Here is a 1023855-nt window from a genome sequence, read left to right on the forward strand (position 1 = left end):
TTGTCATTTTCCCTCCAAAATGTCATGTGACCGCAAAGAGTTTGCTGAAGACATGTCAACAAAGCACATGGATTACTGGAACCATGTCCTATGGTCTGATGAGACGGGCTGGCATTCTTGTGTACCGGCTTCAGAGGAGGCTTCCTCCTGGGGTGACAGCCATGCACACCAATTTAATGTAGAGTGCAGCGTATGGTCTGAGCACTAACAGGCTGAACCCCCACCTCTTCAATCTCTGCAGCAAGGCTGACAGCACTCCTATAACGAGTCACATGGCATTTAGGAGGGAAAATGACAAGCAGTACTCAATTTGGACATTTAGGGATGTACGTAGTTTCTAAGGGGTGTACTCACTTTTGTTGCCAGGGGTTTAGATATTAATGGCTATATTTTGAGTTATCTTGAGAGGAAAATAAATTAACTCTATTATATAAGCTGCACAAAGACTACTTTTCATTGTGTCAAAGTGTCATTTTGTCAGCGTTGTCCCATGAAAAAGATATACTTAAATGCGAGGGGTGTACTCACTTTTGTGATACACTGTAACGGCATAACCTGCACGTACACTTTTTTGCTCAGGATGGGACATTAATAAGACCAAAAAAATTGGGTAAATGGGGGTCAGGGCTACATTTCTCATGAATATGAACCTAATTAATTGATTTAATCAGGTGTGCTCATTACGTCAATCACGATTGATCAGTCCATCGCAACTCTAGTGTGGGTAGCTCGCTGCATCCACCCACCCCAATGTTTTTTTTTTAATTTAATTTTTTTTTTTATGTACAGTTAATTATGATCATTTTTGTGTGTATGTTCTATCGTGTGAGCAACATATGAGCTTATGCAGCGCCCCTATCTCTCTAAGCAGCTTCTTGCTCACGTTTTTCTAGTTCTATATAGTTTCCAGCAGAGTTCACTAAATTTCTCACACTTCAATCAACATTAGCAGTAGAAAATACAAACAGAAGGACATGTCTCTCTAAGCAGCTTCCTACTCGAGTTTTGCAGGTTAACAAGTTCACACAGTTTAATGTTATGCAAACTCTGCAGGTCAGTGTGTTTCCTACCTCCACAACATTGGCGTCTTTTTAAATTGCTTACAGTGGCTGCTGCTGGTCGAAAAAAAACTTCCAATATCCCTCCTCTTTATAGTGGGCGGAGACGGCGGCATGTTCCACATGTATTTCTGTCGGGTCTGTGTGAATGTGACCGTACATGTGTGTGTCGGGTATGGGTCAAGTCATCAGCCAATCAAGCGTGCGTTTGAGGGGGGAAAAATGGACCAGCACATTCAGCAAGTGAACAGGGTTAAATGTAAGTTTGAACATAATGAAAATAAATAACTTGATAATGGTAGGGTCAGTTCTATCCTTACAACATATGGGAAGACAATCTAAATTACCTATGGCGGAAAACACTCAGGTGACTTGAAGTTCCGCTCTGAGACCCCCAATTTGGCCAAATTTCAAAACTGTCCTATATGCATGTGTGATACAACATTGGAAAGCTTACAGTCTCAATTTTCTGGGGGGAAGAATAAATTTTGAATAGGAGGGCATTTAAAAAAAAAACGTAACCCCTAAACTCTAACTCGAGGTGAGAGCATGAGAGAGCATAATTAAAGACACCATGATTTTAATGAGATATTATCGCGTACTTACCTTATTTCGATCCAAAAACTCTGTGTAGCATGTATCACCGAGTGTTAAGACACTGTGAATGCCCACAGCTGGATTTTGGGGGGATTTTATGGGTGAAAAATGTTAATATAACAAGGGTCGCGATGCAGAAATCGCAGACATCAATGAGTGGTTGAGATCTTCTTTTTCAAATATTTACCCGTTTAACATTTTTTCCCCAATTTTTCCTTGTTTGGATCGATTATTTATTATCTAGAATATCGGGGAAATGCGACAATAACACACACAAAAAAATACAATTCAATGATAGTTATGAGGTAGATATCCGTGACCTTTTTACGGACACTATTTTTTTTTCATAGTTAAGTAATTTGTTTAATAGTTTAAAATATGCGAGTGAATAATTTGTTAGTCTTTTTTTAAATTTATTTTTCTCATTAAATATTAAACATCAATTAATGATTCTAAGCTAAAAATGATAGACATTTCGAATAATAAATATAATTACTTACCTTCTTTTCATGGCTGAGTTGAAACAAAAGCGGTTGCGCGACATCTGTAAACGAGGGTCTCCAGGGTAAAACGGACAAATCAAAAATAGTTTGGGGGCTTAATGTGCCAATAGACTGCTAAGGCAGCATATAGACATATTATTCTATCAAACATAAGTTCTTTTGGTTTAAAATACAGCAGTTTATTTCAAAGAGGGGTGCAAGAGCGGAAAATGCGTTTTCCGCCTTGTCTGTGTTTACCGCCATATATAACTGAACTTATTATATAACTCATATATGGTTGCTTAAAGGTTGGTGGGGACAGTTTCAGCATCCTGAAAAGTTGGTAGTGTTATGTCCCTGCCATCCCTATGCAAACCTTTGCCCTTGGTAATTGTTTTCTAAGGCAAATTCAATATTTGCGAATATATCCATCTGATTAATAACAGATGATCGTCTGCGTTCATCGAGGACAACAGAAATCTTATGTTTCATTTTTCAGTTTTTCTAAAACTTAAAACCAATTAAAAACTACATTTGGTGAAACTAAAAATCGGAATATATGTATATTTTAAATACTTTTAAAATGTATAAAATTACCATTTTAAAAAGTGTTCATGCCCATTTTTCTTTTTTAATTAAAATACAATTTTATTGGAAAAATACAGTATACGGGGGTTTCCCTCTTTTTTGTTAATTTTATATATGTATATATATTATATATTTACTATTATGAGGCTGAAAAACAGATTGGACAAATCTTAGATCAACAATGTCTACAAATAAACAACTGAATACAGTTGTCAATTACCTTGATCATCGATTCATTGCTGATTAATCATGGCAGTTTTGCAAAATGGTGTACAAAATTACTCATGAAATGTTCCTTGCATGTTCTTCTATTGTTACATATTGTGTAACAAATTACAAGTTCTACAGAAAGCAATTTTCTGTCTCATCAAAATACATTTTTCTAATGTAAATAGATGAGTTCTCTTTGTGTCATTTCTCATGGTAAATAAACATATGACAGTTTTTTTGTGGTAATGTAAATGAAATCTTTATTCATGATGCAACCCTTAAAATACAAAATATGCCTTCCTTCGACTGGGAAATAAACAACAAAGAGGAAAAAAATGCAGAATAAAAAAGAATAAAAGGAGTTCAGTTGGCGGCTTGCTGGGCCTGACGGCGCAGTAGCACATAGATCTTCTCCTTGATCCAGTCCTTGTTGTTTGGCTGGTACGTCTGCGTGTCTGCACGGTACCTGAAGCAGAAAATGTTTGAAAATAATTATTACTTAAAAGTGGCAAAAAGTAGTCAGAAACTAATTGAGGGATTTCTCTGCTTACACCAGACAGCTGAGATCCGCCAGGTCATCAATGAAGTCGAATAGCTGGCTGATGTCGTATGTGATGGACGGACTGTTGGGGTTCATCCTTTTCAGGTGTTCCTCGTACATCTTGCACACACCTCACATATGAGACAGACAAAAAAACATATTACAGACACCACAAATTATGGGTATATTTTCCCATATTTTGGGTCAAAATCTAAAGATAAAAAGCAATATTTTCAAATAGCGTGTGTCATAACAGCTCAATGACGATGATAGCGACTTTACCTTCCATGCACTCATTGACGGACTCGTAGTCGGCATACGTTCTTCCCTCAGGCCTCTTGGTAGGTTGCACCAGCAGGATGGTGTGAGACTGTAGACAGAATAAAATCATTTATTTTGCAGCCAAATGTTCTAAACATGCATACTTGAAAAAAGAATCGTGGAGAGTATTTGTTAGTTTCAAATGGGACATTATTGATTTTTATATACAACTAACTGGGTCTTTAGGTTTCTTGCCTACTCCTCAAATATTAAACAACCCAACTCATCCTCAATGACAATCTAAATCGACTCGCAACATAAAAATAATGCTGTAAAATGCCTTCAATATTTTCACCCTTACCTGATGTACAAGATAAACGAAAGTTATTTATTAGAAAACATTAACTTACGAATTTCTCTGAGGAACCTGAAATGAAATTAATTTTAGATAAAAATCGAAACGCCTAGTATAAAACCGAGAGTCGTCTCTTGTAAATCCACGAATGTCGCCGCCTCACTTGCCCGTGTTTATGCTAACTTTTAGTCGACTCATTCAACAAACGCAAAAAAAATCATAGTTCCGGAGAATTTGTGTGCAACAAACAATAGAATAAAAGGCCATTCAATTGAAGAGCCCGCCTACCATCGTTTAAATGATGTTTGGGTTCGGTTTGGTTTAGGTTTTTGCAAATTCTTGTCGCGTTTCTAACGCTGCTACTTAGACGAGTTGACCTCTGAACCGGAAGTACACTTTGCAAAAAAAAAAAGTCACAAACGAATCGGATTTTTTTCAAATGAGTGGATTATTTTATGAATGATTATTTCAAATTAATAAAAACTGTCTCCGTAAAATTATTTTAAATAGTGAAATTGCCACTGAGTCCCTGGGAAGTGAACGTCTCTCTTAGCTGTTGCCGTTTGAATTTTTGCTCAGTCATATGAGGATTAGATTAAAAAAATGTTTATTCAAATCAATTATCGTTTTATAAAACAGTGCGTATGACATTTTTTGTTTAAAAAAAAAAATAAATAAAAATTAGCATGTTTAAGGCGGAATGAAACCCGGAAGCTAAATCCGAGGGAAGCAGATTTCAGTAGCACACCCCGGAAGTAGCCTAAGTCAACAGGAAGAACAAAGAAGGGAAAGTCCCCGTTTAAAGCCCGTCTTAATCTACCCACTCTGCCCACGTCGCCCAATTCGTCATCCTCAATTTGTTGACGGTAGGTTGGAATGCCGGGGAGGGTCATTCAAACGGTGAAGTTTATGTGGTTATTTTCGTTAGCCAGCGAGGTCGGCCGTGGCTATTTCTTGTGCGGCTGTCATCGTTGCCAACTAGTGGCTCTGTTTAGGAATAATAAAAAAACACTTGGTTCGTCCAAACCTGTCCCGTATTTTTAATGGAAATTTTCTTCCTCATCGAATCATGGTGATTCGTAGCGCCCTAATTTTAGGCACCAAAAGTTAGAAGTCATCTTTTTCTTCAATTTTTATTACCATTCTACAAGGTTCAGAGAACAACTGATGGCCCTTTTATTTCATTCAAAAATTCCAAACGGAAATGAAGTTATGAGGAACAAATTATTTGACCCATTTACACAATGATAATACCTATATAAAATAGGATCAATTATAGAGGATTCTGAAAGTTTTAGGCCTTATCTAAGTCATTTTTTAATCTACATTTTTTAATGTTCAATACATAATCGTCATGACATGAATATCATGTACTTGACATTTGACCTGACAACTTCACTTTTGGCATAATTTAGACATACGGTAGTCCTTGTACAAGCCATTATGGCAAGGTGTGGCATTAAATGGCATCAACAGAGCAACTAAGTTTTTGGCATATGAGTAATATAAGATGTAGGGCTGCAGCTATCAAATATTTTAATATTCGAGTATTCGGCTGAAAATTCTATTGAGTAATCGGATAAAACATTAAAAGAGCAATTATAAATTTTCACGAGAAAACAAGACATTTCATCTAAAATTGAATCATTTTCAGTTAATCGATGTCTTTATTTTCTATGTACATTGTTGAAAACCGCCAACAATTGCATCGCAGATGTGACTAGAAAAAAGAAGAAAGACTAATTCATTGCTTTCACGCAAATAAACTTGTAGATCTTATTTAAAAAAATGATCTTATTTCTTTCCTAAAAACGTCATTACGCTTGATAACACACATCACTTAGTAGTTAGGTGTCTTTCCCACGTGTTTCAATTGAATTTCCATTTGTGTCAAGCCATTTTTAAGTTCTGGTTAATTTTTAAGTTAGTCCAAACTGTAATTCCTAATAGGATTTTTTGGGTTTTTGCAGTGTTCAAAATGAGTGTATGATACCTGCTTTATTGGAGCACATTAGGGACCAGTGCAGCTTGTTTTATCCAGCAATGACTACTGAGCTAAAATTGAGAGTTAGCTTTGTTACGTTTTTATTTTACACCGTCATCACTCTACAGCGCTATATTTTTACAGATTAAATAAAGCCTTTATGTAAAACACATTAGCCACCCATCGACAGTAGTCATAATTAATAGAAACCTAGCCGGGCTAACGTTACGTGATTAAGGGACAGTAACATTAATTTGATTTATTAGTAGGGGTGTAACGGTACAAAAAATCTCGGTTCGGTACGTACCTCGGTTTTGAGGTCACGGTTCGGTTCATTTTCGGTACAGTAAGAAAACAAAATGCACAATGTAAATGTGCTAGTTGTTTATTACACACCTTTGTGCTTTCAACAATAGGAACATTAGCCTATACAAAGCTAGAATTCTGCTCAAAAAGTAGCGGGTATTTAAAGGTAATCCAACAACAATTTGCCTTTCAGACCCCGCGTATTGGTCAGCTTTCTTTCTGAAATAAAGAAGAAAAAAGAAGTCCTGTGCTAAAGAGAAAAGCAATCCCAATGACAAAGATTTTAACATGTATTTTACAAATGAAATGCCTCAATTAATCATTTTTTTTTCTTATGAATGGTTTTCAAAAGCTTTATCGGTGGATTTTCTCAAGTTAAAGTGCCACACAGAAATTAATAAATTTAATTGTGTAAGCAGGATCTGTGTATTATTATTATTATTATTTAATTACAGGTGTTTTAGCTCATTTCAATTTATTTTATTAAATGGGCTATTATTCATTTTATTATGTGTTTATATTTTACAAATTTGATATAGTATTCATTTATATGCAGGGGTGCACATAAGTGGTCCGCATGCGTACTGGACGTAGACAAACGCGCTGGCCCTCAACGGTTTCCATACGCTTTTGCGTACCGATAGCTGACCACTGTATTTGCGGCGGACACGAGAAAATCACTTCTCAAAATGTCATAGAGGCAGGCCCCACTGAGTAATTATTTCCGTGTTCCCCCACCCCCGTCAAAATACAGACAGACGACAGAGACGTCACCGGTGCTACCGGAAAAAAGGACTTTTGCTGAAAAGTGGCTGCAGGAGGTACCATGGCTTGAAGCGAATGATGCTCACACGGAAATGTGGTGCAACATTTGCCGTGAGAATCCCAATGTCGTTAATATGAGCGGCGCATTTTATGTAGGGTCAAAGAATTTTAGCCATCCAAACTTTGAAAAGCACGAAAAAAACAGAGCATGTGGCAATTAAGCAAACTATCGATGTCAGACAGGACCCCACTCGCCCTATGGACAAGTGGCGGAAAAAACTTATTGAAGAACAGCGCCATGCACTGACAAACGTGTTTTTGCTCGCATTTTACAAAGCTAAACATGCACGTTCAATGAGCTCTTACGAGGAGGACACCCCACTTTTACAAAGGCTTGGAGTTAATGTGGGAGCCGCATAATACCCTTTATTTTGAATTAGTGCTTTTATGTTTATTTCTTTACATTTCACTTCAAAGTAATGGCAATTTTGTTGTGCCAGTTGATGTTAATCAAGCATTAATTGTTAATATAATTAATTTAAGGTAATTGGCTCTAAGTAAAGCTTGTCATAATTTTATCGCATCAGGCGGGCGGCTCTCAAGCTCAATGAGGACCAAGTCACATCTCCAGGTCCTCCTCTGAGAACCTGGGCAAAAGAAATATGTGCACCGCTGTTTATATGGTATATTTTATGTTGTATAACTTTAGTTCCTATGTGAATATTAGTTCCGACTTGTTTTGTTGTGGTAGGAGGGTTTTGCATTGAACATTGAAATTGGCCGTGTTGGTTATTATTATAGCAGAGAAGACGGCAGTAAATCAACAAAGACAAGTCAACTGTGCCCCGATCTACCACACAAGAGATCTGATGGACTCAAAAAGTGGGTTACGATTGCATATTAGTTTGAAAATTGACCGGAGCCACCGTATTTTTACATGAGTGACTTCCGGTCTGCCCGATCCTAGCTACCGGTAGTAGTATTGACGCAGGAGGGTCGCATCTCGCGTCAAATAATAAACTCTGTCGTTCTTTTCGCGTGCGTCGTGTTGAGCCGCTTCTGGGGCGCGTCTAACACGCGGCCGCACTGCGACTGGTGTGCATACGCTGACTGACTTTAACGCCCGCGTTTCACTGCGTTCTCGCGGCGGTCACATTGTCGCGCCATTGACATTTCTGGGTTATAATGTCCTACCGTGTTGGTCCTTATTATAGTAAAGAAGACGGAGTTAATATAATCTACACAAAGAAACTAACCCGATCGACTCACAGCCTCGAAAAGTAAGGGTTATATTACGTCAGAAACTCGTTCGGTACGCCTCAGTTCCGAACCGAGCACCTCGTACCGAAACGGTTCAATACAAATACATGTACCATTACACCCTTATTTATTAGCACTGAGAAGTCTACTGCTTTAAGATAGCGGTTGTTTATTAACGCCGCCGAGTCTGTCATTTTGCATTTATTTCTATATAAATATGATATCTACAAGACGCATTAGACGCTACCTGCTACCACCTTAGCATCATGCATCAGGTTGCTTCTTCCTCTACGCACGTGACGTCAGCGCAGTGTCCCACATTAAAAGTAGTCCGGGCAAAACGCAATGCTTAGAGCGGGCAAAATTAAACGATTCCACGAAGTGAATAAAATTACTAAGATCAGTTTTTAAACTCAAGTTGCTCGAGTATTCGTTTCAGCTCTAATAAGATATAAATAACAATCTAACAGGTAAAAATCAAATGTACTCATCATTTTTCATCATCGCTTACAAAAGTGATCAACAAGTAGCCAAAATAACCACAGTGATATAATAATTCATTAATTTAATCATGTCAAATGAGGTTTTATGCATGAAAACGGTCGTTGTCCAAAAGAAGGCTTTTTGTTTAAAGATGATCCTTAATGTACCAAATTTTCTCTGCATGATTAGGACTTTTTTCTGGTTTAATGTTAAACTTTTCTGCTTCATATGTGACTTTCTGAGTTAATATTCCGATATTATCTGTGTAAAATTCTGACTTAGTTTTCTCCTAAATGTACTACTCTCTTATTTCAACTACATCCTTCTCAAATGATATATTCTTATCTGCTAAAATGATAATGTCTTTCTCATATTTATATACAGTGGGGGAAGTAAGTATTTAGTCAACCACTAATAGTACAAGTTCTCCCACTTGAAAATATTAGAGAGGCCTGTAATTGTCAACATGGGTAAACCTCAACCGTGAAGGACAGAATGCGGAAAAAACCCCAGAAAATCACATTGTTCGTTTTTTTCTTTTTTTAATTATTTGCAAATCATGGTGGAAAATAAGTATTTGGTCAATACCAAAAGTTCATCTCAATACTTTGTTATGTACCCTTTGTTGGCAATGATGGAGGCCAAACGTTTTCTGTAACTCTTCACAAGGTTTTGACACACTGTTGCTGGTATTTTGGCCCATTCATCCATGCAGATCTCCTCTAGAGCAGTGATGTTTTGGGGCTGTCGTTGGGCAACACAGACTTTCAACTCCCTCCACAGATTTTCTAAGGGGTTGAGATCTGGAGACTGGCTAGGCCACTCCAGGACCTTAAAATGCTTCTTACGAAGCCACTCCTTTGTTGCCCTGGCTGTGTGTGTGGGATCATTGTCATGCTGAAAGACCCAGCCACATTTCATCTTCAATGCCCGTGCTGATGGAAGGAGATTTTCACTCAAAATCTCTCAATACATGGCCCCATTCATTCTTTCCTTTACACCGATCAGTCGTCCTGGTCCCTTTGCAGGAAAAAAAGCCCCAAAGCATGATGTTTCCACCCCCATGCTTCACAGTGGGTATGGTGCAATTGAGTATTCTTTCTCCTCCAAACATGAGAACCTATGTTTTGTACCAAAAAGTTCTATTTTGATTGCATCTGACCATAACACATTCTCCCAGTCCTCTTCTAGATCATCCAAATGCTCTCTAGCGAACTGCGGACGGGCCTGGACGTGTACTGGTTTCAGCAGGGGGACACGTCTGGCTGTGCAGGATTTGAGTCCCTGGCGGCGCATTGTGTTTCTGATAGTAGCTTTTGTTACTGTGGTCACAGCTCTCTGTAGGTCATTCACTAGGTCCCCCCGTGTGGTTCTGGGATTTTTGCTCACCGTTCTTGTTATCATTTTGACGCCACGAGGTGAATTGTTGCATGGAACCCCAGATCGAGCGAGATTATCAGTGGTCTTGTATGTCTTCCATTCTCTAATAATTGCTCCCACAATTGATTTCTTTACACCAAGCGAAGAGTGAAGAGTTACAGAAAACGTTTGGCCTCCGTTATTGCCAACAAAGGGTACATAACAATGTATTGAGATGAACTTTTGGTATTGACCAAATACTTATTTTCCTCAATGATTTGCAAATAAAATCTTTAAAAATCAAACAATGTGATTTTCTGTTTTTTTCCCACATTCTGTCTCTCATGGTTGAGGTTTACCCATGTTGACAATTACAGACTTCTCTAATCTTTTTAAGTGGGAGAACTTGCATAATTGGTGGTTGACTAAATACTTATTTGCCCCTCTGTATACGCTGTTTCTTCTGTGACTACTTCTCTTAGTCACTTCCTCATGCTCGTCACCGTTTTAATGGTATAAAACTGGCGTTGCCGATAACTGTTGACGCAATCTCCTGCTGTTTTCTTTCCCATCAGGGCAACAACTACTTGATCATCACTAATCGTGCTTGTTAGCACGGCACGTCACAACATGGCCAACAATGCGCAAGACGTGGAAAACAACGTGGTGAGTGACAACACGCGGAAAACCATAGCTTCGTACAGACTTGCAACATTTGTGTGAGTGTGGCACTGTATTTGATGAATGAGTGTGCACACAAGGGTATGTGTCTTTTGTACATTAAGGTGTTGCCACACATGGTCAAAGTCCACTTTATAAACACCCTGATGGAATCATGTGATGAGCAGTGATGACTTGAAAATAAACACGTACTACTTGCAGATAAAATATCTTTTGTTTGGACATATCTGCTTGGGCTTCAGCAAGTGCTGTCACTTGTACCACCTGACTCCATTTCAGCATTACAACATCAACATTGCTCTTTTGAAAAGTATGTTCCTGTCTTCAAAGTCATTGGCTGCCATTAGGCCTGCAACAAATAATTAGTCTGTTATGTTACTCTCAGCTTAAATTTCATTGCAATCAAAAACTATGCACTTATTGTGTAACTATGTAACTAATTGTTTTTCAATGAAAAAAGTTAATGTTTGCAAATATCTCATTTTATTAATTGCAACAATAACACAATGGAGAAAAAAAACTTGGTGTGATTGAGAAAAACAGAGCAGAAGTTTTGGATCCTGCAACCAAAAATTAGTTAAAAACAAATGTTTTTTTCAAATTGTTGCCCTGTGTAATCAGCTGTTTTTTTTTTTTTTTTAAAGGGAAAAAAAATAATGGTATACGTAAAAGAAAGATCAAAAGAAACAAAGAGGGAAACAATATCAGCAATAATAAGCTGCTTTCACTACAGAAATATGAAAATATTTACAGTTTATTGTGTTTATTAATTAATAAGTTGTTTTTGTTTAGAAAGTTGTTTTTTTTAGTTTTTTTTTAACGAAAAATATACATATTTAAAAGATATTTTAAGTCATATTCACACACACACACCTTTTTTATTTTTATTTTTTACAATAAATCTGAACAATATAGAAATAAACACAATTAAAATAATTTAAGAATGTGCACTAAAGTGCGTATGACAAGATTAAAAAAAGTCTTAAAATAGCATTATTATGTGAATTAGAATCATATTGTGAGATTCGACTACGTACAGGGTGATCCAAAATGGTTGACCCAATTCTAAATGCCCATATCTCAAAAACTACTTGATGGATCTTAATGAAACTAAATACACTTTATGTTGAAGGTCATACGTTTTATTGGTTAAGTTTACATAGAAAAGTACAAATATTTCTTGGTTCTATGGCAGATTTTTTTTAAATGTTCAATATGAGCGCCACCTGTCACTCTGCACATGTCGAGTCAGTATTCGAGCTCGTGCCAAACTCGCTGTAGCATGTCGTTGCATGTAGCATTCGGTAACAGTTTCCAGTGCAGCTGTAATTCTCTGTTTTGTCGTTAGTTGGTGCCTTTTTTGCAAAATTTGTGAAGAATGCACGCTGACTGAGTCCGAGCATACTCTAACACGCAAAATGCCTTTTCTTTTGAAGTGAACGGCATTTCTTAACCTGAAAAGATAGAAATGCCAAATGTTACACACAAAAGTTTGAAACTTTTCTCCACAAGTTGTGAAAATTTAAGGTCATTCCAACGAAAATTGTCAAAATTATTGGCCGACGAAATGGGGTCAAACATTTTGGAACCTCCTGTACAACAATTTGGCAAAGCGCAGATGACGAGAAACAAGTCTTTTAATCTGCCGTTCAGCCACGCCTGCCATTATAGCGCTCTATCGTCCCCAAATGGAGGATGACGTCGGCAGGGTCATGAGTTCATCTGATTTAGAATTTGGCCCATTGAGGGGGAATTATTCAGAACGAAGAAAATGCGATAAAGAGAGCAGCTAAATGTCATTGTTTCAATCTATCCACTACAATATTTTTACAGGATGTTCTTTTGATCAAAATATTTTCCCCAATTGCTAAATAAATGGTATGGTCATGATAAATAACAGTCTTGTGCTAAGTGGAATATGAAATTTTTAAAATGCATTTATTTAGTCGGACATGGCAAAATTACTCCATACTGGTCAAACCTGTCGACTTCTTGGCACCTCCATAAGGATATTTTATGCCACCTGAATTAGTCCGGCTTTTGTCATTTCCCTGTTCCGGCTTCGGAGAGCATAAACAAACCAGGAGGCGTGACAGCTAGCCGACATGCTAACCCGAACCGAGTGATGTCTGTCTTATTTTTGATTTTCGAAGCGAAAAAGAAATCCCTCAAAACTAGCCCGGATCATATCACACTGCGCCAGGGTTGTCGATTGTCTCTGCCGATCGGAAACCCACCCGGCGCCGAGCAAGTTACAGCTCGTCATCCCCCTGCTGCGGGCAGAAAAGTTCGTTTGCCGGGGAAGCAGCTGGAGCATGACCACTGGATAAGCCGGCTGACGTCGGAGGAGCGCGTAGTTGACACATGGTCAACACGAATATGGCGTAAATTAATGCTTAAAAATCTAAAATCGTGCTTATAATTCACTGTTTAAAGTTGCTAATGAACAAGACAAAATGTAAGGCTGTTCTGACTTTGAAGGTTAAAACAGCCCGCTCTGTACTGTGTAAGAGACCTGCACTGAGAATCACACCTGTTCCCCTTTTTTTGTTGGGGTGTGTGGGGGTGGGCGGGTGTGTGTGTGTGTGTGTGTAATATGTTTACATGAGATGATGCTGCTGTACAGCTGTTATTACTGTTGCACTCTGGGGCGTTACCGGGGGGGGGGCAGTACCCACCCACGGACACGCCCTGCCCACCTAAAGAAAACTGGATGTAGTACTAACGGCAGTCTGGGCACCGCGTATGGTATTCCATTCATATAGTACTGATGTGTTCTAAGTTTTAACCTTTGTGTTGTTACTTCCTCTTTCACCTTAAAAAAAAAAAAAGAAAGAAAAGAAATTAAATGTTGGTTTTGTTCCTAGGGGGTGCTACACACATTTACGCGTATTTTGAACTTTTTAAATTTATTTATTTTTAGATTTTATCTAAGTTTTCACCAGTGTTCACCTGGCTCTTGAGTTTGGTGAGTTTTAAAGCATTCTGAGGGGGTCAAAGTAGGGCTCAATGCGTCGGCGTGACAAAGAATTACTGCTAGGGGGCGCTACATAGTGTATTTGGAATTTGTCTTTACACGGTATCGAAGATTGCACCTGTCTTGACCTGCCTGTCCGTTTTGGTGCATTTTGAAGCATTGTAAGGGGGTCAAATTGAGCTCGAAGGGGCTGCGGTGCAAAGAATAACTATAATAATAATAATAAAACCGAGGAACCACAATATGTTACCTAAAAAACATTGTCACCTGCATATCCATACTGTTCAGTTATGGATGTGTGAAGTCAAATAAAAATCAACTTTCATTTGTTTAGACCAAATCACAACAACAGTTATCTCAAAGAGAAAACAAAACACGTTTTAAGATGCAGTAGACGTACGCTTTTTTTTTTTTTTTTTTTTTTGCTCCCCAAGGTAAGACTAATGCCCACCCACACCTGGTATCCTGGTAACACCCAGTGTTGTTAATCTTACTTTAAAAAAGTGATTAATTATAGTTAAAAATTACTTCTCCCAAAAAGTAATTGCGTTAGTAACTCAGTTACCTGAATGTAAGAGTAATTAGTTACTTGGCAAAGTAACTGGTGATAATTTTCATGTTTTGGTTTTTTTTTCCCCTCAAAAAAATAAACAAAAAAAAACATTGGTCACACTATGTGAAATTTAAAAGGTTTTTGGGACAATTGGCCCTAGCCCAATTCTTTACCCTAATTTACCCTTTACCCTGAATCAATCGTTAAAAGTTGGTAAAATTGCTCCCATTCTTGCATTAGTTCCTTTCTGTCTACTTTTCACATGTGGAAGTTTTAAAACTATTTCATCATTTAAAGATAGATTCAAGATTTTGCCGATTTAGGAGTATTTTTGATAAAAAGTTGCTTAGGTTCGCGAGGAAAGTTCTCCACAACAGAGCCTTCCTAAGAAGTCTACTGCTTCTGTTTACTAACGCATCCAGTTTCTATACTGTACATGTTGCTAACGCTGCCGTGTCATTTCACATCTAGTTCTAGTTCTATATGTGATATCTACCATATCTACCATATCATGTGGGCGTAGTTTGTAGGCTGTCGGCTACAGTCAGGTATTATTGGAGCCACCTAGCATCGCGTTTGCTCGGCGTCACAACTTTTTTGCCTCCTCCCCACTCCTGCTCTGCTCTGTTGTCTCGGTGAGTCAGACTTTTCTCGCGTCATTCAAATAAGTAACGCATATTAACGCACACCTTTCCATCCTCAGTACCGGTAACAGCGTTGCCAAGATGAGAAAAGTAATTAATTAGATTACTCATTACTGAAAAAGATAACGTCGTTAGTAACGCCGTTATATTCTAACGCCATTATTAACAACAATGGTTATATGGTTTCAATGTACAGTATGTCCATGTTGTTTTGTTTGGAGTAAAATTACAGCTCAGCTGGATGTAAAAATTCGAATGTGTGTCATTAATCTTGGTGTGGCACACTGATTGACAAGAAAATTTGAAAGTGGCACTCCACACCAAAAAGGTTGCTGACCCCTGCTTTAAGTCATCCCAGTACAAACAGATTGGACAGCTAGCGGCGTCAATTTTCAGCCAGTTATTCAATGAATACAGAACTCCCACTCACTTACTCAACCTCTCTTTCTTTTTTCAGGACCAATTGGGGGCCAACGGTGGCACTGAACAGCATCAAGGAGACAGCGGGACCACCAGGCCTCGGTCCAGGGGGGGTTCTGGAGGAGGAGGGGGTCCTGAGCAGAACGGCCAGGCCCCCTCCGCCGGGCCCCCCCGCATGGTGGAGGCAGACGAGGAGGATGATGAGGAGCTGACGCTGAAGTACGGCGCCAAGCACGTCATTATGCTCTTCGTCCCTGTGACTCTGTGCATGGTGGTCGTGGTGGCGACTATCAAGTCGGTCAGCTTCTACACACAGAAAGACGGCCAGAGACTGTGAGTGGACAAGAACACAACGGCCACTGAGTGGCGCCATTGTAGCGTTTGATAAACAAGCACTTTTTAGGGGAATGGAGCAATTTCTTTTAAAAAATCTCCCATAAATATATATAGTATCATATATCAGGCTCCCTGTGGGGTCTCAAAAGTCTAAAAGGCTTTGAATTTAGTATGCTTGATTAGGAGTCTTGGAAAAAGCAGTGGCAATTTTTCTTATTTTAAATTTGTATTATTCATCACTTAAAGGGCCTACAAATGACACCTAGTTTGGATGTTGAAATAATCTTTTAAAAACTTGGGATAAAATAGGTGGTTCTTCTTTTTCTTTCGGCTTTTCCCTTCAGGGGTCAGTCGCCACAACGAATCAGTCGACTCCATCTAACATCTGCATCCTCTGCTCTCATACTATCTCCCTTAATTCCTTAAATTTTAAATTGTGCTACATTGTGTAAAATTCCGATAAATTTTCTTGACATTTCAGTAGTGACGTTTTTTTGTTGTTGTAGTTGCAAGGTGGCTGTGAAATTTTATAATTAATTTTGGACTATATTTTCTAAAGTTTATTTGGTTTGTGTATATATTGATTTTTTTCTTAAAGGGAAAGACACCAGCATTATCATGTCCATCCCAATGGCAAGAATTTTTTTGATAAATTGAAAAAAAAACATAGAATTTTGTTTTTCTGATGCAACTGTGAAGAAAAACTTACCTCGAATAGAAAGACATGTAGATCTTAAAAGATAAATGTTAGTACGAGTTATAATAATTTGATATTAACTTTTCTTAATGTTTTCATTTCAATCATATTTGTAAAAAAAAAAAAAAAAAAACTAGTAGGTCACCATTGTTTTTGACGTCGCTGGGCGGTGACGTCACATAGCCACGCTGCCTGAATTCTGCGTGTCACTTTAAAAAGAAAAAAAACGTGTCACTCTTTAATTATGTAAGGTAGTGATTTAAATACGCCACAAAGTGTCAATGGTGAGTTTTAAATTAATTACGGATCAAGCCAATGAGTCTGTTTTGTCCCTTGACTGACGCAGTAGTTTTCCTTTAATCCACAAAGGAGTGTAAGTGGACACAGGCGTTCTGATTCGTAGCTCGGACCGCCCCGTTTATTGGCATAAGCTTCAGCAACTCCTTCAAAACAAACATAAGTATCATATAGTGAAAATACAACAAAAATAATATTCATCTCTCAAAAAATAATGTTCACAAAAAGAAAAGTGATTTCATCTGTATTAATGAGGCCCTATTCTCACACATCACACAGTTAAACAGCAAAGGGAACTGGCATTCACTCATTCACAATCAAAATATATATGCAAAATACACATGAAACTTAATCAGACTTTGGTCAAATTCTATTTAAACATTTTAGCAGCTTGTTTAGCTCTAAAATACACTGGATGGCAATATTTAGTCACAATATACAAACTATGATGCTGGGAGCCATTATCAGGAGTCTTGTTGTGAAGACAACACTCTACTACGGCATCAGTTGAGGGACAACAAAACGCAGTCATTGTCTTTAAAACTCGCCAATGACACTTTGCCTTGTATTTAAATCACTCCACCTTACATAGTTAAAGAGTGACACTGTGAAGTACAGCAGCGTGGCCATGTGACGTCACCGCCGTGCAATGTCAACAACAATGGCGAGCTACTAGTTTATTTTTGGATTTAAAATTTCACAAATTTTATTAAAACTGAAACATTAAGAGGGGTTTTAATATCAAAATATTGTAACTTGTACCAACATTTATCTTTAAGAACTACATGTCATTCTATCTGATGTACCCTTTAAGAATTTCCAGGAAGTGGGCAGCCATTTTATCAACGACTGTAGTATTTTAGCCTTTGGAATGTGAATATAATTGCCTGTTGTGACATCATTAATGCATACGATCATATGCGCATGTGTATATGTGTGTATGTCTCAAAATGGCTGCACCTCTAAGCGGTTTAAATTCTTTGTGTTTATCATGTGTATTGTCTAAACATGATTTTCTCCATCATCAGAGGTCTTAAGAAATTGACCCTGATTCGTGTACTTAGTTTGATCGACAGTCCTTTACATGAGTCCAAATTCATTTTGACTTATTGTTTTAGGTTAAAAAGGTTTACATTTAGGGTTTTACATAAGGTTTAAGAGTTTAGGACATTAACTCATTCACTGCCGATGACAGTGCTAGGCATCAAATCCATTTGAATCGGGATGGCTGGAATTGAATGTTCTAGCTATTGATGTTTTAGTACTATTCAGTTTATTGATGGAATTCCATTAAAACCGTTCAAACAGTGAGAAGTTTGTTGATCGGTTTCCCAAGTTTCAGTGTTGAAATTGGTAATATGTCAAGGTTATGTGTGGCCAATATCAAACCAGTTAATTTTTTCAGCAACTCATGGTCTTCATCAATGACAGTCAAGAGTTACATTTATTTCTAAGTGGCCTTTAAAAGCCTTAAATTTAAATTAATGAAACTTGTAGCAATAATAGCTAATAGCAATTAAAAAGTTGTCAATTTCCAAGAAAGTCAAAAATTAATGGACTGACAAGCCTTTGAAAAATGTTTTTCTTTTTTATTTATTTATTTATTTATTTATTTTTTTTTAAACAAAACTGTATATTTGAAATAAGATACCTTTTTTTATGGTCAATGTAATGTCTTTATGTCAATCAAAATGTGCTTTTGTGCCATATTTCCAGTTGATGTTGTCTTTTTAGTAATGATCTCGTTTACACTTCAGGATCTACACGCCGTTCCCAGAGGATACAGACACGGTGGGAGAACGGGCGCTGAACTCCATCCTCAACGCCACCATAATGATATCCGTCATCATCGTCATGACGCTGGTGCTAGTGCTGCTCTACAAATACCGTTGCTACAGGGTACGTCATGTCCATTGGCTCAACTAGGAGTGTCGGCAGTGAATGATCACGATTCAGTGCTCTTGACGGCGATAGACATACAATCCATTTCAAGTGGGAAGGGTGGCAGCAATCATCAGATACTAATACTTTCAGAAACGATTGTTGTGCCATCTGTCTTTCCTTGCGGAAAATGTAGAGTGGAATGAAGAAGCCATTTCTAAACAGGACCCTGAAGCGTCGGTGTTTTTTCTGGGGCAGGGCTCATTTAAAATGGAGTGTTGCAAAGAATGGGACAACCTGTTTCCAAACTTGTCTTGAAACTTGTCTCTTCGATCCCTAGAAGTTTGCAGACTGTTATAAGAAGAGGATGGGATGTGTCAAAGTGGGGAAATGGCCTCGTCCCAACTTTTTGGAGATTTGATGACACCATGGAATTTAAAACCAGTTTATTTTCCCCTTAAAATTATACATTTTCTCATTTTAAAACTTTAATAGGTCATTTATGTTATATTATGAATAATTGTATTTTGTTTTTATTCCAAATTTGATTAGTGTCGCAATTTTTTGGGAATCCGGAATGAATTTTGATGATTCAAAATGATGATAGTGACGATAAAGAGAAATTATGATGATACTTACATACATACATACATGTGTTTTCGACAATATATATAATCATATCGCCAAGCACTAGCATGAACAGTCTTTTCAACTTTAAAAATAAAACAAAACAAAACAAAAAACCCGGCAACGACAGAACAGAAATAAGAATTCAAACTTGTTTTTTTTCGTCAGGTAATCCAAGGCTGGCTCTTCATATCCTCTCTGCTCCTGCTCTTCTTCTTCTCCTACATCTACCTCAAGTAAGACCCCCTCTTTCTCTGATTCAAACCCTCCCCCTTTTCATCTTAATGTCCTGCTCGCCGCCAGGGAGGTGTTCAAAACCTACAATGTAGCCATGGACTACCTGACGCTGGCGGTCATTGTGTGGAACTTCGGCGTGGTGGGCATGATGTGCATCCACTGGAAAGGGCCACTGCGCCTCCAACAAGCCTACCTCATTATGATCAGCGCTCTAATGGCACTGGTTTTCATCAAGTATCTTCCCGAGTGGACTGCCTGGCTCATACTTGCCGTCATATCCGTATACGGTGAGTAAAAGACTCGCTTCACGCTCGCGGGGACATTTTTCACCCATGTTAACATTTCACGGCTATTTTTGTGTTCAGATCTATTGGCGGTGCTGTGTCCAAAAGGCCCTCTGAGGATCTTGGTGGAGACCGCTCAGGAGCGGAACGAGCCTATTTTTCCTGCTCTTATCTACTCATGTACGGTCATTTCTTGACTCCTAATTTTCCCACATTACTTCAGATTTATGTGGCTATAAATCAGCGATACAAACAGTGAATGTTGATGTTTCAGTCCCACTAACGGCAACCAACTGGTACTGGTACTGGTATAGGTCAGGGCTGCGTCAAATTATTATTTTGATAGTTGATTAAACGCTGCCCATTTATCTGCTTATGTAAACATCACATCTTATTTGCTGTTATAGTTTTTTAGATTTATCATTTGAATTGTAAATGCTGTAAATGCGCATTGGTCCCAAAAACTATGCACTGAGAAAATCTGGACAAGGAATAATATGTAACAATGCCACTGTATTATACCGTATTGGCCCGAATATAAGACGGCCCTGATTATAAGACGACCTCCTCTTTTTTCACTCAAGTTTGAAAAAAGACTTAATGAACACCAAATTAATTTTTACACAAAAAATAATTATAGTACATCTGAAACAAATGATTATAACAATATATTTGAGAGAAAAAGCATGTTATTTTTCCTCATTCAAATCTTAATATCTGAACATTTAAATATGTAAACTAAAGTGCAATCACATTCGTAAACGAATGGTATTTTAAATGTAAATAAACCAATCTATTGTGATAAAACAACAAAATTGCAATAACTGCATTAACCATCAAAGTGAAGTCTAACTGTAACTGTAGTCTTGAAACAAATCTGAATAAGGAAAAACATTGCAATAAAATAATGCAAACTGGTTAAACTTGACAGTAGCTGAGATCTGTCATGACAGAACATCGCTTCAATGAGATCTGGCATCATCTAGCGTCGTGAATGGGTATAACGTCTAGACCGCGAATATAAGACAACCCCCACTTTTTCAGTCTTATTTCAATTAAAAAAACACCATACATATTCGGGCCAATACGGTAGTTTTCCATAACAAAGCAGATATTTATTATCGTTTAGAAAGCAGATGTTTGCAAATATTTCATTTTTATTGATTACCTAGATAATCTACTTTCATCAAGGACTACAGAAAGCAGTACAGGTAGTCCCCGCGTTACGAACGAGTTCTGTTCCTATGCTGGCGATGAGACCTGAATTTTCACATAAATCTTAACTCATTTATTCCCAGCAATTTTCACCAGAGCAAGGCCCTTCGCTCCCGGCCGTTTTTCTGGATTTTGACTGATTTTGCAAGGCCCACAGAAAATTCTCTTCTATTGCTATATAAACATGGAACCCACCAAAAGAAAGATTAGACTTTGCAGCAGAGGTTGCGCTAGACTTTTTCGTTGTCTGTCATTTTGACTGACAGGGTCATAAAAAACCGGTCATAATCTATTTTTACCCGTCACTTAAATTTTTAAAATGACGATAATGACATTGTGGTGACCCTTTGTTTGGCATAATTCACCTTCCGTACTTGTGTGTCCATTTGGCCAAGTGCGTTACCGGCTACGACACAGTCACGTGACAGAGACACTTAAGAGCCGCGTGCGTTCCGGCTTGAATAGAGAGTTCACAGAGAGCAGCAGAGCTACGGCGGCTGGACACAGCAATTCGAGCTAACAAGACTCAACATTGCATACCGCTTCAACATATTCAATAGTATTTAGTTTTCATTCATTTTAAATTAATATTCTGTCCGAACAAGCTTAACAGAGAATCCACACCGTGCCATCATCACACATCAAGCAGATACCATATGTAGCATATGGAACAATGACATTAACAGTTCACCTGCTGTGGCCTGAACGCAGTCTCACAATTTCCTCCTGGTGCGCATGGACTTGAATTGCGTGCCCGCTTGTGCAGTCCGTCTTTTTTCACCTCTTTTATCAATACCATCGTCGTTTTGGGGCTTTTTGAAGAAACTTCGGACACTCAGTTGCCTTGACATTTTTCAGAGTAAGGCCAACGACGTCATGCATCAAGAAAGACAATAGCTAATTAATATGCTCACTCGCCACCCTGTGGTCTGGGGTGTGAATTGCAACCTGTCAAAATGACAGATGGACTTCAGTTTTTTCCGTCACTGTTTTAAAAAAATCAGTCAACGACGGAAAATATTCGGTTAACGCGACCCCTGCTCTGCAGGAAAAAAAAGTAAGTTAATATCTTTTTCCATTCTTTAGAAATCAGCATTAGAAAACAGCTTAGTTTGAGCAATTTTCCCATTTCTGATGAAAAAACGGAGAAAACTAGCTTTTTGTAAACGCATACATTTCAAACATTGATTTTAACAAAGCTATTTTTTGCATTAGTTACATGCCAAACATCTGAATAATGTTTTCCTTTTACAAAATACCATGAACAACCAGTCAAATAGAGCTTTTGATAGCAAGGTAACAATTTATCTACATATGACTACTGAGAGATGATGCTTTGTCACCGAGATGACGTCGTTGTCGCCACGTCAGCCATGTAAACTTTTCCCTCATCGTTGTCTGTCTCACAAAGATGGATTACTTTTGCGTCTCTGTGGGGTCAGCTCGGCGAGCCGCTGCACTGGGGGTTTTGCTCGTTTTGCTCGGTCGTCCAGCGCCTGGCCTCCCAGGCGTCCTCTCTGTTGTTTTGTTCGGTCGGAGCGCCACCTGGCATCATGCCGCCAGCGCTCTGACCGTGCTGCCCGGCCGTTCATTGCTGTTGAATCGGGTTGCGGGTCTTACAAAATGCGGTACTGCCTTCCAGTGGCCAGTTTTATTGCTTTAAAATGGGTTTGGAGCCTTGTTTTTTTGTTTCTCAGATAGATCGCTTCTTGTAAAAAAACAAAACAAAACAAAACAAACAAAAAAAACGCAAAAGACGTATAACTACGTTTTTGTGACAATGAAGCATTTAAAAATAGAATGTATATATACGCTTCTGGGAGCAAACGAGTTTATTAACCCTTTAAGAACCCCTAAATACCCCCCAAATATCAAAATAATTGTGTAAAAACATGTATTATACATCATTGTGCTGTCCTCGCCAAGATGTTGAAGCTAAGTCCTGGCTTAAGCTCCGAAATGAGGATGCCAGACGTCTGTGTGGTTTGGTGATTTTATTCTCATGCTCATGACATCAACACTTGCAGAATCTAACTAAAATAAAAATGAAATTAAATCAGTTTCATCTTCAATAACAGTAATTCAAAGTTGCATTGATAACTTGCTGCTGATACAGCAATAACAATCCACACAGACAATTAGCATTTATCAGTTAGCGTCCACACATCATCAAAAACAATTACATAAACTCGCCCCAAGTATTCAGCCACAATTGAAAACGGACAATAAACAGTACAAATGGTGTTATATACACACGTTGTCTCCGTAGATGCTTCACAAGCAACAAATGTGCGCGCAGGCTTGCAGGCTTTCCCCTCTCTGTCTCACTCGGATACGAGACTTCTTCATTGGAACAAATGCGCTCTTCCCCATGTGTGCGCGTGCCCGTGTGCTCTTCTTCGTGTGCGCATATACGTTCTTTGTGTGTACATGTGTTACTCGCGTGCCATTAGTACTACCTGTGCTACGCTTCCTGCGCCAAGATAAAAGCATGCATCACAAAACAAAAGTCAACATTATAAAAAAAAAAGTCAAAATCATGTAAGTCGGGTACGTCGTAACCAGGGACTACCTGTATTCTCCTCTTTTAAATATATATATATTTTTAAATAAATTAAACAAAGTTTTTTTTTGTTTTTAATGCAAAGTATAAATTAAAGGTTTAAACATGAAAAGGGAGAATGCTGTTGTCCCCCCCCCCCTTTTTTTTTTTTTTTATTATTTTTTTTCAAAGAAAATATAAAAAATGCAAGATTAGATAGTATTTATTTAACAGCTGGGTGGAAAAATGATTGGGCAATTTTTTGTTCAATAATTAATTCCTCCCAGGAGTCTGCGGTGACCAAAATTTGATTGTTGGGAGTGTGAGAAACGTGCTAAGTGGACTTAGCCTCACAGATGTTAGTTCTATTAAATTCCAGCAAAATGCTCAATCTGGATCAGATCTGGATTAATCACAGGTTGACGGCACATTCCATCATTTGTTTATATTGTACAAAATGAGGATTAAATTGTAATCTTCCTGTTTCGTATTTACAGTTTGCTTAAAGTTTTACATTTGCGGTTGGGTTCATGTGCATGTAAATTTGAATTATGAATTGGGGTCATAATTTGTGGTAAATTTAAAATTTATATATTAATAATATACCTAATAGCATTGTGTAAATCAGGTGTCAATAACTCTGGGTTCCTATAATGCCTTGCCAAATTAGGGGGGAAAAAAACAAAAAACATGCAACGCACATTTATGCGTTGAGCATTTTTTTCCTGACTTTTTTTGTAGCTTGTCCGTCAAAATTTTCTGTTTTTTACAGACACGTGACGGATCATATCGAGTGCTCACGCTAGGCCACATGTGACCCACGTGCCGAAAGTTCACTGGGCTTGATTTAGAGCCTTTCCCAAACCTCAGGCGTGTTGTTGTAAACATTAACAACCATATAGGGATCTTGATAACACACATGAAAACATGCGTTTGAATGTAACGACTCCAGGGTGCATATCATATGTGTTTTTGGCATGTGGGAGGAAGCCACATAAACGCAGGAAGAATTTGTGAGAGTCCAGATTAGAAGCACTTGTACATTCTTGCTGTCAGTCAACAGGGCTAACCACTTTGTCGTCGAGGAAAAAAAGCAAAAAGAATTCCAGCTTGTCCTTTTCCTTGCAGCAACCATGGTGTGGCTCGTCAATATGGCCGACACGGACCCGGGGCCCAAGAGGAGCGCCCCCGACGCGACGACGTCACAGCCCGAGCCTCAAGAAGGTAAGCGACGGCTCGATCCAGTGGCGTGCGTCTTAGCCCGACGTGCTAACAAAGTTTTTTGTTGCAGTTGAGCCCTCTAGTCCAGCCGATGACTGCGGCTTCACGCCGTCCTGGATCAGCCAGCAAGAGCACCGACTGGGGCCAATGCAGTCCACTGAAGACACACGGCGGGAGATCCAGCAGATGCCCTCTGACCGGCCGCCCGTCGAGGATGACGACGAAGAGCGTGAGTGGGACGTCTTGCTTATTCAAAAAATCCTATGCGCATTTTGTTTGAAGTTTTACATGTAAGCTTTTGAATGAATGAATGACTTTCTTGTTATTATATAATTGTATCACAAAATTGAGGGGCTCTTTTATTTACAGTGCACAATAGTCGAAATATGGTGTTATACTTATATATGGTAAATGGTGTTATACTTACTGTATATAGCACTTTTCCTCCTTTCAAGGCGCTCAAAGCGCTTTACACTATCTCGCCATCTACCTACTGGTGACGCAGCACCAGGAGCAACGTGGGGTTCAGTATCTTGCTCAAGGACACTTAGACGAGTTCATCAGGGCGGAGAATCGAACCTACAACCTCTGGTTTAGGGGAAAACTGCTCTACCAATGAGCCACGCCATCCCACGAAATATAGAAATCTTAAAATATTTTTAAATTAGAATTAAAACACAAATAAATAAAAAACAAATAGTTTGAAATGACGACAGGGGTACAGATACGAGTGGTCACAGTGTCATTGTTGTCAAGTGTCAGAGTGAATAATTATGTTTCAAGTCTTTGGCTGCCATTGACGGCGATACACATCCATCGCCGTAGAGTTAAGCTACTGTATATAAGGTCAGAAGAGATTTAAAAAACTAGAATAAAATTTCCAGAGCAAAATACACACAAGCTACCCTTATCTGAATTTGGTTTTATTCTTTTTTTCCCCAAGTTATTACAGTTTTATTGAATTTATTTTATTTATATTATCTATTATTTTTTTAAATTATTTTTTTTACCTATCATTTAAATAATTGATTTTTTTTATCGTGAAATAGATCTTCCAATTAATTTAATTTAGTTAAAATTATTTATTTATTCTTTTATTTCCCATCGCAAAATACTAGCAGTAATATTAACACTAATAGTACAATTTGATGTTAAATGTGATTTTAAAATCATCTTATTAGACTAGGTTTTGTAAGTTTATTTTTAAATTTTAGTAATTAACCCATTGGCTGCCATTGACAGCAATAGATGCTTAATCCATTTTGACTGGGAGGGTTGGCAGCAATCGAACAAGCACTGCCGACCACCCAGTCAAGTTAGATTTGACGTCTATCGCCGTCAATGCCAGTGAAACATGGTCACTCAATGTCAGCCTTACCAGTCGAAATGGATTTGATGTCTATATGACAACAGACGTGAATAGTACAATACAACAAAATAAGCCAGTGGTATATTGCAAAAATCCATATGTATACAGTATGTTTTATACTATACTGTATATTTTTACACTACTGAAACAAGCTTTGAAGAACAAAGAGAAAATGTTCAGCCAGACCGAAAAGTCAAGAAAATCACAACTAAGATAATGCATCACATTGGATGATGAACTTCATTATTATCTTTATTTCTGTAAAACAATGTTTAATTTTATTTTTAATATTAGGTTTGCAACCATTTTTTGCACTGCACAACTGATTTGCCAAAAAAAAAAAAGTTTTTTGCTTTGTTGTAACCACGGCTGTACCCAGAACCCTTTATATGTCTATAATGTTGAGATAGAAAAGACTATTCAATATGTTTTTTTTCCCTTCCTAATTTCTGAATAATGAGATCGGAACTCTGTACCGGCAGATTAAAATCAGGTGATTTGGACTCACATGCAAAAATATATGATAAGTTATAAAATGCCAAAGTTAGTTTGCATTTACATGGTTTCGTCGATTCTGTTCATAATTTTTATGGACAGAATTTCTAGGCGCAGCCGAAGCGTTGAGGGTGTCCGGTTTGGTGGCCTCAGCATTGCATCTCTGCTTTTTGCAGACGATGTGGTGCTGTTGGCTTCATCAAGCCGTGACCTCCAACTCTCACTGGGGCGGTTTGCAGCTGAGTGTGAAGCGGTTGGGATGAAGATCAGCACCTCCAAATCCGAGACCATGGTCCTCAGCCGGGAAAGGGTGGCATGCCCTCTCCGGGTCGGGGATGAGATCCTGCCCCAAGTGGAGGAGTTCAAGTATCTTGGGGTCTTGTTCACGAGTGAGGGTAGGAGGGAGCGGGAGATTGATAGGCGGATCGGTGCAGCGTCCGCAGTGATGCGGACTCTGCACCGGTCCGTTGTGGTGAAGAAGGAGCTGAGCCAAAAGGCGAAGCTCTCGATTTACCGGTCGATCTACGTTCCTACCCTCACCTATGGTCACGAGCTGTGGGTCGTGACCGAAAGAACAAGATCACGGATACAAGCGGCCGAAATGAGTTTCCTCCGCAGGGTGTCCGGGCTCTCCCTTAGAGATCGGGTGAGAAGCTCGGTCATCCGGGAGGGGCTTGGTGTCGAGCCGCTACTCCTCCGCGTTGAGAGGAGCCAGTTGAGGTGGCTCGGGCATCTGGTTCGGATGCCTCCTGGACGCCTACCTGGAGAGGTGTTCCGGGCATGTCCCACCGGCGGGAGGCCCCGGGGTCGACCCAGGACACGCTGGAGAGACTATGTCACTCGGCTGGCCTGGGAACGCCTTGGAATCCCGCCGGAGGAGCTGGCTGAAGTGGCTGGGGAGAGGGAAGTCTGGGCTTCCCTGCTGAAGCTGCTGCCCCCGCGACCCGACCCCGGAATAAGCGGAAGATAATGGATGGATGGATGGATGGATGGATGGTTTCGTCTCTATTCGAACGATGTTGGAATTACGCGCGAAAACGATGTAGTATTCATGGGGGGCAGTGCAGTTTTATAAGGCGACAGCCAATGATCAACTCCCTTGGCAACAACCTCCTCAGGCCGGAAGACAACATACCCGCCCACTCAAAGGCGTCCACATGTTTTTTTTTCTTTTGCTTCAAAAGGCACAAAAACGCGAACATGAAATACATTTGAATTAAAAATATAAAAACTAAATTAAAGCCGATGTTCCACCATGTGTGCTTTTTGAATGTTTACTAGCAGCAATTGCGCATGCCCAAAGTGATGTGTGTGGGTGCTGACGTCGTAAGAGTGAGAGCGTTCCATTCATCCCACAATTGATTTTTTCCGCTTTGGAGGCCAAAATCAAAAGTTTGCGTCTTCGCCTTCCGTTTTCGCCGTCAACATGTAAAGGCGAGGACATTCCGCAACACAATCGTTGCGTCTTGGTGACGCAGCGTCACCCTGCAAACGGCCCCTTAGTGTGTGCTCAATGTTAAAGAGTAGCGTTACTTCAAAATAATATTACTCAAGAAAAAGTAAAAGTAGTCATCCAAAAAATGTCCTCAAGTACAAGTAAAAAAGTATCCAATGAAAAGAATACTCAAGTAATGCGTAACATTGTGAGTAACTGCTTATTTTTTTGTTTCATTTGTTTTTTTTTAAACAATGGTATTTTTTTTTGTCTCAGCACAAACTTATCTATATGAACTGTTGTTGTAATGATACTGTAGAATAACCCATTACTTAACCACATTACGGCCAAAGAAAAAAAAAATCGCTGAATTCCGGCGCGAGAGGAAAAAAAGACAGAAATTAAGCATTGTTCGTCCAAAGAGCCTCAGTGCCCTCTAGTGGAGAAAATAGTTCGTAGTTTGAATAGTTCCTTCATAGTTGCTATTATATTAATGATAGTAACAATAAAAATACATTTTATTTGAAGGCGCCTTTCTGGCACTCAATGTCGCCGTACAATCATTTAAAGAACAATTAAACAAATTAAAGACTGAAAACAGTAAAAATAATTAAATATAGAGCGTTTAAAACAATAAAAATACTAATAGATAAAAATAATTAACAGAAAAACTAAAACACAAATAAATTAGGGATTTTTGTGGATAGGCGAGTCTGAACAGGTGAATTTTGCGTTCGGATTGAAAAAGGGGGAGTGAGTCGGTGTTCCTGAGGTTATGAAATTAAAAGGATCATATCTCCGGTTTTCTGTGGTCAGTCGGTGCCAAATAAAAACTGGGATAGAGGATTAAATCCGTGCTTTCAAGTCATGTTGAGGGCAGCTCTATGTCAAATACTTCATTTTTTACGGTGCTTTAAAGACACCACGTAATTGAACAGGCTGGCGTGATCATAGAACGGCAAGCTTGCATCAGATTAGTAAAATGGAGTCATGTGATTATGTTGCGGTAGAGCTACTCTTGAAATCACTAGCAAAAAAAGTACTAAATCTGCTACGTAGAATAAAGAGGAAAAATGTCACGACTCTTGTGTAGCCAAAAGTAGCGCAGTAAGCAGCTTTTTTTACTCACAAATCTACTCAAGTACAAGTAGAAGTACTCTTAGAAGTACGTTTTTCTCAAAAATTTACTCAATGTAATGGAGTACATGTAATGCTTTACTACCCACCTCTGGAAATACTACAGCAAGTGACTTTAAAATTATAGCAGAACATATTTTGGACACATCCTTTTAAAAGAGTGACGGAAAAGGCTTAATAAGAAAATGAGATGCTAATTATGCTTCCTTTCTCAGCCACTAAAAAATCTCCAAACAGAAGATGATGTCACACCCTGAATGAGCCGCGGATTTTTGCAGTCTGGTATAGGAGTGGGAACCTCTTGGTACCTCACGATACGATACGATTTGCGATACAAAGCTCACGATAACGATGATCTGACGATAGAGCGATACAACGATTTTCGATACATTGGTCAGGAAATCATTCTGGGATATTTTACAAAAAACTAATAAACAGAAAAACAAGCTTCTGTTGTGAATTGGAATGAGTTCATCACTAGTAGACGTCCAATCCATTAGAACTGGGAGAGTGGCAGCGAATGAACGAATTCCCTCCCACTTCAAATGGATTGAATGTCTATGGCCATCAGTGGCAGCCAATGCCAGGCAATGAGTAATTCTGGGCCATTTCAGGTCATTTACCTGTTGATTTTCAGTTACTTCCTGTTGATTTGGGGGTATTTTATGGGTCACTTGCTGTTTATTTTGTGTTACAGAACAGGAAATGACCTGGGAATCACCCAAATGAATAGGCAGACTCAAACTCAACAGGAAATGACCTGTAAATGCCCTAAAATGAAAAGCAAGTGACATGTACAGTGGGGAGAACAAGTATTTGATACACTGCCAATGAGTTTTCCCATTGACTGTGTATCAAATACTTGTTCTCCTCACTGTAAATGCCAGAAAATCGGACCGAATGACTGTGAATGCTCTGGTTTTGAATGAACGAACGTTCCCAGTAAGGGTGTAACGGTACACCAAAATCTCGGTTCGGTACGTACCTCTGTTTTGAGGTCACGGTTCATTTCATTTTCGGTACAGAAAGAAAACAAAATGCAAAATATAAATGTGCTAGTTGTTTATTACACACTTTTGTGCTTTCAACAATAGGAACATTAGCCTATACAAAGCTGGAATTCTGCTCAAAAAGTAGTGGGTATTTAAAGATAATAATCCAAAAACAATTTGCCTTTCAGACCCCGCGTATCGGTCAGTTTTCTTTCTGAAAGAAAGAAGAAAAAAGAAGTCCTGTGCTAAAGAGAAAAGCAATCCCAATGGCAAAGATTTTAACATGTATTTTACATATGAAATGCCTAAATGAATCTTTTTTTTTTTCTTCTTATGAACGGTTTTCAAAAGCTTTATTGGTGGAATTTCTCAAGTTAAAGCGCCACACAGAAATTAATAAATTTAATTGTATAAGCAGGATCTGTGTATTATTCTTATTATTTAATTACAGGTGTTTTAGCTCATTTCAATTTATTTTATTTAAATGGGCTATTTATTTTATTATGTGTTTATATTTTACAAATGTGATGTAGTATTGATTTATATTGTATATTTTATGTTGTATAACTTTAGTTCCTATGTGAATATTAGTTCTTACTTGTTTTGTTGTGGTAGGAGGGTTTTGTATTGAACACGGGGCCGTGTTGGTTATTATAGCAGAGAAGACAGCAGTAAATCAACAAAGACAAATCAACTGTGCCCCGATCTACCACTCGAGATCTGATGGACTCAAAATGTGGGTTACGATTGCATATTAGTTTGAAAATTGACCGGATCCACCGTATTTTTACACGAGTGACATCCGGTCTGCCCGATCCTAGCTAGTAGTATTGACGCAGGAGGGCCGTGTCTCGCGTCAAATAATACACTCTGCCGTTCTTTTCACGTGCGTTGCGTTGAGCCGCTTCTGGGACGCGTCCAACACTTGGCCGCACTGCGACCGGTGTGCAATCGCTGATTGACTTTAACGCCTGCGTTTCACTGCATTCTCGCGGCGGCCACGTTGTCGCGTCGTTGACGTTTCTGGGTAATACTGTCCTACCGTGTTGGTCCCCATTATAATAGAGAAGATAATAATAATAATCTACACAAAGAAACTGTAAACCGATCGACTCACAGCTTCAAAAAGTAAGGGTTATATTACCTCAGAAACTCTTTTGGTACGCGTCCGTTCCGGACCGAGCACCACGTACCGAAACGGTTCAGTACAAATACATGTACCGTTACACCCTTAGTTCCCAGTCTTAATGGATTGGGCATCGAGCATCTTTTTAAAACTATATCTTGATTCTTGACAGGAGCATATCGATAACCTTTTGGGATACAAAGTATCACGATATATCACCATTTTGATATTTTGTCATACCCCTAGTCTGGTAGGATGCTTTGATAGCTATCTTTAGACTTTATATTTTTTTGTTGCCATGTGACCGTTCAGTCATTCTGTCAAAATGTACTAACTAGCGCCGCACTAGAAAGCTAAACATGATCATCAATTCTGGTTGTGATAACACATACAGAATTGCTGATTCCCTAACCTTCTCTTTTGGGTGGGGTAACTTTGAAATGGTAAAAAAAAACAGATTTTGGTGCCAAATCTACATGTAAAGTTACATTAGTGTAGTCATTTTCATTTTTTTGACATTGTCACCTTTTCGTAGCTATCGCCGTCAATGAGAGCCAATAGGTTAAACGGGCGCGGTGAGGACAAGGGGGAGGTAAGGACAAGATGCGATAACAGAGTACTAAAGACGGAGCTGTGTCCTCAGGGGGTGTAAAGCTGGGCCTGGGCGACTTCATCTTCTACAGCATGCTGGTGGGAAAAGCCTCGGCAGCCGCCAGCGGCGACTGGAACACCACGCTAGCCTGCTTCGTCGCCATCCTCATTGTGAGTGGCCGCAAAGCCGCTCTCCACCCCCGGCGGCGCCGTCGTAAATAAGACGCCCGACTGCTTGCCAGCTTGACGTAACCCCCCTTTCCCACACCCCACCAACGCCTCTCCCTTGTGTGGCGTGTGGTTTCTCCCTCCCGCAGGGCTTGTGTCTGACGCTGCTGCTGCTGGCCATCTTCAAGAAGGCGCTCCCCGCACTGCCCATCTCCATTTTCTTCGGTCTGGTCTTCTACTTCGCCACTGACAACCTGGTGCGCCCCTTCATGGACGAGCTGGCGCTACACCAATTCTACATTTAGCAGGAACACTTTATTTCCCCACCGTGAAGAACTTCCTCGTAACACGACGGGATGACTCGTTTTTTTACGACGGAGAAGAGAGAGGGAGTTCCTTGCCGTTTTTTTTTTTTTGTTTGTTTTTTTTTTGGTTTTTTTTGTGTTTTTTGTTTTTTTTTTACTTTTTAAATCCAACTACTGTCTCAGGCTCCTCTTGACACTCCCAGCAAGAATGTTTTTCCACATTTTTAATTTATGCCGAGATGGAGCCTTCCTGGTTTTTCTACTACCGGGGCAGCAGGTGCCTTGCTCAGGGACACCAGACAGTCATTTCCGACTGCCAAGCTGTCCGCTCTACTCTCGTCCAAAAACAACAGGATCTTCAAAAGAAGAGTCCAAATCCCATTGCCCCTTACACACTGGCTGTAAAAACTGGCATTTTTAGGCTCCTCTTTCACTGTCTAACTGTATAAAATGACATGGTTAAAATCAACACAGCTTCGGAAGTAGCGACAGGTGTAAGGGTATTCTCTATTTGCGTTTTTCCACTGTCCGACAACTACGTTAAATGCTGGTGAAGTTGCCTGCACGCAAGGGTATCGGGGTGTGAAGTTTGTCGCCGTCAGATTTCCGTGTTTTTCTCTACAGACAGAATGAAGGCTGAGTAGTCAAAATGTCTGCTCTTTGTAAAAAAAAAAAAATATCCCGCATTTTCTACATGAATTTCAAGTGAAAAGACAGGTGGCACCGAGATTTTTGTCGCAGCTTGTATCAAAAGCTGCAGGGTAGTGAAAGCCACAGTGGTGTGAAATTCATCACCTGTTCCAGACCTTTTGTTCTAATGGGGCATTTTGGGGGGGATCTGTACACAAAAATAAACGTGACAAGGCCACCCTCATGAAACGCATCCAGACGGAGCGAAAGATTGCATAAGATTTCAACTGTTTCAAGTCGAATAATAATAACTAGTAAATGAGTACGACAACTTGTCATTTCGCATACGATTATTTTTTTCGGGGGGTTGGCGGTTTGTTTGTCTGACTTTGCTTGATTATGTGTCCAATAACATTCATCGCATCTTTTTGCAAGTTCTAATGTGTTCGATTTGTTTTTTTTAAAATAAACTGTCAAAGAAATGGATGGCGCTTTTTCTCCTTCCAAATCAATGAGATCCTCTGAAAGCGAATAATGAAAATTTCCCAAAAGTTTGAAAGCATTTCTATTTTTAGGGCTGTTTTAGGGCCACATTGTAGATTTAGTTTCCTTTGGAGGCGCATTTTGTCTGTCAACAAGGGCTGCTACAATGAATCGACTAATTGTCAACTAATCAATATCAAATGGGCCGACAACTCTTTTGATAGTTGATGAATTGTCTGGAGACTTTGTTGACCTACATATTGTTCAAATCATATTTCTTGAGCCTCTTTATTGCAAATATTCTTTTGTTTTTATTTTTCAATTTACTGTAAAGAAATGGGGTGTGTGAGAATGCTAAATATTCTTTGGGGAAAAAAATGTAAACAAAAATAACTTTTTTTCATTTTTACCATCTATATCACGGTAATTCATTTTTCAAACAGATAAAATAGGGAAAAAAATTGAATTGTTAAATAAACATTTACTCATTTACTTATTTTCAGGGTTTATGCAAGTCATTATTATGCAAGGCATTAAAAGTTATTAAATGGATCTTGTCAAAATTCAGGCCTTAAAAAGCATTTAAGTGCCTGTGACAGCATAAAATAAATCTTAAATAGCATAAATATTTGAATTAGAATCATATTTTGAGACGATTCGACTATATACCACAATTTGGCAAAGCACAGATTACGAGAAATTATAGTCTTTTAATCTGCCGTTTAGCCGCGCCTGTCGTTATAGCGCTCTAGCGTCCCCAGCTGGAGGATGACGTCGGCAGGGTCACAATTTCATCTGATTTAGAATTCAGCCCATTGATGGGAAAGATTCAGAACGAGGAAAATACGACAGAGCGCAGCAAAATGTCATGATTGTTTCAATCTCTACTCCTATATTTTAACAGGATATTCTTTTTATCTAAGTATTTTTCCCCAATTGCTAAATAAATGGCATGGTCATGACAGATAAGTCTTGTACTAAATAGAATATGAAATATTAAAAATATATTTATTCAGTACGACAGGGCAAAATTACTGCATAATGGCCAAAACGGCTGACTTCTTCCTCTCTGGAACGGTATTTTATGCCACTGGAATTAGTCTGGTTTTTGTCATTTCCCTAGGAGACCTGACAGCTAGCCGACATGCTAACCCGGACCGAACGGTTTTTCCAAGTCTTATGCTCACCTTTCGAAAAAAAAAATCACACAAAACTGCCCCGACTCGTCACACAAGGCGGCGGGGTTGATTGTCTTCACCAATCGGCCAGTCCCCGGCGGCGAGCAAGTAACGCCGCGTCGTTCTGCTGCGACAACTGCTGGCTGGCAGTGCTGGTTGCCGGGAATGAACGCCGAAAATAGCCCATTCTTGGTAGACAAACAGGCCGACGTCAGAGCGGGTGGTTGCTCGTGGCCAAGACGAGGAAAGCGCATTCTCGGTGGGCACGCGGGTAAGACCGAGCGGGCTAGGTCGGCCAGCCCCTGGCGGTGAGCAAGTTACGGCTCGTCGTTCTGCTGCGGCCATGGCGGGCTGGCAGTGCTCGTCGCCGGGAATGAACGCCGAAAATAGCCCATTCTCGGTGGACAAACCGGCCGACATCGGAGCGGGGGGCTGCTCGTGGGTTCCATAAGCTGAGGGCACGCGAATAGACCCTACCCACGTGACGTCACAACTCCGCCCTCCTGTCTGGTGCCGCGCAATTGTCCGTCAACACATCGTGTTTACCTGTTACGGCTACGTACATTCCTCCTATTTACGGCGTGTTTTTCTGCTCGTTAACATTAATAATCAAAATGGTGAAGGCGTGTGTGGCGGTCGGTTGCAATAACAGAGAAGATAGACGGAGAGACTTGAAGTTCTCCCGGAATGCGAGAGATCCGGAGAGGAGAGAGCGAGATGGGCTGCTGCAATTCGACGAGAAAACTGGGCTCCAAACGATTACCACAGATTATGTAGTAGTCATTTTATATCTGGTAAGATGCATTTAATATATATTTAGAGGGTTTTGGGCTGACAACCACAATTAAGATCATTGCTTGGCTAATCGCCGACAACATACACGTATGTATGTAGTGAGAGTGCTATCGCTAAATCATATAAACATTAAAAGCCCTAGCTCCATTGACAAATGACATGAAATACATTAGACTTGACAGTGGATGTTAGCAAGAACAAAAGATTTTGAATTGAGAATTTCGTAACTCACCTTTCCAAGCACAAGATAGATTCCTGCCGAATTTTCGTGGACGAGGACCTGTTTCACCCAACCAGCAACGAAGTATTTATAAGCCTCCAAGCTCTTAAAGTTTTTCAAACTTTCGTGAGAATAGGCTGATTTTGTGTGGACAAGATAGTTGTAAATATCAGGGTAGCTAGCAGATGTCAGGCAAATACGGCGAAGACAGCGGGTCGAAAAACATCGATTTAGGCATCAAATATGGATCTGGCGAATGGATAAACTGAAGCTTTTCCACATAACACCTTTTATGCAACGCATCCAGTGAGTTTACGGCATCCGAAAGCACCGGGTCTTCCATGAAATGCAATATAAATTGCTCGATCAATTGAGACCATTGATAATACAGACACACAATGACGGACAAGGGGGCGGAAAAATACAGCGATCACGTGATTTTGTGACGTCGGTGGGTAGGGTCTATAGGACAGAGAGTGAGGAAGTGACCATGCTGTGTGACAAGCCGCTGGTCGTCAGCCGAGTGGCCTTCTCAGTGGACAAGGAGCATTGTCACCCACAAAATGCAAGCCACCTCAGTTTTAAAACGTGTGCCATGATCCCACTATTTGACATAATACAAATCACGTAGTTTACTCACGTCCTCGTTGGTCCAATGGTCCGACAGTTGTCGGACTTGTTTTGGCCATTCTCCACGGTGAACGGGAGCTTTATGAAACCCAGAAAGGCTCACACGCCTCTCTCTGGTGCAGCAACAAAAGTCTGCACCACATTGGGCTGGCGTGATGTGAAAAATAAACAAATTAATTCACAAAATCAGATGAATCCGCAGTCCATCTGCATATTACATAGCAATGGCTGTATTGTGAGATGGTGACCCAGCTGACGTCACAGTCGCATTCTTCCTCAATCCAGGAAGTCACTCATTTTAATGGCACGCGGGATTTAAAAAATTGAATAAAGAAATTGATCGCTTCCACACACATCCAAGCGGTCCGTTTCATTCAGGAGCATAAAATACCGCGTGAAATATGAAATAAACATGCTTTTTGCTGTCATTGGCACTTTAAACATAATGTACGAGGCATTAAAAATCATGTTAACTTGAAAGTTTTTTTTTTTTTTCACATCATTCATTCGAGTTGTCTGATATTATCGACTGGCCAACCGATAATATTGGCCAATAAACGCATTTTTTAATGATATCGGATAATAACGACATTGGTTTTTCCTTAACGGTTTTCGGCCAATATGCATTTTGCCTTCAAATTGAATGTAGAAACCTTCCTTTGTACAAGAGGTGGTTACAGCTGAGCACAGCAGTTATGCTTATTGAACATTAGATGTCACCAAAGATGCTTGGGATTTGTTATGTTAGCAGACCATTTGCATGCATGGTGCAAAAATTAAATGAACAATAAATGATTGAAAAATAATGAATTATAATGTCATTACATACCTCATTCACTGTACTGAAGCTGTGTACCTTTGCTATTTTAAGTCAGAAGAACTCTGTGAGCCATATGTGGTGAGGCAGTGCCTTATTGGCACTTTGCACTTGATCCAAAAAAATGATTTTTGCACTATTTTGATTTCAACAACAAATATAGTGGTGCAATATAGGCAATTTTTCCATAACTTCAGTTGAAATTGTTCTCTTATTTTTCACAGAATGCTTATTGGAAAACCTTGAAGTTGTTACATTTATCATTATAAAAGTATCCCGTGGGGCATCACAGTGCAATTAGCCATATTATGTCAAGTCCATGACCGCATATATCGGTGTCTGATTTTAGGAGTTGGTCAATATCGGTTAAAAATTATCTTTATCGGACAACTCTACTTACAGTTTGTGTGTGCCTATCTGCATTTGGGCATGGGCATTAAATTAGTTTTAAGTGGAATTAAAAGTGGCGTTAAAAAGCATTAAATTAGATTTGGTGATACCTGTAGAAACCCTGTTTTTTTTAAAAGACCAAAAAGTAGTTTCATAAGAATTTCTTCTGAGTTTTGTTTTCCTTGATCTTTTATCGAGAACTGCAAATGTGATTTAAATTTTATTTCAGCGTGGAGTCAAGACACATGATTTCTTTTCATAGGCCACACAAACCAATGTGGCGTGCACCTAAGTTTGACACCTGTGTCTTAAATGTTTGTTACTGTATGTGATGGCCTGTTCTTTCCAAAGAATATGTCCAACTTTAGAGTATTTTTCTCATGGGATCCATCCAAGCGGCATCTCCAGGCCTCTGCACCACTCAGGATAGATCCACTAACGAGATTAGCGTGTCGGGAAGAACAAGGCGGCTCTTAGGCGCGAATAATCTCCTACCTACGCAGGAACAGTCGCAGAGACTGAAGACTGCAAAACTGACTACGACCATGTCCCAGGACAAGCTGGAGAGCCTCGTTCGCCGCATGGAGGAGACTCTATCCGAAATGGAGCAGCTGAAGGCACACTGCGGCCGGCAGAACGACGAGCTGAGCCAGCTGGTGGTGGAACTCCGGCGTGAGAACCAGGAGCTGGTGGAAAAGTACGGCCAGCTGGCCGGAGACATGCGCGAGGCCCGGGAGCTCATCGAACAGCTCCAGGATACCAAGTACGCCTTTAACGCCAAGGAGCGGCAGGCCCACAAGCTCAGCCGACAGCTCTGAAGAGCCCGTCCAACCGGCCGAGAAGGTTTTGGACTGAAAGAAAAAGTGCAGAAACCCTAGACGACTCTTTCATCACAACAAGCCTTGTGAAAGGTTTAATTTGCAGCCGTCCGGCGAGGAACTTGTCTGGTCGGCTATTTTTGGGAGCGCCGCTAAAAATACGTCGCAGCGCACACAAGCCCAGCGGATTGGACTGAAGGAAAATATGTAGAATCTTTTAGAAAGCAAAATGCAATAAAAATGCTCAAGTTGAAGCTTTGTTCTTTTTGTACTACTCTCTAAAGCAGGGGTGTCCAAATATTATTCTCTTAGGGCTACTTTTAGAAAACCAAAGGATGCAAAGGCCAACTTGAAATCCTTCCGCTTTCATTTGTTAAACACGACTATGTACAGTATATCGTCATATCGTACTGCTCTAATATGTATGGATGTAGCCACATACCTGTCAAGTTGTACGGTTTCGGCGTAATTTGTACAATTTTACTGATTTTTAAATGTGTATGCGCCGTACGTTCAAAATCTGTACATTTTTCGTTACATTTTTTTCCCCTCCGTTCGGCTTTTGTCACCGTTTCTTCAACGAGACAATGTGCGTTACTATGCGTTACTACATTGGTTGAATGACGAGAAAAGTCAGAGACACGGAGAGAGAAGAGTGTTTGTTGTGACGCTGTAGCAAACGCGATGCTAAGCCAGGTGACTCCAATATTTCTTGATTGTAGCCGACGGCCTACAATCTACGCCTAGATATCAAATGCTTATAGAACTACATCCGAAATGGTAGACGGCGGCGTTAATAAACAGCCGCCATTTTGAAGCAGTAGACTTCTCCGAAACGCTCTGTTGTAGTGAACCTTCCTAGCGAATTTAAGTAACTTTTTATCTAAAATACTTCTAAATCGGCAAAATCCTGACTCAAATCTATCTTTAAATGATGAAACAGTTTAAAAATTTTAACATGTCGAAAGTAGACAGAAGGGAACTAATGCAAAAACGGTAGCAATTTTAACAACTTTAACAGTCGATTCACATCGTTAAACGATTTCCAAACATAGCAAAGGTTACTATGTTTTTTTTGTTTTGTTTTTTTTTAATGAAAAAAAAACATGAAAGGTAACACCAGTTACTTTGCCAAGTAACTAATTACTCTTACCTTCAGGTGATTGAGTTACTAACGCAATTACTTTTTGGGAGAAGTACTGATAATTTGTAACTAATTAATTACTTTTATGAGATTAACAACACTGGTCAAAAAAATGAAGTCTGCTGAATGAAAAATGACAAAAGCGGAGATTTCATTCTGACAATTTGTTGCCGAACACAGTTTGCCTGAAACTATTGCTGATCACTTGTCAGAATTAGCAAAAGAAATGTTCCCTGACTCAAAGGTTGCATCGGTACGTTAATTTTATCAATTGACCTTTTTAATTTATATTGGACACACTAACGAACTACCTTCAAGTCAAACTGAATTGCGAGCTGAAGTGCAGCCATCAAGACATGATAGAAATTGTCAAAAGTGCTACATACAATTATAACAAAAGTAACTGTTAAATTTTAGTAATCATGATGTAGCTGAAGATATTGATTGTTCTTTAATTGCACCAGGTTATATGTTACAATATTACCAAATACCAATAAATTCATGTTATTTTAAAAAATTGAGTTTTATTTTTGTTTCATATTGCACGCTATATACAACGTTGTACGGGCCCCTTGGCCCCTCCCTACCTTTGCAATCTACTCCGTTTAAACAATCCACCCCGTCCACTCTGCTCTTCCACTATCCTCCCCTTTTCCGTCCCCCGTGTCCGCCTCTCCACCTTTGGTTCCAGAGCTTTTAGTCAGTGTGCCCCCCAGCTCTGGAACTCCCTACCCCCTGATCTTCACAGTATATCTACCCTTTCACTTTTCAAATTCAGACTCAAAACACAACTGTTCACTCTTTCTTATCCACCATGACCCTTAGCTCTGTTATATCTTTACTTCTCTTTATTGTGCTTTTAATCTTTTATCTTTTAATATCTTTTTTTTTTATGATTGTTTTGATCGTACTGTGATTCCATCTCTCTTGTGAAGCGTCTTTGTGTGGCTTGAGAAGCGCTTTAGAAATAAAAATGTATTATTAATATTATTATTACATTCTAAATAGAATTAAAATAAAAGCAGTCCTTAGGTGAGCGGAAACCCACAGCCACAGATCAACATTATTATCATTAGAACACATTTTAAAAAAATTATTTTCCGTAAAAAGCACGTGTGTATGACTCGTATCATATTTACATTATACACACACTCTTTCTCAACACAGACAGTTACCAGAGAAAAAAACCCCACGTTTTACCAACGGTAGACACGCTAAACACGCTGGAGTTAACTCTCGTAGCTGGCGGGAAACGTTCATGACAGTGTTTACGAACCTTATTAATTTTGTATAAATGCGAAATCATACTGGAGGTGTTGCCTCCTCGGCAGCCACCCTCCGCAAATATGTTATGTACCGATTGTTGGCAATAACGGAGGCCAAACGTTTTCTGTAACTCTTCACATGCTTTTCACACACTGTTGCTGGTATTTTGGCCCATTCCTCCATGCAGATCTCCTCTAGTGCAGTGATGTTTTTGGGCTGTCGTTGGGTAACACGGACTTTCAACTCCCTCCACAGATTTTCTATGGGGTTGAGATCTGGAGACTGGCTAGGCCACTCCAGGACCTTGAAATGCTTCTTACGAAGCCACTCCTTTGTTGCCCTGGCTGTGTGTTTGGGATCATTGTCATGCTGAAGGACCCAGCCACGTCTCATCTTCAATGCCCTTGCTAATCGAACAAGATTTTCACTCAAAATCTCTCGATACATGGCACCATTCATTCTTTCCTTTACACAGATTAGTCGTCCTGGTCCCTTTGCAGAAAAACAGCCCCAAAGCATGATGTTTCCACCCCCATGCATCACAGTGGGTATGGTGTTCTTCAGATGCAATTTAGTATTCTTTCTCCTCCAAACACGAGAACCTGTGTTTCTACCAAAAAGTTCTATTGTGGTTTCATCTGACCATAACACATTCTCCCAGTCCTCTTCTGGATCATCCAAATGCTCTCTAGCAAACTGCAGATGGGCCTGGATGTGTACTGGCTTCAGCAAGGGGAGACGTCTGGCAGTGCAGGATTTGAGTCCCTGCCGGCACATTGTGTTACTGATAGTAGCCTTTGTTAATGTGGTCCCAGCTCTCTGTAGGTCATTCACTAGGTCCCCCCGTGTGGTTTTAGGATTTTTGCTCACCGTCCTTATCAGTTTGACGCCACGGGGTGAGATCTTGCATGGATCCCCAGATTGAGGGAGACTATCAGTGGTCATGTATGTCTTCCATTTTCTAATAATTGCTCCCACAGTTGATTTCTTTTCACCAAGCATTTTACCTATTGCAGATTCAGTCTTCCCAGCCTCCATAGTGGAGTTTGGAGTGTGTCTGACTGAGATTGTGGACAGGTGTCTTTTATACCGATAATGAGTTAAAACAGGTGCCATTAATACAGGTAATGAGTGGAGCCTCGTTAGAAGAAGTTAGACCTCCTAGACCTCTCAGAAATCTTGCTTATTTGTAGGTGACCAAATACTTATTTTCCACTCTAATTTGGAAATAAATTATTTAAAAATCAAACAATGTGATTTTCAGTTTTTTTCCCCACATTCTGCCTCTCATGGTTGAGGTTTGCCCATGTTGACAATTACAGGCCTCTCTAATCTTTTCAAGTAGGAGAACTTGCACAGTTGGTGGTTGACTAAATACTTATTTGCCCCACTGTATGTGATATCTACCGAAGCATCATGTGGGCGTAGTTTGTAGGCTATCGGCTACAGTCAGGTATTATTGGAGCCACCTAGCATAGTAGCATCGCGTTTGCAACAGCGTCACACTCCCTTGTCTCCTCCCCACTCCTGCTCTTCTCTCTCGTCTCCGTGAGTCCGTCTTTTTCAGACTTTTCTCGCGTCAGTCAACCAACATCGTATCGCATAGTAACGCACGGCTTTCCCGCCTCAGTAACGGTAACGGCGTTGCCAAGATGAGAAAAGTAATTAATTAGATTACTCACTACTGAAGAAAATAACGCCGTTAGTAACGTCGTTATATTCTAACGCCGTTATTAGCAACATTGCCTGTAAATGCCTGGAAAATCGGACAGAATGACTGCGAATGTTTTGGTTTTGAATGAACGAACGTTCCCGGTCTAAATGAATTGGGCGTCGAGCACCATCAATGGCAGCCTTTAAAAATTTTTTTTTTTTTAATTGACACCTTTTTAAAACGATATCTCGATTCTTGACAGGAACGTATCGATAACCTTTTGGGATACAAAGTATCACAATATATTACTATTTCGATATTTTGTCACACCTCTAATGCGTAGTGCTTTCAATAGCATCCAATGGGTTAAGTGAGTGAAATCATAATTTTTTGTATGAAAGACCTAATGCACAGATGGAAATTGCTTTCAAGAATCCAACATCAACTCTCTCAACTCTTTCAACACGAATGCAACGTAACCAATGTTGCTGACGGTTGAATGTTGCGCTATACAATCAGCGAGAGTATAAAAAGCCTACTTGACATTGTGTGCTATAATCACACTCCACCACTGGCTGCTGCGTAGGAGGCGTAACGCATGCAAACCCTGGCACTAAGTCACCTCCCTTACAAAAAAAACTTTTTTAGAGGGATGAGTGCGGTTTTTAACCATGATGCAGAGAAGTGCATGGCGTAAACACACACACATATAAAAACGCACACACACGTGGTTTGGACCGGTCACACTGGTAATGATGCTGTCAAAAGAGGTCTCACTCCTCTTCCAATGACATCCAGGACAAAAAAATATGACAGTTATACTTTACAGCCAAAGTTTATTTATACACCACAGCTCATTGTGCCTTTTTTTTTTTTCTTCCTCTGAGATTTTTATTTGAAGAGTAAGTGTGTTTCCTCTTTAAAAATCCCAAATAATCCCATTTAGCAGTTGTTTTCGTTCACATTTGGACCAAAATTGACAGCAAATTTAAACATGCGTTTCTTTGGCCGTCCTTTGATTTTTATGGAAATCTGCTAATGACAGGCTTTACTCAAGGTTTAATGTTGCCTAATCGTAAAATAAAAACCAAATACTCAATTTGGAAAACCTTTTAAAAAAGCCGACATTGCCGTAAACAACATTCTCTGTCTTTTTTTAATCAAGACACAGAAAACACTTATTTGAGACAGCATGAGAAACTTATGTTTATACCGTAAGTGAGAAATTTTCTATGTAATTAAATAATTGTAGAATCTATTCCCGCCCCAAAAAATGCATAAAAATTTTGGGAGGGATGCATTTGAGTTTTTACTGCACCCTATCCTCTCATGTTGCTGAATGAGCTCATCGAAATATAAGGGAACATTTTTATTGACGAAGCCATTACTATATTGGTTTGGTACATTACGTAGTTGAAAGTGGACATTCGGCATTTATTTATGAACTTGTTTGTTTCATTTCATAAATTTTGTGACATTTGATGACTTTTTTTTAATGTATCATTTACCATCTGAGCATCATAAATAAAAGCTTCCCATCCACAAGCATTGTAAATTACACCCCCACTATCAGCCAACTTGATCAAATTTGATCTTTAAAATCTACCACAGCAACAAGTATGTTAGTGCGGTCGGACAACCACAAAATTAGGCAAAAAAATAAATAATTCTGGACAGACTGATTATTTCGTTCCACTTTCAAATCGGTGTTAAAGAAACTGATTAACAACCAAGGGCTTGATGATTCATGTTTAAACCTTAACCATTTAAATTGCCATTCCCTTTGATTTGACCGTGCCAAATGTCGTTTTCAATTGACCAGTGCTGTCGTCATTTTTTGATTCCTCTCAGTTGCCGCCTTCAGATATTCACACGTCGACACCAGTTCAGTCCACTCCCGTGCATTTGCCGAGCTTATTTGGACTGTTGGCGACTTCTGTCTTTTTCGAAAGGGCCATAAAATATTCCTAATCAATCCATTTTGTATTCTGTATCTTGGAGAAAGATTTGCAGAGTGTATTTTTCGGACTATAAGTCGCACCTTTACAGTCTCGATTCTTCTTTATTTTACGTAAATATGTCGAATGAGCTGCTAGTCTTTAAGCTGTAGTGCCGCCTTATCACCACATAGAGCTTTTTATGTGAAAATTATTGTGAATAAATGCTTAAATCCCTCAATTCTTCCTGGATATGGACATAAAAGAGTCTCGATTCTTTGTTAAAAGAGCAAAGAACCAGGCAGTTAGCATTTATTTTACGATAATATGTCGAATGTGCTGCTAGTCTTTAAGCCACTGTAGTGCCAAATTATCACCACAGAGCTTTTTATGTGAAAATTATAGTGAATAAATGCTTAAATCAATGAATTCTTCCTACATATGGACGAAAAACAGTCTGGATTCTTTGTTAAAAGAGCGAAGAACCGGGAAGTTAGCATTTATTTTACGTAAATACGTCGAATGTGCTGCTAGTCTTTAAGCCACTGTGGTGCCGCCTTATGACCACCTAGAGCTTTTTATGTGAAAATTATAGTGAATAAATGCTTAAATCGCTGAATTCTTCCAACATATGGACGTAAAACAGTCTCGATTCTTTGTTAAAAGAGCAAAGAACCTGGATGTTAGCATTTATTTTACGTAAATATGTTGAATTTGCTGCTAGTCTTTAAGCAACTGTAGCGACGCCTTATCACCACATAGAGATTTTGATGTGAAAATTATTGTGAGTAAATGCATAAATCCCTGAATTCTTTCTAGATATGCACGTAAAACAGTCAAAGAACCGGGCAGTTAGCATTTATTTTACGTAAATACAGTGCCTTGCAAAAGTATTCGGCCCCCTTGAATCTTGCAACCTTTCGCCACATTTCAGGCTTCAAACATAAAGATATGAAATTTAATTTTTTTGTCAAGAATCAACAACAAGTGGGACACAATCGTGAAGTGGAACAACATTTATTGGATAATTTAAACTTTTTTAACAAATAAAAAACTGAAAAGTGGGGCGTGCAATATTATTCGGTCCCTTTACTTTCAGTGCAGCAAACTCACTCCAGAAGTTCAGTGAGGATCTCTGAATGATCCAATGTTGTCCTAAATGACCGATGATGATAAATAGAATCCACCTGTGTGTAATCAAGTCTCTGTATGAATGCACCTGCTCTGTGATAGTCTCAGGGTTCTGTTTAAAGTGCAGAGAGCATTATGAAAACCAAGGAACACACCAGGCAGGTCCGAGATACTGTTGTGGAGAAGTTTAAAGCCGGGTTTGGATACAAAAAGATTTCCCAAGCTTTAAACATCACAAGGAACACTGTGCAAGCCATCATATTGAAATGGAAGGAGCATCAGACCACTGCAAATCTACCAAGACCCGGCCGTCCTTCCAAACTTTCTTCTCAAACAAGGTGAAAACTGATCAGAGATGCAGCCAAGAGGCCCATGATCACTCTGGATGAACTGCAGAGATCTACAGCTGAGGAGGAAGAGTCTGTCCATAGGACAACAATCAGTCATACACTGCACAAATCTGGCCTTTATGGAAGTGGCAAGAAGAAAGCCATTTCTCAAAGATATCCATAAAAAGTCTCGTTTAAAGTTTGCCACAAGCCACCTGGGAGACGCACCAAAAATGTGGAAGAAGGTGCTCTGGTCAGATGAAACCAAAATTGAACTTTTTGGCCACAATGCAAAACGATATGTTTGGCGTAAAAACAACACAGCTCATCACCCTGAACACACCATCCCCACTGTCAAACATGGTGGTGGCAGCGTCATGGTTTGGGCCTGCTTTTCTTCAGCAGGGACAGGGAAGATGGTTAAAATTGACGGGAAGATGGATGCAGCCAAATACAGGAACATTCTGGAAGAAAACCTGTTGGTATCTGCACAAGACCTGAGACTGGGACGGAGATTTATCTTCCAACAGGACAATGATCCAAAACATAAAGCCAAATCTACAATGGAATGGTTCAAAAATAAACGTATCCAGGTGTTAGAATGGCCAAGTCAAAGTCCAGACCTGAATCCAATCGAGAATCTGTGGAAAGAGCTGAAGACTGCTGTTCACAAACACTCTCCATCCAACCTCACTGAGCTCGAGCTGTTTTGCAAGGAAGAATGGGCAAGAATGTCAGTCTCTCGATGTGCAAAACTGATAGAAACATACCCCAAGCGACTTGCAGCTGTAATTGGAGCAAAAGGTGGCGCTACAAAGTATTAACGCAAGGGGGCCGAATAATATGGCACGCCCCACTTTTCAGTTTTTTATTTGTTAAAAAAGTTTAAATTATCCAATAAATTTCGTTCCACTTCACGATTGTGTCCCACTTGTTGTTGATTCTTGACAAAAAATTAAAATTTTATATCTTTATGTTTGAAGCCTGAAATGTGGCGAAAGGTTGCAAGGTTCAAGGGGGCCGAATACTTTTGCAAGGCACTGTATGTTGAATCTGCTGCCGCCTTATAAAAACAAAGAGCTTCTTCCGTTGAAAATTATTGTGAATAAATGCTTAAATCCCTGAATTATTTAGAGATATGGACGTAAAACACTCTCGATTCTTGGTTAAAAGCAAAAAAAACAACAACAACATGCAGTTGGCATTTATTTTCCGTAAATATTGCAAACTATGACGCCAATGCTATAGCGGTTAATTTTGCCCATTGATTTTTTTCATAACGTTTCAAAATGGATGCATGTTACGAAAAATATAATAAGTACCTTGAATTATCGAACAAATCACTCTTGAGATAATCCTTCCTGTTCATATGCGGTACAGCGTTCGTACTTTTTCAACCTGAATTCGGCGTTGGATCGCTGCATGTGTTGAATAACTGCGACCAAAAGCAAATAACTGAAGGGGACTGTGGGATGGCCCCCCAGTTGAAGGCGTGTCGCAGTGTCTGTGGAAGGTGTCCAGTCATTATCATTATGAAGTCTATGAGTAGGCCTGCAACTTGTTCACAAGTTTTTAAAGAATGCAAATACTGAACCTTTTAATGAATTTATGGAACATATAATGAGAAAATAATAATAATACATTTTATTTGAAGGCGCCTTTCTGGCACTCAAGGTCGCTGTACAATCATTTTAAAAAACATTTAAACAAATTTTGTATTGAAAAATAATATAGAACGTTTAAAGCAGATTTAAAATACTAAAGGGATGTAAAAACTATAAAAATAAGGAGGAGAACACTAAAACACAAAGAAAAGCGAATTATTGTGGATAGGCGAGTCTGAACAGGTGAGTTTGAGCTTGGATAGAAAAAGAAGGAGCGAGTCGGTGTTCCTGAGGTCGGGTGGTGATGAAATTCCAAAGTCGAGAGCAGAGCGGCTAAATGCTCTGCTCCCCATGGTGTGGATGGGGGACAGACAGGTGTATGGAAGTGGAGGATCTGAGGGCACGGGAAGGAGTTGTAGCATAGAGGAGGTCGGACAGGTATGACAGGGCAAGGTTGTGGAAGGCCTTGAATGTAAGGATGGGAACTTTTAACTGGATGCGAAAGTGGACTGGGAGCCAATGGAGCTGTCAGAGGACTGGAGTGAAGTGGTGGATGAAGGGGGATTATGATGTGAGCGGCTGAATTTTATGGAGGGTCTTTTGAGGGAGGCCAAACAGAAGAAAGTTGCAGTAGTCCAGGCGGGAAGTGACAAGACTGTGAACCAGGATGGCAGCAGAATGGGGGGTGAGGGAGGGGCAGAGGCGATTGATGGTGCGTAGGTGGAAGTCCGAGGTGGGTAGAATAGCCAAAATTTTTACCCACGTAAGAGTAGCATCACTTCTAAATAATATTACTCAAGTAAAAGGAAAAGTAATTATCCAAAAATGTACTGAAGTACAAGTAAAAAAGTATTTGTATGAAGTTATTATTAAACTGCACTATAGCAAGACTATTACATGACCGGATTATGCCAAAAAGATGACGCAAAGAGCGTCTAAGTCCAAAAAGCTGGTCCAAAGAGCATGAGTGTTTTCTAGTGGAGAAAAAACATTGTTACTTCTGAATGGTAAAATGGAGTCACGGGTTTACTGTTACGAGATCCCATTGGTGAAACTGGTAGAGCTACTGTCGGCGTCTCTGGCAAAAATAAAGTCAATATGTAGAATAAAGATGAAAAATGTAACAACTCCAGTGTAGCCCAAATTAGCAGAGTAAGAGTAGTGTTTCTTCTTCATAAATCTACTCAAGTAAAAGTAAAAAGTATTGCGTGGTTATTAGAGGCGCGCGAAATTTCGGATTCTTAGATTATTCGCGATTCGGCCGTGGAAGATTCGAGAACGATTCACAAACATCCAAATTCCGATTATTGAATTATATCAGGTAAAGCAGAACTAAAACACAGTCAGCACGGTCTTCAGGAAGCAATGAGGAACGGACCGAGAGCAAATATCATGTAAAACTCATGTCGCTAGATAAAAAACCAAAAATACCTGACTGCGTCCAACAGCTGGTTCAAACAACGCCCAGTTGCTAGTTGCTACAAACATACGGCCACATACGGCTATAGTAGCTAGCACATATATGCAGAACTAGATGCTAAATGACAGACGACTGCGGTGTTAGAATATATAAAAAGAACTAGATGCGAAACGACAGGCTTGTCGTTTAGTAGTTGCCGCGTTGTAAACAGCTGCCATCTTAAAACAGTAGACTTCTCTAAAAGGCTATGTTGTAGCGAAACTAATTAACTTTTTATCTGAAATACTCCTAAATCAGCAAAACTTGAATGTATCTTTAAATAATGAAACCGTTTTAAAACTTTGACACATTGTAAGTAGACAGAAGGGAAATTATGGAATAACAGGAGCAATTTTATCAGGGGTGCACGATATCCATTTTTTGAAACCGATACCGATATTGATAACTACCTGTTCTTCAAGGCCGATACCGATACGATAACCGATAATATATATAATTTTTTATGAGTTCTTGAACACCTGTATGTAAAAAATACTAGTGGTTGATTAAGCATAGATTTGCCTTTGACCGAACCAGAATTTTCATGATGACATGAACATTATTATAATGAACAAAACAAAGACAAGAACAGTTTTGACTTTAAAAAAAGTGCCCATATTAATTTTTTCAAATAAATATAATTTGAGTCAATCACAATCAATCACTCAATATCATTGACGATGTGTTCCCCTGAACAATGAGCACTGATCTAAAACAAACATAAACCCAACAGGTATTGTGCTATGTCAGCAGATAAAACATTTAGTGCAAAAGGAGAGGAGACTTCTGTCGTCTTGGTCCATGAAACAACTTTCTTAACCTGGCAATTATAGAACAGCAAGCCTATCAATAATCAAAAGGCCTCTCAAGAACTTGTAAACATAACACTGTAAAATGCAAAAATTTGCTAATTGCCATAGTAAGTTTTATAACTCAGTGAAGGAAAAATATGGCAAAACAGGAGTGGAAACACTGGCTGGGTGGGGGCCGTGGCCCTGTGTTGGCGCCCGCGTGGCGTCTCCGCTCGTCTGCGTGGCTGCTACGTGCCCGGCGGGGCCCGCATGCGGCTGAATGTTATTGGGGATTGGTGGCGGGGCGGCGCAGGGTCGGTCGCCAACGGGCTTACACTCACTAGGGATTCACACGATTACTGGGTTCTAAATCACAGAGATGATTTGTGTACACTCTACCCCTTTCTATCACTTAGCTTATAGACTCCCCCACCTTCCCCTCTTTCCCTGGTCAACAGGCCCCCCACATGGTGTCAACCGGAAATACATTTAGCTGACGATAGCACCAACATATTTGTAGTTAGTGTAGTTAGGCGGTCAATGTATTTCTTGTTGTTGTGTTTCTTCTCTTTCTTCTGTTGTGTTTCTTTTCTTCTGTTCCCCCATAACCCCTTCTTGTTCGCTGTTTTGTCATAATAAATGAGGTATGTTGAATGATCACAAAAGGAGTATGTCACACTCTCAATGTGAAACATTAAAACTGTTCAGACTATCCGGGCACTTAGACTTCCATTCTCCGTGTCAAACAGCTGAGCAGGACAGGTTAAAAAAAAAAAAAGGGAGTGGAAACAAACGCACACATTCCAATTCGACACCGTGCCAAAAATATTATCAATGGGCCCGATAACATATAGTTATCGGATTTATTGGGATGACGTCATAATTCATATTATCGGACCGATAATTATCGTGCACCTCTGAATTTTATCAACTTGGTTGATTCACATTATTAAATTAATTGAATGTAGTTTAAAGCTGCTGATACAGAATGGGGACTTGAGTATTTTATTTAATGTTTTTAACTGTTAACTTGATACTTGAATATTAGTTTGGTTTAGCCTAATAGGATTTTTAAACTATTTTGGAACTAATGTACAAAACATTAAAAGGGGGGTTTGGGTGACATCAATAATCGATTTATAATCGAATCGGAGCCTCTGAATCGTAATCGAATCATTAGGTACCGAAAGATTCCCACCTCTAGTGGTTATATACTCTAAAAAGTACATTTTTCTCAAAAAGTTATTCAAGTAAATGTAATGTGTTACTACCCACCTCTGGTAGAAGATGGAAATCCGGGTAATGTTATTGATAAAGATGTCCCGACGCCGATCGATCGGGTCCGATCACGTCATTTTCAAAGTGTTGGAATCGGCAAAAAAATATAGGACATGCCTTTTTTTAATATATATATATTTTTTAATTAAATCGTTTTCTAATTGTATTTAACGTTACAGACAAAATGTCTTACAAAATGTCTTACACTCATCCAGAGCCTTTAGTTTTGACTTAAAGTAGGGCTATCAAACTTATCAAACTTAAAATATTAAACGCATTTCTGTGCCACCCACTCACGCATTGTCGCGTTCAGTCTATAATGGCGCAGATTTACCGATATATAGAGTTAAAAGGCAGCATGAAATGAGTAGAGTGAATTTTAGCAGTCTTTGGAGCCTTTTTCTAATTGGCTAAAACCCTAAAACCCTCTCTCAACAATTAGAAATATCGTGGGAAAACAATGTGGAGAAGGAAGGTAATCGTAGATCTTTTTCTTTCCTATGTTATTTCCCAACGCAGAGAAGATATATCAATTGGTGCCAATACGCACAGTCATGGTTGCACTTCCCATCATGCATTTGGGCATGGCTACAGTATCATTTACTGAAAGCTCAACAAATACACTAAATGGCAATATTTAGTCACAATATACAAAGTCACATTTATTCTTTAAGAATTACAAGTCTTTCTATCCGTGGATCCCTCTCACAGAAAGAATGCTAATAATGTAAATGCCATCTTGAGGATTTATTGTCATGATAAACAAATACAGTACTTATGTAATGTATGTTGAATGTATATATTCGTCCGAGTTTTATTCATTTTTTTTCTTAATGCATTGTCAAAATGTATATGATCGGGAAAAATTATCGGGAATGATTGGAATTGAATCGGGAGCAAAAAAAAAAGCAATCGGATCGGGAAGTATCGGGATCGGCAGATACTCAAACTAAAACTATCGGGATCGGATCGAGAGCAAAAAACACAGGATCGGAACAACCCTAGTTATTGATAAGTGATCGGAAAGATAGTGTACTGTCCAGGATGACACCCAGGCTCATGACTTAAGGGGGAGGGTGAAACAGCGGATGTGTCGATGGTGAGGGGATGGCTAGGGTTTTTAGATATGGTGGATTTGGAGCCGAAAATATATCTTATATCTCTGAATCTGTGCTACTCCTGATTTCATTTTGCAATGCCAGATCACATTTTATGCAACAATCGTGACAGAAAAATGAATGGATACTAATTTCAAAAGTCCTCTTTTTGTTCGCCTCCCGTCTGAAAATAAGCTAGTCCTTGAGAACCTCGTCCCAATTAGTACTTTGCACTCCTTTTAAATATAATGAGCCCGCTATTTTGAATATAAAAAGCAAGGCATTTAAATATAAAGTGAGGCTTTTGGTCAACTTGTAATCAGATGACAATGTGGGCGTGAATAAATGATAGTACAGCACATGCAGTACTTGTATGTGATGAAGATGTTCTCATCATCCCGGTCCGGTCCAAGTTGTTGCGGTACTGGCTCCTCACCCTGCTATTTGGCCTGAGCCATAATAAGCACCCAAAAACTGAGCTGGCGAGTAATCAGGTACAAGTACATCCTTACTGTACTTTTAATTCACTGGCTGCCATTGACGGCGATTGCCGTCCAATTATTTCTTTTTAAACTGGAATATTTAAAATATCGCGAAGTGTGTGTTGTGGTAGTTCGTATAAGAGGGGAAATTACGTTAAAACACCTGAAGGGTTTGATCACCATCGCTGGCAGCCCTTCCCAGTCAAAATAGATTGGACATCTATCGCCGTCAATGGCTGCCACTGAGTTAAATTGGACTAATAATATGGCAAAAGTGATTATTTCAGTCAAATGTGGAATCATATCAATAGACTAAAACTACAGGTTTTACTTTTAAATTAATTTAGCATGTATTGTTAGTTAGGCAAAGCTATGAGGAACACCTTTTTGATCACTATGTAAATTAACAAAATAGCTATTTGATTTTTTTTATATATAATTTGTAAATACAATTAGTAATTTTTAAAATAGTTTCAAAAAGTAAAAGTACTGATTAATCACCAGGTACAGAATTTTTACTGTCAGTTTAATAGATGTATTTTTTCTATTATTGAGGCGATTTTGACTTTTTGAATGTAAGGAATAAAAGCAAAAAGGTGTCAAGAAAATTGTTATTGCACTTAAGTCACATACAGTAACTGAAATTTTTACTAAATAATGAAAGGAACAGAAAATGAATAAATAAATAAATAAATGTAATTTTTTTTTTTTTTTTTAAAGGATTGGAATAAATAAATGTTGAAATAAATAAATAAAAATGGAAATAAATGTTGAAATAATTATATAAAAATTGAAATAACTAAATAAAAAGTGAAACAAAATAAAGGAATATTGAAATATAAATTGAAATCAATAAATAAAAGGTGAAAAAAATAAAAAATTGAAATAAATTAATATAAATGTAAATAAATACATAAAAATTGAAATCAATCAATAAATAAATATTGAAGTAAATACTGTAATAAATATTGAAATTGAAGCATTTTAATGACACATTTAATAATTTATTTAATTGTGTATTTATTTATTTAATTTTTGCACTCCTGGTCCTCCATAGGTCACATAATATGTGTTGTGGTTATTATTAAAAGAGGAAAGTTGTTATTGAAAACACCTATTGATAGTAATAGATGTCCAATCCATTTCAACTGGGAGGGACTGGAAGTTTTAATCGCTTCCATGTTCATAATTTTTATAGACAGAATTTCTAGGCGCAGCTGAAGCATTGAGGGGGTCTGGTTTGGTGGCCCCAGCATTGCATTTCCTCATCAAGCTGTGATCTACAACTCTCACTGAAGCGTTTGGGATGAAAATCAGCACCTCTAAATCTGAGAACATGGTCCTCAGTCGGAAAAGGGTGGCATGCCCTCTCTGGGTCGGGGATTACATCGTGCCCCAAGTGGAGGAGTTCAAATATCTTGGGGTCTTATTCACGAGTTGGAGGAGGAGAGAGCGGGAGATCGACAGGCAGATCGGTGCAGTGACTGCAGTGATGTGGACCTTGCACCGGTCCGTTTTTGTGAAAGAGCTGAGCCAAAAGGCGAAGCTCTCGATTTACCAGTCGAGCTGGTAACTGTGGGTCGTGACCGAAAGACCAAGATCCCGGAGTCAGGCGGCCGATATGATTTTCCTCTGCAAGGTGCTCGGGCTCTCCCTTAATGATAAGGTGAGAAATGCCGGTCTTCCAGGAGGGAGTCAGGGTTGAGCCGCTACTCCTCCGCGTTGATAGGAGCCAACTGAGGTGGCTTGGGAATCTGGTTCGGATGCCTCCTGGGTGCCTCCCTGGAATGGTGTTCCAGGGAGGCCCCGGGGACGACTCAGCACACGCTGGAGAGACCATGTCTCTCGGCTGGCCTGGGAGTGCCTTGGGATCCCACCAGAGGAACTGGTTGAAGTGGCGGGGTAGATGGAAGTCTGGATGGATGGATGGATGGATGGATGGATGGATGGATGGATGGATGGACAATTTGCTTTAATTAATTTGTTTAAGCTTTAGTTTTTAATTAAAATTTTATGTTATGTTGAAGTAAATGTTTGTTTTTTTTACTGCATTTTATATAAATATTAGTTTTTATAGTTTTTACTATTTAAATATGCTAGTTTTTTTTCCCCCAAGAGGCATCCTTTTTAGTTTATCTTAAATCATATATAGAATGGTATGGAAACGTGTCTAAACCTTTTGGAATTTCTCAAATTTCTGCATAAAATAACCATCAAAAGTGATCTGATCTTTGTCAAAATCACACAGATATAAAAACAGTGTTTGCTTTAACTAAAACCACCCATTTATAGGTTTTCATATTTTAATGAGCATAGCATGCAAACAATGACAGAAGGTGGGAAAATAATTTAGTGAACCCTCTGTCTAAGGAGACTTAAAGAGCAATTGAAATCATTTTTTACCAAACAATTTAAGTCAGGTATGTGCCTAATCACTGATGAGTGGTTTAAAGCTGCCCCGCCCACTATAAAACACACACCTGGTAAGAATTTTCTTGATGAGAAGCATTGCCTGATGTGCATCATGGCTCGGTCAAAAGAGCTGTCTGAAGACCTGAGATGAAGGATTGTTGATTTGTATAAATCTGGGAAAGGATACAAAACCATCTCTAAAAGTCTGGATGTTCATCAATCGACACGCAGAGAAGTTGTCTACAAATTAAGCGAGTTTGGCACTGTTGCTTCTCTCCCAAGGAGTGGCCGTCCACCAAAGATGACGCCAAGAGTTCAGCGCAGAATACTCATAGAGGTAAAAAAAAAAAAAAAAAAACTCTAGTGTCTGCTAAAGACTTACAGAAATCACTGGCACAGTCTAGTATCTCTGTGGACACATCAACTATATGTAAAACTATGGCCAAGAATGGTGTTCATGGGAGGACTTCGTGGAGGAAGCCACTGCTGTCTAAAAAAACACTTGCTCGTTTAATGTTCGCAAAAAGGCACTTGGACATTCCACAGAAGTTTTGGCAAAATATTTTTTGGACTGATGAAACTAAAGTTGAATTGTTTGGGAGTAACAGACAACGTCATGTGTGGAGGAAAAATGGTACAGCTCACGAACATCAACACCTAATCCCCAAGGTGAAACATGGTGGAGGGATTATCATGATTTGGGGCCGTTTTGCTATCTAAGGGCCTGGACAACTTGCAATCATTAATGAAAGAATGAATTCAAAAGTTTATCAGGACGTTTTGCAGGAAAACCTGAGGGTGTCTGTCAAACAGTTGAAGCTAAAAAGAGGATGGATGCTGCAACAAGACAATGATCCAAAACACAGAAGTAAATGAATTTAAGAATGGTTTCAGAAGAACAAAATACACGTTCTGGAGTGGCCAAGTCAAAGTCCAGACTTGAACCCCATTGAGATGCTGTGACATGACCTAAAGACAGCGATTCATGCCAGGCATCCCAGGAATCTGACTGAACTACAGCAGTTTTGGAGAGAAGAATGGGCCAAGATTAGTTCTGATCGTGTTGTGAACGGCAAGCCGTCGATGCGGATCCAAATCACAGACCAAGAGAACATAAATAGCAATGTTTGTATTTAATAAGTACAACAAAGGGAGCGCGCCAAAATTGCGAGTATAACAAAGTACAACTAAGGGAGCACACCAAAAAACGCGAGTATAACAGAGTCCAAAAATCTAACTACAAAGTCCAAAAGAGCATAAAAGTAAAAATGATCAAACCAGGACACGACCATAGAAACGTCAGGAAGCTTGAAGGAAGATGCACACACAGCGGTAAGCAAGGCAAGTGACACGCAAACAAGCAATAGTCAGACACTCGCAGACGATGACAGGAGTCCTTAAATAATGAGCGCTCCTAATGCACCACAGGTGTGTTGCAACGGCCCCGCCCATCCAGCTGCATCAGATGCTGAATGAAAAAAGAACTGAGAAGGCATACAGACAGGGCCCAGCCTATACGCAGACTATGCAGCTGCTTAGGGCCCCTGACCACTAGGGGGCCCAGATAGGGGGCAATCTGGCAATTGTTTAATTTATGTTCTATTTTGTTTACTACAGTTTGCTTTATTTGACTTTTGTGAGTTTTGATACTTGATTAGAAGCTTAAAAAAAGTTCTTCCTTCTTTCTTTCCTCTTTTAGAAAAAGGTTTGGCGTTATCTACTGTAAGTACTGACAATCATTTGGGGTGAGAAGTTTGAAGAATGCAGTGCAACAAAATCTGATTAATATACAAAATATGGACATATAGGTTAGATTGCATGTATGGGTTTCACAGTACACTGTGATGAAATGGTGGGCCAAAAATATGGGCCCCTTGGCATTATTTTGCTTAGGGTCCCCAAATGGCCTGGGCCGGCCCTGCATACAGATATGACAGATCGATGTGCCAGACTGATCTGCAGCTACAGGAAGTGTCTGGTTCAAGTTATTGCTGCCAAAGGGGTGCACAAATTAAATGTGAAGGTTGACTTACTTATTTTTCCCCCTTCTGACATTGTTTGCATACCATCCTCATTATAATATGAAAACCTAGAAATGTTTGGGTGGTTTTAGTGAAAGCACTGTTTTTTCATCTGTGTGATTTTGACAAAGATCAAATTTGATGATGATTTTATGCAGAAATGTGAGAAATTCCAAAAGGTTAAAATACTTTTTCATACCACTTTATATTTAATTGCCCATCACAAAATGCTACAATTGGATGTCAAATGTGGGCCGAAAATTTGAGACCAATGTCATATGAATATAATAAAAACATGTTTTAAAAAAAGTCCAAGCAACAAACTGTTCCCACTACTACGCATGCACACATTGTTATATATATATGTAACTCACAACTTCTTAACAAGTGGGGGGAATTACGTTGTCTTCTTGTGCGCATGCGCGAATGATCCCCCAAACCTAAACGCAAACCCCTCCTCAGTCGAAGATTCCCAGCCAAAACCCTCTCCCTCCTCAACAATTCTTCATCCCTCCCACCCCCCCCGCATATATGAGGGCACCGCAGCTCTTTTTGGACTCATCTGCCGGACAGAGTCCAGCTGCGCGGTACCTTCGAAACCAGCCCGAGTTCGACAGCACCGAGCCCGGTGAGTACCGACCCGATATCCGAGTTTTTTTATTTGAACGTTTTTGCAAATTTGGAGCAAGAGAGGGGTAACGACCCGATTCATACAACTTGTGAACCGTCGTCGAGCAGACGTGACAAACATGAGCTGTACTTCCGTAAATAATGTACAAAGTAAACCGCTAACCGGAAAAGTCTTTAGACTGTTTCAAAGGTTACAAAAATAAAAGACGTTTAATTAATGGTTGAGGACGCAAATTATTTTACTCATTTAAGATGAGCGTTGAATAAATATGATTAGAAACTGAGAAATATAGAAACTTTAAGGCAGTTTGAAGAAATAAGGGGCATAAAAGAGGTCTAACACGGCAAAATAGCAAAATTCAGGTTACAAAATAGAGATAAAAAACGGTAGTTTTGCAAACAGATTTAAAAATTTAATTAGAGGTTGAAACAACAGGGAACATTAATGAAGTTCAAAGAATTTGAAAAAGATTGAATGAGATATTTATGGCAAAATAAATCTGTAAAAAAAATTTTTTTTTTAAAGACGTTAAGAGTTTGGGGAAAGTAATAATTTGTAAATAATTTGAATAGGTCATTATAAAAACATCGCTAAATAAATAAATAAATAAATAAATAAAGACTTTTTTTCCTTGCTGTTTTTGTGGATCAAATCAGTAGATGTCATAATTTGTTTTGATTAAGTGCTATACAAATAAATATGACTTGAACACATTTGAAGGTTAAAAAATGAAGAAAGGTTGAAAAAGCAGGCCAAAACATGTAGGTTATAAAAACAGTGTTAATGAAGAGGTTGAAATACAAAAGAATTCACAAAATTTACAGGAGTATGAGTAAAGTAGAGACTATAAAGACAAAATGAAAAAATCATCAAAAGTAAAAATAAATAAATAAATACTCTAATAGAAAAAATATTTTAAACCAAGGTATTACATGTAAAAGAAATAATAAAATTGGAAAGTTAAAGGTTACACTACAAACATTTTAAGGATTAAAAAAGATGTTTACATTTATAAATAAAATATAATTTGTTTAAAACAAAAAACAAAAAATTAGGATAAATGAAATTTAACAGAAATGCTGCATGGAAATGCAGCATTAAAAATAAAAAATAAAAAAAGATTTTAAGTGAACTATTATTGAATGGGCAGGTATTTATGTTCTATTTCCTTCTAGTTAAAACACAATATTATTGTTCAAACTGTAATCATGGAATTGCCATTCAACTATACTATGATCTCGTCTAGGGAAAACTCACTTACGACGATGATTCTGCATCTGTTGCTCCTCCAGCTGGTCCTGGCTCCAGCCCTTTTGGTAACACTTAGACGATACCTCATATAGAAAGTGGGAAAATAATGTCTTAAAAGTCTTGTGTCTATGTATGTGCATGCGTAGGTGTCCGCTGAGGACTACTGGGAGGGATGGGGTGCATATGGACCATGCAGTCGGACCTGCGGCGGAGGTGTGATGATCAGAAGCAGACGCTGCATCACCCACAGGTATGGGACGTCTGCCACTTTGGTATGAAGCAGACATTTAGGCTCAGACTACACTGAGTTAAAAAAATCTGGCCCGCGCTATTTCACGTGGCAATGTAGACGGTCTAAAGACGGCATGTCTGAAAAGACACAGAAGGGCTGTCACTGTGGTTCAAATTGCCTGTAGTGGAGTGAGGTTTAAAGAAATTCAGCCCTGGAAGCCGGTTTCATTGAGCAACCTGAAACTTGGTATACAATCCTAATAAGACATGGGAAAGCTGTCACTTTAGTTAAAACTGCCTACTTTGAATCAAAAACATCTTTGCGAATGTTTATAAAAAATGCAGCTCAGAAGCCAGTTTCACAGGGCACGATGAAACTTGGTAGAAAAGTCTATCACAGATAGACCTACAAAAGAATTTCAAGAATCCATGACACAAAAATGGCTATCATGAGTACTCCCTGGAAAAAGTCCCAGGACGGCCACAGCTCTGGTTCAAATTGTCCATTTGCTAGACATGACTATCTCTAGAAAACCCACAACAATGTGTCAAAAACCCTTGCTCAAAAATACACAGAAAGTCTTCAAAAGTATTAATAGTGTGTGTTTACTGCCCCTACACACATATGCAAACACGCACTGTACATTTACAGTTGGCATGGTCGTTATGCAGTTGGCAGGAAGGCTTCCAAGTCAAACAAGCGTCTTTTTTGAGGCATCGTCTGGGACAGCATGAACTTAGTGTTTACATTTAATTTCTATCGCTTCCATTTTGGCCTGAATAAAACCTCAGTGGTGGTGTATGAAAAAGCCACACATCATCATTTTGGTTTACACTATAAAAAATACCTTTATTTACAGCTGATTTACTCATATGCCTGAGACATCAATTGTTTTTTTTCTTTGATTAGGGTAAACTCCTGTGATATTTACATTCATTTAAGACTGTTTCTTAACATCTGTAGTTAAAGAAAATGAACTGATTCACTGCAATTTAAGACGATAGATGTCCAGTTCAAATGGATTGAACATTGCTCGCTGTCAATGAGTTCATAACTGCATATTAAAGGTGCTATGAAAAGCTACAACAAGTGACTTTAAAATGATAGCAAATCGTATTTTTGACACAAGTCCATCGAAAAAAGTGGTAGAAAAGGCTTAATAATAACGGCAGATCCAAATTAGTCTTCCTTTCTCAGCTGCCTTGGCCCCACCCACTAAAAAAAATTCTAAACAGAAGATGATGTCACAACCAGAATGAGATTCAGATTTTTTTCAGTCTGCTAGCATGCTATCCAAAGGCTTCCTATTCTGCTGTTGCCATGTGACTGTTCTGTCATTCTGTTAACATATACTAACTAGCACAGCACTAGAAAGCTAGGCATGGTCATCAGTTATGGTTGTGATGCCACACCCAGACTTTCTGAAAAAGGGCCTTCCCTGATACATTGTTTTGTTAAAATAACTACAAAATGGTAAAACAAACAGCCAGAATTGAGTGCCAAATTCGTTTTTTGCATGTAATATTATGTTATTGCATTCATTTTTATTTTGAGATGGTCACCATATCGTAGGACCTTTCTTACTCCGTTATGTTTAAACTTAGTTATATTAATTGTATTTTTGTCCACCCCAAACAGGAACGACGGAGGCCACAACTGTGTTGGACCTGACAAGTCTTACCTGGCCTGTAACACCGAGGTAAACAAATGAGTATCCAGCAATACAGTAACTCAGTACTTCTCAAATAGTGTGGTGCGCCCCGAGCAATTCCGGATGTGGCGCATGTGACTTCGTACTTGGATAAAGTGTAATTCCACATCCATTCAGTAGGTGGCAGCGGCGCTCTCATTTTTAGACTGTGCAGTATTTTTTAACCAAACAAGAGCACACAGCAAAGAACACTGGAGATATGAAGAGCTAAGACGAGGAAACATGACAAAGTTTGGCTTTGACTTTTAGAGGAGACAAGGAAAGACCAGTCCGTTTACTGTGTCTAAAAATGTTTGCAGTGGACAGCAGGAAGCCAAATCAATTAAGACGTCACTTAAAGACATTAGACCCCAATCACTTTGATAAGCCGCTTGATTGTTTTTCAACAAAAACGTGCCGATTATTGCTAACAATTGTCAAGCTTTGTCAGTGTTACATCGGTATACCGGCAAAGGAGCTGATACTGCCCGCAGCAAAAATAAAAACTGTCCCTCTGTCCAATGACACTGTCGTTTTTGTTCTATTCATTTTTGGAGTTTTGGGGTCAAATTATTTGGCATATTGTCCTCATGAGTTAATGTTGCTAATAAATTTGAATTTATTATTATTTATTGGTTATTTTTTTTCCCAATATCAAATGATCAACAATGCACCTTGAGTGTATTTTCTAAAATTTGGATGTGACTTTTTTTTAAATTCAGGCAAAGTGATGCGCTTTAAGTCTTTTCTGTTACAAACAATGTTAATAAAGTTATACTTTATTGTATGTTGATCTGTACTACTTTTTTAAAATTTAATATTAAAAAGGAAACAATGTTATGCAGACGTGTACTTATAATAATAATTTTATAGACAAATGATACTATTTGCAGTCGCGGCAGAGTTGAGGGTGGGTGAAACGTTTACATCTTCCTTGTGGCATAACAGAAAATAATTGAGAAGCACTGCAGTAACTGCACGATTGACTATATATTACTATAAATTCATAATGATATCAAATCCTGCATTCAGGAGTGTCCAACAGGATCCAAGGATTACCGCGAGGAGCAGTGCTCTCAGTTCGATGGCACTGACTTCAAGGGATCGCGCTACAACTGGGTGCCTTATTACGGAGGTAAATTCACGCTCAATAATTCATCATTAACAACAAAGGAGCTCAAAGTATTCAGTCTTCACCCAATGCTGATTATACTTGTTTGTGACAGCTGAGAACCCCTGCGAGCTGAACTGCGTGCCACAGGGAGAGACCTTCTACTACCGCCACAGTGCTACCGTTAAGGATGGGACACCTTGTCACCCCGGACGCCCTGACATTTGTGTGGAGGGAGTCTGCAGGGTAGGAGATATGTTAGTTCACTAATGAGTTCTGCAATAATTCATCTCCAAAGACACTTATTTGAACTTGTGTCTTCCAGCGTATGGGCTGCGACAACAGGCTGGACTCCAATATGCAGGAGGACCCCTGCCTGCAGTGTGGGGGCAATGGACAGACCTGCTCCTTGGTCAGGAACACCTTCACCACGCAGCGTTTGGCCCATGGTATGGTACCTCATTTATTCTCTGAATCTCATGTGTAATGTCTAAGTCCTAATATCCCTGTTTGCAGGTTACCACCAGATGTTCACCATCCCTGCTGGAGCCACCTCTATCAGCATCAGAGAGAAGCATCCCTCACGTAATTACCTGGGTAAGACTCTTTGAAGTTCTTGAATCTCTTGAATAACCTACACATCAGTGTTGTATACTCACATTTTTAAAACACATTTGTAGGTCTTGATCTTACTCAAGTGTTAAGAGTCAACCCAAAAGTCGAGACCTTGTCTTGGTCTCGACTCACAGCAGATTCAGAAGATTGGAAAAGTTCTTGGTCTAGACTCCCAAATTTCTAGATCTTGTCTTGGTCTGAGTGGACTCCCTAAAGAATAAGTCTAGGTCACGGCTCCTAGAAATTTCTTGGTTTTGGTATCTGTCAAATCCTAAAAGACTCACTTTTGGTCTCAACTCTCAAAAGTTTAGATCTTAACTTGGTTTTGATAGACTCCTGAAAGACTCAGTTTTGGTCTTGGTCTCAACTCCCAAAAGATTAGAGCTTGTATTGATCTTTTGGTTTTCTCTTTTTCATGGCTCCCAAAACTCACAGTTTTGGAACTATTACTATGGACTCTTATTCTTGGTCTTTGTCTTCACTCCCGTAAAATCAGGTCTTGGATTTAGTCATGGTCTTAACTCCAAAGTCTTGATCTTGTTTTGGTCTCAGTCAAGTCTTGCAAAATTTGTGTGTTCTTAAGCACATCACTGTTACCTTTTTATCATTACTCTATTACTGACACATGTACATCTAAACAGTACTACCCTATTTTTAGGGTCTTCTTTAGCTCAGATTATTTATCCCTGAAGGCGAAAATTTTTGCTATCCAAAAAAACAAAGACCTTCGAACTCAATGTTTCCTGGACCTTTCAAAATAACAAGCCAGTTAGTAATATCTTCTTTTGGACCCAATAAACTTTAAAATAAACTAATGATTTTCTCCACTCTGGTGGGTCCCCGACCTTTTGAAGGTACTTACCCTGACCAGGGATATCCCTTATGTATTATCCCTGAACCAAATTAAGACAATAGTTCCTATTGTCCAAAACATTCAACCTTCCTCTATCACAATGTATCTGAAATGTACTACCCACCCAGTATGGTCTTATTCTTACGTCATAAATTACACCAGACTAGATATATATATTATAGGGCTGTCAAACGATTAAAAATTTTAATCGCGTTAACCACAGACTAAAAATTAATTAATCGTAATTAATTGCAATTCAAACCATCTCTAAAATATGCCATATTTTTCTGTAAATTTTTGTTGGAATGGAAAGATAAGACACAAGACGGACATAAACATTCACCATACTGTAGATAAATACTGTATTTGTTTATTATAACAATAAATCCACAAGATGGCATTAACATTATTAACGTTCTTTCTGTTAAAGGGATCCACGGATAGAAAGACTTGCAGTTCTTTAAAGATAAATTTGAGTACAAGTTGTAGTAATTTTATATTAAAACTCCTCTTAATGTTTTTGTTTTAATAACATTTGTAAAATTTTCAATCAAAAAATAAACTAATATCTCGCCATTGTTGACGTTGCCAAGCGGTGACATCACATCGGGCTCCCTGCCGTTCTTCCACAGTGTCTTTAACTACGTAAGGTAGTGATTGAAATACACCACAAGGTGTCAATGGCGAGTTTTAAATTAATTAGAGATCTATCTAAGGCAAAGTCTGAGTAAGTTTTATGTGTATTTTTGCATAGCTATTTCGATTGGGAATGCCAGTTCTCTTTCCATTGAGCGCTTTTCTTTTTGTGAACATTATTTTTTTGAGAGATAGGAATGTTATTTTTGCTGTGCTTTCACTAAATGATACTGTAGCGACTTAACTGTTCCACCCAAATGCATGATGGGAAGTTGGGCAGCCATGACTGTCAGTGGTGGCTGCAAATGGTATACAGTATGTTCTGCGTTGTGTTCAATTAGGCGTGTTAAGAAAAAGAATGTCTCCTGCTCCGCCGAAATGCATGATGATAAATTGGGCAACCATGACTGTCAGTGGTGGTTCCAAATGGTATACAGTATCTTCTGTGTTGTGTTGTGTTGAATTAGGCGTGTTAAGAAAAAGAACAACTCCTTCTCCGCTTAACTGCATGATGGGAAGTTGGGCAACCATGACTGTCAGTGGTGACTGCAAATGGTGAACAGTATGTTCTGCGTTGTGTTCAATTAGGCGTGTTAAAAAAAAAGATCGTCTCTGGCTCCGCCCAAATGCATGATGGGAAGTTGGGCAACCATGACTGTTAGTAGTGGCTGCCAAAGCTTAAGCCAATAAAAGGCGTGGTCCAATGAACGCTTGTGTCCACTCGCATTTCTCTGCCTTTTTGCTTAAAACTGCTTCATTGAAAACTGTCTGAGGCAACGCATGAACGGGTCATTCCGTGCATCCGTTAATTGCGTCAAATATTTTAATGTGATTAATTTTTTAAAAATCAATTACCGCCCATTAACGCGATAAATTTGACAGCCCTAATATATTAGTTACTGCAGTCCATCCCAAACATCTTAGTACTTACTATTCACCATCCCTCTGTAATTTATCCCTCTGTGTGTGTGTGTGATGATTATGATTAGCCATCAAGAACCTTCAAGGACATTACTACCTGAACGGTCACTGGTCGCTTGAGTTCTCCCGAGCCACTCACATTGCCGGAACCAAACTGTACTACCAACGAGGCGTAGAGGGCGACAACATTCCTGAGTCCATCATTGGCCGTGGACCCACCACCGAGCCCCTTGTCGTGGAGGTGAGAAAACTACTAGCTCCCTTGGTGTCCAAACAGAAATCCCCAACTGTGGGGATATTTCATTACATTTCCATTATCAAAAGCTAAAATGCTTGAAAAGAGAAGAGGGGAGGTACTAATTGCCAGCATAGAGCCCACATGCTTAACAAGTTGATTGTGATCTTTGCAGCTGATCAGCCAGGAACCCAACCAGGGCGTGGACTACGAGTACTACCTTCCAGTGTCACATCCCACAGAGGGATACACCTGGAGTTTCGGATCTTGGTCCGCCTGCAGCAAAGAGTGTGGATTGGGTGGGGAATCCGGAAGCCTAAAACTAACGTCTCCTTATGTTGGTCCTATGTTGTAGTTTTTGAAAATAACCACCGCTTTTGCCACCACCAGGCTACCAGTCCAGAGCCGTCTACTGCTCCATCGACAATGAAGCTGTGCCCGACTACCTTTGCGCGTACTACGCTCGGCCCGAGGGCAACAGAACCTGCAACCATCAAGCCTGCCCTGTTACCTATGCGTGAGTGAAGCCTCAACCAAATTCTTCGATGATGTTTCATTTTAAAATTCAGCCCAGCATGAAATTTAGTAGTCTTCCCTGTTATGGCGAAAAGAGAACAAACGCCCGAAAACACACAGTAATTCTGCAATTTTTGGCTTATTTGCTGCTCCTGAATTAAACAATACGACTTTCCACGCTTTAGCTGGAGAACCGGTGAGTGGAACGAATGCTCCGCTGCATGCGGCGGTGGCTACCAGTATCGTGGCGTGGACTGTATCTACAATGACCAAAATGGAGGCCAACTGGTCCAGGATGCCTACTGTGCCCAGTACACCCAGAAACCCACAGACCAGCAGTACTGCAACATGCAGCGCTGTGACGAATACACTGGAAGTGCGGTAAGAGGAGCCCACTCACTTGCTATCTAAGATTGCTTATTGCCAGAGGCGTAGCAAGGGTCCCCGGGGGCCCCAGGCACAGGGGATATATTTAATAAAAGTATAATAACGCCTCGGTCTCATAGAGCGCTTTTTAGGACACTCAAAGTGCCCGGCTTCTACTACATTAGGACATAAAACTACAGTAACATAGTACACTCACCGCTGTCTTGCTTTTCTCCTCTTCTGCTTTTTTTTTTCTTTCTTTTGTCGCTTCCAGAAGGATAACTTCTCTTCATTTTGGATATATGGCAATAAAAAAAAAAGCCAAATTGCCGCTCACTCTCACTCTGAGTCACGTGAGGGAGGGGGCGGGGGGTGGGGGGGTAGTGTAGACCGAATGAAGGGGCCCCTTCATGGAACTCAGACACAAGGCTTTCACTGGCACTGTCACACTTGTTGCTGCTACAGTGCAGTAAAGCTGCGTAGGCTAAATCTGTTGGCCCTCAGGGGGCCCCTGCTGGCTGGGGGCCCTAGGCAATTGTCTGGTTTGCCTAATGGGACGCGACGCCTCTGCTTATGAATGTTGCTAGGCAGAATTCAGAGCTCCAAAAACAGAAACATTGTTAAATGGGACATTTTATTTACTTATATTTTACTCATTACTGTCAAGTATGTTTAACTTTGATATATTGACCATAATTTATGACAAAGCATAATATGGTAAGATATTAAAATAACAAATGTTAAATAATGTGGTGCGCATGTGTGTGTGTGTGTTCAGCTCATTTCATACATCCCCTCTGAGAACGCTGTCCAGTGCCGCCGCACCACCTACGGGTGCTGCTACGACCGCACCACTCTTGCAGCTGGACCCAATGGAGAGGGCTGCCGTGACCCACCCTCACCTTGTGAGTGTGTCAACATCTGAATGTCACCAGGAAACGTCAGCCACGGGTGCGCTAGTGTTGTAAGGTAAAACTCTTCTTTTGTTGTCTCTAGACGAACGCTCCATCTGCTCGTTGCCGAAGGCTGCCGGATCTTGCTCTGGATGGACGGCTCGCTACTTCTTCAATGTTCTAACCTCCCAATGTACCGAGTTCTGGTACGGTGGCTGCAGTGGCAACAGCAACAACTTCGACACACAAGAGGAGTGTGAGAGGGTCTGCCACCACCAGCCCAATGGCAGAGCAAATGGAAACGGCTACAATGGAAACGGAAATGGCTACAATGGAAATGGACAGCGCTCAAATGGAAACGGTAATGGCCGTGCCAACGGAAATGGCAATGGTAATGGTCGCGCCAACGGAAATGGAAATGGTAATGGCCGTGCCAACGGAAATGGCAATGGTAATGGTCGCGCCAACGGAAATGGCAACGGTAATGGCTACTCAAATGGAAATGGAAACAGTAACGGCCGTTCCAATGGAAACGGTAATGGAAATAGTAATGGCCGCTCAAACGGTAACGGTTACTCTAATGGAAACGGTAATGGTAATGGCCACCCCAACGGAAATGGTAACGGCTCAAATGGTAATGGCCACACTAATGGAAATGGTAACGGCCGCTCCAATGGAAATGGTAACGGTTACTCAAACGGAAATGGAAATGGCCGCACCAACGGAAATGGTTACACAAACGGAAATGGAAACGGTAACGGCCACCCCAATGGAAATGGAAACGGTATGGGCCGCACCAACGGAAATGGAAATGGCAACGGTTACTCAAATGGAAACGGTAACGGAAACGGTTACTCAAACGGAAATGGCAACGGTAATGGCCACCCCAATGGAAATGGAAACAGTAACGGCCGCACCAATGGAAATGGCCGCTCCAACGGAAATGGAAACGGTAACGGCCACCCCAATGGAAATGGAAACGGTATGGGCCGCACCAACGGAAATGGAAATGGCAACGGTTACTCAAACGGTAACGGAAATGGTTACTCAAACGGAAATGGCAACGGTAATGGCCACCCCAATGGAAATGGAAACGGTAACGGCCGCACCAATGGAAATGGCCGCTCCAACGGAAATGGAAACGGCAACGGTTACTCAAACGGAAATGGAAATGGCCACTCCAACGGAAATGGAAACGGTAATGGTTACTCAAATGGAAACGGTAATGGACGCTCCAATGGTAACGGCAGATCCGACGGAAACGGTCACTCCAACGGAAACGGAAATGGTGAGGACTATAATGCAAATGGCAACGGAAACGGCCACTCAAACAGCTATGCACAGCGCTCTAATGGAAACGGAAATGGACACTCCAACGGAAACGGCAATGGTGAAGACTACAATGGAAACGGCCACTCCAACGGCAACGGCGGTCACGTAGCTTCCAGCGTGGCCCAAAAGGCCCACAAGGCCCGAGTCTACATGAAGGCCCGCAAGCCTTACTTTGTCACCGTGAAAAAGCACCTCATTGCCGCAGCCAGGTAAGAACCTTTGGAGGAGGGGGCGCCCCTACAGTAACCTCACAACCAACGACCCCTTTTGAGTCATCACCTTCACCCTGTAACGAACCCTTTCAAAATCCCCTCAAATGAAAACCAGATTGAATAACTGTGTAGACACCGCCCTTTCCCACCCTGATTTTGTTCCCATAATCCACCTGACAAGAGCTCACCAGCCCCCGCCTACACTTGTGTGTGTGTTTGTGTGTCATCTCACTCTGTGTTGTCAGCCTCAAACTAATAAAAATGTGCTGTGATGCTCACCAGTCTTCGTCCGAGCGTGGTCACTAAAAACTTTGAAGGAAATAATACAGTGGTACCTTGACTTATAAGTTGGTCGAGCTACAGTCATTGATATTTTTGGTAAAGTCACTCATTCATTGGCATTGTTTGGGCAATATAAATAACCAAAGTTGAAAGTGTGTTCAAAGAATTTACTAAAATAATTCGTTTTATGGCCCTTAGAATGCATTTGCGGGAAAAAGACTAGATAAAAGATGAGGCTTCACATAAACTAACAAAGACACCAGGAAATGATTAGAAAACAATAATGACAAGTTCAGAAATTTCTTCTAATGATGATTTTAAATATACATTTTTCAATGATACCTTTGACCGTGATAGACATCGAAAACTGCCAAACCCTCCCAGGTTAAAAAAAACTTCTTTGATAATCATCAAATCTTCATGGAACTCTTAAGTCAAGGTCGAGCTGTTTCTTTGTATAGGTGTTGTTGTCTTGTGTTTGCATGTGTTTTTGTCACCCGCTTGTGTGGCACTCTTTACGCCCACTTTCACCCCACGAAGTGCAGCGTAAAGTGTCTTTTCCTGGCTCGCTCCAGTTTGACTATGCCAGGCAAGGTGAAGATCGAGCAATCTGACCCGTCCTCTGTAGAGGCCCTGGTGGGCCAGGTGGTAGTTCTCCCCTGCAGAGTCAGCCCTCCGCCATCGGCGTCATCAGGTGGGACGGTGGTGGTGGAGTGGAGGAAGGACGGAGCTGCGCTGACGTCAAGAAGGTCAGAATCCGAATCACAGTTGGAGAGTGAAAGTTTGATTCTTTGGTCTTCTCAATTTCTAATGAAATAATTCCCAATTTCTGAATTTTTTTTTATTTATGGATTTCCATTAAAAGGACTCAAATTTCAGGGCTTTTGTGTAAAATTTACCTTTTTTTCCCAAAACTGAATTTTCAACAGTTTTTAAGAATGTTTTATTGTTGATGAACAAGGAGAATATTTTTCTCCTGAAGGTATTCCAAGTAGAATTGATCTACTTCAAAGTGTTTTTATTGAAAAGTCACCCGATTTTCAAGACCCCTTGAAACATTTAGATTTTCAACACTTTTGGAATTCTCTGAAGCTTTTAAAGCAGCACTAGGTAACTTTTCAAACCTTATCAAATATTTTCATAACATTTGTCATGATATGTCAACTAGTTCAATGACCCTACTTCACTTCCCTCTTTCCCTATACATTATAAAGACGGAAGTCGATGCGAATGCTTTCGCGCGAAATCCGCAAAGATGGCAGAGCAACAAAAGAGACAAAAAGTTTTGTCTGGGGAGGAAAGAATTATAAAAGGACAATCAAAAATAAACATAGGCTCTGCTTCCACTCGCTGGTGTGACGCCAGCCCCCAACCGAACTTGTCAGCGCTGACGAGTTTGGGTGGGGAAGGGGGGTTTAGCCACACGGTTGCTAACCGTCATATACTATTGTTTAGCCATAACTGGATTCATTACCTCATTACTATTCATCCTTCACACTGCTGCTGGAAACAGAAATGTCGTTTAATCCATCTGCAGGTGAGTGGTAGATCAGGATTTTACGACAGTATGCGCTCATACGCTGGTCCTCATGGGAAACGCAGTTTTCCTTCAGGCAAAACACTACTGCTTTTTTCCACCGGCGCCGCAAAAATTGACCACACTGAAAGGTTACTGTACATAGGGTTGCTTTAACTCATTCACACTGTAGTATGAGCTGTGGTAGTTAGGAAGAGAATATTAGAATTTATATTAAAGACACAGATTAACAGCAACAACAGCCAAAGAATTGTTATATATTACGTTATTACATATAACCTCAATTTTTCCATTTTCCAAATATTAGTCAGAGAATACATTTTATTTGATGTTTATACTACAATTATAAAACAGGTTTGTTAAAGGACTAGAAGTCTCCTAACCAGAAAATTCCGTAAGTAGAGACGCATTTTCCATCTAAATGCCCTAATTCGTACCAGAATAAAAACACAGCCAAACACATTTAAATCATACCATATACCTAACATAACCGTTAATACCTACAATGAAGTAGATAATAGAACACAATGCAAAGGAAAAAAATATATCTTACCTTTCGAGTGAGGCGAAAGTGTTCCTGCTTTGATGGTTTCATTCTCTTTCTAGATGGTGCCTTTCGCCTATCTCACTCGTTGTGACACAAAAACGTGAGGAGCCCTGTGCTTTATTGTTCTGCTAATCTAGTGAATTATGTGTGGGTTTAAAAGAAAAACGTTGTGAGACAAAAACGCGAGGAGACTTGTGCTCTTTTGCCAAAGATGTCAACCTGCTATGACAACAACACCGTTGCGCCTGAGCACATCGTCATACTACGACACCCAAATTGAAAAATCATCAACAATAGGCCAATAGGAGAGCAAGATCGCTATATTGATGCATGGTGGGAAAGATTATGACCATTAGCTCAGCAGGATCTTATGGCGCAACATTTAAAAGCAGAAAGCAGGAAGTGCATACGTACAGTATGTTTTAAAGTACTGTATGGTATTTTTGCCACTCGCAACCGGAAATTTCTTTCTTAGCAAGAGCCAACAATACCCCGTTGAGGCGTCTTAATCTGAAAATTCAGTTTGGAGAGACATTTGTAAGTAGATGTACCACTATAGTTGAAAAGCAAGTACAGTGATCCCTCATTTTTCGCGGTTAATGGGGCCCAGAACCCACCGCGAAAAACCGCGAAGAAGCGCCGAACCCCCCAAAAAGTTTTTTTGTTTGTTTGTTTGTTTGTTTTTAATTTGGGTGTGTTAAATGTATTTATTCAGATTTAGCATTGGAAAGTGATACATACAAGACATGTTTTTTCTTCTTTTTTTTTTTTCCAAAGTATAATTTAAAAAAAAAGTATCTATATATATTTTTAATACATGTTTTTTAACCACTTCAAATGAAATAATTATTTGTTTTAAACATGTTACCGTCCCACCAAAATTTTTTAAAACAAGAATGCAGTCTTTATTAAATGCTTCATTGAGTGAGTCCACTCAAATCCGATCAAGCTGCTCACTTACACACAATGAGTTGCCACAGCAACTGTTTAACAAGTTAAATGATGACTGACGCATGCGGTGTTTTGAAGTTCGAGTCTCTGGCAATAGCAAACATTTACTGTCTGTCAATCATCGTTAACTTTAATAAGCAACTCGAGTGCACTGCCTGACCAAGAAAAGCGGCAGGAGCGAGGGTGAGAAAATACGTGATCGGATCGGGACACTCTATAAAATACTGCATTTATTTATTTATTTTTAATTTAAAAATCAGTGATGTACTGAAGGCTCGAAATTTGAAGCGTGAAGTCGCGAGGGATTATTGTAGTTAAAAAAATTAGCACACAATTGTCTTTAATGTTTACAAAAGTGTATGTTTGTTGTCTTGATATCTTTGATGTTTTGCAAAAAGTTAGGTTCTGCTTGTGTTTTTTGCTGCAGATATCAAAAACAGCCCAACGGTTCGCTGCTTCTCGGTCCTGTCAGCAAGTTGGATGCCGGCTGGTTCTTGTGCGTGGCCACCAGGGAGCAGGAGAGAGATCACCGTTACGTTTATCTGACCGTTTCAGGTAAACCTTTGGGGGAGGTATACGCTAAGCCATCTCATTTATGAGTCCTAATCTTATACCGTTTGTTTAGATGGACCTTCCCAGCTGCAGCCCACCTACACGCCATCCACCGACAGACCCCTACTAGGGTAGGTAGCAATGTCATCTTGTGGTTTTGTAGTACAGCGAGGACCGACGTGTTCTGCTTCTGAACAGATTCAGCCTGGACCACTCAGCTCCTTCTTTGCTGGAGAAGCGAGCGGGACAAGCAGCCCAACTCCCGTGCACCGTTGTACCTGCGACTGCACTGCGATACGTCACCATACGGTGGACGCGGGATGGTCAGGCGATCAGTGATTCCAGGTGCGTTTCTCATATTTAGAAATAAAGAATTTAAATTTTAAGACTTTTTTAGTGTGTTTAGAATAAAATATATTCTATTCCATTCAATTTGTCATTGTAACCAGTACAATGACAAATTCGGTTGAAATTAAAAAAAGCAAAGCAGTCAGTGAATGAGGAAAAAAAAAGAAGCTAAAAATAAAGAAACAAATCACTAACCGTAAATATCACAGACTCAATTTTCAAAAGTTTCAACCCTCCTGTATCATTCGAAGAGGTGATAGCAGTTGGGTGAAAAACGGTTTTTGAATCTGTTTGTCCTTGTTTCGAGTGCTCTTAACCAAGCTCAGATTTTGACCATTGTCAGGACTTTTAAAGGATTATTTTGAGACACTATGCCCAAATCCTCAGTTTTCAAGATTTCTCAAAATCCTTTTATATCAAATGTATTTTTTAAAAAAAATTCATTTACAGCGCTTAAAATGCAAAGGTGGGTAGTAACGCATTACATGTACTCCGTTACATTTACTTTTACAGTTACAGTAACTTTTTGAGGAAAATGTACTTATAAGAGTAGTTTTACTAAACCATACTTTTTACTTGAGCAGTTTTGTGAAGAAAAAACACTATTCTTATTCCGCTGCTTTGGGCTACACAAGAGTCGTTACATATTTCCCTTTTACTCTATGTATTACATTTATTATTCTTTTGCCAGCGATGCCAAGAGTAGCTCTACCAATTTCACCAATGAGACATCGTAACATTAATCACATGACTCCATTACAGCAATCTGACGCAAGCTTGCCGTTCTATGATCACGCCAGCCTGTTCAATCATGTGGCGTCTTTAAAGCATCGTAAAAAATGAGAAATTGACATAGAGCGCTGCCCTCAAAATGAATCAAAAGTGCAGATTTAAACCTCCCTCCCAGTTTTTGTTTGGAACCAATTGACCAAGGAAAACCTAAGGTATGATCCTTTTAATTTCATAATAGTAAATATGAAGACAGTATTCACTATTCAAACTAGGAACTATTTTCTCCACTAGAGGGCACTCAAGCTTTTTGGACAAATAATGCTAAATTTCTGTCTTTTTTTCTCTCTCTCTCTCTCTCTCTTGCCGGAATTCAATGATTTAAAAAAAAAAAAATCTGTAATGGGTGATTGTACAGTATCATTATAACAACTGTTCATATAGATAACTTTGTGCTGAGAAAAAAAAGTGAAACAGATTTGTAAGCACTTACCCACAATGTTACTCATTACTTGAGTATTATTTCACTTGATACTTTTTTACTTGTACTTGAGTACATTTTTTGGGTGACTACTTATACTTTTGCATCAGTAATATTATTTTGAAGTAACACTACTCTTACTCGAGAAATTTTTTTGGGCTACTCTACCCACCTCTGTTCAAATGGCAAAATTTTGGAAAAATATTTTGTAGATTAGCTTAATTAAAAAAAAAATAGGTTCCATACAAACAGCCTAAGGTTTCAAGAATTTTGGAAGATTTTCCTAACCTGTCCAAAGTAAATATCCTTGATTGCCACTGATAGCCATAGACTTCCAATCCATTTGAACTGGGACTACTGGTAGTGATGACAATATTTCAGTCCTAACCCAGGTATATCTATAATATTCGATGTTCTACCCTCCATGTTTCTGTCCCTCGTGCTCGTTCACTTCCAGAGCGTTTAGTCACTCTGCACAATCAAATCCCTACCCTCTGGTTCCGCAATTTAACGTATTTTTCTCACTTTTTAAAGCCAGACTCAAAACACATCTCCACATCATCCTCAGCGGAGTTTTATAAAATATACTGTGTTATTATTATTATTCACAGAGTATGTATTGTGGTAGTCATTAAAAGAAATTCATTTTTCGTAAAAACACCCATTGACGGCAGTAAAAGTCAAATTCATTTTGGCTGCCACTCCCAGTCAAAACGGATTGGACATTTATTGCTACCAATGACAGCAAAGAAGTTAAATATGAATATATATGCGTATTACTATACTCATAGGCAGCCTTGAATCTATATGAATATGCACCTAAATATGAATATATGTTGTAAATCTAAAGGTTTGTTCAGGAGTCAGATGGAACGCTGTCCATAGAGACGCTCCGGATAGAGGATGCGGGATTGTACACTTGCTCCGCCTCCACACTGCATCAGCTCGAGCAGAGAATCGTACAGCTCCGAGTCCAAGGTGACCAAATCAGTTTTTTCACTCAGCAATTAAATTAATTAATTCAGTTATAATTTTATTTCTTAAAAAATTTAATGACATTCATATAGGACAGGGGTCTCAAATTTCTGGCCCAGACCAATTGCATACCATAGGACAATTTTTTGCGGGACCCATTTGACATCCTGTTGTAGTCTTAGTATTGCCGACACAATTTTTGCAATGAGCAATGAAAGAAAAATATATAAATAATTTCAAATGAAATAAATGAATTAACTGAAGGATCCATTATGGAAAAATATAATCTCTATTCACATACTTTCTGACCTGGGCTGTGAATGAGTTATGATAAAAATAACTTTTCAAAAGTATGTCCAATGTAGTCACCACTGTCTCTGAAAGGGTTCAGTTATAACACTTAAAAAATCTACAACTAAATTTTAAGCCATGTAGCTAAACATTTGGGCTTAACAAAATTATGGTATTTTTATCATATCAATGGTTTTTTTCCCCCCAATAACTATCATAGTCAAAAAACAATGTAAGCACGTGTTGTCTGGTGTCACTGTGTTTCGCTGTTGTCTTTATTGTGTAAAAATTAGCCGCTCTGCGGATTACTAAAGCTCCTGACAATGTTGAGGTCCCTGAAGGCAGCTCAGCCCTGCTGTCCTGCGTGGCGTCAGGGGACAACGTTAGCATCGGCTGGTCCAGGTACTCCAAACTAAAGCACAGCTTTGTCAAAACCTAGGGCTGAATTTTAGTCTCACTACATATTTACGCATCACATAACACTGGTGGTTTTTCTTCGGCACGTATAGGAACGGTGTCCCGGTACGTCCGGACGGGCGGAAGGTCCAAGTGTCATCCGACGGGAGCCTCATCCTCAATGACGTACGGCCTTCCGATGAGGGCACCTACACTTGCAACGCCTACGCTGGCGTCTACTCATCCAGCGCCTCGGCAGATGTGCGCGTCGCCAACGTCCCGCGTCCAGGTAGGTGAGCGTCAGCGGACGGATGAAAGAGCAGTTCACTGGTCTGTAGCCGCGGGTTGCGCACACCTGCTTCACTTAGTTAGTTGGTTCCATTAGTCTTACGGATTTTTATGAACATGACATTACCTGCAACAGCTGACATGAATACGTAGTGCAAGTTGTTAAAGGTGCTATGAAATACTACTGTAAGTGACTTTACAATGATAGCAGAGCATTATTTGGACGCAGATCATACATAAAAAGTAATGAAATTGGATCCTACTGAGTTTTTCTTTCTCAGCTGCCTTGGCCCCAGCCACAAAAATATTTATGTGTCAAATTCGTTTTCTACGTTACATTACTGCAAGGGCGTAGGTTTGCATAGGGAAGGTAGGGAAATAGCACTACCAACTTTTCAGGATTCTCAAATTGTCCTCACCAACTTTTAAGCAATCGTATTTGGATTATATATTGAGTTCAGATATATAGGTATTTTCGATCGTCTTCCGATATGTTGTAAGGATAGAATTGACCCTACCATAATTAAGTGATTTATTTTCATCATGTTCAGACTTACCCCTTTTCACTTGCTGAATGTGCTGGTCCATTTTTCCCCCCTTAAATGCAAAATGCCGCCACCTCCAACCTCCACCCCCCTTCAAAAAGGAGGGTTAATAGAAGTACAATGATACCTCGACATACGATCGCTTCGACACACGATCTTTTCGACATCCGACGTAAAATTTTACTCGCCATTTGTTTCTACATCCGACGACATGCTCTAAATACGACGAACTATGACAGCACTGCAGTTTCTTTGTTTTCCCGTAAGGACGCATGGCAGATTTTCTTGTGAGAGAAATCAACATGGGTTCCAACAATGTTAGTGCAGGTGGTGAAAAAAAAGGAAAAAGGTGATGCTTACCATTACCGTTGACATGAAGATAGATATGATAGAAAAATATAAGCGTGGGGTCCGGATCTGTGATATTGCTTGCTGAACAATACAGAACAATATGACGGTCCTCCTCCGTTCGCCAGTCATTATAAGTTAAGGTAGCAATTATTGTGGTAACATCGCAAAGAAATCGCCAGCTTCGTCAGGTTTCTAATCATTTATTCCATCAACTTGTGCAACACAACATGCTTAGTGTGCCCCGCAGCAATTAAACAAAAGTGAAAGTGAAAAGCAGTGAAACTCGATCAAGTCAGCCACGAGATGCGTTCAGGTACACAACACAAACACATTTGCCACATTAGAACCCAGTTTGTTACATTATTACAGGTATTATTATTATTATTATTACTAATATTATATTATCATTCCGATTTTTATTCATAATTTATTTGTTTTGCTCTTTGTAATTGATATTTGCAATAGTAACATTTATTAAGAATTTAGTGTAGATTTTCGGGCTGTGGAACGAATTAATGGAATTCTAAAGTATTTAATGTATTATTAAATGTATTTATTATACTGTATGTATTATAATGAATTAATGGAATTATAATGTATTCTTCTTTTTCTTATAATGTATTCTTATGGGAAAATCCTGCTTGACATACAACCATTTCGACCTACAAAAAAGGTCCTGGAACGAATTAACTTCGTATGTCGAGGTACCACTGTATTTTTTTCAGCCAGCAGCTGTCACTGTAAGTAATGTAAAAAGACGTCAATGTTGCGGAGGTGGGGAACACACCACTAATTTGGTACTGAAAGTCCGACCTGCATCAGAGTTAGCATAAAATTAAACTGGGAACTTACTAACTGGCAAAACTCGAATAGGAAGCTGCTTCTAGAGAAGTGTCCTCCTGTATGTGTTTTCTACTATTAACGTTAATTAACTCACCATTTTGGCAGAACTCTCCGGTGTTTTATGGTCCACATCTTCAATCCTTGTTTTTCACTAAGTAGTAGTTGTCGCTTTTGAAAGCTTAGGTTTCAAAAAAATTACGTATATCCATCTTGTTTCTTCTGTCCTCAGGTGGTTTTGGCTAAGCAAAGCAAATGACCATCTCTAAGGTGCTAGTCATATGATCTGTTAGAAAATTAAAAAGCCATTATAAAAATAGTTTTTTTTTTTTCATTTTATTAATTTTTGTCGGTGGTTTTATTGTTTTACGATTTTAATAGACAACATTTTACCGGCAAATTCTTGAATTTTAAATTCATATAGTATAGGAAAGTCAATTACATGCAATGATATTTTCGGCCACCACGGGGGGCTATGCCCCCCCTTAATCCCCACATATGGTTGAGACCAAACCTATTTCCTTGCATTATTGTAGTCTTTTTTCTTTTTTTTCTTTTTTTTTTTTTTACCTGGTCACCATTTTATAGCACCTTTAAACATTACAAATGCTTGATGTGCGTTTCAGGTGTGGCCGTGACATCATCAGCATCCTCGCCATCATCTGGGACGCCTTGCTCGGACCAACCCGAGCTGGCCAACTGCGAGCTTGTGGTCTACGCCCGCCTATGCGCCAACCCGTACTACGCTGCCTTCTGCTGTGCCAGCTGCGCCCGTCAAGCGCAAAGTGGCGACAGGTTAGCTCGGTGACACGATGGTGCCACATTCGGTTGGGGTACTCCATTTTTGGGCTTCGTGAGACACTTGTGTTACACAGTGTGTAACAGATATTCTATTGTTGTTCCTTCACATTGTTTTATTTTTGTATTTTCACAATAAAAGCAATACATCCACAAAGACATCAGTGTTGGTGTGCTGCTTGCCGTGCCAGGTTTTCGCCACACGAGGCCGACCTTGCAAGTTTTTTGTGAAAATAAGCGGAACAATCTCAGGCAGTCTTCAAAATATAAAACATCAATTATTTAAATGATTTTAACTTGTTGGCTGCCATTTACAGTGATAGATTAAACAGAGTTAATTTAAAAAAAAAGTTTTACACACAGTAACTATGGCATATTACTGCATACAACAGTCAAAATAAGGAAATGAATCCGTACTCTTTTTACTGTTCTAACAGCTTTAATGTTTTTTCATGAATGAACTTATTAAAGCAGAAATGTGAAGTAATTTCATAACATGCCAAATAGGGTCACAATTAAAGTAATTAATCATTGTCCAATAAATAAAGCATGAAAAAATAATTTATATGTTGTATATTTGACAAAATAATCGCGTTTCTGAAGTTCGAGCCTGAAATGGACAAACCCGGAAGTGATACCTCACACCGGGAACAGTGATGGCAGCTCCATACATACGGCCGCCATACAAAGCCCTTCAAACAATGATTCAAACAGCGATATAAACGATAGATCGACCGCAAGGGAAGAGATCCAAGTTTTTGAAGAGTTGGTGGAAGAAGAGGAGGTTGGAATTTTATGTTGAACCTAACATGTATTAGCCAGACGCTAATCAGGATGCAAACAATGTGCCTAGACTACCTGACATGGTGATTACAAGATTGGTAAGATATAGGCTGTTATTATTTTCATGATTTGAAGATGCAGGCATTTGCACATATTTTTTTGTTTTTGTCTATCTGATGACATTGTTAAAAAAATAATAATCAGACTTCATGTTCATTTTGGCAGATCCAGCAGCTCTCGTGCATATAAAATAATATAAAAACATTGGGGGGAAAGAAGGAGTCGTTGATGGCTTTCTCCCCTTTTATTGTGGCAACAATAAGAAAACAAAATAATAGCGGACTGCCGCCACATTCGACCGCGAAGTTTTGCTTCTCGCTGATCCCCTCCTCGCCTCCTACTATTCCAGCGTCTCTTAAACGGATCATGCATAGTGTCTTGTTATGAGCTTTTTGTTTACAAATGTATCGAATACACGACGTGCTGACAACTTTGTTTCTTTATTAACACATGGAGCTAAAAGTACGAGGCTCTCGGGGCTGGGGCTCTCGGGAGGAAGTGGCGTCTAATGGCGTGAAGAAATGTTTTTTCACACAAGCGAACAGATTACAAAGCACCACTTCAGTGTTGTCCCGAGACTACATTTCCCATGATTCACTGCGTGACCTGCGCGCTCGCTGATTCGCTGCCAGACATTAAAAGCAACACGCTTGTTGTTGTCACCTGTCAGCGGCTCTCGTACGTAAAACACAAACTAGAAGGCTATCAAGCGATCACCGTGAAAGAAACGCCGAACCGTACAAATGCAGTGTTTCTCATACGGCAACGTGACCGCAAATTACCGTGACGCCGACCCGCTTATATGCACATCCACACCCCTTTCACGATTGACAGTGGATTAAATCTTTCGGACAAGATCGTAGATGACGCACAATTTAAACACACTTAACCTAGTGAACGCAACAACAACTATGATCGGGGATTGCCACGAGTTAACTTTCGGCTAACGTCGCTAGCTTATACTGTTCATTTATAGCATGGCGTTTTGCTGTGCTGCTACTGTCTGACAATGAATGACCTGAAAAAATTAAAAATGGTGTTTGACTGCCTCTGTTACCTTTGCTGTTGTAAAAAAAACAACATTAGTAAGAGGGAAGTGTAAATAAATTATAGAATTAAGATTTGTTATTAATGAAAGAATTAAATTCAACGTGACCTAGTAGCAAGCAAGCTATTAGGTGGTGACCATGTTTTTAACAACAACAAAGAAATGTTTTCAACCTATATATTTAATCCCAAAAGTTAAATATGCTATTGTTTTAATATGTTTAATTTATTGATTTATTTAAAAAAAAAAAAAAAATCTACACAAAAAATGTTTCCCTTCCCAACACCTGGGGGCTCTGAGGCACCCTTAGCATCTCACTCCCCACGCCACTAGTACATGTATATGAATAATATATAATTGTGGTTAAATGTTAAAAGGAGAGCAGCGGGAAACAAAATGCTCACTTTTGAACCATTTTTTTGTAATTACTTGAAATGTAATCAAGTTTAAAAATAAATAATAATAAATAAACATTACATTTATGGACACTGGGCAATAAATCACGTTTCAGTCCAATTGACGGCGATTGATGATCACAACTAGCCTTCCCAGTTCAGATTTGACATCTGTCACTATCAAAGGCAGGCAATGTGTTTAAAATGAAAATAAGATAGATAAAATTAAAAAATAGAATTAATTACTTCAGTTTTCAGAGTCTAAGCTGCAAAAGCTCACGCAACTGGAAATTTGCTGTATGTTGTTTTGCATTGACATAAAGTGTTGGTGCTTTACTGTAACTTGCAATTTCCTGCCCACACATGCAGCATGTCTCTCATTTGCGCATGTTTGCGTGAGCACGCAGGTGCAAGATGGAGCTTGTGGTGAAGCGGAAAGTTATGTTCGCTCGTGTATGCATTTACCACATCCTCTCTGCTCTCATGACCTTGTTTGACTTGACAATGTCCTTAACTTTTCCTGTGTGCTGTTCTTCATATGAATGTACATTGAAATAAAAGAAAAGAAAAATTCAAAGTCACATGAAAAGGATTTAAAATAAAGAAAATAAAAGAAAATCTAACAAAGGAGTTAATGTTGAAAATGGAGGTTGTTAAGAAGAATGTTAAGGTAATATAGAATATATGGTGGAAAACACAGACAAGACTGAAAAAGCAGTTTCTGCTCTTGCACCCCTCTTTAAAATAAACTGCTGTATTTTAAGCCAAAAAATCTTGTGCTTGATAGAACAATATGTCTATATGTTGCGATAGCAGATTCATGGCGCACTAAGCTTCTGAACTATTTTTGATTTGTCCGTTTTACCCTGAAAACCCCCGTTTACAGACGTCGCGCAACCGCTTTTGTTTCAACCCAGCCATAAAAAGAAGGCAAGTAATTATATTTATTATTAAAAATGTCTGTCATTTTTACCTCAGAATCATTCATTGATGTCTAAATTTTAGTTAAAAGAAAAAAACGACTTTAAAAAATTATTCACTCGCATATTTAAAACTTTTAAACGAATTATGTCACAATGAAAAATTGGCGTCTGTAAAAAAGTCACGGATATCTACTTCATAACTATCGCTTAATTGTATTTTTTTTGTTACTGTCGCATTTTCCACAATATGTTAGATGATAAATAATTGATCCAAACCCCCCAAAAAATTTGAAAAACAACGTTTAAAATGGTAACTATATGAAAAAGAAAAACTCAACCACTAGTTGTGAGATGTTTATGCTGTATTCACAATGCATTGCAAATTGCTATTTGTGCTCCACACATATTTCGGTAAGTTTTCTTTCTTTTGGTGGCAATTATGTGTCTCTTGTTTTATTTTGGGTAAGATATGTACAGATACAGTTCTCCCCCCGTATATGTTATACAGTAAAGGCGAGTGGACACAGGCGCGCCGTTTATTGGCATAAGCTTCTCCTTCACAACAAACATAAGTATCGTTTAATGAAAGCACTACAAAAATAATATTCCTAGCTCTCAAAAAAAAAAAAAAAAAAAAGTTCTCAAAAAGAAAAGCACTTTAGTCTATAGTAATGAGGCCCTATTCTGACACACAGTTAAACAACAATGCTAAATAAACTGGCATTATATATCAATTTAGATATGCAAAATACACGTAAAACTTTTCACTCTATTTTTATTATTGTTATTTTTATTCTTATTCTTATTATATTAACTCTACTTTTGATTGAAAATTTTACTAATTTTATTAAAACGAAAACATGAAGAGGGTTTTTTTTTCTTTCAAATATTTTTATTCAAATTTAATGTATATAGACAAATGGCAAATTACAAACAAAATAGTCATGAAAATGTACAACAAAACATAAAATAAAAGAAACACCAGCCAACCCACCCACCCACAACCCCAACTGTTCTGTGTAGTTATATTATTTAGGCAAACCATACATAGTAATAGTGGGATACTCGCAGTGCATCACAAATCAAGGCTGTTGTATTAATGTACCTGTATGTATATGTAAATATCTTGGCCTTTAGAGCGACTCGAGGGCTATCTCCGCACATCTAGGCATAGCTCATACCATAGATCTAGGCATAGATTTAGGCTTTGTTTGAGTGTTGTGGAAATAATCCAGAAAAGGGTCACACGTCATATTAAAACTTCTCCTTGACTTAGCCATGGAGAGGCGCAGCATTTCTAATTTGAGGCAAGACATCACGTCACGAATCCATTGGTCAAGCGTGGGCAGGGCAGTACCCTTCCATCTTAGTAAAATTGTGCGTCTGGCCACGAGCAGGGCAAAAATGACCAAACGGTGTTCTTTGAGTGACAAGTGACCATTATCTTCACCAAACATACCAAACAAAGCAAGGATAGGATTGATGCTAATATTCTTATTTATTATTGTGGACAGATTTTGGAAAACATCGTACCAGAATTTCTGCAATTTGGGGCACAGCCAGTACATGTGTATCAATGTAGCTTCCCCCAATTTGCATTTATCACAGGTAGATGTTATGTTCGGATAAAAACTGGACAGCTTGGCTTTGGACATGTGAGCTCTATGCACCACTTTAAACCGGAGAAGGCAGTGCCTAGCACAGATTGATGATTTATGTATAGAAGACAGTATGGAATCCCACAGATTATCAGGGATGTGCCCCAAATCCTGCTCCCAAACCACTCTTATCTTCTCAGTCGCTGAACCCACTGACAAGGACATATATTTATAGAGTTTCGACAGCGCACCTTTAGGAAGTGGATCAAAGGAAAGAAAACGGTCGACAGGATTGGTGCTGGGTAGTAAAGGAATGAAGAGGGGTTTTAATATGAAATTACTATAACTTGTAACTATAACATTTATCGTTTAAGAACTACAAGTCTTTCTATCCGTAGATCACTTTAACAGAATGTTAATCATGCCATTTGTGGATTTATTGTTACAATAAACAAATACAGCACTGATGTACAGTATGTTGTATGTATACAACCGTCATGTGTCTTATCTTTCCATTCCAACAATAATTTACATAAAAATATGGCATATTTTAGAGATGGTTTGAATTGCGATTAATTACGATTAATTATGATTAATTAATTTTTAAGCTGTAATTAACTCGATTAAAAATTGTAATCGTTTGACAGCCCTAATATATATATATATATATATATATATGTGTGTGTGTTAGGCCTTTCAACAATAACGCGTTAACGACCATGATTGATCTTGAAATTTTAACGCATTAAAAAAAAAACAAAAAAAAAAACGCAATTTACCACTCACACTAAGTTTGGCCACAACTGCCTCCCGTAGTCCCACACGCTGATGTTTACATTCTCCGCGTGACAATGCAGGACAAAATGCAGCCACCCATGATGAGTGAGGATGATGACCCAGGACTGCTTCATGGCAAATTCTGTTTTAAAAAGCTGCCTAATGGAAATCTGGATAAAACCAAAGTTGTGTGCACATACTGCTGTTATGAACTGTCAATCGAAGCTCAACCAGCCTAAAGTACCACCTTCGGGCAAAGCATATCTTCGCTAGTGTTAGCAATGACGCTAACACTGCGGGAACAAGCCGCAGTCATCAAGCTACACTGGCAGCGTGCGGACTCGAACTTGTCAACAAAAAGACAACAAGTAGGTTGATTACTGCTATCGCTACTTGGGTAGCCAGAGACTGTAGAGCAGGGGTCCCCAAACTTTTTCCTTTGAGGGCCACATAACTATTCCCTTCACTGATGAGGGGCCGGGGTCAGTTTGTAACAGAAAAGGTATGACGATTGCAGGAGTGCCAAAATGTAAAGATTTATTGTTTTTAGAAAGCCCTGTCAAATAACCCTTTCTAGATGCTTCACGGAACAAAAGTAAATAAAATAATAATATAATATAATAATAATAATAACAACACTATTAATTAGATAGATAATAACCAAATAACCCTCTCTGGGTTCTTCACAGAAAAATGTCAGGAAATAAATAAAACAATTGAAAGAAAAAAAAAAAAAAAAAAAGATTTTATTTTTTTTTTTTTTCAAATTTTTTTTGTTCAGGGGGCCGGACCAAATGTGGAGGCGGGCCGTATCCGGCCCGCGAGCCGTAGTTTGGGGATCCCTGCTGTAGAGTGTAGACCCACTATCATAGTCGAAGACGAGGGCCTTGAAAATCAAATGACAAACAACAACAACAACCAATGACAAACCACTAGACAGGTACAAGGCAGTGCCAGCATCGACTTATGTCCACTACAGTGGTGATCTGCGCACAGTGGTGCCCACAGTAAGCTGGCCCGCCTTGCAAAAAAAGTATCTGGTCACACATGCCACAACCGTTCCTTGCGAGAGACTTGTCTTTGACTGGGCACATTGTTCAAAAGAAATGGTCTGCTCTGTTATCTGAAAATGTCAACAAGCTAGTTTGCCTGAGCAGTTAGTTAAAAAAAAAAAAAAAATAGAGTATGACTGGCTAACTTAAGCAGTGTTTCTAAACACCTTGACACACAGTTTAGTGTAATGTTTTTCAGTTAAGTGTGTGAAAATTTACAGTTTATTTTTTTCATATCTCACACAGCTTTCAGGCCATTTAGTGTAAAACTGCAAATGCTGCATTTATTTACCTCATTTGTGTGAAAATTTAACAGACAGGTTGTTTACACATTTTTGAAACACTAGCTATTGTTACTGTATTGTGCTTGTCTGCTCTTTAAATTGTTAATTTGGGGTAATATACCAAACGGTACTTGAGCCACATTGTTAGTCTGAGGCACTTTAATCTGTTAAAGCTCTTTGCTGTATAATACAGACAATTTATTTTATTTTTTATTTTATACAAGCTGAGTTGTTAAATAACATTTTAAAACTCTATTTGGTCAAGAATGAATTCATTCACACACATCATACATTTCATCTTCAAACAAATTTTAAGTCAATTATAATATTTTCCAAAATTTTTTTCCTGAAGAGCAACTTTATTCATCCCAAGGGAAATGTGATTAATCATGATTAACCCTTTAACCCTAAGCCTATTTTGGCTGAATTTGCATGCATTTGATGTTGCCTTTATATTTCAAGGAAAAAATTGTTTACAATGGCCAAGTTGGGTCTTTTTTTTCAGGACACCTTGAACTTCATGTCCAAACTGTTGTTTTCTTCACTGACCAATTATAATCCACATTTTGGACCGGAAAAGACAAAAAAAATCCCAAAATCTTTTTTCAAAATTTTTAATGTTGATGTCCCATTGACAACCAAACATGCTCGACCAACCGTTTTGAAGCTTGATAATATTTATTCAACTTTTAAGATAAACATTCAACAGAAAAAAATAAAGATTGAATAGTTTTATGTTTGACAATTCAATACAAACAGCAGGTATGGTCATAGGCGTTTTTGGCCTTTACACAGACTATGGTCAAAACAGGTTATATACAGTGCAAAATAATGAGAAAAAAATATATACTGTATATCATCTAACACAAAAAGGGTTTGGAGGATATCTCTGTGAAGTTAGGTGTTGTACCCATCACCTTATCAAAGTATATACGTACATGCAATCAAGCTTCTCGAACACACATCTACATAAAAATGGAAAAGATTATAGTGAAGAAAAAATATATATATAACATTGAAAAAAAGTATTTTAAAAAATATTGACAAGTAGTTCAGTTCAATTCAAACTTTTCAGGCATGCGACCCAATAAAGATTTTTTTTTGCGCACTCAATAAAGCTTTTTCTTGAACAGGTCACGGAGCTGCGTCACACAGCCTACTCTTTTGCCGTTTGCGCGCTGCTGTCACTTCTACTCGCCGAGACGCTGACTCATCCAAAGAAAACAACGACAAATACGGCTCAACTTCTTCCTTGAGTTAATGAAATAATGCATTAGCTTGCGCTAAATGTAGCTTTGATTCATTCTGCACGTTTCAAAGTCACTCGCACAATCCAACCGGCCGTTGCTTGCTTCGCATGCCTCCCTTTCATTAGTTGGCGCCTGCCTGGGAAATTTATTAAAAATGTTCGGTTCGTCCTTCTTGACTTCACAACGGCTCTTGGGATCTGTAGTCTTTTGTGCTGCTTTCGGTTTTGAAAAAGGACAAGAAATGATGGAAATATGGAGATAGATACATGGTCCATGCAGCGTTTTAATGCATATTTACGAGTGCAATAAAACTATAAAACTCAAATGACATTATCTCCCGTTTTTCTTGGTCGATTGACTTCAAATAAAAACTGGTGTGGACATCAACTTCCGCACTTTCAAACGAGACCAACCAGCGGCACGTGAGTGACGTAATTACAGCGTGACGAAGCTTCAAAGACGATATGCATAAACGCGTTGCTGCCGACACGTTCGGTGTTAAAGGGTTAATCACACAGTTGACATATGATTGACTAGATTCAATTTTTTAATCGTTTGACAGCACTAATATATATATATACGTGGCAGAAAACAGACAAGGCTGAAAAAGCAGTTTCTGCTCTTGCATTTTTAGCCAAAAGAACTGTTGTTTTTTTTAAAGAACAACATGTCTATATGCTGCCATAGCAGTTTCATGGCACATTATGCCCCCGGACTATTTTTAGTTTGTCCATTTTACACTGGAGACCCCCGTTTACAGACACTGCGCAAATGCTTATGTTTCAACCCAGCCATAAAAAGAAGGTAAATAATTACAGTATATTTATTATTCGAAATGTCTATATTTTTTTAGCTTAGAATCATTAATTGATGTCTAATATTTAGTAAAAAAAAAAAAAAAAAAAAAAAAAAACGACCTAAACAAATTATTCACTTGCATATTTTAAACTTTTAAACAAATTACGTCTCAATAAAAAAAAATAGTGTCTGTAAATAGGTCAGGGGTTATCTACCTCAAAACTATCGCTCAATTGTATTTTTTTTGTTGTTGTTGCTGTCGCATTTTCCCTTATATTTTAGATGATAAATAATTGATCCAAAGAAAAATAGAAAACAAAAACTTTAAAAGTGTCAATATTTGAAAAGAGGAAATCTTGACCACTCCTTGATGTCTGCGAATTCTGCATCGCGACCCTTGTTATATTACCCTATTTCACCCATGAAATCCTCCAAAAGTCCAACTGTGGCCATTCACAGCTGTGTCTTGACACTTGGTGATACATGCTACAGTTTTGGGATCGAAATGAGGTATGTACGCGATAATATCTCGTTAAAATCATGGTGTCTTAAATTATTATAATAAAAAAAAATTTAAATGCCCTCTTGCTCAATTTTTTTCTTCCATCAGAAAATAATGGTTTTAAACTTTCCAATGATGTATTACACATGCATATAGAACAGTTTTGAAATTTGGCCAAATTGGGGGTCTCAGAGCAGAACTTCAAGCCACCTGAGTGTTTTCCACCATATACTATATGTACATAAATGCTCTCTGTAGCCAATAAACAAATTATGCATTTATATTTTAAAGAATGTCTCTTCTGAAGCCTTTAGTTGATGTCATAATTATCATTATTTTTTATTTTTAATGTTTCTTATTCATTTAATAATATTATTATTGTTGTTATAACTACTCATTTGTTATATGTGTCACATACTTACTGTTATTTATTTGATATCGTAATATTAATGAATATGATAATATTTACTAGTTTAAAGTCAACTGTGTATCTGAAGTCTTTTTTTTTTTCGATGCCAGACAAATAAACGTGATTTAACAAGCAGCCAGAAGCAAATTTTTTATAGTTTTTAATATGAAAAATTGTGAATGCAAGACAACAAAGTGAATAAAACAAACACAACAAAAAGTGTTCCTCCTTCAGTTTTTTTTTCCAGACACCTGCAACAAACAAACAAAAAAAATTAGCCATCCCGCAGAATGATGTAAAAGTGTAAAAAAGTTAACTGTGAAATTAACAACTACCATGAAATGAACTTTTTTTCTGTTGTTATACAGCAATCGACTGTAAAATATATTTATGGTGACATCACTGTACTCTTCTTCTAATTCCACCACTTCTGCAATTGTGGTATAAAACAGTAGTACCGGTACAGTGGCAGTCGAACGTCCTGACTACTGAGCCAGAAGCCCACTTGAACTTTAGCCACTAATTCTCAGGACTAACATTCTACATGTACAGCACGCGGCCTAAGCAGTGCCTAGTAGCACAGTAGTTAGCGCGCTTGACTGCTAAAAAGTGGATGTGAGTTCAAATCCAAGATCATGAGTGAGAAAATGAGTCAAGTAATTTCACCGCAATCAAGTATAGATCATCAATAGCGTGAAACTATTACAATGCAAAGAAATACAATAAAACTGTTTTTAAGTGCATTTTTATTTTTCAACTGTAAAATTCTGGTTAACACAGCTGGTAGCATTTCACCATGATTTCAATGATTAAATCCCAAGTTCGCCCTGCTGACCAGTACAAGAGAAGAAGCTTTTAAAAGTCACGACTGGGACAAAACCAAGACACTCAAAATGTTGTCTTGAGACAACAACTGTTCTTGAGTTACAACACTCACGTAAAACAATTTAGTATAATTGTTTTTTTTCTTAAGAGAGTAAAGGCATCGACCTACCCCGAGCCGCCACAGCAGTAATGCCACGAAGCCGGCATAGACGCAGCTCTTGGCAATGAGGACGCCGTACGACAGCTTGGCGCTCTGCGTCAACCTCAGGAAGCTCTCTGAAGACCAAAGAAGGGACAGTGTTAAGAACTGCTTGATGGGTAAATGACAGAGGTGGGTAGTAATGTGTTACATTTATTCTGTTACATTTACTTGAGTAACCTTTGGAGAAAAATGTACTTCTCAGAGTAGTTTTACCACATCGTACTTTTTACTTTTACTTGAGTAGATTTGAGAAGAACAAACTCTACTCTTATTACTCTGCTACGTTGGGCTACACTAGTCATTCATTACATACAGTTTTTCCTCTTTGGTCATCATATTAGATTTTTGCTAGAAATGCCCACAGTGGCTCCACCAGTTTCACCAATGAGACGTCGCAGCAGTAGGCAAATCAGATGTAACAATACAGTCACATCACCACACACAAGCTTGCAGTTGGAGATCCTATGATCACACCGACCTGTTTAATCACGAGCTTAAAAGCGCTGTAAAAAGTAAAGTAGAGAGTGTTGCCATCAGCATTTCTCAAAAGCGCGGATTTTAACCTCCCTCCCAGTTTTTATTTGGCACTTATAGACATAGGCGGAGTTTGACTTTTGGGGCAGGGGGGGCACAACATGTTGATGACCCCAAAACGCAGTGTCAACAATAAAATTAACTTACAAGAATATTTATAATAATAAGTTGACAATGAGCATTTTTTCCCATCATTCTTGAGGGGAATTCTAAATCCGGTTGTTTAGGCAATACTTTTCGCCAAGATCGTCATCCATTGAATATGGTAAGCCCGCCGGTGTCGTGCCAATGTAGTTACCCCAGTAAAAAATTGTATCCCCTGGGTGGAGTCATATGGAGGTAGATTTGTGTCTTTATTATTCAACCGAAAATAAAATTAATATTATAAAAAAAAAATTATTCAATCAAAAAAATGTGTTTGAATGCAAAAATAACTTTGAAACAAACAAAAACAAAAATGCATGTGCCAGCTATTTTTCTTTGATTTTTTTTTTTTTTTTTTTTGGATTAAAGTCAAGTTTGGTTTGTTAGTTTTTTTTGTTTGAAGCAACTTTTTTTGATTTAAGTAATGTTGATTTGTTTTTGGGCCACATTTTGGCTAGGACATTTGTGTCTATATTATTCAATGAAAAAATAAGTTGCTTCAAAAAAATATAGATTTTAAAAAAGAAAATCACGTCAATCAAAAAAACAAACATTTCAATCATAGAAAAAGTTTTTGAATGCGAAAAGATATTTGAGATTGAAAAATTTGCATTTGAACACTTAATTTTCCATTGAAAAAGTTTTCTTGGATTGAAGCAATCCTTTTTGTGTTTGGGCCATATTATGATTAGGACATTTGTTTCTAAATCATTCAACCCCCCCCAAAAAAAGTTGCTTCAATCAAAAAAAAAAAAATTTCGATCAAAGGAAAAAAATAATTTTTAAAAATATTTTTTTTCTAATATATATATTTTTGGGGGGGAAATTATATGCAAAGCAAATGACCATCTAAGGTGCTCGAAAAATAATTTCGACCCATTATAAAAACACATTTTTTTGTTCTTTTCATTAATTTTTTTTGCAGTTTTATTGCTTTACAACCTTTATATATATATATATATATATATATATATATATATATATATATATATATATATATATATATATATATATATATATATATATATATATATATATATATATATATATATATATACATATATATATATATATATAGGAAAGTCAATTGCATGCAATGACAATTTGACAATGACACCGGGGGGGCCTGCCCCCCCTTAAAATCGGCTTATGCTTATAGACAGTGTTGTTAATCTTACTTTTAAAAAAGTAATCAATTACAGTTACAAATTACTTCTCCCAAAAAGTAATTGCGTTAGTAACTCAGTTACCTGAATTTAAGAGTAATTGGTTACTTGGTAAAGTAACTGGTGATAAGTTTCATGTTTGTTTTTTTTCCCTCAAAAAATAAATAAATACATAAAATAAAAAATAAAAAATAAAAAAAAAGATTTTAAAGAGTTTTGGGGACAATTGGCCCTAGCCCAATTCTTTACCCTAAACTCAACTAGACACAGGGGTATTGCGGATATTCCGATAACTAGATAGTAACCTTTACTATGTGTGGAAGTAATTTAATGTTGTGAATCAACTGTTGAAGTTGTTGAAATTGCTCCCGTTATTGCATTAGTTCCCTTCTGTCTACTTTCAATATGTGTAAGTTTTAACACTGTTTCATCATTTAAAGATAGATTTAAGTCAAGATTTTACCGATTTAGGAGCATTTTAGATAAAAAAAACAAAAACAAAAAACACTTAGGTTCGCTAGGAAGTTTCTCTACAACTGGGCCTTTCTGAGAGGTCTACTGCTTTAAGATGGTGGCTGTTTACAAACGCATATACTGTAGTTCTTTATACATGTTGCTAATGCCGCCGTGTCAGTGATTTGCATCTAGTTCTATATTATTTGATATCTACCGTAGCATCATGTGGGCATAGTTTGTTGGCATCGCGTTTGCAATGCCATCACAACTCCCTTGCCTCCTCCCCCCTGCTCTGCTCTCTCGTCTCCGTGAGTCCGTCTCTCTCAGACTTTTCTCGCGTCATTCAACCAACATAGTAACGCTTAATAACGCACGCCTGTCCCGCCTCAGTAATGGTAACGGCATTGCCAAGATGAGAAAAGTAATTAATTAGATTACTCACTACTGAAAAAAATAACGCCGTTAGTCACGCCGTTATATTCTAACGCCGTTATTAACAACACTGCTTATAGACCACGGAAAGCAAGAGATATGATCATTTTAATTTAATGGGAGGAAATATGTTTTCTTCACTAGAGGGCACTCATGCTCTTTGGAGAGGTGATGTTTCATTTCTGTAGATTTTTGTAGTCAGATATCTATTATTTTTGTCGCAAGTTTATTTTTTGGGGGGCCTAATATAGTTAGAGGTAGGTAGTAACGCATTACATGTATTCCGTTACATTTACTTGAGTAACTTTTTGAGAAAAATTCTTGCTTCTAAGAGTAGTTTTACTGATCCATACTTTTTACTTGAGTAGATTTGTGAAGAAAAAAATGTTACTCCGCTACTTTGGGCTACACAAGAGTCATTACATTTTTCCTCTTTATTCTTCATATTTGATTTTTTTTTTTAAATATGCCAGCGATGCCATGAGTAGCTCTACCAATTTCACCAATGAGATGTCACAACAACAATCACATGACTCAATTATACCAATAAGACGCAAGCTTGCCTTTCTATGATCATGCCAGCCTGTTCAATCATGTGGCGTCTTTGAATCACCATAAAATTTGAAGTGTGTGACATACAGCGCAGCCCTCAAAATGACTCAAAAGCGCAGATTTTAAACTCTCTCCCAGTCTTTATTTGCCACGGAAAAACTGAGATATGATCATTTTAATTTCATAATACTAACTATGAAGAAACTATTCACTATTCAAACTATGAACTATTTTCTTCACTAAAGGGCACTCATGCTCTTTGGATGATTAATGCTTCATTTCTGTCATTTTTTTTTCTCTATGATTTTTTTTTTTGTATTTATTTGGCTTAATGTGGTTATGTAATGGGTTATTTTACAGTATCATTGTAACAATAGTTCATATAGATAACTTTGTGCTGTGAAAAAAATATATAAGCAGTTACAATGTTACCCATTACTTGAGTATTCTTTTCATCAAATACTTTTTTCCTTGTACTTGAGTACATTTTTTTAGATGACTACTTTTACTTGAGTAATATTATTTTGAAGTAACGCTACTCTTACTTGAGTACAATTTTTAGCTACTCTAACCACCTCTGAATATGGTCATGTAATAGGTTATAGTACAGTATAATAACACCGAATACCTTTTTATTTGTACTTGAGTACATTTTTTGGATGACTACTCTTACATTACGTATTATAATTTTGAAGTAACGTTACCCTTACTTGAGTAAAACCTTTGCATACTTTACCCACCCCTGGTAAACTTAGAATAAAAACATAATCACCTCGGTTATATTGGTCTTCAGATGAGCCTAAAAATAGGACAAGATTATTATGATCAGGTCATGGAGATGATGTAGATTTCGGATGCAGCCGAGAACGTCATGAAATCACCTTCTTTGCCGTTGATTGACTTCTCAACTTTGATATTTTCCTTTCCGTTGAAGAACGTCAGGACACAGGTGAATTTCCTTCTCTCGTGCGTCCATTCGCGAGCTGGGACTCTCAGCCTGCTGGTGAGGTGGTAGTAGACCCCTCGCCGCGCAGCCTCGGGGTCCGTTGCTACGCCCCTGTCTCGCTTCTCACCGTCCACCATCCAGACCACTCTGACGTGGTCGGGGTAGAAGTCAGTAGCCGCGCAAACCAGCGTCTTGACCTTGGCCTCTTTGTCCTTGGCACACTCGTGTTCCGACGGTGGGAATAACGTCACCGTAGGCAGTGTGATGTTGACGTTTGGTTCTGTGTGGAGCCGACACAGCAATTACTAACTCATTGGTTTTCATTGACAGTGATAGACAAACCGGAGTTGGTTTAGAAATTAACTGTTTTTAAGGACGTAGGTTTGCATAGGTAAGGTAGGGACATAATACTACCAACTTTTCAGGATGCTCAAATTGTCCCCACCAACTTTTAAGCAACTTTATTTTCATTATATAATGAATCCAAGTATATAGGTATTTTAGATTGTCTTCCAATAAGTTGTAAGAATAGAATTGAGCCTACCATTATTAAGTGAGTTATTTTCATTATGTTTGGACTTACGACTTTTCACTTGCTGAATGTGTGGGTCCATTTTTTCCCCATTAAATGCATGTTTGATTGGCTGATGACTTGAAACACATACACACAGCCCCGACACAGACAACAGGTTGACAAAATGCTGCCTCTTCCACCCCCTTCGAAAAGAAAGAATATTAGAAGAATTTTTTTCAGCCAGCAGCAGTCACTGTAAGTAATGTAAAAAGACACGTCAATGTTGTGGAGGTGGGGAACACACCACTAATTTGGTACTGAAAGTCCGACCCGCATCAGAGCGTAACATTAAACTGTGAACTTGCTAACTGGCAAAACCCCAGTAGGAAGCTATTAGAGAGAAGAGTCCTCGTGTACTGTATGTGTTTTCTACTAATATACTAACATGTGTGTTCTTCTAACGTGATGAACCGAGGTTTTGCGCAATCTCCCCAATTTTCATTTTTATTTTATTTATGTGGTCTTAAAGCAGCCCAAACGAGCTTTCATTTTTTGTTGAGTTTGGCTGTGCTTGTGGACAAAAGCAGTAGTGTTCTACCTGAAGGAAGGCTCCAGTCGTATTTATTAGAGATGTCCCGATCGATCGGCATCGATCACGTCATTTTCAAAGTATCGGAATTGGCAAAATAATATCGGCCATGCCTTTTTTAAATATATATATATATTTTTTTTTTTTAATTAAATCGTTTTCTAATTGTATATAACGTTACAGACATAATATGTTACACTTATCCAGAGTCTTTAGTTTAGGCTTAAGGTAGGGTTATCAAATTTATCCCGATAACGGCGGTAATTAATTTTTCAAAAAATGTATCACGTTAAAATATTTAACGCAATTAATGCATGTGCTGCAGGACCCACCCATGCATTGTCGCACTCCATCTGTAATGGCGCCGTTTTGCCTATATAGAGAGCTAAAAGGCAGCGTAAAATGAGTAGAGTGAATTTTGGTAGCCTTTGGAGCCTTGTTTTAATTGGCTAAAGCCTTACAATCCCTCTACCTATGATTAGAACTATCATGGGAAGCAATGTGGGGAAGCAAGGTAGCAATTGATCTTTTTCTTAACTCCTTATGTTATATCCCATCGCAGAGAAGATATATCAATTGGTAGCACTATGCACAGTCATGGTTCCACTTGTTCCACTTCCCATCATGCATTTGGACATGGCCTTCAGTATCATTTACTGAAAGCTCAACAAATACACTAGATGGCAATATTTTAGTCACAATATACAAAGTCACAAGTCTTTCTATCTGTGGATCCCTCTCACAGAAAGACTGTTAATAATGTAAATGCCATCTTGAGGATTTATTGTCATAATGAACAAATACAGTACTTATGTACTCAGGGCCGGCCCAGGCCATTTGGGGGCCCTAAGCAAAATAATGCAAAGGGGCCCGTATTTTTGGCCCACCATTTTGTCACAGTGCCATACATGCAATCCAACCCATACGTCCATATTTTGTATATTAATCAGATTTTGTTGCACTACACTGCATACTTTAAGCTTCTCACCCCAAATGATTGTCAGTACTTACAGTAGATAGCGCCGAACCTTTTTCTAAAAGAGGAAAGAAAGAAGTTAAGGAAGAACTTTTATTTTTTTAAGCTTGTAATCAAGTATCAAAACTCACAAAAATCAATTAAAGCAAACTGTAGTAAACAAAATAGAATATAAATTAAACAATTGCCAGATTGGGGGCCCCCTAGTGGTCAGGGGCCCTAAGCAGCTGCATAGTCTGTGTATAGGCTGGGCCGGCCCTGTATGTACTGTATGTTGAATGTATATATTCGTCCGAGTTTTATTCATTTTTTTCTTAATGCATTGCCAAAATGTATATGATCGGGAAAAATTATCGGGAATGATTGGAATTGAATCGGGAGCAAAAAAAAAAAGCAATCGGATCGGGAAATATCGGGATCGGCAGATACTCAAACTAAAACGATCGGGATCGGATCGGGAGCAAAAAAACATGATCGGAACAACCCTAGTATTTATTTTTGTTGTTCCCCAACTAAGAAGTTTTTTCAGTCATGTTTAATCAATTTATTTAGACAGACAGTGTTGAGTGGTCTTAAGACAAATGTTTATTTTTTTGTGTATTCTTAGATATTTAAGAGATTATTACCAAATTTTTATTTATTGTGTATGTTAATGCAATTTAAGTTAAGTTCAAATATTGCAATTGAAATATGCTAATAAAATCCACGCATACATTCTGGAAGTTTTCTAAATGTTTCTTTTGTAGCTTTTTAAAACAAAGGTTTGAATCGGACGGTGTATCACCTGAACTAATAAACGTGAAAGTTGGTATAAGCCAATACAGATTTATTTTGCATTGATCATTTATCAGTTAATTAGGCTCATTTTTGTGAGAAATGTAGCCTCAACCCCTTTCACCCAATCTGTTTGGTCTTAATAATGTCCCGTCCCCAGCAAAAATTGTACATGCAGGTTATTGTGTTATATCATCCTTACCAATGTTGAGACCAAACCTACGCCCTTGACTATTTTCATATTAACCATGTCGTTACTTTGCCATTTTACCACTAACACTGCAACTGAGGAAACATATCAACAACCTTCCTACTGTTCTTTAATGTTATTTCATAAATGAACTTATTGGCTGCCACTGACAGTGATAAATCCATCCAATCAATACATTTCTTCTTGGAGTGGTCCTTTCAATGCCAGCCAGTTTTGATGTCTATCACTAGCAATGTTTTACTAGAACCAAAATCTTACATGTAAGACCTCAAACAAAGCATTGAAAAGCATGAAACATACGCGCTTACCTTGATAAAGAGTTGTAACTCAAGAGTTTTTCTTACCTAAAACAGTGAGTTTGGTTCCCTCGCCGAAAAAAGCTCGGTCGTACGAGCACAGCGGCACGAAGCTACCACAGAAACCTCTCAAGCTATCGCTCCTTATCTCTTACGTGCACATAGAGCAACCTCGTTTGTCTGACTAAAATCTTAAAGTGACACTAACACTCCTAACTTTTGTGAAGTTTGAGTGCCGGATTGGACGTCTTAATTTATGAAATAACATGAAGGTCCTTAGAACAGTAGAAACGTTGTTTGTCTTTTCAATTTTAGAGCAATTCTGTTTCCCCCATCACCGTCAATGGCAGGCAATGAGTTAACAATCATGTTTTTCTAATAATTGCAGGGTTTTTCCTAAAATAAATAGTTATTATACTTTAATAAACATGCAAGTGCAGTAGGGGTGTAACAATCCATCAATCTGGATGGCTACATTGATTGGTTAAACACTCAACATCGAATAACATTATATTATTATCGTCAAATGTTGCCATTTTGTTGAAAGAATGATTATCATTCAAATGTCAGAAATGTTTCCGTGACAAAATTGTAAAAAAGTGGCAAAATTGGAATCTACTTTGAGGGTTTAAAATGTAATATCTCAATAAATGTCCTTGAATTGACTTGAATTATCGCAGACGTTGAAATATTGACAAATATCGTATCATTAACCAAAGAAACAATGACAATTTTCAGTTGTGGATTTGATGACAATTCATACGAAATCCAACTGGTTATCAACAGAACTGCAGTAAACATTGTGCGTTTACACAATCACTTCAGTTTCACATAAAACTGCTATCTTCAAATTACTGTCTTGATTAGCACAACAGAGATAACTTCTCATTTTCCGCAACTTTATTTGATCACTTTTCTCTATTTGGCAGAATCCGGTCTTACCTAGAACGCTCAGCCTTGTTCCCGTGCCAAAGAAAACTTCAGCAGATGAGTAAGTCACACATTGGAGCAGTAGTGTACAGAAATACCCCGAAACAGTTGGTTTTCTATTAATTTCGAAGAAAAACTTTTTCTGGGAAGCTTTCTAGCGAGAACGTTCCATAATCAAAAGTATCAGACTGCAGCTGCTTGATATGAACCTCCTCCCATCAAAAATTTCATTTTCCTGTGTTTTTGTGTCATGTCGAACCAGTATTTACGAAATTGCCTCGTTCGGTTTCTTACCTAGAACGCTCAGCTTCGTTCCTGTACCAAAGATGGCTTCTGCTTGTACCACAGTGCAGGTGACGGTTACACTAAACAATGCTGTTCAAAGTCTCTTACCTGGAACTAACTAGGGGTGTAAATCACAAATTTCTTGATACGCGATCAATGCTTTCGACGAGAAAAGTCTGCCGAGTTTTCAATTCAATTCACAGGCCTCCGAACTATTTAATACGATATACTGTATATATATATATATATATATATATATATATATATATATATATATATATATATATATATATATATATATATATATATATATATATATATATATATATACAGGACTGTCTCATAAAATTAGAATACACAATATTCTAATTTCCTGAGACAGTCCAGTAATGTACAGTCAGTGTTGTCAGTAACACGTTACCAAGTAACGCGTTACTGTAATCTGATTACTTTCGTTCAGTAACGAGTAATCTAACGCGTTCATTTTTCGAAGCCAGTAATCTGATTAAAGTTTGTTTCCTTAGTGTCTGTGTGTCACCATTTTGTTTTTTCCTCATGATGTACAGTGGGGAGAACAAGTATTTGATACACTGCCGATTTTGCTGGTTTTCCCACTTGCAAGCCATGTAGAGGTCTGTAATGTGTATCATAAGTTCTCTTCAACTGTGAGGGACGGATTCTAATACAAAAATCCAGAAAATCACATTGTATAATTTTTAAATAATAAATTTGTATATAACTGCATGAAATAAGTATTTGATACATTACCAACTAGTAAATATTTCGGCTCTTAGTTCTTTTTTAAGAACCCCTCCTGTTCTCCACTCATTACCGGAAGTAACTGCACCTGTTTGAACTTGTTACCTGTATAAAAGACACCTGTTCACATGCTCAAACAAACAAACTCCAACCTCTCCACAATGGCCAAGACCAACGAGCTGTGTAAGGACATCAGGGATAAAATAATAGACCTGCACAAGGCTGGGATGGGCTACAGGAAAATAAGCAAGCAGCTTGGTGAGAAGGTAACAACTGTTGGAGCGATTATTAGAAAATGGAAGAAGTTCAAGTTCACGGTCAATCTGCCTCGTTCTGGGGCTCCATGCAAGATCTCACCTCGTGGGGCATCACTGATCATGAGGAAGGTGAGGAATCAGCCCAGAACTACACGGCAGGACCTGGTCAATGACCTGAAGAGAGCTGGAACCACAGTCTCGAAAAAAAACATCGGAAACACATTACGCCGTCATGGATTAAAATCCTACTGCGCACACAAGGTCCTGCTGCTGAAGCCAGTGCATGTCCAGACACGTCTGAAGTTTGCCACTGACCATCTGGATGATCCAGAGGAGCAATGGGAGAAGGTCATGTGGTCGGATGAGACCAAAATTGAACTTATGGTCTAAACTCGGCTCGTCGTGTTTGGAGGAAAAAGAAGGATGAGTACAACCCCAAGAACCCCATCCCAACCTTGAAACATGGAGGAAACATCCTTTTTTGGGGCTGCTTCTCTGCCAACGGTACAGGACGACTGCACCATATTGAGGGGAGGATGGATGGGGCTATGTATCGCCAGATCTTGGCTGACAATCTCCTTCCCTCAGTGAGAGCCCTGAAGATGGGTCGTGGCTGAGTCTTCCAGCATGACAACGACCCAAAGCACACAGCCAAGGCAACTAAAGAGTGGCTCCGTAAGAAGCATCTTAAGGTCCTGGAGTGGCCTAGCCAGTCACCAGATGTGAACCCGATAGAAAATCTATGGAAGGAGCTGAAAGTCCGTGTTGCCCGGCAGCAGCCCCGAAACCTGAAGGCTCTGGAGAAGATCTGCATGGAGGAGTGGGCCAAAATCCCTGCTGCAGTGTGTGCAAACCTTGTCAAGGACTACAGGAAACGTTTGATATCTGTAATAGCAAACAAAGGTTTCTGTAGCAAATATTAAGTTCGATTTTTGTGATGTATCAAGTACTTATTTCATGCAATTAAATGCAAATTTATTATTTAAAAATTATACAATGTGATTTTCTGGATTTTTGTATTAGATTCAGTCCCTCACAGTTGAAGAGAACTTATGATACAAATTACAGACCTCTACATGCTTTGCAAGTGGGAAAACCAGCAAAATCGGCAGTGTATCAAATACTTGTTCTCCCCACTGTAGGTAAAACGGCGCCATTACAGATTGAACGCAACAATGCGTGAGTGGGTCGTACAGCGCGTGCGTTAATTGCGTTAAATATTTTAACGTGATAAATTTTTTTAAAAATTAATTACCGCCGTTAACGGGATAAATTTGATAACCCTACCTTAAGCCTAAAGACTCTGGATGAGTGTAACATATTACGTCTGTAACGTTAAATACAATTAGAAAACGATTTAATTAAGAAAAAAATATATATTAAAAAAAGGCATGTCCGATATTTTTTTGTCTATTCCGATACTTTGAAAATGACGTGATCGGACCCGATCGATCGGGACATCTCTACATGCAATGAAATTTTTCTGTTGAAGCAGCAAAGGGAGAAAAATTGGGAAAAGTAACTGACGAATTACTTTTAAAGTAACTTAGTTACTTTGATAATAAAGTAATCAGTAAAGGAACTAGATTACTTTTTTGAGGAGTAATCAGTAATCAGTAATTAAATTACTTTTTCAAGTAATCTGTGACAACACTGTGTACAGTACACATTCATCACAATCGGCTACAATTAAAGCCAAAAATGCTCTAAATTTTCCAACATTTGAATGAATATTGAATGAATTTCGTTAGATACAAGAGCCTTCAATTGATGTACAGTATCGATCCAGATTAGTACATTCCCCAGAACAGGTGTGATCTTTTTCGTAGGTTACGTCACATCCTAGTTTGGTTTCGTTTGGAAGGCCGTTAGGACTGCCAAATAAGGCTGCTACAGTTCATCGACAAATTGACAACTGATCAATAATCAAATTACCGTAATTTCCCGAATATAAGGCGCAACCCGTGTATAACACGCAACCCAAATTTACTTATAAAGTCTAGGGGAAATTATTGTACCCGTGTATAACGTGCACCCTAATTTTAGCACTAATAAATAGAAGAATACAAGAAAACAGAGCTCGTGTACAGATACAGAAATGTCATTTTACTGACTGGTGAAACACAGCACAAGCATAGCACATTGCTAGTTCAAAACATTACCGTAAACTGACAATATGCAGGGTAATAATATGATCTGACAACTTCTCCAACTTACCAAAATCCAGTAGAAAACAAAACATATGTGACTTTTCTTTTAAAGGCTGCTGTATAACTTGATCGTTTCATCATGATGAATAAATGTTTCTTCCATGGATTGATACGGTAAAATAAAAGTGAGGACCGAAGTCAGAAATCGGAACGAGCGCATTGCTACTGTAACAAGAGGAACTATTGTTATTTGGGTTTGAGTTTCCCGAGGGACAGATATAGTTGACGGACACAAGAAGTCTGTGTTGTGTTAACGTTTGGTTTGTTATGGTTCAAGTTGCCGAGTTGCAATAAACGTTGAGTTCAAGAAACTAAATTCTGTGCCTTATGAAGAGTGAAAAAATTTAACACAGACGAAATCATTCGACCAATCAGAGTGAAGTATTACCGAAACAAAATGGTGACGTTATGTACTGTAATGGTCGGCAACGGATCGCTGCATACGTTTTCTTCAACACAACATGGCCGTGTCAATAAAAAAAAAATCGCTCTTCATATACGTATATTATATATACACTCACCGGCCACTTTATTAGGTACACCATGCTAGTAACGGGTTGGACCCCCCTTCTGCCTTCAGAACTGCCTCAGTTCTTCGTGGCATAGATTCAACAAGGTGCTGGAAGCATTCCTCAGAGAGTTTGGTCTATGTTGACATGATGGCATCACACAGTTGGTGCAGATTTGTCGGCTGCACATCCATGATGCGAATCTCCCGTTCCACCACATCCCAAAGATGCTCTATCGGATTGAGATCTGGTGGCTGTGGAGGCCATTTGAGCACAGTGAACTCATTGTCATGTTCAAGAAACCAGTCTGAGATGATTCCAGCTTTATGACATGGCACATTATCCTGCTGAAAGTAGCCATCAGAAGTTGGGTACATTGTGGTCATAAAGGGATGGACATGGTCAGCAACAATACTCAGGTAGGCTGTGGCATTCCAACGATGCTCAATTGGTACCAAGGGGCCCAAAGAGTGCCAAGAAAATATTCCCCACACCATTACACCACCACCACCAGCCTGAACCGTTGATACAAGGCAGGATGGATCCATGGTTTCATGTTGTTGACGCCAAATTCTGACCCTACCATTCGAATGTCGCATCAGACATCTAGACTTATCAGACCAGGCAACGTTTTTCCAATCTTCTACTGTCCAATTTCGATGAGCTTGTGCAAATTGTAGCCTCAGTTTCCTGTTCTTAGCTGAAAGGAGTGGCACCCGGCCGGCGTGGTCTTCTGCTGCTGTAGCCCATCTGCCTCAAAGTTCGACGTACTGTGCGTTCAGAGATGGTCTTCTGCCTACCTTGGTTGTAACGGGTGGTTATTTGAGTCACTGTTGCCTTTCTATCAGCTCGAACCAGTCTGGCCATTCTCCTCTGACCTCTGGCATCAACAAGGCATTTCTGCCCACAGAACTGCCGCTCACTGGATATTTTTTCTTTTTCGGACCATTCTCCGTAAACCCTAGAAATGGTTGTACGTAAAAATCCCAGTAGATCAGCAGTTTCTGTAATACTCAGACCAGCCCTTCTGGCACCAACAACCATGCCACGTTCAAAGTCACTCAAATCACCTTTCTTCCCCATACTGATGCTCGGTTTGAACTGCATGAGATTGTCTTAAACCATGTCTACATGCCTTAATGCACTGAGTTACCGCCATGTGATTGGCTGATTAGAAATTAAGTGTTTACGAGCAGTTGGACAGGTGTACCTAATAAAGTGGCCGGTGAGTGTATATTTCTGTCTCCATCCCTGTACCCGTGTATAATGCGCACCATGATTTTACAAGTTGATTTTGGGGAAAAAAGTGCGTTATATTCGGGAAATTACGGTAATTGACAGCGATTTTGATTTAAGATGAATCGTTTGGACGTTGTCGACACAAAGACGGTCTAAAGTCTTTTTAGAGCCACTTCATATCAAATATGTTAAATAAAAATTGTTGACCTCCACAAAGCTGGAAAAGGCTATGGGACAATTGGAAAGCAGCTTGGTGTAAATAAATCAACTGTTGCAATAATTGTTAGAAAATGTAAAAGGCTAAACATGACTGATAATCTATCTCGGACTGGGCCTCCATGCAAAATCTCTCCTCGTGGGGCATCACTCATGATGAGAAAAGTGAGGGCTCAGCCTAGAACTGCATGGCAGGAAGAGAGCTGGATACACAGTTTCAAAGGCTACTATCAGTAGAACACTATGGTGCAATAGTTTAAAATCATGCATTGCACAGAAGGTTCCCCTGTTGAAGCCAGTACACGTTAAGGCCCATCTGATGTTTGCCAGGGACCATCTGAATGATGCAGAGGAGTCATGGGAGGAAGTCATGTGGTCAGATGAGACAAAAGTAGAACTTTTTGGTGCAAACCTTACTCGTCGTTTGTAGAGGAAAAAGAAGGATGAGTACAATCCCAAGAACACAATCCCCACTGTGAAGTATGGGGGTGGAAACCTCATGCTATGGGGCTGCTCTTCGGCAAAGGGGACACGACACCTGTACTGTATAAAACAAAGGATGAATGGTGTAATGAATCGTGGGATTTTGAGCCACAATCTCCTTCCCTCAGTCAGAGACTTGAAGATGAGTCTGTCTTGGCTGGATCTTCCAACATGACCGTGATCTGAAGCACACAGCCAAGATGACCAAGGAGTGGCTGCATAAAAAGCATATCAAGGTTCTGGACTGGAGTGGCCTAGCCAGTCTCCAGATCTCATTCCAAAAGAAAATCTTCGGATGGAGCTGAAACTTCTTGTTTCTTAAAGACAGCTCCCAAACCTGACAGATCTAGAGAAGATTTGTGTGGAGGAATGGGCCAAAATCCTTGTTTTCATATGTGAAAACCTGGTGAAGAACTGGAGAAAGCGTCTGACCTCTGTAATTGCAAACAAAGGCTCCTGCACTGAATATTAGCACTGATTTTCTCAGGGGTACAAATACTCATGAACCCCAGTAAATTACAAATAAATTACTGAAAAATCATACAATGTGAACTCCGGATTTTTTTTTTTTAGATTACCGGTATGTCTCTATAAGTGGAAATGCATCTATGATTGAAATTTCAGACCTCTACTTATTTTCTAAGGGATTAACTTGCTAAATCACAAAGGGTGGAAATACTTGTGCTCCTCACTGTATACAGTATATGGCGGAAAACACTCAGGTGACTTGAAGTTCCGCTCTGAGACCCCCAATTTGGCCAACTTTCAAAACTGTCCGATATGCATGTGTGAATTGTGATACATCATTGGAAAGCTTAAAATCTCAAAAATTTTGAACAGGAGGGCGTTTAAAAAAAAAAAAAAAAAAATTAACAGTGAAGCCCTATTTGGAGATGAGAGCATGACAGAGCAGAATTAAAGACGCCATGACTTTAGGGAGATATTATCGCGTACTTACCTTGTTTCCATCCAAAAACTCCAAGTAGCATGTATCACTGAGTGTCAAGACACAGCTGTGAATGGCCACAACTGGATTTTTGGGGGATTTTATGGGTGAAACATGGTAATATAACAAGGGTCGCGATGCAGAAATCGCAGACATCAAAGAGTGGTCAAGATGTTCTTTTCATGTATTTACATTTTAAACGTTTTTTTTTTCTCAATTTTTCTTTGTTTGATCGATTATTTATCATCTAACATATCGAAGCAAATGCGACAGTAACAAAAAAAATACAATAAAGCGATAGTTATGAGGTAGATATCCGTCACTTTTTTTACAGACGCCATTTTTTTTCATTGTGACGTAATTTGTTTAAAAGTTTAAAATAAGCGAGTGAATAATTTTTTCAAGTTTTTTTTTTTTTTTAAACAAAATATTACACATCAATTGATGATTCTAAGCTAAAAATGACAGACATTTTGAATAATAAATATAATTAATTACCATGTTTTACGGCTGGGTTGAAACAAAAGCAGTTGCACATCTGTAAATGAGGGTTTCCTGGGTAAAACGGACAAATTAAAAATAATTCGGGGCTTAATGTGCCATGAATCTGCTATGGCAGCATATAGACATATTGTTCTATCAAACACAACAGTTCTTTTGGCTTAAAATACAGCAGTTTATTTTAAAGAGGAGTGCAAGAGCAGAAACAGCTTTTTCAGTTTTATCTGTGTTTTCCGCCCTATGTATATACCTGTATGTATGTTTTTGAAAAATGTTTTCTTTAATAAGATATACTGTATTATTATTATTTTTTAAAGACAAAAAACAGTAAATATTGTATAAATTCCACAGTCCTCCCTCTTTCATTGAGAACTACAAAAATGTGATTAAAATTTTCTTTTAGTGAATGAGTTAAATGCCTCTTTAGGAAACCAAAAATATGAAATATTTGCTCTTTTGTCTGAAAATGGATGTAAAGTATTATGTAATACATTCAAAACCCTAAACGTTAAAATTAGGGCTGTCAAAATTATCGCGTTAACGGGCGTTAATTAATTTTTTAAATTAATCACGTTAAAATATTTGACGCAATTAATGCACATGCCCCGCTCAAACAGATTAAAATGACAGCAGAGTTTAATGTCCGCTTGTTACTTGTTTTTTTATGTTTGGCGCCCTACAGAACTACAAGTCTTTCTATCTATGGATGGGTTTTCCCATTGGCAGTGTATCAAATACTTGTTCTCCCCACTGTATATATCCGTCTTGTGTCTTATCTTTCCATTCCAACAATAATTTACAGAATAATATGGCATATTTTAGAGATGGTTTGAATTGCGATTAATTACGATTAATTAAATTTTAAGCTGTAATTAACTCGATTAAGAATTTTAATCGTTTGACAGCCCTAGTTAAAATTGTTAAGTGTGAACTCAAGGATGACCATTTGATCCAAATTGTGAAATTCAATCCAATAAATTGCAAGGAGCATAAAAGGTGCAATTTGAGTGAGGTCACTTAACTTTTAAAATCAGTTTTAGAAGTCTTAGTATTCACAGAGTATTCTGTTGTGGTAGTTAGCAAAAACAGACAAAAACAGACGGCCGATCAGGTATGACTGGGAGGGACTGCAGCGAGTCTATTCCACTGAACCTCACGCATGTCAGCCTTCCCACTTACATTGGATTGGACATTGACAGGTTTTTGTACAGCCCCTCTATAGGCTTATATCACCGTGGCCCCCTGTATGCACAGTGTGTACACTTTGTTCAAAAACCTGCATGGTGTTTTTTCACAGTTTTCCCAACCCCCCCACCCCATGTTTCTCACCTGTCCTGCGCACTCATCATATCTCAACATGCATCTCGATAAAGTTGCCGCAGCTATTTGCATGTTGCGAAAGGAAGCTGACGAGGAGGAAATGCACCCAGTAGCACCTTCTAAAGCCCTCCCTAACACAATATGTCATTGCTAATCATTGAGGAACTTAGATCTTCTAAATGTTTTTTTAAAACCTATTTTTGGATTAATTAAAAACACACGCACACTCACAAATACAGTGGCAATAAAGTTTGGGCACTTCTGATAATTTTCAAGATTTTCCTTTATAAATCATTGGCCACGCTTGCGTACCAAATGTGAATGTTGTTCAATATACACTCGCATATTGTGGCTTACATGATCCAAAATGTGATTGTTATGTCAACATATGTGTGTGCCAGGTCTCAAGTATATTTAAAATATTTTAGGGTCAAACGATTAAAATTTTTAATCAAATTAACCACAGCTTAAAAATTAATTAATCGTAATTAATAGCAATTCAAACCATCTCTGAAATATGCCATTATGTTCTGTAAACTACTGTGGGAATGGAAAGATAAGACACAAGACGGACATAAACATTTAACATACTGTACGTAAGTACTGTATTTGTTCATTATAACAATCAATCCACAAGATGGCATTAACATTATTAACATTTATGTGTATTTTGTATAGCTATTGGATTGAAAATGCCAGTTCTCTTTGCATTGAGCGCTTTTCTTTTTGTGAACGTTATTTTTTTGAGAGATAGGAATATTATTTTTGTTGTGCTGTCACTAAATGATACTGTAGCAACTTAACTGTTCGGCCCAAATGCATGATGGGAAGTTGGGCAACCATGACTGCCAGTGGTCGCTGCAAATGGTACACAGTATGTTCTGCGTTGAGTTTAATTAGATGTATTAAGAAAAAGAATGTCTCCTGCTCGGCCCAAATGTATGACGGGAAGCTGGGCAACCATGACTGTCAGTGGTGGCTGCAAATGGTATACAGTATGTTCTACGTTGTGTTCAATTAGGCGTGTTAAGAAAAAGATCGTCTCCTGCTCCGCTCAAATGCATGATGGGAAGTTGGGCAACCATGACCGTCAGTAGTGGCTGCAAATGGTATACAATATGTTCTGTGTTATGTTCAATTAAGCATGTTAAGAAAAAGATCGTCTCTTGCTCCGCCCAAATGCATGATGGGAAATTGGGCAACCATGACTGTTAGTAGTGGCTGCTTAAGCCAATAAAAGGTGCAATCCAATGAACGTCTGTGTCTTCTCGCATTTCTCTGCGCTTTTGGTCTCATTGTGTTAAAACGGCATCATTGTAAACTTGAGGCAACGCATGAACGGGTCATTCCGTCCATGCATTAATTGCATCAAATATTTTAACGTGATTAATTTTAATAATTAATTACCGCCCGTTAACGTGATAAATTTGACAGCCCTAAAATATTTATATACAGTGGTATGAAAAAGTATCTGTACCTTTTGGAATTTCTCACATTTCTGCATAAAATCACCATCAAATGTGATCTGATCTTTGTCAAAATCACACAGATGAAAATACAGTGTCTGCTTTTAACTAAAACTAATGAGGATAGTATGCAAACAATGACAGAAGGGGTGAAATAAGTAAGCGAACCCTCTGTCTAAGGAGACTTAAAGAGCAATTGAAACCAATTTTTACCAAACATTTTAAGTCAGGTGTGTGCCCAATCACTGATGAGTGGTTTAAAGCTGCCCGACCCACTATAAAACACATACCTTGTAAGAAATGTATTGATGAGGAGCATTGTCTGATTTGCATCATGGCTCGGTCAAAAGACCTGTTATCAAGGATTTTTGATTCGTATAAAGCTGGGAAAGGATACAAACCATCTCTAAAAGTCTGGATGTTTATCAATCGACAGTCTCAGTTTGGCACTGTTGCTTCTCTCCCAAGGAGTGGCCGTCCACCAAGGATGACGCCAAGAGTTCAGCGCAGAAGACTAAGAGAGGTAAAAATGAACCCTAGAGTGTCTGCTAAAGACTTACAGAAATCATTGGCACAGTCCAATATCTCTGTGCACACATCATCTATATGTAAAACTATGGCCAAGAATGGTGTTCATGGGAGGACTCCACGGAGGAAGCCGCTGTTGTGTAATAAAAAAACATTATTGCTCGTTAAATATTCGCAAAAAGGCACTTGGACACTCCACAGAAGTTTTGGCAATATATTTTGTGGACTGATGAAACCAAAGTTGAATTGTGTAGGAGTAACACACGTCATGTGTGGAGGAAAAATGGAATAGCTCAACAATATCAACACCTCATCCCCACCGCGAAGCATGATGGAGAGAGCATCATGATTTTGGGCTGTTTTGCTATCTCAGGTCCTGGACAACCTGCAACCATTAATGGAAGAATGAATTCAAAATTTTAACAGGATGTTTTGCAGGAAAACCTGAGGCCGTCTGTCAGAAAGTTGAAGCTAAAAAGAGGATGGATGCTGCAACAAGACAATGATCCAAAACACAGAAGTAAATCAACTTCAGAATGGTTTCAGAAGAACAAAATACGCGTTCAGGAGTGGCCAAGTCAAAGTCCAGACTTGAGCCCCATTGGGATGCTTTGGCATGACCTAAAGACAGCGATTCATGCCAGACATCCCAGGAATCTGACTGAACTATAGCACTTTTGTAGAGAAGAATGGGCCAAAATTAGTCCTGATCGATGTGCCAGACTGATCTGCAGCTACAGGAAGCGTCTGGTTGAAGTTATTGCTGCCAAAGGGGGGTAGAGTGGTTGGGTGGGTGGGGGGGGTCCTCACAAAATATTAAATGTGATGGTTCACTTACGTATTTTTCCCCTTCTGTCATTGTTTGCATACTATCCTTATTAAAAAATGAAATCGTTTAAATCTCTGTTTGATTTTAGTTAAAGCAGACACTTTTTTTCATCTGTGTGATTTTGACAAAGATCAGATCACATTTGATGGTGATTTAATGCAGAAATGTAGAGAAATTCCATAAGGTTCAGATACTTTTCATAGCAATGTACATACAGTGATCCCTCATTTTTTAATGACATTGAGAGAAAAAAAAAGAAAAAAATGAAAACAACACATTGCGATATAAATCAAAATGGCACATAAAACAATGAAAGAGGGCAAATCAGCATTACAAACAATAACAAATAAAACCAGGCTACAGTGTATAACAAAATTAAGCACACCCCTTGCATTTCAACAGATATTTAAGTATATCTTTTTATGGGACAACACTGACAAAATGACACTTTGACACAATGAAAAGTAGTCTGTGTGGAGCTTATATAAGAGTAAGTTTATTTTCCCCTCAAAATAACTCAAAATATAGCCATTAATATCTAAACCCCTGGCAACAAAAGTGAGTACACCCTTTTGAAAAAACGTACATCCCTAAATGTCCAAATTGAGTACTGCTTGTCATTTTCCCTCCAAAATGTTATGTGACTCGTTACAGGAGTGCTGTCCGCATTGCTGCAGAGATTGAAGAGGTGGTGGGGTCAGCTCGTTAGTGCTCAGACCATACGCCATACTCTACATAGAATTGGTGTGCATGGCTGTCACCCCAGGAAGAAGACTCTTCTGAAGACGGTACACAAAAAAAGCCCGCCCATCTCATCATACCATAGTACATGGTTCCAGTAATCCATGTGTTTTGTTGACATGTCTTCAGCAAAATGTTTGCGGGCTTTCTTGTACTCACTTGTACTCACTTTTGTTGCCAGGGGTGTAGATATTAATGGCTATATTTTGAGTTATTTTGAGGGGAAAATTAATTAACTCTGTTATATAAGCTGCACACAGACTACTTTTTATTGTGTCAAAGACTCATTTAGTCAGTGTTGTCCCATGAAAAGATTTCATTAAATATCTGCAGAAAAGCGAGGGGTGTACTCACTTTTGTGATACCCAGTGTTGTCACAGATTACTTGAAAAAGTAATTTAATTTTCTAATTACTGATTACGCCTCAAAAAAGTAATGTAGTTACTTAACTGATTACTTCATTATCAAAGTAACTAAGTTACTTAAAAAGTAATCTATCAGTTACTTTTTTACCCGTTTTTCTCCCTTTGCCGCCTCAACATAAGAATGACAACAGAAAAATGTCATCACATGTAATTGACTTTCCGATGATTGAATTTAAAGGGGAATATCAGAATTTCGCGCTAGTTTAGCCACACCGGAGCCCTGAAACTAACAAACATCTGACAAACTGCTTGGAATTTGTTGAAATCAACTCCACCGACCAATTAAACCCCACTAACTCTAAGATTAAGCCTAATGTCAAAACTTATGAAATTCAGTTATGGTTAACAGCATATCAGTGCCAATGTAAAACAATGCAAACTGACTGCACAAAATTGCAAAGGTCGTGGGGGGCGCGGATGCGCGTGCACAACCCGGAAGTACTCCTCTCAACACACACGCGGTAAATTTGGCCACAAAATGTGGCGGCAACTCAGCACGTTACACTCAATCTGACTTTCAACACATCCCACAGATGCTAAACGAACACATCACCTCACGGCATAAATGTGCAACACGGATATGATGTAAACAAAGTTTGCCAACTTGGAGCGAGTACTGCCCGTCGTTGCTACGGCAAAGCTACGAAACGGTTGCGCATGTAGGGGGTCCAACCGTTTGCGGATACCCTCCAGAATGAAGGAAAAATACCTTCATTCACGGATATCCACAGATCAACATTCCCTCGCACCGTCTCAACACTCGGCTTGAATGTCCACCCGCCTGGCCCACACCTTCAGTCCCACAACACATGTGACGTGAGACCGAAACAGGAAATAGCTTAGAGGTTGTCATGGAAACACGTACTAGGAACCTTTTATTTTAGCATTTTCTATTCAAAATGCTCTTCCTACATGACTACAATATTCTTCATTCTACATACGTTATGAGGCAATGAAAAAATAGTAACGCAGAGACACTAAGGAAACTAACTTTAATCAGATTACTGGTGTAGAAAAATGAACGCGTTAGATTACTCGTTACTGAAAAAAGTAATCAGATTACGGTAACACGTTACTAACTAACGCATTGCTGACAACACTGACTCTACCCTAGTCTGGATAAAAGACGCGTCAAAAAAGTGGGTCTTTAACCATGATTTAAAAAGGCGTAGATTCTTAATGGTGCGGATTTCAGGGTGCAGACTGTTCTGTTTTTAATCAACCGAGGTTCTCTTAATGAGTCCCCTAAGCAATAACAGTTTCGCAAATGATCGCTCCAAATATAATGTGGAAATACAAATGAAACTGACAGAACAAAAAATATAATTCAATTTTTTTTTTTAAAAAGTACACACATAGAACATTAAAACAAATTATCATCATTTTAAACATGATTTTGACTCAAGTTTCCCTCAAACCTCTTATCTCATCTGTCATCATGACAAGTGACAGTACCTCGACCAATAAGATGAGCGGGATTTCTATTGTCATTGTTCTGTCAACTCATTGGTCAAAAAGCAGGAGAGGCGGGGAAATATGCTTCTTCATTTTCTTGAAAAGACCATACTAGTATTCGTTTATTCTACAACAAGTATAGTATTTACAAGTTTCATGATAATACAGGACAAATCGTGTCCCTTCTAAGCTCAATACGGGTCGCATACTTTTGTTTCTAGATACAGGACGATTTCGTTTTTCAAGGGACAGTTGGCAACTCCAGACCTAATGTAACAAAATTGTGTTTGCGCTCTCTCAAAAGAAAGTGTGTCATATGGCTTCCTTCCTGTTCATCTTTTGTTGAGGGTTTTTGTGGGGCATCCTCAGGGCCCTTCACAGTTGTGTGTACTGGCGACAGCAAAAAAATGGCTAGTGTTAATGGGCCTTATGAGCGCCCGAACACAGAGACACGCTCCATTCCTGCCATCACCGCTCACAATGACGTGGTCTGAGAAGGATGCTTCCACTAAGGGTTTCTCGTAGTTGACTAAGGCCAAGTGCACAAGAGATCGGTTGCTGCCCGACCCTCGCCAATACCACTGGATGGTATCGTAGTTGATGAGGTTGTGAGTGAAGCACAGCGAGATATTATTGTCCCCATTTCTCCAAAAAACATTGCGGGGAATTTGAGAGACCGTTACGTCTTTGCTAGAACAGAACCCTGAAAAGACACACATCAATGTTTGATTTGAAATCAAGCATGAGTTTGCTCGAGCACATTACAGGCTGAAGGCTGTGACATGAGCGCGCATGCTATTGGCTAAATCCACAATTAATTTACCAGCCCTGCTGCAAAAAAATTGGGCTCCAAGTATGAAGAGATACTTGGCCATGCTACATAAATACCAGGTTTCAAGACAATCAGTTCACAAATAATAGAGGAGCAGGACTTAAAAGAAAAAGAAATACTTGGGTGGTGACTTGATAGTCCTTTAGCCTGTAAAACAAATATATAGTGCACATCAAGTGGCGCGGGGAGCTGTACCTGTGGTCCAGACAACATTGGCAACAAAGCTAATGAAGTGATCTGGCTTCATGTTGAATATGCGACAGAACAAAGAGGCTCTGTGTTGTAGGAAGTCACACAGGAAGTGACAACGGGAATGATGCAGGTAGTGATGCACTTAAGTTCAGGCAGCGTAAAAAACTAGGGTCAGATGGAGTAATTCAAGATTTCTTAAAATTTTCAATCAAGGTTTTTCTAAACATCAATATTAGTTTCTTACTCATTGACAGAATGATATGAAATAATGTTGCATGAAGTGGTTTTACGACAATTCTTTGTCATTTTCTATTGAATTTGGGGCATTTCCTGGTCGCTTCCTATTTGTTTTGCTCACTTCCAGTTGATTTCGGGGCAGTTCCGGCAGTGGCAGTTTTAGGGGTGGGTCCACAGGGGCACCGGCCCCACCTCTAATTTGAATGGCCCTTGAAGTGCCACTGTTCCCATTTTAGCACATAGCATAGCCATCGGTCAATCCTGCTTTTCTGAAGTGAGAAAATGTTGTTTCTAGAGTAGGCCTAAAAGGGATCCTCTATTTTTAAGACAAGTAATTCTTAAAAGATAAATGTTAGTATGAGCTATAATAATTTGATATTAAAACCCCTCTTAATGTTTTTGTCTTAATAAAAGTTCGTAAAATTATTTTAAGTGATAGGTCGCCATTCTTGTTACGTCGCAGTGGGTGACGTCACCGGGCCCGTTGCTGAAATTCCAGCGTGTCACTCGTTAGCTTTCCCAATATGTCATCAGTTCTACCCTTCCTATTTGAACCAGATCTGAAAAGTGACGAGCAGGTCAGCACTGTTGGTCGTTCACAAGACGAGCTTGAGGGAAAAATGCGTGCAGCAAATACCTGATAAGACAAAAGTTGGGCTAAACTGGTGATGCACTCGCTGCAAATGAGTCTCAATGGCAACAGAGCGAGAGAGTGCTGTTGGGAACTCCGGTTGGGAGCGAGAGTGTATGCTGTTGGGAACTCCGGTTTTATTAGCAGATATTCAAGGTAAGCATATTGCGTTTTCAAACTTATCCCAATATAATTATGTTGATTGTTAGCATCCAGAGCTGTCGTGTGCTTTACATACAGAACAGGCCAAAAAGCACACCTTGTGTAATCCACGTCTTGTTCATTGTAACGCGTGGTATGTAGGATACGTGTATAAAAGTACCAAAAAGGGGAGAAGCTTCCACTTATGCACATTTATTCACAAAAAATAATATTTCCACCTTGACCACTCTTCACTCGGGAGCTCAGCAGTACGCAAACAAGCGTTCCCTGAGGAACCCCAACATTGTTGTAAGGTCCACGTCAGAGTCACTGTCGTCACTGTAGCGTGCCATAGTGCTTTAATTATTTAGTATGATTTGGGGAAAACTCCCACGAAGAATAGTCAACAAAAAAGATAGCAATAGTAATCCAAATCCGCATTTTTTACTCACTCAAAGATCCAGGAATTAGACCGATCCCATGGCAATGTTGCATGCTGCAAATCGATCAGGCCGTCAATTCCACAAAATAAACTGATCCAAAGCCGCTGTGGGACCGACGAATCAAAAAAAAAAAATGGACAGATCCGAAACCAACATTGCAGACGCGGTGGGACCGTCGATTCCAGATAATACTAATAATGGATCCCTTACTTGACTGAGGATCCGGGAAAAATGTTCGGACGCCATTTGTAACGCGTGGTGGGTAGGATACGTGCATACAGGGACCGAAAAGGGGGAGTAGCTTCCACTTATGCACATTTATAAACTAAAAATAATAATTCCACCTTGACCACTCACTTCACTGCCCTTCTTTCAATTTGACTGGAAATTGCATCCAAAAGCAGCACATCGTGGCATTTCACTTCGCGAGTTTAGGCAGCAATAAGCAATTGTTGAACACGCTACACATTTGGAAAGATCCCAATTACGTCATCACTGCGAGCCCGCAAACCATGGCGCCAACTAACGGTCAAAATATGTACTAAATATTCTAAAATATTGCCGTTGAGTTAACATTTTATGTGTTTCTAACAACATATTTTAGTACAAGAGAACAATTGTGGTTTATTAGAGCCTACATGTATTTAAGTTAGAGGATCACTTGAAGGACATATCGTTTGAACATCGTCATCGCGTTATGCAGATGCACAATACTCGAATCACAAGGACGTACGATATTTAACTTTTTTGGGGGGGGGCACACAAACTTGTTTTTCTGCTTCATGCTCATACAGCACCACAGCCTCTCACCCTCTCTCCTGCTAAGCAGTGCGACCAAACTGTTACCAATGCAGCTGACGTTTCGTACTTAAAAGTAACAATGATTGACGGGTTTGTAGCTTCGATCTGGCAAGAGACAACTCGGGAGCTCTACGATCAAAGGCACAAATGTGTTAATCATCGTTAAGCTTGTTACACACTAGCGGTAGCCAGAGGTGGGTAGAGTAGCCAAAAATTTTACTCAAGTAAGAGTAAAGTTACTTCTAAATAACATTACTCAAGTAAGAGTAAAAGTAGTCATCCAAAAAATCCACTCAAGTAAAGTAAAAAAATATCCAGTGAAAAGAACACTTAAGTAGTGAGTAACAATTTGAGTAACTGCTTATTTTTGTTTGATTTTTTTTTCAAACAATGGTATATTTTTCTCTCAGCACAAACTTATCTATAGGAACAGTTGTTATAAGGATACTGTACAATAACCCATTACGTAACCACATTACGTCAAAGAAATAAGTAAAATCATTTAATTAAAGAAGGAAAAAAACACAGTAATGAAGCATTATTCATCCAAAGAGCATGAGTGCCCTACCCTCTAGTGAAGAAAATAGTTCCTACTTTGTGTAGTGGATGGATACTGTAGTTCCTTCACTGTTACTATTATGAAATTAAAAGGATCATATCTCCGTGGTTTTCCGTGGTCAATCAGTGTCAAATAAAAACTGGGACTACGCTTCGAGTCATGTTGAGGGCAACGCTTGATGTCAAATACTTCATTTTTTACGGTGCTTTGAAGACGCCACGTGATTGAACAGGCTGGCGTGATCATAGAACGGCAAGCTTGCATCGTATTGGTCTTATGGATTCATGTGATCATAGTTGTGACGTCTCATGGAGGAAGTCGGCGTGTTGTAGCGATGACGTCACCTCGCCTAGCAACGTGTCGCCATTTTGTGAAGGGGGAACGCACAGCTAAACATTCCATAGACAAACGTCTGAAATTCATATATTTCAGGTGTGTTTTGCGTCTTTTTTCCTACAAACGTCTTAAACGTGGCTTACTATTATCACGAGTCACTGCCGACACACGCGAGGAGGCGATGCAATTTAAAATTAGCGTTTATTGGCTAACAAAGCTACCGATACAAAGTCGCAGCAGATAGCTGGATAAACAAAGGAATGACCTGCAGTGGAGTTCGGAAACATCTACAACTACCTCATAAAGTCACCCAGTAAGTTGACCTTTATCATTTATGTGGAATATTAATAAAAATTGGTAGTATATACGAAGTGATTATTTCTGCTGTAACCGGTAATTCGCCTCCAAGCGTTATTTCGCCATGAGCACGTCACGGCAAAATAACCAATTCCTACCAGGCCAATAATATACCAATTGACTAGTTCACGGCAAAAGAAAAATACCGCTTTGCGAGTTGCCGATTCCGGTAATAATAACCACTGCCTAGTCTATTGAATCCTAGCAGCTAATTGGGGCAAAAATTAAAGTTTACTCACCAGTAATAAAATGTCAGCTGCAAATGTAAATGTGCTTGGATTTAGGTTCCCACAGGCGAAAATAGTCCACGGAACCGTCTTCTTTTACTGTTCCTCGATTAATTGCTCTCAGCCATTTGTCTCTCCTTTTCTTCTCACGTGGAAGAATGAAGAACTTCAAACCCGCAACACAGCAACATTTAGTCATTCCGACGGAAAAAAGACCGCAAATAAAATGAAAGTTAAACGCGTTTGTATTACAATGCACGACAGAGCAACTGCTTGTGACTCGTCTTTTGCCCCATTGTCAATATGGCAATGCTTTGTTGTGGCTGGTGATGTCATTAAATGCCCGGATGTCCGACTTCCTCTATTGCTGAAATTAGTAGCGCTACTCTTGTTATTGATGTAAAAAAAAAAAAAAAAAAAAGTAATATATAGAATAAAGAGGAAAAATGTAACGACTCTTGTATAGCCCAGGCGAAAGAGTAGGGTTTTTTTCTTCACAAATCTATTCAAGTAAAAGTAAAAAGTATGGCTTAGTAAAACTACTTTTAGAAGTACACTTTTCTCAAAAAGTTACTCAAGTCAATGTAACGGAGTACATGTAACGCATTACTACCCACCTCTGGCGGTAACCCAGTCTGAAGAGTGCATCTCATTCATTGTGTAAGTAAGGGGTTGTTCGCGGCAGCGTGAACAAGCGTGAGTGATTTTGAGTGGACTCACTCAATGAACTATTTTATAAAGACAAGCATTTTTCTATGTTATTCTCGTTTGAAAATAATTCACATTATGAGGGCAGCATGCGTGGGTTTACTCCGGGTTCCTTCCACATCTCAAAAAACGTGCATGGTATGTTGATTGAACACTTCCAATTGTCCGTAGGTGTGAATGTGTGCGTGAATGGTTTTGTGTCTGTACTGTATGTGCTCTGCGACTGGCTGGCATCCAGTTCAGGGTGTACCCTGCTTTCTGCCTGGAGTTAGCTGTTATAGGCTCCAGCACCCTTGCGACCCTTGTGAGGATAAGATGTTCAGAAGATGAATGAATGAATGAATGAATTATATGAATGTTATGGAGAGTGATTAAAGATCGCCTACTGCCGATAGTTAGCTGGGATTGGCTCCAGCACCCCCGTGACTGTCGTGAGGATAAATGACTTGAAAAATGTATGTTTTTTCTGTTGTACTAAACCTGCACCGAACCGTGACCCTGCACCGAGGTAAGTACTGAACCTTGTGTGTACGGTCACATCTCTAATATACACTCACCGGCCACTTTATTAGGTACACCTGTCCAACTGCTTGTTAACACTTAATTTCTAATCAGCCAATCACATGGCGGCAACTCAGTGCATTTAGGCATGTAGACATGGTTTAAGACAATCTCCTGCACTTCAAACCGAGCATCAGTATAGGGAAGAAAGGTGATTTGAGTGACTTTGAACGTGGCATGGTTGTTGGTGCCAGAAGGGCTGGTCTGAGTATTTCAGAAACTGCTGATCTACTGGGATTTTCACGCACAGCCATCTATAGGGTTTACAGAGAATTGTCCGAAAAAGAAAAAAATATCCAGTGAGCGGCGGTTCTGTGGGCGGAAATGCCTTGTTGATGCCAGAGGTCAGAGGAGAATGGCCAGACTTGTTCGAGCTGATAGAAAGGCAACAGTCACTCAAATAACCACCCGTTACAACCAAGGTAGGCAGAAGACCATCTCCGAACGCACAGTACGTCGAATTTTGAGGCAGATGGGCTACAGCAGCAGAAGACCACGCCGGGTGCCACTCCTTTCAGCTGAAAACAGGAAACTGAGGCTACAATTTGCACAAGCTCATCGAAATTGGACAATGGAAGATTGGAAAAACGTTGCCTGGTCTGATGAGTCTCGATTTCTGCTGCGACATTCGGATGGTAGGGTCAGAATTTGGCGTCAACAACATGAAACCATGGATCCGTCCTGCCTTGTATCAACGGTTCAGGCTGGTGGTGGTGGTGTAATGGTGTGGGGAATATTTTCTTGGCACTCTTTGGGCCCCTTGGTACCAATTGAGCATCGTTGGAACGCCACAGCCTACCTGGTTATTGTTGCTGACCATGTCCATCCCTTTATGACCACAATGTACCCAACTTCTGATGGCTACTTTCAGCAGGATAATGCGCCATGTCATAAAGCTGGAATCATCTCAGACTGGTTTCTTGAACATGACAATGAGTTCACTGTACTCAAATGGCCTCCACAGTCACCAGATCTCAATCCAATAGAGCATCTTTGGGATGTGGTGGAACGGGTGATTCACGTCATGGATGTGCAGCTGACAAATCTGCACCAACTGTGTGATGCCATCATGTCAATATGGACTAAACTCTCTGAGGAATGCTTCCAGCACCTTGTTGAATCTATGCCACGAAGAATTGAGGCAGTTCTGAAGGCAAAAGGGGGTCCAACCCGTTACTAGCATGGTGTACCTAATAAAGTGGCCGGCGAGTGTATATAGATATATATATGCAGGTGAGGCTCTGAATCTCTTTCCTCTCCTATCTTTGCTCTAGTTGTTTTGATTTTTATTTTATTTTTCAATCACACAAGGTGTGTCATTCATGAAAACTTTAGGGCAAGTGACTATTTTTGGTAATAAAACCCAAAAACTATTATCATTATATTGTAGCATCTACAAGGACAACGCCCACTTGGTGTTGATAATGCATATTGAACAGGAAATCGGTCCATTATTTTCAATTGATGGTACCCACCTGAACGCCACAAACTGTATGTAAAAAAAAAAAAAAGAAAAAGTTGCCCGAGAGTTTAGGATGACGCTCGCCACGCTAAATGCTAATGCTAGTGAGAACGCGAATGCCGTGGTTAATGCTCCAAACCACCTAGCATCGCATTTGCAATGGCGTCACAACCCCATTCCCTCCTCCCACCTCCCCCTCAGCTCTTTCCATGTCTCCCGTGTCATTCAACCAAATTTTAGTAACGTGCGCCATAGACTTTATTATTGTATTAATGGGTCACATCCGTCAGGCACTGTGCAACACCTTTAAGCAGTCGTACAGTCTGCTTCAGTTATTCGCACACATGCAGGGATCCAACGACGGATTTAGGGTGACAAAGTATGAAAGCTGTACCGCATACAACGAAAGCTGTAACGCATACAAACAGGAAGGATTGTCTCAGGACTGATTTGTTCGAGGATTCAAGATAATCATTATAGTTTTCGTACCATGCATGTATTTTGAAACGTTCTGAAAAAAATCAATGGGAGAAATTAGCCGCTACAACATTGGCATTATACTTCGCAATATTTACGTGAAATCACTGCTAAATCCACGTTGTTGTTTTTTTCCTTTAACCAAGAATCGAGACTGTTTTACGTCCATATCTATAAAGAATTCAGGGATTTAAGCATTATTCACAAGAATTTTCAACAGATAAAGGTTTTGTTTACATATGGCGGCCGCTAATTTCGTTAATGACTAGCATCATAGTTCGCAATATTTACGTAAAATAAATGCTACCCGCTTGTTTTTTTTCTGGTTTCACCAAGAATCGAGACTATTTTACGTCTATATCTAAAAAAAATTCAGGGATTTAAGCATTTATTCACAAGAATTTTCAACGGAAAAAGCTTTTTGTTTACATATGGCGGCCGCTAATTTCCTTACAGACTAGCATCATAGTTCGCAATATTTACGTAAAATAAATGATGCCTGCACGTTTTTTTTTGTTTTAACCAAGAATCGAGATTGTTTACGTCCATATCTATTAAAAAAAATCAGAGATTTAAGCATTTATTCACAAGAATTTTCAACGGAAAAGCTCTGTGTCTGTGTTTCCACTTGGTCAGCTTTGATGGAGATAGGCCCCCTATGAATCGGCCCCGCGCCCCGTCAATACATAATGAAGTCTATGCGCACGCCTTTGCATCCTCAGTAACTGTAACAGCGTTGAAAAGATGGGAAAAGTAGTTAGATTACTCATTACTGACAAAAATAATGCCATTAGTAACGCCGTTATACTCCTAACGCCGTTATTAACAACACTTCCTCTCGGTTTTCGGGCAATCCCAATAAATTTCCTATTTATATTGGGGCAACCTCCTGTTTCATTCATTTTCTGTTGATTATGGGCTATGTCAGTTAATTTTGGGGCACTCCCAGTTCAAAAGTTATGGATCTATGTTGCTGTCAATGGCAATAAATGAGTTCCTGAACAAAAGTCGATCAAACTGGAAGAATGCACGCAACCGCCGGATGAACCGCCAATTCTGATAACTATGCTTGGATCCAGGTGCATAGTGGTGATGGCATGTGGGTAGTGCATCATTGTGTTTGATGAAGTTTATGACTCAACGATTTAGCACAACATTGCACCGTGGTAACTAGCTGCACAGTAGTAAACAGCACTGCTGTTCAGGCGCAGCTTGGGAATGACCATTTTGCACGTTTTGCCGGATTGTGCGCTGCCATTCAACTCCACGTCCTCAAATGATTTTTCCATCGTGGAAGTTGTGTGGTACATGTACCCAATGAGCTCCATGCTCACACCACGCTGCTGATACCACAAAATCTGGTTGTAGCTCGGTATGTTGTGAGAACATTCAATCGAGATCGAGCGCCCCATCGCCTCAATGATGTCGGCGGGAGCCTGTGTGATAATCTCCTCTGTAAAAACAAAACAATAACATTTTGCAAACTTGGAAATAATGAAACTGTAAAAACATTTCGTCTAGTCTGCGACAAATCTGATTAGCTAGATATGTAATTTTTGTGAACATCAAACGCGATATACACCTTATGAACACTTGAATGTACTTTTGCTCCAAAAGGTCAAGATAAATGATGCGCCTAGCCATGACGTCCGATGTTACCTGAGAGCAGTGGAGCGCTGGCAGCAATGCTCAGCAAAAAGAGGAACGTCATGTCGTCTGGTTGAGGTTGCTGTGATCTGCAATCGCTACTGATGTGATAAAGAGCAGGACCCCGTGCGATCTGGTTGGCTGAGATCACGTGGCTTCTGACCTGCCTTAACCCCTTAAAAGTAATGTTATGAAATTATGACTGTACTTAAAAGTAGTAAAAAATATTCACATGTTAATTTGTGTCATAACATTAATCTCCAGATTAAAGCTTTCACAGCACAAATATTCCTGTTATTTTTCCCGTCCATTTTTTGGGCACGCCGTACTGCCCACGCACTTTAACCAATTCTGACCGATCCAATTTGAAAACTTTGCAAATATTTCGCCCCTAATGTTTACGGTAGTGACAAAAACGCTTTTTTTTTACTGACAAAAAATGTCTAGTAGCGAAAACAATTAAAATTTCCGAATGTATCTTGTCCTACATGTAGCATATCTCACTCTGGAATACTTCAAAAGTTATGTAATTTCATCATGCAACTACCCATAGCATAAATTTGCTACTCATCTGTTGCTTAATCTCGTCTCGTGAGACGAATTTGATCATCTCCAATTTATCTTATTAGGCTACCCTTAGGAGCAAGTCAAATTGAGCAAAGACATAATTGAGACAAAGGAGATTGATTTGAGAAAACCAGATTGGAGCAATATTTGAGAAGGGAAATTCTCTTAATTAAAAATGGAGTTATACTTTGTACAGCACCTTTCAGGCACTCAAAGCACTTTGACACTATATCCTCATCTGCCTGCTGGTGACACAACAACGTGGGGTTCAGTGTCTTGCTCAAGGATACTTAAATGAATTCATTAGGACAGCGAGTTGAACTCACAACCTCTGGGTTGGGAAATGACTTCTCTACCACTGAGACATGTACAGGCTCAGATGCACTGTGCTCAATGTAAATGGTGACATCAGTGGAAAGCAACTTCGGAAAGAGCATGTAGCAGCGATTAAGAAAATTTATTATATTTTTGTTCATTTACAGTGGGGAGAACAAGTATTTAATACACTGCCGATTTTGCTGGTTTTCCCACTTGCAAGCCATGTAGAGGTCTGTAATTTGTATCATAAGTTCTTCAACTGTGAGGGACGGAATCTAATACAAAAATCCAGAAAATCACATTGTATGATTTTTAAATAATAAATTTTTATTTAACTGCATGAAATAAGTATTTGATACATTACCAACTAGTAAATATTTCGGCTCTTAGTTCTTTTTTAAGAACCCCTCCTCTTCTCCACTCATTACCGGAAGTAACTGCACCTGTTTGAACTTGTTACCTGTATAAAAGACACCTGTTCACATGCTCAAACAAACAAACAAACAAACAAACAAACAAACTCCAACCTCTCCATAATGGCCAAGACCAAAGAGCTGTGTAAGGACATCAGGGGTAAAATAATAGACCTGCACAAGGCTGGGATGGGGTACAGGAAAATAAGCAAGCAGCTTGGTGAGAAGGTAACAACTGTTGGAGCGATTATTAGAAAATGGAAGAAGTTCAAGTTGACGGTCAATCTGCCTCGTTCTGGGGCTACATGCAAGATCTCACCTCGTGGGGCATCACTGATTATGAGGAAGGTGAGGGATCAGCCCAGAACTACACGGCAGGGCCTGGTCAATGACCTGAAGAGAGCTGGAACCACAGTCTCGAAGAAAACCATCGGAAACACATTACGCCGTCATGGATTAAAATCCTACAGAGCACGCAAGGTCCCGCTGCTGAAGCCAGTGCATGTCCAGACACGTCTGAAGTTTGCCACTGATTATCTGGATGATCCAGAGGAGCAATGGGAGGTCATGTGGTCGGATGAGACCAAAATTGAACTTTTTGGTCTAAACTTGGCTCGTCGTGTTTGGAGGAAAAAGAAGGATGAGTACAACCCCAAGAACACCATCCCAACCGTGAAACATGGAGGAGGAAACATCATTTTTTGAGGCTGCTTCTCTGGCAAGGGTACAGGACGACTGCACCGTATTGAGGGGAGGATGGATGGGGCTATGTATCGCCAGATCTTGGCTGATAACCTCTTTCCTTCAGTGAGAGCCCTGAAGATGGGTCGTGACTGGGTCTTCCAGCATGACAACGACCCAAAGCACACAGCCAAGGCAACTAAAGAGTGGCTCCGTAAGAAGCATCTTAAGGTCCTGGAGTGGCCTAGCCAGTCACCAGATCTGAACCTGATAGAAAATCTATGGAGGGAGCTGAAAGTCCGTGTTGCCCGGCAGCAGCACTGAAACCTGAAGGCTCTGGAGAAGATCTGCATGGAGGAGTGGACCAAAATCCCTGCTGCAGTGTGTGCAAACCTTGTCAAGGACTACAGGAAACGTTTGGTATCTGTAATAGCAAACAAATTATTAATTATTAAGTTCGATTTTTGTGATGTATCAAATACTTATTTCATGCAATTAAATGCAAATGTATTATTTAAAAATCATACAACGTGATTTTCTGTTTTTTTGTATTAGATTCCGTCCCTCACAGTTGAAGAGAACTTATGATACAAATTACAGAACTCTACATGCTTTGCAATCGGCAGTGTATCAAATACTTGTTCTCCCCACTGTAATAATTTATATATTTCTTTGATATTAAAAAAAAAAAAAAAACTTCCAAATCGCAGACATGTTGCCTGTGAGCCAGTAGTTTTAGTGACACGTCAGCCAGCGTGTTGACTGTTTTGATTACATCATCAAACAAGAGGACTAAGGTTCTTCACACTATTTTGCAGTAAACTTTCGTTCTTCAAAACCAACAACCGATAACGCATTTGTAGCAGTCGATAGTTTTCGGCGCCAAATTTTCGTTCACATCTCTAATTTTTACATTGAACATAAAATGAACCGAATAAACCAGATGTTATTTGATTATTTGACCAATTATAATATTTTCTCGGACTTTGGCATGAGATGAATTAAGATGTGATTGGACATGTCAGAGCAGACATTACTCTTTCTTACAATGAAGGAATTTTGTAAACCCAAAATGAGCAATTGCAGACCCGAAGGAGATAAAATTGAGAAATATTTGTGACTGGTACAATATAAGGCTTCAAAGAGGCAGCTTTGAAGGAAGTTGAAGAAATAAAATACTTTGCTCAACCATATCTTTGACTGAGACATTACTGAGATCGTGACTCCAAGTAAGGAGATAAAATTGAGACGCATTTGAGATCGACACAAGTACTCATAGTTGTCTCATGGTGAGATCTTGAAAGGAGACAACTGTGAGACTTTATTGAAAAATCGTGCCAGTAGAACTACTCTCAAAACCTTCTCATGTAATGCTCACTATGAGACTTACTTCTCATGCGACAAATTTGAGAAAGCTGGGAAAACCACTCTGGTCTCGATTATTGCTGCTTCATTTTTCAGAGATGTAAATGAGACATGGACAAGATCACATCTTCAATTTTGCTTTGCTATGGGTAAGCAGCCCCAGAATCTGACTGATTTACCTCCATGTTTCACAGTAGACAAAGTGTACTTTTCTGTGACCACAGTGGATTTAACACAGTGTCAGCCACACTTTTGGGAATGTGTTTAAATCAAGGTTTTGTCTCAACATTGGTAGGGACTATATACAGTAACAGCATAACCTGCATGTACACTATTTGCTGTAGACGGGACATTAATAAGACCAAACAGATTGGGTGAATTGGGGTGAGGGCCACATTTCTCGCAAATATGAACCTAATAATTTCATAGGCTAAATTATCAATGCAACATAAATCTGTATTGACTCACTCTAACTTTCACGTGTATTGGTCAGGTGATACACCGTTCGATTTACAGAAATTTTCCACAATAAATTTCTGGATTTCATTAGCAAATTTATATTGCAATATTTGAACAAAACTTAAATTATATTAACATACACAAACTTACATAATAAATACAAACTTGTTAATAATCTATTAACTACCCAGGAATGCAAAAAAATAAACATTTGTCTCAAGACCACTCAGCACTGTCTGTCTAAATAAATGAGTATAATTGAAAAAACAGGGTATAGACATGTTTCCTGAGTGAAACATGGGCGGCGGCATCTTTGACAATTTCTCCACCAACTTCCGGTTTAGATAGACCAACATGAGGTGCATTTGAAGTAAGAAGTGCGTTGACAAAGTTAAAACTGCCAAATCAAACCAGAGGAACCCACGGAATCGCCAAAAAGGGATTCAGCACAACGTAGATGAGCCTCCGAGACTTTCTCTGCTGTGCGTGAACTCCAGTTTCAAAGCGCAAGCGTGGAAACCATCTGCAGACAATAAGTTAAGGATGTGCTTTAAACCTAAGGATATACCTTAAAGATTGTATATTTGTTGTTAACATTTCGTTGCTGCTTGACTGGGCGCTGAGTTCACTGGACAGAATTTTCTCAACAATGCGGCCTACTCCTTACCAACGGCCATGTCATGCCAACACCTTCACGTCTGGATACGCGAAGGATGATGCCTTGGGAAAATGGAGGCCCATATGCTTGACGGCTCTCCAGATTGAGGATGTGGAAGACCTCTTTATCTTCGGCTCACTGCTGGCACTCGCCCTCCTGCTGCTTATTGGTGCCCTCTGGATACACCGATTCTCGGTCAGGAAGGAACAAGCAGCATTTAGTGATGCCCCCGCTCAAATGGAGACGAAAATCATTACGGCGATCCGGGATCAAGAAAGGCTCGCTCACGGGAACCGGGCCAGGGCGGATGACGATTAACCCACCTGAGCGGATTGCAGCGGATGTGGGCCTCCATGACTCCCTCGGCTATCCCTCCCTACACAAACTTGACATTCACCCTGATCAAGGAACTCACACTAATCGACAACATAGCTTAAGTGCCATGCAATTAATAACTTTTGGGAAGATAATTCATGTGAAAAAGGAAAAGCTCATGTAATGTGATGTATTCAACTCTACCATGTTTGATTCTGCGTCTTTAGCTGGATGGGGTACGGGAAAATGATAAGCTGGGCTTCTCCCGTCCGCCTTTGTCTTTCTTCGGTTCTTTCTTCCTTCAGGCAAATCATACCACATTTTGTAATTGTCAATGATACCGATGATGATGACAATAAATATTTCATTCATTCATTCAAAATATTGTATATTTGTTGTTAACATTTCATTGATCATTCGTGGACAAAATTATAACAACATGTCAGCCTGTGTTGATGTGAGGTGTAGATTGAAACGCTGGCCACTTGATTGACCAAAATGAGATGAAATTACAAATAATATTACAGTTGCCGAATGAAGAAGGGCTGACACGGATTTTGTTGTTACAAGGAAATACGACAAGGTATGTATTTATATACAAAAATAGAATGTCATTCTTTTTTATTGCAGATATTGATCGCAATAAAACATTTGGACAACATGATTCCATTTCTCGTTTTATTTAAAACGATTGGTCCACGTGCAAATCACAATTTATGAAATTATTAGAAAAATCTTCACGAAGGTGGAGCATCAGTCGAGCCTTCCCTCATCAAAGTAGAATGAACGAAGTCTCGATATATGTCCATCGACATACAGTAAGTGTTGTTGTGAGGCACATCAAATTGTCTTTGCTTGCCTAACAGCGTTTTTCACCTGTAAAAAAACAATCAAAAAACTTGTAACACTTGCTATATGCGTTTACATAATTGTGCCATCCTACACATACTGATTAGCAACAGGCTAGCAGCAGATAGCATGTGTTGCAGCCACAGCAGTAGTCTACAGTAGTTGTAGTAAATAATATTAAACATCATCATAATTACAATCGTCATCGTAATAACAATATCAAAGACAACAAGTCGTTCAATGCGCAAGATATTATCTGTAGTATTTTTTGAGCACCGGACACATGAAAATGCAGAGATAGGAAGAACATACCTTTCATAAAACTAGCGGCAACATGGCTACATGGTCTTTGTGGTGGCAAGGGCTTGGTTCCACATCTGCCTTCATGAACATGTTGTCCTCCCATGTCGTGATGATGGCAGATGGATGCGATATTTCCAAATTGTCTTTATGAGGGATTTTGATGAGTAATGTTACTTCAGCTCCACTGTTGTTTTGGATGGAGAAAGTGTTAAAACGGAAGTCGCAAGCAGAAATGCGGAAGTAAAGCGGAAGTACCTCGGAAACTTGTCCATTGCGGAAAACACAGACAAAACTGAAAAAACAGTTGCTGCTCTTGCACTCCTCTTTAAAAGAAACTGCTGTATTTTAAGCCAAAACAACTGTTGTGTTTGATAGAACAATATGTCTATATGCTGCCATAGCAGATTCATGGCGCATTAAGCCCCCAAACTATTTTTAATTTGACCGTTTTACCCTGGAAACCCCCGTTTACAGACGTCACGCAACCGTTTTTGTTTCAACTTAGCCATGAAAACAAGGTAAGTAATTATATTTATCATTCAAAATGTTTGTCATCTATATCTTAGAATCATTAACTGATGTCAAATACTTTGTTTCAAAATAAAAAAACGATTTTAAAAATTTATTCACTCGCATATTTTAAACTTTTAAACAAATTACGTCACAATGAAAAAAATGGCGTCTGTAAAAAACTCACGGATATCTATCTCATAACTATCGCTAAATTGTAAAGATGTCCCGATCGATCGGGTCCGATCACGTCATTTTCAAAGTATCAGAATCGGCCTTTTTTTAATATATATATATTTTTTAATTAAATCGTTTTATAATTGTATTTCACGTTACAGACAAAATGTCTTACACTCATCCAGAGTCTTTAGTTTTGGCTTAAAGTAGGACTGTAAAATTTATCGCGTTAACGGCGGTAATTAAATTTTTAAGATTAATCACGTTAAAATATTTAATGCAATTAACGCATGCGCTGCACGACCCACTCACGCATTGTGCGTTCAATCTATAAAGGCGCCATTTTACCTATATATAGAGCTAAAAGGCAGTGTAATATGAGTAGAGTGAATTTAGGCAGTCTTTGGAGCCTTTATTTAACTGGCTAAAGCCTTAAAATCCCCCTCTCAACAATTAAAAATATCGTGGGAAGCAATGTGGGGAAGAAAGGTAATCTTTTTCTTAACACCATATGTTATTTTCCAACGCAGAGAAGATATATCAATTGGTGTCACAACGCACAGTCATGGTTGCACTTCCCATCATGCATTTGGGCAGAACAGTTAAATGGCTACAGTATTATTTACTGAAAGCTCAACAAATACACTAGATGGCAATATTTAGTCACAATATACAAAGTCGCATTTATCCTTTAAGAATTACAAGTCTTTCTATCCGTGGATCCCTCTCACAGAAAGAATATTAATAATGTAAATGCCATCTTGAGGATTTACTGTCATAATAAACAAATACAGTACTTATGTACTGTATGTTGAATGTATATATTCGTCCGAGTTTTATTCATTTTTGTCTTAATGCATTGCCAAAATGTATATGATCGGGAAAAATTATCGGGAATGATTGGAATTGAATCGGGAGCAAAAAAACATGATCGGAACAACCGTACTAGATTGTATTTTTTTGTTACTGTCGCATTTTCCCGATATGTTAGATGATAAATAATTGATCCAAACAAAGAAAAATTGAAAAAAAAAACGTTTAAAAGGCTAAATATATGAAAAAGAAAATCTCGACCACTCCTTGATGTCTGCGATTTCTGCATCGCGACCCTTGTTATGTTACCATGTTTCACCCAGAAAATCCCCAGAAAATCCAGCTGTGGCCATTCACAGCTGTGGCTTGACACTCAGTAATACATGCGACATGGAGTTTTTGGATTGAAACAAGGTAAGTATGCGATAATATCTCCTTAAAATCATGGCGTCTGTAATTCTGCTCTCGCGTGCTCTCACCTCCAGATAGGGTTTTGCTGTTTAATAAACATTTTTGGGGGGAAAAATGCCCTCCTGTCCAAAAAAATTTCCCCCAGAAAATTGAGATTTTAAGCTTTCCAATGATGTATCACACATGCATATCGGACCATTTTGAAATTTGGCCAAATTGGGGGTCTCAGAGCGGAACTTCAAGTCACCTGAGTGTTTTCCGCCATATAACAAAAATAAATAAAAATTGGGCCTTCTCCAGGTAAATCACTACTGCTTTTGTCCACAAGCACAGCTAAACTCAACAAAAAATGAAAACTTTTTACCTCGACTATGATTAATGTATGATTATAAGAAAAAATGTCTGCATATGTTGCAAATAACAATATCTTTAAATAAATAATGTAGAAAATGAATCAATACATTTTAAATCAATGCAAGTCATCAGCCAATCAAATGTGCGTTTGAGGGGAAAAATGGACTGGCACATTCAGCAAGTGAATAGGGGAAAATGTAAGACTGAACATAATGAAAATAATTCACTTAAAAATCCTAAGGTCAGTTCTATCCTTACAACATTACATATGGGAAGACAATCTAAATTACCTATATAAATGAACTCATTATATAATGCAAATAAGGTTGCTTAAAAGCTGGTGGGGACAATTTGAGCATCCTGAAAAGTTGGTAGTGTTATGTCTATATCGTCCCTATGCAAACCTATCCTCTCCGTTTAAATCATTAAAAATCGAGAAAAGTTTTTGTCTGAATGTCTCTAATGTCTTTAACAAGACATTAGCACGTCATGAATGGTATGCTGATTGAAAACGCCAAGTGAATACTTGTCTGCCAGGTGATTGGCAACCACAAGTTGAAGTGCCAATCCTGATAACTGTGTTTGGAATAGTTGGCTCCAGGTGCATAGTGGTATTAGTTGTGCATGGAGGGTTATGTTGGTTATCTTTGTGTTTGAAAAGGTTCATGACTTGATGATTTAACACAACACTGCACCGTGGTAGCTTGCTGCACAGTAATAAACAGCGCTGCTGTTGAGGCGCAAATTTGGGATGGTCATCGTGCACGTGTTGCCAGTTTGTGCATTGCCACTCAGCTTCACGTCCTGGCCAGGTTCTATACTGGGGTTGGCGTAGTACATGTACCCGAGGAGCTCCATGTTCATGCCGCTATGCCGATACCAAAGCATCTGGTCATAGCCCGATTTGTTGTTAAAACACTGAATCAGGGCTGAGTTGCCTACTGCCTCGATTATTTCGGCAGGAGTCTGTGTGACTTCCCGTCCTGGAAAGAAAAAAAAAATAATTAGAAGAGTTCGCCACGCATTTCCACTCATTTCGTGTAGTCAAGTCTAAAGCAAATCCAATGTAATTTTTTTCTGAAATACATTACCATTTTAAGTCATTTTGAATTTTTACCAAATCTAACCATCACGTTCAATTTAAAGGAGATTGAGTCTTCAGTGACCAAAACCTTTTCATATTCCACAATTCCACATGGATGTTACCTAAGAGTAGAGGAACACTGATGGCAAAGCTCAACAGCAATAGGAAAGCCATGTCTTCCGGTCGAGGTTGTTGCTATCTGTGCTCACAACTCATCTGAATAAGACTTGAATCCGGCACCATCTGTTGGTCGAGATCACGTGGCTTGTGGCCTTCTTTAACCCCTAAAAGGCACATGTAGAAATAGCTATTTGTAATAAAATCAAAATATTTTGCATGTAATTTGAGATATTTCTACAGTCTGTATAAGATTTTGAAGTTTCAACATTAATGCCCAGATCTCAGCTTTAACAGCACTAATGTTCTTTTTTTTCTTTCCGTGCACACATTAACCGATTCTCACCGTTCTAACTTTAAAATGTTGAAAAAAATTCACGCAGACTCCCTTTTCGACATCTCCCCTTAACGTTTACGGTTGCGGCGAAAACATGTTTTTTTTCTTCCAACAAAAAATTTCCAATGACAAAAACATGTAAAATGTATCTCATCCTACACGCAAAACATTTCACTCTCGAATACCTCAACTTTCTTAAAATTTCATCATACTCTACAAACACACAATTACTGCAGCCACAGTCAGAGTCGAATTCCTCTACAGCATGTTTATTTCACAGGACAGAGGAAGGTGTACATTTTGTAACAAGATGACATGACAAAACAACAAATGATAATAAGATTAATAAATAAAACACGGAACAAAATATCAAATAAATTAGTACAAAACATCCATTCAAAACCCCAGACTTGGCTTCAGAGCAAGGGCATAGCTTTGGTCTCAACATTGTTAGGGACGATATGGCATCACCTGCATGTACACTTTTTGCTGGGGACTGGATATTCTTAATGATCAATGAAAAAATAAATCTGTATTGATTTATACTTACTTTTATGTGGATCGGTTCAACTTACACTGTTCAATTCAATCTTTTGTTTTCAAAAACTACTAAAGAAACAATTTTGAAAACTTCCAGGAAAAATATCTGGCTTTTATGAGCAAATTCAAATTGCATTATTTGAACATAACTAAAATACAAACTTGTTAATCATCTCTTAACTATCCAGGAATGCAAAAAAATAGAGATGTCCCGATGGATCAGCATCCCGATCAATCGGGTCCTATCACGTCATTTTCAAAGTATCGGAATCGGCAAAAAAATATCGGACATGCCTTTTTTTATATATATTTTTTTTAATTAAATCGTTTTCTAATTGTATTTAACGTTACAGACATAATATGTTACACACATCCAGAGTCTTTAGTTTAGGCTTAAGGTAGGGTTATCAAATTTATCCCGTTACCGGCGGTAATTAATTATTTTTTTAATTATCCCGTTATAATATTTAACGCAATTAACGCATGCGCTGCACGACCCACTCACGCATTGTTGCGTTCAATCTGTAATGGCGCCGTTTTACCTCTATATAGAGCTAAAGGAAACGTAAAATGACTAGAGTGAATTTTGGCAGCCTGTGGAGCATTTTTTTAATTGGCTAGAGCCTTACAATCTCTCTCCCTATGATTAGAAATATCGTGGGAAGCAATGTGGGGATGAGAGGTAGTAATTGATCTTTTTCTTAACACCCTATGTTATTTCCCAACGCAGAGAAGATATATCAAGTTGTACCACTACGGACAGTCATGGGTGCACTTCCCATCATGCATTTGGGCACAACAGTTAAATGGCTACAGTATCATTTACTGACAGCTCAACAAATACACGAGATGGCAATATTTAGTCACAATATACAAAGTCACATTTATCCTTTAAGAATTACAAGTCTATTCGTGGATCACTCTCACAGGAAGAATGTTAATAATGTAAATGCCATCTTGAGGATTTATTGTCATAATACAAATACAGTACTTATGTACTGTATGTTAAATGTATATGTTCGTCCGAGTTTTATTCTTTTTTTTCTTAATGCATTGCCAAAATGTATTTGATCGGGAAAAATTATCGGGAATGATTGGAATTGAATTGGGAGCAGAAAAAAAGCAATCGGATCGGGAAATATCGGGATCGGCAGATACTCAAACTAAAACGATTGCGATCGGATCGGGAGCAAAAAAACATGATCGGAACAACCCTACTAAATTGTATTTTTTTTTTGTTACTGTTGCATTTTCCCGATATGTTAGATGATAAATAATTGATCCAAACAAAGAAAAATTGAAAAAAAAAAAAAAAAAAAGTTTAAAAGTGTAAATATATGAAAAAGAAAATCTCGACCACTCCTTGATGTCTGCGATTTCTGCATCGCGACCCTTGTTATGGTACCATGTTTCACCCAGAAAATCCAGTTTTGGCCATTCACAGCTGTGGCTTGACACTCACTGATACATGCGACATGGAGTTTTTGGATTGAAACAAGGTAAGTATGCGATAATATCACCTTAAAGTCATGGCGTCTATAATTCTGCTCTCGCGTGCTCTCACCTCCAGATAGGGTTTTGCTGTTTAAAAAACATTTTTTTGGGGAAAAATGCCCTCCTGTCCAAAAAAAAAATTCCCCCAGAAAATTGAGATTTTAAGCTTTCCAATGATGTATCATGCATATCGGACAATTTCGAAATTTGGCCAAATTGGGGGTCTCAGAGCGGAACTTCATGTCACCTGAGTGTTTTCCGCCATATAACAAAAATAAATAAAAATTGGGCCTTCTCCAGGCAAATCACTACTGCTTTTGTCCACAAGCACAGCTAAACTCAACAAAAAATGAAAACTTTTTACCTCGACTATGATTAATGTATGATTATCAGAAAAAATGTCTGCATATGTTGCAAATAACAATATCTTTAAATAAATAATGTAGAAAATGAATCAATACATTTTAAATCAATGCAAGTCATCAGCCAATCAAATGTGCGTTTGAGGGGAAAAATGGACTGGCACATTCAGCAAGTGAATAGGGGAAAATGTAAGACTGAACATAATGAAAATAATTCACTTAATAATCCTAAGGTCAATTCTAGCCTTACAACATTACATATGGGAAGACAATCTAAATTACCTATATAACTGAACTCATTATATAATGCAAATAAGGTTGCTTAAAAGCTGGTGGGGACAATTTGAGCATCCTGAAAAGTTGGTCGTGTTATGTCTATATCGTCCCTATGCAAACCTATCCTCTCCGTTTAAATCATTAAAAATCGTGAAAAGTTTTCGTCTGAATGTCTCTAATGTCTTTAACAAGACATTAGCACGTCATGAATGGTATGCTGATTGAAAACGCCAAGTGAATACTTGTCTGCCAGGTTATTGGCAACCACAAGTTGAAGTGCCAATCCTGATAACAGTGTTTGGAATAGTTGGCTCCAGGTGCATAGTGGTATCAGTTGTGCATGGAGGGTTATGTTGGTTATCTTTGTGTTTGAAAAGGTTCATGACTTGATGATTTAACACAACACTGCACCGTGGTAGCTTGCTGCACAGTAATAAACAGCGCTGCTGTTGAGGCGCAAATTTGGGATGGTCATCGTGCACGTGTTGCCAGTTTGTGCATTGCCACTCAGCTTCACGTCCTGGCCAGGTTCTATACTGGGGTTGGTGTCGTACATGTACCCGAGGAGCTCCATGTTCATGCCGCTATGCCGATACCAAAGCATCTGGTCATAGCCTGATTTGTTGTTAAAACACTGAATACGGGCTGAGTTGCCTACTGCCTCGATTATTTCGGCAGGAGTCTGTGTGACTTCCCGTCCTGGAAAGAAAAAAAATAATGATTAGAAGAGTTCGCCACGCATTTCCACACATTTCATGAAGTCAAGTCTAAAGCAAATCCAATGTAATTTTTTTCTGAAATACATTACCATTTTCAGTCATTTTGAATTTTTACCAAATTTAACCATCACGTTCAATTTAAAGGAGATTGAGTCTTCAGTGACCAAAACCTTTTCAAATTCCACAATTCCACATAGATGTTACCTAAGAGTAGAGGAACACTGATGGCAAAGCTCAACAGCAAGAGGAAAGCCATGTCTTCCGGTCGAGGTTGTTGCTATCTTTGCTCAGAACTCATCTGAATGAGACTTGAATCCGGCACCATCTGTTGGTCGAGATCACGTGGCTTGTGGGCTTCTTTAATCCCTTTAAAGGCACATGTAGAGACAGCTATTTGTAAGAAAATGAAACTTTTTTGCATGTAATTTGAGATATTTCTACAGTCTGTATAAGATTTTGAAGTTTTAACATTAATGCCCAGATGTCAGCTTTAACAGCACTAATGTTCTATTTTTTCCCCCGTGCACACTTTGACCGATTCTCACCGTTCTAACTTTAAAATGTTGAAAAAAATTCTCGCAGACTCTCTTTTCGACATCTCCCCTTAACGTTTACGGTTGCGGCAAAAACATGTTTTTTTTCTTCCAACAAAAAGTTTCCAATGACAAAAACATGTAAAATGTATCTCATCCTACAAGCAAAACATTTCACTGTGGAATACCTCAACATTCTTGAAATTTCATCATACTCTACAAACACACAATTATTGCAACCACAGTCAGAGTCGAATTCCTCTACAGCACATTTATTTCACAGGACAGAGGAAGGTGTACATTTTGTAACAAGATGACATGACAAAACAAGAAACGATAATGAGATTAATAAATAAAGCAAAATATCAAATAAATTAGTAAAAAACATCCATTCAAAACTCCAGTCTTGGCTTCAGAACAAGGGCATAGCTTTGGTCTCAACATTGTTAGGGACGATATGGCATCACCTGCATGTACACTTTTTGCTGGGGACTGGATATTCTTAATGATCAATGCAAAATAAATCTGTATTGATTTATACTTACTTTTATGTGGATCGGTTCAACTTACACTGTTCAATTCAATCTTTTATTTTCAAAAACTACTAAAGAAACAATTTCGAAAACTTCTAGGAAAAATGTCTGGCTTTTATGAGCAAATTCAAATTGCATTATTTGAACATAACTAAAATACAAACTTGTTAATCATCTCTTAACTGTCCAGGAATGCAAAAAAATAGAGATGTCCCGATGGATCAGCATCCCGATCAATCGGGTCCGATCACATCATTTTCAAAGTATCGGAATCGGCAAAAAAATATCGGGCATCCCTCTTTTTTTTATTAAATCATTTTCTAATTGTATTTAACGTTACAGACATAATATGTTACACACATCCAGAGTCTTTAGTTTAGGCTTAAGGTAGGGTTATCAAATTTGTCCCGTTACCGGCGGTAATTAATTATTTTTTTAAATTATCCTGTTATCATATTTAACGCAATTAACGCATGCGCTGCACGACCCACTCACACATTGTTGCGTTCAATCTGTAATGGCGTCATTTTACCTATATATAGAGCTAAAGGGAGCGTAAAATGACTAGAGTGAATTTTGGCAGCCTGTGGAGCATTTTTTTAATTGGCTAGAGCCTTACAATCCCTCTCCCTATGATTAGAAATATTGTGGGAAGCAATGTGGGGATGATAATTGATCTTTTTCTTAACACCCTATGTTATTTCCCAACGCAGAGAAGATATATCAATTGGTACCACTACGCACAGTCATGGGTGCACTTCCCATCATGCATTTGGGCACAACAGTTAAATGGCTACAGTATCATTTACTGACAGCTCAACAAATACACTAGATGGCAATATTTAGTCACAATATACAAAGTCACATTTATCCTATAAGAATTACAAGTCTATCCGTGGATCACTCTCACAGAAAGAATGTTAATAATGTAAATGCCATCTTGAGGATTTATTGTCATAATACAAATACAGTACTTATGTACTGTATGTTGAATGTATATGTTCGTCCGAGTTCTATTCTTTTTTTTCTTAATGCATTGCCAAAATGTATTTGCTCGGGAAAAATTATCGGGAATGATTGGAATTGAATCGGGAGCAGAAAAAAAGCAATCGGATCGGGAAATATCGGGATCGGCAGATACTCAAACTAAAACGATCGGGATCGGCTCGGGAGCAAAAAAACATGATCGGAACAACCATCCAAAAAAATAAACATTTCTTCAGACCACTCAACATTGTCTCAATAAAGAAATCAAATATAAATGAAAAAAACTTCTTTGTCGGGGAATAAAAATAAATAAATAAAAATGAAGAAGTCCTTCAGGTAAAACACTACTGCTTTTGTCCACAAGCAAAGCCAAACTCACCAAAAAAATGAAAGGGCCTGTGGGCTGCTTTAAGACCACATGAATAAAATAAAAATTAAGATTAGGGAGAAGGGGGTAAAATTCGGTTCACTACATTTCTCACAGTTTAATTAATGTTAACAGTAGAAAACACATACAGGAGGACACTTCTCTCTAAGCAGTTACCTACTCGAGTTTTGCAGGTTAGCAAGTTCACAGGTTACGCTAACTCTGATGCAGGTCGGCCCTTCATTAGCAAAGTTAGTGGTGTGTTCCCCACTTCCACAACATTGATGTCTTTTTACATTTCTTACAGTGGCTGCTGCTGGTTGGGGAAAAAAATCTACTATCCTTAATATTTATTGTCTGTGTGTGTGTGGGGGGGGTTAAGTCATCATTTATTCGCCAATCAAATGTGCGTTTTGGAGAAAAACGGCTTTTTCTCCTGGGGAACAGCCTGGAATGACCACTGGGTCAGAGCATTTATTGTCCTTATAAAAATGGATAAATTAATATCATCCCCCTAGGCTGACCCAGAGGCCATACACGGTGGGAAAATGCTATCATGCGGAAAAGAGTAAACAATAAATTCCTATGTTGTGTGTCGTGTATGTCGTGAATAAGCTTGAACACAGTAGTAGACCAGCAATAAATTATGATTATACGTAATTATATGAAATTTCTACACATTGAAGACACCAAGCGCCAGCAAAGCAACCCCAGAATGCAACCGATTTCCCTTTTAACAGTAAGGACATTGTACTGCGGTAGGTTTAACAGAGGGGCGCTAACCCTTTTGGCAACGTGTTTAAGTAGTTAAACATCAAGAAAAACTTTTGTCTGAATGTCCCTAATGTGCTTAATGTCTTTAATAAATTCACTTGTCTGCCAGCTGTTTAACAACCACCGGATGAAGCTCCAGTCTTGATAACTGTGCTTGGAATGGTTGGATCCAGGTGCATAGTGGTATTAGTTGTGCACGGAGGTTTGCAATAGGTATCTTTGTGTTTGATAAGGTTCATGACTTGATGATTTAGTATGACACTGCACCGTGGTAGCTTGCTGCACAGTAATAAACAGCGCTGCTGTCCAGACGCAAATTGTGGATGGTCATCGTGCAAGTTTTGCCGTATTCTGCATTGCCATCCAGCTTCACATCCTGGTCAGGTTCTATCACAGCTGGGTTGCTGGAGTACTTGTACCCGAGGAACTCCATGTTCATGCCGCGATGCCGATACCACAGCAACTGGTTGTAGCCCGATTTGTTGTTTAAACACTTAATTTGGGCCGAGCTGCCTAGAGTCTCGATGATTTCAGCAGGTGTCTGCGTGACTTCCCTTCCTGGAACAGAAAAAGATCTCATTTTAGTCTTCGACGCATTTCACGTAATCAATTCTAAAGCAAACCCAACATAAATGCTTTCTGAAATTGATTACCATTTTATGTAATTTTTTTGAGTTTTTAGCCATCTAACAATTGGATTAAATTTAAAGGGGATAACATAACCTTTGCAAATGCCACAAAAATAAGCCTAGGGAGGGCAGATGTAAATTAACATTTTTTGCTATAATCCGTCATATTTACATTTTTTGGATGTGTCTAATAGATGTTCATCAATGTGCACAGTCCCAATTAAATAAATAAAGATGTTACCCAAAAGTAGAGGAACACTGATGGCAAAGTTCAACAGCAAGAGGATCATCATTTCTTCTGGTCAGGGTTGCTGCAAGCTATCTGCCCTCAAAAATCATCTGCATAAGACCTGAATCCAACACGATCTGTTGGCTGAGATCACATGACCTTAAAAGCACTCAGATAACTTGTCTCCAGATTCTCAATTATATTTGCAGTTTTTTTTTTTTATATTAAGATGTTTTTGTTTTTCAATTGTTCTTTTCTGACTTATAAAATCAGACTTAGCACTTTAATAGTCAGTTAACTCATTCATTGCTACTCTACTTTGTATGGTTTTCACAGAGTATGTGTTGTGGTAGTTAGTAAAAAAGAAAAACACACACACACACATATATATATATATATATATATATATATATATATATATATATATATATATATATATATATATATATATAAAACCTTGATTATGGGGAAATTATCATCAGGAAGCATTTCATGGTTTGGCAATCTTGTGTCTCTGTTGCCTCCTAGTGAAGACGATAAGAGGTCTAAGAATAAATGTAATTCGAGTTTTAAATTAAAATGACAAAATAGTAGGACTTCTTCAATGTGATACTGTATATGGTCATACATTTAAAACGAAAATGAAAGTAAGACATTAGAAACGATCGTAATTTATGACACTACATATGCGTAAAACAAACTATATTTCTAAAACAAAGCTCCAATCAACGACATGACAAACTAACATTTTTAGTGGCACGATAATACCTTTTTTTTTGACATGCAATGTAGGATTTTTAATTTCTAAATGTGAGCATGTGAAAAGTGTCCATTTTTATTGTAGTATGTTGCAATATGATTGATGTGAATGGGCAAAGATGTGAACCTTGTATTTGAATGTATCGAAACATTCCCACGATGACAAATTTCAATTGCATTAAACACAAGAAGGTAGGGCATTTTTAACTAATTGACTGCCATTCACGTGATTGATGAACCAGAGTTGTTTTTATATTGATCATATTATAACTTTGCCCTATTGCCACCAGAGGTGGGTAGAGAAGCCAAAAATTGTACTCAAGTAAGAGTAGCGTTACTTCAAAATGTTACTCAAGTAAAAGTAGTAATCTAAAGAAATTTACTCAACTACAAGTAGAAAAGTATCCAGTGACAATACTCAAGTAATGAGTAATATATTGAGTAACTGTTTACAAATGTGTTTGCTTTTATTTTCTCAGCACAAAGTCATCTATATGAACTAGGGCTGTCAAACGATTAAAATTTTTAATCGAGTTAATCACAGCTTAAAAATTAATCGTAATTAATCACAATTAATCGCAATTCAAACCATCTATAAAATATGCCATATTTTTCTGTAAATTATTGTTGGAATGGAAAGATAAGACACAAGACGGGTATATACATTCCACATACTGTACATAAGTACTGTATTTCTTTATTGTAACAATAAATCAACAAGATGGCATTAACATTATTAACATTCTGTTAAAGCGATGCATGGATAGAAAGACTTGTAGTTCTTAAAAGATAAACGTGAGTACAAGTTATAGATATTTTATATTAAAAGCCCTCTTAATGTTTTCGTTTTATTAAAATTTGTAACATTTTCAACAAAAACTAAACTAGTAGCTCGCCATTGTTGATGTCATTAATTACACAATTCTTATGGTGCTTACACCCATAAAATCAGTCGCACCAAAGCGCCAGCAGAGGGAGACAAAAAACACAAGTAACAAGTGGCCATGACACTGCTGTCATTTTAATGTTTGAACGGGGCATGTGCGTTAATTGCGTCAAATATTTTAACGTGATTTATTTTTAAAAATTAATTACCGCCCGTTAACGCGATAATTTTGACAGCCCTAATATGAACTGTTGTTACAATGATACTGTACGATAACCTATTACATAACTACATTAAACCAAAGAAATACAAAAAAATAAAGCTAAAAAAAAAACAACAAAAAACATTGAATTCTGGCGAGAGAAAAAAATGACAGAAATTAAGCATTATTCGTCCAAAGCGCATGAGTGCCCTCTACTGGAGGGAATAGTTCCTAGTTTGAATATAGTGAATAGTTCCTTCATAGGATCATTTTGATTTCATAATAGTAACTATCTCCAGTTTTCCGTGGTCAATCGGTGCCAAATAAAGACTGGGAGAGGTTAAAATCCGTGCTTTCAAGTTCTGTTGAAGGCAGCGCACTATGTCAAATACGGCGCTTTAAAGTGATTGAACACGATGACGTGTTCACAGAATGGCAAGTTTGTGTCTGATTGGTATTACGGAGTCATGTGATTATTGTTTTCATGTCTCATTGGTGAAATTGGTAGAGCTACTCTTGGCATTGCTGGCAAAAAAATAAAATCTAACATGAAGAATAGAGGGAAAATGTAACAACTCTTGTGTAGCCCAAACTAGCGGGGTAAGAGTAGTGTTTTTTCTTCAAAAATCTACTCAAGTAAAATTAAAAAGTATGGCTCAGTAAAACTACTCATAGAAGTACATTTTTCTCAAAGTTACTCAACTGAAACTGTGGAAACAGCAAAAACTTGGCTAGTGTTCCTACAGCTTTAATGTAATTTCATATTCATATTATGAACATCCTGTCCAAGTTTAATGATAATCCTTGTATTCATTCTTTAGTTATCTTGAACTAAAACATATTTCTGACCATTGACCTCAGTACTCCAAAGGTTAAAATCTCTTCAGTTTCATATTATAAAACATAACCTACGAGTTGGATAATAATCCCCTTATTCATTCTTGGGTGATCTTGAACTCAAACATTCACACAGAAAGAAATGAGGAACCAAATACATAACCTCCACATACCATAGGTTTCACTTACTGGCAGAGGTAAATACAGTACACCTAAAGAATATTATTCATAGGCGGAGTTTGACTTTTGGGGCAGGGGGGGGCACAACATGTTGATGACCCCGAAACGTAGTGTCAGCAATAAAGTTACAAGAATATTTATAATTATAAGTTGACAATGAGTGTTTTTTCCCTATCATTCTTGAGGGGAATTCTAAATCAGGCTGCTTAGGCAATACTTTTCGCCTAGATTGTCATCCTTTGAATATGGTACGCCTGCCGGCGTCGTGCCAATGTAGTTACCGCAGTCAAAAATTGTATCCCCTGGGCGGAGCCATATGGAGGTAGATTATGTGTCTTTATTATTCAACCCCATAAAATGTCGCTTCAATTTAAAAAAAAATGTGTTTGAATGCAAAAATTAATTTGAAACTCCAAAAACCCCCCCAAAAAAGAAAAAAGAAATGCACGTGAAAACAAATTTTCTTTTTTTTTTTTTTTTTTTTTTTTTTTTAATGACTGAAGTCGTTTTTTTTTTATTGAAGCAACTTTTTTGATTGAAGTAATGTTGATGTGTTTTTGGGCCACATTTTGGCCAGGACATTTGTGTCTATATTATTCAATGAAAAAATAAGTTGTTTAAAAAATATATAGATTTTAAAAAAAGAAAATCACTTCAATCAAAAAAAGAAAAATTTCAATCATAGAAAGTTTTTGTGTTTGGGCCATATTATGATTAGGACATTTGTGTCTATATCATTCAATCCCCACCAAAAAGTTGCTTCAATCAAAAAAAATATTTTCGGTTAAAGAAAAAAATCATGAAAAAAATTTTTTTCAAAAAAAAAGTTTAAAAAAAAAAAATTATATGCAAAGCAAATGACCGTCTAAGGTGCTCGAAAAATAATTTTGGCCCATTACAAAAATGTATATTTTTGTTCATTTCATTCATTTTTGTAGTGGTTTTATTGCTTTTCAACTTTTATGTATATAGGAAAGTCAATTACATGCAATGACACTTTCCGGGAACCCCCGCCCCCATAAAATCTGCTTATGATATTATTATTACATTCTTAAGAATTGCACTATGTAAAAAATATCAAATGTACATAAAAGAACTCGAATGACATGATTTATATTAGTTGGGAGCTAATGGATGGATGATAATGATACCAAGATGATTTTTCCAACTGTCAAAAACAGCGATTGATGAACGGCGATATTCTGAAAAAGGTTCCACTGCATGTGCAGCTGCATCTGCTTGGCAACGGATGTTTTTTGTGGCGAGGGTGACAAGATCACGCATGGCGGTGTGCGCCTCTGTGGCGGCGCATAAATACATCATCCTGTTGTCTGAGGGCCCCAGACGGGCGATTCCAAGGGATGAGCGAGCGGCGGCGCCTGTCAACCGATACACGCCAGCATCCTCCACCACATTGTTCAGGCTTGCTCGAGCCACCAGTGTGAGGGCGGCAGACGGAGAGGCCTGTTTGTACCAGAACATGTGCAACGCTCTGAGGCTGGAGTGGTTGCAGCTGATGGACACATTGTCACCCGCCGCCATGATAATATCAGATGGGTTCTGATCCATTCTGGTTATGGTGGCGTCCGCGGGGCGGTAAAAAAGCACGACACAGTACAAGAAAAAAGCAGACATGATGGTTCAATGGAAGACAAGTGAGGCGGGGCGGTAAACGAGCACGACACAGTACAAGAAAATAGCACACATGGTGGTTTGATGGAAGACAGTGAGGCGCTGCAGTGTCTTACATTAATACTTCCTGTTCTAAGCCTGACTAGAAACTGATCTTTAACGTATGATTGGATGTTAAAGCAAGTCATTTTTTATGACTAAATTTAAAGGTTTTTGTGTGTGTTGGGGGGGGGGGGGGGTTGTATGTCACTGATGGTGAAGTGGTACAATTGCCTAACTCTGGTGTAGGCAGCGTGAGATCGATTCACTAAGTGTTGAAGTGGCACATACGGCGAAAGCAGCGTGGGGGGCATCGACTCCCACTAAGGGACAGTTTGATTGTGAGTGCGAATGGTTTTCTCGTGTGTGCACTATGACTGACTGGCGACCAGTTTAGGCTGTAGTCCAGCGTTCTCCCGATCTCAGCTGGAATGGGCTCCAGCACCCCGTGACCCTGAAAAGGATAAGCAGTGCTTAAAATGGATGGTTAGAATATCGGTGCGCTGTATAGATACATTTTGAAAGTGTGAGTACATTTCGAATTGTGTTTGAAAACTTGCTTTTTAATAATATTCTTTTTAAAACTTTGTAAAAAAAAATATTTATACAGTATACATATATTTTTGTATATATGTTTATTTTAAATAAATTTTTAAAAAACAATTTTACACCCTGACCCTAGCTTGGAACCGTTTGGAGATCCTCATTCGAGTTTGAAATGTTCAACTCTATTTTGAAACGCTAATTTTAAACCGTACTGTAAAACCCTAACCCTATTTTAAAACCCACATTTGAAACTAATCCAGTTTGAAACCTTAATTTGAAACCTAACCCTTTACTGTCTAACCCTAACTCTATTTTGAAACCTTCTCCCGAGTTTGAAATCCTTACTTTGGTCTACTTTGGAACCCTAACTTGAGTAATAAACCCTCATTTGAAACCCTAACCCTCGTTTAAAAAAATCTACTTTAAAACCTTAATTCATTTAATCCCTATTTAGGAACCTTATAAAAGCCATATTGGTGGCCCAAAAAATGGCACTGCAACCAGGATAAAAAAAATTGAAGTGCACAACATCCCTTTCCTCTTTGGACTGCCAGATAAGCAGTTCGCAATGGAAACTATCATACCAATATTGCATTTCAATCAGAAGACAGGCTTACACACTACACTTCAACAACAGTGGTCATATGAACAAACATCAATTGCGGTCTGACACCTATGTCTAGGTCTATCACATGGTCATGTGACCATGAATTATGTGTGATCTACAACTTGCATCTATTACATACCAAATTCCATGAGTACACGCAAGTCTTGGTTCAACTCATACTCAGGTGTGACTTACTCCGAAATATATGGTACTTGTTCTGCTATTTTAGAATCAAAGCAAAACAAAGCCATCCAAATGATTTGAATCTCCCAGTCATTCACTTAAGTCACAACTACAGTGGTTGCCCTCAATTTGTGGTTATCACTGGTGGCTGGCACTTTTCTTGCCACTCCCTCTTGGTGTTATGCATCACCGTGAAGCGTGCTGACGGCACACCAGTAGACTCCCGCATCAGTCGGACGCACCTTCTTCAACGTCAAGATCCCATGCTCGGCCGACGGCTGTTCAGCCCCAAACCTTGTCGGGCTCACCTCTCCGAATTTGGGTAGGCTAGAAAAAGCCACGGTGCTGAGGATGTGCTTCATGCTCTCTTCTGGCGTCGTCCGGAACCAGAACATCGACCTGTAGGCGGCATCGAGGTTGTGGTTGCAGTGCACCTTGGCAGGATGGTCCAACTGGACCAGCAAATCCGATGTCTGACGGACCCCTTTGCCCCCTCCTGGAAGTAATCTAGCTAATCAGTGTGTACTCATGTATTCACCCCGAGTAAATAATGAGCAGATTCTCACCAGAAACGCCGCACAGCAGACACAAGCTAATAAAGTGAACGGTTGACATTTTTTTATGGGGCCTCCAGTAGCAAGTGAGATGCCCAGCCACATCATTCAGAGTGGCAGTTGAAAGAGGGTGTCGACTGTGTGACGCAGCCTGATCACACCACTTATCACATTTTAGATCTTCAAAGGGGTTTTTCAACGTTTTATATTGACCACACAGTAATTTGGGCACATTACCAATTTAAGTACAAGAAAACGTCAAAACTTTGTTGTAACTGATTAAAGGTTGTTTTATAAATCATTGGCTGCCATCAATGGTGATGGTGAATGGTCTAATTTCACTGGAATCAAAATGGATTGAACGTCTAAATTAGATTGGACGTCTATCACTGTGAATGTCACTCGATATGAATTTGTTGATAAAGGTTTTGGTTATGGCGGAAAACACAGACAAGAATCAAAAAGCAGTTTCTGCTCTTGCACCCCTCTTTAAACTAAACTGCTGTATTCTAAGCCAAATGAACTGTTGTGTTTGATAGAACAATATGTCTATATGCTGTCATAGCAGATTCATGGCACAATAAGCTCCCAAACTATTTTTAATTTGTCCGTTTTACCCTGAAAACCCCCATTTACAGACATCGCGCAAACGCTTTTGTTTCAACCGAGCCATAAAAAGAAAGTAAGTAATTATATTATTCGAAATGTCTTGTCATTTTTAGCTTAGAATCATTAATTGAGGTCTAATATTTAGTTTAAAAAAATATACAGGACTGTCTCAGGAAATTAGAATAAGAACTTTATCACAATATTCTAATTATCAGTCCTGGACTGTCTCAGGAAATTAGAATAAGAACTTTATCACAATATTCTAATTATCAGTCCCGGACTGTCTCAGATAATTAGAATATTGTGATAAAGTTCTTATTCTAATTTCCTGAGACAGTCCTGTACTTTAAAAAATTATTCACTCGCACATTTTAAACTTTTAAACAAATTACGTCACAATGAAAAAATTGGCGTCTGTAAAAAAGTCACGGATATCTACCTCATAACTATCGCTTAATTGTATTTTTTCGTTACTGTCGCATTTTCCCCGATATCTTAGATGATAAATAATCGATCCAGACAAAGAAAAATTGAAAAAAGTTTAAAAGGCTAAATATATGAAAAACAACATTTCTACCACTCATTGATGTCTGCGATTTCTGCATCGCGACCCTTGTTATATGGCCATGTTTCACCAATAAAATCCCCCCAAAATCCAACTGTGGCCATTCATAGCTGTGTGTTGACACTCAGTGATGCAAGCTACGTGGAGTTTTTGGATCGAAACAAGGTAAGTACGCGATAATATCTCATTAAAGTCATGGCGTCTTTAATTCTGCTCTCGCGTGCTATCTCCTCCAGGTAGGGTTTTGCTGTTTAAATTTTTTTAAATGCCCTCCTGTCCAAAATTTTTCTTCACCCAGAAAATAGAGATTTTAAGCTTTCCAATGATGTGTCACACATGCATATCGGACAATTTTGAAAGTTGGCTAAAGTGGGGGTCTCAGAGCGGAACTTCAAGTCACCTGAGTGTTTTCCGCCTTATATAAACATAGGTGTGTTTGTGTTTCAAGATTTTCTGTTGTTTTTTTTTTTCAAACACTGAATTTTTTTTATTAAAAAAAAAAAAAAAGCATGAATGTATCTTGGGGTTCTTTTTGTATGGAAGTTGTGAGCGCCATTATTAAAAATCATTATAAAGACCTGAAAGAGAAGTAGTACATATAAAAAAAATACATAATACACTGCTAAAAAAATAAAGGAAAAACTAAAGTAACATTATGTAGATATGAATGAAGGAAATATTTTTATTAAATACTTTTGTTTTTTTTCCGTAATTGAATGTGCTGACAACAAAATCACATAAAGATTATCAATGAAAATCAAAAGGATCAATCTATGGAGGTCTGGATTTGGAGTTCTACTCAAAATTAAAGTGGAAAAACACACTGCAGGCTGATCCAACCTTATGTAATGTCCTTTAGTCAAACTGAGGCCTCTGCGTGCCTGTATGACCTCCTTACAACGCCTAGGCATGCTCCTAATGAGATGACGGGGGGTGTCCTGGGGGATCTCCCTCCCAGATCTGGACCAGGGTATCACTGAGCTCCTGGACAGTGTGAGGATCAACCTGGCGGCACCAGAGATGTTCTATTGGATTTAGGTAAGGAAAACGGGCCAGTCAATTATCATTTCAGTCTTCCTTCAGGAACTGCGTGCATATTCCAGCCACATGAGATTAGGCAGTCGTTGACCAGGAGGAACTCCGGGCCCACTGTACAAGCGTAGCTTATGACAATGGGTCCAAGGATTTCATCCCGATACCTAACAGCAGTCAAGGTGCCATTATCTAACCTGTAGAGGTCTGTGTGTCCTCCCAGGGATATGCCTCCCCTGACCCACCACCACACCGGTCATGCTGAATGATGTTACAGGCAGCATAACATTCTCCACAGTATATCCGGACGCTTTCACGTGTCCCATGTGTTCAGGTTCAACCTGCTTTCATCATTGAAGAGCGCAGCGCCAGTGGCGTAGTTGCAAATTCTGGTGGTCTATGGCATATGCCACTCGAGCTGGATGGTGATGGGCAGTGAGCATGGGGCTCACTACTGATGTCGGGCCCTCAGGCCATCCTCATGGAGCACGTTTGATTGTTTGGCCAGAAACATTCACACTACTGGCCTGCTGGAGGTCATTTTGTAGGGCTCATCCCGTTCCTCCTTGAACAAAGGAGTGGATACCAATCCTGCTGAGGGTTTAAGGACCTTCTACAGCAATAATCAGCTATCCTAGAGTAACTACAGATCTCTTGGAATCTCCTACAGGCCAACAGGTTGCTCATCAGACTGACCAGGAGCTCAGCGATGCCCGGGTCCAGATCTGGGAGATCCCTCAGGAGAACATCCGCCACATCATGAGCATATCCAGGGTTGTAGGGAGGCCACACACACTATTGAGCCTCAGCCTCATTTTGACTTGTTTAAAGCACATTACATCAAAATTGGATCAGCCTTTAGCAGTGTTTTTCCACTTTAATGATGAGTATAACTCCAAATCCAGCCCTCCATGAGTTGAAACACTTGATTTTCATGGATAATGTGTGGCTTTGTTGTCAGCACATTCAACTACTAACGTATTTCATAAAAAATATTTCATTCATACAGATCTACAACGTGTTCCTTTAGTGTTCCCTTTATTTTTTTGAGCCATGTATATACTTAGTTGTGTATTTTCCAGAGCACTTTTTCTCAAGAAAAAAAAATCCATCTCTGGCTTATCTGGCTTATTATAAATGTGCTTCAGTCAGGTGACCACTAGTTATTTTGAGTGGCCTATGAAAATATTTTTATTCATCCATTAATTCCATTTCTTTTTTTCCCTGAAGTTGCTACGTTTTTTTTTCCCTCACGCAGTGCAGCAGTGTCGTGTCTGTTGCTGTTCCTCATCCTCTTCCCAGCCAGCGCCACTCATCAATGTGTCATCTCCTGACCTGCACCATGTCCTCTACATACACATGATAAATAGTTATTTCAGTAATAAGGCAGAATTAAATGTAGAATACATTTTAAATTTGACCAATTTAACAAGCATTTTGAGAGGGATAGAAAGAGCATATTGAGATACATGTATTCTTTGAAGGTATTTTGAAGCTGTAAATGAGGAAAATATATTTTTTAATGTGTTATTGTCAAATTTCGCATTTTTATGATTTTAAAACATGCTCAGAAGTATTAGTACCCTTGTTAAACTCACAGCGATCGCAGAAAAGTACACTGTCCCTACTTTGAAACATGGAGGCAGCGGCTATAAGTTCTCGAACGTTTTATTCGCGCCTCCCAGTGGAAATGGGTTGGACGTCTAGCGCCGTCAATGGCAGGCTATGAGTTAAATGAGCGCCCTGTTAAATTTTTGACAACTTCTCGACTGTTAAATGCACTTTTCTCACAAGGTGGTGTTACCTAATGTTATAGCTGGGGTAAGAGCGTGAAATCGTTCCGAGGCGCTGTCAGCAGCCGCGTGTATGGGCGTACGTATGTGTTTCCCCCACAAGGTTCTTATGGTAGTGATGGCATGACAGCTCCTCGCCGCTGGCTTGGCTCATGGCGGAGCAGCAACGTTCCACCGCCGGGCTGACATCCTCCACTGCCTCTTTGCATGGGTTGGGGTAACAACACGCCATTTGCTCATATGTACCTGATGTGGAACGCCGGTCACATAACTTACTTGAGTTGCTGGTGCTGTTTCTGCTGCGATCGCGCTTCCTCTTTTTGCCCTACAACAAAACAAAACAAGGCAGTAACATTTCCCCGTTTGGAAATAATCTTTTGTCAAACACTTGCCATGAAATGTGTATGAAGTCATGCAAGTGAAAAAAAAGGTAACACTGTTAAGCAATTGGCTGCCTTTGACGTTCATGGACGTCCAATCATTTGAACTCATCATTCACAGCTAGACCTCAGTTCGCCGTCCAATCCATTTGAACTCATCATTCACAACTAGCCCTCAGTTCGAACGGATTGGACGTCTATGGTCGTCAATTGCCACCAGTGAGTTAAATGAAAACTGTACTTACCAATAACTTTTGATGCCAAATGTGAGGCAGGGATATTCAGTGATGCTACATACAGTACGTCTTGTTCTAATATTTTTAATAATCTAGCAAGATTTGCATTACTATTTCTAGACTGAAGCTATTTATAATCTATTTAAAATTTGAGCCACGAGGCTTGTTGTGATTTCATCAACTTCGTCAACTTTTTTAGATGGAAATAGTCATTTGGAGTTTGTCAATATTTTAGAAAGGAGCTAAAAAAAAATTTTCAAGAATATATTGTGATGCCACTTGGGAACTGAGGGGACTGCGAGGCCCATGGTGGCAGCAGTGACAGTGGCACTACGGCATACTTTTTGCTTTTAATTGAGTAGATTAGTGAAGAATAAAAGCTACTCTTACTCCAGTGCTTTGGGCTACACTAGAGTCGTTACAGATTTCCTTTTTATTCTACATATTAGATTTTAATTTATTTTGCCAGAGATGTCCACAGTGGCTCCACCAGTTAAGTATAACACCATTTACCATATCAGAATAATCACATTACTCCACTATACCAATGAGACGTAACATATGACCACACAAGCTTACATTTCAAAGTCCTATGATCATGCCGGCCTGTTCAATCATGTGTCTTTAAAGCGCCGTAAAAAACACACTATTTCACATGGAGTGCTGCCATCAACATTATTCGAAAGCACGGATTTAAACCGCTCTCCCAGTTTTTATTTGGCACCGATAGACCACGGAAAACCAGAGATATTGTTTTATTTCTATGGTAGGAAATGTTTTCTCCACCAGAGGGCACTCATGCTTTTTGGATGGGTGATGTTTCATTCCTGTATTTTTCTTTTCAGAATTCCATGATTTTTCCATTTCTTTTCGGAATTCCATGATTTTTATGGGGATGTATTTTTTTGGCCTAATATGGTCAAGAAATATGTTATATAGTACAGTATGATAATACTTATGAATTGAATGAATTGAAAAAAACATTGTTTTAAAAAAATCAGACATTGTAAACAGTTACTCATTACTTGAGTATTCTTTTCACTGAATACCTTACATGTGCTTGAGAAAAATCTTGGGATGACAACATTTATTTTTACTTGAGTGCCATTAATTTGAAGTAACTACTCTAACTTGGGTAAAGTTTTTGCAAGTTTTTGGTTACTCTACCCACCTCTTCCTGTTGTTTCCTGCTTATTCTGTGTCTGGCCAATCAACTCCTCCTCTATCTTTCGTGCTCACTAGCTGTAAATCGTCTCCCTACCCCATGTCTGTGCATTTAAGCTCCCGGGTTCAAGTCAGTCTTGTTGGGCCATTGTCGCTGTCTTATGTGTCTCTTGTGCCCCTGTCCATGCCCGTGTTTATTGTAAAATTGGTCTTGGATCTTTTTATTTTTTGTAGCCGCCTGAGTTAAGCCTGTCCTTTGTATTGGAATCTTTTGGAATTAAAACATTGTTAGTTTTGTTGCAGCAGCACCCTTGACTGCTTTTTTGTGTGACTGCATTCGGATCTCCCCTCATTCCTCAACTGCACGTCCCACCACTTGTTGAAGTATATGGCAGATTACTGTTTGACTCCTTGTAGAGTGAAAGAAAATGACATGAATTTGTTAGAACTTATTTTATGTGTGTAGTTTATGGCAGCCAGTCAAATCAGTTGATGATGCATTAATCGTAGCCGTGCTTGTGATTACCTACGCAATCTTTTGATCCTGTCTTTTTTTTTTAAATAAGAGACAAATTATTTACTGAATTATCCTTTTTTGGAATAACAAATTATTTACTATCTTGGGAGGTGCCATTTTGCCAAATTACACATTCGTGTTAACCTTTAATCTATGACAAACACGCTTGCTTTAAACCTAGGACAGGCCCTCACAACATTTCTGAAATCGAAATACATCAAAATATAGGACGCTTTTATTTTGAAAGCGGCGTGTTGCAGTTCGAAAACAGATCAACGGTGCTAATTTTAGTGGGGAAAACATTTTTTTGTCCTCAGTTAAGTTCTAAACAAAACATTGAGAAATTGCTTGAACAGATTAATTGCCTATTTTATTTTTAAATTATTGTTAGACTAACAATTTAAAAAACAATTGACTTTGCTGGAATTTTTGCTTGCTTAAATTTTTGCCTTGATTTTCATGATATGCTCAAAAATGACTTGCAATAATGTCAACGATATTTGCAACATTTATTTTCTTCATATACATTACAGAAAAAGAACAGTTTTCTTGCAAAGCTGTACCGCTTTCGATTTTCAAGAACATTTTTATATCATGAAACCTTCTGTCTGAAAAAAATGTGTTGCTACATTTTTTATTTTTTTTAAATTTGTTTATATTCATATCGTATTGTAAATTTTAAAAATAGTGTAAAAAAATGACTTTCTGCGTTGTGGTACTTCGCAAAGTGTGAGCACAAGTTACCTGTTCTGTCACACTTTGGTGTGAAGTCTCCAGCCGCCATCTAGAGGTGGATCGCCTCAAGTTCACGCTTGTCAAATTTGAATAGTATATTTTTGCTCGCAACAAAATCAACCCAACGGCTACTCATAACTTGAAAACTCATAGGTTAAATTAGGTACAAATATATTTTCAACAAAGTCCTAGAAGTAGGTCTTACATAGTTTTCCGTGCAGGACCAGTCTGGATGCTGCAGGCTATGGAGGATTTTGTGCTCTTCAGCTTGCTGATAGTACTTTGCCTGCAGCTTCTTTGGCAGCGACTTCCACTGTAGAAGCAGTACAAGTCAAGCCTTTTACACGCCGTCTCGCTACGTTAAAATAATTTACCATCTTGCCAAGGATTTTATTGACCACAGCAGAGTTGGTGATGTTGAACTGGGCAACGACGTTGGGACTCTGCTCTTTGCGGAACAGCATGAAGGCGTTGGGCGGCTTCTTGACATATGGCCGATCCAAATCCTGCTGGCTGTAGCCGCAATATTGGCTTTGACTACTACTACTATCACTAGACACACACACACACACGGGTGATAAGAGAACTGCGCGACTAGAGTTTGCGCTTTTTTGGGGATACTTACATGCTCAGTGAAGCATCTGATGGAGGATCAATGGAATCAGAGGATGCCGCCCCACTCATCACCTCGCTTTTACTACACACACAGAATCTAGACTTTCAATGCCAGATCTCCCAGTTACATGAATAACATAATAGATTTATACAGCCAATAATGACAGTGAATGAGATTACCTTTTTTACTGCAAGAGTACAATTTTTGTGCCGCACTAGTCAAAATGCTGTACAGATTTTGTGAAAGTCATCGCACTTCTACCGATGGAGCGCACGTGACCACCAGTGATTCCAATCAAACTAGTCCTACAATGCAGTGTAAGAACTGTATCTAAAATTTCATTTGCAACCTAGACAACTACACTGTGAATTTCAATGCAAGACATATAGCCAAAACTTAGCTTTTCCGGAATGGTTATCAAACCCGCACCCTAATGCAAGTGTGTTTGTCACTTACAGACGAAGAAGAGGCTGGTTCACACTTTCGTGCGTTGGCATCACCGTGACGTTTTTCTCCTAGGTAGAAAACACACCATACTGTAGGTCCAATAGAGCCAGATAGCGTGCTATAAGCCCATCTCGCACTACATTAAATCATTGACGATTATAGATGTCTAATGTATTTCGACTGGGAATAAAATAATCTGTTAACCCATTGTCAACACTAAACCATTTATTTTTAAGGCTGATGTTGTGTTCTGGTTACCTGATCTTGGATATTGATGGATCCCGGTTGGCCACCCAGGTAGTCAGGCAACCAAAAGTCATCCAGAACATTGGCAAATTCATCTTCCACATCCACGGGCTGCCCATCTGTTAGTGGCTCTTGCCCACTTCCCAGAGGCAGCAAGTCCACCACCACTTGAGGCTCTGCAGCGGTGGGGGAAGTGGGTAAAGGCTGGAGCTCTTCTTTAATGATCGCTTGGGTGGTGGTGGCAGGCGAGGCGCCCCACAGAATGGCATCGGCCGACTTCAGGATGTTGTCCAGCAGCTTGTCCCACTTGACGTCTTCGTCGGTCGGAAGCGTCTGAAGGTGCTCCATGCTCTTTATTTCTGACTGCCACCCTAAAGCCTCCTGTGATAGCAGATCAACACGTTCATGAGGATGAAGCCCACATCAAACTTATCATGATATGCAATACAAAAGCTTGAACCAAGACACTATTAGTGTGAACAAACAAAGCCAGTATGCAAGCCACACTCTAAATCAACTATTGGTCAGTCTTCCAAGTGCATATATGTTCTTTTTTTTCAAATGATATAGAATGCTAAGTAAGGTGACATTTTTGTGTTAAAGTAGTGTTCAACAGTCTCTAAAAAGGCGACAAATTAGCACGATTTGACGGGGGCCATATTTATAATTGTCATAATTGCATAATACATTATATTGCATCATAATGTAGTGCGTAAAGTTTCATAACAAGACACATAAAGAGGACCAGTGATCAGAAAATTCCAGTCAACCAAAAGTAATGCCGACTTTGGAGACAAAAAGGTTAATTAAAAAAAAAACAAATTGATAGATTGATATTTCATTCAATTCATGTGACCTACTACACTACCGAAAGGTCCTCAAACTAATCATGAGATCCAATAAAAATAAATTGAACCATAAATATGACACGCTAATAACAAAAGTTGTTTATAATAATAATTCAAAATCTAATATGAATGGGAGTTGGGGCCCAGAAGCCAGAACATTCAATTCAGGATGTACACCACTATACTACCTTCTCAAACTCTGCACACACATTATGATACAAGCAATACAATGGGAACATGAAAGGAGTAGCATTTAAATGTGGCATTACAAATCCTAAACAAACGAATATACCAACACAAGGATTTTTCAATGTATCTGATATGCAACTTACATGAATACCATGCATCAGGTGTTGGATTTAGGGATGGATTTGGTACTGTTTAAACTGGTACAGAAACCAGCATATACTGATTTTTTTTCCTAAGCAGGGAAGTTGTAATTGAACTTGTAATAAATCAGTGGTGACATTGCATCTACTGTTGTAGTGTGGTACTCACTCACCGGCTGAGCTGTCCTCAACGTCCCTGAACCTGTGGAGTGGTTGCAGGTCTCCCTTCTGCGCTTGCACAGGGAGTTGAATTGACCTCTACGTCCACCCAGAAACGTGGTAGGACAGAATGAACCCGAAAAGCCTCTTTTAAAGTCATCAAAGCGAGTTAGTTATATAACCCAACCTTAAGGTTCAAAGAATCTCCACTTCAAGTCGATTGAATTATTTGTAGAGTTTTGCATAACCATTGCGCTAGATCACGCAATAGACCACTTAACCTCCAAAAGCGTTGCTATGTATTAATTTTGTGAATTGAGAGCAAAGTTTAAACGTTAACAAGTAGTGAAACCTAGCTATAGCATCGACGCTAATGCTAATGCGTTGTTGGTCCCATTTGCTTTTTCGGCAAGACAACTGAAATTCATTCATTTTACGTAAATTCAGTTTACTTTAAACTCAGAATTTCGCCTGAAATCATCTTTTCACCTACAGCTATACAAATTATGTCCTCAATATCCTGATAGTTAGCTATTTAAAAAAAAAAAAAAAAAAACAGCTATCAATTCCCCTAAAGCCATGCATTTTTCCCTCTAAAAGCTTTACTCTTAAAGTGAAAACATCCAGCAAAGAAGTATTTGTGAAGTCGAATGCCGTTTTATTATTAGTAATAATATTAACAATTGACAACAATCATTTGTGTTACACTGTGAGCCATTATAGCCTGATACGTATGCCTAGTTTCATTTCTGCCGCAAAGGCGGCCATTTGGGAGCAATCTCAATGCGCTACTTCTTCTCGATACACAAGCCATTATGGTAATTATTGTCCATTCATTTCATAGTCAGTTTACACAGTCCTTTTTCACCTCTTACAATGGTCACATTTGCCTTGTTTCGAAGCTGCATTCGATACTCTTAAGCCGTAATGGTGTTCGTCCAGTATCACGTAGCGAGTTGACGCGAATATCCCACATTGTTCCTGTTATATAAACTGTATTTATGAATCGTGCCGTCTTTTTAGATTATAGTATTGATATTGCATAATACCGAGCGACTTGAACAAATGTATGCATCTGACGTTTAATAACGTTGCTCTTTTAAGACGCGTGTAAAACGCAGCGTAAGAAAAGTGACACCAGTTGACGTCGTTTAGCGACGGTCGCTATAAGAGAAGATTTACGCAATAGACTGTCAAAGACGTGCTATTCTGCTGTCATTGTTTTTTCAAAAAAAAAATTTTTTTTTTTGGTACAATACAGTCATGACAGTTGGTTAACGATACAATGAGGCGGGTAATATAAAAGGAAATATGTTGCAATTATTACTTTTCATTTTCGAAAACTATATAAAAAATGAGAAAATATGTTAGGTGGGATTAAATGGCTTTATATTAAATGGGTTTAGATGGTTTTATATAATGTGAAATTAAGCTTAAGTTACATAATGTCCAGTAAAACTCATTTGAATTATAGAGAAAACAAGTTCTGAAAAAATAAGTTGTGGGGAAAAAAATCTGGGAAAGCCTTCTGGGCTTGATCTAAAGCTTCTGTATAGATTTTTTTTCTTGTTTTATTTTATTATATTAGAAGGAAATGTTTCTATCACACATTGACTTTATTACAGACAAGAACATTAACACATTAGCTAACACATTTAAGACATACAGTATCTTTAACCTTTAAGCTTATACCAATTAGATCATTTTAGCAGTGGCGCCCCTAGGGGGTGGTCAGGGGTGGCCACGGCCCCCCTATAAATTTGTTGGCCACCCCACTGGCCACCCCGCTTGCCAATATATCGTTAGATTGTTGTAGCATCAGTTATGCATTTCATCCCAAATGCAAATCTGCAAGCACCTGCTTTTCCCCAGTATTTTGTTTTGTTAAATGTACACCTTATGCCTAATATATACATAACACAATAAAACAGAATTGTTGTGGAACTCAAAATGTTGACTGGACAGTTATGGAATATGCACATTAAATCATTAGTAACATCAAATATTACACAATACACCAAAGTATATCAGTAGCCGTGTCCTTAAGTCTCTTTGAGTGCCTTGAAAGGTGGAAAAGCGCTATATAAGTAGAACACCATTTACCATTTCTGATAGTTTTCCAATGACCTTTTTACTGCAATAATATAATGAAAACCTGAAATTATGGCTTTTAGTTTTGGTGTGCCACCCCAAGATTTTAAGTGGCCCAATCTGGCCACCCCTATGAAAAATTTCTGGAGGCGCCACTGCATTTTAAAACGTACAGTATATTCAACAAGTTTCTCATTTTCTACCAGTTATCGGCAGAGCTATGTCGTTAACGAATGAATCCTATGGGTGGCGCTACAGTCCAATAGGCAATCATACATGAGCGTTTGAAAGAACATTTACTCATTTGGCCACCAGATGGGCGCCGAAATAACACAACGTTGCGTTCATGTCAAATTGTTGTTTATTGTTTATTATCATCATCGCTATCATTGACAGTAACAATATAGCATTGCGATAAGATTAACCTGAAGAAAACCGAAGAAAAGACGCAATCCATCAATAAAATGTAGGAATGAATGAATGCAAATTAGGCATTTTTATTTTTTTCGTCATAAAAAATGTAAAAATGATATGAATTGATTTCTTGGGCTTACTCCTTTATTTATTCTTTTTAATATTTTTTTTTTTAAAGGAGAAAATTATTTCATCGTAATTGCACTTCATTGATTACCTACACAATTACGAGAAAATAAGAACAAAATAAAAGATGTACAAGCGTTTAAGAGGTGTGCAGGTGCAGCGTGCAACGGTGGAGGTTGTGGTGAAGTGCAAAGTTTATGCGTTGTTGTTTCCTAGCACGATGAGCACTCGTCACCGCATCCTGTCTCCTTCTGCAACCTCATTTGACTTAATATCAACAACACCTAAACTTTCGAAATAACAGCATCTAGATCACGAGTTGACACAAAGAGACTTTCCACATTCAACATGACTCACAATTTTTTATTCACACAATTGTCCTTTATTGCAACTTCAAATCAGCTATGTGGGGATCAGCTTTGATGACAGACCCTGAAACAAAAAAACAAAAAAAGAACAAAGGCAAAAGCAATTTAATAGACTTTGTTGGGAACAAAAAAGTCTTGAAGTTTTACCACTGTTAAGATAAAAATCTATACGAGTAATGTGTTTTTCAAAGGAACACTGGGAATGCCCATAATTACACAGAAATTGCTACTTTAAACCAGTTTTGTGTCTTTTCAGGCATTGTTTCTTGAAACTTTTTTGTGGGTTTATTCATATTTGATTAATTCATTCATTCATTCATTCATCCAATTAAAAAAAAAACATTCGTAAGGAAGATATTAATCCAAAATGGGTAGGCATTTGATGGCGTTTTTTTGGCTGACACATAATACAGGGTGACCCAAAAAAAAGTTTACAATCAGTTGACTGCTTGTTTAAAAGCCATTGAAACATATCTAAATAGGTTGTCATGCTTAAGTAGCCACGTTTACATGCTGACTTTTATTCATACCGATTCAAATCATTCCGAATGGAAATTTCACAGCAGCTGTTTACATGTCACTTCATCTATTCCGATCCAGCGTTTACATGTGACTGCCTTTATTCCGAAAGGGCGTTTGACAACTGCCGTCTGACATGCGCAGACTAATCAAAACAAAGTGTCACGTTGCAAAACATGGAGATCGATCGTCAGATCAGCTGCTGTTTCAACTTGTCGAGTGGAAACAAAACTTCAGAATGACACGCCGTTCATTTAAAAAGTTGTGTGGGTGCGCTGTGCGTGTGCTTGGAAGCCATGTTGCAAGTGACGTTACTTACGTCACCAAGTGACGTCACCACGTCAGTACGGAGCATGCGCAGAAAGAACGCAACCAGACACCATTCCGCTTCCCTGTTTACATGATATAATTTTACTTCTAATCGGTTTGGGAAAAGGAATATTCCACCCCTGTGAAACGGAATGAAATTCCATTCGGTTTGGGCCTGTTCATTCCGAATGAGGTGTTTATATGGAACACATTTATTCGGTTTGAACAAATATTCCGATTGTAATTGGAATATTTGGCTCCATGTAAACGTGGCTAGTGATTCATTAAGGTCACTCAATGCAGCTGGTAATCTCTCGTCTCTACAATTCCTGTGCTTCTGCTGAAAATGAAGAAAACTTTAGCTGTACCTGAATTGCTGAGTGCCGGTCTGACCCCTACTGAGATTGCAGCAAATCTGAGAATATCCAGATGTGCAGTCTACAAAGTTAAAAAGAAGCTGAAAGATACTGGAACAGCCTCACGAAAACCTGGGTCTGGAAGTGAAGATCTGTGCAGACCAAAAAGTTGATTGACAAGGTGATATGTGGCCACCCCAGAGTCCAGATCTCAATCCCCTGGATTACAGTGGTACCTCTACATACGATCACTTCGACACACGATCTTTTCGACATCCGACGTAAAATTTGAGCCGCCATTTGTTTCTACATCCGACGAGTTGCTCGAAATACGACGACATGACAGCACTGCAAACGAACGCACGGTGGATTTTCTTGTGTGAGAAATCAACACAGTTTTCAAAAAAAGTTGATACAGTTGGAGAAACAAGGAAAAAAGTGATGCTTACCTTTGAAATGAAGATGCAAGTTATAGAAAAATATGAGCTTGGGGTGCGCGTCCCTGAACTGGCTCAACAATACAGCTCCATGGTCCTCTTCTGACCACCGTTCGCCACTATTTATAAGTTAAGGTGACAATTATTATTGTGGTAACATTGCCAAGGAAATCGCCAGCTTCGTCACGTTTTTATCATTTATTTAAGAACTTATCCAACACAAAACGCCCATTGTCTTAAGCAGTTGACTGCTCTCAAGAAAACGAAAGTATTATCTCTACCGCACCGACCTATCTCACTGAGACGTCAGCTTCGCGGTGCGTTCAGGGACAGTAAAAAGTGTCCGCCATATTAGAATCCGATTCGTTACATTATTTACAGGAATAATTATTAATTATTCTTCTTATTATTATATTATTCTGAATTATTTATTTATAACTTATTTGTTTTTCTATGTTTAATTGCCATTTGTAACAGTGCCAGCAGTAAGTATTTATTAAGAATTTAGTGTATGTTTTTAGGCTTTGGAACGAATTAATGGAATTATAATGTATTCCTATGGGAAAATCCTGCTCGACATACGACCATTTCGACTTACAAACAAGGTCCTGGAACGAATTAAATTCGTATGTAGAGGTACCACTGTATAGCATATGGGCAACTGTGGAGGACAGTGCCTGTAAGAAGCCACAAACTTCTGTGGCAGCCTTGGAGAGGTCCATTGTTAGATCTTGGGAAAAGATGACAGCATCCTACATAAAGAAGACCTGTCAAGCGTTCCGCAGGCGCCTGGAGGCTGTTGTGACACTTAAGGGAGGACACATTGAAAAATAGAGTGTAATGTACATGTTCTTTACAATAATGTATCATTTGTGATTAAATTCTAATTCTAAGATCAATAGACATGGCATTTAAGTTGTATTATGGCAGTGTAAACTTTTTTTTGGGTCACCCTGTAGACGAGTCTTCAAATTTCAAGCTGAAAACTGACACTGGACCGGGGGGGGGGGGGGGGGGGGTACAAGGTTACAATGTATAAAACAAAACCTGTCAGACTATTTGCGTCCTGACTGATTTTTATGTACCAACCTGACGTTTCCATAGCAAGAAGCCAACAAAAATTGTGAAGACGGTGCTCTTGACCAGGAGGACACAGTAAGACAGCTTGGCACTCTGAACCAACCTCAAATATCCCACTGCAAACAATTGTTAACACACTTTAGTCATAGATAAACCGTCTTAATAATTTTAAATAATATCAAAGATGAAATAATACTTCTTGCTGGCAGAAATTTGTTTGACTGCACCTGAACTGAAAGAGTGACAAAAACTTAATTGTTATAGGTTGCACAGGCTACCCCAAACTAAATAACAAATGAGGTTCTTTTTTCGTAGAAGGAGCAAGTGGAATTCGGATGTATCCTGATTTTTGTGTATGTGCAAACCTTACGTTTTATTTAATTTGACAGACTAGTCTGCGCCAAAATAGACATGAGGGTGTATGTTGAAGGTATGCCTAGTGGGATTACAATTTATCATCATTACAGTGATCCCTCGTTTTTCACGGTCAATGGAGACCAGAACCAGCCGCGGTAAGTGAAAAACCATGAAGTAGCACCCCCACCCAAAATAATCTTTTTTTTGTTTGTGTGTTCAATGTATTTATTCATATTTAGCATTGGAAAGAGATACATATAAGAATATAAGACAAGTTTTTTCACTTTTTTCCCAAAGTATAATTTTAAAAAAAGGATTGTAAATATAATTTAACAAACGGCTTTTAAGCACTTCAAATATAATAATTATGATATATTTTAAACATGTTACTGTCCCACCGAATTATTTTTAAACAAGAATAACGTAGAAAAATGCTTGTCTTTATTAACTCATTTGCTCCCAAAAACGTATATATACGTTCAATTTTTAATTGCTTCAGTGTCCCAAAAATGTATTTATACATCTTTTGTTTTTTTTTTTCTCAATCAGCATGTACAGGTTCCCACGTATCTTAGAATGCACAAAGCTCAAAACCCATTTTAAAGCAATAAAACTGGCCACTGGAGGGCAGTAGCGCATTTGGTAAGACCCCCCCCAACCCGATTCAACCAGTACAGCGTAGTTGTGACCGTGCTGCTCGCCTAGCAGAGGCCGCTCCGCAGGCTTGCCGCTCGTGTCCCCCGCACGGATATGCGCACGGCCAAACCATTTCCCCCCCAGGAACACAAGTTCCCCAGGCGAACGAGGCAGTGGTCACCACAAAAGAAAGACTAAAAAAAATCCATCTTTACGAGACAGGCGGCAATGAGGGAAAAGTTTAACACGGTGTGGCGGCCATCAAGCGTCATCTCTCAGTTAGGTATGTCTGAATAAATTGGTACTTTGCTATCAAAAGCTCTATTTGTCTGGTTGTTCATGTTATTTTGTAAAATGAAAACATTCAGGTGTTTGGGATGTAACTAAAACAAAAAATAGCTGTGTTAAAGTCAGAGTTATGTTTGAAATGTATGCGTTTACAAAAAGCTCATTTTCTCTGTTTTTTCATCAGAAATTGGAGAATTGCTCAAACTAAGCTATTTTCTAATGCGGATTTCTAAAGAATGGAAAAAGATATGAACTTACTTTTTTTCTGCTAAAAGAAGAGAGTCTAATCTTTCTTTTTGTGGGTTACATGTTTATATAGCAATAGAACAGAATTTTCTGTGGGCCTTGCAAAATCAGTCAAAATCCAGTAAAACGGCCGGGAGCGAAGGGCCTTGCTCCGGTGAAAATGGCTGGGAGTGAATGAGTTAAATGCTTCATTGAGTGAGTCCACTCAAATACGCTCAAACTGCTCACTTACACCCAATGAGTTGTCACAGCAACTGTTTAACAAGCTAACTGATGACTGACGCATGCGGAGCTTTGAAGTTTCGGCTTCCAAGCGTCTCTGGCAAGATCAAAACTTAACGTTTGTCAAGCATCATTAATTAACTTTAATGATCAACTCAATTGCACTGCCAGACTAAGGGGTCTGGTGGTACGTGTCCTCTTCCCATCCCTGGGGGTGGACGATGGCTCCTTTGCTGTGCTGCGAGAGGAGGGATGGACAAGGGGATTGGGCTGACTTCCTTGCCGATGTCACAATAATAATAATTGTCACCTTGACTTATAAAGCTTGGCGAACGGAGGTTGCAAGAGGACCGTTGAGATTGTAGACATTCCATCATTTCTATCTTAATTTCAATGGTAAACGTCATCTTTTTCTTTTTTCACCACCTGCATCAACCTTTTTGGGACCCATGTTGATTTCTCTCACAAGAAAATCCACAGAGATACCGTCATATGGGACACTGCCGTAAATCGTCATATTTCGAGCAATTTTACGTCGGATGTCGAAAGGATCGCATGTCAAGTTACCACTTCACAGTGGTATGAAAAAGTATCTGAACATTTTGGAATTTCTCACATTTCTGTATAAAATCTCCATCAAATGTGATCTGATCTTTGTCAAAATCACACAGATTAAAATACAGTGTCCGCTTTAACTAAAACCACCCAAACATTTATAGGTTTTCATATTTTAATGAGGATAGCATGCAAACAATGACAGAAAGGGAAAAAATAAGTAAGTCAACCCTTTGCCTAAGGAGACCTAAAGAGCAATTGAAACCAATTTTTAACTACCAATTTAAATCAGGTGTATGCCCAATCACTGGTGAGTGGTTTAAAGCTGCCCTGCCCACTATAAAACACACACCTGGTAAGAAATGTCTTGATGATAAGCATTGTCTGATGTGCATCATGGCTCAGTCAAAAGAGCTGTCTGAAGACCTGAGATCAAGGATTGTTGATTTGTATAAAGCTGGGAAAGGATACAAAATCATCTATAAAAGTCTGGATGTTCATCAATCAACAGTCAGAGAAGTTGTCTACAAATGGAGAGCGTTTGGCACTGTTGCTTCCCTCCCAAGAAGTGGCCGTCCACCAAAGATGATGCGAAGAGTTCAGTGCAGAATACTCAGAGAGGGAGAAAAACAGCGTGTCTGCTAAAGAGTTACAGAAATCACTGGCACAGTCCAATATCTCTGTGCACACATCAACTACGTATATGTAAAACTATGGCCAAGAATGGTGTTCAGGGGAGGACTCCACGCAGGAAGGCACTAATATTGTTGCTCGTTTAATGTCCGTAAAAAGGCACCTGGACACTCCAAATAAGTTTTGGCAAAATATTTTGTAGACTGATGAAACCAAAGTTGAATTGTTTGGGAGTAACACACAACATCATGTGTGGCGGAAAAATGGAACAGCTCACCAACATCAACACCTCATCCCCTCTGTGAGGCATGGTGGAGGGAGCATCATGATTTGGGGCTGTTTTGCTCCCCCAGGGCCTGGACAACTTGCAATCATTAATGGAAGAATGAATTCAAAGGTTTTGCAGGAAAACCTGAGGCCATTTGTCAGACAGGTGAAGCTACAAAGAGGATGGATGCTTCAACAAGACAATGATCCAAAACACAGAAGTAAATCAACTTCAGAATGATTTCAGAAGAACAACATACGCGTTCTAGAGTGGCCAAGTCAAAGTCCGGACTTGAACCCCATTTAGATGCTGTGGCATGACCTTAAGACAGCGATTCATGCCAGATGTCCCAGAAATCTGACTGAACTACAGCAGTTTCGTGAGAAGAATGCCCAAATTAGTCCTGATCGATGTGCCAGACTGATCTGTAGCTACAGGAAGCGTCTGGTCTAAGTTTTTCCTGCCGGGGGGGCACAAAATATCAAATGTGATAGTTCACTCACTTATTTTACCCCCTCATGTCAATGTTTGCATACAATCCTCATTGAAATACGAAAACCTATACATGTTTGGGTGATTTTAGTTAAAACAGTTTTTTCATCTGTGTGATTTTGACAAAGATCAGATCACATTTGATGGTGATTTTTTGCAGAAATGTGAGAAATTCCAAAACGTATAGATACTTTTTCATACCACTATATATCCCTCTGCTACGGCTTGTGCCACCCAGAAGTATATATGGTGTCGCAGTGATATGCATAAATTACTGTATTTACCTCTTGTCATTTTGTCTGTTTGACCTGTGACAAAGAAAAAGTAAGTTAAGAAAGCATCAATGACTGGTGCTACTGTTGTCACGATACAAAAATTTAAAACTCGATATCGATATTAAAAAAAAAAAAGAAAATGAAAAACTTAAAAACAAATTAAATGTGATTGTTTTTTTATTAACAAAGACAATGCAAAAATATCCTTCAGTATCATTACTACCAACAGTAGTGCAAAAAATATATATTAATGCTATCTCGTGTGAAGTGCTATACAGTCTCCATAGTGAGGAGCGTGGGGAGGCACAACGCTAGATGGGCCTAGTATTGATACTTTTGCAAATAAATATCGTGTCTGGATACAACATTTTAGTATCGATATATTTTGATTAGGGCTGTCAAAATTATCGCAGGCAATTATAACAGGCGGTAATTAATTTTTTTAATTAATCACGTTAAAATATTTGACGCATTTAACGCACATGCCCCGCTCAAACAGATTAAAACGACAGCACAGTGTCATGTCCACTTGTTACTTGTATTTTTTGGTGTTTTGTCGCCCTCTGCTGGCGCTTGGGTGTGACTGATTTTATGGGTTTCAGCACCATGAGCATTGTGTAATTATTGACATCAACAATGGCGGGCTACGAGTTTATTTTTTGATTGAAAATTTTACAAATTTTATTAAAACGAAAACATTAAGAGGGGTTTTACTATAAAATTTCTATAACTTGTACTAACATTTATCTTTTAAGAACTACAAGTCCTTCTATCAATGGATCGCTTTAACAGAATGTTAATAATGTTAATGCCATCTTGTTGATTTATTGTTATAGTAAACAAATACAGTACCTATGTACAACATGTTGAATGTATATATCCGTCTTGTGTCTTATCTTTCCATTCCAACAATCATTTACAGAAAAATATAGCATATTTTATAGATGGTTTGAATTGCGATTAATTACGATTAGCTAATTTTTAAACTGTGATTAACTCGATTAAAAATTGCAATCTTTTGACAGCCCTAATTTTGATACTTTTTAAAGCCCCAGTCATTAACCACATACCTTCAATGCCGTACTCTTCTTTTGAATGCAGTGTTGTGTTCTTGCCATCAAAAAAGCTGACTGTGCAGGTGAAGGCTGTGTTGGGCTTGTACCATAAATCTGCAGCCACCTGCAGCCTGCTGGTCATCTTGTAGAAGGCGCCGTCCATCAGGGCACCAGTGTCCGTGGCCACTCCCTTGGTGACGTTATGCCCGTTTACCTGCCAGAATACTTGGACGTGGTCTGGAAAGAAGCCTGTGATTGCGCACACGAGTGTTTTCTCCTGGGTCTTCTTGTTGTAAGTACACTCCTTTGGCGAAGGTTTGAACAATGTAACTGTGGGAGGATTTGGGACACGACTGGGTTCTGTAAAAGCCGGAAAATACTGATATAAAAAAATGTTTATGGTTTGGTCCACTTTGCCAAGAAGTTGGTATTTTTGATTTGTTTATTTTTTTAATTCAGACAACTGTAGCCAATTTCATTTCGCAGCAAGAAATTTGGTAGGCATGTCTATCATGAGTAGGTCCTCAAAAACTGTCAAGTACTTTAAGGCGATTCATTGTGAAAAAGACTCACCCACCTTTTTCCCTTTTTTCCCATTTACCCTAAATGTTCTCATTTATAAACATAGGCGGAGTTTGACTTTTGGGGCAGGATGTTGATGACCCCGAAACGCAGTGTCAGCAATAAAATTAAACTTTATAGAATATTTATAATAATAAGTTGACAATGAGTGGTTTTTTTGTTTCCCATCATTCTTGAAGGGAATTATAAATGAGGCTGCTTAGGCAATACGTTTTTCCAAGATCGTCATCCATTGATTATGGTACGCCCACCGGTGTCGTGCCAATGTAGTTACCCCAGTCAAAAATGTTATCCCCGGGGGGAGCCATATGGAGGTAGATTTGTGTCTTTATTATTCGATCCAAAAAAAGTTGCTTCAATTAAAAAAAAAAAAAAAAAGTTAAAATATATATTTTCAACCCCCCCAAAAAAGTCGATTCAATCACAAAAAAATGTTTGAATGCAAAAATCAATTTAAAACTCAAAAAATGCATGTGAAAGCTATTTTTTCTTTGATTTTTTTTGGGGGGGGGCGAGTTGAAGTCAATTTTTTTTTTTTTTTTTTTTTGATTGAAGTGATTTGTGTTTGGGCCACATTTTGGCTAGGTCATTTTTGTTTTTATTATTCAATCAAAAAAATAAAAATAAATTGCTTAAAAAAAAAAAATCACAAAGAAAAATCAATCAAAAAAAGAACAATTTCAATCATGGAAAAAGTTTTTGAACATGAAAAAATATTTAAGATTGACAATTTTTCATTGGATATAGTTTTCTTTGATTGAAGCAATCCTTTTTTTATGTTCGGCCATATTATGGGTAGGACATTTGTGCCGAAATCATTTAATCCCCCAAAAAGTTTCTTCAATCCAAAAAAAAAAAAAAAAAAAAAAAAAAAATTAAAGAAAAAAATCATTTGAAAAATAAAATTGCCCTCCCCCATTTTTTTTTTTTTTATTATATGCAAAGCAAATGACCATCTACGTTGCTAGTCACATGCTCTGTACTAAAAATAATTTTGACCCATTATAAAAATATATTTTTTTGTTCATTTCATTTATTTGTGTTGCAAAGTCAATTCCATGCAATGACACTTTTCGCCCACCGGTGGGGCCTGGCCCCCTTGGCCCCCCCTTAAAATCCGCTTATGTTTATAAATCCATCAGAGGCAAAAATCCATCCTATTTACACTTCAGTTTTATTTTACTTATTATGCTTTTATGAGTGATAATCAAACATTAGTTTGCTCAGACTGGTTCGCTCGAGGGTGAACCAGATATAAAATTGTTTCCTCTTTGCAATATGTGAACACTTCAATTTTTGATTCATTTGTTGATTTTAAAGATGATTTCCGCTGATTTTGATTGATTACCAATTTGTTTTGCTCGTACTAGTTGATGTTTATTTTATACTTGACTATGGTAACATCAAGCAAATGTCTTTTGAAGCTGGTGTGCTCCTACTGACAAGTCACACAAGTGACCAACACTAATAACAAGCCCATATTTACACAGTTTCAAAATAAAATTAATAACATATTAAGCCTATCAGTGGCATGATAAATGTCATTTTTACTCTAAATTCACAGTAATAGCATCCGGTATGTCAGATTTTTACTCAAGAACATCACACATTCTAAATGTTATAGCTGGTAGGAAGAATGTGACATTAGAAGTACTTCAATCTTGAATCGAAACTTTTTGTTCTTACCTATGACGGTCAGTTTAGTTCCTGATCCAAAGTAAGCAATACTATACTGCACGTTGAAGTTGCCCTCGACTAAAACTCATCCCGATGCCCAGACTTTGAATGACATCATTGGGAAAAAAAACCTTTTTACATGACAATTTCTCTACTAATATTACATTATCGATTTCCCACATTTTGAGCACCCCTAAATTCTCAGATTGTCCTCCCAAACAATTTGCAAACAATAACTCCAAGACATCGATTGTTATTATTTTTTAATTAGAATTAGAAAATATTTCTTACCTAATACGGTTAGCATTGTTCCACTGTCAAAGCTACTCTCCGAAGCTCTGGTGGCACAGTACGCATGTACCTTGCACCAAATGTTCCAGAATGTAGCAAGTAGAAAACGCTGCTGCTTTGTATTTTGTTTTAAGTTACATGCTACAACTAATCAATTAATGCTTAGTTTGTGCCTTGAACAAAGAAGCGTATGAAACTGAATTTTCTCGCTTAAAATAATTAGTAACTTGATTTTTTTTTTTTTTTTTAAGAAAATACACTTGCATTGTGACACTACAAATGTCCTTGAAAATGCAGATATATTTACCTAAAACTGAGAGTCTTGTCCCTGGTCCAAAGTAAACTGGCTGACCATAGCCCACGGTACTCCCGTTCAATGCATAATAGTTCCTTCATTTTCCCCCACCAGGAAAATTATGATATGTCTTGCAGCAGTGATTTTGGCTTGGTTTGGCTCTCCAGAATTTGATAAATAAGATTAGGGTTCCAAAACAAGAAAAAAGGCATCAAATAAGAAGGTTAAATACAGAGTATCCAGAGGATGAAGAAGAATTAAAACACCCCAAAAAGCCCTGAAAGGTCCAGGTTTTGCCCCTCCAAATGAAGGTAACAAACACTGAATTTCTGTACCAAAAATGGGTAATGTCGATTAAATATTAGCAATTTGCCTCACAGAGGTAAAGCAGGCAGGTTTTTGTACAGCTCGTCTATGAGCTTGTACCACTGTGTATCCCTGTACCCACAGTGTTAGCACTTTTCACAAAAACTCTGGATGTCTTTTTCACACTTCTGCAACCTCAAAACAGATTGTATCTCAGCACCTCATCTGGAGACACGTGAGAGTGATGAATTTGGTGCTACACCTGTTTTGAAGCTTTAAGGTGGGCCACAACATAAAAAAGAATTCATGTTCTTAACTTACTAGCAGCCATTTACGGCGAAGATGTGTAGTTTATTTGAACTGGGAGAGGCTGGCAGCAATCATTCACGGTCATCCCCCAATCTATTGTCTTCAATTGCACGGAAACATGATCATTCACAGCTAGACCTCCTAGTTCAAAACATACTCGCAAATTTGCACTCTTAACAAACAATCGTCACAATATTAACATCACTGAGCAATAATTATTGCAATAAACCAAGCCTCTCACTTCTGTTTTAAACAATCAAAAGCAGCAATGTGCACATTGCCTGGTTCTCTGACAGCAGGCCGTGACCGAACCACACAAAGATAGAAATGCGTTCATTTTTTATAGTTTAATCTGTATTTAATACTAGAATGGTGACCAAAAAAAGTTGACTGATATCCATTCATTAGGACAAGTAATACATTCATTTGTTTATTTCAGGCCATGATTTTCCTTGTCAAGACAGCAAGTATATACAGCTCATATAAACATATAACAAAAAGCGCAGCAAAACTAAGTAGCATAGCAACATCAACTACATGCCTGGAAAGGAGTGGGAAGAAGAAAACTAAATCGCCGTAATACAAGCGTATTGATAGCAAGCTACTCAAGTGAAACAAAATCCACTATTACCGTATTGGCCCGGATATAAGACGGTGTTTTTTGCATTGAAATAACACTGAAAAATTGGGGGTCGTCTTATGTTCGTGTTCTAGACATTATACCCATTTATGACGCTAGATGGCGCCAGATATCATTGAAGCGATGTTCTGTTATGACAGATTTCAGCTACTCTCAAGTTTAACCAGTTTGCATTATTTTATTGTTTATTGTTTTAACAATAACAATAACATTTTATTGTTTTATCACAATAGATTGGTTTATTTACATTTCAAAAACCAGTGATTGCAATTTGGTTTACATTTTTTAAATGTTCAGATATTCAGATTTGAATGAGGCAAAATTACATGCTTTTTCTCTCAAATATATTGTTATAATCATTTGTTTCAGATGTACTGTAATTATTTTCTGTATAAAAATTAATTTGGTGTTCAAAAAGTATTTTTTCAAACTTGAGTCTTGAAAAAGAGGGGGTCGTCTTATAATCAGGGCCGTCTTATATTCGGGCCAATACGGTATTCCAAAGATAAAATGATTGTCAAGCTGTGCATTGGCTATTGCAAGGCTAGAAAATAGAAATGGGTTATCCAGGGCACATTATTTTCTTCTTTTAGAACCTTGTGAGAGTTCCAATGGTGTTTTCTTTTTGAAAACACTGTGAGTGCTCACAAAACAGGTGTTCCCAAGTTGTAAGACTGCAGTCGTGGACCAACTTCAAAATAAAAGCCTTTCATTTCCTGCATGCTTAGCACACACCAGAGTGGGTAGACGCATGACTAGGTGCAACCAGACACAAATTGTTGGTACATCAGGATGCATCAATCTTTATAGATACAGTACATGAAATAGTTTAGCCAAAGTCCAATTGAATTGATGGATAAACAAAAAAACAACAACAATCTTTTAGAATAAATGATTGCAAACCTGACAAAGCCGGTGATTTCTTTGGCGATGTTACCACAATATTAATTGTCACCTTAACTTATAAAGACTGGCGAATAGAGGACCCCCGAGATCATGGACCGTCTAAGGCCGTATCATTGAGCTATATCACAGATGCGCACCCAACGCTCAGATTTTTCTATCATATCCATCTTACTGTCAATGGTAAGCATCACCTTTTCCTATTTTTTACCACCTGTACTAACATTGTTGGAACCCATGTTGATTTCTCTTAAAAGAAAATCTGCCATGCGTCCGTCTCGCGGAAAACAAAGAAACTGCGGTGCTGTAGTATTTAGAGCATGTCGTCGGTTGTAGAAACAAACGGCGAGTCAAATTTTACGTCGAAACGATCGTGTGTTGAAGCGATTGTATGTCGAGGTACCACTGTATAGGAAAGTCAATTACATGCAATGACATTTTTGGCCACCAGGGAGGGGAGGACTAGGCCCCCCAGTCCCTCTTAATCTACGCGTATGATCAAAATTGCTTGGTAATTTTTAATGCTTTAGGTAAATGTAACTGATTGTGGAAAATGTGTACATAAAATTGCAAAGAATAGATCAAAGGCCCTTGAATCGAGTTGAATCGTCAAGTGACAGACATTGCAATATAAGCGAATATCGTTTCAGTGTCCAGTAAACTGATAACATATTGCATCGTCACAAAATTGGTGATTTATGTGCCTACTATATACATTGCATATGTGAGTTGAGTACAAATATTGCCTAAATGTTTAAAAACATGGATTAAGTCATTCACTGCCACTGATGGCAAGTGAGATTAAATGTCTATTGTCGTCAAGGCATTGAACATAATATCATCTTTCACTGTCAGGCTTTCCAGTTCAAATTAATTCTTTCGTTTGCCACAAGGGGGTGCTCGTACACTTGGAGAATCACTGCTTCAAACCAACAGATGGTGCCAAATATCGCTAGAAATGCAGGGAGCATTCTGGGTATTCTTCTCTGCCGATAAAAGCAATCAACCCACATTCATCAGACTGCTCCTGAATGAAAAGTGGATCGCTTAGATTTTCAGCTAAAATGCTCGCGACAGTACTGGTACTCATCATGCTTCCGACAGAAGGTGAGGAACCAGAAACATCCAAGGTAAATAAACTGCATTGCCTAAATGACACTGTGTTCTATCCAACAGTGACAGCATCGGACAACTTAGATGTTCACCAAACACCGCCGTACATGATAAAGAGACTCGGGGAAGACAGCGTCGACGAAATGAGCTGCTCGCACAGCATCACGAATTACGACGTCGTCCTCTGGTACAGACAAAACCGGGTTGGCACGCTGGTGCTCATGGGCTACCTCAATCAGAGGAGTCCTTTCCCCGAGGATGATTTTAAGGGGAAGGTGGACTTTAGTGGAAATGCCCAACAACGCTCCGGCCTGATCATCAAAAACCTGACCTTAAGTGATAGTGCTGTGTACTTCTGCGCAGCTAGCACAGTGCTGCAGATTGGCCCACGAGTCGTCACAAAACAGGCAACCCTTATCAGCGTTTGATATCAAAACCAACACGTGCGCCATCCGACTCCAAAATCATGAACATTATTCAGTTCGTGAAAAAAACACAGTTGCCCAATGAAGTCTGTAAAATAAAAGTTAATCAGTCCTACTTGATAGTTGATTCATCACTCTTTAAGAGTTGACTAATAATTCTTCCATCGATTTGTATTGTTGATGTTATGAATCCCACCAAATTAAAGGCATAGTCACTGTGCATTTGCTTGACTTAAGTGCAGGTGGCGTGGAATCACTTCACATTCAGTGACGGTCTGATTGTGGGTGCGAATCGTTGTCAGTCTCTGTGTGTGCGCTACAAGTGACTGATGACCAGTTTAGGGTGTAGTCCGCCTTTCACCCGAGGTCAGCTGGGATGACTCCAGCACCCTGCAGCCTTGACACAGATAAGCAGTGTTGAAAATGGATGGATGGATGAATTAAAGGCAGGACATACTCAGCTGTAGCAGCCCTTCAGATTGCACCTAGCTATGACAGTTCCCGTTTCCAGACAAGAAAGTAAACGTGGCCAAGAATTAGTTGTGCAGTGCATGATTGCGTTGAACAAGGAAGCGCTCCCAAACAGACGCCTAGACCCCAGTTAGGGGAGGACTGCACTCTCTAAGCCAGGGGTCCCCAACCTTTTTTGCACCACGAACCGGTATTATTTGGGTCTTTTTTTCACGGACCGGTGTTCTGACAAATTTTGCAACCCATCAAAAATTGCAACTATGCTGTTCTGCGCATGCGCGTAACATTAAAAATGGCCGCGAATGCAGCGATTCCAAAGTAAACACTACAAACTTTCTTAAAAGAAAGGAATATTAACTTCCCTTTGATGATGGATGAACATGTAGAAAAGTTCTCAAACACGTCCTGCCATGTTAGCTGCACACAACAACTGCACACCGCTCTCTCACCGTTAACGACTTCGCCGTGTCGTTAAGCAATAATTAAGAAGCCCGCTTCACAAAGATACGATGTTGGAAATTGTAGCAAGGTTTTCAGTGCTCTCGTAGTGATGTCAGGATATTCCGGAATGACTTTAATCCAGAACCTCGGTAGAGTTATTGTCTCAAATGTACGTTTAAGGTTGCCGTCATTTGCGATCTCTACAAGCTGATCCTCCTGTTGCACAGACATGCTCAAATCACTCGGTTTGTTCACAAACGGGTCGTGGGTCTTCGAGGTTGTTGGCTCATCTTCTGGCTCGTCAGGTGCCCTTTTCGCCGTAAAAAATCTCTCCAAAGACGTCTGTTTTCCAGTCATCTTCTCTCGTGTGGGGGCTAATTATTTCCAGGAACAAATGTGCTAAGCGGTTTAGTCATACGTTATTAATAGAGGACAACTTAAGCGCACATAGATATATTATATATGACAACATTCTAATCTATCATGTAGTAATATATCTAGAGTAGACAGGGATATTGGTGTGTTAGATAGGGGCACAGAGTTAATTTGGCCAGAATGCAGTCGTTAATAAATAATTATTTTTTGCGGCCCGGTAGCAAATGCACCACAGACCGGTACCGGTCCGCGGCCTGGCAGATGGGGACCCCTGCTCTAAGCTACATTGCCAAGCGGTGTGATCAGTTAGCTTGGACTTGCTCAATTGGCGGGGCAAAAAAAAACTGAATGAAAAACTGAAAGCATGGGTTTGTTGGCAAGGCTTTATGGAGCGCGTAGCCGCTTTAGCGTGTCACCGTGTGCTAGTTGCGCAGAAGTAAACACCTGTGTCTGACACTCTGACAGAGCTAATATTGAGAAAGCCTGTCTTCTTGTCTTCACGCTTTATGACTATGCGAGGATCACGCTGCTGGTAAAAGGGCCGGTTGCCCATGCGGCTGAGCCCGACCACTTCGATTGGTTGGCGACCTTTCTTTTGGCGGTACCACAATATGATTTCCTCGTTGCGATCGTGGCTGCACTTGAAGACCACCGTGGAGGCCACGTGCACTATTTTGTGTTGGGGCTGTTGAAAGCGCACACCCATGACTTGACCTGTGGGTCAAAAAACATGTCAACATCTGTTGACTAGGAGCTGTTAGACGTTTATGAGCATTACATGGAAGTGAGATGAGAAGAAGTCCAATCAGGGTGGCAGACATCATTATTGATTACAGGAATCGAAAGAAAAAAATATCAGGGCTTCAGTTAAGTCATGGTCTAAAATCATCCTAATAGACCACAGGACACCACTTTGTCCATTTTTCCTGTGTGCTTTGCTGCCCCCTAAGGGGTGTCACTAGACCTAATACAATACTTGGGCAAATCAGGGCACTGGTGAGCTATTATAAAAATCGTGAAATAGCGCTTAAAACTATATATAATCAAACCAAAATACAAGTTTCACCTCTGCTCATGCCCATCAACGTCCATCTCTCCTTCACCTCTTCCTGCACTCTGCTGCTCTACTTTGTCTGGAGAGACGTGCGATATCACTGTAACTGTTATGTAAGTAATCACTGTTTCTCAACTGGTAGGTTGTGAACTAATAGTGGTTTATGTTGCCTAGGTTTGTTACCTAGCTTACCTTTTTCATTCCTCCTTACTTACTGTGAGCAAATAACTTTCTAATATCCATTTGCAAGAGTAATGCTTTTTGAGTCAAATACAAATAACAGATAATACATCTTGTTACAGATTACAGGTACCGCAGTAACAGATACAATAAAATTGACTTCATATTGATTTTGGTGCATTTCCGTGGCTCTTTTATTTTGAATTACTCCCTGTTAATTGTGGGTTATTTACAGGACACGCCCCTGTTAATTTTGGGAAATTTCTTGGTGACTTCTTACTAGTTTTTGGCCATTTTTGGGTCACTTCCTGATGATTTTGGGCCATTTCTTGGTGACCTCCTGTTTGTTATGGTCACTTCCTTTTGCCTTTTGGGCTGTTCGTTTCACTGCCTGTAGTTTTGGGGCATTTCCATGAAAAATAAAGTTTGATTATAGCCCCAATAATGCATTGATTTTTTAAAATTCATTGTATTTAAATGAGTGCCCTATAAAGGGTTAAAATATCCATTTAAAGCAGTGGTTCTTAACCTGGGTTCAATCGAACCCTAGGGGTTCGGTGAGTCAGTCTCAGGGGTTCAGTGGAGCCTCTGCCGCTGAGGTCAAGACATACAGACTCATTATGTCTATACGCGATGGCATACCCCGCTTGGCCATCACTGGCTGCAGATGATCACGTGCCATTGCTTAACCAATCAGTGCTGCGAATAATTTAGTGCTCTCAGGAGTGATACAACGTCTGAAAGTCATCGTTGTACGTCGTATAATTACTTTCTTCATATTTTAATCCATACCAACTATGTCGAGCAATACAATATGGATTCTCATGTATCACGGAACGGGATGGGAGTCAGCATCCTAGCTGCATGATTTGCAATGCCACGTTGAGCAACTCTAGCCTCGCACCGGCAAAACTAAAGGAACACTTCCAGAAGCTGCATGGAGATGGAGAATATAAGAACGCAACATTTGCTGAATTCAAGGTGAACGGAGCCAAATTCGAAGATAAGGCCACTCGGCCTGCTCTTTGATTTGTACCCATTAACTCATTCACTCCCAGCCATTTTCACCGGTGCAACCGCCTTGGCTCCTGGCCGTTTTACTGGATTTTGACTGATTTTGCAAGGCCCACAGAAACTTCTGTTCTATTGCTATATAAACATGGAAACCCACCAATAGAAAGATTACACTCTTTTCTTTCAGCAGCAAAAACAGTAAGTTCATATCTTTTTCCATTCTTTAGAAATCAGCATTAGAAAATAGCTTAGTTTGAGCAATTTTCCAATTTCTGATGAAAAACAGAGAAATTGAGCTTTTTGTGAAAGCATACATTTCAAACATAACTTTGACTTTAACACAGCTATTTTTGGCTTTGGTTACATCTCAGACATCTGAATAATGTTTTCCATTTACAAAATAACATAAACAACAAGACAAATAGAGCTTTTGATAGCAAAGTAACAATTTATTTGCACATACCTAACTGAGAGATGACGCTGTTGTGGGTCGCTTGTCTCATAAAGATGGATTTTTTTGAGTCTGTGCGGGGTCTGTTCGGCAAGCAGCACGGACTCAACGGCATCATCCGCTGCACTGGTGGTCCCGGTCGTTCTGCTCGGTCGTCCAGCGCCTGGCATCCCGGGCGTCTCTAGGTTGTTCTCCATTCGGTCGTCTTCCGCCGGCGCCCTGGCCGCGCAGCCCAGCCGTTCGTTGCCGTTGAATCGGGTTGTGGGTCTTACCAAAAGCACTACTGCCCTCCAGTGGCCAGTTTTATTGCTTTAAAATGGATTTTCAGCTTTGTGCTTTGGAGCTACATTGAATCAGAACCCAGAGATGTCCCTTGTAAAAAAAAAAAAAACGTAAAAGACGTGTAAATACGTCTTTAGGACACTGAAACAATTAAAAATAGAACGTATTTATTCGTTTTTGGGAGCAAATGAGTTAACAAACCGATCCTCACAACATCATATGAAGTTGCGTACTTGATCGCAAAGCAGGTATGTAATTTGTAGTGAGTTCATGCACTTTGTTGATTTTGTTCTGCATGGTTTGTTTTGTGCACCAGTAGAAAAATGTGAAATATGTCTTGTATTTAAAAAAAACAAACATTTTATTTAACACTAAAGTAGGGTTTGGTGAATGCGCATATGAAACTGGTGGAGTTCGGTAGCACCAACAAGGTTAAGAACCACTGATTTAAAGCAATAGATGTACAACCCATTTTGATTGGGAGAGGCTGGCAGTGGCCCTCCTAGTCAAAATGGATTAACAGTCTATTGCTGTCAATGGCAGCCAAAGAGTTCATGAGAAAATTAACGCTTTATAATACTTCCCCAAAATGTACATGCAGTGTTTACGTAGTCAGATTAAAAAGTTAAACAAAGTTTTGGTCAGATTCATTAATTCAATTCAGAGCACGTTGTGCTTTGTGCTTCTCATTCTTGGCCACATTTCCTTTCCTGCCTTGATACAGCAGCTGCCACATTCAGGTGCAATCTAATTGGCTGTGAAAGACCATGTCCTGCCTTGAACTCAGTGGGATTCATAACAGAAACAATAAAAATTGCTAGATGATTCATCAGTCAACTCTTAGCTGTGACAAATCAACTATCAATTAGAACTGATCAACTAACAATGTATGGACTCTTGTGTTTGAATTGCGTTTTCGACGAACTGAATAATATTTGATTTTGGAGCCGGATGGCGCAGGTGTTAGTTTCTATATCAAACGCTGATAAGCATTGCGTGTTTTGTGACAACTTTAGGGACAATCTGCAGCACCGTGCTAGCTGCACAGAAGTACACCGCACTATCGCTTAAACTCAGGTTTTTGATTGTCAGGTTGGAGCTTTCCCGGCCATTTCCCCTAATGTCCACCTTCTCCTTAAAGTCATCCTCGAGCATATGTTGGTTATTATTGAGATAGCCCATGAGCACCATGCCAACCCGGTCATGTTTGTACCAGAGGATGACATCGTAATCCCGGATGCTGTGTGAGCAGCTCATTACGCTGTCTTCCCTGAGTTTCTTAATCATATACGGCGGTGTTTGGTGAACTTCTAAGTCGTCCAATGCTGTCGCTGTTGGATAGAATGCAGTGGGGTTTAGGCAAAGCAGTTTGGATTTCCCTTGGATGTTTCTGGTTTCTCACCTTCTGTCTGAAGCATGATGAGTGCGAGTGCTGTCAAGAACATGTTAGCTGAAAATCTAGGAGTTCCACTTTCAGGTGCAGTCTCCTCAAATGGAAAGGTGGCATGGGTGGATCCTTTTATCGGCAGAGAACAGAACCCAGAATGCTCCTTGCCTTTCTCGCGGATATTTGGCACCACCTGTTGGTTTGAAGCAGTGATTCTCCAAGTGTGGAAGACGAGCGCCCTCTTGTGGCAAAAGAATCAATTTCTCCTGGGATGGCTGGCAGTTCATGATCATATTTCAGTGCCATGGACAACGATAGATGTCCCATCCATTTTGACTCGTGATGGCGTTTGGTTGCGACAAAAAGGTTGCAAAGAATGATCAACACTCATTGTTTGGATTAATCAAAGAATCGGATTTTAAGAATCCATTTCCAGCTGTTTATTCAAAAACAGGACATTGTTTCAAATTGACAGTGCAGAAAATTGGCATTAATGTCATTTGACTCTTTTCGGTTCCTCCTTTCAATGATTTAAAGCAGGGGTCCCCAAACTACGGCTCGCGGGCCGGATACAGCCTGCCTCCACATTTGGTCCGGCCCCCTGAACAAATTTTTTTTTTTCTTTTCCAATAGTGTTATTTATTTCCTGGCTTTTTTTCTGTGAAGAACCAAGAGGGGGCTATTTGGTTATTATCTATTTAAATAATAGTGTTATTATTAAAGATGTCCCGATCGATCGGGATGCCGATCGATCGGGTCCGATCACGTCATTTTCAAAGTATCGGAATCGGCAAAAAAATATCGGACATGCCTTTAAAAAAAATTTTTTTTTTTTTTTTTTATTAAATCGTTTTCTAATTGTATTTAATGTTACAGACAAAATGCCGTACACTCATCCAGAGTCTTTAGCTTTTGGCTTAAAGTAGGGCTATCAAATTTATCGCATTAACGGCGGTAATTAAATTTTTTTTAATTAATCACGGTTAACTATTTAACGCAATTAACGCATGCGCTGCACGACCCACTCACACATTGTCGCGTTCAATATATAATGGCGCCGTTTTACCTACATATAGAGCTAAAACGCAGCGTAAAATGAGTAGAGTGAATTTTGGCAGCCTTTAGAGACTTTTTTAAATTAGCTAAAGCCTTACAATCCCTCTCTCAATTATTAGAAATATCGTGGGAAGCAATGTGGGGAAGAAAGGTGGTAGTTGATCTTTTTCTCAATACCGTATGTTATTTCCCAACGCAGAGAAGATATATCAATTGGTGCCACTACGCATAGTCATGGTTGCACTTCCCATCATGCATTTGGGCAGAACAGTTAAATGGCTACAGTATCATTTACTGAAAGCTCAACAAATACACTAGATAGCAATATTTAGTCACAATATACAAAGTCACATTTATCCTTTAAGAATTACAAGTCTTTATCGGTGGATCCCTCTCACAGAAAGAATGTTAATAATGTAAATGCCATCTTGAGGATTTATTGTCATAATAAACAAATACAGTACTTATGTACTGTATGTTGAATGTATATATTCGTCCGAGTTTTATTCATTTTTTTCTTAATGCATTGCCAAAATGTATATGATCGGGAAAAATTATCGGGAATGATTGGAATTGAATCGGGAGCAAAAAAAAAAAAAGCAATCCGGAATCGGGAAATATCGGAATCGGCAGATACTCAAACTAAAACGATCGGGATCGGATCGGGAGTAAAAAAAACATGATCGGAACAACCCTAGTTATTATTATATTATATTATATTATATTATATGCTTTTGTTCCGTGAAGAATCCAGAAAGGGTTATTTGATTGTGGCTTTCTGAAAAACAATAAATTTTTACATTTCGGCACTCCTGCAATCGTCACACTTTTTCTGTTACAAACTGACCCGGCCCCTCATCAGAGAAGGGAAAAGTTATGTGGCCCTCACAGGAAAAAGTTTGGGGACCCCTGATTTACAGAGTGGGTACCACCTTTAAATTATTGGCTGCCTATATCTATCCCTGTCAAAGGTGGCTGCTTTTGAGGTAAAGTTCCTTATTTTAATTTAGTAGTATAGTATTCTGTCTTCCTTTTAATCCTACTTAGAAAAACATGTCACTACTATGTCAATTTGTATTTAAATATTTCAAAGATAACATTAATTACTTCTGTAATCAAGTCATTTCAGATTTACAGTACTCTGTGATACTCCTTTTTTTTTTTATATACATTTCTCTATTGTACCCTAACTAATTAATGTTGAGTGCATGACTGCTCCAAAGAGTTTGACAAACTACCATCCTCTTGGTGACAGTGTCCGTGCTATTGAGATAAAGGGGACTGTTCCATTTAACAATTTTGGGAGTCTTTAATAAGTTCTTAAGAGCACCTCTTGGCTTTTTGTAAGTCCAGAAGGATGATTGGCAAAAACAGTTGGGGTTCACCCATGGTGAGCCGCCAACCTTTGTAATTATATCGAGACCAAAGTTCCATTTAGGAGAAGGTGTTGAAACCATTCTTATTATGCAACGGGAGGTTTTCCGCCCCCCGGAACTCCTCAGCGATCTCGTCAAATGTGCGACCTTTGGTTTCAGGAACTCGAAACCAGGTAAAGGCAAAGCCTATCAGAGCCATGACCATGAAGAGCAGGTAAGAGTATCCGCCGATGACTTTCTGCATGCAGGAAACAAGATTCTAAAATCGGCAAGAGAAAAAAATATACCCCAGTGAGATACGGGGTTGACACTTACCAGTAAGGGAGGAAAGATTAGCGCTAGAAGAAACTTCCCTCCCCAGTTGAGCATGCTGGCGAAGGCCATGGCGATGGACCTGCAGGGCTGGTCAAAAAGCTCGCCCGCGATGAACCAAGAGATGGGGCCAGGCCCAACCTCGTATGCTGAAATCAGGCAGAATACCAGCAGGACCTGCAGGCTCCCCAGCTCAGGAACCAGGTGCTGCATACAAAACACATCTTCATAATTAAACCTTGGATTTGTGAAACCCTAACCTTTTTAAAAAAAAATTGGAGCCCAACAGAGGGAGGTCTCAAGTTCTCGCTGGCTTTATTCTTCATCTTCTTGGTGAGGAGACAAACTAAATTTCCTACTTGTCCATTATTTGTGGACGTATTAGAATTTAATTTGGTAGGTATATTCTAGGGATGTATACGCATTAAGCGTGTAACGGTACATGTATTTGTATTGAACCGTTTCGGTACGTGGTGCTCGGTTCGGAACGGAGGCGTACCGAACGAGTTTGTAATGTAACGTAATGTAAGCCTTACTTTTCGAGGCTGTGAGTCGATCGGGTTACAGTTTCTTTGTGTAGATTATATTTACTCCGTCTTCTCTACTATAATGAGGACCAACACGGTAGGACAGTATAACCCAGAAACGGCAACGGCGCGACAATGTGGCCGCCACGAGAACGCAGTGCAACGCGGGTGTTAAAGTCAATCAGCCAATTCACACCAGTCGCAGTGCGGCCGCATGTTAGACGCGTCCCAGAAGCGGCTCAACATGACACACGCGAAAAGAACGGCAGAGTTTATTATTTGACGCGAGACGCGACCCTCCTGCGTCAATACTACTACCGGTAGCTAGGATCGGGCAGACCGGAAGTCACTTGTGTAAAAATACGGTGGATCCAGTCGATTTTCAAACTACTGTAATATGCAAGCGTAACCCACTTTTTGAGTCCATCAGATCGCTTGAGTGGTAGAACAGGGCACAGTTGACTTGTCTTTGTTGATTTACTGCTGTCTTCTCTGCTATAATAATAACCAACACGGCCCCGTGTTCAATACAAAACCCTCCTACCACAACAAAACAAGTAGGAACTAATATTCACATAGTACAGAGGTCACAGAACCGCGGACCTCGGTCCGGTTCCGGACCCCCAAGCCGTCTGGACCGGATTTCAAGCTGTCCGGACTAATACACGTTGCAACAACAAAAATCATTTTTTTCTTCGGGTTTGCAGAGCGGAGGTGGGCAACAAACAAAAACCTTGGCGGTGACGCGGGTGAGCCAGCCAATGGGAGTGAACCTTTGAAAGTTATTTTTAGAACAGCATGTCTCACACTCGCTTTCCAGACTCCACGGAGTGACAGCCAAAAATTGAGCCAAATGAAGTTGGCGAAAAGGTACGGCAAATGGCGTGCTCAAAACTACGCAAGATTGATGCAGAAAACACAGTGTTTAAGGAAGAGTAAACCAACACATTTTTGTTAATTTTACCTGACGACAGCACAAGACCACTATGCCTTATCTGTTCAGAGACGGTGTTCTGCCAAAATTTGCTACATCGGCGAAACGTCTACATTAGTCAAATTTGACACCCAAAGTACTACCGTGCGTCCTAAACTTGTTTTGTTTGGATGCATACAGGCAGAACGTACTAAAAAATGCCTTTAAAAAATACTTAAATGCATTTATACCAAATAAGGACGGTTTAAATACGCTACGTGACTAATGTGGTCAACTGCTTCACAGCTAACACAAAAAAACACAGTGGTTAAAAGTATGAGAGAGTAATACATGCAAAAAGTATTTTTGAGGCAATGAAAAGATTCTAAAAAACTAAATAAAAACAAAAATAGTGAGTACTCGCCGCTTCTAACTGATGTGCGCATGCGTGCGGATGCTTGCGCAAGCGCGCTGAGCGTTGTGTAGGCATTTCGCAGCGTAGTAAAGAATGGCCGAACAACGGAAGCGCTTGTAAAAAGCAGCCATTTGAAAAGGCACTATGAAACGAAGCACGCAGCTTTTTCGCAAAGTTTCCCTATGAACTCTGCCATCCGTTCTCAAAAAAATAGCGGAATTAAGGGCTCAATATGATCGCTTTATTATTTATTACTAATTAATTATTATTAAATATTATTCATTACTTACTATAAATTTATTTTTTTATATTTTATTTACATTTTTGAATGCTGTAATTATCAGCATGGCCACGTAAAGATACGTTTGTATTTTTTGGAAAAAAAGAAGCATTGAAAATTAGAGATGTCCCGATCGGTGATCGATCGGGTCCGATCACGTCATTTTCAAAGTATCGGAATCGGCAAAAAAATATCGGCCATGCCTTTTTTAAATTTTTTTTTTTTTTTTTTAATTAAATCGTTTTCTAATTGTATTTAACGTTAACAGACATAATATGTTGCACTCATCCAGAGTCTTTAGTTTAGGCTTAAGGTAGGGTTCTCAAATTTATCCCAATAACGGCGGTAAAAAGTTTTTTTTAAATGTATCACGTTAAAAAATTTAACGCAATTAATGCATGCGTTGCACGACCCAGTCACGCATTGTCGCACTCAATCTGTAATGTCGCCATTTTACCTATATAGAGAGATAAAAGGCAGCATAAAATAAGTAGAGTGAATTTTGGCAGCCTTTGGAGGCTTATTTTAATAGGCTAAAGCCTAACAATCCCTCTTCCAACGATTAGAAATACCTTGGGAAGCAATGTGGGGAAGCACGGATTTGATTTGCAAGCATTTGATCATTTTCTTAACACCTTAATTTATTTCCCAACGCAGAGTAGATATATCAATTGCTAGCGCAACGCACAGTCTTGGTTCCACTTCCCATCATGGTTCCACTTCCCATCATGCATTGGGGCATGGCTGCAGTATCATTTACTGAAAGCTCAACAAATACACTAGATGGCAATATTTAGTCACAATATACAAAGTCACAAGTCTTTCTATCCGTGGATCCCTCTCACAGAAAGAATTGTAATAATGTAAATGCCATCTTGAGGATTTATTGTCATAATAAACAGATACAGTACTTATGTACTGTATGTTGAATGTATATATTCGTCCGAGTTTTATTCATTTTTTTCTTAATGCATTTCCAAAATGTATATGAGCGGGAAAATTTATCGTGAATGATTGGAATTGAATCGGGAGCAAAAAAAAAGCAATCGGATCGGGAAATATCGGGATCGGCAGATACTCAAACTAAAATGATCGGAATCGGCTCGGAAGCAAAAAAACATGATCGGAACAACTCTATTAAAAATATTTCCGGACCCGAGATTGTTGTAATTTTTTAATTTCGGACCCAGAGGAGTTTTAATTCATGACCCCTGACGTAGAAACTAAAGTTATACAACGTAAAATATACAATATAAATGAATACTACATCACATTTGTAAAATATAAACACATGATAAAATAAATACAGTAATAGCCCATTTAAATAAAATAAATTGAAATGAGCCAAAACACCTGTAATTAAATAATAAGAATAATACATAGACCTTGCTTACACAATTTATTAATTTCTGTTTGGCGCTTTAACTTGAGAAAATCCACCAGTAAAGCTTTTGAAAACCGTTCATAAGAAGAAGAAAAAATGATTCATTAGGCATTTCATTTGTAAAATACATGTTAAAATCTTTGTCATTGGGATTGCTTTTCTCCTTAGCACAGGACTTCTTTTTTGTCCTTTCTTTTAGAAAGAAAGCTGACCAATACGCGGCGTCTGAAAGGCAAACTGTGGTTGGATTATCTTTAAATACCTGCTACTATTTGAGCAGAATTCTAGTTTTGTATAGGCTAATATTCCTATTGTTGAAAGCACAAAGGTGTGTAATAAACAACTAGCACATTTATATTTTGCATTTTGTTTTCTTACTGTACCGAAAATGAACCGAACCGTGACCTCATAACCGAGGTACGTACCGAACCAAGATTTTTGTGTACTGTTACGCCACTAATATGCATACATTACCTGGGTCTTTTTTTTTTTCCCCCCCCTCTGGTCTGATTAATTAGGTTAATTTGCAGACATAAAATTGCTACTTGAATTTGAAATTTGGTTGGTATATTCAAGTGAAATATATGCATTTATCCTTGGTTGGAAAGCAAACCTGCACCCACTAGGCCCTTTCTGGAATCGGTTTGACACCTGTGCCGTAGGGGGATGTTGATGTTAAGTTGGCTTTCACTGTGATAAACTCAAACACAGGCTGCGTTCTAACGCCGGATTTAAGTGTCTCGAGTGATTTGGTCGAGGATTCAAGGTAATTGTTATATTTTTCGCACCATGCATGCACTTTGAAACGTTGTGAATACAATGAAATGAATGGGAAAAAAGTAGCCTAACTTTAACTTGAAATATTTACGTAAAATAATGATAACTGCCCGTTTTTTGCTTTTAACCAAGAGTCTAGAGGGTTTTACGTTCCTATCTATAGAAATTCCGTGATTTAAGCATTTATTTTCAAGAATTTTCAACTTAAAAAGCTCTTTGTTCCGTGACGGCCGCCATGTTGGATTACACAATACTGTAACTTTTGCTTGAAATATTTACGTAAAATAAACGATAACTGCCTGTTTTTTGCTTTTAAGTTAAGAATCTTGACTGTTTTACGTTCAGATCTGTAGGAATTCTGAGATTTAAGCATTTATTCACAAGAATTTTCAACTTAAAAAGCTCTTTGTTTCATGACGGCCGCCATTTTGGATTACACAATACTCGGCCGCCATGTTGGATTACACAATACTGTAACTTTTGCTTGAAATATTTACCTAAAATGAACGACAACTGCCTGTTTTTCTTTTTGCTTTTAACCAAGGATTTAGACCAGTGGTCCCCAACCTTTCTTGCACCACGGACCATTGTGATGTCTGCCTTTTTTTCACGGACTGAAAAAGTGTGGCAGAAAAACCCAGAAAGTACAAAATAATAGCACGGGGCTAAAAACGAATGTTTAGTGCTGGCCCAAGTCATATGCCATTATCGAGGATAAGTGCACATAGATATGAAAAATATAGAAGCTAGCTACAATTGATTTCTATGATGACATCCTGTACAGTTTTATTATTAAATCTATTGACTAATCCGAGCAAAATGACCGGAAGTACCCCATCCGCCATTGCTGAGGTGTACCACCCACAGCGCACAGCCAGCGGCAAACATTACTGTTTACGTTGACCAACGCTGGGCTGCAACTGAGGTGTGTAAACACCCCAGTAATGGGAATCAACACTAGAGGGCGACGTCCACAAATCTCTACTCAGACTAATCAATAGAATAGGCAGGCTGATTGGTGTGTCAAGAGACACAGGCCAGAATGCGGTTGTTAATGAATTACCGTATTGGCCTGAATATAAAACTGTGTTTTTGCATTGAAATAAGATTGAAAAAGAGGGGGTCATCTTACATTCGCTGTCTAGACGTTATACCCATTCACGACGCTAGATGGCGCCATATGTCATTGAAGTGATGTTCTGTCATGACAGATCTCAGCTACTCTGAAGTTTAACCAGTTTGCATTATTTTATTGCAATGTTTTTCTTTATTCAGATTTGTTTCAAGACTACAGTTACAGTTAGACTTCACTTTGATGGTTAATGCAGTTATTGCAATTTTGTTATTTTATCACAATAGATTGGTTTATTTTAGGGCTGTCAAAATTATCGCGTTAACGCGCGGTAATTAATTTTTTTAATTAATCACGTTAAAATATTTGACGCAATAAACGCACATGTCCCGCTCAGAAAGTATTCTGCCTTTTGGTAAGTTTTACAGCAAGGCTTTTTTTGCTGTCCAACAGCGAACTCTTGTGGTCGCTTTGCGACATGGTTTATTATTTTCTTGCCAGTTCATTATGGCTGCACGACGTCTCGGGCTGATAATGTTGTGCTTATATGATCCTTGGACAAGATTTGTCCGTAAGTTTGGTTGTTGTAAAGAATGTACATATTATGTTAGTAAGCGAAATGTTATATTTTTTGTATGAGACGCTTTTTGTTTATGTTTAGTGAACCTGTATAGCGTGCTAAGCTAACGTTGTTGCTAATGCAATGCTTGTGTACTTTTATTTTGTAGTTTTACGACGGTCTAAAGAGGACAATGGTTTGAGGCCATTTTATTAATAAATCAGATTAAAAAGAAAGAAGTGTAATTATTAAGGCGTCGTTCACTAGCTGTCTAGCTTTGGAAAAAGTAGATGCTTCGGAGTGAGGACAGCATAGACAGATTTAAATGACAGTAGAGTGAAATGCCTACTACAGTCCTTATGTACCGTATGTTGAATGTATATATCCATCTTGTGTTTTATCTTTCCATTCCAACAATTTATTTTACAGAATATATATATAATTTACAGAAAAATATGGCATATTTTATAGATGGTTTGAATTGCGATTAATTGCGATTAATTATGATTAATTAATTTTTAAGCTGTAATTAACTCGATTAAAAATTTTAATCGTTTGACAGCCCTAGTTTATTTACATTTCAAAAACCAGAAGCCATTCATTTAAGAATGTGATTGCACTTTAGTTTGCATATTTAAATGTTCAGATATTAAGATTTGAATGAGGCAAAATAACATGCTTTTTCTCTCAAATATATTGTTATAATCATTTGTTTCGGATGTTCTGTAATTATTTTCTGTACAAAAATTAATTTGATGTTCAAAAAGTCTTTTTTCAAACTTGAGTCCTGAAGAAGAGGGGGTCGTCTTATAATCAGGGCCGTCTTATATTCGGGCCAATACGGTATTTATTATTTCTGTGTGGCCCGGTAGCATATGAGCCACGGACCAGTACCCCCAGCCTGGTGGTTGGGGACCACTGATCTAAACTGTTTTACGTTCATATCTTTAGAAATTTTGTGAGTTAAGCATTTATTTATAAGAATTTTCAACCGAATAAGCTTTTTGTTTTGTGACGGCCGCCATGTTTGATATTGTATCTCTAGACAATAGCGGAATTCAACCTAAATAAGCTGTGATTTTATATAGAAAAATGCAAATTTTGCTTTTGTTGAGTAATATCAAGGCGATTCTGCATGCTTTCTTCAAATATCACGTTTCTGATGTTAAAACTGAGTGATTTATTAGCTGTTGAAAACTTGCACTAAATTAAAAAAAATAATAAACTTGGGCATAAAAAATAATAAACTTGGGCATAAACTTATATGATATGTTAACTATTGATCCTGAAGATATAGGTGATTATCTCTACATTTGGTGATTTGTTTACATCTAGCGTAAAATTTGAGAATTTTATGGCCATTTTAAGTTTTATTATCCTTGTATAGAAAAATAATTCATTTGGATTATATTAGGGAACGACTTTGAATTTCTTGAAGTTGCTGCTCTGAGGGCTCATATATGCCTAAGGGAGGTGCCTGTTTTGGTTTTAGGTCACTAGCAGCTTTGGTTTTGAAAATATTAGAATTTTAAATTTTTGAAAATAGGCCCCCTACGGATCGTCCCCGAGCCCCGTGTCCCGTCGACTGATAGTGAAGTCTATGACCAAGGTATATTTTTCTGCTATTAAGTAATATAACACGAAATAGTAATTATGTAATTGAATTGTCTATTAATTGCAAAAACAATCAGTATTGAGTGGATACAAGTTAAATAATATAATACATATAGAAGTACACCCTGGTTATGGCATCAATAACACTTTTTATTTTTAAAGTATTTTATCATCTCATCATCTGCCATTGACAACGATAGACGTCCAATTAATTTAAACTTGGAGGAATGGCTGAATGTTCATCTTTCTGTGACACTGACAGTGGTAGAAGTCCAATTTATTTCGAATGGGAGGAATGACCAGTGTTGGGCACGTTACTTTAAAAAAGTAATTAGTCATAGTTACTCAGTACTTCTTCCAAAAAGTAACTGAGTTAGTAACTGAATTACTCTATAGTAAAAGTAACTAGTTACCAGGGAAAGTAACTTTTTCCGTTACTTTAAAAAGAAGTTGTGGTACGTCAAAGAATTTGAAATTTTCTGAGTAGTATTGGAGGAAGTTTGATAGAGAAGAACAGACAGGTAGTTGTGTTATAGAACCTTGAAATATTTATTGCACCTCACCAGCAACAGATTTATCCTACACTTGAAGTGCAACAAAAATAAACAGATTTGAATTGCTTACCACAGATGTCGACAAAAGCTTTGCCCCAGGACTTAAATTACACTTTACATGCACGTTCTTTCCTTTAATTTCGACCAACTTCAAATAGTGTTTATATGTCCACCTCGTAAAGGACAAATTTTCTTCTGAATGCTCTGCCATCATATCCCTCTGCATCTGTTTTGCGTGTGTGTGTTTGCCCCAGGCGCTGTTCCGGTTTGTTTGTAAAAAACACCGGCTCTGAAGTACGTGTGCTATTAGGCTCGAGTGTTTACGTCACAGAATGGGGGATCACGTGAGATTTGACAACAACGCAGCCATATTGGAAGCAGATCTGGCTCGCGGGACATTAAACTTTAACTTGCCTGTTCGATAAAGAGACAAACTCGTTACTAAGGCGAAGAACAGATATGTGATCAAACTTAAGGATCTGAACAATGTTGACCCTTATGAGCAAGCTGAAGACAAATGGAGTAAAGATGTCAACGGGCTTCCACAAGTACGCAAAATGGACATTCTGCTGTATTTACTGTTTGGTGTATGTTACTAAACTCATCAGCGATTCCGAAATTAAGAATCGCTACAAAGCTACGAACAGTTTTGCTGCGGATGGGTGTAGGACCTGCACATTATGACCGTATCAAACGGCAACTCCATCGTTCTTGCAAAGGTAGGTTATGTGTGTTTACTATTTTCATTGCCATGAACCTGAACGCACTCCAAGTCTTGGATGACAAATAAACAGAGCAGAGTAGACTCGCTACGGCTGGTAGTTTCTTCAATTTATTCAAAGTAAGTAACGCACCGCTATTGACCGTCAGTAACGGTAACGGCGTTGTAACGGCGAAAAAAATAATTAGTTAGATTACCCAGTTACTGACAGCTAGTGAGTTAAATGAGTGCCCTTTAAAGGGGTAACTTACAATCGACTTAAAGAAATAAACAAAACAATGCAAATTGGTAGGCAAAAGAACTACTGTATATTGTTCAGAGTGTAGACTAGAGTAGATTTTTTTTAAGTGGGACTTGAACGACAGAATGAGAAATTTTGGGGGGAAAAATACTGACTGCTTTGACTGCCTTATGTTCTTTGGGCGGTAATGTATTGTATTGACTTTCCTTCATAGTTGACTTCATGTATGCCGTTGAGAGAAATGAAGGCAGACCGCATCATTGTGAAACCGCAGGCCTAGTGTTTCACCGTCCAAAAAGAACACTTTCTTTCACCCTCGTGAGATATTTAATATTTGAACAAAGAGTGAAGCTCACCACCACAGAATCTACAATGGTCATCAGGAGGTTGCACAGAGCAATGAAGATGAACCCGATCAAGAGAAGTCGCCTCCTTCCGGCTCTTTCCATAAGAAAGAACTAATGATGGAAAAAGAATGATGTTTTAAAGTGACTGTTTCAGTCGACAGTGAAAATCAGACAATGTGGACTCACTGCCACCAATGTGAAGATCATGTTGACAGCTCCTACTCCCAAAGTCAGGTACTTGGCCTCGTCGAATTTAGCCTGGAACATTCTGGTGGAATAATTGACGATCTGCAAGAAAGAAACAGGCTTAGTCTTCCAAATTAAATTTACACTGGAAAAAAAATACGTCAAATGCACAAAAAAATGATATAATGCTCCTGTAACTAAATTTTACGGCAGATTATTTTTTAACTGAAAATCATGGTAGGAAAAAAAGTGTAACTTTGTAACTTTTTTTTTTACACCGTGATCTGTGTGAATGTGTAATTGGTCTTGATCATCCTGGTCTTGCCACTTTTCTATTTTCTCCCCCTTTGTAACCGGGATTAAAACCCGCACCATCATCTGGGCAGTCGAGCATGCTGACTACCTAATGAAGACCAGTTGGAGAAAGTGCTGTGCGTTTAGAAGGAAATTTAGGAAAACCTTACTCCCTGAGAATTTAAAAGAGCGTACCGGTTGATGCGCTAGAATGGACAGTTGGCTCAGCTGTCAGCACATTCAACTGCCACAGTGACAACATGGATTCAAATCCTGGTTGGAGAGAGGGAGAAAAGGTGGGCAGTGATGTCAACAGCAAATCGTGGGGAATGTAGAATTCCGATAGTCGGTGACGTTTTGTGAAGTATAAAGTTCTTCTTTAGCATAGGCGGAGTTTGACTTTTGGGCCGGGGGGGCACAACATGTTGATGACCCCAAAATGCAGTGTCAGCAATAAAATTAACTTACAATAATATTTATAAAAATAAGTTGAAAATGAGTGTTTTTTGTTTCCCATCATTCTTGAGGGGAATTCTAAATCAGACTGCTTAGGACAGCTATCCTCGCCAAGATCGTGATCCATTGAATATGGTACGCCCGCCGGTGTCGTGCCAATGTTGTAACCCCAGTCAAAAAGTGTATCCCCTGGGCAGAGCCGTATGGAGGTAGATTTGTGTCTTCATTATTCGATCCAAAAAATGTGTTTGAATGCAAAAATAAATTTGAAACTCAAAAAACTACATTTGAAAGCTATTTTTCTTTGATTTTTTTTGGGATTGAAGTCTTTTTTTTTTTTTTTTTTTGGATTGAAGTAATGTTGTTTTGCATTTGGGCCACATTTTGGCTAGGACATTTGTGTCTTTGTATTCAATCAAAAAATAAGTTGCTTCAAACAAAAAACATATCTTTCCAAATGAAAAATCAATAACAAAAAAAAAAGAAACATTTCAATTGTAGAAAAAAAAGGTTTTGAATGCGAAAAAATATTTGAGACTCAATATTTGCATTTGGACACTTAATTTTTAATTTTAAAAGTTTGATTTTAACAATCCCTCTTGTGTTTGGGCCATATTATGGGGTAGGACATTTGTGTTTTAAATACGGCTGTCAAAATTATCGTGTTAACGGGCGGTAATTATTTTTTAAAATTAATCACGTTAAAATATTTGGCGCAATTAACGCACATGCCCCGTTCAAACATTAAAATGACAGCAGTGTCATTGCCACTTGTTACTTGAGTTTTTTGTCTTCCTCTGCTGGCGCTTTGGTGCGACTGATTTTATGGGTTTAAGCACCATGAGAATTGTGTAATTATTGACATCAACAATGGCAAGCAACTAGTTTATTTTTTTGATTGAAAATTTTACAAATTTTATTAAAACGAAAACATTAAGAGGGGTTTTAATATAAAATATCTATAATTTGTACTCACATTTATCTTTTAAGAACTACAAGTCTTTCTATCCATGGATCGCTTTAACAGAATGTTAATAATGTTAATGCCATTTTGTTGATTTATTGTTATTAAAAACAAATACAGTACTTATGTACAGTATGTTGAATGTATATATCCGTCTTGTGTCTTATCTTTCCATTCCAACAATAATTTACAGAAAAATATGGCATATTTTATAGATGGTTTGAATTGCGATTAATCACGATTAATTAATTTTTAAGCTGTGATTAACTCGATTAAAATTTTTAATCATTTGACAGCCCTAGTTTTAAATGATTCCATCCCCGAAAAAGTTGCTTTAAAAAAAAAAAAAAAAAAAAATTCAAACAAAGAAAAAAAATCATTTGAAAAATAAAATTGTCCTCCCCTAATACTTTGTTTTTGCAAATGATATGCAAAGCAAATGACCGTCTAAAGTGATAGTCACATAATCTGTTTGAAAAATAATTTTGACCCATTATAAAAGAGAGGGTCCTGGCCCCCCCCTTAAACTCCGCCTATGTTCTTTAGGCTTCACTTCTAAAAGATGATCGGCAATGTGAAAAAAAAAAACATACACATTTGCGGCTTTTTGTGTTACGTTTCAGTCACTAAGCCAGTCCAGTGTCTCTTTCCATCAATGATTGATATGAGCTTACAGCTACTCGTTTTCAAACAATTGGTATTTAGGTGAAGTCTCATGTCTGATGTCAGCTGTTACCGCGTTGAATCCCGAAAGCTGGCTTCCCAGGTTGATGCAGAGGACGATAATGATGGGCTGCCTGTAGCTTCGCTTACTGAAAAACTGGAAGATACCAACGGACAACTTTGTGTGAGCAGCCTCGCCTTTCATCTCCTCCAGCTCGACCAGTACCCTCTCCGGACTCCCTCTCAGTCGCAGTAGGGCTACGGGACAGTCACATTGCAATTACATAGGAGCGGGAGAAGGTTGCATGTCAGGGTTGGGGTCAGTCGGGGTTAGAGTTGGGGCTTCAATTGGGGTTTCAAACAAGGGTTTGGGTTTGAAGTAAGGTTTGAAGCAAAGGTTAGGGTTTCAGTCTAGGTTAGGGTTTCAAGTCAGGGTTGTCCCACCAGCGTCTGCTTTGTTCTCTTGCCCCTTGTTGATGAGCAGATATCGAGGGCTCTCTGGGCAGAAAGGCAAGATGAGGTACTGCGCCAGCGCCGGGATGAGAGACAGGGACAACATCACGGACCAAAGTTTCTCCGTGCCCAACATGGTCTCCAGTCCGGACACCTGTAACGAGCCCCGTAAAGCTTCTGGCCCACAAGCTAGCATCTCCGGCGGCGGTACGTTCTCATCTTTACCATCCCAAGCAAGATTCCCGAGGCGAAGGCCACCTGATTGAGAGTGGCGAAGGCGCCCCTCAGTAAGGTGGGCGACACCTCTTGAATGTAAAGCGGATTTAGGCTCATAACCAGACCGCAGAAGAGACCGAACAGCAGCCTGCCCAGGATCAGAGCCTCAAACGCCTCAATGGTTTTGGACGCCACCATCAGGCCCGCCCCCAACACCGACAAGCAGTTGACGATCAGTATGGAGTTACGCCTAAAGGGGGTAGGAGCAGGAGTCAACATAGGTAGTAGCCCTTCTCGTGCACATCAGAGACATAATGGTGGAGCTGGCTTTTGTTTGTGATCCCTCAGTCCAGGCTTTTCATTAATGTCACAGGTTCTACCCGGAAGATATCCCCAAAAATCACTAGAATTTTTGGTTTTTACACCAGTGTAAAATCTGAACAGTTGTACGCTGTAGACCTGTCTTTGATCAAGACCACATTTTGAAGGTTTTGGTCTCAGTCTTCATCTTGACTTGGTCTCATTTATTTGTTGTTTCATGTTAGTCCTGATCTATACCATTCTACGCAAATTTTTACATCAGAGATCCAATAAATGATATTTATTCACTTATGACTTTAAAGTAGGGCTGTCAAAATTATCACGTTAACGGGCGGTAATTAATTTTTTAAATTAATCACGTTAAAATATTTGACGCAATTAACACACTTGCCCCGCTCAGACAGATTTAAATAACAGTAAGTGAAATGCCCACGTTAATTGTGTTTTATGGAGTTTTGCCGCCCTCTGCTGGCGCTTGGGTGCGACTGATTTTATAGGCTTCAGCACCCATGAGCATCGTGTAAGTAATTATTGACATCAACAATGGCGGGCTATTAGTTTATTTTTTGATTGAAATTTTTACAAATTTTATTAAAACGAAAACATTGAGGGGTTTTAATATAAAATTTCAATAACTTGAACTGACATTTATCTTTTAAGAACTACAAGTCTTGCCATGGATCACTTTAACAGAATGTTAATAATGTTAATGCCATCTTGTTGATTTATTGTTATAATAAACAAATATAGTCCCTATGTAACGTATGTTGAATGTATATATCCATCTTGTGTCTTATCTTTCCATCCCAACAATAATTTACAGAAAAATATGGCATATTTTATAGATGGTTTGAATTGCGATTAATTACGATAAATTAATTATTAAGCTGTAATTAACTCGATTAAAAATTTTAATCGTTTGACAGCCCTACTTTAAAGTGCCTGTGACACGACATGGTATTTTATGCTCCTGAATGAAATGGACTGCTTGGATGTGTGTGGAAGCGATCGCTATGTTTATTTAGTTTTTTTAATCACGCGGCATGAAAATGAGTGACTTTCGGCAACAGTCTCAAGTTGAGAAAGAAGGCGCTGTGACGTGTACGAGGGAGAGGCGTGTGCGCCTCTTTGGGGTTTCAAAGGGCTCCCATTCACCGGTGGATATTGGCCAAAACAAGCCCTACTACTGTGGGACCATTGGACTAACCTGGAAGTGAGTATACATCGTGTTTTGTATTATGTCAAATACTAGGATCATTTTAATATGTAAGTGGCTTGCATTTTGTGGCTGACATGCTCCTTGCCCCCTCGGCCGACGACTGGCGGCTTGTCGCACATCCCCCCGCCGGGAGAACACTATACTGGGCTTTTTCCCCTCTTCATGTTCCCGGCGTTCTGTCAAATTTTCCGACTGATCAGAAACTGCAACTTTGAGTTAAAAATAGCCGCAAATACAGCGATTACAAAGTAAACACTACAAACTTTCTTCAAATAAAGGACTACCGGTACTTACATTTGATCATGGATGGGCACGTAAAAAGCTCTCCTCATACACATTAGCTGCACATGAAGCTGCACAACAACTTCAGCCGCTCGCCTATGACTCTCTCTGGCTGTTTACGACTTCGCCGTGTAGTAAAGCATTATTTTGCCATATTCGTGTTGACCATTTGGCAGTTACACGCTCCTCCGGTTTGTTCAGCGGTCATTGTCTAGCTGCTTCCCCAGCGAGCTCTCCTGTCAGTAGTAGCAGGGAAACGAGCTGAAAATTGCTCTCCGCCGGGCGGTTTGCCGATCGGAAAAGACAATCGATAACCCAGTCGTCATGTGAAATAATCCGGGCTAGTTATGTGTGATTTTCTGCTTCGAAGACTTTGAAACATAACTCGGTTCGGGTTAGCATGTCGGCTAGTTGTCACGCCTCTTGGTTTGTTTACATTCTCCAAAGCCGGGGAAGGGAAATGACGTAAGCCCGATTTAAGTGGCATAAAATGTCGTTCGGGAGGTGCGACAGTAAAGGTGAAGTCGACAGTTTTGACCATTATGGAGTAATTTTGCCATGTCGTCTTGAATAAATGTATTTTTATTATTTCATATTCCATTTAGCACAAGACTTATTTGTCATGACAATGCCATTTATTTAGCTATTGCGGGAAAATACTTGGATAAAAAAATAATATCCTGTAAAAATATTGGAGTAGAGAGACTGAAACAATGACATTTTGCGGCTCACTTCGTCACGTTTTCCTCTTTCTGAATAATTCCCCCTCAACGGGCTGCATACTAAATCAGATGAAATTGTGACTCCGCTGACGTCATCCACCTGTTGGGGACGCTAGAGCCCTATAATGGTAGGCGTAGCTAACCGGCAGATTAAAAGACTAATTTCTCGTCATCTGCGCTTCGCTAAATTGTTGTATATAGTCGAATCGTCTCAAAATATGATTCTAATTCTAATTATGTTCCATGCCTGAATGTGCGTCTTTAGTTGTATGGGGAACGGGAAACTGATAAGCATGTGCTTCATCCCGTCCGCCTTTGTCTTCTTCTTCGGTTCCTTCGGGCAAATCATATCACATTTTGTAATTGTCAATGATTGTCAATGATACCGATGATGATGACAATAAAATTCCATTCCATTCACATAATAATCCTATTTAAGACTTTTTTTCTCCTGTCGTATGCACTTTAAGGAGAAATGTATTAAACTCTTTGGAAACTCCAATCCCGGTTTTTTGCTCCTGCTATTACCCTGGGATATTCAGCACCCTTGCCCACGTTCTGCATTGTTAATTGTAACATCAGCCAAAGACACGCAACATTAATGTTTTTTCCTCACCGTCCAAAAGAGTCCGCCAGGTATTTGACACCCAGGCAGCCCAGTAGGGCTCCAAAGTCCTTGATGCTGACCGACACGGACCACAGCATGGTGAGGCTGTGTTCTGACATGGTTTCATTATGTCTTTCCTTCCAGGTCTGATTGAAGAACTCCTCAATGATCTGAAAGCATACTCTGCGTGAGTCCTCTGGAAAAGTGTTTCTCTACTGGATGGGTCGGGTTTACCTTAGCCGGGGAATTAACGTTCCCCGTGTGGTAGCCCACCTGCAGTGAGCCAAGAATGGCCGCCACCACCGAAGTCACCAGTAAGGCTGTCAGGTGGCACTGGAACAGACGGTAAAAGAATGATGGCCCCTTGTATGTGTTGGGTGCATTACAGTACAAGCATTCCGAGAGGTTAAAGGTGCAGTGAAGTATTTTCACACAGTGGTAACAAGTTCACTCGTATTTACACCATGCAAGTGTTAGTGGTCTGCTCTTCGCGTGTCTTGAGGGTAAAGAAGATAACACAAACCTCCTGTATGGCCATTTGTCAGTGTCAGATGAAGTTTGTCTTCCTCCAAATGCTCGCAATGCATTTAGTTACTGCTGAAGACAAACAAATACACAAGCTCACAATTGGCCTGCATATACAACTGGGTGAGTAAAACAAGCCTACTGTATCGGCTCATCCTAAACTTGGTTTGAAACACGAGTGGGAACTTTAACCGAAGCTGGCATCCCCAATTTCAATTTAACCCAGTCTTTAATTCGTAACTCGAAACACCAATCTTAACACAGGCCTGAAACGTTGACTAGAAACGTAAACTCTGGCTTTAAACACTCATTTGAAGCCCCAACTTGAAAAACATAATCCTAATGTTGAAAATTCCTAAACCACCCAGAAAGCGTCAAACCATTCTTAATTCATTTTCTTATCAATACCTTTAACTAATTCAACACAAACTATTTCAGCCTGAAAACATAATTTAAAAATAAGAGCAATATGTCATACCCCAAACTGAAAACCCAACGCAGTCTAAATATCCTAATTTGAAACCCTGACCAAAGGTTGTGACCCTAACCCAGAAATTGCTCTTATAACCCCGTCATAAAACCTAACTTGAAATCTTAATCCAGTCTTGTGACAATAAATGGAAACTTCAGATCTTACAATCTACTCAACCAATTCAAAGAAATCTCATGGATACTCACCAGTGCTGCTGGAATAAGCTTGTCAAAGGAAAGAAACCACAACAGAATAGAATATCTTAAATATTAGTATTGACTATCTACAACCAGATGCCATCCTCATCCTGTGCGATTTGAGGCGCAAATGTGTACTTGGTCGTTCTCTCCACGCCTGGAACCATGCACGCACACAAATATACAAAAACACACACCTGCCAGACCAGTTAGTCGACTGATGAAGTCGCACGCATCTGCTGAATTTGTGGAAGGACTGATAAAATAACAGCCGCGGGCCCCCTGGGAAGTTTCCCGTACAGCGTCTGAACCCACACATGCTTTAGGGGCTGACCCGGGATCAGTGTGCTCTTCCTGCTACCACTATAGCAACCTGTATCCAACTGATCCAAAGGCCATAAGAACTACAAGACACGTGCTCGGCAGTTTGGTTTTGCTGCACGGATGCGATGATGTCGACAGCATGACTTTTATTTATGATGTGTCCTTCTAGGAAATAAAAACGCTGACATCAGAATGAGTGGAATAAATTCATTAGAGGCTAATGCTAATTTGCGGAGAGTGACTTACACTTTAGAGGTCTGGTTCCAACGTGGGAGGGGCAGGGAAATCAGACATGAAACTGGAAGAGAGACATACACAAAAACAAAACAATTTTGGGCCACTTGTGACAAATTTTGGCGGTTTTGGAAGGAAGCTCTTTGATTAGTTTTAACAGTTAAACTTTTATGTCCAACACCTTCAAGTTTAGCGTCGTTATTGAACTAGCATTTTAGCGCCTCACAACTGCTGCCTTTCTGACAGGGTTCTTGCACCATTTTAAAAGTTATATTTAATGCTTTTTAAAGAGATAGAAAGACTTAAAGTTCTTAAAAGGTAAACGTTATTATAAGTTAAAATAATTTTTGAAACCCCTCTTCATGTTTTTGTTTTTATACAATTTGTAAAAATAGTTTAACTCTAGCTACATAAACATGTCGTCTGTTCAACCCTTTCAACTTGAACCCAAGAGGAACATTAATGTGCATGACAGCACTGTCGATATTTAACAAAACGAGCAGCAAACGCAAAATGAACAGGAAAGCCTGGATGAGACGAGACGAGAGTAGGGGAAAAAAACGGTGTTCTGCCAAAATGTGCTACACCGGCGAAACGTCCACAACATAAGAATATGATACCCAAAGTACTACGGTACGCTTTCTACTTATTTTGCTTAGATACATACAGACAGAACATACTAAAGATGCCTTAAGAAAATACTTAAATGTAGTAATATCAAATAAGGCTGGTTTAAATAAGCTACATGACTAGTGTGGTCAACAGATCAACAATCTCCTGTAAAGCTACCACAAGAAAACACAATGCTTAAAAGTATGAGAGAGAAACACATGCAGAAAGTATTTTGAGGCAATAAAAAGGTAATAAAAGACTCAATAAAAACACAAATAGTAAGTAGGAATTGCAGTAACCCAGTAATATTTGTCAAGTGACAGTGACAATATATGTCATCACCCCGAGCAGCCATTGCGCACTTAAAACATGGCGCCCGCCGTAGGCCAAACATGTACTAAATATTATACATTTTTAAATCAATGGCAATATTTTACGTGTTTCTAATAACATATTTTAGTAGAAGTATACAATTGTGGCTTGTTAGAGGCTACAAGTCTTTAAGTCCGAGGTTCCCATTAAGACATTTTTAAGACCTTTAAAATATCATTTAAGACCACAACATGTCGCAACAATTTCTGATGAAGAATTAAAAAAAAAATTTTAAACCAGAGATGAGACCAAGATTTCGGCGCCAAAACCTGTTGGCCGAAAATAGCTGAAAATGCATTATTGGTAGATATGTGACTGAAAATTCCGCGCCGAAAACTATTGGCCGAAAATAGCTTAAAATGCATCATCGGTTTAATGTTGAAGAACGAAAGTTTACCACCGACTAGTATGAAGAACCTTAGTCCTTTTGTGATGATGTCGTCAAAACACGGCAAGAAGCAACACTAACACTACTGGCTCACAGCCAACATGTCCGCGGTTTAGAATTTGTAGAGAGACATTTTCCTTTTTGCCTACTTTGAGTCTTCATATACATTTTAAGCTATTTTCGGTCACATCTCCACGGTAAAAAGAGAACTGCTGCAACAGACCGCTGGTGTTTGCTCCTCTCATGCGCGACTCGACGGCTTTCACCCCCATAATCCTGAAAGAAAAAGTCTTTTTACAAGACTTTGCACTGGGCAATGTTGTTATTTTCACCAGGGGCCAACCACCTCTTAAATAAAGCATCCATTTTTTATTAAATTTACACATTACCCCATTTCCTGCATTTTCCCGCTCACCTCTACCTCCAGGCCGTTTTACTGGATTTTGACTGATTTTCCAAGGCCCACAGAAAATTCTGTTCTATTGCTATATAAACATGGAATCCACCAAAAGAAAGATAACTCTCTTCTTTCAGCAGGAAAAAAAGTAAGTTCATATGTTTTTTAGGGCTGTCAAACTATTAAAATTTTTAATCGAGTTAATTACAGCTTAAAAATTAATTAATCGTAATTAATCGCAATTCAAACCATCTATAAAATATGCCATATTTTTCTTTAAATTATATATATATATTCTGTAAAATAAATTGTTGGAATGGAAAGATAAGACACAAGATGGATATATACGTTCAACATACGGTACATAAGGACTGTAGTGGGCATTTCACTCTACTGTCATTTAAATCAGTCTATGCTGTCCTCACTCCGAAGCGTCTACTTTTTCCAAAGCTAGACAGCTAGTGAACGACGCCTTAATAATCAGACTTCTTCCTTTTTCATCTGATTTATAAATAAAATGGCCTCAAACCATTGTCCTCTTTAGACCGTCGTAAAACTACAAAAAACAAAAGTACACAAGCATTGCATTAGCAACAACATTAGCTTAGCACGCTATACAGGTTCACTAAACATAAAAAAAGCGTCTCATACAAAAAATATAACATTTCGCTTACTAACATAATATGTACATTCTTTACAACAACCATACTTACGGACAAATCTTGTCCAAGGATCATATAAGCAAAACATTACAACGTAGGCGTCAGCCCGAGACGTCGTGCAGCCATATTGAACTGGTAAGAAAACAATAAACCATGTCGCAAAGCGACCACAAGAGTTCGCTGTTAGACAGCACAAAAACCCTTGCTGTAAAACTTTCCAAAAGGCAGAATACTGTCTGAGCGGGACATGTGCGTTAATTGCGTCAAATATTTTAACGTGATTAATTACAAAAATTAATTACCGCGCGTTAACGCGATAATTTTGACAGCCCTAATCTTTTTCCATTCTTTAGAAATCAGCCTTAGAAAATAGCTTAGTTTGAGCAACTTTCCAATTTCTGATGAAAATTGAGCTTTTTGTGAAAGCATACATTTCAAACATCAACTTTAACATAGCTATTTTTTTGCTTTAGTTACATCCCAAACATCTGAATAATGTTTTCCTTTTACAAAATAACATAAACAACAAGACAAATAGAGCTTTTGATAGCAAAGTAACAATTTATTTACACATAACTGAGAGATGACACTGTTGTCGCCGAGATGACACTGTTGTCGCCGTGACAGCCAGGTAAACTTTTCCCTCATCGCCGTCTGTCTTATAAAGATGGATTCTTTTGAGTGTCTGCTGGGTCTGCTCGCCGAGCAGCACGGACTCAACGGCATCTTCCGCTGCACTGGTGGTGCGGGTCGTTCTGGTCGGTCGTCCAGCGCCTGGCATCCTGGGTGTCCTCTCGGTTTTTCTGCTCGGTCGTCCGCCGCCTGGCATCCTTCTGCCGGCGCCCCGACCGTGCGGCCCGGCCGTTCGTTGCCATTGAATCGGGTTGCGGTTCTTACCAAATGTGCTACTGCCCTCCAGTGGCCAGTTTTATTGCTTTAAAATGGATTTTCAGCTTTGTGCTTTGGAACTCAGTTGATACAAAACCCAGAGATGTCTCTTATGGAAAAAAAAAAATGTAAAAGACGTATATATACTGTACGTCTTTGGGACACTGAAACAATTAAAAATAGAACGTATTTATACGTTTTCTGGATTTTGAATTTAAGACTTTTTAGAGACCCTGTCTGATTTGTAGGTTTGCGTATTCTTGTGTGTTTTAAATCCTTTTCTTCGTGACAAGTGGATTTGCTTCTGCTTTTGATACCATTCTCAATACAAATACTTTTGCCAGAATGCACTTTGGAATCGGCTCTGGAAAATATTGTAAGTTGTACTTTGACAGGGATTTCTGTTGACTAACATGTATTTTTGATGTTTAATAATATATAAATGTATGGCTGATTAATTTAATAATAAGTTTTAACATTTTCTAAGAAGAACTACATCTCTCAAGATGCTTATCAGTGAAACAGATTCCGTCCACTACAATGTGTCCACTACTGTTTACTTATTTTTTCTGGTTATAATACGAAAACAGGGCCGGCCCAGGCCATTTGGGGGCCCTAAGCAAAATAATGCAAAGGGGCCCATATTTTTGGCCCACCATTTCGTCACAGTGTACTGTGAAACCCATACATGCAATCCAACCCATACGTCCATATTTTGTATACTAATCAGATTTTGTTGCACTGCATACTTCAAACTTCTCACCCCAAATGATTGTCAGTACTTACAGTAGATAGCGCTAAACCTTTTTCTAAAAGAGGAAAGAAAGAAGTTAAGGAAGAACTTTTATTTTTTTAAGCTTGTAATCAAGTATCAAAACTCACAAAAGTCAAATAAAGCAAACTGTAGTAAACAAAATAGATATAAATTAAACAGATTGGGGGCCCCCTAGTGGTCAGGGGCCTTAAGCAGCTGCGTATAGGCTGGGCCGGCCCTGCACGAAAATATAGAGTTGTAAAAGAGAAACATCTTCTCTTGAATGGGAGGTTGTAATTTGGGCTGTTTTTAATTGAACTGGGCAGATCTTATGATGTGATAAAGCAGGATACTTCATATTCATACCTGTATCTCAACTAAAATGAAAAGTGTCATCTGCCGGCAAACTCTGTTCTCCCTCTGCACAGCTGATGGCCTGTCTGGAACATGAACTATGACCTCCCGCCAGGCTTGGGCAACTCCGTGACCTCTGCGCAGGTTCTAACCGACCCTGACCCCCTAAGCGCTGTTAATGGCCCTTTCCAATTACTCCTTATGGCATGTCATGTGGTTTTAAGCGTTTCAATGCGCGCACAAGCTATCACAGCTGACTTTGCGCGATAGGAGAAAAAACATAAATAAGTTTGGGAAAACTGTTAAAACAAAACAATGAGAGCCTTTGTTGATCATACAAAAAAAATTGAGATAATACAAAACAGAAGATAATAAAGAAGTATTGCTATGAAAACAGAAAAACATGAGCACAAAATATGAAAAAATGATTTGAATGAAGGAAAAAATATTGCTATATAAATAAATAGATGACAGAAGAAAACACATGAGCAGAACATATATTTAAAAATGATTTAAGGAAAAACATCTCAAATTGAAACTTATTTGAAATATATGAAAAGTATTACAGCAAAAACAGAAAAACATTAGCTTTAAAACTTTTAACACAAAATGCGCCATACAAATCGCAGTATCTGATTTAAAAAAATATGCTATATATTAAGAGTGTGACAATATCTCGATACAGCGATATATCGCGATATTTTGCAACCCGATTGGTTATCGATATGCTCCCGCCAAGTATCGATACTTTTAGTTGACATATTGTCCATACAATGGAGGATGAATGCTGTAAACTGCTCAATATTTGTTGAGCAATTCCTTGGCGGCCCACTAAGGACGCTCACGAGTGGCGGTGAAGATAAAGTGCGCACAAGTCGTCTAGAGAAGAAGACACGAAGCTCCAAGTGGGTTGAAAAAAATGAAAAAGCTCCGTGAGAACGGTGTAGGAAAAAAAGAGAAATATTGCTACAAATCACACATGTGGATACATTTTAGATTTTACACCAACAAGAAAGGAAGTAAAGTGAACAAGGACTTTGTTGTATGCAAGAATTGTCTAAGAAAAATGGCAGCTGGTGACGTAGTGGACACCGGAGTTTTTGTGCTTCGCATTCATCACTTGAGGTAAAAAAGGTTTGCAATGTAATTGACTTTTTAATTTACATGTATTATTTTGATGATATTTGGCGTTGAATGATATAAAATAAACCAGGACCCTAAACTGGATGAAAAGGAATATCGAACAAGCCTACATAAATTTACTGATTTATTTGATACTATTTGAGTACCACTTTTCATCTAGTTTACTACACAAACTGTTATCACTACCATTTTGATATAATAAGCTATAAAAATGGTTTGAATAGCTTCCAAGATATATAAGGTGATGTGCATGATAATTAATGTAGCCTACATATTAAAAATAGGTAATTATTGCATTTTTAATTTCTATACATTCATTTTTTAATTTACTCAATACTTCCAACACAACAACAACAAAAAAATCAGGATTTAAACACAAAAGCTATTAAGTAGCTAATATTTTTTGTTTTATTTTGTTTTTAAGGTGAGGAAGAATGCGACTGACCGAGTGCGACATCTCAAATGCTGAAGCAGATTGGGGAAGTGCTCAAACCAATGCTTTTGGCAACAAAGGTCATATACGAAGAAAAGACCCACCAATTTTATTATTGCCCCACTCCAAGCTCAACTGCTGACAGACACCTACAGTTCTGTTAATTATTTTTTAAAAGATTTAAAACTTTAAAGAAATTTAAGGGTGCAATTCATCATGATCTCTCCAAGAGATATCAGTGGTTGTGGTGTGTTTCCTCTATATGTGCAGGTACACAATTTGCAGTAGATGTATATTTTACAGCAACGTTGCACAAAAAAGGTGTCACTGTTCAATAAATGACTTCAACAGTATTTTTTTCTATTTTGAAATATCTTTTTTTTTTTCCGTTTCAACAGTTGTATCGTAGAATATCATGTATCTAATTTCTGACCAGTATATCGATAATCGCTGTATCGTGATATCGTGAGATAATCGTTATCGTGAGCATTGTATCGCGAATCGTATCGTATCGTGAGGTGCCCTGAGGTTCCCACTCCTACTATATATAGGACCGCAACAAACAATTATTTTCATAATTGATTAATTGAACAATTAATTTCACGAATAATCGAACGATTAATTAAACGATTAATCGGATAAATGTCACTTCTTTCAATTACTTTCGCAATTCACCTTAAAGTTGTTGTCGGCATGCTGTAAGTAGCAACGAAGACAAAATGCATTCTATCAACTGTATGAAATCAAATTTGTTGGCAACTAATGTATTAATCGATTTAATCCATTAGTTATTGCAGCTTTAAGAAGCTAGTTTAAACAGTAAGATGTCTAAAAATTGGCAAAAAAATGTGAATTGTTGTTTTCCAAAGTGAAAGCAGATTTTTGTTCACGTCCTCCTTTGACTTAAAAAAATTTAATGAAGAAATCTGAAAATATTAACAACTGAGAAGTTAAATACATGTTATGTTTTCAAAGATTTAGACAAGATTAAGGTGAAGAAAGTCCTAAACGATTAATCGGTTATCACAATAGTTGTCGATTAATTTGCTAATCGATTAGTTTTCGATTAACTGTTGCACCTCTAAAAAAATCTAAGTCAAATAGAAGTATATAAAAACAGAAGACAAATACAAAAATAGAAATTACACACAAAATAAGAAAAATCCTATATTAGAAATTGGTAGCGAAAAAAACACTGCACAAACATTGCATTATTAGATAGAAAATACAGTGTAAATATTGTTTTAAAAATGAATACAAAATAGTTTGATAAAATGCTATAAAAAATAATGCGCGTAGCAAAATAATTGAAAAAAAGCTAAAAGAGAAAAAGAGTAACATACTATTTGTAAAATACAAAAATATTAGACCAAAAGGTATGAAAATACAATACAGCCACATAACTATAACTCTAAATGAAGATTTTAAGTCATAGACTGCTCCGAGTCAAATTGGATTGGACGTCTATTCTTGTCAATGGCAGTGAAACGTGATCACTCAATTTCAGTCATCCCAGTTGAAATGGATTTAAAGTACTTAAGCAGGTATTTTAACTATCTTAAATGTACACATTTTTTAAAAATACATCTTGTATCTCCAAATACTGTATATTCCAGTTCGTATTTTTCACCCAAAAACAAAAAAGGTTTTTCACCGCCACTGACGAGTACACTCATCGTTTTACGTTTGATAGCAATGACTGGGGGATGATCTGATGCCGCTGTCATCTAAATTCTACGCTTGGAAACAATTTTACTGATGCACAACCGCCAGTAGACGGCAGTGATGCACTATTTTTTAGGTTTCTGTTCTATCACTGATGACTAAAAAAATAGAGGGGGAAAAAAAAAAGTCTCAAATGTTTTTCGTTCAGAGATTTTTTTTGTATAGTATCTATTAAGAGTGGTCCACTCCGCTGTCTGTTTGCTGTGGCTTGCTCCGCCCTGGAAATTGTTTCCGTGGGAATGGTGGCCAGACTCAATAGCTGGAACAGCGTTGAGTCTGGTGTACCAGGCTAACATTTTTGACCATTTGATACTGAAAAATAAAATCAGTAAATACTAACAAATTCAATTTGATTAGAAACATTAACTCATGAGGACAATATGCCCAAAAATTTGACCGAAAAAACAAAACTGAATAGAAGAAGAAGGAAAAAAAAGTGTCTTTGGACAGAAGGACAGTTTTTATTTTCGCTGCTCCCAGTATCACCTCCAGTTTGCAATGACGTGGGGTTATATTGCACTGAGCATGCTAACAGTGCTCACTGGTTTACTGATATAACACTGACAAAGCGGGACGATTGTTGGCAATATTCGGCACGTTTTCGCTGAAAAACAACCAAGCAGCTTATCAATGAGATTGGGGTCTAATGTCTTTAAGTGGCGTCTTAATTGATTTGGCTTCTGGCTGTCCGCTATAATCATTTTTAGACACAGTAAACAGTGGTCTTTCCTCGTCTACCACTGTATTAAATGTCAAAGCCAAAAGGCAAACAGCCCGAAAAAAAGCACATTCTCGGCAGCCGAGGGAGAACCGTAGGTGAGGGCGGTCGTCGTGACGATCCCAAGCCGAAAATGGCAGTTTTCGGGTGGACAGGTGAGAACCGGAGAAGACAGTGGGTCGCTGCGTGAGTCCAGCCAGAAAACGGCTTTCGAAAACGGCGCACAGCTCTCCAGCTCTTCATTCATGAGTCTCTTCCGTGTGCTCTTGCTTACTTCAAAAATACTGCGCGCACTTTGAAAATGAGAGCGCCACTGCCACCCGCTGAGTGGATGTGCAAGTACACTTTATTCTAGTACGACAAAAAAAAAAAAAAAAGCATGTTCCCCGAGGTCACACGCGCCACCCTTGGCATCGCTCTGCGCCCCCCTGGGGGGGCGCGCCCCACTATTTGAGAAGTACTGTGCTCAGACAGATTTAAATGACAGTACAGTGAAACGCTCACTTGTTGTGTTTTATGGAGTTTTGCCGCCCTCTGCTGGTGCTTGGGTGCGACTGTTTTTATAGGCTTCAGCACCCATGAGCATTGTGTAAGTAATTATTGACATCAACAATGGCGGGCTACTAGTTTATTTTTTGATTGAAAATTTTACAAATTTTGTTAAAACGAAAACATTAAGAGGGGTTTTAATTAAAAATTTCTATAACTTGTACTAACATTTTTCTTTTAAGAACTACAAGTCTTTCTATCCATGGATCGCTTTAACAGAATGTTAATAATGTTAATGCCATCTTGTTGATTTATTGCTATAATAAACAAATAAGTAAATCCTTATGTACCGTATGTTGAATGTATATATCCATCTTGTGTCTTATCTTTCCATTCCAACATTTACAGAAAAATATGGCATATTTTATAGATGGTTTGAATTGCGATTAATTGCGATTAATTACAATTAATTCATTTTTTAGCTGTAATTAACTCGATTAAAATTTTTAATCGTTTGACAGCCCTAGTTATTTCCTGTTGATTTTGGGGTATTTTATGGGTCTCTTCCTGTTCAGTTTGTGTTTCAGAACAGGAAGTGACCTGGGAATCACCCAAAAGAATAAGCAGTGACTCAAACTCAACAGAAAATGACCTGTAAATGCCCTAAAATGAACAGCAAGTGACCTTTAAATGCCCTGAAAATCAGAAAGAATGACTTTGAATGCTCTGGTTTCGAATGAACGAACGTCCCAGTCTAAATAGATTGGAGTCAAGCACCGTCAGTGCAGCCCTAGAGTTAACTGAGATGCTATTATGGTGGAAGATTTTGGTAGCAACTTGTTCGTTCATTTTTATTTTTATTTTTTTAACCATTGAGACCTTTTTTTAAAAAAATATCTCAATTCTTGGCAGGAGCATATCGATAACCTTTTGGGATACAAAGTATCACGATATATTCCATTTCGATATTTTGTCACACCCCTAACATCTATAGTCATGTAATATTCTGTGAGTCTTTTAAAATCAGTCCAAATGCTCTGAAAAGTGCTTTGTGAATGAGTTGAGTCACTTTGAAATTAGCAGTATTTTTTTTTTTTTAGTATTAGCTAGTGCTTGGAGATTAGTTCTGTAGCGAATTGGCGTTCGATAAATAAAATTGACGTGACATCAGGTCACGAGCTCCAATTACAGTCATCACCTGTGAAATCCACAAAGCGTGTGCATTTGCCATTACAAAACGCTTTTGAACTTCACATTGCGAGTCAAATGCGCCACATGTGTCGGTGGATGAGACAGATGTACTGCAGCTGCCTCGTGGCTCCAATTTCATCGATGATACGAGCTTAAACCCTGCACCCCGCGCTGATGATATCCGCGCCTTTCGAGTATCATCTGTACATCGCGTCGAAAACAGAGCGTGTCTTTGTCGTTAATTTTTGGCGGGGAGGGGCCTTCGCGGATGGAAGCTATTAGGTTGATTGTGAGAGTGCACCTTTTAATTGCATGTCAGCTTCAAACAGAAAAGACACCTGGTACCGCAATGTTCATGCATACACGTTACCTTTTGCAATGACAATGCGAGTAACTAAAGATGTAAAACTATACCAAGTTTCATGTTGCTAAGTGAAACTGGCTTTTTTAAGAGAAGGGTGACCATTTTGATTTCCAAAAAAGAGGACACTCGGCCCAGCCTTGAGATACTTAAAATTTTACTTTAAAGTTCACTCAAAGATGCCTTATCACTTTATTATATTTAAAGTGTGCCTCCTCCGTCTGGACAGAAAATTCAGTTTTACAAAAATAAATAAATTAATAAATAGCTATTGATGCAAAATAGGCCGTTTGAACCAAAGTGGGATCCCTGCCTTGTATTTTCAAGCATGGCTTCGTCATTTAAAAAAAAAAAAAAAAAAATTATAGGATTTCTCCTGATAGATACAGTTGTGGTCAAAAGTTTACATACACTTGTGAAGAACATAATGTCATGGCTCTCTTGAGTTTCTAGTTATTTCTACAACTCTGATTTTTCTCCGATAGAGTGATTGGAACAGATACTTCTTTGTCACAAAAAACATTCATGAAGTTTGGTTCTTTTATGGCTTTATTATGGGTTAACAGAAAAAGTGATCAAATCTGCTGGGTCAAAAATATACATACAGCAACACGAATTAGCAATTTCTTTTGAGTGATTATTGACTTAACCAATCATTGAATTGAACAAGTCAGGAATGTCACTTGGAGCCATTTCAACACAGCTGCAGGTCCCAAGAGCAACAGTGCAAACAATTGTTTGTAAGTATAAAGTGCATGGCACTGTTTTGTCACTGCCACGATCAGGAAGAAAACGCAAGCTATCACCTGCTGCTGAGAGAAAATTGGTCAGGAGGGTGAAGATTCAACAGAGAATCACCAAAAAGCAGATCTGCCAAGAATTAGAAGCTGCTGGAACACAGGTGTCAGTGTCCACAGTCAAGCGTGTTTTGCATCTCCATGGACTGAGAGGCCGCCGTGCAAGAAGGAAGCCCTTGCTCCAAAAGCGGCACCTTAAGGCTCGACTGAAGTTTGCTGCTGATCACATGGACAAAGATAAGACCTTCTGGAGGAAAGTTCTGTGGTCAGACGAAACAAAAATCGAGCTGTTTGGCCACAATGCCCAGCAATATGTTTGGAGGAGAAAAGGTGAGGCCTTTAACCCCAAGTACACCATGCCTACCGTCAAGCACGGTGGTGGTAGTATTATGCTGTGGGGCTGTTTTGCTGCCAATGGAACTGGTGCTTTACAGAGAGTAAATGGGATAATGAAGAAGGAGGATTACCTTCAAATTCTTCAAGATAACCTAACGTCATCAGCCCGAAGATTGGGTCTTGGGCGCAGTTGGGTGTTCCAACAGGACAATGACCCCAAACACACATCAAAAGTGGTAATGGAATGGCTAAATCAGGCTAGAATTAAGGTTTTCGAATGGCCTTCCCAAAGTCCTGACTTAAACCCCATTTTGAACTTGTGGACAATGCTGAAGAAACAAGTCCATGTCAGAAAGCCATCAAATTTAACTGAACTGCACCAATTCTGTTAAGAGGAGTGGTCAAAGATTCAACCAAAAGCGCCTAATTTAAGTGAAAATGGCCGAGGGACATGTTACCAAATATTAGCGCTGTTGTATGTATATTTTTGACCCAGCAGATTTGATCACTTTTTTCTGTTCACCCATAATAAAGTCATAAAAGAACCAAACTTCATGAATGTTTTTTGTGACAAAGAAGTATCAGTTCCCATCACTCTATCAGAGATAAATCAGAGTTGTAGAAATAACTGGAAACTCAAGAGAGCCATGACATTATGTTCTTCACAAGTGTATGTAAACTTTTGACCACAACTGTATGTCTACCAACTTTCATGTGCCCGGAGACTGAATTTTTAAAAATTTATAATGGTGCAATTGATTCAAAATGATTAGTTTGAACCAAGGGCATAAACTTGGTCTCAACCGGATTTTAAGGGGGGGCCAGGGGGTCTAGCACCCCCCCCCGTGGCCGAAAAGTGTCATTGCAGGAAATTGACTTTCCTATTTTATATATATATATATATATATATATATATATATATATATATATATATATATATATATATATATATATATATATATAAAGCAATAAAACTGCAACAGATCATGTGACCAGCACCTTAAACGGTCATTTGCTTTGCATATGATTTTCAACAACAACAACAAAAAATATTAGGGGAGATCAATTTTATTTTTCAAATGATATTTTTCTTTGATTGAAAATATTTTTGGGGATTGAAGCAACTTTTTGGAGGATTAATTTAATATGTCCCAAACACAAAAACTATTGCTTCAATCAAAGAAAACTTTTTCAATGAAAAATTAAGTGTTCAAATGCCAATTTTTCAATCTTAAATATTTTTTCGCATTCAAAAATGTTTTCTATGATTTAATTTTTTTTGATTGAAGTGATTTTTCTTTTTGAAAATATATAGTTTTTGAAGCAACTTCTTTTTTGATTGAAAAATAAAGACAAAAATGTCCTAGTCAAAATGTGGCCCAAACACAAATCAACATGACTTCAAAAAAGTTGCTTCAATCAAAAAAAAACTTGACTCCAATCAAAAAGAAAAATTTCAATCAAAGATAGCTTTCACATGCTTTTTTTGTTTCAAATTTATTTTTGCATTTAAACACAATTTTTTTTTTTTTTATCGAAGTGACTTTTTATTGAAAATATATATTTTGATTGATACTTTTTTTTCTTTTATTGAAGCAACTTTTTTTGATTGAAAAATAAAGACATAAATCTACCTCCATGTGGCTCCGCCCAGGGGATACAATTTTTGACAAGGGTAACTACATTGGCACAACACGGGTGGGCGTACCAAACTTCCAGAATAAATGTCTGGTTTTATTAGCAAATTCAATTGCAATATTTGAACATAAATTATATTAATTTTCATAATTATAATTATAATAGCATACACAATACAAACCATTGTTAATAATCTCTTAACTATCCAGGAATGCAAAAAAATAAACATTTGTCTTAAGACCACTCAACATTGTCTAAATAAAGAAATTAAATACCGTAATTTTCGGACTATAAGCCACTACTTTTTATTTTGAATCCTGCGGTTTATAGTCCAGTGCGGCCAGTTGATTTATTTGGGTCAATAGACAATACATTAATTGACAGCTGCGTCATAAGACTGTCATAAGACAGTCATAAATTATGACTGTCTTGAAGTTCCGCTCTGCAGAGCGGAACTTCAAGTCACCTGAGTGTTTTCCGCCATAGACATGTCTACCGAGTGATTTCTTTGTAATTACAGGTTGCACTACAAGATTATTTTTTGCTGGACAAGTGATCTAACATCTTCTGCTAAAAGAAATATGGTCCAAAGAGGCCCATATTGACAATTTGGGAGTTTGCCGGGGTAAAAGCAGCCTCTGGTGAGCAATCTTGTCTTTTTAAGCCTGCTTCTTTACGGATCACCCATCCCCATTAGCGGCGATTGCTTTCGTCTTTACAGCTTTAGGGGGTCTGGAAGCACTTGAGCACACACACACAGGTTCAGTGTTCAAACCCAGGATGGACACATTCCCAATCCGTGCTGTTTAAATTAGACTCTGAAGATTTGAGAAGAGTAATCACCATAGATCTTTTGCATTCTTAACATTTAGTGACACTTTTTGGACAGAATTGTGAAATGTGAGCCAATGGTCCTGGGCAGGAAGAGTAGTCAACAGGTGTTAGACGTTTCTTCATGCAACACATAGGTGAAGTAGTTCTTAGTGGTCTGTGGTTGAACAAGTAAATATTAGTTCAAGACAGAAAAACTTGAGCTTTTACTTTTCCTACACAGAATCATACAAATGATAGACAAGCTTACCGAATTTCATGATGCTTAAAGAAACTGGCTGGGCTGAATGTTGGCCTTCAGAATAACAAGAAATGTCAGTATTGTTCTGGAATCTGCTATTATTCCAAAGACAAACAACAATTAACAGTGTCATTTTGATTACAATGTATTCAAAGGAAGACCAAATAAAACAGTCAACATGTTGACTTTTGATACTGTATTAGATACTCAAATATTTATTTCACGGGTTGCTGTTTGTAAAAGGACACATTGTGTACAAAATAAAGGATTAATCAGAGTGAGGCAGCCAATATTAATGGACTGAGGCATGTAAACATACTATTCCACTTACTGCTCGTGGTTAGTCACCCTTATTTCTCGGCAATGCTAAATCTTCTTGAAAGTAGTTGAGTGGCTATGGGAAAGGTGGGAAGTCAGGGTACATAGTCTTACAACGAAACACTCACAGGATGTGGCTTTTTTTTCTCCATTTTTATTAATATGTATCATCTTTCAATCGGTACAGACTTGAATTTACAAAACATTTATTTCCAAGCATTGTGTGCAGAGAAGATGCTCGCAAATGTTGGGTTGTACTTTAGGGACCAGTGGCGAACACAAAATTTTCAAAACGCTTGCACCTGCCAGGTGTTATGTTTGAAAAGCCATTTTGATCCTCAATTTACTTACAAATTGATTGTGTATCCTCATTCAGTGCTAACCTTCGCCGCACTTAAAGCAATATATACCACCCAAAAATGCTAATGTGTCTAGAAAGCTTGTTTACAGTTAGGGTTGCAAAATTCCAGGAAATTTTCCGTGGGAATTGACATTGATTGGCATCCAATCCATTTTGTCAAGAAAAGGACAAACTCAATGTGCATCACTTCAGATTTGTTTTTTTAAATTTTGACTTTTTTATGTCATACAGTGAGGAAAATAAGTATTTGACCACCCTGCGATTTTGTAAGTTTTCCCACTCAGAAATGATGGGTGGGTTCGAAATATTCATGCTTGGTGCTTGTCATCTGTGAGAGAGAATCTAAAGGGGGGGGGGGGGGGGGGGGGGGAATCCAGAAATCGCAGTGTAGGATTTTTAAAAACAATTTATTTGTATTATACGGCTGCAAATAAGTATTTGAACACCTGTCTATTAGCTAGAATTGTGAGCCTCAAAGACTCGTTGCCTTTAAAAAATCCAACTATTAGTGTAGTGGAGGTGGACTTTTTGAGTCTAACTGACCTGTTTGAGGCAGTTAGCTGCATGTAAACAATTTTCCACTCCATACAGTTAGGAAGATTCCAATTCCTAACATGGTCAAGACCAAAGAGCTGTCCACAGACACCAGAGACAGAATTGTAGACACCTACAAGGCTGGACAGGGTTACGGGGCAATTGCCAAGCAGCTTGGTGATATAAGATCCACCGTTTGAGCAATTATTAGAATATAGAATAAGCTAAACATGACTGTCCCTCGGACGGGGGCTCCATGCAAGATATACCTCGTAGGGTCTCAATGATCCTCCTAAGAATGGTGAGGAATCAGCCAAGAACTACACAGGACGAGCTGGTCAATGACCTGAAAGGAGCTGGGACCACCATTTCCATGGTTAATGTTGGTAATAAGCAGTGCTTAATTAAATCATAAGGTGCCGGAACGCAAAGTACATATGACAGCACAGGGATGATGACACGGGCACAGGTCCCGGAACATACGCAGAAAATGGTGCTGAAAGCAAAACGCAAATGCCCACTTTCCATGTTGTGGGACTTTTCTTTCTTTTTTTTTGCTTTTCTGACTCGTTTTGAACCATCTTCCTTCTTTTAAAAAAAAAAATACAGTAAATTCAACTGTCTTTCTCGCATGTTGAAATACCATTTGATCGGTTTTTTGTTGTTGTTTTTTTTTTATGTCAGGGGGGTGATTTGTTGGTCCAGCTTTTCATTGCCTCAACAAATGTCCGACTCCTTCAAATGACGTTAAATGTTTTTAAACAACATGCAATTCTTGGGATTTGTTCTGAACGAAATTGGAAAAAAGTATTGCTGCGATTTTTTTGGGGTTTGCGATATATTGCGATATTATATTGCGATACTACTAAAAAATATATATATACAGCGGGGAGAACAAGTATTTGATACACTGCCAATGGGTTTTCCCATTGGCAGTGTATCAAATACTTGTTCACCCCACTTATATATATATATATTCTTAAAGAAATTTTTACTAGATGACTTGAATAGCTGTTTGGAAAGACTTTGGATGACTCATCATGACCACAATGTACAGTATTCCATCGTTTTTTGCGGTTAATAGGGACCAGAACACGCCACGATAAGTGAAAAACATATATATATACAGTATATATATATATATATATTTTTTTTTATAAATGCTTTTTAAGCACTTCAAATGTAATAATTATGATCAGTTTTAAACATAACTAGCCCCCTGAATCATTTTTAAACAAGAATAAAGTACTGTAGTAGAAAAACGCTTGGCTTTAACAAATGCCTAACATGGCAAAATTACAAACTCCTCATAATCACTTCTGGCGTTTATTTTATATGTCTCGAACGTCTCCACATTCTCCCCCACAGACACACATTCATTCCAGCCTGCACTTCCTTGCAGAAACTGTTTAACAAGTTAAACGATGATTGACAGATTGCTGCCTGGCTTCTTTGGCCAGATCAAAGCCACTGTTAACTTTAATAAGCAAGTGTCGCAGTGACTGAGAGCTGGGAAAGGGGGTGAGAGAGGCTGTGTGAGCGAATGAAGCCAAACAAAGGTTTGTGGATGGGGGGGGGGGGGGACTATCGCACGTCCTTGCGATGGGACTATCGCGCATGCGCACATCGCGATGGCGATGTTTAAACTATATATCGTTCAGGCTTAAAATGAATGTATGCATATTATTTTAATTTATACTGTAATGTCTGTAACTGTGTAATATTCTTGATATAATGTTTTCCGAGGCACCCTGAAGTGCACGCAATGTTACTGTTGTTTTGGTCACGTGATGCGGGAGTGAGATAGAGAGGCACAGCCTGCCAAGAGCCCCAAGCTGTGTTCGTGCTGTTAGCTCCATGTGTTAATAAAGAAACAAAGTTGTCAGCACGTCGTGTTTTCGATACCTTTGTCAACAAAAAGCTCAAAACAAGACACTATGCACAGTCCGTTTAAGGGACGCTGAGACTGGAGAGCTTTGAGTAGTAGGAAGCGAGGGGAGACGGGCGAGAAGCAAAAGTTCACGGTCAAATGTGGCGGCAGTCCACTGTTATTTTGTTTATTGTTTTCTTATTGTTGCCACAATAAAGTGGAGAAAGCCATCAACGAGTCCTGTCCTTCTTTCCCCCCAACGTTTTTATATTATTACCATTATTTTCACGAGAGGTGCCGGATCTGCCCAAATAAGTCCCGGAACATAGGGAGGCCAAAATCAAGAGGTGCCGGATCTTGTTCCGGCAAGATCCGGCTCAAATTAACCCCTGGTAATACACAAGGACATCATGGTTTAAAATCATGCATGGCACGGAAGATTACCCTGCTTAAACCAGCACATGTTCAGGCCCATTTTAAGTTTGCCAATGACCATTTGGATGATCAAGAGGAGTGATGGGAGAAAGTCATGTGATCATATGAGATCAAAATTGAACTTTTTGGTCTTAATTATACTCGTTGTGTTTGTAGGAAGAAGAATGATGAGTACTATCCCAAGAACACCATCCCTACTGTGAAGCATGGGGGTGCATCATGCTTTGGGGGTGTTTTTCTGCATTTGGGACTGCACTGTATTAAGGAGAGGATAACGAATAATGGCGAATAACCTCCTTTCCTCAGTTAGAGCATTGAAAATGAGTCAAGACTGGGTCTTCCAGCATGACAATGGCCCAAAGCAGACAGCCAGAATAACCAAGGAGTGGCTTCATAAAAATATTATCAAAGTTCTGGAGGGGCCTAGCTGGTCTCCAGACCTAAACCCAATGGAAAATCTTTGGAGAAAGCTCAAACTCCGTGTTTCTCAGTGGCAGCCCAGAAACCTGATATATCGAGAGAAGACGTGTGTGGAGCAGTGGTGCAAAACCTCTAATGCAGTCTGTGCTAACCTGGTGAAGTTACAGGAAACGTTTGATCTCTGAAATAGTAATCAAAGGCTACTGTATCAAATATGAGCATCGATTTTCTCAGGTGTTTAAATACTTATTTGCAGCAGTATAATACAAATAAATTGTTAAAAAAATCATACAGTGATTTTTGGATTCTTTTTTTCAGATAGTCTCTCACAGTGGACAAGCACCTACCATGGAAATTCAAATGTTCAATTACTTAATTTTCTCACTGTACAGTGCCCTCCGTAATTATTGGCACCCCTGAAAAAGATGTTTTTTAGCTTCTAATATATTTTTTTAATTCAAATAATATGGGACCTTAATGGAAAAAAAGAGAAAAATCCAACCTTCAATACAAGTGCATTCATTCAGTGGGGAAAAAATCCCACATTGAGAAAAAAAATATTTGACATCAAATAATGTGTGTCACAATTATTAGCACCCCTGGTGTTAATACTTTGTACAACCCCCTTTTGCCAACAAAACAAGGTCTGGGGACTGAGATGGCCATGGGAGGAGCTTGATTTTGTGTCTGGTGAACAATTTCTGTGTAGATTTGGCCGTATGTTTAGGGTCATTGTGTTGCTGAAAGACCCAGTGACGACCCATCTTCAGCTTTCGGGCAGAGGGCAACAAATTTTGATATAAAATGTCCTGGTATTTCAAAGCATTTATGACGCCATGCACCCTAACAAGGTTCCCAGGGCCTTTGGAAGCGAAACAGCCCCACAGCATCACTGACCCACCCCCATACTTCACAGTGGGTATGAGGTGCTTTTCAGCATGCGCATCTTTCGTGGCATGCCGGACCCACTTAGAGTGTTTGTTGCCACAAAGCTCAATCTTAGTTTCATCTGACCAAAGCACACGGTCCCAGTTGAAGCCTGTGACCGTGTGTATTTTTGTGTGGGACCAAGATTGAGCTTTTTGGCAACAAACACTCTAAGTGGGTCTGGCATGCCACGAAAGATGCGCATGACAATGACAATGACCCTAAACATATGGCCAAATCTACACAGAAATGGTTCACCAGACACAAAATCAAGCTCCCCCCATGGCCATCTCAGTCCCCAGACCTTGTTTTGTTGGCAAAAAGGGGTTGTACAAAGTATTAACACCAGGTGTGCTAATAATTGTGACACACATTATTTGATGTCAAATATTTTTTTCTTTACGTGGGATTTTTTTCCCCACTGAATGAATGCACTTGTATTGAAGGTTGGATTTTTCTCTTTTTTTCCATTAAGGTCCCATATTATTTGAATTAAAAAAATATATATATTAGAAGCTAAAAAACACATCTTTTTCAGGGGTGCCAATAATTATGGAGGGCACAGTATACAGTTTTCAATATTCTTTAATGGCATTTTATGTCAATATTGAATCTTTTTTTAACATTAAAAATAATAAAAGTTTTCATATAAAGAGCCTAAGTTTTTAAAAATGTTGAAAGACAACGGCAAGCGTAATAGTGATACCGTTTTATGAATAATTGCCGTAAATTCTCATTAATAAAACAGTCTGATTAGGAATATATTCCCAATTCTCCCACTTGAATTCCCAAAGAAATTCACCGGAATTTTCCACCCCTTTGCAACCCTATTAACAGTGCAAGGGGATCCATACAGCTAAACGCCCGTGCTGATGAATTCAACGTCAAGAGTCACAGTTTAATTCTAATACGCATGTTTATATGTACAAGAAACATTCCTTCGCCGTTGCTAGTAGGGATGGGCAAGAACAAAATTACAGTCGGAATGTTCTGCACTCCTGTTTGGGTGTGTAGATGATCATAGTGCATACAATTCATCGAGATATGATTTCACAAAATCTATAAAACTCTTTACGATCGATTCGAATTTTCCAAAAATATTTTCATAAAATGGTATAATGGACTTTTTCTTAGGTAACGCACCTTCTGCGCAAATTTAACAATCGATTAATTGATGTATTCTGCCCATCCCTAGATGAGATCAATGTGCATTTTAGCCTTCTAACTGCTAACTTTGTGCACATACTCCACTTGTTATACGCTGATTTAACGTACATATTCTCACACTTTTTTTTCAGTCACTTCAAAGCACAGACAATCCAAAATATAAACATAACATGTCAAACACAGGGAGGAGAAAGTGCAAATATTTTGGCGCTGCTGCGTTTTCTTCTGTTTGTGTGTGTGTGTCTGTACGAAAACAAGTCAGGAAGTTATTTTCTCTCCGATATGTCTTTCTTTTTTTCACCGTCAGGCGAGCGTTCTGATGCCTTCCTTCTATGTCCTCTGCCCTCTGCTCGGCTCCTGGAACGATCTCCTCTCACACCAGACGACCTACTGCAAGCACAGGAAGCAAGGAATTTTAACTGGCTGTGAATATCAAGTCTCAGTGCCGTTGACAGAGATAGAAGTCCAATCCATTTCAACTGGTTGTAATGGATTGGACGCTTATCATCGTCAACGGCAGGAAATGAGGTAACATCAGGCGGCTGTTATATTGGGCCGATAAACTTTTTTGGCTGTAAGGCAGAGGTGCTCATTATGTCGATCGCGAGCTACCAGTCAATCACAACGCTAGTGAGGGTAGAACATGGCATAAAAAATAAAAATAAAAAATAAAAGTTTTTTTAAGGCCAAAAAAAAGCTTAATTATTTATTGTTGTACAATATTGCTGCTGAGCTTTGTACCCCCCCCCCAAAAAAAAAGGCCGAAAAATGGTTTAGACCTTATTGGTTAATCATGTTTTGTTGACAAATATTGCTGCTGGCCTTTGTAGGTGCTATACAGTGGTACAGTGGGGAAAATAAGTATTTAGTCAACCACCAATTGTGCAAGTTCTCCTACTTGAAAAGATTAGAGAGGCCTGTAATTGTCAACATGGGTAAACCTCAACCATGAGAGACAGAATGTGGAAAAAAAACAGAAAATCACATTGTTTCTTTTTTAAAGAATTTATTTCCAAATTAGAGTGGAAAATAAGTATTTGGTCACCTACAAACAAGCAAGATTTCTGGCTGTCAAAGAGGTCTAACTTCTTCTAACGAGGTCTATCGAGGCTCCACTCGTTACCTGTATTAATGGCACCTGTTTTAACCTCTTATCGGTATAAAAGACACCTGTCCACAACCTCAGTCAGTCACATGCCAAACTCCACTATGGCCAAGACCAAAGAGCTGTCGAAGGACACCAGAGATAAAATTGTGGACCTGCACCAGGCTGGGCAGACTGAATCCGCAATAGGTAAAACGCTATGAATATATATATATATATATATATATATATATATATATATATATATATATATATATATATATATATATTAGGGCTGTCAAACGATTAAAATTTTTAATCAAGTTAATTATAGCTTTAAAAATTAATTAATCCTAATTAATCGCAATTCAAACCATCTATAAAATATGCCATATTTTTCTGTAAATTACATATATTATGTAAAATAAATTGTTGGAATGGAAAGATAAGACACAAGATGGATATATACATTCAACATACGGTACATAAGGACTGTAGTGGGCATTTCACTCTACTGTCATTTAAATCTGTCTATGCTGTCCTCACTCCGAAGCGTCTACTTTTTCCAAAGCTAGACAGCTAGTGAACGACGCCTTAATAATCAGACTTCTTCCTTTTTCATCTGATTTATTAATAAAATGGCCTCAAACCATTGTCCTCTTTAGACCGTAGTGAAACTACAAAAAAAAAGTACACAAGCATTGCATTAGCAACAACGTTAGCTTAGCACGCAATACAGGTTCACTAAACATAAACAAAAAGCGTCTCACACAAAAAATATAACAGTTCGCTTACTAACATAATATGTACATTCTTTACAACAACCATACTTACGGACAAATCTTGTCCAAGGATCATATAAGCACAACATTCCAACGTAGGCGTCAGCCCGAGACGTCGTGCAGCCATATTGAACTGGCAAGAAAGCAATAAACAATGTCGCAAAGCGACCACAAGAGTTCGCTTATATATATATATATATATATATATATATATATATATATATATATATATATATATATATATATAAAATGCCTGGAAATATTAACGCATAAAAAAAAAAACGCAATTTACCGCTCACGCTAAGTTTGGCCACAACTGCCTCCCGTAGTCCCACACAGTGATGTTTACATTCTCCGCGCGGCAATGCAGGTAAAATGCAGCCAGGCACGATGAGTAAGGATTATGACCCAGGACTGCTTCATGGCAAATTCCGTTTTAAAAAGCTGCCTAATGGAAACCTGGATGAAACAAAAGTTGTGTGCACATACTGCTGTGATGAACTGTCCTTCCATCGAAGCACAACTAGCCTAAAGTACCACCTTCGGGCAAAGCATATCTTCGCTAGTGTTAGCAATGACGCTAACACCGCAAACACAAGCCGCAGTCAATTAGCTACACTGGCAGAGTGCGGACTCGGACGTGTCAACAAAAGGACAACAAGTAGGTTGACTACTGCTATCGCTAGATGGGTAGCCAGAGACTGTAGACCCATTAACTTAGTCGAAGACAAGGGCCTTGAAAATCTCATCCAGATAGCATCGGGCGACCCAACATACAGAACACCTTCACAGCAACTATTGCCACAAAAATTCATGAACTTTTTGAAAATGAAAAGGCAACGAAGGTGGAGCAACTAGCCAGAGTTACGTTTGTTGCACTGACAGGAGACCACTGGACAAAAAAAAGGTATGACTGGCTAACTTAAGCAGTGTTTCTAAACACCTTTGCACACATTTTAGTGTAATGTTTTTCAGTTAAGTGTGTGAAAATCGACAAATTATATATATATATTTTTTTTTTAATCTCACACAGCTTTCAGGCCATTTAGTGGAAAACTGCCAATTCTGCATTTATTTGTGTGAAATGTTTAATTTAACAGACAAGTTGTTTACACATTTTTTGAAAGACTAGGTATTGTTACTGTACTGTGCTTGTCTGCTCTTTAAATTGGCAGTTAATTTTGGGCAATATGCCAAATGGTACTTGAGTCACATTGTTAGTCTGAGGCACTTTAATCTGTTGAGCTCTTTTCTGTATAATACTGACAATTTATTTTATTTTGTACGATCTGAGTTGTTAAATAAAATTTTAAAACTATTTGGTTAAGTATTAATTCATTCATACATCATACATTTCATCTGAAAACAAATTTTAAGTCAATTATAGTATTTTCCTAGATTTTTTTTTTCCTGAAGAGCAACTTTATTCATCCCGAGGGAAATGTGATTAATCCTGATTAATCACACAGTTGACATATGATTAACTAGATTAAATTTTTCAATCATTTGACAGCACTAATATTTATATATCCAGTATATCTTTTCCTTATATGAATTCGTTCCCCCATTTGATATGTTCCAAAAATAAAGACCGTTTGCTCATCAAACATTTATGCATGATTTTCACTGAAAGACAAAAAAACTTCATGGGGCCAGGTCTCTGTTTACTTAAGATTAATTTTTCACGAGGCTGCCTTACTAATGTGTAAGGCAATTTAGAATTACTTTTAGTTATTTGAGTTGTGGCAAATATGCTGAAATTAAACACAGCTGACGAGAAAAAACGGTGCGCAAAAAAAAAAAAAGATTCCATGGACCAGTTCGACCAGAACAGTACGTAAATAACCCAAAGGCTTGACAGATAAAATTATATTCAGTACAAGCACAAACATATTTATGTGACCTGCGTCCCTTAGTTACTGTCGCCAAATTAGACTACAAACTAAGGCTATGTTCACACCGAACGCAAATTTAAAAAAAAATTTTTTTTGTTAATACTGCAAAGACATATGCGACTTGCATTGTGCAGGGAAGGCATCCGTGAGCACACGCATGTGCACTGTAACATGTTGCAGTGTGTGCAGAAGTATGGCAAGATCTTTGTGACAACTCTTCCCTGGCTAGATGAACAAAACTAACTATTATTCCTTGCAAATTATCCTTTTTTTACACAATGGTTGAGAATCCCTGGCTCAGCAAACAATCAATTGCGAAATGACCTTGTCAAGCCAAATTTCCCAACAGAATCAAACATGGTCATGTTCTTTTGAGAAACCAATATTAACAGCACGCCTCCTGCCTGGTGCATGACTTTGTGGGGGATTTGCGGAGAAAATGGCCACTCTGGGACTATCCATCAAAAACATGGCAAATTCTTTTTTCCCCTTTATCCCAATATGTTGAGTTTCACCACCACGTGCTCTCACCCACTAAATTCTTTGGTATTTCAGCCGCTGACGAAGCTAGACGTTCAATCTATTTTGACCGGGAGGGTTTGGCAGCAAGATTGGATGAGGTGTCTAGTGCCGTCAGTGGCAGCCAATGAGTTAATGACTACTGTGATTAATGAGCATATTAATTGGGTTAAAGCACAAACTATTACATAATAACTACAAGGTTGGACATTAGTAAAAGTAGTAGTATTAGTTACGCTTACTGAACACTTTTGTTCCTTGCCTTGTCCCATAGTTGCCGTTTGCTGTTGAACCACCTGCAAAAGTCACAAGTGAATAATTTTACTGATCATTTAAATTGATCAAAATGCAGTTTTGTTCAAAAGAATGATTTTCACTCAAGTGTTTGAAATATTGCTGCAAAAAACCTCCCTAAAACATCCACGGCTAAATAAGATTAGCTAACGACAGCACAACTATGTAAATAGCTAGCATAGGCGTGTAAAAATGTGTTTCTTGTTGGTTTTTGTTCTTGCCGTCTTATGTTTTTCTTCCTGTCCCTCCATAACCCGTTCCTGTCAGCTGCTTTCTCCTAATAAATAACACATAATGAACAACCACATGGGAGTAAAGCAAACTCCTATGTGATACATTAAAACTGTTCAGACCATAAGGACACTCAGATTCTTGTCTCTCTAAGACTCTGAACAGGTTTGAAAAAATAAATTAATTAAAATAAGTCTGAAAGTCAAATTTCGGACTTGAAACCCATTGCGAAGCTGTGGCATGACCTAAAGAAAGTGATCCGTGCCAGAGATCCAAGGAATCTAACTGAACTATAGCAGTTTTTTAGAGAAGAATGGGCCAACATTAGGTTCACTTACTTATTTTCCCCCTTCTGTCATTGTTTGCATACTATCCTGATTAAAATATGAAAAAGTATAAATGTTTGGGTGGTTTTAGTTAGAGCAGACACCGTTTTTTTTTTTCATCTGTGTGATTTTGACAAAGATCACATTTGATGGTGATTTTAAGCAGAAATGTGACAAGTTCAAAAATGTTCAGATACTTTTTCACACAACTGTACAGTAATGAGTTAACACTAGCTAGCTAACTATGATAGCATAATGGTATGAAATAGGGTGAACATATTTTGATCCTCACTCCCCAAAAAGATTCAAACGAGTAATTTAGCCTACTTTATAACTACCCAACACGAGCTAGCCACAGTATTTAAGATAGCAAAAATTATTACATGCATTGTGTGTGTGTGTCATTCATATTAGTTATATAAAAAAAGTATTTTAGATAGAGTAGTTTAGCCTACTTTAACTAGCTAGAACTAAGTAGCTAACTAGTTATCTAACATGTAACATAACATGTGTGTGCAAGTACAGTGGTACTTCTACATATGAATCTAGTTTGTTCCAGGAGCTGGTTTGTAAGTCGAAATGGCCGTATGTCGGGCGGGATTACCCTATAGCAGACATGTCCCCGGGGGCTAAATGCGGCCCGTGGTCAAATTTCATCCGGCCCCCAGCCCTTGTCATAAAATCAATAACGTCCAGCCCGCACACAGACTTAACTGGTCAGCAGTACTGCTACCAGCCTATGAAGTAGCTTACACACTAAATGCTGCTCCTCATTTACCCATTAAAAGGCAGCAGCACTCTAAGCAACATTACCCCGTGTGACCTTTTACATCCAATTTTCTAAAATAGCGACAATCAACAAAAAAAGTTGACTGCGACGGCCGACACTTCAAAGATAGGTGGAAATAGGACTATTTCTTCACTAAAATACGCAACAACTGTGTCTCCCCTATTTGCAAAGAGGCAGTTGCTGTTTTTAAAGAGTTTAATGTGAGGCGATATTACCAAACAAGACACGCTAACATGTACGATAAGATTACAGGGAAGATACGCAGCAAGAAATTAAAGCAACTTGAAGCTAGTTTAATTTCACAGCAGCAGTATTTCGCAAGAGTCGAAACAGAACGCCACAAAGAGTAATTGCGAGACTGTTGAAATTATTAAGTTAAAAAAAAAAAAAAACTACGTAAGGGACGTCAGCCAAGGTCGGCCCACCACATTTTTACCACACCAAATCTGGCCCCCTTTGAAAAAAGTTTGGACACCCCTGCCCTATAGGAATACATTATTATTCGATTAAGTCATTGCACAGCCCAAAAATCATAAAATCTTCCATAAATATTGCAGGTACAATTACAAATAGCAATTACACAAAGCAAAATAAATTAATTATAAATACAAATCATCATCATAATAATGGTAACGGATCGGGTTCTAATGTGGCGGTTGTGTTTTGCATGCTGTTTCTGAACGCACCGTGTGACTGACAAAAGTGAGAGAGAGTGGGAAGTTTTTACTTTCTCTTTTAACATAAATTGAAGTATTTTGAGAATGTCGTCATATGTCGAGACAAGTGATGAGTCAAATTTTACGTCGGATGTCGAAAGGATCGTATGTTGAAGTTCAAAACAGTTTCGTTCTACCAAAAATTATCACAAATCTCAATCTAATTTTGATACAATGTTGACCCTACTTTTTGTATTAGTACCCCAAGCTTCTCTGTGTTTATGCCTCAAGTTTATTTTTGTCCATCTCATTCGTGTGGGAATATTTTTTACCATCCTTGCCGACTCCAAGGCAGCCCTTGAGCTCGTGCAGTGAGATGGCCTTGTCCTTGTTCAAGTCACAGTAGTCGGTGAACTTGCGGGCGCACTTCTTGGGCTTGGCTTTCTTCTTCAGGTACCTCTTGAAAGGTTTCAGCTCCTTTTTGCCAACATCTCGGCTGCCATTGGCATCCAACTGGGCGAAGTACCAGTGCACCACCCGCTCTTCCAGCGTGTGGGTGGGGTCGGGCTCTACGAACCTGGTGGCAGTCATTATAAAAATGAAACAAAATCACATCAAAATGTCTTTCTGTACCCATACTCGTCATGTGTTGAGAGTGTGAAATGAAAACCATTAGTGCTTCCAAGAAATTCTTGTTTTTCATTGAAAAAGCATGACGGCAAAGTTAAGCAGATCAGAGGAAGGGATTGTGTTGTAAAACAAATGGAGTGATCAAAAAGGACATTAGTCATAAAACAGACACTTTTATTTTTTACTTTAAAGTACTTTCTATACACCTCCAATGTGATTTAACATATTTCCATCTATAATAATCCATCACAAAAGAAGATCTTTTTTTTTCACATTGCCCAATTCACCAATGAATTCCAATTTTGATATTTATGCCAATTTTTTTATGGACTTTTATACAGGAATTTAAATCACTGATTTAAGAATCAATACTGAAAACATAAGAAACTAGAGAGTAGTTTTCTGAAAATATGAAGTAAATAAATAACATGAAAATGTTCACGCTGATTGGTTTTGTTTCATCAGGGAAGTATGCTCAAGGCAGATCACTAAAATTGACATTTAATTCTTCATGATTAACAATGTCATCAAATAATCACCCAGCTCTTATGTGTACTCTTAAAAAACATATGTAATGCTCAATATCCCTCTCATGGAACAAATTCACATGTTAATTGCATGTAGCTGCTATGTATCAGATATTTACCGTATTGGCCCGAATATAAGACGGCCCTGATTATAAAATGACCCCCTCTTTTTCAAGACTCAAGTTTGAAAATAGACTTTTTGAACACCAAATTAATTTCTATACAGAAAATAAATACAGTACATCTGAAACAAATGATTATAACAATATATTTGAGAGAAAAAGCATTTTATTTTGCCTCATTCAAATCTTAATATCTGAACATTTAAATATTTAAACTAAAGTGCAATCACATTCATAAATGAATGGCTTCTGGTTTTTGATGTGTAAATAAACCAATCTTTTGTGATAAAACAGCAAAATTGCAATAACTGCATTAACTATCAAAGTGAGGTCTAATTGTAACTGTAGTCTTCAAACAAATCTGAATAAGGAAAAACATTGCAATAAAATAATGCAAACTGGTTAAACTTGAGAGTAGCTGAGATCTGTCATAACAGAACATCGCTTCAATGATATCTGGCGCCATCTAGCGTCGTGAATGGGTATAATGTCTAGACCGAGAATATAAGACGACCCCCACTTTTTCAGTCTTATTTCAATGGAAAAAACACTGTCTTATATTCGGGCCAATACGGTAATAATCGTCATATTTATTGTATGTACTTCTGTTGTAGTGGATATATACAAAACGATTAATAGTCATACACCTCTAAAGTGCATCAAATGCACCATCGTGTAATTATAAATACTGTACAGAATGAGTGCAAAATGTTGCGTTTATAAGTTTGTATATATACGAATACGAATAGTCCATAATTCCGACAAAGTACTTTGTAAAACCCCCCTGTGAAAAGTGCTTAGGCCTCATTTAATGTCATTACCTACCTCCCTCCACCAGAGGGGGCTGGTGAGTTAATAGCTTGAACCATGTCTGTGGTCAGGGCGTCCAACAAGCTCGTAATAAATTCCACTTTTTTCCCTTCAGGGCAGCCTGAAAAACAAAAATAAACAGAAATATTACTAGTTTGTGTCATAATAATGGAGACAATGAACCGGCAAAGCTTTACATTGATAACAGGTAAATTGTTATACTTTTTTTTTTTTTGGCGGTAGATGAACACGAGATTTTATGGGGAGAAAGCGCTGAGCTGTAAAACTTTTAACGATGCAACTCCAAACACCTTTGGCAAGCCGTGTTTTCATTTGCCACATGTATGACGTTGACAGAAACGAATGTGGATTCCATTCTGTCAAATTTAAAGGCAAGACTTCATAAATAAACCAACAGGTGTACGTTCGTGCTAGAACCTTTTAAATTGTGTAAAGTTATCCATGTACGCTTTCAAAGCTTGTATCTTATTGAAAAGAAAATGAAAATGCAATTAATATTTCACATAACTCAGATTAGCCTGTCACCCACAACAGTCCCCTGTTGCCCCAGAACAGACTCACACCTCTCATTAAAAACAAGGCAAACATCTGCGGCGCAGTCAAAGTCACCAGATGGTGGATGAAACATGCAATCCAATCAAAGCCTTCGATGGTGAAAGTTAGCCTACCAAATTACATGGGATGTTTCCAAAACAGGCCTTCAAAATATAAGCACGCCAACATAACAGTTTCCCTACCCTGTCTGTGGTCCCATTGTGGCAATTTTCACGCCAAAATTTACATGAACGATAATTTTCGGAAAAATTAAGTGAAATTTGGATGCCTCATGTTAGCCTTACTAATAATGCTACAACGATTAATTGATAAACTCGAGTAATTTGATTAGAAAAAAGCTTTGAATCAAATTTTGCTGCTTCGAGGATTCGTTTAACTAGAGTGGTATTGTAATGGTTTGTTTTGAAAGTGTTTGCATTTAGTTTTCTTGATTTGGGTGGATACACTGCCCTCTTATGGCAACAGTGGATATGACATAACTTATCTAACATCCATGGATCCAGCTACTCTCTGTTAAGACCAACATAAGGTTGTAAAGCTTTGTTTGAGCTAATATTATTGTTTAAGCAATTATATTTTAGTTTAGAGGTATATTAAGCATTTTTTTTTTGTAGGAATATTTGAACGGTTAAGAGCACTGTAAAAAATGTTAGCATTTTATAGCATTTAACCTAACAGACTTTTGCTATGCAAGTTAGCCAATTGTTCTTTTGTCGTACTTCAATCCACATTTATTATTTTTTCATACCGTTTGAGGCTAAGGTGAAGTATTCTAATTAGGGCTGTCAAAATTATCGCATTAACGGGTGTTAATTATTTTTTTAAATTAATCACGTTAAAATATTTGACGCAATTAACAGATGCACTAAATGACCCGCTCGCACATTGCCTCAAACAGATTACAATGAGGCCGTTTATGGACATTAAGAGTGAAGAGAATGCCACCGGCCGCTTGGGAGCAGCGCCGTTCCATACTCATGTTATTTCTTCTAAACGTGGGAGAATTAGTAGTTGTGAGACGTTTATGCTATATTCACAATGCAATGCAAATTGCTATTTGTGCTCCACACATATTTCGGTAAGTTTTCTTTCTTTTAGTGGCAATTATGTGTCTCTTGTTGTATTTTGGGTAAGATATGTACAGATATATGTTATACAGTAAAGGCGAGTGGACACAGGCGTTCTTTGGACCGCGCCGTTTATTGGCATAAGTTTCTCCTTCACAACAAACATAAGTATCGTTTAGTGAAAGCACAACAAAAATAATATTCCTATCTCTCCAAAAAAAATGTTCACAAAAAGAAAAGCACTTCAGTCTATAGTAATAAGGCCCTATTCTGACACACAGTTAAACAACAATGCAAAATTAACTGGCATTCCATGTCAAAATAGCTACGCAAAATACACGTAAAACTTAGACTTTGGTCACTCTATTTTTATTATTGTTATTTTTATTCTTATTATTATTATATTAACTCTACTTTTGATTGAAAATTTTACAAATTTTATTAAAACAAAAACATGAAGAGGGGTTTTAATATAAAATTACTATAACTTGTAACTATAACAATTATCTTTTAAGAACTACAAGTCTTTCTATCCGTGGATCACTTTAACAGAAAGAATGTTAATAATGGCATTTGTGTATTTATTGTTACAATAAACAAATACAGTACATATGTACAGTATGTTGTATGTATATACCCGTTGTGTGTCTTATCTTTCCATTCCAACAATAATTTACAGAAAAATATGGCATATTTTAGAGATGGTTTGAATTGCGATTAATTGCGATTAATTACGATTATTTTTAAGCTGTAATTAACTCGATTAAAAATTTTAATCGTTTGACAGCCCTAATTTTAATTTATCTTTAAATGCATTTATTGCTCTTGTGAAATGAAAGTGCAATTCTGCATAGGTTGAATGCTCTTTTGAAAGTACTATCTAATCTCTTGTTTTTGTTATGATCCTGTGCCATGTTCAGCATTTATGCCTTCCTCTCTGTCTGCAGGCTGCACAGGTGCGAGAGGGACCGGTCTCCTCAGGGGCGAGGCTAACAGGCAACACCTGTGGCTTATTGATTGAGCTTTTTTAAGCACAGGCCAAACACCAACCAGTTGCCAGAAGATTCCAGAACTACCGCCTAGTAGCCTCACTCCTGAGAGGGCCAAGCTCCCTGAGTATTCTTTTTTTAGTGTTTTGCCTTTAATGAGAATTTTTTCTTTTTGAAACGTTGTTAATAAAAACTAAACCGCCTCTGCAATTGGGTCCTCTGCTTTTCCTGATCACAACTTAACAGTTTTACATCTCCTAAAATCTATTCTGGAACACATTAAATATTCCTAATCCAATTACTCGATTATTTGAACTAACCATACGTGGAGATTAAGGGGGGCCGAAAATGTCGTTGCATGTAATTTATATATGAATTTAAAATTAAGACTTTGCCGGTAAAATGTTGCCTATAAAACAAAAAATTATAATGCGTCAAAATTATTTTTCGAACAGGTCATGTGACTAGCACCTTAGAGACGGTCATTTGCTTTGCTTAGCCAAAACCACCTGAGGACAGAAAAGGCAAGATGGGTATACATATTTTTTTCAAACCTAAGCTTTCAAAAGCGACAACAACTACTGAGCGAGAACCAAGGATTGAAAATGTGGACCATGAAACACAACGGAGCACTGCCAAAATGGTGAGCGGAGTTTCAGTTTGCCCAACTAAAGATGTTAACTGTACGACAAGAGCCCCCACAAGGCGTACCCTATTAAATAGACGACGATATTGGCTAAAAGCATAGCTGTCCTCAGCAGCCTGATTTAGAATTCCCCTAAAAAATGATGGGAAACAATGAAAACGCTCATTTTCAACGTATTATTATATTCCTGGCTGGAATATTCAGTCAAAAAGGATGCGGCGTCTCCTTCTCCACCAGGTAAGACAGAAAAACGCACGCTCACACACGCAAGAACACACACACACACACACAGCTTGGATGCCTGTATGTACAAGCATGGGCTAAGCTACTATCCGAGCATATATCTTGTAAGTTAATTTTATTGTTGACACTGCGTTTCAACGTCATGTTGACGTTGATCCCCCCACCCCACAAACTCCGCCTATGTAACTAACTAATTGATAGATGAATCGATTACTTAAATAATCGATAGCTGCAGCCCTACTAACTAACAAAACATTTTACCCGAAACTGGATACCGGAGCAAGTTGAAGTATAATAGCAACACAATCCATCCAAATGTTAACTTTAACTGTGGCAGAAAATAAAAAGATAGATAAAAACCTGTCAGGTCTCGGCCCTGGAACAGGTCTTCGGTGTCGGAGCTGCGAGAGAGTGCGGCGTTGTCACATTCTGGTGTCTGGTACCTGTTGAGATGAGATGCACGAGACAAGAGTGGGAGCTGGGTGAAATGGGAAGACGTCCGCCGTATGTCAGGGATGTCATACTTAAATAAGGAACCTGTCTTTTTTGGAACCCCTAATCTGCTGGGTGAAATGGGAGGACGTATGCCGTATGTCGGGAAATTTCACACTTAAATGAGGAATCTGTCTTTTTTTGGAACCCCTAATCTGCTGAGTTCAAATGAATTTAAGGTAGAATCACGCGTAATACCTCACGATACGATTTCTGATACAAAACTCGATTACGATCTCACGATATGGCGATACAACGATTATCGATACATTTGTCAGGAAAACATTCGAGGATATTCTACAAAACAACTAAAAAACAGAAAAACAAGCTATCTTCATCCTTTTGCTGTAAATTTACCACTCAATCCATTTGAACTTGAAGAGTGGCAGTGAATGAACCCCTCCCACTTCAAACGGGCTCCTCCCACTTCTATGGCCATTCAGTGGGAGACAATGCCAGGCAACTAGGTAATTTTGGGCTATTCCACCTGTTGATTTTCAATCATTTCCTGTTGATTTTGGGGCAGTTCAGGGTCACTTCCTGTTGATTTTGGCTGACAGAACAGGAAGTGACCTGGGAATGAATAGGCAGCGACTCAAACTCAACAGGAAGTGATGTGTAAGTGCCCTGAAAATCTGAAGCAGTGACTGTAAATGCTCTGGTTTCAAATGAACGAACGTTCATGCGCCCTTCCCAGTCTTAAGGGATTGGGCGTCGAGCACCATCAATGGCAGCCATAGAGTCAAGTGAGACACTGTTGTGGTGTGGAAGCTTTTGGTAGCAATTTGTTGGTTCCTTTATTTTTTAAAAATACATTGACACCTTTTTAAAACGATATCCATATTTTTGGCATATAGTATAACCGTATAGGATAACCGTTTGGGATGCAAGGTATCCTGATACATCCCCATTTCGATATCTTGTCATCACGAGTTTATAAATGGCAGTAATGGAAAGCGACAAGTCCAAATGCGTACTAAACTTCATCACAATTTCATCTGTTATCAGATTTTTTAGGCACCTATCCTGTCATTTTTGGGGAAAACTCGCTTATCTGCTGTTTTCAGTGTTACTTTGGTGCCATGGTATGTATCACCATTGAAGCAAATAGAGGAGTTTTATTTTCCCAAAATAAACCGTACTTTGCTGCCATCTTAGGGCCAGGGAACAAAGTGGAAGTTTGTTCAGGAGTTTCATTTAGACAAGGAGTGCTCACATTTCTGTGCCTAGCTAGTTACTTTTTAACCAACCAACCCAAAATATATGGTATACATACTGTATATATCAATAAGTATATAGTATATAGGTATATGTATTATTATTACCATTAAATACAGATACAATATACTATTTTCCTAATATACACGACTATATACTCTATTTTGTGGCCCTGAACCCTTATGGCACACAACAATAGAGAATATTTTTGGCCATTAACTTACTGACATCAGTGGCGAAGAAAAAAAACATGAAGGCATGGAAGTTTAAGTTTGATATTCTTTATTTAATTTGGAATCCGCTCTGGTATTTTACCCCACCCTGACACGGATATTTGAAGATGGTAGTATTTATCACCGACGCACAATGTGCCACGTGTTATGAGTCTTGCAAAAACAGGCTCTGATTTGCAGCCATGAAACTCGAACGGCAGGGAGGGTGGGCGATCGAATAAAGGGGCCCCGACATTTGTTCCCCCTTCTAAAGCTTGATTGCTTTACCTGTTTGTCAATCACATCAACGGACAAAACCAATAGCAAGGAATTAATTGATACTGATATAACAAGGTCATTACCTGGTGGAAGTTCCTGGAATGGGTCGTCCGGTGTCTACCAGCACGCACCAACAGTAGCCGGTGGACTGGTGACACTGAACAGCCTTGTAGAGGCCGCCGGGGCCGCAGTCTGGTATGAAGACTGCCTCGCGGGGGTTTTGCCGAGCCTCGTCCAGGGCGCTTTGTCGCTCCTGGTCGCAAGAGGGAATTTTCTCTAGAAAATAACAACATGAGTTGCTTGTTAAATTTAATTATTGGCTTATTAACTCATTGAGTGCCATTGAAGGCGTTAGAAATCCAATTTTCAGCGGCATTGCCAACAGTAAACGTCCAATCCATTTGAACTGGTTGAGGCTGGGAGTTATCACTGTCAAAGGAAGAAAATCAGTTAAACCACGTACCCAGTCGACAAAAGGTGTAATCATATAAACATGAGCAAACATTTGGTGATTGGTTCCAAAAAAGATTACTTCAGTCGCACACCATCTTCAAAATCATGACAAAAAAATAATGGAAGGGGTCTACTGTGGCGTCGTGAATGGATATAATGTCTAGACCGCGAATTTAAAATGACCCCCTCTTTTTCAGTGTTATTTCAATGCAAAAAACACCATCTTATATTCGGGCCAATACAGTATATTAACATACACAACAAAACAAACTTGTTCATCATCAATTAACTATCTATAAGGGGGTAATCCTTAGTTGACTACATTTCTTACAATTTAATTAACGTTAACAGTAGAAAAAATACAGGAGGATATTTCTCTCAACGCAGCTTCCTCCTCGAGTTCGAGAAATTCGAGAAAAGTTATGCTAACTCTGATGCAGGTCAGACTTTCAGTAGCAAAATTATTGGTGTGTTCCCCACCTCCACAACATTGACGTATTTTTACATTACTTACAGTGGCTGCCGCTGTCGGGAAAAAAATTCTCATATCCCTTGTCTTCGAAAAGGGCCGGAGGAGGCGGCATGTTGTATTTCTGTCGGGCTGTGAATGCGTGTGTGTGTGTGTTGGGGGGAGTGGACTGGCACATTCAGCAAGAGAAAAGGGGTCAATGTAAGTTTGAACATAATTAAAGTACTGTTTTTAATAATAGTTAACAATGGCCGGGCCAATTCTATCCTTACAACATATGGGGAGACAATTTAAATGACCTATAAAACTGAAGTCAATATATAATGCAAATGAAGTTGCTTAAAAGTTGGTGGGGACAATTTCAACATCCTGAAAAGTTGGTAATGTTATGATAGTGTGGTAGTGTTCCTTACCGTCCCGATGCAAACCTAAGCCCTTGCATTACACATACCCACCCAATTAAACAGCCACCAAAAGATTACTACATCGGAGAACAGGTTTTTACCAAACCCTTTAACCTACGCACTCCTCTCAACATTCTCTCAGAGGTGGCACACCATTTCTAACTGAAACAAATGAAAATGTCAATTTAATTCATTGGCTGCCATCGACAGCGATGAGAATATTGGGAGATATTGTTGGAATGCAACTTTTGGCTTCGGGTTGACAAGTTTTCCTTCATTGGCAAGGCTGTTTTTCCTCAAAAACAACTTTGTATTGATATATGATATTGCATATTGCTAAATTATAACAGTGTTATGAATAACACCGTTATTAAACATGATCTTTTTTAAAAAATCATATTGGGCTCCTAAAATGCTTGTTGGATATCTTGTCCCTATCAGGCATTATTTACACTTGCATCTATTTGGGCCATTTCTCACTCTGAAGAAGATAACATTTTATTGCCCCTGGTTTACAACTTCAGAACTAATGATGTTGGGACATTGTGTTAAACATAGATAAAAATAGAATAAAATGATTTGCAAATGATGTTCAAGCTGTATATGCATCACAAAGACAAGATATTTAATGTTCAAACTGATCAATTTCAGTGGTACCTCAACATACCTACGCATCGCCATTTTTTTTTTTTTTACATGACGTAAAATTTGACTCGTCATCTGTCTGATATACAGTATCAAGAAATGCTCGAGATACGACAATTTACGTCAGCGTCACAATTTCATTGTTTTCCCGCAAGACGGCGGCAGCGCATCAGATTTTCTTGTGAGAGAAATAATCATGGGTCCCTAGAATGTTAGTGAAGGTGGTAGTGCTGGTGAAAAAAGGATGAATGCAACGCTTACGACTGAAATGAAGAAAGAAATCATAGGAAAACATAAGCTTGGTGCGCGTGTGAACTGGCTAGATGGCAATATGTCTACCTTTCTTTTTTTTCTTCTAATTTATTCATAATTTATTTGTTTTACATGTCTAAGGGTAGGGTAATACTGCAGGTCTTAATGCACAATAGCGTATCGCACGAAACATATCACTTTTGCTCATTAATATTGACGTTAACGGTTGCTAGGGGGGTCAAGCTAGCGTTTGTCCCTCATGATAGATAAATGTAAATAGTGTACCAATGAGATGTTTACTGAGCTAAACCTACCAATTCTGCCTGAAAATTATGTCCCTGGTGCCGAATTCACTGGTAAAGATGTAGAAGAACATAAAAATGTTCGGTTAAAGAGATGGCTTGAGTGTCGAGAACTGAAAAAGACGTGAAACGGAGCAGATCTGATCCAGAGGTAGCTTTTTTTATCGACACCTTTTTCTTGTGTGCATTGCCTTATGCCACTGACAATGACATTTTCCTGTTTCAACAAGCTATCCCTTACAACCATATGCCCTGTCTTTCTTATATATTATATCCTCTGTTTGTCTTGCGTCTCTGACTGTTCTTGGGGGTCATTTATATTGCTATTTTTGTGTAGCGATAGCAAATGCTACTCAGTGACAGCCATGCAAAAACTTTAGATTTTTTTCATTAATAAAAAATCTTAATTCTAATAATTTATTTACACCACCCCTTACTAAGGTTCTTCCTTTACAAAAGAAAAGTTAGAGCTGTTAAATCTAGAGCCTACCTGTAGGCATGAAACAGGCCTACAAAACAAAAAGACCATGGCCAAACATGACTAATTTATTTAAACATCCTTATTTAAGAAAAATAGGCCTACATTACTGTTGTGATATACAGTGGGGCAAATACGTATTTAGTCAACCACCAATTGTGCAAGTTCTCCTATTTGAAAAGATTAGAGCGGCCTGTAATGGTCAAGATGGGTAAACCTCAAACATGAGAGACAGAATGTGGAAAAAGACAGAAAATCACGTTGTTTGATTTTTAAAGAATTTATTTCCAAATTAGAGTGGAAAATATGTATTTGGTCACCTACAAACAAGCAAGATTTCTGGCTGTCAAAGAGGTCTAACTTCTTCTAACGAGGTCTAACAAGGCTCCACTCGTTACCTGTATTAATGGCACCTGTTTTAACTCATTATCGGTATAAAAGACACCTGTCCACAACCTCAGTCAGTCACACTCCAAACTCCACTATGGCCAAGACCAAAGAGCTGTCGAAGGACACCAGAGACAAAATTGTAGACCTGCACCAGGCTGGGAAGACTGAATCTGCAATAGGCAAAACGCTTGGTGTAAAGAAATCAACTGTGGGAGCAATTATTACAAAATGGAAGACATACAAGATACCTGATAATCTCCCTCGATCTGGGGCTCCATGCAAGATCTCACCCCGTGTCGTCAAAATGATATAAAGAACGGTGAGCAAAAATCCCAGAACCACACGGGGGGACCTAGTGAATGACCTACAGAGAGCTGGGACCACAGTAACAAAGGCTACTATCAGTAACACAATGCACCGCCAGGGACTCAAATCCTGCACTGCCAGACATGTCCCCCTGCTGTAGAAAGTACACGTCCAGGCCCGTCTGCGGTTCGATAGAGAGCATTTGGATGATCCAGAAGAGGACTGGGAGAATGTGTTATGGTCAGATGAAACCAAAATAGAACTTTCTGGTATAAACACACATTCTAGTGTTTGGAGGAGAAAGAATACTGAATTGCATCCGAAGAACACCATACCCATTGTGAAGCATGGGGGTGGAAACATCATGCTTTGGGGCTGTTTTTCTGCAAAGGGACCAGGACGACTGATCTGTGTAAAGGAAAGAATGAATGGGGCCATGTATAGAGAGATTTTGAGTGAAAATCTCATTCCATCAGCAAGGGCATTGAAGATGAGACGTGGCTGGGTCTTTCAGCATGACGATGATCCCAAACACACAGCCGGGGTAACAAAGGAGTGGCTTCGTAAGAAGCATTTCAAGGTCCTGGAGTCTCCAGATCTCAACCCCAAAGAAAATCTGTGGAGGGAGTTGAAAGTCCGTGTTGCCCAACGACAGCCCCTAAACATCACTGCTCTAGAGGAGATCTGCATGGAAGAATGGGCCAAAATACCAGCAACAGTGTGTGAAAAGCTTGTGAAGAGTTACAGAAAACGTTTGGCCTCCGTTATTGCCAACAAAGGGTACATAACAAAGTATTGAGATGAACCTATGGTATTGACCAAATACCTATTTTCCACCATGCCTTGCAAATAAATTCTTTAAAAATCAAACAATGTGATTTTCTGGGTTTTTTCTCTCATGGTTGAGGTTTACCCATGTTGACAATTACAGGCCTAATAATATTTTCAAGTGGGTGAACTTGCACAATTAGTGGTTGACTAAATACTTATTTGCCCCACTGTATAAATATAATTTTAATTTTTTTCAGGTCATTCATTGTCAGACAGAAGCAGCATGGCAAAACGCCACGCTAAAATATAAGTCAAAATATCAAGATGGCTTACCCTTAGACCATGGCCCCCAACAAAATGTTTACTGCATATGAAGGTGAATGGCTTCACCTTGCTGGCGTTAAACTGATCTTTTTGACATCCGCACAAGTTAATCCATTGTTCACATTTTTTCCCTCTGAGTATTTGGCTTCGGGAAACATATGAAGAAAACATCCTTCATATGTGGACGGACGTAATGTCTTGAGTCATTTCTACAAGTTCCATAGCAGCAGTGTTTACTCTTTGTTGAAAGGCAGAAAACAAGCAGTACTAGCATTGGTTGTAAGCGAGTGCGGTTTTATGTTAAGACCCTTCTGATTTATGATGGTGACATCACACCCCCGTGCGGTCTAAAAATAGCATTCGAGCAGTATGCTATTCCGATTTTTTGTCACATCTGTTTTTTGGGTGTGCCCGTTTAGACTGCCTTTGTCTATTGAGCCCGTTCAAGTATTACGCATGCGCATTTATTCGCAGTCCGACACGCGTTGATCAAACTGACCCGTATGCGCAGAAAAAGAAAACAAAAAAACTACGCACTGTGCATCAGTTTCCCCGGCTCGGCCATGTAAGCAATACTGAAATATTGCTCATTTGGCGCACAGTAAGAAACCAAGCATTATCAGGCTTCTTCATTGTATTTTTTATGACTGTGGTCTAGCCCGCCTCCTGCGTATTAAAAGCCAAGCTTAAGCTAGGCGCTAGCGCTCATGAACAACTACAACAGTGCTGTCTTGCGTGCTGCTCTCGCTCTTTGCTGACGTAATTTCTGCATGTATTCCGATTTGAGAGACTTGACAGATCATACCGCCACAACATTCTGGAAAAATGTGGCCCATATCGGATTCAAACCACATGCGAAAGTGACCCAGATCAGATTTGCAATGGTCCACTTTTATGCGACCTGTCCGGTTCAGACCGTCAAGTTAATGCCTAACTCGAGTCGGAAAAACACGAAAAAATCAGTTTCATTAAGATCTGCGGTCTGAACCTATCCTAATTGAATGCATTTGTTAAATTAGACAGAACGGGCTCAACGTATCCTCTTCTACTTTCACACCTGCCATCTTCTCTGACCTCGATTCGCCAGTCTCTATAAGTTAAAGTGACAATAAATGCGCTTTTTTTAAATTCCCTATTTATTTATAATTTATTTTGCTATGCGTATGTGTGCAGTATTTATTAAGGATTTATCGAAAGGTTTTTGGGCTATGGAACGAATTACAATGTATTCTGATGGGGAAATCAGTCTCGACATACGACCATTTCGACATACACACCAGGTCTTCGAACAAAATCGTATGTCGAGGTATCACTGTACATATTTTTTTGCGAATAATTCTTAGCAAAAAACTTAGCAAAGCTTTTGGGTTACACAAATGTGAAATGTGAGGCCTTAAGATGAAACTGTTTAAAGATGGTGGCAATATGGCATTTGTTAAAAAAAAAATATGGAGCTGTTTATTCCCGTTGCGGCGCCGGTGGTCTCGGGGTGTAATTAAAGAAGAATTAGAGCAAACTTTCTGCTTCATTTCCTTGAAGATGTCAGAACAGCAAGGCGGTTTCATGTTTTCTCCACTTGTTTTGTTTTTTTTCCATTGTGTCACACATTGTACCTTCATAGCTTCATGTTTTTGGCATTCTGACGACACCTTGTGTTGATCAGTGTGTTTTTAGTCCCGCCCAAAAGTTTAGATGGACAAAAATGTGTTTTCACAAAGACTGGAAAATAAAAGTGGCGTCAAAAGTTCGTTTCGTGCCAGTTAGGCAAATAAAGTCCTTAAATGAGATGTATCCTTTTTTTCAAAGTTCAAAACAATTATTTCGACTCATTGGCTGTTACTGACGGCGATAGACGTCCAATCCATTTGAAGTAGGAGGTTGGCAGTCATCCTAGTCCAAATGGAGTGGACGTCTATCGCCTTCAATGGTAGCAAAACAGTTAACGTAGCAACATTACATTGGTGCCAAGCAATAGGATTCCCTGAAGGAAATTGTTTTTGCGCATGTGAATGGAAAATAACAAAAGTGAAATTCAATCTAAGGTTGTATTGATTTGACTTTTTCTATTGTATTGCTTGACTTCCTTCTTCCCTTGACAGGAAAAGAACAACCCGATACCCACAAAGTCACCGTGGAACAATTTAGCTTCTTCTTGATATAGCTAACAAAAGATGACGTGCTGAGAACAGACTGGCCCTATTTTCTGCCTTCACTCGTCCAGGCACTGAGCCAAGTAATTTTTTTCAACGTTGCTACGTATCCTCATTGAGTCTTAAACTCTACTCCTCCTTCGTCGTCTGATTCCCTTCATCCTCCTCACCCCCACTTGGCCCTCTCCCGTCCGTTCGCCTGCCTCTCCAATGGCTTTCAGCTGTGCCATAATCACTGCAATATTCTCTCCAAGCAAGCAGTTCAATTAAAGGAAATGTTGCATGTTAGTCTAGATGCGTGGTTCCGTTTATATGGTTCGCTCATAAAATGAAAGCACGTTGTGTCTTTTTGAGGTCCCTCGCTCTCAGCTAGTGGAACATTAAACTGCCTGTGACACAAAAAAGCATGTTTATTTCATATTACACGCTGTATTTTATGCTCCTGAATGAAATGGACCGCTTGGATGCGTGCGGAAGCGATTGATATATTTATTCTATTTTTTCAATCCCGCGCCTGTGACATCAGCCGAGTAGCCATCTCACAATACAGCCATCAGTATAGCATGCAGAAGGACTGCGGATTCTACTACGGATCAACTGATTTTGCAGATTAATTCTTATATTTTTTGTGTTACGCCAGCCCAATGTGCTTCAGGCTTTTGTTGCTACACCAGGGAGAGTGGTGTGAGGCTTTTTGGATTTCCAAAACATCCGTGTTCACCGCGATGGGCAAAACAATTCCGACAACCGAAGAACCACTGGACGGACATTTGTCTTTTAAGAACTACAAGTCTTTCTATCCATGGATCGCTTTAACAGAATGTTAATAATGTTAATGCAATTTTTAAGCTCTAGTTAACTCGATTAAAAATTTCAATCGTTTGACAGCCCTACTAATAACACATTTTAGTAAAAGAGAACAATTGTGGTTTATTTGAGCCGACAAGTCTTTAAGTCCGAGGTTCCCTTTAAATTTAAGACAATTTAAGACCTTGAGTTTCTGGATTTGAAATTCAAGACATTTTAAGACTTTTTAAGGACCCACAAGAAGCCTGAAAGAAACACATTTTTTAGAAATACTTTTAAAACAGATTTGATTGGTTAAGCGGTGATTTTCCCATTTTAAAAGACAATTCATACTTCCATGTTCTTCATCAGCCAATCACGAGACCAGTTTCCAGTCTTCGTCAGGGTTGCCACAGCTCTGAGTAAACTAAGACTGCACCATAAAAATAAAATTCGTTTCTGCAGCCCCCAAGCGTACACCGGATCTTCTCTCAGTGAACACAGTTGAAGATTGACTTCATCCAAAGCATGTGAGAGGGTAAGATGGGACATTTCCATGCAAGTAATATCAGTCGCCTTGCCAAAAGGGTAACAAAGGCAATTCTAACCGATCCATCTTGGATAATTCAAACACAGAGGAGGATGTCCCAAACAGCGCTATGGTGGGGTCTGGACTTATTTGTCTGCGGCATATTTCTGAAACTCTTAAATACTTCCACCCAGAAGTAATATAAAGATTGGCAAGACCAGAACATGTGGGTATGATTAATTAGCTGGTGAAGGGTTACATTGTGCACTGGTAGGGGCAACATCTTTCTAGATCTTGGACAACCACTCCTTAGTCCAGTGTGCTCTATGGATAATTTTGCACTGAATAGGACCATGCTGTGCGCAAATTGATGAGGAATTAACTCTTTTCAGTGCAGCCTACATTGTGTAACTTTAATCATATTTGTCGGACTATAAGTCGCATTAAGCGATTCAAAATCGTCAGTCAATTCAAACTTGATTCAACTAATTCACAAAAACTCAACATTTTGTTCTCAACACATAAGTTACGGAACAATACACCCATGTTTTCATGTTCATTCCTGTTCCACACTAGGGCTGCAGCTATCGAATATTTTAGTAATCGAGTATTCGACTGAAAATTCTATCGATTAATCGAGTAATCGGATAAAACTTTTTTTTTAGATAAGGAGCAATTATAAATATACACGAGAAAACAAGACATTTCATCTAATATTGAACCATTTTCAGTCAATCAATGTCTTTATTTTCAACGTACATTGTTGTAAACAGCCAACAATTGCCTCTCAGAAGTGACCAAAAAACAAACAAAAAAAAAAACTTTTACTTTTTCCTTTTATTCAAAAATATATTATTTCTTACCTAAAAATTTAATTTCGCTTGATAAGGCTGCAGCTATCGATTATTTTAGTAGTCGATTAATCGATGAACTAGTTAGTTCGAATAATTGAGTAATCCGATAAACATGAAAAAATTAAAATACCTGAGCTGGGCCTCAAACGGAGGAAAAAATAAATAAATAAATAAGGATCAACATATGTACAACTAAAGAACAATTGGCAAACTTACATAGCAAAAGTCCACTAGCTTAAATGCAATAAAACACCACTTTTTATTTATTTATTTATTTTTTTTAAAAACAATGCTCTTAACAAATGGTTCGGACACATATTCCCACAAAAATTGGTTGAATATACCTTTACACTAAATTACAAATGCATTTAAAACATTAGCTCAAACAAAAACCTAGCTTATGTTGGTCTTAACAGGGAGCAGCTGGATTTGGCCATGTAAGATGAGGCAGACTAGAGGGCAGTGTATCCACCCAAATCAATGAAACTAAATGCAAACACTTTCAAAAACAAACCATTAAAACGCCACTTTAATTAAATGAATACTCGAAGCAGCAAAATTTAATTCGAATCTTTTTTTTCTAATTGAATACTCGAGTTAATCTATTAATCGTTGCAGCACTATTCCACACACCCATCAAATCATTTGCAGCATGAGTTTAAAAGCGGCCTCCAGCCAATCTCATCCATTTTTGTATTAACAAGCTCACCTTATACATTTTTGCTCAAAAAAATGAAATTGGTATTCATTATCATCAATCAATTTTGGAGAATGAATATGGAGTTCGAATATGTTATGACTCATCTGCAAAATCACCACACAGCAGAACCGATGTTCATCCGATTCAATGGTGCCTTCAACAGTTGGGTGACTTCGTACAAGGCAGTCAATGAATTCAGCATTTTAGATGATTCCACGTGCCCTGTTTGTCTTTATTATTTTGAAATATTATCATTTTTGCCTACTTTGCCTTACCGTCCTGCTTCTTTGCACTTGTGTTCACAAACAAAATCCATCATGCATACCATCAATCTCACCTTGCTTCCTGGATGTGGAGCTGTTCTGTTTGTTCTCTTTGTAAACCAACTGTTTGATCCACAGCGTAGGGGCAGTTATCTCTGAAATGACAGTCATATTTTACTCATGATTACGGCTACAAATAAGACTGCAACTTGATATTACTCAAACAGAATCTTTTAGCCTTTATCTGCCTCGAGTGACATCCTATGATGATGGCCTCTACGGGCCAAGGTTATTATTGAAAATGAAAATGAACAAAATAGTGAAAACTAGAATTGAAAAAAACATTTTTGTTAACCGACTTAAATAACTATAACGAAAAGAAAATTAAACAATACCGAACTGAAACTTTAGTGTGTAATATCGAAACTGACTAAATGGTATTGAAATTAAAGATACTAATCACTTTGTTTTTATATTTTTCTTTATTATCTTTATTATTTGATTATTTAATTATTTACACATGTCAAAAGGACAAAATTCAATGATTGAATACATATTTCTAAAATGTTGCCTTTTTATTTTATTCTTTTTGAACTCTGCACGTGACAAATGACCCAAAGTATAAAAAAACAAAAAACTAAATTCAAACTAATAATTACAGGTAAATTGAAAATAACGAGCAAATCCACTCTAAAAACTAATTAGAACAATTTGAATTAGAGAATAAAAAATCATAATGAGATGAAACTGAACAATATTGAAAAATCATAAATTATAGCTTTCATAATTAGATGAAACCATAACATAAAAAAAAAAATCCCAAACTATTATAGCATTGGTACTTGCTGCGTTGCATTATAGCGCATATTTAAAATCCGAAACTTTTGACTTTTGTGTGTGGTTTTAAATCTGTCGAGGCTTTGATTTTTCGGGATGTAACTGCAATCTGAGTCGTAACGCGAAATCGGAATTCTTGCGACAAAGATGTCAATTTGTATTACGTACTCGGCAACAACAGGAGAATGGCATTGATATACAGTGTATCATAAAAGTGAGTAGACACCAGTGTTGTTAATCTTACTGAAAAAAAGTAATTAATTATAGTTACAAATTACTTCTCCCAAAAAGTAATTGCGTTAGTAACTCAATTACCTGAATGTGAGAGTAATTAGTTACTTGGCAAAGTAATTGGTGATAATTACTTTTTTTTTTTTCCTCAAAAAAAAAAAAAAAAATCGGCTACAACATGTATTATTGGAGCCTCCTAGCATCGCGTTTGCTCGGCGTCACAACTTTCTTGCCTCCTCCCCGCTCCTGCTCTGCTCTGTCGTCTCGGTGAGTCCGTCTCCCTTTTCGACCAATATAGTAACGCATGCCTTTCCGTCCTCAGTAACGGTAACGGCGTTGCCAAAATGAGAAAAGTAATTAATTAGATTACCCACTACTGAAAAAAATAACGCCGTTAGTAACGCCGTTATATTGTAACGCCGTTATTAACAACACTGGTAGACACCTTGCATTTCTGCAGATATTTAAGTGTATCTTTTCATGGGACAACACTGACGAAATGACACTTCGACACAATGAAAAGTAGTCTGTGTGCAGCTTATATAGTACAGTTAATTTATTTTCCCCTCAAAATAACTCAAAATATGGCCATTAATATCTAAACCCCTGGCAAGAAAAGTGAGTACACTGCATAGAAACTACCTACATCCCTAAATGCCCAAATTGAGTACTGCTTGTCATTTTCCCTCCAAAATGTCATGTGGCTCGTTACAGGAGTGCTGTCAGCATTGCTGCAGAGATTGAAGAGGTGAGGGGTCAGCCTGTTAGTGCTACCACCATACGCCGGACTCTACATCAAATTGGTGTGCATGGCTGTCACCCCAGGAGGAAGCCTCTTCTGAAGACGGTACACATGAAAGCCCGCAAACAGTTTGCTGAAGACATGTCAACAAAGCACATGGATTACTGGAACCATGTTCTATGGTCTGATGAGACGGGCGGGCTTTCTTGTGAACCGTCTTCAGAAGAGGCTTCCTCCTGGGGTGACAGCTTAAATATCTGCAGAAATGTGAGAGGTGTACCGTATTTTTCGGACTATAAATCGCACCTGAGTATAAGTCGCACCAGCCCAAAAATGCGCAATGAAGAGGAAAAAAACATTTATAAGTCACACTGGAGTATTAGTCGCATTTTGGGGGGAAATTTACTTGATAATATGCAACATATAGAACAGATATGTAATCTTTAAAGGCAATTTAAAATAAAAATACCATAGAGAACAACATGTGGAATAAGTGTACAGTATGATAATGTTACATGATGCATGAGGAACGAAATGCGAACGTGGCCGGTATGTTAAAAGTAACATAGCTATTAAGAGTTATTCAGATAACTATAGCATAAAGAACATGCTAACAAGTTTACCAAACCATTAGTGTCACTCCAAAACACCAAAATAACATGTAAAATGATATAATAATTAGGGCTGTCAAAATTATCGCGTTAACGCGCGGTAATTAATTTTCTTCATTAATCACGTTAAAATATTTGACGCAATTAACGCACATGTCCCGCTCAGAAAGTATTCTGCCTTTTGGTAAGTTTTACAGCAAGACATTTTGTGCTGTCCAACAGCGAACTCTTGTGGTCGCTTTGTGACATGGTTTATTGTTTTCTTTCCAGTTCATTATGGCTGCACGACGTCTCGGGCTGATAATGTTGTGCTTATATGATCCTTGGACAAGATTTGTCCGTAAGTATGGTTGTTGTAAAGAATGTACATATTATGTTAGTAAGCGAAATGTTATATTTTTTGTATGAGACGCTTTTTGTTTATGTTTAGTGAACCTGGATAGCGTGCTAAGCTAACGTTGTTCGTAATGCAAGGCTTGTGTACTTTTTTTTGTGTAGTTTTACGACGGTCTAAAGACGACAATGGTTTGAGGCCATTTTATTAATAAATCAGATGAAAAAGGAAGAAGTCTAATTATTAAGGCGGCGTTCACTAGCTGTCTAGCTTTGGAAAAAGTAGACGCTTCGGAGTGAGGACAGCATAGACAGATTTAAATGACAGTAGAGTGAAATGCCCACTACAGTCCTTTTGTACCGTATGTTGAATGTATATATCCATCTTGTGTCTTATCTTTCCATTCCAACAATTTATTTTACAGAATATATATATAATTTACAGAAAAATATGGCATATTTTATAGATGGTTTGAATTGCGATTAATTACGATTAATTAATTTTTAAGCTGTAATTAACTCGATTAAAAATTTTAATCGTTTGACAGCCCTAATAATAATGTGTTAATAATTCCACACATAAGTCGCAGCAGAGTATAAGTTGCATCCCCAGCCAAACTATTTTTTTTAAAAAAAAACTGCGACTTATAGTCCGAAAAATACAGTACTAACTATTGTGATACACTGTAGTTCTGTAGTGACAGGAGAGCGAAGTGTTCGAGCTACTACGTATTTGGGAAGATGAAACAACATAGTGGCTTGCTTTATTTTGTCGTTCCGAATGAATGGATGTTGCCTTAACCGAAGTCATAAAAATAAGGAAAATCTAAAGATCTAGAAAGACAGAGACAAGCTAGAACACAGGCACCACCCCTGTAAATCGACATGCAAAAGTTTCCTCTAATTTTCACTGTTCAACCGATAAATACTTTCATAATAAATGCATAAAACTACAAACTTATGAATCTATATTTTATTTTCGATCAGTTTTGACAACCAGTACACTGCTTAGAAATTAAGTTAAAATGAGAATTTCGTTCTTCGTACAACCAATACGCAACAAATTTATTGATCGACAAATCACCTGCAAGGACACTGGCCGAACCGGAAATTGACATTGACTATCAATCCATATGAACTTTGAATATAAGACTAAATGGGGATTATTTATATCAGTTATTTGTGTCCTCTTTTTGGAAATCAAAATATGATCACCCTAGAATGACGTTGAGCCTGCATTTGTTTTGCTGCTCCTGCGCGTGCAGGTCAGTCTGCACAGCGCATCTCAGACTGTGAATCACTGATACTTGAATGGGCTCGATGGACGAAGGCAGTCTGAATGGGCACGTCAAAAAAACATATGACAAAACATCGGAATTGTGCATTAAGACCTGCAGTATGAACCTAGCCTTATTGTCTTTTTTGCCATTGTCCGCAAATCCTGTCAAATTATAACCTGCTCTACACATTGCCCACCTCTGCCTTCCTTTTCTTCTGCTGTATTTTTCCTTGTCAAACCAGCTCGTTACATTACCGCCAACTAGTGGATTTAACAATGAAGGAGTTTGTCAGTAACAACAACAACAAAAAAAACACAATGTTACTGGTCGCACATGTGCGAGTACAACCCCTAGCAAAAAGTATGGAATCCCCAACCTCGGACGAGCACTCACTCAGACATTTTATCATGTACAACAAACTCAAATAAAAAGCTTGAAAAAATTATTAATGAATAAAAACCATTTTGGTGGTCAGTAAATGTTACTTTTATAGAGCAAGTGCAGGGAAATATATATATGGAATCACTCCATTCTGAGGGAAAAAAATATGGAATCATGAGAAACAAAGAAATAACAATCAAAACAATTTTGAATTTTCAATTTCCACTAGAGATTTTCAATAGGGTTGACATCTGGGCTATTTGCAGCCCATGACATCGACTGGATGAGTCTTTCTCTAAGGAATGCTTTAAAAGTTTTATCTCTGTGGCATGACGCATTGTCATCTTGGAAAATGATTTCATGATCCCCAAACATATTTTCAATTGAAAGGATTAGAAAGAGGTCTAAAATTTCAACGTAAACATGTGCATTTATTGTAGAATTTAACCATAGCCATCTCCCCAGTGCCTTTGCCTGACATGCAGCCCCATATCATCAAGGACTGAGGGAATTTTGATGTTTTCTTCAGGCAGTCATCTTTGTAAATCTCACTGGAACAGCACCAAACCAACGTTCCAGCATCATCATTTTGTCCAATGCAGACTCTTGACACCTTGTCCAATGAAGATTCTTGACTCTTGACAAGGTGATGATGCTGGAACTTTTGTTTGATGCTGTTCCAGTGAGATTTACAAAGATGACTGCCTGATGTGTTTTGATTGTTATTTCTTTGTTTTTCATGATTCCATTTCCCTGCACTTGCTCTATAAAAGTAACATTTACTGACCATCACAATATTTTTTATTCAATTCTTTTAAAGTTTCTGAATGCTAAAGAGTTGCACTTTTGAACAAATTCATTAATTTTTTTCAAGCTTGTTTGTTCTACATGATAAAATGCCTGAGTGAGTGCCTGTCCAAGACTGGTGATGCCATACGTTTTGCTAGGGGTTGTAGATGAAAAACATACTCGTACTGGCTCTAATTTTAGTCGCAAAATCCCACCATTTGGTCGCCGCCTGGAGTCCTGCAACCAATCATTTCAATGTGACTGATTTATTCATGACAACTCAATAACTACAATCACTGCCTTTACAGCGTATTCGGGAAGTAGTCAAGTATTTATTTGAAACCTACATCCTACTGGACAGTATATGTGGAAACTGCGCAACTTGAAGACTCTTACCATCGCCTTCGGGGGGGACGAGGGTCTCCATGGTGGGCGTAGGCTTTGAACCGTCGTCTGGATTGAGGGTGAGAAAGAAACGGAAAGAGACTACCATTATTGAGGTTAATACAATCTACTCTCCACAAGTGTTGAATGGTTGGGATTTGCACATGGCCCGGCCAAAGCGGACACGTACACACACGCACACACAATAGCAGAACAAAGCATGACCACCCACAACTTCATGTCCCTCGCCTTCGCACACATAATTAAACAGCTCACACACTGACATCAAACAGCTTCACACTCAGTTTTTTTTTTTTGCTTAGATCAAGAAGCACACACACACTTACATTTGAAGACCCCACAGCCACCAACAACGAGAACGATGTGTCAGTAAAGAACACCCACAAGTGTCGCGGTAGTCTGGTAGAATAATTATTATTATTTATGATATTTTGTCTTTTCTCTCAATTTGAAAACGTTCTCTCCAAAATGTAAATTCCCAAAAACTAAAAATGTGTCAGAAGAGGAGGTGTGACATCAATAAAGCTAGAGGGCTGTCAGCGAATGATCATGTTGAAGGGCTGTTGACTATGATAGACGTCCAATCGATTTGAACTGAAAGGGGTGGGTATTTAAAGTGCCTGTGACACGAAAAAGCATGTTTATTTCATAATACACGCGGTATTTTATGCCCCTGAATGATATGGGCCGCTTGGATGTGTGTGGAAGCGATCGCTATTTTTTATTTAGTTTTTTGAATCCCGCGCCATGAAAATGAGTGACTTCCGGCTTCGGTCTTGCATTGAGGCGGAGGGCGCTGTGACATGTACGGTAGAAGACGTCCTCTTCACGCTAGAGTGTACTGTTGTGTATGAGGACGAAGGATTCAGCTGATTTTGCGGATTAATACGTTTATTTTTCGCATCACACCAGCCAAACGGCTGCAGAAAAATCATTCTGTATGAGGGAGAGGCGTATGCGCCTTTTTGGAGTTTCAAAAGGTTCCCATTCACCGTGGATATTTACTGTGGGACCACTGGACTTACGAGGAAGTGAGTAAACATCTTGTTTTGTATTATGTCAAATACGAATATAGCGATTACAAAGTAAACACTACAAACTTCCTTTAAATGAAGGACTACTTACGTTTGATCATTGATAGGCATGTAAAAAGCTCTCTTAATGCTCATTAGCAGCAGCACGTTAGCTGCACAACAACTGCAGCCACCCTTCTCCGGGGAACGAACTGTAAATTGCTCTCCGCCGGGCGGTTTGCCGATCCGCGAAGACAATCGACAAACGGGTCGTCATGTCAAATAATCCAGGATAGTTATGTGTGATTTTCCGCTTCGAAGACTTTGAAACATCACTCGGTTCGGGCTAGCTGTCACGCCTTTTGGTTTGTTTACATTCTCCGAAGCCGGGGAAGGGAGATGACATATGTCCGATTTAGGTGTCATAAAATATCGTTCGGGAGGTGTGACAGTAAAGGTGAAGTCGACAGTTTTGACCATTATGGAGTAATTTTGCCATGTCGTCCTGAATAAATGCATTTTTATTATTTCATATTCCATTCAGCACAAGACTGTTATTTGTCATGACCATGCCATTTATTTAGCAATTGGGGAAAATACTTGGATAAAAAGAATATCCTGTAAAAATATTGAAGTAAAGAGACAGAAACAATGACATTTTGCCGCTCTCTTCGTCGCGTTTTCCTCGTTGTGAATAGTTCCCCCTCGATGGGCTGACTGGTCCTTCTCAAGCCATTTATATAGCTATTGGGGAAAATACTTGGATAAAAAAAATATCCTGTAAAAATATTGAGGTAAAGAGACAGAAAAAATGACATTTTGCCGCTCTCTTCGTCGCGTTTTCCTCGTTGTGAACAGTTCCCCCTCGACGGGCTGACTGGTCCTTCTCAAGCCATTTATACAGTGTATAGCTATTGGGGAAAAATACTTGGATAAAAAGAATATCCTGTAAAAATATTGGAGTAGAGAGACTGAAACAATGACATTTTGCGGCTCTCTTCGTCGCGTTTTCCTCGTTCTGAATAATTCCCCCTCAATGGGCTGAATAGTAAAACCAATGAGCCCAGTCTACCGCTGACGCCATCCACCTGTTGGGGACACTAAAGCCCTATAATGGTAGGCGTGGCTAACCGGCAGATTAAAAGACTAATTTCTCGTCATCTGTGCTTTGCTAAATTGTTGTATATAGTCGAATCGTCTCAAAATATGATTCTAATTCACATAATAATGCCATTTAAGACTTTTTTTCTCATGTCATATGCTCTTTAACCATTCCAGCTCAAATGAATTGGATGTCTACCGCTGTCAATGGCAGCCAGTGAGTTAAAAATATGTTTTGCCGTAGAATTCTTCATGTCAGGGTTTTATAAGTGTACTGTTGCGAATGGGTTTGGTACTAAAAAAAAAAAAAAAAAAAAAAAAAAAAAAAGGCATCATTTACATTATGTAAATTGAACATTATTTTTATTTTTGTGGCAATGATACATTTATTGGCTCAGAAGACTATTCAAAAAAGGAAAACAAATGTGACGGTGTGCATCTTACGTAATGTTGAATGCCCCCGGAAAATACTCACCCACGTGCAGCTTTGGAGCATCTGGAACATTCCTTAAGGACGCAATTCGGTCAAAAGCAAAGCACAGACAACCTGCATTGGATTTGGTTTATACATTCTAGATTTTTTTCAAGAAAATGTATGATCCTTGAATCAAATGAGAGAGCAACACACTGACACGTTGTTTACAGAAGAGATCTCAGACCAGCGGACTGTCGCATTTCGTTATAGGAAAAAGCTATCGGCTTGTCTTGCTCATTTGACGACATGTGAAAATAAAGTAATGAAAGATTTATTAAACTCAACTCACCTTTTCGACCAGAGTTTGCCGGTCCGGGCGGTCGGTCTGTCGCTGATCCTGCGGACAGAAAATACAAACGTGTAGAAAGCGAATGGCAAGTAAATTCTTGCAAGTAATCATCAATGTTTGGAGTCTTTTTGCTGTCAGGATGGGATTGATCTGTGCTCAAACAACCCAAATAGTTACAAGTACATTCTGTGAGTACTGTGCAGTGAAGTTCCGGTGAAGTGAGCAAGGAGGGTACATATATTCAGATTTTTCAGTACAGTACATAAAAAAAATAAATAACACTTAGTTGCCACTTTAAAATGAGAAAAGAGAGGCCAAAAACGTTAATTATTCTCATGTCTTTTGTTTAAAAATAATAGCTAAAATGTATAAGAAAAACTGGAGTTATTGTATTTATTAAAGGGAACCTCAGACTTAAAGACTTGTAGGCTCTAATAAACCACAATTGTTCTCTTTTACCAATAGATGTTATTAGAAACACATACAGTGGGGCAAATAAGTATTTAGTCAACCACCAATTGTGCAAGTTCTCCTACTTGAAAAGATTAGAGAGGCCTGTAATTGTCAACATGGGTAAATCTCAACCATGAGGGACAGTGTGGGAAAAAAACAGAAAATCACATTGTTTAATTTGAAAATAAATTCTTTAAAAATCAGAGTGGAAAATAAGTATTTGGTCACCTATAAACAAGCAAGATTTCTGGCTGTCAAAGAGGTCTAACTTCTTCTAACGAGGTCTAACGAGGCTTCACTCGTTACCTGTATTAATGGCACCTGTTTTAACTCATTATCTGTATAAAAGACACCTGTCCACAATCTCAGTCAGTCACACTCCAAACCCCACTATGGCCAAGACCAAAGAGCTGTCGACGGACACCAGAGACAAAATTGTAGACCTGCACCAGGCTGGGAAGACTGAATCTGCAATAGGTAAAACGCTTGATGTAAAGAAATCAACTGTGGGAGCAATTATTAGAAAATGGAAGACATACAAGACCACTGATAATCTCCCTCGATCTGGGGCTCCATGCAAGATCTCACCCCGTGGCGTCAAAATGATAAAAAGAACGGTGAGCAAAAATCCCAGAACCACACGGGGGGACCTCGTGAATGACCTACAGAGAGCTGGGACCACAGTAACAAAGGCTACTATCAGTAACACAATGCGCCGCCAGGGACTCAAATCCTGCACTGCCAGACGCGTGTCCCTGCTGAAGCCAGTACACGTCCAGGCCCGTCTGCGGTTCGCTAGAGAGCATTTGGATGATCCAGAAGAGGACTGGGAGAATGTGTTATGGGCAGATGAAACCAAAATAGAACTTTTTGGTAGAAACACAGGTTTTCCTGTTTGGAGGAGAAAGAATACTGAATTGCATCCGAAGAACACCATACCCACTGTGAAGCATGGGGGTGGAAACATCATGCTTTGGGGCTGTTTTTCTGCAAAGGGACCAGGACGACTGATCTGTGTAAAGGAAAGAATGAATGGGGCCATGTATCGAGAGATTTTGAGTGAAAATCTCCTTCCATCAGCAAGGGCATTGAAGATGAGACGTGGCTGGGTCTTTCAGCATGACAATGATCCCAAACACACAGCCAGGGCAACAAAGGAGTGGCTTCGTAAGAAGCATTTCAAGGTCCTGGAGTGGCCTAGCCAGTCTCCAGATCTCAACCCCAAAGAAAATCTGTGGAGCGAGTTGAAAGCCCGTGTTGCCCAACGACAGCCCCAAAACATCACTGCTCTAGAGGAGATCTGCATGGAGGAATGGGCCAAAATACCAGCAACAGTTTGTGAAAAGCTTGTGAAGAGTTACAGAAAACGTTTGGCCTCCGTTATTGCCAACAAAGGGTACATAACAAAGTACTGAAATGAACTTTTGGTATTGACCAAATACTTATTTTCCACCATGATTTGCAAATAAATTCTTTAAAAATCAGACAATGTGATTTTCTGGGGTTTTTTTCCCCACCTTCTGTCCCTCATGGTTAAGGTTTACCCATGTTGACAATTACAGGCCTCTCTAATATTTTCAAGTGGGAGAACTTGCACAATTAGTGGTTGACTAAATACTTATTTGCCCCACTGTATATTATTGCCATTGTTTAAAACCTATAATATTTAGTACATGTTCTGACCTACGGAGGACGCCATATTTTACACGCACAATGCACGCTGGGGGTGATATAGCGGTTGGGCTGGACTGGGAGAATAGCTGTGCTAGCTAGCAAGCGAAGCTAGTATGACGACTGGCATGATTCACATTCTGCTGCTGGTCAAATTGTTTCGTTACACAGCTGTGGAATGAGTTCTCAACGTCGTACCTGCATCTAATTCCAGCGTACCTGCATCCAATTCCAGCGCATCAGCAGTGTCTTTAAACCGATATATAAAAATATGTAGTTATAATTGAGACCTGGTGTCCACATATAGGGAGGATCATATTTTGGATATTGTGGCCTACATGACTCAAAATGTGATCTTTGCAGATTTTTTTTAGGTTAAATTGTTTTTTTTTGTTTTTTTTGTTTTTTTTCTTGTTTTTTTTTTCCTAATACCATATTGGCCCAAATATAAGACGGTGTTTTTTGCACTGAAATAAGAGTGAAAAAGAGGGATGTCATCTCATATTCGCAGTCTATACAATATACCCATTCACGACGCTAGATGGCGCCAGATATCATTGAAGCAATGTTCTGTAAAGACAGCTCTCAGCTAGTCTCCACATTCACGACACTAGATGGCGCCAGATATCATTGAAGCGATGTTCCGTCATGACAGATCTCAGCTTCTCTCAAGTTAAACCAGTTTGCAATTTTTTATTACAATGTTTTTCCTTATTCAGATTTTTTTCAAGACTACAGTTACAGTTAGACTTCACTTTGATGGTTAATGCAGTTATTGCATTTTTGTTGTTTTATCACAATAGGTTGGTTTATTTACAATTTCAAAAACCAGAAGCCATTCATTTACGAATGTGATTGCACTTTAGTTTGCATATTTGAATGTTCAGATATTAAGAATTGAATGAAATAAAATAACATGCTTTTTCTCTCAAATACATTGTTATAATCATTTGTTTCGGATGTACTGTAATTATTTTCTGTATAAATTCTGTATAAAATTAATTTGGTGTTCAAAAAGTCTTTTTTCAAACTTGAGTCTTGAAAAAGAGGGGGCCGTCTTATAATCAGGGCCGTCTTATATTCGGGCCAATACGGTATTACTAACAAGTCAATTGCCGTATCCAGGGTTATGCACATTACCAATATCTAAATGCAGTGTTACAGCTTAAACTGTGGCTCATAAAAATAAATTAAACCTCTGCCATTTTGAGGAACATTATAGCCGACAACACTAACATTTTTTTTTAACTCACTGGCTACCATTGATGGCGATAACCATCCAATTCATTTGAACTGGGAAGAGCGAGGACTGGGAGTAAATGTTCAGGTTTCAGTGCCATTTACATCCAATTCATTTTGACTGGGAAGGTTGGCTGCGATCATTCCCTGACATCATTCGACATCTAGCACCATCAATTATACATGTAGCGGTATTCAGAGTGCCAAGTACTCTTTAGGGTGGTACTTGCTGCAAAAATGTTTGAGAACCACTGTTCTAAATTGATGAATTATTCATTTTAATTCAGATTTCACTAAATTAAAGTATTTTGATTAGTGGTAGCACATACAAAAATACTTAAATTTCCCATTTAAGCTTCTTTTTTTATTGCACGTCAGGAATACGAAAAGCCGAAGGCCTTGTATGTACCCAAGTGTAATTGTTGCCGTGGCTCTACACCCCAAGTTTTAAAGGATTTTCTGATTACTGCCATGCTGCTGAGTAGAAAAACCCGACATTGCAATGCACTAAAAATCAAACAGAGAGCTTGTGGTCCGGCTCATGCAGGTGCTGACATGCTTGGTGGATGCAAAGAAGAGAATCAAAAAGGAAGTAGGAAACACGCTGAGCAATCTCAATTTGGATTGGAGAATGTACTACCTGTCAATGCGCTTGTCCCGCCGTAAGTTCCCAAAAACTCATGGAAGTTTCCTGCAAATGTACACGGCACATGATTGATGCCTTTCACATGGTTGACATGTCGGTGAATGTCATTCGCTGGCTGGAGGAAAACACGAAGAACGTTCGCCTCGAAAGCCTCTGTTAGGCAGTAGTAGAGTGCCCTATATGGGACAGCAATTGCCCATTTGCTGCATGGAAGACATGCCGTCCAAAATGGATGAAAAGACCAGAAAAAAACTGGTCAAATAAAGTCACCAACAATTTTCTGTACAGCAATGGATAAGAATCTTCCATGTTCATAAATTGTGTGAATATCAAACAAGTACTGTCTGAGTCCAAAATGTGACAAGAATCTTCACATTGAAAACAGTCCCACAAAGACAAACGAATAGACGGGAAGAGACTGGTCAATGCACCTGCTAAAAAAAGTTTCAACAACGACAACAAATTTGTGGAAATTTCTTGCGAGTGTCCTACATGTGACAACAATCTTCAGTATTCTTCACAGAACACTGTAAAGACTACCTTTCAGAAAGTTGAAAGGATGAAAACAAAGTAAGACAGACAGCTAAAGGAGCGCTTTCGTAAATTCTAGCAAGTATTAGCTGTGACCTAATGAGACAACTGTCTCCGGTATTTACATTGAACACAGTGGACACCCTCTCTCTGAAACAAATGAAAAGACTAGAGGAAAGTCAGTTACAACAGCTTATGCAAAGACTTCAGACAGACTTGCAATGCGAAGCTTGTGTTTTTGTCCATAGACTGTGGGCAAAGAAAGATAGCCAAGTGACATGTTGTAGTGCAGTGCAGCCTGGAAATTTGAGGAAAACTCAGACCTCCAAGAGTTACAGTTAGTGACATTAAATGTGATTGGCATGTGTAATACAAGAACCCCAATAAAATAAGTTTCAAAAAGCCAAGCCTGAAAAGACAAAGGAAATCGGCCATTTTGCTGAGAATCTAGCATGTATGATTAATTTTAGCCATTTCTAAAATTTGTGCCCATTCATGTCAAATTTTTAATGTGGCGTGACCATAGCACCTTAGCTTGGATGACCCACCGAAAAAACCTAAAGACTCTCCATTCCCCCCTGAATAATTGTTGGCAGTACCTGAACACACCGGAGTCCTGTTGTGCACCGAGGAGCCGCTCACTGGCTTTCCATCGGCGGTGACACACCAGCAGTAGCCTGTCAGAGTGTGACACTGCACCTGTGTAACCAAATACAGCCATACTTACAATTCTTCTAATGAAAATTATGACTGTATTTTCTGAATTTTACCCATACGGGACCATAAATTAAATTTTGGGCCATTTGTCCCCAACAGCGTTGTCACAGATTACTTGAAAAAGTAATTTTTAATTACTGATTACGCTTCAAAAAAGTAATCTAGTTACTTTACTGATTATTTTATTATCAAAGTAACTGAGTTACTTTAAAAGTAATTTATCGGTTACTTTTTAACAATTTTTCTCCCTTTGCTGCCTTTACATAAGAATGAACAACAACAAAAAAATGTCATCGCATGTAATTGACTTTCCACTACCTGAATTTTAAAGGGGAAGATCACAATTTTTCACATAAGGCTTAAAGTGCGTATAACACCAAAAAGCATGTTTATTTCATATTTCATGTGGTGTTTTATGCTCCTGAATGAAATACACTGCTTGGATGTGTGTGGAAGCGCTCGTTTTATATATTCAATTTTTGAATCCCGCGCCATGAAAATGAGTTACTTCCGGCTCCAGTTTCAGGCTAAGGGCGAATGTTAATATTTAAATATATTTTGAACTAGATGCGAAATGACAGACTCGGAGGCGTTAGTGAACAGCTGCCATCTTAAAGCAGTAGACTTCTCCAAAAGGTTATGTTGTAGTGAACCTTCCAAGTGAACCTAAGTAACTTTTTATCTAAAATACTCCTAAATCAGCAAAATCTTGACTTGAATATATCTTTATAAATGATGAAACAGTTTTAAAACTTTCACTTGTCAAAAGGAGACAGAAGGGAACTAATGCAAAAACGGGAGCAATTTTAACAACTTTAACGGTTGATTCACAACATTAAATGACTTCCAAACATAGCAAAGGTTACTATGTTTTCTTTCTTTCTTTGCCAAGTAACTAATTACTCTTACATTCAGGTAACTGAGTTACTAAGTCAATTACTTTTTGGGATAAGTAATTTGTAACTGTAATAAATTACTTTTTTAAAGTAAGATTAACAACACTGGTCATAAAGACGAGAGGTATGGGAATCTTTGGGCATCTAACAATTCGATTACGATTACGATTCAGAGGCTACGATTCGATTATAAATCAATAAAAAATTAAATAAATATATAAATAAATATAAATAAATTGATGACCCCCTCCCCGCTATTAGCTGCTAATGTTTTGTACATTAGTTACAAAAACTGTAAAAAGCATAAAAAATAAAACAAAATTTTTTAAAAGCCTCGCAGGCTTAAATTAACGACTATTTCAGTATCAAGTTAACAGTTAAAAACAATAAATAATATACTCAAATCCCCATTCTGTATCAGCAGCTTTAAACTACATTCAATTAATTTAATGTTGTGAATCAACCGTTAAAGTTGTTAAAATTGCTCCTGTTATTCCATAATTTTCCTTTTGTCTACTTTCGACATGTGAAAGTTTTAAAACTATTTTAAAGATAGATTCAAGTCAATATTTTACCGATTTAGGAGTGTTTTAGATAAAAAAGTTAAATAGGTTCGCTACAACAGCCTTGCAGGGAAGTCTACTGCTTTAAGATGGCGGCCGTTTACTAACGCCCGCATCTAGCTTTCTACAAATGTGCTGCTCTCGCCACTGAGTCTATTTGGCATCTAGTCCTATATAAATATGATATCTACCTTAACATTATGTGGATGTACTTTTTTAGCAGCTGTCGGCAGCACTCAGGTATGTAGTTGTTTTTTTATCTCGTGGCATGAGTTGAGCTAGAGCCGTGAGTTGAGCATTGGCATTACCCAAGGGGCCGGGTAACGACAAGCATGATGTTTAGCTACTCTCGCTCCGTTCCTCATTGCGTCCCGAAGACCGCGCAGCCCGCTGAGTGTGTTTTACTTCCGCTTTACTTGACACATTTCAATAATCGGAATTTGGATGTTTGTGAATCGTTCTCAAATCTTCCACGGCCGAATCGCGAATAATCTAAAAATCGGAAATTTCACACACCTCTAATAAAGATGCACTCTGCAGAATGAAAAGCTATGCTGTGACGAAAGCAAAGATTTTATTCTGCCAATTTGTTGCCGGACACAATTTGCCTGCAACTATTGCTTATCACTTCTCAGAATTAGCAAAAGAAATGCTCCCTGACTCAAAGATTGCATCGGTAAGTTCATTTTATCAATTGACCTTTTTAATTTATAATTGGACACAATAAAGAACTACCTTCAAGTCAAACTGAATTGCGAGCTGAAGTGCCATGAAGTGCAGTGATCAAAAGACATGATAGGAATTGCCAAAAGTGCAACATACGATTATAACAAAAGTCACTGTTAAATTTTAGTAATCATGAAGTAGCAGTAGCTGAAGATATTGTTCTTTGATTGCACCAGGTTATACGTGACAATATTAGCAATAAATTCATATTATTTGAGAAATTGAGTTTTATTTTTGTTTCATATTGCACGCTATATAAAACGTTGTAAGATTACCGTAATTTCCCGAATATAAGGCGCACCCGTGTATAATGCGCACCCCAAATTTACTTGTAAAATCTAGGGGAAATTATTGTACCCGTTTATAACGCGCACCCTAATTTTAGCACCAATAAATAGAAGAATACAAGAAAACAGAGCTCGTGTACAGATACAGAGATGTCATTTTACTGACTGGTGAAACACAGCACAAGCATGGCACATTGGTAGTTCAAAACATTACCGTAAACTGACAATATTTACGGTAATAATATGATTTGACAACTTCTCCAACTTACCAGAATCTAGGAGAAAACAAAACAGATGTGACTTTTCTTTTAAAGGCTGCTGTATAACTTGCTCGTTTCCTCATGATGAATAAATGTTTCTTCCATGGATTGATACGGTAAAATGAAAGTGAGAACGTAAGTCGGAAATCCGTGAGAGCTCATCGCTGTCAACACAACAGTAACAAAAGGAACTATAGTTATTTGGGTTTGAGTTTCCCGAGGAACCGATATAGTTGATGGACACAGGAAGTGTGTGTCCTTACATTTGTTATGGTCCGAATTGCGGAGCTGCAATAAACGTCGACTCAAATGAGTTCAAGAAACTAAATTCTGTGCTTTATGAAGAGTGAAAAAAGCAGAATTTAACACAGACAAAATCATTCGGCCGATTAGAGTGAAGTATTACCGAAACAAAATGGTGACGTCACGTACCGTAATGGTCGGCAACGGGTGGCCGCATACGTTTCTTCAACACAACGTGGCCGTGTCAATGAAAAAAAATCGGTTTATATATATATATGTAATACATATATATTTCTGTCTCCATCCATGTACCCGTTTATAATGCGCACCATAAGTTTACAAGTTGATTTTGGGGGAAAAAAGTGCGCGTTATATTCGGGAAATTACGGTAGTCACCAATTTGTAAGGGCATATTCACTATTAGTCATAGTCACTATTTGTAAGATTGCCAACAGCCTCGGGTTGACTGGTGTGATATTTTAACATTTTATGAGTCGCTCCTAAGCGTTGTAAATCACAGGCCCAGCCAAACTATAAAAGAAAACACACAAAGAAAAAAACGGCGATTTATAGTCCTAAAATATAGTGACATTGCCTATCATAGCATACCTGCGCAAACGAGCCGTCCTCGTTGCATTCTGGAACAAACATGGACTCTTGAGGCCTTCGGGCTTGCTCCAAAGCCTGGTTCCTCTCAACACGACACTTGGACTGACCCTCATCTATAAGGAAAACTTAAAAGGTAAGACTGCTTTATTCTAGTTGGTTTATACTAGATTTGTTCCATTGTTATTTGGCTTAGCAGGATTCTCAGTGACATCAATGACCAAACATTTTTAAACATCGCTTTTTTAAATTGATTGATGTAATTGCCAGCTTTCTACTTTCTGTTTTCTTCCATTGTTGTTCATTTTGCTAGAACTCGCAACTGTTTCTGGTCCGGTAAACAAAGGACTTTTGACTTGGTTGGGGTCATCATGTAGTGTGATCCTTCTACACACCTCAGTTGTTTTTGGGTTAGTTTCTGTTTTGTGTTTCGTTCCATTTCAATTTGTAAGAGTTCTCAGACAGTGGAATTCCAGCAAAGACCGTGAGCTGCCGGCTCCAATCGAAACTGCAACAAAGCAGAGGCCGTGGCTTCTGCGAAATGTGTGATCTTTGCCCAGCTTTCTTTCACGCACGCTTGATTTTATGGAAGAAAACTGCCTAATAGCGTCCAGAAAGACGACACCGCTTTACCAAAAATGGATCTGCTTCGAGGTGCTATTTTCCTAAAGGTCACGAGAAGGGGGGCGGCAAGCAGATGCAGAGTTCCGATCAATCTGTGCTGCTGAGGGTGTGAATGATGGAGGTCTGTGAAAAATTACACGCCACCGAAGAGGTGGAAAATCAAAGACGTCTTCTCATTCACTTCCTTTTTTCCTTTTTACTCAAGCTAATAAGATCGTGAATATTCATTTGAGTCATTTGGAATTTTTATTTGGAAAAAACTGTTATTTGTCTCAGATTGGTCTGTGCATATTTCAAGGCACTTTTCAGGTTTGTTTCTTTTTAAATCATACTTTTAATGAAGGAATGCATTTATTTTAAGCAACACTATGTAACTTTCCAGTTTTTTGTCGATTTTAGCGACGCCAGTGTACAAAAGCCACGGTTTCCCCTGAATATTAAAGATCTTGGCGCGCCGCCACGCCTTGCAAAAGATGCTTTTATTTTTTGGGTTGTTTTTTTTAAGGCCGTTTTAAACTAGCGGTAGCCGAGTGTGCAGGGTTCAGCAGCAACCTATCCATTGTATTGTAATGTCCATAACTACGCACGGCCCCCTTAAGAGATGATCGAACTGAGGAGTTGTGACGTAGAGTGAAGCGCTGTTATTTTGTCATTGTTTTTCTTTATTATTGTTGCCACAATAAAGTAGGTAAGCCAATAACGACTCCTCTCCTTCTTCCTCCCATCCGGGTCATTACAGTATTTTGGATCGGACTTTTTGACGAAAGTGAGCGATGGACAGCCCTCTTGGACGGAACGACAAGTTTGAATAAAATCACAAAGAGAGACGGGGCCCCAAATAGAGCCTTGATCTATTTTTAGAGGGCTGCAGCGGTAATGTCAGCAATGCATCCAATAGCAGAGGGGCAGGCGTACTTATATCTGTGCTATCAGGCTTTTTTGGCGGACGGATACACGGAATCACGGCTGACGAACCCTTGATAAATGCACCTTTTTTTCGCAAGTTTCGCGAGCTCTGGAACTCTCGAAAAATTTATCTCATACCAGTCCTTGCTAAGCTAAATTGTACCTCGATGTGCATTTGTGTGTAAATGTAGTTCACGAACAACAACAACAAAAAAAACCTTTTCACCGAAACTAGTAAAACTCTTTACATGGCAATTAGAATTTCCCCCTACTCACTGAAATGTGTCCGTTAACAGAAGCACTATTTTTATTGTGGTAATGTAGTACGTATTAGGACCAAAGAAAAGGAAAAAGAAGGACTATGAGATAGGTGTAAGTCGTACTATTGCTACGAGAGAAAGTCGTATTATTACGTAGGGTAATGTAGCTGTAATCAGCTACGCATTTTACGTACATTTACCGTAGTTGAGAGCTACAACATTAGCCTGGCTAATGAAATATTTCAAATCGACCTTTGTTATGGTTCTTCTTGGGGAAAATTCATGATTTGACGCAATTTCGCAGTGGCACGACGTGGTGAGGCTGTCCGATTTCGATGCAGCCCACCACCACACAGTGACGTGCGGTCATGGGAGGCAGAGCCTCACCTGTCATCATGAGAAAAAAATAATTATAACATTAAATTTATATTAATATTTGTCCACTAATCTTATGTATGACAAATTTCAAACATTTTTTATAGTCAAAATCGCTGAATTTGCCTATTTCCTGTTCAAATAAAGAAATTAAACAAGAGGTGCGGCAGCAACAAGTAAAGCCTCACCTCTGAATGCGCAATCCATAACAAACTGTGTTGATACATGCAATTGGAGCGTGCGGTTTGCCGTATATCTGCATGTCACCATTATAATGTTTGCAGATACGTTTATTTGACCTGATTTTCCACAGTCTGGCTAATGTCTTTAACCCTTAAAGTTTCATGTTTGTTAGTGACGTATTTAGTTTTGCTGATGGGAAAAAAAACCGCAGTGAAAAGGCTCAGGTTGCGGCAGATAGTACTCTGGCGCACTGAAGGGAGGCGTACGTGAGCCAACTGGTACTTGGCGCCAGGCGAGTCAAGCGCACTGCTGTGAGCCGTTTTGTATTTTGCTACGTCGGACTCCCAAAATGGAAGAGGATTATATATCTAAGCTAAAAATTTCTCTTAATTGGACTTTCATTCAAAAATGGATGTGATTAACACAGGTAAAACCAACGCCGGAGCTAAAAGGCTTGCTTCAAACTACAGGACAGAAGATAGGTCGTTCTTTTCAAACGGAGTGGTACACCCGAAAAGACTGGCTATGTGGCTGTCCTTCGAAAAATTGCCTTGGCTGCTTTCCCTGCCTTTTGTTCTCAACTTGTGCCAATGTCTGGACTAACACGGGATATTGTGACGTGGAAATTTTACCACGAAGCCTCAGCAAACATGAGAGATCGACCACTCACATTCAAAGCCAGATTGCTTTAAAAACTTTTGGAAGCTCAAGGATTGATTTGGCTTTGAACAAACAGCAGAGGCTCAACGTTAGCATCCACAATGCTAAGGTAAAGGAAAACCGAACGATTTTGAAAGACCTCATTAATGCAACCTGCTTCCTAGCTAAACAGGAGTTAGCATTTCAAGGTAAAGATGAGAGGGCAAGCTCTTCTAATCGTGACAATTATGTGGAACTATTACATGCTTTTGCTGAGAAAGATGAAAGGTTAGCTAGACTTTTGGACACATCAACTGTTTTCTGGCTTGTCAAATAGAATACAGAACGATCTAATTGAAGCAATCGTCTCCATTGAGTCGGAGAGACTTAAAACTAAAGGAAAAAAAGGAGGACTTTTATAACAAAGTAAGGAGGTTTTTGTGGCGAAGGACAGGCACATGGACTTCATCTACAAATAAAGGTAAGACCACAAACAATTTTCATTTCAATCTTTCAAAAAAAGAGATTAGACTAAGAAAAATACAATAGAATATTTAAAAACTACATTTTGGCCTTATATAAAATATTCTTTGTTCTTCTTTTCATGCTTTTTGTTGAGCAATCTGTTTTAAATTTATTAAAGTATAAGAATTAAAAGTTTTAAAAACAACTGTATATTTCACTAAAGGTCAAAATTGAAATCTGTGGTTTGTACACCCCTCTTTACTCTCATTTAGTTTGCATGAATTATAGAATTGCGACGGCAAACACAAAGAGGGTGTAGAGCAAATACATATTTTCTTACTTTTACATATCAGTAATATGTACCATGTGTTCGTGTATTGTGAAGAATGCTGATGAGATATTAAATAACCAGTAGCCAATTGAATAAGCTACCCTTTTTGGTTTATATATTTGTAAATCTGACACTAAAGGAGTCAGTGCCTCACCAACCATGAACCTCACCGCACATCACTGCCACCACAGCTTCAAAAAGTCCTAAGGGAAACCCTGAAAGCAGTAGTGTTTTGCCTTAAGGAAGACTGTGTTTCTCATGAGGACTAGCGCACACACGCATAGTGTGTAAAATCATCAATCATTCAAAAATCAATCTCCCGGCTGCCTGCAGATGGATTAAACGACATTTCTGTTCCCAGCGGCTGTGTGAAGGATGAATAGTAATAAGGTAATGAATCCAGTTGTGGCTAAACAATAGCATATGACGGTTAGCAACCGTATGGCTTAGGAAGCGGGGGATCATCACGCCAGCAAGTGAAAGCCAGGCCAATGTTTATTTTTGAGCATCCTGGTAGCCTCCCTTTTTTTCCTGTTTTTGTCTATTTAGTTGCTCTGCCATCTTTGCAGAATTCACGCGAAAGCGTCCGCATCGACTTCAGTCTTTATAATGAATAGTGAAAGGGGGAATTGACATATGCCGTAAAGCAGTCAGCACATTTGTAGATTTTTTTGTGTGGCAGGGTTCCTGCCACCCTCCTCAAAGTTAATTAGTGCTGGTGAAAGCGATACAGACCCCCTCAAGATATAAAAGAGGCGTCATTAACTAGTTGTCAGTTGATATATCGTCACAAATGTGAAAATATTTTATAAAGGTTGAAAAGTTACCGGGTGTTGCTTTAATCAATAAAATACAACTTTTTTGTTGAAGAATTTTTTTTTCAAATTACTCCAAAAATACTAAAATATAATTTAATTCTGTTTGGTATAAGTATGTACATTATAAAGGTTTTATACTTTACTCACATTGTATTTTTGTGTTTCTGTATTTTCAAATAATTAATATTCAAAGGCATTTTTGTGTTTTGTTCAAATTTTTAAAATTACATTTGGATAAATAGATGTTTTTTACTATGTTGGCCCATTTGCAATTGTTAATATTCACTTTTATGGATTTTAAGCTTTTTCTTATTCTATTTTTCACAGGGCATATGGCAATTACAGTTGGAAACATCATTGACAATGACATTTCTTTTATAAATAAATTGATCAATTCATCACATTTGTTTGCTTTTCTAGAAATGACTTTGCTCGAACGTCTGATTGATTTGATTTAGTACCTTTATGGGCACATCCTACTGCTTACCTGTTTGCACAGACTCTCTACCGACTGATGGGGGCGTTGGTGAGAGCGCCACTGCTGACTGCTCCACTTTCGTCCAATTTCTTCCTGAAAACCAAAACATGACACTGAGTAAATAACTCAGCATGTGTTCTGAGCTTTATTTTATTAGAATTTTATTTTAGCAAGAAACATGAAGTTGATGTACACAATTTACTTTCGCAGGCCACACAAAATGATGTGACAGGCCTGGCCCCCCGGCCGCGAGTTTGACACCTATGGTGTAACGGGCCCTGTCTGGTGCTCACCTCGACAGCGGCCTCGGTGCGCCAGCGTTAGGCTCTTGTCTTTGCAACGCGCTCTCTGCAGCTCGCACCCGTTGTCATAGCTCCGTCCATCCGAGCCGCACACTGGCTTTCCCTGCGGCCGCGTACAGGCTCCACCGCACTGGCTGTCTCTGTCACCAATCAGCCACTGAGAGCACATAATTCGAAAGGAGACATTTTTTCCACATTTTCAAAGAGTTCCTGTGGGTGTGGCTTAGTGACAGGTGCATTGAAGCAAAGTGACGAATGGAAAACTGCAGTTTCAAGGTTATTTTTGTTTGATTTTGTGTACACCTGTTATGTCTGTCATGAACCACAACTCTGTCAGTCTCTCTGACAACGTCTAAGCTTGGAGACCTCGAGTAAGAGTTTGAGTCCAAAAGGCTGAAAAACCACAAACCAAAGCAGAAACCACTTCCAAGAAAGACGTTGAGAAAAGATTGGATAGAAGTACAAGACTCCCTTGCAATGTATTCCAGGCATTTGTATAAATTAACCATGGTGGTATAAGGGCGGAATGAAACCAGAAAGTGACAAATGTTTGGAGCAGTCATTTGTACATGGGTTTTGGTTTGGTCTGGCATGCAAAACAATGCAGCGTTTGTTCTAACTAGGAATAGGAAACGATGATGAAAGACACAAGTCAGGCCAAGATTGAAGCTAAGTGGCTGGACCAAAAATAGTAACACTATGGAGATCAGAGAATATTTACTATTAAGAGCCTCAAAGAAGAGGATTTGGACAATTTTACATCAACAATCGACTATCTAAATACAGCATCCCTATTGTCAAACACTCATGTTTCAGCTGTGTAAATGCTGCAATTCCTTAAGAAATGTAAAGTGCTAGTAAAAAATAAAATTTAAAAATAACATTCACAAAGAAGCCCTGCTTTTTGGAAAGTGCAACATACTATAATGCTGTTATGTGTAATTTTTAAGCATCAGTATTTTTTTTTCACATTTCTGTTAATAAACTGCATTTATTTATTTTATTTTTTATTTTTTTGTATTTTAATTAGTTACTTGTTTTATCTGAAACATGTCAGCGAATGATCATTTATTTTCCCAAGAAGTCATTTGTTTGTAAATGTCTCATATTGATTAAAGTGAGATTTTCCACCAAAAACAGAAAAACTAAGACTTTTGACAGTCCTTGAGCTTTTGAGGAGCTTTTGAAAATGGCAAAGATATTTGAAATCTAATTAGATTTGTCAAATTTTTCTCCTTCAAACTTGAGGAACTCGAGATATAAAATTTGACAAAATGGCCAAGGAAACTAAGTAGAGCTGAAACGATGACTCGAATAATTCGAGTAAGCCGATTTTAAAAGTTGATCGAGGCATTTTCTCCGCCTGGTTGGATTCTGCCAGCTGTAAGCATGACGTTTTGCCCGGACTACTTTTAATGCGGCACAACACGCTGAAGTCACATGCGTAGAGGAAGAAGGTGGAGGCGGCGAATATATTTGATTTCAACCGCGCATGAATATAGAGGTAACGACGAAGAAGCCAACAAAAGCGAAGAGAAAGGCACCAAGAAAAAGCAGAAAATGTCAAAAGTGTGGGAACATTTCAAGCTGGAGACAAAGGCGAACACTGTTTCATGTATTCACTGTAAGACAGCGCTTGCATAACACTAACACACCCCCGGCTGGACCCTGCGACCGATAACAGCCCCCGAAACCCAGGGCGGGTGCCACCGCGCGACCCGCCCGCCTAGCCCCGCCTCCACCTAAGGCACCAGATTCGAGAGCAGAGGAGCGATACGAGGGACAAGGTAAAATTAAGTTAACATATTGCTAATAAATAAGATTAACGTGACTATACCTTGCTAACGTAACGTTAGCCCTGCGCAGGGTTAGGTTTGTACTATTCAAGATTACTGTCAATGCGTGGCTAGCGTGTCTTTCATACAGGCTGTAAAAACACAGCGCTGTAGAGTGATGAGGGTGTAAAATAAAAACATGATAAAGCTGTCAATTTTAGCTCGGTAGTCACTGGTGGATAAAACACCAAGTAGCAGTGGTGCCTAATGTGCTCCAATACAGCAGGTATCATACATTTAGTCTGAACCCTGCAAAAACTCAAAATCCTATCCGGACTTACAATTTAGACTTTAGACTTAAACTAGAATTTAAAAATAGCTTGACACAAACAGAAATTCAATTGAAACACATGGGAAAAACACCTTCTAAGTGACGTGTGTTATCAAGAGTGATGACATTTTTCGATTAGTACTAAATTATTCGATAGATGCAGCCCTAAAACTAAGTAAAAGTCTTTAGCAACCATCTAAAACGCTTCAAGTGCCTTTACTTATGAGCCATAGCGTCCCCGCCCCCACGTCTGACTCAGTTAATGGACACAGGCTTTCTACCTACACGAGGATAAAAAACATTTAATCTCACATGAGTTTTCCGAGATGGAATTAAGTGGAAATAAAACAGTCTCCCACATAAGCTTTGCATCTTAGTCATCTCGTCCCGCCACCCACGGACCCGTTCGTAGTCTTATAAGGGTTTATATTTCCTTTTTTTTTTTTTTTTTTTTAAAGCAGAGACTCTCGCAGATGGTGCCAGCTTGCAGTACATGTCTAAAGCTTGGTTTATGCTTCTGTGTCGGGCCGACGGCGTAGCTCCGACGTAGACTCTACGCCAGGGGTCCCCAAACTACGGCCCGCGGGCCGGATACGGCCCGCAGCCACATTTGGTCCGGCCCCCTGAACAAAACAAAAAAAAAATTGTTTTTTTTTTTTTTTTTTTTTTTTTTTTCCCCTCAATAGAGTTATTTATGTCCTGGCTTTTTTCTGTGAAGAACTGAGCAATGGTTATTTGGTTATTATCTATTTAATTAATACAGTATTATTATATTATATTATATTACATGATATTATATTATATTATATTATATTCAGGGGTGCACATAAGTGGTCCGCACATGCGTACTGGACGTAGACAAACGCGCTGGCCCTCAACGGCTTCCATACGCTTTTGCGTACCGATGGCTGACCACTCTATTTGCGGCGGACACGAGAAAATAACTTCTCAAAATGTCGATGAGGCAGGCCACACTGAGTAATTACTTCCGTGTTCCCCCACCCCCGTCAAAAGACAGACAGACGACAGAGACGTCACCGGAGCTACCGAAAAAAAGGACTTTTGCTGAAAAGTGGCTACAGGAGGTACCATGGCTACAAGCGAATGATGCTCGCACGGAAATGCGGTACAAAATGTGCCGTGAGAATCCCAATGTCGCCGATTAGAGCAACGCAATTTATGTAGGGTCAAAGAATTTCAGCCATCCAAACTTTGAAAAGCACGGAAAAAAGAGAGAGCATGTGGCAATTAAGCAAACTATCGATGTCAAACAGGACCCCACTCGCCCTATGGACATGTGGCGGAATAGGGCGGAATAATGGTAATGAACAGCGACATGCACTGACAAACGTGTTTTTGCTCGCATTTTACAAAGCTAAACATGCACGTTCAATGAGGTCTTATGAGGAGGACATCCCACTTTTAAAAAGGCTGGAGTTAATGTGGGAGCCGCATAATGCCCTTTATTTTGAATTGGTGCTTTTATGTTTATTTCTTTACATTTCACTTCAAAGTAATGGCAATTTTGTTGTGCCAGTTGATGTTAATCAAGCATTAACTGTTAATATAATTAATCAAAGTTAATTGGCTCTAAGTAAAGCTTGTCATAAATTTATCGCATCAGGTGGGTCGGCTCTCAAGCTCAATGAGGACCAAGTCACATCTCCAGGTCCTCCTCTGAGAACCTGGGCAAAAAAATTATGTGCACCCCTGATTATATTATATTATATTATATTATATTATATTATATGATACTATATGATATTATATTATATTATATTACATTATATTATATTAAGGGCTGTCAAAGTTATCGCGTTAACGGGCGGTAATTAATTTTTTTCATTAATCACGTTAAAATATTTGACGCAATTAACGCATATGCCCCGCTCAAACAGATTAAAATGACAGCAGTGTCATGTCCACTTGTTACTTGTGTTTTTTGTCTCCCTCTGCTGGCGCTTGGGTGCGACTGATTTTATGCACCATGAGCATTGTGTAATTCTTGACATCAACAATGGTGAGCTACTAGTTAATTTTTTTGATTGAAAATTTTACCAATTTTATTAAAACGAAAACATTAAGAGGTGTTTTAACATAAAATTTCTATAATTTGTACTAAAATCTATCTTTTAAGAACTACAAGTCTTTCTATCCAGGGATTGCTTTGACAGAATATTAATGTTAATGCCATCTTGTTGATTTATTGTTATAATAAACAAATACAGTACTTATGTACAGTATGTTGAATGAATATATCCGTCTTGTGTCTTATCTTTCCATTCCAACAATAATTTACAGAAAAATAAGGCATATTTTAGAGATGTTTGAATTGCGATTAATTACGATTAATTTTTAAGCTGTGATTAACTCGCTTAAAAATTTTAATCGTTTGACAGCCCTAATTATATTATATTATATTATACTACATTATATTATATCATTTTTATTTTATTTACTTTGGTTCCGTGAAGAATCCAGAAAGGGTTATTTGATTGTGGCTTTCTGAAAAACAATACATTTTTACATTTAGGCACTCCTGCAATCGTCACACTTTTTCTGTTACAAACTGACCCCGGCCCCTCATCAGAGAAGAGAAGGGTTATGTGGCCCTCACAGGAAAAAGTTTGGGGACCCCTGCTCTACGCCGTCAATGAGCATTTGAAGCTTGGCGAAGAAGTGACGCATTGCGCTGTAGTGTGCTGCTTAGTCACTAGGGGGGTGTATCTTTATGTGGTTGGCGGGCTTTTGCGGGGCTTCACATTGCACTCCTTGGTTTCTTTAATGTCAGAGACGAAGCAGCTGTTTCTCAAGCTGGAGCTCATGGAAATGGAAAAATAATTGCTTTTACTACAAATGTTTAAATGCAGGAGACGCAAAAAACGGAGGAACACACAAACGGAGTTGGTCTGTCCAACCACTGAACTAGTCGAGGCAGAGAATGGGTAAATTTGCCACACTAATTCACCCACTGAAGGGCATAGACCAAGAGATGCACTTTCAATATTTTTGGATGTTAGCGGGCAGATTTGACGATATTCGCCAAATTCAACTTTTAATATCACACCAGCAAAAACACAGCATGGCATGAAAAGAAAATGAAAGCAATGATGCTTTGTGTGGACCAATCACTGTTCACACAGCAACGTGTCACCGTGACGTGTAGTCAGGATTTTTGAGAGGCGCACGTCAAGCTAAGGTGTAGGGTCCAAGCAGGGTATGCCGTAGCGACGGTGTCGCCCCGACGCAGAAGCATAACAACGCCTTCTGTCATTTGAACTTGGATTCATCATTCTCTTCCAGTCCTCCCAGTCAAAATGAATTGCACATCTAATGCAATCTTTAATGGAAGCTAATGAGACAATGAGGGTTTCATACTCTGAAAAAAACAATACAATTTCATAAGCTATGTATCATGGTACTGGTTCAGTTAACATCAGAGTTCACAGATAATATTGGGCACCATCACCATATGATATCGGCCAATAAAAGCATTTAAAGCAATATCAGAAATATCAATAACAGTTTTACGCCAGTATGGATGCTGGATTACAAATTAACGAGAGGAGTCTGGCTGCAGCCCGCCTCTCTCAGTACCCTGCGCCGCTCTTCTCAGTACCCGTCCCGCAGACAGGAAATGACGCAATTCCGCAGCTCTCAGTCCCCTCAGACCGGAAATGTCGTCAACCCTTGCGACGAAAACAAGTTACGTTATTTCACCTCTCGCGAAGAAAACACGGTAAGTGGCCGCACTGAAAAAAAGTTTTTAAAAGCGTATGCATGTTTAAAAATGTTAAATAGTCAAACAACACTTGCGGTGAAAATATGAAGTGTTTATTCTGAGTTGAAAAGACCGTACTTATATCTAGTATTCTTAATGTAATTTAAATAATGTCTTCCTTTACCAACTGCATGTGACTTTGCTCTACTTATATTGTTTAATACGTACTGATGAATTCAGCAGCGAATTGGCTAATGCTGCTAATGCTTTTTACATTTTTTTTTCACAATGAACAGTCTTCTTTGTGTAGTTTTCATTATATTGCATTCTTATTTTTCATTATGTACATGCCGGCGGCAATTTGCAGCTCGCTGTTTTTGTTGTTGTATGGTATTGTTGTTTTGCCTTCATTTGTTTTGTCTGGTCCTTTGTAGTTTGAATGTTGTCACATGATCCAAATAGGACAAGGTTGTAATTTTTTCTTGATATTGTTACTCTGCTTAGCTATATATTTTTTCATTATTTTGTTTTTTTTTACTAGCTCCAAGATCACCACCCCATTGGGAAGAAACTAAATCACGACCCCCAAATGGTAGTCTTCCCATGCAGATACAGGGATGTCACACAGATCCAAATGGAAGTAAGTAGCATAAGTAGTAATGTACTTTAGATTTTGGACTGTGCTGAACACTTTTTGATAGACATCGAACACTGTAAAACCCACTGTGCAGACAGGACCAATGGTGACAATATAAGACCATGCCGAGCTTCATGGACGGTTCAAACTCATCCTGCCCAGGAACGGCTGGTATGTTTTTATGTCTGAGACAAATGTTGTGCTCAGTGGAAATCTGGATAGGCTTATTATTCCTTATATTAGTTAACAATTGGACATAATTGATTATTTACTCTTTGTTTATTTAACCAATCAACATTCTCATTAGCTTATGCAAATCTTGAATATAAAGAGGCCAGAAATGGTGTTTATTGTCTAAAAAAAGAAAGTTTGATTGACACGTGCTGACTTTTGGAACATTGGCCTGAACAATGAAATGGAATCAACTGTGAATTTTGAGGATTTAGTTTCTCTAAAGAACATAATGTCACTTGTACAATTAAGTAAAATGTAACTTTTTGCGTTTGTTTTTTTGCAGATATGAAATGCATATTTATAACTTGTCTACCAAGTAGCTCATTCAAAGGTATAAAAAAGTATTTTTTGGCGTGTGCAGGGTATTATTTTAACTATGTAGCCTACAGAATGCTTGTATGGGCTCATGTAGGTGTCTGTGTATGTTTGTATTTATATAACATATGTCCGTGGGTATAGATTATGTATTTTTCAGGGAAGGACCATATTTGTGGCTGACCCCTATGTTGTTGCAACATGGTGAAAGCCTACAGGATGTGACCCACACATGCATTTGCCTGTAAGGCTGATTAGTAACAACTACAACTTGGAGCATTGGTTCATTTTCAAAGAACAGTCAAATCATAACAAATTAAATGATCCAAATTCCAATTATTTGTGGGAAGAAAAACAGATCCAATCATGAGATCAGAGAACTATTGTTATCTCTAATGAAATTCAGTATCCATTCATATTGGCATGGCGTTTCCATGATGATCCAGAATAGCCTTGTTTGGTTTTGAAGGTATGTTCCAGTCGATCCTTTTATGTTGCCCCTTCAATTAAAGCAGAATTGCACTCCAGATGATTCATCCAATCATTTGAAGCAAAATTCTAAAATGCCACTCTAAAATTGCGAATGTTTTGTTTCAAGGGCGTTGGCCCGGTCTCAACATTGGTAGGGACGAATATAATGCAAATAAGGTTGCTCAAAAGTTGGTGGGGACAACTTTAGCATCCTGAAAAGATGGTCGTGTTATGTCCCTACCGTCCCTATGCAAACCTACGCCATTGTTTTGTTTGCATGAATCATTTAAACCTGACTGGTTGGTGGTCTTATGCATGGAAACACGTTTCTAATTGTTTAACTGCTGTATTTAATATAAACCTATATTTTCAATTGCAGAAAACGTTTACAGTCAATCAACAGGGGGACATGGAAAGAGAGGATTGGAAGTGAAATAGAGGTATTTGTAAAAGTGTGTATATTCATTGATTCAAAACTTGAAGGAAGTGACTCGGTTAAATTCTTACGTTAGGGTTTTCCGGGACAGCCATAGGGGAAGGACTGTGGCATCTTCATGTTGATGGTAGGTGAGTTTAACTGTCCAATTTTGTCTTCTGTGATATTTGTATTCATTTATCCATTTGTAGTATGCTCTTTGCACTGTTCTGGATGCTCTCTCTGAGTTTAACCATTGTAAAACGAAGTTCACCGAATCATTCAAATTGGGCTACAAAATATCCTTGTCGTTATTCTTTATTTACACTTGTTTTTAATTTTTGTTAGACTGATATGCCAACTCTGAGGAAGTGGTGGTGTATATTGCTAGCGGACAATTTCAAACTTGGGTGCATGGTAAGTCTTTGAAACTGTTGATATGGCATTCATAGGAAAGTAGGTGCACAGCACCTTAATTCTTTGTTGGAAAATGTGGAATACTTATTTTTGTATTTTTTCAACTTATGTGAGCCACAGGAAAGAGTTTGCCCATTGGACAGATGAGGCAAAAGCATTACTGCAGGGTTAAGTGCCACCAGTCTATCAGTTACAGAAGTGAAATTTGAATATAATTGCTGAGGTCAGCTTTTAAAGACTTTTTAGTGTCCATTACTCTGACGCACTTTTGAACATGCCCCCCTTTATTCACTGATTTATTTTTAGGAAGAGGTGCAACCACAGCTCCTTCAAGTTAGTGGTGGCCCACTCCAAAAAGATATGGCGGGAAAAAATGGTAAGATTGTTTATATACCTAGTTTAATGCAATGCCTGAAAAGAAAAATCAAGTATAAAATTAACAAAGCATCATTTTTATTTTACTTATGCAATATTCAAATAGCTCTTTTCTTTCTCTTTTCCAATGAACAGTTTTGGTAAAAGGATTGTGCAAGACAGCACAAAAGCCTCGGACAGTGCTGGGCGGGGGGTGGGGGGGTGGGGATCAATGCAGTAGGAGTTCCCAAGCATCCTGCAGATGGAAGTGGATGAGCACGAACTACAATGTCTTGGAGCCATTCAAGTTCTGTTTCAACCATCTGGAAGATGGATTTACCTTTTTTGAGGAGATTGTTGACTAAAGAAAATATCTGGTATTCTCTCAATAATGATAAAAAAATAATAAAACTAAAAAAATTAAGTTTACCACATTAGAACTGGTTGTATTGAGTTCATCTTTCTACACTTATAAATTAGTTGTTGTTTTTTCTTTTATCCCAGATGTTAGTTGTAGGTAGTTTTAATTACCTGTGATGAAGGCGGGAGTGCTTGCCGAAAAATGTCAGGTAATTAAAACAACCTACAACTATTGTCTGGGATAAAAGAAAAAAACAACTAACACATGTCAACTATTTTGTCATTTCTGTTTGAAATAAAGGTGCCTTTCCTGGAGCAGAAAGTTTAATATAGTTTCTGAATTAGTTAATTAGGATCTTCACCCACATGAATGAATTTAAGTAGCAAAATGAAAGACAAAATTGGTTTGGTTGCAACATTGAGAGAATATTACGTTTTTGATACATTAAATTGTAATGAAGCTATATTAATGTGTCCGTTCATAAAAATGTAAGAATGACAGCAATTTCTAATAATTCTCAATTGGAGTATATTTTACAATTGACAAACTAAAGTACACACTGTGATAGGTCACAGGCTATCTTTCAGTCACTAATTAAACCTTTATTGCGATAGTGTGTATTTTAATTTTGATGTACTGTAACCGTGTTTTTCATTTTGGTAAAATCAGCAGGCTTTAACAAACTGACCGCGCTTAAAGAGTTAATCTCCCGATTTCACCAAATAAATTTAAGGAGCATAGAAATAAATTATTATTTAAATAATAATGAGTGATGCTGAAACCGAAAATAAAAGACGTGCGAAAAGAAAAGTAAACTAGTATTTACGTTCGAATGGACGCTAACTATTACGATAAAACCGGAAGCTCGGAGCTCGAGCGCTGCTTCATGTTGTCATTTCCGGTCTGAGAGCTGCGATATTGCGTCACTTCCTGTCTGCGGGATGGGTACTGAGACGAGCGGCACAGGGTACTGAGAGAGGCGGGCTGCAGCCAGACTCTCTTGGAGAGATGAAATTAACAGACAATCTTGCAACCTTTGTGCATGGGCTGGTCACAGTTTAGCACAGCAGCGTCGCTTAGCGTGACTCTAGATGTCTCTAAAGTAAGATGCTTGGGATTTGTTAACAGAGGGAAAGACCCAAATCACTCATGGTGCACAAAAAATGAATAATAAATGAAAACTAATGAATTATAAACTCATATACTTACTGCTTCACCGGAAAGAAATAATTACTAGGAAAAGTAATAAAACAGATAATTTAAAAATCTATGCAAAAGCCCAGCAAAATGCATTTCGGGAATTGTCAATGCAGTGGCATGTCTTATGATTGCCTGCCTGTATTTGTAATGCTTTGGTCGCCCCCTAGTGGCTCTTTGGCATAACTTGTGAAAACGTGATTTATTTGTGTTATTCTTTTTGATTGATTTTGGACATTTTGGTTCATTGCAATTTATTTCATATATACTGGACATTATTTTAGCACTTTTTCGATCATTTCTGTTGAAGTTGTTCTCATATTTTTCACAGAATGTAAACCTATTTGGAAAACCTTGACGCTGCAACATTTATCATTATCAAAGCATCCAGTGGGGTATTACAATACAATTAAAAATACATGTTAAGTCCACGACCGCAACATTGGTATTGGTTTGATATCGGATTTTAGAGTTGGGCAACACCGGGATACCAGTTTTCGGTTAAAAAGTCATTATCCGACAACATCATGAAATTTGGCAGGCTTGTGTATCATCAGTCCAACCACAAAAAGTCTCAAGAAGCCATGCTTAGACACAAGAAGACATCCATTTTGGCTCATATCACCGAGTGTACAGGAGTACACCCGCAAAAAAGTCCCAAGAAGCCAAATCTGGAAAGACTTTATATAAAGTCTGCAAGCATTCACTTTATCAAACCTTCTATAATTGAAAAAGAAGGCCAAATTGGCAAAACATGCTTCCCTGTAAGAATCCATTTATTTTACAAGGTTTCTACAGATGTAATCAAGTTTGATTTAAGACATTGTAAGACCACTTAGGACTAGCGATGCAGCAATGCAGCGATTTGGATCCACACAGATTGCTAAAGCTAAAATCAAATCAAATAGAAAATGTAAAACATCTACCAACAACAACAAAAAAGGTTTTTATTCAAATCTTCAAAATGTTTGAGCAATATTCATTTTCCATACCACTTATCCTCATGAGGGTCGTGACAAAATTGTCAAAAAACTCCAAATTACTTTGTGCTTCTTATTGCTTTAGGTGAAATGTAAAACACAAGACATACATTTTTAGCATATCCATGCATGAAATGAGTAGGGAGAAGCTTCCAGCATCAGGAAGGGCCAATGTCAGATCTGGCTTTCATTACCCTGATTGGAACGGCAGACAATTGAGCATGAAAAGGCATTTTCCGAGCGTGAACTCATGTGTGATTGGTCTCTGATGGCATCCACATCCAGGACATCTGTCAATGGCCCGTAAAACGAACAAAAAGTGGAGCCCCGACATTCCTAATGAGAGGTTTTGGCTCGTAAAAAGCGTGCGTGTGCTCTGGAGTGCGAGCCTCCAACAGGATTAAATGATCCACTGGCATTTGGCTAAATTTCAATCTTATGATTTGTATGTCTTTGAGTATTTCCGCTTCTAGCCCGTTTTTCGCTTCACCAGTTTTATTCTTTCCCTGTAATTTCTTTACTCGATGCCAAATAATTGTTTTTAAACCTAGAAAAATAGTCAAGCATTTGACTGATTTACAAATTTCCAGATGATATCGCTACTACTTATTAGGGATGGGCGATACCAGTGATTTTGGATTCGATCCGATACCAATTAATACCAAGGCCAAATATTGCGATCCCGATCCGATATCGATACCGGAAGTTCATATTTTATACATATTATATTATATACACACAACCCTGCAGAGTTCTCAGCCATTCTGATGATATCTAATGTACAACTACAGCAAGCACTCAAAAACTATTAAAAGTCTCTTTGTGTCAAATATGCATTGCAATGAAAAAACTGCTACTTTTAATAACTAGCAAAGCAGTTTCCCTACAAACTCACAAACCAATCCATTATCAACTAAATCTGATTAGTCAGTCTCACTCTTTAACCATGACCCTTAAATTCATATGCACAGAACATTTCCCTGCTACACGTTGTATTTGATCAAATTTTAATCTACCCACGTTAAATATTTTTGATCTAATTAAAGAACGAATTAATAGTAGCATGTTACCGCCCTCTAATGGTTGATCATCAAAAACAAATCCAATAAACAATAGTCACTTGCCGTTTTTGAATTTTATTCTACTAACACAATTTTCAAACAGATTTTGAAATAATTGAAACAGACCTTTAACAAAATAAAGATAAATAGGAATAAAACATAAGAAATCAAGCATTTAATTGTTTGAAACAAAACAATATGGAAAAATATATTTCACAGAAAAATAAATAAAATATTAAACAAAATAAATACTAACATAAATTAACAAGAAATAATAATAAATGAATAAGAAATAATAATAAGGTCAAGTAAAGCATTAGGTCAGTAAGTTTCCTTGAGAATCTTGAAGTCTGCAGCAGGATAGTTTAAATCTCTAAATATTTAACAAACCATTCACTTAATACTTTTATTAAAGTCCCTATACCTGATTTTTTTGTGGAATAAGATAAAAAAATATGTATTTTGTATTTTTGAGTTTGGACAGGAAAATAATCCCCAGTTTATGTGAGCCAGAGGGAAAAGTAGGACAAAAAGTGTGCACAAAAATATACCCAAAAAATAGACAAAGAAAATATAGTATATCAATTCCAAATATCGATACTTTTGCTTGGGGATCGATACCTAAAACTCCACGCGCTGGATCGAAATATCGATATTTTGGTATCGATCCGCCCATCCCTACTACTTATATCTCCGTCAGCCACTGATAGTGACAGACATCCAATCCATGTGAACAAGAAAGCTGATTGCTGCCGCTCCTTCCAGTTCAAGTGGATTGGACGTCTATCGCTGTTAGTGCAAGCCAATTAGTTAAGAGTTACTTAATCTCATCATTGATTCACGTATTGCATGGATGAATATTATTATTGCTGTTCAAGGTATTTTTTATTGCCGTTCAAGGTATTTTTTATTTATTGATCGATTTTTCTTATCATTCACATTTAGGCTGGGCAACCATTGAAAACCTTTAACCACAATTAAGACCACGAGAATCCTGCTATTAACGGTGATTAGTCATTTTGTCATTCACACAAGCCAATGATAAATTCAAAAGTAGTCAGTAGTAACAATAATAGTCGCAGGGTTCCCACCAGAAAACTTCCAAAGCCTGATGGCGGGGAAGCCCATGGACAGCCTACCATGTTTTTGGAAAATTAAATAAAAACTAAAATGTTAATTTGTATTTTCAGCTATTGGTTAACAATACTTAAATGTAAACTCTTTAAAAAAGGCACAGTTTTGGAATACAGTTTAAACAAAGAAACATATGCAAAAACAATGCAATTCAGTGTAATTGCAGACAGCTGGGACAGGTTTGTTCACATTTTGACCATAAGATGTCGCCATTGTGTTTTCAAATGTATCACCAGATACAGTTAAAATATGTATAGTTTTTATACTTTCTTTGGTGGCACTTTTTAGCCTGAGGGGGAGGCAAGAAATTCTGGCGCCTCACTAGGCTTATAACGCACTAGGAGGAACCCTGAGTCATCCCCAAATCTGTCCTGACTTCCCTCTTCCTGTCTCTTCCTTCTTGATGAGCTTGTAACGGTAGTTATAGCTAGGTAGCATATATGGTATTATCAACAGTCATAGTAAAGTAGCACACTTTGAGTGAGCCTACATGTTTATTCCACCACTCTAAAAGAAAGCATGATTGAACATATATCATCATCTTGGGAAGAACGACATGTGCTCCATTTTTTTACGGTGCTGTGCGTAGCTGGCAGCCACCTTGGGTAGGGCGACCAGCGGTTGCAAACTAGATCTCGAAAAGTACGTATTGCACAGCACGTTTTTTCTTAGCACTCCTTGATACCGATGATGTCATTTTAGTACCGTATCAGTACAATGTTAATATATGTAATGTTTAGTGCTGCAACGATTAATCAATTAACTCGAGTATTAGATTAGAAAAAAATACTCGAATTAAATTTTGCTGCTTCGAGTATTCGTTTAAAGTGGCGTTGTAATGGTTTATTTTTAAAGTGTTTGCATTTAGTTTTATTGATTAGGGTGGATACACTGCCCTCTGGTCTGTCCCTTTTCACATGGCTGAATCCAACTGCTCCCTGTTAAGACCAACATAAGCTAATTTTTTGTTTGAGCTAATGAGTTTATAGGTATATTTAGCCGTTTTCTTGTTTTTTGTTTTTTTTTTGCGGGAATATGTGTCTGAACCATTTGTTAAGAGCATTGTAAAAAAAACTAGCAATTTATACAATTTAAGCTAGTGGACTTTTTCTTTGTAAATTAGCCTATTGCTCTTTTCTTGTACATAGATTCTCTTTTTTTTATTATTATTATACCGTTTGAGGCTCAGATATTTTAATTTTCCATGTTCCTTACCCGGTTATTCGAACTAACTAGTCCATCGACTAATCGACTACTAAAATATTCGATAGCTGCAGCCCTAGTAAAGTTAGTCCAAGCTGGATTCAAACGTAGATCCCCTAAATGAGAAAGAGAGTTGCGACACTCTCTGATCTCGCCGTGGGTGGTCACGTGGTTCATGTAGGCCTTAATAGTTCCAAGGACAAGCAGCGCTGTAATGGTTTTCAATGGAACTGACACCGGTAATTGCGACATTTATGCTAATATTTGATCAAATCACATATCTAAGTACTTGTTTAATTATCTCATTGGGGTCAGCCCTTGTCGAAGCGATGTTTGGAGCTATTCGAGGCTTTATTTATCCAAAAGTACCTGGAAATAAAATCCAAGGGCGTAGGTTTGGTCTCAAGATTGGTAGGGACTATATAACAGCATCAACTGCATGTACACTTTTTGTTGGAGATGGGACAATAATAAGACCAAACAGATTATTGAACGGGGGTCAGGGCTACATTTCTCATAAATATGAACCTAATTAATCTAAATAATTGATAAGCTAAAGGATCAATGCAAAATACATCTGTATTGACTTATACTAACTTTCATGTATATTGGTTCAGGTGATACAATGTTCAATTCAAACCTTCGTTTTCATAAACTTACTAAAAACATTTTGAAATGCAAGTCCCTTTATTTAAAAAATGGAAGGTATCCAAGAATGGGTCCACTTCTGGAAGAGACACTGAAGCACCACCAGACTCACACCAAAGTATTGTAATTTAAAGCGATTTGGGGAAGAAAATAATTATTCTTATCTTTTTCCTAATCATTCATGGTTCATGTTCATGTCAGTGTCCCCCTGAAGTGGACCAATTCTTGGATAGCTCCCTGTTTTTTTTGTTTTGTTTTTTTTTTAATAAAGGGACTTGCACTCTGAAGCCACTGTGTTGCAATACGGTAATGCACATAATGCAAACAATGATCCAAATGAGGGACGGCTAGCTTGACTCCATTGTTCCTAGTGGAGGCTGGCCTGACCGCAGTATTTTTGCAAGTTATCAAGTTCACGCGGTTTAATGTTATGCTAACTCTGATGCAGGTCAGACTTTCCGTACCAAAATTAGTGGTGTCTCCCCCACTTTCAAAACATTGACGTATTTTTACATTACTAACAGTGGCTGCTGCCGGCAGACAAAAAACCTGTCTAATATCCCTACTTTTCGAAGGCAGCGAGGAGTTGGCATGTTGTCTACGTGAATCTGTTGGGGCTGTGTGAGTGTGCGGGTGTGTCTGTGTGTGTGTGTGGTGGTGGTGGTGGTGGTGGGGGGGGTGATCAAGTCATCAGCCAATCAGACGTCATTTGAAGGGGAGGAAAAAAATGGACCGGCACTTTCAGCAAGTGAAAAGGGATACAAGTCTAAACATACAACATATGGGAAGACAATCTAAATTACCTATATACCTGAACTCATTATATAATGCAAATAAGGTTACTTAAAAGTTAGTGGGGACAATTTGAGCACCCTGAAAAGTTGGTAGTGTTATGTCCCTACCGTCCCTATGCAAACCTACGCCCTTGGTAAAATCGTATAATGGATCTCTATGGGAGTGTCGCAATTCTCTTGCTACATGGCTCTGAGCGCAATGCATTGCCATTGTGCTGAAATGTCTGGCTAGCCAGACTGTTGCCAGTGCACTCTATTGAAAGCATTGCGAGCAAGGCTAAGGATGAGTTCACGAGACATAACATTTCAAGTTAGCACAACTTAACATTTCAAGTTAACACAACTCATCTTTTCAAATTCTGCTTAACCATAAGTTTTGCCCCAAAACTAGACAATTCAAGTTAGCACAAGTAATTTTATTAAGTTAACTGTGTTAACGTAAGATAAGTAACAAATACTCAAAACAAAAGTTGTAAATTAGCAAAGCTTTTGGTAGTCTTCTTTTTTACAGTGTATGTGGCAAAATGGTCATAAAATGATGTGTTGTCATCCTTCTTCTCAAATTGCCAACATCCCACAGACTTTTCCCTGAAGCGTCCCTTCATACATACATCAGCTGGCATTTACCTCACACCAATAAAGCATCATACCGGTCTTACTTTTTTTTACCCCCAAAAAGGAGGCTATGTGCTCATGGTGGGCACGCCGCCCGAACTCCCCGCTTGTTTGTTCTCATTTTGTTTCTTTCCATCACTTTACAGCACCAACTATCGCTCCGTCACTCTGGATCTCCACGTTATAAACCATCCAAGTTTTTCTTAAAAGTTCCCGTTATCCTGCTTAGGGGGGAAATTCCGAGTACCGATTGCATCACAGGAGAGGAGTGTTGCCTTTCACTTTTATTTGGGAATCATCCAAGAAGCAAATGAGGTATTCAAATGCCCTTAAATAGCTTTTTCCCTCATTCTCCACATCCGCCGCCAATAACAACAATAATCAGACATTGTGTACTATTATTATCATTATCATAATAATCGGAGGCTGGCAAAAAGAAGGTAAGACTACGTGCGCTCCAAGTGACTCCTTTTCAAGTCGAAAATTTGCAGGGGTTTTCTTTTTTTATGTGTGAATTTGGTTCAGAGGTGACAAAGAATGACAATAGACATTAGATTGGCCATTGAATGCAAGAAACACTCATGATTATTCAGCATTTATCCAAAACAAAGAAGGACAACTCAGCAAGTGGCAAAAATACTGTGACATTGAATGTATAACCCGATTACATAAATATGAAGAATTTTCAAGACTAGAACAAGAAACTGAGACATTTCGGGACTACAACTTTAATCTCTCCTTTTTCTTCTCTACAATAATAATGAAGTAGTAAAACCCATAAGTCATGTGTACTGTAAATGATTTCACATGACCCCAAAGTAAAGATTTTACATACTTTTAGCAAATTGTAGTTGGTCCATGTGCAATCCTCATGTGTTGCGATACGTGTTGTGATGTTTGATTCCTCGTGTTTTTATTAGGAGCGCCACAATTAATCAGCAAATCAATGATTAGCAAATTAATCAACAAATTTTGAGAGAAGAAAGATTGTTTAAAATTGTCTTGTTCCTCTTTTTGGAGCCTCTTAAAAGTAAATATTCTCTTCTTTATTATTAATTTCTTTTTCATTATAAAAAATGATTTTTCAATAAAATATATTTTTAAATAAAGGGAGAAAACTGAACATTCTTAAATGTATGTAGTCCTCGATGAGAGCAACTCATTATTTTTTTTATAATAATTATTATTCTTGGTAAATAATCATAATTATATAAAGTATTTGTGAATATTTTCTACAATAATGCAGTTACTTACTTACATAATATGCAGTTTTTATATAGTATACATGTACAGCTGAAATGTAAAGCCCAGTGTAATACAATAGAAAATAACACAAAACAATTAACCGATTAGTCAACTAATCACACAAATCGGTGATTAATCAACCATGAAAATAAGTTTGGCAATCTTCCACGCGCTTGATGTGGTATAAACAAAACATTCTCTCCCTTTGAAATACTATGATTTATATTAAGAGGAGAATAATCTTTGTCATATCAAATCTACCAGACTTTGTTTTTTTTTTTGTTTTTTTTAAAAACTGCTGTCATTGACAGCGATAGACGTCTGATCCATTAGAGCGGGGTTGGCAACCTTTAACACATAAAGAGTTTTCACGGGAAAGACTACAGTACACACGTTTTGCCATCTCAAATTAAGATATTAGCCCAGCAATTGGAAACCAGTCAGGCTTTCTTGTATACACCATTATTCACAGAAAACTAACGCAGGTCATTATTTCATCAACTATGTAAAGTCATGGTGTCATTCTGAAGGTGGCACCATGACTTTACACAGTTGGTGAATTAATGACCTGTGTTTGTGTTCTGTTTACAAAGAAAGGGATCTGACTTGTTCTCTTCTCTAGAGCAAAGCTAAATTTATTTGTTAAATCTGATAAGCACCACAATGTTTTTTATTCAAAAGTCGTGTTTTATATTATAAAACTGAGCCGCATCAGAGGAATCAAAGAGCCGCATGGTGCTCCGGAGAAATTAGAACTGATGGGAGAGGCTCTCAGCGACTCCCAGTCCAAATGGATAGGACGTTTATCACCGTCAATGACAGACAATGAGTTCCTACTCCCCCTGTACTCTCTTGACACTGTCCCATTAGAAATTCCACACATTTATGATAAGTCCTATCATTAACTATAACTAATACTATTTTCGGTGATTTAATGAATTATCTTAAAAGTAAATAAAATTCATGACAAAAGTCTTAATTTTAGGGTGAAAGGATGACATTCAAGGTATTTTCATTGGGGTCAAAGAAGTTGAAAGTGGACTCACCCTGTTGGCCGGCTTGTTGTGACTGGCGTGGACTCGGGGCAGGTGGCAGAGGAACAGCATGAGGTGACAACAACAGGTCGTCGCCACAAAAACAACAACAATGCGCAAAGACAACATGGCCGCAGCGGGGTCGACAATACTTTCTTCTTCTCCGCTCCACTCGTCACATAATAGTGGCACGCGCGGGACGACCGTGGCCGCCACAGCTCTCGTGTAAGGTGAGCCGGCCCGCTGGTATCCGCAGGTTGACTTTCTCTCGCGACCCCCACCCCACTTCGCCGGCCGCCGAGGAGAGTTTTCATTGCCCACTTGCTTTTCAAAAAGGAGCCCTTCGAGTGATTGACGTTTCCCTTTCACCAATGGACGGCGGCGCCTTTAGGTCCAAGCCACGCCCCTGCTCAATCGAGAGTGGCGATCTGGGTGGAAAATTGAATAAACATGTATGCAGCCGAGACCATAATGCTTCATCCAGGGCCGTTGCAACCATTTTGGGTGCCCAAAACGGTAAAGTCAAATGGTACCCCCCAAGGGCGTAGATTTGGTCTCAATATTGGTAGGGACTATAACAGCATAACCTACATGTACACTTTTTGCTGGGGAGGGGACAATAACAAGACCAAACATATACCTGTCAACCCGAGGCCGTTGGCAGTCTTACAAATAGTGACGTATGCCCTAACAAAATGGTGACTAATCTTACAACGTTTTATATATACAAGTATACAGTGTTGTCAATAACGGCGTTAGAATATAACGGCGTTACTAACGGCGTTATTTTTTTCAGTAGTGAGTAATCTAATTAATTACTTTTCTCATCTTGGCAACACCGTTACCGTTACTGAGGGAAAGGCGTGCGTTACTATGCGTTAGTATGCTGGTTGAATGACGCGAGAAAAGTCTGAGCGAGACGGACTCACGGAGACAAGAGAGCAGACCAGGAGTGGGGACGCCTTTGCAAACGCGGTGCTAGGTGGCGCCAATAATACCTGATTGTAGCTGATAGCCTATAAACTACACCAACATGATGCTAAGTTAGATATCACATACTATAGAACTAGATGCAAATGACAGACACGGTGGCATTAGCAAGATATATATATATTAGGGCTGTCAAAATTATCGCGTTAACGGGCATTAATTATTTTTTTAAATTAATCACGTTAAAATATTTGACGCAATTAACGCATGCACTAAATGACCCGCTCGCACATTGCCTCAAACAGATTACAATGAGGCCGTTTATGGACATTAAGAGTGAAGAGAATGCCACCGGCCGATTGGGGGCAGCGCCGTTCCATACTCATACTGTTATTTCTTCTAAACGTGGGAGAATTAGGAGTTGTGAGACGTTTATGCTGTATTCACAATGCAATGCAAATTGCTATTTGTGCTCCACACATATTTCGGTAAGTTTTCTTTCTTTTAGTGGCAATTATGTGTCTCTTTTTGTATTTTGGGTAAGATATATGTTATACAGTAAAGGCGAGTGGACACAGGCGTTCTTTGGACCGCGCCGTTTATTGGCATAAGCTTCTCCTTCACAACAAACATAAGTATCGTTTAGTGAAAGCACAACAAAAATAATATTCCTCTCTCTCCAAAAAAAAAATAATGTTCACAAAAAGAAAAGCACTTGAGTCTATAGTAATGAGGCCCTATTCTGACACACAGTTAAACAACAATGCAAAATGAACTGGCATTTTAAGCTGTATTTTTTAAGGTGTAATTAACGCGATTAAAAATTTTCATCATTTGACAGCCCTAATATATACAATGGGGAGAACAAGTATTTGATACACTGCCAATGGGTTTTCCCATTGTGAGTGTATCAAATACTTGTTCTCCCCACTGTATATATATATATATATATTGAACTAGATGCGTTAGTAAACAGCCGCCATCTTAAAGCAGTAGACCTCTCACGAAGGCTCTGTTGTAGAGAACCTTCCTAGCGAAGCTAAGTAACTTTTTATCTAAAATGCTCCTAAATCGTCAAAATCTTGACTTAAATCTATTTTTAAATGATGAAACAGTTTTAAAACTTACACATGTCGAAGGTAGACAGAAGGGAACTAATGCAATAACGAGAACAATTTTAACAACTTCAACGGTTGATTCAGAACGTTTTTTTGGGGGGGGGGGGTTCCTTTTTTTTTTTGAAAAAAAAAACATGAAAATTATCACTAGTTACTTTGCCAAGTAATTAATTACTTTTACATTCAGGTAACTGAGTTACTAACGCAATTACTTTTTGGGAGAAGTAATTTGTAACTGTAATTAATTACTTTTTTAAGGTAAGATTAACAACACTGCTAGTATATAAGGCGGAAAACACTCAGGTGACTTGAAGTTCCGCTCTGAGACCCCCAATTTGGCCAAATTTTAAAATTGTTCTATATGCATGCGTGATGCATCATTGGAAAGCTTAAAATCTCAATTTTCTGGGGAAAGAAAAATTTTGAACAGGAGGGCATTTTGAAAAAGAAAAGTTTTTTTTAAACAGCAAAACGCTAACTGGAGGTGAGAGCATGCGAGAGCAGAATTAAAGACGCCACAATTTTAGCGAGATATTGTCGCGTACTTACCTCTTTTCGATCCAAAAACTCCGAGTGTCAAGACAGAGCTGTGAATGGCCAGAGCCGTATTTTTGGGGGATTTCATGGGTTAAACATGGTAATATAACAAGGGTCGCGATGCAGAAATCGCAGACATCAAGGAGTGGTTGAGATTTTCTTTTATATATATTTATCCTTTAAAACTTTTTTTTTTCAATGTTTCTTTGTTTGGATCAATTATTTATCATCTAACATATCGGGGAAAATGTGGAGGTAACAAAGAAAATACAATTAAGCAATAGTTATGAGGTAGATATCCGTGACTTTTTTACAGACACCATTATTTTCATTGTGACGCAATTTGTTGAAAAGTTTAAAATGTGCGAGTGAATAATTTTTTAAAGTCGTCTTTTTTATTTTTTAAACGAAACATTGGACATCGATTAATTATTCTAAGCTAAAAATGACTGACACTTTGAATTATAAATATAATTACTCACCTTCTTTTTATGGCTGGGTTGAAACAAAAGCGGTTGCACGATGTCTGTAAACGGGTTTCCAGGGTAAAAGGGACAAATTAAGAATAGTTTGGGGGCTTAATGCGGCATGAATCTGCTATGGCAGCATATAGACATATTGTTCTATCAAACACAACAGTTGTTTTGGCTTAGAATACAGCAGTTTATTTTATAGAGGGGTGCAAGAGCAGAAACTGCTTTTTCAGTCTTGGATGGATGGATGGATGGATGGATGGATGGATGGATGGATGGATGGATGGATGGATGGATGGATGGATGGATGGATGGATGGATGGATGGATGGATGGATGGATGGATGGATGGATGGATGGATGGATGGATGGATGGATGGATGGATGGATGGATATACATATAAATATATATATAATTCATATATCTATATATATGTGTATATGTCTATATAGATACAGTGGGGCAAATACATAAGTATTTAGTCAACCACTAATTGCGCAAGTTCTCCCACTTGAAAATATTAGAGAAGCCTGGAATTGTCAACATGGGTAAACCTCAACCATGAGAGACAGAATGTAGGGAAAAAAACAGAAAATCACATTGTTTGATTTTTAAAGAATTTATTTGTAAATCATGGTGGAAAATAAGTATTTGGTCAATACCAAAAGTTCATCTCAATACTTTTTATGTACCCTTTGTTGGCAATAAGGAAGGCCAAACGTTTTCTGTAACTCTTCACAAGCTTTTCACACACTGTTGCTGGTATTTTGGCCCATTCCTCCATACAAATCTCCTCTCGAGCAGTGATGTTTTGGGGCTGTCGTTGGACAACACGGACTTTCAACTTCCTCCACAGATTTTCTATGGGGTGAGATCTGCAGACTGGCTAGGCCAACTCCAGGACCTTGAAATGCTTCTTACGAAGCCACTCCTTTGTTGCCCTGGCTGTTTGTTTGGGATCATTGTCATGCTGAAAGACCCAGCCACGTCTCATCTTCAATGCCCTTGCTGATGGAAGGAGATTTTCACTCAAAATCTCTCAATACATGCCCCCATTCATTCTTTCCTTTACACAGATCAATCGTCCTGGTCCCTTTGCAGAAAAACAGCCCCTAAGCATGATGTTTCCACCCCCATGCTTCAAAATGGGTATGGTGTTCTTCGGATGCAATTCAGTATTCTTTCTCCTCCAAACACGAGAATCTGTGTTTCTACCAAAAAGTTCTATTTTGGTTTCATCTGACCATAACACATTCTCCCAGTCCTCTTCTGGATCATCCAAATGCTCTCTAGTGAGCCGCAGACGGGCCTGGACATGTACTTTCTTCAGCAGTTGGACACTTCTGGCAGTACAGGATTTTAGTCCCTGGCGGCGCATTGTGTTACTGATAGTAGCCTTTGTTACTGTGGTCCCAGCTCTCTGTAGGTCATTCACTAGGTCCCCCCGTGTGGTTCTGGGATTTTTACTCACCGTTCTTGTTATCATTTTGACGCCACGGGGTGAGATCTTGCATGGAGCCCCAGATCGAGGGAGATTATCAGTGGTTTCGTATGTCTTCCATTTTCTAGTAATTGCTCCCACAGTTGATTTCTTTACACCAAGTGTTTTACCTATTGCAGATTCAGTCTTCCCAGCCTGGTGCAGGTCTACAATTTTGTCTCTGGTGTCCTTCGACAGCTCTTTGGTCTTGGCCATAGTGGAGTTTGGAGTGTGACAGATTGAGTTGTGGATAGGTGTCTTTTATACCGATAATGAGTTAAAACAGATGCTATTAATAGAGGTAACGAGTGGAGCCTCGTTAGACCTTGTTAGAAGAAGTTAGACCTCTTTGACAGCCAGAAATCTTGCTTGTTGTAGGTGACCAAATACTTATTTTCCACTCTAATTTGGAAATAAATTCTTTAAAAATCAAACAACGTGATTTTCTGTTTTTTTTTCCACATTCTTTCTCTCATGATTGAGGTTTACCCATGTTGACAATTACAGGCTTCTCTAATCTTTTCAAGTTGGAGAACTTGCACAATTGGTGGTTGACTAAATACTTATTTGCCCCACTTTATATATAATTTATATGAAATTAAAAACTATTGAGAGAAATCCAAGATACTATATTTATGTGTTTTTCATACGCTTTCATAAGCTAGAGTAAAATTAAAGTGCATTACAATATTTTGGTAAACCAAATTAAAAAGGTCCATTGATAAAATTAACTTACCGATGCAATCTTTGAGTCAGGGAACATTTCTTTTGCTAATTCTGAGACGTGATCAGCAATTGTTGCAGGCAAATTGTTTTCGGCAACAAATTGGCAAGATAAATCTCCGCTTTCGTCACAGCATCCGATGAGCGCGTGGTTTTGTTGTGCGGTAAAAATTGTTCATTGATAGGCTTGTAGCTTTTCATTCTGCAGACTGCATCTTTATGACATTTTGTCTCGAAGATCTTTCTGAGATCATAGAATCCTGATGCCGAAACTGTAATGTTCAATCCACACGGCACGCAAAATGAATACTGTGGTCATTTTGAAGACAATTTTATCCAGCCATCGTATTCACCAGTTTGTCTCCCAAACTGGTAGATGGAGTCCGTGGACAAAAGTTTTCCTTTTCTTACGAGCTGGTTCATCCATATTTTTTATCACGTTTGTATCAACTTTGTCGATTGCGAGTCACGAAATGGTGGCGGAAGTGCAAGTGCAGTCACGTGATCGAAAGAAGCAGACACTAAGCTCAACGCGCAATTCTAGCGAGCAAACGGCTACAGACTAATTCGGTGCATTGTCCCATTGCCGAAACGGTGACAAAATCAGAATGGAAGAAAAAAAACGAAGTGCACATAAAACATACAGATTTGGAAGGTACAGCGTACACATTTAAAAATCAGTGCTCACTTCTACAAATTACACCGAAACCGTACAACTTCACAGGTATGCAAACAGATTGGGCGAATGGCAGTCAGGGCTACATTTCTCACCAATAAGAACCTAATTAATTGATAGGCTAAAATGATTAATATAAAATAAATCTGTATTGACTTCTACTAACTAGGGGTGCACGATATCCATTTATTGAAACCGATACAAATATCGATAACTTCCTGCTCCTCAAGGCCGATACCGATACGATAACCGATAATATATATATAATTTTTCAATGTATATTCACCTGAGTTTTTGAACACCTGTAGGTCAAAAATACTAGTGGTTGATTCAGCTTAGATTTGCCTTTGACCGAACCAGAATTTTCATGATGACATGAACATTATTATAATGAACAAAACAAAGACAGTTACAAAACTTTGCATACTAGAAAAACAGGAGTGGAAACAAACGCACAAATCCCATTCCGACACCATGCCAAAAATATTATTAATAGGGCCAATAATATATTATGTTATCGGATTTATTGGGATGACGTCATAATTCCTATTATCGGACCGATATTTATCGGACCGATAATTATCGTGCACCTCTAACACTAACCTTGACACTGCAAATTTACAGTGTAATGTCTTAATCTGGTCTTTTTTCTTAAATCTTATATTTATAATTATAAGTGTTGAAGGTGCTAGTTAACAGTTGAATGTGTCAGATTCTTCCGCTTATTTTTAGTAAATATTAATATTTTTTCTTAATTTTCACGCAGAAAAATTGTCCATAAAGGCAAGTTTGTCTGCGTGTCTGTGTGTTTGTGTGTACAGTATGTACGCCGAAACAGCTGGGCTGATTTTGACAAAATTTTACACAGTTGTACTTTATGTATCTGGGAGTGTTCTTAGCAGTGTTGTTTCGGCAACCCTATTAACTGATGTCTTAGTCTTGTGAGAGTAGTCTTAGTCTTTTGGACGATAATACGTATTAGTCTTAGTCATAGTTTAGTCATCTCAAACTTCTGTTGACAAAAACTCAAGACTAATTTCGTCTAATTTTAGTCGACGTTTACTAAAAATGTTTTCCACAAATAAAGGTTTCCAACTATTTCGAATGAACATTGACACATGACCACATATTGTAGCGTCTACAAGGACAACGCCAACTGGGTGATTATACACTCAGCAGGAAAACAGTACAATATTTTCAATTGATTGTAGCCACCTGGACGCCACAAACTTTATGTAAAAATAAGTTGTCCGAGTGTTTAGAGGATACTCGCCCAAGCATTAGTCTAATACTAATGCGAATGCTATGCTAACGCTATGAGTTACATTTAGTGTGTGATGATCACTCAGCAAAGACTTAGTCTAAAGCAGTGGTGTCCAAACTATTCCACATAGGGCTGCAGTGGGGTCTGGCTTTCATTCCTACAAAACAAGATGACATCTTTTCACCAATCTGGTGTCTTAGAAGTGTGATCAGTTGATTGCAGTCAGGTGCTGCTTGTTTTAGCACAAACTTCATTGGTTAAACTGTCTGTGCTCGATCGGTAGGAACAAAAACCAGGACCCACAACGGCCCTTACGGACAGGTTTGGACGCCCTTGGTCTAAAGCAACATTGCATATTCTCTCGGGCCAAGAAAACAAATCTTACCGTGTGTGCAGGCCTGCATGAAGACTGGAGACGACACTGGTGAGTCGGGAACGGGGGGGTGCGCAGCCACTGCTACATGCAGGTTAACAACACATAAAATATCACATGTGAACATGTGACGGAAATTATTGCGGATTTTTGTCTCGTTCTCATCTCATCAGACGAAAACTGGCATTAGTCGTAAGTTTTAGTCTCCGAAAACACGTTTTTAGCTCGTTATCATCTCGTCATCATCATAAAAAAAGTGTTCGTTGACGAAATATTTTCGTTATCGTTGACGAAAACAGCACTGGTTCTTAGATGGGTTTGATCTCTGTAGGCCTCCATTTAGTGCGGACAATTTATCTGGAACTGCAAAAATTAAGTATAGAAAATGCCAATTTTCACTTTTTGAGAATTATTCACTGTGCAGGAACGCCCACTACTATGCGCCATCTTTTGGGGGTAAAGACGCGTGGGGATTCTAATGTCGCAGTCGGCTTTCAAACTTTACAGTTTCGTGCACAAATTTAGATGTGCTGTGATGATTTGTTGTGGTTTGGAGTACTCCACAACAAAACGCTAGATTTGGATTCCGGAACAACAAAATGCAATATGATCAAGTTTTTCAATTTGGTGCTGATCCATCTTGTCAGACCTCGGTTGAAGCCCACTCTGAGCGTCTTTGTTTTGCTTGAAGAGCACAAGGACATTTTTAACTGATATTTGTTTAAAAGTGGGCTATCATATGACATAAACATAGAGCAGCTCCACGCGTGAAACATACTTGCTGGGATTTTATTTTAGATGTATAAATAAATAGAAGAGACATATTAAAATGCTCCTGTTTATTTGGTTTGAAAGCTTAAAAAGCATTTTGGATGAGACACAGGTACTTGGGGAGCTTAATGCCCTCCAGAGCTAATCAAATGTCACACGTGCACACGAGATTTATTTGCTGTCTCTTTTTGTTAATATCCCAAAGAGTTACGTTGCGGGAAGTTTAAAGGAGGCATCTCCCCACTGTGTGTATATATATATATATATATATATATATATACACACAGTGGGGAGATGCCTCCTTTAAACTTCAAAACAGCCCAACAGACAAAGACAATTCGTGTGTATATATACATACACACACACACATACGTATATACACACAAACACACACATATATATATACATATACACATATATATACACCTTTGGGTGAGCTACCATTTCCCAATATACATAGTATACATTGTATTTTCTGGACTATTAGTCACAGGTTTTTCATAGTTTGACTCGGCCTGCGACCAATACTCAGGTGAAAAGTACAGTGGGGCAGATAAGTATTTAGTCAAACACCAATTGTGCAAGTTCTACTTGAAAAGATTAGAGAGTCTTGTAATTGTCAACATGGGTAAACCTCAACCATGAGAGACAGAATGTGGGGAAAAAAACAGAAAATCACATTGTTTGATTTTTAAAGAATTTATTCCCAAATTAGAGCGGAAAATAAGTATTTGGTCACCTACAAAAAAGCAGGATTTCTGGCTGTCAAAGAGGTCTAACTTCTTCTAACGAGGTCTAACAAGGTCTAACGAGTCTCCACTCATTACCTGTATTAATGGCACCTGTTTTAACTCATTATCGGTATAAGAGACACCTGTCCACAACCTCAGTCAGTCACTCTCCAAACTCCACTCTGGCCAAGACCAAAGAGCTGTCGAAGGACACCAGAGACAAAATTGTAGACCTGCACCAGGCTGGGAAGACTCAATCTGCAATAGGTAAAACTCTTGGTGTAAAGAAATCAACTGTGGGAGCAATTATTAGAAAATGGAAGACATACAAGACCACTGATAATCTCCCTCGATCTGGGGCTCCATGCAAGATCTCACCCCGTGGCGTCAAAATGATAAAAAGAACGGTGAGCAAAAATCCCAGAACCACACGGGGGGACCTAGTGAATGACCTACAGAGAGCTGGGACCACAGTAACAAAGGCTACTATCAGTAACACAATGCGCCGCCAGGGACTCAAATCCTGCACTGCCAGACGTGTGTCCCTGCTGAAGCCAGTACACGTCCAGGCCCGTCTGCGGTTCGCTAGAGAGCATTTGGATGATCCAGAAGAGGACTGGGAGAATGTGTTATGGTCAGATGAAACCAAAATAGAACTTTTTGGTAGAAACACAGGTTTTCCTGTTTGGAGGAGAAAGAATACTGAATTGCATCCGAAGAACACCATACCCACTGTGAAGCATGGGGGTGGAAACATCATGCTTTGGGCTGTTTTTCTGCAAAGGGACCAGGACGACTGATCTGTGTAAAGGAAAGAATGAATGGGGCCATGTATCGAGAGATTTTGAGTGAAAATCTCCTTCCATCAGCAAGGGCATTGAAGATGAGACGTGGCTGGGTCTTTCAGCATGACAATGATCCCAAACTCACAGCCAGGCAACAAAGGAGTGGCTTCGTAAGAAGCATTTCAAGGTCCTGGAGTTGGCCTAGCCAGTCTCCAGATCTCAACCCCATAGAAAATCTGTTGAGGGAGTTGAAAGTCCGTGTTGCCCAACGAAAGCCCCAAAACATCACTGCTCTAGAGGAGATCTGCATGGAGGAATGGGCCAAAATACCAGCAACAGTGTGTGAAAAACTTTTGAAGAGTTACAGAAAACGTCTGGCCTCCGTTATTGCCAACAAAGGGTACATAACAAAGTATTGAGATGAACTTTTGGTATTGACCAAATACTTATTTTCTACCATAATTTGCAAATAAATTCTTTAAAAATCAAACAATGTGATTTTCTGTTTTTTTTTCACATTCTGTCTCTCATGGTTGAGGTTTACCCATGTTGACAATTACAGGCCTCTCTAATATTTTCAAGTGGGAGAACTTGCAGAATTAATGGTCGACTAAATACTTATTTGCCCCACGGTATATACAGTGATCCCTCGCTACTTCTCGCTTCAAACTTTGCGCCCTCAGTCCATTGTGGATTTTTTTTTTCATTTAAAAATAAAGAAATAAATACAGATGAGCTGTCCCGAGCCGATCACGTAGTCTCACTCTCCCTCCTGCTGCTTTGTTGGTCAGGCAGTGCACTGGAGTTGCTCATTAAAGTTAACGATGATTGACAGGCGTTTAATGTTTGATTTTGCCACAGATGCTTAAAAGCCGAAGCTTCAAAGCGCCGGATAGACTTGTTAAACAGTTGCTGTGGCAACTCATGGTATGTAAGTGAGCAGCTTGAGCGGATTTGAGTGGACTCACCCAATGAAGCATTTAATAAAGACAAGCATTTTTCTACTAAATTGTTGTTTAAAAATAATTCGGTGGGACAGTAACATGTGTAAAACTTATCATGATACATACATATGTGAACGTTTTTTTTTTTTTTTTTTTAATTATACACTTCGGGAAAAAGTGAAAAGACATGTCTTATACCTGTATGTATCTCTTCCCAATGCTAAATCTGAATAAAACCTTGAAAACACATAAGGGAGGGGCGCTACTTTGCGGTATTTCACTTATAGCGGCGGGTTCTGGTCCCCATTAACCACGAAAAATGAGGGATCACTGTATACAGTATATATTTTTTTCACCCCGACAGCTGTGAGATTGTTATGTTGTATGGCTATAGTTATAACGTTATGTTGTATGGCTATAGTTATAACGTTAACAGATGCCTTTTTAGCCTTTTGTTCTCCAATTTACCATTATGTCTTCAAGGTATTATATTTGTACTTGGTTTCTGATCATTTAAAAAGTTGCCTCCAAAAAAATGCGACTTATACTCCCAATGTATTGTTACTCTTAATTTTGCACTGTTTGGCTGGAGCGATTTATAATCAGGTGCGACTTATAGTCTGAAAAATACGGTATGAAATGATAAATTAGCTCATTTGCCTAGTCCCAACTCCACACCTAAATATGGTAGCAAGGATGGGTGAAGAGCCGCCATTCTTCAGCAAAACCCGAACAAGCGGCAAATATGTCTGGACACAAGCATAAACATCTGCTCCAGGCGATGTCGCACAGTTTTGATCAACTAGTGTCATAGGCCATGGATACTTACAATCACTCTGAAATCAAGTGACAATGTACACTCCAGATCACATCAATATTCATATTTTTTTTGTGTTGCTTTCGGAACAAAACAAGCTCCAACTAAAACCATCCAAAGGAATTCATTTGGGCTAATGTCATTTGACTTCAATCTCATGTCGCGGCCATAAAAAGAAAAAAATCAGGCTCAGATAAAGTACCTGGGATCGATCGATCTTTATGAAGGGTCAAACCTGGCTAGAGACTTAAGAATTAAATTAGTAGCAATTGGCGGAAACCCAACCGGGAAAAGAATAAGCACTATAAAGATTCTGGAAAGACTGCATTAAAGAGAAGGCAAGATGGCATGCCCTGTTGTCTGTGGACCTGGCTGGTCCTGTGAAGACTGAGACCTCTGTTTGCCCCCAGTTCACATTTCCAGCTTTGCTTTGCCAACAGAAAGCTTTGCTGGACACTTTCAACAAATCCCCCCTTTTGACCCTTTCTCCAAACACCAACAAACCCCTCCTTTGCCCATCTTCCTCCTTTTACCCTCCCTGGCGGTCCCAAGCCGGCACGGAGCTGTTAATTCAATCAGTCCAGCACTACGCTCAATTGGGCATCCATAAGCGTATGGGCGCAGGGGTCCCGCAGAGGATCGGGTGCCCCTCGTCCACCCTGCAGAGGCTTTTAATTGCGAGTGACAGTGTGTAAACATAGCGGTGAATAGCATAGCGCAGGTGCAGAGCCGTGGGCTGACGCCGGATAGTGCAATAGTTCACACCCGTGCCTCCCACTGCCCCTCTAATGCCGCACTTTGTTTTTAGCTTGAAATGTTGCTTTGCCTACAACAGCTTTACAGCCGGCAAACTTTAATCTCTGCAGGGGCCAGGCGGCGGACAGTGGGAGGATCACTTAAGGTGATCTCGTTAACATTCCTTTCAGACACTCCTGTTGGCCCACACTCATCCTCACAACTCACAATATCTCTGCCCTGCACCAACATGAGTGGACCCTATGCTGGCATCACCAGGCCTGGGTGGCATGGTGGGGTTGGGACAAAGGAAGGGTCGCGCACTTGGTCCAATCCAGGGGTGGGCAAACCGGTCCTCAAGTGCTGCAGTGGGTCCTGGTCTTTGTTACAACTGATCCAGAACAGGCAGTTTAACCAATGAGGGGTCTGGGGAAAGCGGGGAAGCACCTGACTGCAATCAACCGATTGCACTTGTAGACACCAAATTGGTGAAAATGTGTGCTCTTGATGGGTTGCAATGAAAACCCTCTCCCACTACGGCCTTTTGTGGAATAGTTTGCCCACACGTGGTCTAAGCATTCTTTACTGTCAAACGATTGGTCATCAAAATCAGTTAGCAGTTCAGAAAGCTTCCCAGGTGTCCGACACCCATGGGTGGGACCAGCTAAGGAAGGGTAAAATCCCTGAACTAAAAGATGCAATATCTGGAGAAATTGTGTGGGATGCTTTGCTCTGTCTCCCATATCTGTAAATCCTGGAGATTCTGTTCATTCAACATGGATTGTACGTCTAGCGCCGTCAACGTCATCCAATGAATGCCCAATAAAGACTAAAACATTGGTTCTTAACCTTGCTAAAGGTACCGAGCCCCCATGAGTTTCACACTTGCATGAACTGAACCCTTTGGAATTTGAAAAATCTTGTTTTTTTCCAATTCAAAATCGATATATCAAGCAAACAAGCTAAAACCTAAGTGAATTTCCATTCAAATTTCTTCTCATTTAGACAGCATGACAAACAGGCTTGATGAATCAGGTAGAGAATCAGGTGAGAACTGAGTGGCAGAGTGGTTCGTAGTGAGGAAGGCAAGCGTCCCTTTACTTAGGATTCTTGTCTTTACGATCTGACAACCAAAAATTCAGAGGATGTTCGGTGTTGACTTGAATTATTACCAAAAAAAAAAAATTAGACATTCTTACAACACTTTTTCTGGTCCTTGGACCACGCTGACACCAGAACTGAATGGAGTAGTGCTTGTTTGGACTGAGGAAGAGGAGCATCCAAAGAGGATTCTTGAGTTTACTATTCACCAACAAAATCCAGATGTTTTTTTTTTTTTTAATCACTTCATTAAAGGCTCTTCAAACTGTCTTACCCCTCTGTTCTGATCACCCCATGGACCCGACCGCCCCCCCTGCTCGCCAGCATTCATCCTGACCCTAATTGTGCCAATTCCAGCAGCTCAATAGCTCTAATTACGAGGCCCTCGGCTGAGTCTTTCCACAAGCTGCTGAACCGTCACGTCCAACAAGGAGAAAACATCTACAGGGACAAAGACTGCGGGTCGAGTGGGGGGTCCTGAAAGGGCGTTTAGCTGGGCGGTCAGGGGAGTAGATAAAGAGTGACCGGTCGGTCTTTTCTTTGCTTAAAAGCTGTATTTGTGAAGCCGAACACCTGCACTCAGCATTTAGAAGCTGTAACTGAAAACGGACACAAGCGGTGCTCGTTATTAAGTAAAATAGAGGGGCTTTATCAAGTATAGCTAGAAAATTTCAAAATGACTCCCATAACCCCAACAAATTTCACTTCTCTAAAAACTACAATGAATGAATTGCTCTTGAAGGAAGTCTTACCAAAATGACACCTGGAACCACTTGACAAAAATGCTATGATTTAAGATGCATTTCTTGACTAAATATCCTTCACTGGCCAGCATGATTCAGATTTTTGCATATGTTGGAAACACGGATGATAGTAAAAAAAATAAAATAAATTCCCGAGATTAGCCTACTATCGGTGGATGAAAATGTTTTGAAAATCTTTCTATCTCGTAGAAAACGTGCGGCCCAGTGTAAACGTTGTAATTGGACGCCGAGACAGGTTTGGAGTTCACCTCTCCATGAACCCGTCCAGGCTTCCAAAAACAACAACAACACAAAACTTGACCTGACCCCCGCACCCCAATCTTCCTGCGATCCCCACTGATCCCGGTTAACAAGCCAGCCACCATGTTCCCTGTTGCTGATGCAACTCAATTAAAGTGGCACTGTTCGCCCCGGCTAGTCACAAGTTTAGTGGGTCACCATTGGGTCCTCGCTTGAAAACTCACAGTGGATTTACACTCTACAGCAGTGACAAGCTAAGATACTTCTCTTACTTCACAGATTTGACCCCACCCACACCCAAAGTTAGATGCTTGGGGCAATTTATCGATAGATACGATGGCCCCTCGAAGTACAAGTGACATTATTTAATTTAATAAATCTTAACTGGATGATTTTTCTTTGGTTTGACAAACTGCACTGAGCACATTTTGAGGGTCTTGGTCTTGTATCAGTCTCACTCTCAGGCAAGTCTTGGACGCAACATAGCTTTATACTGTACATCATTGAAAAAGAGGTTTCAAACTTCTACATGCATCTCTCAGTTGAAGTTCACTGTAAATCACACAAATTATCATCTTAAAATACCAATTATGTACTGCAGAAACATCCTGAGCAGCAGTAAAAGGAGTTTACCCATCACCATGGGCCTCCAATAGGCTTGTGCCCCCCCGCCCCCAATATTTAAATCTAAACAACCTAATTTTTAGGGGTGAAAATTAGGGCTGTCAAAATTATCCCGTTAACGGGCGTTAATTAATTTTTAAAATTAATCACGTTAAAATATTTCACGCAATTAACGCAGATTTAAATGACAGTACAGTGAAACGCTCACTTGTTGTGTTTGATGGAGTTTTGCCGCCCTCTGCTGGCGCTTAGGTGCGACTGTTTTTATAGGCTTCGGCACCCATGAGCATTGTGTAAGTAATTATTGACATCAACAATGGCGGGTTACTAGTTTATTTTTTGATTGAAAATTTTACAAATGTTATTAAAACGAAAACATTAAGAGGGGTTTTAATATAAAATTTCTATAACTTGTACTCACATTGTTCTTTTAAGAACTACAAGTTTTTTTTATCCATGGATCGCTTTAACAGAATGTGAATAATGTTAATGCCATCTTGTTGATTTATTGTTATAATAAACAAATACAGTCCTTATGTACCGTATGTTGAATGTATATATCCATCTTGTGTCTTATCTTTCCATTCCAACAATAATTTACAGAAAAATATGGCATATTTTATAGATGGTTTGAATTGCGATTAATTACGATTAATTAATTTTTAAGCTGTAATTAACTCGATTAAAATTTTAATCGTTTGACAGCCCTAGTGAAAATATATCCCAACAGCATAAGTGCATTTTATTAAACATTTCATCCAGACATTTCAAATTGTTTAACTTATAATAGGCTTTAAAGATAATGTTCCCCGCCATGCATTTCATAAGTCGCCTGTTAGGCCTGAGCAGGGCCAGTTGTAGGCAGGCATGTATGAGGGGGAAGCCAGAAATGTGTAGGGGGCATCATAGGTACACATCATGCTCCAGCAAATTTTTAAACGCTTTTAATCGGATGCTGTCAATCGTAAACTTGCGATTAGTGGCATTTTTTTTTTTTTTTTTTTTTTTTTAATTATATATGGCGGAAAACACAGAAAAGAGTAAAAAAAGCAGTTTCTGCTCTTGCACTCATTAAAATAAATTGCTGTATTTTAAGCCAAAAGAACTGTTGTGTTTGGTAGAACAATATGTTTATATGCTGCCATAGCAGATTCATGGTGCATTAAGCCCTCGAACTATTTTTTATTTGTCCCTCCTACTCTGGAAATCCCCATTTACAGACGTTGCACAACCGCTTTTGTTTCAACCCAGCCATAAAAAGGTAAGTAATTATATTTATAAATCAAAATGTCTGTCATTTTTATCATAGAATCATTAATTGATGTCTAATATTTTGTTAAAAAAAAAAAAAAAACGACTTTAAAAAATTATTCACTCGCATATTTTAAACTTTTAAACAAATTACGTCACAGTGAAAAAAATGGCGTCTGTAAAAAAGTCACGGATATATACCTCATAACTATCGATTAATTGGATTTTTCTGTTACTGTTGCATTTTCCCCAATATGTTGGATGATAAATAAACAATCCAAACAAAGAAAAATTGAAAAAAAAAAAAAATGTTTAAAAGGGTAAATATATGAAAAAGAACATCTTGACCACTCCTTGATGTCTGCGATTTCTGCATCGTGACCCTTGTTATATTACCGTTTTTCACCCATAAAATCCCCCCAAAAATCCATCTTTGGCCATTTACAGCTGTGTCTTGACACTCGGTGATACATGCTACATGGAGTTTTTGATCGAACCAAGGTAAGTACGCGATAATATCTTGTTAAAGTCATGGAGTCTGTAATTCTGCTCTCACGTGCTCTCACCTCCAGATAGGATTTCGCTGTTTAAATTTTTTTTTTTTTTTTTTTTTAAATGCTCTCCTGTTCAAAATTTTTCTTCCCCCAGAACATTGAGATTTTAAGCTTTCCAATGATGTATTACACATGCATATCAGACAATTTTGAAAGTTGGCCAAATTGGGGGTCTTAGAGAGGAACTTCAAGTCACCTGTTTTCCGCCATATTTTAATTTTTTTAAATACGGTGGCCGAGTGGTTAGCACGTCCGCCTCGGAGTTCTGAGATCAATGGTTCAATCCTGGGCTCTGGCTTTCCTGTGTGGAGTTTGCATGTTCTCTCCGGTGACTCCGGTTTCCTCCCATAAAGATGAATTAAACATGAATTTTCTCCAAATTAACTTGTAAAAAGGGAGCCACGGAGGAAGAATGGTTAGCATGTCCGCCGACAGTTCTGAGATCAGAGCTCAAGCACGGGTTGTGTGTGGGGTTACTGTTTTATTTTTGGGGTAGGATCTATACTTTTATCTTATATATTAGACTGATTTTTTAAATACTCAGAAACCTTTTGCAGATGTTTTGAATTACACATGTGGCAACTGTGACTTCTACTTGATATTCAAATTTTCGGGGAGTACTGGATATACTGTAATGTAATACAGTATTTCATTGTGTATCATTGGTTTCATATTATTTATGGCATAAGATTACAAAAAAAATGTTAAAGATAAAATGATTGAACTCACCAAAATGGCTGTCCCCCAAAGCACTTATACAGTTCGAACATCTGTGCATTTCAGGTTATTTCGTGCCCATTAGTCCACCTCAGAGTGCCATGTTTAGGGTTAAAATGCCAAAGTTATGTTTTGCCTGAGAACGTGGATTTCACACCAATCCTTCGTCTTTGTGCCTAAAAATAGTGAGCTTCAGGCGGCCGCGACAGAAGCACGAAGTGCCTGGAGCCTCCATGCTGGAGGTCTTCTAATGCTCTAAAACAGTGTTTTTCAACCTTTTCTGAGTCACGGCACGTTTTTTCCATAGGAAAAAAAAATGTCGTGGCACACCCCAAACCAAAAATGTTCCAAAATTACTTCCTGTACATTATATTTAATTATCTAATAATTCCTCAATATTTATTCTAACTCAGTGTGACTTGAGCTTGTTCAGATGAACACAAAGCCGATATCCTGGCTGGAATTGAAGAAAGACGCAGACAAAGCTCTTCTTCAACAGCTCTTTGTCTCCGTTTTTATTTATTTATTTTTATCGCAGTTAGGCTTGAAAAGCTCAGACTTATCAGGGGGACTTTAGCAATGTCTTTAACCGCATCAGGGATGAGCATCTCACTGACAATTACTTTGCAGGCAATTACTTTGTAGTATCAATTTCTCTGCCACAGTGTGGGACTTTTTTAAATTTAGCAACAAGTTCAGCAACAAGGTAACTGGCTTTGAGGGCTTTCTTATTTATCTTTGTAGTTTTTCTAAAAAAAAGTTGCCTGTTTCTCTGTTTTCACAAAGGCGAACAAAATAGTCCATCGACTCGTTTTGAAGCGACGGGTGTTTTGTTTGGAGATGACGTTTATGCTTGTTTGGCACCATGGTGCTGTTGGATAGCTGCCCATGTTGCATTCAAGAATTGCTTTGATTTCTCCCCATCGGCCACCTTGCTGTCCTCAACAATGTGTTGGAATAAAACACAGGGGGAGGATTGACGGTCGTCACATATGGATAAAATAGAAAGAACACTTTCGTGTGTATCGACACTTGATGAGTCTTATCCAATGACGTATAGTAGACTTGCTGGGGTCCACATTGTCATGGACAGCAAGGTGGCTAGAAATCTGAGCATTTCCTGAATGCGACACGAGCAATACCTCCCTCATTTGCACACAACCGAAACCTTCTACCTAGTCCTTCCTTTCTTCCTTCAGCACCTCTGCCCGACGACGTAAAAAAAAAAAAATGTGATATTGGATATTTACACACTAATTTGTACATTTTCTGCATTAATTTAAGATGAAAATATATTTAAGTAAACATACAGCGCGTAGAGCAATAATGCATAGACTGATATCATCTATATGAAATGTACTGAAGGCCATCTTTTACAATCTCAATATATTTTTATTAGAAATATTCTCAAAGCAAATACCATAATGAATGACTTAGAATGAATGTTTTGTTTGAACATAACTATACTACAGTATACATTACAGTATGCAGTATACAACTGTTTTAGTATGAAGAGATTGCTAAGGATTTGCCTGCTGTACAGATTAAATGTAAGCTAAAAGTGGAGCAAACACTAGCTAGCGAACAATTACTGTATTTCATTACGGAGTAGGCTTAGCCTCATCTGGAAAATTTGCGATCTCCACTATAGGCTACAGCTCCGAAGCGAGGTCCCTTTTTAACAAACTAAATTCAATTGATGACAAAATAAATTCAATAAATTCTTGACCAAGTGGATTCAAGCTGATTTTAAAAAAGAAAATTTCCTCACCAACTTTCAACATCTGTAAGATACCAAAAAAATGCCGTCATTATTTGGAATTCATGTTTTTGAATAGTTGCATGTCGCTCATTGAGGCCGGGAAAATCCCGTATTTCTTACGGAGTGAGCTGGGACCTCGCTTCGGAGCTAAGATAACAGGTTCATCATCAGCACTACACTGACACAAGACACCAACCTTCTTTTGTAAAGTACTTTGTCACACCTTGTTGGCCTTTTCTGCCCATCTCCTTTTTTGCTTTCTTTTCTTTCCTCTTTTGAAAACCCGATTTTTGTTTTGAAAACATTTCTGCAGTACTGCGCTGCGCGCACTTCGAGTCATTGAGTGGTGTAAATGAGCACCGCTATGCTCCCGGTCTGATCGAAGGAAGGGCGGACCAAACCATTTAATGAAAATTTGGGGGGCGGGGGGCTGGCAATAAATATGCTCTCTGGGTGTTTAGTTTTTGCCAAAAACAAAAGAAAACGAAACCCTTCGTTTTATTCCTATTAAAATGATAATGATTAAGATTTAAATTTGCAAACCATTACCTAATGGTCTAATTTTCTTTGTGGGCCCCCATCAGGGCATGGGCCTTTAGAATCAGTCTCACTTTTCACCCCTATACGGCGCCCCTGGCGCCAACAGCCGGAGGGGTTCACGCTCGTCACGCTGCCTCAACGTGCCTCATTTTGGCCATTACACCCAAAATTTGGTTTCACCAGGATCAAGTCAATAGAGCTGGAGGCATTGGGAGTGCGTCGTGGAGTCTTGAATACCAAACTACGGGATGCTCGACGGGCCATAACTTATCGCCCAAAGGCGAGTTGTGTTAATGACGTTATTAACGAGTTTAAATGTCAGCTTTATTAAAATGTATATTACGACTGGCACGAAAGTCAAGCCGGCCCACCGGGAAAGTGTCCCGGTCCTCCCGATTACCCACTTCGGGCCTGTATAACATCCCTCTCATTACCAGTGCTGCCTTATTTCCGACAGGAGAAACAGAAGCAGGCATCTCGTACAACAGAATACTCTAGCTATGGTCGTGTGCGGTACCAGGCAATCTTAATGTTGTACCAAATGCACGCTTTGGGTAGCTACCCAGTTTTGGCTGAGATGGCGCATTGACATTTAAGTCACTGGGTACCTAAGCACACTGCTTTGTGGCAGCACATGTTGGCAGAGGTACAGCAAAAGCAGTGTTTACTGATGCTAAAGTAGTTACAGTAACTGCTCTCTCTGATGTATGAGCAGAAGCAGCAGAAGGTGTCCGTATATGTGTGCGTGCATGACGCACACGTATACGGACAGTTTGCCCAGACTCTCGACCGTGCAATCCTGAAATATTGCTCATTTGGAGAACAGTCCTTCCTCAAACCCACATTTTATTTTTTTATGACTGTTGTAAAACTTGCACCTTCCCTATAAGCCATGTTCAAGCTAGGCACTAACGCTAATGCACAGCTCCATCGCTAACGTAGCGCCCTGTCTCTCTTGCTTTTTGCTGAGGTGAATTCCGATTTGGGGTACTTGACAGTTCAGACTGCAGCCACATTCTGGAAAAATGTGGCCGAGATCGGATTTTAACCACATACAAAAGTGACCTTGATTGGATTTGAAATGGTCCACTGAATGCGACCTGTCCCATTTAGACTGTCAAGTTAATGCCCTACTCAAGTCGAAAAAACACAAAAAAATTGGATTTGTCCATTAAGATCTGCGGTATGAACGTAGCCTATTATTCTTGAGTGACAGGCCTCCTGGTGGGCATGGTGGGCGCACCAGCAGCTGCCGTAAGATTGCGGTCTTTAAATAAAACTAACAGCATAAATATTCCAATAAAATACATTTAGTTGTTAAAAGACTATCAAGTACAGGGGTCGGCAACCCTAGATATTCAAAGAGCCATTTTTACCATCACACCCCCCCCCCCAAATAAAAATACCAGGAGCCACAAAAGCCCAATGACATGTAACATTTTAATGAACTGCAACAAATTAAAATTGTTTAAGTTTATCTATAGTTTGCTTATAGTCTGCACTTTCATCTTCGAATTTAGAATTAGGTTTGAGAATTGTACAATTCAATTGAAATTCAAATAAAAAACTTATTAACTCATTGGTTGCCTTTGACTGTGATAACTGTCCAATTGACTTGAAATGGATTTGAAGTCTACTAATGATAACGCGGAAGTGGGACATAATAGACATGCCCTCGCATACAATCCATTATATTTCTGCTTTTTTTTCTCCAGTTTTCTTTCATAAAAAGAACATGCCGATCAAACACTGCTGCTATGGAACTTGTAGAAACGACTCTAGACATTACGACATATGAAGGATGTTTTCTTCATACGTTTCCCGAAACCAAAAACAAAAGGAAAAAATGTGAAAAATGGGTCAACTTGCGCAGATGTCCAAAAGACCAGTTTAAAACGCCAGCAAGGTGAAGCCATTCACATTTTATATGCAGTAAATATTTAATTGGGTGCCATGGTCCTTCAGAGGACAAAGAGGTAAGCCATTTTGATATTTTACTTACCTTTTAGCATGGCGTTTTGCTGTGCTACTTCTGTCTGACAATGAATGGCCTGAAAAAAATTAAAATGGTATCTAACTACCACTGTTACCTTTTCTGTTGTAAAAAACAAAATAAATAGTAAATAAATTATAGAATTAAGATTTGTTATTAATGAAAAAATTTAAAGTGTTCGTTGGCTGTCACCGAGTAGCATTTACGATCGCTACACGAAAAGAGCAATGTAAATTGCCCCCAGGAACGGTCCGAGACGTAAGACAACCTGAGGATATAATATATAAGAAAGACAGGGCATATGGTGGTAAAGGATAGACTGTTGAAACAAGAGAATGTCATTGTCAGTAGCGTAAAAAAAGGTGTCGATAAAAAAGCTAAGGCTAAGCTTAGGTCTGCTCGGTTCTTTTTCCCGTCTTTTTCAGCCCTCGACACTCAAGCCATCTCTTTAACTGAACATTTGTATGTCCTTCCACATCTATACCAGTGAATTTGGCACCAGGGACATCATTTTCGGACAGAATTGATAGGTTTAGCTCAGTAAATATTTTAGCAATATTTTTTAATGCAAAATGAACAGTATCGGTGCTGAGATTGACCCCTGGGGAACGCCAGAGCTCATAACCCATTCCCAGTTAAAACAGACTGGACGTCTACCAGTAATGAACTCATTTAAATTAAAGCGGAAAGATGATTGGGTATCTAACATTGTAAATGGCACGGAAAAAGTTCACTGCCATAGTCACGAAGAGACACAGCAAAAGACCAAAGAGCCACAGGTTGCAGTCCCCTGGTCTAGTATGATACTAGTTGTAGCCTGTAGTAAGCTTGAGAACGATAAACTGATACGACCGGATATCCGGTTTTACAGGTGAGAGATACAGCTGTATCGATAGTAAAGTTACCATTCGACAGTAATTAGCCATTAAATATTCAATGAACTGATAGTAGAGCGAGCACAAGAATCGGCTTCTAATGCCTAGTTCAATGCATTGCTTAATATGATAATAATTTAGCTTTTACCTCACATGCTGCGCTTGAGTCATTCACCACACAGCGCACTGAGATTGTGACCGCCGTCGTGGTTGCCTCAACTACCCATTCATTTCGGCAGAACAGATAGTAGTCGCCGTCATTACCCAATCTTCACGGGCATGTCATAAAAACGCGAGAGCTAACAAAACCACTGTAACGCACGCTCCGTAGCGTGTTCTTCACAGCCCAAAACGAAACTAGTAGTGGCAACGAAGCAACATGCTAAAACAATGGACAGTTTGCGCACCACGCCAGCACCGTGCAGCGATTGATTTTCAACGCACACAGGAAAACAAAAGTCGGACTTTGAAGTGACGAAGGCAGCCAGATCTGTTCGAATAGGACAGAGCTAGTGTGAAGTGTGAAGCTGTACAGAGAGCGTGTGTTTTTAACCCTGAAAAATAACCCACTACTATTGTGGAAAGGGCGGCATATTGTTTCCACGAAACACAGTCTACTTAAGCATGAACATGTGGATCAGTTGATCTTGCTCAAGAAAAATCTGCAAAAAAGATATAGACAGTGATGAGGAATAAAAAAATGTGGAAGCACAGGCATAAGTGAATGACTTTGCTGTGTATAAGGTTAAAGTAATGATTATAGACCTGTCAGTTTAAAATGCCATGTTTTTATTCCCCCAGTTATACCAGTGGTAAAGCATAATTTATTATTTATTTATGATAACACCAGCAGGTTTAATTATTTTTTTCTAGAGTTGCTGCATATAATTAATATTTTTTGCTTGTAAGATGTTTACGTTGAAAATTTGCACTTAAATTACTTACCGATTGTGTTTAAAACACCAGGAAATACATTAATTCAATTACTGCACTTTATTGTTGTCTGTCACAGGAGTTTTATTTTATTATCAATCCCATCCAACAAAATGACGGTCATATAGTAAGCTTTTTTTTTTTTTTTTTTTTTTTCATGAAAAAATATAACATTGGTATGAAATTTTGTTGTTTAATTTAATTTTTAATCTTTTTTTTATGTTTTAAACACTGTACGAACACTCACAACAAATGTTTACTGTCGTATCGTTTTCACTCTGTATCGAACCGTATCGTTCATAAACTGTATCGAATCGTATCAAATCGCTCGGCCTTAAAAATGTATCATTTTTTTAATCGAATCGTAACCTGTGTATCTAGATACACGTCGAATCGGCTTCATGCCAGAGGTTCCCAACCCTAGCTTGTAGTAGAAATTGTTTATTTTACCTGACTCATTCATTACTCTCCCAGTTCAAACTGATTGGAAATCTATGAATGTCACTGGCAGCCAGTGAGTTAAAGTAAGCAGACAAATGCATAATAATTATTTCAGAAAGTCACATGGTGTGAATCGATTGACCACCAAAGTGCGATGAAAATTCGTCATTTGTTGTACCTGATTCACAACACTGAAACAAGAGATCTGCTACCCTCTGTTGGGTATTTGGTATATTACGTTGTATTTTTCCCCTCCGGCGTTTGATGACAGCTGCTACCTTTCAGGATCATTTCATGTCATGCACGCATCATTTAAAAATGCTTTTTAATAAGATGTGCTTGGGTGAATTCTTTGTAGTTTAACGAGAATGGAAAGCAAGGATGCCATATTCTATTGGGAAAAATCTCGCTCCACGTGAAAAGCACGCAAGAGCAGCTCAGTCATTGGTCCATATTGCCGTCACTATTGTGAGCATATTGGGCTGAAAGCAGGCGGGGCCACGCGGAGGCTGAGGCGAGGGGGGATGCTGCAGCACAAGCGAAGATTCTGGACATCATCGAAGAAAAAAGATACGATTTGCTATTAGTGAAAAAAAAAAAAAAAACGGCGGAAGTAACGATCCGATCCACCGCGAGTCGCGCGTCCGTGTGTCGGGATGCTGAGGCGGAGTGGCGCTCCACGGTGTGCTAGAAGTCAGCCGTCGAATGTCAGCTGATATTATGCGGGGAACGAGGCCCGCTGGATGGATTAAAAAGGAACAAAGCACCGCTTCAAGCGACGTTTTGCACACTGACAGGTCAGCATATATTTTGTATTAATGGAATATACAAGTATTCTCTAAGCATTCCTCTTCCTCATGTCAGTGAGGGTGTGGATGCGGGTCCGAGGCCTTCATTTTGCTGTAGCAGGTTGTAGTACCCTCATCCTTATTGCTAGGCCCCCCTAATAGGGAAATATGACAGTGAGCATCCACATCTTCATAGGTGGGTTTTTGTAAATGTGTCTATTTGAGGAATTTTTTAGTCCCTAATTCACTTGGCCTAGTAAATCAGCCAAAAATAGAGCTTCTGTTATAGGATGGCTTGTGTGTGATGTCACGTCCCTGGAGGCAGATAGTCTCATCTGCTGTAAAGAATCACTTGAGTGCAAGCACATGTGCATGCATGCATGCATGCAAAGACCCATCATTGCATGCAACCCTCCCCCCGCTGACCATATATTGAACTCTCTTCCTGTTCTTCCATTTTAGCCAAGGATGGTGGACCCCTCCGAGGCTGAGGAGCAAACCACCAAGTCTGTCACCCCGCAGCCGGTGGCCTCTGGTGTGGCCCCAGGAGATCGCCGCTTGCCGGACCAGGCGGATGGCGCCATTGCAGAGGAGGAAGGCGATGCTATTGGGGAGGAGGAAGGTGACGCCTGCGACTTTCAGACGCCGCCCAGCGGAAGTTCCGAGCCGAGCCCCTGCCACGTGGCATCCCCTCCGGTCCAGTCGCCCCCACCTCCGGAACCCGATGGCGATCCGTCACCCAAGCTGCACCTGGATTTGTACAACTTCGACTCCCCGGCGGCAGAGGGCAGCCGTTACGTGTTGACGAGCCCGCGCTCGCTGGAAGCTTGCGCCCGCTGTGGTGTCAAACCCGTGGAGCTGCTGTCCCGCCCACTCTCCGACTTTGCCCGCGAGGCACCTGGTCGCTCCATGCGGGTGGCGACTGGTCTGTTCGAGGTCTACGAGCGGGAGCGTCATGCCAAGCTGCGCCACTGCAGGGAGGAGCGGGAGCGCATCATCAGGGAGGAGAAGCGGCGGGCAATGCAGGTGGCGGTCAATACTTGCGCATCGACATTGGAGCAACACAAAATCATCGCTCAGCCTCCTAAACAAGAGATCTCCAGCTCTCCTGCCGTTCCGGTTTCAGCTTCAAAACCAGGAACATCTCTCCAATCGAAACCGAACAAATTAAGTTCCTCAGTTCCCAAGCAGTCCTCTGCTCCTCCAGCAGTAGTTCGTAAGTCTTCCAGCGGTAAATCCTGCAACACGTTCCCCAGACCAACATCAAAAGCTCCCATCTTCATCAGAGCCAAGTCCACTTTGATGCCAACGGGGTCAAAACCACTGAATGGCGTTGCAGGAGGTTTGTTTTTGCAGCACAACGGCCACTTCCACCCTAAGATACGAGCCAAAAGCCACTCCATGGAGTCCCTGCAAAGGAGGACGGAGCTGGTTTCGTCTGCATCCAACACCTGCACCTCCTCAGAATCTGGGGCTTCGTCATACAGCTGGGAAGGGCCGCGTGACCGTTGGGCCAAATCTTCCAGCCCTCGCACCAGGACACTGGCCGCGTTCAACTCCCTGATGGGCCGCAGTCTCAGCCTCGGTGATCTTAGTCACTCGCCGCAAACCACGCAGAAGGTGGAACGTATCGTGAAGGAGGTCAAGCGGCGGGGCCTGAACACAGTGTCGGAGCGTGACCGCAAGATCGCGGCACTGATGCTGGCTCGATACCAGGAGGAAGACATCATGAGCCAGACCCGCTATGTGGCCCACCTCCAATGGGACAGCGAGCGACGGATGGAGGAGCTTCGGCGGGAGCGGGATGAACGCGACAAGCGCCGCGCAGTGCAGGAGGGTCAGAGGATGTGGCAGACGCAGGTGTCCACGCGGCAAGAGAGGCTCAGCCGGGAGGAGCGCCGCTCGGCCACTGTTAAGATGCGGCAAGTGGAGGAGAGCGAGAAGCAGTGGCGCGAATTGGCCGAGCGGCAGGAACGCAACCGCCTGCGCAAGCTGCAGCAGGCGGCGCGAGAGGAGAAGCACAAGAAGTCCTTGCAAGAGCAGAACCTCAAGGCTTTGGAGGAGGAACGGGCAGCAGTGTTGGAGCAGGAGCGCCTGCTACTGCGAGAGAAGCTCACCATGGCCGAACTCAAGCGGCAGGAAAAGGAACACCAGTCCCGGGAGGAGCGGCGGGGCCTGAACAAGGCCGAGCGAAGGCGCCACGCTGCCCTCATCCAGGAGATCGCTCGGAGAGAGCGAGAGGAATGCGAAGAGGCCGAGCGGACCGCGCGGGAGAAGCTCAGCCGCTCCCTGGAGAACTACGAGCACATCGTGGAGCGAAGGGGCTTGGAGCTGCGAGAGAAGGCCAAGCGTGAGGAGGAGCAGATCCTGCGAGCCCGCCGCGCCGCCGAGAACCGGGAGCGACAGCAGCAGAAGCAGTTGGAGGCCCGCGCTCGCGAGGCCGACAAGCGGGCCCGGCAGGCGGCGCTGCTGGCTGAGGAGCGCGCCAAGGAGAAGGCCCGGCGTGCATCGCAGAACCGACGGGAGAAGGAGCGGTTGCAGCGCCTCAACCGCCAACGTGTAGAGGATGAAGAGCGCCGGCGACGGCGTGAGCTGCTGCAGTCCATCGAGCGCAAGTTAGAGAAGAGCGAACAGATCTTCAAGGAGAAGCGTGCCGTGTTGGAGAGCGCTCGCTCGGTGGCACGTGCCTCTTTCCATGTGCGAGACAAAGTGCGTGAAGAGACCAATGTCCGCACATTTGACAAGATGGCACTGGAGGCTCAACTGAAAGCCGGACTGGATGACAAATAAGATCAGTTCTTCAAAGCTTTACTCCCTTTTGCCCCTCAAAAAAGGATGTTTTTTACTCTCCCGTATTCATCAGAAACTAGCCATTCCTCTTTTGTACCGCCTTTTGTGCCACTATCACCGTGACGACAGCCCGGGTTCTTAGCAGAGAACTCCCGCAGGCGGCGGCACAGCATTACAGGATAACCCAAATTAGGAGGAATTCGTCCAGAAAAAAAACGCTCCAGGTCGATGATTCACCCGATGTCCTCATCGTTTGCCCGTACGCTCTGCTAGCCACGCACAAGCTAAGGGCTACAGGTAATCACTTGTTCTGGAAATGCTGAGAAGCTCTTCTGTAGGGGACACATTTTAAATCCATGTTAATTCTAGGGATTAACTCAAGCACAGTGATATGCAAATGGAATCTCCTATTTCACAGTAGAGTCAGGGTACCTTTCTGGCATGACTGTGGGTTCAACGGTGTCTAAATTAAAGGTGCACAGATCGATCAGTCGGTCGATCAATCGGGGCTAATTTAAAGTATTTTGGGTGAATCAGTGAATCGGGAAAAATATAACTGATATCGTTCGCGTCTCCTGCCAGTTCGCCATGTTAGCCCACTAGCATTTCATTGAAGACATTCTTAGTCATTAATATGAGCATTTAAGTGTACTTGTTGGGTATTGTCACACCTTCTCATACTCACCCCAAACAAAACGTCTGCCGCTTTTTAGTGTGAGAAGGAGTGGAATGTGTATTAATGTCACCACTAGATGGTGTCATTACTATGTGTTTCCTTTGTGGATGAATTCAGTCAGATAAATAACCTGTTTAGTCAGAGCTCACATTTTGCTGACATTCAGTCTGTTTCAGCATTAAAAGCTATTAAGGTGAAAAAAAGATAATTTTGTAGTGCTCTTCACCGGAAAATTAATTTATCAATTTCCTTAAACCTTTTTTCAAAGCAACTTACTGCTGCATTTTAATTTTGGGTGAAAGAAATTATAATTTAGTAGTTTAGAAAGAAATGTTTTTACCGTTTTATTATAATTATTATATCATTAGAATATTATTATAAAGTGTTTTACAATTTAAAAAAAAACTGGGATATTAACTAGAGATGTCCCGACATGCCGATCGATCAGGTCCAATCACGTCATTTTCAAAGTATCGGAATGGGCAAAAAATATCGGCCATGCCTTTTTTTAATATATATATATATATATTTTTTTTTAATTAAATCATTTTCTAATTGTATTTAACGTTACAAACATAATATGTTACACTCATCCATAGTCTTTAGTTTAGGCTTAAGGTAGGGTTATCAAATTTATCCCGATAATGGCGGTAATTAATTTTTGTTTTTAATGTATCACGTTAAAATATTTAATGCAATTGATGCATGCGCTGCACGACCCACTCACGCATTATCGCGCTCAATCTGTAATGGCACCGTTTTACCTTTATAGAGAGATAAAAGGCAGCGTAAAATGAGTAAAGTCAATTTTGGCAGCCTTTGGAGCCTTTTTTGATTGGCTAAAGCCTTACAATCCCTCTCCCAACAATTAGAAATATCATGGGAAGCAATGTAGGGAAGCAAGGTAGCAATTCATCTTTTTCTTAACACCTTATGTTACTTCCCAATGCAGAGAAGATGTATCAATTGGTAGCACTATGCACAGTCATGGTTCCACTTCCCATCATGCATTTGGGCATGGCTACAGTATCATTTACTGAAAGCTCAACAAATACACTAGATGGCAATATTTAGTCAGAATATACAAAGTCACAAGTCTTTCTATCCGTGGATCCTTCTCACAGAAAGAATGTTAATAATGTAAATGCCATCTTGAGGATTTATTGTCATAATAAACAAATATAGTACTTATGTACTGTATGTTGAATGTATATATTCGTCCGAGTTTTATTCATTTTTTCTTAATGCACTGCCAAAATGTATATGATCGGGAAAAATGATCAGGAATGATTGGAATTGAATCGGGAGCAAAAAAAAGCTATCGGATCGGGAAATATCGGGATCGGCAGATACTCAAACTAAAACGATCGGGATTGGATCGGGAGCAACCCTAATATTAACTCATTGCCTGCATTGACAGCAATAGATATCCAGTTCATGTAAACAGTGGACTAACTGTGAATGCTTATCTTACAGTACCATTGACGTAGCAGCAATTATTCGCCACTTGCCTCTCCCAGTCAAAATTGATTGGACGCCATTATTGTTAGCCAGTGAGTTAAAGGTTTAAGCTGTTGTTTATGGAAAAAAATCGTGATCAGCAAAAATCGTGTTCGCCCAGGTCAGGCTTTTCAAAAATCGATGATCGGCCACAAGATTGTGATCCACGCACCATTACCGTAAATCATAAAAACTGTGACTGATTTGGCAAACTACTGTGAGAATGTTATAGGTAGGTAGTCACATTATGAAATTAACTCATTGGCTGCTATTGATAGTCCATTAAGAGCGATAGTCCATATGGATTGGATGTCTCTCGCTGTCAATGGCACTGAAAAATGATCATTCAATGCCAGATTTGATGTTCAAACCTATGCTCAAAAGTGTTAGTACACCTCTATCAACCCCACATTAGTCACAGAAAGTACACTGTTCCTCTTGTGAAACAAGGTGACCTTGTTACGTTCTGGGGCTGCTTTGCTTCATCTGGTACTGGATGGAGCAACCAATAAAATCGCAAGACATTCTAGGGAGAAATGTGGTTCCAAGTCAACCTGTGTCAAATTTTCCCTGTGTTTTAGGTCCATGAGACGATGAATCAAGATGACCCGGGGGAAGACAAGTCTCATCGAACTGCACAGATGCAAATGAAACACATCAACTTTTTTGAGGGGTGTGTGAGGTTTGAAGACAACTTTATTTGCATCGACCCGGTTCCTTTTTCTCCCCCTCCCCTAATTGTGCCAACCCTCTTCTGTTCCAGCTTGTACATGCTCAGTTCAGGTGTGGCTATAATTAAAAACAAAAGTTTATGGCAAGATAAAAATCAAAGGTTGAATAAAACAAATCTCTCCTTTGATGATGAGTTTCCCTTGGGTTAATGATTATCATCCTTAACATTTTTTCCGAACTTACGAGTCATAAGGTCATAAGTTATGATCAAGAGCGTAGGTTTGGTCTCAACATGGGTAGGGACGCTACAATGGCATAACCTGCATGTAAACTTTTTGCTGGGGACAGGACATTAATAAAACCAAACAGATTAGGTGAACGGGGGTCAGGGCTACATTTCCCACGAATATGCTGATGTGTTTCGTACGTAAAAATGAAAAAAAGGTCAAATTATTATTTTCATGGGAGAACGTCATTTTTCAAAATAAGGGAATTCCCCCTTGCTTCATGTAAAGGAGAGATACTACTTAACCTATACACGGAACTACATTTTAGCCTACATTGTCCTTCACTGCAATATTAATAGGTTGCTTTAATTGGTTGTCTCTTTCATCTGCTTTTCCCTTATTTTCATCTCTAAAGTGCATCAGTGGGTTGAGCAACTATGGAAAAAAAAGTCTCAATCAGGATTCAACTTTATATCTCGATTATGATTAATGTATGATTATTTGAAAGTAATGTCTGCATAAGCTGCAAATAAAAATATTTTGGAATAAATTATGTAGAAAATGAATGAATACATTTTAATTAATAAATGAATGCACTAACAGGTATTTGGTTTCAAAAGTGTAAAGTCACAGCATGCTCTAGCCTTCTTTCTTTCTAAACCAGGCCGTTTACAAGATGAAAAGAAGCAGCATGTGTTTTTTTGACTGTCAACACTTTCCTGTGAAACACAGACAGTGTCCTGGGACCTCTCTCACTAAGCAGCGTCTTGCTGGTTCTATAGTTTCCAGAAGAGTTTACTACATTTCTCACAGTTCAATTAACGATAACAGTAAAAAACACGCTGCAAAACTCGTTTTAAGAAGGTGTATTTTTGCAGTGTATTAGAGTTTCGCAGGTTAACGAGTTCACACAGTTTAATGCTATGCTAACTCGGATGTAGGTCGGCAAAATTAGTGGCATGTTCGCCACCGTCCACAATATTGACGTCTTTTCACATTACTGTACATAGAGTGGCTGCTGCTGCTGCTGCTGCTGCTGCTGGTGGTGGCCGAAAACGACTTCTAATATCCCTCCTCTTCGAAGGGGGCAGAGGAGGCGATATGTATTTATGTCGAGGTTGTGTGTGTGCGTTTGTGTTGGGAGGGGGGATGGGGGGGGTCTAGTCGTCGGCCAATCAAACGTGGGGGGGTGGACTGGCACATTCAGCAAGAAAAAGGTAAATGTATTTTTGAACATAATGAGAATAATTCACTTAATAATAGTAGGGTCAATTCTATCCATACAAGGTATGGAAAGACAATCTAAATGGTCTATATTACTTAAGTCATTATATAATGCAAATAAGATTGCTTAAAATTTGTTGGGGACAATTTGAGCATCCTGAAAAGTTGGTAGTGTTTTGTCCCTACCGTCCCTATGCAAACCTATTCCCTTGCTTATGACTGTTTATGAAATTATTAAGGGTGGGACATTAATGCATTAATTATTATTAATTGATTTTAAAAAATACACGATAAAATAACGCATTGTTAATTGCAGTTTACGTTCCAAGCAACGCGGAAAGTTGTCACTCTGTACAGTTCGTGGTACAATGTCGCCAGACAAAGTTTTTAAAAAAATAAAGTCACTCAAGGTATTCATTTACACTCCAATAATATTGATTGTTTAATATTATTAAACACACATAAGGAAAAGTACAAATATTGTGCAGTAAAATGCAAAATAATATTTTCTTTTTTTAAAATTTTGAACGCACACACTAGCTTCATGATAATATACAATGGAATACACCATTAAAACGCTAAGGGAAATTAGCATTGATTCACCTTATTTAACTCTCATAATAATAAATATTAACAAACACAAACGCCACCACATTTCTTGTCATGGACAAATAATATCACAACACTCACAGCTAGGCATATACAGTACTCTACGTACACAGAGAAAACATGTTATAATATCAACCATCCACTGGAAAAAAAATATACATGTAGATATTCTACTAGTATAACATGCAAGCGCTTCTCTGCAATGTGTTGCCTTCCATACACTCAAGGTTGTTTTTTTTTTTTTGTGTGTTTTTTTTTTTTTAAATACAGTGATCCCTCGTTTTCGTGGTTAATGGGGACCAGGACCCGACGCGATAAGTTACAAAGTAGTGCTAAAATAAAAATAAACTTTTTTTGTGTGTGTTCAATGTATTTATTCAGATTTAGCATTGGAAAGAGATACATATAAGACATGTTTTCTGACTTTTCCCCAAAGTATACGTAATTAGAAAAAATAATTATGTATACATATATTTTAATAAATGATTTTCAAGCACTTCAAATGTAATAATTAAGATACATTTTAAACATGTTGCTGTCCCACAGAAATATTTTTAAACAAGAATAAATTACTGTAGTAGAGTAATGCTTGGCTTTATTAAATGCTTCATTGAGTGAGTCCACTCAAAGTTCTCCCTTACACACAATGAGTTGCCACAGCAACTGTTTAACAAATTAAACGATGATTGACACATGCAGCACTCTGAAGTCCGCAGCTCTGGCAAGATCAAACCCAAACATTTGTCAACATCGTTAACTTTAATAAGCAACTTCAGTGCACGGGCTGACGAACAAAGAGCAGGGAGAGGGGGGGAGGGAGCGAGAGTGAAACGACACGATTGGCTCGAGACAGCTCATTTGCATTTTATTTTTAATTGAAAAAAAATCCGCGGTGGACTGAGGACGCGAAGTTTGAATCGCGAAGTAGCGAGGGATCACTGTGCAGTAAATTACCCGCAAAGTTGAGGAAATTTCTTATTGTCCTTTATTTTATTTAAAAAATTTTTAGATTTCATATACCACATAAAAAGACCCTTAATTGTGATCTGGAATTGTTTTTATACATTCTTGCATTGTTGAACTATTTCTAATGTACCTGTATATAGGTCTATATATAGTTGTTTTTTTTTGTTTTGTTTTTTTAACGATTTAGCAATACCATTGTAGAAAAAAAAAAGGTCCCGTATTGAACCTTACGTTCTGTAACTGTCTTTTCAAATTTTCCCAGGGATATTTTCAATTTATTATTTTTTTTATTGTTTCGTAAATAAATCTGATTAAATACTTTTAGTTTATTTTTTAAGAATCAACAATATTCGCGCCTGTGTACATTTGGTATTTCAGGCATTCACTAAGATCTATGTAATTTTAAAAAAATATTTATATAAATAATATATATTTGACACAAACAGTACTGTGCAATAAACATGGAATGAATCAAGTCACTAATTAAAGCAACACTTGGTAACTTTTCAGTTTTGGTCGATTTTAGCGACGCCGGTGGAAAAAAGGGGTCGTGTTTTGCCTTAAGGAAGAATGCATTTCCCATGAAGACCAGCACTGCGTGTCCCATGAGGAACCACACACCCACATCGTGTCGTAAAATCATGATGGCCGCCTGCAGATGGATTAAACAACATTTCTGTTTCCAGCGGCTGTGTGAAGGATGAAAAGTAATTAGGTAATGAATCCAGTTGTAGCTAACCAATAGCATATGACAGTTAGCAACCGTGTGGCTTATTGTGGCTAAACCACCCACCCAGAGGTGGGTAGTAACGCGTTACATGTACTCCTTTACATTTACTTGAGTAACTTTTTGAGAAAAAAATGGACTTCTAAGACTAGTTTTACCAAGCCATACTTGTTACTTTTACTTGAGTAGATTTGTGACGAAAAAAAACCTACTCTTACTCCGCTACTTTGTGCTACACAAGAGTTGTTACATTTGTCCTCTTTATTCTTCATATTATATATATATATATATATATATATTTTTTTTTTTTTTTTTTTGCTAGCATGCTATTACCAAGAGTAGCGCGACGAATTTCACCAATAAGACGTCGCAACAATAATCACATGACTCCATTACACCAATCAGATGCGAACTTGCCGTTCTATGATTACACAAGCCTGTTGAATCACGCATCTTTAAAGCACCGTAACAAATGAAGTATTCAACATAGAGCGCTGCCCTCAACATTAATCGAAAGCGCGGATTCAAAACCTTTTATTTGGCACCGACTGACCACAGAAAACCGGAGCTAAGATCCTTTTAATTTCGTAATAGTAACTATGAAGGAACTACAGTATTCATTATTCAAACTAGGAACTATTTTCTCCACTAGAGGGCAGGGCACTCATGCTCTTTGGACAAATAATGCTTCATTACTGTTTTTTTTTTCTCTTTAATTGAATGATTACTTTTTATTTGGCTTAATGTGGTTATGTAATGGGTTATTGTACAGTATCATTATAACAACAGTTCATATAGATAAGTTTGTGCTGAGAGAAAAAAAATAACATTGTTTAAAAAAAAAAAGATTAAACAAAGATAAGCAATTACTCAAAATGTTACTCATTACTTGAGTATTCTTTTCACTGGATACTTTTTTTTACTTGTACTTGAGTACATTTTTTGGATGACTACTTTAACTCTTACTTGAGTAATATTATTTTGAAGTAACGCTACTCTTACTTGTGTATAATTTTTGGCTACTCTACCCACCTCTGCCCCTACCCCACCGAAACTCGTCAGTGCTGACGTCACGCCAGCAAGTGAGAGCCGGGCCAATGTTTATTCAGCATATCCTGGTAGCCTCCCTTTCTTTTTCCCCCTCAGACAAAACTTTTTGTCTCTGTAGCTCTGCCACCTTTGCAGAATTCGCTCGAAAGCGTTAGCATCGACTTCCGTGTTTACAATGAATAGGGAAACGAGAAAGTGACGAATGCCGTAAAGCAGTTGGCATATTTGTAGTTTTTTGGGTTTTTTTGTTTTTTTTGTGGCAGGGTTCCTGCCACCCTCCTAAAAGTTAATTAGTGCCGGTGAAAACAATACAGACAGCCTCAAGATGTAAAAGAGGTGTCATTCAACTCGTTGTTAGTTGACATATCATCGCAAACAGTGGTGTTACCAGGATGCCAGGTGTGGGTGGGCATTAGTCTTACCTGGGGGGTAAAAAAAACAAACAAAAAAAACTACAATGCTCAAGTAGGTCGAAATCCAGCGTAGGGCTACTGCACCTTAAAATATGTTTTGTTTTCTCCTTGAGATAACTGTTGTTGTGATTTGGTCTAAACAAATAAAAGTTCATTTGACTTAGAACACATCCATTACTGAACAGTATGGACATGCAGGTGACAATGTTTTTTTTAGGTAACCTGTTGTGGTTCCTCGGTTTTATTATTATTATAATACAGGTAGTTATTCTTTGTTCGGCAGCCCGTTTGAGCTCAATTTGACCCCCTTAGAATGCTTCACAATGCACCAAAATCAGCAGGTAGGTCAAGACAGGTGTAATCTTCGATACCGTGTAAATACAAATTCCAAATACACTATTTAGCGCCCCCTAGCAATCATTCTTTGTCCCGCCGACGCTTTGAGCCCTACTTTGACCCCCTCAGAATGCTTCAAAACTCACCAAACTCAACAGCCAGGTGAACATTGGTGAAAACTTTGATAAAATGCAAAAACAAAAAAAAAACACAAAAAAACTCAAAATATGCGTAAATGTGTGCAGCGCCCCCTAGGAACAAAACCAACATTTTTTTTATTTTATTTTTTTTTAAAGACCAAATGTGAAGTAAGGTTGGCCAACTATGTTTTTGAATAATATCAATGGCTAAACAATTATAAGCATATTTTCGTTATTTTATTTTTTTTAACCCAACCCTCCCAGATTCTTTGTTTAACCCATAGCAACGCCCTTGACAACGAAAATGCTTGTCTTCGACAATCTTCGGAAATCTTCGGAAATTACGTCACACAGAGAACTGCGAGGGAAGTCCGACATAGAACAGTATTGCTTCTCGGAAAGATGCCACGGCGGTGTGTGGCGATGTATTGTTCTCAATGTAAATAAAAGTTGTATGAGTGGCCAAAGGATAGCAGGGCACGTAAAGGGACATTTTCGTTCGCATGAAGCGAATGAATTTCACGCCATCATCGAGTAGTGTTCTCTGCTACAAACACTTCGAAGATGCCTGCTTCCTCAACCCGTCTGCTTATGATCAAGGATTTGCAAAAAAGTAAGTATGATTTTTGGATAGATGACTGATGACTTTCTTAAAGCAGAGCTGCCGACTGTTGTGGAATGAACAGTAGAAGGTAGCGACATTAGCCGAAAGTTAACTCGAGGCAAAACCCCGATCGTGTTGTGGAATGAACAATAGAAGCTAGCGACGTTAGTCCAAAGCTAACTCGTGGCAATCCCCGATCATAGTTGTATTGAGTTTATTTTGCCTACACTTATAAATTCGTCAAAACTTTTCTTTTATCCCAGGCAATAGTAGGTGGTTTATTTACCTGACATGTTTTGGCGAACACTTCCGCCTTCGTCAGAGGGTCCAAAGGCGGAAGTGTTCGCCAAAACATGTCAGAAAAATACAAGCTAACGTCGCTACCTTCTACTGTTCATTCCACAACATTATCGGGGATTCGTCAAAACTTTTCTTTTATCCTAGGCAATAGTAGGTGGTTTATTTACCTGACATGCTTCAAATCATAAAAATAATAACAGCCTATATCTTACCAATCTTGTAATCTCGATGGGTCTTGTCTCCATTCCATGTCAGGTAGTCTGGCTACATTGTTTGCATCCTGATTAGCGTCTGGCTAATACATGTACGGTCCAACTTAAAATTCGAACCTCCTCCTCTTCCTCCACCTCTTCAAAAACTTGGATCTCCTCACTTGCGCTCGAGCTATCGCTTATATCGCTGTTTGAATCATTGTTTGAGGGGCTTTGTATGGCGGCAGTATGAAGCGCTGCCATCGCTGTTCTCGGTGTGACGTATCACTTCCGGGTTCGTCCCCTTTCAGGCTCGAACTTCGGAAACGCGATTATTTTGTCAAATATACAACATATAAATTATTTTTTCATGCTTTATTTGTTGGACAATATTTAATTACTTTAATTGTGGCCCTATTTGGCATTTTATGAAATTACTTCACATTTGGTCTTTAAGGTGAAAGACGAGGTGACAACGCAAAGGTTAAAACTTAGAACACATCAGTACTATATTAATGGGATACAATACGCAGTGCCCAGACTGCCGTGTTAGTATTACATCCAGTTTTCTTTGGGTGGGCAGAGCGCGTCACAAATGTTACAAAAATATTTTATAAAGAATGAATAGTTACATAGTGTTGCTTTAAGTAGATTCATTTTTTTAATCGAGTCCCACCACTAGAAATTAAAAGATCATTTTGATTTACATTTAATCAAAACTGAACTAAATTTATTGGAGAAAAACAAGGAAAAATCAGGATATGGTGTTATATTTAATGTTCTGTCAACAACAACAACAACAAAAATAAATCAACATTTATTTTTACTGGGTTTCCATGGACATCTGCTCCACTAAATTGTATATCTAACAGAATACTTCACTACAATATATCCCTAATGCTAACCATTGGCCATGTTGGTTGTTGACTATCTAAATCATCTTAATGTGATTTCCCTGGCATCTGAAACAAACATGGTCATGTCTACCTCCACACAGGGAAGTAGTCCGTCTGGCGTCAGTCTTGGTCGAAGCTGGTGGAGACATCCTTACGCGCTATGATTTTGTAGACGCTCTCCCGAAAGCTGCTATCGGTGGTGAGGCGGCGCGCTGTCTCCCTTAGCTCCTCCATGCTGCTACCCACGCCGCCGTCTAGGCTTGCTGTGGCGAACGACTTGGAGTGTTTTACTGGGGAGAAAGAGAGGACAAAAATTGAAAACAATTGTAATTCATTGAGAAAAATAAGCATAAAGATAAATTCAAATAGGTGTGGCCCGTGTGTGTTTTGCTCTTGAAATTTTATTCATTTTTTTGTTTTGTTTTATAAATCTCTTGCGACCTCACATAGCTTAACTCTTTGATCGCCATTGACTATAGACTTCATAATGATATTGACGGGACACAATCCCCAGACACTGCGCCACGCCTTCCCACACTCTCCTTCAGTCGGTCGAAGTCGGTCGTAGTTATTCTCAAACACATGCAGGGATCCAACGCTGGATTTAGGTTGAATAAGTACTGTATAAATAAGATAAATAAAATAAAATAAAATAAAATAAATAAATGAATAAGCTGTACCGCATACAAACGGGAAGGATTGTCTCAGGAGTGTTTTGTTCGAGGATTCAAGGTAATTATTATCTTTTTCGTACCATGCATGCACTTTGAAACGTGAAAAAAAATCAATGGGAGAACTTAACCGCTACGACATCGGTGTCATAATTCGCAATATATACGTAAAATAAATGCTAATTGTCCGTTTTTTGCTTTTAACTGAGAATCGAGACACTTTTAAATTCATATCTACAAAGAATTCAGGGATTTAAGAATTTATTCACAAGAATTTTCAAAGTAAAAAACTCCTAACTTTTCCCCCATCAAAGAAAATGAAATCGCTGATATGGGAATACTTCAGCTACAGAAAAGTTACAGACGGCTGTGGCCTAGAGGAGGAGGGCCAACCAACATGTAAAACATGTTTGCGGAGGGTGGCTGCCGAGGAGGCAATACCTCCAATATGATTTCGCATTTATACAACATTAAAGGTTAGTAAACACTATCATGAATGTTTCCAACCAGCTATGAGAGTTAACTCCAGTGTGTTTAGTGTGTCTAGTGGTGGTAAAACGTGTTTTTTTCTCTCTGGCAACTGTCTGTGTTGAGAAAGAGAGTGTGTGTATAATGTAAACATGATATGAGTCACACACACATGCTTTTCATGGAAAATAATTCAATGATTTTTGTTCTGATGGTAAGAATGTTGAGCCGTGGCTGTGGGTTTAAGTTCACCTAAAGGACTGCATTTATTGTAATTTTATTTAAAATATTTTGTTATTTTTTATTTTTATTTATTTTAATTTAAAATTATACTTATGTTCCAATTTGCTATTATGTTCTGAAAAATAAAAATCCTGTTCAATAGAAGAATTTTTTTTTTTTTTTTTTTAACCCAGATATCTCAAAGTAACCCATTTTAGAGCTGTAATTGCAATACAGTGATACAGTGAAACTGTGATATTTTGACTTAAGGTTATCATACTGCCAGAAAATCATACCGGCACATCCCTACTCAGTCCCCACATCAATCGCCACATCATTGTAACTTTCCTTTCAAAATTAAATGTTTGTTCTTGGGGTCGAATTTCAGTAAATTCATTTCCTCACAAAAGTGCGATTTATAATCCAGTGCAATTTTTTTTTTTTTTTCTTCTACGTCAATATGCCTTTTTTGGCTTGTGCGACTTATGCCGGAGCAAGTTATAGTCCGGAAAATATGGTATTTGTGCACATGCCTCCAGTCTTACACTGTAGTTTTAAATCCAGGTTGTGTTGTTTGGTGTATAATATAATGTCTTCAATGGACATGTCGTAACATATGCTGCTGGCTGCTGGTTTTTGCACCCCTGCAATTCTGTCAGATAATGCTCAATTTCACTCAGAAAATGATTGCGATTACAAATGCTTTGGTAGAAATATCTTCATTTATTTTGCTTGCAATTAAAAAAACACAACAGAGAGTGGGGAAAAAAATTAAATCATTATCATTTTCCACAAAACTCCCAAAATGGGCTGGACAAAAGTACTAACACCCCTTGAAAAATCATGCGATGCTTCTCTAATTTGTGTAATTAACAGCACCTGTTACTTACTTGTGGCACATAACAGGTGGTGGCAATAACTAAATCACACTTGCAGCCAGTTAAAATGGATTAAAGTTGACTTGAACTGCTGTCCTGTGTCCTTGTGTGTACCACATTGAGCATGGAGAAAAGAAAAAAAGAGAGAGAAGCGACAAAAGTAGAGCTTTTTGGGAAAAAGCATCAACATAGAGTTTACGGGGGGGAAATGAAGCCTTCAAAGAAAAGAACACGGTCCCCACAGTCAGACATGGCGGAGGTTCCCTGATGTTTTGGGGTTGCTTTGCTTACTCTGGCACTGGACTGCTTGACTGTGTGCATGGCATTATGAAGTCTGAAGACCAAGTGGCTAAAATTTCTTGCAGGAACTCCCCGACGTGAAGGTCGCCACGGAGCCAGAAATTTTATTTGTTTATTTATTTTTTCTTTCGTGTTTTTATTTTTTGGGGGGGAGGGTTCAAACCTCTTAAACTACTGAAATGCTAAGAAAACTGTTTTAGCACAGTTATTTCTATAACACATACAAAAACTGATTTTCATTCAAAATTGTATTTTTCAATGATTTGCAAAATAAAAGTTAACAAAAACAGCAATAACCCCAACCTCTATCTCCTAATTTTTATTTTCCCTCATTTCCTCACATACTTAATGCCAAATCTTAATTTTAACTACTTAAGAATATAGGATGTATATCAAAATTGAAGTTAATGTAAACATTTACTTTTTTCTTATAAATAATAAAGATATAAGTAACATACATTCAGAATAATTCGTACATATGACTTATATTATGCAGAGTGAAATGAAATATAGTTTGAACATTGACTTTTTTAAATCATAAGGAAATGAATAAGTAGCCTAACATAAATGAACAAATATAAGTCCAAAGTGCACATTGACAGCTAAGATGTTCTGAACCTCCCCATTAGAGCAAACAAAACTAAATATGATAAATAAGCCTCCTCAACTCTTTCGTTGCTCTTATAGATTTGATCCATTTTATGTTGCATTGCCCTTTTTTGTTGCATCAATTCAACCTTTTTTTTTTTTTTTTTTTTTTTGCTGTTCCAGAAAACATGTACATTTGAACCAATCAGAGCGAACTATGTCTGCTAATCACATGTCAGTATGTCAGCCAATTGAACGGATACATGAGTCTAGGCGTTTTGCTTTGCTGCGTGCATTCGCACATTCACGTGACCCATCATCGTCAGACTCAGATATCCGCAGCAGCTGGAGAAACCTCCATGCCGTCCGTGGAATAAAATAAATAATAAATATTGGTGGAAACGGATTACGCTACATAAGCACTTTATTATGCTAGTTGTTAACACTTGGTTATGTAAATCTGATGTTGGTAGATTGTTTTCTTCTTGGAGATGAAATGCATGTGTGGCAGCTTAGCATTTTTTTTTTAGCGTTTTGACAGTTGCCGTCATAGTTTCATAATCAAAGCACCGTGTACCGAAACAGCATTTCAGCCCTGAATTTTATACCGGAACTGCGTTCTGGCCCTGAATCTTATACCGGAACTGCGTTCCTGACCGTTCTGGCCCACTTTCACCCCAGCATAATTTAGGGCCCAGTGTGAGAAAGCTGGGTCTCCCTCAGAGGTCATGGGTCTTCCAGCAGGATAATGACCCAAAACACACTTCAAAAAGAACTAGAAAATGGTTTGAGAGAAATCACTGGAGACTTCTAAAGTGGCCAGCAATGGAGTCCAACCTGAATCCCATAGAACACCTGTGGAGAGATCTGAAAATGGCAGTTTGGAGAAGGCACACTTCAAATCTCAGTGACCTGCAGTAGCTGGCCAAAGAAGAATGGTCTAAAATTCCAGCAGAGCATTGTAAGAAACTCACTGACAGATACCCGAAGCGGTTGTTCGGAGTTATTTTGTCTAAAGGTTGTGCTACTAGGTATTAGGCTGACGGTGCCAATACTTTTGTCCGGCCCATTTTTGGAGTTTTGTGTAAAATAATAATGATTGTTTTTTTCTTGGGTTTTTAAATTGCAAGCAAAATAAATAAAGATATTACTACCAAAGCATTTGTAATTGCAATCATTTTCTGGGAGAAATTGAGCATTATCTGACAGAATTGCAGGGGTGCCAATACTTTTGGCCAGCAGTGTAGAATACTGTCAACGACGACTTACACCAGTGTCGTCTGGAGGCTCTCCTCTGGACCCGGCAACTTTTGATCCTGCGCGCCGCCGCCTTGTGGAGGTAGACTGCGTTTTTCATGATGGCCGGCAGCTTGGCTTCAATCTCGGCCGCGCAGATGCACTCCTCGAAGAACCCTGAGCGACACCACCGCCACCACGTCAGGACCACCTTCATAACCCGTCACATTGCTCCGCGTGCAAGGTCGACATACTCCTCAGCTGAGTGACGTCGCCCCTCATCCTCTGGTCTCGCTCACTGGTGCGATCAAGAGAGTCCAGGCCTTTCTCCAGGTCTTGCAAGGCCTCCTCGGCCTGCTTCAGCCTCTTCTCCAACTCCATGCGAGACTCCATTTCCGCCTGATGGGAAAGAAGTTATTTTCATTTCATTTTATAAAACTCCCTTTCTTTATGTTCTCTTTCTTCTGTTTCGATTTGGACCTGCAACTCAGCCTCCGTCTGCCGCTTGTCTGCGGTGAGCTGAGAAAGCGACTGTTGCAGCGTTTTGGCCTGCGACGAGTAGAACTCTCGCTCCTGTTGCAGGACTTCGGCCCGCTGCTGGTTCTCTCGCAGCCTGTGATGCCAAAACATGAGATTGTGTGAATGAAACACAGGACTTATCAAGTCCAAATACAGTCATTTTAACTTGTTAACATGTTGTTATTTTATTATTTTTAGTGTTGTAGTGCTTTAGTCACAGGTAAGGCACATATGTCCTCAAAGATATTTAGTTTCCAACAAGGGCATACGTTTGCATAGGGACGGTAGGGACATAACACTGCCAACTTTTTAAGATGATCAAATTGTCCCCACCAACTTTTAAGCAACCTTATTTGGCATTATATAATGACTTCAGTTATATAGGTAATTTAGATTGTCTTCCCATATGCCGTAAGGACAGAATTGACCCTACCATTATTGAGTGAATTATTTTCATTATGTTCAGATTTGCATTTATCCCATTTCACTTGTTGAATGTGCCAGTCCTTTTTCTTCCCTCAAATGCATGTTTGATTAGTTGATTACTTATACAACATGTTGACAACATGCCGCTTCCTCCGCCCCCTTCAAAGAGGAGGGATATTAGAAGTTTTTTTTTTCAGCCAGCAGCACCAGCAGCCACTGTAAGTAATGTAAAAAGACATTAATATTGTGGAGATGGGGAACACACGACACATTTTGCTACTGAAAATCTGACCTGCATCAGTTAGCTTAACATTTAACTGTGTGAATTTGCTAACCTGCAAAACTCGCGTAGGAAGCTGCTTAAAGAGAAGTATCCTCCTGTATGTGTTTTCTCCTTAAACTGTGAGAAATGTAGTGAACTGAGGTTTACTCACTTTTCGCCAATCGTCATTTTTGTTTTATTTATGTGGCCTTAAAACAGTCCAAAGGAGCTTTCATTTCATGTTGAGTTTGGCTGTGCTTGTGGACAAAAGCAGTTGTGTTTTATCTGAAGGAAGGATCCATTTTTATTTACAGTGTATCACAAAAGTGAGTACACCCCTCGCATTTCTGCTGATATTCAAGTATATCTTTTCATGGGACAACACCGACAAAATGACACTTTGACACAATGAAAAGTAGTCTGTGTGCAGTTTATATAATAGAGTTAATTTATTCTCCCAACAAAATAACTCAAAATATAGCCATTAATATCTAAACCCCTGGCAACAAAAGTGAGTACACTGCATAGAAACTACATACATCCCTAAATGTCAAAATTGAGTACTGCTTGTCATTTTCCCTTCAAAATGTCATGTGACTCGTTACAGGAGTGCTGTCAGCATTGCTGCAGAGATTGAAGAAGTGGGAGGTCAGCTTGTTAGTGCTCAGACCATACGCCGCACTCTACATCAAATTGGTGTGCATGGCTGTCACCCCAGGAGAAAGACTCTTCTGAAGACGGTACACAAGAAAGCCTGCAAGCAGTTTGCTGAAGACATGTCAACAAAGCACATGGATTACTGGAACCATGTCTTATGGTCTGATGAGACCATGGGACATGGTGCACAAGAAAGCCTGCCAGTCTCATCAGATCATAGGACATGGTTCCAGTAATCCATGTGCTTTGTTGACATGTCTTCAGCCAACTGTTTGCGGGATCCATGTGCTTTGTTGACATGTCTTCAGCAAACTGTTTGCGGGCTACGGGCAGGCTTTCTCGTGTACCGTCACAAGAAAGCTCGCCCGTCTCATCAGTCCATAGGACATGGTTCCAGTGATCAATGTGCTTTGTTGACATGTCTTCAGTAAACTGTTTGCGGGCTTCTTGTGTACCGTCTTCAGAAGAGGCTTCCTCCTGGGGTGACAGCCATGCACACCAATTTGATTTACAGTGCGGCGTATGGTCTGAGCACTAACAGGCTGACCCTCCACCTCTTCAATCTCTGCAGCAATGCTGACAGCACTCCTGTAACGAGTCACATGACATTTTGGAGGGAAAATGAATAGCAGTACGCAATTTGGACATTTAGGGATGTACGTAGTTACTATACGGTGTACTCACTTTTGTTGCCAGGGGTTTAGATATTAATGGCAATACAGTGATACCTCGGCTCACGAACGCTTAACCTCACGAACTTTTCGCCTCAAGAACATTAAATTCGCGAGCATATAGTCTCTGCTGACGAACTAGTTTTCGGCGGACGAACCAATTCACGCGGTCGAAAAGCGCCACGAGAAGCTGACGCACGCTCACGCGTCCCAGTTCGTCCCCTCACTTTCGTTGAGTGCGGACGTGGTTTGTGTTTGATAGAGATTTTGGACCATATTGAGTGTACTTTTGCTATTATGGGACCGAAAAAGAGTTACCTACAGTCCTTATGGAAGGTGACTCGTGTTACCAATTCGCCCTCGACTGGTAATTGGCGGTGCTTTCAGCTTCCCACCGTAGTGAGAAGTGGACCGGCGAGTCACGTTGGCTCGTTGTCGTCGGTTGTCTTCGGTTCGCCCGATTTCCTCTCCAGAAAGGTGGCGGCGTGCATACAAACACCCAGAGGCGTCGGATGGCTTTTATTAACAACCAAAAGCATGTGGTGGGCACAGCAGTGGAGTCTACGCTAACTGCGCACTTTGCCGGTAACACTCTCCTTCCAAACAGTAACTCCCTCCCGCCCTCCCTCCTCATCCCACTCCATTCCATCAAGCCATCAACTACCATCACAAAGGTAAATAAAACGACTTTATTATACAGTACAGTTTATTTCTTTAATTATAACACAATAGCACATTTATTATACATAAAATAAGGTATATTTTTGTGTAGTTTTAAGGCTTATTTAGTAGAAAATTATGTTTTATGGGGACCTGGGAACGGATTATTCTCATTTTAATGGTTTCTTATGGGAAATAAATGTTCGGAAGACGAACTTTTCGCCTTACACACACTTTCTGGGAACCAATTATGTTCGTGAGCTGAGGTATCACTGTATTTTGATTTATTTTGAGGGGGAAATAAATTAACTCTATTATATAAGCTGCACACAGACTACTTTTCATTGTGTTAAAGTGTCATTTTGTCAGTGTTGTCCCATGAAAAGATATACCCTAATTTTCGGACTATAAGCCGCTACTTTTTTCCCTCATTTTGAATCCTGCGGCTTATAGTCCAGTGCGGCTTATTTGTTGATTTATTTGGGTTAACAGGTAACACTTTATTTGACAGCGGCATCATAAGACTGTCATAAGAACATCATAATTATGACATGACACTATCATGGGCATTACTGAATGCTTATGACAGATGTCAATATGTGTCATGTGGCATATTATTTCACTAACTCCATTTATGTCCAGCTCAGATCTTTTACGGCCATTCAAAAGTGAGATAATTTGCTGGATGACACTAACCGACCTCTATTATAAGCATTCATTAATGCTTATGACATTGTCATGTAATAATTATGACTGTCATATGACAGTATTATGGCACCACTATCCAAGAAAATGTTACCAAATACCATAACTAGCAATTAATGAAACAACTGGAACAGTAACTGAAGAATTAATTAGCACAGAACATGATTGTTATTTACATCTCTAGCACAGCAATGCATGCCAGGAGGAATGTTGGATGACAACAGTGTTGAAAGCAGGTGGCAGCAGATGTTGACTGTCTCCCCCAAGGGAGCAGTAATGACCAAATGAAGCTTTTAGAAACAATAAGGCTTTGCACCCAATTGGTTCAAAGCTCAATGGTGGTTAATTTGGTCTCATGACAGTCTTATGTTGCCACTGTCAAATGAAGTTATACCAGTTAATATCTTTTGGTGTAACTATCCCATAATACAATGAGGACAACTGCGGCTTATAGTCCAGCGCGGCTTATCTATGAACAAATGACATTTTCGTGTCAAATTTGGTGGATGGCGGCTTATAGTCGGGTGCGCCTTATAGTCCAGAAATTACGGTACTTAAATATCTGCAGAAATGCGAGGGGTGTACTCGCTTTTGTGATACACTGTATTTTGTTTATTCCCTGACTACGAATTTTTTTCAGTTATATTTAATTAATTTATTTAGACAGACAATGTTGAGTGGTCTTAAGACATATGTTAATTTTTTGGCATTCCTGGATGTTTAACAGATTATTAACAAGTTTGTATTTCTTGTGTATGTTTAATGTAATTTAATTTATGTTCAAATATTGTAATTTAAATTTGCTAATAAAAACCAGACATTTATGTTTTCAAAATATTTCTTTTGTAGTTTTTAAAAAACAAAGGTTCTAATCGAACGGTTTATCACTTGACCAAAATACATATGAAAGTTAGCATAATTAAATACAGATTTATTTTGCATTGATTATTTACCCTATCAATTAATTCGGTTGATATTGTAAGAAATGTAGCCCTGACCCCCATTAACCCAATCAGTTTGGTCTTATTAATGTCCTGTCCCCAGCAAAAAGTGTACATGCATATTATGCTGTTATATCGTCCCTACCAATGTTGAGACCAAACCTACGCACTTGGTTCCCAAAAACCGGACCTATCCAAGATGACTGCCAGCTATGCATATAACTGTAAAAGAGGAATGCTTTTTAGTAGTATGATTGATGTCCAAATATGTGGTGTGTCCAGTCATCCTCTGCTAGGAATTTCAATGCGTTTATCACTTGTAGAATAACCATTCGTTCATTCGCTGCTAGCCCATCCACTTCAAATGGAATGGACGTCTAGTATCGGGAGCCAAAATATGGTACTGGTGCAACACTAGTAATTTTTGTCTTTATATTTAAATTTTTTTAAATGTAACTATTCTTCTATTTTTTTTACTTTTAAAATCTTGCATTTTTATTTTACATGGGAAAAAAAACAATAATTAAATGAAGTTTTTTTTTTCTTTTTTAATAACAGTGGTACCTCTTCTAACAAAATTAATTGGATCTGGAAGTAGTTTCGTAACCTGAAAATTCAGTGTAACAAATTGTATGCCTGATGTACTTGCATTTATATATAATGCATTACAAAATTTAAAAAACAACAACAACAACAACAGCTTTTTAATCGATAGAAGCCTGTCTGAAAGCTGACACTCGATCCTCGTGCTTGTGCAGCAATCAATGCCCTTTTTCCAATCGCGTGGCATCAGCAGATGGTGTCCAGGAGGGTTGAGAGGTTTCCCCGACAAGGGCCATGTTTGTTTGTTTTTTATTATTATTTTTTTTTAAATGAATAAATAGATATATTTTAATTTTAAAAAATAACGGTAAATAAAGGTAATTACCAGTAATCATTTTTATTTAATTCAGGATATTTTTATTTGTCTGAAGATTGTATGATTATCACTCTTATCTTTATTTAAGATATCATGATTCATGAAAATGATCCTATATACAATTTTAATGTCAATTGTGTGTTTGTCAAGCCCCTGAGGCTCTTTTGAATGTTTTGTAAATAAGTAATAATTTTTAAAATGAATAATTTACTCATACTTATAAACAGCTAAATGAGATCATTTTTGCTTTTGTTTTTCTTACAAAGTATATTAAACCTTTTAACGATTTTATATACAATTACTTAATAAAGCTAACTTGAATTCAAATTCAAAACTTTTTGAGGTTTAACAAATGCATTATTTTAATAAGAATTAAAAAAAATAATGAGCGAATAATTTACCACCATTAAAGAGTCATTATTGTTACTTGTGTTTATTTCTATTGAACTTTTATTTTGAAAGGTAATAAAGTTTGTTTTAAAAGAAGACATCCTTTACATCTTCACCCAACCAATAAAGGAATTCAAATATACTTACCTCGAATTGGACGTAAAGCACTGTCAATGGCAGTCAATGAGTTAAAGTAACAATAATTCCAACAGTGTAAAACAAATGATAAATAAAACTTTCAAAATGTTGTGCTAAAAATTGAAGCACAATTCAAATTTTCAATTTTTGACAATAACCTTCGCTAAATTTGCATGTTTTCCATCAAAATTTGGTTGACTTGAAATTTCAAGTTCTGCTTTTTCGTTTTTTACACTGTGTTATTTGGTTTTCCCAAATCTACAGTAGTTGTGAAGTAAACTACAAGTGTGAGCGTTTTACTTGTCGTCTGCCTGTTCCTTCTCCTTCAGAAGCAGCTTCATCTGTTCCTCGATGTGGTGCAGATCCTGCAGAAGGTCCTGGTTTCCAAGGTCCTTCCGGCTCTCCACCACATCTTCATCTTCTGCCTTCTCCTCTTCCTCCTCTTCACCCTCTTTGGCCTCCAGCAGCTCCAGAGTTCTCCTCTTCTCCTGGGAGAGTTGCTGCAAAAATAGATGAGAGGTTGAGCTCCTATCCCCGTCGTTCAGGTATAGCTGTCCAGTACCTCGATGGACTTCTGCAGCATGACCGTCAAACCGCTTAGCTCCTCCTTTTCGGTCTCCACGCCACGCAGAGACTGAGCCGTGTCGTCCAAGTCGCTGCCAGAAACCCAAGAAGATAACAACAGACCAGTTTTTGAAAATTAATGTAAATATATGACATATCACAGAGAGGGCATTTCACATTTTGCTACCTGACATAGCAAAATAAGTTTAATTGAAAGATTTTTTTTTGAACAACAAAAGGGCAATAATAGTTAACGCAGTCAAAATTTTCAAAAGTGACATTTACAGTCACATACAGAAAGAAAGAAAAAATAGGCCCATGAAATAATTTTGTAATATTACGAGATTTAAGTCATACGTTGTATATTTCGATTTATATCTTGTAATATAAGATTACAGGAAAAAAAAAGTCATAATATTACAAAAAATAAGTGTTATGCTCGTAATATATTGACTTGAATGTCATAAATTATGATTTATTCTCATAAATTTGTCTTAAATCTCTCAATAATATGACTTAAATCTCATAATATTATGATGATCTTGAAAGTTAAATCTTGTAATATCACAACTTAAATCTCTTAATATCATAACTTTATTATAGTAGACTTATTTTTTCCCCCTTTATTTGTGTAGCCCTATTAGTCTGCATACCCGTCAACCCGAGGCCGTTGGCAATCTTACAAATAATGATGTATGCCCTTACAAATTGGTGACTAATCTTACAACGTCGTATATAGCATGCAATATGAAACAAAAATAAAACTTAATTTTTAAAGTAATATGAATTCATTGGTAATATTGTAACATATAACCTGGTGCAATCAAAGAATCTCTATCTTCAGCTACATCATGAATACTAAAATTTAACAGTGACTTTTGTTATAATTGTATGTAGCACTTTTGGCAATTTCTATCATGTCTTTTGATGGCTGCACTTCAGCTCGCAATTCAGTTTGACTTGAAGGTAGTTCGTTAGTGTGTCCAATTATAAGTTAAAAAGGTCAATTGATAAAATGGACTTACCATTGCAATCACTGAGTCAGGGAACATTTCTTTAGCTAATTCTGAGAAGTGTTCAACAATAGTTGCGGGCAAATTGTGTTCGGCAACAAATTAGCAGAATCAAAACTCCGCTTGCGTCACTTTTCATTCTGCAGACTTCATCTTTATGACCAGTGTTGTTACTTTTAAAAAGTAATTAATTACAGTTACAATTTTATAGGGTTGTTCCGATCATGTTTTTTTGCTCCCGATCCGATTCCGATCGTTTTAGTTTGAGTATCTGCCGATCCCGATAGTTCCCGATCCGATTGCTTTTTTTTTGGCTCCCGATTCAATTCCAATCATTCCCGATAATTTTTCCCGATCATATACATTTTGGCAATGCATTAAGAAAAAAATGAATAAAGCTCGGACGAATATATACATTCAACATACAGTACATAAGTACTGTATTTGTTTATTATGACAATAAATCCTCAAGATGGCATTTACATTATTAACATTCTTTCTGTGAGAGGGATCCACGGATAGAAAGACTTGTAATTCTTAAAGGATAAATGTGACTTTGTATATTGTGACTAAATATTGCCATCAAGTGTATTTGTTGAGCTTTCAGTAAATGATACTGTAGCCATTTAACTTTTGCCCAAATGCATGATGGGAAGTGCAACCATGACTGTGTGTCGTGGTACCAATTGATATATCTTCTCTGCGTTGGGAAATAACATAGGGTGTTAAGAAAAAGATCAACTACTACCTTTCTTCCCCACATTGCTTCCCACGATTATTCTAATCATTGGGAGAGGGATTGTGAGGCTTTAGCCATTTAAAAAAAGGCTCCAAAGGCTGCCAAAATTAACTCTACTCATTTAACGCTGCCTTATAGCTTTATATGCTGTATGAGTAAAACGGCGTCATTATAAATTGAATGTGACAATGTGTGAGTGGGTCGTGCAGCGCATGCGTTAATTGCGTTAAATCTTATAACATGATAAATGTAAAAAATATTAATTCTCGCCGTTAACGCGATAAATTTGATAACCCTACCTTAAGCTTAAACTGAAGACTCTGGTAGAGTGTAACAAACTAAGTCTGTAACGTTAAATACAATTAGAAAACGATTTAATTTAAAAATATATATATATTAAAAAAAGGCATGTCCGATATTTTTTTGCCGATTCCGATACTTTGAAAATGACGTGATCGGCATCTAGTAAAAATAACTATACTTGTTTGTATAATGTACAGTGTACTGTAAATGAAACGCAAAATAAACATAATAAAATAAGCAATCCAATACAGTAAAATTTACAATGTAAAGGTGCTGAAAATATGTTTTTTTCGGCGTAGATTTTTTTTTACAGTGTATTTTTTATGTCCCAAAAATGCAAGGAGCAATCTCTAGCTTGCAGCTGCAAGGCTCAATCCTCCCCCACCTCAGTGCTCAGTGTAGGTGAGTTAGCTGTGCAACACTGAACCCCATCGAAAAAAACAGTCGCTGGTATGGGTATACGTCAGCTACAGAAAAGTTACAGACGGCCACGGCTTAGAGGAGGAGGGCCAACCGACGTCTAAAACATGTTTGTGGAGGGTGGCTGCTGAGGAGGCAATACCTCCAATATGATTTTGCATTTATACTAAATTAAAGGTTAGTAAACATTTTTATGAACGTTTCCCACCAGCTACGAGAGTTAACTCCAGTGTGTTTAGTGTGTTTAGCAGTGATAAAATGTGGTGTTGAGAAAGAGTGTATAATGTAAACATGATACGAGTAACACACATGTGCTTTTTATGGAAAATAATTCAATCATTTTTCTTCTGATGGTAATAATGCTGAGCTGTGGCTGTTGTTTTAGAATATTTCAGTTATTTTTCAAAAAATTTTTAACTTAACATTATACTTATGTTCCAATTTGCTAATATGTTTTGAAAAATACAATAAAAATCCTGTTCAATGGGAAAAAAAAGTATTTATTTATTTATTAAACACAGCAATCTCAAAGTAACACTGTAATTGAAATAACGTGAAACTGTTATATTTTGGCATACGGTTATCATACCGTCAGAATCTCATACCGGCTCATATCTAGTGACCCTTTTGTTTTTGATCCCCTGATTGAATAATAATTAGACATAAACCACCCCACTCGTTCAGAACAAAATCTTGATCGGAATGGGTTTAGAATATTTCAAATGGGGTGCGTACATGAAACCCTTTTATTGCAATCAGGCTTTTAATCTGAATTGACACTTCCTTACAGTTTGATTTGCTCCTGCTCGGCCTTGAGCTCCTGCACGACTTCCTCGTACTTCATCTTCTCCTCCTCCAGAACCTGATTGAGACGCTCCAGCTCCTTTAAGGACGCACGTAACGGTGAGCATGTGTCCAGAAAAAAATGAGAGTCACACGTCTTACTTCTCTTTGCGCTCGCTGGTGGGTGAGCTCTTCTGTCTCCTCCATCAGCTTATCTGCAGGAGGAAAAGGTCGGATGGCTTCAAGAAGATTTCCTCTCACAAATACTGGACTGTCTCAGAAAATTAGAATACACAATATTCTAATTTTTTGAGACAGTCCTGTGTATATATACAGGACTGTCTCAGGAAATTAGAATACACAATATTCTAATTTCCCGAGACAGTCAGGAAATTAGAATATTGTGTATTCTAATTTCCTGAGACAGTCCTGTATATATACACAGGACTGTCTCAAAAAATTAGAATATTGTGTATTCTAATTTTCTGAGACAGTCCAGTAGGCTCAGAAAAAGAAATTACCCAAGTACTCCTGCTTCTCCTTGGCCAGCTGGAGCCCTTGAGCTTCCAGACTTTCAATCATGGCCTCCCCCAGCTGGGCGTTCTTCCACGTGCTGGGGGGGAAAATAACACCAGCAGTCACCTAAAATACAAAATACCGCCTTGACTTACGAGCCGCCCGTCTAAGGAGTTTTTGGAGATACCAACCAAAGAACAGAAGATTTTTTTCGCTTGGGTTTGAGAGAAAAAAATTGAAGTGCTGTATGGTAGTGGCAAGAAAACAAATCTTTTACAGCCCACCTCACAGAGTTTGTGTTGTGGTAATTAGTTAAAGAGGGATATTGAAAACACATTTTGATGGCAATAGTTGTCCAATCCACTTCAATCTATGGATCGGACGTCCATTGACGTCAATGGTGCCCAAAAAGGTACCGGTATGTAAGGTCATAAGAGATTTCTACAACCAACACAAACCACTTATTTGAATTTCTGTCATTATTTTTCTTTTCTTCAATTTACTTCAATGTATTTTCCTGAAGTTTTCATTTTTTTGTATGAATTTTATTTTATTTTGGATTATATATATGTACATATATATACAGTGCCCTCCATAATTATTGGATTTATAATAATTATGTGTTTTTTAGCTTCTAGTATTTTTTTTTCTAAATAATATGGGACCTTAATGGAAAAAAAGAGAAAAATCCAACCTTCAATACAAGTGCATTTATTCAGTGGGGAAAAAATCCCACATAAAGAAATAATTATTTGACATCAAATAATGTGTGTCACAATTATTAGCACCCCTGGTATTAATGCTTTGTACAACCCCCTTTTGCCAACAAAACAGCACCTAATCTTCTCCTATAATGTTTCACAAGATGGGAAAAGACAGAAAGAGGGATCTTCAGCCATTCCTCTTTGCAGAATCTCTCTAAATCATCCAGAGACCCGGGTCCTCTCCTCTGTACTCTCCTCTTCAGCTCACCCCACAGGTTTTCAATGGGGTTGAGGTCTGGGGACTGAGATGGCCATGGGAGGAGCTTGATTTTGTGTCTGGTGAATCATTTCTGTGTAGATTTGGCCATATGTTTAGGGTCAATGTCTTGCTGAAAGACCCAGTGACGACCCATCTTCAGCTTTCTGGCAGAGGGCAACAGATTTTGATTTAAAATGTCCTGGTATTTCAAAGCATTCATGATGCCATGCACCCTAACAAGGTTCCCAGGGCCTTTGGAAGCGAAACAGCCCCACCCCCCATACTTCACAGTGGGTATGATGTGCTGTATACACGCCAACAAGCTGTTTGGGAGGCATGCATGGAGAAAACCTTTCCTCACTCACAATCATAAACGCAAACGTCTGGAGTTAGCCAAGTGGTATTGGGGTTTCAACTGGGACCATGTGCTTTGGTCAGATGAGACCAAGATTGAGATTTTTGGCAGCAAACACTCTAAGTGGGTCTGGCATGCCACGAAAGATGCGCATGCTGAAAAGAAGCTAAAAAACGCATAATTATTATAAATCCTTTTTTTTTTTTTTTTTTTTTTTTTTTTTTTAAATCATTGATGGCTTTTTTCAATTTATGGGTGAGCGGAGTGAGAGAGGAAGTGGGAGAGAGATTTTTTTTGCCTATCACAAAATACGTGAGGACAACATTAATACTAAAATTGGATATCAAATGGGGACATAAAAATATTGTCCCGTGGGCCACAATTTGCCTGGTACACCAGACTCACCGCTGTTCCAGCTATTGAGTCTGGCCACCATTCACGCGGATACAATTTCCAGGGCAGAGCAAGCCACAGCAAACAGACAGCGGAGTGGACCAATCAGCGACGGGCAGACGTGACGTTAGTAAAATGACGAGGGAAGGACGAGGGACTTGCGCGCAGGAGTAAACATACGAAGAGAGCGGAGTTTATTCAACATGGCTAGCGCGAGACAGACTGTTGTCAATGACTCGTGTCGATGTGTTTTTGGTCATTTAAAACTGATTTTACCGTGGATTGGAACATATTCTTGGCTCTCCCGTTCACCATCTGTGTTGTTGTGGAGACAACTTTCGACGCGCAAGAATGACGTTGCTCGTTAAGAACACGTCACGCAAATAAACGAATCTGATTTGCCGATTGATTTTGTACCTGCTCGAGAGGCCGTTAATGGGCTTTGAAAAATACAGGGAGAATAGTCTGGCAGAGCCAGGCATGGCCACAATTGGCCCCTGGACCAGGGCTGTCAACAGACTTGCAGGGGTGTAGTGTGATGTGACATAATATAAACAAACAATTTCCATCTATTGTCCCTACAATAGATGGCTGCAGTCAGGGTTGTTAATCTTACATTGAAAAAGTAATTGCATTAATAACTCAGTTACCTGAATGTAAGAGTAATTAGTTACTTGGCAAAGTAACTGGTGATAATTTTCATTTTTTTTTTTTCTCCCAAAAAAAAAAAAAAAAAACTAAAAAAAATATCAGGTCACACAATGTAACTAGCCATGCTCTCCATTGAGCGTGAGCTTGCTCAAAAACTGGATTTCACTGATGTTATTAATGACTTTGCTGTCAAAAAATCTGGCCGCATCACTGCTTGAGGGCTTGATAACCCCAGGGATGTGGAGCACAGGATGTTTGGTTATACTGTTTTGTTGCCTAGCAAGCAGGCATAGCACTCTCAGTTGTATTGCATTGTAGCCTATTGTAGCCATCTATTGTAGGGACAATAGATGGAACTTGTTTGTTCATATTGTGTCACATCACACGACAGTCTGTTATATTTAACTGTCCATCTTGAATTAAATAATTTGAAAATTTCCGCTGTCATTGCTTGCAAAGCGTTAAAAGTACTGCGTATGTTGTCGTGAAAAGCCGGTGGCACAGGTAGGGTGGGATGGGGGGGGCCCTATAATGGTCTCTTGTCCCCGGGCCTCTGCTAGTCTGTTGATAGCAGTGGATGCGCGCACCGCGCTCATATTTTTCAATTATCTCCATCTTAGTTTCAATGGTAAGCGTCACCATCTTCCTTTTTTCACCACCATTCTTGGAACCTATGTTGATTTCTCTCACAAGAAAATCAGCTGTGGCTCCATCTTGCGGAAAAACAAAGAAATTGGGGCGCTGTCATAAATCGTCATATTTCGAGCATCGGATGTAGAAACAAATTGCAAGTCAAATTTCATGTCGGATGTTGAAAAGATCGTGTGTCGAGGTACCACTGTATGACAATGTAAGTATCAACAGTTTTTCAGATAACTATAGCCTAACAAACACAAAATAGCAGGCTGTCAGTGGTCATAGTGAAAAAAATACATATTGGTCACACTTTAGTCGCAGGCCTAGTCAAACTTTGAAAAAAGTGAAACTTTTAGTCTGGAAAATACGGTAATAATGAAGATCGTTTCTTACACTTTTCCAGACTCCTGCAGCATCTCCAGCCAATGCAGCTGCTCCTCCTCAGACTCGGCAGCCATCACAATTGTGCCCTGCTTGACACAACAGAGAATTATTTTGAGCTTTTAACCTGACTCTTAAAAAAAGATCACTCAATTTTTTTTTTTTTTTTCGTGAATTGTAATATTACGACGGCTGCATGGTGGTTAGCACGTCCATCGCACAGTTCTGAGATTGTTGGTCCAATCCCAGCTTTGGCATCACTGTGTGAAGTTGTTTTTCTATATGTGCCGACTGCCAACCAGTTCAGGGGGTACCCTGCCTCCTGTCCATTGTTATCTGGGACAGGCTTCAGCACCCCCGTGACCCTCGTGAGGATAAGCGGCTCAGAAGACGAATAAATAATGTAATGGATTTAGTTTTGTATGTGGCTTTATTCTGGCAATATTAAGACTTTTTTGCCCCTATAGTACACGGCTCGGAAGCTATGTCTCGTAAGCCGTATCTGGCTGTTTGACGAGTGCGTCTGGCTCCATAATCTTAAATGTGTGACCCTGACCAGCCGGCTTGACATGAACGAGCTGTTATGAGCTGATGGTACATTCACACATTGATCTTGGACACTTCACTTCAGGAATACTGGTGAGTGCACAAATGAGCAACAATTGCAACACCCCAAGTAACGATATCAGGCTTTCGTTGTTGTTTTCTTAAGATTTCTTTCAATCAACTCGGCAACTACTCGTAAAAGCTGTGCATGACATCACACACACTCCTGTGTAATGCGTTCAAATGCGTTCACAAAAAAAAAAAAGAGTGCTCACAAAACGGACTCTGATAAGCTAGCAACAGAATATACAGTATAGTTAGAATATACAGTTTATGGCGGAAAACACTCAGGTGACGAAGTTCCGCTCTGAGACCCCCAATTTGGCCAAATTTTAAAATTGTCCTATATGCATCTGTGATACATCATTGGGAAGCTTAAAATATCAATTTTCAGGGGGAAGAAACATTTTGAACAGGAGGGCATTTAAAAAAAAATACATTTTTTTAAACTGCAAAATCCTAACTGGAGGTAAGCACACGAAAGAGCATAAATAAAGACGCCATGATTTTAACGAAATATTATTGCGTACTTACCTCTTTTCGATCCAAAAACTACATGTAGCATGTATCACCGAGTGTCGAGACACAGCTGTCAATGGTCACAGCCGGATTTTTGGGGGATTTTATGGGTGAAACTTGGTAATATAACAAGGGTCGCGATGCAGAAATCGCAGACATCAAGGAGTGGTGGAGATTTTCTTTTTCATATATTTACCCTTTTAAACGTTTTTTTCAATTTTTCCTTGTTTGGTTCGATTATTTATCATCTAACATATCGGGGAATATGCGACAGTATAATTTTTTTTTTTTTTAAATACAATTAAGGGATAGTTATGAGGTAGATATCCGTGACCTTTTTACAGACGCCATTTTTTTCATTGTGAGGTAATTTGTTTAAAAGTTTAAAATATGCGAGTGAATAATATTTTAAAGTCTTTTTTTTAAGGGCTGTCAAAATTATCGCGTTAACGGGCGTTAATTAATTTTTTTAATTAATCACGTTAAAATATTTGACGTAATTAACGCAGTCCCCCCGCTCAGATTTAAATGACAGTACAGTGAACTGGTTGTTTATTGTGTTTTATGGAGTTTTGCCGCCCTCTGCTGGCGCTTGGGTGCGACTGATTTTATAGGCTTCAGCACCCATGAGCATTGTGTAAGTAATTATTGACATCAACAATGGCGGGCTACTAGTTTATTTTTTTATTGAAAATTTTACAAATTTTATTAAAACGAAAACATTAAGAGGTGTTTTAATACAAAATTTTTATAACTTGTACTAACATTTTTCTTTTAAGAACTACAAGTCTTTCTATCCATGGATCGCTTTAACAGAATCTCAATAATGTTAATGCCATCTTGTTGATTTATTGTTATAATAAACAAATAGTCCTTATGTACTGTATTTTGAATGTATATATCCATCTTGTGTCTTATCTTTCCATTCCAACAATAATTTACAGAAAAATATGGCATATTTTATAGATGGTTTGAATTGCGATTAATTGCGATTAATTACGATTAATTAATTTTTAAGCTGTAATTAACTCGATTAAAAATTTTAATCATTTGACAGCCCTACTTTTTTTTTTACTAAATATTAGACATAAATGAATGATTCTAAGCTAAAAATGACAGACATTTCAAATAATATAATTACTAAGCTTCTTTTTATGGCTGGGTTGAAACAAAAGCGGTTGCGCGACATCTGTAAACGGGGGTTTCCATGGTAAAACGGACAAATTGAAAATAGTTCGGGGGCTTAATGCGCCATGAATCTGCTATTGCAGCATCTACGTAGACGTATTGTTCTATCAAACACAACAGTTCTTTTGGCTTAAAATAAAGCAGTTTATTTTAAAGAGGGGTGCTAGAGCAGAAACAGTTATTTGTTAGCTTCGGAGCTCTGAAGTAGCTAAGCTAGCGCGAGTCAATAGTGGTTGAAATCAAGTCCATCAATTAATTAAAACCCCACTAACTCGAAAATTAAGCCTTATGTGAAAAATTCTGATCTTGCTCTTTAAATTCAATTATCAGAAAGTAATTACACGCGATGACATTTTTCTGTTGTCATTCTTATGTTGAGGCAGCAAAGAGAAAAACAGTTAAAAAGTAATCGATAAATTACTTTTAAAGTAACTTAGTTACTTTGAAAATAAAACAATCAGTAAAGTAACTAGATTACTTTTTTGAGGCGTTATCAGTAATTAAATTACTTTTTCAAGTAATCTGTGACAACACTGTTGGCAACAAATGGCCAAAAACGGAAAGTCAATTGCATGCAATGACATTCTTCTGTTGTCATTTTTATGTTGAGGCAGCAAAGGGGGAAAAATTGGTATAAAGTAACCGATAAATTACTTTTAAGTAACTTAGTTACTCTAATAATAAAGTAATCAATGAAGTAACCAGGTTACCTTTTTGAGGCATAATCAGTCAAATTACTTTTTTAGGTAATCTGTGACAACACTATATATCATATACAGTACATTTATACAAATATACACATTCATCCAAATTAAGGGTGTAACGGTACATGTATTTGTATTGAACCGTTTCGGTTCGGGGTCCTCGGTTCGGAACGGAGGCGTACCGAACGAGTTTCTGACGTAATGTAAAGAGCTGTCAAATTTAGCGCGTTAACGGGCGGTAATTAATTTTTTAAATTAATCACGTTAAAATAATTGACGCATTTAACGCAACCGCGGAATGCCCGCTCATGCATCCCATAATCCCACCGTTAATTACGCCCCACGGATGGCTCGCTAAGTGCGTAACATAAAACGAGCCACACACACAAGTTGCCAGTGGACACAAATTTATTCACATAAGTCAAACTCGCAATGAACAAAATATACAAAATGCGGAAGGAGCTGGCTTCAGCGTAAGCCCAGGCCAAAACAACAAACAAAATGAAACTACACTTAAACCCCACCCGCGAAGTAAACCCTGATCTTAAAAATGAAATAAAAAAACAAGACAGCCACTACCCTGGCTTCTACACTAAACAAAACGGGTTGAACGAAAACGGCATTTTACCTCTACTGCTGCGGTGCTCTTATTTACAGTGGTGAACAAAAACGATCCAATAACGAATGAACACAAAATACCTCACTGAAAAAGTGGGAGTGTAACATAATAGTGATCTAATGCACAGGTGAATGAATGGCGAGCAAACAGCTGGCGAGGAGGTACGCGGCACGTATGCTGTCAAATGCGAACGCTGAGTGTTGACTGTAAAATGACAAGCGGTCAGATGACTTTTGTCAACGCTGCCTTTATTTGGTTAACAAGACTCAGGCACAATACAACACACACGCGAGGATGCGAGCTCAAACAACGGCCTAATAGTACTACCTTGTATCGGTTTAGCTGCCGTAAAGCAAGTGTCGTTATTGCCGCAAATGTAAACAAAGGGCTGCACAATGGATACATGACAGACAGCGGCTAGTTTCTGAAGTTGGCACCCTTCCTCGAGTGGCCCATCAGCGGCAGCTGCGTCGTCTGCCCGTCCGGCGTCAATCAGAGTACGTCACGTTGGGAGGGGAAGCAGCCAGCTGGCGGACGCGACGATCAGCTGACCGACAATCTCAAAAAAGATAACAATTAAACGGCCAGGGCCGTCGCACCACTCAGAAGTGCAGTGAGCAGCGTGGGTAACGGTTAAATGTTAACATGGAAGAAACAGTCATAAAGTTAATAAAGAAAAATTGTTAGCCAATGTTATTTATTTTTATTTTGTTTTTCAATATATCTACATTTCAGAATATTGTATTTTCTATTTTTGAGCAGAATTCTAGCTTTTTATAGGCTAATGTTCCTATTGTTGAAAGCACAAAAGTGTGTAATAAACAACTAGCACATTTATATTTTGCATTTTGTTTTCTTACTGTACCGAAAATGTACCGAACCGTGACCTCAAAACCGAGGTACGTACCGAACCAAGATTTTTGTGTACCGTTACACCCCTAATCCAAATACCGTAATTTCTGGACTATAAGGCGCACCTGACTATAAGCCGCCAGCCACCAAATTTGACATGAAAACGGCATTTGTTCATCGATAAGCCGCACTGGACTATAAGCCGCAGTTGTCCTCATTGTATTATGGGATATTTACACCAAAAGATATTAACTGGTAACACTTCATTTGACAAAGGCATTATAAGACTGTCATGAAACCAAATGAACCACCATGAAGCTTTGAACCAATTGGCTGCAAAGCCTTATTGTTTCAAAAATCTTCATTTGGCCATCACTGCTCCCTTAGGGGAGACAGTCAACCTCTGCTGCCACCTGTTCTCAACACTGTTGTCATCCAACATTCCTTCTAGCATGCATTGCGGCACTACAGATGTAAATAATTATCAAAATTCATGTTCTGTGCTAATTATTTCTTCAGTTACTGTTACAGTTGTTTCATTAATTGCTAGCTATTGTATTTGGTAACATTTTCTTGGATAGTGGTGCCATAATATTGTCATAATTATTACATGACACTGTCATATGCATTATTGAATGCTTATAACAGATGTCGGTTAGTGTCATCCAGCAAATTATCTCACTTTTGAATGGACGTAAAAGATCTGAGCTGGACATAAATGGAGTTAGTGACATAATATGCCACATGACACATATTGACATCTGTCATAAGCATTCAGTAATGCCCATGATAGTGTCATGTCATAATTATGACGTTCTTATGACAGTCTTATGATGCCGCTGTCAAATAAAGTTTTACCTATTAAACCAAATAAATCATCAAATAAGCCGCACTGGACTATAAGCCACAGGATTCAAAATAAGGGAAAAAAGTAGCGGCTTATAGTCCGAAAATTAGGGTACACATATCTAATTTACATAGATAAATATACACATACAGGACATAGATATATATATATATATATAGGTAGTCCCCGGGTTATGAACGAGTTCCGTTCCTACGCTGGCAACGTAACCCGAATTTCTGCGTAAATCGGAATCAACCCTTTAAGTAATTCTCAAAATAACTATCCAAAAAGTCCAAAAGAATTGTATTTTCTTTAACGATGGAGGATACACTGACCTCTGCTGTGAGCGTTGGGTCTGGCTGGACAGTCGCCTTGTATGACTGAGAAGCAGACTCAGATGTCTAACATGGATAAAGGATAGCTGTTGGGTGTTTTGGCTCCCTTGGTCAAAAAGGTTCCCAACGCCTGCCGTAGTATTACAACTAAAGATGCACCGACACCGATACTAGTATTGGCAGGGGGGCGCCGATCCAGCCCGAAATGGTGGTATCGGTATCGGCGAGTACCAACAAAGACGGCGCCGATTCCATTTACCGGTCCATTATTATAACATTTGACCGCAGCCTTTTTTTCCTCTTGGCGCTCACTACACTCCGTCTCTGTGACATGTCTCACCGTTGTATGATGACACGTGAACACCAAGCAGCTATTGCTATTGGCCTGCTCCAGACCAATGAGAGCGGGCCAATAGCCAGTCCTAACCAATGACAAGGCCGCTTTTTCATATGGAGAAACCAGGAGAAATGGCGGCGGCCAGGAAGTATTTCAAAAATAGAAATCCCGTCGATTAAAATCAATGGCTGCATGCAAGATTTGCGGCCTGAAAGTCTCCAGATGTGGAGCTAAATCGGCTAACTTCAATACCTCGAACCTGATAAAACATTTGAAGACGAAATGTGAACGAACACAACGAGTTTGAGCCTGCAAGAGCAGGACTGCTATCCAGAGGAAGGGCGCTGGATCGGAGCAACAATCTCTGGTCAGTTCACTACGTCTACTTTACTTTTATTGTGTTTTACTGAAAGAAATGCCGCAGTAATTTGGGAACTGTTTCCAAAGTAGGGTTGCCATCTTTCAGAAATATAAATAAGGGACTCCCCCCTCCCGAAAAAAGGAGGCTAACAGAGAGACGGGATGCTGTGGTCAATTATTATTACTTATAACTGTTAGCGTCCGCAAATGCGGAAACAAAGTTGGAACTCGAAGCAGACAACAAGCGGGGGATACGTACAAGGGTTTAACCCTTTAACACCTAAGCCTATTTTGGCTGAATTTGCAAGCATTTGATGTTGCCTTTATATTGCAAAGAAAAAATTGTTCACAATGGCCAAGTTGGGTCCCTTTTTTCAGGACACCTTGAACTTCATGTCCAAACTGTTGTTTTCTTCACTGACCAATTATAATCCACATTTCGGACCCAAAAAGACAAAAAAATCCGCAAATATTTTTTCAAAATTTGTAATGTTGATGTCCCATTGACAACCAAACATGCTCGACCAACCGTTTTGAAGCTTGATAATATTTATTCAACTTGTTAGGATAAACATTCAATAGCAAAAAATAAGATTGAATAGTTTTATGTTTGACTATTCAACACAAACAGCGGGTATGGTCATAGGCGTTTTTGGCCTTTACACATACTATGGTCAAAACAGGTTATATACAGTGCAAAATAGTGAGAAAAAAAATTATATATATCATCTAACACAAAAAGGGTTTGGAGGATATCTCTTTGTGAAGTTAGGTATTATACCCATCACCTTATCTAAAGTATACGCACATGCAATCAAGCTTTTCGAACACACATCTATATAAAAATTGAAAAGATTCATAGTGAAGAAAAAATATATGTAACATTGGAAAAAAAGTATTTTCAAAAATATTGACAAGTAGTTCAGTTCAATTCAATTTTTTCAGGCATGCGACTCGATAAAGTTTTTTTTTTTTTTGCGCACTCAATAAAGTTTGTCTTTGAACAGGTCACTGAGCTGCGTCACATAGAACGTCACACAGCATACTCTTCTGCCGTTTGAGCGCTGCTGTCACTTCTACTCGCCGAGACGCCGACTAATCCGAGGAAAACTACAAATACAGCTCATCCTATTCCTTGAGTTGATGAAAAAATGCATTAGCTTGCGCTAAATTTAGTTTTTGATTCATTCTGCACGTTTCAAAGTCGCTCGCGCAATCCAACCGGTGTTCATGCCTCGTTTTCCTTAGTTGGTGCCAAGCTCGGCAATTTATTAAAAATGTTCACATTCGGTTCGTCCTTCTTGACATCACAACGGATCTTGGGATATGTAGTCTTTTGTGCTGCTTTCGGTTTTGAAAAAGGACAAGAAATGATGGAAATATGGAGATAGATACATGGTACATGCAGCGTTTTAATGCATATTTATGAGTGCAATAAAACTATAAAACTCAAATGACATTATCTCCCCTTTTTCTTGGTCGATTGACTTCAAATAAAAACTGGTGTGGACATCAACTTCCGCACTTTCAAATGAGACCAACCAGCGGCACGTGGGTGACGTAATTACAGCGTGACGAAGATTCAAAGACGACATGCGTAAATGCGTCGCTCCCGACACGTTCGGTGTTAAAGGGTTAATGATTGCAAACAAAAAAATAACAAGCGATCGCGGAATAGAAGAAATAATAAAAGGACCCCGTGACAGCAGGTCGACGGAGCTCAATACTACAAACTCGAAGGTTAACTAAGACGTGCCAAAAAGCCAAAGTAAAAACACTCAAATACCTGCACAGGGTAGAGGTTACAAACGAGAGCAGCACACTAACAGAAAAAAAACCAATGCAGGGGCGTAACAAGCAAATGTAGCGAGACTAGTGCGAGATGTCAAATGGCGATCAGCAAGGCAAATATCTTTGAGACCACCCGTGCTTAAATGCTGCGCTGATTAGCCTGCATTGGATTCAGTTGCGACGTCAGGAACGCCCCCACGACCAGCCCAGCAACAAAACACAGTCTAACCAGCAGCAGAATGTGACAATAATTTCATGAAAGTTGCACTGTTTGGCCTTTGAGAGGTTTAAAAAAGTTTATTCAGTTCATTCAGAGTTTATTATTATGAATTTATTTTTACTTTCTTACTGTTGGGCTAGCATTATACATGTTTTATTAATTTCACAAATGTAGCACTATTTTGGCCTTTGAGAGCTAAAGGTTTATCTATTGTCTACTAGGGTTTAGTAGACTATTCACTTTGTACTACTCTTTTTCCTATTTTGCAAAGGTAAGCAACAGCCTGACAAAGCCTTGATAGAATGATTTCACATCCAATTATATAGTTCTTTGGGGGAAAAAAAAAAAAATATATATATATATATATATATAAAACGGGGTGGTATCGGTATGGTATCGGCCGATACTGCACAGCCAGATATCGTTATCAGGGCCAAAAAATGGTATCGGTGCAACACTAATTACAACGTATGACTTAATTATCATAATATTACGACTTTAATCTCACAACATAATGACTTAATTCTAGTAGTCCCAAAAGTTGTTCTTTTTCCCACAAATTTTATTTTACTGTACTGTCCATCTTAAAGTTGTATTCCAACCAGTAAAGCAAAAGTGCTCACCGAGAAGTCTTCCAGGCTGATGACGAGGCCGAAGGGCATGCCCATGTCCTCGGTGGCAGACACCACACATCCTCCCAGAGGAATGACTCCCTGATGGGAAGAAAGAAAATGCACAATTGAGTGAGTGGCGTACATCTCCCCGGGGAAGGCGGGAGAAGTTGACCGACCTTGGGGTGGATGTTGAACATCCTGCTGCTCTCAAAGCTTCTCTTCTCACTCTCGGCATAGTACAGCAAAAAACTGTCTTTGATCACGAAGAATCTTAGCGAGATGCAGAAATTGGAAAAGTGTACTTTCATCATCAGAGTTATCAAACACAAATTATTTAGATATTCTGAAGGGGAAAACATTCATCTCAAAATACTTCTCTTACAAAAAAATGTCATTAACTCATTGGCTGCCATTGACAGTGCTAAAAGTCCAATAGATTAAAACATTTTTTTTTCATTTTGATTGTTAAATGTTTTTATAATTTGTTAAAATACATATGGCGGAAAACACTCAGACGACTTGAAGTTCCGCTCTGAGACCCCCAATTTGGCCAAATTTCAAAATTGTCCTACTATATGCATGAGTGAAACATCATTGGAAAGCTTAAAATCTTAATTTTCTGGGGGAAGAAAAATTTTGAACAGGAGGGCATTTAAAAAAAAAAAAAAATTTACGCAAAACTCTAACTGGAGGTGAGAGCTCGCGAGAGCATAATTAAAGACGCCATGATTTTAACGAGATATTATTGCATACTTACCTTGTTTCGGTCCAAAACCTCCATGTAGCATATATCATCGAGTGTCAAGACACACAATTGAATGGCCACAATTGGATTTTGGGGGGATTTTATGGGTGAAACATGGTAATATAACAAGGGTCACGATGCAGAAATCGCAGACATCAAGGAGTGGTCGAGATGTTCTTTTTCCATATTTACCCTTTGAAACTTTTTCTTTTTCAATTTTTCTTTGTTTGGATCAGTTATTTATCATCTAACATAAAAAAAAAAAAAAATACAATTCAGCGAGTTATGAGGTAGACATCTGTGACTTATTTACAGACACCATTTTTTTCATTGTGGCGTAATTTGTTTAAATGTTAAAAATATGCGAGTGTATAATTCAGAGGCTTAAAACACCATGAATCTGCTACGGCAGCATATAGACATATTGTTCTATCAAACACAACAGTTCTTTTGGCTTAAAATGCAGAAGTTTATTTTAAAGAGGGTTGCAAGAGCAGAAACTGCTTTTTCAGTCTTGTCTGTGTTTTTATGCCATATATATAACACTCAGGTGACTCGAAGTTCCGCTCTGAGACCCCCAATTTGACGAAATTTCAAAATTATATATGCATGTGTGATACGTCATTGGAAAGCTTAAAATCAAAATTTTCTGGGGGAAGAAAAATTTTGGACAGGAGGACATTTTTATTGAAAAAAAAAAAAAAAGGGTTTTAAACAGCAAAACCCTATCTGGAGGCGAGAACACGCGAGAGCAGAATTACAGACGCCATGACTTTAACGTGATATTACCGCGTAGTTATCTTTTATTTGATACAAAAACTCAATGTCACATGTATCACTGAGTGTCAAGACACAGCTGTGAATGGCCACAGCTGGATTTTTGGGGGAATTTATGGGTGAAACATGGTAATATAACAAGGGTCGCGATGCAGAAATCGCAGACATCAAGGAGTGGTCGAGATTTTCTTCTTCATATATTTACCCTTTTAAAAAAAATTTTTTTTCAATTTTTCTTTGGGTTAGGGTTTTTTAATATATATATATATATATATATATATATATATATATATATATATATATATTAGGGCTGTCAAAATTATCGCGTTAACGCGCGGTAATTAATTTTTTAAATTAATCACGTTAAAATATTTGACGCAATTAACGCACATGTCCCGCTCAGACAGTATTCTGCCTTTTGGTAAGTTTTACAGCAAGGTTTTTTGTGCTGTCTAACAGCGAACTCTTGTGGTCGCTTTGCGACATGGTTTATTGCTTTCTTGCCAGTTCAATATGGCTGCACGACGTCTCGGGCTGACGCCTACGTTGTAATGTTGTGCTTATATGATCCTTGGACAAGATTTGTCCGTAAGTATGGTTGTTGTAAAGAATGTACAAATTATGTTAGTAAGTGAAATGTTATATTTTTTGTATGAGACGCTTTTTGTTTATGTTTAGTGAACCTGTATAGCGTGCTAAGCTAACCTTGTTGCTAATGCAATGCTTGTGTACTTTTTTTTTGTAGTTTCACTACGGTCCAAAGAGGACAATGGTTTGAGGCCATTTTATTAATAAATCAAATGAAAAAGGAAGAAGTCTGATTATTAAGGCGTCGTTCACTAGCTGTCTAGCTTTGGAAAAAGTAGACGCTTCGGAGTGTGGACAATATAGACAGATTTAAATGACAGTAGAGTGAAATGCCCACTACAGTCCTTATGTACCGTATGTTAAATGTATATATCCATCTTGTGTCTTATCTTTCCATTCCAACAAATTATTTTACAGAATATATATATAATTTACAGAAAAATATGGCATATTTTATAGATGGTTTGAATTGCGATTAATTACGATTAATTAATTTTTAAGCTGTAATTAACTCGATTAAAAATTTTAATTGTTTGACAGCCCTAATATATATATATATATATATATATATATATATATTTTTTTTTTTTTAAATTAAATCGTTTTCTAATTGTATTTAACGTTACAGACAAAATGACTTACACTCATCCTCAGTCTTTAGTCTTGGCTTAAAGTGGGGCTGTCAAATTTATCACGTCAATGGCGGTAATAACATTAAAATATTTAATGCAATTTCCACACGCACTGCACTACCCAGTCACGCATTGTCGCGTTCAATCTATAATGGTACTGTATTACGTATACACAGAACTAAAATGCAACATAAGATGAGTAGAGAGAATTTCAGCAGCCTTTGAAGCCTTTTTTAAATGACTAAAGCCTTACAATTCCTCTCTCACCAATCAGAAATATCGTGGGAAGCAATGTGGGGAAGAAAGGCAGTACTTGATCTTTTTCTTAACACCCTATCTTATTTCCCAAAGCTGAGAAGATATATCAATTGGTACCATTACGCACAGTCATGGTTGCACTTCCCATCATGCATTTGGGCAGAAGTTAAATGGCTGAATTATCATTTACTGAACGGTCATAAAAATCCACTAGATGGCAATATTTAATCACAATATACAAAGTCACTTAATTTGTCTTTCTATCCGTGGATCCCTCTCACAGAAAGAATGTTAATAATGTAAATGCCATCTTGAGGATTTATTGTCATAATAAATACAGTACTTATGTACTGTATGTTGAATGTATATATTCGTCCGAGTTTTATTCTTTTTTTTTCTTAATGCATTGCCAAAATGTATATGATCGCGTAAAATTATCGGGAATGATTGGAATTGAATCGGGAGCAAAAAAAAAAAAAAAAAAAAAAGCAATCGGATCGGGAAATATCAGGATCGGCAGATACTCAAACTGAAACGATCGGAATCGGATCGGGAGCAAAAAAACATGATCGGAACAACCCTAGTTAAAATGTCTGTGCCCGATTGGTAGGAACAAAAACCAGGACCCACAGCGGCCCTTGAGGACAGGTTTGGACATCCATGTTTTAAGGGGTGTACTCACTTTTGTTGCCAGGGGTTAGATATTAATGGCTTTATTTTGAGGGGAAAATATATGAACTCTATTATATAAGCTGTACACACACTACTTTTCATTGTGTCAAAGTGTCATTTTGTTAGTGCTGTCCCATTAAAAGATATACTTTAATATCTGCAGAAATGCGAGGGCTGCACTCACTTTTGTGATACACTGTGAGTTTTACGAATAGGTCAGTACTGCCGACGTACATTTGAAATTAAATATGAAGATGAATCTAACACAGTTCCAGTTTTTAAGTGAATAAAATAATTGCTGTCTGAGGTTTTAATATCGACTCTCTCAATTGTAGCAATTCATGGGGAGAAAAAGAACTACAAATGTTAAAAAAAAAGGAAAAAAAAAGAATTAAAATTAAAAATGGGGGGAAAAAATTTGAATTATGAACTATAAACTGAATAGTTCATTTTAAAATTTGTGAACTGCAATTTGATATAGTTCATGTAGAAAATGAACTTTCCTAACACTGTTAATGCTTTGCTATCAATTACAGTGGTAAACAGCCAATCCTTTTTGACTGCAAACAATTGCTACCATCCTTTCCCAGTTCGAATGGATTGGACGTCTATCGCTGTCAGTAGCCTGGAAACAACATTCACACACTTTCATGCAGTGACCTTTACCGCGCGTACCACCAATGGCTCCAAATTGACTTATCTGTGACGCCTGTTATTGGTTATGTCACCAGGATGATGAGTTTACATAAGTCAACACTCTATTTTGACCATTAAATAATCAACTCAACTACTTTACTATTTGAGTACATGTTAAATCGTCATCAGTGCCATATCCTAAGGAAAGCTGTATTAAATATTTTGAAGTATCATTTAAAAAATAGCACTTTTTTGAAAGTTCTGACCTGCGCGACCACTTGGCCGAGGGTCGTCCAAAAGGTCTCTTCCACAGGACGCCGTGCAGCTGCACCTTGGCGCTAATGTCCAACGCTTCCGAGTCCGACTGCTCCATGGACGACCAGGGTGAGAACGGCGAGCTTCTGGACGAGGACGGGAGCATCCCGCCTGGCTGTCTCTGGAAACTCAATCACGTTCCGTTTCAAAGAGAAAATAGTCGATAACAATTAACCCGCTGCTCACGAGGACGCCGACAAATCCTCGATAAGTCAGCCAGGCGGAAAGATGCGGATGCCAATACGCGCATCAGCTGGAGGCGGCGAGGGTGGGAGGGAGGGAGGCAGTGGATGGCGCTAGGTCGATTGCACTCCAGCCAGTAAAAGCTGCGCTTCAGATTACTGCATGGGAGCAGTTTAAACAGCAGCATTAGGACCGCACTGAAGCGAAATACATGCAAACATGAGAACGTGAGTCAGAACAGGTGTCACCATCAGGGCTGCCAAAGCTAATTGATCATCAAATGAATCAGCAACTATTTGAAGCATAATTTTTATTCTTTATATTAAATATTTTCTCATTTGTTTTTTAACTTGGATTTTCGTACAGTGGGGCAAATAAGTAGTCAACCAGCAATTGTGCAAGTTCTCCTACTTGAAAAGATTAGATAGGCCTGTAATTGTCAACATGGGTAAACCTCAACCATGAGAGACAGAATGTGGGAAAAAAAACAGAAAATCACATTGTTTGATTTTTAAAGAATTTATTTCCAAATTGGAGTGGAAAATAAGGATTTGCTCACCTACAAACAAGCAAGATTTCTGGCCTTCAAAGAGGTCCAACTTCTTCTAACGAGGTCTAATGAGGCTCCACTCGTTACCTGTATTAATGGCACCTGCTTTAACTCATTATCGGTATAAAAGACACCTGTCCACAACTTCAGTCAGCCACACTCCAAACTCCACTATGGCCAAGACCAAAGAGCTGTCGAAGGACACCAGAGACAAAATTGTAAACCTGCACCAGGCTTGGAAGACTGAATCTGCAATAGGTAAGACGCTTGGTGTAAAGAAATCAACTGTGGGAGCCATTATTAGAAAATGGAAGACATACAAGACCACTGATAATCTCCCTCAATCTGGGGCTCCTTGCAAGATATCACCCCGTGATGTCAAAATGATAACAAGAACGGTGAGCAAAACTCCCAGAACCACACAGGGGGACCTAGTGAATGACCTACAGAGAGCTGGGACCACAGTAACAAAGGCTATTATCAGTAACACAATGCGCCGCCAGGGACTCAAATCCTGCACTGCCAGACGTGTCCTCCTGCTGAAGAAAGTACACGTCCAGGCCCGTCTGTGGTTCGCTAGAGAGCATTTGGATGATCCAGAAGAGGACTGGGAGAATGTGTTATGGTCAGATGAAACCAAAATAGAACTTTTTGGTAGAAAAACACAGGTTCTCGTGTTTGGATGAGAAAGAATAATGAATTGCATCCGAAGAACACCATACCCACTGTGAAGCATGGGGGAGGAAACATCATGCTTTGGGGCTGTTTTTCTGAAAAGGGACCAGGACGACTGATCTGTGTAAAGGAAAGAATGAATGGGGCCATGTATCGAGAGATTTTGAGTGAAAATCTCCTTCCGTCAGCAAGGGCATTGAAGATGAGACGTGGCTAGGTCTTTCAGCATGACAATGATCTCAAACTCACAGCCAGGCAACAAAGGAGTGGCTTCGTAAGAAGCATTTCAAGGTCCTGGAGTGGCTAAGCCAGTCTCCAGATCTCAACCCCATAGAAAATATGTGGAGGCAGTTGAAAGTCCGTGTTGCCAAACGACAGCCCCAAAACATCACTGCCTTAGAGGAGATCTGCATGGAGGAATGGGCCAAAATACCAGCAACAGTGTGTGAAACGCTTGTGAAGAGTTACAGAAAACGTTTGGCCTCTGTAATTGTCAACAAAGGGTACATAACAAAGTATTGAGATTAACTTTTGGTATTGACCAAATACTTATTTTCCACTATGATTTGCAAATAAATTCTTTACAAATCAAACAATGTGATTTTCTGTTCCCCCCCCCCCCCACATTCTGTCTCTCATGGTTGAGGTTTACCCATGTTGACAATTTACAGGCCTCTCTAATCTTTTCAAGTAGGAGAACTTGCAATTTGGTGGTTGACTAAATACTTACTTGCCCCACTGTAAATAAAGACGGCATGATTTTAATGAGATACTATCACGTACTTACCCCTTTTCGATCCAAAAACTCCATGTAGCATTTACCACCGAGTGTCAAGACACAACTGTGAATGGCAACAGCTGGATTTTTGGGGGATTTTATGGGTGAAACATGGTAATATAACAATGGTCGCGATGCAGAAATTGCAGACATCAAAGAGTAATCGAGATTTTCATTTCATTTCATATATTTACCCTTTTAAACGGTTTTTATTTTCCATTTTTCTTTGTTTGGATCGATTATTTATTATCTAAAATATTGGGGAAAATGCGACGGTAACGAAAAAAATACAATTTAGCGATAGTTGTGAGGTCGATATCCGTGACTTTCTCACAGACGACAATTTTTTCATTGTGACGTAATTTGTTTAAAAGTTTAAAATATGCGAGTGAAGAATTTTTAAAGCTAAAAATGACAGACATTTCGAATAACAAACACGATTACTTACCTTCTTTTTTATGGCTAGATTAAAACAAAAGTGGTTGCGTGACGTCTGTCAACGGGTTTCCGAGGTTAAACGGACAAATAAAATAGTTCAGGGGCTTATTGTGCCATGAATTTGCTATGGCAGCATATAGACATATTGTTCTATCAAACACAACAGTTCTTTTGGCTTAAAATACAGCAGTTTATTTTAAAGAGGGGTGCAAGAGCAGAAACTGCTTTTTCAGCATTATCTGTGTTTTCCGCCATATATATATATATATATGCAAGTATTGCGCATCCGCACAATATTGATCACAATTGATAGTAGTACCCAAAGAATCGGTAAACGACTTCCACACACAGTATGTGAAGGCACAATTAAAACACTGTATTCTGACAACATAAAAACCGCTCCAACACACTGGGTTAGAACATAAATATGGTAGAATTACACTTGTTTCTGAATATAGTAGAACATTAAAACATGTCAGAACATGTGTCAGATTACATATCAAGCTGCAGCATTAAGAATATTAACAGCTTTTCTACCCTACGTTTACATCATCGCTTGCCAAATGTGTGTGCGTGAGGTCACTCATGGGCAAAAACCTACTTCCAAATTTGGTCAATTTAACATTTTTCCCCAAATAAAAACTATTGACCAGACATGTTTTTATAGTACAAATTGGCATATCTTAAAATGCTATAGGCTAGAGTTTTAGTTGAAGAGCGCTGGTTTGGAGATATTTGAAAGCAGTAATGACACATTTAACAGCAAAGCAGCTGAAAGTGACAACAAATCCGAGTCCTTGTGGATTTATCCACTCCACTAAAGCTGCTTTTCCCGACACGTGCTCAGAGGGTGGTCTTCCCCTTTTTTTCTATTAACATTGGCTGCCATTGACGGCGCTAGACGTCCAATCCATTTTGAATGTTTATTCGCCCCCTCCCAGTCAAAATGAATTAGACGTCTAGCGCCGTCAATGTCATTGAAACGTGAGCATTCGCAGTCACTGCCTGGTTCGAAAGAACCGGACGTCTGTTGTTGTCAATTGCAGGTAATGAGTTTAAAACTATGAAATGTTTTAATCTTGTTTTTATTAACATTTTAATTCATAATTTTACTTATTCATAAAAATGTACAGTATATTTATAAAAACAAATACAATTATGATTGATAAAAAAATATATATAGAATTAATAGGGGTGTAACGGTACACAAAAATCTCAGTTTGGTACATGCCTCGGTTTTGAGGTCACGGTTCGGTTCATTTTCGGTACAGTAAGAAAACAAAATGCAAAATATAAATGTGCTAGTTGTTTATTACACACCTTTGTGCTTTCAACAATAGGAACATTAGCCTATACAAAGCTAGAATTCTGATCAAAAAGTAGCGGGTATTTAAAAATTATCCAACAACAATTTGCCTTTCAGACCTCGCGTATTGGTCAGCTTTCTTTCTGAAAGAGAAGAAAAAAGTCCTGTGCTAAAGAGAAAAGCAATCCCAATGACAAATGTATTTTACAAATGAAATGCCTCAATGAATTTTTTTTTTCTTTCTTATGAACGGTTTTCAAAAGCTTTATTGGTGGATTTTCTCGAGTTAGAGCGCCACACAGAAATTATTAAATTTAATTGTGTAAGCAGGATCTGTGTATAATTATTATTTAATTACAGGTGTTTTAGCTCTATTTTATTATGCATTTATATTTTACAATTGTAATGTAGTATTCATTATATTGTATATCTTATGTTGTTTAACTTTAATTCCTATGTGAATATTAAGTTCCTACTGTTTTGTTGTGGTAGGAGGGTTTTGTATTGAACACGGGGCCGTGTTGGTTATTATTATAGCAGAGAAGACAGCAGTAAATCAACAAAGACAAGTCAACTGTGCCCCGATCTACCACTCAAGAGATCTGATGGACTCAAAAAGCGGGTTATGATTGCATATTAGTTTGAAAATAGACTGGATCCACAGTATTTTTACACGAGTGACTTCCGGTCTACCCGATCCTAGCTACCGGTAGTAGTATTGACGCAGGAGGGTCGCGTCTCGCGTCAAATAATAAACTCTGCCGTTCTTTTTGTGTGCGTAGTGTTGAGCCACTTCTGGGAGGTGTCTAACACGTGGCCGCACTGCGACTGGTGTGCATTGGCTGATTGACTTTAACACCCACGTTTTACTGCGTTCTCGCGGCAGCCACGTTGTTGCGCCGTTGACGTTTCTGGGTTATACTGTCCTACCGTGTTTGTCCTCATTATAGTAGAGAAGACGGAGTAAATATAATCTACACAAAGAAACTGTAACCCGATCGACTCACAGCCTCGAAAAGTAAGGGTTACATTACGTCAGAAACTCGTTCGGTACACTACCGTTCCGAACCGAGAACCACGTACCAAAGCTGTTCAATACAAATACATGTACCGTTACACCCTTAATAATTAGAATTGAGACCTGGCGTCCACATTTTGGGTCATGTCGAACTTGTTTTCGCAGATGTCTGTATTGAGGCCTTTACATTACCCAAAAAGTTATGAGGATGTCAAGTCTTCTGGAGCATTTATTTTTTAAAGAGACACTCCAGTTTTTTAAATTATTTTTCTAAATACATGAAATTCGTTGCAGTGCTAAAAATGTGCATAGACTAAGAAAAATAGCGTACCGTACGAATACTATTTTTAAGACAGTGACGTCGCCATGGTAACGCGGAAGTGGGACATCATCGACACGCCCTTGCATACAAACCATGTTATTTCTGCGTTTTCTCAGCTAATTTAAAAAAAAAAAAAAAAAACATGCCGCTCAAACACTGCTGCTATGGAACTTGGAGAAACGACATGATGTTTTCTTCATCGGTTTTCCGAAACCAAAAACTCAAGAGAAAAAAATGTGAAGTATGGATCAACTTGCGCACACTTCCAAAAGACCAGTTTAACACCAGCAAGGTGAAGCCATTCGCCTTCATATGCAGTAAACATTTTGTTGGGGTCCACGGTTCTTCAGAGGACGAAGAAGTAAGCCATTTTGATATTTTTACATTTTTTAGTGTGGCGTTTTGGCGTGCTGGTTCTGTCTCACAATGAATGACCTGAAAAAAATTTAAATGGTATCTAACTGCCACTGTTACCTTTTCTGTTGTAAAAATACAACTTTAGTAAGGGGGAAGTGTAAATAAATTATAAAATTAAGATATGTTATTAATGAAAAAATTAAAAGTTCATTGCCTGTCACCGAGTAGCATTTGCAATCGCTACACAAAAATAGCAATGTAAATTGTCCCCAAGAACGGTCAGAGACGTGAAACAACCAGAGGATATAATATATAAGATAGACAGGGCATATGGTGGTAAAGGATAGCTTGTTGAAACAGGAGGTCATTTTCAGTGGCATAAGGCAATGCACACCAGAAAAAGGTGTCGATAAAAAAAGCTAACCGCGGATCAGGCCGGCTCGTCTTTTTCAGCCCTCAACACTCCAGCAATCTCTTTAACTGGACATTTGTATGTTCTTCCACATCTTTACCAGTGAATTTGGCACCGGGGACATCATTTTTGGACAGAATTGGTAGGTTTAGCTCAGTAAACATGTTGTTCGTACACTATTTCCATTCGTTTAAAAATAGGATCAAACAGGAGGTCGACCCACCTATCTACAATTGTTAACATCATGAATATTAATGAGCAAAAGTGACGTGTTGCTTGCGGTACGCCTTTAAGTACTTTGTCTCATTCTCGTGACTTCACCTGCCAAGTATCTAGCTGCCGGAGCCAAACGAAGAGAAATAGAACTTCCAGAAAAGGTCACAATATGACGATTGCAAAGCCATACTTTGTGTTAATACAAGATTAAAGTCCTATTATTTCAAAAAAAATTGTAACATCACGAGAGTATAGTCGTTATATTCCTTATTTTTACTTTCCGTGAGCCAGAAGTTGTTCGATTTCGTGAGCTCAGACTTTGGGCGACATAAGATCTGTGTGAACACAAAACATTTCAAGCGAATTTTAGCATACATTGAGCATTTACTGAAGGGCTGGAGCTATCGATTATTTCAGTAGTCGATTAATCGATTAACCATTAGTTCCAATAATCGAGTAATCGGATAAGGAACATGGAAAAATTAAATTACCAACAACAAAAACTTTCACAGCAAGAGTCCGCTAGTTTAAATGTTATAAAATGCTAATTTTTTTACAATGCTCTTAACAAATGGTTCAGTCATATATTCCCACAAAAATAGACAAAAAAGCACCTTTAAACTAAATAAAGAATGCATTAAAAAAAAACATAAGCTCAAACAAAATTGTAGCTTATGTTGGCCTTAACAGGGAGCACCTGGATTCAGCCATGTGAAATGAGGCAGACTAGAAGGCAGTTTCTTCACCCAAATCAATAAAACTAATCTAACTGATCGCCGGCCGGCTGTTTTGCTTTCGCAAAGTCCTGTTGTTGATAGATATGCGTCTATCTGCGTTCACAAAGTATTACCCACTTTGTAACAATATTTGGCACTTGAGCAAAGTTTGAGCGCACACTTCTAAGACGGCCTTTACTTATTTTTCCCCCAATTTTGAAACCATATTATAGTCAGGATTTTTTTTTTTTTTTTTAATGAATTCAATATTTTGACCCAAGCAATTATCAATGCGGACTTCCACTGGAGTTAAACTTCAAATCACAGGCGTCGAAACGATTCCACAAACGGCCTAATGGATGAAGATTTTCATTACAAGCCATCAAGAGAAGGCTGCGTTTCATTAAGTTTCCTGTGCCCTCGCTCACTTGCCCTAGACACATGCCCTTGGGGGGAATCCACACCGCCATGTTAAGGGCTGTTCCACTTCTCTAAACAGCTGAAGTGAACTTGGCTAGATCGACCCTTTGAGGGCTTAGTGATTGAGTCAACAACGATGGTCACTTCAGAGCTCCCTATATCTCACAGTGTGTTGCAGTAGTGTACAGAAAATATGCGGTGGTGAAAATGAAGCTCAAACACCAATGGCTGCTGTCTATTTACCACCAAAGAAGAAAATGAAGCAAGAAGCCAGCACAGTGTTTGAATGTTATACAAAACTGCCTTTCAAATTGTAAAATTCATCATTTAAAAATAGATTGACCATCTGTGGCAGTTATGGCAGAACGTATGGAATCACTGGAATGCCCAAAATATAGAGAAATATATGAATAAAGATATACAAGTATATTTTGTCATTGACTTTTCTTTTTCGCTTGCCTTTTCTATTTTTGCTTTTAACAAAAGGAATCGTCTATCAATCAAATGGCGTTGGGATGGATTGTAACTAAAACTAATTTCAACTAAACAAAGTAGGTTAAATGTATTTAAATGACAAATCTACAAATTATAAGGCAAAAAAAATGAATTGCCTAAATAAAATTTGATACATAACTAATTATTCTGATAATTCCCAGGTACCCACATATTGCCATCAAGAGTGGAATACGTCTCCATCTTAATGACGAGTCTCCGTATATTTTTCTGTGATTTGGAATAGGTAGTGTAGCTCCACCTCAACAACATGTGGTGGATCCATGATTGTCTGGCCAGTGAGTGAATGAGGGCAAGTGTGTTCCATTGACCTTTCACACCCCCTCCACCCATTTTCCCTCCACCATCCAAGTGGCCTACGTGAGACGTCATAGCAAGTGCCTAGGGCAAGTGAGCGAGAGTGACTCAAACAGTTATTGAAACGCAGCCCTTTTCACCAATCTGTTCCCTTAGAAGTGTAATCAGTTGAGTCTGATGCTGCTTGGATCAGCAAAAACCTCATTGGTCAAACTGCGTTTAATAGTTGGAACAAAAACAAAGACCCACTAGGCCCTTTTTGGAATCTGATTGGACACCTGTGCTTGAATGATCAAGAATACTCATTTTCCCTATAAAGACGTCTTGACAGTGAATGAGTTAAGTGAGGTGTGACACTTGTTTATGTGCAGTAGCTGCAGTTTAAAAAGAAAAATAACTTTAATTTAGTCATAAAACGTCTTGTTGCACCATCAAACATGAGGCAGATTCACTGTGGAATGACAAAGAAATATATATACACACACACACATACACACACACACACACAAAGAACCTTAAATGTTTCTAAAGTTCCTCAATCCAAAAGTGGAAAAAGTCTTAACTTTAGGTGACTACACTTTACATATTTAAGCAAATTTAGCCACAGAGTCCAGATATAGTAATCTCTTGTATTTACGCCGATGGAGTCGCTCTAATCAGCGAAGGGCAGCAAAATGTACAAACATGTCCCGGAAGCAGCGGAGTTCAAGCTATTATGGCACTTAAAAGTCACTGTGTTGAAGAAATCTGTACAGTAAAAAAAAAAAAAAAAAACTGCCGTGATCATAAAGTTCCACATTTACAAGTCGTTTGTTTTCACCCTCCTCCTAATGGTGGTGGCCGACTGACAGGAGAAGAGGAATAAGGCAGCCCAGTACCAGGGCGCCCACCTCTACCTTACTCAGACCCTTGCCGCCGTTGCCGCCTGGCGTTCCGTGGCTGTGGCCCGCAACGCCGCCTACCTCGGGCAACACGTGCACAGTTGCCACGTACAGGAAAGTGCCAGCAGAAAAGAGCATAGCGACACCGGTGGCATTGATGTCAGACAGCGCCTCCTTGCTGCTCTGTAAATGGATTGGAAAAGAATGAAGTCATCATGCTAGGGCTGCAACTAACTCAAAGTCATACTTTTGCAATTAGTTGACGCATAATGTGAAACAATCATTTCCCGAAGCAAAACCAGATGTTTACAAATACAGTGGTACCTCGACTTTTAAAATTAATCCAATTCTGAGTTGCTTTCATATCATTTATTTGTATTTTGAACCACGTTTTACCGTTACCAAGATGATTTACCATGACCGATGTAATTTTGACCATGTCGGTAATTTTTTTTTTTAATGAAACGAGAAAATTGAAGTCTTTTAAGCATGCTTTGACTATGTGTTGGTAAGCTATGTTCATTCCCCTTTAAGAAAGTACAGCCAGTGTACATACGTGACGTGGCTATCAGAAAATCAAACAAACTGAAGCACGTTGCTATCAACCGGTACGCTAACGCTACAAGTGAACGTGATGGATTGAGTCGGATAATAGTAAAGCAGCTACCGGTAGCCAGGCCACAGGCACTTTGTGTCTAGCATTAGTCGATTCTATTGATACTAATGTACTTGGATTTCGTTGACGCATATCTAAGTCAATTCCAATGTTGACAATTACAGGCCTAATATTTTCAAGTGGGAGAACTTGCACAATTAGTGGTTGACTAAATACTTATTTACCCCACTGTACATATGGCCCAGCCCTAAACGCCACATTAGATTTTATAATCAGGAAAAAAATCAGAATAAAACGGGCCAAAATATTTAAATCATTTAATATACCTAGCCATTAATACCTGTAATGAAGTAGATAATAGAATATAATGCAAAGAAAAACGAAAAAATACCTTACCTTTCAAGTGAACTTAACCGAAGTGAGGCGATGTCCGAAAGTGATATCAATGTAGCGGAGCGGACGATATGTGGGCGTAAAAACTTTTCATGAGACAAAAACGAGAACTGTGCTCTTTTGGCGAAAATGACAAGTTCCCTACAACACTGTCGCGCCTGTACAAGTCATCACACTGCGACACCCAAATTGAAATGGCATCAACAATAGGCTGATAGAAGAGCAGAATCGTGTTACTGAAGCATGATGAGAAGGATTCTGACCAATAGGGCAGAAAAATCCAGTTACTAAGCATTATGGAAAAGATTCTAACCAATAGCGCAGCAGGATCACATAGTGTGACTTTTAAAAGCAGAAAGCACATACGCATCTTTTACAGTACACAGTATCTTTTGTGTTTTGAATGTTTTTTGTAATATGTAGCGAAAAAAGCGTAGAAAAACCTTTCACAAACTGAATATTTTGTGTACAGAAGCGTTCATATGTCAAGGTACCACTGTGGCTCACTTTGATTTATTACAAAGATCAGAATCTTCTAATTTCATATATGACTCTGAAAGGGCAAATCTAAAAAATTATAATGTTCACCATTTTTTTTGACAAAAAGACGTCACATTTGTTGTACCTGGCTGAGTCCAAGGAAAGTGAGCATGGCCAGGACAGGAGCGGCCAGGGCAAAGACCAGCAGGTGCTTTCGGATTCGATTCCTTTCCAGCCCAGCGTGCATGAGAAAAGACACCAGGCCGAACGCAGCGGGAGCCTGCAGAAGGCATGATTCCAAATTTTTCCTTTAAAGGTTCCCACTGCCACTAAAATACTGTCCGGCTAACGTGCAGTCTACCTTGTGTAGCATGATGGCGACAAAAACGATAAGCTGGACGCTGGTTTGAGACGTGGAGGCAGCGGCTCCGAGGGCCACGCCGTCAGCTAGGAAACAATAAGTGATTGACATATTGGTCGCAAGATTCACAACACCTGAAGGTCACAATGACATCTAACCTGGATAAATAAATGCCGCGAAATGCAAAATTTTCATATTTATTTACTTAATTAGTTGTTTTTTGTAACAAGAGAATCAAATTCCTCACAGAAATCAAATATGGCTTGGTAGTTTCCTCATCCCCTCAGCTATGAAGGTGAACTCATTCAAAGCGAGCTCAGCAATGTGTACCGAACCCTATCAGTATGTGTTGTGGTAGTTCGTAACAACTAGAGGTCGACTAATGTTGGATTTTCAAAGGCCAATATCGATCATCCAAAGCACACTTATTATAAAAGGCAAATGTACCCATTGTATAAATCGGTAGTTACATTTTTATTCTTCTACATCCTTTTGTAACACTGTTCACTAGGAGGAGCATGTGTAAGTGTAAATTACACATAATGACGACACAATCCCACGGTTGAAAGAGCATTCACATATTCTATTGAACATAATGCTGAGGCTCATTACATTACAGCATGGAATGAATTTGAGAACTTCACAGTTTTAGAAAGAAATGTGCACAGGTTTATCCAGCAGATGGAGCTCTACTGCAGTGTCAAATGCCTCGGAGCAGTGAATCAATTTAGGGCAGTTGTCTCAAAAGTGGTTCATTGTTTTCGGTTTCTCCATCCCTAGACCATCTAGCCAATCATCATCGCATTCGCAACGGCATTACAACTCCCTTCCCTCCTCCTCCCTCCCGAACAGCTCTCTTCCAGATGATGCTTCAGGTAGAATCAGACAATGTGCGCTTCATTCAACCAAATTGTAGAAACACGCCCCTTCTCATCCTCCGTAAAGGTGTTGCAAAGATGGGAAAAGTAATTAGATTACGCACAACTGAGAAAAATAACACTGTTACAAACGCCAATATTAACAACAACGCCAATGGTCTTGACAAAGATCATATATCGGCTCGATATTTCGATTGACCTTTAGTAATAACATTCTGTAACGGCAATAACCATCTAATCCATTTGGATTGGGAAGGGCTGGCAGCGATCGAATATTTCCTTTCCAAACCAAATGCATTGGATGTCTATCACCGTCAATGGCAGCAAATTTAAGACTTACCAGCAGCATGCACCACTAATCCGAGGGTGGTGGTAATTTTAGAGGACGATACTCTGGCTGATTCTGAATCTGTTACACAAAGGAGACACACACACACACACAAAAACGTAGGACAATAACAAAAGAATGCAAAGGTAAATTTAATGCTATAGTGATTTAACTGAATAATTATATTAGAAAAAAGGTTAAGTCTTGAAATGAGGACTTGGACGGTTTTAATATTTTAAAAAAATTCTCCTCATCCTGGGGGAGCGTAACAGAAAATAACTGAGAAACACTAGGTTAATTGAGTGTTCTCAATCTTACGTATAAATAACCTGAAAAGTTTAATATGAAGAAATCTGAGATTATAAAAAGGCCCGATTTAGTGTATCCCGACATCACACATGAACATTCTTGGCAACCAGGTTTGCGTCTCACCTTCAGCGCTGTGCATGTGCGACGAGCCGATCTGGTCTACCAGCAGCATGAAGACGAAGCCCAGCACCAGCGAGACGCCAATGCAGGCGTGTAGCTGCTCGTGGCTGTGTTCGTGGTGGCCTTCCACACTCAGCAGAGCCTCCGCCGCCGCTTCGCCTTTGGGTTCCGACGCCTCAGCGACTACGCCAACCTGGCTGGGGCCATGGTGCCCGCCCCCTGGGCCTAAAAGGTACATCATTCACGCTGCTTATTTGATAACAAAGACATTAAGGGGGCAATAGGAGTACTTTTAAAATAACATTTGATTGAAAATACTAGTACATACCATTTTAACAAACTATTCTTGAAATTGCAATAGAAAAAAGTTGGGGGGAAAAAATAACGGCCAAAAAAACTACTGCGGTACCTCTACTTAAGAATGTCTCTACAAACAAAATTTTCAGGTTAAGACACGCCTCCACGGGAAAATATTAACTCTCGTTACGAAAGAAATTTCAGGATACGTAAGGCAAAAACAGTATGGCAGGTACTTGCAGCTCCCAGAGTTAACTGAACGTAACATACTTATAGCTGCTACGCCATTGGCTATTGCCTAGCATTTCTGGCATCTAATTGGCTAAGAGGGTCCTCTACTGTAAGTGTATGTGTGTATCCCAGAGTCCTCTTCATTCACCCTTCGTATTCCGACAGCTTTATAGGAGTGTATTAACTTTTATTCTTGTTTTTTTTTTTTTTTCCATTATGCACAATTCTTGTTTTATGTGCATTGTGCAATAATGTAATTGTAACATGTATTTGTTACATGTTTTGATGCATTATCATAGACTTCATTATGATTGACGGGTCAGAATCGACCTTCACCACGCAATGCCTTTAAGGAGGGGGCCGCTCTAAGTCCGCTTCAGTTATTCCCGTCGGTCTCCGAGTAAAAACATGCAGGATTTTAACACGCCGGATTTAAAAAGTACGAAAGCTGTACTGCATACAAACAGGAAGGATTGTCTCAGGAGTGATTTGTGCGAGGATTCAAGGTCCATCCATCCATCCATTATCTTCCGCTTAGTGTGGTGTCGGGTCGCGGGGGTAGCAGTTTTAGCAGGGAAGTCCGGACTTCCCCTTTCCCCAGCCACTTCAGCCAGCTTCTCCGGCGGGATTCCAAGGCGTTCCCAGGCCAGCCGAGCGACATAGTCTCTCCAGCGTGTCCTGGGTAGACCCCGGGGCCTCCCGCCGGTGGGACATGCCCGGAACACCTCTCCAGGGAGGCGTCCAGGAGGCATCCGAACCAGATGCCCGAGCCACCTCAACTGGCTCCTCTCAACGCGGAGGAGTAGCGGCTCGACACTAAGCCCTTCCCGGATGACCGAGCTTCTCACCCTATCTCTAAGGGAGAGCCCAGACACCCTGCGGAGGAAACTCATTTCGGCCGCTTGTATCCGGGATCTTGTTCTTTCGGTCACGACCCACAGCTCGTGACCATAGGTGAGGGTAGGAACGTAGATCGACCGGTAAATCGAGAGCTTCGCCTTTTGGCTCAGCTCCTTCTTCACCACAACGGACTGGTGCAGAGTCCGCATCACTGCAGACGCTGCACCGATCCGCCTGTCAATCTCCCACTCCCTCCTACCCTCACTCGTGAACAAGGCCCCAAGATACTTCAACTCCTCCACGTGGGGCAGGATCTCATCCCCGACCCGGAGAGGGCATGCCCCCCTTTTCCGGCTGAGGACCATGGTCTCGGATTTGGAGGTGCTGATCTTCATCCCAACCGCTTCACACTCGGCTGCGAACCGCCCCAGTGAGAGTTGGAGGTCATGGCTTGATGAAGCCAACAGCACCACATCATCTGCAAAAAGCAGAGATGCAATGCTGAGGCCACCAAACCGGACACCCTCAACGCTTCGGCTGCGCCTAGAAATTCTGTCCATAAAAATTATGAACAGAATTCAAGGTAATTATTATATTTTTCATACCATGCATGCATTTTGAAACGTTGCGAAAAAAAAATCAATGGGAGAATGGGAACTGCTACGGCATTGGCGTCATTTTTCAACATATTTACGTATAGATGTGTAACTGCCAGGTTTTTAGCTCTTTTAACAAAGAATCGAGACTGCTTTACGTTCATATCTATAAAGAATTCGGGGATTTAAGCATTTATTCACAAGAATTTTCAACGCAAAAAAACTTTTTGTCTGTGATTCCACTCGGTCAGCTTTGACAGCTACGCCAACAATGCAGGCCCCCTATTAATCAGCCCCGCGCCCCTTGTCCCGTCAATGGTTATAAACTCTATGGCATTATTAAAGATTTATGTCTGAATTTTGGGGGTCTCTTTGGAACTAAAGGTGGGAATCTTGGGGCACCTAACAATTCGATTACGATTCAGAGGCTACAATTCGATTATAAATCGATTATTGATACCCCCCAGCTATAACCCGATTTTAATGTTTCGTACATTAGTTACAAAAATTGTACAAAAATCCTCTCAGGCATAAATAAACTACGAGAGGCGTGCGAAATTTCCGATTCTTAGATTATTCGCGATTCGGCCGGGGAAGATTCGAGAACGATTCACAAACATCCAAATTCCGATTATTGAATTATACCAGGTAGAGCGGAGATACAGTGGGGAGAACAAGTATTTGATACACTGTCAATGGGTTTTCCCCATTGACAGTGTATCAAATACTTGTTCTCCCCACTGTAAAACACAGTCAGCGCGGTCTTCAGGACGCAATGAGGAACGGACCGAGAGTATATATCATGTTCAACTCATGCCGTTAGATAAAAAAAAAACAAAAAACAATAATACCTGACTGCGGCCGTCAGCCACTACAAACAGCGCCTAGTTGCTCGTTGCTACAAACATACGACAACATAGGGCTATGGTAGATATCACATATATCTAGAACTAGATATGATCATAGATCATATACCAAGAACTAGATGCGAAATGACAGACTTTCCCGCACTAGTAAACAGGCGCCATCTTAAAGCAGTAGACTTCTTTAGAAGGCTGTTGTAGCGAACCTAATTACTTTTTATCTTGAAAAAATAAAATAAAATTGGCAAAATCTCGACTTGAATCCATCTTTAAATGATGAAACAGTTTTAAAACTTCGAAAGTAGACAGAAGGGAAATTATGGAATAACGAGAGCAATTTTAACAACTTTAACGGTTCATTCACAACATTAAATTAATTGAATGTAGTTTAAAGCTGCCGATACAGAATGGGGACTTCAGTATTTTATTTACTGTTTTTAACGGTTAACTTGATACTGAAATAGTTTGTTTAGCCTGAGAAGATTTTTGAACAATTTTGGAAGTAGTGCACAAAAAAGTGTGCATCAATAATCAATTTATAATCGAATCTGAGCCTCTGAATCGTAATCGAATCGTTATGTGCCCAAAGATTCCCACCGCTATAAACTACTACTATTAAGTTAACAGTTCAAAACAGTAAATAAAATACTCAAGTCCCCATTCTGTATCAGCAGCTTTAAACTACATTCAATTTAATGTTGTGAATCAACCGTTAAAGTTGTTAAAATTGTTCCCTTCTGTCCACTTTCAACATGTGAAAGTTTTAAAACTGTTTCATCCTTTTAAGATAGATTCACGTCATGATTTTGCCAATTTAGGAGTATTTTAGATAAAAAGTTCATTAGGTTCGCTCGGAAGGTTCGCTACAAGAGCCTTTCAGAGACGTCTACTGCTTTAAGATGACGGCTGTTTACTAACAGCAGCAAGTCTGTCATTTCGCATCTAGTTCTCCATACATGTGCTAAGGCCACCGAGTCCACCATTTTGCATCTAGTTCTATAAACATGCGATATCTACCATAGCATTATGTGGAGGCAGTTTGTAGCAACGTGGGCATTGTCTGAAGCGGCTGTCGGCTGCAGTCAGGTATTAATGTTTTTTTATCTCGCGGCATAAGTAGTCGGTCCGTTCCTCACTGAGTCCCGAAGACCGCGCTGACTGTGTTTTAGTTCCGCTTTATTTGGCATATTTCACTAATCGGAATTTGGATATTTGTGAATTGTTCTCCAAATCTTCCACGACCGAAACGCAAATGATCTAAGAATCGGAAATTTTACACGCCTCTACTTGGAACAGATTAGCGCATTTACATGGAAAACGCAGCTCTAGTTACAGAACTTTCAAGTTACGAACCTACTTTCAGAACCAATTAAATTTCGTAAATAGAGGTACCACTGTATTGGGCCAACACTAGTCGTTACTTACTGATATTGGTATAATGTGTTTGGCTTGTTTACCTTCCAGGATCTCCTCGTAAAGAGCATGAACGCCTTCGGGAATGATGACTGCGAGGGCCGTGCCGCACAGGAGTCCTGCTCCCAACACGGTGACGAGCTTTAGCTTCTCCTAAATGGACACATTTTACAAAATTAGAACAAAATTAAAGGCCGTCATGACTTTGCTTACGTTAACGCAAATTTTGGTTTTAGTACTACTTCTTCGGTTATAGTACTATTATTTCGAATCAAATCCACGTTTTAAGTCACATTTCGGCCAAAAACTTTCTGCCAACAAATTTTGGGTGCATTTCTACAAAATATAAAAAAAAATAACGAATGGGTGTCCATGTCACAAAAACAATACATTATTGACAATGGGTATCAAAATGTGCATTTTTCAGCAGCAATGGTTTAGCAAAGACCGGGTGGGTGATTCTCATGAAAGCTACGCATTACGGTAATGAAGGACATTTAGCAAAGCTACCTTAAAATAGCAGAATGCTATGATGATTTTTTTTTTTTCCCCATCAACAGTTTCAGCTCCCTAATATTATAGGTACAGTAAAATATCTAATTGATTAATGTCAAAAAACATGTAATCTTAATGTATGTCCCAATCGCATATTTTTGTACCCGAGTCCTAGCCACCTGATTTTGAGAATCTGTTGAGAGTCCCGATCTGATTTTTTTTTTTTTGTACAAAAGTTCCAAAAATGTTACAGTACTTTCTTTTCCACTTTTCCAGGAGTGTTGCGGAGTATAAAACGGATATATTTTTGTTTCTTTTGGCAATGCCATTGCATTTTTTATTTTACTTTTTAGCCCTTCAAAATACAATTTTTATTTTTTTTTTAAATTTATCTAAATTGAAAATCCGATCACCCCGATTCCAAATCTCTGAATAATGGCACGATCGACCAGATTTCCGATCACGTGATTGGATCAGGGACATCTCTAGTAACATTACACATTATGATAATAATCACATATAGTGGCTAATTAGGCATATATATAAAAACAAACTTAACTATCAACCTTGTAAAAAATGCCAAACAATGTGATAATTAAGTTTGATTTAGGATAGCCATTGTGCCATTTTGAACTTCTACATGTTTGAGTTGCTGAAATTTCGAGACCCTGGTGTCCCCCCTACTCCAAATAATTTCTCATCAAGACATCATAATTACAAAAAAGTAATATGGCGCTAGGTTTAATTCAAAAATTAAGAACTAGAAAATGCAATTTCTGAAGAAAATGTGTGGGGATGTTTTGCTCTCTCATGGATCAGTTCCTATTAATTTGTTAACTCTTTGTAGGACGTCACATGGTTACTCTGGCGACAAAGACATCTGTTCAACCCTGTCAATTTGAACCTGAGAGGAACATTAATGAGCACGAATGCACTAACGATATTTCTAAAACAAGCAGCAAAAGCAAAATGAACAGGAAATACGGGATGAGACGAGAGTAGAAAAAAAAGTGTTTTGCCAAAATGTGCTACACCGGCGAAACGTCTGGGTGTCAAATTTGCCTCTTGTAAAGTTCTACCGTGCGCTTTCAACTTGTTTTGTTTAAATGCATACAGAGCATACTAAAGATGCTTGAAGAAGATACTTAAACAAAGTAACATCAAATAAGGGTGGTTTATACATGCTACGTGACTAATGTGGTCAACAGATGAACAATCTGCTTTAAAGCTACCACAAGAAAACACAATGCTTAAACGTATGAGAGGGAAACGCATGCAAAAAGTATTTTGAGGCAATGAAAAGGTAAAAAAAAAAAAAGACACAAAAACACAAATAGTAAGTATTCGCCGTTTTATCCGATGTTGGGCGTCTCGCTGCGTAGAAGAAATTGCAGTAACCAAACCAGGTGTTCTGAAAAAATATTCTACATCGGCAAAACGTCCTACAAGAGGCCAATTTGACACCCAAAGTACTACCGTCCGCTTTCAACTTTTGTTTGGATGCATACTGGCAGAACGTACTAAAAAATGCCTTAAAAATATACTTAAATGTAGTTATATCAAATAAGGATGGTTTAAATATGCTGCATGACTAATGTGGTCAACAGATCAGCACTCTGCTTTTATTTATTTTCTATTTATTTATTGTCATCATCGGTATCATTGACAGTTACAAGATGTGATATGTTTAACCCGAGAGAGAAAGAACCGAAGAAAGACAAGGGCTGACGGGAGAAGCATATGCTTATGAAGTCCCGTCCCCTGCAGCCGAGGACGCACAATCAAAACATGGTAGAGTAGGCATTATACATTGCATTACATGAGCACATGAATTTTCTTCCCAAAAGTTCTTGAATTGCCATAACACTTAGATACATGGGCGTTGGTTCGATGAAGGTCGCATTGTTGGAGAAAAAAAAAAAAAAAAAATTCTGTCCAGTGAACTCAGCGACCAGTTTCGCAACTCCGTTGTGTTACAGTTCATAACCGTGGAAGACTTCTGCCGTTGAAATGAATTAGTTTCAGCTTACCGTCCAAATCCATGGAGTTGTTATACTGGTGTGGTGTGTAGTATTTTCAGTTATCCGAAATGTTATTGTAAAAGTTGTGGTCCGGATCAAGATTTACATTTGGGTCGTCATGGCACTCTTCAATCTGGTCATCCACTTTTAATCGAAGTGTGCACAGGGTTTCAGATGTCATCATTAATTTTCGAATGGGGTCAGATCCTCAAGGTGCCTTATCACTTTGGTCTTCATATCTTTCGACCTGATGAGGATCCTGCAATCCGAGATCCAGGTGCTGGCAATTTACTCCGCTTTCTTGAGTTGACGTGCTTTTCTTGCAATTTCGGCATTCCGGCGGGTCAGGTTATCGTTGAGAAAAATATTCGATCCTTTCAAGCGGTGGCCCTGCTTAAGCAGAGCAGTCTTGCTCTTGTGGTCAGCCAGCTTCATGACAACCATCGCCGGTCCTCTCCCCCCAGATGGTTTCTTGTGGTAGCTATTAAGCTACCACAAGAAAACGATGGTTAAAAATATGCGAGGGAAATACATTCAAAAATTCTTTTTGAGGCAATGAAAAGGTAACAAAAAACTCAAAAACAAAAATAGTGAGTACTCCTCGCCGCTTTTAATCAATGCGCACATGCATCCAAATGTTTGCGCAAGTGCACTGAGCAATGTGCAGACGTCTCACCGCGTAGGAAGGAATTGCAGAACATCGGTAGTATTTGTCGAGTGACAGTGACAATATAAGTCATCACCCTGAGCGTCCATTGTGGTCTTACAACATGGCACCCTCTGTAGGTCAAAACATGTACTAAATATTATCGATTTTTAACTCAATGGCAATACTTTATGTGTTTCTAACAACATATTTTGGTAAAAGAGAACAGTTGTGGCTTATTAGAGCCTAGTCTAAGTCCGAAGTTCCCTTTAACATTTCAAGTGTTTTTGTCACTAAAATTGATTTTTTTTTTTTTTGTCAAACTCACCGATGTTTTCGCGCAACTGTGATGATAGGGGCGAAATCGTCAAGTGAAGTTATGGAATGTCAGAACAATGTGAATCGGGTCAAACCGTGTGGCGCGCCGAAAAAGTGGACGGAACCAAAATTCGAATATTATATGTGAAGGGCTTTTCTTTGCATATCATCCCCACAATAAACAACATTACAGCAGCCCTGGGGTTGAAAAGTTTGCTGCTCACTTCTGGCATAAAAGGTTACCTCGGAGAAGTTGACCGCCAAGGGAATGGTCCCGGCCACATAGCAGCCCACCAGCATGGCAAGAGACAGCAGGCTGATAGTGCTGAAGTCCACCATAGCTGCACTTTGAGCGCTGCGGCTAAATCGAACCCCTCCAAGAAAAATGAAAACTTTTGGAGACAAATAGACACACCCAGAACTCTGCAGGCCTGCCTTCCCAAACAAGTTCAGCAAACTCCCAGAGACAGTAAAATGACGACGTGTAATATAATTAGTGGCCTCCTCCTAGATAAGCTAAGCTAACTAGCTTCAGAGGGGCTATTGTCCGGCCAGCCGTGACGTTTCACAAGCGAGGCGACTCGACGCGTCGACGTCCAAGCAGGACACGCCAGACTTCATGTCCTCCATATGAGTCCCGTCTGAAAATAAGTTTGTTTCTGCGTGTTTTAGCCACCAGCGACGCATACATGCTAATTGACTCTTCCTCTCTACACACGGAGGGTCAGGGTAGGAGGAGAGAACTTCCGGGTCATGTGATGTTTTACTGCCACGTCACTTCATTGGCTGCCACAATCATAATCAAAATGGATTGGACATCTGTGGCCTGTACTACGAAGCCGGTGTTCTGCCAAAATATCCTACATCGGCGAAACGTCTACATTAGTCGAATTTGACACCTAAAGTACTACCGTGCGCTCTAAACTTGTTTTGTTTAGATGCATACAGGAATAAGGTACTAAAAAAATGCCTGCAGAAAATACTTAAATGTAGTTATATCAAATAAGGACGGTTTAAATACGCTACGTGACTAATGTGGTCAACTGCTTCAAAGCTATCACAAAAAAACACAATGGTTAAAAGTATGAGAGGGTAATACATGCAAAAAGTATCTTTGAGGCTGTGAAAAGGTTCTAAATAACTAAATAAAAACAAAAATAGTGAGTAATCACCGCCTCTAACCGATGTGCGCATGCGTGTGAATGCATGCGCAAGCGCCCTGAGCATTGTGTAGACGTTTCGCCGCGTAGTAAGGAATGGCCGAACACCGGTGTAGGTTCACACCTGTTTTCTGGCTTATCAGGGTAACTTCATCACGTGCAGCCTAACTTCCCGGCTAACCAGTTTTCTCCTTGTTTGAGAAGAAAGTTTGGAAGGACGGCCGGGTCTTGGTAGATTTGCAGTGGTCTGATGCTCCTTCCATTTCAATATGGCTTGCACAGTGCTCCTTGAGATGTTTAAAGCTTGGGAAATCTTTTTGTATCCAAATCCGGCTTTAAACTTCTCCACAACAGTATCTCGGACCTGCCTGGTGTGTTCCTTGGTTTTCATAATGCTCTCTGCACTTTAAACAGAACCCTGAGACTATCACAGAGTAGGTGCATTTATACGGAGACTTGATTACACACAGGTGGATTCTATTTATCATCATCGGTCATTTATGACAACATTGGATCATTCAGAGATCCTCACTGAACTTCTGGAGTGAGTTTGCTGCACTGAAAGTAAAGGGGCCGAATAATATTGCACGCCCCACTTTTCAGTTTTTTATTTGTTAAAAAAGTTTAAATTATCCAATAAATGTTGTTCCACTTCACGATTGTGTCCCACTTGTTGTTGATTCTTGACAAAAAAATTAAATTTCATATCTTTATGTTTGAAGCCTGAAATGTGGCGAAAGGTTGCAAGATTCAAGGGGGCCGAATACTTTTGCAAGGCACTGTATATACACACACACACATTTTTTAAAAATCATACTTTGGGGAAAAAGTGAGAAAAAAACATGCCTTATATGTATCTCTTTCCAATGCTAAATCTGAATAAATACATTGAGCACACACAAAAAAATAAAAATTTGGGGGGCGGGGTGCACAACTTCGCGGTTTTTCACTGATCGCGGTGGGTTCTGGTCCCCGTTAACCGCGAAAAACGAGGGATCACTGTACACTGGTCATTGTGAGTCATCCAAAGTCTTTCCAAACAGTTATTCAAGTCATCTAGTGAAAATTTCTAAAAAAAAAAAAAAAAAAAAAAAAAACTTTTTTTTTAAAAAAAAATATCGCAATATAATATCGCAAACCCCCCAAAAATCGCAGTAATAGTTTTTTCCAATATTGTTCAGGCCTAGCGTGGTCCTCAACTTCCGCACTTTCGAAACAAGACCAACCAGCGTTGGTGACACAATTACAGCGTGACGAGGCTTCATCGCATGCGTAAACGTGTCGCTGCCGAACGTCAGATTTTAAAGTTAATTGTATTTGATATATTAATTTATATTTTTAATCTTGCTCATAATTTTTGGCACCCTCACTACTTCTAGTAGTTTTAACGCAAGTTAGATAGCCAAAATGTAATTTCGCTCAGTTAAAACTTGAATTACAGTATCTGAAAAAACTTTCCCCATTTTGTCCCTTCTTTAAAACCTGTTTATCTTTTGCATGAATCATTTTTTCAAATCAGTTTTTGCATGTTTCTTCACTAACATTATGAATAGTAGTAATTTTACTTTGCACTGGCAGCCACAAGTAAGGACAACAGACGCATGTCCTTAAAAAAGTTGACAGTATTTATTAGGTCACACAGTTGAACAGTGCTTCAACATAACTTGATTTACTAGAGAACATGGTAAAATACAATTGTGTGTTTTTTTTTTTAACTCAACAAAAATACAACTTAACGTTTCTTCATGCAATATCGTGATGTCATCATATCTTTCCGGGGTCGCAGCGTCCGGGGCTGTTGAGCAGGAACTATGAGCTAAGCGGTCCGAGAAAATGTTTATTTGGCCAGTCCGATCTTCTTGGCTTCTGTTTCATATATTAACAATCGCCACATTTTGACTATGAACACTTCTGCTTCCTCATCGAGAACCTAAACGAACAAAAACAAGTTTGGTTGGTCAACTTATGGAATGAAATCAAACTGTAAACTGTCCAATTTACCATGGCGACGTCATCGAGAATACCCTGAGGAGTGCTGTGCGCCATCACCTGTAGGGTTGGGGAAAAAAATATTATAGGAGTTTTTTCCCCCAAATAAAAGTTTCCTAATGTCCATCTGTCATAGGCAGACGCGAAACTGAACTGCTGTGTTGAGTAAAAATGATTAGAGTTTTAGTAAGGAAAAAAACCCAAAAAAACATTCGTAGATGGCGGAAAACACAGACGACAGTGAAAAAGCAGTTTCTGCTCTTGCACTCCTCTTTAAAAGAAACTGCTGTATTTTAAGACAAAACAACTGTTGTGTATGATAGAACAATATGTCTATATGGCGCATTAAGCCCCCAAACTATTTTGAATTTGTCCCGTTTTACCCTGGAAACCCCCGTTTACAGACGTCGCGCAACCGCTTTTGTTTCACGCCAGCCATAAAACGAAGGTAATCAATTATTATAAATAGGGTTGTTCCGATCATGTTTTTTTTGCTCCCGATCCGATCGTTTTAGTTTGAATATCTGCCGATCCCGATATTTCCCGATCCGATTGCTTTTTTTTGCTCCTGGTTCAATTCCAATCATTCCCGATAATTTTTCCCGATCATATACATTTTGGCAATGCATTAAGAAAAAAATGAATAAAACTCAGACGAATATATACATTCAACATACAGTACATGAGTACTGTATTTGTTTATTATGAAAATAAATCCTCAAGATGGCATTTACATTATTAACATTCTGTGAGAGGGATCCACGAATAGAAAGACTTGTGACTTTGTGTATAGTGACTAAATATTGCCATCTAGTGTATTTGTTGAGCTTTCAGTAAATGATACTGTAGACACGTCCAAATGCATGATGGGAAGTGGAACCATGACTGTGCGTAGTGCTACCAATTGATATATCTTCTCTGCGTTGGGAAATAATATAAGGTGTTAAGGAAAAGATCATTTACTACCTTGCTTCCCCACATTGCTTCCCGTGATATTTGTAATCATAGGGAGGGGGAATGTAAGGCTTTAGCCAATTAAAAAAAGGCTCCAAAGGCTGCCAAAATTCACTCTACTCATTGTAAACTGCCTGTTATTTTTCTATATAGGTAAAACGGCGCCTTTACAGATTGAGCGCGAAAATGCGCGGGTGGGTCATGCAGCGCATGCATTAATTGCGTTAAATATTTTAACGTGATACTTTTTTTTTTAAATTAATTACCGCCGTTATTGAGATAAATTTGATAACCCTACCTTAAGCCTAAACTAAAGACTCTGGATGAGTGTAACATATTATGCTTGTAACGTTAAATACAACTAGAAAATGATTTAATAAAAAAAAAAAAAATATATATATATATATATATATATATATATATATTAAAAAAAGGCATGGCCGATATTTTTTTGCCGATTCCGATACTTTGAAAAGGACGTGATCGGACCCGATTGATCGGGACATCTCTAATTGTAAATTATAAATAGCTTATAATCATTAATTGATGTCTAACATTTCGTTTCAAAAAATTATTCACTCGCATATTTTAAACTTTTAAACAAATTGTCACAATGAAAAAAAATGGTGTCTGTAAAAACATCACGGTTATCTACCTCATAACGATCGCATAATTGTATTTGTTACTGTAGCATTTTTTTCTGATTTGGAAAAAACGTTTAAAAGGGTAAACATATGAAAAAGAAAATCTCGACCACTCCTTGATATCTGCGATTTCTGCATCGAGACCCTTGTTATGTTACCATGTTTTACCCGTACAATCCCCCAAAAATCCAGCTGTGGCCATTCACAGCTGTGTCTTGACACTCAGTGATACATGCTACATGGAGTTTTTAGGTCAAAACAAGGTAAGTACGCGATAATATCTCGTTAAAGTCATGGCGTCTGTAATTCTGCTCTCGCGTGCTCTCGCCTCCAGATCGGCTTTTTCTGTTTAATTTTTTTTTCTTATTATTTTTAAATGCCCTCCTGTTCAAAATTGTTCTTCCCCCAGAAAATTGAGATTTTAAGCTTTCCAATGAAGTATCACACATGCATATCGGACAATTTTGAAAGTTGGCCAAAACAGGGGTCTCAGAGCAGAACTTCAAGTCACCTGAATGTTTTCCGCCATATTCTTTCCTTATCTGCATTACGTTTCAGCTAAGCATGGGATGGTATCAAATTCTGACAGTACGAACACATTGAGCAAAAATATTTTGACTTGCGATTAAAGCTCTAAAATGTAGTATTACAAATGTAGCTAAATTGATGGTAAACCATTTTTTCTTACTGAAAAATAAGTTTCATTTCAAACCAAATAAACACATTCGGAACAACAACGGTATGCTAAACTAAACAATAATTGCATATGCCATATTTTCCAGACAATGCTATTTGACGGAACACAGCTAACATACAGTCTGACAAACTACATGTGCAATAAGCAGAAAATGTCTTGCAATGTCAACATCTGACAGAAACTTAACAGGTCATCTCATCAGATGTGAACACCTCATTTTAAGTTTAGTCATCCAAGACATCATACTGCCGTCATTAAAAAAACTATTTTGGACTACAATTTCAAACCTTTGAACAGACGAAGTCAACCAGCGTTGCTTCCTCCTCGCCAATGTATTCAATGATTTTCTTGTTTATCCACGGTTTAATGCGGCGGTCCATCAGCGTCTGCCATAAGGACAAGATTCAACCAATCACTCATGTTGCTAAACACTCTTTCCAAACACATTGGTTCAGTTTTACCGAATCCACCATGGACCAGTCCAACGGGTACGTGAAAAGCTCGGGCCGGGCAGTGGGAATCTTCTCGATCAGGCTTCGGATGTTCTTGCGCTTCTCCTCGGTGTTGATGCCGCTTTTGCCGCCCGACATGTCTGCGCCGTCCAGTCCCAAACTCTTTTCGTCATCGCCGTAGTCCAGCGGTACTAACTTCCTCTTGCGAGGCTGTTCATCAGCCTCCTCATCATCGTTGAACTTGTTGAAGACGCTGTCGACGGGCGCCAACTTTTTGCGCTTGGCGGCGTGGAGCTGGCTGGGGCTGTTAGTGGAACCTGGAGAAACAGAACAAGTGGCTTAAATGTGTACAGAGGACGTCACATATAGGCCTGTCACGAAAATTACTATCTTGACTTATGGTTTGATATACTGTTAAAAAAGACCATATAGACGCTGTGAAGAATAATGAATGTGAACGATACTATGTACTGACAATACGGACTAGAGGTGTAGGGGTGTTACAATTAACCGATCTGGATTGATATACTGTATCGATTTTGTAGACTAATCGAAAATATTGTTGAATAGCATCTTTTAGATAGGTCACTTTTTCTGAAAAGGTTTTCGTTTCAGCAACAAGAGACAAAAAAATGCTTTGTATTTTTTGTCGCTTTAGGTGAAATGGAACTGATTTGTTAAACGTGTACATAATATTTTAATAACTTGAAGGCCCTTGAATCTAATCGGTTTACTTTTTAATATTGTAAATGTAGCGTTATCCAAAGAATTGATGCTGTCTAAACTGGCGATTTGCACCCCTGATACAAATTTATTGAGCCGCAAAAAAATTATTTTTCATGACCTTGAAGTGTTTCTGTGATAATTAATTTGTAATATTAAAACAGGGGCGATGAACATTACAATCGTTAATTGCGAGTATTTCTGGGTGAAAATATATCCTTCAAAAATGTATTGCGATAGGCCTTCTCACATTTGCAAGACAAAAGTCCTAGTCTCTTTTTTAATCACAGGTGAACAGCACTGGCCAATTAAATATGACGGATCTTATAGATTCAATACGTTTAGTCCCAAATCCTAGAATCAGCCACTTAAATTTAGAAAAGCTGTCAAACTCTAGCAAAAGATGGTTTTGCTTATTTGTTTTGAAGGTACTTGAGCAGTTTTACATACCAAGCTTGAGACTGAGCTCGATCTTGGGCCGGTTCTCCTCGAGAGGCTGCACCTCAGGCGTTGGCTCGCCTGGAATGATGATGCCGCGCGGGGAGTCGTTGCCAGGCGTGTTAGGCGTGGCATTCCCGCTGGCAGAGGACACAGAGGGAGCGGTGTTGATTGGTCGCATGTGGGCTTTGAGGTGCAGCCTAGCCTCAGGCGAATCCCCACCATTGTGGGTGACATGATGCTGTTGCTGTAGTTGAGGTTGCTGCTGCTGCTGCTGCTGTTGTTGTTGTTGTTGTTCCATCTCCCGCTCGTCCTCCTCTTCCGCTTCCCGTCTCTGCTGTCCATGCTGCTCCTCTACTTTGTCCACGTCCTCCTCTTCTGAATGTGGCGGAGACTCTCGAGGCGTCGGCTCGGCGGGCTTTGCTGACCCTCTCTTCTCCCGATCCCGGTGGGATTCTTTATGGGATTCAGTGTGGGACTCTCTGTGGGATTCTCTGTACGACTCTCGATGGGATTCTCTGTGGGATTCCCTGTGTGATTCTCTGTAGGACTCCCGATGGGATTCCCGGTGGGACTCCCGATGGGACTCTCTGTGGGACTCTCGTTCCTTTTTCTCCTGCTTCACTTTCTCAGCTTCCAGCTTTGGAGGATGTTTCCGTCTGCGCTCTGCCTCTTCCTCCATCTAATAAAAAGGGAACCAAACAGGGCAAAAAGACAGCAGAATTAACTTTAATAAAATGAAAAACGATTCAGTTGAAAAATTATTTGAAATTACAATTATTATTGTAAATATAAATTACAGCTATAATGTGTCAACAATACCTAAATGTAGTCTTTCAAAAAGTCGTGAAATACGTTTAACAAACAAAAATACTGTACAAAGCAATTCTGTGCAACGGCTGAGCGCTTGGACAGGTTCGTTGACATCGACCGTAAGATATCGCCATTGTGCTTTCAACCGCATCACGAGACATGGTTAAAATATGAATACTTTTTCAACTTTGGCTCACAAGAAAAGCCTGGCACCCCACATGGCGTAAAAAGCACTAGCGGGATACCCAGGAAAACCAACTGGAATCGCTTTTTGGAGTAAGGCGGGAACTCATGACTGTTATAGTAAAGGACTTCGAGGGACAGACAACACCTTTATCATGTGCATCCCAACTGTATGAATCTTGAAAAAAACACATTTCATTTTTCTGATGTGTAATAGTGGAGAAAAGCATCAACATAACAAAGATTTCCAAGAAACTGCTGCCCGACATGGGGACAGACATTTTATCAATGCCGGTAGCCCCGTACTATTATAGCCAACCAAATGTGAGCATTCCAAGTAGGGGTGTGACAAAATATCGAAATGGTGATATATCGTGATACTTTGTATCCCAAAAGGTTATCAATATGCTCCTGCCAAGAATCGAGATATCGTTTTAAAAAGGTGTCAATGTTTAATTAAAAAAAAAAAAAAAAAAAAAAAGCAACCAACAAGTTGCTACCAAAATCTTCCCCCATGATGGTGTCTCAGGCCGTATGTTTGTTATGGGTGTGACAAAATATTGAAATGGTGATATATTGTGATACTTTCTATCCCAAAATGTTATCGATATGCTCCTGCCAAGAATCGAGATATAGTTTTAAAAGGGTGTCTAAAAAATAAATTAATTAAAAAGGAACCAACAAGTTGCTACCAAAATCTTCCACCATAATAATGTCTCAGTTAACTCTAAGGCTGCCATTTAAGGTCCTCAACGCACAATCCATTTAGACTGGGAACATTTGTTCATTCAAAACCAGAGCATTCGCAGTCATTCTGTCCGATTTTCGGGCCATTTACAGGTCACTTGCTGTTCATTTACAGGTCATTTCCTGTTGAGTTTGAGTCACTGCCTACTCATTTGGGTGATTTCCCAGGTCACTTCCTGTTCTGTAACTCAAAATAAACAGGAAGTGACCCATAAAATACCCCAAAATCAACAGGATGTAACAGAAAATCAACAGGTAAATGACCTTAAATGGCCCAAAATTACCTCATTTCCTGGCATTGGCTGCCAATGACGGCCATAGACGTTCAATTCGTTTGAAGTGGGAGGGATGGCACCCTCCCGGTTCAAATGGATTGAACGTCCACAAGTGATACACTCATTCCAATTCGCAGTATTAGTTGTTTGTAGAATATCCTAGAATGATTTCCTGACCAGTGTATCGATAATCGTTGTATCGCCATATCGTCAGATCATCGTTATCGCGAGCTTTGTATCGAAAATCTTATCGTATCGTGAGGTAACAAGAGGTTCCCACTAGGGCTGGGCGATATGGCCTTAAATACATATCACGGTAAATTGAGCAGATTTACCTCGATAATGATAAATGACGATAAATTAGCCCAAGCGGACTGTTATATAATTTGAAAATCTGAATCAATTCATGAAATGCAGATTAACAGTTTCTCGTTGATTTACCAGCTTTCAATTTGATATATTTAACAATTGTACATGCAGTCTAAACATTAAGTATATAAAAATGTACCGTAAACAATAAGAATTCAAGTATGAACATTTATAACAGCGTGTATGGCTTGAACAATGTACAGTGTCAAAATCAATATGCCTGTGCAAACATGTCATTTTAACACAAATGACTTGCAGCTTGAACAGTACACTTCAAAAAGACAACTTATTGTTAATGGGTGCTGTGACATAACTACTCAATAGAAGTGTTTACGTCATGGTTTCAGGGGTTTTTTTTTCCCCCCAGTGCATTTTTTTAATACATGAACGCACACATTAAAGCTATATTGATCTTCTACATATGAAACATTTAAGATTTTACGATAGCAATAATGACACAGAATTAAGCACATACAGAAAAATAGCTGGGGCCATTAATTGGTCATCACTGTTTCACTGTTGGATTGTAATTTATGCTGAATGCTTTACCATCACAAAAGCTATCAGAGAAATCACACACAGATACAAAATAACGTGACATAGTAATTGCTAGATGCAGTCTGTGCCCAATCCACTCATTAAGTTCAGCCATTTCGACAAGGTTAGAGGCGCTATCCGACTCCACCACGTTCATTTGTAGCGTTAGCCGCTAGCGGTTAGCCTGTGGCCTGGCTACCAGTAGAAAGCACTGAAAGCACCATCTTCAGAAATCGTGAGAACAAGGGAGAACAGCGGGTGAAAGCCCGTCTGGATGCCACCAAGAGTCTACTAAATGTCGGGTAAAAGTTTGGCGAACCTCCCTTAAGCCACACTCCATCACGTTTTGCTTGCAGCGTTAGCCACGTGACTCCATACGTAAGCACACTGATGGCTTTCTTAAAGGGGAATGAACATAGACGAACAACACAGAGTCAAAGCGGGATGAAAAGACTGTATTTTCTTGTTTTATTAAATTACCGAATTTACCGACATGGTCAAAATTACGTCGGTCATCGTGAAGAATTTCAGTGACGGTAAATTTTCGGTTTACCACCCTGCTCTAGTTCCCACTCCTAATTCCAAGTTACCCGCCCAATATATTACATATTTTTAATATGAATCATTATTGAATTTTTCCAATATTTTTTTTTTTTACCAATTAATTTTGTGTTAAATAACGTGTTAAATAAAAACAGAACACATTAATTTGCAAATCATGACATGATCTACCTATATTTAATTGAATACACCACAAAAAGATATTTAATGCTCAAACTGATATATTGGCCACTCCAAACTCTCCCAGTCAAAGTGGATTGGACACCAAGTGGCATCAATGGCAGACACTTAGTGGATGACTACTACTTATAAACAGATTATCAGGGCCGATAATCACCTCACTTCTGCACTTCTGATGCACATAAGCATCGGCAGTTAATATGAAGAAATCAATTAATAACTAAGTCATTCTAAGCACAGCTGCACTCACCCTTTGCATTTCAGCATCCGGGTCAGGGTGACCCTCAGCCAGCAGCCTCTGTCGGATTTCCTCTAGTTCTTCCTTTTCCCGTTTACGGTCCCGCTCGTCCATCTCAGTCTCCTTTTCCCGGTCACGGAGTCGCTTCTGCAGGGCACTGCCCCTACGCAGATGTCATGAGAAGAGGTGACAAACAGAACAAACTCCATCGTGTAAATAGTGAAAAAGTTAAGCCAATTGACCAGTTCCCCGATCGATTGGGGCCGATTTCATTCATTTTTAGGGATCGCTGATCGGGGCTGCAACAAAGCTGCTATGCTGGGGCATAGACTTCATAACCTAGGTTATGAAGTCTATGGCTGGGGTTAGTGCTAATAGCCGTTGGCCCTGAGTTAATCGAAAAGATTACCAATGAGATTTTTAAAATAATTTCACCCCTTGCAAACAAGTAAAATTGATTTTTTTATTCTTCGTACATGTTGAGACCTGTTTTTTTTTTTTTTTTTTTTTTTTTAAGTTAGGTGTTATATGTATTCAGACTGCCTCAGAGAACATGAGTGGGACTTGTGGCATCTGGCTCCCTGACAGGTTGGTGCATGAGGAGGACACAACTCGGGATGTTTTTTTGGTTTTTTTTCCCTTCAGGCATGACATTTCCAAACATACAGCATTTAAATGTGTTTACAATGAATTAAACCCAAAAAGAAAAGGGCTGACGGGAGAAGCCGAAGCTCATTGAAACCCGTCCCCAGTATACCATATAGGACGCAGAAAATATCGAATATCAATTTTTGGACATTCAGATTTCGTAGTGATTACAAGTTGTTGTTTTTTTTTTTTTGTTTTTTTTTTTTTATAGTTACCATCCCCTCTGATTGTTCATTTTCCCAATAGTCCATTGTCCATGTTGATGTTAATTTGGTTAGTAAATATATTTTTGATCAATTTAATGTTTCTGTGTAACATGTTTATGTAAATATCCCATAGCAGGACATTGCAATATGCAGCTTACAGTCAGGTGAGATGTATATTTATTTTTTTCCCTTAATTTTGAGTGCAGATTATAGTCAATTACGCTCTTTAGTGCAGAAATTACAGTAATTTATCTATTGTGTCAAACGTTGCGATTTTCTTTTGGTAAAACAAAATATTGATGAATTTAATATTTGGTGAATGAAGTTATAATTTCTTCAGGGTTGGCAAAACTCTAGATCAGCAGCTCAAGGTTGTCAAAAATCGGTCATTGGCCAGAAAAAATGTGACGGGTGCACTCCTTAGTAAAAGCAAAAAAGTAGAAAAAGGAATCAACCTGTAGTATTTGGGATCATCCCGGTCGTCGTCATAGTCCTCAAGAAATTCTTTTAGTCTTTTCGCTTCTTTCATCTAAAGACAAAGAATAATTTTACAGCAATCGACCAATGAAAGAATACCAAAATTCTTTGCGCTTGTCTTACAGTCTCGCGGCTCCGCTCTTCCTCCCGTTCCATTTCCTTGCTGTAGTCGCGAGATTTCTTCCTCTCCCGCATTTCCCAATATTTCAGTCGCTTCCAGAGGAATAAGAAAGGGTTCACATTAATCGAGGGTCACACTGGCAGATAATTATTGTTTTTTTTAAAATATTCAAATAGACGTGTAATTGCTCATTTACTATTTTGACGGGCAGTGAATGATCACTGCCAGGCCTCCTAGTCAAAATGGATTGGACGTCTATTGCTGTCAATGACACTCCGATGTGATTGTTCACTGCCAGTTCAAAAGAATTTTGAATTACCTCTTGGTAGGCTGCCTCCTTATCTCGGAGTCTCCGCTCCAGTTTTTTGCGCTCGTACATGTCCTCATCATCTTCATCACGGTCGCGTTTTTTGTCATCTCTGGTCCTCTCTCTGCACGCGTCCAAAAAAATACAGTGCATTACAAAAAAACACACAAAAAAAAAAAAAAAAAAAAAAAAAAACTAACTTTTTATAACGAGGATGTTCAAACTTTTTGGGGTTCAATGCAAATTGTGAAAATATAATTCAATACCGCCACACAAGAAGCTTGAGTTCATTGTTGCACCTATGAGTTTCATCACTAGATGGATCTAGTCACTTAATCGGTGCCTCTACATTTCGCGGTTCAGACAGAATGATTCCTCTTATCTCTTTACATTTCTCTGAGAGTGGAGATAAGGTGGGGCCAATGTTAGAAGATAGCTTCAAGTCCACAATCTAACCTGGAGCGGCTGCGGGCTTCGCTGATGTCTCGACTCTTCTCTCTCTCGCGCTCTCTCGTCCTTTCGCGTTCTCGTTCCCGGTCGCGCTCACGTTCACGTTCCCGCTCCCTGTCACGGTCCCGTTCTCGGTCCCGTTCACGTTCTTTCTCTTTCTCCCTGTCACGACGCTCCCTCTCACGCTCTCGCTCCTTGTCCTTCTCGCGCCTCTCCTTTTCCAGCTCCTGCCGCTCCTTCTCTTTCTTGCCTTTCTCTTCCTCCAATTTCTACAGGAGGAAGAGGGAGAAAAAAAAAACAACAATATTACTCACAATGTCAGTCATACTCGAATGGAAGATGATACAGGGTTAGTCAACCACCAGAAGGCAAAGGCGGTGTTGTGCAATATCAATACTGTAATGATCAGAAACGCAGCAAAAAAATACAACAACAACAAAAAAACACGACAATTTGATCAGATTAGGGTGAAAAAATGTCATTTGCTGCCATTGACAGACGTCCATTACATTTTGACTGGGAGGGTTGGCAGAGATTGAACGATCACGCAGACATCAGACATCGGCCCCATCAAGTCATTTGACAGAATCAAGAATAGGGTAAAAAGACGGGATTTTAAAAATCATTAGCCTCAAAGTGATGGCGAAAAGTAGTGGTTTATAGTCTTAAAGTTATGGTACAGTCAAGAATACATTTGGTCACCAAATTATAACATTAAAATCAATTAGCTGAATTTTACATTTCATTTAAAATTTATACAGGGTTTCCCCTACATATATCAGATTGTGGTGCACCGCCACACCAAAATAAAAGCCGTTAGGCCTTGCAAATGAGATTTTTTGAAGGCCATTTCAAACTAGCGGCAGCCTCGCGTGAAAGGTTCAGCAGCAACCCATTCATCGTGTTTTTAGGATCAGACTTTTCAGCAAAAGTGAGCAGTGGACTTAGGCAGAACAACAAGTTTGAATGAATTTGCGCAGAGAGGCAGGGCTCAAGATAAAGCCTTGCTCTATTTTCAGAGGCCCGCCGCGCTTCCGTCAACAACGCATCCAATAGCAGAGGTGCAGGCGTACTTATATCTGTGCTAGCAGGCTGTTTCGGCAGATTGATATTTGCAATCACGGCTGACGAAACCTTGATAAATGCACTTTTAAAAAAAAAAGTTTTGCAAACTCTAGGACACTTGGAAAATGACTCATACCTTTCTTTGCTAAGTCAAATGGTACCTCAATGTGCGTTTGCGTAGAAACAAAATAAAAACTTCACCTTCTCACCGAAACTAGTAAAACTCTTTACGCGCTTATTATAATTTCCCCCTTCTCCTTGAAATGGGGAAAAGTTGCTGTTTTCTTGTGCAATGATGAAAAATAAACGCATTGGTGCTTGGGACAATAGTAAATATGCTTGCCACTTTTCACTTCCTGTCACGGTCTGTCAGGCTACGCGGCTCCTCCCGTTTTGCGCTTGCCATGGACCGCTCTTTACGCTGACGCTCGTGTGAAAACGCCTTTGAGATTTACAGATACATTGTAATTTGCATAACAATACGTCTAAATGAATATATATATAGCTTATTATTTACATACTATTAGCCAGAAATCGAAATATTGTTGTGGTAAAGTAGTACGTATTCGAGCCAAATAAAAGGAAAACGAGGACTACGAGATGCAAGTCGTACTATTGCTTTGAGAAAAAGTATTATTACGTAGGCGTAGTGTAGCTGTAATCAGCTACACATTTTACATACATGTACCATAGCTGAGAGCTACGACATTAGCCTGGCTAATGAAATATTTCAAATAGATCTTTGTTATTGTTCTTCTTGAGAAAAAAAAAAAATCTCATTTGTCATGATATGAGGGCAATTTTGCCGTGGCACAACATGGTGAGGCTGTCCGACTAATTCAGCCCACCACTACAGCTTCAAGAAATCTTAGGGGAAACCCTGGGATATCTTGACTGTAGGGCTGCAGCTATCGATTATTTTAGTAGTCGATTAATCGATAAACCATTAGTTCGAATAATCGAGTAATCGGATAAGGAACATGAAAAATTAAATTACCTGAGCTGAGCCTCAAACAGTATAAAAAAATAAATAAATGAGGATCTAGGTACAACAAAAGAACACTTGGCTAACTTACATCGCAAAAGTCTGCTAGTTTAAATACTATAAAATACTAACTTTTTTACAATGCTCTTAAATGGTTCAGACACATATTCCCACAAAAATAGGCTAAATATACCTATAAACTAAATTACGAATGCATTAAAACAAAACATTAGCTCAAACAAAATTTAGCTTATGTCGGTCTTAACAGGGAGCACCTGGATTCAGGCATGTGAATTGAGGCAGACTAGAAGGCAGTGTATCCACACAAATCAATAAAACTAAATGCAAACACTTTCAAAATAAACCATTACAACGTCACTTCAAACTAATACTCGAAGCAGCAAAATTCAATTCGAATATTATTTTCTAATCGAATACTCGAGTTAATCGATTAATCGTTGCAGCACTACTTGACTGTACAATAAATGCAGCTATGATAGGTTGTGTTACCATGTGTGTGTCACGAAATTTGCTGATCTCTCTGGAAATCAAGTCCCTCTTGTCGTCTTCTAACTCCATGGCGTTGATGTCGTCCTAAAAATTCACAAAGAACACCATAAATGTTTAAAGCGTGACTGGCAAGGGCTTCTGACTTGTTCCTCACAATGAGGTCATTACCTCATCTTTCTTGTCTTTCCTTTTCTTGCGGAGGTTTCCGTTGCCGTCTGCAGAGTTTGCATTGAGCTCGCTGGAATATTCCCGGATGAGGACTTCGATGGCTCCCTTCGCCGCCTGATCGCGACGCAGCGTCTCTTCGTCCAGAACCTCATCCTCCTCCTCGTTCTTACCGTCGCTGCTTTCCCCCTGGAAAAAAAACAACAACTGGTTTTTGGCTAAACAGCGGCGAGGCATAATTAGCGTTGGAGATTGCTACACGTACGCCATTGGCGCTCTTTTTTTTGGCTTTCCACTCATCCAGCTGCGCCTTGGTCTTTGTGTCCACCTTGACCAGCAGTTTCTTGTCACCGAGCATCAGCTCATGGAGCATTCGTAGGGCTCGCAATGTTGATTCGGGTTCCTTATACTCACAGAAGCCAAATGCTGGAGGAAGGAAAAACAAGTTCAAATTTTGTACATGCTAAAATGATCTCACTGAGCTTATTTGTTTTTATTTTACCTTGAAGTTTTCCTAAGGCACCTTGGACTCGTTTCCAGCTTAGAACAATACCACATTTCTGCAAAGACAGAAACAACAATCAAAACAGTTTCTGTAGCCGAACAAGGCTAAATTAATTCATTTCCTACGCTAAACTTTGACCAGATCTCGTTTGCTAGTACCACTTCCAAGGCAAATATCGCTCACATACAGTCACTTTACTGGAGTTCATACTAAGGGCTGGGTTATCGCTCTAAAAAATATGACAAGAAACCATTCATATTAAGTAAATATTAACAGATAACTGGCTGCACTGAATATACTGCCTCTTGCAAACAAACAAGGAAAAAAAACCTACTCATTCAGGATTTAAAAAAAAAAAAAAAGATCCAAGACATTTTCCAGCTAACATGACTGATTCTTTGACGTGTCAATCTGCTTGAATAACTATATTGACATAAAAAGTCAATACAATGCAAGAAATTAAGGGGGCACTACACTAATACCAAGAAAACGCATCAAAAATAGATTTTTCCCCCATAACCAGTTGCCATGGCTACAATAAATAACAATTTCCCAAAATAATCAATACAAATTAAGGGAGTTCCCAAAAAATCGATTATTAGATACATCGCTATTCAACACACGACGATTCGATTGCAATTCATAAAGGTTCAAAAACGATGGTTTTCCCTCATAAGTTTTATGACAGCCGCTCGCAGCGGAACGAAATTCAAGACACATCTGCCGCCCAGACACCTTTAACGGACGGACGCACGCACAACGCTATGATGGATGCTGCCGGTTACTGAGCGAGAGATCTACTCCTTTTCAAAAGACTAGAAAATAAATTTGTGTACGAGACAGACAGGGACCCGGCGGTCGCGCTTTGCACGCAAGTTATTTTTTAGAGCGAGAGGGGAAGAGAGATAGTTCATTGCTGCTTGTCTTTCAGTTGTCCAGCAGTAGGTTCAAGTCGTTTTAAAGTCCCTAGTGTTTTGCTAAGTCCCGTGTCAGTCTATCAGAGGTGAGTACACGAACCCTCTTGTACTGTTTAGCCTTTATTGTTGTTGTTTTTAAGATGTTACTAGTTAGCGCCGAGCGCTATGCTAATTAGCGCGTGTTTGGTGGTGTACTAAAGTTACTACAGATGCATAACGTTTAAAACCAGGATTAAGTACAGCGGTAACACTACAAACATGTGAAATAGTACAGAAATCTTTGAAAACAAAGTACTAGTAGTACAACCCCGGCTTTCTTAGCTGGCTTTGGAATTGGATGGGGAGCTTCATTCGCAGCTTGCGCGTCGTCATACTCTTTAAAAACACCATCGAAGCGATTGTCGTCTTTTAAGTGGCTTATTAAGATGTGTTGTAGCTCAACACTTTCCCCTCCTTGCGGAACTTTGGCTTTGCATTTGTTACAAATTGTGAGTGAAGCATTTTCCACTGACAACTTGAAAAAATCCCACACTACCAACGCCATGCCACAGACTGCCGTCGTTTGAGCGTTACGTCACAGAAGGTAGCGCTTGATTTGTGGCACAGCTCCCTCTTCCTACACCACACACAGTCACTAGCTACGTTTACATGCTGACCTTTATTCATACCGATTCAAATAATTCCGAATGTAAATTTCAGATCAGCTGTTTACATGTCACTTCATCTATTCCGATCCAGCGTTTACATGTGTCTGCCTTTATTCCGAAAGGACGTTTGACAACTGCCGTCTGACATGCGCAGATTAATCAAAACAAAGCGTCACGTTGCAAAACATGGAGATCGATCGTCAGATCAGCTGCTGTTTTAACTTTTCGAGTGGAAACAAAACTTCAGAATGACACGCCGTTCATTCAAAGTTGTGTGGGCTGGTGGAGGGATTCATGGATATAAACTTTCCGCCGGACTCCAATTAGGTGCGTTGTGCGTGTGCTTGGAAGCCATGTTGCAAGTGACGTTACTTGCGTCACCAAGTGACGTCACCACGTCAGTACGGAGCATGTGCAGAAAGAACGCAACCAGACACCATTCCGCTTCCCTGTTTACATGATATAATTTTACTTCTAATCGCTTTGGGAAAAGGAATATTCCACCCCTGTGAAACGGAATGAAATTCCATTCGGTTTGGGCCTGTTCATTCCGAATGAGGTGTTTATATGGAACACATTTATTCGGTTTGAACATCTAAACCGATTGCAATTGGAATATTTGGCTCCATGTAAACGTGGCTACTGATACATTGAACTGCCGAAACAGGAGTGGAAACGAACGTACACATCCCAATCCACCGACACCGTGCCAAAAATATACTGAATATTATCAGGCCAATTAATAATGGTATTGTACTTATTGGGATGATGTCATAATTCCTATTATCGGACCAATAATTATCGGACCGATAATTATCGGACCGATATTTATCGGACCAATATTTATCGTGTACCTTTTTACATTATTTTCACTTCTTCCAGGAGTGTTGCGGCGTAAAAAACATACACCATAGACTTCAAAATTATGCATACACATTTTTGTATCTTTTGGCAATGCCATTGTATTTTTTATTTATTTTTTTTTTTTAAATAAACTTTTTAGCCCTTAAAAAGAAAAAACATTTTAAAACTTTTTTCTTAAGGTGCACCAGCACAAAATGTGGCACACCCACATTTTTCATTGCATCACCTTAAATGTTATACTTTTAATCACTCTCCATAACATTCATCTTATCCTCCGCTTATTCTCACAAAGGTCACGGGGTCATGTAGGCTATCACGACTAACTCCGGGCAGAAGGCGGGGTACACCCTGAACAGGTTGCCAGCCAGTCACAGGGCACATATAGACACGCAACTATGCACGCACAGTGTCACAACTACGAACAATTTGGAGTGTTCAATCAGCATACGCACAATTTTTTGGGGATGTGGCAGGAACCTGGAGAAAACCCACTCTTATTTATTTCAAAAAAGAACGTAGAAAAATGCTTGTCTTTATCAAATGCTTCATTGAGTTAGTCCACTCAAATTCAGTCACGCTTTGACGCTCATGCTGCTGAGAACAGCCTCTCGACAACGAAGATTGACTAAACGACGAATAAGACATTCGTGCCTTTGATCACAGAGCTACCAAGCTTTTCTCTTGCCAGATAAAAGCTACAAACCTGTCAATCATCATTAACTTCAAGTGCCAAACGCCAGCTGCACTGGGGAGCAATAAAAGCAGTAGGAGGGACGGTGAGAGGATGTACAAGCATGAAGCAGAAAAACAAATATATTTTTTAAATTCAAAACCCAATCCTTTTCACCCGATTCCGATCCTCTGAATAATGGCGTGATCGGTCATTACATGATTGGATCGGGACATCCCTACTTCTGACAGAAGTCATTTAGTGTCATCCGGCAAATTATCTCACTTTTGAATGAATGTAAAAGCCGAACTGGACATAAATTGAGTTAGTGGCAAAATTTGCCAGGTCACACTTAATGACATCTGTCACAAGCATTCATTAATGCCCAATTTCATGTCATAATTATGACGATCTTATGACAGTCTTATGACACCGCTGTTAAATAAAGTGTTACCTAATAGCCCAAATAAATCAACAAATAATCCACAATGGACTATAAGCGGCAGGATTCAAAATGAGGGAAAAAAGTAGCGGCTTCTAGTCCGAAAATGAAGGTAGTCACTTCTCATTTACATATTAAATTCATGGCTGACCACCAAGATCTTTTTTTTTCTTTCCGATCTACAAAGCCTTAGTTTGCAGTATTTCACTCCAAACTCACCGCCAGCAACTGTCTGACAAGCATGTCGGACGCCTTCTCGGAGATGTTGCCCACAAACACTGTGGTGGTGGGGCCGTCCTCGGGTTCCTTGGCTCGGAAAGGGACCTTGTTTGAGAGCATCGGCTTCTGTGCAACAGAAACTGTGGTTGGGACAAGAACCTGGCCGAGACATGAAAAAATGTAAACAGCAAGCCAACAGAATGCCTGAATGTCATCTAATCTACAGTACAATGGATCTGCTGTGACTCACTGAGGGAGAGGGGGTCACGACACCCATGTGAACTGGTATCATGGGAGTACCTGAAATTGATTAAAAATTACAGTCAAAGTGCTGTAAACGCATTGGCTGCCTTTTACAGTGATGGATGTCCAACCGATTTTGAGTGTGTGCTCGCTCAGGTCTGAAACCTTGGGCCTGCCACGTCATTTTGTATGGCTCACAAAAATCAAATGTTAAATATTTCCATAGTGCAGACTTTATCATTTTTGCTTGATGCCAATTTACTGGTTGCCTCCCGTGACAGCTAACAGAATGGCAGTGTTCTGAAGCCCTAAAAATTAAAGTTAAATAAATGAATCTTCAAAACCTGATCTTTTTTACACAATTCCGACCCCTAAAAATGATTTGCTCTGATCGAGGACATCCCTTGAATGGATAAAATTGCTTGTTTTTTAAATAAAAGGAATATTTAGTTGTTTTCTCCTATTTAAGAAAATAATTAACAAAAAAGAATGTTGACTGTTCAGGGATTCCCCCAGTGCTTTAAAAGCATATAATAATGATTGCTGCCTACCCCTCCCTGTCAAAAGGTATTGTACATCCAGCACTGTCAATGGCAGTAAATGTGTTAAATATTTATATGTGTTGGCTGACATAATAACCCTCTGACATAAACCATGGCTGCAATGACACCTGATGAGATGGAAATACTTGATCTGATACACACAGTACATCATGCATCTTTTTGAACATTTGGAACATATTCCAAACAACCTGTCGGCTAATTTATTGCTTAAATATTAAGATTTTATATGTGATTTTGGTTTTGACCAAAAAAAAAAAAAAAAAAGAAAAGAAAAGAAAAACTAACAATAATGTGAAAACAAAAACAGCAAAGCAAATTACTTTAGTTACAGTACTTGGATATCATCACTGTACGAGTATAGCTAGAAAATAACAATTTCTGACTGCACTGACATTGAGTATTCTATTCCGCTGATTGAAGATCTGTTTAAAGAGCTTTTGGATGTGACAGTTGTAAATAAATAGCTTTTTAAAAATTGAATTAAATTACATTTGGTGGATTTTAAAGTTTCTCCTCTCCATCAAACAATACGACAGAATAAGGTAAAATAGCGCTACACATGTGCTTAGCCTGGAGGAATTTAGTAGAAGATGATGACTGAAAGCAGAGCAAAACAATAGAGTCACAGTGACAGGATTAGGGTTTATCCTGGAAGTTAAACCTGCTCTGTAGCAGGCTAGCTGCAGAGGCCAAATCAACGTGGTTACTCGTCCAGGATCAACTTGGCCTGCTTATGTGGAGCAAATTGCAGACGTAAATTATGCAGGATGACCATTTACAGATTTGATCCCTTATCCTGATTTTGTGAATTACATACAGTGGGGAGAACAAGTATTTGATACACTGCCAATGGGTTTTCCCAATGGCAGTGTATCAAATACTTGTTCTCCCCACTGTATGTATGTCCCTAGAAACTTTTTTTGTCTGTATGTTGGTGTTAAAGATAACTCAAAAACATATAAGGGGATTAGTATCAAAATGGCAGGATATGTTTCTAATATGAAATGGAAGAGGCGACTACGTTTTGGCGTAACGAAGTCAAAGAGGTCAGAAAGGACTCTTGCAATAGCTCAAGAATGAAGAAACGGATTCTCTTCAATATTTTCGAATATGTTCTTAAATTGAAATGGAATAGCTGATTCAATATTGAGGTAATTAGGTCAAAGGTTAGAAAAGGAATTTCACAATATTTCATTCTTAAAGGGAGAGCCCACACTACCAAGTATGGCAATGCTTTAAATTATATCGATAATAAGCGTAAACATATTGGGATATGACTTTCGGTCCATATCGCTCTCAGGGGAGAGAACGCACTCTTCCTTTGTTTTTAGAAGAAAAAGGCTCTTACTCCAAAAGTCTTTTAAGAGTTTACTTATGATCACAAGAACATCATTTACACACTAAGCTCAATGATGCTCTGACAGGGCAGAGCTTATAGGACTATTAACATACTGTAAAAAAAAAAGAAAAAAGAAAAAAAAAAGGCAGGGTAAACTGGAAGAACAACGGTGGTATGATTATTAGAGAAACACATCATATCACAAAGCATAAAAGGCCGGCCAGGCAGGGCTTTACTAATTAAATGTCACATTGTATCTTTTGAGGGATACCTTCGCCCTTACCTCATTTGCTCCCAAAAACGTATAAACATGTTCTATTTTTAATTGTTTCAGTGTCCCAAAGACGTATTTATACGTCTTTTTTTTTTTTTTTTTTTTTTTTTTTTTTTTTACAAGAGACATCTCTGGGTTCTAATTGTATTTAGCTCCAAAGCACAAAGCTGAAAATCCATTTTAAAGCAATAAAACTGGACACTGGCGGGCAATAGCGCATTTGGTAAGACCCGCAACACGATTTAATGGCAACGAATGGCCGGGCCGCACGGCCAGGGCGCCAGCGGAAAACGATCGAATGGAGAACAATCTTGAGGAATCCCGGGATGCCAGGCGCTGGATGACCGAGCTGAATGACCGGGACCACCAGTGCAGCGGACGATGACGTTGAGTCCGTGCTGCTCGCCGAGCAGATCCCGCAGAGACTCAAAAAATCCATCTTTATGAGACAGGCGGCGATGAGGGAAAAGTTTACCTGGCTGTCCCGGCCACAACAGCGTCATCTCTCAGTTATGTGTAAATAAATTGCTACTTTGCTATCAAAAGCTCTATTTGTCTTGTTGTTTATGTTATTTTGGAAAAGGAAAACATTATTCAGATGTTTGGGATGTAACTAAAGAAAAAAATAGCTGTGTTAAAGTCAATGTTTGAAATGTATGCTTTCACAAAAAGCTAATTTTCTCTGTTTTTTTCATCAGAAATTGGAAAATTGCTCAAACAAAGCTACTTTCTAAAAAGATATGAACTTTTTTTTCCTGCTGAAAGAAGAAAGTCTAATCTTTCTTTTGGTGGGATCCATGTTTATATAGCAATAGAACAGAATTTTCTGTGGGCCTTGCAAAATCAGTCAAAATCCAGTAAAACGGCCAGGAGCGAAGGGTGTTGCACCGGTGAAAATGGCTGGGAGTGAATGAGTTAAGAGTGTATGCCAGTGCCTGTTCCCACACCTCCCTCACTTTGGGATGTAGACAGCTGTACAACTTAACTTCTGGATTTTAAATATCATTTATAATAAGAATAACAAAGCTATATATCAACATCCGAGAAGCATATGTTGGGAAGCAATTCCTTGATAATTGCTTAGTTCTAATGGAAAAATATTTTTAAATGTATATATACTCTAAATTAAAAAATACAGTGATCCCTCATTTTTTTGCGGTTAATGGGGGGGAGGGGGGCAGAACCCGTCGCGATAAGTGAAAAACCACAAAGTAGCGCCCCCCCCCCCAAAAAAAAATGTACATTCAATGTAATTATTCAGATTTAGCATTGGAAAAAGAGAGGTATGTCTTTTGTTTTTTCACCTACCCCCCCCCCCCCCAAATATAATTTAAAAAATATATATGTATGTACAATACGGTTCAAAAGTTTGGGGTCGCTTAGACCAAAACTTTTGAATGGTGGTGTATATATTTTAGCCCCCCCAAAAATTTTAAGCACTTCAAATGTATAATGAAAAATCCCATATGATACACTACGGTTCAAAAGTTTGGGGTTGCTTAGTCCCCAAACATTTGAGCGGTAGTGTATATATTTTCGTAATAAAAAAATTTAGCACTTCAAATGTAATAATTACGCTAAGTTTTGAAAATGGTCCTGTCCGACCTAATCATTTTTAAACAAGAATATAGTAGTGGTAGAAAAATGCTTGGCTGTATTAAATGCTTCATTGAGTGAGTCTACTCAAATCCGCTTGGAGCTGCACACTTACACACAATGAGTTGCCACAGCAACTGTTAAGTTAAACAATGATTGACGCATGTGGCGCTTCTGAAGTTTGTGACTCCAGCAAGGTCAAACACATTCAATGGTCAATCATCCTTAATGTTAATAAACAGCTCTTGAAAAAAAGTCCGTGGTGGACTAAGGGCGCAAGGTTTGAAGCGCAAAGTAGCGAGGGATCACCGTAAAATGGGAATAGATAAGTGGATCATAAACCGTGAATGAAGTTCATTTTTTTGTTCTACTTTTGTTTAACATATATACGTTTGGAATTATTGTGCCTTGGAGGAATTTAGCAGATTACGATGACTGAAAGCAGAGCCTCTGGCATAATGGGTCATTTCCTAGTGAAGTACCTGGTGGGACGGGCGGACCGAAGGTGCCGAATTGGGGCGGAGGGAGGCCGGGGGGCAGCTGGGGGATGCTCAGCGGCTGGCGGTTGAGCGGAGGAGGGAACGACATCGTGAAGGGAACAGGAACCTGTGACGAAAAGACGATATTCCAACTCAATACCAATTTCTTCATAAATACCCCTCAACTGCTTCCTTTCGCGTCAATACAACAACAAATAAACTTATTTTAACTAACGCAGCTATCCTGTCAACAGACGAAAAAAGCGGCCGGCCATGTTTCAAGTCTGCTCGTTAGCTTTAGCATAGTTAGCTCGTGTTAGCTCCGTGGCCTTGCTGGCTCACGTTAGCGACGGGGAGGCTAATATTCGAGTTACTCACCTATAAAAGGAGGTTTAATAGGGACGATATAGAAATGGTATGCGTTCACCCGAAGCCAAGCCCATTAAATGCGCACGACGAATAAAGAGTAAATATTGCGCGGCTTCGGCGTTAGTTATGACACCGGTACTCTTCAGGAACACAAGAATATAGAAGGACCCTTTTCTTCTCGAAGAGGATCATGGGAAATCGGAGAACAAGTAGCTACGGTGGCCGAGAGGTATGCTTAACCACCTCTCAGTAACATTAAATAAGTATATTAGGAATTAGTGTTTCATTATGAACACTTTGCGTCTAAGCCAAAACAAAACTTACATAAGCCTTTAATATATATATATATATTAATTGGGTATTAGCACATGAAATAGGGCAACGTATATATTCGGGCGGGAACGGAAAACAACTTAGCTGATAATGTCGCTAGGTGGCGCCAAAGGGTTAGATTAATTAGAGACACTAAAATGGCGTGACTGCTGTTGCTGGAAGATTGACTTTACGTTCCATTTACGCTTATTAAGGAATGAATATCATTCCTCTCACCCTCAAGCTGGAATTCTGAGTTAAAACAAAATGATACACGGGCACTTTATGTATGTAACTATGTAACTTTTATCAGTAACAACATTTTTAAGTACAGTTATCAATTTTACTATAGGCCTATAGCAGCGTTAATCTCTATTTTTTAACATTGGCTGATCATACAAAAAAAGTTTAAAAAAATAAAGAAATATAAAGTAAAAAAAAAAAAAAAAAAAAACTTTTAGACCGTCCGGACGGAGGTCTCAAGTTCTCGCTCACTTTGTTCTTCTTCTTCTTAGTGAGGGCACCAACTATAAAACTGCTACTCCTTCGTTACCTATGACGGTATTACCTTTTTTTTGTCTCTTTTCTTTTTCCCTATGTCTACACACACAGAGAGACATATATATATATATATATATATATATATATATATATATATATATATATATATATATATATATATATATATATGTATACGTATATATCTAGTGTTAATATAAGGGTTGAAGGAAGATATGGAGAAAATGTGGGGAGTGAAGGCACCAGTGGTGCCAGCAGTGATGGGGACACTATGGGCAGTAACCCCCAAGCTGGGTGCATGGCTCCAACAGATACCAGGAACAATGTCCGATGTCTCCGTTCAGAAGAGCGCAATCCTAGGGACAGCTAAGATCCTGCGCAGAACCCTCAAGCTCCCTGGCCTCTGGTAGAGGACCCGAGCTTTAAAGGAGAGACCATACCGCCCGGGTGGGCGAGACGACGATCGACCGACCGACCGACCGACAGACAGATGATATATATTTGTGGATGGATCAGAATACATTTTGGTATTGGTAGATATAGTCTAGGGATGTAACAGCATCAATCATCGTAGCTGGATTTATATATATATATATAGCAGAGGTTGCGCTAGACTTTTTCGTTGTCTGTCATTTTGACTGACAGGGTCATAAAAATCCGGTCATAATCTATTTTTACCCGTCACTTAAATTTTTAAAATGTTAATAATGACATATTCAATAGTATTTAGTTTTCATTCATCTTTAATTAATATTCTGTCCGAACAAGCTTAACAGAGAATCCACACCGCGCCATCACACATCAAGCAGCTGTGCATTATTGGCGCCTAGCTTGCCTTGAACGCGGCTTTTTAGGAAGGGTCGGACTTGACAAGTCATTAAAAAAAAAATTTTTTTTAAGGGTTTGAGGATAAGCCTGAGAATGATCGGTTTTCTCTCTGCTCCATATAAGCAATATTTCAACATTGCTTACACGGCCGAGAGTCGGGGCAAACTGCTCGTATGTGTGTGTGACATGCACGAACAGTGCCGGCATGCTATCGAGATTTTTGATGACGTAATTGCTGCATTAAATCCGATTTGCGGGACTGGACAGTACAGACCGCCGCAACAGTCTGGAAAAATGTGGCCCAGATCGGATTTAGACCACATACGAAAGTGACCCAGATCGGATTTGAAATGGTCCCGTTCTATGCGACTTGTCACGTTCAGACCGTCAAGTTAATGCCTCACTCGAGTCGGAAAAACACGAAAAAATCGGATTCGTGCATTAAGACTTGTAGTATGAACGTAGCAGTACTTCAAGTTTGGACGCTCAGTTGCCTTGACATTTTTCCGAGTAAGGCCAACGACGTCATGCATCAAGAGAGACAATAGCTAATTAATATGCTCACTCGCCACCCTGTGGTCTGGGGTGTGAATTGCAACCTGTCAAAATGACGGATGGACTTCAGTTTTTTCCGTCACCGTTTTAAAAAACCGGTCAACGACGGAAGAAATTCGGTTAACGCGACCCCTGATATATATATATATATATATAATTGCGGAATTAAAGTTACTCTTCCTCCATTATTCCTCGACAGCTATCAATTAAATATAGTAGCTATGCTCTGAGGATATATACTAGTATATGGATCAGTCCTCGAGCCGGATTTTTTTTTGTCTCAATAATTTGATGAATTAAGTGGGGATTTAAAATCACTACTCCACTGCGAATTGTAAAATGATCGGAACAAAATTTGGTAGGTATATTCTAGGAATGTGTATGCATATAATCCTCGTCCGATTAAAACAAATGTCTCATAGTTACTTCATTACATTAATTAATAATTCAGATTTATTGTTGCGTGTCGGTTCCAAATTAGCCAGTAGAGGGCGTGAGCGCTCTTTGGTTGTGCTTTCATGTCTGGATTGAGGAGACTTTTCTAGAGGGAACCAGGCACTGGCAGGTGTTAATCATTTTGAAGAACTTTTCATTTTATACATTGTGCATGTTAACCTCAGTGTGAAAACTGTGCTTACATAAACTATTTATGTACTAGTATACATGATAAATACATAAAAGATTTATAAAAATATGCGTGAGTCCCCTTTGTTCGTTGACAACACAGTGCATGTTGTTATCCTTCAGTGATTATTATTAATTGCGTGATCTAAGCAATAAATGCAATGTGTAATATATTAATTGCGTGATCTAAGCAATAAATGCAATGTGTAATACTTTTTTTATGCGTCGTCTCAGCCAGAGTCTCTTGCCCTCTTTGGCACATCAATGGGAGTTTCGCTCCCATTCTAGGTCATCATGAATAATGTTGTAATATTCATTTAAACTTGGAGGTCCGAGCGTGAATGATCATCTTTCAGTGCTATTGAAGGTGATGGACGTCCAATCCATTTTGACTAGGAGGGCTGACAGCGATCATTCGTGCCCAGTGTCTTGTAATCAAAATGGGATGTTTAGCACAATCAATGGCAGTCAATAAATGAAAAATAATACAACAGTAATGTTTTGGGCTGTCAAACGATTAAAATTTTTAATAGAGTTAATTACAGCTTAAAAATTAATCGTAATTAATCGCAATTCAAACCATCTATAAAATATGCCATATTTTTCTGTAAATTATTGTTGGAATGGAAATATAAGACACAAGACGGATATATACATTCAACATACGGTACATATGTATTGTATGTGTTTATTATAACAATAAATCAACAAGATGGCATTAACATTATTAACATTCTGTTAACGCGATCCATGGATAGAAAGACTTGTAGTTCTTAAAAGATAAATGTTAGTACAAGTTATAGAAATTTTATATCAAAAATTAAAAACCCCTCTTAATGTTTTCATTTTAATAAAATTTGTAAAAATTTCAATCAAAAAATAAACTAGTAGCTCGCCATTGTTGATGTCAATAATTACACAATGTTCATGGTGCTTAAACCCAAAAAATCAGTCGCACCCAAGCGCCAGCAGAGGGTGACAAAACACCAAAAAACACAAGTAACAAGTGGACATTACACTGCGCTGTCATTTTAACTGTTTAAGTGGGGGCATGTGCGTTAAATACGTAAAATATTTTAACGTGATTAATTTTTTAAAAAATAAAAAATTACCGTTAACGCGATAATTTTGACAGCCCTAATATAAATTATTTAACATCATCATTCATACTAGATAGACTTTAACATCATATAGTGAAGTCTACGCATAGTGAAATGAATTAACCATTATTAGGCCACCTATTTAACTCAATGTGTGTTTTCCTTAATATGTTAAATACAATAAATATTCAAATAAAACAATTTAATATAATAAAATGATTTTTTTTTTGCCAATGTATTTGTTTGAGTAAATATATTAAAGTATGTAGTTGTTGAATGTAATTGGAAAAAAACATATCTAGATATTTTCTAAATATTTAATACAGTTTACTGAAATATACTATTTCCTCAGTTGAACTAGTTTGGACTGATTCCCCATTTTAAATAATTAATGAAGGAAGGGAGCAATAACTACCGTATACAAACATATACCATAAATGTTGTGCTGTGCCTGTTGGCTAATCAACCGGTGTTTTCGTGTTATGTTATCCAATGTTTTTCAGCCACACGTGATTTAAAGCTGGGCTCGGAACAGATGTCAACCAATGTAAACAAGGCCATCAGTCCGCGCTCGGTTGCTTCCGTCGGTGGAATTTTCCACCCTAAAACTCCACTGACTCACCAGTCTTTCCCCCTTCAGCATACAAGACCACGCCCCCAACGTGAACCCACTTTTTACGCTGTTAGTCATTGGCCGACGTGAAGGTGTGTCACCAGCTGACGTCACCTGTACTGGAATAAGAAAGGCGCGCTCATTGGAAGTAACGTTACATTTTACGACGTGTAATAAACGCACAGTAGAGACATTAACAGTAATCGGGGGGGAAAAAATCGGGGTTGGTCTGTTTTCTTCTGCGTCTTCATCTCATGAATATTAAGTAGCCACAGTATTGCTTCAATAAAACAGGAACTGGTGACGGCACCCGATCAAAAGGCAAAATCACGTTGGTCTTGCATCAGACACACGGCGGGGACCTAACAGAGGAGGAGGAGGAGGAGAACCATGGCGCTCAGGGGACATCTGCTACGACTCGCCCGCACTCGGGCACTCGCAGGCGGCCAGCCCAGCCGAGCGCAGTCGGTGGCCGTACTGGGAGCACCATTCTCACGCGGACAGGTACAAAAATGATAATAAAATTAAAAAAAAAAACATCAGTCAACTGACTCACTGCCATTTACAGTGATAGAAATTAAATCAATTTCAACCGAATTCATGATGTACCATTAAAACAATTTTAACGGTCGGATGTTGGTATTTGACAAAGTTACCGTGTGGTCAGTGTAAAAATAAATAATTTTTAGAGCAACTCGGGTTCGTCTATCAGTGTTAATGGCAGCCAACGAGTTATATATTTAACAGACAAAGCCGCAAATCGTTGTTTATTCACAAAATTAATTTTGCAGAAAAGAAGAGGCGTGGAACACGGACCTAAAGTCATCAGGAATGCGGGACTCATCGAGCGTCTCTCCGGTTTAGGTGAGCGTGCCAGTGTTACATAACCAGATTGAACCGTTGCCTCATGCGTATTTATACACATCAACCCACACACCAATAAACCTTAAACATCCACCTATACACGCAAATTATTTTTATTCCTGTTATTTATCTTTTTTGACTTTATATATTTATTTTCATCCCCACGTGTTTGTGCAATGTGCGCGCTCAGAATAGGCAGACAATGAAAGTGCTCCCCTTTATTTCTTCCCCGCCTTCAAGGGAACACAATGTGCTTTTTAAATTAATACTGTGGAAGGTCACCGAGGTGCTGTCGCGTCACGTCCCACGTTCAAGATCGCCTATGTGTCATAAAGTAGATTTACAACTCGTGGGTAAAAAGGAATGCAGTGTGGCAAGCCAATTGCAATGCAGATATAGTAACAAAATGTGGTGACAGAACTGACTTTTTTTTTTTTTTTAAACAGACATACTGCTTCAAGTTAATTGGTTCGGCCTTTAAAAGGTTGTCTTTTTGTGTCCCTCGGTGGGGGGGGGGGGTATAATTTTAATATTTCACAAATTTGTATCAGACTTTTGGCATGTCTAATAATGTGTTCATATTCTTACATATGCACAAGAAATTGACAATTTTACAGTAAACAATGTTACATAAGTAGAAAATTTAGGGTCAAAAATGTGACTCATAAATATTTGCATTTTTACTCGTCTATTTGTGTTAAGACTACTCAAGAACAAATAAAGGGATTATTCCGAAACTTCCATCCAGGCATGCGCCGATAACTGGTTTCAAGGTATACTGTGGTATAAAAATGTACGGTTTCAAAACCGCAAAAAAATTTCCGTCATACCGTCGTAATAGTTTTTTTTTTTTTTTTTTTTAATGTACCGTAAATGCAGGGAGAAATCCTTCGCTTGCAGCTGCAAGGCTCAACCCTCCCCCCATGGTTGTTGCTCAGTGTGAGTCAGCTGTACTGCACGATGGCTGAAGGAGGTGAAACTCTTCAGCTTTTTCCCCTATAGAAGGAAACAAAATAGCTGGCATGGGAATACTGCGGCTACAGAAAAGTAACAGACGGCCGCGGCTTAGCGGAGGAGGGCTAACCAACATGTAAAACATGTTTGCTGAGTGTGGCTGCTGAGGAGACAATACCTCCAATATGATTTCGCATTTATACAAAATTAAAGGTTAGTGAACATGATGGTGAACGTTTCCCACGAGCTACGAGAGTTAACTCCAGCATGTTTAGTGTGTCCAGCGGTGGTAAAACATGTTTTCTTTCTGACAACTGTCTGTGTTAAGAGTGTGTGTGTGTGTGTAAAGTAAACAGTCATACACATGTGCTTTTAATGGAAAATAATTTTTATTTTTATTCTGATAATGTTAAGCTGTGGGTTTACTTATGTTCCAATTCGCTAATATGTTTTGAAAAATAAAAACCCTGTTCAAAGGAAAGTTTTTTTTTTAACCCAGATATCTCAAAGTAACACATATTAGAGCTGTAATTGCAATACCATGATATTTTTGCTTAAGGTTATCATACCGTCAGTATCTCATACCAGCACATGCCTACTCAATCATATGTTTTTAATATCAAACAGAATAGGTTATTATTTGGATAATGAGGTGAAAGGTCACTAAGGTCCGAAATAGAAATTGTGCGATAAATAGGTTGGTAAATGATAGAGGAAGCGAAAGAGTGATGACATTTTGGGGCGCGAGGGCAAAGATACAGTGCTCTCTACCAAAGATGGCCTGTAGTTCTTACTATATTACTGATACATTATGCAAAATTACTCAATTGAGAAACAGTCAGGTGATCTAATATTTTTTTGTTCTCAAACATGTTTACAACAGTAGTAAAAATATAATAATGATACCAAGTATTGAAATTGAGGAAAAAATGGTGTTCGACAACTATTCTATTTTAATGGGAGGATTGGTGACAAAAAAAAACTTGCACAATCATTTTTAAAAGTGACAACGAATCTGAAATTTAGCTATTTAAAAAAAAAAAAAAAAAGTCGATGCACACGATTTGCTTTCACGAGGCACACAATATCATGTAGCAGGCCAGTTCTGGTCCCTGAGTTGATACTTGTGTGTTGTTTCATCCGTGCAATGCATTTATCTGATTGTATACATTTGGTCATAAAGGGGGAGAAAAATCACATTTCTCATGTGGAGGACTGAAAAACTAATGTATGAAATATATTTGGCAGATTAAATAACTCTGTATAAATATTTACAGTCATTTTTCCTAGCCATTGATGACGATAGACGTCCAATTCATTTTAACTGGGAAGGGGTGGCAGAGATCGAAAATGGATAGGACATCTTTCGCCGTCAACGGCAGTGGATAAGTGCCTTGCTTGGTGTACATCAGATGGGTAGGATAACATACAGTACATGCTAGCACAGCGGCTATAATTACTCTCAAAATGGTATGCAGTTGCTAAAAGTTCATAGGAAAATTGGCTGTCGCTTAAAGACTTTACGTGCTTGCCCTTGACTCCACTTGTTTTCACTGATGTTAACATTAGACTTGTCAACATAACAAACGCCTAAGATAGTGGTTATACATATGTAATGCACCATAAACGCGGTAATGTGTTTTATTGTTTTTGTGTTGTGGAATTTCCATAATGAATATTTTTAATAAATGAATTTTGGTTTAAATTTGCGAGATAATTGATTGAAAACGTTTTACGGAAATAAAAACAGATAATACAGAAAATACAAAGAGCTTGTGGCGCAAGGCCTTGCAGTGTCATTCTTCCCAGTCAAAACACATTGGGACAGAGCTGCCAATGCCAGCCCAAGAGTTAAATGAGTGCCCTATATTATATATAAATTGAAAAGGTTAAATATCTGCAATAAACATGAGCTTTACAGATGCCACAGCTTTTCTACATTCAGTAGCTCATGTAAACATCTTAATGCAAACTGAAACCTCGATTTATTCAGCCGACATTTAATGGGCCGCAGTTGCAACCCTAAAAGTGCATATTAAAAACAACACCTCAGAATTGTCCTTCAGTGTCTATTCCTGTTGTGCCTACTAAAGCTATCAAGGCACGCAGATGCCCTTAGATCAGCATGGTAAGACTATACTTCCATCTGGGCTAGTTTTGACCACACAAGCTCACCATATGACCTCACCATCCATTGGGACAGAGAATGTCCTGCAAACGACCTAGACTGAAACCCAAGCCTGGTATTTGAAGAGGGTGGGTTGGCAGTGCTATGTAAGGAATGTACATAGTCACTTACACTGAAGGCTGGCATGGAATGAGTCATCAGACTGAAAGGTAAGAGTGTACACTGTAGATGTTGCGTCAGAGGGTTTTCATCAGGATGGCTGCACTGAAGAAGTCTGAAAGAATAGATTACCATTCGCCACCAAACTGCTGTATAGGAGAGGCTATGTGCTTGAAATTTGTTGACAATGAGACAAATCTTCTACGACGACTAAGTACATCTGTCTTCCATTGGTTCAGATTATGCTGTGCACGACTTTGGCGATCTCAGTTTCCACTACCCAGAGATCGATGAACCCTACATGAACGTCAAGTCCCCTCGCACAGTGGGCGCTGCAACAAAGAAGCTATCAGGCGCTGTAAGCAGAGCGGTGGGCGCCGGCCACACCCTGGTCATGCTAGGCGGGGACCACAGGTAATGAAGGCGACGACCAGAATACATGAGTATTCCAGATGGCCCCTGTTAAGACTGCTGTTTGTTTCTCATACAAAGCCTTGGTATTGGATCAGTAGCAGGCCACGCCCAACAGTGTCCTAACTTGTGTGTAATCTGGGTTGACGCTCATGCTGACGTGAACACTCCTATGACCTCACCGTCTGGGAATCTCCACGGTCAGCCGGTGGCGTTCCTACTGAAAGAACTACAAGATAAGGTGATCCGTCGTCAAGTTCAGAATCTTTACGATCGGTCATAGACAACCATTCCAAGGTTGTTTCTGCGTGTCCAAACACAGATGCCGGTTCTACCAGGGTTCTCGTGGGTGAAGCCATTCCTCTCCTGCAGCGATCTGGTGTATATCGGACTTCGAGATGTGGACCCTGGCGAGTAGTAAGTATTTGTGGAAGCATTCCAGCTTGAACTGTCAACCCAGTAGGAACCAATTACAAATTGCTGACTGCCTTTTAGTAGCAGGGGTCGCGTTAACCGAATATTTTCCGTCGTTGACCGATTTTTTAAAACGGTGACGGAAAAAACTGAAGTCCATCCGTCATTTTGACAGGTTGCAATTCACACCCCAGACCACAGGGTGGCGAGTGAGCATATTAATTAGCTATTGTCTCTCTTGATGCATGACGTCGTCGGCCTTACTCTGAAAAATGTCAAGGCAACTGAGTGTCCGAAGTTTCTTCAAAAAGCCCCAAAACGACGATGGTGTTGATAAAAAAGGTGAAAAAACAGGGACTGCACAAGCAGGCACGCAATTCAAGTCCATGCGCACCAGGAGGAAGGTGTGAAACTACGTTCAGGCCACAGCAGGTGAACTGTTAATTTCATTGTTCCATATGCTACATATGGTAGGCTACCTACCTACTGGGGCCACAGTCAGCTGTTTTTGTCACTGTAGAGAAAAAGTTACATATTCATCTGCTTGATGTGTGATGGCACGGTGTGGATTCTCTGTTAAGCTTGTTCGGACAGAATATTAATTTAAAATGAATGAAAACTAAATACTATTGAATATGTTGAAGCTGTATGCAATGTTAAGAGTCTTGTTAGCTCGAATTTTCTGTGTCCAGCCGCTGTAGCTCTGCTGCTCTCTGTGAACTCTATTCAAGCCGGAACGCGCGCGGCTCTTAAGTGTCTCTATCACGTGACTGCGTCGTAGCCGCTAACGCGCTCGGCCAAATGGACACACAAGTACGGAAGGTGAATTATGCCAAATAAAGGGTCACCACAATGTCGTTATCATCATTTTAAAAATTTAATAAGTGACGGGTAAAAATAGATTATGACCGGATTTTTATGACCCTGTCAGTCAAAATGACAGACAACGAAAAAGTCTAGCGCAACCTCTGATTAGTAGACTTTTCAAGTATCTGTACTTGACCCTTTTATTTGATTAAACACATTTTGTGTGCTTGACAGCCACATTATGAAGAACTTGGGGATCCAGTACTTCACCATGAGGGATATCGACAGACTTGGCATCCAGAGGGTGACGGAGGTCGCTCTCGATCACGTGCTGGCAAGGTAACAGGCAAAGGCCACTAGCTTGACTTAAAATAATTCATGAAAGTAATTTCTTTAAAACATGATACATTTTCACCAACAGAAAAGAAAGACCCATCCACTTGAGCTTCGACATCGATGTGTTCGATCCATCTTTGGCTCCTGCTACGGGAACACCGGTGAACGGAGGATTGACCTATAGGGAGGGCATCTACATCACAGAGGAAGTTCACAATACAGGTATAAAGACCTACAGAACTCTGGATTGTGTAATGGACAAAGTCAGGGTACTACCGTGTCTGGACTCAAGATTAGCTCGAATCAGTTGAAGTTTTTCTGAGATTTAATCTGAATAGCACTCAGTTGACTCCCAGGAGAAGTGTTTCAGGTTAGTCTAGCTAGCAAGGGTCTAAGATGCTATGACAAGAAGCTAGCAAGGGTATGCCTTTTACTCTTCTCCATGTACAAATACAAATGAGGGCACGATGGCTGAGTGGTTAACATGTCTGCCTAAATTCTCCAGAGGTGTTATTGTGTGAAAGGTTGTTCGTCTATATGTTCCCTGCGATTGGCTGTCAACCAGTTCAAGCTGTAGACCACTTCCTGCCCATACATCACTGACATAGGCCCCAGCGCCCGTCGACGCTCATGAAGATAAGCTTTACAGAAGATGAATGAATAAATAGAAATATACGAGTTATATTTGCTCAGGCTGCTTCAGGACCTTCCTTAGTGGAATAGAATAGCTAGACCAAGTCTTGGTAAGACATCAGTCATTCAGAAGGGACTTGAGAAGTTTCCAGGTATCTTCTCTAGACGTTGTAAAAACACCTTCCCAGCGGGTTACTTCAGTCTTGTCCAGCCAGGAGGAATACTTGGGATAGACCTAGGATATCCTTACTAGTAGCCTGGGAGTCAGGACACACGTTTCCTAGAAAAGATAGTCTAGCCTAGCCATAAAAGTAGGAGAAAATTAAGAGATGTGGTAGTCTGGAGTAAAAACAGTATTAGAGGAAAAGAATAGATGGAATACCAGGACATAAGGATCAACCTGGTGGTAGATAGGACTACCTTAGGGATTTATCACTGATGCTTCCCCAGTCAGGTATAAAAATATGCACTTCGGGAATTTAATGTGTGAGATAGCGGCATTCTGCTGTCCAATCCTCATAACCTGTGGTCATGGATGTGCAGGTCTGCTTTCGGTCATGGACCTTGTGGAAGTGAACCCCATGGTGGGGGCGACCCGGGCTGCAGTGGAAGCCACCGCCTCGCTGGCCGTTGATGTCATCGCGTCGTCCCTGGGGCAGACGAGAGAAGGTGCCCACAGGGTCATTGATGAGATCCCCTCAGCAAAAGAAGATGACACAGAGCAGCTCTGCCTCTGATAGCTCAAAGTGAAAAGATAATAAGACTTCTTCCACCACCCCGTGAGCATTCCAAAGTGTTGCGTCCAAGACTGCAAAACAAAAGACAACTGAATCCAAAAAGCTGGGGTATTATCGTATTTGCTCCACTCTCGTTCTTCATTGTGTTGCATTTCACTGTGGAAAGTATTTGTCTAACTGTCTCAAAAGGTTTGCCATGTAAAGCTTAGACATTAATTTAGACAGCGTAGCCTACTAACTTATTTTGCTATTTTATGTACAAAGGCATATGGATGCCTGCTATTTATTATTTGTTTAGTTTACAAGCAAAGGAGTCTGCCTCAAAGGTGTGATTAAACTGACTGAAAGTGTTTTGGTAGCTGTAGTAAAAACTAGAATCATGTTTGCACTTTTGGTTCAGCTGTGGTCACTGTATTTACCTAATGATTCAATTTTGTTATTTACAATGAAGAGTGAATAATACATGTGAGAGTTTAGCTATGATATAAAAACTTTGATTCAAAGTCTTCAAGCTACAACTTCATATTTCACTAAAGTCACTAAAATGACAGGGATTTACGTTCTCGTATTAAAGAATTTATTTTCTGGTCTTCCATTTAAGTGATTTTTTTTTTCTTTTTTGGTGTGTCAATGAATTCATGATTATGTAGGGTTCAATCTTGGAACCTCCACTTTTTAAAAATCTAAACATATTCAGGCAGAAGAATAGGCAGGCTCTTTTCATACAAACTAGTGCCATTGCCGACTGTGTACTGCTATTTGTGCTAGAGCGCTGTTGGGTTGCTCACTTCCAAACACCCGAATGCTACAAGATGAGCAAAACCAGCACCAAATCAGAATGTCATTTTATTTCCCCGGCTTATTGCAGAAAATTGGAGGATAGCTATAGTCTTTGACCAATCACGCCAGTGCTATTTTTTTCAGCGCTATGAAATTGCACTAATTATTGCTCTTAATCTTAACCAGCGATGGCACCAGTCCAAAGGGGCTATTAGAAAAAGACCATTCCAGTTTGGCATAGAAATGTTCAGCAATTTTTCTGCACATTGATCAAAAAGCAATAAGCAAAAAGTAACCTAAGCAAAGTAAAAACAATGAAAACAGACATCATGCTATCAGTTCCTATATTGACTACTGCCGAATGAAGTACCTCGGTTTCACATATGAGCGGCCATAGACAATGTTCGTGTCAGTGAATATCCTCTGTGGTCCGTAAATGTCTGCCAGTTCTTTCCAAAGGGATTTCTCGGTTTTAAAAGTTTGTTCAAATAGTGCATATTTGATGGTTCATTTGGATAAAAATCCTCATCTTGGGCTGAATCTTCAGTATCCCTTGGTCAGCAGGTCCGAACTGCCCCCCTCCGTTCGCCATCTCTCATCGCCGAAAAAACTTGAGGTAAACGACACCGCCCAAAATGGCCAGTTCCATGAGAATGATGACAGCGAGCAGCAGCTTGTTTGTCACGAGCCTGACGGAGAGAGCAGTCTTATGATTTGGGCCACTATAACATGCAGTGGAATGGAAGAAACTAAGGTCAGAAAAGGTCTGAATGTTTTTTATGACCATTACTACCATGAGGAAAATTTGACTACCTGTGAAGGAATCGAAGCAATCTGTTCTAAATTGATTGACATTGATTTTCATTTCCGAGGTAACACTGTTGGAAAAAAAACCAAATCGGCTTCCACTTACCGTCGAGACATAGAACGGAGAATTTTCCGTGTGCGACTGAGGTTTTCTCCTGTATTCACCAGCTCCAAACAGAAAACAACAAAAAAAAAATTTCTGATGCCCAGGTATTCCACAGACGTCGCACTTTCAATACACTCACTCTATCTCTGGTCCGATCCAGCTGCTCTCGCTGCTCGCCGAGCTCTTGGATGATGTCTGTGCCGATATGCTCCGTCTCGGCGGCAATGCGTTGACTGCGCTGGATGCTCTGGGTGGCGTTGTTCAGCGACTCTGTACCCTGAAGAAGCAAGGCCCGCTGCGACTGCTCGCGGGTCTGGACAAAGACGGACAGATAACCATTTAGATGCCATTTTGACTGGAAGTTACACACTGAAGCAGATGTATGCCAACTGCCGTGGAATTTCCAGTTGCGTCGATCTCCATTATGGGTTGCTTGTAACTCATTTGAGTGAGATTTTCTTTCAGAATGATGACAATGTTCCACCTTAAATTTATTTAATTTTAATAAGTTATCACAATAAATAAGGAGCTTCAGTAACAGATTTTAATGTTATCGTTTAACTAAACTCTTCCTTGTTAACTCATTGGCTGCCATTGACAACACTAGACATCCAATTCATGTTGACTGGCCCATTCAAAGAATAATGAGACCTTACAATTTTTTAAACTGACTTAAAAAAAAAGTGGCACTACCGTAAAGTCAATGTAGATTTTTTTTTTCAATTGGTTCAATTGTGATCATTTTAACATTGATATTGAGCGAAACAGGTCTCCTGTGGTCATGTTATACCAAAGTTTGACAACCTACCCCCTTCTCCCTTACATCAAATTTTCACTGCACTCACGCTTTGTTGGTTTTCTGATGAATAGATGCCTCTTCCACTACTGTCCAATGGCGATGGGGCAGAGTTCTTGGCATCTCGCTGCAACTTGGCGAGGTCGCGGTGGTACAGACGCAGCTTGGTCCTCATAGGATTCCGGTAGGATGCCGGTGCGTCGCGCAGTTCCTCCTCCATCCCCTGCAGCTGAGGTGATACGAGGACACGGTATTGCGTTATTGTTTGTGAGGAAAGGGAATGTAAGGCTATAAAAAGGAGATAACCTCAGTGTAAGATAGCATTCCTGTGGTGTTTTGATAGGAAGACTAACAATCCATGACACATTGCTTCTTTTGCATTGTGAACTGAACTGAGCTGTTTCCCAGCTTTTCCAATCAAACTGATACTAAGAAGTGGCCAAAACGAAGTTGGGGGTTGAGGGCACTGTAAACAATTCAGTAAACTGCCATGAAATTAGGTCGACAAGTCTATCATGATTTGCAAAAAAGCCCCAAAGAAGAAAGAACAAACATTTTTGGTTTAAGAGAAGCTTCCAAGGCCTGTACTTGACATGGGATAGAGTAAAGAAAAATTTAAGCCCACAAGCAAGCAAAACGTAAACAAACTTGAAAAAATAGGAAAAGGCCAGAAGACAAAAGATGATTTGCCGGGTCCCTGTGTATCTCTATTAAGAGGGTTGCAATTAGGCCTGAACGAAAAAACTATCTTTGCGATTTTTGGGTAGTTTGTGATATATTGCGATATTAAAATAAGAATTTTCACCAGATACCTTGACTAGCTCTGTTTGGGATAGGCCTGAATGATATTAGAAAAAAGTTAACATTGCGATATATAGTCAGGGCTCGACACTCACTTTTTGCATTGGTTGCACCTAACCTTTTTTCTTATGGTGCACCAGCACAAGACTTTTGACGCGCACGATGCCAAAAACAGCTCTCACGGAGGGGTTAAATTGTGCTGGATCCTGCCGGAACAATATCCGGCACCTCTTGATTTTGGCCTCCCTGTGTTACGGGACTTCTTTGGGCAGATCCGGCACCTCTTGTGTATAGAACATAATAATAATAATATAAAAAAATTTTTTGTTTTTAAATGTATAAAATAAAATAATTATATGGATAAATTCATCTACAGAACAAATCCCAAGAATTGCATGTTGTTTTTAAAAAATTTAACATCATTTGAAAGAGTCGGAGATTTGTTGATGGACTGAAAAGCTGGACCAACAAATCACGCCCCTGACATAAAAAAATATTGCAATATGCCAAAAAGACAGTTGCATTTACTGTCTATTTTCAAAAAGAAGGAAGATGGTTCAAAACGAGTCAGAAAAGCAACAACCGGCGATGAGGGCAGATGCAGCGATCATGCTAATGGGGAGGACCGGGTGCAGCAGGAGGCTAGCGCCGCAGCAGCTAGCCAGGTTCATGGACAGCCAGCCAAGCCGGGGCAGGAGGCTGCTACCGTGGCAGCAGCTGGTAAGGTTCAGCGCCACCCGGAGTGGGGGCCAACTACAGTGCCAGCAGTCAGCCAGGTGGACCACCAACAGCCGGAGCAACAGGCCAGTACCCTTATGGGAAATTCGGGTTTGGGCTGCAGAATTTGTAAGGAGGTGGGAACTTTGGGGCCAGAGAAGACGGGGGGATGAAACTCGCAAAAGAATGGGTTTATGTTATTTATTGTAATCTCAGATTTTTATTTTATTTTTATGTTTTACAACTTAAACCTGTTGAGAAGTCCCACCTGTGGTTATGTGGGCAATTGCCCGTGCTGTGCTGAGTATAGCCTAAATAATTGTAAATTGTTGTCATAAGATTTATACCATGGATGTTATCTGAAATTGAGGCTTTTAAGTCCCACAGCAGGGCAAGTGGGCATTTGTGTGTTGTATTCAGCACCATTTTCTGCGTATGTTCCGGACCCTGTGCCAGTCTCATCATCCCTGCGCTGTACTATGTAGTTTGTGTTCCGGCACCTTATGATTTGCAAATTAAGCACTGCTCTCACGTACACAATGAATGAGTTGGCGCAGCACACTTCATACTGGGCTGCAAGTTTAACGATGATTAACACATTTGTGGCTTTAATTGTAGCACTACCGAGGCTCTCATGCTAGATCGACGCTACCAACCTGTCCATCATCGTTAAGTACCAAACGCCAGCTGCAGTGGTGACTAAGAAACAGTATGGTAAGCACTGCCTAGCATGAGGGAGGGTGAGAGGCTATGGCGCTGTCCGATCATTAAGCAGAAAAACATGAATATATTTTTAAAATTAAAAACCCGATTCTTTTCACCTGATTCCAATCCTCTGAAAAATGGCGCTATTAGCCCGATTTCCGATCATGTGATTGGCTCGGGACTTCCCAGATTTATATAATGCCGTTTAATCCAGGCTTGCTGTATATAAAAGGGATCAAGGATCTGCACACTTGCTGCTATTATGAAATAAAACAAAAGTTTACATGTGGGAAAAAAACAAAAACAATTGCACGTCCTACGATGTAAATGGTGTTATACTTATATAGCGCTTTTCCACCTTTCAAGGCGCTCAAAGCGCTTTACACTATCTCGCCATCTACCTACTGGTGACGCAGCACCAGGAGCAACGTGGGGTTCAGTATCTTGCTCAAGGACACTTAGACGAGTTCATCAGGGCGGAGAATCGAACCCACAACCTCTGGTTTGGGGGACAACTACTCTACCACTGAGCCACGCCACCCCACGATGTGACTATTGGGCATGCGCACATTGCGATAGCGATGTTCAAAGTTCAAACGATATATTGTGCAGGCCTAGTTAGAACACAGAAAAGAAGTTCAATGAAAAATTTAAGTTTTTCCAAATTGTACTATTGACGGCTGGACAAATTTTACTCACAAAGCAGACTATACATGTGCCGATTACTCATTTTAAGGTATACTGTGGTATGAAAATGTCACGGTTTCAAAACCGCAAAAAAATTTCGTTATACCATCCCTACGGTATTAGTTATTTTTTATGTCCCAAAAATGCAGGAAGAAATACCTCCCTTGCAGCTGCAAGGCTCAACCATTCCCCACCAATTGTTGTTGCACACGGTGGCGGCTTAGAGGAGGAGGGCCAACCGACTTGTAAAACATGTCTGGGGAGGGTGACTGCTGAAGAGGCAATACATCCAATATGATTTCGCATTTATACAAAATTAAAGGTTAATAAACATTGTCATGAATGTTTCCCACCAGCTAAGAGTATAATAAATACAAATCCTGTTCAATGTAAAAACTTTTTTAACCCAGATATCTCAAAGTAACATTTTAGAGCTGTAATTGCATACCGTCAGAATCTCCTATCGGCACATGCCTAGAGCTTACTTCCTCTAAGCAGGCAAATTCAAAGCATCGCTATTTGGTATATTGATCTCTGTACCACGTGCTCCAAAACGTCATTACTCTCCTCATCATGTCACATACCTTGTAAATTTGAGGTAAATAGGTTAATCCGTTTTGAAATTATCGCCAAATTCATTTTCAGACCACTGTGACCTTTGAACTCATTACCCCTCAAATGATCTCTTCAGTTTCATATTACAAACATACACTGCCAGTTTGATAATAATCCCCTTATTCGTTCTTAAATTATCGTGAACACAAACATCAGACATACAGAACATAATAACCTCTGCCTTTCACCAACTGGCACAGATAAAAATAATGATTTGTCCAACAATTCTGTAATGACCCATTTATTGTTGGTTGCAATTGTACACTCCACTTAATACTGTGGTCCTCTCACCGTTTAAAAATACACATTTAAACGTATAGTTGGGTTCATGTGTATTTAAAAATAGAGCATTGAGCTTCTTGAAATGTTATTAGATTTTGTAGGTGCTTGAGACATGGTGGCTTGTTGGTTTACATTTCCAAAACAATTAAGGTGACTTGACTCACAACTTCCTCTGCCTCCCCTTTCCTCACGTCGAAGGCTCTCAGCAAGCTCTTTTTCTCCTCTGCGACCAAACAGAACACAAACGTTGTCGTTAATTTTAAATGTGTGACTTAATAAGAAGTGAACTATAGAATTTTTTTGCCATTTGTTTTCTACCTCCATGGCTCCTCAGTAGCCTCTCCGGCATTAGCTTTAGCTCCTCGTACAAGGACCTGTAGATTTCGTGCAGCTTCTCAAATTCCTCGGACGACATTGTAATTTAGCAAAAGTTCAAACTTGAACACTTAGGGGGTTCATAAGAAAGTTAAAGCACTAAGCCAAGCGGTGAGCAAGGCAAATTATTTCCGCATGATGGTCCTCGTGATCGAATGACGATTAAAAACGTCCTGTTTAAAAATCAATTGCAGTGTCTTTAAATTATTCTTATACGTGAAGTAAAATTAACAGAGTATTTGTTTCCCATTATATGTTTACGCTTTGGTAATTTAGGATTCAAATACATTTACTTTTTGGATAGTGTCAAAAATAAGAAAAATTAGACAATTATACTCAGGCGCTTTTGAACACATTATTTTGGTGCCTTCTGGGTAATGGAGGAGCAAATTTCTGTGGAACTACAAGTCGTGTGAGAACTACTTATCCCATAATCCTGTTGGCGCTTACTTTTTTTTTTCATCAGTAGTTGTGCTACCACCAAACGGCAACGACAGCATCCCTCATCGCAATAACGATGTGGCTTTTCTTTTTCTTCGCGTGCCTCGTCGCGGTGACGTTCCTAGTGGTTTTATTCGCGCCTCACATACGGTAAGAAGCCATCTTTTAACGCTTGGAAATGAGCTCGTCACCTTATGACAGCACGTATTCTGCATCGCTCACACATTTTAGCATTGGCGTGACGAGGCATACCTCCGCCGTAACATTATTAAGTATTATTTAACGTTACGTTTGTTTGTTTTCCCGCTCTACTTTCACGTAATATTGATCTATTGGCAATCAATGAGATCGAATATAACGGGGATGTATGTTGGAGCTGTTTGGGCCAATCAGGAGGTTGCGCGTGGGCGGTAACTATATCTGTATGCGCGTGGCCATTGGTCGAAAGGCCGCCGTGCTCAGTGGCGTGCTCGCACCACCTGACGTCTACCTCGCCGTGCGCGGGAATGATTAGAGACGGGTTTATGGTTGCCCCATTAGTGCAAAGTTTTGGACTGATCTTCAAAAATATATTGTATGTCAAACCAAACAAAAGATTTAATTAAAGGGAAAAACAATTATTATTAAATATGACTCCAAAGATTAAAAAAAATATATATATATATATATATTAGGGGTGCAACGGTTCAGTTACCCCACGGTTCGGTTTTAACCTCGGTTTTGGGATCACGGTTTCGGTTCGGTTTGCGTTTTGCTTTTTTTTTTTTTTAACTGCCTTGATTTTGCTTTTAAAAAAATGAAATAAACACTTAAAATATAAACATTTTTGACTGTTAAAATGCCTCTTAGCTCTTTGGCTAGTGTAGTGACTGGCTACTGAAATACAAACACAGTAGTAAAAAAGTTACTTGGCAAAGTAACAGGTGATACCTTTCATGTTTTTTGTTTTCATTAAAAAAACCAACAAACAAAATAAAAACAACAAACAAACCCAAAAACATAGTAAACTTTGCTATGTTTGGAGGTCATTTAATGTTGTAAATCAACCGTTAAAGCTGATAAAATTGCTCCCGTTTTTGCATTAGTTCCCTTCTGTCTACTTTCGACATGTGAAAATTTTAAAACTGTTTCATCCTTTAAAGATAGACTCAAGTCAAGATTTTGCTGATTTAGGAGTATTTTAGATAAAAAGTGGCTTAGGTTCGCTTGGAAGGTTTACTACAACAGAGCCTTTCTGAGAAGTTTACTGCTCTTAAGTGGCGGCGGTTTACTAACGCTACCGAGTCTGTCATTTCGCATGTAGTTCTATATGCAAGAGATATCTAGGCGTAGATTGTATTCTGTCGGCTACAGTCAGGAAATATTGAAGCCGCCTAGCATCGCGTTTGCTACAGCGTCTCAACAAACACTCTTCCCTTTCCGTGTCTGACTTTTTCTCGCGTCATTCAACCAACGTATTAACGAACATTGTCTCGTTGCAGAAACGGTGACCAAATCCGAACGGATGAAAAAAAAAAAAAAAATGCACGAAAAACGTGCAGATTTTCAACGTAACGAACGGCGTACACATTTAAAAATCAGTGCTCACTTGTACAAATTACGACGAGACCGTACAACTTGACAGGTATGAATTACAGTGGACCGTCACAGTTAGGTAGTAGCACTCTGTAGCACGGGACGTCCAACTATCAGTGGTCAGGGTGAAACTATGTGCTTTAGCGAAATCATCTTCGATGGCTTTGCGTGCCATTTCATAAATGTCGGGGATTACGTTGTTGGAAAAATATGTCTGCGAGGGAACAATGTAACGCGGGTCAAGCGTTGCAAATAAATGAACGAAGCCCGCCTTGTGTTTTCACTGGTGTCATCTTCTCTCCACCGCTCGCCATAGCTATTTCTTTTTTGTTTCACTTTCACTTCGCTCGTAAGCGAGAGAGGGAGATACTCAGCTTCTATTACACAGGAGCTTGACAGCGATCCGACATTTACTTGTGGGGCAGGAATTTCTCCACAGCAGTGCTTCACATCACACACAGGCACACATAGCTCGATCAATTCATTCCACAAGCGTTCGGAATACATTATTTGCAAAACCGAAAAGGCGCGGTTCATAAAGGCGTATTGAGCCGTACAGGGCGAACCGAACGGTTCGGTTTTGAACCGAAAACCGTTGCACCGCTAATATATATATATATATATATATATATATATATATATATATATATATATATATGTATCTCAAATTTTATGGCGGAAAACACTCAGGTGACTTGAAGTTCCGCTCGGAGACCCCCAATTTAGCCAACTTTCAAAATTGTCCGATATGCATGTGTTGATACATCATTGTAAAGCTCAAAATCTCAATTTTCTTGGGGAAGAAAAATTTTGAGCAGGTGGACATTAAAAAAAAAAAAAAAAAAAAAAATTTAAACAGCAAAACCCTATCTAGAGGCGAGAGCACGCGAGAACAGAATTACAGACGCCATGACTTTAACGAGATATTATCGCGTACCTACTTTGTTTCGATCCAAAAACTCCATGTAGCAAGTATCACTGAGTGTCAAGACACAGCTGTGAATGGCCACAGCTGGATTTTTTTGGGATTTTATGGGTGAAACATGGTTATGTGACAAGGGTCGTGATGCAGAAATCGCAGACATCAAGGAGTGGTCGAAATTTTCTGTTTCATATGTTTGCCCTTTTAAACGTTTTGTTTGTTTTTTTCCAACTTTTTTTTTTTTTTTGGATCAATTAATTATCATCTAACATATCGGAGAAAATGCCACAGTAACAAAAAAAAATACAATTAAGCAATAGTTATGAGGTAGATATCTGACTTTTTTACAGACGCCATTTTTTTCATTGTGACATAATTTGTTTAAAATATGTGAGTGAATAATTTTTTAAAGTCTTTTTTTTTTTTTTTTTAAACAAAATATGAGACATCAATGAATGATTCTAAGCTAAAAACGACATTTTGAATAATAAATATAATTACCTTTGTTTTATGGCTGGGTTGAAACAAAAGCGGATGCGCGACGTATGTAAACGAGGGTTTTCAGGGTAAACCGGACAAATTAAAAATCATTCAGGGGCTTAATGTGCCATGAATCTGCTATGGCAGCATATAGACATATTGTTCTATCAAACAGAACAGTTATTTTAGCTTAAAATACAGCAGTTTCTTTTAAAGAGGAGTGCAGGAGCAGAAACAGCTTTTTCAGTCTTGTCTGTGTTTTCCGCCTTATATATTGCTAGGGAAATATCATATTCATAAATCTAAATTTCAATAAATCCAAACTTTATTCTTGGTTGAATTATATTTCATATCACTTAATATGATACAAAACAAAGTCTACTCTGGAAGCTCATACAAAATTGCTTAGCTATATAAAATCAATTTTTATCTTATTATTATTTTTTTATATGTCTTATAATGTAAAAATGTTGATAAGGTTATATTCTATGTGAAGTAGTTGCTCTATTAGTGTTTGTCATTTGTATGTTCTATTGATCAATAAAAGAAAATAAATAAAATAAAATAAAAATTGCGACAGGGTTTTTCAACAAAAAGCACCATTTATCTCCAATGGCAAAAATATTTAAAGTTTCAAAAGGTATCTATTTCTACATTTGGTTTGCATCGGGACGTTAGGGACATAACACTACCAACTTTTCAGGATGCTCAAATTGTCCCCACCAACTTTTAAGCAACTTATTTGCACTAAATAATGAGTTCAATTGTATAGGTAATTTAGATTGTCTTCCAATATTTTGTAAGGATAGAATTGACCCCATTTTTAAGTGAATTATTTTCATTGTGTTCAGACTCATATTTACCCCTTTTCACTTGCTGAATGTGCAGGTCCATTTGTTTCCCTCAAACACACTTTTTATTGGCTGATGACTTGACTGACCCACACACACGCACACTCACACAGAATTCCTCTGCAGAGGAGGGATATTAGAGGGTTTTTGGCCAAGCAGCCGCCACTGTAAGTCATGTAAAAAAAGTCAATGTTTGGAGGTGGGGAACACACCACTAATTATGCGACTGAAAGTCAGACTTGCATCACAGTTAGCATAACATTAAACGTGTGAACTTCCTAATCTGCATAACTCGAGCAGGAAGCTGCCTAGACAGAAGTGTCCTCCTGTATGTGTTTTAAACTGGTCATGTTAATTAAACTGTGAGAAATGTAGTAAACTCTGCTGGAAACTATAGAACCAGAAAAATAGGAGTTAAGTTATGGTCAAATATTTCAGTTTAAATTTGCTAATAAAATCCAGATATTTATTCTGGAAGTTTTCTAAATGTTTCTATAGTAGTTTTTGAAAACAAAGGTTTGAATTGAACGGTGCATCATCTGAACCAATACACATGAAAGTTATTTATTTTGCATTGATCATTTAGCCCATCAATTAATTCGGTTTATATTCGTGAGAAATGTAGCACTGACCCCCGTTCACCCAGTCTGTTTGGTCTTAGTAATGTCCTGTCCTTAGCAAAAAGTGTACATGCAGGTGATGCTGTTATATCGTCCCTACCAATGTTGAGACCAAACCTATGCCCTTGGATTCACATAATTTGCACATGAAAAAAATTCAGCAAGGCAAGGCCCATAAAGTTTTTGCTTAACGTCTACGGTTCTACCAAAGTTTGACAAAAACATCCCCATTTACTTCCAATGTCCCTATTCATTTCCAATGGGAGAACATCACGTGAAATTATCTGCAAAGCCACAAACTCTACAGGAAGTGACTCAGAAAGGCCCTTAAATCAATGCAAAAACCCCCAACCAACCAAACAAAAACACATAGCTGAAAACGCGCAAAAAATTGCAAAAAAAAAAGTGCCTCCTCCATCTGGATAGGAAAATTCAGTTTTATTGAATATTTATTTTTTATTGAATCAACTTTTTTTTTTTTTTAAGCTTTAGTTTAGCTTTAGTTAATTCATATATATTTGTTTTTTAAAAAAGTTTTTTTACTAAATACCACAACTAGGCCTGTCGTGATAACAAATTTTAGTGTGCGATAATTTATCTCATAAATTATTGCGATATGCGATATTATTGGGCCCCCCCATTTAAAAAAAAAAAATTTACAATAACACAGTGAGAATAAAGTATATATTAATAGATCAAGTACACCCATTTAAACGCGATATTTACTCTTAAATTCAAAAGTACTTTTTAAGAAATCACTACTAAAAACAAGACAATGCCTCTAATGTAAAAGACAACAATATTAATACCGCACAGAAACACAGAATAAATAAAATGTGTTTTTCAAGAAAAAGAAATACAATTCCACTTAATAACTTAAGCATTTAGGCAAATGAAAACTTTTCCCCTCATAGCTTCTGCTATGGTGTTCCATAGGAATGCAAAAATACAGTTAAGTCACGGTTCGGTACGATTTTCGATCCGATTCAATACATTTAATGCTCTGAAAAAAAAAAACCAATTGTATTTTTTGTTTAGGGTTTTTTTTTTAATTTGCAAAAATTAAATTGCCATCATATAAACATGCATTTTAATGCATAATATTTATGTGCTTACTTCTTACTGATCTGAAGAAATTTAGTATAAAAGTGCTGAGAACAATCTTTACTGTTTGTAAAGTGAGGCGGGGCACACTGTTGATTGCAACAGCTCTCTTAGCAGCTAGGTTTACTACATGAGCAAGACATCCTATTTGTGGTCCGAATCCATCTGTGTCACGTACTGAATTAGCAATATTTGCAGCAGCATCTATAGTCACTGGTATGGATTGATTTGGCCTTCTTAACTTCCATTCAGTCATGGTGGTTTATAATTCATCGATGTAGTATATAGACTACGTGTCCCATAATCACTCGGGGCTCACGTAGCCAATGGCACGGGACATAGCACATCTAGTTTGCCATTTCATGATATCTGTGTGTGCGCGCATAAAAAAAGTTAGCAAATGCCAAAGTCACGTCTGCTCATTACTGCACAACACCAGCATATGGCAATCGACTTTCATAAACAGGACGAGTTTGAAGCACAGCGATCTTAATTTGCCACTCAATGTTCATCATGTCAGCTGTCCATTGTCAAAGCGAGGTTGTTCGTATCAGCCAAGTCAGTAACAATGTTTTGGTGGACTTGTTGTAAATATCCGGCGTTGTGCCGAAAAATAGCCACCCCGCGTGAAAGGCCACCCCTGACGGGAGCGCCCACATGTCAACAACACCAGCACGCCAGAGATGGTCCGCAGTCAATCTGGAGCACTGACGCGGCCGGTATAGGTTGAACAATAGGTTATAATGGGAACGATTGGCTCCGGCACTATTTTTTTTGTCGGACCTGGAACGAAGATGCATTTTGCGTAGTTGGTAACAAGGAATCCGAACTTTTAACAGCACGTCTGCGATAATTGGAATTATTGCATATTGCGACAGGCTTAACCACAACACATATTCTGAGAATACGTTACATAAACCTGGACTGGCAGCAAAGGTTGGTAGTAACACGTTACATTTACTCAGTTACATTTACTTGAGTAACTTTTGTGAAAAACGTACTTCTGAGTCTTTTTACCACGCAATGCTCTTTTACTTGAGTAGATTTGTGAAGAAACACTACTCTTACTCCACTACCCTAGAGTTGTTACTTTTTTCATCTTTATTCTACATATTAACTTTATTATTGCCACAGATGCTGACAATGGCCGTCTCAGTTTCACCAAAACAATAGCCTCTTGATTCCATTACACCAATCAGAGTTAACAATGTTTTTTCTCCCCTAAAGGCACTCATGCTCTTTCGACGGGTGATTTTATATTGTTCTTCTGGTTTGAATTCGATTTGTGTGTCATCATTTTGGCCTAAATTGGTCATATAATAGGTTATAATACATTCATTCATTTTCCATGCCACTTTTTCCAGTATAATAATAACAGTTCATATCGATGAAGTTGTGGCGAGAAAAAAAAAAAAAACCATGATTTTGACAAAAATCAAACATTGTAAGCAGTTATTCACAATGTTACTCATTACTTGAGTATTCTTTTCAACTAATACTTTTTTACTTGTACTTGAGTAAATTTTTGGATGACTACTTTTACTTGAGTAATGTAATTTTAGAAGTAACGCTACTCTTACTTGGGTAAATTTCTTGGCAACTCTATTACTCTGCCCACCTCTGACTGGCAGTGAGTTGACTAAATACAATATAGCCACTAATAGGTTACTCACCAGGTTAATCAATGCAATGTTTTTGCTGTTTCCATGTTTTCCACAGAAGATATGCGGCGGGAGGCGTGTGCATGTCGTCTGCTCGTCTGGACGGGAAGACTGTTCTCATCACTGGTGCCAACACCGGCATCGGAAAGGAGACCGCCCTGGACCTGGCCACTCGAGGTTACTTTTTGAAAAATCCCCCCCCCCACCCCTTTTTTTTTTTTTTTTTTTTTTTTTTTTACACATAGGAGGAACATAAAAATTCCAAACTAAAGCCTAAATTTTGAACCCAGAACCTCAGAATTATAGCCAGATGTATTCACCCCAAGGCCACAGTAATGACTTTAAATACACTTGCAAAGACAGGAAGACTTGCTAAAGTCAATTTCAGACTTGAACCCTACAGAGAATGCATTTTACTTTTCCGGAGACTTGATTGAATTTACACATTCATCAGTAAATATGAGTGGCTGTTAGATCAGGGGCCGGGAACCTATGGCTTGCGAGCCACATCTGGATCTTTTGATGGCTGCATCTGGCTCGCAGACAAATCTTTATTTAAAAAAAAAACAAAAAAACTTTAGTTCCTTTGCGCATTGCGCGAAACGTCGACAGTCACCGGTGATATGCTGGTGTTGTGCAGTAATGAGCAGACGTGACTTTTGCAACGTAAGTTAACTTTTTTAATGCTCCGAAAACACTCGCGCAACTAGCATTACTTAACAAATAGCAACCTAGATGTGCTACGTTAGATCCCCCCAAGTCCCATGCCATTGGTTGCGTGAGCCCAGAGTGATCATGGCACCCTCATGGGATCATAGTCCATATACTACAACCGGCAACTAGAAAGCCGGTTCGCAGTAATTTCATTGGTAAAGTGGCAGTGTCTATGTATTTATTTATCTATCAATCGCACTGGCAATGTAGAAGAGGCAGAGACACTGTTCAAGTGGGGTGACGGGTTGCCGTATTTTGCTGTCGAAAATAGCGGCCGATATGTGCGAAGTAGCTTCGTTTTCCGCGTTTGTCAGGTAATTTTACAAACCCTGTTGGGAAGATGGCAAAAAGAAAAGATGAGTATCGTACTTTTAGGCAGGAATGGACAGAGGAATTTGCCTTTGTGGAGAGTTTTTGACAACTTTTCGGAAAAAGAAAAGATGATTAAACGGATAAAAAACATGCCTCTGTCAGCAAGAACTGTTCACGATATTACCATCATGATGTCAAATCAAACTGAGGCAACGCAAGAGGACATTTCTTTCGCTGTGGGTGAGTCAACAGACTTAAGCAATTTATCCCAATTCAGCGTGATTGCAAGGCTTTGACTATGAAAGGGACAACAAGAGGGGAGGATTTATTTAATTCCTTTAATAAATTCGCTTAAGAAAAAAAAAATCTACCGATGGATAAACTTGTTTCGGTGTGCACTGATGGTGCTCCGTGCGAAAAACAGGATTTGTGGCACTTTGTGAACATGAAAAGAGACGGATCCTAAGTTTCTCAACACCTGCATGAAGTTTAAACCCACTAAGTATCAACCAGACTACAATGCCATCAGCAAAACCATGCAGCACCTAAAGTCACATTAATGGTAAGAAATACTCATTATTGATTAGCAACAGCATAACAATGTTATTAAAAAGAATTCAAGACTTATTGTACTTTAAAAGTGTTGAAATTACATAAAATGCACACATTACTTGTATTTTTAGTTTTAAACATATTGTATGGCTTTCACGGAATTACATTTAAAAAAAAGTGGTGTTCATGGCTCTCTCAGCCAAAAAAGTTCCTGACCCCTGTGCTAGATGCTAAATATAAAAACTAAAGTTCATGATTTAAAATTTGTTTTAAATTTATGATACATTTGACTTCTGAGGCTAAACACTTCTTTGCCATTTTTTGTGTGAATTTTAAGCTCAGTTATCCATAGCACTAGATTTGCACTATTTATAATTCAGTGAGATTGACTTACATATTGTAATAAAAATGCTGTTAATCCGAAACAGAGATTAAATACATATTTTTCAGCATTTTTAGTCCTATATCGTCAAAAATATCGGGATTGAAAGTTTTCTTGAAATATCGTGATATCATTTTGATGCTATATCGCCCACCTCTAGTAGACAAAAGGAAACCCTAACTACGAGTTTCTATAATTTTGACGTTTCAGGAGCTCATGTAGTCATGGCGTGCCGGGACGTAAGCAAAGGTGAGGAGGCGGCAGCCAGCATTCGGGCAGCGTACCCCGAAACACAGGTGGAGGTCCGCGAGCTAGACTTGGCTGACACGTGCTCCATACGATCGTTTGCGCAACAATTCCTTCGAGGTAAAAGTCTGTCAAGTCTGCTAATTTTGTTTTAAAGACCGACACTAATCTTCTGTTTGGTCGTCATTCTTCAGACTTCAACCAACTTCACATCCTTATCAACAACGCCGGGGTTATGATGTGCCCCTACACCAAAACTAACGACGGTTTCGAGATGCACATCGGCGTCAATCACTTAGGTAAAATTGGGACGATGGAGGACAGTAGATCCTCCTGACTGATTATCCATCCCCCCAATTGAAGGTCACTTCCTGTTGACGTCGCTGCTGGTGGGCCTACTGAAGCGCAGCGCTCCGGCACGCATTGTGGTAGTCTCGTCATTGGCGCACAACTTTGGCTGGATACGCTTCCACGACCTGCACAGCCAGGGAAGCTACAACAGCGGACTGGCGTATTGCCAGAGCAAGCTGGCCAATGTGCTCTTTGCTCGAGAGCTGGCGAGACGTCTGAAAGGTACAAAACCATTTTTTTTTTTTTCATGACTGATGTACGGAAACAGCAGTCTGTTGTACAATTGTCAAACTGAAGGCCAGGGGAACAGTGTGGCCTGCAAAAGTAAAATATGTACTTTGACTTCATGTTCTCACCAAAATAAAATTCAAATAAAACTCAGTTTTATTCACACATCATTAAAGTATACATGATATATACAAAAAGATACAGTATATGTTTAGACAACACATCTGGTTTATTGAATTAAAGCTTTCTGTATGAAATTCAGTGCATATTGTTAAAAAAACAAGTGCTACTATCGTGGAAAAATAGTGACTACCATTGGCGACGATTCTTCTAGGCAGCAACGTGACGGTGAATTCACTACATCCCGGCACGGTGAATTCAGACCTGACGCGTCACTCCACCCTCATGATGATCTTCTTCAACGTCTTGTCCGTCTTCCTGAAGACACCACGCGAGGGCGCCCAGACAAGCGTCTACTGTGCTGTGGCTGAGGAGCTTCACTCCATCTCTGGGAAACACTTCAGGTACAAAGACTGCCAAACCTCCTTTGTCCAAATTTGGTCAATTGAATATTTTTTCCCCACAAATCCTTACTGTTGGTCAGTCCCCACAAAGGTACTGTATATTTCAGACAATGAGTCGCATTCCCCCCCCCCCCACACCCCCCCCCCCCCCCCAAAGATTGGTCGAGGGCCACTCCTATGGTGGATCATGAGTGTAAAATTTTTTTTTTTTAATTTTTATTTTTACATTTTTTTTTTTAAATTAAAAAAATATTTTTAAAAATTAAATAATTAAAAGTGTCATTAGAATGCGTCTATTTCAATTTTTATTTATTTCCATTTTTATTTTTTTCATTTTATTTTATTTCAACATTTCCATTTTAATTTATTAATAAATTTATTTATTTAAATTTTTAGTTATTTATTTCAACATTTTTAAAACTTCACAATTTATTTCATTTTTGCACTCTTGTTCCCCGTGTGGCCACATGAAATAATTTTATTTTCCCCAAGATTGGTCAAGGGCCATTCCTATGGTGGACCAGGAGTGTAAATTTTTTATTTTTTTTAAATAATTTTTTTCATTTTCTTTAATTAAAAAAAATATTTTTTAAATTAATATAAATAATTAAAAGCGTCATTAGAATGCTTCTATTTCAATTTTTATTTATTTCAATTTTTACTAATTTTTCATTTTATTTCAAGATTTATTTCCATTTTTATTAATTAATATATTGTATATTTATTTATTTTAACATTTTTAAAATTTCACTATTTATTTCATTTTTGCACTCGTGTTCCCCGTGTGGCCGCATGAAATAATTTTATGTCATTGGCTCATCAAACTCTGTGGGCAGGCAACAACTTCAAATGAAAAAAAAAAACAACCTAAACCTTAGTTACATATTTATGCTGATCAAAAATAAAATTGGCGTGCCGATTCCCAAAATACAGTCATTTTTACTCTTTAACGTCAGATTTTGTAAGGCACTCAGTGGCTGCCATTGCAAGCCCAACAATACAGGAAACAGAAATAATGGGTCAAATATTGAGTGCAAACTTCATCTTTGTTGCGTTGCAGTGACTGTGCCCCTGCCTTTGTGGCCCCCCAGGGGAGAAGTGAAGAGACCGCTCGGCGTCTCTGGGACGCCAGCTGCGAGCTCCTTGGCATCCAGTGGGAATAATTGAAGACTGTTTCGTATTTCTTGATATAGTGTGATATTTTTCAAGCAAAAAAACAAACTACATTTTAATGATACAATGTGAAACCTCCGTGAAGTTGGCCCCCTATCAGACGTAAATTTATAAAAATATTAGGTCATTCGTTTGTGACGTTACCGGTTTTGAGATATTAACAATTTTATAACTCAATCAGAGGTCAACCAGCCCCCATTTTGATTAAAAATGGTGTCAGTCATTTGTGCTACAGAAATTTTAGTCTGTGCTGTTATCGTTTTTGACATATTAATTTCGAGTGATGGCGTCACGCAGCCCCCCCATTTATTGGAAAATGGACCCGAAATGGTGCCATTTGTTTATGCTGTAAAACAATTCGTTTGTGCTGCTATCATTTTATAGATATTGAGACATTAATTTCGAGTGATGTCACTCGGAGCCCTCCCATTTACTGCAAAATAGACCAGAAGGGATGCCATTCATTTATGCTACGTTTGGGCTAGTTTTTGGGACGCCCCCCTCTGTTATTGAGGGAGTTGGTACTCTCAGTCATCCATGACGGAGGAGCTGCGATTGCACAAATGATTTACACCATTTTTAGCAGTTTTTAAACAAAATGGGAGGCTGCTTGACCTCAAACCGACCAATAAAAATATAGCAACACAAACGAAATGTTTTACAACACAAATGAAGAATAAAGTTTGACACCATTTTTAATGAAAATGGGAGGCTGCTTGAACTCATTTTGACCTATTAAAAGAATTGCAAATATTGAAATGATAGCAGCACAAACAAAACTTTTTACAGCACAAACAAGCACCAATGATTGACATCATTTTTATATAAATTTGTATCTGATGGGGGGCAACTTGACGGAGGTCAATGTGAAAGCAGGACAGCTGGAAGTCTTGCTGTACTGTTAGCGGTCCAAGCAGGGTAAAACGACCAGCATCTTTTAGGTGATTTATCCTATATTTTGTCTTATTTCTGAGCATATTTGCAGCTACAAGCGCTTCACATGTGTGCCAAAATCTCGCAGGGCTTTTTTCTTAAGGTGGATCCAAACAATTAGTAAGCTACGTGTGACTTTATGGTAATGACAGAAAACAGTCCATAGAGTAGAACAAGAGTTTACATGAGTGCTTTTTATACCAGCGAGGTTCGTTTGCCTTTTTAACTCACTGGCTGCCATTAACGGCGATTAGACGTCCAATCCGTTCGGACTGAGAGGGGCTGGCCAGCCTTTCAAAACGGATTAGACATCTATCGCCGTCAATGGCAACCAGTGAGTTAACCACACGTAACGTTCAAGTGCAGAGTTGAATGTTTACATTTCATGTAAATAAACCGTCGCCAATGGAACCTTGTGACTTATTTTATTCAGTCATCCTTGTTCAAATCCCGTTTTTGTGAGTTGGACATCATGAGTTTTTATTTATCTTAATTAGCAAACAAATCAAAAAAACATTAGAAAAATCACATTTGATTGCATCATCATCGTCAAAAAAATAATAACGTGCCACATTCAAAGAGGATTATGAAATTTATAAAGTGCGGCAGTGAGCTGATGAGAGTGCAATTTTGTCACGGGTGCATCTCAATAGTGGCTTTTTATGAAATCGTGATTAAAAGGCAGCAACAAGGGAGGGAGGGGGGGTCCCTTTAAAAGCGAAATCACTGTTGAGTCAGTTTTTTTGCATTAAAGGTGATTTTAAAATGAGTGTCAGCCAGGGAAATAATAAATATGATCACAACACGAGAGATGTCAAAGAAAAAAATCAAAATCAATTCTGCTTTTGATTTCAGCATTTTTGAAGACTAAAATTCATCCACAGCATATTTTTCGAGCAACTCCCTTGAAAATTCTAACTTTAAAAGTCGGTTGTCGTATGGACAAAAGTAATGGGACATATTTTGAAATCCATTCATTAATTAAACTGGTATTGCACCGATACTTGTATCGGAAGGGGCCCCGATACCGCATTAAAGTGAGCTAAGATAATGTCATAATGTGGTATAATGGCACTGACTGTGGATTTAATATGGGTATCAGACTTAAAACCAAATTGAACTAATGTTAATAAAACAATATTTTGGCCCTTGAGAGCATTTTAAGTTTCATGTTTTAAATAAGTTCATTTATTTATTGTCACCTGTATCAGGTAGGCACACAGAGGTTGTTAAGCACTGTCTGACCAAGCCATGATCACAATTATTTTACATTTAAGTGAGTATGCAGTAATTTAGTAATGAAAGGAAAAAAATGGTACGTTTTCAAAATCTGTGGTATTTGTACAGTATCGACTTCGGTTGATACCACACAGTCGGGTAGCAGAATTGTATCGGTAGCCAAAAAAATGGTATCGATATAACACTAAATAATTTAATATTAATGAGTAAAACTGAAGTAGACGCGATTTCATTTTTCAAACTTTTGAGTTTTGAAAGCTTAAAAACAACTGTTCAAGTGGGCACGTATAGAGATCAAAATGTTCCAAAACACATGAAATGGCAAATTTGTAGAAAGATGTTGTAGTAGGTGAACTACAATCATAAATCATATTTCATTTCAAAATGTTCTTTTATGGAAAGAAAAATATCCCACACTCATGAACTAAATTTAGTTCTGTGTTTTTTTTTTTTAATATGACTTACAAGGGCAAATTTTCTCCAGAAATTTACTGTTGCAAAAACATCTGGGGATCAACAAATTTACTTCACGAGTGTGTGATTTTCTTTCACAACATTTCCGGACGACTCATATTTGAGGCCAATATCAGACATTTCATCGGAAGTTTTAATGTTGCACTTCCTGTGTGTGTCCCAATACTTATGTCCACGTGCTTTATTTTTCAAGAGGTCTTTAAGGCAAGATATAATTCCCTTTTTAGGTGAGGTAGTGATTGACTCTGTCAAAAGAGTGACGCAAGTGCACTGCAGTAAGCAGTGTTATGTAACAGTGGTCACAGTACTGTAATTGGGTTTCAAAGGATTATTAACTCATTCACTGCTATTGACAGCAATAGATGTTAAATCCATTCAGGCGGGAGTGGCTGGCAGCGAATGGATTTGACGTCAACTGGCAAAAAATGGCAGCAAGTAAATTTTGAAAAAAATTAAAGCTGTTAGAATAGGAAGTTCTGATGTTCTTCTTCTGTTGAGGTGTTTCCTTAGTTTAGGTAGTAATAGTTAAGTTACATAGTGGCCAATTTAAATGCAGTCTCAGACTCTGGTTCGTTCATCACAGTCAATGGCAGCCAGAGAGTTAATACAGTTGGTACTCTTCAATCAGGAATCCAATATCCGTTACCTGGCCTGGTTCCTAGGTCCTCCTGATCCCGCCCGTTGCTTGCCGTCACCTTGGTGGTGGTGCTCCTGTAGCCACTGGCAGCAGATGTTCTGCATCACTGAGTCCTTAGCCCCCTCAGCCTCCCGCAAGACCCTCTGCACCAGCGGGCCGGCCCTGCTTGCCTCCATTTTGACGGCGAGAAGGTAGGCTGGACGCAGCTTGTTGCACAGCAGGTAAGCTTTGATCTGAGGAGGATGACATACTTTTTAAAAAAAGATATTTTCAAATCATTGGGGGTCATATACAAGGTTAAACATCTAATCCATTTGAACAGTTATTGATTTATATAAAGTGTAAAAAAATATATAATTTGCAGTGGAGAAAATGGCATCTGTGGTTACCAGAATACTGTTAATAAAACATGAATTCAGGGTTCAGCAGGGTTTCCCCACCCAGAGCTTTATAAGTCTGGCGGGCCTCCGGTCTTTTCTTGCTCCTCCAGCCAGGTTAAAACATTGCTACATACAGTGGGGCAAATAAGTATTTAGTCAACCACCAATTGTGCAAATTCTCCTACTTGAAAAGATTAGAGATTTATTTTAGTGGGCAGATCCAAGGCAACTGAGAAAGGAAGACTAATTGATTGCTTGATCTAACTGATTCATGAAGTCCAAAATATGGTCTGCTATCATTTTAAAATCACTTTGTTTTGTATTTCGTTGCACCTTTACCTGCGTCTGGTGATATGGCTGAAAGCGCAATGGTGACATCTCATGAGCAATAAAACGTGAATAAACATGTCTTACCACCCAGCCTTTGCACTGACAATTCTTGGCTATGAACAAAGTGTATCCAATCCATTTTGACTGGGTGAGGGCGAACGAACGATCGGACGTCTAGTGCCGTCAATGGCAGTGAAAGCTTAGCACTCATAGCCAATACTCCCAACTTAAATGAATTGATGAATGATCATTCGATCGCTTCCAGACCTTTCAAGTTAAAATAGATTGGGCATCTGTTGCTATCAATAGGTGTTTTCAATATAATGTAAATGTCCCTCTTTTACAAATTACCACCACACATACTCTGTGAATGAGTTAAGCTAAGAACAGATGTCCACTGAAGTGACCACTGTTCCAGTTAAAATGTAGTTTAGTATACTAATCGCAATTCTTTTATGGTTTTCAAAATTTTTTTAACAATTCTGGCAACCGCAGGTGCCAGTTGTTTTTTTAACCGTTTTATTTCCAATGTAGTTTGAAGAACACATGACGAAAACCTTACCTTGATTTCCGTGCTCTTGGTCTCCAGAATGAGACTTTCTACCTCTTTGGCCTAACATAAAGACAATAAACAAAACAAACATCAAAATGCTAACTTTTCCACCACAGTCCGACTGTATCTTACGTCAGCCGCTCCTTTATCCGCTGCCTCCACACAGCTGAGGACCAGCTCGTCGCTGTCGCTCTTGGTGGCCGTGCCCGACTCTCTGACACACTTGAGCAGCTGACGCACGGCTCCAAACTTCCTGTGGCGGACCAGGCGCTGTCCGGCTCTCACGTACACCGTCTGTGCCTCCAGCTGGAAGTCCTGCATGAACACAACACATGACAAGGATAAAGTAATTTTGTTTTTTGTTTTGCTTTGACTTGTGAGCACAAACCCGATCACCTGTATGACTCGGTAAGCGATGCCGAAACCTTCTTCGATGTTTTTACCCCCGAGCATCACCTACAAAAGAAGAAACAACAGCGCTCAAGTCAAAACACGAATACATTTTGCACAAAAAAAATATAGGGATTGTAACCCGCCCCCTGAGGTTACATCATAGCACCTCACCTTGCAGGCCACTTCCGCCTTCACTGGGCTCCCGCCAAACAATGTGGGCGGGGGTCCAGACCCAGCAGTGGGCGGCGACTCGCGACGGTGCAAGAAGCGGGTGACCTCCAGCTGCAGCTCGATGGTATTCATGTGCCTGAAGACAAATACAAAGACACCACAAAATAGTGCCAAATTACTATCTAAACAGTGGTACCTCTACTTACGAATGTCTCTAAAAACAATTTTTCAGGTTACAACATGCCTCAACATAAAAATATTGCCTCTTGTTAAAAAAAGAAATTTCAGGTTATGAGAGGCAAAAATACAATACAGTTCTTTAAAAGATACATATGTAATAGCTGCTTTCTACTTTGAAATGACCCACGATATGATCCTGCTGCTCTAGTGGTCTTAATCTTTCTCATCATGCTTCAGTAAAGCGATTCTGCTCTCCGACTGGCCTATTGTGTATGATGTTTCAATTTGGGTGTTTCAGTATGATGACGTGCACAGGCGCTACGGTGTTGTTGTACTAGCCGGTCGACGTCTGACCCAAAAGAGCACAAGTCTCCTCGCGTTTTTGTCTCACGAAGACTTTTTTTTTAAGCCCACACACGGTCCACTACATTAGTGGTACAGTAGAGCACTAGTCTCCTCTAGGCATGTGCTGATTACCGGTTTCAAGGAATACTGTGGGATCATAACGTCACAGTTTCAAAACCACAAAAATTATCCGTCATACCGTCCCATTTTTTATGTCCCAAAAATGCAACACTCAACGCTCATCCACCGGTTGTTGGTCAGTGTCAGTGAATCAGCTGTACTACACGATGGCTGGAGGAGGTTAAATTAAAAGATTAAATGAAAACGAAATCGCTGGTATGGGAATACTTCCGCTACAGAAAGTTACAGACGCCCGTGTCTTAGACGAGGGCCAACCAACCGACATGTAAAACATGTTTGTAGAGGGTGGCTGCAGAGGAGGCAATACTTCCAATATGATTTTGCATTTATACTAGGGCTGTCAAACGATTAAAATTTTTAATCGAGTTAATCACAGCTTAAAAATTAATTAATCGTAATTAATCGCAATTCAAACTATCTCTAAAATATGCCATATTTTTCTGTAAATTATTGTTGGAATGGAAAGATTAGACACAAGACGGATATATACATACAACATACTGTACATAAGTACTGTATTTGTTTATTATAACAATAAATCCACAAATGGCATTATTAACATTCTTTCTGTTAAAGGGATCCACGGATAGAAAGACTTGTAGTTCTTAAAAGATAAATGTTATAGTTACAAGTTATAGTAATTTTATATTAAAACCCTCTTCGTGTTTTCGTTTTAATAAAATTTGTAAAACTTTCAATCAAAAGTAGAGTTAATATAGTAAGAATAAGAATAAAAATAACAATAATAAGAATAAGAATAGAGTGACCAAAGTCAGAAAGTTTTATGTGTATTTTGCATAGGTATTTTTTTGGGGAATGCCAGTTCACTTTGCATTGTTGTTTAATTGTGTGAGAATAGGGCCTCATTACTACAGACTGAAGTGCTTTTCTTTTTGTGAACATTATTTTTTTTCTAGAGATAGTAATATTATTTTTGTTGTGCTTTCACTAAATGATACTTATGTTTGTTGTGAAGGAGTTGCCGAAGCTTATGCCAATAAACGGCGCGGTTCAATGAACCCCTGTGTCCACTCGCCTTTATAACATACATATCTCTGTACATATCTTACCCAAAATACAACAAACACATAATTGCCACTAAAAGAAAGAAAACTTACAGAAATATGTTTGGAGCACAAATAGCACAATGCAACAGCATAAACGTCTCACAACTACTAATTTTCCCACTATTAGAAGGAATAACATTAGTATGGAACAGCGCTGCCCCCAAATGGCCGTTGGCATTCTCTTCACTCTTAATGTGCATAAACGGCGACATTGTAATCTGTTTGAGGCAATGCGTGAGCGGGTGATTCCGTGCATGCGTTAACTGCGTCAAATATTTTAACGTGATTAATTAAAAAAATTAATTACTGCCCGTTAACGCGATAAATTTGACAGCCCTAATTTATGCAAAGTTCAAGGTTAGTAAACACTGTCATGAACGTTTCCCAACAGCTACGAGAGTTAACTCCAGCATGTTTAGTGTGTCTAGCGGTGTTAAAACGTGGTGTTTTGTCTCTCCGGCAACTGAGATAGTGTATAATGTAAACATGATACCGGTCATACACATGTGCTTTTTATGGAAATTAATTCAATTATTTTTGTTCTGATGGTAATAATGTTGAGCTGCGGCTGTGGGTTTACGCTCACCTAAAGGACTGTATTTATTTTCATTTTATTTAGATTTATTTATTTTATTTAGTTATTTTTCTAATTTATTTTAACTTTAAATTATACTTAGGTTCCAATTTGCTATAATGTTTTGAAAAATGAAAATCCTGTTCAATGGAAGAAAGTTTTTTTTTTTTTTTCTTAACCCAGATATCTCAAAGTAACACATTTTAGAACTGTAATTGCAATACCGTGATACCATATTTTGGCTCAATATCATACCGTCAGAATCTCATACCCGCACATGCCTAGTCTCCTCACGATTTTGTGTAACGAAGAGTGAGATAGGCATCATTTTGAAAGGGAAGGAAGCCATCACTGCAGTAACACCTTCGAGGAGGCAGTTTCATGATGGGATGGAGAGACTTCTCCTCTGGATTAAGGAGAAGGAAATCGCTGGCGACACAATCACTGAGACGGTAGTCTATGACAAAGCCAAAGTCGTTGCTCCTTGCCTTTTAGTTGTCCAGTAGAAGGTTCAAGTCGCGTTAATTGGAAAATGTCCCCAGAGTGTTGCTAAGTTCCGTGTCCGTCTATAAGAAGTGAGTACATGAACCCTCTTGTACTGTTTAGCCTTTATTGTTGTTGTTTTTGAGATGTTACTAGCTAGCGCCGAGCGCTATACTTATTAGCGAATTTGCTTACGTGTATTTAGTGGTGTACAAAAGTGAAGCAGAACGTGCACAACTAGGATTAAGTACAGCGGTAACACTACAAACATGGAAAATAGTTCAGAAATCTGTGAAAACAACGTTTTTTGGTTAAATTTAGTCTTATTTCACAACGCACACAGAAGATTTTATTGTATTGTTGAAATAAGTACTGCTTTTGAAACAGCTTTGTTTTTGCACCGTCTTGTGAAAAAGAGCAGCTTAAGGTCAGCTTTGTGTTGTGTAGGCATGTTGAGAAATAAGTACTGCCTTTGAAATGGTTAATGTCATTGTACTTTCTTGTAAAAATAAATAAATAAATAAAATAAAATAAAAACTTAACTTCCATCGTTTCTGTTGAATTATTAGGATATTTTAAGTAAATAATTACATAAATTCTTTTGGCTACTTTATTAATTAATAATGATGCATCGATAATTGTGATCATCTTCAATACCGTGATCATCGTTCAATGATCGAATCGTAGCACCCTGAATCGTAATCGAATCGAATCGTGGAGTGCCTTAGATGGCACACCCCTACCCTTACCGAATTTTCAGATTACGAAACTACTTCCAGAACCAATTACTTTTGGAAGTAGAGGTACCACCGTATTTGAAAAGTAGTTGTTTTCACACACAGTACAGCAAAATGAGTCACAATGACCCAGTTTTCAAAACCCTAACCCTTTTGGTATAATCAAAAAAGAATGATCACAGCTTTACAATGACATATCGACAATTTAATCTCTATGAAATTGTGAGTTAAAGTTGGGTGGTTTGTTACGCCAGATCGCAAATGTTTACTCTTTAGTACACAATACACTGAATTTACTGAGATTACTGTCCACTCACCTGGAGACGTCGCTTGATGACATCATTTTTCTGAAGGAGCCCCCTTGGGCCGACTTCCTCCTGACACTACCACGACACTGCTGCTCCTGCAGATATGTCCTCAGGTGCTCTTTGGCTCTCACTAACCAGCGCTAACACGATTACAATACAATGAATTGACATTTGACATTGCGGTCTTAAGTAATTTTGTGTATGTGTGTTTGAATACCTGTTGGTCACCTAGCTGCTGGTATGACGTAGCTCCATGTGTGAAGAAGCGGATGCAGGTCATGGCCGCACGTACGTGATCCTGTCGGGTGGAAATGGTTTATAACTTCATTTTAAAGCGCAAATTCCTTTTGAACGATCATGTTTCAAATCCGCTGACGGTAATTTTTCCAGTGAATTTACATGATGTGTTCAGTTGATTCGTGTTGTTAAGACATGTTCACTTCTAATGAGACACTTTGGCATAGCTTAACACTAGAAAACCCAGCAGAGGCCGACTTGGCCTTTCCCAAGACATGCACTCCTAATATTCCCTAGCAATGGCCGATTTGGCCTTTCCTCCGTGGCTCATGTGATAGTTTGTGTCAGTTGAGGTCAAGCTACATTTATTTAATTACATTTATTTATGAAGTTTGACACTTTTTACACATTTTTTAATTCACCTCTCCTATACTCCACACATAACAACAAAATGAATGGCCCAAATGTGTACATTGTTTTGAAGAAGAAAAAAAGCGTTTTGGAACTGCAATTTGAGTGTAAAGCAGGAATTGTGTCTATAGTTTAGAAGGACTGAATCAGGGGCATGGAGTATGGATTGTGGTCATTGTGTCTGAAGTTAATGTCTAGTGGTTGCATTTCCATATGAACGGCTGTTGTCTGTCCGACATTGACTTGCCAATTCAAAAGCACTTGGGTCATTTTTGCCACCTCTGGGTTTTCCGGGGGAGAGGCCATATCGGCCATTTTGTGGGACTTGTAGGAGTACCTGAATTCTCTGGGACCTCTAGTGTTAAAGCAACACTAGGTAACTTCAATTTTGGTCGAATTTAGCCCCGCAGGTCGACAAAAGCGGTAGTGTTTTGCCTGAAAAAAGACTGTTTCCCATGAGGACCAGTACAGTGTCGCAAAATCCCGGTCGCCTGCAGATGGATTGAAAGACATTTCTCTTTCCAGCGGCTGTGTGAAGGATTAATAGTAATGAGGTAATGAATCCAGCTGTGGCTGGTTTGATTTTGTACCGCATTCCCACACCGGCCCCCCGCTGAGGAGTTCTGTAGAGTGGTTTTCACGCCAGAGAGTGAAAGCAGGGTCAGAGTTCATATTTGAGTGTCCTATTCATCCTCCCTTTTTCTTTTATCTCCTCGGACAAAACCTTTTGTCTCTTTTGTTGCTCTGCCATCTTTGCAGAATTCGAGCGTTTGCATCGACTTCAGTCTTTGTAACGAATGTGGAATGTGGAAAGTGACGTACATTTGTTTATAGTTTTTTTGAGTGACAGGGCTCCTGCCACCCTCCTCAAAGTTAATTAGTACCGGTGAAAGCAGACGCCCTCAAGATATAAAAGGCGTCATTCAACTAGATGTCAGTTGACATATCACAAATGTTCTGAAAATACTTTATAAAGGTCGCTAAGTTTCCTGGTGTTGTATTAAGTAGTGTGAGACAAAGAACCCTGAATGGATATTAACACTCAACATTTTGGTACATATGCAATCAATGGCCAAAAATTACCAGGAAGTGGCACGTAATTGTCCCAAAATAAACCGAAAGTGATCTGGGAATGCACATAAGAAACCGGGAAATGAAGGGAGCACCGTCATGAACTGCTGGATCTGGTAGAGCGTGTGGAAGTAGCCACGCCGCTGCAGCCACTGGCAGGAGGCAATCAGGTAGCGGGTGCAAGCTTCCAGGCCCGGGTCCAACTTCTCTAGTACGTCCTGCAACATACCCAGACGACCTCGCTCCAAGGCTGGTTGCAGTACCCCCTCAAGGAACACCTCCTCTGGGGCATCCTGAAGGGGAGCAAGCAAACTAATGATGAATTTGGCCATCACGGCTTATGACAGCAGCTTTTGAATTAGGGCTTGAAGCAACGTGTAGGAATTTTAAGTCAGGTTGCCACAATTAATCGATTAATCAAAAACTAATCAATTACACTATGTAACACATATTTTGTTCCCAGGTTCTAAGTGGTATTTCCAAGTTTGTTTCGTCACATTGGCCTATGAAAACACTTATTTCCCAAAAAGTTTGGGTTTGTGGTCACGACTTTTAAATTCTACTTTCCACTTTACTTTACTTTGTGTACTTTCTCATCCTTTTGATACATATATATATATATATATATATATATGTTCATTTTCCTCCTTATAGACCTTTGGCCTGAAACATGAAGAAATAACATTTAACACATAACTACGATGTAAAATTGGAAATTTTGAATAACATTTTAGCAACACCAAACTTTTACCTTTATAGTGGCACTTCTTTTATTTAGTTTGGACCAAGCAAGATTACAAGCCATTTTTTTCTGTAAGATGGTGTTATAGACAGCTATTTTCATGGTCAATTAATAGTTTGGACATTGATGAGCAAAAAATTGCCCAGATTTTATTTTTTTATTTTTGAGCCTCTTAACTCATTTGCTCCCAAAAACGTATAAATATGTTCTATTTTTAATTGTTTCAATGTCCCAAAGACGTATTTGAACGTCTTTTACGTTTTTTTTTTTATTTATTTTTTTTTTTTACAAGAGACATCTCTGGGTTCTGACTCAATTTAGCTCCAAAGCACAAAGCTGAAAATCCATTTTAAAGCAATAAAACTGGCCACTGGATGGCAGTAGCGCATTTGGTAAGACCCACAACCCGATTCAACGGCAACGAACGGCCAGTCCGCCCAGCCGGGGCGCAGGCGGAAGACGACCGAATGGAGAACAACCTAGAGGACGCCCAGGTTATCCCGCCAGGCACTGAACGACCGAGCAGAACGACCGGTACCACTAGTGCAGCGGACGATGCCGTTGAGTCCATGCTGCTCGCCGAGCAGACCCCGCAGAGACTCAAAAAAATCCATCTTTATGAGACAAGCTTACTCGGCTCTTGCGGCAACAACAACGTCATCTCTCAGTTAGTAATGTGTAAATAAATTGTTACTTTGCTATCAAAAGCTCTATTTGTCTTGTTGCTTATGTTATTTTGTAAAAGGAAAACGTTATTCAGATGTCTGGGATGTAACTAAAGCAAAAAAAGCTGTGTTAAAGTCAATGTTTGAAATGTATGCTTTCACAAAAAGCTCAATTTCTGTTTCATCAGAAATTGGAAAATTGCTTAAACTAAGCTATTTTCTAATGCTGATTTCTAAAGAATGGAAAAAGATATGAACTTACATTTCCTGCTGAAGAAGAGAGTCTAATCTTTCTTTTGGTGTTTCCATGTTTATATAACAATAGAACAGAATTTTCTGTGGGCCTTGCAAAATCAGTCAAAATCCAGTAAAACGGCCAGGAGTGAAGGGCCTTGCTCCGGTGAAAATGGCTGGGATGGAATGAATTAAAGGGAACCTCGGACTTAAAGCCTTGTAGGCTCTAATAAGCCACAATTGTTCTCTTTTACTAAAGTATGTCATTAAAAACACATAATATTGCCATTAATTTAAAAATCTATAATATTTAGTACATGTTTTGACCTACGGAGGGCGCCATGTTTTATGCGTGCAACTGACGCTCGGGGTGGAGACGTCGTTTGTACCTGTCACTAGACGAACACTACCAGGTTACTGCAATTCCTTCCTACACGGCGAGACGTCTAACACATGCGCACATTATTACTTTTTCATTGCCTCAAAATACATTTTGCATGTGTTTCCCTCTCCTACTTTTAAGCATTGTTTTCTTGAGGTAGCTTTAAAGCTGATTGTTGATCTGTTGAGCACATTAGTCACGTAGCGTATTTAAACCACCCTTATTTGATATTACTATGTTTAAGTATTTTCTTAAGGCATTTTTAGTATGTTCCGTCTATGCATCTAAACAAAACAAGCTGAAAGCGCACGGTAGTGTCAAATTCGCCTGGTGACGTTTCGCCAGTGTATCACATTTTGGCAGAACAACGGTTTTGCCCTACTGTTGTCTCGTCACATGATCACATCCCATCTTTCCTGTTCATGGAGACAAAATGGAGACTGGCCTTGTCAAGAAGATATGACAGCGCCTCTGTCATGGCGTCATGGCGCATGTAGAAGCTGACCAGCGCCAGGTGAGTGCCGTATGCGTTCAGGTAGTAAAGGCACTCCTGGTGGAGGACGCCCTTCGGGAACTCTGACCGCTCGCTGAGGACTTCCTCCAGCTCCTGCAGCGTGGCTAAAATGTCCTCACTCAAAGACTTGAGGGGAACACATAGACAGAGTCAGAATGGATGAGTGCAGGGACACTTTTTGCTATGTAGACTTCGCAGGATTGAACATTGACTGCCGTTGAGATTTTATGACACACAAACAGACGCATGTACCGTGGCAGGTCTGACTGTTGTCTCAAGGTGCTTGATAATCTCCTGCAACAATGTGGGACCCATGCTCATCTGATTGCGGTCCACGGGGGCCTTGAGGCAGCGCGCAAACTTCTCCCGCGCCACAGTCAGGTAGCCGGCCTTCAACGAGGCCATGGCCCATGCTTGCCACACGGCACCGGGGTCCAGGCCGCTTTTGGTGGACACCTTCCACAAAAATGACGAAAAAAAGGAACAATCAGGTCAGAATTCATCTCAGAAATCAACGTTTGATGTTATATTTTGTTGTTGATTTCTAATCTAGATGTATGTAGTATTTCTCACCTCCACTGCCAGCTGGTAATACTCTGTTTCTAAAAGCTGGTTCCGGAGCCGCGTGACGGCTAATGTCTCGATGATGTCGTCCAGCGAGGGAATATGTTTGTAATTAGCTGCAACCAGGATCTTTAGCACATCCACCTTGCTGATATAGCTGCGAATGACCGACAAGCAAGACGACTGAGAACACGACCTCATTTGTAAAACATGAAATCAACAATATCAGCAGTGCTTTTAACAAATTGTTACATTTGAGTCATGATTGTAAAATATTTTGCATCAAGTCTAACAATTAGTATTGGATACTATAGTAACATACAACTGGAAACTGAAAGAATGCCCCCAATGACATTGTAAAGCTTTTTTTTTTTTAATTTTTTTTTTTATTTCATTTTCTTCAACTAATAGACTAATAGCCTGTCATTGATGGTGATAGACATCCATGTCATTTAAACTGGGAGGTGTTACCTCTGACAGCCCTGCCAGTCAAAATGAATTGGATGTCTAACGTTGTCAATGGTAGCCAATGGGATAAATAAGTGGCCTATACAGGGTTAAAAGTGACCGGACTATTTTTTTTAAACATTATTTTTAATAATCTCTGATGTCATTTTTTAGGTTTACGAGACAATTTGCCCTGGAAATGCCGTGAATGGTAATTCCTAAGCTATTTTACTTGATTTTTGCAACCGAAAAGGTTTCAAATCCGCACCTGTCGCACAAAGCCAGGTCCTGGTTGCGTCCCACCTTGACGAACATAAGCTTGGCGCTAAAGAGCAGCCGCCGCATGATGTCGGTCAGCAGGCAGGCGTCCACCTCGGGATTGGTAAGCTTGCGGGAGAGTGAACGGCAGTGTTCTATGAGCCGATGGCCACACGCCGTTTGATCGCCGTGCAGGGACAAGATGGTGACGCATAGCTGGGCACTGGGTGCCTTGGGGAAAAAAACACTCCCAGTCAGTTGAACAAGTACAAGATGTATATGCGTGTTGAGGTGATTTGATGCAAACCTGCTCGTAGTAGAAGTCGTTACGCAACTGCTGGTTTTCGGCGGGATCTGTGGAGAGCCTGATCTGCCTGGGGGCCATCTCAGGCAGGTGCAACATGCCATTAAGGGCGTCCTCTGTCATGACGGGACTCCCCGCTACTGCACGGAGGGAGAACACCCTTAGTTGAAAACTTGTTGGCGTGTCTTTGCACATTCCATGCAGCTTTGCACGAGTTTTTAACCATTTATATATAGGGCACCCGTTGCCTGCTATTGACGATGTGAGACATCCAATCCATTTTGACTTTCAAAAGTCAAAATGGATTGGACGTCTCATGCCGTCAATGGCACTGAAAGCATTTACAGTCAGTCCTCCCAGTTTAAATGACTATGATATGACTATATGAATCAATATAATTATAATTATATATCACTTTATATCATGTAAAATATATCACATCACATTTTGGGTCATGTTGGCCACAATTGTATAGTAAATATTAATATTGTGGCCGACATAATTCAAAATGTGATATCCATGCAGGGTTGTTTTTGTCAACAATGACGATAATGAAAATATTTCGTCAACGAACAATTTTTTTCATGACGATGACGTCATGATGATGCGTTGAAAACGTGTCTTGGGAGACTAAAACATGACGACACGAGAACGAGATTTAAAAAGTCGCCATAGTTTCCATCATAAATTCACAACCATAGGCGGAGTTTGACTTTTGGGGCAGGGGGGGCACAATATGTTCATGACCCCAAAACTCAGTGTCAGCAATAAAATTAACTTACAAGAATATTTATAATAAGTTGAAATTGGGCGTTTTTTGTTTCCCATCATTCTTCATCATCAAAATCAGGCTGCTTAGGTTATACTTTTCGCCAAGATCGTCATCCATTGAATATGGTACGCCCACCGGTGTCGTGCCAATGTAGTTACCCCTGTCTGGGTGGAGCCACTGCACTGCACAGATTTGCTTTATTTCCGTGTTTTGGTGATGTAGTTGTCTACGAGGTTTTAAAAAATGGCACATCCATCAAAAAAAATTTTTTTTTCCCTGTAGTATACCACAACATACGTACTGAACGTTAAAAAAGGCAATGTTTCACTGTTTTACTCGTGTGATGACCTATGACTGCTCTTACTGTAATTCAAGTCCTGTATGGAGTTTCTCCAGTAGTAAATCCAAAATATATAACTGTGGTTCTTTTCTAGCTTCAATTAATTGCGTAAATCGACAACCCTCATAACTAATGTGTGTGCGTGCGCTCCCGCGGCCAGGTGACACAATTTTTGACGATGGTAACTACATTGGCAAGACACCGGTGATGGCTCTGTTGTACAGTTAGCGTCTTTAGTGGGGCAAATTGAAACTCCGCTCACCATTTTGAGGTTGGTCTCTTGCGTTTCATGGTCCACATTTTCATTCATTCGTTCTTGCTTAGTAGTAAAATTACGTATATCCATAAGCTAAGCAAAGCAAATCACCGTCTAAGGTGCTAGTCACATAATCTGTTCAAAAAATAATTTTGACCCGATATAAAAACATCTTTTTTTGTTTAATTGCTTTACAACTTTTATATTCAATATTTTACCAGAAAATTCTTAATTTTAAAATCATATCCTGGATAGGAAAGTCGATTACATGCAATAACACTTTTCGGCCACCGGGGGGGGGGTGGGGGGGGTGTTTGGCCCACCTGAACATCCGCTTATGTTCAGAACGTGTGATGTTTTCTTATTGTGTGTGTAGTTAGCACACATTTAGCAGTGTTTGGTCGTGTCACTCAAATGACGTGCTGTGCCTCCCCACCGACCCTCACGCTCCACATACTGGCCAGTGAGTTAAGCCTGTACCCATTGCAGGCTCCTTTTGTGAAATATATGTGTCAGGTGCTGCTTGGTAAGTTTTGCTTTCTTATCTTGGCTAGATATGCCATGTCTCTTTACCCATTAAAGGTCTGTGCTGAGTGATCATCACACACTAAACTAACTTGTAACGTTAGCATAGTGTTCGCGTTAGCACTAGCGTTTAGCGTGGTGACTCGGTGTCTTCTTAAATTCTTGGAAAAAGTTTTACATACAGCTCATGGCGTCCAGGTGAGTTTAATTAATTGCAAATAATGTCCTTTTTTTCCTGCTGAGTGTGTATTATCACCATGAAAATGGTGATATCCTTGTAGACTCTACAGTTATGTGCTCGTCTGTCATGTTCATTCGAAGTTGTTGGAAACGTATTTCTTTATTTGTGGACTAAATCTTTTGAAGTTTATAGACGAAAACATTTTGAGAATTGCCGACTAAAACTAGACGAAATTTGTCTGAGTTTTCATTGACTAAACTAGACGACACGAACAGATTTTGAATTGACTAAAATATGACTAGTACCTCTTTCCCACTGGCCAAAAAACCCATGTCAATCCACTAACAATCGGCTTTTGGTGGCGGAGGGAAAGGTGCAGCGACCCGCCTCGACCCGTGTCAATCAACCTGCCAAGCGACCCGCGTTAAAATCACCTCGGCTCTGATCGTCATGCAGTGTGAAAGCAAAACCCCGTGTCAACAGTCAACACCCTAATCTACGTGGTGACGTAGGCTCTTACGTGATGCGTCATAACAACGTGCCAGTCGCCTCCCATTTAACACGCTCCACAACCGTAGTTACGTCGATGCTCATAACAAAGCTAGTAGAAGAAGAAGAATTCACGTCGCCTAAGTTGCCTCAGCACAAGCAGAGTGTTGATCCTTTGCTGAATTTCGATCATTTTGAGGGCAGTAAAAAGCATGAAAACAGAGAACACAAACGGAAAGGAGGCTTCCATGTTGCTCTGCATTGTTTATTTCCTTGAAATGAATTAATTCGGTCGCATTTGTCGACGCGCATTTTAGCGTGGTGACGTCACGTAACCTTACACACGGCTGAGGAGGGGTGGGGGGGTTAGACGGGTGGAAAAAAAAAAAAAAAAAGACATGGCTTTTTTTTTTGTCAATGGGAAAGGTGCCAAATGCCAATTGCTAGGGGGTTGCATCGGCTTGGAAAAAACGCGCATTGACCCACTAGTTTCAGTGGGAAAGGGGCATAAGACTAATTCAATTCAATTCAATTCAGTTTTATTTGTATAGCCCTAGATCACAACAATGTTGTCTCAAAGGGCTTTGCAGAGGCAATATGATACACAATCAGAAACAGCAAATGAAGCAACAAAGATGAATAAATAAATTCAAGTCCTGGGTATCCCCCATCTTTAGACCCTCCAATAAGAATTTTCGGCCAAAACACTAAGACGAACATTAAAATGGCTGCCAAAAACAACACTGTATCCATGTTATGTGTATGCCAGGTCATTATGGGGCAAATGACCAAAAATAGTCATTTGGCCCAAAACAAACACAGCTCAGAGACAAATTTATTCCAACATACCTTCACCTGGTTCCAGCTCATCATCAGAACTGCAGAAGAACAAAGATATTTACAATATCAATTAAAGATAAGTATACAAGAGAGAAAAATGTAACCTTGTCAAATGCAAATTAAAGTCATTCTTGCAAAGTTTAAATAGCCCTAAATCATTAGAAGCTCCCAAAGGATTTCACAGAAACAATTGCCATCAAAAAGAAGTAATTAACCTAAGCTAGATATACACATTTTTAATAAAGACTTTAATTTTGGTTTATTATTTATTTATTATTTAATTTTAAAAACCATTAATTATGGTCTCAACACCGATTATTGGCCGGGCCAAATATCGGCGCAGATATTTGGGAATTTGACGTATATTGGTAGCGACCTTTTTTTTCATTCGACAGCCCGATATAAACAAATCAGTTTAATGTTATTTTGGCTCAGATGCAGCCACGCCTTTCTCTGCTGCACTAATATTCACCCCATCCTCTGATTTGTGAAATGGTAATGGCAAACGGATTTACACTTGTAGTTCGCCTTTCCACCGTTTAAGGCCCTCAAAGCGATTCACACATACGATTACTCAACCACTGAACCACGCCAGCCGGCAGATGCAGAGCCGCCAGAGACGAAGCTGTCCTCACACACACATTGGCGACTTGTGTGAGAAGCTCCAGACAGAAAACTCAAATTCATGCACTACTGAAGCTATTATTTTCGATTTGTGTGATTCAATAAACATGCTTTAGGCATTTCAATGAAGTGTTTGCTTTATTCAATTTTTTTATGCCAATTTTTACACTTTTACTCCAAATGAATATCAGCTCCAAAAATCAGATTAGGCCCCTCTACCTACTAATAACCACTATCAGTCCTGAAAAACCCGTATCGGTCAATCCCCGGGGGCTAATTGTGGCACACAGAACAGCATTCTGCGACTCCTTACTCGACATCTAGTTAAGTGGTAGTGGGGCTCCTGTTTTTTTTTTTTTTTTTTTAAGCAAAACTTATGTAGGGGAAATTATGGAAACTATGCATATTTGCCCAAACCCACATCTTTAAAAGAACGTATCTCTTTTTGAGATGAAATATGCTCGCTTAATCAGATTTCTAAACTTCGGTAGCTGATCTAATGTGTGCACCAATTTAGACTGTGTATCAGAAAATTGTGCATCAACAAAGGTTCTATGTTTGGAACGTAACCTGCGATTAAAACAGGTTAAAAAAAAACAACACCAAAAAAACACAACTTTTAATAGTAATTAATGCGTTAAAGTTCCACCCCTAGTTTATAGCTATTTCTGGAGTGTTCGATTTGAGAATAATAGCGTTTAATGCTCCTATTATTGGAGAAAAAAAACGACAAGCTATGCAAAAGCTGACCACAATTTTAGAATTAGCATGCTAACGGTAGTTTTAATCAGCTTTAAATTTTAACTTAACAGATTTTTTTTCTAATTGTTCCACAGTGTTATCAGTTGATTGTAATCAGGTTGCAATGGTCAATATTATAAAAAAAATTTTTTTTTTTTTTTTTTTTTTGGGGCAAAAAAGTCACAAAGAACATTATTTTATACTCACTCTGGGTGAAAGAAGGCGTAACACTGGTCGCACACTCGAACTTCATTACCAGGAGAGCCCTCAACGGCCATCTTGCGTTCCGAGCAAGTTTGACATACCAAGCGGCCACAACGGCGACAGTGATGCCGCCGGTTGAACTGAGGACAAAGGCAAATCACCCCATGACTGATTCGTTTTGGCACCTCACATTTATGGTGGCAGAAAAAACTATGTCCCCCCGCCCCAAAAAAAAAGCCCAATTCATTTCCAAAGGCAAAAACATTTAAAACATATGACATTTCCTATCAGATTCACATGATATACACATTAAAAAAATCAGGAAATCAAGGCACACAAAACAGTACGGTGACCTCTCGCTACTTTGCGCTACAAACTTCGAGCCCTCAGTCCATCACAGATTTTTTTTTCAATTAAAAAATAAATAATTGCACTATTTTATAGAGATAACAATTATGGTTTGATCTTGCCAGTGAGGCTTGTAAAGCGAGACTTTAAAGCGCTGCATGCGTCAACATTGTTTGACTTGTGAAACAGTTGCTGTTGCAACTCATTGTGTGTAAGTGAGCAGTTTGAGCAGATTTGAGTGGACTCACTCAATGAAGCATTTAATAAAGACAAGCATTTTAGTTTTTTTTTAATGGATTGGGCATCTACTTTATTTGTTTAAAAATAATTCGGTGGGACAGTCACATGTTTAAAACTTATCATAATTATTACATTTGAAGTGCTTAAAACCATTTATTCAAAAAAAAAAAATTATATATATACATGTACATATACAAAGGTTTTCTAATCATACTTTGGGGAAAAAAGTGGAAATGTCTTATATGTATCTCTTTCCAATGATAAATCTGAATAAATACATTGAACACACAAAAACAATTTTTGGGGGGGGTGGGGGGGGCTACTTCACAGTTTTTCGCTTATCGCGGCAGGTTCTGGTGCCCATTAACTGCGTAAAAAAACAAAGGTTCACTGTATACTGTAAACGGTTCCATCAAATTTGACAGGAACATCCATTTTTAAAAAATGCCCCCATTCATTTCCAAAGTGGGAAAAATTGACGCGATATCAACAGGAAGTGCATCGAAAAAGCCTCAAAATCTACAAGGAAATGACTAATATATAGGAAATGACCCAGAAATGCCCAAAAACCAGGGGTGAAAGTGGGTAGAATTTCTTGCCAGATTTCCCTGACATGACGGCCGCCACAGAGCCAGATTTTTTTTTCCTTTTGTTCGTCAAACTTCCTAAAACCATTGAAATGCAGATAAAACTGCTTTTGGCATAGTTATTCATACAAGACATACCATATTTTTCAGACTATTAGTCGCACCTGAGTATACAGTGGGGCAAATAAGTATTCAGTCAACCACGAATTGTGCAAGTTCTCCCACTCGGCTGCAGAAAGGTATTTTATATTTTTTTATTGCTTCCACCTCTATGCATGTGACATCAGCGCGTTGTCCCACATTAAAAGTAGTCTGGGCAAAAAATTATGCTTAGAGCTGGCAGTTTTTAAACTCGAGTTACTCGAGTTGCTCGAGTATTCGTTTCAGCTCTATCTAGCACTGTCAATGGCAGCCAATGTGTTGACAAGGAAGTGACCCAACATGCCCCAAAATGTGTCCGAAAATATACAGGAAAATGACTCATAGGAGAGCGACTTCTCCAGAAATTGCAACTTCTAGTTTATTGAATTTGTTTGTAATTAATTAGGATTATCACTCACCATAGTGAAGCGCTCACGTCGGCATACCATGCACACGTGCTGCTGAGTATCGGGCACCCAGTCCTTGCGATCCGGGGGCCGATCCGGCGGCTGGAATTTGGCGGGCGAGGCCCGCTTCCTTCCCGCCGAGCCTCGGTCCCGCTCTCTTTCGCCGCTGTTTGTCGAGGACGTATGTGTGGGTGTGCTGCCTACCGGGTAGAAAAAAAGTCCTGCCAGTTACGGGGGTTGGTGACGTGATCAAAGTCAAACAGGCAACAAACTTACTTGCGGAGGATGGGGTTGGAGAATCGAGACGGCTGGACAAGAGGGAGCCGCTGTCCTGTGCGGGACACTGCATCAAAGCCTCCTGTAGACTGATGATGGAGTCTGAAAAAAAATACAACCATATACGACCTAGTCTGTTCAATGAAAATTCTTTATGCTCGTTTTGTGGTAATCTTGCAATTGTAGTAAGGTTTAGTGCAACTAAAAGACACAGGGACACACAGCACTGAGTATAAATTACCTTGATGTGAAAGACAAAGTAGGCATGCAAATAAAAAATTTCTTAGAACTAATAATTGATCAAATAATGTTTATATAACAAATATTAATATAAAATGTGATGTTCAGGTATGTGGCTGGCAATTTTTTTATACGTCAAATCACTTATTATATAAATTATTAATGACAAAACATAGGAATGTGAGCAATCTGGGATACTCACATTTGATTGGCTAAAATTCCATTTATCGCACAATAAATAAAAATGAAGGCGGTAATTTTTCCGCTGCGATTTATGGCCTTGTGCGCGCGCGCGTGTGTGCGGCAGACGTGCTGTTAAAAGTTCGGATTCCTTGTTACCAACTACGCAAAATGCGTCTTTGTTCCAGGTCCGGCAAAAAATATCGCCGGAGCCAATCGTTCCCATTATATCCTATTGTTCAACGTCTACTGGCCGCGTCAGTGCTCCGGATTGACTGCAGACCATCTCGGCGTGCCGGTGTTGTTGACGTGTGGGCGCTCCCGTCAGGGGTGACATTTCACGCGGGGCAGCTATTTTTCGGCTCAACACCGGATATTAACAACGAAGTCCGCCAAAACATTGTTACCGACTTGGCTGCTACGAACAACTTCTGTTTGACAACGGACAGCTGAATGGACATGATGAACATTGAGTGGCAAATTAAGAGCGCTGTGCTTCAAACTCGTCCTGTTTATTAAAGTCAATTGTCATATGCTGGTGTTGTGCAGTAATGAGCAGACGTGACTTCTGTGGCGTTTGCGCACACACTAGATATCATGAAATAGCAAATTAAATGTGCTACGTCCCATGCCATTGGCTACGTGACCTCAGAGTGATTATGGGACACGTAGTAGACTACATCGATGAATTATAAACCGCCATGACTGAATGGAAATTAAGAAGGCCAAATCAATCCATACCAGGGACTATAGATAATGCTGCAAATATTGTTAATTCATTACGTGACACAGTTGAATTCGGACCACAAATAGGATGTCTTGCTCATTTAGTAAACCTAGCTGCTAAGAGAGCTGTAGCAATCAACAGTGTGCCCCGCCTCACTTTACAAACAGTAAAGATTGTTCTCAGCACTTTTATACAAAATTTCTTCAGATCAGTAAGAAGTAAACACATAAATATTATGCACTAAAATGCATGTTTATATGATGGCAATTTAATTTTTGCTCACTAGCAAAAAAAAAAAAAAAAAACAAACAAAAAAAAAAACGAAACCAAAAATACAATTGTTATTGTTTTTTTCAGAGCATTGAATGTATTGAATCGGATCGAAAATCGTGTCCTCCGTATCGAAATTCGTACCGAACCGTGACTTAACTGTATTTTTCCATCCCTATGGAACACCATAGCAGAAGCTATGAGGGGAAAAGTTTTCATTTGCCTAAATGCTTAAGTTATTAAGTGCAATTTTTTTTTTTTTTCTTGAAAAACACATTTTATTTATTCTGTGTTTCTGTGCGGTATTAATATTGTTGTCTTTTACTTAAGCGGCATGGTCTTGTTTTTAGTGGTGATTTCTTGAAAAGTATTTTTGAATTTAAGAGTAAATATTTATCGCGTTTCAATGGGTGTACTTGATCTATTACTATATACTGTATTCTCACTGTGTTATTGTAAATTGGTTTACAAAAAAATTGGGAGGGCGCAATAATATCGCATATCGCAATAATTTATGAGATAAATTATCGCACACTAAAATTTGTTATCGCGACAGGCCTAGAATTTCACTGACAGAACACTCACTGACCAGATCTCGTCCTCTCCCTGGGGGCGCACGTGAAGTCCAAGGCCTTGTGGGCGTACTCGTCCAAGAGCTTGTCGACAGCGTCTGGCCCGAAGCCCGCCTCTTGGCCTACGGGCGAGCTCCTCAGCGTGCGTACGGTCGCCTCGGCCCAGTCGACCTTCAGGTTCATGAGCATCTGCTCCAGCATGAGCAGCGGCTCCGACAGCAGGGGAAAGTAGTCCTGGCGGGCGGCCGGCGGTAGAGCCAACAACAGCTTGGAGCCCAGGTTGAGAGTGTGGATGTGGCGTCGGCGTGCCGGCGACACCTGCCTCTGGAAGTGCAGTGTCACGTAGTCGGCAAGGAAGTGGCAGGCGGCTAAACCGGGCCGGCAGTCCAAGGCGCGCTCGCACACTTCCAGGCCGCAAGCTAGACCCTCAAGAAGCTAAACGAGATACAAGAGAACGATATGAGGTATCATTGTTAAATGTTTTGCTGTCACAGTCTGTTGATGGTAAGGAAGTTCATCTGTGCCACTGGAGTTTGAATTTCTAACGCTGGCTTTTTCAGCATCATAATTCAGTTGTAAAAATCCAGTCACAAAGAATTTTAGTCACAAAAAATCCAGGTAATCAGGGACAAGTCATCTTATTCCTGCAGTGTACTGTGAATTGTCGTCAAAGGATTAATGTATCGTCATACTCACTGAAGACTTTGTTGAGCCAATGTCTTAATTTGCTGCAAATTCAAAGTATGGTGGCATAGATTTACTTCTGTAAAGTTTCAACAAAAACTCATTTTCAGCTGTTGATCTCATTGTTCACTGTACTTTAAAAAAAATCTAAAATACTGGCAACTGTGGTTATGTAAAACCGCAAAATACACATTAAAAACGGTATAATGCTTTGAAAACCGTAAATTTTATGTTCCTAATTTTCTTTTTTTGGTAGGAGGTATACTAGTATTTTTTTTTATACTGCGGTGGATATGTAACCAGTTTTGATGGTGGTGGTATCATGTTTTCTCACTCTCCCCCAATCCAATTGGGAGTCAAACTCACACAGTCTTCTTAGCAGTCCAGCGTGCTAACTACTGAGCTACTGAAGACTGGTTAGAGGAACTGTTGCATATAGAATGTCAGGAAAACCTTACTTCCTGACTGGCAGCTGAAACCAAATTGGGCTGATGGCTAAGTAGTCAGCGCGCTAAACAATGCTGACAATGCGGATTCAAACCCCGGTCAAAGAGCCTGAGAAAGGGAGCGCAATTATGTCATCATCACCAGCAGACCGGTTACATTTCTATACATACCGTAATTTTCGGACTATAAGGCACACCTGACAATGGGCCACCAACCAAATTTGACACGAAAAAGGCATTTGTTCATTGATAAGCCGCACTGGACTATAAGCCACAGCTGTCCTCATTGTATAATGGGATATTTACACCAAAAGATATTAACCGGGAACACCATATTTGACAGCGGCATCATAAGACTCTCTTAAGACCAAGTGAACCACCATCATTGCAGGTCATTGCTTGAAGAAGCTTCATTTGACTATCAGTGCTCCCTTGGGGGAAACAGTCAACCTCTGGTGTCAACACTGCTGTCGTCCAACATGCCTCCTAACATGCATTGCAGCGCTACAGATGAAGATAACAATTAAAATTCATGTTCTGTGCTAATTATTTCTTCAGTTACTGTTCCAGTTGTTTCATTAATTGGTAGTTATGGTATTTGGTGACACTTTATTTGACAGTGGTGCTATAAGACTGTCATAAGACAATCATAATCATGACAAGGCACTGTCATGAGCATTAATGAATGTTTATGATAGATATCTGTCAAATTATCTCACTTTTGAATGGATGTAAAAGATCCGAGCTGGACATAAATGGGGTTAGTGACCTAATTTGCCGGATGACACTTAATGACATCTGTTATAAGCATTCATTAATGCTCATAATAGTGTCATAATAATGGCGGTCTTATGACGCAGCTGTCAAATAAAGTGCTATCTATTCACCCAAATAAATCGACAAATAAACCGCACTGGACTATAAAGCGCAGGATTCAAAATAACGAAAAAAGTAGCGGTTCATTCTCCGAAAATTACTACTAGGTACTTTTTTTTTTTGTTGAATGTAAAAAACAACATTTAAAATGTAGTTTTTTTTTGGTATTTTGTTATTAATTTGACTGTAAACGTTTTACAATTTTCATATTCTTTTTTTAATGGTACAATTCTGGCAACCACAACTACCAGTGTTTTACCGTTAATTACAATTACACTCACAATGGGAAAACCCATTGGCATTGTATCAAATACTTGTTCTCCCCACTGTATGTATGCATTTATTCATTTTTTAATGGTGTACTTTACCACTCCTTCGACCATCCCATCTAACCACCGGTACCTGGAAGGCTTCGTCTGTCTGTTCTTTGTCCAGCAGATGCAGCAGATGCTCTGTCTGCAGCTGCAATCTCGACTGCTCGCTCACAGAATAAAGCTTGGCCCACTGGGCACAAAGTGAAAACGCCTGCAGAAAACATGTAATTCTTTCATGGAATGGTCTTGATTGTTTTTATTTTGCATTCATCAAAAATGAGCACACACCTTAGCCCCCAACATCTGGGCTAGCATGGACTCTGGGCTAGCCTGTGACTCGACCCTCAGCTCCTGCCACGTAACCCACGGCAACGGCGGCTGTAAGGCTAACATCTGTCACCGGAGAAGAAAGTTTTTATATGGTTCATTTACTGTCCAGAGGTGATTTTGTACAACACTACCTGGCTGTAGATGTCCAGCTCCGTCTTCTTTTGTAGCAGGTCGACTCTGAGTGAGGCTTCAGTGTCCTCGTCCAGGCAAAAGTCCAGAAGGTCCATGCAGGCAGGGAGCGGCCAGCGATCCATGGCCTGTAGAGCCACGCGAGCACGCAGGTTGGTGTCCTGCACCCGAAACAGGTGGCCGATGCCTTCCTCGTCACCTTCAAGGTTAAAAAGCTACGTTTTACTAAACATCCAATTTAGTACTTTTATAGGGCAAGTGACTAGTTTTGCTAACTTAAGAAAATTAGCCTCATAATAACTAAGTTTGAGAACGATAAACCGATACGACCGGATATCCGGTTTTAAAGGTGAGAGATACGACTATATCGATAGCAACATTCTTATTCGACAGTAATTAGCCATTAAATATTCAAAGAACCGATAGTAGAGATGATCCGGCTATCGCGAGCACAAGAATGGGCTACTAGTGCTTACTACAATGCATTGCTAAATATGATAATAATTTAGTAATACTGCATATGCTGCGCTGTCGTCATACTCCACACAGCACACTGAGAGTGTGACCGCACACATGCTGTACCGTATTGGCCCAAATATAAGACTCTGTTTTTTGCATTGAAATAAGATTGAAAAAGAGGGGTTCGTCTTATATTTGCGGGCCAAACATTATACCCATTCACGACGCTAGATAACGCCAGATATCATTGAAGCGATATTCTGTACTTATGACAGATCTCAGCTACTCTCCCTATTCACGACGCTAGATAGTGCCAGATATCATTGAAGTAATGTTCTTTCATGACAAATCTCAGCTACTAGTTTAACCAGTTTGCATTATTTTATTGCAATGTTTTTCCTTATTCAGGTTTGTTTCAAGACTACAGTTAGTTAGACTTCACTTTGATGGTTAACGCAGTTATTACAATTTTGTTGTTTTATCACAATAGATTGGTTTATTTACATTTCAAAAACCAGAAGCCATTCATTTACGAATGTGATTGCAGTGCACTTTAGTTTACATATTTAAATGCTCAGATATTAAGATTTGAATGACGCAAAATAACATGCTTTTTTCTCTCAAATATATTGTTATAATCATTTGTTTCAGATGTACTGTAATTATTTTCTGTATAAAAATTAATTTGGTGTTCAAAAAGTATTTTTTTCAAACTTGAGACTTGAAAAAGAGGGGGTCGTCTTATAATCAGGGCCGTCTTATATTCAGGCCAATACGGTAATATGGACAAACACCACTCACAGTCGTGGTTGCCTCAACTTCCCATCATGCCTTTCGGCAGAACAGCTAATAGTCACCGTCATTACCCGATTGTCACGGGAGTGTCATACCAACGCGAGAGCTAACAAAACCACTGTAACGCACGCTCCGTAGCGTTTTCTTTTGCTAGTAGTGGCAACGAAGCAAGATGCTAAAACAATGGACAGTTTGAGCACCAACGCCAGCGACATGCAGCGATTGATTTTCAACCCACCAGGAAAACAAAAGTCGGACTTTGAAGTGAGGAAGACAGCCAGATCTGTATGGGACAGAGCTAGTGTGAAGTGGTACAGAGATCGTAAGTTTTTAAGCCTGAAAAATAACCCACTACAATGGTGGAAAGGGCGTCATATTATTTCCACGAAACGCAGTATACTTAAACATGAACATGTGGATCAGTTGATCTTCCTCAAGAAAAATCTGCCGTTCAAAAAAAGATATGGACAGTGATGAGGAATAAAAAAATGTGAAAACACAGGCATAGGTGAATGACTTTGCTGTGTATAAGGTTAAAGTAATTATTATCGACCGGTCTGTCTAAAATGCCATGTTTTTATTCCCTTAATTATACCAGTGGTATAGCATAATTTATTATTTATTTATGATTATAACACGAGCAGGTTTAATTCTTTTTTTTAGTTTATAAGATGTTTACGTTGAACGTTTGCACTTAAATTACTTACCTCTTGTGTTCACAACACCAGGAAATACAGTAATTGAATTACTGCACTTTACTGTTGTCTGTCACCGGAGTTTTATTTTATAATCAATACCATCCAACAAAATCATGGTCATTTAGTAAGCCTTATTTTTTTTCATAAAAAAATAAAACATACATTGGTATGAAATCTTGTTTAATTTTGCTATAGAAATGTGGTCTTTTTATATGTTTAAAATACTGTAAGAACAAACACAACAAATCGTATCGTTTTCACACTGTATCGAACCGTATCGTTCTTAAACTGTATCGAATCGTATCGAATTGCTCGGCCTTAAAAATGTATCATTTTTTAATCGAATCGTAACCTGTGTATCTAGATACATGTCGAATTGGCTTCATGCCAGAGATTCCCAACCCTAATAATAACCGGGCGTCCACATACGTGGATATCACATTTTGGATCATGTATGCCATAATACCCAAAATGAGATGTCCACGTATATGTGGATGGCAGGTCTCAATTATAACTACCGGTATATATCTTTTCATATTGTATATACATTTTTTATGAATAAATAAAATCATAAACTAATAAAATGTTCATCAAAACAACCTTAAAATTGAATAGAATCAAACATCAATTATTCGCTGACAGCTTCTGTCACTCAAAATTGATTGCGCATATAGCGGCGTCAAAAGTAGCCAATGAGTGCCCCAAAGGGTTAATAAGAAAGCAATAAGTGAGCTGAATTGCGCAAAATGTATTTATTATGTAACGTGATTCGTCTTAAATTTGTTGCAGGTTCTGACAGCATTGGATGGAATGTAAGTTATTTACACTCCTAAAAACTTATATAACAATTCCAGGTATGGCTTTCCTAAGAGCTTTCAATCAATGCCTGGAGGCTTAGAACAAGTAAGAAGGTGTGTTGCAGGTGAGCTATATCATAGTTGTTCAGTAAATTTAACTCACTGGATGCCAACTTGAGGCTGGCAGCTAATAATTGCCATCACCAAAATAAATCGACCAACACTCAATAACTATTGGATTATCAAATTAATCAACTTCATCAATTATTTCATTATTTACTATTTTTATAGTCGATTCATTAATTAGAGACATTGTTTACCTAAAAATTGTCCAAATCCTCTTTTTGGAGCCTCTAAATAATTATATATATATATATACAGTACTGTGCAAAAGTTTTAGGCAGGTGTGAAAAAATGCTAAAATTTAAGAATGCTTTCAAAAATATAAACAATGATGGTTTATTTTTATCAATTTACAAAATCCTTCTGTTCTGTTCATTCACTGCATTTTGTTAATTGATGAAAATAAACTATTAACACATCCATTTTTGAAAGCATTCTTAGTTTGCAGCATTTTTTCCACACCTGCCTAAAACTTTTGCACAGTACTGTATATTTTTAAAAGGTTTATTTATTTACATATTTAAGAAAACAAAGAAAAAAATCAATTTTCTCTATTAATGTGTCAATTTATATTTAGGCTATATTTTAAAAACGTTGAATAAAAACAAAAAAGAATGATGAGATCATAAATATCTTTTATTTTTAAAAAGTAATTTAAATATTTTTATTATAGTTTTAAATGTGATCATTTTTAAAAATGGCTCTGGAATTAAAAAAAAAAAAAAAAAAAAAAAAGGGGAAAAAAAATCTAAATATTCTCTTTTTATATAATTTCTTTTAGTAATAATAAAAAAAGGCATAGAAAAAAGGATGAAAATAGGATGTTAATGAAAGCCAATTACTATCTTTGTAATCAATCAGATTAGATATTTGCAAAAACTATGATACAATTGCAGTTACATCACATTCATAGTCCAACTTTCCTCAGCTAGTTTTTTTTCCAGCTGAAAGTTGGAAAGCCCAGAATAATATAAGAGTAAATGAGGTGTTTCATCATTGAGGCCTTTATCTCAAAAAAATTGGTGGTTATTGTTTATCAAAAGAATCATTTAGGGAGGTGTAAAGGAATGTCCTCACCTTCTAAGGCAGCCCAGGCTAGCAGGCGGTCCCTAAGCTCCCCCTGCTGGCCGCAGCTCGGTCCGTACAGTTCCAACAGCCGCAGCGCTCTGTCCACATCCTTGGAAGCCAGCGTCTGTCGAAAGGCGTCGACTGCGACATTCCGCGCGGAGTCATCCCAAGGTCCGGCAAACAGGAGCCCGAACAGAGGTTTTCCACACACTCTTGTGCCGAGCCCTTCGTCGTCAGACAAGGCTGGGCCCAGCACGGGTTCGATCATGCTGCCCAGGTATGCTCGCAGCACGGGGAAAGCCAGGAGGAGGGCATCGGCCTCACGGGAAATCTGCTCGCCATCCAGCAGCGGCTCTTTGCGTCCGCTGCGGAAGTACCCCGACCAGCCTGAGGGCTGAGTACGAGTGCTCTCGCCTTTTGAAGCGCTCAGACACACCAGAGCCGCCATGAGTGGCGAGCGAGATTTGAGGAATGTTAGGGCGGACGGCGTAAGCAGAAAAGACGGGGACAAAGTGGATGGCGAGGCAGTGGAAGCGTAACTGGCGGTGGAGTTGTCCTCCGAAGAGACTGACTCAAAGCTAGCGTCGGGCGAAAGCTCGGCCATGGCGAGCGTGGAGGCGTGCTCAATGGCGTGGCGTTGGAGTAACGACATCAAAGTGGGCAAGCTTAACAAAATGTCGTCTTTCCTAGCCGGAACGCAATCCTTGTCCTGGTCTGGAAAGGTGGTCCCCACAGGCAGGACCTTGCAGCATCTCTGGATGATCACCTGCTGGACGCTGAGGCCAAGGCCTGCCTCCCTCAGAAGCGAGAGTAGCCTAAGTAAAAAAAAAAAATTCAAATATAATCCATAAAAACTTCAAAATATGAAAAGATAGATTTTACAAAAGGAGGTAGCAGCAATTCTCTGAGTAAAAATGGAAAAGTCAGTATTACTGAACTGATATACAAAACAAATACATATACAGTATATAAATTACATACAAAACATTTTAAAATAGACTTGCTCAATTTAAACTGACTTGCTTCCCCTCCTCTTTCTCCTTGGTTATCAGGCCCCCTACACGGTGTCCACAGTTAACTATAATTAGCTAACGATAGCACCAATATGTTAACAGGTAGCATAGGCGCGTAAAAATGCTTTTCTTGTAGTTGTTTGTTCTTCCCCTCTTCTGTCTGCTTCCTCACTTTCTGTCCCAGAATAACTCTTTCCCATTTGCTGCCCTCTCCTAATGAATAAAACATAATGAATAACCACAATGAGAGTAGATCAAACTCCCATGTGATACTTTAAAAATGTTCAGACCATAAGGACATGATTCCTATTCTCCGTGTCTAAGCAGCTGAACGGGACAGGTTAAAAATAATAATAAACATATTTTAAATAAATGTTAAAAATTACAAACAAATATATTTAAAAGAAAAATAAAGTACCATCATTTTTGTACTATAAGGCACACTATTGTATAAAGTGCACCATCAATGAACAAGTTAATCCGAGATAAAGCATGCAGTCGTATGAAAAAGTATCTGAACCTTTTGGAATTTTTCACATTTCTGCATAAAATCACCATCAATTGTGATTTTATCTTTGTCAAAATCACACAGATGAAAAAAAATGCTTTAACTAAAACCACCCAAACATTTATAGGTTTTCATATTTTAATGAGGATAGTAAGCAAACAACAAACATGCTCCAACAAAATAGGGGTGCACCGATAGCAATTTTTTGTCCGATTTCCGATTTCGAAAAGCCTGGCCTACTGACATTGATTCATAAAGAAAGACATGCACAAATAAACGGCAAACAATTCAATGATAAAACATGGCCCCTCAAAGAATTTCAACGTCAGCAATCATATCATCATACCTGTCAGGAGAAACCTGACGCTCAAACAGCAGGTTGGAAAGAAGCTGCGACGGAGCTTGAAGCAACACCGGTAACGGATTCCCCAGCTTCACCTCACTTGCCTGGTCTGAGACAATCAAGGAGTAAGAAAGCCAAAATAGATTCTTCTACTTCTTTTTTCATGAGCCACAGACCTTCTGATCCGAGGCTGCGCACCAACAGGTCTGCCAGTGTGTCGACATAGTGCAGAAACGTGCGAACAAAGTCAGGCCTGGCCAAGTCTCCGTCAGGCTCAAAGGGGCACAGTTGGTCCAGTGAGCTCAACAGCTGCTTGATGCCGGAACGCGCCGGGTGAGCGTCCACTTCGGACGCCTTCAGGCTGGCCTGTTCCGACAACAGTGCCACGAGGGAGCTTGAGGATGCTGCAACGCCCTCTGAGAGAAGAGGACAATTGAGTTTTTATTGTACGTTGTCTTATTCATAGAGTACGTGCTGTGGTAGTTCGTAAAATTTAAATTACAACAACCCATAGACTGAAATAAACGCTCAATCCGTTGTGCCTGGGAGATTCGCTGCCAATCTCAGTAAAAAAAATGGTTTTGACCTTTATTGCCGTCAATGGACAAAAAGCCCAACTGTTCCCTTCGTGACCTTTCAAGTGAATCTTACTGCTATGTGGGACAAATTAAGAGTACTTCTGGATTATTTCTAATGGAATAATCCACTGCAAAGATTTAACCCATTCATGCACGAATTATGATTATTTTTCTAAAATGTTTTATCAATATACAGTGGGGCAAATAAGTATTTAATCAACCACCTATTGTGCAAGTTCTCCTACTTGAAAAGATTAGAGAGGCCTGTAATAGTTAACATGGGTAAACCTCAACCATGAGAGACAGAATGTGGGGAAAAAAACAGAAAATCACATTGTTTGGTTTTTAAAGAATTTATTTCCAAATTAGAGTGGAAAAAAAGCATTTGGTCACCTACAAACAAGCAAGATTTCAGGCTGTCAAAGAGGTCTAATTTCTTCTAACGAGGTCTAGCGAGGCTCCACACGTTACCTGTATTAATGGCTCCTGTTTTAACTCATTATTGGTATAAAAGACAACTGTCCACAAACTCAGTCAGTCACACTCCAAACTCCACTATGGCCAAGACCCAAGAGCTGTCGAAGGACACCAGAGACAAAATTGTAGACCTGCACCAGGCTCAGAAGACTGAATCTGCAATAGGTAAAACGCTTGATGTGAAGAAATCAACTGTGGGAGCAATTATTAGAAAATGGAAGACATACAAGACCACTGATAATCTCCCGCGATCTGGGGCTCCATGCAAGATCTCACCGCGTGGCGTCAAAATGATAACAAGAACGTTGAGAAAAAATCCCAGAACCCCACGGGGGGGACCTAGTGAATGACCTACAGAGAGCTGGGACCACAGTAACTAAGGCTACTATCAGTAACACAATGCGCCGCCAGGGACTCGAATCCTGCACTGCCAAACGTGTCCCCCTGCTGAAGAAAGTACACGTCCAGGCCCGTCTGCGGTTCGCTAGAGAGCATTTGGATGATCCAGAAGAGGACTGGGAGACTGCGTTACGGTCAGATGAAACGAAAATATAACTTTGGAAGAAACACAGGTTCTCGTGTTTGGAGGAGAAAGAATACAGAATTGCATCCGAAGAACACCATACCCACTGTGAAGCATTGGGGTGGAAAAATCATGCTTTGAGGCTGTTTTTCTGAAAAGGGACCAGTACGACTGATCTGTGTAAAGGAAAGAATGAATGGGGCCATGTATCGAGAGATTTTGAGTGAAAATCTCCTTCCATCAGCAAGGGCATTGAAGATGAGACGTGGCTGGGTCTTTCAGCATGACAATGATCCCAAACACACAGGTAGGGCAACAAAGGAGTGGCTTCGTAAGAAGCATTTCAAGGTCCTGGAGTGGCCTAGCCAGTCTCCAGATCTCAGCCCCATAGAAAATCTGTGGAAGGAGTTGAAAGTCCGTGTTGCCCAACGACAGCCCCAAAACATCACTGCTCTAGAGGAGATCTGCATGGAGGAATGTGCCACAATACCAGCAACCGTGTGTGAAAAGCTTATGAAGAGTTACAGAAAACGTTTGGCCTCCGTTATTGCCAACAAACGGTACATAACAAAGTATTGAGATGAACTTTTGGTATTGACCAAATACTTATTTTCCACCATGATTTGCAAAAAAATTATTTAAAAATCAAACAATGTGATTTTCTGTTTTTTTTTCTCCACATTCTGTCTCTTATGGTTGAGGTTTACCCATGTTGACAATTACAGGCCTCTCTAATATTTTCAAGTGGGAGAACTTGCACAATTAGTGGTTGACTAAATACTTATTTGCCCCACTGTACATTGTACATTCATATAGGACGAGGGTCTCCAACTTGCGATCCCGATTTGAATCCAATTGTAGTATTCGTGTTAACCGCACGTATTTTGTGATGAGGAATTTAAAACATATATAAAATGAAAATACCGCCTTGAAAAATCCATTGGGGGGGGGGGGGGGGGGGGTCAATTAAATAGTTATAAAATTATCATTAAAAAAAATAAAATAAATTAAACAAAGCCTTGAGTAATAAAAAAATGCAATTATAAATAGAATTCGAAAAAATTACATGCAGAAAAAACATTTAAATATTTGATTTGATTTTTGTTAAACTATAGAAAAATTAAAATTGGTTTAATAAAAGCAATAAACTATAAATAACTCATTCACTGCCATTGACGCCAAAAGATGTACAGACTGGGAGGGCTTACCACTTCCAGTCCAAATAGACTGGATGTCCATTGCCATCAATGGCAGTGAAACATGATCATTCACTGAAATAAGTAAGTATGATTACCGTACTGACCTGCTACATTGGTGGCAGAGCTTAGGTTGGACAGAGTGCTATCTAAGCGTTGCATCAGAGCAAGTCTGGCAGCGATGCACTCCTCACTCAGCGTTGGGTGGCAGCACAGCAACACCTCCTGGATGCAACAGCCAAAAGGGCTGGCCAGCACCTGTTCTTCACCCGCCGCACTCTCTAAAAACAAATGAGACATTCACTATCAGCAGCCATTTTGGGCTTTGATCACCATCGACTCACCAGTCATCTTGACTGAGCTCTTGCTTGTCGTGGGATGATTGAGAATCTTGCTGATCTGCTGTAAAAGCAGAGGAAATCCAAAGATGTTCTCAGGACGAGGAACTTTGGGGTCCACTCGCACACCTGGAGAAAGATAGTCATCACGATGATGTCAGTTCATCCAAGCGCTTACGGTTTACGTACCCCGAGCCTCCAGACTGCTGCTAAGGCGACGCTCAGCCGTGTCCAGCAGCTGCCGAGACGTTTTCCAAAGCTGGCAGTGGCAGCATGCTAGGTCGAAGGCTGCCATGGCGGGGGGACTGAGCTCCTCCAGCAGTGTGCTCACCGGCCGGGATGGCTCCAGCGAGCACTGGTTAGTCCAGTAGTCTTCCTGGAGGGAAGGGAGCGGATAGGCCGGCGTGCTGAGTAGGCGATCTGCTATGTCGGAGATGGAGTAGAAGGCCACACCTACAGGTGGAGCCAATAGCAAACACATACACACAAACACACGTTTTACATCTATTGTTACTTAACGTTTTTATTGCTATTTAACCTTTTTGTCAAGGATGGTGGACATCTACGTGCTTTTTAAAGAGGGGAAAACGCTGTTTTCGAACAGCGAACTTGTATCAGTGTATTAACAGCCAGGTCACCACTTCGAAAACGTCAACACTAGGGCTGTCCCAAACGACTAATTTCCTCCCGATTAGTCAGCCGACTATTTTTACGATTAGTCGACTAATCTAATAATTTTTTTTGTTTTGTTTTTTTATATTACTTTAATATTGAAATTTTAGTTGAAGCTTATTAATTCACAAAAAACATTTTGGAACACCTAAATTCTTTATTAACGTATAAATAAATAAAAAATATCAATAATAAATCACAAACAATGAGGTCAAATGCTGCTGGCATTAACTAGTGCAAAAAAAAATGTAATCGGAAACACTGAGACTTCACCTCTTAAACAGGAGTCAAAACAATTCTTACTTTTTTTGTGGTATGTCATTGTCGATATTGTTCTAAATGTTAAAATGAATTGCAATGTCCCGGACAACCATTTTCAGAATACTTTGTGTGAGTTCAGATGCTTTTTCTGGTGTGCATTCTGCATTTTTGGGGTAGGAGAAAAACTGTTCAACTTTTGTTTGTTTTAACCTGAAAATAGATAAAGTAGAGGGCACACTGAAATATAACAAAAATTATTTTGAATGAGAGGCACACATACTCACAGTAACAAAAATTAAATATATAGTATTAATTTTATAGTATACTACTATATGTGTATACACAATGATACTTTATAATACAAAGTAACTGCCATTAGTGCAGTCATGGATAAGAGTAAGCAGGCCAGTGCTGTTTCCATATATATTTTTATTGTATTATATATATATGGGATATATGTATATATTTTCCCCAAGTGGGAGCTCCCATGATCCTAATAAATTTAATAATAATTTAAAAAAATATACTATATAATTGTATTATATAGATATTAATTATTTTATTAAATAAAAATGCACGTTGATACGACACACATAAAGGTAACTTCCATTTTAAAAAATCGTTAGAAAGTTATATGGACTTACAATCCGCTAGCTTGTTGTTTCTTGTTGTCTTCGAAAATTATACTTGGGTGACGGTGCTTCAAGTGTTCGTTCATAGCCGACGTGCTACCATGGTATGCAAGCTTAGCAAAGAGTACACACAGTGGCACCCTCCATATTTTCCTTGAAATAATTCCAGGCTCTGGCTATTCTGGTCCGCTTTTTTGGCTTCATGCCACTTTTACGTGTCACTAATTCTGCCCTTTTTGGTAATTGGCGGTGTTTTCAACTGCTCGCCGTAGTGAGGAGTGAACCGGTGACTCACTTGGCTCGTTGTAGTCGGTTCGTCCGATTTCCTCCTCAGGAAGGCGGCGGCGTGCATAAAAACACCGAGAGGCGTCGGATGGCTCTTTATGAATACTTTTATTGACCAAAACAAAAACTTGGGGGATGCAGCCACTGAACTCCGCGCTACCCGTACACTTTCCAACTCACCGATCTCGCTCCCTCTCTCTCGCTCGCCCTCTTTCTTCCTCTTTGCTCAATCTGACAATGCCGGTCACATTGAAATAACAGCGGCCCCCTTGGGGGTGCCAGTAACAACCGCTTGCATCGCGAGCGCCGGCCATTCTACTTGACTTTACTTTACTTTATTGAAACTTTAACCCGTCGACGGTATGTTTTGCCCGTCGACGCATTTACGTCATCGATGACGTCGACAACGTCCACTAGTCGGGACAGCTCTAGTCAACAGATATGCAATACACAAACAATACACTGATATTTTTTATTTGAAAACGAGAAATGACATAAGTCATTATCCGTTTTCTGATTTTGAATTCTAAAACAAGAAATGAAATCAGTCGTTATTCGGTTTCCGATTTTGGATTCTAAAACAGATATGGAAGGAACGAATGATACACGGATATTGCAAGGCTAAACTCAAATCTAATCAGACTAAAACAAATTTAATGAAACTCAAACACATACTAATCAAAATAAAAACAAGACTAGCAAAAACGAACCTAAACCAAAAGTAAGTAAACCGATTATCGTAATTTCCCGAATATAACGCGCACTTTTTTTCCCCAAAATCAACTTGTAAACTCATGGTGCGCATTATAAACGGGTACATGGATGGAGACAGAAATATATATGTATTACATATATATATAAACCGATTTTTTTTCATTGACACGGCCACGTTGTGTTGAAGAAACGTATGCGGCGACCCGTTGCCGACCATTACGGTACGTGACGTCACCGTTTTGTTTCGGTAATACTTCACTCTAATCGGCTGAATGATTTCGTCTGTGTTAAATTCTGCTTTTTTCACTCTTCATAAAGCACAGAATTTAGTTTCTTGAACTCATTTGAGTCGACGTTTATTGCAGCTCCGCAATTCGGACCATAACAAATGTAAGGACACACACTTCCTGTGTCCGTCAACTATATCGGTCCCTCGGGAAACTCAAACCCAAATAACAATAGTTCCTTCTTGTTACTGTCGTGTTGACAGCTATGAGCTCTCACGGTTTTCCGACTTACGTTCTCACTTTCATTTTACCGTATCAATCCATGGAAGAAACATTTATTCATCATGAGGAAACGAGCAAGTTATACAGCAGCCTTTAAAAGAAAAGTCACATCTGTTTTGTTTTCTCCTAGATTCTGGTAAGTTGGAGAAGTTGTCAAATCATATTATTACTGTAAATATTGTCAGTTTACGGTAGCGTTTTGAACTACCAATGTGCTATGCTTGTGCTGTGTTTCACCAGTCAGTAAAATGACATCTCTGTATCTGTACACAAGCTCTGTTTTCTTCTAAAATTAGGGTGCGCGTTATAAACGGGTACAATAATTTTCCCTAGATTTTACAAGTAAATTTGGGGTGCGCATTATACACGGGTGCGCCTTATATTCGGGAAATTACGGTATATGTAAAGAAAAATATAAATATACAAAATAAAGTTCACTAAAGTTATATAAAGTTATGTATAGTTCACTAAAGCTGATTAAAAGCCTATTTTGATAAACGCCAAGAAAACCAGAAGAAAGCCAAAACTAAACTGGTAATGTGATTCACCATATCCATATATTGGCAACATCATCAGATACACACGGCATACCTGCTGCTGCGGCGTTTCCAATAGCCTGGAGGGTGGATAGTCCGCTGCTGCCCAGTCGGCTGCGAGCTGCCCCGCCAACCGAACCCGTGCACAGGCCCTCTGAGGACGACGAAGACGATGACATTGACTGGCTCTCCATCTTCTGCTCCACCTGGCCAAGTTCAGCCAGGATTTCCTTATAACGCTCCATAAAGGCCAGCTCGCCGCAGGATGCCGATGCCTCAAGGTCGAACACCAGTGACACCTTCGGAACATTTAGCAAATTAAAAGAACAAAGAACGTTTTGGGTGTCGTCAACAGTGCTAGCCGCCTTAGAAACCTGATGGGCCTCCATGAAGTTACCGCACCGGATGCAGGATACGAGGAGAGACTCCGGAGGTGACAACATGGCGGGGATCAGCCAGTCTAGATTCGCGTGGCATTAGAGAAAAACAAAAGCTAATTTACCATTCAGTGTTTTGTCGGAGCCTGAGCTGCGTTAGCAATGCTAACGGTAGCTAATGCCTCCATAGTTTTAGTGAGAAAAGACCACCTTTATTATGATGATGATGATGATGATAATGATGACCCTTTTTTTATTTCGAGCATGCACAAAAAAAAACAGAAACAGAGTATAATCTGTTTATCTGGCCAACGTGAGTGATACAATTAGACTTCCCACAAAATAACTCCATAAACATCTTAAGGACTTTCTTCCTCTTCTAACCCACATTCAAGTTGAGTCGCAACTGTATTTTGCCTCCAAAAACTTAGTGTATCATATTAATGTATATGACCTGTTATTTTCCATAATTCAGTGATTTTAACAGGTTTCAACTGCCATCGAAAACCATTAAAATTTTGATTTTAATACCAATGTCAATAATTAGGGAACTTTGTGAGTCTTAATATTACTCTTTGTATACCTTTTAGCCTTTTACCTTTTAATTAGTGCGAAAAAATTATGACAGAGATGTATTTAATTGCCTCGTATGGCATACAGGGCTTCCCTTGTCCTCCCTTTTGGAGTTGCACCTGAATGCAACATACAACAGTGATTTTGTGATTCCTGCTGCATTGAAAGCTTGAGCTGAGGTAAAATTACTATTTTACCTCAGTATCTCAAATGCTATCAACTCAAATTGTAGACACCAGTGCCACCATATTAATTTACATTGGTAAAAAACAGGGAAGTAGTCAATTTAATTCAATTGTTGTCGTTTGTGTGAGCATGCTTGGGGTTACTCGCTTACCATGTTTGTAGTTGTTGGATAATGGATAACATTACTATCAACCAGGGGTCGCGTTAACCGGAAATTTTCCGTCGTTGACCGGTTTTTTAAAACGGTGACGGAAAAAACTGAAGTCCGTCAGTCATTTTGACAGGTTGCAATTCACACCCCAGACCACAGGGTGGCGAGTTAGCATATTAATTGGCTATTGTCTCTCTTAATGTATGACGTCGTTGGCTATTCTATCAGAATATTGTAGTGTAACCGGGGTCTGGTGGCGGCACCGTGATTGACACATCAACGCGAGGTTCTTATTGGTGCACCCGGTGTGCCAGCGCGTCATCCAATTGATGGACAAGACTGCCGCCTGTGTATAGACCCCAATCACATGACGTCACAACTCCGCCCCCCTGACCGGAGCCGCCATATTGTGTGTCAGCCCGTCATGTTTATACATTACCGCTACGTACATGCCTCCTATTACGGCGTGTTTTCCTGCTCGTTAATATTAATAATCAAAATGGTGAAGGCGTGTGTGGCGGTTGGTTGCTGTAACAGAGAAGATAGACGGAGAGACTTGAAGTTCTACCGTATTCTGAGAGACGCGAAGATGAGAGCGAGATGGACTGCTGTAATTCGACAAGAAATCTGAGCACCAAACGATCACCACAGACTATGTAGTAGTCTTTTTATATCTGGTAAGATGCATTTAATATATATTTAGAAGATTTTGGGCTGACAACCACAATTAAGATCATTGTGTGACGTTGGTGATTGGGGTCTATATCGTTGCCTCCTTTTCTTTGGGGTCGGAGTTGTTCGCGGTAAGCAGAGTAAAAAGGGAGAAAAATACCACGACTTCCGTGTCTAATTTTTCGCCGCCAAGCAAGCGTTACAATATTAATTAAAAATGAATGGAAACTAAATACTATTGAATATGTCATCATTATCATTTTAAAAATTTAAGTGACGGGTAAAAATAGACTATGACCGGATTTTTATGACCCTGTCAGTCAAAATGACAGACAACGAAAATGTCTAGCGCAACCTCTGCTATCAACGTAGAAAATTTAATTACGGTGTGGTGTATGCTTGAGTTGGACGTTGCCATTTTTCTTTCCTCACTTAATGCCGCTAATAGGTTTCCGCCTATTTTTGTGTTGTGGAAATGGTCCCCTTACCTGAACTGGTGCTGATTCCATCTTGCTTCGCAATTGAGGCCAGTCTCCCACTTTTTTTGTTTTTCCTCCACCCCTCTGAACCTGCTAAAAAATTCAGTGAATAAAGTAAAATTAGTACTTGTTGAGTGCATTCGTGGAGATTAATGAGGGATCCAGGGGGGCTTAGCCCCCTTGGTTGGCGAAAATGTAATTGCATAGAATTGACTTTACAATATATGAATTGGAGGTGTTATACTTGTATAGCGCTTTTCCACCTTTCAAGGCCCTCAAAGTGCTTTACACTACATCGCCATCCACCTACTGGTGACGCAGCACCAGGAGCAACGTGGGGTTCAGTATCTTGCTCAAGGATACTTAGACGAGTTCATCAGGGCGAAGAATCGGACCCACAACCTCTGTGTTGGGGTACAACTACTCTACCAACTCCTCTACCACTGAGCCACGCCACCCCCAAAGTTAAGACTGCCAGTAAAATGTTGCCTATAAAAGTTGTTGTTCTGACAATTTTCAATACACTGATTTAGGAATGTTTCAACGCGCACTCACCATGTGTCGATGTCAACCGGCAGGATCAGACAAAACGACGTGGCCGATGGTAATCTAAGGTGTCAAATTGTCAATAAGTATGGTCAAGCAAACCGTGGTAATTCAGTCCAGACTCATGTTGTATGGTCAAATAACTAAACAAAAAATGCAATCTTCGCATCTTCAAACTTTCAAACAAAGCAATATACAGGTACTCTCAACTCTGCGGTCATCTATAACATACACGTGTGTTTGCATGCGGTTGAAAACTATATCCGCCAGCGTTCCCCACCTGTGCTGAGTAAGTCATTGATTTATACGTGCATAGTGGTGACGTCATCGCCCATATTGGCGCCACTGCCACATTACGTCACTCAACACAAAACTGCTCCAACAGTGGTAAAGCAATAAAACAAACAACATAAATTAATGAAATGAACAAAAAATATATATTTTTACAATGGGTCAAAATTGTTTTTCAAATAGATCATGTGACTAGCACCTTAGAGATGGTCATTTGCTTTGCATAGCCAAAAAAAAACACATCTGAGGAGAGAAAAGGCAAGATGGATATACTTTTTCAAACCTAAGCTTTCAAAAGCGACAACAACTATTGAGCGAGAACCAAGGATTAAGGATGAAGACCATGAAACACCGGAAAGCACCGCCAAAAGTTTGCTCCACTAAAGATGTTAGCCCTAAAAAATGCTGGGGAAACATGAAAAATGCTCATTTTCAATGTATTATAATAAATGTTGCTAGCTGGAATATTCAGTCAAAAAGGATGGGGTGCCTACTTCTCCACTAGGTAAGACAGAAAAACACGTGGTCACACACGCACCCACACCCACACCCACACCCACACACACACACACACACACACACACACACACACACACACAGCTGGGATGCCTGTATGTACGAGCATGGGCTAAGCTACTATCCGAGCATATATCTTGACACAATATTATTGCTGACACTGCGTTTTGGGGTCATCAACATTTTTGCCCCAAGGCCACAAAAATCAAACTATGGTTGGGTGTCAGTGTGGTATCTCACCGCTTCCGCTGCTGTGATTACTGGTGATGATCTGCAGCCTCCACTGCGCCTCAGCGGTGCGCTTGGACAACCTCTGCAGGCGAGCACCGAAGGTCCCGCTTGCCACGGAGCAACCTAGGCTCTCAGCCACCTCTGCCTCCCCGTAGAGCGCTCGACCCGTCTCCTGTCCCTCCTGCTGGCCCAACACGCACATGCCCTCCAAGCCCTCTTTGAGCAACTTTAAAAAACCCTCCAAGGCCATCACATCCGCCAGGAATCCCTCGCAGCCCTGGACGAGGTGTGACAGATCCGGGTCAGAGGGACGTGCACTCACGGGTTCCTCATCAGTCTGAGTCTCGATCGCCTTCGAGGCCGGGCTTCTTGCGGTCTCATCCTTGGGGCTTTGTGGAGCAAAGTCAGTGCTGGAGAGGAAAAGCAGCGAGAAGATGTTTTCCAGCAGCTCCAGGCGGAACAAGACAGGCACGGACTCCAAGTACAGTTGGCATTCGGACAGGTAGTGCTGAAACAGCGACTGGTAATCTAAAAGACATATCAAAGTCACTTAGAAACATTCATTCCACTAAGTGGGAGGAAAGGCGTTCTTTCTGTTGTGAAACACGTTAATGACACGGGGTGAAATGTTCCTCTCCATCCCTACATATGTCATTAAAGCGATTTTCAAAATGGACGTCAACTACAGCGATCCCTCGCTACTTTGTGCTTTAAACTTCGCGCCCTCAGTCCATCACGGATTTTTTTCCAAATAAAAAATAAATACAGATGAGCTATCCCAAGCCGATCACATAGTCTCCCTCTCCCACCTGCTGCTCTTTGTTGGTCAGGCAGTGCACTGTAGTTGCTTATTAAAGTTAACGATGATTGACAGATGTTTAATGTTTGCGCTTGCCACAGATGCTTAGAAGCCAAAGCTTCAAAGCACCACATGCATCAATCATCGTTTAACTTGTTAAACAGTTGCCGTGGCAACTCATTGTGTGAAAGTGAGCAGCTTAAGCGGATTGTGGACTCACTCAATGAAGCATTTAATAAAGACAAGCATTTTTCTTTATTCTTTATTATTTATTTATTTTACTTTATTCTTGTTTAAAAATAGCATTTTTGTACTTTATTCTTAAAAATAATTCTGTTGGACAGTAACTTGTTTAATTTTAGGCGCATTTGAAGTACATTTGAAGTGCCTAAAAACCATTGATAAAAACTATATATTAGATAAAAGTTTTTTAATTATACTTTGGGAAAAAATGTGAAAAAACATGTTTTATATGCATCTCTTTCCAATGCTAAATCTGAATAAATAAATAAATTTCGGGGGGGGGGGGGCTACTTCACGGTTTTTCACTTATAGAGGCGGGTTCTGGTCCCCATTAACCGCGAAAAACGAGGGATCACTGTATTTCATCATGTATTTCATGTCAATGAGGTACATACAGATGATACACATAAAAAAAAAAATAATAATAATAATGAAAAAAAAATCAGCCTAAATTCAACTATTCATGGCACAAACCTTCTGATGAAGTTGTGGCAAGGCTTGGCTCCGTCCCCTCCCAAGCGTCTTTTTGTCTCTTGGCTTGACACTGGCCGCATCCCACGCTCTTGTGGGCGTTGACGCATAGTGCGTAAATGGCATACTTCATGGCACAGAACCCGCGGAACAGAATGACGCTCCTTTGCGCCCCAGGACTCAAGATGGCCTCAGTGTCACCTGCAAGACAAAATTCTAAACGAGTTAATAAAAAGACATATTGCAGGTAGCAGAGCAATGAATACAGGTGGTGCACTGACTTCCTGGATTTGGCATTAGTTGGAGCAGATCAAGAATGCGTCGCTCTTCAAAGTGGGCCAGCGGTGTCAAAGTGTGCAAAATGTAGAGGGCTGAGTGATTTTCCAGACTGTGTAGCTGACCCAGCAACGCCTCTTTGGGAACACTACTGCACTCACAAAAACAATACTCATATTTAGAGATGCATTGAAAATTCGGTGTCACAAAACCTTTAGCTAAAGAGACTAAAAAAAAACAAAACGCTCTTTTCACAGACATTACGGAGCCTCTGATTAATTACATTTTTGGAATCAAGTCCCATCCTTATAAAAAAAAAAAAACACTACTTACGGATTGTTGTTTTTACACCACTCCAGTATCCCAAGCTGTGAGGACAAAAGGTTGGCAAAGTCCTGCAGGACTGAGTCATTGACTGACGGCTAAAAAAAAAAAAAAAAAAGACAAAATGTTAATCGAGCTGCGAGATCTTTCTAAAAGTGCGTTTGTTTCCAACCTGCTGGTGATGCAGGACGTCGAGCAGCACGTGAGCCGAGCTCAGACTACTGCACTGAGACCACCCCAGGAGCAGCAGCAGACGACAGAGAGGCCGGAACTCTGAGTGCAACATGTCCCTTAGCTGAGAAAACTCCTCATGTTTTATCAGGTCTAGCGCCGTAACCTACATAACAAGCACAACAAGGTCAAAACAAGCACCCGCTTTTAATCATAGAATTCTGAAATGATCTATAATACTGTAAAAATTACTCAGTTGAGAGTTGGGAATTATGAATTTCAGACTTCCAAAAAGGAAAAGTGCAAATTGGAATTCCTATCTCGAGATTTTGCGCTTCAATGCAGCCCGTTGTTAATAAATACGTTGTCTGAATACAGAGGACCCTCATGATACTAATGCTTCACCTTATGGGTTTTTCACAATACGAGCATCGTCTCGAGACAAAATGAGTCATTTTGTGAATTTTCACTATACGAACAACGGGCGAAATCCAGAAAAGCCTCTCTCTCGCTTGGTCTGTCGGAATGCCTTGGCATCCCATCAGATGCCATGCAAGCGCTCTCTTTCGCTATGACTCTCCAAAGGCCCTTTCACAAATACAGTGGGGCAAATAAGTATTTAGTCAACCACTAATTGTGCAAGTTCTCCCACTTGAAATATTAGAGAGGCCTGTAATTGTCAACATGGGTAAACCTCAACCATGAGGGACAGAAAGTTGGAAAAAAAAAAAAAAAAGAAAATCACATTGTCTGATTTTTAAAGAATTTATTTGCAAATCATGTTGGAAAATAAGTATTTGGTCAATAGCAAAAGTTCATCTCAATACTTTGTTATGTACCCTTTGTTGGCAATAACGGAGGCCAAACGTTTTCTGTAACTCTTCACAAGCTTTACACACTGTTGCTGCTATTTTGGTCCATTCCTCCATGCAGATCTCCTCCAGAGCAGTGATGTTTTGGGGCTGTCGTTGGGCAACACAGACTTTCAACTCCCTCCACAGATTTTCTATAGGGTTGAGATCTGGAGACTGGCTAAGCCACTCCAGGACCTTGAAATGCTTCTTACGAAGCCACTCCTTTGTTGCCCTGGCTGTGTGTTTGGGATCATTGTCATGCTGAAAGACCCAGCCAAGTCTCATCTTCAATGCCTTTGCTGATGGAAGGAGATTTTTACTCAAAATCTCTCGATACATTCATTCTTTCCTTTACACAGATCAGTCGTCCTGGTCCCTTTGCAGAAAAACAGCCCCAAAGCATGAGGTTTCCACCCCCATGCTTCACAGTGGGTATGGTGTTCTTCGGATGCAATTCAGTATTCTTTCTCCTCCAAACACGAGAACCTGTGTTTCTACCAAAAAGTTCTATTTTGGTTTCATCTGACCATAACACATTCTCCCAGTCCTCTTCTGGATCATCCAAATGCTCTCCAGCGAACCGCAGACGGGCCTGGACGTGTACTTTCTTCAGCAGGGGGACACGTCTGGCAGTGCAGGATTTGAGTCCCTGGTGGCGCATTGTGTTACTGATAGTAGTCTTTGTTACTGTGGTCCCAGCTCTCTGTAGATCATTCACTAGGTCCCCCCCGTGTGGTTCTGGGATTTTTGCTCACCGTTCCTGTTATCGTTTTGATGCCACGGGGTGAGATCTTGCATGGAGCCCCAGATCGAGGGAGATTATCAGTGGTCTTGTATGTCTTACATTTTCTAATAATTACTCCCACAGTTGATTTCTTTACATCAAGCGTTTTACCTATTGCAGATTCAGTCTTCCCAGCCTGGTGCAGGTCTACAATTTTGTCTCTGGTGTCCTTCGACAGCTCTTTGGTCTTGGCCATAGTGGAGTTTGGAGTGTGACTGACTGAAGTTGTGGACAGGTGTCTTTTATACTCATAATGAGTTAAAACAGGTGCCATTGATACAGGTAACGAGTGGAGCCTCGTTAGAATTCGTTAGAAGAAGTTAGACCTCTTTGACAGCCAGAAATCTTGCTTGTTTGTAGGTGACCAAATACTTATTTACCACTATAATATGGAAATAAATTCTTTAAAAATCAAACAATGTGATTTTCTGTTTTTTCCCTCCACATTCTTTCTCTCATGGTTGAGGTTTACCCATGTTGACAATTACAGGCCTCTCTAATCTTTTCAAGTAGGAGAACTTGCACAATTGGTGGTTGATTAAATACTTATTTACCCCACTGTACCTGGGTGTGAAAGCACGTGTTTGATTCCCCGGTCACTGTACAAAGGCTGATGACTTAAACAACGTATTAGCAAATTGGAATATCAGTATAATGTTAATTTAAATAAAGAAAAAATAAAGAAAACCAAATGAAATATTCTAAAGAAAAATAAATTGGCATGCTAATTAGCCACGTTATCGGCCTCGTTAACAAGCTTACATTACAGTATGTTTTACTACCACTAAACACGCTGGGTTAACTCTCGTAGCTAGTGGGAACCGTTCCTGAAAGTATTTACTAATGTTTAATTTTGTAGAAATGCAAAATCCCATTGGAGATATTGCCTTCTCTGGAAGCTACGTCCCTCAAGCATGTTTTACATGTCAGTTGGCCCTCCTCCTTTAAGCCGCGGCTGTTTGTAACTTTCCTGTACCCGAAGTATTCCCATATTAGCGACTTCATTTTCTTCAATGGGGGCAAAAGACCAGGTGTTTCATGTCCTCCAGCCAATGTGCAGCACAGCTGACGCACTGATATTGAGCAACAACTTGAAGGGTTGGGGTGAGCCTTGCATTTTTGGGACATAAAAATAAGCTAATACTAGAGGTGGGAATCTTTGGGCACCTAACGATTCGATTACCAGAGGCTACGATTCGATAATAAATCGATTATTGATTAACCCCCCCAAGCTATTAGCTGCTTTTAATGTTTCGTACATTAGTTACAAAAATTGTACAAAAAGCCTATCAGGCTTAAATAAACGACTATTTCAGTATCAAGTTAACAGTTCAAAACAGTAAATAAAATACTCAAGTCCGCATTCTGTATCAGCAGCTTTAAACTACATTCAATAAATCTAATGTTGTGTATCAACCGTTAAAGTTGTTAAAATTGCTCCCGTTATTCGATAATTTCCCTTCTGTCTACTTTCGACCTGTGAAAGTTTTAAAACTGTTTAAAAAAATAGATTCACGTCAAGATTTTGCCGAGTTAGGAGTATTTTAGATAAAAAGTTAATTAGGTTTGCATGGAAGGTTCTCTACAACAGCCTTCCAGAGAAGTCTATTGCTTTAGGATGGCTGCAGTTTACTAATGCCGGCAAGTCTGTCATTTAACATCTACTTTTCTATACATGTACAGTGTATCACAAAAGTGAGTACACCCCTCGCATTTCTGCAGATATTTAAGATCTTTTAATGGGACAACACTGACAAAATGACACTTTGACACAATGAAAAGTAGTCTGTGTGCAGCCCGCAAACAGTTTGCTGAAGACATGTGAACAAAGCACATGGATTACTGGAACCATGTCCTATGGTCTGATGAGACGGGCGTTCCTTCTTGTGTATAGTCTTCAAAAAACGCTTCCTCCTGGGGTGACAGCCATGCACACCAATCTGATGTAGAGTGCGGCGTAAGGTATATATATATCTCAATCTATTTGCTTTCTATTCCTCTTGTGCTTTATCTCCATTGCTGATTTCAATTATTATTAGTAGTAGTAGTATTTTTGTTGTTTTCTTTCTGTTCGTGATTAAATGCGATTTTTATCTATTATTTCATTTCCTGTTTCGATTGCCTTTGTTTTTATGTTCTATTGATTTAATGTGATTTTTATGATCTTCATGTGATGTAAAGCACTTTGAATTTCCTTGTGTTGAATTGTGCTATATAGATAAATTTGCCTTGCCTTACCTTAAAAATGATGAATGAAATTATTATTTTGGGGTGACATGGGCGTCATGGGAAGTGTTGCTCGCATTAACTGGAATTCCGTTATAACTTATTGAGAAAACCCATTCATAAGACGAGCACATTCACGTTACGAGCTTGGCCGTGTAATGGATTGCGCTCCTATCACGAGGGTGCACTGTATTCAGTTTATGAATGCCCCAAAATGCCATCACTATTTTGAATGGTCTAAAAAGTCTAAAGGTCACTTGTGGCAGCCCTAGAATACGCAAGCGTATACTGTAAATGATTATTTTTGCTTCCAATCCCAATTATAATATGCTCAGCCATCTTCTGTTTGGTATATGCCTTCCTCCCACAGAGGTGACCTACCAAGACCTGCTCCAGGAAGTGCTTCCCACTGCTGAGGCACTCAAAGTAGATCATCTTCCATGCGGACAACCGGTTGTGATGACAGCAAAGGCTGAGTGCCAGGTTCTCCGCCTCAGGCAGGTGAGCTGGAGATGATCAACAACAGGCTAGTAGTTTACAAAATGTTTTGCAACCGAACGGGAAGTCGTCTCAATGGCACCTTGTGTCTCAGGTGCGCCTCTCAGCAGGAAATCTCGCCGCAGCCTCAAAGCGACCGAGCAGTAGGCCGAGACCAGCGCATCGGACCGTGGCCGAAGCAGCGAGCTCAGGACCCTCTCCTCATTCAGGGGCCCATCTCTGGACGCCCACAGCGTCTCACACAACGCCTCCAATTGGTCGTTAACTCCGCCGGGATGCTGTGGCATTACAGCCAACACGGAGTAGATCTCCTCTTCCCACTCGTCTCGCAGCTCTGGACTTATCCCGGGCTTTCCTAGTTTGGTCAGTAGGTGGCGGATGAAGACATGCTGCAAGGGTGCATCGTCTATACTTGACTAGAAGATAAGCACGCAAAAAAATGACTCAGTTGGATAACAAACAACAACAAACAACCTACAGCATTAATTTTTTTGCGGTTAGTCAACTGATCGGTTCATATATAAATCACGCTCTTTACGGTTTGTATCACTAATATCAGAATATTTACTGTATTTTTTTTTTTTCTAAAAACCTTTCTTCATTAAAAATTTTTTTTAAAATTTAAGAAAGAGCTCAAGATTGCGTTTCAGTTTTTTTCCTTTGTATGTTATATTTTAAAATACTTTTTAAAATTAAAATAATTAGGTTAAAAAAATATATTTCCCTTTAATGCATAATCTATTATTTTTTAGTTTAACTTTTAAAAAATAAGTAAAACAGATCATATTGACTGTTTTTGTTTTTTGTTAGGTTTTATTAAATAAATATTTTAAAAAATCAAAGAACAATTTTTTTTTTTCTTCTGTTAAGTCTTTCCCTGCCATTCGTCCAATCCATTTCAAGTGCCAGCTCTTCCAGTCATTATTTCTTTTAGTGCTGCAACGATTAATCAATTAACTTGAGTAATTCGATTAGAAAAACCCTCCGAACCGAATTTTGCTGCTTCGAGTATTCGTTTAATTACAGTGCAGTGATAATTGTTTGTTTTGAAGTGTTTGGTTTTAATTTTATTGATTTGGGTGGATACACTGCCCTCCAGTTGCAAGAGTGAATATGACATACCGTAATTTCCCGAATATAATTAAAATTAGTAGTTGATTTTTTCCCCCAAAATCAACTTGTAAAATCATGGTGCGCATTATAAACGGGTACATGGATGGAGACAGAAATATATATATATTATATATACAGTATATAAACAGATTTTTTTTTTTATTGACACGGCCACGTTGTGTTGAAGAAACGTATGTGGCGATCCGTTGCCGACCATTACGGTACGTGACGTCACCATTTTGTTTCGGTAATACTTCTCTCTGATCGGCCATATGATTTTGTCTGTGTTAAATTCTGCTTTTTTCACTCTTCATAAAGCACAGAATTTAGTTTCTTGAACTCATTTGAGTCAACGTTTATTGCAGTTCCGCAACTCGGACCGTAACAAACGTAACACAGACTTTCTGTGTCCTTCAACTATATCTGTCCCTCGGGAAACTCAAACCCAAATAACAATAGTTCCTATTGTTACTATCGTGTCGACAGCGATGAGCTTTCTCGGATTTCCGACTTACGTTCTCACTTTCATTTTACCGTATCAATCCATGGAAGAAACATTTATTCATCATGATGAAACTAGCAAGTTATACAGCAGCCTTTAAAAGAAAAGTAACATCTGTTTTGTTTTCTCCTAGATTCTGGTAAGTTGGAGAAGTTGTCAAATCATATTATTACCGTAAATATCGTCAGTTTATGGTAATGTTTTGAACTACCAATATGCTTGTGCTGTGTTTCACCATTCAGTAAAATGACATTTCTGTATCTGTACACGAGCTGTTTTCTTGTATTCTTCTATTTATTGGTGCTAAAATTAGGGTGCGCGTTATAAACGGGTACAATAATTTCCCCTAGATTTTACAAGTAAATTTGGGGTGCGCATTATACACAGGTGCACCTTATATTCGGGAAATTACGGTAACTCATTTAACATGGCTAAATTTAGCCTGTCCTTGTTAACACCAACATAAGGAAAGTTTTAGTTTGAGCTAATGTTTTTTAATGCATTCGTAATTTAGTTTAAAGGTACATTTAGCCGTTTTTTGTGGGAACATGTGTTTGAATGATTTACTAAAAGCATTGTTTAAAAAAAAAAAGTTAGCATTTTATAGCATTTAAGCTAGTGGACTTTTGCTATGCAAGTTAGCCAAATGTTCTCTTGTACTTAAACCCTAATTTTTTTTTAAGTACCATTTGAGGCTAAGCTCAGGTATTTTCTTTTTAAATGAAAGTGCAATTTTGCCTAGTTTGAAGAAACTCAGGAATTGTATTTTTATATTCACATTTAAAGCTGTCTTTAAAATGCAATCTTAGCAGGCTTTTGTTTTACATCTCCTAAAATTTATTCTGCAATGCATTAAATGTTCCTAATCCGATTACTAAATAGTTGATGGACTAATCGACTACTAAAAATCAGCATTTCAAAAATTTCAAAATCAGGCGGTATTTTTCCATGACATAACGCAGTCGCAAATGTCTTTTTAAGACACATTTGAATACTTTTTCAGAGTAATGTTTATCTTTCCAGAAGGAAAAAAAGTATTTTTTAACTGGCATATTTTTTTCTAATATCTAAAAAAAAAAGTATTATCATAGACTGGGAAGAGCCTCTTAAATGTTCCACTGAAAAATTCTACAGTATTACCTGCAAAAAATGTGCAAGTGATTGTGCAAATCGGGGCCTCTTCTTCTCCAGCAATGTAAGCAGACAACGCTCCACGGCGGCATAGGTTGAAGTTGAAACTTTTGTGCTTTGTGTGCCCATAAAAGCCTCATGTACCTGCTGCTGAAACATACTCAGAGAATTAAAACTGCAACAAAACCAAAGAGAATAATACGAAGGACTTTAAACTACGAGTGTAACCTTGAGAAGAGCCTCTTCGATACCCTCAGAACACAGATGCTCCAGCAGGAGAAGGAACTCTAACTCACTTCTGACACTGGGAGAGATCTTTCATGATGGATTAAAACAAAGTAAGAATCTATAGCGAAGTGACATGAAAACACTTTAGAAATAAATCTGTTTTAAGCTGACCCGCTCCTCAGTCTCCCGTTCCAAAATCTGGAGCCAAAACCAGGCCAGCTTGTGTGGACTGCCTACAGACTCCCATCTAAAAACAGGACGTTAGGTTTAGTTCATCATGACGAAAACATTAAAACTCAGAACTAGGGCCGCCACAATTATTTTGATAGTTGACTAATCCAAGTCAAAATGGATGGGAAGTCTAGCACCGTCAGTGGGGGTAAATGAGGGCTGTATAAAAGGTTTAATTAAATAAAAAATAAAAATAAAAATAAAAAATGAAAAAAACCTTGGGGGGGTGAAAAAAAGACAAAAAAACAGGCTATTAGATTGCATTTACTTTGTTGTATTTAACCTATTATTTTGAAAATAAATCAAAAGTTAAAATTGAAAATTTAGTTTGCCTTTTTGTATTAGAATTAAAACAAAAAGATTTTTAAAAATTATAAAGATTTTTTAAATTAAAAGAATTAATAAAAAAGTGCTACTGTTTTCTCATTTTTTTCTCAATTTAAAAAAAAAAAAGTAAAAATATTTTTAAATAATTTTAAAATAAAAAAAGACAATATTTACTGTTAACTCATTGGCTACCACTGAAAGTGATAGACGTCAGATCAGGGTTCACGTTAACCGAATATTTTCCGTCGTTGACCGGTTTTTTAAAACGGTGACGGAAAAAACTGAAGTCCATCCGTCATTTTGACTGGTTGCAATTCACACCCCAGACCACAGGGTGGCGAGTGAGCATATTAATTAGCTATTGTCTCTCTTGATGCATGACGTCGTTGGCCTTACTCGGAAAAATGTCAAGGCAACTGAGTGTTTGCCTGGCACGGCCAGACTGTTCTCCCTGTATTTTTCAAACACTGAGAGAAAAGTCTGGGACACAGCCTCTCGAGTAGTTCAAATTCAATCGACAAATCAGATTTGTTTATTTGCGTGACGTGTACTTCACGAGCAACGTCACTCTTGCGCGCCGAAAGTCGTCTCTACAACAACACGGATGGCGAACGGGAAAGCCGAGAATATGTTCCAATCCGTGGTAAATTCAGTTTTAAATGAGCTAAAACACATCGACACGAGTCATTGACAACAGTCTGTCTCGCGCTAGCCATGTTGAATAAACTCCGTTCTCCTCGTATGTTTACTTCCGCGCGCAAGTCCCTCATCCTGCCCTCGTCGCTTTGCTAACGGCACGTCTGCCCGTCGCTGATTGGTGCACTCCGCTGTCTGTTTGCCTCTTGTCAAGCTTGTTCGGACAGAATATTAATTAAAAATGAATGAAAACTAAATACTATTGAATATGTCATTATTATCATTTTTAAAATGTGACGGGTAAAAATAGATTATGACCGGATTTTTATGACACTGTCAGTCAAAATGACAGACAACGAAAAAGTCTAGCGCAACCTCTCTCAGATATACTTAAAAAAAGATACCTAAATAAATAAAAATGCAGTTTGTGACTCATTTACCCCAACTGATGGCAATACATGCTCAATCTATTTGGACTGGGAGGGCTGTCATTTGCTAACGCTAAATAAAATAGGTTTTTCGTCAATTATTAGGTCAATTGACTATCAAAATCGTTGGATTAACCTGATAGTAAATTAGCCGTTGATTGGTGGATTCATCGTGGCAGCCCTAATAACATCACACCAGTTGTACTCACTTTAAACTGTAAGGATGGCACACGACCGCTTTGATAATCTCCCGCACTTTCTCAGAGATGCCCCCCGCGGACGTGACCAGCTGCGGAACGCAAGCGCTAGCCAGCTCCCACTCGCCGCACCTCAGGCAACGCTTGAAGTAGTCGAAGAGGGCCCGTAGCGACGTCTCGGCCTCGCAGCCAAAGGGGTGCCCGACCGGCGGCTCCATTTTGGTTTGGGCCGGGCAGGGGAGAGGTCTGCGAGAGGTCAACTTTCCCTTTGTATAAGTCGAAAACTGGAGCCTTGTTGACCTGGAGAAGATAAAAAATAATTTACAAAAAATGGTTTGAAAATCTTTTAAGTAGAAGAAAACTTGCAAAAACTGGCAACTGCAAAGCCCACTGGCGGTCTTTCTTCATTGATGAAAAGGGGTTGTCTATAGACACAAAGGTGTCATCTTATGAAAATTTTTTTTTTTTTGTTAAATTGGAAATTTTAAAAAAAGAAAAAAAATCCCATATTGTCCCAAGTTTATTATAGGGCTGTCAAACGATTAAAATTTTTAATCGAGTTAATCACAGCTTTAAAATTAATTAATCGTAATTCATCACAATTCAAACCATCTGTAAAATATGCCATATTTTTCTGTAAATTATTATTGGAATGGAAAGACACAAGACTGATATATACATACAACATACTGGACATAAGTACTGTATTTTTTTATTATAACAATAAATCCACAAATGGCATTATTAACATTCTTTCTGTTAAAGTGATCCACAAATAGAAAGACTTGTAGTTCTTAAAAGATAAGTGTTATCAACAAGTTATCGTAATTTTATATTAAAAATTTAAAACCCCTCTTCATGTTTTCGTTTTAATAAAATTTGTAAAATGTTCAATCAAAAGTAGAGTTAATATAATAAGAAGAATAAAAATAACAATAATAAGAATAGAGTGACCAAAGTCTGAGTAAGTTTTATGTGTATTTTGCATAGCTATTTTGATTGGGAATGCCAGTTCACTTTGCATTGTTGTTTAACTGTGTGAGAATAGGGCCTCATTACTATAGACTGATGTTTTTTTTTTTTTTGTGAATTTTTTTTTTTTTTTTGAGAGATAGGATTATTATTTTTGTTGTGCTTTCACTAAATGTTACTTATGTTTGTTGTGAAGAAGTTGCCGAAGTTTATGCCAATAAACGGCGCGGTCCAAAGAACGCCTGTGTCCACTCGCCTTTATAACATATATATCTCTGTACGTATCTTACCCAAAATACAACAAGAGACACATAATTGCCACTAAAAGAAAGAATACTTACAGAAATATGTGTGGAGCACGAATAGCACAATGCAACAGCATAAACGTCTCACAACTACTAATTCTCGCACTAATAGAAGGAATAAGATTAGTATGGAACGGCACTGCCCCCAAGCGGCCGGTGGCATTCTCTTCACTGTTAATGTGCATAAACGGCGTCATTGTAATCTGTTTAAGGCAATACGTGAGCGGGTCATTCAGTGCATGCGTTAATTGCGTCAAATATTTTAACGTGATTAATTTAAAAAATTAACGCCCGTTAACGCGATAATTTTGACCCTAGTAATACATTTTTTTTCATCAGAAAGTATTATGTTGATATGTAATGTAGATTTTTTTTTTAAAACTATAAAATCCTAGTTTGGGGGAAATAGACGAATTTCAAAGGGGAATTTTTTTTTAACATGATATAAACATGCCGATTACACTTATAATAAGGGATGTCCCGATCCGATCACGTGATTGCAAACCGGACCGATTGCGCCATTTTTCACAGGATCGGAATCGAGTGAAAAATATCGTGTTTTTAATTTAAATATATATATTTGTTTTTCTGCTTCATGCTCGTACAACCTCACAGTCTCTCGTCCTCCCACCTGCAAAGCAGTGTGGCTAAACTGTCCAGCTTCCGTTTGGTACTAAAGTTAACGATGATTGACAGGTTTCTAACTTTGAAGTTCTCTGTAGCATGAGCGTCAAAGCATGAGTGGACTCATTAAATGAAGCATTTAATAAAGAGGTTATTCTTGTGAAAAAATAATTCCCATTATGAAGGCGGGGGACAGTAACATGTTTGGAACTTTGTTACTTTTCGGGATTGGATCAGGACTCGGTATCGGCAGATTCTTAAATTCAGGTGACTCGGACTCGGGTGCAAAAATATGCGATCGGGACATCCCTACTTATAATACAGAAACATACATCCTTGCTAGATTTGACTGGACTTAAAATGTCTTGCTTGAACATTATGTGATTCCAAATAATGTATTGGTACTATAACGTTTTTTTTTTTCAACACAACACTTGGATCCTTAATATATACTAAAATAAACTGACGATGCGACTATCCTCTAGTAAACCCAACATTGTTGCGCTTCAGCTGCAGTGCCCAGCAGTTCACTGACAAGATGCTTAAACGTCAAGTTGGCGTTAGCATTAGCATAGGCATTGTTGACCAATGAAAGTTAGCGCTAATTCCCGTACAAATAACTACATTGCTGTGATAGACGAGCTGTAAGGCACATAAATTTAATAAAATGACCTACCCATGTCTTTGTGAAGTTTTAAGCGAGGAACTAGAGGAGTTGCCTGCACTTTGCTTAGCTCTCGTTCAGCTACTTCTTTGACTGTCAATGTGCGGTCACGTGAGATGATCACCTGATTAATTTGCGACTATCTGACTGGTCAGAGGTGAGCAACGTTGCTGCCTTTGTGTGCTATCGAAAATAAGACATTTTTGCAATGGTGTGGATATAAAGGAAGGTTTCACAATAATTTGAAATAAATTAATTTCAGAATTTTATTTTGGAACAATAAATGTTTTTTGGTGTTTTTTTTTTTTTTTACTTGAACTACCACTTGACGAGGGAAGCCATTATTTTTGTTAATTTGTGAACAAATCTCGTTTATCTCAGTGCCTTTAAATGCATTCAAATTACTATGATTTTCTCGAGCTTTAACACAAAAGTAAGAAAGTGTCTTACATTTTATAGCTTGTGAGGACTTTCATACAGTGATCAAGGTCAAATTTGTGCAGAAAAGACAAGATGACAATAAAAAGATGCAAACAAATTTAAGGGTAACAACCACACAAGTATAGAGTTTGTCACAAGACGTTTTGAATGAACTCCCGTCTCTAGTCACCTCCCACCTGATGGTGGAGGCTGTCTCTATGGCAACAGGCGGGGTTTGCCGGTGGATGATCATCCACCATCCTCCTCACTTGGCATCGCTTCTCCAGAACGCTACAGTCCTGCGTCACACCCTGACTAGAATGGAGGACAAGGACAAGAAAGGAAATGTATGTACCCTTGATTATCTTTCTTCTAAAAAACAAGAGGAATGATGAACAATGGCGAGAGGGGTAGTGGAGGGCCCGACAGTCTGTCATGCTAAGCCATTGTCTTGCACAGGAGGAGTACATCGGAGAGATTAAGGGCGGCCTGCGACCTTCGATGAAGCTGGTGGTGATGGGGATTGTTGACAAGAAGCCCAAGAGGTCAGTGTTTGGGCATCCAGTAAAAAATCAACTGCGGCCGCACGCAGGAATGCACTGAAGTTGAAATAGCATGATGTTGTTTGTGATGTAGGTTACGGGAAAATATTTGCATAGTAATACGATTCATTCATGAACAATTGAAAGGCAGTTTAAAACAAAAAAAACATTTTGTGCTTTTGAAACAAAAGGATCATGAGAAGTCCAATATTTTTTCATTAAAACAAGGTAGCATAACATTATTAACACAAAGGGAGGGAAAATAAACAGTAATTGTGATTTCTTCATAAATTGCACAAGAATGCAGAAGGATTTCAAGATTATGCATTTTACACCAATGATAAGTACTTTTTTCTAAACCAGGTTACTTCTTGTTTTGTTTTGTTTTTTGTCAATATTTTCCCCCTGAATTCTTTTACTTCTGTTTCATTTTAATTGGAGCAATTTCCAGGTGTTCAATGCACAATGTTTTCATATTAATTTATTAACAATTTAACATCTTTTTTTTAAATCATGTATTTACTATTTTGAACCATAATTACATGAACTTTTTATTTTTTACTGACTTCAGAATGAATCATTATAATTGAAATGGATGAATTAAATTTTTATTTTAATTAAAGTTTCACATTTAATGAATATTTAAATTGTTTTCTTTAAGACAAACTTTGTGATTTCAACTCAAATATAAAATAATGTAAATTATTTTTGAAAAATAATACAAATGTATTTTTTTTCCCTATCCTAATTTATAGTAGAATAATTCCAAATATCACAATTCACAGATACAAAGTAGATTAATTCCATTATATTTAAAGTCATGGTTTAGATATTTTGTTTTGCTTCTTATCTGCTTTGAGGAAATGTCAAATATTGTTAGATAGGGTTATTACAAGTCATTTTTACCTCCGCCATTAGGTTATTTATTTATTTCTGTATGTCTGTCTGTCTATTTGTGTTAAAAAAAACAAACTCTAGAACAAATACACATATTACCAGTAAACCTGCAGGATATGTTTGCAATATGAAGCAGGTGATTAAATTTTGCAGTAATTATGTCAAATGTCACAGAGGTCAGAAAAGGAATTTTGCGATAACTTGATAACAGATTTGCCTATTTAAATCAAATTTGCAAGGTAGTTGATATGATGAGAAAAGAAAGGGCCAAAGTTCGAAGGCCACAGAAATCTGGTGATGCTTTGAATTTGGCTGTTTAGGCAGAAGTCCGTGCTCTCAGGGTGCTCCTCCGTTTAACCATGTTGTTGCATGCGTGTGCAGCATTGAGGTGGTGGTGTCAAGCGCACCTCTGCAAAAGGAAGCGGACGAAGACGACGAGCAGGATAAGGCGCAGTCAGAAGGTGACGTGGGTCTCCAGCTGAAGGTCAGCTTCCTGGACAAAGCCGTCCAACGCAACGCCCGGCTGGCGGGAAAGTGGGGTCCCGCAGAAAACACGCTATCCTTCTTCCCCTTCGCGCCCGGGGAGCCTTTTAAGGTAATTTCTTAGAGTCCGTGTCACACAATAAAATGCCAACCTTCTCGGTCCAAATGAGTGGGACGTCTATCACCGTCAATGGAAGCCAAAGAGTTAAGCTATGTGGGGTCACAAGAGATTTATAAAACAAAGCAAAAATAAGTAAATACATAAAATTCCCTGTGCAAAATACATACGGGCCACACTTATTTGAATTTATGTCTTTCTTTAATTTGTAAGAATTTGTTTGCATTTATTTTTGGAAAATTTCTTTTTTTTTAATTATTCATATATATTTGTTACTTATGGGTTGTTGTTTTTTTTATTTGCGTGTTTTTATTGATTTTTTATTTATTAGTATTTAAATTATGGATTGTTTTTCCCTAAGTGGATCCTTCAATTCATTCTTTAACTTTATTTAAAGTGATTCATATATTTTTATATTGCCTATCGCAAAATATGGGCGGGCAAAAACTAATACTACAATTGGATGCCAAATAAAGGTAGTCCCCAGGTTACGATCGAGTTCCTTTCCTACGCTGGCGATGTAACCGGAATTTTCGCCTAAATCGGGATTAACCCTTTAAGTACCCCTATCTACCCTCCAAATCTCAAAATAACTATCCAAAAACATGTATTATACGTCATTGTACCGTCCTCGCCCAGACGTTTGATCTAAATCCTAGCTAGACAGCGAGCTAAGCTCCGAAATGATGATAACAGACGTCCGTGGGGTTCGCTGACCTGATTCAGCTGCTCATGACTTCGACACTTGCGTGTAAAAAATTTAATTAAATCAGTTTCATTTTCAATAACAGCAATTTAAATTTGCGTTTATAACTAGCTGCTGATACAGCAAGAACAATCCACACAAATGATTAGCATGTATCAGTTAGCGTCCGCACATAAAAAACAATCACATAAACTCGCCCCATCCATCCATCCATCCATCCATCCAGCCATCCATCCATCCCCCGCTTAATCTGGGTTCGGGTTGCGGGGGCAGCAGCTTTAGCAGGGAAGCCCTGACTTCCCTCTCCCCAGCCACTTCAACCATCTCCTCTGGCGGGATCCCAAGCCATTCCCTGGCCAGCAGAAAGACATGGTCTTTCCAGCGTGTCCTGGGTTGTCCCTGGGGCCTCCTGCCGGTGGGACATCCCCGGAACACCTCTTCAGGGAGGCGTCCAGGAGGCATCTGAACCAGATGCCTGAGCCACCTCAACTAGCTCCTCTCAACGCAGAGGAGTAGCGACTCGACACCGAGTCCCTCCTGGATTACTGAGCCCTATTTCTTCAACACTACAGACCGGTGAGGAGTCCGCATCACTGCAGACGCTGCACCGATCCGCCTGTCGATCTCCTTGTACCCTCACTCATGAACAAGACCCCAAGATACTTGAACTCCTCCACTTGGGGCAGCATCTCATCCCAGAACCGGAGAGGGCACGCCACCCTTTTATGGCTAAGGACCATGGTCTCGGATTTGGAGGTGCTGATCTTCATCCCAACGGCTTCACACTCGGCTGCGAACCACTCCAGCGTGAGTTGGAGGTCGTGGCTTGATGAAGCCAACAGCACCACATTATCTGCAAAAAGCAGAGATGTAACGCTAAGGCCACCAAACCTTACCCCTTTCAATGCTTCGGCTTTGCCTAGAAATTCTGTTATGTACAAAATTGGTGACAAAAAGGGCAGCCTTGGTGGAGTCCAACCCTCACTGGGAACAAATTCGACTTACTGTCGGCAATGCGGACCAAACTCTGACACCAGTCGTACAGGGACCGAACAGCCCTTACCAAGGGGCTCGGTACCCCGTGCTTCCGGAGCCCCACCCCACAGGACCCCCCGAGGCACACGGTCAAACGCTTTCTCCAAATACATAAAACACATATAGACTGGTTGAGCAAACTCCCATGCACCCTCGAGGATCCTGCCGAGGAAGTACAGCTTGTCCACTGTTCCACGGCCTGGACAAAAACCACACCGCTCCTCCTGAATCCGAGATTCGACTTCCCGGCGGAGGAGTGTGATCCCTCTATAATTAGAACACACCCTCCAGTCCCTCTTCTTAAAAAGAGGGACCATCAATCCAGAGGCACTGTCCCCATGTCCACACGATGTTGTAGAGGCGTGTCAGCCAAGACAGCCCCACAACATACAGAGCCTTTTGGAACTCCAGGTGGATCTCATCGACCACCGGTGCTTTGCCACCAAGGAGCTTTCCAACCACCTCACTGACTTTGACCCCAGAGACCTTTTGATGCCCAGCTCAGAGTCCACAGACTCTGCTTCCTCAAAGGAAGGCGTGTCGGTGGAATTGACGAGGTCTTCGAAGTATTCTCCCCGCCGACTCACGACGTCCCGACTGGAGTTCAGCAGTACCCCATCTCCACTATACACAGTGTTTATGGTGCACTGCTTTCCTCTCCTCAGACACCGGATGGTGGACCAAGTATTCGACCACAATTAAAAATGCAGAATAAACAGTACAAAAGGTTTTATATACAGGTATTGCCTCCGTGGATGCTTCACAAGCAACAGATGTGCACGCAGGCTTGCAGCCTTTACCTCCTCTCTCTCTCTCTCTCTCTCTCTCTCTCTCTCTCGGCTGTGGGACTTCTTCATTGGAACAAATGCGCTCTTCTTCGTGTGTGCGTGTGCCCATGCGCTCTTCTTCGTGTACGCAAATGCGTTCTTCTTCGTGTGTGCAAATGCGTTCTTCTTCGTGTGTACATGTGCTTTTACTCGTGTGCTCTCCACTTCCTGCCCCAAGATAAAAGCATGCATCACAAAAAAAGTCAACATTATTTAAAAAAAAAAAAAAACACCCAAAAAAATAGTGAGACTCCGGCATCGTAAAGTCGAAATTACGTACGTCGGGTACATCGTAACCCAAGGCCACAAAATAATTGCGTGGTGCAAATTTGAGACCTCTGTCCTATAGGAATGTAATACAAAAAAAAAAAAAAAAAAAAAAGAAAAAAAAAACCGTAATTCAGCCATGAAAGGGTTAATTGATGATGAAAAAAAAAATGATAATAAATAATTTGATCAAATGAGTATTCAATGATATTAAAGCAACACTTTGCAACTTTTCAGTTTGGTTGATTTTAGCGACGCCGATGGACAAAAGCGGTAGTGTTTGCCTTAAGGAAACCTGCGTTTCCCTTGAGGTCTCTCCCAGTCACCTGCAGACGGATTAAACAGCATTTCTGTTTCCAGCGGCTGTGTGAAGGACGAATAGTAATAAGGTAATGAATCCATTGTGGCTAAACAATAGCATATATCGATTAGCAACCATGTGGCTTAGTGTGGCTAAAAACTGGTTAACGGTGACGAGTTCGGGTGAGGGGACGCGGGAGGTTTAGGGCGTCACGCCAGCGAGCGAAAGCCGGACTAGTGTTTACTCTGAATATCCTGGTAGGCTCTCGTTTTTTTCCTCCTCAGACAAAACTTTTTGTCTCATGTTGCTCTGCCATCTCTGCATAATTCGCGTTAAAGCGTTCGTATCGACTTCCCTCTTTATAATGAATGGGGAAAGGAAGTGACATATGCCGTGAGGCACTCAGCACATTTGTAGTTTTTTTGTGTGGCAGGGTTCCTGCCACCTTCCTCAAAGTTAATTAGTGCTGGTGAAAGTGATACAGACAAGACATATAAGAGGTGTCATTCAACTAGTTGTCAGTCGTCATATTATCACAAATGTTATGAAAATATTTTATACAGATTGAAATGTTACCAAGTGTTGCTTTTAAATATATATATTAAATACAAATAGTTGATAACAATAAAACTTTTGGCAGCTTTAAACAATGTACTTACTGAATAACTATTGGCTTCCATTGATTTGGAATATCAAAATGCAATAGACGTCTAATGTACGTTGAAGGCAGCCGGTGACTAGATATGATGTGGAAATGAGCAAACGCTGCATGTTTTTTTTAATTGTGTCCTGTCTGTGTAGCTGGAAATTGTGTGCGAGCACCAGCAGTTCCGCATCCTGGTGGACGGTCAGCCACTATGCGGCTTTGCCCACCGTCTCCCGCAGCTCGCCAGTTTGACAGCGTTACGTGTCTTCGGGGATGTGAGACTCACCAAGGTGGCCTAAAGGCACCAGCCAGAAAAACACGTATTTCTGTTTAGAATAGATGAGAAAAGATGAGTTTGGTCAAACAGTGTCACACTTTGTAAAAGACAAAGTGCCTTCACTCACACGCTGACTGAATGTAGCTGTCAACGCTGTCTTACTAAGACTACACAAGAATGTGAAATGAAGACTACAAAAAAGGATCAGAGCTTAAAAAAGAAAGAAAGGAAAAAAACAGGACCCACGAGAATAAAATCATAATATTAAATTGGAAAAGTTGGGATATTATGAGAAAAAAAGTCATATTATTAAAGGGGGAAAAGTTGCGATACTATAATAATACTGTATGTATAACATAGTATGTATGTATGGATGCAGTATGGCTAAAGTAGCTAAATTAGCTGCTACGTACTTTACGTTGCTGTGTACCGCCTCCGTTAATATGAACATATAAATTGGGAGCTCGGACAAAGTATTAGTATAAAGCCTTATGTCAAATGATTAAGGATTTTTTATTTGTGAGATCAATCTAAAACACGTTCAGAGCTATATAAAGAATGTCGAAGCTAATTTAGCTAAATTAGCCACACTGCATCAATGAATATTTAGGTAATGATACATAATACGACGACTTTAATCTCAGAATAATACGACTTTTTTCTCGTAATATTGTGTTTTTAATCTCGTAGTCTTACACTGTGACCTTATTCTCATAATTTTACCATTTTAATCTCTGAATTTAATGACTTTATTCTCGTAGTCCCATTTTTTTCTTTGTTTGGCCCTAATACTCTCTCGTAGAAGACAAACTTGGTACTAATTGCAATATTATTTTTTTCCTCTGAGGATTTTTGAGCAAATAATGAGATCTGTCCGGTGGCGGGTCTTCTTTTCAAACTCACACAAATGGTTTAGCTAATGAAAATGTACAATGGTGGCTTGAATAATAGTTTCGCTGGATTCTTGTGAATTTACAACCCCCGTTTCTTATTATATATTCCCAAATTCAAGCATTTTTCCTGTTATAGTCCCAGTTTTAGAATAGATTGTCTTAATTGCCATTGCATTTCCTCATATATTTTTATTCCAGTAAAATAACCTTATTTTTGTAATTCTATGTTTCAATGTTATTGTTGTAATATTTGACCGATTGACACTTATTAGTTTAGTAATTTTATTGTATTATAAAATGTTAACTTTTCTGTTGAAATTTTGTGCAAGTAATGGCTTTTTCGCATTATAATTTGACTTAATTTGAAATACCAACCCCCGCCCATATTTTCAAGTGCAAAAAGGTTAACATTACCTTTTTAGATGCCCAGCTCCCTAAGATTTTGCTTGTTATAACCAGAGGTGGGTAGTAATGTGTTACTTGTAGTCCATTACATTTAGTTGAGTAACTTTTTGAGAAAAGTGTACTTCAAAGAGAAGTTTTACTAAGCCATACTTTTTAAGTTTACTTGAGTAGATTTGTGAATAAAAAACACTACACTTACTCTGCTACTTTGGGCTACACAAGAGTCATTACATTTTTCCTCTTCATTCTATATATATATATTTATTTTTGATAGCGATGCTAAGAGTAGCGCTACTAATTTCACCAATGAGACCTCGCAAAAATAATCACATGAATCCATTACACCAATCAGATGCAAGCTTGCCGTTCTATTAACATGCCAGCCTGTTCAATCACGTGGCGTCTTTAAAAGCACCGTAAAAAAGGAAGTATTTGACATAGAGCGCTGCCTTCAACATGTCTCGAAAGCGCGGATTTAAACCTCTCTCTGGGTTTTTATTTGGCACCGACTGACCACGTGAAAACTAGAGGGCACTCAAGCTCTTTGGACAAATAATGCTTCATTTCTGTCTTTTTGTTTTTTTTTCCTCGCTGTAATTCAATGGTTTTTTTCTGTCTTTCTTTGGCTTAATGTAGTTATGCAATGGGTAATTGTACAGTATAATTATAACAACAATTCATATAGTTAAGTTTGTGCTGAAAGAAAAAAAATACCATTGTTTAAAAGAAACAAAAATAAGCAGTTACTCACAAGGTTATTCATTACTTGAGCATTCTTTTCACTGGTTACTTCTTTACTTTTACTTGAATACATTTTTTGGATGACTACTTTTATTTGAGTAATATTATTATGAAGTAATGCTACTCTTACTTGAGAACATTTTTTGGCTACTCAACCCACCTCTGATTATAGCTTCAATTTTAATCTCATATTTTGACTTAATTCTGTCTTGCTATATTGCCAATTGTATTCTCTTAGTTATTCAATCATATATTTTTTTCAAATTCTAATACTTTATTTTCATATTTCTATTTCATTGTTGTAATAATGGACTTTTGTTTTTGGTCATATAGCCTATTCTTTTTTTTTTCAAGTCTGTTTCGACTTCATTTAAACATACTTTTACAAAATCAACACTTTATTTGCTGATATTATATGATTCTCAAAAATGTGTTGTTTTTTTCTCCTCAGAATATTTCAATACATCATCAATAGGAAACACAGAGAATTGCCGTCACTGGACTTTTCTTCATTGTAATAATTGTACTTTGAAACTCACTGCATTCGTGTCGCCTTAAAAAGGTCACGCCTTAATGCTTTTCATCTAAAGAAAGCACTTTTATTTCCCTCTGTGTGACTTTACTTCCTTGGAATAAAATCGCCTTGATTGTTATTTGCTCTTCTGACATCATTTTACAAGTGCCCGATTTATGGCGGTGAATCAGCGTGGCGGCAAGGCCCGACAGGGCTTGTCAAGTGGGAGTGGCAAGCGTCTTGCCCTGACTCGTGGCATTTCTTTGCTCTCTAACAAACACAAAGTTGGCCAATTACATACTTACACATGAAATACACTCGTGGGCTTTTTATAAAGTAAACGTGGCTACGTGTCTATGCATCTTTTTTTTTTTTAATCATACTATGACCATCACTAGAAAATTTGTAATATTTATGTATTAGGCATTTTCTGACTTAATTCTGGGGTATGCAGCTTTTTTTCCTTTTTTAATCATACTATGACCATCACTAGAAAATTTGTAATATTTATGTATTAGGCATTTTCTGACTTAATTCTGGTAAAACAACTTTTTCTGACTTTGTTATCAGAGTTTAACATCATTCTCAGTGACAGATTTACATCCTTGGAAAATATTTTTGCAAATTAGTCTTGCAAAACTATCACTTTTTTTCCCCTTATCCTGGGATTTTTTTATTTTCAGCAAGAAATCATTAAGCTTGTTTGTCTTAAAAAAAAAGAAAAATCATAAATAAGCCGCTTTGTCTAAAAGCCGCATGGGTCAAATAGAGAGAAATAAGTAGTGTCTTGTAGTCCAAAAATGACTGGAAGTTAATCTTTCAAAAATCAACATGCATAGGATACACGGAAAACGCCTTGTGTACAAGAAAATAACTAAAAAAGGCTTTTACTGTCATGATCAACAACTTTTGACATGAGGGTATATTGCTGCACCCAGTTTTTGGGTCACGGTGCCGCTACGTGTGCTCACGGATGGCATCAATCCATTCCATCTTCTCCCGGTTGCTGGGAGCCTGGATGAAGTAATGTGTGTCCGATTGGGTGATGATTTTGAACAGGTTGCCTTGGATGTTGCCCTTTACACCTAGCAGAGGGAGGATACGGTCAAAGATTAGACCTTACACCTAAACATGCTGGCTCAGTAAATATGATTATGTTTCAGTACAACTGAAATACCCAATTCCTGTCAATTGTGGTGCATTTATGAATAAGTTCCTGGTGGTTTTGGGGCAATTTTAAGGAAGTTTTTTGTAAAAAAAATAAATAAATAAAAGAGTGCCAATAGAGATGTTTTCCAAGTCTAAGATGATCATCCACGACGGAGTATACAGGCCAAACAAAACAAAGAAGGGGAGCGGGGGGATCCAAATCGACAATCCTTTGTCATTGGTATTGTACTGTTCTCCCACTTGAAAATATTAGAGAGGCCTGTAATTGTCAACATGGGTAAACCTCAACCATGAGAGACAGAATGTGGGGGGGAAAAAAACAGAAAATCACAATGTTTGATTTTTAAAGAATTTATTTGCAAATCATGATGGAAAATAAGTATTTGGTCAATACCAAAAGTTCATCTCAATACTTTGTTATGTACCCTTTGTTGGCAATAACGGAGGCCAAACGTTGTCTGTAACTCTTCACAAGCTTTTCACACACTGTTGCTGCTATTTTGGCCCATTCCTCCATGCAGATCTCCTCTAGAGCAGTGATGTTTTGGGGCTGTCGTTGGGCAACAGGGACTATCAACTCCACAGATTTTCTATGGGGTTGAGATCTGGAGACTGGCTAGGCCACTCCAGGACCTTGAAATGCTTCTTACGAAGCCACTCCTTTGTTGCCCTGGCTGTGTGTTTGGGATCATTGTCATGCTGAAAGACCCAGCCACGTCTCATCTTCAATGCCCTTGCTGATGGAAGGAGATTTTCACTCAAAATCTCTCGATACATGGCCCCATTCATTCTTTCCTTTCCGTTGTCCGGGTCGCTTTCCAGAAAAACAGCCCCAAAGCATGATGTTTTCACCCCCATGCTTCACAGTGGGTATGGTGCAATTCAGTATTCTTTCTCCTCCAAACAGGAGAATCTGTGTTTCTACCAAAAAGTTCTATTTAGGTTTCATCTGACCATAACACATTCTCCCAGTCCTCTTCTGTATCATCCAAATGCTCTCTAGCAAACCGCAGACGGGCCTGGACGTTTACTTTCTTCAGCAGGGGGACACATCTGGCAGTGCAGGATTTGAGTCCCTGGCGGCACATTGTGTTACAGATAGTAGCCTTTGTTACTGTGGTCCCAGCTCTCTGTAGGTCATTCACTAGGTCCCCCCGTGTGGTTCTGGGATTTTTGCTCACCGTTCGTGTTATCATTTTGACGCCACGGTGTGAGGAGGGAGTTGAAAGTCCGTGTTGCCCTACGACAGCCCCAAAACATCACTGCTCTAGAGGAGATCTGCATGGAGGAATGGGCCAAAATACCAGCAACAGTGCGTGAAAAGCTTGTGAAGAGTTACAGAAAACGTTTGGCCTCCGTTATTGCAAACAAAGGGTACATAACAAAGTATTGAGATGAACTTTTGGTACTGACCAAATATTTATTTTCCACCATGATTTGCAAATAAATTCTTTAAAAATCAAACAATGTGATTTTCTGTTTTTTTTTTCCACATTCTGTCTCTCATGGTTGAGCTTTACACATGTTGACAATTTCAGGCCTCTCTAATATTTTCAAGTCGGAGAACTTGCACAATTAGTGGTTGACTAAATACTTATTTGCCCCACAGTGATCCCTCTTTCCATCGCAGATTTTTTTTTTTTTTTCAGAAAAACAAAAATACAGCATTTTATTCAAAAATGTTAAGATATATGCATGGATACACGTTCGGCCCGCACAATATATCATTTGAATATTGCCATCGCGATCTGTCCCATCGCAGGATGTGCAATTATTTTTTTGAACACGTAAACGTTTGGTTTGCTTCATAAAAGCAGCAAGTGTACCGAGACATGGCTTCCTGTATCCGTTGATCATTCAAAGGAAACCTCCTTATCCTGGATTAAACGGTATCATAGGAATACAATCATACAGTATATCACGGTTTTGCAATTTTTTTGCACTTTCAGTTCTTAAATAAACGAAAACCGTAATTTCCCGAATATAAGGCGCACCCGTATATAATGCGCACCCCAAATTTACTTGTAAAATCTAGGGGAAATTATTGTACCCGTTTATAACGTGCACCCTAATTTTAGCACCAATAAATAGAAGAATACAAGAAAACAGAGCTCATGTACAGATACAGAAATGTCATTTTACTGACAGGTGAAACACAGCACAAGCATATTGGTAGTTCATTACCATAAACTGACAATATTTACGGTAATAATATGATTTGACAACTTCTCCAACTTATCAGAATCTAGGAGAAAACAAAACAGATGTGACTTTTCTTTTAAAGGCTGCTGTATAACTTGCTCGTTTCATCATGATGAGTAAATGTTTCTGCCACGGATTGATACGGTAAAATGAAAGTGAGAACGTATGTCGGAAACCCGTGAGAGCTCATCGCTGTTGACACAACAGTAACAATAGGAAATATTGTTATTTGGGTTTGAGTTTCCTGAGGATCAGATATAGTTGACGGACACAGGAAGTCTGTGTGCTTACGTTTGTTATGGTCCAAGTTGCGGAGCTGCAATAAACGTGGACTCAAATGAGTTTAAGAAACTAAATTCTGTGCTTTATGAAGAGTAAAAAAAGCTGAATTTAACACGGAAAAAATCATTCAGCCGATTACAGTGAAGTATTACCGAAACAAAATGGTGACGTCATGTACCGTAATAGTAGGCAACGGGTCGCCGCATACGTTTCTTCAACACAACGTGGCCGTGTCAATTAAAAAAAAAAGTGTTTTTTTATATACTGTATATATTATATATATTTATATTTCTGTCTCCATCCATGTACCCGTTTATAATGCGCACCATGATTTTACAAATTGATTTAGGGGGGAAAAAAGTGTGCGTTACATTCGGGAAATTACTGTAATAAAAATATATAATTAAAGTAAATTGAAGCAACTTACATTTATAATGCAAAAAATGAATATAAATAGGTGTTCTATGGCTCATTCTTTTTCTGCGTTTCATAATCACAAACCAAGCATGTCCTCAAGCGGCTAGTCGTGGGTAATGTTAATTTCATGGATGCCCAGTGTTAAATAACATTTCAGACCATGTCAAATTTTATATTTTGATATTATACAAGTAGCTCTTGAGTATACGTTGCAGGCCCAGCCAAACTATGACAAAAGAAATGCATCTTATAGTCCGGAAAATACAGTATAGCCCATGTGGGTATCTTTGCTTTGCAAATCATCCCCATGGTCAAACATGTATTTGCAAGACCCACCAGAGGGAACGCCGTTATCATCCAGCGAGGATACCAGTGAGCCTCGGAGGGGGAAGCCTCCCACGGGACTGATGTCATCCTGAAATCAGACAGGAAGTGGCTCACAGACTGACTCAGTGTGTTTATGTGCGTTACTAGTGCAATATACAGTGTTTCCTTCTGCACCTTGGTTGGGTCATAGTAATGGAGGAAAGAGGGTTCTGAGCGCAGCACAAAAAGTCGAATTTTCCAGTTTTTCCTTCTGTGGCCCTGAGAAGAACAAACCAGGAATAAAACACATGCAAAAATATGAAAATAAAAAGTTTTGTTTACTTGTTTTAGCAGGTAGCCTCTCTTGATCACATGACCGCTCAACTCCACCGCAGACAGTGTGGTCTCAGCCTTCACGCAACCTCGCTTCTTTAAACTGTCAGACTGAAAGTTGGAAAAAGTGTTGAAAAGATGGAGGTTATATTTTGATTACTTGCTTGTTTGATTCTATGTTTTTGGAGCCTAAGTAAGGTAAATGTAAACTAAACGTTGTGCATTTTGGCTTCTTGAGCGTTTTGTGAATTAGTTCATTTTTGTGCCAATGAGCAAATTTTGGACAGCAGTTCAATATTCAGTCACAATAGTACGAGAAAAAAATGCAATATTGCAAGAATAAAGTCATACAATGTAATATTACGAGATTAAAGGGAACCACGGATAGAAAGACTTGTAGTTCTTAAAAGATAAACGTTAATAGTAAGAGTAAAATAATTTGATATTAAAACCCTTCTTGATGTTTTCGTTTTTATACAATTTGTAAAAATTGTTTAACTAGTAGGTCGCCATTGTTGTTGACGTCGCAGGGCGGTGATGTCACATGGTTACGCTGCCGAGCTTCCAGAGTATGACTCTAGCGACATAAATATGCCATCTGTTCAACCCTTTCAATTTGAACCCGAAAGGAACATTAATGAGCAGGACAGCACTGTCAATATTTCACAGAACGAGCAGCAAAAGCAAAATGAACAGCAAAGACGGGATGAGATGAGATGAGAGTAGGACAAAACTGGTGTTCTGCTAAAATGTGCTATACCGGCGAAACGTTCTACAAGAGGCGAATTTGACAACCAAAGTACTACCGTGTGCTTTCAGCTTGTTTTGTTTAGATGCATACAGGCAGAACATACTAAAGATACCTTAAGAAAATACTTAAACATAGTGATATAAAATAAGGGTGCTTAAAATATGCCATGTGACTAATGTGGTCAACAGATCAACAATCTGCTTCAAAGCTACCACAAGAAAACACAATGCTTAAAAGTATGAGAGGGAAACACATGCAAAAAGTATTTCGAGGCAATGGAAAGGTAATAAAAGACGCAATAAAAACACAAATAGTAAGTACCTACCACTTTTAACCGATGTGCGCGATGTGTTAGACATCTCGCTGCGTAAAAAACCAAGGCAAGCAACGAAGGGATTGAGAATACAAACTGTCAAATGGCAGCAAGTCAATATCTCGGCAACCTGCCTAGGATCGGTTTAAAGACACCGCTGATGAGCAGGAATTGGATGCAGGTAGGACGTCGGGAACTCATCCCACAGCTCTGTAACAAAACAATCTGACCAGCAGCAGAATGTGACAAAATCATGCTAGTTATCATACTAGCTTCACTTGCTAGCTAGCACAGCTATTCTCCCAGTCCAGCCCAACCACCTCATCACCCCGAGCGTCCATTGCGCGCATAAAACATGGCGCCCTCTAATCAATGGCAATATTTTATCTGGTTTTAATATCATATTTTAGTTAAAGACAACAATTGTGGCTTATTAGAAACTATATGTCTTTAAGTCCGAGGTTCCCTTTAAAGTCATAATATCACAGGAAAAAAGGTGTGATATTATGAGATTAAAATTGTAATATTATGAGAAAAAAACATAACAAGAATAAATAAATATATAAAAAATAAATTTAGCTGCTATGTACTTACATAGCGATGACTGCTTCCGTTACAAATCCATAATATTGAGAGCATCTCATTAGCCTGTGATTTTGAATCTGTTTCTCATATATCTAAATCCTTAATCTTTTGACACACCTACGTATGTTCACTTATAGTCAATATAAAGATTTATACTAATACATCCTCGTAGCTCCCAATGTACTTGTTCATTTTAACGTAGGCAATTCAGAGCTACGTGAAGTACCACAATTTTCGCACTATAAGCCGCCACCCGCCAAATTTGGCACTAAAACGGCATTTGTTCATAGATAAACCGCACTGACTATAAACAGTAGCTGTACTCACTGTATTATGGGATATATACACCAAAAGATATTAACCGGTAATACTTTATTTGACAGCATTATCATGCGACTGTCATAAAACCAAATGAACCACCATGAAGCTTTGAACCAATTGGCTGCAAGAATCATTGCTTTAAGAATCTTAATTTGGCTATCACTGCTCCCTTGGGTGAGACAGTCAACCTCTGCTGCCACCTGCTGTCAACACTGTTGTTGTCCAACATGCCTCCTAGCATGCATTGCAGCGCTACAGATGTAAATAACAATCAAAATTCAAGTTGTGTGCTAATTATTTCTTCAGTTACTGTTCCAGTTGTTTCATTAAGTGCTAGTTATGGTATTTGGTAACAATTTATTTGACAGTTGTGCCATAAGACTGTCATTAGACAATCATAATTCGTCATGTCATGAGCATTAATGAATGCTTATGACAAAAGTCATTTAGTGTTATACGGCAAATGATCTCACTTTTGAATGGATGTAAAAGATCCAAGCTGGACATAAGTGGAGTTAGTGACATAATTTGTCAGATGACACTTAATGACATCTGTCATAAGCATTCAGTAATGCCCATGATAGTGTCATGTCATGATTATGACGGTCTTATGACAGCGCTGTCAAATTAAGTGTTACATATTAACCCAAACAAATCAACAAATAAGCCACGCTAGACTATAAACCGCAGGATTCAACATTAAGGAAAAAGGTAGCGGCTTATAGTCCGAAAATTCCGTTACGTGGCAGCTAATTTAGCTACTGTATATTAGCCGTACTGCATCCATACTCGCAATATTATGACTTTTTTCTATTAATATGACTTCTATCTCATAATAAACCAACGCATGACATTATCCTAACATTAAGACTTTAGTCTTACGGTCCTATATTAATTTATTTATTTGTTTGGCCCTAATACGCCATTGTACTTCTGGACTTTTTAACTCATTGGAGAAAAAGTAGCAGCACATTGTCGTTGGCTTTGCACTGTTATTAAGTTATTGATTTTTACTTATTAATAGACTTAATATAACTTAATAATAGTGCACATTTATCACCCAAATTCTAAAAGTAATATAGCTCACAGCAAAACACTGAATGGGAACACTGAATGGGAACACTGAACTTCCAAAACTTTCAATGATGAACTATAAACTACACTGTCGACTTGCTACTCACGAAGCTGTAAAGCGCGGTGGAGTCGTCCATGAAGAGCTCACTGGGGCCGGCGGTGCGTAGCGCCTCTACGCTGCGCAGGCCCACGGTGCGTAGGAAACCCTCTTCCAGCAGGGCCGACGCCAGAGTCACTGCCTCGGATCGGGTCAGGGCCAGCTGCGCGAACACCAGCCAGTCCACCACTGCGGATCCTTTGCGAGAATAAAGAAAAAAAAAATGTTTTTTTAAAATATATGTTCTTCATCAGGTGTCTTTAAAATTAATTTACTGCTATTAACTGCGGTTGACATCCAAGGGGGATGACAGGAAAAACAAGGGTATGACTGGGCAGGGTGTGTGAGACATTTCAAGTGATTGGTTGTCATTGACAGTGACAGACATCCAATTCATTTTGAGTGGATGGGGCTGCAAATTTTCAAGATTTTTTTCAAGTTAAAAAAACAGCAACATTCTAATTCTGCTGAGGGGGAAAAAAGATCTCAAGATGACATGTAGTATATCTATGATATTTACTGTCCGAAAAAAAATGAAGTAAAAAAAAAAAAAAAAAGTTTAAAAAGGATAGAAAACAAAAAAAATATGATACATTTTTAATATATGTAATTATATATGTTTATAACTAGAGATGTCCCGATCGACCGATCGATTGGGTCCGATCACGTCATTTTCAAAGTATCGGAATCGGCTAAGAGATATCGGATATGCCTTTTTTTAATATACTGTATATATATTTTTTTAATTAAATCGTTTTCTAATTGTATTTAACGTTACAGACATAATATGTTACACTCATCCAGAGTCTTTAGTTTTGGCTTAAGGTAGGGTTATCAAATTTATCCCGATAATGGCGGTAATTAATTTTTTAAAAAATGTATCACGTTAAAAAATTTAACGCAATTAATGCATGCGCTGCATGACCCACTCACGCATTGTCGCGCTCAATCTGTAATGGCGCCGTTTTACCTATATAGAGAGCTGAAAGGCAGTGTAAAATGAGTAGAGTGAATTTTGGAAGCATTTGAAGCCTTTTTGAATTGGCTAAAGCCTAACAATCCCTCTCCCTATGATTAGAAATATCGTGAGAAGCAATGTGGGGATGCAAGGTAGTAATTGATCTTTTTCTTAACACCATATGTTATTTCCCAACGCAGAGAAGATATATCAATTGGTAGCACTACGCACAGTTATGGTTCCACTTCCCATCATGCATTTGGGCATGGCTACAGTATCATTTACTGAAAGCTCAACAAATACACTACATGGCAATATTTAGTCACAATATACAAAGTCACAAGTCTTTCTATCCGTGGATCCCTCTCACAGAAAGAATGTTAATAATGTAAATGCCATCTTGAGGATTTATTGTCATAATAAACAAATACAATATATGTACTATATATTGAATGTATATATTCGTCCGAGTTTTATTCATTTTTTTCTTAATGCATTGCCAAAATGTATATGATCGGGAAAAATTATCGGGAATGATTGGAATTGAATCGGGAGCAAAAAAAAGCAATCAGATCGGGAAATATCGTGATCGGCATATACTCAAACTAAAACGATCGGGATCGGATCGGGAGCAAAAATACATGATCGGAACAACCCTATTTATAACTAAACATTCATTATTTTATAATAAGTCAAAATTTGACTAGAAAATGTCTAAATCCCAAGTAAAGCATCATATAGTGTCATACTACAAATATATCCTTTGCATTAAAAAAATAATTTTAGTCAGAAAAATATTAAGCATTTTTTTAACAATAAATGTAAACACTTTTTTAAGATAATGTTCGTGTTTCCTCTAGAAATAAATCAATATTGTCATACTTCAAAATTTCAAATGAGTTGGACGTCTATCACCGTCAATTGCACAGAGACATTTTCATTGGTGGGACCTGAGAAGCAGTTGGTGTACATGCGTCCTTGCTCCACGTGGTTGCACATGTTGATCCCGCTGTGGACGTCATACATGGCTTCCAGCACTTTGCTAGCAAAAGACACGAGAAAACAGCATGGATATCTGACATCATTGGCCATCGGTAGCTGTAAATAAGCTCACCTGAGGTTGATGTGGTGCGGCTGTGAGCTCCCGGGCGTGCTGGGGCTGACACTGGGTGACCCGTCGCCATTAGCGACTGCTCCTTCGGGGTCCTCCAGTTTGTCCGCCGCTGCGGCAATGTCGCCTGCCCACTGGTCACGCTCTTCCCGGGAACATGCCTCCAGAAAGTGGTCTACGCAGGTCTTGGTTTGAAGCCGGAACACTAACTAGTAAAATAAATAAATAAATAAATAAATAATAATTTTCATTTCCGATCGCACCCAGCGTAAAGAAATACATTTTAAATCACTAAATGACATTTAAAGCCACACTAGGTAACTTTTAAACCTTTTTTTTTTTTAACCTGTCCTGTTTAGCTGCTTGACACGGAGAATGGAAATCTGAGTGTCCGACTGGTCTGAACAGTTTTAATGTATCAAATGGAAGTATGACATACTCCCATTGTGATCATTCAACCTGCCTCGTTTATACAGCAGTGAACAGGAAGGAATTATGGGGGGACAGAAGAAAAGAAGGAGAGAGAGACAGAAGTACAAACAACAACAGCAACAACAAAAATTGAATGCCAACACTAAACAGAATGGCCACAGCCGGATTTTTGGGGATTTTATGGTAATATAACAAGGGTCGCGATGCAGAAATTGCAGACATAAAGGAGTAGTCGAGATTTTCATTTTCATATATTTGCCCTTTTAAACGTATTTTTCAATTTTTCTTAGTTTGGATCGATTATTTATCATCTAAAACAGGGGTCCCCAAATTTTTTCCTGTGAGGGCCAAATACCTTTTCCGTTCTCTGATGGGGGGCCGGGTCAGTTTGTAACAGAAAAAGTGTGACAATTGCAGGAGTGCCTAAATGTAAAAATGTATTGTTTTTCAGAAAGCCACAATCAAATAACCCTTTCTGGATTCTTCACGGAACAAAAGTAAATAAAATAAAAATAACAATAATTAGGGCTGTCAAAATTATCGCGTTCACGAGCGGTAATTAATTTTTTAAATTAATCACGTTAAAATATTTGACGCATTTAACGCACATGTCCCGCTCAAACAGATTAAAATGACAGCACAGTGTCATGTCCATTTGTTACTTGTGTTTTGTGGTGTTTTGGCGCTCTCTGCTGGCGCTTGGGTGCGACTGATTAAATGGGTTTCAGCACCATGAGTAATTATTGACATCAACATTGGCGAGCTACTAGTTTAAATTTTTGTTTGAAAATTTTACAAATTTTATCAAAACAAAAACATTAAGAGGGGTTTTAATATAAAATTTCTATAACTTGTACTAACATTTATCTTTTAAGAACTACAAGTCTTTCTATCCATGGATCGCTTTAACAGAATGTTAATAATGTTAATGTTAATAATGTTGATTTATTGTTATAATAAACAAATACAGTACTTATGTACAGTATGTTGAATGTATATATCCGTCTTGTGTCTTATCTTTCCATTCCAACAATAATTTACAGAAAAATATGGCATATTTTATAAATGGTTTGAATTGCGAATAATTACGATTAATTAATTTTTAAGCTGCGATTAACGCGATTAAAAATTTTAATTGCTTGACAGCCCTAAATATAATATAATATAATATAATATAATACAGTAATAAAAAATAATAACACTATTAATGAAATAGATAATAACCAAATAACCCTCTCCGGGTTCTTCACAGAAAAAAGCCAGGAAATAAATAACACTATTGAAAAAAAAAAAAAAAAAAAAAATTGTTCAGGGGGCCGGACCAAATGTGGAGGCGGGCCGTATCCGGCCCGTGGGCCATAGTTTGGGGACCCCTGATCTAAAATATTGGGGAAAATGCGACAGTAATGAAAAAAATACAATTAAGCGATAGTTATGAGGTAGATATCCGTGACTTTTTTACAGACGCTAATTTTTTCATTGTGACGTAATTTGTTTAAAAGTTTAAAATATGCGAGTGAATAATGTTTTAAAGTCGTTTTTATTTTTTTTTGAAGTAAATATTAGACATCAATTAATGATTCTAAGCTAAAAATGACAGACATTTCGAATAATAAATACAATTACTTACCTTCTTTTTATGGCTAGGTTGCAACAAAAGCGGTTGCGCGACGTATGTAAATGGGGGTTTCCAGGGTAAAACGGACAAATTAAAAATAGTTAGGGGGCTTAATGCGCCATGAACGTGCTATTGCAGCATATAGTCATATTGTTCTATCAAACACAACGGTTATTTTGGCTTAAAATACAGCAGTTTTTTTTAAAGAGGGGTGCAACAGCAGAAACTGCTTTTTCAGTCTTGTCTATGTTTCCGCCATATATAAAAATGAATAAATATGTAAGATATAAAAAAAAAAGAAAAGAAAAGAAAATGGGCCATGACATCATCAGAATGACTCCGGCCGAGACGCTGACTCAGCACCCAGTCAGCTGGCCAATGATGTCATGATATCACAGTATATTGATGAAGAAAATAATCACCGATTTTAAATATGGTTTGTCAAATACCAAATAGCAATATCAGAATATAATTTTAAAACAGTAATTGGTTTGCGACAAACCACATTAAGTCATACATTTTCTTAAATCCCATACTCAATGCTTTTCAGATCTGGTAATCATTTCATCAACAGTACTATTGTATAGAGGCGCAATGACAAAAAACACTCACGGGTCTATTGTCGTACTCCAGGTAGGGGCAAGTAATGACGCAATCCTTCAGCATGATTTTCCCCCGCTGACATGAATCTCTTTTCCCTCCATCGTACTTGTAGTAGATCAGCTTGTCTGGCGTCAGCACGAACCAGCGCGCCTTCCAGTTGTGCACGAGATGACCCTGGAGGAGAAAACACTTTAAGAGGACATTCCACAAGTGAGAAATCTTCAGTTGTGCTTTAAAAACTGACCCTTTTCACTAAGAAGCCTTCCCTGAGTATAGTAACTTTTTGCTGTGTATCCATTATGCTCGTGCCTGTTCCTGCCTGATCTACTCTTGAATCAACATGCATACTCACTCACTATATATATACACACACAAGCATGAACACACACTCACACACTACACGCCCTCATTGACTGAGTTGGCCAATACCCGAACAGCAATTGGAGTGAGTTTTTCAGACATTGGCGGTTCTAGGATTTTTCTGAAACAGGGGCCAAGAAATGGCCAAGTGTCGCTGCCATCTTTGTTCAGTGTTTGTGTTGGTCAACAAGGCAATACGCAGATTATCCAGCGGTTGTAAAAATTTTAATCACTTTTTTTAAAAAGCTACAGTCCTTGACAAAAGTCTTGTCGCTTATCCATTTTGTAGAAACAGCTGCTAATAACCTGACTTTTAACCCCTTCTTGCCAAATGTATCACATTTGATACACTTAGAATTTCTTGATTTTGAGACTAATTTAGAATTTTGAAATATCTTTCCTCAAAAAAAAAAAATGGATGCAAGTCAACTCATGCATCTGCAGGTTCCATGAGAGGAAAAAAAAAAAACAGGATTTAGCAAGGGTTATCTAGATATTAGAGCGCTTATTACTAGAGACGTGCGAAATTTCCGATTCTTAGATTATTCGCGATTCAGCCGTGGAAGATTCGAGAACGATTCACAAACATCCAAATTCCGATTATTGAATTGTACCAGGTAAAGCGGAAGTAAAACACAGTAGGCGCAGTCTTTGGGACGCAATGAGGAACGGACCAAGAGTACCGTAAATATCATGTTCAACTCATGCCGCTAGATAAAAAAACAATCATACCTGAATGAAACAATGCCCAGTTGCTACAAACATATGGCTACAGTAGATATTAGGGTTGTTCCGATCATGTTTTTTTGCTCCCGATCCGATCCCGATCGTTTTAGTTTGAGTATCTGCCGATCCCGAAATTTCCCGATTCGATTACTTTTTTTTTTTTTTGCTCCCGATTCAATTCCAATCATTCCCGATAATTTTTCCCGATCATATACATTTTGGCAACGCATTAAGAAAAAAATGAATAAAACTCGGACGAATATATACATTCAACATACAGTACATAAGTTCTGTATTTGTTTATTATGACAATAAATCCTCAAGATGGCATTTACATTATTAACATTCTTTTTGTGAGAGGGATCCACGGATAGAAAGACTTGTAATTCTTAAAGGATAACTGTGACTTTGTATATTGTGACTGAATATTGCCATCTAGTGTATTTGTTGAGCTTTCAGTAAATGATACTGTAGCCATTTAACTTCTGCCCAAATGCATGATGGGAAGTGCAACCATGACTGTGCGCAGTGGTACCAATTGATATATCTTCTCTGCGTTGGGAAATAATGTAGGGTGTCAAGACAAAGATCAATTACTACCTTTCTTCCCCTCATTGCATCCCACGATATTTCTAATCGTAGGGAGAGGGATTGTAAGGCTTTAGCCAATTAAAAAAAGACTCCAAAAGGCTTCCAAAATTCACTCTACTCATTTTACGCTGCCTTTTAGCTCTATATATAGGTAATACGGCGCCATTGCAGATTGAACGCGACAATGAGTGAGTGGGTTGTGCAGAGCATGCGTTAACTGCGTTAAATATTTTAAGGTGATAATTTTTTTTTTAAATTACCGCCGTTAACGGGATAAATTTGATAACCCTACCATAAGCCTAAACTAAAGACTCTGGATGAGTGTAACATATTATGTCTGTAACATTAAATACAATTAGAAAACGATTTAATTAAAAAAAATATATATTAAAAAAAGGCATGTCTGATATTTTTTTGCCCATTCCGATACTTTGAAAATGACGTAATCGAACCCGATCGATCGGCATCTCTAGTAAATTTCATGTTCAACTCATGCCGCTAGATAAAAAACAATCATACCTGAATGAAACAACGCCCAGTTGCTCGTTGCTACAAACATACGTCTACAGTAGATATCCTATATATGTAGAACTAGATGCAAAATTACAGACGACAGCGGTGTTAGAACATGTATTATTGAACAGAGATGTGAAATGACAGACTTGCCGGCGTTAGTAAACACCCGCCATTTTAAAACAGTAGACTTCTCTAGAAGGCTCTTTTGTAGCGAACCTAAATTTAATATTTTGTATGACTTCCATGGGCTTCGGCAAGGACTCATACAGTTTATTGATGAAGTCATCAGGAACATCAAAGAAAGCAGTCTTGCATGCCTCCAGTTCTTCAACATTCTTGGGTTTCATCTTCCATGCTTCCTCTTTCATCCTACCCCAGACATGCTCAATGATGTTCATGTCTGGTGACTGGGCTGGCCAGTCCTGGAGGATCTTGATCTTCTTTGCCTTGAGGAACTTTGAGGTAGAGATTGAAGTATGTGACGGAGCACCATCCTGCTGCAGAATTTCTCCCTTTTTATGGTTAGGAATGTAAGAGGCAGCTAAGATTTGTTGATATTTCAAACTATTTATGTTGCCTTCCACCTTGCAGATCTCTCGCACACCCCCATTCTGGATGTAACCCCAGAACACCACCAAACTTCACTGTTTTCTGAGTGAATCTCGGATCCATGCGGGCTCCAGTAGGTCCCCTGCAATATTTGCGGCGACTGTGGTGTAATTCAATGGAAGATTCATCTGAAAAATGCACCTTTTGCCACTTTTCCAGCGTCCATCCTTTTGACAGGCTGTGGGCCTTGGCAAATGCCATACGGTTTTTTAATTGTCTGCACCCTGAGAGATCTGCAGGGTGGAAGCCAACATAAATAGTCTGAAATATCAATTAGCCTCTGTCAACTTCAATTCAATGTCATTTTAAACTGCCGATGACTCAAACTCCTATCACATTTTAACAATGCTGTAAAGTTCAGTAAATGTTCATTTTCAATATGAATGAATTTATACGAAATAAACAGTCTAATGTTGTCAATACACCGAGGCAATATTTGCTTCTTTGTTTGGAGCATGGTAGAATACAATTGGAGGACATTAAGCCACTTGACAGTGTTACGAGTTTTGATTGGTTGTACATCAAGGACCCCGTTACAGCAGTGCCTGTTTCGTTTCACCATCAAAACATTCGTTTTCACAAAAAAAGATGACCGAAAAACAGCTCCAAACAAACAAACAAACAGAAATGCTAATGCTAATGTGTAAACTATTAAATATACGTGGTTCATATTAAAATATCACATCCTCCCTACACCCAGAACAATCATTTCACTAATGAAAGCCTCTCTAGTGAGCTTCGGCCCGCCCCCTATACTAGGGACATTACAAGCTACAACACAAACACAACTCAGAAATTGTGCGTTTGTCCACACACACGCACAAAATGGAGTTTAAAAAGCGCGCCCTTATTAAACGCGATCGCGCTACGGTACAATTGGAACCCGGGCATTTAGCGACCCTGCACTGCTTCCAATGCAACACGGTGCTTGGAGACACTCTGTCCGTGTGCGGGGAGCTCCCATGCTTGGAATCTATCATGTGCCTCAGTGAGTGAGTGATAAGTGTGTACCTAAATGCATCATGCTTGCCATTTGTAAAAAACATTTTTCTTCTCTCTAGAAGTCACCGATGACGTTCTAGTGACTAGTGACATAGAGTTGGGACATAAAGGACAATTGACTAACTGGTGAGCAAATTGAATGACTAAAACAACACATTTTTGATGTAAAACGACGAGTTCGATGGGAGGAAGTCGGCGTGATGTCACGATGACGTCACCTCGCTTAGCAACGTGTCGCCATTTTGTGAAGGGGGAACGCACAGCTAAACATTCCATAGACAAACGTCTGAAATTCAGATATTTCAGGTGTGTTTTGCGTCTTTTTTTCCTAAAAACGTCTTAAACGTGGCTTACTATTATCACGAGTCACTGCCGACAGACGCGAGGAGACGATGCAATTTAAAATTAGCGTTTATTGGCTTAAAAAGCTGTCGATACAAAGTAGCAGCTGATAGCAGGATAAACAAAGGAATGGCCTGCAGTGGAGTTTGGAAACATCTACAACTACCTCATAAAGTCACCCAGTAAGTTGACCATTATCATTTATGTGGAATATGTACAGTGTGGAACTGAGAAAATTGGTAGTATATACGAAGTGATTATCGGTATATCGGTATATTTACCGATTGACTAATCAGAGCAGTTCACGGCAAAAGAAAAATAACGCTTTGCGAGTTGCCGGTTACGGTAATAATAACCACTGCATAGTCTATTGAAGCCTAGCAGCTAATTGGGGCAAAAATTTAAGTTTACTCACCAGTAATAAAATGTCGGCTGCAAACGTAAATGTGCTTGGATTTAGGTTCCCACTGGCGAAAATAGTCCACGTAACAGTCTTCTTTTACTGTTCCTCGATTAATTGCTCTCAGCCATTTGTTTCTCCTTTTCCTCTCACATGGAAGGATGAAGAACTTCAAATGCGGCTCTGAACTCTTCCTTGTGTGACAACCCGCAACACAGCAACTTTTAGTCATTCCGACGGAAAAAAGACCGCAAATAAAATGAAAGTTAAACGCGTTTGTATTACAATGCACGACAGAGCAACTGCTTGTGACTCGTCTTTTGCCCCATTGTCAATATGGTGACGCTTTGTTGTGGCTGGTGACGTCATTAAATGCCCGGATGTCCGACTTCCTCTTTTGCTAACTACCACAACACACGTTGTGAGTGTGATCTGAGCTGGCAGTGAATGAGTTAAGATCACTTTTGAATAGATATCCACTGTAATGTCCCACAACACACGTTGTGAGTGTGTGCTGAGCTGGCAGTGAATGAGTTAAGATAACTTTTGAATAGATATCCACTGTAATGTCCCTGAAAGGCTTAAACTTAGTATTAATATTACAAGATTAAATTTGTAGCATTAGTACGAGGGGGAAAAAGTAATATTACAAGATCTACATCATAGTATTAGTACGAGGAAAAAAGGTGGGCAAAGGGGGTGCGTTATGGAGGTACATTTGTCTTTATTATTAAAAAAAAAAAAAAAAAGGTTCTTCAATAAAAAAGTCACTTCAATCAAAATACTGTATATAATTTCAATAAAAAAATTGTGTTTGAATGCAAAAATAAATTTGAAACAAAAAAAATTCATTTGAAATTTTTTTATTGAAGTCGGATTTTTGGGGGGGGATTGAAACAACTTTTTGGATTGAAGTAATGTAGTTTTGCATTTGGGACACATTTTGGCTAGGACATTTGTGTCTTTATTTAATCAAAAAATAAGTTGCTTCAAAACAAAACAAACAAAAAAAATCACTTCAATCAAAAATTTTTAAAAAAAAATTCAGTCATAGAAAAAGTTTTGGAATGTGAAAAAATATTTGAGACTCAGAAATTTGCATTTGAACCCCTAATTTTTCATTGAAGTTTTCTTTGATTGAAGCAATCCTTTTTGTGTTTGGGCCATATTGTGGGTAGGACATTTGTGTCAATCATTCAATCCCAGAAAAAGTTGCTTCAATTTAAAAAAAAAAAAAAAATTCAATCAAAGAAAAAAAAAAAAAACGTGCAAAAATAAAATTGCCCTTCCCTAAAAATAGACATATTTTTTTGAAAAAAAAAAAAAAAAAGCATATATATATATATATATATATATTTTTTTTATTTTTATTTTTTTAATTGAATTTTTTAATTGAAGTATCACTTTTTTTTTGAGAGAAAAAAGTGTGTATTCAATGTATTTATTCAGATTTAGCATTGGAAAGAGATACATATAAGACGTTTTTTTCACTTTTTTCCCAAATAAAAAAAAACTAACTTTTTTGCCTATTTATATTTTAATAAATGGTTTTTAATCACTTCAAATGTAATAATTATGATAAGTGTTACCGTCCCAGAGAATTATTTTTAAAGAAGAATAACGTAGAAAAATGCTTGTCTTTATTAAATGCTTCATTAAGTCCACTCAAATCCACTTAAGCTGTTCACTTAGAGTTGCCACAGCAAGTGTTTAACAAGCTAAGCAATGATTGACACATGCAGCGCTTTGAAGTTTCTGCTTCCAAGCATTTCCGGCAAGATTAACGTCTGTCAATCGTTAATAACTTTAACAAGCAACTCCAGTGCCTGACCAAGAAAAGCAGCAGGAGGGTGTGATTGGATAGGGACAGCTCATCTGTATTATTTTTTTTTAATTGGGGGGGGGAAAAAAAAAAAAAAATTCGCGGTGGACTCAGGGCCCAAGTTTGAAGCGCGAAGTAGCGAGGGATCACTGTACTACGATAATTATCTCATAATATTTTGACTTAGTTCTTGTAGTCCTATTTTTCTCTATTTCGTTTGGCATAATACTCCTTCGTAAATTACAAATAGGTACTGAGTCGTTGCTTATTATTAAAAAAATATTTTAAAACCATCTTTCAGTATCTTCAGTTACCTGACATGCGGCAAGTGCGGCCAAGCACTGGGCAAAGTGCTTCAAGCAGCGCCGCCTCATCTGGGAGCAGTCCGGTCACTCTTTCTGCTCCACAAGGCCCACGTCATGTGGTCAGTAGCCACCCCGAACTGTCACATTGACGCAAGTACGCGGCAGCTAAGATGGTGGCTTCCTCTTTCAGTTACATGGTGGACAGCTGCTCCATGGTGAAGGCGTCCACCGTGTCCTTTGAGTTTGAGTCTCTCATAGAAAACATCAATGAGGTAAAACATCAAAGAGACTGTACCCAAGCACATGTTGGAATTTTTGAAAAACTGACAGTCACTGGCAAATGAGGAATTTATATTAAATTGACTACCAAAAGAATAATGAAAAAAGTAAATATGTACATTGTTTTTTTTATTTTAAAATGACAAGAAGCAATTTAATAAAAACAAATGTATTAGTACATTGTAGGGCTGTCAAACGATTAAAATTTTTAATCGAGTTAATTACAGCTTAAAAATTAATTAATCGTAATTAATCGCAATTCAAACCATCTATAAAACATGCCATATTTTTCTGTAAATTATTGTTGGAATGGAAAGACAAGATGGATACATACATTCAACATACGGTACATAAGTACTGTATTTGTTTATTGTAACTAAATCAACAAGATGGCATTAACATTATTAACATTCTGTTAAAGCAATCCATTGATAGAAAGACTTGTAGTTCTTAAAAAATAAATGTTAGTACAAGTTATAGAAATTTTATATTAAAACCCCTCTTGATGTTTTCATTTTAATAAAATTTGTAAAATTTTCAATCAAAAAAATATACTAGTAGCCCGCCATTGCTGATGTCAATATACAATGCTCATGGGTGCTGAAGCCCATAAAATTAGTCGCACCCAAGCGCCAGCAGAGGGCGACAAAACTACAAAAACCACAAGTAACAAGTGGATATTGCACTTTGCTGTCATTTTAATCTGTTTGAGCGGGGCATGTGCGTTAATTGCGTCAAATATTTTAACGTGATTAATTTTAAAAATTAATTACCGCCCGTTAACGCGAAAACTTTGACAGCCCTAGTACATTGTTAATTGTTTTAATTTACAAAAGATTCAAAAGAACATAAAAGTATTTAACAGATGTCAAATTTTTTAATTTTTATTTTCCTTGTCATTTATGTTTTTCATTCAATTTTTTTTTCAAATTAATGTTTCGTGTGACCCTTCAACTAAAATCTTTTTTTTATTTTTTATTTTTTAATTCATAATGAATGCATATTTTTGTTTAATAAAATCAATTATTTGCTGGATATGTTTGTAATATGAAATGGAAGAGGTGATTTCATTTTGGGTTATGAGGTCAAAGGTCAGTCAAGGAATTTCGCGATAACTCATGAACAAATAAAGGGATGACTATCGAACTTGCAGTTCATGTTAGTGATATGAAATGGAAGAGGTGATTAAATTTTAAAGTCATGAGGTCAAAGGTCAGAAGTCAGAAAAGGAATTTCAAGATAATCTATTCAGTCATGGGTTATCAAACTTGAAGGTTATGTTTTTAATATGAAACTGATGAGGTCTTTAAATTTTGGGTTAATGAGGTCTTATGTCACAGGTCAGAAAATGAATTTTTCGCTAATGTGTTTTGGACTTGGAGTGCCAACTCTTACTGTGGCTGCTTATGTCTGCTCTTTCAGAGTGCTCCTCTAGTTTTCTATTTTTCCCTTTTTAGCAATTATTAAAAAAAAAAAAATCTGAACACATTTGAAAAATACACACCATAAACCACAATGGAGAAACATACAGAAGCTCATTCCTGTCACTTAAAAACACACAAAAAAACATTTTTTTCACAAAAAACAAGAAGCCCATTTCCACCAGTGGATTGTTTTTCTCCACCATATGTTTTTCTTCAGCATTCTCTCCAGGGTCTGGAGGCTCATTTTTATATTGTGAGATTCCTCCAAAAGAAATATAATTTTAAGCTTAGTGAATTACTTCTATGATGTCCATGGCCACTTTCTAGCTGTAGTGCGACATGGCACCTGTACGCATTGGGTGAATAAAACTACCATACGATTCACATAATTTTGTTACGAATAAGTATTTGATACCTTCACAAAGTCACGGTTAAGGTTGCTATTGAGTGGCACACTTATATAACGGCAAGAGCTAACAAGTAGCTTAGCTTGTGCGTAAAGACTCAGAGTTTGTTTTTACCTCTGAGCATTTTTTATGTTTCCACTGGTGGAAAAAGGCACAAGCAAGTTAAAAAGTTTCTATACTTTTTTTAAAGTCCGACTACTGTATATATAAAATTACTTGACTGACATTTCACCTAGGGATGTGCCGATCGCATATTTTTGCACCCGAGTCACCCGATTCTTAGAATCTGCCAATACAAAGTCCTGATCCGATACTGGAAAAAAACTTTTTCAAACAAAAGTCCCAAACATGTTACTGTCCCACCGTGCCGCTGTCATAATGCGAATTATTGTTAAACAAGAATAACATAGAAAAATGCTTGTCTTAAATGCTTCATTGAGTGAGTCCGCTCACGCTGCAGAGAACAGCCTCTCACTTACACAATGAGTTGCCGCCGACAGCACACTTATGCAAGTTTAACAATGATTGACAGATTTGTTTCTATGATCCGAGAACTGCCAAGTTTCTCTGGCCAGATCAAAGCTACACTCAGTCGTTGTTAACTTGAAGTACCAAACGCAAGCTGGACAGTTTGGCCGCACTGCTTAGCAGGAGGGCGGATGAGAGGCAGTGGCGCTGTACGAGCATGAAGCTGAAAAACAAATGTATTCTTGAAATTAAAAACTCCATCCTTTTCACCTGATTCCGACCCTCTGAAAAATGGCGCGATCAGCCCAATTTCCAATCACGTGATCAGATCAGGACATCCCTAATTTTATCGTTCCAAATGTAAATTTAGACTGGTAGCTAGTTATTTAACTCATTGGTCGCCATTGACGGTGATGGATGTCCAATCCATTTTAATACTGCCAGCCCTCCTAGTCAAAATGGATTGCAAATCCATTGATGTCAATGGCAGCCAAACAGTTAATTAGTTAGAAAAATACAGAAACAGCTACAGTCATGGACGTAATTATTGGCACCCCTGGAATTTTTCCAGAAAATACAGTTTCTCCCGGACATTAACGCAATTACAAACGTTTTCAGTATAAATGTGTTTATTTCTTGGATTTGCATTGTAAAAACACAAAACAGCTGAGGGGAAAAAAGTCAAAATTGACACAATTTTAGACAAACCTCAAAAAATAGGCTGGACAAAATTGTTGGCACCCTTACCTGAATATTTGGTTGCACATCATTTGGAAGAAATGACAGAAAGCAATTGCTTCCTATAACCATCAACACGTTTCATGCAACTCTCAGATGGAATTTTGGACCACTCTTCTTTTGCAAACTGTTTTAGGTCTCTCAGATTTGAAGGGTGCCTTCTTAGATTAGCAATTTTGAGATTTCTCCATAGGTGTTCAATGGAATTTCGATCCGGACACATCGATGGCCACCTCAGAACTCTACAGCGTTTTGTCTCCAACCATTTCTTGGTGCTATTTGAGGTATGTTTTGGGTCATTGTTCCGTTGGATGACCCATGACCTCTGACACAGACCCAATTTTCTGACACTACATCCTACATTGCGGCCCAAAACATTTTGTCTCCATATTTCATGACGTCTTGCAGACTGTCAAGTAGAGCAGGGCGGTAAACCGAAAATTTACCGTCACCGAAATTCTTAACGATGACCGGCGTAATTTTGACCATGTCGGTAAATTCGGTAAATTAATAAAACAAGAAAATAGTCTTTTCATCCCGCTTTGATTCTGTGTTCTTCGTCTATGTTCATTCCCCTTTAAGAAAGCAGTGAATGTGCTTACGTAGGGAGTCACGTGGTCATCAGGAAGCCAATCAAACAAAAGCCTGGACTAGGCTAACGCTAGCAGCTAACGCTACAAGCAAAACGTGATGGAGTGTGGCTTAAGGGAGGTTCACCAAACTTTCAACCGACATTTAGTAGACTCTTGGTGGCATCCAGACGGGCTTTCACTCGCTGTCCTCCTTTGTTCTCACGATTTCCGGAGATGGTGCTTTCAGTGCTTTCTACTGGTAGCCAGGCTAACGCTAGCTAGCGGCTAACGCTACAAATGAACGTTATGGAGTCGGATAGCGGCTCTAACCTTAAAAAATGCACTGGGGGGAAAAAAAACCTTAAACCATAAAGTAAACACTTGTATTTAATAATTATGTCACAGCAGCCATTAACAATAAGATGTCTTTTTGAAGTGTACTGTTCAAGCTGCAAGTCATTTGTGTTACAATTACATGTTTGCACAGGCATATTGATTTTGACAATGTACATTGTTCAAGTCATACGCTGTTATAAATGTTCATACTTCAATTCTTATTGCTTACAATACATTTTTATAAACTTAATGTTGAGACTTCATGTACAATTGTTAACCCTTTAACACCTAAGCCTATTTTGGCCGAATTCGCATGCATTTGAGGTGCCTTTATAGCTCAGAGAAAAAATTGTTTACAATGGCCTGGCCAAATTGGGTCCCTTTTTTCAGGACACCTTGAACTTCATGTCTAAACTGTTGTTTTCTCCACTGACCAATTATAATCCACATTTTGGACCCAAAAAGACAAAAAAATCCCAAAATCTTTTTTCAAAATGTGTAATGTTGACGTCAAATTGACAACCAAACATGCTCAACCAACCGTTTTGAAGCTTGATAATATTTATTCAACTTGTTAGGATAAACATTCAATAGAAAAAAATAAGATTGAATAGTTTTATGTTTGACAATTCAACACAAACAGCAGGTATGGTCATAGGCGTTTTTCGCCTTTATACATACTATGGTCAAAACAGGTTATATAGTGTGCAAAATAGTGAGAAAAAAATTTATATATATCATCTAACACAAAAAGGGTTTGGAAAATATCTGTGAAGTTAGGTGTCATCTTATCAAAAGTATATACGTACATGCAATCAAGCTTCTCGAACACACATCTACATAAAAATTGAAAAGATTATAGTGAAGAAAAAATATATATAACATTGAAAAAAAGTATTTTTAAAAATATTGACAAGTAGTTCAATTCAAAATTTTCAGGCATGCGACCCAATAAAGTGTTGGGTTTTTTTTTGCGCACTCAATAAAGCTTCTTGAACAGGTCACGGAGCTGCGTCACACACAACGTCACACAGCCTACTCTTTCGCCGTTTGCGCTCTGCTGTCACTTCTACTCGCCGAGACGCTGATTCATCAGAGGAAAACAACGACAAATGCGACTCATCTTCTTCCTTGATTTCATGAAATAATGCATTAGCTTGTGCTAAATGTAGTTTTAGATTCATTCTGCACGTTTCAAAGTCGCTCTCTCAAACCAACTGGTGGTGTGCATTTTTCGGCACAACACCGGTCGCTGCTTGCTTAGCATGTCTCCCTTTCAATAGTTGGCGCCTCGCTCGGAAATTTATAAAAAATGATCACATTCGGTTCGTCCTTCCTGACATCACAACGACTCTTGGGATAAGTAATCTTTTGTGCTGCTTTCGGTTTTGAAAAAGGACAAGGAATGATGGAAATATGGAGATGGATACATGGTCCATGCAGCGTTTTAATGCATATTTATGAGTGCAATAAAACTATAAAACTCAAATGACATTATCTCCCGTTTTTCTTGGCCGATTGACTTCAAATAAAAACTGGTGTGGACATCAACTTCCGCACTTTCAAACAAGACCAACCAGCAGCACGTGGGAGATGTAATTACAGCGTGACGAAGCTTCAAAGACGATATGCATAAACGCGTCGCTGCCGACACGTTCGGTGTTATAGGGTTAAAAACAGTATATCAAATTGAATGCTGGTAAATAAATCAACAAGAAATAGTTAATCTGTATTTCATGCATTGATTCAGATTTTCAAATTATATAACAGTCCGCTTGGGCGAATTTATCATCATTTATTGTTATCGAGATAAATCTGCTCAATTTATCGTGATACATGTTTAAGGCCATATCGCCCAGCCCTACTGTCAAGGCACCCAGAGGCAAGAAAACTACCCCAAAACATCATTGGACCTCCACCATGTTTGACTATAGGCAATGTGTTCTCTTCTTTGTGGGCCTCATTCTTTTTTCTGGTACTGGGTGCCTTGACAGCAGTGTTGTTAATCTTACTTTAAAAAAGTAATTATTACAGTTAAAAATTACTTCTCCCAAGAAGTAACTGCGTTAGTAGTAGTCTGTAACTCTCAATGTAAGAGTAATTAGTTACCTGGCAAGGTAACTGGTGATAATTTTCATATTTTTTTTCTCAAAAAAATAAAACGGGTCACACAATGTGAAGTTTAAAGGGTTTTTAGGACAATTGGCCTAGCCCAATTCTTTACCCTAAACTTAACTAGACACAGGGGTATTGCGGATATTGCGATTACTAGATAGTAACCTTTGCTATGTGTGGAAGTCATTTAATGTTGGGAATCAACAGTTAAAGTTGTTAAAATTGCTCCCGTTATTACATTAGTTCCCTTCTGTCTATTTTCGACATGTGTAAGTTTTAAAACTGTTTCATCATTTAAAGATAGATTTAAGTTAAGTTTTGCCGATTTAGGAGTATTTTAGATCAAAAGTTACTTAGGTTCGCTAGGAAGGTTCTCTACAACAGAGCCTTCTTGAAAAGTCTACTGCTTTAAGATGGCGGCTGTTTACTAACGCATCTAGTTCTTTATTATACTTGTTGCTAATGCCGCCGTGTCTGTCATTTGCATGTAGTTCTGTATATATGTGATATCTACCGAAGCATCATGTGGGCGTAGTTTGTACACTATCGGCTACAGTCAGGTATTATTGGAGCCACCTAGCATAGTAGCATCGCGTTTGCAACGGCGTCACACTCCCTTGCCTCCTCCTCACTCCTGCTCTGCTCTCTCGTCTCCGTGAGTCAAGTCTTTTTCAGACTTTTCTCGCGTCAATCAACCAACATCGCAACGCATAGTAACGCAAACCTTTCCCGCCTCGGTAAAGGCGTTGCCAAGATGAGAAAAGTAATTCATTAGATTACTCACTACTGAAGAATATAACGTCGTTAGTAACGCCGTTATATTCTAACGCTGTTATTAACAAAACTGCTTGACAGTGTGCAAGGAGTCATGAAATATGGAGACTATCAAAATGTTTTTGGCCGGACAAATGGGTCTGCGCCATTGATCATGGGTGTTCCAAGAGTGACCCAAAACATACCTCAAATAGCACCAAGAAATGGTTGGATACCAGTGCCAGAAAAAAGAATGAGGCCTACAAAGAAAAGAACACAGTGCCTATAGTCAAACATGGTAGAGGTCCAATGATGTTTTGGGGTTGTTTTGCTACCTCTGGCACTGGGTGACTTGACAGTGTGCAAGGAGTCATGAAATATGGAGACTATCAAAATATTTTGAGCCGGAATGTAGGGTGTAGTGTCAGAAAACCTGGTCTGCGTCAGAGGTCATGGGTGTTCCAACAGGACAATGACCCAAAACATACCTCAAATAGCACCAAGAAATGGTTGGGGACAAAGCGCTGGAGAAATCTAAGGTCGCCATTGATGAGTCCGGATCTAAATCATATTGAACACTATGGAGAGATCTCAAAATTGCTGTTGCAAGAAGGCACCCTTCAAATTTGAGAGACCAGGAACAGTTCGCAAAAGAAGAGTAGAGATGTGACATATTTATGTCACACTGCTGTTGCCATAGTATGCATTTCCTGTGGGTATGGTATTACAGTATAAAAGGAATCACTGTGATGTTTCGGTGACATATATGCTGAGAAGCACACTGAATAAAGAAGTGTTGTTCCATTCAAGTCTCTGCCTTAAATTAAAAAAAAAAAAAATCTCTGCCTTACATGTACTTAGCTTAACCCTTTAACACCGAATGTGTCGGCAGCGACGCGTTTACGCATATCGTCTTTGAAGCTTCGTCACGCTGTAATTACGTAACTCACGTGCCGCTGGTTGGTCTCATTTGAAAGTGCAGAAGTTGATGTCCACACCAGTTTTTATTTGAAGTCAATCGACCAAGAAAAACGGGAGATAATGTCATTTGAATTTTATATTTTTATTGCACTAATAAACAGGCATTAAAACGCTGCATGGACCATGTATCTATCTCCATATTTCCATCATTTCTTGTCCTTTTTCAAAACCGAAAGCAGCACAAAAGACCACATATCCCAACAGCCGTTGTGATGTCAAGAAGGACGAACCGAATGTGATCATTTTTAATAAATTTCCGAGCGAGGTGCCAACTAATGAAAGGGAGGCATGCCAAGCAAGCAATGGCCGGTTGGTTTGAGCGAGCGACTTTGAAACGTGCAGAATGAATCTAAAACTACATTTAGCGCAAGCAAATGCATTATTTCATTAACTCAAGGAAGAAGATGAGCCGTGTTTGTCGTTGTTTTCTTTGGATGAGTCGCCGTCTCGGCGAGTAGAAGTGACAGCAGCGCGCAAACGGCGAAAGAGTAGGCTGTGTGACGTGTGTGACGAAGCTCTGTGACCTGTTCAAGAAGCAGCTTTATTGAGTGCGCAAAAAAAAAAAAAAAAAAACTTTATTGGGTCGCATGCCTGAAAAAAATTGAATTGAACTACTTGCCAATATTTTTGAAAATACTTTTTTTCAATGTTATATTTTTTCTTCACTATAATCTTTTCAATTGTATGTAGATGTGTGTTCGGGAAGCTTGATTGCATGTACGTATATACTTTTGATAAGGTGATGTGTACAACACCTAACTTCACAAAGAGATATCCTCCAAACCCTTTTTGTGTTAGATGATATATATAATCTTTTTTCTCACTATTTTGCACTGTATATAACCTGTTTTGACCATAGTATGTGTAAAAGCCAAAAACGCCTATGACCATACCTGCTTTTTGTGTTGAATTGTCAAACATAAAACTATTCAATCTTATTTTTTTCTATTGAATGTTTATCCTAACAAGTTGAATAAATATTATCAAGCTTCAAAACGGTTGGTCGAGCATGTTTGGTTGTCAATGGGACATCAACATTACAAATTTTGAAAAAAGATTTTGGGATTTTTTTGGCTTTTTGGGTCCAAAATGTGGATTATAATTGGTCAGTGAAGAAAACAACAGTTTGGACATGAAGTTCAAGGTGTCCTGAAAAAAGGGACCCAACTTGGCCATTGTACACATTTTTTTCTTTGAAATATAAAGGCAACATCAAATGCATGCAAATTCGGCCAAAATAGGCTTAGGTGTTAAAGGGTTAAGGAAGTACATAACAAAAGTGGCGTTCCAAAATTCCATCTGAGAGGTGCACGAAACTTGTTGATGGTTATAGGAAACAAGTGCTTTCTGTTATTTCTTCCAAATGATGTGCAACCACATATTGAGGTGAGGGTGCCAACAATTTTGTCCAGTCTATTTTTTGTTTTGTCTAAAATTGTGTTTACGTTTGCATCAGAGGTTGCGCTAGACTTTTTCGTTGTCTGTCATTTTGACTGACAGGGTCATAAAAATCCGGTCATAATCTATTTTTACCTGTCACTTAATTTTTTAAAATGATAATAATGACATTGTGGTGACCCTTTGTTTAGCATAATTCACTTTCCGTACTTGTGTGTCCATTTGGCCAAGCGCGTTACCGGCTACGACACAGTTAGAGCCGCGCGCGTTCCGGCTTGAATAGACAGTTCACAGAGAGCAGCAGAGCTACAGCGGCTGGACACAGCAATTCCAGCTAACAAGACTCTTAACATTGCATACCGCTTCAACATCTTCAATAGTATTTAGTTTTCATTCATTTTCAATTAATATTCTGTCCGAACAAGCTTAACAGAGAATCCACACCGTGCCATCACACATCAAGCAGATGAATAAGTAACTTTTTCTCCGCAGTGACAAAAACAGCTGACTGTGGCCCCAGTAGGTAGCCACCGTTTGTCCCTAATAGGAATTGAATGGAAATCGTGTACGAAGGGGATGTTTACAGAGCTAAACCTACCAATTCTCTCCGAAAATGATGTGCCTGGTGCCAAATTCACTGGCAAAGATGTGGGAGAACATAAAAATGTTCAGTTAAAGAGATGGCTTTAGTGTCGAAGGCTGAAAAAGACGAAAAAAAAGAGCCGACCTAAGCATAGCTTTAGCTTTTTTATCGACGCGACTGACAATGACATTCTCCTGCTTCAACAAGCTATCCTTTACCATCAGCCCTGTCTTTCTTATATATCCTCTGGTTGTCCTACGTCTCTTACCGTTCTTGGGGGTAATTTAGTTAGCTTTGTGTAGCGATCGGAAATGCTACTCAGTGACGAACACTTTTAATTTTTTCATTGATAACACATCTTAATTCTATAATTTATTTACACTTCCCCCTTACTAAAGTTGTTTTTTTTATATATATAACAGAAACGGTAACAGTGGCAGTCAGATACCATTGGTAATTCTTTTCAGGTCATTCATTGTCAGACAGAAGCAGTACAGCACAACGTTACGCTAAAAGAATGTTAAAAATATAAAAATGGCTTACCTCTTTGTCCTCTGAAAGCCCATGCCAACCCAACATAATGTTTACTGCATATGAAACGTGAATGGATTCGCCGAGCTGGTGTTAAAGTCCGCGCAAGTTGATTCGGTCTTCACATTTTTTCCTCTCGAGTTTTTGGTTTCCGGAAACGTATGAAGAAAACATCCTTCATGTGTCGTAATGTCTAGAGTCGTTTCTACAAGTTCCAAAAAAGCAATGCGTGATCGGCATGTTCATTACCGTAGAAAAGTAGCACTTTTTACGTTGGGTGTATGCGAGGGCGGGTCTATAATGTCCCACTTCGGCTTTACTTACGCTTTACGATGCGACCTCACGGTCTAAAAATAGCCTGCGTGCGGTACGCCATTGCGTGCCCGCTTGTGCAGTCCCTCTTTTTTCACCTCTTTTATCAACACCATTGTCGTTTTGGGGCTTTTTGAATAAACTTCGGACACTCAGTTGCCTTGACATTTTTCCGAGTAAGGCCAACAACGTCATGCATCAAGAGAGACAATAGCTAATTAATATGCCCACTCGTCACCCTGTGGTCTGGGATGTGAATTGCAACCTGTCAAAATGACGGACGGACTTCAGTTTTTTCCGTCACCGTTTTAAAAAATCGGTCAACGACGGAAAATATTCGGTTAACGCGACCCCTGGTTTACATTGTGTTTACATTTTACATACTTTTTTCCTCAGCTGTTTTGTGTTTTTCAATGTACTTTTTTCCTCAGCTGTTTTGTGTTTTTCAATGCACATCCAAGAAATAAACAAATTTATACTGAAAACATTTGTAATTGCATTAATTTATGTGAGAAATGCTGTATTTTCTGGAAAAATTCCAGAGGTTCCAATAATTTTGTCCATGACTATAAAACGTAAAATTAATGTAATTTTAACCTGTATGATGTAAACGTATCGTTCAGTAACGTCATTTATGCTGTGCTGCAGGTGAAGCAGAAATTTGAAGTGTACTTCGATGCCATGAGAAGTCGCCTGGCAGAAGGCATAAACGTCTCGAACAAGTAATACTTCTGTTTGTTGATTATTCTTTATGTATTATCGCCTGTTGTTGTTTTCCTATCTCAATAAAATGGTCCTTCAAGTTCAGTTCAGCAAAAGCTTATAGGTCAAGTTCATGCACATACACACATTGTTGTCATTGGCACCATGCTGCATTTTATTATCATCATCATCATAATTACTATTGCTGAGTGTAAGAAGTACATTTCTTTTTTGTTATTCATACAAAACCATTGAATCATAATCATAAGCATGCCCGTTTTCCTCCTCTTAGCTCTGGAGTGCATAGTTTTGTACAATAAATCGTCACTTTTCATTGAGAAAGCTACAACATGCTCGCTACCATATCAACAAACCTCTTGCACCCCTTTCCACATTCGTGACAAATTGTGGATTATTGCATGCATGCATTACAATCATGTCTGCGAAAAAATCATGCATCACTTTGTTTTTAGTAACCTACTGCTATGAACATGTCAGAATGAAACCCATGATTGATAGGGAAACGTTTTTGCACTTTTTTTAAGCCAGAAAAATGTTATAGGTATTGTACAGGGAAGGATATCCTGCTAAATTATTACAATAAACCCTCCTGTTATTCATTTGAATGTTAACCCTGGATAGGGCAGTCATTTAACTTATTGACTGTGCGAGACGTCCATTCCATTTTGAGTGGCAGTCAAAATGGATTGGACGTCTATCATTGCCAAAGGCTGCCAGAAAATATTGGGGGGGAGGGAATAAAAATTTTTAAAAAATAAATCAACTTTAGAGTGTTATTCAGGGCCAAAACGAGTATAACATAACATAAAGAGTATATTTCTGTTCATTAGACATGGCATGACATTTTGGATCATATATGCCACACTTGTATGACCCAAATGTGACATCAACATATCCAATACAGGGGTTGGACAAAATAATGGAAACACCTTAAAAAAAATCAACAAAAACTAATTCATTATGGTGTAGGTCCGCCTTCACCCTCTAAGAGGATGCCGGTGGAAATCGATGTCTTAATTGAATCTCTAAAACTGACCATAAATGCTCAATAGTGTTGAGGTCTGGGGATTGTGTCGGCCACACGAGATGCTCAAATTCATTAGAATGTTCCTCATGCCATTCTTTAACTATTACGTTCAATGATTATGATGCCAAAATGCATGGATTTCACCATCAGTTGACGGGATACGGGGCTGATCCACAGGGGGCCTATTTAAAAAAACTTAAAATTGAAATATTTTCAAAACCAAAGCCACTAGTGACCTAAAACCAAAACAGGCACCTCCCTTAGGCATATATGAGTCTCCATGAGCAGTGGCATGAAAAAATTCAAAGTCGTTCCATCATAAAATCCTGATTTTTTTCTTTTTATATACTGTAAGTATAAGAAAACTTAAAATGGCTATAAAATTCTCCGATTTTACACTAGATGCACAAAAATCACCAATGCAGAAATAATCACTTATATTTTCAGGATAAATGGCGGTATTTAACATATATAAGTTTTTGCCAGAAATGGCAACTCGTCATGTGTATACATAATACAACATGGTGGTCGTCACAAAACAAAGCTTTTTAAGGTGAAAATTCTTGTAAATAGATCGCAGAATTTGTATAGATATGAACATAAAACAGTCTAGATTCTTGGTTAAAAGCAAAAAACAGGCAGTTATCGTTCATTTTACGTAAATATTTCAAGCGAAAGTTACAGTATTGTGTAATCCAACATGACGGTCTTCACGACAAAGCTTTTTAAGTTGAAAATTAATTTAAATAAGTGCTTAAATCACGGAATTTCTATAGATATCAACGTAAAACAGTCTAGATTCTTAGTTAAAAGCAAAAAAACAGGCAGTTATCGTTCATTTTAAGTAAATATTTCAACCAAAAGTTACAGTATTGTGTAATCCAACATGGCGACTGTCACGAAACAAAGCTTTTTAAGTTGAAAATTCATTTAAATAAGTGCTTAAATCGCGGAAATTCTGTAGATATGAACTTAAAACAGTCTAGATTCTTGATTAAAAGCAAAAAACGGGCAGTCATCTTTCATTTTACGTAAGTATTTCAAGCCAAAGTTCCACTAATTCTATCCATTGATTTTTTTTTTTTTTTGCCCAAAGTGCATGCATGGTGATATTTAATATAATAATTACCTTGAATCCTCAACCAAATTACTCTTGCCTGCTTGTATGCAGGAAAACCTTCGTCCCGTTTCCACCTAAATCCGGTGTTAGAACGCAGCGTGTTTTTGGGTTTATCACAGTGAAAGCCAACTCAACATTCTGCCTGGGTCAGCCCCCTACGCGAAGGCATGGCGCAATTTCTGCGGGAGCTGTCTTGTCAACTGGTGGAGTCTATGCCAAAATGTTAGGTTTTTCCATGATTTTGTCCAACCCCTATGGATATACAGTGGTACCTCTATTTACGAACGTCACTACATACAGAATTTTCAGGTTACAACACGCCTCGACGGGAAAGTTTAGCCTGTTGTAACAAAAGAAATTTCAGGATACAAAAGGCAAAAATACTGTATGGGCTATGACTCGCAGCTCCCAGAGTTTACTGAATATAACATTATAGTGGCTCTGCAGTTGGCTATAACCTCGCATTTTTCTGGAATTCAATTGGCTAAGAGGGACCTCTACTGTATGCGCATGTGTGTATCTCAGTGTCCTCTTCATTCACCCCTCATGTCCCGACAGCTTTACGTGAGTGTATTAACTTTTATTCTTTACTCTATTACACTCTTATTTCACATTTATTGTATAATAATCTAACTAACATGTATTTGTAACTAACATGTTTTGATGCATTTTTATGCCTCATCAAAAAAAAAAAAAAAAAAAAGAATTTTTGGGGTAATGTATTAGGGCATTTACATGGAAAACGCGTTTCCACTTATAGAATTTTCAGTTTATGAAACTACTTCTAGAACCAATTACCGTAATTTTCGCACTATAAGGCGCACCATCCACCAAATTTGACACGAAAACAGCATTTGTTCGTAGATAAGCCGCACTGGACTGTAAGCCGCAGCTGTCCTCACTGTATTATGGGATATTCACACCAAAAGATATTAACCGGTAATGCTTTGAACCAATTGTCTTCAAAGCTTCATTGCTTAAAGAAGCTTCATTTGGCCATCACTGCTCCCTTGGGGGAGACAGTCAACCTCTGCTTCAACCTGCTGTTAACGCCGTTTTTATCCGTCATGCCTCCTAGCATGCATTGCAGCGCTACAGATGTAAATAACAATCAAAATTCATGTTCTGTGATCATTATTTCTTCAGTTACTGTTCCAGTTGTTTCATTAATTGCTAGTTATGGTATTTGGCAACCCTTTATTTGACAGTGGCGCTATAAGACTGTCATTAGACAATCATAATTATGACATGATATTGTGATGAGTATTAATGAATGCGTATAACAAATGTCATTTTGTGTTATCTGGCAAAATATCACACTTTTGAATGGATGAAAAAGATCCGAGCTGGACATAAATGAAGTTAGTGACATACTTTGCCGGATGGCACTTAATGACATCTGTATAAGCATTCAGTAATCGAGGTGGGAATATTTGGGCACCTAACGATTCGATTACGATTCAGAGGTTCCGATTCGATTATAAATCAATTATTGATGCACCACAAACCCCCCCCCCCCTTTTAATTTTTTGTACACTAGTTCCAAAATTGTTCAAAAATCCTCTCAGGCTAAACAAACTACTATTTCAGTATCAAGTTAACCGTTAAAAACAGTAAATAAAATACTCCCCATTCTGTATCGGCAGCTTTAAACTAAATTTCATTAATTTAATGTTGTGAATCAACCGTTAAAGTTGTTAAAATTGCTCCCGTTATTCCCTAATTTCCCTTTTGTCTACTTTCGACGTGAAAGTTTTAAAACTGTTTCATCATTTAAAGATAGATTTAAGTCAAGATTTTGTCAATTTGGAGTTGTTGTTGTTGTTTTTTTTTTAGATAAAAAGTAATTAGGTTCGCTACAACAGAGCCTTCTAGAGAAGTCTACTGCTTTAAGATGGCGGCTGTTTACTCGCGCGGGTCATTTCGCATCTAATTCTTGGTATATGATTTAACACGGCCGTCGTCTGTCATTTCACATCTAGTTCTAGATATATATGTGATATCTACCATAGCCGTATGCTGCCGTATGTTTGTAGCAAATAGCAACTGGGCGCTGTTTGTAGCGGCTGACGGCCACAGTCAGGTATTATTATTGTTTTTTTGTTTTTTTTATCTAGCCGCATGAGTTGAACATGATATCTACTCTCAGTCCATTCCTCATCGCGTCCTGAAGACCGCGCTGACTTTGTTTTATTTCCGTTTTACCTGGTATAATTCAATAATCGGAATTTGGATGTTTGTGAATCGTTCTCGAATCTTCCACGGCCGAATCGCGAATAATCTAAGAATCGGAAATTTGGCACGCCTCTATTCAGTAATGCCCATGATAGTTTCATGTCAAAATTATAACACCGCTGTCAAATAAAGTGTTGCCTATTAAACCAAATAAAAAAACAAATAAGCCGCACTGGACTATAAGCCGCAGGATTCAAAATGAAGGAAAAAAAGTGGCAGCTTATAGTCCGAAAATTACGGTAATTTTATAAGTAGAGGTACCACTGTAATGCAAAATGTTTTTATGAATTATAAAAAATAGCCACTTGCCCTATGAAAGGGTTAACTCAATGGCTGCTAGTACTGAGCGATATGGCATAAACATCTTATCCTGATATGGTCCAATTAAGATCATGGTGGCGCATATGTCGTTGCTTGAATTCCCAGCATGCCTTGCAGTGCCCATTTTTATTTTTTCACCATATGTTTTTGTCATGTGGTGATTTATCAAACTCATGGTTTTCTGGTACGTAGACATCTAGTGGCTATTAAGCGTCATTATTTTTAGGAATTGCACTTTAGAGTCAAGTACAGTGGATATATATTAAAAGGAATTTATGAGGATATATAATATCCAATTCACTCAGTGCTGTTGGCTGCCATTGACAGTTGTAGATCTCCAATCCATTTGAACTGGGGCTGCTTGGCAGTGATTATTTGATGCCAGTTTCTCCCAGTCTCCCGTCTAGCAGCCAATGAGTTAAACGAGTGCCCTGTGAAAGGTTTTCAATATAAACTTTTTTCTGTTACTAACTAACTACCATAACACATACTCTATGAAACAGGAGGGTTAATTGACTGACATAATGAAATGTAAAAATAAAGTGGCAGTAGGCAGTTGAACATCAAGCCACGCCCCCATCTGACACTTTCAAGTCATGCACTTATTGCTGCTAAATTGTAAATAATCCTGTACAATTTTCTGGATTCCACATCTTGTATGTACACCACAATGTCACGAAAGGGCTGCAAAATCCATTCAAAGCATATCAACCCTATCCATGAGATTATTCACTGATATTTGTTCATGGAGTGCAATCATATCATTGTTCAATCACATATTTTTTAGGGGAGATTATTCATCTAAGTATTGTATTAAAGCAGGCATCATGCATTACATATGAAGTTAAGTATGAGTATCTAAATGCATAAGAGGATGATGAGACTATACAAATCTTGAATGGAAGACGTTGGTGATTTTGTTGCTTTTTCAAACAACGTGTCACTTGCTTTGTTGTTCTTAATTTTTTTTTTTTTAATATTATATAATACACAGCATCGGTCAACAAGGTGACATGTTTGGATGCAATATTGCACAATGCCCGTTCAATCAAAGTCGCTTCTTTATGATACAAGGCGTGGAAATGAAGTACAAAATTCCACGTTTTTTTTTTTTAAACACTGAGAAAAGTTGGTTTAATAAAAGCAATAAACTACAAATAACTCATTACCTGCCAGTGACAGCGGTAGACGTCATATCTATTTGAACAGCTGAAATGGATTAAACGTCTATTGCAGTCAGCATTTAAAATTTTACTCACAAAGTTTAGTTCTAATGATTATACTTACATAATTTGGTATGACGGACCAAATAAATCCTCAAAATGTGCTCTTCATTTTGAATATTTTTGATGACATAGAATTGATTAAACGTATTAAAACCATTTTAGAATACACCTTTTTATTTGCATTTAAAGTACTCAAATTATTAAGACAAAAACTAGCATAATAAAGATAAAATATGGATTACACTAACTGTTTAATACACATTATACCAAATCAATCAATAAAAATGTGTCTAAATTTGTGTACATTTTTCTCATTTATTCCACTGTTTATGTTTTAAACTAAAAGGGAGAAAATGATTGTTTGGTTTCATGCCTTCACATTTTTTTTTGGCCTTACGTGGAAAATTTTTACTTAATTTACAATCAAATTTGAAAATAAAATTGTGTAATGGCTCTGAGGTAGCAAAAAAAAAATCACACACTTTCTACAGTATCTTGTGTCTTAGATGTGCTATCAGTATTTTCAAATCGCGGACTTAGACCAGTATTCATTTGTATCTTTGTCTATTCATACCTACTCGTGAATTAAAACTGACATAGAGGAAGTTCGCCCAATCTACTTGTCAGTGACTCACAGAGTGGTGGAGTTCACGACATGGGTGGAGAATGTGGTGAGCTTCTGAGAACAAGTGGGCCAAATCCACATCACTGTCATTTTGGCAGGAGAACAATTGAAAAGTTTGGTCTAAATCCAAACAGCTGTCAATTCTATTGAAAACAAATTAAAAAATGATCAATAACAGTGACAAAAAATTCAAAAGTGCGACAACACCTAGTATTTTTAGGGAATATATGCCAAAAATTACATAGACGGAGTTAGCCCACTGGAGTTCTTAACTTTGTATAGTGAGCTGTGTAGTTCGTTGAACTACAATCAACATCTAGTTAATTACATCTTTGCGACGGCTTAATTACAATAAAGCAGTGTGCGTCATGGATATTTAACAAATGAATACGTTATAGGAAGGTTTTTTTTTTGTCCTTGAATAAGTGGAAGTTGATGTTGTTCCACATCTTTACCTGTCCAAATTCTGGACAGCTCACAGTAGGTCCTTCATGGGAGATGATACTTCTTCATGCCAAATGAGGGAGGATGTGGTTATCCTGGAACACTGTGGCCGAAGTTCCTCCATTGTCTTCACCAGTGCATCCATCCTGTTATTAGACATCATTATCATGTTTATGCATATGACTCACCATTGAAGACCAGTCGAAGGGACATAACACTAGGAACTTTTCAGGATGCTCAAATTGTCCCTACCAACTTTTAAGCAACCTTATTTGCATTGTATAATGAGTTCAGTTATTGAGGTCATTTAGATTGTCTTCACATATTTTTTTTAAGGATAGAATTGACCATACCATTAATAAGTGAATTACTTTCATTATGTTCAGATTTACACTGACACCATTTTTTCCCCCTCAAACGCACGTTTGATTGGCTGATGACTACTTAAATTTCCTTGTTTTCAATCTACTAGAAATAAGTGAAATTATCTGCCAGTGCTTCAAGTAAATTTTACTCAGATTTCTTGAAATAACATTATTTTAAGATAGCTATTTTGTAACACACTTAATTTGAGAAAAAAAAAAAAAAAAAAAAAAAAGCTTTTTTCGTCAGGAATGTTCTTAATTTAAGAAGTGATATTGTTCAAAACATTATTTGAAAGCATTTTCCCCCTTGATTTTGGTGAAAAATGACCAACCTTTAGATGTATGGGCTTAATACGAATAAATGGTAATATTTACCTATAGTAAATTGAATAATCTGACCCATTAATCTGTTAACTACTCTTTAACACTCAAAACAAGATGAAGAAAATTATTTGAATAGATTTAAGAAAAATCATCATATTAAAACTTTATAAATTTACAGTGTGAAAGTTGGTACGTCAATACAGATTTATTTTTGCATTGATCATTTACCCTATCAATTAATTAGGTTCAAATTGGTGGTGAGAAATGTAGCCTGATGTAAAAAAAATATTGAATTTATTTATTTATTTTTTGCTATCATATATTATTTAATTCATTATTACTGGATAGTCCTGTGTAGTTGCAGTGCTTCAAGAATTTATTTTCCTTCAACTACGCCCATCAAAGATAGTGACCGGATCCAAGAGACAGGTACAGTAGGCTGCAAGAATTTAGGCGCTATTATGGTTATGTCATGCTGGTTTCACAATCAGCAGCTATTTGACTAATATAATGTAACATTCCACTTTCTTCTCTTTGTAGATGCTCTTCTGAAATATTTTCCTTCTACCTCTGTACATCCTGGGCCATCTTTTACAGCGAACTTATCCACATCAGCACCAAGCTCAAGCCCACCAAGTCCAGGAAAGAAGTGCAACTTCCAAAACAACTGTCATATGAAAGTGCAATAGATGCTTTTGCATCAGTGAAGACAAGGTGAGTAAGGTTATAGGTCAAGTGAAAAAAAAGTTGCATTTTAAAGTGTTCTGTGTGTCTTTATAAAGGTTTGTGTTGGTGGGTGTTAATCATATTGTAATAACAATTGTAATTAATTTATGTTTTTGAAGTGTTTTTGATTGGTGCTTTTGAATAGTTATTAGAGCATTTTTCTTTTAATTTCTGCACTTGTTCGTTGTCTTATTTTATATAATAAATTACAAAGAGATAACGTGCTTTTTCAGTGTGAGTGTTTAAATATATGTGGTGAAAATGGAGGGGGGGAGGGCCGCCAACAAATGTGTTGCCTAGGGCACCAAATTGGTCAGGAACGGCCCTGGCCTTAGGGTTAACTGAGACTAGTGGAACAAGTGGAAGAATATGGTAGCAACTTGATGGTTCCTTTTAAAAAAAAATTTTTTTTTAAAGCATTTACACCTTTTTAAAACGATATTTCGATTCTTGACAGGAGCATATCAATAACCTTTTGGGATACAAAGTATCACGATATATCGCCATTTTGATATTTTGCCACATCCCTAGTATTAATGTGAAACTAAATATTGAATTTCTACAGTTTCTGACAGATTTTTAGCACGTTGCCAGGTTTTGACTAGCTCCATCTAGTGTTGAAGCTGTGAATAACAATAAGATGTTTCATGTGCGGGTTATAATCAATGTTATTTTCACAACATCCTGTGTGCTAATAAAATTAATAAAATGTGGGGCGCGGGAGGAAGTTGGCTCGTAGTTTGGAAACTAGATAAAATGGATTGGATGTGCCATATAAAGGGTTAAAGTGTGATGCTAAGTTTTTTTTTTTTTCTTTTTACATAATACCGTATAATGGTAATTTACTGCATTAGAGAATGGTAGACGTAATGAATAAAATAAAATTGAATCTACAAGAAAACAAAAGGTGTCTGACCTTGGGGGCTCCTGGTGTTGATGCCGCAGAGATGTTTGGAAGCTGAACAATGGCTGGACCACTAGGTCTTCTGCGGTGATACCGGCAGTTCACATTCCACACTAAAACATGTTAAGGAGAAGCTGTTTCGTCAGAAACCTTTCACTTCGCATACGGTGGGAGCGGTAAGGGGACAAAAAAAAAAAACATGTCCCCCACCTTCGCCTCCTGCGTCCAGCCGATTTAGCTACGCCATTTTTATGAGTTCCTGGTGGGAGGAGAGTGAAGAGCAGAAATGTGCGATGATTGGCCGAAGAAGGCTGTCGATCAAAATTTGACGAGCACCGCCCCGGAAGTGCGAGGACATCACCGAGGGCCAATGACAAATATCAGCAAACAGATATGAACTGGTTTCAAGACTATGGTGTTATGGTGTTATACCTATATATTTTTTTATACTCAATGTCAGAGATAAACTAAATTAACTGCGTTCTTAAACATTATACAGTATGATGTTATACAGCTAGCCTGAATCATAGCCAAATAATGGTTTGTAATAAACAGAGGTGGGTAGAGTAGACAAAATTTTTACTCAAATAAGAGTAGCATTACTTCCAAATAATATTACTCAAGTAAAAGTAAAATTAGTCATCTGAAAAGTGTACTCAAGAACAAGTAAAAAGGTATTTGGTGAATAGAATACTCAAGTAATGTGTAACATTGTGAGTAACTGCTGACAATGTATGATTGTTTTTTGTTTTTTTTTAGTTATATGAACTATTATTATACTTTGAAAAAGATGTTTATAACCTACTACATTACTACATTAAGCCAAAGATATAAAAATCAAAACAAAACATTGAATTCTGGCGAGAGAAAAAAATACAATAAAAGTAATACAGAAATGAAGCATCATTCGTTCAGAGAGCATGAGTACCCTCTAGTGGGAAAAAAAATAAAAGGATCCTATCTCCGGTTTTCAGTAGTCAATCGGTGCCAAATAATAAGGTTAAAATCCGCGCTTTTGAGTCATCATGACGGCAGCGCTATATGTCAAATACTTAAAATTTTTTGCGGAGCTTTAAAAATTCCACATTTTAGAACAGGCCGGCGTGATCATAGAACTGCAAGCTTGAGCCTGACTGGTAGAATGGAGTCATGTGATTATTGCTGTGACGTTTCATTGGTGAAACTGCTAACGCCATTGTTGGTGTCTCCTGCAAAAAAGAAAATGCAGAATAAAGAAGAAAAATGTCATGACTGGTGTAGCCCAAAGTAGCGGAGTAAGAAAAGCATTTCTTCACAAAGAAACTAAAGTCAGTAAAACGTATGGCTTAGTAAAACTACTCTTAGAGAAGTACATTTTTCTCAAAATGTTACTCAAGTAAATGTAACGCGTTACTACCCACCTCTGGTAATAAACCAAACAGTTTTTAAAAATCCGTCACAATTTCGCAAAGGTAAGGGTGTTTTAGTGGAGAAAATCAACATAGCTTCGCCGCGAAATATCCCACCACATAAAAGTTTACTGCTTTAAAATGGCCGCCGTTTATTATAATGCATTTAACAAGTAGGTCTACAGTTAAGATGTACTGTATTCAACTTAAACCACAAAAGACACAATTCATTAGGGCTGCAGCTGTTGATTATTTAAGTAGTCGATTAATCGATGAACTAGTTAGTTCGAATAATCGAGTAATCGGATAAGGAACGAAAAAGATTAAAATACCTGAGCTGAGCCTCAAACGTTAAAAAAAGATGAATAAACGAGGATCTATGTACAGCAAAAGGACAATTGGCAGACTTGCATAGCAAAAATCTGCTAGCTTAAATGCTATAAAATGCTTTTTTTTTTTTTTTTTTTTTTTTTTTTAAAAAAAAAAAAACAATGCTCCTAACAAATGGTTCGGACACACATTCCCACAAAAAAGGCTAGCTATACCTACCAAATTCAGAATGCATTAAAAAAAATTAGCTCAAACACAAACTTAGCTTATATTGGTCTTAACAGGGAGCAGCTGAATTCAGCCATGTGAAATGAGGCAAACTAGAGGCAGTGTATCCACCCAAATCAATAAAACTAAATGCAAACACTTTCAAAACAAACCATTACAACGCCAATTCAATTAAACGAATACTCAAAGCAGCGACATTTAATTCGAATCTTTTTTTCCTAATCGAATACTCGAGTTAATCGATTAATCGTTGCAGCACTACACTTCATATTTTCGGACTGTTGTTTCTGTCCTCGTCAAACATTTAGGAAAATATTCTAAGGTTAATACCATTCAACTAATCTAATCTCCCCCCCACACACACATCCAAGCAAATTAAAAATAGCTGATTTTCCAACTATGATCTCAAAACACTGACCGTAATTTTCAAACTATAAGCCGCTACTTTTCCCCCTCGTTTTGAATCCTGCGTCCTATAGTCCAGTGCGACTTATTTGTTGATTTATTTTGGTTAATAGGTAACACTTTGACAGCGGCATCATACGACTGCCATAATTATGACATTACACTATCACTGGCATTAATGAATGCTTATGACACTTGTCATTACGTGACATCCGGCAAATTATGTCACTAACTCCATTTATGTCCAGGTCAGATCTTTTACATCCATTCAAAAGTGAGACAATTTGTTGGATGACACAAAATGACATCAGAAGCATTCATTAATGCTCATGTGTCATGTCACAGTTATGACGGTCTTATGACAGTATTATGGCAACACTGTCAAATAAAGTGTTACCAAATACCATAACTGGCAATTAATGAAACTGGAACAGTAACTGAAGAAATAATTAGGACAGAAAAAGAATTTTGATTGTTAATTACATCTGTAGCGTTGCAATGCATGCTAGGAGGCATGTTGGACGACGACAGTGTGTACAGCAGGTGGTAGCAGAGGTTGACTGTCTCCTCCAAGGGAGCAGTGATGGCCAAATGAAGCTCCTTGAAGCAACGAAGCTTTGCAGCCAGTTCTTTCAAAGTTTTATGATGGTTAATTTGGTGTTATGACATCTTATAATGCCGCTGTCAAATAATGTGTTTAGTGCTGCAACGATTAACTCGAGTATTCGATTAGAAAAAAAAGATTCGGATTAAATTTTGCTGCTTCGAGTATTCATTTAATTAAAGTAGGGTTGTAATGGTTTATTTTGAAAGTGTTTGCATTGAGTTTTATTGATTTGGGTGCTTACACTGCCTACTAGTCTGCCTCAGTTCACATGGCTGAATGCAGCTGCTCCATGTTAAGACAAACATAAGTTATTGTTTGAGCTAATGTTTTTTAATGCCTTTCTAATTTAGTATATAGGTATATTTAGCCATTTTCTGTGGGAATATGTGTCAGACCCATTTGTTGATTATTGTAAAAAAAAAAACGTTAGCATTTTGTAACATTTAAGCTAGCAGACTTTTGCTATGCAAGATAGCCAATTGTTATTTTGTTGTACATAGAGCCTTATTTTTTTATGCCGTTTGAGGCTCAGTTCAGGTATTTTAGTTTTTCATGTTCCTTATCCGATTACTCGATTATTCGAACTAACTAGTTCATCGATTATTCGACTACTAAAATAATCGATAGCTGCAGCCCTAAATGTGTTACCGGTTTATATATATCCCATAATACAGCGAGGACAGCTGCGGCTTATCTATGAACAAATTCCGTTTTCGTGTCAAGTCTGGTGGGTGCCCGTTTATAGGCAGGTGCGCCTTATAGTCTGGAAATTACGGTAATCAATACTGTATACCAAGCTCGTTTTACATTACCATCAGTCATCTTCATTATTGACGTAGGTGAAGTGGAAGGATTTTTTTGTATAGCCATCTTCTTGGAAAATACAATCCACCAACAAATCAGGTATTTCTTTGTAAATACTTGACTCCACAATTAAGGAGAATCACTATGGGTGATTTTAATTTCAAGAAAACAACTTTGTTGAACACAACATAGCTTGGACAACACAAAAATAACAGTCCAAACATGGCACTTCATTTTACTGAATTCAAATAAATCTCTATAAGCATTGAATGCCACTAGTTTTTCCTTTATATTAGCCTCTTATGCAGGAAATACACTTGATTATTATTACGATGTCAAATTAGTAGAATTCATAATCAACTCCTACAGTTAATGAAAAGTCATACTAGTTTCACTGCCATTAACGGCAGTAGATGTCCAGTCCATTTGAATTGGGAGAGTAGGCAGCTATCATTGGCCAATCCAAATGTTGCATAAAAACCACATTTTTTAAATGTTGCACTCTTGATCGTATCGTGACTGTGGGGGAAAAATTGCATGTATCAACCAAACAAAAAGGCACACAGATGTTTCCAAAGGTTTTTGGCATGAAGGAGCGTCTTTTGACGAGAGCCGAGGACCAAAATTGCCTGCTTATGAAAGAGGGGCAGACAGAACCTAAAATGTCCAGACGTGGTGATCAAGATTGGCTAAATGAAAAGTCATTAGTGCAGGAAACGGATGCTCATTTTCTGCTCCACGTCCACCTTCTCCAGCACCTGTCACACATACACACACAAAAAAAAGCATTTTCTTTTACTTTAATTTGAAGTGATGCCTCAAATTATAAAAAATGACAAAATCATCATTCAATCGCTGCCAGCCCGTGTCCAAATCAAAATGGACAGGACGTCCAGTCCCGTCAATTTCAGCCAAGACTTGCCTTGATGAATTCATTGAAGGAAATGGAGCTGTCTCCGTTAGTGTCGGCTTCCTGGATGGTTCGGTCCGCGATGCTTCCGAGTTGCTCGTCAGAGATGTTTACGCCCACCATCATCCTTAACACCTAGCAGACACCCGGCCGCAAAAACACCAGCGTCAGCATCCAGCAAGTCACGCCGTGTCAGCGTCTTGCCAGGAAGAACTCAGGCAAAAATGAGGGTAATGATCAACGTGAGGGCAAAGTCTCTGCACTACCGTTACGACAGAGATGTTAAAACAAATGAGGTGATTCAACCGCGGTAACTTCCTGCTCCCTGATGCCATTTCAGCAGGAAATTTCATAAAATTAGTAAAGATTAGTAAGTAAGATTAGTAAATTTGCCTTTAAAGACAATGCTATTAGAATAAAAGTAATTTTAAATTAAAAAAAAAAACGATTCGACTCCTATTTTGAAATTATTTTTTATTACATTAAGTACACCTCTATGTTACAATATGAAAAATGTATGCTGCATTTTGATTTTTTTTTTGGTACATCAATTTCTAGATTTTAAGAATTTTTCATTTTAAATATCGAAGATTTCTGTGTGCACTCCTCGTCAAAGCCTTAGCCTGTTGTAGCACACTTGTGTCCGTATTTTTCCCCCCTAACTATTTAGTCAATCATACAGTTACAGAGTACATTTTTATAATATATTCATTAAAATAAAGTTTTCTTCTGTCTTTTTTGTTTCCCTTTTTCAAAAACTGCACAATTAAAATATTACGGATTTGACATTTTTTATTCATTACATATTTCTGCCTGATAAAAAGACTTTTCCCTAAAACTGTAGAATATTAATATCTGGAATTGTATTTTTTATTATTTTCTATTGTACAAATTCATTACCTTCCCTCTTTTAAAATGTTAAAGATGAAGCAGTGATGAAGGAGTTCGTCAATGTGCACAGCACTCACCTGGAGCAGTTCATCCCGCGATATTTTGTCATCTCTGTCCAGGTCGTAAAGACGGAAAGCAACTGAGTAGAATAGACAGAAATAAGCAATGAGTAACAATGTTTGTGTCAAAACTAAAAAAAAAAAAAAAAAAAAAAAAAAGAACCCAAAAACTAGGGGTGTACCCATCGCAATTTCCCGATTTTTGAAAAGCCTGACCTGCTCGTCTCGATTTTTGCCAACACAAATAATTTTTTTCATAAATAGTGGCATGCATCTTGAATATTCCAATCTTGTTTTGTAAATATTGAACACTACCGGTGAAGCAAGAGGGTTATTTTTAACTACACATGTGGTAGTATACAGTTGTGGTCAAAAGTTTACATACACTTGTGAAGAACATAATGTCATGGCTCTCTTGAGTTTCCGGTTATTTCTACAACTCTGATTTTTCTCCGATAGAGTGATTGGAACAGATACTTCTTTGTCACAAAAAACATGAAGTTTGGTTCTTTTATGACTTTATTATGGATTAACAGAAAAAATGATCAAATCTGCTGGGTCAAAAATATACATACATGGATCTGAAAAAGCGAATCATTGACTTGAACATGTCACTTGGAGCCATTTCAAAGCAGCTGCAGGTCCCAAGAGCAACAGTGCAAACAATTGTTTGTAAGTATAAAGTGCATGGCACTGTTTTGTCACTGCCACGATCAGGAAGAAAACGCAAGCTATCATCTGCTGCTGAGAGAAAATTGGTCAGGTGGGTGAAGATTCAACCGAGAATCACCAAAAAGCAGGTCTGCCAAGAATTAGAAGCTGCTGGAACACAGGTGTCAGTGTCCACAGTCAAGCGTGTTTTGCATCTCCATGGACTGAGAGGCTGCCGTGCAAGAAGGAAGCCCTTACTCCAAAAGCGGCACCTTAAGGCTCGACTGAAGTTTGCTGCTGATCACATGGACAAAGATAAGACCTTCTGGAGGAAAGTTCTGTGGTCAGACGAAACAAAAATCAAGCTGTTTGGCCACAATGCCCAGCAATATGTTTGGAGGAGAAAAGGTGAGGCCTTTAACCCCAAGTACACCATGCCTACCGTCAAGCACGGTGTGGGGCTGTTTTGCTGCCAATGGAACTGGTGCTTTACAGAGAGTAAATGGGATAATGAAGAAGGAGGATTACCTTCAAATTCTTCAAGATAACCTAACGTCATCAGCCCGAAGATTGGGTCTTGGGCGCAGTTGGGTGTTCCAACAGGACAATGACCCCAAACACACATCAAAAGTAGTGATGGAATGGCTAAATCAGGCTAGAATTAAGGTTTTCGATGAGGTTTTCCTGACTTAAACCCCATTGAGAACTTGTGGACAATGCTGAAGAAACAGGTCCATGTCAGAAAGCCATCAAATTTAACTGAACTGCACCAATTCTGTCAAAGATTCAACCAGAAGCTTGCCAGAAGCTTGTGGATGGCTACCAAAAGCGCCGAATTGAAGTGAAAATGGCCAAGGGACATGTTACCAAATATTAGCGCTGCTGTATCTATATTTGTGACCCAGCAGATTTGATCACTTTTTTCTGTTCACCCATAATAAAGTCATAAAAGAACCAAATTTCATGAATGTTTTTTTTGTGACAAAGAAGTATCTGTTCCAATCACTCGATCAGAGAAAAATCAGAGTTGTAGAAATAACTGGAAACTCAAGAGAGCCATGACATTATGTTCTTCACAAGTGTATGTAAACTTTTGACAACAGCTGTATATATATATATATATATATATATATATATATATATATATATATATATATATATAAACACCTTACTTTTTGCACTATAAAGCACACCTGACTATAAGCCACCACCCACCCGATATGACACTAAAACGGCATTTGTTCATAGATAAGCCGTACTGGACTATAAATTACAGCTGTCCTCACTGTATTATGGAATATTTCCACCAAAAGATATTGATTGGTAACACTTTATTTGACAGCGGCATCAAACGATTGTCATAAGACCAAATGAACCACCCTGAAGCTTTGAATCAATTGGCTGCAAAGTTTCATTGCTTCAAGAAGCTTCATTTGGCCATCAATGCTCCCTTGGGGGAGACAGTCAACCTCTGCTGCCAACTGCTGTCAACATTGTTGTTGTCCAACACGCCTCCTAGCATGCATTGCAGCATTTAGTTTCAAGTCATGTCAATAGAAAAATATCCTATTGTGTTGCTAAGACCCGTGTGCGTCCATAAGAGGTGACACGAACCTTCTTGTACTGTTTAGCCTTTATTGTTGTTGTTTTTGAGATGTTAACAGTTAGCGCCGAGCGCTAAGCTAATTAGCTAATTTGCTAATATGTATTTCATATGCAGAACGTGTAAAACCGTGATTAAGTACAGCGGTAACACTACAAACATGCAGAATAGTACAGAAATCTGTGAAAACAAAGTATATTGGTTAAAAGAAGTCTTATTTCTAAAGACACTTTGTTTCCAGAAAATGTGGAATTCATTCCACCTGTGTAAATTTTGTTGTATTGTTAAGAAAAATAAGTACTGTACTGCCTTTAAAATGGTTGTTTTTGCACTTTTTTGTAAAAAAAATTAAAATAAAAAAGCAGTTTAAGGGCAGCTTTTTGTTGTATGGACAGGTTTCCATCGTTCCTGTTGAATCATTAGGATATTTTAAATAAATAATGGACATAAATTTGTTTGGCTACTTTATTAATAAGTAATGTACAACGCATCGATAATCGCGATAACTGTGATCATAGTCAACACCGTGATCATCGTTCAATAATCAAATCGTAGCACCCTGAATAGTAATCAAATCGAATCTTGGGGTGCCTAAAATGGCACACTCCTATAACAGACCGGCAGATGTTACAATTTTAAGCATTATTTTGGGATCGGAAGCTATAAAAACACCTGTGCAAGTGCACTTATAAGCTCATATTAATGAACAGGAATGTACGCGATCAAATGCTAGTGGGCAAATGTGGCTAACTGGCATCAGACGCAATCGGCAAAGAAGGTGGATATATTCTTTTTCAGGTATTTTGATCCGTCAAAATTTATGAAATCGGCCCTCGATAAAAAAACAACGACAACAACAAAAAAAAAGGTCGCGCTCACATAAGAGCTTGTTGGTCCTGCTGTTAAGCGGCTCACTGGCACTGACGTTCTTGTTTTTCTCGCTGTCTTCAATGGGTCGGAAGTGTGCCAGCGTGCGCATGAAGCCTCGGAAGTTCACTTGGTCCTCCCTGAACAGAAAAAATATAGCACACACCAATTCTTTGGCTTCTGTGCTTAAATTTTGTGTATGTGTAAGCAAACTTTAAAATGTAAGCCTCACCCTTCTGGGAAAAAGGCATTGATGATGCGGTCACCCAAAGGATTGATGGCCAACTCTGGAATCCTCTGAAAGTCTTCTCGACTGCGGCCAGATAGAGCAATTCACGGCAATTAAATCATGTGATCAGTTTAGTTTTGGTCAAAAAAGTTAACTCAATGGCCACCTTTGATGGCAATAGACGTCCGATCCCTTCTGATTGGGAGGGAGCAAATGAAAATTCATTCAACTTGCCCGTCAGACAGAATGACGCCGGGAACCCATGGCGGGACGCTAGCTGTATGTTTGACATCCCTAGTTGAAATGAATCGGACGTCTATTTTTGTTAATGGCAGGCAATGACTTAAATACTATGAAATCCAAATAAATAAACCTTCAAGTGTTATTGGGGGCCATAATTATACTATTTGTGTTACGAATCAATTTGACATTTTATTAATTCATAATTTTAGGTATTAATATGAAATTATATCAAATGAAAAACAAAAAGCAACAACAACTATATAACTATTGCAGACCTGTTGTCCACAAATATCACATCATATTTAAGGTCATGTGGGCTACACTTGTATACCAAATCTTAGGACTGAGTCCTATGATCACGCCAGCGTGATCAATCTTGCCTGGTACACCAGACTCAATGCTGTTCCAGCTATTGAGTCTGGCGACCGTTGAGCGGATCAAAATTTTCAGGGCGGAGCAAGCCACAGCAAACACACAGCGGAGTGGACCAATCAGCGACGGGCGGACGTGACGTTGGTAAAGCGACAAGAAACTAGCACGAGCGGAGAACGGAGAAGTTTATTCAACATGGCTAGCACGAGACAGACTGCTGTCAATGACTTTTGTTGATGTGTTTTTGGTAATTTAAAACAGATTTTACCACGGATTGCAACATATTCTTGGCTCTCCCGTTCGCCATCTGTGTTATTGTGGAGACGTCACGCAAGCAATCATAATCTGATTGGACGGATGATTTCGTTCGGCTCGAGAGGCCATTAAGGAGCTAGGTCCCAGACTATTCTCACAGTGTTTGAAAAATACAGGGAGAACAGTCTGGCCGTGCCAGGCAATGATTAATCACGTCTTAAATTTACTCATCTTTAAAGCGCCTTAGAAATATACTATTTCACATATAGCGCTGCCGTCAACATTACTCAAAAGTGCAGATTTCAAACTCAGTTTTGAGAAAATATGATTATCCACCAGAGGGCAGTCATGCTCAGGGACGGCACTGTTGAACCTTCAGTTTTTGTATATTTGTCCAGTCAGAATAGCGTACCGCACGCAGGCTATTTTTAGACTGCGACGTCGCATCGCAAAGCGGAAGTAAAGCCGAAGTGGGACATTATAGACCCGCCCTCGCATAGAACCAACGTAAAAAGTGCTACTTTTCTCCGGTAATCTTTCAAAAACGAACATGCCGATCACGCATTGCTTTTTTGGAACTTGTAGAAACGACTCTAGACATTACGACACATGAAGGATGTTTCTTCATACGTTTCCGGAAACCAAAAACTCGGGAGGAAAAAATGTGAAGACCGAATCAATTTGTGCGACTTTTAACACCAGCTCGGCGAATCAATTCACGTTTCATATGCAGTAAACATTATGTTGGGTTGGCATGGTCTTTCAAAGGACAAAGAGGTAAGCCATTTTTATATTTTGAACTTATTTTTTTAGCGTAACGTTGTGCCGTACTGCTTCTGTCTGACAATGAATGACCTGAAAAGAATTACAATGGTATCTGACTGCCACTGTTACCATTTCTGTTAGTAAGGGGGAAGTGTAAATAAATTATAGGATTAAGATGTGTTATCAATGAAAAGTGTTCGTTGGCTGTCACTGAGTAGCATTTGCGATCGCTACACAAAGCAAACTAAATTACCCCCAAGAACGGTAGGAGACGTAGGACAACCAGAGGATATATAAGAAAGACAGGGCTGATGGTAAAGGATAGCTTGTTGAAACAGGAGAATGTCATTGTCAGTCGCGTCGATAAAAAAGCTAAAGCTATGCTTAGGTCGGCTCATTTTTTTGTCTTTTTCAGCCTTCGACACTAAAGCCATCTCTTTAACTTTTTATCTTTGCCAGTCAATTTGGCACCAGGCACATCATTTTCGGAGAGAATTGGTAGGTTTAGCGCTGTAAACATCTCCTTCGTACACGATTTCCATTCATTTCCTATTAGGGACAAACGCTGGCTTGTCCTTACTTAGCAACAGTAGCTAATGTCATGAATATTAATGTGCGGAAGTGACGTGTTGCTTGCGGTACGCCATTGGATTATTTTGATCTTTGATGAAGACAAATATAGTATTTACTAAGCATTTACTAAAGTTAAAAATGGATTTAAAAAAAAAAAAGGCTCAGCCCTTAAAGGTTAATATTGCCAGGTTTTTATGGGGTTAAGTTTTTTTTGTTTTTTTTTTTAACTATCAAATGTAGTCATTTGGCCTGTAAATCGTTTATATGAGCATCATCATATTTAATACTTTCATGCCAATTGTGTGTTTGTGAAGAACTTTGGGGTCTTTTGAAGATTTAGGGCTATGAGAATACACTTCAAAATAAAATGCAATAAATCCTGAGTTTCTAGAAATTTGTGTAGGGTATTTCCATGAAAAAATATATTTTTGCCATTACTCTACTCTTTTAGCTGAAAGTAACAATTATAATTGGAAAATGCCTAAACAGACGTGGACAAATGTATATGACGTAAAAGACTGAACAAAAACGGGCGTCATTGAAGGAAGTGTTCTTCCCCCATGTTGTGAATGCGCACATTACAGTCTAATCTCACTGTTGTGACAACTCATGAGTCAATATCACCACAAGGTGCCTTTATGACTTCCCCATTTCACCTGAAAACTTAAGATTTTGTTTCCTTGCAAACATAAAAATCTATTTGAGCACGACAGAAATCAGAGAATGTAAATCACTAAAATAGAATATCCGGCATATACATTTAAAAAAGTTTTTTTTTTTTTTTTTTTAAATTTGAAAATATATTTAAAAAATGGATAAAAAGTTTATTTTCAGTTTTTCCTTTTCATTGTTCTTTTAAATTAAAAATTAATCCAGTATCAAAATAGTTGTTGATTAATTTGACAATCAAATAGTCATGGCAGTCCGACTTTATACTAATTTTATATAAGACACATTGGACATAGTAACCTTGACAACATCCAACGACACATATGATGAAAATGATGTAACATAAGTGAAAATATTTATGAAGTTCAAGGTCAAATACCAACCATTTTTATTCCCAAAGCACAAAAATGACCATTTACGTGTCAATTTTAAGTGATATGAAACTTCTTGAATTGCATATTTTTGAAAAAAATATAGTGTGTATTGTAAAAATCCATAAAAGAAGAAAAAAAAAAAAAAATTACTCCAATAATGACTAATTAGAGGAGGATGACACCGGTTACCTTGATAAAGAAAGGACAAGAACAACCAAAACTTGTTGTGTCAACACACATACACGCACAACGGGTTGAACTTCAGTTAACTCGGTTTTGCCAATGTAATCATTACCCGCATGTTCATCTATTACTAACTTTAATAAAACACCTCAGAGTTAATCACAAACTGTAGAAAACAGACATTAAAACCTTTAGGACTGGGAGAACTGACATTGCGTCATCACATTTGAATGCAGCTAGCGAGCTGATTTGACATCAACGTAACTATCTGACCTGAGGGTGCCGTTCTCCCCTTTATCCAGGCTCGTAAAGCGGCTGTATAGACGAGTGATCTGGCTGTGTGAGACTGTGAAGAACAAGAAAAGCATGTTAGAACATCACGGACAAAAAGTCATACTAAAAGGTTTGCCTAGCTTATCTTTGAGTAGACGTGTTGATTACCGGTTTCAAGGTATACCATGGTATAAAAATGTCAAGGTTTCCATCTTGTAAAATTTTTCCTTCATACCGTCCCTAAGGTATTAGCTATTTTTTAGGGCTGTCAAAATTATCGCGTTAACGGGCATTAATTAATTTTTAAATTAATCACGTTAAAATATTTGACGCAATTAACGCACATGCCCCGCTCAAACAGATTAAAATGACAGAACAGTGTAATGTGCACTTGTTACTTGTGTTTTTGGGCGTTTTGTCGCCCTCTGCTGGCGCTTGGGTGCAACTGTAGGTTTCAGCACTATGCGTAATTATTGACATCAACAATGGCGAGCTACTAGTTTATTTTTGATTGAAAAGTTTACAAATTTTATTAAAACGAAAACATTAAGAGGGATTTTAATATAAAATTTCTATAACTTGTGTTAACATTCATCTTTTAAGAACTACAAGTCTTTCTATCTATTAATCGCTTTAACTCAGGGGTGTCCAAACTTTTTGCAAAGGGGGCCAGATTTGGTGTGGTAAAAATGTGGGGGGCTGACCTTGGCTGACGTCCTTTACATAGAACAATATATTTAAGCAAATTTTAGCAAGCCATTCTGTGTGTCACATTTGCTTTATTTCTCGCTGTGTATCTTCCCTATCATCTTGTCGTACATGTCAGAGTGTCTTGTTTGGTATTATCACCTCACATTGAACTTTTTAAAAACAGCTACTGTCTCTTTGCAAATCAGGCAGCCCGAGTTGTTGCGTATTTTAGTGAAGAAATAGTCCAATTTCCATCTATCCTTGAAGCGTCGGCCTTCGTAGTCAAGTTTTTTTTTGTTGACTGTCGCCATTTTAGAAAACTGGAAGTAAAGGGTCACATGGGGTAATGTTATTTAGAGTGCTGCTGCCTTTTAGCGGGTAAATGAGGAGCAGCATTTAGTGTGTAAGCTACTTCGTATGCTGGTAGTAGCACTGCAGACCAATTTATTAAGTCTGTGCGGGCCAGATGAAATTGATTTTATGACAGAGGCTGGGGGCCGGATGAAATTTGACCGCGGGCCGCATTTGGCCCCCGGGCTGGACTTTGGACATGTCTGGCTTTAACTGAATGTTGATAATGTTAATGCCATCTTGTTGGGTTATTGTTATAATAAACAAATACAGTACTTATGTACCAAATGTTGAATGTATATATCCGTCTTGTGTCTTATCTTTCCGTTCCAATAATAATTTACAGAAAAATATGGGATATTTTATAGAGGGTTTGAATTGCGATTGATTACGATTAATTAATTTTTAAGCTGTAATTAACTCGATTAAAAATTTTAATCGTTTGACAGCCCGACTATTTTTATGTCTTAAAAATGCAGGAAGAAATCCCTCGCTTGCAGCTGCAAGGCTCAACCCTCCCCCACCATTTGTTGCTCAGTGTTAGAGTCAGCTGTGCTACACGATGGCTGGGGGAGATTAAACTCCTGAACTTTTCCTCCCCATCGAAGAAAATCGCTGATATGGGAATACTTCGGCTACAGAAATGTTTCGGACGGCCACGGCCTAGAGGAGGAGGGCCAACCGACATGTAAAACATGTTTGCGAAGGTTGGCTGCCGAGGAGGCAATACCTCCAATATGATTTCGCATTTATACAAAATTAAAGGTTCGTAAACACTGTCATGAACCTTTCCCACCAGCTACGAGAGTTACCGTAATTTTCGCACTATAAGCCGCCACCCACCAAATTTGACACGAAAACGGCATTTGTTCATAGATTAGCTGTACTGGATTATAAACCGCAGCTGTCCTCATTGCATTGTAAGTGTCGGTCATAAGACCCAACGAACCACCATGAAGCTTTGAACCAAATGGCTGCAAAATTTCATTGCTTGAAGAAGATTCATTTGGCCATAACTGTTCCCTTGGGGGAGACAGTCAACATCTGCTGCCACCTGCTGTCAATACTGTTGTTGTCCAACATGCCTCCTAGCATGCATTGCAGTGCTATAGATGGAAATAATAATCAAAATTCATATTTTGTGCCAATTATTTCTTCAGTTACTGTTCCAGTTGTTTCATTAATTGCCAATTATAAAATTTGGTAACACTTTATTTGACAGTGGCGCCAAAAGACTGTCATTAGACAATCGTAATCATGACATGACACTGTTATGAGTAGGAACCTCTTGGTACCTCACGATACGATACGATTTGCGATACAAAGCTCACGATAACGACGATCTGACGATATAGCGATACAACAATTTTCGGTACATTGGTCAGGAAATCATTCTAGGATATTCTACAAAAAACTAATAAACGGAAAAACAAGCTTCTGCTGTGAATTGGAATGAGTTTATCTCAGGGAGACGTCCAATCCATTTGAACTGGGAGGGTGGCAGTGAATGAACGACTCCTACTTCAAACGGATTGAACGTCTATGGCTCTCAGTGGCAGCCAATGCCAAGCCAAGAGTAATTTTGGGCCATTTAAGGTCATTTACCTGTTGATTTTCAGTTACTTCCGGTTGATTTTGGGGTATTTTATGGGTCACTTGGTGTTTATTTTGTGTTACAGAACAGGAAGTGACCTGGGAATCACCCAAATGAATAGGCAATGACTCAAACTCAACAGGAAATGACCTGTAAAAGCCCTAAAATGAAAAGCAAGTGACCTGTAAAGCCCCGAAAATCAGACCGAATGACTGTGAATGCTCTGGTTTTGAATGAACAAATCGTTCCCAGTCTAAATGGATTGGGCGTCGAGCACCGTCAATGGCAGCCTTTTTTTTTTTTTTTTTTTAAATTGACACCTTTTCAAAACGATATCTCGATCCTTGACAGGAGCATATCGATAACCTAATATCACCATTTCGATATTTTGTCACACTCCTAGTTATGAGCATTGATGAATGCTTATAACAGATGTCAGTCATTTAGTGTTATCCGGCAAATTATCTCGCTTTGAATGAATGCAAATGATCTGAGCTGGACATCAATGGAGTTAGTGACATAATGTGCAAGATGACACTTAATGACATCTGTCATAAACAATCAGTAATGCCAATGATAGTGTCATGTCATAATTATGACTGTCTTATGACAGTCTTATGACGCGGCTGCCAAATAAAGTATTACCTATTAACCCAAATAAATATACAAATAAGCCGCACTGGACTATAAGCCGCAGGATTCAAAACGAAGGAAAGAAGTATTGGTTTATAGTCCGAAAATCACGGTAACTCCAGCGAGTTTAGTGTGTCTAGCGGTGGTAAAACGTGTTTTTTTTCTCTCTGGCGACTGTGTTGATAAAGAGAATGTGTGTGTATAATGTAAACATGATACGGGCCATAAACACATGCTTTTTATGGAAGATAATTCATTTTTGTTCTGATGGTAAGAACGTTGAGCTGCGGCTTTGAGTTTACGATCACCAAAAGGATAGCACTTATTTAATTTTATTTAGGATATTTCAGTTATTTTATGCATTTATTTTAGCTTAAATTATACTTATGTTCCAATTTCCTAATATGTTTTGAAAAATAAAAATCCTGTTCAATGGAAAAAAATATTTTTTTAGTGCTGTCAAATTTATCGCGTTAAAGGGCGGTAGATAATTTTTAAAATTAATCACGTTAAAATATTTGATGCATTTAACGCATGTGCGGAATGACCCACTCATGCATTGCCTCAAACTTAACTATTGATGCGAAACTTAACTATTGATGCGAGCAACGTAGGGAAGACTGACAAGAGACGATCTATTTCTTAACACGCTTTGTTGAACACACAGAACATATACCATTCGCAGCCACCACTGACAGTCATGGTTGCCCAACTTCCCATCATGCATTTGTGCGGAACAGTTAAGTCGCTACAGTATAATTTAGTGAAAGCACAACAAAAATAATATTCCCATCTCTCAAAAAAATAATGTTCATGAAAAGAAAAGCGCTCAATGCAAAGATAATTCCCCACATTCCCAATCAAAATAGCTATGCAAAATACACAAAAACTTACTCAGACTTTGCCTTGGCTAGATCTCTAATTAATTTAAAACTCACTGCTGACACCTTGGAGTGTATTTCAATCACTACCTTACGTACTTAAAGACACTGTGGAAGAACGACAGGGAGCCCATGTGACGTCCCACTCGGCGACTTCAACAATGGCGAGCTATTAGTTTATTTTTTGATAGAAAATTTTACAAATTTTATTAAAACGGAAACATTATGAAGGATTAATATAAAATTACAATAACTTGTATTCAAATTGCGGCGGCACGGTGGCTGAGTGGTTAGCACGTCTGCCTCACAGTTCTAAGATCAAGGGTTCAATCCCGGGCTTCGGCCTTCCTGTGTGGAGTTTGCATGTTCTCCCCGTGCCTGCGTGGGTTTCCTCCGGGAACTCAGGTTTCCTCCCACATCCCAAAAACATGCATGGTAGGCTGATTGAACACTCTAAATTTCCGTAGGTATGAGTGTTTGCGTGAATGGTTGTATGTCTCCTTGTGCCCTGCAATTGGCTGGCAACCAGTTCAGGGTGTCCCCTGCCTACTGCCCCGAGTTAGCTGGGATAGGCTCCGGCACCTCCGCGACCCTCGTGAGGAAAAAGCGGCATGGAAAATGAATGAATGAATGAATGTATTCAAATTATCTTTTAAGAACTACAAGTCCTTCTATCCGTGGATCCCTTTACCAAAAAGAATGTTAATGCCATCTTGTGGATTTATTGTTATAATAAACAAATACAGGACTTATGTACAGTATGTTGAATGTTTATGTCTGTCTTGTGTCTTATCTTTCCATTCCAACAATAATTTACAGAAAAATATGGCATATTTTAGAGATGGTTTGAATTGTGATTAATTACTATTAATTAATTTTTAAGCTGTGATTAACTCGATTAAAAATTTTAATCGTTTGACAGCCCTAATTTTTTTCAAACCCAGATATCTCCAAGCAACACATTTTAGAGCTGTAATCATAATACCGTGATACCATGAAACATGATATTTTTGCTTAAAGTTTTCATACTGTCAGAATCTCATACTGGCACATGCCTACAAAGCCCTTGACTAAAATAAATAAAAGGAAATAGAAAAAAAAATATAGAAAATTAAAAATAATAATCCAATATTAAAGTAAAAAAAAAAAAAAGAAAAAACAAAACAAAACAAAAAAACAATACTGTAAAGATAGTACTTTTTTCAGAACATTTAAAACATTAAAGAAAATATAAATAATACGATGGAATAACAAATTCAAATGGATTGGACGCCTACTTGTGACAAGCTCATTTAAATTCACAGCAGAAGGATGAAAAGATTCACATGATTAGACGTCTATCGTCGTCAATGGCAGTCAAAGTTGAATGTAAATTCGGGCTTTAAGAGAATAAAAATGGCATATTAAATTACGCTGATCGCCTTTGTTATGATTGTTAGTAACATTACCAGGCTGAAGGTTTCCCCACCAGGAAGTGCACGTGACGTCATGGTATTATGATCAGAAATAATAAATCACACGCCCGTTATACAGCACTACTGGAAGCCATAAAATATGGATTTTATTAAGGAAATAACAATTCCTCTGATTAGATCAGACTCTGAAGTTTAGCTATTTTTTTCATTTGGAATCCTATGAGGAAAAAAAAAACAAAACTTACAGCCTGTTTCTTTCTTGATTTCCTCAATTTCCTCCTCGCGGAGTAACGTGGACGCCCGGGATCCCATAACGGAGTTCGGAGCTTGCAAACAGAACCGAACCGGGTCACGTCAAACTTAGCCCCCCTCCCCAAAAAAGCTACCCTTGAGCAGCTAGCACAACAGCTGACTAGCTCGCTGCCCGCCGTGAGGAAGACTTAAGTCTCGGGGGAGTTTAGGACACTTTAAAGTCCGCCCCGTGTAGGGAAAAAAACTAGTTAGTCATCTGTTTTAAAGTTAACTTAAGCGAAAGCGATGCTGTCTTCTCCTCTGGTGAAGAAAGACGAGTTTCGGTCTTTTTATCTTTCGCCTTGATCGAGTGGGCGGGGCTACGGTGTTGGAAAAGGTAGCCGTGTGTGTGCCTGAATAAAAGAGGAAAAAGGTACCGTGTTATATGCCTTGTTAAAATTATGTTATTTAGACATCAAATAAAATTTAAAAAATTATAAGAACTTAGAATTTGTTTTCAATGTGATAATGCTTATGGGGAAATTTTTTCATGCATAAGTGTATACATACATATGGCGGAAAACAGGTGATTTTAAGTTCCGCTCTAAGACCCCCAATTTGGCCAAATTTCGAAATTCTCCAATATGCACGTGTGATACATCATTGGAAAGCTTAAAATCTCAACTTTCTGGGGGAAGAAAAATTTTGAACAGGAGGGCATTTTTTTTTTTTTTTTTTTTAAATAAGTTTTTTAAACAGCAAAACCCTAACTGGAGGCGAGAGCACGCGAGAGCAGAATTAAAGACACCACGATTTTAACAAGATATTATCACGTACATACCTTGTTTCGATCCAAAAACTCCATGTAGCATGGATCACCGAGTGTCAAGACACAGTTGTGAATGGCCACAGCCGGATTTTATGGGTGAAACATGGTGATATAACAAGGGTCTTGATGCAGAAATCGCAGACAACAAGGAGTGGTTGAGATGTTCTTTTTCATATAATGACCCTTTTAAACGTTATTTTTCAATTCTCCTTTGTTTGGATCGATTATTTATCATCTAAGATATCGGGGAAAATGTCACAGTAACAAAAAAAATACAATTAAACGATAGTTATGTGGTAGATATCCTTGACTTTTTTACCCCAATTTTTCATTGTGACGTCATTTGTTTAAAAGTGTAAAATATTAGAGGGAATAATTTTTCAAGTTTTTTTTTTTATTTTTATAAACTAAATATTAGACATCAATGAATGATTCTAAGCTAAAAATGACAGACATTTCGAATAATAAATACGATTACTTACCTTCTTTTTATGGCTAGGTTGAAACAAAAGCGGTTGCGCGATGTCTGTAAACGGGGGTTTTCAGGGTAAAACAGACAAAATAAAAGTAGTTCGGAGCCTTAGCGAGCCATAAATCTGCTATGGCAGCATATAGACATATTGTTCTGTCAAACACAACAGTTCTTTTGGCTTAAAATACATCAGTTTATTTTAAAGAGGGTTGCAAAAGCAGAAACTGCTGTTTCAGTCTTGTGTTTTCTGCCATATACAGTATATATACACACACACACACACACACACACATATACATACACACACACATATACATATATATATATATTTATATATATCGCGGAAAACACAGACAAGACATAGCAGATTCATGGCGCGATAACCACCCCCCCCAACTATTTTTAATTTGTCCGTTTTACTCTGGAAACCCCTGTTTACAGACGTTGCGCAACCGGTTTTGTTTCAACCCAGCCATAAAAATAGTTCTATTTATTATTCGAAATGTCGGTCATTTTAGCTTAGAATTATTAATGGATGTCTAATATTTTGTTTAAAACAAAAAAAATGGTGTCTGTAAAAAAAGTCACGGATATCCCCCTCATAACTATCGCTTTATTGTAAATTTTTTTTTTTGTTACTGTCGCATTTTCTCCGATAGGTTAGATGATAAATAATCGATCCAAACAAAAAAAATTGAAAAAAATTTTTTTTTTAAAAGAGTAAATATATGAAAAAGAAAATCTCAAACACTCCTTGATGTCTGCGATTTCTGCATCGCGACCCTTGTTATATTACCATGTTTCACCCATACAATCCCCCCAAAATCCAGCTGTGGACATTCACAGCTGTGTCTTGACACTCGGTGATACACGCTACATGGAGTTTTTGGATCAAAACAAGGTAAGTACACGATAATATCTCGTTAAAGTCATGGCGTCTTCAATTCTGCTCTTTCATGCTCTCGCTTCCAGATAGGGTTTCACTGTTATTTTTTTTTTTTAAATGCCCTCCTGTTCAAAATGTTTCTTTCCCCAGAAAATTGAGATTTTAAGCTTTCCAATGATGTATCACACATGCATATCGGACAATTTTGAAAGTTGGCCAAATTGGGGGTCTCAGAGCGGAACTTCAAGTCACCTGAGTGTTTTCAAGTCATTTAGAAATATTGATAATAGTAATATAGCAGTGTTGGTAGATGGGAGCGATATACTAATTGTTCATCTTTGATCAATCTTGACAAAATTGCATCCTACCCTGTGGATTAAGTACACCCAAGGGCGTAGGTTTGCATAGGTACAGTAGGGACATAACACTGCCAACTTTTCAGGGTTCTCAAATTGTCCCCACCAACTTTTAAGCAACCTTAGTTGCATTACATGAGGAGTTCAGTTATATAGGTAATTTAGATTGTCTACCCATGCTGTAATGATAGAATAGACCCTACCATTATGAAGTGAAATATTTTCATTATGTTCAGACTTACATTTATCCCTTTTCACTTGCGGAATGTGCCAGTCCATTCCTCCCCCCCAACAAACGTTTGGCTGGCTGATGACTTGAAGCCCTCCGTCCCACCACAAAAACATACACATACTCACACATCCCAAAAAATTAATGTCAACAACATGCTGCTTCCTCCGCCCCCTTCGAAGAGGAGGGATATTAGAAGTTTTTTTTCGGCCAGCAGCAGCCACTGTAAGTCATGTAAGAATATTGCCTGGTACACCAGTCTCACCGCTGTTCCAGCTATTTAGTCTGGCCACCATTCAGCGGATACAATTTCCAGGGCGGAGCAAGCCACAGCAAACAGACAGCGGAGTGGACCAATCAGCGACAGGCAGACGTGACGTTAGTAAAACGACGAGGGCAGGACGAGGGACTTGCGTGCGGAAGTAAACATACGAGGAGAGCGAAGATTGGCTAGCGTGAGACAGACTGTTGTCAATGACTCGTGTCGATGTGTTTTTGGTAATTTAAAACTGATTTTACCGTGGATTGGAACATATTCTCGGCTCTCCTGTTCACCACCTGTGTTGTTGTGGAGACGACTTCCGACGCGCAAGAGTGACGTTGCTCGTTAAGAACACATCACGCATATAAACGAATCTGATTTGTCGATTGATTTTGTACCTGCTCGAGAGGCCGTTAATGGGCTGGTTCCCAGACTTTTCTCTCAGTGTTTGAAAAATACAGGGAGAACAGTCTGGCCGTGCCAGGCAAGTAAAAAGACGTCAATGTTGTGGGAGTGGGGGAAACACCACTAATTTTGCTATTGAAAGTCATACCTGCATCAGAGTTAGCATAACATTAAACTTGCTAACCTGCAAAACTACTGCGGTCAGGCCAGCCTCGACAAGGAACAACGAAGTCAAGCTAGCCGTCCCTTATTTGGATCATTGTTTACATTATGTGCATTACGGTAATATCGTCCCTACCAAAGTTGAAACCAAACCTACGCGCTACAGTACACCACAAAAAACTGAGCTTTAATTTTGGTCAGTCACCTTTTTATTGAAGTGTCAGTAAACATTCATCACCGTCACACAAATAAAGCTCATAGCAAAACACATTTGCACAAATAAAAACCAAATTTTTCCTTAAAACCACACAATCATTAAAAAAAAAATCATTCAGAAACCTTTCAATAGTGCAACTCATTAATATCAAACATTCGGAGACAAACATAAAAAGTGTTAATAGCGTGTTAAAAAAAAAAAAGCAACTTTGATGTTTTGGGGGTGTTGTTCACTTGCTGAAGAAGCACACAGAGTCCATGGCCATCTGGATGCTAGACAACACACGAAAACAACAACATAAGAAATCTGCCTCTCTTCGTTTATATTATTTCTCATATCTTAAAAATAATATTCCAGTTACCTGTTTGCGGTATAGCCTCTCTCGCACAAGTTGACCAGAGCGTACAGATGTCTCAACGCGTACTCGTACTATAAACATAAAAAGCATTGCATGACTGAGAAATTTAAATAAAAGCAATGATTATTTTCCTTGAAAATAGAAGGTAGAAGATATATGAAATGTTTAAATATCAATAAATGCTCCCGTGCCGTCGACGGTGATAGATGATCGTTTGATTCCTGCTAACCCCTCCTCGTTAAAATGGATTGGACATCTATGACTGTAATAGAAGTCTTTGAGTTAATTCATAAAAAAACATTAAAGCCATTTGAACAGCAGCTCGTTACTTTCTGTGTTGTACGTAGTAATTTGCCAAAGTTAAGAGTGTGTTCCGTGTAAAAAATGGCTGATTTTTTTAAACAATTGTGGTTCATCTATCATCATGAATTGCAGCCAATGAGTTATTCGCAGACAAATGCACGAGTATCTCTGATCTGACTGACAATTAATTTTTGTTTTTCGGTCAAATTGTTTGGCATATTGTCCTCATTAGAGCTGAAATCAATACTCGAGTAACTCGAGTTTAAAAATTGATCAGAATAATTTTGTTCGCCTCGAGGTATCGTTTAATTTTTCCAGCTCCAAGAACCACGTTTTGCCCGGACTACTTTTAATGCGGGACAACGCACTGATGTCACGTGTGTGTGTGTGTGATTTTTTAAAATTTTATAGTGAAATGTCTTGTTTTCTCATGTATATTTATAGTTGCGCTTTATCTAAAAATTTTTTTACTAAATTATTTGATAGCTGCAGCCCTAGTCCTCATTAGTTAATTTTGCTAATCAATTTAAATGTATTATTTTTTGTTGATTTTATTACATTTTATTTTTTAGAATCAAATGGCCAAAAAATTGAGTATATTTTCACAGTTTGGATGTGACTTTTTTTTTTATTCAGGCAAATTGATGCTCTTTATGTCTTTTCTGCTTCACACAAAACAACGTTTATAAAGTTTTACTTTATTGTAAATTGATCAATATTACTTTTTTTCTGTAATATTAAAAATGACACAATCTTATGCGGAGGTGTACTCATAATAATTTTTAACCCTGCGAGTCGAGTCAGAGTGTGCGTTTTTTTTTTTTTTCCTTCAAGTCCGAGTCATGGTGCAAGACATCAAATTTACGATAGGAGTCGACTCGAGTTCCCTATGACTCAAACCCAATTGACTGTTTATTACTAAAAATGAGTACAATTGCTCTCAAATACTTGAATTACAGTTAACTTATATTTGAAAAGTTCTTTATTTCTAAAAATAGTGGGATAAAGAAAAAAATCAAATATGTGTGTTGGCTAAATTTTAGCTTATGATCATGTTTGATTTCAAGTAACCTCTGAAGCTTGTTTAGCTGACCAAATGAACAGTTGGATAGTTTGGACAGTTCTGGATAAATTCTAAAAATATATGACATTTTGAAAAAAAAATAGACTTCCCAATACTGTAGAGAATTTGTTGTGCTGCTGCTTTTGGCGTACCTTAGCTTTGTTCCAGTTGAAGCAGTTGCTTTTGTAGTGGTCCACGGCGCTCCGATAGCACTGGTGTTGGGTCAGGTCCCGCCTCTCGTTGATCACCTGCTCGGCCTGGGAACTGTCGCCCGTCACCCTCTCGGCGATCTGGCGCGTAGTCGCCGCCAGCATTTCCCTTACCTATACACACACAAAGTTTGTTTACCTAACAAAGTCTGCTTCACAGTCACACGTTGACCTTGAAGTAGGGCTTGTGTATTTGGTTGTATGGGTATAATATTTTTTTCTTTCTTTTTTTTTTTAATAAAACTGAATTTTTCTATCGACACGGAGCAGGCACACTTTGAATAAATTAAAGTTATATAGGCCTCTTTGAGTGAACTTCAAGTACAATTCAAGAATCTCGATCAGGCCTAATATATATATTAGGGCTGTCAAACGATTAAAATTTTTAATTGAGTTAATTACAGTTTAAAAATTAATTAATCGTAATTAATCGCAACTAATCACAATTCCAACCATCTATAAAATATGCCATATTTTTCTGTAAATTATATATATATTCTGTAAAATAATTTGTTGGAATGGAAAGATAAGACACAAGATGGATATATACATTCAACATACGGTACATAAGGACTGTAGTGGGCATTTCACTCTACTGTCATTTAAATCTGTCTATGCTGTCCTCACTCCGAAGCGTCTACTTTTTCCAAAGCTAGACAGCTAGTGAACGACGCCTTAATAATCAGACTTCTTCCTTTTTCATCTGATTTATTAATAAAATGACCTCAAACCACTGTCCTCTTTAGACCGTAGTGAAACTACAGAAAAAAAGTACACAAGCATTGCATTAGCAACAACGTTAGCTTAGCACGCTATACAGGTTCACTAAACATAAACAAAAAGCATCTCATACAAAAAATATAACATTTCGCTTACTAACATAATATGTACATTCTTTACAACAACCATACTTACGGACAAATCTTGTCCAAGGATCATGTAAGCACAACATTACAACGTAGGCGTTAGCCCGAGACGTCGTGCAGCCATATTGAACTGGCAAGAAAGCAATAAACCATGTCGTAAAGCGACCACAAGAGTTCGCTGTTAGACAGCACAAAAAAACTTGCTGTAAAACTTACCAAAAGGCAGAATACTGTCTGAGCGGGACATGTGCGTTAATTGCGTCAAATATTTTAACGTGATTAATTTAAAAAATGAATTACCGCGCGTTAACGCGATAATTTTGACAGCCCTAATATATATATATATATATATATATATATATATATATATATATACATATATATATATATACACACATATATATATATATATATTAAGGGTGTAACGGTACATGTATTTGTATTGAACCGTTTCGGTACGTGGTGCTCGGTTCGGAACGGAGGCGTACCGAACGAGTTTCAGACGTAATGTAACCCTTTAAGGCTGTGAGTTGATCAGGTTACAGTTTATTTGTGCAGATTATATTTACGCCGTCTTCTCTACTATAATGAGGACCAACACAGTAGGACAGTATAACCCAGAAACGTCTACTCATTTATCATGGACTCATTTATCCGTTCAATTGGCTGACATACTGACATGTAATCACCAGAGATTGTTAGCTATGATAGGTTCAAATGCGCATGTTTTATGGAACAGCAAAAAAAAAAAAAAAAAAGGGCAATGCAACAGAAAAGGGATCTTTAAGAGCAAGGAAAGAGTAAAGGTGGCTTATTTATCATATTTAGTTTTATTTGCTCTGATTGAGAGGTTCAGAAAATCTTAGCTGTCAATGTGCACTTTGGACTTATATTTGTTCATTTATGTTAGGCTACTTATTCATTTCCCTTTGATTTAAAAAAGTCAATGTTTGCGCCATCTTCAAAATATATTCCATTTAACTCTGCATAATATAAGTCATTTATACTTATTTTTCTGAATGTATGTTACTTATATCTTTATTATTAAAAAACACAACAAAAAGTAAATGTTTACATTATGTTCAAATTTAATATACATCCTATGTTCTTAAGTAGTTAAAATTGAGATTTGGCATTTAGTATGTGAGGAAATGAGGGAAAATAAAAATTAGGAGATAGAGGTTGGGGTTATAGCTATTTTTGTTAACTTTTATTCTGCAAATAATTGAAAAAAAATACAATTTTGAATGAAAATCAGTTTTTGTATGTGTTACAGAAATAACTGACCAAAACAGTTTTCTTTGCATTTCAGTAGTTTTGACCCCCCCCCCCCCCCCCCCAAAAAAAAAATCAAACAAATAAATTATAAAATTTCTGGCTCCGTGGCGACCTTCGAGTTCCGGCAAGAAATTCTAACCACTTTCACCCCTGCTTATACTCCTGTGCGACTTGTATTTTTTTCCTCTTTATTGTGCATTTTCTGGCAGATGCAAATTATACTCCGACACATGCGGTATCGGTTTTTTTTTTATCTTGCATTTGTTTTTAATGACAATAAAAAACAATTGTTTACATTTTTGGACGGAATGGAAAGACGAGTGTACGTCAGGGTGACATTAATGCAACATTTGAATTCCGTTGCCACAATTGCAGACGTCCAATCCATTTTGAGTGGGAGAGGATGGCAGCCCAATCAAAATGGATTGGACATCTGTCGCCATCAATGGCAGCCAATTTGTTAAGTTTATGATTTTTTTTTTTTTTGGGGGGGGGGGGGGGGGGGGGGGTTGGGGGTGTCATTGAAAGTAATAAATTAATTTTAACTGGGATGGGTGACATTAAATCATCATGTTTAAGATTGTTCTATCGCTGACCGCTTTCACAGTCCATCCAAATGGATTGGATGTGTATCACTGTTAATGGTAATGCGTAAGAGGCTCAAGAAAGATTATTTGGACATATTCTAGGTCAACAATGTCACTGGACAATTCATCGACAAACTTGATAGTTGGTGAATTAATCGCGGTAGCCCTACCTTGAAGTGTGAATCGATTTCGGAGAGGAGGTTGCGGGCGGTGCCAATGTCATTGGACGCCATCAGCTTCCGCTTGAGGATAGCCAGGGGAACGTCCGGACTGGGTGTCAGGTCTAGCTCGGCGATGGGAGGAAGCGGGGCCTGAGCGGGTACGGCCCCGCTTTTGCGCGTCCCCTGGAAGGCCGCCACCTTCATGTGGGCCAGAGTCTGAGGGCGAGTAGGACAAGTGCAAATGAATGATGTAGTCATTATGGGGTAAATTCCATTAAAAAAAAAAATTAAAAAAAAGCACACATTTAACACTTTAGAATCATTTAACTCATTGGCTAATTCACCCTCTCCCAGTCAAAATAGATTGGGTGTCTTTGCGCCGTAAATGGAACTGGAATATAAGCATTCACGGTTAATAATCCCAGTTTAAATTAATTGGATGTTTATCTATCGGGGGGAAAAAAAACTACTTTAGTGTGTTACTTGGAGATGTAACCAGAGTTTATTTCTGTTATAATTCATTTTAACCACCTCTTTTTAAGGTCCTGTGTCTTTCTTGGTGTTTTTTGGCCTTTGTCTCTACATACCATGTAGAAATGTTTAACATGCCCTAGGTATCTTGTTTGGTATATTTTTCCCCAGCATAACTGAATATGAACAGTTATTATTACACTATCACCTATTACTTTACTATATTAGGCCAAAAAATACACCAAAATCATCGATTTCCTACTACAATAATATAGAGAAATGAAGCGGAAAGCCGACCCAAGAGCATGTGTGCCCTCTAGTGTACACGCGAGCAGAACAATTGTATTGTTGTATATCGTTTTATTGTTTATCAAAACGATTATATCTCCGCTTTCCGTGGTCTTTTGGTGCCAAATAAAACTGGGAGAAAGTTTGAAATCCAACCTTTTGAGTAATCCGCACCACCACGAATGTAGGTCTTTTTAGGTCTCGGCTAAAAACACGCCTTTTTAGACTCGCCTTTCACACAGATTAGGATAGCCTGGTTTTATTTGCTTAAGGGTTTTTTAATGTTTTTGGATTTTATCGGTTTTATTGTTTTATTTGCTGGACTTTTATCGCGATGCGCCGTCTTTGTTTTATTTTTTGTCTTATTTCTTGTTTTATTTTATTTCTTTTAAATGTCATTGTATAATATTTTCCTGCCTTTTATTTATCTTGAGCCATGTTTTGTTGTAAAGCACTTTGAGGGCCTTTCGGGTTTTGTAAAGGGCTCTATAAATAAATTTGATTGATTGATTGATAATATTGACGGTAGCACTCTATATGAAATGGTTTAATTTTTACAGGACTTATCACGGTAGCGTGATCATAGGACTCAGGGTTAATTTAATTAACGTTCTATGATTTTAAATGTGCATTTAAAAATATATATATAAAAAAAAAAAAAAGCAACTAATAATAAGATGTCCCAATCGATTGGGATGCCGATCGATCAGGTCCGATCACGTCATTTTCAAAGTATCGGAATCGGCAAAAACATATCGGCCATGCCTTTTTTTAATATATATATGTTTTAATTACATCGTTTTCTAATTGTATTTAACGTTACAGACATAATATGTTACACTCATCCAGAGTCTTTAATTTAGGTTTAAGGTAAGGGTTATCAAAATTATCCCGATAACGACGGCAATTATCTTATTAAAAAATGTGTCACGTTAAAATATTTAACAGTATTAATATATGCGTAGCACGACCCTCTCACTCGTTGTCGCGCTCAATCTGTAATGACGCCGTTTTACCTATATAGAGATAAAAGACAGCACAAAATGAGTGAATTTTGGCAGCCTTTGGAGCCTCTCTTCAATTAGCTAAAACCTTGCTATCCCCCTCCCTATGATTAGAAATACCATGGGAAGCAATGTGGGGAAGCAAGGTGGCAACTGATCTTTGTCTTAACACCTTAAGTTATTTCCCAAAGCAGAGAAGATATATCCATTGGTAGCACGACGCAGTCATGGTTTTACTTCCCATCATGGTTCCACTTCCCATCATGCATTGGTGCATGGCTGCAGTATCATTTACTGAAAGCTCAACAAATACACTAGATGGCAATATTTAGTCACAATATACAGTCACAAGTCTTTCTATCTGTGGATCCCTCTCACAGAAAGACTTAATAATGTAAATGCCATCTTGAGGATTTATTGTCATAATAAACAAATACAGTACTTATGTACTGTATGTTGAATGTATATATTCGTCCGAGTTTTATTCATTTTTTTCTTAATGCATTGCCAAAATGTATATGATCGGGAAAATTTATTGGGAATGATTGGAATTGAATCGGAAGCAAAAAAAAAAAAGCAATCGGATCAGGAAATATCGGGATTGGCAGATACTCAAACTAAAACGATCGGAATCGGATCAGGAGCAAAAAAAACATGATCGGAACAACCCTATACTGTATATGTGTGTTTTTTTTTTATGACAAAAAATGGGAACTTGCTCTATAAAGGGGTTAAAGGTCATAAGTCTCAAATTGAATAGCTGTCTGCTGGGTTAAGAACCCCTCAAAAAGAAAAAAAAAAAGTCATCTTCTCTCATTAAATTTATCCTCAGATGCAAAAAACAACAGGATGTGACCCATAATTGCCCCAAATTCAAAGGGAAGTGTCCTAAAGTCAGTGAGAGACTAGCATGAAAACATTCCAATGTATTTTCTTTTTGCATTTTCAAGTACTGTACTGAATTTTTGTACTGTATTTTTCAGACAACAAGTCGCACCCAAGTATAAGTCGCACCAACCAAAGAATGCACAACGAAACGGGAAAAAAAACATTTGTAAGTCGCACTGTAGTATAAGTCGCATTCTAGGCGGACATTTTTAAAAATTTATCAGAAACCAATAATAAACACACATCTGTTAGCAAAATATTAACAGTATTTCAGATAACTATATAAAAGTGCGACTTGATAGTCCAGAAAATACAGTATTTTTTTTTTTTTTTTTTTTGGCACACTGCCTCACTTTATTTCCAAACTGCTTCACATGGCTGGTGTTGGTGTGAGTCCGAACGATTCGGAACTGTTTCAACAGCGTCTCCTTGGACAGGTCCTCCTGCATTGTCACAAAAGATTCGTTTTAACTCGCTGACGGGGATTGGACGTTTATGGTCGTCAACATCAGTCAAAGCTGATCACATACGGCATCGGAGTCTTCCATCCAGTTGACGCTGTACCAGTCTCCCAGGTAGGTGTCGCGTTTTTCATCGTAGTAGCAAGCATACGATGATTCGTGCGCGTTTGCAGCTGTTGTGGCAAAAACTACAAAAAAATAAATAATAATATATAAGGGCAGTATAAAGATGATCATTCTTGGAAAAATGATATTGAAGACCAGTTTAGTTAATCTTACTTAAGAAAAGTAATTGGTTACAGTTAGAAATTACTTCTACCAAAAAGTAATTGACTTAGTATCTCTCTTAGCTCATTGTAAGAGTAATTAGTTACTCAGCAAAATAACTGACGTTATTTTTCATGTGAAAACGGCATTTGTTCATATATAACCGCACTGGATTATCGGCTGCAGATGTCCACACTGTATTGTAGGATATTCACACCAAAAGATATTAACTGGTAAGACTTTATTTGACAGTGGCATCATAAGACTGTCATAAGCCCAAATGAACCACCATGAAGTTTAATCCAATTGGCTGCAAAGCTTCATTGCTTCAAGAAGCTTCATTTAGCCATCACGGTCCTCTTGCGAGAGACAGTCAACCTCTGCTTCCACTGCTGTCAACAATGTTGTCGTCCAACATGCCACCTAGCATGCATTACAGACGGTCTTATGACGGCGCCGTCAAATAAAGTGTTTCCTATTAACCCAAATAAATCAACAAATAAGACACACTGGACTATTAAGCTGCATGATTCAAAATGAGAGGGAAAAAAGTACCGGCTTAAAGTCCGAAAATCACGGTAGCTTTTTTTACACTGTTGGTATACCGTATATAACCTGTTTTGACCATAGCATGTAGAAAAAAACATAAACGCTGATGAGCATACAGTGGGGCAAATAAGTATTAAGTCAACCACCAATTGTGCAAGTTCTCCTACTTGAAAAGATTAGAGAGGCCTGTAATTGTCAACATGGGTAAACCTCAACCATGAGAGACAGAATGTGGAAAAAACCCCAGAAAATCACATTTTTTGATTTTTAAAGATTTTATTTCCAAATTAGAGTGGAAAATAAGTATTTGGTCACCTACAAACAAGCAAGCTTTCTGGCTGTCAAAGAGGTCTAACTTCTAACGAGGTCTAACGAGGCTCCACTCGTTACCTGTATTAATGGCACCTGTTTTAACTCATTATCTGTATAAAAGACACCTGTCCACAACCTCAGTCAGTCACACTCCAAATCCACTATGGCCAAGACCCAAGAGCTGTCGAAGGACACCAGAGACAAAATTGTAGACCTGCACCAGGCTCAGAAGACTGAATCTGCAATAGGTAAAACACTTGTGGTAAGGAAATCAACTGTGGGAGCAATTATTAGAAAATGGAAGACATACAAGACCACTGATAATCTCCCTCGATCTGGGGCTCCATGCAAGATCGCACCCTGTGGCGTCAAAATGATAAGAACGGTGAGTGAAAATCCCAGAACCACAGGGGAGGACCTAGTGAATGACCTACAGAGAGCTGGGACCAGAGTAACAAAGGCTACTATCAGTAACACAATGCGCCGCCAGGGACTCAAATCCTGCACTGCCAGACGTGTCCCCCTGCTAAAGCCAGTACACGTCCAGGCCCGTCTGCGGTTCGCTAAAGAGCATTTGGATGATCCAGAACAGGACTGGGAGAATGTGTTATGGTCAGATGGAACCAAAAAGGAACTTTTTGGTAGAAACACAGGTTCTCGTGTTTGGAGGAGAAAGAATACTAAATTGCATCCGAAGAACACCATACCCACTGTGAAGCATGGGGGTGGAACCATCATGCTTTGGGGCTGTTTTTCTGCAAAGGGACCAGGACGACTGATCTGTGTAAAGGAAAGAATGAATGGGGCCATGTATCGAGAGATTTGAGTGAAAATCTCCTTCCATCAGCAAGGGCTTTGAAGATGAGACGTGGCTGGGTCTTTCAGCATGACAATGATCCCAAACACACAGCCAGGGCAACAAAGGAGTGGCTTCGTAAGCAGCATTTCAAGGTCCTGGAGTGGCCTCGCCAGTCTCCAGATCTCAACCCCATAGAAAATCTGTGGAGGCAGTTGAAAGTCCGTGTTGCCCAACGAGAGCCCCAAAACATCACTGCTCTAGAGGAGATCTGCATGGAGGAATGGGCCAAAATACCAGCAACAGTGTGTGAAAAGCTTGTGAAGAGTTAGAAAAAACGTTTGGCCTCCATTATTGCCAACAAAGGGCACATAACAAAATATTGAGATGAACTTTTGGTATTGACCAAATACTTATTTTCCACCACGATTTGCAAATAAATTCTTTAAAAATCAAACAATGTGATTTTCTGTTTTTTTTCCCCTTCCACATTCTGTCTCTCATGGCTGAGGTTTACCCATGCTGACAATTACAGGCCTCTAATATTTTCAAGTGGGAGAACTTGACTAAATACTTATTTGCCCCAATGTACTTGCGGTTTCTGTTGAATTATCAAAGAAAAAACTATTCAGTCTATTTTTTTCTGTTGAATGTTTATCCCAGCAAGATGAATAAATATTATCAAGCTTCAAAAGGTTTCGCTGAGCATGTTTGGTTGTCAATATTACATTATGACATCAATATTACAAATTTTGACAAAAAAATTTGGATTTTTGTGTTGTTAATGTTAACCAATGTTAATTGGTTAGTGAAGAAAACAACAGTTTGGACATGAAAGTTATTGTGTCCTGAAAAAAGGGACCCAACCAGGACATTGTGAACAATTTTTTCTTTGAAATATAAAGGCAAGATCAAAGGCATGCAAATTCGGACAAAATAGGCCCAGGTGTTAAAGGGTTAATTACCTCATTCCAAAGTTGTTTTTATTGTCCATGGCAAAATATGTGCGGGCAACACATTCTACAATTGGATGTAAAATGGGGGCCGCAAAATATTGTCCCGTGGGCCGGAATTGGCCCAGAGTTTAAGACACCTACTCTATGTGAATGTAATACCGAAACAGAAAATCGTAATTCATACATAAAGTGTTAATGTTCTATGGAGGTTCTCAGTTTTGTTCCACTCACCATCAATGTTCTCTGGCAGATCTTTCATCATTGAGCCAGATTCGCACGCTTCGATATAGATCACCATCTGACGAAAAAAATAAGTTTTAATAGTGTTGATGTGATGAAGGATTATGAGAGGCTTTGGGTAGGCTCCACACCTTCTTGTACTTCTTATTTTCGTGCATGTACCGGATGGTCTCCTGGAGATCTTTGACGTGCAGCTGAAAAAGAAGAATTTTCAACAAGTTTTGAATAATCTAGATCGAATTAGGATTCATTAGTTGCCGTATTTCATTATGTCTTTTATTTAAAAAAAAAAATTTGATTAAAGATTTGATGTTGTATAGTTTTTTTTTTTAAAAGCATTCATTCATTGTCTGTACTACTCCTCACAAGGGTCCCAAAGCTATAGGTTTCTTTCACATTTATCATTTTCGAAAAATGAAATATAATCAAGGACAAATCATTCAAAAAATATATTACTCAATTTATTGATTATAGTTAAAAAACAAACAGTTGCAATTAGAGCTGTCCCGACTAGTCGACATAGTCGACGTCATCGATGACGTAAATCCGTCGACGAGCACAACATCCCGTCGACGGTTAATGAAGGGTTAAAAAAATGTATGCGTGGAAAGTTAGAATGTCGGATGCTCTGTTTGCAAGCGGGGAAAGCGGCACAAAGCCAAAAAAAAGCTCACCAGAGTGTCCAAAACATTGCCTTATTTCAAAGAAACAAAAGAGAGTACACTCTTCTGTCCTGTCTCTTCAATGCCAAGCTTGGCTGCACGTCGGCCGTGAATAAACACCTCAAGCGCCTTCACGCAGTTTGTAATTTTTTTTTTTCCATTTTTTGTACACCAGAGGGTGCTGTCGCCTTACTACATAATAATGTTTCATTGACAATGGGCCTAAAAGTGCTATTAGTATTGTTCTTAATGCTAATTGACAGGTTTATTTCATGTTATGGTTTATTTTATGGTATAGAAAATTATATAAGGTTAAAAGGTCATAAATATATACAGTATATACAGTGATTGCACTCAAGGGAGAGATTGTCAATGATAAGGTAATAAATTAAGGTAAAGGCAATTCATATAGGCAATTCATTGATATATAAATAAGGTTTAAAAGGAAAAAGGTGAAAAGTTTTTGTTAATTTCTAATTGTGTTGCTTTATTTGTGTGCACCATAGCTCTTACAGTGTGTTTACATCAAGGATGGAATAAAAGTTGTAAACCATCAGTTTAAGAGACCATCTTTTCAATCGGGATGCTACACTAATTAATTCTATCAGCATTTGAACTCATTGTTTATTTGTGATTTATTATTGTTATTTACGTGTTTATTTGTACTTTAATAAATAATTTGAGTGTTCCAATATGTTTTTTGTGAATTGATAAGCGTCAACAAAAATTTCATTGCTAAATTAGTTAAAAAAAAAAAAAAAAAAAAATTATTATTAGATTAGTCGACTAATCGTAAAAATAGTCGGCTGACTAATCGGGAGAAAATTAGTCGTTAGGGACAGCCCTAGTTGCAATACTGTTAAAAAAAGCACTTTATGCTTTATAACTTTTCAAATATGGGCAGGGATATTTACTTTTAATAGTTGCATATGTAAATCTGATCAAAAACTTTTGTCTCAACAATTCAAGAATGAAAGATACTCACGCCTGTGTATATTGTCTTCACCCTTTCACCAAGATTTATTTAAACCTTTAAAAATATATTATGGAGACAACTAGTATTGTGCAGTTAAAATAACTTTAATCAAGAATAATTCATTACAAAATCATCAATTCATTAGATTAATTTCTTGAATTGAGCCCAACCCCAAATAAAAATGTATTAAAATATTTCTTTTTGGTTGGTTTTTGTTTAACACTTATCATAGTATGTGTTAATGTAAGAAAAAAAATGCGTGCAAATAACAAGTTTAATGATAATAAAACTGTATCGACCCAAATATAAGACGGCCCTGATTATAAGATGACCCCCTCTTTTTAAAGAAGTTTGAATAAAAGACTTTTTGAACACCAAATTAATTTTTATACAGAAAATAATTACAGTACATCTGAAACAAACGATTATAGCAATATATTTGAGAGAAAAAGCATGTTATTTTGCCTCATTCAAATCTTAATATCTGAGCATTTAAATATGTAAAACTAAAGTGCAATCACATTTGTAAATGACTGGCTTCTAGTTTTTGAAATGTAAATAAACCAATCTATTGTGATATAACAACAAAATTGCAATAAATGCATTAACCATCAAAGTCAGGTCTAACTAACTGTAGTCTTGAAAGAAATCTAAATAAGGAAAATCATTGCAATAAAATAATGCAAGTATAATGCTAGTTAAACTTAAGAGAAGCTGAGATCTGTCATGACAGAACATTACGCCTCAAGTTCAGCATTCGCTTCAATGATATCTGGCGCCATCTAGCGTCATGAATGGGTATAATGTCTACACCCCGAATATAAGACGACTCCCACTTTTCCAGTCTTATTTCAATGCAAAAAACACAGTCTTAGATTCGGGCCAATACAAATTATAAGTTAAATAATAAGTTAAAAAGTGTTCCAACCTCTCCAGCGGGGAAAGCTAAAATTCCGGGCGCTCCATGGTCAGTGAAGTAAACAAAGATGTGGTCGTTGGGGCCACTGTTGGAACCCAAAGATAAAAATGTTGATGTGTTTATCTGACAAGAAAATCGAGCAAACAGATGAATGGCAGAGTTGCCACTGGCCTCTCTATGACTTTTCCAGAGCCTCCTTTCACTTGGGAGGCGTTGCCTCTCAGCACGGCCAGGAAGTTTTCCGGAGTAACAGCCTGCGCAAGACAACGTGGTCAGAGAAAAGCTGCCAAAATGTGGCTAGCATGCCATTTATACTCCACTTGCTTGATAAGTGTAGTCCTTGGGGACACCGTTGTACACGTCGCTACCGTTGGGCCTGTTGATCAAGATGCCTGGTGTGGGGTTCCTGCAAGTGGGAAAAAAAACATTGATCAAAATTATTCGTGACCGCTCGCGATCGTTGCCAGCCCTCCCGGGGCTCATTGGCGGTTAAAATGAGCGTTGTATTCCCAGTTTAAATGAATTGGACATTTGACGTTAATAGAATGGGGTAATTCATTTTGGTTTTATTAACACTGTATGAATTTATCATTTTATTTATTGACCCTTGAAATGATAAAAAATATAGTTAAAATAATAATAAATATTAAGAGAAATGAATAAATCAAAAGTAACTTACTGACTTTCACTTTTGTCATAAAAAGAAACAAAAGGAAAAAACTGACAATTTTTGTCATTGATTTTTCTATTTCGCTCGCCTTATCTATTTTGCTTTTAACGAAAGGAATGGTTTGTCCATCAAATGGCGTTGGGAGGAATTGGAACTAGGTTAAATGTGTTTAAACAACATACCGTATTTTTCGGACTATAAGTCGCGTTTTTTTTCATATTTTGGCTGGGGGTGCGACTTATACTCAGGAGCGACTTATGTGTGGAATTATTAACACATTATGATATAATTTCACATGTTATTTTGGTGTTTTGCAGTGACACTGATGGTTTTGTAAAGTTGTTAGCATGTTCTTATGCTATAGTTATCTGAATAACTCCTTATAGCTATGGCCACGTTCGCGTTCTGCCTTTGGCAGTGTATGTTCAATTGTATTATTGACTTTTTTATCTTGAAATGGATGCATTTAGTTTGTGGCGCTTTCACGCCCACGTGAAGGCGCACTCGCACTTGTTTACGTGACATGCCAGAAGAAGACGGACAGCTACGTAGCTCTGAGTGAGTGAGTGAGTTAGCTAGAGAGAATAGACGGATGCGAACCTACTTTCATTGTTTATGCTTTTAAATCATCTCTACAGAGGCAACGCCTGCGTGTATCATCTTTTCTGTTGTTGTGTGTTTTCCACCCGCGATTGGACACTTAGAGCCAGTTGTGTGGTTGTTTGAACGATGTGCTAATGATAGCGAACGCATGCTAACCTGTTACTTATTACTAATAGTACCTAATTACCATTTATTTACGTTGATGCGAACCTGTTTTCTATCGAAGACCAAATTGATTCAGCAAATTATACGGACGTCCAGCATTGTCTTTTGGGAGTTCGCTGTACAGCCAGGACCGAGCTGTAGCGTAGGACAGTATATTCCCATTTCGTTGTTCATGCACTGTACACTGTATATTTATTTAGCGTGTTGTTCTCTGTTGTATTTTTATATTAAATTGCCTTTCAAGATGACATGTCTGTTCTATGTGTTGGATTTTATCAAGTAAATTTCCCCCCAAAATTCGACTTATACTCCGGTGCGACTTGTATATGTTTTTTTTCTCTTCGTTGGGCATTTTATGGCTGGATCGACTTATACTCAGGAGCGACTTGTAGTCCGAAAAATACGGTATGTCTCAGTCTTATTAACATGATTCGCCGTATATTTTGTGTGATTTGGAACAAGGGTGCCAACAGGGGGTGGCTAAACCTGGCCAAGGCTCCCCCCAATAAATTTGTTGGCCACCCCACTCGCCAGTATAATGTCAGATTGTAGTAGCCGCGGAACTCGAAATGTTGACTGGACTATTATGGACTATATTTACATCAGGAATGTCCAAACTTTTTGCAAAGGGGGCCAGATTTGGTGTGGTAAAAATGAGGGGGGCCGACCTTGGCTGATGTCCTTTACGTAGAACAATATATTTAAGCAAATTTTAGCAAGCCATTGTGTGTGTCACATTTTCTTTTTTATTTACTTTTTTAATTAATGATTTCAACAATCTCGCAACTAGCCTTTGTGGCATTCTTTTGATTCTCGGGCTCTTGCGAAATACTTCTGCTGTGAAATTAAACTAGCTTCAAGTTGCTTCAATTTCTCGCTACGTATCTTCCCTGTAATCTTGTCGTACATGTCAGCGTGTCTTATGGTAATACTGCCTCACATTGAACTTTTTAAAAACAGTGACTGTCTCTTTGCAAATGAGGCAGACACAGCTGTTGCGTATTTTAATGAAGAAATAGTCCAATTTCCACCTATCCTTGAAGCGTCGGCCGTCGCAGTCAACTTTTTGTTGTTGATTGTTGCCATTTTAGAAAATTGGGAGTAAAGGGTAAAACGAGTAATGTTGCTTAGAGTGCTGCTGCCCTTTAGTGGGTAAATGAGGAGCAGCGTTTAGTGTGTAAGCTACTTAATATGCTGGTAGCAGTACTACTGACCAATTTATAAGTCTGTGTGCGGGCCAGACGTTATTGATTTTATGACAGAGGCTGGGGCCGGATGAAATTTGACCACGGGCCGCATTTGGCCCCCGGGCCGGACTCTGGACATGTCTGATTTACATTAACACAATATAACAGTATACAAAATAACACAATCAACCTAAGTATATTAGTAAGCGTGTCCTGAAGTCTTTTTTGACAGTTTTCTACTGGCCTGTTTATCACTACAGCACAGTAAAAATCTGAAATTATAGCTTTTATTTTTTGGTGTGCCACCCCAGGGTTTTAAGTCGCCCCATTTGGCCACCCCTATGAAGAATTTCTGGAGGCGTCACTGATTTGGAATAGGCAGTATAGCGCTACTCCAACACCTTGTGGTTGTTCCATGATTTTCTTGCCTGTGAGTGAACGAGGGAAGTAGTGTTTCATTTACGTCATTCACTCCCACTCCGCCCACTTTCCCTCCGCCCTCCAAATGGCCTCTGTGTGACGTCATAGCAAGTGCCTAGGGCAAGTGAGCGAGGGATTGCCTTGGGATCCCGCCGGAGGATTCGGTTGAAGTAGCTGGGGAGAGTCTGGGCTTCCCTGCTATAGCTGCTGCCCCCGTGACCCAACCCCGGATTAAGCGATGGATAATGGATGGATAGATGAATTGAGACTTGGCGCTCATGTTTGTGGACGTCACATTTTGGGTCTTGTAGGCTACAACAAAAACATTTTTGTATACAAATATATAGGAGTGGGAACCTCTTGGTACCTCACGATACAATACAATTTGCGATACAAAGCTCACGATAACGATCTGACAATATGGTGATACAACGATTATCGAAACATTGGTCAAGAAATCATTCTAGGATTTTCTAAAAACTACTAATAAACAGAAAAAAAGTTTCTGCTGTGAATTGGAATGAGTTTCACTAGTAGACGTCCAATCCATTTGAACTGGGAAGGTGGCAACGAATGAACGAATGTCATCCCTCCCACTTCAAACAGATTGAACGTCTATGGCCATCAGTGGCAGCCAATGCCAGGCAATGAGGTAATTTCGGGCCATTTAAGGTCATTTACCTGTTCATTTTCAGTTACTTCGCGTTGATTTTGGGGTATTTTATGGGTCACTTCCTGTTAATTTTGAGTTACAGAACAGGAAGTGACCTGGGAATCACCCAAATGAATGGGCAGTGACTCCAACTCAACAGGGAATGACCTGTAAATGCTGTAAAATGAACAGCAAGTGACCTGTAAATGCCCCGAAAATTGGACCGAATGACTGTGAATGTTCTGGTTTTGAATGAACTAACGTTACCAGTCTAAATGGATTGGGCGTCGAGCACCATCAATGACAGCCTTAGAGTTAACTGAGACGCTATTATGGTGGAAGATTTTGGTAGCAACTTGATGGTTTCTCTTTTTTTTCTTCTTTTTCCAACACTGACACTTTTTTAAAACGATATCTTGATTCTTGACAGGAGTATATCGATAACCTTTGGGATACAAAGTATCACGATATATCAGCATTTCGATTTTTTTGTCACACACTAACAAATATACAGTATATAAATGTGTCCAACAAGACCTAAAATCTGTTGTTGTTTTTTTTTGTTTTTGTTTTGTTTTTTTAAATTATTTATCATTTAAAAAAATATATACATATTTTTTTTCATTAATGAATTCATTAATCAATAGAATATTAGTAATCATTCTAAAATGAATAAAAACAAACTCTGGTTATGATCGTCTATAGTAATCTAAATATTTTGGTTTTTTTAATTTCCTAGCATTTAACTTCTGCAACTGACAACGATACACGTCCAATTCATGTACCGGTAAACAGGGAGGACTGGTCATATATCCTCTCCTTTCAGGGCCATTGACGGCGCTAGACGTCCAATCTATTTTGTCTGGGATCGCTGCCAGCCTTTCCCAGTCACAATTGGACATCTAGTGCTATCAATGGCAGCGGGTGAGTTCAATGAATGCCCTACAAAGGGTTAATAGCAACAATTATTTTAAATCGCTTTAATTTGTATTTTTTTTTTTTTTTTTTTTACATTTTTAAAAAAGATTTTTAAAAAACATTTTTTTTCAAAGAAAATAGGGGAAAAGTCTGTATTCCCCCGTTCATTCTTTTAATATTAAAAAAGAAAAAAACAATACATTTTTAATAAAACAAGAGTAGGGCTGCAGCTATCGATTATTTTAGTATTTGTCGATTAATCGATAAATATTTAGTTCGAATAATCGAGTAATCGGATAAGGAACATAAAAAATTAAAATACCTGAGCTGAGCCTCAAACTGTATTAAAAAATAAATAAATAAATGAGGATCTATGTACAACAAAAGAACAGTTGGCTATCTTACATACAGTGGGGAGAACACTGAACACTGTTCTCCCCACTGTAGCAAAAGTCCGCTAGCTTAAATGCTATAAAATGCCAATTTTTTTAAAATTTATTTAATTTTTTATAATGCTCTTAACAAATGGTTCAGACACATATTTCCACAAAAAATGGCTAAATATACCTATAAACTAAATTACGAATGCATTAATAAAAAAAACTCAAATAAAAACTTAGCTTATGTTGGTCTTAACAGGGGGCAGACTGATTCAGCCATGTCAAATTAAGTAGACTAGAGGGCCGTGTATCCACCCAAATCAATAAAACTAAATGCAAACACTTTCAAAACAAACCATTACAACACCACTTTAATTAAACGACTACTCGAAGCAGCAAAATTTAATTTGAATCTTTTTTTCTAATCAAATACTCGAGTTAATCGATTAATCGTTGCAGCACTAAACAAAAGAAAAGGAGAATACAGGTAGTTTCCGGGTTACGAACGAGTTCCGTCCATACACTAGTGACGTAACCCGAATATCCACGTAAATCGGAATTTACCCTTTAAAAATTCTAAATAACTACCCACAAGTCCAAAAGTGTTGTATTTTGTTTAGTGGTGGAGGATATGCTGCCCTCTGGTGACAGCGTTGGGTCTGGCTGGACTGTTGTTCAATAAAGTTTCCGAACAGGAGCTCTCAGATGTCTCACATGGAGAAAGAATAGCTGTGCTCTGGTTTGGCCCACATAAAGCTATACGTTGCTTCAGCTAATATATGTTTGTGTATGCATTTGTAATTAAGTTTAGAGCTACAGTTTGTGGAGTTACGTGTGAGCGATTTGTTATGAGAATTGCAAATACGTTAGCATCCGTAGCATTTAAGTTAGCGGACCTTTGTGAAGTAAATTAGGCAACACGCAACACGTGATTTAGAGACAAGACAATTAAAAATGAACTTTTTTTTTCCTCCTCCCTTTCTGGCTTCTGGTTGCAAAGACTCCAGCATCATTCCTGTGCGCTCAAGTTTGACTGTTGCCTTCTTCCTTGTTGCGTTAACATCTGCTGTAGTGCTGAAAAGCCACGCCGCTGTGGTCTTCACATTAATAGGCAAAGTGATTGCTTTTTAAAAATCAGTTATTGTTACTGTAGTCACGAAACAGGAAGCACAAGTGGGAAGTGCAAGTTTCCAGTCACGTCACTCCAGCCCTCCAGGTAAAAAAAAGAAATGAATTGGACATCTGGCACCTAATGAGATCAAGGTTTTCTACAGGTCAAATCTCATTGAATGCTTTTTAATGCCACTTCAAACTGATTTAATGCCCATGCCCAACAGCAGATAGTTTAACACACACACAAATTCTGAGCACAGTATTGTCCAAAAATCCAATACAGATATCGGCGGTCGTGGACTTCACATAATATGGCCAATTGTATAGTGACGCCCTACGGGATACTTTAATAATGATAAATGTAGCAACTTCAACTGAAGCTATGGAAAAAGTGCCTATATTGCACCACTATATTTATTTTTGAAATCAAAATAGTGCAAACATAAATTTTTGGGATAAACTGCAAGTACAAAAAGCACTGCCATATCGCATATGGCTCACATAGTGCTTCTGGCTCAGAATACCAAAAAAGGCACACACCTTCAGTACAGTGAATGAGGTATGTAAAGAGTTTATAACTCATTAATGGTATTCACTAAGGATGCAACAATACTCTGTTTTATATTGAACCGTTCGCTACGCCCTCTTCGATTGAATACGCAAAAACATTCGATCCGATATTGATATTGGTCCGATATTGGTCCGAATATAAGACAGCCTTGATTATAAGACGACCCCCTCTTTTTCAAGACTCAAGTATGAAAAAAAGACTTTTTGAACACCAAATTCATTTTTATACAGAAAATAATTACAGTACATCTGAAACAAATGATTATCACAATATATTTGAGAGAAAAAGCATGTTATTTTGCCTCGTTCAAACCTTAACATCTGAACATTTAAATATGTAAATTAAAGTGCAATCACATTCGTAAATGAATGGCTTCTGGTTTTTGAAATGTAAGTAAACCAATCTATTGTGATAAAACAACAAAATTGCACTAACTGCATTAACCATCAAAGTGATCTCTAACTGTAACTGTAGTCTTGAAACAAATCTGAATAAGGAAAAACACTGCAATAAAATAATGCAAACTGGTTAAACTTGAGAGTAGCTGAGATCTATCATGACAGAACAGAGATATCTGGCGCCATCTAGCGCTGTGAATGGGTATAATGTCTAGACTGCGAATACAAGACGACCCTCACTTTTTCAGTCTTATTTCAATGCAAAAAACACTGTCTTATATTCGGGCCAATATGGTATTTTCCGAACTTTTTTTTGTCCGGCACGCAGGTAAAGCCGTCCACCTTGCCTTGAAAAAAAGAAAGAGCTCCTCCCTGCTAGAAGCCCCCCTTCCCTTCTCCCCCAAACTGGACCACAAATAGGATATTTTGCTCATGTGGTAAACCTAGCTGCTAAGAGAGCTGTAGCAATCAACAGTGTGCTCCGCCTCACTTTACAAAGAGTAAAGATTGTTCTCAGCACAGTAAAACGTAAGCACATAAATATTATGCCCTAAAATGCATGCTTATATGAGGGCATTGTTATTTTTGCTTGTTAACAAAATAAAACACTGTATTTTTTGTTTGCGAGCATTAAATGTATTGAATCGAATTTAAAATCGTGTCCTTTGTATCGAAAATCGTACCGAACTGTGACTTAACTATCGTTGCATCCCTAGTATGCACATATAACAAACCCCAAGCATCTTAATTTGGAGACATTTAATGGTCAATAGGCATAACTGCTGTACAGAGCTGTGACCAGCCCTTGAACAAAGGCAGAAGGCTTCATGCATATTGGTCCAAAACCGATATTGATCCAATAATATCGGACAACTAATAAATTATGTAAAAAACAAACAACCTTTTTTTAGGATTTAACTGTCAGATTTACATATTTTTAATGTCTTGAATATTTAGTTTAATGCTTTTTAAGGCCTGAATTTTGACAAAATCATTTTAATGACTTTTAATGTTTTTTAATGACCCGCATAAACCCTGGCGATAACATTGCTTCGTCACAAGGGTTAGGCTCTCCTAAAAATTGCTACAGTCAACCGAGGGAAAAATAAAAAGTTAAGTGATGATTAACATGGAAAGACAAGAACTCACATGATTAGTGGTGTGTTTCTCTTTTCAAAAAGATCATTTTGTTTGTGTCACATTTTGCTGTCTCGGCAAGAAAATACTTGCTTTAAAAAAAAAAAAAAAAAAAATACTGACACATGGCCTGTTTAATCTCAACCGCCCTGCTTTCATTTCTCCTACTTTTTCTTTTTTAAGTGCGTCAGAAGATATATATATATATATATATAAAAAAAAGAAGTGTATGACAAAGAGCTGTTTGAGGGCTCTCAAAAATATATTCCACTTACAGATGATATATACGCATGCATATTTTAAAATTTTGTAGTTTCTGGTTGGTTTAAGGGGTTATATAATGTGGCTTTATTATCAGTGTTCGCTTATCAGTTGGCTAAGTGCCCCTAAAAACAGGAAAGACACACTGGAAAAAAAGGCTGACAGAACTGATAAATGGGCTGCATTATTTATTTTTTAGCTGCAAATAGACAGTGGGATAGAAAACTATGTGCAGAGGATAGTTAAGCGATGGAACTTGGAGAACATTTACTGTTATTACCTTTTTGGAATATTTTTCTTGTATGTGTGTGTGTGTGTGTTTTTTTTTTTTTTAATGTACTCTATTTTCCAGACTATAGGTTGCACTTTTTGTTTAGTTCGGTTGGGCCTTCAACTTATACAGGTTGTCCCAGGGTTACGACCAGTGTTGTTAATCTTAATTTAAAAATGTAATTAGTTACAAATTACTTCTCCCAAAAAGTAATTGAGTTAGTAACTCAGTTACCTGAATGTAAGAGTAATTAGTTACTTGGCAAAGTAACTGGTTTTACTTTTCATGTTTTTTTTCCCTTTAAAAAAAAACAACAACAAAAAAGTGAAGTTCAAAGGGTTTATGGGACAGTTGCCCTAGCCCAATTTTTTACTCTAAACGTAACTAGAAACAGAGGTATTGTAGATATTGCGATAACTAGATAGTAACCTTTGCTATGTTTGGAAGATATTTAATGTTGTGAATCAAACAAAGTTGTTAAAATTGCGCCCGTTATTGCATTAGTTCCCTTCTGTCTACTTTCTACACGTGAAAGTTTTAAAACGGTTTCATCATTTAAATAGATACAAGTGAAGATTTTACCGATTTAGGATTATTTCAGATAAAAAGTTACTTAGGTTCGCTACGAAGGTTCTCTACAACAGAGCTTTTCTGAGAAGTGTACTGGTTTAAGATGGCGGCTGTTTACTAACTCCGGCAAGTGTATCATTTCGCATCTACTTCTCTATACATTTGCTAACACTGCCAAGTCTGTCATTTCGCATCTAGTTCATATACATGTGATATCCAGCGTAGCATCATGTGGCTGTGGTTTGTAGACTGTCGGCTACCCACTCCCGCTCTTCTCTCTCCGTGTCTCGCAGACTTTTCTCGCGTCATTCAACCAACGTAGTCATGCAAAGTAACGCGCGCCTTTACATCCTCAGTAACGGCGTTGCAAAGATGAGAAAAGTAATTACTTATAAAGATGTCCCGATCGATCGGCATCCGATTACCTCATTTTCAAAGTATCGGAATCGGCAAAAAAATATCGGACATGCCTTTTTTTAAATATATTTTTTAATTACATCGTTTTCTAATTGCATTTAACGTTACAGATAAGATGTCTTACACTCATCCAGAGTCTTTAGTTTTGGCTTAAAGTAGGGCTATCAAATTTATCGCGTTAACGGTGGTAATTAATTTTTTTAAAAATTAATCACGTTAAAATATTTAACGCAATTAACGCATGCAAGGTAGTAATTGATCTTTTTCTTAACACCCTATGTTATTTCCCAACTGAGAGAAGATATATCAATTGGTGCCACTACGCACAGTCATGGTTGCACTTCCCATCATGCATTTGGGCAGAACAGTACTGAAAGCTCAACAAATACACTAGATGGCAATATTTAGTCACAATATACAAAGTCACATTTATCCTTTAAGAATTACAAGTCTGTCTATCCGTGGATCCATCTCACAGAAAGAATCTTAATGTAAATGCTATCTTGAGGATTTATTGTCATAATAAACAAATACAGTACTTATGTACTGTATGTTGAATGTATATATTCGTCCGAGTTTTATTCATTTTTTCTTAATGCATTGCCAAAATGTATATGATCGGGAAAAATTATCGGGAATGATTGGAATTGAATCGGGAGCAAAAAAAAGCAATAGGATCAGGAAATATCGGGATCGGCAGATACTCAAACTAAAACGATCGGGATCGGCTCGGGAGCAAAAAAACATGATCATAACAACCCTATTAATCACCTTAACAAATGAAGTATTTGACAGAGGGCTACCCTCAACATGAATCAAAATCGTGGATTTAAAATTCTCTCCCAGTTTTTTATTTGGCACAGATTGACCACGGAAAACCGGAGATAAGATCCTTTCAATTTCATAATAGTAACTATAAAAGAACTACAGTATTCACTACTCAAACTAGGAACTATTTTCTCCACTAGAGGGCAGTACACTCATAATCTTTGGATGAATAACGCTTCTGTTTTTCTTTCCCCCTCTCTTTCATTTAATGTATTTTTTCTCCCTTTGGCTTAATGTGGTTATGTGATGGGTTATTGTACAGTTTCATTATAACAACAGTTCATATAGATAAGTTTTTGCTGAGGAAAAGAAAAAAAAAAAACACCATTGTTAAAAAAAAACAAAAAAAAAAAAACAACCCAAAAATAAGCAGTTACTCAAAATGTTACTCATTACTTGAGTATTCTTTTTTTCACTTGATACTTTTTTACTTGTACTTGAGTACATTTTTTTGGATGACTACTTTTACTCTTGAGCACTATTATTCTGAAGTAACGCTACTCTTACTCGAGTAAAATTTTTGGCTACTCTACCCACCTCTGGATGGAACACACGTAACTTCACAACGACACGCAATTTAACAATAAAACACGCGACACAAAACGATTGGTGTTCAAACGCCTGATCAATATGCAAATTTAGTAGATTACATTAGCCTAATTTGTCTCATGAAAGTCCGATAGCTTAAATGCTATGAATGCTAACTTATTTACAATTCTTATAACAAATCGCTCACACGTAACTCCACAAAATGTAGCCACATAATTACAAATGCATACACAAACATATATTAGCTGAAGCAACTTACAAGCCTTAAGCCAAACCAGAGCGCAGCTATCCTTTATCCATGCGAGACGTCTGAGTGCTCCTGTATGGAATCATTATTGAACGACAGTCCAGCCAGACCCAGCGCTGCCAACAGAGGGCAGTTTATCCTCCACCATTAAACAAAACACAATACTTTTGGACTTTATGGATAGTTATTTTGCATTTTTAAAGGGTTAATTCCGTTAATTCGTAACCCGGGGACTACCTGTGTAGGTTTTTTCTCCCACTCTGAACGCCGACAGCCTGTTGTTTTCTATGTTATTATTATCCGTTACTGTATCAGTATACTGTTATGCCTATTTGCCCTGTTGTTCTCCATTTTACCATTACTTTAACATAGTTTGTTCTGGTTCTGCTAAATTAAAAAATTTCCCCACAAAAATGAGACATACTCTTCATTGTGCATTCTTTGGCTGGTGTGACTTATACTCGGGTACAATTTATAGTCTGAAATATACAGCAAATATGTCTAATAAATACAACAACAAAAAATATTTTTTTAAAATATATTGTTTGTTTAGTTTTTTCCCTCCTCCTATTTAGTTTTTTAATAAAGCCGAATCCCGCAAGGGCTGGGCAGAGGTATGGACGACCATGATAATTCACCACAGTTCTAACAGATAATAAAATGTCAGGCAAATTACTTTTCGACCCAAAAAAAAAAAAAAAAAAAATTTTTTTTTAAATCTCAATTGATGAACAGGTTGAAAAACACGTCACATTGATGAAGAGTTTAAATCTTAAATATTACGAGGAAAAAATAAGGACATTTGAGCGGAAAAGTTCAGAAAAGGAATTCTTGATATCGCCAGAATCAAGTCGGAAATTCAAGAGGGAAAACTCACTTTATGAGAATAAATAAAAATATATTATAAATAGCAATAATACAAGGGAAAAAACTCCCAAATTAAATTTAAAATTGACCTCTACTTTGAATAAAAAAAAAACGGGCCCGTGTTTGCGTGTGTTAAAATTTTGGAAGTTCTCACTGGTCAGCTGTCGCCAAGTCATCCATCATCATGACCACGATCTGCTCGTCCGGGATGCCATTCTTGTGTACGACCTGGTAGGCGTGGCAAGCATCCGCCTGGTCCAAAAACACAAACACATACTTTTATCAATTCCTTGTCTGCCATTGAAGGCGATAGACGTCCAATCCATTTGGCAACAACTGTTGATTTCTGCCATCCCTTCCCATTCCAAATGGGATTGGACGCTTATCGCCGTCAATGGCACTGAAACATTATCATTTGTTGGCATTTCCTTTTGTCTGTTTTTAGAGTTAGAATAAACTAAATACATTCATTCAGTCAGATTTTAAGCATTTTGGCAGATTTGTGTTCAACAGCAATATACCAAAACTAAAATGGTTCACTCTCTTCTTTCGACATAAAAAAAAAACGGTCGATAATTGATTGTACCTTTTTCTATTCTTTAGTAATATGAGTAGAACATCGCAAGGTTTATAAAACACAGCCACCCCCCACAAAAAAAAAAAAAAAACACGTGAATTTCATTATAACATTGGGGTGTAAATCACCAAATTCGTGACAAAATACATGCCGATATTACAAAGTCTGCCTCAATTTGATTTGATTCACAGACCTTTCATTATTAAATGAGATTATTTACATTTAACATAATCGGTTATTATTTACCCAAAGCAATAAACAAACATGAAAACAATTTTTAAAAGAATGTGTATGAAAAGCATTTTCTTCAAGGGATCCACTGATAGAAAGACTTGTAGTTCTTAAAAAATAAATGTTATTATGAGTTAAAATAATTTGATATTGAAACCCGTGTTGATGTTTTCATTTTTATACAATTTGTAAAATTAGTTCAACTAGTAGACTTGTTGACATCGCAGGGCGGTGACGTCACATGGTTTCGCTGCCTGGCTTCCAGGGTATGGCTCAAGCGACATAAACATGTCATCTAGGGCTGCAGCTATCGAATACTTTTGTAATCAAGTAATCGACTGAAAATTCTATCGATTAATCGAGTAATCGGATAACACTTTTTTTTTAGGTAAAGAGCAATTATAAATATAGATGAGATAACAAGACATTTCATCTAATATTGAACCATTTTCAGTCAATCAATGACTTTATTTTTGATGTACATTGTTGAAAACAGCCAACAATTGCGTCTCAAATGTGACAAAAAAAAAAAAAAGACATTCACTGCTTTCACTCCAAAAACCTTTAGATCTTATAAAAAATATATATATTTCTTAACGAAAAATGTAATCATGCTTGATAACAAACATCACTTAAAAGTTAGGTGTTTTTCCCACGTGTTTCAATTGAACTTCCACTTGTGTCAAGCTATAAATTCTAGTTAAGTTTTAAGTTATTCTAAACTGAAAGTCATGATTGGATTTTGAGTTTTTGCAGTACAAATAAATGTTGTGCTGTATTGGAACACATTAGGCACCAGTGCTACTTGGTGTTTTATCCAGCAATGACTACTGAGCTAAAATTGACACTCAGCATTATTAAGTTTTTATTTTACACCCTAATCACTCTGCAGCGCTGTTTTCACAGATTAAATAAAGCCTGTATGTAAGAGTTAGCCACGCATCGACAGTAGTCATAATGAATAGAAACCTAGCCCTCCGCAGGGATAACTTTACGTAACTTACGTTAGCGAGTGACAGTAACGTTAATCTTATTTATGAGTGCTGAGAAGTGTACTTGCTTTAAGATGGCGGCTGTTTTATCAACGCCGGCGAGTCAGTCATTTTGCATCTAGTTCTACGTACATGTGGTATCTATGACACGCATACAGACGCAACCTGCTACCACGTAGCAACATGCGGCTGTACTTTTTAGCAACGTCGGCACAGTTTGTAACGGCTGTCAGTTGCAGTAAGGTATTTTTTTATTGCTTCTTCCTCTACGCACGTGACGTCAGCGCGTTGTCCCGCATTAAACGTAGTCCGGGCAAAACGTGATGCTTAGAGCTGGCAAAATTAAACGATTCCTCGAGGTGAATAAAATTACTCGGATCAGTTTTTAAACTCGATTCACTCGAGTTGCTCGAGTATTCGTTTCAGCCCTAATGTCATCTGTTCAACCCTTTCAATATGAACCTGAGAGGAACATTTAAGAGCATGACAGCACTGTCGATATTTCACAAAACGAGCAGCAAAAGCAAACAGGAAACACAGGAAAGACGGAATGAGACGTTACGAGAGTAGGGAAAAAAAAAAAAAAAAGTTCTGCAAAATGTGCCACACCAGCGAAACACCCTACAAGAGGCCAATTTGACACCCAAAGTACTACCGTGCGCTTTCAGCTTGTTTTGTTTAGATGCATACAGAAGAAACATACTAAAGATGCCTTAAGAAATACTTTAACATAGTAATATCAAATAAGGGTGACTTATATATGCTACATGACTAATGTGGTCAACAGATCAACAATTTGCTTTAAAGCTAGCACAAGAAAACTCTTTGCTTAAAAGTATGCGAGGGAAACACATGCAAAAAGAATTTTGAGGCAATGAAAAGGAAATAAAAGACTCAATAAAACCCCAAATACTGTAGTTAGTACTCGCCACTTTTAACCGATGAGCGCATGTGTTGGACGTCTCGCCGCGTAGAAGGAATTGCAGGAAACCAGTAGTATTCGTTGAGTGAGACTACGTCATCACCCCGAGCGTCCATAAAACATTGCGTCCTCCGTAGGTCAAAACATGTACTACATATATTTTTACTATATATATTTTTAAATTAATGGCAATATTTTATGTGTTTCTAATAATATATTTTTGTAAAAGAGAACAATTGTGGCTTATTAGAGCCTACAAGTCTTTAAGTCCGAGGTTTCCTTTAACATAATGGTATATTTTAGAGAGAGAGAGAAAAAAAAAAAAAGTTGCGCGTGTTGATCAATTTGACTGGATTGTTGCATCAACAGTCAATGCACTGTTAGGGTGATCTGGTCAAGGACTCAAGGTAATTAGTATATAAAATAGCACTTTGAAACGTCGTGAAAAAAATGCATGGAAAAAATTGGCGCAACTTTAGCTCGAAATATTTACGTAAAATGAATGATAACTACTTGTTTTTTTGCTTTTAACCAAGAATCTAGAATGTTCTATGTTCATATCTATAGAAATTGTGGGATGTACGCATTTATTTACAAGAATTTTCAACTTAAAAAGCTCTTTGTTTTGTGATGGCCGCCATGTTGAATCCATATATAATAGCGTAAGTTTACATTCAAATGATCAGGTAATTTTTCGGCAAACTGCCCGCTTCTTGGCAAAAAGAAAAAAAAAAGCAGTAATTTAGTAATTTAGACATTTCTGTGTCTGTACAAAAAAAAAAAAAAAAAAAAAAAAAAAAAAATCACCCTTTAACTGTTTTATTTTATGTTACATTCGATCTAAAAACGACAAGGGCCAGATAGCCTGCAAGACGTGCCTCTGTCATGAGGCAATAGTAACATTGCAATTGAACCTAAATAAGTTGTGATTATATATAGAAAAATGCAAAAAAAAAATTTTTTTAATTTTTTTTTTTTTTTTTAGTAAGATGATTCTGCATGCTTTCCTCAAGTATTAAGTTTCTGATGTGAAAATTGAGTGATTTATTAGCTGTTGAAAACTTGCACACACACACAAAAAAAAGTTGCTATTTTGGGCAAAAACTTATATGATATGTTAAATATTGCTATTGATCCTGAAAATATAGGTGACTTTCTCTACATTTGGCGATTTTTGTGCATCTAGCGTAAAATTTAAGAATTTTAGAGACATTTTAAGTTTTGTTATATTTGTATAAAAAATAATTTTGATCCAGATTTTATTTCGGAATGACTTTTGATCTATGGCGCTGCTCATGGAGACTCATATATGCCTAAGGGAGGTGCCTGTTTTGGTTTTAGGTTGCTGGCGGCTTTGGATTTGAAAATATTAGAATTTTGAAGTTTTTAACCATAGGCCACCTACGGATCGGCCCCAAGCCCAGTCAACTGATAGTGAAGTCTATGAGTTATGTTTAAAAAAACAAAAGGAGAAAAAAAAAAGCGAAAAAAAAAGGTTTCTTTAACCATCAAGTTTACATAATTTTTAATGCCTCGAATAATTAGTCTCATGCTTTTTAAGGCTTTTTTATTACCCACATAAACCCTGTAGTAAAGTTAGCCCATCAACTGGTGTATGTACTTGTATTTTTAATAGAAAATGACTAATATTAAACAACATTCTCCTAAAATAAACAAAACAAAACAAAACAAAAATAATAATAACAAAAACAATTTTAATTTAAATTATGGTCTTTACCTTTTTCCCCCTACGTGTGTCAGAAATTGTACTAAATGTATGTGCGACATTAAAGCATTTGTAAATAGAGATGTCCCAATCGATCGGCATCCCGATCGATCGGGTCCGATCACGTCATTTTCAAAGTATCGGAATCGGCAAAAAAATATTGGACATGCCTTTTTTTAAATATATACATATATTTTTTAAGTAAATCGTTTTCTAATTGTATGTAACGTTACAGACAAAATGTTTTACACTCAGCCAGAGTCTGTAGTTTTGGCTTAAAGTAGGGCTATCAAATTTATCGAGTTAACGGCAGTAATAACCTTTAAATGTTTAACGCAATTAATGCATGCGCTGCACTACCCACTCACGCATTTACGCCTTCCATATTAACTAGTGATGTGCCCTACTGTGCCGAGGCGCCGAGGCGTGTGCCGAGTAAACCGGAAAAAAATCTGCAAAGCGCGCATCGAGGCATGTGTTGATTACGCTTGTGGCCACGCCCGAAGCCTCGGAAGGCACGTTGCTACGTCCGAAGCCTCACGAGACGGGCTTCCTACGTCATCGCCAACACATAGTTTCGCCGGTGATTCGAAATGAAGTGGCGCACCGAGACGACAGGTGACACTGACACACCCAGCTCGCATCTTCAAACCTAAATTCAATCGGATTCGTTTTGCAATGGACGCACTGTCCAACATCGAAAAAGAAGAGAGCATCCCCTGTCTGGGATCATTTTCAGCAGTTCTCTCCTAAAAAGGTACAAATTAATAACCAGTGTGAATATATAATTGTAAATTATTGTGACAACACAGTGTATCCCTCGTTTTAATGTCTTTCTTCTACTTGCTGATTTTTCAAAAGGTGACGTGCAAACTTTGTTCTAAAGAACTTGGGTACCAAGAGAACACTTCATCTATGTTGAGGCATTGTACCCCGGCCTCATCCGTCCCTTGCGAATGACTATTTTCAAAAGCAGGAGAAATTCTATCTTTAAAAAAAAAAAAAATGAAACCGTTTCAAGCCAAAAACTAATTATTCCTAAGAAATTAGGAAAGTTTTCCTCAATAAAAATGAATGAAAGGTGTGCCTTGTTTCTTGTTTATGTGTCAATGTCTAATATAAGGCAATCATTCTTTCAAATAGAGCCTAGATCTTGAGCTCAGGTCGGGCCCAAAATGTCACTCATTTACGTTCGGGTCGGGTCGGGCCGGACTTCTTCTCTCGCTAACTTTTTTTTTTTTTTTTTTAAGAATAAATGTATATTTGTGTATGGATGTTAAACTAAGGAATACTTGTTATAAAATAAATAAATTGGATAAAACAGAGAAAGGGCGCTGTGGTAATCCAAAACATGAGCCGCATGCAGAGCCAGTGCATTGTTTGCGCACATGAAGGCTCAGCATGGGGCTCTCCGCGAGTCTGCAACTCTGCATCCTGATATTTCCTTTTCGAATTTCGATATGGATATGATATTAGTCAAACATCTTTATTATCATGTGTTTTGAGGGCCGTACCTCTTCGTGCAAAGCAGGACTTCGTGGTGTTCTTTAAAATGTTCTTATTTTGTTTCAGTGCTCCTTAAGGCAGGTTGTTCTTTTGGCTGTTCTGATGCGAGTCATTAAAATAAACAATGTTATTTAAAAGTATTTTAGTTTATTTTTGTATATGCTGCTGTTCCTCTCCTTGTCAGAGAGGTGCGTCCATGAGAGCACAATATCCCACACAGAAATATATTTAACAAACCTATCCAGCGTTATTTCGTTGTGTACATGCATTTATTATTATCATAAAAATATGTAGACTATTTAAACATTAATAAAAATTGCATTCTTTTTTGCCAACTTGAAGAAATTAAAATAAATGTCTGTTGCTGCATTTTACCAAGGAAATGTCACATGAACTATCCACCTGATAGAACAGACACACAAATATGAAAGATATAAATGTTTATTGAATATGAATTTTACAGTTTTGTTCAACTGGGAGAATTTGTTATAAAAGACAGGCTTTAATTTGTTATCATTATGCACATACGTGTTGTCACAAATGTGATCACACAAAATGCAGCCATTTTCCAAGCAGTGCTCTGTCCAGGTCTGAGTGATGCATTGCATCCCTGCATTTCCTTCTTCTGGGTCCTCACAGATAAAAAATAAAATTTCGGCTTTTTTTTCCGGCTCGGGTATACAAATTAAAAAAATACAATTTCGGGTTTATTCGGGCTCGGACCTGACAGTTAAGTTAATTACTCGGGCCGGGTCAGGCTGGATTTCTTAGGCCCAATCTAGGCTCTATTTTCAAGTAACACACGCACATTCATTCACATAACAACTCCCTGCCCTTTTGACCCCATCAAGTCCATGGTATCATTTTAATCACTCTCTCTGTCATGACATTTATTTTCCACATGAAGGCGCAATAGAACAAATGAAGCCTCATGATGCTTCGGCCCAGGAGCGAACCAGTTTGATGGAAAGCCTCATTGCTTCATGATGCTTCAGTTTGCCATCACTAATATTAACGGCCCCATTGTACGTACTCATAGAGTTAAAAGGCAACGTAAAATGAGTAAAGAGAATATTGGCAGCCTTTGAAGCCTTTAATTTAATTGGCTTAAGCCTTACAATCCCTCTCTCAACCATTAGAAATATCGTGGGAAGCAATGTGGGGAAGAAAGGTAGTAGTTGATATTTTTCTTAACTCCCTATGTTATTTCCCAACGCAGAGAAGATATATCAATTGGTACCACGACGCACAGTCATGGTTGCACTTCCCATCATGCATTTAGGCAGATTTTAAATGGCAGCAGTATCATTTACTGAAAGCTCAACAAATAACACTAGATGGCAATATTTAGTCACAATATACAAAGTCACATTTATCCTTTAAGAATTACAAGTCTTTCTATCCGTGGATCCCTCTCACAGAAAGAATGTTAATAATGTAAATGCCATCTTGAGGATTTATTGTCATAATAAACAAATACAGTACTTATGTACTGTATGTTGAATGTATATATTTGTCCGAGTTTTATTCATTTTTTTCTTAATGCATTGCCAAAATGTATATGATCAGGAAAAATTATCGGGAATGATTGGAATTGAATCGGGAGCAAAAAAAAAAAAAAAAAAAGCAATCGGATCGGGAAATATCGGGATCGGCAGATACTCAAACTAAAACGATCGGATCGGGAGCAAAAACAAACATGATCGGAACAACCCTATTTGTAAAGTCAGGGATTCCCGTACATACAACAGATTGTGGCGCACCGCCACACCAAAATAAAAGCCGCCACGCCTTGCAAATGAGATGCATTTTATTTATTTAATTTTTTAAGGCCGTTTCAAACTAGCAGCAGCCGAGTGTGAAGAGTTCAGCGGAAAACTATTCATTGTGTATTGTAATGTTCGTAACTATGCGGGGCCACCTTAAGAGACAATCGGACTGGGGAGCTGTGACGCAAAGGGAATGAGTATGAAGAATGGGAGAACGAGCGAGATAGCGGTCGCATGTCGTGGCAGCCCGCTGTTATTTTGTAATTGTTTTTCTTTATTATTGTTACTACAATAAAGTGGGTAAGCCAATACAGACTTCTCTCCTTCTTCCCCATATCCGGGGCATTACAATAGTTTGGATCGGACTTTTCGGCGAAAGTGAGCAGTGGACGGCCGTCTTGGACGGAAAGCAAAGTTTGACTGAATTTGCGCTCAGAGGCGGGGCCCAAAATAAAGCCTTGCTCTATTTTCAGAGCGCCGGTCACAGTAAAAGATTTATAAGTTCAAGCAGAGTAAATTGATACATATTCACGGTACAAGAAAGTCGTTTCCATGTCCATCGATTGGTAAGAAAAAGCTGTTTGTATGAATGACGTGTGGGCACTCCCGTTAGGGGGGGACATTTCACGCGGAGTGGCTATTTTTCGGCACAACATCGGCGCGCCAACTTCGACAACGAGGGGCAGGTGTACTTTATCTGTGCTGTTTCGGCTGACGGATATACGCAATTACAGTTGATAAAACTTTGATAAATGTGCTCCCCCCCCCCCCCCCCCCCAAGTTTCGCGAGCTCTGGGACACTCGAAAAATGACTCTCATACCGCTCCTTGCTATGTTAATGGTACCTCGATGTGCGTTTGCGTGGAAATTTAGTTCACAAACAACGAAAAAAAACTACTCACCGAATCTAGTAAAACTCTTTACACGGCAATTAGAATCGCCCCCACCCCTTGAAATGGGTCCGTTGACAGAAGGACTGTTATTGTAGTGGTAATGTAGTACTTATAAGGGCCAAATAAAAGGAAAAAGAAGGACTACGACGGTGGTCTGCAACCTGTGGCCTTAGGGCCGCGTGCGGCTCTTTAGCGCTGCTCTGGAGCTTTATTTTTATTTTTATTTTTTTTTGGGGGGGGGGGGATGGAAAGATGGGAGAGGGAAACATACTTTTTGTTTTAATAGGATTTCTAGGACTACAAACATGACACAAACATTATTTCAATTCATTAAAATTGTAATGAAGTTAAACTTGAGGTGGCATCGTACAACAGAGTAGTCACATGGTGCGTCATTCTCTATAGGATCCATTGCAGGGAAAATAAACATTTAATCATGAAGGCTAATTATGTATTTCTAGCCAACTTAGTCATTTCGGTAGCAGGCTAATATAGCTAGATTCGATAAATACAGCTAGTGTTGCTATCATTATAAGGCTTATACAAGGCTTTTAATTTTTTGCAGCTCCATACATACTGTATCAGTTTTCCATTTTTTGGTCAAATATGGCTCTTTCAACATTTTTGGGTCGCCGACCCTTGAGTCACTACGAGATGTAAGTCATACTATTGCTACGAGAAAAAAAGTCGTATTATTACGTAGGGTAACGTAGCTGTAATCAGCTACAAATTTTACGTACATGTACCGTAGCTGAGAGCTACGACATTAGCCTAGATAATAAAATATTTCAAATATATCTTTGCTATGGTTCTTATTAGGGGGTAAAAATAATGAAAAAAAAATTCGCCGTGGCATGACATGGTGAGGCTGTCCGACTCCGAAGCAGCCCACCACCACAGCTTCAAAAAATTCAAGGGGAAACACTGAAAGTACTTCATGAATACATACAAGACAATGAATGAACACATATATTTTGATTTTTTTTTTTCTCGGTGTGGAAACGTTTACCTGATGTCTGTAGTTGTACCAGGAAGAGGATCCGGCCGCTATCAGCACCCAATTCTTCCCGTTTTCGGGCTCCTCACTGGGGAAGGAATTCACCAGTGCGACAAAGAGTCCCAGCAAAACCGGGAGTACCAGCAGACGACCCATTTCCCTGCCTGAATTTCAGTATTATAATAATTAGAACCATTCATACATCAAAGTGTTTTATTTAAGAGTTCAAGGTTACAATTAAGGGACAAAACTCGACGCCACCTGGATCCATATTGTCACATGACAGCAGCACCCATTCTACTCCCGCTAGTATGCTAGTTTACATGAAGTCTCACCATGGTATTTGAAATTAACTAAAACATAGAAATTTAAAATTACTCGCTACTTTTATTACCTGTAGGTCGCGATGAACTGTGAAGACTGACAAAACGAAGGGGTAAAGTAACTTAACGTTCCGGTTTATCTAGAATGGAGAACACGACAGTGTTATTTATATGAGGGGGAAAAAAGTAGAGCAGCTTGGAATGTCATGAAGCGCCAGCCAATGAGAGCACGCAGGAGGCGGGGCTTTCCTGTCAAAACAATCACGTGCTTTCAGACGAGCTTGGACTTGATTGTAAGGTGAAAGTCGAATGATGACGCAGATTTTCTGGGGTGAACAAACAGGCTTCGAATATGGATATATGCCAGTGGGATAAAATACTAATGATGTATGACGAATGAAAAATTCAAATATGTAGGAGAGAGCGAATATTGTCGCATGGGTTTTGGCTTTCGCAATTGCGATAACTTGACCACCAGAGGACAGTGTTGCGCAGTATCAGCAGTATTGAAACGATCATGTTTAAAAAAAAAAAAAAAAAAAAAAAAAAAAAAAACATTGTTATTAACTGTGAAGTAGGCATGAACTGAAGTAATTACGGTTTTACAGTGGCGCCTCCAGAAATTTTTCACAGGGGTGGCCAGATGGGGCCACTTAAAATCTTGGGGTGGCCAAAACTAAAAGCCATAATTTTAGGTTTTCATTATGTTATTGCAGTAAAAAGGTCAGGGGAAAACTATCAGAAAGACTTAAGGACACGGCTACTGATATACTTTGGTGTATTGTGTAATATTTGATGGTACTAACGATTTAATGTGCATAGTCCATAACTGTCCAGTCAACATTTTGAGTTCCACAACAATTCTGTTTTATTGTGTTATGTATATATTAGGCATAACGTGTACATTTAACTAGGGCTGTCAAACGATTAAAATTTTTAATCGAATTAATCACAGCAATCAATTAATCGTAATTAATCGCAATTCAAACCATCTATAAAATATGCCATATTTTTATGTAAATTATTGTTGGAATGGAAAGACGGATATATACATTCATCATACTGTACATAAGTACTGTATTTGTTTATTATAACAAAAAAATCCACAAGATGGCATTGACATTAATAATTCTTTTTTTTTTTTTTTAAAACCTGTCCTGTTCAGCTGTTTGACACAGAGAATGGAAGTCTAAGTGCCCAGATTCTGAACAGTTTTAATGTTTCACATGGAGAGTCTGACATACTCCCATTGTAATCCTTCAAAATACCTTTTTATTATGACAAAGCAGCGAACAGGAAGGGATTATGGGGGGACAGAAGAAAAGAAATACAAGAGAAGAAAGAAAAGAAACACATACACAAACAACAACAAGAAATACATTGAACATCTAAACTAGTTACTAATATGCTGGTGCTATCATCAGCGAGATGTATTTCCGGTTTACACCATGTGGGGGCCAATTGGCCAGTGAAAGAGGAGAATGGGGGTGGGGGTGTCTATAAGACTATAAGCTAAGTGATTGAAAGGGGTAGAGTGTACACAAATCAGTTCTGTGATCTAGAACCCAGTAATCGTGTGAATCTCTTATGAGTGTAAGCCCGTTGGCGACCAACCCCACGCCGCCGCATCGCCAATCCCGGCACCGGACCCCCAACCCGAGCATGCCCTACCACATCCAGCAGCACGCAAGCCCCACCGGGCGCGCGACAGCCACGCAGACGGGCGGAGAAACCGCGCGGGCGCCAACCCAGGGCCACGGCCCCCACCCAGTTCCGCTTTTGTCCACCGGCATCGCTAAAATCGACCAAAACTGAAAAGCTACCAAGTGTTTCTTTAAGGCCCTGTATCATTTTTTTTTTTTAAATGCATTTTCACCAAGCAGGTCATGTTTCTGGTATAACATTTAGGAGCATTTCCTCTGCCAAATTAAATTATGTTTAGAGAGGAGCAGTCCAGCTTCCTTTGCAGTAAAGAACAGTGCAGATTATTAAAGGTGCTATTTTTGACACAAATCCATTGAAAAAAAAAATGACATAAAAGGCTTCATAATGAAAGTAGATTCTATGTATTCTTTTTGTGATATACGTTATTTCTGTTCAATATTTCACCCACAAAATAATTAAAATATAAAATTTTTATAATATATTTTCTAAAATCTGTAAAATATACCAGAAAAAGAGGAAAGAAATATATTTTGAAATTTTGCTAAAGAATCATTTCTGAATACTTCAAATAGTGCCAATCATTATTGCATTCAAGAGGACGTTTCTGCCAAGAAAAATGTAAATAGCACTTATAAAAAACAAAGCTACAAGAATACAGTAGAGTTTAATTTTAAAGTTAAAAATCTTGTAATATTAATACATAACTTACAGTGGGGCAAATAAGTATTTAGTCAACCAGCAATTGTGCAAGTTCTCCTACTTTAAAAGATTAGAGAGGTCTGTAATTGTCAACGTGGGTAAACCTCAACCATGAGGGAGTGTGGGGAAAAAAACAGAAGATCACATTGTTTGATTTTTAAAGAATTTATTTCCAAATTAGAGTGGAAAATAAGTATTTGGTCACCTACAAACAAGCAAGATTTCTGGCTGTCGAAGAGGTCTAACTTCTTCTGACGAGGTCTAACGAGGCTCCACTCGTTACCTGTATTAATGGCACCTGTTTTAACTCATTATCGGTATAAAAGACACCTGTCCACACTCTCAGTCAGTCACACTCCAAACTCCACTATGGCCAAGAATAAAGAGCTGTCGAAGGACACCAGTGACAAAATTGTAGACCTGCACCAGGCTGGGAAGACTGAATCTGCAATAGGTAAAACGCTTGGTGTGTGACATACAAGACCACTGATAATATCCCTCGATCTCGGGCTCCATGCAAGATCTCACCCTGTGGCGTCAACATGATAACAAGAACTGTGAGCAAAAATCCCAGAACCACACGGGGGGACCTAGTGAATACCTACAGAGAGCTGGGACCACAGTAACAAAGGCTACTATCAATAACACAATTCGCCGCCAGGGACTCAAATCCTGCACTGCCAGACTTGTCCCCCTGCTGAAGCCAATACACGTCCAGGCCCATCAGCGGTTCGCAAGAGAGCATTTGGATGATCCAGAAGAGGACTGGGAGAATGTGTTATGGTCAGATGAAACCAAAATAGAACTTTTTGGTAGAAACACAGGTTCTCGTGTTTGGAGGAGAAAGAATACTGAATTGCATCCGAAGAACACCATACCCACTGTGAAGCATGGGGGTGGAAACATCATGCTTTGGGGCTGTTTTTCTGCAAAGGGACCGGGACGACTGATCTGTGTAAAGGAAAGAACGAATGGGTCCATGTATCGAGAGATTTTGAGTGAAAATCTCCTTCCATCAGCAAGGGCATTGAAGATGGCTGGGTCTTTCAGCATGACAATGATCCCAAACACACAGCCAGGGCAACAAAGGAGTGGCTTCGTAAGAAGCATTTCAAGGTCCTGGAGTGGCCTAGCCAGTCTCCAGATCTCAACCCCATAGAAAATCTGTCTTGTCAACAAAGGGTACATAACAAAGTATTGAGATGAAGATTTGGTATTGACCAAATACTTATTTTCCACCATGATTTGCAAATGCATTCTTTAAAAATCAAACAATGTGATTCCCCCCCTCCCCACATTCAGTCTCTCATGGTTGAGGTTTACCCATGTTGACAATTACAGGCCTCTCTAATATTTTCAAGTGGAAGAACTTGCACAATTAGTGGTTGACTAAATACTTATTTGCCCCACTGTATAAGGCTTCATAATGAAAGTAGATCCTATGTATTCTTTTTGCAGTACGTTTTTTTTGTTCAACATTTCACCCACAAAATAAAATATATAATATTTATAATATATATGAGTTCTAAAATCTATAAAATATACCAGAAAAGGAGGCAAGAAATATATTTTGAAATTCTGCTAAAGAAATATTTCTGAATACTTAAAACAGTGCCAATCATTATTGCATTCAAGAGGACGTTTCTGCCAAGAAAAATGTAAATAGTACTGATAAAAACAAAGCTACAAGAATACAGTAGCTCAGCTTTTTTTTCCTTTGTGAGGCCCTAATTCTCCGTTGGACAGGGGTTGGACAAAAATAATGGAAACACCATAAAAAAAAAATCAACAAAAACTAATTTAACATTGTGTAGTGCAGGTCCCCCTTTTTTGGCAATTACAGCCTGAATTCTCCGAGGTATTGATTCATACAACTTGTCAATTGTTTCCAAAGAAATTTTAAGCCATTCTTCAGTTAGAATACCTTCTCTTTTAGAGACGATGGTGGTGGAAACCGACGTCTTAATTGAATCTGTACAACTGACCCAAAATGCTCAATAATGTTGAGGTCTGGGGATTGTGCCAGCCATACGAGATGCTCAACTTCCTTAGAGTTGTTCCTCATGCCATTCTTTACAATTATGTTCAATTATTATTATGCCAAAATGTTAGGTGTTTCCATTATTTTCTCCAACCCCTGTGTATCATAGAGACAAACTTGTAAATTTTTCATTTTTTACCAAACGTGAGATTTTTACTTACAAATCTTACTATTTTTGAGTCTTGATCCTCCTTTCAACAGCTGGGCCAACTTTATTGAACTCTCTGTTCCAACAAACTTCACAAAAACTCTTCTGAAATAAATCAAACTTTTATTTCTCAATATAGAAAAGCAATTAAGTTAAATAGTTAAACAATCCATCAGAAAAAAACCTGCGTTTTGTTTTCAACCTCATGGTCCTCAATACATTAAACCTTTTTTTATCTCAAAAAGTAGAACGTGTAAATACCATGTTCACAGTAATAAATATTTTATACGCTCAACAGTTTTTAATATCTATATACATATATTTGTGTAAATATATATACGGATATACAGTAAAAAGTTCTTTTCAAGTCGGTAAAAGAAAAAAGGGTGATTGCATTTTAATCGTCATTCCAAGGCATCGATATCACGGCCATTCAGCGTCTGTCGTAATAAATAGAGCGATTATGTATATGCACAAAATACATATATATTAATATGTATATATACGCGATTGTAAATAAAATTATAGTGCAAGTCAATATTTTCAAACCGAGTGGAATGACTACAAATGAGACGTCCTATGTTGTCATGGCAACGGGGCTAGGTGATGTCGCTGAAATGAAATAACCAGGCATATTTTTGGCAAATTATTCAAAACAAAACAACACAAAATAAAAATGCATAGAAATCAATGAGCTATGACTGTCATGCAGCATTTTCAAACCCCGCCCCCCAGATGATAAAAGCAAGGCATTAAAGTCACTGCCGTCCGATCTATTTTTGACCGGCAGGACCCTCACGGTCCAAATAGATGGGACGTCTATCGCAGTCAATGGCAATGACACGTGATCATTCAAATGAATTTCAAGGTGTGCTTGCTATTTGGTCGCCCCCAGTTACACCTCGGCACCCAGTTCAATGACTCCCGTCTCAATGATGGGCACCAGTTTGTCGTCCACCTGTACCAGCAGGATGGTCTTGTCCACGTGGGACCGATTGGCCGGCTCGCGGCTACAAGGCACCCACCGGTGAATCACCTGAAAAACAGTCGGCTCACGGTTATGACACCAGGAAGAAGTAGGTCAATGTCACAGAACGGGAAATGTGACAAACAAATAAAACCAGCAACAAATGGTCCAGTAATGCACACGCAGCAAAAAACAGAAGAGCAAAGGTGAGATAGCGGAGGGAAAAAGTGCTGTCTTGAACACGTAGGGTGTTCCTGTCAAAATGAATTGGACATCCAACTAGCGCTTCAACGATTAATCGATTAACTCGAGTATTCGAATAGAAAAAAAAAACTCAATTTTGCTGCCTCGAGTATTTGTTTAATTAAAGTGGTGTTGTAATGGTTTGTTTTGAAAGTGTTTGCCTTTAGTTTTTTTGATTTGGGTGGATACACTGCCCTCTAGTCTGCCTCATTTCACATGGCTGAATCCAGCTGCTCCCTGTTAAGACCAATAAAGGCCAAGTTTTTGTTTGAGCTAATGTTTTTTTCATGCATTCGTAATTTAGTTTAAAGGTATATTTAGCTTTTTTGTGGGAATATGTGTTTGAACTATTTGTTAAGAGCATTGTAAAAAAAATGTTGGCATTTTATAGCATTTAAACTAGCGGACTTTTGCTATGCAAGTTAGCCAATTGTTCTTTTGTTGTACATATATCCTCATTTATCAATTTTTTTAATACAGTTTGAGGCTCAGGTCAAGCATTTAAATTTTTTGCTCACTTATCCTATTACTCGATTATTTGAACTAACTAGTTCATTGATTAATCGACCACTAAAATAATCGATAGCTGCCGCCCTACATCCAACATTGTCAATGGCAATGAAACATGAGAATTCACAGTAGTGCTACAACGATTAATCGATTAACTTGAGTATTAGATTAGAAAAAAAGATTCCAATTTTGTTGCTTCGAGTATTCGTTTAATTAAAGTGGCGTTGTCATGGTTTATTTTGAAAGTGTTTGCATTCAGTTTTATTGCTTGGATACACTGCCCTCTAGTCTGCCTCATTTCACATGACTGAATCCAGTTGCTCCATGTTAAAACCAACATAAGCCAAGTTTTTGTTTGCGCTAATGTTTTTTTTAATGCATTCGTAATTTAGTTTATAGGTATATTTAGCCGTTTTTTGTGGGAATATGTGTCTGAACCATTTGTTATGACCATTATAAAAAATAAATAAAAAAGGTAGCGTTTTGTTCCATTTAAAGCTAGCGGACTTTTACCATGTAAGTTAGCCATTTGTTCTTTTGTTGTACATAGATCCTTGTTTATTTATTTTTTATACCGTTTGAGGCTCAGCTCAGTTATTTTAATTTTTCGTGTTCCTCATCCGATTACTCGATTATTCGAACTAACTAGTTCATCGATTAATCGATTATTAAAATTCTCGACAGCTGCATCCCTAATTCACAGCCAGTCTTCCCGGTTTAAATGAACTGGATGTCTATTGCCATCAATGGTATGCAAGGAACCGCTAAAGCCCGCCCCCCAAAAAAGGTTAGTGTAAACAGCTAGCATGCAAAAAGAGGTAACAAATAGACTATTTTTTTATGTCCCAAAAACGCAGGGAGAAATCCCTCACTTGCAGCTGCAAGGCTCAACCCTCCCCCACCGGTTGTTGCTCAGTGTCAGTGCTGTGCTACACGATGGCTGGAGGAGGTGAAACTCCTGAACTTTTCCCCCCATCGAAGAAAACTAAATCGGTGGTATGGGAATACTTCGGTTACAGAAAAGCTACAGACTTCTGCGGCTTAGAGGAGGAGGGCCAACCAACCTCTAAAACATCTTTGCGGATAGTGGCTGCCAAGGAGGCAATACTTCCAATATGATTTCACATTTATGCAAAATTAAAGGCAAGTAAACATTGCCATGAACAATTATTTTTGTTCTGATGGTAATAATGTTGAGCTGTGGCTGTGGGTTCCGGCTCACCTAAAGGACTGCATTTATTTCAATTTCAGAATATTTCAGTTATTTTTAAAAATATTTTTATTATTTATTTTAACTTAACATTTTAACTATGTTCCAATTTGCTAATAGGTTTTGAAAAAAAAAAAATCCTGCTCAATGGGATTTTTTATTTTTTTTTTCAAACGCCGATACTGTATCTCTGACACATTTTAGAGCTGTAATTGCAATACCGTGATATTTTGGTTTAAGGTCATCATACCGTTAGAATCTACCGGCACATGCATGCCTAGTCACAAATAAGAACACGACAAGCTGAGGGAAGGAAGCACGGACGCAGGCTACTCAGCAAGCGCAGAACAGTTTGCGTAAATGGGCCAACACGTAATAAGAATTCATGATCACAAGTGCAGCAGCAAGCTGGGGTGAGGATGCGCATACGCAACCTACAAAGCAATCGTAGAAGCATTGCTACGAGTTAGCCGTTTATGGTAACCCGTAACAAAACGCGACAATTCGATACGATTAGGGATTTTATTTTTTTGTTCATACTTTAAGTATGAGTATTTTACTTTAAGTATTTTTATTTCATAATACACGCGGTATTTTATGCCCCTGAATGATATGGGTCGCTTGGATGTGTGTGGAAGCGATCGCTATTTTTATTTAGTTTTTTTAATCCCGCGCCATGAAAATGAGTGACTTCCGGCTTCGGTCTTGCATTGAGGAGGAAAGCGCTGTGACGTGTACGGTAGAAGACGTCCTCTTCACGCTACAGTGTACTGTTGTGTATGAGGACGAAGGATTCAGCTGATTTTGCGGATTAATACGTTTATTTTTCACATCACGCCAGCCAAACGGCTGCAGAAAAATCATTCTGTATGAGGGAGAGGCGTATGCGCCTTTTTGGAGTTTCAAAAGGTTCCCATTCACCGTGGATATTTACTGTGGGACCATTGGACTTACGAGGAAGTGAGTAAACATCTTGTTTTGTATTATGTCAAATACGAATACAGCGATTACAAAGTAAACACTACAACCTTCCTTTAAATGAAGGACTACTTACGTTCGATCATTGATAGGCATGTAAAAAGCTCTCCTAATGCTCATTAGCAGCAGCAGCACGTTAGCTGCACAACAACTCCAGCCACCCTCCTCCGGGGAACGAACTGTAAATTGCTCTCCGCCGGGCGGTTTGCCGATCCACGAAGACAATCGACAACCGGGTCGTCATGTCAAATAATCCAGGATAGTTATGTGTGATTTTCCGCTTCGAAGACTTTGAAACATCACTCGGTTCGGGTTAGCATGTCGGCTAGCTGTCACGCCATCTGGTCTGTTTACATTCTCCGAAGCCGGGGAAGGGAAATGACATATGTCCGATTTAGGTGTCATAAAATATCGTTCGGGAGTTGCGACAGTAAAGGTGAAGTCGACAGTTTTGACCATTATGGAGTAATTTTGCCATGTTGTCCTGAATGAATGCATTTTTATTATTTCATATTCCATTCAGCACAAGACTTATTTGTCATGACCATGCCATTTATTTAGCAATTGGGGAAAATACTTGAATAAAAAGAATATCCTGTAAAAATATTGAAGTAAAGAGACAGAAACGATGACATTTTGCCGCTCTCTTCGTCGCGTTTTCCTCGTTGTGAATAGTTCCCCCTCGACGGGCTGACTGGTCCTTCTCAAGCCATTTATATAGCTATTGGGGAAAAATACTTGGATAAAAATGAATATCCTGTAAAAATATTGGAGTAGAGAGACAGAAACAACGACATTTTGCAGCTCTCTTTGTCGCGTTTTCCTCGTTCTGAATAATTCCCCCTCAATGGGCTGAATAGTAAAACCGATGAGCCCAGTCTACCGCTGACGTCATCCACCTGTTGGGGACGCTAAAGCCCTATAATGGTAGGCGTGGCTAACCGGCAGATTAAAAGACTAATTTCTCGTCATCTGTGCTTTGCTAAATTGTTGTATGTAGTCGAATCGTCTCAAAATATGATTCTAATTCACATAATAATGCCATTTAAGACTTTTTTTTTCGTGTCATATGCTCTAAGTCCTGGGAATTTCTTAACTCACATGTCCTTCCATGCCCTCTAGGGGGCTCCAATCCCTCCAGCAGGTCCGCCCGGCACGCAACCTCACTGTCTCGTCAGGCCACTGCAGTTCCTTCCGCTTCGATACGTTGATGTTCTCCAGCACCTGACTCGTGTCCATAATCTGTACAGAAGCGCAACAGTGCCATTGATGTGGCAACGGGCAGTATATGGTGTTAAATTCACACCACAATTGCATTTTCGCAATACGAAATACAGGGTTCTGTGTGCACAAGAACATGGTGCATGAGCACGAAAGTGTGTTTTTTGGTATAATTTCACACTTATTTTGTGTAAAATGCATGGATTTAAGTGCCCAAAAAAACATTTGACTGAAACGAGAATTTGCCCTGCACCCGATTGGTTGAAAATAGTGATAAGACTTGTAACACAAAATGAATCACGAGCGAACTGCGAATCACACGCAGGGGAAAACATGCTTGTACGCGAGCTAGAAGGGTAAAGTTTTACACAAAAGATCATTTTTGAATTCATACCAAAAACACTCTTTCATGCAGATAATACTTGTGCACCTACTACTTCAGGTGGGAATCTTTGGAATCGATTTATAATCGATTATTGATGCACAACACCCCCCCCCCCCTTTTAATCTTTCGTACATAAATTCAGGCATGAAAATGGGTTAGAGGTTAAAAAGGTGAGAAGGGTGTGGAGGAAATACCGTATTGGCCCGAATATAAGACAGCCCTGATTATAAGACGACCCCCTCTTTTTTAAGACTCAAGTTTGAAGAAAAAAAAAAAAAAAAAAAAAAAAAAAGACTTTTTGAACACCAAATTAATTTTCATACAGAAAATAATTACAGTACATCTGAAATGATTATAACAATATATTTGAGAGAAAAAACATGTTATTTTGCCTCATTCAAATCTTAATATCTGAACATTTAAATATGTAAACTAAAGTGCAATCACATTCGTAAATGAATGGCTTCTGGTTTTTGAAATGTAAATAAACCAATCTATTGTGATAAAACAAAAAAATTGCAATAACTGCATTAACCATCAAAGTGAGGTCTAACTGTAACTGTAGTCTTGAAACAAATCTAAATAAGGAAAAACATTGCAATAAATAAAATAATGCAAACTGGTTAAACTTGTGAGTAGCGGAGATCTGTGACAGAACATCACTTCAATGATATCTGGCGCCATCTAGCGTTGTGAATGGGTATAATGTCTAGACCGCGAATATAAGACGACCCCCACTTTTTCAGCCTTATTTCAATGCAAAAAACACTGGGCCAATACGGTATGTTCCGGTAGGGCTGTCCCAAACGACTAATTTTCTCCCGATTACTCAGCTGACAATTTTTACGATTAGTCGACTAGTCAGCTGACAACTTTTACTATTAGCCGACTAATAAAAAATTGATAATTTAAAAAAAAGATTTTTTAACTAATTTAGCAATGACATTTTTCTTGACGCATATTAATTCACAAAAACATTTGGAACACTTAAATTCTTTATTAACGTACAAATAAACATGTCAAAAACAATAATTAATAACACATAAACAATGAGGTCAAATGTTGATAGCATTTACTAGTGCAAAAGAATGGAATGTAAACAGATTCAGAACACTGACTTTTCCAACATTATTCAAAACAATTCTTAAAACAAAAAAAAAATCTAGCATTATTGTTACAGTATACTACTATATATGATAATATTATAATAATTATAATATTCATTGTCAATCATATTTTTCAAAATGGTTGTAATTTTAAAGCTATTCTTAGTGTAGAATCTGAATTCTGTAGTATTATAGTATTTACATATTATAGTATTAATTCTGAAGTATGTTGGTTTAACTCCAGAAATCGTTATTTATATGAATGTGATGTGCTTTTAAATGTTCACCGGAAGTACGTTCGCTAACAGCTTCACACTCCGCAAAAATGCAGTTTTCGTCATTGCTTGTGGTGACACTCATGGATTTTTTTTCTCGTTTGCAAATGCTGTTAACCAGCGATTTTTAATGTTTGAAGTGTCACCTTTTAAACGCAAGTTTGCGTTTTGGAGAACACTGCCAATGTTTTATAGCAGGCTGAATAAAGTAGGTTGTTGTTTTTCCTGATTAGTCTCAATGTAGCAATGCATATGTTTACAGTGTTTAATATACATGTGTCTCCTTATTTTGTATGTCTGAATTGTAATTGTATGGCGTGCTGATTACCGATAAACATCTGTTAAATGAACTGGAGTCTCGTATGTCATCTACACGCACGCATGCGGTGATAAAACGCAGCCGTGAAAATTAACACCATCATTTTTATTGACCTTGTGACAAATGGACTCATTGCATATCGCAACAGGCTTAGCAACTTCAATAATACATGTTGTTAGTTATTTAGATGGAACTACGAACCCCCCCCCTTGAGAATTTTCTCCTGAGATCTACACAATTCACGTACGTCACTCTTTTTGACTTTAAAACGGCGAATTTCGCTGAAAGGTGAGTGATTTTCATGCCTGTAAGTGACAAAAATTGTACAAAAATCCTCTCAGGCTTAAATAAACGACTATATCAGTATCAAGTTAACAATTAAAAAAGGGAAATATAATACTCAAGTCCCCATTCTGTATCAGCAGCTTTAAACTACTTTCAATTAACTTAATGTTGAGAATCAACCGTTATAGTTGTTAAAATTGCTCCCGTTATTCCATCAGTTCCCTTCTGTCTACTTTCGACATGTCAAAGTTTTTAAACTTTTTTTGTCTTTTAAAGATAGATTCAAGTCAAGATTTTGCAGATTTAGGAGTATTTTAGATAAAAAGTAATTAGGTTCGCTACAACAGAACCTTCAAGAGAAGTCTACTGCTTTAAGATGGCCGCTGTTTACTAGCACCGGCAAGTGTCAGTTCGCATCTAGTTCTCGGTACATGTTGTAACGCTGCCGTCGTCTGTCATTTCGCATCTAGTTCTACATCTATGTGATATCTACCATAGCCGTATGTTTGTCGCAACTAGAATTGCATTATGTTTTGCATTGGTATTAATGTTTTTTTTTTTTTTTAAATCTAGCGCCATGAGTTGAACATGATATTTACTCTCGGTCCGTTCCTCATTGCGTCCCGAAGACCGTGCTGACTATGTTTTATTTCCGCTTACTGTGTTTTATTTCCGCTTTACCTGGTATAATTCAATAATCGGAATTTGGATGTTTGTGAATCGTTCTCGAATCTTCCACGGGCGAATCGCGAATAATCTAATTTCGCACGGCTCTACTTACAACACATAATTTTATGTGTGGTGTTTCGTATTACGTACACGGGATTGTGGCATGAATCGAACGCCACGGCGGCGGGTCGGCGTTTCCACCATACCTGAACTCTGTAGGAGATGTCGTCCCTGCGCACAGTGGAGATGACGGGGTTATGCTGCTGTGGGTGGTGATGGTGGTGGTGTGGGTAGTGATGATGAAGATGCTGCTGATGGTGGTGGTGATGCTGGCCAAGGGGGTCCATGACCACGCCGCATAGGCCATCGTTTCCCAGGAGCCCCACCAGTGTGTGGCGCTTGCACGGTGGGATGCTGTGGCTCGAGAGTGACACCGACGGGCCAGACGGGTCCGAGGATGAGCCCAGCCGCAACTGCAGCGAGGTGGGCAGCGTGCGCAGGGACAGCTGGCTGGTGGAGGAGCGCCGGCATGTTTCCAGGCCCGTGGCTGAAGTGCGCAGTGACGAGTGGCGGCTACCGCCCCCGTAGCGGTACGACGAAGACTGGCTGGCCATGGAAGCCCGGGCCGGGGAGTGGCGCACCAGGCTGGACTGGACAGACTGGGAACTCTGGCTGGAGCCTGTTTAAGCAGGAGAAGCAGCAGCTTTTAATTTATAAATATATATTTATGTTTTTCTGCTTCATGCTCGTACTGCCTCTCAACCTCCCTCCTACTAAGTAGTGCGACCAAACTTTTTCTTAGTCACCAGTGCAGCTGGCGTTTGGTACTTAAAGTTAACGATGATTGACAGGTTTGTAGCTTTGATCTAACGAGGGAAGGCTTGGTAGTTTTACGATAAAAGGCACAAATGTGTTAATCATCGTTTAGCTTGTAACCCACTAGCGGTAGTGTGCTGTGACAATGCATTCATTGTGCAAGTGACAGGCTGTTCTTGGCAGCGTGAGTGAATTTGAGTGGACTCACTCAATGAAGCATTTAATTAGGACAAGCATTTTTCTTGTATAAAAATAATTCACAATATGAAGGCGGCACGGTGGAACAGTGGTTAGCCCGTCCACCTTCACAGTTTGTGGGTTCAATCCTGGCTCCGGCCTTCCTGTGTGGAGTCTGCATGTTCTTCCCGTGCCTGCATGGATTTTCTCCGGGTTCCTGCCATAACCCAAAAAACTGTGCATGGTATGCTGATTCAACACTCCAAATTGTCAATACGTGTGAGTGTGTGTTTCTATGTGCCCTGCAACTGGATGGCAACCTGTTCAGGGTGTACCCCGCCTTCTGCCTGGAGTTAAGCTATGATAGGCTCCAGCAACCCCGCGATCCTCGTGAGGATAAGCGGTTCAGAAGATGAATGAATTACATGAATGTTATGGAGAGTGATTAAAAGTATGGCGTTATAGGTAATGCAATGAAAAATGTGAGTGCGCATATATTTTGGGTTGGTCCACCTTAAGAAAAAAGTTAGGCGCACCAGTGCAACCAATGCAAAAAGAATGGAGCTTTGGCAATGTATATCGCAATGTTAATTTTTTCCAATATCGTTTAGGCCCAATTATATATACTAGTCCATCTAAAAAAGTTAGCATATTGTGATAAAGTTCATTATTTTCTGTAATGTATTGATAAACATTAGACTTTCATATATTTTAGATTCATTACACACAACTGAAGTTGTTCAAGCCTTTTATTGTTTTAATATTGATGATTTTGGCAAAAAAAAAAAAATCAAGAAAAACCCAAAATCCCTGTCTAAAAAAATTAGCATATTTTATCCGACCAATACAAAAAAAGTGTTTGTTTTTTTTATACAAAAAAAGTCAACCTTCAATTAATTAGATCAGTTGCACTGAATACTTGGTTGGGATCCTTTTGCAGAAATGAATGCTTCAATGCGGCGTGGGATGAAGGCAATCAGCCTGTGGCACTGCTGAGGTGTTATGGAGGCCCAGGATGCTTCGATAGCGGCCTTAAGCTCATCCACAGTGTTGGGTCTGGTGTCGCTCAACTTCCTCTTCACAATATCCAACAGATTTTCTGTGGGGTTCAGGTCAGGAGAGTTCGCAGGCCAATTGAGCACAGTAATGCCATGGTCAGTAAACCATTTACCAGTGGTTTTGTCACTGTGAGCAGGTGCCAGGTCCTGCTGAAAAATGAAATCTTCATCTCCATAAAGCTTTTCAGCAGATGGAAGCATGAAGTACCCCAAAATCTCCTGACAGCTAGCTGCATTGACCCTGCCCTTGATAAAACACGGTAGACCAACACCAGCAGCTGACACGGCACCCCAGACCATCACTGACTGTGGGTACTTGACACTGGACTTCAGGCATTTTGGCATTTCCTTCTCCCCAGTCTTCCTCCAAACTCTGGCACCTTGATTTCCGAATGACATGCAAAATTTGCTTTCATCTGAAAAAAGTACTTTGGACCAGTTCAGGCGCTTCTGCCACTGTTTCAGGTTCAAAAGTGGCTTGACCTAGGGAATGCGGCACTTGTAGCCCATTTCCAGCTCACGCATGTGCACGGTGGCTCTTGATGTTTCTACTCCAGACTAAGTCTACTGTTTCTGCAGGTCCCCCAAGGTCTGGAATCGGCCCTTCTCCACAATCTTTCTCAGGGTGCGGTCACCTCTTCTGGTTGTGCAGTGTTTCCTGGCACTTCTTCCTTCCCACAGATTTCCCACAGAGGTGCCTTGATACAGCACTCTGGGAACAGCCTATTCGCTCAGAAATTTCCAGGCATGAAAATGGGTCAGGGGTTAAAAAGGTGAGAAAGGTGTGGAGGAAATATGTTCCGGCGTTCTGCACAAAATGTCCGCCGTCGGCAAAACGTCCTACATGTGGCGAATTTGACCATTTTAATTTTTCACATAAGGCTTAATATTCGAGTTAACGGGGGTTTAATTAGTTGAAGGAGTTGATTTCAACCACCATTGACTCGCGCTAGCTTAGCCCTTCTGGAGCCCTGAAACTAACAAATAACTGTCAAACTGCACAGAATTTGTTCAAATCATTTCCAACGACTAATTAAACTCCGGCTAACTCAAAGATTAAGCCTAATGTAAAAAATTCTGAACTTCCCCTTTAAAATAAAGACCATTGAATATGGCCCTTAAAATGTTGTCTATAAAAGTTTTAGAGCAATAAAACAAACAAAACAAATGAATAAAATGAACAGGAATCCTTCAAAGTATTTCATAATGGGTCCAAATTATTTTTCGAACAGATCATGTGACTATAGAACCTTAGAGACAGCCGTTTGCATTGCTTAGCCAAAACTACAGCTGAGGAGGCAAGATGGATATTTAGAATTTCTTTAAACCTAAGCTTTCAAAACCCTCAACAACAACTGAGCTTGAACCGAGGATTGAGCACGAGCAGTATCAAAAAGTCCTGGCTGTCGTGTTACCTGTTGTGCTGTAATTCCAAGTGGTGCTTGAATTGGATGCTTGTTGCGGTGGACAGTCTTTTTGAGCCAGCGCAAAGTTTGCAGCGCACGGGGATATTTTTGTTATCTTTACTGGACAAAAATGTGAAGTAATGGCTGTGTTTCCAGTGTGCAAATGCAGCCGTTTGTAGTATATCTCCTGCCTATTTCATTGCATCCTGGCGAGGTAGCAAGGCTATGTTGTTTTGACTCCCAGCGCTCACGCATCATGGTAATACACGAGACCCTTTTTGTTCTATCCCCGATTAAAAAATGTGACATGTGATGTCACTCCCATGACTACAGTATTCTTCATTCTACACACATTATGGGGCAATAACAAAATAGTAACGCACAGGCATCAAGGAAAGTAATTTTACTCAGATTACTGATTTAGAAAAATGAACGCGTTAGATTGTTCTTTACTGAAAGAAAGTAATCAGATTAGTTACGCATTACGATACCGCGTTATTGACAACACTGCTTTTATATTACCGTTAAATACACAAGCTTGACGCTACCTTAACGGGAGCTATTTTTTCACCGGACGCTCCGGCAGTGTTCAACGCAAGCTGCAACGAACGGCAGTAACTTTGTCATACCACAAAATATGAAAACGAAAACCATTACTCACTAAATTCAATATGCTGGCAAATGCATTCATCTAAAAACAATTGGGAGTGATACTTTACCTCCTCCAGCGAATGTGAATTTGTGCTTAGTACAAGATCATCACTCGCAATTAGCGATCTTTGACGCTCTTTTTTTTTTTTTTTTTTTTCCCCTCCCCGCATACAAACTTGTTTCTCTCTCAGCGGCTGTGATTAACCTCAATGAAGTTGCTGTCATAGCTAAGCCTTGCCTATCATTCGTCTTTGTAAGTTTTTAGTAACTTTGTGTATTGAATTTGAAAGGAAAATGTGTGTTTTGTTTTTGACGAACTTTTTCATGAAGCTAAACTGTTGAAGCTACTCACATGTGGAAAAATACGAGTGTACAACGTTTTAAATGTATTCATTTGGTATATTTCAGTTACCACGATTTGAGAGATCAATAAATTGAAGAATTTACGCCTTGCGTTTGGAGTGCTTGTTTTTGGGTTTGCTGGAATAGCGTCACTGACACACGCAGCATCAAACAGGGGAAGGGGTAAGCGCTGCCGCGCCAATCTAATTCTGGCTGCATTTTCGACACATGAAAAATAACGAATACGTACTACTGTATGACGGAAAATTTTAGTGGTTTTGTAACCGCGACGTTTTCATAGCATGGTAATCCGTGAAGGTAACTGGCACATGCCTACAAACGACCCCCCCCCCCCCCCCTTAAAAATTTTTCTCCTCGGATCTACACGATTCACGTAGGTCATCCTTTTTGACTTCAAAACGGCGAATTTCGCCGAAAGGTGAGAGATTTTCATGCCTGAATTTCTTTCTGTGTCTTAGCCTCTTGCTTGAAGGTGTCAATGATGGCCTTCTGGACAGCAGTCAGGTCGGCAGTCTTGCCCATGACTGTGGTTTTGAGTAATGACCCAGGCTGGGAATTTTTAAAATCCTCAGGAATCTTTCGCAGGGTTTTTGAGTTAATTCGTTGATTCAGATGATTAGGTTAGTAGCTTCTTTAGAGTACCTTTTCGTGATATGGTAATTTTTTGAGATAGGGATTTTTGTTTTTTCTTGACATTTTTGCAATCATCAATACTAAAACAATATAAGGCTTGAACTACTTCAGTTGTGTGTAATGAATCCAAAATATATGAAAGTCTAATGTTTATCAGTACATTACAGAAAATAATGAACTTTATCACAATATGCTAATTTTTTTAGAAGGACCAGTATATATTTTAACTTTTAGTAACAAAATAATCAAGAACTACAATGGCATAGCCATAACAGTTACAAAAATACATAAGTTTTATACTCCGCAACGATCCCAGAAAAAAGCGAAAAAGAGGAAGTAGGCTAATGTAAAAAGTACAGTACTGGTACATGTTTGGAATTTTAATTCAAATTTATAAGAAAAAAATATGTATATATTTTTTCAGTATCGAATTTACACTCTGTATTGGCAGATTCTCAAAATTAGGTGGCTGACTCAAGTGTGTATGTCTATAAATATGTGAACTGGCTGTGGTGTTAATTTCCCTCACCCAGAGCGTGCGGCTGGTATGAGTGAGGGCCGCCGGGTCCGGAATTTCCACCCTGTGACATGGAACTCTGCTGCGAGTCACCCGTTGTCCCATTGCCGCTACCGCAGGACATCCCGCCGGCATCAGAATCTTCGATATTCCCTCCGCTGTTACAACCTGCGCCGCAGCCTTTTCTTAACCTAAGAGAATAGCAATCTGTTAGCAATGGACGCCAACCAAAAATCTTATTTAATCCTTTATAGGGCACTCATTTAACTCACTGACAGCGGCAGTGAATAAATCGCTGCCAGATGCCCCAGTCAAAATGAAAGACGAGCTTTCATAGCCAGTCCTACAAATTTCAATGAATTGAACATCTATTGTTGTCAATGGCAGGCAATGAGTTAAATACTATTGGGAGGGGTGAAAGACATGAAAAAGCACAATCATAGAGCGCACATTCACTCTACTGGCTGGTTGATGCTTCTGCGGCGGACCTGAGCCGTCAAGGCAGACCCGATTTACGACCCTTCGCCGTAGCCTGACGTGCACCTCTACAAAATCCTGTGACTGTGGTGTAATTCAATGTAAGATTCATCTGAAAAATCCACTTTTTGCCACTCTTCCAGCTAGGGCTGCAGCTATTGAATATTTTAGTAATCGAGTAATCGACTGAAAATTCTATCGAGTAATCGGATAAAACAAATATATTTTTAGGTGAAGAGCAATTATAAATATACATGAGAAAACAAGACATTTTATCTAATCTTGAACCATTTTCAGTCAATCAATGTCTTTATTTTCGATGTATATTGTTGAAAACAGCCCACAATTGCATCTGAGATGTAACTAGAATTAAAAAAAAAAAAAGACTAATTCACTGCTTTCACTCAAAAAACTTTTAGATCTTATTAAAAAAAAAAAAAAAAAAAAATTATATATATCTTACCTTAAAATGCCGTTACGCTTGATAACACACATCACTTAAAAGTTAGGATTTTTTCCCACGTGTTTCAATTGAATTTCCATTTGTGTCAAGCCATTTTTAAGTTCTAGTTAAGTTTTAAGTTAGTCTAAATAATAAGTCCTGATAGGATTTTGAGTTTTTGCAGTGTTCAAAATAAATGTATGATACAGGCTGTATTGGAGCACATTAGGGACCAGTGCTACTTGGTGTTTTATCCAGCAATGACTACTGAGCTAAAATTGATAGTTAGCATTATTAAGTTTTTATTTTACACCCTCATCACTCCACAATGCTATGTTATGTTAAAGCCTGTATGTAAGACACGTTAGCCACGCATCGACAGTGGTCATAATTAATAGAAACCTAGCCCTCCGCAGGGCTAACGTTACGTGAGCTAGTAGTGACAGTAGCATTAATTTCATTTATTAGCGCTTAGCGCTCGTTATTAGCTCTTAGCGCTCTACTGCTTTAAGATGGCGGCTGTTTACTAACGCTGCCCAGATGAGGCAGAGTCTGTCATTTCGCATCTAGTTCAACATACATGCGATCTCTATGAGACGCATCGGACGCTACCTGCAACCAACGTAGCATCGTGCAGGCTAGTATTTAGCAACGTCGGCGTCGTTTGTAGCGGCTGTTGGCTGCAGTAAGTCCCCCCCCCTTCTTCCTCTCCGCACGTGACAGCGCGTTGTCCCGCATTAAAAGTAGTCCGAGCAAAACGTGATGCTTAGAGCTGTCAAAATAAACAATTACTCGAGGTGAATAAAATTACTCGGATCAGTTTTTAAACTCGAGTTACTCGAGTTGCTCGAGTATTCGTTTCAGCTCTACTTCCAGCATCCATCCTTTTGACAGGCTGTAGGCCTTGGCAAATCCCACACGGTTTTTTAATTGTCTGCACCCTGAGAGAGAAATAGTCTGATTGAGAGGGCCTCTATGCTTTTATAACGCGTTTACCATCAAGGCTTCCAACGCAGTTTGGGAAGTTCCATACCCACCAGAAATCTGCTATGGCTTCAAGCAGGCTGGTTGTAAGACACGGCAATGAAATCGGACAAAACGTTGGACAACGCAGCTTGCTGGCTTCCACGCGATGCTAGAATTTGTAATGTGACTGCCAGTCTCTGCGCGGCATCAACAGTCGGACAGACCACCTCCGCAACAGTCTTCTGCGTTGTCTACGCCTCAACATTTGTATGATCAACATTTGTTGGTCAATGTTGATGAGCTGAAGTTACACATTCAAGCGTTCCATCTCCCTTGCCATTGCTGTCTAAACGGAAGAAAACTAAAGGAATTCGACAAAAGTTCCCCAAAACCGCACAAACACAATGCAACATCCCTCAAGTGGCTTGGCGGTGACATTTCGGGGAGACTTCCTGTTGATATCAGGTCACTTCCTGTTGAATTTGGGGACATTTCAGGGACAGTTCCTTATGATATCAGGTCACAAAATGTCAATGGGCTGTAATGGTAAATGGTCAAAAATCAGAAGAACCTATGTTTTCCTGCCAATGAAAATGAATGGGAAATTTGGACATACATGGCTGTCAATGGCATCCCATTGGAAATGAATCGGACAGTTTTTGGTGAATTTTGGGGGAACCGTACATTTTTGCTAAATTCTGTATAACACACTTTCATCCCCTTTGCCGTCCTGGAGTTTTTATGTGTAAGTTATGCAATATGGTCAAAAATTGTCGGACAAGTAGCGTTTTGGGGGGAGGAAATGTTTTTCAAAAACCCAGCGTTAATGGGCAGACGGAAAATTTTTGGGGGTCATTTGAAAAATTCCCTGCATCGTGTGAAAATTCTGGACTTATGATATGGGCCTTTGCCTTGCAAAACTCCATCTAATTAATCAGCTCTGAGACCCCCCAAAAATTCCCCTTAGAATTGGTATGTATTCATCCTAAGACCAGTTCACAAATAACAAAGGAGTAACAATTCCAGTTAGTGTCTTCCATTGAAAGAACAATGTAGGTGAGACTTTGAGACCTACCTCCATGTGGTCTAAAGATAAAAAACCGGGCTCCTAGCATAGTAAATGTGTATACATCCTTAGAATATTCCAAACAAATTCCATTCTGGTCCATCCACGAATAACGGAGGAGTATCAATTTAGTCTCTTCACGAAGAAGAAGAAAGCAAGCGAGTTTTTGAGACCTCCCTTCGGGGAGTCTAATTATACATATTAATTAAGACCTGTCATCCACATATGTCCCTGTTGCATTCTGGGTCAGGCAACTCACACTTGTATACCATATTTTCATATCATGGCCAAAATACCCATAATGTAACATCCACGTATATGAACAGCAGATCTTAATGGGGTTAAGATTTACTTTTTTTTTAATGGCTAAAAATAGTCACATACCCTATAAAGTAGGGGTCTGACAATATATCGAAATGGTGATATATCGTGATACTTTGTATCCCAAAAGGTTATCAATATGCTCCTGGCAAGAATCGAGATATCGTTTTAAAAAGGTGTCAAAAAAAAAAAAAAAAAAAAAAAAAAAGGAACCAACAAGTTGCTACCAAAATCTTCCACCCTAATAGTGTCTCAGGTAACTCTAAGGCTGCGATTGACGGTGCTCGACGCCCAATCCATTTAGAATGGGAACATTCCTTAATTCGAAATAGGGCTGCAGCTATCGATTATTTTAGTAGTCGATTAATCGATGAACTATTTAGTTTAAATAATCGAGTAATCGGATAAGGAACATAAAAAATTCAAATACCTGAGCCGAGCCTCACACGGTATATAAAAATAAATAAATAAATAAATAAATAAATTAAAAAAAAAAAAAAGATCTATGTACAACAAAAGAGCAATTGGCTAACTTACATAGCAAAAGTCCGCTAGCTTAAATGCTATAAAATGCTGAGCTTTTTACAATGCTCTAAACAAATGGCTCATACACATATTCCCACCCCACAAAAAATGGCTAAATATACCTTTAAACTAAATAAGGAATGCATTAAAAAAAAATCATGAGCTTAAACACTTATGTTGGTGTTAACAGGGAGCAGATGGATTCAGCCATGTGACATGAGGTAGACTAGAGGGCTGCGTATCCACCCAAATCAATAAAAATAAATGCAAACACTTTCAAAACAAACCATTAACGCCACTTTAATTAAACGAATACGCGAAGCAGCAAGATTTCATTTGAATCTTTTTTTCGAATCGAATACTCAGTTAATCGATTAATCGTTGCAGCACTAATTCGAAACCAGAGCATTTGCATTCATTCTGTCCAATTTTCGGGGCATTTACAGGTCACTTGCTGTTCATTTAGTGGGGCTTTCCTGTCAACACAATCACGTGCTTTCAGACGAGCTTGGACTTGATTGTTAGGTGAAAGTCGAATGATGACGCAGATTTTCTGGGGTGAACAAACAGGCTTCGAATATGGATATATGTCAGTGGGATAAAATACTAATGATGTATGACGATTGACGAATGAAAAATTCAAATATGTTAGAGAGGGAAATAATGTCGCATGGGCTTTGGCTTTCACAATTGCTATAACTCGACCACCAGAGGACGGTGTTGCACAGTATTAGCAGTATTGAAACGATCATAAAAAAAAACAAAAAAAAAACAAAATAAAACAACAACATTGTTTTTAATTGTGAAGTAGGCATGAACTTCGTAACTTTTCAACCTTTAAGAAATATTTTCCATAACATTTGTGATTGTCCATGGAAAACTAGTTAAATGACACCTCTTTTATATCTTGAGAGGGGGCAGTATCGCTTTCACCGGCACTAATTTACTTTGAGGAGGGTGGCAGGAACCATACAAAAGCCCCCCCCACCCAAAATACAAATGTGCTGACTCGGGGTGTGACAGAATGTCAAAATGGTGATATACTGTGATACTTTGTATCCCAAAAGGTTATCAATATGGTCCTGCCAAAAATCGAGCTATCTTTTTAAAAAGGTGTCAACGTTTCAAAAAAAATTAAAAAAAAAAAAAAAAAAAAGGAACCAACAAGTTGCTATCAAAATCTTCCACCATAATAGTGTGTCAGTTAACCCTAAGGCTGCCACTGACAGTGCTCGACGCTCAATCCATTTAGGCTGGGAATGTTCGTTCATTCAAAACCAGAGTATTTGCAGTCATTCTGTCCGATGATCGGGGCATTTACAGGTCACTTGCTGTTCATTTACAGGTCATTTCCTGTTTAGTTTGAGTCCTTTCCTATTCATTTGGGTGATTCCCAGGTCACTTCCTGTTCTGTAACTCAAAATAAGCAGGAAGCGACTCATCAAATACCCCAAAATCAACAGGAAGTAACTGAAAATCAACAGGTAAATGACCTTAAATGGCCCAAAATTACCTCATTGCCTGACATTGGCTGCCACTGACAGCCATAGACGTTCAATGCCTTTGAAGTGGGAGGGATTGCAGCGAATGAACATTCGGCTACCCTGCCAGTTCAAATGGATTGGACGTCTACTAGAGATAAACTCATTCCAATTCAGAGCAGAAGCTTGTTTTTCTGTTTATTAGTTTTTTGTAGAATATCCTAGAATGATTTCCTGACCAATGTATCGATAATCTTATCGTCAGATCGTTATCGTGAGCTTTGTATTGCAAATCGTATCGTATCGTGAGGTAACAAAAGGTTCCCACTCATACTAACTTATTATTCCTGACGATTGAACAGTGACACATACCTGTGCCAGGTGCTGACCACAAAGTTGCGGATATTGGCGATGCTGATGGGCCCACCCAGGATGTGGCCCAACTGAGGGTGTGAATTGCAGTAGGAGGTGGTGAGTGGCGACACGTAGATGGGATAGCCAATGGGCTGGTCGCACGATGAGTTGATCATGTTGCGCAGCGCCTGTTTGGCATTTTGAATGCTGCCACGCTCCGGGTTACGGTTCCGCAGAAACACCAGCTCCTGCTGCTGGCCCGCCCACAGGCCCCGCACGCATTCCTTGTTCACCTGCAGCAGATGAACACAATGTTCCAAGTCGAATCATCGTAGTGGAGGAGGTTGTATAAAACAGAGCTGCCACGAACAATTATTTTCATAGTTGACTCGTATATAAATCATGATATTTAGTCTTACTATAAACATTACTTTTATTGTTTTCCAATGTAAAAAACAGATGTATCATATATAATTATCATTTACTTTCATTGAGGACTGAAATCATTTTTTTCCCTTTAAAAAATATCATTTATATACAAATCACAATTTTTGTTTAAATACAGTGATCCCTCGCTATTTCCCGCTTCAAATTTCGCGCCCTCAGTAGTCGCAGACTTTTTTCCAATTAAAAAAACTTTAAAAAAAAAAAGTTAAGATATATGCATGCAAATCATTGTTTTCTTTTATATATATATATATCTCATTTCTATAAAAATGATTACTTTTGCAGTGCTTATACACCATTTATTAAAATATAAATACGTTTCTATTTCATTCCTTCTGACCGCCAGAGGGCGGTGCTTAGCACCTGGATATCTACGTGTGCGCAGCACAAAGATCGAGAATAAAATACCAACAAAGTCACGCCATTGGACGTGACCTGGGTGACGTCAGAGGTCGATAAGAGCCCCGCTCACCCAGCACTAGTTCCTTTTCTACATTCTCGCATCGGCGAAGGTCGTATTACCGCGCTCGCCGGAAGCCTCGAAACCGGCTTGGTTGGAGCTACGTGGATTACGTCCTCCAGAGGCTGCGAGCTGCGGCTGGACTATCGATTTCTTCACGTTCTGGATTATCTTCAGTTGCATGTTTTCTGTGAGTGTTTTCCGCTCCGGACTCTATTGATTGTATTGTTGTGAGTATATTTCGCTCTGATACGCTAATGTAGCACCGCGGCTATTTCCACCAATCATGCGGGCCCGCACTGGCTAATGTGTCGCCGCGGCGGTTTCTTCCGAACCGGGTTATTGATTAGGCTGTGAGTGTTTCCCGCTCCGCGCCATTTTTGTTTGGTGTGCAGTGAGTGTTTCCTCGCTCTTTGCATTTATACAACGGGAGTGTTTTTGCTCACTCTTTGCATTTCTACAACGGGAGTGTGTGAGTGTATTTTCGCTCCGCGCCTCCTCCAGCTGTAACCGAGTGGCTTGTTTGCTTCGAGCCTCAATACTGTGGACTGGTCCTCGAGTGTTATTCGCTCGGGGAGCCTCGTACTTTGCTGACTCACTCCGGAGTTCGTGAGTAGGGCTCGCACTGTGTGTAGGCATGTCGGGACCGCTCGTGAACGCGTGTGCTCGCTGTTTAGCCCACCTGAGCCCAGAAGACGGACACACTTTATGCCCGTCGTGTTTAGGTGTTGGGCATTTAAGAAAGGCGCTCACCGAGGAAGCGTGTCTTAATTGTGTCTGCATCCCGTTGTCGGAAAGGTCCGCTAGACTGGCTTTGGTGGAAAATGAAATTTCTCACGGCGCGTTGGCGTCGAGCCCAAAAAAGACGACCAAGCGCCATAAGAAGCAGCATGTTGGGGCCACCTCATCAAAGAAGGCTTGTGATACCGACCACATGCTATCTGCTAAGGTTGACACTTTGGCCTCTGAGTTCGCTCAGATTAAATCATTACTCCTGAATTTACAGCCAGGGGGGGATATGTGTGCAAACACAGGTGTCATTGATAGCGTGCCTGAGCAGGAGCACTGCAGTGTAGTTGGCCACCTGGAAGAGGACGTTGTGTCCATAGCAGCAAGTGACTCGCTGTTTAGGACCGGAGATGTTACCTATGGTGGTGACCTTGACATCGGGCCTTCTCCATGCCCCTCGGTAGCGGACTCTGACACTTCCGAGTCCCTACCCCCAGACTCTAGTCCTGGTTTGTCTTTCATAAAGCAAACTGTCCAATTAGCCCTTTCACAACTGGGTATTGAGACATTACCAGCTGAGAATTCGGTTTCTAATGCCTTCTTTAAGACCGCTCAAAAACCACAATTCTGTGTGCCAGCATCACAACCCTATATCAATGAGCTTCAGCTTTGCTGGACGGATCCTAAGTCGTCCACCCACTTGTCCCAAGACTGTAGGGCACTCAGCTCTATGCATGATGCTGCTCAATATGGGTTAAACAAGATGCCGTCGGTGGACAGCATTGTCGCGAGCCTGATAGTGGACCCAGCAGATGCTGCCCGCGCAGAGGCACGATGCCCGCGCCCACAGTGCCGGGTGACTGATGATCTCCTTACCAAGGCCTATGATGTTGCGGCTCGGATTGGCCGCTTGGGTAATACGTTTTCCCACCTTGCCCTGGCCCTTTCACAGTCATTGAGGGTTGCAGGTGTCAATGAAAGTTTACAGAACCTGAGCGATGCTTCCCTCCAGACATTTGCATATATGTCCAGAGAACTTGGCAGACTCATGTCGACACTTACTGTGACCAGACGCCAAGTATGGTTGGCACAGTCTCCTCTGACTGAGTCGTGTAGGGGTGCGCTTCGCACTCTACCTGTTGTTCCGGGTCAAGTGTTTGGCCCAGCAGCCCAACAAACCCTTGAGAGAGCTGTGGAAGCCAACAGGTCCCGGCAACAGTTTGTTGACCTGCAACGAGCTTCCAGGCCCCCCCACAGACGTGCTCCTACCTATCACTCTGCTACCAGGGCTCCACCTGCGCCGAGAACTGCACGTCCAGTTTCTGCGGATGGACATTCCTCTCTACGGCCTGTTTTTCGGGAGCCGACAGGAAGACCTCCAAGAGCCGACCGATTTCACAGACTTCAACACACTCGCCCCTCCAAGCACTCTACCGCTAGTAGGGGCAGGAACGGTAGAGTTTGACTACCATTGCCAGGGCCTCAGCCATTTTACCGAACTCCATCTCAGACGCTGGGTCGCCCTTGTTCCAGACCCATGGGTCATTTCAACTCTGTTCAGAGGTTACACTATTCAGTTCAAGCGTCGTCCCCCAAAGTTCAATGGGGTGAAGACAACAGTTGTGTCAGATCCAGGGAAACGTATGGCCCTCAGAAAAGAGATCGTAGAACTCTTACAGAAGGATGCTATAGAGTTGGTTCCCAGTTCAAACCTGTTGAAAGGGTTTTATTCAATTTATTTTCTTGTTCCGAAGAAGGACGGCGGATTTCGCCCTATCCTCGACCTGAGATCACTAAATTGTTACCTCAAGCGTCTAAAATTTCACATGCTTCGCACGACGGACGTTCTCCAATCAATCACTCAAGGAGACTGGTTTACAAGTGTGGATTTAAAGGACGCCTATTTTCACGTGCCAGTGGTACCACACCACAGGCCTTTCCTTCGCTTTGCCTTCGAAGGAAAAGCATACCAATACAGAGTGCTGCCATTCGGCCTCTCTCTTGCTCCCCGGACATTTACAAGATGCATGGCTGCGGCGCTGGCCCCCCTGCAGAGCCGCGGCCTCAGAATTCTTCCTTACTTGGACGATTGGCTTGTGTGTTCACAGACTCGGGAACAAGCTCTCAGCCACACCACGCTGCTGTTGGACCATGTGAAGCAACTAGGTCTCAAGGTAAACCTTTCAAAAAGTCATTTGATTCCCAGCCAACATGTGATTTTCATCGGCATGAGCTTAAGCTCCTTAACTATGACCGCCTCTCCGTCGCCACAAAGGGTGGACGACGTTCTCCGAACGGTCACGCGTGTCAGACACAGTGCGAGTCTGTCATACGGGACCGTCCTCCAGTTGTTGGGGAAACTGACTGCACTATCAGTTGTGGTGCCATTGGGGCTTTTGTTTTTGCGCCCGTTACAGATTTGGATGAACGGTTTGGGATTGGATCCCACCCGACATCAACGCAGACTTGTGACTCTCTCAGGGCGTTGTCATCGACTTCTAAGGCCCTGGATGGACAGGCAGTTCATATGCAAAGGGGTCACGTTAGGTTCTCTTCCCTCACGCCGAGAAGTGGTTGTAACGGATGCGTCGCTTTCAGGCTGGGGAGCAGTGTGGAACCACAGGACGATCAGGGGTGTTTGGTCCCCACTGGAGAGACTTTGTCACATAAATGTATTGGAGCTTCGTGCTGTTCGACTTGGTCTCAAGCATTTTCTCCCTGCGCTGAGTGGAAAGCATGTTCTGGTTCGGTCGGACAATACGTCCACTGTCTACCATATAAACCACCAAGGGGGGACCAGATCTCCTCTCTCACTGGTGGAGGCTCAAAAACTTCTCCTGTGGGCTTTTCCACACCTTCTGAGTCTCAGGGCAGTCCATCTTCCGGGGGTGCGGAACTGTGCAGCAGACTTACTCTCCAGGCAGAAACAACCGCCTGGGGAGTGGAGGTTGAACCCTGCTGTGGTTCAGGAGATATGGGGGAGGTTCGGTGTTGCAGAGGTGGACCTCTTCGCTTCAGAAGCAACCACTCATTGTCAACTGTGGTTTTCCCTTGCGGAACCGAACAGTCCACTAGGTCAGGATGCCCTAGCACACTCATGGCCAGACTCTCTCCTGTATGCGTTTCCGCCTCTTCCTCGCTTAATGGTGACTCTGCACAGAATCAGCCAGAGCAATCACAGGGTGTTGTTGGTCGCTCCGTTCTGGCCAGGAAGAATGTGGTTTCCGTTGATTCTCAAACATCTCAATGGGGATCCTTGGCCTCTGCCCCAGAGAATGGACCTGTTGTCCCAGTTGGAGGGGAGCATCTGGCACCCCCACCCGGAGCGTCTTCACCTTTACCTGTGGCCTCTGAAGGGCCGGACTCTCTGTTAGAGTCCTGTACAGAGGCGGTTGTACAAACTGTACTTGATGCTCGTGCTACGTCCACGAGGGCGCTTTACAGTAACAGGCGGAGACTGTTCAATAAATGGTGTAAGGATCACGATGTGGATCCTGTGCGCTGCTCTGTGCCAATATTACTTAGCTATTTACAAGAACTTCTTGATAAGGGACTTTCTGTATCAACCTTAAAAGTGTACGTGGCTGCGATAGCCACCCACCATGTTCTGGTGGATGGCCGATCAGTGGGCTCTCATTCCCTGGTGTGTCGGTTTTTGAAGGGTGCCCTTCGTCGACGGCCTCCAAGATTACCACGCGTCCCCACGTGGGACCTTCCGTTAGTCCTGGAGGGTTTGTGTTCAACCCCTTTTGAGCCTTTGGATGGGGCTGACCTTAAGTGGGTCACAATAAAAACTGCGTTCCTCCTCGCAATTACTTCAGCGAAGCGAGTGAGTGAATTACATGCTTTATCGATTTCTCCGAACTGTTTAAAGTGGAATCCTGACTGTTCTGGGGTTACATTATGGCCCAATCCGAGTTTTCTACCGAAGAGACTTTCAGCCTTTCACATTAACCAGCCAGTTACCCTGGCTGTGTTTAACGATGTGAGTGAACCTGACGGACATTTGCAAAGTTTGCTATGTCCTGTTCGTATGCTGAAGCACTATATTAGCGTGACTGCAAGCACTCGTAAAACAGATGCTCTTTTTGTATGTTTTGGTGACAAAAATAAAGGCTGCACAGTCTCGAAGCAACGCTTGTCACATTGGGTTGTCGAAGCTATTCTTCAGGCCTATGAATCCAAAGGTCTTCAGCCTCCTAAAGTCACGTGCCATTCCACAAGGAAGATGGCAACTTCCTGGGCGGCACTGAGAGGTGTTCCTCTGAATGACATCTGTTCCGCAGCAACGTGGGCATCGTCTTGTACGTTTGCCCGCTTCTACAGAGTGAATGTGGCAGCTCCTCACCCGGTAGCTTCAGTAGTGCTGTCGGCTTCCTCTCACCGTGACTGATCCTCGGTATGTGTGGTGTCTTCGTGACATTGTTGGTATAAAGTCATCCAGGTGCTAAGCACCGCCCTCTGGCGGTCAGAAGGAATGAAATAGAACGAGAGTTACTTCTGTAACTAAGGTTCTATGAATTCCGGATGACCGCCAGAGCTGCCTGTCACTCAGACTCCCTGCGAGTACATTCCGAAAAGGAACTAGTGCTGGGTGAGCGGGGCTCTTATCGACCTCTGACGTCACCCAGGTCACGTCCAATGGCGTGACTTTGTTGGTATTTTATTCTCGATCTTTGTGCTGCGCACACGTAGATATCCAGGTGCTAAGCACCGCCCTCTGGCGGTCATCCGGAATTCATAGAACCTTAGTTACAGAAGTAACTCTCGTTTTTGTTGTTGTTGTTTTGTTTTTTTAATTATACTAAACTTTGGGGAAAAAACATGCCTTATATGTATCTCTTTCCAATACTGTTAAATCTGAATAAATATATTGATACTTACGGGTTACAACACAACCTATTTTTTTTTCAATTGTTCAAGTTCATTCATTATTTAATAAATTTTTTTTTTTTAACTTTAAAGTTTTTTTTTCAGTTTAACACTCTTTGATCATTACATCCAATTCAGAAAAATAAAAAGTATATATTTTTTTTAAATTAAAAAATGCTACTAAAATAAAACAAGGTTTTTGCATTTAAAATGTTTAAAAATAATTATTCTTTCATTTTGTTTTTTTAATAACAAAAAAGATCTTAAAAAAAAAAAAATCATAGGATTAAAAAATATGTTAAAATATTGAAAAATAATATTTCACTTTTTCACTAAATTTAAAAAGTAGAAAAATAAATGAAAAGGAAAAATAGCATATTTGTACTATACAGAGCCCATTATAAATATATATGGATTTTTAGGTCAACAATGTCTCTAACCATCAAATTACCCAGTGATTAATTAAATAGTCGATTAGACGATGAATTGAGGCAGCCCTAATGTAAAAGCGAGTGCACCTTGATGACTCTGAAGCTGAGGTATCGGCGGTTGAGCATGATAATCTTGTACTCGTTGGTGCCCTCATCAAGCACGTGGCGCAGCGCGAGCAGCGATTGTGCGTTGGACAGCACGGCACTGCGCCACGCCGGATCGCCCTCGTGGGCGATAACCAGGTTCTGCCTGTGGGCCGTGATGGCCTCGAAGAGCACAGCCGGCTCGTCGTACTCGTCCGGAGAAGTAAAGTGGTCCTGGTGAAGTTTGAGGGACATTCGGATGCCGGGCACCACCACCTTCCTGAGGAGCTCCATGTCGGCAAAGATCCACTCGTCCCGTGCCGAAGAAATGCGGAAATCTCCTTTAAACAAAGCGTGAAGCCCGTATAGGAAAGACTCCAGGTTGCTGTGGGATGGGACATAAAGAGGTCAGTACAAAACTAATTTATTAGTTGATATTTGGTCACTTCTTTAAATTTTAGGGCATTTTCGGGTTACTTCTTGTTAACACACTGGCTGCCATTGACGGCGCTAGATGTCCAATCCCTTTTGACTGGTAGGGGCGAATGAACGTACTTTCGTTCTGTCATTCATTCATTTGCCCCTCCCAGTAAAAAAGGAGCCAACGTAGACGTGTGCCAATTACCGGTTTCAAGGTTTACTGTGGTATGCAAACATCAAGGTTTCAAAACCACAGAATCGTTCTCAAATCTTCCAAAGCCGAATCACGAATAATCTATAAATTGGAAATTTCGCACACCTCTAGTAAACACTGTCATGAACGTTTCCCACCAGCAACGCCAGTCAACTCCAGCGTGTTTAGTGTGTCTAGTGGTGGTAAAACATGTAATTTTTTCCCAACTGTGTTGAGAAAGTGTGTGTATAATGTAAACATAATATGAGTCATACACATTTGCTTTTTATAAATAATAATTATTTTTGTTCTGATGGTAAAAGTTGAACTGTGGCATTTATTTTAATTTTTGTATGAATATTTCTTTTTCTTTTTTTTTAACATTGTACTTATGTTCCAATTTGCTAATGTTTTGAAAAATAAAAATCCTTTTCATTCAATAAATATTTCATTTAATAAATTATTTATTATATGCCTCAGATATCGCGAAGTAACACATTTTGGAGCTGTAATTGCAATACGATGATACCGTGAAATTTTGGCTTTAGGCAGTACTTCTCAAATAGTGGGGCGGGCCCCCCCAGGGGGGCGCAGAGCGATGCTGGGGGTGGCGCCTATGACCTTGGGGAACATACATTTTTGCCGTACTAGAATAAAGTGTAATTGGACATCCACTCAGTGGGTGGCAGTGCCGCTCTCATTTTCAGCGTGTGTGCAGTATTTTTGAACCAAACAAGAGCACACAGCAAAGAGCATCGGAGATATGAAAAGCTAAGACAAGGAAATATGATGAACCGTACGCAGCATTTGGCTTTGACTTTTAGTACAGTGGGAGACAAGGAAAGACCAATCTGTTTACTTTGTCTAAAAATGTTCGCAGCGGACAGCAGAAATGATTTTTTTTAGCGAAAACGTGCCAAATGTTGCCAACAATCCTCCCGCTTGGTCAGTGTTACCTAAGTAAACCAGCAAGCACTGTCAGCATCATATAAGGTGGCATACCTAGTTGCTCAGTGCAAAATAATCCCACACCATAGCAAAGGAGTTTATACTGCCTGCAGCAAAAATAAAAACTGTCCCCCCGTCCAATGACACTGTCGTTTTTGTTCTATTAATTTTTGTTTTTTTTCAGTCTAATTGTTTGGCATATTATCCTGACGAGTAAATGTTGCTAATCAATTTGAATTTATTATTATTTATTGATTTTAATAAATTTTAATTTTCAGTATCAAACGGTCAAACTATGTAACTTGACTGTATTTTTATTGTATGGATGTTTTTTTTTTTTTTTTAACACTTTATTGAAAGTTGATCTATATTACTTTTTCTTTTATTATTAAAAAGAACACAATGTTATGCAGAGGTGTACTTATAATAATAAGAATTTTATATACAAATGACACTACAGTATATTTCTAGATGCGGCAGAGAGTTGGGGGGGGGGGGCACGGAACGTTTACGTCTTCCCGTGGGGGGCATAACAGAAAATAAATGAGAAGCACTGGCTTAAGGTTATCATACCGTTAGAATATCGTACCGGCACATCCCTAAACGAACATTTGCGCCGTCAACGGCACTGAAAGATGAGCGTTCACAACAAGGCCTCACAGTTTCAATGAATTTGATGCACATCTATGTCCATGAGAGACAATGAGTTAGTTTTGGGTCACTTCCTTCTTAATTTTAGGGTATTTTCAGGTCAGATCCCTTCAATTATGGGGCTTTATTTGCCTGGTACACCAGACTCACCGCTGTTCCAGCTATTGAGTCTGGCCACCATTCAGCGGATACAATTTCCAGGGCGGAGCAAGCCACACCAAACAGACAGCGGAGTGGACCAATCAGCGACGGGCAGACGTGACGTTAGTAAAACGACGAGGGCAGGACGAGGGACTTGCGCGCGGAACTAAACATACGAGGAGAGCGTTTAGAGAGTTTATTCAACATTGCTAGCGCGAGACAGACTGTTGTCAATGACTCGTGTTGATGTGTTTTTGGTAATTTAAAATTGATTTTACCGTCTGGCCGTGCCAGGCTAGGGCTTTATTAGGTCACTATCTGTTGATATTGGGTCGTTTTTTTCCCCTACTGGAAATGAATAGGGCCGTTGAAAATACAGTGAATGAGGAAATATTTGTCAAATTTTGGTAGAATGATATGTTTTTTGTAAAAAAAAACTATTGTGGTCCTTAATTTTTTTAAATGTGTAAATTATGTTGATTAAAAAATGTAGAGGCGATAAATTTTGAAATTTGAAAATTTCAACGTTTTTGCCATTGGCAATATGGGGAGCTTTTTTGTCAAATTGGGATTGCTGCCGTCTACCACTATCAGTGGCAGCCAATGAGTTAACGCTAAACTCATTCCAAGCGTTCTCCAGTGTTCGGGGTATCACACATTGCTTTAACCGGTCAGTGTGAAAGGGGTTGTAGGACTTTTGCGAGTTCTAGAATATCTATCGAACCTGGACATGTGATGAGCCGCCGTTCCGAGTGCCCTCCTTCCCAGCACGCACAGGCCGAAGCAAAGCAGCACCAGAGGAGAGTCTCTCTCGGTGTCCAAAGGCTACAACACAAATGTGGATGACATAGTACATATTCATACTTCAATGTGACGTTGCGCTGGTTGTAGTGAATGGAATATGGAAACAAATCAGGTGTGAGAACAGAGGTTTCGCTACCTTTTCTCTGCGCGAGTTGCAGTACTGGATCCAGCCCAGGTAAACGCTGCAGAAACTGTCTCTGGAGACGCCGGCCAGTCGGTGGTCGTAGTCCTCGTCGATGTTGGGGTTGAAGGTAGGATCCAGGTCCACGTAATTCTTCTCACCACACGCTCTCAGACCCTCCTTCATGGTCTCGTTGGACAGCCACTCTTCCAGCTTAGGCGAAGCCACCACATAGTAGATAATACCCTGACGAGCACAACAGGATTGTGTTTAGGGGTGCACGATATGCATTTTTTGAAACCGATACAGATATCGATAACTTCCTGCTCCTCAAAGCCGATATCGATACGATAACCGATAATATATATATAATTTTTAAATGTATATTCACATGGGTTTTTGAACACGTGTAGGCCAAAAATACTACTGGTGGATTCAGCATAGACTTGCCTTTGACCTAACCAGAATTTTCATGATGACATGAACATTATTATAATGAAAAAAACAAACACAAGAACAGTTTTGACTTCAAATAGAGTGCCCATATTTATTTTTTCAAATAAATAAAATTTGAGTCAATCACCGTCAATTAGTAAATATTATTGATGATGTGTTCCCCTGAACAATGAGCGCTAAACTAAAACAAATATAAACCCAACAGGTATTCTGCTTTGTCAGCAGATTAAACATTTGGTGCAAGAGGAGAGGAGACTTTTGTGGTCTTGATCCATAAAACAACTCAAACGCACACATCCTAATCCACCGACACCATGCCAAAATTAATATCGATAGGCCCGATAAAATATAATGTTATTGGATTTATTGGGATGACGTCATAATTCCTATTATCGAACCGATAATTATCGTGCACCTCTAATTGTGTTTACTGCACTTGATATCAAGAAGGGAAAGCATATGCAGAACAATATACACATAGTGTGGCTGGGCGATATAGTCTAAAAATAAAATCGGAAATTTTTCCTGATGTTTATTTTTTTCCATACAACCAACTAGGAAGGAGAGAGAAAACAAAAAACATTTTTTTCTTTAAATATAATTTTGAAATGCTCACCAAATGTAACAACTATTTCACTCCCAGATTTCAAGTTTAAAATGTTTTGCTTGAATGAATGTTATTTTCCGAGAATCGGAATCAGGTAAAAAAAAAACCAAAAAAACAATCTAGTTCTTAAAATATATTTATTTATAATATTACCTCATTGGCTGCCATTGATGACGATAAACATCAAAATTAATTTTGACTGGGATGGTTCTGCTCCCCAGACAAATTGGACTGGACTTCTATCGCCGTCAACGGCAGTGAAATATGATCACTCAATGTCAGCCAGTTGAAATGGATTTGAAGTCAATAACTGTCAAAGGCAGGGAATGAGTTAAGGGCTCGACACGCTACAAAATAATCCAAATGTATAAGGATATTACAAAAAAAAAAAATCAAAACCGAGATAACGCATCTTTTTTTTTTTAATATAAGTTTATTGAAACGTAATTTACAGTTGTGGTCAAAAGTTTACATACACTTGTGAAGAACATAATGTCATGGCTCTCTTGAGTTTCCAGTTATTTCTACAACTCTGATTTTTCTCTGATAGAGTGAACAGATACTTCTTTGTCACAAAAAACATTCATGAAGTTTGGTTCTTTTATGACTTTATTATGGGTGAACAGAAAAAAGTGATCAACTCTGCTGGGTCAAAAATATACATACAGCAGCGCTAATATTTGGTAACATGTCCCTTGGCCATTTTCACTTCAATTAGGCGCTTTTGGTAGCCATCCACAAGCTTCTGGCAAGCTTCTGGTTGAATCTTTGACCACTCCTCTAGACAGAATTTGTGCAGTTCAGTTAAATTTGATGGCTTTCTGACATGGACTTGTTTCTTCAGCCTTCTCCACAAGTCCTTAATGGGGTTTACGTCAGGACTTTGGGAAGGTCATTCAAAAACCTTAATTCTAGCCTGATTTAGCCATTCCATTACCACTTTTGATGTGTGTTTGGGGTCATTGTCCTGTTGGAACACCCAACTGCGCCCAAGACCCAATCTTCGGGCTGATGACGTTAGGTTGTCTTGAAGAATTTGAAGGTAATCCTCCTTCTTCATTATCCCATTTACTCTCTGTAAAGCACCAGTTCCATTGGCAGCAAAACAGCCCCACAGCATAATACTACCACCACCGTGCTTGACGGTAGGCATGGTGTACTTGGGGTTAAAGGCCTCAACTATTCTCCTCCAAACATATTGCTGGGCATTGTGGCCAAACAGCTCGATTTTTGTTTCGTCTGACCACAGAACTTTCCTTCAGAAGGTCTTATCTTTGTCCATGTGATCAGCAGCAAACTTCAGTCGAGCCTTAAGGTGCCGCTTTTGGAGCAAGGGCTTCCTTCTTGCAGGGCAGCCTCTCAGTCCATGGAGATGCAAAACATGCTTGACTGTGGACACTGACACCTGTGTTCCAGCAGCTTCTAATTCTTGGCAGATCTGCTTTTTGGTGATTCTCGGTTGAATCTTCACCCTCCTGACCATTTTCTCTGAGCAGCAGGTGATAGCTTGCGTTTTCTTCCTGATCGTGGCAGTGACAAAACAGTGCCATGCACTTTATACTTACAAACAATTGTTTGCACTGTTGCTCTTGGGACCTGCAGCTGCTATGAAATGGCTCCAAGTGACTTTCCTGACTTGTTTAAGTCAATGATTCGCTTTTTCAGATCCATGTATGTATATTTTTGACCCAGCAGATTTGATCACTTTTTCTGTTAACCCATAATAAAGTCATAAAAGAACCAAGCTTCATTAATGTTTTTTGTGGCAAAGAAGTATCTGTTCCAATCACTCTATCGGAGAAAAATCAGAGTTGTAGAAATAACTGGAAACTCAAGAGAGCCATGACATTATGTTCTTCACAAGTGTATGTAAACTTTTGACCACAACTGTATTTGCAACCAAATTTTGTGCTGCACAATGGAGCTGTGAATTTCTTTTTCTGCTTCTTGAGATCACTGCTGTACTAAAAACCCTTTTATGTGGCGAAAATGCTGGAATAGCGCTGTTCAAATGGGGGTGGGTGTCATTTTGATATACTTTTTTCCCCACTGTAATACTTTTCCGAGGTATTTGATCGGGACTCTGTGTCGCCCGTTCCTCAAAGTCAGGTGACTAATTCACATGCATAAAATATGTGATCGGGACATCCCTAGTGATTACTAGAGCTGGGAATCTTTGGGCACCTAACGATTCGATTACGATTCAGAGGCTCCGATTCGATTATAAAATGATTATTGATGCACCCCACTCCTTTTTTTTTTTTTTTTTTTTTTTTTTTAATTTGTTTTGTATATTAGTTCCAAAATTGTTCAAAAATCCTCTCAGGCTAAACCAAACTACTATTTCAGTATCAAGTTAACATATAGCAGTAAACAAATATACAAAAATAACAGTAAATAAAAAACTCCAGTCCCCATTCTATATCAGCAGCTTTAAACTACTTTCAATTAATTTAATGTTGTGAATCAACCGTTAAAGTTGTTAAAATTGCTCCTGTTATTCCATAATTTCTCTTTTGTCTACTTTCAACATGTGAAAGTTTTAAAACTATTTTAAAGATAGATTCAAGTCAATATTTTATATTAGGAGTATTTTAGATAAAAAGTTAATTAGGTTCGCTTGGAAGGTTCGCAACAGCAGCCTTGTAGGGAAGTGTACTGCTTTAAGATGGCGGCCGTTACTAACGCCCGCATCTAGTTTTTTGTAGATGTGCTGGCAACGATACCGAAGCTATAATGCATCTAGTCCTAAATAAATGATATCTACCGTAACATAATGTGGCTTGTAGCAGCTTTTCGGCAGCAGTCAGGTAAGTTGTTGTTTTTTTTTTTTATCTCGTGGCATGAGTTGAGCTTTGGCGTTACCCGAGGGGCCGGGTAATGAGAAGCATGATGTTTAGCTACTCTCGCTCCGTCCGTAATTGCGTACCGAAGACCGCGCGGCGCGCTGAGTGTGTCGTACTTCTGCTTTACTTGGCATATTTCAATAATCGGAATTTGGATATTTGTGAATCGTTCTCGAATCTTCCACGGCCGAATCGCGAATAATCTAAGAATCGGAAATTTTGCACACCTCTAGTGATTACTGTGTATTTCATGGGATGAAATGTGCTACAACAAAAGTGGGAGGAAAAACAAATTATTTGAGACGGTCCGCAGTATAAAACAGACCAAAAAAAAAGTTAATTCATAAAAACAATTTATCGAGCAGGCTTAAAGTGCCTATGACAGCATAAAGCATGTTTATTTCACGTGGTATATTATGCTCCTGAATGAAATGGACCACTTGGATGGGTGTGGAAGCAATTGATTTATCTATTCCATTTTTTTTTATCCTGCGCCATGAAAATGAGACGTCACCTGGGTCACCATCTCACAAAACAGCCATTGCTTTATAGCATGCAGATGGACTGCGGATTCAGCTGATTTTGCGGATTAATTTGTTTATTTTGCGCATCACGCCAGCCCAATGCGCTTCGGGCTTTTGTTGCTGCACCAGGAACAGTGGTGTGAGGCTTTTTGGATTTCCAAAAGATTCTTGTTCACCGCGATGGAAAAAACAAGTCCGACAACAAAGGAACCATTGGACGGACAAGGAAGTGATTAAGCTTTGTATATGTCAAATACCTGGATCATGGCAAATGTTTCAATAACGTATAAGGTGATAATACTACTCCTGTTTTGTTTACATTTCGGCATTTCCCCATCTCTCCCCGGCGACGAGCACTACCTGCCCGCCGCTGTGGGCTGGCCGATTGGTGTAGACAATCAACCCCACCGCCGTGTGTGACATGAGTTGGGGTAGATTTGTGTGATTTGTCATTTTCAAAAGGAGAGAAAAAACTTGGAACCCGGTTCGGGTTACAATGTCGGCTAGCTGTCACCCCTCTTGTTTTGTTTACACTCTTTCCTCAGTTTCCGAAGCCGGGGCAGGGAAATGACAAAAGCCGGACTAACTCCGGTGGCATAAAATACCGTTCGGGAGGTGCAAGAAGTCGACAATTTTGACCATTATGCAGTATTTTGCCCTGTCGACAGAATAAATGCATTTTTAATATTTCATATTCCATTTAGAACTTATTTAAGACACAGTATTTGTCATGACCATACCATTTATTTAGCAATTGGGGAAAAATACTTTGACAAAAAGAATATCCTGTAAAAATATTGGAGTAGAGAGATTGAAACAATGACATTATGCTACTCTCCGTCGTAATTTTCCTCGTTCTGAATCGTCCCCATCAATGGGCTGAATTCTAAATGAGCTGAAATCGTGACCTTGCTGACGTCACCCTCCAGCTGGGGACGTTAGAGCGCTACAGGCGGGGCTAAACGGCAGAATTTCTCGTCATCTGCGCTTTGCCAAATTGTTGTACATAGTCGAATCGTCTCAAAATATGATTTTAATTGACATAATAATGCCCTTTAAGATCTTTTTTTTCATGCTGTCACAGGCACTTTAACATACAATATTGTCCACTCTACTGACCTTGACGTAATAGGTGGTGAGAATGCGTCGCAAGTCGAAAACCTGCAGCATGGACGCGGCACTGTTGTCGGTGATGCTGTAGCCCTCCAGCACATACTTTGTGACCAGCACTTCCCAGGCCAGCCAGCGTTGCCCAAAGGCGGCGTTGAAGGACAGGACGTGCGGGAGGTGGCCCGGCTCGCAGCAGCAGCAGCCCTCGTCCTCCTCCACCCCCTCAGTTATGGCCTCCACCTCCCTCTGCTGGCAGTAGGTGCCTGAGCAAAAAAAAAAAAATATAATATTGAAAAATTCCCAGAATTGGATTTCGTGACGCAACTTGCCCTTTTTTGGCACTCACCGCGGAACTCCAACCCTCGGAGTTGGAAGGTCACCAGGCCGTTGCCGATCTCCACCAGGTGAACCAGGGCATTGAGGTAGTCCGAGGCCAGGATGAAGCAGTCGCCCGTGCTGAAGTTGCCCCAGCGGCCCAGCAGCAGGTCGCCACACAGGCTGTGCTGCAGGGAGCGTGTGAGATGCTCGTAGAAGATTGAGTTGAGGTTGTTGTCGTCCGAGCCTGTCGTTAAGAAACACTGCTATTAACACATGCGATACCATTGACAAAGATACGCATCCAATTCATTTGAAATGAGTTTGCCGTTTACCTGGATTCCTGTCCAGCTGCGAGGCCAGACGAGTGTTGGAGTGATCCACTCTTTTGGTGCTGTATGGAGAACATATACAAAAAAATATAAGATGAAGTTATTATTATCCAAAATGTTTTTACCGTAAAAGTCCTACTTGTAGTCGCGCTCCCAAAACTTGACAGGCCGGACATATGACGTGATGAAGATGGCGCTGCCCAGAAAGGGGTTGAGAGGGGTGGAGAAGATAGCCGATACCAGGGCCTGGACGAAGAGCATTGCCGAGTCTGCAGCGAACAAGTAGGTCAAGGAACATGCTGGGGAAAAAAAATCTATATAATAGCATTGTGATTAAATTTGCCCTGGTATTGGTTTCGAGGTGTGACTTAAGAACCTATCAATAGCAGGGTCCTCAATCAATATAAATCCGACGAAATACATCAATTTTCAAGCTGTGCATTGGTTAGTACAACTTAGTCTTGATTGATGTACTGACACATACCTACAGTGTATCACAAAAGTGAGTACACCCCTCGCATTTCTGCAGATATTTAAGTATATCTTTTCATGGGACAACACTGACAAACTGACACTTTGACACAATGAAAAGTAGTCTGTGTGCAGCTTATATAGTAGAGTTAATTTATTTTCTCCTGAAAATAACTCAAAATATAGCCATTAATATCTAAACCCCTGGCAACAAAAGTGAGTACAGCTCTTAGAAACTACGTACATCCCTAAATGTCCAAATTGAGTACTGTTTGTCACTTTCTCTCCAAAATGTAATGTGACTCGTGACAGGAGTGCTGTCAGCATTGCTGCAGAAATTGAAGAGGTGGGGGGTCAGCCTGTTAGTGCTCAGACCATACGCCGCACTCTACATCAAATTGGTGTGCATGGCTGTCACCCCAGGAGGAAGCCTCTTCTGAAGACGGTACACAAGAAAGCCCGAAAACAGTTTGCTGAAGACATGTCAACAAAGCACATGAATTACTGGAACCATGTCCTATGGTCTGATGAGACGGGTGGGCTTTCTTGTGTACTGTCGCATTTTTGGGGGGAAATTTACTTGATAAAATCCAACACATAGAACAGATACGTTATCTTGAAAGGCAATTTAAAATAAAAATACAATAGAGAACAACATGCTGAATAAGTGTACAGTATGATAATGTTACATGGTGCATGAACAACGAAATGCGAACGTGGTCGGTATGTTAACGTAACATAGCTATTAAGAGTTATTCAGATAACTATAGCATAAAGAACATGCTAACAAGTTTACCAAACCATCAGTGTCACTCCAAAACATCAAAATAACATGTGAAATGATATAATACTGTGTTAATAATTTCACACATAAGTCGCACCCCCAGCCAAACTATGAAAAAAAACTGACTTATAGTCCGAAATATACGGTACATAAATATCTGCAGAAATGCGAGGGGTTTTGATTGATTGATTGAACAGTTTATTTCAAATACTTAATACATAGGTACCAATAATCGGTGACGATAATGAAAAAAAGAAAAACAAAATATGAGTATTCGAAAAGGAGTGAGATGAAGTAAAAACTTATTTACTCCCACCCCTTGTCCTTAAGTCTTGACCTATGAGTTCCATTCCTTACATTTAAATATATACATTCTTGTTTAACACATATACAATCTCACCATAAAACCCTGCATATTACCTATACACAAATGTTGCAAAAGCCCAGTCCATTAATCAGCCCAGGGTGTACTCACTTTTGTGATACACTGTATATATGGCTGCACACTTAATACTTAATCTGAGATTTTGTCATTTCTTAGCGTGTCATAAAGTGTTCTAATCTCATTTTATATAATTGGGTCATTTATGACTGATATCCACATTAAGGAAAAAAAACAACTCTATAGCTTTCTTTCCACATTGTATCAATTTGTATTGCTTCCAAACTGAATTGAATCACAAGTAGTTGTGGGACTTAAAACTGTTCATTATAATTAATTACATAAGATTTAAGGTTAACTTAAGAAAATTCACGCATTTTAATCGCTGGTTAATCGCAAAACCTTTCAACAACACAGACAATGTTCAATTAATCATCAATTAAACTGACACACATAGCTTGGCTAATGGTTACAAAAAAATAATAATCTAAATTAGCATAACACATTTCATACATATATAAAAAAAAGATAATTTACTTAAAAAAAGGGACAAATGTGTCTATGATTAAAATATAATCAAAAATATAACCTGTTTACATTCTTTTTTAATCAAAACACATCCCTGCTTTAAATACTTTTTTTTTCTTAAATAAAATGGCAACGCATTTACTTTATGCAATAATGCCAAGATTCCCAAAGCAACTATAAAATAAAAAAATGTCAATTACATAAGCATGGCCTAAATTCGATGAACTGAGCAAACATTTTTCCAAACGGGGCACTTGACAGTGCGCGAGACGTGTGAATCTACAGCGTGACCACAACCATAAAACCATATTAAACAATAAAAGAGATAGTATGAAAAGGATACGAGGCACAGCGAAGGGCTGCGCGAAGGCGTGGAAGGCTGAGCCCCACGTGATCTGCCAGGGCGCGATGTAGGTGTAGACAAAGTGGAGCTTGTAGAACAGCTCCCACAACTGTGAACCAGAATAGCATAAAACCGCCAGTCAGACATGAACTTAGGAACCTTGTATAACGTATTCACAAAGTATGTGTTGTGGTAGTTAGTAACAGAATGTTTATATTGAAAAAACTCATTAACCCATTGGCTAACTTTGATGGCGAGCGACGTCAAATCCATTTGGACTGAGGAAAAAACATTTAAGAAAAAAAAATATATATATAAAATTAATTCGTGAATGAAAGGGTTAAACACAAAAATATGATACCACTTATGAGCGCAGCCATTTGGTCATCTCAGTTACACCCATGCCCATATTATACATAGTGCTGCAACGTCTAATCGATTAACTCGAGTAATTCGATTAGAAAAAAGCTTCGAATCAAATTTTGCTGCTTCGAGTATTTGTTTAATATGAATGACGTTGTAATGGTTTGTTTTGAAAGTTTTTGCATTTAGTTTTACTGATTTGGTTGGATACACTGTCCTCTTGTGGGAACTTTGAATATGACATAACGTATTTAACATGGCTGAATCTAGCTGCTCCCTGTTAAAACCAACATAAGGTAAGTTGAAGATTGAGCTAATATTTTTTTATGCATTCGTAATTTAGTTTATAGGTATATTTAGCCATTTTTGGGGGAGATTATGTGTTTGAACAATTTGTTAAGAGCATAATGTTAGCATTTTATAGCATTTAAGTTAGCGGACTTTTGTTATGCAAGTTAGCCAATTGTTCTTTTGTTGTACTTAGATCGTCATTTAATTATTTTAAGCTCCGTTAATTTATTTCAAAATTAAAGTGCAATTCTTCATATTTTGAAGAAACACTCGGAAATTAAAAATTTTTGAATTCGTATTTAACGCTCTTTTGAAAGTGCAATCTTAGCAAGCGTTGGTTTAACTGTTCGTAATCCGATTGCTCGATTATTCGAACTAACTAGTTGATAGATTAATCAACTACTAAAATAATCGACAGCTCCAGCCCTAATACACACTAAGAGGTTTGAGCACAGGTGCATGCGAAAATGGTTTATTATTGACATCACAAGGGAGGGCTGGCAATCTAGGATACTCGAGATTTAATTGGCTGAAATAGTACTGGCATTTATATATGTATATAATGTCAGGCAGCCACTTCCTGGAAATATTGGGCTTTAAGAGTTTACTTTCACTTTTAACGTTTTGCTGAGAACACCGTCAACTGCGGCGGACAGTAGGCCTGTTGTGTTGGACAAGTTCTGAAATAAATGATAAAAACCTGACGAAGCTGGCGATGTTACCACAATAATAATTGTCACCTTTACTTATAAAGACAGGAGGTCGGAGGAGGACAGTGGCAATCGTAGACATTCTACTGCCGTATTGACGAGCCAGTTCACAGAGGTGTGCACCACTCTCATATTTTCTATCATTTGCATCTTCATTTCAATGGTATGCGTCCCCTTTTTCTTTGTTTCACCACCTGTACCAACCTTTCTTAAACCTGTGTTGATATCTCTCAAAAGAAAATCCACCGTGTGTCCGTCTGAGCAGTGTCATGTCGTCGTATTTTAAGCATTTTTTTTTTGGATGTAAAAACAAATGGCGAGTCAAATTTTACGTCGGATGTCGAAAAGATCGTGTGTCGAAGCGATCCTATGTGGAGGTACCATTGTATTGCAAAACTGTATTGCTACTGCTTCATTGAATATTGACAACTGCTGGACATTAAAAGTCCCTACACGTAACCCAGTTGACTTAATGGACAGAACGAGTTCCGTGACCACCAATATATTTTCGGCCATTTCAATTACTCATATGAATCTACACGAGGGGATTCATTTAAATGTATCGTGTATGTCTTTCAAAGATAAAATCAATAAAAAATATAACTTTATTCTCATAATGCTCACTTTGAAATCAGTATCCTTTTAAGTCACAATTCTAAGAATAAAGTCAGAATTCAGAGCATGGGATTCATAGCCAGATCTCATGCATAAAGAGACAAACACACTAGTCGTTGAGCTAAATTGCCTGACATTTTCAAATTCTGCATGTTGTTTTGAAAGCATCCGGTATTATGTCTTCCAGACTCCTCCAGTACACGTTTGCATTTTAACTCGTAACTTCAATTCTTTAAATTGAACTTGAACTCCAAATGGGAGTCTGCGCACCTTGCTGAAGACAATGGACATGAGGAAAAGGTCTAGCAGCAGTGTCTCCGACATGTGTCGGTAGTCGAAGGTGAAGAAGAGCACGGTGAAGAGCACGGTGATGTACTGGTAGGTGGGGCTGCTGTAGCATGAGCGTAGCAGCTTCAGGCCAGCTACAGTGATCATCAGTGCACCCACTCTGAAAAAGAAGGGAACCGTGTGAAAAAACAAAGACAAACTGTAAAAACAGACGTAGGTGTTATTCTCACTCAGTGTCCAGTCGTTTGGGACTGGCGAGCTCCCTTGCGCTGCCGCTCAACTCATTGAGGATAACGAGCGGGTAGAGGATGTTCCTTTCCAAGAAGAGCAGCCACACATGGAGCTTCTCAAACCACATCACGTGAGCCGCATCTGTCCCCAGACAAGACAAGGCTCTTTAGCTAGGAGCTGAACATGAATTTTACAGTTCTAAGAACCCGCTACTGATATTGCTCCACTTTTTTTCAGTTCTGTCAACTCTTTCATGCGGGAACTATGATTTTTTTTTTTTTAACTCTTGTAAGGGAGTTTAAAAAAACAAAAAAAAAACAAAAAAAAACAAAACGATTACTAGATGCATCGCGATTTGACACGTGACGATTTAATTACGATTCATAAAAAACAATGATTTTCCCTAATAACTTTATGACAGCCGCTCGTAGCGGAACGAAATTCAAGACACGTCTGCCGCACGGACACCTTTAATGGACGCATGCACAATGTTATGATGGATGCTGTCGGTTACCGAGGAAGAGATTTACTCCCTTTTCAAAAGACTGGAAAATAAATTTGAGTATGAGACAGGCAGGCCGGCGGTCGCGCTTCTGTGCGCAAGTTATTTTTTAGAACGAGAGGGAAAGAGAGATAGTTCGTTGCTCCTTGTCTTTCAGATGTCCAGTAGTAGTTTCAAGTCATATCAACTGAAAAATGTCCTGAGTGTGTTGCTAAGACCCGTGTACGTACAGTGCCTTGCAAAAGTATCCGGCCCCCTTGAATCCTGCAACCTTTCGCCACATTTAAGGCTTCAAACATAAAGATATGAAATTTAATTTTTTTGTCAAGAATCAACAACAAGTGGGACACAGTCGTGAAGTGGAACAACATTTATTGGATAATTTAAACTTTTTTAACAAATAAAAAACTGAAAAGTGGGGCGTGCGATATTATTCGGCCCCTTTACTTTCAGTGCAGCAAACTCACTCCAGAAGTTCAGTGAGGATCGCTGAATGATCCAATGTTGTCCTAAATGACTGATGATGATAAATAGAATCCACTTGTGTGTAATCAAGTCTCCGTATAAATGCACCTGCTCTGTGATAGTCTCAGGGTTCTGTTTAAAGTGCAGAGAGCATTATGAAAACCAAGGAACACACCAGGCAGGTCCGAGATACTCTTGTGGAGAAGTTTAAAGCCGGATTTGGATACAAAAAGATTTCCCAAGCATTAAACATCTCAAGGAGCACTGTGCAAGCCATCATATTGAAATGGAAGGAGCATCAGACCACTGCAAATCTACCAAGACCCGGCCGTCCTTCCAAACTTTCTTCTCAAACAAGGAGAAAACTGATCAGAGATGCAGCCAAGAGGTCCATGATCACTCTGGATGAACTGCAGAGATCTACAGCTGAGGTGGGAGAGTCTGTCCATAGGTCAACAATCAGTCGTACACTGCACAAATCTGGCCTTTATGGAAGAGTGGCAAGAAGAAAGCCATTTCTCAAAGATATCCATAAAAAGTCTCGTTTAAAGTTTGCCACAAGCCACCTGGGAGACACACCAAACATGTGGAAGAAGGTGCTCTGGTCAGATGAAACCAAAATTGAACTTTTTGGCCACAATGCAAAACGATATGTTTGGCGTAAAAGCAACACAGCTCATCACCCTGAACACACCATCTCCACAGTCAAACATGGTGGTGGCAGCATCATGGTTTGGGCCTGCTTTTCTTCAGCAGGGACAGGGAAGATGGTTAAAATTGACGGGAAGATGGATGCAGCCAAATACAGGAACATTCTGGAAGAAAACCTGTTGGTATCTGCACAAGACCTGAGACTGGGACGGAGATTTATCTTCCAACAGGACAATGATCCAAAACATAAAGCCAAATCTACAATGGAATGGTTCAAAAATAAACGTATCCAGGTGTTAGAATGGCCAAGTCAAAGTCCAGACCTGAATCCAATCGAGAATCTGTGGAAAGAGCTGAAGACTGCTGTTCACAAACACTCTCCATCCAACCTCACTGAGCTCGAGCTGTTTTGCAAGGAAGAATGGGCAAGAATGTCAGTCTCTCGAAAAACTGATAGAAACATACCCCAAGCGACTTGCAGCTGTAATTGGAGCAAAAGGTGGCGCTACAAAGTATTAACGCAAGGGGGCCGAATAATATTGCACGCCCCACTTTTCAGTTTTTTATTTGTTAAAAAAGTTTAAATAATCCAATAAATTTTGTTCCACTTCACGATTGTGTCCCACTTGTTGTTGATTCTTGACAAAAATTTAAAATTTTATATCTTTATGTTTGAAGCCTGAAATGTGGCGAAAGGTTGCAAGGTTCAAGGGGGCCGAATACTTTTGCAAGGCACTGTATATAAGAGGTGAGTACACGAGCCCTCTTGTACTGTTTAGCCTTTATTGTTGTTGTTTTTGAGATGTTAACAGTTAGCCCTGAGCACTAAGCTAATTAGCTAATTCACTAACGTGTGTTTAATATGCAGAACGTGTAAAACAAGATAAAGTACAGTGGTAACACTACAAACATGCGAAATAGTACAGAACTCTGTGAAAACAATGTATATTGGTTACAAAGAGTCTTATTTCTAAAGACACCTTATTTCCAGAAAATGTGAAATTCATTCCACCTGTGTAAATTTTATTGTATTGTTGAGAGAAATAAGTACTGCCTTTAAGATGGTTAATGTTTTTGCACTTTCTTGTAAAAAAAAAAAATTAAAAAAGCAGCTTAAGGGCAGCATTTTGCTGTATGGGCATGTTTCCATCGCTCCTGTTGAATCATTAGGATATTTTATATAAATAATGGACATAAATTTGTTTGACTACTTTATTAATTAGTAATGTACGATGCATCGATAATCGTGATAATTTTGATCATTGTTCAAAAATCGAATCGTAATTGAATCGAATCATGGGGTGCCTAAGATGGCACACCCCTACTTGCAGAGCACTCATTTAACTCACTGGCTGCCACTGAGGGCGCTAGACGTCCAGTCCATTTTGACTGGGAGGGTCAAAATAGATTGAACCTCTGGCGCCGTCAATATCGCTGAAACAAGAGTAGTGCTGCAACGATTAATCGATTAACTCGAGTATTCGATTAGAAAAAATTATTCGGACTAAATTTTGTTGCTTCGAGTATTCGTTTAATTAAAGTAGCGTAATTTTTTTTTTTTTTTTTTTTTTTTTAAGTGTTTGCATTTAGTTTTATTGATTAGGGTGGATACACTGCCCTCTGGTCTGCCTCTTTTCACATGGCTGAATCCAACTGCTCCCTGTAAAGCCCAAGGTAAGCTAAGTTTTTTTTTTAGCTAATGTTTTTTAATGCATTCGTAATTATGTTTATCGGTATATTTAGCCGTTTTTTGTGGGAATGTGTCCGAACCGTTTGTTAAGACCATTGTAAAAAAAAAAAAAAAAAAAAAAAAAAAAAAAAAAAAACTTTAGCATTTAAGCTAGTGGACTTTTTCTATGTAAGTTAGCCAATTGTTCTTTTGTTGTGCATAGATCCCCATTTAATAAAAAAAAAATTATACCGTTTGAGGCTCAGCTCAGGTATTTTAATTTTTCATGTTCCTTATCCGATTACTTGATTATTCGAACTAACTAGTCCATCGATTAATCGACCACTAAAATGTTCGATAGCTGCAGCCCTAAACAAGAGTATTCAGTTTTATTCATAATTTATATAGCGCCTCCACTTTTTGGGAATCCGGTTTGTCTACGGGGGCAATTTATTACCCTAATATAAAATGACCATATTGTGATCATTTTTTTGTCCATGTTGTACTTACCCCTGACTTCAAACTGGTAATACTCTTTGGTCTTTAGCAGTGGATGTGAGAAGCAATACCAGGGCAGCTGTTTGCGCACTTGGGGTAGCAGGTAGTGAGTGAGCAGCCCAACAGTGCCCAGCAGAGCATACAACACGTAGCTCAGGAACGGCTGCAGCGACACAGACGCTGCCGTTAACGCACATGTGAAGGAAACATTATGTGAATGGCGGGCGTATGTACCTGCAAGGCGATGAAAACTGTGCTGACATGGATGGCAAAGTAGAGCACAGCGATAACCACGCAGACGATCAAGTCAGACTGCAAACGTTCGTTCTTTAAATAAATGGGTTGTCAGTTAGGTGAGTGATTGCGATTCCATGATAGATAATAAGTTGGATATATTGTTCGGAATGAATTGGGGACCAATTCAGCTTGCCTCACTCACCACTGAGGCCTTTAGCTTCTCGGGCAGGGGGTCCTGCACTTCTGACAGAGGGTCCTCTGGGTTGCTGTCCCTCAGGTTGGGTAAAATCTTGGACTGTATCAGCGAGCTACAAGACGACATATGAGCACATTAGCACGCTTAGGAATCTGGTGACGAGTACTGGAAGACAACTCATAGTAGTTAGAGTTTACTTCCAAGGGCCATTATGGCTACAAACTAGAGCTGGCACGAGGAATCGAATAATCAACAATTAGTCGATTCTCAAATGAATCAACAGCTTAATTTGATAGGTGATGTATCGTTTAGAGACGTTGGCCTAAGAATTGTCCAGTTTTTTTTTCAGCCTTTTAATTTAATAGCAAGTATATTTTTAAAATTTTAAAGCATTTATATTTTTTGATTTAAAAAAAGGATAAAAACAACAAACATTTTCTATTTCTATTTGTTTTTTGTTTAAATTTTTATTTTAAAAAAAACATAAGAAAAAAACCTGCTAATCTCTTTTTAAAATTAATGATTATTTATTATTATTTGTGTTTATTTTGGTGCTGCAACGATTACTCGATTAACTCGAGTAATTTGATTAGAAAAAAGCTTGGAATCAATTTTGCTGCTTCGAGTGTTCGTTTAATTAAAGTGGCGTTTTAATGGTTTGTTTTGAAAGTGTTTGCATTCAGTTTTATTGATTTGAGTGGATACACTGCCCTCTAGTGCCAACAGTGAATATGACATAACTCATTTAACATGGCCGAATCCAGCTGCTCCCTGTTAAGACCAACATAAGGTAAGTATCTGTTTGTGTTAATGTTTTTTTTTAATGCATTCGTAATTTAGTCAATAGGTATATTTAGCCGTTGTTTTTGTGGGAATATGTGTTTGAACAATTTGTTCAAAGCATTGTAAAATAATGTTATCATTTTATAGCATTTAAGCGAGTGAACTTTTGCTAGGCAAGTTAGCCAATTGTTCTTCTGATGCACTTAGATCCTCATTTATTTATTTTTTTATGCCGTTTGAAGCTAAGCTCAGGTTTTTTTATTTTTAAATGAAGGTGCAATTCTGTATAGTTTGAAGAAACACTCGGATAATTTTATTTTGTATTCACATTTAATGCTCCTTTGAAAGTACAATCTTAGCAAGCCTTTGTTTTACATTTCCTAAAAATCTGCAATGCATTAAATGTTCCTAATCCGATCACTGAAAGTAACTAGTTGATAGATTAATCAACTACTAAAATCATCGATAGCTGCAGCCATAGTTTATTTACTTTATTTAAAAATGAAAAAGTAAAAACAGTAAAGGTTCTATTTTTTTGTGGGGAAAACTAAATTGAATGTTTATTTTTCTAAAACAAAATAATTTTAAAATTAAAGAAAAGGGGGGGGGGGGAAGTAAATATTCTGGTTTTATAAAATTTTGATTTCTACAGAAATTCTATTCAAATGGTATTTTTGTGAGAAATGAAGTCAATGCACAAGATTTATTTTTGCAGACCACACAAAATGATGTGGAAGCTCGCCGAGAGTCCAAATGGATTGGATGTCTCTTACCGTCAATATCATTTTATTATTACTATACTTTTACCCTACTCCTTAGTGACTTCAATCTCGCGTGTGCTTACAAGAGTACAGACGGGTCACTGCTTTGTCGGCTCAGGTGGTAAGACACTGCCACCAGCAGCCCGCAAAAAACAGAGAAGAGCACAGGGATGTGATGAGGCTCCCAGGTTTCCTGAAAAAGCCAAAATTAGTTGCGCATCATCATACCAAGCGACCACCCAAACAACAGCGCCAGCGTTTAGTATGCATTTGCTCACCTTCAGAGCGCCGTAGCAGAATCCGTACAGCAGAGCGACAGTGAATATGCTGCGGAAGACGCTGTAGAGTGACGACACCAGGCTGGTGGAGGCTGCAGGGAGGAGAATTAAATCACGCAACAAGAGCATGGGAGAAAATTTAGTGTTGTGCCTCACCGTTGCCCCCAAAAACGTGGATGTCCAGCTGCTCAAAGAGGTACATGACAAAGGTGTTCACTTGTGGCAGCAGACCAACAAAAAAGATGATGGGGAAACACAGCGTGAACACTGTAAATACATACCAGAGGATTATTAGCGGGAACAACATTATTCAACACGGTGGGTTCATTGAGCCTTGGTAGAGGTTTAAGTTCAGCATAAAGCACTGAAATTACAACAAGCACTTAGAGCTGCTGCAAATGATTTTTGATAGTTGACTCATGATCATTTTTGCGATGAGTCGCCTAATCGGCTCATTTATGCAGGAAATCATGTATCATGTGCCTTATATTACCCTGGACTTTACATTGTTGCAGGAAATGTGCATTACAACCAAAAACTGTAGACTGAGAAATGTTGAAAAGCTGATTATTATGCAACTGTACCATCTCTTTATTTGGCATGTCTAATGCAAGGCACTGCAATACATTATTACTATTTTTGTTTTTTATGTATGTACTGTGCATGTGGTGCGCCTGACCTGCTGTGGATCAAATTGCCCAGAAATCAGACAAATTCAGAGAATACGTCAGAAATCAGAGAACATTTACGGTTTCCGACCCCATTTTTAAATTCAATACAAAACTTAATAAAAAAAAAAAAAATTAAATTAACATTAACATTTACTGTTTTTATCATGTTATTCTGAATAAAATTTAAAAAAAAAAAAAAAAAGTTGAATATTTTTATTGTTTCTTGAACTCATTTATGTGAAATAAAAAAAAAAAAAAAAAATTGGTCAACAATGGTTTTAATCGACTAAAATACTGTTAAACGTGGCTGCAGCAACAACTCCTATTGTTTTTCTATTACTGTATTTCTCAGAAAATAAGGTGCACTTAAAATCCTTCATTTTTTCGCCCAAATTGACAGTGCGCTTTAAAAAACAGTGCGCCTTATGAGTCAATTATAGTTGGAACTGTACTGCTCCAGTACCATGTGTTTTAGAGTCTGAAAATTATGGTAATTTAAACTACATTTTGCTTGCTATTTTCAATTGCGTATTAGTTTGCAATATGGGAAAAATCCTCCATCACAATATGGGCTATTTTATATCACGATAATGTTATGCCACAATATAATGTACTTTTTAATCATTTAACATACTACATACAAAGGGAGTGCCCCCCCCCAAAAATCGATTATCAGGTGCATCGCGATTTGACACGCGACGATTCGATTACGATTCATAAATGTCCAAAAATGAGGATTTTCCCTAATAACTTTATGACAGCCGCTCGTAGCGGAACAAAATTCAAGACATGTCTGCCGCCGGGACACCTTTAACGGATGCACGTACAACGTTTTGATGGATGCTGCCGGTTACTGAGCGACAGATTTACTCCCTTTTCAAAAGACTGGAAAATAAATTTGAGTATGAGACAGGCAGGCCGGCGGTCGCGCTTCTGTGCGCAAGTTATTTTTTAGAGCGAGAGGGGAAGAGAGAGAGAGAGTTGCTCCTTGTCTTTCAGTTGTCCAGCAGTAGGTTCAAGTCGTGTTAATTGGAAAAGTCCCTAGTGTTTTGCTAAGTCCCGTGTCCATCTATCAGAGGTGAGTACACGAACCCTCTTGTACTGTTTAGCCTTTATTGTTGTTTTTGAGATGTTACTAGTTAGCGCTGAGCGCTATGCTAATTAGCGACTTGTATTTCCATGTCAAGTTGTTCGTTGTTTGGTGGTGTACAAAAGCTATTCCAGATGTAGAACGTGTAAAACCATGATTTAGTGCAGTGCTAACATTACAAACATGAGAAATAGTCCAGAAATCTGTGAAAACAAAGTTATTGGTTAAAAGAAGTCTTATTTCTAAAGACACTTTGTTTCCAGAAAATGAGTAATAAAAATAATGGACATAAATTTGTTTGGCTACTTTATTAATCAGTAATGTACGATGCATTGATAATCGTGATAACTGTGATCATCATCAACACCGTGATCATTGTTCAATAATGGAATCACAGCACCCTGAATTGTAATCGAATCGAATCGTGGGGTGCCTAAGATGCCACACCCCTACTACATACCATTACAGCTTTCCCTCCTCACACGAGCACATTCATGACATTCTCTCAAACAATTTGCCATACAATTCCTAACATTGCTGACCTCTTGGGCTTCAAGACCACTTGATGGCACCATACCACCATGAAGTTTTGACCCAATTGGCTGCAAAGCAAAATATGTAAATAATATTGTAAAATGTGACGTTCAAAGTTCATGTTCTGTGTTAATTCTTCGGTTACTGTTGCAGTTGTTTCATGACTTGCTAGTTATGCTATTTAGCTTGTTGTTTTGTGATCATTTTTCATTTGGTTCTGAATTCATGAGTTTTAACAACATTTGATTGAATGACCTATTATTCATGACTGACTGAAATGAGGTAATGCAAGCTTATGCATTTGCAAATGTAAGTGCAATTTGATCAATAGCAGGTATTATATAGATCCAAGTCTGCAGAGACTTATGTACTCGTATCATACACAACACAAAGTCACAAAGTCAAATTGACTAATAATTTCTCCAGTACAAAGCATGCTTGGAGACATGGAGGTCACTTTTGGCATATCTGATGTGCAAAACTGTGACCAGTAAATGCATAAGGGCTGCAGGCTAGTACATTTACATTCTGGACAACATAATTGGCGATATGAGATCCTCATGTATGACAATTTATATAAAAAAAAACACTAGCACACGCTAAGTTGACCCTCACCTATGACGAGGTCTCTGGCGGAGGAGAGGATGAGGGAGCTGGTGAGTGCGACGCCGTACAGCGTGAAGCGGGAGGAGCTGGTCCTCAGGCTGGTGTAGTGCAGCAACCAGATGAGGCCGCAGCACAAGCAGAAGTAGACGGGCCGGCTGTAGGCGATGATTCGATTGTGACCCTGGAGGTGGCGACAGAGGGTTCAGCCATGTGAGGCATGAGGGCTGTTAAATTGCTAAAATGGAGGCTACCTGGGCATGTAACTAAGGTTCTATGAATCCCTGCTGACCGCCAGAGGCGCTGCTAAAGCACTGAATGATCACTTGGTGCAGTAGCAATACCGAAAACGGCACCTGTGACCCCCAGTTGACTCCCAGAAAAGACAAATTCTGTTGACAACCAAGTCAGCAGTAACCACATCTGCTGTAAAAAGGAACTGCTTTTATCTTTACTTTGGCATATTACCACATATACAGTAACGTGCACACTAAGTAAATAGGTTAACAATAGAGGTGTTACAAAACACCGATTTTCTGTGAACGGATCTGATCACTCTCCACGGTTCGGGATGCGAGTGGTCCGCGGATTGGTGGGTGACTGGCTGTGGCCAGGTTCGCGTGACGGCCGCATAGCGGCTGGAGGCGAGGCAAAGGCACCCCTTTGAGGCAGAATCTGCCCGGGCTAAAGAAATCACAGAAGCGACTGTGATAGTGATATTTATTGCTGCATATTTGAGGCCATATTCATTTGTATAAAACAAAGGGTTTAGACCCGGTGTCCGCAATTAGCAGACCGCGGTCCACGACTGGACCATGGCACCTCTCCACGGACCCAGAACAAATGGCACTTTTCAAAGGATTTTTTATTTTTTTTTTAAACATATATTATTTGTATGAATCGCCGATCTATCGCTATGCACTACTATTCTATCGCTAAATTCTGTTTCATTTTTAGTCAAATATCTTCCATGTTCCCACTTCTGCTGTCATCTCTAAGACAACGATGCGCTGATTGGCTGAGAGAGCCTGCATGGATGCGCTGATTGGCTGAGAGAGCCTGCATGCTGCTAGCTAGCTAGCTAGAGTGGACGGACCACAGCAGTGTGAAACACGAGTCGCACCCGGCACTTTGCAATCTGTTTCTTTACATGCCACCAGTAGAAGATCAAATCTATCAAAATGGCATGCTCAAAGTTGACCAAGACAAAAAATGACAACGAAAATCACCGTTTCAATGAGGAATGGACTGACAAATATGCGTCCATTTTCCAACTGCAAGTACCAAACCTATGCGCTTAATATTCTTCAAGACAGTTGCTATATAAAAAGTGAAAATGTGAAATGCCATGTTAACCCTTTAACTCCAAACGTGTCGGCAGCGATGCATTTACGCATGTCGTCTTTGAAGCATCGTCACACTGTAATTACGTCACCCACGTGCCGCTGGTTGGTCTCATTTGAAAGTGCGGAAGTTGATGTCCACACCAGTTTTTATTTGAAGTCAATCGACCAAGAAAAACGGGAGATAATGTAATTTGAGTTTTATAGTTTTATTGCACTCATAAATATGCATTAAAACGCTGCATGGACCATGTATCTATCTCCATATTTCCATCATTTCTTGTCCTTTTTCAAAACCGAAAGCAGCACAAAAGACTACATATCCCAAGAGCCGTTGTGATCTCAAGAAGGATGAACCAACTAAGGACATTTTTAATAAATTTCCGAGCGAGGCGCCAACAAAGGAAAAGGAGGCATGCGAAGCAAGCAACGGCCTGTTGGATTGAGCGAGCGGCTTTGAAACGTGCAGAATGAATCTAAAACTAAATTTAGCGCAAGCTAATGCATTATTTCATTAACTCAAGGAAGAAGATGAGCCATATTTATCGTTGTTTTCCTGGGATGAGTCGGTGTCTTGGCGAGTAGAAGTGACAGCAGCGCGCAAACGGCGAAAGAGTAGGCTGTGTGACATTGTGTGTGACGCAGGTCCGTGACCTGTTCATGCAGAAGCTTAATATTGAGTGCGCAAAAAAAAAAAAACTATTGGGTCGTATGCCAGAAAAATTTTAATTGAACTGAACAGTTTGGACTTGAAGTTCAAGGTGTCCTTAAAAAAAGGGACCCAACTTGGCCATTGTGAACAATTTTTTCTTTGAAATATAAAGGCAACATCAAATGCATGCAAATTCGCCCCAAATAGGCTTAGGTGTTAAAGGGTTAAACCGCATTTGAAGAGAAGTTTCCTCCAAAATCAGAATTGAGAAGGCAAGAAATTAACAGGTTGAAGCAGTCATATCAAGAGTCAAGGAAGGTTATTGTTAAATCTATGACACAACAAAAAATTGCAACGGAGTGCTCACTCTGATGGAGAAATAATAAAAGAGTGTATGACTGAAGTGATGGCAGCAATGTTCGAAGGAAACGAAAAGGTGGAAATGACAACAAAAATCAAACAAATCTCACTCTCAGATTCATCAACCACAAGACGCACTGAAGTACTGGCTGATGATGTGAGTGAACAGCTTTGTGACCATCAAATGTCATTTTTCTCATTGATCAGTGTTTTACAGTTAAAGTTACTGTCAATAATTGTTATGTTTACCTTAATGACAGAGCTTGTCATTTATGTACTGTACATGTGAATATGTACTGTACTATTTGCACATTTTCTTATTTGTCCAGCAGTGTTTTACAGTTACAAAATGTACTGTCAATAGTTACTGTTTGCACCTTAATTACTCGTCAATTATTTAGTGTACATGTGTAAACATGGACCTTCAAGATTTGTATTTGAGGACACCTGGTTTAGACATACGATGAAAGGGATTGAGCCACGCCATCATACAGTGCCTTGCAAAAGTATTCGGCCCCCTTGAATCTTGCAACCTTTCGCCACATTTCAGGCTTCAAACATAAAGATATGAAATTTAATTTTTTTGTCGAGAATCAACAACAAGTGGGACACAATCGTGAAGTGGAACAACATTTATTGGATAATTTAAACTTTTTTAACAAATAAAAAACTGAAAAGTGGGGCGTGCAATATTATTCGGCCCCTTTACTTTCAGTGCAGCAAACTCACTCCAGAAGTTCAGTGAGGATCTCTGAATGATCCAATGTTGTCCTAAATGACCGATGATGATAAATAGAATCCACCTGTGTGTAATCAAGTCTCCGTATAAATGCACCTGCTCTGTGATAGTCTCAGGGTTCTGTTTAAAGTGCAGAGAGCATTATGAAAACCAAGGAACACACCAGGCAGGTCCGAGATACTGTTGTGGAGAAGTTTAAAGCCGGATTTGGATACAAAAAGATTTCCCAAGCTTTAAACATCTCAAGGAGCACTGTGCAAGCCATCATGTTGAAATGGAAGGAGCATCAGACCACTGCAAATCTACCAAGACCTGGCCGTCCTTCCAAACTTTCTTCTCAAACAAGGAGAAAACTGATCAGAGATGCAGCCAAGAGGCCAATGATCACTCTGGATGAACTGCAGAGATCTACAGCTGAGGTGGGAGAGTCTGTCCATAGGACAACAATCAGTCGTACACTGCACAAATCTGGCCTTTATGGAAGAGTGGCAAGAAGACAGCCATTTCTCAAAGATATCCATAAAAAGTCTCGTTTAAAGTTTGCCACAAGCCACCTGGGAGACACACCAAACATGTGGAAGAAGGTGCTCTGGTCAGATGAAACCAAAATTGAACTTTTTGGCCACAATGCAAAACGATTGGTTTGGCGTAAAAGCAACACAGCTCATCACCCTGAACACACCATCCCCACTGTCAAACATGGTGGTGGCAGCATCATGGTTTGGGCCTGCTTTTCTTCAGCAGGGACAGGGAAGATGGTCAAAATTGACGGGAAGATGGATGCAGCCAAATACAGGAACATTCTGGAAGAAAACCTGTTGGTATCTGCACAAGACCTGAGACTGGGACGGAGATTTATCTTCCAACAGGACAATGATCCAAAACATAACGCCAAATCTACAATGGAATGGTTCAAAAATAAACGTATCCAGGTGTTAGAATGGCCAAGTCAAAGTCCAGACCTGAATCCAATCGAGAATCTGTGGAAAGAGCTGAAGACTGCTGTTCACAAACACTCTCCATCCAACCTCACTGAGCTCGAGCTGTTTTGCAAGGAAGAATGGGCAAGGATGTCAGTCTCTCGATGTGCAAAACTGATAGAAACATACCCCAAGCGACTTGCAGCTGTAATTGGAGCAAAAGGTGGCGCTACAAAGTATTAACGCAAGGGGGCCGAATAATATTGCACGCCCCACTTTTCAGTTTTTTATTTGTTAAAAAAGTTTAACTTATCCAATAAATTTTGTTCCACTTCACAATTGTGTCCCACTTGTTGTTGATTCTTGACAAAAAATTAAAATTTTATATCTTTATGTTTGAAGCCTGAAATGTGGCGAAAGGTTGCAAGGTTCAAGGGGGCCGAATACTTTTGCAAGGCACTGTATCCTGTCGTGCAACCACTTCAGTGAGAAAATCGTGTGTCTTTATGAAAATGAAAAGAAAAAAAACTGTGAATGAGTTATCCCGGATGCCTTAAGTTGCGCTCCCCACAGATGATGGCAAGATGCTATCACGCTGTGCCTGGTATTTCAGTGGCTAGTAAAATAGTGTTTTCTACAGCACGGCACAAATGAATTGCAAACAGGTTAACACACTCCTCAGACAATGTGGACATTCTTTTTGAAAAATATTGTTTTTGCTATTGGTATTGTTTGTTTACGCTCTTTTTAGATGTGGAAACATTTTGCACTTGTGTTCTCCATAGCACAAAAAGATGCGCCCAAGATGTGCCATCAACTGCACTTTAAGTTTTTTTGCTATTCACAGTGCATGTTTGAAACATGAAGTCAAGCGTTATTTTGCACCTGTTATTTAAATGACCATCTTGGACATTTTGTAGTGAAGATTTTGTCCGCCAAATAAATGGAGGTCCAAAAAATATTTAGCGGTTTATTTATTTTAACTTTTGGTCCGAAAAATTATCCAATCTGTGCCTTCAGTTTTCTGAACTGTGACACCCTTAATTAAAAACCTTCCAATTGTTGTAACAGCTTTATTGTTACTCAATAAGAACATACTGGCTGCCAATTGATGGTGATTGACGTTGCTACCATACCTTCCCAGTCATAACTGGTTGACGTCTAATGCCGTAGATGGCACTAAAACATGATAATTCAATGCTAGCCGTTCTTGTTCAAATATGTTTCACATCTATCGCTGTCACTAGCAGTGAATGAGTTAAATAAGTATGATTTACTATTAATATAAATTTGTATTCAGGCTTTATTATATAAAATATTTATTTATTATATAAATAAATAAATATATCCTATATATATATATATATATATATATATATATATATATATATATATATATATATATATATATATATATATATATATATATTATCATATATCTTTATTATATGGGATATAGTAAAATTCCCTTTTGTTTTGTTTTTTTGAATGGGTGTTTCTTCAGGGCCGCACAGCCTGAACCCTTTGACCGATCGGCACCGTTCAAATAACGAAATGAGGACCCCGAAAAATTTTCCATTCGCCCGTTAACGCTGAGTCCTTCAATTTTCGACCGGATCATATAATTTGGAAATAAAAAATTCCGGGAAGGTGAGGGGCATAAAAGTTGTATACAGAATTTGGAGAAAACGGTTCCCGAGAAATTCGCCAAAAACTGTCCCATTCATTTCTAATGCGATGCCATTGACAGCCTTTTGAGTCCAAATTTCCCATACATTTCTAATGCCATTTACTTTGCATTGACGCCCACGTAGACAGATGCCAACGAGGACGATGCACGTCAATGCCATTGACAGCCATGTATGTCGATTCTATTGATTCCAATGTACTTGGATTCCATTGACACATGAAATTCGATGCCATGGACGGCCATGTACGTCCAAATTTACTATTAATTTCTAATGGCATTAACAATGCACTGACACCCATGTAGCCAATGTACATGGATTCCATTGACGCATATGTAAGTTGATGCCATTGACGGCCATGTACGTCCAAATTTCCCATTCAGTTCCAATGGCATTTACATTGCAATGAAGCCCATGTACATTGATGCCATTAATGGCCATGTACAGTATGTCAATTCTATTGATCCCAATGTACTTGGATTCAATGACGCATATGTAAGTCGATGCCATCGACGCCCACGTATGTCCAAATTTCCCATTCATTTTAAATGGCAAAAAAACCTGTGTCCCCAAATAAACAGGAAGTGACCCGATATTACCAGGACATATCCCAGAAATGTCCCCAAATCAACCTGGGCGTGGCTAAGATTTGTATCTCCCCACAGCAAAGCCCCATATTAATTTCTCAATTGCAGTTTCTAGTTCTATTTATCAAATTCTATTGCAGGGAACCTCTGTAACATGTACTGTATCTTTACGGGAAGCAACTGCACGTTGGGGTACATTTAAGCCAATTACAACATATGATACTCGGTGAGTGGAATCTGGCAAAAGAAAAACAGCTTGCTCTCTCACTCTTTGCTCCAATAGCATCCTGAAATTGTGTCAGCAATGTTATGAAAAGCCCAGGCGTGTGTGTGCTCTAAACTCAGGCTATTTAAAGCCACGGCGCCTGAGGCCGAACGGGAGCGACATTAATAAAAGACGCGGTTGCTGAGGCAAGCAGAGTAAGCAGCGTCGCGTTAAAATAACCAGCATGAGAAATGTAGCGAAAATGTAAATCACATGTTTTAAAGGTGATGCTATACAAGCTGTTTTTAGTCATAATTTCAAAACCAAGTGTCTAAATACAGGGCTCCAACAGGTTTCATCATGTGAAATTTAAGACTTTTTAAGACATTTGTGAGAACAATTTTTTCAGGGAAAATTTCACAGCCAACCTTGCACAAAATATATACAGCAGTAATTCCTACAATGTCAAAACATTTCCCAGGGTAATTTAAAAGGAAGCCCTGCAAGAAGAAATTCAATACTTTCTTAAAAAAACCTTTTCAAGTTTTGTAAATTTAATATTTTTTAAAGGCCCCACAGGAACTCTGTTAATACTCCCTGTTGAAACTCCAGTGTTGATAAATGGAAAAGAGACCCTGCTCATCCTGCACCCCCCCTACTGCAAGTAGTAATTAGCACAAATCGATATTATGGCGAGACCTCCAAAAAAAAAAGAAAGAAAGAAAGAAAAAAATCGCTTGACTTAGCACTGACTTACATGACGCGGGGAGGATGAGTCTGGTTGAACACTCTGTCAATGAAAAAGACAAAAAGAATCAAGTCAACTAAAGAAAGGAAAAGTAAGTCTTGAAAGCAACATTTTGTCACCTTGAGCAAGGAATACTGGCAGCTGGCAATAACGAGGCAGAACTGAAAAACCCAGATGTCGGTGAAAAAGCCGTGCACCAGAAGCACCGAGCCCAGGAAGGCCACAAGGACGGCCAGCACCACGGCAAGCACGTTCTCCAGCACCTCACGGTTGCTGGGACAAAAGTAGCCAAACATTAAGAAATGCTTCAACTGGCCATAGTATTAAAATAAAAGACAACACCTTTATTATGTCCATCCCACGGGAAAGAATGTTGTTGATAAATTGAAAATAAAACAAAACAAAATTACCCCTCACAGGATTTTAAAAAAATAAATAAAAGCCAGTATTTCCGAGAAAAGGCCGCCTGACATGGTGGCAGACATTTTGTCAATAGTGGTAATATTTTAGCGAATTAAATGTGAGTATCCCAATTTGACCAACCTTCCTTTACATGTCATTAATATAAATTAACATATACACCTGTCTTCGAGCCTTAACAGTATGTATTTGAGTGGGTATAACTGACATCACAAATTGAGCTGCGCCCTGATGCAGTGTTATTTTTTTGGTCTAAACGTATAAGAAATTTCTATTCTAAAATACTCTGAGCTACTGTCTTCAATGGCATTTATACGAAGCATTCTCCTTCCTTTTAATCTTGACTGACTTTTCCAACTTCGTGTAACTTAAATGATCTCACAAGGAAGGGATATTGATATCTGGGATGCTTGAATTTGATTGGCTAAAGTATTACTGCCGTTGATAAAATGTCTGCCCCATGTTGGGTGGCTACTTTGTGGAAATACTGTTTTTTACTTACCTTTTCTTCCACTATGACACATTGGAAAAAATGAAATTGTGTTTTTTATTTATAAAACAATATTCTTTCTCCTGATGCTGCACACGATAAAGGTGTTCTTTTTCCCTTTCAGGAATTCAGTGATGTTAATCTTACTTTTAAAATGTAATTAGTTACAGTTACAAATTACTGTAATTCTCCCAAAGAGTGAGTAGTTACTAGACAAAGTAACTGACCTTACTCTTCATATTCTACACGTTATTACATGATCCAATCTATAACGTTTTCAAATCAAATATGTTTATATTAATTGATTGAATTGAACTTTTTCATTCCCCTCCCCCCAAAAACCATAGGTCACCATTTTTACATTAAAAAAAAAAAAAAAAATTGACCTATATAAGAGTGTAATGGTATACAAACTTTAACTTTCAAATGCTATGAGAAAAAGAAAAAAGCTTTTTTCTTTCCTGTTGTACTGAACCTGCACTAAACCGTGACCCGCGTACCAAGGCTTGTACTGAACCGTGACTTGTGTGTACCGTCACACCCCTAATTATATATAGATTAGGGCTGTCAAAATTATCGCGTTAACGCGCAGTAATTAATTTTTTTAATTAATCACGTTAAAATATTTGACCCATTTAACGCACATGCCCCGCTCAAACAGATTAAAATGACAGCACAGTGTCATGTCCACTTGTTACTTGTGTTTTTTGGTGTTTTGTCGCCCTCTGTTGGCGCTTCGACTGATTTTATGGGTTTAAGCACCGTGAACATCGTGTAATTATTGACATCAACAATGGCGAGCTACTAGTTTATTTTTTGATTGAAAATTTTACAAATTTTATTAAAACGAAACCATCAAGAGGGGTTTTAATATAAAATGTCTATAACTTGTACTAACATTTATCTTTTTAAGAACTACAAGTCTTTCTATCCATGGATCGCTTTAACAGAATGTTAATAATGTTAATGCCATCTTGTTGATTTATTGTCTTGATAAACAAATAAAGTACTTATGTACAGTATGTTGAATTTAAATATCCGTCTTGAGTCTTATCTTTCCATTCCAACAATAATTTACAGAAAAATATGGCATGTTTTATAGATGTTTTGAATTCCGATTAATTACAATTAATTTTTAAGCTGTGTGTGATTAACTCGATTAAAATTTTTAATCGTTTGACAGCCCTAATATAGATATATTTTTCAACATGCAGGTGAGGCTCTGAATCTATTCCCTCTTCGCTCTAGTTGTTTTGATTTAAAATAAATAAATAAATAACACAAGGTTTATGGATACGTCATTCAAGAAAAGTTTGGGGCAAGTGACTATTTTTGGGAATAAAAACCAAAAACAAATTTTTATTATATTTTATATACCTAGAAGGACAATGCCCATTTGGTGATGATAATGCATACTGAACAGGAAAACAGTCCATTATTTTCAATTAATAGTACCCACTTGAACGCCATGAACTGTATGTAAATTTTTTTTTAAAAATTAACCCCCCCAAAAAAAATTTACCCAAAAAAATGTTTAAAAAAGTTGCCCAATATTTTAAGATAATGCTCGCCATGCTAAATGCTAATTCTAGCGAGAACGCGAATGTTATGCTAACGCTCCGAGCCACCTACCATCGCGTTTGCAATGGCGTCAAAACCCCATTCCCTTCCCTCCGTCCCTCTCCCACTATGCTCTCTCTGTCTCTGAGACATCTTTCGTCATTCAACCAAATTGTAGTAACTAGAGGTGGGAATCTTTGGGCACCTAACGATTCGATTACGATTACGATTCAGAGCCTCCGATTCGATTATAAATCGATTATTGATGCACTTTAACACCCCCCGGCTTTTAATTTTTTGTACAGTAGAGCCAAAATTGTTCAAAAATCCTCTCAGGCCAAACAAAGTACTATTTTAGTATCAAATTAATCGTTAAAAACAGTAAATAAAATACTCAAGTCCCCATTCTGTATCGGCAGCTTTAAACTACATTCAATTAATTCAATGTTGTGAATCAACCATTTAAAGTTGTTAAAATTGCTCCCGTTATTCCATAATTTCCCTTCTGTCTACTTTCGACATGAAAGTTTTAAAACTGTTTCATCATTTAAAAGATAGATTCAAGTCAAGATTTTGTCAATTTGGAGTTGTTGTTTTTTTTTTTTTTTAGATAAAAAGTAATTAGGTTCGTTACAACAGAGCCTTCTAGAGAAGTCTACTGCTTTAAGATGGCGCCTGTTTACTAGCGCGGTAAAGTGTCATTTCGCATTTAGTTCTTGGTATATGATCTAATACGGCCTGTCATTTCACATTTAGTTCTAGATATATGTGATATCTACCATAGCCGCATATTGCCGTATGTTTGTAGCAACTAGCAACTGGGCGCTGTTTGTAGCAGCTGACGGCCGCAGTCAGGTATTATTTATTTTTATTTTTTTATCTAGCGGCATGAGTTGAACATGATATTTACTCTTGGTCCGTTCCTCATTGCGTCCTGAAGACCGCGCTGACTGTGTTTTATTTCCGCTTTACCTAGTATAATTCAATAATTGGAATATGGATGTTTGTGAATCGTTCTCGAATCTTCCACGGCCGAATCGCAAATAATCTAAAAATCTGAAATTTCGCACGCCTCTAGTAGTAACGCACGCTTTCACTTCCTCAGTAACGGTAACGGCGTTGCAAAGATGGTAAACGTAACTAATTAGATTATTCACTATTGACAAAAATAACGTCGTTATACTCTAACGCCGTTACTAACAAGATTGGTTACACCCCTAACCAAAAGAAAAATGTGTAGCCATCCAGCATGTTAACAAGGACGTGTTGTCACATGTATAACATTGTCAATTGAAGCTAGTGCATAGAGACAGAGGTTAATGGGTTGCCATGGTTTGGTGACTTACCGGTCAAACAGTGCCAGCAAAGTCAGGCGGTCAAAGTGCAGGCCTACCCACAGGTAAGGCATGAGCCACAGGCGGTAATACTGCTTGGCTTTGCCGGCAGCGGCGGCCCCCGCCGGGTCGTCAGGCCCAAGTGACACGGCATGGAGGTCTGGGCTCAGGTCAGCGTCCTGCTGCTCCAACAGCTCCGGGTCCATGGTGAGCAAGCGGTTCAGGCGGATCTGTGGGAGGGAGAGCTGCCTCGCCATCAGAGGGCAGTACTACCTTGACTTTCCAGTTAACCCACTTGTGAGTAGTGTTGCCAGAACTCATCCAAAACTTATCAATTGTCAAAATATTCAAATATTTTGATAGTGGACTGAGTGTTTAGAGACATAGTTAATCTTTTTTTTGTTTTAGCTTTTTGACAGTGGTAGACGAACCAGAGTTGCTCTAAAAATAATTTTTCATTGACCACAGACACACACAGTAACTTCGGCATATTACTATTTACACTATACTATATAATGGGAGGTCATTCGCCCCTCCCAGTCAAAATGGATTGGACGTCTAGCACTGAATGGCAGCCAATAAGTCATGAATGATAGGGTTATGTAAATTAAAAAGAGGCAAAATGTATACATTCTCTTATTTCTGTAGTCCTCAATGAAAACAGATTATCTTCAAAATTAATCAAAATGAGATATTTTCAAACAATATCACAACTTTTCTAACCTCAGTTTTTGGTTCCAATGCAAATTTCTAGCTAAAATATTAAACTAAGAGTAACACAACAGTAAATAACATGAGTTCCATATAAGATGATTACTGTAATTTTCGGACTATAAGCCACTACTTTTTTCCTTCGTTTTGAATCCTGGAGCTTATAGTCCAGTGAGGCCTATTTGTTGATCTACTTGGGTTGTTAGGCAACACATACCTCCTAGCATGCATTGCAGCGCTACAGAAAATAACAAAAGTAAATAGCAATCTAAATTCATGTTCTGAGCTAATTATTTATTTAGTTACTGTTCCAGTTGTTTCATTAATTGCTTGTTATGGTATTTGGTAACACTTTATTTGACAGCGGCTTCATAAGACTGTCATATCTATGACATGACACCATCATGGGCATTACTGAATGCTTATGACATGTGTCATTAGGTGTCATTCAGCAATTAGGTTACTAACTCCAATTATGTCCAGCTTGGATATTTTACATCCATTCAAAAGTGAGAAGTTGCCAGATGACACGAAATGACTTATGTTATAAGCATTCATTAATGCTCATGACAGTGTCATGTCATACTTATGATTGTTTAATGACAATTTTATGGCGCAACTGTCAAATAGTGTTACCAAATATCATAACGAGCAATTAATGCAACAACTGGAACAGTAACTGAATAAATAATTAGCATAGAACGTGAATTTTGATTATTTACATCTCTAATTGTAATGCAATGCATGCTAGGAAGCATGTTGGACAATAACAGTGTTGACAGCAGGTGGCAGAAGAGGTTGACTGTCTCCCCCAAGAGCAGTGATGGCCAAATGAAGCTTCTAGAAGCATTGAAGCTTTGCACCCAATTGGTTCAAAGTTTCATGGTGGTTCTTATAACAGTTGTATGCTGTCAAATAAAGCGTTAACGGTTAATATCTTTTGGTAAAAAATATACTATAATACAGTAAGGACAGCTGCAGCTTATAGTCCAAGGCGGCTTATCTATGAACAAATGCCGTTTTCGTGTCACATTTGGTGGGTGGCACCTTACTGTCAGGTGCGCCTTATAGTGCAAAAATTACAGTAGTCGACTACTCGCAAAAATCATTAGTGGGTGCTCAACTTAGGTTGTTTTCAAGTTGCTGGCTGTCACTTTTTCAGTTTATTTGCATTCTCCCAGAACGAGTTGGCCTCATTAGTCAATGTACTACTTTTTGTAAACACAAGGATATTCCGGTAGGAGCATTAAACGCTTTCTGTCCACCCACTGGCAAGATATTTGGGAACTGTTTTGTACAGAACATATTTTACTCACCAGGTCATGAGGGTAGAAGCGAACTGAGGTAGAACTGGAAAGGTGGGAGTCAGTGTCCCTGGACCACACACACACAATAATCACATTTACTTTAAGAGAAGGCACATGCTGTGCCCGAATTCCACTGGTGTTCACCAAACACACACTACTCAGTTTTATGTGTGACGCTCACCAAATGTTATTGGATGCTCGTCTGGTGGCGGGCTCAAAGTTGACCAGGGACATGTCGCAACCGGCAGCCTCATACAAGGAGGGCGTGAGTTTTCCTAAGAAGAAGAAAATCTACTGGAACATGAACATGGACACGCAAAACATTGTGTAGGAGCGACCAATGTCTTGACCATCAATTTTATTTATGCTTATAATGTGACAGGAGGCTGCCGACGCTTCGACAGAGTTAACTGGAGCATAGATAATAGGCACCCAGCTCAGGGATCTGATCACATCAGTCAGCTTAACGTGACTGACTGGCACAACCTTGCCAGAACGGCGAAATAGTGAACCCACGATTTATTGCGGTCATCTTGAGAGTTAGCCTTAGCTCAGTTTATATGTCAGTTAGTCAAGTAATCTTTGCAGGGAGGCCTGGGCAAATTCATGATGGAGAATGTGGACTGAAAAAATTGGAGATCGATTAAGGTTAAGCTGTGACACCACATGACAAACGTGGTAAAAATGCAGTCTGACAAAAGTCTGGCAGATAGTAAGCAGTCCCTCAAAGAGTGCAATGTTGGTTTCCAAGCTGTTTACTACACTCAGTTAATGTAAACTGTTAAAGTCAAGACTCATAAGTAAAATATTAGAATACTAAATACACTTTACATTCCTATCTTCCTGAAAGAGTGCTAACTTAATGCTAAAAGACGATGAGAATATTCACAAACACAACTGCCTCGGGAACATCGATTAAGAAGAAATACAACCAACTCATATAATGTATGCTGCCAAAAAGAAGTGAAATCAACAAACCTTATTGGGATTCCTCTACTACTATTGTTACTGAGAATGCTTCTTTACCATCTCCCAGTGTAACTAAAACTCCAAAACGCACCCAATTTTTGAGCTATAGGTATTTCTATACATTCCTTAAACTGCTGAATGAATTTTTACATTTTATTTCAGTTATTTACTATTGACTTTGTAAGTTTAAAATTTGAGGTTTATGCTGTCATGTTTCATAACAGTTGGTTCCCAGTGTCGTTTTCGTCAACGATGACGACAACGAAAATATTTTGTCAACGATGACGTTACGATGACGCGCTATAAATGTGCCTTTGGAGACTAAAACATGACGAGATGGATGCCCGTTGTTGTCTGACGACACGACTACCACATGAAAATTTCCCATAGTTTACGTCATAAATTCACATTGTGTGATATTTTCTTATTAGCCTTAAGCCTTTAAAGGTCGGTGCTGAGAGATAATAACATATTAAACTAACTTGTAGCGTTTGCATAGCGCTCGCATTAGCATTAGCATTTAGCAAGGTGACTCGGTGAATGTCTTCTTCTCTTGGAAAACATTTTACATACAGTTCGTGGTGTCCAGGCGAGTTTAATTTAGGACTGCAGGTATCGAATATTTTAGTAGTCGATTAATCAATGGACTAGTTAGTTCGAATAATCGGATAAGGAACATGAAAAATTAAAATACCAGAGCTGAGCCTCAAAAGGTATAGAATATTTTTTTTAACTGGGTATCCATGTACAACAAAAGAACAATTGGCTAACTTACATAGAAAAAGTCCGCTAGCTTAAATGCTATAAAATGTTTTTTTTTTGTACAATGCTCTTAACAAATGCTTTAGACACATATTCCCACAAAAACAGCAAAATATACCTATAAACTAAATTATGAATGCATTAAAAAACATTAGCTTAAACAAAAACTTAGCATACGTTGGTTTTAACAGGGAGCAGTTGGATTCAGCCATGTGGAAAGAGGCAGACCACCAGAGAGCAGTGTATCCGGCCTAATCAATAAAACTAAATGTAAACACTTCCAAAGTAAACCATTACAACGGCCCTTTAATTAAACGAATACCCGAAGCAAACAAATTCAAATATTTTTTTCTAATCGAATACTCGAGTTAATCGATTAATCGTTGCAGCACTAGTTTAATTGCAAATAATGAGTTGTTCTCCAGCTGAGTGTGTATTGTCATCATGAAAATGGTGATATCCTTGTAGACTCTACAGTTATGTGCTCGTCTGTCATGTTCATTCGAAATTGTTGGAAACCTTTTTTTTATTCATTTATTCATGGACCAAAACTTCTCAAGTTTACAGACAAAAACATTTTGAGAATTGTTGACTAAAACTAGACAAAATTTGCCTGAGTTTAACTTGACTAAAACTAGAGGAAGACGAACACATTTTGAAATGACTAAAACGTGACTAAGACTAATAAGTATTTATGTCCAAAAGTCTAAGACGAATATTAAAATGGCTGCCAAAAACAACACCGGCACTGTTTCCCTATTCCGCTCCAAAGCAAAACAACCAATCGTGCACTTGCTCCCTACCTAGGTCGTCCTGCAAACTGCTGACACCGACCGTGGAGGCCTTGTCCTGAGAGCACTCCATGTGCGCGCTTCCGTTCCTAGCCAGCAGAGAGGCGCTGGCGCTTAGCACTGTCACCTGGGAGCCAGTGCGAGACGGCTGAGTGGATTTGGCCTGGCAAGCTGAAGGCTGAGAGGCCTGGCTGAGGGCTTCCTGGAGACTGCGGGAGAGAAACGAGACAGTAATATGTAAAACCGCGGAAGCCACCAAGCAAAATGGGGGATCATAGGAAACTTACTACCCATTGTTGTTTTCGTTAATGACGACAACAACGAAAATATTTCATCACAATTTTTCTTGAAGATGATTAGCTAAAAACGTGTCTTTGGAGACTAAAATATAACGAGACGAATGCCAATTTTCGTCCGATAAGATATCAACGGGACAAAAATGCGACAGTCTCTGTCATATGTTCACAATGGGTGATGTTCTCTTATTGTACAGTACGTTTAGTACGCCAGCCTGCATCATAGCACTGTTTGGGTTGTGTCACTCATGTGACGTGCTGTTGGGCCTCTCCCTCACTCCCTTCACCGGAGTTAAGGATGTGCTTCAAGCTAGGCTGCCTTTCAGGCTTGCTTGTTTTGAAACACATGGTAAGATTTGTTTTCTTATCTTGGCAAGAGAGAATATGCAATGTTGCTATAGCTTTTAAAGGTCTGTGCTGAGTGATCACCACACACTAAATGTAACTCATAGTTTTAGCATAGCATTAGCACTGCACTGCTGCATGGTGAGCATACTCAAACTTTCAGACAACTTTTTCCCCACATACAGTTCGTGGCATCCAGGTTGGTACAATTAGTTGAAGATAGTGTGCGGTTTTCTTGCTGAGTGTGTATTATTATCACGAAGATGGTATTGTCCTTTTAGATGCTACAACATGTGCATGTTTGTCAATATATAAGTATAACACCATTTACCATTGACCATTTGAAAATGCTGAATTTTGCCAGCCGGGAACCTGGCAGCCACCGTAATATGGTGGTAGGTGGGTCCCACATTTTTTCCCTATGGCGTGGCCGCGGCAGTGGGGGGGAAGTCGGGGCTCCGACCTTGCGCCGCCCCGTGGCGGCCCCTCGGCATTCTCCCGCCTCCGCCTTCCCCTCTCTTCTCTGACTGGGTATCCCCGTCGCGGGTCGCTGGCTCGATGTGATAAGGCGCGCTCGGGTGGGGGGTCCCGGTGCCGGGATTGGCGATGGGGCGGGGTAGGGTCGGTCGCCAACGGGCTTACACTCACAAAGGATTACCCCCACGATTACTGGGTTCTAGATCACAGAGCTGATTTGTGTACACTCTACCCCTTTCAATCACTTAGCTTATAGACACCCCCCATCGCCGTCCCCCTCTTTCTCTGGTCAACAGGCCCCCCACATGCTGTCAACCAGAAATACATCTAGCTGAAGATAGCACCAACATATTAGTAGTTAGTCTAGACGTTCAATGTATTTCTTCTTGTAATTTGTGTTTCTTTTCTTCTGTCCCCCCATAACCCCTTCCTGTTCGCTGCTTTGTCATAATAAACGAGGTATGTTGAATGATCACAATGGGAGTATGTCAGACTCTCAATGTGAAACATTAAAACTGTTCAGACTATCCGGGAACTTAGACTTCCATTCTCTGTGTCAAACAGCTGAACAGGACAGGTTAAAAAATGTTTTTTTTTTTAAAAATGAAAATGTTGGATTTTCAAACAAACTTTTGAATTTTAAAAACGAAAACATTTTGACTAATCGTTGACTAAAACTAGACGAAATCTATCAATCTCAGTTTCAGTGTTGTTAATCTTACTGAAAAAAAGTAATTAATTATAGTTACAAATTACTTCTCCCAAAAAGTAATTGCGTTACTAACTCAATTACCTGAATGTAAGAGTAATCAGTTACTTGGCAAAGTAATTGGTGATAATTACTTTTTTTTTTTTTCCCCCTAAAAAAAAAAAAAAAACATTGGCCACACTATGTGAAGTTTTTTGTGGAGGTTTTTGGTACAATTGGCCCGAGCCCAATTCTTTACCCTAATTTACCCTTTACCCTGAATCAACTGTTAAAAGTTGTTAAAATTGCTCCCATTATTGCATTAGTTCCCTTCTCTCTACTTTAGACATATGAAAGTTTTAAAACTGTTTCATCATTTAAAGATAGATTCAAGTCAAGATTTTGCCGATTTAGAAGTATTTTAGATAAAAAGTTACTTAGGTTCGCGAGGAAGGTTCTCTACAACAGAGTCGTCCTAAAAAGCCTACTGCTTTAAGATGGCGGCTGTCATTTTGCATCTAGTTATATCTATATACAGTACATGGGTTATCTACCATGTCTACCATATCTACCATAACATGCGGGCGTAGTTTGTCCGGCTATCGGCTACAACATGTATTATTGGAGCTACCTAGCATCGCGTTTGCTCGGCGTCACAACTTTCTTGCCTCCTCCCCGCTCCTGCTCTGCTCTGTCGTCTCGGTGAGTCCGTCTCCCTCAGACTTTTCGACCAATATAGTAACGCATAGTAACGCATGCCTTTCCGTCCTCAGTAACGGTAACGGCGTTGCCAAGATGAGAAAAGTAATTAATTAGATTACCCACTACTGAAAAAAATAACGCCGTTAGTAACGCCGTTATATTGTAACGCCGTTATTAACAACACTGCTCAGTTTACAGTTATAGTAAGTTAATATAGTTTAGATTTTATTGGTGCAAGCTAAATGTACTAGTTATCGGGCTATTTATTTCGGACAATCCACGAGGTACTACCAAGTCAGCTTTTTTATAAGGAAAAAAAAAGTTATAACCATGTGCTTGTTCCTCGTCCATGTAAAGTAGGGTATCTCACTGAAGATATTTTCCTACAATTTGGCTTAACCAAGCATTAAGGCAGTTTTACAGATACCCTGCAACGTGTGCAAAAGTCCTTAGAGAAAAAAGTATTTTGGCCCAAAAATACATTTTTGAATTCAGCATGATCGCCAAATAATTTCAGACAGAGAGCATAACAAGTAAATGGTACGATACAGCAGCACCAGTAAATCATGCGCACTTGTGAGGAGATTGATTAGTCAGGCCTGGCAAAGTTGAAAGGCCTCAATTCTTTAGTCGGCCACCCAAAATGTGTCATTTGAAAAAACGGCACCATCCATAAGGGGCAGTAAAAAGCATGAAACTGATCACATGCTGAGCAAGGCATAAAAACAACACGTGACGATTGTGTGATGTTTTTAGAAGGTGGTCACATGCTCACACCGGGCCACGAAGGACGCCGTACCTGAGGGGAGAACCGATGAGGGAGGACGGCGGCGTGGGGTTACTGCCTGCGTTGTGCCGCCGCCGCACAGCCTGCCGGCGAAAAGTGCTACGCTCACGCCGGAATACCACTGTCTCCTCACTGCACGGGGCTGTGATGGTGAGAAGCATCATTTTATTAGTACTGGGAAAGGATGTTAAAAAATAAATAAATGACAAAAGCAACAAGCAAGATATTTGTCTGCAAGTCCAATCTATTAGACCATATGACAGCAGTGGTTTGTCCAAGCTCAACACAAAGCACACGCTGTGGAATCATAAGGTACACGGGGAATGTCAGGCTTGTGGAATCTCACCATGACAACATCACCGATGTGGCTGTAGAAGCAGTAATGAGGCATTATCGTTTGACAATAGGCCACAAAATATAGACCCATGATGCAAACAGGACAAAATAAATTCAGCTACATTAGCTTCAACAACAAGAAAAAAATGATGGCATAAATGGATATAAATTTAAAAAAAAAAATTCAAATAAAATATGTTTTCAAGATGTGGCTATGACAAGCAGCCGCTAACAAGTCATAGAATTCCTTTACAATATTTTGATGTATTTATTATATTTAATGTGTGAATTTAAAAAATGATCATTTTAGAAAAAAAATTGTACTGATGTTCCAACATAAATATCTCAAAAGGAAATAAAATGTTCCTATTAATTAGCTTGAGATTAATTTTAAAAGAATTTCTTGAAAAATATACACCCTTCCCCCCCCCAAAAAAGAAAAGAAAAAAAAACTTTTAGCTGCCATTGGTGGCGATATACATCTGAGCCATTGATCGCTGCCAACCCTTCCAGTTCGTATGGATTGGACATCTATCGCTGTCACTGGCCGCTGAAGGAGAAAGTATCTTTTCTCGTAGGCACCGTCTAACTGTTTGCATTATTCTAACACACTCGATAAAATAAAAAAGACATTTAACCATAGTTATAAACCTCCCACCTCAGTCGCCTTAGCAACCACGACCCAACAACGAAAGGTGACGCACGAACTTGACCGCCCAAACTCGCAACAGAAGAATTATCCAAAAACAACACCCTTCGCCTGGCCCACCCCACAGAAGCCTTCAAAAGACTGAATGTTTAACTATCGGTTGCCATTTTTCTCGGGAACCTTTTGTTGACGTGTGATATTGTGACCTTGCCGCCTCGCCTGAGTCGTTTCGCCTTGCTGTTTGATCGCTGTCGACCCTATTAAATTGTCAACTTGTTCTCGGTGAGCCTTCTTCCAGCTTTCAAAACGGAGTCAGTGCAAAGGGTTAAGACTAAGGTAAACACGCAGAGTTCGGCCTTTTGGCCGGGATGTCGAAGTCCCGCCGGCCCGGGTCGTTGGAGCTGCGCCAGCGCGGGTCCAGTGGTTCGGCTGGCGCGATTCCGGCAGTCTGGCTAAAAAGTCAGATTCCTTCACCGCAAATTAGGTAAAAGACTGAGGGGACCTGGAACATGTTTCTAAATAATTAATCAACTATCAAAATAGTTATTGACTAATTTCATAATCAATCAATTAATTGTAGCAGCCCGAATTCATAGTGGGTGACTGGGTGTTACTACATACCCCGCAGGCAAGCAGCGGCGGCATCCTGAGTCTCCGTGAACACGGCCTGGCTGGGCAGACTGTTCCTCGATCGTGTCACAGACTCCAGCTGGGAGGCACGACCCAGCAGAGAAGCGGCATCCAGGACCTCCCCTTCTTTGGCTTCTAGGTCAGACTTAGAGGTGGTGAGGGGCCGGGGACCGGCAGGAGCTCCGAGACGAGCGGGGTCGTTAAGGCAGGCCGCGGTGCCGCTGTCCAAGCTCAATACCCGGGCGTGCGTTTTGGCGCTGCCCGTGCTGGGAGTACGGCGGGAGGCACGCCGCCTCCCACCTGCCCGCGTTCCTGCCTCAGAGGAGGCCGGGTCTGCCGCAACGTGCTTGGGTTTGAGGGCCCGGTAGCGCCCCTCGGGTGAGTGGCAGGCGCTAGACGAGCTGTCTGTGCTCAAGTGGCGGGCAGAAGGGAGGCTGGACGTGCAGCTGAGCTCGCTGTGATCGCTGGAGTCCTCCTCCCCGCCACCCCCGGTAAATACGGCGCTGCAAGGCTTGGCCATTCCGCGTTTGGACATGTAGTCCCGGTGGCGACTTGCGTCAAAACTGCTTGCCCGTTTCTTGCCTGTGCGTCTCCGGCCGCTGCGGCCGGCGGACAGAGAACAAGTCCTCTGAACGAGACCAGTTGACTGAATGTGGTCCGTGGCGACCGTGGTGTTGCCGACCGGCTCTGCCGGAGTCCTGCCGCCCTCGGGAGGCGCCGGGGACACTGTGGTCCCCGGTTGCTTAGCGGTCAGCTCATTTGCATGCGGGTTCTTGTTGGCCTCCCTGGAGGGAAGACCGCCGACGCCCCGAGAACACGTCCTGCCGTCGGCGTCTACCCGGTCCCGCGTTCGCTCATCCCCTGAGAGCGACAGCATGCTTTCCACGTGCGTGGATCCGGTCTGCTCGCTGTGGAAGCTGCTGACAGTGCTGTTGGTGTCGCGGTCGGTACCGCTGCAGTAGCTCTCTGTGGAGCCGCTGCTGCGAGTGCTCAGACTGCGCAGGCTCTCGGCGCTGCGCTCACCGCGCCGTGATTTGCCCCCGGCGTTGGGGGCCTTCCCGCCGCTGCCCACGTCAACCTGGTACAAACCTGAGCTGCCCTCTCCGGCTTCCCTGGAGATTGAGCGGGATACCTTGCGTGGGTCTTTGTGCCTGTAATATTCCATCCCCGAGGTAGAGGCCACCGCTTGGTCCAGCTCGCACACGGGATCCAGGCCACCCCTCCTAGGTGGAGGATAGAGCGCAAAGTCTGGCAGGCCCGGGTCGGGGAAGGCCGACCCGGCCGAGCTTGATGTCCGAGGCAAGCCCCGCGAACGGGGCTCCTTCCTAAAGGTCTGAGACTGCGAAGACGCGTGGGGGGCGGTCTCCTCGTGCGAAAGGCTACAGTGGTACGCGACGGAACCGCAGAGCTCCGCGGGTTCTCGGGACAGCTCAGACGGACACAAGGAGGTTGAAGGCTGCAGGGAAGCGAAGGAGTCATTGGGAACCAGGCAGTACATCTTTGTGTCCGAGAGGAGATCTAAAAAAAAAAAAAAAAAAAATTAAATAAATAAAAAACAGGAAGAAACAAATGTCACACCTTCACAGGGACAGACAACACCATCATCATTTCATTTCCGATCAATTGTGGAAGTATACGAGGCAATCAAATGCAAGTACCCTAGATTGCCCACCCTTCCTCGTGACTTCAATAATTGATAATTTAATTAGCACTCATCACTTGAACCTGTGCTCAAGTCTATCAGTGCGTGGATTAAACAGATTTCACAAAATAACTGCGGTCGTGGGGACATAAATAACATTAAATACATTTTAAATTATTTCGTAATAAATAAGGTTTGTCATAACAACATGTTTTTTTACCTTTTGGAACAGAATTACACTAACATAATGCACATTACAGTAATCCCTCATTTTTCGCGGTTAAGGGGGGCCAGAACCCCCCGAGAAAAGTGAAAAACCGCAAAGCAGGACCCCCCCCCCAAAAAAGATGGAACAGTATTTATTTACATGTATTTACATACTGTATACTTCACATATACAGTAAATTACGGTATTTAAATCTTATTTAGAGTAATTACTGTCCTTATGTAGTCACTCTGTGATGTGAGGGGGAACATTGGCACACCTCCTGGATGTCGTGGCGGTCCACTCACAAGCATGTAGTGGGGATATGATGCTTCATTTGCCGGTAAAAAAAAAAAAAAAAAAGTTAAATTCCCCTAGAGATGTTGGTAGCTTTGTAGCCAGCTTTGGGTTCTGTCAATGCAGGTAAAAATGGAGAAAAGTACCGCTTAATATTACTTCGGAGGTCATGGAGGTGTTTAGCAGTGCTCCATTTACAGGTAAAAGTTGTTGAAATGTTCCCGGGAGATGTTAGAGGTTTGTAGTGGGCTTTGGGTGCTCTAAAAGCAGGTAAAAAAATAGTCCTGGAGGTATTTGGCAAGACAGAGTGGCCCATTTTCGGGTGGAAAAAAAACAAACAAACAAAAAACCTAAAAAAGGTTAAAATTTCCCCAGATGTTGTGGAGATTTTGTCGCGGCATCTCGATCAGACAGATATACCGTATTGGCCCGAATATAAGACTGCCCTGATTATAAGGCAACCCCCTCTTTTTCAAGACTCAAGTTTGGGGGGGGGGGGGAGACTTTTTGAACACCAAATTAATTTTTATACAAAAAATAATTACAGTACATCTGAAACAAATGAGTATAACAATATATTTGAGAGAAAAAGCATGTTATTTTGCCTTATTCAAATCATAATATCTGAACATTTAAATATGTAAACTAAAAGTGCACTCACATTAGTAAATGAATGGCTTCTGGTTTTTGAAATGTAAATAAACCAATCTAAACAAAAATTGTAATAACTGCATTAACCATCAAAGTGAATTCTAACTGTAACTGTAGTCTTGCAACAAATCTGTGTAAAGGAAAAACATTGCAATAAAATAATGCAAACTGGTTAAACTTGAGAGTAGCTGAGCTCTCTTGACAGAACATCGCTTCAATGATATCTGGCGCCATCTAGCGTTGTGAATGGGTATGACGTCTAGAACGCGAATGTAAGACGACCCCCTCTTTTTCATTCTTATTTCAATGCAAAAAACACCATCTTATACAGTATTCGGGCCAATACGGTATTTCAATAACCTCATCTGAAAAATTTTGTCAGCAGTTACACAATAGCATGTAGGCTAAATATGAAGCTTAGCTTGCGACTATCAATTAGTTTACACACCATAGCAACACTGATTTGGCACCGGGACAAATTAACCGAGTTATGTAACGTTAGCGTGTCATCAATATATTGTGAATGTCTTGTTAACTTTAACCGCATGGAAATGAGATGTGCACATCCAGACAACATGCGTTTTACAGCATTTATACCAGGTGCAGCTCTCTAGTTGCTAACTTGCTACCGCACTAAAGTTAGCAAACATTCTCCCTGACTGTAATAGGAAGTAAAAAGCATCTACAGCTAAAAAATACTACACTGTGACAGAAGAGACCAATGACCTCCGCTATAGCTATTAGCCAATAGTAGCTCGTCAAACGTGTGTGAGGTTAAAAAATTAAAGCAGATCCACTGTGTTAAAAACCTACGTTAAAAAAAGAACAAGCACGAGTGTACCGCATACCATTATAGGCCTAAAGCTGTGCACACGTGCCTTCTACTGGCTAATTCTTAACCAACCAGTAACACAGTCACCAAAAAGCCCAGAGTTAATTATCCAGGCATGACACGAAAAAATACCGAACAAAAATTAGCTGACATTCCTGGGAGAAATTATCGTGAGGGTTGTGTTCGAACAGACCCAAGTTTTTATGAGGCAAAACAATCTTTTTAACTCATTTCAGTCTGGATTTCGGCCACAACACAGCACCGAGACCGTGCTTGTCAAAGTCCTAAATGATATTTGTCAGAATACTGATGCAGGCAAATAATCTGTTCTGCTACTATTGGATCTCAGTGCCGCATTCGACACGGCTGATCACAACATACTACTCAGCAGATTGGAACAGTGGGTAGGGCTCACTGACACTGCTCTTTAGTGATTCACATCTTATATACATTATAGGGATTTCTTTGTGTCAATTGGAGTCAGAACGAACCACATTCACATGTGGAGTCCCTCAAGGGTCCATTCTTGGACCACTCTTATTTAACATCTATATGCTTCCCCTAGCTCAGATAATGTAACATTATGACATCTCATAAGACACATTTCTATGCAGATGACACACAACTCTACATTTCTAAGTCACCACATGATTATAGTCCCTTAGTCTCCCTGAGTAAATGCATTCATTAAATCAATGAATGGATGTGCCAGAGAAGACAGAAGTGATTATTTTTGGGCCAAAAAAAGAAAAGGTCAAAGATGAGCACGCACCTTAGCACAATGTCACTTGCACACAAAACAAGTCAGATATCTTGGCGTAATTATTGAATCAGACCGAAAATTTGATAGCCTTCTAAAGTCAGTCACTAAATCTGCTTATTCCTACCTAAAAAAAATATAGCCAGAATTAAGGGGCTTCTGACTCAACAAAACATGGAAAAACTTATGCATGCATTAGTTTTCAGTAGATTGGACTATTGCAACGGTATACTGTATTGACAGGTCTTGATAAAAAATCAGTCAGGAAGCTGCAGCTCGTACAGAATGCTGCTGCCAGAGTCCTTACAAATACAAGGAAATTGGACCACATTACACTGGTTTTGAAATCTTTACACTGGCTTCCAGTGAGTCAAAGAATAGACTATAAAATACTACTGCTCATCTATAAAACACTTAATGGCCTTGGACCAAAATACATGCTTGATGTGTTGGATCCCTATGAAACAACTAGACCCTTAAGGTCGTCTGGAACCGGTCTCTTGTATGTTCCAAGAACAAGAACCGAGCAGGGTGAGGCAGCATTTAGTTATTCTGCTCCTCACCTCTGGAACAAATAACCTGAAGGTCTGAAGTGTGCTAAAACTGTTAGCTCCTTTTAAATCAGGGCTAAAATTGCTTTTGTTTATCACAGCATATCCATAACTGTCTACATATTTCAAACTTCAAGCTATTTGCTTTTTATTCCTTTTCTGCCTTATTCCCAGTTCTGATTTCAATTTAATGCAATTTTTATGTATAATTTCCTGTTTCAATTGCCTTGGTTTTAACATTCTTTAGATTTAATGTGATTTTTATGACCTTCATGTGATGTAAAGCACTTTGATTTTTTTTTTTTTTTTTTGCAGTGTCCTACAACCAGCCAGTGGGAAGCCATAGCAGATTTCTGGCAGCTATGGAACTTCCCAAATTGCGTTGGAAGCCTTGATAGTAAACACGTCATCATAAAAGCACCGAGGCACTCTCAATCAGTGATGATGTATCAAGTGTGTGAACTGTGTAGTTAAAAATTAAACATTAAAAAAAACTCTTTTGACACCAAACCTGTGCTTTGTTCTTCATATACTAGAAGTGTTACATGTAAATAAGTCACAGACTCACAGCAAACATACAGTGCCTTGCAAAAGTATTCGGCCCCCTTGAACCTTGCAACCTTTCGCCACATTTCAGGCTTCAAACATAAAGATATAAAATTTTAATTTTTTGTCAAGAATCAACAACAAGTGGGACACAATCGTGAAGTGGAACAAAATTTATTGGATAATTTAAACTTTTTTAACAAATAAAAAACTGAAAAGTGGGGCGTGCAATATTATTCGGCCCCCTTGCGTTAATACTTTGTAGCGCCACCTTTTGCTCCAATTACAGCTGCAAGTCGCTTGGGGTATGTTTCTATCAGTTTTGCACATCGAGAGACTGACATTCTTGCCCATTCTTCCTTGCAAAACAGCTCGAGTTCAGTGAGGTTGGATGGAGAGTGTTTGTGAACAGCAGTCTTCAGCTCTTTCCACAGATTCTCGATTGGATTCAGGTCTGGACTTTGACTTGGCCATTCTAACACCTGGATATGTTTATTTTTGAACCATTCCATTGTAGATTTGGCTTTATGGTTTGGATCATTGTCCTGTTGGAAGATAAATCTCCGTGCCAGTCTCAGGTCTTGTGCAGATACCAACAGGTTTTCTTCCAGAATGTTCCTGTATTTGGTTGCATCCATCTTCCCGTCAATTTTAACCATCTTCCCTGTCCTTGCTGAAGAAAAGCAGGCCCAAACCATGATGCTGCCACCACCATGTTTGACAGTGGGGATGGTGTGTTCAGGGTGATGAGCTGTGTTGCTTTTACGCCAAACATATCGTTTTGCATTGTGGCCAAAAAGTTCAATTTTGGTTTCATCTGACCAGAGCACCTTCTTCCACATGTTTGGTGTGTCTCCCAGGTGGCTTGTGACAAACTTTAAACGAGACTTTTTATGGATATCTTTGAGAAATGGCTTTCTTCTTGCCACTCTTCCATAAAGGCCAGATTTGTGCAGTGTACGACTGATTGTTGTCCTATGGACAGACTCTCCCAACTCAGCTGTAGATCTCTGCAGTTCATCCAGAGTGATCATGGGCCTCTTGGCTGCATCTCTGATCAGTTTTCTCCTTGTTTGAGAAGAAAGTTTGGAAGGACGGCCGGGTCTTGGTAGATGATGTTGAAAGCTTGGGAAATCTTTTTGTATCCAAATCCGGCTTTAAACTTCTCCACAACAGTATCTCGGAACTGCCTGATGTGTTCCTTGGTTTTCATAATGCTCTCTGCACTTTAAACAGAACCCTGAGACTATCACAGAGCAGGTGCATTTATACGGAGACTTGATTACACACAGGTGGATTCTATTTAACATCATCGGTCATTTAAGACATCATTGGATCATTCAGAGATCCTCACTGAAACTCTGGAGTGAGTTTGCTGCACTGAAAGTAAAGAGGCCGAATAATATTGCACGCCCCACTTTTCAGTTTTTTATTTGTTAAAAAAGTTTAAATTATCCAATAAATGTTGTTCCACTTCACAATTGGGTCCCACTTGTTGTTGATTCTTGACCAAAAAATTAAATTTCATATCTTTATGTTTGAAGCCTGAAATGTGGCAAAAGGTTGCAAGATTCAAGGGGGCCGAATACTTTTGCAAGGCACTGTATGTACACAATAAATGATGAGGTGCACTAACAAAAAATACGACATAAAGTGATAAAAAGCTGGCAGTTTTAGGCCGACTGGGTCACCGCTTCGTGAAGCCATTCGATTCCCAGCACACACATACTTGTCTCAGTGGTTCTTCCATTTTTTTTTCAAGCGCTGGATGACTTCCAGCCCAGTATTTTCAGCAATCTCCTCCTACGAATTGCTTAATCTTTATAATGTCTTGACGAGACATTGTACAAGTTGTCGTACGTGCTTTTCGTCGATACACTCATCGGCGTAGTCCATTTTTGCGTGTAGCTAAATAACGTTTGACAATGGCGGTGATTTCGCGCTGAACCAGAAACAAGTCTCAGCGGACCAATCACAGTCCATTTCCACCAAGTCACACGCGTTGACGCGACGCGAAGTCAGAAAATTGTGAAGGAACACGAAAGGCTACGGCAGAGGGTCGTAAATCGGGTCTGCCTTGACAGCGCAGGTCTGTCGCAATAGCATAACACGGCCTTAAGTGTTTAGAAGAACAACAACAACCTGAGTGGCCTTCAGCCTGTCAAAAGAACATTTGAAGGAGTTGTGACTAGGATTCAGGAGTAGTGGTCCGCTGATACTAAATGAATGATTTGCTGACCATCACTGTCGATGGCTGTAATGAGTCAAAATGGTCATCTGGATAGGGACATTGTATTCAGTTTTCCTTAAATGAACTTGGTACGTACCGTGACCGTGATCGTGATCACAGCACTCCATGAGAGTCAGGCTGATGTCATCTGACGTTTTTCCCACATCTGCAAAGAATAGAGGGAAGCAATTAGGAGACGACAGTTGAAATCAATTATTAATACGCTCGGCAAGGTGCCGTTGTTGCCCTTCCTGTTGGCCTGCCACAGTCTTTTGTTTCTCCACATAGCTTACCTTCGAGGCGACCTCAAAGTACTCTTCCCAGAAACACCGCTTCCCCCTGCACCCCATCGAAGCAATGCTAATCCGGGAATATTCCCTCCAACATCCTGATGAATTTTGAGGAAAGATCCTCTTTCAGCTGACCTGATACTCTTCCATTGATTCGCATGCATCTTCTATGAAATCTAATGGGAACCTTTGATCCTTATCAACTCCAGCTTTCAGGAGTAAATGGATTTTAGACCACCCAGATGATAATAGAAATTTCGGACCGCAGTAAGAGTATTTTATGCAACAATATAATATAATTTGTGAAAGTTATGTTGGATATCATCATATAACATTGTGTGTCTTTCAAGACAGTTTGAATAATATTGTGTCTTTCAAGACAGTTTGAATTATCATCAAATTACCCTCCTTTATAACTAGACAACTAAGTTACCTGACATTTTTATTAGGGCTGTAAAAATTATTGCGTTAACGGGCGGTAGTTAATTTTTTAATTAATCGCCTTAAAATATTTGACGCATTTAATGCACATGTCCCGCTCAAACAGATTAAAATGACTGCACAGTGTAATGTCCGCTTGTTACTTGTGTTTTGTCGCCCTCTGCTGACGCTTGGGTCCGACTGATTTTATGGGTTTCAGCACCATGAGTGAGCATTGTGTAACTGACATCAACAATGGCGAGCTACTAGTTACAAATGTTGGGGTTTTGTGTGTGTGTGGGGTTTTAATATAAAATTTCTATAACTTGTACTAAGATTTATCTTTTAAGAACTACAAGTCTTTCTATCCATGGATCGCTTTAAGACAGGGGTCCCCAAACTACGGCCCGCCTCCACATTTGGTCCGGCCCCCTGAACATTTTTCCCCCCAATAGTTATTTATTTCCTGGCTTTTTTCTGTGAAGAACCCAGAGAGGGCTATTTTGTTATTATCGATTTAATTAATAGTGTTATTAATATTTATTATTATATTTTATATTATTACCGTATTGGCCCGAATATAAGATGGTGTTTTTTGCATTGAAATGAGACTGAAAAAAAGGGGGTGATCTTATATTCGCGGTCTAGAAATAACACCCATTCACGACGCTAGAAGGCGCCAGATATAATTGAAGTGATCTTCTGTCATGACAGATCTCAGCTACTTTCCCCATTAACGACGCTAGATGGCGCCAGATATCATTGAAGCGATTTTCTGTCATGACAGAGCTCAGCTTCTCTCAAATTTAACCAGTTTGCAATTTTTTATTGCAATGTTTTTCCTGATTCAGATTTGTTTCAAGACTGCAGTTACAGTTACACTTCACTTTGATGGTTAATGAAGTTATTGCAATTTTGTTGTGTTATCACAATAGATTGGTTTATTTACATTTCAAAAACCAGAAGCCATTCATTTACGAATGTGATTGCGCTTTAGTTTACATATTTAAATGTTCAGATATTAAGATTTGAATGAGGAAAAATAGCATGCTTTTTCTCTCCAAGTGTTTCGGATGTACTGTAATTATTTTCTGTATAAAAATTAATTTGGTGTTCAAAAACTTGAGTCTTGAAAAAGAGAGGGTCGTCTTATAATCAGGGCCGTCTTATATTCGGGCCAATACGGTATATTATTATTATTTTTATTTTATTTACTTTGTTCCGTGAAGAATCCAGAAAGGGTGATTTGGTTGTGGCTTTCTGAAAAACAATGCGTTTTTACATTTTGGCACTCCTGCAATCGTCAGACTTTTTCTGTTACAAACTGACCTGGCCCCTCATCAGAGAAAGGAAAAGTTATGTGGCCCTTACAGGAAAAAGTTTGGGGACCCCTGCTTTAAGAGAATGTTAATAATGTTAATGATTTACTGTTATAATAAACAAATACAGTACTTATGTACTGTATGTTGAATGTCTATATCAGTCTTGTGTCTTATCTTTCCATTCCAACAATAATTTACAGAAAAATATGGCATATTTTATAGATGGTTTGAATTGCGATTAATCAAATTTTCAGCTGTAATTAACTCGATTAAAAATTTTATCGTTTGACTCCCCTAATTATTACATGTCCAGTCTTCGTGCAACTGAAAATTTAATACTGTATACTGTATGTTGTTAGATATTGATGTATTACCTTTGGCTCCCGTCGTTCTCCCGAGGGTGGACGCCGTCTGGGATGGGAATGTAAAAGACCATAAAGATGCCATTAAGAAAAACGACGCCCTTTTTTTTTTTTAAAGCCTATTGACTATTAACCTGCCATTGACAATAAGAGATGTCCAATCTATTTAAAAAGGGAAAGCTGATACCAGTAGATTGGGCATCTATCTAGTGACAAAGAAATTTCAATTCATAGAAGTAAATAGGACTGTAAATATTTTCTTATGTATACAAAACCACTATAAATTTTTTATTACTTTTTTGGGGGGGATTTTTATTCATATATATTTTTTTTAATATCAAAAGGGAAAATGGGGAAAATCCAAATAAATATTCTATGATTTCTATCAATTACATTTGTAAAGAATCAAAATGAGTAGACTATCGAAATAATCGATCAGGCCAGCTGATGAGTTAAGGAATGAAATACCTGCTGCTCCATTCCGATGTAAGAGTTCCGCGAGCTGCAGTCCACCGGCGGCGTCTCTTGCCTGATAAAGTCGGCCATCTCGATCCCACCTCCAGGGTCTCTGCGCGCGCACACAAACCCACATTTGTTTTCATCCATGTCCCAGCATGTCATTCATCCCGCTTAATTCTCAGCACAACAGTCAACCGGCTTTACGTGTCGTTCATCTCAATCTTTTCAATCAGTCGATCTGATTAAATGACAGGTGAAGAGTGTACGCCAGGGGTCAGCAACCTTTTTGGTGTGGAGTGCCACTTTCAAATTTTCTTGTCAATCAGTGTGCCACACCAAGATTAATGACACACATACAAATTTTTATATGCAACAGAGCTGTAATTTCACTCTAAAGAAAACAACATGGACATACATTGAAATTGTATGACCTCTTCTTTTTCAATTAACTACATTTTAGATTTTATATTACAAATATAAAAGATGCCTACCCTAAAGCAGAAATGTGAAGTAATTTCATAACATGCCAAATAGGGTCACAATTAAAGTAATTAAACATTGTCCAACAAATAAAGCATGAAAAACTAATTTATATGTTGTATATTTGACAAAATAATCCCGTTTCCGAAGTTCGAGCCTGAAAGGGGACGAACCTGGAAGTGATACGTCACACTCAATGTTCCCTCTAAGCTGCGCGCGTGCGCAATCGCGCACTGCCGGCACCTACTCTGCGCACAAGAAATTCAATGCTGCGCACAAAAAAAAAATCAACAGAAACGTATTAATTGCGTTGTAACTCGGTGAGTGACAGGTGTCCAGCAAATGATACGATAAGGTTCACTTCCGCTACGCAGCCAATCATAGCATTGACATTGCTTGCGTATTGCCCAGCCTGCACGCGCGGTGCAGGTTAGCAAGCTATCAACAATGTGTGAGTGCGGCGGAGTTGAGAGACGCAAAGGCCAACCCCTTATCACTGCGAAACGAACGGGCAGCGACACATCCACTCACCAAGCCAAAGTAAAAAAGAAATGCGGTTCATATAAGATGGAATGGCTGTCGGAGCATGTGCAAATAGACGAACAAGCGGTGAAACTGGGTGATATTTCCCGCGAAGCCAAAGTACCAAGTGAGTTTTCAGAGGGAAAAAAATGGACTGAATGGAAGTTGGACTACCTCAAGCGTCATATTCAGCAGAAAAGTCATTTGAAAGCTGTTGAAAATTACGAAGACTCAAGATGGGACAGGGGATTGGTACATTATTGCGGGAGAGTGCAAAAGACCGACAGAAGAGAAACAAGCTGTCCCACAAAACAAAATCTGACCCAGAGCAAGTTGAAGTTCTCATTGACGGTATATTACTTGCCATCGAAATGAATGCGTCAATGGTGTCAGTTCAACAAATCTGCAATCACATGGCAAAGTATGTGAGTATACCCGAAAGTTGGCGAAGTAAAAACTGTGCCTTTGAATTTGTGAACTCAAACAATGAGATAGTGGAGAATGAGATAATGTGCAGTGTTAAAAATGCACCCTGGCATACACCGATAGTAGATGAGAGCACTGTCATATCAGTACACCAAATGCTAGTCCAATATATTAAGATGTGAAAAATAAGGTACAATTTAAGTCAGATTGGTGTGTATTCTAGTGACATTTATAAAGATATTTTAATTATGGATATTAATCATTAAATGCTCTTACTACTAGATAATTTACGGGCAGTAGAAATGCTAATAGGCGTGAAAAGGCGTGATAATGGTGTGTGGCGGCCATGTACCGTATTTTTCGGACTATAAATTGCAGTTTTTTTTTTTTCATAGTTTGGCAAAAGGTGCATCTTATACTCTGGAGCGACTTATATGTGAATTTATTCACACATTATTATATCATTGTTGCTAGTTAGCATGTTCTTTATGCCATAGTTATCTGAATAACTCTAAATAGCTATGTTACATTAACATACCAGGCATGTTCTCAGTTCATTGTTTATGAGTCATGTAATGTTAGCATACCGTACACTTATTCAGCCTGTTGTTCTCTATTGTATTTTTACTCTAAATTGCCTTTCAAAATGACATGTCTGTTCTTGGTGGTGGATTCTACCAAATAAATTTCCCCCAAAAATGCAACTTATACGCCGGTGCGACAAATACAGGTATGTTTTTACCTTTTAATTGCGCATTTTTTGGCTGGTGCGACTTATATTCCAAAAAATACGGTACACATCTGATGTTGCTCACCGTGGACCGCAGTGTGCTCAGGGAGCTGGTGTGTTTGCTTAGACACATAAAAAATTAGATGGGAACATTGGTCACACCGAGAACAGCGATGGCAGCACTCCATACATACGGCCGCCATACAAAGCCCTTCAAACATTGATTCAAACAGCGATATAAGCGATAGATCGAGCGCAAGGGGGGAGATCCAAGTTTTTGAAGAGTTGGAGGAAGAAGAGGAGGTTGGAATTTCATGTTGGACCTAACATGTATTAGCCAGACGCTAATCAGGATGCAAACAATGTGCCTAGACTACCTGACATGGAATGGAGACAAGACCCAACGAGATTACAAGATTGGTAAGATAAAGGCTGTTGTTATTTTCATGATTGGAAGATGCAGGCATTTGCACATAATTTTATGTTTTTGTCTATCTGATGACATTGTTTAAAAAAATAATAATCAGACTTCATGTTCATTTTGGCAGTTCCGGCAGCTCTCGTGCATATAAAATACACTTTATTGTGGCAACAATAAGAAAACAAAATAATAGCGGACTGCCGCCATATTCGACCGCGAAGTTCTGCTTCTTGCTCATCTTCCAGTCTCCTCCTACTACTCACAGCTCTCCAGTCCCAGCGTCTCTTAAATGGGTCGTGCATAGTGTCTTGTTATGAGCTTTTTGTTGACAAAGGTATCGAACACATGACGTGCTGACAACTTTGTTTCTTTATTAACACATGGAGCTAACAGTCCGAACACAGCTTGGGGCTCTCGGCTGGAAGTGGCGTCTAATGGCGTGAGGAAATATAGTTTTTTCACACAAGCGAACAGATTACAAAGCACCATTCAGTGTTGTCCCGAGACTACATTTCCCATGATTCACTGCGTGACCTGCGCGCTCGCTGATTCGCTGCGAGACATTAAAACCAAAACGCTTGTTGTCAATTGTCACCTGTCAGTGGCTCTCGTAAAACACAAACTAGAAGGCTATCAAGCGATCATCGTGAAAGAAACGCCGAACCGTACAAATGCAATGCAATGCTTGAAGCATGAAAGTGGAAATACATAATACAAATAAATGTGCACAAACTCACTGGCGGTGTGTGTCTCTTACGGCAAAGTGACCATGAATGGCGTACCGCAAGCAACACGTCACGTCCGCTCATTAATATTCATGGCATTAGCTACTGTTGCTAAGTAGGGACAAGCCACCGTTTGTCCCTAATAGGAAATTAATGGAAATCGTGCACAAAGGAGATGTTTACAGAGCTAAACCTAACAATTCTCTCCGAAAATGATGTGCCTGGTGCCAAATTGACTGGCAAAGATGTGGAAGAACATAAAAATGTTCATTTAAAGCAGTGCTTCTCAATTATTTTCTGTTACGCCCCCCCAAGGAAGACGTAAATGTTTCGCGCACCCCCCAACTCTCTGCCGCCACTGTAAATAGTATCATTCGTCTATATTACTATTATAAGTACGCCTCAGCCTAACATTGTGTCCTTTTTTTTCTATTAAAGAAAAAAAGTAACATAGATCAACTTATAATAAAGTATAACTTTTTTAACATTGTGTTGCTTGTAACAGAAAAGACTTAATGCGCATCAATTTGCCTGAAAAAAAAAAAAAAAAAAGTCACATCCAAACTGTAAAAATACACTCAAGGTACATTTTTGACCATTTGATACTGAAAAATAAAATGTAATAAAATCAGTAAATAATAACAAATTCAAATTGATTAGAAACATTTACTCTTCAGGACAACATGCCAAAAAATTTGACCGAAAAAAAACAAAACTGAATAGAAGGGGGGAAAAAGGTCTCTGGACAGAAGGAAAGTTTTTATTTTCGCTGATTCACCACAGTGCTCACTGGTTTACTGATATAACACTGACAAAGCGGGACGATTGTGACAATTGGCAATATTCGGCACATTTTCGCTGAAAAACGTGGCGTCTTAACTGATTTGGCTTCTCCGCTATAATCATTTTTAGACTCAGTAAACAGTGGTCTTTCCTCATTTCCCACTATATTAAAAGTCAAAGGCAAACGGCCCGAAAAAAGCGCATTCTCGGCGGCCGAGGGAGAACCGTAGGTGAGGGCGGTGGTCGTGACGATCCCAAGCCGAAAACAGCACTTCTCGGCCGGACACGTGAGAAAGACAGTGGGTCGCTGCGTGAGTCCAGCTCTGCATGAGTCTCTTCCGTGTGCTCTTGCTTACTTCAAAAATACTGCACGCACTTTGAAAATGAGAGCGCCACTGCCACCCACGGAGTGGATGTGCAAGTACACTTTATTCTAGTACGGCAAAAAAAAAAAAAAAAAAAAGCATGTTCCCCGAGGTCACTCGCGCCCCCCCTGGCATCGCTCTGCGCCCCCCTGGGGGGGCGCGCCCCACCATTTGAGAAGTACTGATTTAAAGAGATGGCTTTAGTGTCGAAGGCTGAAAAAGACGGAAAAAAAAACGAGTCGACCTAAGCATAGCTTTAGCTTTTTTATCGACGCGACTGACAATGACAATCTCCTGTTTCAAAAAGCTATCCTTTACCATCAGCCCTGTCTTTCTTATATATCCTCTGGTTGTGCTACGTCTCTTACCGTTCTTGGGGGTAATTTAGTTAGCTTTGTGTAGCGATGGCAAACGCTACTCAGTGACAGCCAACGAACAGATACCATTGTAATTCTTTTCAGGTCATTCATTGTCAGACAGAGGCAGTACGGCACAACGTTACGCTAAAAAAATACGTTTAAAATATAAAAATGGCTTACCTCTTTGTCCTCTGAAAGACCATGCCAACCCAACATAATGTTTACTGCATATGAAACGTGAATGGATTCGCCGAGCTAGTGTTAAAGTCCGCGCAAGTTGATTCGGTCTTCACATTTTTTTCCTCCCGAGTTTTTGGTTTCCGGAAACGTATGAAGAAAACATCCTTCGTGTGTCGTAATGTCTAGAATCCTTTCTATAAGTTCCAAAAAAGCAATGCGTGATCGGCATGTTGGTTTTTGAAAGATTACCGGAGAAAAGTAGCACTAATTACGTTGGGTCTATGCGAGGGCAGGTCTATAGTGTCCCATTTCGGCTTTACGATGCGACGTCACGGTCTAAAAATAGCCTGCGTGCGGTACGCCATTACCACGACGCCGACCCGCTTATATGCACAGCCAAACCCCTTTCCCGATTGACAGTGGATTAACCCTTTCGGACAAGATCGTAGATGACGCACAATTTAAACACGCTTAACCTAGCCAACGCAACAACAACTATGATCGGGGATTGCCACGAGTTAGATTTTGGCTAACGTCGCTAGCTTCTACGGTTCATTCCACAACAGTTGGCAGCTCTGCTTTGACAAAGTCATCAGTCATCTATCCAAAAATCACACTTAGTTTTTGGCAAATCCTTGATCATAAGCAGAACGGTTAAGGAAGCAGACATCTTCGAAGTGTTTGTAGCAGAGAACACTACTCGATGATGGCGTGAAATTCATTCGCTTCATGAGAACGAAAGATGTCTATTTACGTGCCCTGCTATCCTTTGGCCACTCATACAACTTTTCGTTTGAGTGAGAACAAAACATCGCCGCACACCGCCGTGGCATCTTACCGAGAAGCAATGCAACAAACAATACTGTTCTATGGCGGACTTCCCTCGCACTTCTCAGTGTGACGTAATTTCCGAAGACTGCCGAAGAAAAGCATTTTCGTTGTCAAGGGCGTTGCTATGGGTTAAACAAAGAATCTGGAAGGGTTGCGTTAAAAAAAATGACAAAAATATGCTTATAATTGTTTAGCCATTGATATTATTCAAAAACATGGTTGGCCCACCTTAGTTCATATTTCCGCTTTAATGTAGCCCTGTTTTCCTTGATCGGGGTTGTACTTTGTGACTTTTTGCTGCACACAGGCCTCAGAGTAGTAAGTGGTGAGGCAACTGCGGTGGGGGTTGAGCACACTCTTCATGTGTGAAAATATCTGTAAACACATATATGTGGATCCGAACAATGACAGCAGAGCAAGTGCAATGTTCCTGGGACAGCTGAACTCCGGCACAGCCAGCCAGCAGGTGGCTTTGTTAGGCAAGCCATCAAACAAAACCTCTGAGCTCGACAAGATTGCCTCTTTGATATATTCACCATCGGTAAATGGTTTTCTGTGCTTTGCAATGCAGTGAGCAAAGTGATAGCTTGCTTCGGTGGCAGTGTTTTTAGCAGAGACAAAGGTTTTCAGGGTCCGTGTTTGTTAGCTGTACCTGGATACAGCGCGTTTTAATGTGTTCGCCTTGTCAGACTCATACTTGAATGAATTTTCATGTTTTGTCTCGTAATGTCGTTTGACACTTGTTGTGCAACACACAACGCTCTCGAGGCATAATGCACGGTCATTTTTTTGCACAAAGCCCCACTCATCTGTCCACGCTGGCTGGAAAGGCCGAGATTTTTTTGCTGGAGGAGCTGCCATCATTCATTTATCGCGCGCCTGTGTTTCTGTGGCTAGTTATAGCATGTCTCTCTGTTAGCATGCAAGGAGCAGAGGCAGAGGGGGTTGGAGGGGCGCTCCCGAAAAGCCCCTAAATAACAGGGCGCGCAACTGAAAACGTCTAAATATCAGGTAAAAAGCCGCATTAATTTTTTTATTTTGCCATACGCTCGCGTGTCACTGGTTAACCCTTCGCGTGCCAGTGCTGACACACGTGTAATAGGTTGCCGACCCCTGGTGTACGCAAATCAAAGAAGAGTTTGTCTCTCAAGTAATGGACAGTAATGAGATTTCAAGTCATGATAAGTAGCCGTGAGGTCTATATTTAGCTTAGATGTGTTTTTTTGAAAAACAAACAGCCTGCCAGGGTTTGTCCATAAATCATTTCCACGTGTGGGGATGTTTCATAACTGAGCGAAGATAAACGTCCCGGGAAACGGTCACAAGGAAAACGGCAACAACAACACCTTGCGCACGTATCATTCACTGTGTTTGTCAAACAACTTTATCTTGGCAGAAATTAGAGTTACTCGTACTTAACCCATTTTAAGGCAGTTATTTAACTCATTTGCTGCCATTAACGGCGCTTGACGTCCAATCCATTTTGACTGGGAGAGGATTGGAATGAATTGGAAGTTAACCCTAGTCAATGGCAGGCAAGGAGTGCTAATAAGAAGGAGGAGGAGAAGAATGATATTAAGGACATTATAGCCATAAAAAAAGTAGAGCAAGGAAAAGAAAAATTAAAAAAAAAAAAAAAAAATATATATATATATATATATACATATTAGGGCTGAACGATATTGGGAAAAAAAACTATTGTGGTGATTTTTTGGGGGTTTGTGATATTATATTGCGATATTAAAAAAATATACATATTTTTTAAAGAAATTTTCACTAGATGACTTGAATAGCTGTTTGGAAAGGTTTTGGGTGACTCACCATCACCACAGTGTACAGTGATCCCTCGTTTTTCGTGGTTAATGGGGACCAGAACCCGCCGCGATAAGTGAAAAACCGCGAAGTAGCGCCCCCCCCCCCCCAATTTTTTTTTTGTGTGTGTGTTTTTTGTGCTCAATGTATTTATTCAGATTTAGCATAGGAAAGAGATACATATAAGACATGTTTTTTTCTCACTTTTTCCCCCAAAGTGATTTAAAAAATGTATGTAAATAAATGTTTTTTTAGCACTTCAAATGTCATAATTATGATCAGTTTTAAACATAACTATCCAACCAAATCATTTTTGAACAAGAATAAAGTACTGTAGTAGAAAAATGCTTGGCTTTATTAAATGCTTCTGTTTATCTACCTTAGCTGTGACTCTTGGAGTGACATGTAGAAATTCCAAACTCCTCATGATCACTTCTGGCATTTATTTTATATATCCCCAACGTCTACACACACACATTCGTTCCAGCACGGCATCCTTGCAGAAACTGTTTAATACGTTAAAACGATGATTGACATATTACTCCGCTTTAAAGTCAGCTTCTTGGCAAGATCAAAGACAACGACCATTGTTAACTTTCTTAAGTAAGTGCAGCAGTGACTGTGAGGAACAAAGGGCTGGGAGAGGGAGGGTTTGAGGCCGTGCGCAGATCAGAAAGCAAGGCGTATGTGGATTAAAAAAAAAAACTATCTAAACTTGCGATGGGACTATCGCGCACGTGCACATCGCGATGGCGATGTTTAAACGATATATCGTTCAGGCTCAATACATATATAGGGATGTCGCAATTGCATATTTTTGCACCAGAGGTTTAATGACCTGATTTAGAGAACCTGTCGATAGAGTTTTGATCAGATACCGAAAAAAAGATTTTTTTTTTTTTTTTTTTTAATTTAAATAAATTTGAACAAATGTTTCAAACATGTTACAGGACTGTTTAGTGTTCTGTTTACAATACCTTCTCTTCTGCTTTTTCCGGGAGTGTTGCACAGCATAAATCTATTTTACCGTATTTTTCGGACTACAAGTCGCAACTGAGTATAAGTCGCACCAGCCCAAAAATGCGCAATGAAGAAGAAAAAAACACATATAAGTTGCACCAGAGCATAAGTCGCATTTTTGGGGGAAATTTACTTGATGAAATCTAACACATAGAACAGATATGTCATTTTGATAGGCAATTTAAAATAAAAATACAATAGAGAACAACATGCTGAATAAGTGTACAGTATGATCATGCTACATGATGCATGAACAACAAAATGTGAACGTGACCGGTATGTTAACGTAACATAGCTATTATGTTATTCACAGGGGTGCACATAAGTGGTCCGCATGCGCGCATGCGTACTGGACGTAGACAAACGCGCTGGCCCTCAACGGCTTCCATGCGCTTTTGCATACCGATGGCTGACCACTGTATTTGCGGCGGACACGAGAAAATCACTTCTCAAAATGTCAAAGAGGCAGGGCCCACTGAGTAATTATTTCCGTGTTCCCCCACCCCTGTCAAAAGACAGACAGACGACAGAGACGTCACCGGAGCTACCGAAAAAAGGACTTATGCTGAAAAGTGGCTGCAGGAGGTACCATGGCTAGAAGCAAATGATCCTCGCACGGAAATGTGGTGCAACATTTGCCGTGAGAACAGGGGTCGCGTTAACCGGATATTTTCCGTCGTTGATCGTTTTTTTAAAACGGTGACGGAAAAAACTGAAGTCCGTCCGTCATTTTGACAGGTTGCAATTCACACCCCAGACCACAGGGTGGCGAGTTAGCATATTAATTAGCTATTGTCTCTCTTAATGCATGACGTCGTTGGCTCTTCTGTCAGAATATTGTAGCGTCACCGGGGTCTGGCGGCGGCACCGTGATTGACACATCAACGCGAGGTTCTTATTGGTGCACCCGGTGTGCCAGCGCGTCATCCAATTGTTGGACAAGATTGCCGCCTGTGTATAGACCCCAATCACATGACGTCACAACTCCGCCTCCCTGACCGGTCACAACTCCGCCTCCCTGACCGGAGCCGCCATATTGTGTGTCAGCTCGTCATGTTTACACATTACCGCTACGTACATGCCTCCTATTACGGTGTGTTTTTCTGCTCGTTAATATTAATAATCAAAATGGTGAAGGCGTGTGTGGCGGTTGGTTTCTGTAACAGAGAAGATAGACGGAGAGACTTGAAGTTCTACCGTATTCTGAGAGACCCGAAGATGAGAGCGAGATGGACTGCTGTAATTCGACAAGAAATCTGGGCACCAAACAATCACCACAGACTATGTAGTAGTCTTTTTATATCTGGTAAGATGCATTTAATATATATTTAGAAGATTTTGGGCTGACAACCACAATTAAGATCATTCTGTGACGTTGGTGATTGGGGTCTATATCGTTGCCTCTTTTTCTTTGGGGGCGGAGTTGTTGGCGGTAAGCAGAGTAAAAAGGGAGAAAAATACCACGACTTCCGTGTCTAATTTTTCGCCGCCAAGCAAGCGTTACAATATTAATTAAAAATGAATGAAAACTAAATACTATTGAATATGTCATCATTATCATTTTAAAAATTTAAGTGACGGGTAAAAATAGACTATGACCGGATTTTATTACCCTGTCAGTCAAAATGACAGACAACGAAAATGTCTAGCGCAACCTCTGCGTGAGAATCCCAATGTCGCTAATAAGAGCAGCGCATTTTATGTAGGGTCAAAGAATTTTAGCCATCCAAACTTTGAAAAGCATGAAAAAAACAGAGCATGTGGCAATTAAGCAAACTATCGATGTCAGATAGGACCCCCACTTGCGGACACACAAGTGGCGGAATAAAGTCATTGAAGAAAAGTGCCATGCACTGACAAACGTGTTTTTGCTCGCATTTCACAAAGCTAAACATGCACGTTCAATGAGCTCATATGAGGAGGACATCCCACTTTTACAAAGGCTTGGAGTTAATGTGGGAGCCGCATATGAACGCCCTTTATTTTGAAATAGTGCTTTTATGTTTATTTCTTTACATTTCACTTCAAAGTAATGGCAATTTTGTTGTGCCAGTTGATGTTAATCAAGCGTTAATTGTTTATATAATTAATTAAAGGTAATTGGCTCTAAGTAAAGCTTGTCATAATTTTATCGCATCAGGCGGGTCGGCTGTCAAGCTCAGTGAGGACCAAGTCACATCTCCAGGTCCTCCTCTGAGAACCTGGGCAAAAAAAATATGTGCACCCCTGGTTATTCAGATAACTATAGCATAAAGAACATGCTAACAAGTTTACCGTACCATCCTTGTCACTCCAAAACACCAAAATGACATGTGAAATGATGTAATAATTAAAGATGCATACTAGTATCGGCAGGGGGCGCCGATCCGGCCCGAAATGGTGGTATCGGTATCGGCGAGTACCAACAAAGACGGCGCCGATACCATTTACCGGTCCATTATTATAACATTTGACTGCAGCCTTTTTTTCCCTCCTGGCGCTCACTACACTCTGTCTCTGTGTTGTGTGATGACACGTGAACACTAAGCAGCTATCGCTATTGGCCTGCTCCAGACCAATGAGAACAGGCCAATAGCCACTCCTGACCAATGAGAAGGCCGCTTGGCGGCACCGACATGGCGGCGGTCGGGAAATATTTCAAAATAGAAATCCCGTCAATTAAAATCAATGGCTGCATGCAAGATTTGCGGCCTGAAAGTTTCGAGATGTGGAGTTAAGTTTCAATACCTCGAACCTGATAAAATATTTGAAGACGAAACGTGAACGAACACAACGAGTTTGAGCCTGCAAGAGCAGGACTGCTATCCAGAGGAAGGGCGCTGGACCGGTGCAACAATCTCTGGTCAGTTCACTACGTCAACTTTACTTAGTCTTTTACTTAAAGAATGCTGCAGTAATTTGGGAACTGTTTCCAAAGTAGGGTTGCCACCTTTCAGAAATAGAAATAAGGGACTCCCCCGCCCCTCCCGAAAAAAGGAGGCTAATAGAGAGACGGGATGCTGTGGTCAATTATTATTACTTATAATTGTTAGCGTCCGCAAATGCGGAAACAAGGTTGGACCTCGAAGCGGACAACAAGCGGGGGATACCTACAAAGGTTTAATGATTGCAAACAAAAAATAACACGCGATCGCGGGATAGTAGAAATAACAAAAGGAGTCCGTGACAGCAGGTCGACGGAGCTCAATACTACAAACTCGAAGGTTAACTAAGACAATAGGCAGCGAGCCAAAAAAGCCAAAATAAAAACACTCAAATACCTGCACAGGTTAGAGGTTACAAACGAGTGCAGCACACTAACAGAAAAAAACCCAATACAGGAGCGTAACAAGCAAATGTAGCGAGACTATTGTGCGAGATGTCAAATGGCGATCAGCAAAGCAAATGTCTCGGCAGCCTTCTCTGAGCTCACCCGTGCTTAAATGCTGCGTTGATGAGCCTGCATTGGATTCAGATGCGACGTCAGGAACGCCCCCACTAACAGCCCAGCAACAAAACACAATCTAACCAGCAGCAGAATGTGACAATAATTTCATGAAAGTTGCACTGTTTGGCCTTTGAGAGGTTTAAAAAAGTTTACTCAGTTCATTCAGAGTTTATTATTATGAACTTATTTTTACTTTCTTACTGTTGGGCTAGTATTATACTTTGTACTAGTCTTTTTCCTATTTTGCAAAGGTAAGCAACCGCCTGACAAAGCCTTGATAGCAATGATTTTACATCCAATTATGTAGCTCTTTGGGGGGGGTGTATATATATATATATATATATATATATATATATATATATATATAAAAACGGGGTGGTATCGGTATGGTATCGGTATTGGCCGATACTGCACAGCCAGGTATTGGTATCGGGGCCAAAAAATGGTATCGGAGCAACACTAGTAATAATGTGGTAATAATTTCATACATAGGTCGCTCCAGAGTATAAATCGCACCCCCAGCCAAACTATGAAAAAAAACCTGCGACTTATAGTCCGAAAAATACGGTAGTTTTGTTTCTTTTGACAATGCCATTGTATTTCTGGATTATTTTGATACCTTTTACCCCTTAAAAAATATATATGTATTGATATTTAAAAGGATATTTGTACATCTACATTTTTAATTAAAAACACGATCCTTTTCAACCGATTCTGATCCTCTGAAAAATGGTGTGATCCCTTTAAATAATAATAATAAAAAAAATACAAATTCCTTTTGCAGCAAAAATGAAAGTTACAAATAAATTACCTTTGAATATTTTGTTTTACAACAATAAAATGCGGTAAATTGAGCCATCTTGCTTTGATTTTCTTGACTGTTTTGCTGTCACGAGACATTCCTTTGTTCTGCAAAGTACTGTATTGATGTTGTTGTTGTTTTTTGCAGTACAGGTAGTGCCCGGGTTACGACGGACCCAACAAACGCAATTTCGACTTTACGACACCTGCGTCTCGTCGTTTTATTTTGGCGCAGGAAGCGTAGAACAAGAAGCGAACGCAAGTACAGATGCGCCCGCCCACTTCACGCACAGAGCAGCCGAGTGGCAGAGGTGACAGCTTGCACGCACATTTGTTGCTTGTGAAGGATCCAGAGGCGACGGCTGTATATAACCCCTTTTGTACTGTTTATAGAGCGTTTTCCAGAGTGGTCGAATACTTGAAGCGAGTTTATGTGATTGTTTTCGATGATGTGCAGACGCTAACTGATACATGCTAATCGTTTGTAATTTGCATCAGCAGCTACTTGTAAATGCAAATTTGAATTGCTGTTATTGAAGATGAGACTGATTTAATTTCTTTTTTTAATAGTTTCATTCTGCAAGTGTTGATGTCATTGAGCAGCTGAATGAAGTCAGCAAACCACATGGACGTCTGCTATCGTCATTTCGGAGCTTAGCTCACCGTCTAGCTAGGACGTCTGGGCGAGGACAGTACAATGACGTATAATACAAGTTTTTGGATAGTTTTTCTTTCTTTTTTTTTTTTTTTAAGAAGGTGTTTTAAGATATTTAAAGGGTTAATTCCGACTACCGCGGAAATCTGGGTTACATCACCAGCGCAGGAACGGAACTCGTTCGTAAACCGGGGACTACCTGTATGCTTATAACCTTGGATGATTTTGTTGCTTGTAGTTATGAACTCATTCACTACCACAGACAGTTCTCGACATCAAATCCATTTCAACTGGGAATCCTGGCATTGAGTGATCACGTTTCATTGCCAGTGGCGGCAAGAGATGTCAATCCAATTTGACTTGGAGGGCAAGCAGCGATATCATTGGATTGGACATCTATCGCCGTCGGTGGCATCCAATGAGTAAATAAGTTAAAAATAGCAATATATGCATTTAAAAACGCCATCTTTTTTCCTCATTAGCTGCCAGCCCCTCAGAGCCAAAATGAAATGGACATCTATCACTGTTAATGACAGCCAATGACTTCAAACGTAAAGAGTGTCCTACCCCGGGCCGTTGCTGTCCTGGCGTCGGGTGGCGCCCCCATCCCGCGTTCCCTCGGCACCACTTCGCCTGCCCTGTGTCTTTTTGGCTTGCAGCTCCACCACTTCGCCCTCGTCCAGCGCATGGTGCAGCCGGTAGTTGACAGTCTTGAGCAGGAGGAACATAGCGGCGATAACGCCACAGTAGATTCCCACTATGACCATGGTGGATGGCAATGCCTGCCGAGAGATGGGTAAATTGTGCTTTACACGACAAACTTGAAACATTTGCTTCGTTGAGTGATTGTGTCCAATGCAATAGTGAAATGTCAAATCTATGACATTCAAAACAGGAGATACAATCAAAAGTTTTAGAATCAAATTAGTGACTCATCGACAACTAATCCATGATCGAATTAATCGACACATTTATTTTTCGTGGGCACCCACAGTATTTTACAACAAAATTGTATTTGTTCATATATAAGTCGCACTGGGTCATACAAGTTGCAGGTCTGAAAAGCGGGGTCAGGAAGTAGTGGCTTCAAGTCCCAAAATTGCAGTAAGTCAAGTAGGCATGTGCCGGTATGAGATTTTTGACGCTACAATAACCTTAAGCAGAAATACCACGGTTTCACGTTAACACGGTATTGCAATTATAAGCAGTGTAACGGTACATGTATTTGTATTGAACCGTTTCGGTATGTGGTGTTCGGTTCGGAACGGAGGCGTACCGAACAAGTTTCTGACGTAACGTAACTAGTGCTGTCAAATTTACCGCGTTAACGGGCGGGAATTAATTTTTTGAATTAATCACGTTAAAATATTTGACGCATTTAACGCAAGCGCGAAATGACCCGCTCATGCATCCCAAAATCCAACTGTTACGTCCCATGGACGGCTCGCTAAGGGCGTAACATAAAGCGAGCCACACACACACAAGTTGCAAGTGGACACAAATTTATTCACACAAGTTGAACTCGCAATGAACAAAATATGCAAAATGTGGAAGAAGCTGGCTTCAGCGTAAGCCCAGGCCAAAACAACAAACAAAATGAAACTACACCTAAACCCCACCCGCTAAGTAAACCCTGATCGTAAAAAGGAAATAACAAAAAGACGGCAGTTTATGCCTACTACTACGGTGCTCTTATTTACAGTGGTGAACAAAAACGATCCAATAACGAATGAACACAAAAGACCTCACCGAAAAAGCGGAAGTGTAACAAAGTAGCGATCAAATGCACAGGTGAATAAATGGCGAGCAAACAGCTGGCGAGGAGAGGAGGTACGCGGCACGTATGCTGTCAAATGCGAAGTCTCAGAGTGTTGACAGCGCCTTGTTTTTGAAGTTTGCACCCTTCCTCGGGTGGCCCATCAGCGGCGGCGGCGGCGTCTTCCCATCCGGCGTCAATCAGAGTACGCCACGTTGGGAGGGGAGGCAGCCAGCTGGGGGACGCGACGATTAGCTGACTGACAGTCTCAAAAAAGATAACAATTAAACGGGCAGGGCTCTCGCACCACTCAGAAGTGCAGTGAGAAGCGTGGGTAACGGTTAAATGTAAACATGGAAGAAAAGCAGGTTGGGGAATTCAAATTAAAAAAAGAATATAGATGGAACAACTCTCAGAAAATGTAAATAAGTTGGTTTGCCTCAGCGACTGGCTAGAGGATGAGTAGAGAAGAGGGCCACATTTATGTGTACACTACACACACTTTGCACACATTATAAATAATTAGGGCTGTCAAAGTTACCGCGTTAACGCGCGGTAATTAATTTTTTTAATTAATCACGTTAAAATATTTGACGCAATTAACGCACATGTCCCGCTCAGACAGTATTCTGCCTTTTGGTAAGTTTTACAGTAAGATCTTTTGTTCTGTCTAACAGCGAACTCTTGTGGTCATTTTGCGACATGGTTTATTGCTTTCTTGCCAGTTCAATATGGCTGCACGACGTCTCGGGCTGACGCCTACGTTGTAATGTTGTGCTTCTATGATCCTTGGACAAGATTTGTCCGTAAGTATGGTTGTTGTATAGAATGCACATATTATGTTAGTAAGCGAAATGTTATATTTTTTGTATGAGACGCTTTTTGTTTCTGTTTAGTGAACCTGTATAGTGTGCTAAGCTAACGTTGTTGCTAATGCAATGCTTGTGTACTTTTTTTTGTAGTTACACGACGGTCTAAAGAGGACAATGGTTTGAGGCCATTTTATTAATAAATCAGATGAAAAAGGAAGAAGTCTGATTATTAAGGCGTCGTTCACCAGCTGTCTAGCTTTGGAAAAAGTAGACGCTTCGGAGTGAGGACAGCATAGACAGATTTAAATGAGTGAAATGCCCACTACAGTCCTTATGTACCCTATGTTGAATGTATATATCCATCTTGTGTCTTTTCTTTCCATTCCAACAATTTATTTTACAGAATATATATATAATTTACAGAAAAATATGGCATATTTTATAGATGGTTTGAATTGCGATTAATTACGATTAATTAATTTTTAAGCTGTAATTAACTCGATTAAAAATTTTAATCGTTTGACAGCCCTATAAATAATATTTTTTTGTTACTGTTTTAAGGCTCTGTTGTGTGTTTGTTTTTGCAGAGAAAACGAAAATGTCTTCAACAGAAAGAATGTTAATGTTAATGTCATCTTGTGAATTTATTGTTATAATCAACAAATACAGTACTTATGTACAGTATGTTGAATGTATATATCGTCTTCTGTCTTATCTTTCCATTCCAAAAATAATTTACAGAAAAATATGGCATATTTTAGAGATGATTTGAATTGCAATTAATTAATTTTAAAGCTGTGATTAACTCGATTAAAAATTTGAATCGTTTGACAGCCCTAAATGTAACCCTTACTTTTCGAGGCTGTGGTCATAAAGTTAATATGAGAAACTTGAAACTGTTTAGTGTTGCAACTGTTCAATTTTGCACATCAGATATTTGTTTAAAGAAAAAGTCTAAGCCGATGTTATTTATTTTTGTTTTTCAAAATATCTACGTACATTTCAGAATATTGTATTTTCTATTTTTGAGCAGAATTCTAGCTTTGTATAGGCTAATGTTCCTATTGTTGAAAGCACAAAAGTGTGTAATAAACAACTAGCACATTTATATTTTGCATTTTGTTTTCTTACTGTAGCGAAAATGAACCGAACCGTGACCTCAAAACCGAGGTACGTACCGAACAGAGATTTTTTTGTACCGTTGCACCGCTAGCAATTATAGCTCTAAAATGTGTTATTTTGAGATGTATGGGTTAAAAAAAAAAAAAGAAAAAAAAAAAACACTTTTCCATTCAACAGGGTTTTTTTTATTTTTCACAACATATTTGTGAATTGGCAGATGTTTACAATGGCGTCAGACTTTACAAAAGTAGGCTAATGGTAGAGGAGAACCTAGGTAGCCGTCTTGGCATGCTAACTCGCCCCGTTGCCTGCCTCGTTGACAAGCTTACGTTATAGTATTTGTTTTACCATCGCTAGAAACACTAAACCAGCTTGAGTGAGCTCTCGTAGCTGATGGGAAACGTTCATGACAGCGTTTGCTTACCCTAAACTTTATGTAAAGTGACGGATGATGCCCATGTAAAGTAAAAATCATGTTGGAGGTGTTGCCTGCACGTCGGCTGAACTTCCTCCTGTAAGCCTCAGCCGTCTGTTTCTTTTCGGTAGACGAAGTACTCCCATACTAGCAACTTTTTCTATTTTTGCGGGGGGAAAAGCTCAGGTGTCGTGTCACTGACAGACACAGGACAGAGCTACAACTGGAAGGGGATGGGTGAGCACTGCCGATCCAAGCCAAGTATTTCTCGCTACATTTTGGGACCTCAAAAATGGCTAATACCTAAATATGGTATGAGGGAAAATTTTAGTGGTTTTGATATCGTGGCGTTCTCATACCACGGTATACCTTGAAACCGGTAACCGGCACATGCCTAAAGTCAAGCAAACGATTGTCGAAAGACTCAACAGCTATTTTGATTGTCATCGTTTGAAGATATTTTTGAACAAAAAATTGTCCAATTACTTGTTTTTATTTATTTATTTAAAAGAAAAGAACTACATTGGTACCTCTACTTACAAAATTAATTGGTTCTTAACTTGAAAAGTTAGTAAGTAGAGAGACGCGTTTTCTATCTAAATGCCCTAATCTGATCTTTTATAATGCATAAAAATGCATCAAAATATGTAACAAATAAATGTTACAATTAGATTACTGAACAATAAACATAAAATCAGAGTTGTGCATAATGAAAAAAAACAAAAAACAAAAAAAAACAAGAATAGAGAATAAAAAATACATTTATGTAAAGCTGTCGGAACAAGACGGACGTATTAAGAGGACGTTGGGATACACTCATACACATACAGCAGAGGTCCAATTGGCAACATTGGCAATAGCCAATGGCAGAGCAGCTATATGTATGCTACGTTTAGTAAACACTGGGAGCTGCGAGTACCAGCCATACTGTATTTTTGCCTTCCGTATCCTGAAATTTCTTTTGTAAAAATAGGCAATATTTTCCCATTAAGGCGTGTCTTAACCTGAAAATTCTGTATGTAGAGACATTCATAAGTAGAGGTACCACTGTATAAGTCAGACATGATTTCCTTTGACAGGCCACACAAAACAATTTGGCGGGCCGGACCTGGCAGGAGGGCCTTGAGTTTGACACCTGTGGTTTTGATACTATTGACTCCAAATTGTTAATATTATTAATTTGATGAAAAACACACGCACACAAACTTGTACTTCATTTAATTAATAAATATCATTTTATTTAAAAAAAGGAAAGAAACTACATACTATTACGTTAATTGTATTATTTGAATTATATTAAGTCGTTTTTACTTTGAATATTTCATACTTTTCCATGAGTAAAAACAATGAAAGAAAAAATATTAAGCTTTCTGTAATCATCAGTGAACAGATGATTATCTTTGCAATGAAATAAAGTCACATCTGCTTTTCCTTTGGAAAAAAATAATTGTTACAGTCTCATAGTCCAACTTTTTGCAGCACGTAGTTTTTGGTTCAAGCACTTTAAATTGCTAAGCCCAGAGTAACTATTTGTAAATAATGTGATTTATGGATGAGCGATTAGTCGACCAATTAAAAAAACAAAAAGAAATGGTGATTACTTGACTGTCAAAACAATCGTTTGTGGCACCCCAAATCGCATTCAGCCATCTATGCATTCATAACGTTTGAACTTTTTTCAAATCCGGAATACCCTGTGCATCATTTGGTGGCGCTATTAGCTATGACTCAGGTTATAAAATGCAGAGCTGACTGCTGGATTTCCACTCTCGGAATAGAAGGCGAGCCACAAACTAATTTGAAACACCCTCAATATAGAAGTCTGTATGCCCGAGAAACTGACACTCGGGCCGTGCTAATAGAAATGTTCATCAGTGGTGATGGTTCCAAAGGCTTTTCATGAACTGAGTGCTTGCAATCTTCCAGTTATGTTCATTTCCCAGGAAATAGCAATTCTTTTCATCCTTCCCAAATGTGTCGAAATTGAATTATTGTAAACCCCATCATGAAACAAAATAAACTCTCTTTGTAGCTCAGCTAAGAATAAGTTCAAAATATTTCTCACCACTGCTTTCGCGATCATTACTGTATGTGTCAAAGTGAACCAGATAAACAAAGACTGTGGGGGGTGTGGGGGTGGGAAGGGTAAAACAAAACAAAACAAACAAACAAAAACAGCTGACTGTTAGATGCTTTTCAAAGTCTCAGAACATCCGTAAAGGAGGACAATCACTGGATGAAAGTGTGAATGAATTAAAACTTTTCGATTCGCTCTAAAGGCCTTTTGGGTCAAGTGTGAATTAGACTGTTATTTTGTCATTTCATTTATCTCAGACAAACAATCTTGTGTTGTTCTATATTTTGATGGAATGTTATACTATCAAGTGTATCGAAGAGTGTGTCATATTTTGTAATATTTCTAATAGGGATTTCCCGATCACACATTTTTGCATGAGAGTCCGAGTCGCTGATTTCGAGGAGCTCCCGTACAGAGTCCTGATACGATACCTCGGAAATGTATTGAGGGAGAAAAAGCATATTTTAATGCCTTCACCAGCCAGTTTGGACATTATAGCCATATAAAATGTTAGCGAAAAGAACATTCACAAATCCCTTATTTTTTGCAAGTCAGCTGTGCAGCACATAAAAAGGTTGCATACAAAAGAAATTAAATTTAAAATTTTTTTACAACTGAAACCGAGGGCAAGAAGGAAAAAAAAAAGGTAATTTTGAAGACATTTCCACAAGAGTTGTCCTGACTAGTCGACGTCATCTATGACTTTAATGTGTCGACGAGCACACCATCCTGTCAACCATTCATAAAAGGTTAAAAAAATATATGCGTGGAAAGTTGAGAATGGTGGACGCTCGGGATTCAAGCGGGGTAAGCGGCACTATGCCACAAAAGTGCACCAGTGACCAAAGCATGGACTTATTTCAACGAAACAAAGGAAGGTACACTGTATACTAGGGCTGCAGCTATCGAATATTTTAGTAGTAGATTAATCGATGGACTAGTTAGTTCGAATAATCGAGTAATCGGATAAGGAACATGAAAAATTAAAATACCTTAGCCTAGCCTCAAACGGTATACTTTTTTTTTTTAAATGAGGATGTACAACAAAAGAACAATTGGCTAACTTGCGTAGAAAAAGTCTAGCTAGCTCGCTAGCTAGCTTAAATGCTATAAAATCCTAAAGTCTTTTTCACAATGCTCTTGACAAATGGTTCGGATACATATTCCCACAAAAAAACGACTGAATATATCTATAAACTAAATTATGGATGCATTAAAAAAACATTAGCTCAAACAAAAACTTAGCTTACGTTGGTCTTAACCAGGAAGTAGAAGTTGGATTTAGCCGTGTGAAAAGAGGCAGCCCAGAAGGCAGTGTATCCACCCTAATCAATAAAATTAAATGCAAACACTTTCAAAATAAACCATTACAACGCACTTTAATTAAACGAATACTCGAAGCAACAAAATTTAATTCGAATATTTTTTTCTAATCGAATACTCGAGTTAACGATTAATCATTGCAGCACTACAGTATTAAGCTTGCATACCACGCCGTGAAATGAACACCTGAAGCGCCGTCATCCAGGTATAATTTTGGAAGACGACAGAAGACAACAAGCTGGCGGAGCGTAAGTCGATATGACGATGACTTTTTTTTTTTTTCATTCAAATTGCCTTTATGTGGGTTGTACGACTGAGTATTAGGGGCTAATGTCGGGCTTATGTAGTGGAATAAGCAGCTAAGTACTTTACGTAGCGCATTGCCACCTCCGTTAAAATCAACAATAGTGACGTTTCTGGGTTATACTGTCCTACCGTGTTGGTCCTCATTATAGTAGAGAAGACGGAGTAAATATAATCTACACAAAGAAACTGTAACCCGATCGACTCACAGCCTCGAAAAGTAAGGGTTATATTACGTCAGAAACTCGTTCGGTACGTGTCCGTTCCGAACCGAGCACCACGTACCAAAACGGTTCAATACTATTACATATACCCTTAGTAAATATATGAAAAAGAAAGTCTCGACCAGACCTGGATGTCTGCGATTTCTGCATCGCGACCCTTGTTATATTACCATGTTTCACCCATAAAATCCCCCCAAAATCCGTCTGTGGCCATTCACAGCTGTGTCTTGACACTCAGTAATACATGCTACATGGAGTTTTTGTATCGAAAAGAGGTAATTACGCGGTAATATCGCGTTAAAATCGTGGCGTCTTAAATTCTGCTCTCGTGTGCTCTTACCTCCAGTTAGGGTTTTGCTGTTTTTTTGTTTTTTTTAAATGCCCTCCTGTTAAAAAAATTTCTTCCCCCAGAAAATTGAGATTTTAAGCTTTCTAGTGATGTATTACACATGCATATCGGACAATTTTGAAATTTGGCCAAATTGGTTGTCTCATAGTGGAACTTCAAGTCACCTGAGTGTTTTGCGCCATATATACAGGGCCCTCCATAATGATTGGCACTCCTGAAAAAGATGTGTTTTTTAGCTTCTAATATTTTTTTTAATTCAAATAATATGGGACCTTAATGGAAAAAAAGAGAAAAATCCAACTTTCAATACAAGTGCATTCATTCAGTGGGGAAATATATAATGTGTGTCACAATTATTAGCACCCCTGGTGTTAATTCTTTGTACAACCCCCTTTTGCCAACAAAACAAGATCTGGGGACTGAGATGGCCATGATGTCAAATAATTTTTTCTTTATGTGGGATTTTTTCCCCACTGAATGAATGCACTTACTTGTATTGAAGGTTGGATTTTTCTCTTTTTTTCCATTAAGGTCCCATATTATTTGAATTAAAAAAAATATTAGAAGCTAAAAAACACATCTTTTTCAGGGGTGCAAATAATTATGGAGGGCACTGTATATGTGTGTGTGTGCGTACCAAAGGTTAATATTGTGTGTTGTTTTTTTGAATGACCAAAAAGTCAGTTGCCTTGTAAAGTTTCAACACACACAAATGAACAGTTTATATTTCTATATCAGTCCAAATCCAATTTACAATGCAATTTGGAATAATAATTTGTAGTGTTTCTCACAACAGATGGCAATATTCAGGCATTTTTTTCCAATACTGTATTTTCCAAGTGTTTTGATCCTTAATATGTACATCTTTTTCGCTAATAGTTAAGTAACTCAAGGCTATTCGGGTTCTGTATCAATAAGACATTAGAAGAAGGCGTCAACTTTGATTTTAGTTACTTGAAACAAGCTCTGCTGGGGATAAAAATGTTCAAAGCGATGGTCTTATTTAATAACAAAGGGCTCCGTAGTGTTGTTGGACTTTAACGGCACATTACATTATGTACATTCCAGATAATAGACAGAGTCCAGAGAGGCGTCTATGTAGTGTCCCAGTGGCCGCTGACCTGGACAGGCAACCGCGAGCTGGGGGGCTCGAACTGCTTTGTTTATCGAATAAAATGGCGGGGTTAAAAAATATATAAAGATTTGAGAGCTCACCATGTATAGCGTGAAGGGAAAGCATAGTAGGAAGAGCCAGATGTAGAGATGGAGCGCGTTGACGAACGTATTCTGGTCGGGGTCGTAGTACCATCCGCCAGTGATTGAAGCCCAGACCCCCTGCCTGAGGATCTGGAGGGTCTGCGAGCCCATGGCTTGCTCGAGTGGACCGACGACGTGAAGCACCGAAGCCGGCGACGGTGACACTCAAGCCGACGACGACGACTAAAGGTCGGACGTCGCCGTGTTGTTGGTCGGGGACGCTGGCCTAGGCATCTTCTACCGCCGATAGCTAGCCCCAGTCAGCCAAGCCAAGCCGGGGAGCTTGGCTTGTGCTTTGAGTCCTCCGCCGGAGGACCGTGCTATCCCACCACGCCCTGCGAGCACGGTCTTCTTCGTGGCTTTCGACGCGTATCACGCAAAGAAGAGCGCGAGGAAGGATATTTATCTGGGACACATTTCTTCATAATTAGACTAAAACATGCTTAAATATGCTAGTAGTAGGATATATATTGTTTCAAATGCAGCAAAATATGAAGTTACAAATTAATAATAACAATGAAATTGTAATGCCTGAACCAAGTGACACAGTGACTCTTAGCGGTAGTTTTGTGTATTACGGTTAATTCTTACACCATGTTTTATGGTTTGATATTTTATTTGTATTTTGACTCTAAACATTGTTTTAACATTTTGTTTTGACATTTTTTAAGGTTAAGATTCTGAGATTTTATTTCACTATCTTTAAACAGGTCTATAAAATATTTCAGATCAAGGGTAACAATCATTTCCTAGCGGATTGCTGTTTTACTTGGAAAAACAAATTACAAGACTATGGAGTGAGTTCCCCGTTGTAATAAATAATAAAAATAATAAAATTAAAAAAAAAACACACATTGATATGATAAGATATATTTATTAGACAAAAAAATAGGACAAAAGGCTGCCAGTGAGGAATCTTGTGTACCAACACAGGAGTTGATGATGAATCATCATTTCTGTAGGAGTAAAAAAACACAAGCAGGATGAAACAGACCCTGAATGCAAAAATGCTGATGTCATCAACAAGATCATCCAATATCCAGCTCATTTCCACCAGGGATCATATTGCAGTAATATTATTATTCAATAATCCTGGGTGAGAGGCATCCGGGAATTACTTCTTCATCCTTGTGGGATACGGGCCAAGAAGTCCGAAATGGTCTTGGCGTTGCTGGAGTAACAGTCATCACTGGAGCCGTGCTCGTTTCTCAGGAGGTGGCTTGCTAGCTGGTGCTGCGGCTGCGGTGGTGGCAGCAGCAGAGGATTTGGCCGCTGGCTCCCTTTCCTCTTGTTTGACTGTTTCAGTGGGAGCTTCAGGCTCTTTCTTCACCTCCACTGCGACATACATTAAACACATTTAAGCCATTAGTTTGTCATAGTATGCATTAAACTCGGGCTGCCACACTTACTTGGTGATCAAATTAATCGATAACTATTTTGATCTGCACTTCAGTGTTTAGAGGCATTGTTGAACTCAAAATTGTAATCATCAAACCTTTTTTTTTTTTTTTTTTTTAAATCATTATTTTTTAATAAAGATTTTGAATTAAAAAAAGCAAAATATTATCTAAATAAAAAAAAAACAGTACATAAACTTTTTTTGAGAGATATTTTGAGTTAAAAATCACAATGAAAATACTCGTTTTTCTTTAGTTTAGAAAAAAATAGTCTATTTACTGTCATTTTTCGACCATAAACTGCACCCGCAAAACTTCACAAGAAAACTGTATTTATTCATATATAAGCCACACTGGACTATAAACTGTAATGGTCGATATTATAATTTGGTATATTGACTCAAAGTGTAAAAATCAATTTATAAGAAGCTACAATATGATAATACAACAATTATCGATACATACATGGGTCAGGAAATCATTCTAGGCTATTCAACAAAACAACTAGTAAACAGAAAAACAAGCAATTTTCATTGTTCTGCTGTGAATTGGAATGAGTTTATCACTAACAGACGTCCAACCGTTTGAAGTGGGAAGGGTTAGGGTTTGGGTTAGGGTTAGGCCACCCGCCCACTTCAAACAGATTTGGCATCTATGGCCATAAGCGGCAGCAAATGCCAGGCAATGAGTTCATTTTGGGGCATTTCACCTCATTTCCTGTTGATTTTTGGTCATTTCTTTTTTCTTTTAGGGTATTTACAGGGCACGTCCTGTCGATTTTCAGTTACTGAAAAGGAAGTGACTTAAGAATAGGCATGTGCCGGTATGCTATTCTGACGGTACGATAACCTTAAGCCAAAATATCACAGTTACAGCTAAAAAATGTGCTACTTTGAGATATCTGGGTGTAAAAAAAAAAAATCCCATTGAATAGGATTTTTGTTTTTCAAAACATATTAGCAAATTGGAACATAAGTATAATCTTAAGTTAAAATAATAACAAAATATTCAAAATCAAATTAAAAGAAATGCAGTCCTTTAGGTGAGCCTAGACCCACAGCTCAACATTATTACCATCAGAACAAAAATAATTATTTTCCATAAGAAGCACGTGTGTATGACTCGTATCATGTTTACATTATACACACACTCTCTTCCTCAACACAGACAGTTGCCAGAGAGAAAAAAAACACGTTTTACCACTGCGAGACATATGAAACACACTGAAGTTAACTCTCATAGCTGGTGGGAAACGTTCATGACAGTGTTTATCAACCTATAATTTTGTATAAATGCGAGATCATATTGGAGGTATTGCCTTCTCTGCAGCCACCCTCCGCAAACATGTTTTACATGTAGGTTGGCCTTCCTCCTCTAAGCCGCGCCCGTATGTCACTTTTCTGTAGCCGAAACATTTCCATACCAGCGATTTAGTTTTCTTCGACGGGGGGGGAAAAAAACATGAGTTTCACCTCCTCCAGCCATCATCTAGCACAGTTGACTCACTGACATTAAGCAACAACCGGTGGGGGAGGATTGAGCCGTACAGCTACAAGCGAGTGATTTCTCCATGCATTTTTGGGACATAAAAAATAGCTAATACCTTAGGGACAGTAAGACGGGAAATGTTTGCAGTTTTGAAACCTTGCCGTTTTCATACCACGGTATACCTTGAAACCGGTAATCGGCACATGTCTATTTTAGAATGTCCCCAAAATGAATAGGAAGTGACTCAAAATCAAACTCAAAATGCCCTAAAATGAACAGGAAGTGGCCTGTAAATGCCCACAAAAGACTTGCTGTGAATGCTTTGGTCTCAGTGGCATTGACGGCACTAGACGTTCCATCCAGTCAAAATGAATTGGATGTCTAGCGCCATCAATAGCAGCCAGTGGGCTAACATAGCCTTAAACAGAGACACCTTTTTAAAAACGATATGTCGATTCTTGGTGGGCTACAAAGTATCGCAATATATCATGTTATCGACATACCGTCACACCCTTACTGCTTTTTACTTAAGAAAAAAATCATACCATTAAATAGTTCCATAGCATTCATAGCTTAACTTCTATTAGCATATACTTTTGTTCTCAATGCACATTTGCAGTTAGAATGTAAGACCAGAATAATATAACAGTTGTTAACTCGCAATTCATAAATGAGCTGATGAATAGTCATCTAAAACATAATCTGTGATTTGTCAATTATTAAAATAATTGTTAGTGGCAGCCCTACACTAAATTAAAATATCCATATCCTACCTGGAATGGGCTTCTCTCCAGGCTTTGGCTGAAAGTGCAGAAAGAACAAATGATAAAGAAGGATCTTAAGAATTGTGACTTATTATTTTGTTCTATTCTGGTCTAATTTCCTTGGACTGAAAGCTCTGGTACCTGGTAGAAGGTTGGTGGAAACTTGGACCTGAGGTCCAAAAGCAGTGTATCCACACGATGCCTCTGGAACAGTGAACCTGGCTCCTCTTTCTTCTTGGACTTTGGCTTGTTTTTTTCTACCAAAACATCATAAATTCATATTAAGCGTTCTGGCAACAAATTTAATTCATGATGTCTGAGTGAATGCACTTCACCTCTCTCCTCCTGATCTTTGAAGTGCCACCAGTAACCTTTGGAGGGATGGTAGCGACAATAGGACATGGCTTCGTCGAATGCTGACTGGATGCCGTGAACAGCAGAAAGCTGAAATGGATGGGATCCTTTATCTTAACATGTTAACATCTTTGTCATCGTGTCCAAAAAACTGTCCAATTTAGGTTATCTGAAACGAGCCCAACCTGTATCTTTGCCTAATGTAGTGTATTAGCAGTATGTCCCAGCACTCCTCATGATTGCAATACAACCGAATGGCAGATAAAACATATTATTTCCTTAGAGATGATGCTGTAATTAGGGTCGTTCCGATCATGTTTTTTTGCTCCCCATCCAATCCCGATCGTTTTAGTTTGAGTATCTGCCGATCCCGATATTTCCCGATCCGATTGCTTTTTTTTTTTTTTGCTCCAGATTCATTTCCAATCATTCCCGATAATTTTTCCCGATCATATACATTTTGACTCGGACGAATATATATACATTCAACATACAGTAACTAAGTACTGTATTTGTTTATTATGACAATAAATCCTCAAGATGGCATTTACATTATTAACAACCTTTCTGTGAGAGGGATCCACGGATAGAAAGACGTGTAATTCTTAAAGGATAAATGTGACTTTGTATATTGTGACTAAATATTGCCATCTAGTGGATTTTTATGAGCGTTCAGTAAATGATACTGCAGCCATTTAACTTCTGCCCAAATGCATGATGGGAAGTGCAACCATGACTGTGCGTAATGGTACCAATTGCTATATCTTCTCAGCGTTGGGAAATAAAATAGGGTGTTAAGAAAAAGATCAACTACTACCTTTCTTCCCCACATTGCTTCCCACGATATTTCTAATCATTGAGAGAGAGATTGTAAGGCTTTAGCCAATTAAAAAACGGCTTCAAAGGCTGCCAAAATTCTCTCTACTCATTTTACGTTGCCTTTTAGCTCTATGTATACATAATACGGCGCCATTATAGATTGAACGCGACAATGCGTGAGTGGGTAGTGCAGCGGATGCATTAATTGCATTAAATATTTTAATGTTATTACCGCCGTTGACGTGATAAATTTGACAGCCCTACTTTAAGCCAAAACTAAAGACTCTGGATGAGTGTAAGACATTTTGTCTGTAACGTTAAATACAATTAGAAAACAATTTAATAATAATAAAAAAAAATATATATATATATATATATATATATATATATATATATATTAGGGCTGTCAAAATTATCGCGTTAACGCGCGGTAATTAATTTTTTAAATTAATCACGTTAAAATATTTGACGCAATTAACGCACATGTCCCGCTCAGAAAGTATTCTGCCTTTTGGTAAGTTTTACAGCAAGACATTTTGTGCTGTCCAACAGCGAACTCTTGTGGTCGCTTTGCGACATGGTTTATTGTTTTCTTTCCAGTTCATTATGGCTGCACGACGTCTCGGGCTGATAATGTTGTGCTTATATGATCCTTGGACAAGATTTGTCCGTAAGTATGGTTGTTGTAAAGAATGTACATATTATGTTAGCAAGCGAAATGTTATATTTTTTGTATAAGACGCTTTTTGTTGATGTTTAGTGAACCTGTATAGCGTGCTAAGCTAACGTTGTTGCTAATGCAATGCTTGTGTACTTTGTTTTTGTAGTTTTACGACGGTCTAAAGAGGACAATGGTTTGAGGCCATTTTATTAATAAATCAGATGAAAAAGGAAGAAGTCTAATTATTAAGGCGTCGTTCACTAGCTGTCTAGCTTTGGAAAAAGTAGACGCTTCGGAGTGAGGACAGCATAGACAGATTTAAATGACACTAGAGTGAAATGCCCACTACAGTACTTTTGTACCGTATGTTGAATGTATATATCCAGCTTGTGTCTTATCTTTCCATTCCAACAATTTATTTTACAGAATATATATATAATTTAGAGAAAAATATGGCATATTTTGTAGATGGTTTGAATTGCGATTAATTGCGATTAATTACGATTAATTAATTTTTAAGCTGTAATTAACTCGATTAAAAAATGTAATCGTTTGACAGCCCTAATATATATTTAAAAAGGGATGTCCGATATTTTTTTTGCCGATTCCGATACTTTGAAAATGACGTGACCGGACCCGATCGATTGGGATGCTGATCGATCGGAACATCTTTAGCTGTAATGTAGTAAAAGGACACCATAAAGGAGTTAATACGCAATAGCTTTTGCATCACTGTGTACAGTATTGTGGCAAGCGACGTGTGGAGTTTAAGACAGTTTTTATGGTTCACACTTGCCACTCTTGTGCCCCATACACCGCACCACCCCATATTGAACAGAAAACATTCGAACAGATCAACGGCAACCACTACGCTCAGTCATGGTCACCACAACTACCCATGAGCCATGGTGGGCGTAACAATAAGTCATAGACTTCATCATGTATTGACAGGACCTGGGGCGCGGGGACGATTCATAGCGGGCCTATGCCGCCGCCTATCTCCGTCAAAGCTGACCGAGTGGAAACAAAAAGCTTTTTCTGTTAAAATTATTGTGAATAAATTCTTAAATCCCTGAATTCTTTATAGATATGGACGTAAAACAGTCTCGATTCTTAGTTGAAAGCAAAAAAACTGTGCAGGTAGCATTTATTTTACGTACATATTGTGAACTATGAGGCTAATCAGTAAGGAAATTAGCGGCCGCCATATGTAAACAAAGAGCTTTTTCCGTTGAAAATTCTTGTGAATAAATGCTTAAATCCCTGAATTCTTTATAATTATGGACGTGAAACAGTCTTGATTCATGGTTAAAAGCAAAAAAAAAAAAAACAAAAAAAAAAAAAACGTGCATTTAGCATTTATTTTACGTAAATATTGAGAGGTATAATGCCAACGCTGTAGCAGCTAATTTCTCCCATCGATTTTTTTCCACAAAGTTTCAAAATGCATGCATCGTACGAAAATTACAATAATTACTTTGAATCCTCAAACAAATCACTCCTGAGACAATCCTTCCTGTTTTTATGCAGTACAGCTTTCGTACTTTTTCAACCTAAATCCGGCGTTAGATAGCTGCATGTAACTGACTGCTAATAAATGAAGCAGAGTGTTGGACAGCCCCCTTCGGGAAGGCGTGACGCAGTGAATGGGGAATGTGTCATGTAAATACATTATATGAAGTCTATGCAATAAATAAATAACAGTCACCACAGTATGAATAATCAGCAGAAATGAATGCGTTATTAATAGTCGCCATAGTATGAATATTCAGCAGAAATGAATCCGTTGTTAATATTCCGGATTTTTTTTTTTTTTTAATCCAGCGTCTTAATCTGAAGCACTCAAAACCACAAAGTATAATCACAGCACATATAAATTTGTACATGAAATCGTAAAGTTTGAAAGCCAACAGCGACATTGCAATCGCAAGAGACATGTCTTTTGTTCAAAAGATGGCGCTGTCGCCTCCACAATCAGGGGTTTTCTATGCTAATTTTTGGAGTTCCGAATTAATTTTCTGCACTAAATGGAGGCCTACAGAGACCAAACCCATTGAAGAACACTACCAGAAATATAAAGTATACTGGGAAAATTTCTTCAAAATCCGCCCAGCCGTTTCGGAGTCCACAGAGAACAAAAACAGACACACACACACAAAGTTCCATTTATATATAAGTATAGACGGAGGTGGGTAGAGTAGCAAAAAACTTTACTTACTTTACCGTGGCGTGAAAACGTTGCGGTTTCAAAACCACTAAAATTTTCCGTCAGACCGTAGTACGGTATTCGCCATTTTTCATGTGTCAAAAATGCAGCCAGAAGTGGCGTGGCGCGGCAGCGCTCACCCCCTCCCGTTTGTTTCTGTGTGTGAAAGTGACGCTATCGGCTAGACAGCAACCAAACCCAAAAACAAATACTCCAAACATAAGTTGTTCTTTTCTTCAATTTATTGAGCTCTCAAATCGTGGTAAGTGTAATATACAAAATAAATACATTTAAAACGTTGTACAATTGTATTTTTCCATGTGTGAGACGTGAGTAGCTTCAACAGATTAGCACCATGGAAAAGTTCGCTAAAAACAAAACACACATTTTCCTTTAAAATTCGATATACGCACTAACTAAAAGCTTACAAAGATGAATGTTAGCCTAAGCTTAGCTGGAAGAGCAACTTCGTCGAGTGTTACAGCCGCAGAGTGAGAAAACAAGCTTGATTTGCTTGAATGAAGGGGGAAAAAAGGCATAGCATCAAAGATCGTTAATAGGGAATGGGACGTACTACGTCACTGTTTGGACGCGCCTCCATGCTGGCAATATGATTTACTTCCGGTTCGGCAGAGTCAATGCGGATTGTAACGTGTGGTAGTGCTAAGCTAACTCCTTCGGTGTTTTAGAAAGAAAATATGGGCGTTTATTGTTGCGTTACCGGGTGCAGCAGCGTCTCCCACAGACAAAAAGGGGTTAGGAAAAATGGACTCACTTTTCACCGTTTTCCTGCATGGAGGACCAAATATCAGATCACGAAGGTACTACGGATGGCTGGATTGCAGCGGTTCGTCGGAAAAGCATTTCTTATGATCATATTTCTGCTGGAATGAGAGTATTCCCCTCATCTCTACTCTTGTAAGTTGAACGATTTATCCGTTTTGGTTTCAATACGTTTTTTTTTTTTTTTTTTTTTTTTTACTGTTGTGTAAATCTGCCTCGGTAGCATTGCTAACCTACTCCTCCTCCTCACCTACCTGTTGTGTTACTAGGAAAACCTGCATATGAAAGGCTGACAACACATCCCGATTGGTCACCATATCTCTTCTTGGGTTATTCTGAGGTCAAGCGCACCACATCGGAGCGTTATGAGAGGTTGGAAAGGCGAAGAGTGCACGCTGAAACTTCAGTTTGCTCTGCTCTTACAAACACGATCCCAAGTGTTGTTGTGAAAAGTCAATAAAATATGAATACCAAAACATGACTTGAACAACTTCTTGACAAACTGTAACTGCTTGTTGTTTACTTCAGGTCTTCATAATAAACAGGTGTAATAATTACAAAGTCAGGTGACTTAATTTTGTTATTCTATTTGGAATATGCATTGACAATGTGTGGACAGTGTTGTAGACAAGAACTGGGACTGATAAGTTGCAATAGATTTATTTCAAGTAATGCAACTTCTCCAATACAGTATTTGAGCTGACAGTTTAAAATCTTTAAATTAGTGCAAACAAGGCCCACCCTCTGACGGGGTCAGCAAATATTATATAATTATAAGTAATATATACAAGTTTAACATAAATGTGTCTTTGTCAAAGCAGTTTAAAAAGTATTTACTGGCCTTGGGTAAATTGCCAGACAGAATAAATATGTGGTTTAAAGTTCTTGCATTTCCATTTTAAGTATTGCAAGTACTAGTCTCCAACACAGTATTTGAACTGACAGTTTAAAATCCTTTTAGTACAAAATGGCCCACACTCTGGCAGGGGGCAGCAAATATTATAATACATAATACATTATAATAAGCTATATACTATATAAATACAAGATCACAACAAAACCTGTATTTTTCAAAGCAGTTAAAAAACATCCAGTGGCCTTAGGTAAATAAACGTGTATAAATATGTACTTTACAGTTCTTGCATTTCTATTTTAGGTATTGCAACTTTTCCAACACTATTTGAATTGACAGTCTAAAGTCTACATTAGTGCAAATAAGAATATTATAAATTAAAAATAATAATAGAATATATAAATTCAACATTACAATGAAACGTGTCTTTGTCAAAGTGATTAAATAAAACAACGTCACTGGCCATAGTTAAATAGCCAGGCAGAATAAATATGTGCATTACAGTTCATGCATTTTCACAAGTTAAAAGCCCGCAGTTCATCGACGAGAAGGGCAGACCCAGATGGCGTCTGCAGCAGGGGCTTGTTTGAGTCCGACACAGGACAAATGGAACCACTCCATTGAACAAATTTTCTTTGTCAAATGATCCAAGAAGAGAGATGGTGACCAATCAGGATGTGTTGTCAGCAGGTTTACCTAGGAACACAACAGGTAGGTGAGTCGTAGTAGGCGAGCATTGCTACCGAGGCAGATTTACACAACGGTGTAAAAAAAGAAAAACGTATTGAAACCAAAAGTGGATAAATCGTTCAACTTACAAGAGTAGAGATGAGGGGAATACTCTCATTCCAGCAGAAATATGATCATAAGAAATGTTTTTCCGACGAACCGCTGCAATCCAGCCATCCGTCGTACCTTCGTGATCTGATATTTGGTCCTCCATGCAGGAAAACGGTGAAAAGTGAGTCCATTTTTCCAAACCCCTTTTTGTCTGTGGGAGACGCTGCTGCACCCGGTAACGCAACAATAAACGCCCATATTTTCTTTCTAAAACACCGAAGGAGTTAGCTTAGCACTACCACACGTTACAATCCGCATTGACTCTGCCGAACCGGAAGTAAATCATATTGCCAGCATGGAGGCGCGTCCAAACAGTGACGTAGTACGTCCCATTCCCTATTGACGAAAGATGATCTTGCCCTAAGCATAAATCCACGTTTGTTAGCTCAAGCAGAGGTCTCACTCCCAATGTTTTTTTTTTTTTTTTTAATGAAACCTTTCCACAACAATATTTACATTTTAACTAACTTTTACATTTTTAACTAACTTATACTAACTTGTACATTTTAACTAACCTATTAACTTATGAATTCTTTATGTTCTTTTTAACACAAAGGCATGACCGGATTTGACACAGTGGCTGAAAATGGCAAAACTTCACTTGAGCTTTTCCACCCTCAAAAAAAAAAGTCATGCAGTATACATTTTTTAAAATTTTATTCAGAAGTGTTTTTACTTTTTACAGAAATTATTTTGTTCTTGCTCTAATCTTAAACAACTTGAGCTGTGGCTGTGGATATAGTCTATTAGTTATATTTTAATTTTATTTAAAATGTTTTTTTTATTGATAATGCATTTATTTTAACAATATATTCATGTTACAATTTGCAACTATGTTCTGAAAAAAAAAAAATCCTGTTCAATGGAAAAAAGTTTTTTTTTCCAACCCATACATCTCAAAATAACACATTTTGTAGCTATAATTGCAATACCGTGATACCGTGAAACCGCGGTATTTTTGCTCACGGTTATCGTACCGTCAAAATCTCATACCGGCACATGCCTACTTCAAAGTAATATTACTGTAGTAAAAGTAGTCGTCCAAAAAATGTACTCAAGTACAAGTCAAAAAGTATTTGGTGAAAAGAATACTCACTGTAATGAGTAACATTGTGAGTAACTATGAATAGAATATAAATATAGATATGTATTTATTTTCTCCACATTTTATTCATCCTACATTTTTATTATCATCTTATACTTGTCAGGTCAACGAAACCGGTTCTCACCGCTCTGGAGCTGATGACCGTGCTGAGATCTGGGGCCTGATAGACCACTCCTATGATGATGTAGTAGTCTGCCAAGGGAATCACTGGTGGGTGGAAGACAGATGGTGGATGGTCAGGTATGAACATTTCCAGAGAAATTCAGGTGTTCAGCAGTAAAGGAAAAAATATTCATGCATTCTGTGTACTTCGTGTCTTCACGAGGGTGTTAAAACTAGGGGTGCACGATATCCATTTTTTGAAACCGATACTGATAACTTCCTGCTCCTCAAAGCTGATATCGATACGATAACCAATAATATTGGTAATGGTGTGAGACAGGGAGGAATACTCTCACCATATCTGTTCAATGTATACATGGACGAATTGTCCAACCGTCTCAATAGATGTAATACTGGCTGTGTTGTAGGAAGCACTATCATTAACCATCTTATGTACGCGGATGATGTGGTGGTGCTCTCTCCATGTAGTGCTGGCTTACAGGAGTTACTCTCATTATGTTCTCAGTTTGGTGACCAATTTGACATCAAATACAACGCAGAGAAAAGTAACATTATGATTTTAAGATCTAAAGAAGATAGGGGGGCTGTATTCCCTCGCTTCTTTCTGGGCAAAAAAGCTCAAAATGACTGCAATGAGGCTAAATATCTCGGACATTTTATAACTGACGATTTTTCAGACGACAGGGACATTCACCGTCAATGCAGTAAACTTTATGCACAGGCAAATATGCTTAAGAGAAAAATTTTTATGTGTTCCATCCACGTGAAAATATCACTGTTCAGGGCATATTGCACACCATTATACACTGCTCACCTGTGGACCAGGTACTTAGCAAAGTCCATACAGAGGCTAAATGTAGCTTATAATGATGCCTTGAGTTATTGCAGGTGATAGATGGTACAGCGCCAGCCAATTATTTGTCAAATCTGGGTTACCCACCTTTAAAGCGCTACTAAGAAATCTGATGTATAAGTTCATGTGTCGGTTAAATGAGTCTGAAAACAGTATTTTAATGAAAATAACGGATCCTAAAAATAGTTATAGATGTAGGTCAAGCATGTCGCGCCATTGGAGTAAAAGCCTGTTTGTTGTGCAGAGATAGTTTGTGCCTTTTTCATGTTTTTGTTTTTTCACTTTTTGTTTCTGTGTTTTCTTATGTCATTTTTCTGTTGATTTATGTGATATGGACACCCCGTGTGACTCCTGAATAAAGATCATATATATATAATATATATATAATTTTTAAATGTATATTCACATAGGTTTTTGAACACGTGTAGGCCAAAAATACTACTGGTGGATTTAGCATAGACTTTCCTTTGACCTAATCAGAATTTTCATGATGACATGAACATTATTATAATGAAAAAAACAAAGACAAGAACAATTTTGACTTCAAATAGAGTGTCCATATTTATTTTTTCAAATAAATAAAATTTGAGTCAATCACCGTCAATTAGTAAATATTATTGATGATGTGTTCCCCTGAACAATGAGCGCTAAACTAAAACAAATATAAACCCAACAGGTATTGTGCTTTTTCAGCAGATTAAACATCTGGTGCAAGAGGAGAGGAGACTTTTATGGTCTTGGTCCATGAAACAACTCAAACGCACACATCCCAATCCACCGACACCGTGCCAAAATTAATATCCATAGGCCCAATAATATATAATGTTATTGGATTTATTGGGATGACGTCATAATTCCTATTATCGGACCGATATTTATCGTGCACCTCTAGTTAAAACCCAATAACGTCACGCACCTTGTGTAGGTGACTGTCTCTGTTGCTTCCTGATGATGTAGAGAATGGGTTCCTGCGCATGAAGAAGAATGTATTCCACTCCCACCATCTGACTGCAAAGAAGTGGATTTTTTAAGAGGTGCTTTCTAAAGCGGGTTAACAGATTAGTGACATCCAATGTGTGAAACTAGTCGCTAGGAAATACTTTTAAATGTTTATTTGAATAATTTGCCTTACAGAATTGAAATGATTTTCAGGCATGTAGGAAGAAGTAAAAAATAAATGTATATATGAGCGTTCTATAACTTCTGCCAATAATCTTTTTTTTTTAACAAAGGACATCTAAAAAATGACTTTGCTGATTCATTGTTTTACATTCAATAAGAGAATAACAGCAAAGAACATGTTTTTATTTAAACTATTTAAAGAATTAATTAAAAGAAGAACATGAGCTTTTTTCCATTGATTTAAAAAAATATATATAATATTTACTATTAAGTCTTTGCTTGTCATTGACAACGATAGTTGTCAAATTTATTTAAACTGTGAGGACTAGATGTGAATGCCCATGTTTCAGTGCCATTGACGGCGCTAGACGTCCAATCCATTTTGACTGGGAGGCACCATTAATGGAAGCCAATGGGGTTAAATGAGTGCTCTGTAATGGGTGAACCGATCAATGCAACTGGATGTATCGCACTTGTCACTTACTTGAGATGATCCAGGCTAAGCCGCTGCATTTTAACCACCTCATTATTACAAGTGCGGTCATAAAAGGGGTTACTTCTTTCTGAGAAGTAGTCAAGTACATTTCCAGGATTGAGGATGGGCACCAGGCCGCTGTCCACCCAGGATATGCCCAGCAGGTTGTCTGCAAAGTCAAACAAATCACATTTAACAGCCAGCATCAGATTACAATGACAATAAAGAGGTGAGTTTATCACCATAAAAGTGTGAATTCACATCTAAACTGCCTGATTTGGAATTATGTATGTATACTAATTAGGCATATACGACTATATTCAATAGCGTTGCTATTTACGAGCATAAATATCAATGCATCGTAAGATTTAATCGTCAACTGGTCAAAAACATTCCGCCAATGAAAATATAAGCGCTGCTAATACTAGCTGCTAACAATAAAGTTAAGCCACAAACGACGTTACATTTTTTAAAAATAAACTATTTGGTGTAAGCTTTAATTGTTCGCTTATCTTATACTGCCAAACAAACACGCGTATGTATATAATTTGAGTAATAATAGACTCTTTACGCTACCTCTGAAATCCACCGATGCCATGACGTAAATAAACGGTCGCAAAAAGACGACGTCATCGGCCAAACGATGGTGACTTGTCGCTGAAGATGAACGCTGTGACGAAGCTATTGAAGGCACAATAACAAGCATAAAGAGGAGAAAAATTAGGGGCAAATTAAAATATACACATTTAAACCGTCGCGCAGTCGTTTGCTTTATTGAATTATTTAATAAATAATAAATCAATTTAATAAATACTTATTTAATGACTAGATTTGTGTTTTGGTTTTGCTTGTATAGAATCTAGCATGAAGTACTGCTTGTTGGGTGCATCATGCAGGACAATCCTGAATTTGAATTCCTTATCCCGCAACCTGCACAGTCCAAGCACCACTCGTTTGTCCTCCTGTTTGGAGTTGGACCTGAACGCAACACACGACAGTGAATGTAAATGCTCGCAGCATTAAGAGCATCTACAGCATAAGCGGAGTTTAAGGGGGGTGGCGCAGCCCCCCTGGTAGCCGAAAAGTGTCATTGCATGTAGTTTACTTTCCTATACATATATATATACACACACACACACATATATATATATATATATACATATATATGTTATATGTTTTCTTGCTTTATTTATTTGTTTTCTTGCTTTACAACCTATATATATAAGTTGTAAAGCAAGAAAATAAATAACAAAAATGAATGAAATGAACAAAAAAAAATGGGTCAAAATTATTTTTCGAACAGATCATGTGACTCATTTGCTTTGCATATTATTTTCAACAACAAAAAAATGGGAAGGGAATTTTATTTTTCAAGTGATTTTTTATTCTTTGATTGAAAATATTTTTTTATGATTGAAGCAACTTTTTTGGGGATTGAACGATTTGGACACAAATGCCCTCCCCATAATATGGCCCAAACACAAAAAGGATTGCTAAAAACAAAGAAAACTTTTTTTAATGAAAAATTAAGTGTTCAAATGCAAATTTTTGAGTCTTGATTTTTTTCGCATTCAAAATTTGTTTTTCGATGATTGAAATTTTTCTTTTTTTGATTGATTTTTCTTTTGAAAATATTTTTTTTGGTATGAAACAACTTATTTTTTGATTGAAAAATAAAGACACACATGTCCTAGCCAAAATGTGGCCCAAACACAAAAATAACATTACTTTAATAAAAAAATAATCAAATAAAAATAGCTTTCAAATGCACTTATTTTTGCATTTAAACACATATTTTTTTGATTGAAGTGACTTTATTTTAAATTGAAAATCTATTTTTTGATTGAAGCAACTTTTATTTTGAATGAAGCAACTTTTTTTTGGGATCGAATGATAAAGACCCAAATCTATGTCCATATGGCTCCGCCCAGGGGATACAATTTTTGACTGAGGTAACTACATTGGCACGACACCGGCGGGCGTACCATATTCCATGGATGATGATCTTGGTGAAACGTATAGCTGTCCTGCCAGCAGCCTGATTAGAATTCTCCTCAAGAATGATGGGAAACAAAAAAACGCTCATTTTGAACTTATTATAAATATTCTTGTAAGTTAATCTTATTGCTGACACTGCGTTTCGGGGTCATCAACATGTTGTGCCCCCCTGCCCCAAAAGTCAAACTCCGCCTATGATCTACAGTACATGAAGGCAATGGCAAGCACAGGAAAGTGCTATTTTACCTTTCATGTGACATTATATATATAAACATTTTCTCTGATTTGTATTCACCTGTTACATGGTTTCTTTTAGTTTGCACTTATTTAATGCAAATTTTGTTTGCACATTTGAAGCCATAAGTTGTCTGTATTGTCACACTGCACTTGCAAGAGGGATGCAATGTCAAAAATAAAAATACTGTCAACAAATATTTCTTTCCTTGTTACACATAGGTCTAAATACCATTGTATATCATAGATAAATTTTCTTGTGAGGAGCGTGTCTTAGAATCAATGTGCAGTATTATGATACCATTATCATGTACAGTGCCTTGCAAAAGTATTCGGCCCCCTTGAACCTTGCAACCTTTCGCCACATTTCAGGCTTCAAACATAAAGATATAAAATTTTAATTTTTTGTCAAGAATCAACAACAAGTGGGACACAATCGTGAAGTGGAACAAAATTTATTGGATAATTTAAACTTTTTTAACAAATAAAAAACTGAAAAGTGGGGCGTGCAATATTATTCGGCCCCCTTGCGTTAATACTTTGTAGCGCCACCTTTTGCTCCAATCACAGCTGCAAGTCGCTTGGGGTATGTTTCTATCAGTTTTGCACATCGAGAGACTGACATTCTTGCCCATTCTTCCTTGCAAAACAGCTCGAGCTCAGTGAGGTTGGATGGAGAGTGTTTGTGAACAGCAGTCTTCAGCTCTTTCCACAGATTCTCGATTGGATTCAGGTCTGGACTTTGACTTGGCCATTCTAACACCTGGATACGTTTATTTTTGAACCATTCCATTGTAGATTTGGCTTTATGTTTTGGATCATTGTCCTGTTGGAAGATAAATCTCCGTCCCAGTCTCAGGTCTTGTGCAGATACCAACAGGTTTTCTTCCAGAATATTCCTGTATTTGGCTGCATCCATCTTCCCGTCAATTTTAACCATCTTCCCTGTCCCTGCTGAAGAAAAGCAGGCCCAAACCATGATGCTGCCACCACCATGTTTGACAGTGGGGATGGTGTGTTCAGGGTGATGAGCTGTGTTGCTTTTACGCCAAACATATCGTTTTGCATTGTGGCCAAAAAGTTCAATTTTGGTTTCATCTGACCAGAGCACCTTCTTCCACATGTTTGGTGTGTCTCCAAGGTGACTTCTGGCAAACTTTAAACGAGACTTTTTATGGATATCTTTGAGAAATGGCTTTCTTCTTGCCACTCTTCCATAAAGGCCAGATTTGTGCAGTGTACGACTGATTGTTGTCCTATGGACAGACTCTCCCACCTCAGCTGTAGATCTCTGCAGTTCATCCAGAGTGATCATGGGCCTCTTGGCTGCATCTCTGATCAGTTTTCTCCTTGTTTGAGAAGAAAGTTTGGAAGGACAACCGAGTCTTGGTAGATTTGCAGTGGTCTGATGCTCCTTCCATTTCAATATGATGGCTTGCACAGTGCTCCTTGAGATGTTTAAAGCTTGGGAAATCTTTTTGTATCCAAATCCGGCTTTAAACTTCTCCACAACAGTATCTCGGACCTGCCTGGTGTGTTCCTTGGTTTTCATAATGCTCTCTGCACTTTAAACAGAACCCTGAGACTATCACAGAGCAGGTGCATTTATACGGAGACTTGATTACACACAGGTGGATTCTATTTATCATCATCGGTCATTTAGGACAACATTGGATCATTCAGAGATCCTCACTGAACTTCTGGAGTGAGTTTGCTGCACTGAAAGTAAAGGGGCCGAATAATATTGCATGCCCCACTTTTCAGTTTTTTATTCGTTAAAAAAAGTTTAAATTATCCAATAAATGTTGTTCCACTTCACGATTGTGTCCCACTTGTTGTTGATTCTTGACAAAAAAAATTAAATTTCATATCTTTATGTTTGAAGCCTGAAATGTGGCGAAAGGTTGCAAGATTCAAGGGGGCCGAATACTTTTGCAAGGCACTGTATGTCACTCTCTGGTGTCTAGTTAAGGGTATAGTCTGCTTTATGCCTGATGTCAGCTGGGATAGGCTCCAGCACCACCATGACCTTGATTAGGATAAGTGGTACACAAAATGAATGTTATCATGTAAATTGCGTTGTTGTGTTGGGATGGTATAATTTTTCCTGGCACCCAAGCTGCTTTTGTCAACAGTTAGGACATTTTCACTGTAAAATTTCTCCTAGACCCAATCAGTATTGCTCTCTCCATCCCCCAAATAATGTTTGCTTGACAACAGACGACTATTTAAAGCCACGCTAGCGTACGGAGACATGAAAACAGGCTTTGTAAAACTGCCGGCTGTAGATGCACTCATACTTAACAGCCCTCCCAGGCCTTTTTAATGTGGTCAGGAGGGACTGTGGAATTTGAGCGACACACCCAAAACACAGCTGGGCTCACCAGCATGGCCAGTGTGTGACAACATTGCGCATGCAAAAAAAGGAACAACCTTTCTCAGCTTGTGGGTCGCAGGCACCTCGTAAAAATTACCAGAGTGAGCCCCAGTTTACAAGTGTTCCAAAATTGAACACTGCAAGTGTGGCAGTTTTGGGACTGTGGACATTCTGGTGAAATTTGCATGCTTGGAATGAGAATTAAACGGATACATTCATCGACCAATGAGAGGACAGACAATTTCTTTTGTGTATATGTACAGTTCTTTACTACAGCAGGGGTTTCCAAACTATTGCATATATAGACCCTCAGTGGATGCAGGATTTCATTCCAACCAAACAAGACGACACCTTTTCACCAATCTGGTGTCTTACAAGTGTAATCAGTTGATTGCACTTAGCTGATGTCTGTTTTTTGCAGAAACCTCAATGGTTGAACTGTACAGTAAGTGCTGGATCAGTTGGAACAAAAAACAGGACCCCAGTGGCCCTTGAGGACAGGTTTGGAGACCCCTGCAGTATAGTAATCGAAGAAACCAGTTCACTTGGCCCTTGCTCCACAAACAAGAACATTACAGGCGGTCAGGTGACTTCTGGTTCGGGATTGTACGATGACTGCAACAACTTGGGCAAGAGAAGACAAGCTGTGAGATGTTTATCAGATCCAGCACGGAAGGCAGCAGGTTATTGTTTGCCCCTGTTGTCACCATATTCCTATCATTCTGCCAGTCAAGTCGCATTTATAAGCTCTTATCACAATGACTCTGTGGCTGCTATTGACTACGATAGATGTCCAATCTATTTGAACTAAGAGTTATTTCTGTCAATTCAAATGAATTGGATGTAATAACAGTCCAAGGCTATGATTAATCACAGCTGTTCACTGATCCCTTGCTACTTCGCACTTCAAACATCGCGCCCTCAATCCATTGTGGATTTTTTTTTTCCCCAATTAAAAAAAAAAAAAAAAAACATATGTAGATGAGCTGTCCCGAGTCGATCGAGTAGTCACACTCTACCTTCCTCTTCCTGCTCTTTGTTGCACAGGGAGTGCACCTGAATTGCTTATTAATGTCAATGATGATTGACTGACGTTTAATGTTTGATCTTGCCATAGATGCCTGGAACCCAAAGCTTCAAAGTGCCGCATGCGTCAATCATCGTTAGACTTGTGAAACAGTTGCTGTGGCAACTAATCGTAAGTGAGCAGCTTAAGTGCACTCATTCAATGAAGCATTTAATAAAGACAAGCATTTTTATACGTTATTCTCGTTTAAAAATAATTCGGTGGGACAGTAACATGCTTAAAATTTATAATTATTACATTTGAAGGGCTTAAAAACATTTATACACACCTATACATAAAAATGTTTTATTAAAATCATACTTTGGGGAAAAAAACATGTCTTATAAGCATCTCTTCCCAATGCTAAATCTGAATACCGTAATTTTCGGACTATAAGCCGATACTTTTTCCCCTCATTTTGAATCCTGCAGTTTATAGTCCAGTGCGGCTTATTGATTTATTTTGGTCAACAGGTAACAGTTTATTTGACAGCAGCTTCATAAAACTGCCGTAAGACCGCCATAATTATGATATGATTATGACACTATCATGGGTATTGATGAATGAATGAATGAATTTCATCCGGAAATTTTGTCATCAACACATCATTTGTGTCCAGCTCGGATCTTTTACATTTATTCAAAAAGTGAGATAATTTGCCGAATGACACAAAATGACATCTGTCATAAGCATTCATTAATGCTCATGGCAGTGTCATGTCATTATTATTATGATGGTCTTATGACAGTTTTATGGTGCCACTGTCAAATAAAGTGTTACCAAATACCATTTAATTAAACCACTGAAACAGTAACTGAAGAAATAATGAACAAAAAACATGAACTTTGATTGTTATTTACATCTGGAGCATTGTAATGCATGCTAGGAGGCATGTTGGACAACAATATTGTTGACAGCAGGTGGCAGCAGAGGTTGACTGTCTCCCCCGAGGGAGCAGTGATGGCCGAATGAAGTTTCTTGAAGTAATGAAGCTTTGCAGCCAATTTATTCAAAACACAAGGTGGTTGATTGGTCTCATAACAGTCTTATGATGCCGCTGTCAAATAAAGTGTTACCGGTTCATATCTTTTGGAGTAAATATCCCATAATACAGTGAAGACAGCTGCGGCTTATAGTCCAGAGCGGCTTATCTATGAACGAAAGCCGTTTTCGTGTCAAATTTGGTGGGTGGCGGCCTATAGTCAGGTGCGCCTTATAGTCCAGAAATTACGGTAAATACATGGAGTTTTTTCTTTTTTTTTGCGCTACTTCGCTGTTTTTCACTTATCGCGGCGGGTTCTGGTCCCTAGGAACCGTGAAAAACGAAGGATCACTGTATAACACACGTGCATGAAAAATAAGTAGGCTATTAAAATGAATGGGAAGTTTAAAATAACATGGGAAATTACAGCTCTTTATCCAAAGATGAAAAATTCGAGAAACTAAATCTTTTCAAATTTAATATACATGATTTAAAAAAAAAAAAAAAAAAACACTTTCTGAAGTCTTGAAATGTAACCAAAAAATGGCTGTGCATCATATAACATCATCAGTTTGGAAGTGCGCCGTATTTTGACTAGCACGCTCGTCGAGTACGCGCACACATAGTGCGCATCATCTCGCATTTTGAGCCAAAAGAGGACGCGCCATTTGCGACACTCACTCGTGGGGGGGGAGGACGGAGGAAGGCTCAAGATGCAGTGAAACATCGAGGAGGGAGGAGGTTTTTGGCTGATTCGTGTCGAAAATGAGCTTGATCCAAGGCGGGCACGACGTCGTCGTCTGCGGCCCCAGAGTGGAAGCGGTTAGAGGCGGCCTCACTGCAGACAACGGCGGCGGGGGGCCGAGGCTCCAGCCGAGCGCGCAGCCTCCTCCGGGTGGCGGCGGTCGGAGCAAAGATGCCCGCTCCCACCACCGCCACTACCATCACCACCACAGCAGCGGCTGCGGCACCTCCATGCTCAAGCAGCCGTCGCACAACGAGCCCGCCGACGTCGTGAGGCGGGCGTTAGACTTCAAGTGCCAGGGCACGCAGTGCTACAAGGACAAGAAGTACCGCGAGGCTATCGGCAAGTACCACCGAGCGCTGCTGGAGATGAAGGGGCTTTGCCGGGTGCTCGGCGACCCGGACGGAGGTGGGTCCAAGTCGTTGCTGGCCGCCATCGGCAAATCCAGCCCGCTGACAGATGAGCAGAAGGGAGCCATGGAGAACGCAGAGCTTGAGTGCTACAACAGTCTGGCCGGTACCATACACTTGACACATTACACAATAGAATCACAATGCATTTGTCCTTAGGCAAGAATATCATTAGAACTACACGCCACTAACTACCATAATTTTCGGACTGTAAGCTGCTACTTTTGTCCTTCATTTTGAATCCTGCGGTTTACAGTCCAGTGCGGCTTATTTGTTGATTTATTGGGTAAATCGGTAATACTTAATTTAAAAGAGGCCTCATAAAACTGCCATAAGATAGTCATAATTTAGACATGACACTATCATGGGCATTCATGAATGCAAATGACAGATGTCATGAAGTGTCATCTGGCAAATTATGTCACTCACTCCATTTATGTCCAGCTCGGATCTTTAACATCCATTCAAAAGTGAGATAATTTGGCAGATGACACAAAATATCTGTCATAAGCATTTACTAATGCCAATGTCATGTCATTATTTTGATGGTCTTATGACAGTCTTATGGCGCCACTGTCAAATAAAGTGTGACCAAATACCATAACTAGCAATGAATGAAACAACCGGTACAGTAACTGAAGACCGCCCCGATTAAAAGACAACCCCCTCTTTTTCAAGACTCAAGTTTGAAAAAAAGACTTTTTGAACACCAAATTAATTTTTATACAGAAAATAATTACAGTACATCTGAAACAAATGATTATAACAATATATTTGAGAGAAAAAGCATGTTATTTTGCCTCATTCAAATCTTAATATCTGAACATTTAAATATGTAAACTAAAGTGCAATCACATTCGTAAATGAATGGCTTCTGGTTTTTGAAATGTAAATAAACCAATCTATTGTGATAAAACAACAAAATTGCAATGACTGCATTAACCATCAAACAAATGAAACAAATCTGAATAAGGAAAAACATTACAATAAAATGATGCAAACTGGTTAAACTTGAGAGTAGCTGAGATCTGTCATGACGGAACATTACTCAAGTTCAGCATTCGCTTCAATATCTGGTGCCATCTAGTGTCGTGAATGGGTATAATGTCTAGACCCCGAATATGAGACGACTCCCACTTTTTCAGTCTTATTTTAATGCGAAAAACACCGTCTTATATTCGGGACAATACGGTATTTTGATTATTAACATCTGTGGCGCTGCGTTGCATGCTAGGAGGCATGTTGGACAACAACAGTGTTGACAGCAGAGGTTGACAGTTTCCCTAAAGGGAGCAGTGATGGCTAAATGAAGCTTTGCAGCCAATTGGTTCAAAGCTTCATGGTGGTTAATTTGGTCTTATGACGGTCTCATGATGCCGCTGTCAAATAAAGTGTTACCGTTTAATATATTTTGGTGTAAATATCCCATAATACAGTGAGGACGGCTGCGGCTTATAGTCCAGTGCGGCTTATCTATGAACAAATTCCGTTTTTGTGTGAAATTTGGTGGTTGGCGGCTTATAGTCAGGTGCACCTTAGTCCGAAAATTACGGTAAATTGAACTATACTCTCCACTAAATCACACTACACTAGATATTACACTATGTTCTACATTTTGACTGTGATTGACGTCCATTGCCATCAATGGTACTCAACGAGCTCAAATAACACTATTCATCATTACACAGCATAATAATTATCACAGTTCCTGATGTTGTTGGGGGTGTGTACATTATCTTTGTATGTATTTCTCGGATATTCATGGCAGGATTTTACTGAAATTTGGTAGGTACATTCCAAGGATGTACACACATTGATCCTTGGAACCCTTGGTTCCAATGCAGATGGATTGCGCACTTACATTTAGTGGGTTAGGAGTTGCCTAGTAATGGAAATGCACGCTCTTCGTCACAGCCTCCAGCCTTTAGTAGCACATTTGTGCTCGTTATTGACTGGGGCTTCCATGATAATCGACAAATTGAAAACTAACCGACAATTATTTTAATGAAGTCAGTGAATCGTTTGGATATGTCGACCTAAAAATGTTCCAAGTAAGTCTTTTCTGGGCCCCTATAACCGTAAATATTCTGTTACAATACACAACAATAAAGTGTACTACACAAGGGCGTAGGTTTTGTCTCAAATGGTAAACGGAGAGAATTTACTGTATGTAGCCATTTATCTACATCGTTACAATGCACAAAGCGCTTTACATAAGCTCACACACCAATGTTGCGGCTGCCGTTCAAGGGGCTGCCAACCCATTGGGGGAAAATTAGGGTCCAGTGCCTTACCCAAGGGCACTTTGACAGTGGGCAGTTGTAGCTGAGAATCAAACCGCTGACCCTTTTGCCCCTGGACAACTCGAGCTACCAACTGCCCCTATCTTAACATTGGGATGGACAATGACAACTTAACCTGCATGTACACATTTGGCTGGGGACGGGACATTAATAAGACCAAACGGATTGGGTGAACGGGGGTCAGGGCCACATTTCTCACGAATATGAACATAATTAATTGATAGGCTGAATCAGGGGTGCTCATTATATCGATCGGAACACTAGTGAGGCTGGCTCGCAGCAATCCCCCCGCCCCCCTAAAAAAGGTTTTTATTATACATAGTTATGATTATATTGTATTGTGTGACCTACATGAGGTTATGCAGCACCATCTAAATGTATATAGTCATGTTGTATGAGCAACATATGAGGTTATGCAGCAAGCACCCCTGTGAAACACAGACTAGGACCTCTCTCTCTAAGCAGCTTCTAGCTCACGTTTTTCTGGTTCTTAAGTTTCCAGCAGAGTTCACTACAGTTTAATTAACATTAACAGTAGAAAATACATAAGGGAGGACACTTCTTTCTAAGCAGTTTCCTACTCGAGTTTTGCAGGTCAGCAAGTTCATACAGTTTAATGTTATGCTAACTCTGATGCAGATCGCACTTTCTGTAGCAAAGTTGGTGGTGTGTTCCCCACCTTCATAACAGTGGTCCTTTTACATTACTTCCAGTTGCTGACCGAAAAAAACTTCTATCACTCCTCTTCGAAGGGGGCGGAATGTTGTTGACATGAATCTGTCGGGCTGTGTGGGTGCATGTCCAGGGTGGGGGTGGGGGGGGTCATCAGCCAATCAAATGTGCTTGGGGGGGTTGGACCGGCACATTCAGCAAGTCAAAAGGGGTCAATGTAAGTCTGAATACAGAGGAATTAACGTATTTTTCGGACTATAAGTCGCACCAGTCAAAAAACATTTATAAGTCGCGCCGGAGTATAAGTCGCATTTTCGGGGGAAATTTACTTGATAAAATCCAACAAATAGAAAAGATATGTCATCTTGAAAGGCAATTTAAAATAAAAATACAATAGAGAACAACATACTGAATAAGTGTACAGTATGATAATGGTAAATGATGCATGAAAGAAATGCAAACGTGGCCGGTATGTTAACGTAACATAGCTATTACGAGTTATTCAGATAACTATAGTATAAAGAACATGCTAACAAGTTTAGCAAACCATCAGTGTCACTCCAAAACACCAAAATAACATGTGAAATGATATATTAATGTGCTAATAATTTCACACATAAGTCGCTCCATAGTATAAGTCGCACCCCCAGCCAAACTATGAAAAAAAACTGACTTAGTCCGAAAAATACAGTACTTCACTTAATAGTGGTAGGGTCAATTCTATCCTTACAACATTTGGGAAGACAATGTAACTCACCTATAAAACTGAACTCATAATATAATGCAAATAAGGTTGCTTGAAAGTTGGTGGGGACAATTTGAGCATCCTGAAAAGTTGGTAGTGTTACGTCCCTACCGTCCCAATGCAAACCTACGCCCTTGGTACTGCACTACATTACATTACACTAAATAACGGCACACTACATTACATTAAACGACTACTCAACGTTATTTATAGAGCAGAAAGAACAGACTTTCTTTCCCTCTGCCTTTGTCCCCACTCAGCCTGCCTTCTCCAGATGGAGCTAGTCAACTATGAGCGCGTGAAGGAGTACTGTCTGAAGGTGCTACACAAGGAGGGCAAAAACTTTAAGGCCCTGTACCGCTCGGGTGTGGCCTACTACCACCTAGGGGACTTCCAGAAGGCCCTCTACTACCTGAAGGAGTCGCACAAGCAGGAGCCCTCAGGTCAAACACATGAACTATATTCTGTGTGATTTGCATGCATACACACATACTGTATTTATATATAATGCTGTTTTATAGCTATGTAAGCTTAATGTATTGGTAATAGTATGCATTTTTTTTAAATTACTGAAATGTAATCCAAATTAAATGTAAAAAGGGTAAAAGGTAAAGTTTCACGAGGATTACCTAAAAATATTAAATGGAAAAATGGTAATTTATGAATGCAAAATATACAGTATATAACAATGAATACATATCATGTAAAATAATGTAAACCATTTACAACAATACATTCAGTCTGAAGTCAAATTTAAAATACAAAAATGTGAAAATATCTTAAAAACAAAAATATACAATTTATAAAAGAAAAATATCAAAATACAATCCAAGCATGAACATACATAGAATACAAAATATAATGAATGCAAAACATAAAAAAAATAAAAGTATAATTTATAAATTTAATTGAATATGGCCATAATACTTAAAATAAAACTGCGAAACACTACTAAAAAGGTGTGGAAAAAGACATTTTAAAAAAATTTTAGGATTAGAAAGGCAGAATACAATCCCATCTAAACGTGAAAATGATAATAGAATACAAATACTAATTTATGAATGCAAAACAGACCCCAAATTCAATTTTTAAAAGTATAATTTCAAATGTATGAATGAATTACAATTAGAAAATTAAAAGTGAAACAATAAAGGACCATATAAACATTTTTTTACATTGTAAACTAAAGCAACGCAAAAAGTCAAAATGTAAAAAATATTTTTAAAAATCAAACTGAGAACAAAAAACCCCCCAAAAAGTTAAAATATGAATGAAAATCAAGAAAAATACAAAACAAAAATATAGGAATTGAACAAAATTTAAAGAAAATACAATGACAGCTTGGGGGAAAAAAAAAAAAGTCATCCTTGACATGAAGAAGCCCGTTTTGTACATTCGCAGATACAAACGTCATTCGCTACATTCAGCTGACGGAGATGAAGATCCGCCGCAGCACTCAGAGGGAAAAGAAAGACGCCGCATAACAACAAAACAAAAACAACACTCCACCACGAACGACTTTTCCCAACTCATCCCCACTTCCCGTCCCGCCTCCTTGCTGTGTGCTGCCCGAACTTGTCATTGTATAGCAGTAAGGAATGTTCCAACGCGACTTGAAACACAGTCTGTGCACTTAGCAACGGTTAAAGGGTATAAATGATCTCTTTTCCCTCACTGCGTCAAAATTCCAATCACTGCCAGTCCTAATGTACTCTGAGGAGGAAGCACAGCATCAAGCACACCATCGCCACTATGAATTATAGAGATACATATCACAGACCTGTACATAGAAATGGAAAAAGAATAATTTCTTGGTGATGAATACCAAAAACAAAGCACTTGGATCACCATATTGAATATGACTAAACACTGTATGTATTGGATGTACAGTATGTTGTCGTTGTTTGTATTGATGGTTGTTGTGATGATTGTTTTGTAATTATTATTTATACATAGAAATCCTGAGAAGAAATGTACAATAATAAAAAAAAAGAAAAAAAAAAAAGCTATTTTTGTGATTATTAATAGAAGTTACCCATACATCGGGTACTAACGCACTTGTATAACTTTCATGAACCCCAATCAGAGGCAAATTTATATAAAAATAATGTAAATAATGTCTGGAAAAAGTATTTTGTGCTACTATCATTTTTAAGATATTTACAATTCTTTCATAGGTCAACCAGCCCCCCCATTTGATTAAAAAAATGGCTAAAAATGGCGTCAATCGTTTAAGCTGTAAAAATGTTAGCGCTTCTATAGTTTTTGAGATACAGTGATCAGTTTTTCACGGTTAATGGGGACCAGAACCCGCCGCCATAATTGGAAAAACCGCAAAGTAGCCCCCCACCCCAAAAAGAAAAGAACAAAAAAAATTTTTTTTTGTGTGTTCAATGTATTTATTTAGATTTAGCATTGAAAACAGATATAATACATATAATGTAATGTTTCACTCCCCCCCAAAGTATGATTAAAACAAAAACGTGTGTGTATGTATATTATATATATTAGGGCTGTCAAAGTTATCGCGTTAACGGGCGTTAATTAATTTTTTAAATTAATCACGTTAAAATATTTGACGCAATTAACGCAGCTGCCCCTCTCAGAGAGATTTAAATGACAGTACACAGTGAAAAGCTCACTTGTTGTGTTTTATGGAGTTTTGCCGCCCTCTGCTGGCGCTTGGGTGCGACTGATTTTATAGGCTTCAGCATCCATGAGCATTGTGTAAGTAATTATTGACAACAATGGCGGGCTACTAGTTTATTTTTTGATTGAAAATTTTATTAAAACAAAAACATTAAGAGGGGTTTTAATATAAAATTTCGCTAACTTGTACTAACATTTTTCTTTTAAGAACTACAAGTCTTTCTATCCATGGATCGCTTTAAAAGAATGTTAATAATGTTAATGCCATCTTGTTGATTTATTGTTATAATAAACAAATAGTCCTTATGTACCGTATGTTGAATGTATATATCCATCTTGTCCATCCATCCATCCATCTTTCCATTCCAACAATAATTTACAGAAAAATATGGCATATTTTATAGATGGTTGGAATTGTGATTAATTATGATTAATTAATTTTTAAGCTGTAATTAACTCCATAAAAATTTTAATCGTTTGACAGCCCTAATATATATATATATATATGAATAAATAAATAAATGTTTTAAACATGTTACTTTCCCACCAAATATTTTTAAAACGTAGAAAAATGCTTGTCTTTATTAAATAATTCATTGAGTGAGTCCACTCAAATCTGTTCACTTACACACAATGAGTTGCCAAAGCAACTGTTTAAGAAGTTACACGATGATTGACGCATGCGGCGCTTTACAGTTTTGGCTTCCAAGCGTCTCTACCAAGATCAAACCTTAACGTCCGTCAATCATTGTTAATTTTAATAAGCAACTCTAGTGCACTGCCTGACCAAGAAAAGTGGCAGGAGCGAAAGAGACTATGTGATCAGATCAGGGCAGCTGTATAAAACACTGCATTTATTTACTCTTTTTTTTTTTTTTTTTTTTTTTAAAACGAAAAAAAAAATCCGCGAAGGACTGAGGGAACGAAGTAGCGAAGGATCATTATATTAATTTCGAGTGATGACGTCATGCAAACCCTTATCTATTGCAAAATGGACCTGAAATGGTGCCATTCAATTGAGCTTGTCTGTGCTGTAAAATTTTTTGTTTGTGCTGCTAGTTTTTTAGATATTGAGATATTTTATCTAGATGCTGAATACCTCTCTGTTATTAAGTGAGTTGGTATAATCCGTCAGCCACGATTGACGTCATCAATCGAAATGAATATCTCAATATCTATAAAACGATAGGAGCACAAACAACGCATAAACCCCAGATATGAGGCAATACACACCCCTAGTAAATCTCATGTTAAAATGTAGTAAATTTCATCTTTCCATTTTTTCTTCTTCATATTTTAACCCCTTCAGAACGAAGCATGCTGCTGAAGGACATGACGTGTTCGCGTCTAAACCAGTAAATACACTGAATTTAGTTGCTATTGCCACTTCTGGGAGATGATTGGATGAAACTACCCATCGAAAACAAATTATGAGGTTTGGCACACCTTCTTTGCTTTCTTTGGCTCTTTGAAAATAGCTGACTAAACACAATTTCAAAAAGGAGAACGTAAAGAGCTCATTTCTCATTAAAAACACATGAACATTAAAAATAAGCAATAAAAGCATGAAATATCGCCGACCAAAACATTTTCACTTTGTTCTGGTGTTTTGAGTGAAAATGAGCGATTTTTTTTTTGCCCAGCAGAAAAAAATTGGGTCTGAAGGAGTTACATTTTAACGTGATAAATGTCATGTTTAACACATACTAGCAGTATAGTCCGGCATTGCCGGGCATACTACTTATGCTCGGTTGTTGGGGCCAAGGTTTGTTTAATCGATACATAAGAAACCTCAAAATCAGGGCTTCCACATGATTTCTTTTTTTTTTTTAAATGTATGCTGAATGGATTTATCGAGCAGTATGGCCTGGCATTGCTCGGGTCAAAATTGGCATTTTCTATGCTAGTTTTTAGAGTTTCAAATTAATTTTCGGCACTAAATGGAGGCCTACAGAGATCAAACCCAACTAAGATCTCTCCCAGACACAAAGTACAGCTGTGTAAAATATCGTTAAAATCTGCGCAGCTGATTCGGAGTCCATAGGGAAAGAACACATACAAGTTTCATCTATACACACACACACACACACACACACACACACACACACACACACGCGCACACACACACACACACACGCACACACGCACACACGCACACACACACACACACACACACACACACACAGTGCCCTCCATAATTATTGGCACCCCTGAAAAAGATGTGTTTTTTAGATTCTAAATTTTTTTTTTTTAATTATTCAAATAATATGGGGCCTTAATGGAGAAAAAAAGAGAAAATCCAACCTTCAATACCCGAAAAAATCCCACATAAAGAAAAAATTATTTGACATCAAATAATGTGTATCACAATTATTAGCACCCCTGGTGTTAATACTTTGTTCAACCCCCTTTTTGCAAAGAAAACAAGGTCTGGGGACTGAGATGGCCATGGGAAGAGCTTGATTTTGTGTCTGGTGAACCATTTCTGTGTAGATTTGGCCATATGTTTAGGGTCATTGTCTTGCTGAAAGACCCAGTGACGACCCATCTTCAGCTTTCGAGCAAAGGGCAACAGATTTTGATTTAAAATGTCCTGGTATTTCAAAGGATTCATGATGCCATGCACCCTAACAAGGTTCCCAGGGCCTTTGGAAGCGAAACAGCCCCACAGCATCACTGACCCACGCCCATACTTCACAGTGGGTATGAGGTGCTTTTCAGCATGCGCATCTTTCGTGGCACACCAGACCCACTTAGAGTGTTTGTTGCCAAAAAGCTCAATCTTGGTCTCACACAAAAATACACACGGTCCCAGGCTTCAACTGGGACCATGTGCTTTGGTCAGATGATTTTCACATTTCAAGGTGGTAAACTTCATATAGTAAAGCGGAAAATTTTTCAAATATCAGCATGAAAAAAAAAACGTGTTACGCTTCACCTTTTAACACGTCACAATATTGCGCAAAAAATTTCACACAGTGCAATGTTTTCCACGTTTTCACTTGATAAATTTATTGGTAAAATGTGATATCGCATCAAAACTTGAAATTAATCTCATTAAGACATGTAATCTATTGTGTTGAAACGTGAAATGTTTATCATGAGGAAAAACTCAATTTTTTTCCTGGTGTACGCTTCTGTGCAGAAAGGAGACAACAGTGAAATAACTTAAATTGTGTTTTAATTGTGCAACTCTCCACTTCACTCGTTTTGTCCAGTACAGGGGAGGGAACATTCATGCACATCAGCTAGATTAACATTTCTCACACACGTTGTGAGTCACAGCAGCAAATGGATCTTATGTTGTCCTTGTGTTATGCGCTGGAGCAAACTTTATACATACTGTAGCATTCAAGTAAACGTGAATGGGGTGAGATGAAGATGACAAAAACAGAAAAATTATGCTTAATTGCATCAAAATTGATTTTGAAATGGAAAATGAAAACTAAAGTATACTTATTTCAGTACATTTTTAAAATTCGCAATAGTTTGTCATTTATTTCAATTGGAGCTCTGTGATGCCATTTTTTCCCGTGCTGAAAAGTCTGAAGGTCCTTGATCCTTTTTTAAATTGGTACTTGAATAACATTTTAATGAATCTCAATTTTCATTTGTATTCTTTTTGATTTGTAGATTTTCCTTTTCAATTCGGGAGCCTCAAGTTATATAAAATCTGCTACATATTTGCGCAACATGTAAATCAGGGGTCCCCAAACTACGGCCCGCCTCCACATTTGGTCCTGCCCCCTGAACAATTCCCCCCCCAAATAGTGTTATTTATTTCCTGGCTTTTTTTCTGTGAAGAACCCAGAGAGGGTTATTTGGTTATTATTATCTATTTCATGAATGGTATTATTATTATTTATTATTATATTATATTTAGGGCTGTCAGACGATTAAAATTTTTCATTGCGTTAATCGCAGCTTAAAACTTAATCGTAATTATTCGCAATTAAAAACCATCTATAAAATATGCCATATTTTTCTGTAGATTATTGTTGGAATGGAAAGACAAGACGTATAGATTCAACATACTTTACATAAGTACTGTATTTATTATAACAATAAATCAACAAGATGGCATTAACATTATGAACATTCTGTTAAAGCGATCCATGGATAGAAAGACTTGTAGTTCTTAAAAGATAAATGTTAGTACAAGTTATAGAAATTTTATATTAAAACCCCTCTTAATGTTTTCGTTTTGATAAAATTCGTAAAAATTTCAAACAAAAATTTAAACTAGTAGCTCGCCATTGTTGATGTCAATAATTACTCAATGCTCATGGTGCTGAAACCCATCAAATCAGTCTCACCCAAGCACCAGCAGAGGGCGCCAAAACACCATTAAAAAACAAGTAACAAATGGACATGACACTGTGCTGTCATTTTAATCTGTTTGAGCGGTCATGTGCGTTAAATGCGTCAAATATATTAATGTGATTAATAAAAAAAATTAATTACCGCCCGTTAACTCGATAATTTTGACAGCCCTGATTATTATTATTTTTTTAATTTTATTTACTTTTGTTCCGTGAAGAATCCAGAAAGGGTTATTTGATTGTGGCTTTCTGAAAAATAATACATTTTTATATTTAGGCACTCCTGCACACTTTTTCTGTTACAAACTGACCCGGCCCCTCATCAGAGAAGGGAAAAGTTATGTGGCCCTCACAGGAAAAAGTTTGGGGACCCCTGATGTAAATAGTAACCTAAATCTAAATAGATAAATAAACAATTAAGTAAATGCTGATTTCAGTACATTCTTTTAAAGTCAAATTTTCGTTTTTTGTTGTTGTTGTCGAATGGAGGACTCATTTTATGACAATTTTGTGAGCTACTTCAACATTTGAGAGTAAAGTGTTTTCATAATCTTGTGGTAAACAGCATCATTTCCCATTGATGAATTGTGATCATCATAAAAGAAAAATACATTTGGAAACAATGAATTTAAAGTGAGATAATGAATAAAAAGATTCAAAAACATGCTTGTGTTTGACCACTCCTCACCCAACACTGGGTATATATGAAGGTAATAATGGTTGTTACCTAAAAGTTGGATGCAAACAAGCTGCTATGTTGCTGCTTTAGTACTAATTTGTGCATTCGTCAAGTGTCGATTACTAAAACGTGAAAGCCAACAAACAGTCAATCGGATGCATGTACATTCAATTTTTAGGGGTCTTGGTGCTCATCGTGGATTCAGGAGTGAGGATTCATTTAGGGGAGACCAGGATTGGTTGTCACAGTGTTGCACAATATTAGTAATGAAATTATATTATCGTGAGCGACAAAAAAATAAAAAAAATCTACATTGTATTCAGTGTACAGTGTCGTCACTTTATGTTTGATTTCCAAATTTGGAAGTCTTCACTATTTTTTAAAGGACTTTTACACAATAGATTTCTAGTTATGAAAGTTACTATTAAAAAGTATGAATACAAAGCTATAGTTTTGATTCATATTCTACAGCTAGTCAGTTGCTTGCAAGCCGTTAGTTGAGCTTTTAGCAAAAATCCCAAATTGGGGTTGGTTGTCACAATTTGGATGGGGACTGTTGTCACACTATCAGAAGTTCAAAGAATTTAAATGTTTTTTATTGTCACTGCGACAAATTTTCCATCAGCTCTCAGTGATGTACAACGTAATAATGGAATGAGAGAAAAAAACTAGAAAATAATAGTAATTTAAGGCAGTAAAAAATGTAGTGTAGTGTATGTTGACGTTCCGTTCTGGCCTAATTTAATTTTGTGTTTGTGTCGGATACCTTTAAAAGAGTGCGATAAACTCTTATTATTACACAATAACCTGAAAAATGGATCTGATGATCTATCCGTTAAAGCAACTTGATATATACCTGTTCTAATTCATTTGAAATATTACAACACTTAAATTTTATTCGGAAGATTCTTTATATTTTAAAGAAAATCCATTTAATTAAATCGGTCACAATGAGAATGGTTGTAACAAAGTGTAAGGCTGTCTTTAAATGATAATAAATTACTTTTACCGAATTAAAAAAATGAAAAGGATGTTAAATCCAACCCAAGATGAGGAGCTTCCTTGTCATTAATGAATGACTATGCCAAGAAGAAGAAAAAGATATTCATGAATGAGTAAAAATTGTGACATCCAATCGCGTTCTCCCCTACTCATTCCATACTCCTGAATTTTTTTATGGACTATCTAAAAATCTCTACGGTGATTAAGGAATAAAAAGTTAATGAGCCTAAGTGTTTAAAAGTCAGCATCTCACCTATGTTCACTGCGCAGCGGCATAGTACTGTCATGGCACTGCCACTCATCCCTCGTGTCCAGCAGGTTGCGCCCCCTGTAAGGGGAGTAAGGCACAGACACCTCCTCCGCAGTAGGGGGTGTCTCAGTGCTGGAGGTGCGTTGCGCCGGGGAGTCAGCGCTCCCGGCGCAACCCCGCGCCTGCGCAAGGAAGGTGTCGCGACGGGGCCGGGGTCGTGCCAGGATGTCCAAGGTTTTGGGGCGCTCGGGGGCGCAGCGTCGGCGGGGGGTGGGCGGGAACACCATGTCAGGGTCCGGGAGGCGAGGGACGGCCCGGAAGTTGTCTGTAAAACCTCAAAACGTTGGAAGGAGGAGACTTAACTCATTGTCAATGGAGACAGATGAGCGAGAGTTGCTCTATGCATGAGCTGGTTTTACATTGACCACACAGGAATTTTAGCATTTCACCACTTAAAACATTCAAAGGAAACAGATCAAACTACATTACTACTTTTGCAAAGACTAACAATTTCATAAATTCAAGGGGACTTGCATTTATTGGGATTTGGGGGAACTGAACCTGTTATTTGCTTTGTGCGCTTTACTTATGGTACAAACGCTTAAAATGATAGTCTACCAATTATTATTGTCTAAGGGGTTGCCACAAATGTTTATTTCGTTAGTCAACTAGTCAATTATTTTTGCGATTAGTCAACTATTCGGCTCGTATATTAATCAGATTACAGTACCATTTTTCATTTAAATTAAAAAATGAAAATACAAATAAAAAACTAAAAGAAAATACTTGTTTTTCCTTTTTCGATTTGCTTCATTTTTCCTCAATAATATAAAATTCATATTATTAGATGTGTACTAGATTTTTATTAAATAAACATTTACTATTAACTCAGTAATCACCATAGACTATGGATGTCAAATCCACTTGAACTTGGAGGGCTAGTATTGAACAATCACATTGCAGTGTCACTGACTAAGATAGACGTCCAATCCATTATGACTTGGAAGTGCTGATTGTTGCCGGCCCCTCCCAGTCAAAACGAATTGGACAACTATGGCCGTAATTGGTAGGAAATGAGTGAATTTATGAAGCATCTTTAAAGCCATTAAAACAGTATAAAGGTTGATGATGTGTTCCCTGAGTGGTCAATGTAAAACCAGGTCATTTTTAGAAACTCTTTCGTCTATCACTGTCAACTGCAACCAATGAGTTAAGCTCGAAACACGTGATTTGGATTTGGTTTTTAAGTAAGCAATGTTCAATGACAATAGTTGTTATCAGCTAGTTGTGGCAGCTTACTTGTCTAATTTAAAAGTACAACTTGTGCTCTTACCAGTGTTCTCCAAGACGCTTTGCTCCGGCAGAGGTTCCAGATTGCCATGCGGGCAGCTCTTTCTGATGGCCCCGTCGGACGGCGTGCGTCGCAAGCCGGCCGACCGCGAAGTGGCAGCACTCGGTACGCAGGGCACATGTGTGGGCGTAAGAGACTGGCGCGGGTTACGCTTGAAGCTCTCCAAATGGGTGTTGATCAGCGCGTTGCAGCGGTGACGGGTGGGCGGCGGCGCCGGAAGGTCCTCTACGTCGGAGCGTAGTAGTGATCGCGTGGACGAGTCCCGATCCAGGGACGAGGACGGCGGGATTTTCAGTGGACTGTCACGCCGGAAGAGTCTGAAGAAAGCGTCCCGCCGTGGTTTGACACCTTCCTCTGGGCGAGCTGGCGACAGCGGGTCGGAGCCCAGCCCGACCGCCGCCAGAAGGACTCCGCAGCCCAGTAGCGCCAGGTCCGTGCGGCGGGCTCCGCTGGGGCTCTTGCGGTTTGGAATACGAACGTCCGGCGAGGGATCCCCGCCCGCTGCTGAAGGGTCGACTTCTCGGCCGGGTGGACGCATGTATGACGGAGCCTCTCCAGCTCCCGAGTTGCTCACGAGGCAGCTGTCTTCATTTTCTGCTCGAAAAAAGAAGATTCCATTCATTTTTGCTATTGTGTTAAAAAATATGAAATGTGGAATATTACATTAAAAACAAAACATTTCCAATTTAATTTTTCTGTAGTTTAAAGCCCTGTAATATAGTCTCAAGTAATCGAAGATTATCTGCCAGTTGAATAATAACAGCAGCACACTTTTTATTCTGATACTTGCATGATGTTAATTAGGAGTGGGAACCTCTTGGTACCTCACAATACGATACGATTTGCGATACAAAGCTCACGATAACAATGATCTGACGATACGGCGATACAACGATTATCGATACATTGGTCAGGAAATCATTCTAGGATATTCTACAAAAAAACAGAAAAACAAGCTTTTGCTGTGAATTGGAATGAGTTTATCACGAGTAGACGTCCAATCCATTTGAACTGGCCCTCCCACTTCAAATGGATTGAACGTCTACAGCCGTCAGTGGCAGCAAATGCCAGGCAAATTAGGTAATTTTGGGCCATTTAAGATCATTTACCTTTTGATTTTCAGTTACTTCCTGTTGATTTTGGGGTATTTTATGGGTCCCTTCTAGGGCTGGGCGATATGGCCTTAAACATGTATCACGATAAATTGAGCAGATTTATCTCGATAACGATAAATGACGATAAATTCGCCCAAGCGGACTGTTATATAATTTGAAAATCTGAATAAATGCATGAAATACAGATTAACTATTTCTTGTTGATTTATTTACCAGCATTCAATTTGATATACTGTATTTAACAATTGTACATGCAGTCTAATTATTAAATTTATAAAAATTAGGGCTGTCAAAATTATCGCGTTAACTGGCGTTAATTAATTTTTTAAATTAATCACGTTAAAATATTTGACGCAATTAACGCACTTGCCCAGCTCAGACATATTTAAATGTCACTAGAGTGAAAGGCCCACCTGTTAATTGTGTTTTGCGGAGTTTTGCTGCCCTCTGCTGGCGTTTGGGTGCGACTGATTTTATAGTGTAAGTAATTATTGCCATCAACAATGGCGGGCTACTAGTTTATTTTTTGATTGAAAATTTAATTTTATTAAAACGAAAACATTAAGAGGGGTTTTAATATAAAATTTCTATAACTGATTTAGAACTGATTTATTGTTATAATAAACAAATACAGTCCTTATGTACCGCATGTTGAAAATATATATCCATCTTGCGTCTTATCTTTCCATTCCAACAATAATTTAGAGAAAAATATGGCATATTATATAGATGGTTTGAATTGCGATTAATTACGATTAATTAATTTTTAAGCTGTAATTAACTCGATTAAAACTTTTAATCGTTTGACAGCCCTAATAAAAATGTATTGTAAGCAATAAGAATCCAAGTATGAACATTTATAACAGCGTGTATGACTTGAACAATGTACATTGTCAAAATCAATATGCCTGTGCAAACATGTAATTGTAACACAAATGACTTGCAGCTTGAACAGTACACTTCAAAAAGACAACTTATTGTTAATGGCTGCTGTGATATAATTATTAAATACAAGTGTTTACTTTATGGTTTAACGGTTTTTTTTCCCCCCCAGTGCATTTTTTCATAAATGCACGCACAATAAAAATAGCTGGGGCCATTTCTCGGTCATTATAAGTTTCGCCGTTGGATTGTACTTTATGCAGAATTCTTTACCATCACAAAAGCTATCAGAGGAATCACACACACAGATACAAAATAACGCCACATAGTAATTGCTAGATGCAGTCCGTGCCCAATCCACTCATTAAGTTCAGCCGTTTCGACAAGGTTAGAGCCTCTATCCGACTCCATAATGTTCATTTGTAGCGTTAGCCGCTAGCTAGCGTTAGCCTGGCTACCAGTAGAAAGCACTGAAAGCACCATCTCCGGTAATCGTGAGAACAAAGGAGGACAGCGGGTGAAAGCCCGTCTGGATGCCACCAAGAGTCTACTAAATGTCGGTTGAAAGTTTGGTGAACCTCCCTTAAGCCACACTCCATCACGTTTTGCTTGTAGCGTTAGCTGCTAGCGTTAGCTTACCGGGCTTTTGTTTGATTGGCTTCCTGATGATCACGTGACTCCCTACGTAAGCACATTCACTGCTTTCTTAAAGGGGAATGAACAGACGAACAACACAGAATCAAAGCGGGATGAAAAGACTATTTTCTTGTTTTATTAATTTACCGAATTTACCGACATGGTCAAAATTACGTCGGTCATCGTTAAGAATTTCGGTGACGGTAAATTTTCGGTTTACCGCCCTGCTCTAGTCCCTTCCTGTTTATTTTGCGTTACAGAACAGAAGTGACGTGGGAATCACCCTAATGCAGGGGTCCCCAACCTATTCCACTAAGGCACACTGTGGGTGCAGGATTTCATTCTTACCAAACAAGATGACAACACTTTTTCCCCAATCTGGTGTTTTACAAGTGCAATCAGTTGATTGCAGTCAGGTGTGGCTTGTTTTAGCAGAAGCCTCATTGGTTCAACTGTCTCTGCTGGATCGGCTGGAACAAAAACCAGGACCCACAGTGTGCCTTGAGGACTGGGTTGAAAACCCCTGCCCTAATGAATAGGCAGTGACTCAAAGTCAAAAGGAAATGACCTGTAAATGCCCCGAAAAATCGGACCGAATGACTGTGAATGCTCTGGTTTGGAATGAACGAACGTTCCTAGTCTAAATGGATTGGGCGTCGAGCACCGTCACTGGCAGCCCTTTTTTTTTTTAATTGACACCTTTTCAAAACGATATCTCTGTTCTTTACAGGAGCATATCGATAACCTTTTGGGATACAAAGTATCACGATACATCACCATTTCGATATTTTGTCACACCCCTAATGTTAATAATGTTAATATCTGACCTAATAGATAATTAATTTGATTTACCAGTCTCCAGGAGGCTGGGCACTCCTGGCACGGCGGGGCTGTGCCTGGGAGAACGGCGCAGGTTGGGGGCACTGCAGGAGCGCTGGCGGCCACCCTCGGCAGCGGGGCTTGCGCTGTCGGCGATCAAGTAAGCATTCGCATTAAGCCTTCTGCTCGGACTAAGGGTTGAGCGACGAAGTTCAATGGCTGAACCACCATTACCTGGCCTCAGCGCTGTGCTCCCGTTGCAGACCGCATGCTCGCGTCCTGCCTTTTTTCCTGGAGCCCCTCCTTTCAACCTCCTCTTCGCCTGCGGAACGAATCCAGCTGCCGCAGCAGCCTTCCTGTGGTGTAACTGGGGGAAAAAAAGATCACTATTACCTCACACTATTTAAAATTTTTCGAGGCTACACGAAGCCCACGTGCTTTGACAGATTCACAAAGTTCGAACAAAAATTCACCGGACGCAGACCCTCCATCAATTTTGCCCCTAACATTCATGGTTGCGCCAAAAACACAGGTAAAGCTCCATTCATTTCCCATAACATTTAAAATATTTCAAAATGCTACTTGTCCGACACTTTTTCACCATAATTCACATATCAAAGAATTCACTAATAATATTATGATCATAATAAGCCAGTTTTTGGGAAAATGTGCGGTGCTGCCAAAAGCTGACAAAAAAAAAAAAAACATTATTTTCAATGGCCCAAATCATTTCCAATGGCACTTTCAACACTCCCAAAAATAAATTTCCATTCCCTTCATATTGATATTCAACTCCAACCTGCAAAAAGTCTGGATTGGAAAAAAAAAAAAATATATATATATATATATATATATATATATATATATATATATATATATATATATATTAGGGCTGTCAAAATCATCGCGTTAACGCGCGGTAATTAATTATCACGTTAAAATATTTGACGCAATTAACGGACATGTCCCGCTCAGACAGTATTCTGCCTTTTAGTAAGTTTTACAGCAAGGCTTTTTGTGCTGTCCAACAGCGAACTCTTGTGGTCGCTTTGCGACATGGTTTATTGTTTTCTTGCTAGTTCAGTATGGCTGCACGACGTCTCGGGCTGACGCCTAAGTTGTAATATTGTGCTTATATGATCCTTGGACAAGATTTGTCCGTAAGTATGGTTGTTGTACAGAATGTACATATTATGTTAGTAAGCGAAATGTTATATTTTTTGTATGAGACGCTTTTTGTTTATGTTTAGTGAACCTGTATAGCGTGCTAAGCTAACGTTGTTGCTAATGCAATGCTTGTGTACTTTTTTTTTTGTAGTTTTATGACGGTCTAAAGAGGACAATGGTTTGAGGCCATTTTATTAATAAATCAGATGAAAAAAGAAGAAGTCTGATTATTAAGGCGTCGTTCACAAGCTGTCTAGCTTTGGAAAAAGTAGACGCTTCGGAGTGAGGACAGTATAGACAGATTTAAATGACAGTAGAGTGAAATGCCCACTACAGTCCTTATGTACCGTATGTTGAATGTATATATCCATCTTGTGTCTTATCTTTCCATTCCAACAATTTATTTTACAGAATATATATATAATTTACAGAAAAATATGGCATATTTTATAGATGGTTTGAATTGCGATTAATTACAATTAATTTTTAAGCTGTAATTAACTTGATTAAAAATTTTAATCGTTTGACAGCCGTAGTTTTAATATAAAATTTCTAAAACTTGTAATAACATTTTTCTTTTAAGAACTACAAGTCTTTCTATCCATGGATCACTTTAATGTTAATGCCATCTTGTTGATTTGTTATAATAAACAAATACAGTCCTTATGTACCGTATGTTGAATGTATATATCCATCTTGTGTCTTATCTTTCCATTCCAACAATAATTTACAAAAAAATATGGCATATTTTATAGATGGTTTGAACTGCGATTAATTCGATTAATTACGATTAATTTTTAAGCTGTAATTAACTCGATTAAAAATTTTAATCGTTTGACAGCCTATTATATATACATACACCATTCCTGTGACCCTTAATTGGCCAAAATCAAGAGGATGTGGCCCAAAATAACACAAAGTAACCTAGCATTTGCCTATAATCAACAACAGGTGACCAGTGAATTCCCCAAAATCTACAGGAGATCAAATAATTTTAAAGATCCCTAAAATCAAAAGGATTTGACCCGCAAATACCCCAGTACTTACAGGAAGTGACCCGTAAATGCCCCAAAATCAATAAGAAGCGTCCCACGAGAGTTTACCAACCAGTAAAGCAAACACACAATTTCTACAGAAATTGCCTTTTCTGGTTAATTATTTATTTATTTAAAAAAAAAATCACATTGGTTTCTGTGTGTGAGTCATACGTTGAATGGCTCGGAGTCGAGGGAGCAGTGGGCTGGTTGGGGGGCTGGAGCTGCTGCTGAGACAACTCCTGCGACGGTCACGTGATGGAGATGCCTGCACAGTGATCTTGTGCTGGAAATCTAAAACATCATTTTCACAATTCAAAATCACCCATTTGTCTACTTTACAAGGGTCAAATTCAGTATCAATTGGACTAAATCTCAAGTAGGAGGTAATTTCTGAAGGGAGCCTAGAAATGGATGCAATAACACAAAATTGTATTTTAAAACAAAATGGTAGACTTCCTGTCTGTTTTCAGGCGTGGCCTACTACTTTGTGTGTCTACTCATGACTAGACATGTGCTGATTACCGGTTTCAAGGTATACTGTGGTATGAAAACATCAAGGTTTCAAAACCGCAAAAATCTTCCGTTATACAGTCCCTAAGGATTACCTATTTTTTGTCATACCGTCCCTAAGGTATTAGCTATTTTTTATGACCCAAAAATGCATGGAGAAATCCCTCGCTTGCAGCTGTAAGGCTCAACCCTCCCCAACCGGTTGTTGCACAGTGTCAGTGAGTCAGCTGTGTGACACGTTGGCTGGAGGAGGTAAAACTCCTGAACTTTTTCCCTCCATCGAAGAACATGAAATAGCTGGTATGGGAACACTTCGGCTACAGAAAAGTTACAGAGGGCCGCAGCTTAGAGGAGGGCCAACCGACATGTAAAACATATTTGCGGAGGGTGGCTGCTGAGGAGGCAATACCTCCAAAATGATTTCACATTTATACAAAATTAGGTTAGTAAACACAATCATGAACGCTTCCCACCAGCTACGAGAGTTAACGCCAGCATGTTTAGTGTGTCTAGCGGTGGTAAAATGTGTTTTTTCCCCTCTATGCCAACGGTCTGTGTTGAGAAAGAGTTCGTGTATAGTGTAAACATGATACGACTCATAGATATGTGCTTTTTTACGGAAAACAAATTAATCTTGCTCTGATGGTAATAATGTTGAGCTGTGGCTTTGGGTCACCTAAAAGACTGCGTATATTTTTATTTTATTTAGAATATTTTGTTATTTTTTATTTAACATTATACTTATATTCCAGTTTGCTAATGTTTTGGAAAAAAATCCTGTTCAATGGGATTATTTATTTTTTTTAAACCCTAGATATCTCAAAGTAACGCATTTTATAGCTGTAATTGCACTACCGTCACACCGCGAGCGAAACCGTGATATTTTGGCTTAAGGTTATCATACCGTCAGAATACCATACCGGCACATGCCTACTCGTGACAAACGTGTCTACCACATTTAATGGTACTAAGTGAAACTGGCTTTGGGGGCTGAATTTTTGAAAATGTTAAACTGAATGCTACTCAGTAAAAATGATGAAGTTTTTGAAGACGAAGTTACCGAGTGGAAGGCTGATTCTGTTGCCATCTTTGATTTTAAGGCGGTGGCGCCGGAATTTTCCCTGGCGGCGTTCGACATGCGGCTTGTCTCGGTAGAGCTGGTGGATGATGATGTTGAGCTCTCGCTCCAGGATGTGAATCTCCCGCTCGGCCAGCTCCTGTTCGCGCCGCCGCAGCGCCTCCTCCTGGCACTTTTGCTGTAGCGCTGCCCGGGTCAGCTCCTCCTCCCACGAACGCAACTCCTGATGCCAAAGAAATGACGTCTTTCAACCACACACACGAGACACTATACTTAATTTGGTACCCCAGCCATTTGTGGTATACCTTCTCCTTGGTCCTAAGTTGATCGAACATCTCTTGAATCTCAAGCTTCCAGTCATCCTGCAACGAGCAAAAAGACTCTGCCGGCATCTCGAAGAATCCCGATTCCTCAATGGCGGTCAGTTGGTCCTGAATTTCGGCAAAGTGTGGTCGGGAGTGAGGGTCGGAACTCCAGCAGCCTGTGCACGTGAAGTGGCAGTTAGATTTTACCTATGCAATTCGGTGTCCGGCCGGGTCTTACGGACTCTCACCCTAAGCTCCCTTCCAATGTGGCGGAGAGCGGACAAGGAGTTGTGAATGGTGGAAAAAACTAAAAGGTTTTTTATCATGATTTATCTTCAATTTGCCCGTTGTTTTGATGCATGCATAATAACATTGTATACAGTCATCAAATAAATATTTTTTTGACCAAGTGTTTGAGATCATTTTTAGTTTTGCATACCAAAATCTCCCTCGATCTGGGGCTCCATGCAAGATCTCACCCCGTGGCGTCAAAATGATAAGAACGGTGAGCAAAAATCCCAGAACCACACAGGGGGACCTAGTGAATGACCTACAGAGAGCTGGGACCACAGTAACAAAGGCTACTATCAGTAACACATTGCACTGCCAGGGACTCAAATCCTGCACTGCCAGACGTGTCCTCCTGCTGAAGCCAGTACACGTCCAGGCCCGTCTGCGGTTCACTAGAGAGCATTTGGATGATCCAGAAGAGGACTGGGAGAATGCGTTATGGTCAGATGAAACCAAAATAGAACTTTTTGGCAGAAACACAGGTTCTCGTGTTTGAAGGAGAAAGAATACTGAATTGCATCCGAAAAACACCATACCCACTGTGAAGCATGGGGGTGGAAACATCATGCTTTAGGGCTGTTTTTCTGCAAAGGGACCAGGATGACTGATCTGTGTAAAGGAAAGAATGAATGGGGCCATGTATCGAGAGATTTTGAGTGAAAATCTCCTTCCATCAGCAAGGGCATTGAAGATGAGACGTGGCTGGGTCTTTCAGCATGACAATGATCCCAAACACACAGCCAGGGCAACAAAGGAGTGGCTTTGTAAGAAGCATTTCAAGGTCCTGGAGTGGCCTAGCCAGACTCCAGATCTCAACCTCATAGAAAATCTGTGGAGGAAGTTTAAAGTCCGTGTTGCCCAATGACAGCCCCAAAACATCACTGCTCTAGAGGAGATCTGCATGGAGGAATGGGCCAAAATACCAGTAATAGTGTGTGAAAAGCTTGTGAAGAGTTACAGAAAACGTTTGGCCTCCGTTATTGCCAACAAAGGGTACATAACAAAGTATTGAAATGAACTTTTGGTATTGACCAAGTACAGTTTTCCACCATGATTTGCAAATAAATTCTTTAAAAATCAAACAATGTGATTTTCTGTTTTTTTTTTTTTCCACATTCTGTCTCTCATGGTTGAGGTTTACCCATGTTGACAATTACAGGCCTCTCTAATATTTTCAAGTGGGAGAACTTGCACAATTAGTGGTTGACTAAATACTTATTTGCCCCACTGTAGGTGCGCCCAGGACGTTTCAATTCAATTTAATTTTATTTGTATAGCCCTGAATCACAACAAGGTTGTCTCGAAGGGCTTTGCAGAGACAATATGATACACAATCAGAAACAGCAAACGAAGCAAAAAAGATGAATAAATAAAGTTCAAGTCCTGGGTATCCCCCATCCTTAGACCCTCCACGTTTGGCTGAAGGCAGTTTAATGTATCACGCAAAGACAACCTAACAGGTGATGATAGATGAATGGTTTAAAACAATTTGCCCAAGCAACGAACCAAAATCAATGTCTGCCCTTTTTTTTTTCCTACGGCAACAAAAGCAAATGTACCGGACACACTCGTAATTACCAATTAGCAAGCAACATTTCTCAGAGCCAAGTAAAGACAGCATAACTCGTAAAGCGCAGAGCACGTCACCGGCCACTTACCCTGTGGTAATGGGTTACTATATTGGTATACAACTACATACTCGACTGCAAACACACGAAAGAATTATTCAGTGATTTCGGCACCGCCCTCTGGGAGTCAGCAAGGTTGAAAAGAATTTTGGCACATTACTTGAGATTTTGCGTTTTTTGTCATCATAGACATGCCTACCAAATATCCTGTTAAGTCAAACTGGCTTAATCTCAACATGTCTTACCCTCCATGATGCGTGCAAAGGGTTGCGGACAAGTGGAGGGGATTGGCAACGCCAGCTTGTTCATGGCCACGCCGTAAGCCACCGCCAGGCCGTCGATGCCCCGGAACGGCACTTCGCCAGTCAGCAACTCCCAAAGCAGCACGCCGTAACTGCAAAAGTGAAATATTGACAATATTTCTTGATTACAAAATTCAAATACCATGTTTTAAATTTCTCATAAGATCTCATTCATTAATCTATATACTTGTTTTAATATATAAAAATTAAAAAATAAAAAAACTCTGGTGATTGATTTAATCTCCCAATCAGCAAGTACTGCTGTTAATGATTTATAGACTTTAGTGCAAAAAACATAAAATAAGACTAGTACATAACACACATCAATGATCTTGAGAGAGCAACATGTGGAACGAATAAGCATTTGCTGAAAATCCTCATTTATCCTCAGTTGAACTTTTCTGCCGCAAATCCCCGTGGCTGCTTGCCCACCTCCAAACGTCGCTACCCTTGGAGAAGGTGGACGAGCGGATGACCTCGGGAGCCATCCAGGCGTAGGTGCCCGCCGCGCTCATCTTAGTGGTGCGCTGCCACTCGCGCGCCAATCCAAAGTCTGTGATCTTCAGCGTCTTGTTGCTCAGGTCATCACACTCAAGCCTCTCCAGGATGAGGACTGGAGGTGTGGGGTGGGGGAGGTATGACCAGGTGGTGGTTCGGGGGTGGGGGTGGGATGGGTTTGCGCATATCAGAAAAAACCAAGGAGGATTCAAATGTATATTTGTGTGGGTCCATCAATCGTAAAATGAGAACGCAAAAGTAACACAAAAAAGGAGGGTGAAGACGGGGTAAACATAGGATTTGTGGAAGGACGTGATAAGAGGATTGGAGTTGAAGAAGAAGAGAGAAAAAACAAGAAGTTGTAAGGATAGACGCCCATGTTTATACCCTGGGCGGCGCAATGCTCTCTTCGTAAATTGTCCTCTTCATTTGGTCCTTAAACACCACTTTAACTTGATATCACATATCATTGACATAGCTTACGACTAGAGATGCACCAAAGATTCGGTGGCAAAATATTTTGGGCCGAAATCGGACAAAAAATGTGGTTACGGTCAGAAACACTTTTTTCACCGAAATAACATTGCCGAAAGCGGAAGTTGCATTCGCAAATAGCTCAGTAGTGTGCATTTCTCTTGTGAGTAGAATCCATAGGTCTGATGAATATGCTGATTGGCCCTGAGCAACTATTCACAGTTACAGTGGTACAGCATGAGAGGTTTGGCTGCCTATAGAACTGCAGTGATGACCAGTGTTGTTAATCTTACTGAAAAAAAGTAATTAATTATAGTTACAAATTACTTCTCCTAAAAAGTAATTGCGTTAGTAACTCAATTACCTGAATGTAAGAGTAATTAGTTACTTGGCAAAGTAATTGGTGATAATTACTCCCCCCCACCCCCCACCCCAAAAAAAAAAAAAAAAAAAAAAAAAAAAAAAAAAAAAAAAAAACATTGGCCACACTATGTGAAGTTTTTTTGTGAAGGTTTTTGGTACAATTGGCCCGAGCCCAATTCTTTACCCTAATTTACCCTTCACCCTGAATCAACTGTTAAAAGTTGTTAAAATTGCTCCCATTATTGCATTAGTTCCTTTCGACAAATGAAAGTTTTAAAACTATTTCATCATTTAAAGATAGATTCAAGTCAAGATTTTGCCGATTTAGAAGTATTTTAGATAAAAAGTTACTTAGGTTCGTTAGGAAGGTTCTCTACAACAGAGCCGTAATAAAAGGTCAACTGCTTTAAGATGGCGGCTGTTTACTAACGCATCTAGTGCCGTGTCTGTCATTTTGCATATAGTTATATCTATATACAGTATATGCAGTGTTGTTAAGTTTACTTTAAAATAGTAATTAATTACAGTTACAAATTACTTCTCCCAAAAAGTAATTGCGTTAGTAACTCAGTTACCTGAATGTAAGAGTAATTAGTTAATTGGCAAAGTAACTAGTGATAATTTTTTTTTTCTCAAAAAAAAAAAAAAAAAAACAAGAAACAACAACAACAAAAAACAGGTCACACAATGTGAAGTTTAAAGGATTTGGGGGACAGTTGGCCCTAGCCCAATTCTTTACCCTCCACTTAACTAACCACTTTAACAAGGGTATTGTGATAACTAGCTAGTAACCTTTGCTATGTGTGGAAGTCATTTAAAGTTGTGAATCAACCGTTAAAGTTGTTAAAATTGCTCCCGTTATTGCATTAGTTCCCTTCTGTCTACTTTAAATGTGTAAGTTTTAAAACTGTTTCATCATTTAAAGATAGATTTAAGTTAAGATTTTGCCGATTTAGAAGCATTTTAGATAAAAAAAAAAAAAAAAATTAAAAAAAAAAAAAAAAAGTTACTTAGGTTCGCTAGGAAGGATCTCTACATCAGGGCCTTCCTGAGAGGTGTACTGCTTTAAGATGGCGGCTGTTTACTAACGCATGTAGTCCTTAAAACATGTTGGCAATGCAGCTGTGTCAGTTAATGCATCTAGTTCTATAATATGATATCTACCGTGTCATGTGAGCGTAGTTTGTCGACTATGGCTACAGTCAGGTATTATTGGAGCCACCTAGCATCGTGGTTGCAACGGCGTCTTCCCCACTGCTGCTCTGCTCTCGTTCCCGTGAGTCCGTTTCTCTCAGACTTTTTTTATTCAACCAACTTAGTAACGCATAGTAACGCACGCCTTTCCTGCCTCAGTAACGGTAACGGCGTTGCCAAGATGAGAAAAGTAATTAATTAGATTACTCATTGCTGAAAAAATAACGCCGTTAGTAACGCCGTTATATTGTAACGCCGTTATTAACAACACTGGTGATGACCCCCCCCCCCCCACCCCAACATGCCTAAAACAACTTCAAGTTAAATTGTGATGGTAATTCGAAAAAAAGTAACATTTTTTCAGATTGTTTATTTGTCCGATTAATCAATTATAAAAATAATCGTAAGTTGCAGACCAAAATGACATGGATGGCTGGCACAAAATTATCACGTTTCAGTGCCAGTAACGTGAAGACATCCAAACCATTAGGATTGGAAGAGTTGGCAGCAATAAAATGTCCCATTGAAAGTTATCTAGAGCAGGGGTCCCCAACCGCCGGCCGCGGACTGGAACCGGTCCGTGGCGCATTAGGTACCGGGCCGCAAAAGAAATAATAATTTATTAACGACTGCATAATGGCCAAATTAACTTTGGCCTGTGCCCCTTAACACACCAGTATCCCTGTCTACTCTAGATATAATACTACAGAATGGAATGTCGTATGTGCGCTTGTCCTCGATAATAATGTCTGATGTAGGGCGGGCGCATCACATTTGTTCTCAGAAATAATTAGCCCCACACTACAATGACTGAAAAACAGACGTCTTTGGACAGGTTTTTTACATGGAAAAGGGCACCTGACGAGCCAAAAGATGAGCCTACAACCTCGAAGAAAACTAAATCTACACTACTTCCCAATCACTAAAGACAAACTGCAAAGGAGTTGATTCGTTAACTGTTTGTGAATAAACTGAGTGATTCGAGCATGTCTGTGCAACAGGAGAATCAATTTGTAGAGATCACAAATGACGCCGACCTTAAACGTACATTTGAGACAACAACTCTACCGAGGTTCTAGATTAAAGTCATTCCGGAATATCCTGACATCGCTTGGAGAGCACTAAAAACCGTGGTACAATTTCCAACATCGCATCTTTGTGAAGCGGGCTTCTCTCACTCTCCCATCACACTTTGATGGGACCAGCTTGTCTCAACGAAACAAGCTCAGGCCTCCCACTGATTCAGCGGGTGAGTTATTTTTCCCCTGCACTTAACACAACGGGGCTAAAAACAAATGTTATTTTTAGGATTGTCAAACAATTAAAAATTTTAATCGAGTTAATCACAGCTTAAAATGTAATTAATCGTAATTAATCGCAATTCAAACCATCTATAAAATATGCCATATTTTTCTGTAAATTATTGTTGGAATGGAAAGATAAGACAGAAGACGGATATATACATTCAACATACTGTACATAAGTACTGTATTTGTTTATTATAACAATAAATCAACAAGATGGCATTAACATTATTGTTAAAGCGATCCATGGATAGAAAGACTTGTAGTTCTTAAAAGATAAATATTAGTACAAGTTATAGAAATTTTATATTAAAACCCCTCTTAATGTTTTTGTTTTAATAAAATTTGTAAAACTTTTAAATCAAAAAAATAAACTAGTAGCTCGCCATTGTTTATGTCAATAATTACACCATGCTCATGGTGCTGAAACCCATAAAATCAGTCACACCTAAGCGCCAGCAGAGGGCGAAAAAACACCAAAAAACACAAGTTACAAGTGCACATGACACTGTGCTGTCATTTTAATCTGAGCCGGGCATGTGCGTTAAATGCGTCAAATATTTTAACGTGATTAATTTCAAAAATTAATTACCGCCCGTTAACGCGATAATTTTGACAGCCCAAGTTATTTTATATTTGCTGTATTTTTCTGCCGCACATTGCCAGTGCTGACAAATTTTCCATGCGCGTAATGTTAAAAAAGGCCGCAAATGCAGTGATTCCAAAGTAAACACTACAAACTTTCTTTATCAGGAACATTAACTTATGTTTGCCAAGTTAGCTGCACACAACAACCGCACGCAGCTCTTTCACTTAACGACTTTGCCGTGTCGTTAAGCATTAATTTACGTCATTTTCGTGTTGCACATGTATGTTTATGATGTAAATAGTTTTTTAGCACCATTGGATAACATTGAGACTAAATCAAACAATATAAAAGAGGGCTTTTTCACCGCCACAAAAGCTTTGGGAGCAAAATTTTAAAAGGGTGCATAATTTGACAGAACACCGGTCCATGGGAAGAAAAAAAAAGGACCCAAATCACACCGGTCTGTCGTGCAAAAAAGGTTGGGGACCCCTGATCTAGAGTAATTACTCCAATAAGTGACCCAGTAATGAATGCTGGCAAAAAAAAGTACTCGTTAATGAACAATTTGGCCTCGTTCTCACCATTGCTGGACTTGAGGTCTCTGTGAATGATGGTTACGATGGCCTGATCATGCAGGTATCGCATCCCTCGTGCAACCTGTACTGCCCAGTCAACAAGGACGCAGGGCGGTACACGTTTGCCCGCAAGCACCCGGTTGAGGGCGCCGCCGCGGGCGAACTCCATGACCAGGCAAAGGTTGGGCTGGCGCAGACAGGCACCCAGCAGCGCCATGATGTTAGCATGGTCCAGCATTGCGAAGAGCTTGGCCTCCTGACGCACGCTGGCCAGTGTTTGCTCAGCATCCTCGTCAGGGTCCCGCCGCGCCGCCTTCACCGCCACCTCTGCACCGCGCCACACCGCCCGGTACACTTTGCCGAAGCCACCCACGCCGATGATCTCCTCCAGGGTGAGCTCAGAGAAGTCGATCTCCAGGACTGAGGATGGAAGATATGAGTCGAAAGTTGTACATAGAGATTCCCAGACGAAAGGCCGTAATGGACACATGTGCCGATTACTGGTTTCAAAGTGTACCGTGGTATGAAAACATCAAGGTTTCAAAACCGCAAAAAATTTCCATCATACCGTCCTAAGGTATTAGCTATTTTTTATGTCCCAGAAGTGCATGGAGAAATCCCTCGCTTGCAGCTGGAGGGCTCAACCCTGCCACACCAGTTGTTACTCAGAGTCAGTAAGTCAGCTGTACGACATGATGGCTGGAGGAGGTAAAACTCCTGAACTTTTTCACTCCATCGAAGAAAATGAAATCGCTGGTATGGGAACACTTCGGCTACAGGGCCGCAGCTTAGAGGAGGGCCAACCGACATGTAAAACATATTTGCGGAGGGTGGCTGCTGAGGAGGCAATACCTCCAATATGATTTTGCATTTATACCAAATTAGGTTACTAAACACAATCGTGAACGATTCCCACCAGCTACGAGAGTTAACGTGTTTACAAGTTTACGAGTTAACATGTTTAGTGTTTCTAGCGGTGGTAAAACATGTTTTTCCCTCTATGCCAACGGTCTATGTTGAGAAAGAGTTTGTGTATAGTGTAAACATGATACGACTCATACACACGTGCTTTTTATGGAAAACAATTGAATTATTTTTGTTCTAATGGTAATAATGTTGAGCTGTAGCTTTGGGTTTAGGCTCACCTAAAGGACTGCGTTTATTTTAATTTTATTTAGAATATTTTGTTATTGTTATTTAACATTATACTTATATTCCAGTTTGCTAATACAGTATGTTTTGAAAAATAAAAATCCTGTTTAATGGGGAAAAAAAAATATGGCGGAAAACACAGAAAAGGCTGAAAAAGGAGTTTCTGCTTTTGCACTCCTTTTTAAAATAAACTGCTGTATTTTAAGCCAAATGAACTGTTGTGTTTGATTGAACAATATGTCTATATGCTGCCATAGCAGATTCAGGGCGCATTAAGCCCCCGAACTATTTTTAATTTGTCCCTTTTACCCTGGAAACACCCCCGTTTACAGACATCACGCAACCGCTTTTGTTTCAACCCAGCCATAAAAAGAAGTAATCATATTTATTAATCAAAATGTCAGTCATTTTTATCTTAGAATCAGTAATTGATGTCTCATATTTCGTTTATAAAAAAAAAATGACTTCAAAAAAATTATTCACTTGCATATTTTAAACTTTTAAACAAATTACGTCACAATGAAAAAAATGGCGTCTGTAAAAATGTCATGGATAACTACCTCATAACTATTGATTAATTGTATTTTTTTGTTACTGTCGCATTTTCTCCAATATGTTAGATGATGAATAATCGATCCAAACAAAGAAAAAATGAAAAAAAAAAAAAAGTTTAAAATTGTGAATATGAAAAAGAACATCTCGACCACTCCTTGATGTCTGCGATTTCTGCATCGCGACCCTTGTTATATTACGTTTCAGCTTTTAAATCCCACAAAAATCCGGCTGTGGCCATTCACATCTGTGTCTTGACACTCGATGATACATGCTACATGGAGTTTTTGGATCGAAACGAGGCAAGTACGCGATATCATCTCGTTAAAATCATGGCGTCTTTAATTCTGCTCTCGCGTGCTCTCGCCTCCAGTTAGGGTTTTGCGGTTAATTTTATTTTATTTTTTTAATTTAAATGCCCTGCTGCTTACAGATTTTAAGCTTTCCAATGATGTATCACACACGCATATAGGACAATTTTCAAATTTGGTCAAATTGGGGGTCTCAGAGCAGAACTTGAAGTCACCTGAGTGTTTTCCGCCACATATATTTTTTTTAAATACTTTGAAAATTAAAAATCCTTTTCAATTGTTTTTTTTTTTTTTAAACCCAGAAATCTCAAAGTAACACAATTTAGACCTGTGATTGCAATACCGTGAAATTGTAGTTTAAGGTTAACATACCGTCAGAATATCATACCTGGCTGGCACATGCCTAGCTCTTAAATTAAATTTTCAAATTAACACTTCCTTAATAAACATTCTACAAACACAATTTACCGTAATTGAAATTTCTATTAGCATGGAATAAACATCATATTCAAATGTTGTGTTTTGTATAAGGTACTCCACCAACCAACTGAAAAAATAAAAATACCTAAGAGTCAAGACTCAAATTCTTCAGTAACCATTGGTTTGAATAATCCCAACTCATTTTATCAAGTTAATATTGTGAACTTCATTAAATGAGTTGAATTTACTTACATTATCAAGTCTGTGAGCCACACTTCAATTTCTGAGTAAATTGAACTTGATCATGCAATGTGGACACATGAAGCTTATGGCCCTATGTGGCTTAGATATGAACACATTTTCTTGTGAAATTTGATGGGTGCGGCTTATAGTCAGGCGGGCCTTCATTAATTGATTTTCTGTTACCCTTACCTCATTACGGACAAGGGTCGCGAGGTGTTGGAACCTATCTCAGCAAACTATGGGTAGTAGGCAGGATACACCTTGAATTGGTTGCCTTTCATTGTTTAGCTTTTGTGCATTATTCACTTTAGTCGACAAAAGGGGTAAAACAGGCTTCATCTTTGCCGGATGGAGAAAATAGAAAGACAGCAACAGATTGAACAGGTACAGTATTATACAGAGGTGGGTAAGAACACGTTACATCTACTCAGTTACATTTTCTTGAATAACTTTTTGAGACAAATGTACTTCTTAGAGTAGTTTTAACATGCAATATTTTTTACTTTTACTTGAGTATATTTGTGAAGACAAAACAATACTCTTACTTGGCTACTTTGGCCCACACTAGAATTGGTACATTTTTCCTTTTTATTATGATACATATCGACTCCGTTTTTGCCAGAGATACCGATCGTGGCTGTCTGACTCCTTTATACCAAACAGAGGTGACAATGTTTTTTCACCACTAGAGGGCACTTATGCTGTGTTGGTCTGGCCTGAATTTGATAATTTGTGTCATATTTATGGCCTAATATAGTCGTGTCATATTTATGGCCTAATATGGTCGTGTAATAGGTTATAGTTCAGGATAATGATAACAGTTCATAAAGATGAAATTGGGCTGAGAAAAATATATCCCATTATTTCTAAAAATCTGACATTGAAAGCAGTTACTCACAATGTTACTCATTATTTGACTATTCTTTTCAACATATACTTTTTTACTTGTACTTGAGTACATTTTTTGATTCGTACTTTTACTTGAATAATATTATTTAGAAGTAACGCGACTCTTGAGTAAATTTTTTGGCAAGAGTAAAATTTTTGGCTACTCTATCCACCAATGGTACTATACCAAGTGTATCAGCGTTTAAATGTCACGGTCATCACACAATGGCTGCGCTCATAAACGGGGTATTTTTCATTTGTTTGAAAAAAATTAAAAGTGTAAAGTTTAAAATTCTAAAAACTGCACAATTTACTTTAATAGTTTGAGCAACAGTCATTCACATGAAGGTCATTCATACTAGGTGTTGTCTTTGGAATAGAAGACATAAGTTGTATCATGTCTGAGTGCAGTCACAAATGCATGGCAGAGGACTGAACTGGTACAGTACCTCTGGGATGCTAATGGACATGCAGGACCCCTATTTGGGACGCGTAGAAGGGACCCTTTCTGCTGTGCCAGGTCACATACGGCCTACTGCACCTTTCAACATTTGTCTCACAAAACAGCACAAACGGGGTACCCACGGTGCAAGGGGGGCACTTCCTGGGACGACGCGGTCCGCCTCTCCTCCTCCGGCACGCCTCTGCTGACATAGTTGCAGGGGAAAATGCCCACACGGTCGGCCACTACGCCGGTCCACCAGCCTTCGTCCCCGGACACCAGCGAGTCTTTAGAAAGCACCTCCACCAGGTCCCCGCGGCGAAGGTTCAGCTCGTCGTCCGCTGTCGCTTCGTAGTCGAACACGGCCGTCCAGCAGCCGTCGGGCGCCGCTTCCCCATTCTCCTCCGCCGGTGCGGGCCAGCGGAAAATAGCTGCTTCGTCAGAGGAGAGGGCGGCCGGCCCGGGGCTCGACGTATGCTTCGCCGCAGCCGCTTTGGGAGGGTCGTCCATGGAGGCGCTCCATGAGTCGGCCAGCAGCCCAGCGGCGGCGGCAGGCGCATTCACCTGGCGGCTAGCTAGCTAGCGAGCTCGCTAGTTAAGTCGCTGTCGCTAATCTAGCTCGCGCCACCGAGCTGCATTGTGGGTAAAAGGTGTAAGCATTGGCTCTCCGTCAGAAATAAATAAATACAAAAATCATAATCATCGCCAGCCGGTCATACTCTGTGCGTTACAAGCCAATTTCCTCCTATTGGTGCCGCTATGCGTCAGTCAGAAGCTCAGGCTCCGCCTGTAAATGACGTTTCACAGCACACCCGATACAAAAAAAAAAAAAAAAGCAAATCGCAAAACCAAAGTCAGACTTCAATTCCCACTTAGTGTTGACATCGTTTAAAAAAATATGCATGTTTGTCGTGACCCAGAAAACTTATTTTATTCCACAGTAGAGAACAAAAGAAAACACAATTAGAATCTCAAAAACACTGGGAAAAAAATCAGATCTTTTTCCTTTGAAATTTGACATCTCATGGCAGGCCCAAACAATGCCTCCTTTTACAAAAGTCCGCAAAGTGAGACGCTCACAAAGTCCAGCGAGGTCCCCACAAAGACACGTGACCGATGGGTAACGTTTTTTTTTTTTTTTAAACTCCACCACTTGGAACATATTGCCTCATTGGCTCCCATTGACGGCTATAGGGGTCCAAATTGATTGAACGTCAATGGAACGTCTGCCGTCAATGGCAGTGAACGAGTTAAAAATTACAAATAAATAAGACAAGGCAGAGAGGAAAACGTCAATGCTGATTTCAGTGCCATAGAAAGAGAACTAAAAAACAAAAAAGATCAAATGTGGCTCAAGAAGTGCGTGAAATGTTCCCTTTTGTTTCACGTATGTACAGTAGTTGTAGTAGACGCGACAGCGGATGCTGCCTCTGGTGGACAAACAGTGTCACTGCAATTAAATCCTAACTCGATTACAGTGAAACCTTTAAAGTTCTCTGCGTGCATTTTTGCTTTTTATGACCCACGGCTTGTTTGTGATTAGATTTTTAAAAATTAAATAAATGAATTCATAGAATAAATATATGTTTTATAAGTTAATATATAATTAATATAATTCTATATAAATATCCATATAAAACTTACAATATTTGTAATAACATTGTATTTTATACATTTAGGTTTTGTTTTTAGGACGATAAAAATAATGTAGTGTTCAAAATTAGTATTTGGGAACATACGTATAACTATATGCTGGCAGTGAATGATTATGTTTGAATTATGTTTGCCATTGACCGTGACAGACGTCCAAATTATTTGAACTGGGAAGGGCTGTCAGTGAATGATATTGTTGCAGTATTGATGCATGGAAGTGTTTACAGTACAACTTTTCTGTGTTATTATACAGAGTTTCCATGATTAGATGTCATTTTAAAACAATTTCTTAACATTTAGCAGACAATGAATTTTCTTGCCGTATTGTGCTTTGAAGGTTCCACTGTACAGTGTATTAAACAGATTTTGTTTTGGTGAGTAAAAGCAGGGAAAAAATACTGTAGATTGAAATTCCAAGCTTTGAAATAAGTCGTGTCCTGCCAGTGATGGTGTTAAACGTCCAAATCAGCTTTAACAGTTAACATGGATTTGACGTCTATCACCGTCAATGGCAGCGAATGAATAAAATGGTTATTATGTATAAGTCAAATAAATCCGCTCCCCCCCACACACAAACACTTCTTTGCTGCCTCCAAGTGGCAAAAAATAATACAGCCTTTAAAAATAAGCTGTTTTCAACATCAGTTGTTCTTGCTTGCAAAGTGCTCCACAAATCAAAGTCTACAGCAAAGTGCAATGGAAAGAAAAAGTATAAAAATATTTCTCTGAATAGATCCATGTTGTAATCTCACGTCTTTTAATTCTTATCATTTCTGATTGGAAAGGTGAGCAGTGGTGTGGGACAGAGATATGACGAAAATACGTGACTAAAAAAACGTCAAGACATCATTCCAGGATGTAGTCCAGTCACCTGTCCCTTATGTGCGCGCACTTAATTGTGGAAAATATACATACAATATGGAAATAGATCATTTTTATATAGAGATATAGTGTTGAAGTCATGTTCAATAATTCTCTGTGGTTTAAATTTACAGAAGCGTATTGCTGCCACCCCACCTAAAAAAAAAGTCTCATTATAGTAATCAATTTTTACATGACAATTATCACGTTTATGCACGATACTATCATGAAGATACGTAATACAGTAATAGATATGGAGCGAAAATTCGGTGGTTGAAACGCTACTCAAAATGTGGTTTCAGTTCAAAACCGTTTTTTTTTTTCCACCGAAATAACACCACCAAGGGCGTAGGTTTGCATAGCATAACACTACCAACTTTTTAGGATGATCAAATTGTCCCCATCAAGTTTTAAGCAACCTTTTTTGCATTATATAAAGACTTCAGTTATATAGGTCATTTAGATTGTCTTCCCATATGCCGTAAGGATAGAATTGACCCTACCATTATTAAGTGGATTATTTTCATTATGTTCAGACTTAGATTTACCCCTTTTCACTTGTTGAATGTGCCATTCCATTTTTTTTCACCTGAAACGCATGTTTGATTGGTTGATTACTTATACAACATGTGGACAAGATGTCGCCTCCTCCAGCGAGGAGGGATATTAGCAGGTTTTTTTCAGCCAGCAGCACCAGCAGCCACTGTATGTAAAAAGACGTCAATGTTGTGAGGGTGGGGAACACACCACAAATTTTACTACTGAAAATCCGACCTGCATCAGAGTTAGCTTAATATTAAACTGTGTGAATTTGCTAACCTGAAAAATTCGAGGAGGAAGCTGCTTGAAGAGAAGTGTCCTCCTGTATGTGCTTTCTCCTTAAACTGTGAGAAATGTAGTGAACCGAGGTTTACTCACTTCTCCCCAATTTTTGTTTCATTTATGTGGCATTAAAGCAGCCCAAAGGAGCTTTCATTTTGTTGAGTTTGGCTGCGCTTGTGGACAAAAGCAGTTGCGTTTTATCTGAATGAAACTCCATTTTTATTTATTTTCATTATTCCTTGACGAAGAAGTGTTTTCAGTTATATTTATTTTATTTAGACAGACAATGGTGAGTGGTCTTAAAACAAACGTTTATTTTTTTTGCATTCCTGGATAGCTAACAGAAAGTAACAATTTGTTTTTATTGTGTATGTTAATGTAATTTAAGTTATGTTCAAATATTGCAATTTAAACTTGATGTTAAAATCCAGACATTTATGTTTTCAAAATGTTTTAGTAGTTTTTGAAAACAAAGGTTTGAATCAAATGGTTTATCACCTGAACCAATACATATGAAAGTTAGCATAAGTCAATACAGACATATTATGCATTGATCATTTAGCCTATCAATTAGGGGTAGGTTGATATTCGTGAGAAATGTAGCCCTGACCCCCATTCACCCAAACAGTTTGGTCTTATTAATGTCCTGTCCCTAGCAAAAAGTGTACATGCAGATTATGCTGTTATATCGTCTGTACCAATGTTGAACCGAACCTACGCCCTTGAACACCACTCAAAAATGAAGTTGTTTTAATGCGACAAAAAGCTCGCACCCGTGACATTTACTTTAGGGTGACCAAACGTCCTCTTTTGCCCGGACAAGTCCTACTTTCACGTAGTATCCTCGTGGTCCGGGCGGGTTTTATAAATTCATAAAAATGTTCGTTTTTTATGATTTTTCACGGGACCAATTTGAAGAGAATCCCTCCGGCCGCTGGGTGGCAGCGCCTGCCTGTGATGACATGGCTCCTAGTAGTAGGGCGGGAAGGAGTAGTTCTTCTTGTTTTTGTTGGCAGTTTACCCCTATCATGAGGCATTACCGCCATCTACTAGGTTGACGATTTGGCCACAACGCTTGCCCAGTTGTTAAGTTTTTTACGATAAATACGTATATAATGGCAACTGTTGACTTCTGTTGGAGCTTTGACTGTAAAATCCCATTTGGTGTCGCATCATTGCGCTGCCGATGATTGTAAACTTTTATAGCAAAGTTAGATTTTTGCCTCAGCTAGCTATCAGTAAGCTAAACCGCACTTGGCATTATGGGAAACGTAGTTTTTAACTGCTACATTTGGAAACATGCTGGTTGAATAGTTTTTCAGTTTATTTCGGTTTTTGTTTGTGTGCAATCTAGAACATTGAATGAGAATATCAGTTGAATGGGAATAACAATTTGTCAAGGACAATTGCCGTGATAGTAATTTTTAAAAATGTTTAGTTGGCACATAGCCTACTGTGTGTATGTGTATTGACTGGACTACATTTCTATTGGTCTGCATTATATATATATATATATATATATATATATATATATATATATATATATATATATATACCAGGGGTGGGCAAACCGGTCCTCAAGGGCCGCAGTGGGTCCTGGTCTTTGTTACAACTGATCAAGCACAGGCAGTTTAACCAATAATAGATCCGGGGAAACAAGAAGCACCTGATTGCAATCAACTGATTGCACTTGTATGACACCAGATTGGTGAAAAGGTTTACTCTTTATAGGTTACAACGAAAACCCGCACCTACTGCGGCCCTTTGTGGAATAGTTTGCCCACCCCTGATATATACAGTGCCTTGCAAAAGTATTCGGCCCCCTTGAACCTTGCAACCTTTCGCCACATTTCAGGCTTCAAACATAAAGATATAAAATTTTAATTTTTTGTCAAGAATCAACAACAAGTGGGACACAATCGTGAAGTGGAACAAAATTTATTGGATAATTTAAACTTTTTTAACAAATAAAAAACTGAAAAGTGGGGCGTGCAATATTATTCGGCCCCCTTGCGTTAATACTTTGTAGCGCCACCTTTTGCTCCAATTACAGCTGCAAGTCGCTTGGTGTATGTTTCTATCAGTTTTGCACATCCAGAGACTGACATTCTTGCCCATTCTTCCTTGCAAAACAGCTCGAGCTCAGTGAGGTTGGATGGAGAGTGTTTGTGAACAGCAGTCTTCAGCTCTTTCCACAGATTCTCAATTGGATTCAGGTCTGGACTTTGACTTGGCCATTCTAACACCTGGATACGTTTATTTTTGAACCATTCCATTGTAGATTTGGCTTTATGTTTTGGATCATTGTCCTGTTGGAAGATAAATCTCCGTCCCAGTCTCAGGTCTTGTGCAGATACCAACAGGTTTTCTTCCAGAATGTTCCTGTATTTGGCTGCATCCATCTTCCCGTCAATTTTAACCATCTTCCCTGTCCCTGCTGAAGAAAAGCAGGCCCAAACCATGATGCTGCCACCACCATGTTTGACAGTGGGGATGGTGTGTTCAGGGTGATGAGCTGTGTTGCTTTTACGCCAAACATATCGTTTTGCATTGTGGCCAAAAAGTTCAATTTTGGTTTCATCTGACCAGAGCACCTTCTTCCACATGTTTGGTGTGTCTCCCAGGTGGCTTGTGGCAAACTTTAAACGAGACTTTTTATGGATATCTTTGAGAAATGGCTTTCTTCTTGCCACTCTTCCATAAAGACCAGATTTGTGCAGTGTACGACTGATTGTTGTCCTATGGACAGACTCTCCCACCTCAGCTGTAGATCTCTGCAGTTCATCCAGAGTGATCATGGGCCTCTTGGCTGCATCTCTGATCAGTTTTCTCCTTGTTTGAGAAGAAAGTTTGGAAGGACGGCCGGGTCTTGGTAGATTTGCAGTGGTCTGATGCTCCTTCCATTTCAATATGATGGCTTGCACAGTGCTCCTTGAGATGTTGAAAGCTTGGGAAATCTTTTTGTATCCTAATCCGGCTTTAAACTTCTCCACAACAGTATCTCGGAACTGCCTGATGTGTTCCTTGGTTTTCATAATGCTCTCTGCACTTTAAACAGAACCCTGAGACTATCACAGAGCAGGTGCATTTATACGGAGACTTGATTACACACAGGTGGATTCTATTTAACATCATCGGTCATTTAGGACAACATTGGATCATTCAGAGATCGTCACTGAACTTCTGGAGTGAGTTTGCTGCACTGAAAGTATAGGGGCCGAATAATATTGCACGCCCCACTTTTCAGTTTTTTATTTGTTAAAAAAGTTAAAATTATTCAATAAATGTTGTTCCACTTCACGATTGTGTCCCACTTGTTGTTGATTCTTGACAAAAAAATTAAATTTCATATCTAAATGTTTGAAGCCTGAAATGTGGCGAAAACTTGCAAGATTCAAGGGGGCCGAATACTTTTGCAAGGCACTGTGTATATATGTATTTTTTAAAGTCATTATTTATTTTATTTTTTTCAAACTGCATTTTTCCATCCAGAGTGAGGGAGCACACTTTAAATATATTAAAGTGATATAGGCATCTTTGAGTGAACTTCGAGTAAAATTCAAGTATCTTGAGGCCGGGCTGAGTGTCCTCTTTTTTGGAAATCAAAATATGGTCACCCTAATTTACTTCTCACTTTTATATATTCTCTTTTCCTTCCCCCATTTGAGCAGCTATAAACAGGGCTAACACGTTGTTTTTCCAACTTTATTAAAAAAAAAAAAAAATCTGGGTCCAGTTAACACTCCAACACTAGGTAACTTTTGAACGTTTATAAAATATTTTCATAACATATGTGATGATATGTCGACTGACAACTAGTTGAGTGACACCTCTTTTATATCTTTAGGGGGTTGGTATCACTTTCACCGGCACTAATTAACTTGGAAGAGTGTGGCAGAGTTCGCCACACAAAAAAAAAAAACTACAAATGTGCTGACTGCTTTACGGCATACGTCACTTCCCTCTTTCCCCATTCGTTATAAATGCGGAAGTCGATGTGAACCCTTTTGCGCAAATTTTGCAAAGATGGCAGAGCCAAAAAGAGAAAAAGCTTTGTCCGAGGAGACAGAAAAAATAGAAAAAGGAAGGCTACCCCAAAAAAGGACACATACTCAAAAATAAACATTGGCTCAGCTTTCACTCGCTAGCGTGACCCCCCCACCCCCCAACTGAACTCTGCACTGACGAGTTTGAGTGGGAGGGAGTGGTTGGAGGGCTTCTTGGGGGAATACGGTACAAAATCTATTTATACGTTTCTCATTGTCAACATCGTCATATGCTATTGTTTAGCCACAGCTGGATTCATTACCGCTTTACTATTCATCCTTCACACTGCCGCTGGAAACAGAAATGATGTTTAATCCATCTGCTGTGCGCTGGTCCTCATGGGAAACACAGTCTTCCTTAAGGCAAAACACTAACGCTTTTGTCCACTTGCGTCGCTTAAATAGACCAAAACTAAAAAGTTACCTAGTGTTGCTTTAAACATTTAATTTTGTGTTTAATCTTATGTTGTGTATTCTTGAAATAAATATTATCAAATATTTTCGTAATCTCAGCATTAAGAAATCATATTTATACTGAACAAATAAATAACATAAAAATAAATATCTGGATAATGATTTGATTGTTTTTTTGGATGTATATAAATTAGGGCTGTCAAAATTATCACGTTAACGGGCGGTAATTAATTTTTCAAATTAATCACGTTAAAATATTTGACGCAATTAACGCACATGCCCCGCTCAGATTAAAATGACAGCAGTGTAATGTCCGCTTGTTGCTTGTTACTTGTTTTTTGTTGTTTCACGCCCTCTGCTGGCACTTGGGTCCAAATGATTTTATGGGTTTGGGGAGTGAGCATGGTGTAATAATGACATCAACAATGGCGAGCTACTAGTTTATTTTTTGATTGAAAATTTTACAAATATTAATAAAACGAAAACATTAAGAGGGGTTTTAATATAACATTTCTATAACTTGTACTAACATTTATCTTTAAGAACTACAAGTCTTTCTATCCATGGATCGCTTTAAGAGAATGTTAATAATGTTAATGCCTTCTTGTTGATTTATTGTTATAATAAACAAAAACAGTACTTATGTACCGTATGTTGAATGTCATTCCAACAATAATTTACAGAAAAAAATGGCATATTTAATAGATGGTTTGAATTGAGATTAATTATGATTAATTAATTTTTGAGCTATAATTAACTCCATTAAAAATTTTAATCATTTGACAGCCCTAATATAAATATTTTGAAAAATTTAAATATTTTGAACAATAATTGGCTTTGGTTTTCACTTCAGTTTTCTCAAAGTCAGTTTTGGCCAAGAAATGTCTTTTCAGTGCATCCCTATGTGATACTAGACTATTTTGTGGATGTGTGGCAGCAATATGCACTGTAGTTATTCTTCCGCGCAAAAACAATAAACAAAATTCAAATAAACATCATGATTCCATTGTTTTTTGTTCCGTCTTTTTGTGTGTGTGTATGTTTTTATCGGCAAAATACTTCTCTTTTTTTTCCTTTTATTAAAAAAAGTCTGGCTCCTGCTCAGGATTTTGAGAAAAATAGACTCTCTCCAGATGTATAAGACTGCAAGTCGTCTCTTTCCAGTGGAATGCTGGACCCCCTTTCCTTGGCATCTTCTGGACAATCCCCTGTGGGGGTCTGAAGTCTTACCGTAGCTCTCCGAATAGTCTAAAAGCCTTCTATGTGACAGTAGGCCTCCAGGCTAGAGAAGAGGATGTAGAGGAACCAGAGGCTGAAGAAGAAGCCCGACGTGGCCAGTCTGTGTCGGCGGGGTCCGCCCAGCTCACCCCCGATGTGTGCCCGCCGCCGGTAGAGCAGCGCGCTGATGGCCAAGAAGGCGAAGATGGTGAAGAGCGTGACGGAAAAGGCCAGCGAGCCGGCCTCCACCATGAAGGCTTTGCCCTTGCTGTGCCAATAGATGGCAGCCACCGACCACGCCAGGCCGATGCCCAGGAACACGTTGACTGCGTTGCTGCCCGTCACGTTGCCGATGGACGCGTCGGCGTACGTGTCCTGCACCGCGGCCACCTTGCTGGCGAACGTGTCTGTGGACGCAGAAAACCGGATGGACACACCGTCACAAATGAAGCAAACTGCTCTTTCATTCGAAACGCTCTTATTTACTCAGGTGGCGGTGCTTCGACTTACACTGCTGGCCAAAAGTATTGGCATCCCTGCAATTCTGTCAGATGATGCTCAATTTCTCCCAGAAAATGATTGCAATTACAAATGCTTTGGTTGTAATATCTTCATTTATTTTGCTTGATTTGCAAGATCGTAACTCAATTCGCTCATAAAGCAGTGTCTTGAAGTATGAGTTGAATCCGTTCTGTGAACAATCCCAAAACTCAATTTAACTGTAGGATGATGCACTGACCTCGAAATTGAATTCATTCAGGGACAAAGATTGTAACTGTCGTTACGTTTTTGTTCAATTTGCTTTGACTCGAGAGTTGCATTCCGTTCAAAGGGAGCTAGCACGTGCAAAAAACTGCTAAGTCGGAGGCAGTAACTGACCTGGCACGGAGGTCCCGAGCGCCACGAAGACGACGGCGGTGACCGAGTCCTTGAGGCCGACGGTGCAGCCAAAGTGCGAGGCCAGGTCGCCGATGACGGCGGTGAGCAGGCCGATGATGGCGATGGAGACAACGAAGCACGCCCAGCCGTTCAGGTAGTCTGTGGGCGGCACGCAGGCAAAGACCACCTTCCAGAAGACGGTCAGGAAGTGCATGACGTAGTCAAAGCATGACGGCAGACGCTCCTCGCCCGTGTCGTCCTCGTCCTCATCTGGAGGCAAAGAGGATTCAAATCACTACCTCGTAGCAACATTTAGGTTCCCACTCTGTATATTAGTTCGATACCCTTTAATTTCATTTTTAAGAAATACATTTTTAAACACTGATTTGAGTCCAAAAATAGATTTGTCCTTTAAGCACAAAATTGTTCAAAGTTAGTAGCGTCCCGCGACTTTTGCAAACGTAGCCATCTCCGTGCGAAAAAGTCACCCAAAGGCGAGCGAGGAAGCCGAGCGCTTATCGGAAGTGTCAGGCCACGCGTGCGTTTTCCAGCCTGCCGAAAAATCACGCGGAGCGCCTCTGGATTGAATATTTCATGACCAAAGTGACGATCCGTTGCCGCTTCTATGCATCATCTGATGAATGAATTTTCTCCTTTTTTTCCCCACCACCCTTCTAGCGTTCTGCTGTCTGAGATGAAACCAGGACAAATGGGGATTTTCATCTGTCAAATTCAAAGGTATACATTTAAAGCAGAAGGGGACAAAGGACAATCTGATGTTTTAGGCAGCACCGGATGCAACGTAAGAGCTGTTTTAAATAAAAAGTTGTTTTGAATGGAAATAAAAGATTTGAACTGAGCAAACTAATTCAAATTGCTGACAATATGTCAAATCCATTACAAATACCTACTTGTTGACAACCCTTTTAGGAATCAAGAAAATATTATTTATGAACAAATTATTTTATGCTTGATTACAAGTCATAGAATCCACCATCAGTTGACAAGACAGCCAAATCAATGGATAAAATGAATGTAACTGGCTTGAAATATTTACGTAAAATGAATGATAACTGCCCATTTTTTGCTTTTAACCAAGAATCTGGACTGTTTTGCGTTCATATCTATAGAAATTCAACGATTTTAGCATTTATTTACAAGAATTTTCAACTTAAAAAGCTCTTTGTTTCTTGACGGCCGCCATGCTGGATTACACAATATCGAAATTTCAGCTTGAAATATTTACGTAAAATGAACAATAACTGCCTGTTTTTTGCTTTTAACCAAGAATTTAGACTGTTTTACGTTCATATCTATAGAAATTCCGTGATTCAGGCATTTATTTACAAGAATTTTTAACTGAAAAAGCTCATTGTTTTGTGACGGTGGCCATGTTGGATTTTGTATCTCTACACAATAGCGGAATTCAACCTAAATAAGTTGCGATTGCATATAGAAAAATGCAAATTTTGCTTTTGTTGAGTAGAATTAAGATAATTCTGCATGCTTTTTTCAAGTATTAAGTTTCTGATGTGAAAATTGAGTGATTTATGAGCTGTTAAAAACTTGACTAAATAAAAAAAATTTTTTCTATTTTGGCCAAAAACTTATATGATATGTTAAATATTGCTATTGATCCTGAAAATATAGGTGATCATCTCTGCCTTTGGTGATTTTTGTGCATCTACCGCAAAATATGAGAATTTTATAGCCATTTAAGTTTTGTTATACTTGCATAAAAAATAATTAATCGGGATTTTATGAGAGAACGACTTTGAAATTTTTTATGTCATTGCTCATGAAGACACATATATGCCTAAGGCAGGTGTCTGTTTTGGTTTTAGGTTGCTTGCGGCTTTGGTTTTGAAAATATTTGAATTTTAAGTCTTTGAAAATAGGCCCCCTACGGATCGGCCCCGAGCCCCGTGTCCCGTCAACTGTACAAATGTACAAATGTTCTCATTTGTATACATTTTCATTTTTATAAAGAAATTGTTTTTAAAAATCTAATAACATTGAAATTTATATTTAAAAAAAAAAACGGGGAAAAAATTGCTTTGGCCACCATTAAAGCTCCAAAGTTGCTTTTATTTTTATTTCATAGTACTGTATTTAAAATGAGTGCCCAATAAAGGGTTAGACAAGACCGAAATTTTCTTCAACAATATGGAATCAAGCAGTGTCAAATTACTGATATTTATAGAAATAGGAAACATTAATAACAAACAATCTTTTCATTACTGACCGTTTAAATCAGTGGCCCCGAACTTAAAATTTTAGGGTCGCAAGCAGAAGATTCAGGGACGCACACTGTAAATCGACAAAGTTTTCCTCTAATTTTCACTGTTTAACCGATAAGTACTTTTATAATAAATGCGTAAAACTACTAACTTATGAATACAGTGATCCCTTGCTACTTCGCGCTTCAGACTCAGTCCATCGCGGATATTTTTCCAATTAAAAAATAAAAAATACAGATGAGCAGTCCCAATTCGATCACATAGTCTCCCTCTCCCCCCTGCTGCTTTTCCTGGTCTGGCAGTGCACTGGAGTTGCTTATTAGAGTTAACAATGATTGACAGATGTTAAGGCTTGATCTTGCCCAAGATGGTTAGAAGCCGAAACTTCAACGCGCCGCATGCATCAATCATTGTTTAGCTTGTTAAACAGTTGCAGTTGCAACTCATTGTGTTTTTTCCCAAAAAAGGGAAAAACATGTCTTATATGTATCTCGTTTCAATACTAAATCTTTCAACCAAATTGCAGTAACGCGCGGCTTCACATCCTCTGTAAAAGTAACGGCGTTGCGAAGATGGGAAAAGTAATTAATTAGATTACACACTACTGACAAAAATAACGTCGTTAACAACACTGTTGACGACGATGGACATCCAGTCCATTATGACCCGTTGTCCATCGTCGTAGATTTTGACCGGATCGATTGCTAATGCGGTACCTGCACTGACGGTGATGGCCTCCATGAACTGCTCTCTCCACGAGTTGGTGCCCACCACCAGAGCCAGGTTGGTCTTCTTGATCAGCTTGTCCACCGTGCTCTGCCAAAACAGCAAAGAATAGTTGAGCTGCAGCTATTGATTATTTAACTAAGCGATTAATATGTTAGTTTGAATAATTGAGTAATCGGATAAGGAACATTTAATGCATTGGAGAAACATTTTAGGAGAGGAGGCTGGCTAAGAGAGTTTTAAGTGTAAGTACAAAATAAAATTCCTGAGTGTTTTTTCAAACTAAGCAGAATTGAACTTTAATTTCACAAGAGCAATTAATGCATTTAAAAATAAATTAAAATAATTCATCTTAGCCTCAAACGATATTAAACAAAATACATAAATGACGATCTAAGTACAGGTAGTCCCCGGGTTAAGAACGAGTTCCGTTCCTATGCTGGCGACATAACCCGAATTTCTACATTAATCGGAATTAAGCCTTAAAGTACCCCTAAATACCCCCTAAATCTCAAAATAACTATCCCAAAACATGTATTATACGTCATAATAATAAAACAAAGGGAGAAATAAGATACTGTAATTACAATCAATGCTAAAGGATGATGAAAAAGATAAACTGAGTATACTGGGTTGTTCAAAAGTGGAGACACAACACTTCTTGTTTCATTGATGTTTACTGTAGTTTAAATTTTAAATCAGAGACACAACGTAGAGCACTTTGGCCTGCGAGTGAGCAAGCAGATAAGTCGATGTGACTTATGAAGCTTATTTAGAGCTTGATCTCAGCCACTTAGATGAGGTTGACCTGCTTATGCAATTGCTTATGCTTTTTCCTTAGTAGAAAACAGAAAGCCACCTGATTGGGTGTGCGCTCACTGTAATTAAACTTACACATTTTACCATTTTAATTTAACTTGTAAACTAATTATTATTAACAATATAGCCCCAAGAATTGTACAATGACTACAGGAAAACAAAAACAATGTATGCAAAAAATAAATAAATAAATAAATTTGCACATCATGTAAATTTTCAATTAATCACAGTGAGACAACAGCTCCTCTTATTGGCGAAACAAATATTTGCAGAGAAACTGGACAGCTGTTAAAATGAGAAAAATACAGAGCTCAAACACACATTCTACACTGTTACACGACTTAAAAAACAAACAAACGACTGGAGACAAAATGACGGACAAGAACCCGGCGCCGTAACGTTGAAATCACATAAGTCGGGTACGTCGTAACCCATGGACTACCTGGACAACAAATGAACAATTGGCTAAATTGCATCGCAAAAGTCCGCTAGCTTAAATGCTATAAAATACAAACTTTTAATGTTTTAATTTTTTTGCAATGCTCTGAACAAATCGTTCACACACATACTGCCGCAAAAAACTGCTAAATGAATAGATTAATCAAATTACGGAAGCAAGAAAAAAACATTTGCTCAAACGAAAACTTACCTTATGCTGGTCTTAACAGGGAGCAGCTGGGTTCAGCCATGTTAAATGAGTTATGTCATATTCACTGTTGCCATTATAGGGCAGTATATCCACCCAAATCCATAAAATTAAATGCAAACACTTTCAAAACAAACCATTACAACGCCACTCTAATTAATTGAATCCTCAAAGCAGCAAAATTAGATTCTAAGCTTTTATCTAATCGAATTACACGAATGAATCGATGAATAGTTGCAGCACTACAATACAGCAGTGTGGCCACACGGTGGAAGCCTTCACATCAGAGCTGTGGTCCCTTCTCACCCACCTTGAACTCGTAGGACTCCTCGATTATGACCTCCATCTTGGCGTGCTCGCCCAGAATGGGCTTTCCCATCTCGGCGATGCGCTTGGCTTCCTCCTCCTCCGTCGTCAACTTCCTATCCGGAACATCTGCGCAGATACAGAGAAAGTGCCACTTTAAAAATGAATATTTTTAAGCAGTGAAATCATTGAAGATATTTTAATAGAGCAAGAATATTAAAAGGAATACAAATGGCAAAAATGACTGGAGTAAACATTTCTCTTGAAAAGCCTGGTGGTAGAGAAGCTCACTATTATGTGTTATTATCAGTCATTAACAATACTTAAATGAAGTGTCTTACAAAACGTCTTCAATAATGGTTTTTAAAAACTAAATAAATGTAATAAACTAGGACAGGTTAGTTGACACCTCGACCATAAGATGTCCTTGTGCTTTCAACAGTGTCACCAGACATGGTTAAAATGCAAATAAATTATGTATATTTTTTATATTTTCTTTTGTAGCACTGGTGGGAGGAGCTGGGGTAAGAGGTAACCTGGTGGCCCACCAGGCTTATAAAGCACTGGGGGAAACCCTGAAATCTCTTTGAATGAAAAAAACATGACAAATAGAAAATTAGGACAAGTAAAAAACTAGTAAAATAAAACTAGAAAAAAGCTAATATCTCCCCCTAAAATGTAAATATTCTGCTATAAATTTATTCATTTTTAAGATATGTATAAATTGTTTATTTTTTTATTAAAACCACAAGAAACAGTAAATATGATCTTTTTTCAAACTTATTTTAAAAAACCTATTCAAAAACACCAATTTCACAATATGATATATTGATTTTTTGGAAAACAACACATTTCCTGATATTACAAGAACACTATATGCATAAATAGTACATATTCCCAAAACATATAAGAAATATAATATACAGTGAACAAAATAAGTGAACACCCTGCTATTTTGCAAGTTCTCCCACTTAGAAATCATGTAGGGGTCTGAAATTGTCCACTGTGAGAGAGATAATCTAAAAAGAAAAATCCATAAATCACAATGTATGATTTTTAAAAATTATTTATTTGTGCGAAACAGCTGCAAATAAGATTAAATAATAAATAGGTGTGCAAATAATATTTGAACACCTGAGAAAATGAACGATAATATTTGGTACATTAGCCTTTGTTTGCAATTACAGAGGTCAAACATTTCCTGTAGTTTTTCACCAGGTTAAAACACACCGCAGGAGAGATCTTGGCCCACCCATCAGTCAGGTTTCTGGGCTGTGGCTGAGAAACACAGAGTTTGAGCTCCCTCCAAAGGTTTTCTAGTGGGTTTAAGTCTAGAGACGGGCTAAGCCCCTCCAGAACCTTGATATCTGGAGACCTTCTCACGGAGAGACTCCTTGGTTTTCCTGGCTGTGTGCTTCAGGCCATTGTCATGTTGGAAGACCCAGGCACAACCCATCTTCAATGCCCTGACCAAAGGAAGGAAGTTGTTCCCCAACATTTCACAATACAGGGCTTTAGTCATTCTTTCTTTCATACAGTGCACTCGTCCTGTCCCATGCGGAGAAAAACACCCCCAAAGCATGCTGCTACCACCTCCATGATTCACAGCAGGGATGGTGTTCTTGAGATACAACTCGTCATTCTTCTTCCTCCAAACACGGTTAGTGGAATTAAGACCAAAAAGTTCTATCTAACTCTCATCTGACCACAAAACTTGCTCCCATGACTCCTTTGCATCATCCAAATGGTCATATGCAAACTTAAGACAGGCCTTGACATGTGCTGGTTTAAGCAGGGGAACCTTCAGTGATATGAATGATTTCAAACCATGACGTCTTAGTGTATTACCAACAGTAACCCTGGAAACGGTGGTCCTAGCTCTTTTCAGGTCATTGACAAACTCCTCTCGTGTGGTTCTCGGCTGATTCCTCACCTTTATTAGGATCATTGAGACCCCACGAGGTGATATCTTACACGGGGTTCCATTTCGACTAAGACTGACCTGTTTAGCTCTTTGTAATGATTGCTCCAACAGAGGATCTTTTTTCACCAAGCAGCTTGGCAATTGCTCCGTAGCCCTTTCCAGCATTGTGGAGGTGAACAATTTTGACTCTAGTGTCTTTGGACAGCTCGTTGGTCTTGACCATGTTACAAGTTTGAGTCTTACTGATTGTACGGGGTGGACAGGTGTCTTTATGTTGCCGCTGACCTCAAACAAGTGCATCTGATTTAGGATTATACATGGAGTTGAGATGGACTTTTAATAGGCGGACTAACAGGCATAAGCTGATTTTAAGGGGGGGGGGGGCAGGGGGGCCAGGCCACCCTGGTGGCTGAAAAGTGTCATTGCATGAAATTGACTTTCCTTTATATATAAAATTGGCAAAACAACAAAACTGCAACAAAAATGACTGAAATGAACAAAAAAATATTTTTTATGATGGGTCAAAATTATTTTTCGAACAGATCATGTGACTTTGGACGGTCACTTGCTTTGCATATAATTTAAAAAAAAAAAAAAAAAAAGGGGAGGACAATTTTATTTTTCAAATGATTTTTTTCTTTGATTGAAAATATTTTTTTTTGATTGAAGCAACTTTTTTTGGAATTAAATGATTTAGACACAAATGTCCTACCCATAATATGGCCCAAACACAAAAAGGATTGCTTCAATCAAAGAAAACTTTTTCAATGAAAAATTAAGTTTTCAAATGCTAATTTTTCAATCTCAATATTTTTTCGCATTCAAAAACGTTTTCTATAGTTGAATTTTTCTTTTTTTGATTGAAGTGATTTGTCTTTTCAAAATATATATTTTTGTATGAAGCAACTTATTTTTTGATTGAATAATAAAGACAAAAACGTCCTAGCCAAAATGAGGCCCAAACACAAATCAACATTATTTCAATCAAAAAAAAACTTGACCCCAATAAAAAAAAAAAGAAAAATGGCTTTCACGTGCATTTTTTTGAGTTTCAAATTTATTTTTGCATTTAAACACATTTTTTTTCATTTGAAGCGACTTTTTTTTTTTGGAAAATATATATTTTGATTGAAGCAACTTTTCTTTTTATTGACGCAACTTTTTTTTTGATTGAATAATAAAGACACAAATCTACCTCCATAGGGCTCCGCCCAGGGGATACAATTTTTGACTGAGGTAACTACATTGGAACGACACTGGCGGGCGTACCATATTCAATGGATGACGATCTTGGTGAAAAGTAATAGCTGTCCTAAGCAGCCTGATTTAGAATTCCCCTCAAGAATGATGGGAAACAAAAAAACGCTCATTGTCAACTTATTATCATAAATTAGTGCTGCAACGATTAATCGATTAACTCGAGTATTCGATTAGAAAAAAATATTCGAATTAAATTTAGTTGCTTCGAGTATTCGTTTAATTAAAGTGGCACTGTAATGGTTTATTTTTAAAGTGTTTGCATTTAGTTTTATTGATTACGGTGGATACACTGCCCTCTGGTCTGCCTGTTTTCAAATGGCTGAATCCAACTGCTCCCTGTTAAGACCAAAACAAGCTAAGTTTTTGTTTGAGCTTATGTTTTTTAATGCATTCATAATTTAGTTTGTAGGTATATTTAGCTGATTTTTGTAGGAATATGTGTTTGAACTATTTGTATAGAGCATTGTAAATAAAATTTTAGCATTTTATAGCATTTACGTCAGCAGACTTTTTTTATGTAAGTTAGCCAATTGTTCTTTTGTTGTACAAAGGTCCTCATTTACCGTTTCAGGCTCAGCTCAGTTATTTTAATTTTTCATGTTCATTATCTGATTACTCGATTATTCGTTCTAACTAGTCCATCGATTAATCAACTACTGAAATATTCGATAGCTGCAGCCCTATTATAAATATTCTTGTAAGTAGAAGTGTCCCGATCGATCGATCCGATCACGTCATTTTCAAAGTATCGGAATCGGCAAAAAAATATCGGACAGGCCTTTTTTTAATATATATATATTTTTTAATTAAATCGTTTTCTAATTGCATTTAACGTTACAGACATAATATGTTACACTCATCCAGAGTCTAGTTTAGGCTTAAGGAAGGGTTATCATATTTATCCCGTTAACGGCAGTAATTAATTTTTTAAAAAAATGAATCATGTTAAAATATTTAATGCAATTAATGCATGCGCTGTACGACCCACTCACGCATTGTTGCGCTCAATCTGTAATGGCGACATTTTACCTATATAGAGAGCTTAAAGGCAGCGTCAAATGAGTACAGTGAATTTTGGCAGCCTTGGGAGCCTGTTTTCAATTGGCTAAAGCCTTACAATCCCTCTCCCTACGATTAGAAATATCGTGGGAAGCAATGTGGGGAAGCAAGGTAGCAATTGATCTTTTTCTTAACTCCCTATGTTATTTCCCAACACAGAGAAGATATATCAATTGGTAGCACTACGCACAGTCATGGTTGCTCAAGACATGTTACATCCACCCATCATGCATTTGGGCATGGCTAGAGTATCATTTACTGAAAGCTCAACAAATACACTAGATGGCAATATTTAGTCACAATATACAAAGTCACAAGTCTTTCTATCTGTGGATCCCTCTCACAGAAAGAATGTTAATAATGTAAATGCCATCTTGAGGATTTATTGTCATAATAAACAAATACAGTACTTATGTACTGTATGTTGAATGTATATATTCGTCCGAGTTTTATTCATTTTTTTCTTAATGCATTGCCAAAATGTATATGATCGGGAAAAATTATCGGGAATGATTGGAATTGAATCGGGAGCAAAAAAAAAAAGCAATCGGATCGGGAAATATCGGGATCGGCAGATACTCAAACTAAAACGATCGGGATCGGATCGGGAGCAAAAAAGCATGATCGGAACAACCCTACTTGTAAGTTAATTTTATGGCTGACACTGCGTTTCGAGGTCATCAACATGTTGTGCCCCCCCAAAAGTCAAACTCCGCCTATGCTAACAGGTCTTTCAGGGTCAGAATTCTAGCTGACGGACAGGTGTTCAAATACTTCTTTGCAGCTGTACCACACAAATAAATTGTGTAAAAAATCATGCATTGTGATTTTTAGATTTTTCTTTTTAAGATTATCTCTCGCACATTTAACATGCACCTACGATGAAAATTTCAGACTTCTCCATGATTTCTAGGTGGGAGAACTTGCAAAATAGCAGGGTGATCACTTATTTTCTTCACTGTACATTCATTCATTCTTCTTCCGTATAGATTAATAAGATGTTATCTATTTTTGAGCACAGCTCCACAAGAGCTGAAGGCGTGTCTGGATGTGGAGGTGTGAGGAAACGTGAGCCCGGCGCCTTTGTGTGGATGCGAGCGGTTCCCGTGATGCGCCGCGTGCGACCGAGCCGCCTGCCTGTGCAGGCACCTTGTCATCACGCCGCTCTTTGCTGACAACACGCCTCTCGGCATCAAATATTAACAACAACGCCATTAAAGATCACAGCCGAGCGCTCCTCTGCACACATGCACACACACACACACACACACACACGTGCAGAAATCAATTACACAGCAAGCACGGGCGTGTCCGCTTTAAAATTCATGATCATCAAGCATTACTTTGGTTTTGCTTCCATTACTACATCCAAAATTAGTAGAAGAAGCTGCATTCCACCGTGCATGTGTCGGATGGGGCTGCTACATTTACATGACTTATCGACAACTATTAGTTATCAAGTTAATCGGCAACTATTTGCAAAGCTGAGTAATCGTTCACATCAAAACTGTCCAAATACTCTTTCTGGAGCCTCTTACCAAGGGGTGTCCAAACTTTTTGCAAAGGGGGCCTGATTTTGTGTGTTAAAATGTGGGGGGCCGACCGTGGCTGACCTCCATTTACGTAGAACAATATATTTAAGCAGTTTTAGCAAGCCATTCTGTGTGTCAAATTTGCTTTATTGTTATTTTTTTAAATTAATAATTTCAACAAACTCGCAATTAGCCTTTGTGGCATTTTCTTTCGACTCTCGGGCTCTTGCGAAATACTGCTACTGTAAAATTAAACTACCTTCAAGTTGCTTCGATTTCTCGCTACGTATCTTCCCTGTAATTTTGTCGTACCTGTCGGCGTGTCTTGTTTGGTAATATCGCCTCACATTTGACTCTTTAAAAACAGCGACGGTCTCTTTGGAAATGAGGCAGACACAGTTGTTGCGTATTTTAGTGAAGAAATAATCCAATTTCCACCTATCCTTGAAGCGTCGGCCGTCGCAGTCAACTTTTTTTTTTTGTTGATTCTGGCCATTTTAGAAAATTGGGAGTAAAGGGTCACACGGGGTGATGTTGCTTAGAGTGCTGGTGCCTTTTAGTGGGTAAATGAGGAGCAGCATTTAGTGTGTAAGCTACTTCATATGCTGCTAGCAGTACTGCTGACCAATTTATTAAGTCAGTGTGCGGGCCAGACATTATTGATTTCATGACAGAGGCTGGGGGCCGGATGAAATTTGATCACGGGCCACATTTGGCCCCCGGGCCGGACTTTGGACTTGTCTGCTCTTACCTCATTGGCTGCTACTGACGGCGATAGGCGTCCAATTCATTTTGTATGGGAGGCCCTCCAATTAAAAAATTATAGCCGTCAATGGCAGTGAATGAGTAAATAGTAAATATTCTTATTATTTCTTCAAAATAAAAATGATTCAAGTAAAAACAAAAACTGAAAAGAGTCAGTGAATATTCTCATATTCATTTTTTTTTTTTAACCTTAAAATGTGGATTAATTTATTTTTTGTACATGAAAACACTCCAAAAATAAATAAAACAGTAATTGGTCTCTTATTCATTTTTATTTTTTTCAAATTAAATTATGATTGACAAAAAAAACATTAAATATGATATTTTTTTAACTTTCATTTGTCTTCTGTTCCACACAGCCTCACAAAAGGGGGTGCTGGAGCCTACCCCAGCAAACTATGAGCAGCCTGGTATGGATTTGTTTTTTAAACATATTTTTAAAAATTTAACCCCTTCAATTCTTATTTTACTAAGAATAAGTGCAATTTTTTGGTCAGGGATATTTCATGCTTTTATTGGTTATTTTTAATGTTAATGTTACATTGATTTTAATGAGAAATGAGCCCTTACGTTTGCCTTTTCGAAGTTGCGTTTTGTCTCAGCCATTTTCAAACAGCCAAAAATAGCAAAGAGGACGTGCTAAGCCTCATGATTTCATTTCGATGGGTAAAATTTCGTCCAATCATCTCCCAGAAGTGGCAATAGCAACTAAATTCAGTGTATTTATTGATTTTGAGACGCGAACGTGTCATGTCATTCAGCAGCATGCTCAGGTCTGAAGGGGTTAAAATAATAATCAACAGTTAATAGCAAAACACAGTAAATACTACAAAAGAAGGTAAATAAACAGTAAATATTCTCTTTTTCATTTGTTTTCCTGTTTAAATGTGCATTTTTTTATTTAAAGATATTCATATTTTATCATTAAAAAAATGATTTTTAAAAATGCCAAAGAAAAATTTATTAGTATTTATTTCATTATTAAAAAAACAAATAATAAACAAAGGGAAAAAAATCAAATACAGTGTTTCTGTATATGGCAGAAAACACTCGTGTGACTTGAAGTTCCGCTCTGAGACCCCCAATTTGGCCAACTTTCAAAATAGTCCGATATGCATTTGTGATACATCATTGGAAAGCTTAAAATCTCAATTTTCTGGGGGAAGAAAAATTTTAGACAGGAGGGCATTTAAAAAAAAAAATTAAACAGCGAAACCCTATCTGGAGGTGAGAGCATGAAAGAGCAGAATTAAAGACGCCATGGCCTTAAGGAGATATTATTGCGTACTTACCTTGTTTCAACCCAAAAACTCCATGTAGCATGTATAATTGAGTGTCAACACACAGCTGGGAATGGCCACAGCTGGATTTTTTTGGGATTTTATGGGTTAAACATGGTACTATAACAAGGGTCGCGATGCAGAAATAGACATCAAAGAGTGGTCGAGATTTTGTTTTTCATATATTTACCCTTTTAAACATTTTTAAAAAAATTTTTCTTTGTTTGGATTGATTATTTATCATCAAACATATCAGAGAAAATGCGACAGTAACAAAAAATACAATTAAGCGATAGTTATAAGGTAGATATCTGTGACTTTTTTTATAGATACCATTTTTTTCATTGTGACGTCATTTGTTTAAAAGTTTAAAATATGCGAGTGAATCATTTTCTAAAGTCGTTTTTCTTAAAAAAAAAAAAAAAAAAAATTAACAAAATATTAGACATCAATTAACGATTCTAAGATAAAAATGACATTTTGGAAAAAAAATAAAATTAATTACCTTCGTTTTATGGCTGGGGGGGGAAACAAAAGCGGTTGCGCAACGTCTTTAAACGGGGGTTTCCAGAGTAAAATGGACAAATCCAAAATAGTTCGGGGGCTTAATGCACCATGAATTTGCTATTGCAGCATATAGACATATTGTTCTATCAAACACAACAGTTCTTTTGACTTACAATACAGCAGTTTATTTTAAGGCAGGGTGCAAGGGCAGAAACTGCTTTTTCAGTCTTGTCTGTGTTTTCCGCCATATACGTATAAACAATAACCGTGATATATAAACTGATTAGGCCGTAAAAAAAACGTTTTAAAAAACTGGTTATTAGTCCATGATCAAAATAAACATTTATGACAGCCCGAGTGTCAGATACTCTATGTTCATTTTGGCAATTTTCAGGTTTTGGACTAGATTTTTCCTTCTTTTAGTTACACACACAAAAACAGCTACATGCTGGGAACTCACCGTTGTCCAGCAGCTTGGCTAACGAGGAGATGAAGATGAAGAAGATGAGGGGAGGAGGAAAGAGAAACAGAAATGAGTGAGGGACATGGATTTGTGCTTTTGAAAATACTATTTTGCCTTCTATTTTCTCTCCAAACCCTTTGGGAGCTATTTAATGATGCTATAAATAAACTCGACTTGACTAGAAATTGACGTCGATGAGCGTCCAATAGATTGGACGTCTATTGCAGTCTATAGCATCCAATGACTGAATTATCTGGCTCCAAGATGATCATTGCTATCAGAACCAAGCACGTTCCACCTTCTTCCCACCAGGCCAAGGAGCCTTGCTGGAGGCTGACGTGCACACCTCACAGCAACGTGTTTGGCATGAATTGCAAAAGGTAACGTCGCCACCATTTTGTGTGCGCGAAGATGTCAGAATCAGGCAGCTTTTTTGCATTTCAGGAAGCTCTGAGAAGGTCAGCGACGACCGGCACATAATGAGATCCGGTATGGAAAGGTGCCCCCACCCCTGCTCCTGCCCACCTTCCTCCTTTCTAAGAGAATAAACGAGCACGGTATCTCTCGGCAACTTCCTCTTTGCTATTCCTGTCTGCCTCCATTTGAATGTATTACACCTCAGCACCTTATTGAGTTGACTGACTGCTGCTGTCGTCATAGTAACGGTTACTAGACAACATCCTCACAGCGACTCTTAAGCCAGCGCGAGCGACGACGGAAAGGGGAGCGGTGACGCACCCCTGTCACTTCCTAAGACTCTGTTAATTGAAAGAGTGAATCTAATACCAGCTCACGAGTCGGGTACCAGGTTCATTCGGAGAGATTTTGGAAAGGAAGTTTCCATTTTCAACATATCTTTAAATAAAAAAAGTCAGCCTTGTTTGCAAGGGCGTAGGTTTGCATAGGGACAAAACACTACCAACTTTTCAGGATGCTTAAATTGTCCCTTAGCAATTGTCCCTAAGCCTGTCGCTTGGGCGCGACTGATTTTATCCGTTTCAGCACCATGAGAATTGTGTAATTATTGACAATGGTGAGCTACCAGTTTATTTTTTGATTGAAAATTTTACAAATTTTATTAAAACAAAAACATTAAGAGGGGTTTTAACATAAAATTTCTATAACTTGTATTACCATTTATCTTTTAAGAACTACAAGTCTTTCTATCCATGGATCGCTTTAACAGAATGTTAATTTTAATGCCATCTTGTTGATTTATTGTTATAATAAACAAATAAAGTACTTATGTACAGTATGTTGAATGTATATATCCGTCTTGTGTCTTATCTTTCCATTTCAACAATAATTTACAGAAAAATATGGCATATTTCATCAATGGTTTGAATTGTGATTAATTTCGATTAATTCATTTTTAAGCTGTGATTAACTCGATTAAAAATTTTAATCGCTTGACAGCCCTAGTTATTTTATATTTGCTGTATTTTTCCGCCGCACATTGCTGGTGTTCTGACAAATTTTCCATGCGCGTAACGTTAAAAATGGCTGCGAATGCAGCGATTCCAAAGTAAACACTACAAACTTTCTTTAAAGAAAGGAATATTAACTTACGTTTGCCATGTTAGCTGCACACAACAACTGCACGCAGCTCTCTCACTTAACGACTTCGCCGTGTTGTTAAGCATTAATTTACGCCATTATCGTGTTGCACATGCATGTTTATGATGTAAATAGTTTTTTTAGCACCGTTGGATAACTTTGAGAGTCCAACTGAATATAAAAGAGGGCTTTTCACCGCCACAAAAGCTTTGGGAGCAAAATTTTAAAAAAAAAGACCCAAATCACACCGGTCCGTGGTGTAAAAAAGGTTGGGAACCCCTGATTTAGATTGTCTTCCCATATGTTGTAACGATAGAATTGACCCTACCATTATTAAATGATTTATTTCTATTATGCTTAGACTTACATTTACCCCTCAGTATGACAAGAGGTCCATGGAGTGCTGCTGGGTGTACAAAGTACACTTCTGGTGCTTTTCGGTGTGGGGATCAAAAAAGCTAATAATTCAAAAAACCGAGGCACTCAAGAAGTACAAAAATAAAACGCCTTTATTAAGTCATGGCTTTGTACAAATTAAAAAATGCCGACATGTTTCGGCCGTGTAGGCCTTCATCAAGACAAACGTCTTTTTATTTTTTTAAATTTTGTACTTCTTGAGTGCCTCGGTTTTTTAAATTATTACATTTACCCCTTTTTCACTTGCTGAATGTGCCGCTCATACTTTTTTTCCTCAAACTCTCACTCTCACAGTTCAGAATTGCGTTGCATGTCGACATGCTCTCCTCCGCCCGCTTCGAAGAGGAGTGATATTAGTTTTTTTTTCCGTTCCAGCAGCCACTGTAATCAACTGCAATCTGCAAACTGCAAGCAACTGTAATCTAGATTATTTTGTTACTTTTTAGACCTTAAAAAAATCTACACATATATACAGTATGCAGTATATCTATATATACAGTCATGTGAAAAAATGAGGACGCCCCATTAAATATTCAATTCCTTATTACGAAATGTTCACATTAATGTCTGATCCTGTTTTTCTTTGTCACTGTAAAATAAAATTATTTAATTGCAGGTAAAAAAACAACAAATTTTTTACTCATTAAACCAAATATATCATCAAAAATGCATATTCTAACTGAGGAAAAAGTTAGGACACCCTATCACCTATTAGCTAGTGTTACCCCCTTTGACTGAAACAGCTTCACTGAGACGCTTTTTGTAGCCATCTACCAGTCTTTGACATCAGTCTGAAGAAAGTTTGCCCCACTCCTCAATGCAGAATACTTTCAACAGTGAGATGTTTGAGGGGTTTCTTGCATGTACAGCCCGTTTCAAGTCACTCCACAGCATCTCAATGGGATTAAGATCTGGACATTGACTCGGGCATTCCACGACTCTCCATTTCTTTTCAGCCAGTGGTGGATTTACTTGTATGTTTTGGGTCATTGTCATGTTGCAGGGTCCAGTTTCGCTTCAGCTTAAATTTTTTCCACAGATGATCTCACGTGTTTATCAAGCACCCTCTGTTGAGGGTCAACTGACATCCAATCCATTTGGACTACTTTTTAATATGACAAAATTTCACTCTTAACCTATTATAGGGCACTCAGTTAACTCATTGGCTGAAATTGACAGCGCCACGCCAGGTGTCCGATCCACTTTTGACTGGGAGGGATGGCAGTGATCAGTCGACTTCAATAGGACTGAAACATCATTAAATTCCAACCATGACTATGATTCCGGCTGATTATTGAAAAAATATTGAAAAAAAATAAAATTAATCGAAAGTATGGAGGAATATCACTGTATCTCGCCCGGGTTGTTGCATTTAGCAAAATCCATTCATCCATTGGAAATATGGCAAAAACCTCTCAAAATCAAGAACATTTGGATGTTAGTTTAGCTCTTTTCGCAATGAGTATGATGGATGCAAAGTTTGAAGTGAAATTATCAGAGGAAAATTTTCATTCATCATCATTGTTTTGGAATATGGGGGATAAAGTACTTTGCACACAGAGGATGCCATATTAATTGCTGCAACGATAAATCGATTAACTTCGATTAGAAAAAAGATTCAAATTAAATTTTGCTGCTTCGAGTATTCGTTTAAAATAAAGTGTTACTGTAATGGTTTGTTTTGAAAGTGTTTGCATTTAGTTGTATTGATTTGGGTGGCTACACTGCCCTCTAGTGGCAAAAGTGAAGATGCCATAACTCATTTCCCATGGCTGAATCCAGCTTCTCCTTGATAAGACCAACATAAGCTTAGTTTTGTTTGAGCTCATTTTTAATGCATTCGTAATTTAGTTTGTAGGTATATTTAGCTTTTTTGGCATTATGTGTTTGGACCATTTGTCAAGAGCATTGTAAAAAAATGCAATCGTAATTTAATTTGTAGGTATATTTAGCTGTTTTTTTTTTTGGGTTTTTTTGCATTATGTGTTTGGACCATTTGTCAAGAGCATTGTAAAAAAAAAAGGCTGAATCCAGCTTCTCCCTGTTAAGACCAACATAAGCTTAGTTTTTGTTTGAGCTAATGTTTTTTTTAATGCATTCGTAATTTAGTTTGTAGGTATATTTAGCTGTTTTTTTGCATTATGTGTTTGGACCATTTGTCAAGAGCATTGTTTAAAAAAAAAAGTTAGAATTTTATAGCATTTAAGCCAGGGGACTTTTGCTTTGTAAGTTAGCTAATTGTTCTTTTGTTGTCCTTACAGTGGGGCAAATAAGTATTTAGTCAACCACCAATTGTGTGAGTTTTCCTGCTTGAAAAGATTAGAGAGGCCTGTAATTGTCAACATGGGTGAACCTCAACCATGAGAGACAGAATGTGGGAAAAAAAACAGAAAATCATATTGTTTGATTTTTAAAGAATTTATTTCACAATTAGAGTGAAAAATAAGTATTTGGTCACCTTCAAACAAGCAAGATTTCTGGCTGTCAAAGAGGTCTAACTTCCTCTAACGAGGCTCCGCTCGTTACCTGTATTAATGGCACCTGTTTTAACTCATTATCGGTATAAAAGACACCTGTCCACAATCTCAGTCAGTCACACTCCAAACTCCTCTATGGCCAAAACCAAAGAGCTGTCAAAGGACACCAGAGACAAAATTGTAGACCTACACCAGGCTGGTAGGACTGAATCTGCAATTGGTAAAATACTTGGTGTAAAGAAATCAACTTTGGGAGCAATTATTAGAAAATGGAAGACATACAAGACCACTGATAATCTCCCTCGATCTGGGGCTCCATGCAAGATCTCACTCCATGGCGTCAAAATGATAACAAGAACGGTGAGCAAAAATCCCAGAACCACACGGGGGGACCTAGTGAATGACCTACAGAGAGCTGGAACCACAGTAACAAAGGCTACAATCAGTAACATAATGCGCCGCCAGGGACTCAAATCCTACACTGCCAGACGTGTCCCCCTGCTGAAGAAACTACACGTCCAGGTCCGTCTGTGGTTCGCTAAAGAGCATTTGGATGATCCAGAAGAGGATCGGGAGAATGTGTTATGGTCAGATGAAACCAAAATAGAACTTTTTGGTAGAAACACAGGTTCTCGTGTTTGGAGGAGACAGAATACTGAATTGCATCCAAAGAACACCATACCCACTGTGAAGCATGGGGGTGGAAACATCATGCTTTGGGGCTGTTTTTCTGCAAAGGGACCAGGACAACTGATCTGTGTAAAGGAAAGAATGAATGGGGCCATGTATCGAGAGATTTTGAGTGAAATCTCCTATCAGCAAGGGCATTGAAGATGAGACATGGCTGGGTCTTTCAGGATGACAATGATCCCAAACACACAGCCAGGGCAACTAAGGAGTGGCTTCACAAGAAGCATTTCAAGGTCCTGGAGTGGCCTAGCCAGTCTCCAGATCTCAACCCCATGGAAAATCTGTGGAAGGAGTTGAAAGTCCGTGTTGCCCAATGACAGCCCCAAAACATCACTGCTCTAGAGGAGATCTGCATGGAGGAATGGGCCAAAATACCAGCAACAGTGTGTGAAAAACTTGTGAAGAGTTACAGAAAACGTTTGGCCTCCGTTATTGCCAACAAAGGGTACATAACAAAGTATTGAGATGAACTTTTGGTATCGACCAAATAATTATTTTCCACCATGATTTGCAAATAAATTCTTAAAAAATCAAACAATGTGATTTTCTGGTTTTTTTTCCACATTGTCTCTCATGGTTGAGGTTTACCCATGTTGACAATTACAGGCCTCTAATATTTTCAAGTGGGAGAACTTACACAATTAGCGGTTGACTAAATACTTATTTGCCCCACTGTAGATCCTCATTTATAAATTTTTTTAATACCGTTTGAAGCTCAGCTCAGGTACTGTATTTAGAATTTGTATGTTCCTTATCCTATTACTCGATCATTCCAACTAACTAGTTCATCGGTTAATCGACTACTAAAATAATCGATAGCTGCAGCCCTCGTCATATTAATATTATATTTTGACAATCACCTAGTTTCAAAGGAACATTTTGGTAAAAGCCTATTTTAAAGTTTGTTTGTTTGTAATGCTGTTCCACCTTGGACCCTGTACAAACAATGCTCACCTCTGACTTGTTATTCTAGCAGGCATTAATGCTCAAAGATGGCGGCGATGCCGCGCTCCAACAGCCGTGGCGCAAATGTCACGACTCAAAGCCCCTCCGGTTGCCGCGGCGCTGCGTAGAATCACTTGGGAATCACTTTGGAATCACGGATGGGTAGATTTAATTCAACCGGCCGTCCAGACTACTCATGCATGTGCGCGCCTCAGACTTCATTAAAACGTGGCGTCTTTTCCGGGAATGTCAAAATTTGACACTTTATTAAAGGTGATAAAAGTTACTTTCTATGAGACTCGTTTAAAATGCAGGCTACTAACTTTTCTTGTAGAAATATTCTCAACAGTATTAAAAAATAATGTGGAACTATCTGTATTATTAGATGTGGGGCAGTATCCCTGTTGTCTGTTTTTTATTGTACTATTAAAAGAAAAATCAACACTTGAACCCCTCTTGTATTGAGCACGTGAGTGCTAAAAGAACGCCATTGCTGTCAATACTTTCCCCGAGTCCCAGGACATATTAACACAGTCACCCCAAGACTTCAATAAAAATGGTGTCATCTGTATTCAAAGAGCCCGGCTTCAACCTGGGAATGAAGCCAGACAAGAGAAATAAGGTTTCCAAGATTTTTTTTTTTTTTTTAAGATGTGTGTGCTCAGATGTACCCATCATCCCCCACTAATGCACTGAGAATAACAAGACTTATTGTGAGTCAAGCACATATCCGTTGTTAACTAGCAAATTATTCAGCTGCCACAGTTGTGTATTGGCTCCTACCTCCTGCACAGTCTTCGCAAATACGTAACCTACTAAAAGAACCGTTGGGAACGGCACCACCCGCGGTCACTTCGCCCTCAGTAATGGCTGCAAGGTCTGATAAGAAAATAAGTCGTCATCTGGCACAAACTTGACAGCGAAATGATTCAATAGTGACTGCCCTAAAGGCTGCAATACACCAGGCGCGTCTGCGGTGCACGAACGTATAAGTCAAGCGGCGAGTGCACACCAGTTGTAGAGCGGCTACGTTTCAGACACGTCCCAGAAGCGGTTTAGTGCGTCGCACCCGTAACGAACGGCAGAGTTTATTATTTGTCGCGAGACGCAACCTTTCTGCGTCAATTGAACTAGGTAGGATCGGCCAGATCGGAAGTCACTCTCGTGTAAAAATACACCCCCCCAGAAAATTGAGATTTTAAGCTTTCCAATGATGTATCACACATGCATATCGGACAATTTTGAATTTTGGCCAAATTGGGGGTGTCAGAGCGGAACTTCAAGTCACCTGTTTTCCGCCATATACTGTACATATAAATAAAGAGCAATAAAATAAAACACCAGCTTGATGTTTTTGACAATTTTGTTGCTGAATCATTTCAGACATATGAATATAAAAATACCGTAATCTCCCGAATATAACGCGCACTTTTTTTCCCCAAAATCAACTTGTAAACTCATGGTGCGCATTATAAACGGGTACATGGATGGAGACAGAAATATATATGTATTACATATATAAATATATAAACCGATTTTTTTTCATTGACACGGCCACGTTGTGTTGAAGAAACGTATGCGGCGACCCGTTGCCGACCATTACGGTACGTGACGTCACCATTTTGTTTCGGTAATACTTCACACTAATCGGCCGAATGATTTCGTCTGTGTTAAATTCTGCTTTTTTCACTCTTCATAAAGCACAAAATTTAGTTTCTTGAACTCATTTGAGTCGACGTTTATTGCAGCTCCACAATTCGGAGCATAACAAATGTAAGGACACACACTTCCTGTGTCCGTCAACTATATCGGTCCCTCGGGAAACTCAAACCCAAATAACAATAGTTCAGTAGTTTTACCGTATCAATCCATGGAAGAAACATTTATTCATCATGAGGAAACGAGCAAGTTATACAGCAGCCTTTAAAAGAAAAGTCACATCCGTTTTGTTTTCTCCTAGATTCTGGTAAGTTGGAGAAGTTGTCAAATCATATTATTACCGTAAATATTGTCAGTTTACGGTAATGTTTTGAACTACCAATGTGCTATGCTTGTGCTGTGTTTCGCCAGTCAGTAAAATGACATCTCTGTATCTGTACACGAGCTCTGTTTTCTTGTATTCTTCTATTTATTGGTGCTAAAATTAGGGTGCGCGTTATAAACGGGTACAATAATTTTCCCCAAATTTTACAAGTAAATTTGGGGTGCGCATTATACACGGGTGCGCCTTATATTCGGGAAATTACGGTATTCTTTTGAACAAAATTGCATCTCAAAGATCAACGTTTTGTGTTTCCATTGATTTCACTGCATCGCTTCATAACCAATGAGTTTATCGCAATCAGTGTTGTTAATAACGGCATTAGAATATAACGGCGTTACTAACGTCGTTATTTGTTTCACTAGTGAGTAATCTAATTAATTACTTTTCTCATCTTGGCAACGCCGTTACCGTTACTGACGCGGGATAGGCGTGTGCTACTATGTGTTACTATGTTGGTTGAATGACGCGAGAAAAGAGGGACGGACTCACGGGGACGAGATAGCAGAGCAGGAGTGGGGAAGAAGCAAGGGAGTTGTGACGCTGTTGCAAACGCGATGCTAGGCAGCTCCAATAATACCTGACTGTAGCCCAGGGCCGGCCCAGGCCATTTGGGGGCCCTAAGCAAAATAATGCCAAGGGACCTCTATTTTTGGCCCACCATTTCGTCACAGTGTACTGTGAAAACCATATATGCAATCCAACCCATACGTCCATATTTTGTATATTAATCAGATTTTGTTGCATTGCATACTTCAAACTTCTCACCCCAAATGATTGTCAGTACTTACAGTAGATGGTGCCAAACCTTTTTCTGATTGGCATACTAATGTACGATAGAAATTAAATGACCATATCTACGCTCTCCAGACCAAATGCATATTATGCCAACATTTCGTTTTACTACAATCAGCGCAAACCGTACATTTGCCATTGCCTACAGGTGACAACTTGCTCGGCTTTACTTGATTCGCTCCGGGCGTTCGCCCTGCAGCTTATGGCAATTACCAGTGCAACATATTGACAAGCTCAACTGACAACAACGTTCAATTTTGAGTGTCTTGCACAACAACAACATCAACAACATGCTCTATTACCTTGATACTGTTGTTTCTTTTTTTCTCTGATTTTCTTCTTCTTTTGTTTCTCTGCTCCAGAAGGATAAATTCTCTTCGACATATTCGTGTATCTATTTTCCAAGCAAGTTTGAGCACCAATCATCGCAAAGCAGGTTCAACGTCATTCCCCAGGTTGCTAGATTGTAATGACAAGAAAATGGATGTTTGCATAGATAAACGGCAATGTGCGCCACATTATTCACGATGCTCTATTAACAACATATAAAATTAGGTTGCTAGATTGGGGGGCCCCCTAGTGGTCAGGGGCCCTAAGCAGCTGCATAGTCTGCGTATAGGCAAGGCCTATACGTAGCCTACAAACTACACCCACATGATGCTACGGTAGATATCACATATAATACGAACTAAATGCAAATGACAGACACGGCGGCATTAGCAACATATATAAAGAACTAGATGCCATACTGTTGTGTATGAGGACTAAGGATTCAGCTGATTTTGCGGATTAATGCGTTTATTTTTCGCATCACGCCAGCCAAACGGTTGCAGAAAAATCTTGCTTTATGAGGGAGAGGCATATGCGCCTTTTTGGAGTTTCAAATGGTTCCCATTCACTGTGGATATTGGCCAAAACAAGCCCTACTATTGGACTTACGAGGAAGTGAGTAAACATCTTGTTTTGTATTATGTCAAATACGAATACAGTGATTACAAAATAAACACTACAAACTTTCTTTAAATAAAGGACTACTTACGTTTGATCATTGATGGGCATGTAAAAAGCTCTCCTCATGCACATTAGCTGAACGTTAGCTGCACAACAACTGCAGCCGCCCTCCTCAAGGGAACGAGCTATAAATTGCTCTCCGCCGGGCGGTTTGCCGGTCCGCAAAGACAATCGACAACCCAGTCGTCATGTCAAATAATCCGGGCTAGTTCTGTGTGATTTTCCGCTTCGAAGACTTTGAAACATCACTCGGTTCGGGTTAGCATGTCGGCTAGCTGTCACGCCTCTTGGTTTGTTTACATTCTCCGAAGCTGGGGAAGAGAAATGAAATATATCCGATTTAGGTGTCATAAAATATCGTTCGGGAGGTGCGACAGTAAAGGTGAAGTCGTACAGTTTTGACCATTATGGAGTAATTTTGCCATGTCGTCCTGAATAAGTGCATTGTTATTATTTCATATTCCATTTAGCACAAGACTGTTATTTGCCATGACAATGCCATTTATTTAGCAATTGGGGAAAATACTTGGATAAAAAGAATATCCTGTAAAAATATTGGAGTAGAGAGACTGAAACAATGACATTTTGCGGCTCTCTTCGTCGCGTTTTCCTCATTCTGACTAATTCCCCCTCAATGGGCTGAATAGTAAAACCGATGAGCCCAGTGACGTCATCCACCTGTTGGGGACGCTAGAGCCCTACAATGGTAGGCGTGGCTAACCGGCAGATTAAAAGACTAATTTCTCGTCATCTGCGCTTTGCTAAATTGTGGCATATAGTCGAATCGTCTCAAAATATGATTCTAATTCACATAATAATGCTATTTAAGACTTTTTCTCCTGTCGTATGCTCTTTAAAGCCAGAGCAGTAGGAAGATTGTGAATGCATTTTCTTTGTTTGAGTTACTACTTACATACTGTACTAGTATGTGAGTGGTCATATGCCAAAGCTACTATGTGGTCCATGTAAAAACAGCAAATTTTTTGAACGACTGGTTCCTCTATTCCTGTCAATAGCAACCAGTGAGTTAAAAAAAATAACCATGCAACCAACAACAACAACAAAAAAAACATACTCCCTAAAACAGAGATGTCCAAAGTACGGCCCGGGGGCCAAATGCGGCCCATGGTCAAATTTCATCGGGCCCCCAGCAACTGTCATAAAATCATTAACGTCTGGCCCGCACACAGACTTAATAATAATAAATTAAAGCTTACACGCTAAATGCTGCTCCTCATTTATCCACTAAAAGGCAGCAGAACTCCAAGCAAGATTACACCGTGTGACCCTTTACTCCCAATTTTCTAAAATGGCAACAATTAACAACAAAAAAAGTTGACTGTGACGGCCGACGCTTCAAGGATAGGTAGAAATTGGACTATTTCTTCACTAAAATACGCAACAACTGTGTCTGCCTCATTTGAGACAGTCGCTGTTTTTAAAGAGTTCGCTGAGAGGCAATATTACCAAAAAAGACACGCTGACATGTACGACAAGATTACAGGGAAGATACGTAGCAAGAAATTGAAGAAACTTGAAGCTAGTTTAATTTCACAGCAGCAGTATTTCGCAAGAGCCCGAGAGTCGAAAGAGAACAGCACAAAGGCTAGTTCCGAGATTGAAATTGAGTTGAAATTATTCATTAAAAAAAATAATAAAGCAAATGTGACACACAGAATGGCTTGCTAAAATTGTCTCAAATATATTGTTCTACGTAAAGAACGTCAGCCAAGGTCGGCCCCCCACATTTTTACCACACCAAATCTGGCCCCCTTTGCAAAAAGTTTGGACACCCCTGCCCTAAAACAATACACTTTCAACAAGTAAAGGCTTCATTGCAGTGTATGTACGTGTTTGATCCAGTGGTTTTGTGCCATAGATTCGAGTTGACGGTGAGTCAGGTGTGCTGCCGACGAGGAGGAAGACTGCTCAGACGTCAGCGAGTGATGAAGATGCCAGATGACAGGCAGCGGCTAAGCGAGGCGCATGCCAAAAAGCCGACAGGCTCAAGTAAATGCCTCCTCCTCCGGGGAGGTTCCGGCGCGTGCAGACAAGCGTCCGTGTGCTTCACGGAGCGACCCTTGTGTCGCCGTGACGCTAATGGGCGCTTTTAATCTCATACTATGAAAAGCTTTCATTGCGCTCATCTTTTATGAACGTGCGCCTTATGATCATTTCCCTGCGTTCATATGTACATAGCAGCTCATAAGCGCTGATTGGCTTTGTTTGGACGCCTTATTAAAGGCCGAGCACGGGAGCGTAATGGATGAATATTAGATGAGAAGTCTTTGTTTTGTTTGCTCGCTTTCGTATGCAGCAGGAGCCCACATTGCTTCCTTCTGTCCTCTTGCTTTTTCTCCATCTATTTTTTTTTAACACACCAGCTCAATTAATGTATGAGGGAGGCATTATTTGTCTTGTCTTTGGTAATTAACTCTTTGGCTGCCATTGTTCATGACAATGCCGTGTTTTTGGCAACTATTTAACTCGTTTGAGCTGCTCTTTTGTTGCTGAAGTGACTAGTGACTGTTTAGCTGCGTTCAGACCGGACTCGTTTTTTCCCTTGTCGCGCAATTAGTTCCCATACTAAACTCAATGTAATAATGCGTTGAAGCGCGGCAGAAGACCTCACGCTGGCCGACACGCGTCAAGCGCGACGCAATGACGGCAGTTTGACCATATAGGCAGACTTGCAGTTCTTAAAAGATAAACGTTAGTACAAGTTATAGTAATTTTATATTAAAACCCCTCTGAATGCTTTTGTTTTAATACAATTTAATACAAATGTGCTTGCAATTGTTTTTTTTTTTCTTCTTTTTTTTTTTTTAAAGTGCATACGACAGGAGAAAAAAAAGTCTTAAATAGCATTATTATGTGAATTAGAATCATATTTTAAGACGATTCGACTATATACAACAATTTAGCAAAGCGCAGATGACGAGAAATTAGTCTTTTAATCTGCTGGTTAGCCATGCCTACCATTATAGGGCTCTAGCGTCCCCAACAGGTGGATGACGTCAGCGGGTGACTGGGCTCATCGGTTTTACTATTCAGCCCATTGAGGGGGAATTATTCAGAACGAGGAAAACGCGATGAAGGGAGCCGCAAAATGTCATTGTTACAGTCTCTCTACTCCAATATTTTTACAGGATATTCTTTTTATCCAAGTATTTTTCCCCAATAGCTAAATAAATGGCTTGAGAAGGACCAGTCAGCCCGTCGAGGGGGAACTATTCACAATGAGGAAAATGCGACGAAGAGAGCTGCAAAATGTCATTGTTTCTGTCTCTTTACTTCAATATTTTTACAGGATATTCTTTTTATCCAAGTATTTTCCCCAACTGCTAAATAAATGGCATTGTCATGGCAAATAACAGTCTTGTGCTAAATGGAATATGAAATAATAACAATGCACTTATTCAGGACGACATGGCAAAATTACTCCATAATGGTCAAAACTGTACGACTTCACCTTTACTGTCGCACCTCCCGAACGATATTTTATGACACCTAAATCGGGCTTATGTCATTTCCCTTCCCCGGCTTTGGAGAATGTAAACAAATCAAGAGGCGTGCCAGCTTGCCGACACGCTAACCCGAACCGAGTGATGTTTCAAAGTCTTCGAAGCGGAAAATCACACATAACTAGCCCGGATTATTTGACATGACGACTGGGTTGTCGATTGTCTTCGCGGATCGGTAAACCGCTCGGCGGAGAGCAATTTACGGTTCATTCCCCGGAGGAGGGCGGCTGCAGTTGTTGTGCAGCTAATGTGCAGCTAATGTGCATGAGGAGAGCTTTCTATATGCCTATCAATGATCAAATGTAAGTAGTCCTTTATTTAAAGAAAGTTTGTAGTGTTTACTTTGTAATCGCTGTATTCGTATTTGACATAATACAAAACAAGATGTTAACTCACTTCCTTGTAAATCTAATGGTCCTACAGTAGTAGGGCTTGTTTTGGCCAATATCCACGGTGAATGGGAACCTTTTGAAACTCCAAAAAGGCGCACAGGCCTCTCCCTCATAAAGCATACAGCCCATCCCTCCTCCCGCAGCCCAGCAAAGGAGCTATCATCCCCCCCCAGGATCCAGGGTGGTCCCCCGGGCCACCAGCGCACCCATCAACCGGCCTTCAGGGATGGCAAGAGGGGACGCACCACCAACCCCATGCCCACCCCCACCCCGTGTGCATGCAATTGTTGACGTCGCCGAGCGGTGACGTCACATGGGATCCCTGCTGTTCTTCCACAGTGTCTTTAACTACATAAGGTAGTGATTGAAATACACCACAAGGTGTCAATGGCGACTTTTAAATTAATTAGATATCTAGCCAAGGCAAAGTCTGAGTAAGTTTTATGTGTATTTTGCATAGTTATTTTGATTGGTAATGCCAGTTCTCTTTGCACTAAACACTTTTCTATTTGTGGACATTATTTTTTTGAGGGATAGGAATATTGTTTTTGTTGTGCTTTCACTACATGATACTGTAGCGACTTAACTGTTCCTCCCAAATGCATGATGGGAAGTTGGGCAACCATGACTGTCAGTGGTGGCTGCAAATGGTACACAGTATGATCTGCGTTGTGTTCAATTAAGCATGTTATGAAAAAGATTGTCTCCTCTAAGAGATAGGAATATGATTTTTATTGTGCTTTCACTAAATGATAATGTAGCGACTTAACTGTTCCGTCCAAATGCGTGATGGGAAGTTGGGCAAGCATGACTGTTAGTGGTGGCTGCAAATGGTATACAGTATGTTGGGCGTTGTGTTCAATTAAGCGTGTTAAGAAAAAGATCGTCTCCTGTGAATGATAAGAATACTAGTATTATTTTTGTTGTGCTTTCACTAAATGATACTGTAGCGACTTAACTGTTCCGTCCAAATGCATGATGGGAAGTTGGGCAACTATGACTGTCAGTGGTGGATGCAATTGGTATACAGTATGTTCTGCGTTGTGTTCAATTAAGCTATCTTTGCCTTAACACGCTTGACAAAGATCGTCTACAGTCATTCTTCCCCACATCGTTCGCCACAATACTTACATTTGGCGTCATTGTAAACTGTTTGAGGCAACGCATGAACGGGTCATTCCGTGCATGCGTTAATTGCGTCAAATATTTTAGCGTGATTATTTTTAAAAATTAATTACTGCCCGTTAACGCGATACATTTGACAGCACTACTCTAGACACTACGACCGTCCACATATGAAGGACATATGACAGTCCTGATCCATTTGTAAGCCATTTTGATATTTTTACTTATTTTTTAGCGTGGCATTTTGCTGTGCTGCTTCTGTCTGACAATGACTGACCTGAAAAAATGTAAATTTTATTTATATGTCACAACAGTCATATTTTTTAAAAATAGGGATATATAAATAAATTAGCCATGTTTGACCTTGGTCTTTTTGTAGTCTGGAGCCAAAATGTCTCCAGATGTCTGCTTTCAATGTCTTAGGTGCATCAATAATCTTTCTCGCTCCCTCTTTCTCCGCTTCAGCCATTGTTATGTTATTTCCTATCTCTTAGAGGTTAGATCTTGTGCCATTTTGGGGTCGGGTCGGGCCCAAAATGTTAAGCATTCACGTTCGGGTCGGGTCGGGTCGGGTCGGGCCGCCGCGCCGACTAATAAATTATTTTTTTTTAAAAATGGGATAAAACCGAGAGCAGTCTCTCTGTATTGTACATTTGCTTTGCATGCACATGAACGCCGTGGCGCCGCCCGCTTTTTCTTCGTCTCCTCCCGCTGTGGCGCTTGCGATTCGTTACGAAAGACACTTTTATTTATGCACACAAAGGCAACACAAATGTGATCCTCTTGAATCTTCTCCTCTGTGTGTCTGCAAAACTGTATGTTTTTTTTTTTTTTTTTTTTTTTTAATATTAAACTTTCCCGGCGTTATTTCGTTGTGTAAATCCTTTTATAAGGATCATAAGAATATGTAGACTATTTAAACATTAAGAAAACTTGCGGGTTTTTTTGCCAACTGAGAATTCGTTACAAAGGACACTTTTATTTATGCACACAAAAGCAACAGAAATGTGATCCTTTTGAATCTTCTCCTCTGTGTGTCTGCAAAACCGTTTGTTTTTTTTTCATATTAAACTTTCCCAGCGTTATTTCGTTGTGTAAATGCTTTTATGATGATCATAAAAATATGTAGACTATTTAAAGATTGAGAAAACTTGCGCTTTTTCTGCCAACTTGAAGAAATGAAAATAAATTGCTGCTTCTGCGTCCCCCCCCCCCCGCGTCACTCCAAAAAAGAAAAAGAAAAAAAAAAATTCGGTTTTTCGGGCTGGGCCTGCAAATCTAGTTAATTGATTGGGCTCAAGCCGGGTCGGGCTTCAATACCAGCGGGCCTTGTCAGGTCGGGCTGGATTTTTTTAGGCCCGATCTATCCTCTATTGCACATATATAGTGGGCTAGGCCTACATTTGACTTTTGTTCTACATTGCAATTTAGTTGATGTTTTGTTTGCAGCTGAACTGACCCCTGGATTGATATTGCGATAAAGATGCTGCTGTACTACAATATTTTCTTTGTCGTTTTCTTTAATATTTACTTGAATATTTTTATTAATGGGTCGTTGTGACTAAAATACAGTGACTGTTATTACTGATTTTGCACAGGAGTTCAGATGTTGCACTGTGTGAAAGGCTGCTACTGTGTGTAAAAAAAAAAAGGGGAAAGCCCTGGTCTCATTCAAAGCACTAACTAAATGCTGTGATCTTTTTTTTTAATATGTACATATATATATTAGGGCTGTCAAACGATTAAAATTTTTAATCGAGTTAATTACAGCTTAAAAATTAATTAATCGTAATTAATCGCAATTCAAACCATCTATAAAATATGCCATATTTTTCTGTAAATTATATATATATTCTGTAATATAAATTGTTGGAATGGAAAGATAAGACACAAGATGGATATATACAGTGGGGAGAACAAGTATTTGATACACTGCCAATGGGAAAACCCATTGGTAATTTGGCAGTGTATCAAATACTTGTTCTCCCCACTGTACATTCAACATACGGTACATAAGGACTGTAGTGGGCATTTCACTCTACTGTCATTTAAATCTGTCTATGCTGTCCTCACTCCGAAGCGTCTACTTTTTCCAAAGCTAGACAGCTAGTGAACGACCCCTTAATAATCAGACGTCTCCCTTTTTCATCTGATTTATTAATAAAATAGCCTCAAACCATTGTCCTCTTTAGACTGTCGTAAAACTACAACAAAAAAAAGTACACAAGCATTGCATTAGCAACAACGTTAGCTTAGCACGCTATACAGGTTCACTAAACATAAACAAAAAGCATACAAAAAATATAACATTTCGCTTACTAACATAATATGTACATTCTTTACAACAACCATACTTACGGACAAATCTTGTCCAAGGATCATATAAGCACAACATTACAACGTAGGCGTCAGCCCGAGACGTCGTGCAGCCATATTGAACTGGCAAGAAAAAAAATAAACCATGTCGCAAAGCGACCACAAGAGTTCGCTGTTAGACAGCACAAAAAGTCTGCTGTAAAACTTACCAAAAGGCAGAATACTGTCTGAGCGGGACATGTGCGTTAATTGCGTTAAATATTTTAACGTGATTAATTTAAAAAATTAATTACTGCGCGTTAACGCGATAATTTTGACAGCCCTAATATATATGTATATATGAAAGTATTTTCATTTGATTTCAACCAGGAGTGACACAAGAGCCAATAAAAAGTTGTTTAATGTGTGACCGCTTGTGTTGCCTCAGGATTCATGAAAAATATGCGTTGCTGTAGAATTTTAATGCATCCCAGGCTTTAATGCATCGCGATGCAATGCCGAATCGAACCGAATCAAATCGTGACCCTCTGAATCGAATTGAATCGTGGCCCTCCGAATCGTAATCGAATCGAATCGTGAGGGCAGTGCCGATGCACACCTCCAGTGTATAATGTAAACATGATACGAGTCGTACACACGCGCTTTTTGTGGAAAATATTTCAATTATTTTTGCTCTCACCTAAAGGACTGCATTTATTTTGATTTTTATTTGGAATATTTCTGTGGTGGTCCTAGCCCACACTCCCCTCTACTGGGTTTTATTGTTGTTACACTTCCTGTTTTATGTGGCATGAGTTCAACCTTGGCAGACCTGGGAGCGCACCTGCAGCTCATCACAATCAACACTGCTTTTAAGGAGCGGCATGGGCAGCAAGCAGGTGCCAGATGATTTTGCCAGTCACCATTGGTACATCGGCCAACGAACACTGTAGTTTGTGATTCCTGTCTTAGAACTCTTAACTAATTCTGTTTTTTGCCATCAGGACACCCACCCTCCAAGCCCTCACAGCCACAGCCTGAACCTCAGCCTCAGCCTCAGCCACAGCCATTTACCATTCAACCCACCAGCCGCTCAACACCTTGCCCTTGTGCAATAAATATCACTTCACACTTCATGTGTTTCCGGCTCGCATTTTGGTCCACATCAACTTTGCCTACCTTGCCGTAACAATTTCAGTTATTTATTTATTTATTATTGTTTATTTTAACTCAACATGATACTTATGTTCCAATTTGCTAATATGTTTTTAAAAATAAAGATCCTGTTCCATTGGGCAAAGGCAAAGGAGACATATTTCTTTATTGTAGGAATGTTTGTGCGTACCTAAAGGAATTTCATCTAAGTGTCTGTGCAGTGCTCAGCCAGCATCACCACAGCCTATAATGTAACAGCCGCAGTGACCACGTTTTGAGGCAACACTCAAGTGTTACCCTGAGCTCCCTCCACACCAGTTTGGCCACCTGGCCTCCAGCGTGGTTAGATAACAACGCGTTAGATAACGCCAGCCTCATGAAAAGGCCTGATGGACTTTTAGGTGGGAGTTTTGCTTTCAGATTTCAACATCGGTTTACGTCTACCCGCTCTGTGCTGTCTAAACAAGCGCATATTGTGGAGTGGTGGGAACCTTTGGCTATTTCCTGATAGGATAACAATCTACGATATTCTACGAGGGGAAAAAAAGCTATTTCTAAATGGAAAAATAAACACTGGATACTGTTTGCACTGTTGTGGACAACCTGTTAAATCAATTATTTCAGTGCAATATTTCTGTCAATAAATACAGCAACACCATATTACTGCAAAATTCTTGGAAATCAAAAAATGTCTTTCTTAACTCATTGCCTCCCATTGACAACCCTAAATGTCCAGATTATAGCTGTCCCGACTAGTCGACGTCATCGATGACGTAAATCCGTCGACGAGCACAACATCCCTGCGATGGTTAATGAAGGGTTAAAAAAATATATGTGTGGAAAGTTCAGAATGTCGGACGCTCTGTATGCAAGTGGGGAAAGCGGCACAAAGTAGAGGTTAGATTTTGTGCCCGAACCCGAACTCGAACCCACAATTTAAGCATTCACGTTCGGGTCAGGTCGGGTCGGGCCGCCATGCCGGACTAATAAATTATTTAAAAAAAAAAAAAAAAAATGGAGAGCAAGCACTCTGTATTGCGCTTTTGCTTGTGCGTGTGCACGAACGCCGTGGCGCCGGCCGCTTATCCTTCTTGTCCTCCCTCTCTACCGTTTGCGCACGGCTGAGGCGCCCCCCTCTCCTGTTCCCTCTCCTTGTCAGAGAAGCGCGTCCATGTGAGGACAATATCCCACACACTCAGAAATATGTTTAACAAACTTTCCCAGCGTTATTTCGTTGTGTGAATGCTTCGATAATTCTCAAAAAAATATGTAGATTATTTAAACATTAAGAAAACTTGCGTTTTTTTCTGCCAACTCGAAGAAATGAAAATAAATTGCTGCTGCTGCGTTTTTTCCGCATCACTCAAAAAAAAAAAAAAAAAAAAAAAAAAAAAAAAATGGAGAGCAGTCTCTCTGTATTGCGCTTTTGCTTGTGCGTGTGCACGAACGCCGTGGCGCCGGCCGCTTTTCCTTCTTGTCCTCCCCCTCTACCGTTTGCGCACGGCCGAGGCGCCCCCCTCTCCTGTTCCCTCTCCTTGTCAGAGAGGCGCGTCCATGTGAGAACAATATCCCACACACTCAAAAATATGTTTAACAAACTTTCCCAGCGTTATTTCGTTGTGTGAATGCTTTGATAATTCAAAAAAAAATATGTAGATTATTTAAACATTAAGAAAATTTGCGTTTTTTTTCTGCCAACTCGAAGAAATGAAAATAAATTGCTGCTGCTGCGTTTTTTCCGCGTCACTCAAAAAAAAAAAAAAAAAAAAAAAAAAAAAAAATCGGGTTTTTCGGGCTCGGGCCTGCAAATCTAGTTAAGTGATCGAGCTCGGGCCGGGTTGGGCCTCAATACCAGCGGGCCGTGTCGGGTCGGGCTGGATTTTTTAGGCCCGAACTAGGCTCTAGCACAAAGTCAAAAAAGCGCACCAGTGTTCAAAACATTGACTTATTTCAAAGAAACAAAGGAGGGTACGCTCTTGTGTCCTGTCTCTTCAATGCCAAGCTTGGCTGCACGTCAGCCGTGAATGAACACCTAACGCGCCGTCACCCAGTTTGTAAGTCTAACTAACTAACTAACTAACTAGCGACATGTTTTATTGAAGTTGCTAAGCCTGTCGCGGTATGGAAAGAGTCCAATGTCCATTTATCGCACGGCAAATAAAAATGGTAATTTTCACGGCTGCGTTTTATCGCTGCGCGCGTGCGTGCGTGCTGATGGCATATGAGACTCCAGTTTCTTTCTCTTATCAACATGCTGTGGAATTAAAGTTCAGACATACAAAATAAGAAAACACATCTATATCAAACACTGTAACTTTAGCACTGCTACACTGAGGTGAATGGGGGAAAAAAGGCAACCTACTTAAGCCTTCTTTAAAACATTGGCAGTCGTCTCGTGAAAGTAAACTTGCGGTTAAAAGGTGACACTTCGAACATGAAAAATCGCTGGTTAACAGCATTTGCAAACGAAAAAAAAAAATCTATTACTGACACTACATGCAATGACAAAAAGTGGGTTTTTTTGCGGAGTGTAAAACTGAAGTTAGCTGTTTAGCGAACGTACTTCCGGTGAACATTTCAAAATAAAAGCATGTCATGTTCGTCATATAAATAACGATTTCTGGAGTTAATCCCACATACTTCAGAATTTAGATTCTACACTAAAAATACCTTTAAAATAACACCCTTTATGAAAAATCTGATTGGCAATGAATAATTATTATAATAATTATTATACTATTAAATATAGTACTATACTATAATATTAATGCTAGGTGTTTAAAAATTGTTTTGAATCACGTTGGAAAGGCAAAGTCAGTGTTCTGAAACTGTTTACATTCCATTCTTTTGCACTAGTTAATTCTATCAGCATTTGAACTCATTGTTTATGTGTGATTTATTATTGTTATTTACGTGTTTATTTGTACTTTAACAAACAATTTAAGTGTTCCAAAATATTTTTGTGGATTGATAAGCGTCAACAAAAATTTCATCGCTAAATTAGCAACAAAAAAAACAAAAAAATAATAATTTAAAAAAATTATTAGATTAGTCAACTAATCGTAAAAATAGTCAGCTGACTAATCGGAAGAAAATTAGTCGTTTGGGACAGCCCTAGTCCAGATCATTAAAAGTGGGAGAATTGGCTTTGAATTCTCATGTTTGACTGCCAATGATGATTCGCCCTGCCCAGTGCCATATATTAAGAGGGTTACGACCAGTGTTGTTAATAACGGCGTTAGAATATAACGGCGTTACTAACGGCGTTATTTTCTTCAGTAGTGAGTAATCTAATTAATTACTTTTCTCATCTTGGCAACGCCGTTACCGTTACTGAGGCGGGAAAGTCGTGCGTTACTATGTTGGTTGACTGACGCGAGAAAAGTATGAGAAACACGGACTCACGGAGACGAGAGAGCAGAGAAGGAGTGGGGAGGAGGCAAGGGAGGGTGACGCTGTTGCAAACGCGATGCTACTATGCTAGGTGGCTCCAATAATACCAGACTGTAGCTGATAGCCTACAAACTATGTCCACATGATGCTTCGGCAGATATCACATATATACAGAACTAGATGCAAATGACAGACACGGCTACATTAGCAACATGTATAATAAAGAACTAGATGCGTTAGTAAACAGCCGCCATCTTAAAGCAGTAGACTCCTCAGCAAGGCTCTGTTGTAGAGAACCTTCCTAGCGAATCTAAGTAACTTTTTATTTAAAATGCTCCTAAATCGGCAAAATCTTTACTTAAATCTATCTTTAAATGATGAAATAGTTTTAAAACGTACACTTGTCAAAAGTAGACAGAAGGGAACTAAAACATCACTGCTCTAGAGGAGATCTGCATGGAGGAATGGGCCAAAATACCAGCAACAGTGTGTGAAAAGCTTGTGAAAAGTTACAGAAAACGTTTGGCCTCCGTTATTGCCAACAAAGGGTACATAACAAAGTATTGAGATGAAATTTTGGTATTGACCAAATACTTCTTTTCCACCATGATTTGCAAATAAATTCATTAAAAATCAAAGAATGGGATTTTCTGTTTTTTTTCCCCACATTCTGTCTCTCATGGTTGAGGTTTACCCATGTTGACAATTACAGGCCTCTCTTATATTTTCAAGTTGAAGAACTTGCACAATTAGTGGTTGACTAAATACTTATTTGCCCCACTGTATATATATGGAAAAACAGTATTCTAGTTGTGAAAAAAGAAAAAACTAGATCATCTTGCATTTCAATGTAAAAGTCGATTTCCCGTGCTCATGCTAACAGAAACGTGTTCACTCAACAACGCGGGAAAGTTCCCTTCTCCGTTAGAGTTTACATAGTTTTCAGTTGTCGCCTGACCACTCCAAATGTAAAACTAGCACTTACATATATGTCATAATGCAATGACATAATCAAAAAAGTTCTTAGATCTGTGATTTTATCCATTTTTCCATAGATGTCACAATTACCGCTGTCAGTTCCATTGCAAACCACTACAGCACTGCTCGTGCTTGGAACTACTCACGCCCCACATGAACCACGTGACCACCGGCGGCGAGAACGAAGAGTGTCGCGATTCTCTTTGTACGGCTCTGGCCCCGCACAGTCAAAATGAAATTGACGTCTTGCGCGGTCAGTGGCAGCCAATGAGTTAACATAGACACTATTCTAGCTGAACATTTTGGTAGCAACCTGTTGGCTCCTTATTTAAACAGTGACATCTTCTTAAAATGATATATATATTCTTGGTGGAAGCTATCGATAACGTATTGAAATACAAAATATCACGGAATATCACCATATTGATATATCGTCATTAGTGCTGCAACGATTAATCGATTAACACAATTAGAAAAAAGAAACAAGCTTTGAATCAAATATTGCCGCTTCGAAGATTTGTTTAATTAGAGTGGCGTTGTAATGGTTTGTTTTGAAAGTGTTTGCATTTAGTTTTATTGATTTGGGTAGATACTCTGCCCTCTAGTGGCAACAGCGAATATGACATAACTCATTTAACATGGCTTAAAACAGCTGCTCCCTGTTAAAACCAACATAAGGTAAGTTTTTGTTGGAGCTAGTGTTTTTTTTATACATTCGTAATTTAGTTCATAGGTATATTTAGCAGTTTTTTGTGGGAATACGTGTTTGAAGGATTTGTTAAGAGAAAAGTTTTTACCTAGCATTTATGCTAGCGGACTTTTGCTATGCAAATTAGCCAATTATTCTTCTATTGTACTTAGATCCTCATTTATTTATTTATTTATTTTTATTATACTGTTTGAGGCTAAGCTCAGTTATTTTAATTTAATTTTAATGAAAGTGCAATTCTGCATAGTTGGAAGAAACACTTGGGAATTTTGTATTCGCATGTAATGCTCTTTTGAAAGTGCAATCTTAGCATGCCTTTGTTTTACATCTCCAAAAAGTTATTCTGCAACACATTAAAAGTTCCTAATCCGATTACCCGATTATTCGAGCTTACTAGTTGATAGATTAATCGATTACTAAAATAATTGATATCTGCAGCCCTAATTGTCACAACCACATTGTGACGATATTTTTTATGCAATGCGAAATGAGTGAAATGAGACAAAGGACAGGAACCAAAAATACAGCCTTTTGGAGAGGATAGCGAGAAAGGAAGCGTGAGATGAGCGCACCTTTTTGGAGACTCATATCCACCATGCGAGGCTCGGCCAGCTCCAGGAAGAAGTTCTTGTTCTTCTCGTACTCCTCGTCGTCGATGATTTTCACGTGAATAAGTTTGCTGCGAAGGCGACGAGGAAGAGGAGAAGAAGAAGGAGAGAAGAAATAGAAGATGAGGTTAATCTGCGATGGAAGGACACAGGAAAAGGGTTAGTAATTGAGGAGCAGTTTATAACTGAAGTTTGGATGTATTTACTGTAATTTTCGCACTATAAGGCGCACCTGACTATAAGCCACCATCCACCAAATTTGACACGAAAACGGCATTTGTTCAGAGATAAGCCGCACTGGACTATAAGCCGCTGCTGTCCTCTTTGTATTATGAGATATTTACAACAAACGATATCAACCGCTAACACTTGATTTGACAGCGGCATCATAAGACTGTCATACGACCAAATGAACCACCATGACGCTTTGAACCAATTGGCTGCAAAGCTTCATTGCTTGAAGAAGCCATCACTTTTCTTTTGGGGGAGACAGTCAACCTCTACTGCCACCTGCTGTCGACACTGTTGTCGTCCAACATGCCTCCTAGCATGTATTGCAGCGCTACAGATGTAAATAACAAATCAAAAGTCATGTTCTGTGCTAATTACTTCTTCAGTTACTGTTCTAGTTGTTTCATTCATTGCTTGTTATGGAATTTGGTAACTCTATATTTGACAGTGGCGCCATAAGACTGTGATAAGACCATTATAAATATGACATAACACTGCCTATGAGCATTAATGAATGCTTATGACAGATGTCATTTGGTGTCATCCGACAAATTATCTCCCTTTTGAATGGATGTAAAAGATCCAAACTGGACATAAATGGAGTTAGTGACATAATTTGCCGGATGACACTTAATGACATCTTTCATAAACATTCATTAATGGCCATAATTATGATGGTCTTATGGCAGTTTTATGATGCTGCTGTCAAATAAAGTGTTACCTATTAACCCAAATCAACAAACAGCCGCACTGAACTATAAGCCGCGGCGGTTCGGCTGGCTTGATTCTGGCAATTTGGCTCAAAGGTCAGATTCTTTCAATTGATATAAATTTCAATATGAAATCCCATGAACACCATTCTTGGCCATAGTTTTACATATGGTTGATGTGTGCACGGAGATATTGGACTATGCCAGTGATTTTTGTAAGTCTTTAGCAGATACTTTAGGGTTCTTCTTTACCTCTGTGAGTATTTTGCGCTGAACTCTTGGCATCATCTTTGGTGGATTGCCACTCCTTGGGAGAGAAGCAACAGTGTCAAACTCTCTCCAATTGTAGACTTCTCTGACTGTTAATGGATGAACATCCAGACTTTTAGAGATGGTTTTGTAGCCTTTCCCAGCTTTATATAAATCAGCAATCATCCTTGATAGCATGTCTTCAGACAGCTCTTTTGACCGAGCTATGATGCACATCAGGCAATCCTTCTCATTAAGACATCTCTTACCAGGTGTGTGTTTTATAGTGGGCAGGGTAGTTTTAAAACACTCGTCAGTGATTGGGCACACACCTAACTTAGTATGTTTAGTAAAAATTGGTGTCAATTGCTCTTTAAGTCTCCTGAGGCAGAAAACTTACAGTAAGATTTTATGTAGACATAGCTCCAATTCCTAAAGTTCTCTAAAGTACCTTGCTAGTTTGAGTATTCCGAAAACATTTTATCAAACGTTAACTTGATGAGTTAAAATTATCTTACATGATAAGGTTTGTGGGCAAAACTTATATTTCTGATTAAACTGAACTTATGAAACGATATGTTGTTTGAATTTAGCCTGAGCCTCACTCATGAGGCTTTGAAATGAGTGTTTAGCTAGGTTGTCCGCACGTTTTGCTGCCATTGCAGTGGTCCGGGTTCGACTACCGCTAGAAGCGATGTATTATAAAATATAATCAGTGGCGGAACAAATGTGAACAGGGCCCGGGTGCAATGTGCATAAACGGGATCTCCCGGATGGACCGTCCAACAGCGGAGGAGGAGCGCGAGTGAACAGGTATTCACGGGCCAATTATTTGTATGTGTGTGTGTGTGTATGGGGTGCAAGTGGAAATTTTTCTGCGGGCCCCTCTAGACAACCGGCCAAGCAGCTGCCAGAGATATTTTACCACTTAAACACTATATCACAGCTCCACGCGTCATCTTACCTTTCTGTTTGACCCTCCCCTCACCCAACCACGCCCACTTTATGCCCGCAAACCAGGCTTCCTAGAGTCCCGGGTCTGGTTGCATCCCCAGCAACCTCCCAAAGTTCAGCCCCTTAATATAATTACTTCCACTGAAGTCCAGTTTACTTAACATTTTGAGTTCAAGGCATCTACTTATTTTTAGGTTTTCCATTAAAATCTGAAAATTTTGGTGAAATTGTTTGACTTGAAACGTCAAGTACGGCTAACAGTGTTTTCCAGTGTAGAATTTAAATACTTAAAATGAAACAATAACAACAGGTCAAGTAAAACTCAGTAAACTTCAGTTTTTCCAAATACTGATACTGCTCAACAATACTGGCTCTGAATGAAACTGCAATACCAAATCTTTAAGTAGCTTCCAAAACTTTTATTTGTATTTCGGGGTGGGGTGAAGTGTTTGATGTTCCAAAATGGGTCTCAGGCTGTCCACCATTCATTATGCAAAACCTCATCTGCCATCTCTCCTTTCCAAAGCGACACGCATTCATAACTTTTGCATCTGCTGGGCTGGCAAGTTGGCAAAAGCTGCCAAGTGAGGACTTTGCCTCCACTGTGGCACGCCTACATAAGCAAGGGCTTAAGTTTGCATAGGGACGGTAGGGACATAACACTAGCAACTTTTCAGGATGTTCAAATTATCCCCACCAACTTTTAAGCAACCTTATTTGGATTATATAATGACTACACTTATATAGGTCATTTAGAATGTCTTCCTATATGTTGTAAGGATAGAATTGATCCTACCATTATTAAATTACAGTAGTTTCATTATGTTCACTTACACTGACCCATTTTCACTAGTTAAATGTGCCAGTCCATTTTTTCCCCTAAAACGCACCTTTTATTGACTGATGACTTGAACGGACAGAAATACAACACGCCGCCTCCTCCACCCCCTTCAAAGACGAGGGATATTAGAAGTTTTTTTTCCGCCAGCAGCAGCAGCCACTGTAAGTAATGTGAAAAGACATCAATGTTGTGGAGGTGGGGAACACTCTACTAATTTTGCTACTGCTACAGTGTTTCAAGTCGATTTTACTCACTGAGATTTCTTGAAATAAGAAAAACAGCAAGCTGAAAATGAGCTTAACAGACTTATTTTAAGCAAAAAGGTTCGTATATTTAATCTTAAAAGAAAACCTTGTTTGTCAGAAATGTTCTTAATTCAAGAATATTGTTCAAAACATTATTTGATTTTTTTTTTTTTGATTTAGGTGAAAGATGACCAACTTTTAGATGTATGGGCTCAATACGAACTAATAGTAATATTTACTTAAAGTAAGTGAAAGAATCTGACACGTTAATCTGTTAACTAGCCTTTAACACTCAAAAGAAGATGGATCAAATTGTTTGACTAGATTGTAAAAAAATAAATATCAAATTAAGACGTTATAAATTTGCAGTGTGAAAGTTAGTATAGGTCAATACAGATTTATTTTGCATTAATCATTTAGCCTGTCAATTAATTAGGTTCCTATTAGTGAGAAATGTAGCTTAGGGTTAGGGCTAATTCATGGGTTATTTTTTCATGGCAAATGAAAATGGACAATTTGAAGGTCTTACCATATTAAAAAAAAAAAAAAACACAGAAAAGAAATGGGAGGAATCGATAACGAAGCATTGAATGACCCAAATGGATTAAAAAAAAAACTTTAATCCAAATAGATATGTTTACACTAAAAATACACCGGAAATATTTATTTGAAAAGCATAATAAACATATTTAGCAGACACATATAATGTATTATTTTCTTGATTTTTTGACATTACATCGAAGAACGAAGTTGGAACGTGCTTTCGCTTTGAGGCATTTCTTTCAAGTGGTCGCTCAATCGCAACGCAACGTGCATTCCGTAGAGATTTCAATATTGCCCCGCATGCTAGTGTTCCTGGCCGGCAGTTGATTGTTTCATGGGTAAACAACTTTAGGGAAACAAGTGCTGTAAAGAAAAAGAAACCTGGCCTCCCACGAACAGCAAGGACACCCCAAAACTTTGACGGTCTGCTCGCAAACATGCATCTGCTCTTGGGGAGTCTGCTCGTTCTGTGAGACGAATCCTTCATGATGAATTTAAATTTCATCCTTACAAATTAGCTATGTGCAGGAACTTAATCCACACGATTTTATTGCTTGAGAAAATGCATGTGAGGCGCTTTGGGAGGCCAGGTTTCTTTTATTTTACATCACCCTTTTCCCTGAAGTTGTTAACCCATGAAACAATCGACTGCCGGCCAGGAACACGACCACGGGGGGCAATATTGAAATGTCTACGGAATGCACGTTGCGTTGCGACGATTGAGTGACCGCTTGAATAAAAAAGGCCTCAACAGCGAAAGTGCGTTCCAACTTCGTCCACGCTATGATGCTCACTAGGGCTCCTGAAAAATAAGCACAAAATGAATAATGGCACATTAAAAACTAAACTTTAAGCCCCACACTCTCAAATAAGTCCATCCCTACCATCCTCAAAGCAACCATCGCTTCAGGGTGCCAAATCTAAAAGAGCAAGTTGCTCTGCCCCACCATGTATATACTATTTTTATGACATAAAAGATTATATTTACTGCTCTTTCTTCATTTTTCAATCAATTAGATGATAATTAGATTTTTTGTTGAGTGCAATCACATTTTTTTAATAGAGAAATTTTCCCCATCTTTTTTATTTGAACAAAGTAATAAATAATACATTTTCCCCATTTACTTTAGGGACCCAATGAAAAGAGAATATGAATATTTTTTGGCCAACAGTACTCTAAATGATTCATCGACTACCTATCGGTTAATTTGATGGTCAATTAGTAGTCGATTAATCATGAAATCCGTCAAGGGAATGAAAGGCAGCAATGAACATAAAAATTTTAGCCCACTATCATTCTGACGTATGCGTCACTGTCTCGTCTTTGATGTGAAAAGCAATAATCATCAGCAAAGCAAAAGGAAGCAGTAATCCCTGCACTTTGTGACAAAGAGACAGGCCTGCTTAATTAAGGCGCTGATTTCCCGTGAGGCTTGTGAGTCGTCTTTATTGGACTTCCCCCAACTGCGAGCTTGTCATAATATCACAAAAAAAGGCAATAGGCAAGATGCGAGCGGTTGGACCCCAAAGCCAAAACAATTATAATAATTCATTTGATTCACAGTATTAAAAACGTGAATTCTTTTTCTAGTCGCACTTTTTTTTCCAGTTAATATTTATATAATGCTGTTACTTAACATTAGTGACAGCTTCCTGTCTCGCTTCCTTTGTCTGCCTCCATCAGACGATTTCCATCAGACGATTTTATAGCGTTGTGCCCTTGAAGGAAGCTTTTTATTTTTCATACTATATATGGCGGAAAACACAGACAAGGCTGAAAAAGTTTCTGCTCTTGCACCCCTCTTCAAAATAAACTGCTGTATTTTAAGCCAAAAGAGCTGTTGTGTTTGATAGAACAATATGTCTATATGCTGCCATAGCAGTTTCATGGCGCATTATGCCCCCGGACTATTTTTAATTTGTCCGTTCTACCCTCGAGACCCCCGCTTACAGACCCTACGCAACCGCTTTTGTTTCAACCAAGCCATAAAAAGAAGGTTAGTGATTATATTTACTATTCGAAATGTCGATCATTTTTAGTTTGGAATCATTAATTGATGTCTAATATTTACACAATGAAAAAATATAGTGTCTGTAAATAGGTCAGGGATATTACTGTCGCATTTTCCCTGAAATTTTAGATGATAAATAATCGATTCAAACAAAGAAAAATTGAAAAAAATTAAAAAAGATTGAAGAGTAAGTATTTGAAAAAGAAAATCTCGATCGCAAACACCCCGGTAATGGCGGCCAACTTAGTCAAGAGGCACAGGCCAGATTGTGGTCATTAACAATTTTTTTTTTTTTCTAAAAATGTAACTACTCTAGTGTACCCCAAAATAGCGGCGTAAGAGTAGCGTTTCTTCTTCACAAGTCTACTCAAGTATTGTGTGGTAAGACTACTCTAAGAAGTACATTTTTTTCCCAAAATATCACTCAAGTAAATGTAGTAATTATACGGCGTTACTACCCACCTCTGCTAATTATCTGGGTCTTTGAAAAAAGGCTCAGATAGTGTTATTGTTTTTTTTTGTTTTTTTTGAAAGGGATTTCTTTGGCGCGCCGCACAGCCCGAACCGTTTGACCGATCGGCACCGTTCAGATATCAAAACGACCCGAATTTTCACGCGACGCAGGGAATTTTTAGAACGACCCCATAAATTTTCCGTTCGCTCGTAAATGCCGATTTTTCACTATTTTCCGAAAAAAAAAAAAAAAAAAAAAAATTCAAAATGTATCTACAATGTCCTACAATTTTTGACCAAATCACATAATTTGGACATCAAAAATTCCGGGACGGTGACGGGCATAAAAGTTGTATACTGAATTTGGAAAAAAATTACGTTTGCCCGGAAATTTGCCAAAAACTTTCCCATTCATTTTTTAATGGGATGCAACGTTCAAATTTCCCATTCACTTCCAATGTAATTTCAATAGAATTTACATTGCTTTGATGCCATTGACGGCCATGTACAGTATGTCAAATCTATCGACGCCAATGTACTTGGATTCCTATGTAAGTCGATGCCATTGACGGCCATGGACGTGTAAATTTCCAATTCATTTCCAATAGCATTAACTATGCATTGAGGTCAATTTAGACAGATGCCATTGACGGCCATGTATGTCATTTCTGTTGATGCCATTGTACTTGGATTCCATTGACGCATATGGATGTCGATGCCATTGACGGCCATGGACGTCCAAATTTTTTCCCCATTGATTTTCAATGGAAATAATAAAAAATTTAAAAAATGTCCCCAAATCCACAGGAAATGACCAGGACACCCCCCCCCAAATGTACCCAAATGACCTGATATGACTAGGCCACCCACCCAAATGTACCCAAATGACCTGATATGTCTAGGAAACTCCCCCCAAATGTCCCCAAATTACCTGATATGACCAGGCCACCCTCCCAAATGTCCCCAAATGATCTGATAAGACCAGGCCACGCCCCTCAAATGTCCCCAAATCAACAGGAAGTGACCTGATATTGTCCCCGAAATTTCCCAAACCAACCTGGGCGGGCTAAGATCTGTATCTCCACACAGCAAAGACCCAGAGTAATTTCTCCAGAAATTGCAGTTTCTAGTTGGTTAGGTGCAATACTACAAGATACGGTGTCGCCAGCCCCTCCTTAATCAAATGAATTGGACGTCCACCACTGTTAATGACAGCCATTGAGTTTACAGAACAAAACAGGGTAGTCCTTGGTCGTGACTGTGTGATTTTGTGTGGTAGTAGTAGTAGTAGTAGGTACATTACTGTTGTCGACAGGCATGACTGTTTGAGAAGAGGCAGGCAGAGGAAGATACACTTCTAAAAATAGTCAGGGACATCTCTCTCGAGGGGGAGTTTACGTTTGTGTGTGTTGCCTGTGACATTAAAAACACACATCTGAACACACAAATACGCGAAAAGGCAAAATTGCGATCTCTACTCACAGCCTGGGGTGATGCATGCACACACAATGTAGCGTTATAAACACACATGCGGACGCACGCTATCGTGATGCAGCAGTTTTGTTGTTTTTTTTTTAACCTCAGGCCCAACGAGTAGTTTTCACGAAGAAGTCATAATTCAATAAAAAAAAAAAGTGATACAGTATGATGCAGTCCAATTAAGATGCAATGCAATACAGTCCCGCTGAATTAAAATATGGGGAACTTCACTCCAATTACATTGTGGTTCAGTTAGTATACAATACAATTCACTCCGTTTACTATACGATTTACTCTATTTGCACTACAATTCATTATAATTGGGACAATATTCACTAGGCCTGAATGATATAGGAAAAAAACTGTCATTGCGATTTTTGGGGTTTTGCTATACTGTATATTGGACATTATATTGCGATATAAAAAACTAGAAGAATCTTCACCAGATAACTTGAATAGCTTTGTTAGGGATAGGCCTGAACTATATTAGAAAAAATTAACATTGCGCTACAGTATATGAGAGCTTTACGTATATTAGAGATTATTAATTTTGCCAGCTCTAAGCATCACGTTTTGCCCGAACTACCTTTAATGCGGGACAACGTACTGACGTCACATCCGTAGAGGAAGAAGCAGCAGCTGACAGCCGCTACAAACTATACCAACTTTGCTAAAAAAGGTGTAAAATAAAAACATAATAATTAGAGATGAAATATTAAACGATCACGTCATTTTCAAAGTATCGGAATCGGCAAAAAAATATCGGAAATGCCTTTTTTTTAAATATATATATATTTTTTTAATTAAATTGTTTTCTAATTGTATTTAACGTTACAGACATAATATGTTACACTCATTCAGAGTCTTTAGTTTAGGCTTAAGGTAGGGTTATCAAATTTATCTCGTTAACGGCGGTAATTAATTTTTAAAAAAATGTATCACGTTAAAATATTTAACGCAATTAACGCATGCTCTGCACGACCCACTCACGCATTGTCGCGTTCAATCTGTAATGGCGCCGTTTTACCTATATATATAGAGCTAAAAGGCAGCGTAAAATGAGTTTTGGCAGCCTTTGGAGCCTTTTTTAATTGGCTAAATGCTTACAATCCCTCTCCCTACGATTAGAAATATCATGGGAAGCAATGTGGGGAAGAAAGGTAGGAATTGATCTTTGTCTTAACACCCTATATTATTTCCCAATGCAGAGAAGATATATCAATTGGTACCACTGCGCACAGTCATGGTTGCACTTCCCATCATGCATTTGGGCAGAACAGTTAAATGGCTACAGTATCATTTACTGAAAGCTCAACAAATACACTAGATGGCAATATTTAGTCACAATATACAAAGTCACAGTTATCCTTTAAGAATTACAAGTCTTTCTATCCGTGGATCCCTCTCACAGAAAGAATGTTAATAATGTAAATGCCATCTTGAGGATTTATTGTCATAATAAACAAATACAGTACTTATGTACTGTATGTTGAATGTATATATTCGTCCGAGTTTTATTCTTTTTTTTTTTTTTAATGCGTTGCCAAAATGTATATGATCGGGAAAAATTATCGGGAATGATTGGAATTGAATCGGGAGCAAGAAAAAGCAATCGGATCGGGAAATATCGGGATCGGCAGATACTCAAAGTAAAACGATCGGGATCAGATCGGGAGCAAAAAACATGATCGGAACAACCCTAATAATAATGCTAATTGTCAATTATTGCTCAGTAGTCATTGCTGTATAAAACGCCAACTAGCACTGGTCCCCAATGTGCTCCAATACAGCAGGTATCATACACTTATGTTGAACATTGCAAAAACTCAAAATCCTATCAGGACTTACAATTTAGACTAACTCAAAACTTGACTAGAACTTAAAAATAGCTTGACACAAATGGAAATTCAATTGAAACACGTGGAAAAAATATCTAACTTTTAAGTGATGTGTGTTATAAAGTGTAATGACATTTTTAGGCAAGAAATAAGATTTTTTAAATAAGATCTAGAAGTTTTTTGAGTGAAAACAGTGAATGAGTTTTTTTTTCCTAGTCACATCTGGGATTAAATTGTTGGCTGTTTTCAACAATGTACATCGAAAATTAAGACATTGATTGACTAAAAAAGGTTCAATATTAGATGAAATGTCTTGTTTTGTCATGTATATTCTAGGGCTGAGTTAATCAAATGTTTTTTAGCTTCTAATATATATAATTTTAAATTCAAATAATATGGGACCTTAATGGAAAAAAAGAGAAAAATCCAACCTTCAATATAAGTGCATTTATTCAGTGGGGAAAAAATCCCACATGAAGAAATAATTATTTGACATGAAATAATGTGTGTCACAATTATCAGCACCCCTGGTGTTAATACTTTGTACAACCCCCTTTTGCCGACAAAACAAGGTCTGAGGACTGAGATGGCCATGTGTCTGGTGAACCATTTCTGTGTAGATTTGGCCATATGTTTAGGGTCATTGTCTTGCTGAAAGACCCAGTGACGACCCACCTTCAGCTTTCGGGCAGAGGGCAACAGATTTTGATTTAAAATGTCCTGGTATTTCAAAGCATTCATGATGCCATGCACCCAGGGCCTTTGGAAGCGAAACAGCCCCACAGCATCACTGACCCACCTCCATACTTCACAGTGGGTATGAGGTGCTTTTCAGTGAAGTATGGGCACCCCCATACTTCACAGTGTGTATGAGGTGCTTTTCAGTGAAGTATGGGGGTGGGTCAGTGATGCTGTGGGGCTGTTTTGCTTCCAAAGGCCCTGGGAACCTTGTTAGGGTGCATGGCATCATGAATGCTTTGAAATATCAGGACATTTTAAATCAAAATCTGTTGCCCGAAAGCTGAAGATGGGTCGTCACTGGGTCTTTCAGTGAGACAATGACCCTAAACATATGGCCAAATCTACACAGAAACATATCTTAACCAGGGGTGCCAATAATTATGGAGGGCACTGTATGCTGCCATAGCATATGTCTATATGCTGCCATAGCAGATTCATGGCACATTAAGCCCTGGAACTATTTTCAATTTGTCCGTTTTACCCCGGAAACCCCCGTTTACAGACGTCGCGCAACTGCTTTTGTTTCAACCCAGCCATAAAAAGAAAGTAAGCAATTATATTTATTATTCAAAATGTCTGTCATTTTTAGCTTGGACTTTGGACTTATTTTTGTTTATTTCTATTATGCTACTTATTCATTTCCTTAGAATTTAAAAAAGTCAATGTTTGCGCGATCTTCAAAATATATTCCATTTCACTGTGCATAATATAAGTCATTTGTACTTATTTTTGTGACTGTATGTTACTTATATCTTTTTTATTTGAAAAACAAAGATTATATGTTTACATTAACTTCAGTTTTAATGTACTATGTTCTTAAGTAGTTAAAATTGAGATTTTGCATTTAGAAGAGAGGAAATGAGGTAAAATAATAAAAATTAGGAGATGGAGGTTGTGATTACTGCTGTTTTTGATAACTTTTATTTTGCAAATCATTAAAATAATACAGTTTTGAATGAAAATCTTTTTAATGTGTTATAGGAATAACTGTGGCAAAAACAGTTTTCTTTGCATTTCAGTGGTTTGACCACCTAACAAAAAAAAAAATAATAATAAATAAATAAAATTTCTGGCTCTGTTGCGACCTTCATGTCAGGTAGTTCTGGCAAGAAATTCTAGCCACTTTCACCCCTGATTATGACTCTTACTTCATTCACTGCTATTGACAGCAGTGAAATAAATACACCACCTCTTCAATTTCAACAACATGTGAAAGGTTTTGGCCTTTTCATTTTTTTATAGGTTTACTACAGATTGAGTGTGGAGTGAGTTCCCACTAATCATATGAGCAGCAGACTTAAAAACACACGACCACAGATGAAACATTTAGCTTTACACTTATTGGGGTCACAAGGAATCCCCGGCCGGGACACAAAAGGGCTGGCAGTTTGCCCACCAACACAAAAGTCTCTGCTAGCGCATCTGCTGCTAATTTAAGGCTCCCGCACTGTACGGCTGGCTGGCGAGGGGCTGCGGCAAGGCCGGCTGTTAATATCGGCTGGCGGGCAGGGACCCAGTGTTAACGGCCAGGTTAACCTTCCCTCAATGAATGTCTTTTATATTTTTGTCCCTCTGTGTGCAGATGCTTGACATCTGTGTGTCATCCAGTTGCTCAAAACTAACTCAGTGAACCTCTGACACCTGAAACTGGGTGGATATGTGGAGTACAAAAAGATGCCAAAACAAATCTTGACCCATTACAGGGAACTCATTTTAATACAATGAAACATTTTGGGGGAAAAAAATTCTGTTCTATTGATTGTTTATTTTTTTATTATTTAAATGTTATTTTTATTAACACTCTTTTATAATCAGAGGTGGGTAGAGTAGCCCAAAATTGTACTCAAGTAAGAGCGTTACTTCAAAACAGTATTATTCGAGTACAAGTAAAAGGACTCATTCAAAAAATTTACTCAAGAAAAAAAGTATTCGATGAAAAAATTACTCTGATAATGTCTTATTTATTTTTAAAACGATAGCATATCTTTTTTCTTAGCATAAGGTCATCTATATGAACGGTCATTATTATTATACTATAGCCTATTAGATGACCATATTAGACCAAAAATATACCAGAATCATTGAACTCAGACTGAAAAAATTGAAACAAAAATCACCTGTCCCAAGAGCATGACTGTCCTCTCGTGGATAAATGTTTCTATTTTCCACTATGAAACTAAAACTCGCTCTACTTTTCCGTGGTCTATACAGTGCTGGCCAAAAGTATTGGCACCCCTGCAATTCTGTCAGATAATGCTCAATTTCTCTCAGAAATGATTGCAATTACAAATGCTTTGGTAGTAATTTCTTCATTTATTTTGCTTGCAATTAAAAAACAAAAACAAAAGAGAATGAAAAATAAAAACTTAAATCATTATCATTTTACACAAAACTCCAAAAATGGGCCTAACAAAAGTATTGGCACTCTCAGCCTAATACTTGGTAGCACAACCTTTAGACAAAATAACTGCGAACAACCGCTTCCGGTATCCATCAATGAGTTTCTTACAATGCTCTGCTGGAATTTTAGACCATTCTTCTTTGGCCATCTGCTCCAGGTCGCTGAGGTTCGAAGGGTACTTTCTCCAAATTGCCATTTTCAGATCTCTCCACAGGTAATCTATGGGATTCAGGTCTGGACTCGTTGCTGGCCACTTTAGAAGTCTCCAGTGCTTTCTGTCATACCATTTTCTAGTGCTTTTTGAAGTGTGTTTTTGGTCATTGTCCTGCTGGAAGACCCATGACCTCTTAGGGAGACCCAGCATTCTTACACTGGGCCCTACATTATGCTGCAAAATTTGTTGGTAGTCTTCAGACTTCATAATGCCATGCACATGCTCAAGCAGTCCAGTGCCAGAGGCAGTAAAGCAACCCCAAAGCATCAGGGAACCTCAGCCATTTTTGACTGTGGGGACCGTGTTCTTTTCTTTGAAGGCCTCGTTTTTTTTGTCCTGTAAACTCGATTCCTTTTCCCAAAAAGCTCTACTTTGTTCTCATCTGACCAGAGAACATTCTTCCAAAACGTTTTTGGCTTTCTTAGATAAGTTTTGGCAAACTCCAACCTGGCTTTTTAATGTCTCTGGGTCAGAAGTGGGGTCTTCCTGGGTATCCTACCATAGAGTCCCTTTTCATTCAGACGCTTACGGATAGTACAAGTTGACACTGCTGTACCCTTGGACTGCAGGACAGCCTGAACTTGTTTTCGTCGAGGTACTTTATCCACCATCCACACAATCTTTCGTTGAAATCTCTCGCGATTTTTCCTTTCCGTCCATATTTAACCCTTTATTGCCAAATGTATCACATTTGATACACCTAAAATTTCATGATTTTCAGACTCAGAATTTTGACATTCCATTTTGAAAATAAAAATGATGGATGCAAGTCAACACATGCATCTGCAGGTTCCATGAGAAAAAAAAAAACAGGGTTTAGCAAGGGTTATAGATATTAGAGCGCTTATTACACATATTCATTTTGACTTTTCTTTTTACAAATTTGAAAGGTTTCATTAGGACCTTATTTTTCAAATTTTGGGATTCTCTGATAATTGCTTCATGTTGCAGGTATTAAAGGGTTAAGAAGATTAACCACAGTGCCACGGGATTTACTTATTGATGAACAGTGTTGGGAATAACGCCTTTATGAATAACACTGTTATATAACGGCGTTATTTTTTTCAGTAACGGGGTAACCTAACTATTTTTTCCACCATTACAACGCCGTTATCGTTACTGACGGTCAAAAGCGGTGCGTTACTTACTTTGAATAAATTGAAGAAACTGCCAGCCGTAGCGAGTCTACTCTGCTCTGTTTATATGTCATCCAAGACTTTGGGTGCGTTCAGATTCATGGCAATGAAAATAGTAAACACACATTGCCTACCTTTGCAAGAACGATGGAGTTGCCATTTGATACGGTCACAATGTGCAGGTCCCGCACCCATCCACAGAAAAACTGTACGTAGCTTTGTCGCGATTTGTAATTTCGGAATCGCTGATGAGTTTAGTAACATACACCAAACAATAAATACAGCAGAATGTCCATTTCTCGTAATTGTGGAAGTCCGTCGACATCTTTACTCCATTTGTCTTCGGCTTGCTCGTAAGGGTCAACATTGTTCACATCCTTAAGTTTGATCACATATCTGTTCTTCGCCTTAGTAACGAGTTTGTCTCTTAATCGAACTGGCAAGTTAAAGTTGAATGTCCCGCGAGCCAGACCTGCTTCCAATATGGCTGCGTTGTTGTCAAATCTTACGTGATCCCCCATTCTGTGAAGTAAACGCTCGAGCCTAATAGCGCATGTACTTCAGCACCGGTTGTTTATATGTGAATTATCTCCCCCCTATGTGTGTATATGTGTATTTGTTGTTAATAAAGTTTGTTTAAAGAAAAAAAAAAAATTCTGAGCTGGTGCTTTCACACACAAACTGGAACAGCGCATGCGGCAAACACACACACGCAAAACAGATGCAGAGGGATATGATGGCAGAGCATTCAGAGGAAAATTTGTCCTTTACGAGGTGGAGATATAAACACTATTTCATGTTGGTCAAAATTAAAGGAAAGAACGTGCATGTAAAGTGTAATTTATGTCCCTTCAAGTGTAGGACAAATCTGTTGCTGGTGAGGTGCAGTAAATATTACAAAGTTCTATCACACAACTACCTGTCTGTTCTTCTCTCTTCAACTGACTCGAATACTGCTCAGAAAATTTCAAATTCTTTGACATACAACAACTTTTTAAAGTACCGTAAATAGTTACTTTCCCTGGTAACTAGTTACTTTTACTATAGAGTAATTCAGTTACTAACTCAGTTACTTTTTGGAAGAAGTAGTGAGTAACTATAACTAATTACTTTTATAAAATGTCGTGCCCAACACTGTTGATGACACTGCGCACAGTAGACGGAGATGGACTTGTAGCCTTGACATTGCTCACGCTCCTTCACAATTTTGCTTCTCAAGTCCTCATACAGTTCTTTGGTCTTCTTTCTTTTCTCCATGCTCAATGTGGTACACACAAGGACGCAGGACAGAGGTTGAGTCAGCCATTTTTACTGGCTGCAAGTGTGATTTAGTTATTGCCACCACCTGTTAAGGGCCACAGGTAAGTAACAGGTGTTGTTAATTACACAAATTAGAGAAGCATCACATGATTTTTCAAAGGGTGCCAATACTTTTGTCCGGCCCATTTTTGGGAGTTTTGTGTAAAATGATAATGATTCAATTTTTTTTTTCATTCTCTTTTGTGTTTTTTCATTGCAAGCAAAAAGATATTACAAGCAATTCTTTTGGCCAGCACTGGAGGTGCTACATAAAAACAAAATAATAAAAAGGAGAGATTTGAAATCCGCACTTTTATTTCTGACGACAGCGCTCTATCCGAAATAGTTTATTTTTTACGGCGCTTTAAAGACGCCACTTGTGATCTTTAGAACACCAACGTGATCATGAGACTGTACTGCAAGCTTGTGCTGTGGTTATGTATCTTTATTGTTACGTCTAATTCGTATAATGGAGTCATGTGATTTCTGTTGCTGAGTCTGAATGGTGCGACTGGGTGAGCCACTGTGCTGGTAAAAATAGAGAAAAAAAGTAGGGACTCTAGCGCAGTAAGAGTAGCGTTTCTTCTTCACAAATCTACTCAAGTAAAAGTAAAAAGTATAGTGTGGTATGTAGTAAAACTACTCTTGTAAGTACATTTTTCTCAAAAAGTTACGGAAGCAAATTGAGCTGAAAAGAGGTGGGACCACCGTTTCCAAGGTTACTGTTGGTAATACACTAAGACTTCATGGTTTGAAATTATACATGTCACGGAAGGTTTCCCTGCTTAAACCAGCACATGTCAAGGCCTGTCTTAAGTTTGCCTATGACGGATGATGCAAAGGAGTCATGGGAGCAAGTTTTGTGGTCAGTTGAGAGTAAAATAGAACTTTTTGGTCATAACTCCACTAACAGTGTTTGGAGGAAGAAAAATGATGGGTACCATCCCAAGAACACCATCCCAACTGTGAAGCGTGGGGGTGGTAGCATCATGCTTTGGGGGTGTTTTTCTGCATATGGGACTACACGACTGCACTGTATTATGGAGAGAATGACCAGGGCCATGTACAGGGTGACCCCAAAAAAAGTTTACACTCAGTTGACTGCTTGTTTAAAAGCCATTGAAACATATCTAAATAGGTTGTCATGCTTAAGTGATTCATTAAGGTCACTCAATGCAGCTGGTAATCTCTCGTCTCTACAATTCCTGTGCTTCTGCTGAAAATGAAGAAAACTTTAGCTGTACCTGAATTGCTGCGTGCCGGTCTGACACCTACTGAGATTGCAGCAAATCTGAGAATATCCAGATTGCAGTCTACAAAGTTAAAAAGAAGCTGAAAGATACTGGAACAGCCTCACGAAAACCTGGGTCTGGAAGTGCCGATCTGTGCGGACCAAAAAGTTGATTGACAAGGTGATATGTGGCCACCCCAGAGTCCAGATCTCAATCCCCTGGATTATAGCATATGGGCAACTGTGGAGGACAGTGCCTGTAAGAAGCCACAAACTTCTGTGGCAGCCTTGGAGAGGTCCATTGTTAGACCTTGGGAAAAGATGACAGCATCCTACATAAAGAAGACCTGTCAAGCGTTCCGCAGGCGCCTGGAGGCTGTTGTGACACTAAGGGAGGACACATTGAAAAATGGAGTGTACTGTACATGTTCTTTACAATAATGTATAATTTGTGATTAAATTCTAATTCTAAGCTGAATAAACATGGCATTTAAGTTGTATTATGGCAGTGTAAACTTTTTTTTTGGTCACCCTGTATTGTGAGATTTTGGGGAATAACTTCCTTACCTCAGTTAAAGCATTGAAAATGGGTCGTCACTGGGTCTTCCATCATGACAATGTCCCGAAGCAGACAGCCAGAATAACTAAAGAGTGGCTTCGTAAAGAGCATATCAAGGTTCTGGAGGGGCTTAGCCCGTCTCTAGACTTAAACCCAAAAGAAAACCTTTGGAGGGAGGTCAAACTCTGTGTTTCTCTGCAACAGCCCAGAAACCTGACTGATGGGTGGGCCAAGAACCCTCCTGCAGTGTGTGCAAGCCTGGTGAAAAACTACAGAAAACGTTTGACCTCTGTAATTGCAAACAAAGGCTACTGTACCAAATATTAACATTCGTTTTCTCAGGTGTTCAAATAATTATTTTCAGCTGTATCACACAAACAAATCGGTAAAAAAATCATGCATTGCGGTATCTGGATTTTTCTTTTTAGATTATCTCTCTCACACAGACATGCACCTACGATGAAAATTTCAGACCCCTCCATGATTTCTAAGTGGGAGAACTTGCAAAATAGCAGGGTGATCAAATACTTATTTTCTTCACTGTAGATCCACTGTGGGCATCTCTGGCAAAAATAAAGTTATATCTATGATGTAGAATAAAGAAGAAAAATGTAACAACTCTTGTGTAACCCAAAATAGTAGTTAGTAGTAAAATAGTAAGAGGAGCATTTCTTCTTCACAAATGTATCAAAGTAAAAAGTACGGCGTGCTGAAACTACTGAAGGAATTCGGCCCCCCGGCCAAGCCGCACGGAAACGGCGACAGCCAAACGGAAATGGTGCTCCGCTGCTCACTGCTTCCGTGAGTCAACCGCGAGGGCTGAAATTCCGCGCGTTCACCTCTTGAGTTAACCCTTTGTACTGACTCCATGTTCCAAAAGTTTGAAGAAGGCTCACCGAAAACAGGTTGACAATTTATTCGTCGACAATGGTCAAAAACAAGGCAAAAAACAGACGACGGAGGGACAATTCTGGATCCAAAACAAGGCAACATAGAAAATGTTTCCGAGCAGGCTGCGGTGGAGTGGGCCGGGCTGAAGGTGTGGTTTCGGGATCATCCCTCTGTGGCCGGTTTTGGGCGGTTAGGTTCGTGTGTGGATGGGACGTGGTTGCCACAGCAACCGACGCTGGTCTTGACTTCCCAAGCGCCCGCTATTAACGTTGTTATCCTAGCTGGGCGAGACGCTACAGAGCGCCCTGCTCATTGTCCTTGGAGTGGTCGGGAGAACTGATTGCAAGAGTTGGTGCGTCAATCTTGCTCGTGACGCACACGTTGGGCTTATGTGATAAGATGGCGTTGTGTATCTATTCTGCTTCTTTCCATTAAACTATGGTGTGCTATTTATTTTATATTAGGTGTGTTAAAGTAGTGCAGTCCTACAGTAAATATGAGAAATGATACTATTCCCTGATTAATTATATTACGTGTGTTAGAGTAACGCAAACAGTTAGACCAATGGTGTCAAAACGATTCCAGAAAGGGCCAAGTGGGTGCTGGATTTTATTCAAACCGATACAACGCAGAGAGTTTAACCAATGAACTTCCTGCTGAAACAAGCAGCACCTGACAAAGTTTAACTTATTACACATGTAAAAGATCTAATTGGTGAAAAGGTGTCCTCTTCATTGGTTGGAAAGCAAACCTGCACCCACTTGGCCCTTTCTGGAATCGGTTTGACACCTGTGAGTTAGACGGTGCCTATGAGAAACGGTACCATTTTTCCAATTCCCCCTCATGAGCCCCGATAAAGTGATTCACTTTACTGTGCCCAAGGGCATGGAGTGAAGTCTGCCTAAACTGTAGTTAAATGAACGTGTTGGACTAATTCAAACAATTACCGTAATTTTTGGACCATAAGCCGCTACTTTTTTCCCTCATTTGGAATCCTGTGGCTTATAGTCCAGTGCGGCTTATTTGTTGATTTATTTGGGTGAATAGGTAACGCTTTATTTGACCGTGGCTTCATAAGACCGCAATAAATATGACATGACTTTATGTATCTATCTATCTATCTATCTATCTATCTATCTATCTATCATTACTAAATGCTTATAACAGATGTCATGAAGTGTCATCCGGCAAATTATGTCACTAACTCCATTATGTCCATCTTTTACATCCATTCAAAAGTGAGATTTTGAATTACACTAAATTACATCTGTTATAAGCATTCATTAATGCTCATGACAGTGTCATGTCATAATTATAAAAGTCTTATGGCGCCACTGTCAAAAAAGTGTTCCCAAATACCATAACTAGCAATTAATGAAACAACTGGAACAGTAACTGAAGAAATAATTACCACAAAACGTTGGATTTTGATTGTTGTTTACATATGTAGCACTGCAATGCATTTATGGAGGCATGTTGGACAGCAACAGTGTTGACAGCAGGTGGCAGCAGAGGTTGACTGTCTCCCACAAGGGAGCAGTGATGGCCAAATGAAGCTTCTTGACGCAATGAAGCCAATTGGTTCAAAGCTTCATGGTGGTTCATTTGGTCTTATAACAGTCGTATGATGCTGCTGTCAAATGAAGTTTTACCATTTAATATATTTTTTGTGTAAATATCCCATAATACATACAAAATAATAATACATAATACAGGACTGCTGCGGCTTATAGTCCAGTGCGGCTTATCCATGAACAAATGCCGTTTTCATGCCAAATTTGGTGGGTGGCGGCTTATAGTCAGGTGCGCCTTATAGTGTGAAAATTAGGGTATATGGTGTGCGCGAGAACGGTACCTATTCCCTTCACTACTCTTGGAAGTACATTTTTCTCAAAAAGTTACTCAAGAAAATGTAACGGGAGTAAATGTAACGCATTACTACCCGCCTCTGCCAACATCAAGTGAAAATTTCATGTCAATAGCACCTTAAAAATATATTTGCTGTGGAAAATGGTGACGTGCTTAATATTTATTGCCCTCTCTGTATATTGTAAACCTAGTAACATACAAATAATATGATTTCCATGAGTAGATCCCATTGGAAGACAAATACAATTTCCCGTGTACAGCCATGCAGTAGAGCTAGGCAAGTATTCCCAGCTGTCTCCCCCCATGACAGCAGGTCAATGGGGGGGGGGGGATATGACGATTGGACCGTGCATGTTCTTTGACGCGATTACGGACGCGCTCCTCCCCTGCCTCCTGTTCCTCGACTTTGTCATCTAAAAAAGATTAAGCATTGTCTCTGCCAATAATGGTGGGATAAATGGCCCTCAATCTCGCATGGGGGCAGGGAGGCGGCGGGGCGCCGAAACGCTAATTTCATCCCAGGGAGCGTGTTGCCACCATCCGTCATTTGCAATCTTCATCAACATTAGCGAGCGGCGCGACAGACGACGTAATTGGAGCTGACGTTCGAACGTCCGCCCGTCCGGAGAGTCTGTTCATAAACCTGGCGATAAAAGCGGCGTAAGCCCCGAGTGAGTCACGCCGCCTGCTGCCAAAGGAGCAGAAAACCGGACTCCGGGTCTCTTCTCGTTGACCTGGAACGTCCATCATCGTCGTTAAGCCGGAGGCGACGTTCTTTGCCCATTAACTTCCTGTTCCTCGAGCCGCTATCCAAGGTTTTCCGAGCAGTCTCTCCGCACAAACTCTTGACACCGAAGAGAATCGACACAAGATCCTCCTGCAGGGCACCGACGAAGGCCGTCGCCTCACATCACCGAGGAACTGACAAACAAGCTGTCCAAACCGGCGGACACAGTCAAGGCACCACTGTACTGTATTGCAAATAGGCTATTTGTACAATGCCAAACGGTTAAAACATTCATTGAATAGGGCAATTTCAGAATTTGAGGGCCTCCTTTCAAATTTGAAATGACACGCATACAAAATTCTAAAAAAAAGATGCAGTTTCTGAGTAAAGTGACTTGCACGGAGACCAAATCTAAATGACTAAGAGAGAATAATAGTTTTAATAATACCAAATAAGTCTAGAACACAACCTAAAATGCATGCTATAGAGCTGTCCTGACTAGTCGATGTAGCATAACATCCCGTTAACGGTTAATGAAGGGTTAAAAAAATATATGCGTGGAAAGTTGAGAATGACGTTCGGTATGCAAGCGGGGAAAGTGGCACAAAACCAAAAAAGCACACCAGAGTGGCCAAAACATTGACTTATTTCAACGAAACAAAGGAGGGTACACTGTTGTTTCCTGTCTCTTCAATGCCAAGCTTGGCTGCACGTCAGCCGTGAATGAACACTTAAAGCGCCGTCATCCAGTTGTAATTTTGGAAGACGACAGGAGACAACAAGCTGGCAGATTGTAAGTCCATCTAACTAACTAACGACATGTTTTATTAAAGTTGCTAAGCCTGTCGCGATATGCAATGAGTCGTTTTATCACACGGTAAATAAAAATGAGGGCGGTAATTTTCACGGCTGCGTTTTATTGCCGCGTGCGTGCGTGCGTGCACACATTAGTGCGTGCATGTTGATGGCATATGAGACTCCAGTTCCTTTCACATATGTTCAATGGTCATCAACATGCTGTGAAATTTAAGTTGACATACAAAATAAGGAAACACATCCATATTAAACACTGTAAATGTTAGCATTGCTACTTTGAGGCTATTATTGAAAAAAGACAACCTACTTTAGCCAGCTATAATGCATTGGCAGTCTTCTCCAAAACGCAAACTTGCGGTTAATAGGTAACACTTTAAACATGAAAAATCGCTGCTTAATAGCATTTTTCAAACTAAAAAAATAAGAATAATATTACTGCTGATTACTACTGTTGATTTTTTTTTTTTTAATTAACAGCTTAATTTTAGTATTCACCACCTCCCAATCAACATTTTTTGGACATCTGGTGTCGTCAAGGGCAGCTAATGAGTCTACGATGCACCTGAATTAATAGGAAGTTACTTAAAATCTCCAGAAAGTGAGGCATGGAGGAGAAAGAGAGCAAAGCTTCCCCACGCAATTTCTCCCCAAAAGTACATTTTCTAGTTTTTCAAGAACTTTTAAGCCAAATTGTCCTCCAATTCTGAAATGACCCATACAGTATACCCTGTAACCGGTGTACCATGCCTCTTCACCAAAAGTTATTATCTGTTTTTACATGTTTTTAATCACGGGGGAAATTGAGTTACATGCCGGATCCACACAGAAAAGGCCTACGAGTTGAAGCGGGACCGGAACGAGAGCTAAAGCCTCATGTTTAATGCATGCCGTCTTGTTCTCTCATGCACGGATTGACTGAAGCCGGCCAGCCGAGCAGAGAGAAACAGAGCGAGCGCGGACGCTAAAAGCCGAGCTGGTGTGCAAAGCGCGGGCTACCTACTGCGCCGCGACACGGTCAGCCGGCCATGCGGAAGGAACGTACCCGGCGCGTGGCAGAGGAAGTGAGGGGTGACAAAGTTGCAAAAGAGGTCTCATGCCCAGAGGGGACTAAAGGGGAAGTCATCAGGCAGAGGGGACTCCTAGTGTCCTCTCTGCCAGCCCCTCTCCATTCAAAAGGATTGGACGTCTCATGCCGTCAGTGGCATTGAAACCTGATCATTCACTAACCTCCTTCCACACATCGCTGGCTATTTATAGCTGCTCGCTCATTAGGCCCTCTTATGTAATTGCTCATTAGCATTAGTGTTAGCAGAGCGTATCTCCAACACCGCCATTAAATGTAATCGATGAGCTAAAGACCTCCCTCTGCCTTCGTGCATGTGTGTGTGTGAGAGATCGCCGCTGTTTGTAGACCCAACTGCAGAGAGTGCCTATTATGCTAGTGCGTATACAGTATTAGGGTAAAGACCTTTATCTACATGCAATTTTTTTTTTTTTTTTTTTTTCTAGATAGCACTGGACAACATTCGCTGAACGTGATCTACTATACACACTTGTGTAATCATCATAACGTGTGTTTTGGTAAACATCGACGACAATTTTCAGGATGTACCATAACGTAAGGTGTTTTCTTGAACCTTAAGAACAGTTTAAATCAGTTTTGTAAACTGATGAATATTTATTCAGAAATGACAAAAGTCAATTTAGTGTTTTTGGGATACACCAAAAGACAAGTTAGTCTTCTGCAAAAATAATGACGGTGCTGTCCCAACTGGACATGTGCCGATTACTGGTTTCAAAATATACCGTGGTATGAAAACGTCAAGATTTCAAAACCGCAAAAATTTTCCGTCATACCGTCCTGACGGTTTCAGCTGTGTTTTATGTCCCAAAAATGCATGGAGAAATCCCTCGCTTGCAGCTGCAAGGCTCAATCCTCCCCCGCCGGTTGTTGCTCAGTGTCAGTGAGTCAGCTGTGCTACATGACGACTGGAGGAGGTGAAACCCCTGAACTTTTTCCCCCATTGAAGAAAATGAAATTGCTGTTATGGGAATACAGTTGGGCAAATAAGTACTTAGTCAACCACTAATTGTGCAAGTTATCCCACTTGAAAATATTAGAGAGGCCTGTAATTGTCAACATGGGTAAACACCAACCATGAGAGACAGAATGTGGAAAAAAAAAAAACAGAAAATCACATTGTTTGATTTTTAAAGAATTTATTTGCAAATCATGGTGGAAAATAAGTATTTGGTCTATACCAAAAGTTCATCTCAATACTTTGTTATGTACCCATTGTTGGCAATAACGGAGGCCAAATGTTTTCTGTAACTATTCACAAGCTTTTCAAACACTGTTGCTGGTATTTTGGCCCATTCCTTTATGCAGCTCTCCTCTAGAGCAGTGATGTTTTGGGGCTGTCGTTGGGCAACACGGACTTTCAACTCCCTCCTCACCCCGTGGCGACAAAATAACAAGAACGGGGAGCAAAAATCCCTGAACCACACGGTGGGACCTAGTGAATGACCTACAGAGAGCTGGTACCACAGTAACAAAGGCTACTATCAGTAACACAATGCGCCGCAAGGGACTCAAATCCTGCACTGCGAGACGTGTCCCCCTGCTGAAGAAAGTACACGTCCAGGCCCGTCTGCGGTTCGCTAGAGAGCATTTGGACGAGAAGAGAACTGGGAGAATGTGTTATGGTCAGATGAAACCAAAATAGAACTTTTTGGTAGAAACACAGGTTCTCGTGTTTGGAGGAGAAAGAATACTGAATTGCATCCGAAGAACACCATACCCGCTGTGAAGCATGGGGGTGGAAACATCATGCTTTGGGGCTGTTTTTCTGCAAAGGGACCAGGACGACTGATCTGTGTAAAGGAAAGAATGAATGGGGCCATGTATTGAGAGATTTTGAGTGAAAATCTCCTTCCATCAGCAAGGGCATTGGAGATGAGACGTGGCTGGGTCTTTCAGCATGACAATGATCCCAAACACACAGCCAGGGCAACAAAGGAGTGGCTTCGTAAGAAGCATTTCAAAGTCCTGGAGTGGCCTAGCCAGTCTCCAGAGCTCAACCCCCTGGTAAATCTGTGGATTTACCGTGTTGCCCAACGACAGCCCCAAAACATCACTGCTCTAGAGGAGATCTGCATGGAGGAATGGGTCAAAATACCAGCAGCAGAGTGTGAAAAGCTTGTGCAGAGTTACAGAAAATGTTTGGCCTCCGTTATTCCCAAAAAGAGTACATAACAAAGTATTGAGATGAACTTTTGGTATTGACCAAATACTAATTTTCCACCATGATTTGCAAATAAATTATTTAAAAATCAAATAATGCGATTTGTTTTTTTTCCTCCACATTCTGTCTCTCATGGTTGAGGTTTACCCATGTTGACAATTACAGGCCTCTCTAATCTTTTCAAGTAGGAGAACTTGCACAGTTGGTGGTTGACTAAATACTTATTTGCCCCCACTGTAAGTGTGGATATATTAGCATCCTATTCTATGCTACCTGATCGCAAATCCTGGAACTGACAATCTGTCTACCTCAGTGTCTAATTGCACATAATAGGTACTTATTGACTTCTTCGAAACAAAATTTCAAACAGCGCACTTTGTGCAGTATTGGTGTATTATTTCTTTTTAGTACTCCCTGATACCGATGCCTGCAATTTCGTGCAGATACGAGCATCTGAATCAGAGCGACACTAATCTGAATCTTTTTTTAAAAATCATCTGATTTTATAGCTCATTTCTCCTCTCATTGTGAAATCGTCTTTCAATCATGTTGTCTGAAGGTACGCTGACAGTACTTCGTTCAAGGGAAATCCGAAATGTCCCACTTGAGACCTTTCGGACACTTGACAAATCTGGTCAAACCCACGACCGAGACAGCTCAAGAATCATAGAGACAAATAACAAGCCCAAACCTAGAACAAGACAATCAAAAAGCTAAAACACACGCGCAAACTGCGCATACACTCTGCGGTTGCCATGGCGACACAGCCTCACTCAGACGGAGAGGAGAAGCGGCATGACTTCCTGGAGGGAAGAAGTAGGAATCTCATCACTGCCCGCTGCTTTCCTGCCTCTTGGTTTATTTATTTATAGTGTCCGACGCAGTGGTTCAGTGAAGAGCCTCGCAGCGTTAGATGCTGTGCTCGAGCTCTTTCTGCATGCAGTGTTGTCTGTTGTCTTTGACGTTCATAAACATGTTAAGTTTGTTGCTGAAACTTTGACGTTCACAAACCCCATGTAGGTTTGTATGTATAGTGTGTATGCACATATATAAATATGTAAGGGTGGAGGTGGGGTATTCGCTGGCACAACATCTCCAGCTCGTACTGCAGGCTTTATTTTTAGCACGTGGCAGTTACATAATCAGGGTGACACTAGGGGGGAATCAAAAGGAAAAACATCCTCGGTGCTTCTCCTCTCTTGCATCCTTCTCCATTTTCTTTCTTTCATCCCTCTGTCTGCTCATTACTGAAGTGTTCGGGAAGCCTTTGGAGTGGCGACTCAGACAAAGGAAAAAAGATGAATGGCCATCAAAAAACAAGATTGAATGGGTCTCAGAAAATGTATGATAAGTTGCTCGGAGAATAGAAATTGGCTTTGATGTTCGGGAAACAAGTCGGCTTTAAACCAGGGGCGTCCAAACTTTTTTCTCCGAGGGCCGCTTTCAGAATAATTGAAGGATACGAGAGCCAACTGGAAATCCTTCCAGAGGATGTATATGGCGGAAAACACAGACAAGGCTGAAAAAGCCGTTTCTGCTCTCGCACCCCTCTATAAAATAAACTGCTGTATTTTAGGCCAAAAGAACTGTTGCGTCTGATAGAACAATATGTCTATATGCTGCCATAGCAGATTCATAGCGCATTAAGTCCCCGAACTATTTTAATTTGTCCGTTTTACCCTGAAAACCCCCGTTTACAGATGTCGCGCAACCGCTTTTGTTTCAACCCAGCCATAAAAAGAAGGCAACTAATTATATATTTATTATTCAAAATGTCTGTCATTCTTAGCTTAGAATCATTAATTGATGTCTAATATTTCGTTCAAAAAAAAAAAAAAAACGACTTTAAAAAAATTATTTACTCGCATATTTTAAAGTATTTTAAAATTACTTCACAATGAAAAAATTGCCGTCTGTAAAAAAGTCACAGATATCTACCTCATAACTCTCACTTAATTGTATTTCTTTCGTTACTGTCGCATTTTCCCCAATATTTTAGATGATAAACAATCGATCCATACAAAGAAAAATTGAAAAAAACATTGAAAAGGGTAAATATATGAAAATGAAAATCTCGACTACTCCTTGACGTCTGCGATTTCTGCATCGCGACCCTTGTTATATTACCATGTTTCACCCATAAAATCCCCCAAAAATCCAGCTGTGGCCATTCACATCTGTGTCTTGACACTCGATGATACATGCTATATGGAGTTGTTGGATTGAAACAAGGTAAGTACGCGATAATATCTCGTTAAAATCATGGCGTCTTTAATTCTTCTCTCACGTGTTCTCGCCTCCAGTTAGGGTTTTGCTGTTTACATTTTTTTTTTTCCAAAATGCCCTCCTGTTCAAAATTGTTCTTCTCCCAGAAAATTGACATTTTAAGCTTTCCAATGATGTATCACACGTGCAAATCGGACAATTTTGAAATTTGGACAAATTTGGGGTCTCAAAGCAGAACTTCAAGTCACCTAAATGTTTTCCGCCCTATATTAGTGCTGTCAAATTTATCGCGTTAACGAGCGGGAATTCATTTTTTAAAAATTAATAACAATATTTGACGCATTTAATGCATGCACGGAATGACCCACTCATGCATTGCCTCAAACAGATTACAATTCTTTGCGCATTGAGAGCTAAGAAGCAGAGAAAGGCGAGCGGACACAGGCGTTCATTGGACCGCGCCGTTTATTGGCATAAGCTTCAGCAACTCCTGAAAGCACAACAAAAATAATATTCCTATCTCTCAAAAAAAAAATCAGAAGGTTAATTGAAGACCATAAACTTATTGATACCTACAAAATGCGTGTCTTAGATGTTAACTGCATCAGATGCTTTGAGGTCTGAATTGCCGTGAAATTTTAATTATTTTGGATCTTTCCACATTTGGTTTGTTTAACAAAACATTAGGATTGTTATACTTAAATTATTATGTTTTAGTGCTATTGAGGCGGAAGATGTCTTATCCATTTTGACTGGAACGGGTAGGAAATGATCGCTGCCAAAAATCCCAGTCCAAATGGTTTGGATGTCTACAGCCATCAATGACATTGAATAGGTTAATAAGTCCATTGAAGGATAATTTTTTTTTTTTTTTTTAAATGTTTTCACAGATTGCTTAAAGTGCGTATGACACCAAAAAGCATGTTTATTTCAGATTTTACACGGTATTTTATGCTCCTGAATGAAATTGACCGCTTGGATATGTTTGGAAGCAATCGTTTTATATATTCAATTTTTGAATCCTGCACCATGAAAATGAGTTACTTCCGGCTCCAGTCTCGGGTTTAGGATGAATGCGTATGTGACGTCACCCGGATCAGCATCTCACAATACAGCATTGCTTTATAGCATGCAGATGGACTCCAGATTCAGCTGATTTTGCAGATTAGTCTGTTTATTTTTCGCATCACACCAGCCAAACGGCTGCAGGCTTTTGTAGTGGCACCAGGGAGAGGCGTGTGAGCCTTTTTGGGTTTCAGAAAGTTCCCGTTCACCCCAAGATCGGCCAAAAAAAGTGTGTGACAACTGTGGGACCATTGGACTTATGAGGAAGTGAAAAAGCATCGTGTTTTGTATTATGCCAAATACTGGGATCATGGCACACGTTTTAATGCTCCTTGTCCACCGAGAATGCCACTCTGCCGATGACCGGCGGCTTGTCGCACATCCCCCCGCCGGGAGAGCGCTATACTCGGCTTATTGCTTTCTTCGTGTGCCCGGTGTTCAGTCAAATTTTCCACACGATCAGAAATTGCAACTTTGTTTTAAAAATGGCCACGAATAAAGTGATTACAAAGTAAACACTACAAACGTTCTTTAAATAAAGGACTATTTACTTACGTTTGATCATCGAGGGACATGTCCATGAAAAGTTCTCCTCGGACACATCCTGCCATGTCAGCTGCACAACAACTGCACGCCGCTCTCACTGTTGTTCACCGTGTAGTTAAGCATTAATTTACGCCATATATGTGTGTTGACCATGTGGCAGATACGCGCTCCTCCGACGTCGGCAAATTTTTCCGGTGGTAATTCTCCAGCTGCTTCCCTGGCAAACATGCTCTCCTCCCGCAGCAGGGGACGAGCTGTAACTTGCTCACCGCCCGGGGGGTTGCCGATCGGCAAACACAATCGACAACCCCGCCGCTGTGTGACATGATCCCGGGTAGTTTTGAGTGATTTTTCGCTTCGAAAGCCGAGAATAGACTTTGAAACATCAGGCAAATGACAAAACCCGGACTAACTCCCGTGGCATGAAATATAGTTTGGGAGGTGCAAGAAGTGGACAGTTCTGGCTGCAGGCTTTGTAGCTGCTCCAGGGAGAGGCGTGTGAGCCTTTCTAAGTTTCAGAAAGTTCCCGTTCACCCAGAGATCGGCTAAAAGAAGTGTGTGACAACTGTGGGACCATTGGACTTAAGAGGAAGTAAACATAGTGTTTTGTATTATGTCAAATACTTAGATCATGGCACACGTTTTAATGTGGACGGGGCTTGCATTTTGTGGCTGATTGTCCACCGAAAATGCCACTCGGCCGAGGACTGGCAACTTGTCGGACATCCCCCCGCTGAGAGAGCGCTATACTCGGCTTATTGCCCTCTTCGTGTGCCCGGTGTTCTGTCAAATTTTCCAACCAATCAGAAAATTGCAACTTTGTGTAAAAAATGGCCCTGAATACAGCAATTACAAAGTAAACACTACAAACTTTCTATAAATAAAGGACTATTTACTTACGTTTGATCATGGACGAACATGTAGAATAGATCTCCTAAGGCACATTGTGTATGTCAGGTTAGCTGCACAATAACTGCACGCCGCTCTTTGTTTACGTCGTCGCCTGGTAGTAAAGCATTAATTTACACTATATTTGTGTTGACCATGTGGCAGCTACGCGCTCCTCCGACGTCGGCCGGTTTGTCCGGGGGTAATTCTCCAGCTGCTTCCCCAGCAAACATGCTCTCCTGCCTGCAGCAGGGGACAAGCTGTAACTTGCTCGCCGCCGGGCGGATTGCCGATCGGCGAAGACAATTGACAGCCCCGCCACTGTATGACATTATCCCGAGTAGTATTGACTGATTTTTCACTTCGAAAGCCGAGAATAGACTTTGAAACATGACTCGGTTCGGGTTAGCATGTCGGCTAGCTGTCACCCCTCTTGATTCGTTTACGCTCTCCGAAGCCGGGGCAGGGAAATGATAAAAGCCTGACTAATTCCGGTGGCATAAAATATCGTTCGGGAGGTGCGACAGTAAAGGTGAAGTCGACAGTTTTGACCATTATGGAGTAATTTTGCCATGTCGTACTGAATAAATGCATTTTTAATATTTCATATTCCATTTAGCACAAGACTGTTATGTGTCATGACCATACCATTTATTTCGCAATTAGGGAAAAATACTTCGCTAAAAAGAATATCCTCTAAAAATATTGGAGTCGAGAGACAATGACATTTTACAGATCTCTTTGTCGCACTTTCCTCGTTATGAATAATTCCCTCTCAATGGACTGAAATCTAAATCAGATGAAACCATGACCCTGCCGACGTCATCCTCCTGTTGGAGACGCTACAGCCCTATAATGTTAGGTTTGATGAAAAGACTAATTTCTCATTATCTGCGCTTTGCCAAATTGTTGTATATAGTCCAATCGTCTCAAAATATGATTCTAATTCACATAATAATGCTATTTAAGACCTTTTTTCTCTTGCCGTAGGCACTCTAAAGACTAAATAGGCTCATATGACTCTACCAGCAGGCTGTCTGACACTGACAACTCTTCCACATTTGGTCATAAGGAATTTTGGGATGTCGTTGAAACCCAATCGCCACCACGGAAAAAGCGCAGAAAATGCTGAGTGTGTGCAAACAGATTCTCGCTGTCCAGAAGCTCGCCTGGCAAGTCTCCCAGCATTATCTTATCTTTTAGTTGTGTATTGAACTGAATAGCACTGCATGTCAACAACTTAGCTAATGCTGCAAACAGACCGTTTTGTATTTTGAAGGAGGTAAAAAAAACACGGTTGTCAGGGTTGTCAGCTGCTATGCTAGAGGTGAGGCTATCCCGTGTTTACTGCATTCATCAGTCACTTACAGACATGCGCTAATCTTCATTCTCCTACTATTTTATTGACATTTTGATGATGTTTCAGGGCCAAGGAGTTCCATTTATAGGGCTGAAACTACAAGCTATAGCATGCCACCCTCTCTCTCTCTCTCTCTCTCTCTCTCTCTCTCTCTCACACACACACATGCACACAAAAACAGGTTAAGGTTGAAACAAGATGAGATTAAAACCGCTGCCGATATTTTGCTTCTGAATGAGGGCTGGAACTCCCCATCCCTCAGATCACACACACCACAGTAAAGCTTCACTTTCACATTCATGTTACCCTGGCAACTGTATTTGTGCTGAGGTCAAAGCCAAAACGTGTTTTTTGATGCAATTAGTACAAAGTTTCTGTGTTCCAGGTCCCCTGTTTGAAAAACAAAGGCTGTAAACGAGGCCTGTCGGATGAATTTGGCACGGATAAACAGGCTTGTTGAACAAAGCGTTTACTTTCCTGCAGGACGGACTAATTTGGTGTCCAATACATTTGTTCTTGCAGAGGTTCTGAGTGGTGTTCCTCAAGGATACGTTTAAAGTCCATTCATTGGCTCATTTTCCTATCCTGAAAGAGTCCTATGTTGGGCTGCAGCTATCGATTATTTAAGTAATTGATGAATCTATCAACTAGTTCGGAAAATCCAGTAATCGGATTAAGAACATTTAATGCGTTGCAGAATCAATTTCAGGAGATGTAATACAAAGGCTTATTAAGAATGCACTTTCAAAAGAGCATTAAATGCAAATACAAAATAAAATTCCCAAGTGTTTCTTCAAACTATGTAGAATTGTACTTTCATTTCACATGAGCAATAAATTCATTTAAAACTAAATTAAAATATCCAAACAGTATTTAAAAAAAATCAAATGAATGAGGATCTGAGTACAACAAAGGAACAATTGGCTAACTTGCATCGCAAAATTCTGCTAGCTTAAATGCGATAAAATGCTAACGTAAACATTTTTTTTTTTTTTAACAATGCTCTTAGCAAATCGTTCAAAACACATTCTGCTAAATATACCCTTAAACTAAATTACGAATGAATAATAAACATACAGTGGGGCAAATAAGTATTTAGTCAACCACTAATTGTGCAAGTTCTCCCACTTGAAAATATTAGAGAGGCCTGTAATTGTCAACATGGGTAAACCTCAACTATGAGATACAGAACGTGGAAAAAAAAACAGGAAATCACATTGTTTGATTTTTAAAGAATTTATTTGCAAATCATGTTGGAAAATAAGTATTTGGTCAATACCAAAAGTTCATCTCAATACTTTGTTATGTACCCTTTGTTGGCAATAACGGAGGCCAAACGTTTTCTGCAACTCTTCACGAGCTTTTCACACATAGTTGCTGGTATTTTGGCCCATTCTTCCATACAGATCTCCTCAAGAGCAGTGATGTTTTGGGGCTGTCGTTGGGCAAAACGAACTTTCAACTCCCTCAACAGATTTTCCAGGGGGTTGAGATCTGGAGACTGGCTCGGCCACTCCAGGACTTTGAAATGCTTTTTACGAAGACACGCCTTTGTTGCCCTGGCTGTGTGTTTGGGATCAATGTCATGCTGAAAGACCCAGCCACATCTCATCTTCAATGCCCTTGCTGATGGAAGGAGATTTTCATTCAAAATCTCTCGATACTTGGCCCCATTCACTCTTTCCTTTACACGGATCAGTCGTCCTGGTCCCTTTGCAGAAAAACAGCCCCAAAGCATGATGTTTCTATCCCCATGCTTCACAGCGGGTATGGAGTTCTTCGGATGCAATTCAGATTCTTTCTCCTCCAAACAAGAGAACCTGTGTTTCTACCAGAAAGTTCTATTTTGGTTTCATCTGACCATAACACATTCTCCCAGTCCTCTTCTGGATCATCCAAATGCTCTCTAGCGAACCGGAGACGAGTCTGGACGTGTACTTTCTGCAGCAGGGGGACACGTCTAGCAGTGCAGGATTTGAGTCCCTTGCGGCGCATTGTGTGACTGATAGTAGCCGTTGTTACTGTGGTCCCAGCTCTCTGTAGGTCATTCACTAGGTCCCCTTGTGTGATTCTGGGAATTTTGCTCACCGTTCTTGTTATCATTTTGACGCCACGGGGTGAGATCTTCCATGGAGCCCCAGATCGAGGGAGATTATCAGTGGTCTTGTATGTCTTCCATTTTCTAATCATTGCTCCCACAGTTGATTTCTGTACACCAAGCATTTTACCTATTGCAGATTGGTGCAGGTTGGTACCTATTCCAGCCTGGTGCAGGTCTACAATTTTGTCTCTGGTGTCCCTCGACAACTCTTTGGTCTTGGCCATAGTGGAGTTTGGAGTGTGACTGACTGAGATTGTGGACAGGTGTCTTTTATACCGATAATGAGCTAAAACAGATGCCATTAATACAGGTAACGAGTGGAGCCTCGTTAGACCTCGTTAGAAGAAGTTAGACCTCTTTGACAGCCAGAAATCTTGCTTGTTTGTAGGTGACCAAATACTTATTTTCCACTCTAATTTGGAAATAAATTCTTTAAAAATCAAGCAATGTGATTTTCTGTTTTTTTTCCCCCCACATTCTGTCTCTCATGGTTGAGGTTTACCCATGTTGACAATTACAGGCCTCTCTAATCTTTTCAAGTAGGAGAACTTGCACAATTGGTGGTTGACTAAATACTTATTTGCCCCACTGTACGTTTGATCATGGATGGGGATGTAAAAAACTCTCCTTATACACATTAGCAGCACAAGTTAGCAGCACAACAACTGCAGCCGCCCTCCTCCACTGAGTCTCTCTGTTTACGACTTCGCCATGTAGTAAAACATTTTGCCATATTCGCGTTGACCATTTGGCAGCAACACGCTCCTTCGACGGCGGCCGGTTTGTTCAACGGTCATTGTCCAGCTGTTTCCCCGGCAAGCTCTCCTGTCCGTAGTAGCAGGGGAACGAGCTGTAAATTGATCTCCGCCGGGCGGTTTGCCCATCCGTGAAGACAATCGACAACCCAGTCGTCATGTGAAATGATCTGGGCTAGTTATGTGTTATTTTTCCCTTCGAAGACTTTGAAACATCACTCGGTTCGGGTTAGCATGTCGGCTAGCTGTCACGCCTCTTGGTTTGTTCACATTCTCCGAAGCCGGGGAAGGGAAATGACATAGGCTTAAAGTTATGTAAATTATGTAATATTCACTGTTGCAACTAGAGGGCTGTGTATCCGCCCAAATTCTTAAAACTAAATGCAAGACTTTGTAAACGAATCCTCGAAGCAGCAAAATTTGATTCGAAGGTTTTTTTCTAATCAAATTACTCGAGTTAATCGATTAATCGTTGCAGCACTAGTCCCATATTGGGGATGCAATGACGTTCCATAACCATAACAAATGATCACATCCCCAAAGCTACCTTTGTGGAGCAAATCAAGCAGAATATCTATTTTTTTGCATGATAAGGAAGTACTACAACAAAAAACAGTAATGTCATGCAAATTCAAGCTTGCTAATTGTCTTGTTGAGTGACGTAAATTCAAAGACACACGTTCAATCCATTTTGTCTGTTGTTTTTAAATGAGAGTCGTCAAAAGTCAAGAAGAAAGTGCTTGCTCGAGTGAAATGATGTGACAGGGACTCATCATGTCTCCATAGATGAAAAAAGATCTGGCAAGATAAACAAGAGGAAATAAAAGTCTTGCGATTTCACAACATGAGCTCTAACGACGTACGTCTCAGGGAGGCATCAAAGACATTATCGGGAACTCTTGGTCTTGAGCTCCAACTAGGAGAACGAGAGGAGCACTTTCAAACGAGTCGTCGCCCACACGCCTCGTTGGAGGCGACTGCGAGTTGGTCTTCTTGCGATCTTTGTTTCACCGTCCGCTCGTTATCCTCAAACGTCTTTTTCATCCCTCTGGAAATATCTCTATTTCCCAAGTCACTCACCTCCACTTTTTGCCACATTAACTCCACACCATCTATCCTGTCTCTCTTTCTGTATCTCAGTTTCCCTGATATGGTTAATTTAAGGAGGATTAATGCCATAGAATTTAATGCCTGTGACACGAAAAAACATGTTTATTTCATAATACACGCGGTATTTTATGCTCCGGAATAAAATGGACCGCTTGGATGTGTGTGGAAGCGATCGCTATATTTATTTAGTTTTTTGAATCCCGCGCCATGAAAATGAGTGACTTCCGGCAACAGTCTCTAGTTGAGAAAGAGGGCGCTGTTGCGTGTCCTCTTCACTATACAGCCGTAGTGTTGAATGAGAAACACTAAGGATTCAGCTGATTTTGCGGATTAATACGTTTATTTTTCGCATCACGCCAACCAAACGGCTGCAGAAAAATCTTGCTGTACGATGGAGAGGCGTGTGCGCCTTTTGGGGGTTTCAAATGGTTCCCATTCACCGGTGGATCTTGGCCAAAACAACCCCTACTACTGTGGGACCATGGAACTTACGAGGAAGTGAGTAAACATCGTGTTTTGTATAATGTAAAATACTGGGATCGTTTTAATATGTAGGTGGCTTGCATTTTGTGGCTGACATGCACGCGGGGCGGCTATTTTTCGGCAAAACACCGGCGGCTTGTCGCACATCCTCCCGCTGGGAGAGCACTATACTCGGCTTATTGTGCTCATGTGCCCGGTGTTCTGTCAGTTTTGACCATTATGGAGTAGTTTTGCCATGTCGTTTTGAATAAATGCATTTTTATTATCTCATATTCTATTTAGCACAAGACTGTTATTTGTCATGACCATGCCATTTATTTAGCTATTGGGGAAAAATACTTGGATAAAAATAATATCCTGTAAAAATGTTTGAGTAAAGAGACTGAAACAATGAAATTTTGCGGCTCTCTTCGTCACGTTTTCCTCGCTCTGAATAATTCCCCCTCAATGGGCTGACTGGTCCTTCTCAAGCCCTTTACTTAGCTATTGGGGAAAATACTTGGATAAAAAGAATATCCTGTAAAAATATTGGAGTAGAGACACTGAAACAATGACATTTTGCGGCTCTCTTCGTCGCGTTTTCCTCGTACTGAATAATTCCCCCTCAATGGGCTGAATGGTCCTTCTCAAGCCCTTTAATTAGCTATTGGTGAAAAATACTTGGATAAAAAGAATATCCTATAAAAATATTGGAGTAGAGAGACTGAAACAATGACATTTTGCGGCTCTCTTCGTCGTGTTTTGCTCGTTCTGAATATTTCCCCCTCAATGGACTGCATACTAAAGCAGATGAAATCGTGACTCCGCTGACATCATCCACTTGTTGGGGACGCTAGAGCCTTATAGTGTTAGGCGTGGCTAACCGGCAGATTAAAAGACTTAATTTCTCATCATCTGTGCTTAGCTAAATTGTTGTATATAGTCCAATCGTCTCAAAATATGATTCTAATTCACATAATAATCCTATTTAAGACTTTTTTTCTCCTGTCGTACGCACTTCAAATCAAAATACCTCAACAGTTTACCTCACTTTACTTTATTCTCTTTGTATATTTTTCCCCGAGTGTCCCATAATTTTTACCCGTTTCTGCGAGCCGCTGTGGGAAGTCCATGCAAAGTTTGAAGAAGGAAAAAAAAATGAGTGCAGGTTCAGGCAAAAGTAGGCCACCATCTTGAGCTAGGGCCCAAGGCTTAAATAAAACATATGACGGAAAATAAGAGGAGAGTTGAAAATGGGCTTTATATTTGTTTGGGAAAGACAACTTCCAGCGAAAAACCCAGAAGGCGGCAATGAAGTAAGGAGGAGCCAAGAACATTACTTCCTGAAAATGACAGGATTACATAAGAGAAAAATGGAGGGGAAGATAAGGTGAAGTGTTGCATGGGTCTCGTGGGGGCCCAGTAGAGCTGTGATCGGACATTGTAACCCAAGGGCGTAGATTTGCATAGGGACGGTAGGGACATGACACTACCAACTTATTAGGATGCTGAAATCGTCCCCACCAACTTTTAAGCAACCTTATTGGCATGATACCATGAGTTCAGTTATACAGATATTTTAGACTGTCTTTCCATAAGTTGTATGGATAGAATTGACCCTACGATTATTAAGTGAATTACTTTAATTATGTTCAGGCTGACATTTACCCCTTTTCCCTTGCTGAATGTGCTAGTCCATTTTGTTCCCTCAAACACACATTTGATTGGCTGAAGACATGAACCCCCCCCCCCCCCCCACACACACACACACATATGCACTCACAGCCCAGACAGAAATACAACATGTTGACAACATGCCCCCTCCTCCGACCCCTTCAAAGACGATGGATATTAGAATTTTATTTCGGCCAGCAGCAGCAACCATGTAAGTAATCCGATCGATCGGGTCCGATCACGTCATTTTCAAAGTATCGGAATCGGCAAAAAATATCGGCCATGCCTTTTTTTAATATATATATATTTTTTAATTAAATCGTTTTCTAATTGTATTTAACGTTACAGACATAATATGTTACACTCGTCCAGAGTCTTTAGTTTAGGCTTAAGGTAGGGTTATCAAATTTATCCCGATAACGGCGGTGATTAATTTTTTAAAAATTGCATCACGTTAAAATATTTAACGCAACTAATGCATGCGCTGCACGACCCACTCACGCATTGTCGCACTCAATCTATAATGGCGCCGTTTTACCTATATAGCGAGATAAAAGGCAGCATAAAATGAGTAGAGTGAATTTTGGCAGCCTTTGGAGCATTTTTTTAATTGGCTAAAGCCTTACAATCCTTCTCCCTTCGATTAGAAATATCATGGGAAGCAATGTAGGGAAGCAAGGTAGCAATTGATCTTTATCTTAACACCTCATGTTATTTCCCAACGCAGAGAAGATATATCAATTGGTAGCGCTACGCACAGTCATGGTTCCACTTCCCATCATGCATTTGGGCATGACTACAGTATTATTTACTGAAAGCTCAACAAATACACTAGATGGCAATATTTAGTCACAATATACAAAGTCACAAGTCTTTCTATCCGTGGATCCCTCTCACAGAAAGAATGTTAATAATGTAAATGCCATCTTGAGGATTTGTGTCATAATAAACAAATACAGTACTTATGTACTGTATGTTAAATGTATTTATTCGTCCGAGTTTTATTCATTTTTTTCTTAATGCATTGCCAAAATGTATATGATCGGGAAAAATTATCGGGAATGAATGGAATTGAATCGGGAGCAAAAAAAAAAGCAATCGGATCGGGAAATATCGGGATCGGCAGATACTCAAACTAAAACGATCGGATCGGGAGCAAAAAAACATGATCGGAACAACCCTAATAAAAAGACAACAATGTTGTGGAGGTGGGGAACACACCACTAATTTTGCTACTGAAAGTCCGACCTGCATAACATTTAGCAGAGTTAGCATAACATTAAATTGTATAATTATGCTAACCTGCAAAACTCGAGTAGGAAGCTGCTTAGAGAGAACTGTCCTTCAGTATGTTTTCTCCTGTTAATGTTAATTGTGTGAAATTTAGTGAACCGAAGTTTAATCCCTTCTCCCCAATTTTTATTTTTATTTTACTTATGTGGTCTTAAAGCAGCCCAAAGGAGCTTTCATTTGTTGTTGAGTTTGGTTGTGTCTGTAGACAAAAGCAGTAGTGTTTTACCTGAAGGAAGGTTCCATTTTATTTATTTTTCGTATTCCCTAACTAAGATGTTTTTTCAGTTGTATTGAATTTCTTTATTTAGACATTGTTGAGTGGTCTTAAAGTGATCCTCTAACTTAAATACATGTAGGCTCTAATAAACCACAATTGTTCTCTTGTACTAAAATATGTTGTTAGAAACACATAAAATGTTAAATCAATGGCAATATTTTATAATATTTAGTCCATATTTTGAACGTTAGTTGGCGCCATGGTTTGCGGGCTCGTAGTGATGACGTAATTGGGATCTTTCCAAATGTGTAGCGTGTTCAACAATTGCGTATTGCTGCCTAAACTCGCGAAGTAAAATGCCACGATGTGCTGGTTTTGCATGCAATTTCCAGTCAAATGGAAACAAGGGGAGTGAAGTGAGTGGTCAAGGTGGAATTATTATTTTTAGTGAATAAATGTGCATAAGTGGAACCTTCTCCCCCTTTTTGGTCCCTGTATGCACGTATCCTACCCACCACGCGTTACAACTCGCGCCTGAACATTTTTCCTGGATCCTCAGTCAAGTAAGGGATCCGTCTATTTTCTGGATCCGACGGTCCCACCGCGTCTGCAATATTGGTTTCGGATCTGTCAATTTTTTTGATTCGTCGGTCCCACAGCGGCTTTTCGGATCAGTCTATTTGGTAGAATTGACCACCTGATCGCAGCTGCGACACTGCCATGGGATCGGTCTAATTCCTGGATCTTCGAGTGAGTAAAAACGCGGGTTTGGATTACTATTGCTATCTTTTATGTTGACTATTCTTCGTGGGAGTTTTCCCCAAATCATACTAAATAATTAAAGCACTATGGCACGCTACAGTGATAGCAGTGACTCTGACGTGGACCTTACAACAATGTTGGAGTTCGTCAGGGAACGCGTGTTTGCGTACTGCTGAGCTCCCGAGCTCAGCGTGGTCAAGGTGGAAATATTTTTTTTTGTGAATAAATGTGCATAAGTGGAAGCTTCTCCCCTTTTTGGTACTTTTATACATGTATCCTAGCTACCACGCGCTACAATGTACAAGACATGGATTACACAAGGTGTGCTCTTTGGCCTGTACTGTATGTAAAGCACACGACAGCTCTGGATGCTAACAATCTACATAATTATATTGGGATAAGTTTGAAAACGCAATATGCTTACCTTGAATATCTGCTAATAAAACCGGACAGCATTAACTCTCGCTCCCAACCGGAGTTCCCAACAACACTCTCTCGCATTACCAGTTTTGCGCAACTTATCAGGTAATTGCTGCACGCATTTTTCCCTGAAGCTCGTCTTGTGAACGACCGACAGTGCTGTCCTGCTCTTCACTTTTCAGATCTGGTTCAAATAGGAAGTGTAGAACTGACGACATGTTGGGAAAGCTAACGAGTGACACGCTGGAATTTCGGCAATGGGACCGGTGACGTCACGCACTGCGACGTAACAAGAATGGCAACCTATCACTTAAAATAATTTTACAAACTTTATTAAAACAAAAAGATTAAGAGGGGTTTTAATATCAAATTATTATAACTCATACTAACATTTATCTTTTAAGAATTACTTGTCTTAAAAATAGAGGATCCCTTTAAGACAATTGATTATTTTTTGCATTCCTGGATAGTTAAGAGATTATTGTGTACTGTATCTTAATATAATTCAAATTCTGTTCAAATATTGCAATTTAAACTTGCTAAACAAAAATAAATCCAGGCATTTATTCTGGAAGTTTTCAAAATTTTTCTTCAGTAGTTTTTGAAAACAAAGGTTTGATTCGAATGATGTATCACTTGAACTAATACATATGAAAGTTAGTATAAGACAATACAGATTTATTTTGCATTGATCATTGAGCCTATCAATTAATTAGGTAATTATTCATATTCGTGAGAAATGTATCCCTGTTCCCCGTTCATCTAATTTGGTTTTATTAATGTCCAATCCCAAGCAAAAAGTGTACAGTACATGCTGTTAAATCGTCCCTACCAATGTTGAGATCAAACCTACGCCCTTGTTGTAACCTCTTCATCTTTCACCAGGGAGTACCAGAGATATGTGTATGGACCAAGAGGGCAACTCGTGGGTGTTTTTGTTTGCCAAACTGACCTTGTTCCACTTGTCCACCTGACTCCAACTGTGATCACCGAACACCTCTATGACTGAGCCTCTGGCCTTGCCTCTAACATGTGGTAACACATATACAAAACCACACCGAAGCCACCTTGTCACCATTAATGCCCAAACTAAAGACTCCAAATGGGACCTGACAAGCATAGAAGAAAGGTAAGACTATCCTACAGAACGGGGGCTCTCCAGGAAAACAGTGGACGCATGTAGTCCAATTGTACACAAGAGACGCTATGAAACCCAGGAGTCCAGAAGTATGTTGAAAATCTGGGGGACCAAGGCACCCGGATGACCTAAAATTCTGAGGTGGAATTGTTATCTGAGAGAATCCATAGATTCAGGACCCACCTGATGATGTACAGAAGCCAAATGACATAATTCCCACAGAGAATCAAGAGACAGTATGAACCCCCATATGGGTTTCCCCTAGGATTTTTTTGAAGCTGTGGAGTCGGACAGCCTCACCATATCATGCCACGGCGAAATTGCTTCATATCATGACAAATGAGATTTTTATTTTCACATTTTTTCCCCAAGAACGACCATAATAAAGATCTGTTTGAAATATTTCTGGCTAATGTCGTAACTCTCAGCTACGGTACATGTACATAAAATGTGTAGCTGATTACAGCTACATTATCCCCTACGTAATAGTATGACTTTTTTTCTCGTAGCAATAGTATGACTTACACCTAATTTTTCCTTTTATTTGGCCCTAATAGTACTACATTACCACAACAATAATAGTCCTCCTGTTAACGGACCCTCGTCCGTTGACAACTTAAATCTATTCTAAATACTTCAAATTACTCATCTGAAATTACAACCAGAGACATCAGCAATGAACAAATGCTATGCTATGACGCGACGATTCAGGTCAAACACACGCCATTCAGAACTTAAACTTAAACTTAGTTATGTCAACTTCAATGTTCAGGTCATTTTAACAGGCTTAAACCAGAATTTCATTCATTAACTTGAAATATCTTTCTGTGAATTTTTCTCCCGATTTCCAACTCCACGTCTACGTAGTCAGCAGTGTTGTTAATAACGGCGTTAGAATATAACGGCGTTACTAACGGCGTTATTTTTTTCAGTAATGAGTAATCTAATTAATTACTTATCTTGGCAACGCCGTTACCGTTACTGAGGCGGGAAAGGCGTGCGTTACTATGCGTTACTAAGTTGGTTGTATAAAAAAAAAGTCTTAGAGAAACGGACTCACGGAGACGAGAGAGCAGAGCAGGAGTGGGGAAGACGCCATTGCAACCGCGATGCTAGGTGGCTCCAATAATACCTGACTGTAGCCATTGCCGACAAACTACGCCCACATGACACGGTAGATATCATATTATAGAACTAGATGCAATTGACAGACACAGCTGCATTGGCAACATGTTTTAAGGACTACATGCGTTAGTAAACAGCCGCCATCTTAAAGCAGTAGACCTCTCAGGAAGGTTCTGATGTAGAGATCCTTCATAGCGAACCTAAGTAACTTTTTTTTTTTTTTTTAAATCTAAAATGCTCCTAAATCGGCAAAATCTTAACTTAAATCTATCTTTAAATGATGAAACAGTTTTAAAACTTACACATGTTTAAAGTAGACAGAACGGAACTAATGAAATAACGGGAGCAATTTTCACAACTTTAACGGTTGATTCACAACTTGAAATGACTTCCACACATAGCAAAGGTTACTATCTAGTTATCGCAATACCCTTGTGTCTAGTTAAGTGGAGGGTAAAGAATTGGGCTAGGGACAATTGTCCCCCAAACCCTTTAAACTTCACATTGCGTGACCTGTTTTTTTTTGTTTTGTTTTTTTGAGGAAAAAAAAAATTACCACTAGTTACTTTTCCAAGTAACTAATTACTCTTACATTCAGGTAACTGAGTTACTAACGCAATTACTTTTTGGGAGAAGTAATTTGTAACTAATTAATTACTTTTTTAAAGTAAAATTAACAACACTGGTAGTCAGGCACAAGTTTGCAACCGAGAACCGATGTGATAATCAAAATAAAACGGGTAAAGGAACAATTTGCATTTGACGTGCTATTTCAGACGACTTCTGGCAAATAGTAGGTAAATAATGAGCTATACTGTATACATTCATTTAGGTGTATTGTTAAATTATACAAATTATAAATTACAATGTTTCTTTAAATCTCAAAGGCCTTTTCACAATATCGTCAGCCCAGTGTGAAAAGCGGTCCATGGCAAGCGCAAAACGGGAGGAGCCACGTGGCTTGACATAGACGCTGTCAGGAAGTGAAAAGCGGAAAGCATATTTACCATAGTCCCAAGCACCAATGCGTTTATTTTTCATTGTTGCACTAGAAAACAGCCACTTTTCCTATTTCAAAGAGTAGGGGGAAATTATAATAGCCGTGTAAAGAGCTTTACTAGTTTCGGTGAGAAGGTAAATCGTTTTTTTTTAGTGTTCGTGAACTACATTTCCACACAAATGCACATCGAGGTACCATTTGGCTTAGCAAGGAGTGGTATGAGCAGGGGTCGTGTTAACCGAATATTTTCCGTCGTTGACCGTTTTTTTAAAATGGTGACGGAAAAAACTGAAGTCCATCCGTCATTTTGACAGGTTGCAATTCACACCCCAGACAACAGGGTGGCGAGTGAGCATATTAATTAGCTATTGTCTCTCTTGATGCATGACGTCGTTGGCCTTACTCGGAAAAATGTCAAGGCAACTGAATGTTTGCCTGGCACGGCCAGACTGTTCTCCCTGTATTTTTCAAACACTGAGAGAAAAGTCTGGGACACAGCCTCTCAAGTAGGTACAAAATCAATCGACAATTCAGATTTGTTTATTTGCGTGACGTGTTCTTCACGAGCAACGTCCCTCTTGCGCGCCGAAAGTCGTCTCTACATCAACACGGATGGCGACGGGAGAGCCCAGAATATGTTCCAATCCGAAGTAAATTCAGTTTTAAATGAGCTAAAACACATCGACACGAGTCATTGACAACAGTCTGTCTCGCGCTAGCCATGTTGAATAAACTCCGTTCTCCTCGTATGTTTACTTCCGCTCGCAAGTCCCTCGTCCTGCCCTCGTCGCTTTGCTAACGGCACGTCTGCCCGTCGCTGATTGGTGCACTTCGCTGTCTGTTTGCCTCTTGTTAAGCTTGTTCGGACTGAATATTAATTAAAAATGAATGAAAACTAAATACTATTGAATGTGTCATTATTATCATTTTAAAAATGTAAGTGACGGGTAAAAATAGATTATGACCGGATTTTTATGACACTGTCAGTCAAAATGACAGGCAACGAAAAAGTCTAGCGCAACCTCTGGGTATGAGAGTCATTTTTCGAGTGTTGCAGAGCTTGCGAAACTTTTAAAAAAGCACATTTATCGAGGTTTTGTCAGCCATGATTGCGTATATCCGTCCGCCGAAACAGAATGATAGCACAGATATAAGTACGCCTGCCCCTCTGCTATTGGATGCGTTGTGGACGTTAGCGCAACAGAAAGGGACCCGCCTCTCGGCACAAATTCATTCAAACTTTCTGCCCAAGACGGCCGTCCACCGCTCACTTTCGCCGAAAAGTCCGATCCAAAATACACAATGAATGGGTTGCTACTGAACCATTCACACTTGGCTGCTGCTAGTTTGAAACGGCCTTAAAAAACAACAACAAAAAAACTAAAAAAAAAACATCTCACAAGGCGTGCCGGCTTTTTTTTTGGTGTGGCGGTGCGCCATTATCTTTTTAATTGTAGGGGAAACCCTGCCATATGTCTGCAGAACATGGTAAAGCCAGGTATCCCTTGCCCTACTGCAGTGACATCGGTACTCGAGAGAATAAAGAACTACCATCAATTGACCAAAAAAACCCAGGTGACATCGATAATCCAAAAGTATCTAGATAAGATTTAGAACCCAAAAGTGCCAGGAAACATGGCACAGCTAAATGTTCCTTGCTATGTCATTGGATAACCTACAGAACCACGTTTACATGGCTATCCAGACAATCTCAAGAAACCCATTGGGTCACCCAAGTGACAAGGATGTTCTAAAAGACTTAAGAAGGTACAGAACCCAGGAGTGCCAGGGAACATGGAAAACCTAAGTGTCCAGCAGAACCCAAGTGTCTCTGGTCGGGTTACAGGCAGACACAGGTACTCCAGCATACCAAAATGACCCATAGAACACAGTCTAACTGAAATAATCTAGAGCAGTGGTCTCAAACCGGTCCTCAAAGGGCCGCAGGGGGTACTGGATTTCATTCCAACCAAACAAGACAAATACCTTTTCACCAATCTGGTTTCTTACAAGTGTAATCAGTTGATTGCAATCAGGTGCTGCTTATGTTAGTAGAAACCTCATTGGTTGAACTGTTTGTGCTGGATCTGTTGGAACAAAAACCAGGACCCACTGCGGCCCTTTGTGGAGTCGGTTTGAGACCGCTGATCTAGAGGAAATATGAAAGCCAGGAGTCCAAGAGAAAAAAGGAAATCCAATGTGCTGTGAAGAACCTGAAGGACACCAACACAACGTACAAAGTCCAGAGAATCTTGAACAAGAAGGAAACCAAGCACAATAAAATCAAATGTCCAGCTTAATCCGGTCAACCGTGCAGTCGGGATAAGGTTCAACGCAAATATCCGTTTCTTCTTCCCTTGAGTTAACCCGGCCTATATTCCAATATGCTGTGAGCAAACGGCTCCTCTACCACTTTTGTCCCGAAGGCATCGAGTGGACGTCGGGCGAGCCGCCGCCTCGGGGGCCTCCGACAAGGCTTCTCCTCCGGGAAGCCTGTCGAGACTGCCCGGCGGTAACAGGAGATGCACGACAACAACGCTTTCGGTTGAATCATTCTCGCTATTACTGTAGTCTTGGTGAATCCAGGGAGATGCATTTTTGTGTGCTGGAATAAGACTTGTTTGGGAAGTCACAAACTACACACTGTTATACAGTCAGTAGTTTTGTCTTATTTTTTTAGCTATTGATTCTAAATGCAATGTGATAGTGGTGGCATTATTACATGGATTAAATCAGATAAAGCTGCCAATGCTATTTTTGTGGCCATGTTATATTTATGTTGTGTTCACAGTTAAAACAATATTTTCCCCATATCATGCCTGGGGCTCTGTACTTTTCAGATGCCAGGATTTGACCGTTTTTTAGGAGCCCAAATAACTGATCCCCGGTCAGATTTACACAGGACTCGATAAAGCAGGGAGTGAGTCGGTGACACAGCCGGTGCCGGATTGCGTTATAAATAAGCCTTAACTTAATTGCATTCCCCTGACGGAGAGCGCCGAATGCAGGGCCAGCATATTTATTGCCACTCAACCTGTGTAAGAGTGTGAGAGCAAAAAAGAGAGAAAACGAGAGTGTCTGTTTGGTGTATGTGTGCGTGAGAGAGTGTGCATGTGTGTGTGTGTGTGCAGGGTGAGTTTGTGGAATTGCGTGTAAGTGAGAGTATGAGTGAATGATTGTCTGTGAATGAGTATATTATTGTGTGAGCATGTGTGTGGAAGTTCCACTCACTGTTCAGATTAGGAAATATCTGATGAATCACCTCCTACGTGATCAGATCACACAATCTGCATCATTTCTTGACCCTCACTGACACCCGGTTTGCACTAGTGTGCCACGACACTGATACTTTTCTATGTTTTACAGTGTGTGGATGTACATACAGTACCTAACTACAAATGATATCCATGGGATGAGAAAAAAAGGCAATTTTTTGAGAATAAAGTCACAGCTTGTAGTATTTTTCTTGTAATAGTATGAAAGTAATTTTGTAATAGTACTTAAAACTAGAACTTTTTTCTCGTAATATTATGCAAAGTTACTTCGTAATACGACTTTAATTTTGTAAAACCATTTTTTTCTCATAATATTATATAATATCTTTAGTCTTATAATATTACAACTAGGGTTGTTCCGATCATGCTTTTTTTGCACCCGATCCGATCCCGATCGTTTTAGTTTGAGTATCTGCCAATCCCGATATTTCCCGATCCGATTGCTTTTTTTTTTTTTTTTTTTTGCTCCCGATTCAATTCCAATCATTCCCGATAATTTTTCCCGATCATATACATTTTGGCAATGCATTAGGAAAAAAATGAATACAACTCGGACGAAGATATATGCCAGAACTTCCTTCCCCCGCTGACTGGCGAGGGAAAACATAGCCTGCAATATGGCCTGTGGCCTGACCCCACCCGACGACGTGATGCCCAGGCCCCCGCACATGCCCCCCCGCAGACACAATATAGTACCTCTTTACTGTACATACAAGAATTTGTGACATGTATCCCCATGTATGCTTTTGTTCTCTTTTGAAATATTTGTTTTGGGAAAAGTACATTTGTACAGGTTGTCATCAATAAATGGGGTTCAATTCCCCTAAAAATAATCTGGATTTACTATTGATTACTATACAGATGATGGGGTATTTAGAACATCACACCCTGAACATTGTGTTTTGAATTTTTATTGAAGTGTGCGATAGATATCCAATAGCGTTTACATTTTTGCAAGCTGTGAGGACCATTTTGTTGTCAAAGTTTAGTCTTGGCCATAGGAGCAACAGTTTTGTGGTGAAAGTTTGTGTTTTGTGGTTTGAAAGTTTGGGTTTTGTGGTTGAAAGTTTCGTTTTGCAAAAAGAATGCGAGTTTTTGTGGAGCGAGTTTGAGAAAAGTGTTTTGTGTTTAGAGTTTAGAAAAAACAGGGCAGTTTCCTGAAATGTGTTCTGACATTCGAGAAAACTGTAAAAGCATCTTTGTTTAATAAGTAACTCCTATTATTTTTCCTCATTGTTTTCCGAAATTTCCGGGTTCGAGGTGAGTCAGCAAACACCACACTTTTGCTCAATAGACGATGTTTATTGATTAGAAAATGAGAATAAAATGAGATTTATTTATTACAATCCCACAAGAGCAAGCAACAAGTATCAGGAACAAGCATAACAAGTGGTAACGATGAAATTACATCTAGTTTGTCAATCCCAGAATCCCTGCGTTACCGTTACAGCACAACAAACTGTTCCTTAACAATGAAAATCGTTTACCGTTGACAAATGAGCGGGGAGCCAACGCTACGGCAAAGCGGCAAAGGAACAAAGCCAAGTGACCCGTACGTAATCCTCTGGTAGACTTCGGGGGGTTGGGGAATTCCCCGACTCTTATAGGCACGTCTGACGCGGGGACGCGGGTGGCCACTCCTCGCCCCCACGAAAACGCACCACCCGAACACGTGAGACCCCCCCCCCCCCAAGGTTATGAGATTCCCCCCTAGTTGAGGCTCCCAGCAGTTAAAGTAGAATGTTTATTTAAGCTATCTCATGAGAGTCCCTCCTAACTATGGAACTCAAGCGCGTACTACGGCGCAAAACAAGTTATCTCGTGAGATTGCCTCCTAACTACGGAACCCAAGCGCGTACTATGGTGCAAAAGAAGTTATCTCGTGAGTTTCCCTCCTAACTATGGAACCCAAGGTGAAAAACAACACCAAGTTGTTACAATCTAGGTCACAGAGGCAATCATACATCACAAAGGCATAATGTGCTAATGTTAAGGCATCACATCATATTTTCTCCCATCATTCCGTCCTTTGAACCGGATTCAATTTATCATAAGGCATAATATGCTATTTCCCTTCGGGTCACATAATATTTTCCCATCTCATCTACATTAGATTATAATCAATAAAAGAATTTATACTAATGCTTCGTCGTAGCTCCCAGCTAAGGTACATGTATGTAAACTGCGTAGCGGCTCATAACTACATTACCCCTACTTAATATTTGCGACTTTTTCTCGCTTTCTCATATTTATGCGTTCAAGCTTCATCTACACCCAGTGAACGTGTGTTCTCCACTTTCTGTCCAGAATGCTCACGCTTTCTGCCCGAGAAGGCAGATATATAATTTTCCTCGCAGAAACTGTTCCTGATTTTATACTGTACCGCTGTTAATCTGGATTGGGTTTTACAGTTTTGTTTGTTTATTTGATATCCTGCACCAAGTTAGCACATTAGTGGGAGCTCAATAACATGTAAAAATGCCTGCTGCATAAGACACTCTAAAACATGGGCAAAAGAATTCGTGTAAATGTTTTCTCCGTGAGCTTTTGAAAAACAAACATCTTTGTGAAAGTGCACTCCTGTGGAAAGAAACTAGATTGATACCTACATACAAGTTAAAAATAGCCTTGTGAGAAATTCATAGTTAATTGAAAGTTCATATAATAAAACAAAAAAAAAAAATCAAAAAGTTAAGAAATTAATCTTAACTATGCAATTTTTTTTACCCTGCCTATTAAAAGAATCACAATCGAGAATTGTTTGAACCGGAATTGTTCAGATTTACACGATGCACAACCCTATGTATAACCTCTTGTAATATTACTTTTTTTCTTAAAATATTGCGACTTTTTTCCCATACTACAATGTATAACTATATTTTATAATATTATGACTTCAATCTCGTAATATTATGACTTTATCCTCGTAGTCCGATGTTTCTTTCTTTGGCTCAAATACTTAGTCATACATATTAATGCAATGTTAATCAAATGGTCCTGTTCTGAGATGGCCAACAAGTAAGGAATATAAGACATCTAACTTTTATTTGATACCGATGAGAGCACAGCCAGTTCTCAGGATATACAAGGACTCGCAGATATTCGCCATTGGAGGGGCACTTGCTGAGTGGTGCTTTATCAGTGCTTATTCCTGAATTCTTGAGGTTCACACTCAATACATTTTTAATTGCCGTCAGCATTTAGTGAATTTTATTCACAGGCGGGCCTGGTCCCTACCATTCGGCAAATAAGCTAACTGTGAACCAATGAGGACAGAAGCATTTCTAGCTCCATGCAAACCCTAGAAAAGAAGACCACTGTAATCCTACGACCTGTTCTCCAGCAGTGGGTACTTGGAACATTTGGGGAACCTTTACGAGCTGTTGGCCGGCTATTCATCATTTGACTGGACGTCACATTGTACACAACGGATGGATCGATACGCTATGCACGACGACAATATTTTAGTCCTAATACAATTGCTCTTCCTTTCTGCGTAGCCCCGTCGCTTTCGTACACATAAATCAAGACAAATTCCGCTTTGGAGAGCCCAGCGTGTCTCCTGGTGCCCTGCTGATTACCCTGACACTAGCCCCCCTCCCACTTTTAGATGTGACACCCGCAGAAGATCCTGTCGAGCAGAGGATGTCAGATGTACGGATGCCAATTTGATTCACAGCCTGAGTGTCCTTGTGTGCGAGGAGGAGAGAAAAAAAAATCAATATTTCAGAGAGGCAATTCAGTAACATTTACGCGCATGGGACGAAAAAAGAAGGCAGGGACGGGACAAGGCCTGGCTTATTACTTATTTGCCCGCTACAGAGTTTACGACATTTACATAACACCATAACTCAAGGACACTGCCTACCAAAATAGAACCCATGTTCTCATCAGTTGAGGTGTGTTTTCCAATAAACCGTGATACCATTTATGTATATACTATCAATTATATTGCATCTTGTTGTTATTAACGTGAATGGTAGTAGTTGGTAATACTTGGATACATTTTCTAATATTTGTGTACCGTATTTTCTGGACAATAAGGCTCGGTTCATGCCGCAAGTCTTCATGCGCAATTCCAATTTTTTGTCATATCTGTTTTTTTGGCATGCCTGTTCAGACTGTCTTTGTTAATTGAGCCTGTTCAAGTGTCACGTAATTCGCTGTCCGAGATGCGCTTAGCAAACTGACCAGCATGCGTAAACACAGCATGTGTGTGTGTGTGTGTGTGTGGGGGGGGGGGGGGGTAGTATGGTATTTTTGGGGGGTATATGGCAGTTTTGCAGGCAATGCACGTCCATGTAATTGACGGCCATGCACGTCCAAATTTTCCATTCATGGTCAAAAATCATAGCCACACGTTTTTCTGCCATTAAAATGAATGGAAAATTTGGATGTGCATGGCAGTCAATGGCATGGACGTGCATGGCCTGCAAAACTGCCCTACACCCCAAAATATGCCATATAACCCCCGAAAAAATGCCACATATGAAAATCCATTTTGCCATATAGAAAAGAAATGCCACAAGGCAAAATCAATTTTGCCAGATGGCAAAAAAAATGCCACATGGCAAAATCCATTTTGACACATGGCAAAGAAAAAAATGCCACATGGCAAAATCCATTTTGTCACACGGGGAAAAAAAATGCCACATGGCAAAATCATTTTTGCCACATGACAAAAAATATGCCAAATGGCAAGAAAAAATTCACCATGGCAAAGAAAAAAAATACCACATGGCAAAATCCATTTTGCCACAAGGCAAAAAAAATGCCACATGGCAAAATCCATTTTGCCACATGGCAAAATCCATTTTGCCACACGGCAAAAGAAATGCCACATGGCAAAATGCATTTTGCCACATGGCAAATACCACTTTTGCTTCTAGCTGTCGCTCTATTTTTATTTCCAAAAAGAGGACACAAATAACTGACATAAATAATCCCCGTTTAGTCTTATATGCAAAGTTTATATGGATTGATAGCATGCACGCACTATGTGTGCATGACGCACACATGCACGAACAGTTTGCCCGTGTATCTTGAAATATTGCTCATTTGGAGCACAACCCCCCCCTTTTTATTTTTTTATGACTGTTGTCAAGCTCGCCTCTTCCCGAAAAGCCGCATTCAAGCTAGGTGCTAACGCTAATGCACATCTCAATCGTTAACGTAGCGCCCTATCTCTCTCGCACTTTGCCGACATAATTGCTGCATGAATCTAAATTGGGGGACTTGACAGATCAGACCGCAGCCACATTCTGGAAAAATGTGGCCCAGGTCAGATTTTAACCTCATACGAAAGTGACCTAAATCGGATTTGAAATGGTCCACTTTTATGCGACCTGTCCCATTTAGACCGTCAAGTCTGACGAGCCTGACACGAGTCGGAAAAACACGAAAAAAATCAGATTTGTGCATTTGTGCATTAAGACCTGCATTTGTGCATTAAGACCTGAGTATAAGTCACACTTTTTTTTTATTTTGCTTGGCTAGGCCTGCAGTTGCAATAATAAATTTAAGTAGGCGATATATTGTCTCATAAATCATTGCCGAAACCCCTCTTGATGTTTTCGTTTTTATACAATTTGTAAAATTAATTTAACTAGTAGGTCATCATTGTAGTCGTGCTTCCAGAGTATGACACTAGCGACATAAATATGTCATCTGTTCAACCCTTTCAATTTGAACCCGAGTGGAACATTAATGAGCATGATAGCATTGTTGATATTTCAAAAAATGAGCAGCAAAAGCAAAACGAACAGGAAAGACGAGATGAGACGTGACGAGAGTAGAGAAAAAAAAAAACGGTGTTCTGCCAAAATGTGCTACACCGGCGAAACGTCTACAAGAGGCGAATTTGACACCCAAAGTACTACCGTGCACTTTCAGCTTGTTTTGTTTAGATGCATACAGACAGAACATACTAAAGATGCCTTAAGGTAAATACTTAAACGTAGTAATTAGTAATTGTCCCGATTGATCGGCATGTCCGATCACGTCATTTTCAAAGTATCGGAATCGGCAAAAAAATATCGGACATGCCTTTTTTAATATATATATATATATATATATATATATATATATATATATATATATATATATATATATATTTTTTTTTTAATTGTTTTATTATTATTTTTTATTTTTTACTTAAATCGTTTTCTAATTGTATTTAACGTTACAGACAAAATGTCTTACTCATCCAGAGTCTTTAGTTTTGGCTTAAAGTGGGGCTGTCAATTTTATCGCGTCAACAGCAGTAATAACATTAAAATATTTAACGCTATTAACACATGCGCTGCACTACCCACTCACGCATTGTTGCGTTCAATCTATAATGGCACCGTATTACGCATTCATAGAACTAAAAGGCAACATAAAATGAGTAGAGAGAATTTTGGCAGCCTTTGAAGCCTTTTTTTAATTGGCTAAAGCCTTACAATCCCTCTCTCAATGATCAGAAATATCGTGGGAAGCAATGTGGGGAAGGAAGGTAGTAGTTGATCTTTACTTAACACCTTATTTTATTTCCCAACGCTGAGAAGATATATCAATTGGTACCATTACGCACAGTCATGGGTGCACTTCCCATCATGCATTTGGGCAGAAGTTAAATGGCTGATTTATCATTTACTGAAAGCTCATAAAAATCCACTAGATGGCAATATTTAGTCACAATATACAAAGTCATATTCGTCCTTTAAGAATTACAAGTCTTTTTATCCTTGGATCCCTCTCACAGAAAGAATGTTAATAATGTAAATGCCATCTTGAGGATTTATTGTCATAATAAACAAATACAGTACTTATGTACTGTATGTTGAATGTATATATTCGTCCGAGTTTTATGCATTGTTTTCTTAATGCATTGCCAAAATGTATATGATTGGGAAAAATTATCAGGAATGATTGGAATTGAATCGGGAGGAAAAAAAAAAAAAGCAATCGGATCGGGAAATATCGGGATCGGCAGATACTCAAACTAAAACGATCGGATCGGGAGCATAAAAACATGATCGGAACAACCCTAGCAGTAACCCGGTAGTATTCGTCGAGTGACAGTGGCAATTTACGTCACCACCCCGAGCGTTCATTGCGCGCTTAAAACATGGCGCCCTCCGTAGGTCAAAACTTGTAGTAAATATTATAGATTTTTTAAATCAATGGCAATATTTTATATTTTAGTAAAAGAGAGCAATTGTGGCTTATTAGAGCCTACAAGTCTTTAAGTCCGAGGTTCCCTTTTAATGTGAATGCATGCAAACACATGCACTTAATTTTTCCATAGCATATCATCGCAATACTGATTATTCTACTCAATGTGATTGCTTGGCCTCCAAAGCAAAGTGGCACACACGTAAACAATTGGAATAAAACAAAGGGAAATTGAGAAGGGAAAAAAAATCCTCTGGGATTAGTGACGCCAGGTTGGCTCAGCACTTCCTGTTGCCAGTGTTGTTGTGTGACAAATCCTCACGTTGACTCCCCCTCGCGTGCAACACACGTACAAATGCACAGGAGCACTGAGTTGAGAGAGGAAAAACAAGGGTACGCACGCTTGGAGCAGACTAGGATTAAAAAAAGCACCATTGTTGTTCATATTTAACAGCTATTTAACTGTTACCGTCCAACCAATCAGAGTCAGGGAGGACTCCATTAGTACTTAAAGCATGCCTTTTTTGTTTCATTTCTATGATATGAGTTTTGAGGACCAAACAACATGGGGAAAAATAGGACTACAAGAATACAGTCCTAATATTACGGCATTAAAGTGCGTATGTCACCAAAAAGCATGTTTATTCCATATTTCACGCGGTCTTTTATGCTCCTGAATGAAACGGACCGCTTGGATGTGTGTGGAAGCAATTGTTTTATATATACAATTTTTGAATCCCGCACCATGAAAATGAGAACTTCCAGCTCCAGTCTTAGGACGAATGCGAATATGACGTCACCCGGATCAGCATCTCACAATACCGCATTGCTTTACAGCATGCAGATGGACTGCGGATTCATCTTATTTTGCGGATTAATTCGTTTATATTTTGCATCACGCCAGCCAAACGGCTGCAGGCTTTTGTAGATGCACAAGGGAGAGGTGTGTGAGCCTTTTTGGGATTTAGAAAGTTCCCGTTCACCCCGAGATCGGCCAAGACAAGTGTGTGAAAACTGTAGGACCATTGGACTTACAAGGAAGTGAGTAAACATCGTGTTTTGTATTGTGTCAAATACTGGGATCATGGCACGTGTTTTAATATGGAGGTGGCTTGCCTTTTGTGGCTGACAATGCTCCTTGTCCACTGAGAATGCCGACGACCGGCGGCTTGTCGCACCCCCCACTGGGAGAGCGCTATACTCTGCTTAGTGCCGTCTTTGTGTGCCCGGTGTTCTGTCAAATTTTGCACCCCTCAGAAATTTCAATTTTGTGTTAAAATGGCCGCGAATGCAGCAATTACAAAGTAAACACTACAAACTTTCTTTAAAAGTAAATAAATAAAGGAATATTCATTTTCGTTTGATCATGGACGGACCTGTAGAAAAATTGTCGTCAGACACTTGTTAGCTGCACACAACAACTGCACGTCGCTCTCTCACTGTTTACGTCGTCGCCTTGTAGTTAAGAATTAATTTACGCCATATTCGTCTTGACCATGTGGCAGCTACGCGCTCCTCCGACGCCAATTTGTCCGGTGGTAACTCTCCAGTTGCTATACCGGCAAACATGCTCAGGGGACGAGCTCTAACTTGCTCACCGCCGGGCGGGTTGCCGATCGGCAAAGACAATCTACAACAGGGGTCCCCATTTGCCGGGCCGCGGACCTGTACCGGTCCGTGGCGCATTTGCTACCGGGCCACACAGAAATAATAATTTAATAACGACCGCACTCTGGCAGAATTAACCCTGTGCCCCTGCTTAACACACCAATATCCCTGTCTACTCTCGATATAATACTACGGGATAGATTAGGATGTCGTCATAGAAATCCATTGATTGGACTGCTAGCAGTACATCTTGTTTGTGAATATAATATATCTATGTGCGCTTGTCCTCGATAATAACGTATTACTAGGACGCGGGCGCAGCACATTTGTTCACGGAAATAATTAGCCCCCACTCGAGCGAAGATGACTGGAAAACAGACGTCTTTGGAGATATTTTTACGGCGAAAAGGGCACCTGACGAGCCTACAACCTCGAAGACCCACGAACTGCGAAGGAGTGGATTCATGACCCGTATGTGAATAAACCGAGTGATTCGAGCATGTCTGTGCAACAGTAAGATCAACCTGTAGAGATCGCAACGGACGGCAACCTTATTAAACGTACATTTGAGACAACAACTCTACCGAGGTTCTGGATTAAAGTCATTCTGGAATATCCTGACATCGCTACAAGAGCATTGAAAACCTTGCTACAATTTCCGACATCGTATCTTTGTGAAGCGGGCTTCTTAATTAATGTTTAACGACAAAGCAAAGTCGTTAATGGCGAGAGCGGTGTGAAGTTGTTGTGTGCAGCTTCCATGGCAGGATGTATCTGAGGCGAACTTTTCTACAAGTCCTTCCATGATCAAACGTCAGGTAATATTCCTTTCTTTCAACAAAGTTTGTTGTGTTTACTTTGGAATCCCTGCATTTGCACATTTTGCGGCGATGTTTAACGGTAGGCGCATGCGCAGAACCGCACCGTTGCAATTTTTGATGGGTTGCAAAATTTGTCACAACACCGGTCCGTGGGAAAAAAGACCCAAATAACACCGGTCCGTGGTGCAAAAAAGGTTGGGGACCCCTGATCTACAACACCGCCGCCGTGTGATATGATCCCGGGTAGTTTTGAGTGATTTTTTGCTTTGAAAGCCGAGAATACACTTTGAAACATCACTCGGTTCGGGTTATGATGTCAGCGAGCTGTCACACCTCCTGGTTTGTTTACGCTCTCCGAAGTCGGGGCAGGGAAATGACAAAAGCCGGACTAATTTCGGTGGCATACAATATCGTTCGGGAGGTGCAAGAAGTGAACAGTTTTGACCATTATGGAGTAATTTTGCCATGTCGTACTGAATAAATGCATTTTTAATATTTCGTATTCCATTCAGTACAAGACTCTTATTTTTCATGACCATAATGTTTATTTATCAATTGGGGAAAAAAATACTTCGATAAAAAGAATATCCTGTAAAAATATTGGAGCAAAGAGACTGAAACGGCTCTCTTTGTCGCATTTTCTTCGTTCTGAATAATTCCCCCTCAATGGGCTGAGTTGTAAATCAGATGAAACCATGACCCTGCCGATGTCATCCTCCTGTTGGGGACACTAGAGCCCTATAATGCTATGCGTGGCTAAATGGCAGATTAAAAGACTAATTTCTCGTCTTCTGCGCTTTGCCACATTGTTGTATATAGTCGAATTGTGTCAAAATATGATTCTAATTCACATAATAATGCTATTTAAGTTTTTTTTATCCTGTCGTAGGCACTTTAAAGCTGTAATATTACATTATGTATTATGTATGGATGCAGTAGTGGCAATGTAGCTAAATTGGTTGCTACGTACTTTATGTAGTGCTTTGCCGCCTCTTTGAAAATCAACAATATTGAGAGTATCTGTGTTTTAGCATCAGTTTTACAAATAAGGAGATCCTTAATCTTTTGGCTCATCTACTCAAACTATAATCAATATATAGATTTATAATAATACTTTGTCGTAGCCCCAGGCTAAGGTAAAATAATTTAAGAAGGTATGTAGCAGCGAACTTGGCAAAATTGGCCGCACTGAATCTATACATATAATGATTTTAATACGAGTTTTTTCTCGTATTAATACGACTTTATTTCGTAATATTCTGACTTTATTCTCATACTAATACTACGGCTTTTATCTCTTAATGGTATGTCTGACTTTATTCTTGTAATATTACCACTTTAATCTTGCAATATTATATGACTTTTAAATTTCTGTTTCCCCCTTTTTTGCTTTTTTTTTTTAATCAAAAATTGTGAATAAAGAACGTGTTTTTAAACATTTCAGGCCAGTGGTCACTAGAGTAGGCGGCTATTCAAATGTTGACACTTAATTTATAGTGCAAGTCACTATCTTTGGTCTTTTTAAAAAAAACTGAAAATCAGTACAGTGATCCCACGTTTTTTTGCGGTTAATGGGGACCTGAACCCGCCGCGATAAGTGAAAAACCTCGAAGTAGTCCGAATTAGCATTGGAAAGAGATCCATATAAGACATGTTTTTTCACTTTTCTCCCCAAATACAAAAAAAACTTAGGTATTTATATTTTAATAAATGGTTTTAAAGCACTTCAAATGTAATAATTATGATAGGTTTAAACATGTTGCTGTCCCACCGAATTATTTTTAAACAAGAATGAAGTAGAAAAATGCTTGTTTTTATAAAATGCTTCATTAGGTGAGTCCACTCAAATCCGCTCTCTTACACACAATGAGTTGCCACAGCAACTGTTTAACAATCTAAACGATAATTGACGCATGTGGCGCTTTTAAGTGTCAGCTTCCCAGCGTCTCTGGCTAGATCAAACCTTAGCGTCTGTCAATCATTGTTATCGTTTATAAGCAACTCCAGTGCACTGCTTGACCAAGAAAAGCAGCAAGAGGGAGAGTGAGACTATGTGATCAGATCGGGACAGCTTATCTGTATTTATTAATTTTTTTCAAAAATCCGCAGTTTTCTATAATTTTCACATGACGCTGCTGTAAGTTTTATTTTTCGCTATTTTTCCTTCATAAAATATTTAATCATGAAACAGGGTCATTCTTTTAAATTACCTTATATTTTTTATAGGGCTGTCAAAATTATCGCGTTAACGCGCGTTAATTAATTTTTAAAATTAATCACGTTAAAATATTTGACGCAATTAACGCACTAGGCCCGCTCAGACAGATTTAAATGTCAGTACAGTGAAAGGCCAACTTGTTAATTGTGTTTTATGGAGTTTTTCCGCCCTCTGCTGGCGCTTGGGTGTGACTTGCATATGTTATCTGGCGTAATGTCGCCCTCTGCTGGCGATTCAGTGCAGCTGATTATTTGGGTTTCGGCGCGCTTTTCTGACGTGATTATATGTCGACGCGAACTCACACTAATAGACAGTGCTATTCAGACCAGCTAACGTCCGCATCCAGTATTCAGTGGCAGTTCCCATAGCCCCATCACACTGTTTGTGTCTAATACATGCATCGCTTGTGAGTTATATTCCTCCTTTGTTTATATTCATGAGTATTAGATAGTTATTGATGATGTGTATTTGAATTTGTTCACATATATGGTGAAATGCAGTTACATTGTTAGATGCTTGTGAGCTAATTGGCTAGTGCTACTGCTCAAATGGACACGTGTGTGTACATTTTATGTTATTTTGTGATTTATGCAAGTTATTGACACATAGCCTTGTTATTTTCAGTTTTACAAAAATACAAGAAACGTGCTCCTGTCAAAAAGAGATGACTTCAGTAAAGCCCATGCAACTTTGCCACACCGTCTGATTTCTTTTTGGAACTTATGTTCGCTATCTGTCAATTTGTGTACTCACACACATTGAGGACAGAATAGGGCTACTAGTTTATTTTTTGATTGAAAATTTTACAAATTTTATTAAAACGAAAACATTAAGAGGCGTTTTAATATAACATTTCTATAACTTGTACTAATATTCATCTTTTAAGAACTACAAGTCTTTCTATCCATGGATCACTTTAACAGAATGTTAATAATGTTAATGCCATCTTGTTGATTTATTGTTATAATAAACAAATACAGTCCTTATGTACCGTATGTTGAATGTATATATCCATCTTGTCTTATCTTTCCATTCCAACAATAATTTACAGAAAAATATGGCATATTTTATAGATGGTTTGAATTGCGATTAATTGCGATTAATTACGATTAATTAATTTTTAAGCTGTAATTAACTCGATTAAAATTTTTAATCGTTTGACAGCCCTAATTTTTTATCATCATAAATAAATGTTAACACACAATACAATTATTATTTAAATTGAAATGTATGAAAAACAGAAATACACACTGATTATGTTCCCAGTTTACACAGCAGCGGGGGTGACAACGCAAAAACTTTTCCAGAGAGCCCTTTTGGGGGGGCTGAAAATGCCTTCCAGAGTGGAAATCTTAAAAACGTCGTCTCCGTCTAAACAGTTAACAACACAAAAGTGAGTTTCTGGTGACAACTGACTTCCGTACTCCGTAAGAGTAGGTGGCGATAACGCTCCAATATATACTGTATCACTAAAGTGAGTAGAGTACAACCCTTGCAGTTATGCAGATATTTAAGTATATCTTTTCATTGGACAACACTGACAAAATGACACTTTGACACAATGAAAAGTAGTCTGTGTGCAGCTTATAATACAGTTAATTTGTTTCCTTAGAAACTACGTACATCCCTAAATGTCCAAATTGAGTACTGCTTGTCCGTTAGAGGAGTGCTGTCAGCATTGCTGCAGAGATTGAGAGGTGTGGGGGGTGGGTGGGGGGGGTCAGCCTGTTCGTGCTCAGACCATACGCAACACTCTACATCAAATTGGAGTGCATGGCTGTCACCCCAGGAGGAAGCCTCTTCTGAAGACGGAACAAAAGAAAGCCCGCATTCTCATCAGACCATCGTACATGGTTCGAGTAATCCATGTGTTTTGTTGACATGTCTTCAGCAAAATGTTTGCGGGCTTTCTTGTCTTCAAAATGACGAGCAGTACTCAATTTGGACATTTAGGGATGTACGTAGTTTCTAAGGGGTGTACTCACTTTTGTTGCCAGAGGTTTAGATATCAATGGCTATATTTGGAGTTATTTTGAGGGGAAAATAAATCAACTCTATTATATTATATTATATTATATTAGCTGCACACAGACTACTTTTCATTGTGTCAAAGTGTCATTTTGTCAGTGTTGTCCAATGAAAAGATATACTTAAATATCTGCAGACATGCGAGGGGTGTACTCACTTTTGTGATACACTGTATTTGTCAGTGAAGGGGGTGAAGATATTGATGACGGCAATGCACGCGGACAGTCCGACAGTGTATACCATGAAAACACGTCTTCAAATAGCAACCTTGTACATGGCCTTTCTGCGTTCGACATTTTTCATGAATCTAGTCAACTATTCACTACTCTAATTAAAAAAACTCATTTATTACTCTGCCTGATGTGCTTCGCCATGTTGTTATTTGGCCAGGAAGAAAGAGGAAACATCAGAAAGGAAGGCTTACACGCAGGAATTATGTTTTGATGGTGCTGCCCACACGTTCGGCATGCATACTACATTGGCAAACTGGAGGTTTCTTGCACTATTGCGCTTCCTTGTGCACACTGTTGTCCCCCACACATAACGATTGTGTAAATGCGGAATTTAATTGATGGCAAAACGCCACTTTTGCGTTATATCGTAAGATCGTTGTCGTGTAAACGTGGCCTAAAGTAGATTTCCCCCCGCCCCCACAGTATTTACCTCATTGCCTGCCATTAACAGTCAGTGATGTCCAATTCATTTAATATTGGAAGACTGGCTGTAAATACTCATGTTTCAGTGTTATTTACAGCTCTCAACATTGAATACATTTTAATTTGGTGGAGTGGATGAACGAACCTGTCAATGGCCGCAAATGAGTTAAATGAGTGACTGTAAGCAGTCAGTTTGTCAGTGGATGTTTCCCCCTAAATATCACAAACGGTATGACTCTCTTGATATCAGTGTTGTTTTCGTCAAAATAACTAAAATATTTCATCAACAAACACTTTTCATGACGATGACAAGACAATATCGAGCTAGAAACGTGTTTTAGGAGACTAAAACATAGCTAGATGAACGGCAGTTTTGGTATGACGAGACGAGAATGAGACAAAAAATAGTTTCTGTCACATGTTCACAATGTAGTTAGCTTGCATCGTAGCCGTGTCTGGTTGTGTCACTCATTTGACGTGCTGCGCCCTCCCACCCCCAACTCGCCAGTGTCTTATCTTCTCAAGGCTTGCACACACGGTAAGATCTGTTTTCCTATCTTGGCCAGGGAGAAGATGCAGTGTTGCTTTAGCCTTTAAATGTCTGTGCTGAGCGATCATCATACACTAAATGTAACTCATAGCATTAGGATAGCGTTCACGTTTGCATTAGCCTTATACTAACGGCGCGTGTCCTCTTAAACTCTCAGGCAAATTATTTTTACATACAGTTCATGCCTTCCAGTTGGGTATAATTCATTGAAAATAATGTAGTTTTCCTGCTGAGTGTAGTATCAACAATTTCCTTGTAGACACGACAATATGTGCTCGTCTGTCAATATTATTTCGACATAGTTGGGAACACTTATTTTTAGAGTACATTTTTTTCATTTTACAGACAAAAACATTTTTAGTAAACGTCAACTAAAACTAAATGAGATTAGTCTTAAGTTTTCATCAACAAAAACTGGATGAAGTCAAACACATTTTGAGATGACTAAAATATGACTAAGACTAATAACCCACAGCAAAGCAAAATTGAAGATGAGATCTTGTTCATGTCTCATTTACATCGCTGAGAAATGAATCAGCAATAATCGAGACCAGAGTGGTTTTCTCAATGTTCTCAAATATATCTCATGAGAAGTTTCATAGTGAGCATTACATGAGAAAGTCTTGAGAATAGTTCTACTGGCACGATTTTTCAATAAAGTCTCACCGTTGTCTCCTTTCAAGATCTCACCAAGAGACAAGTAAGAGTACGTGTGTTGATCTCAAATGCGTCTCAATTTTATCTCCTGACTTGGAGTCACGATCTCAGTAATGTCTCAGTAAAAGACATGAATGAGCAAAGTATTTTATTTCTTAAACTTGCCTCAGCTGCCTCTTTTACTGATCTCACCAAGCAACCCTATATTGTGTCAGTCACAAATATTTCTCAGTTGATAACCTTCCAGTCTGCAATTGCTCATTTTGGGTTTTCAAGATTCTTTCATCGTAACAAAAAGTAGTGTCTGCCCTGACATGTCCAATCACATCTTAATTCATTTCATGCCGAAATCTAAGAAAATATTATAATTGGTAAAATAATTAAATAACGTGATTCATTTGGTTCATCTTGTTCAATGTAAAAATTAGAGAAAACTATCAACCACTACAAATGCATTATCAGTTTTTGGTTTCGAAGACCGAAAGTTTACCACAAAATAGTGTAAAGAACCTTAGTCCTCTTGTTTAATGACGTAATTAAAACAGGCAACATGCTGGCTGACGATGTCTCGCTAAAACAACTGGCTCACAGGCAACATGTCTGCCATTTGGATTTTTTTTCCTTTTAAATATCAAGAAATATATAAATTATTTAGGGCTGTCAAACGATTAAAATTTTTAATCTAGTTAATCACAGCTTAAAAATTAATTAATCGTAGTTAATCACAATTCAAACCATCTATATATTTTTCTGTAAATTATTGTTGGAATGGAAAGATAAGACACAATACAGATATAGTATACATTCAACATAATGTACATACCGTAATTTTTGCACTATAAGGCGCACCTGACCATAAGCCGCGACCCACCAAAATTTTGCACGAAAACGGCATTTGTTCATAGATAAGCCGCACTGGACTATAAGCTACTGCCGTCCTCACGGTATTATGTGATATTTACACCAAAGGAAATTAACCGGTAACACTTTATTTGACAGAGGCACATACAACTGTCATCAGACCAAATGAACCACCATGAAGCTTTGCAGCCAGGTGGGCAGCTAGGGCTGCAGCCATCGATTATTTTAGTAGTCGATGAATCGATGATTTAGTTAGGTCGAATAATCGAGTAACCGGATAAGGAACATAAAAAGTTAAAATAACTGAGCGTCAAACAGTATGAAAAAAAATAATTAAATGACGATCTATGTGCAACAAAAGAACAATTGGCTAACTTACATAGCAAAAGTCCACTAGCTTAAATGCTATAAAATGCTAACTTTTTTTTATTTTACAATGCTCTTAACAAATCATTCAAACACATATTCCCACAAAAACTTGCTAAGTATATCTGTAAACTAAATTACGAATTGATTAAAAAAAACATTAGCGTCAACAAAAACTTAGCTTATGCTGGTCTTAACAGGGAGCAGCTGAATTCAGCCATGTGAAACAAGGCAGACTAGAGGGCAGTGTATCCACCCAAATCAATAAAAACTAAATGCAAACATTTTCAAAACAAACCATTACAACGCCACTGTAATTAAACGAATACCCGAAGCAGCAAATTTGATTCGGATCTTTTTTCTAATCGAATACTCGAGTTAATTGATTAAACATTCCAGCACTAATTCATTCCTTCAAGAAGCTTTATTTGGCCATCACTGCTCCCTTAGGGGAGACATACAACCACTGCTGCCAGCTGCTGTCAACACTGTTGTTTTCCAACATGCCTCCTAGCATGCATTGCAGCGCTACAGATGTAAATAACAATCAAAATTCATATTCTTTGCTAAATATTTCTTCAGTTTTCTTCTAGTTGTTTCATTACATTCTACTTATGGTATTTGGTAACACTTTATTTGACAGTGGCATCACAAGACTGTCATTAGACAACCATAATTATGACATGACACTGTCATGAGCATTAATGAACGCTTATAACAGATCTTATTTGCTGTTATCTGGCAAATTATCTCACTTTTGAATGGCTGTAAAAGATCCAAGCTGGACACAAATTGAGTTTGTGACATAATTTGCCAGATGACGCTTAATGACATAAGCATTCAGTGATGCCAATGACAGTGTCATGTCATAATTATGACGTTTTATGACAGCCTTATAATGCGGCTGTCAAATAAAGTGTTGCCTATTAACCCAAATAAATCAACAAATAAGCCGCACTGGACAATAAGCCGCAGGATTCAAAATGAAGGAAAAAAGTAGCGGCTAATAGTCCGGAAATTATGGTAAGTACTGTATTTGTTTATTATAACAATAAATCCACAAGATGGCATTAACATTAACATTCTGTTAAAGCGATCCATGGATAGAAAGACTTATAGTTCTTAAAAGATAAATGTTAGTACAAGTTATAGAAATTTTATATTAAAACCCCTCTTAATGTTTTCGTTTTAATAAAATTTGTAAAATTTTCAATCAAAAAATAAACTAGTAGCTCGCCATTGTTGATGTCAATAATTACACAATGCCCATGTTGCTTAAACCCATAAAATCAGTCACACCCAAGCGCCAGCAGAGGGCGACAAAACACCAAAAAAACACAAGTAACAAGTGGACATGACACTGTGCTGTCATTTAAATCTGTTTGAGCGGGGCATGTGCATTAATTGCGTCAAATATTTTAACGTGATTAATTTAAAAAATTAACTACCGCCCGTTAACGCGATAATTTTGACAGCCCTAAAATTATTACATGAACTAAAATATCATCACTGCTACACGCTCTTTCCGAAGTTGCTTTCCATTGTTGTGCCGCGTCACATTGAGCACAGTGCATCTAAGCCCGTGCGGTGCTCAGTGGTAGAGAAGTCATTCCCCAACCCAGAGGTTGTGAGTTCAACTCTCTGTCCTGATGAATTCATCTAAGAACCCTTGAGCAAGACACTGAACCCCACATTGCTGCATTACGTAGATGAGGATATAGTGTCAAAGCGCTTTGAGTGCCTGAAAGTTGCTTTACAAGTATAACCATAAGCGGACTTTATGGGGGGGGGGGGGCAGGCCCCCCCTGGTGTCCAAAAAGTGTCATTCCATGTAATTGACTTTCCTATATATATATAAAAGTTGAAAAGCAATAAAACTGCAACAAAAATGAATGAAATGAACAAAAAATATATATTTTTATAATAGGTCAATAGGTTATTTTTCCAGCACCTTACACGGTCGTTTGCTTTGCATATAATAAAAAAAAATTGGGGGGGGGGAAATATTTTTAAAAATGATTTTTTTTCTTTGACCGAAAATATTTTTTTTGATTGAATCAACTTTTTGGGGGGATTGAATGATTTGGACACAAATGTCCTAATCATAATATGGCCCAAAGACAAAAAAAATTTATTGCTTCAATCAAAGAAAACTTTTTCAATGAAAAATTAAGTGTTCAAATGCAAATTTTTCAATCTCAAATATTTTTTCACATTCAAAAACTTTTTCTATGATTGACATTTTTCTTTTTTTGATTGAAGTGATTTTCTTTTTTGAAATCTATATTTTTTTTAAGCAACTTATTTTTTCATTGAATAATATAGACACAAATGTCCTAGCCAAAATGTGGCCCAAAAAACACATCAACATTACTTCAATCAAAAAAGTTGCTTCAATCAAAAAAAAAAAAACCCAAAAAAATCAAAGAAAAATAGCTTTCACATGCATTTTGGGGGGGGGGGTTAGTTTATTTTTGCATTCAAACACTTTTTTTTTTTTTTTTTTAATTGAAGCGACATTTTTTGGTTGAATAATAAAGACACAAATCTACCCCAAGGGATACAATTTTTGACTGTGGTAACTGCATTGGCATGACACCGGCGGGCGTACCATATTCAATGGATGACCAAAAGTATTGCCTAAGCAGCCTGATTTATAATTCCCCTCAAGAATGATGGGAAACAAAAAACACTCATTGTCAACTTATGATTATAAATTTTCTTGTAAGTTCATTTTATTGCTGAAACTATGTTTTGGGGTCATCAACATGTTGTGCCCCCCCTGCCCCAAAAGTCAAACTCCACCTATGAGTATAACTCCATTTTCAATTAAGAGAATTTCTCTTCTCAAATATTGCTCAAATCAATCTCCTTTGTCTCAATGATGTTTTTGCTCATTTTGACTCATCAGTTGCTCCTAAGGGTACCCTTAGGAGCACAAACTCAGAAACAAATAAGCAAAGAATGAGATAAATTTGAGATGATCAAATTCGTTTCACGAGACGAGATTAAGCAACGGATGAGTAGCAATTTTTAGTAGCAAGTCAAGACTTACCAGGTCTCGTCGTTTTTGAACTCCAGCTCGCCGTACGTGTCCTCAAAATCCTCACCGCCTCCCTTAGCGAGCCCCTCCACGGTGCGGTAAGGCACAATGACCGTGCCCCGAGCGCCCGATGTCCTCAACACCTTAACCTCCATAACGCAGACGCTTTCGCTGATATGTATCGCTCCGCTCTCGAAGGTGAAGATGCCGGCGTGGTCGTCGTCCAGGATGGTAACGGTGGCTACGGCGGGAAACCCCAACGCCGCTTTGGGGTACGGCAGACTGTTAGCAGACAGCAGCTCCTCCTCCGTCTCCAGCACGCGCAGGTTGCTCAGGCGCACGAAAAAGTGCTCGTCCTCCTCGAAGATGTCGTCGTCGATAATTCCCACGCTGATGTCCTTGAGCGTCTCGCCTGGCTTGAAGACCAGCGTGCCTTCAGTGAACTCATAGTCGGCGCCCGCGTTGGCAGAGCCGTCCTCCGTCTTGTAGTCCACGCACACGGTCTTGCCCATGTCGCCGCCGCGCCGGGTGACGGTGAGGATGGCGGCGCCGCAGTTCTCCAGGCACTGGTAGGCGCCGGGATCGAAGGCCACGCGAGATACGTACTCCTCAGGCTCGTCCACATGCACCTCCGCCATGCTGGCGCACCTCTTGGCCTGTTCGGCCACGTGCTTCTTCAGGATGTTGCCCGCGCCCGTCATCATGCGCGTGGCTTGGATGCGGTAAAAGGCGCGGCTCTTCTGCTGGTGGGACAGCGCATAGTAATTGGCCATCTCCACCAGCTGGTCCAGCTCCTTCTCCGGGTGCTTCTGCTTCAGGTCCTTGAGGATGCGGATCATGTCGCGACGGGACTCGTCCGCCTCCCTGCCCTCTGTCGGGCCCATCGGGTTGACGCCGCCGTCCAAGAAGTGGGAGTTGACCATCTTCCCGTCCATTTCGATGCCCTTGGACGAGCGCTTTGCTTCGTTCTCGATGATGACCCCGCGATGGTTGTCGGAGCGGTACTTCCGCCGCATGAACTTGTAGAAAAGAAGGCGGCGGTCGGCCACCCAGGCCAGCATGACGCAAATGGGGAAAAAAGCCAACGTCAGAAGACCCTCCCAAACCTGCACCTCGTTGGGCGAGAACACGGCCAGGATCATATAGAGCCATATGTAGGCAAAGATGCTCCAGCCGGCCGTGATGAAGAACACCCGCAGGTGCTTGACTTTGCGGACCTCCCCCTGGGGGATTACAGACACGCACAGGCCTATGATGACGAACATGTTGAAAGCGGCGCTGCCCACGATTGTAGACGGTCCCAGCTCTCCGGCTTTGAACTCGTGCCCGCAGACCTCAATGATGGACAGGAGGATCTCCGGGGCGGAAGAACCCAGCGCCATGAGGGTGAGGTTGGACACAGTCTCGTTCCACACGCGGATGGTGGCCGTGGTGGTCTCGCCATTCGGCCTCCGGATCACCACCTCCTTCTCCTGGGACGTGATGACTTCAATGGCTGCCATGAAGCGGTCAGCGATGATGGAAACTCCAAGGAACATGTAGATCATAGCCACAAAATACACTATGACCCGTGCGATCTTGTCACCCATGGACGGGTCCTCGGGGTACCAGACAGGTAAGATGATACCGGGGGTGCACTTGGAGTTGCCCGGACAGGTGGCATTGTCGGAGCTCAGCGACGGGCTCGGTGTGGTCCGGGCCTCCGTGCCAAGGAAGGCGAAGGCCGCCGAGACCAGTCCCAACCAGAGGGGGGCCAACCGCCCTGGACTTGCGAGCCTTGTGCCCTCCATGCACCCTCCTTGCTCTCAAGGGATTCTACCTTACTGTGATCCAGCACTGGGCCTTGACTTGGACCACCTGAACAAAACACAAGAAAAGACTGTTATCGTCGCTATCAAACTAAGCTTCCACTAAGTCACAGGTGTTGAAATCACAGCCCGGGGTCAAATCCCGCCCGCCACATCATTGTATGTGGCCAGCAAATCATGTGCTCCACTTTGTTTCTGGCTAAAATAACATTTAAATTTGGGCTGTCAAAAGATTAAAAATTTTAATCGAGTTAATTACAGCTTAAAAATGAATTAATCGTAATTAATCGCAATTAATCGCAATTCAAACCATCTATAAAATATGCCATATTTTTCTGTAAATTATTGTTGGAATGGAAAGATAAGACACAAGATGGATATATACATTCAACATACGGTACATAATGACTGTGTTTATTATAACAATAAATCAACAAGATGGCATTAACATTATTGACATTCTGTTAAAGCGATCCATGGATAGAAAGGCTTGTAGTTCTTAAAAGATAAATGTTAGTACAAGTTATAGAAATTATATATATATATATATATATATATATATATATATATATAAACCCCCTCTTAATGTTTTCGTTTTAATAAAATTTGTAAAATTTTCCATCAAAAAATAAACTAGTAGCCCGCCATTGTTGATGTAAATTACATACACAATGCTCATGGTTGCTGAAGCCTATAAAATCAGTCGCACCCAAGCGCCAGCAGAAGGCAGCAAAACTCCATAAAACACAATTAACAAGTGGGCATTTCACTGTACTGTCATTTAAATCTGTCTGAGCGGGGCATGTGCGTTAATTGCGTCAAATATTTTAACGTGATTAATTTAAAAAAATTAATTACCGCCCGTTAACGCGATAATTTTGACAGCCCTAATTTAAATACAAATGATCGAGGACTATAGAAACCAGTTTATTTACCCCCCACTAGGCATGTGCCGGTTACCGGTTTTAAGGTATACCGTGGTACAAAAACGTCCCGGTTTCAAAACCACTGCAATTTTCTGTCATACCGTAGTTCCGGTATTAGCTATTTTTGAGGTCCCAAAAATGTACCGAGAAATCCGTGGCTTGGAACGGCATTGCTCACCCATCCCCTTCCATTTGTTGCTCTGTCCTGTCTGTCAGCGACACTACACCTGAGCTTTTTCCCTCGCTCAAAAATAAACAAAGTCGCTAGTATGAGAGTACTTCGGCTACCGAAAAGAAACAGACGGCCGCTGCTTAGAGGAGGAAGGACAGCTGACGTGCAGGCAACACCTCCAACATGATTTCACATTTACGTGATCATCATCCGTCACTTTACACAAAATTTAAGGTAAGTAAATGCTGTCATGAATGTTTCCCACCAGCTACAAGACTTCACTCAAGCTGGTTTAGTGTGTCTAGCGGTGCTAAAACCAATACTATAATCAGGGGTGCACATAAGTGGACGTAGACAAACGCGCTAGCCCTCAACGGTTTCCATACGCTTTTGCGTACCGATGGCTGACCACTGTATTTGCGGCGGACACGAGAAAATAACTTGTCAAAATGTCGAAGAGGCAGGCCACACTGAGTAATTACTTCCGTGTTCCCCCAACCCCGTCAAAAGACAGACAGACGACAGAGACGTCACCGGAGCTACCGAAAAAAAGGACTTTTGCTGAAAAGTGGCTACTGGAGGTACCATGGCTAGAAGCAAATGATGCTCGCACGGAAATGCGGTACAAAATGTGCCGTGAGAATCCCAATGTCGCCGATAAGAGCAGCGCATTTTATGTAGGGTCAAAGAATTTCAGCCATCCAAACTTTGAAAAGCACGAAAAAAACAGAGCATGTGGCAATTAAGCAAACTATCGATGTCAAACAGGACCCCACTCGCCCTATGGACAAGTGGCGGAATAAAGGTAATGAACAGCGACATGCACTGACAAACGTGTTTTTGCTCGCATTTTATAAAGCTAAACATGCACGTTCAATGAGGTCTTATGAGGAGGACATCCCACTTTTAAAAAGGCTTGGAGTTAATGTGGGAGCCGCATAATGCCCTTTATTTTGAATTGGTGCTTTTTATTTCTTAACATTTCACTTCAAAGTAATGGCAATTTTGTTGTGCCAGTTGATGTTAATCAAGCATTAATTGTTAATATAATTAATTAAAGTTAATTGGCTCTAAGTAAAGCTTGTCATAAATTTATCGCATCAGGCGGGTCGGCTCTCAAGCTCAATGAGGACCAAGTCACATCTCCAGGTCCTCATCAGAGAACCTGGGCAAAAAAATTATGTGCACCCCTGACTATAATGTAAACTTGCTAATGAGGCAGATAACGTGGCTATTTACCATGCCAAGATGGCTAACTAGTTTCCTCTCTACCATTAGCCTACTTTTGTAAAGTCTTCTGCCATTGCAAACACCTGCAAATTTGTAAATATGCTCTTAAAATAAAATCCTGTTCAATGGAAAACAGTATTTTTTAAAAATCTATACATCTCAATGTAACACATTTTAGAGCTGGAATTGCAATACCGTTATACCGTGAAATAGCAGGATTTTTGCTAAGGGTATCATACCGTCAAAATCTCATACCGGCACCTGTAATTGCCAGCATCGGTAAACCTCAACCATGAGAGACAGAACGTGGGAAAAAACCCAGAAAATCACATTGTTTGAATTTTAAAGCATTTATTTGCAAATCATGGTGGAAAATAAGTAGTCGGTCAATACCAAAAGTTCATCTCAATACTTTGTTATGTACCCTTTGTTGGCAATAATGGAGGCCAAACGTTTTCTGTAACTCTTCACAAGCTTTTCACACACTATTGCTGGTGTTTTGGCCCATTCCTCCATGCAGATCTCCTCTAGAGCAGTGATGGTTTGGGGCTGTCATTGGGCAACACGGACTTTCAACTCCCTCCACAGATTTTCTATGGGGTTGAGATCTGGAGACTGGCCACTCCTTTGTTGCCCTGGCTGTGTGTTTGGGATCATTGTCATGCTGAAAGACCCAGCCACGTCTCATTTTCAATGCCCTAGCTGATGGAAGGAGATTTTCACTCAAAATCTCTTGATACATGGCCCCAGTCATTCATTCCTTTACACAGATCAGTCGTCCTGGTCCCTTTGTTGAAAAACAGCCCCAAAGCAGGATGTTTCCACCCCCATGCTTCACAGTGGGTATGGTGTTCTTCCGATGCAATTCAGTATTCTTTCTCCTCCAAACACAAGAACCTGTGTTTCTACCAAAAAGTTCTATTTTGGTTTCATCTGACCATAACACATTCTCCCAGTCCTCTTCTGGGTCATCCAAATGCTCTCTAGCGAACCGCAGACGGGCCTGGACGTATACTGGCTTCAGCAGGGGGACACGTCTGGCAGTGCAGGATTTCAGTCCCTGGCGGCGCATTGTGTTACTGATAGTAGCCTTTGTTACTGTGATCCCAGCTCTCTGTAGGTCATTCATTAGGTCCCCCCGTGTGGTTCTGGGATGTTTTGCTCACCGTTCTTGTTATCATTTTGACACCACGGGGTGAGATCTTGCATGGAGCCCCAGATCGAGAGAGATTATCAGTGGTCTTGTATATCTTCCATTTTCTAACAATTGCTCCCACAGTTGATTTCTTTACACCAAGCGTTTTACCTATTGCAGATTCAGTTTTCCCAGCCTGGTGCAGGTCTACAATTTTGTCTCTGGTGTCCTTCAACAGCTCTTTGGTCTTGGCCATAGTTGAGTTTGGAGTGTGACTGACTGAGGTTGTGGACAGGTGTCTTTTATACCGATAATGAGTTAAAACAGGTGCCATTAATCCAGGTAACGAGTGGAGCCTCGTTAGACCTCTTTAGAATAAGTTAGACCTCTTTGACAGCCAGAAATCTTGCTTGTTTGTAGGTGACCAAATACTTATTTTCCACTCTAATTTGGAAATAAATTCTTTAAAAATCAAACAATGAGATTTTCTGTTTTTTTTTTTTCCACATTCTGTCTCTCATGGTTGAGGTTTACCCATGTTGACAATTACAGGCCTCTCTAATCTTTTCAAGTAGGAGAACTTGAACAATTGGTGGTTGACTAAATACTTATTTGCCCCACTGTAAAAAAAATAGTATACCTTTGGAACGGTATGTCATTTGTATGATGGTTGTCTTTGATCGGGATAGTGTAGCATCGTCAAAACCACTAGAACCACGGAACTACTTGGAATTAATGTTAAATAAGATTTTTTTTCCCAATCCGGCCAGTGGTTGGGGCATTCTGGTGGCCCTGGCGGTATGTCCGGGCCACCGGGCCATTTATATTGTCTGCTCTGATGTAAGCTAATTAGTGCTGCAACGATTAATCGATTAACTCGAGTATTTGATTGGAAAAAAAGATTCTAATTAAATTTTGCTGCTTCGAGTATTCGTTTAGTTAAAGTGGCATTGTAAAGGTTTATTTTGAAAGTGTTTGCATTTAGTTTTATTGATTTTGGTGGATACACTGCCCTCTAGTCTGTGTCATTTCACATAGCAGAATCCAGCTGCTCCATGTTAAGACCAACATAAGCCAAGTTTTTGTTTGAGCTAATGTTTATTTCAATGCATTCGTAATTTAATTTATAGGTTTATTCAGCAGTTTTTTGCTGGAATATGCGTCTGAACAATTGTTAAGAGCATTGTTAAAAAAACAAACAAAAAAAAAGTTTGTTTTATAGCATTAAAGTGGACTTTTGCTATGTAAGTTAGCCATTGTTCTTTTGCTGTACATAAGTAGATCCTTCTTCTTCTTCTTCTTTTTTTTTTTAATTAATTAATTAATTTTTTTATTTAATACCATTCGAGGCTCAGCTCAGGTATTTGAATTTTTCATGTTCCCTATCCGATTACTCAATTATTCTAACTACCTAGTTAATCGATTAATTGACTACTAAAATAATCGATAGTTGCAACCCTACTTACAATTTAGACTAACTTAAAACTTGATTAACTAGAAGTTGAAAATAGTTTGACACAAATGGAAATTCAGTTGACACACATGGGGAAAAACACCTAACTTTTAAGTGATGTGTGTTATCAGGCATAATAACGTTTTTAGGTAGGAAATAAGATTTGTTTTATAAGATCTAGAAGCTTTTTGAGTGAAAGTCGTGATTTTTTTTTTTCTTTTTTCTAGTCACATCTGAGATGCAATTGTTAGCAGTTTTCAAAAATGTACATCGCAAATAAAAACATTGTCTGAAAATGGTTCAATATTTGGTGAAATGTCTTGTTTTTTCTTGTATATTTATAATTGCTCTTTACATTAAAAAATATATGTTCTACCTAGGGCTGTCAAAATTATCGCGTTAACGCGCAGTAATTAATTTTTTAAATTAATCACGTTAAAATATTTGACACAATTAACGCACATGTCCCGCTCAGACAGTATTCTGCCTTTTGGTAAGTTTTACAGCAAGGTTTTTTGTGCTGTTTTTTGTGGTCGCTTTGCAACATGGTTTATTGCTTTCTTGCCAGTTCAATATGGCTGCACGAGGTCTCGGGCTGACGCCTACGTTGTAATGTTGTGCTTATATGATCCTTGGACAAGATTTGTCCGTAAGTATGGTTGTTGTAAAGAATGTACATATTATGTTAGTAAGCGAAATGTTATATTTTTTGTATGAGACGCTTTTTGTTTATGTTTAGTGAACCTGTATAGCGTGCTAAGCTAACGTTGTTGCTAATGCAATGCTTGTGTACTTTTTTTTTGTAGTTTCACTACGGTCTATAGAGGACAGTGGTTTTAGGCCATTTTATAAATAAATCAGATGAAAAAGGAAGAAGTCTGATTATTAAGGCGTTGTTCACTAGCTGTCTAGCTTTGGAAAAAGTAGACGCTTCGGAGTGAAGACAGCATAGACAGATTTAAATGAGAGTCAAATGCCCACTACAGTCCTTATGTACCGTATGTTGAATGTATATATCCATCTTGTGTCTTATCTTTCCATTCCAACAAATTATTTTACAGAATATATATATAATTTACAGAAAAATATGGCATATTTTATAGATGGTTTGAATTGCGATTAATTGCGATTAATTACGATTAATTTTTAAGCTGTAATTAACTCGATTAAAAATTTTAATCGTTTGACAGCCCTAGTAACTTCTACCCGATTACTCGATTAATCGATAGAATTTTCAGTCGAATACTCGATTACTAAAATATTCGATAGCTGCAGCCCTAAAGCTAATGTTCAATATTATATAATAAAACAAGATTGAGTGGAAGATTAAAGGTGCACACTGTTTACGAAAAAATCAGGACTGGCAAAAATCGAAATCGGTGATCGGCCAGAAAATTTGTTCCTACTCCCAATTTTACTGCCATTCAAATTGATGAGACTCTCATCCGGCAGCTTTTTTTAATGACCTAAAGGACTTGGATTTGTCACTTGAATGAATTTGAGTCAGTGGCAGCAAATTTAACTCATTGGCCGCGATAGACCTCCAATCCATTTGAACTGGTAGAGCCGGCAGTGAGTGACTTCTATTAACGAAACGGTTACACAACTTTTCACAGAAAGAAAGACAGCGTGGGTGAGAATTTCCCCCAATTTCACGAGTGCATAAATTCAGATGGGGCGACCTACTTTACGAGCGACGTAATCGCGACAAGTTGATTTCCTCCGTGGGAGGCAGGCCGGAAAAAATACCCCGCCACACTGCCCCTCTTGGGAAAAATATGCATGAGCTTTTTAGGTCTGTGTAGAAGATAGAAGAAAGGGGAAAAAATGTAGATAAGGTTGGTTTAATAAAACGCTAGCCCGCGGACTCGTTTGTAATCATGGGAGTTTACGTCGGCTTTTGGATGTGGAGACCAATTACGGCGATCGGAGCCTGATTGTCTTCAAGTCTCACGGGAGGAGGGGTTGGAAAAACACAGACGCACGGGTCGGGAAGCAAACTAGCTCACTCAGCAGGAGCCGCTGTCCGACTAAGCAGCGTCCAGAAATGTCGCATTGGCAGAAGGGTGAAAAAAGGCAAGCCGGTGTTCTGCCAAAATATCTACATCGGAGAAACGTCCTACATTAGTCGAATTTGACACCCAAAGTACTACCATGCGCTCTAAAGTTGTTTTGTTTAGACGCATACAGGCAGAACGTACAAAAAAAAAAATGCCTGAAGAAAATACTTAAATGTAGCTATATAAAATAAGGATGGTTTAAATTCGCTACGTGACTAATGTGGTTAACTGCTTCAAAGCTAACACAAAAAAACACAATGGTTAAAAGTAGGGTTGTTCCGATCATGTTTTTTGCTCCCGATCCGATCCCGATCGTTTTAGTTTGAGTATTTGCCGATCCCGATATTTCCCGATCCGATTGCTTTTTTTTGCTCCCGATTCAATTCCAATCATTACCGATAATTTTTCCCGATCATATACATTTTGGCAATGCATTAAGAAAAAAATGAATAAAACTCGGATGAATATATATATATATATACAACATACAGTACATAAGTACTGTATTTGTTTATTATGACAATAAATCCTCAAGATGGCATTTACATTATTAACATTCTTTCTGTGAGAGGGATCCACGGATAGGACTTGTGACCTTGTATATTGTGACTAAATATTGCCATCTAGTGTATTTGTTGAGCTTTCAGTAAATGATACTGCAGCCATTCAACCCAAATGCATGATGGGAAGTGGAACCACGACTACGCGTAGTGCTACCAATTCATATATCTTCTCTGCGTTGGGAAATAAAATAAGGTATTAAGAAAAAGATCATTTGCTACCTAGCTTCCCCACATTGCTTCCCATGATATTTCTGATCGAAGGGAGAGGGATTGTAAGGCTTTAGCCTATTAAAAAAAGGCTCCAAAGACTGCCAAAATTCACTCTACTCATTTTACGCTGCCTTTTATCTCTCTAAATGGGTAAAACGGTGCCATTACAGATTGAGCGCGACAATGCGTGAGTGGGTCGTGCAACGCATGCATTAATTGCTTAAATATTCAACGTGATACATTTTTAAAAAATTAATTACTGCCGTTATCAGTACCTTAAGCCTAAACTAAAGACTGGATGAGTGTAACATATTATGTCTGTAACGTGAAATACATTTAGAAAACAATAAAAAAAAAAATATATATATATATTAAAAAAAGGCATGGCCGATATTTTTTTGCCGATTCCGATTCTTTGAAAATGACGTGATCAGACCCAATCGATCGGGACATCTCTAGTTAAAAGTATTAGAGGGTTATACTGTACATGCAAAAACGAAACGAAATAAAAACAAAAATAGTGAGTACTCGCCGCTTCCAACCGATGTGCGCATGCGTGCGGATGCTTGCGCAAGCGCGCTGACCATTGTGTAGGACGTTTCGCCGCGTAGTAAGGAATGGCCGAACACCGGTACGAGTGTTTCGGACCTCTGCAGAGATCAAATCCGGAAGAAGATATGCTCAGGGGTGAAAGTGGCTAAAATTTCTTGCCGGAACTCCCCAACATGAAGGGCGCCACGGAGCCAGCAATTTTATTTATTTATTTATTTCATTTGGGGGGGCGGATGTCAAACCTCTTAAACTACTTAAAATTCAAAGAAAACTGTTTTAGCACAGTTATTTCTATAACACATACAAAAACTGATTTTCATTTTTAAATTGTATTTTTCAATGATTTGCAAAATAAAAGTTAACAAAAACAGCAATAACCCCAACCTCCATCTCCTAATTTTTATTTTCCCTTATTTCCTCACATACTAAATGCCAAATCTCAATTTTAACTACTTAAGAACATAGGATGTATATTAAAATTGAAATAAATGTAAACATTTACTTTTTTGTGAATAATAAAGATATAAGTAACATACAGTCAGAAAAATAAGTACAAATGACTTATATTAAGCAGAGTGAAATGAAATATAGTTTGAACATCGACTTTTTTAAATCATAAGGAAATGAATAAGTAGCCTAACATAAATGAACAAATATATGTGCAAAGTGCACATTGACAGCTAAGATGTTCTGAACCTCCCCATCAGAGCAAATAAAACAAAATATGATAAATAAGCTTCCTTAACTCTTTCATTGCTCTGAAAGATTTAATCCATTTTATGTTGCATTGCCCTTTTTTGTCGCATCAATTCAACCTTTTTTTTTTTTTGCTGTTCCAGAAAACATGCACTTTTGAACCAATCAGAGCTAAATATCTCTACTGATCCCATGTCAGTATGTCGTATGTCTGCCAAATGAACGGATAAATGAGTCGAGGCGTTTTGCTTTGGTGCGTGCATTCACACATTGACGTGACTCATCATCGTCAGACTCAGATAACTGCAGCAGCTGGGGAAACCTCCATGCCGTCCGTAAATAAATAGTAAATGTCGGTGGAAACGGATTACGCTACACAAGCACTTTATTATGCTTGTTGTAAACACCTGTGTATGTAAACCTGATGTTGGTAGATTGTTTTCTTCTTGGAGAGGAAATGCTTGAGTGGCAGCTTTGTATTTTTTTTGTTTTACATAACGTTTTGACAGTTGCCGTCATATTTTCGGAATCAAAGCACAGTGTACCGGAACAGCATTCCGGCCCTGAATTTTATATCGGAACTGCGTTCCTGACGGTTCTGGCCCACTTTCACCCCTGGATATGCTCCGTTCCTTTTGATTGCTTGATAGGAATGGAACCAGAAAAGTATATAGCACATTCTGAATTCGACCAAGGATTAGCAACATTGATGAAGCACTACACATGCCGACGCCGTTATCATCAATTATGAATTTTGGAGCGCGGACCAGTGGTTGCCATAAAGGAAATACAACTTTAAATCTGGGTCTTTTTGCTTTAATTCAAATGCTTTACTTTGCATCTGAATTTGCATGAATTCATTTAATGCAGTGTTTAATTACTCTTCTTCATGCTTAGCGAAGCAAATGTTATATTTTTGTGTATGTTATTTGCTATTCAAATTTGTTTCCTGCTTTTCATTTTTAGAGGGGGGCAAGAGGAAGCTTGATTTGCATTTGAACTTTGATGAACTCAACAAAATAGACACTGACGTACTTTTTTTTTTTTTAATTGAATGCTTTTGAACAATAAATAAAAATGTTCTTTTTTTGTTGTTGTTGTAAACTACAGTGTTCGTATCTGTCAATCCAAGGCGGTTAGCAATCTTACAAATAGTGACGTATGCCCTTATAAATTGGTGACTAATCTTACAACATTGTATATAGCGTGTAATATGAAACAAAAATAAATTTTTAGAATAATATGAATATATAAGTAAGATTGTAACATATATCCTGGTGCAATCAAAGAACAATCAATATCTTCAGCTACATCATGATTACTAAAATTTAATGGTGACTTTTGTTATAATTGTATGTAGCACTTTTGGCAATTTCTATCATGTCTCGATGGCTGCACTTCAGCCCGCAATTCAGTTTTACTTTAAGGTAGTTCGTTAGTGTGTCCAATTATAAATTAAAAACGTCAATTGATAAAATGAATTTACCGATGCAATCTTTGAGTCAGGGAACATTTTTTTTACTAATTCTGAGAAGTGATCAGCAATAGTTGCGGGCAAATTGTGTTCGGCAACAAAACTGGCAGAATAAAATCTCCGCTTTCGTCACTTTTCATTCTGCAGACTTCATCTTTATGACCAGTGTTGTTAATCTTTCTTTTAAAAATTAATTACAATTACAAATGACTTCTCCCAAAAAGTAATTAGTTACTTGGCAAAGTAACTGGTGTTACCTTTCATGTTTTTTTTTTTTTTTTCCATTTTTTCAAAAAGACATAGTAACCTTTGCGATGTTTGGAAGTCATTTAATTGACTGTCATTTAAAACTGTTTCATCATTTAAAGATAGATTCAAGTCAAGATTTTGCCGATTTAGGAGTATTTTAGATGAAAAGTTACTTAGGTTCGTTAGGAAGGTTTACTACAACAGAGCCTTTCTGAGAAGTCTACTGCTTTAAGATGGCGGCTGTTTACTAACGCCGCCGAGTCTGTCATTTCGCATGTAGTTCTATATGCATGTGATATCTAGGCGTAGATTGTAGGCTGTCGGCTAGAGTCAGGAAATATTGGAGCCATCTAGCCTCGCATCACGTTTGCTACAGCGTCACAACAACACTCTTCTCTCTCCGTGTCTGACTTTTCTTACGTCATTCAACCAACGTAGTAAGTAATGCATAGTAAAGCATTGTCTTGTTGCCGAAACGGTGACAAAATCCGAACAGAGAAAAAAAAAAAAAAAGAATGCACGGAAAACGAACGGATTTCGAACGTATGGCGTACAAATTTAAAAATCAGTGCTCACTTGTACAAATTACGCCGAAACCGTACAACTTGACAGGTATGAGTGTTGTACCAATACGGCACTACAATGACATTGGTATCGGAGAGTCATAGACTTCACTATCAGTTGACGGGGCCGATCCGTAGGGGGCCTATTTTCAAAAACTTAAAATTCCAATATTTTCAAAACCAAAGCTGCTAGCGACCTAAAACCAAAACCCCTCCCTTAGGCATATATGTGTCTCCATAAACAGTGACATTAAAAAATTCAAAGTCGTTTCCTAATAAAATCCCGAATATTTTTTTATACAAGTATGACAAAACTTAAAATGGATAAAAAAATTCTCAAATTTTATACTAGATGCACAAAAATCACCAAATGCAGAGATAATCCCCTATATTTTCAGGATCAATAGCAAATAGCAATATTTAACATAACATATACAGTATAAGTTTTTGCCCTAAATGCCAAGTTTTCAACAGCTAATAAATCTCTAAATTTTCACATCAGGAACTTAATACTTGAGGAAAGCATGCAGAATCATCTTAATTATACTCAACAAAAGCAAATTTTTCATTTTTCTGTTTACTATCACAATTTATTTAGGTTGAATTCCGCTATTGTGTAGAGATACAAAATCCAACATGGCGGCCGTCCCAAAACAAAGAGCTTTTTAAGTTGAAAATCCTTGTAAATAAATGCTTAAATCGCGGAATGTCTATAGATAGTAACGTAAAACAGTCTAGATTCTTGGCTAAAAGCAAAAAACGGGCAGTTATCGTTCATTTTACGTAAATATTTCAAGCAAAAGTTACCTTATTTTATAATCCAACATGGCAGCTGTCTTAAAACAAAGAGCTTTTTAAGCTGAAAATTCTTGTAAATAAATGCTTAAATCGCAGAATGTCTATAAATATGGACATAAAACAGTCTAGATTCTTGGTTAAAAGCAAAATAATTTTTGCCAATTTTATCAATCGATTTTTTTCACGTTTCAAAGTGCATGCATGGTGCGATTTAATATAATAATTACGTTGACCAAATCACGCCTGCCTGCTTGTATGCAGTAAAACCTACGTCCTATTTCCACCTAAATCTGGCGTAAGAACGCAGCGTGTGGTTGACTTTATCAGAGTGAAAGCCAACTCAACTCTGCCGCCTGGTTCGCCCACTACGGAAAGGCGTGGCGCAATGTCTGTGGGAGCTGTCTTGTCAACTCACGGTGGAGTCTATGGGGAGTTCTAAAAAAATAGCATGTGCGTTGTGCAATATGTAGTTTTTGAGATCGTTTTTAGCCGCTGGTCATCCTAACCAAGATGGGGACCAGGTACACACACTGCTATTAAAAAAGGAGCATTTGTCACCCTTCCCAAGTTAGTGATAGATGTCCAATTGTGTGGCGCCCAATCAAGACAAAAACGTCCTAGCCAAAATATGGCCCAAACACAAATCAACATTGCTTAAATAAAAACAAAAAACAAAAAAAAAAACGATTCCAATCAGAAAAAAAAATCAAAGAAAAATAGCTTTCACGTGCAATTTTTTTAGATTAAACATTTTTTTTTTTACATTCAAACAGATTTAAAAAAAAAATTGAAGTGACTTTTTTTGGGGGGATTGAAAATATATATTTTGAGTGAAGCAACTTTTTTTTTTTTAATTCAATTAACTTTTTTATTGAATAATAAAGACACTAATCTACTTCCATATGGCTCCACCCAGGGGATACAATTTTTGACTGGGGTAACTACATTGGCACGACACCGGCGGGCGTACCATATTCAATGGATGACGATCTTGGCGAAATGTATTGCCTAAGCAGCCTGATTTAGAATTACCCTCATGAATGATAGGGGGAAAAAAACGCTCATTTTCAACTTATTATTATAAATATTCTTGTAAGTTAATTTCATTGCTGACACTGCAATTCGGGGTCATCAACATGTTGTGCCCCCCCCCCCCATCCCCCCCCACGCCCTAAAAGTCAAACTCCGCCTATGGTGTTGGTACTCTTACTTTTCACCCTGTGAGTATCATCTTTTCTGTTGTTGTTGTGTGTTTTCCACCCACGATCGGACACTTAGCGCCAGTTGTGTGGCTGTTTGAACGATGTGCTAATGCTAACGAACGCATGCTAACCGTTTGTGTCATTGCTGTAATAGCACCTAATTATCATTTATTTACGTTGATGCGAACCTGTTTGGTATCGAGGATGAAATTGATTCAGCAAATTATACAGACGTCCAGCATTGTCATTTGGGAGTTTAGCTCGCTGTATAGCCAGGACCGAGCCGTAGCATCGTTGTTCATGCATCATCATACTGTACACTTATTCAGCATGTTGTTCTCTACTGTATTTTTATATTAAATTGACATTCAAGATGACATATCTGTTCTATGTGTTGGATTTTATCAAGTAAATTTCCCCCTAAAATGAGACTTATACTCCGGTGCGACTTGTAGTCCGAAAAATACGGTACACAAAATTTGGTTGTTATCATATTTTCTATTTCCATCAGTCCTCCTTCGAAGTTGGAACTTTTTGTTTGTATGTTATTTGTTTCCCCCATGTCAGTTATCAACGCGACACCTTCTGCTTTAAGTTGAGTGCACTTTATTAGTTCTCCCCTTTTCTGTATGGATGTCGATGGGGAGGGGCACATTGTTAAAGCCATGTTTAACGGGAAGATTGGCTTTTTCTGACTTTTATCCGATTAAAACCATGTCACACCGCACTCTTGACTCCCGTCGTCATTTCCAACGACACATACAACGCAGAGTCGAAACCCACCGGTCAAATAGGTACAGTATCGGCATCGGTCAAGACCGCACAGACGGGTGTCGGAATCCGTATCGAGTCCCAAAAATGGTGTTGGTGCAACTGTGCAACACTCGTAAATTACCAAAAAAAGTCACTTGCCCTATAAAGAGTTATAAAAATTGCATTTGAACTCCTATCAACTCAATTAACGGAACTCTTCATTCCTGCTCCGTGAGGCGAACGTGATATTCGACTAGATTGCTCCACTGAGTAATTACTTGCATTAATTGGTGTTAAACATTGACGACATGCAGTCTGTCACTGTGCTGACTTATCACTCATGTTTATATGCGGGGAGCTCTTGCGCATATATGCGAGTAATTAAACCACATGATTTATTCATTCGCTCGTGGATGTTGTATTCCTGTCAGTGTGAATTGTTTTTCAGTGAAGCTTACAGGGATTCTCCTAAATTGCATTTCATGTCACCAAAAAAAAAAAAAATAGTTGAATGAATATCCTTTGCTGGACAGTATCAAGTAGGGCTACCGTGAGGAATCGACTAATGAAATCATAATCAGTCATGGACTATTTTGGATTATAAGTTTTGACCTTTTTTTGAGGCTCTTTGTAGTAAATATTGTCTTTTTTTTTTTTTTCTTGTTTATTTTACTTTTTTAAATTAAAAAAACTAAACAGAAAAAGTTTTTTTTTTAAAAATTTCAAAATGTACTCTTTTGGTAAAAAAAAGAAAGGAAAAAGTAAATATATACTTTTTCATTCATAAAAAATTCCTCTAAATTACCATATTTTTTAGACAATAAGTCGCACATTTTTATAGCTTGGCTGGGGTGGCGACTTATACCAAGGTGCAATTTATACTTTTTTTTTTTCACTCTGATAGCTGACAGCCTGTTGTTTAGCCTATTGTTATCCGAAAAACGTATTGTTATGCTAACGGACGCCTATTTATCCCGATGTCCTCCATTTCACTATTATTGCTTTAACTTATGTTTGTTCTTGGTTTCTGATAAATTTAAAAATTGCCCCCCCAAAATGTGACTAGTCTTGAAGTGTGACTTCATCGTGCATCTTCGACTGGTGCGACCTTCAGTGAGGAGCAGAAGTATTTGCACCCCTTGTGATTTTGCAAGTTGACTCACTTAGAAAAGAGATAGAGGTCTGAAATTTCAATCATACATGCATTTCCATTTATAGAGACATAATCTAAAAAAAAAAAATTCTGAACTCGCATTGTATGTTTTTTCAATCATTTATTTGTATTTTACTGGGGTTCATAAGTCTTTGTACCCCTGAGAATCAGCAAAAATTATGATTGTTGAAAAATTATTGTTGAAGGAATCTGACCTTCCAGCCAGACTGCCGGAACCACGCCAGCCGAACCACCGAACCCGCGCTGGCAAAGATCCAACGAGCCGGGCCGGCAGGATCCTGGCAATCCGGCCAGAAGGCCAAATTCCGTGTGTTCACCTTTGTCTTAACCCTTTGTATTGACTCCCATTTTTGAAAGGTTTGCAGAAGGCTCACCGAAAACAAGTTGACAATTTATTCAGGTCGACAGTGATCAAAACGGCAAGGCGAAACAAAAACACTCAGGCGGGGAGGCAAGGTCACCCTATCACACGTCAACAAAAGGTTCCCGAGAAAAATGACAACAATTAGTTAAACATTCAGTCTTTCGAAGGCTGTCGCGGGGCAGCCATAGGCAGGAAGAGGGGTGTGTTTGGGACTATTGTCTGTTTGTGGATTGGACAGGAAGATTCAGGAGTTACTGTTGTCAGGGCAACGAGGGTTGTGGATTTTGCCATCTCAGTGTCAAAGGGGCTCTTTGAGTCTTGTCAGTCGTGTTATCAGTTGGATATCGGACGTTTGCTTTCCTTGTGTTGGGACCGGGTGTCCCACCGGTTGTTCTGGACTGTCCGGGAGAACTGATTGCTGACGTGGGCTTGTCAGCGTCAATCTTGCTCAGTCAGCGACATGACGCACACGTTGGGCTTCCGCGATAAGAACACGTTGTTGATCTCTTATGTCCTATATTCTAATTGTTTTTCTTAAACTATGGTATAAGTGCTATTTATTTTATATCGGGTGTGTTCGAGTAATACAAACAGTCAAACAGTAAATATGAGAAATGATACTATTCCCTGATTGATTATATTAAGTGTGTTAGAATAATGCAAACAGACGGTGCCTACGAGAAAAGGTACTCCTTCACGCTCAAATATGAAAAAAATCCACCTTGAACCCATGAGTAACCACCCACCCGCCACCTGTTTGAGCTCACCATTGTCACCTGTGCACCCCACAGTCAGTCATAATCCAACTGCTACCATGGGCAAGACCAGAGAGCTTTAAAAAGACACCAGAGAAAAAATCGTTGAGCTCCACAAAGCTGGAAAAAGCTATGGGACAATTGGAAAGCAGCTTGGTGAGAATAAATCAACAGTTGCAGTAATTGTTAGAAAATTGAAAAGGCTAAACATGACTGTTAATCTACTGCGGACTGAGGCTTTATGTACAATCTCTCCTCGTGGGGCATCACTCATGATGAGAAAAGTGGGGCTCAGCATAGACTTACACGGCAGGAGCTGGTGAATGACCTGTTGGCTACTGTCAGTAGAACACTACAGTGCAATGGCTAAAATTATGCATTGTTCAGAAGGTTCCCCTGTTGAAGCCAGTACATGTGAAGGCCTGTCTGAAGCTTGCCAGGGACCAAAATGGTGCAGAGGCATCATGGGAGAAAGTCTTGTGGTCAGATGAGCCCAAAGTAGAACTTTTTGGTGCAAACTTGTCAGGTGTGGAGGCAAAAGAAGGATAAGTACGATCCCAAGAACACCATCCCCACTGTGAAGTGTGGGAGTGGAAACCTCATGCTATGGGGCTGCTTTTCGGCAAAGGGGACAGGACGACTTTACTGTATAAAGCAGAGGATGACTAGATGTGAAATGTATCTTCAGATTTTGAGCCACAACCTCATTCCCTCAATCAGAGACTTGAAGATGAGTCGTGCCTGGTTCTTCTAACATGACAATGATCCGACGCACACAGCCAAGCAGACCAAGGAGTGGCTGCGTAAAAAGTACATCACGGTTCTAGCCTAGCCAGTCTTCAGACCTCAATCCAATACAAAATATTTGGATGGAGCTAAAACTTCGTGTTTTACAAAAGCGTCCAACCTCTGTAATTGCAAACAAAGGCTTCAGCACTAAATATTAGCACAGATTTTCTCAGGGGTACAAATACTAATGAACCCCAGTAAATTACAAACAAATTATTGAAACTGAAATGAGGGGAGTTTACATCCAGATCTCACGCACATGCGCACATCGGCCGCTATTTTCGACAGCAAAATACGGCAACCCCACTTGAACAGTGTCTCTGCCTCATCGGCGTTGCTTATGCGATTGATATATTGATAACTATACAGACACAACGACATGTATGTTTGCCACTTTTCCACTAAAATTACAGCGAACCGGCTTTCTAGTTGCCGGTGACTCGGAGTGGGAACCTCTTGGTACCTCACGATACGATACGATTTGCGATACAATGCTCACGTTAACGATGATCTGACGATATGGCGATTCAACGATTATCGATACATTGGTCTAGGATTTTCGACAAACAACTTATAAACAGGAAAACAAGTGTCTGCTGTGAATTGGAATGAGTTTATCACTATTAGACGTTCAATCCGTTTGAAGTGGGAGGGATGGCAGCGAATGAACGAATGTGTCAGTGACAGCCAATGCGGCAATGAGGTAATTTTGGGCCATTTAAGGTCATTTACCTGTTGATTTTCAGTTACTTCCTGTTGATTTTGGGGTATTTTATGGGTCACTTCCTGTTTATTTTGAGTTAGAGAACAGGAAGTCACCTGGGAACCACCTAAATGAATAGGCAGTGACTCAAACTCAACAGGAAATGACCTGTAAATGCCCTAAAATGAACATCAAGTGATTTGTAAATGCCCCGAAAATCGGAACGAATGACTGTGAATGCTCTGGTTTTGAATGAACAAACGTTCTCAGTCTAAATGGATTGGGCGTCAAGCACAGTCAATGGCAGCCTTCGAGTTAACTCTGACACTATTAAAGTGGAAGATCTTGGTAGCAGCTTGATGGTTCCTTTTTTTTTTTTTTTTTTTTTTTTTTAACAATGACACCTTTTTAAAACGATATTTCGATTCTTGACAGGAGCATATCGATAACCTTTTGGGATACAAAGTATCACAATATATCGCCATTTCGATATTTTGTCACACCCCTACCGTCATTTTTAAAAAAAAAAATAATTAGAAATAAAAAGATTTGTCTGCGAGCCAGATGCAGCCGTCAAAAGAACCAGATCTGGGTCGCGAGCCATAGGTTCCTGACCCCTGCTTTAACGTACAGTGGGGCAAATAAGTATTTAGTCAACCACTAATTGTGCAAGTTCTCCCACTTGAAAATATTAGAGAGGCCTGTAATTGTCAACATGGGTAAACCTTAACCATGAGAGATAGAATGTGGAGAAAAAAAGAAAACAGAAAATCATATTGTTTGACTTTTAAAGAATTTATTTGCAAATCATGGCGGAAAATAAGTATTTGGTCAATACCAAGAGCTCATCTCAATACTTTGTTATGTACCCTTTGTTGGCAATAACGGAGGCCAAACGTTTTCTGTAACTCTTCACAAGCTTTTCACACACTGTTGCTGGTATTTTGGCCCATTCCTCCATGCAGATCTCCTCTAGGGCAGTGATGTTTTGGGGCTGTCGTTGGGCAACACGGACTTTCAACTCCTTCCACAGATTTTCTATGGGGTTGAGATCTAGAGACTGGCTAGTCCACTCCAGGACCTTGAAATGCTTCTTACGAAGCCACTCCTTTGTTGCCCTGGCTGTGTGTTTGGGATCAATGTCATGCTGAAAGACCCAGCCACGTCTCCTCTTCAATGCCCTTGCTGATAGAAGGAGAATTTCACTCAAAATCTCTCGATACATGGCCCCATTCATTCTTTCCTTTACACAGATCACTCATCCTGGTCCCTTTGCAGAAAAACAGCCCCAAAGCATGATGTTTCCACGCCCATGCTTCGCAGTGGGTATCGTGTTCTTCGGATGCAATTCAGTATTCTTTCTCCTCCAAACACGAGAACCTGTGTTTCTACCAAAAAGTTCTATTTTGGTTTCATCTGACCATAACACATTCTCCCAGTACTCTTCTGGATCATCCAAATGCGTTCTAGCGAACCGCAGACGGGCCTGGTCGTGTACTGGCTTCAGCAGGGGGACACGTCTGGCAGTGCAGGATTTGAGTCCCTGGCGGCGCATTGTGCTACTGATAGTAGCCTTTCTTACTGTAGTCCCATCTCTCTGTAGGTCACTCACTAGGTCCCCCCGTGTGGTTCTGGGATTTTTGCTCACCGTTTTTGTCATCATTTTGACGCCACGGGGTGAGATCCTGCATGGAGCCCCGATCGAGGAAGATTATCAGTGGTCTTGTATGTCTTCCATTTTCTAATAATTGCTCCCCAGTTGATTTCTTTACACCAAGCATTTTACCTATTGCAGATTCAGTCTTCCCAACCTGGTGCAGGTCTACAATTTTGTCTCTGGTGTCCTTCGACAGCTCTTTGGTCTTGGCCATAGTGGAGTTTGGAGTGTGACTGAGTGAGTTTTTGGACAGGTGTCTTTTATACCGATAATGAGATAAAACAGGTGTCATTAATACAGGTAACGAGCGGAGCCTCGTTAGAGGAAGTTAGACCTCTTTGACAGCCAGAAATCTTGCTTGTTTGAAGGTGACCAAATACTTATTTTTCACTCTAATTGTGAAATAAATTCTTTAAAAATCAAACAATGCGATTTTCTTTTTTTTTTCCACATTGTGTCTCTCATGGTTGAGGTTTACCTTTGATGACAATTACAGGCCTCTCTAATCTTTTCAAGTTGGAGAACTTTCACAATTGGTGGTTGACTAAATACTTATTTGCCCCACTGTATCATGTTTGCTCTTGATTTCTGATAAATTTACCCACCCAAATGTTGACTTGTGCGACTTACGTGTTATTTTACTCATTCATTTTGCATTCTTTGGCTGGTATGACTTATACTCGGATGCTTAGAGTCTGAAAAATAAGGTACTGTACATGAATTCCAACACGCAAACAGGTTCAGTGTTGTTGAGATGCATAAATGTGGACACATTCATAGTGAGCATGAAATGACAGTCCTTTTCTATTCTTGGACATGTGTGTGTGGGTGGGGGGGGTCTCTCTAAAAAGTGTGAAGGGAGGTGGGGGGTCATTTGAGCTGCAAACTCAGCAGAGCTTCAGCTGTTGCTGATTAATCATCAGCGATACCTGAAGAAGAGAGGCAGTGGAATGTGAGGGAGGGGATCCCCTTTTGCCCCCCTCCCCCTTGTCAATTTCATATGTAACAATGTGTACGCGCTGTTATGAGCATATCAATGGCGCGTCTTTATCCGTCACACAACAATTACATGAACATGCATTTAATGAGGAATATTTTGGGATGTCACTCACCTGTATAGCTCGTGTCCAAGCTGCAGCACCTCCTCCCTTCTCCAGGGAAAAAAAAAAAAAAAAAATCTGGCGTACCCCCACGCCCCACAAACCTCCTCAGTTCCCCCGGCGTGCGGCGTCTCAATGGTATCCGCCGGAGGGGCTCGCCTCGGCGGTGGTCGTAATGGTGGCGGCGGAGACGTCCTCCTACCCCCAGAACCTCCTCACGTCTGAGCGGAGCTGTCAGTGACGAGGGAGGAGGAGGAAGAGGAGGAGGGGTGATGAAGGAGGGAAGGAAAGAGGGAGTGAGGGTGAGTATTTTAAGGTCTTCGCCAGTGACGGATGCTCGCAGCGGCTCTCGTTCTGCCGCCGAGCCGTGAATCAGCGCTCTCCGGCGGGGACGGCGCGCGCACGACTTCCCTCCTCCTCCTCCTTCTCCTCTTCCTCCACATTCAGTGACGCTCGCCCGCAGAGCTCCGTGACCGCCTCCTCATCCTCATCTCTTTCATCTTTTAGCACGGGGGGGCTACATTATGATGATTATTTTCTTCGGTGGCGTCCAATGGTTGTGTCCGCTCCTTCCCGCGCACGCCGCTGACGACGTCATGGTTCTCATCAGCTGAGAGGAGAAAACCTGCAGCGATGAGAGAGTGAGGACTATGGTCGGATCAGTAGGTATACCCACAGAAATAGAAATGTGGATGCAGGGCCTGACAGATTGGCTGCCATTGACGGAGCTTGATGTCAAATCCATTTTGTCAAAGAGAAATACATGTTTTTTTAACTAGAGAAATTGGTTTGCTCTCCGATGGTACATGAAGGAATTAGTATTTAGAGAATATCAGTGGTCTTGTATGTCTTCCATTTTCTAATAATTGCTCCCACAGTTGATTGGTCTTGCTCTTTAGTCTTGGCCTTAGTCGAGTTTGGAGTGTGACTGACTGAGTTGTGGACAGGTGTCTTTTATACCGATAATAAGTTAAAACAGGTGCCATTAATAAAGGTAACGAGTTGAGCCTCATTAGACCTCGTTAGAAGAAATTGGACCTCTTTGACAGCCAGAAATCTTGCTTGTTTGTAGGTGACCAAATACTTATTTTCCACTCTAATTTGGAAATAAATTCTTTAAAAATCAAACAATGTGATTTTCTTTTTTTTTTTCCCACATTCTGTCACTCATGGTTGAGGTTTACCCAATGGAGACAATTACAGGCCTCTCTAATCTTTTCAAGTAGGAGAACTTGCACAATTGGTGGTTGACTAAATACTTATTTGGCCCACTGTATGCGGGGAGCTTTGCTTTGCAAATCATTATTTTTATCTCTCTACCGCAATATTTTTACAGGATATTCTTTTAGTATTTTTCCCCAAATGCTACATAAATTGTACGGTCATGACAAATAATAGTCATGTGTTAAATGGAATAAGAAATATTTAAAATGCATTTATTCAGTACGACAGGGCTAAATTATTGCATAATGGTCAAAACTGCAGACTTCTTAAACCTCCCGAACTGTATTTTATGCCACCGGAGTTAGTCCGGCTTTTGTCATTTCCCTGACCTGGCTTCGGAGACTGAGGAAAGAGCGTAAATAATACAGGAGGCGTGAGAGGTAGGCGACATGCTAACCCGAATGAAGCGGCTCTTCTTCGATTATAGACCCCAATCACCAACGTCACACAATCACGTGATCGCTCTATTGTGCCGCCATATTGTCCGTCATTGTGTATCCGTATTGTCAATGATCGTAGTTTCTAAAGGTGGATTCACTTGCAAATTATGGAAGCCCCGGTGCTTTCAGACGCTGTAAACTCATTGGATGAGTTGCATAAAAGCCGTTATTTGGAAAAGCTTCGGTCGATCCAGTCACCAGATCCATATTTGATGCCCAAACCGATGTTTCCTCCCGTCCCGTGCGTCAGAGCTCATCCTGAGACCACAAAATTTCCAGTCATACTCCAGTTTATGTCACGATGAGGAGTCGGGTACTCAAAATCGGCACCGGCCCGAATATAAACCGACGTTTGGTCAGCTGAGGGTCACCGTTGTCACTATTATAAAATGAAACTTGATCGGCGGTTCGACAATGGGCCGGTGTGTGCCGAAAAATAGCCGCCCCGCGTGAAATGTCCCCCCTGATGGGAGCGCTTATGTATAATGCTTTATTGAAGTGAAAACATCAAATGTTTTCATGGACGCATTACAGTAATGGATTTACGACTGTAAGATCAGTTTTAAATAATTAAATTACACAAAATATTAGTCCTGTATTTTGGTAACAAATCGTGGACTGGGCCACATCACCATCTTTGAACAGAAATGTATTAGTCTACAGGTTTTCACGACCATATCCCAATGACAATCACACAGGTATGACATTTATTAGTTCAAGCAGAGTAAAATAATACATATTCACGGTATAGGAAAGTTGCTTCCGTGTGGGCGCTCCCGTCAGGGGGGACATTTCACGCGGGGCGGCTATTTTTCGGCACAACACCTGTTGTTGCGCTCACCATCTTGCTGCGCGACTGTGGCGATGAGCGTCGTTTGTCTCCGTCTGATGATGTCTGCGATCGTGTTGGCGTCACGATTATTGATGTTTTCGCCGCTGTCTGACGGCTGTCGCCACAAACGCATCATGGACCGAGATAAACAAACCGTGCTGCTTTAGAGATTTGCCCTTTGCTCGCGTGTGGCTGGATGTTATTGGGCGCGCTCGGGCGATTGGTAGGGTCGGTTGCCAACGGGCTTACACTCACAAGGGATTCACACGATTACTGGGTTCTAGATCACAGAGATGATTCGTGTACACTCTACTCCTTTCTATCACTTAGCTTATAGACTCCCCCACCTTATTCCCCCTCTTTCCCTGGTCAACAGGCCCCCCACGTGGTGTCAACCGGAAATACATTTAGCTGACGATAGCACCAACATATTGGTAGTTAGTGTAGTTGGCGTTCAATGTATTTCTTGTTGTTGTTTGTGTTTCTTCTCTTTCTTCTCGTGTTTCTTTTCTTTTGTTCCCCCATAACCCCTTCCTGTTCGCTGTTTTGTCATAATAAATGAGGTATGATGAATGATCACAAAGGGAGTATGTCAGACTCTCAATGTGAAACATTAAAACTGTTCAGACTATCCGCAGACCCGGCGGCATGGGCAGGCATTAGGGGGCCGTGCCCGCCCTGAGGGACGGCTGTGCCCGCCCTAGCTCAATTAAACTGTACTGTGTAATTTTTTATTTTATTTTTGTTAATCTTCCACAAAAACACACACACACGGGGAGAATGAACCCTATATTCCAGTGTTTTTCAACCGATTGTGCCGCCGCCGCGAGAAATTATCCAATGTCGCTTTTTTTTAACATCGTCGGGCAAAGTTGCAGTAGGAAGGAAGGAATGTGGAAAAAGTTCTCGGTTGTGTGCAGATGAGTCGTGTTGCGTCCAAGAACTGCTCGGATTTCTAGCCGTCAGCCACCTTGCTCTCCGTAACAATGTGGACCCCAGCACTTCTATTGTTCATTATTTGACTCATCAAGTGTCAATATATACAAAAGTGTCCTTTCCATTTTATCCATATGTGACGACCGTTAATCCTCCCTCTTTGTTTTATTCCAACACATTATCGAGGACAGCTAGGTGGGAGATACCTAGAAATCCGAGCAGTTCTTGAACGCGACACGAGCGGCTATCTAGCGCCATGGCGCCATACAAGCTTAAACTCATCTCCAAATGAACCCCCTTCGCTTCAGAACAAGTCGATGGATTATTTTGTACGCCTTCGTGAAAACACAGAGAAATGGGCAACTTTTTTGAGGAAAACTACAAAGGTAAATAAGAACGCCCTGAAAGCCAGTTACTTTGTTGCTAAATCCCAAAAGTCCCAAACTGTGGCAGAGACGTTAATACTACCTCTCTGCAAAGCCATTGTCAGCGAGACGACCAGCCCTGATGTGCTTAAATGCATTGCACAAGTCCCCTGTCTGATAGTTTTTCAAGCCAAATTGCTAAACGTTTCACACTGAGTAAGTATAAATACTGAGAAATTATTTTATAATTAAATATACTATACAGAAAGTAATTTTGGAACATTTTGGTGTGGTGTTCCGCGAGATTTTTTCCCAACGTAAAAACGTCCCGTGACTCAGAAAAGACTGAAGAAATGACTGCCTTCTACCGAGCAGCTATTGAGTCCATCCTCACCTACTGCATCCCAACGTGGTATGGAACCTGCTCGGTAGTGGACAAAAAATCACTGCAGAGGGTGGTGAAAGCAGCGGAGAAAATTATTGGCTCCTCTCTGCCACCTCTGGAGGACATTGCTGCTGCGCGACACCTTAAAATAGCTAGGAACATTATTAAAGACTCTTCCCATCCTGCCCATAACCTGTTTGAACTGTTGCCCTCTGGCAGGAGATATAGGGCGATGAGGTCATGTACAACTAGACTCAGAGATAGTTTTTTTCCTAGGGCCATCCGCGTTCTTAATACTGAACAGCACTAATTCCTCATGATGCTGCTATGTAGCGACTTTGCGCAATAATTTATTCTTGTCTTTTATTCAGTGATATGTTTTAGTTGTGTTATTTTATAGTCTTGTGTTTTATGGTCCCACGGAGTAGCTTTCCAATTTCGTTGTTTGCTCTGCTTGCAATGACAATAAAGGAATTGAATTGAAAAGGTTGAAAAACACTGCTCTAGTCATCCTATCTTGATCTGTCGTCACAATCAGAGCAGCGAATGTAGGCAATTTCTAGCCAATCACAGATAGGGGGGGGCGGGCTGAGTAGCCGGCCATTAGGCCTGAACGATATTGGAAAAAACTATTGTTGCGATTTTTTTTGAGGTGTGCAATATATTGCGATATTATATTGCGATAGTAAAAAAAAAATATATATATATATATATATATATATATATATATATATATATATATATATATATATATTTTTTTTTTTTTTTTTTAAGAAATTTTCACTAGATGACTTGAATAGCTGTTTGGAAATACTTTGCATGACACACCGTGACCACAGTGTATTCATATAATACCGTTTCATTTGTGAATGATTAAGATTGCTGTATTATTATGAAGGGATCCAGGAAGCAATGTCTGCACAAAATAGATAATATATTGAACACAATATTTGACACTTCAACAGCAGCAAATACATTAAATGACAAATAAAAGAGCAGGTGCATTCGTCCCCTAAGTTTTTGACAAAATATAACAATAAATAAAAACTTCTGTAAAATAACAACAAAGTTGTAAACATAGTTGAACAAAAATATTAAATATGACAAATAAGAGTTGTTCACAAACTATAACAATAAATAAAAACCTCAGTAAAACAATAAAGTTGTCAACATATTTGAACTTAAATATTAAATCTGTCAAATAAAAGTGCAAGTGCATTAGTCCCCTGAGTTGTTTACACAAAATATAACAATATAAAACTGCAAAACTGCAACAAAGTTGTAAAAATATTTAAAAAATATTAAGTATCAAAACTTTATGTGCAGCTGTACTATAGTTATTTGAAAAATACGATTTACAATTAATTTAAATATAAAAGAAACAGAAACTCATTGAACTTGTAAATAATTGAACTGAATAACAGCAAATAACTGATGAATAACAGAACCATTTTAACTCCCAAATTTCCTGCCTTCCTGATAGCTGTCACATGAATAAAAAGAAGAAAAGACATTCCTGCAGCTGTGTTATGTATTTGTCTGCATATCGTCCACCTTCCTTGCTCAGCAATTCTCAACTGGGTCTCATAGGTTTTTGGCCAAGACTACTAGTTTATCCACCATTGCAGGCTTGAGACAAGAACGTTGGCACGTAACAATGTTCCCACCTGTACTAAAAAGCCTCTGATGGGAAGCTCGTAGCAGGAATGCATAGATACCTGCGTTTTAAATGGTCCCACATGTTCGACGGATTACTTCTTGTTGAGGCAACCATGGCGAGGCACTCTCAACAGGGCTGTTTTTTGTTCCTTATATTCTTGTTGATAGCCAAAATACTTCCAAAACTCCTTTTGGAGACAGTCTTCCCTATTCAACGTGTTGCTTGCTTTCACTTTGAAAACGGCCCCTCCTCCCTCCGCTCTGCTGTTCGGCCCCTCCTCCCTCCACTCCGCTGTAGCAGGGGAGGAGGAGGAGCCGATGACTGCGAGTTGGAGGGAATGAGAGGCTGTGCGCTCTCCTTCCCGCTCCTTCCTCAAAACAAACGTTTGTGGATTTAAAAAAATGAAATGAAAAAACTATCGCACGTCCTTGCGATGGGACTATTGCGCATATCGCGATGGCGATGTTTAAACGATATATCGTTCAGGCCTACCGGCCATTGTGCACTGCGATTGGATAGGGATTGCTCCGGTTACAGAAATGGCGATTGAGCGGCTCCTCCGTTGCTAATTCAAATTGGAATGGACATCGGTGTTTTTTTTTCAAGAAACTAAAGACGAACTCAAGCCATGACAAAGACGCGGCCAAAAGTCAACATGAAGGGATAGCGCTGCCACCTCCTGCAGTTTCACTGACTGACACTATCATCAGAAAATATAACGGGTAAAAACGCCACTGTTACGGCTAAATTTACATTGAAGAAGTGTGCCCCCCCCCAAAAATGTAATGCCCCCCTGTAATTTCTTTCTGCAGCCGGGTCTGACTATCCGGGCACTTAGACTTCCATTCGCCGTGTCAAACAGCTGAACAGGACAGGTTAAAAAAAAAAAAAAAAAAAGAGATTTGCCCTTTTAACAATGGGCACACAGCAACTACTAAAATGACCGTTTATCTTCTCTGTTACTGCAACCAACCCCCACACATGCCTTCACCATTTTGATTAATCAATCTTAACGATTGTCAGGAAGGTTTTTGGGTTCGTTTACAAGGCGGTGATTCCTTAGACAAGCAGAAAAATATGCAGTAATAGGAGGAATGTACATAGCGGTAATATGTAAACACGATCAGCTGACGGACAATATGGCGGCACGAGTCAGGGGGGCGGAGTTGTGACGTCACGTGATTGGGGCACACGTAGAGGGCTGAGGAGGGTGAAAGTCTCGACACAATCAAGAACCACAGACGAGAGCAGGAGGCTCCCCCGGCCCAAGCCGTGGATAGCACTCTCTCGGCAGGCACACGTAGAGGGCCGAGGGGGGTGGAAGTCTTGACACAATCGATAGCCGGAGAAGAGAGCGCGTGGCTGCCCGAGCCTGCCTTCATCGGCCGTGGTGTGTGAAAACCCGCCAATCGTCGGCCCACCTTCTCAGTGGACAGGGAGCATTGTCACCCACAAAATGCAAGCCACCTCCTTATTAAAACGTTTGCCATAATCCTTGAATTTGACATAATATAAAACACGTCGCTTATTCACTTCGTCATCCGTCCAATGTTCTCTAGATCAGGGGTCCCCAACCTATTCCACTAAGGCACACTGTGGGTGCAGGATTTCATTCTTACCAAACAAGATGACAACACTTTTTCCCCAATCTGGTGTTTTACAAGTGCAATCAGTTGATTGCAGTCAGGTGTGGCTTGTTTTAGCAGAAGCCTCATTGGTTCAACTGTCTCTGCTGGATCGGCTGGAACAAAAACCAGGACCCACAGTGTGCCTTGAGGACTGGGTTGAAAACCCCTGCTCTAGATTGTCGCACTTGTGAACAGTGTTGTTAATAACGGCGTTAGAATATAACGGCGTTACTAACGGCGTTATTTTTTTCAGTAATGAGTAATCTAATTAATTACTTTTCTTATCTTGGCAACGCCGTTACCGTTACTGAGGCGGGAAAGGCGTGCGTTACTATGCGTTACTAAGTTGGTTGTATAAAAAAAAGTCTGAGAGAAACGGACTCACGGAGACGAGAGAGCAGAGCAGGAGTGGGGAAGACGCCGTTGCAACCGCGATGCTAGGTGGCTCCAATAATACCTGACTGTAGCCATTGCCGACAAACTACGCCCACATGACACGGTAGATATCATATTATCGAACTAGATGCAAATGACAGACACAGCTGCATTGGCAACATGTTTTAAGGACTACATGCGTTAGTAAACAGCCGCCATCTTAAAGCAGTAGACCTCTCAGGAAGGTTCTGATGTAGAGATCCTTCATAGCGAACCTAAGTAACTATTTTTTTTTTTTTAATCTAAAATGCTCCTAAATCGGCAAAATCTTAACTTAAATCTATCTTTAAATGATGAAAAAGTTTTAAAACTTACACGTTTAAACTAGACAGAAGGGAACTAATGAAATAACGGGAGCAATTTTAACAACTTTAACGGTTGCTTCACAACTTGAAATGACTTCCACACATAGCAAAGGTTACTATCTAGTTATCGCAATACCCTTGTGTCTAGTTAAGTGGAGGGTAAAGAATTGGGCTAGGGCCAATTGTCCTCCAAACCCTTTAAACTTCACATTGCGTGACCTGGTTTTTTGTTGTTGTTTTTTTTTTTGAGGGAAAAAAAAATTACCACTAGTTACTTTTCCAAGTAACTAATTACTCTTACATTCAGGTAACTGAGTTACTAACGCAATTACTTTTTGGGAGAAGTAATTTGTAACTGTAATTAATTACTTTTTTTAAAGTAAAATTAACAACACTGCTTGTGAATATGATTAGTCCACTGACATCACATTCGCCTTCTTCGTCAATCCAGACTCTGGCCGGAAGTCACTCATTTTCATGGCGCGGGATTAAAAAAACTGAATAAATATATCGATCGCTTTCATTCAGGAGCATGAAATAACGCGTGTAATATGAAATAAACATGCATTTTTGTGTCACAGACTCACTGGCACTTTAATGTTATTCCATGAATTGAACTTTTTCTCTGCCATTGACGGCGATAGATGTCCAATCCATCTGGACGCCATTCGCCAAATTAACACCATATTTGTAGTGATGCGTACCCCCCCCCCCCCAACCCTCCATCAGAGTTGTGGGCACGGCGGGCACGTTTCCGTCCGGCTCGTCATGTGCGGAGTGAAGCGAAAGAGCCGCGGGGGGCATTTGTTCCGCGTGGACTCCCCCTCAGCTGCCAAACATCAGACTATTTTTAGACGACGGTGGTAGAAAAAGAAGCGTGCGAGAGGGAAAGCGGGCCGATGAAACCGGGGTTGTGTCCTCCCTCTTCCTCCTCTTTATCATCATGGGCATTCTCCGAGAACAACTCCCTTGATGTGCGCTGTGAAAATGTTTTCCCGTATTCTTCAAAGATGAAAAACACGACCTTGGCAGCAGTGCAAAGCATTTTTGGACGCAACACTTACCGTAATTTCCAGACTATAAATCGCTACTTCTTTGCTTTTGAACAGTGCGGCTTTATAACCAAATGGCTTGTTGATTGATTTTGTTTGCTGACACAGGGCAAACGATATGCTTTTCAAATAAAAAATAAACATTTAACCTTTGCAGCTCAGGGAGTCATAACGACATTGCCACTTGGGCTTTGTTCAAAGTTTCTTCCAACTAGCAGGTGTGTTCAATTTTAACAGAGGTCCAAATTATGACCTGTGGTCCACTTTTTATTATTAGGGTTCGGAATCTCCGGCATGAAGCCGATTCGATGTGTATTTAGATGCACAGGTTACAATTCGATTAAAAAACAATAAATATTTTTTAGGCCGAGCGATTCGATACGATTTGATAGTTTAAGAACTAAGCGCCTGCGTCCGAGATATAAATACCTGGATGAGCACTAACTATCTTCTACTTAACCCTGAAAAGACAGAAGTCCTTATAATAGGCCCGAAAAGTGTGAGAGACTCTTTAGCTGCCCAGATAGTCACTCTGGACAATGTAAGTGTAGCCTCCAGCGCCACAGTTAAAAACCTAGGAGTTTTATTTGACCCTGACTTATCGTTTAAAGCACACATTAAACAAACTTGTAGAACGGCTTTCTTTCACCTGCGCAACATCGCCAAAATTAGAAATATTTTATCTAAAAGCGATGCAGAAAATGAATTCACGCGTTCGTTACATCGAGATTGGATTACTGTAACTCCCTACTTGCAGCTTGTCCTAAAAGCTTTCTAAAAGGTCTTCAGCTAGTCCAAAACGCAGCAGCAAGACTTTTAACAGGAACCAATAGAAGAGAGCACATCACCCCTGTGCTCTAGGCACTTCACTGGCTTCCAGTCGAGTTTAGAATTAAATTTAAAATACTCCTTCTTACATTTAAGACCATTAATGGGTTGGGGCCATCTTATCTCACCGATGCTCTGGTTCCATACCGCCCCAACAGAACACTCCGATCTCAGAATGCAGGTCTACTGGTAGTTCCCAGGGTTTATAAAAGTACTGTCGGAGCTAGAGCTTTTAGCCACCAAGCCCCTGTTTTATGGAATCAGCTTCCAGCTAGTATTAAAGAAGCCGAGACAGTCTGCACATTTAAGATTAGATTAAAAACGTTCCTAGTCGACAAAGCTTATGGTTAGGCTAGTTGAAGTCGGAGTAGACTCACAGTTTAGTCTAAGCTGCACTAGAAGCTATAATGCTGGGGGCAGTACAGCCGCTGAGTTCTATCTCCTTTTCTTACTCTACCTACCACTTCTCTTACTTTATTTCTATTTTCCAATGTTAATATCTAGTTGTCTAGTCTTTTCATCACTAGTCACCCGGTGTCCCCTTTCCCCCCTCCCCTCTGGGGAGGGGCTATTTTTCAGCTGCAGCCCCCTGACTGTCCGGACCCCTGGCTGGATAGACGTCCTCGCTGCTACCCCCGTCTCATCTGACTAGAGGGACCTCTTCTTGCTCCTTTACTCCACTGTATTTTTACGGACTATAACTTCGCTTGCTAATTCCCATTAGCAGTTCTGGGGTTCCTGTCTATCCGTCCTGGGAGTGGATCTCTCCTGACTGTGGTACTCCCCAAGGTTTCTCATTTTTCTCCCAATTGACTCTGCAGTTTTTCCTTGCCGGCATGGAGGGTCTTAAGGATAGGGGATACCCAGGACTTGAACTGTATCTATTCATCTTTGTTGCTTCATTTCTAATTGTGTATCATATTGCCTCTGTAAAGCCCTTTGAGACTTCTGTTGTGATTGAGGGCTATACAAATAAAATTGAATTGAATTGAACTGAAGAACGATACGGTTCGATACAGAGTGAAAACGATACGATAGTAAACATTTGTTGTGTGTGTTCGTACAGTCTTTTAAAAATATAAAAAAGACATTTTTTTAATAGCAAAATTAAACAACAAAATTTCATACCAATGCTATGTTTTATTTTATTTATTTATATTTATTTATTTTAGAAAAAAAATAAGGCTTACTATATGACCGTCATTTTGTTGGATGGGATTGATAGTACAATAAAACTCCAGTGACAGACAACAATAAAGTGCAGTAATTTAATTATCTTATTTCCTGGTGTTTTGAACACAATAGGTAAGTAATTTAAGTGCAAACTTTCAACGTAAACATCTTACAAGCAAAAAAATATATGCAGCACCTCTTGAAAAAAAGAATTAAACCTGTTAGTGTTATCATAAATAAAGAATCAATTATGCTATAATAAATTATTGCCTCCTGTCGGACATTTCGCCGACGTAAGACATTTGGGCAGGACAACTGTCTTCTGCAATTCCTTCTACGTGGCGAGACGTCCAACACATGCGCTCATCGGCTGTAAGCGGCGAGTACTTACTATTTGTGTTATTGAGTCTTTTATTACCTTTTTATTGCCTCAAAATACTTTTTGCGTGTTTCCCTCTCATACTTTTAAGCATGGTGTTTTCTTGTGGCTGCTTTAAATCAGATTGTTGATCACGTTATTCACGTAACATATTTAAAATACCCTTATTTGATAATACTACGTTTAAGTATTTTCTTAAGGCATCTTTTGTATGTTCTGTCTGTATGCATCTAAATAAAATAACTGAAAGCGCACGGTCGTACTTTGGGTGTCAAATTCGCCTCTTGTAGAACGTTTCGCACATTTTGGCAGAAGTTTTTTTTTTCCTACTCTCATCATGTCTCATCCAGTCTTTCCTGTTCATTTTGCTTTTGCTGCTCGTTTTGCAAAATATCGACAGTGCCGTCATGCTCATTAACTCATTTGCTCCCCAAAACGTATTTATACGTTTTGGGGAGCAAATGAGTTTTTTAACTGCTTCAGTGTCCCAAAAACGTATTTATACGTCTTTTGCGAGTTTTTTTTTTTTTTTTTTGACAAGAGGCATCTATAGGTTCGGATGTATCTAAGATACAATGCACAAAGCTCAAAATCCATTTTAAAGCACTAAAACTGGCCACTAGAGGTCAGTAGCGCATTTGGTAAGAAATCATCTCGGGCCAAGAAAGGAAGTGAAGAAAAATAGTCAGGAAACGGAAGTCTTGTGAAGACGCATGAGAATGAGAAAATGTGGAGAACGATCGGAAAAAAAAGGCAAACGACACTGGAGGAGTGTTTTGAAAATAAAATGAAACCACAGTCAAAGAAGGATTCAAAAAAATCTATCTTGATGAGATAGACGGTGACGTCCACAACAGCGTCAGGTTCCACACGCGTTCTGCGGCGCTCACGTTGCGTGACTCCTTAGCCCGAGGTTGAAACCAACCATGAAGATGATGAAAAAAGTGAGACCGATTTTGATCCGGACTAATCAGATTACTCCGAGCCACCTCATTCAACCGGGAGCAGCCGAGAGCCTTCCCCGTTGTTATGTGTGCAAATAGTTCAACAGTTCAATAGTTCAGTTATGTGTAAATAAATTGTTACTTTGCTATCAAAAGCTCTACTTGTCTTGTTGTTGATGTTATTTTGTAGAAGGAAAACATTATTCAGATGTTTGGGATGTCACATAAGCGAAAAATAGCTGTGTTAAAGTCAAAGTTATGTTTGAAATGTATGCTTTCACTAAAAGCTCAATTTCTGTTTTTTCATCAGAAATTGGAAAATTGCTCAAACTAAGCTATTTTCTAATGCTAATTTCTAAAGAATGGAAAAAGATATGAACTACCTTTTTTTCTGCTGAAAGAAGAGAGTCTAATCTTTCGATGGCTTCCATGTTTATATAGCAATAGAACAGAATTTTCTGCGGGCCTTGCAAAATCAGTCAAAATCCAGTAAAACGGCCGGGAGCGAAGGGCCTTGCTCCGGTGAAAATGGCTGGGAGTGAATGAGTTCATGTTCCTCTCGGGTTCAACTTGAAAGGGTTGAACAGATAATATGTTTATGTCGCTAGAGTCATACTCTGGAAGCCCGTCAGTGTAACCGTGTGACGTCACCGCCCTGCGACGTCAACAGCAATGGCGACCAATTAGTTTTAAAAATTGTATAGAAACGAAAACTTTAAGAGGGGTTTCAATATCAAATTATTTTAACTAAAGATGTCCCGATCGATCGGCATCCCGATCAATCGGGTCAGATCACGTCATTTTCAAAGTATCGGAATAGGCAAAAAAGTATCGGACATGCCTTTTTTAATACATATGTTTTTTTTTTTTTAATTTTTTAAATTAAATCGTTTTCTAATTGTAATTAACGTTACAGACAAAATGTCTTACAGTCATCCAGTGTCTTTAGTTTTGGCTTAAAGTAGGGCTGTCAAATTTATCGCATCAACGGCGGTAATAACATTAAAATATTTAACGCAATTAACGCATGCGCTGCATTACCCACTCACGCATTGTAGCATTCAATCTATAATAGCTCCGTATTATGTATTCATAGAGCTAAAAGGCAACGTGAATTGAGTAGAGAAAATTTTGACAGCCTTTGAAGCCATTTTTTAATTGGCTAAAGTCTTACAATCCCTCTGTTGGCAATTAGAAATATTGTGGGAAGCAATGTGGGGAAGAAAGGTGGTAGTTGATCTTTTTCTTAACACCCTATTATATTTCCCAACGTTGAGAAGATATATCAATTGGTACCATTACGCACAGTCATGGTTGCACTTCCCAACATGCATTTGGGCTAAAGTTAAATGGCTGCAGTATCATTTACTGAAAGCTCATAAAAATCCACTAGATGGCAATATTTAGTCACAATATACAAAGTCACATTATCCTTTAAAAATTTTACAAGTCTTTCTATCCGTGGATCCCTTTCACAGAAAGAATGTTAATCATGTAAATGCCATCTTGAGGATTTATTGTCATAATAAACAAATACAGTACTTATGTACTGTATGTTGAATGTATATATTTGTCCGAGTTTTATTCATTTTTTTCTTAATGCATTGCCAAAATGTATATGATTGGGAAAAATTAACGGGAATGATTGGAATTGAATCGGGAGCAAAAAAAAAAAAAAAAAAAAAGCAATCGGATAAGGAAATATCAGGGATCGGCAGATACTCAAACTAAAACGATCGGGATCGGATCGGGAGCAAAAAAACATGATCGGAATAACCCTAATTTTAACTCATAATAACGTTTATCTTTTAAGAACTTCAAGTCTTTCTATCTGTGGTTTAAAATGGGAACATCTCAACTTTACGATTGAGAACTGTTTTAAATGCATTTTCCCCCAAAAAATTCTTAATGTCGATTTTAATATTAGGGCCATTTAATGAATAATCTAGTGCATTTCTCAGATATGGCTCCTTTAATGCATACATTTTAGCACTTTATGCTTTTTCTGTTTGACAGATGTGGCCGCTGACTATCATCGAAACATCAGTTGAAAAAAATAATCAGAGAACATAAAAGCAAAGATTCTTTATTACAATTTCCATCTCTCACTCTCAACCAGGTGAAGAAAAATACCTTTTTTTTGTTCAGTATCATAAAATATGTTAACTTTATTTATTTATGAATGACGAAGACAATGACAAGAAAATAAAAATGTGTTTCTCTCTGTGTAAACGGCTTGCCGTTGGGTTGAGGGGGGGAAGCCAAGGAATAGGGGAAATAATGAGGAGGAAAATGGAAGATAAGGCCAGAGACGTACAAAAAAAGCGGGCGGGGTAGGGGCTTCAAAGGTCGCTCTCGCCATAGAGGGCAGTAGAGAAGGACATGTAGTCGAGAGCCCCGGGCACAGCGTCAGGGCCTGTGTACGGGGCCATGCGGGCTATGCAGTACTCCGCCTGGTCGGGGGGCAACTCCCGCCGCAGCTCGTCCTCCAAAATGTAATTCTGCATAGGGTCATGTTGATTTTTTTTAGGCACAGAAAAAAACTTTCATGCACATTAGGGCTACCACAAGCAATTGTTTTGGTAGTGTGTTAATCACCGAGTATTTTGCCATGGGTGTACTCATCAGCTCAGACTGAAATCGGTTATTAACTGTTGCATACATACATCTTTTTCCTTTCTTCAATTAAAAATTAAGATAAACAAATATTTTAAATGTGGCAGAAAACACTCAGGTGAATTGAAGTTCCGCTCTGAGACCCCCAACTTGGCCAAATTTCAAAATTGTCCGATATGCATGTGTGATACATCATTGGAAAGCTTAAAATCTCAATTTTCTAGGGGAAGAAAACATTTTAACAGGAGGGCTTTTTTTTTTTTTTTTTAATGTTTTTTTAAACAGCAGAACCCTAACTGGAGGCAAGAGCACGCGAGAGCAGAATTAAAGACGCCACAATTTTAACGAGATATCGCGTACTTACCTTGTTTCGATCCCAAAACTTCATGTAGCATGTAGCGAGTGTTAAGACACAGCTGTGAATGTCCGCAGCCGTTTTTTTTTTTTTTTTGTATTTTATGGGTGAAACATGGTGATATAACAAGGGTCGCGATGCAGAAATCGCAGACAACAGGGAACAGTTGAGATTTTCTTTTTCACGTACTGTAGTTACCCTTTTAAATGTTATTTTTCAATTTTTTTTTGTTTGGATCAATTATTTATCATCTAACATATCGAGGAAAATGCGACAGTAACAAAAAAAAAATACAACTAAGCGATAGTTATGAGGTAGATATCATGAGTGTTTTACAGACGCCAAATTTTTCAATGTTACTTAATTTGTTTAAAAGTTTAAAATATGCGAGTGAATTTTTTAAAATCTTTTTTTTTTTTAAGCTAAATATTAGACATCAATTAATGATTCTAAGCTAAAAATGACATTTTGAATAATATATATAATTACTTACCTTCTTTTTATGGCTAAGTTGAAACAAAAGCGGTTGCGCGACGTCTGTAAACGGGGGTTTTCAGGGTAAAACAGACAAATTAAAAATAGTTCGGAGGCTTTGAGCGCCATTAATCTGCTATGGCAGCATATAGGCATATTGTATAGACATATATTATATTCAAACACAAACACAACACTTTTGGCTTAAAATACAGCAGTTTCTTTTAAAGAGGGGTATCAGAAATATCAGAAATGGCTTTTTCAGTCTTGTGTTTTCCTCCATACAGTATATATATATGTCTTGTTTGTGTTTTCCGCCATATATATATATATATATATGGTGGAAAACACAATTAAGACTGAAAAGTGGTTTCTGCTCTTGCACTCCTCTTTAAAAGAAACTGCCGTATTTTAAGCCAAAACAACCATTGTGTTTGATAGAAGAATATGTCTATGTGGTGCCATAGCAGATTCATGGCGCATTAAGCCCCCGAACTATTTTTAATTTGTCCGTTTTACCCTGGAAACCCCAGTTTACAGACGTCCCACAACCACTTGTGTTTCAACCCAGCCATAAAACGAAGGTAATTAATTGAATTTCTTATTCAAAATGTCATTTTTAGCTTATAATCATTAATTGATGTCTAATATTTCGTTAAAAAAAAAAAAAAAAAAAACGACTTAAAAAAAATTATTCAGTCGCATATGTTAAACTTTTAAACAAATGACATCACAATGAAAAAAATGGTGTCTGTAAAAAAGTCACGGATATCTTCCTCATAACTATCGCCTAGTTGTGTATAATTTGTTACTGTTGCATTTTCTCCAATATATTAGATGATAAATAATCAATCTAAACAAAGAAAAATTGTGTGTGGGGGGGGGGGTTAGTTTAAAAGGGTAAATATATGAAAAAGAAAATCTCGACCACTCCTTGATGTCTGCGATTTCTGCGTCGCGATCCTTGTTATATTACCATATTTCACCCATAAAATCCACCAAAAATCCAGCTGTAGCCATTCACAGCTGTGTCTTAACACTAAGTAATACATGTTACATGCAGTTTTTCAATCGAAACAAGGTAAGTAAGCGATAATATCTCAAAATCTCCTCTTAAAATCGTGGCGTCTTTAATTCTGCTCTCGCGTGCTCTCACCTCCAGTTAGGGTTTTGCTCTTTAAATTTTCTTTCTTTTTTTTTTTTTTTTTAAATGCCCTCCTGTTCAAAATTTTTCTTCCTCCAGAAAATAGAGATTTTAAGCTTTCCAATGATGTATCACACATGCATATCGGACAATTTTGAAATTTGGCCAAATTGGGGGTCTCAGAGCAGAACTTCAAGTCACTTGAGTGTTTTCCGCCATATACTTGTATTTTATATATATTATATATATTAGGGGTGTGAAAATTATCGCATTAACGGGTGGTAATTAATATTTTAAATTAATCACGTTAAAATATTTGACGCATTTAACGCACATGCCCCGCCCAAACAGATTAAAATGACAGCACAGTGTCATGTCCACTTGTTACTTGTGTTTTTTGGTGTTTTGTCGCCCTCTGCTGGATCGTGGGTGCGACTGATTTTATGGGTTTCAGCACCATGAGCATTGTGTAATTATTGAAATCAACAATGGCGAGCTACTAGTTTATTTTTTGATTCAAAATTTTAGTAAAACGAAAACATTAAGAGGGGTTTTAATATAAAATTTCTATAACTTGTACTAACATTTATCTTTTAAGAACTACAAGTCTTTCTATCCATGGATCTCTTTAACAGAATGTTAATAATGTTAATGCCGTCTTGTTGATTTCTTGTCTTAATGAACAAATACAGTACTTATGTACAGTATGTTGAATGTATATATCCGTCTTGTGTCTTATCTTTCCATTCCAAATATAATTTACAGAAAAATATGGCATATTTTATAGATGGTTTGAATTGAGATTAATTATGATTAATTAATTTTTAAGCTGTGATTAACTCGATTAAAAATTTTAATCGTTTGACAGCCCTAATATATACAGTATATATTCAATATATATACATATATTGAATGAAAATAAAGGCTCAAATGAGGGGTGGGATTTGAACAATTTTTGCATCAACAATGTCTTTAAATGATTAATGGACTATCAAAATAGTTGTCGATTAGCTGTTGATTAATTATAGCAGCCCTGTGAACCATACCAATACTCTACCTTGTCTCCGGCCAGGACCTTGAAAGAGGCCATGACCTGGTCGGCCGTGTCAGTGTCGGCAGTTTCTCGCGACATGAAGTCGATAAAGGCCTGAAAGGTGACCACACCCATGCGGTTGGGGTCCACGATGCTCATGATGCGTGCAAACTCGCTCTCACCCTGTCATGCGCACACAAACGTACAGATTAACCCAAAAGTACAATAGAAGTAGCACTATTCTTTGTTTGTCTGGTACTGTACTACTATACCCTCTGTTCTGTGCTGGCCAAACCAGGTCACCCCGAAAGAACAAGCACAATTACTTCCTTTTCAGCATTAAATTGTGACGCTGAAATTGTTTAAACTTTTATACATTTTGATAATTGCACAGTTTATGAAATTTACTCAGTGCTAACGGCTAACAGAGCTAGTACCTTTGTTGTAGCACACTGTAACAATCAGTCCTCTTTAAAGTGCCTGTGATACAATAAAAAAAAATCTATATATAGCATTTTTATTGGAATTAAAATCCGATTTTGAGATGATTCGACTTTATACAACACTTTGGCAAAGCGCAGATGATCAGAAATGAGTCTTTAAATCTGACGTTTAGCTCCTCCTGTCATTATAGCGCTCTGGCGCCTCCATCTGTGTGATGATGTCAGCAAAAAAGTGATTTCAGCGGATTTATCATTGAGCTCAAAAGAGGAGGAAGCGTTTTTCAGGGATTCTGGTTCGAGTGTGGATCTTTCAAGTGATATTGTCGATCCAGAGGAAGCCTGTGGCATCCAGCAATATATGTTTGGAGGAGGAGGAAGATTCAGAACGACAACAAACACGAGGCTTATGACAAGAGCAGACTGTAAAATGTCATCATTTGCCACGTTTACATGGAGCCAAATATTCCAATTACAATCGGAATATTTGTTCAAACCGAATAAATGTGTTCCATATAAACACCTCATTCGGAATGAACAGGCCCAAACCGAATGGAATTTCATTCCGATTCACAGGGGTGGAATATTCCTTTTCCCAAACCGATTAGAAGTAAAATTATATCATGTAAACAGGGAAGCGGAATGGTGTCTGGTTGCGTTCTTTCTGCGCATGCTCCGTACTAACGTGGTGACGTCACTCGGTGACGTAAGTAACGTCACTTGCAACATGGCTTCCAAGCACACGCACAGCGCACCCACACAACTTTTTAAATGAACGGCGTATCATTCTGAAGTTTTGTTTCCACTCGAAAAGTTAAAACAGCAGCTGATCTGACGATCGATCTCCATGTTGTGCAACGTGACGCTTTGTTTTGATTAATCTGCGCATGTCAGACGGCAGTTGTCAAACGTCCTTTCGGAATAAAGGCAGTCACATGTAAACGCTGGATCGGAATAGATGAAGTGACATGTAAACAGCTGATGTGAAATTTCCATCCGGAATGATTTGAATCGGTATGAATAAAAGTCAGCATGTAAACGTGGCTACTGTTTTCATCTCTCTACTTCAATATTTTTACAGGATATTCTTTGTATCCAAGTATTTTTCCCCAACTGCTAGAAAAATTGTATAGTCATGACAAATAACAGTCTTGTGCAAAATGGAATATGAAATACAAAAAATGCATTTATTCAGTACGACAGGGCTAAATTACTGCATATTGGTCAAAAATGCCGACTTCTTAAACCTCCCGAACGGTATTTTATGCCACCGGAGTTAGTCCGGCTCTTGTCATTTCCCCGCGTGGACTCGGTAACAGAGAAAAGAGTGTAAACAAAAGGAGGGTGAGAGCTAGGCTACATGCTAACCCGAACCGTGCAGCTTTTCCAAGTCTCTTCCACGACTTTCTAACACGAAAAATCACACAACACTACCTCGACGCATGTCACATACGGCGGCGGGGGGATAGCCTTCACCGATCGGCCAGCCCCCGGCGGCGAGCAGGTTTCAGCTCGTCGTCCCCGTGTGGTCGTCGCCGGGGATGCAGCTGGGGAAAGAACGCCAAAAAATGGCACATTCTCGGTGGACAAACCGGCCGATGTTGGAGCGCTTGTCTGCCCGAGCCCAAGCTGGTGGACACATGAAGCGGGCCGAGAGGGGTGGAAGTATCTACACCAGTGGTTCTTACACTGTTGGGGCTACCAAACCCCACCAGTTTCATATGCCCCCCCCCCCCCGAGGGGGGTGGAAGTCTCGACACAATCAAGAGCGGGAGAAGAGAGCGCGTGGCTGCCTGAGCACCGGCGCCCCTGCCTTCATCGGCCGGCAGCCATGGTGTGCGACAAGCTGGTGGTCGTCAGCCGGCGGAGGCGGCAACTTCCGTCTTCTCAGTGAGCAGGGAGCATTGTCACCCACAAAATGCAAGCCACCTATTTATAAAAATGTGTGTCTTGATCCCAGTATTTGACATAATATAAAGCGCGTAACTTACTCACTTCCTCATCCGCCCAATGGTCGCTCCATTGTCATACTTGCTTTGCCCATTCTTCATGGTGAACAGGATCTTTTTAAAAAAAAAAACCAAAGGCTCACAGCACTCTCCCTGGTGTAGCAACAAAAGCCTGCAGCACATTGGGCTGGCATGATGCGAAAAATAAACAAATTAATCCGCAAAATCAGATTAATCCGCAGTACTTCTCATACAACAGTATGGGCGTATAGTGATAATGATGTCACTCGTTAACGTCACATCCGCCTTCTTCCTTAATCCGAAACTGTGGCCGGAAGTCACTCATTTTCGTAGCACGGGATTTTAAAAAAATGAATAAATACTATATTGATCGCTTCTGCACACATCCAAGTGGTCCACTTCATTCAGGAGCATAAAATACGGTGTGTAATATGAATAAACATGTGTTTTTTGTGTCACAGGCACTTTAAATCAGTCAAAACACCCACAGTAAGCTTTAAAATGCTCTTCTGTAATAGCAAACAACATCGGAAAGTCCTATAAGTGCTGCTTGAAAACAGCAAAAACACATTAGCTAACATCATTTTGTCGTAGCAATCAGCAGATACCATCCTTTAAAAGTTAAAAAAAAAAAAAAAAAATTGCCAGTACATGGCATCGGATGACGCCGTATTCATCTATAACAGTTTTTGAAGAAGTCTGATGAAGCAGTCGGCAAGGTTTTTTGGCAGCCGAGATGTCTAACCGTCAACTTAAATTGTTCTTCTGTAGTGGCACCACAGGTATTCTAGTTGATATTAACAAGGAAAATGCTCGCCCTCGCTTACAAACAGAGTTCTTGGAACATTAAAATGAAGCTAAGAATGCATTTCTGAGAGAACAGAGTGAATTAAAATGATTTTTTTATATAAACATAAAGCCTGTCTGAGAGAACAGAGTGGATTAAAATAATTTTTTTAATATAAACAAAGCCTGTTTGCCCCCCAAAAATAACATAAAATAAGCCACTTCATTATAAAAACAGCAGGATTCTAATTGAGAGATAAAAATGAGTGGCTTATAGTCTGTAAATCACGGTACCTTTTTCATGGGGATAGGGACATCTAGAGGTCATTAGGTGGTACTACTGTGATGTATGGGAGTTTTTCATCTATGTAGACAGCACTGCTGTCAGTGCAAAAAGGTCTATGCTTAGTAAATGACGCTAATGATGGGAAGTTGTTTCGGTGATATATATTTTCATGTCATAAAGCACTAATGCCTACAGCGGGGCGAATAAGTATTTAGTCAACCACCAATTGTGCAAGTTCTCCTACTTGAAAAGATTACAGAGGCCTGTAATTATCAACTGGGTAAATCTCAACCATGAGAGACAGAATGTGGAAAAAGAAACAGAAAATCACACTGTTTGATTTCTAAAGAATTTATTTCCAAATTAATAAATTAAAATAAGTATTTGGTTACCAACAAACAAGCAAGATTTCTGGCTGTCAAGGAGGTCTAACTTCTTCTAACGAAGCTCCACACGTTACCTGTATTAATGACACCTGTTTTAACTCATTATCGGAAAAAAAGACACCTGTCCACAATCTCAGTCAGTCACACTCCAAACTCCACTGTGGCCAAGACCAAAGAGGTGTCGAAAGACACCAGAGACCAAATTGTAGACCTGCACCAGGCTGGGAAGACTGAATCTGCAGTAGGTAAAACGCTTGGTGTAAAGAAATCAACTGTGGGAGCAATTATTAGAAAATGAAAGACACACAAGACCACTGATAATCTCTCTCGATCGGGGGCTCCATGCAAGATCTCACCCCGTGGCGTCAAAATGATAACAAGAACAGTGAGCAAAAATCCCAGAACCACAAGGTTCTGGGATTCAGTAGGGGACCTAGTGAATGACCTACAATGAGTTGGGACCACAGTAACATAGGCTACTATCAGTAACACAATGCGCCGCCAGGGACTCAAATCCTGCACTGCCAGACGTATCCCCCTGCTAAAGCCAGTACATGTCCAGGCCCGTCTGCGGTTCGCTAGAGAGCATTTGGATGATCCCTAAGAGGACTGGGAGAATGTGTTATGGTCAGATGAAACCAAATAGAACTTTTTGTTAAAAACACAGGTTCTCGTGTTTGGAGGAGAAAGAATACTGAATTGCATCCAAAGAACAACATACCCACATGGGGGTGGAAACATCATGCTTTTGGGGCTGTTTTTCTGCAAAGGGACCAGGACGACTGATCTGTGTAAAGGAAAGAATGAATGGGGCCATGTACAGAGAGATTTTGAGTGAAAATCTCCTTCCATCAGCGAGGGCATTGAAGATGAGACGTGGCTGGGTCTTTCAGCATGACAATCATCCCAAACACACGGACAGGGCAACAAAGGAGTGGCTTCGTAAGAAGCATTTCAAGGTCCTGGAGTGGCCTAGTCAGTCTCCAGATCTCAACCCAATAGAAAGTTTGTGGAGGGAGTTGAAAGTCCGTGTTGCCCAACGACAGCCCCAAAACATCACTGCTCTAGAGGAGATCTGCATGTAGGAATGGACCAAAATACCAGCAACAGTGTGTGAAAAGCTTGTAAAGAGCTACAGAAAACGTTTGGCCTCCATTATTGCCAACAAAGGGTACATAACAAAGTATTGAGATGAACTTTTGGTATTGACCAAATACTAATTTTCCACCATGATTTGCAAATAAATTCTTTAAAAATTAAGCAATGTGATTTTCTGTTTTTTTTTCCACATTCTGTCTCTCATGGTTGAGGTTTACCCATGTTGACAGTTACAGGCCTCTCTAATATTTTCCAAGTGGGAGAACTTGCACAATTACTGGTTGACTAAATACTTATTTGCCCCACTGTACATTTAACCGTTTTGTGGTGCAAAAAAGGTTACCTCGCAGTTTCAAACAAAGCCACCCAAAAGAAAGATTTTACCAGGTTGTAACCGACGGAGATAAGGCAGGACTTGAAGTCGTCGGCGTCCATCACCCCCGTTCTCTTCTAAAAAAGGGATGAGTGACGAACAGGATGGAAAAAAAAAAGAGAGGAAAGCAAAGGGACACCGTCGGAAGAGAGGAAGGACCAAGGGAGGAAAAGTAGGGAGGAAAGAACAACAACAAAAAAAGAGAGAGAAGTTAAAAGAGTACCTGTGCGTCGTTGGCGATATCGAAGCCCAGGCTGATCAGGCAGGCCTTGAACTCCTCGGCCCCCAGCGTGCCAGAGTGGTCCTGACGTGTGTGTGGGGGTGGGCATCGGGGCCATGCAGCGACACATAACAGCCGCAGAGCGGGAGGGGTAACAGCGCGCAAGGTGATTGAGGGGGAGGTGAGGGCCATATCGTGCATTGTGGGTAAGGAAGGCATGCAGGTGGCACACAGAGAAGAAATTGCATGTCAGTTAGCATCTGCTGGGTCCACGCACACATAATGATCATGTTTCAGTACCACTTATGGCAATAGACGTCCGATCCCTCCCGCTTCAAATGGATCGGACGTCTATCGCCGTCAATGGCTGCCACTGAGTTAAAACACGCAAACATACTGTACACACACATGCAGAAAGGCAAACAAAGGGCATTCTCAGGTGTTAATGTGCAATGTGACAGGGAAGCTCTCCAACGTCTCTGTGACCCGGGCGTCAACATTCAACATCACATAATCATCATTTCAAACCAGCTCGGCCAATGTTGATTAGACAGAATTTGGGTCATTCCAGAATTAGAGGACAAATCCCATCCTTCTAAATGTAAATAATCCATATACAAATGTGTCCCTGTTATGCATATATTTAGAATATTTATTTCTTGGTTGACTTACAGTATTTCCATAATTTTGCCCTCTAGATCGGCAGTAACAGCTAGCTAAACAGCTAGCTTCTACTTCTGAAAACAAGCTAGCATTAGTATAGATTTGCAAACCTGTTTATGACCTTGTAACTGTGATGTCAAATACTGTAAATATCAACTACATCAGGTAATAAAAGTGTTGCCATAGATCTGAAAATGTAGTCACTGACGCAATTTTTGATAGTGTATTTACTATGGTTAATGACAGTGTTGTCACGAACTCATTACTTAACGCGTTACTGTAATCTTATTACTTTCTTTCAGTAACAAGTATTCTAATGCATTCATTTTTCCAAACTAGTACCGTATTGGCCCGAATATAAGACAAGTGTTTTTTGCATTGAAATAAGACTGAAAAAGTGGGGTCGTCTTATATTCGGAGTCTAGACATTATACCCATTCACAACGCTAGATGGCGCCAGATATCATTGAAGTGAATGCTGAACTTGACTCCCCAGGTCAAAGCAAACACCTTATGGCAGGGGTGTCCAAACTTTTTGCAAAGGGGCCCAGATTTGGTGCGGTAAAAATGTGGGGGACCGATCTTGCAACAATACATTTAGCAAATTTTAGCAAGCCATTCTGTGTGTTACATTTGCTTTATTATTTTTTTTAATTGATAATTTCAACAATCTCGCAACTAGCCTTTGTGGCATTCTCTTTCGACTCTCGGGCTCTTGCAAAATACTGCTGCTGTGAAATTAAACTAGCTTCAAGTTGCTTCAATTTCTCGCTGCGTATCTTCCCTGTAATTCTGTCGTACAGTACATGTCAGCGTGTCTTGTTTGGTAATATCGCCTCACATTGAACTCTTTAAAACAGCGACTGTCTCTGCAAATGAGGCAGACACAGTTGTTGCGTAGTTTAGTGAAAAAATAGTCCAATTTCCACCTATCCTTGAAGCGTCAGCCGTCACAGTCAACTTTCTTTTTTTTTTGTTGATTGTCGCCATTTCAGAAAATTGGAAGGGTTACACGGGGTAATGTTGCTTAGAGTGCTGCTGCCTTTTAGTGGGTAAATTTAGTGTGTAAGCTACTTCAAATGCTGCTAGCAGTACTGCTGACCAATTTATTAAGTGTGTGTGGGCCAGACATTATTGATTTTAAGACAGAGGCTGGGGGCCGGATGAAATTTGACCATGGGCTGCATTTGGCCCCCGGGCCGGACTTTGGACATGTCTGCCTTATGGTTAATGCAGTTATTGCAATTTTGTTGTTTTATCACAATAGATTGGTTTATTTACATTTCAAAAACCAGAAGCCATTCATTTACGAATGTGATTGCACTTTAGTTTACATATTTAAATGTTCAGATATTAAGATTTGAATGAGGCAAAATAACATGCTTTTTCTCTTAATATATTGTGATAAAAATTTGTTTCAGATGTACTGTAATTATTTTCTGTATAAAAATTAATTTGGTGTTCAAAAAGTCTTTTTTAAAACTTGAGTATTGAAAAAGAGGGGTCGTCTTATAATCAGGCCAATCGTCTTATTCGGGCCAATAGGGTAATCTGATTACAGTTAGTTTCCTTAGTGTCTGTGTGTTACTACTACTGTAGTCATGTATGGACAGTGTTGTCACGGAATACTTAAAAAAGTAACTAAAAGTTACTACTGATTACTGATTACACCTCAAAAAAGTAATCTAGTTACTTTACTAATTACTTTATTATCAAAGTAACTAAGTTACTTTAAAAGTAACTTATTAGCTACTTTTTTACCAATTTTTCTCCTTTTGCTGCCTCAACATAAAAATAACAGAAAAATTTCATCACGTGTAATTGAGTTTTTCACACAAGGCTTGATCTTTGAGTTAGCAGGGGTTTAATTAGTCCATGGAGTTGATTTCAACCACCATTGACTCGCCCTAGCTTAGCCATCCCGGAGCCTTGAAACTAACAAATAGCTGACAAACTGCACAAAATTTGTTTAAATAAAGTCCAACGACTAATTAAATCCCCGCTAACTCCAAGATGAAGCCCAATGTAAAAAATTCTTAACTTCCCCTTTGGAATAAAGCCCTAGCCATTAAAATGTTGTCTATAAAAGTTGTAAAGCAATAAAACAACAAAAATTTATGAAATGAACAAAAATCCTACAATGTAGTTTTCATAATGGGTCAAAATCATTTTTCGAACAGATCATGTGACTAACACCTTGAGACTATCCTTTGCTTTGCTTAGCCAAAGCTACACCAGAGGAGGCAAGATGGATGAAGCTTTCAAACGCTAACAACAACAACTTCAACAGCTGATTGAACTCGAACAGTATCAAGATGTGTGTATTTGATACACTGCCAATGGGTTTTCCCATTGGCAGTGTATCAAATACTTGTTCTCCCCACTGTACAGTATTGGCCAAAAGTTTGGAGACACCTCAAAGGTGGATACTTTGAAGAATGTAGAATACAAAACCTGTTTTCAGTTATTTCACTTTTTTTGCCATTCCACATGTTCGTTCATAGTTTTGATGTCTTCAGTGAGAATTTGCAACAGCAGTGAAAATATATAAAACGCAAAAATTATGAAGTGTGTCCAAACTTTTGACTTTCGTTTCAGTCTTCAACATGCTTCTCCCCGCAGTCCCACAAATGTAAAACTCCGCCTACGATTATAAACTCTAACTATAAAATGTACATAATTACACATATTATAAAGGCTAGTTGCTGGCTGTGTCGTTACCTGTCATCTTGTTTTGAGTTTTTTTTGCGACGCGTTGTGCTGTAATTCCAGGTGCTTCCTTGTTGAATTGGATGTCGAGTATATAGCGGTCGACAGTCCATCTGAGCCAGCGCAGAGTTTGCAACGCACGGAGATATTTTATATTTTTGTCATCTTTACTGGACGGATATGTGAAGTAATGGCTGTATCTCCAGTGAGCAGCCGTTTGTTGTATCTCTCCGGCTCCTTTACTGTTAGCATCCTGATAGGTAGCCACTAGCCAGGCTATGTGGCAGACGGCGCGCATACAGCATGGTAATGCACGTGACCCGCTTTTTTCCCATGAGAAAACGTGAGATGTGATGTCACTCCCAAACTCAAATGCGGTATTTTCTATTCAAATGCTCTTCGTACATGACTACAGTATTCTTCATTCTATATACAGTATGAGGCAAAAACAAAATAGTATAACGTACAGTTACTGAGGAAACCAACTTTAATCAGATTACTGGCTTGAAAAAACTAATGCGTTAGATTGCTCGTTACTGAAAGAAAGTAATCAGATTACAGTAACACGTTACTGACAACACTGTGTATGAAGAGCATTTTTAATAGAAAATGTTCATTTCCATGGTAACCGCTTATAGTTACTTCCTGTTTGAGTCTCGGATCACACGCGCTAAGTGTTTTGGGACTGAGAAAGACGTGTGCCAGGCGAGCGGGGTTGCACATTCGAGCCGAATGCAACCACTTATTGAGATGTGCGAGGGAATGTTGATCTGTGTGCGTCCATGAATAAACGCGAGTATTTTTCCTTCATTTTGGAGGGTTCCAGCTAGAAGTGGGAACCTTTTGGTACCTCACGATACGATACGATTTGCGATACAAAGCTCACAATAACGATGAGCTGACGATATGGCGATACAACGTTTATGACCAACAACTAATAAACAGAAAAACAAGCTTCTGCTGTGAATTGGAATGAGTTTATCACTGGTAGACGTCCAATCCATTTGAACTGGGAGGGTGGCAGCGAATGAACATTCGTTCATTCGCTGCCATCCCTCCCACTTCAAACGGATTGAACGTCTATGGCCGTCAGTGGCAGCCAGTGCCAGCTAATGAGGTATTTTGGGCCATTTAACCCTTAAATACCTGCAACATGAAGCAATTATCAGAGAATCCCAAAATTTGACAAATAAGGTCCTAATGAAACCTTTTTTTCAAATTTGTAAAACGAAAAGTCGAAATGAATATGTGTAATAAGCGCTCTAATATCTATAACCCTTGCTAAATCCCGTTTTTTTTTTTTCTCATGGAACCTGCAGATGCATTTGTTGACTTGCATCCATCATTTTTATTTTCAAAAAGAAATGTCAAAATTTTTAATTAGTCTCAAAATCATGAAATTTTAGGTGTATCAAATGTGATACATTTGGCAATAAAGGGTTAAGGTCATTTACTTGTTGATGTTCAGTTACTTCCTGTTGATATTGGGCTTTTTTATGGGTCACTTCCTGTTGAGTTTGAGTTACAGAACAGGGAGTGACCTGGGAATCACCCAAATGAATAGGCAGTGACTCAAACTCAACAGGAAATGACCTATAAATGCCCTAAAATGAATCGCAATTGACCTGTAAATGCCCTGAAAACCCACAGTCTAAATGAATTGGGCGTCGTGCACCGTCAATGCAGCCTTGGGGGCAGTTTACATGGCGACTCTGCAACACGAAGACGCAATGATGAGTAGCGGAACGGCCTCGCGTGCATATGGTGTCGGCGAAGACGAAAAATTCAGAATCCTGCCTCCAAAGTGGAATATTCGATTACGGGGGTCGCAGCGCATTCAAATGAATGGAAACCGCTTTCGCTTCGATGACGTAAGCACTCGCACACGTCACATGGGCGTGCGCAGCGGTGCTATTAAACATTAATAACAGCAAATGGCGGAACGTCAGCTTAAATTTACTGTCTTAATAATATTTTTAAATTTAAATATGTTGAATGTTTCCATTTTTTGTGCCTTTTGGAGCAAAAGAAAAATACTATTGCTTGGAGTGGGCGGGCATGTTTTTTTCCGAGCTGAGGACCTAGGTGGGGGGTCAAAGTGCATCATTTGTCATCGCCTTATAAATCTGCACTGCCCCCGAGGGCCTGACATGAATACTACATCATTTTCACGCGGAGCTGAGACATTATTCAAATTGAGACGGAACCACATAAATGCAAATTTGAAATTTTTCGTATTCTCGGCGAGTCACCATGTAAACGGCCTCAGAGTTAACTGAGACACTATTATGATGGAAGATTTTAGTAGCAACTTGTTGGTTCCTTATTATTTATTTTTCTTTAGATATTGACACCTTTTTAAAACGATATCTCGAGTCATGTCAGTAGCATATCGATAACCTTTTGGGATACAAAGTATCACGATATATCAGTATTTCGATAATTTGTCACACCCCCTAGTTCCAGCGATAGGTTGTGGAGCCGCTATGTTGTGGAGCCGCTATGTTGCCGGCCGTTTCGTAGCTTTGCCGTTGCAACGGCGGGTAGTTATTGGCGAGCATTGTTTACATCATATTTGTGTTGCACATTTATGCCGTGAGGTGACGTGTTCGTTTAGCATCTTTGGGCTGTGTTCTAAGTCCGATTGAGTGTAAAGTGCTTCGTTGCCGCCACATTTTGTGGCCAAATTGACCGCGTACTTCCGGGTTGTGCGCGCGCATCCGCGCCTGCCCCCACCTTTGTGTTTATCGCACTGTGTAATTAATTTTTGTGTGTTGTTGATTATTGTGCAGTCAATTTGCATTGTTTTACATTGGCACTGATATGCTGTTCACCCTAACCCCTAAATCTTAACCCGAAATTCAGAATTTCTGACATTAGGCTTAATCTTCGAGTAAGTGGGATTTAATTAGTCGATGGGGTTGATTTAAACAAATTCCACCCGTTTTTTCAGTTATTTGTTAGTTTCAGGGCTCTTCAGTGCGAATGGTGGTTGAAATCAACTCCATCGACTCATCAAACCTCCGCAAACTCGAAGCCTTATGTGAAAAATTCTAATCCTCTCCTTTAAATTAAATTATCGGAAAGTCAATTACATACGATGACATATTTCTGTTGTCATTATTATGTTGAGGCGGCAAAGGGAGAAAAACTGGTAAAAAGTAAACGATAAATTACTTTTAAAGTAACTTAGTTCCTCTGATCAGTAATCAGTAAAGTAACTCGATTACTTTTTTGAGGCTTAATCAGTAATTAGATTACATTTTCAACTAATATATGACAACACTGGTTGATTAATTTTTAAGTCAAAATGTCCTCCTAATTTTGCGATGATCTATCTGGGTGCTGGCTAAGAAAATGCTAGATTTCTTACTGACCCTGTCAAAATGGTTGAAGGAGGCTCTGAACTCATTGAGCTGCTCCTGGCTGATGCCTTTGGCATCCCGCGTCAGGATCTGGTTCTCTATCTCGTTGATTGTGCGAGCGATGGTGGTCAGAAGCTGCTCCCAGCCCACGCGGATGTGCTGAAAAACACCAGACAATGACACAGATACACAAGTAAGACTCCAGTTATCGCTTAGGTTTGCTTTCCTAATGATCAATTTCCCGATTAACCCTGTCCACTGTTGTTCAGTATCAGTGCTTAGAACAGTGGCGGTTTTAAGTGAGGGACCAAAGGGGCACTGGCACCACCTCTAATTTGAATGGCCTCTATAGTGCTCCAGTCCCCATTTTATTACAAAGCATGGCAATCAGCGAATCCTTCTCTTCTGAAGTGAGAGAGTATGAGACAATGTTATTTCTAGAGTATGTTAAATATTAATACAACTTTTTTTTCACAATCTTGTTTAAAAGTGATTAATTTTTTTGTTCAATGTATTGTATCCTTATTTGGAAACAGTATGATTAAATGAACATGATCACAAACTTGACTGGTTTTTACCAGTAGTAGTTCTTACCAGATGTTTTTACCACCTCATGCAGGATAATCTGCGTATTGCCTTGGTGACCAAAACAAATCTGTTTCAGAAATGTCCTAGAACCGCCACTGGCTTAGACTTCTCTCAACCCTCAAGACAGGTCTGGAGACCACTTTTTTACGGTCTCGAGCCACCCCCCCCCCCCCCCATGTTTTTATTATTTTTCAAAAAATAGAAAGACAAAAACTGAAAATTCAAACATCATGGCCATAAAAGGCCATATTTCACCACCCAATTGAATAAAAAACAAAAATAATGAATAATTTTATACACATTCACACAGTGTGCAAAGAAAAAATGAAAAATTCTGATTTCAGGAGTTATATACATTCTTGTTAACCACTTGTATTGAATCAGTTTTAATCTAGTATTTATTGTATTTTTTGGGGCTTTAAAACAGGCTTCATTCCAATCATTCTCAGCAATATTTTCGTTCAAGTCATTTCTCCAGGCATTCAATTTATCCACTGATGATTCCTTGCAGTTGAACATAAGTAGATTGTAGAACTTTGACAGTAGACCGTTTCTTAGTTGCTTGTGTGTTATTTCCTCGATCTGCGATAGATTAAGAGAATTTGTGACCACTCCAATGTTTGTGTAAATGAAATTCCTTATTTGCAAATATTTGAAAAAATGTCTTGAGGGGATTTGGTATTGGTCACATTGAGAGTTAAATGTAAGCAATGTTCCATTTTCATATAAGTCCCCAACTGTTTCGATATCCTTGATTTTCCATAATTTAAAATCTCCATCCATTCTCCCAGGTGGAAAATTATCATTATTCTGCAAAGGAGAAAACTAAGAATATCCTGTAAAATTACATTTCTCAGTTTTTACTCCCAAAAGGGTCTTATCTCGGTCTTGGAATGGCTGTTGAGACTACAAAGCCACACTGACACTGCAAATCCAACCTATGCCTTTAATATGTGGATATAAACCAGATATTTATTCGATGCCTCTGAACTATGAGCACTCATCCGATCTATAAGTCATCAACAGACAAAAAACATCACCACTATTCGATAAAAAAAGACAAGCGAACAAGCTACGGCAGACAATGGGTCTTGATACCACATATGAAGCTATCAGGTTAATAAAATGCTGGCTCTGGTAGCACGAAATCCTCTAATTGCATTATAAGCATGACAGCTGAAACCTGCTGAAAGGAATGTATGACACACGACGGCGTATTACATCACGAACGCATTACGTGCACAGTACAAGTCAGAATTTTGGGCTAGCAATGGCTACAGACACACACAAAAAAATCAATCTGAATTGACAAAAAAATACAACTACTATACTCAGGTCAGTGTGTGTTATTCTATAGGTGTATTTTTGGTAACACTTTACAATAAGGGTCCCTTAATTAACATTACTTAATGCAGTTTTAGACAATAACTAATGTTTAAGTAACATTACAATAATTAATATAATTGGTTATCTAACATTTATTAAAATGTTAATTAACATGAGTTAATGCATTAGCTAATGCATTAGTTAATGCATAACCAGAGAGTAACTAATGGTTTGGTAAAATTAAAATTATATATCTGCCTATATAGGGTTAGGGTTTAGGGTAGGGCTCGTTAACTTAGCATTTATTATTTCTTAGTTAAGGGACACATGTGCTACACTTCACAATAAGGGTCCAAAAAGCATTCAGTAATGGTTAACCCTTTAACACCGAACGTGTCGGCAGCGACGCGTTTACGCATATCATCTTTGAAGCTTCGTCACGCTGTAATTACATCACCCACGTGCTGCTGGTTGGTCTCGTTTGAAAGTGCGGAAGTTGATGTCCACACCAGTTTTTATTTGAAGTCAATCGGCCAAGAAAAACGGGAGATAATGACATTTGAGTTTTATAGTTTTATTGCACTCATAAATATGCATTAAAACGCTGCATGTATCCATCTCCATATTTCCATCATTTCTTGTCCTTTTTCAAAAGCGAAAGCAGCACAAAAGACTACTTATCCCAAGAGTCGTTGTGATGTCAGGAAGGACGAACCGAATGTGATCATTTTTAATACATTTCCGAGCGAGGCGCCAACTATTGAAAGGGAGGCATGCGAAGCAAGCAGCGGCCGGTGTCGTGCCGAAAAATGCACAACACCGGTTGGTTTGAGCGAGCGACTTTGAAACGTGCAGAATGAATCTAAAACTGCATTTAGCACAAGCTAATGCATTATTTCATTAACTCAAGGAAGAAGATGAGTCGTATTTGTCGTTGTTTTCCTCTGATGAATCGGCGTCTCGGCGAGTAGACGTGACAGTAGAGCGCAAACGGCGAAAGAGTAGGCCGTGTGACGTTGTGTGTGACGCAGCTCCGTGACCTGTTCAAGAAGAAGCTTTATTGAGTGCGCAAAAAAAAAAAAAAAAAAAAAAAAAAACTTTATTGGGTCGCATGCCTGAAAATTTTGAATTGAACTACTTGTCAATATTTTTTAAAATACTTTTTTTCAATGTTATATATATTTTTTCTTCACTATAATCTTTTCAATTTTTATGTAGATGTGTGTGCGAGAAGCTTGATTGCATGTACGTATATACTTTTGATAAGGTGATGGGTACAACACCTAACTTCACAAAGAGATCTCTTCCTAACCCTTTTTGTGTTAGATGATATATATAAATTTTTTTCTCACTATTTTGCACACTATATAGACTGTTTTGACCATAGTATGTGTAAAGGCCAAAAACGCCTATGACCATACCTGCTGTTTGTGTTGAATTGTCAAACATAAAACTATTCAATCTTATTTTTTTCGATTGAATGTTTATCCTAACAAGTTGAATAAATATTATCAAGCTTCAAAATGGTTGGTCGAGCATGTTTGGTTGTCAATGGGACGTCAACATTACAAATTTTGAAAAAAGATTTTGGGATTTTTTTTGTCTTTTTGGGTCTAAAATGTGGATTATAATTGGTCAGTGAAGAAAACAACAGTTTAGACATGAAGTTCAAGGTGTCCTGAAAAAAGGGACCCAATTTGGCCATTGTAAACTATTTTTTCTTTGAAATATAAAGGCAACATCAAATGCATGCAAATTCGGCCAAAATAGGCTTGGGTGTTAACGGGTTAATAAAGGTTAAGGAGGTGAACTTAAGCATTTATAATTTCTCAGTTAAGGGACACATGTGCTACACTTTACAATAAGGGTCCAAAAAACATTCAGTAATGGTTAATTAAGGTTAAGTAATACTTATGAGGTACTTTCACGTGAAATAATACCATACTTAAAGTTAGGTTAGCAGCACCCAAGGAGTTACAGAGCAACATTTCTCATTTTAAAATAACAATCACTTACTAGTACCAGTATACATTAATAACTATTTATTAATAAACTAATGTATATGTGAATTAATGTTAAGTAATGTATTACCGTATTGGCCCGAATATAAGACGGCCCTGATTACAAGATGACCCCCTCTTTTTCAAAACTCAACTTTGAAAAAATACTTTTTGAACACCAAATTAATTTTTATACAGAAAATAATTACAGTACATCTGAAACAAATGATTATAACAACATATTTGAGAGAAAAAGCATGTTATTTTGCCTCATTCAAATCTTAATATCTGAACATTTAAATATGTAAGCTAAAGTGCAATCACATTCGTAAATGAATGGCTTCTGGTTTTTTAAATGTAAATAAACCAATCTATTGTGATAAAACAACAAAATTGCAATAACTGCATTAACCATCAAATTGAAGTCTAACTGTAACTTTAGTCTTGAAATAAATCTGAATAAGGAAAAACATTGCATTAAAATAATGCAAACTGGTTAAACTAAAAAGAGTAGCTGAGATCTCTCATGACAGAACATCGCTTCAATGATATCTGGCACCATCTAGCGTCGCAAACTGTCTAGACCGCAAATATAAGACGACCCCCACTTTTTCAGTCTTATTTCAATGCAAAAAACACCGTCTTATATTCGGGCCAATACGGTATATATGTTATATAGTATAACCTAACCTTAAGTATGATATTATTTCACGTGAACGTACCTCATAAGTATCACTTAACCTTAATTAACCATTACTGAATGTTTTTTGGACCCTTATTGTAAAGTGTAGCACACGTTTCCCTTAACTAAGAAATTATAAATGCTGAAGTTCCCCCCTCTTAACCTTTATTAACCATTACTGAATGCTTTTTTGACTCTTACTGTAAAGTGTAGCACATGTGTCCCTTAACTAAGAAATTATAAATGCTTAAGTTAACAAACCCTAATCCTAACCGTATATAGGTCTATATAAATTTTTAATTTTACCAAACTATTACTGTTATGCATTAACTAATGCATTAACTCATGTTAATATATTAATAAATGTTAGATAAGCAAGTAATTATTGTAATGACAATAAAACATTAGTTATTGTCTTAAAATGCATTAACTAATGCATTAACTCATGTTAATTAATAAATTAATAAATGTTAGATAAGGGATTAAATGAATTATTGTCATGTTACTTAAACATAAGATATTGTCTAAAAATGCATTAACTAATGTAATTTAGGGGCCCTTATTGTAAAGTGTTACCATAATATTTACACTGTCAGCCACAAGAGGAGAGTTCTGGGCGTGCCCTCTAACTTCTCGAGTCCCAAAAGCCTCGATGGGTTCTGGTCATGGAAATTCTGTGTCGGATAGTGTGGTATCAAGCATAACAATAGTGGATACCTCCATCGTGTAGTTGGTGTGCTTATTGTCGAAAATAAGCGCGGCTTGGATGAACTGGTGGTCTCCCTCCAACTGCTCAATCTTGGGAACGTAGTTGATGATGCTCTTCTCGTACTGCCGAAGGTGCGCCAACTGGTCTTCCAGCGTGCCGTGCAACTCCATTGAAATGTAGCCAATCTCCTGTTCTCCACAAAAAAAAAATGAGGTGGCGAAGAAGTCATTGGCTCGAATGGCGACTTTGACACAGACCTCCATCTTGGTCTGGATCCAGGGCCCAATGACATTGGCCTGGCTGGCGAACTGCCGGCGCAGGCGCTCGTTGTTCTGTTGCCGGCCGTTTTCCTCCATCAGGGCCCGGTCACGCTGAGGAACTAGCTGTCGGACCTGCGAGGACATATGGGTACACTGACCAAATGACCCCAAATCTGATGAAATCGATTTTTAGAGTTTTGCTAAACTTGCTCATGTTTATTGTTCTTTTGAGGTTGTTGGTCTCATTTTTTTTCAACATATTCAGAGGCTTGATTTCATGTATTCATTTATTCTAAAATGTCAGTGAGAACTGCTTGCGATCACCTTGTCCCACTTAGCATTGATCTCTTGAGGGTTGATGGCGGTGTATGGGTTGATGCCGGCCACGTTGACGTGGTACGTCTGCACGATCTTGGCGATCTCATTATGGATGCCCAGGATGGCCTGACGTTCTTTGTCCGCCTCGGGCAGCGTGGCCTTGAACTGCTCGTGAGCCGTGCTGAGTCCCTGTGAGGCACAGATAGTAATGGCATGTGGGAACACATATCAAAAAGCCCTGAATGATGACTTATATGCAGTCTCACCTGGATTTCCTCAATGGTGTGGACTATGAAGGAGTCCTGCAGATCCTCCATGGCGCCCTCCATCCAGTTGTTGAAAGGAACAGCTCTCTTTGCAAACTCCAGGTACAACTGATCGATGGTTTCCAGAAGCTTCTCCGTTCTCTGTTGCAAGTCCGCACTTTTTTTTTAAACATTTGATTCAACAAAGCAGCTTTCCTTTGGAGCTAAATGAAAATTACAACGCGACTTTTTTACGGATTTAGACCATTTTCTTTTCATCTTTAACTGCCACTGACGACAATAGACATCCCATCCATTTTCAACTGCGAGGACCCCTATCACTGCCAGTGGCAGCCAATGAGATAAAAAGAAAAAAAAAAAGAGTAAGTCAAACTATGCACTTCAAACCAAATTGGCAGACACCATGATATTGATGTTAATGAGTGAAATTGGCTTCTGGGATGACATTTTGAAGAACTTCAGAGGCAGTGCTGAATATAGTATCATTTGTGACCTGTCATAGCATTGGGAGTCGGATGTCGCACTGATGGATTTCAAAATAACAGGCAATAATTGTTCACAAGATAGTTTTGTTATCATGAAATAAACATCAGTGTTCAACAATCAAATTTTATAAAAGCTACTCCTGAAGCTAGCTCATTGCTATCTGAAAATACCAGCTTCTGATTGCTCTATTGTCACTCTACTGCGTTGTCTATGGTTTGACTCAGTTCCACAACCATGCGCTTTTCTATGGATTTTCAAGGTAAAACAACTTTTTGATTAAAATGATTATCTTCTAATTTGTGTTCAATGTATTTATTCAGATTTAGCATTGGAAAGAGATACATATAAGACATGTTTTTCACCCACCCGCAAAGTATGATTACAAAAATGTATCTTATGCTTATATATATTATAAATAAATGGTTTTTAAGCACTTCAAATGTAATAATTATGATTAGGGTAGTTCCGATCATGTTTTTTTGCTCCCGATCCGATCCCGATCGTTTTAGTATGAGTATCTGCCAATCCCGATATTTCCCGATCCGATTGTTTTTTTTTGCTCCCGATTCAATTCCAATCATTCCCGATAATTTTTCCCGATCATATACATTTTGGCAATGCATTACGAAAAAAATGAATAAAACTCGAACGAATATATACATTCAACATACAGTACATATGTACTGTATTTGTTTATTATGACAATAAATCCTCAAGATGGCATTTACATTATTAACATTCTTTCTGTGAGAGGGATCCACGGATAGAAAGACTTGTGACTTTGTATATTGTGACTAAATATTGCCATCTAGTGTATTTGTTGAGCTTTCAGTAAATGATACTGTAGCCATGCCCAAATGCATGATGGGAAGTGGAACCATGACTGTGCATAGTGCTACCAATTGATATATCGTCTCTGCGTTGGGAAATAACATAAGGTGTTAAGAAAAAGATCAAATGCTACCTTGTTTCCCCACATTGCTTCCCATGATAATTCTAATCGTAAGGAGAGGGATTGTAAAGCTTTAGCCAATTAAAAAAAGGCTCCAAAGGCTGCCAAAATTCACTCTACTCATTTTACGCTGCCTTTTATCTCTCTACACAGGTAAAACGGCGCCATTACAGATTGTGCGCGACAATGCGTGAGTGGGTCGTGCAGCGCATGCATTAATTGTGTTAAATATTTTGACGTGATACATTTTTTAAAGAAATAATTACCAGCGTTATCGGGATAAATTTGATAACCCTACCTTAAGCCTAAACTAAAGACTCTGGATGAGTGTAACATATTATGTCTGTAACGTTAAATACAATTAGAAAACGATTTAAATAAAAAATATATATATATCAAAAAAAGGGATGGCCGATATTTTTTTGCCGATTCCGATACTTTGATCGGGATGCCGATCGATCGGGTCCGATCACGTCATCTCTAATTATGATGTTTTAAACATGTTACTTCCCACTGAATTATTCCTAAACAAGTAGAAAAATGCTTATCTTTATTAAATGCTTCATTGAGTGAGTCCACTCAAATCTGCTCAAGCTGTTCACTTACACACAATGAGTTGCTACAGCAACTGTTGAACAAGTGAAACAATGATTGACTCATGCGGCGTTTTGAAGTTTCGGCTTCCAAGCGTCTCCGCCAAGATCAAACCTTAACGTCTGTCAATCATCGTCAACTTTAATAAGCAACTCCAGCCTGACCAAGAAAAGCGGCAGGTGCGAGAGACTACGTGATCGGATCGGGACAGTTCCATAAAATACTGCATTTATTTATTTATTTTTTTAATTGGGAAAAAAAAATCTGCAATGGACTGAAGTTTGAAATGCGAAGTAACCAGGGATCACTGTATTTCAGTCAAAGGTCATATATGCCGCCATAACAATGTCAAATGACACATTTAAAGTGATAATAACTACAGCTTTTATTCTGAAGTTGATCCTCAACTGCAATTATTCTGATACATCCTCCTTGCTACTTGTTCGTACTCCGGTGCGCTCACGGCGAAAAGAAAGCAACGGGAAGCCTCGGATAACTGACTCACCAGCAGTGCTTCATTGCGTTGTTTGGTCAGATTCCCAAGGGTGTCCCATTGGTCACAAATTTTCTGGCAGCGACTGTTTACACTTGGCGAGTCATAGTAATCCAACTCACTGAAAAACAACGACCAAACATGAGTATGTCTTTCTCAGTAGCACTTTCACCACGATGTCACGGGTCATTTTTTTCTGCTTGTTTTAAACTTTTTGTTTTACTTTAGCTCCTGCGCTATGGCAGCAATCTGCTCCACACGGTCCTGATGGGCGGCTAGGTCGCTCTCAAAGGCCTCATGTTTCTTCAGCAGGGCCTTGATCTCAGACAGCGACGCCGTCTCAAAGTCTTTACGTTGCAACATCTCCTCCTTCCCTGTAGCCATTCATTCAATCCAAATGGATAACAAATACGTTGAAATAAAACAACTGAAGATTCAAATGTACTGTATGTTGTTTTCCTTGCTTTCTACTTCCTCTTTTTTACCCTCTGTCCAGCTTTCGTGGATGGCTGCTTTCTGGCGGAACTTCTCGGCCAGGTGATCCAGTCTCTCTAGGCGGCGGATCTCGTTGAGGAGCCACTCCTCGTAGCCCTTTTCGGCGCCCTCCAGGTTGCTCCATGCATTGTTGATGTCCTGTGGGGAAATCATTCACATTTAATGATCTTGTTTCAATGTCATTAAAGGCGATTGATGCATTGATCCATTCACGGAAGGGGGTACCGTAGTCGACTAACGGGCTCAAATATAAATCACGTTATTTACTTGTATATTACTCTGGGTTTAACATTTTAGCTGAAAATGGTCAACAAATGTGACAATTATGTAACTGTGCCATGATTTTCCTAACACAAAAGTACATGTCTGCATTAATTTCATTTCAATTAGTTTCAAAGATAATTATTTGCTTTCATAGAAGGTTACAGAAACCAGACTTTATCAGTTGTCCAATATTGGAGGAGAATCTATTATATCAACCAATGCTAGCTTTTTACAAGTACTTCAGATGAAGCTAACATTTGTTTATCATTTTCAGTTTAAAAGCCAGATTGCACATTGACTTCAAACTTGTAATTTACACCTTTTACTTTCGTTAGCGCGATTAACTATTTACCATGATATTAATTCAAAATGCTTGGGATTTGAAAGATGAGCATACCATTTACATTCATGGTGCATTATATAATGAACAACAAATGATTGCAAAATAATGAATTATAAGCTCATTACATTTAATATTGCATTACCAGAAAGAAATAGTCACTAAGAAAACTAGAAAAGTAATAAAATACAAAAATCTGTGCAACAGTCCCGCAAAATGCATCTTGAGAATTGACATTGCATTGGCATGTACAATAAATGCCTGCCTGCATTTGTAATGCTTCGGTTGTCCCCTTGTGGCTCTTTGGGGTTACTACTGTAAACGTGATTTATTTGTGTGTGATTCTTTTTCATTAATTTTGGACATTTTGGCTCATTTAAATTTATATGGGACATTTATTTTATATAACTTCAGCTGACGTTCTCTTTACATTTTTCATCGGATGTTTATTTTATTTAGAAAACCTTGAAGTTGTTATTTTTATCATTATTAAAGCATCCAGTGGGGCATCACAATACAATTATCATATGTCAACCGCATATATCAGTATCAGTTTGATATTGGTATCGGATTTTTGGAGTTGGACAATATCAGTTAGCGGTTAAAAAGTCAATATCAGCCAAGTCTAATATTTAGTTTTTCCCCGTTTGTTTTTAGTTTAATTTTAAAAAATGGAAAAAAAATAACTTAAAGTGAAATAAAGAAAAGAATGCAATTAAACTGCTAAAAAAGATTTGTCTCTAAATGATTAAATACTGTAGACTATCGAAATAATTGTCAATCAATTTAAAGCAACACTATGTAACTTTTCCGTTTTGGTCAATTGTTGCGACGTCGGTGGACAAAATTGGTAGTGTTTTGCCTTAAGGAAGACTGCGTTTCCCATTAGGGACCAGCGCATAGTGATGTAACATCTTGATCTACCGGTCGCCTGCAGATTGATAAAACGAAATTTCTGTTTCCAGCAGCTGTGTGAAGGATGAATAGTAATGAGGTAATGAATTCAGTTGTGGCTAAACAATCGCATATGATGGTTAGCAACCGTGTGGCTAACCCCCTCTCCATCTGGCCCCGTCAGTGCTGACGACAGCGAGTGAAAGCCCGGCCAATCTTTATTCTCTTGTGTCCTTTTATCCTTTTCTCCTCCTCAGACAAAACTTTTCGTCTCTTTTGTTGCTCTGCCATCTTTGCAGATTTCGCACGAAAGCGTTCGCATCGACTTCCGTCATTATAATGGGGGATGGCGGAAGTGACGTATGCTGTAAAGCACTTAACAGATTTGTAGTTTTTTGTGTGGCAGGATTCATGCCACCCTCCTCAATGTTAATCAGTGCAAGTGAAAGTGATACAGACCCCTCCAAGATATAAAAGAGGCGTCATTCAACTAGTTGTCAGTCAACCTATCATCACATCAATGTTATGAAAATAATTTATAAAGGTTGAAACGTTACATAGTGTTGCTTTAATCATAAATTTGTTGTTGATCAGTCGATTCATTGTGGCCGTCCTTGTTGGAAGTCTTTGTGTTCATACTGTGCATCATGTTACGAAGGCTTACAGTAATATATGAAATACTTATTAGGACTAAAACCTCTGACTCACTTTTGGTGAACATTTACTAAGAGATACTTACTGTACAAGATGGTGCTACAGCCAGAGTATTTTTTTGGGTGGCGCTGAACAAATTTAAAAAGCTGTTCTTTGAGAAATGAAGCAAGGATCTACAATGAAACAGAACCCACCGACACCATCTGGCCCTCGGAGGGCATGAAGGCTGGCCGGTTGCTGAGCCTCAGTTTGGTCTGCAGCGTGTTGAAGTTGATCTCAAGCTGGCACTTCTCCTGCACTTTGGGCGGCTTGTGCAGCCGGCGGTAGTCGCGAAAGTCCTCTAGCTTCTGTTGCATGGCCTGCATCGTGTTCTCGGGCATACGGTTCTCCAGCCACGGGATAGTGCGCCGGATCCACTCCAGCAGCTGTGGCAAATCCGTGTGTGTGTGTGTGTGTGTGTGTGTGTGTGTGGAGGAAGAACGGTTAAGACGCATGCAAGTCAAATGAAGGATAGTGGTGGAAAGAAAGGAAGTGGGACAAGTGGATGTGATGTGTGTGAAAGAAAAGAAAATAGTTACTGCCCAAAAACAAATTAAAGGAGCATTCCTTTTTTTTATACACACAGTATTTTTTGGACTTGCCTGCATGTTGTGGGACACACATTGAACGAATTATAGTTAAAATTTGAAATACTGTTCATTAAAGCAAATGCTCCCACAGCTAACAGCTACATCAATGAAACAATAGAAAAATGACATTTCAATTCCATTTTAACTGTGTTACTAGAGATTCAATTTGGTCCTGTGAGCAGGACAAAACTAAAAAGCTGTTTGAGGGGTACAGACGTAGTTTGTGTTTTTTCAGGCATTCTTTTCCTTTTTGGTAACTACAGTAATTTTCGCACTATAAGGCGCACCTGACTATAAGCCGCTACCCACCCAATTAGGCAAGGAAACGGCATTTGTTCAAGCCACATTGGACTATAAGCCGCAGCTGTCCTCGCAGTACTAAGGGATATTTACACCAAAAGATATTAACCGGTAACACTTTATTTGACAGCGGCATCATACGACTGTCATAAGACCAAATGAACCACCATTCATTGCTTCAAGAAGCTTCATTTTGCCATCATTGCTCCTTTGGGGGCGACAGTCAACGTCTGCTCCCACCTGCTGTCAAAACTGTTGTTGTCCAACATGCCTCCTAGCATGTATTGCAGCGCTACAGATGTAAATAGCAATCAAAATTCATTTTCTGTGCTATTTTTTTCCTCAGTTACTGCTAGCTACTGCTTCATTGCTAGTTATGGTATTTGTTAACACTTTATTTGACAGTGGTGCTATAAGACTGCCATTAGACAATCATAATTATGACATGACACTGTCATGAGCATTTATGAATGCTTATAACAAATGCCATTTAATGTTATCTGGCAATTTATCTCACTTTTGAATGGATGTAAAAGATCCAAGCAGGACATAAATGGAGTTAGTGCCATAATTTGCCAGATGACAATGACATAAGCATTCAGTAATGCCCACGATAGTGACATATCATATACCATATTGGCCCGAATATAAGACGGTGTTTTTTGCATCGAAATAAGACTGAAAAAGAGGGGGTCGTCTTATATTCGCAGTCTAGACGTTATACCCATTCACGACGCTAGATGGCGCCAGATATCATTGAAGCGATGTTCTGTCATGATAGATCTCAGCTACTCTCAAGTTTAACCAGTTTGCATTATTTTATTGCAATGTTTTTCCTTAATTAGATTTGTTTCAAGACTACAGTTACAGTTAGACTTCACTTTGATGGTTAATGCAGTTATTGCAATTTTGTTGTTTTATCACAATAGATTGGTTTATTTACTTTTCAAAAACCAGAAGCCATTCATTTACGAATGTCATTGCACTTTAGTTTACATATTTAAATGTTCAGATATTAAGATTTGAGTGAGGGAAAATATAGTGTTTTTTCTCTCAAATATATTGTTATAATAATTTGTTTCGGATGTACTGTAATTATTTTCTTAATCAATTTGGTGTTCAAAAAGTATTTTTTTTAAACTTGAAAAAAAGGGGGTCGTCTTATAATCAGGGCCGTCTTATATTCGGGCCAATACGGTATATAATAAAGTGTTCCCTATTAACCCAAATAAATCAACAAACAAGCTGCACCGGACTATAAGGCACATGATTCAAAATGAAGGAAAAAAGTAGCGGCTTATAGTCCAAAAATTACTGTACATATTTTTGTCATTTATATGTGGATTATTTAAAAATAGAAGGATGGGATTTAAAATGTCCTCCAATTCAGGAATGACCCATATGACACAAATTTCTAATAAACCATTTGTGAATCTCGCCTACTTGGAGCACAATCACCCCAGGGTGAGTGGGTGGTGGACGGTGTAATAAAAAGGTACAATGAGACGGAAGAGGGCATAGGATGAGTGTGGGGTAGAGGGACGGGGGTGTGCTCACATCACTGGCCAGCTTCTCATAGTCCGTCATCAGTTGCTCATTCTCTTGATTGACAGCCAGCACCTTGCAGATCCTGTTGGCTGCCGTCTCCGCCTGTGACAGCAGACGTCATGGTCACATCATCTTTCGTTTTTTTTTTCTTCATTTAAAATGCCAAAGGTTTCATCCTCCAAAGTCCCAACAGAAGAGCCAAACAGTGCAGCAGCAAAAGTAGAAGGAAAAAGCTTGTGCTTGATGTCATTCCATTGTTTGAGCTGCTCACCTTCTGCTTGCCCGAGAAGGCGTGGTAGTAACACGACACGTAAGTCATGACGGCCTTCTCGTCTGGCCTCAAGGTGCTAATGATATCTGCCGCAGGAACGGGAACAGGAGGAGGAGGAGGCCGCAGGAACAGAGGAGCAGCAGGAGAAAGCACAGACAGGAGAGGAAAGAATAAAAGTGTGCAGAGACAAAGGGGCCAGCAGGGGGCATCATTAAGGATCTCCAGTCTGCCTGCTGCTGCTGTTTGTAGGCAAGGGAAGCGCCGTACAATCAACTTTGGCAGTCAGTTGTCATGTTTCAAGGCCATTGACGAAGATAGACGTCCAATATATCTGAACTAGTAGCGGTCGAACTCCCGGCCAAAATTGGCATTTGGCAATGGCAGCCAATGACTACACTACCGTTCAAAAGTTTAGGGTCACCCGGACAACTTTTGTATTTTCCATTAAAAGTCAGACTTTCATTTATCAAATGAGATAAAAATAATAATAATAGGAAATATAGTCAAGAAATTAAAAATGTTAGAAATGATACGAATTAATTTGAATAATAACCACCAGATCGCACCCACATATAGGTATTGTGGGAGCAACTTGACCGTAAGGCAGTGCTTCTCAATTATTTTCTCTTAAACCCTCCCCCAGGAAGACGTAAACGTTTCATGCCCCCCCCCCACCAACTCTCTGCCGCCACTGTAAATTGTACCATTTGTCTCTAAAATTATTATTATATAAATTCACCTCTGCATAACACTGTGTCCTTTTTTTAAATTAAATGGAAAAAAGTAACATATATCAACTTTAATTAATATTGTTTTGTTTGGAGCAGAAAAGACAAAGCCCTATCGAAACTGTAAAAATAGACTCAAGGTACATTATTTGACCATTTGATACTGAAAATAAAATCAATCCATTATAATAAATTCGAATTGATTAGCAACATTAACTTACTAAGACAATTTGCCAAACAATTTAACCGAAAAAAACAAAAACAGAAAAAAAAAAACGACAGTCATCGGACAGAGGGAGAGCAGAGTTTTTATTTTTGCTGCAGGCAGTATCAGCCCTAAACCCTAAACCACTGGTGTCAAACTGACTCCATAAAGGGCTAAGTGGGTGCAGGTTTTCTTTCCAACCAATGAAGAGGACACCTTTTGACCAATCTGATCTCTTACATGGGTAATCAGTTAAACTTTGTCAAGTGCTGCTTGTTTCAACAGAAAATTAATTGGTTAAACTGTTTGCGTGTTATCTGTTGGAACAAAATCCAGCAACCACTCGGCCCTTTGTGGAACTGGTTTGACACCTATGCCTAAACTCTTTGCTGTTGTGCGAGGTTATTTTGCACTGCGCATGCTAACAGTGCTTGCTTTTTTACTGATGTAACACTTGCCACGTTTACATGGAGCCAAATATTCCAATTACAATCGGAATATTTGTTCAAACCGAATAAATGTGTTCCATATAAACACCTCATTCGGAATGAACAGGCCCAAACCGAATGGAATTTCATTCCGATTCACAGGGGTGGAATACTCCTTTTCCCAAACCGATTAGAAGTAAAATTATATTATGTAAACAGGGAAGCGGAATGGTGTCTGGTTGCGTTCTTTCTGCACATGCTCCGTACTGACGTGGTGACGTCACTTTGTGACGTAAGTAACGTCACTCGCAACATGGCTTCCAAGCACAGCGCACCTAAGTCCGGCGGAAAGATTGTATTTAATTCAAACTTTAAAAGAATTGAATATAATTGCTCGCTAAGACGGGCGTAAAACGAGGAACAGTGAACTATTTTAAAAAGTTCACGAGACGTTACACGAAGCCGGAATAGACCGGAGCGTTGACCAGATTAGAAACCGGTGGAAAACCGGCTACTACAAGGCAAAAGAGCAAAACAGCAGAAGCGGATACGACCCCCCAAACACAACAAGTGGGTTAAAGTTAAAACAGCAGCACTCCGACGATCGATCTCCATGTTTTGCAACGTGACGCTTTGTTTTGATTAATCTGCGCATGTCAGACGGCAGTTGTCAAACGTCCTTTCGGAATAAAGGCAGTCACTTGTAAACGCTGGATCGGAATAGATGAAGTGACATGTAAACAGTTGATCTGAAATTTCCATTCGGAATGATTTGAATCGGTATGAATAAAAGTCAGCATGTAAACGTGGCTACTGACAGAGGGACGATTATTGGCAATATTCGGCACATTTTTGCTGAATAACAAGCGGCTTATCAATGTGATCGGGGTCTAATGTCATTAAGTGACTTCTTAATTGATTTGGCTTCCCGCTGTCCGTTGCAAACATTTTTAGACACGGTAGACAGACTGGTCTTTCCTAGTCTCCTACTGTATTAAAAGTCAAAGCCAAAAGCCAAACGCGACATACGCTTCTTCATATATCCTCGTCTATCCTCGTCTTCATATTTCAAATGAAAGGGAAAGTGAAAATGAGAGTGCCACTGCTACCCACTGAGTGGGTGTGCAAGCACACTTTATTGTAATACGACAAAAAAATATGTTTCCCCGAGGTCACATGCGCGAACCCTGGCATGGCTCTGAGCCCCCCTGGGGGGCACGCCCCACTATTTGAGAAGTACTTCCGTAAGGAAAGGAAGAAGTGCCCCTAAAGTTGATCAAATAAATCGGAGGGGCTTCTGGAATGGTGGGGTCAATTTTGTCCAAATTACCTCAGAAAATTGACAGCTAAAATGCTGTAAATGCTACAAATGGAGCATTCTTTGCCGACAGCCAAATTATTATTTCAAATAAAAATCATTATTCTTAACCTTGTCGATCTCTATATGACAATGACAATATTTTCAATTCGTTTTTTTGCAACTCATTTGATAAGTGTACCATTTCATGGAAAAACTGACTCAAAACCTTTGGACAGTAGTGTATATTTTCAACACATAAACTACAATTAGTGAGTTTTAGACTTTTCACGATATCAATTCTATATTTTTCCTAAATTGCCCAGTCTTACCGCAAAACCAACCCTTAATGAAAATACATAGTTTTTAACTCATTGGCTGCTGGTAAAAGACGAACCAGAATTGCTCTAAAAATGAACCGTTTTTACATTGTTACAACACTGAAACTAAGGAAACACATCAACAACTTTCCTATTTTAACAGCATTATTGTTATTTTAGAAATGAACTTATTGGCTGATCGATCGATCAATGTCAGCCTCTCCCAGTCCAAATGGATTGCAAGTCCTATGCATGTCAATGGCACTGAAACATGATGATTCGTTGTCATTCTTCCCAGTTAAAGTTGATGCCTATCACCGTCAACGGCAGCAAATGAGTTTAAAAAAAAAACAAAAAACAATTTGACTATTTGGTCCTTTAATTTTTCTAACCAGTTGTTGGCGATATCTATCCTTTAAAGCCGTGTCAAACTCAGCGGCAGCGAAGCAGACTGGAGCTTCGGAATCAAAATCCCACCATCCCGACATGCGTTTTCAGAACATGCAGAGAGAGAGAGTGTGTGACCCCTGCAGGGAAGCTTGTGCACTGCAGAGAGAAAGTGTTAGAATAACACCTGAGGGGTAAAAAGACAAGGTGAGGACGAGTGGGTGTGGAAGAGGAAGAACAAGGAGACGCTGCATCCACGGGTACCTTCTGGGCGCCCGAGAAGGCGTGGTAGAAGCTAGACACGTAGGTCATGATGGCCTTCTCGTCCGGACGGGCAGTGCCCACAATGTCTGCGGGTGGGGGGAGGGAAGGGGGAGGAAGTGGGGAGAAGAAGGGGGGATAGAGAGGAGGTGTGGCGGAGGGAGGAGGGGACTCGTCATTGATGAGATAGAGCTCAGCATTTTCGCCACACATCAACAAGTCCAGATGTGCTTGCTTGGAAGAGGGGATTTCATTTGTTAAATAGGCAAATAAACACAAAAACAGCATATAAAAAAAAGAAACACTCGGGGCACTACTACATTTAAAGTACCTACGGGTGGAGGTTAGGCATTCAGTTTTGTATGCGTGTTTGTATGTTTGTGTTCATGATAACTCAAGAATAAAGGATTTTCAAAACTGCAGGGTATGTTGGTATGAAACAGAATAGTGATTACATTTTGGGGTAATGAGGTCAAAGGTCAGAAAAGGAATTTCATGATAAAAGTTCTCATACTTCAAGGGATTGCCCACTCTACCAAATATGGTAATGTTTTGAATTTGTGCGCTCTCAAGTGCTCCTTTAGTTTTATGTATTTTTTTCCATCCACAATTTACTACGTTTTTGAATTGTAAAAATACCCTTTTTTTAACCATCTTTGAAATTATTCCAGTTCAGTTTTGTTTTCGTCAACGATGACGATAATGAAAATATTTCATCAACGAACAATTTTTTCAAGACGATGACGTGACTTTGCTGGGCTGCAGGATGGGGGGGGGATGGGCTGTGCCATAGTTTTCATCATAAGTTCACAATGTGTGATATTTTCTTGTCGTATAGTAGTTAGCACTTTAAGTGTTTGCTTGTGTCACTCATGTGACATGCTGCGCAATCCCCCGACCACTCCGCCCGACACACAGGCATACTCACCGGCCGGTGAGAGCATGTGACCAATCTAGGCTCCTTTTGTGGAACACGTGTCAGGTGCTGCTTGGCAAGTTTTGTTTTCCGATCTTGGCTATGCCATGTTGGTTTAGCCTTTATAGCTCTGTGCATAGTGATCATCACACACTAAACTTACTTGTAGTGCAAGCATAGCGTTTGTGTTAGCATAGCGTTCGCATTAGCATTTAGTGTGGTGACTTGTGAGTGTCTTCTTAAACTCTTGAAAAACTTTTTACCTACACTTCGTGGCGTCCAGGTGAGTTTAGTTAATGCAAATAACGTGTTTTTTTTTTGCTGAGTGTGTATTATCATCATGAAGTTATTGATGTCCTAGACTCTAATTATGTGCTCGTCTGTCAATGTTCATTCATTATTGTTCGAAACTTTTAATTTATTTATTCATGGACTAAAACTTATAAAGTTTACAGACGAAAACATTTTGAGAATTGTCAACTAAAACTAGAAGAAGTTGAACACATTTTGAAATAACTAAGATATGACTAAGACAAATAAGTATTTTTGTCCAAAAGACTAAGACGAAAATTAAAAGGGCTGCCAAAAACAACACTGGTCGATAGAGGCGTGCGAAATTACCGATTATAAGATTATTCGCGATTCGGCCGCGGAAAATTCGAGAACTATTCACAAACATCCAAATTCCGATTAGTGAATCATAAAGGTAAAGCCGAAATAAAACACAGTCAGCGCGGTCTTCGGGACGCAATGAGGAACAGACTGAGAGTAAATGTGACGGCCCCAGGCCGTTTAATAGTTAATTTTCTGAGACTCTTCCAGTTAGCTGATCGTCGCCTCCACCAGCTGGCTGCTTCCCCTCCCACTATGACGAAAGCTGATCGATGCAGGATGGACCGACGACATCGCCACCGCTGATTGGCCAAGAAAAAGGCGCCAGGCTTCATGAACCTGCCGCTGTCAACGTTCTACGAGGTCGCATTTGACAGCATTCTGCCGCGGTCCTCCTCGCCAGCTGCTTGCTCGCCATTCACTCTCGTTTGCATTTAATCGCTACTTTGATACACTCCCGCTTTTTCGGTGACGTCTTTTGTGTTTATTCGTCATTGGATCGTTTTTGTTCACCACTGTAAATAAGAGCACTGAAGCAAGTAGGGGTAAGTTGCCATTTCTGTTCAACCCGTTTTCTCCTGTTTTGTTTAGTGTAAGAAGCTAGCTTAGTGGCTGTCTTTTCTTTGTTCTTTTTCATGATCAGGGTTTAGTTAGCGGGTTGGGTTTAAGTGTAGATTCCTTTTGTTTGTTGTTTTGGCCTGGGCTTACCCTGAAACCGCGCTTCATCCACATTTTGTACATATTCATTGCGAGTTTGATTGTTGTGTAAATTTGTGTCCACTTGTACATTTGTGTGGCTCGTTTTATGTTACGCCCTTAGCGAGCCGTCCGTGGGACGTAACCGTAAATATCATGTTCAACTCATGCCGCTAGATAAAACAAACAAAAAAACAATAATACCTAGCTGCAGCCAACAGCCGCTACAAACAACGCCCAGTTGCTAGTTGCTACAAACATATGGCTACATAGGGCTACGGTAGATATCACATATATGTAGAAATAGATGCAAAATGACAGATTTACCGGCACTAGTAAACAGCTGCCATCTTAAAGCAGTGGACTTCTATTAAAGGCTCTGTTGTAGCGAACCTAATTAACTTTTTATCTAAAATACTTCTAAACTGGCAAAATCTTGACTTGAATCCATCTTTAAATGATGAAACAGTTTTAAACCTTTGACATGTCAAAAGTAGATAGAAGTCCAATTATGAAACAACGAGCACAATTTTAACATCTTTAACAGTTGATTCACAAAATTAAACTAATTGAATGTAGTTTAAAGCTGCTGATACAGAATGGGGACTTGAATATTTTATTTACTGTTTTTAACTGTTATCTGTGTACTGAAACAGTAGTTTGGTTTAGCCTGAGACGATTTTTGAACAATCTTGGAACTAATGTACAAAACATTAAAAGCGGGGGGATGCATCAATAATCGACTTATAATCGAATCGGAGCCTCTGAATTATAATCGAATCGTTAGGTGCCCCAAGATTCCTACCTCTACTGGTGGAGTCACACTTGTGAATGAGTCAAATTTAAATATTAATAAATAATTCAATTTGGAAAACTACATGGAATACCACATAATTAAGAATCCATTTTTATTTTATTTTGAAAAAAAATAATTGAATTCAACTACATTTAAATTATTAAATAAAAGTATGTGAGACAAAATGCATGGTAGTAATCTGCTAGATTTGAATTAAACCTTTATAGGCCAAGTGACTTTGGGGGTTGGGTAATTAATAAAGCCAATCGCTGGACATGAGATAAACAATCTTTCACATTAGCAACCACACACTGCAAAAACACCTCCTTAAAACTAGTTAAATTCCCTTGTTTGCAGTGTAAATCTACTAGAAGTAAGTGAAATCATCTGCCAGTGCTTCAACTAAATTTTACTCACTTTGATTTTTTGTAATAAGAAAAATAGCTAGCTGAAAATATGCTTAAAAGACCTATTTTAAGAATAAAATTGTATATTTAATCTTAAAAAATCTTTGAAATGTCAGAAATGTTCTTAATTCAAGAATAGATATTGTTCAAAACATTATTTGAACACAATTCTTTCTTGATTAAGTTGAAAAATGACAAACCTTTAGATGTATGGGCTTAATAAGAACAAATAGTACTTAAAGTAAATGGAATACTTGGACACATTAGTCTGTTAACTAGTCTTTAACACTCAAAACAAGATGGAGAAAATTATTTGACTCGATTTCAGAAAAAAAATCTGTTTAAGACGTTATAGATTCGCAGTGCATCAATCGAGAATTTAGTGTCCAATCAGCCTACCATACGTTTTGGGATGTGGAAGTAAACCAGAGTAACGGGAGAACACGCAGGTAGGGGGAGAAGATACTCCACCGAGCCGGAGCCCAGGATTGAACCCTTGATCTCAGAATTGTGAGGCTGACGTGCTAACAAAATAAAATCAATTTGCCTGAGAGTGAATCAGTTATTCAGAAATTCAAAAGCATACTGCAGCTCTGCTTCACTTTTTCCTTGAACACAACAGCAGTTTCCATGCAGTCAACTTGAAAATAGACAACTTCTATTTTCACCTTCTGCGTCCAACATCTTGGGAATATCCAGGTACTTCTCGGCCACGTCGAAGGCTGTATTCAGATTGGTCATGGGGTCGTCCTGACAACAGGAGAAAAAAAACACAGTAATGCCCATCTGTTCTTCTTCAACCAGCAATTAGTCACCAGTCACTCGGCTTTGTGTCACGTGTCCTCTCACCTTGCGCAGTTTCCCGTAGTCGATGAGCTCCGGACGGTGCCGATGAATGAGGGCGCAGAAACCCAAACCGTCTTTCCAGCTGAAGAGCAGCATGAAAAGAAATTTTTTTTGAAAAAAGATGGATTAGGTTGGAGCCTTAATTTACTGACTACCCTTCGACAAAGTGAATGATCATGTTTCCGTGGCATCGACAGTTAATGTGCAATTTTGACCGGGAGGGCCTAGCAAGCATATTACTGCAAATACAATAATTGAATTTTATAACCTGAATTTTTTTTGTGCTTCAGACCAGCAAATTTTATCATATATTTAATTATTAAAAATAATTTATTCACAAAAATGGTTTTAAAAAAAAAACAGGAAAAACTAAATATTCTTTTTGTTTTTCCATTTATAAATTCTTATTATTTTCTGACCAAAAAAAAAAGAAAAAGGAACAACTGTAAATATTCAGTCATTTTTTTTTTTTTCCATTCTATTTTTGTGTACATATACTGCTCAAAAGGGTAAAAGTCAATATTTACTTTAATATTGATTGAAATTAAGATGTTTTTTTTTTTTTTTTTTTTTCCCGTTTTAAAATAAAGTTTAAAAAAGGAAAACTAAATTACCGTAATTTTCGGACTGTAAAGCGCACCTGAGTATACTGTAAGATGCTACCCACCAAATTTAACACAAAAACGGCATTTATTCATAAATAAGCTGCACCGGACTATAAACCGCAGCTGTCCTCACTGTATTATGGGATGTTTACAAGAATAGATATTACCCGGTAACACTTTGACAGCGGCATCATAAGACTGTCATACGACCAAACCACCATGAAGCTTCATTGCTACAAGAAGCTTCATTTGGCCATCACTGCTCACTTGGAGGCGACAGTCAACCTCTGCTGCCACCTGCTGTCAACACTGTTGTCATCCAACATGCCTCCTAGTCCTCGCATCCATTGCAGTGATACAGATGTAAATAACAATTAAAATTCATGTTCTGTGCTTATTTTTTCTTCAGTTACTGTTCCAGTTGTTTCATTAATTGCTAGTTATGGTATTTGGTAACACTTTGACAGTGGCTCAATAAGACCGTCATAAGGCCATCATAATTATGACATGACACCGCCATGAGCATTAATGAAGGCTTATGGCAGATGTCATTTTGCGTCATCCGGCAAATTGTCTCACTTTTGAATGGATGTAAAAGATCCGAGCTGGACATAAATGGAGTTAGTGACATAATTTGCCAGATTACACTTAATGACATCAGTCATAAGCAATAATTAATGACCATGATAGTGTCATGTCATAATTATGATGGTCTTATGACAGTCTTATGACATCGCTGTCAAATAAAGTGTTACCTATTAGCAGGGGTGAAATTGGCTCGAATTTCTTGCCAGAACTCTCCAACGTGACGGTCGCCACGGAGCCAGATTCCCCCCCCCCCCCTTCTTTCTTTTTTTTTGGGGGGGGGGGAACCTCAAACTACTGAAATGCAGAGAAAACTGTTCTAGCAGTTATTTCCATAACACTGATTTTCATCTAAAATTGTAATTTTTAAATGATTTGCAAAATAAAAGTTAACAAAAACAGCAATAACCCCAACCTCCATCTCCTAATTTTTATTTTCCCTCATTTCCTTACATACTAAATGCCAAATTAAACTACTTAAGAACATGGGATGTATATTAAAATTGAAGTTAATGCATTTACTTTTTTTTTTTTTTTTTTTTTAAATAATAAAGATATAAGTAACATACATTCAGAAAAATAAGTACAAATGACTTATAATATGCAGAGTGAAATGGAATATATTTTGAAGATCGTGCAAAGATTGACTTTCTTAAATCATAAGGAAATTAATAAGTAGCCTAACATAAATGAACAAATATAAGTCCAAAGTGCACATTGACAGCTAAGATGTTCTGAACCTCTCCATCAGAGCAAATAAAATTAAATATGATAAATAAGCCTCCTCAACTCTTTCGTTGCTCTTAAGATTTGATCCTTTTTATATTGCATTGCCCTTTTTTTGTCGCCTCAATTCAACAACCTCTTTTTTGCTGTTCCACAAAACATGCACATTTGAACCAATCAGAGCTAACTATCTCTGCTGATCAAATGTCAGTATGTCAGCCAATTGAACGGATAAATGAGTCCAGGCATTTTGCTTTGCTGCGTGCATTCAAGTGACTCATCAATGTCAGACTCAGATAACTGCAGCAGCTGAGGAAACCTCCATGCCGTCCATGGAATAAAATAAATAATAAATATTGGTGGAAACTGATTACGCTACACAAGTACTTTATTATGCTTGTTGTTAACACTTGTGTATGTAAATCTAATGTTGGAAGATTGTTTTCTTCTTGGAGATGAAATGCATGTGTGGCAGCTTAGCATTTTTTTTTTTACATAGCGTTTTGACATTTGCCGTAATATTTTCGGAATCAAAGCACCGTGTACCGGAAGAGCATTTCGGCCCTGAATCTTATACCGGAACTGCGTTCCTGACCGTTCTAGCCCACTTTCACCTCTGCCTATTAGCCCAATAATAAATAGGCCACACAGGACTATACGCCGCAGAATTCAAAATGAGGGGCAAAATTAGGGGCTTATAGTCTGAAAATTACATTACCTGTTTATTTATATATTATCAATTATTTCATATATATATTTTTTTAATGTTTTCATAAAAACTAAAAAATCCTCTCTGCTTTCTATAGTCTTTGATGAAAGCAGATAATTACTTTTATAATTCATCAAAATGTGACAATCGCAAACATCTGCTTTTGCTCTGGAAAACAATGATACAGTTACATTAGAATCATAGTGCTAACATTTACAGCAAAAATGTTAAGCCCAGAGTAATACAACTGACAAATGATTTATATATGAGCCTTTTAGTCGACTTATCCCAAAAAATAATTGTTGACTACTCAACTGGCAAAATATCACTTGTGGCAGCCCTACTTTCAACATAAAAAAATGTAAAACGAAGCTGTTCATCATCTGGCTTACATCTCAGGTGTCACAGACAGATCACATCAAAGGATCTGCCCCTCACCCATGTCCGACCTGCACCCTGATATAACTTCACCTACTCCTTTCTTCTTCTCGCCTTTCATCCACAGGTATCAATGATTTAACAGTCCAGAAAAACAGACATACAAGTACAGTACAGCAGTACTTTTTGGATTCAATTTCATCCCATCTTAAGGTTCAACTTTAAGCCAAAAAGCTTTTTCTTTTTTTTTTTTTTAAAAATTGCTAACCGCCAGTGGCCAAAAAAGAGGGAGATGATTCAACACGGAAGTCAATCGTGCTTATAAAAATGTTATGAAATGTTGCCTTTGAAAGTGCTTACAGTTGAGCTTGTTTCACGAGCTTAGTGGCCTTCGCCTTGTGGCAGCAAGCAGGGAAGTGCCGCCCAAAGAAAACAGGAAAAAGGTAACCTTAAAATCTTGATTTACAGCCCGTTTCATCCGTATTAGTATATGCTTGCTCAGTTGGGCATGAATGTAGCAAAATGCAGTGATACCTTGACTTACAAGCACTGTACCTAAACTCTTTTTTTCCTTTCTAGTTAACCAGTTATAAGCAGTGTTGTTAATCTTACTGAAAAAAAGTAATTAATTATAGTTACAAATTACTTCTCCCAAAAAGTAATTGCGTTGGTAACTCAATTACCTGAATGTAAGAGTAATTAGTTACTTGGCAAAGTAATTGGTGATAATTACTCCCCCCCCCTAAAAAAAAAAAAAAAAAAAAAAACATTGGCCACACAATGTGAAGTTTTTAGTGAAGGTTTTTGGTACAATTGGCCCGAGCCCAATTCTTTACCCTAATTTACTCTTTACCCTGAATCAACTGTTAAAAGTTAGAATTGGTCCCATTATTGCATTAGTTCCCTTCTCTCTACTTTCGACATATGAAAGTTTTAAAACTGTTTCATCATTTAAAGATAGCTTCAAGTCAAGATTTTGCCGATTTAGAAGTATTTTATATAAAAAGTTACTTAGCTTCGCTAGGAAGGTTCTCTACAACAGAGCCGTCCTAAAAAGTCTACTGCTTCAAGATGGCGGCTGTCTACTAACGCATTTAGTGCCATGTCTGTCATTTTGCATCTAGTTATATCTATATACAGTTCATATGATATCTACCATGTCTACCATATCTACCATAACATGCGGGCGTAGTTTGTAGGCTATCGGCTACAACATGTATTATTGGAGCTAGCTAGCATGGCGTTTGCTCGGCGTCACAACTTTCTTGCCTCTCCCCACTCCAGCTCTGCTCTGTCGTCTCGGTGAGTCCGTCTCCCTCAGACTTTTCGACCAATATAGTAACGCATAGTAACGCATGCCTTTCCGTCCTCAGTAACGGTAACGGCGTTGCCAAGATGAGAAAAGTAATTAATTAGATTACCCACTACTGAAAAAAATAACGCCGTTAGTAACGCCGTTATATTGTAACGCCATTATTAACAACACTGGTTATAAGGCAATTGCCTATTTTTGGTAATTAAAAAAAAAAATATATAATAATAATAACCTCAGAAAGACATAGGCTCCACATACATCACACGGCATGTGCTACCCACAAATGAGGACATCAGATCTCGATTACAATAAAATGATTGTACTTTGTGTTTGTGTTTATTTTTATCAATAAATTACAAATTAAAATAATTAGATGTTATTATTATTTTGATTTTTTATGCATAAAACATACTCTTTACAGTTGATTTTTTGTTTTTTGTTTAATCATTGCCCGTCACTGACAACGACAGACGTTCACTTCATGTACTGCAATCTTCGGACTATAAACAACCGCTACCCCCCATTTTGAATCCTGCGGCTGATAGTCCAGTGCGGCATATTTGTTGATTTATTTGGGTTATGGTGCCATCATAGTTACGACACTATCATGGGCATTAATGAATGCTTATGATAGATGTCACTAAGCGTCATTTTGCAAGTTATGTCACTAACTCCATTTATGTCCAGGTTGGATCTTTTACATCCATTCAAAGGTGAGATAATTTGCCAGATAACACTAAATGACATCTGTTATAAGCATTCATTAATGCTGAAGACAGTGCCATGTCATAATTATGATTGTATAATGACAGTCTTATGGCGCCACTGTTAAATAAAGTGTTACCAAATACCATAACTATCAATTAATGAAACAACTGGAACAGCAACTGAAGAAAATTAGCACAGAACATAAATTTTGATTGTTATTTACATCTTTAGTGCTGCAATTCATGCTAGGAGGCATGTTGGACGACAGCAGTGTTGACAGCAGGTGGAAGCAAAGGTTGACTGTAGTGCTGCAACGATTAATCGATTAACTCGAGTATTCGCTTAGAAAAAAATATTCGAATGAAATGTTGTTGCTTCGAGTATTCGTTTAATTAAAGTGGTGTTGAAATGGTTTATTTTGAAAGTGTTTGCATTTAGTTTTATTGATTAGGGTGGATACACTGCCTTCTAGTCTGCCTCTTTTCACATGGCTGCATCCAACTGCTCCCTGTTAAGACCAACGTACGACCAAGTTTTTGTTTGAGCTAATGTTTTTTAATGCAGTCATAATTTAGTTTATAGGCAGGGGTGCACATAAGTGGTCCGCATGCGCGCATGCGTACTGGACGTAGACAAACGCGCTGGCCCTCAACGTCTTCCATACGCGTTTGCGTACCGATGGCTGACAACTGTATTTGCGGCGGACACGAGAAAATCACTTCTGGCCCCACTGAGTACCGGTAATTATTTCGGTGTTCCCCCACCCCCGTCAAAAGACAGACAGACGACAGAGACGTCACCGGAGCTACCGAAAAAAAGGACTTTTGCTGAAAAGTGGCTGCAGGAGGTACCATAGCTAGAAGCAAATGATGCTCGCACGGAAATGTGGTACAAAATTTGCCGTGAGAATTCCAATGTCGCTAATAAGAGCAGCGCGTTTCGTGTAGTAGGGTCAAAGAATTTCAGCCATCCAAACTTTGAAAAGCACGAAAAAAACAGAGCATGTGGCACTTAAGCAAACTATCGATGTCAGACAGCACCCCACTCGCCCTGCACAGCGCCATGCACTGACAAACGTGTTTTTGCTCGCATTTCACAAAGCTAAACATGCACGTTCAATGAGCTCTTATGAGGAGGAGGGCATCCCACTTTTATAAAAGGCTTGGAGTTAATGTGGGAGCCGCATAACGCCCTTTTTTTTAATTAGTGCTTTTATGTTAATTTCTTTACATTTCATTTCGAAGTAATGGCAATTTGGTTGTGCCAGTTGATGTTAATCGAGCATTAATTGTTAATATAATTAATTAAAGGTAATTGGCTCTAAGTAAAGCTTGTCATAATTTTATCACATCAGGCGGGTCGGCTCTCAAGCTCAATGAGGACCAAGTCACATCTCCAGGTCCTCCTCTGAGAACCTGGGCAAAAAAATTATGTGCACCCCTGTTTATAGGTATATTTAGCAGTTTTTTTTTTGTGGGAATATGTGTCCGAACCATTTGTTAAGAGCAGTGTAAAAAATTTTTTTAGCATTTTATAGCATTTAAGCTAGCGGACTTTTTCTATCTAAGTTAGCCAACTGTTCTTTTGTTGTACATAGATTTTTTTTTTTTCATACCGTTTGAGGTATTTTAATTTTTCATGCTCCTTATCCCATTACTCGATTATTCGAACTAACTAGTCCATCGTTTAATCGTCTACTAAAATATTCGATAGCTGCCCCCAAGGGAGCAGTCATGGCCAAATGAAGCTTCTTAAGCAATGAGTGGTGGTTCATTTGGTCTTATGACAGTCTTACAATGCTGCTGTCAAATGAAGTGTTACCGGTTAATATCTTTTGGTGTAAATGTCCTATAATACAGTGAGGACAGCTACGGCTTACAGTGCTGTGTGTCTTTTCTATGAAAAAAATGCCGTTTTCGTGTCAAATTTAGTGGGTGGCGGCTTATAGTCAGGTGCGCCTTATAGTCCGAAAATTACAGTAAACGGGGAGAACTGGCTGTGAATACACACATCAGTTCCATTGATGGGGGTGTATATCCAATTTGTTTTGACTGGGTGGGCAAATAATCATTGCCCCGCTTTCCCAGTCAAAATGGACTGAATGCCGAATGCCATTAAAGGCAGCCAATGATCAATTTGGTTTGGGGGGTTGGGGGGGATGCCAGTGTCCTATGGCATTAGATGATAGGAAACTCAGTGTACAAAATAATAGTTTGAATGTGCACGAAAATGTGTTTATTGCAAGAACTCACAATTAAATTTTGTATAAAAAGTTATTTTCTGCGCTCGCTTTTCTGTTTTTACTCACTTAGAATTACATTTGTCTACAACCCAACAAATACATCCGGGATGTGGACCAGGACGTTGCATATATTGGTGTAAATGCTTTTGGGTAGTAAACAGCCAATTAAAATGTGGCACATTTGTAATGTGTGACCAAAGTGTTGTTCCACAGACGCTGATTTTAAAGGGTTTTAATAGCAACACGGAATTAAAGCAAAGCAGATGAAACATTTGTAATCTCACCTAATGTGAAAGTTCTGAATGTTTACGTTCTTGTAGGGCGCCGTCTTGCGCTGGCACCATAGCAGTAGGCCCTCCTTGGCAGATGTCTCTGAGGTCAAGAAAAAGAGAAATCATTGGGGATGATACTACATAAATGTTATTTTGCACAAAAACCGCCAGCTATGCACACCGCAGTAAAAAAAAAACAAAAAACAAGCGAGTTTCACCCTTCCCAAGACAATAATATCATGAACCATGTGGCGTCCAATCATACTTCTGTTGTGAATTTCAGTAGTGGCCCAGCGCTGTCAATGACAGCCGCTGAGTAAATAGGAGATGCTTTGACATTGATGAAATAATAATATCTTAAAAATCAGTTGAGATATATGCTATTTATGACTTAATTTAAATGTCAATGCATGCTGCAACAACTAATCGCTTAAAATCGATTAATAAATTAGTTGCCGACGAATTTGATAATCAATTTTTACCGGCAGCTATGAGCAGTCTCGTTTGGGTGCTTGTTTGTGTGTAATGTGAGGCTGTGCGAGCGCCAGGGATTAGAGCAAGAGAGAGTTCACTGCTACCCTTAGACTGTGTTGCTGAATCAATAACATGATGAAGTGTCGAGAGTTAGATTGGCTTTTGTGTTTTTAGATGTAGTGTGCCTCCGTCAGAGGTGAGTAAATGGAGCCAGTTGCATTGTTTGTAGTATGTTACTACTTAGCATGGAGCGTTAGGCTAGTTAGCGATTATGCTAATCAGTGTCTTAAGTGTCTGTATTGTGTTTTGGAGAAGCATCTTAGCACTTGAGTTATTGTTAGATAGTAAAGCAGTCTCATTTCTTTTTATAAAGAACCCAGACACATAAACCCATTCACATAACAGCTTAGAGTCTCCATCGAAGACTCCCATTCAAACTATAAATCGTCATACAAGAGAGTGTGCTTTGAAATTGGATTTGGATTGTTTTTATGAACAACTGTTTATTAACATTTATTAAAAACTTTAACATGTTTTATGTATTTAAAAAATTACAGTTGCAGACTACAGTTAAGTCAGGAAGCTGTAATAAAATATTCTTTTGGAAGGAAATAGTCATCCATTTTGTCTTCATCGTTACTTACAACATGCCTAAAACAGCTTCAAGTTAAATTGTGAAGGTAATTGAAAAAAGTGATATTTATCTGAATAATCGATTGTTTAATTAATTGTTCAATTATTTGATTATAAATATAATCCTTAGTTGCAGCCCGACAATGCACTGACTTTGATGGGAACGTCGTCCCTACCAACATGGCCGCCCTGAGGCCATTTTGGCAGAGGAGATGCAAGGTCTTTTGATGCTTCTGCCGTAAATTGAAATGACACAATTGTCACAAGTAAATGTCCAATCCACTTTTAATGGATTGGACGTCTAGCACCATCAATGAGTATCCAGTGAGTTAAGCAGTGTCTGACCAAGCCATGATCGAATCAAGTTACATTCAAGTAAGCATGCAGAAATTTAGTATTAAAAAAAAAAAAAAAAATTAAATAACATAATTTTAAAAATGAAAAAAAAAAAAGTATATCGGTGTATGTTTTTTTTATTTTCAAACGGGGTCTTGGTGCAACACTCATTTAGAGTAGGATTTTAACATGTTACATGTACATGTCCTCATCCATATCTTTATAATAAAGTTATGTTACTTTATTCTTCCGAGTGTATTAGCACACAATCACGACTGCGTTTGAGACTGTTGAAATCGGTTGATAATGTGCACAGAGTGCACACCTATCACGCACAACACGTGAATATTTGTGTTTTTACTTATTTTGTTTTTGAAACAAAAAATAAATTTTAAAAAATAATCTTTACGAAAGCTCCAAACTGGCTGGAAAGTCGAGAAGATGAATGGCAGTGCTGGAAGGAAACTGAAACCAGGAAAGGTGTGAGCAGTTAATCTCCAGCCATTGTGACTAGTGCTGAAACGATTATTGATAAACTAGCGTAATTGGAATAGAAAAAAAGCTTCAAATCAAATTTTGCTACTTCGAGTATTCGTTTACGGTAATTAGAGTGGCATTGTAATGGTTTTGAAAGCGTTTGCATTTAGTTTTATTGATTTGGGTGGATACACTGCCCTCTAGCGGCAACAGTGAATATGACACAACTCATTTAACATGGCTGAAACCAGCTGCTCCCTGTTAAAAACAACATAAGGTAAGTTTTTTTGTTTGAGCTAATATGTTTTTTTTATGCTTTTAGTTTATAGGTATATCAAGCTGGTTTGTTTTGAGGAATATGTGCTTGAACGATTTGTTAATAGCATTGTTTGAAAAAAAAAACCAAAAACATTAGCATTTCATAGCATTTAAGCTAGTGGACGTTTGCTATGCAAGTTAGCCAGTTTTTCATTTGTTGTACTTAGATTTTTTTTTTTTTTTTTTTTAATACAGTTTGAGGCTGAGCTCAAGTATTTTAATTTATTTTTAAATGAAAGTGCAACTTTGCATCGTTTGAAGAAACACTCGGGAATTTTATTTTGTATTGACATTTAATCCCTTTTTGAAAATGCAATCTTGGCAAGACTGTTTTATATCTCCTAAAATTTATTCTGCAACCCATTAAATGTTCCAAATCCGATTACTTGATTATTCGAACTAAATAGTTGATAGATTAATCGACTACTAAAATAATCGATAGCTGCAGCCCTAATTGTGACATCATGACGAGTTTACTTACAGACTAAATGGAAAGATTGCACTCATACAAACTCATTACCTTCAACGGAAATGTCCTGAATGGCAAAGCGGAGGATGATGGTCCAAATCATCCCCAGTGTCATCTTGGCGTTGCCATCCACAATTTCTAGACACACATAAAAAAAAAAAAAAAAAAAAAAGATGTGAATAAAATGTAAGATGATTGAAGACAGTTTTGAGCCTCAAGCCTAAAGTCAGCTCGTATCTCACGGCAGTACTAGATTATTGTTATTCCACCATAATTGCTAGAAAGTGCTTCCTATTGATTTCGGGTAACTTCCTGTTGATTTTAGGCCATTTCCAGGTCACTTTCTATTAATTTTGAGTGAGATCCTGTTTGATTTTTGAGGAAATTGTTTATTTTGTTCCACTTACTGTTGATTTAGAAGCATTTTTGGGTCAATTCCTATTGATTTGGAGTCACTTCTTGTTGATCTTAAAGTAATGAATAACCATCGACAGATTTTTTGCTCAAGCATCAGATAATTTTGTGGGTACGAGTTGAAAATCAACTTGAGTGTATAGAAAAGTTTTTGGTGGGTTTTCATCAGTGACAATGTGAACTGACTGAGCACTATTGATGTGTTAAATTGAATGTGCAATTGGAAATGATTGGGGCAAAACATGAGCTTTTAGCTGAAACGTAAAATTTGGGGCTGGGGAATCCAACCCTGCATCGTGTGAATGGAATATTTTTGGTTGGAGCTAGGCTTGCACAATATATCGTTTGAACATCACCATCGCAATGTGCGCATTCGCAATAGGCACATCGCAGGACGTGCAATTAATTCTTATTTTTTTAACATGTAAACTTTTATTTTACTTCATAAAAGCAGCAAGTGTGCAGATCCTGGATACCCTTTATATGCCTGGATTAAATTGCATTATACAAATTAAGGATGTCCCCGATCTTATCACGTGATCAGAAATCGGGCCTTTGGTGACATTTTTCAGAGGATCGGAATAAGGTGAAAAGGATTGGGTCTTTAATTTAAAAAATATATCCATGTTTTTATGCTTCAATCTCGTACAGTTCCACAGCCTCTCACCCTCCCTCCTGCTCAGGCAGTGCGACCAAACTTTTTCTTGGCCACCAGTGCAGCTGGCATTTGGTACTTAACGTTAACGATAATTGAAAGGTTTTTAGCTTTGATCTGGCCTGAGAAGCCTCGGTAGCTCTACGATCAAAGGCACAATGTGTTAATCATCGTTAAACTTGCACCCCAGTCTGAAGTGTGCTGTGCCAACTCGGGCAGTTTACATGGCGACTCTGCGACACGAACACGCATGACTGTGTTGCGGAGTTGCCTCGCGTGCATATGGTGTCGGCAAAGACGGAAGGGGAAGACGAAAAATTCTGAATCCTGCCTAGAGCCTAGTTCGGGCCTAAAAAATCCAGCCCGACCCGACACGGCCCGCTGGTATTGAGGCCCGACCCGGCCCGAGCTCGATCACTTAACTAGATTTGCAGGCCCGAGCCCGAAAAACCCGATTTTTTTTTTTTTTTTTTTTTTTTGAGTGACGCGGAAAAAACGCAGCAGCAGCAATTTATTTTCATTTCTTCGAGTTGGCAGAAAAAAACGCAAGTTTTCTTAATGTTTAAATAATCTACATATTTTTTTTTGAATTATCAAAGCATTCACACAACGAAATAACGCTGGGAAAGTTTGTTAAACATATTTCTGAGTGTGTGGGATATTGTTCTCACATGGACGCGCCTCTCTGACAAGGAGAGGGAACAGGAGAGGGCGGCGCCTCGGCCGTGCAGCGGGAGGACAAGAAGAAAAAGCGGCCGGCGCCACGGCGTTCGTGCACACGCACAAGCAAAAGCGCAATACAGAGAGCATGCTCTCCATTTTTTTTTTTTAAAATAATTTATTAGTCCGGCATGGCGGCGCGACCCGACCTGACCCGAACGTGAATGCTTAAATTGTGGGCCCGAATGTCGGGTCGGGTCGGGTCAGGTTCGGGCACAAAATCTAACCTCTAAATTCCTGCCTCCCAAGTGGAAGAATTCAATTCTGGGGGATTGAAGGGCGGGGCTATCTCCGCATGCATACCAAAGGCTCCCGCAGTGCGACACCGCGCCGATAACGTCAGCACTCGTACATGTCATATTGGGTGTGCACAGCGGTCCTACTAAACATTAAAAACAGCAAATATGGCGGAATGTCGGCTTTAATTTACTGTTTTAATAATATTCTTAAATTAAATATGTTGAATGTTTCCATTTTTGTGCCTTTTTGAACAAAAGAAAAATGCCATCGCTTCGAGTGGGCGGGCATATTGTTTTTCCGGACTGAGGAACTTTGGTAGGGTCAAAGTGCATCATTCGCTGTTGCCTTGTAAATCTGCACGGCCCCCTAAGGGCCTGCCATTAATACTACATCGTTTTCATGCGGAATTGCAACATTGTTCGAATGGAGAAGGGCCCATACAAATGCAAACATTAAATTTTTCATCTTCTCGGAGAGTCACCATGTAAACGGCCCCTCATTCCATGTGTAAGTGAGAGGCTGTTGTCAGCAGCGTGAGCGTCAAAGCGTGGAGGAATTTGAGTGGACTCCCTCATATGGATTTTCTGAAGTGATTAAGCGTGTGATTAAAAGTATAACATTAAAGGTGTAATAAAAAAATTAGGGTGCGCATACATTTTGTGCTGGTGCACATTAAGAAAAAAGTTAGGTGTAACCAATGCAAAAAGCAAGTGTGGAGCCTTTGCAATATACTGTATATCGCAATGCTATTTTTTTCTAATATCGTTCATGCCCTTCCTAAACAGAGCTATTCAAGTTATCTGGTGAAAATTCTTGTAGTTTTAATATCGCAATATAATATTTCAATATATCGCAACCCACCCCCAAAAAATACCAATGATAGTTTTTTTTCCCCCCAATATCGTTCAGGCCTAGTTGGAACGGTGTGAATTGTGTGTTAAGTGTAGCCGGAAATAAGTACCAAAGTTTTGACAACAAAACAGGAACAATTTTAATTTGTAGAATCTTTGACACCATTGAAGCATAGCCACGAATAGTCATTAACACTGGCGTTTAATTCATTTTCATTTATTGTTTTGGTGTTTGAACAGCTCATCCATGGTGATGATGACCACGCATTGTGCGAATGAAGCGGTCCTCTCAGTGTTGTGCTTCCCGTCATGAAAATCCTTTCCAACAGGTTGGCCGCGTTCGACAAATCGCCGTAATCCAATCAGGATCAGGCGGCTCGGACGCTGCCTCCACCGATCGGTGACAGAAAAACTGTAAAACGGACACTGGGAGGTGGGACGACCCGGGTTCAAAGCAGTCACACTTAGTGGTTCTGTTTGAAACACTGCGCGACCGCTCAGACGGAAGGCGACTGATCAATACTGTTAATGCCATTTGAAAGGGCAACACCCCCTCCCTCAAACCCAAACAGCTCCCCGATGAGTTGTATGGACGAGGGATTCCAGGCACATAATCCGTCTGGAATGTTGGTCTGGCTCGGCGCCTCCGCAACAAATCTGATCAAATTGTTGCACCAAATATCTTTCGAGCTTAATCAATCAGTCCTGTAAATCACCCCTGAAGGAAACGGACATTGGTTTGGGGTATTTGCTGCTTTTGACGCCCCCAAACACACATTAATTGACACTGAACTCATTCGTTGCCATTGATGGTGACAAATGGACCATAGTTGCTCTAAAAATGAACTGTTTTTATATACAGTGTATCACAAAAGTGAGCATACCCCTCACATTTCTGCAAATATTTAAGTATATCTTTTCATGGGATAACACTGACAAAATGACACTTTGACACAATGAAAAGTAGTCTGTGTGCATCTTATATAATAGAGTTAATTCATTTTCTCCTCAAAATAACTCAAAATATAGCCATTAACATCTAAACCCCTGGCAAAAATAGTGAGTACACCCCTTAGAAACGACGTACATTCCTAAATGTCCAAATTGAGTACTGCTTGTCATTTTCTCTCCAAAATGTAATGTGACTCGTTACAGGAGTGCTGTCAGCATTGCTGCAGAGATTGAAGAGGTGGGCGGTCAGCCTGTTAGTGCTCAGACCATACGCCGCACTCTAAATCAAATTGGTGTGCATGGCTGTCACCCCAGGAGGAAGCCTCTTCTAAAGACGGTACACAAGAAAGCCCGCAAACAGTTTGCTGAAGACATGTCAACAAAGCACATGGATTACTGGAACAATGTCCTATGGTTTGATGAGACGGGCGGGCTTTCTTGTGTACCGTCTTCAGAAGAGGCTTCCTCCTGGGGCCATGCACACCAATTTGATGTAGGGTGCAGCGTATGGTCTGAGCATGAACAGGCTGACCCCCCACCTCTTCAATCTCTGCAGCAATGCTGACAGCACTCCTGAAATGAGTCACATGACATTTTGGAGGGAAAATGACGAGCAGTACTCAATTTGGACATTTAGGGATGTACGTAGTTTCTAAGAGGTGTACTCACTTTTGTTGCAAGGGGTTTAGATATTAATGGCCATATTTTGAGGTGTTTTGAGGGGGAAATCAATTAACTCTATTTGTTCTGCCTTTGGCAATGTGTGTTAGATTCTATTATTGACGTTCTTGTATTGAGATGCATGCCTTTTAGTTTGTGGTGCTTTCACGCCCAAGTGGGAGCGCACTCGCTCTTGTTTACGCGAAGAAGAGCGCTTGCACGCGAGTAAGAGTGCTCACACGCCAGAAGAGGACGGACGGCTACGAAGCGTCTAGCAAGTGGGCGAGTTAGAGAGAGAGAAAGATACAGCCGCGAACCTACGTTCATTGTTGGTGCTTGTAAAATACCTCTACAGAAGCAACGCCTGTAGGTATAAGTTTTTCTGTTGTTGTTGTGTATTTTCCACTCGCGATCGGACACTTAGAGCCTGTTATGTAGTTGTTTGAAGGATGCTAATGCTAGCGAACGCATGCTAACCATTTGTGTTATTGTGGTATTAGAAGTTAATTATCATTTATTTACATTGATGCGGACATGTTTGTTATTGGGGACGAAGTTGATTTGTATTATTTCAATTTTTTTAGTTTCACTCTTCAAGTGATGGTGTTATAAAGACTGCCAAATAAAGTCAACAAATTACACGGACGTCAGCATCGTCATTTAAGAGTTTAGACCGAGCCGTAGCGTCCTAGTGAGGACAGTACACTATTATATAAGCTGCACACAGACTACTTTTCACTGTGTCAAAGTGTCATTTTGTCAGTGTTGTCCCATGAAAAGATATACTTAAACATCTGTAGAAATGCAAGGTGTGTACTCACTTTTGTGATACACTGTAATGACCGCACAGTAACTTTGGCATATTAGTGCTTACAACACTGAAACTGAGAAAACACATCAACAACCACTTAGTGGCTGCTAATAGCTACTCTAGAATTTGAGTTGTCAAAATAACAATGGGGAACAATTTGATCTGTTGAGTTAGATTTTTAAGCTAATTGTAGTAATTAACACGACAATTAACCTGCTGATTCCAAAACTGCAAGCAACACAGAGATCCCTTGTTACCAGCGGACAATGGGGACTACAACCCGCCGTGATAAGTGAAACTGCAAAGTAGCGCACCCCCCACCATTTTTTTGTTGTTATGTGAATTCACTGTATTTATTGAGATTTAAAATTGGAAAGAGATACATATAGGAGTTTTTTTTTCACATTTTTCCCCAAAGTATAATAAAAAAAAATAAAAAAAACTTTTATGTATATATATTTTAATAAATGTTTTTTAAGCACTTCAAATGTAATTTTAAACATGTTACTGTCCCACCGAATAATTTTTAAACAAAAATAAAGTAGAAAAATGCTTGTCTTTATTAAATGCGTCATTGAGTGAGTCCACTCAAACCCGCTCAAGCTGCTCACATACACACAATGAGTTGCCACAGCAACTGTTTAACAAGCTAAACGATGATTGACGTATGCGGCGCTTTGACGTTTCTGCTTCCAAGCGTCTCTACCAAGATAAAACCTTAATGTCTGTCAATCATCGTTAAATTTAATGAGCAACTCCAGTGTACTGCCAGACCAAGAAAAGCAACAGGAGGGAGAGGGAGACTATTACATGATCGGATCAGGACAGCTCATCCGTATTCATTTATTTACTTTTAATTGGGAAAAAAAATCCGCGATGGACTGAGGGTATGAAGTTTTAAGGGCGAAGTAGCGAGGGATCACTGTAGTCCTTATATGGGACTATAAAGTCATAATTTTACAAGATCAGTTGCAAATTACAATAAAAAAGTCTTTGTAAAACTATGAGATAAAATTCACAATATTATGAGGAAAAAAGGCATACGATTTGATATGACGAGATTAAAGTTGAAATATTACGAGAAAAAAGTTGTAATGTTGCGGAAACTTTATATGATAGTCCGAGTTTAATGTTGTAATACTATGAGAAAAAAAAAGACAAAATGCCACAAGTCATAATATTATGTATCTTGACGTAATATGTATGGATACAGTCCTGCTAATTTTGCTAAGTGAGCTGCTACGTACTTTAGGTAGTGCTGAAACACCTCCATTAATATTGACAATATAGAAAGCGTCGCGTGATGCTGTGTTTTAGATTTGGCTTTACAAATGAATAAATTCTTGATCTTCTGTCACATTTACATCATACTGTCATCAACATACACTAAGTATATATTAGGGATGTCCCGATCCGATCACGTGTTTGGGAATCGGGCCGATCGCGCCATTTTTCGTAGGATCGGAATCGGGTGAAAAGGATCGGGTTTTTAATTTAAAAAATATATTTATGTTTTTCTGCTTCATGCTCGTACAGCGCCACAGCCTCTCACCCTCACTCCTGCTAGGCAGTGCGGCCAAACTGTCCAGCTTGCGTTTGGTACCCAAAGTTAACGATGATCGACAGGTTAGTAACTTTGATCTTGCCAGAGAAGCTTGTTAGCTCTACGATCAAAAGCACAAATGTGGCAATCATCGTTAAAGTTGCATAGGTTGCTGTGGCAACTCATTGTGTAAGTAAGAAGCTGTTCTCAGCAGCGTGAGCATCAAAGCGTCAGTGGATTTGAGTGTACTCACTCAATGAAGCATTTAATAAACACAAGCATTTTTCTAGGTTATTCTTGTTTAAAAATAATTCACATTATGAAGGTGGACGGTAGGACAGTAAAGTGTTTGGAACTTTTGTTAAAAAAAAAAAAAAATCTGTATTGGATCAGGAAAATATCGGCAGATTCTCAAAATCTCGGACTCTGGTGCAAAAATAAGCTATCGGGACACCTCTAGTATTTATACCATTACTTTGTCCTACTAATTTTCTTATTCATTTTAATGAAGACGGCCCACAGCTATTGAAAGTATATAATAGCTAATTTAGCTACACTAGCCGATCTACATCCATACGTATTTTGTAATGTAATATAACAACATCATTCTCGTAAGATTACGACTTTTTTCTCAGAATATTATGATGTTTTTCTCATAAAACTTTGAAATTTGGCCAAATTAGGGGTCTCACAACGGAACTTGAAGCCACTCGAGTGTTTTCTGCCTGCTTTGTTTTGCTCTAATACCCAGTCGTAGGCAAGTAAGGATTTCTGGTCTTTAAAAAAAACATTACAAATAAAAAGTACAAATGCAGGACTATTAAAGATGTTAAAATAAATGATGATAAAATATTCCCTTTCCCAAAAAACTGTCAGATATGTACCCCACTTTGAGGGACAGACTTCTGCCTCCCAGGGAGAATGAATTGGACGTCTAGCACCGCCAATGGCACTGAAAGATGAGCATTCACAGCCAGTCCTCCTAGTTTAAATGAATTAACTCTATAACGGTTTAAATTTAACACTCTAAAAAGAGCTATATTTATTTTACCTTAACTACTTGTACACAATTACAATTACAATAGATTTAAATATACATTTCTTTCATATTTGATTGTACGTCAATGGGAAGTTCAGTGTTTTTCACAGTTTCACAGAAAAAAACTCAGACCAGTTTTGGATCGAATTAAAAACAGCTGTCAGACATCAACTCAACAAAAATTGTGCTCTCGATTTTATAAAGCTTCTGAGGCGCGACATCACTCACCCTCAGCGCCGATGGACACCAACTTGACTCCTTTGCTGGCAATGAAGTCCAGCGCTTTGTTCACGTTGGAGATCTTATGCACTCTCATTTTGCCTCGCTCGGGTTTGGCCAAACGTTCACCTGGATGAGGAGGAAAGACATCAGTAGGTCAGCAGTAGTAACCAACTACACATACTGCATCTGAATGAATAAATAAATGAACTTGTTAGTACTGGAAATGTAGAGATTAAAGATTAGGGAAGTATTTGTATTGTAGGGTTTGACTGTTTGTATTGTTTATGAAACTAAGCGACATTATCTTTGTGGTTATCGCATACGGCATCAATACATTTGATTATCAAATTAATAGTTGAAAACAATTTTGATAATCCAGTTTGGAAACACTGTTGACATAAAAATTGACCAAATACTCGTAATGGTAAATATTCAGATTTAATGAAAGCACTGGATGCAAAAAAATAATGTATTTTTTAAAGGTTTTTCTTTTCTGTTATTATTTTGTAATTTTTAAAAAAAAAAAGAGGAAAAGAAAAATTATCTAAAAGATTTAACAATATTTATTACTTTCTATTTCAAAAATTTCAAATAACTATATACTCTATATTCTTGTCTTGATTTACTCTGATTATTTATACATAGGGGTGTGACAAATATCAAAATGGTGCTATATCTTGATTTTGTATCCCAAAAGGTTATCAACATGCTCCCGCCAAGAATCGGTATATCGTTTTGTCAATGTTTAAAAATAAAAAGGAACCAACAATTTGCTACCACAATCTTCTACCATAATAGTGTCTGTGTTAACTCTATGGTTACCATTGACTGCGAAAAACTCCTAATCCATTTAGAACGGGAGGGGCCAATGAATTCAAAAACTATTTATTTGGTTCATTCGAAACCAAAGCATTCACAGTTAGTCGTTCTGATTTTTCGGGCGTTTACAGGTCAATTTTTGTGCATTTTAGGGCATTTACAGGTCACCTCCTGTTGAATTTGACATGAGTTTGCCTATTCATTTGGGGAGATTCCCAGGTCACTTTCTGTTCTGTAATGCAAAATAAACCGGAAGTGACCCATAAATTCCCCAAAATCAACAGGAAGTGGCTGAAAATTAACAGCAAAAGGCCTGAAATGCCCACAAATTAAACTCACTGGTTCCCACTGAAAACCATATACGTCCAATCTGTTTGAAGTAGGAGGGATGGCAGGGAATGCCCGAATGTTAATTGCTGCCACGCACCCAACTCAAACAGCTTGGACGTCTACTAGCGATAAACTCATTTCAATTCACAGCAGAAGGATGAAAATATCTTGTTTTTCTGTTTATTAGTTGTGTTGCAGAATGTCCTAAAATGATTTCCTGACCAATGTATCGATAATCGTTATATCGCTATATCGTGAGGTCATCGTTATCGCGAGCTTTGTATCACAAATCGTATAGTATCGTGAGGTACCAAGAGGTTCCAACCTCTATTTGAAATAAAACAAACACAAATAATGAAAACAAAAGCAAGCACACCCTTTTAAATTTATTTTCTAAGATTTAATTATTTACTATTTTCCATATTTTAAAAAAATCACTTACCTGAGATAACCTCCAGTAGAAGCATTAGTTTCAGACCGTCCCGGAAGTCCTCCTCAATGTTCTCGATTTGCGTGCCAGCTTTCCTCAAGTGAGAGTTGCACCACGCTGTGAAAGTCTACGGAAGAAATTGAACTAATATTAATCATTTTTATATTACAGTACATGTTTGAAGCACTTTACGACTTGACCAGTGAAAGCAGAACTATAAATAACGTTTAATTACTTACTTTCCTACCTGGACAAAAGCAAGGATTTAATTGTTTAAGTAGAAACTCAGATAAAATATCATTCATCAAATGAAATGAATCTAATAGAGTATTGAGCACCTCTGGAAGCAGCAAATTGATGGCAACATTTGTTAGCTAAGATTTATGTTGCAATTTTGAATTTTTTGGCAGGCTAATGTATGTGTTTTTCTAAGAAAATCTTTTTGTATTTTTCATTTTTGTAATATTATTTTTATTCACTAATGTTTACCTCCGCCAGTAGGCGAAATCTGCGGTAGAAATTATACAGTATTTTCGGTTCTGTATGTCTGTCTGTTTTCAACGTAATCCCTTGATTTGTTCTTGAGTTATTATCAAGCTTGTGGGTTATGTTTGTAAGATGAAACGGGGAAGGTATTCAATTTTGGGACCACGAGGTCAAAGGTCACAGAGGTCCAAAAAGGAATTTCGTGATAACTTCTTAACATATAAACCTATTTATCTCAAATTTCCTGGATAGGGGATTAGATGAGAAGAGTGTCAAAGGTCAGAGATGACAGAAATAATATGGCCATTCTTTAAATTTGATTTGCGCCCTTAGATTGTTACTCAAGTACAGTAATTGTCAGACTATAAGCCGCACCTGACTAAAAACGGCACCTCATAAACTCAACACAAAATCTGACATGAACTAAAAAAGAAATGTTTTTTTAAGGAACTCTTTCAGTGCCATTGGACAATGATAGACGTCCAGTCTTTTGGCTCATGAAAAATTTAAACTCTAACTCATTCACTCCCAGCCATTTTCCGCGGAGCACGGCCCTTCGCTCCCGGCCGTTTTACTGAATTTTGACGGACTTTGCAAGGCCCACAGAAAATTCTGTTCTGTTGCTATATAAACATGGAACCCACCAAAAGAAAGTTTAGACTCTTCTTTCAGCAGAAAAACAGTTAGTTCATATCTTTTTCCATTCTTTAGAAATCAGCATTAAAAAAATAGCGTAGTTTGAGCAATTTTCCAATTTCTGATGAAAAAAAACTGAGAAATTTAGCTTTTTGTGAAAGCATACATTTCAAACATAACTTTGACTTATACACAGCTATTTTTTGCTTTAATTACATCCCAAACATCTGAATAATGTTTTCCTTTTACAAAATAAGGTAAAAAACAAGACAAATAGAGCTTTTGATAGCAAAGTTGCAATTTATTTTCACATAACTAACTGAATGATGATGTTGTTTTGGCCGCGACAGCCGGTTAAACTTTTCCCTCATTGCCGTCTGTCTCATAAAGATGATTTTTTTTGAGTCTCTGCAGGCTCTTCTCGCGAACAGCACGGACTCAAAAGGCATCATCCGCTGCACTAGTGGTCCCGGTCGTTCTGCTCGGTCGTCCAGCGCCTGGCATCCCGGACGTCCTACCGGTTGTTCTGCTTGGTCGTCCGCCGCCTGGCATCCATTCGGTCGTCTTCCGCTGGCGCCCGGCCGTGCGGCTTGGCCGTTCGTTGCCGTTGAATCGGGCTGCGGGTCTTACCAAATGCGCTACTGCCCTCCAGTGGCCAGTTTTATTGCTTTAAAATGGATTTTCAGGTTTGTGCTTTGGAGCTAAATTGAATCACGACCCAGAGAAGTCTTTTTTGAAAAAAATAAAAGAAAAAATAAAAAGAAAATACGTCTTTGGGAGACTGAAACAATTAAAAATAGACGTATTTATGCGTTTTTGGGAGCAAATGAGTTAAAAGAGTTTATAGGTAGTAGACATCGAATCCATTTGAACTGGGAGGGCGGCAGCGAAAGATTTCATTCGCTTGCAACCCTCCCACTTCAAATGGATTGGCATCAGGCAAAGTCAACGGCAGCCAATGAGTTAACATGGAAAATGCAAAAATATCCTCTATTCCTCCATGACAACAAAATTCTCAACCTGTGATAACCCAAAAACCAACTGAGTAATCAAATAACATATCCCCATACAACATTTCAGTATCAATACAATTTAATACTTTTAACATCCATAATAAAGACGTACACCTTATCGGCCTGCAAAATCTACATTCAAAGAGCACTGAACTATAAGCCGCAGGGTTCAAGGCAGAGGGAAAAAGTTGCAGCTTATAGTCCGAAAATTATGGTATGTTACTCTTATTTTCATATTTTGCATGATTTTCAAACATTCGGTATAGATCTTTTCCACCGAATACTTCAGCATGACTTCATTTTTTGTCTGTGTGATTTTTGGCCAATATATTTTTTTTTAACATAATTTATTTTTCCCTAATATTGTTTTACATTTTCATCTAATATTTTGTAGGCTAACATTGTCGGAGTACTTGCTAAAGTCTGTTCCGTTGCTTACCAAAGTTATTAAATATCTATCTATCTCTGTCACAGGGTTCATCTTTTCACCCAAAAATGGTAGTTAGCGCTATGTTGGCACTGACAACACATTTCTTCCCTTCAAAAAGCGGTTGTCGTCGGTCGATGTTTACGCGACCGCTTGGCTTTTTTAACGGCGTGTTCTGCCTGCTGAAAGGAAGTGAAGCGGAATCGAGCTCCAAAGGAACAGAGAAAAGATTATATGGTGTTTCATCTTCGAGGATAGTCACAACTGGAAATGATTTATGGTAGTGGGCACACGCCCTAAGCCTCTTCTTAGATCTTTTAATTAATTCAGTCCGTAGATATTCGCCAAAGAATTTGTGATTCTGTTGCAAAAATCACCCAAAAGTATTTTTGGGGGGCGGTCAAATATTCTGTATTGTTTCGTCGGATGTACTGCAGGGTTTATATGTTTTCAAATATATTTCTTGAACATTTTATTATACCTGTCAAGTTGTACGATTTTGGCGTAACTTGTACAAGTGAGCACTGATTTTTAAATGTGTACGCCGTACGTTCAAAATCTGTACATTTTTCCTGCATTACTTTTTTTTTTCTTTCAGATTTTGTCACCGTTTCGGCAACGAGACAATGTGCATTACAATGCGTTACTTCGTTGGTTGAATGATGTGAGAACAGCCAGAGACACTGAGAGAGAAGAGTGTTGTGACGCTGTAGCAAACGCCATGCTAGGCTAGGTGGCTCCAATTTTACCTAACTGTACAATCTACGCCTAGATATCCAATGCTTATAAAACTACATGCGAAATGACAGACGGCGGCGTTAATAAACAGCTGCCATTTTGAAGCAGTAGACTTTTCAGAAAGGCTCTGTTGTAGTGAACCTTCCTTGCGAACTTAACTTTTGATATAAAATACTCCTAAATTGGCAAAATCTTGACTTGAATCTATCTTTAAATGATGAAACACTTTTAAAACTTTAACATGTCGAAAGTAGACAGAAGGGAACTAATGCAAAAACGGTACCAATTTTAACAACTTTAATAGTTGATTCACAACATTAAACGATTTCCAAACATAGCAAAGGTTACTGTGTTGCTGTTTTTTTGTTGTTGTTTTTTTAAATTAAAAAAAAAACATGAAAGGTAACACTAGTTACTTAAGCCTATCAATAACCAAAAGGCCTCTCAAAAACTTGTAAACATAACACTGGAAAATGCAAACATTTTCTAATTGCCATTGTAAGGTTTATAACTCAGTGAAGGAAAAATACGGCCTCTAGAACAGTAAGAAAACTTTGCATACTTGCAAAACAGGAGTAGAAACAAACGCACACATCACAATCCGACACCGTGCCAAAAATATTAAAAGGCCCGATAACATATATTGTTATTGGATTTATTGTGATGACGTCATAATTCATATTATCGGACCGATAATTATTGTGCACCTCTACATTTTACAGTGTTATGTTTGCAATTTTTTGAGAAGCCTTTTGGTTATTGATAGGTTTGCTGCTAACTTCTCCTCGCAGGGCACTATTACAAATAAAGATGTCCCGAGAGATCGGGATGCCGATCGATCGGGTCCGATCACGTCATTTTCAAAGTGTTGGAATCGGCAAAAAAATATCGGACATGCCTTTTTTTTTTTTTATATATATATTGTTTAATTAAAACGTTTTCTAATTGATTTAACGTGACAGACAACATGTCTTACACTCATCCAGAGTGTTTAGTTTTGGCTTAAAATAGGGCTATCAAATTTATCGCGTTAATGGCTTCTTTTTTTTTGTTTTTTTTTAATTAATCACGTTAAAATATTTGACGCAATTAACGAATGCGCTGCACGACCCACTCACGCATTGTCGCGTTCAATCTATAATGGCGCATAATTACCTATATATAAAGCTAAAAGCCAGCGTAAAATGAGTTGAGTGAATTTTGGCAGTCTTTGGAGCCTTTTTGTAATAGGCTACAGCCTTAAAATCCCTCTCTCAATAATTAGAAACATCGTGGGAAACCAATGTGGGGAAGAAAGGTAGTAGTTGATCTTTTTATTTACACCCTATGTTATTGCCCAACGCAGAGAAGATATATCAATTGGTGCCATTACGCACAGTCATGGTTGCACTTCCCATCATGCATTTGGGCAGAACAGTTAAATGGCTACAGTATCATTTACTGAAAGCTCAACAAATACAGTAGATGGCAATATTTATTAATATTAATTAATATTTAGTCACAATATACAAAGTCACATTTATCCTTTAAGAATTACAAGTCTTTCTATCCGTGGATCCCTCTCACAGAAAGAATGTTAACAATGTAAATGCCATCTTGAGGATTTATTGTCATAATAAACAAATACAGTACTTATGTAATATGTACTGTATGTTGAATGTATATATTCGTCCGAGTTTTATTCATTTTTTTCTTAATGCATTGCCAAAATGTATATGATCGGGAAAAATTATCGGAAATGATTGGAATTGAATCGGGAGCAATAAAAAATAAATAAATAAATAAATCTGATCGGGAAATATTGGGATCGGCAGATACTCAAACTAAAACGATCCGGATCGGATCGGGAGCAAAAAAACATGATTGGAACAACCCTAATTACAAATTATCATAAACATCTTCATTTTTGACTTTGAAATGAATTTTATAAAATTTCGCTGTTTTTGTAAAGAAAAAATGGCTAATTCAGTTTTGGGCCATGTCAACGCCTTCTCTGTCAACAGTTAACTTCTCCATTCCAATAGCTCCTTATTCAACGTGACCTGGTTGCAAGCAAGGTGTCAGGTGGTGACCATGTTGTTAACAAAGAAAAATAACTTTTTTTCTCCCCAACACCAGGAGGTGCTGCAGCACCCTCAGCACCCCTCTTCCCGCGCCACTAAATTCATTATACTTGAAAAAACAAGTGAAACACTTGACTTGAAATTTCAAGTTCTGATAACTTAAAAAAAAATAAACAGTGTATAAAGGGTAAATGGTCCAAGAGCCTTCCAGTGATGCTGAATTTAAATGATCAATAGTTAACTGGTCATTGACGACTCCAAACAGCTCTGGCCTTACTTGTTGCGCAAGGCGGGAAAAGTGAAAACACAACATCTGGCTTGCTCATACATGAGCCTGCTTTCTCTATTTGGTTAGCACCTCCCAAAATTGAAGGCCTGCCAGAAAGTTAAGAGGGGTCAAAAGCACGGCGCAGCATCTGCTCCACATCCTCATGAGTCAGCGTCACAGACAACACACAGCAACTTTTTCCACCGAAGTATGACTTGGACTTTTTCAGGTCGGGAATGCAGAATACTCCTTCGTTTTTCTCTCCAATACAATAAATCATCAGGGGGGAATTTCTGCCGCACTGCTGCCAGTTGAAGTGTTGAAGCAGTTGAACAGGCCGAGGAAAGGAAGTCAGATGTTGCTGGCAGAGTACGGCGCTCAGGAAGGCGCTTTTAAACAGCGTGATTCGATTTCCCTTAAATGCCTCGCGTATCGAAACGGAACGACAAAAAATAGGCAAATAAATGACTGGACTAAAAACCATCCTAGAAAGTCATTAGAAAGGTTGATTTCAAAGCCCAAGTTCTTACAGATAAAGCTGCAGCTGCCTAATAAAACCATTTAAGCAACAAAATATTGTCCTAATAACATATTTTGCACCCAAATTGGAGTCCGAGTCATTTAATTTTAAGGATTTGCAGATACAGAGTGCTGATCCGATAACTCAGCAATGTATTAAGGGAGGGAAAAAAAAAAAAAACATATACTGTATAAGTCGCACTTGAGTAAGTAGCAGGCTCAGCCAAACTATGAAAAAACTGCGACTTATAGTACGGAAAAGACTAAATTTTTTAAACACTGTAATTACATGCACAGCACATATATTGACATATTTTCAAGACATGTCCAATAGGAAAAAAGAGAAAAAGAAAAGTCCTATCACGAATGTGGCGCACACATTCGTATCCCGACTAACTCAAGCCACATGTAGGTTCTATAAATACACACATTACAAGCACTCCATCTGGTGACAAATCTCCAGTTCGGTATAAAAACACCATCGACGTCAGGTCTGAGATTTGAAAAGCAGATTGGGCTCAACGGGGGCTCTGCAAACAAACGGCCAGAGAAGAAGTCAAGTTTGCCGCGCGGTCAGCAGCGGCGGGTATAACGGGACCGAGCGGAGGTCAGAGCGGACAAGTCGCACAAATCCTGCATGAAAGGAAGCAACTTAGCGTGGACGTCGAGTGGCTGAAACTCCACTGTGTGCATCAAAGAACTAACCAATATGGAATGCAGCATAGTATAAACTTCCGCCAAGGCTTGATGATTCGTCCAAACTATCTGATGGGTTAATCCAGTACTTCTCAAATAGTGGGGCGGGCCCCCCTTGGGGGGCGAAGAGCAATGCTTGGGGTGGCGCATGTGACCTTGGGGAACATACTTTTTTGCCTTACTAGAATAAAGTGTAATTGCACATCCACTGAGTCGGTGGCAGTGGCGCTCTCATTTTCAGCATGTATGCAGTATTTTTTAACCAAACAAGAGCACACAGCAAAAAGGACTGGAGTTATGAAAACCTAAGACGAAGAAATATGATGAAGCGTATGTAGCATTTGGCTTTGACTTTTAGTACAGTGGGAGACGAGGCAAGACCAGTCAATTTACTTTGTCTAAAAATGTTCGCAGCGGACGGAATTTTTTTTTTTTTTCCCTGCGAAAACGTGCCGAATACTGCCAACAATCGTCCCGCTTTGTCAGTATTACATCAGTAAACCAGCGAGCACTGTCAGCATCACATTAGGTGGCATACCAAATTGCTCAATGCAAAATAATCCAACACCACAGCAAAGGAGCTGATACTGCCTGCAGCAAAAATAAAAACGGTCTCTCTGTCCAATGACACTGTCGTTTTTGTTCTATTCATTTTTGTTTTTTCAGTCTAATAGTTTGGCATATTGTCCTCTCGCGTTAATGTTGCTAATCAATTTGAATTTATGATTATTTATTGATTTTTTTTTTGCCAGTGTCAAACAGTCAAAAAATGTATCTTGAGTCTATTTCTACAGTATGGATATGTTCTTTTTACACTTTTTTTCTTCTTTAATATTAAAAAGGACACAATGTTATGCAGAAGTGTACTTATAATGATAAGAATCTTATAGACAAATGATACTAAAGTATATTTACAGTGGCGGCAGAGAGTTGGGGGGGGGGGGGGGGCGCGCGGAACGTTTACTTCTTCCTAGGGGAGGCGTAACAGAAAATAATTGAGAATCACTAGGTTAATCCAACTGTTACACTAATAAAACTGTGTGAATGGAATAGAACCACCTGGGGAAGTGGGACAAAGATGACATGGCAGTGCCCTCGAGTTGTCATAGCCCAGAATAATTTCCAGCTGTGTAGTAAGGTTGCCACTAACAATTATTAGGATAGTCACTAACAGTGTTGTTAATCTTACAGTACTTTAAAAAATTGATTAATTACAGTTACAAATTACTTCTCCCAAAAAGTAATTGTGTTAGTAACTCAGTTATCTGAATGTAAGAGTAATTAGTTTAAAAACAAAACAAAAAAAAAAACAAAAAAAAAACATAGGTCACACTATGTGAAGTTTAAAAGGGTTTTGGGACAATTGGCCCTAGCCCAATTCTTTACCCTAATTTACCCTTTACCCTGAATCAACCGTTAAAAGTTGTTAAAATTGCTCCCATTATTGCATTAGTTCCCTTCTGTCTACTTTTGACATGTGTTTCATCATTTAAAGATAGATTAAAGTCAAGATTTTGCCGATTTAGGAGTATTTTAGATAAAAAGTTACTTAGGTTCGCTAGGAAGGTTCTCTACAACAGCTTTCCTAAGAAGTCTACTGCTTTAAGATGGCGGCTGTTTACTAACACATCTAGTTCCTATACTGTACATGTTACTAACGTCCCCGTGTCTGTCATTTCGCATCTAGTTCTATATACTGTATATGTGATATCTACCATATCTACCACATCAGGTGGGCGTAGTTTGTAGGCTATCGGCTACAGTCAGGTATTATCGGAGCCACCTAGCATAGCGTTTGCTCGGCGTCACAACTTTTTTGCCTCCTCCCCACTCTTGCTCTGCTCTGTCGTCTCAGTGAGTCCGTCTCCCTCAGACTTTTCTCGCGTCATTCAACCAATATAGTAACGCACGCCTTTCCATCCTCAGTAACGGTAACGACGTTAGTAACACGTTATATTGCAACGCCGTTATTAACAACACAGGTCACTAATCACAAAAATCAGCTCATTTACATATCATGTCATTTATTGTTCTATGACGCTCATTTATTTCCAGAGCAAAAGCAAATGTTGTCAAAGATCTCATTTAGATTCAAAATAAAGAGAATCTTCCGCTTTCAGTGAGAAGTGAAGAAATCAGACAATATTTAAAAGGAAAAAAAAAAAAAAAAAAAAACCTTTTACCCTAATTATCCTACTATAAGGCGCACCTGACTATAAGCTGCCACCCACCAAATCTGACAAAAAACGGCATTTGTTCATAAATAAGCAGTACTGGACTATAAGCAGCAGATGTCCTCACTGTATTATGGGATATTTACACCAAGAGATACTAACCGGTGACACTTTATTTGACAACGGCCTTATAAGACTGTCATAAGACCAAATGAACCACCACTCATTGCTTAAGAAGCTTCATTTGGCCATGACTGCTCCCTTGGGGGAGTTAGTCAACCTCTGCTGCCACCTGCTGTCAACACTGTTGTCATCCAACATGCCTCCTAGCATACATTGCGGCACTACAGATGTAAATCACAATTAAAACTCATGTTCTGTGCTAAATATTTCTTCAGTTACTCTTCCAGTTGTTTAATTATTGCTAGTTATGGTATTTGGTAACACTTTATTTGACATTGGCGCCACAAGACTGTCATTACAAAATAATAATTATGACATGACACTGTCTTGAACATTAATGACTGCTTATAACAGATTATAGGCAAATTATCTCACCTTTGAAAGGATGTAAAGATCCAAGCTGGACATAAAGGAGTTAGTGACATAATTTTCCGGATGACACTTAATGACATAAGCATTCAGTAATGCCCATGATTGTGTCATGTCATAATTATGACGGTCTTATGACAGTCTTATGACGCCGCTGACAAATAAAGTGTTACCTATTAACCCAAATAAATCAACAAATATCCACACTGGATTATAAACCACAGGTATCAAAATTAAGTAAAAAGTAGCGGCTTATAGGCCGAAGATTACGGTAATTCTTTCATTTAAAAAAAAAATCAAACAAATAAAAATAAAATAAACATGAGAATATTTACTATTAATTCATTGGCTGCTAATAATAGTAAGAGACATCACATAAACGTGAAAAGTAGTGCTGCAATGATTAATAGATTAACTTGAGTTATTCGATTAGAAAAAAAGATTTGAATTTTGTTGCTTCGAGTATTCGTTTAATTAAAGTGGCATTGTAATGGTTTGTTTTGAAATGGTTTGCATTTAGTTTTGGGTGGATACACTGCCCTCTAGTGGCAACAGTGAATATGACATAACTGATTTCACATGGTTGAATCCAGCTGTTCCCTGTTAAGACCAACATAAGCTTTTTGTTTGAGCTAATGTTTTTTTTAATTTTTTTTTTTAATTTTTAGTTTATAGGTATATTTGGCCGTTTTTTGCGGTAACATGTGTTTGAACCATTTGTCAAATGCATTGTTAAAAAAAAAAAAAAAAAAAAAAAAAAAAGTTTGCATTTTATTGCATTTAAACTAGCGGACTTTTGCTATGTAAGTTACCCAATTGCTCTTTTGTTGTACTTTGAACCTCATTTATTTATTTTTTTATACCGTTTGAGGCTCAGCTCAGGTATTTTTTAAATTTTCTAAATTCCTTATCCGATTACTCAATAATTTGAACTAACAAGTTAATTGATTAATGCGCTACTAAAATAATCGATAACTGCAGCCCTAATCAAAAGTAAACAAAAAATGCAGTTTTGTTTTTTTACTCACTCCTTGACTCAAAAAAAAAATCTTCGTCGATTAATCGTTTTAGACATTGTTGACCTATCAAAAATAATTGTTGTTTGATTTGATAGTCAGTTACTCGTCGATTAGTATATTAATGACTATTTTCTGCTAGATATGCCAACAGTTGCTGTCTCAGTTTCACCAATGAGACGTCGCAAAAGTAACCACATGACTCCATTACACCAATCAGAGGTAACAATGTTTTTTTTCCACATGCTCTTTGAACAGGTGATGTTTCAGGTGTTGTTCTGTTGTGAATTTGATGATTTTTGTGTCATCTTTCCGGCCTAATATGGTCATGTAATAGGTTATAGTACAGTAAAATGATAACAGTTCATATAAAAAAAAAAAAAAAACATTCATTCATTCATTTTCCGAGACACTTATCCTCACGAGGATCAAGGGGGTGCTGGAGCCAATCCCAGCCAACTATGGGCAGTAGGGGGGGGTTACACCCTGAATTGGTTGCCAGCCAATCGGAGAAGAAGAAAAAAAAAATCCATTATTTTTAAAAATCAGACATTGTAAGCAGTTGCTAACAATGTTACTCATTACTCGAGTATTCTTTTCAATAAATACTCTTTTACTTGTACTTAAGTACGTTTTAGGATGACTACTATTACTTTTACTTTAGTAGTATTATTTAGAAGTAACGCTACCCTTACTTGAGTAAAACTTTTCCCACTCTACCAAACTCTGACACACACATATGAATTTCTGTTTTGTTTTGTTATTTTACAGGGGAAAAACTGTAAACATTCTTTGTCATTCAAAGGCATTTGCAATCAGCTGCTTTTGACTTTGAAAGAACAATGACTGAGTTTCTTAATATTTATTGTCCAACCTCTCTTTCCACATAACATTTGGTTCGAATAAACATTTTCAGCTTGAATGTAAATCCAGGGTACCCGCGGGTTATTAAAAGTATTAAAAAAGCATTGAATTTAGTTTTCCATTATTAAAGGTATTAAAAGCATTAAATTAGCTGTCTTAAGTCTGGAATTTTTTCACCGTGGTTTTAATTTTCAAGAACATCTCAGTGCAACCTAAATTATATCCGTGACGAAGTTTTTTATTTTTTTTTATCCACAACGAAGATGAGGCGTAGAATTTTTACGATGCGCTGCACCTCATGCGTGCGCGCCGTTAGCAACATTAGCATAAACATCACAACAGCAGGCAATCGCACAGTACTGTGTGCTAACGCAAGGAACCTCTCAGATGCCTTAGTTGTTATGTTCGACGAAAGCCTCAACAAGACAACCAAGTCCAAACAGTTGGACCAGCATGTGAGGTATTGGATCGGCGACCAAGTCGCATCCAGATACTTTGGGTCGCAGTTTATGGGTCATGCAAAGGCAGTGGACCTGCTTAACATTTCAAACTAAGTTGCCAATTTCTCCAGTTAAAATGTGTTAGATGCAATAATGCATTTCTGCACGGTTTGCCTTTCGAATGAATGTGAATTTCGCAGTTTTAACTCAAGAGTTAGCCATGTTCAATGGGGTATTGGCAGGTGCACTAGCCTTAGCATAGATAAACCGGAGTCGTAGATTCACCATCACTCTCAGATACACAACAAGGTTGACACTGTCTATTATTGGAACGAGTGCGGGGTAACGTACTAACGTTGATCTGAATAACATGGCATGGTGATAGGCAAATTATAACGCAGGTGATAGTAAAACACCTCCTGGTATATTTAAATGTTTTTCTTAATTAAATAAGAGTATGGATTTTCTCTATCTGATTAAAAGAAATGTCTTCAATAGCTAACAAAGGCTTAACATGTGTTTTTTTATACTTCTTGTAATGTGATTAGAAATAAACAATTACCAAGGGAAATGGTCATGTGTAGCTTTTTTATTTTGTGGTAATTAATGGTAAACTACTGCCATTTAGTGGCTGTTTTATAAACTTTCACTGCTAATTGCAAGCACTTTACAGTTAAGGTGGCCAACTTGGCAATCACCTACCTACCACCTTGACTAGGTCCTCTTAAAAGGGAAACCTGTTGTATTGCAAATGTAATTCCTTAAGTTGCTTTACAATAATAGTGTAAAATCCATTTTATCCTGGGAGAAAAGATTCTGAAAGACCTTATATTTAAATGTGTTTTAATTGTATCTTAAATAAATGTGCATTCTTTTGTGAAACACACTTAGTAATTGAGGTTAAATTTGATGTTCAGTACTTTAATTTTTTAATATGATTCAATATTATCTAAATAATGGGTGCGAGAAAAGTATTAATTTTCAGTTGAAATGGCATTTTAAAAAGTCTTAAAAGTCTTGAATTTAGATTTATCAATCCTGGGGGGACCCTGAAATCCCTGAGTAATATAACAGCAACCATGATTTATCGATGAAAAGATCAGTTGACTCCGCACCAAAATAATCGATGATGGGTCCACTATCAAAATAATTATTTGCGGCAGACCTAGCAGAGAGCCATTAACAATTGGGCATTCGCTGACTTTCATCACCTAGGAGATAAAATGCTGCAGTTTGTTACTACGTATTATGTGTGTGTAGCCCACTTGATCTACATTGGTATTGTCGGAGAACCTCGTTGGCGCCGGATGGATGCTCAGACACGTATTTTCAGATGCCGCGCACTCTCGAGGCTCTCGAGGCTTCTGCGGTTGCTGTGGCAACCACTTTGCCATACCGCGCTGCTGCCTTGTTTTGTGTTTTGTTTTCCTGAGTGACGAGTGTTGATTTGTCATGTTACTTACACATATGCGTATAAATATGCAAACGAGTGAAGAGACAGTAAATATCAGTGCAACGTTGACAAAAGCGGCGCTTCTTTGTCCGTCCGTTGGCCCGCGCAACATGATTACACTTCACACAGAAATGCGCGTAGCGGGAGCCGCAGCCAAGGAGATGTATAAGCCTAATGGCAAGATTGTGCTGATCTGGCGCTTTAGCACTAAAAGTGTCTGCGTCAATGGATGCAGCACCTGAGAGATTGACGCACTACATCACGCTTACGAGCTGCAGGGAAACACACTTCCTACCAGTTGCCTAGGACATACACACCCACGCTGGCAGTGCATGTGTGTGTCTGTGTGTCCTCTAGTGAGCTTTGAAGGAAGAAGACAAGAGGGTGGTGAATGATGACCTCTTGGTAGCGGCTAGCCTGTTTTGGTAGTTGTCCAGACCCTCCTGTGCACCTCCCTAAAGTGGTGTTTAAACTCAAGGCCCTGGGGCCAGATGTGGCCCGCCACATTTCTTTGTAGCCGGCAGAAGTAAATCACATGTGCATCTTTACAAAATTACAGAAATATATATAGCATGTCCTCACGTTACGAATGAGTTCCATTCATGGCTGGCAACGTACCCTGACAGGTTTCATTGTTGAACTAAAAATACTTTGTATACAAAAAAAAAAAAAAAATACATTACAAAAAATAAGACGCTGTACTTACCATCAGTGTTGTTAATAACAGCGTTAAGAGTAGAACAGCGTTATTAATGGCGTGATTTTTGTCAGTAGTGAGTAATCTAATTAATTACTTTTCCAATCTTTGCAACACCTTTACAGTTACTGAGGACGAGAAGGCGTGCAATTTGGCTGAATGACAAGAGATGTCTGAGAGACACGGAGAGAGCAGAGCGGAAGACAGGAAAGGGGTTTGTGACCCCATTGCAAACGCAATGCTAGGTGGCTAGGAGCGTTAGCATAGCATTCGCGTTCTCGTTAGCATTAGCATTTAGCATGGCTAGCTTCATCGTATACGCTCGGGAAAGTTGGCATCACGGGACCTAAAGCAGGCTCTTCCTACTGTTGATGTAAAAGTGCATGCCTCTACAATCAGAAATAGACTTCACAAGTTTAACCTTCATGAGAGGTGTGCAAGGAGAAAAAACGTTGCTCTCCAAGAAGAACATGAAGGCAAGACTGAAGTTTGCCAGAGTGAATGTAGACAAAAACCAGGACGTCTGGAACAATATTCTTTGGACAGATCAATCTAAAATTGAATTACAGTATTTGGACACCAGAACAGAGGACAGGCGTAAACCCAATACAGCATTCCAAGAAAAGAACCTCATACCAACTGTGAAGCATGAAAGGGAACGTGTGGGGATGCTTTGCTACAGCAGGACCTGGCCAGTTCAACATCATAGAATCCACCATGAATCCTATCATGTATCAGAGGGTGCTTGAGGAACATGTGAGATCATCTGTGAAAAAATTAAAGCGGAAGCTAAACTGGACCTTGCGACATGACAATGACCCAAAACATACCAGTAAATCCACCAAGGACTGGTTGTAAAGGAAGAAATCGACAGTCCTGGAATGGCCGAGTCAAAGCCCAGATCTTAATCCCATCGACATGCTGTGTGGTGGGGTGACTTGAAACTGGCTGTACATGCAAGAAACCCCTCAAACATCTCACAGCTGAAGGTATTCTACGTTGAGGAGTGGGGCAAACTTCCTTCAGACTAAGCCTGTCGCAATATGCAATAATTCCATTTATCGCGCCGTAAATGAAAATGAAGGCGGTAATTTTCCCGCTGCGATTTATCACCTCACGTGCATGCGTACGTGCTTGCGTGCGCGTGCGTGCAGCAGATGTGAGACGGACGTGCTGTTAAAAGTTCGGCTTCCTTGTTATCAACAGCGCAATATGCTGTGATGAGGATTCACTCTGTTTTATTGACTTCTGGGTATGTTCCTTTTACACATTTGACCCTAGCCTTAGGCTACGTTCATACTACAGGTCTTAATGCATGAATCCGATTTTTTCGTGTTTTTTCCGACTCGAGTGAGGCATTAACTTGACGGCCTGACCGTGACAAGTCGCATAGAAGTGTACCATTTCAAATCCGATCTGGGTCACTTTCGTATGTGGTGTAAATCCGATCTGGGCCACATTTCTCCAGAATGTGGCTGGCGGTCTGAACCTTCAAGTCTACCGAATCGGAATTCATGCAGCAATGACATCAGCAAAGCGAAACCGGCAGGCAGGACGGGAGCGATGTTGTTGTTATTGTTTGTTGTCATCATCATCGGTATCATTGACAATTACAAGATAGCATTGTGATAAGATTAATTAACCCGAAGAAAGACAAGGGCTGACGGGAAAAGCCTGGGTTTATTAAAACCCGTCCTCACCCGATATAGCTGTGCATTAGCTTCAAGCTTGAACTCAGATTTTATGCACGAAGCGGGCTTGAACACGGTCATGAAAAATAAATGAAGGATAAGCCTGACAATTTTCGATTTTAATTCTATGCGCCGAATGAGTAATATTTCAGTATTGCTCACACGGCCGATACGGGGCAAATTGACACACCCACGTCATGTCATGCACACAAGTCAAGGCTTTGTGTGTACGTGTATGCGTTCTATCAATCCATATAAACTTTGAATATAGGACTAAACGGGGATTATTAATGTCTGTTATTTGTGTCCTCTTTTTGGAAATCAAAATATGATCACCCTGGAATGACATACAGCTAGCATGTGTCATTTGTTTTGATGCTTCTGCGCATGCGGTCACTTTGCTGAGCGCATCTCGGACTGCTAATTCGTGCGTATGCGTGATACTTGAACGGGCTCCATGGACAAAGGCAGTCTGAACGGGCACGCCAAAAAACCATACATGACAAAAATCGGATTTGTGCATTAAGACCTGCAATATGAACCTAGCCTTTGTGAAGCCAAATTTTTGTTACTGCTTATTTAATCTATTTTTCTCTGTTGTTGTTGAAGTGCAATTGTTTGTGTTACTACAACTTTATGCCTCTGTGCCTTAATGCTTAAGTTATTGAAGTGTGATTTTATCTTTCCTTGAGAAAGACATTTTATTTATTCAGTGTTTCTGTGCGGTATTGATATTGTTGTCTTTTACTTAAAAGAGGCATGGTCTATTGTTTTTAGTTGGGATTTCTTAAAAGTATTTTTTAATTTAAGAGTAAACATTTATTGCATTTAAATGGGTATACTTAATATTACTTAGTATTATTAATATATACTGTATTCTTACTGTGTTATTGTAAATTGGTTAAAAAAACCAAATTTGGGGAGCGCGCAATAATATCGCATATCGCAATAATTTATGAGAGAATTTATCGCCCACTAAAATTTGTTATCACGACAGGCCTACTTCAGACTAGGCCTGAACGATATTGGAAAAAACTATTGCTGCGATTTTTTGGGGGTTTGCGATAAATTGCGATATTATATTGCAATATTTAAAAAAATGTATATATATTTTTGTCAAGAAATTTTCACAAGATGACTTAAATAGCTGTTTGGAAAGACTTTAGATGGGGACCAGAACCCGCCGCGATAAGTGAAAAACCACAAAGTAGTGCACCCTCCCTTTTTTTTTTTTTTTTTTGTGTGTGTGTGTGTGTGTGTGTGTTTTTTTTTTGTGCCCAATGTATTTATTCAGATTTAGCATTGGAAAGAGATACATATAAGACATGTTTTTTTCTCTCACTTTCCCCCCCAAAGTGAGTTAAAAAATGTATATAAATAAATGTTTTTTAAGCACTTCAAATGTCATAATTATGATAAGTTTTAAACATAACTGTCCAACCAAATCATTTTTGAACAAGAATGAAGTACTGTAGCAGATAAATGCTTGGCTTTATTAAATGCTTTTGTTTATCTACTTTAGCTGTGACCGTTGAAGTGACATGTAAATTTCAAACTCCTCATGATCACTTCTGGCATTTAAATGTCTCCAACGTCCCCACAGTACACACATTCATTCCAGCGCGGCTTCCTTCGAACTGTTTAACAAGTTAAACGATGATTGACAGATGCCCGTGTGAAGTCTGCTTCCTTGGCCAGATCAAAGCCATCGTTGTGCCGCAGTGACTGAGAGGATCAAAAGGCTGGGAGAGGAAGGGTAGGAGGCTGTGCGCAGACCAGAAAGTGAGGAGTAAACTATCGCACGTGCTTGCGATGGGACTATCGCGCACACGCACATCGCGATGGCGATGTTTAAACGATATATCGTTCAGGCTAACTTCAGACTGATGTCAAAGACAAAAAGCATCTTATTGAAGGTATTTCAGCCAAAGGGGGTAACACTAACTTTTAGGTGGTAGGGTGTCCTAACTTTTTCCTCAGTTAGAATATGCATTTTTGTTTATCTATTTGGTTTAATGAGTAAAACAATGTTAATTTTTGTTGTTTACCTGCAATTAAGTCACTTTCTTTTCCAGAGACAAAGAAAAACAAGATCAGACATTGATATGTGGACTTTCTTAATAAAGAGCTGAATATTTAATGGGGTGTCCTAATTTTTTTACATGACTAGAAGTCGCACCAGTCAAAGAATACACAACAAAGAGGAAAATACCATATTTAAGTCGCGCTGAAGTTAGTGGCATTTTGGAAGGGGGGGGGGGGGTTGTTTGATCAGAAACCAAAAACAAACTATATATTAAAGTGGACAACAACAGGCTAATTAGGCATCTGTTAACATAACAAACGGTTTTCAGATAACTATTGCCCAAACAACACAACACAACAATCTCGCAGCTGTCAGAGTAAAACAAAACATAGTAGAAGTTCTCCTGAGTATACGTAAGTTGCAGGCCCAGTTAAACTTTGAAAAAAGTGCGACTTATAGTCCAGAAAATACAGTAATTTAAATTCACATCAGAAGGATGAAAAGAGCCACATGATTGGAAATCTATCATTGTCAGTGTGTTAGTGCTAGGTTTCAGACTGGACGTAAACACACCAGTGGAATTTGGGACATTGTTTGATTGCCGAGGCACCAGCTCTACACTGCGGAATTTACAGTAGACAACCAGAATTGGTCACTTGGACGTGCAGGAGGTGTAAATCCAGCTAATGATATTATCTTATCTGGGGTAAAGCAAGGATCCCCCATTCACCAGTGTAAAGCCCGGCGTTCTCGAATGTAGCGCAGTGAATACTCAAATGTAGCGCAGTGAGTACAGTAAGCGTGCTGAAAGCCTCCTTTGTGGAGAAGCAGCGTGTGGCTGAGTCAGGTGACGGTCAGCAGTCGAGAAACAAAAATGCTTGCCTGGGCACAAAGCGGCGAGCGCCAGCTGACTCATGACTACTAAAGCCACGATACTTCCCATCATTGCGAACGCGCATGTACTTTATGTACGATGCAATGTTTTGTTCATGACATAGTTAAAAGACAAACGTATCGTATTCAAAAGCTTTTCTTTTGGGATGTCACAATGAACGACGACAATATATTAAAAATCCAGTTTTTTTTTTTTGAGCCATTGTTAACGATATAATTGTTTAATTTCTCTTATGACAAGCTCTTTACCGTAAATATTCTAATTTTTCAGAACATTTTTACTGACATTTCACAGAACAATCCAGTAATTATAATCTGTTAATGAAAATACAATCTTCATTAGTGCTGCAACGATTAACTCCAGTATTCGATTAGTAAAAAATATTCGAATTAAATTTTATTGCTACGAGTATTCGTTTAATTAAAGTGGCGTTGTAATGGTTTATTTTGAAAGTGTTTGCATTTACTTTTATTGATTAGAGTGGATACACAGCCCTCTGGTCCGCCTCATTTCACATGGCTGAATCCAACTGCTCCCTGTTAAGACCAATGTAAGTTTTTGTTTGAGCTAATGTTTTTTATGCATTCATAATTTAGTTTATAGGCATATTTAGCCAGTTTTTTGTGGGAATGTGTTTCTGAACCATTTGTTAAGAGTATTGTTAAAAAAAAAGTTTGCATTTTATAGCATTTAAGCTAGTGGACTTTTATGTAAGTTAGCCAATTGTTCTTTTGTTGTACATAGATCTTTTTTTTATACTGTCTGAGGCTCATCTCAGGTATTTTAATTTTTCATGTTCCTTATCCGATTACTCGATTATTCAAACTAACTAGTTCATCGATTAATCGACTACTAAGATAATTGATAGCTGCAGCCCTAATCTTCATGATGTTGTTTATTTGGTTGTGTTTAGGGTTTAGGAGCAAGATGTCCAATCCAGTGAAAATGAACTGATGTCTAGCGCCGTCAATGGCAGTGCCGTTCTGGTAACAACCTGTTGGTTTCTTTTTTTTTTTTTTTTTTAAACAGTGACACATTTTTTAAACGACATATCGATTCTTGTTTGGAGCATACTGTTAACCTTTTGAGCAACAAAGTATCGTGATATATCATCTCTTCATTTTGTCACACACCTAAACAACTGAGAACACATACACTGCCATTGACAGCAATAGACGACAAATACTTTAAAATTGAAAATGCGAAGGCTAGTGTTGAACGTTCATGTTTTTGTGAAACAAGCGCTGCCAGTCCTTCCAGTTAAAAAGGATCGAGCGTCTATGTGCCGTCAACACAATGGAAAATGGAATAAGTGTTTAATGTGTTGCCGTGCCTGTACAATTTATCAAATGCTACATATAGATGTAACGCTCCTAGATGATTCCATTTCTACCGGCACAAAATGGTGAAAGTGAAGAAAAAAACTATTACAGTTTCATGAGTAGGTGGTCAACAGACAGTTGACACAGTTGGCACAAAAAAAGGGCCCTTAGGGGAATTCACTCCATCACACAGTCTGATCAATAATATCTGCAGCTGAATGAAATCCACACATTCAATACAGGCTTGGAAAATAACAAATGGCCTTGGGCTACGGAAGCGTTAAAACACACAGGACAGACACACAAAATGACGGCTTTGTTCTGTAAAAACGGCAACAATGTGGAAGCTACCACGGCTCAACATGGGGACAGTTTTCGCTGGTGTATGTAGACGAGCAAACTAAAGTGAATTAGGGATGTTAAAGTAATTTTAAATTAACATCAAGTGTGAAGACAAAACGGCTGCCACAAACGATTCATTTGAATCACCGGTTATTTTTGCGATTAGTCAAGTAATCAGCAAATATATAATAGATCATTTCAGATTTAAAAATTACTGTTAAATTTTTGGGGCTTAACATTTTAGCTGGAAATGTGCAATAGGATCAAAAACATTGCAGTGAGAAAAGTTAGAAATCAGAATATTTTTTAAAAATTCGTGCCATACCAGACTATCTTCTATTGCGTTAGCCGAGGTCGTTTTTTTTCCTTGTATTTTTCAGGTTTTTTTTTTGTTAAGTAAAAAATAAGCACATGATTTTAAATTTACTAAATAAGTATACAATATACTATTGACTTTTGTCTTTATGTTTAATAAAAATTTTGATTAAAAAAAAACCTGACTGAAGCAATCAAAAATAACTTTAAACTGACAGTATTTACGGTGTTTTTTTTTTGTTTTTTTTTTTTTAAGTGGCAGTAAGGTATTATTTTTTTCATAATATTTTTCATAACTTTGGATGCCATTTTACCAGGTTTGCATGACAATTTGCGTTGAAAGTGCCTAGAATGTCATTTCCAAGCTACAGGTAGTCCCCGGGTTAAGATGTACCCGACTTGCGTGATTTCGACTGCAAGCCTGCGCACACATTTGTTGCTTGTGAAGCACCCACAGAGGCAACACCTGTATATAACACCTTTTGTACTGTTTATTGTTCGTTTTAGATTGTGGTCGAATACTTGGGGCGAGTTGATGTGATTGTTTTTGATGATGTCCGGACACTAACTGATACATGCTAATCTTTTGTGTGGATTCTTATTGCTGTATCAACAGCTAGTTATAAACACAATTTTGAATTGCTGTTATTGAAGATGAAACTGATTTAATTGCAATTTTATTGTAGTTTCATTCTGGAAGTGTTGAGGTCATGAGCAGCTGAATAAAGTCAGCAAACCACACGGACGTCTGACATTGTCATTTCGTAGCTTAGCTTGCTGTCAGGCAAGGACTTAGCCCCAACATCTTGGCGAGGACAGTACAATGACGTGTGATACATGTTTTTGGATAGTTATTTTGGGCTCTTAACAGGTTAATTCTGATTTACGCATTAATTAAGGTTACGTCGCCAGCGTAGAATGGGACTCATTCGTAACCCGGGGACTACCTGTATTTTAGTTGGTCCTCTCTCCAGCATTTCTACAAAATCCTAATTCTTATTAATGTTTCTGAATTGATCCAATTTGAATTTTCAATACATACAGTTGTGGTCAAAAGTTTACATACACTTGTGAAGAACATAATGTCATGGCTCTCTTGAGTTTCCAGTTATTTCTACAACTCTGATTTTTCTCCGATAGAGTGATTGGAACAGATACTTCTTTGTCCCAAAAAACATTCATGAAGTTTGGTTCTTTTATGACTTTATTATGGGTTAACAGAAAAAGTGATCAAATCTGCTGGGTCAAAAATATACATACAGCAATACGAATTAGCAATTTCTTGTGAGTGAATATTGACTTGAACAATCATTGACTTGAACAAGTCAGGAAAGTCACTTGGAGCCATTTCAAAGCAGCTGCAGGTCCCAAGAGCAACAGTGCAAACAATTGTTAGTAAGTACAAAGTGCATGGGGCTGTTTTGTCACTGTCACGATCAGGAAGAAAACGCAAGCTATCACCTGCTGCTGAGAGAAAATTGGTCAGGAGGTGTGAAGATTCAACCGAGAATCACCAAAAAGCAGATCTGCCAAGAATTAGAAGCTGCTGGAACACAGGTGTCAGTGTCCACAGTCAAGCGTGTTTTGCATCTCCATGGACTGAGAGGCTGCCGTGCAAGAAGGAAGCCTTTGCTCCAAAAGCGGCACCTTAAGGCTTGACTGAAGTTTGCTGCTGATCACATGGACAAAGATAAGACCTTCTGGAGGAAAGTTCTGTGGTCAGATGAAACAAAAATCGAGCTGTTTGGCCACAATGCCCAGCAATATGTTTGGAGGAGAAAAGGTGAGGCCTTTAACCCCAAGTACACCATGCCTACCGTCAAGCACAGTGGTGGTAGTATTATGCTGTGGGGCTGTTTTGCTACCAATGGAACTGGTGCTTTACAGAGAGTAAATGGGATAATGAAGAAGGAGGATTACCTTCAAATTCTTCAAAATAACCTAACTTCATCAGCCCGAAGATTGGGTCTTGGGCGCAGTTGGGTGTTCCAACAGGACAATGACCCCAAACACACATCAAAAGTGGTAATGGAATGGCTCGAATGGCCTTCCCAAAGTCCAAACTTAAACCCCATTGAGAACTTGTGGACAATGCTGAAGAAACAAGTCCATGTCAGAAAGCCATCAAATTTAACTGAAGTGCACCAATTCTGTCAAGACGAGTGGTCAAAGATTCAACCAGAAGCTTGCCAGAAGCTTGTGGATGGCTACCAAAAGCCCCTTGTTACCAAATATTAGCGCTGCTGTATGTATATTTTTGACCCAGCAGATTTGATCACTTTTTTCTGTTCACCCATAATAAAGTCATAAAAGAACCAAACTTCATGAATGTTTTTTGTGACAAAGAAGTATCTCTTCCAATCACTCTATCAGAGAAAAATCAGAGTTGTAGAAATAACTGGAAACTCAAGAGAGCCATGACATTATGTTCTTCACAAGTGTATGTAAACTTTTGACCACAACTGTACATTACAACTATTTGCTCTGATTGGCTGTCGGTGGAGTCAGTGTGTAGGTGGGAAGTTTGTGGGTGTTGGCAATGCATGTGGAGACAAGCTTTCACTGGCCTGGTTCCAAAATATTCCTTCTTTTTACTTAACTAAAACATTCACTCAATTAACGCCAACACACCGAGTCAAGTGAGTGAATGGGAGTGTTGTCAAGTGAAGGTGAGTCAAGGCTGGAGATCATCTTTTTACCGCAGATATCCGGATGCAACGCAAAGGAGATGGAAAGATAAAAAGTCAATCGAGAACCAGGCAAGGAGGTTGACTTTTGCCTGCGAGAAAATTGCCTTTCAGCGCTCCTGATATTAGTTGGCGTGGAGGACAAACGAAAAGGGCAGGTACTGGCATAATAAGGCACGGTGCAAAAAGAATTAACTTTCAATTGAGATCAAACATAATCTACATACTGTAACTAGATATCACACTTCAACCAGGATCAACCCACCGTATGCATGAAACAGTGACATATTGGAAAATGACTCAAGTGCCTCTTTAAATCAAAATGTAAAACAAACATATATATATATATATATATATATATATATAAAGAATATTACTCATTCTGAGGCTCAAAAAAAAAGTTTTGATAGTTTTTAGGTCAATATCTCTTAACAGTTAAGCGACTATAACAGGGGTCGGGAACCTAGGTCTCGCGATCCATATCTGGCTCTTTTGATGAGTGCATCTGGCTTTCCGCCAACCTGTAGTTTAAATGTGGAACTGGCCGGCTTGCTTGACATCAACGAGCTGTGAAGAGCCGACGGAGCATTCACACATATTTCTTGGACCTTCGAATGTACGACGCGATAATGTGCTTCAATTCAGTGCACATTGGTGGTCCTCCTGTCGCGGATTGCACTGCGATGGGCGTTAGTACAGCATCGGGGCTGGCCTTTCCCAACTCGATGCTGAGCGAACTGGAGTATATAAAAAAAAATGCGTGGAGGAAAATTAAACCACAAATGTGAACTGTGTGGTACCACAAATCAGACAGGCGCGCGATCAATTTCACATTCATAACTTTTTCACCTGTCAAAATTGTCACTTCCAAGAGAGTGATACTCACGAAATGGCTGCCCTGAGAGGCTCCACATGTCTCGGCCATTGTTAAGCACACACACCCCTGGTTGGAGTTTCCTCTTCCAGGAAATACATGCAGCGCCACACCATGTTTCGATTTGTTATTTTCCAGGTGGTGAGTGCGCAACCGAGTAACAATTGTAACATCCAAGTAACGATGTCAGGATTTAGTTTTAAAATTTGTTGGGTGTTTTAGCTCTCGCTGTCAAAAAGGTTCCCATCCTCTGAACTATAAAAATAGTGGTCATTGCCGGTTAATTTGATCAAATAGTTGATGATTATTCATGGGTTGGGTTGGGCATCGAGTATCGATGGGACCCGGTTCAAACACTCCGGTTCCCCCGGAACGGTTAAAATTTTTAAATTCCGATTCCATTTTTCCATGCCCTGACTGCAGAGCGGAAAAAAATGCTGCCGAAAACCACGAAGAAGTCTTGTGCTGCATTGCAACTTGACTACAACCATGGGCACGGTAGCGGAGGCACTCAAAAGTTTGGCTTAATTTTACAAAAAAAAAAAAAAAAGACCAGTCAGCTCAGTGCAACATTTGCAGCACAACTATATCATGCAAAGGTGGCTGCACGACCGGTGTCATGGAATATAACCTAAGTGCCAAGTGCAAAGCTAGCAGAATGCTACGTAGTTGACACGATGCGCCATCAGAACCAGGTAAGTAAAACAATACATTACGTCTGTCTTCTGCTGTTCCCACGATGCGACCCCGGATTAAGCAGTAGATGATGGATGGATGGAAAATAGTACGAGAATAAATCGTATTATTACTTCGGGGTATACTCGATATCATGTATATAGAACTAAATGCAAAATTACATACTCGGCGGCGTTAGAACATATAAAGAGAAATAGATGCAAAATGACAGACTCGCTGAGGGTAGTAAACAGCCGCCATATTAAAGCAGTAGATGTCGCCATTAAAATCAACAGTGTTGAAAGGATTTTTGTTTTTGAATCTGTTGTGTTGCTTATTTAGAAAGCAGCAGCCATATGAAGCATTCAAACATTCAAAACATTACTTTTTTTAATGAACTCGTATCAGTGAAATCATAGCATCACATCACAAAGCATCCTAGCCAGATGCTCTCATCTCTTCTTCTCCGCATTATACGTATACACTCCTACAGCGCCACTCACTGGCCTAACTGGAATTGTCACAACATAAACATTGCATGTGTCTATAAACACAACAGAATCGGTTTTACAAATAAGCAAATTATAGTCAATAGAAGAATTTATACTAATGCTTCGTTGTAGCTCCCAGCTAAGGTACATGTATGGCAAAAGAATATAAGTAAATGTTTTCTCCGTAAGCTTTTGAAAAATAAACATCTTTGTGAAAGTGCACTCCTTTGGAAAGAAACTTCATCACATTTGAGTTCAAAGACTGGTATTTATATACAAGTTAAAAATAACCCTGTGAGAACTTCATATAATTTATAAATTTCATATTAATTGTATTAATAATAATTTTAAATTCATATAAATAATAATACTAGTAAAAATACATTTTAAATTCATATAATTTTAAAAAAAAATCGAGACGTTAAGACATTAATATAAACTAATAAATTTTTAAACTATAGATTTTTGACCCTGCCTTTTTTTTTTTTTTTTTTTTTTTTTTTGGACCCTGCCTCTTAAAAGAATCGGAACCGAGAGTCGTTCGGAACCGGAATCAAAACATGCAACTGGAATCGGAACCGGAATCGTTCAATTTCAAACAATGCCCAACAAAAGCGCTGTACAAGTATAACACCAGTTACCTATTCATGGGTGCTCTAAATGACAACATATCCTATCCAGTCTTAGTCATGTCTTTCTCCAAACTTGCCTTGTAAAGAAAGCATGGCGACGAGTACAGCCAATTGTTGTGAACTTTTACTAACTCATTGGCTGCAAATGGTGGCCATAGACATCCAATCCATTTGAACTGTGAGACTGATCATTCATTATACATTCCAATGTGTCCTAAAGTATTGCCTGTACAGTCGGTAACATGAACGCAACTTAGCAGCGGTGTATTTACTCAGAGAGCAAACAGAGCTGACGCGTCGCAATTCTCGATAAGGCCGGAGGGGCAATTTCGACACGCTCGGACGAAATGTCAGCAAATAACTTTCCCTCTCACACCGGCCGACGCCCACACAGTCATTCACGTGTTCACTCGCTTGTATTTTTTTATTGGAAGAGAGACAAAAAAGGAAGGAAATGGAGAAGGAAGCTGATGACGATGATTCTTTTAGAGCCTTCCCTGTCCTTGTCATAATCTTTGGAGACCATGTGCCATTGTGCAGGGCCATTACCTTTGAGTCTTTGAGGAGGGTGACATTGCAGATATTAGAACTAAGAATAATGTCCTCTTCAACAGCCATGGGGAAAAAATACATTCCTGCAGATTCAATGAGTGAATGCTGCGTTTTTCTGCTTAGATGAAACCAGGGACGGTATTACCCCCATCCCCCATTGTGTGCCAAGTTAAGTTGGAGTCTGAATATTATGTACTTGTATCATTGTTTTCCAAAGCAGAAGATTTCTTCAAATATCTAATTTTGATTAATTACAAAGATAATCACCTACTTTCTTCCAGGACTACAGAAATAATTTTTTTCCGTACGTATATTTTTTTATTTAAAGAAAAAATAAAACATTTTAATTAATAAATACATGAAAAAGACAATATTGGTTTTATTTAAAACATCATTTACAATCTTTTTAAAGGATATTTACTTTGTTCCTTTTTTAATTAAAAATAATGTAAATGCAAAAAGTAAAGAACGGCTGTCTGTTTTTGACTCTTTCCTCTTCTTCTAGGCCCCACCCACAAAAACACACTGAGTCCCAACTGCTACTAAATGCAAAAGGTGTGTCGGGCTCAGCTTGCTTCCCTTTTTTCACCTGCGTATCGGTTTACACACATCCCAGCTGCTACCGCCACCTTAGTTGAGGGAAGGCCCATGACTACAGCCTTTTTTCTTCTTAGTCTTTATAGCCTATATAAGCAGCTACATACTTTACGTAGCACGTTGCCCCCGCCATTAAAATCAACGGTATTAAAAGATCTTTAAATTATAATCAATAGAATAATTTATACTAATGCTTTGTTGTAGCTCCCAGGTAAGGTAAATGTATGGCAAAAGAGTATGTGTATGTTTTCTCTGTGAGCTTTTGAAAAATAAACATCAATGTGAAAGTGCACTCCTGTGGAAAGTAACTTCAACACCTTCAAGTTCAAAGACATATTTATATTAGGGCTGTCAAACGATTCACATTTTTAATCGAGTTAATCACAGCTTGAAAATTTATTAATCATAATTAATCGCAATTCAAACCATCTATAAAATATGCCGTATTTTTTTTGTAAATTATTGTTGGAATGGAAACAAGACGGATATATACATTCAACATACTGTACATAAGTACTGTATTTGTTTATTACAACAATAAATCAACAAGATGGCATTAACATTATTGACATTCTGTTAAAGCGATCCATGGATAGAAAGACATGTAGTTCTTAAAAGATAAATGTTAGTACAAGTTATAGAAATTTTATATTAAAACCCCTCTTAATGTTTTCATTTTAATAAAATTTTCAATCAAAAAATAAACTAGTAGCTCGCCATTGTTGATGTCAATAATTACACAATGCTCATGGTGCTTCAACTCATAAAATCAGTCGCATCCAAGCGCCAGCAGAGGGCGACAAAACACCAAAAAACACAAGTAACATGTGGACATGACACTTTGCTGTCATTTTAATCTGTTTGAGCGGGGCACGTGCGTTAAATGCATCAAATATCTTAACGTGATTAATTTAAAAAATTAATTACCGCCCGTTAACGCGATAATTTTGACAGCCCTATGATATTTATAAACAAGTTAAAAAATACCCCTATGAGAAGTTCATATAATTTAAAAAATCTTCAAGAAGGCAAGACATTAATATCAACTAGTGCTGCAACGATTAACTCGAGTATTCGATTCGAAAAAAAGAGATTCGAATTCAATTTTGCTCCTCCGAGTATTCGTTTAAGTGGAGTTTTAATGGTTTATTTTAAAAGTGTTTGCAATTACTTTTATTGATTTGGGTGGATACTCTGCCTTCTAGTCTGCCTCATTTCACATGGCTGAATCCAAGTGCTCCCTGTTAAGACCAATATAAGCTATGTTTTTGTTTGAGCTAATGTTTTTTTAATGCATTCGTTATTTAGTTTAAAGGTATTTTTAGCCCATTTTTTGGGGAATATGTGTCTGAACCATTTGTTAAGAGCATTGTAAGAGTTAGCAAAAGTCAGCTAGTTTAAATGCTATAAAATGTTGTGTAAGTTAGCCAATTGTTCTTTTGTTGTACTGTACATAGATCCTCATTTATTTATTTATTTTTTTAAATACCGTTTTAGGCTCATTTAATTTTCCGTGTTCCTTATCCGATTAATCGATTATTCAAACAAATGGTTCGTCGATTAATCGACTACTAAAATAATCGATAGCTGCAGCCCTAATATCAACTATGCAATTTTTTTACCCTGGCTCTTAAATGAACCGGAATTGAGAATCATTCGGAACCTGAATCGTTCAATTGCAAACGATGCCCAACCCAAATCAGGTCACAGTACTTAACACTTAAAACAATGAATATTCACACACAAAACCCTCAGCAACATTCATTGACTAGAAATATTACAACACTCACTGGCATATGCATTCCATGCAATGCAAAAACAAGTTATATCAACAAAGCCACAAAGCACTTGTTCTACTAGTCCTTGTTACTGTCAATGTTTCTCTGCGAAGCACTACTGCCTCACAGTGGCCAAGGTGATTGTGACTTCCCCAATCTTCCCCAGTCTTTCTTCACTCTTCAGGAGCAGACATTAGTTTGTGCAATTATTTTTCTGTTGAATAAATTCCTTTATGTAAATTATTTTTCACTACTTTACTCATTGTATTTTATGCAAACAATGTAATTAACAATGGTCATTCGTAATTTAGGGTTTGCAGTTTTAAAATGTTATTGTAAAAATTATCGAGAGTAATTTGATATTATTATCTACTCAAGATGTGATTATGTGACAGTAGAAAAATGAAGTTTGAAGAAAAACGGGAAAAAAACAACAATTGAGAAAAAATTTGAGATTGGACGATACAAAGATAGGATATAAATGACAATTTAAAGACAGGAGGCAGAGCTGGAGGTGGCAGTGATGAAGATGCTGAGGTTCTCTTTGGTAGTGACAAGGATGGATACGATCAGGACTGAGCATATCAGAGGGACATTACATGTTAGAGGATTTGTAGAGAAAGTCACTGAAGCTAGACTGAAATGGTTTGGGCATGTCCAGAGGAGAGAGAGTGAGTATTTTGGCAAAAGGATGCTGGATTTCCATATGCCAGGCAAGGTCTAGAGGACGACCAAAGAGGATGTTTATGGATGTAGTTAAAGAGGACTTGAAGGTAGTTTGTGTGAGAGCAGGGGATGCAGAGGACAGGGCTAGATGGATTCAACTGATTCACTGTGGCGACCTCTAAAAGGAAAAGCCGAAAGGAAAAGAAGAAGGAGGACGATATAAGTATTTAAAAAAACAACAACAAAGAAAAATCACCCAGCCCGACTAAATTGCTTCTTTTATATTTTCTCCTACTCCTAGTTGTTCTTCTCAAGACATTTTTATACAGTAATTCACAACACGCAGTCAATGAACATTCCTTGTGTACATAAACCAAACAAGTAGTCACCAAGCTATTAGGATTCAAAGCACCCAACTTGTTTTAATGACTTTTTAATGGTGTGCACACTAGGCCGGGGGGTTACATTTAAATTTAGCACTCCAGACAAATTTGCATTCAGGCTCTTTTCGACAAGTTTATCCTGTTTCAGTGGCACTGATGGCGACAGAAATTTAATTAATTTGAACTGGGAGAGTTGACAGCGATTATTCTACGGCTACTGCCGTCAGTGGCAGCCAGTGAGTCAAAAGTCATTCCAGAATTGAAGGGCACTTTGGGCTTCATTATTATTATTTTTGAAAAATACATAAGCCTTCAATTTTCTGGTTTTCAGTTCGTTAGGTAGTTAGTTACTAAACTATCAAAGGCTTGTTAAGATCGGTGTACAGATCAATGTCCAATCAATCATTTTTATTACATGATATTTTTTTTTTACATGGCATCACAGTAAGATGGTTGCAGCTACTTGCAGGTAATAGGGTTGCAATCCATATGAATAAGAGCTTTCACAGTATTGCGATTACAGCTCTAGAATTTATTGTTGTTGTTGTTTTTTTTTTTTTTGTAAGTATATAAAGGGTAAACTATTTTTCCTCATTGCAATTTCATTTCAAACAAACCAAAAATATTTGGTGCAGCAAAAGTAGGATAAACAGAGATAATGTATATATATGAGGCCTGAACGATATATCGTTTAACATTGTCATTGTAATGTGCAAATGCGCAATACTGGCATCGCAAGGACGTGAGATATTTTAAAATGTTTCTTTTGAACAAGCAATCATGTTTTTGCTACATGCTCGTACAGCGCCACAGCCTCTCACTCCTCCTTCCTGCTAAGCAGTGCGACCAAACTGTTTTTCTTGGTCACCGGTGCAGTTGGCGTTTGGTACTTAAAGTTAATGATGATTGACAGGTTTGTAGCTTTGATCTGGCAAGAGAAGACTCAGCGGTAGTGTGCTGTGGCAACTCATTCATTTTTTATGTGACAGGTTGTGAGTGAATTTGAGATCACTCATTCAATGAAGCATTTAGTAAAGACAAGCATTTTTCTACATTATTCATTTTTAAATAATTCACATTATGAAGGCAGCATGGTGGCACAGTAGTTAGCACATCCACCTCTGGGATCCTGTGTTTAATCCCAGCTCTGGCCTTCCTACGTGGAGTTTGCATGTTCTTCCCGTGCCTGCGTGGGTTTTCTCCGGGCTCCTGCAATATACCTAAAAACTGTGCATGGTATGTTGATTAAACACTCAAAATTGTCTGGAGGTGTGAGTGTGTGCGTGAATGGTTGTGTGTCTGTATGTGCCATGCGACTGGCTGGCAACCAGTTCAGGGTGTACCCCGCCTTCTGCCTGGAATGAGCTGTGATATGCTCCAGCACCCCCATGAACCCTCGTGAGAACAAGCGGTTCAGAAGATGAATGAATGAATGAATTATATGAATGTTATGGAGAGCGATGAAAAGTATGGCATTATAGATGGTGCAAGGTAAATTGTGGGTGCGCCTACATTTTGTGCAGGTGCACCTTAAGAAAAAAGCCAGTCAACCGATGCAAAAAGTAAGTGTGGAGCATTAGATCGCAATGTTAATATTTTTTCCAATCTCAATCAGGCCAATCCCAAACAGAGCTATTCAAGTTATCTGGTGAAATTTCTTCTAGTTTTACCATTGCAATATATTGCAATATTGCACCCTAAAAAAATCACAATGGTAGTTTTTTCCTATATCATTCAGGCCTAATATAAAGTTAACAAAAACAATACATCCAAGTTGTAAACCCAAGGAAACAACACAGCTTGTTCAAAGCTGTATAAAATGCAGAAGATATATATAAGAAAAAAAAATTGTATTTGAAGGGAATTTAGGGAAAGTTCATAATTGGTTTTTCAAGCATTGTTTTCTCTTTTTTTGTACTCTATTATGTTGGTTAATTTTACTATATTTGCTCAAAAATTCCTTGCACTATTTGGGTTATATAAAATTTGAAGAGTGGGACGCCCAATGTCCTCCAATTCTGACCCTGAAATTTTAAATGTTGAAAGCCTGCGCGATATGTCCACGTGAAGCAGCAGTCATTCCTGCAAAATACAGTTTGACTTAGCATTAAGCAAGTCCAAACGTTCCTGTCACGCAGGTTGTGACAATACACTTTGAAGAGTTTTTTTCTTTTTTTTTTTTTTTTTACTTTTTGGATTCCCATGCAAGTCCCAACGTGAACTGCGAGCACAAGGACGACTACCGTGCAATCTTAATGTCTTCGCACACCCAGGTGTCATGGGGACACATCAGTCAGTCAGTTGCCACTTTCGCATGCTGTATTTCCATTTAATTATGTTCCACATAACTTACCTAACGCCCATATAAACCCCCTCAGAGGCACTTTTCAGGTTCCCTACTTCTGGTCCAGGTTTGTCCTTTTAAGGCCATTATCTCACACATCATTTTTTTTTTTTTACTTACACAAACTCTTACACACCACACCCACATTCACCCGCACTCACCAAAGATAAGATCCATATATTTGTTCAACCCGCCGTTTGTTGCATCATGTCGCTCTTATTTTTAAGTGCCGCCATTTTTCCTCCATTGGGCTGCCTCGGGGGCTAACTAGCAAGCCGTGCAGCGACTTGTCATTTTGTTTGACGGTTACAATGTTGCGTGAAGCTCGGAATGCTGCGTACGATTTATAAGAAATTCCAATACTTTAAAAAAATAAAATAAAAAAAATACCAACCTTACTTTTTCAAGATTTCCATTTTTAGGCATCGTTCACACTCCCTCGCCTAATTCCCGCTTTTTTTTAACATATAGAGAGAACAGCTTAGGATTTGCAGTAGCTTCCAAACCTTCACAAACACTGTAGCTTGAGGACACTGTTGTACATGACCGAGTTCAATGAAAAAAGGTTCATGAAGGAGTTTATATTTTGGGAAAATTGAACTAAACATTGTGTATTTTGTCTTCATGAGCGTTTTTTGTGAATCTGTCCATTCCAGTACCAATAAGCGGATCATAGACTTCATAATGATATTGACGGGACACATTCCCCAGACACTGCACCACGCCTTCAAGTAGGGGGCCGTCCCACACGCCGCTTCAGTCGGTCGAGTTATTATCAAACACATGCAGCAATCAAACGCCGGATTTAGGTTGAAAAAGTACAAAAGCTGTACCGCATACAAAGAGGAAAGATTGTCTCAGGAGTGATTTTCTCCGATTCCAAGGTAATTATTAAATTTTTCGAACCATGCATGCATTTTGAAACATTGTGGAAAAAAAAAATCAATGGGAGAAATTAATCGCTCTGTCAATGGCGTCATAATTCTCAAAATTTAGGTAAAATAACTGCTGCCTGCACGTTTTTTTGCTTTTAACCCTGAATCGAGACCATTTTACGTTCATATCTATGAAGAATTCAGGGATTTAAGCATTTATTCACAAGAATTTTCAACATAAAAAGCTCTTTGTGGTGATAAGGCGGCGCCACAGTGGCTTAAAGACTAGCAGCACATTCGACATATTTACGTAAAATAAATGCTAACTGCCCAGTTCTTTGCTTTTTTAACAAAGAATCGAGACTGTTTTACGTCCATATCTATAAAGAAATCAGGGATTTAAGCATTTATTCACAAGAATTTTCAACGTAAAAAGCTCTTTGTGGTGATAAGGCGGCGCCACAGTGGCTTAAACACTAGCAGCACATCCGATATATTTACGTAAAATAAATGCTAACTGCCAGTTTTTGTTTTTTGTTTTTGCTTCTAACCAAGAATCGACACAGTTTTACATCCATATCTATAAAGAATTCAGGGATTTAAGCATATATTCACAAAAATTTTCAACGTAAAAAGCTCTTTGTGTTTCTACTCGGTCAGCTTTGACAGAGATAGGCCCCTTACTTACCGGTCCCGCGCCCTGTGTCCCGTAAATTTATTATGAAGTCTATGAGCGGATTTTGAACGTCTGTTATTTATTCAAGAGTGCAAGGTTTTGTTAACTCACTTAAAAACACAGCAAGTAATTTAAAGGTGGATAATCACTAGTCACACGTCGCATTGAACATGAAAATGCGATGAAAAAGCATGATGATAATCGAATACTCGAGTTAATCGATTAGAAAAAAAGATTCAAATTAAATTTTGCTGCCTCGAGAATTCGTTTAATTAAAGTGGGGTTGTAATGGTTTATTTTGAAAGTGTTTGCATTGAGTTTTATTGATTTGGGTGGCTACACTGCCCTCTAGTCTGCCTCATTTCACATGGCGGAATCCAGCTGGTCCATGTTAACACCAACATAAGCTAAGTGTTTGTTTGAGCTAATGTTTTCTAATGCACTTGTAATAGTGCTGCAACGATTAATCGATTAACTCGAGTATTCGATTCGAAAAAAATATTTGAATTAAATTTTGTTGCTTCGAGTATTCATTTAATTAAAGTGGCATTTTAATGGTTTATTTTTAAAGTGTTTGCATTTAGTTTTATTGATTACGGTGGATACACTGCCCTCTGGTCTGCCTGTTTTCACGTGGCTGAATCCAACTGCTCCACGTTAAGACCAAAATAAGTTTTGTTTGAGCTTATGTTTTCTAATGCATTTATCATTTAGTTTGTAGGTATATTTAGCTGATTTTTGTAGGAATATGTGTCTGAACTATTTGTATAGAGCATTGTAAATAAAATTTTAGCATTTTATAGCATTTAAGTCAGCAGACTTTTTTATGTAAGCCAGCCAATTGTTCTTTTGTTGCACAAAGGTCCTCATTAAAAAAAAAAAAAATTATACCGTTTGAGGCTCAGCTCAGGTATTTTAATTTTTCATGTTCATTATCCGATTACTCGATTATTCGAACTAACTAGTCCATCGATTAATCGACTACTGAAATATTCGATAGCTGCAGCCCTAATTTGTAATTTAGTTTACAGTTATATTTAGCCATTTTACTGTGGGAATATGTGTCCGAACCATTTGTTAAGAGCATTGTTTAAAAAATAATTAAAAAAAAAAAGTTAGCTTTTTATATCATCTAAGCTAGCAGACTTTTGCTTTGTAAGTTAGCCAATTGTTCTTTTATTGTACATACTGGACTGTCTCAGAAAATTAGAATACACAATATTCTAATTTTTTGAGACAGTCCTGTGTATATATACAGGACTGTCTCAGGAATTGTGTATTCTAATTTCCTGAGACAGTCCTGTATATATACACAGGACTGTCTCAAAAAATTAGAATATTGTGTATTCTAATTTTCTGAGACAGTCCAGTATATCCTTATTTTATTTTTTCATAACGTTTGAGGCTCATCAGCTCGGGTATTTTAATTTTTCATGGTCCTTATCCGATTACTCGATTATTCGAACTAACTAGTTCATCGATTAATCGACTACTAAAATAATCGATAGCTGCAGCCCTACTTCGGTATTTGACTTACGTCAACTTAGTCTCATGCTGGCATGACTAATAGGTAGTTTTATTTTTTTACAGTGCAGATCTCTGAACTTGTTTACACAGAAAATGAACTTTCCAGACATTTCCAAACACTGCTTGTGAATAGCATGGCATTTGAACTTGCAAGTGTTTTTTTCAGCTGCAGCAAACATACAAGTGACACTGTGAAGTTTCACTACTGGTCTTACAAAAAAGAAAAAAAAAATAGCTGGTCTGCGAAACACTTGCTGTCATCACATTCCTCCATCCCCATGATGCACCTTTCATAGTACTTACAGCTTAACAAAGAAGCACGGCAGCTAACAAAGCAGAGGATGTGAGCACTACACTGTAAAACTTAATGAAGTGGTATTTCCATGTGATGTAAAGCCTGCAGGACACACACTGGCAAAACACTCTGTGTTTAATCAGTTCAGCTCAGCTTGAAAGTGTACTTTCCAAAAGGAAGGTCAGTTGTTTTAAGTTGGTAAATAAATATCCTCTATGTTTTTGTACAACTCCAGCTAGTTTACGCAGCAACATTGAAGTGATCAAGGTATAATAAGCCGATTGTATTAACATTTCATGATCCAGCAAGTTCTTTTCCCCGTTTTTAGCTTACAACTCAACATGTTTTGCTTCCCTCGAAAGCCTGACAGTTATGTTTTCCTACCAATTTCATGGGTATTTTTAGGTGGCAAAAGCTCCAAGTAAATGCACTGGACTAAGCGTATAAATCATACAATATCAATTCTTTGGAGTTTGGACGATTAAATGATATTACAAAGTTTGATTGATACTAAGCCTGTCGCGATAACAAATTTTAGTAGGCGATATATTGTTGCAAAAATTATTGCTGATATGCGATATTATTGCCAATTTTTTTAACCAACTCAACCACTAATGTCGTGACAATACATGCTAATAAATCACCCATTCGAATAAATAAATGGTTATTCTCAAATAAAACACAAATTATATTAAAAATAATATTTAAAAAAAAACACAAACACAATGCATAACGAGTCATTTGAAAGCTAGCAAAGTGCAGAATATGAAATACATAAATAACCCAATGCCATTTTTGTTCTCTGCCAATTAGTCCATCAAAAGTGTTTACACAGTATTTGATCCAAAATGATTGTCATGTTGTTTTGTAAAGTGCACGTTAGCAAATTAAAAGCCAAATTATTCATTGCAAATCAGATTTTTCATAAAAGGTGTCATTTTAAAGCTATTCTTCGTGTAAAATCTGAAGTACTGTATGTGAGATTAACTCCAGAAATCGTTATTTATGTTGAACATGACTTGATTTTATTTTTGAAATGTTCACCGGAAGTACGTTCGCTAAGACGCTAACCGTAAGCTTTACCTCCATAAAAAAAAAAAGAGCACTTCTCTTTTCATCATGTATGTGGTGTCAGTATTAGATTTTTTTTTCATTTGCAAATGCGGTTATCCAGCGATTTTTCATGCTTGAATTGTCACCTATTGCAAGATTGCATTTTGGAGAAGACTGCCAATGTTTTATAGCAGACTAAAGTGGTTACCACGTTTTCGTTTTTCCCCATTAGCCTCAATGTAGCAATGCTAACGTTTTACAGTGTATAATATAGATTAGGGCTGTCAAACAATTAAATTTTTTAATCGAGTTAATCACAGCTTAAAAATTACTTAATCGTAATTAATCGCAATTCAAACCACCTATAAAATATACCATATTTTTCTGTAAATTATTGTTGGAATGGAAAGACTTGACGGATATATACATTCAACATACTGTACATAAGTACTGTATTTGCTTATTATAACAATAAATCAACAAGATGGCATTAACATTATTAACATTCTGTTAAAGCGATCCATGAAAAGAAAGACTTGTAGTTCTTAAAAGATAAATGTTAGTACAAGTTAGAGAAATTTTATATTAAAACCCCTCTTAATGTTTTCGTTTTAATAAAATATGTCAAATTTTCAATCAAAAAATAAACTAGTAGCTCGCCATTGTTGATGTCGCCGAGCGTTGACATCACATGGGCTCCCTGCCGTTCTTCCACACTGTCTTTAACTACGTAAGGTAGTGATTGAAATACACCACAAGGTGTCAATGGCAATTACTTAAATTACTTAGAAATCAAGCCAATGAGTGTGTTTTGTCCCTCGACCGACGCCGTAGTTCCCTGTTTACTTGTCCATCCATTGTACATCATTTGAGTGCTGGCTTTACAACGTACGAGACCTCTGATCGTTTGTATATTGTGACTGAATATTGCCATCCAGTGTATTTGTCGAGCTAAACGACAGCTATACGAAATGTCTGAATAGTTTGTCCAAAGTCTGAGCATCATTAATACAGATAGAAGCGCTTTTCTTTTTGTGAACATTATTTTTTTGAGAGATAGGAATATTATTTTTGCTCTGTATTCTGTCCTCAATGTATGTGAGTACACAAATTGACTGATCGCATACAACAGAAGCTCCAAAGAGGAATCAGACGTTGAGGCAAAGTTGAATGGGCTTTACTGTAGTCATCAATTCTCTTGACAGGGGCACGTTTCTGGTTATTGTAAAACTGAAAATAATAAACAATGTGCCAATAACACAAGTCACAAAATAACACAAAGTATACACACAAGTTTCCATTTGAGCAGTAGCACTAGCAAATTAGCTCACAAGCAACAAATAATGTAACTACATTGCACCATATATGCAAACAAAATGAAATGTACATCACCAATAATTACACAATGCTCATGAATATATACAAAGAAAGAATGCAACTCACAAGCGATGCATGTATAAGAGACAAACAGTGTGATGAGACAGCAAGAACTGCCACTGAATACTGGATGCAGACTTTAGCTGGTCTGTATAGCACTGTATTGTTATGAGTTTGCGTCGACATATAATCACCTCAGCAGAGCGTGCTGAAACCCATAAAATCAGTCGCACCCAAGCGCCAGCTGAGGGTGACAAAACACAAGTAACAAGTGGACATGACACTGTGCTGTCATTTTAATCTGTTTGAGCGGGGCATGTGCGTTAAATGCGTCAAATATTTTAACGTGATTAACTTAAAAAATTAATTAACGCCCGTTAACACGATAATTTTGACAGCCCTAATATAGATGTGTTTCCTTATTTTGAAAGTCTGAATTTTAATTCTATGGCGTGCTGATGACCAATAAACATCTGTGAAAGGAACTGGAGTCTCATATGCCATCAACACGCACGTGTACACGCAGGCACAAATGTATGCATGCACGCACGCGGCGATAAAATGCAGGCATGAAAATCACCGCACTCATTTTTATTCCCCGTGGGATAAATGGACTTGTTGCATATTGCGACAGGCGTAATTGATACATCGATTAGGTAACTCATTGACAGCAATAGACATCAAATCCATTTTAACATTACGTATATAAAATATAAATAATGCAGTATTTAAATCCACACATGTACTTTTGCTTTGGTTTAGTACAATACTCTGGTCGCATAACCAGTTCCTGTCTTAGTCACGTTTTTTTCCGTGACCTGCACCACCCGCGCTGCTGTTGTCTGCCATCTTGCCGGCTAAGAGGCACTTTTCTCTGCTCGCTCGTCGGAAAGAGCCAGCCTCCTCGCCTGGTTCTCGATTATTTTGGAATATTCTGGAACAAAGAAGTCATAGAGAAAGCTCGCCTCCTGACTGAAATATACCTTTCTGCGCAAATGGAACCTCACTGACACAGGAGTGTCAAGTGAGTGAATATTTTTTGTTTTTGTATAATTGGGAAATAGCAAAACTTGGTGTTATTGAAGAAAGATTGTAGAGCACGTCTCCGCAATGTGTCAAAGTCACCACATGCATAAGATCAGGGGTCATGAATTAAAAATCCTCTGAGTCCGAAATTAAAAAATTACAACAATCTCAGGTCCGGAAATATTTTTAATGCTTCTTTTTTTCCCCAAAAATCCAAACGTATCTAGTGCTGCAACGATTAATCGATTAACTCAAGTATTCGATTAGAAAAAAAATATTCGAATTAAATTTTGTTGCTTCGCGTATTCGTTTAATCAAAGTGGCCCTGTAATGGTTTATTTTGAAAGTGTTTACATTTCGTTTATTGATTAGGGTGGATACATTGCCCTCTGGTCTGCCTCATTTCACATGGCTGAATCCAACTGCTCCAAGTTAAGACCAACGTAAGCTAAATTTTTTGTTTGGGCTAATGTTTTTTAATGCATTCGTAATTTAGTTTATATGTATATTTAGCCGTTTTTTGTGGGAATGAGTGAACCATTTTTTAAGAGCATTGGGGTAAAAAAATTACCATTTTATAGCATTTAAGCTAGCGGACTTTTGTTATGTAAGTTAGCCAATTGTTCTTTTGTTGTACACAGGTCCTCATTTATTTGTTTAATACCGTTTGAGGCTCAGCGCAGGTATTATAATTTTCATGTTCCTTATCCGATTACTCGATTATTCAAACTAACTAGTTCATCGATTAATCAACTACTAAAATAATCGATAGCTGCAGCCCTAAACGTATCTTTACGTGGCCATGCTGATAATTACAACATTCAAAATTGTAAATAATATATAAAAGGTGCATAAAACTAAAAAGTGCTTTAATTGAATCATTAAATAGCAACATAAGAGCATGTTCAAGACTTTTTTTTTTAATTGTGTATGCTGACAGGGGGACTTTATTTTTTTGACAGACCTCTTCTTTTTGCTTTCCATAAAGCAAAGTTTCAGCAACTGCACTCATGCAATCTTTCACAATCGGTGCGTCACTGAAAGACTTTTTGTTTTGACCCAATATCCACGCTATTCTGAGGGAGCATTCATTTGCGCACTGCTGTGCAGTGAATGAATGAACCATGAGCCTTGAGGTGCGATCATATTGAGCCCTTAATTTCGCTATTTTTTGAGAATGGATGGCAGAGTTCATAGGGAAACTTTGCGAAAAAGCTGCGTGCTTCGTCTCATAGTGCCTTTTCAAATTGCTGCTCTTTACAAGCGCTACAGTCTCTGAACAGATGAGCCATAGCGGTCTTGTGCTGCCGCCAGGTAAAATGAACAAAAATGTGTTGGTCCACTCCTCCTTAAACACTCAGTTTTCTGCATTACTCTTGCGTAGTTTTGAGCACGCTATTTGCCGTACCTTTCTTGCCCCTTCCTTCAACTTCATTCGATTTAGTATTTGGCTGTCACTCCGCGGAGTCTGGAAAGCGAGTGTGAGGAGCCGTTTACATGGCGACTTTCCGAGAATACGAAAAATTTCAAATTTGCATTTGCGTCTCCATTTGAACAATGTCGCAATTCCGCATGAAAACGATGTAGTTTTCATGCCAGGCCCTAGGGGGCAGTGCAGATTTACAGGGCGACAGAGAATGATGCACTTTGACCCCACCAAGCTCCCTCAGCCCGGAAAAAAATATGCCCGCCCACTCGAAGCAATGGCATTTTTGTTTTGTTCAAAAGGGCACAAAAATTGAAACATTCAACATATTTAATTTAAAAATATTCTTAAAACAGTAAATCAAAGCCGACATTCCGCCATATTTGCTGTTTTTAATGTTTAGTAGCACCGCTGCGCACGCCCAATGTGACGTGCGGGAGTGCTGACGTTAACGTCGCGGTCTCACGCCGTGGGTGCCTTTAATATGCATGCCGAGGAAGACCCCCTCAATTCCCGGCAATCGGATTCTTCCACTTTGGAGGCAGGATTCAGAATTTTTCGTTTTCGCCTTCCGTCTTCGCCAACACCATATGCACGCGAGGCAAGTCCTCTACTCAGTCATTGCGTCTTTGTGTCGCAGAGTCGCCATGTAAACTGCCCCTGAGACATGCTGTTCTGAAAATAACTTTCAAATGCTTCACTCCCATTGGCTGGTTCACGCGAGTCACCTCTAAGGTTTTTGTTTGTTGCCCACCTCCGTTTTGTCAAACCCGCAGACAAAATGATTTTTGTTGTTGCAACATGTATTAGTCGCGACAGCGTGAGATCTGGTCCAGACGGCTTGGGGGTCCGGAACCGGACCAAGGTCTGCGGTTCCGTGACCTCTGCATTAGATTAACTAAAGATCTTGAAAATGACGTTCTAGGCACTTCCAGTTCAGGTTAATGTTTAAATCTGGTCAAATGGCATCCAAGATTACGAAAAATAATGTTTAAAAATGAAAAAAAAAACAAAAAAAACACAGTGCCACTTTAAGTGCTATGATGTCAAAAATGAAAATGACTGCAATACAGTAATTTAACATTAAGAAAACGAATTGGGCACTCAAATCTGGCTGTTTTTTTGTGTTTGTTTTGTTTAATCATTTCATTGTTATTCCACCCAAGACAATGTATCTGGGAACACCCACTTTTCTTCAGCAGTTCTGGTTGTGACATCACAACCAGAATTGATGATCATGTCCAGCTTTTCTAGTGCTGTCCTAGCTAGTACATGTTGACATAATGACAATGCTCACACGGCAAAAAGGGAATAGAAAGCATACTGATAGTATGCTAGCAGAGTGCAATAATCTGCAGCTCATTAGGTTTGCGACATCTCCTGTTTGGAGATATTTTAGTGGGTGGGACCAAAGCTGCTGAGAAAGAAGGACTAATAAGGATCTAAATTCATTAGTAAGCCTTTTCTCTCACATTTTTGGATGGGTTTGTGTCCAAAATATGCTCTGCTATATCATTTTAAAGTCACTTAAGTTGCAATAGTATTTCATTGCACCTTTTAGGGTTCCAAAAATGCGGGTCAGCTGCTTTCGTTTTTGTACTTCCACGATACTGTCCAGGCTGGCTGCGTTTCACACCTGACTGACGACTGCCCTGAGTTCTATTGCAGGGCCTCACTCGGGCGGTAGCAGTAGCGGATGACATCATGAGGGAAACCAGAAGCGAGAAGAAAATAGATGGCGGTGGATAGTCAGAGTTCCCAGCCAAGGATTAGGGTTTCAAACAAGGTTTCAAAAGTTTCATGATTAGGGTTTCAAGAGTTTCAATCCAGGATTAGGGTTTTAAACAACGGTTAGGGTTTCAAAGACGACCAGACACCTGAGGATGTCTCTGTGCTGCTGCTGCGCTTCTCCCCGGTAGCAGTAGTGGATGACATCATGCAGGAAACCAGAAGCAACGAGAAACTGGATGGAGGGGGTGCGACGGAGTGTTTGAAAAACTTTTTCCAGCAGCAGCAAGAGGGGCGAGATTATTACCATTTTTGGGCACGCTCGCTCCTAACGCAAGCCCGGCCCAAACCGCAGCGCTTGCTCAGATTCCACATGGCTTTTTTTCTTCGCAGTCTTTTTAATGGTGGGAGGAGAGGGTAAAAGGTAGTGTGTGCCGCATGGAGTTTTTGGGTAAGTGGAGGGGGGTAAAATCACAGTCAAGGATAATCTCATCACTTGCCCCCCTTCTACTACCCTGCAAATTAAGGCAAGGATAGAAGGGGCTAATCCACGTCTCATCATATAGCAGATGACAGACTTTCGGAGTGGGTGGGTGATCGTTCATTTAATGCAGCCAAGCGCATGCCTGACATCTGTTGCATGGAAAAGGTGCACCAGTGTAACAGTTGGCTAGCCTTTTAGAGTCCCTGTTCTAATGCTCGTCAATAATATTAACACCCGCAAAAGGTGAATGAACGAACTTTAAATGCCACTTAAATCTAAATATTTTGGGACAAAAACTTTACTGTATTTTTTGGACTATAACTTGCACCCGCAAAAGAATGCACAATGAAGAGGGAAAATTTTTTTTAGGTCGTATTGACAGTATAAGTTGTAGTTTTTGGGGGTAATTTTCTAATTTACCAGAAACCAAGACCAAACATTATGCATTTAAAACAACAAGCTAAATAGCGCATCTGTTAACATTAAATGTTAAGTTTTTTCGGATAACTATAGCCTAGACAACACAACAAAGCAATCACATGGCTGTCAGAGTGGGAAAAAAAAACATAAGTTGCACCAGAGTCGCAGCCCCAGCCAAACTATGGAAAAAGTGTGATTTATAGTCCAGAAAATACAGTACTCAAATAGGAAGGCAACACCTAGTGATGAATGACCTTGATGCGAAAATAGGTTGCTCACATTATTTAAGTATGCAAATGACACATTTCTTAGACCTCTGCGACTAGAGAAAATAATGCATAAACACATAAAATGTCACCGTTTACGAGCACAGCCATTTTTGTGATGGCGTTTATTGATTAAAATGATAAATTGTAATGTTAAAACGTAATGAATTTTAGAGGCGTAAATGACCAGTTTTATGATGATATACTAATGATTCTTTAGACGCCGATGCGATATTTTCCAACTTTATAAAGTCTGCCGCGATTCGATTCGAATCGATACAAGCACCAATGCAAGCATTAATCCAGAACGATGTGTCATTACACCCCTAATAAATTTAACTTCTGCACTCGGCAAAACAAAGTATACTAATGTCACCAATAACAAATTAAAATGTTAAAATGTTGAAATTTGGTTGATTCATCATGTTAAAATGTTCAAATCGTCACACCAAAAAGTGAAATTAATTACATTCTTATGTCAACTGTATTATGTTATCCCAGACTTTAGTAACTTACAACATCAAATTTTAAGTAGTGCCGCAACGACTAATCAACTAATTTGAGTATTCGATTAGAAAAAAATAGTGAATTAAATTTTGCTGCTTCAAGTATTCGTTTAATTAAAGAGCTGTTGTAATGGTTTGTTTTGAAAGTGTTTGCATCTAGTTTTATTGATTTGAGTTGATACACTGCCCTCTATTCTGCCTCATTTTACATGGCCAAATCCAGCTGCTCCCTGTAAAGACCAACATAAGCTAGGTTTTTGTTTGAGCTAGTTTTTTTAATGCAATAGTAATTTAGATTAAAAATGTAATTAGCCAATTTTTGTGGGAATATGTGTCCGAACCATTTGTTAAGAGCATTGTTTAAAAAAAAAAATTATATATATATATTATAATAGTTAATTAATAGTATTTTATAGCATTTAAGCTTGCGGACTTTTGCTATGTAAGTTAGCCAATTGTTCTTTTGTTGTACATCGATCCTTTTTTTTTTTTTTTTTTTAATACTGTTTCAGTTACCGTTTTTAATTTTTTTATGTTAATCCGATTACTCGATTATTCGAACTAACTTGTTCATCGATTAATAATTAATTTATCATCAACAGCTGCAGCTCTAATTTTAAGTATTGAATTCATCAAGTTAAATACACTTCCCGTCTTTAGTGGCTACTATTTTAGCAGACTATTAAAAAAAAAAAAAAAAAAAAAACCACACAAAATAAGGAAAATAGATGCCTCTAAAACACCTCACAACAAATACTGATTACTAAAGCACATGAAGTACTCCATGGTTGAAAAGTCACAATTCATAAATTTTAGCCCCTACAAGCCAATTGGTGGATATTTTCAATTGAAATTTTTCAGATGATTGGAAAAAACAGTTCCCGAGTAAATATTAAATAGCAGATATGTTGGGGGGATCAGGTTATTTTGTGGTTTTAACAAAATTTTAATGGCCGATACAAAGAACTCTTACAAAAGGGTTTTCATTCCTCAACAAAAGCGAGGGGCACTCTGAGAAACCAGACCACCGCCTAAGCAGCCAAATTCAAAGCATCGCCATATTTGGTAGAGTAGCCGCTCAACCTTTGCCCTGATGCTCCAAAATGTCATCACTCTCTCATCTCACTGTATCACCTAAACAGCAAATTTGAGTTAAATAGGCTGACCAGTTATCAAGTTATCGCGAAATTCCTTTTCTGACCTCTGTGACCTTTAACCTCATTAGCCCAAATGCCATCACCTCTTCCGTTTCACAATACAAATATATCATGCAGGTTTGGTGTTAGTAATTCTTGAGTTATCTGAACATAAACATACAGACATACGGAACCGAATGCATAACCTCTGCCTTCCGTAGGTTTCTCCATAAATTATAATTTTCAAAATTCTGGGTGTATTGTACTCCGGTTCAAAAAGCCACAACACCCAGCATTTTGACAATGTCATTTTGGGGAAATTTTGTCAAGCTGCTACTTGAATCACTGTTGTAATGTATGAGCACAGGATGTGACTAACAGCAGGTGTACATGGCACTTTTGAAATTCTAAAGACTTTGAAATTACGACAGTTTCCAGTTAGGATTTGAAGCCAGGGCTAAGGTTTGTAATTAGGGTTTCAAGTCAGTGTCAAATTTTCAGACAGGCGTGTGAAGGCAAAGTTACTTTCAAACTTGTTTTACGGTTTCACACATGCATTCAGTATTGAAACAAGGGCTTTGAGTTATTGTTTCATGCCTGCTTAAGGGTTTTTAAATTAGTGTCCCGAGGCAATTTTAGGCTTTAAAATGTCTCAGAGCGAATTGTCAGGGATTTAAGCAAGTGTTCGGGTTTCAAATTGGGCTCTAAAGCCAAGGTTTTGTATACAATTTTAGACTTGATTTGGGCTTCAAGATCAAGTTAGGATTGGAAGCAAAAGATTTGAAATTATTGCATTGGAGCCCAAATAAAAAATTTTTAAAAATCAATTAAATATTATTCTTAAAATTACTACTTAAAAATTGGAGATGAGTACACCAACATAAGTGTTGAAAACCAAGATTAGGGTTTCAAATTGTGGGTTGACGTCAAATATTGGCTTTCACGACAGGGTTACGGTTCCAAATTGGGGTGTCAAACCTGGTCTGATTGCTTGAAATTGCGGTTTCGAGCCAGTGTTAGGGTGTCAAAATAGGGTTTTAAGTCTAAGTGAAGAAGAAGGGTGAGTTTGGCGGGCGTGTGCTTGTAAACCCGGAAATGAGGCAGTAAGATCTCCTCACCTTTCGCTGTTGCTTCTCCCAGGCGGGGTCCAGCAGCAGGTCCCTGTCCCAGTCGTCCTCCTGCTGCATGTACATCTGCTCTCCGTCGTAAGGATCCATAGCGTGAGATGAGCGCCAAACAGCGTCTGCCTCGGCTTTTCTTCCCCCGTGTGTGTGCGTGTGTCCGCCGGCTGCCTCTCCTCAGCCCGCTTCTTCTCCTCCTCCTCAAGATTCGACGGTCCGCCTTTGGCTTCCCCCTCTCTCTCTTTCTGTCTCGCTCCCTCTCTCTCTTTGCGTAACTCCTGTACCTCGGCGCAGAGGTTCCCCCGAGGGAGGCTTCATACGAGGCAGGTCGACTTTAAAAAAAAAAAAAAAAAAAAAAAAGAGAGAGAGAGAGAGGAGAGAGAACGAGGGAGATAGAAACTTTGCGACAGACGAATCGAATCGATAGCTGCAGAGGGGGAATTTGATTGGACGCAACGGAGATGCGAGTCCGCCCTCTCTCCACGCCAATTGGTCGACGCGGCTGTCGTCCATAAGGCTTTCAACTCATGCCCCGCCCAATCTTGACTCCCAAGTGTGATTGACAGGCGACTTTAGGCTAATTAGCCGAACAGGAGTGATTTAACCCTTTATGGGGCAAGTGACTATTTTGAGTAGGTTAACACTATAAAGAACTGGCGTGCGCATACATGGACATCATATTTTGAGTCGGGTTGGCCACCCACAAGATTAAAATTTGGCACAGTGATCCCTCTTTTTTTCGCGGTTAATGGGGGGGGGACCAAACCACCCTCTGCCCCGCGAAAATGGAAAATCCGCGAAGGTGGAGTTTATTTACTTTTTTTTTTTATGTGGGGGGGGGCGTATTCAATGTACCTATTCAAATTTAACATCATTGCAAAGAGATACAGTACGTATAACACATGTTTTCCCCTTTTTCCCTAAAGTATAATTTAAAAAAATGAAAAAAACAAACACAAAATAAGCCCTTATACAGTATACATATGGTGTATGGCAGGCATGTCCAAAGTCCGGCCCAGGGACCAAATGCGGCCCGTGGTCAAATTTTATCCGGCCGCCAGCCTCTGTCATAAAATCAATAACATCTGGCCCGCACACAGACTTAATAAATTGGTAAACAGTACTGCAACCAGCATATGAAGTAGCTTACACACGAAAGGCTGCTCCTCATTTACCTACTAAAAGGCAGCAGCACTTTAACCCTTTATTGCCAAATGTATCACATTTGATAAACCTAAAATTTCCTTATGTTCAGACTAATTTAGAATTTTGACATTTCTTTTTTGAAAAAAAAAAAAAAAAAAAAGATAGATGCAAGTCAACACATGCATCTGCAGGTTCCATAAGAAAAAAACATGATTTAGCATGGGTTATAGATATTAGAGCGCTTATTACACATATTTATTCTGACTTTTCTTTTCACAAATTTGAAAAAAAGGTTTCATTAGGACCTTATTTTTCAAATTTTGGGATTCTTTGATAATTGTTTCATGTTGCAGGTATTTAAGGGCTAAGCAACATTACTCCATGTGACCCTCTACTTCCAATTTTCTAAAATGGCGACAATCAACAAAAAAAAGTTGACTGTGACGGCCGACACTTCAAGGATAGGTGGAAATTGGACTATTTCTTCACTAAAATACGCAACAACTGTGTCTTGCCTCATTTGCAAAGAGACAGTCGCTGTTTTTAAAGATTTCAATGTGAGGCGATATTACCAAACAAGACACGCTGACATGTATGACAAGATTACAGGGAAGATACGCAGCGAGAAATTGAAGCAACCTAAAGCTAGTTTAATCTCACAGCAGTTGTATTTTGCAAGAGCCCGAGAGTCGAAAGAGAACGCCGCAAAGGCTAGTTGCGAGATTGTTGAAATTATTCATAAAAAAAATAATAAAGCAAATGTGACACACTGAATGGCTTGCTAAATTTTGCTTAAATATATTGTTCTACGTAAAGTTCGTCAGCCAAGGTCGGCCCCCCCACATTTTTACCACACCAAATCTGGCCCCCTTTGCAAAAAGTTTGGACACCCCTGGTGTATGATATATTTTATGGTATATTTGGTATATTTTAATAGATGGTTGCAGTTTCACTGCAAGTGTCATTATCATTATGATATACTGAGATACTGTATATATAAAATAAAACAATAATTTGTACTTGTATGCATGCATATATCTTAACATTTTGAAATAAAATACTGTCTTTATTTTTTTAATTGAAAAAAAATCTGCGATGGACTGAGCACACGAAGTTTGAAGCGCGAATTAGCAGGGGATCACTATATGTATACAGTTCTGATCAGACTTTTTCAACTCTTACTGCTGTATAGTACGGAGCCCCCCGGGTGCCAGGATAGAAAAAATAAAAAAATCATAGCTAATCTGTACCCACAGTTTACTAATCTGTGGGTACAGTTTAGTAATCTGTACCCACAGTTTACTAATCTGCACCCACAGATTACTAATCTGCACCCACAGATTACTAATCTGTACCCACAGTTTACTAAACTGTACCCACAGATTACTAAACTGTGCCCACAGATTACTAAACTGTGCCCACAGTTTACTAATCTGTACCCACAGTTTAGCAATGACCCGGAAACAGTAGTCACCAATGTTTGGCGGGGACTCCGAGTCCAAACGCCGAGGGACCGACCGAGCAAGCATCTGCACCATTTGCCCTCAGCGAACAAAGGGGTTTTAAAAGGTAACTATTGCACGTTTTCTTTGGTAGGCGTCTTTAAGGTGTCATCAGTCAAAATGGCATGTTGTTTTTGCACGTTTTCTGTGCTGCTGTCATGTCCGTGCGTGCTTAATTCAAGTAGTGTTCATTTGTCAGTTAGCTATTTTTAGTAGCCGCATTAGCGGCTACTAACACACAACATGCCATATTGATTGATGACACCTGAAAATGTAGACGGCTACCAAAGAAAATGTGCCATAGTTACCTTTTAAAACCTCTTTGTTTGTCGAGGGCAAAAGGTGCAGGTGCTTGCTCGGTTGGTCCCTCGGCGTTTGGAGTCCCCGCCAAACATTGGTGACTACAGTTTCCAGGTCATTGCTAAACTGTGGGTACAGATTAGTAATCTGTGGGTACAGTTTAGTAAACTGTGGGTACAGTTTAGTAATCTGTGGGTACAGTTTAGTATTCTGTGGGTGCAGATTAGTAAACTGTGGGTACAGTTTAATAAACTGTGGGTACAGATTGGTAAACTGTGGGTACAGTTTTAGTAATCTGTGGGTACAGATTGCTAAACTGTGGGTACAGTTTAGTAAACTGTGGGTACAGATTTGTAAACTGTGGGTACAAATTGGCTATGATTTAAAAAAAACAATTCTACCCTGGCACCCGGGGGGCTCCGTAGGATGGTGTTGTGAGAGGTCTGAAGTCGATTTTGATCTAATTCATAAACAGATCAAATCAGTGGCGGAAGTGTGAACAGGGCACAGGTGCGATGAGCATAAATGGGACCTCCCAAGTGGACTGTCCGACAGGAGGGGGGGGTGCGAGTGGACAAATATCATCTTACCTTTCTGTTTGACCCTGCTCTCGCCCAACCATGCCCATTCTACGCCCGCAAACCGGGCCTCCTGGGTGCATTCGCACCCCCTTAAGTTCTGCCCCTCGATCAAATAACAACTCAAGCATAATATAGACATATGTAATTGTCGAATTCACAAGTTATAATTTGAACTGATCATGAATAAAATAAAACAATTACTTCCAGAAAGGGGATGAGGATGCCAGGTCTCAATTATAGATGGATAGTTAGATAGATAGATACACTGCTGGTCGAAAGTATTGGTACCCCAGCAATTCTGTCAGATAATGCTTAATTTCTCCCAGAAAATGATTGCAATTGCAAATGCTTTGGGAATAATATCTTCATTTATTTTTCTTGCAATGAAAAAAACACAAAAGAGAATGGGGGGAAAAAATCATTACCATTTTAAACAAAACTCCAAAACTGGGCCCAACAAAAGTATTGGCACCCTCAGCCTAATACTTGGTAGTACGACTTTTAGACGAAAAAAACTGCGAACAACCGCTTCCGGTATCCATCAATGAATTTCTTACAATGCTCTTCTTCCTTGGCTAACTGCCCCAGGTCTCTGAGATTTGAAGGGTGCCTTCTCTAAACTGCCATTTTCAGATCTCTCCACAGGTGTTCTATGGGATTCAGTTCTGAACTGATTGCTGGCCAATTTAGAAGTCTCCAGTGCTTTCTCTCAAACCATTTTCTAGTGCTTTTTGGAGTGTGTTTTGGGTCATTGTCCTGCTGGAAGACCCATGACCTCTGAGGGAGACCCAGCTTCCTCACACTGGGCCCTACATTATGCTGCAAAATTTGTTGGTAGTGTTTGGACTTCATAATGCCATGCACACGGTCAAGCAGTCCAGTGCCAGAGGAAGCAGAGCAACCCCAAAACATCAGGGACCCTCTGCAATGTTTGACTGTAAACTTTATGTTGATGCCTTTTCCCAAAAAGCTCTACTTTCGTCTCATCTGACCAGAGAGCATTCCTCCAAAACCTTTTTGGCTTTCTCAGGTAAGTTTTGGCAAACTCCAGCCTGGCTTTTTTATGTCTCTGGGTCAGAAGTGGGGTCTTCCTGGGTATCCTACCATAGAGTCCCTTTTCATTTAGACGCTGACGGATAGAACGGGTTGACACTGTTGCCTCAGACTGTAGGACAGTAAATTTCTCGTCCATTTTTCTTTTCCGTCCACATCTTGGGAGATTAGCCACAGTGCCGTTGGCTTTACACTTATTGATGACACTGCACACAGTAGACACAGGAACATTCAGGTCTTTTAAGATGGACTTGTCTTGAGATTGCCCATGCTTCCTCACAATTTCGGTTTTCAAGTCCTCTGACAGTTCTTTGGTTTTGTTTCCTTTCTCTATGCTCAATGTGGTACACACAAGGACACAGGACAGAGGTTGAGTCAACTTTAATCCATTTTAACTGGCTACAAGTGTGATTTCGTTATTGCCACCACGTGCTATGTGCCACAGGTAAGTAGCAGGTGCTGTTAATTACATAAATTACAGAAGCATCACATGATTTTTCAAAGGGCGCCAATACTTTTATCCGGTCCATTTTTGGAGTTTTGTGTAAAATGATAATGATTTAATTTTTTCCCCATTCTTTTTTGTGTTTTTTTCATTGCAAGCAAAATGAATGAATATATTACTACCAAAGCATTTGTAATTGCAATCATTTTCTGGGAGAAATTGAACATTATCTGACAAAATTGCAGGGGTGCCAATACTTTTGACCAGCACTGTTGATGGATGGATGGATGGATGGATGGATGGATGGATGGATGGATGGATGGATGGATGGATGGATGGATGGATGGATGGATGGATGGATGGATGGATGGCAGCCAATGAGTTAAATGAGTCCTCTATAAAAAGTTAAGTGTTGCAGTTGTTGAGAGGACTTTGTTTCAGAACACCAAAGGCAACTGTAGAATGCTTTAGTGAACTGAAACACAAGAGTTCAAATCTGGATTTATCGTTTTTTTTCCCTGGAGCAAGGCGTTAACTTGACTTTGTGTGAGTTCATGTTTACTCCAATGGATTCAAACGGATCCTGGTGTTGAGGTTGAATTTAAGAGTAAAAAAGTCGAATCGTGTTAAAAAACTAAGTATCAGCGTGAAAGGGAATTCGACTCCACGCCTTCGGAGACAACTCATCAAGTGCAATCACTTTCGAGGCCTCGCCCTTCTTTTATTTTGTTTGTTTTTTGTTGAGTTTGAAGGAAGCACAGTGTTATGTGAAGAACTGCACTTGGAAATGAAGACGGACGGAATGGATCAAACATTTTGTCAAACTGGCCTTTTGTATGCACTGGAATGTTCAATGACTTATACAGACAAACAAATATACATAAATACAGCAAATCGTGATGCACAAAAACCAGTAATTTGTTGTGTGGGTGCCACCATTTAAAGCTTCTAACTGTGATGAACATTCATGAATATTGTATTGATAACCAAAGGCAGGTAGTTGATGAACATTGTACAATATTGTAAAATCATTTTAAAATTGTAATTGTTTATATCTAAAGAGATGTTTTACCCAAAAAAATGTGTATTATCGAATGCTTATTAGTTTTTTTTAGCTTCTTCTTCTTTTTTTTTTTTTTTTTTCTTTTTTTTTTACAGCACCTCAAATAGTAATGTGGTAATTTTGCTGAAGAAGGATTCAACAGTTATATAATAACAATAATTAAATATATATATATATAACAAAAAGGGTTCCATTTTACTCTATCAAATGGTAAAATTTAAGTGAAATCGTACCTTTAATTCCACCATGGGAGTCGATATTTAACATCAAATAAGGATTCATTTTAGCACCTGGTGGGGTTGCATTTAGACACACTGCTGATTTTGCAGTCCATCAAAAAAAAATGAAATGAAAAATTAGTGGCTAGAATGTAATATGATAGAAAAACACACACACAGCTAAACTGGGAGTTTCACATTGTGGGTGTCAAGAAAAGTGTAGGGTGCCAAACTAGCTTTCAAACAAAGGCGAACGCGTTAATTTGTGTTTCGGGTTTTAAGTTAGGGTTATATTCAACGTTTGAAGCCCAAATTTGAGATTCAAGTCACTGCTTCAAGTGAGTGTTTCAGCCTTGTTTGGGATTTCAATTTAGGTCTTCAGACACTGCCCAAGCGATATTCAAAAATTAGGCTTGCAATGAAGGGAGCGGAACATTGGAAAGAGCGACAAGATGTAGATGAACATGACTTTGTCTGACAGCCTGTCAATCAAAAAAGTGTTAAGACATGATTGGTAAATCTAGCCATCATATCAGCCATGTACGATATGTTTCATATCATTGCGAAAGCATTGGGTGGGGCTAACACCGTGCTGCATTAGCAATTAGAAAGAGTCAATTCATCAATGACAAACACATTCCCTTTCCTTCATTTGAAATTCAATCATTCTTTAATGCAATGATGCTTTTGTTGGTGGATTACCTGCTAGTGTAACATTTGTTACATAGTATATCTCGCCATGCGTTAAATGAGAAATAAGGTAAGGTTACCAGAGTTGACTATTTGTACACTTGTGTGAGATTTGGGGCCAAGGTGTTAAGGTACCCTGCTGACATCAACACACCCAGTCAGGGAACAGCAAGTCAGGAATGTTCCAGTATCAGCTATAAGTACAGTGGGGCAAATAAGTATTTAGTCAACCACCAATTGTGCAAGTTCTCCTACTTCAAAAGATTAGAGAGGCCTGTAATTGTCAACATGGGTAAACCTCAAACATGAGAGACAGAATGTGGAAGAAAGAAAAAAAAACAGAAAATCACATAGTTTGATTTTTAAAGAATTTATTTCCAAATTAGAGTGGAAAATAAGTATTTGGTCAACTACAAACAAGCAAGATTTCTGTCTGTCAAAGAGGTCTAACTTTTTCTAACGAGGTCTAACGAGGCTCCACTCGTTACCTGTATCAATGGCACCTGTTTTAACTCATTATCGGTATAGAAGACACCTGTCCACAATCTCAGTCAGTCACACTCCAAACTCCACTATGGCCGAGACCAAAGAGCTGTCGAAGGACACCAGAGGGCTGGGAAGACTGAATCTGCAATAGGTAAAACGCTTGGTGTAAAGAAATCAACTGTGGGAGCAATTACGGTATTAGAAAATGGAAGACATACAAGACCACTGATAATCTCCCTCGATCTGGGGCTCCATGCAAGATCTCACCCCGTGGCGTCAAAACTCTAACAAGAACGGTGAGCAAAAATCCCAGAACCACACGGGGGGACCTAGTGCATGACCTACAGAAAGCTGGGACCACAGTAAAAAAGGTTACTATCAGTAACACAATGCGCCGCCAGGGACTCAAATCCTGCACTGCCAGACGTGTCCCCCTGCTGAAGTCAATACACGTCCAGGACTGTCTGCGGTTCGCTAGAGAGCATTTGGATGATCCAGAAGAGGACTGGGAGAATGTGTTATGGTCAGATGAAACCAAAATATAACTTTTTGGTAGAAACACAGGTTCTCGTGTTTGGAGGAGAAAGAAAACGGAATTGCATCCGAAGAACACCATACCAACTGTGAAGCATGGGGGTGGAAACATCATGCTCTGGGGCTGTTTTTCTGCAAAGGGACCAGGACGACTGATCTGTGTAAAACAAAGAATGAATGGGGCCATGTATCGAGAGATTTTGAGTGAAAATCTCCTTCCATCAGCAAGGGCATTGAAGATGTGACGTGGCTGGGCCTTTCAGCATGACAATGATCCCAAACACACAGCCAGGGCAACAAAGGAGTGGCTTTGTAAGAAGCATTTCAAGGTCCTGGAGTGGCCTAGCCAGTCTCCAGATCTCAACCCCATAGAAAATCTGTGGAGGGAGTTGAAAGTCCGTGTTGCCCAACGACAGCCCCAAAACATCACTGCTCTAGAGGAGATCTGCATGGAGGAATGGGCCAAAATACCAGCAACAGTGTGTGAAAAGGTTGTGAAGAGTTACAGAAAACGTTTGGCCTCCGTTATTGCCAACAAAGGGTACATAACAAAGTATTGAGATGAACTTTTGGTATTGACCAAATACTTATTTCCCACCATGATTTAGGAATAAATTCTTTAAAAATCAAACTGCGATTTTCTGTTTTTTTCCCCCCACATTCTGTCTCTCATGGTTGAGGTTTACCCATGTTGACAATTACAGGCCCCTCTAATATTTTCAAGTGGGAGAACTTGCACAGTTAGTGGTTGACTAAATACTTATTTGCCCCACTGTACATCAGAAACACCTTACGGAGTCATTTCATGGTGCTTTATCTGCTCCGGGTTTAGCATTGCAAGTCAATGTCATCCCTTAAATTCCAAGCCAGGGTTAAGCTCTGAAATGAGATATGTCCAAACATAATGTATTATTTCACTCGTCTTTTTTCATGTGCGTGCCTTTGACACATTGTGATAACACGCATACGCAGAGACAAACCTTGAGAAGCAAAGGTGAGTCAGTGTCAAGTCAGCCAAACGTGCAGGTCGCTCTGCCTTGTAAGGTAACGCATCCTCCTCTTTCTCCTCCTCCTTTTCAGTCTTCTTTTCCTCGCTGAGGTGAGGCGGGGATAGCCCCAGTGAGCAGGAGTCAGAGTGCTCTTCCATATATGGACAAACTTCCAAAGGGGATGAGATGAATGTTTGGGAAAGTGATGTCACAGACAGACTCTGCTGCTTGTTGCAAGGCAGGGCCACACTTTTTTACTCTGTGTGTGTGTGTGTGTGTCTATTAGGAAAAAGTGAAAAAAGTATTACAAACGTATTAGGGAATTATTTAAATAATTTAAAAATGTCCAATTACGGACACTAATATTCAGGCAAAACTATAAAAGTTTAAGAAAAATGTTTTAAGAAAAAAAAACACAAAAATATTTTATAAAACATATCTTAAAATGATTCAAGTATTACATTCAAATAATATTTGAAATTAGTATACATTTTTCACAAAAATACAGAAGACATTAAAAATACAGTGACATCAGTATGAGATAGAAATGTTAGAAAAATACTGCAACAAAGATTTGATAAAATACCAAAATGTTAAAACCCGAACACAAAAAAGCATTAGGTAATGGATTGAACTCAAGAAAGTGAACTTGAAAATACGTTTACAGTAAGGCTGAAGCTAGCGATGATCTTAGTAGTTGATTAATCGATGAACTAGTTAGTTCGAATAATCGAGTAATCGGATAAGGAACATAAAAATTAAAATACCGGAGCTCAGCCTCAAACGGTATAAAAAATAAATAAATAAATGAGGATAGAAGTACAACAATTGAACAATCGGCCAACTTACATAGCAAACGTCCGCTAGCTATAAAATGCTGTTTTTTTTGTTTTGTTTTTTACAATGCGCTTAACAAATGGTTCAAACACATATTTTTGACAAAAACAAAACAAAACAGGTAAATATAAAATATAAACTAAATTACGAATGTATAAAAAAAAAACATTAGCTCAAACAAAAACTTACCTTATGTTGGTCTTAACAGGGAGCAGCTGGATTCAGCCATGTGAAATGAGTTATGGCATATTCACTGTCGCCACTAAAGGGCGGTGTATCCACCCAAATCAATGAAACTAAATGCAAAACTCTGATGATTGAAAACAACAAACTTGCATTTTAGGGCACCACTAATCTGATAATAATGTAAAAGCAAAAATAGAACGAGAACAGAAGAATACATACATATTCCAAAAAATATGTGAGGAATGCAATAGTACTTGTAAACAAGCTTGCAACAGCATTATAAAAATGAATTTTATAAAGTTCTTGTTTTGATTCTTATTGTCTCTACAGGCTCCAGTTTCCATTGCACTAAATAGCTTCCAGTGCTGAAAATTTTACATAAATCTGCTTCGGAAGCTATCTCGACAGCTTCTTCTTGCGTCCGCAGTTCCAAGCACTTGGATGTTGCGAGTCAAGTCATGTGAAGAAGTGCCGGGCTCCCTGGCAGCTTCCCAAGGTATTCCAGTCATGTTGGGAAGGGGAAGGCTTGGCCATTTATGGGATGATTATCCCATTGATTTGTACCGTTATGTGCTGGTGGGCCAACAAATGGACTCAAATGCTCACAAAGGTCCCACTAAAAATGACTGAACTGAATGAAATCTTTTGAAGTACAGCTCAGATCAGAATGTAGGAGGGTGAACTATTACCCGGGCCTTGCGTTTTCAGATGCTTAACACAGAAAATTGGAATCAGCGTGTCTTTAAAGGCTGAACATTTTTAATGGACCACATAGGAGTTTGGTGTACTCAGAATTCGGTTGTTTATAT

The 1023855-nt window shown here is 39.0% G+C and overlaps 26 protein-coding genes, 1 long non-coding RNA gene and 5 gene segments (V, D, J or C); 10 read left to right on the top strand and 22 right to left on the bottom strand.

Annotated features, from left to right (window-relative positions):
• Positions 1-3173: 3173 nt before the first annotated feature.
• On the bottom strand, positions 3174-4526 carry LOC130931314 (enhancer of rudimentary homolog). Its single transcript, XM_057859992.1, has 4 exons — positions 4381-4526; positions 3759-3846; positions 3487-3607; positions 3174-3401 (listed from the first exon to the last, which is right to left on the bottom strand). The coding sequence occupies exons 1-4, from the start codon at positions 4381-4383 to the stop codon at positions 3299-3301; spliced, it is 315 nt and encodes a 104-aa protein (XP_057715975.1). The 5' UTR covers positions 4384-4526; the 3' UTR covers positions 3174-3298.
• A 294-nt stretch (positions 4527-4820) lies between these two features.
• Positions 4821-33953, top strand: psen1 (presenilin 1). The gene is made up of 11 exons (XM_057860453.1): positions 4821-4958; positions 10825-10915; positions 15562-15857; positions 18612-18753; positions 19531-19598; positions 19666-19886; positions 19965-20063; positions 24769-24864; positions 24932-25090; positions 32059-32177; positions 32324-33953. The coding sequence occupies exons 2-11, from the start codon at positions 10880-10882 to the stop codon at positions 32477-32479; spliced, it is 1392 nt and encodes a 463-aa protein (XP_057716436.1). The 5' UTR covers positions 4821-4958; positions 10825-10879; the 3' UTR covers positions 32480-33953.
• Positions 33954-57485: 23532 nt separating this feature from the next.
• Positions 57486-78501, top strand: LOC130931049 (papilin-like). 2 transcript variants are annotated; one of them, XM_057859508.1, is made up of 22 exons: positions 57486-57673; positions 58923-58992; positions 59074-59177; positions 60798-60858; positions 61882-61984; positions 62076-62206; positions 62286-62409; positions 62477-62557; positions 65054-65226; positions 65396-65519; positions 65611-65737; positions 65922-66117; positions 66881-67007; positions 67099-68536; positions 69397-69570; positions 72284-72411; positions 72482-72539; positions 72607-72753; positions 74817-74944; positions 75574-75634; positions 75742-75917; positions 78279-78501. In XM_057859508.1, exons 2-22 carry the CDS (start codon positions 58942-58944, stop codon positions 78458-78460), a joined length of 3894 nt encoding a protein of 1297 aa, XP_057715491.1. In that variant the 5' UTR covers positions 57486-57673; positions 58923-58941; the 3' UTR covers positions 78461-78501. The 2 variants fall into 2 exon arrangements, with proteins under 2 accessions (XP_057715491.1, XP_057715490.1); XM_057859507.1 differs by having other exon boundaries at positions 57494-57673; positions 75526-75634; positions 78279-78500.
• Positions 78502-86134: 7633 nt separating this feature from the next.
• On the bottom strand, positions 86135-121734 carry LOC130931524 (immunoglobulin lambda-1 light chain-like). The segment is given in 7 exon segments: positions 86135-88580; positions 89324-89430; positions 93413-93439; positions 93522-93866; positions 96995-97037; positions 121167-121462; positions 121669-121734. Coding segments are annotated over 7 exon segments (891 nt in total).
• Positions 121735-130527: 8793 nt separating this feature from the next.
• On the bottom strand, positions 130528-131139 carry LOC130930704 (Ig kappa chain V region XP-1-like). The segment is given in 2 exon segments: positions 130528-130832; positions 131056-131139. Coding segments are annotated over 2 exon segments (357 nt in total).
• A 3314-nt stretch (positions 131140-134453) lies between these two features.
• Positions 134454-135087, bottom strand: LOC130930705 (Ig kappa chain V region XP-1-like). The segment is given in 2 exon segments: positions 134454-134758; positions 134983-135087. Coding segments are annotated over 2 exon segments (357 nt in total).
• Positions 135088-136760: 1673 nt separating this feature from the next.
• LOC130931365 (Ig kappa chain V region 3381-like) lies at positions 136761-138944 on the bottom strand. The segment is given in 2 exon segments: positions 136761-138530; positions 138843-138944. Coding segments are annotated over 2 exon segments (360 nt in total).
• Positions 138945-143674: 4730 nt separating this feature from the next.
• On the bottom strand, positions 143675-156078 carry LOC130930565 (transcription factor 7-like 1-D). Of its 6 annotated transcripts, XM_057858519.1 has the most exons (9): positions 154946-155281; positions 153608-153976; positions 153359-153417; positions 152912-152983; positions 152661-152838; positions 152492-152599; positions 149531-149579; positions 149266-149455; positions 146227-148810 (listed from the first exon to the last, which is right to left on the bottom strand). In XM_057858519.1, exons 2-8 carry the CDS (start codon positions 153941-153943, stop codon positions 149313-149315), a joined length of 945 nt encoding a protein of 314 aa, XP_057714502.1. In that variant the 5' UTR covers positions 153944-153976; positions 154946-155281; the 3' UTR covers positions 146227-148810; positions 149266-149312. The 6 variants fall into 6 exon arrangements, with proteins under 6 accessions (XP_057714499.1, XP_057714502.1, XP_057714501.1 ...); XM_057858516.1 differs by lacking the exon at positions 146227-148810 and adding an exon at positions 143675-143819 and having other exon boundaries at positions 149266-149579; positions 154946-155377; XM_057858518.1 differs by having other exon boundaries at positions 149266-149579; positions 153359-153414; positions 154946-156078.
• A 596-nt stretch (positions 156079-156674) lies between these two features.
• LOC130930706 (M1-specific T cell receptor beta chain-like) lies at positions 156675-177981 on the bottom strand. Its single transcript, XM_057858750.1, has 8 exons — positions 177870-177981; positions 177445-177798; positions 173931-174200; positions 168209-168355; positions 165674-166018; positions 164613-164636; positions 160641-160747; positions 156675-157994 (listed from the first exon to the last, which is right to left on the bottom strand). The coding sequence occupies exons 1-8, from the start codon at positions 177910-177912 to the stop codon at positions 157965-157967; spliced, it is 1320 nt and encodes a 439-aa protein (XP_057714733.1). The 5' UTR covers positions 177913-177981; the 3' UTR covers positions 156675-157964.
• LOC130931468 (T cell receptor beta variable 3-1-like) lies at positions 170077-172309 on the top strand. The segment is given in 3 exon segments: positions 170077-170844; positions 171555-171768; positions 171838-172309. Coding segments are annotated over 2 exon segments (441 nt in total).
• A 702-nt stretch (positions 177982-178683) lies between the features above and the next one.
• On the bottom strand, positions 178684-197727 carry LOC130931123 (solute carrier family 2, facilitated glucose transporter member 1). Its single transcript, XM_057859639.1, has 11 exons — positions 197589-197727; positions 196909-196982; positions 196620-196718; positions 196395-196555; positions 193244-193484; positions 193010-193172; positions 192639-192823; positions 190189-190290; positions 190012-190113; positions 180602-180805; positions 178684-180524 (listed from the first exon to the last, which is right to left on the bottom strand). Exons 2-11 carry the CDS (start codon positions 196921-196923, stop codon positions 180345-180347), a joined length of 1452 nt encoding a protein of 483 aa, XP_057715622.1. The 5' UTR covers positions 196924-196982; positions 197589-197727; the 3' UTR covers positions 178684-180344.
• Positions 197728-217822: 20095 nt separating this feature from the next.
• smoc1 (SPARC related modular calcium binding 1) lies at positions 217823-284899 on the bottom strand. Of its 6 annotated transcripts, none has more exons than XM_057860254.1 (15): positions 284624-284899; positions 265661-265826; positions 265377-265460; positions 260292-260404; positions 256590-256689; positions 255454-255504; positions 251451-251498; positions 248564-248620; positions 243038-243118; positions 232971-233163; positions 231047-231129; positions 227181-227286; positions 225409-225653; positions 223042-223075; positions 217823-218889 (listed from the first exon to the last, which is right to left on the bottom strand). In XM_057860254.1, exons 1-15 carry the CDS (start codon positions 284738-284740, stop codon positions 218766-218768), a joined length of 1602 nt encoding a protein of 533 aa, XP_057716237.1. In that variant the 5' UTR covers positions 284741-284899; the 3' UTR covers positions 217823-218765. The 6 variants fall into 6 exon arrangements, with proteins under 6 accessions (XP_057716237.1, XP_057716236.1, XP_057716241.1 ...); XM_057860253.1 differs by having other exon boundaries at positions 248564-248653; XM_057860258.1 differs by having other exon boundaries at positions 223022-223075; positions 248564-248653.
• LOC130931448 (uncharacterized) lies at positions 271458-274538 on the top strand. Of its 14 annotated transcripts, none has more exons than XR_009067219.1 (9): positions 271458-271514; positions 272038-272136; positions 272198-272304; positions 273533-273593; positions 273666-273720; positions 273917-273985; positions 274100-274208; positions 274292-274361; positions 274496-274538. It is a non-coding gene; the product is annotated as an uncharacterized LOC130931448 (long non-coding RNA). The 14 variants fall into 14 exon arrangements; XR_009067216.1 differs by having other exon boundaries at positions 273666-273716; XR_009067213.1 differs by having other exon boundaries at positions 273666-273716; positions 274106-274208.
• Positions 284900-309225: 24326 nt separating the features above from the next.
• Positions 309226-315376, top strand: ccdc177 (coiled-coil domain containing 177). Its single transcript, XM_057858594.1, has 3 exons — positions 309226-309560; positions 310014-312638; positions 315099-315376. The coding sequence occupies exon 2, from the start codon at positions 310020-310022 to the stop codon at positions 312339-312341; it is 2322 nt and encodes a 773-aa protein (XP_057714577.1). The 5' UTR covers positions 309226-309560; positions 310014-310019; the 3' UTR covers positions 312342-312638; positions 315099-315376.
• A 7354-nt stretch (positions 315377-322730) lies between these two features.
• Positions 322731-354992, bottom strand: plekhd1 (pleckstrin homology domain containing, family D (with coiled-coil domains) member 1). The gene is made up of 13 exons (XM_057860419.1): positions 354807-354992; positions 350409-350502; positions 350242-350331; positions 341253-341329; positions 337867-337958; positions 337508-337560; positions 337351-337445; positions 334086-334179; positions 333824-334023; positions 327716-327848; positions 327490-327634; positions 327269-327412; positions 322731-323162 (listed from the first exon to the last, which is right to left on the bottom strand). The coding sequence occupies exons 1-13, from the start codon at positions 354959-354961 to the stop codon at positions 322993-322995; spliced, it is 1542 nt and encodes a 513-aa protein (XP_057716402.1). The 5' UTR covers positions 354962-354992; the 3' UTR covers positions 322731-322992.
• A 3422-nt stretch (positions 354993-358414) lies between these two features.
• On the bottom strand, positions 358415-375888 carry slc39a9 (solute carrier family 39 member 9). The gene is made up of 7 exons (XM_057860237.1): positions 375386-375888; positions 371707-371815; positions 367426-367647; positions 367006-367074; positions 365788-365873; positions 365572-365706; positions 358415-364120 (listed from the first exon to the last, which is right to left on the bottom strand). Exons 1-7 carry the CDS (start codon positions 375479-375481, stop codon positions 363884-363886), a joined length of 954 nt encoding a protein of 317 aa, XP_057716220.1. The 5' UTR covers positions 375482-375888; the 3' UTR covers positions 358415-363883.
• A 2004-nt stretch (positions 375889-377892) lies between these two features.
• Positions 377893-400359, bottom strand: LOC130931390 (RNA-binding protein 25-like). 2 transcript variants are annotated; one of them, XM_057860152.1, is made up of 18 exons: positions 400173-400359; positions 399798-399921; positions 395551-395600; positions 395301-395459; positions 391539-391596; positions 391302-391462; positions 391040-391225; positions 390872-390955; positions 388318-388580; positions 387874-387985; positions 387557-387646; positions 387412-387485; positions 386115-386265; positions 382212-382881; positions 381048-381355; positions 380874-380972; positions 378304-378351; positions 377893-378232 (listed from the first exon to the last, which is right to left on the bottom strand). In XM_057860152.1, exons 2-18 carry the CDS (start codon positions 399901-399903, stop codon positions 378140-378142), a joined length of 2712 nt encoding a protein of 903 aa, XP_057716135.1. In that variant the 5' UTR covers positions 399904-399921; positions 400173-400359; the 3' UTR covers positions 377893-378139. The 2 variants fall into 2 exon arrangements, with proteins under 2 accessions (XP_057716135.1, XP_057716136.1); XM_057860153.1 differs by lacking the exons at positions 395551-395600; positions 400173-400359 and having other exon boundaries at positions 395301-395426.
• A 4502-nt stretch (positions 400360-404861) lies between these two features.
• Positions 404862-412752, top strand: arg2 (arginase 2). Its single transcript, XM_057858817.1, has 8 exons — positions 404862-405218; positions 405506-405578; positions 409059-409233; positions 409312-409471; positions 409553-409647; positions 410686-410790; positions 410873-411009; positions 411964-412752. The coding sequence occupies exons 1-8, from the start codon at positions 405105-405107 to the stop codon at positions 412155-412157; spliced, it is 1053 nt and encodes a 350-aa protein (XP_057714800.1). The 5' UTR covers positions 404862-405104; the 3' UTR covers positions 412158-412752.
• vti1b (vesicle transport through interaction with t-SNAREs 1B) lies at positions 410534-419142 on the bottom strand. Its single transcript, XM_057858821.1, has 6 exons — positions 418772-419142; positions 418618-418676; positions 414696-414875; positions 413990-414163; positions 413851-413912; positions 410534-413626 (listed from the first exon to the last, which is right to left on the bottom strand). The coding sequence occupies exons 1-6, from the start codon at positions 418866-418868 to the stop codon at positions 413533-413535; spliced, it is 666 nt and encodes a 221-aa protein (XP_057714804.1). The 5' UTR covers positions 418869-419142; the 3' UTR covers positions 410534-413532.
• Positions 419033-432509, top strand: rdh12 (retinol dehydrogenase 12). Of its 2 annotated transcripts, none has more exons than XM_057858820.1 (7): positions 419033-419419; positions 426544-426659; positions 428653-428808; positions 428883-428987; positions 429052-429261; positions 429602-429791; positions 430852-432509. In XM_057858820.1, exons 1-7 carry the CDS (start codon positions 419346-419348, stop codon positions 430952-430954), a joined length of 954 nt encoding a protein of 317 aa, XP_057714803.1. In that variant the 5' UTR covers positions 419033-419345; the 3' UTR covers positions 430955-432509. The 2 variants fall into 2 exon arrangements, with proteins under 2 accessions (XP_057714803.1, XP_057714802.1); XM_057858819.1 differs by having other exon boundaries at positions 419063-419419; positions 426541-426659; positions 430852-432502.
• On the bottom strand, positions 430042-488168 carry zfyve26 (zinc finger, FYVE domain containing 26). 4 transcript variants are annotated; one of them, XM_057858815.1, is made up of 42 exons: positions 488041-488168; positions 485476-485763; positions 483816-483891; positions 483645-483731; positions 483426-483563; positions 480753-481086; positions 480554-480678; positions 476310-476474; positions 476147-476235; positions 475819-475964; positions 475541-475738; positions 474034-474552; positions 472450-472530; positions 470377-470462; positions 470058-470301; positions 466583-466846; positions 466400-466522; positions 466163-466336; positions 463458-463697; positions 463285-463390; positions 461427-462232; positions 457480-457676; positions 457307-457411; positions 457107-457229; positions 454716-455133; positions 452710-452811; positions 452446-452654; positions 450714-450850; positions 449151-449179; positions 445742-445878; positions 445445-445665; positions 444739-444886; positions 444418-444621; positions 444097-444291; positions 441724-441921; positions 440127-440207; positions 439919-440049; positions 436075-436210; positions 435907-435966; positions 435643-435825; positions 435520-435570; positions 430042-434480 (listed from the first exon to the last, which is right to left on the bottom strand). In XM_057858815.1, the coding sequence occupies exons 2-42, from the start codon at positions 485679-485681 to the stop codon at positions 434253-434255; spliced, it is 7500 nt and encodes a 2499-aa protein (XP_057714798.1). In that variant the 5' UTR covers positions 485682-485763; positions 488041-488168; the 3' UTR covers positions 430042-434252. The 4 variants fall into 4 exon arrangements, with proteins under 4 accessions (XP_057714798.1, XP_057714797.1, XP_057714799.1 ...); XM_057858814.1 differs by having other exon boundaries at positions 445742-445875; positions 472450-472533; XM_057858816.1 differs by having other exon boundaries at positions 430043-434480; positions 452446-452633; positions 472450-472533.
• Positions 488169-488624: 456 nt separating this feature from the next.
• Positions 488625-497239, top strand: si:ch211-10a23.2 (Galectin-related protein A-like). Its single transcript, XM_057858953.1, has 4 exons — positions 488625-488795; positions 488908-488993; positions 490269-490482; positions 494426-497239. Exons 1-4 carry the CDS (start codon positions 488649-488651, stop codon positions 494567-494569), a joined length of 591 nt encoding a protein of 196 aa, XP_057714936.1. The 5' UTR covers positions 488625-488648; the 3' UTR covers positions 494570-497239.
• On the bottom strand, positions 496168-510339 carry plek2 (pleckstrin 2). The gene is made up of 9 exons (XM_057858951.1): positions 509918-510339; positions 509683-509847; positions 507024-507229; positions 506860-506951; positions 504962-505149; positions 501820-501921; positions 501673-501756; positions 501508-501586; positions 496168-498185 (listed from the first exon to the last, which is right to left on the bottom strand). Exons 1-9 carry the CDS (start codon positions 510017-510019, stop codon positions 498058-498060), a joined length of 1146 nt encoding a protein of 381 aa, XP_057714934.1. The 5' UTR covers positions 510020-510339; the 3' UTR covers positions 496168-498057.
• A 2883-nt stretch (positions 510340-513222) lies between these two features.
• On the top strand, positions 513223-536758 carry oip5 (opa interacting protein 5). The gene is made up of 6 exons (XM_057858952.1): positions 513223-513463; positions 513537-513603; positions 516343-516465; positions 516537-516618; positions 527892-527965; positions 536194-536758. Exons 1-6 carry the CDS (start codon positions 513301-513303, stop codon positions 536369-536371), a joined length of 687 nt encoding a protein of 228 aa, XP_057714935.1. The 5' UTR covers positions 513223-513300; the 3' UTR covers positions 536372-536758.
• Positions 536759-541254: 4496 nt separating this feature from the next.
• chp1 (calcineurin-like EF-hand protein 1) lies at positions 541255-556148 on the bottom strand. Its single transcript, XM_057858954.1, has 7 exons — positions 555772-556148; positions 549963-550035; positions 546259-546339; positions 546039-546166; positions 542924-542985; positions 541968-542090; positions 541255-541803 (listed from the first exon to the last, which is right to left on the bottom strand). The coding sequence occupies exons 1-7, from the start codon at positions 555836-555838 to the stop codon at positions 541750-541752; spliced, it is 588 nt and encodes a 195-aa protein (XP_057714937.1). The 5' UTR covers positions 555839-556148; the 3' UTR covers positions 541255-541749.
• A 3588-nt stretch (positions 556149-559736) lies between these two features.
• lgmn (legumain) lies at positions 559737-595585 on the bottom strand. Its single transcript, XM_057859943.1, has 14 exons — positions 595421-595585; positions 595039-595190; positions 585568-585665; positions 573514-573595; positions 573361-573443; positions 573199-573274; positions 570764-570826; positions 570624-570690; positions 567582-567700; positions 567405-567494; positions 564410-564616; positions 561452-561622; positions 559937-560004; positions 559737-559847 (listed from the first exon to the last, which is right to left on the bottom strand). Exons 2-14 carry the CDS (start codon positions 595180-595182, stop codon positions 559805-559807), a joined length of 1311 nt encoding a protein of 436 aa, XP_057715926.1. The 5' UTR covers positions 595183-595190; positions 595421-595585; the 3' UTR covers positions 559737-559804.
• Positions 595586-599447: 3862 nt separating this feature from the next.
• On the bottom strand, positions 599448-704361 carry pcnx1 (pecanex 1). Of its 2 annotated transcripts, none has more exons than XM_057860366.1 (35): positions 703955-704361; positions 694926-695140; positions 680831-680930; positions 680375-680411; positions 678066-678134; positions 670246-671772; positions 668652-668781; positions 665357-665553; positions 663004-663097; positions 662832-662889; positions 660817-661049; positions 657120-657273; positions 657010-657042; positions 649771-649942; positions 647017-647127; positions 646861-646952; positions 646666-646775; positions 645045-645150; positions 644840-644932; positions 644618-644768; positions 640820-640961; positions 640572-640749; positions 638323-638431; positions 635954-636083; positions 635818-635876; positions 635514-635729; positions 635177-635430; positions 629640-629870; positions 629424-629524; positions 626350-626731; positions 619342-619616; positions 613704-613882; positions 608277-608749; positions 604912-605052; positions 599448-600938 (listed from the first exon to the last, which is right to left on the bottom strand). In XM_057860366.1, exons 1-35 carry the CDS (start codon positions 704105-704107, stop codon positions 600798-600800), a joined length of 6846 nt encoding a protein of 2281 aa, XP_057716349.1. In that variant the 5' UTR covers positions 704108-704361; the 3' UTR covers positions 599448-600797. The 2 variants fall into 2 exon arrangements, with proteins under 2 accessions (XP_057716349.1, XP_057716350.1); XM_057860367.1 differs by having other exon boundaries at positions 599449-600938; positions 660817-661034.
• Positions 704362-704854: 493 nt separating this feature from the next.
• On the bottom strand, positions 704855-718520 carry med6 (mediator complex subunit 6). Of its 2 annotated transcripts, XR_009067238.1 has the most exons (9): positions 718416-718520; positions 717849-718008; positions 717159-717250; positions 715391-715473; positions 707981-708089; positions 707787-707902; positions 707655-707682; positions 705115-705331; positions 704855-704952 (listed from the first exon to the last, which is right to left on the bottom strand). XR_009067238.1 is itself a non-coding variant. In XM_057860369.1 (8 exons), the coding sequence occupies exons 1-8, from the start codon at positions 718435-718437 to the stop codon at positions 705183-705185; spliced, it is 759 nt and encodes a 252-aa protein (XP_057716352.1). In that variant the 5' UTR covers positions 718438-718520; the 3' UTR covers positions 704862-705182. The 2 variants fall into 2 exon arrangements, 1 of the variants encoding a protein (XP_057716352.1); XM_057860369.1 differs by having other exon boundaries at positions 704862-705331.
• Positions 718521-725090: 6570 nt separating this feature from the next.
• On the top strand, positions 725091-738346 carry LOC130931499 (tetratricopeptide repeat protein 9A). The gene is made up of 3 exons (XM_057860371.1): positions 725091-725757; positions 729632-729814; positions 730773-738346. Exons 1-3 carry the CDS (start codon positions 725262-725264, stop codon positions 730853-730855), a joined length of 762 nt encoding a protein of 253 aa, XP_057716354.1. The 5' UTR covers positions 725091-725261; the 3' UTR covers positions 730856-738346.
• Positions 734202-763552, bottom strand: map3k9 (mitogen-activated protein kinase kinase kinase 9). The gene is made up of 11 exons (XM_057860368.1): positions 758543-763552; positions 754398-754811; positions 749827-750007; positions 749338-749486; positions 747174-747349; positions 746851-747091; positions 745452-745571; positions 743311-743443; positions 743110-743222; positions 739607-740218; positions 734202-738607 (listed from the first exon to the last, which is right to left on the bottom strand). The coding sequence occupies exons 1-11, from the start codon at positions 758907-758909 to the stop codon at positions 738273-738275; spliced, it is 2841 nt and encodes a 946-aa protein (XP_057716351.1). The 5' UTR covers positions 758910-763552; the 3' UTR covers positions 734202-738272.
• A 1575-nt stretch (positions 763553-765127) lies between these two features.
• On the bottom strand, positions 765128-894936 carry slc8a3 (solute carrier family 8 member 3). 2 transcript variants are annotated; one of them, XM_057859203.1, is made up of 8 exons: positions 894397-894936; positions 872011-873855; positions 805896-806002; positions 781817-781834; positions 773034-773158; positions 771249-771348; positions 768293-768562; positions 765128-767820 (listed from the first exon to the last, which is right to left on the bottom strand). In XM_057859203.1, exons 2-8 carry the CDS (start codon positions 873786-873788, stop codon positions 767444-767446), a joined length of 2775 nt encoding a protein of 924 aa, XP_057715186.1. In that variant the 5' UTR covers positions 873789-873855; positions 894397-894936; the 3' UTR covers positions 765128-767443. The 2 variants fall into 2 exon arrangements, with proteins under 2 accessions (XP_057715186.1, XP_057715187.1); XM_057859204.1 differs by lacking the exon at positions 781817-781834 and having other exon boundaries at positions 894397-894935.
• Positions 894937-908621: 13685 nt separating this feature from the next.
• Positions 908622-1013383, bottom strand: actn1 (actinin, alpha 1). Of its 5 annotated transcripts, none has more exons than XM_057860353.1 (22): positions 1013014-1013383; positions 966801-966915; positions 965216-965335; positions 957155-957241; positions 954409-954496; positions 946860-946938; positions 946679-946760; positions 938958-939043; positions 938696-938788; positions 936404-936634; positions 934048-934195; positions 933786-933936; positions 933575-933683; positions 931038-931178; positions 930778-930960; positions 930451-930585; positions 930202-930381; positions 924901-925047; positions 918155-918235; positions 917943-918008; positions 912617-912775; positions 908622-909471 (listed from the first exon to the last, which is right to left on the bottom strand). In XM_057860353.1, the coding sequence occupies exons 1-22, from the start codon at positions 1013110-1013112 to the stop codon at positions 909313-909315; spliced, it is 2739 nt and encodes a 912-aa protein (XP_057716336.1). In that variant the 5' UTR covers positions 1013113-1013383; the 3' UTR covers positions 908622-909312. The 5 variants fall into 5 exon arrangements, with proteins under 5 accessions (XP_057716336.1, XP_057716335.1, XP_057716339.1 ...); XM_057860352.1 differs by lacking the exon at positions 938958-939043 and adding an exon at positions 942587-942672 and having other exon boundaries at positions 1013014-1013381; XM_057860356.1 differs by lacking the exon at positions 918155-918235 and having other exon boundaries at positions 1013014-1013382.
• Positions 1013384-1023855: the final 10472 nt, after the last annotated feature.

The sequence above is a fragment of the Corythoichthys intestinalis genome, chromosome 15 (genome assembly GCF_030265065.1).
Source record: "Corythoichthys intestinalis isolate RoL2023-P3 chromosome 15, ASM3026506v1, whole genome shotgun sequence".
NCBI lineage: Eukaryota > Metazoa > Chordata > Actinopteri > Syngnathiformes > Syngnathidae > Corythoichthys > Corythoichthys intestinalis.

Coding starts and splice junctions, on each gene's coding strand:
- LOC130931314 (XM_057859992.1), bottom strand. Junction 3,608..3,758: donor CGTCAATGAGTGCATGGAAG/GTAAAGTCGCTA, acceptor CTCATATGTGAG/GTGTGTGCAAGATGTACGAG. Junction 3,402..3,486: donor GCGGATCTCAGCTGTCTGGT/GTAAGCAGAGAA, acceptor TTTCTGCTTCAG/GTACCGTGCAGACACGCAGA.
- psen1 (XM_057860453.1), top strand. CDS start 10,880: ATGGCCAACAATGCGCAAGACGTGGAAAACAACGTG. Junction 19,599..19,665: donor TTCTCCTACATCTACCTCAA/GTAAGACCCCCT, acceptor GCTCGCCGCCAG/GGAGGTGTTCAAAACCTACA. Junction 32,178..32,323: donor GCTTCGTCGCCATCCTCATT/GTGAGTGGCCGC, acceptor TCCCTCCCGCAG/GGCTTGTGTCTGACGCTGCT.
- LOC130931049 (XM_057859507.1), top strand. CDS start 58,942: ATGATTCTGCATCTGTTGCTCCTCCAGCTGGTCCTGGCTCCAGCCCTT. Junction 62,558..65,053: donor TCCCTCACGTAATTACCTGG/GTAAGACTCTTT, acceptor GATTATGATTAG/CCATCAAGAACCTTCAAGGA. Junction 65,738..65,921: donor GCCTGCCCTGTTACCTATGC/GTGAGTGAAGCC, acceptor TCCACGCTTTAG/CTGGAGAACCGGTGAGTGGA.
- LOC130930565 (XM_057858516.1), bottom strand. CDS start 153,943: ATGGAGCACCTTCAGACGCTTCCGACCGACGAAGACGTCAAGTGGGAC. Junction 153,418..153,607: donor CCATCAATATCCAAGATCAG/GTAACCAGAACA, acceptor TTTTCTACCTAG/GAGAAAAACGTCACGGTGAT. Junction 152,600..152,660: donor ATAAAATCCTTGGCAAGATG/GTAAATTATTTT, acceptor CTGCTTCTACAG/TGGAAGTCGCTGCCAAAGAA.
- LOC130930706 (XM_057858750.1), bottom strand. CDS start 177,912: ATGTTCTTGACAGCACTCGCACTCATCATGCTTCAGACAGAAG. Junction 166,019..168,208: donor AACAATGCTAACCGTATTAG/GTAAGAAATATT, acceptor CGGCTTTTACAG/AACCCAGTCGTGTCCCAAAT. Junction 164,637..165,673: donor AGAAGAGTACGGCATTGAAG/GTATGTGGTTAA, acceptor TCTTTGTCACAG/GTCAAACAGACAAAATGACA.
- LOC130931123 (XM_057859639.1), bottom strand. Junction 193,485..196,394: donor CTGGCGGACTCTTTTGGACG/GTGAGGAAAAAA, acceptor TACCCCCTTTAG/GCGTAACTCCATACTGATCG. Junction 180,806..190,011: donor CCATTGTAGATTCTGTGGTG/GTGAGCTTCACT, acceptor TTTTGTATGCAG/CACCTGGTTCCTGAGCTGGG.
- smoc1 (XM_057860253.1), bottom strand. CDS start 284,740: ATGTTGTCTTTGCGCATTGTTGTTGTTTTTGTGGCGACGACCTGTTGT. Junction 265,827..284,623: donor ACAACAAGCCGGCCAACAGG/GTGAGTCCACTT, acceptor ATGTGCTCTCAG/TGGCTGATTGGTGACAGAGA. Junction 227,287..231,046: donor CCAGGGCCGAGACCTGACAG/GTTTTTATCTAT, acceptor TTTGTTTTTCAG/GCTGCCCTGAAGGGAAAAAA.
- ccdc177 (XM_057858594.1), top strand. CDS start 310,020: ATGGTGGACCCCTCCGAGGCTGAGGAGCAAACCACCAAGTCTGTCACC.
- plekhd1 (XM_057860419.1), bottom strand. CDS start 354,961: ATGCTCCCGTCCTCGTCCAGAAGCTCGCCGTTCTCACCCTGGTCGTCC. Junction 341,330..350,241: donor TCAGCCTGGAAGACTTCTCG/GTGAGCACTTTT, acceptor TGTGTCAAGCAG/GGCACAATTGTGATGGCTGC. Junction 327,849..333,823: donor AAGGAACAGGCAGACGACAA/GTAAAACGCTCA, acceptor TTGGCATCACAG/GCTGCGAGAGAACCAGCAGC.
- slc39a9 (XM_057860237.1), bottom strand. CDS start 375,481: ATGGTGGACTTCAGCACTATCAGCCTGCTGTCTCTTGCCATGCTGGTG. Junction 365,707..365,787: donor TCGCCATCATGCTACACAAG/GTAGACTGCACG, acceptor TGCCTTCTGCAG/GCTCCCGCTGCGTTCGGCCT. Junction 364,121..365,571: donor CTTTCCTTGGACTCAGCCAG/GTACAACAAATG, acceptor ATCCATTTACAG/AGCAGCAAGGAGGCGCTGTC.
- LOC130931390 (XM_057860152.1), bottom strand. CDS start 399,903: ATGTCGTTCCCTCCTCCGCTCAACCGCCAGCCGCTGAGCATCCCCCAG. Junction 387,986..388,317: donor GAAGCCCGCAGCCGCTCCAG/GTTAGATTGTGG, acceptor GGACGCGTGCAG/AGAGAGGACCAGAGATGACA. Junction 381,356..382,211: donor CGAGCTCAGTCTCAAGCTTG/GTATGTAAAACT, acceptor CTGTTTCTCCAG/GTTCCACTAACAGCCCCAGC.
- arg2 (XM_057858817.1), top strand. CDS start 405,105: ATGGCGCTCAGGGGACATCTGCTACGACTCGCCCGCACTCGGGCACTC. Junction 409,234..409,311: donor ATGCTAGGCGGGGACCACAG/GTAATGAAGGCG, acceptor TCTCATACAAAG/CCTTGGTATTGGATCAGTAG. Junction 409,648..410,685: donor GATGTGGACCCTGGCGAGTA/GTAAGTATTTGT, acceptor TGTGCTTGACAG/CCACATTATGAAGAACTTGG.
- vti1b (XM_057858821.1), bottom strand. CDS start 418,868: ATGTCGTCCGAGGAATTTGAGAAGCTGCACGAAATCTACAGGTCCTTG. Junction 418,677..418,771: donor GCTACTGAGGAGCCATGGAG/GTAGAAAACAAA, acceptor GTTTGGTCGCAG/AGGAGAAAAAGAGCTTGCTG. Junction 414,876..418,617: donor AAGGGGAGGCAGAGGAAGTT/GTGAGTCAAGTC, acceptor GTATCACCTCAG/CTGCAGGGGATGGAGGAGGA.
- rdh12 (XM_057858819.1), top strand. CDS start 419,346: ATGTGGCTTTTCTTTTTCTTCGCGTGCCTCGTCGCGGTGACGTTCCTA. Junction 429,262..429,601: donor GCTGGCGAGACGTCTGAAAG/GTACAAAACCAT, acceptor CGATTCTTCTAG/GCAGCAACGTGACGGTGAAT. Junction 429,792..430,851: donor ATCTCTGGGAAACACTTCAG/GTACAAAGACTG, acceptor GTTGCGTTGCAG/TGACTGTGCCCCTGCCTTTG.
- zfyve26 (XM_057858813.1), bottom strand. CDS start 485,681: ATGGAGCCGCCGGTCGGGCACCCCTTTGGCTGCGAGGCCGAGACGTCG. Junction 483,732..483,815: donor AACGGGAGACTGAGGAGCGG/GTCAGCTTAAAA, acceptor CCATCATGAAAG/ATCTCTCCCAGTGTCAGAAG. Junction 476,236..476,309: donor ACGTCCTGCATCACCAGCAG/GTTGGAAACAAA, acceptor TTTTTTTTTTAG/CCGTCAGTCAATGACTCAGT.
- si:ch211-10a23.2 (XM_057858953.1), top strand. CDS start 488,649: ATGGTGGAGGCTGTCTCTATGGCAACAGGCGGGGTTTGCCGGTGGATG. Junction 488,796..488,907: donor ACAAGGACAAGAAAGGAAAT/GTATGTACCCTT, acceptor TGTCTTGCACAG/GAGGAGTACATCGGAGAGAT. Junction 490,483..494,425: donor CGCCCGGGGAGCCTTTTAAG/GTAATTTCTTAG, acceptor CTGTCTGTGTAG/CTGGAAATTGTGTGCGAGCA.
- plek2 (XM_057858951.1), bottom strand. CDS start 510,019: ATGCATGTTGATTCAAGAGTAGATCAGGCAGGAACAGGCACGAGCATA. Junction 507,230..509,682: donor TGGAGTACGACAATAGACCC/GTGAGTGTTTTT, acceptor TTATTTTACTAG/TTAGTGTTCCGGCTTCAAAC. Junction 498,186..501,507: donor TGATAACGGCGTTCCCTCTG/GTGGGTCTTGCA, acceptor TCCCTCTGCTAG/GTGTAAAGGGCAACATCCAA.
- oip5 (XM_057858952.1), top strand. CDS start 513,301: ATGGAGTTTAAAAAGCGCGCCCTTATTAAACGCGATCGCGCTACGGTA. Junction 513,464..513,536: donor GGAATCTATCATGTGCCTCA/GTGAGTGAGTGA, acceptor TCTTCTCTCTAG/AAGTCACCGATGACGTTCTA. Junction 527,966..536,193: donor GGCATAAACGTCTCGAACAA/GTAATACTTCTG, acceptor TTCTCTTTGTAG/ATGCTCTTCTGAAATATTTT.
- chp1 (XM_057858954.1), bottom strand. CDS start 555,838: ATGGGATCCCGGGCGTCCACGTTACTCCGCGAGGAGGAAATTGAGGAA. Junction 542,986..546,038: donor CAGGACCAACAAGCTCTTAT/GTGAGCGCGACC, acceptor TATTCTACTCAG/TTGCTTTCCGTCTTTACGAC. Junction 541,804..541,967: donor CCTTCAATGAATTCATCAAG/GCAAGTCTTGGC, acceptor TATGTGTGACAG/GTGCTGGAGAAGGTGGACGT.
- lgmn (XM_057859943.1), bottom strand. CDS start 595,182: ATGGGTCGTCTGCTGGTACTCCCGGTTTTGCTGGGACTCTTTGTCGCA. Junction 573,275..573,360: donor TCTGGAAAAGTCATAGAGAG/GCCAGTGGCAAC, acceptor GGGTTCCAACAG/TGGCCCCAACGACCACATCT. Junction 560,005..561,451: donor TCAACTGGAACAAAGCTAAG/GTACGCCAAAAG, acceptor TTATGTTTATAG/TACGAGTACGCGTTGAGACA.
- pcnx1 (XM_057860366.1), bottom strand. CDS start 704,107: ATGGGCTCGCAGACCCTCCAGATCCTCAGGCAGGGGGTCTGGGCTTCA. Junction 635,877..635,953: donor TTTTGGGAGCGCGACTACAA/GTAGGACTTTTA, acceptor TTCTCCATACAG/CACCAAAAGAGTGGATCACT. Junction 619,617..626,349: donor TCAGCTTCAGAGTCATCAAG/GTGCACTCGCTT, acceptor CATCTGCTGCAG/GTGAACAAGGAATGCGTGCG.
- med6 (XM_057860369.1), bottom strand. CDS start 718,437: ATGGCATCGGTGGATTTCAGAG. Junction 715,474..717,158: donor GAGACAGTCACCTACACAAG/GTGCGTGACGTT, acceptor TCCACCCACCAG/TGATTCCCTTGGCAGACTAC. Junction 707,683..707,786: donor TTCCACCAACCTTCTACCAG/GTACCAGAGCTT, acceptor CTGCACTTTCAG/CCAAAGCCTGGAGAGAAGCC.
- LOC130931499 (XM_057860371.1), top strand. CDS start 725,262: ATGAGCTTGATCCAAGGCGGGCACGACGTCGTCGTCTGCGGCCCCAGA. Junction 725,758..729,631: donor GTGCTACAACAGTCTGGCCG/GTACCATACACT, acceptor GTCCCCACTCAG/CCTGCCTTCTCCAGATGGAG. Junction 729,815..730,772: donor GCACAAGCAGGAGCCCTCAG/GTCAAACACATG, acceptor GTACATTCGCAG/ATACAAACGTCATTCGCTAC.
- map3k9 (XM_057860368.1), bottom strand. CDS start 758,909: ATGGACGACCCTCCCAAAGCGGCTGCGGCGAAGCATACGTCGAGCCCC. Junction 754,812..758,542: donor GGAAGTGCCCCCCTTGCACC/GTGGGTACCCCG, acceptor TTCCATCCTCAG/TCCTGGAGATCGACTTCTCT. Junction 743,444..745,451: donor TCGACTCCGAGCCATTCAAC/GTATGACTCACA, acceptor TTTTTCCCCCAG/TTACACCACAGGAAGGCTGC.
- slc8a3 (XM_057859203.1), bottom strand. CDS start 873,788: ATGGAGGGCACAAGGCTCGCAAGTCCAGGGCGGTTGGCCCCCCTCTGG. Junction 771,349..773,033: donor AGGAGTCCTACGAGTTCAAG/GTGGGTGAGAAG, acceptor CTGTTTTGGCAG/AGCACGGTGGACAAGCTGAT. Junction 768,563..771,248: donor GGCCATCACCGTCAGTGCAG/GTACCGCATTAG, acceptor CTTTGCCTCCAG/ATGAGGACGAGGACGACACG.
- actn1 (XM_057860353.1), bottom strand. CDS start 1,013,112: ATGGATCCTTACGACGGAGAGCAGATGTACATGCAGCAGGAGGACGAC. Junction 933,684..933,785: donor GCCATAGCGCAGGAGCTAAA/GTAAAACAAAAA, acceptor GTTGTTTTTCAG/TGAGTTGGATTACTATGACT. Junction 930,586..930,777: donor TCAATGCTAAGTGGGACAAG/GTGATCGCAAGC, acceptor ATGTCCTCGCAG/GTCCGACAGCTAGTTCCTCA.